At 45.6% G+C, this 900,197-nt stretch overlaps 1 protein-coding gene across 6 annotated transcripts; it reads right to left on the bottom strand.

The window, feature by feature from the left end:
- Positions 1-112,454: 112,454 nt before the first annotated feature.
- On the bottom strand, positions 112,455-842,685 carry LOC144755825 (myosin light chain kinase, smooth muscle-like). 6 transcript variants are annotated; one of them, XM_078645117.1, is made up of 28 exons: positions 842,565-842,672; positions 716,124-716,179; positions 692,611-692,658; positions 580,537-580,690; positions 325,847-325,963; positions 322,639-322,791; positions 318,936-319,175; positions 313,004-313,174; positions 312,572-312,757; positions 300,848-301,033; positions 298,724-298,900; positions 256,907-257,080; positions 251,622-251,813; positions 250,654-250,719; positions 243,927-244,124; positions 197,076-197,111; positions 183,756-183,883; positions 177,091-177,244; positions 171,600-171,905; positions 162,335-162,431; positions 161,669-161,872; positions 160,600-160,817; positions 158,194-158,317; positions 156,704-156,856; positions 155,096-155,216; positions 131,827-131,926; positions 128,647-128,787; positions 112,455-113,188 (listed from the first exon to the last, which is right to left on the bottom strand). In XM_078645117.1, the coding sequence occupies exons 4-28, from the start codon at positions 580,541-580,543 to the stop codon at positions 112,962-112,964; spliced, it is 3,876 nt and encodes a 1,291-aa protein (XP_078501243.1). In that variant the 5' UTR covers positions 580,544-580,690; positions 692,611-692,658; positions 716,124-716,179; positions 842,565-842,672; the 3' UTR covers positions 112,455-112,961. The 6 variants fall into 6 exon arrangements, with proteins under 6 accessions (XP_078501243.1, XP_078501246.1, XP_078501244.1 ...); XM_078645120.1 differs by lacking the exon at positions 322,639-322,791; XM_078645118.1 differs by lacking the exon at positions 716,124-716,179 and having other exon boundaries at positions 842,565-842,658.
- Positions 842,686-900,197: the final 57,512 nt, after the last annotated feature.

Here is a 900,197-nt window from a genome sequence, read left to right as displayed (position 1 = left end):
TCTATCTATCTATATATATACATATATATATATATATATATATATATATATATATATATATATATATATTATTCTAAGGCTTTCCTTTCGTTATGCCATGGGATGGGACGCTGGAGCTGCCTCTCTCCCGCCCTGCGGCTGCACCCAGTGCCTGTCCCTGCTGCGGGGCCAGGGAGCGGTTCCTGGACCCCCTGAGGCGGTGGCCATGGCCCGGGGAGGGCTTGGGTTGTGGCCGTCAGGCACCTGCAGGGCACAGCATCTCACCGAGAGCAGCGGCAGCGGCGGCAGCAGGACCAGCAGAGTAGGATGGAGCCAGGGAGGGATGCAGGCGGCAGGCGGCTCCTGGGTCCCTGTGCCTCCCGCTCCCGCCTCTGTCCTTCCTCACTCCAAGGTGCATGGGACAACGGATGCAGCGACGGCGCTGCCCGTCCTGATGGGACTGCAGTTCACCAGTGGCAAAAGGTGTCAAACAGTCTATGTGGAGCTCTGGGTTTTAACTGAACCGCTATAGATCAGATCCTGTTGACTATGTTTGCATGTTTGAACTGGTTTCTGGCATCTAGTGTTATCAATTTGTTCCACTCTTTATTTTTGTTTAACCACAAGGACACCCCATGTTTCTCTTCTACAGGACATAAAACGCCCAAGATCCCACATGTCGCAAAGGAACCCAACATGAACCATATACAACCGGCCAATGGGGAATTGCATCAGGAGGAAAAGCAACATTCAAACAGCTGCCCTCGCAGAGCACGCTTTAAACGGACTCTGAATTTCTGTAGGCGCTGAAAGGAGGGGTTATTTGGTAAACTTATTTCGTATCTTTAGCAACATCTTTTCAGTAGGTCTGTAAAATAGTACCATTTTCGAATATTTTATTCTCCCTTAAATAAAAATAAAACTGGCAAAAGAGAGTGTATCAATGTATATCTTAGTAGCGCTCAGCCGTGGCCTCGGATTGTACTGCCCACTTCAATTTAAAATGAAGCCTAATGACTAAGGCGCCGACAGGATTCGAACCCGCGACCTTCACGTTACCCGCCATCTACGCAGCAAGCACTTTAACCTCCCAAGCAGCGATCAACCGCCTCATTATTTCAAAACGCCGCATTTCATTAAAACCGGGGTCTTGTTAGGCTGTTCTCAAAAACCGAACACCTGAATTTGCACTGAAAGAATATTCTTGGAAACATCACTTTCTAAAAGTGTAACGTTAAAACGCACAAGCATGTGCCAAGAGCATTAGGCGCACCCTCTCGGCGCTGCACAACAACAACACTACACCACACGTCCAGGGGACCCTTTCTGCAATAATAGAGACCGACAGCTTGTGTGTTTTAGTGGTCACTAGCGGCTACTGACATCAGACGTCAAAAGCCCTTGAGGAGAAACGAGTAGGCGACTGCACGACCTCGCGTTGTGTAAGCGTCTGAAAAGACACTGGACAATAACACGACTGGACACGTATTTTGATATTAACCAATTATTATATAGAAGACGAACTACCCGTTTTGTGCCCGTTTAAAAGGAAAGATTTATTTGCTGTCAAATGTCTGCTTTCCTGACCTTTTTCAATGGTACTCCTTTTATCTATTTCGAAAGGCAGAAGCGTTGAGTCGGAGCTGCCGGATTCGAAGTTATAACAGGGTAAACACAGGTCATCGCATCTGTGGTGCAACCCAAACAGGGTGTTGTTTTGGTGTTGAAAGAGGCGATCTAACCACTCTTCGTGGTTATTCAGAGGTCGCACAGAATCTATAGTTGTGTTTCAACCGAAACGTGGTTCTTTTTGAGCTAAAACAGGCGTTCCTTTTAGCCAGAGCACAAGTCCTAAAAAAAGAAGTGGGGGCACTAACCTAGTTAGGCAGTATGCAAGTGACATCATGGCGCGCGACATCACTTTGCGCGACATCACGGCACGTGACATCACACATGGCATCACAGGAATTGACATCATAGAAAGTGGCATCACAAGCCATGACTTTACAGAAAGTGACATCACAAGAAGAGACATCATATCTAAAGCCCCCACATATATGTTTAGCAGGTCTATCATGTGGACATTTGAGCGCATTCCGATGATAATAGCACAGTGAGCTATTAAGATGATATGTGACTTCTACACCTTGCAATCCCCCAGTTTTATGTAACACATCCTGTACATTCATTTACAAACTTACATAATTTATCGTACATGTAAAATGAATGTGTTGATGTAAAGCGCTCTGACACCCTGCATTAGGATGAGTAGGGCTATACAAGAAAAAATAGTGGCAGTTAAAATTATTTTAACGCCTCCTCAGGTGTAGTAAGCTCTATATAAATGCAATTTGCTCTGTTTAAATACTGGGAAAGACCAACACACCAAACATTATTACAGTGAATGCATATCTCCTAACAGGGACTGAACAAAGTGAAAAGCTGCCTCTCTTAAATAAGTGTGAAGTGTTAACAAGGTGTGAGCCTTTATTTCCCCTCCGCTTCATTTGCATCAGGTGTGAGGCTCCTGACTGCTCGCAGCCAAGAGACTCGAACAAAAGGAGGCCTGATTTTTTTTTTAAAACATATTTTATTGCCTTTTGTACACATCATTACTCATGGAAGTCCAACATTACTTTCATTTATCCATTAACATGTACCTTTGCCTTGTCTTACATTCATTTTGTCTGTAGGACAGATCCGCTCGCTCGACAACATATGACATTTAATTCTAAGAACACTGGCCATTATGTATTAGTGCAAGAACTTCCCTCCTTCCCCAACTTTCCCCAACTACTCCAACTACCCCTCACCCTCCCCGACACTGCTGTCTCCAAGGGTATTATGCTACAACCTTCTGAGTTTCACTATTAACATATTTCTTATATATCAGTTGTGTGTGGGCTCTCCCTGTCAATCTTGTGTACCTTAACCTTTATGGGCTCCTCTCCCCTGGTGCTTGTTCTATTTCCTCTTCCTGCTCCTGCCTCCCGGGGCTCCCTTGTCTAGATGGTCCAGTGGGGGTGGTGGACTCAGATCCTTGATCAGTATTTTTCATTTTCCCCCATTAACACCTCCGAATCTAGTGCTCTCTAAACCATGCCTATGCCTCTTCCCGCATTTCTGAACAGGATTCTGCCCTCGAAGCTTGCCCATTTCTCCATCTCTCGCTTCCATCTGTGGATGCTGGGGCCATTCGGTGCTTTCCATTTACTGGTTATTTCTCGTTTCGCCAGTATAAATACAAGGTCTTGAAATTTATCAGCAACTTTAAACCTTGGCTGTGTGAGGGAACATGTTTAGTAAGACGTGTTCTGGTGTGCATGGTACTACCCGCTCTGTAATTTGCGCCGTTTCCCCTGTCACTACCTGCCAGTAATTTGCTAAAGATGGTCAATCCCACATCATGTGCATGAATTTTGCCCCCCTTTTCTCTGTATCGCGGCATTCTGCATCTTCCCTGTGGAAGAACCGATTGATTCTATCCGGGGTGATGTATGCCCTGTTTAGCATGTAGAAGCCAACCAGGCTGAATCTCGCTTTAAAAGAGACTTTGGTGGCCCTTTATAGTATATTTTCCCAATCTTTGTCCTCTAATGGTGTGCCCAGATCTTCCACCCATTTATTACCTAGCTCCTCCAGCGGTTGCGTAGAGTCGCGTCTGATGGCCCTGTATAAGCAAGTGACAGCCTTTATGGTACCCACCTGCCAGGCCTTTGTATCCACAGGTAGCAAGAGTCGGTGGTTCTGTCATCTCCGTCCCCTAATGTCTTCACATTGCCCCCGTAACTGCCCTCTAGAGCAAGAAGTGTCCCTGCAGGATATCCTAATCTGTGCTGAATTCCTCAAAAGTGAGTAATTCCCCATCTCTGTACAGGTCTCCAATTTTGCTAACCCCTGCTTGTTCCTACTCCTCTACCCTCCTCCACTGTCCCCCATGCAGGAGCACCTCGAGCAGTACAAGCAACAGCTCCGGTGAGTACGGGCGGTTTGTCTTTTGCAGGCACCTACCCCAACAACGCCGAATCACCCTGTGTTCATTGGTGTGGACATGTCACAGCATAATTGTTCCCATCAGGGTGCCAAACACGTCTGTCCTCTCCGGGTTAAAGGGAGGCCTCCCTCTCTCCGGCACCAAGCTTCCCGCCACCCACTGTGTGAACCTCTGTAGTTGCCCTGCTAGGTAATATGTCTTCTTCTCTGGGACTGCTAGGCCCCCCTCCACCTGCATCCTTTTTAATGTGGATAGAGCCACCCTTATTCTGCTCGTGCCCCATATAAAAGCTGAGATGCACAAATCCAGCTCTCGGAACATTGCTCCCAGTAGCCATACTGGAAGTGTGGTAAAATAGTACAACAGCCTGGGGAGAGCCACCATTTTTAGCAAAGCAATCCTTCCTGCCACCGACAGAGGGAGTCCCCCCCAAAAGGCCACATTTGTGGAATTTTAGTTCGTGAACTGAACATCATCTGCGCCATCTTGTCCATTCCCCAGACTCATGTATGAACATACTCGATAGCCATTTTAGGTACCATGGTCTCCCTGTTCACGATCGATCATCAGCGCACTTCCCTGACCCTGCAAGCATCCCCCATGCACCCTGGCTGCCCCCGCGCTCACATGCACAAGTCATGAACCCTCCTCTTCCGCATGACTCTGCCTCTGGGAATCACACCCCGCGCCTGACCAACACCTCCTTTCCTTCCATGAATACCCCTCCTTTGATGACCCCTTCCTCTGAGCCCGATTGTCTGCACGGACCGCTGGTCATCCCTTGACCTGAGGATACAGTTTATTGCCCAACACTGTATGCACTCGCCCCTCTCCAAAGGAGCTACTATTGATCATGACCTCCCCACCCCCTGAGACCCGATCAGGCGCACACATTCCAAAGGAAGCGGCGGAACACTCAGCTGCGTGATAGCCCCCTCCTGTTGTATGGGGGGTGAGGACCTCTACTGTAGCCACGTGTTGGAATGAGCCGGAACTGGGGGGATACCGGGGATGTCATTTTTCATTACTTCACAATGTCTTTATTGTAATAAAGAATGATCACATGTCGTAAACCAGTGTATAAAAGGCCAGGCCTCAGAGAGGCTAAAGAGAGCACCTCGAGACGATACCTTGTTGTCCGATCTGATGTGTTCTGCTCCGTCGGAATAAAACGTGTTTCCTGTCTTCCTGTCTCCAGCGCCTGCCTCTTTATTGATAATCTTCGTAAGGTATTAGAGGCGTTTAACGCCGGGCAAAACTACTTAAGAAACATCGACTAAATCGCTTGACCATTTTCCTGACTGTTCCTCAATTGGCGTCCCAAGTGTGGGGCCCATCAGCGACACGTGGATCCAGTGGGAGAGGTCCCAACGACAGAGTGAACGACTGCAACGATCGGAAGAGCTCCTGTCCGATAGACCCTCGTCTGACAGCCGATCATCTGAACTTCACTGGTTCCGAGCAGACCTCTCCCGAGTGATCTACGGTCCTGACTGGGAACCATCAGGAGTGCCACGGTAGCAGCAGAGAGTAGAGGACGATCGGGCGCTGGAAGCGGAAGACAAGAAACTGTCCATGCGGTCCGGGTAAGGTCGTGACACACGACGAATTGCGAATTGATTGATTGTTTGATTGATTGAAATACTAGTATTTGCATTGTCGCTCTTTGAGATATTCGCTGCCTGCAAACGGGGAGGATAGGAATATTCTATCTCCCTTTGCGGATAGTGAAGGGTAGGTAACGCGGACTTTTGTCCCCCATTGTAATCTGTCGTACCTATTTTTCTCCCCATTGATTGATTGTCCGAACATAGATTGTTTGGAGTATAGTTCTTTTGAGGTTCTCTGCTTGCAAATAACGTAGAATAGCCATATTCTGTCTAATCTTTGCAAACAGTGAGAGATAGGTAGTGCGGACCTTTGTCCCCCGTTGTAATCTGTCATGCCTGTCTTCACCCCACTGATTGGTAGTTGGAACAACCCGGACCGCTTATTAGAGATGAACCATCCAGCTTCATTGGAAGGCACCCCTAATAAGGACATGTTCATTAAACAAGGACTAGTCGCTATAGCTTATAGTAAGTTATGGCATAAGTATACAAAAAAGGACCCCGAAAGTCAGTGGCCACTGATAGGTTCCTTTGATGATCATAAAATAAAAGCGTTAGAAGCAGCTGTTAGAATAAATAAAGTAACACCCACCATGCTCGATAGTATTGGCATGTGGCGCAAAGAAGCAGAGCAACGAAGGAAAAGACAGGAAGTAAGAATAGGGAAAGAGTTACGAAAGGCAGCCCACCTGGCAGCGAAGGAACTAGATGAAGAGATAAGAAGGAGAGAGGAAGTTAGACAAACGCAAGAATCAGGGTCGACAGACCAATGCCCTGTTAGGACCCCCTCTACGCTCTACCCAGAGATGCCCTCCAAACAACGGGCAAACGACGAGTTACTGCTAGGTCCTCCGATTATCTACATGCCCCCTCCTTATGCCCCCTGCCAGCCTCTGGCACAGCACCTACCAGTTCTGAGTGCGGGCGAGGATGACTCTAGCGCTAGTGCCCCGGCTCTTACGGCCTTCGCACCAGCCACATCGGTAACAATATCAGATGAACTCGAGACTAGCAAGCAGCTAACGGCAAGACCAAATAGGTTGAGCAAAGACGAGCGGGATGGGATTGACAAGATAGCAAAGACACTGGTAGAACGGAAAAAGAGCGAAGAATATGCGATGGATATGTACAATTCACATGCCGGTAGCCACAGACGGCATTTCATTTTACGGTTCAGCTTCCACACCCTGAACGCATATGAGGATAGGTATCAAACCAAGGGTCCTGCTAAGCTGACGGCTCTATATAGAAGGATCGATGTTGGAGATGGGACTGAGCATGATGTGACGGACCTCTTCATGCAAACGCTTGAGGTCTTCCGCCACCTCACTGAACAGAAACCAGAGGTTAAGATCACAGTCCCTGAAACGGCTGAGTCCCCATTAGAAGTAACCAACACTATGATACCTATCAGAGAAGCCGCCCCCTACTGGGTTCCCCCAAGAGGTCAGGGAACAAACGACGATATCAACCACGCAGATGCAAAAGGAAGGGTTGTGTACAATTGGGTTTACCAACCATGGGATTGACAAGATATTTTAACCTTTAGGCAAACCGTGCCTGATTTAGGAAAGAACCCGACGGCATTTTACACTGAATTAGGCACAGCCTTGGGCTCAACGATAATGACTCTAGCAGACATTGATTTGTTTTTCGGGTTATGTTTGCCAGCTGACGTGTGGAAGCAAATCCGGAAAGCCGAACACACAGATCTGTTCGGACATACCTGGAATCAACTCAGTGAGCTAGATAGACGACGAGAGCCCGGAAGGAAACGGATAAAAGACATACTGGAACTTCCGGACAAAATAGTTCAGAAGCTAAAAACCTTGATCCCAGAGAAAAAGGTAGATTGGTCAATAGTCACGGCTTGCCGTCAAAAACCCCAGGAAGACGTATCAGAATACTTTTCCCGATTTGAAACGGTGTTCTCCGACTACAGTGGCCAAGACATGACCACCGCAACCGGACAACACCTATTTGTGCAAAACTACGTAAAGGGTCTGTCACAAGAGGTTTCCCAAAAGTTACAAATGAGCGAGAGTAGTTGGGGGGCCTCCAAACCCGCCGCTATCCTCCAAATGGCTCAGTACTACGAACACCAAAAGAATGAGAATGATAGGGCAACGGAGAGAAAGAAGAAAGATTTGAAAGAAAGGGTAATGATAGCCCAGATACAAGGGGTGGCAGTCGGGAAAGAACTACCCAGGGGGAGCTATCAATCAATCGCCCCTAGAAATCCACCCCCAAAGGACCGCACACCCACTCCCTACTTTGGACGTAGGGACATAGAAGATAATCAGTGTGCATTTTGCAGAGGATTCGGACATTGGAAGTCTCAATGTCCGGCTCTTCTGGAACTAATTAAAAATAAAGAAACGAGGGACATGATGAATGGCCCCAGGGCTAGAGGACAGGGACGGGGATACACAAGCAACCCCAACAGCGACAGGCCAGGAAGATCGAATACATTTGACCGTCCCCGACAGAACCAGTACCAACTATCTGACAGTGAGAACACCCCGACTTCGCATAGGACTGCCAGGGGCAAGGGAGGGATCCAGTCGAGCTCTGTGTTGACCAGCAAAGTCCTTACGTCACCGCTAAGGTCCTGGGTACAAAGTCTCCATTCTTGGTAGACACTGGAGTGACACGTAGTGTATTATCAAAGCGACTGATTCCAAGGGCACCCTTGTCTGGCTCACACATTACATCGATAGGTTTCGATGGAACGCCCTCCACTAATCCCCTGTCCGTACCTATCTCCTTTGACCTAGGAAACAACCCCACGGACACAACATTTCTGCTCTCCTCCAACTCCCCTGACGCCATTATGGGTATTGATCTACTAAAACATTTCCGGGCTACTATTAGGTGTTCCCCAGATGGAGTCCGAGTCATCCTGTACGACAACCCGAGCATGTCCAGATCCTGCCCCGCACGACATGTGTACTCTATAACTGATGCTGACCTATCCTTGCTTGACACCCTACCCCTGTACCTATGGGCCAGAAACGACTCGGATGTAGGACGAATGATGATCGACCCTGTGCACATAACTGTTCGACCAGATGCAATACTCCCGAAACTCCCACAGTACCGGATATCGCCCGAAGGCGAGAAGGCATTGGTAGCGATTATTCAGTCCCTGGTAGATGAAGGAGTGGTAGAGGAAGTGGTTAGTAATGTTTGCAACAGCCCTATCCTACCCATTGTTAAGAAGCAAGGTGAGGGAGATGAGAAAGCGTACCGCTTCATCATCGACCTGCGGGAAGTCAACAAAGTGGTGGTGCCACAGTACCCCGTATTTTCAGACATCACCACCATTCTGACCCTCATCCCGTCCACTGCCACCACCTTCACCGTTATTGATCTCAAGAATGCATTTTTCTCTATCCCCATCCATCCAGACAGCCGTTATCTCTTCGGCTTCACCTTAAAAAACCGTTCGTATCGATTTTGTAGAGCTCCTCAGGGCTAAACTGAAAGTCCCAGCATTTACAGCCAGGCCCTCAAAAGACAGCTGGACGCCGTCCAGCTACCAGATGGAGTGGTGTTGATCCAATATGTCGATGATATCCTTTTGGCGGCCGACACCACTCCTCTTGCAATCACAGCCACTATCCAACTCTTGCACTTTCTTGCGGAGAACGGCCACAAAGTCTCTAAAAAGAAACTGCAGTTCTGCCAGCCTCAAGTGACATACCTAGGCCATCTCCTGTCCAAAGAAGGGAGGAAACTTACGCCCGACCGAATCCAAATCATCCTAGACACCCCCATCCCAAGAACACAGAAGCAAGTCCGTTCATTGGTGGGCCTTACCTCCTTTTGCCGACGATGGTTACCTAATTTCAGTCTCATTATAAAGCCCCTACTTTCCCTGCTGGCCAAAGATGTTCCCTTCCCACTCCCTTGGACCCCCGAATGCCAAGCGTCCTTTAAGGAGTTGCGGGATGCTCTTTGCTCGGCACCCGTCCTAGGAACACCAGATTACTCCAAGCCCTTCTCTCTCTTCACTCACGAAAGGGAGGGATGCGCATTGTCTGTTCTAACTCAGCCCATCGGCTCCAAACAACGCCCTTGTGCCTACTTCTCTGCCACTCTTGACCCAGTCGCCAGAGCTTTACCTGCCTGCCTTCGAGCAGTAGCCGCCGCTGCTGTCTCTATCCGTCAGAGTGAGGGAATTGTACTTTCGAACTCTCTCACAGTGTTAGTACCCCACGCAGTTGACACCCTTTTGAACCAGACCAAGACTCAACACCTGACTAGTGCACGACTGACGGGGTACGAATTGACTCTACTTGCACCCCACATCACTCTGAAGAGATGCACAACTTTGAATCCTGCCACACTGTTGCCCTTGCCTGAAAATGACCCCGATGTGCCCCCTATACACGACTATGTGACCCTCACGGACGAACAGACCAGGAGTAGAATTGACCTCCGAGACATTGCTTTTACAGACCCTGATGGAGAGCTATGGGTAGACGGCTCTTGTATCAAACTCCCAGACGGCACCACTTCAGCTGCCTATGCGGTGACGACAGCCCTAACAGTAGTTAAAACAGCCCGCATCACGCAACGATCCGCACAGGCGGCAGAGCTAATTGCCCTCACACGAGCATGTATCATAGCAGCAGGAACCACGACAAACATTTACACGGACAGCCAGTATGCCTTCGGGGTGGTTCATCATTTTGGGCTCTTGTGGAGGGAAAGGGGATTCCTGACGTCCCACGGCACACCCATCCTTCACGGAGATCTAGTCTCCGCCCTGATTGAGGCAGTTCTCCTCCCCAAACGATTAGCAGTGATCAAATGCCAGGCACACAAGAAGGTGACGGACCTAGTTGGACAGGGAAACGCACTGGCCGACATCACTGCCCGAACCACAGCTGAGAATAGGACAACAACACGCGTATATGTGACCAGATCACAAGCAGAAAAATGGACTGACGCCAGGGAAACGATTAGAGACATCCAGTCGGGCAGCACACCTCACGAACTGACTGAATGGGCACGGGTGGGTCTGAAGGACGATGAAGGCTGCTGGCGGACAAAGGACACTAACAAATGGTTGCTGCCTGACTCGTACTTGATTCCCATACTAACTATGGCACACTCCCCTGCACACATAGGTTCTGCCCCCATGATTGAACTCATTTCCAAAGTCTGGCACAACAACAAAGTCCCCGACTCAGCCAAACGCCTGGTCCAGCAGTGCCTTATCTGCCTACAACACAACCCCGGGAAAGGAACTGTGGTACCCCGGGGAGGGTTTGGGATCCCCGACCACCCCTTTGAGGTCCTCCAGATGGATTACATCCAGCTGGAGAGATGCCAAGGCTTGAAGTACGTATTAGTCATTGTATGTGCCTTCAGCAAATGGGTGGAAGCCTATCCAACCCGTGATAACACTGCCATGACTACTGCCAAAGTACTACTGAAAGAGTTTTTTCCTCGCTACGGCCTTTGTCGAATTTTATGGAGCGACAATGGCCCCCACTTCATAGCTGAAGTTATCCAACTAATATTGAAGGGGCTGGGGGTAAAACAAAGGTTCCATGTGGTCTTCCACCCCCAATCCGCTGGCCTAGTTGAGCGACACAATGCTACACTGAAACTGAAACTGTCAAAAATAGTGGCCACCACAGGACTCAAGTGGCCAGATGCCCTCCCACTGGCATTGCTATCGATGCGCTCCACTCCCACTAAGCACCACTTGACCCCCTACGAGGTTGTGTTTGGGCGACCAATGAACCTACGGACTGCCCCCAAACCGACCTCCATTCACGACGTCCCCGACGTCCTGCTGTCAGATTATTTGTGCAAATTAACTAAAACGTTGTCTGTCATTCATCAACAGGTGCAGCAGGCCATCCCCGATGCTTCCAGGGGTCCCGGTCACGATATCCAACCAGGAGATTATGTTTTAGTCCGGAACTTTCAACGGGCAAAGAGTCTGGAACCCCGGTGGACGGGCCCCTGGCAAGTACTGATCACCACTCGGACGGCTCTTCGAGTGGAGGGAAAAAGGCACTGGCTGCACGCCCACCACTGCAAGAAAGTCTCCTCAACCCTGGCCACGACAGAAAACGTCGACACCCAAGAAGAGCTCCTGAACAAAGACCGACCATCGTTGAACTGCTATCCTGGTACCGAGGCACTTGAACTTGCAAAATTCTCTGATCCCACTGTGCCATCCCGGGAAGGGTATTTCCTGCGTCGAAAGGAGGGAGCTTCGGCTAAGTAGACCACGGACTAAGTTAAAATCTCAGAACGGTGACCTAAAACAACCAAGGGTTACCCGGAGAGAAGCTAAACAAAGTCTGTGGTTCTGCCCACTACCGAGCACCTTGAAGATGATGGAAGCGCCAGATAAGAAGATGATGAAAGCAACAGGAAATACCCACTACAGGAACCCAAAGACTGACAATTTGCACGAATCAAAGACAATCGCCTTCTTCATTCTCTTCCTCTTTTGCCTCCTCCTCATGACTTCCTTCTGGATCTTGGAGGACAGCACACCCGCTCATCAGATATTGCTGGCCACTGTACAGCCAACCACCATGAAAGAGCATCACCTGATTTCCCTTTCGCCTCAGCTCCGAGAGAGGCGTAGGGAGTTCTGGAACAATTCCTTCGTGCAACTATTGCACCAGCACAACCTTGCTGCAAAGGCCAAGAACTGCTGGATCTGTGGGTTGCTCCCGCATGCCACTGGACACTCCATCCCCTTCATCCCTTCTCCTTTCTCAGTTCACGGCTCCTGCCTCGCCTGGTTGATCCTCCTGCAGGAAAGCCACAAGATCAACGCCGCTTCTGGTCAAACAGTGTCACACTTCTACTATGGGTTCTGGCTGAACAAAACACGAAGGACGTCTGCCCCCTTTTGTCCTGTGACCTCAAGTTCCGCCTTCCACATGAACATCCCTGCAAAGGAACGAGTCGAAATGCAAGTGCTCCACAATCCAGCTAGACCCACCTTCTCCCACCTGCGGAAGCGAACGGCTGCCACTCTGACTGTGGCCCTGTCTGTCATCAATGTCACAGGTCTCGTGTGCCTCGAAGGCCAGGGAACACAGCTGGTGGGTCACAGTTCTTGCCGCATCACCAGAACATTGGTCTCAGTTGATCCCCCCTCCTTCGTTGCTTCTCCGAATATGTACTTTGTTTGTGGCATCAAAGCTTACACTTGGCTCCCGAAAGGTTGGAGGGGTACGTGCTACATCGCCTTCATTCTTCCCCCCACGTATGTGGCCCCAGCCTACCATCACCGGCAAAAGCGTGCCGGAGACATTGGACAAGCCGACTCCACCGGAGCACAGTTCCTGGATGCGGTGAAGGGACTTGTTCCTCTGTGGGGCCCAATGGCAAATAGCCGCGCTATCCGACACCTGACTCAGGCAGTGGAAACAACCATTAACATCACGGCTGGCATCCTCGCTAACAACACGGCTGAGCTTCAGGCAGTCCGCCTGGTGGCTCTTCAGAACCGCCTTGTACTAGATGTGGTTCTGGCCGACCGTGGAGGAGCATGCCGCATCATCGGCTCCAGCTGTTGCACCTACGTGCCAGATAACTCACCTTCAGTCTACAAGGCAATCGAACACCTCCACAGACTATCCTCAGAGGTTCACCAGGAGCAAGAAGGATGGTCGCTTGGAAGCTGGTTTTGGGACACTTTGAAGGACTGGGGTTGGAGGTTGTTTACATTTATACTGATACCAGTCGTGATACTGTGTGGGTGTTGCTTAGGTATTCAATGTTTGCCACCTTTGTGTTCACTCATTTCCAATTGTATGTGCCCTAAGACTTTGGACTTTAGAACTGAGCACATGAGTCCCCTCTATGAGATAGAAATACGTGGTCTTATGGGGATAGATCCGAATTGACAAGCTGGCGAGACATGTTAAAAGGGAGGACTGTGGAATTTTAGTTTGTGAACTGAACATCATCTGCGCCATCTTGTCCATTCCCCAGACTCATGTATGAACATACTCGACAGCCATTTTAGGTACCATGGTCTCCCTGTTCACGATCGATCATCAGCGCACTTCCCTGACCCTGCAAGCATCCCCCATGCACCCTGGCTGCCCCCGCGCTCACATGCACAAGTCATGAACCCTCCTCTTCCGCATGACTCTGCCTCTGGGAATCACACCCCGCGCCTGACCAACACCTCCTTTCCTTCCATGAATACCCCTCCTTTGATGACCCCTTCCTCTGAGCCCGATTGTCTGCACGGACCGCTGGTCATCCCTTGACCTGAGGATACAGTTTATTGCCCACTACTGTATGCACTCGCCCCTCTCCAAAGGAGCTACTATTGATCATGACCTCCCCACCCCCTGAGACCCGATCAGGCGCACACATTCCAAAGGAAGCGGCGGAACACTCAGCTGCGTGATAGCCCCCTCCTGTTGTATGGGGGGTGAGGACCTCTACTGTAGCCACGTGTTGGAATGAGCCGGAACTGGGGGGATACCGGGGATGTCATTTTTCATTACTTCACAATGTCTTTATTGTAATAAAGAATGGTCACATGTCGTGAACCAGTGTATAAAAGGCCAGGTCTCAGAGAGGCTAAAGAGAGCACCTCGAGACGATACCTTGTTGTCCGATCTGATGTGTTCTGCTCCGTCGGAATAAAACGTGTTTCCTGTCTTCCTGTCTCCAGCGCCTGCCTCTTTATTGATAATCTTCGTAAGGTATTAGAGGCGTTTAACGCCGGGCAAAACTACTTAAGAAACATCGACTAAATCGCTTGACCATTTTCCTGACTGTTCCTCACATTGACCTTTAGTGATCGTAACGCTCCACCCACATTCCCCTCCTGCATGTCCAATATGGAGTGGAAGATCTTCACTCCCCGGTATCTGAAGCATTGGGGTTCCCACTGCAGTTCCCCATCTCTTCAGGAGGCGGAGTGCCCACCATCACTGGAAACAACCAAGATTTCACCAATTGACATGTAGTCCTGATAGTGTGCCAAACTCTTCCATCATGGTCCTAGCCCATCTCAGATCCTACAAAAGGAGGCCTGATGACCCCTTAAATTTGGCCTTTGTTATGGGCCCAGGGGGAGGCTTAAATAAAAAAGCCCTGTCCCGCCTGCATGTTGTTGCTTTTTGCAGATGGAAAGCAGACACGGTGCAGGTGCTGCTGAAAGTGTACCGGTGTTTGGAAATTACACCAAGACGAGTTCAGAACAGTATTCAGTGGGGCCCAAATTCTAGGCAGGGCGTCCACCCTGTGAAAATAGTGGGTGGACGCCGTCCACCCGCGTGTACTCCCGACTCGTGCCCTGCTATTAGCCTCTCACTCTTACTGCTTTTACCTACATCGAAGGACTTAGTCGGCCCTGCTGAGTTTCGAAGCTATGACGTATGACCTAATAGTTATTCACAGAACTCCAAAGCCGTGGTTTGAACAAGCTGAGTCATCTCTCGGTGCTAAAATGCATTCATCTCGCCCTGTTCAGTGGTACAACTACTTGTGTCTACCTGAAAAGGAAAAACTAATAAGTAGGCCCTGGCGAGTTTCGAATCTAGTGCCCCACATGCAGGGCACAAGTCCTATAAAAAGAAGTGGGGGGGCTGACCAAGTTAGATAATATGCAAGTGACATCATGACGCCTGCCATCTCAGCGCATGACGTCGCGATGTAGCCCTATAAAAGAAATAAAACAGTGCTATTTAAATAATTTGTGTAAATACTGGGACAGACCACCCCATCTGACAGTCCTACAATGTCTGCAATAATATACAGGGACTGAACAAAGGCAAAAGCATGGCTCTCATAAGTACCTGTGAAGAGATTGCAAGCTGTGGGCCTTCGTTTCCCTCAGTGGCATTTACTTTTAAGTGTCATTTACTTTTAAGTGTGGGATTCCAGGCCGCCTCCAGTTAAGATATTAAAAAAAACGGAGGCCTGATGGCCCCTTAACTTGGCCTAGCTGGAGGTGAGAAAAGCCCCCTCGCTCCTTGCACGTTGCTGCTGGAAATGGAAAGCAGACAACGTGCAGGCGCTGCTGAACGTGTCCCGGTGTCTTACACTGGGACAAGTTTAACATATTTTGTGGGGCCCACTTCTTGGCAGGGGGGACGACGTCCTCCCCGTGAAAATAGTGGGTGGACGTCGTGTACCTGTGTGTACCGCTGACTCGTGCCCTGCCTACATGTTACACCCATGTTCTCAGTAACTGAGGTTCAACCCTCTGAGCTATCTCACGGGCTTTACTGCTGATTTACCAGGCCGACAAGACCAGGCAGCCTCCGTGAATGCTCAGTAAGTAACTCAGATTTGAGAGGAGAGGTCGATAACCCACATCCGAACCCTCCAATAGGGTATAATGCGGGTGTGCAGGCTCGGGGGGCCACGTCAAGCCCCTCCCCCTCCCTAGTCCGAAGGGCACAATGAGAAGCCAGGCGGAGCCCCCGCCCCCAGTGCAGCAATAATCAATACCTGCCGTAAATGGACACAAATATTCATGACACTAAAGTGCTTTAGAGAGGAAACACTCACAGTAAGTGCAGCCAGCAAACCTCATGACCAGATATGAGATGTAATCTGTTAATTTGTTTGTGGAGGTTGGTATTAGTGCTATGTGTAGGCGTGCGGCTACTTCAGAGTGGTATGCGTGGCTGTCCCCGTGCTGCACTATGTGGCCTCAGCTTGGGCCTCAAGCCAGGCACTTGTTTGGCCAGGGGAACGATTTTCTATACATTAGCACATCAATTGTATCAATAATTGGTATGCGTTAAGCGTTTACAACCACAATTTATCTGTTTCTAAGCACTGTTAAAAAAAGGTGTAATGATCACCCACCTAAATTAAAGTCATCTTATCGACCATAGAAGGATAACATACCGAGGCATCATTCTAACAACTCAAACATGTGTACTCCAGGTTACATCAGATGTTAGATGTGCCAGCAAATAGCTCGCTGAGCCTTCTTGAAGACTATTTCTGGATCAATCAATCAGGAAATGAAGAAGAATTTTCCAAACTGCAGGCAAGACATCATTTTCCACTGGAGTGCCTCCCTGACAGCCTATTAAAAAAGTAAATTTTAGGTATTTTCTCTAGTGCTACATACTGGTAGCACTATGGGGTAGCGGCCTCCCTTCTCTTATGGAAGTGCCGATCCTGGGTTTAACAGTAAAGGTTTCTTCTTCTCTACGGCAGTCAAAAGTTGTATTAAGAGCTGTATCTTGCCAAATCTGGGATGGCTTCCACAATCCGATACCCTGGCAATGCAGACCATACACCCACTTAAACAACCCAACAAAGGATTTACAAAATGGCAGCTGAGGCACAAGTGGCCACACAAGTCACTGTCACATGCAGTACTCAATTGTCCTCATATGTTATCAGCGGTGCACAAGATAAACTGGAGATCAGCCACCAAAATCTGCTCTTCGAGACAGCACAAGGTTGTCTCACACCTGCAGCATTCTAAGCACTCTTCTTAGTCACTTCAACGTCTGTGGTTGCCTCCAAGCTATATGTAAAGGACACAGCTCCTTCTGACGACTCCGAAAGCAAGAATGCACACTGGTCCGTTGTAATTTTTAACAGTTCCTTTATTGATCATTTCCTTACAGTAAAACGTGCTTGTAGCCAACACGTATTGTTCATTTAGAATTTCTTCAGGGCTACTAATAGACACATGTATGAACAATTTATTACAAATCATATCCATTAAAATGATTTATATTCCACAGTTATAAAGCGCACAATCACCCGTAAGGGTCTCTAGGCGCTGGGGGCCGTCGGGAAGATTAAGCAAGCTATTGCCCAGAGTCACATGGTGCTGGGCTAACCTGCCGCCGGAGCCGGGGATCGAACCGTGATCCCCAGCGTCAGTCGCCCTGGCCGCGGCGCCACACATCTCCCAAAGGTTAACATCTCTATAAAGATACTTACACAAAAATACAATCTGAATTCACACATCAATTGGAGCATTTACTATCGCCCCAAAAGGGTTTCAAAGTTCTTCGTATAACTGTATTACACCATATGTTCTTATCACACATTAATTTTCTCAATATACAAAAACGAGTTATTGTTTTGGTTTTCATACTTTGTTACCACTCAAAAAAAGCTGATGAACAACCATTTCATAATACTTCAATTTAAAAGCAACCCGTTATTATTAAACCAATGTCTTAGTGCAAAAGAGCAAAAGGGTTAATTGAAAACGCAAGAGAATTAATTTCATAGAATATTAAAAAATATATAACTTAAAAGTACCTTATTGAGTATTCAAAAAAATCCCAGCCTTCCATCATTATTTATGTGGGGGATTTGTTTATACAACGAGCATCAAGAAAAACTGTTGTCCAAATATTTCACATCCTCTTAAAGCAAAGTCACCAGAACCAACAAAATATATAAATGAATAAATACTGCAAGGACCAATATTTCAGTATTGTTAATGAAGTTATGGTGAACATTGGACACGTTATGGTAAAAGCGTCCAACAAGGAAGCAAATAATGTTATACATCAGTGCTATATAACAATACTATATTACGAAGAATTTCCTCTCGTGGTCCATATTGTGCAGAAGTGTATTTTTAACTTGACCGAGCATGCCAGACAAGCTAGATTCAATTGAAATATGACTTTGTCCATGTTTAATGATATGCTTGTCTACGGCGGGAATTATTTAACACAGGAGTTATTTTGATAAACCAAAGAACGGCATAGGACAGTGTATCTCAGAAGAGCACATCTTGATGTCAATGAGCGCCATATTATTATGGGTTTCTACTTATGGTTCGTGTCTTATCCCACAGACATTGGTCAAGGATATCATTCTTGTATACAAACTTCTGTAGAGATTTTAACTTTTGTATATTAAAGATTTTAATGGATATGGTGTAATAAAATTTTCATACATATGCATATTTGTAGCCCTGAAAAAGTTCTAAATGAATGAAACGCGTTAGCCAGAAGCAAGTTTTACTATAAGGAAATGATCAATAAAGGAATTGTTAAAAATAACAAAGGACCATCGTGTATTCGTCAAAAGGAACTGTGTCCTACACATGTAATACGGAGTCAACCACTCGTACATTGGAGTGACTAAGAAGAATGCTGAGTTAACTTGGAATTTTCCACTTAAAAACCCTCTTTAAAATGTGTTGTGACACTGGGGCATATGTATCAAGCCCTTTTCCCGTTCGCAAACGGGCGGATTCTTAGAATCGGCCAGTTTGCTAATGGGAAAAGGTCTTTTGGGATGTATCATCCCAAAAGGGCATAGCAAATTAGAGAATCGCAAAATTTGCGATTCTCTGTTTTGCGATTGAATTTAAGGAATCGCAAATTGTGATTCCTTAAATGCAATGTATGAAGCACAGAAAAAGTGTGATTTGCCCTTAAGAAATCGCAAATTACCACCAACTTCAAGTTGGTGGTAAATTGCGATTTCTTTGAAAAAATGCACTTTTTTGCATTTTTCAAAGTGCCATGTGGTACACATACATATTTCAGGGGTGCAACAGGGTGTTCTTTTGACACCCTGGCACCCTTTTAAATTGCATTCTCAATTTGTGATTCTCTAATTGCGAATCTCAAATTGAGAAAGTCTTCCCATTCATTCCTGTGGGCCTCCTAGCCCATAGGAATGGGAAAGTATGGGATCGTATTCCTTAATTGTGATTCACACTTCGCTAATCGCAATTAAGGAATGCCAAGGAATCGCAAAATATTTGAATTTCTTTTATTACATCACGTTTTGCGATTCTCAAATTCTCAAATAGCGATTCTTTAAAAATCGCTATTTGAGAATCGCAATACCTTTATTTAATACATATGCCCCACTGTCTTTTCTGTTCTGTTTCAGTTATCTATAGTGCCATGGCACTCACAAGCTATTTGCTTTGAGAATGCTTCTAGGGCATTTTTAAAAAGAGGACAATTAAAACATTCGAAGTACTGGAAGAAAACCAAACTGAATATTAAATTCAACATTTTCAATCCCCCAGGGAACTGAATAGGACGTAAAAAGCCTATTGGTCACATTACAGTTTAAAAATAACACAGAACACTAGTTGCAGGTACTTAAAAGAACATAAGAGCTGACAAGGAAGTGGAACAATTGCTCCAGCCATTTGGTGCTTTTAAGTGGCCTAGAAGATGTTTGGTCCTCTGGGAGAAGAGACATCTTTCAGTGTTATTCTTTAGCCTTAAACGCTGGTTGAGCAGGTGTAGCAGCCTGGCCCTCACCAAGCACCATACATGCTGCCTTTGTCTGCCAAGGCCTGGACTGTCATGTGGAAGGCAGGAAAAAAAGAAAACCAACCGTATAAAGTCTGTTTATGAGTCAAACCTGGTAACAATATATACTTTGGGGGCAGGAGAGAGGTGTGCTTTTGCTTTACTGAGAGGGTCCAGTACATGCATGCTTAATACACTTCAAAATTCAAAACAGTGTATTTTTTATAATCATTTAAGTTTAGTATTTTAAACGTATACCATTGTATTGAGTTGCATTTTTTAGAAGTGGCAGATACAAGCCATGAACTTGGGATTGTTGGCAGAGTGGTGGTGGGGCCATGATTGTTTCTATTAGTGAACTAAGAGGAAAGCTTTCCTTTGTCCCATATACATGGCCTCGGGGTGTTACTATAGATAGACTAACAGTATAGTATTTTGCTTTTGCGCAACACACAACCCAAAGTGATGTATTTCAAGATGCCCTCGAGTGATGATGAGGGAAAAGGAGGCACTGTGAAAAAGGTAAGTGCATAGGATCACACAATGTGTTGAAGGGGAAGCCGGGCTTTTACAAACGAGCTGGGGTGGGGTTTAGGAAGCCACACAGAGTGCAAGGGGCGGGGAATGTGGAGAGAAGTGGCAAATATAGACGATGACAAGAAAAGCTATGCACTTCCAAGGAGTGCTTGAGGAAAAATAAATAGTTGTTTAATGTGAGCTGTGGAAGGATGCACATCATCTAATCAAGAAGATGATAAAAAGACCTATGCTCCAATGACTGGACAAACACATGAAGAGGTTGGAAAGCAATCAAATAAGGAGCAAGCAGGTGAGATTGACAAGAAAGCTAACAAACAGATTATAAGCAATGGATTTACCCAAGCCCTCTCTAAGCAGGCTCGGACTGGCACTATAGGGCACCGGTCATTTTCCCGTGGTGCTGGCAGGGTGGCGGCCAGTTTCACTACTGGTGGGGGGTGGTTTTCTTGCTGAGGTCCAGCGGAACACATTTCCTTACTGCATCGTTTATAAATAAAAAATGCAAAACTAATGGCTTTAAAGCATTTATTTTTGCATTTCAGAGGTTCCTGTCTCCTACAGAGTCACCTCCAGCAGCGCTGACAGTCAGGGCTTTGGAGGCATGAGGGGGTCTGCTTCTGCTTTGCTCAGAGGGTCCAGTACATACATGCTCAAAATTCAAAACAGTGTATTTTTTATAACCATTTCAGTTTCGTATATTAAATGTATACCATTGTATTGAGTTGCAATTGTTAGAAGTGGCAGATTCAAGCCATGAACTTGGTATTGTTGGCAGAGTGGTGTGGGGGCATGTTTGTTTCTATGAATGAACTAAGAGGAAAGCTGTCTTTTGTGCCCTAGGGTTTACTATAGATGGGCTAACATGATAGTACTTTGCTTTAGCGCAGCACACAACCCAAAGTGATGTATTTCAAGAAGCCCTCCTTTGATGATGAAGAAAAAGGAGGCACTGTGAAAAAAAGTGATAATACAAAAGCTCACAGGGTATGGGGTAAAGATGACTGCAACTATCCCCTAATTGGGTTACAGTTATATATTCAGGTGCCAGGGACCAGAGACACAATACCCTTACGTCCCCTATGGAACACTCCACAAAAACAATGATTTACACATAATGATCCGGCACTCCACCCAGTAATGCATACATTTATAACAAACAGATTTTCAGAGATAGATCGGCAGGTCGTTGTGGAACTTCTTTATTCAATGTTCTTTTCTTTCTTTAAAAATGATGACATGGAGTAGCCAACGCGTTTCATCCTTATGAACTTCTTCAGGGCCAATTTATTCTTGTTACATCCTTTTCCAGTCTCTACTTGGCATTTCTTTCATACGATAAGTGGTTGTAGAACATTTCCAATAACTCCCTCAATAGGAATGATGTGATGATTAAATCCAGTGCGCTATAGTGGTGAGCTCTAAAGTATCATCCATCAGTAGTACAGGTATAGTATTTATTCCAATCCAGATTTGTGAGGTAACACCATTTCAGTCCTAGGCTAGGAACGTCTAGGCCTAGAGCTCACCACTACAGCACACTGGATTTAATCATCACATCATTCCTATTGAGGGAGTTATTGGAAACGTCGAAAAGTTGTATGTTCTACGACCACTTATCGTATGAAAGAAATGCCAAATAGAGACTGGAAAAGGATATAACAAGAATAATTTGGCCTTGAAGAAGTCCGTAAAAAAGAAACGCGTTGGCTACTCCGTTTCATAATTTTTAAAGAAAGAAAATAACATTGAATAAAGAAGTTACACAACGACCTGCTGATCTATCTGTTTGTTATAAATGTATGTATTACTGGGTGTAGTCCCAGATCATTGTGTGTAAATCACTGTGAAAAAAGTAATTGCCTATGATCACACAATGTGTTGAAGTGGCGGCCGGGCTTGATGCAAGGTCTTTGTTCCAATCATCCACTACATGGTTATGATCTTTCTCTCTCACATTTTAGAACAAAGGCGAATGCTTTGTGTTAAATTCTTTTAGGTGCTAAATTCCTTCATGTTTCACAAGGACTGCTGGTGGTAGTGTTTGGGAGGGTGATATTTCAATGCAGAATCTGCAATGAAACCAGAGCACCCACCCTTGATCAGTACATTGAGACCATTAGACCCATTTCGCTAAGTCTTTATTTATGGTCATCCATTCTTGAATAAATTGATCCATGCACTCATGGCCTTCCAACTTTTCATTAATGGAGGCTTCAGCCTTGTCTACAGTCTCTATTCATACACTGAATGATTGAACAATGGTCAATAATGAAAATTGTGTTCTAAAATGCACCATATTTGCAATTTCTTTCAAATATATCTTGGGGATGAACGGACCCCCTCCCCAATCCTCTTTGCAGTGGTTAGTCTTGTTTGCTGTGCTCGCTCCATATAGTATGAGGGGTTGGTCTGACAAAAATTTCCAGGGCTGCCCTTGGTGCCCAGTCTACTGGATTGCACACAACGGGGCAGATGTACAACCCCATGCGCCACTTTTGTGTCATTCTTAACATGAGAAAAGTGACTTAAAAGTGGTGCAAGGGGCTTGTAAATCTGCCCCCTTATGTCTTCGACAACAGGTGAACTCTAAAAATGGAAACGTCCTACAGTAGCCAGACCCGTACACACAAGGTACTACAATGATCTCCCAAAACTGAAAGAAGGCCAAACCAGTTCTGTCACTCTGGCGTTTTCCAGGGGGCAGCAGACAAGGGGGGCTGCTCCTTTAGCCAGATGGGCTCCGGACTGCCGTGACCCAACAATGAGAGCCCTCACGGCACCATTCTAGTTGCGGTCTTCCACAACGTGCTGCCACTTGATAGCATGAAGGCAAGGAGGGAAACAGGAGAGATTAGTGATGTGATGGTCCTTCGGTGGTTCTCAGACACCATCTGAACCTCATGTGATCTGGTGCAAGGCGTTAGTGTGAGGGTCGACCCTTAACATATCAGAGCTGAGGGTGACGGAGAGCCAGCAGAGTTTGAGCAGTCAGCCTTAGCAGACCCTTCAGCAGCAGCATTCAATGTGGTCACCAAAGTATTAAGGCCTGGATGTAGATGGCTGCGTGAACGAGTCAGAGCATTAGTTGATTGCTTTTCTCATCAGCAACCAAAGGAGGGACCTGAGCAACGCAGAGTTATGGTCAGAGCGCGTTATGCTGAATACGAGGCAGCTGGGTTTTGGGAATCTGCTGCGGTTTCTTCAGTCTATGAGTTTGCAGAGCAGTGTGCATTTTAATGCAATAGTCCAGTTGTGACATGACCACTGCAGGCATGACTGCTATGGCACCAGTAGGAGGGGAGGTGAACCTTCGATAGAGGACAGTTGACGTACCCACGGTGTTGTCTTGTGGTCCAAAGGACAGGTTCAATTTAAAAGACACCCATAATGAATACCTTCCTGCTACTTCGTGATGGGGAGGGTCAAATGGGAGGAGGCATGGCGCATATGGGCCCAGGGACTTAGCCTTGGGGGGGGAGGTCTTTGGGGTGCTACAATGTATTCTGTAGTAAATAGTTGGGTGCAGGTGCTTTCAGTCGGGTACACTTTCACTGTCTTGTCTCTGCCTTAAAACGCGGTTAGTTTGAAAACTATTGTGATTTAAGCACCCCTAGCAAGCCTCACTTCTCTCTCTTTCCACTGCCTCTTAAGCCCCCCTCATGTCCTGCTTCTCATGTTATGTTTATTGCTGGGAAATCTGAAGCTTAAACCCCTCCTCAAATCTTACTGACCCATCTCCACCCCTGGGTCACTTGGGGGGCTCTCCATGTTGTAGACTGTTGGTAGAGCTCAATGGTGTCAACTAGGCCTAAATCTGATGAAAGTAGTCCACGGCCAGTCGATGCCCCCCTTTCCTGCATGTGACTTGAAGAGAAGCTGGGTGTGGTCGGCATACACGTGGCCGCCATAGTTGTAGTTCTGTTAAGTGAGGATATATTTTTTGTAACGTCGCCATTCCTCCTTCAGCAGACAAAAATAAACAAATAAATGTATGAAAAAATATATAATATTTCCTAGAATGCTAAAGTTCTAGTACCTGAATGATATTAATTAAGATAAAAAGGCTATTTTGTTCGTCTACGAATTGTTGCTCTATTGTTTTTATTCATACGTCTTATTTTTTCAAACTTTTTCTTCTGAGTACATGATAGGGCTCTCAGGGGGCAGAATAGTCTCCAAAGTAAAGAGGTAGACCACGCGAGGCATCCATGCCCTATAGCAGGAGGGTAAGTATGCAGACTTGATGAGCCAAGCGCGTGCAATCATGCCCAATGCCAGTTGGGACTGACATATCTTATGCCATGTGCGAAATATTCAGCCAGTGTTTTTTCATTCCTTCACTTCATTTGAGTTCAGTTTCAACCAAAAAGTAGAGTGTTCATTATCAAAATGCAAAGTGCTGGGAGTAAAAAAGACTTGTGGGCATATTTACAATGAAAGTGACTCAGTGCATTCCGCAAGCCATTTGGCTGCGCTGCACGGAGTCACTTTCAAATCACAGGGATGCAACATATTTACAACAATATGTCACATCTCTGAGCTTCTCCCTGCGCTAGTGCACAAACTGCAGCCATGCGCCGGCACAGCCACCCTTGCACCATGGTGCAAGGATGTCTGCATCGTGGGGAGATTGTTTTTGTGCAGGAAGGGGCACCTTACTGTACAAAAACTTGCCCCTTCCTGCACAAAAGCAATCACTACAGGCATTTTCCTCTTTCAATGCCTGCTGTAGAATGTAACACGCACTGAAAGAGGAAAAAACGAGGAGGAATGAAAACATTTCTCCTCGTTGCGCCTCCATACGCCTCGGGGGCGTAGCATTCACACGTATTTCCAGGTTTACGATTCCTAGTACATCTGGAAATGTGTCTCGATCCATGGGTGTTGCGTGGGAACACCCACAGCAACACCCATGGAACGCCCCTTTCACACAAAGTGCTGCATGTAAAGGGGTCATATTTACAAGGACAGGAAAAGCCACACAGGCTGGCTTTTCCTGTATTTGTAAATATGGAGCAGTAAGATACGCTACCAGTACGTCACAAAAAGTGACGTACTGGTTGCGCAGGGGGGCTTGTAAATCTGCCCCAATGAGTGTGAGAACTTCTCACTCTGTTTGGAGACAGCCTTTATTGTCGGCTCCCCGGGTGACCCTCCGTCGCCCACTGGTGACAGGGCGGTTACTCATGCCACAGACAATTTGTTCAAAGTCCTGGATTTGTAACGCACAAATCATTGTTGCCAGGATCGTTTGCCCAATTAGTTAGATGAAGCACAAACAAAACACTACAACATCCAGAATGCAATAGGGGTTGAAAGAAAACTCAGGAGTGGAACAAAGCCTGAGCGCCGAAGACGTGGAACAAGGTGGCCATGATAACTGAGACGTCTAGCTCACTGAAGCCTAGTGTAGAGGAGCGAGGGCAAGAGTTGTATGGGGTCACGGGTTTACTACTGCGGTAGATTAGCGGAAACGACGCAGCGCCAGGGAGTCAAGGTCAGGAATCGTTGGCAGAGCTGTACGCCTGAGAGCGTGCATCATGTACCATGCTTTGACCGACATTTGTGCATTTTATATTCATGAGCTCTTGATTTCAGAACGCTCACCCTATTTTTAGGAGATTCGTTTTCCCTGTAGACCTTCAGAGAGTTTCAAGTCCGACTCGTTGCGAGCCAGAGAAATGGAAGCATTATGAGGGCAGTATTCGTGGTTTATGGGTGAGGATATGCTGCCATCTGCTGGGTTGATTGGGTGAGACACCGTGATGAAAAGCACATTTTTCACCGTCACAGGCGGTCTTTGACTCATTTTGGAGCCCCTCACTCGGAGAGTTGACTTCTCAACAAGATGTTTTGTTTTCCATCCCACCAGAACAGATCACCGAACGTGAACAGTGATGATTATTACTGAATTGTTATGTACTAAACTATAAACATCCGGTTGTTTTGGACGAAAATGACGTCTACATCCTGATGTGTATTATTAGGAGTTTTTTTGACCTCTACACCCAACAATATGCAGGTGCACTGAATACACTCTGGAATGGAAGGCGACCCAGAGCAAACCTCTGTGGTAGGGAATAGCTTACCACGTGACCCTCTTTACTGAGCCTGACCACCTTCAGGTTAGCAGGTTGTGTTGAGTTCTGACAGTAGAGGCAGCCAGAGACATTTTAAGGCACGGGCAAAGTGGGCTTTGGCCCAGGGCCCCAGCATTTCAGAGGGGCTCTGATAGAGCCAGCTCTGTTCAGCAAAGAGTCTTGCCCGGATGACCTTTATTAATTCTTAAACCGATTGTTTTTAATGCAATTCTCCTTTATTTTTTAATGTGGCTGATGTGTGAGAGTCAGTTACATACATTTTTATAGACAAATGTGTTTATGTTTTCAGAAAAATCCACTAAAAAAGTTTATTTTAGATCAAAACAGGGCCTTACATATGCGAAATGGGAGGGGGTCACAGAGATTATTAGCATTAATATTTGCTAGCTGCTGCTGTGTTACAATATTTTTTTTTAAGTTTAAGAGCTTTATTAAAGAATTTAAAGACATAGGTACAATATATGTCAATGCGTCTAAAACAGTAAGCATTAAATAGGCAACTTGAATATATAATTTGGCCGAATATTAATACAATAAAACTAAGATAAGGAAAAGGTATGCTAAAAGGGAAAAGTAGTAAGAAAAATTTGTACCTGAAAATCAAATAACATTTTACATTTTAAAGTTTAGGGGGGGAGGAAGGGATAAAAATAAAATTAAAAAAAGGGGGAATAAAGAGGAAATCGCAAAAATAGGAAAGATAAAAAGGCAGTGAAGAAGGAAAAGAAAAGAGAGAACAAGAAAATGAGAAGAAGAGAAAAGAAATTAGAGATGTATTAATAATTATATCTTTCATTATAGTAAAACATAAATCATCAAATAAACATTGATCACCAATGTGAAGTAATGACCGTACAATTAGTATAATATGAGACGATAAATGAAACTAAGAGAAAAGTAGAATACTCATGGTGGTTGAAAAACAAAGGAAGTGTCTTGGTTACGCAATGCCGACACAGATAATTGATTAGTAAGTGGAGACCAGAAGGCTTCTTTACAAATAAGTTGTTGGGAGGTTTTGGCAGAAGCACACTCCAGTCTGTGATGATAACATAGAAGGTTCCACCAGGCAGAAAAGGAAACTTGGAGGCGTCTTTCCAATTAGAAGTAATCACCTGAAAAGCAATCGCTATTAACAAGTCCACAAATATGCCTTGGTTACGTGATCCAAACCAAACTACAGAGTAACTTCCCAAAAAAATGGAGAATATATCAAAAGGAAAATCAATGTTACATATAGAGGAAATGGATTCACATACCTTAGTCCAAAATCGAGCAATATTAGGGCAAAGAAAAAAGGAGTGCATGAAGGAACTGGGGGTAGAAGGGCAGACCCAACAATTGGGGGATACATTGGAATTATACTTGGAGATTGATAAGGTAGTTAAAAATATTCTATGATAAAAATAATAAAGGGTCTGAGTGGTACTGGAATTGCATGAGGTGTGATGTATGCATGCCCATATGGAACTGTGGTACAATATTGAAAACTCAAGTTCACCAAACTACAGGCTTTGCTTTCTGCTATAGGCCTGGGAACCTTGTGGGATGTCTCTGATCCTAGTCTCTTGCCTTGCAGAGAAACCATAAAGACTGATTATTGGAAGTGGATCACAAAGTTAACTGCCTCCCAAATCTCTGCTGGCTGCCTAACTTTAGGGTACTTGGAGTTTAAATGGCTAGGCATATATGAGCAGTATATAGAGCATAGGTCTTCAAACTGTGGGGCGGACCCCCCAGGGGGGGCGCAGTATCCCCTCAAGGGGGGGCACGCATCCCACCACTTCACCTTCCATTGTTCTTCCATGCGCACAACGCCCATCAGGCTGAAAGGGCTTCAGCCCCCGCTGGCGTGTGTCTCAGGCCGGGCATGATTGCATGAGGGAGAATGGTACTGAAAGCAATCAGGGATCTTTGTTAAGTGTCACACTCACCCCTGTCGCCAGTATGAGGTTCTCTGCAGGTCTGTCATTCTGAGGCAACAGCTCCTGGTGCGCGAGGAGGGACAGGTGCCTTAAAGTGTTACTAAGAAATTAACAAACAAAAATGATGTAAGTACTGTTCCAACTAAATGTGGCAATGATTATTGAATACGCTATATTGTATGTGATTTCATGATGCCCTAAGTGTATAATAAAAATATTAAATTTAAAAAAAAGGAATGAACAAACAACTGTCCCAGGGAAATAGCACTCTCTTTTCTCCAAACAATGTGTTCGACCAGTTTCTCTTCAAATTATTTTCTTGACTTGACATGGCGCATTCCGATCAGACCGGCGGGGTATTGTCCTGCAAGCCTTAAAATCTCTGTTTTCAACACAGGCGGAGAGAGAGCATTAAAGTGGCTTATGGTCACTGCCTGTTACTGATGGTGTTAGCCCAAAAGCACCTGCTGCTGTTCACACAGGGTTTCTTCTACGAAGGGGTAGATACAGCACTTAGCCAGCGGCATGCTGGCAGCACTACTCAGCACCGATGAATGATGCATTTCTTGAGGGCTTGAACATGCTGAATGCTTCTAATATGTGATGTGCTGCTGCTGCCATGCCAGTGTTATTCGCAGTGGTTGAACTAAGTTCTTGAAAATGTGCTAGTGCCTCAAAGTAGAGCTTGCACTGCACTTGCCGCTGTTAGTCCAAAGTTGCTTTGCAGTAAAAGCTCGATCTGCTGTGGACTCGGCTAGGCAGTGTATGGAGTCTTATCTCCAGCACGCCCAGAGTTTTTCACAGGTCTATAAAGACCATGGGCCTCATTTATGAAGGCCTTGCGCCGCCGGTGCGTCACTTTTTCCTATGTTAAAAGTGACGCACCGGCGGCGCAAGGCCTTCATAAATAAGGCCCCATGTGTATTTTCACATACCTTTTGTAAACTGGTTACCGAGGCCGTTTGTTTTCTGGTTCCAGTACCCCCTGGGCCCCAACTGTGCCTATTCATTTCATTTGGATTTTACTTTTTACTGCGTTAGTGTTAGAATGCATTTCGTGAAAGAGAATATAAAGTAGGGTTACCAAAAGAAAAGTGACAGCTATGTGTTTTTTAAAGAGCCTGCAAAGGCCTTGTCTTTACACTAAATAGGGTAATAAATAAAATAGTCTGTATTCATTTGTAATGTGACTTTTCAATCTTACTTTTAATTATCAGTCATGGATCATTCAGGCAGCCCTAGAACGCAATTAAAAATGTTATCTATTTATTTTTGCTGTTCTACGTATGCACAGATAAGTGCTGAAAATAGGCTTTCGGGGTCATCTTTTTGTACCATCTGGGACATCAATATAATTAGCTGGCAAACCAAATCACAAGACTGGAAGTTTGCTGCAGGATGAGCACAATATTTATTTCCTCCACCCGTAATACCTGGACCCTGAATAATGCCATAAAAGCAATAGTTTAACTTATATCTGAAACCCTATGTCGGCCCTAAATACCAAGTGTGTATGGGAATGTACCCTGCATTCAGACAACTCACTCCTCATTCTCGCCCTTCACTTTCATGATCACCCTGCGCTCACAGGGATCACAATGTACTCACACCGATCGTTATGCACTCACAGCATCCGCACTCACAACATCCGCTCACCCTGCACTCACAGTGACCACACTGCACTTATGCCACTCGCCATGAACTCACACCGTTCTCCCTCCACTTACCCTGCGGTCACATGAGCACACCGCTCACTCTGCACTCACAGTGTTCACTCTGCACTCACAATGCTCTTGCGCTGTTCACCCTGTACCTCACCCTGCAGTCACAAAAGCACACTACTCACCCTGCTCATGTGACACTTCAATCACCTGACCCCCTCACTGCTCACTCTGCAAACTCACTCAAACAAGCCCATCACTAACCATACATTTACTCATCCCACTGTGCACTGACATCCGCACCCAAATTTATATGATCACCTCACTCACCCTGCAATCACTCTTCTCACCCTACTCTCACACTGTTGCATTGCTCACTGTGCACTCACATGGGCACTCCTGTCACCCACACAGCACAGAGGGCTAAATGTTTGCGCTCTATAAAACCTCAAATAAATGAACCTGCTACAAAGAACGTGTACCATCCAGATCACAGAACTGAGTGTGAGTAAACTTCGGGTAGCCCTATACATTTTTTTTATGTTTGTCAGAAAGGGGCTTTAGAGAGATGAAGTGCATTGTTGGCGAGTGGTAGTGAGGGAATTCATGGAGAAGGAGGAAATGGGGAGGGCAGCACAAAATGACTGTTGCACTGTGCGCGACCAGTGTTAGGGCCAGCCCTAGCTGGGAGTCTTAGCCCCCCCAAAGTTCGGGTCTAGTTGCGCCCCTGGTTTCGTCCCACGTCGTTAGTATGATTGCTGCCTGTTTTTCATACCCCCATCTCGAGTTAGGGCTCTCTTATTGGAGTACTCATTCAGAACCACCAATCAGCATGTAGTTCCTGCAGCAGAGCACTGCTTTGACGTCAGCTCTGATGTTTCTCCAATGAACGGGACAGCAGCAAAGATGCCCAGGAGTGCCACACATTTTGTATACATAAAGCTGCAAAATACTTCAACTTTGCTGATGAAACAGCACTTCTTCACTGTTGCCTTTGCCTCGTGGTTGCTGAATTTAACATCTGGTTGCTGCTGTTCGCCTCGCTCTTGAACCCTTCCCTCTCAAGGTTATCCTGGAGCTGATGACTGTGGAGATGGGGAACCAGGTTCAGTTCTTGGTGCCTGCTCAACATCCTGTGATTCTGGGCAAATCACTTAATCTCCCTGTGCTTACAAAAATGAATGTGTGCTTGTGTAATGTAAAAGCTGCTCATGTAAAGCTCTCCAATACCTTTGGGTCAGGTTTACACTAAATAAAACTTCAACAAATATATTACATAACTTTGTGAGCACTCACATTTCAGGTGCTGCTCAAAACTGGAAGAGGAGCACAATCTAAGGATGGCTGAAGCAAGAATCCATCCACACTTGACTGTCCCTGTGAAGAAAAACAGGCACACCCCTGACCTGTGGGTTGGGAGTGTTTTTACTAATCTACCCTAAATTTTGTGTTTTATGTGAAAAATAAAGCACCAATGTAATTTTTTGTGGTAATTGTTTCTTGGAGACTTTCCATTGGAACTTTATAATAAGCACAAGCACTACAAAAACATCAGTTTACTAAACACTCTTACTTTATTTAATATTATTTGCCCTATACGACCTGGGCTCTGCAGGAGGGAATGGCCATCAATGATGCAGAGTACCAGCTTCCAGAACTTTTTCGTCAGGTGGTGGTGGTGGGGGGGGGGGGGTGCTCAACTTGTAAAAAGGTTTAGATGGGGGGGCTCAGCCGACAAAAGTTTGAAAACCTCTGATATAGAGGTAATTTCGATACCACAAGACAGGAAGCTCTATATACAATTTAGATCAGCTGCCTCCCTGTGAATTATTTCACAGCGGGCTGGCAGCAATCAACTGAGGTCGCACAGCATTATCCGGGATGCCCCGGGTCCCTTGAGATGGTTAAACACATTCTCTTTGTGTGCCCTTTATACATTATTCCAAGATCTAATTGCTAGCACCTGTCTGTAAGCTGATGGGAACCCGCTGCCATCAAGAAGCTTTTCATATTTTAAAAAACAGATTCCAGGCCAATAGTCTGCGCACTGGCAAAATTCCTAGGGAAAATGTGGATCATTAGGTGCCATGCACTAAAGAAGAGATAAAGCACTGATCCTTAGTGCTATCTGTGACTATTTTTAACTTGTTTTATCAACTCTTGTATTCTGTACATCCGTCTGTTTTTATTGCTTTTAGTTTTGTAGTTACTCAGAGAAAGTTATTGGTCTATCTGCAGTTAAACTATGAATTAATTGTTGCTATATTTGCTGTTCTGTACATTTGCACTCTTTAGCATTTGCATTTTTTGTGTAATCCCGAAATTATTGTTTTAAACACCCACATTAAGATGTTGTTTTTAATTTAAATTTGATATTCAATCTTGCTCAAAATTGTACTCTTGCTACGTTGGTAATATGTGAACCTTCTGTATTGCTAGCACTTGCACGTGCACTTTTATGGTCGCAATGACCGAATAAAGTATTTCTTTGAAAACTCAAGCCACTATCCCCAAATATTAGCCTGTGCCTGTGCATTTTTAGTGACCTGTCCAGAGAGGGCATGAAAGAGCTGAAATTGGATCATAACTTCACAGCTTCACACAAAATACGTTTGGCCCAGGGCCCCCAAAATCCGTAAGATGTCCCTGGAGGCAGCAATAGATTACAATGGCAAGACACGCCGTTTTACCTGTCACATGCCATGGAAACTTCCCCGCTCTCTTAATATGAGCTGTCAGTGCCCTGTGCCTGGGCACTTCCCTCCATTCATGTGTAACATGGATGGTGCAGGTTTGATTACATCGATGCAGTGCTGTATCTGTACAGTGTATGTGCTGTGCATAACTGTGGCACTCCAGCAATCTAGATTGACTTCCTTCATACTAGCAGTAACTAAGATGGCGGAGGGAGATAACCTGCCAAACATCAATGATAATTGCAGGACCCCCCGCCCCTTAACATTTTGAAGGTCCTTTGCAGTAGCGGTCGGCAGTAGGTGTTTCTGTAGGGCGGTGACGTGGGTAGGGGGAGGGGCAGGGTGGAGGATAGTAATGAGATGCAGTGCACGCAACGAAATTCGTTTTATTTATTTAAATGTTTACTTACCTATAAAACTCGGTAATCCATACATTACTACCCCCCACCCTGCCCCTCCCCACCGCCCTACAGAAACACCTACTTCGGACCGCTACTGGTCCTTTGTAGTGGAGCAGACTCGACTCTAGGGTGCAGAGGACAGAGACAGTGTGAGGGCAGCTGTTGTCCCTTCCTAAGGAATTCTTCCCCAGAGATGCTTCTCCAAACAGGCTGCATAGGCGCTGAGTGAGGGAGCCTCTGCCCCCTCTGTACATTGTGGGTTTCCGCTGACGCTGTATGACAATGCCTGAGGTATGACTAGCCTGGGAGGTGTGCACAAACATCATAAATTGCCTGAAGCCAGACCCTGAGCTGGACCCGCGGTGTGCGCAATGTTTTCAAACTTGGCAATGCATGGGGCAGAAATCACCAGTCTATGGATCAGCATCTCTCTGCAATCAGTGCCCGGGTGCCACACCAGAGGAGACCAAGAAAGTCCTTTGTGCTGAAGTGTTGGAGTCACTGACTGCCACTGCCAGGTTCAAGAACAGGAACTTGGAAGTTCTGCATTCTGCCAAGGCCAGCTTTTTGTAAGGTCACCTTGAAGGAAGGAGCCCACTGACTGCTGATGATGGGTGCTGGAGGTGCCTTTGCATGAGGAGAAGGATGCCTAGAAGAAGATGGCTTCTAGGAGCTGCGGAGGGAATACTAAAGTTAGACGGATGTAGCACAGGGAAGAATCTGTACTGCCAGGCATGATTCCTTCTGGGAATTGCTCTCCAGCTAACTCGTAATCAGGTCCATAAAGGCACCAACTGGCTGCTAAGATACAGGCACTGAATGTGCGTCTACTGTTAAGAGCTACCTGAGTGATGTTATTATGTCTTTTTTACCTTTCCACCCACCATCTTTTTCACCTGCACCAATAACCTGGGTTGGCAGAGTTAATGCTTTGAAGATGTAGGTATGTGTAATTCCAGCAAATAATGTTAAAGCTTTATTTGTTGGAACAGGTGTGCAAAATCTGTGTAATTTACTGTAATGAAATGAAGTGAAATTTCCCAGAAATTAGAGGGCAGACTTACAAGACCCCTGCGCCACCAGTACGTCACTTATTGTGACGTACTGGTGGCGTATTTTACTGCTCCATATTTACAAAGACAGGAAAAGCCACCCAGCGTGGCCTTTCCTGTCCTTGTAAATACGGCTCCTGTACACGCAGCACATTGCATGAAAGGAGTGTTCCATTGGTGTTGCTGTGGGTGTTCCCACGCAACACCCATGAAAACAGACACATTTCCATATTTACGAGGAATCGTAAATCTGGAAATGCATGTGAACGCTACACCTCCTAAGGGGTGGCGTGGGGAGTCGCAACGAGGAGACATGTTTTCATTTCTCCTCGTTTTTTCCTCTTTCAATGCATGCTGCATTCTACAGCACACATTGAAAGAGGAAAATGCCTGTAGTGATTGTTTTCGTGCAGGAAGGTGCCCTTCCTGCATGAAAAGAATCTCCCTATGATGCAGGCATCCTTGCACCATGGTGCACGGGTGCCTGCGCTGGTGCATGGCAGCTGTTTGTGCGCCAGCACAGGGGAGAGCACAGGAATGCGACATATCATTGTAGATATGTCCCATTCCTGTGCTCTGAAAGTGACTCAGTGCGGCGCAGCACAATGGCTTGCAGAATGCACTGACTCACTTTCTTGTAAATCTGCCCCACAGTGTGTTTGTGTGTGTGTGTGTCTGTGTGTGTGTGTATATATATATATATATATATGTCTATATATATATATATATATATATATATATATATAAACTGGCGGTCGAGGTCACGTGAGTTTTCATGTCTTTTACGTGGCTTAACGCCGCCTTGTAAATAAGGCCCCCTTTTACGCTATGCTTTGCGTGAAAGGGGTGGGCATGGGTGTTATGGTGGGTGTTCCACTGCAACACCCATTGATTTTGATGCTGACCGAGGCAGCACCAAAATTAAGAACAAGGAAAACTTGGTCTTAACTTGGCAAAATGAGGAGAAATGCATTATTTCTCCTTGCTTTTGCTTTTTCCATGTGTGCTGCTTGTGCCAAGTGTGCAAAGTGCCATGTGGCGCACATACATGGCCTTAGGGCATGTGTGTGTGCCACATGTGTACACATACGTATTTCAGGGGTGCAACAGGGTGTCCTTTTGATACCCTGGCACCCTTGAAATTGCATTCTCAATTTGCGATTCTCAAATTGAGACTGTCTTCCAATTCATTCCTATGGGCCTCCTAGCCCATAGGAATGAATGGGAAGGTTTTCCTTAATTGCGATTGCCAATTTGCTAATCGCAATTAAGGAAGGCCAAGAAATCACGAAATATTTGCAAATTTTTTATTACATCCCGTTTTGCGATTCTCAAATAGATATTCTCTAAAAATCGCTATTTGAGAATCGCAATAACGGTATTTGATACATATGCCCCGAAATATACTATTCACCCAATCTCTACATGAAACAAGCCGAGACTATCAAATGATTGCATCGCCAGCTGCATTGCAAATGTGAAATGTTTGACCTGAAAGAAATGACAACAGGCATCCGTTGTGGCCTGGAAAGGCAGGCTCTGGAATGATCTTGGTGGAATATCATCAATTAATAAATCAAGCAGGTATTTTATTAAACAGGGCACACAAAAAGGAATCAGGGCAGATGTGTTCTATAATTCGTGAAAAGATTAAAACCTTATGCTAATGAAAGCAGTTAAAATTCATGCCATAGACAAAGAGGTCGGGAAGTTAATACATGTAAGGACAAGCCATGAGACTGAAACACATTGCAGAAACAAGCATTGGCACATTGTTCTGGTTTGTAACTGAAAGCACCTTTTCAATCACTGAATGATGAATTTAGGCAGTCTATAAGTCATCGTACATGCACTCTGTCACTCATCCATGAACCTGTTTGTACATTCACCTACAAACTGACCCATTCTTGCATTTGCCCACTTATCCATCAGCAACAAAAAGACACACAAACTCCACAAGCATATGCAAGCTAAACAAAAAAAATAATGGCAGGTAAAAAAAAGAAAGCATGCTGCTAACTAAACTTAACGAGCATATACTTGCAAGGAGGTAACCACCTTGCAGTGGTACTGCACTGCACCCCCCACTAATCAGGATATGGAACAACTTCCCCATATTCATCAGGTCTGCACCCACTCTGCCCCAATTTAGAAAAGCGTGGGAGACACACTTGGTTAAAGAACACTACACCAAAGTGCAGCAACAGTACACGTCTACTCCAGGTATCCAGCTACCTCTCCTATCGGTTGTTAACAGTAGACTTACCATTGACCCTGTACAGAGCTACGCTACCTTTTAGCTTCACTTGCGCTATGCAAATACCACATACATACATACAAACATAGATAGTGTGTTGTTGTTCCAACATACTTGCCATATTTGGAAGCAATGTGTTGGCCTTTCCTAGAGAATTAAAAACAATGATATATTATGCACTACCATTCCAAAATGGTCACTCAGTAAGCATCAAACTAGGTGGCCATATTCAAATGCACAAGTGTTTCGAGTCTCATTGTTGTACTTATCCAAGATGGCTAACATTATGCTTGTAAACATGGTGGCAACCTGACCATTTTGGAACTATAAACCAATGATACACTATGAAAAATACCATTTTATTATGGATTGCACAGAATGTGGCACACGGCAAATGAAATGAGCAGCAAACAAGCAGCACTATAGGGCTGTCTTAGGAGGTGCAGGATACACTAAAAAAAGAGAAGTTGAGGAATGAAAGGGGCCCTATAAAAGGAAAAAAATGAAAAGTAAATAACTGGCTCATCACCTTAGGGCAGATGTCTTCAATCTGTGGGGTACGACCACCAGGGGGGTTGTGGAGTCCTGGGAAGGGGGTCGCAGATTCTGTCAGAGAGTGCAGTTCCTTTGCCTTAGTGGCGTCGGTCAGGCTGATTGAGGGTGCTCACGGCGGAGGGTTAATTCACACTGAGGGGTGAAAAACATTAAGGCCTCATTAACAAGTAAAAAGTCTTTTAAAGACCTGTGAAGTACTCGGGCGTGGCTTTGTGTGTGTCCCTGAAGCTGTTTCAGGCCGGCTCACATACACGAGGAGGGGGGGGTGGCTGGGGGAAGAGGCTGTAGCCCTTTGATTTGAATGGCACGCCTGGAGCTGTGGGTTGGATGTCAGCAAATTCCCTGAAACTAAACCCAGATAAAACGGAGGTGCTAGTGGTCACTACGGTAGAAAACCCCTGGAGTGAGCTGTTCTGGCCTGGTGAGCTGGGGCAGCCTCCTGTACCAGCACCCGTAGTGAAAAGTTTAGGGATAAAAATTGATGTTACACTATCAATGTCCCAACAAGTCGCAGCAGTGGTAGGAACCTGCGTAGGGCTGCTACGACAACTCCGGAAACTGTCAGCGCTGCTATCCTTCTCCACTATCCGAACTGCGGTCTCAGCTTTGATCCTGGCCCGTCTGGACTACGGTAACTCCCTCTACGTGGGGTTACCCAAAAAATCCATGGCCAGGCTTCAAGGCGCTATGAATGATGCAGCCAGGCTGATCTTCAAAAAACCCAGGAGGACACATGTCACTCCGCTGCTACAGGACCTACATTGGCTACCTATACCTCAACGTGTGAAGTTCAAAAGTCTATGTATCACTCACAAAGCAATCTATGGCTCGGCCCCGAATTTTATCTAGGACAAACTGACCCATTATGTTCCCAGCAGGAGGCTGCGGTCTTCAAAAGCTTGTCTTCTGGTATGTCCACGTTTTAAGCGCTCTACCCTGGGGGGGGGAGAGCCTTTTCAACTACGATGCCACCAGTATGGAATAGACTCCCTGAAAGCCTGCGCAAAGAGACCAACCTGCTCACCTTCAGGAAGAGATTAAAAACTGTTCTCTTCCTGGAAGCCTGGAGCCATATGTAAAGCACTCCTGACCCTCCGCCTCTCTCTATTGGACCCCTCTCGGACAGCGCTTAGAGACCTCTTTGGTGATTATGCGCTATATAAATACCCCATAACATAACATAACATAAAGCACGTGAAAGGTCCACCCCCCCCCCCCCCCTCCGACACGTCCCATAAATCATTGGTTCAAGTCCCAGGAGCCCTCATATCCGTTCTTCACTGTGAGTTGTTGTTACAGCCTATGTGCCCCCCCCCCTTCCGCTCCCTGCAGCGAGGCACAGAGATGCCCTCTCATGAGAGAGGAAGAAGAAGGAAGAAGACGCAGAGAGATACCGACCCCCCCATGAGAGAGGCACAGAAAAGGTGGGTGGATGAATGCTGGGTGGATGGATGATTGAAAAGGTGGATGGATGATGGATGAATGTATGGATGGAAGGATGAAAGGGTGGATGGATGTATGAATGGAAGGATGAAAGGGTGGACGGATGAAGGATGGATGGAAGGGTGGATGGATGAAGAATGGATGTATGGATGGATAAAAGGTTGCATGGATGAATGATGGATGGATGTGTGAAAATGTGGGTGGATGAATGATGGGTGGATGGATGGATGGAAGGGTGGATGGATGAAGGATGGATGTATGGATGGAAGGATGAAAGGGTGGATGGATGAAGGCTGGATGGATGGATGTGTGAAAGTGTGGGTGGATGAATGATGGATGGATGGAAGGATGAAAGGGTGGATGGATGAAGGATGGATGGATGTGTGAAAGTTTGGGTGGATGAATGATGGATGGATGGATGTGATGAGGTCTAACAGGCGCATTTATGGTTGTCAAAAGTTGATGATGAGGAGTACCAGTTTCTAGACACCTTTGTCGGAAGGGGGTCCTTACGCCTAAAAAGGTTTTACAAGGGGGTCTCGGCATCAAAAAGTTTGAAGACCTCTGCCTTAGCGACAAAAGTGCAAAATGTTATCACTTGCAGACCAATAGAGCCAATGGAAGAAATGAGCTAACCTATTGCCCCCCCCCTCAGCATGCTGCCAAAAGAATGTTCATTTTTATGTTTTTTTTAAATAATTTTTTTTATTGATGACAATGTAAACATAATACCAATCTGATTATATTTCTGTAAACAGAGCATACTTTGATTAGGAAGCATATCATGTTGCCAACCCACCTCTGTCTAACCCATTTCTGGCATAAGGATCTGCGGTGTTCTGCTCAATCCGTGCCAGGGGGCGTATGGTGGGCCGATTGCGGTGGTTCACAGATATTTCCCCTGTATTCGTTCCATTTGCCCCATATTTGTGTCCACTTCTTCAGACTACCCCTTGATTCATATACTGTTCTTTATACCAACATACACCAGTCTAGGTCTTTCTTCCATGCCATAAGTGTTGGCACTTCTTGTGAGCCCCATAGCCTGGCTATATTTTGTTTCATGACTGTCATACCCAATGTCGCCCAAGTCTGTTCTTTACTGCTTAGGTCAGTGGGTTCCCAGATATTTAGGAGGCCCAGCCCTGTCTCAATCCCTGTTCCCAGAACCTCTCCCATGCACTGAGTCACCGCTAACCAATAGCGTTGGAGGTGGATGCATTCCCAAATGAATAAATGTACACTCCCGTCCGCATTTTCTCACACAGCCAGGATCCGGTCTATATCCCATTTTTACAAGTGCCGGACCCGATAAGTACACTATATGCAGAACCTTGAGAAGTCTTGTCTTGATGAAATTGCCACTTCCTTGGGGGATTCCAGGGCCTCCAGCCAGTCCTCGTCCTCCATGTCCTCCACATCGATGTTCCAATGTTCCCGCAATCACAAGATGGGGTCAGGCATGTTGGTCATTAACTTCTGGTAAGTCAGTGACATGGCTTTCCTGAGCAGGTTTCTGTCGAGGATTCTGGCCTTCAACAAGGTGGATTCTGCTAGAGATTCTCCCTTTGGGATGACTGCTAGTAGTACGCATCGTATTTGTAAGTACCTTAAGTATTCCGTATGTGCAAGTTTAAACTCTTTTTGAAGCTGCACAAAGGGGACAACATTTCCCCTTTTCCACAGGTCTCCCACCCTCGAGATTCCAATTAAGTCCCATTTGTCGAAGCCCTTGGTATTTCTCAGAGTGCCGAATCTATCGGAGTTCCACAGCAGGGTCATCTGTGTAATTGTCCCTGTCCCTCCCAAGCTCTTGTTTGCAGTATGCTGTATTCGCCCGGCATGATCGGTAGGGCCTGTCAGTTGTAACTTTGTTAGTTTGGTATATAGCGCTTTTATATAACTGCCATCTGGGAGAAGCCATCGGTCCATGTTGTACCCAGGGTCATCACGGGGACTGTATATACCCCAGTTAATGGCCACCAGGTATGCTGCCCAATGATATCTACGCACATCCGGCAGTCCAATGCCACCATCGTAGCATCCATTTATTAACGTATGCGTCGCTATATGTGGCAGCTTCCCCTCCCACAGGAGCTCTCTCTATTCCCTCGCTATAGCTTTGAAATAATCAGAGTGAATCGGACTCGGCGAGTTTTGCAGTATATACAAGAAACGCAGCAGGGACATCATTCTAAATAATGCATTTCATCCCAGTAGGAACAGAGACAGAGATTTCCAATGCTTGATGTCGCTTTTAAGTCGCTGCAGTGGAGGCAAAAGGTTACGTTCGTAATATGGCGCTGGGTCTTTAGTGACATAGATTCCTAAGTTTTTTAACCCCACCCGTGCCTCCTCGACAGGAAAGTTTTGAGGTAGTGAAGGGAAACACCAGTTCGATAACTAGTCTGTTGGCTTGTTCTCTATGATCCAACGAAGCTAGTAATTTCCCTGCTTTATCCCCAACTTCATAGATTCTACAAAATGTAGCTATGTGTTGGGCCTGAGCCGCTTCCGTGGATAGGTCTTTATATTCGTTGTTTTCGATGTTAACCAAATGCTTGTTATCCTCAGAACTTTCATTTCCTGTCCTATTTTCGACACTCCAGGATGTCAGTTTCTAACCTGGTTAACTGGGCATTTTTCTCTTTCTGGGTTCCTGCGATCAGAGAGATTGCCTGTTCCCTGGCCACTGTTTTAAATGCCTCCCGGACTGTCAATGCAGAGTCCACCAAGCCCTCATTTTCCTGGAAGTACTGTTCTATTACTAGTATAATTTTAGACCTAATAGTAGGGTTTTTCAGATACCAGGAATTTTTAGGAGCAATTCTTCCTGCTTGTGCTTCCCTAGGGCCCAGATCGTATAATGCTCCGAGATGCCCCTTGCCAGGTGGCGCACTTCTTTCACTTGTCCCATCTGGACTGCCGGTACTATGATATAATCAATTCTTGAGAGTGAGTTGTGGGCTTCGTAATGAAAAAGGAATTGTCTCTCTGTAGGGTTCAGTGCACAACATGCATCAGTAGGCCCCATGGCTACCAAATACCCGTGGACTTGAGTTCGGGAGGGTGATGTCTCCCTCGGAAGGACAGGTCACGCTGAGACTATCGAATTAAAGTCGCCTCCTATCACTAGCCTCCCTACTGGGAAGGCGAGGAGTAGCTCTCTCAGGTCTTTAAATGCCAAGACGTGAAGGCCGGTGGGATATATACTAATGCAATGTGAGTACCTTGCCCTCCCAGTTCCCTGTTACCTTGCTTGTCAGTCCAGATCTGGTCTATGTTCATCAGAAAGTTCTTCCTTGTGAGGATTCCGACTCCCCGGGAGCCAAAGGTGATCGCTGAATGGGGAATTAGTTTGCATCCCCACCTTGTCAAGGCCCCACAAGTGTTTCCTACTAGGTGTGTCTCCTGCAGGAGGACTACATCTGGCGAGTGTCGTTTTATGTATTGGAGTACTAACCCCCTTTTGAGCTTGTCACCCAAACCATTTACGTTCCAGGACAGCCGTTTAATTTCCTTTTCGTTAGACATATTTAGTGCCATCTGCTTCTTTGGATCTGGACAACCTATGCGCTCGGTCAGAGACAGCATTTATCTTGCACCGTGCATGGAAACAGGGGGGGCGATGTGCACCTGCCGTTGCTTGTTGGTGTGTGAACTCGATGTAACCACTGCTGCTCTGTATTACTGTCATCTATACTACTACTAAAACTAAACAAACTTTGCTGTGCTCCGTCCCTGCTTCCCTGCATTCCAGGCTCAAAACTGTCCCTATCCCCAACTATGCAGAGCACTTGTCGCCCTATTGAATTTAAGATAAAAGTGGTAGAGGGGTGCCTGCTTCGCGCCCTGGCCGTACAAAAGGGAGGTGGTGATGGACGGCCACTTTAGTAACATAGTAAATAACATTTTCATATAATGACAGTAATCAACATTACAAGACACTCAACCCATGTTAGGATAATCTGGAGGCATAATCCTTCGCTCTATCAAATTAAGTACTGTTACTTCGCTTGCATAGTCAGTGATGTGCCATTGTTCTCCCAGTGTTTCTCAATTGGGATCCTTGTTGTCCGTTGGTTGTCTTTGTGACGCCTCTTGTCCTTTGCACCGTCTGGGGGATTTCTCCCGTCTTGATTGTGTGCCTTTGGTTAGCGGGTCTCTGCCCCTTGATCCAGTCTAGCGCCGATTCTGGGGTGTCAAAAAACATATTTTACCTTCCGCCTTCTCACGGAGTTTGGTGGGAAACAACACTGAGTATTTCAGGCCCTTTTCTCTGAGTCAGGCTTTGGCGCCTAGAGAGTGGGAGGGACCACTGTTGTCGTGAGGCTGAGGTAAGTTTATTGTCCGTCTCTATGGCGTCTGCCCACAGGAAGCGACAGAAAGCGGGTCCCGCTCTAATTAACTGCGAGGATGGGGGGGCAGAGGGGGAAATCGGTTCCCCTGCAGGAGGGGCCCTCCAGGCCACCACTCGGCCACCAGCCTTATGGCCGTGGGTGTAGTGCTTTTGGTTGATCACCTCAGTGGCTGTTTACTGTATGCTTTTGATACTGGCAAGTCCGGGGACGGGCGACTATGGCAGGTTCAAGTCACTATTTATTCCCCTCCAGTGTGGTGTATGTCTCTTTGGGCCTCCACTGTTCACTGCACGGCTCCATAAGTATTGAGGGTGGGAACGCAAGACAGTACCTACTCTTCATTAGATGGCACTTAGGGTTCTGAAGTGCTCCCCCAACACGGTCTCGCTGCCTCGTCTCGCCTCCTCCAAACACCAGTGCCCGCACACCTCCAGCTGTTGTATTCCGTGGGGCGATGGATGTCGCAACAGAGATTTATTCCTACAGAGAGTCCACACTGCTGTAGTTACTGGGCACCAGAAACACTGTATTTCGCACCAGTGCACATGGCCCCCACAGCCGGTCCACCTCAGCTCGTCCGGGACCGCAGCTGATGGCGACCATCGCTTCTATTGTGGCGCAGGGACCGATAGTACTGGTGTCAGGCAGCCATTTTGTCTTCTCCGCACCGCGCGGTCGTGTTTCCTTCCTCACCGTACTCGACTGACCCTGCACAGGGCCGCGGCGCTGCAACTCCAGGTAAGCATCTGGTTGTGGTGGGTGCCGTCAGGTCCCAAGGCTATGGGATCTGCACTTGGTTGCCCTAATTGGCAGGGGAGGTGTTCCGTGCCTCTCTACTCGCCTGCTCCACAAGGTCGCGCTGCTGCTGCCCAGCTCGACAGATCACGCCTGCCTGTGACTTGCCGTGGTTCTTAGGCCTGGATGTTGGCACGGCGCTTCAGCACACTCCAAGACAGCAGAGTTTCGGCAGGCGAGGGCAGGGCTTTTGCAGGCCAAGTCAGGAATCAATGATCCGATTAATTAGCGGCGGGTCCAGGGGACTAGCGAAGCCGTTTTACTTTGCGTCCATCTTTGTTGATGCATGGCCACGCCCCCCAATTTTTATGTTTTTAATTACAAGGGCCTAGCAGACAACTACATATGCCAGCCGCCCCAACCTCTCTCAAGAAAGATTAACAAGGATTATTAAAATGCAAATATTTAAGCCCTGAGGTTTGTTAAGGGGGGTGGGGGGGGGGGGTGACCAACACCAAAATACTTGCCTACTGTGGCATTCTCTGAGAATCCATGTAACAAAACACCAGTAATAAAAACTCCACCCTTTTAGGCCAACTAGCCTTAACATGCTATTTAAAATAAATATGTCAGAACTATTGCACCTGTGGTAATATTTCATTACGAATTAACCAGACCTAGGGTATCTGACATAATAGTCCCAATGACTCATTTGGGGCTGTTGCCTTTATAATTGGTTTGCTGTCATGCCCAACTCAGACTTGGGACAGATTTACGAATGGATTGGGTAAACCTTGAGTGCCACACAAGCCTTAAGTGGGATTTATTATGCCATGCAAAGCCACTTTCTGTGGTTTTGCATGGCATAATGTCATAGATCATCTCTCAGCTATCTTCTCTCACAGTTTGATAGTAGCCCTCATCTGCGCCCTCAACTTTGCCTCACACTCACTTCTTGCAGGGGAGTCACTAGACCCAAACTTCACGGGGGCCTAAACTCCCAGGCAGGGTTGGCCCTAACCTAAATGGTAGTGGGATCAGTGGGTCACTGTCCCATCCTGTGGCGCACACACTCATTCCTCTTCTAAAGAAAGAGGTTCCAAAGTTTGTTCTGCAGTTTCAAATGTGCTTTTATTCAGCAATATTTAGTTGATTTCTTCTAAAATAACTCATTTGTTCATTTTTGCAGCATTTTTACAAATGTTCGTTACTTATTTAACATATCAGCACTGTCCTTTTGTTAAGCATCCAATGCATTTCGAGGCATATCCGCCTCTTCATCAGGGAAAGGATACTGAAAAAAAATTAAAACATGGGTCGAGATGTATGTTGGACTAAGTTCGTGGGGTGTGGGTGATGTTTGGGGTATAAACGTGGGGTGGGGGAGAGGGAATTGTGATTGGAAGCGTGTTGTATTATGGTAGCACCTTAAAAAAAATTATCCCAGAACCTGTGTAAAGTGGTAGGAGATTATCATCGTCATCCTTACGTGCGCCGCTTTTCCATATAGTCATGCAATCTGTAAATCAAAGAATGCTTGTAAGAGCGAAAATACGTGTCTCTTAGGTGAAGACTCTCAAAGTTATAGCGCGCCGTGAGGCTGCCGGGGTGTCTGGGGACTGACCTGTTAGTAAGTGCTGGTTTCGCCGAGGGTGTTCCAAGCTTCCGCGGTGATCCGAGCGGGAGTGTTAGTGTCGGTTTAGTGATCGGGTCATGTGGGATAGTTACGATCACGTGGTCATGGAGAGTGAAGAAAGCCTCCGAGTGGCCGTGTTAGGTCGTGTGTTAGGGAAGTAGCCTATAAGTCAATGTCAAAGTGGAAATCTATATCGATGGATTTACCAAATATAGTTGTCAAAAAGATACGGATAAAAATATAACGGGCAAGGTAAAAAAATAATAATAAAAACTTAAACACAGTAAAAAATAACAGTGGGAAACAAGTATCCATGGTTTAACGTGGGTATACACAGGTGTCCCATTATAGCTCCATTCATGAGATAACATCATTCATGATCATAAATAGCAAGAGAGTTCAATTCTTTCATTGAGCCCAGATGGCTTCTGGGTCGATAGTCTTTGAATCCAAACATTTTCGCGTTGCAAGAGATATTTGGTATTGTCTCTACCTTCAACTTTCACGATGGTTTCCAGTACTATAAATTTCAATTGGGAAACATTATGGGTGTGTTCTTGAAAATGCATTGCTACAGCAGACTTACTGTTCTTTAATCGTATGTTCGATTTATGTTCAATCAACCTTGTCTTAATTTTTCGTTCGGTTTTCCCGACGTAGAGTTTTCCACACGGGCATTTTAAGGCGTAAATGAGGTTACGTGAGTCGCACGTGGCATTCACTTGTAGTTTTATTGTGTTGCCTCTCATGGGGTGACAAATTACATTTCCTTTCATGACATTATTGCAGTTCCCACAATTTAAACACGGTTTGGTACCCGTGTACTTTATAGTTGATGTATGTCTATGTTGAACTAATTCACCAATGTTCGGTGCCCTTGTAAACGCAAACAAAGGAGGTTCCTTAAATATCTGATTGAAATCTGGTTCCAGATTAAGTAGTGGCCAATGTTGGTGTATTATGCTTTTGAACTTGGAACTGGCTGTAGAATATTTTGAAACCGCCACTATGCGGTCTTGTATTTTCTCCTTTCTTGGTTGTAAGAGTTTAGATCTTTCTATGATGAGAATCTTATTGGTGGATTCCTTGATAATTTCTTGGGGGTATCCTCTTTGATGAAATTTCTGGGCTACTTCAGTGATTCTCAACATGGATTTGTGGGAGTCTGATGTTATTCTTTTGGCACGCGCCATTTGGGAAAATGGAAGGTGTTTTCTGAGGTTAGGTTCATGAAAACTCGAAAAATGAAGCATGTTGTTCCTGTCTGTGGGCTTTGTGAATAGATCTGTCTCAAATCCTTGAGGGTTGACTGTGACTTTGACGTCCAAGAAGTTAACACTTGTGTCAGATATTTCCCAAGTTAATTGGATCCTTTCATCAATCAAGTTGAATTCAGTTAGCAAGTTTATTAGTGTCTCTTTGCTGTTTTTCCATACGATAAAAATATCGTCAATGTATCTAGTTAGTAATTTCAGGTTATCCGTCCATTCCGTTTTTGAGAAAATGTGGGTTTCTTCAAATTGTTGCATGAACAGATTAGCATATACGGGTGCTGCCGAGTTGCCCATAGCCATGCCCACCAGTTGTAAGTACCAGGTATCTTGGTATTTAAAGTAACTGTGGTAGAGAGTTAACAGCATTCAATCCATCAGAAATGTTTGGAATCCACTTTCTATGGAGGAGTCTAACAGGGTTTTCTCAATTGCTTCAATGCCCAAGGAGTGGGGTAGAGATGTATATAGGGAGCGTACATCAGCTGTACATAGAATTAGTTTCTCATCAGGATTGATTTCGATGCTGTTTAATTTCGAGATGAAATCAGTGGTGTCCCTCGTATATGTCCTCATCGATTGTACTGCAGGCTGTAGATACTTATCAATTAGTTGTCCCACGGGTTTGTGGATGCTTCCACATGTAGAGACTATTGGTCTCATGGGAGGGTCCATTAGATTTTTATGTATCTTCGGCACCATTCTCAGAGTGGGACTTTTCGGGTTAGATTTGATCAAAAATTTCTTTGTGTGTTCATTGATAATGCCTTGATCATGTGCCTTCTCTATAAGGATTGTCAATAATTTTGTGAATTCCATAGTTGGATTGTTATCCAATTTCATATAGGTATTTGTATCGGTGATGTGTTCCATGACTTTTAGGTTATACATACTTTGGTCCATAATGACTAGGGCTCCCCCTTTGTCAGCTTTTATACATTTAATTCGCTCATTTGACGAAATCCTTTTTAGCGTGTCTTTGTCTTTTTGTGTGACATTTTTGTGGTATTTCTTGCCATGTTTAATCTTCGTTAGATCTTGTTTGACTCTATTTTCAAAGAGGTCCAGTGTTTTGTGGCTTGTGGGTGGTTGAAATGTACTATGAGGTCGTAATCCTAGTAATTGGTCTGGTTCATCTTTGGGTAGTTTGGGCACCACGTTGTCAAAAAAATGGCGTAGCCGCAGCTTCCGCATAAGTTTAAAAAAACGTACTTCCAGTTCTAAGTTGTCTGTGTGGGTGGTGGGTACGAATGAAGTACCTTTTTGTAGAAGTCTTTCTTCGTGTTGGGTTAGTTTGTATTTGCTGATGTTGATAACTAATTGATCTGGATTTATTTTTTCGTGGATTTCTTGTCCTTGATCGTTCCCGCTGTACTCCTCGTGATTGGTGGTTCTTTCTCCCTCTCTTTTTCTTTTTCTTTCTCTTTGTCCTTTGTTCTGTCCTCTCCTGGGTCGCCTCTTTGTGACTGACCCTGCTCTAAAAAAGAATTTGGTTCTACGGGTTGACTCGTGGTTGGTTGCTGTGCTTGATCAGTCTCTGGGTGAGTTCTTGTGGGTTGGGCTCGTCTAGGTCGTTGAGAATTATCATTACCGGATGAGGATGTGTCTGTCTGAGAATTATATGGTCTATTCCTTCTTTTTTGGGCGTATATGTCCGCCCATGTATATACTTCCCCCAGTCGATAGTCGAGGGTGTCCCTCTTATATTTCCGGATTTTGCGTTCGTTTATGTCATTGGTATGTTTATCCATTTGTGTTTTTATGTCTTCTAAGATGATGTTCAACTCTTCCTCCGATAACATTTTGGATAATTCTGTAGACGTTTGTGTGATCTCAATAGTAAGTTCTTCCAATATTCCAGATAATTCCTCGATGATCAGGAGGATAAGGTCCAAGGAACACTTATACAGGATTTCATACCATTTATCCTGGAATTTTTTGGAGTTCTTACACAGAGATGGTTTAAGGGCAATCCGTAGGCCCCTTGGTATGCGTTGGTTACGGTGGTATTTAACCAGTGTGGTGGCATGCAGTTGCTGGTTTATGCGTCTCTTGCTTAAGTATATTAGTTGTCTAATATGTTGTTCTTTGGAGCGGGTAGTGGTTTCCTGTGCATTCTCTTCCCTGATCAGTGCATAAATACGATCAGCTTCGTCTGGTTTAAATGCAAATGTTGAGGCTCTAGCCTCCGTGCTTTTGGCAATATCTTCATAAGTGTTCATGTTGATTTTTTTTGCGCGTGCTGTCGGTCGTGGATACGAACTGTATAACAAAAGAATTGACTCGATGCACAGCGAATTTTTGCAGGATATATACGGTATTTTTGGGTGCAGTCACAGTATCGTCGCGTATCCCACGGCGTAGAACTATAAACTAAATGGTAGTTGGATCAGTGGGTCACTGTCCCATCCTGTGGCGCACACACTCATTCCTCTTCTAAAGAAAGAGGTTCCAAAGTTTGTTCTGCAGTTTCAAATGTGCTTTTATTGAGCAATATTTAGTTGATTTCTTCTAAAATAACTCATTTGTTCATTTTTGCAGCATTTTTACAAATGTTCGTTACTTATTTAACATTTCAGCACTGTCCTTTTGTTAAGCATCCAATGCATTTCGAGGCATATCCGCCTCTTCATCAGGGAAAGGATACTGAAAAAAAATTAAAACATGGGTCGAGATGTATGTTGGACCAAAAGACCAAAAGTGGAGTGCCAAAAGAATAACATCAGACTCCCACAAATCCATGTTGAGAATCACTGAAGTAGCCCAGAAATTTCATCAAAGAGGATACCCCCAAGAAATGATCAAGGAATCCACCAATAAGATTCTCATAATAGAAAGATCTAAACTCTTACAACCAAGAAAGGAGAAAATACAAGACCGCATAGTGGCGTTTCAAATTATTCTACAGCCAGTTCCAAGTTCAAAAGCATAATACACCAACATTGGCCACTACTTAATCTGGAACCAGATTTCAATCAGATATTTAAGGAACCTCCTTTGTTTGCGTTTACAAGGGCACCGAACATTGGTGAATTAGTTCAACATAGACATACATCAACTTGGACTACAGGAAGGCCCTATATGCCAGGATCACCAAGCAACTCGATGGTGAGTAATGGGTTTTCTAATGTTGCTCTGGAGCCTTTTGAAGATCTTCCTCAGCATCTTCAGGGTGTGGATGCAGGATACAGTCATGTGTTGACTTGTCTTGTCATGCTCAGTTTGCTGTTGATTATTCTGAGGTTCCTGACATGGGTGCTGGGTGTGGGTCTGAGTTTGGCCAGATACTATTTGAAGTCCAAGGATGAGGTGTTTTTTCTGAAGATCACTACTTTGCCTGGTCAGTGATGAGCTCGAGACCTTGTCAGTAATGACCATGAGACAGTTAGCTTTCATCCAGTTAGCAACTTCTGTTATTCAGACAATGAACTGGTTTCTTTTGGTGATGGTCTTGTCCAAGAGGAAGAGTATGAGTTGATTGTTGTGGACTTAGGTGAGGATGTTAATATTGTGTGCGTGGATGGCATTGCTGAGAGCGATCATGCATGCGTTGAACAGTGTGAAGCTGATCGATAAATCTTGAGGCACTACACAGATGTTTGCATGTTTCCGAGAAGCAGGAAGCAAGGCTAACCGCGCATGTCCTATCCGTTAAGAATTAGCAGATCTAGCAGAAAGTGGATCCTTGGATGCTAACCTAATGCAGGCACTGATGCAGATGGGATGTGAGACTATGTCAAGTGCTGCAGAGAGGTTCAGGAGAATGAGGGGTGCTGTGCCTCTTCCATCAAGGATCCTGCGGATGTCATCGACAGTGGTGATGAGTTCTATTTCTGTACTGTGGTTGGGCCTGAATCAGGACTTTTTTAGGTGGTTGCTGAGGTGACTGGTGAGGCATCCATTGTTTAGCTCTTCTAAGACTTTTTCCAGATATGGCATGAGGGAGATAGGTCTGTATAGGGAATGCATGGCTAGGTCAGCGGATGGTTTCTTGAGCACGTGCTTGACTGGCTGATGAGGATTATGAATCCGAAACCGGTCGCAGGATGCTTGTTTCCGGTCCAGGGAAGACATGGCTTGGCAGTTCGGGCTGGACTGTTCCCATGAGGCACAGGGTCAGACTGATTTGCATATAGCCATGTCTGAACTGGGGTGGCTGAGTGAACTAAAGAATGGTGATGGATTAAACTCAGATCAGTTGACTGGGGGTGAGTGTTTGATTGGTTGAAACGCTCCGTCCATCATCCCCTTTTGTATCGCTTTGTTCGCCCTAAGTGTGGCAGGGTATGCTCAGACGTGAGTCCCTTGTTCACTTGGCCACTGGATTCAAGATAGCCTGGCTGAGGAGGATTATGAATCCGAAACCAGTCCCAGGATGCTTGTTTCCGGTCCAGGGAAGACATGGCTTGGCAGTTCGGGCTGACTGTTCCCATGAGGCACAGGGTCAGACTGATTTGCATATTGCCATGTCTGAACTGGGGTGGCTGAGTGAACTAAAGAATGGTGATGGATTAAACTCAGATCAGTTGACTGGGGGTGAGTGTTTGATTTGTTGAAACGCTCCGTCCATCATCCCCTTTTGTATCAAACAACCTCAGGCATTCTTCATCATTCATTCCTAGTCTGACATACTCTCAATTGTGACATGATGCAAAAGAAAAATACATACAGAAGACAACAGTACAGCTGAGATCCCAAAAGGGTTATTTACAAAATTGAGAGTCCAAATTTTTCATCTCTGACAGTTTCCAAGTTCATAAATCATTTGTTCTTAGGTTTCTCTCTCCTTATAATCTTGTTATATACGGGTTTCAGATGTATTAGGCCAACGTACGTTTCGGTGAACTCGGTAATATCACCTTCATCAGGGCCAACATTGAACATAAACCAATACAAACATAATTAAAATCAGGGGGTCCTTTATATTTGGTGTAAAATGAAGTCGCATTAATGAGTCCAAGTAGTAGGTATACGTTATCTCAGGGAAAATTTGAATTGTTCCGCTACATACTAATTATTCTTGATTAGTAAGGGCTCTCCAGACGTCAGCTTACAGAATCAACGGGGTGCGGTCAGTACTTGTCATATGATGTATTATTAGATTCTACGGTGTCTAAAGGTAACTGCTGTATCAATCGAATTCAATCTCTAACTGTTTCACTTTAAAGTTGCTCATAGATTAGATAAGGCTCCAAGTGATGAGAACCTGTCTGCGGGCTAACGAGCCTCGGTACCGCCCCAGCTATCTCCCGTGACGTCGTGACGTATTGGTTTATGTTCAATGTTGGCCCTGATGAAGGTGATATTACCGAAGAGCATAACAATTTGGACTCTCAATTTTGTAAATAACCCTTTTGGGATCTCAGCTGTACTGTTGTCTTCTGTATGTATTTTTCTTTTGCATCATGTCACAATTGAGAGTATGTCAGACTAGGAATGAATGATGAAGAATGCCTGAGGTTGTTTGATTGCACTTTTTTGTTGTGGGGTCCGAACCAATTTACTTTCACTTGCGTAACATGTTCTTTGCACTAAAATATGTATAAAATATGAAAAAAATGATGAAAAAATGATGAAATGTTTCGTTGATCTTAACAATAAATAACAAACTAAAGTACTTTATGTGTATGTGAATATTTACACCCATGTTGCATCTCTAGAGAAAAGTATTAGATTTATTCATAGTTGTTAAAAAGTAACAGGTCAGTACAGAGGTTCTACTTTTCAGGTTTTTGTCCTCACTCCTCCCTCTAGACCTAAAAATTAATACTCCCTTGTTCAAGTTTCTTGCTGCTGTGAGTGCCAGTATCAATGCAATCTGAAAGCGCTGTGTGTTTGGTGTTCCGTATTTGCTGGTGGTAGAATCTAAGGGCTGACATGTTTGTCAAAACAACGAACAACCCTTCCTAAAAATAACATAACATGAATTCTCAAAATGCTAATTTTCTATCCCAAGAGTTTATCACAAGGAGTAACCAACACCTCTATTGAAGAAAGGTACCCCCTAATGCTACTTTTGAGGTCTGGGAGAAGGGGGAAAGACCACAAAAATACAATGAAAATCTCCCACTTTACCTATATTCTTATAAACTTTGCTTAACACAGCTCTAATGGGCATCTCATCCTGTATAAGTCAGGGCACAATACAAGAAATCATTTCAACATTTTATTGGGAAATACTTATTTCTTATTCATTATGCATTTATACAAACGTAATAAAAAATATCCTTTTAAATAATTTTGCAAATGTGTTTTTTTTGAGAAAAACTTTTTTTTAAATTTGTTTTTAAGACATCACAAACAATGAGACAAAATATTTATAAAATACTGTGCATTCAATGTACTTCCTATAACTAGTTACTGACTCTTCATAACCCCATCCAAAAGAATAAATGAACCTCATCACATCATACCACACCTCTCATTCCAACACTGTTAAAATCTAGATCGTGGCGTAAACATTATCGGCGCCATCTTGCCTCCTTTCGGATCCATGCGTGCGCGTAAGCAGCAGCCATTTTGAATGCCATGACCCCTCTGCCTACTGACGATAGCCAGCGCGTCTCACCCCCTCACACCCCGGCTTCGCAAGCACCCCCCCCCCCTTCGACAGCCCCCGGTCTTTCCTGCTTGGCCCTAAACGCACCTCCAGCGCGACCCTGCCTCCGAGCTACATCCCGCGCTGAACCCCCCACACCCTTTCATCTCATTCATAAAACAGGCCCTTTGATAACCTCTTCCTCCTTGCCCGATTGTTCGGCCCGACCCCAGGCCATCACTTAGCCCAACAGATGCGGTTTATTGCCTCTACAGTAGGACCTCGCCTCACTTCAAAGGAGCGGGGATTAATCAATGCCCTCACACCCCTAGATCCGATCGATTACCCGCATTTCTGTTCCCAGCGGAATACCCCGCCGCGCGATAGCCATCATGCTGAGATTAGGGGTGGGGACTCCAACTGTAGATATGTGTGGGAGCGGACCTGAACCGGGGATTCCAAAGACGCCTTTCTCCGTACTTCAAAGCATTACTAAGAATGTGTTGCATGTAATAAAGTAATAAACCAGTGTATAAGAGGCCAGGCCTCAGAGATGTTGGGAGAGCACCTCGAGAAGATATCCTGTTGTCTGATTTGACGTGTTCTGTTCCGTCGGAAATAAACTCCTGTTTCCTGCCTTCCAACCTCCAGCGCCTGCCTCTTTATTTGGTAAATCGTAAGTTGGGTGAGAAGCAGCTAACGCCGGGCAAACCAAGAAAAGGGGTAAAACGACCTGATCTGCCTGAACCCTTTTTCGTCAATTGGCGCCCATAGTGGGGCCCATCAGCGACACGTGGATCCAGTGGGAGAGGTCCCGACGACGGAGTGAACGACTGCAATGATCGGGAAGAGCTCCTGCCCGATAGACCCTCGTCTGGCAGCCGATCATCCGAACTTCACTGGTTCCGAGCAGACCTCTCTCGAGTGATCTACGGTCCTGACTGGGAACCATCAGGAGTGCCACAGCAATTACGGAGAATAGAGGACGATCGGGCGCTGGAAGCGGAAGACGAGAAACTGTCCATACGGTCCGGGTAAGGTCGTGTAACACGACAAACTAGGAAATATTTGATTGTTTGATTGGAAAATACTAGTATTGCTCTCCGAATTGTTGGTTCTCTTGGAGATTCTCTGTCTGCAAACTGAGAGGGATAAAAGTATTCTCTCTTCCTTTGCAAGTAGTGAAGGGTAGGTAACGCAGGCTTTTGCCCCCGTTGTAATCCGTCGTGCCTATCTTTTCTCCCCCACTGATTGATTGTCTGCCCGAACATTGTTTGTTCGAGGATTGTTTTTCTCGAGAATTCTCTGTCTACAAACGGGGAAGGGTAAAAGTATTCTGTCCCCCTTTGCAGATGGTGAAGAATAGGTAACGCAGGCTTTTGCCCCCGTTGTAACCCGTCGTGCCTATTTCTTTCTCGCCACTGATTGTTTGATTGAACGGACATTAATTGTTCGATATTGGTTCTCTCTTTGGGTATTCCCTATTTGCGAATACTGCAGAATAGAAATATTCTGTCCAGTCTTCACAAAGTAGTGAAGGATAGGTAGTGCAGACTTTTGTCCCCGTTGTATCCCGTCATGCCTATCTTCTCCCAATTGGTCAGTAGTTGGTTCAGCCCGGACCGCTTAATAGAGGTGGATCATCCGGCTCCTCTGGAGGGCACCCCTAATAAGGATATGTTTTTAAAATATGGACTAGTCGCCGTAGCTTATAGTAAGTTATGGAATAAATATACTAAAAAGGATCAGGAAAGTCAGTGGCCACTGATAGGATCCTTCGATGACACAAAAATAAACGTGCTGGAAACAGCCCTTTGTAACAATAAAACCACGCCCACTATGCTAGATAGTTTCGGCATGTGGCGCAAAGAAGCAGAACAACGAAAGAAAAGAGAAGAAGCGAGAATAGGAAAAGAGTTACGAAAGGCAGCCCACCTGGCCGCTAAGAAACTAGAAGAAGATATAAAAGAAAGGGAGAAAGCCAGACAAAAACAGGAATCTGAATCGACAGGCCAGTGTCCTGTTAGGACCCCCTCTACGCTCTACCCTGAGCTGACCTCCAAACAACGGGCGAACGATGAGCTGCTGCTAAGTCCTCCGATCATCTATATGCCCCCCCCTTATGCCCCCTCCCAACCCCTAGTACAGCACCTGCCAGCTCCGAGTGCAAATGAGAATAACCTTGAAGCTAGTGCCCCAGCCCTCACGGCCTCCGCTCCGGCCGGTTTTGGATTTCTTTGAGCAGAAAATACAAAACCTTACCAAAGGCTTCTCTGAACAGCCCGCTGTCATAGCAGTAGAGGACCTTGAAATCGCCCCTGTAGTAGCACAATTTTGTGATTTTCTGCCTATTAATCTAGAAGACTCACGTCAACTGATCCTGTCTACTAAATCTGGATCCCCCTTTGACCCCTGCCCCCCTATGATGTTACATGCCCTAGTAGATACAGTTAATCCCTTCATAAACAACATCATAAATTCATCTTTATCCTCTGCTGATATCCCCTCGGATTGGAAATTAGCGGCAGTGAAACCCCTGCAAAAAAAATCTCTGCCAGATCCATCAACACTCTCCAACCTCCGTCCAATTTCCCTGCTCCCGATGCTTTTTAAAATGACCGAAAGGGTGGCGAATAAACAGCTCACCAAATTCCTGGAGGACGAGGATATCCTGCACCCTAATCAATCTGGGTTTCGGGCCTCACACTCTACGGAATCCGCCCTTCTGTACACCGTGGAGACACTGAAGACCGCCATGGATCAGGGGAAGAAGGCCGTCCTTATCCTACTTGACCTATCGGCGGCCTTCGATACGGTGTCCCACTCAATACTAATCAGGCGACTGAGGGCAGCAAGGATTGGGGGCACCGTGTTGGACTGGCTGATGAATTTCCTTGACCACCGTAGGCAGGTCACAGTGTTAGGAGAATACCGTTCTGAGGAAAAAATCACACAAACAGGGGTACCGCAGGGCTCCAGCCTAAGCCCGGTACTGTTTAACATATACATGATCCCTTTGATTGAGCTGATTTCGTCTTTTAACATCAGTACCATATCATACGCTGACGATACTCAGCTCATCCTAGTGCTAGACAGGGAAAATGGAAAGGCAGAGGAAAATCTAAAAGCCTGCCTCACAGCAACCTTCATTTGGATGCGTGACAACCATCTAAAATGTAACGCCGGGAAGACCGAAATTATACCCTTCGGCCCCCAAAACCCCTTTTCCCCCAGCCTATGGTGGCCTTTAGGGGTGGAGTCCCCTCCGGATACCATCACTGCGGCCCGGAACTTAGGGATCAGATTCGACAGTGCCCTATCTTTCAAACAGCAAGCAGGGGCAGTGGCAGGGTCTTGCTTTAACATCATCAGAGGGCTTAGAAAGTTTTTTGATTTTCTTCCCCTGACAGCTAGGAAGACGGTGACAGTAGCACTTGTAACATCACGTTTGGACTACTGCAACAGCCTATATGCAGGATTAAATCGATCTGTCCTGCATAGGCTGCAAGTTGTCCAAAATGCTGCTGCCCGTCTGGTCCTAAAATGGCCGAGGAGGTCTTCTGCCTCTGCCGCCCTCAAGGCCCTACACTGGTTACCTATTCACAAACGCATACTTTTTAAAATCCTAGTGATTACCTTTAGGGCATATCACCAAAAAGGACCCAAATACTTCCTTCCCTGGTTCAAACAGTATGCACCAACACGCTCCTTAAGATCAGCCAACATGAATCTACTACAGACCCCTAAATTCAGACTTTCAACTAGAGGAGGGAAATCTCTCGCAACACTGGGCGCGAAAGCTTGGAATAAACTCCCTCCCAACCTGCGCCTAATCTCCGATGAGAAGATTTTCCGTAAGGCTCTGAAAACCTGGATCTTCAGCCTTCCAGACTCGGTCTGTATGACTCTGGTTTAGACACAGCGTCCTGTTCAAATGAGATAGATGTGTGAGTTGACTTTTCCGGCCTTCCATCTGGCTTGGGCTATAAGCGCCAGGATGCTCCTTGGAGTGACAGTTGCGCTATATAAGTGCATACTTACATTACATTACATTACATCAGATGAACACAAGACTAGCAAGCAGCCACCGGGTAGACTGAATAGATTGAGCAAAGATGAGCGAGAGGGAATTGACAAGATAGCAAAGGCACTCGTAGAACGGAAGGAGAGCGAAGAATATACGATGGATATGCACAATTCACATGCCGGTAGACACAGACGGCATTTCATTTTACGGTTTAGTTACCACACTCTGAACGCATATGAGGATAGATATCAGAATCGGGGTCCTACTAAACTGACAGCGCTATATAGAAAAGTCGATATTGGGGACGAGGCCGAGCGTGACGCGGCGGACCTCTTCATGCAAACGCTTGAGGTTTTCCGCCACCTCACGGAACAAAAACCGGAAGTTAAGATTACAGTTCCCGAAACGACTGGGTCCTCATCAGAAGTAGGCAACACTATGATGCCTATCAGAGAAGCCGCCCCTTACTGGGTTCCCCCACGAGGTCAGGGAACGAACGACGATATCAACCATGCAGATGCAAAGGGGAGGGTTGTGTACAACTGGGTTTATCAACCATGGGACCGGCAAGATATTTTAACTTTTAGGCAAACCCTACCCGATTTAAGAAAGAACCCGACAGCATTTTATACCGAACTAGGTACAGCCTTAGGCTCAACCATAATGACTCTAGCGGACATTGACTTGTTTTTCGGGTTATGTCTGCCGGCTGATGTGTGGAAGCAAATCCGAAAAGCCGACCACACAGATCTGTTCGGACACACCTGGAATCAACTCAGTGAACTAGATAGGCAACGGGAGCCCGGAAAGAAACCTGTAAAAGACATACTGGAACTCCCGGACAAAATAGTTCAGAAGCTAAAGACATTGATCCCAGAGAAGAAGGTAGACTGGTCGGTAGTCACGGCTTGCCGTCAGAAACCCCAGGAAGACGTATCAGAATACTTCTCCCGATTTGAGACGGTGTTCTCCGACTACAGTGGCCAAGACATGACCACTGCAACCGGACAACACCTATTTGTGCAAAACTACGTGAAGGGTCTATCGCAAGAGGTCTCCCAAAAGTTACAGACGAGCGAGAGTAGTTGGGGGGCCTCCAAACCTGCAGCTATCCTTCAGATGGCTCAGTGTTACTAACACCAAAAGAACGAGAACGAGAGGGCGACTGAGAAAAAGAACAAGCATTTACAATGCAATAGGTCTCGCAGCATTTAATTTAGAGCTTTTAACATTACCCAACATGCAGGCTTTTAAAGGAATATCGGGCTTGAATGTCCTCTGCTGGTAAGGATGCACAAAATGAACGTGCATCTATCTGCCTGGAGAACGGAGCGGTTACACTATATCACGTACATTGTATTTTTGTGTACTTAATTGTTTTGTATGCAACTTTCGTATGACTTAAACCATCCCCCAGATGCATATTTTTTTTATCACTTGACCCATTCATTTTAACATTGAAGCCGTTCGACATTACCTGCCCTCAAGCCCATTTTTGAAAGCGCCCCATCCGCCTTACACTTGGGAATACTTGTAAGGGGCGCGCGACCGGCTCAGATCGCTTTCGCTATCCCCACCGGAAGTCAGGCAATGTCGCCTGTGACGGGGGCGGGGCCGCGTCAGGACCGGAAGAGGAGGCATGCGTATCGCGGCCCGGGGCTCCTGTGAGCAGTGGAGAACCCCGGGCCCGCCAGCAGGAGGTTACGCGACTGTTGCGGGGCTCCCTTGACCAAGAGGGAGCCCCGTGAAAGGAGCTGGCAAGAGCTGCAGCGGCGGAGTCCCCCGAGATTGCCCCGGTAAGTTAGAAAGGGCTGGGGGGTGCGGTGTGCGGTGTGCGGTGTGCGGTGCGGTGTGGGGGGGGGCGGGCGGGCGAGGGGGGCAGCACTCGTGTGTCTGTGTGCGTGTGTATGTGTGTGTGGGAGGCTGTATGTGCGTGCGTGCGTGCATGGGCGCTTCTGTGTGTGTGTGTGTGTGTGAGAGTGTGCGAGAGTGCGCGTGCTCGTGCTCGTTTCAAATCGCCTCCAAGGCGATGCGCGCGGCCAGCAGTGCCTCCTGGAAAGGAGACACGGCAACAATAGGCTGTCGGCGGACATGCGCTTCCGCGCGTGCAGCCGAGACCTAAAAAGGACTTGAAAGAGCGAGTGATGATTGCTCAATTGCGGGGAGTGACGACAGGAAGGGAACGGTATAGAGGAAACTACCAACCAAATGCACCCCCTAGAGACCGCACACCCACACCCGGCGCTCCACGAACAGACCTCGATGAGAACCAGTGTGCGTTTTGCAAAGGATTTGGTCATTGGAAGTCTCAATGCCCGGTCCTCCTGGAAATGCTTAAAAATAAAGAGACAAGAGACATGGCAAATGGCCCCAAAACTAGAGGGCAGGGACGAGAGCACACCCACGACACCAACAATGACAGACCTGGCAGACCGAACACATTTGACCGCCCTTGACAGAACCAGTGCCAACAGTCTGACAGCGACAACACTCACGACTTTGCATAGGACTGCCAAGGGCAAGGAAGGGATCCAGTTGAGCTCTATGTTGACCAGCAAGGTCCTTACGTCATCGCTAAGGTCCTAGGTACGAAGTCTCCATTTCTGGTAGACACTGGCGCGACACGTAGTGCATTATCTAAACGACTGATTCCAAGGGCACCCTTGTCTGGCTCACACATAACATCAATAGGCTTTGATGGAACGCCCTCCACTAACCCTTTATCCGCACCGGTTTCCTTCGACTTGGACAGTAACCCCACTGACACGACGTTTCTGCTTTCCTCCAACACCCCCGATGCCATTATGGGACTTGATTTACTAAAGCATTTCCGAGCTACTATCAGGTGTTCACAGGACGGGGTTCGGGTCATCCTGTACGATAACCCGACCCTGCTCAGACATCATCATGCACTACACATGTCTTCCATCTCAGACGCTGACGCATCCTTACTTGACTCTCTACCTCTGTATCTGTGGGCTAAAACAGACGCTGATGTAGGACGAATGATGATCGACCCCGTGCGCATAACTGTCCGCCAAGATGCGATACTCCCAAAACTCCCACAATATCGGATATCGCCCGAAGGTGAGAAGGCATTGGTAATGATTATTCAGTCCCTGGTAGAGGCAGGAGTGGTAGAGGAAGTAGTCAGCAATATTTGCAACAGCCCCATCCTACCCATTGTGAAGAAGCAGGGCGAGGGAGATGAGAAAGCGTACCGCTTCATCATCGACCTTCGAGAGGTCAACAAGGTAGTTGTACCCCAGTAACCTGTAGTCTCAGATATCGCCACCATTCTGACCCTGATTCCTTCCACAGCCACCTCCTTCACTGTAATTGACCTCAAAAACGCTTTCTTCTCCATCCCCATCCACCCAGACAGCCGCTACCTTTTCGGCTTCACGTTAAAATCCCGCTCATATAGATTTTGTAGAGCTCCCCAAGGCTACACAGAAAGTCCCAGCATCTATAGCCAGGCCCTCAAGAGACAGCTGGACGCCGTTCAGCTACCGGAGGGAGTGGTGTTGATACAGTACGTCGATGACATCCTTTTGGCGGCCGACACCACTCCACTTGCAGTCACAGCCACCCTCCAACTCCTGCACTTCCTCGTGGAAAATGGCCACAAGGTCTCCAAAAAGAAGTTGCAATTCTGCCAACCCCAGGTCACCTACCTAGGCCATCTCTTGTCCAAAGACGGGAGAAAGCTTACACCCGATCGGATTCAGGCCATTCTGGAAACCCCCGTCCCAAAGACCCAGAAACAAGTCCGCTCCCTGGTAGGCCTCACCTCCTTCTGCCGGCAGTGGTTGCCAAATTTCAGCCTCATTGTAAAGCCGCTACTTTCCCTGCTAGCCAAAGATGTCCCCTTCCCACTCCCTTGCACCCCCGAATGTCAATCGTCCTTCAAAGAACTTCGAGACGCCCTTTGTTCTGCACCGGTCCTAGGAACCCCCGATTATACAAAGCCCTTCTCTCTCTACACTCACGAAAGGGAGGGGTGCGCTTTGTCTGTCCTGACTCAAACCATTGGCCCCAAGCAACGACCATGTGCCTATTTCTCTGCCACCCTTGACCCCGTAGCGAGAGCCTTGCCTGCCTGCCTTCGAGCCGTAGCTGCCGCTGCTGTCTCTATCCGACAAAGTGAGGGGATCGTACTCTCGAATTCCCTCACGGTATTAGTGCCCCATGCTGTTGACACCCTCTTGAACCAGACTAAGACGCAACACCTGACCAGCGCACGACTGACCGGATACGAACTAACCCTGCTTGCACCCCACATCACGCTGAGAAGATGCACCACACTGAACCCAGCCACCTTGTTGCCCCTGCCCGAAAACGACCCGAATGTCCCCCCTATACATGACTGTGTGACCCTCACAGACGAACAGACCAGGAGTAGAGTTGACCTCCGAGACACCGCCTTCACGGACCCTGACGGAGAACTATGGGTAGACGGTTCTTGCATAAAACTCCCCGACGGCACCACCTCAGCTGCCTATGCAGTTACCACAGCCCAAACCGTAGTTGAAACTGCCCGCATCGCGCAGCGATCCGCACAGGCGGCAGAGCTGATTGCCCTCACGCGAGCATGTATTATAGCGACAGGGACTACTGCAAACGTTTACACGGACAGCCAGTACGCCTTCGGAGTGGTTCACCATTTTGGACTCTTATGGAGGGAGAGGGGATTCCTGACGTCCCACGGCACGCCCATCCTCCACGGAGATTTAGTCTCCGCCCTGATTGAAGCAGTTCTCCTTCCCAAACGATTAGCGGTAATCAAATGTCAGGCACACAAGAAGGTGACAGACTTAGTCGGGCAGGGAAACGCGCTGGCCGACATCACTGCCCGAACCACAGCTGAGAATAGGACAACGACACGTATGTATGTGACCAGGTCACAAGCAGAAAAACGGAATGACGCTAGGGAAACGATTAGGGACATCCAGATGGCCAGCTCACCACACGAATTGACCGAATGGGCACGGGTGGGATTGAAAGACGAGGAGAGCTGCTGGCGGACAAAAGACACCAACAAATGGTTGCTACCCAATTCATACTTGATCCCCATACTGACTATAGCACACTCCCCCGCACACATAGGATCTGCCCCCATGATCGAACTCATCTCCAGGGTCTGGCACAACGACAAGATTCCCGACTCAGCCAGACGCCTGGTCCAGCAATGCCTTATCTGTTTGCAACACAACCCTGGGAAAGGAACTGTGGTACCCCGGGGAGGGTTTGGGGTCCCCAACCATCCTTTTGAGGTCCTCCAGATGGACTACATCCAACTAGAAAGATGCCAAAACCTGAAGTATGTATTAGTCATTGTGTGTGCTTTCAGCAAATGGGTAGAAGCCTATCCAACCCGTGATAACACTGCCATGACCACGGCCAAGGTACTGCTGAAAGAGTTTTTCCCTCGCTACGGTCTTTGTCGAATTCTATGGAGCGACAACGGCCCCCACTTCATAGCTGAAGTTATCCAACTAATCTTGAAAGGGTTGGGTGTAAAACAGAGGTTTCATGCAGTTTTTCACCCCCAATCCGCTGGCTTAGTTGAGCGACACAACGCCACACTGAAACTAAAACTGTCGAAGATAGTGGCCACCACAGGACTTAAATGGCCAGATGCTCTCCCACTGGCATTGCTATCGATGCGTTCCACTCCCACTAAGCACCATTTGACCCCCTACGAGGTTGTATTTGGGCGACCGATGAACCTCTGGACTGCCCCTAAACCGACCTCCGTTCACGACGTCCCAGACGTCCTACTATCTGATTACTTGTGCAAATTGACTAAAACATTGTCTGTCATTCATCAGCAGGTGCAGCAGGCCATCCCCGATGCTTCCAGGGGTCCGGGTCACGATATCCAACCGGGAGATTATGTGCTGATTCGGAATTTCCAACGTACAAAGAGTCTGGAACCCCGGTGGACGGGCCCCTGGCAAGTACTGATTACCACCCGAACGGCTCTTCGAGTGGAGGGGAAGCGACACTGGCTGCACGCGCACCACTGTAAGAAGGTCTCCTCGACCCTGACCACAACAGAAAACGTCAGCACCCAAGAAGAACTGCTGAACAAAGACCGGCCATCATTGAACTGTTATCCTGATATCGAAGCACTCGAACTTGCAAAATTCTCTGATCCCACTGTACCATCCAGGGAAGGGTATTTCCTGCGTCGAAAGGAGGGAGCTTCGGCTAAGTAGACCACAGACTAAGTTGAATCTCAGAACGGTAGCCTAAACACAACCAAGGGTTACCCGAAGAGAGGCTAAACGAAGTCAGCGGTTCTGCCCACTACCGAGCACCTTGAAGATGATGGAAGCGCCAGATAAGAAGATGACGGAATCAACAGGAAATACCCGTTATCGAAATCCAAAGACTGACATTATACACAAATCGAAGACAATTGTTCTTTTCATTGTCCTCCTCTTTTGCCTCCTCCTCATGACTTCCTTCTGGATCATGGAAGAGAGCGCACCCGCTCATCAGATATTGCTGACCACTGCACCGCCAACTACTACGAAGGAACATCACCTGATCTCCCTCTCGCCTCAGCTCCGAGAAAGGCGTAAGGAGTTCTGGAACAATTCCTTCGTGCAACTGTTGCACCAACACAACCTTGCCGCCAACGCCACAAACTGCTGGATCTGCGGGTTACTCCCGCATGCCACCGGACACTCCATCCCTTTCATCCCTTCCCCTTTCTCAGTTCACGGTTCTTGCCTTGCCTGGTTGACCCTCTTGCAAGAGAGCTACAGGGACAACGCCACTTCTGGTCAAACCGTGTCGCACTTCTACCACGGGTTCTGGCTGAACAAAACCGGAAGGACTTCTGCTCCCTTTTGTCCTTTGACCTCTGGCTCCTCGTTCCAGATGGACATCCCTGCCAAGGAGCGAGTCGAGATGCAGGTGTTCCATAATCCAGCCAGACCCACCTTCTCCTACTTACGGAAACGAACTGCTGCCACTCTGACGGTGGCTCTGTCTGTTATCAATGTCACGGGCCTCGTGTGCCTCGAAGGCTTGGGAACACAGCCGGTGGGTCACAGTTCCTGCCACATCACCAGAACATTGGACGCCATCGATCCCCCCTCCTTTGTTGCTTCTCCGAATATGTACTTTGTTTGCGGCACCAAAGCTTACACTTGGCTTCCAAAAAGTTGGGGGGGTACCTGCTACGTCGCCTTCGTTCTCCCTCCAACGTACGTGGCCCCAGCAAGCCACCACAGACAGAAGCGCGCAAAAGACATTGAACAAGCAGACTCCACTGGAGCACAGTTCCTGGATGCAGTGAAGGGACTGGTTCCTCTGTGGGGCCCAATGGCAAACAGCCGCGCCATCCGCCACCTGACCCAGGCAGTAGAAACAACCATGAACATCACGGCTGGCATCCTCACTAACAATACAGCCGAACTTCAGGCAGTCCGCCTGGTGGCTCTTCAGAACCGCCTTGTTCTAGATGTGGTTCTAGCTGACCGAGGAGGAGCATGCCGCATCATTGGGTCCAGCTGTTGCACCTACGTGCCAGATAACTCGCCCTCAGTCTACAAAGCAATCAAACACCTCCACAGACTTTCCTCAGAGGTTCACCAGGAACAGGAAGGATGGTCGCTTGGAAGCTGGTTTTGGGGCACTTTGAAGGACTGGGGATGGAGGTTATTCACATTTATATTGATACCGGTCGTGATACTGTGTGGGTGTTGCCTAGGTATTCAATGTTTGCCACCTCTGTGTTCGCTCATTGCTAACTGCATGTGCCCTAAGACTTCGGACTTCAAAACTGAACACATGAAAGCATTGTATGACCTCGAAATAAGAAATATAATGGGGATTGACGTAAATTGACAAGCTGGCTAGATATGTTGAAAAGGGAGGACTGTTAAAATCTAGATCGTGGCGTAAACATTATCGGCGCCATCTTGCCTCCTTTCGGATCCATGTGTGCGCGTAAGCAGCAGCCATTTTGAATGCCATGACCCCTCTGCCTACTGACGATAGCCAGCGCGTCTCACCCCCTCACACCCCGGCTTCGCAAGCACCCCCCCCCCTTCGACAGCCCCCGGTCTTTCCTGCTTGGCCCTAAACGCACCTCCAGCGCGACCCTGCCTCCGAGCCACATCCCGCGCTGAACCCCCCACACCCTTTCATCTCATTCATAAAACAGGCCCTTTGATAACCTCTTCCTCCTTGCCCGATTGTTCGGCCCGACCCCAGGCCATCACTTAGCCCAACAGATGTGGTTTATTGCCTCTACAGTAGGACCTCGCCTCACTTCAAAGAGCGGGGATTAATCAATGCCCTCACACCCCTAGATCCGATCGATTACCCGCATTTCTGTTCCCAGTGGAATACCCCGCCGCGCGATAGCCATCATGCTGAGATTAGGGGTGGGGACTCCTACTGTAGATATGTGTGGGAGCGGACCTGAACCGGGGATTCCAAAGACGCCTTTCTCCGTACTTCAAAGCATTACTAAGAATGTGTTGCATGTAATAAAGTAATAAACCAGTGTATAAGAGGCCAGGCCTCAGAGATGTTGGGAGAGCACCTCGAGAAGATACCCTGTTGTCTGATTTGACGTGTTCTGTTCCGTCGGAAATAAACTCCTGTTTCCTGCCTTCCAACCTCCAGCGCCTGCCTCTTTATTTGGTAAATCGTAAGTTGGGTGAGAAGCGGCTAACGCCGGGCAAACCAAGAAAAGGGGTAAAACGACCTGATCTGCCTGAACCCTTTTTCGTCAACACATCCTCACCATAACAAACCATACAAGCTCTCATTCAAAACCACATCAATTCCCCAATTAACAAAGGCGTGCTAATGAAACGCATGGACATTTTTTTTTCATCTGTCCATGGTATTGCTGCCAGCCGGGGATATGTCATGCCAATGTACGTTTCGGTGGATTCAAAAAAATTGTGTCCACCTTCCTCAGGGCCATATGATATTAAATTTCTTTATCCATGACAGAGGTGGGATGGGGAATCCAATCACGAAGGTTAAAGAATTCTGCTCTCCATAGTAGGTACCTGTATTTTACCTCATGGTCACAGGTTCAAATCCTGGCGGGTCCACTCAGCCTTTCATCCTTCGGAGGTCAATAAAAGGAGTACCAGTGATTTGGGTAACAATAAACATGTTATTCAGTGTCAAGATACCCTTCTGGGCCAATGTTCGCTTTACAAATACACATGTTATGTTATTTAGTATAAATATTTCCCCAGGTCCAAAGTGCAATAGAGGCACCCTTTTTCAATGGAAGCATACAACTTCTATTGACTCAGAGTCTGTAACCAAGGAAATCAACATTTGGGTGGAGCCAAAGCCCCTCTCTTAGTAGGGCTGCTTAAATCTTTTTTTCTGTTGATCACATAAGCGCTGGCGAATGCTGCACTGTCAAGCTGGACGTAAAAACAGAACTTGAAAAGCAGTATTAAAGGCCATTGAGGAGAGAAATGTAAAAACATTCTTGGACTGATTCACAAACTGCACTCTTAAATAAGTTTACACTTTTAGATGCATTTACTACTTTTCAGTACGCACAAACCGCTCTTTTGTAGTAAGTCTAGCACTATAGAAAATAATGTTAAATTAAATAATTTAAAATAGGTAAAAATATAAGTAAATATAACTTAATGTTTTCAAAAATATATTAAAATACTAGATACTTATAATTTCATTTTAAATGCTGAACATGGCCAACCACTGGTAATAACAACAACCTTCTATAGAAATAGGGACTTAAAATAAAACCCCATAGGAAATAAGGTTACATCAAATTAAAATATTTAAAATAATAAAACATTAAAATAAGATAAATTATTGTTTAAAATATATAAAAATACTACATATTTCTTGTTTAAAAATTAAATAATCATAATTAGTCCATGGATTTTTTAAGTTTCTGCCTCTCTGAAGGTCAGGTTACTGTCACTGCTGATCAACTCTTGTTTCAAAGGGAGCTATATATTACCTGACTCGCCTATATTTGCCTCTGCCAATGGGACGCTGGTCAAGTACGCCTCTATTTTTTTAAAAATTTATAAAAACAATACATATTTATTATTTTACATTGAATAAGGAAAATGTACTAGTTTTATATATTTTGAAACATTAATTTATATTTATTTATATTTTTCACTATTTTAAGTTAGTTATTTTTTTAACTGAACATAATTTCCTATGGGGTTTTATTTTCGGTCCCTACCTCCATTATTGTTTTTGAGAGGCTGTTGCAGAATGGCTAAGTGTAGTGCTGATCTTACATTTCTGTACTAATGTACACTTTTGTAGTAACTTACTACAAAAGTGCAGTTTGTGAATACTGAAAAATATTAAACTTTTTTATAGCTTTAAAAAAAAACGTTACTTATCAAATGTTCAGCAACAGCAAACAAGGACAGCAGAACAATAGACAGACAACTGCCAGTTTCTCATTGCGACATTAGTAAATCAGAATGAATGAATGCAGGCCATACACAGTGACTTACATAGCTCATACAGAACTTGTATAAATGAGGCTATTATTAGTGCACTCTAGCAACCTGCAGAGGGTATATTCAGTGGTAGAAGTGGGCGGGATCAGAAGAGCACGGCGTGCCCCTACTTTTAAAAATTATTTCAGTCCGTTCTCCCACTTCTTTCTTTAAAAAAATCGTCCCGGGACGGCAAGAATAGTCCTACTGAAATTTTCAATAAAAATTTACTGAAATAAAAAAAAAATTTATAACTTTTTCATTCTGCTTCCAGGGGCTGCTCGCACTTCTCTGTTGAACTCCAGAGGCTGCATCAGCCCCCCCTGAGCTCTCACAGACTGTTGGAAGGCCCATTGTCATTCCGATTGAGGCCGATTATCCCCTTTCGAATGACAATGCGCCCGCCCTCTGCCTTTAGCATGTCATGTGCTGTGCCAGTGAGATCGTAGTTAGTGATTACAGAGGAGCTTTCCCCAAACAGAGTACTATGGTGCGCTTGCCCCCTTGTGTAATTTGACAATGTTGTACACAGAGTGAACAGGGCAGGAGCAGTGACGGGACAGAAGAGGCGACGGGAGAGAGGTAATGGGGCAGAAGAAGTAACGGGCAGGAGAAGTGACAGCGTAGAAGTGACAGTGCAGGAGACGTGACAGCACAGGAGAAGTGACATCGTAGGAGAAATGACAGCGTAGGAGAAGTGACAGCGCAGGAGCAGTGACGGGACAGGAGAGGCAACAGGAAAGGAGAGGTGACGGGGCAGGTGGAGTGATGAGACAGGAGCGGTGATTAGGCATGAGCAGGAGCGGTAACCGGGCAGGAGCAGTGAAGGGATAGGGGCAGTGAACGGGGCAGGAGAAATGATGGTACAGGAGAAGTGATGGGACAGGAGAAGTGATCAGGCAGGAGAGGTGATCGGGCAGGAGAGGTGATCGGGCAGGAGAGGTGAACGGGAAGGAGCAGTGACAGGGCAGGAAAAGTGACAGGGCAGGAAAAGTGACAGTATATTGTAAATAGAGGGGTTCGACCCATATAGTCAGTGGGACCTGGGTAATAAATTGAAGTGTATGAAGGGGTCCCAGACAAGGAATACACAGAATATATAAAATCAATCACTAATTAGAAAAATCGTTAAGCACAAGTCCACAAATGAAACCATCATTGTCATTGATCTATGAATCGGAGATCAAGAGAAAATACATGTTTTACAAAACATTCCACATAACAGAGACTCCTGTAATGATTATTATTATCAATCTTGGAGTGATGTTAACTAATTGAAGCACTTCCCCTCCCCTTGCACTCCTTTCCCCTCCCTTGTGTGGGCGCATTTGACATTTGTGTATAAATACTAGTGAATATATAACCACTATATGGTTTTGTGGGTTCAGTGAAAATAAAAACACTGTCAACCGTTACTTTGTGTGTTTGATCTTATATAATTGTGTGAAAATCCAGTTGATTTTATATATTCTGTGTATTCCTTGTCTGGGACCCCTTCATACACTTCAGGAAAAGTGACAGGGCAGGAAAAGTGACAGGGCCGGAGCAGTGATGGGGCAGGAGCAGTGACAGGGCAGGAGCAGTGACTGGGCAAGAGCAGTGACAGGGCAGGAGAGGCAACAGGAAAGGAGAGGTGAGTGGGCAGGCAGGAGTGGTGACCAGGCGGGAGTGATGACAGGGCAGAAGTAATGATAGGGCAGGAGAAGTGACGGGTCAGGAGAGGTGACTGGTCAGGAGAGGTGACGGGTCAGGAGAGGTGACGGGTCAGGAGAGGTGACGGGTCAGGAGAGGTGATGAGTTAGGAGAGGTGACGGGGCAGGAGAGGTGACGGGACAGGAGAGGTGATTAGGAAGGAGCGATAACCGGGCGGGATCAGTGAAAGGACAGGAGCAGTGAACGGGGCAGGAGCGGTGAGCGGGGCAGGAGCGGTGAGCGGGGCAGGAGCGGTGAGCGGGGCAGGAGCGGTGAGCGGGGCAGGAGCGGTGAACGGGGCAGGAGCGGTGAGCGGGGCAGGAGCGGTGAACGGGGCAGGAGCGGTGAACGGGGCAGGAGCGGTGAACGGGGCAGGAGCGGTGAACGGGGCAGGAGCGGTGAACGGGGCAGGAGCGGTGAACGGGGCAGGAGCGGTGAACGGGGCAGGAGCGGTGAACATGGCAGGAGCGGTGAACATGGCAGAAGCAGTGAACCGGCAGAAGCAGTGAACCGGCAGGAGCAGTGGACCGACAGGAGCAGTGAACGGGCAGGAGCAGTGAACAGGCAGGAAAAGTGACTGGGCAGGAGCAGTGACTGGGCAGGAGCTTTGACAGGGCAGGAGAGGCAACAGGGAAGGAGAGGTGAGTGGGCAGGAGTGGTGACCAGGCGGGAGTGATGACAATGCAGGAGTAATGATGGGGCAGGAGAAATGACCGGGCAGGAGAAGTGACGGGTCAGGAGAGGTGACGGGTCAGGAGAGGTGACGGGTCAGGAGAGGTGACGGGTCAGGAGAGGTGACGGGTCAGGATGGGGCAGGAGAGGTGACGGGGCAGGAGAGGTGACGGGGCAGGAGAGGTGACGGGGCAGGAGAGGTGACGGGGCAGGAAAGGTGATTAGGCAGGAGCCGTAACCGGGTGGGAGCAGTGAAAGGACAGGAGCAGTGAACGGGGCAGGAGCGGTGAACGGGGCAGGAGCGGTGAGCGGGGCAGGAGTGGTGAGCGGGGCATGAGTGGTGACCAGGCGGGAGTGAGGACGGGGCAGGACTAATGATGGGGCAGGAGAAGTGACCGGGCAGGAGAAGTGACGGGTCAGGAGGGGTGACGGGGCAGGAGAGGTGACGGGGCAGGAGAGGTGATTAGGAAGGAGCGATAACCGGGCGGGATCAGTGAAAGGACAGGAGCAGTGAACGGAGCAGGAGCGGCGAACGGGGCAGGAGCGGCGAACGGGGCAGGAGCGGCGAACGGGGCAGGAGCGGTGAACGGGGCAGGAGCGGTGAGCGGGGCAGGAGCGGTGAGCGGGGCAGGAGCGGTGAGCGGGGCAGGAGCGGTGAACAGGGCAGGAGCGGTGAACGGGGCAGGAGCAGTGAACAGGGCAGGAGCGGTAAACGGGGCAGGAGCGGTGAAAGGGGCAGGAGCAGTGAACGGGGCAGGAGCGGTGATCAGGCAGGAGCAGTGAACCGGCAGGAGCAGTGAACGGGCAGGAGCAGTGAACAGGCAGAAAAAGTGACGGACAGGAGCAGTGACTGGGCAGGAGCTGTGACAGGGCAGGAGAGGCAACAGGGAAGGAGAGGTGAGTGGGCAGGAGTGGTGACCAGGCGGGAGTGATGACGATGCAGGAGTAATGATGGGGCAGGAGAAGTCACCGGGCAGGAGAACTGACGGGTCAGGAGAGGTGACGGGTCAGGAGAGGTGACGAGTCAGGAGAGATGACGAGTCAGGAGTGGTGACGGGGCAGGAGAGGTGACGGGGCAGGAGAGGTGACGGGGCAGGAAAGGTGATTAGGCAGGAGCGGAAACCGGGTGGGAGCAGTGAACGGGGCAGGAGCAGCGAATGGGGCAGGAGTATTGAGCGGGGCAGGAGTGGTGAGCAGGGCAGGAGCGGTGAATGGGGCAGGAGTGGTGAACGGGGCATGAGCGGTGAACGGGGCAGGAGCAGTGATGGGGCAGGAGAGGCGACAGGGCAGGGAAAGCGACAGGGCAGGAGAAGTGACGGGGCAGGAGCAGTGATGGGGCAGGAGAGGCGACAGGGCAGGGAAAGCGACAGGGCATGAAAAGTGACAGGGCAGGAGAAGTGACGGGCAGGAGAGGTGACGGGGCAGGAGAGGTGACGAAGCAGGAGAAGTGATGGGGCAGGAGTGATGATTATTCATGAGCAGGAGCGGTAACCGGGCAGGAGCAGTGAACGGGGCAGGAGAAGTGATGGGCCAGGAGAAGTGACGGGACAGGAGAAGGGAGGGGGCAGGGTATTAACCGCTTCCGTGCGGCGCCGATTCCCCCCCTGTGCTGGACATTCCAGAACAGGGTGCGGTTGTGACGGAACCGTTCCGTCATCAGCACAGCTCAACCGTGACTGATGACGGAATGGTTCCGTCACAAGCATCGAAGGGGTTAAATAACATGTTGTTCCTGCTTATATTTCACACGCTTTACATAAACCTATGAGTGTTTGTTTTTTTCTGAAATTAAACCTCAAATAAACATGTTTATCCATTGTTTGAATTAAATAACGTTATAAGCTGTAACTGGTCAGTGAAATGCTAAAGGTACTAAAAAGGGTATGTTTTGCTATTTCTAGCCACACCCCTGACTTCGCCCACTGGTCCAATCTTTGGTTATTCCCACCCCCTGATTGTCCACCCACAGCTCCCCTATTTTTTTTCCCCCACTTCGACCACTGGGTATATTCCATGAGCCATACATTTCTCTTGGGTTCCCCCCAACTGGACCCACTCCCATCATTCCGCCAGCATCACCGCCTCTAGGCCGCCCGCAGTGTCCCCTGCTTCGCCCGCTGTGGAAGAGCACTCCTGTAAATATGCTCGTAACGGTTCTCAAATATCTCGAGGGCAAGACGTGGGTGGCATCAGTCTACACCGTCAGTTGTTCCTGGCAAAATATGAGGTCCCCCAGCCATTCCTTGAACTTGGGTGCTCTTCCTCTCCCTCACTTACAGGCCACCCTGCCTTTACCTAGGAGTAAGCCTAGCGATATATATTTCCTTAAGGACGCCTTGAGATCTTTGGTGTACCCCAACAGTGTGGTGATGGTGAGCGCGCGGGTTATTGGTTATGTGTATCCCTGCCATCTGACTGAGAGCCCCAGTCACCTCGGTCCAGTATGCCGGGACGGGGGCACATTCCCACGCCAAATGTAAAAAGTCGGCTCCCTCCCTCCCCCATCTATCACAATTGTCGTTCTCTCGAAGTCTGAATCTACATAATCGTGCCGAGTGTAATAAAGGCGGTGGAGGAACTTGGAATGTATTATGCGCAATCTACTACTGGCCGAGATTCTCCTACATGTGTTGGGGAGGTCCGTTGCAGTAATGCGTAAAATGTAGTAAACTTACTCAAAAATGTAAACTTTCTCACAAGTGTAAGTTACCTTTGAGACTTAGTTGTAGGCAAGGATTGCAAGCATGTTACTTAGTACTGTTCCACACATAACTACAGAAGTGTGGGAAAGGCACTTCGCTGGCCTGCAAAATCACCAACATGACCTTGAGTCAAACACTGAAGCACAGCAGGCAAATAGATTCAAAGAAAATGAAAAAGCGGGAAAGCTAATTCTGTGCTGGTTGTAAAAAAAATGTTGCTTATATCCGATATGTGCGCGTGCCCCGGGTTTATTTTTTTTGTTGTTTTTTTTTGTTGCATATTTATATAGCGCAAACTCGACCCGAAGATATTTGAGCGCTTTACATGAGCACCGTATTTACATTACACGTGCAGGCACGGGGAGATTAAGTGATTTGCCCAAAATGACAGGATGTGGACGCGACCCCGAGGCTCGAACCCTGGTCTCACTGGTCCCACTTCTGATTAGTCTTTCACCGACATCGTAATGGTGCCATAGTCACTAGTGCAAGCAAGGAATGGCTAGTAAAATGCCGATATAAGTTAAGAGCCCACAAGGCTCCTGGCCGCGGTGAAAATGGTCCAGAGAAGCCAAAATGATGGCCAGTTCCACGAAGGGAACAGACTCTTATCGGATCAGTTATGGATGTGTTCTGCCAATTCAGATCCATGTGAGTTATTTAACGAGATTATACATAAGTAACTCGTAGGCAGGGTTTATAAAAAGGACCCATGTCATCTGCACATTAAGTGTTACAACGCGCAGGGGATCCCCATTGGTCCCTGCTTTAATTGCGAAGGAGTTCACGTCGAATTCCCAGGCCTGGTCCCTTGTGCGTAATGAGTGACCACAACCCTAGATGAAGTATATCAGAGACTGTCGCGACTGCGCACTTGGGATGGACCGCTACCGGACTGCGGTATCGCATTTTACACACAGTGAGAGTTAGATTTGCCCTTAAATGCACTTTGTTGATAGTCTGCGTAGTTTGACGTGGTTGTGCATTTACTCCCGTTTTGTTCCGTTTAAATATATGTAATGTGTAAGAGTGCACTGGCATGGAATGTTACATGTCATGATAAGGGAGTAGCCAGAAAATTAAAATACCCCCCACCCCACTTTGAGCTAAACTCTGATGACACAAGCAAGCAAAGGAAATGAGCCCGAACTTCCCCCGAAGAGTTCCACTGTCTCTCTTCCATCCAAGCATCTATTCATTCGTCCTTTCACCCTTCCATAGACTCATTGATATCCACCACTTCTCTTTTACATTTTGTCATGCATACAATCTTTCATCCATTATTCAGTCTTTCACCATCAACCCATCACCCCATCCACCCTTTTACCCATTTACACACCCATGCACCATTTAACTCGTTCAGCCACATTTCCTGTCACCCACCAACACACCCTTTCACACATCCACCCTTTAAGCAATTCTTTCACACATCCACACCTTCTTTCACCCTTCCCTTTTACCACCCAGGCATTCTTTCACCCACCCATGTATCATTTCACCCATGCGCCCTTTGACCCCCACACATCCTTTCACCAATCCACCTTTTCATCGGATCACTGACTAAATATCGACGGACACAATATCGACTACCCAAAATATCGAGGCCAAAATATCAACGGACAAAATATCGAATCCCTATCTACAAACAGGTAAGTACCAAAATATCGAATCCAAAATATCGTTTATATATATATTCACATTGTAAAAATATCGAATTTGTTAAAAATAATGTAAAATATAAGAATTATTAAAAATAAATAGCTAAAATATACTTAAAAATACTTAAATTACCTTAAAATTATTAAATATTTAATTTAACTTATAAACAAAAAAATATATAATCATATCTGTTAAAACATATATATATATATATATATATATAAACATAATATTAATAAAAAATACACAATATTATTACCGTAGGATAGCGTAGGAGTAAAAATTACTATTCCCACTCCTGGAAGTGCAACAATAGGGAAAGCGTTGGATAGCGTAGGGGCAAAAATTACTATTCCAACTCCAGAGAGTGCAACAGTAGGGAAAGCGTTGGATAGCGTAGGGGTAGAAATTACTATTCCCACTCCAGAGAGTGCAACAGTAGGGAAGGCATTGGATAGCGTAGGGGTAAAAATTACTATTCCCACTCCAGTGAGTGCAACAGTAGAGAAAGCGTTGGATAGCGTAGGGGTAAAAATTACTATTCCCACTCCAGAGAGTGCAACAGTAGGGAAAGCGTTGGATAGCGTAGGGGTAAAAATTGCTATTCCCACTCCAGTGGGTGCAACAGTAGGGAAAGCGTTGGATAGCGTAGGGGTAAAAATTACTATTCCCACTCCAGAGAGTGCAACAGTAGGGAAGGCGTTGGATAGCGTAGGGGTAAAAATTACTATTTCTACTCCAGTAAGTGCAACAGTAGGGAAAGCGTTGGATAGCGTAGGGGTAAAAATTACTATTCCCACTCCAAAGAGTGCAACAGTAGGGAAATAGTTGGATAGCGTAGGGGTAAAAATTACTATTCCCACTCCAGAGAGTGCAACAGTAGGGAAGGCGTTGGATAGCGTAGGGGTAAAAATTACTATTCCTACTCCAGTAAGTGCAACAGTAGGGAAAGCGTTGGATAGCGTAGGGGTAAAAATTACTATTCCCACTCCAGAGAGTGCAACAGTAGAGAAAGCGTTGGATAGCATAGGGGTAAAAATTAGTATTCCCACTCCAGACAGTGCAACAGTAGGGAAAGCTTTGGATAGCGTAGGGGTAAAAATTACTATTCCCACTCCAGCGAGTGCAACAGTAGGGAAAGCGTTGGATAGCGTAAGGGTAAAAATTACTATTCCCACTCCAGTGAGTGCAACAGTAGGGAAAGCGTTGGATAGCGTAGGGGTAAAAATTACTATTCCCACTCCAGAGAGTGCAACAGTAGGGAAAGCGTTGGATAGCATAGGGGTAAATTTTAATATCCCCACTCTAGTGAAAATAAATTAATATAAATCACATATTTATCAATTAATCAATTAATAAAAATAAATTATCAATTAACAATTAATTGATTACCATTTAAAAAATTAATTGACAATTTATTCAAAATAAATACCAATTAATTAATTAACATGTTTAATTAATTATAATTAAATTACTTCCCACCCTATTCCCCTATAAACCCACAACCCGCTACTAAAAATAAAATAATATTATTCACATAATTATCAATTAATAAAAATTAATTATCAATTAACAAATAATTAATTACCAATTAAAAATTAATTGACAATTTATTCAAAATACCAAATAATTAATTAACATGTTTAATTAATTATAATTAAATTACTTTCCACCCTATTCCCCTATAAACCCACAACCCGCTACTAAAAATAAAATATTATTCACATAATTATCAAATAAATTAATACAAATTAATCAATTAACAATTAATTAATTACCAATTAAAAATTAATTGACAATATGTTCAAAATAAATACCAATTAATTAACATATTTAATTAATTATAATTAAATTACTTCCCACTTTATTCCCCTATAAACCCACAACCCGCTACAGAATTAAATTACGCAAAAATTAAATAACGTAAAATTACTTACAATAAATTACAAATAAATATACACTTTTCACACATAAACTAACATATAAAACACTTAAAAAATTTCGATATTATTAAAAAGTCGATAATTTTAATCACCTATATTATGTACTTCGATATTTTGACTGTCTATATTTTTAAATTCGATATTACAGTACTTACCTTCAAAACGATATTTTGGATGTCTATATTCTGTCCAGTCGATATTTTGGCCATTCTGTATTTTGGACTCGATATTTAGGTTACTTGATATTTTGGAATCGATATTTAGACCATTTACCCTTTTCTCACCCATCCTTTCATCACCCACGCATCCTTTCACCCATCCTAACCTGTAACCATCCTTTCAGCCATCCAGCCTGTCACCCAGTCTGTCACCCATCTATTTACCTACCCCCACATTCTTTCACACATCCACCCTTTCACCCATCTTTCATGCATTCCCACATCCTTTCACCCATTGACCCACCCATCCTTTCTCCCACCTATGCATCCTTTAACTCATCCTTACACCCACCTGTGCATCCCTTCACTCAACCACCTATTCAGCCACCCCTTCACCCATCCATCGTTTCACCCAACCTTTCATCCACCCAGACATTATTTTACTCATCCAATCACCCATCATTTCATCCACCTTTGCATTGTTTCACCCATTTAAGCAGACATTACCTTTAACCACTTACTCATCCTTTCGCCCACCCATTCATCCTTTCACCCACCAACACATCTTTTCATCCATCCACCTTTTCACCCATCCTGTCACCACCCACGCATCCTGTAACCCATCCTAACATGCACCCAGTCTTTCACCCATATTTTCACCTACCCACTCATTCTTTCACGCATCTATCCTTTCACCCATTCCCGCATCCTTTCACTCATAGACCCAACAACCCATACTTTCACCCACCCATGCATTCTTTCTCTCACCCATGGATCCTTTTACCCACCCACCCTTTCAAACTTCCACCCTTCCACTCACCCATCCACCCTTTCACCCATCCTTACATTCACCCTTCACCCATCCTATCAACTCAAAGTTCCTTCCACTCATCCACCCATCCTAATGCTCACCTACACATTTTTCACCCACCAACACATCCTGTCACCCATTATTTCACCCACTCACCCATCCATCCCTTCACCCATCCACACATCCTTTCATACATCTATTCTTTCTTTCACCCACCTAAACATTATTTCACACATCCAGTCACCCGTATCTTTTTACCCACCCCTGCATTGTTACACCCATCAAAGCAGTCACCCATCCCTTTAACCACTCATATATCCTTTCACACACCCATTCATCCTTTCACGTATCCACCCTTTCACATACCCATGCATCCTTTCACCCATCCACCTTTTCACAAATCCTGTCACCAGCCATGCATCCTTTCAGCCATCCCAACACCCACCCATCCTTTCAGCCATCCACCCTTTTACCCAGTCTTTTGCATATCTTTTCACCTACCCACCCATTCTTTCACTCATCCACCCATACTTCCCTCCAATTCCTGCATCCTTTCTCCCATTGACCCATCCTTTCACTCACTCACACATCCGTTCACCAACCCATGCATCCTTTTACCCTTCCACCCTTTAGCCACCGACCCACACTTTCACTCACCCACCCTTTCACTTACCCACCCTTTCACTCACCCATGCATTCCTTCACCCACCAACCTTCTCACCCATACACCCATCACCCCTCCTTTCAACCCTCACATCTTTCCATCCTTCCACCCATCCAGCCTTTAACCCATCCTTCCACCCACCCATGCATTATTTCACACATCCCCCCTTTCACCCACCCACCCTTTCACCCATCCACCTTTTCACTTACCCACGCATACCTTCACCCAACCACCCATTCACCCATCACCCTTTTACCATCCTTTCAACCCACACATCCTTCCACCCATCCGGCTTTTCACCCACCCATGGATTCTTTGACCCATCCACCCACCGACACATCCTATTACCCATCCACACTTTCACCCTTCCTTCCTTTTAACTTTAAATCCTTCTTTACCTTTTCCATCAACCAATCTTTTATGAGGGTTAATTATGAGTTTTGCCTGATTTGCAGATAGAAGAGGCCCATAAAGAACTCCACCCCTGCTGTAGCTGTTAATAAGAACCAGTTGCGATACATAAGGGTTTAGGATTACATGCGTTACATAAAAGATACAGATAGAAAAAAATTGCAAATGTACAAGTTATAAAGTCACCCAAGGAAGAGATATTCAAGGAAGGGATACGAATGAGTATACTCTAAGATTCACATAGGAATGGTAGATAGTACAAAGGTCTACTGCATATACTGGTGATTAGAGTTATCTCTATATACATAAAGAAGGGATATGAATGGATACACTCTATGGGGCTCATTATCCTCACTGGCATTGGGACCGCCGCCATAAGGGCGGGGGTCCCGTGGGGGGTATTAGGCAGATCCCCCAGGATATAGCGGCATGGATTCGCAAATTTAGCGGCACAAAAATGGAAATTTAGCGGCACAAATATGGAAATTTAGCGGCAATTTTGCGGCATTTTATTTGGCAATTTTTCCTACAACAAACACAGATATCTTAGCTTTTTTAGTTATTTAACAACATGAAGCTATGTATATTTGGTTTAATTACAATGTAGACACTTTGTTTCCCTCGAAAAGCATTCTCTCCCTTCTTGCTGTGAGTTGTGCCGCGTTCCTTGCAGGCGTTTGCACGGATCAGCCGATTTCGCGTTTTTTTGCAAATCGCGAAATCGCGATAAGCTGGAGGGTCTGGCTAACAAACGTACTCGCGGCAGGGAGCAGCCCCCGCCCCCCCCCCCCCGAACTGCAGACAAGGGATCATAAATAGTCTCGTGCCGCAGGTCCATTTTTGGTAGCAAGCAAGGACAGTGCTCCTCCCTGGCGTAGCTTGGGAAAGATACTGATAACGTTAAAGAAAGATTCGACTTCTATAACACTTTACACTGCCGTTGGAGAAAACGGCATGGGTAACCGACAAAAAAAACCGGACACTATCTTACACTATCAGTGGTCACAAGTCTAGGTTCCTGTGTAGGAGTAGACCTCTCAAAGCCTGGGTATCAAAGCTGTAACGTGCATGAAAAAGCAATGGTTAGTGGACTTAAGAAATACCAGCATGAAGCTGCGCAATCTCTCAGGTGTAAGGTGTGGCAAGTGACCGAGTGCTGCTGTAGAGTGAAGTAGGTCTAAAGTGACAACTCACAGGGCAGAAGAGACAGCTGGCAGCTTAGCGTTCGAAAATGAAAGCTGAAGAAGAATTTGTAGAGCTGTTTGCAGAGAAAACAATATCTTAATGGTTTCTGATATCGATTAACTTGATCTGGCGTTAAACAATCAAAGGCTACACGTTCTAAAGATAACTCGCCCTCTCCCTGTCTCTCTTCCTCCCTCCCTGTCTCTCTTTCTTTCTCTTCTCTCTCTCCGTTCCCCCCTTCAGATGTTCCTTCCTCTAGTTTCTATTGTCTCTGTTACTCCTCCAGCTCCTCTCCCCTCTCCCTGTCTGTCCTCCTGCAGACCTCCCGACTCCCCTCTCTCTCTCCCTCTCCCTCTCTCTTCCTCCCTCCTCCCTCTCTCTCTCTCTCTCTCTCCCTCTCCGTGTCTCTCTTCCTCCCTCCCTCTCTTTCTTGCTCTTCTCTCTCTCTCTCCGTTCCCCTCCTTCAGATGTTCCTTCCTCTAGTTTCCATTCTCTCTGTACTCCTCTAGCTTCTCTCCTCCTCTCTCTCCGTCCCCCCTTCGGGTGTTCCTTCCTCTAGTTTCTATTCTCTCGGTTATTCCTCCAGCTCCTCTCCCTCTCTCTTCCTCCCTCCTCCCTCTCTCTCTCTCTCCCTCTCCCTGTCTCTCTTCCTCCCTCCCGGTCTCTCTTTCTTTCTCTGCTCTCTCTCTCCGTTCCCCATTCAGATGTTCCTTCCTCTAGTTTCTATTCTCTCTCTTCTCCCCTGCTCCCTCTCTCTCTCTCTCTCTCTCCCTCTCCCTATCTCTTCCTCCCTCCCTGCTGTCTTTCTTTCTCTTCTCTCTCTCCGTCCCCCCCTTCAGACGCTCCTTCCTCCATCTTCCAGCAGTCACCGGGCTGAAGCAGTCTCTAATCCGCGAGGACAGATTCCTGCCAGGGCAAGGCGCGCCTCCTGCCGAGAGAGCCCCGTAGCCCCTCTCGGAGAAGGGCCATCAACATGTCAGCCGTAATGAGGGGATTAGCGAGGGCCTCTCCTCCTGTGACCTCACCCTGATGATAGCTGTAGAGTGCGCGGGGCCTAAACTGGGAAAAAAAACCTCACCGAATCCAACACATCAAACGCCCCGTTTGTATGGAGTGCCCAAGGAAAGGCTACACATTCTAAAGATAACTGCACTCTGGGCAACCGCCAAACCGGATGGAAAGGAGACGTTGCTGCTGACTGGCTACAAAAACGGCGGATTTTGCGGCCGTTTTTGTAAATATCGCAGCATTTGCACGGATCGGCTGATTTTGCGATTTTTTTGCAAATCGCGAAATCGCGATAAGCTGGAGGGTCTGATTAGGATGTGCCCGCCACAGTGGGGGGCACATCCTGCATTTTTAGCATCACCGCCCGCCACAATGCTAAAAATGCATTAATGCATTTGCATAGACAAAGCGACAGGCACCGCGTGGTGCCTGCCGCTTTGTCTATGCAAATGCAGGGGGGTACCACAGGTACCCCCCCCCCCGTGTGCACCACCCACCTCTCCTTCACTCTGGGAGCCCGCAGGGGGCCCCCAGAGGGAAGACCGCATGCCTTTCCGTGGCGGCATCGCCGCCGATGAAAGGCATCCAAAGCAGCCCATCATAATATGGCTGGGGGTGTCTATTAGACACCGCCACCATATTAAACCTTTTCCGCCGGGGCGGAAAAGCGGCAGACGGTATTTCCGTCCACCGCGGTCCTCTCCGCCATCCTAATATGGCGGGGGGGAATATAGGTGCGGATGGCGGGCGGATTGCCCCCGCCAGGCTGGCGGTGGTTACCGCCAGCCTGGCGGGGCAATCCGCCCGCCATCCTAATGGGCCCCTAAGAGTCACATAGGAATGGTAGAGTACAAAGGTCTACTGCATATACTAGTGATTAGAGTTATCTCTATATACATAGGGAAGGGATATGAATGGATATACTCTAAGAGTCACATAGGAATGGTAGAGTACAAAGGTCTACTGCATATACTAGTGATTAGATTTATCTCTATATACATAAGGAAGGGATACAAATGGATATACTCTAAGAGTCACATAGGAATGGTAGAGAGTACAAAGGTCTACTGCATATACTAGTGATTAGAGTTATCTCTATATACATAGGGAAGGGATATGAATGGATATACTCTAAGAGTCACATAGGAATGGTAGAGAGTACAAAGGTCTACTGCATATACTAGTAGTTAGAGTTATCTCTATATACATATATATATATATATACAAATAGTAGATTTTCTCAGGTCAAGACCCAAAAAACCAGGAGAGCAGAGTTCCATTAAGTGGGGTCGGAGGGGGGACGCAGTCACAACACCAAGGGAGGGTGGGAGGGATACAAGGGTATGGAGAAAAGGCAAATCAGAAAAAGGAAGAAACATTTAAGGATTGTCAAGGGGGAAACGAGGGAAAAGGGGAAAGGACGAGGGAATGGACAAGATGGCGCGTCAGGGTCCAGAGAAAAGCAGCCGAGAACAGCAGCAAAATGGCGGGCAGGGCAAAAGAAAAAAAACGTAAAGAAGTCCATGAGAGTGACCCAGTGAGTATGAGTTAGAGTGCCAGGAGAAGTTTGGGGGGGTACATAGTTCAGAGATCAAAGTCAGGAAGGGAGAGGAGGCGTGTAGGCTCGGGTCCACTGGAGTAACTTCGAAGACAATCAGCGGTCATGGCTCCCTCGCCCCCATACCTGGGAAAAGTTCACTGGTTCCTCGCTCCTGCCCGGCTGCAGCAGCACTTTGTTTGACTACAACAGAAGTTGTTGGAGAGGGGGCATACAGGGGTTGAAGGGCTGAAAGAAGGCTGGGCTCAGCTGTCCTCACGTCTCCAGTCCCGGAAGCGGGGACTGTGTGCTTAGACTCCTGGGTGGGGGCACCTCTGCGCCCCTGATTCCGAGGCGGGACAGGCCGCTCTGATGAAAAGTGTTCTCTGGGGTGGGTGAGGGCCTCCAACCGCTACACAGTGCACCCCCATTATGCCAACGGCAGGGGTCCCCCGGTGGTAGCAGCAAGGAGCATGCTGTGCAGGGAGTCTGCTGCAAGATGGGATTTTCTGCGCATGTTACCGGGGTCGCCTTTGTGCCGTAGCTCATTGCACGGACATCGGGTGTCACAGGTGCCTTGGATCGGCACCTGCCGCCATCTTAAGGTCAGGCATGGGGCCATAAGGTAGCGCCGTCTGGTGGGAGTCCGCATTGCGGGGATACAAATGCCCGGTAGCGCTTGCGCCCGCCGCCCGCTCACCTGTGGCATCAGGGCAAAGGGGGGAACTCGAGTCCGAAAGCGACGTCGGGCTCCGTTTGCTGCGAGATCCGGCTCTTAGATCTGGACAGCAGCCGCCATCTTAGGTGCTGGTCCCAAAATCGTTCAGGGCTTCCTTACTGCTAGACTCGGGGACACGGAAGGCAGTGAGCGCCCCACTTAAGTGCGCTACATGTTCCGCTGTCAGGATCTGCTGCTGACGTCCCCCGGGACCCGGGGGATCGGCGATGATCGCTCCTGGAGTGTGCGCGGACCGGGAGCCCGCCCACACTCCAGGGCTGCTCCAAATAACAATGATCTGCAAAGCAGCAGCTCGATCCCCGTATGTGGGAAAACCAACGAATCAGCACAAGCTCCAGTAATTTGTAAATGGCCTCAAACTTTAACTTTGATCAAATTACTCAACTAAATATTATGTTTTATCTTGAAATCATCACTGTATTCATTGAAGTGTAAAATCGTGCAATAGGATTTTCTCTTTAGACCTGATCAGTGACCTAAGTTGGTATTGCCAAACTGTGGAACACACAGTGGCTTTTGGGTCATTGATGGGTTTTGCCACTCACCAATCCTACACACATGAACTCTGTCACTCATGTAATTTCCGCTCCGGTATCCATCCAGTGACTCATTCTTGCATTCACCCTCTGACAATACCACAATAAAACAAACACAAGGAGATGATGGACGGAGTGCTGAAACTTTTCAGACACTCACCTCCAGTCACAGATCTGTGTTGAATCCATCACTGTTCTTTAAACTGAGGTGGTGAAGTGAGCTAGACCCAGCCATATGCAAATCAGTCTTGTGTACAGCCTTCACTTGGTCCTCAAAAGTAGATCATTTCACCTGCCTATCCTTGTTTAGTTTTGCAGCTACAGCTATGAAGACCCCTCTGACCATTGCTTTAAGTGCATCCCACAGTTGTGCTACTGAAGTGTGGGAGTGTTATTAGTGCAGAGGTACATCGAGATAATCTATTGAATTTGACCGTGGGATCATAGGCCAACAAAGTATGTCTAAGTCACCATGCGTGTGAACGTGGGTAGTTTATTGGTAGGTGTAGGATAATGGAAATCAGTGCATGGTCCAACAGGGCCACCACCCCCATGTCTGTGTGTTGGATTGCTGGCATGAGGGAGCTGGTTAACCAAGAAGTAATTTATTCTGGCGTATGATTGGTGGGTGGCTGAAAAGAAGGAGTAGGCCTTTGCTGTAGGGTTCTGAGCTCCCCATGCATCCACCAAGCTCATTTCTGTGAGCCACTGCAGACCCGACATGATCCAGGACCCTGTCTGACCCTCCTGCTGAACTGAGCAGTGCAGGATGGCATTTTGAGTCAATTTGAAGTCTCCTCCAATCAAAACATTGGGATCTTGGGAGGTGAGGAGTTTCCCAATCGCTTGCTGAATGAAAGTTTTTGGGTGATCATTAGGAGCTTATAGACAAGCCACTGTGAAGCTATGCTGATGGAGGGAAATCCAAAAAGTTAGCAACTGGCCAGTAATTTCTGAATGTACCTGGAGAACTTGTCCCTGGAAATGAATGGCCAGGTGGATTGCCACCCCTGCTTTCTTCCCAGGACCAGAGGAGAAATGCTGTCCATCAAACCATTTAGATTTCATTTGGCCCCAGTCATGTCGAAGAAGATGGGTTTTTTGCAGGAGATATATATAGCTCTGGGAGTCTTTCAACAGTGCCAGTAATGACAAGCGCTTTGTAGGCATTGAGACCTTGGATGTTGAGGCTCAGAATCTTTACCATGTTTACAGTGAGGTAGGTTGGCTATCAGGTCCATGACCGAAGTATACCATGGACAGTCTCTCCCAGTGATCGATAGTCTCTGGGTAGCTGGAGGGGAGTGCAGTGCGGAAGCAATCTAGGAGCATTTGGAGTGCAGGGGAACCCTAAAACTAGAGAGGGTAAGCATTCTAACCTGTGTAGAACAATATACTCTGTGTTGAGGGTCCATGTCACTGGCAAGAATCCGTCTCAGGGGGGAGAGCGATGTGCTCGAGCCCTCCACAGCCAGGGAAAAAATAATAGGCTTTCTTGATTCTCTGGAAGATACAGACTTTTAGCCGGGCAGGCTAGGTTTCCCAGTGGGGGTAACTGATCATTCACATCTGCAGGGTGAGCCGATGACCTTATAGAGTTAGTGCACCCTGGGGGATTCAGGTCGCTTTCTCATTCTGTGTCAGAGCCTGGTGACTGTCCCCTTTGGTTAAGGTGTTGCAGCAGGGCTGAACGTCTCTGAGGCTCTCTGCAGCGGACGGTTTGCTGGTTTTCTTCTGAACTCGGGTCTGGGTCGTCTTGTTTCTTGAGGTGGCGGAGATTGGGATTGTTGGTGCTGTGACGGCGTGAGATCAAGCTTCTCCTTCTCTAAACCCAAAATCAACGAGGCATCTCCTAATGTGCAGACTGCACGTGTTTATCGATCACACGCAAAGATAAGTCAAAATGGGTGGCCCCTCCTGTAGCGAATCCCTTTCTCTCCTAATATTATACCGGCTTACGTCATAGGAAGTGTCAAAGAATGAATCAACTCAAATGTTGCTACAAACGTTAATGATCTTCTCTCCTCCTTTCTCTCAACTCTGCTAGTCAGCCTGGATGATGCACCTTTAAAAGAAAAACACTCTTACCCAACATTGAGAAACGATCCCTGGTTCTCCTGCTCTTGTTATTTTAAACTTGAATCTCATCAATCTGAGAGATAATGGGGAAACTTCTACAGTATCAACCTTAAATCTATCTATCTTACCAAATGTAAATTGGACAAAGAAAGATTAAAATCGCCAAAACTCTGTGCTTCAGTTAACGAATTGCACAATTTTGAAATCTTGTTAATTAACTTTTTCTCAAGATTAATGAGGTACTTTCGTCCACTGCTGTCACAAAGGTAATTTCTTCTTCTGAAACACTTTGTAACAAGCTTGCTTTGTTCTTCGCTAACAAGATTTATTCTATCAGGAATTACATTTTAGTAGATTTCATTTCCACTCCACTTTTGGTTGAGTCCATGGTCCCGCCAGTCCCAAGTATTTTAGCTTTCCATCTTTTCCTTGTTGATAAAGTCTCTCTGATGGGGTTAATGAGAAATAGTTGTCTCTGAGGTTCTCCAATAGACCTTGCCCAGTGGTGTGGTTGTGTGATCTCATCATTTTACTCAGTGATGAGCTTTTGACTAATTTTAATGGATCTCTTGCCTCAGGCATTATTCCAGAAAATTGGAAAACTACTATCATCAAACCTCTATTAAAAAAGCCCTCACTAGATCTAGTGGATCTACATAATTGTAGAACTATATCTCTGGTTCCATACTGATCCAAACTGCTGGAGAAAATTGTCTTTATTCAATTATGAAAGCACATAGAGACTAATGACTTACTATAACCCCATCAAACCAGCTACACTGGGTAGGATCACCGTACTAGTGATATTTACTGTAGTGGATGGCCTCCGTAGACTGGTAGACAAAAGGGAGGCTACAAAACTTGTTTTATTAGACCTAATTGGCTGAATTTGCAATCACTTAACATGACATCTTTGCCGCCAGACTACAGGATATAGGTACCTCGGTGACAGTTCAACAGTGGCTGATATCTTATTTAACAGAGTGCCATCAAATTGTTGCCATCTCCCAAATACGTCAGAAGTTACCCAAAGTATTGAATGGTGATGTCCCTAAGGGAGTCATTCTATCTTCCTGTTACAGATTGTCTATCTTGGCCTCTGACCACTTATCGTCTCAGCTGGGCACTAAATGGAGCATATATGCAGATGACACCAAATTAATCTTTGGTTCCTCAAAGTTAGTCCACATTGTATGCTGTAGACAAGAGCCTCCAAATAGTACATTTGTGGATGACCCAGAACTGCCTTCAACTCATTCCATAAAAAATTGAGTTATTCTTGTGCCCTAAGAATAATTCTACCAGAGACTGCCTAACTTGAGAAGTAGGGCCACAGCAGACTCCAGATTCCTCAACAATAATAGCGTAATTAGAGGAAAAAGGTTATTAAATGAGTTGATCACTAACAAATTGGACCTTCCGTTTAAAGCCAGCAAGATAACTTGGAAATGGGCGGAACTCAAGTTTGGCCATACAAGTTTCCCCTTAAAACTTGTGGAGGCTAAGGTTGCGAGCACTCCTTTGCTTCTACCAGCTGAAGATGGGAAAGCACTAGTGTGAAAAGACATGTATACATTTAAATAAAATGGATCTGTAACCCAGGTTTCTTGAAGAAAGAGAACTTGAAAATTGCTACAACGCAATAACGGAATACAAGTTGGAATTTACTATTGTAGACAGACCCCTGCCACGTTCCAGGACAATAACTGCAGACAGATGATGTCCACAAGCAACAGAACTAGTTTCCCTGACTGTTTCTGCATTATTTGACTGGTGTGGTGGGACTCCTACAGATTTTTGTGTAATATGCATAACGGCAGCAGCCATGCCGCAACCAGTTTTATTCTGTCACTCTAGTACACTAGCACCCTCTAAATGTGAGAAAATGTTGCTGGTGGGAACTACACCCTCTAAATGTGAGAAAATGTTGCTGGTGGGAACTAAATATTGGTTCGAAATCCCCTTACTGTGTCTTCTGTTATCTAGGGTCTTCAAATAGTGGAGATGTTCAGGTTTCTAGAAAAGTCCCAGAGGGACCCGATGAATCACAGACTTATCAAACCAGTTATGTTTAAATTGATCAAACAAAGAACCCACCAATTGCTCAGATTTAAAATCTACCACATACATTCCCTATTACAGTCCTTCGGCCCATTCCCCATGTAGGAGACTCTTCACACCATATTAATCACTGGGGGAAAAAAACTTGTATTCCCTGTACATTATCCAAATAAATGGATGATTCAATTTTCAGCTCACAATAAACTCCAACTGAGAGTGCCAAATTGGGGGAGAGGGGCATTTTTTTTTTAGAACAATGAGAAATGGGGAAGGCCTGGGGGCAGGGGGGGGGGCGGGTTGTAAAGTGATAGCGTCCTCGGGGGAGTTAATGAAGTTACTGAAGTCCGAAGACTCAGCTGTAATGGGCGCCGGTCAACATGAGGGAGACTTGTTTGGATAAACCACAGACACTGTACCCTCCACTGCAAATTACGAGGAGAAGAAGAGGGCATGCCCTGCCCGCCAGTCTCGGAGTTTTGTAATATGTTGTCAGTGCAATGTACATTTTAAGTCACCATCACTTCACGCACCTTTCACCTTTTGTGTGAGCACCAGGACTAGCTCCTTAACGTTGGATAGCGCTCCGTTTATGATGTTAATAAATGTGATGTCACCCTTGCTACCTTGTGTCCCTTCATACATTGTTTTTCCAGTGTTGCGGTTTCGCTCGTTCCACTACTAAACCTAGATGTAAGCTATACATTAAAAAATAGTAGCCCTGCTACACAAGGACCTGTTTGGCCTCACCAAGACCGCTGTTTTTTCAACTATTGCCCGCCAGTCTGAGCAGATGTATGACGTTACAACTCATACTTTTACAACGCATACCATTACAACAAATTTTTTACAACGCAAAAACTTTTACAACGCATGTATTTACAACGCATGTTTTTACAACGCAGGTACCTTTACAACGTAAGTATTGGTAAGTATATATTATTTTTTTTAATTAAAAATAATTGAAAATAATATAATTTAATTTAATTTCATTTAATTGATTTAATTTAAATTTAATTTAAATTTTATTTTATTTTTACCCTGTACTCCTGTACTCCAAAAACCCCAAACTGACCCTCAACCCTAAAAATACCCCTGTACCCCAAAAACCCAAAACTGACCCTGAACCCTAAAAATACCCCTTTACCCCAAAAACCCAAAACTGACCCTGAACCCTAAAAATACCCCTGTACCCCAAAAACCCAAAACTGACCCTGAACCCTAAAAATACCCCTTTACCCAAAAACCCAAAACTGACCCTGAACCCCAAAAATACCCTTTTACCCAAAAAACCCAAAACTGACCATGAACCCTAAAAATACCCCTTTACCCAAAAACCCAAAACTGACCCTGAACCCTAAAAATACCCCTTTACCCAAAAACCCAAAACTGACCCTGAACCCCAAAAATATCCCTTAACCCAAAAACTGAAAACTGACCCTGAACCCTAAAAATACCCTTTTACCCAAAAACTGAAAACTGACCCTGAACCCTAAAAAGACCCCTTTACCCAAAAACTGAAAACTGACCCTGAACCCTAAAAATACCCCTTTACCCAAAAACTGAAAACTGACCCTGAACCCTAAAAATACCCCTTTACCCAAAAACTGAAAACTGACCCTGAACCCTAAAAATACCCTTTTACCCAAAAACTGAAAACTGACCCTGAACCCATAAAATACCCCTTTACCCAAAAACTGAAAACTGACCCTGAACCCTAAAAATACCCTTTTACCCAAAAACTGAAAACTGACCCTGAACCCATAAAATACCCCTTTACCCAAAAACTGAAAACTGACCCTGAACCCTAAAAATACCCTTTTATCCAAAAACCCAAAACTGACCCTGAACCCTAAAAATACCCCTTAACCCAAAAACCCAAAACTGACCCTTAACCCTAAAAATACCCCTTAAAAAAACCCAATCATATAAAATTTAAAATATAATTATATACTTACCAATACTTACGTTGTAATGGTATGCGTTGTAAAGGTACCTGCGTTGTAAAAACATGCGTTGTAAATACATGCGTTGTAATGGTTTTTGCATTGTAAAAATTTCGTTGTAATGGTAGTGCGTTGTAAAAGTTGCGTTGTAATGGTTGTTTCCCGTCTGAGCATCACTTATCCCTGTAGGTATAAAAGGGATCCTAAGCAAAAATGATGACACAGAAGTAACTGATCCAATAGATAGATATCAGGACAACAGGCCATCCCAGACATGTTACAGAGTCCGCCAGTTGTGAACGAGATGCCTCCACTTCACCGATCATTGACGAGTGACTCAGTGGCTAATCCTAGAGATTCTTCCACCGACTTCTGGCAGCTAGTGACAGCGCCTAATAGTGCTTTCTTAACAATAGTGAGTTCTCAAGCGGGAGCTCCCCCTTTCCCACAAATGCAGTCACTGGAGGCCTTTGCCATGGGGTAGTGGCAACTTTTACTTGGGATTTATTAACCCCAACAGCAATTGGGTTCTTTTTTTAAGCTGGTGGTAAGCCATTTGGGAGAACTTCCTCAGATGGGTCTGAAGTAATGATCAAGTTTTCTGTGAACACACAAGGCTTTTAGGATAAGCCTATTAAATTAAGATTGCCTTCTTTGAACATTCACTGAGATTGATGCAATGTATCTCTTATCTAATGTATAATACAATTTGTATGTAATGTGGTTTTATGCTTGTGGATCTTATCTAATGTATTTTGGTTTATCTTCTAAAATGCAATGTATTTTAACTTTGAATTGATATTTTTGCCATTAAATTGCTTTAATGGTTGTAAAGATTCATTCATTGATGGACTGCTTAATCTGGCCATCAATAATGGGCCCTCAGGCTGCTCCGATAACCATGAATCATTACCCTGGAATGTACCTGGATTCCAAACTATCTTGAGTTCCTTAAGCATCTAAAATTCACAGTATCTGCTTTTTTATTTAAATACTATTAGAAATACCATTTCATTCATAGATTTTAAAAAATACACATTCCAGTAATAAATGCACTTGTACAATCCTGCTTAAACTATGGCACTGCTGTTCTCTTAGCTGCCCCTGCCCTATCTTTAAAACAACTTCAGCTTGTTGAAAATGACGAAGCTTAGCCGAGCCATATGTTCCCAAACAGTGGCGGACGGTGACATTTGCAAGTCTGACCAGCCTAAGAGGGGTTCGGCGGGGGAAATTTTGAAAAAAGAGTGGAAAAATTGTGCCTTTTCAAGCACATTTGAGAGGGCAGAAAGGTTAATTAAGCAACTGTGAAAGTGTCCTTCAGTACCGCCGGCTGCTGTTGCAAGTAATTCTTGCAGACAGTATAGGTTAATAACCAAAGAACGGGGTATGTAGAATTCACTTACCTTTTTAGTGTAGATAGTGTTTCTTCGATCCTGAGGAAGTGTCCAGATCTTTATGACATTAGAGACACGAAACATGTCGATCACCTAAGAGCAGGCTCCTTACCCCCACTGCACCCACCGGCAGGAACAAAAGATCCCAGACAAAGAGCCCCGGTTCCAGGTGCCCGTCAGGTATTGGAGCGCCGACCTGACGAGGGGCAGGTTCAAATGATGAAGCATTCCACCTAGCTTGCTAGGTGTGTGAGAGCCCTAGTTCCAAAAAGGAGAACTCCCTCTCTTAAACATACACAGTAGTGGTCCCCAGTGATCCACTCATCTCTACCGGTTCCAGCCCCCATCGACTGTCCACCATAGAGGAACTCCGTACTCACTTTGTACACAGGTTGCAAATGCAGACACAACGTTACCAAGGAGGGACTACAAAGCCAATTCATGAATGACAGGACAGTAACAGGAGCCAATTGAAAGGATGGGCGGGAAATGGGCAGAGATTCTATGCCATACCTCAATACAGCATGCCTCGCAGAGCAACTCACTGCTCAGGCTCGACCTAAAAATGGATATGTATAGAACTAATGCAGGAAATATAACGGTTCACTTGCTTGCAAATAACAATGTTCTGGTGGCCAAAACCTAACACTCACTGCTAAAGTGATTAGTGACAGTTGATAGATTCTGCTCTGACCACTTCTTTATTACGAAATGTGGAATGAATAGAAGATAAAGTACACAGGAACTTAGAGATGGTGTGGCTCTAAGGTTACCCTAGGCTGCAGATCTCCCTATCCCTGTTCTAGTGCCAGCAAGGAATCAAGCATTTGCAATGCAATAGGTCTTGCATTAATTACATTTTGAGGTATTGGTGTTGCAAATAGCAATGTTTCTTTATGTATGTTTGCAATTAACCATTGGCAGGGATCCAGAGAAAAAATAGGCAAAGCAAATACATGCCAGACAAAGTAAACTTCTGCATTATATGGGTTCCTAAGAGGGAAGGGGGAGGAGAGTGGAAGGAAACTGTAGCGATGTATATTTAAGTTAACTGTGCTACAGAGTTGTTTTTTTTTTTTTTAAAACAGCATGAATGCCTCACAACCCATTAATGTTAAGGTGCAGGCAGGTAGGACGATGATGCAGTCTGTGATGTTGAAAAGCACACTGAAAGCTTATTGTTGTAGATGGTGTCCTGGTACAGTGGGGATGTGCTGTTAATATTAACCAAGTGGACCCTGTGACGTGAGTAAGGAGGGGTTCTGTGCACCCTGTCCTGAAGAAGAAGCCTAGCTTCGAAACATGTCGACGCACACATGAGGTGTTGTACATTAACATAAAAAATACCTCAAATCCACCCCTTTTAATAGTATCAGCACAGAGGCCCATTAAAGTTATTAGACCTCATGTGCCAGATCCTTTTTAATATTCACTTTTTCACCTGTTCGAACCCACCACTCACTTATCATACAACCCCTACACACACCACACATAGCCCAAAATCAAAGTGCTCCCACGTAATCGTCGGTTACTAGCACGCCGCATCCCGTAGAGGGGTGCGAAGACCCCAATGATGAAGCATGACACCAAGGTTCCTTTTGGTGTGTGAGGGGTATTTAAAGAACACTGTGTGCTCCCCACCATCATAGGGACCACCCCAATAACATCTTTGTGTGGATTATTTTTGTTTATGTAATTCGGTTTGGGGAGACCGAATCCACTGCATCTCTCCTCTCCCTTTTTGTTATATTGACTGCATAATCAAGCATCCTTCTAGGTTAACAGTTACCAAAAAATCAGCCAGAGCAGATTCATTGTGCGAAAGTACAATCACCTTGGCTTAAATTCAGTCCGCGGCAAACAGGTCTGTCTGCTCCTGTAAAACAGAGAGTGCAGAACAACGTATGACTTTCAGTTTTGCTGCAGTTACTGGTTTTTATGATTTTGTTCCACTGCATTCAACGACTTAAAATAATTTGTCAAGAATCGACTACGAATAAGTGAGTGCTCCAAATTGAATTTAGCACTATTTTAACTCCGGTATGAAATCACAGCGGAAGCCAAGAACACACTCTTCTTACCAAAACAGTACAGTCTAAAGCAAGTTCTATGGAAACTGTCAGTCCAAAAGAGATTTTAAACCAGCTGAAGTAGTGCAAGTCCGGAAAATAAAGGTGCACAGGCGCTATAGTTACCACGAGGTGCGCTGCCAAAATAAAGCAGCTGAAGCAGCGCACGTAGTATCTGCACATAAGGAAACTCATTAAAGAAAGGAGTGCTCAGAGACTTAAAAACACGTACCGTGTAACAACCAAAGTAACGCGGCCAGTCGCCATGGGAGGTTACATTTGAAGACAAGGCGGTACCAAGGAGGGACTAACAAGCCTACTAAGGAATCAGATGCCAGCATTTATAAAAGGACAAGAACACAAGCCAACGACCAATGTGGACGGAGAGGGGGCAGGGCTTCCTCTTCATACTACAGGGCAACAAGTCTCGCAGAGCAGCGCATGCGCGCTGACTTACACTCGGCCTAAAAATAAAACTAGCTAATGGTGGTTTAATCTTATTCAACAGATGTATGGGAGGAGCATCATCGAGAGCCCTAATCAAAGCATATGCACTTGCAAATTGATTGCCACTGTCCATATGGGACAGAAGTGTGTGACGGTGGAATAGCAGCTAAATCATCCTCCTTTGAAAATTAATTTGTCTTAAAACTCAGGGTAGATGGTCAACCACCTAATCTGAAATGGGTCAAGTGGAGCTGGAAAGTATATTTATGAGCTATAGGATTGTATATGCCTTCGTAATGGAGAAACTTTAAACAATTGTTTTCATCAATGACAAAAATTCTAGGAGGAAATCTCTCAAAAGGGCAAACGCTTAAGAACCCAGTGTAGTCTTTTATCTAAAGAATTGCCATGAACACAATAAAAAGTTCTCGAGAACCACCACTAAAAGCAGTTTTGAATCATGTTCCGGATTGTAAGCATACATCTGGTGCACATGAGCTAGAATTTATCCTATCCTATCCTGTGTTAAAAAGGAGGTTCTGAAAACTGTTTAAACTAAAAGGAAAGCGAACATTTATACAAGATTGGTATAGTTTGCGGTTATGGACCTCCAATCTTTCAATGTAAAAGTGTGATTGCAAGAGGCATGGGCTTAAAAGACTTTGAGGATATGTGGTCCCTTCTAGCCAAGTATGATATATGAATGTAGAGCTTTTTAACATGGTGTTAACTACACATTTGATTCTAATGCATTATCTTTATGACATTTAATTATATTTACTTAGAGAGAAAAATAAAATATTTCGTGGAATTCAGATTTACATTCATAAACAAAAAAACTGAACAATCTTCATTTTTCAGTTTGAGTATATATAATAGTGATATAATACATGGGATTCTGTAATCTCTGTATAAACACCTGTCTTTAAAATTTGCAACTTGTGACACACCTAGTCGCTGAATATAAAGCAACAATGCCACAACTCAACTCTAATACGTTACTGCAGTCGAGCTCTGATGTCACATTCTCTGCTACCAGAGCCAGCAGCCAGGTGAAGGGCAGGTTAGGCCACAGAGCAGCTATTTAAAGCAATGAAAATGAAACATTGCCTTTCTGTATTCTGCTTAATTTTTCTAGTTTACAGTGACTAGCAGATTAAACAATTATTTTTTGCTTTCCTTAGATCGTTATAGAAAAGTTAGAATCTTTTTGCATGTTTCTGCACATTCTCAGTTACTACAGCTTTTTTTTTGTAAAAAGACGTATAGAACAGTTTCTAAAAACTTTTTGCAACAAACATTTAACAAGTTTTTGATGCTTTTAATTTTGCACTATAGTTTCTATTTCATTCTTCTTGTTTGCAAACAAGCAATCTCTTTCATATGAAAGAGCTACACACCAAGGTTTTCAGTGGTTTATGGGTAATGTGATGGCATGACCATGTATTATATGGGATTAAGTACCCCTACCATACATAAGGATATTGTAAGTCACCTTGGGGTGGCATAACTTTATAAAGGAACCCAGCTTTCTGCCTCGTTCCTCGATATGGTTATGGAACTCCTCTGTGACTTGCAATATTCTTATAATGTACAGCAGGGTGTACTTTACTCCTTCTATAATTGGTTCGAATACTTAAGGAACCTTAAGGAGAGTTTATAACTCTAAACCATAGGTCTTCAAACTGTGGGGCACGCCCCCCTGGGGGGGCGCAGCATCCCTTCAGGGGGGGCACGCACTTCACCCCACCACTTCACCTTCCATTGTTGCTTCCAGACACAAGTGATGTGTCTCAGCCCTGGTTGCTGCAGCTCCAGCTACTGGGGGCTTGGCTGAGAGTGTCTGGAGTCACAGGTCAGAGGCTAGATGTGCAATAGTGTCTCCACGAGATCCTTAGCAGGTCTGATATAGAGCCACCTGGAGGGGAAATGGAGCCACAACATCCACCTCCACAGCTGTGTGCAGCTGAAAAAGGGTTGGGTGGGCCCAAAAATGTAAAAACTGTGCCTGTGCACTGAGAGTACAGTTGGATGTCCAGGCACCCATACCAACCTCGGACAGTGCTAAGGTAAAAAGTTCCCATGAGATCCACGCCTATCGGCCCGCCCAGACCATGGAGATTCATAAGGATCATATGGAATTAAAAAAGGTTTGCTTAAGAGGAACTAGGATATTGACAAACAGATACAGCAGTTTCGGCAGTACCACCATCTTAGCAATGGCTATTTTCCCAGCCAGAGACAGAAGGAGACCAGCCCATGAGTTACCTTATCTTCCAACCATGACACTAAGCCCGTAATTCATATCCCAGATTTTCAGCATGTTTCTGCTGAGCCAAACTCCGAGATATTTTTCTGGGCCATCGGCCCACTTTAATGGGTAGTCGAGAGGAAAGGGCGTAGTAGCTTCAGTCAGGGTAAATATGGTGGACTTCGTCTAGTTTATAGAGACTCCAGATAGACCATCAAATTTAATCAATTCACGGAGTATAGGATCTGTATTCGTCTCTGGATCGCAAATGTATATGGTAACATCAGCATATAAGGAAATTAGGAGGCCTCTCGAGCTAAATCCTAAGCCACTAGCGATGGGATGTTGCCTGATTCGAGCCGCCAGTGGCTCCATTGTGATCGCGAAGAGCAGGGGAGACAGAGGGCATCCCTGCCTCATGCCCCGCGAGATCGTCAACGGTTCTGATAGCATTCCGTTCACTTTGATCCTAGAGGAGGGCCTCGTGTAGAGCAGACACACAAGACTGAGAAAAAGGGGACTGAACCCCATTCTCTCCAGGTCCGCAAAGATATATGACCACTCAAGTGTGTCAAACACGTTTGTAGCGTCAAGGAAAATCGTGATGGCCTTCAATTAGGTATGGAGATAATGCACAACAGAAAAAAAGGTGCTAAGGTTGTGAGATGTAGAGCGCCCGGGCATAAAACCTGATTGGTCTGGGCAGGCAATCAGTGGGCAAAGAGGCTGCAGTCGATTGGCGACCAGTTTTGCCAGGATTTTAACATCCACATTTATCAGCAAAAGTGGTCGGTAAGAGTCGAGTTAGTCTTCGGGTTTCCACGGCTTAAGCAGGGTAATTATAATAGCCTCCCGCTTTGAGGGCTGTAAGATCCCATTGGTCTGAGCCTCTTCGTAAAGCGTTATGAGGTGTGGGGCCAGTTCCTCGGCATATGCTTTATAAAATGCCATGGTCAGCCCGTCAGATCTCGGAGCCTTATCCGCTGGAAGGCTCCTAATTACCTGGATCACATCCTCCACTGCAAAGTACTCCCTATGTCCCTGTCCGAGCCAGAGCAGCTCCAGAGAGTCCAAGAATGGCTTGAGATTGTCCTGCGCAGAGCCATGGGTTGTCGTGTATAGTGTGGCATAAACTGTGAAAACTTGTTCAATATTTCTTGCGGGCCTCTGTTCACTTGAGGAGGGTAACCCCTAACCTCCGTAATGTAAGCAGTTGAGCATGGGGCGCAAACATTGTCACTAGGATTCTCCCAGGTCTGTCCTCATCCCTGTACCTCCTGGCTTGTGTGTATTTGCCAAGGAACTTCACTTCGCGCTGGGCCTCTTCTTCAAACTCTAACAACTTCTCTTATAATGTCGCCACAAGAGTGGGATCATTAGTGGTATAAAATTGCGTTTCAGTCTCCTTACTCCGTTTCTACGAGGACTCCAGAGTGCCCCGTAAGGCCTTCAGCAGCCCCGCCTGCCAAGCTATACATTGACCACTAATTACCACCTTAAACGTCTCCCACAGGGAGGACTGGGTTGATACAGAGCCAGTATTAAGAGCGAAGTAATCCACTATGTCCCCTCTAATTTCCTCCCTAAAGGCCTCATCAAATAGTGCATTAGGGCGAAGCCGCCAGGTGAACATTTTGGTGGGGGAACCTGGCAGCACAAGGCATAGTAGGCTTGGTGTGCGATCCGACAAGGACCTTGGGAGGGGAGATACTGCACATGTCCATGTTGCCACGTCCCTCGACACCAACCAATAATCCAGCCTTGACCAGGCCTTGTGGACATCTGATATACATGTACCTTCCCTTACTCTGTGGTGGCGATGGCGCCATATGTCCACTAAATTGCCATCAGATATGATGGCATTTAGTGCAGCACTTGCCTTAGGATGTAGGGATTGGGACTGCCCTTTCCTGTCCAATGTGTCATCTAGTATTCTTATTAAAATCCCCCCCTCCCAGATTATGGTGTCACACTCAGTCGCCCTCACTCTGGCCCATGTACTCTGGAAGAAAGCTGGGCTATCCACATTTGGCCCATAGACTGCCCAATAGCCACCTGGGTCCCGCCCAGGGCGCCCAGTAATATAATGTACCTGCCCTCTGGGTCTGCGTGGCATTCACTCTCCTTCTAGTCTAGGGCCACCTCACCAGCACTGCCACCCCATGGGAGTAATTAGAATATATGGATGAGTAGCAGGCCCGGACTGGCCGTTGTGAGCACTGGACAATCCCCCGGTGCACAACACAAAATCGGCCGAAAACCGACCCAGGCAAAGAGCTCAGTCGCACCCCCAGGGGGCCGGCCGAGCACTTTGCCAGGGCCGGTTTTGGTTCTCAGTCCGGCCCTGATGAGTAGACCGGTCCCCATCGTCTGTGTTGCAGCTTAGTGGATGGTGTGGTGTTCAGGTGAGTGTCTTGCAGCTTAGTGGATGGTGTGGTGTTCAGGTGAGTGTCTTGCAACAGGCACACATTAATGTGATGCCTTACAAGTTAGGAGTGGACCAGGAGTGCCTTTCTTTGTAACCTCGAATTTTCCATGTTAGAAAACTTAAGACTCATCATATCAAATTCGTTTTGAACCTATGCAGTTCCAGGAAATGGGCCCCATAAGCACCATTCCCCCCTAAAACAATCCGGTGCAATGGTATAGTGCGTTTGACTGGATGCCAACCATTTGTATATATTGAGTATTGAAGGAATCTGGACCTACATGCACAAGCAAGGTATTCTAGACTGTGAATCAGTAAGCTGGCTAACAACAAAACATACGCCTCCAACCCCCCAAACAGGTTGTGTGAAACCCTCCCACGCCAACATTTATGAATAATAGTTATACCCCAATTAGAGCAAACCAACAAACGGGCGTGGTGTCACCGGCATACAACCCCGCCAAGAGTAAAGCAGAGGGTCTATTCAGTGTAAAATAACGAAGTGCACAGTTCCTCTGACAGACCGCCGCAAACATTGCATAAACCACAACAGTAAGAACATTGCTGTACCTGGCTGAATTTAGACTGGAATGATCACATTTAAAGACCTGGATAGACCCTGCCCAAGCTAATCATTGTCACTAAGCCTGTCACCTGATGTCTCCCTGGCACTCGGACCTTGCGCCTGCATTTTTTTTACCCCCAACATGTTTAACAAACTTTATTGCGGATTTGGCGTCCATAAAAAAAATGTGCCATGCCCTCATGGGACACCTTGAGCTTGACTGGATACAACAGCGAGTAAGGGATCTTGGCCTGTAGCTAAAATCTTTTTGCAGGCAGGAATTCCCGGCGTGCCGCCAGCACTGCCGGCATGAAATCAGTGTAGAAATAAATTGTTTTTTCTTAATGGGTAATGGTTCCTCTGTCCCACCGTAGAATAAGGTCTCAGTCCTGAAAATTTCAAATTCGGGCCAAGATTGGCAGAGGTGTGGTGCCAACAAGTGGCTTGGGACCCAGGGTGCGGTGGGCCCACTCAACCGCGAACACCGCAGACAGGTCAGGATCGATAAGTTCATGAAGCAGGTCGGCAACGTAGCTCTCCATTTTAGATATGGCCATGGTCTACAGAATAGTCGTGATCCATAGGTTGTTCCGGCATGAACGGGCCTCCAAATCCTCGTTTTTTTGAACGATTCAAACCCAGTACTTTATCCATGTACAGGAGCTGTTCTTTAGTTTCGACCTGAAACTCATGGAAGTCTGAGTTGCCATTTTCCAGCACATCCAGACGAGTCTCATGCGCTCCCACCTGCTTTTTAACAGTGTCTAGTTGAGAGGTAGGGACATCCAACTTAGTGTCTATGGTCGGAGGCTGCAAGTCAAAATTGATTAGACCTCTAAATAAGATAGGAAATAGTGGAATATATGTTACTGCACATGTACCCATTGCATTGTACTACTACCATTTTGCATAAAAAACGAATAAATAGAAGCCATATTGAAAGCACCACACAGTTATATGTGAAATGTATATGCCAAAATATAATTGTGCACAGTTGGTAATGTCCGCATTTAAAGTGAACAAAAACAAATAAAAGCTATTTGGGGGAAAAAAGAGGACTGTAAATCAAAGGTATTGGACATAGGTATGTGCAATTAGGCAATATTTGAGATGATAAACTGTGCATGGGTAGTACTTTATACCTGCATGCGTGTGATGAGGATTAGTGTCTCCTTGGTGCTTCTATACAGCAGTGTTAATTATTGAGGCATGATCATTGTCGCCATGACATTAAATGATACTATATAGGTTGTGCAAGCTTGCCTGAACTCATCCCAGGAAGCGGTCCTTTGCTCCAATATATGGCGGAATTGGCTGCAATAACTTCGAATGTTAGCTCCTTCTCCACCTCTAAATGCTTGCAGGTTATCTAACTGCCTATACTACCCTCAACTTTGCAACGATCTTCAACCATCTTGCACAGTGCTTAGAAGTTCAAAAATGTGTCGCAGTGAAAATCATACATCATGTTACCCGCTTACAGCCTTGCCAGATTACAAAAAACAAACAAAACAAAAAAACACAAAAAACATCTTCTAGGGCTGTAGGGAAATAATTTAACAGTAGACTTTATGGACAGCAAACTCCACTCATTCTACAAATGTACCTGCCTAATTTTGAGGCCCAGTACATGCTCTCCAGCATTCCCCTTTGCCTTATCATTTCTACTGATTCTGCATCAGTCACAGGTTGTCTTAATCGAAAACACTGCATTAGTGATCAAAACCTCTTAAAAGGAGCAGTCATGCGACTTTTGTATGAAAGATCATTCATAATGTTGCTTCGAAGCCATCCCCTCTTGTCTCCTATCATGACCTTCATCTTTAAGAGTTCTCCCAAGCAAAATTTTTTTTGAATTCCTACCCACTCGTCCTCTCTAAACATGTTACACTTATGAAATACTCACAGATATAATAGAATACCTTATAAAGAAAATATCATCCTAAACTATTTCTCACTCAATAATATATGACCTGATGTTCCCTGTTTACATATCATAAGGATATTGCAAGGCATTGAGGAGTTCTGTTAATTCACAGAGCGGAGGCCGCTGGCCACGTTCGTTTTTAAAATCATGAAACTCCAAGGTGACTTGTAATATCCTGTTAAAATACTGCAGTGTATTTTATTCCTTAAAATACATGATCAAACATCACCCTTCCCACAAACCGCTTAAATCCTTGGTTTCTTGCTTCTTCACATGAAAGAAATAGTATGAAGAATAAAAGTGGAATCTGTAGTGCAAAATAAAATACACCTATAAGCAACTAGAAATTTGTTACGAATCAATTTAAATCAGATAAAAAAAAGCTAATGCTCAAATGAGAATCAGCGTGCAGTGGGTTTCTTTTCCTTAATGCACAGTAAGCAAAAATATACACCTGCTGCCATAAATCCCTCCTTTCTGCTGATCACTGTTCATTTTGGAAAAACAAAATCATGAGATTTGAAAAGTAGTTCTTGTTTTTGGTTTTTAAACTTCAGCTGCAATGATGCTCCCTGACCTGCCTTTTTACTTTGACTGCTGGCAGCAGTCGTAATGAAATCACAACTCAACCGTCATAACTTATTACAGTTGAGCAGCTATGTCATTTTCTTATTGTAAGTGACTAAATAAAATCACGTGACTGTAATAAGAAAATTAAAAACTGGGATTTATACCCGGAATGAAGCTGCTGGTGTATTGTAACCGCGTGCAAAGCTAAAGATCAACTTGCAATATAAGACTTTGTTATAATATACCTTTCTTACATGTGCCTCATACCAATGATAGCAAGCATGTCAGTGGTTATACTGAAAATTAAACACGGCTATGTCCCTTCTAATGGAAAAACCTAAACTACAGAAATGAAAAAGAAATACCTTGTAGCTGACTATAGTGAAACAGTTTGCGCCCATTTATAGATGTATACCTTTGCAGCAATGAAAGACATACTAGGCTGCCATGTGCCTTCAGGAATTACACCCGTCTTATTAGTCTTGCAGTCCCCATTCCATGAACTCTATCAAAATTAAACAAATTACCTATGTGGAACTGGATGGGGCGGAGAAAATAACATTTGCATCTCAGTGGAAGAAGAGTCATCCACTGATAGTCTCAAGTGCAACTGTTCTACGGAGTATCATGGTCATAGAGAGTTCTGGTGGTCTGTCAAGTCCATTGCTGTCCTACTTACCAGATGGTTTTCCAAACCTTTCCGGTCCACACAGCTTCTGAGCACGGAACCAGTTTTGTCTTTCGATGGTCAACATGAATGTAATTTTCAGAGACACTTAAAAGGTCTTTCCTTTACATTCCTTACCCAGATGCATTATAGCAGTGGCCTAATTCTCAACACCATAGTGCCTTCGAAGGCTGGTGACCTTGAGGAATGCTTTGTTTTATAGAAGGCTACTGTTTGCGGGGGATTTGTTTCAAGGTAGAGATGGGAGAGAGGCTTGGGGCTTGATAACTGGTGGTGATCAGGACTCATTTGTTGAAACCATACTGTCTATGGGAAGCCTAGGTATAGGAATAGTGGTCACCCTACATTGCTGCGTTTGAAAACGCAATAAAAAGGAAACAAAGCACCAGACAATTTCAGGATGTCGGGTCACAGAACAGCTATTAAGGGTCTTCTTAGAAAGACCAGGTTTTCAGATGCAATGGTGGCTTCTGGCTGGGAGTTACAAAAACAAAGCGGTGTAAGTGTGCTCCTTCAAATGTGCCCTAAGCAAGACCAGCTACAGAGGAACTGGTTATATCCTGCCTACGTACTAATGTTTCCCCTATGTTACCTAGCTCTTAGCTGCTCAGCCATTGTGAGTGTTGGGAGTGGAATGTTCGTGTGATGGAGTTGAATGGAATGTTTGGGTGCCTGTGTGGTGAGAGTTGAAGATGGGCTGAGCAGCAGGCAAGATGCTCTTGGTGGGGCTGCTTTACATGGATACAAACCTGTAACTAAGATCTAATAAAGAAACTACTAAAGATAATCCTCAGCTGCGTCTGGTACATCACAACAGAACTGGCAGCTAATAAATGAGGAAAAGAAGCAAAATACTTTTTTTGAGTAAAGGAATGTAAACTGTGAGGCTGGCCTATCCGTAACTGGGCACCGCAGTCCAAGTTCTTAGACTTTCAAAAACAGCAAAACCTCTATTCGGCATGCACCACTCTAGGTTTCACGTCAATGCTGCATAGTAGTTGCATCGGTACACCTCAGCCCACAACCTCCCCACCAAATGATACACAGACAAGCATGTTGGGATGAAGAAGTTGCAGGTTTATTTGTGGTACAAATAACAGAATGGGTTAACTGACAGGCGACCCCCTACACCCCGCAACCCGTTGTTGCAGGGCGCCTGAAGTGGAGCCAAAGAAGCGGACACCAGCGGCCATAGCCCGATGTGGTACTTGGGAGGAAATCCTCCCACCTGCGGACCTATCGTCCACCTGCCCCACCCTCCGGACAAGGGAGAGTCAACTCACACCTTGACCAGCCAGGCGGGACGTTATCGGCAAGCCCCCGGATGCTCAGGCTTACAACCGCCCTAAGGACTAACGGGGCGCCGTCGAAACCAAGTCCCCAAGAAGGGCCCCTTGGATTATGTATGACTCAGCACAGTGCGTTTCGCACTGGGGCTTCAGGTCCTGTTCCTGCGCCTGTCCTGTATGGGGATCGCCTTGTAACTCCTCCTGCAACCTAGAAAACATAAATACATCGTTAACATTCCCCCCTCCCCACTTCCCCCCTTTCAGCGGGTGAGTGGCAGGGAGGGGAGCTGAGAAGCGAGGGCCTCGCGTCCGACGGGGGGGATTGAGAGGGGGGCTGGGAGGCCTAGGGACCCTAAGGCTGGCGAGGAGCAGCCTAAGGCACAACCGACTAGTGAGAATGGGCAGCAGCAAAGAGGGCGCCAGGAGGGAGGGGCTCCCCTATATCTTGTCCCAAAAGGGGACGGCCTTCCCTTAGTTGTCGTCGCCCCCCCACCTCCCTCCCCTGGAATGGGCGATCGGTTCCCCACGCCCTACTACAGGGTCTGCCCTCCTATGGGGTCCCCTGCAGGGACCGCGGGCATCCTGCATAGTAGTTGCATCGGTACACCTCCGCCCACAACCTCCCCACCAAATGATACACAGACAAGCATGTTGGGATGAAGAAATTGCAGGTTTATTTGTGGTACAAATAACAGAATGGGTTAACTGACAGGCGACCCCCTACACCATTAACCCCTTGTTGCAGGGCGCCTGAAGTTGAGCCAAAGAAGCGGACACCTGCGGCCATAGCCCGGTGTGGTACTTGGGAGGAAATCCTCCCACCAGCGGACCTATCGTCCACCTGCCCCCACCCTCCGGACAAGGGAGAGTCAACTCGCACCTTGCCCAGCCAGGCGGGGCGTTATCGGCAAGCCCACGGTTGCTCAGGCTTACAACCGCCCTAAGGACTAACGGGGCGCCGTCGAAACCAAGTTCCCAAGAAGGGCCCCTTGGATTATGTATGACTCAGCACGGTGCGTTTTGCACTGGGGCTTCAGGTCCTGTTCCTGCGCCTGTCCTGTATGGGGATCGCCTTGTACCTCTTCCACAGCCCTGGGCGTGGCACTCGCTGCGCCCAGAGCCCCCACTACCTAGCCCTCAGTCCTCTTCTATCTGCCTCCGGCTGTTTCTAACGCCTCCCCTAGATCTAAAAGGAAAATTGCCATGCCTACTTTAGACAAGTGTACCCCGTCAGATTCTCAGCAGCCAATGGATTTTGCGTGCAGCAAGCCGTGCCTGATGAAACCTACCCCTCACTGTTTGCTGAATTTGCGCATCGCTGCATTTACGCGCCTACGGGTGACCTCTAGTGCCTTCTGCAATGTTGCCCCATGCCAAATTGGTCTTGGGGATATTTCTGACCATAATATGTTGCATTGTCCTAATTCGCCGCTCATGATGCTCAAGTCTTTCCTCATTGCGTCTAACAATCGCCTCTTGCCCAACGTTACTAGGTCGTTCCCCCCTAGGTGCACCACTAGGATGTTTGGCCTGTTCTCCCTCAATAATCTACGCAGCGTCGCTAACTGTGCTGCCCAATGCATCCCGGGGAAGCCAAACCAAGATATATTAGTGTTGGTAAAGCCGTGCTTCCAGGTGTTTGCATTCACCCATCTCGCCAGTCTCGTGACATGAGTGCCCCATCACCCATACCTCTGTCCCTGCAATGAAACACAATATGTTGCAAGATTATAGTTTATTGACACACTTAAAAGCACTGCAAAGTCAAACAACCACCAAGTGGCAACTGAAATTTGTAACACACATTGTATTTTACCTGCCACCTTATCATGGCCTACGTAATTCTTCTTCTTTATTTACACGTTGTCAACCATATGTCTGCTAACAGGGTGTATTACACTCATTGGTCTCACATATCTTCTGTAGCAGTTAGAGTCCCACCTTCCTACTCTTTTAATTGCTTCGGCTGGGAGACCTACCTTAAAGGCTGTGGTAGCCGCACCTATCCTGAAAGAGTGGGAGCTGAACTTGGCCCCTTTTGTTGTGTAGCCTGCCAAGAATAGGCACCCCTGCATGACATGATACTTCGTGACCGGGGAGCCATCTGAATGTATCAGTAGCAACCCTTCTGTATGGGGACGGCACGCTAGAAAAACGGCCAGCAGAGCCACCGGACAGTAGCTGTCGTTGCCCAGACGCTGTAATGAAATGCTCTTACCCTTGCCTGCCTGGTCTGTCTTTGAGGATTGTAAGAAAATCTCTACTGATTCTGCTGTCAGACGTACGTCCTTCATCAACAGGGCCCTAGGGTTCACCTCTTTTTTGGAACGAGCTACCAATTCGCTTATCCTAAAGGCTCCAAAAAATGCTAGACTGAATGTCACTGCAAAGAGGGCTGCTTCGTAGGCAGAGTGTGTGGCCGTTGGCAGGGCATCTAGCATGTTTTTTAATGTCTCGTAGTCTATGGGTGCCCGTTGGTCTGCTAGTTTGGGCATCCCTCTTACCAGCCTTTGAGCGCCGCCCTCGTTGGAAATAATGTGGTTGGGTCCTTCTGACCTAACAGCCGCGCATGGTGCCCAATAGCAGACAGGTGACCCGCCATCCATGAGTGGCTCTTCCCCTCATCTTTTGCCCAGACCATGAATGCCTGCACCTTTTCAACCTGTCTCGAAGCCTCCTGCTCCCATGGACCCATGATTTCGCAAAATGTTTTTACGCAAGTCTGATATCTTCTCATAGTCCGAGGTGCCAGGGACATCTCGCCTAGTTCTCTAATACGCTGCGCCACCTCAGCAGGTGCCAAAGCTGAGCCGGGAAAGGTGTCATCTCTTCCCTCGCTCTCGGCCAGGCCTCTCGAAACCGCTGCCAATGAAAACGTGAAAGTGCGTCAGCAGCCGTGTTTTGGACTCCAGGGATGTGCCTAGCCTTACATTCCACGTTATTATATAGACATACTTTGACCAGTTCCCTAAGTAAGCATAACACAAGTGCACAAGAGGCCGACTGGGTGTTGATGGCCTGGACCACCGCCATGTTGTCGGACCATAGAACCACTCTTTTTGCAGTTAACATGGCAGGCCAAAGGTGGAAGGCCACTATAATTGGGAACAGCTCTAATACCGTTATGTTGGCAGTTATCTTTTTCTTCCTCCATGCATTGGGCCACTCCGCTGCGCACCACTCCCTGTCGAGGATCGCGCCAAAACCCTCCCTGCCCGACGCGTCGGTAAACATCAGCTCCTGGCTGCTAGTCCAGGGATCCCTAATATCACGGAGCCATTAAACTGTTCAAGGAAGTCCCCCCACAACTTAAGGTCTTCTTTGACCCCAAAACTCAGCCTCACTTGGTGTCTGCGCTTTATTTTTGCTGCTGTCCTAGCTAACCTGCGCGCAACAGCCCTACCAGCTGGAATCACTTTTGTAGCGAAGCTTAGTCTCCCATGTAGGCTTTGTATGTCATCCAATGACACCTCATCTTGCCCCAGTACCACTTTGATCTGAGCTGCTAGTTCGGTGACTTTGTCTGCTGGAAGCCTGGCCTCACCTGCTTTCGTGTCTATTTCTATGCCTAGGAAAATTAAAGCCTGCGCTGGACCCACAGTCTTCCCCGGAGCTAGTGGCACTCCCAGATACTTTGTCATTTTTTGAAATTTTGCCAGCGCCTCCGCGCAGTCTAGTGTTTCTGCTCTGCCCACAAAAAGGAAGTCATCCAGATAATGGGTCACGCTCTCAACCCCTTCCATCTCTTGAAGTACCCATTGTAGGAAGGTGCTAAAGGCTTCGAAGAATGCGCACGAGATGAGATGAATATTACTATGACAAGTGCATGGGCATGCACTTGTCATAGTAATATTGATCGCCCAGCCTAAAACCTAGTAAGTTTTGGCTGCTAGGATGCACTGGCAGGAGGCGAAAAGCTGACTCAATGTCAGCTTTTGCCAACCAGGCCCCCTTGCCAGCTCTGCGTACGAGGTCCATGGCCACATTGAATGAGCAGTAGGAGACTGAGCACACCCCTTCCTCTAAGTTGTGATTGACCGACTCTCCTTCGGGGTAGGACAGGTGGTGAATCAGCCTGAACGCCCCGGGCTCTTTTTTGGGTACTATCCCCAGGGGGGATACCACGAAGTTGTCGAGCGGTGGTCGTGAAAATGGGCCAGCAACCCTCCCCAGCTCCAGCTCCTAGAAAACCTTAGCTCTCACCACCTCAGGATTGTCCCTTGCAGATTTCAGATTGTCTGCATCTCTAGCGACAGGCACCCCTATGTATGGTATAACAAAACCTTCAGCAAACCCTCCCAGGAGCAGTCTCCCATCCAACCTGTTGGGATATTTATTCAGCAGTCCAATCAGTCGGTCCAATTTTATCGGAGAGGGCCCTTTCACTGTTCCTGACTCGAGAAGATTTGGGGGGGCAGCGCTTGGGCACAGGGCTGGTGATGGCTTGGTAGGCAGCGGGGTGGGGGGGGGTAAAGGGGGAGGACTGGGAGTGGGTTGGTTTTTGACGGCCCCAGGTTACTTATTCTGCCAGGACCCGCCCCTCCCCACGTGATAACCACCTTGCTTTTGTCCTTTGTGCGTCCCACACGTTCCTGCTTGGTGCTGCCCTCCACAGTTGCTGCATGTATGAGTAAACTTGCAGGATCTCCCCCAGTGGCAGTGCCCGCTGTTAAATAGTCTGCAAGACCCTGCTGTTGACTTCCCGCCTCCCCTTCTTTGGCCCCTCCCCCTCTGGCCCCCCCGAAAGGGCGGTATCCTTTGCTCTGCCTGGGCCGTTGTGCTGCTTTTTTCATTTGACACTACCTGCGTTTCTTGCCCTTTACTGTTCGTGGCTACGCCTAGGAGCGCCCTGGACCCCATATGGTCCATCCACAGCTGTACCTCTTTGTGATCCCAGCGCATCTTAGGAGATCTGGACATTTTCTTCCTGAATTCCCTATCATACTCTAACCAACCTACACCTCCCCACTTTTCGCCTCTTTATGAATTAGTCTCCCGCACTGGACCAACGCTGTTCCCTGATCCGCAAACTTCTCCATGATAACAGAAGAGAATATCGCAAAGGCTTCCAACCATGTTTCAATGGACTTTTCTGGCCAGGGCTGAAATTTAACTTTTTTTGTCGTTTTCTTTTAACCCTGCCCTGCGTACATCCGCACCTTGCTGTCCTAACATGAGTAATGAGAAAATATCTATGAACTCCCGCCTCCATATTAATTCCTTCGCTGCCAGCGGGACCTCCCAGGACAAGGAGGATCGGCCTGACAACAAAGGAGCGTCCAGCACCACTTCTTCCTCATCGCCTGGCAGGGCTGGTGAAGGAGCTGGTATCGTGGGAGAAGGAATCGCTGTATTCGAAAGAGGCGTTGGCACCGCCAAGGGGGGGGCACTGAGTTTGTTGGCTGTGGTGCCGGTGGAACTGGCTGTGCTGGAATAACAGGTGACATGTGAGGTGTGGTAGGTAACGTAGGTGGTGCTGGCACAGGTGCCGGCGAAGCTAGAGGCAGGTTGGACAGGTCAGTGCCCTCCGGCTCCCCACTGGCCGCTCCAGATGCGCCAGGGATTGCAGCGCCGTTCCCCCACACATTGGAAGGGCCTACCCCCCCCCCACTAGCGCTGGACGACACACACTCCCTCATCTCCTTCATAAACACTTCCAAGGTAGACATGATCTTACCAAGATCGCTTCTAGTGGCGTATTCCGCCGATGGTTGCCTGATATCTGGCAAGTTTGATGGACCAGGCACCTCCTGTACCACTGCAGACAAGTTTGAAGCACCAGGCACGTCATGTACTGCTGCGACCGTCGTTTTTGCACAGCATTTCTTTTTAGACGGCGGCGGGAATTCTTTGTTCGTAGGAACCCTTAATCTTTTAGACGCTCTAGCGTGTCCCGCACCACTTGTGTCCTCATCATCCAGTGCCATGATGTCATTGTTCACACAGGGGTTCGCCGTGGTGCCCTTAAGCAAATTGGTAGCCCATGCCACGCCATTCGTTTCCACTAGTTGTAAGAAAATCGCCGCGTGTGCCGCTTGTGCTTCCGACACCACCCCTGATCCTGCGCCAGCTGTTCTCCTTTCTGACATCTTGTGTGGCCTTACTCCCTGCAATAAAAAATTGTAATGACCATCCGAGCGAATCCCCCCTGGATCCTTAGACCCGTAACCTTACTCTAACTGCTGCGTTCTATTGATCATTCTCATACTTACTTTGACCAACACGGTCTGGTTAAAAGTTTGGACCTCGCTATTCCACGAATACGATGCGGCGACGTCGGCTGTGTGCCACGCTCCTGTATAGATTGATATAAACATCATTTTTAACATCTATGTGTCGGACCTCGCTAATACCATCAAAGCGCACGGGATGAACCTTACCTCATATGCAGATGATACTCAGCTGATATTGGCTGTCAGAAATGACGGGGAAACAGTGGCGGAAAATTTCAAGACAGGTATGCTGGCCATCGGTAAATGGATGTCAGATAACTGCTTGAAATTAAATTCCGACAAAACTGAGGTGGTCACTTTTGGCCACCTCAGCCCAAGCTGGTCCCCCACTTGGTGGCCATCATCTTTCGGAGCTGTACCTGAACCAGTCACGAAAGTGAGAAATTTGGGTGTCATCTTTGATGATAACCTAAACTTCATGGCTCACGCCAACCAGACAGCCTCCAATGCCTTCTACAAGCTACGATTGGTGAGGAAGATTCTTCCGTTTCTCCCTACCAATGTGGGAAAGACATTGGTTAGCGCAATGGTCCTTTCAGCGCTGGATTATTGTAATGGCTTGTTTGCAAATGCCCAAGTTAAGACAATCAAAAAATTGCAAACAATCCAAAATGCAGCAGCCAGACTTCTCCTCAACATCCCTAAATTCAAACCTATATCTGAATCATTGAGGAGTCTTCACTGGCTACCTGTTAGGAACCGAATTAAGTTTAAGACGCTATGTATCGTCTATAAGGCACTACACCATCAAGCGCCTCAGTTCCTCTGTGATCATCTCGTTCCGTACATTCCTACTCGAATGTTACGGTCTGCAGGACAAAATGACCTGATAGTGCCGCGAACCAGACTGGTCAACTGGGGAGACAGACGTTTTTTAGCTGCCGCCCCAAGATTATGGAACACGCTCCCACAAAATATAAGAACGAGTCCAAATCTACTGTCCTTCAGGAAGAAACTGAAAACTTGGCTATTTAACCTCTGAATAACAGTATAGATCTTACAGGAGGTATAACAGTACAGCGCCGAGACGCCTGCGGGCAATTGTTCGCGCTTAATAAATGCCAAAAATAAATAAATAAATAAATAAATAAATTTAAGCTTGGCCCCACCCAATGTCCCTACAACACTGAAGACCCAGGGAGACCAGACCATAAACACCGGTCCCCCGGTCGCTGTCAAGGACCCCTTCTCTCAGTGCCCCCCCACCTTCTTCCTTCTTACCTTCTGATTGAGGGGGTGGCACCGTGCTCTCGCTGCTTTTAGTGGGTTGTAATCCTGGTTTGCCTAAAATTGGGGAACACGCATTATACATGCAGCAAGGCGACGCAACATGACTATAATGAATAGCGAACAGCCTATATTAGCCCATAACCTATGCAGGCAACTCAGAGTTCCATTCTATGTGACAAATTTCAACTGGAATCCCTCAATTACAATAGCTGATGTAATGCACCGAAACGTTCCCCGGCTGATCCTTTTCTGCCCTCGTGTCGTGAGTATCCGCCACATGTTATACATTTGTTCTGTTGACAGAATTCAATCAACATATATCTAAGGATTACCACTTCCCTGTTTCAGCGAAATGTCGGAGATTGCAGTTTACCCGTTCCTGCGCTAGGCTGCCGCAACCTTGAGCGGGTTCTTCCTTTAGACCGCGCATGGCTACTTAATCAGTACATTCCAGAGTGCGTGCAGGAATGCCTTATGTTAGCAACGAAACCTGTAGCAGCTGGGATCACCGGTATTGCCTCAAAAGCTTACCGACACCTTGTGACCTCGCCCCCGGAAATGCCTTCTGACTGAAGTAAACCGGAAGCTATATTAAAACTTATTACCGGGAATGCTTGCCTACTGTAAGCAGACCGAAGCGAATATCGTGCTTCTAAGCGTGCCTGCCTCTGAGCGTGTTTCTATGCTTTTGCTGCCACTCGAGGTGCCGGCGGAGCCGCATGCCGCTCCCCGCCCCCTCGACCTTGCTGCCTAGTAAGCCAGTAATCCTGCTTATATTAACTGAAGGTGCGGCGGAACCGCGTACAACACCCCACCCCTTCGACCTCGCTGCCGATCGCGATGCTGTTGCGGTCCGCCAATGCCCTTGCTGCCGCTCGAGGTGCCGGCGAAGCCGCATGCAGCTCCCCACCCCCTCGCCCTTGTTGCTAAAAAGAAGCCAGTAATCCATGCTTATTTGGCCGGAGGTGCTGGCGGAACCGCATATAACTCCCCGCCCCTTTGAACACTCTGCCGATCGCGGTGCTCGCGGCGACCGCCTGTGTGCGATCCGCCGCATCACCGTCCGGGCTGCCCCAACCTTGAAGGCGTACTGTTGGAAATAGTGGTCGCGAACGCCAGTTGTGCGCCGCTGCGGATCCCGCGCCACTATTACGTGAATAAATGGCTTAGCACCCGCACAACACTCGCAGCTGGCCCCGGATTAGACCCACCACGTGAATGAGCCGGCCGATGTGTTATCACCCAGATCTAACCCCCACACCGGATGCCAGGCGACATACTCTGTCCCCCAGCCCGCACAACAGACCCCGCACGACCTAAATCAACGGATCTCAAGACTCCCCCGTGGCAGAGCCACGGAGCCCTGTCGACTCAGGTTTTACCCAAGGACGGGGCCCGGGGGGGAGGCCTTCCGATCCGCTTACCTGAGAGTGAGCTGAGAAGCGCGGGCCTCGCGTCCGACGGGGGGGGATTGAGAGGGGGGCGGGGAGGCCTAGGGACCCTAAGGCTGGCGAGGAGCAGCCTAAGGCCCGACCGACTAGTGAGGGTGGGCAGCAGCAAAGAGGGCGCCAGGAGGGAGGGGCTCCCCCATTTCTTGTCCCAAAAGGGGACGGCCTTCCCTTAGTTGTCCCCGCCCCCCCCTCCCTCCCCTGGAATGGCCGATCGGTTCCCCACGCCCTACTACGGGGTCTGCCCTCCTATGGGGTCCCCTGCAGGGACCGCGGGCACCCTGCAGAGGAGTAGGAGCGGTGTAACGGATATCTGACACGTTTGTAAAGCTGGCTTCTATGAGACTAGTGCAAAAGGCTTCTGTTCACAGGGTATCCCTTTCTCACTTACACTACATCCCTGGGGGAACTGGAGTTAGGTGGGAATTAAGAGACTGGGAGCTAATCAGGCAGACTACAAACACTGGGTGGAACATGCAGGTTGGATGTAGGTTCACAGTCGGGAGGTGGGGGGGGGGGCAACTGCATTAAATTATCCAACATTACCGGCAACCCTTTCAAATAAACACCAAACTCGTGCTTCGAAAAGAGATAGGCAATGGTCTATTTAGGCACCAAGTAACTATTATTTATTGACAAGCTAAATTTAAATATTTTAAGTGCAGAACAATCCAACCCCCATTTGTTTCCCGTTCCACTTCAAGAGGTGCCCAGAGAGGCAGTGTATCACACAATTGAGCAGAACAGAAAAATCCCCAGCAATCCAACACCCTCCACAGTTCTAGAGTGCATTTCCAATCATGTTCCGCAGGCCTGGATGAGAAGGCAAATGTTCTTGCATCCCACCCTCAAGCTCTCAAAGTGTCGAAGAATTCAATCTGCTGCCGGTGCCAGTTGAGAAAGGTCCTTCCTTCATCCAGGATTGATTAATAGCCATACTTAACATCCGGCCAGCACAAAGGTAACAAGTTCCCACAAACAAATCTCTCTTCAAGTGCTAACACATCCAAGATCCGTATCTAGACGCCAACATCTGGTCACATCGCTATTCACTCATCCTCCCACCTTGGTGAATCAAGCTGCCTTTCTCCTACAACACGACTTCTGCAGCCTCTACCTGTGGCGATCCGCGTGCAGGGCAGAGACAGTCAGTTTGGCACAGAGCTCAGCCTCCCCCATGCCGTTGAAAGCCTTGCAAGAGTATTGTCCAGAGTCTTCTTGGGTGACATCAGAAATGATCAGGGAGCAGCTGCCAGTCTCATTGTACTCTATGCGGTATCGGCCACACTCTTGGATGGGGATGCCATTCTGGAACCAGATGACTTCAGGGTCAGGATAACCTGTATACGTACCAACAATTGTGGATGATAAAAGTGCAAAGTTAAAGCAGCAGAAGGAGGGAGGGAACAGGACAGTTAATTCAACAGTTTTTCAGCTCCAAAACATGTAATTTCACATATAATACAGACTTTCAAGCTTTTCTGTTGGAATTGGGGTGAGATTAACAGAATTCTTCTAGAATAGAATTCGAGGAGTTATTTAACCGGACTTTTAAGTGTTCTTAACAAGGTATATTAAATACCACTTCCTAGTTGGGCTTGAAGCCTCCTCATGGAAATTACTCCTCCCTTTCCCTTGTACCTTGTAAGTAAAATGCGTTCACCACAGCCTTTGCAGTGCAAATACCACCAGTTTGGATTCAAGCCTGGGAAGCAATTGTTTGTAAACTGTAAGGAAAATGTTATTTACCCTGTAAGCATCTGTTCCTAAAGTCTAATGCTGTAGACCCACATGCTCTCCATACTGCTGCTCTAATGTTGGGCTCAGATACTCGTAAGTTAGTTTTTCTTCAAAAAAGTCTTTCATGTTACGAGATGTAGTGACACAGTTCTCAGCAATACAGACTATGTTAGATTGTTTTCTGTGCAGGTGGAGAGTAGTATGGAGTGTGAGGGAACACTATATGACACGTGTATTGCATGAAGCGGCTAATAACTTCGGGGAAGCAGCAATCTGTGATTAGAGCCACCTGGACCTGCGGAAGAGGGTGGGTACACGTGAATCTACAGCACTACATGCTACAAACAGATGCTTAAAGGGTAACATTTCCGTTCAGAGCATGCGTTTCTGTAGAAACAAATGTTTTGCATAGACTGAAAATAAGTACCCTCGTATAAGCAGCGGCTACTGTAGATGATGCTGATATCTGGAATTAGGTTCTTATGAACGTTTGGTAAGCCATTGCCGTTTGTCGGACTTAAACATCCACACCACAGTGCTTATTAAAAGTGTGTGGGTTTGACCATGTATCTGCCTTGCATATGTCAGCTAGGGGGATTTCTACTAAGAGGGCAATAGTTGCAACCTATTTTTGAGTAGAATGAGCTCTAAGGGTAACTGGAAAGGCTCTCCTGGCTTTGTGACAGCAAACCTCGATACACCTATTTATCCATCGATCAATTTCCACCTTCGATGTGGGTGCCTCTTGTGAGGCTTTACAAATGCCAAGAACAGTTGATCTGCCTCAAGATGCGGAAGAGGGACGAATGCATCCTTTTTTGCATGTATGCAGCCATAGCCGCTAAATGAAAGCTAGGCCTGACTTCTGGAGGTGAAGCAGGTAGCGGATGATGTCTTGGACAGTAGGTCTTAAAGGGTCTATCTACTTGTCAATACAGTACTGGACAAATCTTTTCCACTTTGTGGCAAAACATGCCTGTGTGGTTGGTCTGTGTGACTCACACAGGATGTCCATGCATTCCTGGGAGAGGCCCATGTAACCAAATTCTAAGACGTCAGGAGCCAGATCACAAGATTGAGTTGCTTGCAATCTGGGTGCCTGTCTGACCTTGGTTCCTGGTGAGAAGGTCCAGCCCGATGGGAAGTATCCCATGGGGGTTGACCAACTTCTCTAGTAATGCTGAATATTGGGGCTGCCTGGCCCTGGTGGGGGCTACCAGGATAAGGGTTTGTGAAGTTTGTCACATCTTCAGCTCCTCCAGTAGAAGGAGCGGGACAAGGCAGAAAAGTGTTGGCAAATATCCCTGACCTGTTGATCCATCCATAGTGCATTGCCCATTCTTTGAGGCGATGTTTGGGAATTTCGCATTCTCTGGGATGACAAACTGGTCTACTTTGGGAGTACCCCCAATGTTGGTGTACGACCTGCATGGGCAGTTCCCACATGTGGACTTGTTGCTGCATCCTGCTTATCGGGTCGGCTAGGTAATTTTTCACCCCAGAAGGAACTCTGCCATCAAGTAAATGTAGTGATGAAGGGCCAAATGACAGATTAAGCAAGCAGAGAAAGGGAGAGCGAGTAATCCCCCCGCTTCAGAAGGTAATATATTGCAGTCATGTTGTCTGTCCTGATCAGGACAATATTGCCTTGAATAAGCAGTAGGGAAGCTCTGAGGGGAAGGCTGATTGACAGAAGCTCAATATTACTGATGTGGTGACATGGCTGTTGTGGAGTCCACACACCCTGCACTGCAAGAGGTCGAGGTGAGCTTCCCACCTCGCTTGGGAGACATCCATGGTAATGTTAACTTGTGGAATGTGTGTTAGGAAAAGCCTGCACCACAACAGTTTGTTGCTGTTCCATCACTGCAGAGTGATGAACGCTGGAAACGTGTAGCAGGGCTTGCACAAGACCATCATGCCCAACAGGTGCATTACAGTTCTTACTATGAGGAGATGTTATGGCTGAAAAGTAGGTACAAGCTGGCCAACAGCTGCAATCCTTTAAGGGCTTGGACGGACATCCTTTGACAGTGTTGGAATTTAGCCCTGCTCCCAAAAAGGGTTGAAGGTGGTACTTGGCTACGTTTATGGTAAACCGAAGACTATGGAGAAGTGAGCTAGTCACCTGTGTGCAGTAGGCTCTGCAGCCTGTTTGCCCTCTTGATCAGCCAATTATCTTGATAAGGAGAAGTGGTATCCATGTTGTCCTCTAAGTGGGTGGCTACTAGTCACTAGGTGAAGACCCTTGGGACAGTGGTGATACCAAAGGGGAGTACATTGAACTGATAATGCTGACCACTTATTTTGTTTAAATTTGTTTATTGGGTTTTTGTTTACATTTGATAATCAACATTACAGTAATTACGAAATAAAGACAATGCATGACCATAGGTACATATTTTCAGATATCTTTGCTTAGCAGCCTCCCTGCTCCAGGGAGCCCATGCCACACGGCCGCATCCCACCGTGTGTTCCAGTAGTTTTCACTCCCAAACCCTAATGGGGTCCCCAATAAGCCCCCAAGGGAGGGTCAGTCCTGTCCGTGGTGTGCGGCCTACTGTTGTCAGCGAGGTGATAGACTCGTGATGTGGCAGTTATGTGGGTGTCTCACAGAGCAGTGGCTATGTCGGCGTGATCCGCAGGTGCGTATGCTGCCGTGTTGCTGTTATCTGTAGGTCCTCCCAATGAACCATCGGTGGGGGAGGGTGAAGGGGGTCCCCCCGATCTAAACTTACTAACTCTTCCAAGAACTTCGGGATGAACTGGGTAACGGGGGGGGGGGGGGGGGGGGAGGGGGAAAAGAGTCTAGGGGGTGAGCGGATGGGATAGGGTCGCTGTCTCTGGGGCACCGTGGCGGCGCTCCTGGATCGCAGAGATCGTCTATGTGTGAGGAGTTATTGACTCGCGTCAGATCATGAGTGTTACGGGGGCGTTACTACTGGCGGTGATCTGGTAGGGTTCGTAGCCGTGTCATGGGGGTGCGTGGCTAGGTGTGTCTGAGACTATGAGGCCATGGGTGATGCATCGGGGCGTGTCGACTGAGTAAATTGGTACAACAATTCAGCCCACTCTAAGGATATGGGGTGTCTGCGGTGTCCCCGTACCTCCTCCTCCTCCCGGAGTATCTCCTCCTCTGCCTTGCACATTATGCACCGCGCCTATCCCACACACTTACGGCGGTCTCGTGGGGGACCTCCAGTGCATGGCTATTCCCCGTTTCGACAGAAGGATGGCCAGTGAGAGGAATCGATTCTGTACCTTCTCGGTTTTCCGTCTGCGGAAGATCCCGAGCGCGCATGCCTCCCATGTGGTCATAGACGTGATGGCCGTAACCTCTGCAAGGGTTCGATGGACCAAGTCCCAGAATCCCCGGAGTGTGGGACAATCCCAGAACATGTGTCTGAAATCCGCTCCTGGGGTATGACAGCCGGGGACACTCGAAGTGAGTGTCGGGGAAGAAACGCTGCAGGCGGGTCGGTGTGAGGTATGCCCTGTGGAGGACGTTGAATTGTATGTTACGGAAACTGGCGTTTCTGGATACTTTTTTGGGGTACTCCAGGGCCGTGCTCCATTCTTTATCGTGGACCACTCTGCCGATGTCCGTCTCCCATTTCTGGCGCAGGGTTGGAGGGATGAAGGAGTAGTGACCGTACCGCCTTATAGAGCCAGGATAACTAAGGTTGCCCTACCCCATGTGTAGAAGTGTGTGTATCACTGGATGTGGTGTGGGTTCCCCTTCATCCGGATTCCAAAACCTACGACTGCTGTCTATTAGTTGCTATGGAGTAGAAATTGTCCGGGGGGGGGAGATCGTAATGCTCCATCATTTGTGCAAATGTGTTTAACTGCCCGTCCTCAAATAAGGATTCTACCTCCGTGACCGACAATTCTGTCCAGACTAGAAGCGTTCCTTGAGTGTAATATATGTCTCCACATGGAAAGCCCACCAATGGCAGCAGGGGTGAATATGGCGGTTGTGTTTTGGACATGCGATGGATACGCATCATACAGGTGCGGGCTATAGATAGTTGTAGTGGTCGAGTTCGTATAGGCTTAGTGCCCGGTAACAGCATTCGATGGATTGCTGGTTGTGGCACTGGGCCATTGGTTATGATAGTCTCTCCTACGTGGCGCCCTGCCGTCCAGTAGGACAGCCATTGAAGTTGGGCCGCCAGAAAGTACGCCTCGAAGGCCGGCGCTCCCAGTCCTCCCTCCGTAGTGGGCAGGTAAAGTGTGGACAGCGCCACAAGTCGCCGACCTCCGCCCCACACCAGCTCTGTCAGGAGACTGTTCAGTTCTGTAAAGAACGATCGTGGCGGAATCACCGGGAGGTTCACGAAATGATATAGGAGCCTGGGGACCATGACCATTTTCGCCAGGGCCACGCGGCCGATAGGTGCCAGCGGGAGCGTTTTCCAGAAGCTCACCGCCGACCGTAGTCCGGCCAAGGCCTTCCGATGGTTTCCCTCATATAGGTCTTCTGGGGTGTGGTATAACCGCACTCCTAAGTAACAGGGGGCTTCAGCATTCCATGCTAGTGCCAGAGTTCCTATTTGAGCTTCAAAGGGGGCCATGTGGGGCCTCAGCGGGTATAGAGAGGATTCCCCCAGTTAACCTTAAGGCCCGAGATGACCGCAAACTCCTCCAATGTCCTCCAGATGCAGGTCAGATTGCCCGTAGCATCCCTGACATAGATTAAAAGGTCTCGTCGGCATACAGGGACACACAGTGCCAAGTGTGTGCCAGGAGAATACCCCAGTCCTCGCCCTCCCGACGCAGGCGTATCGCTAAGGGTTCAACACGCCAGGGCAACAAGAGGGGTGACAACCTGGTCTGGTCCCTCTCTCCACTCCGAACTCCTGTGATATGTAGCTGCCCATCCGGACTCTGGACGTGAGCTGTGTGTAGAGGAGTCTAGTGTATGCGGTCAGGCGTGGGCCAAAGTTGTTTTTTCTGAGGACCTCGAACAAGTATGGCCATAGGAGAGTATCAAACGCCTTTTCGAGGTCTAATATAAGGCAGGCTGCGTTGGGGAACCGGTCACTCGTCATGTCTTGAACATGGAACAGTCTGCGGAGGTTGTGGGATGTGTTGCGGTTTGGCACAAACCCATTCTGGTCGGGGTGGACAAACTGGGGTATGACCTGGGCGTATCGTTCCTCCAGCATTTTACCCAAGATTTTGCAGTCCGAGTTGAGCAGCGTAATCGGTCTATAAGATGACGGGAGCTGGTGGTCTCTGTGTGGTTTCAGGAATGAGATGATTACCGATTCCCTGAGGGATCGTGGCAAGTCCCCCGCCGCAAGCGCGTCATTGAACACGGTAGTCAATCGTGGGGCAAGGAGGGCCGAGAACGTACTGTAGTATTCAATGGGGAAGCCGTCCAGACCTGGGGCCTTATTCCTGGCTAGTGCTCCTATCGCTACTTTGATCTCGGTAGGTGTTATTTTGCGGTCGAGGTCCTTCTGTATTTCTGGCGAGATTTGGGGGATTGGGAGCGTGAGGAAGAAGCTGTCTGTCGCGTGGGTGTTTTGCTGGCTCGGGTTGTTATATGTGAATAAATGTGTAGAAGACTTGCATGATTGCGAGTTGGGAGGTTGGAGCCGACCGAGCTGGTCTATAAGTCCGTGATGGGTTGAAAGTCGGCTCTTGTCTAGCTAACCAGGCCAGCAGGGTCCCCCCCCCCGTTGCCCTCCCGGTGTACCCTGGCTGCATATTTCCGGAAGTTGTACTTACGCAGATCCCTCAGTGTTTCAGCGTATTTTGTTTTGGCCTCAGCTACGCGCTCCTGGGTCGCTGCGCCGCGATCATCCGCCTTTAGCAGGGTAGCCAACGCCATTCTGCATCCTGTAGTGTGCGTTCTAGGACTTTGCGCACCCCCACCACCTGTTGTATGTAGTGGCCCCTTGCTGTCACTTTGTGTGCGTCCCACTCTATGAGGCTAGAGGATGCGGGACCTTGCGTTTAACGTGAAATGTTCTTGCAGATGTTCCCCGTGATCGTGTGTGAATATCTGATCTAAGAGACACTCCCGAGGGAGTTTCCACGTCGGCACTGGGGGGTAGGGTGGTTCCATCTAAGGGTCAGCACGTGAGCGTCATGATCCGAAAGTACTCTCCCGAGATAGTCTGCGTGTTGTACTTTAGTATGCAGGACTGTCGAGCAGAGGAATCTATCGAGACGCACTCGGAGGTCGTGCGGGATGGAATGGAATGAATAAAGCTTTGTAGTGGGGTGTAATGCCCTCCATGTGTCAGTCAATGCCCAGTGTTGCACCCATGTTTTGAAAAGTTCTGTTTGTTTGTGAAGCGGTGAGCGCGGGGGCGGGGGTCGGGAACGGTCAAGGGTCGTATCTAAGACACAATTATAATCACCTCCCAGTATCCAGGGGGCATGAGTGTGGTGTGCCAGCGATTTCGTGAGGAGATTCCAAAACACGTGTTGTTCTACATAAGGGGCGTATATGCTGCCTACTAGGATTGGCTGCCCATCTAATTGTCCCTCTAACAGTACATAGCGCTCCTCTCGATCTACCACCCTGTTCTGCTCTCTAAAAGGTACGCCCGGTCTGACCCAAATCAATGTCCCGCTGGCGAATGCAGAGTACCCTGTGGCGCATACTATGCCCCTCCATTTTTTCTGAAGCCTTCCAACTTCTGTCAGCGTCAAGTGGGTCTCTTGCAGGAGGGCTATGTGGGTCTGCTGTCTTTTCAGATATGCGTATACCGCGTAGCGCTTACTCGCCGTGTGTAGACCTCTAACCTTTAAGGTGATGAATGTGATGTCTGTATTAGGGATTTTCGTCATGTGATGCTGCTAGATGTGTAGGTCGGTCCTCCCGCCACCCGCTGTCCAGGGCCAGATCCTTTCCCGCTTTCATATTGTCTCCGCACATGTGTAGTCAGAGACCATCTGTCCGCTCTCGCTAGGGTGTCAGGGATAATTGGGGGGGGGGGGGGGGGGGGTTGGGGTAGAACAAGAACAATGTCCGGGAAACCGTCCCAACAAAAAGGGCCTAATGCTTGGCGCAATAAGTCCAAACCGTACATCTCGTACTGTCTCTAGTTCGTTTGATGCGTGGGGGCGGGACTGCTGCGCTGTCATGCAGGGTCTGGCCGCCCGTAACATCGTGTCTCTGTGGACGTAATTGCTGCCGTTTTTACCTTAATCGGTGAATTGCGATGTCCCCCGTAGGTTAACCCGTCTGGGTTTCCTGGTCTTACCACAGTCTGTGCTCGCCGCCTTCAGATGAGCGTGTCCGCCGTCTGCGGAGTTACCAATGGCGGAGAGGCTGAGCAGTCTCTGGAGGTGCGGGTGTCACTCTGATCACCCTCGTCAGACTTAAAGATGTGTGGGCCCCGATCCTCCTCCGGGTCGACTTCTGTCCGCAGGACCTTCGTCGCCACCTGTAGGGCCCTCCGTCGATCCCCTATGATCTGCTCCAGGTCTGGGGCCCCTCTGGAGGTGGGAGTCGAAGGGCGGTTCATTTGTTTGAGGATGACTTTCTTAGAACGCAGCCTGCGCCTGCTGGATGAGGAGCTCGGCGGCGTAGACCCTCGCTCCAACTGAGCTTGGTTGTGATGGTCTAACCAGCGCCTCGCCTCCGCGGGGTCAGTGAAGAAGTGTGTCGAGTCGTCATATATGATTTTGAGGCGGGCCGGAAAGAGGAGGGCGTACTGTATCTTCCTTTGGCGCAGGGTTTGCTTCACCGCCTGGAATGTGGCACGTTGGCGTTGAACCGCTTGGGAGTAATCAGGGAACACCATCACGTTCTTATCCTCCATTCTGAGTACTTTCGCTTGTCTGGCCGCTCGCAGGATTGTGTCCCTGTCTTGGTGGTGTAACAGTTTTAGCAAACAAGCATTTGCAATGCAATAGGTCTCGCAGTTGTTAGAGTTTGAGCTATTGGCATTGTAAATGGCAATGTCTTTTATTTATGTGTTGGTTTTCAAAACATAAATAAAAAGCATTGTCATTTACAATGCTAACTTGTTTAACTCTCGCAAATGCGAGACCTATTGCATTGCAAATGCTTGCTATAATAAAGCGCATTAGCGCTATATTAAAAAAAACGCATTTCACGCAACTTTATTTACTAATCCATCTCAGTTTTGAAAAAGAAAATGCTCACCTCATTTGGCACTCACTAAAGAAAATCCAAAAGAGACAACATCCTAAAACTGAGTAAAGTGAGGCGATTGAGAGGGACGGTGAATGCTTCCAGGAAATAGCAGAGAAAAACAAGCATGGTGATCAGAACACGTAAAACGTGAGCTGTTCTCATCTGGAACGGTGGCTGACCTGTGCACAACTGTTCGAGCAATTCTCTAGTCAAAGTCAACTACTGTAAAGGTTTATGAGAGAAATTCACGAACAGTACATACAAAAGATGACAACTTCCGAAACAAGCAATGACAGGGTGGGGTGGCAGGTGAAAGTAATGACCAGGGCAGAGGATGGCGGGTGCAGCAATGTTGGGGGATCAGTCTGTAAAAACATGCACTTGTTCAGAGTGCTACAGATTAAATGGTAAAAAAAAAATACAGTGAAGCGACAGGACAGAGGATGTGTCGTAACGGCATGACCTGTCGACCTTGGAGGTGGGGAGGCCGGGTTTGAACTCGCCGCCGGTTCACAAGCACACTATGAAAGGAGATATTGTTTAAACAGCGCCTCTTTTCCCAACTCATTATTTTCAACATCCTCTTACGTAGACGCACCGGAAGTAGAGCCCCCTTCGGTTCTGGTGTCAGTGCACCCCTCTCCTCGTTGCTTCTAGCAGCAGAGCCGTCACTGCCACAGGCTACGCTGGCATTCCATGTGTGCGTTGGTAAATAGTGGCTACCATTCACAGTGCAAAGGCACACATTTTTATCAAGGTGAAAGGCGGAGGGCAATGGGATCCGAACTCATTTAAAAATGTTCCTCAGATTAAATTAAAAGAGGAGAATGAAAGTTTGAGATGGAAAACGAAGTCCAACCAACTCAAAAGCGCAAACTTTTAAACTCAGCAGAAAAGATGAAAAGCTGAGCCGTCGAAGGATTTTTAGCCACTGCTTAAAAACCCTTTTATTTTCAAGAGAGGAAGGAAAGATACCTGGCGGGAAGGGATGTGGAGAAGGGCGGTGTGCGAACGAATGTGAAAAGCCCTTAATTCATCTTCATGATAAGAAATGAAGAAATGCTACAAGATAAGCAGGGATCCTACATTACATTTATCAGTGTATAAACGAAAAACATAAAAGCGGAGGAGGTGGGAGTCGAAAAAAAAGAAGAGTGAAACGTCGAGAGAGTTTCGATTCGAAACTGTGACCTGCAGAGCACGTAACAGACGCGAGTATGGGTGAAACAAGCATCGTAAAGAGGGAAAACGTTATTACGAAGAACGTTGCTCCACGGTTTGTAAAAGTAAATGCGCCATCACACGCATTCTATACTTCAAACATACTGACAGGCTGGAAGTGAAGAGAAACTTTCTCCAAATTACCTTGGTGTGCGACTGAGCACCCGAAACCATACAAAAACAAGTGTGCCAACGCGGGACCAGCACCTGGCTCCTTCCCCCTCCTCCCAGCAAAACCAGCTCCGAAAGCGAAACCTTCCTTGGGCGGGACTTCCGTCTTCGGAAGCCCGCGCACGCGCCCACGGGAAAGCAGTGCTGGTGACGCGGGGCTCATGCCCGAGGGGAGAGCCCCGCGGAGGCTGCAAGACCTTAGAATCACGGTAAGGGGGGGCGCTTGCATGTATGGTGTGGGGGGGGCGCTTGCATGTATGGTGTGGGGGGGGGGCGCTTGCATGTATGCGGCACCTGGGGGGGCACTTTTATGTATACGGCGGTGGGGGGGGAACTTCTATGTATGCGGTGGGGGAGGGGGGGGGCTTATATGTATGCGGCGCGGCCAGGGGAGGGGGGCCTTCTATGTATGCGACGGCGGCGGCAGGGAGGTGGGTGGGGGGCCCTTCTATGTATGCGGCGGCGGCAGGTGGGGGGGGACTTCTATGTATGCGGCGTCGGTGGAGGGGGGGTGTGGGGGGGCTTTGTAGGTGTGTAGGTGCGCTCCTGTGTGTGTGTGCCTTCTTGCCTGCATGTGTGTGTTCAGTGTGCCTTTCTTTGCATGGGAATATGAGGGACGGCGACGTGCGCGCTCACGAGGTAGAATCTCCGGCAGGAGACGCTCGTGACAGTCTGCTGTCTACATTCCCCTGAAAGTGATTACATTAGTTGTCTCGCTAGACGCAAAGCTTTGCTTTTGCGTACGTCTAGCGAGACCTAAAAAGGTCTGGGCGGGAGGCCAGCTGACGGTCGTCGGGCTGGAACCCTGTGTGCTCTCTCCACGGAGAAGAATGGTGTGAGATCTTGGGTCCGGGTGAATGTTTTTATCCATGCTTCAATGTACTGAATGGGGTCTGTCCCCTCCACTCCCTCCGGCAGGTGGAGCAGGCGTATGTTACTCCGACGGAGCGCCCTCCAAATCGTCCGCCTCGCGTTCCAAAAAGTTAACTTTCTCCTGTAAATCCTTGATAGCTTTTTGGTTAAGCTGGACTTGTGGTTGCAGTTCGTGCAGCGTTTGTCCCTCCTGGTTCACCCTATCCGCCAATTTCCTGTGATCATCTCTTAGGAGTGAGATGTCTGAGGCCAGCTCTCCAAATTTGGTCTCCATGGACATCCGGGAGTGTTCAACAGCGGCTAACACTCTGTCAAGCTTTGTGGACATATCTGTCTCTTGCGGTGGCTCTCCGGTCTTTAGCTTGCGCGAGGGGCCCGGGGAGGGCGAGCACCTCTGGGCCGGCGCCGGCGTCGTATTCAGTATTCTTTGAGGTCTCCCCTTTGGTGTAGCGGGTGGTCTGCCGACTCAGGACGGCCCACCGAGGGCCCTGTGGCAGCGTCGTCAGGGGGATCACTCAACTCCGGTCACACAGTTCCCCACAGTGATCATTGCCGTGGCTACTCACTCCGCCCGGCGAACCGATTCAGGCGTGCCGGAGCTCCCCCGCCGCACTTCCACGTGGGCCTGTTCCAGTGTTGCACTCGTGTTGCGGGCCGTCACTGGGTCCACACCCGCCCCGCGTGTGTCGCCTGGCGTGCTCTGGGTTGTCTAGGTGGGTCGGGGGCTGGGAGTGCCCGCTGCCGATGTGCTCCCCCTCGGCTCCGCCACTCTGCAAGGGGTCCTCAAGGGCTCACTGACTGCTGCTCGGGCCGCCAGGGGCCTTGGTGCTAATGGTGACACTTGGGGGCCTCTCAGGCGGATCCCAGGTACTGCAGGACCGTTGGTGTCAGGGGTGTGTGTGCTCTCCCGGCTGCTTGCCTGGTGTGTCCGAGGTGTTCAAAGGGGGCCCAACGACCGGGACGCCCCCATGGATCTCCGGCGCCGCCGCCCCGATCCATGGGTTCACCGGGCCTCACCGTCGGGCACCTCCTCGATGCAGGCTGTGTGACGCCGTTTTCGGGCTGGTCCGTGCGGCCTCTACCTCACCACCTCACAGGCACCCCACCGGGACTTCGCGGCCTCGGGGGTGCAGGAGCGCAATGAAGGGTGCACACAGGGGTGTCCACAAGCGCCACTCCCTCGGTGCCGAGCTCGCCCTCTCTCGTCGTCCCGAATCGGGGCGGCAGCACCTGCAGGGCGCCCGGGGTGTCAGCTGTTGCTCGACGGGGAAAGAGGATCCTGCTCCCCGGAGGCTGGGTCTCGCGTCCCGGGATCTCCGGCTTCTTTAGCTGGGCGCCGCCATTTTGGATTGGTCTCGGCGGCCGCCGCCTCGGGTCACTCTGGGCTCATTCGGGGCTGTGGGAGCACATTGAAGGGAGTCTACGGGGGTGCTCACAAGCGCCACTCCCTCGGGGACCCGCTCCGCCCCCCCCCCCCTCCGCCGGCGGCCTCGCGAGCGCTCCAGGTCCGGTGGCTCACCCGGCCGGGTCCGGGACGTCTCGTCACCGTCCAGAATTGAGGCGGCAGCACCTGCAGGGCACCCGGGGCATCAGTTGTTGCTCGACGGGGGAAAAAGTGGATCCTGTCCCCCGGCTGGGCTCCGCGTCCCGGGGTCTCCGGCGTCTTTAATTGGGCGCTGCCATTTTGAAGGGGTCTCGGCGGCGGCCGCCTCGGGTCGCTCCGGGCTCACCGTGGCCACGCGGTCCTCTGCATCAGCGCCGGAGGAGTGTATCGGCGATCCTCACTAGGATGAGGGGTATTTCATGGGCATTCTGGCAGCATATACCCTTGGTGTCACGGGCAGCCGACCGGAGCACTAGAAGAGTGCGTCCACCATCTTGGCTGGCTCGGCCACGCCCCCTGATAATGCTGACCACTTACCATGAAAAGCAGGCAGCATCAGTGGCCCAGATGGGTGGGGGTGTGGAAGTAGGCATCCTTGAGGTCTAATGCCACCATGTTGTTGCCTTGCTGGAGTAGAGTTATAACATCTTGCAGAGTCACCATATGGAAATGTTCAGAGAACATGATCTGTTGAGGGGCTTGAGGTCCAGAATGGGTCTAAGACTGCCATCTTTTTGGGGATAAGGAAATAAAGTGAGTAAACCCCTGTACCCTGTTGGTGGGCAGGCACTAACTTGATGGTGCCCTTCTGAAGGAGCGCTTTGACCTCTTCTTTAAGCAGGCATTGTGTTTTCTGCTGTGAAGGTGCCCGCTGGAGGCAGGGGGAATGTTGGATGGTGGTGAGATTAATTCTAGGCAATAGCCGTGTTGAACTATGCCCAACACCCATGTGTGATTTCCAACCAGCCAAGGAGGAAATCCTGCCTTCTCCATAACATGAGTGGGGTGAACCCTGTGCTAGGGCAAGTGTGTGGTGTGGGTGGATAAATGGGAAGGGGAGGAGAAGGGGAGGGGTAGGGGTAGGTGGACGAGGGGGCTGGTGTCGCTGCCCCTGCTCTTCTTGAGTTTTGGAGGCGGGGGAGGATCTAAAGTAAAGTCTCTGTTGGCTTTGGAGGCAGTTTGGTAGAGATCTTGCCTGCCTGAGGATAGATGAACAGGTGAGCACCCAGCACTTGGAGGATGGGTTGCTCTGACCCCATGGAGCTTCCTATAGAGTGTGTTTTCAGTGTGGTGAATTCTCCGAGCAGACAGCTTGTCGATGTTGGTTTTAATGCTGAAGCAGGCTTCGGTGCGGGTGTCTAAGGAACTCTGAGCTTCTGCGGTTTACGTTGAATCTTTGAGTTTGAAGGACACACCGGTTCAGAGTACGAAGGGAGCATGGTCAACTCTGCAGGATTGGGTGAATGTTGATCATAGCCCGAGGGCAGTGGTGGTCCGTGTGGCCATTTCTTAGACACCATGCTCAACGCCTGGCCTCCACCTATGGCACCTGGGTCCTGCTCTTCTTCCTTGTTGGACTCAGAGGAAAAGGCCACTTCCAGGCTGGGAGACCAATGCATAAGCTCTGCCTCTGAGGTGCTGGCTTCTTCTTCTACCTTGAAACTGTGTTCCCCGAAGACATTGGAGTGTCGTCCAACTCCTGCCTCTGCACTCTCTGATGGGCCCCTCCGCTCATGTCAGTACCAAAGGGTCTTCTTAGAATGGAAGGTGAGGCAGGTCTGACATGTGGTGTCGCCGTTGTCAGTGGAGAGGCGGAGACTGCAGACCTGGTGGTGGTTGGTCCTCAGAAATTTGGAGCTGCACTGAGGCCAGTACTGGAAGGGTGTCCTTGCCATCACTGATGATGCATTCTTGGCTATGAATTCCTCGAGGCAAGGGGCACAAAACCCGTACGTGGGTTTGAAGCCCGACGAGGAGGCGCTGAAAATGGTTGGTGTCTGCTGAATGTCGCACTGAAGAAAACAGTCAAAGTGGAATTTCTAACTGTGCTCCTAGGTTCAAAAAGCAACCGAATGAGCCCAAAGGAAAGCGCTACAAGTGCCATACACGGAGCCCCATCGGTACACATCCAACCCGATGGCGTGAATAAACAACTTAACATGGAGTCGATGGCAATGCACATTGCCAGCTTAGGAAGGAGTGAGTACACCTCATCATTCGAAACACTTCTTCAAAGGAAAACAACTTGTAAACATCCAAGCCCAACACTAGATGGCAGGAGTATGCAGAGCATGTGTATCTATAGCAACACAATGCTACAAACATGTGTTTAAAAACACATGCATGTGATGTGGCACAGACATCAAAGGGCAATGCAGTAGACTTTTCCAGTAGAAGGACTTCAAAGAAAAACATTTAGCGTAAATTGCAGGTGGAGTTTAGGGTATCTTCTCCCATAAATTAATAAAAGTCACATAAGGTTGCAAGTCTATGTGCCAGTATTAATGAAGGGGCAAACTGCTTCAGTTTCAATGAGGGGACCCAACACAGCATGCCACACACAGACCAATGACAAGAACCGCAATAATAAAAAATAAAAAAAATACAAAGTGCAGTCTTATTAGAACATGCACAGGCAAGTGTGCAGCACAAAAACGCAGAAGGGATCAGCACTTCACACTTCACTCCGGGTTTGGTGCTTGAATTCCTGCTCCCTTAAGATGGCCAACCTGATCTTTAAGGTAACAAACTTCACCCAGCCCCAGGGGAGCCTCCATAGTCTCCCTCAAGGACTTGTGCTGCAAGTGTCTTCATAGGGGCATGCTCACTCAACACCTGCACGGGGATACCCAGTCTAGCATTCAAAGATGGACGTATATGTCTGGAGGAGTGCATGAAGTTGTGGTTTGAGATGTACCTGAACACAGCAGTTACAGACATTCTTTTGAATCAGCAGCATGGATGTGTCAAAGAGGTTCTCTCATTTGCATGGCACCACGCCCGATCCAAATGAAGAGAAGTTGTCTTAGGATGCACACTGTCTAGAAGCTGGGACACAATTGGTATTACAGAATGGTCTTCAAGGTTCCAATGGAAGCAACCCTCCAGGTCACCTGTACAGGGGTTGCAAAGTTGGCAGCCTGGCCCGAATGGGTGCTAATTACGCATGTGGTGCCTGCTCTTTCTGGTTACCATGGTACTGACCTTTCAGACTTCTAGTCTAATCTCCCAATTTCAGTCATGGTTGATCTTGCTCTGCTTGAGCTTCCGAGGAGGTGACTTACCTTCAATGTGGCACTGCAGGCAGGCACTGCTGCCCTCCACCTCTGCCTGGTCCTTCAGCGGTTTCGAGAAGCTGGGGGGCCGCTGGATCTGCTGGTGAAGGAAGCTGAAGACCTCATTGTCTTGGGGACTCAATCCGAAATCTACGGGGCAGAAGAAGAAGCGGTGAATGCGGAGGAGATTGAAGCAAAGCAAATGAACAGAGAACAAGGAGGGAGGAAGGATGAATACGGGAACAGCGAAGTAGGAAGGGGGTGCGGGCAGACCAGAGTGTCATCACTGAGGGGGGTGACAAAGGGCCAGATGTATCAAAGGGTTTTGCCCATTCTGTGTCTATGGGGAAATGTGTTGATACTTATGGCCCAAAATGTGTGTTTAAAATTAAAATAAATTGGGGGGGGGGGGGGGGGGGGGCTCGCGACACTTTCTGAAAAAATATTTAAAAACGAGTTTAATAACTTTGTCTGACAATTAACCTCAACAAAACATAATACATATAGAAACTTTTAAGTTCAGTCAACAAACGCAATGAAACGCGGCTGAACTCGACGCTGTGTAGTGGAATACATACGGATAAGGAAGGGGAGTGGGTGTTTCTTTCTGCCGAAGACCAGAAAATAACACTTGCAACTTTAGGAATCTTATTTTTCCTTCTTTTATTAATTCCAATTCGGGGAGGGGGGGGTGATTTTTCCGCACCGGGTACCACCTGACCTTGCTACCCCACTGCACGGGAAAGGCTACATATGATGCTACAGCGTGCATCTATCCAATAAACTGCAATCTGTACAGAAACTGAAGGTTAAGGAGGACAGCTGGGCCCATGCAGTCTCCCACTTTCTGGTCTTCACTGAGGACCGCACTACGACCCCAGGTCTTTCTTTGAGACAAACAGACCGCCCATTTGCTTAGACTGCCACCAGTACGTTTTTTATGGAGATGTGTTTCGTCTGCATTAAAAAGGATTTATGTGGCTCACTAAAAGGCCTTTACAAAATGAAAGAAAGAATAATTGAATAAACTGGTGTTACTTCATGAAAACTTGCTAACGTATGCATTCTGAATACATGAGTTGGAAATTCAACCCAGAGGGCAAACCCATTAGGTTGCGTTCCAATGAGACCTTCGTGAAATTTCAATTAGTGGCATAATTTTCAGCATCCTGTGTTACACTTTTTATGCAGATCATTTTTGTAAAATTACACCATTACTCTACTTGGCTTAATGCTGCTTGGGTAAAAATGTTATTGTGGGAGCACCACATCAACGCTAAATGGACAGAATGCAATTGGCTGTTTATTCAGCACCTGTGATTTTTGTACCTTTTCATTTTTAGAATAAAGTGCGTCCTCGCGTCCAAGATGCAGTAGCATTTCACATTAAAATGTAGCTCAAAACGCCAGATTTGGGTTGCGCATAACTTATTATTTTTAGTGTTGTTCTAATAGCTGGAGGTAAAATATAACCAGGTGTGCAAATGGCTGAGGCGCACTTTGTTATATTGTTTGAAAAGCATTTCTGATTTTAAGTATTAACGAAATACAATAGTGCAAGAAGAATATGATGAAGTAAGCTTCGCTGTAGAAAAAAATGGGCCAAGTTGTTTTTTGTTGATTTCTGTTAAGTAACACTTATGGAAGTTATTCTCTTATTTTGGTGTAAAGAACCCCAGCCATTTGACATTTTGTTAATTTCTTTGATAGGCAGAATGAGAAAATCGCCATCAGTTTTCTTTATGCCAATTTTACTGAAACATGGCAAGATGTATTTTTGAAGGAGAAATTCTACAGAGGCAAAAGTAACCAGACAAATGCGATATATAATTTTTTGATTTCTTAGAATCCACAATCATCAATTTCACCCAATTAAAGTTCTGCACACCCATAGTTAAAACTATGTAAAGAACGCTAGAGAAAGCAAGGAATAAGCTAAATAAGTCTGTTATATTTATAGATTAATGGCCACGGGTAATCAAGTTCGGTTTTCTTCCTATTTAGTTTCCAATGGTGGTTGGCAGGGGTGCAAACCTAAGATAGGATAATTGATTAGAACACTGCGAAAAATGGGTCTGAGAACTTGCCGCCCGGCTTACCTGGCGCTGCAATATTTGGAATCTGAATACTTAGCAAAATGTGTAGATAATTTTTTTTAATCATGTATTAAATATCGATGTAACCTCTGATTAATGAAATCTTCACTTTTTCAAATTTCCAGAGTGTGTCAATGTATTTTTTAATGTCAGAATCTCATGCAACTTTAAAAAAATGTTTTAATCCTTTTGATGTATCTATTTTTCCCGCTGTTGTTTCTTTGATGGTTTTAAATTGTATTAGTTACTCGTTATATGAACTTTTTATGGCTACAATAATTATGGTAACCGAATAAAAGTTTTATGACTGACTGATTAGAACACTGAAGGAGGCAAGCCTATGTACATCAAAGTCCTAAGCGGGCCACCGGGCGCTTATCTTGTGCGACAGCGAGAGAATAATATTTTGATGGTACGCACAGTGGAGTCTGGAAATGATGTCTGCACCTGAAGTCTTGGCAGGTAATACAAAGAAGAGGAGAATGACTTTGTAGAGAAATAAGTATGGGACTTTGCAAAGTGCAAGACCTTGAGATGGAGTGGACGTAGCTGCTGAACTGCACTTTGGCTTGGCATGTTTTCTTTTTTGTGCTGCAAGCCTAGCTGACAGTCCGGTGCAACTGGAAATCATGGGGAGAACTGGGAACCAAAGGGGCAATCAGAAATCTCAGAATCTCAATGGCAATCAGAAATCACAAAATTAACCTAGAACCAGATGGGCAATCAGAAATCTCAGGGGCAATCAGAAATCTCAGGGGCAATCAGAAATCACAAAATTAACCTAGCATCACAGTGGCAATAGGGAATCACATGAGCAATTGAAAATCTCAGAATCTCATGGTTATTCAAAACTAAGAAGCGGCAGAAATCAAGGTTGATCAGAAATCTCCGACTTCTGTGACTATTATCCACGAGATTTTATTACTACTTGTGAACACAAAGTGTCCAGTCGTAAATTACGTTGGAAAAGTATGTACTCCCTCCTGCAAGTCCTTGGCTAACAAAACAGAGACCAGTTCCCTGAATGCTTTGCGCGTGGGGTGGTCTACTCCTACACATGATGCGCACACACAAGGAGTATGAGAGGAATTACCATCTCGATGCGGGGAATCAGGGGAGCTAACTTTATTATTATCTTGCTTGTTGCTCAACAGAGCCATCCTTTTCAGGGCTAGGACAGCTTTGCCAGTCTTCTATAAAGATACAAAAAAGAGGTTAGTTAGTGACTTTTACGACAATCATGGGAAGCAAGAGGTAGGAGGTAGGAAAGAGGGCCCAGTTGTCCTTAATAAGGAGGCAGTTTCTGTGCCAGACAACTAGATGGCATTGATTTTTTTTTCTTTATTCAGTTCATAGCATATATATCACGAAAAAGAAAGTACACACATCAGACAATATTCAATGTAATGTGAATTGAAAGAATTAATAGTAAAGCGGGCAGTGCAAATAAGATGGTTAAACAATAATCAAACAACAGACACAATAGCACGGACATCAAGAACTCCAAATGATGCATCATGGGCTGCCAAATCTTAATCCCTAGTTGTTTTTTCTTCAATGATTTAATACGGTAAAGATTAAATTCTAAATGGAAAACATTATAAAATTTTGCACGCCACATTTCATACGATGGGGCCTCAGGTTTCAACCACATATTAGCAATACATAATCGAGCGACTGACATGGCCATAAAAAAAAAATCTATATGGACAGTAAGAGTGGCAAGTGTCTGTTTTTACACAACCTAAATAACAACATCTCTCTGGATGTCTTAACCTGAACACTAGTTGCTTGAAACAGGAATTGCTCAATAGAGGAAAAAAAAGGTCCCAACACAATACAATCAAAAAAATATATGTACAATGTCCACCTCCGCAGTTTGGCACCTGAAGCATTGGCCATCGTAATTAGCACCCCACTTCATCATTTTAACTGGTGTGTGGTATAGATTAAACAGTTTTATAATGTTGAGTACGTAAGTTAGCAGTCAAGATAACTTTGCTAGCCAGGTCAATTGATTCTTGAACAAACATGCCAGGACTACCTAATCTAGTACTCCATTTCAAATCTTGAACCTCTATATCATCACCCTGCATGGCCAACAAGATAACATACAATGTCCCAATCTTGACCAGTTTAGTCAATGCTTCAAGAAGGTCATTAGTTACTATAGAAGTAATACTGAGGTGCTTAAAAATAAAATCCAGTAGCTGTAAGTATTTAAAAAAATCATTCTGGGAAATTGCATATTTTTCTGTTAGCTCTGCAAATGAAACAATAACACCAGCATTAAAAACATCCCCTAGAGAACATATTACTTTGTCCCCCCATGTCCTCATCTTAGTGTCCCAGAATATTGAAGGAAATAGTTCTATAGAGTCAAAAGGAGTATAATAGTTAATTTGATTAAGGGAAATAATTTTACACATCCATCTCCACCCTTTGAATGCAGCGGATACCATTTTAAATCTTGTTCTTTTATAATAACTTGGTTCCAGAAATCTAAGCAATATTTGACGAGACTGGGATCCCAATAACCAAGTAAATATTCGGGGTTTCAAAAAGCAGAGTCTCTCCCCCAGTCACTAGTATTTTCATATTTTGGAGAAGACAAACTAAATAATAAAAAGCAAAATTCGGCACACCCCATCCTCCTCTTGACAATGTTAACGTCATGTATTTGGAAGCCCACCAGGCCTTCTTCCAGCCCCAAATAAATCTATCCGCAACAGATTTTAACTGCATTAACCCCTTCGCTGCTAGGCCTTTTCCCCTCCTGTGCTAAGCCTTTTTTTGGTGATTTGGGGTAGTGCGCGCTTAGGCCCCTGTAACTTTTTGACCACATAAGGTATCCATGCCAAATTTGCGTCCTTTTCTTCCAACATCATGTGGATTCTAAAGGTGCCCAGGGTTTGTGGATTCCCTTGGAGGGGTCCCAGAAATTGAGCAAAATACAGTGAAATTTTAGTTTTTTTCAGAAAAATGGGAAAAATGGGCTGCAAATGAAAGCCTCTGGGTTTTTCCCTGCAAATGTTATCAGAAAAGGGTTTGTGGGGCTGAAATCTCCATTTCCTCAGCTTTTAGGGAATGACAGTCTTGTCAGAGAACCAACATTTTTCACACAGTTTTGGCATTTTTCAGGGACATAGCCTATTTTTGCTATTTTTAGAGCTTTCAACCTCCTTCCAGTTAATGGTAGAAAGGAGTTTTAAAGCAATAATGTATCCTGGAAAGCTATACATTTTTGATAAGTAGACAAAATTCTAAATTCAGAAATAGGTCATTTGTCTAAATCCATGAAGGTTTCTTTATAGAAACTAACAGTTAAATATTGGAATAACTGAAAATTTGTTGAAAAAAACAGCCTTTTGTCTCAACGTTTTCACCTATAACTTCTTGTAATTTTGACAGCTCTTGGAAAGCAATATACCGTTACATCTGTTTGACCTTCCTGGTTGTGGGGATATATAGGATTTGTAGTTTCACCAAGAACCCGACGAACCCAGAGCCAAAAACGGAGCAGCAACTTGCAATGGTATTTTATTATTTACTGGGTATAGAGCACTTATTCTTGGAAAATGTATACATGGAAAAATCGGTATGAAGACACCTATGTATTTCTTAATTGGGTACAAATTATAGAGTTTAGAAACAGTATATATTTGCACATTTTCAAAATTGGGAATATTCATACTAGCACGAGAATTATTGGTGATTTTTCAAAAAGATTTTTTTTTTTTTTACACAATGTCTTTCATTGGGAAGGGAGAAATGCATGAAAACTCAATAGGTAATAACAGTTGATTTATAAATCTGAATTACCCTAAGTCTCCCAATAAAAACGGTACCTCACTTGTTTGGGTCGGCCTTGTGCCTGCGACAGGAAACGGCGCAAAATGCAACATGGTCACACCTCAATTTTACAATTAAAAATTGACCCTTTTATGGCAAAGTGCCTAGCTGTAGTTTTTGCACCCTAGCTCTGCGGGCACCTAGGGAAACCTAGTAAACCTATACATTTTTGAAAACTACACACCCAGGGGAATTCAGGATGGGGTGACTCGACTGCCTCTCACCAGGTTCTGTTACCCAGAATCCTTTGCAAAGCTAAAAAATTGACAAAAAAGAATGTCACATTTCTGTGGTGGAAAGTTCTGGAATCCACATGGATCAACAAATTTCCACCCACCCAGCGTTCCCCCAGGTCTCCCAAAAAAAATGGTACCTCACTTGCCTGGGTCTGCCTAGTGCCTGCGACAGGAAACAGCGCAAAACGGTCGCACCGCAATTTTGCAGTGAAAATGTGCCCTTTTTTGGCAAAGAGCCTACCTTTCGCTTTTGAACCCTAGCTCTGCCGGCACCTAGGGAAACCTAGCAAACCTATACATTTTTGAAAACTAGACACCCAAGGGAATTCAGGAAGGGGTGACTCGACTACCTACCACCAGGTTCTGTTACCCAGAATCCCTTGCAAAGAAAAAGAAATTGATAAAAAAAACGCATTTTCCTCACATTTCTGTGGTGGAAAGTTCTGGAACCTGCGTGGATCAACAAATTTCCACCCACCCAGCGTTCCCCCAGGTCTCCCGAAAAAATTGGTACCTCACTTGCGTGGGTGGCTCAAGGACCCGCAACAGGCAAGGGCCCCAAACCTAATGAGGCGACATCAAAATAATCTATCACTAACCAACCTGGTTTTGCAAGGGGGTTCCCATGAGCTTTTGGTCCGGGGCTCAGCGGCCATCTAGGGAAACCTACCAAACCCACATATTTCTACAATGTAGACACCCGGGTGCTTCCAAGGAGCTATGGCTTGGGTGGCTACCCCAACGTTCTCTTACCCAGAATTCCTTGCAAACCTCATTTGTTGCTGAAAAAAATATTTTTCACACATTTTTGTGTGGGAATGCATGGCACCACTGGGCTCACACAAATTTCCTCCCACCCAGTGTCCCCCCAGGTCTCACGATAAAAATGGTACCTTACTTGCGTGGGTGGCTCAAGGACCCGCGACAGGCAAGGGCCCCAAACCTAAGGAGGCGACATCAAAATAACCTATCACTAACCACCTTGTTTTGCAAGGGGGTTCCCATGAGTTTTTGACCCGGGGCTCGGCGGCCATGTAGGGGAAACCTACCTAACCCACACATTTCTGGAAACTAGACACCCGGGGGAGTCCAGCGAGGTATGGCATGCGTGGGTCCCCCAAGGTTTACCTACCCAGAATTCCCTGCAAACCTTAAAATTAGGTTAAAAACACTTTTTCATACGTTTGTGCGAGGGATCTCCGTGCCGGCACAAATGTCCTACAGCCCAGTGTTCCCCTTGTTCTCCCGAGTAAAATGATACCTCACTTGTGTGGGTGCCCCAAAGCAGAACAGGCTAAAAATGAATTTTAAAATTTTTTAGTGTTTGGGATTGACAAATTAAGCACCTCACCTTAGTCACAGGCCTTTGGCCCACCCACACAAGTGAGGTATCATTTTACTCTGGAGAACAAGGGGAACACTGGGCGGTAGGACATTTGTGCCGGCACGGAGATCCCACGCAAAAATGAATGAAAAAGTGTTTTTTTAACCAAATTTTAGGGTTTGCAGGGAATTCTGGGTAGGAAAACCTTGGGGGACCCACGCATGCCATACCTCGCTGGACTCCCCCGGGTGTGTAGTTTCAAGAAATGTGTGGGTTAGGTAGGTTTCCCTAGATGACCGCCGAGCCCCGGGCCAAAAACACATGGGAACCCCGTTTCAAAAACAGGTTGGTTAGTGTTTGGTTATTTTGATGTCGCCTCCTTAGGTTTGGGGCCCTAGCCTGTCGCGAGTCCTTGAGCCACCCACACAAGTGAGGTACCATTTTTATCGGGAGACCTGGGGGAACACTGGGTGGGAGGAAATTTGTGTGAGCCCAGTGGTGCCACACATTTCCACACAAAAATGTGTGAAAAAACGATTTTTTTCACAAAAAATTAGGTTTGCAAGGGATTCTGGGTAAGAGAACGTTGGGGGATCCATGCAAGCCATAGCTCCTTGAAAGCCCTCGGGTGTCTCCTTTGTAGAAATGTGTGGGTTTGGTAGGTTTCCCTAGATGGCCGTCTAGCACGGGGCCAAAAACCCAGATGTCCCCACTAGCAAACGCTGGAGGTTTTGACATAGGCGACTTCAACATTGACTCTGTCAAACCCACCAGCTTTTGAAAGTGTGGTCACATGGGTTTTTGGCCCCGTGCTAGATGGAAATCTAGGGAAACCTACCAAACCCACACATTTCTACAAAGTAGACACCCGGGGGCTTTCAAGGAGCTATGGCTTGCGTGGATCCCCCAACGTTCTCTTACCCAGAATCCCTTGCAAACCTCATTTTTTGCTGAAAAAAACGTTTTTATCACACCTTTATTTGTGGGAATGCGTGGCACCACTGGGCTCACACAAATTTCCTCCCGCCCAGTGTCCCCCCAGGTCTCCCGATAAAAATGGTACCTCACTTGCGTGGGTGGCTCAAGGACCCGCGACAGGCAAGGGCCCTAAACCTAAGGAGGCGACATCAAAATAACCTTTCACTAACCAACCTGGTTTTGCAAGGGGGTTCCCATGAGTTTTTGGCCCGGGGCTCGGCGGCCATGTAGGGAAACCTACCTAACCCACACATTTCTTGAAACTAGACACCCAGGGGAGTCCAGCGAGGTATGGCAGAATTCCCTGCAAACCTTAAAATTAGGTTAAAAAAACACTTTTTCATACATTTTTGCGTGGGATCTCCGTGCCGGCACAAATGTCCTACAGCACAGTGTTCCCCTTGTTCTCCCGAGTAAAATGATACCTCACTTGTGTAGGAGCCCCAGAGCAGAACAGGCTAAAAATTAATTTTAAAAAATTGTAGTGTTTGGTATTGACAAATTAAGCACCTCACCTTAGTCACAGGCCTTGGGCACACCCACACAAGTGAGGTATCATTTTACTCGGGAAAACAAGGGGAACACTGGGCAGTAGGACATTTGTGCCGGCACAGAGATCCCACGCAAAAATGTATGAAAAAGTGTTTTTTTTAACCAAATTTTAGGGTTTGCAGGGAATTCTGGGTAGGAAAACCTTGGGGGACCCACGCATGCCATACCTTGCTGGACTCCCCCGGGTGTCTAGTTTTCAGAACTGTCTGGGTTTGGTAGTTTCACAAGTTTGCCGCCGAGCCCCGGGCCAAAAACTCAGGTGCCCCCGCCAAAAAAGAAGGTAGTTTTGCTATAGGGTATTTTAAATTCTCCACCGTACGATTTGGGCATTTTCCTGTTGTAGCCACTATGCCTACCCACGCAAGTGAGGTACCATTTGTTCCGGGAAAACTGGGGGAACGCGGGGTGGGTGGAAATTTGTTGATTCACGCAGATTCCAGAACTTTCCACCACAGAAATGTGAGGAAAATGTGTTTGGTTTGTTAATTTTTAAGGTTTGCAAGGGATTCTGGGTAACGGAACCTGGTGGGAGGCCGTCGTGTCACCCCATCCTGAATTCCCCTAGGTGTCTAGTTTTCAAAAATTTACAGGTTTGCTAGGTTTCCCTATGTTGCAGCTGCGCTAGGGCCCAAAATCCACAGGTAGGCATATTGCTAAAAACAAATCCGTGCCTAGTCGGCTTTCTGCTGCCGTGGGGGGTAGATTTTGGGGCTGGGGTTGCCCCGATATGCCCCCAAGGGGGGAAGAAACATTGTGGCTATATTTTTTGGGGGGTGGGGGCATTGGTATGCCCATTCTGGGCAGCCCCCACCCCCACACATAAAAAAGCCAGCGTAATCATTGGCGTCAAGTGGGCTATTTGCCCCCCCCGGGTGGCAGATTCGGGCCTACTGCCCCCATCCTCCCTCCAGGGGGGGGGGCAGAAAGGCTGTCATTGTTGCGGGTGGGGGCATTTGCATGCCCTATTTGGGCAGCCTCCAACCTAAGACAAATGTGCCCGAAAATCCTGTGTGTCTGGTGGGCTTTTTTTTGCCCCCCCAGGGGAGGCAGATTGGGGCTACTGCCCCATCTGTCCCGGGAGGGGCAGGAAGGCGGTAATTTTAGCGGGGGAGGGGGTGGGCATGGGCATGCCAGTTTTGGGCAGCCCCACCCTATTTCAAATTTGCCCCCCCAAAAAATCCCTGGCGTCTAGTGGGCTTTTTGCCCCCCCGGCAGGGCAGATTGGGGGTAATGCCCAAGACGGGCATGCCAATGCCCCCACCCTAATAAAAATTTGCCTAAAAAATCCCTGGTGTCTAGTGGGCTTTTTGCCCCCCCAGGGGTGGCAGATTTGAGGCTACTGCCCCATCAGCCCCCAGGGGGGGCAGGAAGGCTGTTATTTTTGTGGGGGTGGGGGCATAGGCCCGTTTTGGGCAGCCCATCCAAATTCGAATTTGCCCGCAAAAAAAATCCCTGGCGTCTAGTGGGCTTTTTGCCCCCCCCCCCCCGGCGGGGCAGATTGGGGGGTAATGCTTCCATATGCCCCCCAGGACGGGCAGAAAGTCCAATAGATGCCAGGGAGTTTTTTGGGCAAATTTTAATTAGGGTGGGGGCTGCCCAAAACGGGCATGAGAATGCCCCCACCCTAATTAAGATTTGACCAAAAAAAAAAAACCTGACCTCTACTGGCCTTTTTGCCCCCCCCCCCCCCGCCTGTGGGCAGATTGGGTGCTAATGCCCCCATCTGCCCCCTTGGGGGCACAAAAGGCTATAATTTTTGTGGGGGAGGGGTAGGGGCATTGGTATGCCCATTTTGGGCAGCCCCCACCCTAATTCAGATTTGCCCCAAAATATCCCTGGCGTCTAGTGGGCTTTTTGCCCCTCCGAGGATGCAGGTTGGGGGCTACTGCCTCCATCTGCCCCCCGGGGGGGCAGAAAGTCTGTAATGGTGGCGGGGGGTGGGGGCATTGGCTTGTCTATTTCGGCCAGCCCCCACCATGAAAAAAAGTGAACACAAAAAAATCCCTGGTGCATAGTGGGCTTTCTGCCCCCCCCGGGGGGGGCAAATTGGGGGCCACTGCCCCCATCCTTCCCCCAGGGGTGGGCAGAAAGTCTGGAATGGTGGCGGGGGTTGGGGGCATTGGCTTGTCCATTTCGGTCAGCCCCCACCCTAAAAAAATTGCACAAAAAAAATCCCTGGTGCATAGTGGGCTTTCTGCCCCCCCGGGGGGGGGCAGATTGTGGGCTATTGCCTCATCTGCCCCCCAGGGGGGGCAGAAAGACTAAATACTATAAATGTATTTATGGGGGGAGTGAAGGCCCTTGCCCAAGGGGCCACTCCCCCCTCCCTGGTGTCTAGTGGATGGATCCCTGCTTGGGGATCGCCCTCCTGGGGCGATCCTCAAGCAGGGATCCACTCGGGAGGGGTACCATTGGAAAGGGAAGATTCTCCCCTTTCCAATGATACCTCTCCCGTCTTTCTACGTGCTCAGGGGGCTGAGATAGCCCACTGAGCATGTAGAAAGTGAAACTGAAATGAGCCTAAAGGCTCATTTTAGTTTCGGTTTGTGTTCAATGACAACAGCGCGACGTGCGCCCTGATCGTCATTGAACAGAAACCAGGGAGGGGGCCTCAGGAGCTGGGGAAGCTCTTCCCTATCTCCCAAGGTCAGAGGGGTGAAAAGGAAATCCCTCTGCTGTCTGCAGCAGAGGGATTTCGTGCCCCTGGCCTCATGACGGAATGGTTCCGTCATCAGCACAGGAGCACCGATGCTCATGACGGAACCATTCCGTCATGAGCATGGAAGGGGTTAATTGTGCACATGTCAACTCCAGTGGTACAGTCCGAAAATAATAAAGCACCCTAGGTAGTATACACATCTTCAAAACATTTCGTCGCCCTACCATCGATAAGTGGAGACATTCCACCTTTTCCAGCTGTCTCTTAACAGATCCTATTATATCCGCCCAATTTACAGTTACTATCTCCTGAAGCGACATCCTGATTTTAATCCCTAGATATCTAGCCTCATGCGTCACTCGTGGTTCATCGGTGCAGAGTCCTGCGGTACAAACGACCTGGGTTTTAGAAATATTTAACTTATATCCAGAAGCCTTCCCGAACTCGAGTCAAATACTCTATTTCACGTAATGCTTGCTCGGGATCAGATGTTACCACCGCTATGTGATCAGCATAAGCTAAGACACGCACCTGATGCTCATCCAAAGCCATTGATTGTATACCCTGTGTCGTTTCAAGCATTCGCAACAATGGTTCAATGTAAATAGCAAATAATAACAGTGAGCATGGGGGGCATCCTTGCCTTGTGCCCCAAGTTATGTAAACAAAGGCTGATTCTTGCCCCATCGCACAAATCTCAGCTCTGGGTCGCTTATACATAGTCTGTAAAGCAAGCAAGAACTGGGGCCCAGATCCCATTTTACACATTACAGACCAAAGAAATGCCCATGCTACAAGGTCAAAAGCTTTTTCCGCGTCTAAAAATATTATACCGATGTTTTTATGATATACAGAGGCATAGTCCAGAACCGCTATAACCCTATGCAAATGGTTAACAGTACTTCGACCAGGAAGGAACCCATGTTGATGACGAGATACCAATGATTGAATAATTTGGACTAATCGAGTTGCGAGTACTTTAGAATATATATTGGCATCAGCATTTAATAATAATATAGGTCTGTATGACCCAGGAAGTATATCCTTCTTAAAAACCACAATGCTGATGAGATACCAACGATGGAATAATTTGGACTAATCGAGTTGCGAGTACTTTAGAATATATATTGGCATCAGCATTTTTTAATGATATAGGTCTATATGACCCAGGAAGTGTATCCTTCTTAAAAAACACAATATTTGCATCATCCCACGATGGGGGGTGGGGGGAAGGGGGGCGGGCAGGGGGCGTGGTTCCCAGTCTGAGCAGCTATAAAAGTGGCTAACATATCATCCTTGATAATAGGAAAAAGTATTTGATAGATCTCGAGAGGAAGTTTATCCGGCCCAGCTGCTTTCCCAAGCGCCAAGTCATCAAGTGCTGTCTGTAATTCTAACAGATATTGGGGCCTCTAGTTCCTCTCTCACAGGGAGCCCCACCTTAGGTAGACCAAATTGTAACAAGTATTGCTCAATCTGGTTGTGACTTACAGAATCCTGGGTATATAATTCTTTAGAATATAACTGGAATATCTCCATTATACCCTCCATAGCCTCAACCAAACAGCCCTGATCGTTCTCCAATGCCTCAATTCGTTGAGATGCTTGCCGACCGCGAAGTCTTTGGGCTAAACATCTACCAATTGTTTCACCATAATCCTATCTCTCTGTTTTTTGGATTTTATACTGAATCGCTATTTCCTGGCTCCAAAACCCGTTAATCTTTGCTTTACAACAAGCCACCTTAGTCTGGGCAGTTTGGCTGTCCCAAGGTGTTCTGATAGCTAAGATTATTATTATTATTATTATTATTATTATAATTGCATTTATTGAGCGCGCAGCTACCCGAAGGTTTCCCGGCGCTGTAGCAAACGGAAGATGGAACAGTGAAGAAAACCAAGGGCATGGCAGTTACATGTTAAAAAGCCAGGTCTTAATACCTTTGCGGAATGTCATATAACAGACTTCCGAGCGCAGGGATTGGGGCATAGAGTTCCATAAAGAGGGGGCCAGAAAGGCGAAGGAACGTCCGCCCATCTTGGCTCGCTTAACACGTGGAATTTGAAACTTGTTTTGGGTAGACGATCTTAAAGTGCGGGATGGGACATAGTGCTGGACCAAGGAAGATAAATATTTCGGGGCTTTATCCATTTTAATACGGTGCATGATGCAAAGGGCTTTGAATTTTATACGGCTCTCAATTCGTAACCAATGCAGTTTGTGCAGATGGGTAGTGGCCGATGATCTAGCAGGTAGGTTACATATCAGGCACACAGCCATATTCTGAACAACCTGAAGTTTCTTTAATACCTCCTGACAGGCGCCCAAGAGTAGTACGTTCCCGTAGTCCATCCGAGAGATGACAAGGGCTTGGACCACGGTTCTCAGGGTATCCGCTGGGAGCATCCATGTGATTTTTCTAAGCCACCTGATGATGGTAGTACAGGTGGCAGAGACCTTTACCATATGTTGCTTCAGTGACAACTGGTTGTCAAGCAGCACCCCGAGATTACGGGCAAAATCTGAGGGGGTAGGTAAAGGGCCCATCTGCGGAGGCCAATGTTGCGGGCCCCACAAAGGTGCATTGGGACCGAATAGGAGCAACTCCGTTTTGTCCCCATTGAGCTTTAATTTATGTCTCTGCATCCAATTGGCGATCTGTTCCAAACCAGTCTGCAAGGAGGAGGAGGGCGAGCGATTCTTGATGGAAAGATGAGCTCATGTTCAGCCTCTTTCAAATCTAAAAGTAAATTTTCTATTAGAGCTTCCGTTTCCGCTGTTGAGCCCAGTCGTAGCTACAGGATTCACCCCTTATCCCAGCCTTAAAACAATCCCAAACCATTGGTTGGGTAGCAGTGCCTCTATTATGCTAAAAAAAAACGCTTGGCCCATAATTGAATATGGCATACGTATTCCTCGTCGGTTATCAGCTTTTTACTGAATGTAAATGTGCGTTGTTCCCGCATGACATTAAAAGGAGGCAGGTCAATAACTACAGGGCCATGGTCCGATGTAATCCGTGGCATTACCTGCATTTTAGCTCCAATAGTTAGGGATCTTGGTAAAAAAATATAATCTAATCGAACAAATTTAGTATGTGGAGAGGAAAAAAACATATACCCTGGATCACCCTGATTCAACAATGGCCACCCATCACAAGGCCATGTTGAAGCAATATTTGACGCAGTGCTCTAAATACTTTCGGCTTACGGCCTCTATAATCAATAAATTGGGGATCCCAAGTACAAGATTCCCCATGTATATTAAAATCCCCTAGCAAGAGCAGAGGTGTCCACCACATTGCGAGCTCTACGTTTAGTAACTCCAAAGTCTCTGCTTCATCTAGATTAGATCCGTAAACAGTACATACTGTAGTCTTAATGCCACCTATAATACATTCTGCTATTGCCCACCATCCAAAGTTGTCCACCCTCACTTTACCAGTACCGATGATCGTTCGTTGCCCCAGAATTGCCACCCCTCGATTCATTGTAGATTGTATAGATGCTGCTAGCAGTGTATATCCCAGCCCAGTCAATATCTTGCGATTTGCCCAGGGTATGCGTTTCCTGAAGACAAATAATATCAGCGTTGATTAACCGCAGTTCCTCGATCATGCGCTTCCGCTTAAGTACATTATTCAACACACATACATTGAATGAACATATATACGAAAAGTATTATTAACCATTACCACCAACAAGCCGCTGGTCATCAATGTACGAAAAAAGAAACAAAGTTATTTCTGAATCATTACAGCACATGCTATGAACTGACATTTTACCCTTTTCACCCTTAACCCAGTGACCCCCCCAACCCATTGACCCAGTGTCCCACTACATCCCTCTCCCACCCCAGAGAAGCCCACCCCAAAAGTGTCCCTCCCCCTTGAATAAGGCAATAGGGCCTATCGCCCTCGTGATGGATTGTGAGAGACTCTCAGTGCTCGGCCGATCCTGTAGTCACACATTATATACATTAAGAATCAAAGCCAGAACACACAATCTAAGTGCATAGTAGTGAAATAATACATATCCTATTAAAAAAACAACAGCAAATGAGCCTATGCACTAAACCATTAACCCAAACAATGAAGATACTCAGAGGCCTCCGAAGTGAAGAAACGAGTTTGCCCCTTTTGGACTGTCTTTAAAGTTGCTGGTTGTAGTAAGAAAACCTGTATGCCCTTGGTTTGAAAAGGTGCAATTAGCTGGCGTAGCTACCAGCGCTTCTCAACCATAGTCAGGGCGTACTAAAAAATGAATACCTTCACCAGATCTCTTTCTCTGGTCTAGCAAGGTCATATAATACCGGTCTCGCCAAAAAGTTATTCAGAGAAATCAATATGGCTCGTGGGTGTTTCACAGCTTGGCCATTCCTTGGCGAAATGGAAATTGGTGCGCACGTTGAATTTCGAGTCCAGTTCCATTCTTTGACCTCAGGAAGTGCTTCCTCAAACAACTCAGCAACAAATCTACAAATGTCTTGCCCCTCGAGCCCTTCTGGGACCCAAGAATGCATAAATTATTGCGCCGCAATCGATTCTCTAAATCAGCAAGCTTGTCCTGTACATCTGTCTCATGCGCCTTTATATCTACAATTTCTTCCTTTTGAATTGTCATTTGGTCTTCTAATGAGGAAATGCGACCCTCAGCTTCAGGCATTCTATCAGTAAAGTTGTTGCAAGTTTTGGCTAGGCGTCGAACAGTATTTTGTAATTTCCGGCAAGCTGTATGGGTTTTTAGATGCTCTGCTCGGGCCTCCAACCGATGTTCTGATATAGATCTGTAGATTTTCTCGAGCGATACTGGACTAGAAATCTCCAAAGCCGGGCCCCCACTTACTTGATCAGATAAGTTAAATCTCTCCAGCTGTGGTTCCCCACTTGAAAGGTCCCAATCGGATATTTCTGTGGCAGGCACCGCATTTCTTTCAACATCTTTCTTCCAAACTGTATCTACTACATCCGATATAGCGCCAGAGATGTTTTCAATTGGATTAGTGACCTTCATAATAGGAGAGATATCCCCCGATACTTCATGAAGTGAGAATTCTTCCTCCAAATCGCCATCTGAGTCGGTCCCATCTGAAAGTTCAGAGAGCGAGTAAAACTCACTATCTTTACTGCTCACTGGGTCAGTTAAATCTTCAGGGTTAGCCACATTGGTCACATTATATTCATCCCCAGCACCAACTGCCTTATCTCCCACCACAGCCTGCGGTGCTTGAGAGGCGTGTATTTGAACTGACAAGCCAGCAGGTACTGTGGCCACAATACTGTCTTCATCATGGGCACCCATGTCAATAGATCTATCCATAGATCTATCCACAGGAAGTCACAGCTTTTTTCCCCAGTGACGGGTTGAAACATTTGCGCAATCTTAGGGGTGCCCTGCCCATTGGTACCAGAGTCTTTGCTGCCTGAGTCTTGAGATAGTTTAGCAGCAAGCGCAGCTCGCGTTCCCACCAGGCTTTCCCCAGTAGCTCTGGTTTTCCCACCACGCACAGTTTTAGGTGCCATAGCCACCCACTGCTGCAAAATTATAGAGCTGTAGTAGCCACAATTGATATAAATTATATTAAATGTTAGTCGTTAAATTCCCACAAGTTTACAGTCCTACTCAGCTCAAGCGGGGCACAAGAAAGGGAGTGCAAAAAAAATATATATATATTGCTAACCCGTCTGATGCTTTTATCTAGACACCGCTGGTCAAATCAGTTCCATTCAGTTCTAGGAAAAAGTATTTTTTATATTTTTAGCCTACAGGGGGCTCCTACATATTAATTTAAGGAAACTGTAATATTCCTCTAGGTCTTACTGTGTTCTCCGGAGAAAAGTTCCAAGCAGCTCCAATGACCTCCAAGTAGCAAAGCAAAGCACGACGCGGGGCACCCAGAAGCTTCTTCTTTTCCCAGTCTTTTCCTGAAGTCCATGTAACTATATTACACCCAGTGCAGAGATAACACTTCCAGATGCCAATAACGCCAAAATTATGTCTGCAGGCAAGTCGATCAGTCCATAGCGGCCATTACAGATCCGGCGTACAGCGTTCAAAGTTCCCCGCGCAGCAGCACCCCGCCGCACAATTTTTCCTGCGGTCTCGCCGCTGCTCCCTCCGCACTTAATCACGACAACTCCCGGCAGCTCTCAACACGCCCAAAACAAGCACTGGCAGCAGGAAAAAGTTCCAGAGATGCCAAACCGAAGCCGAAACAGCGCGAACCCCGCTGGTGGTCTTTGCATCCACAAATGCCGGACAGCAGAGCGGAGCCTCTCGCAAATGTCTGCACTGCAGACGCCATCTTTCCCTGAAGTACTTTAAAAAAAAAATATTTGAACAGGTTCTGCAGATCACATCTGGTCAAAAGGGAAGAAGCATCCAGAGGCCCACGCATTAAGTGTTGGCCCCGGGCCTCATACCAACTTCTGACAAGCCTGGGTGTAGGGATTTTTTAAATTAGTGTGTAAAAAAACAGGACAGCAGAGGGGATAAGCAGTGAGGTTAGCAGGATTTCATACAGCGATGCAAAGGTTCAGCGAGTCACAAGTGGAGGAAGGAAACAGCATCCTACCCAACAGTGGCCCTGAAAATGCAATACTCTAGTTGGGTGGTGCAATGGTGGATTAGCCACAGGGGTGTTTAAGGGCGCAGCCCTATCAGCCGAGCAGGGAAGGAAATGGAGGAGGAGATAGCAGATAGTTCTTCAGCACCATGTACCACTGCAGTGTCTGCCAGGGCAGGTATGAGAACTTTTTTCATCCAATGCTCTGACAGCAGTTGAGCAAGTTCCAATACCCCCTCCTCCTTCATCGGATGACTGTCCCTCTCTGCCCTATGGCCTCCCCTCTTCTCTGCTGCTGTTTGTTACTTGTGACCTTGCACAAACCGTCTGCAAGAGATAGAGAGGACTCCCGAGCCCTAGGAAAGGATTGCAGCATCTGGTGTGGTCAGGGCTTACAGCTCTTCATCCCGTGCCCCGTGCCCCGCCACCCACACCCCACATTATGCACAACAGGGAAGTACAGTGATCGGTGCTGCTGTACGGTTTTTAGGTATGTGATCCTATCTGGGGGAAATAGGGAGCTGGCAGGGGCCCTGAAATAAAGCAAACTATTGCTCTTTGATATTAAGGTGGTGTACTCTTGACGTAATGGGGAATATGTCGTATTGCACTGTTCCTGACAAGATGGTGGTTCATTTGGAAAATGATGGCGATACATGTGCATATAATGGAGAAAGTGCCCATAATGGGCAATAGTTCTTGCAAGTACTAGAAGAGAAATGGAGAGGCTAATATTTATGGACTAACCTCATGTACTTACAAAAAATGCAAGCTGCCGTTTGGCAATAAGCAATGTACTTGACAATCTAATAATTTGAGGAACTGAGCGTATTTACCAAAAAAGGCATGCTAGTGTATATATTTCCTGAAAATGACAAACTGGTGTTTGTGGGGAAAAAAGTTCATTTGACAAAATAAAAAGCTAGAATTGAAACCAAAATGCAAGTTGAAGGTCACTATTTCATAGTGTCACAATATACAGCTGAGAATCTACCTGAAAGGGAGCGGATGGATATAGAACAGTAAGCGTTAGGTAGAAGTCGCAAAAGATGCTCTACGTTTTAAGAAACGATGGTAGGTAATCTCGAATTGCATTCCCAGATTATTTGAACTGCCTGGCAAAAAAATAGTTAAAAAAAATACATAATATTAACTTCTCGAGATCCATGCAGAGGATCAAGCTAGTTTTGCATACAGTGAGTATTTCCTTCAAACTGCCTGTAAAATTAACGTCTTTTTAGCGAGTTTAACTGAAGATTGTATTACACAATGTAGACCAATTTCAAACTACATTCCTAGTCGAAGAATCCCACGAAACCTCCCATGAGAAACTCAGTCCTGCTCACTTTATTCTCTATTATTCAGGGTGACTATGTACAGCACCACTTTTACAATTCACCATCTACAAATGGATAACCATGTTGGGCATAGAGTTATGGACAGAGCATCATCTTAAGAACGGGGAACCTCAAGAATAGAAAACAACCACCACCTGGAATCCTAAAATGCAAGATGCACACTAGAATGTGCCTGAACACTGTTAATACAACCTCCGCTATAATCACATGTGCACTAGATTTGAAGAGGCCCATGTGTCAGATCAATATCGTCCTCAGCACAACTCTACTGAAATAGAATAGTGACAGCAAGCTGTAAATCAGAACATGAGGCTCAAGTAAGTTCAAGCTATCATAGAAGGCAACATATTATAATCCAACCTGAATATTTGGGCTGGGGCTCCCACTAGACCGAGGACTCCTGATTATTAGGAGCAGGTGCTCACAATGGACCAAGTTCCCCTGACTATTAGAGTTAGCACTCCCACTGAACTAAGGTCATCTGTCCTACTCAAACAGAACCTTCATAGGGTCCAGCTCAGACATGACCAGTCCAGGGTGCTGCCTGCTTGGGCCTCGAAAGCGCCTAGGTCCAGAAAACTATCTCTCCACCTCCAAACCTTAAGTCACTCACCAATTCCGTTACTGGCTCTATGGGACGATCATGCCAGGGAACAAGCCCTCCGACACACAGGCTAAGACCAGCTGCTGCTTTGCTCTGTGGAATACATCACTATTGGGAACAGCATACATGCTGAGCTCTAGAGGATTTTCACAGCCAACTTACCGGACTCTAGAGTATTATCACTCCTGCGTACAGTAGCATATTGGGATTTAAGGGATTACAGCTCCTGTCCGCACACACCTTCGATACAGATCACCAGTAAATCAACTAGGCAGATTCTAGGCCCAGAAACAACTCCCTTCCAACTCCACAGGAAGAAGACCGTGACCCCTGGGACATTATTTCACTATTCAGATGCCAGCAACACTCAGAGGAACTCACTCCAGACTCTGCAGGATCTGGAGAGTCACGTCTGTATCCGATAACCACCCACTCACCTGGACCTGAAGCCCTCATACCAACACCCAGGCTGGCTGCCAATCAAGCTACATCCACATTAAATCCAATCACCCACAGCTAAAGCTCTCAACTTACCCAATAAAAACCCTGTGACTGTAAGAGCTCAGTCCAAACTGTAGTCAGCCACAATGTAGCTTACAAGGAGGAAAATGTAGATTAAGGGTAGGCGCAAGCTCATGCTAGCTAGATTTCTAGATCACCCCACCCCTCAGCGCCCCACATTCAACCCACTATGATGCTCTGCAGCTGAAACACTGATTTTGCACAAACAGCCTCCACAGCTGTATTCACCTCTCTACCCCAACACGAGCTCACCCCCAATACTAGCTCACCTAAAGAACCCCCTATAACCCTTCAACCATGTCCCCCATAAACTCACCACCTTCTAGCAGCAGGCTCCACTTCTGGGATGCATCATCACAACAAGAGGACAGAAACCCAAAAGGGAAATCTTCTTGCTGTTCAATGCAAGAATCATGTACAAGAAAGAACTCTTAATATATTTGACCTACTGTCAAAAGCAATACTGGGCCAGACTTTTGTCACAGAAAAGTGACTTAGCAAGGATTGTGCACCCACATGCCATGAGATCATTCCACCGGAATGCATCATTAACAAAAACTGTATCTGCAAGATTGCAGGAGGCCTTAGAATCACCCATAAAAAATTCTTTCAAATATATCACATCAAAAAGGTCAACCTGAGCGACTGCAAATCCTTGCTGGTAAAAGGTCATCCCACTCTGACTTTCACCTGTTCCTTCCTCATGATCGATAGACGATCTGCAGCACTTGAAGAAAAGAAAAAAAGTTCTTAAAAGGGGTTTTCAGCCCACCCATTACTTACCGTTCGTTGGCATCATTATCACTCCTCTATGGTGCCTTCCAATTCACAGGCATCCCTTCCTTTTCTTTCAGTGAAGCATGGACCAAGTACAGATTCATTGATCTTAAGAGTCGGTCCGCTACTGGCGCAGCGATCGAGGTACTATTTTTCATTTGTTTCTTTACAGGCATTTATATAGTGCAAACATGACCCTAAAGTATTGGAGCACTTTACACGAGCGCCAGTTACATTACACAAGTTCATTTTTATTTTTTTAGACATGGGAGATCCCTTGTATGCTTCTCTTCTTCACGCGGTGTCTCACTCTGAAGCACCGTGTGCTTCTCTGCACCTCAGTGCTACACGTCAGTGTTTGCTGTTTTTACCCCCCCGCCCCCTCAACCACCTACCTCCCTGAGCCCATACTGCTCACTACCCTGGGTACTTTCCTGCACCCATACGTATTCCTGGCTCATCCATGTGCTTCTCTTTGCTGGCCGCATTGCTTTAATCCCTTACCTGATCCTCCCACTTTCCAGTAAAAGCATTGTCATAAAAACCTAACAAAGTTTTTATGGAAACGTACCCTCACTTAGAGGTTTCTTTGCACTATACAGCAGATGTTGATTTTCACTGAAGTAATGATACTAATTTTATCGACTTCAGGAGGGGCCTGGCCAAGCACGCCATTTCCAGCATTTTGCTGTGGGGCACTAAGGTGGTCTACCCTACTTCTGTAGTGACCATGGCCGGACTGGGAACCAAAACCGGCCCACGCAAAGAGCTGGCCCAGCCCTGGGTGGAGGTATAAAGCTTTGTTGTGCTTTTTTGTTAGGGGTAGTTACCAGCCCCGGTAACAAAAACGCCCACAGGGATTTAACACCAGCCCCCACCCTGGCGGCCCACTGGGGAAACTCAGAGTGCCCACTACAGCCAGTCGGCCCTGGTAGAGGCTTCCTTGGGTCAGAAACAGTGGAGTTACAGATCGTGTCCATCTTTGTCGTAAATACACCTAGATAATTTCCTGGAGCTAATGCAATAAAAGCATAATACAATTGCCCTGTGCTTTGAGAGGGGCGGAGTGGAGCATCCTCGGATTTCCTATCAAAGAATGCATCAAATTCTTGCTGGAGAGGTTTAGTATGTGAACCTGGAGTCCCCGAGAGCAGCCATGGTTTGGTTTCTTTCATGCCCCCCTGCTTTGGGGTCAGCACCACTCGTGCATGCTCCCTCCGCTCCAGTGTCTGGACCATTGGATACTAAAGGGGAGGGGATGAGGTGAAAAGGCAGGCATAGCCCCTCCAGAGGCTCCAATGTGTACTGTAAAGGATGAGTTTGGGGTTTGTCTGCTCTGATGATTATGGATGGGGGAGGGATGGTGTGAGTGGGGAAGGAATGTGTTGAATGGTGTGCTGGGAACACTAAGCGATGGGGAAGCCTGAGAGAGAAGGTAGATGAGGAAAAGGCCTTTGTTAACAAGCATTGGCAAGCCAATACGTCTGGCCAATGCAAGAGCTATTGGCTTTGTCAGTGTTTTATTTAGCCATTTTCTACAGCAGTAACACTGTAGTGCAGCATGGCTGAAAGTAAAGGAAAACAAGCATTGGCAACACCAATATGCCTCACCTATGGAAGGGCTATTGGCTTAGCCAATAAGTTTTAGTCATGCTGTATACCAGCATGGCGAAAAGTTAGTGGGGTAAAGGAGTGGTGCGGAGTTAAGTGACATGGCGTAAAAGTGGCATGGAGTGTTGTGGAGTGGGGTAGAGTAGAGTGGCATGGAGTGAAGTGGAGTGGCGTGACAGAGTGGCACAGAATGTCAAGGAGTGGTGTAGAACAGTGTGGAGTGGTGTAGAGGGTGATGCTCAGAGTGGAGTAGAGTGTTGTAGATCAGAGTAGAGTTTGTAGAGTAAAGTGTCATAGAGCAGAGTAGGTTGGGTGGCGTTCACGCTATATAAAACCGTACTCTCCTACACTACTCCATTCTATGCCAAAGGTATTGTAGTGCCAGTTCCATTACACAAGTGCACATTCATTTTTCTTTAGTCATCATGGATTAAGTGATTTGCCCAGAATCACAGACGTTGAGCTCATGCAGAATCTAGAACCTGGTTTCCCAGTTCCAAGGTTTGCAGCTCTGGCCTTAATGCTACATCCTCTCCCCAGGCATATAAAGAGCAAAAGTGACATTGTGTAATGTAACGGAGACGCATATAAAGCGCACCAGTACCTTCAGCTTCAGGTCAAGTTCGCACTCTATAAAAAAAAGTTCATACTCTGCTGAGTGAACATCACAAGGCTCCATTTTGCCACGTAGCTATAATCCACAAAAGGTATAATTCCTTGGTCTCCCATCACCCCGACAGTGGAACAACAGCAGCCAATTGATGGCAAAGTATACTGTGCTTTGTGGGTTGGTTCACCATCTATAGCACTGGACACTATCTACAACCACCTCCCCACAGTTGTCTAGCTTGGGTGCCACTGCTATCTCAGGGTGCTATCGAACAAGTTACTTACCTTCAGTAACACATTATCTGGTAGAGATAATATCTAGCGGCAGATTCCCTACCTTTGATTTTCCCAGGCATCAGACTTGATCCGGAAACTTACCCGCTAGTCCGTTCACTTCGTGGCTCTGTGCTTCTGATGTGGAGAAAATGAAAAGGAACTGATGCCTCATGCCTGGGTGGCACCTACATAGGTGACTGACATCACAACGACGACATCACGCAAAGCCGAAAGGAGCCATCCGATGGCGTGCAGAGGTACTGCTCATGCAAAAAGTTTCAAGATATAGTCCGACGCCTGAGAAATTCAAAGATAAAGAATCTGCAGCCAGAAGGCTCTATCAGATTTACGTCTCCATGTTTTCAGCCAAATACCTGGACACCTCAAATCCCACATTTGCTTTCTGTACCAAATTTAGGGACAGCCAGTACCTATTATGAAATGCCCATGGTTTTCTTTGTGCACTGAGGCGTTCTCAATGCACGGTCCGTGGATCAGTTGTAACACAGGAGTAGGCCATTTACAACGCATGCCATTACAACACGGTCATAAAACAACCGTGTTGGTACATCACATACCATTACAACGCAAGTCATTACAACGACTTGCTGTGGGGGAGGCGCTGAATTTTGGAATAGTATAATTTACTATTCAAACGCCAGTCTGTGCACCAGTAGGGAAGGTGTTGGATTTTAAATCAAACACCTTCTGCCCCCTACTGCAAGTCGTTGATCTGATTAGCGCTGTAATGGTATGCGATCTAACAACAGGGTCCTTGTAATGTCTGCGTTCTAATGACAGGCGTTTAATCGCATGTGTTGTAAACGATGTTCACAGTAACACAGTGCTTATTTGCTCCAGAATTACCATTACGCATTTTTTGCAGCAATGTATGGGAAAAAATACCTGTGAAAATGTAGGATGGCTTAAGTAACAGTGTATCAAATTTGTGTTCAGTTAACGCAGCACAAATGTCTACATTTCTGAGCATGAGCACTGTAAATAGCATATTTTGATTGCGATGATGCTACTAAATACTTACTGATACTGACTGGTGGTGGAAGCAGGCATGGTCAGGCCTCCGTTCCTCTCCCTCTAAGGTCACACACATGCTCCAGTGCTCCCTCTGATGTGGACAGAGGAACTGCCTGAGAAGCAATCAAACCCTAACTTCTACAGCTACTCTTGTGCAGAATGCGGTTACTGGCACTGTGCAGGAGGAGAGTGTATGGGACAGAAGATAAATATAACCATCCAGTGATTGGCTATGTTCTGTAAATCTCCCACCCATGCGCTCCCTCATATGTAGGAGTCTGGATTAGAGGCGGTCTACTTGTGTCTCCCGTATTGAGACAACCAACACGCTGCTCCCTCGAGGTTTCTATTTGCAAACATGACGAGAGCAGTAGCAGGATTGGCTTGGGCAGGCGAACTCTGCGCTCCTGAGGAGACTGGGGGGGGATGTGGCTATGATCCACCCCGACTCACTAAAATTGCACAGGTAGGAGAGGCGTAAGTGCGTATGTCTGGCTGGTAACAGGAACACACCTGTGCACTTTTAAAGACCTAGCCTGTCAGCGGTCATTCAATGTATGCCATCTCGGTTATGTAGGCAGCTTACAATGTAAATAAATGCACTGCAGTTGCCAGCCAAAAAACAAACAAAAAAAAATCTAAAAGAGGGGGGCAATGCTCCAGTACCCCAAATAGAGGAACCACCCCTGCACATAGGCAGGACCTATTTATTTAACCGCTGCTTGCTACGGGTGGCATGGTTTGGTTGGTGTGTTTTGAGGTAGCATGGTTGGTTTACACTACTTGCATTCCACGATTTCCAAATTCAGCATCTGTTGTAGGGGGGCTGACATTTCAGTTAAAAATTTGGTACATTGCATCGTTGTCTTGCATTTCTGTTCCACTGACTAGAACTGTAACTAGAATGTTAAGTTGTTCAGAGCGGACCCAAGCTCCCCTCCATGGAATAATATTGGCCACATGGCTCAATCTGGACTGCATTTCTTAAGCCTAGTACGTGGGAGCTACCAACATGTTTTGTGTTACTTCTCCAGCCCAGAAGGTGCTATGCATTTCTGGTTTTTATTATAGATTCCAAGTTAATTGTATTATTTACTTACCTTCTATTAAAAGACCTTTTTCTTTTCTTACTGTAAAGTATGGACATGACATTCCATTTATTGGCTTTTAAATACTGTAGCTCTCTGCATTCTGAATTTCTTAGACACCTCCCCGCTCCTGGAGTGAGCCTTTGCCACTCAACTCCGCTATCTTGCGAGAGCCAAGTGCTAAAACGGAGCATGGTCCTTTTCAATTGAAGTGCAACAGCACTGTGCCACTGGGTCACCAGTAACAAACTACAGTATTGCACCCTGAACTCCAAATACCGAGGACGCCAAGAAATGGCCTCTCAACCCCAACTCACCTGCCACTTCTGCCGAGCTAAGAACTTCTTGATCTTCTCCTTGGATAGAGTTTTCGTGTTTCCCTGTTCCGTCTCCTGAAGCCAGGGGTGATGCAGAGCCTGATCAGCGGTCAGGCGAGACCTGCCGGAAAAAATGACAAATCATAATTTATATCAATGATTTATATTTCCGAAATCACAGGGACCCTTTTTACCTCAATGCACAGTACCGTATGTTGGGATAAGGCTACAAAGTAGCTGACATCCTGGGGGAAAAGTAGCCATTTCCCATCCATCGTGTCTGTAATCTTGTATGAATATCTACTATTTCCAGGGCCTTCAATCATATCCTTTTCAGTGGTCATTCTTTGATGGCTCAGCTTTGTCAACTATTTGTGATACTTTATCTTTTTATTAGAGTTTTCAAAAATAGCATAGAATTCTTCACCCGGTCCATGGCTCCCATTTTCTTTCAAATTGTGCATCCAATACAGCTCTATGAATACTAATATCATAGATTAAATCGTTGGCGATTCCTCCCCTTCAAAGCCCGAGAAAAACGTGGCCACGAATTAAATAATGTAATGAGTAAGGGGGCATTCTGTTGAATTGTAGGGGTTCTTGAAAGTATTGTATAGTGTACATTGAGGAACCCCAAATGTAGTGGTCGTCACTTTTTCCAAAAATGCTGTCAAAATCTGAATCTACTAAAAGCATGCACTGGAATATGAGATTTACTTTAAGAGATACAGATTTCTCACTAGAGATCTTATTGCATTCAAGAAGAGAAACCAAGCCTAAATGTTTGGAGTAGCTTGGTCTTCCTTGGGTGACAAGAATCTTGGCATTTATAGATGTTGACCAGGGTTTCTCAGTCCTGCTCAAAGTATGCCAACCCCAAGTGCCACTTTGCTCAAGCAGGTAGGGTGTATTCTTCGATTTCAAATGCCCGGAGATAAAGTTAACAGGGTGGACATTGGGAAACTCAAGCACTGCAACACATCAAAAACATCATGAGATAAACTTTCCTATAGTTAACGAGGACACAATCCTTACATAAATGCCGAAACATAAGAATAGATTTGTGACAGAAATGCTTAGCCTGGTAAAGATTGCCATTGGAGTGTAAATAAAGAATGATTTCCTCTTCACTGCATAAAGGCCAGGTATGGTCACACTTATGACAGACTGGGGGAAGAAAGCACACATAAACACCTGATTGTCCCGTTAAAGCAGGCAGTCGATTACAGCTTGTTGGGCAGACAAGTAATGGGTTTTTGGGCAGAGAAGGCAGATAAATGAATCACTGCTCCTTAGAGGTGGCAGGCATTGGCTGATTGGTTGTCAGCGAAGCAGACAAACGACTGATTGCTGTTTGGAGAAGATACGCAAATACCGGATGGTTGGAAAGATGCTGCTGGGAGAAGGCAAACTAATGTCTGATTGTGGTATAATGAGGTATATAAATAACTGAATGCTTTACTGAGAAGGCAGCCATAACTAAATACTGTATACAAAGAGCAGGTAAATAATTAATTCTGCTTGCAGAAGGCAGACAAATAGCTGATTGTTGGGCTGAGAAGGCAGGAGGAGTACTTTGCTCATCTGTTGCATATGCAAGTGCCCTACCTCATGCTCTTCTTCAGGAGTTTGATGATGAAATCCTTAGCTCGGTCGGAGATTTCCTCAAAGGTCTCCTCATCGAAATCCCACTGGGCTGCAGTGACGTTGCGCAGAGTCTCCATGTCGTTGTTCCCCTGGAATGGAGAGTCCCCACTTACCCTGAAATGGGAAAGAAGGTGGTGGAAAAAATGGACACAGGAATTAACTCAAACAATAAAGTAACTCAATCAAGTATTTAGTTAGGTGATGAAACAATATTTATTTTCTAGTACACGAGTGCCTGTGAAAGGGTATGGAATCAGGGGCAGAGTTGCTTCTCAAATATGAACAACTATGTCTAGCACCATCAGCCTTTCAAAGACACCAGAAATATCCCAGTTGCACGTAGGCCAGTCTGTCTCGGCACACAACCTTCACACTTTGGTCAAGTTCGCAAAACGTATTAACAAACCCCATACTATATGACCTACTGAATGCAAAATCATCCAATTTCCTTAGTATAAATTACATTACACGTTGGCGGTTAAACTTGCAGAACAGTTTGGAGATGCCATGTTGGGTAAGGAGGAGAAGGCTAGGGTGGCACACTTTATTACACCAAGAAACTTTATTCCAAGTCACAGTGACCCTCATGAGACACTGTCTCAGTGGTGGAAGAACAGTTTTAGGAGGAAAAGGACATGCTAAAGTTCAGCATCAGAGAATGCAAGCATGAAAGCTGCACATTTATTTTCGGTTTCTGTTGGGCTGCTCATCTTAAAAAAAATACAGAATAGGTCGAGAATTCTTCAATAGGGGCAACCCAGAACAGCACGTCTTAGGGAGCAAACTCCAGGGGTATACAGAGCGCTAAAATTGGGGTCTGATATATGGCTGGAGTGTATATTTGTGACAAAGATCATCCATAGATAGGCAGTACACATTACGTTTGAAAATTAAGAGTAGAAGTGAGGTTATGCAGCACTTCTTATGAAGACAAACACAGAAAGAAAGTCAGTTTTGCGTTTTTGTAACAAGTCACAGATCACTCCAAACTCCAGAATTTCGGGAAATAACGATTTTTAGACTCTTCTGTTCCATGGTAGGCCATCAAGTATATTCTTGTGGTTATGTAGTAGGAAAACCAATGGCAAATGTTTACTTATGATCAAATCTGGTTTCCAATGAGGCTACATTGGGTATCTTGTGTAATTGTGATTGTGTTACAACCCCCACTGAATCCAAGAACAAAGTTGAACCCTCTGCCTCCAAGCTCTGATGCAAGCCTCGAAGTATGTTGACTCACCAGGGAAGAGCTCCCAACACAACTACACCAATACTGTCAGAATTGAGAGGAGAGGTTAGATCTAATCACCATCCTCGAATTTCTGTAGAGTTCTGGCTTGCACATCAAATCTTGCACTTCTAAAACGTTCCATGCTTATTCTAGTCCCATTCTGTAATTGAAGCTAACCTTTCAGAATCAGAGTGGTGCATGCGCACAGTCAGTCACTTACAAGATGTAGCAGATAACACCGATGCTCCACATGTCTGTTGTGAAGCCAATGGGCTCAAAGGCAATCACTTCCGGGGCTATGAACTCTGGGGTGCCCTGCATCACCTTCACCTGTGTTCCATGGCCTGCGTAGTGGAGAGAAGAGCCCATATTTTAGCAACCAGGAGCAGTTAAAACACACACATTGTTACACACTCCTTCAAACAACTGGCACCTCACTGCAAGGCAGGTTCTCTGCTACCGGTTGTACGGTGCCAAATACATTTTATTTTTTCCATTTAATCTTTCTAGTAAGCTGTGGGTTCTCGGTCTCTTGCCAGTACCAGATCCTTGTAATGCTCATTGCCCTTCCAAACCTAAATTAGAGACGTTTCTGCACCTAAGGGCCCACATGGAATCTTCGGGCCATCCGAGTGCAGATCCTTAGACATGTGGCACCTGGACGCCCAATCACAAAGAGCTGAGAAGGTCACTACACACATGGAATTAGACTAGAGGCTACAAGGAGTGCATCACGGTCAGGTCTGAGTCCCGCAAGCCAATCAAACGCTCCCAGGAAAACAACCAATCAGTACTGGCAAACACCCAGGGCCTCTTTATTGTAGAGGGAAAGTTTAAAGCCTTTAGAAGGGCTACGGAGAATTGATTAATCATTCATAGAAGGTGAATGATCAATGAATACTATCAAACATTACAGCATTAAGTGGGTGAATTATTGCAAGTGTCAAACACAAGAACAGCCTATTTAGGAGCAGTACTTTTCCTGCTTGCACGTTCCCAAAGAACTGCAGTGACGCAGATACATCAGAACAATGAGAACAGCTCAGTTTGACCACAATGCAATGGCAGCTTGACTTTTGAAGTATCTGTGTGCTTTGAGTTTGTGGACGTTGCCACCCTATCATTACCTTTACGTCCTAAACCTTCAAATGCCCTCTTTAATTCTCCAGAGTGCCTAAAGTTGATTTAATTTGTAAAGGAGACTACAAAGGGATTTACAAGTCATGTCTGTTGCATGCTTTTTTTTTTTTAAATAGAGAGAGTATGTGTTCCAAGTTTAGATGCTATACAAGGTTGAATCCAATAATCATTAGTGCAAGTTTTCACTCAAGAAAGAAGAGGGTCGATCCAATTTTTAGGAAAGTAGAATTTTATTGATGCAAGAATTGAACATTAACAGCCGACACGTGTTTCGCCCTCTGTGGCTTATTGCGCCAGGGCTTTCTCAAGGCTATATTCAATTTCTTAGTGTCATTCTGTTGGATTCTCTAATATGCATCATAATTTGTATATATCACAATACATTCCTTAAATATTTCAATTTGGAGTTTAATCTCCCAGAAAGCCAAAGTATTCATGCGAAGGCGCCGAGCACGGCGAAGGAGTCCTTCGCCGTGCTCGGCGCCTTCGCCGTAATACTTTGCCTTTCTGGGAGATTAAACTCAAAATTGAAATATTTTAGGAATGTATTGTGATATATACAAATTATGATGCATATTAGAGAATCCAACAGAATGACACTAAGAAATTGACAATCACACCTTAAAATAACGTATGCAAATTAATTGTAATGTGTAGGCTCTACACATACACTATAGGCCTAGTTGAGACGTATCTAAGGACAGGCTAAAACCGGGTAGTTTTCCTTCTTTTTCGTTTGTGCATTCCCTGCATGTGGGCATGGCTTTATTTCTATTATGGACATAAAATATGCTGCTTTGTACTATGACTACCATTGACAGTACTAATAGTATGTGGTTCCAGGTCTACTGAAGCACGCAGGCCCGGACTGGCCGTTGCGGGCACTGGGTAATCCCCCGGTGCGCCGCAAGGGTGGGGGGCCGGTTTTGGGCCCTGGAGGCCGTTTTTGCTACAGGGCCGTTTTTGCAGCATAGCTGCAAAATCGGCCCTGCAACAAAATCGGCCGAAAACCGGCCCTGGGAAAGCGCTCGGTCGCACCCCCAGGGGACCGGCTGAGCACTTTGCCAGGGCTGGTTTTGGTTCTCAGTCCGGCTCCTGGAAGCACGCCCAACATGTTTTCTGAATTAAGTATAACTGTAGCCTCCCTCACAGAGATAACAGAACTTTCTGGGATTACCCAAGTCCTTCAGCCTCCGGTAACTGTGAAAACACCCCAATGGGCAGCTGTCCCTCGAAAACTCAGACGGGCAGGTAAGAGTCTCTCACCTGTAAGGCTTTTATCAACTCTTTTCCTGCCTCCCAGTGTTTAAGGGTTCTTGTCCTATTGGGGAGGTTTCCAAACAGCCCTAACAAATGTGTGTGCTTTCACCTAAGCAAACAGTAACTAAAGATGGAATGTCAGCAGGCACCTTTACCAAAGAGAATGAAATGTAATAAGAAATGTGCATAAAAGGACTAAATTAGAGAGAAGAGGAAGTAAACTCACATAGCGTGCGCGCCAGTCCGAAGTCGATGATTTTGATCTTGTTGCCAGTGCGGTTCACACAGACTATGTTCTCAGGTTTCAGGTCCAAATGCACAATGTTCTGGCTATGCATGTACTGCACACCTTCCAGGATCTGGCGCATGTACTGCACACATGTTGGCTCTGTGTGCTCAAAAGCGTCATCAACAATGCGCTCAAACAGCTCCCCGCCTGCAATGCTTTCAGCAAATGGGAAAAGAGACAAGTGGGCGAGTTAGGATGAGCGACATTCGACAGGCAGCATTCAACTCACCTTTAAGGAGGCTTGGGTGGCAGACATGGGTCTTAAGACAGGTCATGGGAAACAGCTGGCATTACTGACCAGCTCTGAAGTCACAAAGGATGTGCCAGAATATTGGGACAGAAATATCCCTCAGTGTATATAGGGCGATCAGTAGCTGCTCACTCAGCCACCTTGAAATCAGGATATGGTAGTGATACGTGGCCTGCTTTGTAGTCTCCTGAAAAATTACTACCATTATGTTTTTTTAAAAATGCCTGCGTGAGGAAAACTAAATTATTTTAAAATGTTCAACAGTCTGGTCTTTGTGCCGGTTTTGTGCAGAGAATTTACTATATCTGCAAAATTGAGGTCAGTCAAGAGAAAAAGCATTGAAATACGCTAATATTAGAGGAGTTAAATGCTATTACAATAGTAATATTGTAGGGGATACAAGGAATATGAGATGAATCGGAAGCAGTGTTTGGATTAGAATGGAAAGGCCAAGAATATTCATTACAGTCTCAGGATATGGGGTTTAGGAGAAATGGAATCGGAGGGCAGGGCTGAGCTCGAAACCAAAATCAAGCCTTGCAAAAATATATAATCTACCCCACACCACAATGCAAGAGGCTGTGACTAAGAGGCCTAGAGGCATTGGTGGGTCATGCTACCCCACTCTGCTCTGTTCCAGAAACTGCAGCCTAACAGCAAAAAGTCAGAGTGGCGGGTTGGCCAGTCTAACCCAGTCAGCGGGTGAAAGGTCTATGTTACAGACATTCTGAGGGTATCCGAGGATGAAGCACTCACTATTCCAGCACCATCACCATCTCGGTGCGCGCCTGGTAGGCGGCCACGCACTGGGCCAGCTTGGGGTGATGCAGCTTGTTCATGAGTTCCACCTCCATGCGGGCGCTCTCCCTGTCCTTGGCCAACCTGGTCTTGTAGAACTTCCCTGCCAGGATCTTGCCCGTTGCCTTCTCCTGGAGCCGGTAAACCTGCCCAAACTTCCCACTGTAAAACGAGAACATGAAGAAGAAAGATGAAGACACGTGTAACAGTGTTAAAAGAGACAGTCCTAAAAGAGGTGTGAGATAAAGAGAAAGACTGCGAGTTGACAGCAGGAAAGATGAGTAAAGACTGAGAAATGGATGAGTGAGAGAAACCGAGAAAGGCAATGAAGCGCAACAAATGGAGAATGGAGAAAGGAAAGTAGGAAATCGTAAGAGACTAGACAATGAATGGTCCAGAGGAAGGACAAATACTAGATAGAAGCAAGGTTCCATGCGGGAAATGGAACAACCAACATGCTATTGTCAATGAAATTTAGGAGGAGTCGCATCAGTCTTTGCCCAAAATGGGACTAGCTGTACCATAGACCCAACAATTGCAACCTAACCAATGTTCATATTGGCCGGTTGGCCTCTGCATCCACTAATCCAAAGGATGTGTGCTCTTATACAGTGCTGGGCTTACACTCCTAGTCTCTCCAGCTGGTCGTAAAGGTCCTTCACCTTCTCAGTGGTGTTGATGACAACTTGCTGATACTCAAAGGTCTCGGTGCTGCTTGCATCTGGAGAAGAAAAAAATAAGTCTCTGCTTTAGAACAGCTTTTGCATTTGTCTGAATGTTATTTCAAGGACTTGTCCGACTACCTCTCAGCCCAATTAATACAGACCCTCAGACCAGTCAAGGCATGTTGTTAAAGTAAGCCTACAGATGCATCAAGTTATGCCCCCTCAGACACGTCAGGGGTACGCCCTCAGCAACGTCAGGGTACGCCCACAGACACATCAGGGGTACGCCCACAGACAAGACCAGGAAAAGCTGGTCTTGTCTGGTAGTTCTCAGACACATCCAGGCATGCCACAGACCCCATCCAAGCACGCCCTGCGAGTCCCATCTGACCCCATCCAGGCACTCCCATTAGAACCACCAAAGCAAGTCCCTCACACCCATCAAGGCAAGCCCCTCACACCCATCAAGGCAAGCCCCTCAGACCCATCAAGGCAAGCCCCTCAGACCCATCAAGGCAAGCCCCTCAGACCCATCAAGGCAAGTCCCTCACACCCATCAAGGCAAGCCCCTCAGACCCATCAAGGCAAGTACCTCAGATCAAACATGGCATATCAAGCAGAGTTTATTATTTTTTTTTTTTACAGAGTTTTTTTTTTTATATAGCGCGAACTAGACCCTAACCGAATCAGGCATCAGAGCGCTTTACATATTTTTCCAGTTACGTTACACTTTACGTTTCCAGTTACTTTCATTTTAGGCACGGGGAGATTAAGTGATTTGCCCAGAATCACAGGAGGTTTTGGCGTCGTTACCGAGACTCGAACCCAGATCCCCAGGTCCGAGGTCGAGCGCCCTAGCCGTTAGGCCAACTCCTCTCCCGACATGAGAACTCACATTCATCAGAATAGCCGCAAGACTAGTCATAGAAACACTCAGATCTGACAAAATGCCCAAAGGGATGCTATTGGATCAGTCAAAAATTCCTTTAGTCATTAAAATAACAGTTTTAATTAAACCTACACACCTTTAAGAGAACAGTTCAATATATCAGTAAAGCCACAAACCCTTCAGAGAGGTGCTGAGGAGTACTTATTCGCCCGTATAAAAGTAGTGCATGTTTTCTTGATATGTTATTGGTTTACTATCCAATTGCAACATGTTTCCTTACTTGCAATGTGCAAAGAGACACAGAAGTCAGAAACAAAGTCCTGGACAAACCCATGGAGTCAAAGTAAGCCATGGTGAACTTGTCACATGCAGGACTCCCAAAGAATAAATACAAGAAGCAAAATCGAAATTTTACATAGCCGAGTGATAAAGGCTAAAAACTGTGGCCTTCAGTGCTCAACAATAGAACATGTAAAAGAAAATATTAGCTGCCTGCCCTTAGCCCCCTGCATAGGGATCCAGATAGGAGACAAGGAGTCTTGGCTTCAACTTCAGCAGTACTCTTCTCCGATCCCCTAGCTTAGTTTCTTGACCTAGACTGGTTCATGGAGCTGAGATAGTGGTGCCAACTCCCTGGCTGGTGATGTTCTCACTGCCGAGCACCTTTCAGATCACACACTGCCCTGAGCCCTCGGTCTCAACAGTCCGCGTAGACTTCTGCTTTGGAATGATATGTAAAATGAAAGGCGCGTTCAAAAGCTCATGTCATTTAGTCCACATGGATCCTTCATTAAAAGAGACTCAGTACCTCATCTTGCAACAACTGTATCTGGTTCGGCCTGTGTGCATTGACAGTTGCATTCATTGTGTGTTTCACTGCTTTCTGTGATCTGCGACCGGGCCGTGCTGGATGTGATGCACTGGAGGCTGCTGCACCCATCCTTCTGCTACAGAAGTAGCCCTGCAGGGGATCTGTGCTTTCACCTTCTTAAACTGAACAGGCTGTGGGCAGTAGAGGCTCAGGGTCCAGGAGTCTCCAGGGAACACCGGCCAACATCTGCTTTCCACGCTGACACCGATTACTGGCTCCCATGCCGACTTCAAACACAAGGTCATATGGACACCAAGCACTAGCTCTTATGCTGGTACCAACCACCGGGTCCCATGCAGACACCAAGCACTAACTCCTATGCTGCCACCAACTACCAGGTCCCATGCAGACCCAGATTACTGGCTCCCATGCCGACTTCAAACGCAAGGTCATATGGACACTAAGCACTAGCTCTTATGCTGGTACCAACCACCAAGTCCCATGCAGACACCAAGCACTAGCACTCAAGCTTGTGCCAACCACCGGGTCCCATGCAGACACTGAGCACTAGCTCCTATGCTGGTACCCATCACAGAGTCCCATGCAGACACCAAGCACTAGCTCCTATGCTGGCACCAACTACCAGGTCCCATGCAGACACAGATTACTGGCTCCCATGCCAACTTTAAACACAAGGTCATATGGACACCAAGCACTAGGTCCCAAGCCGACTCCAAGCACTAGTTCCTATGCTGGTACCAAGCACCAGGTCCCATGTAGACACCAAGCACCAGGTCCCATGTAGACACCAAGCACCAGGTCCCATGTAGACACCAAGCACCAGGTCCCATGTAGACACCAAGCACCAGGTCCCATGTAGACACCAAGCACCAGGTCCCATGCAGACACCAAGCACCAGGTCCCATGCAGACACCAAGCTCTAGGTCCCATGCAGACATCAAGCTCTAGGTCCTATGCCAACACCAAGCACTAACTCCTATGCTGGTACCAACCACTGCGCCCCATGCAGACACCAATAACTTATGTTATGAATTCTTATATAGCGCATGACTCACCCGGGGGCATTTTAGCCCTGTGTAAACATTAAGCATGAGCGTAAAATCCGTTCCGCTCGCGGATTTTCGGTAAATTCGCAATCCGCGAACTCTCGCGAATTTACCAAAAATCCGCAAATTCGCACGCAGCGGATTTTTTTTGCTTGGTGGTACAATATTGCGGCGTGCGGCGTTCACTTACCGTCATTCAGCGTTTGCCGAGTTGTTGTTCTCTATATTTTGCGAGTGATGCGCCATTTTGGATCTTGCTGCGGGATCCCGCGGGAGTTTGGCGACGCATCGCGAGAGTTCGCAATTGCGAACACATAGATGCGGCGGGCAGCAACAATCTCGCACTCGCGAAATTACAGAATTTGCAATTCTGCACAAGAAATCCACCAGCAAGCAGCATAAACCTTCTGAAAATGATGATTTCTATCAGAATAACTCCTCAGGGTGACATTTGCCTGCACTTTTTTGGATTTGAGGCCTTTTTAACTTTCTTTGGATCACTTTTGGATTAGAAATCAACTTTCACAAGTACGTTTGTTTGGGGCATTACAGTTGCTGTTCTGCAGAAAAACGAGTTTTGCAAAACTGAAAGCACTCAGCAGGTGCAAAAGTTCAAACTCATCATTAGTAACCATTCCCTGTAGTGCTTCCTGAGGGGCCCCTCCAGAGTTCAGTTGCCTACTTGCAACTATTCTATGACCCTGCTCTGACCCTCACAGCAGGCTCATAGAATAGCTACAATTAGGCCACAAAGGTCCTGGGGGAAAAAATTGCACGGCAACAGAAAGCAAATTACAGATAAGGAAGCAGGTGCCAGACAGGAAGTTTAAATTCAGTGACACATTAATCAACCCCAAATTAATTCATGTCAGTTGAAGCAGGGCAGGTGTGCTTGCTTCCCCCCCCCATAATCTACAGTGATGAACCAGAAATTAATTCATGTCAGTTGAAGCAGGGCAGGTGTGCTTGCTTCCCCCCCCCCCCATAATCTACAGTGATGAATCAGAGGGTGGCAGTAATGTACCAGAGGGTGGCATGGGTGAATCAGAGGGTGGCAGTGGTGAAACAGAGGGTGCTGTGAACCTGTGATGATGAACCAGACGTAGAAACAACAAAGTCGCGACCGTTGCGAGCCGACAAGTACGTTCGCAATTGCGAACTGGTTCAAAACCCTCGCGAACTGGCAGAAACCCTTGCGAACACAAAAAAAAAAATCCGCAAATTCGCGGATTTTGCGGATTGCAAGTTCGCAAATAAGCAAATTCGCGAACGCCAGATTCGCAAAATTCGCCCATGCTTAGTAAACATCAAACAGTGGGTTGTGTGCAGACATCGGGCACTTAGTCCCCAAAAATGTCCAGTAGGTTCAACTAGGATATCCGGCTGTGTATGCCGAAGCCCAGTACTGCATGTAGTCCGAAACAATTCCTTACGTGTTTCTTTGCTTAGTTCATCCTTACCCAGTATTCCGTGACCTACAAGGAGCTCAGTAAAGAGCCTTCCACAACCCTTACCATTATGAATACTGTACAGAAATAGTAAGTCAGCAATGCTGTGGAGATCCACTGTGTTACGAGTGTTTTTTCGACTCAAAGCACTTCCATCTCCTCTTTGCCCACTCCTTCCCTACCAATCACTCCTCTGCAGACTTTAAAACAGCCCTCAGTTAACTCCTTCAACATAGATCTCAAATAGTGATCCAGGCAGACATGGAGTCAGAGAGCTGCTGGTTGAAGGGGAGTGCATCCCCAGCCCCCTTAATTATGGAGTATGAAGGTTTCACCTCCTTCTCTGGCCAGCATTGCCAACATGAAAGCATCACTGGGAGCAGTGCCAGCAGACCACATCTTGCACTAGCCAATACTGCTCTCTTTCCATGTGCAGGTGCTGAGGAGCAGACTGGTTCTCCGTGACCAGTTTCACGCTGCGTGCTTGCGTCACTAGTACAGAATTAGTCACTGCCAGGAATGTGTAAATGCTTTTCTGTAGCTAGGCCACAGGCGTACTTTCTGAAGGTGTCAAAGCTATCGGACACATATGGCAATAACTTGATAAAAGGGCACAACACATTTGCTTCATGTTTTGCTGATAATTATGTATTTGTTTAGAACCCATAAAGTCGCAGTCCAGTTTTCTGATATTTGCATTTATGGCTGGTCTGCAAAATGTAGCCGTACTGTGGCCATACTATTAGGCTTAAGCAAAATGTAATTATGCTAGCGACGCACAAATTGCACGACTTTTGATTTAGATAGAATTTCAAAATATGCAATTTCGTGTCACTTTTTCTAATCTAGTGCACATGTTGCATAAGAAAAGTCCCACGATGCCAGCGGGAGATTAGTGCTCACAGAAAACGTCTCGCCCACAGACATTTGCTTCTCAAAACCACCCTTTTTCCGACATCCCTCTAAACTTTTACGTTAGGTGCTCATGCGTTCAACAAAAAGTTTTTTTAATGGAATTTATTATTATTTCAGATAATAATTAAAAAATCTTTAGCAAGTAGTAGCTACCGTCTGTTTCTTCAGAAATTAGCACCAAGTCGATAGGACATTTCTTTGAACAGCTCTTTGGCCTGATTTTGGAAACCAAGGCAGACATTTTTTATGCAAAAGTTTCTGTGAATCTGCCAAGTACTTTTACTGTCAAAAATGCAATACTTTGTATGGTCGCCCCCAAAGTTTTGGACAGATGCCACTGTTTTTCTGACAGAGTGCAGAGTTCTGCGAGCCAGACCTCAGTGCCAAGGCTCGGACCCTTAAGTGTGTCATTTTTTTTATATACAACTGGTACAAGCTAATTTAGTTCTAAGTCCCTAGTATATGGTACTAGGAGTACCCAGGGCCTGTAAGGTAGCATGCCCCCTCGAGGACTGCAGCACTTATTGCGCCACCCGGAGTGAGACAAGGTATAATGTGACTCCCAGTCTGCCAATGCAGACTGCCAAGCGCAGTTTACGGCTGCTAACTTGACTTTTCCATTTTAATCAATGCCAAAGCTCAAACTCTCCTTTTCAATATGTGCAAGTTGTCCCCCCCACCACCGCGCACAACTGGCCTATTTAGTCCTAAAGCAGGGTGGAGCATATTAACTAGTACATATGTTTAACATGGTTGGATAGTAAAAATCTGCAATTGCTGTTTTCTTTATGAGAGAGGCTGGTAATCCTGTTGGTGAGTAAATAGTTACATGCTGACAACTCAACCATGCCAACGTCTAAATGGGACCACCAAAGTTGGTACTTCAAGGCACCAAACAACGAGTTACATTATTCCGGACTTGATGCCCAATTTGAAATTAAGGTAACTTGTTGCCAAATGCAACTTTTAGAAAGTTGCTACTCTGTTGCCCAGTTTTCCAGTGGCCATTTGCTGTGGCTGGCCACAAGACACCATTCTGCCTGCCTGGGAGATGTGTCAACCGCTCCCAGGACAGTTAACAATAGAGGCCTGCCGCTGGAGGAGATACTTTCTCCTAGCAGGAAGCTACACAGGGAATTGGACCAAAAGACAAGCTTCAAACAGGAACCCACCTTTGAAGGACAAATGGTGAATGCACTAGAGAGGGTCTGCTCTTTTGTTAGGGTAGACAGTTTGGCATCTGGGACAAAGAGGGGGAAAACTGGCAAACTGTTTATTCGATGACCGTACAGCCCACAGGTAGCCACACCTTTAGAGCAGGCTACCAAAGCTCCACACACCAAGACAGCTGTCCTGACATCTTGTGAGTGGGCAAAACAAAGAACTCTGTGATAGCAAGATGCCACACTTCTAAGAAAGTTGACATCAGGAAGGAGGGAACCTGGTAGCCCATTGGCTAATGACCGTGACCTCCCCTGAGAGCACTTTCTAGGCATAAAATGGGCAACCTTAGCACCCAGGACTCCGATCTCATTCAACTATAGATGAGGACTAAAGAAAAACTGCCCTGCTGACCCTTGAACCAGCAAAGAATAGGCTGCACCAAAGTTGTAATGCACCTGCTGTTTGTTGGGCTAGCAAAGGACTGGGCCTGCTGTATCCTGCTCATGGAGAATTTGTCCCACGAGCTCAGCTGGAAGCAGAGATTTCATGAGTCAGTTGGCTGCATCCCTGTTCATAGCACAGGGCCACAAAAGCTGGAGTAACCTGCCAGGTGAGTTGGTAACCTAGCTACCAGGATCATCGCTCCTAGTCGCAAGTGCAGCCCAGGAGATCAAAACCAGACATTCAAAAGTTTCATCTGTATCTTCTGGACCATGGCGAGTCTTCGGAGTGCACAGAAGAAGAGTTACCAGCTAAAGAATGAAACCGCTGATTCCGCTGTGCTGGGTGACTGTACTTCTGCTGACCCAGAGAGGACTTCGAGGGACATGGACCCCTGTGGCCAGAATCACCTCACCAGGACCATGAAATGAGGAGTGGCCCCAGAAGGACCCCATTGACTACACAACATCTTTGATGATCTTCAGCATCCCTTGCATCAGGACCACTCCATAGAAGTCAATGACAAGGAGCTACCGATGCTGGAACTGGACTGTTTTCCATGGCAAGGTAATGATTCCCTTAGACCTGGTTGGTCCCCTTGACTGGCTCCCTGCCAGATTTGGCATGCCAAACTAGCCAACTGCTTCCCATCTTCAAGTTCTTTTTGAAAAAGTTTATACGGGTCAAATTTGTCAAATTTGCCAGAGCTTGTTCACACTTATGAAAAAAAGTTCTGACATGGTTTCTGTAAAATCTACATATCTGGAACCCTCAGGTTGATCTTTTTCCTTTTGCTATCCATAAAGTCATAAAAGCATTCTATTTCTATAAATTAGTGTCAGATTTCTTGAGTGTTGAGTTTCTATCCCCTTCAATATGTATGATGCTGTTTAAATGCTTTACACGTGTTGCTTTGTGAAAGCCTGACTACGCAGCGCCAAAAGTACCCAGGGTTGAGCTAAATGAAGCAATATTATTGCGACATTCCTTGGCCTTCCACTGGCAGGAATACTACCAGCACAGGCCTTTGTGACAAACATACTTACACGACATGGCTTGATGCTTGTTAGAGCTCAGACCAACCATTTCATGTACACGCGCCAGTAAAGCACCATGACAAACTCCATTTCACTGAAATGCACACTCAAAGCAATGGCTGCTGGACTGTCGCCATTCCAAGAGTTCCCACAGCCACTCAGACAATGCTCCTTCTCCCTGAAAATGGCTCCTTCTCCCTGAAAATGAATCCATCTGGCGGGAAATGAAACTCGCAAAGCGAGGATTGTGGGTGTTGGATTACCATCTTCTGTAGAAGTATTGGATGCACGTCATTGAGCGAGCTTGAAGCAAGACCCATGATATGACGGGTTGGTACCAGCCTCGTCACAGAGGTCTAGTCCGCCTCACTCGTGTAGTAGGAGGGACAAGGTACTCCAATAACATTATGTCTCAGATTTGCAGAGTGCCGCCTTAGCCGGAGCTTTGCGATTGCTTGGATATAAAGGATCTCCTCTGTCTTATCAGTCCTCCGAAAAAATACAACTTCATGGAACAAATCCTGGTCAAAACTGGCCTGCGTGCCCCTCGAAATACAGACATGATATCTAAAATTGCTGTGCGACACTTCTCCATTCACAGCAGTATCAAAATAATTTATATTTTAAATCTGGGATACACAAAGGAGAGTGAAAGTTGATGAGACTGGAAGGAGGATCTCCATCCGTCACAGTGAACTGGAAATATGCAAGGCAGATGAGTGGCATTCTCCTGTATGCATCACTAGGGGGCTACCAAGCATCTCTCCAACAGGGGCTTGCACAAGAGTTCTGCTGACTTTTTAAAAATACAGGAATTACTGGAGAATCTGCATAGAATCTTATCCACAGACATGCCAGTGTGAAGTTCCATTTCAGTCAATCCAACATGTAACACAATTTCAACACTTCCAATTCTAAAACTTACCTTTTGCACATTTATTGGTAATTTACTCTATTTCATATACTTTTTACCATTCTCCTTGAAGTCAAAAATGCTCATAAAATGCACCTTTAGATAACCTATAAAACCCCCTACGCCACGAGACGTTATGGTGGCGTGCACTTAATAAAGTCCATAATCAATAGGTTTTTATTTTATCCTTTACTCCCACCTATATACAAAATTCTAATCTGAAAAATACACAAATAATATTTACACTTCTGCTAATAGGCCATCCACATCATCCTCATGCATACATTCACCACCTGTTATATTGACTTTACCTACAGTCTATTATGCATTCTTTCAGGCCATTGAAACAATTTAACATAAGTTCAAATTCTAGGTTTAGAAGATATGTATGCCACTACATGCAAGTCATTTCTATTAGAATTCATTTTCATAGCCAGGTTTTTCTCAAGTCATGACCGCCCATTCTCCCCATAGCACCTTCATTGACATTGGCGACACCACCACTGTGTTCATTATGGCAATCCCTGCAAAGGGCTCACCTTCTTCTAGGGACATTTTTATGACTGCAGACTCCTCCCCAGGATCACTGGCCCCGTGGGCGTTAACAGCGCGGACCCTGAACTGGTACTCCTGGTTGGGCTTTAGGCCACCCTTCACACGGTAGGAGGTGCTGAGGCAGGAATCGGTCAGCGTGCACCACGTCACCTCACCCACTTCTTTTACCTCCACCACGTAACTCTGTATGGCACTTCCTCCGTCGTAACACGGGCCAGACCACGAGAGTGTGAGAGAGTCCGCAAGCAGGGCAGACGCATAAGGCTTTCCCGCTGGTGGCTGGGGCCGGTCTGCAAAGAATAAAAAAAGGAAAAACCATTAGAGATCGAATTGGGTCGTACACCATGCATATCTTTCCTTCGACAGATTGCCACTCCATTTCATCAGGAATTAATAACACACAGCAACTCCACTCAACATGTCACATGAACACAACGAACGCACCACCCAGTATTGTCAACCAAGTGATCTGTACAGCAGAGCACAGACACTGCAAGAAGAGTACATTACACCACAACAAAATCCAATCACCAGAGACAGACAAAGCCATGCCTGTCCAACCAGGATGTACAAAACACCTAGTGCTGAGAGGAAGGTTGCACTACCACTATGCCCATCTCATTTATCGGGAGTACTCCATCCAGAGTCAACAACTCCAGGAGGATAAAGATCAATTGCGTACAGTAGAGAAACAAGGAACCAAAATAGTCCTTGGCTAAGGAAGGCACGCATATATATGCTATAGAAATGGAGGGATAAAGCGATGACCAAGACATCCACACTCCTAAATTGAACAAGCATATTTCAACAGACCAGCAAATCTAGCTACCTTGGGAGTTCATTCTACAGCACCAGATGACGAAAGTTGATAAGGAATCAACATATATATTTGTAAGACAGTGGATGTCTGTACGAACCCCCTAATAAGAAGGGGTGGAGGCAAAAAAAGTAACAAATACAAAAGAAAGCAAGACACAGCAACTGGTAGAAATTAAATGAAAAAGGCAACAATTAAGCATAAGAGAATATAAGGTCAGTGTGGATACTAACGAGCTTGACAGTTTTTATCTGCAATCCTATTCTAAACATTTTTCTAAGTTGCCATTAGTGACACCATAAAAGGCCACACCACCATGGAGTGTCCAAGATCAGAAAAAAGTCCTCTAAAAATACCCCATGGAACTAAAGATCCAGTAGCTTCTGAAAACAATTGAAAAACTAAAAAGAGTAGAACTTGGACTTAAAAACTCAGATTTTGTTTCCCCTCAATAATCTGCACCTACTCTCAATACACAACCCTGAATCTTACTTTTTAAATCACCGCGCCAGTCAGAGCAATCTGTAATTTTAACTTTGCACTCAGGAAAAACTGTTATTTTGCGCCGCTTACCTTGCACAGTGCCTATTCCCCGTGGTCCGCCGCGGCTTGTGCCGTTTGAGCGGAAGGGATCAATACAGCCATCTTGGTTCCCCATTTCCCACACAGGACGCTAGGTTAGCACTCCATGCCCCAGGCTAGTCCAGCGCAGTCCCGCCCACTTCCTTGACTTAAAAGAAAGTGCGCCGAGCGGACGCGCGCAGCGGTGCGCCGAAGGCAAGCCTGTCTCCGCCCGTTCGCGCTAGACCGATGCCAAACGCCAGACACTCTGCTCGTTCTCACACTTATAATCGCACACCAAACTCCCTTGGAGCTACAGTGATGACTCAGATTCGATACACCAGCTATGAGCTCCATTCACTTAAAGCCCAAACATTGGCTACGGGCTCTATCCCAACAGAGATCATCAGAGTTTCCTTAACTCCCCCCACAAAAAGACTAGACAATCATATAAACAATCAAATTAAACCAAGTCCACCAAGACCAATAAAACCAGAATACAAACAACTAACGGGTCTATACTGCAATGCACGGTCTCTTGCCAAACATGCAATTGAGATCTTGTCTCTCCTAGATGCCGAAAAACCTGATATTCTCTATCACCGAAACATGGCTCCATGAACAGTCTCAACCCGATCTCTCGGTAGCACTTCCACCTGACTACCAAATAATCAGACTGGATAGAAAAAATAAGAGGTGGTGGCATAGCCATTGCTTCCAGAAGTACAACTAACATTCACATGGTAGAGGCAGTACAAGAGATCTGGGGTGAAATCTGTATCTTCTCAATGGAGAACGCAATAAAGGGAACATGGAAAGGCGCCCTTCTTTATAGGCCACCAGGAAACAAAACTCTTCCCCAGCAACCTCATAGAAATTATAGCTCCTCATGTTCTAGCTGCTGATAAGTTCTTGCTACTAGGCGACTTTAATTTCCACGCCAAGCTTAATACAGACTCCCACACCCAGGACCTTATAAATAGTCTCGAAACCGTGGGCCTAAAACAGATGGTGACCGGACCCACACACATCGCAGGCAACACCCTGGACCTAATATTCACAAACACGATGAATATTAAAGTAGATCAACCTACCCCTATCCTATGGGCTGACCACCATGTTATAAAACTCTATCTAAATGGATTATTAACACAACCCCACTCTACGAAAGAAATTAGATTAAGCAGATCCTGGAGTAAGATAAATCCAGAGACCTTTAAGACCCACCACACTCCGCCAGTCTTCTCTGAAAAAACGAATATCAACCAGGCTGCAAAAAATGTTGTCCTAGCAATCAGCACATCCTTGGATATTATTGCCCCAAAGAAATAACCAAATGCCCAAAGAAACTATCCCCGTGGTATACCCCCAGAGCTAAAAACAGAAAAACTCATTGTAAGGAAGTCAGAACGTAAATGGAGACAGACAAAAGATAAGACAGATAGACAACACTATAAAACCCTACATCACCATTATATGGTCAGTATAGCAGAAACTAAAAGAACGTACTTAGGAAACCGAATCAACCAAGCAGCAAATTCTCATAAGGAATTATAGAAGATCATAAAGGAATTCACAAATCCCCCTTCCAGTTTAACATCTCAAACTGCTTCCCAGGAATGGGTGGACTCACTCAGATTTCTTCATCACCAAAATAAACGACATCCATAAAGCTTTCCCCCCAGCAGACAACACCTCACAACAGGATAGATCGATAACTCCTCTCAGCCCGATTAATTACTTAAAAAATTGAGGAAATAACAGAAGAATACACCGCGGCAACACTTAAAAAGATGCAATCCGGTTCAACAACAGATCCTGCATCTCCACAAATACTATCTAAAATTGGAAACAGTTTCATAACTGACCTCACTAAAATTCTAAATTTATCCCTTACGCAGTCCACAGTCCCTTCTCACTGGAAGGAAGCTGTGGTGAGGCCAATCATGAAAAAAAACATCTGCTGAACCCAAACAGTTATTGAACTATAGGCCTATTTCACTACTCCCCTTGTTCGGGAAAGTAATAGAATCCATGATTAATAAACAGCTATCAAACCATTTAGAAAACAATAAAATCCTCGACCCATCACAATCGGGCTTTCGATCACACCACAGCACGGAAACAGCCCTAGTGGAGATTACAGATAACATCAGGCTCTCCCTCGACGCTAAACATTCCGCTATTTTAATCCTTTTAGATCTATCGGCGGCCTTCGACACCATATCCCATACTATTCTTCTGGGCCGCCTTAGGGAATGTGGTGTCGAGGGCTCTGCTTTACAGTGGTTTGAAAGCTATCTTTCGGACCGATCTTCTAAGGTGGAAATTGATGGATTTACTTCTAAAAGTCAGACTATAAACAAAGGCGTTTCCCAAGGATCAATCCTAAGCCCTACACTTTTCAACCGTTCCAGGTCACACTTAACAAAAATAATTAGAGCATATGGCTTTGACACCGTGTCGTACGCCGACGACACACAATTACTGATCACTCTGGGTCCATATCATATCAATACACAACACAAATTCATACAGTGTATGATAACTGTAAATGACTGGATTTCCAAAAACCACCTCCTGTTAAATGCGAGCAAGACCGAAATTCTGCTCTTCAGTAATGCTCAAAATATCTGGTCCTCCGACTGGTGGCCACTCTCACTGGGGTCGTGCCCCTCACCCAAAGTTAGCTGTCCGCAACCTGGGAGTTCTACTGGACAATAAACTCTCAATGGAAAGCCACGTAAATACTGTGAGCCGAACCTGCTATGGAATAATGCGAGCCCTGAGGAAAATCTTTAAATGGATCCCATTGCATTCTCGTTAACCCCTGGTTAAGGGCCTAATCATAAATCGCTTGGACTATGGTAACGCACTATTTGCATCAATAAACGAGAAACTAATAACCAAACTACAAGTACTACAGAACACCGCAGCGAGGCTAGTGCTAAATCTCCCCCCGCGCTCATCATCGGCTCCTAGCCTAAAGACGCTTCACTGGCTCCCTATTAAAAAGAGGATTACATTTAAGATATGCTGCATTGTACATAAAACAGTCAACAGTAATGGCCTAACATATCTGGCAAAGAAACTATGTCCATATCACCCGACAAGAACACTTCGCTCGGCAAATAAACACCTGCTGACAGTTCCTAAGGTCCGCACGGTGAAAAATGGTAACAGATCCTTCTCCAGAACCGCACCGGAGACATGGAATACCTTACCGCTGCAGCTGTGTCTGGAAACTAACCAAAAAACTTTTCGTAAAGCCCTAAAAACATGGCTTTTCTAAGAAAGAATAGGAAAAAAAAAAAAAAAGGTATTCTGTTTTGACGTGGCCCTCTTTTTTCAGCTAGCGCTATGAGACCTACGGGTGAGATAGGCGCTTAATAAAAACCAATACATACATCCAACCCACACTGAATAAATATTAATTTGATTTATTTCGAAATGCATTTCTTCTCCTCCATATTTACATTGAGTTCACAAAGATTTTGGATCACCATTCACTCTTTCCTAAACCAGTTTTTAATGTTGCCACCATAAGGGCAGTTTTAGGTCAAAAACTAATCGGGCTCACACGGTTTCATTACTTGTTTTATACCAGATTCATGCTTCTTTTTCAGGTGCGTTGTGCTCTAGACCATATTTCTGGGCCATCAGTCAGGATTATCCCACCCCTTCATAGGATCCTCACCAGTGATCAGGATTATCCCACCCCTTCAGAGGATCCTCACCAGTGATCAGAATTATCCCACCCCTTCAGAGGATCCTCACCAGTGATCAGAATTATCCCACTCCTTCAGAGGATCCTCACCAGTGATCAGAATTATCCCACTCCTTCAGAAGCTCCTCACCAGTGATCAGAATTATCCCACCCCTTTAGAGGATCCTCACCAGTGATCAGAATTATCCCACCCCTTTAGAGGATCCTCACCAGTGATCAGATTTATCCCACCCCTTCAGAGGATCCTCACCAATGATCAGGATTATCCCACCCCTTAGTATGATCCTCATCAGTGATCAGGATTATCCCACCCCTTCCTAGTATCCACACCATTGATCAGGATTATCCTACCCCTCCATAGGATCCTCACCAGTGACGGACAAGCTGATTTGATGCTGGATACTTCCTGTCCGGTCTCGCACATAGAGAATGTAACAGCCAGAGTCATCAGCTTGCACTTCCCGAATTACAAGTTTGCTTCCCGTGTCGGTTGTTTCCACTGAGGTTTTGGCACCATCGGAGATCTTTTAGAAAACAGAAAGGTAATATTTCCTGCATCAGAGAACTTCACTTCCAGTCAGCAGCAGCAGCATCCCAAAACAAAGGATTCCACCCAGCACCAAGCTCTCATTCTGTACTAATTCTTGTACACTTGGAACCCTTTCCTCTTTGTACCCAAGTCAATTTTCTGCACCCGTCGATCACAAAAAACCCTGGCAACCTAGGAACTGCAGACCTACTACTTGCTATAACAGCGGCAGGTAGGGTGAAACCATACGTCAGTAAACATCCTCATTCCAACTTGTCTTGAACACTTGCTTATTTGCTATTCAACCAAATTTAGGACACACGATTGTAATCTTTCAGAACGTATGTAAATAGAAAACTAAGAACTAGGAGGACACAAATCTGCTGTAGGTTTAGGTTATAAAATTCCAAGCTTGGATGAGAATAACTCAATCCCTGTTTATGGTCATTACTGCTAATCTTATGAGCAGATGCTCAAACATTATATGCCTGGTCTTTAAGACCTTCTCCCAGCCAAAATGGCCAAAAAACTTGCAGCCGAATTGGCCGCACCTTTGTGTGCAGTCCTGAATAGTTCCATCAATGAAGGCAAGCTGCCGGATGAATGGAAAGCGGCCCAGATAATGCCCATTAGGAAAAACAACAGACTTTCTCCCGATATCATTACTAACTATCGGCCAATTTCACTTCTCCCCCTTTATAGCAAACTATTGGAAAAACATCAACACCCACCTCTCCAACTTTTTTGAATCCTCCTACTGTCTCGACCCCACACAATCGGGATTCCGTCCTAAATACAGTACCGAATCCGCCCTGGTCAATGTGATTGACTACATCCGTATGCAGGCGGACGCTGGTCGAGCAGTAATTCTCATACTGCTCGACCTCTCCGCCGCATTCGATACCATTTCACATCAGATCCTGCTTGAAAGATTAGAATCAGTTGGGATCCAGGACACTGCACTGGACTGGATAAGGGACTTCCTCAGTGGAAGAACACAAACAGTTCAACTCGGACCCTTCAGCTCAGAAACCACCCCAGTGACCAAAGGAGTACCGCAGGGCTCCTGCCTTAGCCCCTCGCTATTTAATATTTATGTAGACCCTCTCGCCGCACTCCTTAGGAAAAGCGGGTTCGTCCCACTCACCTACGCAGAAGACACAGCTCCTCACCTTCGACAAAGATACCCCGAATATTAAAAACATTTTCCTAGAAGGTATGAGGACAACAACAACATAGATGAGCAGAAACTTCCTTCCATTAAATGCAGGTAAAACTGAAATAATGCTCTTCAGAGAAGCAGTATCCACCTGGTCCCCCAGCTGGTGGTCGGAAGAAATGGGCCAGGCACCATCACCCAAGCCTGTAGTTAAAAACTTTGGAGTCCTAATCAACAGCAAACTCAACCTCGACGAACATATAGCCACCACAAAACGAGCCTGCTTTCACACACTCAGTCTTCTCCGCAAAGTCATTCACTTCCTTACCACGTCCACCCGAAAAACTCTGGTTCATGCCCTGGTCCTCAGCCGTCTAGACTTCAGTAATGCCCTGCTGATCGCTGCCAAAGAATCTGCCCTGGACAGCCTTCAGGTGGTGCAAAACACAGCTGCCCGCCTGGTAACCAGCTCACCTTATCGCACTCTCACTTCCCCTGCTTCTTAAACTCCACTGGTTACCTATTCGCATGAGAATCAAATTTAAAGTCTGCTGCCTTGTGTTTAATGGCCTTAACTAGTTGGGTCCCTTGTACCTGACCAACAAACTGACTAAACACTCACCTTCGCGCACCCTCTGCTCAAAGGGGAAAGGTCTTCTCACCATCCCGCGTATCAAACCAGACTTGGAGGCAAATCATTCTCCCATCTGGCGCCCCAATACTGGAATCAGCTCCCATTGGACATTCGCCTCTGTCCCAACTACCTTTGCTTTCGGAAAAAACTGAAAACCTCACTCTTCTGTTAAAATTCCCTACTGCTACACCTGCTGCATCTTCAGCGCGGAGATACCCCATGTGGGGTGATTCAGGCGCTTTACAAATGACATAAATAAATAAATGTAATGATGCTAGTACACCAGGTAGATTGTAAGCCTTTTTTAAAGCCATTGACATCTAGGCTACCGAAAGGCCCACAGTCATGGATATTGATTTGCTGAAATGCGAGAGGCAGAAGCTCAATCACCCCACGTCTCCCCCCTCTGGGCATAACCTTAGCCCTCAAGAACATGGTTTGCTGCTGAGATGGTCAGAGGAAGGGCTTAGAGCTGCATTTACTCCCTGACCAGCCCAGCTTCATGACCGCCAAGGCCAAAGGAAGCAAGGACAGTGCCGTGGAAACTAAAAGTCAGGCAGGGTGTAGCAGCCGATGCCGCTACCTATGAATGACTTACATCAATGAACTTCATGTATGCTATGAATATTCACTGAACAGACATTTACTAGCTAGCTTTCTACAAGTCATCTACAAGTCCTCAATATCAGCTAGAGGAGATGCCTCTATCCTAGGAGAAATGGACATTAACCCTAATGGCAAGCGCCTTTAAATCCCGCACTATTGAGAGCTGCAATTAAAATCAGGGTTTGCTCCCTGGCATCAGCAACACAAGCACTTGGGATAAACAATTCCAAACTGCATCAAACATGTATGCCAGCACATCACAATAGAACTAAAACTAATGAGCCTTCTGTACCATCACTGATTTAAAGGCTCAGAACGAGGACCATCTACACAACTGTACATGCACATAATGGATATAAGAAGACTGCAACAACCCCTGTACGTGTGGCACTGATCATGGAACCATATTCTGAGGAACCGTGCCCTCCGTAGCCTCCTGGACCTGTGAGCACCTGACAAGGCTCCGTTGTGGTTTCTAGCGGCATCAGAAAGAAAGAGGCAGCTGCCATTCCCCTGCTGTTCTGGCAGTGCCCATGCAAGCCACGACTCAATGCTTTCAGATGAGGCACACCTTTGGCTTCCAATTACAGTGCTGTACGGACCCTGTAACCTAGGGCAGTGGCAATATTCAGGAGTTGCTTAACAGGTTTATAGGTCACTGCATAGTTTTTATACAAGTTATTTGATCAGGTGCAGTTTTATTCATCCATCACAAAAGGTAAATATTATAGTTCCTATTTCATCGACTGGTGCATCACTATTGAAATATTCAGGAAAACAAATTAATAATACATTTTCTTCAAGTATAGCAATACTTGAAAGTCAGAGTTTGTACAAAACATTAAATCTCAATACATTATCTTCCTTATACATGTATACACTTTCTATGTAGCTATGTATCTATATATTTATTATTTTACTCCTACTGTAGGAGATGAAGAAAAAAAAACACCTTTGACTCTCTCAAATGCACTACACTGTCTCACCCTTTACGTCCCTCAATATATCCTCTACCTCCACTCTCCAACACATCCCAAACCTCATTCTGCAACTATGATCCCCAGAATAAACCTTTCTAGACTCATCCGAAACCAAATATTACTTCTACGATCTCCCAAGCAAACCTTTCTATATTCTTCCCTCATGTATCCCTCCTCCTCCGACCCATCCCAATTCTCATTTTACTACTATGAATCCCCCAAATACCTTTCTAGAGACTCTTCCCTCCATCTCTACGTTTACTCATCCCAAGCCTCATTTCACTAATATGATCTCCCAAATAATACTTTATACACTCTTCCCTCTTCTATCCCTCCATAATCCTATTCCAATCAAACTAACAGACTTGAATTTCCATTGCTAAAATTCATACACATTTCCCTATACTAATCCACCAATAATCCTTTTTGGGTTCCAGAGTAGGGTGCTACTCGCTGAAAAGCATTTTGACACCTCGTACGAGGTAGTAAGCGCTTTATAACCACAATTACAATTTCTTCCACAGGGATGCAATGTATAGGAAGGAGACTAATTTTCCTGTGTACAAAAAGTAACCACACAGTTCTAATGTCCATGGTTTTATTTATTAGGATTTTTTAAGACCCTGTCAATGCCCCACACCGCACCAGAAGACTTATTCCAATTTTCCAATAATTTCTAGCCATAAGTAGCGCACAAATGTACTGCATAAAAGAAGAGGACGGTAAAGAGTGCCAAAATGGTAAAAGTGCAGGAAAAACATTACAATACAAATAGATTTACCAAGAGTTGCCTTTCTCATTAACTAATATATTGCGCACAAATATGTAGTGCTGGCAGGGCAGCGTTTAGCGCTGGTGGCACAAGGTGCAACAATGTTTGTTGGTGCCCCCAATGACCACCTTTGCCACGGATTCCCTCACTACCACCTTTTAACAGTGCCCTCAAGTCGCTATAACCACTCTGAGATGCATTTAATTTTTTTAGCGCCACACAAACCAGTGTAGGGTGTCAGGACACACATATTTCACTGAGACAATCAATCATACGTATGTAAATCATTATATAGGGAACATTACAAAAGCCAGAGGACTACAAGGTGTCATATACACTGATAGGCAGTATAGTTTAGGAGTGGTTGCTCTGGAGAAACACAAACTCCGAATTTAAAACGTTACACAATGGTTGGGGGGCGTTCTCTTTGATAATAAGAATTGATTTCTACCCAAATGAACCCTTTTTGCAACATTAGGATAATGAAAGACTGGGTGAATAACCAGAAGGCTCTGATCTATACCTTGCAGCTTGCATGCAGCTCTTTGATGACAGTTAATTGCTCACTGTTCTACATTAGGATTTTAATTTATAAACTGCAAGTAACAAAAGCATCTCTCTGACAAAAGCAGCAAGCTACTGGCCTATTTAATTATATACACTCTGTGATCTGCCTGGTACACGTTATTAGCAGCAGGCATTAACGCTCTGTGCTACCTTGCCATGAGGAGTTAAAACTTCCACTAGACAACACTCTGAGCTCTCTCCAAGAAGAACATTAATCACTGGAGTTATCTAGACATATTAATTGATGCTAGAAAATTGCTGGAGGCAAGGAATGCAGCAGCAGGTGCTTTTAAAACTGAAATATATGGCGCCACCACCTGAAGTCAGCGCCTGATGCAGTGGCACCGGTCGCACCGCCTGGGGTTAGATTCATGGTTCAGATTGAGCGCTGCACTGTCCACAGGCACAGGAGGCCCTGACAGAAACAGCGTGATGAGCATTCATGGCCGTGTGCCCAATAAGGCGATGAAAAAGGGTCTAACAAGTCGAATAGATTTAAAATGGGCTTTTTGAATTGCTTAACCTCCATTGATTTAGAAGTTTTATATAGCGCTAGCTAGACCCGGGGGTATCATACTGTGGTAGTTCAGCACTGGGTTCTTTTATTAAAATGAAGGGAAAAAAGTTCTCTTCGGAGCGGCTTCGAAAGCCAATAGCTTGGATTTAACAGTTTTGAAAACAAATAAAATATCAGATCCCCCATGATTTCAGACCGCTTTTTGTTGAGGTGTCTTACTTCTGCGTCATCTGTTACCACACACTAGCCCAGCCCGTCAGTAATACATGTCTGTACTTGTACACACGCGCTATGTTTCACAAGTACTGTGACAGTAAGGGAAGGCAGGGTCCTCGCGGATAGTGTGAATGCCACGTGCTGACGCCGACTGCCCATTCTGCACTGCCAGTAGAAAACAGCCTTTAGCCGGCCCTCTGCGCTCGGTGAAACAAGGTACTTTATATTCCTCGCTTGCAAACATTCACAGGGAGCTTGAAGAAACTGGAGAAGCCAAAGAACTCCTCCCCGGACAACCTGAACTACACCAAGGTTCCCAAATTAGGGAACACACTGCCTATCCATATTGCAAGTTTGAATTCATATGCAGTGTTCTGTAAGAAGGTAAAACTCTGACTCTTCTCTCAACTGTAATGGAGACTTGGCCCTCTCATCCTAGACATTTGTACTGGTGTTAGCGCTTAGACGCCTTTGGCTTCATGTGCTTTATAAATCCAAATACAAAAGCAATCTCAATTTGCATATAAGCCGGTAACACCAGTCTCTGCTTTCTCCACCTGCAACCCGCTCTTAAACCGTGTAGAATCCAACAGCGCCAAGGGATGGGCGTCGTATGGAGTGGCAGGTCCAGCCCTTAGGACTGCCCTCTCCAAGAGACCAGATGGGTCATTCAGAACTATGATCTAAAGTTTTAGAGAGGGAAAAATGTCCACTAACCTGGTTGCTGTACATTTTGATACATTCTAAAGCATCACAGATATTTCCAATAATTAGTGGGAGGTGTGACGGTACTACATCACCACTCTATTGCCAAAACTTTTACTGGGGTCTCTGGCATCCTTATGCAACCAAACAACACTTTTGAAAAAGTTTGTTCGCCGGATGTCATCTAAGCATGACAGAAATTGCTGTCTGGAAAGATAATGCAAGCTCAACCACGCCCTCCACATTTAACAGGATATTTTGAATTGTCCCCGAGGAAGGGGTCTGGGGCATCATTAGGGCAACTTGACGAATGACCATTGACCAGGTAAAGGAGAAGAACCACATCTCACCTGTTTTTTCTGCTTAACCCAGGAGGCGGCAATAGGGGGGCTACCCAGAATCTCACAGAACAGCTCAGCCTGGTCTCCGGCTTTCACCTCCACACTGGTTACGGGATCTAACAACTTCAGACTGTCCCCTGCAAAGACACCAAATAAAAGAAATCCATTGTCATTGCTTCTACAATAGAGTAACAGCAACTTATGAGAGAGGCAAAAATGGATGTACCGGAGAGGGAAGGATGAGAGAAAGATTGGAATTGAAAAATATAAGTAAGATGTCAACACGATGATGTTGAAAAATGAAGGTGGTGAGGCCATGCTGGCCTTTCGGAGGGAAAGAGCTCACAAGAAACGCAATGTTTTCAGCATCCAGTGCACCTTGGAGATCGAGGATTCGTCAAATTGCATTGAGTGAAGAATGGCACTGAAGAACAAGTTACTTACCTTCTGTAAAGATCTTTCTGGTAGAGACTATCTACCCACAGATCCCCAGCCTTTTGAATATTCCCCAGGCAACAGACTGGATCCGAAAACTTTTCAGCATTATCTCTGCATGCGGAAGGTGGTTTTGTACAGCTCTGTACTGACATTGTTCCCTCTCCCTGGAAGTGATGTGCGGGCCTATATAGGCGCCAATCCCGTGCACTGACGCCAGTTGCATTCAAGACTGCCCGTTCCCTCAGAAGTGGAGCCCCAAAAGAAATCAGTAGATCAGTGTGCAGATTCCTAGACTTGGGATCTTTTTAGTAAAGGAGAGAGTCCAATCACAGAGCAGGGAGGATGGAAGCTTTGGTGGGGAATTTGAAGCTAGATAGAGTCTCTCCCAAAAGATCATTATCTTGTTCTTTACCTTGAACCAGTAACTTGTTCTTCCGATAGAGACCTAGTCTCAGATTTCTCATCTTTTGAATAGATACCAAAGCAGTACCTAACTGGAGGCGTTCTGTGAATTGACTCAAACCAGCAGAACGTTCTGCAGGACCTGGTGGGAGAAATGCTGTTCCTGGCTGACTTCGTTGTCCAGACAATAGTGCTTCATGAACGTATGGAGGAACGCCCCCATAGCTGCCCGAAGAGATCAAGGACAGGGACCGTGTGTGATAATGCAATGGTAGCAGCTTTGGCCCTGGTAGAATGAACTTATAGACCCTCAGGAGGCTGCTTCTTTACCAGTGTATAACAAATCTTAATGCAATGCGTGATCCAGCATGAGATAATACTCTTCTGTTCTGCATAGCCATGCCATGCCTTTTTTTGCTCTAGCAAAAGCCATGAGGAGCTAATCATCCACCAGGTGGTTGTTGGATTGATTCATGTAGAATTGGAGTGCTCTTTTGTGGGCCTTAGAGAAGCAAGGTGGACAACAGAATGTCGGCAGGGTGATGTTTTGGCTCATGTGGAATGGGGACACAGCTTTCAGTAGAAAGCATGCCCTACTTCACAGAACCAGTCTATCAGGGAAGAAGGTGGTGTATAGAGGATGAACATACAGAGCCTGAAGCTTGCTCACACACCGTGCACAGGTGATGGCAACTAGGAACACAGTTTTGATGGTGAGAAGCCGCAAGGGACAGCTGTGAAGCGGCTTGAAGAGACTGTACATCAGATAAGTAAGGATGAGAATGAGGTCACATAGGGCATCACAAACGAAGGAGAAGAACATATGTTGCAATCCCTTCAAGAAAGACCTCACAACTGGTCATTTAAAGAAAGAGGGCTGATCAGGCAAGCTTAAGAAGGTCAAGATGTCCAAAAGACAATCCTTAACTATGCACAGAGCAAAGCCTTTCTGGGCGAGACACAGAATAAAAAATTAGACATGTGACGGTTTGGCCAGGAAGGGGGGGGGGTCAATCTGGCGAGTGCCATATCAAACCACAAATTTGGCTCAACAACGGGCTTATACAGTTTTCATAGAGGGACGCCTTGCTGTCAAGATGACATCAACTAGCTCTGGAGGAAGACCGAAGGTGTTTATCTGTCGCCGATCTATCTCCATGCATGAAGGTAGAGGCAATGGAGTCCAGGTGGAGATGCCGGCCCTTCTGCTGCAACAGGAGATCCTCCTAGAAGGGCAGCCTGATCAGGGGCATTTGCTCAAGCCCAGGAGTTCTGGATACCATACTCTCTGTGCCCAGCCCAGAGCTCCTAGACTACTTCAGCCTGGTCTGTACAGATCTTCTTGAGAACTTAGGACAGGAGTGGCATTGGTGGAAAGGCATACAGGAGACCAGAGTTCCACTTGAGATGGAACATTTCACAGAGCAAGAAACCCCTTGGAAACTTCAATGTGCAGAAGTGCTGGTAATGCACGTTCGACTGACGAATAGGGGTCAAGGTTCTTCCCATTCACCGAGAGACCTCGTGCCAACTCTGGGTGTAACGGCTACTCGTGACCAGCTAGCCGTCAACAGTTGAATTTGTCTGCCAAGGTGTTCAATGAGCTGGCCAGATGGTTCACCACCAGGAAGGTTCCCTAGTGGTCCTGTAACCTCCAGCTAATCCACCCTACCCCCACCCACCCTCTTTGTTGTAGTGCCATATGACAATGGTGTTTTCCCTGTGCCTCCTTGATGGATACAGCAAGGCTTTCCTTGCCAAGCAACTTTCCCAGATGGCTGCCCCAGCCCAGAAGTGACTCATTGCCACTGTCCACTCTGGTGCAGGAAAGAGAGGGGTCTGTCGCTGACCCAATCATGGTCCATTAGCCACTACTGAAGATCTTTCACAGTCTTTTCCAAAATCTGGATCTGCTTGGAGAAGTCCCCTGGATATTAGGCCCACTGGAACTTCTGATCCCACTTCTGAGCCCGCACTTAACATCTGGCATGCACAACCAGCAGGAGGCCACCAGTCACAGCAGCCTCAGATTTTACTTCACTGAAATCCAGGACCGAGGCTGAAAGATCGGAAACATGGTCTGAATGTCCTGGACTCTTTCCCAGTGGAAAGACACAAAATCAAATCAGGTCCATAATGGCTCCCATGAAGGGTTGAGCCTAGGAAGGATTGCGGTTGACTCCGGCATGTTTATACTGAACCCCAAGGATGACAGGAGGTTCACCGTTCTCTGGAGGTGGTTGAGGATTGCCTGGGGCGAGGTTGCCTTCAAAAGTCAGTCATTGATGTATGGTATAACTGGCAACCCTGACCTCGGAAGGTGTGCTGCCACCACCTCCATTACTTCAGTGGCGTAACAAAACTTGAGGGGGCCCCCCCTGCAAGGTAGATGGTGCCTATGTTACGCCACTGCATCACTTTCATGAACATTCGAGGGGCACTGGGGAGACTATAGGGGAGCAGAGTGAACTGAAAATGTTCCTCTCATATCATGAACCACAGGCAGCGCCTGTAGGCCAGCAGAGCAGGAATTTGGGAAGAAGCGTGCTGCAGGTTCAAAGCACCATCCAGTCTCTGGGGCTGAGAGCAGACTAGACCTGGCCCAGGGTGAGAATTTTGAATTTTTCCAACTGGATGAAGATATTAAGCAGGTGCAGATCAGATTCTTAAGTGATCCAGGCATACTCTGAGATGAAAATACATTTTCTTTATCCTTCCACTGAGTCCAACTTCTAAGCATAGGTCAAAAAGTTGCAATTCAAAGGCAAGACAAAATAAACAAGCATTGGAATAGCCAAGAGGTCACACCTATGCCTAAGCTATTAGATTGGTCAATGTATTTTGGCAATGTTGTACAACAGCGTGGCTGTGCAGCATGGCAAGGGTAAAGTTAGAAGAAAATCACTATGGTGCCATAGAACTTTATTCTAACTTTACTTTTAGCCATGTTGAAAACCACGCTGCTGCACAGCAAAGCTAAAAGACATTGGCAAAGCCAATTGCTTTCATATAGGCAAGACCCATTGGCTTTGACGATCCTTGTTGACTGGGTGTTTTTAACCATGCTATTCTTTTGTGCAGCCAATGCCATCGAAATGATTGCGTGGCCATTGCAACGAGTAGACCATAAAGAGTTTTTGAATCACACAGTACTTTCAATAAGTCTGCTTTTCTGGCCAGAGAGAGAGTTACCGTTTTTTCCCCCGCAAACAGCAAATCGACCAAAAGTGATACTGCTATGTAAAAAATCATCCATGTGCGATCAAAACTATCCTGACCCATAAACCTTGCTATTTGTTTTAAAAGTGAATGTCTTGGTGGGGGAGGTCCCTTACACAAAATTACAATCACTCCTCATTTTATATTGTCAAAAAAGATGAAAAACTAAAGTATATATGTCTGTTGGACCTGGCTCTTTTGTAGGGTTCTCCCCCAAATATTTTACCTTCTCCCTATTTTTCTGACCCTCTTTTTTGACTTTAGGACTCTGGGCACTTTTTCACTGCCAACTAGTGCTAAAGTACAAGTGCTCTCTCCTTTAAACATGGTTTGAATGGTTAATATCTGTTTGGCATATTTAATTTACTTGCAAGTCCCTTGTATCCCAAATACCCAGTGCCTGTAAATTAAATGCTACCAGTGGGCCTGCAGCACTGCTTGCACCACCCACAGAAGTAGCCTTTCAAACCTGTCTCAGGCCTGCAACTGCAGGATCTGCATGAACAGTTAACTGCCACATTAACTTAGCACTAAAAGTTACTTGCTAATGCTTAAACTCTCCTTTTTCTACATATAGGTCTCCCCAAGCCCTAGGTAGCCCTATGGTCAGGGTGCGGTGTACGTAAATGGTTGGACATGTGCCTATATTGTGTGGCATGTCCTAGTAGTGACAAACAGCCTATTTGGTTTCTTCACTGCTGTGAGGCCTACTCCTCTCAAAGGCTATAATTGGGAATTCTCTTACAAGTACTTAAGTGGTAATTAATGATCTGGAAGGAGTAGCATTGCCATGTCTGGTATGTTTGAAATAGTGGTGATAAATTCTGCTTACTGGTGTAGGTGGATTTACATTACTATTTTAGAAACGCCACTTTTAGAAAGTTGTACAAAAGGGGGTTGTGATGGACGAGCATCTGAACCAATCAAACACTCACACCCAGTCAAAGGATCTGGGTTTAATCCATCACCGTTCTTTAGCCCACTCTGCCACCCCAGTTCAGGCATGGCCATATGCAAATCAGTCTGACCCTGTGCCTCATGGGAACAGTCCAGCCCGAACTGCCAAGCCATGCTGTCCCTGGACCGGGAACAAGCTTCCTAGGACCGGTTTCAGGCATTCCAGCCATCTTCAGCCAGGCTTGCTTGAATCCAGTGGGCAAGGAACTCACGTCTGAGCATACCCTGCCAACTTATGGTGAACAAAGCGGTACAAAAGGGGGTGGTGATGGACGATGGATTAAACCCAGATCTGTGACTGGGGATGAATGTTTTGCCATTGTGCAACATTCCGTCAATCATCTTGTGTGTTTTACTTTTAGAAAGTGGGCATTTCTCCGTGCTTAGTACTCTGTGCTTTGCAGCCTCACTCCAATTCACATCTGGGCCTGGATGATAACTACACTTTATGCATACTTTCCAGACAGCCATCACACAGGAAGTGTTGGGTGTAACAGGTTTGCATCTGCAGTAATCTGCATACTAATGGTCTGCCTGGGCTGGCAGAGAGGGAGGCAGGGCACACTTACATTTGTATAGGCGGTGTCCTGTCCTCACACTCCGGGGCTGATTTACCCCATACTGTACGTCTGGAGCCAGGGCTGGGTTGAAAGAGGGATTTGTGCACTTCTAGGGATTCTTTTGAAGTGGCCTTTAGATCCAAAACGGGGAACATCCATTACGACGCGGTGTTTACACTGCACTACCATTATAACGATGGTTTTACAACGCAAGTCGTTACCACGACTTGCGCTGGAGGGCGCTCTAGGCTAAGGAATAGTAGACTTACTATTCCAACACCTTCCCTACTGTACGTAGGCTGGTGTTGGAATAGTAAATCTTACTATTCCTAAGTCCAGCACCCTACAGCGCAAGTCGTAGTAACGACTTGGGTTGCAAAACCAGCGTTGTAATGGTAGTGCGGTGTAAACACCGCGTTGTATTGACATACAACCTCTAAAACATTTCAGAATAATGATTTTAGACACTGCATGGGACTTTTAACCAGGAGCTGCTGGCTCTACATTCTGCACATTGCCAGAAGGAACTGCTGTGCTACCAGAAGGGACCAACACTTTACTAACCGATTTGCTGAGTTGGCCTGCTGCTTGCTGTATGCCGAGCTGCAAGAAGAACTGCCACTCTGCAGCCGGTTTCTATGTGCTGGCCTGCTGCCTTGCTGCTTTTTTGCCCCGCAGTGCTCTCCATGGGCTGGTTGACTTGCCCCCTGTTTTGCAATCTCAGGGCCCATCAAGGATTGTACTTCAAGCACCTCTGCCATAAGACTCTGCCCTTTTGAGTCCGGCAGCAGTGTGCTGACGAAGCAGCCGGGATAGATTTCTTCTCATGCTAGCATTCCAAGGCCGGCAGGTGTGAGGCACTGGGATCTCGCTAGCGCGTGTTAAAGCACTTTTTTGTGCACTGGAGTTGCATGTGCCCCAGCGCAGATAACGTGGCCAGCGCATGTTAAGTGTATTCAGCTGTCTCCAGATCAAACCTGGCACTGCTCGAGCATCCGTTCTACGTGGGTATTGATGCCGCAGCGCCAAGGAAAGTCGGCCAGCATGGACTGTTGTAGGAGAGAACATCAGCGTGTCAACAAGCAGCACTTCACCAGGGATTTGTGTGCCGGCATAGCTGCGGCCTTTTCCAATAGGACTGGCTGTCCGGAGTTATTTCTTTTTGCCGCATGTTGGCAGAGCTGCACAGGCCAGTGAGAAGCTACCCATTAGCGGGGTTCCCGGAGCGTTGAGCACCTGGGGTTGCCCGCAGCCACCCCATGTGTCGGTGGCAGCTGCACTGGACTTCCCAGCCAGAGGAGGGTAACTGTACAGGTTCATGGGCAGATCCATGCTGCTAATTCTGCTTGCGAGGGACGCAGCGAGGCCTCCCTGACGAATCTTTAAGTGTGTATGCCCCACGACCCACTTTTTAGGTTTTGCCTCGTCGAAAGCTGCGCAACGCGCAGCTTTTCGGCGCAGGCGAAAACCTTATGTTAACAGTAGAGTGGCTTGGAAATCCGCCCTCTGTTCCATTGGCTAGCTCCATAAATGGAGGCTAGCCATTGGAACAGAGATCTGTCCGTCAATTGCGGAGCAGATTCGGGGGTGTTCCGGCCATTTTTACTCATCCTGTCCCTTTGTTGCCGTCATTGCAGCGGTGGGTGTAGTTTTATTTTTTTTCCGACAGGATGTTTGTGGCCGCCATTTTTTTCTAGAGCTAGGGCGAGCGGGTGGGTTCACGTAATGCTCCTCTCTCGTCAGGAACCTCCTGCAGCCTCTCCCTGCCCTGCCAGAGCAGAGTACACGCAGCCGTGGCATTTCTCCCCGTTCCTTCCACCCCCCTCCCCAGTCCGATGCCTTCTCGCTGATCACGCAGCCGCGGCATTTCTCCCCATTCCTTCCACCCCCCTCCCAGCCCGATGCCATCTCGCCCATCTTTTGTCATGCAAAAATGTGTGCTGCGATTGCCCGTCTTGCCACGAAGGACGAGGAACAGAGCTGAAGCCGGCGCCGCGCCTGACGGTGGGCGGGGCCGGCCGGGACAGAGAGAAGAGCCTCGCAGGCTCCATTTCCGTTTCCCCCGGTTGGGTGGAAGCTATTGGCCAAGAGAAAGGCAGGAAGTCCACGGGAGCCTACCCCGCGCTTCTCCACCACCGGAGTGTAGCCAGCGTCTCTCCCAGAGGCTCCCCCAGCGAGAGGCCGGTGAAAGAAGCAGACCGGCAGCCAGAGAGTCCCGCATGCCGGCAGCATAGTGACCCGATCGGAGCGGGACCGGACCAAGTAGAGAAGATCCCCCCCCCCCCCTGCCCCCCCCCCCACGGAAGCCAGTGAGTCGAAGCCGACTGGGGGGGAAAGGGAGTGAGGTGGCACTCCGCCGGTGCCTTCACCACGAGCGGCCCCACTTGATAGCGGGCCGCTCCCACGGTTGCGGGGCATTCTGGTTTCTAGAGCCCCGAGAGGCTCAGCACCGCTGTTGTTTCTTCTTTTATTACCGAGCCCAAGAGGCTCCTGGCCCACATTTGTTGCGAGAGCCCATGAGAGGCTCAAGGGGCATAATTGAGTGAGAGCCTGAGAGGCTCCCAGGGGCATTTCTGAATTTAAGCCCACAAGGGCTCCACCTGGGCATGGTTGGTACCGAGTCCCCCGAGGAGGGACTCCCACATCTGGGCATAGTTGCTTTAGAGCCTGCGGGCTCAAACACAAGTAAGGCCCACCTGCACCCTAAGCCAATGAAGACTTTTACACTGAAGGGCATCCTGAGGTTCTTTACTCCTCCCTTCGGTACATAGGTGATGATGATTTTTTTAGTCATTAACCAGTGATGGTAACTTTAATTGCGACATGGAATATTTTATTTTTAGTATTTTACTTTTAGGTTCCTGCCCCCTTGCTGTGCTTGCTTCCCTGCCCCCCTCGCTGTGCTTGCTCTCCTGAGTGTGTCTGTGTCTGTGTCTGTGTCTGTGTCTGTGTCTGTGTCTGTGTCTGTGTGTGTCTGTGTGTGTCTGTGTCTGTGTGTGTCTGTGTGTCTGTGTCTGTGTGTGTGTGTCTGTGTCTGTGTGTGTCTGTGTGTGTCTGTGTGTGTCTGTGTGTGTCTGTGTGTCTGTGTGTCTGTGTGTCTGTGTGTCTGTGTGTCTGTGTGTCTGTGTGTCTGTGTGTCTGTGTGTCTGTGTGTCTGTGTGTCTGTGTGTCTGTGTGTCTGTGTGTCTGTGTGTCTGTGTGTCTGTGTGTCTGTGTGTCTGTGTGTCTGTGTGTCTGTGTGTCTGTGTGTCTGTGTGTCTGTGTGTCTGTGTGTCTGTGTGTCTGTGTGTCTGTGTGTCTGTGTGTCTGTGTGTCTGTGTGTCTGTGTGTCTGTGTGTCTGTGTGTCTGTGTGTCTGTGTGTCTGTGTGTCTGTGTGTCTGTGTGTCTGTGTGTGTGTGTGTGTGTGTGTGTGTGTGTGTGTGTGTGTGTGTGTGTGTGTGTGTGTGTGTGTGTGTGTGTGTGGCTCTGGGTGGGTGTGTGTGGCTCTGGGTGGGTGTGTGTGGCTCTGGGTGGCTGTGTGTGGCTCTGGGTGGGTGTGTGTGGCTCTGGGTGGGTGTGTGTGTGGCTCTGGGTGGGTGTGTGTGGGGCTCTGGGTGGGTGTGTGTGTGTGTGGGGCTCTGGGTGGGTGTGTGTGGGGCTCTGGGTGGGTGGGTGTGTGGGGCTCTGGGTGGGTGGGTGTGTGGGGCTCTGTGTGGGTGGGTGTGTGGGGCTCTGGGTGGGTGGGTGTGTGGGGCTCTGGGTGGGTGGGTGTGGGTGGGTGTGTGTGGCTCTGGGTGGGTGTGTGTGGCTCTGGGTGTGTGTGTGTGTGTGGCTCTGGGTGGGTGGGTGTGTGGCTCTGGGTGGGTGGGTGGCTCTGGGTGGGTGGGTGGGTGTGTGTGGCTCTGGGTGGGTGGGTGGGTGTGTGTGGCTCTGGGTGGGTGGGTGGGTGTGTGTGGCTCTGGGTGGGTGGGTGTGTGTGTGTGGCTCTGGGTGGGTGTGTGTGTGTGTGGGGCTCTGGGTGTGTGTGTGGGGCTCTGGGTGTGTGTGTGTGGGGCTCTGGGTGTGGGTGTGTGTGTGTGGGGCTCTGGGTGGGTGTGTGTGTGGCTCTGGGTGTGTGTGTGGTAGTAATTGCTGTCTGCTAAGCTCGTCCGTAGGGTACAATAGGTCTCACATTTGCGAGAGATTAAGCTAATGGCAATGTAAATGACAATGCCATTTATTTATCTGTTTTCAAAACCAACACATAAATACAAAATTTGTCATTTACAATGCCAATAGCTATAACTTTTCCAAAGGCGAAAACCATTGCATTGTAAATGCTTGTTTTAGACATACCCTGGGGAAACTTGCTGGGCGTTTTGATAGCACGACGGGGTTAGGAAGGGGGGTGAGGGGGAGAGGGGAGGCAGCGACAGAAGTCCCGAATTTGACACCAGTACAGTTACCACATTCCAGGTAGTAGGAGCGCTGATACTTCTGGCCCAACACTTTGTTTTCTGTGCCACATTACCGTATTGTGTATAACAGAAGCAGAGGAGTGCTATGCCCTTTAATGTTATGGTGATATGTATGGTACTGCATGTGTTATGGTCTCGTATTCTATTACGTCTTATGCTCTGATATGGAAGTATGCCATTTTACCTTGCAGTGACAGGATAGACAGTACTATTTCAGGGGCTGCATAATATGCACAGTATTATCTTTCATGACGCCTGCAAAGTATAAGCTTTGTTTTCACGTATTGCACTCATTGTGATGTTTGAGCATTTCCTGTTTGGCAAAGTAATTATTGGTTTATGTAGTTTTGGTCTTGTGTTATACACAATATAGTCTTTTTTATGTAATACAGTGTGGAGTCTTTTTTGGTGTGTTCACTGCGTTACTGGTGTGACTGTCTTGTACAAATGCTTTTCACACTGCCTCTGGGATAAGCCTGACTGTTCTTGCCAAGCTAGGTGAGCATAGGTTATCTTTGGTGTGTAACTTACTTCCCTGACTAAAGTGGTGAGTTCTGTCGGGCTTAGGTGCATACCCTAGCCAACCAGAAATCCCATTTCTAACATTGATGATCAGCAGTGAGGATAGGACATGCGTTTGCGTGATACCGGAGTGACTAGTTGAACTACAACTCTGCACTTATACAATTACTTGTTTTGTGACTTGCTTGCTTCCCTCATATTGGTCATTTTATTTCTTACTCCGGCTTCTTCTCTTACACCGGAGACTCTTTGTTTGCACCGTTAATACCTGGCCAAAATGAAGTCAACCTTTGATCTCGATGAACTGACATGCTACATAGTGGAGGAGTTAAAAGGTTCCTGCAGTGATTGGAGGTTAGAAGCAGATGGGGATGCCACATGAACAAACCTTAACCATACCCTGCTTGTGTCTTTACAGGCATATTTGGAAAAGGTTATCTTTGGTGTGTAACTTACTTGCCCTGACTAGAGTGGTGGATTCCTCCTGGCTTAGGCGCATACCATCGCAAACCAGAAATCCCATTTCTAACAATGTCCACACCACCTTTCATAATTGGCACTCTAAGGACACGAATATAAAACACTGCATTTATGAAACTAACGCACTCTGAAAACAGGGCACAACAGTAACCATCTCTTCTGTTTCGTAAAATGTGTTTGACAGTTCAAAACTGCATAGGTTTGTTAAGAAATCCACGCACTCTAATGAAGGGGCCATATGAAAAATCTACTACCATGCCCAATTAAAGTCCCTACAGGGCTGCTCTTCTGTAGTCGGCGTTCTCTGTTCCTAAAAATAAAATTAAAAGTGGAACCTTTCTTTTGTTGAGTTGATGCCAATGTGTTAATTCTGCATAACCTAACAAATGGAATTAAAGCTAAACAAATGTCATTCTTTGTAGTGCTAGATCCCCTAACCCTTTACAAGCCAAATACAAACAAGGGTGGGTGGGGTAGAGAGGAAACCAGGACCAGGCAGGAATGGGAGGGAAAAGAAGCATCCTGGACCAGCGTCGGGTGGAAGGCAAAAAAGCAACGTAGATGGGCATATGGGAAGCGGACTGCCTGAAACAAGCACTCATATTTGAACATATGCTCATGTAAAGGTCTCCAATACCTTTGTGTCTGATTCATGCTATATTTGAATGCAAAAAAAAAAAAGCCTAGTGATGTGATACTACGCTGTGTGGTCTTCCAGCTAAAGCTGTACCTTTCCAGCATTCACTTTTCTACCGAACAGACCACCTTATAGGAGATAAATATGAGAACAAGGCGCACCCGGCAGGATCACGCTACTGCAATTGTGCCTTCTCATGGGCGTGAGGAGATCTTGCCGCCCCGTGGTATTTGAACAAAAAACAAGATTTCCCGTTTGAGATTGCATTGAATTCGCTGGGGTCAGTGATCGATACTAATCAGAAGTGAGAAATTCATCATAAGCATCTTAGTTCTATGAATTCAAATGTTATATAAACACTGAAACCATATGGCAGTATCTGCCTCTCCAGATTCATTTCTGAATGTCACCTCGCTCGGTTAGTCTTCATGTCTCTGAACAAAGCCCCAAGCTGGCAGCACCAGAGGAACAGTTTACAGTACTCTGGTTATTTCACCCTCTGAACTAGTCCTCTTTCCTTGGAGGGCAGGGGACGATCCTCAGTACAGGAGAATGCACATGTTTGCCTAAGGATGCGGATTAACAGAACTCTATAGCACTTCACTTCAATTCAATAAATCTTTATTTGGATTCATAAGTTGTATCCATAAAATCACAGGTCAAATAAATCAAATTTAATGAATTTTAATGAATTGTAATGAATGTCCCAGTACCTTTCTCTTTATGCTATTTTTAACTGTACTTTTATGGTGTTTTGTATAATACCGAATAAAGACGGTTGATTGAAATCAATTATAAAAAATACTTTAAAATCTATTTTAAAAAAAATATATCTATCTATAGCGCTTCAGGCGGGAGTAAAAATGAAGCAACATGGACGGGGGTCTGGTGGCAGGTTAAAAGAAGCAAAATGGACAGCGGGCAAGAGACAGCCTAAAAAACACGGCCTCATATGAAGTGCTTGGACACAGAGAAAAGTAGCTCCAAAAATGGGAGCAGTGGATGAACACAATAAGTTGGTCCCTGCTCCTGGGGAGGGCCCACACATGAAGTAGACATGACACCCACATGCTGTAACAAAATGAGCTGGTTGCTGGAGCTAACCAATGGCAAACTTCTTGGCTAGGTATTTGAGCAGACCTTTAAAGGGGGGTAGGGGGGACTACCTTTCACATGATGTGCGGGAGAAATCTGAACTATGATGGCCTAAGGGGGAATGGAATTCCAGTGTGCTCACAACCTACTGACTGAAGTTGATAGTTGTGCTACTGAAAATATAACTGCTTGATGTCTTTTCTTTGGCAATTCGTTAATACGACTACTGAAAAACCACTGCAGAGTGAAGACAATAAAAGATTCATGCACGTAAATCTACAATAGATTCAAAGTTGAGACGCTTTTGGCTCCTGCGTTTAATCATAGATAAAGATAAATAAAGCACTGCAAGCAGATAGAAGCACATATTTTTCAGAGGAAGTACAACTTTGGAATATCCCTAGTGGAAACTACAAAATGTAAATTAGGTAAGGGTCTACATCTGCCAGCTCACACCCAGTCCTCCTAGATCTAAGATGTAATGTGGCACCAGGGTTTTGACATCTAAAGGTAGAGCGGATTCGAAGATCTGGCGAGTACATCATACATAATAGGCAAAGTAATTCTAGCTGCTATGCTTACCAGATTTCAGTGCTCGCCGTTTTGGAGTGACAGAATCTACAGTGGGAAAAAAGCATTTAGCGGAAAATTATTAATGATAATAGTGACTCTATAAAGTGATTACAAAGTCTGTCATTAAGCAAGCAACCCCTGCCGGTTCCAATTTAATTGTGCATCTCTTCTAAATCTTTATCAGACCCACTACCTCCGTTACTTTCGTTTCAGGTTGCTACCTTTGGTATTTCTTTCTGCCTAATAACTGACTATATTATTTACAGTTTTGATTTTTGATTTTTTTTAGTACATTCCTTTGTAATATTGATATGTATCCATGTCAGTATTGTGACTCCTGTCAGTCATGTGTAACCTGCGGGACACTGCTTTCAAAACCAGACTAGGCTTCTCACCATTTCATCCTTCTGAGACTGATAAAATGGGCCTCATTGGCTTGAAAAATAGGAAAGCTTGCCATTTACAATGCTACAAAACGGCAAAACGTGTAATATCAAGCTCTAAATAAAAAACTATTTCATATAGATTTGTTTAATGAAAAATAAAGGTTTCAGTTGAAATTAAAATTATAGTAGATGTAGAGTGCAACACGTAAACAAGCAATGTCAAAGCCGGTAGGTCTCGACCTTCAATGGCATTACTTGACCTTTTGGCTTGGTCTATGACTTTTTACTAATGTAGAAGACAGGGCCAGCTTTAGCGCTGGTGGCGCCCTGTACGACAGGGTTTGTTGGCGCCCCCCAATGAACACCTCCGTCGGGGATTCCATCCCTACCACCCTTCAACAGTGCACCTCAAGTCGTCATAACTAATTTCTCATGGATTCATTAAATTAGTTTTATAGCATCACTCATACCAGTGTAGGGTGTCGGAGCTTTTTACAACACACATATTACACAGAGACAATCAACCCAGTACCATAGCTAGCCTTTGGCCCCCCATGGAGGTCACTGTGTTTTCTGCCCAGTGGCAGTCTATTGTAGAGTGGGGGGGGCGGGTGTTGCTACCCCTAGGTGGCAGGTAAGAGCAGGAGAGGCCGCCCCCCCCCCCCCCCCGCTATACCACTGAATCAATTATACGTGTGTAAATCAGTATGGTAAACATTACATGAGACAGAGGACTATAATAGAAGCCATGTTATCCATACTTGTAGACAGTATAGTTTAAGACTGCTTGGTCTAGAGAAGGAAAAAATTAGAATATAATACTGAACACTGTGGTTGGGGGTACTCTTTAATAATAAGAATTGATTTCTGCCCCAATTAACCCATTTAGCAACATTAGGATAATAAAAGACTGGGGATATAATCGTAACGCTCTAACCTATACCATGCAGTTTTCATGCAGCTCTTTGGTGACAGTTAATTGCTCATTTTTCTAAATTAGGATTTTAACTTAAAAACTTCAAGTAAGAATAGGATCTCTGACAAAAGCAGTAGACGTATTTACATGATATGCTCTTTTTGATGTGCATGGTGTACGTTCTTTGCAGCAGGCACATTAACCCTCTGTGCTACCTTACGATGAATCAAAACTTCCACAAGTGAAAGCTCCGATCTCTCTCTCCAGAAAAAACATTTATCACTGGAGTTATCGTGACATGTTTATTGTTGCCAGAAAATAGCTTGAAGCAAAGAATGCGGCAGCAGGTGCATTTAAAACTATTAAATATGTGGCACTGCCACAGAGCCAGCCCTGCCTACAACTTACTTTGTTTCAATTCACAAAATGAAAGTGAGGTAGGCTATCTCTAGCAATCAAGGCGGCAAGAAGACATACTGATGGTGAGAGTACAGAGCGGAGCTCGGCTCTACGTGCTTACATCAATTACATGAAATTCCCAAATGTTAACGTGAAACCTTTTATTTTATTTTATGACTCATAAGCAAAACAAATGTTTACTTTTACAGCAGCTCGTGGGTGAGCATAAAAGTGTGCCTCCTGATCTATATAACACGGTTTTATGTTTCTAGGAAGATTAACGTCCTGGATAAGAAACCTTAAAGTTCAACAGAGCAAGCTTTTGGGCAATGCGACTGGCACCGATTTCAAGAGCCCAAATGGCGCCCCCTGACCTTTGCACCGCTCGCACCGCCCAAAAGCCGGCACGGATAGAAGATGTACATGAGGAAAAAAAGCTAGATTGCCGAAATGCCACCATCCAAAACAAACACGAATGGCATAGTGTAAACATGTATATGTAATGAAACGGAAGCCATATTTTCACATTTATTTTGCCATTCAAGATGGCGGATGCGAACCATTGAAGAGTAAATGAAAAGAAGAAAAAAAATATGCATGAAGTTGCAAAGATAGAGGAGTGGCCTAGTACCAAATGGCGGCAGCTGAAACTCCCCCCCAAACATATACCTTTATAAAAGAAAATGAATACATTGGACGGGTAGAGGTGGAGGAGCGGGTTGGTGGATGGGTGCGAGTCAGCGCCGCGGCAGGGGAATGGGGTGGAGGCACAATGGAGGAGTTGGGTTTAAAAAAAAAACATAGTACTGGGTGGGAGAAGCAATGGACTCGTTTGGGACTAAAAGTGGAGAGCAGCACAGAGTGTGGGAGACAGAAACATGGGACAAATCTACAAATGGAGAGAGCAGAAATAAACATTTTAAAAAAATGTGCACCCACGATAGAAACCAGCAATAGCAAAGTCAAAAAAACTCGCCTATGCAAGCGCGGTTGGCTTCGGCAATTTATTTTAGAAGACCATAAAGCAGAGACACAAATAGCCAAAAAGAAAATAGCCAACACACTGACCTGTCAGAACAGCCTGTCGGACATTGCCCGATTGCTCTAATGGTCAGCCTACCATGAGTAGCCGTGCAGCAGTGACAGGTGCTATGTGACTCAGTGATGCAGTGTGAACCAAAGAGTCCAGCAGCAAAAATGCTGGGCTAATGTAGACATCAGCAGTAGTTTCAGCAGCGAGAATCCTCATCATCGTTCAATGTGCGTTTGTACCAGTTCACTGGACACATAGCAGTTCTGGTCAATGAATTAACATGCTGTGATTAAAACTTTATTCGACAAGGTTAATTATTTCTCTAGCCACGGTCTGCTCATTCACAAACACTTCTCTGCAATCGAATAGTCTTCCTGTGCGTGACAGGTCACATGAGCTAGAGTGTACCAATGCAGAAATCACCTATAGGATCTATATGAAGAGGGGAAGATAACACAGGTTCATCCCAGATGTGCGAAACGTGGGTGGATCAAGGAAGCAAGTTAGAGCTTGCTGCACCCCAGAGCATGGCCACATATTTTAGGTAATACAGTCATGTTTAACATTAACAGGAAATACATCTCACGTCGACAAGTCATGGAGGGGTAGGGGGGACGACGACTGCCTGCTGCTGCAGCCACACGCACCCAATAATTGCACTTTTACCTTGATAATTCACCTGTTTTTTTTAACACAGAGTTCTCACCTCCCAGAGCCCACGCAAGTGTCAGCACGAAGGTGTGAACAGACAGAGTTGTGGATGCTCCGTGGCTGGGGGGGTGGGAGGGGGGCGGTCCTTTCATTTAGTTATTCTCGTGGAGTAACTTCTCTACCTGGCTAGTGAATGACTGCCACTTTGGAGGTTAGTTTACAGGGAGGGGGGGGGGGGGGGGGGGGGGGGGCTCAGGTCTCGCCTATCCTAAAGAAACCCACAGCGGATCCCACTGACCCTAATAACTATCGCCCGATCTCCAACATCCCTATGTTGGCTAAACTCCTGGGAAAATGCGTTAACATACAACTGAACTGTCACATTGATCGTTTCAACCTGCTGAACCAATTTCAATCTGGTTTCAGAGCAGATCACAGCACAGAATCAGCCATGACATGTATTAGATGACGCTCTAAAAATCCTCGACCAAAATGAAGCCGGTCTGTTAATCCTACTCGACCTGTCATCAGCTTTTGACACCGTCAAACACGACAACCTGCTGAATCTCTTGAAACACAGAATGGGTCTATCTGGAAGTGTATTTAACTGGTTCACCTCTTTCCTCCAAAACAGATCCCAAAGATTTACGGTCAACCAATCCCTGCGCTTCCCCTCGTCTGTCACTCTGGGAGTTCCTCAAGGCTCCTCCCTCTCTCCCAACCTTTTCATGGAACCCCTCACTGATCTTCTCAGCCTCTCCAAGATACAATTTCACATGTACGCAGACGATACACAAATCTACATCAAAAGTCACTCTCTGGAAGACATCAAATCACTCAACACCACACTACAAAAAACCCCAAATCGGGCTGGCTGAAAACCACTTGAAACTTAACTCCCTCAAAACGGAATTCCTTGTAATCGCCCCACCTAACAAAACTCAAACTATCACAGACTGGATGAAGCACCTAACAGCTCTCAATGGACAACCACTCATAGTCGACTAAGCAAAATCTCTTGGGGTAACGCTGGACAATAACCTCAAGATGCTGAAACACAGTGCCTCAACAAAGGGAGCCAACTTCCACCTAAGGACCCTGCGAAAACTGAAACCCTATCTGCCCGCCTACAATTTCAAACAAGCTGTTCAAAACTTAGTTATCCCTCGCTTGGAATACGGAGCAGTAACCCTATGCAGACTCCCGAGGTCATCGACAGCCCCGCTAAGAGCCACGATCAACACTGCTGCGAGACTCATCACAGGCTCCCAGAGAAATGACCACATATCCCCAGACTTGAGACCTCAACTGGCTACCGTTTGAAGCCAGAATTCATTTAAAAATCGCTTGTATGACACACAAGGCTCTACCACAACACCCCACAATACCTAGCTCAGAAACTGGTGCTCTCAGCGGGCAGCAGAGCTTCCAGGAGTGCCAAGACTCTTCTTCTACAACCTCAACGACTTGCCAAGAAAAAAAAACGTATAACCGGTCCTTCTCCGGTATAGCTCCAAGGATATGGAACGCTCTGCCCAGTGAAACTAGAATGAACCCTTCCTCGGCTTACTTCAAAAGAGAAGTGAAAGATCTCATGGCTCAATCTACGTGAACTCTTTATCTAATCACTGTACTTTATTACTTGCTTTTCTTCGCTTATATGCGTCCTTCTGTATCTTTGCCATTTTGCACTAGCATCGCACTGCCTTTTCTTGTTCTAGACTTATCTAGCACTTCCTTATTGCGTGATTCACTATATCGTAATATATTCTGTATATATTTCTACTTGTCTTGTAAAGCGCTCTGATACTCGCAAGAGTCTGGTTCGTGCTATATAAAACTTTCAAAATAAAAAATAAATGCTATATTTAACAATAGCTAGGTCGTCGTTGGAGGACAGAGTGTACCTTTGACTGAAGGTCAAGATGTAAGGACCCTGTGCCTGCAGGAGCTTGTAGGGGAGTGTATGTTTGAATGAATAATAGTTGTATGTAGAAAACCCCTCTGAAGAGCCCGTTATGTAAAACCCTTAAAGATCATTTAAAGGAGATGAACTGCAATATCGAACGATAAACAAGGATTCCCCCGATAAATTTATTTTCAACCAGTTGAACGCAGACCACGAAGCACACTCCAATGGAGTAGGATTGCCCCACACAAAGCGTAGCATTAAATCATCATCCATAGGTGGATTACATCATACTATGAAAAGCCTGACAATGGTCATACTTCAGCAACTCAAAGTACCAGAAAATTCTGGTTTTGATTACGATGTTAAATTATTATTTTCTTAATTTTGCTTGTAAAGTTATATAGGACAATGGTAAACATGCAATAACTAGCAAATCAGTGCCCAGAGACCCTTGTGAGTAATACACGCTATAGAGTGACCAGTAGCGGTAGTAAATCCAGCCAAGTTCACGTAATGTAGCATTGCAGAGGGAGAAATTGTCAAACGACAATGACGTGTGGTAAAAAAGGGAGGTCCTGGCAAATACACAAAGCTCAGGGAAAAGGGGATTAGTTAATCACTTCCAGATTTCCTCTACCCAACCCCAACGAATATCCCCAGGCTTCATGGGTTGTGTCAGACATCAAAAACTTCAAAAATATCCCAGGATAGCGCCATTAACTGCTATAACTATAGAATGAAAACATGTTCCTTTTAAATGAAATGCCTGCCTAAACTTTGACCTTACTGAGTGTCATAACCTATGCTGTATCGCATCAGAAACCAAATTTCCTTCACAACAACTTCTCGTATTAAATTGTCACTTGTCGATCAAAGCTACTACTAAAAAGACAAGCATTGAAAATGCAATAGGTCTCGCCTTTGATTAAGTTAAAGCCATTTGCTTTGCTAATGGTATTGTATGGCAAAGCAAATGGTTTTAACTTAATGAAATGCGAGACCTATTGCAATTTTAATGCTTAATTTTTACTGTAGTACCCAAAGTTTATACAGCAGTTTACATGGATCAGGATTATAGGATTCAGAATGTTATTTACGCTCCTGTGTCACTTTTTAAAAACGTACATGTTACTTAGTTGTGCAAAGTGTATTGTGAGACTGTTACATGGAGTAAAGCTTGCATACAGCTTGGGCCACTGGGATTATGCAACAGGGGAGCATAAAAATATGCGAATATGGTTGACTAAATTACATGACAAAGAGAAGGCAAATTATGTGGCATAATCTGGAACATATTTTAATAGTATTACTCCAATAGTTAGTCATTTTTCCACTTACTAACACCGTCTGGGCATAGGTTTCACTACATTATTACCAGTTTAAAACCGAAATATAACAGTAAGCAACAGAATGGTGACCAGTTAACCTTCGCACCGGGCCTTCAACTGTTAAGGAGCACATGTTACTGCGTACTTCGAGACTTTTGATCGGTTTGAGATAGAATTTTTTTTTTAAAACAAATATATTGATTATGCAGCAGATTATGCATAGGTAAATCCATAGCTATGCAGAAACAGTGCGGCCGCAAAATCGCACAATCCAGTGACCCTGCTGATGACGGAAAACCTAAGCACTCTTTGTATTTAGGTTGGGACATGAAGTTAGTAGTGAAGCGATCGTCCTTGTGGGTGTATCTTCTAAGAATGAAGTGCGGATAGGAGGCAATAACTACGACCTAAGACACAGAGCAGCAATACACACATGATCTGCTGTTGGTAAAAGGCCACATAACTGTCCATCAGGTAAAGTCAAGAATAAGGCAGCGCAGACTTCATACTTCAACGACAGTCGAAGTGCGGTTAATGATGCTGAGGGCATTCCTTTTTTTTTTTTTTTATATGTCTACGTGACATCAGTACAGCAGGGCAGGGACATTTTAAGATTGGATGGGAGAAATTTGCTCTCGTCTGGTATATATAATAGAACACTGAAAAGTCTGTAGTGAATAAAAACACGCGCAGGGGTGCCGACTGGAGGAACTGATCAGTGTGGGCACATTTTGCACGTCTTGCAGAAACCAACATTTTTCAATTGCTTGATTGTGTACTTTTTACACATTTCAACCGTGCAGCAAGCAATTTGCATATAAATTACAAATCATTTTCAGGTAAGTGAGTGGAAAACCGTTCACATAAGCAAATTATTTCAATGGTTACACGTGCAGCACTCGATTAAGCGCACGCGCTTCAGCAGTGCCAGAGTAAGGCACCCTGGAAGCTCTGGGCGTATTATTTTGGGACCTCTTTATCCCCATGTTTATTGGGGATTAAACTAAAGGGAGGAAGCAAACATTTTAAACAAACAATGCAACGTGAAATCCTTTAAATTACATAATACACATTGTGTTTGTTATTTTTGTTCCTCATTTCTACAAAGGCAGATTACATTTGCACGTCTTCTATCTTCCCTGTGTATGTGTACGGTCAAAGTCCACAGCCTGTACAGTTCTCGTACCATCTGTCCCTATGCCCATTGCACCGCTGTTCCCATGCTCCAGGCCTCGCATCTCTGCTGTTTTTCACTATCTGCAGCTGTCTCTCCCTGGTTTTCTGTGTATTAGTTTGGAAGCTACTCTGCATGTACCCATCTCGTAGTGGTGTGTTCACTATTTTATAGTAGCAAAAAACAACAGTTGATGGACAGAATGCAGAACAATGTCATACATTCACCCCAGTACAGAGATCTTGGCCTAAATCCATAGTTTTTTGCTCACCATGCCACTCCAGTTTGAACCCAGCCATATGCAAATCAGTCTGGACCCTGTGCCCTGTAGTGACCTGACCACTGACGCAGGGCACTAGGACCCTGTGGGTCACAGGGCAGTGACCAGGTCACTGGACAGGACTTCCTGTGGACGGACAGGAAGTGGACAATATACAGTAGGACGAGGACGAGGACAGACGTGCCGAGACACGCCGAGCATGCATGCCAAATAAAGAGTATTGCAACCTACATCTGGTATCCTGTATGTTCCCTGAGAATCGTACACACAACTACACGACAACTGGCGATGAAGGTACCTGAAGACTCCACGCGTGTCCCTCGTGGAAGAATCGCCGCATCGCCGAAAAAGAAGGAAGCTGCATCGCCGAAAAAGAAGGAAGAGCGGCCCCTCGATCAAGGGCAGCGACGCGGGAGCCCACCCCGACTGGCAGCCGACTGGCAGCAAGATCGCCATCTGATCGTCCATCTGATCCGGTAAGCGCTGGGGAGAAGCGCGTGAAAGAGAAGAAATCAGCGCGAGCTCTCGCGAGAGTCTCGGCGGCCATTTTGGGGTCAGGCGGTTTGGACCAATAAGAGCAGAAAAGAGGAGCGGCCATTTTGAAGTCTGGCATAAGAGGATTGGGTTTGAAACATTGCGGGACTCTCGGCGGCCATTTTAAGGTCAGGTGAATCGACCAATAGGAAGAACAGAAAATCGAGCAGCCATTTTGGAAACAGGCAAAAAAAAAAAAAAACGAGAAAGGCATAAACAAGGAATAAAAGCACCGGAAAAAGTGGGAAAAGGGCAAACAAGAAGGAAACTAAAAAAGGGCAATAGCAACCAAAGTGTCCCACAAAGGAAATTACAAGAGGAAACAAAGGGCAGCCAGTAGAAAGGCAAGGAAAATAAATAGAAGTCTATAAGATATAAAAAGAGGTGAAAGGAGCAGGAAAGAAGGAGAAACACTGCCACACCAAGAAACAACCAGACATAAAAGACAAAACAAGAATCAAGTAACAAAAGATCAGAAACAAATAAGTACAAAGGCAACAAAAGGAAAAAGAAAAGAAAGAAAATGCCAGAAACAAAGCAAAGTGCGCAATATCGCACACCAATGCCTTTCAGTGTATCAGAGCCACAAGTGGGAATACGATGGGAGAAGTGGATTGTGAAGTTTGAGTGGAAAATCTGATGAGGAGCACGATAAGGCCCTGAGAGAAGTGTGTTCACAGCTAGTAGAGGTGGGCCTAACAGTAAATGAGAAGAAATGCGAACTGGGCAGAGAAGAACTAGTGTTCTTCGGACACATCTTTTCGAAGAGAGGGATGAGACCAGATCGCAGCAAAATAGACACCCTTGCAAAAACAAAAGAACCAAAAGATGTCGCTGACGTGCGCTCATTCCTCGGCCTTGCCAGCTATTGCGCGCGATATATAAAGGACTTCGCGACAGTGAGCACGCCACTGAGAGAATTAACGAAGCAGGGCCAAACATTCGAATGGACCACAGAGTGCCAAAGGGCGTTCGAAGAAATAAGGGCGTCAGTAACGGCCGTGGACCACCTAGCATATTTTGACCCGAGCCTATGCACCAATTGACAGTAGACGCCAGCCCGGTAGGCCTTGGCGCAATACTAGCACAACACAAGCCTGGAAAAGACTCACCTCGACAGATAGTGGCCTACGGAAGCAAGAGCTTGTCGGACATTGAGAGGGCATACTCTCAACCTGAAAAGGAGAGTTTGGCAGTAGTATGGGCATGTGAGCACTATCACATGTTCATATACGGAAAACCATTCACGATAGTAACAGATCATCAAGCCCTAGTGACCATCTACGGAAACCCAAACGCCAAAATACCACCAAGATTTGAACGATGGGGGATCAGGCTGATGGACTACAACTTCACGATTGTCCACAAACCAGGAAAATATCAAAATCCAGCGGACTACATGTCACGACACCCGCTTCCCCATCAAAAAGGTGGCACCACAATGGCAGAAGAATATCTAAACTTCATCGTGAGACAGAACACTCCGGCATCAATAACAAATGAAGAACTAGAGCGAGAAACAAAAGGAGACCCGACAACGAACGCCATCGGAATGGTGGTATGGCAGCAGAGATGGAGACACATCAACAGCAACACTATCACAGAGGAAGGAGTCAATAAAGAGGAACTACTGGCATTCAAAAAGATAAGCGAAGAGCTGTCTGAAACAGAAAACGGAGTCCTGATGAGGGGCTCAAGAATTGTAATACCACGTCGACTGAGAAAGAGAACAGTTGAGCTAGCACACGAGTCGCATCGAGGCATCGTAGCGACAAAGAAGATGTTGAGAGAAAAAGTGTGGTTCCCGGGACTGGACAACATGGTGGAGGAAGAGGTATCACACTGTCACACCTGTCAAATAACAGGACCACCTGCCAAGCCGACACCATTGAAAATGTCGGAACTGCCACCTGCAGTATGGACCGAGTTGGCAGCAGACTTTTATGGGCCACTGGAGAGTGGAAAATACCTGCTAGTGGTCATCGACGAATTTTCAATGTTTCCAATAGTGAGAGAAGTATCGTCGACGTCGGCAAGTGCCACCCTACCAGTGCTAGACGACATATTTGCCGCCTGGGGCTCACCACAAACACTGAAAACGGATAATGGCCCTCCATTTTCTGGAGAGGAATTCCGTAGATTCATGGAATACCTGGGGATCAAGCATCGGAAAATAACTCCCTTGTGGCCACAGGCTAACGGAATGGCAGAACGATTCATGGGGACTATCAAGAAAGCCATCCAGCGAGCAAAATTGACACATATCAATTGGACAAGCACTTTGTCAAGTGCTAAGAGAGTATAGGAATACCCCTCACAGCTCCACTGGTAGGTGCCCAGCAGAGCTGGTGCTAGGGAGATCAAGCAAAACAAGGATACCTCAGATAGAGGTAACCAAAAGTACGAATAGAAGTGACATTGCAGAAAGAGATCACCAAGCAAAAAAGAAAATGAAGGAATATGCTGACAAAAGGAGAAATGCATCTGAACACCAGCTGAATGAAGGGGATCTGGTGGTAGTGAGACAGAAACAACAAAGGAAGTCAGACAGCCCATTCTCAAGAGACCCGCTGGTTGTGACTGACGTAAAAGGGTCAATGGTGACTGCAGCTTCTGACCATCAAAGAATAACAAGAAACAGTTCCCATTTCAAGGAGTTCAAAGTGGAAGAGGAAGAACGAGTGACAACAGCAGAAGAAAGAGAGCAAGGAACCAGCAGAGAGACAATACCACTAAAAGAGGAAAACGGAGGACAAGAACCGAGCAGAGAACAAAGGCCAAGAAGAGAGTGCAAGAAGACAAGAAGACTACTAGAAGAAATGTAGTCTCTCTCTCTCTCTCTCTCTCTCTCTCTCATTTTCTTTCATCACCCTGTGGATAATGTACCAAGAATTTGTACATGTGACAAAGACGTTCTGTTTGTGACAAAGGGGGAGATGTAGTGACCTGACCACTGACGCAGGGCACTAGGACCCTGTGGGTCACAGGGCAGTGACCAGGTCACTGGACAGGACTTCCTGTGGACGGACAGGAAGTGGACAATATACAGTAGGACGAGGACAGACGTGCCGAGACACGCCAAATAAAGAGTATTGCAACCTACATCTGGTGTCCTGTATGTTCCCTGAGAATCGTACACACAACTACACGACATGCCCCATGGGAACAGTCCAGCCCGAACTGCCAAGCCAGGACCACCTGGGACTGGAAACAAGCATCCTAGGACCGGTTTCGGGCTTTCAGCCCTCATCAGCCAGGATTGCTTTATTCCCGTGGCATGGAGAGCACGGGACTCACGTCTGAGCATATCCGTCCCACGAGGGGTGACAAATGCAAAAAACAACAGTTAATGGACAGAATGCAGAACAATGGTCAGTGTCCATCGCGCAGTTGCCTTACCTCCGCCCATCGCACAGTGTCTCTGATAGGGGCTTAGTTTGACTGCGGCTTCTGGCTGCAATACTTCTGCAGTGGGTCTGCTGCGAGCATCTCAGGGATTCAGCCTGCCTACCTGCCTCGATTCTCTGAATCCTTGTGCTACTGCCCCCCTCACCACTTCATTTTACCACAACAAACGGCTCTACCACTTCAGCCCCTCCACCTCCCAACCAGAAGTCATATGGCCAGACAGGACCGCTCCAAGTGTTGTCTTATTGTGGTCCAGATTGGAGTTCGCACGCTTCCTACATAAGGAGTTTGCACTTTTTGTGGAACTTTTTTGAACTCCTGTTTGCTCTTTTCTTTGTCCCACACACCGATCACTCTGGTCAGAGTGTGCCGAAGTGCAGAGAGGTGGGTGCCTCTGAAGGCTGGGAGGGTCTGTTGGGAGTCTGTCAGGGGCCACCAGGCGCTATCAGAGCAACACAGCCAGGAGATTGTTGGCGTTATTGAAAGGCTGAAGCACAGGGCATCAAAATGTGCAACAGAGATCCAAACATTTTGCCAGTGAACACCCTCGCCAAATCACACGCACGCTTTCCCAAGCATTTTAAACAAGCAATGAAGTCTATGCGAGCAAGCAACAGAGGTGCGTGTAGAGCTGCTACACAGCTTCGTTCAGCTCAAGGCACAAACTGAGTGTCAGCATTAGATCTCTGTGCCTTCCAAAATAAAATGCTGCTATACGTGGCGTAAAGAATAAAAAAGGAAAAGAATAGCGAGCGTGTTCGGAAACTGGAGCCCGTGTAAGGGGAGGAATGCAAGGATTGAAGAGAGGCAGGCTGTACCGTGCAGAGTTTAGCAGCCCTGTTGGGAAAGACTAGCAAGAAATCTGTAGCACGAGCATCGGAAGGAGCCGGGAAGTGGGGCACCCGCTACACGAAGAAGGACGCATTTTCACATTGATCTTCTACGAGGGAGGGCTATATTTTAATTGCCAGAAACCGGTCCTAGGAAGCTTTTTTCCGGTCCAGGGAAGGCAAGGCTTGGCAGTTCGGGCTGGACTGTTCCCATGAGGCACAGTGTCAGACTGATTTGCATATGGCCATGTCTGAACTGGGGTGGCAGAGTGGGCTAAAGAACGGTGATGGATTAAACTCAGATCTTTTGACTGGGTGTGAGTGTTTTATTGGTTCAGATGCTCCGTCCATCACCAACCACTTTTGTACCGCTTTGTTCGCCATAAATTGGCAGGGTATGCTCAGACGTGAGTCCCTTGCTCACTTTGCCACTGGATTCAAGCAAGCCTAACTGAAGACTGCTGAAATGCCAGAAACCAGTCCTAGGAAACTTGTTTCCGGTCCAGGGAAGGCATGGCTTGGCAGTTCGGGCTGGACTGTTCCCATGAGGTACAGGGTCAGACTGATTTGCATATGGCCATGTCTGAACTGGGGTGGCAGATTGGGCTAAAGAACGGTGATGGATTAAACCCAGATCTTTTGACTGGGTGCGAGTGTTTTATTGGTTCAGATGCTCCGTCCATCACCAACCACTTTTGTACCGCTGTATTTTATTTGAAGCATTAGCTTTGGTGATGACCTAATGCCGTAGAACTGAGAGCCAGCTTGCCTTTACGTTATGCTATTTCAGCCATGTTGTACAGCAGTGCGGATGCTGTGCAGCCTGGCTGAAAGGGAAAAAAAAAAAAAAAAGGGCCATCATGCAGTGAGCGTTAATCGCATCACAGTGCTTTTCACAATGCACGGACAGCGGAGTGCGGGCAAGGGGGGAGCTAAAATCTACGGAGTGTGGGCGGTGGGTGCGTGCGACTCCAATAGAAAGAGACAAAACGTAAGATACGACACGACCTCGCAAAATGAGGACATTTCTTTTGTGACCCTTGAAAACATTAATTGAACAGAAAGTAGCTGCTAGCGCTCTCGGGCTAGTTACGTGTTGTAAGAAAACAAGTGGTACATGGTCTGCACCACGAAGCGGGTCTTAACGTGAAGTAAGCGTGATTCTTTGCACCGGGAACAGCAAGTGCACCTCTAGACCGGCACAGCGGAAACCTAAAAAAACAAGCAATGCCAAAGACGACGGTGCGGACAATGTAAAGAAAAGAGTGCGTATTGTCTTTTAAAGGACAGTGTGTAAAGCCGACAGTAAAAGATCAAATCCCTGTGGGCAGGGCCAAAAGCGGACAGGGTGGCAACCCTCAGTGCAAAGATTGCCTCCGGTGCAATAATTACACTGTATTTCGGCCTCCAATCAACATTGGAGGCGGAGCCACAAGACTACTTCTGGAATCATATCCATTCCAAGAAGCCCTCGTATGATGAGAGCAACGCATGCGCTGCTTTCGCCAGGTCGATACCTAATAAAGGGAACCTGCTCAAAATTAGCACTGTTGACACTCAAGTTAGTGGAGTTTGCTATCGCTTTCAGAAGCAGACAGACTGCTCTTTTATTATCTGGATTGCAAGCTGTGACCTGCAGATTACTCACAGACCTCTGATCCAAGTCACCCAACCCACTGAGCTAGGATCAGGCTCACTTAAATTGTGTGGCATGGGAAGACCAAATTATGCAGCAGGGTTGTCCAAATTCGAAAATGCTAATTATATGACCCAATACTGCACATTTTTGGTATAGTATTTCATAATGTCATTTTTTCACGTTACCGCTGTCTGGTCAAAGGTCTCACCTCATTAGTAACAATTAAACATCCAAATACAGTAATAAGTAACTGAAATGTTCAATCAACCTTTGCAAAGGGTCTTCCACTGCACAACAGCACAGGTGGCCACAATTTGAGTAACTTTTGGTAAGAATCAGCTAGAAACAAATTTGCAGACTATGTGACACATGAGGTAAATGCACAATTATGCGGAAAAGGCCATGGCCACAGAATCACATAATTGTAGAGACTTTGGCTATGATAACGGTGGTGTAGCTCTGTCTATGTCTTATGAGTATGCAGCTCCATCATTTTTGGAACTACTGCAAGTTTTATGCCAAGAAGCATTATTCCCAGGGTGCCTTTTATAACAAAGCTTTCAGCCCAGATTCAAGGTCCTGGAAAGGGTTAAAGTGTGTACCTTTAAACAAAACCAAAGAAACTGCTCCTTTGCGTCAATAGCTAGATACAAAAGCTCGGGTGAGAGCAGTGATGCGAGGAGTACTGCAATTAGAGGTTCTTTTAAAGAAGCACTGCATGACCTTGCCAATGAAAGGTAAACAAACTCGAGGCTCTCGACCTACCAGGTCTACTGACCACATTCAGGAGAGAGCGCGGCCTAAGCAGCAGTGGTAAAAATACCAAGTGCAACTTTTTGAGCAGTTTGTTCTTTATTCTTAGACACGGAACAGCATATGGGGCTTCTAAGCACTGCAGTAACTGTCAATACTATTGTGCAGATCCGTGTGTTCAATTAACAGGCAGTATAATGATGGAGTAGAACCAACCCAGCCACGATTTAAAGCTACTGCTGCGTGCAGATGTCTACAGTGGGTGCTTATTTGGCTGAACTATCTTACTAACCAGTACGATAAAGAAATACAATAAGAAAAGCGAGGCACCATCCACGAAATGGCAAGTGTTTACCACACGAAAATAGTAAATGTGGTTCGATTACTTCCATTGGGACAGGTTAGAAAAAAATATATAGGTCAGAAGTTACAATCTCAGTAACACCAATTCAGCCTTCAGAGGTCAATGAAATGAGTCAGGGGCGTCAAGCCGCTGGAAATTCTGGCCTGCCTGGGTAGCCCGGACATCTTGACCCATGACAAGGATGAGATTATATATATATATATATATATTATATATATATATATATAATATATATATATATATATACTACTGACTATGTGATGTTACAATGTAAAGGTGGTCATTCTACGTAAGGAAGAACTGCTGACTTTGTCGAAGGATCAGAACACCAAAATATAAAATGTGGGCCTATAGGCTTTATAAAGGGGTTAACATATTTATACATATAAAACAGACCTATTATCGTTGACAAAAAGTGTTACTAGTCAAAAACAATAAACATTGAAAAAAGTTCCCCTCACGTTAAACACAAATGGACAAAAAGTGTCCCATTTCAGTATGCCAGACTAAATGTGGAAATGTGTTATTTTATACCAACATAGACAATCTTACACATTGTGAATGCTAACTGTCTTCTCCTTTTAACTTACAGTTTGATTTTAGTGGCAGTGTTGATGTCTAATTGGCAGCAATGACCTGTACATCAAAAGAAGCTAAGGATTGGCAGGGACACGGTTACACCCTAGGAAACTGAAAACGCGCAGGAACATGGAAGTCATAGGGTAACGAAGAACGGCAGAGTGGCCAACTATGTGCAGAGTTGCTGAGTTCTGAGACACCGAGTTCGAGGTGAGGGATGTTGGTGTCTGGGGGGGGGGGCAGATATGAGACTTCTCTGAAATACTGGGAGATACCTCTTTCCAAGCTGGGCTGGAAATGAGAGCAAACAGGGATGCGAATTCACTGACAGGGTCAGGCAAATGGTAGTGGCTGAGACATGGATACACACGGCCCTTGGTGTCTGAAGGTAGGAAGTGGCCTGGAGCTTCTCTGGGGGACTGAACGAAGGGATGGGCGTACTGTGTCCTTTCCAATGTAGAAAGGAGTGCGAACAGGGAGACTGAACTCCCTGAGCTGGACAGGAATGTCAATGGCCCTGTGCAGGCAGCGAAGCGACAGGTCTGTGGGCACCGGGATACAAACATTCACCGGTCTCTGTGAGACAAGGAGTGGACAGAAGCACAAACAGCTGCTGGGTACTCTGGGGGCAATGGCGTTTGAGGGGACGTGGAGGAGTGGGAGAGAGAGCCGGAGCTCTTTCCTTAGGAGGAAGATGCTCTGCTTAAACACTAGATAAAAACTACTCACATTTTTAAGACTAGTAAAGCAAAAAAATGAAAATACATCCACTATATCATGCAGTAGCGATATGCATTCCTCCCATGGCTTTCTAAGCACTACAGAGCCTTCCCATAGCTCGCTAACAAATTATGTCACCTGGGAACCTAGGAGGCAAGCAAAGGCTGTTGATATCGAAACCTTCAATATTTCCAGGGAAAAGGTTCATTTTGGTTAGCTTTACTGATTCCAAGGAACAAAATAGGAAATCAGAAGTTAGTGAAAGAAAAGAAAACCAGCATTGATACTTACCTGCCCTCCATTCTGAGGCCCTGATTGACTACTACATTGTTGTGCAACTGTGAACTCCAGCTTTACCATGCTATTCCCATATATGTAAGGAATGCTCTTTTCCTACAATTGTACCCTACCTACCCTAAATGTGAAGCGCTCCGATACCCTCTAGGGTCATGTTTGCACAACAGAAACTTTATAAATAAATACAAATAAATAGACTAATGCATTAGGTTTCACCTATGATTAATAAGCTGTTTTTGTAAGTTGTAGCTTGCCGAGTAGTTGTACAATATGAGTTACAGAAAGTCTGTTAAAGTGTTATGACATGTTTATGCACAAAAAAGACAATATATTGTGCTGTTACTAGGTCCATTGAACAGGTAATAGCAACATTTTGAGAAATTAAATAAAACAGGGAAATAGAACTAATTTAATGCAATAGCAATATTGTGTTGAGAGGAGTTCTGATAACTTTTGTCCCCAATGCCACTGCACCTGCTGCACCACTTAAATGATGCCCTATTACCTGAAAGATAACTGCACTTGTGACTTCCTGTTCAGTGGTAAAATATTGCAATATTAGTTGTTTAGTGGGGTGTAATATTAGTTGTTTAGTGGGGTGCATACAGCTTTTGGTCCTGGTGCTACTGGGCCTGCTGCACCATTCACATCATGACCCGCTTGTCTGCAAGGCAACTTGCAGACAAGAGTGTCACCTACAAGAGTGGACCATTTAGGAATAAAATATAGCAAATATTATGTGTTTAGTGGGGGGCCTGGAGCGGTTGGTTCCAGGGCCACTGCACCTGTTGAACTATTGAAATCATAGCCCTAGCGCTTGCTAGACAACTGCACTTGTGACTGCCTGTTTTGTAGTAAAATATTGAAATTGTAGGTGTTTAGAAAGTTGCCGAGAGCTTTTGCTTCTGGTCACACTACACCTCCTGCAACATTGAAATCTTAACTGTGTGATCTGCTAGGTAACTGCACTGATGACTTGCCTGTTTAGTTTTAAATTTCAGAAATAATCTGTCTTTAGTGGGGTCCCTAGAGCTTTTGGCCCCTTGCCACTGCACCTGCTACACCATTCAAATCAAGTCCCTTTTAACTACAAGGTAGCTGCAATTGTGACTGCCTGTTTAGTAGTGAAATATTGCATAGCTTTTATATTAAACAATAGCATGTTAAAAATAAAGTTATTACAACATTTAAAAATTGACCATAATGGCCATATGGATTAAGTTAAAAAAAATGTTTTAATTAATCAGATAATGCCTACAAAGTGTAAAGAAAGGTACTAAGGCATGAATAGGAAATGCCAAATGTTCTACGGCTAAAGCATCTGCTTCACACAACTAAGTAATAACAAACATTGGCATAGCCAATAGGTCGCGCCTTTGGGACCTTATAAGGGTTTACCCATGCAACAGTACATGTAGTTGCGCCAAGGATATTGTGCTGCATAACTAAATACTTATAAAGTCCCAAAGGTGAGACCTATTGGCTATGCCAATGTTTGTTAAACTGGTTAACACTTTCTGGGTATTGGTTGCATTACGTTAGTACCAATTAAACACCCAAATACAGCAATATGTCTTTTTGTAGTAATGCATGGTAAGAAAATGCAGAAAGTTTCCATGGTCTATGAGCGAGTGGCAGATTTAGCCGCTCATACTTGGGCTTTGAATGTAGTTGCAATCCTGATTCAGTCATGGGGAAAAACGTGGCTTCAAGTATCAGAAATAAAAAAAAAATCCTGAACAGAATGAGAACGAAAGAACCTGTAAATCTCAAGTGCCCCGAGACTTGTGCAGACTTTGCCACAGAATCCTAACCGATAACTTACCTTCCCAGACAGTGTGACGTTGGCTATAAACTGCCTTTTCTTTTGTAGTTTTATGTAGCTCGAACTCGACCCGAAAGCATTGGAGCGCTTTACGAGAACACCTGCTATATCATACAAAGACACATCCATGTTTTTTGACACCAAGAGAATAAATTATTTGCCCATTACCACAGGATGTTAAGCCGGCGCCAAGATTAGAACATGATGATTCACCATTTCCAAAATCGGCACGCTTAGAGATGGACTCAACATCAGGACTGATCCAAATATAAACCTGTATGAGTTTACTGCCTGTGCTAAGGGCGAGTTTGCAGTTCAGCGCTACAAAAGTCTGTTCACTCACACATACGACAACGTATGGCTAGGGTGGAGGTCCAGTTGGAGATACGTCAAAGAAATAGTCTACATCGAGACTGCAGCGATGACACGTGACTCTTACAGAGGGGAGGAGCTACGCTTGCATCGGACCTGTTACCAGGGACGCCCGAGCCAAGGAGCGCACCGTAGTGCTTCTATTGGCTGGATAAAATAATGGTTAATTTGCTCTCTCTGTCACTGGCTTGGGTGATGGCGGCTCCTCTCATTGTCTGGGACTGAGGGTGATTCAGAGTGCTTTATTAATAACTGCAGACATTGCGTGTGAACGCAGCTGGTGCTGCTTGGGGAGCTCGAGGAGGGGAGTACGTGTGCGCCCAGTGGTGCGTTTAACACGGAGGAAAATGTAGATTCAGTTTTCCACACTAGGTGCTTTTATACTGTACAGCTGTGCTTAGAAATATTGCATGCACCGATTAGTGAGGTGCCCTATCAGCATATGGCGTAGGAATCGTGAGGGGCAGGGTGAATTTATCAGACCCTTATTTTGGAGCAGTGGGCGTAGGTGCAGAGTTGAATATGTAAAACAAGCAATGGCCGTGCAGTCGTAAAAGTGACACGGCCGCTAAAGTGGAAGGAATGGCCAGCGATGCGGAAGACTAGATAAGAAAGACCGATGGCAGGCAGATAGCGGCTGCACGCAAGCTCGAGGCCAGGAAAAGCTTGTGGGTATCACTTTTAAAACCCCCTTACTAAAAGTCAAGCAAGCAGCGCATGCGCTGCTCATGGCTGGACCCAAAAGCAATCATTCCAGCATACTGTTAGAGCCTGTCTGCCCTTTCCGTGTGAATAGATCTTATCTTGACAGTGAATGGGGCTTAAACAGTGTGAACAGCTCTAGTAGAAGTATCATAAATGTAAGCAGCCAGGGGAAGTTAACAAAAAAAGCTCTACACAAAAGCTAATGAACACAGTAATTCGATTACGTGAACTAATAAGAGGCCCCTTTTAAGATATATTAAATACAAGAGATTTCACAAGCACAGCGCAAGCAAAACCTAAAAACAGAAATTACTGAGAAGGGGTCATCAGGTGAAATACTAAGAGTTAAGTGAGAGGAAAAGGTTAAAGAGGCACGAAAAACTAGGATGAAAGCACATGTAATTAACTGGGCGGTGAAATAATGGGCCAGAGCGAAGGACAAGGAAAGATAGTGTAGCCGTTTCTTTGGCTCTCTCTCGAAGTATGAAATAGTGAAACAGAGGAAAATCCGGAGTTGGTGTATTCACAAAAAATGAAACGGTGAAAGAGTCAGAGAAAGGGGATAAGGAGGAAGAAAAAAACAAGAGAAAGAAGAGAGCAAATGAGAAGAGTCAAAGGGAAAGAGTAAAATGCAGGTGAAGGGATAATGAACCGAGAGAGCGAGATAGATACAATACCCATCAGTGGTAACAAGCGCTATATAAATACTAACCTTTTTTAACTCTACTATTCTTCCGCTATCTCACTGAATCCAAATAACTCACCAACCTATCCACCACTCAAATTACTTTCATATTGGACTATACTAATCCAACACTTATCCTTTATGGGTCCCAGAGTAGCGTGCTACTCACTGAAAAAGCGCTTCAATGCCTCGTCAGGTGTAGTAAGCGCTATATAAATGCAATTACAATACCATACAATAAACAGAAAAATCAAAACAGGAAGGAGAGTGAGAAAAAGAAAAAAAAATGCTTGAGAAGCTGAGAGAAAGAGGCAACAAAAGGTGGTCTAAGTTAATAGGCATTTTTGTTCTGGCTATGAGGACAGGGAGACTGTAGCTTCAAGGACACTCAGTGATGATAGGTAGAACCTAAGTATATGTCCTATGGGCTATCTGGCCAGTGTACCGGCGACATAGCATGTGAAGTGATATAAAGGCCCTCCACTAATTCTCACCTAATGTGTGCTAGGCACACCCTGCACCCACTATGCCTGCCCCAGGTACCTGCTGTTGGCCCCCATAGAAGTTTCAGTGCTCCGTCCATCATCTCCTTGTGTTTGCTTTGTTCGCCCCAAGTGTGCCGGGTAAGCCCAGACATGGGTTGCTTGCTCTCTTTGCCACTGGATTCAAGCTAGCCTGGCTGGTGACTGCTGATTAGCCAGAAATTAGTACCAGGATGTTAGTTTCCGATCCAGGGAAGACGTACCTTGGCAGTTTGGGCTGGACTGTTCCCATGAGGCACAGGGTCAGACCGATTTGCATATGGCCATGCCTGAACTGGGGTGGCGAAGTGAGCTAAAGTAGGATGATGGATTAAACCCAGATTAATTGACTGGGGGTAAGTGCTTGCAATGTTCAACACTCCGTCCATCATCCCCTTTGGTTTTGATGAGGGGTTTTACCCTCAAACCGGTCCAGGATGCTTGTTTCTGGTCCAGAGAGGACCTGGCCTGGCAGTTCGGTCTGGACTGTTCCCATGAGGCACAGGGTCAAGACTGATCTGCCTATGGCTGGGTCTGAACTGAGGTGGTGAAGGGAGCTAAAGAAAGATGATAAATTCAACCCAGATCTTTAACTGGGCGTGAGTGTCTGAAAAGTTTCAAGGCTTCGCCCATCATCTCCTTGTGTTTGCCAGGAACCTGCTGGACAGGGCTAAAGACCATGGTTGTTAGCTGAGAGATGTAACGAACCAACATGTTAATGTAACTCACAATACATTTACCTTCAGGCAGGAGTCAATAGGATTACACTCAAAAACCTAAAAATATGCAGAAATTCCCAGGTATGATTAAATATGAACCCATATCTCCCACATTTAGCTACACCACACAAAGTCGGGGGTCCGGGGCATGAATAGTCACCGGGCTCTGCAGTTAGTGCTCTGCCCCAGACACCTGCTAGAAAGTGCCTTAGCAGTGTCAATGCGCTCTAGGTGGAGCACCTGGCCAAAACTAGACCCTGTGCTCATCAGCCTTTTTCCACAACCCAATGCGCACTGTCTTCGTGCATGACAAATGACCAACAGATGCATTGTCTGTTCTTCCACTTTGCTTTTCAACTCACTGAGATTCATCCCAGAGTGTGCAGGGTACGGCCTTCGACCGTGCACAAGCTCCAAATAGAAGGCATGGCCGTCAATTGCACCCTGCGCCAATTTCTCCATCTCCAAAGCATGTTATGCAGGAATAGGTGTATCTATATATGAGCTTTTTGTACTGCAAACCTAGCCAAGACACAAGGGAGCACAGAGTGTTTTACACGGTCATCACCTGTTTCCATGGGACTCCTATCACATGCACAGCCTTCTGCCTTATGTATGCTATGCAGGGTTATTGTCTACAAGGACTACTCAGAGTGGCCTTCAGCTGTGTCCAATGGGCTTGGGCTATGGTGCATGGCTTTCTGCCATTCTCTGAGCCTATTCCCCCAGAGCCCACTGGGTACAGCTTTCTGCCCTGCCCCATGAGCTCAAAAGAAATGACATGTATAGCCAGACACATCCTCAGAGTTATGTCAGAAGGGACACACAGCACACACATCGCGATCAGGCACCCTGCATGCAGAGCCCGTTTAGTTACCCTCTGTCAAAATAGGGGGGAAGTAATGGATTGGTCAGACCATGTGCCCAGTCTTCCTGCTTCCAGAGTAAACAAGACATGGTTTTTAGCCTTCTCCATCTAAATTCTGGAAAATCAGACAGCCCACAATATTCAGGCAGTGAATTTTTCAAATGTTTTAAAGCAATCTAGCCCCTGATTAGAACATTTTTAAATCTACACTGTGGTTCAAGAACCAGTATTTGAGGCTACATATCCTGCAACACACATTTCAGTAATTTATTTTTCTGACAAGAAGCAGGTTCACCTCTTTAAGGTGTGTCTGTGTCACTCAGTCAGGTTTTGCAAAGTGCTCGCACAATTTCATTCCTTGATATGGGTTTCCAGTAGTGGGTTCGATTTTATTACATCAGGGGTTGTACTGCAACAAGTGCCCTGGAGGCAAAACAGGGGTGTGCACCCTCTTCAGCATGTTGGTATTATAGAAGAGGCTGTAGACAGTTTGCAATCCAACTTATATAAAAGCCCATACTGGGGCAGATTCCACGCCGGTGCAAGCACAAAGGGGCATCCCTTCATTTGCTGGGGATAAGGCCCCATAGAAGTGAGGAAATTTGCCTTTGCACCAGCGCCAAAGACATGGGGACAACGGCAAAGGAGCAGGTGGGGGACCAGCGTTCACAGACTGCGCCACATTCAAGTGGCACCCAATCAGTCCTCCCTTCCCCAATTCGCCACTTGAGAAGCGGGGAAAAGGCAGTCCCAGGGAACCCTAGCATGGTCCTGTATGTTGGTGCAGTCACTCACTGCAGCCGCCTGCAGTGGGGTATCTGACCCTCTCTGAAATACAGGCTGGGTTGCAGTCTACGCAATGAAAGGCAGACTGGTGGCTACAGCCAGTCTACCTTTCAGTGATGTCACCAGTTCAGATGCACATTTGTGGCTGCGCCGAGGACAGTGAATTTATTGTAATAAGGCGCACCATCTCGATCTGCACAGGGTGGACCGAGTCAAGAGCGGGCTGTGGTGCAAATTGGGACGATGCACCCCATGTGTATTATCAAAGTGTTTCGAAGTAGTGGAAAGACTTTCAAACACTATGTATACTACCTAGTTCGGGATGCCTACTCACTGTAACATGTGCCCTAACCTGCTCACACTGCCCACGACTCCCAGGCTCTTCACACTGCCCAGTAACACTCCTGTACCCCAAGCTCATTATGCCACCTGTAGCCTGTGTCCCAAGCTCCTCACAAAGCTCCTATACTCCAAGTTCCTCATACTGCCTACTTTCCCAAGCTCCTCACTCTGCGGAGACATTAAGGCCTGGGCAATTGCCCAGGTCCCCTTCCTTCCAAGGGACCCGGGGAAAAGTAAACTTTCCCTTTATTCAGCTCACTTCTATCTATTTTCATATCTTAACCTCTCTTCTTGGTTTATCTCGACCTCTAAGTCGGTTTCTCTTTGTCCAGTGGTTTCTTAAGTAGTTTTGGGGTCGCTGTAAAGACATATTGCAACAGTTTGTGTGACCCCCGTTTCTGAAACTTTGTTTGGCATCGTGATAACTTCACTCAGAAGACAGGTAGTAAAATCTAAAGTTCTTACGAACTGGGAAGGTCGCATAATATGCATTGCCCCGGAATCCAAAAATCCTCACGATGACGCTGTCTACTGCGCTCGTTTCTCTAGGTCCTCGCAGCATGGCTTCATGTAGTCTTTGACTAGTCAGTGCAGGGGCGGCTATAGGCTCATGGCGGCCCTGGGCTGGGAGCATAGGTAGGGGGCCCCGGAAGAGGGGGTCCGGGTGGGGCAGAGCGCGGAGGCCAGTCGAAGAGGGGGGTGGTCAGGGTGTTTCGAAGTGGAACACCAAATCCCTGCCAGGGGCCGCCACGCAAATATGTATCCACCCTCAGAGGATTATTATATTAAGGATATATATTGGCGTGGTGGCCCCTGGGGTTTGGTGGCCCTGTGCAGGTGCACAGCTTGCACATGCCTAAGGCCGCCCCTGGTCAGTGGGCAGACTCCAGCACATGGGCAGGTGAAGTAAACTCACTTCCCCTACAGTCCCCTCTCTCACCCCGAAAACACCCATACCCTAGACTACTACTCTACACATATTTCTTAATGTCAGGAAATCCAGTATCTCTCCTTTAGACAACGGTATCACCCCCTCAGTGCCACGTGGAGGCCTTCCTTAGCCAAGGCTCACCCACCTTATTCAGTCCAAAAAGAAGCGTCTGTCGCAGCCCACCCCGTCTCTCGTATGGAAAGTTTAGTCCAACCCGGCCCAAGGTCATCTAGAAGCTTCTGGAGGGGCGGCGCAAGTCACAGTCCTCAGTGGCCAGAAGCCATGCACAGGAGCTATGCACCGAAGGACGGAGCCGGCTTTAGCTATCTGGCCCGGTCTCGAATTGAACTGCAGTGGGCATGGATAGGACTTCCTCTGAAGCGTCCACTCTAACAGCCAATGCTAGAATCCACTTCCAGCCCGTGTCTCTTTAAATATGCGTTTTAGCAGACATTCAGTTATTTTATACATGCGGCACATAGGTCTACAAGAACGTACGCAGTTTCCAGAAACTCAAAATATGAAGAGAATGGAAGCGCACGCGTAACACTTCATAGAAACTTCGCTCCCGATTCACGAGGGGCTTCCGCAGTCGTGGCGGGACCTCCTTAGTGCAGATACCCTGCCACTCGGTGCGGTGCAGGGGGCCCTTGTGAGTCGGGCCCTTGGCTTCCGAGGATGCGGGAGCCAAGAGCCCCAAAAAGATTCAATCACAATTCTTATTTTATCGTACATAAATAAAAGGTGTGCGGACCTCGCCGATATATAGCACTCTGCTTTAGAGGTAGTATTGTATCATTTATAAGGCGCCTATTGCCCCAAGCATAACGTTTCATTCTAACCGCCTGTCTTTGTGGCATAGATTAAGCCTACGTCAACCATCTGATTGATTTCACCTCCCCCCCTCCCCCCCCTTGTCCTATTTCTCTTGAACGGGAGGCTCAATACCATTTCAGACAGAAAGAGAATAGGATTAAATCAGGCTCAATTCAAAGTAGCAGGAAGTTTACAAAGTAATTCGGAAGTCAATGGGCCAAAATCACAAGGCTGGTCTGCCCACCTGCTGCATCGGACTCCGGGCGCGGCGCCAGCAGCATCTCTCGACGGCATCTGGGCAGGGAGGGTACACGACTGCTCCGAACGCCGCCTCCTCCGCGGCGCCAGAGGCCTCGGTGAGGTGGGCCTTCCCTCGGTGGCACCCCTCAGGCGGGTTACATCACCACCTCACTGGACGGATGCCACGCCCCCTTTACATCCTAGCAGACATCCGTGGACACCTGTGCCCGGAACCATCAGCCGGGGCCCAGGTCAAGCGCTGCTGCCCCCACCCGTGGAAGCGCGCGGAGCGCCACCGTGGAACCACGAGTCCAGGGGGAGTTCAGTCTACTATGAGATAGTAAACAAGCGTCGTCCTACTCCCGCCTGGCAGAGCCCTCGGGGCTTCCATGCCACCTGCACTCGGAGGGATCCTCGTGGGCGCGAAGGAGGCCGCTCGCTGCTCTCCCAATTACAGCTTTCGACGATTACCGAGCACTGGAGACGAGCAAGAGCCGTGGCTGCCGGGGAGGCAAAGTCTGCGCCTCCTCTGGGGACCTCGTTATACGCCCGAGGCAGCAGAGGCAACACCGGTGCGTGTACAATACAACAGAAGACAACACTGGTGCACGCCTATACACAGGCACGCCCCGCCAGCAGGGCAGGCAGCCTCAGCCGCTGCTCCGGTCCACCGAACAATGGGACGACTCGGGCACACCTGCCTGGACAGGTGTGACACTCACTGCAGCGAGGGAGTGTGCACTCAGCAGCAGCGGCCAAGGACACGCCGGTGGTAACCGTGGTGTGCACACAGGCAGTAGGGTCATGCTCGCCAGTAGAGTGACCACCTCACTCCATGTCATCACTGACACCGTTTACAGCCCTCAACTGTCATGGGACAACCAAATGCATTCTGGGTGTTGTAGTCCTGGTCTGCATACACCAAGCCTCTCAGACTAACGCACCAGAAAAAAATAGAGCCAGCAGGCGCAACACTGGTGCTCCATCCATAACTGGCACCGCTCAGGAGGTGGTCATGTAGTCTTAGCCAGTGCCCCGCACTAAAGAAACCACCTGGGCACACCAGTGAAACTCACCGCCAGCAAAGAGTGTGCACTCACACCGACAATGGAGGCATGCTTACCCAGGGCCTGACTGGGAACTCACACCTGCCCAGGGCCAGACTAGGAACCAAAATCGGCCTTGGCAAAGTACTTGACCCCCAGCAGGGGGTGCAGCTGAGCTGTTTGCCAGGGCCGGTTTTGTTACTCTGGCGGTCCACTGGGTAAAGGCCTGGTGCCCGCTACGGAGTCTAGCCCTGCACCAGCCCTGGCAATTACGTCTGACTGGCTTGGGGAGTGGGGGCCAGGAGCAGTGAGGCTGGCGGGAAAACTGCTGCTGTGCTTTTGTTACAAGGAGACGATTTCGCAGCAAAACCGGTCCCCAACAAGCATTGGCATAGTCAATAGGTCTCGCTTTTGGTACCTTATTAGTATTTAGCAATGAAGAACAATATCCTTGGTGCAACAACAGCAACTGTTGCATGGCTAAAAACTTATAAGGTCCCAAAGGCGAGACCTATTGGCTATGCCAATGCTAGTTTGTTTTTTTAATAAGTTAAGCACTTGCTCGTACAAATAATAGAAGTGGAAGTCTCTAAGAACATCTTACCTCGAAAAGGAATTGAGGAGTATTTCTGCAAGTTTTCTTCTGGTTTTGCAAAGTCCACCTCCTCCTTCGTATTAAAGGGGGTTGTAATGAGCGGGAAGATTCCCTTAATGTCCAGTCTTTGGTCTGTTGTGGAGCAGAGACCCCTCAGCAACCGTTTTGGGGAAGCAGACCAGCCTGATCCCCTAACCACAGGAAACCATGCCCAGCGCGCAATCCAACATGGAACAGGGAAAGGCAGCCTGCAGGCGAGCATGGCCATTGCTGCTTAAGCAGGTGGTTGATTTGAACAAAATGGCCAGAAAAAGACAGTGAGCCCGTCTATTCGTGCTCCTGTTAAATGCCGAAAACAAGCTGTTGCACTGATGGTTGTTAATGATTAATGCTGCAATTTAATTTTTACTGGTTTACAGACTAAACACCCAAGAAGCCAACACTGACTTTACTTCCGATACGGGTGTCTGTAACAGGGGGTTTAGAGAACTATAGAGTACATCACTTTATTTACTTGGTTATCGATTCAACTGTCAGATTTGTTTTAGTAATATATCTTTGGGTAAGTAAAACAAAACGCTACCAATTAAAAATGGCTTACTTTTACACTTCTTTCCCCCTCTGTGCTTTCTTCAACGTGCAAATGCAAAAACAACAGTAGATGGACAGAATGCAGAACAATGTCATAAATTCACCCAAGTACAGAGATCTGGGCCTAAATCCATCGTTTTTTTGTTCACCATGCCTTTCCAGTTTGAACCTAGCCATATGCAAAATCAGTCTTGACCCTGTGCCTCATGGGAACAGTCCAGCCCGAAATGCCAAGCCAGGTCCTCCCTGGACTGGAAACAAGCATCCTAGGACCGGTTTTGGGGTTTCACCCCTCCTCAGCCAATATAGCTTGATTCCAGTGGCATGGAGAGCACAGGACTCGCGTCTGAGCATACCCATCCCACTCGGGGTGACAAATGCAAAAACAACAGTTGATGGACAGAATGCAGAACAATGTCATACATTCACCTCAGTACAGAGATATGGGCCTAAATCCATCATGGCACGCATAGCTGGGAGAGAAGCAGGCTCCCATGGTCACCCCACGTTTTTGACGGTATAACTTATTGACAAACATGAAAAAGTTGGTAAATAAGCACCACTTAATCATTTCAAGGAGCATCGTATTGTGGTTATGGAAAATCAGTGGTCTTTTGTCTAAATAGTGTTTCACAGCAGTTAAACCTATTTGATGACGGATACTCGTAGAGAGTGATTCAATGTCCATGGTGATGAGCAAAAGATTATCTTCCCATGTAATATGTTGGTTATCAAGAAAATCACTAGTATCCCTGACGAAAGAAGGAAGAGTCTGTACATGGGTCTGCAGAAAATAATCCACATACTGTGTGATCTGTTCGCTCATACCACCAACTGCAGAAATAATAGGTCTGCCGGGAGTTGGGCTGGTCTCTCTGTGAATCTTGGGAAGGTCTCTTTGTGAATCTTGGGAATTAGGTCCAGTGTGGGAACAACAGGAAAATCATTGATCATAAACTTGAACTCAGGATTGGAAATCAACCCTAGTCGTTTCCAATCCATCAAATCTTTTTTGAGGCTCTCCTTGGCCTGGTTATTTTCCACCATGTTGCTGATGACATAACAAGCAGGGTCAGATAGTGGTTTGTATGCCTCTTCAGTATACTATTTACGTGGCCAAATGACAACATTTCCACTTTTGTCTGATTTATTAATAACTATATCCTTGTGGTTATGCAGTTTGAGAATAAGGTCTTCATATTTAATATCACGATGTTTTAATCTTTCTTTACTGTGATTGATCTTGTGATATAGTTTCCTCATTTCATCAGTTACTCTCATGAAATATATTGATGGCTTCTTTGGGCATCAAGTATATTTGACTTTAAAAGGGCTGATGCCTGCACTCGGTTGAACAAGATAATATATATTTTATAGTAACATAAATATATATTTTACAAAATATTAATATAATTGGGTTAACAAAAGAAATGACCAAATAAATACAATAATAACCTGAGGACCGACTGCTCCACCCGCAGCAAACGGAACACCAAATTCAGAAGGAAACTGTTGAAAGAGAAAATCTAACCATTATCAATTTAACCTCTAGAGAATTAACATCGGTGAGGAGTCAGTACTCAGATTGGGACTGATATTTTGCCCAACTAAGAACTTTGAATATGCACAAACGAGGATTGACGTTACAGATTTATGAGGAAATTAAAACTGTTCAAACACTTCAAAATAAAGGGCGTAGAACATGGAAAGGAGTCAAAAGAGGTGGAGCAGTCCGGTTAAGGTATCCTGACTGGGAATGATCTACATGTGTTAACAATTCTAGAGGAACTTGGTAACGAGGAATCTCAATGGAATGATAAATCGAATGAACGATATGGATCGAGCTGCCCCTTTGGGTATCATACAAACAGGATCACCAAGTCCATTCAGACCGTTCTCAAAATTATATCCGCAAACACCAATGAATGTGATTGACATCTTTGCAGACAAATTGAATCAAGATCTTTTGAAGCTACGTGTAGAAGATGACAAAAGAAAAAACTTGACTAATAAGGCAAATATCAAACATGCACAGAGACAAACATTGAAAAATCTTGAAGCGGATGATTAAATAGTGATTAATCCTGGGCGAAGTACTACGCTACGTTCGTGTAGTTTGCAAAGTTTGCGCTACTTCGCACTACGCGAATTGCACGTAGCACAGTGCACGGTCATTTTTTTTTGTTTACTCGCGGTCCTCAACGTCAAGTTGGTGACGGCGAGCGAGCAAAATGAGATCCCGGCAAGACTTTTTCCTCATTCGCGATCAGCAACATCAAGTTGCCGATCGCAAGCGTGGAAAATAAACCTCCTGCGAGATTCTCCAAGTGGGGAGGTCAGGTTTCTCATTGCGAGTGGTCGCGTATGCACGCGCGCGATGAGAAAATATCAGTCCGTGTTGAGAAAGCTGCTGCTCGTGTAGAAATCTACTAGAGCGGCAGAAAACGACCACTTGCACTGTGCAAGATGCGGTTTGCACCGATTGCACAGTGCGGACAAGCATCCGGCACTGTGCAATCAGTGCGAACAGCATTTTGCACAGTGCACTACGCAGTTCACGTAGTGCTACGCGTAGCGCTACTATGCCCAGGGTTAATAGTGATAAGACCCTCTGACAAGGGCGGTAATGTGATGCTGCAAACCAAAGAGAATTATTGTAAGGAAGCATATGAGCAACTAAACAATCAAGAGAACTATGTCCCGATTACGACAACATAGTATATGAACAGCATATGATGTACGAAAACTTGATACTGAAATGGCATTCTAAAAGATGCTTTCAACAGAGTATACGTTTATCTATTCCTCATCCACAAATACCTACATTTTAACATCTACCGAAGGTGTACAAAGATAGATTTAATCCACCAGGACGACCCATAATTTCATCAAGGGGGAGCCTGATGGAGAATAGGTCCAGATATGTGGACCATTTCCATTTTCCTTTTGTGTCTGAACTGGCATTGTATACCAGGGATACGAAGGACTTTCTAAAAGACATCAAGGGGATCATATGGGAACCTGATTTCCTTATGATAACACTTCATGTAGCTAATCTATATACAAGTACAGTATACGAAAATGGAGCTCAATCCATCAGAAATTTTCTAAAAATAAATAAAAACACAACCATTGAAATACATTAATAGAGTGAAATGTTACTAGAATTGTTTGACTTCTGACTTCATAACAATGTTTATTTTTCACGATCAAGTGTTTAAACAAATCAAGGATGGGCCATGGGAACTTGCTTCACCCCTAGCTACGCGAACTTGGTGGGAGAAGCGGGTGGCATGGTCGATTACAAATGACAAGTGGGTGGAACAAACGGTTAGCTGCAGGCGTTATATTGAAGACTTTTTTTGATCTGGCAGGGAACGGAGAAATCAGCCAAATAATATTTCAGGAATCTTAACTGTAACAACCTGAAATTACAAGCATTTACAATGCAATAGGTCTCGCATTATTAAAGTTTGAGCTATTGGCATTGCTAAATAATGCAACACCAATAGCTCAAACTTTAATAATGCGAGACCTATTGCATTGCAAATGCTTGTTTGGAAAGTGGGTAATGTGGCCAGGAAATAAGGCTTTTGTTCTGAAGGGGTTTGGAGGGGCGTGGAACAGAGTCATAAGAGGAAACAAAGTACAAAAGAAAGAGAACTACAATTGAATGAAAGTAAAAGAGCAGTGAGGTAACAATATGAGGCGCTTGTACCTACATGTTTGGAGCAGTAGAGTGTTGAAAAGGGTGGGTGTGTCAGAGTTACTTTACCGTGGAACAGAGTGATTCTTTAAAAGTACATCGCTTAGGAATGAGGTTAGAGAAGCAGCACTCGCTGGAAGGAGCCACATAAAACAAAGGAACAGATACGGTAAAGCCACGTGATATGAGAGAAAGGAGAAACATGAGCGGGGTGTTTAGCGCAGGCCACGCAAAGCAATCAAGGGATTACTTCACTTCACAGGATAAGAGCCATCAAGGAAAAGGCCCAAGACAACAGAGGGCTCCCCGGCCAAGCTGTCTCTTGAACCTAGGGACTTAGCGGCATGAGTCAACCGCGGAAAACGCAGAGCGAAAGCTTAGCGCTCGAAAGGAAGGCGTGGTGTCAACATGCAGGGCTCTTTATACCGCCACACAATCGAGCATTTATGGGAAAGAGAAGGGAGGAACTCTGGGTTGCCATAGATACTATTAATAAAAATCGAAACCCTCTAACTGTTAAAACTAACACACTCCTATTGTTCCAAAACATGTCACCACAACTCTGAAACAAACACATGCACGCTAATAGACACACACACACGGTACTTACAACAAGACACTGGAAACATGTATTTCTTCTCAAGTAGGCACTGGCATGCATACACTATTTCACACTTCTGTTCTGCACACACAACTTGACAATCTTTACTAGTGCCAATTTTTAGTCGCACTGTGTACTAGAATGCATGTACAACCGTTGTGCACACAGTTCAGAATGAATTTATGTTCTTTGGTCTGGCCAGAACCCCTTACATAAACTCAAATTCACTTGAACGCATGCGCCGCACATATATAGCATATGCACTAGTATTGATAGACGTTTTTGGATCTAGCACATTCTACCCCGCTGCAGATAATTAGCCAGCAAACGCAGTGAGAGAACTAGCCAGATTTGGATGTTACCCCGATCCTAGGTAAGTATTTCACACCTATCACTAACTTTTTTACAGCCCTAAATTCACTGCGGTCTGCGGTGTTGCGAGGTGTACTCACACACATCTCAGTGTTTACTAAGAATGAAATCAACAGTGTCCAGTAAAAGGGCGCATTGGTGTGGAAGGCAGAATCTGCTCATAACGCGTTTACTTTGCTTTTTATCCCTTCCCCTGAAGGTAAACGGTCCAAAACATCACCAGCACTGGCTCCTCTATTTTAAACCTTCTGAATAAAATGTAACTTTCGGTTGCCTTTTACAAATACTCGATTGTTCAGTCAAATCTGAAAGGAAAAATGTATCTGTCTAGAATATTACACATCCGCTAGAGCACCTACAGCACCACCCACATCTACTTCAAGACGCCAATTAATTTAGAAGAATATAAAGTGAAGTGCTCAAAGACTGATTATACACCGCAAAAATTAGTTACACTACAAACCAGCGTCTACTGATCGCCCAAGCAAGAAATCACGCATGTAACATACGACCAATTTTAAATGTTTACAAAATGACAGTTTGTGCCATTAAGCGTCGTATTTCATTTTATGCCGTGTTTGTTTGTGTCCCGTGGAGAACTTGAAAAACGTCTTCCTCAAACGGACAGCAGAAGCCAAGAAAAATTGCCATCCAAAACAGAAATCAATTATTACCCGTCCTCCTGGCAGAGATGAGAATCCGATCTCATCTGATCTCCGCGTGCTTAGCTTATAAAATATTTTCCCAACCACGCACTCAAGGTACGTCTGCTTGCAGAAAACGAAAAGCACGAGAAACGCCATACCCACACTTCAAAAGACCACGATGGCTCTCCACCATCTCACTCTTGCAGGTGCACCAAAACAAAAGGCTTTGCATGTGACGTAACTTCCAGCGCCACTGGAAGTACGTAGGAATCACGGTTGTCGCCCAGCTTTCGTTTTTGTAGTCGAATTGATGCAGACAAAGCGAAAACAAAGTCAGCCTTGGGCACAGGAATGCTACACGGGAAAAGTTCGACAACTGAATGTTTGATTGGTGCAGTAAATTAAATGTTTATTTTGAAGCTGCTTCAACATGTCATTTTCTATGTAGATTCACTCTCCACATCCACGGGGAGAAAAGACACGGAACACGCTAAAAGAGCCCGGTGAGTTGGGGGGGGGGGGAAATGTGTGTGCGTGCGTCTGTCTCTGTGTGTGTGTGTGTGTGTGTGTGTGTGTGTGTGTGTTGTGTGTGCCTGCTCTTTGCCTGCCTGTGCCTGCGTGTCTGCCTGTGTGTGCCTGCTTGTGCGGCAGCCTGTGCCTGCGTGTGCATGTGTTGTGAACAGCCGGCCGGGATCGGAGCGCGTGACCTGATCCTATTCCGGCCGGCTGCGTGCGCATGACAGTCTGTTGTCTCTGCCTAGTCCTTGAACGGGAAAAGGACTGAAATTATTACAATAGATCGCTTTGCGACAGCAGGGGCTTTCGCCCCTGCAATCGCAGGCTCGACCTAAAAAACTAGTGAAATCAGTTTGATTGAAGTAACCTTTCTAGACTTGAGGGTATTTGTGAAGGATGACAAGGTCCATATGGCACTGTACAGAAATCCCACAGCAGTGAACTGTCAGCATGCGAAAAGTGGTCATCTCATTAAACTAATAAATAGTATCCCTTATGGAGAACTATTAAGGATTAAAAGGAACAGCTCAAGGGAGGAGGACTTTCAAAAGGATGTACATGAAAGCATACGGAGATTTGAAGTGAGGGAGTACAAGAAAGGAGTTTTGAAGAAGCAATGAAAATAGTAATAGGTAAAAGCAGAATAAATCTTTTGAAAGAAGAATCAATGCCAAATAAGATCGATGTGAACAATAATTTCAGATTGATTACTAACTTCTCGAATGCAGCGAAGCAAGTGAGAAGGATTATGCCGGCAAACTGGTGCACATTGAAATCTGACAGTAATAGGAAAAGATCTTCCGTCCTACCCATCTATGACTTTCAGAAAAACACGCTCTATAAAAGATCAGCTAGTAGGGAGCTATCTACCTACAATGAAAATGCAGAAAGGCCTCAAACAAATATCTGTCTTATCCTGGAGGTAAGTACAAGGCTTGTGCATCTGGTAATCAAGTCAACTCATTAACAATCTGCGGCCTACGGGACCCGGTTCGCATTATTAAGTTCACGAATTGTAATACACCTTATGTAGTATATTGCCTAATCTGCCTATGTAATTTAAGGTACGTGGGGAGTACAATCCACCCTGCAAAGATGCGGATTTTAGAACATCAAAGAGCAATCAATAATAAAGATCGCAGCTACCATGTAGCGAGACATTTTCCAACCCATCATCAGAGCAATAGGAACCTACTCAGATTTTTGTGTGGATCATGTAAATGTAAATGTAGTTGAGCTTATATAGCGCACAGATACCCGCAGTGGGTTTCCCGGCGCTTGCTTAGGGAACCCGTCCTGGTATTCCCCTGTGAGATATCAGGGTATCCACAAGGTGAAAGTCAGGCATCCCGCCGCGAGGGGCCGTTGTGGAGATTAAGCAAGCTATTGCCCAGAGTCGCAGAGTGTGAACCCGTGAGTCGAGGAGGCACCGGGGCGAGAATTATCGAGTCCGTGGAATTTTTAGCCCAAGACCCTCCGAGGCAGGGAATTGAACCCTGGTCCAGGACCAATCTCAGCTTCCGGGTCTGCTGCCTCTAACCCCTGAGCCACACTTCTCCATTAGAGGGGGTGACAGAAAAAAGGTTACGCAGATTCGAATCACGATATATACTGGATATGGTAACCTAGTCACCTTTAGGATTGAATGGTGGGGAAGAACTGGGGATACACCTATAACTGAGAAAGAGGCAGGCAGCAAGAAAGTCGACAAGATGCAGAAGCAGGCCAAGTGTTTCTATGAAAATGTACATTTGAATGACAAAGAGGTAAATTTGGATATAACGCCCATACTGGGCTGAATTATGTGAGAATAAGTGATTTTTTGACATGTAAATTCAAATGATAAGTGGTTGATTTGTATAAAATGCCCATTCAGGGCTGAATTGTGTGAGAACAATCGATTGTTAATGAGTTGACTTGATTACTAGATGCACAGCAAGCAGTTTCCCTCACCCTGTCCTGAGCGTAAGAGACCTGTCGGTGATTTAGCGCTATATAAATCTCAAATAACAACAACAATAACGATTGTACATCTATAATCAGCGGTCACTACCCATACAGGGTGTAACACATTTTTATTTGATTCCTTGGCCACTGAATCTATCTGCCATTCTATGATTAATATGAATAGTGAACAGGCAATGAACTGAATAATATACCGCTATAATATGGTGGGACCTGGTATCCAATTTTGGTGACGCTTTATAATCATGTAGAAATGATACTTGCGTGCTATATGAGAATGTATAGTATAATTGAACAATTCTATTGCCGGTTTTTAAATAATTGGAAGTAAACCAATGTCGCCTGAAGAAATGACAGATAAATAACCACTCAACGATGGCGGCTATAATACGGCCTGACCTGTAATCAAAACCGATGATGTACAGTGAATAAAAGAGGTACTAATGTGGCGGTTGCCAACACTGAAGAAGGCGAACCGCCAAAATGAGTTTGTTCTTGTGTACATGTAATTCATTTGTTTTAAAACAATTACATTTAACATCACAACAGACATCAACAAACGACTAATTAGTGCATGCTGGATCCTCCACCATGTTAGAGTGGACAATAGTGTATGAAATATAGAAAAATTATTAGGTTTTGTAGAATAATACATCACGAGAAGCTATCATTCATAACATTTACAATTTAAAAATAAATCAGACTAGAGTTCAGTGGCTGAGAGTGCAGTGATGCAGGGTAGACTATGGCAGAGTGTAGTAGAGTGGCACAGAGTGCATTGGAGTGGTGCATAGTAGAGTGACAGAGCAGTGTGGAGTAGAATGGAGTGGCATAGAGTGCAGTTACATAGAGTATAATGGTATAGAGTGCAGCGGGGTAGAGTGTTGCACAGTAAAGTATAGTGGTTTTGAGTATAGTGGTGTAGAGTGCACTGGCATTCAGTGCAGTGACGTGGGGCAGAATAGATTGCAGTGCCGTAGAGTCAGTCCAGTGGTGCAGACTAAAGTGGAATGGAATAGAGTGGAGTTATGCGGACTGCAGTGGCATACATTGTTTCAGAGTGGAGTGCTGCATGGTAGAGTGCAGTCGCTCAGCGTGCATTTAGATAGAGTAGAGTGACAGAGTGCAGTAGTGCAGAGTAGATTAGAGTGGCAGAGTGGATTGGCATATAGTGCACTGTTGCTGAGTGGTACAGAGTAGAGTGCATTGACGTAGAGTGCAGTGGCATAGTGTGGAGTGGTGAAGAGTAGAGTACAGTGGTGTGGAGTGGTGCAGAGTGGAGTCAGGCAAAGGGAAGTATGCATGATGTGGTGGCACACTGCCATTACAAACAACACATCTTCTATTGAAATAACCATTACATTTGCAGAGGGAGTTTTACTGATAAACATATACAGGAAGCAAACGATAATGTGTGGAAATTGCATCACCGAGTGTATTTATTTCTTTTGATCGTATTAAAATATTTGTTTCCAACACATTTCAGAATGGCCAAAGATGGACTTCATTTGTACTTTCTTAATTCTGATACATCTGCATAGTTCATTTACAGAGATTTAAATGTGGTTATATGCTAGGAAAAAAAATAACATTGCACAGCCTTCGTCTAACACACACACACATTGGCCAGCATGACTGCCACATGAAAGTTTTCACTTTGAAGTCAGAGAATGAAAAGTAAGCAGCACACTACCTGGAAGACAGAGCCTTACATTTGACCTCAGTCTTTCAATGCATAGCATATGGGGCATGATAAGAACAAGATTTTAAGGCATGTTTAAAGAAATTAAACACTGGTGGAAGGATACAGTAAATATGGTATGGGCCCTGTAAGGGACGACCTCAAGCTGGACCGCCTAAACACAAGCCAGCAAATGTGACTTGCCAACCACAAAGCCAATGGGAAGCAATTGGCGGAATGCATTCTGAGGGAAGTATCCTAAGTTGCCAAGATGTTGGTAGCAACTTCCACCTAAAAACAGATGTCAACCTACCATCTCAAAGTCAACCATGCTAAAACTGAATTCCTTTTGTCTCTCCAAGGATATTAAATCTTTCTGTCCATGAATGGATGGAATCCTGTGCACTCTAATGCAAATTGGCATTCATAGAGATTGCTAAGTCTCTAGGATACGTCCTGGATAGTGGACTTGTGCTTTAGAAGCAAATCGCTGCTACAGCACAGAATGCCTGGATCCAACTAAAGCTTCTTTGAGGCATCAGACATTTCACACCAGAACCGAGTTAAAGGCTGTAGCCCAAGTGTTGGTGCTCACCAGATAGGAGCATGGGGATGCTCCTCTTCTCTTTGGTCTAGCCAAAAGCCTGCTTGGCTCGCCCTCAGAGCAGTTCTACATGCAGTGGCTAATTTTATCCCGGACCACAGGATATTTGACCACTTCACTCCCATCCTGCTGGTCCTTCATTGGCTTCCCATTGAAGCCAGAGCGCAATTCAAAACTGCTTGCACCACACACAAAGCCCTACGTGATTCTTCTCAATTCTACTGGACTGGAAAACTGAAAACCTCTGGCGTTCATTGTTTGAGAAACGCAGAAGCCCTTCTCCTACAGCTTCCCACATTCAAGCAAGAACTCCATATGAGCCAGTCATTCTGTGGAAGAACGACCGGGAATCGGAACCCCCACCCTCCAGCCCTTTCCAGGCATCATGTCATGCCACCTTTGAAAAGTAACTAAAAATACGCATTGAAGGATATTTTGGCTAAAACTGTGCTTGCCCAAATAAATATCTCCTTGGTCTAGAACACTCATTATTATAGTTTTGCATGGTTTCTTTATATATTTACTCTTGGCGAATGTTCAAGCCTGTTCTTTTGTGAAGCACTCTAATGCCCCTGGGCCATGTTCGCCATATAAAAAAACATCAAAAATAAATATAGCAACAAAGGCAGAATACACCAAACAGCGGGTGTAAGGTAGTCAACAGCAACAGCTGTGGTAAAGATGAATTGCAAAACGTGTACAGATATACTGGAAAAGACGGGAATATATCGACTCTGGACACTCGGTGGGTCAGAGGGTGGCACAACACATCACTCTTTCTTTCTTCCAAGCCTACGTAACAGCCTCGAGCCAACCACACTTCACCCGACAACAATTCATTAGAAGTGGAATTTTCCAACAACTCTTCTTAACTTTAACTACACTCCGGCACCACTGACAAAGGGTACCAAAATACCGAATCTCCTATCTGCGACCGAGAGAGTAGTAGAGCCCTGCAGCCACACTGGTATTGGCCTAGAATCTCGGAGGCCCCGCCCTCCCACAAAGTGGAACCACAACACCAGCTACTGGCGCAATCCTGAATCCGTTTTAAAACACTGAGCCTCACAATGGAATTTCTCCCTAAAAAGGCTACAAGATATAACCCCACCTGCGCACTGAAATAGTCTTTCTAAATCCTGTCCCACAGCCCTAGACTCACTGCAGCCCAGTCACGCTCACGACAGTAGCTTTGGTTAACTCAAACTCCCCTTCTCTGAATCTCACCTGCACACACTCCACCCACCCAGAAAGCTCCTTGAGGCAATTTGTTCAGTTAGGCAACCTAGGTCCATAAAACCATTAACTAAAAGCTCACCTTCGCTTTCTTGAGCAACTTTAGAATTCGAAGGCGGTGCCCCAAAGAAAGAGTAGGGTTGGGGGAAACCCACACGACCCGTTAGGGCTAGAGCAGAGTCAGGCCAGTACTTAGGACCGAACCGGCCTCAGGCCCGTCAGAAATCCTGTGTTCCTATGTCAGCCTCTCGAGACAGACGCTGCAGCAGCGCTATACGCCGGACCAGGGATTCATTTGTAGAAAACAGTGCCGGTGGTCAAAGCTCTGCTCGGAGGGACTAATAGAAATCGGTGCCGAATACCAGGCGTAGAACTTAATTCGTGCCTCTTTAACATACAACCCTTGTTTCCCTTCCGTGCCGGTCTCTGCGTTCCCACTAAGTACCAACTTCCATATTTATCTTTATCCCTTCTTTCTCATGTGTGTGTGTGTGTGTGTGTCTCCTTTTCGCGGTGAATAGATGGGGGATAAATAAGTTACGGTGACCCCCACTAACAACCACCGGCTCAAATTAAGCACTGCAAACCCACCAACTGCCCTCCGGAGCCCCCACCCTACCAGGCCATCCCACAGCTCAGCTGCACGTCTCGCTCCATAGTCACACAGGCACTCACTCACTCGTTCGCACTGACCTCCAGCCCCTCCTCGGTACCTGCCGGTTCCAGTCTCCACAGCTCACCTCTGCTTTGATGCTTTTTTTCCTTCGCTGGGGTGGAGCTGATTGGCTCCGCCTGGGGTTGCCAGGTTACCACAGGTAACCCTGGTTTCGCCGCCTCGTCCTCCAAAATTCAAGCGCAGCTACTTGTTAACAACGCAAACTCTTCGCTCATCACTTCCTGGGTCACGCTGGTGGGCTAAAGTCCAGCTGCTATGAACTAATCTGACAGACACGACCCAGCTGTGCCAACATTTTCAGTGGCGAGTCTAATCCATAAACACCAGAGAGCCGCAAAATCCCATTCCACTTCAGAGCAGCAGAGGGATAAAAAGAGCAAACCCCTCCAGAAAAACCTTAAACGGTACTGCAAACTTGCTACTCGACATACACATCAAAAAACAAGCTGGTAGCAAAATTTGTTTAAGGTGACACTACGAATCGAAAAGAAAATAATCTAAATCCCTTATCGTAAAAGAGAAGCTGCCCAAAGAACCCTTGTCAACTGTGAGGAATCCAGCTAGACTCGGCATCTTACCTTAGCGTTGCTTTATGGTACATGTAGTTCTGAATTAGTTAATATGTATGCAAGACCTCGCGTATCGGTTTGGGCTTCGGACGGGATCTATTTTAACCACCATTTAAAAATCCCGGATGCTGCTAATGGGGATCTGGTTCATAGTACAGGCACCCTGCAGCAGGCTGGGTATGCCTCCGCCTGTGTCACGGCTCAGCCGACACCTTGCGAAACCCGCCGCCAGGCTTCAGTAACTGTACCACAAGGGGCTGCCATGCACGTGCCTGCTCCATCACGCGCACCAGGGCCAAAGCGCGCAGAGTTTACCCAGCCACACAGCTGTGATTCAATAACGGCCGCTCTCACGTGCGCTCGTGTCCGGGGTCTGCAAACAACGGGCGAGAGAAGGAAATATTTCTTTCACCTCTGGTATGTCAGGAAACCTATGCTTCTGTCACTACTATAGATCAAGAGTGCGTGTGTGACACAAGTAGGGCCGGACTGGCCATTGTGGGCACCGGGCAATCCCCCGGTGCGCCGCAAGGGTGGGGACCGGTTTTGGGCCCCTGGGGGCGGATTTTGTTATAGGGCCGTTTATGCAGCAAAGCTGCAAAATCGTCCCTTTAACAAAATCGGCCGAAAACCGGCCCCGCAAAAAGCTCGGTCGCACCCCCAACCTCCCCCGGGGCGCCGGCCGAGCACTTTGCCGGGGCAGGTTTTGATTCCCAGTCCGTCCCTTGACACAAGACAGTGCTGCTGCCTATGTATTATGTGTGTTAGGAACACGTGTTTGTAGGTCTTGTGTCTTGCCTACCAAACAACACAAGCAGGGCCGGACTGGCCATAGCGGGCACCGGGCAATCCATAGCTTCAAAATCGTCCCTGTACCAAAATCAGCCGAAAACCGACCCCTGGCAAAGAGCACGGCGGCACCTCCAACCCCCGAGTGGGGATGGAGGGCTGGCCGAGCACTTTGCCAGGGCCGGTTGTGGTGCCCCTGAACACAAGCCCTGTCTGTTGCAAGATGTTCTCTCTGCTTACAGTCGGCTTAGAGTCCTCCCATTGGTTAGCTTACCATGTGTTGGTTTTATTGTCGCTGTCCTTTCCTTGCTTGTTGCTCATTGGCCTGTGTGGGCCTCAATTCCCAGCTTTAGCTGTGTGTAGGCAGAAGTCTGTTGTGGGCCACCGCACATCAAGTGGGATGAAAACGGGGGGGGGGAGGGGGGGTGAGGGGTCTCTAAAAGGGACATGGCCTACGTAAATAAAGGTATGGCTTAAAGCAGGTGAACTACACTCCTGTGCTTTACTCAGCATTCTGCCCGACATTTTGGTCCTTCTGTGGGTTTTCGGTTCTTGCATCCAGACAAATCACGCAACAACAACAAACATATGGCTAAAACGAGCCAAACCTATAGGCTTTGTGAGTGCTTGTTAGCATTTTGATGGAAATGAGTGACAATGATTTTGTTGTAAATAATAAGTATTGGTAATTATAAATTGTACATACATGACCCTCACTCTGTGAAAACTGGAGAGAGGCCAACGATTGAATGTGAATGTAATCTGAACACTGTCAAGGCCCACTGACACACCTGCCTTCAGCCTGAGGTCCAAAGCTCTCAGCACTGCCCCACTGTGAACAGCCACCCACAACCAGAACTCACCCAGACACCTAAATGCGACTCAGCTCACATGGACCATACACGCACTGGAAAAGCCAATAGCTCAAGCTTCTAGAGCCGACCTCTAGGCTTCGCTAATACTTAGTTAAGTCAATTCCTATTCCAATCCAAAATTCGATTAACACCTTAGCCGCGGCCGTTATTTCGCGGCAGTGTGGCGGTTCCGTGAAGTGGGCGGGGCCGCGTCGGCCGTTGGACGTTCGTATCACCAGCGAGGTAGTGCTTGCGACGGCCAACGGCTGACGGCAGCAGAGAAGGGGTTAACGGAAGAATTTTTACAAATGTGAACTAATTCAATGTCTCCACTTATACAAAATATGCAATGTATATAAAGTGGCAAATTGATAAAAACATTGTCAAAGCCAATAGGCCCCAAAGGAAAGACTTATTGGTTTTGTAAGGCTAGTTTTTCCACTGAAGTACACAATGGCTGAGTACCTTTCAGGTGGACTGGTATACAGGGATTGGAAGACCTATGTATGTGGTATTCCTATAGCGCAAACCTAGCCAAAAGGCAGAGGAGCCCTATAGAGAGTCAAAGGCAAGCATACAGTCAACAAGTGATAAGAGAGGTAGCTGGATTCTGGGAGCAGAAGGGGACTATCACTGTAACTACACACTTACCTCACACATAACACCCAACAGAACAAGTTAGACAAAGCATCTCACATGCATACAAACTCCACAGACGTGCCCTCTTGTCGGTTATCACAATGCCACCAACAACAGTCAATACCAAACAATAAACCGATTAGACTGACCTTATTTTATTTATTTATTTCGGACAATTGGTATAGCGCACAACTCACTCCCGGAGGAGTGTCTCAGTGCAGCGCTGCTCCTGACAAGGATACATATTCTAAAACAGCCACGTTTTCAACATCTTAATGGTATTGAAATCTGGGCAGGAACGAAAATGAAGAGGAGGTTTATTCCACTGATATGTGGCTGCATAAGAGAAAGATTTTGGCACACATCCAACACATTTCAGGTATGACATATAGACAGCTGTCATAGAACTTCCAATCGAGTATGTCACCTTACAATACGTATCAGACAGTCTTGGCCAGAAATGCCAATCTAGCGAACAGTGTGCACTGTAATCAGGATAAGCAATGGACGCCGGTGTACAAGCACACTCACATACATGCATGCACGCAACAGTACTGCAAGCTTCCCTCACACACAGATCTCTGCAAGCATAAGCAACAGTATGGTGAGCTTCCCTCACTCACTATGGTGGAGGAGGTCGTGTCCTCGGGCGCACAAGCTTCCCTCAATTACACATTACAGGTATAACCCAGGCTGCCACAGTGCATGCTTTCCTCACTCTCACAGCACATGTGCAGTACAGGGAGAAGGAGTGCACATTTCACAAACAAGTGCATCACGGACAGTCACAGGACAAGGTTTCTTCACACACAACAAAATCAGCGGCAGTGTAATGTCCCTCACATGTCCAACAGAGGCACAGTGCGGGTTACTGTAGTGCCAGCTTCCCTCACACACAACCCACACTTACCTGAGTGACCACCATGACAGGGGCCGGATAGTGCAGAGGACGAAGTGCCATGATGGCGGTGAGGGGGAACACGCACAGCGGTCCGGGAGATTTAGGTGCAGCTTCTCTTAGCATTTTGACTTGCTTGGCTGAGCTTAAAATGGAATACATGGCCTGGTGCGATTCGTTCTGTATTATTAAAAATATGTGTGGAATTCCCCTTCAGCACAAGGGACATGCAACAACACATATACTGCCTTGAAGCACTTGACACATGGAGGATGGGGCATGTTACGTTTCTGATGTATATAGTTGGGGGCCTATTAAACTATTTGATAATACTTTTGAGTGCTTCAGTTAGACTGATTGTGTAGTCTTAAATTCAGTCAGCGTTAGCTAGCGCCACATAAACCTTTTGAAAAAGAATATGTTTAAACAAGAAATGATCACTGAGTTAATCATTCATGGGCCGCAGAGCAGTCTTTGGGTGTGAACGTATTTTATTTTATTTTAGTTATTGTTTTCATAGCGTCTCCCTCAGACTCCTTTGGAGGAGGAGTGGGTAAGGAAGGTGAAACGCGTCAAGGAAGGGAGGGCTTGCAAACGTTATGGCTCCTCAGAGTCAAGACATCAGCTGAGGTGAGGTACCTAGGCTTGTTAGAACATGGGGTGGTTTCAGTTCTCTGCTGAGCTTTCCTGGTCTTCCTCGGGCCGCAGGAGCATGGTGATGAGTTCCACAGGGTAAAGCACAGAACTTGTAGGTTTCGATCTTCAAAAGGTTCTTATCACACCAACAGGGACAGAGTATGCCTTGAGTCGTCAACCAAAAGCTTCTAGATAGCTGGGCATGAGGACACAATATGCAAAGGTAGCCAACCGGAGGCTTCTGGATGGCTGGCATGGCACTTTCGAAGGGGGCAGAGTATGCAAGGGTAGCCAACATAGGATCAGAACAAAAACAACACCCTTCCAACCACACACCCTACATTATGTAGCATGGACTCATGTAGGCAAGTACTTCAGCACCCCACATAGGAGTAGTAAGAACTACATGAAAGCTGCAATACAATACAATCTGAGGCTTCAGGATGGCTGGCATGGCACTCTGGATGGGGACAGATAATGCAATTATAGACAACCTGAGGCTTCTGGATGGCTGACACAGCACACTGATGGGGACAGAGACACAGGGTAGCCCACCTGAGGCTTCTGGAAGGCTGGCACAGCACTTTGGATGGGGACAGAGTATGGGGACAGATAATGCCTAGTACAGGACAATGAAGACCGTAGTCAGTGACACTGCCAAGCCCTCTTGACCAACACAGGTAATAGCATGGACAGGTTTATTTTGGTGAGTTCTGCTAGCCAAAACAGAGCTTAACGATTGGAATATTATTCCACTAATCACACAGGTCGAAGAGAGTTGGAGGGCATATGATTTTATGGTCAGCAGAGCTAATTGCATGCCTAAAGCACATTGTTGTATTTCATCCAGGGATGTAAACGATTGTTCTTGTACATTCTAATTGGGATCTGCATTGATATCTCTCACCTAATACACCATCAGGCAACATTACAAATGTCGTCTTAATAATTAAGTGGGCAAAAACAGGGATTCCTACCCATATCGAAAACACATGTGGTATTAGTGTATATGTTCCAAGCTTCAGAACCTCTAGGTCAAACCTGGAGGAATTTGCCCCCCAAAAAGTGCAAGGAATTCGGAAATGCTATGCGGAAATCGGTCCAATAACACTGACTTCAGTTATTCTCTATTAGATAGGGACTCGATTGAGGACAACTGGTAATTCCCCAGTAATTCTGGAAGATAGGCACCCTAGTTCTTTATTATTAATCTGAGACTCCAGTTTTTATAGTGCCAAGGGGACTGGCTGAATTGATCACATTCAGGGAGTTTGCACTTGATCTGTGTCATTAGTGAATCGAGTGTAGGGATGTGCATTCGCTGGCGGCGCTTGGGATGGATGGTTGTCTTAGATGACCAGGGCAAAAGGGATCCATTATCATAGAGCGCATTGCACAGTTAAAAAGCTGCCATCGGTGAGTCAGGAATTCTTCGTAGAAGCAAATTGACAGGCTTTGAGGAAGCTCAGGCACAGTGCACATCATTAATTTGCCCACTTTGTCCCCATAATTTAACAATCCAATATCTAACAGATAGTGCATCAGAACATATTGCATTTTATTCCATTGGTGTGAAAAATGTCCTGTAAAATACTTTAGCGCTTTCTTGGGTGCAACCGCAACCGTCCTTCCTCCTCCAACTTTTAACCCATGTACTTTAGTACGATTTATGGCCGACCCAATAATAAGTTGTATATAAATAGTTGCCTTTGATGTGAGATGTTCCAAATATTAAGGATAAGAGAACAGAAGAGACCAGCTTCTTAAAACTATCTCTGTATTCCTTAATTTGTGTTTTATTGTATAGCAGATACGACTGGATGTTTGAAAATCCTGTATTATTTTTGAAACATAGGCCCATGTATTGACTCAAATATTCATTAGTTTGCAGTGTCATGGACACCAAGTAGCTAGATATGAACGTATGCTGCATATATGAACATGTATATGGTATGTGTATGTTTCTAGGCATAATTTGTGCAATAAGCATAGCAACATTTGCATGTCAAGTTCTATCAGAAAATTATCTTTTTCGAGTATGTTTTTCTTTTGTCGTCAAAAGACCTATTGACAGATCATATTGCTTGTAATTGGACCACATTGCTCACACTTCTGATTTCAAGCCATGGGTATAGGTGCTAGAGGGAATCCAGCACACCTCAAATGGTGTCTTGTGTACTAGGTACATTAGGATTCACACAAAGCCAATGTAAAGCAGGCCTTTACCTGGACTGGTGGATGCACTGACAGGGGAAGGGAGGTACATCGAAGAATAGTCTTCAGAAACACCATCGGAGGCATGCTCTGGAGAGTGGACCTCTTCTGGTACGGGTGTGGTGTGCTCTACTGCTCGAATGCGACAGTCTGTACCTGCTGGACCTACGTTGGTGGTGGTGGCTTTGACCGTTGATTCTCTTTCTGTCGCTGAAACACAGAACAAGCATCACATTTAGGAAGTCTTTTAGAGTGGAAAGCGAGTAACCCATAATCCTCTGCTCTGCTGGCAATTCTTGAGATATAGAAATAATTAGCAGACACCTGACATCAGCAGCATCTTCACAATGTGGTAGCTGAAAAGGCATGTTGTATCCACCCAATCGCCTCATTCTATTCTTACCGCACTTTATTAATGTCCATGTTGTCAATTCCTTTGGGGAAGAGCTTGTAACAATACCCTGTCACTGACACTGTCTCTGTGACTCTACCCCTTGCCTCTGGTCTTTCAGCCCTTCACAATATGTGAATTAATTCTCTTCCATTTGTAGCCCTTCTGTCACGCCATCAGAAATTGCCTGTCTGGTGAACAGGCACGCATGTCTAACGCAACCTTCAAAGGTGACTTGTGAAGTACAGAGTCCTGCCACTTGTTGTCCATTTCAACTAGGGTTGGTAACTTCTGTGATTGGTAATGGTCTACAAAACAAGGTTCAGATTTGTTACAGGGTCCACACATCTCACAAAGCATTGATATGTTGAGAGGGGTAGGATTCTGTTGACACACACTCCAAAGATTTTTTTATATTTCAGGAGATAAAGGAGCTAATTGGGGATTACAGGATATCATTCTAGAATGGTAACTACAGGTGAAGTTTAAAAGAGGTTGGTTGGACAAAGAATTAACAGCTTCTTTGCAGGCAAACTCAGCAGTGAGAAACAAATTCACATGGTTGTTTTGCCACCAAGTGGGCTATTCACAAACTGAACTGTGTAGTACATTTAGTAGAACTACAGTAGTACTTACTACTAATGCACTACAAAATGGAATTCACAAATATACGTGCGAAGGTCACTGCCTCCACCTCTCCTATCTGTTATGTGCAAAGATCTCCACCCTGACTGCGGAGATTACTGCACATGTACGCTTACATTTCAGTAGTTAATGTGGGAGCGACAGGGGGACTTCCTGGAAAATGGGGACTACTTACCACTAAAGTGGAGGACTTTAGGGCGGACTAATGGTGTGTACAAGGGAGGGGGGGGGGTTTAAACAGGAGCATTCACCCACCTAAAAAAGAGTAAGTCCACTACTATTCACAAACTGCTCTGCTATTGTTACTACATGGAATGGAATTGTGTTCCCCTAGTGCTGGATGAAATCAATGGAATCGAGTTGATGGGGTTCACTTTACAAGGAACTAAGGGGAACTTACTCTCAGGCATAGTGTGTTACAGGCCCCCGGGACAATGTACAAATTACCAGTGCCTATATGAGAGCATTACGAATTTTGCTCTGTCTCACACAAGAGTAATTATACTGGGGGATTTTAATCTCTGGGAAACTGGAAATTTGGAGAAGCATCTGAGAGATTTACAACTGACGTGGGCGAACTTGAATTTGCAACAGTTAATACATCAGAGCACTCATCAAGGGGGGCATACACTAGATTTAGTATTTGCTAGTGAGGATGAAACATTGGTAAAAGACATCCTACCCCAAACGTGGACTGATCACCATCTGGTCCTTTTTACAACTAGGGTAGGGGCTCAACGGGAAGGAGTAAGGACCGCAAGCACACACAGACTGGATAGGAGGTGGGCTAAATTGGATAGCGATATGGCGCTAGCCCTGACCGAAGAAAATGATTATTTGACCTCCACTGATTCAGTGGAGAAGTGCTACCAAAAGTACTGTAGCACCATGGTTAGGAATTTAGATCGCCTACTTCCAAGGTGCAAAATTAAAAATAAGGATAAGAATTCAGCCCCCTGGTATAATGCGGAGTTAAAAGAACTCCGCCGTTTGAGTAGAAAGGCATAAAGGAGCTGGAGGAGACAGTATGAAGATGTAGATAGAAACCTTTTTAAGCTAGCCCAACTCCAATATAAAACAGCAATTGGTAAAACAAAAGCCAATTTTTATGCCACCACGATCCTGAACTCCACGAATAGTACCAAAACTCTTTTCAAAATCTATAAGACATCACCCTGCCCCCAGCCAATGTAACAAGACAGTTGCTTCACAACAGCTCTGTGATGACATCTCAGGCTACTTTCAGGAGAAAATTCATAATATTGTCGGGAACTTAGTCCCCCACAATACCCAGCCTCTAGACACTGAACAGAAGGAGCCAAGTATCGAGTTGAATGCTAACTCTTTATTAACCTTGTTCCAACTATTTACAGAGGATTCCTTTGCTAATATGGCTATCAGTGTTACTTCAGGATCCCCGGCTGATCCTATTCCCCACAGATACTGGAAACAATTTGGCAAAATACTATTTCCACAGCTTCTTAGTATCTGTAATCAATCCCTGGAAGAAGGCACAGTGCAAGCCGCATGGAAGCAAGCGATGGTCTCTCCGCTGCTAAAGAAGCCGTTGCTGGATCCTGCACTACCTGCCAGCTTCAGGCCGATTTCCCTCCTCTCGTTCCCAATAAAGATCCTGGAAAAGACAGTCAGCAGAACCCTTTCTAAGCATCTAGAGGATAATCGTCTGCTGGATGCATTCCAATTTGGGTTCCGACCTGCACACGGGACGGAAACGGCACTGACCACAGTGATGGACAATCTTCGATTGCGCGCCGACAGAGGGGACGCATCGATTCTTGTCCTTTTAGATATGTCGGCGGCTTTCGACACTGTGAGTCATGCAATACTGCTGCAAAGATTGTGGAACAACGGAGTGAGAGGAAGAGCCTTTGAGTGGCTACAGTCGTACCTCCAAAACAGACGGCGACCCTAGGTCAGTTTGTATCAGAAGCTTCTCCCGTCCCGCATGGGGTCCCACAGGGGTCTTCAGTTAGTCCCATTTTATTTCATGTGTACCTGAAACCCCTATTGTCCATCATTAAATCCTTTGGTATCAGCGTTATAAATTACGCGGACGATACTCGATTGATTTTTTCCCTGGAGGGCAAGCAAGAGACCTCAGTAGAGGCCTTCCAGGAGTGCATGCGGAAAATGGCGGGCTGGCTCAGGGCTAACACGCTCCAATTAAATGGAGGGAAAACGGAGGTGATGTATTGTTCAGCTGCAAAAATCTTAAAGCACCCCATGTCAGAATTTAGGCTTACCCCGGAAGAAGACTCTCTGAATCTGACTAACACCGTGCGTAACTTAGGAGTGCAAATGGACGCCAACCTTCAAATGGTGTCACAGGCCAACAAAACCATCCAAGTTGGCTTTAAACTAATTCGCATGCTGAGAAAGATCCTCCCGCTACTACCAATTGCCTCACGAGCCTTGGTAGTGAGGAGCTTAGTGCTGAGCAGGCTGGATTACTGCAATGCCCTGTACCTGGGTGCCCCTAAGTACATCTTCCAGGGGCTCCAAAGGGTGCAGTCGGCGGCAGCCAAGGTGGCTCTTAATAGACCATGGAGCTCCTCAACATCCTTGGCACTGAGAGACCTTCACTGGTTACCAATTAAAGAACGGGTCAGTTTTAAATCACTATGCATCGTCTTTAGGGCGGTTCATGGACAGGGTCCTCTACCACTGCAGGATAAATTTAATTGGTATGAACCCCCTAGACAACTACGGTCTGCTAACACTGGCCTAGTCCTGGTCCCTAGATTTAAACCGTCTAGAATGGGAGGCAGGGCTTTCAGTGTGGCAGCAGCACAATTATGGAATGGGCTGCCACAGGGCCTCAGGGTGGCTAGCTGCCTGTTGAAATTCAGGAAGGAATTGAAGACCTTACTATTCCCCAGGGGCTAGTTCATCTTCTCTAACCTGGAACTATAGGATACTCGTTGATTCTTGTCTGAGCGCCAAGATACCCGTAGGGTGATAGCAGCGCTATATAAGAACACAATAGAATACAATACAATACAATACTACAGCCAAAAAGGACCCAAAACAGCCATAATGTACTACAGCTCAGACCCGGAGTAAGCTCAGAACCGGTAATGACCACTCATAGGTACTGCAACACTCAATCATAGAAAATAATGGAGGTAAGGGATTAAAATAAATCCACTTAGGGAATGTTAAAATTAATTTATTTATTTAAACTTAAAAAAAATAGACATTCATTTTAATTTAAAAAATGCAATTTAATTTATACACAAATAGGATTTTATTTAAATAAATAATAATCTTTTACAATTAAAAAATAAAAATAACTTTTAAGTACGTAATTAAATTAATTCAACTTAATCCTGTACACAATGTTTAGTAATTTTAAATACATAATACATACATATAAACATTAAATTTGAATGGGTATTTTATTTAAAATATATTTAAAAGTTAATTTTATATACTTAGATTATTTTTTTTTTAATAATGATGTAGTATGTTTTAAATTAACCCACATTTAAAATTAAATTGATACATACAATTAATTTGCATAAATATTTAACTTACAAATATGTTTAAATATTGTTTTAAACTTTGATAAACATTTCAACATTACTCTATAGTTTACCATAGGTACATTTCTGCAATGATTATAGCGGTCGCCACCATCACAAATGGTCGTAAAGTCACTATTAGTATTAACTTCAAAGTCACATATATGAAATTATTCTGACTCCATTCCTTATTTCAAAGTGTGGTGGCATGAAAGTCTATACTTTTGAGTAACTTTACACTCGTAAGTGACGACTAGCCAAAAGTAGTAAAGTTACTCAAAAGTGTAAGAGTAAACTTGCACATGTAGATTTCCTTTCTTGTAAGTTTACCTTGGTGAATAGGCCCCTAGATTGGTAAAGCAGTAAAATATTGGCCAACAATATCTTTCATATTTCTATTCACTTGAATAAATACTCACTTTGCACTGATTCACCCAAGGTGTGTTGCAACATCATGCAGTGCCAATGCTTGCTTAGGTTTGTCATGGAGGTTGAACTAACCACTTGCATTTGGAAGTTAACTGAGTGGCATTTAGTTGAGGGTTCAGTCATAATGGCCAATGAAGTACGGTGTTACAGCATGCAGCAAAAGAGTCTGCTGCTACTTCATGCCCTTAACTGATTGAAAGAGCACGAAGGAGTTAATAAAGATGGCGCAGCTTTAGGATTAATGTGTTCCTATTTCACAAGACGGAGCACATTGCTATTTGCTGTTGTTTTGTAGATTATCAACATTAAGCCTGGGCAAAATGTAAATTACTCTAGTGTAATTTGGGAATTTAGCATTATGCTTGTTATGCAAAATTCAGTAAATTATACCATTGCGCCACCTCACGTGATTATGCGCCGTTCATAGTAAAAATTTACAGTGAATGCACAATTTACTGTAAAACTTTACAGTGAATCCATGGGAACAAAAGTATGTAGGGCCTATTATTCGTGGTGCTTTTGTCTTTTTTACAATTTTTTTGTAGCGCAAAATGCATGTAATTGCATCATAAATTGGCAGGAAGGCGGATTTTGTGCTGAAATATGGTGCTAAATAACTGATGTGCATTTCCTGTAATTTCAAGTCGTTTTGTCAAAAGTTTTTCATAAGTACGTAAAAACAAACTACGCAAATTATGCACACCCCTAACCAATATGGGATAAACCAAGGATTACATTTAATCAAAAGCTATTTTGAGGATGAAATTCATTGTTTATGACTGTTAGTTTTTGGAATTTAACAAATATTAGAAAAACTATTTCTGATTATTTGGGGCCACCAGTATCCTATGTGCATAACTGACTCCATTACATGACTGAAATAGAGCTAGGTATATAAAATGATTTAAAAACAAAAAAAGATGAATGTGTATAATTTGCTTTGCTTTTAGTGTGACATAGATAAAAAATAACAGGAATTGATAGATAAATATGAGAAAATGAAGAAATCGATTACAATTAAAATAAATTGAAGCAAAGAGAAATAAAAAAGTAAACAGTAGGTACATAGATATTCGTTATTAATGATTCCAGAATTATAATAGGGCAGAGTTATGGTTGGGGTATGGGGGGAAAGTTATTTGAAGGTCTAGAGTTGTCAATATAAGGATGATAAAAGTTAGGGTTTTCATTAGTCTAAAGGTTATGAATCTGATGAAGCTTAGATTTGGGAAAGGCTTGGCATTACAGCTAATTTTGTTCTTGTACTTATGTTCTAAGTTAAGGTTATTATGTGAAGGGATATGCGCTGGTTAGCATGAGGTTACTATTGTTATAGTTGAGGATATCATGAGCCTGTTGTCAGGCCGTTTGTTCATTCAAGTATTGTTCGTAATAGTTTTATATCGCTATCAATTTAATGTAAATTGTATTTTCTTTGTAGGCCTTGATTTTGAGTTGATAATTTTTCCTATCGCTTTGCTAACTCCTATTTGATTGCGGGTTATAGTTTGATGGTATTAACTGCATCTGGTAATTACCTGGTGCGTTAAATACTTCAATCTTTGTTAAATATCGGTAGGTCGAACCTGCTAGAAATTAACAAGGAAAAAGTGTACAGTATTTAAATTAGGATTTACAAAACATAGATAAACAAGGGCTTTACCCAGAGTTATGGAAGCACAGTATGGGGAAGAGTGGTAAATTAAGACATCACTTTTGGCAATACTACCTTCTGCATCGTCTGGGGAGTGGACCTCTTCCGGCACAGTCGAGGTGTTGCTTGTTGATCCACTGTCTGTCGGTGAAAGAAGGAAGTAGTAACATATTTATGCAGAGTCTTTTTGATTGGAAAGCAAAATCATTAAGGCATGATTCTGATGCAGTTAGGAAGGCCTCCTAATGGCATTTGCTCCGTCTCAATCGGATCGGGAACGTGTCTTTCCAACCGAGGGCCCGATTACGATACGGTTAGGGTTAGGAAAGCATTCCCACCTAGGGCCATATTACGATCCAGTTAGGAACATAGGCTCACATTGAAGTCAATGAGAGTTCAATCAAATCATATCTGGGAGCATTGGGATGCATCGTACTCGGTCGGTTGGACTCTACCGATCCGATTCGGTTGGAAACCATTCCTAAACCCATTCGGTCGGGAAGCTTTCCAAACTGCATCAGAATCGGGCCCTTAGTGTACATCACACAGACCTTTTATAGCATATGATAGCAGAAGAATCCAGTCATATCCATCCAATTCTATCCTCAACACACAGATCATGATATCATTTCAGCTTTACAATTGCTTGTTCAATCCAATTATCATAGGATTCTGGAATTTCATTAAACCAAAATAGATTAGCTTATATTTGACTACAGTAGTATTGAGATGTAGGTCTTGAGTTTTACATCTGTATTGAGTCATAGCTCTTGAGTTTTTTAGGTACTGAGTTTTACATTTCCCTTATCTCAAATTGTAAATATGTCTATGTTCATGTTGTTCATGTTTCCTATCCCTGCCCAAACTCCTGTTTGCATGGGGTTAGAGTTGGATGGAATTAACTGCACCAGGTCATTACCCATTGCTTTAAATACCTCAATTTTGTTAAACATCTGTAGGTCAAACCGGCTAGAAATTAACAGGGAAAAGGTGTACATAATTTAATTTAGGATTTACAAAACTGAGATAAACAAAGGCTTTACCCAGAGTTGTGGAAGCACTGAATGGGGAAGAGCGGTAAATTGAGACATCACTTTTGGCAATACCACCCTCTGTATCGTCTGGGGAGTGGACCTTTTCTGGCACTGTTGAGGTGTGCTCTGTTGCTTTTTTAGGGTAGACTGTACCCGCTGTTGTTTTCATCGAGACAAAAGCATTGCGTGTTGATCCATTGTCTGTTGATGAAAGAAGGAAGAAGTAACATTTGTATGCAGGGTCCTTTGGATTGGAAGGCAAAATCATTTAGTGTCCATCAGGCAGACCTTTTATAGAATATGATAGCAGAAAAATCCAGTCATATCCACCCACCCAATTCTAACCTTAACACACAGATCAAGATATCTCTCCACCTTTACCATTGCATGTACAATACAATTATGATAGGATTCTGGAATTTCATTAAAGCCAAATATATTAGCTTCTGTTTGACCACAGCACTATTGAGTTGTAGGTCTTGAGTTTTACATTTCTCTTATCTGAAATTGTAAATATGTCTACTGTTCAAGCTTGACTACACAGATGGGTAATCAGATAAGAAGGGTGTTTCAGCGAAGTTGACACCTAGGAGTTTTGGGAATTAGGAGGGAACGTGGGGTCCAGAGGTCAGACATGGTTGGAGACTGGCTGAGGATATGAATGAAGAATCAATGTACTGAAGGCTTAATCTTTGCGGGACCTGGTAGCGAGAAGCACCCACAACTGCTTGTGGAGGGTTGACGCCACAGACAGGACAGGCAAGAGGATGAAGACTAAAGTGATGCTTGAGTGTGATGGCCAGAGACTAATGACTGTCAGGAGATTGAACACAGCGTGTAGTTGACTAGATCATAAAAGTGAGAGAGAATGATATTCAAGAGATAGCTGCATGCGGCCCTGAGTGTATGAAGTGTTAGTTTTGATCAACACCTCCTTCCTCTCGTAAGCACCACAGCAGCATGAACAAAACAATACAAAGGGGAGCGAATAACATGCTGGCGATGTCATTAACTACTGCAGATCAACATTTAAGATATTTACAACAACCTCTTGCTTGCCCTTCTGCCCCAAGAAGAGCCATTTTTCCTGTTTAATTTTTCATGAGATATTTGGAGGTTCACAGATATACAACGTCAAAGTATCTTTGATGCTGTGGGAAAGTTTGAGCAGGAGAAATACCAGTGGTCATGTGTGTATTTTGTAGCATTTATTTTATCCTTCTGAAATCAACACATTTTCAACTTTAAACCTGTGGCATTCTAATCCTGACTTTGGTATGTGACTAAATTACTTATTTTCCTTTAATCTGAAATTGCAAATATGCCTACTTTATAAATTGTACCATATAAACGTTCTGCATTCTGTTGGTACTGCCCAATTATATGTTGCCATCTCCTCCTCACCATGTTCTGCTATTTCATAATCTGCATTTGGCAAGATCCAGAATGCACAGCACTGTGTCCTACGTATTGCATCACATGCTGACACGACATGCTGACATGTCTTATACCTTGCTTTTTTAACATAACCCGGGAATGCTGTTTTTTATCGAATTTAGGCTTTGTTCTTAATTGGCAAAATACAATGTATTCGTAAAGTGTGGACCTGTTTATGACCAGTGACATAATCCAGGACAGCTTTGCTGTGGTCTATCTCTTTGTTTTAAAATGTTGTGGGTGCACTGTGTGTAGAAATAATTCATATGTTGTAGTACGTCCTAGAGTGACAATGAATGACTACGACACTCCGGACGTATTACCTTGTACTTTGTCCACTCCCCGAGTAAATGTTTCCTTTCCCAGCCCTGTGGTGGGAATCCACAATGACAGCTCTTAAGGGAACAGCTCTGTCTGTCTAATAATAACTCCAGAAGAGACTAATGGAAATTGGGATTATAATCCAAGAGTGCTGACTGGACCTTTCACTTTGAGTGATGCAGGGTCCATAGCCTTTGATTTTTGGAATGGTTCCACAAAAGGAGGTTCAGATTTCTTACTGGACCAAGGGATATAACTAACTTTAGACTTACATTTTTCTCAGTGATATTTATGTCTTTGATACTAGAATACGTTTTTTCCACACTCTGAAGGTCTGTCATTCTTCGGGAAACAAGGAATGGATTGAGAATTACAAGTTAATATTCTAGGCAACCATGGGTGGAGTAAAAAATAGATTGTTTGGCTGAAAAATGAGTAGTATTTTTGAAGGGAAACTCAGGAGTGGGGAGCACATTCATGCAGTCATTCTGATACTGGTTGGTACACCCGGACTGGTTAGTATTTTTATTTCTTATATTGGGCATATTTACGAGAAATATACTAGCCAATTAGCAGTACCCCATTAAAGGTGTTGATTTACAAGTGAATTGAACCCCTCTACACCCACCTGCAGTTTTCAAAAGCTCGAGAGTATTGAGGCGTCCCTGCTCAGATGGAACGAAGTCCGTGGTCGTCACAAATGGACAGGCACGGGGTACTTCACCTTAGTTTAACTTCATTCCTTGAGGGCCAGACAGAGTGTTCATCAGAGGCGCATAGGAGGCTAGGACGAGGTGGAAATGTCGGCAGAGAGGGGTTTAAGAACCAGAGCACATTGTGGAAAGATTGTCTGACCGCGAACTGAGCACACAGCTGCCATTGTAGGAATGTTTAGCTGACAGAATATTGTAAGGTAAGTATGTATAGATAGGTGTAGGTTTACTATTCATAACTTCACATCTATATACCTTGAAGATACATATGTCATCAAGGGACACATATGTGAAGATTAGTACAGTGAATATCTACTACCTACTTACACTATTCTCCTCGTAATATTTTTGTACAACAATATTTTATACTCTATATGACGGTAGTATATCTTTAGGGTTCAGGCAGACTTGCAGAACAACTGAGAGTGAATGAAGGGATTATCTCGCAATACAAGAGAACCTAACTGTGGTGGAAACGCCACAGTCCGGGCACGCTGGAGGCTGCAGACAAGATATAGGCTTGGGTGCAAAGGCTTGGGGTGAAAGTCTGAGTCAGGCTGCTCAGCATTGAAGGTTGGTGGACAGGAAACACTGGTTACAGAAGAGTGAGCCAAGAGATCGGCTCTGGATGATGGATGAACCGCAGCATGGAGACGAGAGAGAGGGGTGAAGGACTCTGCCAGAAGTTCAGGAGGTTTCTTTAATTGTCTCTTTACAGTGTCTCAAGGGCCAGGACATAGTAAAGAGACAACTGATAGGGTGGAAGGTGTGAATGTAAGGCAAGGGGCTGAGGAAAAGATTGGAGTCGACACAGCGGCGTGATTATAACATCAACACCTTTCCTCAGTGTGTGCGGTGGTTGAAGTGATGCCAGATCCTGTTTGTTCTGAGCATGGTATACAGGCAATGTAAATATGGCATATAACAGAATGTTTCCATGTCTTTCTCAAACCATTTTCAATTCATTAACGTTATTTGTCTCTGTGTCTTTTGCTAAATGTCTTTCTCTTACTTTTCAGCTCCTCTACCCCTCCACTGTAGTATTCCTATTCCTCCTCCTCTTTGGCCCTGAAAGGTCTTGTGGCTTGGACCATCAACTAATGGCCACCCACTCCCCGACCACAATCTGTCTTTATTCTTCTACCGATGGGTTAACCTTGCCTGGACACCGTTCAGGAAGGGCCTTATCGATGGTCAATAGAGCCCATTCTGAGCAGGAGGACCCCAGCAGCCTGGACCCCAGCGTTCATGGGGTCTCCCGTCCCTCCAGTGCCTTTGTATATCTATGAAGCAGCATCACAGAGCCCTCACTAACTACAGTGATGGGTGTCAGCGAGCCCTACAGCCACTTATCTAATTTAGCTGCCCAGATAAGCTTTGCTGAATATAAAGTACATACCAATTATTTTGAAAGGTTTGCACAGAAAAACCACCCCTCTGGGGTCGCAGAGTCTTTTCATAAAACATATAAAAGTACAAAATAAATACAATTCCTCTCTGAAAGTCTGAGTACACATAATGTCTGTGATCTGGGTGGATGTCCTCAAAGAAGTACTCAGACACAGCTGTCTGCATGGCGTGAGAAAGATCGCGACTAATCTCCCTTTGAGATAGCAAACTGGAAGAGGAGGACTGGCCTACAAGGGAGTTGTAGGGATCAAGAGGCCAGTATATCCGAGAGGTATTCCACCAGAATATTGAATCAAAATTATAATGCCGCCAAAATAGAGAGGACTAAAATATTGTGAAGGTAATTTAATGTAGGTAAGTATGGGTTTACTATACTAATCTTCACATAAGTGTACCGTGGCAATGTATATATAATCGAGATACATAACTGCAGTGGCGGCCACCATAAACAGATGGTGGTGAGGCGGGTTGGGTTGCGAGGAGGGGAATACAATATTAAAAAATATATAAAACTTACCTTTTGCCGCCTGCCGCCGGCCGCCTCCAGCATCTTGTCGCGAAGCCTCTCCTCTTCCTGCCTGCTGGTCCCAGCAGCCACTGGGACAGACTCCCTGTCCAATCCCCCCAATAAAGAGCAGCGAGTGGAGTGGTCTGAGCAGGCAGGAAACACGCCCTGCTTAGACCAGGGAGTCTCTGGAGTTTCTCCAGCCCAGCTGCTCAATGCAACTGGGCTGGAGAAAACCTAAGTGCGCATGTGTGTTTTGGTCGGCCTGAGATGGCCGGCCAAAACACATATGCGCACTTAGGAAGTGGAGTGCACGCAGCACTCCTCCCTCCTACTGTGCCTAAGCTCCGGCCCTCCCAACACCGCTGGCTCAGAGCCGGCAAATATGAAATAAAACGATGCAAGAACATCTTTTTATTTTACATTTGCTGACTCTGAGCCAGGCATTGTGCGACGCTTCTCCGCCATTACAGAGGGGCCACCACTGCGTAACTGTATCTTTTAGATTAGTAAACCTATACATTACTTCTATGTAGGACCACTGGAATTAAGTGATTCTGTGGTACAGTGTTTTCCGCATAATTATGGATTATCTGCAACTTTTAACAAAATAATTGTATTTATGACTGAAAAAGTTACTAAAAACACAGCAACTCATTGCTGCGCACTGGAAGGCCTTTCATAAACTTTGACTGGTCATCTTGCAGTTCCTATAGCAAAATAGTGGCATAATACTATCACAAAATGTGCTGCATTACGCCGCATAATTTGCCTATGCTTGCTGCATAAACTAGTCTACCCTGCCACATAATTTGGTTATTCCCTGCCACATAATTTCAGTGGCCCTGCTTATATGTACTTGCCTTCATGATATGTTGACCACAATTTTTAAGCCTAGGCAAACATACCCTTAGTGACGGTGTTCTGTGAAGGGCCATCTTTCTTGGAGACACATGCATGGCTGCCATTTTGAAGATGAATGTCATCAAGTGACGTCGGGATTCGTGCTTTAATTTCCTGAAGGCCATCCTTGGGTGCTCCAGTGGTTTCTAATAAAAGTACATGCTGTTTCTTTGCTCTACCTAAAGATAATAAAAACAGAAACAAGAACAATACCATCACCCATTTACAGTAATTCATTTAGTCCATCCTGAGCATCTTTAAGTGCAGGGGAAGCAACATAAACCAAAATATATGAGCCAGAAAGTAAATGATCTCAGTAGATTTATTCTGTTTAAGGGTAGGACTGCCAGCTTTGGAGCCTCATAAGTATTCTTAAACTTAAACTTGTGGATGATCAGTGCCTTTTGCATGAACTTCCATCTGCACCTCACTCTACTACTGACTAGCTGACTGCAATTGAAGTAATTTACTCCTATAGTTTTAGGCATTTACTCATTTAGATCTCAAATAAAGTGAAATAGCATCCAACATCGTGGGTTGGAATTTTAAGGCATATGCTCTAAAAAAGTTATCTGAAGTTCTGCTCATTGATTGTTTTTATCTATTAGTGGTATTATTTTATTTCTAAAGAACATTAACACCAAAATGGTGTCTTGGGTCTGTAACTAGCAAGGGTCAGAGCTAACACAACAAATAATCAAGTACCACAATTTTGATTGTGCGACAATTATAGTTAGGGGAACTGGAATCATGTGATTCTACAGCTGTGGTGTTTTCAACATAATTATGGATTTGCTGTATTTGCCACATAATCTATCATCTGCTGCATAATCTGCTGATTTTAACAAAAAAATTGTTTTTAGCTCCATCACATTAAAAGTTACTAATAATGTGGTGGCATGTGTCCTACCGCAGTCGAATGGCCTTTACAAAAACCGACTATGCCAATGACTATTAATGAAGAACCTGAGGAAGATCTACAAGTGAGGATTTTTATCCTTTGTGTTTTTCCCCTCTAACTAGAACCCTTTTAAGGAAACCCTTGGCAGGTTTCATATATATTATTCTCTGCAGAGAGGAACCATGGCTACTCAAGTAATCAAGAAGGGTGCTCAACAGACCATCTCTGCATCCAGACCTTGACATTTCAGGATTGGCCTCCAGCAGCAGTTCTAAATTGCTGCTTATTCTCAACCTGAGGATTTAAGTGCTGCTTAAACCACCTTTATTCAGTGCAACAGAGGGCATAGTCTAGCGTTGATACCCTCCTGCCTGGTTCAAGTCTAGCTCAGTATCATAAAAGCATGATTATATAGCCGAAGAAGCTGCTTATCTGAATATGTTATTACCGGAATGTCGGTCGTCAGCGTCTTCTGACGAGCACAGACGGGCTTGCCTTTCGTGCACCACCAATACACCCAATGTACGCACCTTATGAACAGCTGCATTGCCCTGTGTTGAAGTACCAGTCTGCTGAATATGAAAGCCACAAATCCACTCACTCTCCTTGCCCCTAGTAGCACCCGCCCCATGTAACTCCCAAAACTAAGACACCAGATAACAGAAAAGAGCTGTAGAAAGAGGTAAGGAAAAGAAAGTGGGACTGAGGAATCAGTGGCTAGATGAGGACAAAGACAATTCCAAAGGTCTATAACAATAAAACAACAACAATCAAACCAACAACAAGGTAACTTCACTATGGTCCCTTAAAGTAAAAGTAAGGAAGCCAACTTGTATGGCAGATAGCAATGCCAATTTTACAAAAGATTAATTATCAAAAATAGTAACAGACAAATTAGCAGCCATCCCACCGCTGTTATTATTAGACCAATATTATTCCCATCACTGTATCCCAAATCAAAGCAATCATCTTAAGAAAATAAGGAACTTATTTGAGAGGGCATGTAAGCAGGGATGTGAGAGAAATAACAATTTGGAGGAGCAGAGGCAGACTTGGAATGACAGGACCGAACCAATGCAACGTCTGCTGCCCCCACTGCAGCCATCATACAGCACAGAGAAGGCAATGCTGGAGTCAGCTGACAGTGACTGGGTTCCAGTTGCACTAACCAGGCCCTGCTGGGGGATCCTCACACTATTGTGACTCTGCCGCAGACAGAAACGCTACCAGAGGAAGTCCAAACTGATGATGTCCCAGTGGTTAATTTGAGCCAGTGGTTTCAGGTGCTCAGCACAGGCACTTTCATGAGCACCAGTTAAGGATACATTCATTTATGGGGAGATACATTAATTTATGGGGAGATTAAGTGATTTTCCCAGAAGCACAGGATGTTGAGCCAACACTGAAACCTGGTTCCCCAGCTCTGAAGTCAGCAGCTCAGGCCATTACACCACATCCTCTCCCCACTTTCATGGTTAGTAGTTGGTTTTGTTTTAGGCGGTGCTAACAGGAGAAATGGGCTGGTGTAAGCTGGCTCCAGAAGAGAGCATCAGCACTTATTGAATAAAAAAATTAACCACTGTGAGGTATCAAATCACTGGGAAAGCCCTTCTTGGGGAAAGGCATGCTGATGGGATTCCTTACACTTGGAAAGGTTGCGAGAGAAAGATCTCGCTGCTGGCACCCTAAAGCGCCAAGATAAGGCACAGCTGGGGGAAAGTCACACTAATGGGGAGCCTCACCATAAGGACGGCACTGCCAGAGAAAGCTCCTACTGCTGAGGCCCCTTTCTATTAGGAAAGCAGTGCTGAGGTTCTTCGGGAGCAAGAAAGCACTGCTTGAGAAAGGGCGCTTGTATTAAGAAGCCACTACTAGAGGAACGTCACATTGCTGGAGTCCCTTACCATTGGGAAGACACTGCTGAGGCCCATTCGCCTTTCTGTGGTCTCTTACCACTGGCAAAGGACTGCTGGAACTCTCTTACTATTTTGAAGGCACTACTGGAGAGAGTTCACACTGTTTCAGCCTCTTACCATTGGGAAGGCCCTGCTGGAAAATGTTGCACTGCCCAGATGCATCCCCATTGTGAAAGATCCCACTGCTGTGTCCTAAAGCACCAGAACAGCACTACTGTAGAAATGGCAGACTTCTGGGTTCCCATAGCAGCAAGAGGGCATTGCTGGAAGAAGCAGTTACTATGGGGATCTTAAGGCACTGATGAAGGAAAGTCACACTGCCGTGGATCTGTACCACTTGGAAGTCATTGCTAGAAAGAACTCAGGCTGATGGGGTCCCTTACCATTGGTAGGGTACTACTGGAAGAAAGTCAGACTGCTGGGGTCCAAAGACATCCAGAAAGGACTGCTGGGGAAACACACACTGCTGGGGCCCCGTAGCACTTGAAAGTGAATCCTCGGGGAATGTGAATCTTTGGGCTCGTTTAGCTTCGAGAAGGCACTGCTGGAGGAGTTTGACGCGCCTGACATTTTACACCCCTGTGAAGATACCTCCGGACAAAGTAAAACCCCCCAGGTTGATACAGCAAAAAGAATGCACAGCTGGAGAAAAGACCCACTGCACTGAGATACACTGCTGGAGGAAGGTAGCACAGTTTGGGCCCTGCTGCTCTGCTGCTCTGAGAACCTACTACTGGAAATATACTACACTGCTGTGAGTGTATACCAATGTGTAGATGCTGGACGAGGGAGGTCACATCACGGTGGTCCTATCTCACTCACAGGCAGTGGTGTGATACTCACACGCTTGAGGTCCTTTAGCATCGACAAGATACTACTACAGGAAAGATCACTCCTGGAAGTCATCAGGCGTTTGTAAATAGGCAGGAAGTGGGAATACGAGTAATGTCTCTCTAAACCAGAGCTTAGAAAATATGGTTGCACATATCATGCATAAGCATAAGGCTTCGTCTTGAACAGACATTTAAATGCCCATTATGTCAAAAGCATCATTTCTAGATACCATCACTTCATCCCCTAGGTATGACTCCTATATATTTCTTACTGTCCCCTACACTCTTGCACTAATCCTAACCCTCAAAATATAGATAACCAGTTATAACTCTCACTCTAATACATCTTACACATTTAATTTTGTTAATAGCAATTAAATTGTACTACATTAAAAATAGGGCTTCCATAGCCTTAGCATTTTATAAAGCATATTTATGATAATTACAATACATAATAAATGAGAAGTTTAAATATGTTTAAAATCTTGATTACATTATTGAAAATAAATGAATTCAGTTAAAATCAAAATGATCCCTAATAAATAGTAAACGTTTAATTTTATTAACATTACATAATATTAAATGACATTGAAAAATAAAGCATCCTATAACTGAATTAATGTAACTATTAGGACAATTTCTGTCACTAAATTTATGAACATAGATTAAAAGCACAACTCTTTTTGATCTTGTTAACACGTTTTTTTAACTTTTATTTTTCATTTTTAAATAATAAAACAGTTTGCTGAATTACATTACAGTGAGATTGATATGGACATGTAACAGACACAGGGGGTGTGATTCGCTTAAGTAATCATAATCCCAAATTTCTTCTCAGGAAAGGATGCTTTAGTGTGCAGTCTCGTCTAATCGATATTACGAGCATATACATTGTCTTCCATACAGATCAGCCCTATTCATTTGCTCTCATCCCCATCCTCACACAGCCCAGTACTATGCTCCTCTGTGGAGTCGGAGCTTGCAGCCGACGTAAGGACGGCGTTACTAAATTCTCTCTCAGATTGTCCATCAGTTTGTTATCCCTTCTGTTCAATTTCATATGTGACTCTTCCTCCAGAGCCCATTCCAGAACAACTCGTCCTGAATAGTCTATTGTGGGGAAGTGGTATCCCATCCTGGTAATGGCCACCTTTCGTTTAGATAACACTAAGGACAGTTGTAAGAACTTATAGGCCATTTTACGCTTCTTTGGCTTTTAACGTATCCCAATCGGCAGGGCAGTGGAGTGTGGCGTATGTGGAAGTGCGTGATCCTACGCAGTTCCGGCACCACTTGCGTCCAGTAGTCGCGGACCGTGGGGCACCACCATGCTCTGTGTATAGAGCCTGCACTATTCACATTACATGGTGGGCATTTAACAGGTCTGAGGGGAGTTATGCAGTGGAGTGTGTTTGGGGTCACATAAGTCCTGTGAAGAAAGTTATAATGGATCAATTTAAACCGGGCATTACAAGACACAGTACGAGTAAGCCCAGCAACAGCTACCCACTAGCTGTCTGTCAAAGGGGCTTCGGGATCTGTTACCCATGCCATACATGACTTAAGTAGTGGGGTGGTCGCATCCTGTCTCATGGCTCAGTAGAGGTGAATTATCAGGTGTCGGCCTGCCACACATATCAGAAGAATGTCAAGTGTACTTGTGGCTTGCGGAAATGGCGGGTATGTGGGCCAAGTCATTCGGGCGATATCTGCCAGTCCTGCATAGTGTAGATACCGCCCCCGTCCCAGTGTGAAAACATCCCAGACCTGTTCATATGTAAGAAATTACTCGGCCGGGTAAATGTTTCCCAAGTCTCGCACCCACCCTCTCACCAGGTTTCTAAGGACATGTGCTCCATCATTTGTCTGACCAGGTCTAATATCCATATAGGGAGCTCCTGATGAAAAGGGGCATGTTTCAGTATCTTTTCGATGTACTGTTGCCATACATGTGCCGTATGGCGCACTATGAATGGATGTTCCCTGCTAGTTACCGATCCCTCCACTAGGGCCACGGGCAGACTTTCTGTTGTCACCATTCCCACCAGTAAGCGCTGTTCCCAGTTACCTCCGCCGTCAAACCACCTAGCCGCATGTTGCATGTGTGCAGCAAGGTAATACAGCATAGTAATACAGGTGACTTCAAGATCTCCCTCCTTGTAATGCAGGGAGAGAGTCCATAGAGCCACTCTACTATGTCGACCAACAACGAGACGTGCAGACAGCAGTCGTTTAAAATATGTCTTGGGTATTTGACCAGGTAATTTCTGCAACATGTATAGGCATCGGGTAATATCACCATCATGGAAACAGCTAGTCCCCCCATTAAAGACAGCGGTAGAGTGTTCCAGAAGGTGACCGAGTTCCACAGCTTAGCATATTTAAATAGAGTACCTGAGTGTCTGTGTGTGACACTTGTATGCCCAAGTAACGAAAGTGGGCCAGTTCCCAACGCAATCTTAGGCTCAGGAGCCTATCTATTGGTTGAGTGGTTGACTTTGCTAGAGGAAATATTAGGGACTTGGCCTGATTGAGTCGGAGACCTGAGATATCCCCAAAATCATCCAGTAGTTGCAACAGCTTGGGCAGATTGTTCTTGCGGGGAGGCCACAGAAAAAAAGGCTGTCATCCACATATAGTGAGATCACGTGGGTGGTGCTCCCCAATCTAATTCCACTGCTACCCAATTCCTGCTGCGCCCAGATCGCTAATGGCTCTATAACTAAGGCAAACAACAGAGGCGACAGGGGACAGCCCTGTTGCGTTCCTCACTCCAACAGCCATGTGCCACCCCACTCATACCCTCGTGCACGTTTTTTCTTAAAGCAACTGAACTCACTGTTGGAACTGCGGGCCTCTGCCTACAGCTTCCATTTCTTCCAATAGATAACACCAGTCTAACGTATCGAACGCTTTCTCCAGGTCTATCTATACTAGTGGTAATTCTTAATCCCTATGCTTTACAATGTGGAGTATGTGAGTCAGTCGTTGCAGATTTTTACAGGTGTGCCGACCAGGAATAAAGCCACATTGATCATGGATCAACTTCAGCATGTGGGGCGCTAATTGGTTGGCCAGCAGCTTACATAATATCTTGATATCCAAATTAATCATTGTAAGTGGCCTATAGGCAGCTGGGTCTGATTTATCGCCTCCGGGCTTCAATAGCATACAAATCTCACCTTCCCTCATTGATGGGGGCAGGATCCTCGTCTGTTGTGCCTCTGTCAGGACCAGGATAAGAGCCTGCATTACCATCGCTGAAAATGCCTGTCAGAACTCTGGTGGGACCCATCCCCCCTGGCACCTTCACCCTTGTTAGCATCTTCAGTGCCTCCCGAAGCTCCTCCTGTGTTAATTGTACGTCCACCTTGCCCATAGTCAGAGGTTCCAGTTTAGGGAGGGGCAGGATATCCAGAAAGGGAAGGAAGCGGCCTGGGGTAACAGCGGGGTCAACCGTATAGACCCGCTGCAGGAGCTGCTGGAAAACATTTATAATACCGGACCTTGTGCCAACCCTGGTGCCGCCAGTAGATACCAAATAGGTGGTATATCCATGCAAGCTACTGGCCTGTTTTATCCCCTTCCCTATGTAGACGTTGTCTATACTGTTTGACTGTAAATGTATCCAGGCTGTCCCATGTGTTGCCAATTCGCCTGTGCAGTGTTTGTTCCCGGGGGTCGTCCTCCCATAGTGGGAGCCCACCCATCTGCAGTTCCGCCAAGGCCCTCTCCCCGTCAGTGAGCTCCCTCTGGAGCTGTCTCCGAATGCCAGATGTCAGATCCAGGCACATTCCCCTCAATACAGCCTTCATTGCCTCTCACTCATTAGCTCTGCGTGTCTCAGAGCCCTAGCTGATCGTCATATAATCTGACAGTGCCCGCGACAATGCCTCCCTCCCTTTAGGGTTCTCTAGGATTTCCGTGAACATCCTCCAGGAGCGAGACTGTTCTGCTAGTCTACCCCATCTAACAACACAGCTGACTGGTGCATAATCAGATAGGAACTGTGCCATACGTGCCACCATGACATCATCCATTCTTGGGATGTTGGCCATCAATATCCTGCCCAGTCTACTATGGGTACAGTGTGTAGCCAAATAGCATTTATAGATCTGCTGCGTTGGGTGGCCCAGCCTCCAAATATCACAAATACACAGGTCACACATTACCCCTTGTAGGGCTTTTTTCATTTTTTTATTTTTTATTTGGGGTTTTTTACATGCTCTAGGGGGCGTCCTTTCTAAGTTAGGGTCCAATATACAATTAAAGTCTCCGATCCACAGAGTGGGTGCTCCAGTATCTTGTGCAATCAAATCCCTGTATGCATCCCATGGGCCTGAGGAAAGAGGGGGCCTGAAAGGGCCCCCTTTGTTTCCTCACCACCACCCTTTCCAATGCTGGATCACCTCAGTGGTTGGGGTTGCAGTGAGGAAACTTGTAATATGCTTGGCGGCGCCGCAGCAGCACTGGCAAGCATATTGGGGCCTTAAGACCGCTGCACCAGCACCATGGATCGTGGATCATGGGCATCTGTGGGGGGCCCATGGAGGCCCGACCCCCGTACTCGTAATTCGGCTGTCAGGCCCCTGGTGCAGTGGTCCCTGTCCACCACCACACCTCCACCATGAGTTTATGGACCGCCAAACTCATAATTAGGCTCTTAGTCTTTTTTCAGAGGAATTTTCCCCTCTGCTGGCATGCTGCCACCTAGAGTCGACAGAGGACTCACAATAACGTCTCACAATAACATGCTGCTGCTAGTCGTTAGTCTCAGTGAAATTCTCCACGTTGGGACTTGGGATCTTTTCAGGAAGCAGAACTGCTTTCAGCGGGACAAACCAGCAAGTTGAAAATCAATGGGTGATGTGAGAACGGCAGCCCTGTGATAGCATCTGTTTCTTTTATAAAAACATTCAGAAAACATTTCTAAATGTCCACTTTTGCAATTTTAACGGGGAGAGAATGCACTCTAACAACTGTAAAGGGTCCAGGACCTTTTTGGCACCTCTCTGAGCTAAGATTCAACCATCATAAGCCACCAGTAGGGTCATGGGTAAATCCAATTAAAGTCCAGCTTTGTTGGAGGTGTCTGGCAGCTTTTGTATTCCTGGAGCTTAACATGAGGCTAGACAACTACCCCATGAAGTCCACTCTTCATTCTCAGGTTCAAGTGGGAGCAGGACCAGCCCTTGTGGTCTTTCTTCCTGGCTAAAGCGGCAGGCTCAGCCCTTCTTCTGAGCTCCAGTCCTTTGGTTCAGCGGCCGCAGTCCATCTTCTCTTTTCCACCAGTCCAGCAGTGTTCACAAAAAGGTAGCCACGGGTGCCACCTTTATGCTTTTCACTAGCTATTGAGTGAGGGTGACTCCCTAACCAATAAGGAAAGGGTTCCAGGTGGCAATCCTACTCATTTCTACATAATTTACTGGGGGGTTGGCTCTAAACAATCCCACCATGCCCTGCTCTGCCAAAATCCAACATAGGAGAATCTTTGTGCCCCTTGGTCAAAGCTCATGGTACACCGAGGTGTGTCTATGGAAATGAGGAACTCCCCTACAAAACCAATTCTGGGACAGTTCCCTCTCCCCCCCAACTCACCCCTCTACTGGGATTGATGCCACTCTGGCTACTCGGACAATGGCAGGAGTAGGCCTAGGTGTGGGTGACATCTTCTGACCTACTAGTTTCCCCTCTGGAGTTGAATCATACGTGTAAGGAAACAATAGGGTCATGTGCCAAACCTCAGCACCACTCTAATAAGAGGGGGGATGGGAACCCCGCTTTTTTAATAGAACTGTCACCCACTCTAGAAGTGACATGCTTCATCATTGGGTTCACGACTGGCTCCCAAAAGTTCACACCTACGGAATCATGCCTACTGCCAGGGCGGGATACAGCGTTTAAAACGCTAGTAATACCACAGGGGTTGATAACAAGGTGGACGTTACATCGTCCGCGTTGTTACCACGCATGGCATTACATTGCAAGTCGTTTCAACGACTTGCGCTAGGTGGCGTGCAACACCAGGGAATGTGTTGGATTTTAAATCCAACACCTTCCTACTGTTGCACTAACTAGAGCAGGAATAGAAATGTATACTATTCTTAAATCCAGCACGCCATCTAGCTCAAGTTGTTGAAACGACTTGCGATGTAATGCCATGCGTGGTAACAATGCGGACGATGTAACAACCACGTTGTTACCTACCGTGTGGTAACACCACGCGTTGTAACATCACATATTCTGCCAGGGCATATACAAATGCAAAAAAGGCTTATTGCTTTTGACAGAACACTTATCACAAATTAATGGCCTACTGCCTTTGTTAATGATCTTCTTAAACATTAATCTGAGATCATCCACTAGAGCATGATACCACACTTCAGGTAGAGTAAATATATCATAAAACATCAACATAAGATTCCCTAAGAAAAGGGCTAACATGGGTGCATCAATAGTCTATTTTTTGAGAGATAACTTACCATTACAGCCAGACTCAATTTTATTTCCGAAGGAACGTCCAATCCTTTGCAACTCCTGCATAGTTTTTTGGTTGCCTAGAAACCTTACTGAATCCCACCCCAGATGCAAGTACCCTCTGCCAGAGGGCATTGACAAAGGTTAGGCCCAGCAGGCAGCTCATGTACCTTCTGCTCCTTGGCAAATGCCTACTACCTCCAGACCGACCCAGAAGGGCTTATTTTCTTTCTGCATTGGGGTCCTTTGAGCCACACCACTGATCCTCTTGTAGCCTTCCCTTGTAATTGGTGTGGGTGCCCCATCGCTCAGGAACACCCATTCTAGTATTTACATTTTCTCCACAAGTGCGCCTGTGTTTTCCACATCATTTGGAGATCTTTGCTTTAGAGCAGTCCGTCTCTTATAGGCCTTTCCAGATGTTCAAAGTTCTTTGTCTTTACTGCATATCTGTGGTAGTCTTTTCTAGATAACATCCTTTGGCAAAGGCACAGTTCCAGTACCCCTCTTGCAGCACACTGGCGTCTTCCCTAAAGGTAGATGCAGCACCTCATGTATAGTTATGAAGCACGTCACCTGCACAGCTCCTCAGTCGCCAGACTGGTAGCCTGACAATTCCATAAGGGAGGCTATACTCTGGGTGATTCCTCAGCAATTCCTTTTCTCCAACAGTTAGTTCCCCTTTCCCCAGGCAATCTACAGCTCTCCTTTCCAAGGTATTGTCTAGGCTGTCCCCGCTTCAAAATAAAACCAGCAATCAGGTATTCTGGCTCCAGAACTCACATAATTCTCTTCCAAAATACATTGTGGGTTCTAGCATAAGAACCCTGGCACAATGACATGGACTTCTACCAAGTATTTACCATAGTTTTGCAGCCAGAAATAAGGAGTTCAAGGATTCACCTATGGAGCTTTTTTTCTGGCCATTCCTTACACTGTGATTATTAGCTCCAGGCTGACCAAGCTAACATTGTTGTTACTCAATTTTGGCAGGAAGTGGATACAGGGCTGGGTGTGTGCTGGAAGGGGAATCTGAGACCAAGGCATTTGAAACGGCGATGGTATAAATTGAACTGGGATCACCTGGATGCTTGCCTCTTGTCTACTCACCCAAATTTGCCAGAGGACCCTAATGAGGCACACAGCGTATTCCCTGAGTGGAAAGAGCATCCTTTGGACAGCTTAATCCCTATGAAACGGTCAGTCAATAGTAAAATCCAAACACGTCCATGGTTTAAGAATGAACTTGCCGATGTGCGCAAGGGTTGTAAGAGACTAGAACGGATATGGAGAAGAGACTTCAGTCCGACTGCGAAAGCTATGTATCGGGCAGCTATTAAAAGGTACCATAAGACCCTATATCAGGCACGTGCAGTTTTCATTTCCAACCAAATCCACAAGAGCACTAATCTATCTAAGAGCACATTTTCTATACTTGCCAGTTTGCAATCCCAGCAAGTCATGGCTGGGTCGACCATTAAGTCCAATAAACAGTGCGAGGACCTGGCCATCTTTTTTGTGAAGAAGGTGGATGACATCTACAGGTCCTTCTCGGTCACTTCCAGTAACTTGCCGGTGGCACACTGTTGTCAACAGGCTAATAGTCTCCACAGCTTTCCGCCGATCCCGGTCGATCAACTGGTAGCTCTCTGCAGCAGGATCAAATCGGGATCCCCCGCTGACCCGCTTAAATCTGACCAATTCATGACGACAATTCTACCTTCCCTGAATCAGGTGATAAATGATTCTCTCAGCACAGCCACTGTGCCTAGGCCCTGGAAACAGGCTAAAGTATATCCATTACTTAAGAAACCTGCGATTGACCCATCCAAACCAGAAAACGACCGCCCTATTTCCTTGCTACCCTGGGCAGCAAAGATCACAGAGGCCTATGTGAACTCGCTTCTCTTTCTGGCCGCGAATAACATACTGGACCCCTCCCAAAATGGTTTCAGGCCGGGTCACAGCACGGAGTCAGCTCTCCTAGCTGTTACAGAACACCTCTGGTCAGCAATGGATGAGGGCCAAACGTCAGCGCTGATCTTGTTAGATATAAGCGCCGTGTTTGATACTGTGTCTCATGCTATACTGCTAAGACGCCTCGCGGAGGTTGGAATTAGAGGCCTGGCTCTGGAGTGGCTTGCTTCATTTCTCCATGAGAGGTAATTTATAGTAACTGCCACCCCGTTTGCCTCGAATGAATATCCAGTGAAGCAAGGGGTGCCACAGGGCTCCTCCCTCGGTCCCCTGCTATTTAATATCTATGTTCACCCTTTAGCGGCAGTAGCCAGCAGCAGGGGACTGACCATGGTCTCCTACGCTGACTATACTCAGTTGGTGGAGGCACTCTCTAATAACACCGAGCAAGACGCCCTTAAATTTCAGGGCAATTGCCTCCAACTAATTTCCAACAAGTCAGAGGTCATGCTAGTAGGAAAGGACCATGGTCGATGGAGGGAGCGCTGGTGGCCAGCCATCCTAGGTACCCCCCCTTCTCCAAAGCAGGCAGTCTCCACTGGATACCTGTGGCCAGATGCATTGAATTCAAAACCCTATGTATCTCTTTCAAGATTTTGAAATTGGCCTCTCCTCCTATTCTGGCTGATCTTTTGCTGCCATACGCCCCTACTCAACTTCTCCGCTCACAGGGTCCGCACTTGGTGGTGGTTCCTCGGACACGCAGAGTTAGGGCTGGTAGCCGCTCTTTTCGTTTCAGAGCCGCCACTCTCTGGAACTCACTTCCTGGGCAGATTCGTGGCCTTGTTAATTACCTAGCACTAAGAAAGGCCACATTAAGACCTATCTTTTCTCTGCATTTTAGTTCTTGCCGCTTCTTATGTTCTGTCAGTCTTTCCTGCAATAGTGCCGAGACGCCCCTTCGCTGGGGCAGCCGTTGCGCTCTACAAGACATGATAACATAACATAACAAAAAAGAGAGAGAAAGGAACCCCCCACTCTGTTACTACACAAAACTGTCTATAATACAGCTTCTGGGCAAGAATGAAGCAAGAAGGAGACAGGAAGGTCCCTACTCCCCAAGCATTTGTCTCCCATCTTCCTTTCACAGGATACTGGTCTGCTTTAAAGGACCACAAGAATGTTCCATAATCTACATGCTTTTCTGACACGCTCTCTCCGCCATCCATCTTGTCTCTCATTCACACACAGGAGATCCACAATGGACTATTCCCAGTCAGCGAAGCAAAAGAAACACACTCCAATCCATATATGCAACATGCACAGTGCACAATGACTCCGTGTACATGTCCGCTGTAACCTACCCAGAGCTCCTTATACTAGCTGAGCACAGGACGCTGACCTTCTACTAAAAGGCAGACATTGTAGGTTATAGCGAACAATTAATTTTCACAAGGTTTCCATTGGGTGGGTGCAAGGGTTCCTGCTTTGGCACTAGGCAGCTAGATTGAGCGCTAGTGGAAACACAAGGGTGCGCCGCAATCTTGTGAATACGGCGCATCCTTATGTTTTCAAACTGACGGAGCGTGGCATTAGATTTGTTGGAGCTCCAACGCGCTCCATCAGTTTATTGTAAACATGCCCCAGAATCTCCTCATTCTAATTATGCTTCCATGACTCCACTGTACAGGACAGCCACTCAGGGGCTAAATCTTTATTTATGTACTTATTTTCTTGTTGTTTTTTACCGTGCTGGCTTGTGACAGTTTGCACATAAGAAAACTTCAGCAGGACAACTAGTAACCCCAAATCCTAGAATTAGCAATCGTATAGTTTAAACACATCTGTAACAGCACTCTGAGGTGAAAATAACGAGAACGTGTAAGAAGAGACTGAGAGATGGGAACGCAAGAAGAGAGGCAGAATAAGAAATAACAATAGAAAGGGAAAAGAAACAAGAGAATGAAAAAACTGAACGAAAGCAAAGAAAAGGACAACATAATATAGAATTAACAAAGAAATGAGGCAAGGGAATAATGGGAGACTGAAGAATAGAATGGGAGATGTATGAAGTGAAGCTCGTGGAGGAAAAAAGAGAGGGGGAATGGAACAGAAGTTTAGCAGAGAAAGAAATGGACGGGAGCAAAAACGAAGGAAAGAAGAGGCGAAAAACAAGAGAATGAGAGCAGAGAAAGAGAGAAAAGAGGTTGCAGGACCAAAAGAGAGAATTACAAATGCACCTGGAAAGACATGCACAGGCCCCAAAATGTTAAAATGCAAAAAGATCCCAAGGCCTTTGGATTTTAAGTGATGTTTTCCACAAACGCATCTGAGCTAGTATCCGTCAGAGGAGAGTTTGTGAAAATGAGGTGATGCTGCTTCCTAGTCCTAGATGACTTGAGTTGAGTTGGGAAAGGTACAGATTGTGAGAGGGTGATGCGAGAGGGACCGGTGTGTGCCTCTGGGAGCAGAAGGCCTCCTTAAACCAGCAGTCATGGCTCCTGAACCCACTTGGGCCCCCCTCCGCCCGCACTGTGCGTCGTCGGCTGCTTCCTATTCCCAGCACCGCGGAGGTGTGGAAGGTGACACTGCGCCTGTGAGCAGGAGGAGAGTTGTCGACAGATGCTGACATCAGTGGGCGGTTGTGAATTAAGGGGGCGGAACATCACATCATGCACACATAGTGTCAGCGTCACACCGCATGACAGCATCCAGCTCGCCTCCGGTGCAAGGGTTTTCGAAGCCTCGTGGGAAAAGTGCATTCGACTCTTTTGATCGGCCCCCTCTCTTAGAAAGCGGGAGGTATTGGATGGAAGGCGATAGCTGCTGAAACCTGCCACCCTCTAGCGGGGAATACCTACTTTCACCTGCCAGCCCCACCAGGAGAATTTATTATTCAGAAGCACGCACAAGGGCTTGGCGTGAATGTCGCTTTTCATGGGGTCGCTGGTATTTCCTGATCCACTCAAAAGTTTACCAAAGTTTGGGATATGGTGTTATGATAGGGTGACCAGATTTTCAGAATGAAAAACCGGGACGGGCACAGACATAGGACTAAATGTGCATATATATATATATATATATATACTAGCGTATATATATATTAGCAGAGGGAAAGAACAATAAATATTTTCCTTCCTGAGCCGTTTGGGTCTGTCTCTCTCTTTTCGCCACAAGGAAGTTTTGAGAGTTTGCTTTGAGAGAGACGGACCCAAACGGCTCAGGAAGGAAATGTGAATGTGAAAATACTTTTTTTTAAAGAACACACACACACATATATATATGTATATATATATAATGTTATATGCGTTTTCGCCACAAGGAAGATTTGAGAGTTTGCTTTGAAGATATATATATATATATATATACATATATATACATATATACACAGGGCTCGAGTCGGGGGTACACGAGGGTGGACAGCGTCCCCCCACTCTTTTCACAGGGTGGATGCCGTCCCCCCCTACCAAGAAGCTGGGCCCCACAGATATACGCTGAACGTGTCCCGTTGTAATTTTCAGACACCGGGACACGTTCCGCACATGACGTCATGGGGTCATTTGCATATTGTCAGTCCCCCACTTATTTTTATAGGACTTGTGCCCTGTATATACATATATATATGTGTGTGTGTGTTCTTTGAAAAAAAAAAGTATTTTCACATTCCCTCCTGTTCTGCGAAGAGTTCCAAGGTCTGGCTGCTGGTGGGCCTGGCCTTGCCCTGTGGCCTCTGCAGCCCTAATTCACACCTCATTAAATCCTGCTGTTCTCTCTTAAATGAGGCGAAGCAGCACAGCAGGAGATTTTAAAAGAGTGAACATCTGTCCCTGTTTCTAAGAGGTCCGGTCGACTTTAAATGACCCAGGCACTACCCAACAAGCATTGCAAATGCAATAGGTCTCGCATTAGAAAAGTTGGAGTTATTGGTCTTGTAAATGACATATTTTATTTATTTGTTGGTTTTTAAAATTGCTAAATTGATGGCTTTGTCATTTACAATGCCAATAGTTATAACTTTCGCGAATGTGACACCTATAGCATTTGGAATGCAACATGTTTTGTATTTACGTGACTTAGATGGCAGCTCTGGTCGTTAGGCCACATCTCTAGAGAGCAGGAGAGTGCAGCAGGGGAGAGAAGCACAGCAATGCAATAGGTCTCGCATTAGGAAAGTTTGAGCTATTGGTATTGTAAAGGACACATTTTTTATTTATGTGCTTGTTTTGAAAATAGCGAAATTAATAGCTTTGTTATTTACAATGCCAATAGTTTTATCTTTCGCAAATGTGACACCTATTGTAACACAATATGTGTTGTGAGGGTGGGTGAGGGTGAGGGGTTGAGGGTGAGGGGTTGAGGGTGAGGGGTTGAGGGTGAGGTGAGGGTGAGGGGTTGAGGGTGAGTGAGGGTGAGGGGTTGAGGTTGAGTGAGGGGTTGAGGGTGAGTGAGGGTGAGAGGGTGAGGGTGAGTGAGGGTGAGTGAGGGTGAGTGAGGGTGAGTGAGAGTGAGTGAGGGTGAGGGTGAGGGTGAGTGAGGGTGAGAGGGTGAGGGTGAGTGAGGGTGAGTGAGGGTGAGGGTGAGGGTGAGGGGTTGAGGGTGAGGGGTTGAGGGTGAGGGGTTGAGGGTGAGTGAGGGTGAGGGGTTGAGGTTGAGTGAGGGGTTGAGGGTGAGTGAGGGTGAGAGGGTGAGGGTGAGTGAGGGTGAGTGAGGGTGAGTGAGGGTGAGGGTGAGTGAGGGTGAGTGAGGGTGAGTGAGGGTGAGTGAGGGTGAGGGTGAGTGAGGGTGAGAGGGTGAGGGTGAGTGAGGGTGAGTGAGGGTGAGGGTGAGGGTGAGTGAGGGTGAGGGTGAGGGGTTGAGGGTGAGTGAGGGTGAGGGGTTGAGGGTGAGTGAGGGTGAGGGTGAGTGAGGGTGAGGGTGAGGGTGAGTGAGGGTGAGGGTGAGGGGTTGAGGGTGAGTGAGGGTGAGGGTGGGTGAGGGGTTGAGGGTGAGGGTGGGTGAGGGGTTGAGGGTGAGTGAGGGTGAGGGTGAGTGAGGGTGAGGGTGAGTGAGGGTGAGGGTGAGTGAGGGTGAGGGTGAGGGGTTGAGGGTGAGGGGTTGAGGGTGAGTGAGGGGTTGAGGGTGAGTGAGGGTGAGGGGTTGAGGGTGAGTGAGGGTGAGGGGTTGAGGGTGGGTGAGGGTGAGTGAGGGTGAGTGAGGGTGAGTGAGGGTGAGGGGTTGAGGGTGAGTGAGGGTGAGGGTGAGTGAGGGTGAGGGTGAGTGAGGGTGAGTGAGGGTGAGGGTGAGTGAGGGTGAGGGTGAGTGAGGGTGAGTGAGGGTGAGGGTGAGGGTGAGTGAGGGTGAGGGTGAGTGAGGGTGAGGGTGAGTGAGGGTGAGGGTGAGTGAGGGTGAGAGGGTGAGGGTGAGTGAGGGTGAGGGTGAGGGTGAGTGAGGGTGAGGGGTTGAGGGTGAGTGAGGGTGAGGGGTTGAGGGTGAGTGAGGGTGAGGGTGAGGGTGAGGGTGAGTGAGGGTGAGGGGTTGAGGGTGAGTGAGGGTGAGGGTGGGTGAGGGGTTGAGGGTGAGGGTGGGTGAGGGGTTGAGGGTGAGTGAGGGTGAGGGTGAGTGAGGGTGAGGGTGAGTGAGGGTGAGGGTGAGTGAGGGTGAGGGTGAGGGGTTGAGGGTGAGGGGTTGAGGGTGAGTGAGGGTGAGTGAGGGGTTGAGGGTGAGGGGTTGAGGGTGAGTGAGGGTGAGGGGTTGAGGGTGAGTGAGGGTGAGGGGTTGAGGGTGGGTGAGGGTGGGTGAGGGTGAGTGAGGGTGAGGGGTTGAGGGTGAGTGAGGGTGAGGGTGAGTGAGGGTGAGTGAGGGTGAGGGTGAGTGAGGGTGAGGGTGAGTGAGGGTGAGGGTGAGTGAGGGTGAGGGTGAGTGAGGGTGAGGGTGAGGGTGAGTGAGGGTGAGGGTGAGTGAGGGTGAGGGTGAGTGAGGGTGAGGGTGAGGGTGAGTGAGGGTGAGGGTGGTGAGGGTGAGGGGTTGAGGGTGGGTGAGGGTGAGGGTGAGTGAGGGTGAGGGTGAGTGAGGATGAGGGGTTGAGGGTGAGGGTGAGTGAGGGTGAGGGGTTGAGGGTGAGGGGTTGAGGGTGAGTGAGGGTGAGGGTGAGGGGTTGAGGGTGAGTGAGGGTGAGGGGTTGAGGGTGAGTGAGGGTGAGGGGTTGAGGGTGAGTGAGGGTGAGGGTGAGTGAGGGTGAGGGGTTGAGGGTGGGTGAGGGTGAGGGTGAGTGAGGGTGAGGGGTTGAGGGTGAGTGAGGTTGAGTGAGGGTGAGTGAGGGTGAGTGAGGGGTTGAGGGTGAGGGGTTGAGGGTGAGGGGTTGAGGGTGAGGGGTTGAGGGTGAGGGGTTGAGGGTGAGTGAGGGTGAGGGTGAGTGAGGGTGAGTGAGGGTGAGGGTGAGTGAGGGTGAGTGAGGGTGAGTGAGGGTGAGGGGTTGAGGGTGGGTGAGGGTGAGGGTGAGTGAGGGTGAGGGGTTGAGGGTGAGTGAGGGTGAGGGTGAGTGAGGGTGAGTGAGGGTGAGTGAGGGTGAGGGGTTGAGGGTGAGGGGTTGAGGGTGAGGGTGAGTGAGGGTGAGTGAGGGTGAGTGAGGGTGAGTGAGGGTGAGTGAGGGTTGAGGGAGAGGGGTTGAGGGTGAGGGGTTGAGGGTGAGGGGTTGAGGGTGAGGGGTTGAGGGTGAGGGGTTGAGGGTGAGGGGTTGAGGGTGGGTGAGGGTGAGGGGTTGAGGGTGGGTGAGGGTGAGGGGTTGAGGGTGAGTGAGGGTGAGTGAGGGTGAGTGAGGGTGAGGGGTTGAGGGTGAGTGAGGGTGAGGGTGAGTGAGGGTGAGGGTGAGTGAGGGTGAGGGTGAGTGAGGGTGAGTGAGGGTGAGGGTGAGTGAGGGTGAGGGTGAGTGAGGGTGAGGGGTTGAGGGTGAGTGAGGGTGAGGGTGAGTGAGGGTGAGTGAGGGTGAGGGTGAGGGTGAGTGAGGGTGTGGGTGAGTGAGGGTGAGGGGTTGAGGGTGAGTGAGGGTGAGGGTGAGTGAGGGTGAGGGTGAGGGTGAGTGAGGGTGAGGGGTTGAGGGTGAGTGAGGGTGAGGGGTTGAGGGTGAGGGGTTGAAGGTGAGTGAGGGTGAGGGTGAGGGGTTGAGGGTGAGTGAGGGTGAGGGGTTGAGGGTGAGTGAGGGTGAGGGGTTGAGGGTGAGTGAGGGTGAGGGGTTGAGGGTGAGGGGTTGAGGGTGAGGGGTTGAGGGTGAGGGGTTGAGGGTGAGTGAGGGTGAGGGTGAGTGAGGGTGAGTGAGGGTGAGGGTGAGTGAGGGTGAGGGTGAGGGTGAGGGGTTGAGGGTGAGTGAGGGTGAGTGAGAGTGAGGGTGAGTGAGGGGTTGAGGGTGAGGGGTTGAGGGTGAGTGAGGGTGAGGGTGAGGGTGGATGTGGTGGTGGATGCGGTGGTGGTGGATGTGGAGGTGGTGGTGGATGTGGTGGTGGATGTGGTGGATGTGGGGTGATTGCGGCTTGCAAGCTTATTCCGCTCACGTTATGCAGTTTCAAACATGATTGCCACTATTACTCTCAAATTCACTTGGCAGCAAACTGGTGAACTAATTAAAAGAAAGTCGTATTCAGCGTTATGGCCGGTACTTTATTCCAGCAAAGTGGCAAGCCAGTACACACCAATGAGCTAGTAAAGCTAAAAACACACCACATGGCACAATTGCTGGCTGAGCGAGCAGAAGTAAGCCAAACAGCTTTCCCGTAGCTAAGGAGAGCTGAGCTCTTTTTGTAGCAGCACGCATAAGAAAAGTCCCGTATTTTCACCAAAACACTCTGATAATGATCAGCCGAATTCAGAAGGCTTCCTGCCCTCATATATTCCCAAGAGAGCAGTAATCTTATAAGGAAATGCTGTCATCACACCTAAAGCTACGGATGAGGAGAGCTTGCTGGAAGACATTCAATTAATGAAAAAAAAAAAAAAAAGAAAAGGAGACACGGCCGGTCGGCCGTGAACTGAAAGCACGGCCGGCCGGCCGTGAAAAAGCCTTTGATGCCGCAGGGGGTAATTAGGGGAGGAGAATGGCTGGGCTGAGGCACAGCGCCAAGCCTTTGATGCAGCAGGGGGCGGAGCGGGAAGAGCTGCTGGCGGCACTAAGCTGACGATTTGATGCTGTGCACGCGCATTTTAACTAATTGCGCTTGCGCATTGAGTTAAAAGTGCACATGCACTTCATCAAATCGCCAGTGAATCGCCAGTGTAGGTAAGCTTTGTTTAAGCCCCCATAGTCTCGCTCTGCTCAATGCGCATGCGCATTGACAGGCGAGACCTAAAAACCAGGACATTTCTTCAATTGTGAGAAAAGTGTCGGGACACGTCTCTAACAAGCATTGGCATAGCCAATAGGTCTTGCTTTTGGGACCTTATAAGTATTTAATTATGCAGCACAATATCCTTGGTGCAACAACATCAACTGTTGCATGGCTAAACACTTATAAGGTCCCAAAAGCGAGACCTATTGGCTATGCCAATCCTTGTTTTCTTTTCCCTACGTAGCTTCCTCTGGGTCGAAGTCTCAAAATGAAAAATAAGACCTTGTTCCAAAAATGAGTGCTGGTGTGTACCACCTGCAGCCACCAGCACAAATTAAGCACCAATCCCAACCACATTAAATGTGGCGTCAGTACACTATGCATTGATATACCAGGCACAGTCGGATACAAACCTACTGCACTTCCCGTGTGAGAACATGCTTAGCAGTAGCTGCCGTGCCAATGGTACAATTACACCGAATGCACTGGCTCCCGGTCAACAAGAGAATCACCTTCCGTCTCCTCACCCACGCACACAAAGCCCTACACGACCAAGGCCCGAGATACCTCAACAGCTGCATCAACTTCTACACTCCCACACGCCAGCTCCGATCAACCAGCCACGCCCTCGCCGACGTCCCCCGCATCCGGAGAGCCACAACAGGAGGAAGGTCCTTCTCCTACCTGGCCGCCAAGACCTGGAACTCCCTCCCGACCCACCTCCGCCTGACACGGGACCACCTCGCCTTCAGGAAACAGCCCAAGACCTGGCTGTTCGAGCAGTAGCACCCCCCCCTCCCCAAGCGCCTTGAGACCCTCTGGGTGAGTAGTGCGCTATATAAATGCCATGATTGATTGATTGATCCCATTACAACATGAAAACATGTAATAAGAGTCCACTATTCAAGACAAACTGTGTCACGATCTCAGAGATCACCTCAGAACCGTCCTCGCTCGAGAACAGGGAGGTTCTGTGCCAACCAGCATCACAAGAAACATGATGGCGGCAGGCAGGCCAAAGCACTCTTGGGTGCAATTTGAACAGTTCATGAGACTGAGAGTGAAACAATGCTTACTGGTGAGCTTCAGTACCCTGGTTCTTACACCACCCCTCAACTATTTGAGACCTTCCGCCGCCGCGAGGCAGCTTAATTGAAAGCATTGTGAAGAACTTTTCCATTCTAATCAAAAACTCCTCCGCATTGGTTATAAATGACCACTCCCCTCAACCTCCTCCTGCTAAATTACAAAGACATACTGAGTGATAAAGAACATTTGGAAAGAGAGAGGGAACTAGGACTGTGATGGGGAGAACTATGGATCAGGTTAATGCGGATATCCGTAAGAAAGGGGTCAATTACCCCTTCACCCCACCACAGTCCTTACTATGTGAGGATATTAGAAAGCATAACATTTTCTGAAATCACTCAACAATGATGTAGAAACATATCCTTTGCCATACAAGGAGATTTAACCTGAAAAGGAGAAAATGTCAAACTGATTTACTCTAGATATTAACCTTTTGACGTTTACAGACTCTAGAAGTTGAAAAAGAGGATTTAAAACCTTGCAGACCGTGAGTAAATCCAATGGTGGAATTACCGAAGGAATGGCCATATTTATCAGCCTGAAGTGTTAAGTGTCGCGGCACCCGCACTTTACCTTTAACATGGTTACATGTAAAGCGCGGGTGCCGCGATTGCACAAAAGTAAAGAAATAGAAAAAAAATCTATTTCTTTACTTTTGCAGCAATCGCGGCACTGGTGCTTTACATTTAACCATGTTAAAGTAAAGCGCGGGTGCCGCGATTGCACAAAAGTAAAGAAATTTAAAAAAACATCTATTTCTTTACTTTTGCTAGAATCGCGGCACCCGCGCTTTACTTTCAACTTGGCGAAAGTAAAGCGCGGGTGCCGCGATTCTAGCAAAAGTAAAGAAATACATCTTTTTACTTTACTGCAATCACGGCAATAGCATTCCGTCCATCATTTGTTGCTGTTGCTTTTGTCGTCCCATTACTACCCAGCACTTCAAAATCTCCTCACACCTCTAATTGTAGCGCGGCACCAGCACTTTGATTAACAAGTAGGCTTGTAGCTCAGTGGCTGCCAACAGGAAAACGTGCACGTTAATTTTCGTTAAAATATTGCAGTTGTACAAGTTCCCTCCAAAGAAGAAATCATGGCGCGCAAGTAGATGGTGATGCAAACTTCTTCATTTCCATTACTAGGGAGCTCATCAGCACACTACTAACACTATGCGATCTAGTCTTCCACCGCTAAGCAATTTTAGTACAACCATGCAACCCTTTTGCACCAGTCCACCACCCGACCCCCGACACAATGACAGTGACAGCAGCCCACTTGAAACAGTGTGCCAGATACAGCACGAGAGATAAAATTACATTAAAACGACTGAACACGTCTACAAAACAAACTGAATGATTACCATAACAAACTACAAATCCGATATACGTTCAAACAACTTTACAGAAGCATACTGTTGTACTAGAGTATAGTGTGACACAACAGGACACAAACACCACGTCCAAAGCAGTAACAAAATGAGCCAAATTGTGTGGTTTCAGGCTACAAAGACTGTTTAGTACAGATAGCGATGTCAGAAACCTCGTAGTGTAAGAATGGTTGCTTACATACAAAGGCTTTAAAAGAAATGGGAAAATTACCACAAACGTATATCACCAAACGAGCAAAAGGAAACACGCGTTTTTGAAAAGGGCCCGGCAACGCTGACGTTAAAGATATACATATGGCCATGTCCAGCTGCCTTTTAAGAGGAATACATCCGATTTCCAACCTTAGCTTCTCAGGGAAATTGAAAAAAAGTTTATAGAAACAAATCTGCCTACTGGCTGTTCCGCTTGGTTATTTCAGTCAGTGGAGACCTCTGTTTATATTCTTTGCTTTCACACTCCAGCAACATCATAGGCACTTAAGGACAAGCCTGCTTTTGTGCGGATCAGCTGTTCTCCTAACCAAACACAACCTGCTATCTCAGCTGGCTCGCACTGAGCGTTCTCTCCCACCATCCTGGGTACCTGTTGTTCTCAATCTCATGAAGTCCGACACAATAACACGGCCACTAGGGTCGCCCAACTAATATACAAAACAACAAAGCGAAAGATGAGCCCAGCAACACGCCAATCTGAAGCTACATTATTTTTCAAGATGGGTCGAAATTAGCACTCGAATATTGATTAATCCTAGTAACCTTTAAATTTCTTAATCAGTTAGTTTTGACGACCACAGTCAAACTTTCTCTAAAAACGAAGTTAAATTTGATGTTGTCCCTGTGCAAACAATGAAATATTTACCTTAGGATGGTTAAACTGCTGCGAAATGGCACATTGTACATGTACAACTACTACCGTTCCAGATAACTATTGAACGACACGCGAACATCAGGTAGAAAAATCTATTTTAAATAAAACGTTTCAAAAATATAGCATTGTAAATGACACCCACCCATGCAAACGCCTCGGATTTTTCTCCATTTATCTTTCCGCTGCTTCAAGAAAACCGAGTCTGAAACGAGTCTCAGTATGCATGCCAAATGACAGATTTGTGTGTCCTCGAAAGAGAAGGGCTTGGCAGGTAAGATCACGGCACCCGCGCTTTACTTTTAACATGGTGAAAGTAAAGTGCGAGTGTCGTGATTCAAGCAAAAGTAAAGAAATACATGTTTTTTTTATTTCTTTACTTTTGTGCAATCGCGGCAACGGTGCTTTACATTTAACCATGTTAAAGTAAAGTGCGGGTGCCGCAATTGCACAAGAGTAAAGAAATTTAAAAAAAAACATGTATTTCTATACATGTATATTATATGTATTCTATATTCTATATATGTATATTATATTTATAACCAAGAAGGTGGCCTACAAAATGCCTTTCCCAGGCATGTACTGTGTAGGTCTAGCACTTACTGAACAAGCATTGGCCGCGCGCACGGGGGAAAAAGTGCTGTGCACATCGTGTGTGCTTGTGCGCATAATAGCAAGCTGGTGGCCGGCCTGGGTAGCACTTTTAAACCACCTACTAAATTTCTCATTAGCATTCTAGCAAGACCTAAAAACCGGGACCATCCGGGAAAATCCGGGACGTCTAGTCCCCCTATATTATGGGCAGAGCTGCAGACTCTGAGTCTGGGGAGCCAGGTTCGAGTCCCGGCGTCAGCTCACCAGCCTGTGATTTTGAACAATTCACTTTAATACCCCCGGCCCGTACCAAAAGCATCAATGCGATCATGTGTAATGTAGCTGATGCTCGTAAAGAAGCACTCGCATCGAGTTCCAGTTCCACAAAACTGCAAATATAAACATTGGGCGTGGATGAAAACAATGGAGCAGGGATTTGTTGTGGGCAGGAGAGAAAGTGCTACAGAGGGCGGTGGAGACGCTCGCAATGGAGGCAGCAAGAGACGGGAAAGGAAGAAGCACAGTGGCTATTAAAAAACAAGACTTCTGCGCCTGCCCGAGGCCACCCTGTGGCCATCAGGAGGGCGGGCCCTTAGACGCGTAGGGCTGCCCCCGTCCCGGAATAAGGTCAGCCTCTCCTCCCCAGGGCAGGCGTTGCTCTGTGGGATGTGGGCGGGTCAGTGACGCACGTCCGGGGGCGGCAGGCAGGGAGAGGGGGGTATATCTCTCCCTCTCGCCATATCTCAGGCCTCTTTGCCGCTCCGGACGTTGCGCGCTCCACGTCGGGGGACACTCTTTTGCAGTAACGGGTCTCCTTTGTTGTGCTGCGTCGCGCCGTTGGTCTAGCTGTGTCGGTGTTTGTACGGTGAGTCCAGGTGTCTGGGGCGCTCCCAGTGTATTGGTGGCTCACGGGTTAAGGTGGTGGTACAGCGAGGTGTAGGTGTTGAGGCTTGGGTATTTGCCCCCGCTGGACATGCCTCGTGTACTGAGTTTGGCGTCGTGTTTTTCATGAGTCCCGGGGCATGGCTGTGTGGGCATAGTATCTGTTCCAGCGCGGCCTGCCCCGAGCATAGAGACGCGCGGCCTTGGTCTGGCCTGGGCGAAGTGAGGAGCAATTGGTAGGGAGCGGTTTGAAATTACGGAACTCTCCCAACGCTCCCGCCACAGTTGGGGAGTTGGTCGGCTAGTGGTAGAGGCGTCCGTTATAAATGTATCTCACGAGGGTTTGATTGCGAAGGAGATAGCCTGTCGGTCGATCTCTAATCTAAGGAGCCGGTTCGAGCCTCGGCAATGTGTCTCAACATCGTGTGATTCTGGCCAAGTCACATAACCCCGTGCCTATCTAAACTTGTGATTTCATGCCTCCGGGTCTTGTTGGTGCTATACACTCTGGCAGATAGTTTTGCATGGCAAAAGCGGTTGAATGAGGGGAGCGTTGGCCTTCACTAGCTGTCCGCCGGAGCTCCAGGCAGTGTTCTAAGCGCTATCACCAGGGAGCTATAGCTCAGTGGCAATGCCGTCTGCCTCTGGTGGCGCAGGTTCGAAGGGTGCTGGCTAAGTTAGGTTGGGGAAAAACAAACAGGCTTTCGATTGTGTTTTGCCCATGTTCTGTCCCGGGGGTGCAGCTGGGGGTGAAGGGCTGCTCCCGCTCTGTAAGCGGGGAATACGAACTGTTTCATGTGAATTTGCGGTTTTAGGAACTTCCTTTTGAAAGATAAAGTCAATTATTCCCCTTCAAGCATGGTCAGTTAGAGAGGGATCCTGCTGCCCCCGCATCCCTCTGCATTTCGTGTTTTAGGAAGTTAAACTTTTGTGCTGTCAACATCCGACTGGCATCGTAAATCTTGTGCAGCTCGGGTTAGCGCAGTGGAACAGTGTGCATCTTGCAAGCACGGAGTCGAGGGTTCGAACCCTCCCTTGGGGCGCGCGGGTTTTCACTAGCATTAGAAGGTTTGCGTTGCAGGCATAAAAGGGCGCATGTATGCCATTCTATTTTCATCTTCTTTGAATTAACGGGTGTCATAATAGATTTCCACGATCCATCAGAAATGTAGGTTTCACATTACATTTCGTCGGAATTGATGCATTGTAATACATCCTGGAATACATGTCAGTCTGCCCCCTCCCTGCGCCGCATGTAGACGGGGTCTCCTCACCGAGAGTTGGTGGCATAGGGCTTATCAGTCCCCGTACTTGATTGAGGAAGGGTCATACTTGCCTTGAGGTAGATGACATTCAATTTACTGCATTCTTGTTTTGTTTTGCTCGATGCTTTCGACAGGATATGGCCTCCGCTTCGTTCGTGGGGGACATTAATGGTCCGGGCATTTTGGTATTGGCATCTGTGTGGCCAATTACGTAGGCAGTGTGCGTGTCCCTGTCCGGCGCACGAGGGTAATGGCGTCCGGGGTAGTATTTACAAGGTCGGCATGTTTCTTAATCGCTGGCGCACGTGGGTATTGGCAGCTGTGAGCGGCCAGCTGCCTGGGCAGCATGTTTCGCAATTTATGGCGGCAGGGTGTGGCCATTTTCCTGGCCCGGCGCATGTGGGTGTTGGCGTACGAACGCGGGAACAAATTTTAGGAGGACCCCACACTAAATTATGAAGGACGGTGGGGTAAAACAATTTTTAAAAAAACAGACGTCGAACGCGGCCTTCTCTTTCTGTCGTCGCGGAGCTGCCGTTTGCCGCTATTCTTGTGATATATGCGGGCTGCTTAATGGGGGGCCGCCCTCATGGTCTGTATAGTCTGAACTGGTGGTCAAAGCGGTTTTTGTTTTCTGCCCTTACCTGGTGTGGATGTGGCGTAGTGGCACGCGCGCTGATTCACATGCTGGATAATTCTGTCAGGGCCGAGGCATGTTACCCCCCCCCCCCCCCAGGCATTTGGCTTCCCACGTCGGCCTGCTCCTAGTTGGGCGCAAGGCCGTGCCCCACGCTTCAGTGTGTGTCATGTTCCTCGCATCTCTGGGTGACCGCTCGTCACACGTAAGTTAGAGCAGAGTATTGCGGGGTTGAGGGTCAGTACTCGCGAGCCTGGGCAAAACTGTATTTAGGGGCGTCAATTAGGCTTCAGTATATGTTTGGCGTTCTCCATTTGGCATGGCGTTTCGCCAAATTTTGCTGCTCCAGGGCATTGTCATCGAGTTCCTAAGTACACTAGGTACTCCTATATCGGTTTATGATCTAATGTGATGACACCCATATATCTGTTTATGATTTAATGTAATGAATTATTGTTAATCAACAGGGAGTCCTTAGTACCGTTCCGTGAGCACTTGGGTGGTTTAATATGCTTTGCGCTAATGTGTCGAGACCGAGTGCAGAATTATTGGAAGTGGTAATACCGGTTTGTTGAAAACTTTCCCTGGTTATTGTTCCCATGTACTTGTGTTTTGAAAATGACAAGCAATTTTAAAGAAAGGCACAATACGACTTTGAGTGAGGGACGACGGAGCGCTGCTGATGTTTATTGGGAGGGTCTGCTGTGACAGTGCTAACCTTAATACCTGTCACTCCTTGGAACTGTCACCCCATATCGGTCGTGCCTCCCTTTCAAGTCTCCAGGAACAGGCGTGGGTGCACGAGCCTTCAAACGTTATCGATGTAGCAGAACGGGTACACTGTCTGCGATGGAGGGTGCAAGTGGTTCTTTATATAATTATACATTGAAAGCGATCCTTTTCTTTTGATCCCTGCTTCTAGTTTGAATAATTTAATACTTTCAGTCTCTATGACCTATCCTGTACACTGAATATTTTGCATACCCCCAGCTTTACAGAGTATTAGTTTGATCCCATTATTACGAGCCCTCGTGTTAAGGAGCGCACTAGCACGGCTCACTGGCATACCATTGATATACTCTTCCAATGTGTACCACATATTTGTTTGTCGATGGCATCATATTTTTCGACAAGTATGGCGCATCTGTAGCAGTGTCAATTTAGAAATGGGTAATAATCTTGGTTGGTATCCTCATCTTTTAGATGTACACCAGTAATTCCGATTTTAAAGTTTGTTTGAGGTCGCGGAAGTATGATAGGCCCAGCGCTCCTGTATGGAAAAATACTTTTGGTGACCATCAGTAAACGTGGCGGATTACAGCCCCTGCAAGAGAATTGCACCCGAGTGCTCTTGACGGCTGTGAATCACTTCGGAGCAATTCTGTGGTCATTCTTTTAGGGTCTACTTCCTCTGGTATTTTATTGGCAGTCCAGACTCAGGCTGAGGTTGCTGTCTTTACGAATGTGCAGGGTACAGCACCACTAGTGCATAGTTCACACGTACTCTAGTTGTAATATATACTCACAGGTACATGCACCTGTGTGCCGGCAGATATGAGAAGATGTTTCCGCTATATGTACATGGGCCTGAGTACTTGCTTGAGGGGGGTGTGGTACACCAGAACATCTGCCAGTGTACTCTGCTTGATACCGCCATGTGTACAGGTAACTGGGTGCCCCGGTGCAAGAGAGGTATGGGGCATCAGGCAAGCACCAAGTTAGATCTGCAGGATGTGGCTAATGTGTACATACATCGGTGTGCCGGGACTAAGCGTGGTGTGATTCAGACTAGCGATATGCTATCCTTGCATGAGGTGATCAGTACGTACACGTGATTCGGTATTCATTCATAGGACAGGTGCGATACACCGGCCGAACAAATGCTACTGCATAGTGTGGACATTATGTACACACAACCGTTTGCTGGCACAAGGGGCGTGCAGAAGTTCAGGCCACCAGTGTACACATAACGTATGATATGGCTGCTCAGGTATGCCTGCTCGTTCCTTGAGAGGCGCGTAGTTGCGCGCTCAGTGTACACGCATGGGTAGGGACAACTGCTCTTGCGCAATTTTAAGGCCATTTGGAGCGTTATTAGTGTACTACATCTAACCTTTCCCTCTAATCATGATAGTGCGGCATCCGCCGTCACGGAAGGCACGTAGGCCACACCAGCGTGGAGGCAGGTGACAAAGGTGTTATCTTCAGTCACTTTTCATGGGTCTAGCGCCTAATTTGGGTAGTTTTGCATACAGTGTAGGGCAGGCACTCCCGGGAACTACACTCTAAGTATATTGTTTCTTTTGTGTCCTGCTTGTGGGGTGTGCGGACCTATCATTTTCCTAATTATCCTATTTTAGCACAGCCTAGATGTAGCTTCATACAGTTTGTGCATTAAACATTTGATAGGTATCGAACACATCTTATGGATGAGCCCAGTGAGAACAGCCTGTGGCTGGTTTTCACGTGTTTTTGGCCAGGAATGTGGGCCACCTCTCCAAGAGGTTCCGGGGCCACAGGTGGTCCCAACCCTACCTGCTGGTAGACAGGCCTACCCAGGAGCGAATGGTTACGCAGGCGCTAGTGCCACCGGTGTTGGTCTGGTAACCAATCGTTGCTTTGTCGCACTTAGCGGTTGCATGAGGTTACTAATAAGCGTATGTCACTTCGAGTTATTACATTGGCAGATCACTTCGAGTTATTACACTGGTAGGAGACCACTTGACAAGTTGTCAGACTCCCTCTCAACTAGATCTCACTGGGAAGACTCTTCCACACCCGAGGCAAGTAGAATTACTAGAAATGTAAGTAAGGGGACATCTTGTTGGTTAGTTTGTAGGCCTACGCCGTCAATTTACTTATGCAGCAGGCGTTGTAGGCACGCAAGCCCTTGCCACAGTATACCTGGAAAGTGGGCACATAGAAAACGCTCTATTGTATTGTGCAAGAAGTGAAGTGGCAGCTGTTTTGGAAACTCAGATTGTCTATCTGGTACTCCAACCCCCCCCCCCTTGTTTGTTCGTTTCCTCCCCTAGCTTGCATGGGGACAGCTTCGTAATGTACCTGTGAATTCTTTAGTTCCCTGGTGCACCTCCCAAGGTGAGAAGTTGACCCGCGGTTTCTTATCGCCAATAGGGGGAGCTCCTTGTTCCAGCTTATTTTCCCATATGCGCGAGGGGTTAGGCAACTTTTATAGATAAGATATTCTTGAAGTAACATGGTCGAAGCGGCCCCCCTGGTTCCTGGGGGGCACGTGTTACCAGCTGTTTACCTTTGCATTCCTGTATATAAAATGGAAGTGCACCACGCAAGTTACTAAATTAAGCTTCGTGCACTGTAATAGTCATCAGTACTTTGCTTGTATTAGTAGCTCTAGCGTACACTAAATTAAGCTTCGTGCACTGTAATAACCATCAGTACTTTGCTTGTACTAGTAGCGCTAGCCTACACTAAGCACAGTAGTCAGTTGAAGTTGGAGTACTGCACCTCTGCAGAAGTTGTACGTTTCTGGGTGCAGTCTGCTGATGCCTTGCGTAAAATGAGTGTTGGGTCTCAGTGGCATGCGCTGGTTCTCCTAGGGTATAGATTAGGGTGCTGCGCAACTTCTTAGACAGAGGGATAGCTCTCCCTTTCAGTCTCATGTAAATAGAGTGCGCACTGCGTAGGATCTACTCAGTCCTATGTCAGCTTGAGTGGCCTTGGCCGGCTAGAAGATTTTGGGCTACTGCCTCGGCCTTTGGGCAGGGATACTTTCTCTGCCCTCCTCCTTCACGCACTTGGGATAGTTTTCACTATTGCAGTAGAGGGATTCTGCCCGGGGGCATATGCTGATTAGTTCACAGGTGGAACTCCTGGGTTCAGCTTATTATCCCTTGGCGGGGGTTGTCAGCCAACTTTTTTAGACCAGCTATTTATTGTTGGCAGCAGGGTCTAAGCAGTCGCCGGCTTCCAGGGGGCATGTGTTATCGGCTGTTTACCTAATGTGAGTCCTCCACTCAAGCTATACTATTTTGCACCGAGCACTTAAAGTAGCCCGCTGTACTTTGCTTGAGGATAGTTGCTCATGTGTACACAAAGGACAGTTTACAGTTGTAATTTGTGCACAGCATTTCAGCAGTGGTAGTACATTATTGGTGTAGTCTGCTGATGCTTTGGGCGACGGTGTGTGGTGGGTATCAGTGTCATGTGCTGGTTCTACTATGGTTGATCAGGGAGCGATATCAGCAGGTGAGGTCCCCTCATCTCTTGGGCCCTTCCAGGGGTATTACCTCTAGAACCTGGGATGGTCTACACTATTGCTGTAGAGGGATTTGTTCCCTGGGGTATTTGCTGACTAGCTTCAGTGGGCTTGTGGTGTCAGCGGGCGGTCATGTTGCAGGTCGGGATCTTAGGGGGCACTTGGTTCTGTCCCAGCAATCCCATGGTGGTGGTCTTAAGTAATTCTTACAGACAAGCTACCTACAGGTAGCGTGGCCTAAGCTGCGTCCGGACTAAATCCGAGAGGGCAGGTGATGCCTGCTGTTAATACCCTGTTCAATCCAGTATTGGCATATGCAAAGTCATCGCCCAGGTATTAGTGTAATATGTATTTATCCCTTCAATGCCCCTGTGCGCTTTCGTGTATAGCTGCACAAGCGTCATTGTAAGCACACTTTCTCCATGTTATGCGGAGAACGGCGTTCAGCAGGAGTTGTAACTTGCTGGGTTTAGCCTGCTTTGTAACTTGCTGGGTTTAGCCTGCTTTGTAACTTGCTGGGTTTAGCCTGCTAATGCTTGTGTGAAGGGTGTGGTTGAGTTGCAGGGCATGTGCTGGAACGCCTATTGTTCGATTCGAAGCACCTTCAGTAGTAGGGGCCCCTCCTCATCACTTTGTCATTCACCTGGAAGTATGACTTCAGGTAACCGAGTATGGTTACAGTATGGTTGCGAAGCATTAAAAAGACCCGGGGCATCTGCTGATTAGGGGCAGTGGGGGCCTGGTTTACTTCAGGCATGTAATTTTCATGTCTAGGATCAGGTCGCTTTTAGGTGGAAAGGGTCCACCGCTCACATGTCGTTTTGGTCTTGTTCTTTGGACCGACAAAATGCTCTGCAGAGCAAGGGTTGCAGGTTTCCCTATAAAGCGAAGTGGTGGGGGGCCCGGACGGCGACGGTGGCCGCCGGCCGGGCTGTGGCGGAGTTACAGGGCGATCCGGAAGCTGAGAGGTGCAACAATGTACTTCAGCGGGCACATAGGGGTGCCAGAGCCTAACCTGGAACCTCATGGGAGGTCCAGGAACTCGTGTCGGCGCCCCAGTAGTCCTTCGGGCAGTTGTGGGCCTGTGCAACCGGGGGTTTGCCTAGATACGCCCCGCAAGGGGCGTGTGTAGTTTTATTACCATAATGGTGCAGCAGTTGGGTGGTTCGCCACTGTGCTGATTGGCTCAACAGGCGGGCAGGTGGCGAGAATGCGGCCTGCCCTTTGATCGTCCGTAAGATAACCCACCGTGATTACATAATGTTGTATGTAATAATAAACCTGCAGCAATTTTTCCCAATCTTAACACTTGTGTCTGTGTGTTATTTGCGGGATGTTGTATATGTTGGGGCGGGGGGTCCTGTGGCCCTGAAGTGACTATGCGCCTGCCCGAGGCCACCCTGTGGCCATCAGGAGGGCGGGCCCTTAGTCGCGTAGGGCTGCCCCCGTCCCGGAATAAGGTCAGCCTCTCCTCCCCAGGGCAGGCGTTGCTCTGTGGGATGTGGGCGGGTCAGTGACGCATGTCCGGGGGCGGCAGGCAGAGAGAGGGGGGTATATCTCTCCCTCTCGCCATATCTCAGGCCTCTTTGCCGCTCCGGACGTTGCGCGCTCCACGTCGGGGGACACTCTTTTCCCTCCCTACCTCTTACCCTGAGTGTCTGCTTGGGGGAGGCGCTCATAAGGGAGTTTTTAATGTGTTCCTTTTTCGTTGCAGGCGGAGTTACAGGGCGATCCGGAAGCTGAGAGGTGCAACAATGTACTTCAGCGGGCACATAGGGGTGCCAGAGCCTAACCTGGAACCTCATGGGAGGTCCAGGAACTCGTGTCGGCGCCCCAGTAGTCCTTCGGGCGGTTGTGGGCCTGTGCAACCGGGGGTTTGCCTAGATACGCCCCGCAAGGGGCGTGTGTAGTTTTATTACCATAATGGTGCAGCAGTTGGGTGGTTCGCCCCTGTGCTGATTGGCTCAACAGGCGGGCAGGTGGCGAGAATGCGGCCTGCCCTTTGATCGTCCGTAAGATAACCCACAGTGATTACATAATGTTGTATGTAATAATAAACCTGCAGCAATTTTTCCCAATCTTAACACTTGTGTCTGTGTGTTATTTGCGGGATGTTGTATATGTTGGGGCGGGGGGTCCTGTGGCCCTGAAGTGACTATGCAGTTACAGCAGAGGTGTAACTAGAGCCAAATTTCGGGAGCGGCTAATAAAAATGTCCCGGAGGGATTCTTCCAGCAATAGGCAGAGTGGAGATGCAGAGGCTCTAAGAAGGGTTGAAAAACCAACAGTGCCTCGTTAACAAGTAAATGGACTTTTAAAGACTTGTGAAGAACTCGTACGGCTGTAATAAGATGGAAGCCAGACCAGCCAGTCTACAGCAGCTCAAGCACTGTCTGTGTGTGTGGGTAAGCTGTCTCAGCCGGGGCTGACACAGACGACAACAAGGGGAAAGGGCTGAAGCCCTTTGAGTAGGGTGACCAACCATCTGTAAATTTCACGGACCGTCCGTTATTTTAGTATGATGTCTGTAAGGCGTCCATAATTTGGGGTCCCTTACAGACATCATACTAAAATCAAATTAGGGAATTTCAGGAAGGTATGCTGCTCCCCCTGCAAGAGGCCCCATGAGTTCAAAAGTTTCCACTCGGGGCCTCTAGCACTTATCTTTTAATATGTAGACTGAGGCTGCCTGCAGCAGGCCCTCCCGGACCTCGCAAAGACTGTGGACCGGCCCATTGTCATTCTGAGAGTGCAGACGATTATCACAGATAGAATGACAATGGGCCCTATTATAGTGACAGCTTGTGGTGTGCCTTCTCCTGCACAAATCTTGATTGCAGAAAGCGCCTGATGTTGCTTTGCAAAGCTGCGCGCATACTGAAAAACTGTGAAGTGCACGATTGTCTCAACCTTACATAAACATATTTTGACTTGTACTTATTTTGGACGTCTATTTACTTATATACTATTGTGCAACCTCTTCTGATATGTCTGTAAAACGTATGTTTTGTCCCAAATTTTTGTCATGAATTTTGACCTTCTGTCCTGAATTTTTGTCCTAAATTTTGACCAGTTGTCCTGAATTTTTACACTGACTGTCCTGAATTTGCACCCATGCCAGTTGGACACCGTACCTTTGAGCCCTATGGTCGTTGGATGCCTGAGTTACAGTAAACAATATAAATAGCCCCTGGATTTTGAAAAGAGGACTTTCTTCTAGTTGGTACTAACCCCAGCATGTTTTGGTTTGTGCAACATGAGGTCGTTCCACATGAATTTTGTTCACTTGCTTGGAAATGTTTCTGTGATTTGTTTTGCTTCTGGCAGGCTGTGCAAGGGCCACAAATGAAAGCTAAAGGGAAAGGCAGAGACTGGGGCATGGAGAGAGGCGGTGGAAGAGAGAGAGAGCTAAGCAGAAAAGAGACAGTGGCACAGACAGGCTGTAAGGACGCAGGTTTGTTGCAGGTTTACCCTCACTTTTGCCCCCATTTTGACTACTAGGTACTGGTGTAATGGCTCTGAATACCCAGAGCCATGCTATACACCACTCAGTGCATGTGTTCTGACCCTTAAAAGGGAGTATGTTTAATTAGCGTGCCCCCAATTGGCATAGCTCAACACAGGGACAGCTTCTCTGCTAAGGGTGAAGAGCGTCCCCCGCTACTTTCAAACCAGTGGAAAAAAAAATGAAATTAACTTTGTTATTATCATTTTATTTTTGGTAGCTGCAGGGCTGGGTTAGGGCTGGGTCAGGCTGGGGTCACAGGGGGAGGAGTGGTGGGCACACTCTAAGTGTGCATGACTGTTTGGCCGTCCATTTTGGACTTCGCAGGTTCCCCATTGGGGCTGCCTTACACAGCCTGGTGAGGAACATGCCTAGGATCCCATTCCCAGTCTGAGCGCTGAACCATGGCACTGAGACCAATTACATCACTGCATTGCAGCATTGTGATTGGCTTAGGGGAGGGAGCCTGTGTGTGCTACCAGTTCCTGCTTCCGTTCTGGGACATTGGCAGGGAAGCGGAGGAGAGACACGGCGGGCCGAAGAGGTTAGTGTTTTTCTTTCTCCCCCCTGTCCGCCACCCCTGTTCCCTGCTAGCAGCCACTGACTCAACGTACCTGTAAGTCCCTAGTATATGGTATCAGGTGCACCTAGGGCCTGTACGTTGAAGTGTCTCTCATGAACTGCAGCACTTGTTGTTACACCACAAGTACGACAAGGTAAAACATTGCTCCCAGTCTGCCACTACAGATTGGAAGGGCCGTTTAAAACCGCTAACTTGACTTTGCCATTTAAGGTAATGGCACAGTCCCAAAACATCCTTTTTTAGGTATCGCATAGACAGTGCATGCGCTGTCTCTGCAAGACATTTTGTTTACTGTTAGTGGGCTTGGAGCCCTCCTATTACTTCAAAGCCACTCTGAATTGCTTGCATCTTGCTGGTCAGATCTGAGGTCGGCCCTTCACTCTTCTTGCATGTGATGCTCCCCTAGAGCATGGCCCAAGTACTTGTATCCTTACACTACTCGCACTTTGGGGGCATATTTTTTTCTTTTTAGAGCAACTCTGTAGAGTGCATTTTTCCTAGCTGGCTTGTCATTTGCTTGTTGCTTTAGGCTATCCAGATTGACTTTATCTCTCTCGTGAGCATTCCTTGTTTACTGTATCCTTCCAAGTACTCACTATCTGTAAACAGGCCTGTAATTCTTGCTCTTCTCTTCTCTCATTTGCTGTGCATTCAAAGACAGAGGTCAAATGTCAGGCTTTGCATTCCGAGGGATCTTGGTGTTTACTTTTCTTTCATTGACTTCAAAGTGAGCGAAATGATGTGACAATCCATCCTGCTGAGTACCCACGTGAGAGGGCGGGCCGGAGGGTGTTATCTTTTATAGCACACAACAAAAATGAACTGTGCTGATATTTCAGAATAAATCAGAATGAGAACAGTAGAAATGAAGCACATTTTTCTTTGTAATTCTGAAGTTTGGTGAAAACAAATATTTTAATACAATCAAAACAAATCAATACACTAAGTGATGACATTTCCACACATTATCATTTGGGCACAGTAAAACTATATGTCTGTGCAAATGTAATGGGATTTTCAATTGGAAATGTGCTGTCTGTAAGTGCGCTATCAAACAATGCATACTCCACACTACACCACTCCACTTTACACTACTCCTCACTACAACACTCTACACCACTTCATTCTAAAACACTCTGCGCACTCTATTCCCTTCCACTCTATGGCATGCCACTCCACGCCATGATACCATCACTCCACTGTAAGGCACTCTACGACACGACTCGCCACTCCAATCCACAACCGTCCACTCTACACCCCTACACTCCACACCATTCCACTCAAATGTATCACAACCCAAACTACCCCACTCCAGTCCAATATACCCCACTACACTCCAATCTACTCCATTCCACTCCAATCTACCCCATTCCACCCCAATCTACCATTCCAAACTACCATACTCTAATCCATCCAATCTATTTCACTCCAATGTACCCCACTTCATCCTAATCCAACCCCACTCTACTTCACTCCAATATACCCCACTCAATTCTATCTCAATCTACCTCACTCCACTCTAACCTACTCCTATCCACCCACTCTACCCACTCCAATCTAGCCCCGCACTCTACCCCAATCTACTGTGTTTCACTCTACCTCAATCTACCCCACTCCACTTCACTCAAGTCTATTCCACTCCAATCTACCACACTCTACTCCAAAGTAACCCACACCAACTCAATCTAACCAACTCCAGTCTAGTCCAATTTACTCCACTCCAATCTACTCCACTCCACCCCACTTCACCCCACTCCAACCTCCCCTACTCCACTCCAATCTACCCCACCCAATCTACCCCTCTCCAAGCACTCCACTTTACTCCAGTCTGACCCACTCCACCCCACCCGACTCTTCCCTAATCTACCCATCCCAATCTACCCCAACATACCTCATTCCAACCTGCCCCAATCTACCTCGACCTTATACACTCCTATCTACTGCATTCCTCCCAAATCTACTCCTCTCTACCCAATACACCAACATCTACCCCACTTCACTCCAATCTACACACCTAATTCCAATCCAATCTACTCCACTCCACTCCAATCAATCCCACTATTCTCCACTCAATCTACCCCACTCTACACCCCTACAATCTATCCCAATTTACCCTACTCCAGTCTACCTAACTCTACCCCAATATATACCACTACAATCTACCCACACCACTCTATTCCAATTTACCCCATCCACGCTACCTCAATTATCCCCCGTCTACTCTAAACCCATCTACCCCACTCCATGCTACCCCAATCTACCCCACTGCACGCTACTCTAAACCAACCAACCCCGTCCACGCCACCCCAGTCTACCCCACTCCAAGCTACTCTAATCTATCCCATTCTATTCTACCCAACCTACCCAACTCCATTCTACCCCCTCCCACACCACGCCACTAAGGTTTAGCCAAGCTGCACAGCAGCCACAATGGTGTACAACATGGCTAAAACATATTGACAAAGCCAATAGCTTTCGCAGAGGCAAGATCTATTGGCTTTTTTATGTTCCAACAGTAATAACTCTAAATTGTTGTTTTTACTGTTGAAAAGCTAGTAGCCCCAATTGCAAGTACAAAGTTACAGGTTGACATCTCAGCCCTGCTAACTTCTGAAATGGGACTAGTAAAGTTAGTATTGTAAGGTATCAAAAGAAACAGCTCATACACCTGATTCCATCGTTAAATACAATTTAATGTCACTGATGGGCAAAGTGCCATTTTAGAAGTTGCCACTTTAGTAGTGCAACAATTTCAATGCCAGTTTACTGTTGTACACAGGGACTGTCCTGAAGACAAATTTCTTCCCTCCTGGGGAGACGTGCTAATGACTACTAAAAGAGAGGTGTTATCTGTCTCTCTCGCAGGAAGTCACATGGGTGTTGGCCCAAAAGGCAAGCAACAAAGGAGAAGCCACCTTTGAAGGGAAAAAATGGAAACACTTGGGAGAGGGGCTGCTTAATTGTTGTGGTAGACAGGCTAGCACCAGGGAAGGGGAAGGGGAAGCCAGCTATCAACGTCTTTTCCAGGTGCAAGTAGACTTCTTGGTAGACACACCACTGGGTTGGTCTATGGAGCACTGGACGCCAGGAGAGGAGTTCTGCCATATTTAGAGTGGACATAATGGTGCATCCTAAGCTAGCCAGATGCCACACTTCCTGGGGTGGCTATCGGGAAGGAGGGAACCTAGTAGCCCATTGGCTACTAACTGTGTCTACCCGAGGGCACTTTCTGAGCATAAAAAGGCACCCCTGGCACCCAGAACCCAGATCTCACATGAACTGGAAGAAGGACTGAAAAAGGTCTACCTTGCTGCACTGAGGAATCAGCAAGCAGAGGCTGCAGCGGCATGGGCTGCACCTGTTCAATCTGGTGGCTAGCAAAGGAGAGGGACTGTGCTTGCTGTGTCCAACTCATAGAGAAGTAATCTCTGGAGCCCAGCCAAAGCAAGAGACTCCAAGGGTCAGTTGGCTGACCTCCTGTACACAGCACAGGGCCACAAGAGGTGAAGAAGCCTGCTGGGGGAAGTTGGTATAAATACAAAGCAAAGGGGTAACCAAGTATCCCTCAGAACCTAGGCATGTATACTACAAACCACAATTGGTTCTGTCGGGTGGTGCAATTTCCTTGTAGTTTTAAGCATTTAAGTAAAGTAATACATTTAGGACGGCGCTAAAGCACAAATACAATAGCAAAGTCATTCATGATTTTAAAATAAGGGGGAGTATTTTACTTAAACTTTCAAAGATTCAAAATAGGTTTTTTTTTTGGTTCACAATACAAACTTACCAGGAGAACAGGCTGTCTAGTAATTCAGTTAATGGAGTGCCGCACGTGACAATGATTTACAGTGACATGGTGAATAAAGTGACTAAGCAACAAAATCGGTGTATTGTACATGTAAGTGACAACATAAGCAATGGACATATTTACAAGTGAAAATATTTTGAAAAAAGGTCCAATTTCATAATATATCATAAGTATCTCAGGCTCAGGAATTATTCCACATTGATTTGTAAGCTAGGAGACCTATTGAAGTATGGACAGATAAAACTGTCAACATTTCGACCCTGACAGGAGCATTAATGGGGGATTGTCATAACAGGTCTTCTTCAGGACAAGGAATTAAACGGACAGCCTGCAGTAAGAGAATTCAGGGTAAGTATGTGTTCAATGCGCTCGTTAAAAAACATACCTAGGTATATGATGCCCAGAATTAACTCACTGGTTCTTCAAATTAATCGAAGAACACGTGTTGAGTGTTGAGGTGGGCATGGAATTCCTAATGCCTTGGGATAAGGAGAAGACCTAATTAGTGTGTTTTAGTGTGTTATACTACCAAGGTCGGCATTGAATGCACTGGAATAAACGTGATCCATACCTTGAGTTGGTAGTGCACATTCTCCACACTGCTACCAACTGCCACCATGCAGCACCAGAGACTAGGACCTGGCGCTCAAAGTTGCACCTGAGTCCACTGGATACAGGAGAGTCATTGGAGTGGAGTTTGGTCACCCAAAAGACAAGTTACCACGCAGGGAAGGATTTGACTTTTACCGCAATACACGGAGAGTGGTAGTCCAGTGGTGACTGGACTTCTGCCAGGACCGAGAGAACTTCAAGGCACATTGACCCCATTGCCAGGACCAGCTCACCCCCTCCGTGGACCAAGGAGTAGCCGCAGGAATACCCTTGTCGACTTCATCTCATTCATAGCATCCTTGAGCGTCTTCAGCATCCTGTATCACTTGCATCAGAACTCCTTCCAATGCCGGGAACTGACTGAAGACTGCTTCACCTTCTGAGGTAACTGTTTCTGTGGACTTTGCTGGTCCCCCTGACTGGCTCTCTATCAGAGTTGGTCACCAAAAGTAACTCTAACAGACTGTAATACAACTAGCCAAAAGTTTTTGCTCAAAAAGTCTCTAAGCCTCAAATTCATTGAATTTGCGATTGCTTGTTCTCACTTGGGTAAAAAGTGCATATTTACTGTACCTTGTGAAACCTATACCTCCACAACCCTCCAGTGGATGATTTTCATTGTGGTGTCTAATAATACATAAAAATACATTTGTAGAAATTGGTGTTGGATTCCTTCAGTGTCTTGTGTATTTCTTCTTCAGTTGTTTTTGTACTGTTTAAATGCTTTGCACTTGTTCCTTTGTGTATGCCTTGCTGCTCATAGCCAGATATACCCAAGGTTGAGCTAAAGGTTTGACAAACAAAACTTAAGAGTCCTAAAGTGGTTGGTGAGTGTATTACACAGTGAGGTTGCACTACCACACCATGGGATATACCCCATTTCCTCACACAGGCACAGTAAAAACACAGAGATGCTGAAGCACAGACAGAGGCATAGACAAGTTGTAGAAAAGAATGAGAAACAGAGAGACTGTGGAAAAAATAGAGACAGGCAGTGAAAAAGACAAACAGAGGCAGAGAAAGAAAGATGAAGTGGAAAACAGAGTGAGGCAGAGACTGAGGCATGTGGAGAAACTGGTGGACATTTGAAAAACGCAGAGGCAAGCATAGTGGAAGAAAGAGAGGCAGAGACTGAACGTGGAAAAGACATTATAATGGGGAAAGAGGAACAAAGATAGGCACACAATGGAAAGGAGGGCATAAGAGAGGGAGATAGGTAGACCTATTTAAGGGGAAACAGTGGCGCGAGAGAGGAAAAAATATAGGCGAAGCTGTCTGTGATAGGAATAGGGTCAGGAAGGTGGCCGGCCTTATGAGTAGGTAGTATTGATTGTAGTTCTGGACCAGCTGTGCTAAGCGTGGAGCAGACGGTCTTGCCAGTTCCCAAGGGATTTTCAATCCATAATTTTGACTTCCCAAGCACAGTAACAGTTGATGGGTGAATTAAACATGGAATCCATAAAGTGATGATATTTTTGCCAGGCCAGAACCAGATTGGCAATACACTAGAATTAGATGCACAGTTTTATGATTCCAGTGTAAGGAATACACAAGGCCTGACCCTAGCAGTGTACCAGCTGACAGAAGGTCGTCCTTCGCTATCAGTACTAATTCATTTGCAGTTTTTGTACTAAGTGAAGGAGCGGGAACAGAAATTCAACTTAGACACAAGTTTTCATAAGAAATGCTAAGTCAAACTCACTGCCCATTATGTAATCAACGATTTTCGTTATGTGTTAAACAGAAAGCCGCCTGGGTTACGACCCGCACACCCCCCTATGGACACCATCTCCCACACAACCACCTTTTTCAGTGATTTCACTGATTCTGCATCTTTTTGAGTTGTGTGAAAGTATGGAGCAGGGACCTGAATCTGACAGTAAAAATGGACATATTTGTATAAGGATGTCTTAATTGATCATATGTTACTGGCTATTAATGGGTTGCTATTTGCTCCCCCCTCTCCTTTGAACCAAAGTAATTTGAAACATTGGTGTGTAAGCAACAAAATGATACTTACCATGAGTAGACCTGGAAACTCCACCATTTGTTTCAGAAATGCCTGTATTGGTGCTCTCTGGGGATTGCCTAGAAGCCGCAGAAGATGTAGTTTCACCTTTCTTAACTATAGCTCGGTGCTGCCTGGCCGGCATTGTATCGATGTGGGAGGCGGAGGGAGTCTCTACCTTCCTGGCAACTGAAAGTCAAACAGGGTAAGAGAATGAATGAATGGCTGTAAATGTCAATTACCGTTGAATAGGTATATTACACATCCCTGATTGCTTATATCAATTTACAGTATTTAATTGGTGGCTTCCTCCATTTTGATTTACTCCTCCACTTCAAGCAGCAGAAGTGGTGCCAAAACCCAAAATGGGAGGTATGAGGGTGGCTCCTGGGAGTACTTTGAGAAGGAGTTATGCTAGTGTTAATAGAGTAGTATTGGCCATGGTGCCAGCCTCCAATGTGAAATTAGGTCTTATAATACAGAGAGACAGGGTAATTCCCTTCCCATAGAGTAGTTTCTAATATTGCACACATCACCAAGGCCAAGAAAGACAGACAAATGCCCAAGTTAACCTGCAGGACAAGCATAATGATGTTTTAAAAAATATATATATTTTTATTTAACAGTCATCTGCATACAAGCGATAAGAGCAACAGTTCAATATTTAGATTAGGCATGACAGAATACAGCAATAATCATTCACATTACACACAGTCAGGACAAATCATGGTGAAAGCAGGTTGTCTAAGTCTAGTTGCTGAAGAGGGACACAAATATCTCCTCGGTACGAGTTCCAAGGCATCCCTAGTCGGGACAACTTTTTTGGGCAGCCACGAGCAACATATACTGTCTTTTCACGGCACATGGACCAGTCCATACTTGACGTAATGATGCTTTTGATCATGCAGACGTGTTCTATTAACTGGCATAGGTATGAAGGATGGAGCAACGCCTTCAGAGGCATTTTTTGGTCATTGGTTGTGTAAACACACGAGCCTTTGATGAGGAAGACTGATGATAGGCAAGACATATGCAATGTAGATTGCAGGAGGATAAGCACTTGCTTGTTCTGTTGATAGTATTAAGTTGCCAGTTAGTTGCCAATTGGTGCTGTGGTTGCTGCAAACAAAACAAGATGGGGCATGAGATTGTTTGCACAGGCACATTCTAGTGGGACCTGAGGAGGTATGTGTGTTATGCATGGTTTTATAACCTATGTGGGCTGAATTCTGTGCCTAGTAGGTGGGCTTTGCATCTGTGTTTAATGCTTTGGGGGAATGTCACATTGCTTACTGTGTGGGTCTTGGACCTGTGTTGGTTGCAGGAGAGGATGCTATTGGTTCATTCATTGGTTTTGACGAATTGCTATGCTATGAGTGGATGTAAGTTCTGGTTGTGTTCAATGCTGGATGTATGGTATGCAGAGTTTTGCTGTGCAGGTTGAAGAAACTTTGGATATGTTTAGCATCTTTAAGGGGCAATATATCATCCGCATGGTATTTGATTATGTGTTTCTTGCATGCATGTATGGGTACAAAATCGCAGCATGCAGATACATTCTTTATGGAGCACCACTGCGCTTCCTGTTCTGGCAATGATCTGGAGAGGGGAAGAACAATATTGACAGCTCAACAGGACTCTTAGCCATGTAGGTCATGTAATCACATCAACAGTGGGCAACATCTAATGCCTGTCCCAAAGCACAGGTGAGTGTCCTCACCTTCAAAGAGACTTGTGCAGCAGGCTCAGTTACCCAAACTGCAGTTGGCAGGGTCTTCACTAATTGGGCGTGGATGCAAGAAGAGGTGCTACGACTGTTCAATTCAGGCGGTTCTCGACGTCGGGCCAAAAGTCAGCATGTGAGCTCATATATGTGAAGAGGATCTTCATAGATGGCCCTCACACAGGGCACTAGCAGCATAAATAAATACGTTATCCTTCGGGATTACCTGATGGCATGATCTCAGTTGCGGAAAAGCATCTTTCACTTATAGCACTCGCAGCTTAAAGCCAATAGTAGCTGGACTGGGCCCTATAGAAATTAAGAGCTGCAATCTTCCTAGCCTTACAGTGAGATGATATAAGAAAGACATGTACACAGTACACAGTATAACAGAGGCAGCATAGGATCTTTACCTCGAATGGCGCTGTCTGAGGAAGGGATTATAACGGTAGCCTCCTTTTCAGCGATGCCTGCATTGCTTGTAACCCATGAGTGAGTGGAAGCCGGTTGAGTCAGGAAGCGCTCACTCTTTGGAGTGACCCAAATGTTGGCTGCCAATGTTCTCTCGGAGTGAAGGCCATTGTGGTTGCTCTCCTTCTCTGTAAAAGCAAGAAACGTGTGCATTATAGTTAATCACAAATTACTGGCTATTCAATTTGGGCTAGCAAAATGTTTTGCACCCACACTCAGCAGGAATGCAAGGATTCTAACAGTACCAGTGGCAAAATATGTGCATGCACACTGATCCTGCCATACTACACATATTTACCTATATATAAAATGGGAGCAGACACTCAGGGGCTCATTTACAAGCCCTGTGTGCTGACGAAAAGTCACTTTTTGTGATGTTCCTGTGTTGCACAGGGTGTAGCCATATCTACAAGGCCACGCAAAGCCACCCTGCGTGGCTTTTCATGGATGTGTAGATAAAGAGTTAGGCAACACAGCACAAGTTGCTGCGTTGCCTCACACTACAATAGGGAGGCGTGCAATAGGCGTTACGGTGGGTGTTCCCACGTAACAACCATGGCATTTAACACATTACCAGATTTACAACAAGGCATAGGGGAGGCGCTTCAAGGAAAAATAACATTGTTTCTCCTCGCTTTTCTGTCTTTCTATGTTTGCTGCATTTGGCAGCACACATAGAAACAGGAAATCGCCTCCATTAAGTGTTTTTGTGCAAGGTGTCCCTTCCTGTACAAAAACAATCATCCCTGCACCGCAGACCATGGTGCAAGAGTGCCTGTGTTGTCGCATGGCAGCCGATTGAGCGCCAGTGCAAATGAAAGAGGACAGGAACGTGCTGTATTTGATAGATACAGTGCATTCCTGCCCTTTTCTTTTGCTGTAGGGCGGTACAGCAGGAAGACTTGCGGTGCTGCCCTACGGTAAAGTATTGTAAATGAGCCCGCAGTTTATGGGGGTTTCTGTTGTGTAATAAGAGCTTGAGCTCAGCTAGTGTGCTTTTGTTGTGAAACACCTGCTGCTGTAGTATAGAGATTTGTCTGTGACTGTAGGGTAAGTACGGATCTCCTACCGGGATCTAGTTCCTGCTGTAGTGAATGGAATCTGAATCTGCTAAAGTGCAAGTACTCATCACCTTTTGGACAGCACCAAATGTGCTATCTCTGTGTCTCCTCTCATTATTGTAGGGTGTGTGTATTGCCAGAAGGAATACTTCAGCTCCAAACTCAGGCAGACATCCACAATGCGGTGCAGCATAGTCTTGTGATGATTCTCTACCATATGGTAAGGCTTTTGGGCGAGTAACGCTGTAGCGACAGCAAGCGTTTGTTTTTGTGAGTGCCCTTCCAAATCAACGGTGCATACTCAATAATCCAGGTTTAATTACTTTCTGGCAAGTAGTAATGCAGTCAATCAATGGCCCAGTTACAGACTAGTACTTGCTTCTCCACCACTGAGGTGTAAAATCAGCTGTATTCTACTCAACATGTAAGGCAATGGCACAGCAGGCAATTCGTGGAGTCATTGATTTGTAGAATAAAAGGTGCCATTACTATGGGTTCCAGCGAAAGACCTGCTTTAAGTCTCAAAGAGTGTTTGCCACATCGATGGATCCTTGTATATTTGCCATGTGTCCCTTTAGTAGCAAGACAGTCGAAGTGGCCACTCTGCTAAATCAAACAATCAACTGCGGATAATAGACCATAAGGCAAAGAATGGCTTCCTCTTCCTCATTGGTGGTTAGTTGGAGGATGTCCTGAATGGTTTGAACTTTATGCAGCTGTGGTCATATTGTTCCTTATTGAATGAGGTATCCGGGCATTCTGGCCAGCATTTATTTAGCGGAGTTAGATGAGATTTTTGTAAGGTGGCCCAAACCTGTGTACATGGTGTTCCCATATAGGGCTAGAAAACATGTCACATAAATATGACATGGCATATTCTCTGTGCAGTTGTAGGAGGATATTTCTGAAGAGCTGGTACAGTCCTCCTGGTGTGCAAAAACAGTTTTCATTTGGTCTGAAGGGTGCAAAATGATAGAAATAAAAGTTTGCAAGTTGGAAACTGTGGAACTAGAAGACTTGGGGCCATATGTATCAAAAAAGAGTTTTGCGATTCTCAAAATTACGATTTTTAGCGAATCACAATTAGAGAATCGCAAAATACAATGTATGTAGGATTTGCTAATTTTTTTTGCAAATCCTACATATTCCTTATTTGCGAATCGCAAATTGAGATTTGCAATTAAGGAATACGTTCCCATTCATTCCTATGGGCTAGGAGGCCCATAGGAATGAATGGGAAGGTATTCTCAATTTGCGATTACCAATTAGAGAATCGCAAACAGGGAATGCAATTTCAAGGTTGCAAGGGTTCCAAAAAGACACCCTGTTGTACCCCTGAAATACCCCTGTTGTGCACATACATGCCCTAAGGGCATGTATGTGTGACATATGGCACTTTTAAAAAATCAAAAAAGTGCTTTTTTTTAAAGAGACTTGCAAATTACCACCAACTTGAACTTGGTGGTAATTTGCAATTCCGGAAGGCCAAATAGCAAATTTCTGGTGCTTTAAGGAATCGCAATTTGCAATTCCTTAATGGCATTCGCAAAATAGAGAATTGCAAATTTTGCAATTCTCTATTTTGCGATGGCCTTTTGGAATTATACATCCTAAAAGGCTTTTTCCAATTCTAAGAATCTGCCTGTTTGCAAACAGGAAAAAGGCTTGATACATATGGCCTATGGTTTTTAATCCAGCCTTCAAAATGTGCCCAAATCGTGTGCTCTCAAGCAATAACTTTCTCAGTAAGTTCTGCTGCTCCAGTTTTTGCAAAGATGAGAAGTCCTTGAGAATATATGTGATAAGAAATGCATGTTGAATACTACCCCATGCGAACAGCACCCGCTCTCACAATCTACTCACTAAATTGAAGAGTGTGGGGTCGTTACAATCCTTGAAAAAGCCGCCATGTACGGCAATATTAATTCTCCTACTTGACCAAATTGCATGATCTTGGACAAATCATTTCCTTCTTATGCCTTTGTTCCTTTATCTGTCAGTACTCGGCAGTCTCAAGTGCTGTTTTTCCGCATACATTATGGTTACAATAAAGATGCACAGGAATTTCGAACTTCCAGCGTATCCGAAAGTTGTGGAAAATGGATTTCAAAGATTCCTGAAGTCATAAAGTTGTCTTTTACTTTTTAATATACAGTACAGTTGTTCAAACTCGGCATAACAAGCTTCTCAAGATATCTTCATGACCTGTCATTAACTCGATCTACTTAATGTAAAGGCATTAGAGCAGTCTCCTGTTTGATTTAGGTCCCCTCCCTGATCACCACTGTTAATGTTTACATTCCTCTTTATTAGCAACCCCAAAGCATATACAAACATTGACAAGGCCAATAGGTGTGGATTTTTTATATGTTAATGCAAGGAGAAAACCATCACTTTAAAGCCAAACTAATCTAAGAAGCAAAGTCCTATACTGAGGGCTCTCTTCCTTTCATTACAGTCCTGTTTCTATCTCATGTGATATGAGATAGGGTGAAAAGGGATTCTATGTCAGGACCGGAGGCTCCGATTATGCTTCTCTATTTCTTTACTGAAATACTCAGCAGCCAATGAAAACTTAGTAACAAAACTACAATACCCATGAACACTGTGTGGCTCACATGCACAACCATGGAGTCTCTGCCTATAAAAGGTCCATCCATCGGAACAGTGTCCTCTTTCTTTGCAGCTCCGTAGCCAGTTAAGTGCTCTTATCATTGTATACTAATTAAAGCTTATAAAGATTGCTATTGTGTTTAATGATTATAAAGATTGCTATTGTGATATGTAATCGTTGCGTTGCTATATCGACTGTATTTAAGATAATATCTTGCTTAGATCCTGCCTTGTGTTGCGCATAATTGGGGCTTACCGTTGGTATTTGCGGACGTGCCTGAGAATTGCCGCCCGACGCTGTGTGCCACTTAGTGCCCGCATTAGATGTCCGTTTCAGTAAGGCATCCGGCGGGCCTCATATGAGCGTTATCGCAGCTGATCGGGTGCCACGTAGTGGAGCTGGAGGTGCCGGGGAGTGAGGACGCGCATCTCTCTTGACACACAGTCCTCTCTTTATTTTCAGCGAGCGGCCAGTTCCTCGCATACACGGCAGTCATATTTGCCCTGAATCCATTACTAGGGCTTAAGTGAACGCCGGAGCAGCGTTTTTCGTGCTCCTGACCCCGATTTTCATAGCGCTGTCTGCTAAAATCAGCTTGTTGTGCTCCCCAGACGCCTTACACTTACATCACAGTGTTTGGGGCTGTATAATATTGCAAAGGCTCTGCCTAGAGTGGCTTTTGGGCAAGCTTTCCTCCCTCTACATCTTACAAAATTTACTTACATCCTTTTAGGATTGCAATGAGCTTGCCTGGGGTTCTTGCCACTCCCCCTGACTTCTATAACTATATATATCTGTGCCACCTGGGTTTCTCCCCGAGCATTTCACAGACAGTCCTCCTGGGGTCTTCGAAGCTACACATCTAGTGTGTCGATATGGCTGAGTACTATTATCAAGAGGACTATCACTACGAAGAAGAACCCTCAGGGTCTATGGAGCAAGACCTTGTTGAGGCCCTGGACGCAGGAGTCCAACATTCTGTTAACAGAGCTTTGGTGAAAGCCATAGAACCCCTCAAATTTCATCTGTGCTCATACGCCAATCAACAAGGCTGGCTCCCCACCTCCGGCAATCGCCCTAGGTCTGGGGGAATGGGGGTTAAGAACCTGCAAACTGCGGATTTCACCAGACTTGCGAAGTCTATGGACGAGCAGGAGAACTCCACCTCACCAGTAAGGAGACTATTACAGAAATCCCACAGGATGATGACCAAGATACCTCCTACGACCCCTCCACCAATCAGGAAGAAGCTCCTAGACCTGCCAAAAAAGCAAGGAAGGAGAGACATACAACGGAGTCTTCGGCTCCTAAGGTACTCAATTTGTAACCCACCGAAATTATTCACTCCAATTCTTCTGCCTGGCTACCCCCCAGGAGGTGGCTGATTATGCCCAGTATCATCTGCGCCAATCCTTCAATAAGGATGTACGGGCATGACTTCGGTCAGAATGCCCTAGACCCGATTTAGCTGGCAAGGTGGCTGAAACTCCTGAGGTTGACCCCTCCTTGCTTACCTACCTCAAGAAGAATTGGAAGGGTCCCAAGAAGGGTCTTGATAGATCTTGGTGGTCATGTCAAGATAAATTGTTGGACATGACCGGCCCGCTGACGAAGATTCTTGAGTTAGGCTTTAGAGCCAAGGAGTCCAGGCTGGTGATTGACCCGGAAAAACTCATCGGTTGGGCCCAGAGGACTGTGTGCCAGCTTGGAAATGCCAACTGTGCACTGTCTTCAGAACGTTGATGCTCTATTTTGTTAAAGTTGGACCCCAAATTGGCATAACTCTCATCGTCTGAATCGGGTCCAGTGGCCCAGGGCTTGCTTTTCGGACAGCCGTTCCTCAAGGAATTGACCAAATTTGTGGCCACGTTCAGCGGTCTATACAAAGCCCAAGGGTCCCTCAGACGGGCATTCCACCAGGTTTTCGGCAGGGGTTATAATCAAGGCACCCCTCGCGGTCGTCAACGAGGAGGTTATCAGGATCCCAACTCATATAACAACTCAAATAACAGCTCCTCCTACCACACACGACGCTCCAAGAATAGATTCCCCAGAGACAGATTTGGAGGCAATTCAGGCGGACAACAAGATTCCAGACCTACAAGTGAGACTGATTCCCTGTTCGGAGGTAATCTTGGGGGGCAGAGTGATGTTTTTCCTAAACAACTAGTGCATGATCTCTCAAGATGCATGGATCTTGGAAACCGTGCAGAGGTACAAGTTATAACTGTATGATCACCCTTCCCAAGACAGACACCCTCTACAGATGTCTTTTTCCCAAAGCGATCAGATTTTTATCACCGCAGAAATAGACTCCCTACTTCAGAAAGGGGCCATTGTAGTTTCGACTCTCCACCCTTGGGGATTTTGCAGCAATGTTTTCCTAGTGGACAAGAAAGGGGGTGGATCCAGACTAGTCTTAAACTTAAAAGTTTTCAATGCATGGATAGTCTACCGTCACTTCAAGATGGAGGGCATCCATCTGCTGTGCGACCTCCTCCGAGAGGGGGGCTGGATGATCCGTCTGGACCTGAAGGACGCATATTTATCCATTCCTATCTTCACTCCTCATGGACGTTTCCTGAAGTTTCTTTGGCAGAGGATCTGCTACGAGTTCAGGGTGCTCCCGTTCGGCCTATCGTCAGCACCGTGGTGCTTCACGAAATTCCTCCGTTCGGTAGTAGAATCTCTGAGGGCGCGAGGAGTGCGGCTGATCGTCTATTTGGACGACATCACCATAATGGCGAACTGTCCCCAACTATCCATCTTACATCTCGAATGGACAATCAATCTCTTACAGAGTCTCGGGTTCATTGTGAATCAATGGAAGTCAATGCGCACCCCGTCTCAATCGATCGAGTTCCAGGGTTTTCTTGTGAACTCCCTGACTTGCCAGCGACTGTTACCGATGCAAAAGATCAGATCCATCAAGAGGGAAATGAGGTCGACACTTCACAAGCAGATGGTGTCTTTGAGATCAGTGGCCCGGATAGTGGGCTTACTAGCTTCCTCAATCCAAGCAATTTTCCCGGGCCCCCTTCACTACCGGGGCCTTCCTCAGCTAAAAATATGACATCTCCAAAAAGGCCTCAGTTACTCGGAATTGATTCCCCTCTCAGAGGAGGTGAGGCTCGAGATGTTATCATGGTTAAACCACATGGAGGCTTGGAACGGCCGAGCCCTCTTCGGATCGAACCGGGATATAGTAATCGAATCCGATGCCAGCCGGTGGGGTTGGGGAGCCCATTGCGGTAAGTTATCCACGGGTGGCCATTGGTCGCCAGAAGAGCTTACATTAGATATCAACTGCCTGGAACTCTTGGGTTGGTTCAACTGCGATCCGCTGTTTGCCACCACAGAAAACAGATTCTTGTATCCTTCTCCGGGTGGGCAACATCTCAGCGGTATGGTATGTGAACAAATTGGGCAGCACGAAGTCCCGGATGCTGGCAGAGATTTCCAAGGACTTCTGGCACTTTTGCCTCCAGAACAGAATTTCAATAGTGGCGGAGTATCTTCCGGGCCACAGCAACGAGGTGGCAGATTGGTACTCCCGTCACTCACGGGATGTCAGCGATTGGATGCTACATCCCTAAGGGATGTATGACGGTACGACGCGTAACGTCACAACGCGTGCTTTTACAACGTGTCCCTTACAACGCAAGTCGTTACCAAGACTTGCGTTGGGGGCGCGGATTGAGAATAGTATAATTTACTTTTCTAACACCAGTCCCCGTGGACACTAGGGAAGGTGTTGGAATAGTAAATATACTATTCTTAATCCTCTAGCGCCCTCCAGCGCAAGTCGTGGTTACGACTTGGGTTGTAAGGGAGGTGTTGTAAAAGCCTTGCGGAGTAAAATCCGCGTGGTAAAGGATGTTTCCCCATCCCTAAGTGTTCCAGAACTTGAACAATCTTTGGGGTCCCTGCCACATAGACCTGTTTGCATCTCGTCTAAACAGGCAAATCCCCAGCTTTTAAAGCTGGGGTCCGGACCCGGAAGCTCTGGCCATGGATGCGTTCCTTCAGGAGTGGCCGACAGACCTGTGTTATGCCTTCCCTCCGTTCATGATGATACCCAGAGTGCTGGCGCAAGCCAGACGTCATCGAGCGGAGCTGATTCTCATCACTCCACTCTGGAGGGCACAGGCATGGTTTCCAGTAGTCCTGGAAATGCTCTGTGCAATCCCAATCCTTCTACCACGCCTACAGAATCTGTTGCTGGACCCTCTACGGAACCCTCATCCATTAGTAGTGTCGGGCCAACTCCCTCTGGTAGCTTGGCGGGTTTCAGGGACAGATGGAAAGTCCCAAGCCTTTCAAAGAAGCTGATAAATTCATCAACGAGGTCTGGTCGGCCAACACTCACAAACGGTATGCTTCCTCTTGGAGAAGATGGTGTGATTGATGCTCTCAGCGGGATGTGGATCCCGCTACAGCACATGTCTCTCTAGCCGCTAAATTCCTGGCTTCTATGTCATCCTCTTGCTTAGCCTACAGGACAGTGAACAACTTTCGAGCGGCCATCTCAGCAGGGGATGAACCTGTGGATGGCAAACCACTTGATGAGAATCCATTGGTGTGTAAACTGCTAAGAGGCGTTCAGATGGTTAAACCCCTGTGCCCAAAGTACTCGCAGTTATGGAATGTGTCTGTTGTCCTGAAATCTTTGGAAGCCTGGCCCTCTAACAAATACCTTTCTCAAAAACAGTTATCTGCTACGTTGACTATATTAATTTGTTTGGTCTCTTGCAAGAGGGTTTCAGATGTTAGAGCTCTAGACCTCGCGGGGCATAGATTTTCCCCTGAAGGGGTGTCATTCAACATCTCACGAAGGACTAAATGTAACACCTCATCAGTCTCTTATCCAGCTTTTCGTAATAATCAGAAGTTGCGTGTTGTACAATGTGTCAAGGATTATGAAGTAAGTACTGCCGAATTTCGTACAGATAGTCAAGGTCAATTGTTGATTGCTCTTCAGAAACCCTTTCGCCCCGTGACTCCATCCACCTTGTCATGATGAATGCGCTGGCTCATGAGCGAAGCGGGTATTGATGTTTCTAGGTTTGGAGCCTATTCAGTTCGAGGAGCGATGGCGTCCAAAGCTTTTTCAGCTGGTGTCAGTTTGACAGACATTATGAGTGTGGCCGATTGGTCTACCGAGAGTACATTTAAAGCATTTCATTATAAGCCAATTATTGGTGTTGCTTCTGTAGTGGTGGCTAAGCTTTGAGCAAGCATAATCGGAGCATCCGGTCCTGACATAGAATTAAAAATTTGCGAACATTTGTGACAAGAATTTTCAATTTTATTAAGGACACGGAGGTGAGGATTATCCCACTCAGAATGTTGAAAGTCGTGTTTTTACATGATGTGTTGATGTATTCTGTATTATGTTGCATTCATATTTTCTTGTTCCCGGCCGTTCTGCTGTTGATATATATAAGTAATCAGTTCTGGGATGGTGTTACGGCTTCTGTTTCTCTATTCCTTTCAGGAGCAGATTCCAAATAGAGCTTGAGATTCTCTGATGAAGACTGTTCTTCGTGCATACGAGGGTTTGTCAATGTTCTTCGGGCCGAGTCTGTGTTTGAAGTTAGGCCCTGTTGGGCCGCAGAAGATCAAGTGAGAGGAGTTCTTACGGTGATATGTTCATTGAAGCAAGTGGTTCAGAGACTTATCTGATTTTGGTTTACAAAAGAAAGAGGACACTGTTCCGGTGAATGGACCTTTTATGGGCAGAGACTCTATGGTTGTGCATGTGACCCATACAGTGTTCATGGGTATTGTAGTTTTGTTACTAAGTTTTCATTGGCTGCTGAGTATTTCAGTAAAGAAATAAAGAAGCTTAATCCTCGCCTACGTGTCCTTAATTGAATTGAAATTTGTTGTCATGAATCATTTGTCCTTCTTTTATTTCTACAACAAAGAAAGCAATAAAGGACTGTAATATCGACTCCTTTTCCAAATGACCTTAATTTCAAATGGAAAGAAAATCAGGTCTGTAATGAGGGCAAGGGACCCTTTGATATCGACTCACTTTCGTTTCTGAGCACTGATAAATAGCAACTGGGAGGCATTGGAAGGAGAAAGGAGGAGTAACAAGAAGGGTAACGAGGGAAAGCAGGAAGGAAGAACTAGAGGGAGATAAGGGAAAGACTAACACAGCGACACGAGGGTGAAGAGGGGCAGTAGTGCATCCATGGGAAATGGAGAGCAGTGATCTTCGCATTTTTGTTTGGACATCTGGAGCGCCTGCCCTAAAGATCTTGCCAAAGTCACATGAAATATGGATGGCTAACGTGGGTCAGAGGTCACGATTTGTCAACAAGAAAAACTAATGAAATGGCCATGATATGGTAAGGCTCAAAACTCGAGACCTAACAGAAGTCACAAAAAATGCTGCTGCTTTAAAAAAGAGTAGATCAAAATGTAATATAAACTGCAGCTTAACATAAACAATCCAATTTAAAAAACAGTGATTTATTGAGGGTAATTTTGAAAAGTATATTGCAAAGCAAGCACTCGATTGGAGACTGAAGGATAACCCCAAACAGCCAATAGCATTGGCTATAGAGCGAAATACTGGGCTGAGACAAGACACGTGAAGTTAAAGTCTCAAGCCACACATTCTAGCCTCTCACATAGAGACGTTTTAAGGCATGGGCAATGTGGGCTCTGGACCAGGGCCCCCACCTTTCAAGGGGCCTCCTTATTTAAACTTTGGAGGTGCCAGACTATCAAGATTTTTAAAATATCCTGTTTGTTTACTTACTTTCTTTAAGACAGAGCAGGCTGTTCGGTCAGCCGCCCCTGACTGAGAGAGGAGGGGGATAAAGAAAAATATGTGTTTTGTCTGGATAGGTTCAGCAAGAGCTCTAACCTTTACAAGTGCCCATCACTGTATGCAAAATGTTGATTAGAGACTAGCTACAATACATAGTGGGTGGAAGACTTGGTCAGACCGCAGGTCTTTCTGCTTTTCTGGTGGGTAGGCCGCGAGCCAATGTGCAGTGCAGGGCTGTATTATTTGCTGTCTCCAAAACTGCACAGTTGACGTATCACAGCTGTTTTGCAGGTGTGATCGAAGCTTACTGCCACCTGTCTCGGAGTCCCACTTCCCCACAAAGCAGGGACTAACATGCTGTCAACTAAAAGAACACCACCCATATACACAGGCCCAAACTGTGAAACACCAGTCCACTGCACCACATGCAGCAGGCTTGCTTATGTCGCTAACATTTCAGCTTCTCTGGTTCTGAGAGAGAATGTTTGTTCCAAAATTGTGCCCAGGTATGAACTGGAAAAGGAAGAGGGATGTCAATGGTCATAGTTGTTAAGGGCGTGAATGAGCCTAAAGTGGATAATAAATTCAGAGTTGTTCCGAGAAGGGGGCCTCAAATGATGTTTAGCCCAGGCTCCCCAAAATCCTTAAAATGTCCCTACTCTGACATTGATGTCCTGGGGCCCGAAAACAGAAAAATGTCCCTGGAGTGTTGGAAGAAAACTCCCTGCATTCTGGGACATTTTTCTTTTTCAGATAGAAATCCCCACTTTGGTGGTGGCTTGGATCTGAAAAAGAAAAAAGAATGGTTAGGCGTACCACAGCAACATGGCAGCCTACGCGTATTCAACGTTACCAAAAGTGCATTTGATGCACTGGTGACGAGGTTTGATTATATCACTGGCAACTGGAAATGTGCAGCTCTAGTGTGAGGGAGACCAAGCCACACTTGAAGCCAAGCACCAGAAGAGACCACAATTTCCTCGGGACTATGACCACTGAGAACAGAATAGCTAACCACATAAATCCATACGGTGCATGGACTGCTTCCATGAGCATTCGGCCATGGGAGATCATCATTCACACATGGCGAGCTCAGAGCCAAGGTGGGTTGGCACCATAGATGTGGATTCTCTGTGTAGATCGGGCTGTAGGAGGGAAGCATAAAATGAGACAATCTGCATATATGGAAACCCCATATATTAACCTGGGATGAGTTTGGCTGAAGACACAGGGTTACCAGGGGCCTCCTTTTCAGAATCACCAACTGTGCTGTAGTATTTGGGACGCTCTTCAGCTATCTGTGACAGGACTTTCACAGGCTTTTCCATGGGACGGTGGTTGTCCACCATGATAATCTCTGAGCGGGTGGTTTTAAAAGTCTTCCCAATCCCTGTAAAAGACAATTGAAAAACCACTGAGTCCCATACCAGCAAGCATTTTTTTATGAGAGGTTTATAATCACAGGGCTCTGTCAATCTTTAAGCTTCAAGGTTAACATCTCATGGACTTTGTCTTCTGATTAGTAACTCAGCCATGCTCCTAAGACACGCCTAACCTATATCGATGCGTAATTTTTGTGATATCAATGCTTTAAATGTGAGTGTGTCTGTGTGTGTTTGTCTATCGTAAGTCTGACCTTGAGTAGGGTTTGAGCTGGTGACTGAAGGGCTTGGAGTAGAAACACTGTTGTCGGAGATGTCGTGGTAGCCGGATGTGGCCCGTGCATTTATTGCCTCCGTCGCATGCAGTGTCTCTGGAGGAGTCCTTCTGGAATTGTGGCTATTGCGTGTCTTTTCTCTGTCTGTGACTGAAACATAACAACAGGTAAGAGTCACAACATAAGTACAAATAGTGAAGGGTTAAATCAAGAGCGTTAGGGCAGCACAGAATTAAGCCTTTACCAATGCAAGAAACCCTGCTGTGAAATATTTATTTCTTGCATTTGTAGAGCGCGACACTCATCCCATGGGATATCACGGCGCTGTAAGAAAGGGGAGATTGCTGAGACAGTGCTGGGAAATTAGTTTTTGGGGAAAAGTTGGGTTTTTAATTTTTGGCGGAATTGGAGGAGATTTGTGGTGTGTCTAAGGTCCACAGGTAACTCATTCCATCTTTTAGCCGCTAAGTGTGAGAAGGCGCGTCCACCTGTCCTTGCTTTATAAATGCGTTTGGGTTTTGCCAGGGCTAAGTTGTTGGATCTTAGATTCCTGTTAGGGATATAAAATTCGATTTTCCCTTGAAGGATGGTAGGGCCCGTTTTGTGGAGGGCTCTGTGTGCGTGACAGAGTAGTTTGAAGGTGGCCCTCTGACGCATTGGTAGCCAGTGGAGTTTTTTAAGGCATGCGGAGGCCGAGTCTCGCTTGCCTTTGTTACAAACCAGTTTAGCCGCCTGGTTTTGCAGAACCTGTAGGCGGGAGAACAGTTGCTCGTTCATCCCTTCAAACAGGGCATTACCGTAATCTAGGCGGCTGACCAGGAGGGCCTGGGTGATTGTGCGTCGGCAATCCAAAGGTATCCAGGAGAAGATTTTTGCCAGGAGTTTAAGAATTGCGAAACCTTTGCCCCAGAGTATGCGTATGTGGTCCTTCATGGATAGTGCGTCATCCATCATAATACCAAGGTTTCTGGCGCACTGTTTCGGGATGGGGGCTGGTCCCAGAAGTGGTGGCCACCATGTGTCGTTCCATGAGAGTTTGGCTCCTCCGAACAGTAGTATCTCCGATTTCCCGGCGTTTAGTTTTAGGTAATGGATACGCATCAATTCTGCCATTTCGGAGAGACAACTGTGAAGGTTATTCTTCGCTGTTTCCGACCCTTCCTCCATTGTCACCATCAGCTGTGTGTCATCGGCATAAGAACATATGCCGATGCCCCACTTTCTTCCAATGTCGGCCAGAGATGAAACATAGACATTGAAGAGAGTGGGGCTTAGTGAGGCCCCTTGTGGGACCCCACAGCCGATGGGACAAGGTTTTGAGTGAAATTGGCCCATGTGTACTGCTTGGGTGCGATTGCTAAGGAATGATTTAATCCATTTTAACGCAGATGATTGCACTCCCTTGCTCAGGAGGATGTCTAATAAACAGTCATGTGATACCGTGTCAAACGCCGCTGACAGGTCTAGCAGTATCAGAGCCACAGATCCCCCTTGATCTGTGATGCATCTGACACTGTCCGACACTGCCAGCAACGTTGCTTCGGTGCTATTATTGGCTCTGAAGCCGGTCTGGGTGGGATCCAGAAGTGAGTTTTCTTCCAGGTATCTGGATAGTTGTGAATTGACCATTTTCTCCAAAGCCTTGGAGAGGTAAGGGAGCTTGGAAATTGGCCTGTAGTTCTCCGGGTTAAGGATGTCAGATCCGGCTTTCTTCAGGAGGGGGGTTACAGATGCGTGTTTCCAGATTTCTGGGAAGGACGCGGTGGTGAGGGACTGGTTAAAAAGTTTAGTGATAAAGGGGCAAAGTGTCGGTGCGATTTCGGAGAACACAAAGTGGGGACATGGGTCTGCGGGAGAGCCAGATTTGATTGTCTTTAGAACTGATAATACCTCGCTTTCAGAGAATAGTTGAAAGTTAGTAAGACATCGGGATTTGCCTGCATCTGAATGAACGTTGTCTTTATCTGATGTAGGCAGATATTCATCGGTGTTGCCAGGCAAGGAAAGAGAAAGTGAGGGAGTGAAAGTAGAGTAGATTTTGTTGATCTTCTCGGAAAAGAAGATACTAATACGTTCACAGGCCTCAGTTGAGGGGGTGAGGATTTGTGAGGTACTAGAAGGATTACTAAGTTCTTTTACGATTTTGAATAATTCTTTTGTGGAGTTGTGGTTTTCATGGATTCGTTGCGTGAAGAATGCTTTTTTCGCATCTCGAATGGCAAGAATGTATTGTTTCCGCTTAGTGACATAATTTGCTCTAGTTTCTGAGTCTTTGGTTTGTCTCCATCGATGTTCAGTTTTTTGGCATTCCTTTTTGAGGCTTTTGAGGAGAGGGGTATACCATTTTTCTCTGGTAGTTGTTTTTTTCCTTGATTCCCGCAGGGGTGCTAGTTTGTCTAGCGTTTGGCGGATTCCAGTTTCTAGCAGGGTGGCGTTATCACAGATGATGGAATCCTCCTGTAAAGTAACATCTATCTCCAGAAAGTGATTTTGAAAGTTGGAGTCATTAATAATAATAACAGGTACTCTGCTCCTGGGAGCTCCTGCCGTATAAATAACACAAAGCAATGGCTTTTACTGAAGGCACTCAAGCAATTAATGACCAGGCTCAGCTATAGCTTGACAAGTGAAATATTTGTGACCTTAATTGCTGCACAGAGGGCATCCAGGTTTACTGAGAAGGTGGTTACATAAACCATGATGGGTTGGTAATTGACAAAGTACAAGGCGATAGACTTGCATAGGTGTCCAAATGCGGTGCTAGTGATGCTGAACACCATGGTTAGTATAGTGCATCTTCTATAAAGATGTGGCTATTGAGGGCTGTTTTCAATCTGGCCATCTCTATTCCAGTGGAATAACGTTCGGTGGGGCACATGCCTTAAATCAGGGCGCGTGGGAGGGGCATGTGTATAAAGCCAGAAGGCCATATCAAAGGTCTACAGAAGACAGAGGGGTATGAAGTAGTACACATGTATATGGAGACGTGGAACAAGTAAGCATGCTCTGCCCTTTATAATTCAAATGAGGACCAGATTGAAGAGCTGTCCCATGTAGCCCTTCAGTTAGAACACCTTCAGGGTACAATCAAGGCACAGGAATCTATTCATTCTTCATCTAAACTCCATAACTTCCTGTTCTCTTAGTGAAGATACAGGCAGCTATAGACAACTAGACCTCGTAGGGATATTCCTTACCAGCTGCAGGCACAGTGTGTTTTGGGAAGCCGACATTAAGTGCAGTACGAGGTGAGAGGGTAGCAGAGAGCACACTGCCTTAGTGAAGGGATGTAATACCTAGGCAGATTGACCTTCTTGGTAAAGCACTCCTTCATGAGTTCTTGGGTGGTCTAGAGGGATGCTTTTGATGCTTTTGCTTTGTTCCTAGGCTGGGATATCTTCCACGACCAGTGGGATACCCCAGGTTCCCTTCCCTCTCTTCATCACAAAGATGTAATTAACCCAGACAAGTGCTAAAGAGAAGTTCCAAGGTGCTGTACCGCAATCATTTCTACAGCACCTCTCTGTGAGTAAAAAGCAAGCAAGGGATCAGGATGCACCACCTCACCCTAAAGCTAGCTCCTTGAACACCCAGCATGCTTTAGAGCCAGCCTGTTAAGCTGGCGATGGTACGATGTAGAAATCATGCAAGTAAACAACATTCAGTGAGTGAAAGTTATTGTTTTGACACTTTTTACGTACTGTATTTTTAGTTTCTAAAGTTAGGTTTTGAAGCCTTCTCGTGTTTCTTATTTACCTCTTCTTTCCTCTAATTACTTGAGGGCAATGTTAGGGTAGCTAGGTTTTCGGAGGTGTAAAGCTTTAGTTTATAAGCAATGCATGCTAACTTGAATTTAATCACAGCTTCCAGCAATAGCCAATGAAAATCTCTAAGCACTGCAGAATTGTGATAATATTTTCCTGTACCTGATATCCACCTGGCCACAGAATTAAGAGCAGCTTTAATAGGGGGTGAGTGATGAGGATGAAGTATTTCCATAGTAAAAACCACTGTATTGGCTCTGCACCACAATTTGTCAACAAAAAAGTCCAAAATAATGCAACGTCGGCTTGTCTTTTTTATTCCATTTTAACCAAAATTCATCAGCCAACGCATTTCGTTCTCTTCAAATAGGACTTTTTCAGGGCAAAGTAAGAGACCAACCACAGACTAATCAAAACTGTTGTTGGCCAGTTGCAACTGATGCTGTCTCATGCGGAAGGCTCTAACAACCAAATCATTTCTGTTCACAATACTGTACAGGTAATCCAAGAGAAAGCAAAATATAGCTGTGCAGATGTCCAATATCCAGATATATGCATAACAAGGTGTCCGAAAGTGGATGTCATGATAACCATAATGATAGAATAATGTAAAGCCAGTGGGTTCAATTAAGAACTCACAGCAAATGGTGGCTAACATCCAGTGCAACCTTGATCTGAGCAGAACGTTGTCTCCTAAAACGCCATTGGACCATTTCCAGAGTCAGTCCTGGAAACTACTAAAGCCTGAACCATGAGTTGGAAGTCATTTAGAAGAAGACTTGACTTTCTTGACAGAGTGCAGTTCAGATGTATCTTTGGATGTAACCTTTTCAGTAAATGATAATACACCCAAAGCCTAATAGATTTTACCCCTTTGGATAAAGAGGGGGGTGAAGTCCACACTGTCAAGATCTGATAAGCTTTCTATTTTGTGATTCAAATCTTGAATGGAGTTAGATAAACTCTGTTTTATCAGGATTAAGCTCAACAAGATTTACTGACATCTTGTTCTGGAGCATAGTTAATGAGTTTTGTAATGTAAAAAAGTCTTTGGTGGGTGAGATCTTCAAATACATTTATGTGTCATCCACATACACAATTTCCACACCTGCTCCTTCTATCAAAGCAGTTCCATATATAGGTTAAACAATAGCGATGGCAATATTGAACCTTGAGGTATACTACAGGCTACTTTTTTCATCTATGACACACATCTGCCCAAAGCTACCTAATCGCACCAGATGCTTAAGATTGGTAAGGAGCCCTGTCCACACTACACCATTTATATGCCTATGCCAGCGCCAACAAGCCTATCATGATGTATTTATTATTTATCCACTGTTTTAGTGTGGTCAAACTTTCATATCAAAGTACGTAACAAGCTGGGAGAGAGGTCAAACATAGAATTTGAAAAGTAAAGAGGTTCATGAGGAACCCTGAGGGACTTGACAATGAATGACCACTTTGTCAGTGGTAAAAGCAGATAATGACAAAAGTTGAACCCAGTGAGGCAAAATAATTTTGAAGCAGGCATGAACTGTACTCTGGATTCCAATCTGAGCCATATAGTTAATCATAATGTTATGCTCCACCATATCCAATGTAGGCAATAGGTCTAATAGGATCAAGGCTACGGTATCTTGTTCATCCTGTATCTGATGAATTTCTTTCATTGGGTGAAAGTTCAGCTGCCATTAGTGCAAGATGTTGGACTATTCCAGTCACTTTGAGTGCTGGACCACCACAATTGTTTTGCAGGATTTTAGTGAGAGTTGGCAGTAATATAATTGTACAGTAGTTGGCAGCATTGTCGTGCAGAGATTTACTTATTTCAGATGTGAAAACATCACACCCGTTTTGCTAGCCTGGAATTGAACAGATTATTGATTGCCTGGGAAAGTCAGGTGCAAGTTGTGTAAACCCATAATGGAGGGGTCCAAAGAAGTTCAAGACTTCGCTTGGAAGATGAGCTCTAGGATTTCATTCAGCTGTTACATCTGAAAGTCCTTTCAGGATGGACTCTTTCAGGACGCCAGACCAGTGCTATTCTTAGAAAAAGTGTGACTTCATACTGTCATAGATGGACTCAATTATAGTGATGAAATACAAGGCTAATGTGCTACAGAAATCTTGTGGAAATAACTTACCATAGCTATGACTGGCAGTACCAGATACCCAAGGCCCTTTTATGCAGACTTCTTTGGTGATGCCATGTTGTGGAAGGACCTCAAACAACATAGTCACAGCTCCTTTCTCCAATTCAGGAGTGTTGTTGGGGCCAACAGTGATTCTGGACACCATAGAGGAAGAGGAGACAGATGTCACTCTGGAGGACACCATGACGCGGGACACATGGGAATCCTTGCTTTTAGGGAATTTACACAAGTCTGCAAGAAACAAGAAAATACTGGCTGTTCATATCTATGCTGCATATATATCAACATGTTTTCTTATTTGTAGATATAAGTTAGAAAGTATTTGAAAAACTAAAATGAGCCTTAGTAAAGAAAGAGCGATCCCCAGTAGAAACACAAGTATGGGAGATGGGAAGAACTGGGAAAAGCCCTGACAAGGAACAGAAAATATCTTAGCAAAGCATGAAAGAGCTACAGATGAGATCAAATTACTTTGGGCTGAGACAGAAAGAGTTCACGCTGAGAAAGAATGAAAGATTCTGCGATTTTAAAGCTTTCTTGTTTATAGTTCATCCGCTGCTGAAGTTTGGAATTAGAATCTCAGAGAATGTATAAAAAACACAGTCATCACTTAAGAGTACCGAAAGACAGAACACATCTGAGACAAGCATTGGCAAATCTGATACTTCTTGACTTTGAGATCCACTGGCTTTGCCAATGGTATTTAGCCTTGCTATACAGCATATCTGATGTGGTGCAGCATGGCTGAAAAAACAATGTAAAAAAAATGGCCCTATGATGCAGTGGTCATGTCATTTTGTAACAATATTTTTCATTTATTTATAAATTTGGACCCGCAAATAAAAAATAAAAAAAAGCTCAAAAATATGTTTTTTGAAGTGCATGGTGAAACACAGGGGGTGGCAGGAAGCAACACACAGAGCCAGTGTGCAGGGAAACAACACATAGCATGTGGGTGGGGAAGCAATGTGGGGGGACAGAAGAAACAGGTTGGGCAGGGATGTGCAGAAGAAGCCATGGGCAAAAAAGCAAGAGGGCATGGATTGGGGAAGCAACTCAGAGGGTGAGGGAAAACGGAAAAGGGAGGAGAGTGGAGAGAAGCAGTGGGTGAGTGAGTGATGTGGCGTGGGCAGGGGAGAAGCACATGGGTGAGAAAGCATAGGAGGCCGAGAGCACATAAGAATGGGGTCGGGAGAAGCACACAGGCAACACACAGGAACACGGAGTGCAAGAGAAGTAAAATGCATGAGGGAAACAGCTGAAAAACACATGCAGTCTGTGGAGTGCTTAACATAAAAGAAATAAATAGCGATTGAAAAGCAAGGAATGGAATCACAGAAGCCAGCCAGTTAAAGTGATGGTAAGGAGGCTATGCACCAAGGGCCCGACAAACAGAAGATTTACAAGCTGGCACACAAATAAAAAGCAGGCAGATAAAAGGGACAGGAAAGCCAACCGATGGTAAGCAGAGGGCTGGTTCCAAGCATCTGTATGTTTTTGGTAAGCCCACAATATGTGTCGCAACAGAGAGCACATGTCTAGTAGTCTCAACCTAAAAAAGGGGCCTTATCAGAAAGGTAAGACTGCGAAAGAATAATGAATAACAATTGACTGGAATCCCGTCCACTTAGTCAGAAGTGCCTTATATCCTATTGCACTTGTAATAAGGCGGACAGGATAGCCATCACATTTGTGATCGAGTACTAGCCCGCCACACACTAAATCAGCCCCTTTATTGTTCAGAGAGCTGCCGGGCCCTCATCAATATGAAAAGAAATAGACTAAAAGCAAACATATTTTCACTGGCACTTAAGGAAACTACTTTGTTTGCATATGTGCGCCCAGTCAAAGAGCAAAATGCTGGTACACGCAGTGAAGTTCACCAATGGCTGAAGTCGGCTGAACCATTGTCCCAGGCTGTATGCTGCAGTGGGCAGAAGAAAAATGTGAATAACACAAGTAACAGAACAGTGAATGAAGTTGGCTGGCTGATAGTCCCTACAATTAAGTATTTTACACATATAATTTTAGTAAAATCAATAGGTCTTGGCTAATGCCACACCTAAAAAGGATGGTCCAATTCAATTAGGGAAATACTGGAAACAGGCATCCTGTTCTATGTTCTACTTCAAGGGGGTGGAAGGCAGGCAAGGAGAGCTAGTTACCATACCTCTAGGTTGCACCCCTCACCCAAATATAGACTCCAACCCACCCTGGATCAAATCTACTGCACTCAGACATGTCTCTGACATCTAATACTCGGCCCCGGCCATTAAACTGCGGATTGTTTATGGACCATGCATTTACATTCTAAGCTCCCCCGTTCATGGCCTCAGTGACTGACCTGAACATTTTTAGATTTCATCCTGGGAATGCTACTGTTTACCTTGTCATTATTTAACAGTTTCATAGTGCTCCTAGTACCTCGGAAAATGTGATGATGTGTGGAGATAATGAAAAACACAACACATGTCTGTTCCTTCACGGGATAAAATATAGTTTTCTTACAAAAATCCTATGCACACTTTTCTGGGCAGATCATTTATTCAAATCTTTATCCGGCCATGGATCAGCCAGAGACCGAAGTCTGGGATCACTGTTTCAACCTGTTTCCAAATGTCTGCGAACAGCCTGTTCATGCTAGAAACATATTTCTTAAAGAGTAAAAGGTCAACATATGGCCCCAATTGTATGTAGAGTCCCAGAAAACGTCCAACACAACTTTGGGAGTGCCAACCCAGCACGTGCACTGGATGTCTTCATCATCAGGACAGGGGTTAGCACAGGCACCATTCGAACCAAGTACACAACAAGCACTACCATGACCAAGACATTATAATTATGAAAGTCCAGAGAAACTATGGACAACCAAAGACGACCAGGACTTAAAAGGCCCTCAAAAGGCCAAGAGCCAGCAAAGGCTAAACTTCACATAATATGGCCATGAAAGGCCCGGGGCAGCACACGCAGCAGACACTTACTTCACTCTGAATCTTGGCAAACTACAACACTCAATTGTGCAATGACACCCAGGTTAGTGTGAAGAATTCAGGTGAGTAGTGAAACCACCTCAGTGAGCAAAGCTACCATGACGCTGGAACACACCCAAAAGAGTATGGTAGAGACCAATAGGAGTGTGGCAGATTTTCATGATTATGGAGAATACCAAAGTGAATATGAAAGAAAAGTTAACAATGGAAGGCAAGAAGAATATGGAAGACTGCAAGAGGAGTATGAAAGACACCAAGATGAATATGAAAGACTTCAAGATACAGATGCGCATGGAAGACACTCATGTGAACATGATCCAGACGAGTACAGAAGGGGCACAGAGGAGCAAGGCTGGCACCAGATACAGCATATGTGGAGAACACACAGGCAAGTATGAAAAACATCCATATTATTGTGGAGGAAACTCGTGGGAGTATGGTAGACCCCAAGATGAATGCGAAAAACACCAAGATGAGAGATGAAGACACCCAGGGTGGTGTAAAAACAGAGCCAAGCAGAGGAGAAACAGGAGTGAGCAGAGCTGAAAAACAAGGACCTTTTTGCAGTATATAAGGAAAGCCTAGAAATTAGAAGGAAATAAGTCTATCATAAAACGACACGATCTGGGCTGTTTTTCTTCCAGATGAACAGCACAAACACTTAAAATGGAAACATTTCTTCAAGAGCGCTGGAAGAATCTCACCCTTCACCATCACCGCGGCTGTGCTTGATGTTTTCCCAGCACAATTTGCCAACATACAGGTGTAAACTCCAGCGTCCTCAGGCAAGCACTCATCAACAACCAAGCGTGCAACTCCATCATGGAAAGAAGATTTGCCGAAGCGCAAGGGCTCACCTGAAAATGTCAGATTTCTCAAAATCAATCACGCTGTTTGGCACATACCGGCCCTGAATCGCTCATAGCTGAGTTACCACTGAGAAATGGCATTCCCAGAAATAAGTCACTGATGCAATTCAGGATACACAACTGAACTGTTTTTCCAAGGACAAAAGAGAATATAAATAACACCTTCTTCTAACTGTAACCAGTTGCATCATATTTGGGTCAAATAGAGGTAATAATCACTAATCCTAAAATTATGCTGGTAATCCCTTTATAGAACTTTGCAATACCTGTGATTTAATAAATTCAGCTAATGAATCTTGATACTTAATATCCTTTAACGTTTTTTAGTTTTAGTGACATATAGTTTGCTGTTGTTCTTGGATGTACGTTACTACCTTGACCTACTGCTACATCGAACAAACTATATTTAATACAGCTACATGAACTAGGTAAGTCCTAAATGAATTTCATTACAACTTTAACCACCTTCCACCAACCCTGCATCTAAATCGACCATTAATTTAATTAGATTATATTTCATTACAATATTTACCCTTAACTCAACCCTAATTTAACCATATCCCTCTATCAAAATAATTCGAGACAGTTACTGACCTTAACATAACCAAATGCTAATCCTACTCCTATTCTTCTATTACTTAATTAAATGAAATAACAGCTTTACAGCTTTGACTTAACCTAACCATAAAACCATTCATGACTCTAAAACCAAATGTATTTAAATTAAAATACATACTCATAATGATATTGTTATTATAATCATATTATTATACCTACATCAAAGTATGAGGCACGCACACCTTGATGTCCATATGGGTATTGTTGGTAGGCAGAGTCAGGTGTAACAATCCAGAAAACTCACAGCAGCCGCCTACGCCAGAGATCATAGATGCTCATACGTCAACAGTAGTAAAGACACAGTCATTCACTAGTCAATATTAAATGTAATGCCCAGTGTTTCTCAAAATAATATATTTATTGTTACATTTCAGATTATCAACTCATATATGTCTCAGTATGCAAATACATTTTATTCTGATTCATATAAATAAAACAAACAAAAAGAACATATAAGTGGACTCATACCCACCCGCAACAGTCATACATATCTCGATAAAAGATCGTTCACCATGCTCTCACATTCATACATTTACTCATACACTATTAAAACCTTAAAATTACAGATCATCATCTCCCAAGTATCTCCTGAAACCCAAGGATTAATCGTGTGACAGAAAATCCAATTTTTCATACTGTACTTGAATTACAAATCTTTGTTTGGCACACAAATAACATATAAAACAGTGTATCTTTCATAAATCAACACAAAAAACTTTTGATCAATATCTTATTTATTTATTTATTTATTTGCGAGTTTGTAACGCGCTAGGATCACCTCCCAAAGGAGTATCTCCGCGCCTTATCAAAAGCTTGTACTGTGCCCAATATCTTGCAATCAATGTCTTTTTATTTTACCAGAGTGGTGTGGAACATCCTTTGCACTGTGACATGAAATACAATAATATGATTTGAAGGGGTAACTTTATATAACGTATGTAATTATAAATAAGATTAGTGTTTGCAAATTTTTAATGTGGATTCACTCTGTAACCACAATTGGATTGCACTTGATGACAATTGTGAGAGTTCAGAAATAAGGGTTTGCAAAAGAGATAACCTTGCCAAAACACATTAGGACTGTTTTTAGGTTTCGCCTGCACACCGCTTGCGCTGTGCTTGAGAAATCCGTTTTTTTAAATACAAACTTAAAATGGATTTTACATCCCGCCCCCTCATTTTCCTGGCTTCTCACTGGTTCTTGTACTTGCCACTTACCTTTCCTACATTTCTTCTGGCTGTGGCATATTTTCCTGCATTTACCAATGCTTCTTCCTCATCTGCTTCTCTTCAGTTTCCTGCTGCCAAAATACTGTTACCATCTGCTTTGGTGGAACTGCATTTTAATAAAGTTTTGCCTTTTACTCTTGCAACATATTTCTACAACAATTTATCACCCAGAGAGATTAAGTGATTTGCATAGAATCACAGGATGTTGAGATCCCAGCTCTCGAATCAGCAGCTCTGGCTGCTGCGCCACATTCTCTCCACTCCCATGCTGTCTGTCAGGAAGCTCTTTCCTTCTGCCAGACGATGGTTGATGAAAACAGCTCTTTATTCATTACATTGGCAAAACCGATGCCTTACCAATGCTTGTTTAGAACTGTCTTTCCATTAAACATGTTACTATCAAGTTCCTTGATTTCAATAAAGTTGTATAAATATGTTAGAATTAGGGAATTAGGGAGACTATTGATGCACATAGAGAATGAATGTAAGTGTGTGAGAGTGACTGAATGAGCTAGATAAAATTAAAGTCTATTTTTTTAAGATTCTTTTTGGACATGTGCAATCAATTGCTTAATGCGGTTTTCAAGAAAAAGTAATAAACATTTGATATCATTTTTGTAGTCATGTTAAACTATGGTTGATTTTAGACACAGCACGCAGGTAGTTTAATCTGCAAACTATAGAATAATTATGGGTCCATAGGAAAACAGGCAGCATAGCTAATTTCATGTGACGTCTTTGCAATAAACTTTTACAATCATTTCATTTGTAAATTGGAAATTCACTTTTGAATAATTGTCTATGACATCTTGACTTTTTGAGGATAAAGCAGCTGAAAAGGCGTGCATTAAAAAAATAGGTCGAGGGTGGTGGCCTGGTGCACAACATTGGGATTAGCAGAGGGCCAGTTAGGTGCGCTTAGTTTATAGACTGATTTCCTAATAGACGGATGCAGCTGAAACGCCAGTAGGATCGGAGAAGTTTAACCTATTGTCAATAAAGAAATGTCACATGGCACCATGTTTGTTATACAAATATATATTAATGCGAAGCATTGCTCAAGACATTATGTATGCCGTTCTAGATGCTAGTGCTACAAACAGGCAAGTCTTGAACATGTGTACGGTGTGTGTGTTACAGCTCTATGTCACTCCCCTTCAATCAATGCCATAGTCACTCCCAGAACTTCGCTTACCATTGTGTTGCCAAGAGACGCTGATTGGTGGTGTGCCAGTGACATGGCCCTCTAGTGTGAAGTCACTTCCTTCTTGTACCGAGCAGTCCCTCAGAGGCCGAGAGAAGGCAGGAGGCTCTAAATGGAATAGCAGGCCAGAGGCACATTTAGACTCATTAACACAATCAAGGTAGGTTACATGATAGCCAACAAAACTTTGTGTAAATCAGAAGGATGCGCACTACAAAAATGCTGCATTTTGATTGTCTCCGATTACATTGATCTCAAGTACGGAGCAGGAGCCATGTTATGGAATCCAAAACAATTTTATTCTTTAAACATCACACTGCAGCCAAACCTAGCTGGACTCAATGGACTCAAAGAAGAATTCACTTGTTTGATGGACAATAATGAATATTTGATTAAATGAACTTTTTCAGTAAACCTTTTGGACTTTTTATGCGCTCCCTTATGTGTGTTGTTTTTATTTTAGAATCTAACTCAGGATTGAAAGCCAATTTATTTGATAAAGTAGACGTAGGGCACTCTGATCTCATACAAGTTCTTACATCCTTTGTCACCTCTCTCCTAATCCAATACTCAACATATTGAGTCACATATAAAGTCTGGGGTGAAAGTGGATGCAGTATATACAATGGATCACACATATATTCACCATGTGGACCCAATAGAGCTTGAATCTACTCCTTTGCTCTTTTCTCTAGTCTATATATCTTAAGACTGCCCTCATCCTTATCTGGAATAAAGTCTAACCTGAGGAACAATTAAGTCCCACATCCCCACTGCCTGTAGACTCGTCACATGTCATTGCTTTGTAGCTCCTGTACTTGGCTTTCATAGTCCTTCTCTCCCCTGCTCCATTTTAAATAACGTTCTCGTCCTTACATTAGGGCCATTATGTAATTTCATAAAGATGATCTTTCATAAATGTGCTTCCTCATTTGAACCAGTTTTCTCCCTTCCGTGACTCCTTTCCTTACTTTTTATTTTGCCTAATGACCAAAATTTCTCTTCTTCACAATCTAATTCGGACCTCAACCTTTATTACCAGCATATTCACCCCACACACACATCTATTTGCTTACCCAAATGTTCAGGCCATGGAACGAAAACCTTATCCACCAGCCCTGGTACTTTCTGCACCATTCCATTATCACGCTCAAAATCAGACAACTTTGTCTGTTCTGTTTATCAGTCAAAACACCAGAAAGGAACACCATTTCTTAACAAGCATTTGTAATGTAATAGGTCTCGCATTCACACGAGTTTGAGCTATTGGTATTGTAAATGACAATGCCTTTTATTTATGTTTTGGGTTTTAAAACGTAAATAATAGACATTGTCATTTACAATACTAATAGCTTAAACTATCACAATTGCGAGACCTATTGCATTGCAATAAAGGGCCTTCTCGGTCACTTAATTAGTGCCGTGAAGAAGATATGTAAGTGATGTAAATTACACAGACACAAAGTGTGAAGTAAGAGTTACATATGATCCGAGCTATAAACACTAACAAAATGCTCCAACACCTTTAGCTCAGTGATTACACTGTCACGGCTCAGGAGGAAGAGCGGCGGGGGGGCTATTTCCAGCCCTCTCCGTGATTTGAGTGTGCAGTGTGGCATTGCATAATGTCATTACTATCTTTGGCCTGATAAAAAACACTCCAGCTGTAGTAGGGCCCTGCCTTCACCTCCGGGTGGAGGGTGGGCTTTGCTTTATGGCAGGCATGGGTGGATGGTCTTGGCTGCAGGTCTGGCCTCGTACAGTGCCCCTTCTATTACTAGTGAGCTTGAGGCGCTGAGGTGGTGGTAATGGTGGTATTAGTATTGGTGGTGGTGGTATTGGTATTGGTGGTGATGGTTTTGGTGGTACTGGTGGTGGTGGTGGTGGTACTGGTATTGGTGGTATTGATGGTATTGGTGGTGGTGGTATTGGCATTGGTGGTCGTGATATTGGTATTGGTATTGGTATTGGTGGCAGTGGTATTGGTGGTGGTGGCCATTGGTGGTGGTGGTGGTATTGATGGTGGTGGTGGTATTGGTGGTGGTATTGGTGGTGGTGATTTTGGTGGCAATGGTATTGGTGGAGGTGGTATTGGTGGGGGTGATATTGGTGGTATTAGTGGTGGTATTGGTGATGGCGGTGGTATTGGTGGTGGTGGTATTGGTGGTGGTGGTATTGGTGGTGATATTGGTGGTGGTGGTGATATTGGTGGGGGTGGGTGTATTGGTGGTGGTGTTGGTGGTGGTGGTGGTATTGTTGGTGGTGGAGGTGGTGGTATTGATGGTGGTGGTGGTATTGGTGGTGTATTGTTGTTGGTGGTGGTAGTGGTAGTGGTGGTGGTGTTGGTGGTGGTATTGGTGGTGGTGGTGCTATTGGTGGCGGTGGTATTGGTATTAGTGGTGGTGATATTGGTGGTGGTATTAGTGGTGGTATTTGTGGTGGCATTGGTGGTGAAATTTGTGGTGGTGGTATTGGTGGTGGTGGTATTGTATTGGTAGTGGTGGTATTGATGGTGGTGGTGATATTGGTGGTGGTATTGATGGTGGTATTAGTAGTGGTGGTGGTATTGGTGGTGGTGGTATTGGCATTGGTGTTGGTGGTATTGGTGGCTGTAGTATTGGTGGTGGTGCTATTGGTGGTGGTGGTATTATTAGTGGTGGTGGTGGTATTGGTGGTGATGGTATTGGTGGTGGTATTGGTGGTGTTGGAGGTGGTGGTATTGATAGTTATGGCTGTATTAGTGGTGGTATTGGTAGTAGTATTGGTGGTGTGGTATTGGTGGTGGCGGTGGTATTGGTGGTGGTGTGGTTAGTGGTATTGGTGGTGGTATTGGTGGTGGTATTGATGGTGGTGGTGGTATTGGTGGTAGTGGTGTTGTTGTTATTATTAATAGAACAGGCTTTTGATTGGTGGTAGTGGTGTTGTTGTTATTGGTGGTAGTGGTGTTGTTGTTATTATTAATAGAACAGGCTTTTGAAAACAACCCATCGGGTGGCTTTAGCACAGATGACATGTAACACAGATGTGCTGTTGTCAGCTTCACTCCAGAGGATTATGTGCTACCTGTAATTCCCATGACAATTCGGTAATACTTTCTAAATCCATTTTACTTGGGGGGAGTTGAAACAGACACGAGATATTGTCGGGTTAAAGTGATTGAAAGCAGGCGCCCGTGTTACGAGGGTGGCCCTGCTGCTTAAAAAAACACAAGCGGTTCCAACTGAAGCAGCACATGTCCGGCCTGCAGTAACAGAAACTCAATAAAGTAAATAGTGCTTACAGACTTAATGACAGGTCCCATGTAACAACTGAAGTGAAAGAGGGTACAAATGAAGACTAGGCCACACTAAGGAGGGACTAACAAGCCTATTAACGAATCCGAAGGCAGCATTAATGTCCGCCCGTTATTACATTTTTCTTTAATGCATGTTTGGCCAATGAACCAAAATGGCTGGTGTGCGTTCCAGAACACCTATGTGTACGTTGGCCAAAAGATTCTCTGCGCATCAGTGCACCACTCACACACACACAAGCACCAACAGCATCAGATGTGGCACTGAACTATCTTGCGCCATTGCTCCAAGTAAGGAGAAAACAGCATCACGAGTACGGAGCTCGAAAGCCTGACTCAAATACCCAAACTCTAACCAATGTTAATAAAACCATCTTAAATTTAGTGTGGCGCCTTTACAACAAAAAAAAAAGCCCGCAATTCAGATTCCAAATAAATAAGTATGACCGTGTCTAGATGTCAAATAAATATTCTATAATAATGAGTGTTAAAAAAATGTGATGCCGTTTCATGGTTTCATGATGAAAACAAACATTGGCAAAGCCAATAGGTCTCTCCTATGTGAGAGCAGTTGGCTTTGCCAATGACTTTCACCCATGTTGTACGCCTGTATGGCTATTTTGGCAGATGGGGGAAGGCAACACAGAAAACGGGAGGTTGTGGGTGGGAGGATGAAGCAATGCATAGACTGAGGGGAGGGGTCAAGAGGGAAGGACTAAAAGGGAAAAGGCAACAGGTACACTGGGGTAGCACGGTAAGAAGCAACAGGAGCACGGTATGGAAGGGGAAGAAGTAACATGTAGTGAGAGGGGTGGAAGGGGAAGAAGCACATGGAGCAGGAGGGTGGGAGGGGAAGAAGCAAAGGAGCTGGGGTTGGGAAGGTAAAAAACAACACGGAGCAGGGAGTTGGGAGGGGAAGAAGCAATATGAAGTGGCAGAAGAAGCAACATGGATAACAGGTGGGGATGGGAGGGGAAGAAGCAAATAAAGAAAACAGTACCTGAATCACAGTGCGAGCAGTGGATGGATAGTGAAAGGACACCAATAAAGCTAAATCAGTCAGTAGTTGGTTTATGCTACACACAAAAGAAGTGGGAGTACAGCCGGCATGTGCTGGCCAATGAGGAAGCAGCAAAGACGAATGACAATGAAGCCAACCAATGATAAGCAATGATTAGGCTCCAAGCCCCATATAGAAAACAGTATCCCTTGTATTATATTGCATTGTATTGTAATTGCATTTATATAGTGGTTACTACCTCTGATGGGACATTGAAGCGCGTTTTCGGCGAGTAGCATGCTACTCCGTAACCCATAAAGGATTAGTGGTGAATTAGTGTACTAGTACAATATGAAAGTAATTTGAATGGTGGATATGTTAGTCAGTTATTTGGATTGAGCAGATAGTGGAGGGATAGAAGAGGGGAAAAGGTTTGCATTTTTATAGCGCTTGCTACCCCTGATGGGGTGTTGAAGCGCTTTATCTGTATGTAGCACGCTACTTCGGTCGGAACCCTTGTAGCGACACCGCATGGGCTATCAGCAGGGGAGACCTAAAAACTCTTGTCCAAAACAAAATCCATACACCAAGCATGAAGAAGGACTCAAATCAAATCCACATTCCGGAACATAAATTAAACCACAGAACCATCAGGCATAGAATTTAGCAGTGCATGAGCAGCAACAAACGAAGGACTACTGCTGGGGGTTCTGAGTATTTCTTCATGTTCTAAACTGTTTAGATGTTTTACATACATGCCGCAGTGGCATGCTTCATCATCAGGCCCCTTCTCACGCAAAATACACGTGCGGTTTTGGTGTGGGCTATAACCCTCCAAAGAGAGAAGCTCTTGAGGTATTCAAAAATCTAGAGGGAGTCCTCCGTAGAATAGGTGGGGGTGTGTGAAAAAATTAAGATGAGTGCAGAGGAGAAATAAAATGGTAAAACTACCTCCTGGTGGACCAATAAATATGTTATTCTATTCAGCAGTGGGTGGGGGTATGATATATAATGGGGGCTTTGTTTACTACAAGGCCTTTTTGTGGGTTTGTGGGGCCTGTTTTTATGGGGTGAGTGAAATTAGAATGTGTTCTGAGCATGGCTGAGCAGAGCAATACACGTTTTGGAAGTAGGGCCCAGATATCTACAAGAGCAAAACAAAAACTATAAAAATGCGAAGAATGAAAACGTACTGACAAGTTAATCGTGTGTGTGTGACACCTGTAACCTGTACTGTTTAAGGCCTACATCACTTTTGTGTTTGCAATTTCAGTCCATGTTTGTAATGGGAATCCTCAAAACTACATGTTTCAGTGGTATTTCTTAAAATGGCAGGTGTGAATGGTGGCATTATACGTGCAATGATTAGTGTTTTTTTCAGATATTTCTGATATGGCAGTAAAATTGATGTTTAATTTTTTGCATGTGTAATGTAAGACTGGTTTCTTTTTAACAGCTTTAACGTGCACAGCAGGCACTTTTTTGCAAATAAATGCTTTAGAAGATCAAGTTTCTTTTTGTACTTCCTGCAAAGTCAGCCGTCACATGTTAAATTGCTCCCTGTAAACGGTGTTAAACTGTTAGCATGAAAATCCGACTTCTCAGTAAAGTCAAACTGAACATTCTTGCAAAGGACGGGAGGGTAATCACCCAAGCATGCTGATGGAAGAAGCAATGCAATGCTACAGATCCAAGCATCACACAGCAGAGGTGTCACACATGCCACACAGACACTATAGGTGTCCAAGATAGCGCTATACTACATGTTGCACAGCTCGTACAAGGGTTAGCTTTCAGGCAGCAGAACGGCACCTAGGGGCTTATTTACAAGCCCCTTGCGCCACTTTTGCGTCCCTTTTTCCATGTTAAAAGTGATGCAAAAGTGGCGCAAGGGGCTCGTAAATCTGCCCCCTAGAGTTTCACATAACACACGGTCTCATGATCCATACAGCAGTGACGTAGAAACGGTAGGTTTAGGTAAAGCCAGCAGAGCTTTCGCTAGGGTTATAGAGCTCCAGCAGGTTTTTGCTTTAGACAGCAGAACCACCCCTTAGGTGACAAACAACTTAAAGACTTTTCCAGCATTCAGCATTTGTAAGTTCAGACCTCGGCTAGCAGAGCTATCGCTCACCTGACACATAACGTGTACACACAGGCCTCAGGCTGAAGGGCTATCTCACAGGCCTGAGTCTCAGGCAGCAGGATTCGAGGACCTGACTGCTCGAGGCGTGAGATGGCAGGACCATACCTTTGGTTATGGTGGCCGACAAGCCATAGCTTTGGAGAGGGAGAGCTATCCAACAGGAGACACTGAAGCCGAGATACACCTCAGGTTACAAAGCTCTTATACATGTGAGCTTGGGACAGCATAGCTAAGGCACATGTCAGCCTGGGACAACATATCGAAGGCACACGTTCGACAAACCTTGTAAGGCGTGGACCTCACAAAGCAGAGCTATTCCTCAAATAACATAAAGCGAAACCTTGTTTGGCGTTAGACAGCAGAGCTATCCCTGAGGTTTGATTTTGGCTGCTGTGACGCGTACACAAAATCAGCCCAGCAGTCCTCAGGGTGTGATCAATGGCTTAAAAGTATTTTTTGATCGTTAAGCAGAAGCAGATGGTGGATTTCGCTGATTTTCAACATACAATACTATACCACCATCTGCTGTGGCAAAAGTTCCCTGTCACAGTTGAGCAAGATACTGACACACACCTATAAAGCCCTACACAACAAAGGACCGGCATACCTTAACAAACACCTGACCTTCCAACAACTGACCAGACATTGCCGCTTTGCCTCCATCAGACACCCCCCACATCAGCAGAACCATAGCAGAGGGCACTCTTTCGCACCTAGTTGCCACGGCATGGAACAAGCATCCCCTCATCTCAGGACCACACCACCACTACAACAATTCAGGAAAGAACTCAAGAGCTGGATGTTTGTTTGAAGACCACCATGCAGCAGTCAAACTCTACAGCACCTCGAGACACTCACGGGTGATTTTCTGCATTTTATAAATCGCTGATTGATTCATTGAGCATTATTTAATGATTGTACAGTATTTTAGTGCCAAACTGTGACAACAAATGCCATGCCAGAACTCCTCTGTAAGAAAGGAATTTTGTGGGTCCAACTTCAAACAGCATGACCTTTATGAACTGCTATTTATTTAAAAACATGTTTTCGAAATATGGGAAATAGTAATCTGCTGCTCGTACGCCAGGAATTGGAAAAAAAGGTAATTTAATGCACACTGGGGTTACCTCATGAAAATGTCTGTGTGCGATAAATCCTTGGTACATTCCGTAAACACCTCAACTGCTTATACTAGGCATACCCAATGTTGTAGACATCCCATGGAATAAACTACTGTTTTGTATACTGGGCTTTGTTGTCGCTAAAAGAGATGTGTCCAGGCTGTGGGGAAGGGAATGCACTCCCACTAGATATATGTGGTCAGAGGGAATGAACAGATGTATGAACCCGAAAGAGTAGTGTACGAAAGCTGCGGCTGTCCCAGGAAATTTGAGAAAAAAGTTTAAGGGCAATGGAGAGCTTACCACAGACTGCCGGACAGCTCGGATGACCCTTTGGGTGGAGAGACCTCGCCATAAAGCCATCTCTCTCCGAGGGAGCACCAAGATGGACCGTGCTGGCAGAGGTGCTAAGAGCATCCAAGATTGGTGATGTGGGCCACTCGGGCAGGAGGGGGGCCAGGGGAGAAAGGAGACAGGCATGTGTATGGGCTTGAGTGTTTAATGCATATATATTATCCATTGTTTGTGTAAAATCATTAAAAAGTAGTTTTTTTTAACTCCTCAGTAGCCACAATATTTATACTGAAGGTATGTCATCAGTAGCAATAAATTGTGCCCTGTGGTTTATGCCATCAGTAGTGAAACAGTGTGTACTGTTGTGGGGTTAGCTTTCTAGACAGTGCTTACTAGGCATACGTCACCATAGTGAGACAGCGTGTACTGGTGTTTTGTCGTTGGGACTGACATGTTATTTCATGAGGTTAAGTCAGTAGAAAAAAACTGTGCACTGCTGTGTATGTCATCAGTATTGAGAAAGCATGTATCAGAGTTTAAACAATCAATAGTGATACAGTGTGCAGTTATATTACACATTAGTAATGAGACAATGTGCACTTGGGCCTAATTCATCCGCACTGTGACAGTGTGTGGTGGGGTCAGGTGGTAAAACATTGCCTAGTGGAGTTATGTCAACAACAAGACAAGGTGTACTGAGGCTTATATCATCAGTAGTGCAATAATATGAGACAGTGGTTACTGGAGTCAAATCATAAAGAGGGAGGCAGTTTCTAACATGGCTCATGACCTCAGTAGTGTAACAATGTGTACTGTGAATAGGTGTTGCATCAATCCTTACTAAGGTTATCAGTGGCGAGACAGCATGCGCTGGGGGGTTTACTTCATAAATAGTGACCCAATATGCTCTGGGATTCAGTCAGTATTGAAAAAGTGCAATCTGTCTGTCAGTCGGAGTGAGACTCCGTTTACTGGATTTGACCCGTTTGCTGCTTCGAACGTTCCGCGCCGGTGCGGAACGTTCTATTAAGCGGGCGGGCCGCGTCAGCCAGCGGATGTGCGCAGCACTACCGAGGTAGTGCTCGCGACGGCTGTTGGCCGACAGAGGCAGCTAATGGGTTAAGGGGGCTGATTTAAGGTTTAACAGATGGGCATCACCTCCACCACCGGACAGACTACCGACGTCTATTACATTTTGAGATGACTGCTGGGACAGTAGTCATCTCTGTACATGGAAAGGAACTCCCATCACAGCAGTTCCTGTCAATGTACAAAGGTTTGGGGGACCTCCTCTGACACATTCTATGGCTGTTCATCAAACTTTCCCAAGCTTTTTATTTTTCACAAACAAACTCCCAGAATAGAAGTCTGGTTCTGAACAACAACAAAAGTAAGTTATTTATTCATTATTTATTTATAAGTTTTATATAGCGTTAGCTAGACCCCGGGATATCAGAGCACTTTACATACATAGGGGGAAAAAGTTGCATTGCTTAGCAGGACATAGAGATGCATAACGAAATAAGCCAAACATTATAACTAGGCAAACATTACATAGTAGGGCATACGGGTGCATGAGGATATAAGCAATGCATTAGAGTGGTGTGGCTCACTGGTTAGAGGCGGCAGACCCGAAAGCAGAAGTTGGCCCGGGACCAGGGTTCAATCCCTGACGCGGCAGGGTAGTGATAATTCTTGCCTCGGCGCCTACTCTAACCAGGGATCACACTTGGCAACTCTGGGCATTAGCTTGCCTCATCTCCACAACGGCCCCCCACAAATGCTGGGGATGCCTGGTTTCACCTTGGAGATACCCAGAAAGGGAACATCTCACAGGGAAAGCCAGGACGGGTTCCCCAGCGGTCTATAGCGCCAGGACGCCTCCGGGTAGCAGTGCGCTTTACAAGACACACACATTTACATTTACATTTACATTAGGATTCGGCACAGTGGTGAGGTGAAGGGAGTAATGACCTACCACACCATGGAAGGGGCTGTTCTCAGGGTTTGGGGGCCATTGTTGTGTCTTTTGGTCCCTTACCGCCAGGTTATTCCCAGTGGTGACAGACAGAAACAAAATTAAATTACACCATCCACCCTAAACAGGGTGGGTGGTGTGATGTCCTTCCTCCAACGACTCCTACTCCATCGGGGCTTGGAGGAAGCCTTAAGGAACTCTGTCGAGTCGACAGAAAACTTAAGTTCCACCGATCTCTAAAAGAGGCAGGAGGACCAAGCAATTGGCGGACAGGATGCTCCGTTGCCTGGACGACAGAGTACCCTGTCCGCCGAACTCTTAAAGACGCCCTTCTTGATCATCCTGGTATTTGCGCTGACCTTACAGCTAAAGGGAACTCGGGCGGAAAGGAAGGGATACGAGAGTGAGATGGAGGGGACGAGATAAATAAGAAGTCGTTATGCCATGTTCGTGCACGCAGAGCCCTTAACGCCGCCATTAGACTGCCTCAAAGTGCCTATTCTAAATAACCTTTCAGCTGGGCATATTTTTATTAATTATATTCGGCTCCCAAAAATATTCAACTGCACTACTTTACCAAGAAGGGAAGAGGCAGCTCAGGAACGAGCACGGCGAATACATATGAGAAATACCTGCGACATCTCATGTAAAGCTGTCTGATACTTTCGTTGGTGGTCGTGAAATATAAAGAAAACAGAAAGAATAAACAAATATATTGGCAGAAGCATAACTCAGCAACAGAATATAAGCGTGGTAGGTGTACACATTGACCACCAGATGGCAGCATTGCGTAGTTCTGACGACTTTGTGTCTTTTCAGGTTCTTGCTAAAGAAAACTAAAAAAAGTATATATACAAACATGCCATCAGAATCTGATGGCATGTTTGTATATGATCAGAATCATAACAACAGCAGCAGTGTGTACACCTAGTGGCAACACCAGGTGGCACCATTGCACACAGGACACAATTCCTAGGGAAAATAGTGGGGGGACTAATTATCATATACAATTCACAAATGGAAGTGACGTTGCAAGCCATGATGCCGTTCCCTTATAACCATCCTCACTTAAAAGATCAATGGCCAATTTTACAAAAACAACAAATTAGCATAATCCCAAAAGAACATTTTAGGGTTACTTTTTACAGATCGGATATATATTTTTCACATATTCCTGTGTAAATACATTTAAAAAATGACTAAAAGTGGCAATTTATTTAAATAGACGTGTAGCGTGGTACATTTTCTGTCTGCTTTTAGTAAGTAAGCAAAATGTGCTGGGAGTATTTTTAAACATTAAACTTGCTGTGAATGCGTGTTTAGTTTCCTGCTGGTGTTCTTTAGCCAGCTTCAGAGCACAGAAGTGCTTCACAGTTGCAGTTTAATAAGCAACAGAAGGGTTGATGGTGTGAAATGCTCTGTTCCTCAAATAAGAGATGAAAACATAACCCTTTCCAGGGCTATTCTCACAAATAAAGGGGATGCTGCCACTGGGGTGGAGTTTACAAGCCTCCTGAGGTTAGCAGGGGCGAAGTAACCACAGGTGCAGTAGGTGAAGTAGCACCGAGACCCAGAGCCCTGAAGGGCCCATTTAACCCTGAAAATTGCTGTATTTTGCTACCCTACCAGCAGGTAAAGAGGCCATTCCCTTTGCTTGCATGTGGACCCATGACATCCTTGCCACCCTACTGGAGCCCAGGTTACATGCATACAGACCTAAGAAACAGAAGCTGCTGCAGTGCTGGGCACAAGATGGGACCTTTCAGCCACATGTCGAGGGGAACGGAAGATAGTGGGGGGCTGTCCGCCGCGCCCGCTGCCCACCTGTGCCCTGATTGCATGGTTCTGATGGCTTTGTGTCCACGCTTCGGTTCCTGTTCACGCTAAATAAATCGATGTAAAACAGGGGCATATTATCAAGACAGGCGATAAAATTATTGCAGTTTTAGCGGCAGAAAACTGCAGCTAAAATGACGATAATGGGCTTGATAATATGCTCTATGGAATTCCAATTGAAGCCCATGTTAAATGTGAAGGACATCTAACATGGGCTTCAATTGAAATTCTATAGAGCATATTATCAAGCCCATTATCGCCGTTTTAGAGGCAGTTTTCTGCTGCTAAAACGGCGATAATTTTATCGCCTGTCTTGATAATATGCCCCTTGGAGCACAGACGTAGGTAGCATGTGGTTGTGAGGGAGCTGACTAACTGAAGACCCAGGGTCGACGTGAAACCCCCCTTTAGCAGCCAGAGCGGGAGGTGAGGTTCTTTAGGGGACTCTTCTGTCTGCAACGGGCAGAAAAAAGCAAATACAGCGTCAACAGGGGAGCAAGGAAGAACAAAAGAAGGGCTGATAGAAAATGGGAGAGATGGAAGGAATATCGAATGGAAGGAAAGGTGAAAGGAAGGATGGATGAGTGAGTAGGCGAATGAGTTGGTGGATGAGTGCGTGAATGGTTAGGTGGCTGGATAGGTAAATGGATGGCATAGTAAGGGGATTGATGGATCGGCGTGTACACAGGTGAAAGGGTGGCAGAGTAAAGGAATCGATAGATTCCCCCACCATCATCTGTCCACTCTGCTATCCACCCATCCATCTATCCAATCTACCATCCATTCACTAGTCCATCCACATCCATCCATGTTTTTACTCTGCCATCCTTTCACCTGTCCATCAGATGGATGACAGAGTGGATGAATGGATGGCAGAGTAGATGGGTGGTACAGTGGATGGATAGCAGAGTAGATGGATAGATGAAATAGTGAAAGACTGAATGATGGATGAAACAGTGAATGGATGGCAGAATGTAAAGGTGTAACTGTGGATATCAGCAGGGTGATAGAAGGGTAAAAGAATAAATGGGTAGATTTTTGGATGAAAGAGAAAAGGGAGCTCTTTTAGGGAGTGTTGGGCTCACTTGCTTCTCTTGCTGGGTGCCATCACAGCTTTAGTTCTAAGTGAGGATGTTTTATTTTTCTGGCTACTCCCCTATGCTGAACCCATTAGTTTCTACACGTGCAGGTCTATTCTGCACCAGTTTGACAGTATGGAAACCGCGAGTGGCCAAAGCGAACAGATCATGTAATAAGGAAAGACATCTCCAACCATGTGTGGCTATCACGAAAGAGCTAGGTCTTATAGCACTCAAGGGACAGGCACTTTGAAATGTAATATGGTTCATGCAGACTGCGATAATTTGATAGAGATCATTTTTATTGAAATTGGGGGAACGAGATGCAATTAAATGTTGCCCCTGGGTATCTTCTGGATAAAGGACAGCACGAACAGCCAAAAGAAATATGGGTCAAGAAGATGCCGCCAAGTATATTGCTTCAATATACCCTTTTTGGCAAACGAAGAAAATAATATCTGCATTGCTTTATGGTCATGAAGAGGTTTCCTTAGTTTATGGCATGGCCTAGACAGATCCATGCTTGGATGTTGTTAGGCAATGGACAGATGTACGTCAGTAGCTGTGCAGGCCACTTAAAGACGAGGGAAAACTCTTGAAGTAATACACTAGGGCAGCTGACTTAGGCCACCACCTCAACTGTACGTCCCAGAAGTGATCCATACCCTGGGCTTGTGTTGACTTCGGTCTCCTGTTCAGAGGTCTTTTCTTACATGAAGTCCATTCCGTTTCCTAGGAGTAAGCTGGTCTTCTAGGGATCCTGGCCTGGAGTACGGCTCCTATGAGTCTTCAGTTGGCTCTATCCATACATAGAACACACATCAACACATGGATGCCCCAACAGCTTCCTGCTTGTGTGTTTCTCTGTATCACTGCCTGATCATATCGCCAAATTCACCCTCGGTCCAGTCTTCCCCCTTGACGCTCTGCCTATTTTCTGCAGATAATTTTTTCACTTGGTTGTTTTTTTCGGTCTTCTTCCTTTAGCTGAAGCATTAACATTTTATTAAGTTCCCTCTGCAAAGTCATTCATCTCGAGTCCTTCTCTTTTACGTGACCACCAGGCTCTCACCAGTGATTGGAACACACCTTCACAAAGTCCAAACACATTGGGAAGGGAAGCTGGCGCTGCCACTGGCCTCAGAGACAAAGCTCGGACATGATCGATGGAGCTGCAAAGACGCTCATAGGAATCCTTGCTTGTATGAAAATGGCTTGCAAATCTGAAGAGCTGTATAGAAGAGGTGATGGTATAATTCCCGGGTTTATTGCACACGTTTAGTGGCCTTGGAAAGGTGACAGTTAGTGGAGAAGCGTGGCTCAGTGGTTAGAGGCGGCAGACCCGGAAGCTGAGATCGGCCGTGGACCAGGGTTCGATTCCCCGCCTCAGCGGATCTCGGGCTCAAAAAAATAAAAATTCCACAGACTCGACAATTCTCGCTCCGGTGCCTACTCGACTCACGGGGTCACACTCTGCGACTCTGGGCAATAGCTTGCTTAATCTCCACTACGGCCCCTCGCGGCGGGATGCCTGGCTTTCACCTTGTGGATACCCTGCCGGGGTATCTCACAGGGGAATACCAGGACGGGTTCCCTAAGCAAGCGCCTTGATACCTTCGGGTGATACGTGCGCTATATAAGTCGCAATACATAAGTCGCAATACAATACAGTTTAACAGAACAAGGGAACCCTATAAATAGTCAAGGACCAGGGTAGCAGTTTTATCAAGTAACAAAGGTCCTTGATTAAGCTCAATGAATACAAGTTAAGGATAAATTATAGACAAGAATCTGTACTATAATAAAGGTGGTGTCCAGCCGGACACTGATTTAATTGACTGAAGGAATAACACATTTTTAAGACACAAATTATAAAGTGGGATACAGTCCTGTATCCTGTACATACAACATTTAAGAAAAAGGACAATTTTCAAACCATAAAGACAGAGAATCAACAGGCAAGTATGTATAGAGCCGCTAGTTAAAAGATAACAATTGGTCTAGATAAGCACATGTAGATAACACAATTTTTTGTCACATTGGAAACTGATGTGTCACTACACTAACAGTCGACGGCGTTTCGATCCTATACCCTATAAAGGATCATCATCAGGACTACAAATAACATTGCCTTAATTATAAGCCTGCATAGAAAGGAAACACAAGGAAGGAAAAGGGAGAAAAAACATAATTACATTCCTGTATCCTCTGTGTTTATACATAGTATAATGAGCTTCCATACCATGCTTAAAGTGAGGACCTTCCACTCGTGCGTGAAGATGTGAGAGTGACAGTCATACTCATCATTTGAGTGACATCGATGGTGCATTATAATGTGAGTTTATTTTAACGGTAGGGCATTAATAAACATAAGGTAACAGAAATTTAAGATACCTAATGGGCCAAATGAAGGAAAGGGAACAAGGTTGGACCGTGTAGTAATTCAGCAAATACAGGTCCACGGAGGATTTCGTGCTGCGTGCTTCTATAAATGAAGCCAAGAATTATCAGTATTCAACCAATTTATTTTCTTGCAAAAGTTGGCAGAATAAACAAGTATAATACCTGTTGATGAATGAAGAACAAGTCCACAATATAGGGGGACCGTTCGAGGCGTCTGGATGGCGCTTGGAGGGAGACTAGGAGTGAATTGGGAGAGTAGCCTTATTATAACGGTATTAATCTGTCCTTAGGGGCTGAAAAAACGTATTTAGGCTTACAGTTTATTCTTTAATTACACCTCATTTATGAAGGACTTAACCAGTAGAGGGCAAACACAGTAAGGGTTCTTTAATTAGAAGAATGCTGGTAAAAAATGATGATAAAAACCCAGTTAGGGGTTCAGCCTAAGCAACCTGGATATAAGTAAGTAATAAGGGAGAGGGCAGGCTTACCGTATCTCAGTTTGGAGATTCCGACACAAAGTGACTGGAACCTACGATAAAGTTCACGATATGAAGGGGGAATTACCTAAGGGACGGGATAAGGCATTAGATTGAGCAAGCCTGAAGATGACAAAATGCAATGGAAGGCTTAACCGGTGCTTACCCGTAATAGCCGAATTCAGAACATCCTCGGTGACTGCTGGGCTCGATCGCTCCTGTCTGTGAAGGTTCAGTGAATGAACCGGAACTGATAAATGGAGCCGGATGCCATCTGTAAGGAGGCAGACCCGGTTCAATGCGCATGCGCGACAAGTGCGAGGGCCATGTTGGGTGTGGCTAGGTGAACGACCAAAATTGGATTCGGATAGGGTACAGTCCCATAGCAATGTAGATAATATTTAGAAGGAGGTTGCAATTAGTATTACAATTGATTTTAGCTTAGATGAAATTTCGGTGTTAACCCACTCATAAATTCATTCGGTGCTCGCAGAATTTGGCGGCCATCTTAGTTTGGGGAATTTAGTTAAGTAAAAAGGAGTGAAATGCAGTGCAAAACACTGTGAAGAAACTACAAACAATTTAGTTACCATTCCAGACTATAAGCCGAGAAATCAGAAAACAGGAAAAACATTTACAAGTTCTCATAATAATGAGGTCCAATCCTCAGTCCGATTGAGGCCATTTCTGATGCTGTCCATTGAAATGATCATTTTCAGTTCCTCCTTATTGAGCAAGAGAGTAATGTCACCTCCTCTTGGTGGTAATTTTATTGCCTTAAGCACCGTCCATTTAATGTCATTTTCTGTGTGCTTTTCCTGTAGAAAGTGCTCCACCAATGGCGTTCGGGGTTTTGCATCGCAGCCTGCTGCGGTGTTGTCCAATTCTGATTTTGATCTTTTGTTTGGTCTGTCCAATATAGACTTTGGAGCATGGGCATTGGATGAGATAGATAACATCACTTGTGTTACAGTTAGTGAATGAATTACATTTGATCTGTAGATTATTGAACGAGAAGGATTTACCTTCCATTGTAAATTTGCACACACTACATGAGCCACATTTCGCATGCCCTATCAGAAAAGGTGGAAAGGTGACAGCCCGAGTGGAGTAGCCTCGAATACAACCTGTGACTTAACCCAGCAATGCAAACACAAGGAGATGATGGACGAATGCTGAAACTTTTCAGACACTCACCCCCAGTCAACTGATCTGGGTTTAATCCATCCTCATTCTTTAGCTCACTTCGCCACCCCAGTTCAGACACAGCTGTATGAAAATCAGTCTGACCCTGTGCCTCATGGGAACAGTCCAGCCCGAACTGCCAAGCCACGTCTTCCCTTCACCGGAAACAAGCATCCTGGGACCGGTTTCAGGCTAAAACCCCTCATCAGACAGACTAGCTTGAATCCAGTGGCAAAGTGAGCAAGGGACCCACGTATGGGCATACCCTGCCGACGTGGCCAAAAAAGCAAACCAAAGGAGACCCAGCAATCCCAGCAGCGATACGGTCACCTCAGAGTGACCTTGAGAGGGTGAATATAAGGCAATGGCCCCATATGGCAGCATCCAGAGAAAGCGTCCCTGCTCGGGAGGCTGGTGTCACAGAAAGAGGCACTGATAGTTATTGAGAACTACAGAAAAAGCTGACAAGACTGGCCTCATGATGAGTATCACACAAACATAAAGTGGGACATTTATATACAGTGCCTATTACGAGTATCGCCCAAATTGCTCTTACATCCAGGTTTTGTGCACAGACCGTTTCATTCAGATCCTACTAGGGGGGTCTAGCATGTGGAAACCAGTGCACTGCAGACCAATACCGTACAGGAGTACACATTCAAAGACCTTTGGAGCAGGTTAGTCACTATTGCACGCGGCAGAACAAGTGACTGCGTAAACACCAATGCAAGAATGTGCACTAACAGTGTTTGCCCAGGTGTGTTTTGCGCCAGGCTTTAAGAGTATCAATTTAAAATCGTGTTCATGTGTTTTACTATCACTAAACTTGTGACATTTTGGGATTCTGATATATTTATATATTCTACCTCGTAAAACAATAGTGAGCAGGAATGTGGTGCTTTTGGAAGTGCTGTGTATGGGTGTCGGATCTGCAATGGCAGAGGTTTCTGCAGACTGCAGGACAGGGACAACGGGTAAGGGCAGAGAGCTGCCACTGAGGGGCAGGCTGCTTTCCAGACACAGCTTTTCGGTAGCAAATTACCGAATTGCAGGGTAGCTGCCAGCCCTCAGCACCCAAATCTGAGGCACACATAGGTGTGAGGTTTCTGCATTTGATGCGCATGAACTCAATGAAAGAGTGATCAAATAAGACAAAGCGCAGGGCTTCACCTAGTTGTCTGGATCTGCAACTTCCAGCCACTGGAATGCAGTCACATACTTCAACTGTCTGGGGCAGCTCTCTTCACGCTCCTTGTGTAGTGTCAAACTGAAGGCATTCAAAATGGACACTACGCTGCTTTGTAATTAATACTGGGATCCAAATTCGAGGATGATCATGAGAAGACGTGCTCCAACATTTACAGAATCTCCATTTCGGTGATGGAATTCCTTACCCACATATTCTTTCGCTTTGATTTGATCTTGAGGTTACTGCTACCTTTGAGAACAGCCTTATGCTCTCAATTTTTTCCTACATATGCCTCCAACCATTAACCTATGCTGACACCCTAAAGCTGATCGGCAGTCTTTGCTGAAGCGGTTGTTTAGTGGTAGCTCAGCAATGTACACACTGTCTGATTCTAGTGCCTATAAAAAGTCCCTAATATAGCACTATCTCCAAATGCAAGTCATGTTTCTTTCTACAGTCTTGTATTGTCAAATTGTATGCTATCTTAAAAAGCATACTCCATATTTATAAAACCCAGTATGAGAACTGACCATTACTTAAAACTTCTGATGAGTGCCTCTTCTTTCTGAAATGGTCCAACCCTTCCACCCTTTGCATACCTCCTCTCTCTGACCACAAACTTCCCTAAGTCACATGCTTGGTTACTTCGGTCTCTATTTGTGTAATTCTGCAAAATACCGAGAATTCTAGTCAACGATAACAGCCTCTCCTTTGAAAGCTGTACCCATGCAAATCAACAATATCAACAATACCTAATCTCCTCTCCCTCATCTATCACTCACAACCAACTGCATAAACTATTGATCACACCTAACTCCTATTTAAAGAACAACAAAGAAACTGGAGTGAGCACATAGAATCTTTTTTCCTGAGCACACAAGACTAATCCTAATAACAAACAATATTCAATAACACTGGACTAACCACTAATCCTTGCCCCTGGAGCAGCGTACTGTCTGGTGTAAAGCAAGCACTTCAGTGTTTCGTCAGGGTTCATAGTAAGCGCTATATAAATGCAATTACTATACAATACAATTACAATTTCGTCCCATTGGGCGTCGATTTTCCTATCATTAACTCCCATTGGGTGATATTTTCATAGACGATATTCTTAGAACGCTAATGCACCTAGCAAAGGGGTTTGTGTATTTCAGTATTGAAATTGCAGTAGATGCAGGTGGGCAGGATTGATTTGCATAAGCAGAGTTACGTGTAGCTCCCAGTAAGGGAATATCGGAAAGGGTTTCTGTGCTAAGGGGCTGGCTGGAGGTGTTTGGGCTGGGAGCCAAGGACAGGCAGCAAATGTCTGTGATAGCCTCTCACACATGGACTTTCATACTGTCAGAATCATTCGAAAAGATACTGCCAAATTCATGGGTGCAGAGCTTAAATGGTTATATTTTCCTTATTGCTGCATATCTAGTTGCACATCTTTAATTTCCGGTGCCACATGAAGGAAGGGACCATATTCCTATCGCTATAGGGAAGGCTTCTTAAACTATTCGCTCATGAGCTACTGGTAGCTCTCCATCTACCTGCAAGTAGATCTCCTGTGTGCAGCTAAGTAAACTAACTAAGGAGCTTTTGCTTGTTCAAATGAATATATCTATACTAAAAACATGAAAAGCGTGTATTCAGACGAAAATGTGTATATGTTCAGAATTCATAAGCTGATAGTTGGATACAAATGGTTGAATTTCCAAAATATATTTAATGCTGATATTTGAGTGATAAAAATCAAACAGTGTTTGGAGGGTTATTACTAATGTTATTAATATGGCGCTAAGGGCATTGAGCTATGGCTGTTATATATTACCCGGCAGATGCATTGCATATTGACACATTACCGCTGGCATCTGTGCCTAATGCAATGAGGTGCTCGCTGCTGGTAATCTTGCATTTGATTGACACTTATGTAATCTTGTCGTATGTGGTTTTTATTCCTTTCGTCATAATATTAGTAATGCAGGACGATTTTCATTGAACACATTGAGTTCTTATTACAGAAAAGGTTGGAGACCCCAGCTATAGGGTGATGAAAGATGGTCATAGAATACAACCCCAAGGCCGCAATCCGTCTGAATCATCCCAAACAGATCCCTAACAAAGAAAATCCAATCTGGAGAAGGGATTTCCTAGGGACTTAGAACAATCCCAGAGGAAGCACTATACAGTGTCCTGGGAGACACACTCAGGGCAACACAAAAAGATAGAATATTACAGATCGAGTGAAAGAAACGTGTAATTTTGTTGAATGCCTTACTGAAGTAAGCCCAAAACGTAGCCATGCCCTCACCAAGTACAGACTGAGGGACCATGCAGTGCAATTAAAGAATGGCTGACACAGATCAAATCAGAAACCCAGAATCTACAAGCAGACTGCATTAACGAAGTGGAAACAGAAACAATTTACCCTGCACTGCCCCACATACAAAGTTCAGTTTGGTCGACAAACAAATAGAAGAAAGCCTGCATCAGCCTCTGAAATCTGCCATAAACAGTGAAAACAACAGCAACATATATCCATGCATGTGACCAAAGGAGATAATGTGCATTAAAAAAATCGACTTAAACAACAACCACAGAAGAGACTCTTGTATCTAACGAGATAGTATTTGGCTGTTGATAACACATCTGACTTATAATGATCATAAGATACAATGTGTTATAATTGTAGTAGGTTCCAGCCCATACCTGAAAATCATCACTTACGTGCTACGATACAAAGCAGATGACTTACTATCAGTCACTGCTGGGAAGCAATGTTGAAAAAAATATTAAAAAGTGAAGAATGAGAATTTGCTTTCACTTAACATTCATTTTCACAAGCACAATATAAATAACTGAACTATCAAGATATGGATTGATCCTGAAAGGAATAAATTGTCCATTTTGGCCTTGATTTGCTCTTAAACCTGTCTGTGCTGCATACCATGAAAACATCGCCCATCAGTATCTGTCCTAAACAATAACTATTGGAATCGGCAGAGAAGATCACGCAGTGCATAAACCTACGTTTTCAACTCCCCCAGGTGTTTTTGAAAGAATCACCCTACAATTTTGCATTTATTTTATATGTATTGTACTTGATGTAATTCCGCATTTTATTTGCTTAATCTTATTGTGACTTACTTTGAGGTTGCTACAATGCTACCGAAAAAGTTTTTGAATTGATTGAATTGAAAGAATCACCCTCTTAAAGGGAGATCCCAAAGAGTACCCAAGACAATGTTTTTTTGTATCAGACCATGTTTAGCATTTTCATTAACAACCTGGAAGCATAGATAGTTAACAGTGACCTAGTTCCGGGTCCACGCGATTCAGGCGTTGCAGAAGTAATAGATGGAACTGAGAATGCATAGCACAAACTGCTTGCAGAGTTCCAGTCTTATTGTAAACTAAGATGCCTAGAATCAAAATAAGAAGTGAGAGGTTATAGTAATGTATGGCTAGAAAGTGTGAGTCCTGAATATTGCGTAGGGAATATTGGTATACCTTAATATGGTAGCCTTAGTATTGAGGAGAGTCATTTATAGCTATCTTTTCAATACCTAACTCCACAAACATCTACCATGAGTAAATATGGGGCATATTAGCAGAGCCTCGTTAAAATTATCGCAGTTTTAGCGGAAGGAAACTGCAGCTAAAACGGCGATAAAGGGCTTGCTAATATGCGTTATGGAATTCCAATAGAAGCCCAGGTTAGATGTCCTGCACATCTAACCTGGGCTTCCATTGGAATTCTATAACGCATATTAGCAAGCCCATTATCACCGTTTTATCTGCAGTTTCCTGCTGCTAAAACGGCGATAATTTTAACGAGGTTCTTGCTAATATGTCCCTATATATCTTCAAGGTACGTAGATATGGAGTTAAGAATAGTAAATCTATACACTTCCCAATATGCACTTACCTTTCGACATTTTTGTACTCTGCATTTTGGCTATGATATTAAAGTATGACGATATTCTCTACTCGATATTCCAAACAACAAGCTGGCTAGAAGAGACCGTTCATTATTAATGAGGTGTGATGACAGGAGGATGATGATTTTGATTACTTTAGGTTTAATAGATGGGGCACTTGGACTGCTCGATACTAAAGAATAGCTTTAAGTTAACAAACACTGCACTCATCTCTCACTATATAAAACAGTAGGTCACGGAGGGCTTGCCAACTATCAGCCTCCACATTTTTCAAGCAAGCATTAATTGAAATCCTGCAGATTTTTGTCTGCTAAAGTAAAAAACAATTCTCCTGACATGTTGGGAGTGTTCTACACCCTATCTGTTTTGTTTGCAACTGCTATGGTTTGATGATGGTTGTCAGCAGGAAAAAAGAAATTCAGAAGGCCAATCCTAAATAGGTTGGGTCTCCCAACACTCTAAAGCCAATAGCCCTTTGATGAATGGGCCATGGCTAATGGTTTCCAATAGTGGAGCCAGTGGAAGCACTGGTATCAGAAACCAGAAAGCACCAGTGGTGGAACAGGACTTTCACCATGTTTTCAGCTGATGAACTACACCTGCCACACTCCACAAGAGACCTTAACTCTATAAGGAGACTAAAACAAAGTAGACTTTAGGTGCAGATTAATATTGAATAATCAAGGGGAAAAAACATAATAGCTCATTATGAGATATTTACCTGCCACATCAAGCACTGTGGAGAAGGGAGCTCTCTGCAGATTGGCTCATGCAGCCCTTTCATGGGCGTGTTTACAACAAGTTTAGGTTTGGTATACTCTCTTGTAAGTAAGCATGCTTCTTACAAGTTGACCTCCCCTTTTGCCCACATATTGACAGACAGGCACTGGCGTAATGACTCTGAAATGCCTTGAGATCTGCTAATTAGGACTCTCGCTGCTCTGACAGGCTCTGACTTTAACAATGTGCTTGTTTAAATGGGATAGCTTGACTTACTTATAAGATCCTAATATATATTACTATGGGCTAGGGCATGTAAGTTATGTTATGTTATGTTATATGCATTTATATCGCACGCGGCTACTCAGGAGTGTCCCAGCGCAGTACCTTGCGAGCAGATGGGAGTCAGTCAACGGAGTTCTATACAAAGAGCAGTGTTTTCAACCGTTGTCTAAACAGTTTGGCATCTTGGATGCAGTGCAGTTCCAGAGGAAGTGCATTCCAAGCCACAGCAGCCAGAGAGCTACCGCCCATTCTCACCCGGCGGAAACGTGGGATCACTGCGAGAAGCTGTGCCATAGAACGTCGATATCTTGGGGGCACATAGATTTTAAAATGCTTCCTAAGGTAGCCAGGGCCCGACTGATGCAGGGCTGCATGCGATGTGGTAAGGGCTTTAAATCTCACTCTTTCTGCAACTGGCAGCCAGTGGAGATCACGCAGATGTTGTCGTATGCTTGACCTTCGAGGGATATTCAATAAAACCCTGCCAGCGGCATTCTGGATAGACTGGAATTTGTTCAACTGGTAACCAGGAACGCCCACATAAAGAGCATTCGCATAATCAATGCGTGATAGTATTAGGGCGCAAATCTCATTAGCCAGCTGTGGTAGAAGTAGCAGAAATTTCCTAACAGAACTTAGGATACCAAAACATTGTCCGGCTAATTTTTTTATCTGAGTGCTAAACCTGAGATCCTCATTGAACCAGACCCCCAGATATTTTACAGGTGGGCCCTCTGAATTAGCAATAGGATATTCGGCCGGCCAGAGCAATTCCTTGAAATACAAAGGAAAGGGACCGTACAAGAGAATTTCGGATTTATCCTTGTTGCATTTAAGCTCCACTGCATGAAGCCATTTAAAAACAGCCGACAGGCAGGCTCTTGCCTGAGCCGGATAAGAGTCATCTTTATTCCAGGTAAAGAGGAGCTGGGTGTCATCAGCGTAAGCGATGACCTTGGCCCCCAGTTCCTCAGCCTGATAAATCAGAGGGGTCATAAAAATATTGAAGGGTAAAGGGCTAAGGGTAGAGCCCCGAGGGACTCCAGTGGACAAAGCTTGCGGTGAAGAAATGAATGAGGGCAGCCAGACTTGCTGTGAGCGTTGGTCCAAAAAAGAACTGACCCAACGCAGCGCAGACCCTGTCACCCCAATGTCAGCCAGCCTGGCCAGCAGCAGCGAGTGAGGGACAGTATCAAATGCCACAGAGAGGTCTAATAAAATCAGAGCCGCTCTGCCGCCGACATCCAAACACTCTCTGATGGCCTCAGTCACTTCAACCAAGGCCGAATTCGTAATATGTTTGGCCCTAAATCCAGATTGAGTTGGATGAAACAAGTCTTTGTCTTCCACGAGGCAGTAAGTTGTCAATTTACCGAATTCTCACAGACTTTAGCCACTGCAGGCAGAAGCGAGAATGGCCGGTAACTTGTGGGAATGAAAGGGTCAAGCGATGGTTTTTTAAGCAAAGGCACAAGTTTAGCTTGCTTCCACGTCAGAGGGACAGAGGGACAGTGGCTGTCTTTAGGGATAGATTAATCAGAGTGTTAACCTCTAGGTTAATTGTTTCAGCCACTGAAGCCAGCAGCCTGGCAGTGCAGGGATCTGACGGATACCAGATTTAAGAGCTTTTACAATTAAAGTGTCTCTCAGAGACTGCAGCATAGTAATGCCTCCACAAGTGAGGCAAGGCAAAGGCATGACTCCCAGCCTTCCATTGCTGGGTGGCAGAGCAGTTTTAAACTGCTTACTCAACTATCCCATTTCAAGGAACAACAAAGCCCAGGCCTCCTTTTTTATGTTTCGCCTACAGCGCACATACACTGTTAGCGAAAACTATTGTTACAAACATAACCAGGTCCAAATATCGTAGAAGGCAATTCATATCTAAGCATAATTGTTGAAAATAGCTCCTTATGTTATACAATCCCTGTAAATGTCAAGTTTTATACATTAATATATGTGTATTATAGATACCGTTTTTTGTTTATCTCTCTATAAACACATTTATAGCATCTAAATTATTAGGTACCTCTGTTCCTCAAGAATCTAAAAATCTATTGCATACAAAGCTGCTATACAGGGCATCATGCCTTATTCAATTATATGGAATATATAGTGTTCTTAAAGTGCATAGTGCAATTTATAAATAGCTTTCACACTTCTTGGATTGTACTATGGATACAGTTTTTCGTTTTCATAAACATATTTCCAGTTTATTTATTTATTTATTTATCTTTAGTTTTCTATAGCGCAGACCAGACCTAGGGTAGGGTGTCAGAGCGCTTTACAATATATATATATATATATATATATATATATATATATATATATATATATATATATATATATATATATATATATATATATATATATATATATATATATATTCTCCACACTTTCCTTTATGAAAAGCAAAGGGTCGCACCACAGCAAAATCCTTGTAAATTTCAGAGTTTTATTTCTTTTAAACAAACAAACACCAACGCGTTTCGTTCTATCTTAGAACTTGATCACGGTGGTGCCCCCACAGTACTTCCTGTATTTAACAGTTCATTACATCAATGGCAAAAGACTTTGTCATTTTCTATCTCGGCGTGGATAGCACTGTGCTAATCTATGCTTAAAAACTTTGATAGAAAAACAGACATTTGAGGTGAGCAGATCTAGAGTGTCGCTGGTGTTGAGAGTGCTCTAACAGGAGCTGCTTTCCACCTAAACTGAGAACTACCCAGAGTTCTCTCCTTCTTTTTTGCATAATTTATGCGTCACTCTATGCCTGAAAGGGTTTTGTTTTGACTTAATACTGGGTGCTCCCTTGTGTCTGGACAAAGCTATACCTCTCTGAAGAGCTCTAATTAGAGCAAAACACTGTGTCAGGGGTTGCTTTTACTAATTTCAGGTTGGCTTGAGTTGGTATTTTACCAATTCAAAGCTGTAATATTGTGCCTGGAGTGATAAATGGCTTTTGTTATTTTACAGCTCGGCAAGGACTGCACTGTACTAGTCCTATGCTTAAAGACTTTGCTGTTTAAATGGCAAAAGACTTTGTCATTTTCTATCTCAGGGTGGATAGCACTGTGCTAATCCTATGCTTAAAAACTTTGATAGAAAAACAGACATTTGAGGTGAGCAGATCTAGAGTGTCTCTGGTGTTGAGAGTGCTCTAACAGGAGCTGCTTTCCACCTAAACTGAGAACTACACAGAGTTCTCTCCTTCTTTTTTGCATAATGTATGCGTCACTCTATGCCTGAAAGGGTTTTGTTTTGACTTAATACTGGGTGTTCCCTTGTGTCTGGACAAAGCTATATCTCTCTGAAGAGCTCTAATTAGAGCGAAACACTGTGTCAGGGGTTGCTTTTACTCATTTCAGGTTGGCTTGAGTTGGTATTTTACTAATTCAAAGCTGTAATATTGTGCCTGGAGTGATAAATGGCTTTTGTTATTTTACAGCTCGGCAAGGACAGCACTGTACTAGTCCTATGCTTAAAGACTTTGCTGTTTAAATGGCAAAAGACTTTGTCATTTTCTATCTCGGCGTGGATAGCACTGTGCTAATCCTATGCTTAAAAACTTTGATAGAAAAACAGACATTTGAGGTGAGCAGATCTAGAGTGTCGCTGGTGTTGAGAGTGCTCTAACAGGAGCTGCTTTCCACCTAAACTGAGAACTACCCAGAGTTCTCTCCTTCTTTTTTGCATAATTTATGCGTCACCTTCTGTGTTTTGGATATTTAGCGGCTTGCTCAGCCGCGGAGATGCCCTGCTGTTGCCCATACAGATCCTGCGTTTGGTAATACCGAGCGCCAATGGAATGTGGAGTCCGTGTCGATGGATGTAAAATGAACAGTGTGGCAATCTCACTACGCTCTTGTCCACCCACTGGGGATTTAATTGGAACTACTACAAGGGGCAAGTCGGCACCCACTGGGGTAAGAATTGCGAAGAACTACAAGTCCCAGCAGGCTGATACAGCTCACACCCAATGGGCAGGACTTTGTGTGATTATCAGGTGTTCAGCGCGATACCTGCCGCTACCTCCTTTTTTCCTTCAGCCCGTGACCAAGAACACACAATGTTTGAAACGCGTTGGACTCAAATTATGGATTTGAAAGTGGAAGATGGCTATCCTGAAATCCTCGATTAAAAGGTTTAATCTCCGCATGTGTGGCATCTCCTTTTGAGGGCAACCTTCTGTGTTTTGGATATTTAGCGGCTTGCTCAGCCGCGGAGACGCCCTGCTGTTGCCCATACAGATCCTCCATTTGGTAATACCGAGCGCCAATGGAATGTGGAGTCCGTGTCGATGGATGTAAAATGAACAGTGTGGCAATCTCATTACGCTCTTGTCCACCCACTGGGGATTTAATTGGAACTACTACAAGGGGCAAGTGGGCACCCACTGGGGTAAGAATTGCGCAGAACTACAAGTCCCAGCAGGCTGGTTCAGCTCACACCCACTGGGCGGGACTTTGTGTGATTATCAGGTGTTCAGCGCGATACCTGCCGCTACCTCCTTTTTTCCTTCAGCCCGTGACCAAGAACACACGATGTTTGAAACGCGTTGGGCTCAAATTATGGATTTGAAAGTGGAAGATGGCTATCCTGAAATCCTCGATTAAAGGGTTTAATCTCCGCATGTGTGGCGTCTCCTTTTGAGGGCAACCTTCTATGTTTTGGATATTTAGCGGCTTGCTCAGCCGCGGAGACGCCCTGCTGTTGCCCATACATATCCTGCGTTTGGTAATACCGAGCGCCAATGGAATGTGGAGTCCATGTCGATGGATGTAAAATGAACAGTGTGGCAATCTCACTACGCTCTTGCCCACCCACTGGGGATTTAATTGGAACTACTACAAGGGGCAAGTCGCCACCCACTGGGGTAAGAATTGCGCAGAACTACAAGTCCCAGCAGGCTGGTTCAGCTCACACCCGCTGGGCGGAACTTTGTGTGATTATCAGGTGTTCAGCGCGATAACTGCCGTACCTCCTTTTTTCCTTCAGCCCGTGACCAAGAACACACGATGTTTGAAACGCGTTGGGCTCAAATTATGGATTTGAAAGTGGAAGATGGCTATCCTGAAATCCTCGATTAAAGGGTTTAATCTCCGCATGTGTGGTGTCTCCTTTTGAGGGCAACCTTCTGTGTTTTGGATATTTAGCGGCTTGCTCAGCCGCAGAGACGCCCTGCTGTTGCCCATACAGATCCTGCGTTTGTTAATACCGAGCGCCAACGGAATGTGGAGTCCGTGTCGATGGATGTAAAATGAACAGTGTGGCAATCTCACTACGCTCTTATCCACCCACTGGGGATTTAATTGGAACTACTACAAGGGGCAAGTCGGCACCCACTGGGGTAAGAATTGCGCAGAACTACAAGTCCCAGCAGGCTGGTTCAGCTCACACCCACTGGGCGGGACTTTGTGTGATTATCAGGTGTTCAGCGCGATACCTACCACTACCACCTTTTTTCCTTCAGCCCGTGACCAAGAACACACGATGTTTGAAACGCGTTGGGCTCAAATTATGAATTTGGAAGATGGCTATCCTGAAATCCTCGATTAAAGGGTTTAATCTCCGCATGTGTGGCGTCTCCTTTTGAGGGCAACCTTCTGTGTTTTGTATATATATATATATATATATATATATATATATATATATACATTGTGTTTCCCAAATGCCTTTGCGCTCAGGCGTTCACTCGCAATGGTCGCACATCAGTTTCCATTCGGCAGCATGCATTTCCAATGTCCAACATTAACACTCTGCCCAACGCGTTTCGAGGGCCATCCCTCTTAATCATGGGCTTGCTCACAGAAGCAGTGGAAGGCTCACCTGCTAGTTTTAAATCACTTTTATTGACGACAGCTGCCCACAGTGGGCGTGATTTTCATTTACAATTTCCTTTTGCATGCTGGTATAAGTAGTTCGTGCAGGTAAGAATTAGTATTCCGCCTATAGTAGGCTCCATGCTCCCGTGTACATATGCAGCAAAGTAACATCCTTTAGTAGGAAAGGACTGCTGGAAAGTTATGCTATCTTTTGCCCGCAACCATCGTCCCGTTTGAGAGAGAATTAGTGTCTCCTCCGGACTCTCCTGATGCGAGATGGTGCACTGGCCTGTTCCGCGGCTCAGGCAGCCGCGTGTGATTTTGTTTCCCAAATGCCTTTGCGCTCAGGCGTTCACTCGCAATGGTCGCACATCAGTTTCCATTCGGCAGCATGCATTTCCAATGTCCAACATTAACACTCTGCCCAACGCGTTTCGAGGGCCATCCCTCTTAATCATGGGCTTGCTCACAGAAGCAGTGGAAGGCTCACCTGCTAGTTTTAAATCACTTTTATTGACGACAGCTGCCCACAGTGGGCGTGATTTTCATTTACAATTTCCTTTTGCATGCTGGTATAAGTAGTTCGTGCAGGTAAGAATTAGTATTCCGCCTATAGTAGGCTCCATGCTCCCGTGTACATTTGCAGCAAAGTAACATCCTTTAGTAGGAAAGGACTGCTGGAAAGTTATGCTATCTTTTGCCCGCAACCATCGTCCCGTTTGAGAGAGAATTAGTGTCTCCTCCGGACTCTCCTGATGCGAGATGGTGCACTGGCCTGTTCCGCGGCTCAGGCAGCCGCGTGTGATTTTGTTTCCCAAATGCCTTTGCGCTCAGGCGTTCACTCGCAATGGTCGCACATCAGTTTCCATTCGGCAGCATGCATTTCCAATGTCCAACATTAACACTCTGCCCAACGCGTTTCGAGGGCCATCCCTCTTAATCATGGGCTTGCTTATACCAGCATGCAAAAGGAAATTGTAAATGAAAATCACGCCCACTGTGGGCAGCTGTCGTCAATAAAAGTGATTTAAAACTAGCAGGTGAGCCTTCCACTGCTTCTGTGAGCAAGCCCATGATTAAGAGGGATGGCCCTCGAAACGCGTTGGGCAGAGTGGGAAACAAAATCACACGCGGCTGCCTGAGCCGCGGAACAGGCCAGTGCACCATCTCGCATCAGGAGAGTCCGGAGGAGACACTAATTCTCTCTCAAACGGGACGATGGTTGCGGGCAAAAGATAGCATAACTTTCCAGCAGTCCTTTCCTACTAAAGGATGTTACTTTGCTGCAAATGTACACGGGAGCATGGAGCCTACTATAGGCGGAATACTAATTCTTACCTGCACGAACTACTTATACCAGCATGCAAAAGGAAATTGTAAATGAAAATCACGCCCACTGTGGGCAGCTGTCGTCAATAAAAGTGATTTAAAACTAGCAGGTGAGCCTTCCACTGCTTCTGTGAGCAAGCCCATGATTAAGAGGGATGGCCCTCGAAACGCGTTGGGCAGAGTGTTAATGTTGGACATTGGAAATGCATGCTGCCGAATGGAAACTGATGTGCAACCATTGCGAGTGAACGCCTGAGCGCAAAGGCCTTTGGGAAACAAAATCACACGCGGCTGCCTGAGCCGCGGAACAGGCCAGTGCACCATCTCGCATCAGGAGAGTCCGGAGGAGACACTAATTCTCTCTCAAACGGGACGATGGTTACGGGCAAAAGATAGCATAACTTTCCAGCAGTCCTTTCCTACTAAAGGATGTTACTTTGCTGCAAATGTACACGGGAGCATGGAGCCTACTATAGGCGGAATACTAATTCTTACCTGCACGAACTACTTATACCAGCATGCAAAAGGAAATTGTAAATGAAAATCACGCCCACTGTGGGCAGCTGTCGTCAATAAAAGTGATTTAAAACTAGCAGGTGAGCCTTCCACTGCTTCTGTGAGCAAGCCCATGATTAAGAGGGATGGCCCTCGAAACGCGTTGGGCAGAGTGTTAATGTTGGACATTGGAAATGCATGCTGCCGAATGGAAACTGATGTGCGACCATTGCGAGTGAACGCCTGAGCGCAAAGGCATTTGGGAAACAAAATCACACGCGGCTGCCTGAGCCACGGAACAGGCCAGTGCACCATCTCGCATCAGGAGAGTCCGGAGGAGACACAAATTCTCTCTCAAACGGGACGATGGTTGCGGGCAAAAGATAGCATAACTTTCCAGCAGTCCTTTCCTACTAAAGGATGTTACTTTGCTGCAAATGTACACGGGAGCATGGAGCCTACTATAGGCGGAATACTAATTCTTACCTGCACAAACTACTTATACCAGCATGCAAAAGGAAATTGTAAATGAAAATCACGCCCACTGTGGGCAGCTGTCGTCAATAAAAGTGATTTAAAACTAGCAGGTGAGCCTTCCACTGCTTCTGTGAGCAAGCCCATGATTAAGAGGGATGGCCCTCGAAACGCGTTGGGCAGAGTGTTAATGTTGGACATTGGAAATGCATGCTGCCGAATGGAAACTGATGTGCGACCATTGCGAGTGAACGCCTGAGCGCAAAGGCATTTGGGAAACAATATATATATATATATATATATATATATATATATATATATATATATATATATATATATATATATTTTTTGTAATCCAAATTCCCGAAAGCTTTTGAAGAACGCACTCACAGCAGCTTGTACCATCAGGCTTTTAATCTAAAGGAACCGGCATCTACATTTGAGGCAAAATCTCGTCGACGCGTTTCAAGGACACAGCCTTTTCATCATGGGCAGCTTACGAGCAAACACAGATGATTCCAATGTCTTATTGTTTATATGCAAATCCCCTCAGTGGCGCATGCATAGTGCATTTGTTTAGTACTTTGCATTATGGGACCTCGAGTCCCCATTGGAAAGCAATCCATACTCATAGTGAGCTCTGTGCAGTTCGTTTCAAATAAAAGCATTTTAAACACCCTCCAGTGAGCCCCCAAATGCCTTCCCAGTTGTAGTTTCCATTACTGCTGTACTGGTCGCGGCTTCAGGCAAGGTCCAGCACCGCGCAGCCTCTCCTTTCTTCTTTGATGGAAATGGTGCATTCTTCCACGGCAGGGCAGCCGTGAGAGTTAATTGTAATCCAAATGCCCGAAAGCTTTTGAAGAACGCACTCACAGCAGAAAGGAGAGGCTGCACGGCGCTGGAACTTTGCCTGAAGCCGCGACCAGTTCAGCAGTAATGGAAATATATATATATAACAAACAAAAGGTTACAGGGAAGTTATAGGTAGAAAATTGTATAAAAAAAAACCTTGCCAATTCACTGAAAAAAACAAAGGTTACAGGGACAGCAAACAACTACAGCCTGAGGGTGGGAACCTCGGGAGGTACCAGGAGCCGGCCCTGGGGGTGGCGGTCCCCAGGGCAAGCCATGGCTCAACTAGGGCATTGTAGTAGTTAGCCCCGGGGAGGTGGTGGTCCCCGGGGCCGCGGCCTCTCTTAATTTGAATGAATTGCCCTGCGGAGGAGGTGGGCCCAGCAGGCTCGCCTGCATACCTAATAAAACAATTGAACCTACAGCCGACTCTGAGCTGAGCACATCAATCTTAAAGTCCCATATAAAGTTGAGTCCTATGCCAGCCAACCACGGGACCTGCTGCAGATCGGTCCCATTGGAGATCCAGAGACGAAATTCACTACATAGGTGGAGGCAGCACCAGGGATGAAGTTCACAAATCGGCCACTTTATTTCAAAGGTTCTTTACTGATCTTCATAAAAACACAAGAGCCAACGCATTTCATTCCTGTAAAAGGAACTTCCTCAGGGCTCTACAATATCTGTACATGGGCGTAATTCAATAATCTCTTAAGCAGGTAATTTCTCCAGGCTGAACAGTACACAGCCTGTGTTTGAATATCGCTAATCCAATGAACACAAGTCCAAAAAAGAATTGTAGCTGAGGAACTGCATTTAATTGTGATGGTCCCGCTAGTGTATACAGCAGTACCAAGTTGAGTCCAGGATTGGATAACGGCGATGTTAAAAGTAGTCAATTTGACAGAAGGAACAGTGAGAATACAAAGGTCCACACCATACAAGACGTCTTTACTGTAGGCCCATCATATCATGCCCACAAGATCATGATACATCTCAGACGTTGGAATCCAATTAGCCTTCTGCGCAGAATAACGGAACCTACACCACGAACCACAATACGGGAAGCCTGCATACCTATTTTTTAAGTGCCTCAGGGAGGTGATGGTGCCCTGGCTGCAGGGAGGCCTTTCAGTGCCCCCTTCATTTTTTAATACAGATTTGCCCTGGGAAGGTGGCAGTCCCCAGGGCTTGAGGGGTGCTGCTTGGGCACCCCCACATACATTAAAGCAGTGACTTTTGGAGGTGGAGATCCCTGGAGCTTTTATTAACCCTAGGAGGGGGGACCCATGAACCCCCGATTTTTATAATTTCTCATTTCCTCAGTACCTGGCCCACCTGGAGGCTAAATGATCCAGAAGCAACGGAGTTTGAATTTTTGTTTTGAAGAAAGCTACGGATCTAGCATGATTTCCTCTGAAAAAATTAAAAAATGCTTTTTTGCCCAAGGCGGAGGATCCGCGTCCCTAGGTTGTTCAAATTGTTTCTTTTTAATAACTCTAAAACTACTGAATGGATTTATACCAAATTACCAACAGCACTCATTCTGGACTAAGAGCTAACTTTCTGCCAAATTTGGTGTAATTCTGTCCAGCCGTTTGGACTGTAGTCCTCTTCAAAATCCCAATGGTATTTAACATTGAAAAAACGCTCTTTTTACAACCCCCCCTTTCTCGGCCCCGCCTGTGAAGATTCGTCAAACCGCACCAAAAATTTAGGCAAGTCAAAAAACGTTTTTCCTATGGAAACTAGACCACCAGTAGTTATATATATAGATATATATTTGTTCCCCACTCAAAGTTAACACCAGGCACTCAGGGCTGAGCAATTCATTTCATTATTTTATTTTTAATTCACCGTGCGACAAAAAACACTTGACAAGGCCAGGCTGCCGAAACGTGTTTGTCAGTTTTTTGGTTGCACGCTGATTTAAAAATAAAATAATTACATGATTTGCCAAGCCCTGAGTGCCCAGTGTTAACTTCGAGTGGAAAAAAGTGTGTGCGCGACTAACACACACACATATATATATATATGTATATATATATATATATATATATATATATATATATATATATATATATATATATATATATACACAATTATTTACCCTGTAAGCATTTGTCAATGTACTGTTCTAAATTCACATGTGCTGTATACTCCTGCCGTTTAGTAGTGTTAGGCTCGGACATTTGGAAGTTGTTTTTCTTTGAACAAGTCTTTCAAGTCATGACATTTGCTGGGATTCCTTCCTTGGTTCACAATGTGAACGGGCACTACTCCATCATACATTGTTCTTCACACAGTGTGTGAGGGTGGACTGTTGAGTGAGCATAGCTTGGGGCACCGTGCATATTGTGCAGTGTGATATGGGTAATAAAAGGAGGAGGAAGGTAGGTGCATGTCAAACTATAGCACTACCGGCTACTGTATTGACTGTAAAGCAGTGCCATCTAATAGTAGTGGCTATTAGATGATACAGATGTCTGCAACATGGTTCTTACAACTATCTGGTCAATCATAGCCTGCTGGCAGGCTAAGGTGTCCATGCAGTAGTGCTTGGTAAAACTGTGTTGTGTTCACCAGGTGGCCTCTTTGCAGATGCCATCTAGCAGGATAATACCTAAGAAAGCCATGGCTGCCCATTTCCTATGGGTGAATTGTACCCTGAGCATAACAGGTAGGACACCCTTAGATTTGTGGTAGCAGGTTTAGATACACTTGACTAGCCATCTCGCTATAACTACCTTAACAATGAGATGACAAATGTGAGGTTTTGCAAGGACTACAAAAAGCTGGTCAGACTTGTCAAAGGGCTTTATCCTTTTGATGTAATAAAAAAGAGCTATTTTAACATCTAACATGTGTAGACCTCTTTCTGCTACTGAATATGGCTGCAGAAAGAAGGCTTGTACCTCTTCATCAAGAAGGCGAAGATGGTTTCTGCTGAGGACATGTCTGTGGGGTGGGATGCTGGGAGGAGTTGCGAGAAATTGTAGGCAGTAGCCATGGTGAACCACTACTAACACCCACTGGTCTGAGGTGATTTCCTCCAACAAGAGAGGTATTCACTCCTCGACAAGTGACTTTTGATCGAGGGAGGTAGGGTGGGTCACAACTTAGAAGGTGGAAGCTCCTTCACCGCAGCCACCCTTCCCTCTGTTATTTCCCCTATATGCACCCCTAGTGTAACCGCTGCCTGCCTGCTGATGTAAGATGTGCCGCTTTCACTGATAAGACTGTGGCTGGTTTGGTGAAGTGGCCTTGGCTCATTACCTGCACTGTTGTTTGATAAAGGAACGTCTAGCACTTGGAATTTGCAGGCCAACCATAGATTTGGCAAGGTTCGTGTCCTTTTTTATTTTTTCTTGCACCTCATTAACCTAAAGGCCAAAGAGATGCTCCCTGTCAAACAGGAGGTTGAAGAGATGCAGCTGGACTTTGGGTTCAAACCCAGAGAGGCGTAGCCAGGCATGTCATCTGAGGAGGACGCTGAGGTTGATGAACCTGTAGGCTGTATCCGTGACGCTTCGCGTGCAACAAATGTTGATGTTAAATATGGTCTTGACCGTAGGCACTACCCACTCCCCCTCTTTCTGTGCTTCCATGGGAAGTGTTGCACAAAATCCTGCGTCTCCTACCACTGAGACCTGCCATACTCGCAAAGAGAGTCCAACAGAATTGACTTTACGTCAATGTGTGGCTGATCCTACTGTTATCATATTGCCCTCAAAATTGATTTTTTTGCTCACCATATCAGATGGAAGCCTATGTCTTGGTTGGAGTTTTTCCTGAGCACATTGTGGACAACCAAAGAGACAGGAGGGGCCTGCTCTCAATGTAGACGGGATCAGCAGGTGAGGGTTTATATATTTTTTCAATCCTAGGTGCTACTATCCCAACTTCACTGGCTCCTTCACATTTACTGAGATGGGGTGGAGAATGCCTTTATTCATTGTCCACTATAAAGTCCTTTTCCTCCTGAACAGAATGCATGCCCACATTAAGGTGTACAGCAGCCCTGTGGCATCATCTGGTGGGGTTGCCCTAGCCGGGTAGTAGTCCACATTAAGATAGTCCTTGGAGTCGACATTATAGTAATCCCATGGGTCATCAGTGGGATATAGGTCTAAGGCTGTGGTTCCCAAACTGTGCGCCGCGGCGCCCTGGTGTGCCGTTAACAGTAGCCAGGGGCGCCGCCGCACTATTTGGGAAAGATGGCATCTGGCCTCGTTAGGCCCCCCCTGTGCAGCGATTATCGGCGCAGATTCTGCAGGCTCCCCTCCTCAGCAGCAGTGAGCCGACCCCAGACATGGTTTGCAGATGGACTAGCGCTAGATGGCGCTGTGTGTCAGGCAGGAGATAAACACAATCAATTGATGCTACGAGGGAATCACCAAAGAGCAGTGCAATGAAAAAGGATGCTGCTACGGACGAAACAAATGTGTCATTAAGATAAACACAGCAAGCGCCGTCAAGCAGGCGCCCAGCTACACGCTCAAAGGTAGCACCGCCAGAGTTTCACACTCTGGATATGAAATGGCCACCGCGCTGGGAAGAGACCAGCCACAGCTAGCCGAGCAGCACATGTGGGAGCCCGCCTTTAGCCGGGGAGAGCAGCAGGGCTCCCAGCAGTTTATTTCATTAAAGAGAACCGACGTGATGCACTCACTCCAATTATATTCAGACGCCACTAGTTTCACACGAAGCTAGCGCCGAAGAGCATTATTTCAACGCAAATCCACCAGCACTAACGCTTCTGTGCGGCAAGTAGCCACATACACCGCCTCGGACACTAGCAGGCACAAAGCGAGACCGGATACCAAGCTCACGGAGGCACACAGTGTGACAGGCAGCGCTACAGAGAGGGCACGGATTGATTATTATCGGTCTAACCGAATTCTCCAGATTTAGGAAGGCATTTCAAACACTTATCACTGCTAATTGTACGCCACAATTGGGGTTTGTGTTTTTGGAGAAAATGTGTCAACAGGCCTCTGACAACTCAAATAAATAGTGTTTTCTCTCACTTAGCACCCCTATCAATCCACATTCATCTCCCTTACCAGGAATTCTTTTAGGTCATCATTTCCTCTATTTGTAGTCATAAATATACTGGATGAAAAGCTTTTTGCCTATTAATGACTTCTGACATCACCTTTTCTTTTTATATAGCGCGAACATTACCCGAAGGTGTCAGAGCGCTTTACATAAGAACCAGTTGCGATACATAAGGACTTAGGATTACATGCGTTACATAAAAGATACAAGCAGAAAAAAATTGAAAAAATGTACAAGTTATAAAGTCACACAGGGAAGAGACAAATAGAAAAAATTGCAAATGTACAGGTTGTAAAGTCACTCAAGGAAGAGATACAAATGGATAAATTCTAAGAGTCACATAGGAATAGTAGAGAGTACAAAGGTCTACTGCGGTGGTTCCCAAAGAGTGCGCCGCGGCACCCCGGTGCGCCGGTAAAAAAATGGTGGGGAGCCACGGCCAACTGCCAATTAGGTCAAGGGAGCCACGGGTCAAAAAAGTTTGGGAACCACTGGTCTAAGGGCTTGTCATGGATTTTCGATGGGATCACATTGACTCCCTGGAACAGAAAAGGTGCAAGGTGACCCATCAGGTAACTCTGGCAGATTCAGAGGAGGCAGTATGTATGAGTTTGGTGGTGGAGATGGTAGGGTTAGTAGCAGAGGTGGGGAGGTGGAGGAGGTGGAACTTATGGAAAAGGGTTTGTGCCCCTGTCCCTGTGAGGTGGTTTCGCCAAGATGTTCCTGGTGATGGGGTGAGGAGACATTTTTACCTGGCATTGAGCTCCTATTGGAGGTGCTACAGATTGGTGCCTCCAATTCCTCAGATCCAGCTATCATTTAAGATTATGGCATCAACAGGATGTTCAGCGTTGATGGAGTCTTTGGCACAAACTGTGGTGGAGCCCACCGTACTGGCTTCAAATGTGAGCAGGGGTGCTCGATGACCTTTGGCATGGTACACAGTCAAAATATCGAGTTTAAAATTTCGACCTACCAAAATATCGTGTTTGAAATTTCGAAGGTCCAGAATATCGATGTCAAGAATATCGTAGGACAGAATATCGACCCTAAGGTAAGTAATATCGAATTTATTTATATCGATGTAAGTAATATCGAAGTTAGTAATATCGATAGCATATATATCGATGTAACTAATTTCGATGTCACTAATATCGATATTTGTATTATTTTTATGTTTTTTCTTATGTATGTGTTATATGTTTCCGTTAAATATTTAAATTATATAATTTGTCCACAGTACTTAAAGACTGCCGTAAGCTTCTCCAATCCTAGTCACATCTCCCTCTCTCACTAATAGGTAGGGTCAATCTTATCAAAATGTCTATTCTGCCAAAAATCTCTTTTTTATTTAATACCATTCCCTTATACTTTGATCAAAATATCTTAGCCAAATTTCAATCAAACGTTTCATCTTTTATTTGGCACAACCATCTTCCACGTATCGCCTGGAAAAAACTAAGACGGCGACGTGAAAAGGGTGGGTTGGCGGCTCCAGATTTAAAAATCTATGCTTGGGCCTTTCAATTATCCCACTCAAGGATGTTGTTGAAGAATCTCGAAGCCTCGGGGGTGGGCATGATGTATGCAGCAATGTTGGAGGGGGAAAATATCAATCATTCTAGTTTTCTTTTTAAGTTTGGAAATCCTAAGTTTAAAAAAAAAATTAAACTGAAGACTCTACAGGGTCTTGCTCGAACATGGGCTGAAATCATGAAATCTATAAAAGTAAACTACTTTTGCGAAAAAACTCCGTTGTGGGTCCTGCCTGAAAGTCCTGTCTGGCTTAATGACATCTTGGCAGTTCCTCTGAGAGAGGCAGGCATGGAGGTTTGGGGGGACCTTTTCTACGAGGGAGATTTATTTTCATGGGAACATCTGCAAGCCAAGGTTGGCCCTAATTTTTCACGCTTCAAATATATCCAGATTTATAGTTGGACTGCAGCCTATAAAGCATCTCCTGCCAATAAAAATAAGTTTAAACTTGGTGGACATAGCTCTTTTATCTCCGACTTACTAAACAGAGGTCCAGAAAAGAAAGAAATATCTAGATGGTATAACTTTATTATGGAGGAGGCAGATGGAGAGTTTGTCTTGCCAGAGTCATTATGGGGTTCTGTTCTGGTGGATCTGAATTTACAAACTCTTTGGAAGTCTTCTTTCGAGCTTCTGTGGAGCATTGTCAAGCCATCATGGCTTCGCAGAAATCACATCTTCACCCTCTATAGGGCGTACTACTCCCCCTCAAGACTCTCTAAATTTGCAGGAGGACAGCCAGTGTCTTGCGCAAAATGTGGTTTGATTGCTGCTTCGGATACTCATATGTTCTTGGACTGCCCCGTACTAACAGTATTTTGGCGGGATATCAGCAATTGCCTTACTGAGTCTCTAGGAAGACCTGTCACAATGGATTTGTCTCTGATTATTTTTGGAGTCTTGGAAGGAGTACAACACCTACCCAGATGTTCAGTTTTTTATTCCATCCTGCTCGCAAGAAGAGAGATCTGCAGGAAATGGAAGGACTCCTCACCGCCCACCTTTAGAGATTGGCAAAACTCTGTATTGCAGACCTCAGTCACAGATTTGGCCAGATCTGGTAATTGCAGAAAAAGGGCATTTTGGCACCTACTAACGTGGCTTCAGTGATGTATTCGTTTTTTTTTCTTTCTTTTTTTCCCCCAGAGTCCAATGATTGATCTCCTAAGATGCTCTTTTATTCTGCACCATTGGAACAGCCGCTACCCGGTTCATGCCCGGCTCCCAATTGGCTGCTAAAACTACCCCAAGATTTGCTGTGGGTTGGCAAATTAAGGACTTAGTGCCTCTTTGGATTACGGTGGAAGACTGTGGGATAGTCGGCCTCCATAAGATATGTGTCTCCTCCAGTTTTTTCAGTTAAACTGAGTCAGTTATTCTCCGTTGATTCCTTTTGGCACTTTGTCTACATGGTGGTTAAGAGGAGAAAAAAAAAAAAAGAAAAATTGTAATTCAATATTTATTTTTTATGTATCATTTATTTTGTAATTACTTATTAATTGCCAATTAATTTGTTTAAGTGATAAATTAATTATTTAATTGGTAATTAATGTTAAATTAAATTAAATGTTATGTTTTAGTACCGGAGCGTGTTGTGGGTTTATAGGGGTATTGGGTGGGAAGTAATTTAATTGTAAATATTTAATTATTTATACATTTTTTGTTATGGATAATTAATGTATTCATTCATTATTAATTGGCAATTAATTATTTGAATACATAATTAATTTATTTAATTGGCAATTAGTATTTTTAATTTGTAATTATATTTTAATTAGTAGAAAAATTCATCAATAAATTGGTAAACATTTTTTAATTTTTTTTAAGTTTGTATATTGTTTATTGTTTTTTAATTGTGATTTAAATTAAAAATATATATATTATTTTTATGATAAATAGTTTATTTTTTATATTTGTTATTTAGTGAGTAATATTTAATAATTATTATTTATTGGTGTTTGTTGTTAATTTATTGTCAATTAATTATTCAAATGTTATTTGTTTTATTAATTATTAATAGTTTTTTATTGATGTTTATGTATTAAAAAATTAATTATACATTATTTCAAATATAAACATTAATTATAAGTATGTTAAAATAAAATTCTACGCTATTAAACACTTTCCCTACTGTTGCACCATTTCGAGTTGGAATAGTAATTTTTCCCCCTACGCTATCCAAAGCTTTCCCTACTGTTGCACTCTTTGGAGTTGGAATAGTAATTTTACCCCTACGCTATCCAACGATTTCCCTACTGTTGCACCCTCTGGAGTTGGAATACTAATTTTTACCCATATGCTATCCAATGATGTCCCTACTGTTGCACTCACTGGAGTGGGAATAGTAATTTTTACCCACTCGCTATCCAACGCTTTCCCTACTGTTGCACTCTCTGGTATGGGAATAGTCATTTTTCCCCCTATGCTATCCGACTCTTTCCCTACTGTTGCACCCTTTGGAGTTGGAATAGTAATTTTTACCCTTACGCTATCCAACCTTTTCCCTAATGTTGCACTCATTGGAGTGGGAATAGTAATTATTCTCCCTACGCTATCCAACGCTTTCCCTACTGTTGCACTCTCTGGAGTGGGAATAGTAATTTTTCCCCCTACGCTATCCAACGTTTTCCCTACTGTTGCATCCTCTGGAGTTGGAATAGTAATTTTTCCACCTACGCTATGCAACGCTTTCCCTACTGTTGCACTCTTTGGAGTTGGAATAGTAATTTTACCCCTACGCTATCCAACGCTTTCCCTACTGTTGCACTCATTGGAGTGGGAATAGTAATTTTTACCCACCCGCTATCCAACGCTTTCCCTACTGTTACACTCTCTGGAGAGGGACTAGTAATTTTTCCCCCTACACTATCCAACGCTTTCCATATTGTTGAATCATTTGGAGTTGGAATAGTAATTTTTACTCTTACGCTATCCAATGCTTTCCCTAATGTTGCACCCTCTGGAGTTTGAATAGTAATTTTTACCCTTACGCTATCCAATATTATTTATATTTATTTATGTATTTAATATGTTACATAATGTAGTATTTAATTAATTTTTAAAATATTGAAAGTATATTTAATTGTTTTTATTTATTAAATATAATTATTTATTATTATTTATGTTATTATTTTATGAGTGTTGATGTATTTGTAATTTATAGTATTTGTTAATATTTGTTAATTAATTAAAAATATATATATTATTATTAATTAAGTATATTTTAAATATTGTATGTTTAATTTTAATTAAATGTTTAATATTAAATATGTATTATTTAATCATGTTAAACATTATAACATATTTTTAAATAAGTTTAAATTATACATAAGTATTATTAACTTAATTTTACTTTTTTATTATTAAAAAAAACTATATTTTTAATTACAATATTTTTAACATCGATATTTTATTTTCGAAATTTTTGTACTTACCATGTTGTAGATAGGGTGTCGATATACTTGCCATCGATATTCCAGCGTCGATATTTTGTCTGTCGATATTCTGACCCTCGATATTCTGTCATAGATTCCTTTGGCATAGCCTTATCTGACTTCAAAGCCTTCTCTTAGTGCTGAGAGGAGCAAAATATGGCAGAGGCTCTGGAGACTTGGGGCTTCAAGCCCGACTCCCACGTAAATGGCATAGAACTTTTTATACATTTCACAGCTTGGTCGCATTGACAGACGTAGTGCTTATGACCCTGGAAGTTATCTTGGTTTGAAGGTCAGTGGTCCTCAGTGTCATCTCAGCATGCACCTCGTTCCTGCGCTCTGACTTGCTCAAGGGTACTGCTTGACTGGACTTTGGTTTGGTAGCTGGGTTCTGGATGGACCATTGTCTTTGCCTTTTTGGTGCCAAAGTGATCATCTTCTCTGAAAATATCTCGAGTTTCAGAGGATGACGTTTGGTGCTGTATGGTACCTTAAGACCTTAAGATCTTCTTAAAGTGTTAGTCGGGGTCCTACAAAGGCAGAATCAGCTGCTATCGGAGAAGGGTGGTGGGGTAGGGGGGTTAATTAACAACAAAAGACACTTACCTTAGAAAGGCAGGCCAGTCTGCCGCCGCCTCCTCTGCCTCCTCTTCCCTTCTGAAGTCCGGCAGCAGCAGGAAGCACCAGCGCACAGACTCCCCTGAGCCAATCACAACGCTGTGGATCAGCGTTCAGACTGGAACAGGGAGCCTGTGCATGCTACTGACCAGGTATGTTCCTCACTAGGCTGTGTAATGCAGCCTGGTGGGAACATCCAAAGTGCGCATGAACTGTTTGGTAGGCCCAAGAGGGCCGGACAAACAGTTCATGCACACTTTGGGAGTGCACACCACTCCTCCCCTGCACTGGCCAGACCCACCCCACCCAGGCCTCTGACTGCATGCAATAGGAAAAATAAAATGCCAATATTGATACGTAATTGTCATTTTTTTGGGGCGCAGTGGGGCAACGCTCCTCCGCCTTAGCGGAGGAGCCGCCACTGTCCAAAGGTGTCAGTTGGAGACGGGTGAAGGGGGAAATGCGAACTGTTGTTCCGAAACATCAGAGTCAAAATACAATTGTGTGAGCTCATACAAATGTATAAGGAATGCAGCGAGCTTGCAGCCATGTCAGTGTATGTCCAAACCTGGTGGCAGAAAAAAAATCTAAGATAAAGTCTGTATCCATGCACTTTGTGTACAAAGGTAGGTGTCACAGATCATCTTGTGATTCGAAAGACTTCTTTGAAGAAAAACAACTTGCAAGCATCCGACCACAACACTATATGGCAGGAGTATGCATAGCATTGGATCTACAGCCAAACATACCACGAACATATTTACATGTAAGTATATATTTAATATTCAACAAAATCAACAAGAGAGATAGGGCGCGAGTAGACACTCCTGTACCCCAATAATTATATTTTAAACAACGAAGGAGTGACTTAATGAAAACAAAATAAGACAAAACAAGGTGTGTTAGGTTATGCAATGGTCCCTACCCGGTTGGCATAACTGTAAGGTTGGAAAAATCCAATCCTAACAATCAGGAGGTCGCAACCCAGAAAAGTAGTATAACTACACATAACTGGAAAGGACAAGTAAACCTCTTTGTTAAAAGGACCCTCACTCACCACTAGTTGGTGACATGCTTCATCATAGGGTCCCCGCTGGGGTGGCCGAATGCCCCCCCAGCGTGCTACAACGCCTGATTTACAGCGGAGCGGGTTGGTGTTGAGTGTGACAGTGGTTTAACTCAAAAGAAATTGTTGCAAAATAAGTGAGTGCAGAATTTAAAAATTACTAGGTTGAAACCCAAACAAAATCTTCAATGTGGGCCAACCTGTATCCAGATTAAAAAGGCGGACAAAATAGGTTCTGAATTTGGAGACCTGTGTCCTTGAGTGAGATATAAGGTCAACATGTTTCTGCTGTAAAAATGCAGGATCGCACAGCATTCGTCAGGACCATAGACCAATAGCACTCCGGTGGTATGTACACACTAAGGTACACCCTCCCGTGAGGCACTTGATGTAAAAAATTGAAAGAGTATGATGTAATTACTCACGGATATTGCCCGTGTCGGCACACTGTGATTCACAGCAGCCCGAGTTACCTGTAGAGAAAGGAGAGGGACACACTAACACATAGACACACAAATCAACATGTTATCCATTTTTACAACATGTAGCAAGGTAACGTGAGAATTATCACATCACCTCTGTTTCCTTAACACCCTATTAGAGTGGTAGGATAAAGTACCCTCATAATCATGAATTCGATATAGAGGGATGTCTAGTTACAGACTTCTAAACAAAAATTATTCATATTAGAATAGTGGAACCAAAGAGGGAGGTTCCTGAAACGCAGTAGATTTATTTAAATCAGCGTATTTTGGGCTAAAGTTTTAGAAAGGCTAAGGATTTCTTACCCCTCCATAGTTTATACTTAAGCCGGGTATATAATCAATAATTAAAGCAGACAAAATATATTATTTTGGAGACTCATAAAACGGCAAAAGGGGGGGCCTCACAATGTGGAAACCAGAGCGACAACATGCATTAATCTGCAAGGTTCAATAGCGTGTCAGCAAGGAGCTCAAAGCACTTACAGCTAGAAGGAGGGAAATTCTCTTCATGGGTCAAGACAGCACGGGAATTGTTCACGCGGTGTAAAATCTAGCGTGTAAGGAGGAAAACAAGATGTTACCAAACCCTCCGTAGTTCGACAGTCTTTGAGGCAGAAAGCAGCTGCACGGTAGACAAGCAGTTAAAAACTTACTTTTCCACTCGCGACTCCCCGTCCAAAACCTATGCTACAGGACTGCCGTCTGCCCGGAGGTAGTAGAGAAACCCATGTGAGCTCTTTTAAATAACATAGTTGTTCCGGCCACATGACTGGCGTGCCCGGACATGAAAAAGGGGGGCGTGACACGGGGCGTCACACAGGGCGAGGCGGAGAAGCCTTAAAGGGACAAAGCCCCTTTGGTCACCCTACAGGTAATGCGGTTCGAATCCCCGTTCCGCCTCGTTGGTGAACCAATAAGTTGAGGGGAATAAGATGTTAATTTTGAGGAACAGTAGTTCTCTCCAAAAAATGTGATTGATATTCATAACGATAACGATTAAGGCAAAGACGTGCGTCGATTAAAACGAGCCAGTCCTGAGTGGGAGGCTACGCCTTGATACTATATGGTAGGCAGCCAATTTGTCTGCGCCCATACCTTCCGAAATAATGCATTGTCATAGAATCTTCTGGGGCATTGATAACTTTAGTACTGTATTATTATTAAAATATGCTTAGATCATGATGCCATATAAAATGGCTCTAGTGCGGTTATATTCTTGGTTCACCTTGATCCACCCAGTCACCTATCTGGGATATGGTATGCGCTAGAAAAGGGTCGAGAAATAAGGCATGTTGTCACCAAGCAAAGCAACCACCTCTTCTTTTGAAAAGGAGGGGCCCTGTTCTTCCATGGTAGATTGATGGTCTCGTTATTAATAAGTCTCTGCTAATAATAAATCAGTAAGTCTCTCACAGCTGCACGCTGCTCTAAGAACCAACAAAATCAACAAGAGAGATAGGGCGCGAGTAGACACTCCTGTACCCCAATAATTATATTTTAAACAACGAAGGAGTGACTTAATGAAAACAAAATAAGACAAAACAAGGTGTGTTAGGTTATGCAATGGTCCCTACCCGGTTGGCATAACTGTAAGGTTGGAAAAATCCAATCCTAACAATCAGGAGGTCGCAACCCAGAAAAGTAGTATAACTACACATAACTGGAAAGGACAAGTAAACCTCTTTGTTAAAAGGACCCTCACTCACCACTAGTTGGTGACATGCTTCATCATAGGGTCCCCGCTGGGGTGGCCGAATGCCCCCCCAGCGTGCTACAACGCCTGATTTACAGCGGAGCGGGTTGGTGTTGAGTGTGACAGTGGTTTAACTCAAAAGAAATTGTTGCAAAATAAGTGAGTGCAGAATTTAAAAATTACTAGGTTGAAACCCAAACAAAATCTTCAATGTGGGCCAACCTGTATCCAGATTAAAAAGGCGGACAAAATAGGTTCTGAATTTGGAGACCTGTGTCCTTGAGTGAGATATAAGGTCAACATGTTTCTGCTGTAAAAATGCAGGATCGCACAGCATTCGTCAGGACCATAGACCAATAGCACTCCGGTGGTATGTACACACTAAGGTACACCCTCCCGTGAGGCACTTGATGTAAAAAATTGAAAGAGTATGATGTAATTACTCACGGATATTGCCCGTGTCGGCACACTGTGATTCACAGCAGCCCGAGTTACCTGTAGAGAAAGGAGAGGGACACACTAACACATAGACACACAAATCAACATGTTATCCATTTTTACAACATGTAGCAAGGTAACGTGAGAATTATCACATCACCTCTGTTTCCTTAACACCCTATTAGAGTGGTAGGATAAAGTACCCTCATAATCATGAATTCGATATAGAGGGATGTCTAGTTACAGACTTCTAAACAAAAATTATTCATATTAGAATAGTGGAACCAAAGAGGGAGGTTCCTGAAACGCAGTAGATTTATTTAAATCAGCGTATTTTGGGCTAAAGTTTTAGAAAGGCTAAGGATTTCTTACCCCTCCATAGTTTATACTTAAGCCGGGTATATAATCAATAATTAAAGCAGACAAAATATATTATTTTGGAGACTCATAAAACGGCAAAAGGGGGGGCCTCACAATGTGGAAACCAGAGCGACAACATGCATTAATCTGCAAGGTTCAATAGCGTGTCAGCAAGGAGCTCAAAGCACTTACAGCTAGAAGGAGGGAAATTCTCTTCATGGGTCAAGACAGCACGGGAATTGTTCACGCGGTGTAAAATCTAGCGTGTAAGGAGGAAAACAAGATGTTACCAAACCCTCCGTAGTTCGACAGTCTTTGAGGCAGAAAGCAGCTGCACGGTAGACAAGCAGTTAAAAACTTACTTTTCCACTCGCGACTCCCCGTCCAAAACCTATGCTACAGGACTGCCGTCTGCCCGGAGGTAGTAGAGAAACCCATGTGAGCTCTTTTAAATAACATAGTTGTTCCGGCCACATGACTGGCGTGCCCGGACATGAAAAAGGGGGGCGTGACACGGGGCGTCACACAGGGCGAGGCGGAGAAGCCTTAAAGGGACAAAGCCCCTTTGGTCACCCTACAGGTAATGCGGTTCGAATCCCCGTTCCGCCTCGTTGGTGAACCAATAAGTTGAGGGGAATAAGATGTTAATTTTGAGGAACAGTAGTTCTCTCCAAAAAATGTGATTGATATTCATAACGATAACGATTAAGGCAAAGACGTGCGTCGATTAAAACGAGCCAGTCCTGAGTGGGAGGCTACGCCTTGATACTATATGGTAGGCAGCCAATTTGTCTGCGCCCATACCTTCCGAAATAATGCATTGTCATAGAATCTTCTGGGGCATTGATAACTTTAGTACTGTATTATTATTAAAATATGCTTAGATCATGATGCCATATAAAATGGCTCTAGTGCGGTTATATTCTTGGTTCACCTTGATCCACCCAGTCACCTATCTGGGATATGGTATGCGCTAGAAAAGGGTCGAGAAATAAGGCATGTTGTCACCAAGCAAAGCAACCACCTCTTCTTTTGAAAAGGAGGGGCCCTGTTCTTCCATGGTAGATTGATGGTCTCGTTATTAATAAGTCTCTGCTAATAATAAATCAGTAAGTCTCTCACAGCTGCACGCTGCTCTAAGAACCAACAAAATCAACAAGAGAGATAGGGCGCGAGTAGACACTCCTGTACCCCAATAATTATATTTTAAACAACGAAGGAGTGACTTAATGAAAACAAAATAAGACAAAACAAGGTGTGTTAGGTTATGCAATGGTCCCTACCCGGTTGGCATAACTGTAAGGTTGGAAAAATCCAATCCTAACAATCAGGAGGTCGCAACCCAGAAAAGTAGTATAACTACACATAACTGGAAAGGACAAGTAAACCTCTTTGTTAAAAGGACCCTCACTCACCACTAGTTGGTGACATGCTTCATCATAGGGTCCCCGCTGGGGTGGCCGAATGCCCCCCCAGCGTGCTACAACGCCTGATTTACAGCGGAGCGGGTTGGTGTTGAGTGTGACAGTGGTTTAACTCAAAAGAAATTGTTGCAAAATAAGTGAGTGCAGAATTTAAAAATTACTAGGTTGAAACCCAAACAAAATCTTCAATGTGGGCCAACCTGTATCCAGATTAAAAAGGCGGACAAAATAGGTTCTGAATTTGGAGACCTGTGTCCTTGAGTGAGATATAAGGTCAACATGTTTCTGCTGTAAAAATGCAGGATCGCACAGCATTCGTCAGGACCATAGACCAATAGCACTCCGGTGGTATGTACACACTAAGGTACACCCTCCCGTGAGGCACTTGATGTAAAAAATTGAAAGAGTATGATGTAATTACTCACGGATATTGCCCGTGTCGGCACACTGTGATTCACAGCAGCCCGAGTTACCTGTAGAGAAAGGAGAGGGACACACTAACACATAGACACACAAATCAACATGTTATCCATTTTTACAACATGTAGCAAGGTAACGTGAGAATTATCACATCACCTCTGTTTCCTTAACACCCTATTAGAGTGGTAGGATAAAGTACCCTCATAATCATGAATTCGATATAGAGGGATGTCTAGTTACAGACTTCTAAACAAAAATTATTCATATTAGAATAGTGGAACCAAAGAGGGAGGTTCCTGAAACGCAGTAGATTTATTTAAATCAGCGTATTTTGGGCTAAAGTTTTAGAAAGGCTAAGGATTTCTTACCCCTCCATAGTTTATACTTAAGCCGGGTATATAATCAATAATTAAAGCAGACAAAATATATTATTTTGGAGACTCATAAAACGGCAAAAGGGGGGGCCTCACAATGTGGAAACCAGAGCGACAACATGCATTAATCTGCAAGGTTCAATAGCGTGTCAGCAAGGAGCTCAAAGCACTTACAGCTAGAAGGAGGGAAATTCTCTTCATGGGTCAAGACAGCACGGGAATTGTTCACGCGGTGTAAAATCTAGCGTGTAAGGAGGAAAACAAGATGTTACCAAACCCTCCGTAGTTCGACAGTCTTTGAGGCAGAAAGCAGCTGCACGGTAGACAAGCAGTTAAAAACTTACTTTTCCACTCGCGACTCCCCGTCCAAAACCTATGCTACAGGACTGCCGTCTGCCCGGAGGTAGTAGAGAAACCCATGTGAGCTCTTTTAAATAACATAGTTGTTCCGGCCACATGACTGGCGTGCCCGGACATGAAAAAGGGGGGCGTGACACGGGGCGTCACACAGGGCGAGGCGGAGAAGCCTTAAAGGGACAAAGCCCCTTTGGTCACCCTACAGGTAATGCGGTTCGAATCCCCGTTCCGCCTCGTTGGTGAACCAATAAGTTGAGGGGAATAAGATGTTAATTTTGAGGAACAGTAGTTCTCTCCAAAAAATGTGATTGATATTCATAACGATAACGATTAAGGCAAAGACGTGCGTCGATTAAAACGAGCCAGTCCTGAGTGGGAGGCTACGCCTTGATACTATATGGTAGGCAGCCAATTTGTCTGCGCCCATACCTTCCGAAATAATGCATTGTCATAGAATCTTCTGGGGCATTGATAACTTTAGTACTGTATTATTATTAAAATATGCTTAGATCATGATGCCATATAAAATGGCTCTAGTGCGGTTATATTCTTGGTTCACCTTGATCCACCCAGTCACCTATCTGGGATATGGTATGCGCTAGAAAAGGGTCGAGAAATAAGGCATGTTGTCACCAAGCAAAGCAACCACCTCTTCTTTTGAAAAGGAGGGGCCCTGTTCTTCCATGGTAGATTGATGGTCTCGTTATTAATAAGTCTCTGCTAATAATAAATCAGTAAGTCTCTCACAGCTGCACGCTGCTCTAAGAACCAACAAAATCAACAAGAGAGATAGGGCGCGAGTAGACACTCCTGTACCCCAATAATTATATTTTAAACAACGAAGGAGTGACTTAATGAAAACAAAATAAGACAAAACAAGGTGTGTTAGGTTATGCAATGGTCCCTACCCGGTTGGCATAACTGTAAGGTTGGAAAAATCCAATCCTAACAATCAGGAGGTCGCAACCCAGAAAAGTAGTATAACTACACATAACTGGAAAGGACAAGTAAACCTCTTTGTTAAAAGGACCCTCACTCACCACTAGTTGGTGACATGCTTCATCATAGGGTCCCCGCTGGGGTGGCCGAATGCCCCCCCAGCGTGCTACAACGCCTGATTTACAGCGGAGCGGGTTGGTGTTGAGTGTGACAGTGGTTTAACTCAAAAGAAATTGTTGCAAAATAAGTGAGTGCAGAATTTAAAAATTACTAGGTTGAAACCCAAACAAAATCTTCAATGTGGGCCAACCTGTATCCAGATTAAAAAGGCGGACAAAATAGGTTCTGAATTTGGAGACCTGTGTCCTTGAGTGAGATATAAGGTCAACATGTTTCTGCTGTAAAAATGCAGGATCGCACAGCATTCGTCAGGACCATAGACCAATAGCACTCCGGTGGTATGTACACACTAAGGTACACCCTCCCGTGAGGCACTTGATGTAAAAAATTGAAAGAGTATGATGTAATTACTCACGGATATTGCCCGTGTCGGCACACTGTGATTCACAGCAGCCCGAGTTACCTGTAGAGAAAGGAGAGGGACACACTAACACATAGACACACAAATCAACATGTTATCCATTTTTACAACATGTAGCAAGGTAACGTGAGAATTATCACATCACCTCTGTTTCCTTAACACCCTATTAGAGTGGTAGGATAAAGTACCCTCATAATCATGAATTCGATATAGAGGGATGTCTAGTTACAGACTTCTAAACAAAAATTATTCATATTAGAATAGTGGAACCAAAGAGGGAGGTTCCTGAAACGCAGTAGATTTATTTAAATCAGCGTATTTTGGGCTAAAGTTTTAGAAAGGCTAAGGATTTCTTACCCCTCCATAGTTTATACTTAAGCCGGGTATATAATCAATAATTAAAGCAGACAAAATATATTATTTTGGAGACTCATAAAACGGCAAAAGGGGGGGCCTCACAATGTGGAAACCAGAGCGACAACATGCATTAATCTGCAAGGTTCAATAGCGTGTCAGCAAGGAGCTCAAAGCACTTACAGCTAGAAGGAGGGAAATTCTCTTCATGGGTCAAGACAGCACGGGAATTGTTCACGCGGTGTAAAATCTAGCGTGTAAGGAGGAAAACAAGATGTTACCAAACCCTCCGTAGTTCGACAGTCTTTGAGGCAGAAAGCAGCTGCACGGTAGACAAGCAGTTAAAAACTTACTTTTCCACTCGCGACTCCCCGTCCAAAACCTATGCTACAGGACTGCCGTCTGCCCGGAGGTAGTAGAGAAACCCATGTGAGCTCTTTTAAATAACATAGTTGTTCCGGCCACATGACTGGCGTGCCCGGACATGAAAAAGGGGGGCGTGACACGGGGCGTCACACAGGGCGAGGCGGAGAAGCCTTAAAGGGACAAAGCCCCTTTGGTCACCCTACAGGTAATGCGGTTCGAATCCCCGTTCCGCCTCGTTGGTGAACCAATAAGTTGAGGGGAATAAGATGTTAATTTTGAGGAACAGTAGTTCTCTCCAAAAAATGTGATTGATATTCATAACGATAACGATTAAGGCAAAGACGTGCGTCGATTAAAACGAGCCAGTCCTGAGTGGGAGGCTACGCCTTGATACTATATGGTAGGCAGCCAATTTGTCTGCGCCCATACCTTCCGAAATAATGCATTGTCATAGAATCTTCTGGGGCATTGATAACTTTAGTACTGTATTATTATTAAAATATGCTTAGATCATGATGCCATATAAAATGGCTCTAGTGCGGTTATATTCTTGGTTCACCTTGATCCACCCAGTCACCTATCTGGGATATGGTATGCGCTAGAAAAGGGTCGAGAAATAAGGCATGTTGTCACCAAGCAAAGCAACCACCTCTTCTTTTGAAAAGGAGGGGCCCTGTTCTTCCATGGTAGATTGATGGTCTCGTTATTAATAAGTCTCTGCTAATAATAAATCAGTAAGTCTCTCACAGCTGCACGCTGCTCTAAGAACCAACAAAATCAACAAGAGAGATAGGGCGCGAGTAGACACTCCTGTACCCCAATAATTATATTTTAAACAACGAAGGAGTGACTTAATGAAAACAAAATAAGACAAAACAAGGTGTGTTAGGTTATGCAATGGTCCCTACCCGGTTGGCATAACTGTAAGGTTGGAAAAATCCAATCCTAACAATCAGGAGGTCGCAACCCAGAAAAGTAGTATAACTACACATAACTGGAAAGGACAAGTAAACCTCTTTGTTAAAAGGACCCTCACTCACCACTAGTTGGTGACATGCTTCATCATAGGGTCCCCGCTGGGGTGGCCGAATGCCCCCCCAGCGTGCTACAACGCCTGATTTACAGCGGAGCGGGTTGGTGTTGAGTGTGACAGTGGTTTAACTCAAAAGAAATTGTTGCAAAATAAGTGAGTGCAGAATTTAAAAATTACTAGGTTGAAACCCAAACAAAATCTTCAATGTGGGCCAACCTGTATCCAGATTAAAAAGGCGGACAAAATAGGTTCTGAATTTGGAGACCTGTGTCCTTGAGTGAGATATAAGGTCAACATGTTTCTGCTGTAAAAATGCAGGATCGCACAGCATTCGTCAGGACCATAGACCAATAGCACTCCGGTGGTATGTACACACTAAGGTACACCCTCCCGTGAGGCACTTGATGTAAAAAATTGAAAGAGTATGATGTAATTACTCACGGATATTGCCCGTGTCGGCACACTGTGATTCACAGCAGCCCGAGTTACCTGTAGAGAAAGGAGAGGGACACACTAACACATAGACACACAAATCAACATGTTATCCATTTTTACAACATGTAGCAAGGTAACGTGAGAATTATCACATCACCTCTGTTTCCTTAACACCCTATTAGAGTGGTAGGATAAAGTACCCTCATAATCATGAATTCGATATAGAGGGATGTCTAGTTACAGACTTCTAAACAAAAATTATTCATATTAGAATAGTGGAACCAAAGAGGGAGGTTCCTGAAACGCAGTAGATTTATTTAAATCAGCGTATTTTGGGCTAAAGTTTTAGAAAGGCTAAGGATTTCTTACCCCTCCATAGTTTATACTTAAGCCGGGTATATAATCAATAATTAAAGCAGACAAAATATATTATTTTGGAGACTCATAAAACGGCAAAAGGGGGGGCCTCACAATGTGGAAACCAGAGCGACAACATGCATTAATCTGCAAGGTTCAATAGCGTGTCAGCAAGGAGCTCAAAGCACTTACAGCTAGAAGGAGGGAAATTCTCTTCATGGGTCAAGACAGCACGGGAATTGTTCACGCGGTGTAAAATCTAGCGTGTAAGGAGGAAAACAAGATGTTACCAAACCCTCCGTAGTTCGACAGTCTTTGAGGCAGAAAGCAGCTGCACGGTAGACAAGCAGTTAAAAACTTACTTTTCCACTCGCGACTCCCCGTCCAAAACCTATGCTACAGGACTGCCGTCTGCCCGGAGGTAGTAGAGAAACCCATGTGAGCTCTTTTAAATAACATAGTTGTTCCGGCCACATGACTGGCGTGCCCGGACATGAAAAAGGGGGGCGTGACACGGGGCGTCACACAGGGCGAGGCGGAGAAGCCTTAAAGGGACAAAGCCCCTTTGGTCACCCTACAGGTAATGCGGTTCGAATCCCCGTTCCGCCTCGTTGGTGAACCAATAAGTTGAGGGGAATAAGATGTTAATTTTGAGGAACAGTAGTTCTCTCCAAAAAATGTGATTGATATTCATAACGATAACGATTAAGGCAAAGACGTGCGTCGATTAAAACGAGCCAGTCCTGAGTGGGAGGCTACGCCTTGATACTATATGGTAGGCAGCCAATTTGTCTGCGCCCATACCTTCCGAAATAATGCATTGTCATAGAATCTTCTGGGGCATTGATAACTTTAGTACTGTATTATTATTAAAATATGCTTAGATCATGATGCCATATAAAATGGCTCTAGTGCGGTTATATTCTTGGTTCACCTTGATCCACCCAGTCACCTATCTGGGATATGGTATGCGCTAGAAAAGGGTCGAGAAATAAGGCATGTTGTCACCAAGCAAAGCAACCACCTCTTCTTTTGAAAAGGAGGGGCCCTGTTCTTCCATGGTAGATTGATGGTCTCGTTATTAATAAGTCTCTGCTAATAATAAATCAGTAAGTCTCTCACAGCTGCACGCTGCTCTAAGAACCAACAAAATCAACAAGAGAGATAGGGCGCGAGTAGACACTCCTGTACCCCAATAATTATATTTTAAACAACGAAGGAGTGACTTAATGAAAACAAAATAAGACAAAACAAGGTGTGTTAGGTTATGCAATGGTCCCTACCCGGTTGGCATAACTGTAAGGTTGGAAAAATCCAATCCTAACAATCAGGAGGTCGCAACCCAGAAAAGTAGTATAACTACACATAACTGGAAAGGACAAGTAAACCTCTTTGTTAAAAGGACCCTCACTCACCACTAGTTGGTGACATGCTTCATCATAGGGTCCCCGCTGGGGTGGCCGAATGCCCCCCCAGCGTGCTACAACGCCTGATTTACAGCGGAGCGGGTTGGTGTTGAGTGTGACAGTGGTTTAACTCAAAAGAAATTGTTGCAAAATAAGTGAGTGCAGAATTTAAAAATTACTAGGTTGAAACCCAAACAAAATCTTCAATGTGGGCCAACCTGTATCCAGATTAAAAAGGCGGACAAAATAGGTTCTGAATTTGGAGACCTGTGTCCTTGAGTGAGATATAAGGTCAACATGTTTCTGCTGTAAAAATGCAGGATCGCACAGCATTCGTCAGGACCATAGACCAATAGCACTCCGGTGGTATGTACACACTAAGGTACACCCTCCCGTGAGGCACTTGATGTAAAAAATTGAAAGAGTATGATGTAATTACTCACGGATATTGCCCGTGTCGGCACACTGTGATTCACAGCAGCCCGAGTTACCTGTAGAGAAAGGAGAGGGACACACTAACACATAGACACACAAATCAACATGTTATCCATTTTTACAACATGTAGCAAGGTAACGTGAGAATTATCACATCACCTCTGTTTCCTTAACACCCTATTAGAGTGGTAGGATAAAGTACCCTCATAATCATGAATTCGATATAGAGGGATGTCTAGTTACAGACTTCTAAACAAAAATTATTCATATTAGAATAGTGGAACCAAAGAGGGAGGTTCCTGAAACGCAGTAGATTTATTTAAATCAGCGTATTTTGGGCTAAAGTTTTAGAAAGGCTAAGGATTTCTTACCCCTCCATAGTTTATACTTAAGCCGGGTATATAATCAATAATTAAAGCAGACAAAATATATTATTTTGGAGACTCATAAAACGGCAAAAGGGGGGGCCTTCAAAAGAAGAGGTGGTTGCTTTGCTTGGTGACAACATGCCTTATTTCTCGACCCTTTTCTAGCGCATACCATATCCCAGATAGGTGACTGGGTGGATCAAGGTGAACCAAGAATATAACCGCACTAGAGCCATTTTATATGGCATCATGATCTAAGCATATTTTAATAATAATACAGTACTAAAGTTATCAATGCCCCAGAAGATTCTATGACAATGCATTATTTCGGAAGGTATGGGCGCAGACAAATTGGCTGCCTACCATATAGTATCAAGGCGTAGCCTCCCACTCAGGACTGGCTCGTTTTAATCGACGCACGTCTTTGCCTTAATCGTTATCGTTATGAATATCAATCACATTTTTTGGAGAGAACTACTGTTCCTCAAAATTAACATCTTATTCCCCTCAACTTATTGGTTCACCAACGAGGCGGAACGGGGATTCGAACCGCATTACCTGTAGGGTGACCAAAGGGGCTTTGTCCCTTTAAGGCTTCTCCGCCTCGCCCTGTGTGACGCCCCGTGTCACGCCCCCCTTTTTCATGTCCGGGCACGCCAGTCATGTGGCCGGAACAACTATGTTATTTAAAAGAGCTCACATGGGTTTCTCTACTACCTCCGGGCAGACGGCAGTCCTGTAGCATAGGTTTTGGACGGGGAGTCGCGAGTGGAAAAGTAAGTTTTTAACTGCTTGTCTACCGTGCAGCTGCTTTCTGCCTCAAAGACTGTCGAACTACGGAGGGTTTGGTAACATCTTGTTTTCCTCCTTACACGCTAGATTTTACACCGCGTGAACAATTCCCGTGCTGTCTTGACCCATGAAGAGAATTTCCCTCCTTCTAGCTGTAAGTGCTTTGAGCTCCTTGCTGACACGCTATTGAACCTTGCAGATTAATGCATGTTGTCGCTCTGGTTTCCACATTGTGAGGCCCCCCCTTTTGCCGTTTTATGAGTCTCCAAAATAATATATTTTGTCTGCTTTAATTATTGATTATATACCCGGCTTAAGTATAAACTATGGAGGGGTAAGAAATCCTTAGCCTTTCTAAAACTTTAGCCCAAAATACGCTGATTTAAATAAATCTACTGCGTTTCAGGAACCTCCCTCTTTGGTTCCACTATTCTAATATGAATAATTTTTGTTTAGAAGTCTGTAACTAGACATCCCTCTATATCGAATTCATGATTATGAGGGTACTTTATCCTACCACTCTAATAGGGTGTTAAGGAAACAGAGGTGATGTGATAATTCTCACGTTACCTTGCTACATGTTGTAAAAATGGATAACATGTTGATTTGTGTGTCTATGTGTTAGTGTGTCCCTCTCCTTTCTCTACAGGTAACTCGGGCTGCTGTGAATCACAGTGTGCCGACACGGGCAATATCCGTGAGTAATTACATCATACTCTTTCAATTTTTTACATCAAGTGCCTCACGGGAGGGTGTACCTTAGTGTGTACATACCACCGGAGTGCTATTGGTCTATGGTCCTGACGAATGCTGTGCGATCCTGCATTTTTACAGCAGAAACATGTTGACCTTATATCTCACTCAAGGACACAGGTCTCCAAATTCAGAACCTATTTTGTCCGCCTTTTTAATCTGGATACAGGTTGGCCCACATTGAAGATTTTGTTTGGGTTTCAACCTAGTAATTTTTAAATTCTGCACTCACTTATTTTGCAACAATTTCTTTTGAGTTAAACCACTGTCACACTCAACACCAACCCGCTCCGCTGTAAATCAGGCGTTGTAGCACGCTGGGGGGGCATTCGGCCACCCCAGCGGGGACCCTATGATGAAGCATGTCACCAACTAGTGGTGAGTGAGGGTCCTTTTAACAAAGAGGTTTACTTGTCCTTTCCAGTTATGTGTAGTTATACTACTTTTCTGGGTTGCGACCTCCTGATTGTTAGGATTGGATTTTTCCAACCTTACAGTTATGCCAACCGGGTAGGGACCATTGCATAACCTAACACACCTTGTTTTGTCTTATTTTGTTTTCATTAAGTCACTCCTTCGTTGTTTAAAATATAATTATTGGGGTACAGGAGTGTCTACTCGCGCCCTATCTCTCTTGTTGATTTTGTTGGTTCTTAGAGCAGCGTGCAGCTGTGAGAGACTTACTGATTTATTATTAGCAGAGACTTATTAATAACGAGACCATCAATCTACCATGGAAGAACAGGGCCCCTCCTTTTCAAAAGAAGAGGTGGTTGCTTTGCTTGGTGACAACATGCCTTATTTCTCGACCCTTTTCTAGCGCATACCATATCCCAGATAGGTGACTGGGTGGATCAAGGTGAACCAAGAATATAACCGCACTAGAGCCATTTTATATGGCATCATGATCTAAGCATATTTTAATAATAATACAGTACTAAAGTTATCAATGCCCCAGAAGATTCTATGACAATGCATTATTTCGGAAGGTATGGGCGCAGACAAATTGGCTGCCTACCATATAGTATCAAGGCGTAGCCTCCCACTCAGGACTGGCTCGTTTTAATCGACGCACGTCTTTGCCTTAATCGTTATCGTTATGAATATCAATCACATTTTTTGGAGAGAACTACTGTTCCTCAAAATTAACATCTTATTCCCCTCAACTTATTGGTTCACCAACGAGGCGGAACGGGGATTCGAACCGCATTACCTGTAGGGTGACCAAAGGGGCTTTGTCCCTTTAAGGCTTCTCCGCCTCGCCCTGTGTGACGCCCCGTGTCACGCCCCCCTTTTTCATGTCCGGGCACGCCAGTCATGTGGCCGGAACAACTATGTTATTTAAAAGAGCTCACATGGGTTTCTCTACTACCTCCGGGCAGACGGCAGTCCTGTAGCATAGGTTTTGGACGGGGAGTCGCGAGTGGAAAAGTAAGTTTTTAACTGCTTGTCTACCGTGCAGCTGCTTTCTGCCTCAAAGACTGTCGAACTACGGAGGGTTTGGTAACATCTTGTTTTCCTCCTTACACGCTAGATTTTACACCGCGTGAACAATTCCCGTGCTGTCTTGACCCATGAAGAGAATTTCCCTCCTTCTAGCTGTAAGTGCTTTGAGCTCCTTGCTGACACGCTATTGAACCTTGCAGATTAATGCATGTTGTCGCTCTGGTTTCCACATTGTGAGGCCCCCCCTTTTGCCGTTTTATGAGTCTCCAAAATAATATATTTTGTCTGCTTTAATTATTGATTATATACCCGGCTTAAGTATAAACTATGGAGGGGTAAGAAATCCTTAGCCTTTCTAAAACTTTAGCCCAAAATACGCTGATTTAAATAAATCTACTGCGTTTCAGGAACCTCCCTCTTTGGTTCCACTATTCTAATATGAATAATTTTTGTTTAGAAGTCTGTAACTAGACATCCCTCTATATCGAATTCATGATTATGAGGGTACTTTATCCTACCACTCTAATAGGGTGTTAAGGAAACAGAGGTGATGTGATAATTCTCACGTTACCTTGCTACATGTTGTAAAAATGGATAACATGTTGATTTGTGTGTCTATGTGTTAGTGTGTCCCTCTCCTTTCTCTACAGGTAACTCGGGCTGCTGTGAATCACAGTGTGCCGACACGGGCAATATCCGTGAGTAATTACATCATACTCTTTCAATTTTTTACATCAAGTGCCTCACGGGAGGGTGTACCTTAGTGTGTACATACCACCGGAGTGCTATTGGTCTATGGTCCTGACGAATGCTGTGCGATCCTGCATTTTTACAGCAGAAACATGTTGACCTTATATCTCACTCAAGGACACAGGTCTCCAAATTCAGAACCTATTTTGTCCGCCTTTTTAATCTGGATACAGGTTGGCCCACATTGAAGATTTTGTTTGGGTTTCAACCTAGTAATTTTTAAATTCTGCACTCACTTATTTTGCAACAATTTCTTTTGAGTTAAACCACTGTCACACTCAACACCAACCCGCTCCGCTGTAAATCAGGCGTTGTAGCACGCTGGGGGGGCATTCGGCCACCCCAGCGGGGACCCTATGATGAAGCATGTCACCAACTAGTGGTGAGTGAGGGTCCTTTTAACAAAGAGGTTTACTTGTCCTTTCCAGTTATGTGTAGTTATACTACTTTTCTGGGTTGCGACCTCCTGATTGTTAGGATTGGATTTTTCCAACCTTACAGTTATGCCAACCGGGTAGGGACCATTGCATAACCTAACACACCTTGTTTTGTCTTATTTTGTTTTCATTAAGTCACTCCTTCGTTGTTTAAAATATAATTATTGGGGTACAGGAGTGTCTACTCGCGCCCTATCTCTCTTGTTGATTTTGTTGGTTCTTAGAGCAGCGTGCAGCTGTGAGAGACTTACTGATTTATTATTAGCAGAGACTTATTAATAACGAGACCATCAATCTACCATGGAAGAACAGGGCCCCTCCTTTTCAAAAGAAGAGGTGGTTGCTTTGCTTGGTGACAACATGCCTTATTTCTCGACCCTTTTCTAGCGCATACCATATCCCAGATAGGTGACTGGGTGGATCAAGGTGAACCAAGAATATAACCGCACTAGAGCCATTTTATATGGCATCATGATCTAAGCATATTTTAATAATAATACAGTACTAAAGTTATCAATGCCCCAGAAGATTCTATGACAATGCATTATTTCGGAAGGTATGGGCGCAGACAAATTGGCTGCCTACCATATAGTATCAAGGCGTAGCCTCCCACTCAGGACTGGCTCGTTTTAATCGACGCACGTCTTTGCCTTAATCGTTATCGTTATGAATATCAATCACATTTTTTGGAGAGAACTACTGTTCCTCAAAATTAACATCTTATTCCCCTCAACTTATTGGTTCACCAACGAGGCGGAACGGGGATTCGAACCGCATTACCTGTAGGGTGACCAAAGGGGCTTTGTCCCTTTAAGGCTTCTCCGCCTCGCCCTGTGTGACGCCCCGTGTCACGCCCCCCTTTTTCATGTCCGGGCACGCCAGTCATGTGGCCGGAACAACTATGTTATTTAAAAGAGCTCACATGGGTTTCTCTACTACCTCCGGGCAGACGGCAGTCCTGTAGCATAGGTTTTGGACGGGGAGTCGCGAGTGGAAAAGTAAGTTTTTAACTGCTTGTCTACCGTGCAGCTGCTTTCTGCCTCAAAGACTGTCGAACTACGGAGGGTTTGGGAACATCTTGTTTTCCTCCTTACACGCTAGATTTTACACCGCGTGAACAATTCCCGTGCTGTCTTGACCCATGAAGAGAATTTCCCTCCTTCTAGCTGTAAGTGCTTTGAGCTCCTTGCTGACACGCTATTGAACCTTGCAGATTAATGCATGTTGTCGCTCTGGTTTCCACATTGTGAGGCCCCCCCTTTTGCCGTTTTATGAGTCTCCAAAATAATATATTTTGTCTGCTTTAATTATTGATTATATACCCGGCTTAAGTATAAACTATGGAGGGGTAAGAAATCCTTAGCCTTTCTAAAACTTTAGCCCAAAATACGCTGATTTAAATAAATCTACTGCGTTTCAGGAACCTCCCTCTTTGGTTCCACTATTCTAATATGAATAATTTTTGTTTAGAAGTCTGTAACTAGACATCCCTCTATATCGAATTCATGATTATGAGGGTACTTTATCCTACCACTCTAATAGGGTGTTAAGGAAACAGAGGTGATGTGATAATTCTCACGTTACCTTGCTACATGTTGTAAAAATGGATAACATGTTGATTTGTGTGTCTATGTGTTAGTGTGTCCCTCTCCTTTCTCTACAGGTAACTCGGGCTGCTGTGAATCACAGTGTGCCGACACGGGCAATATCCGTGAGTAATTACATCATACTCTTTCAATTTTTTACATCAAGTGCCTCACGGGAGGGTGTACCTTAGTGTGTACATACCACCGGAGTGCTATTGGTCTATGGTCCTGACGAATGCTGTGCGATCCTGCATTTTTACAGCAGAAACATGTTGACCTTATATCTCACTCAAGGACACAGGTCTCCAAATTCAGAACCTATTTTGTCCGCCTTTTTAATCTGGATACAGGTTGGCCCACATTGAAGATTTTGTTTGGGTTTCAACCTAGTAATTTTTAAATTCTGCACTCACTTATTTTGCAACAATTTCTTTTGAGTTAAACCACTGTCACACTCAACACCAACCCGCTCCGCTGTAAATCAGGCGTTGTAGCACGCTGGGGGGGCATTCGGCCACCCCAGCGGGGACCCTATGATGAAGCATGTCACCAACTAGTGGTGAGTGAGGGTCCTTTTAACAAAGAGGTTTACTTGTCCTTTCCAGTTATGTGTAGTTATACTACTTTTCTGGGTTGCGACCTCCTGATTGTTAGGATTGGATTTTTCCAACCTTACAGTTATGCCAACCGGGTAGGGACCATTGCATAACCTAACACACCTTGTTTTGTCTTATTTTGTTTTCATTAAGTCACTCCTTCGTTGTTTAAAATATATTTAATATTCTACACTTACATAGATGTGGAGATAAATAAAAATAGTAATTGTAGATTTACTGATATATGCTTACTGTGAACACAATAATATTGCAGGTCAGTAATAAAAAGTAGATAAAGTTGTAGAACTCCGACTCTCATAACATCAATTGATCGTGAAGGAATAAATTAGCCTTCTTGTCTTTCATTTGCTATGAAACCTGCCTCAGCTACATACCGTGCAATCAAGTATTTCACCTGTTAATTTGTACATCACTATCACAATTGATTTAAAAGGACAAAGTAACATCTGTAACTGTCATGGCTCCCAAACGTGTTGCTTCTTCTGTTCCAGAAGCCATCCCAGTCAGCTACAAGGCGCCACTTCAGATTTTAAAACATTTACTAGCAGAGCTCCCGGTTTTTGCCTCTATTCTCATCTTCAGCAAATCCCAGCATCATCTTCTGTAGTTTAGTGTCGGCGTTTAAATCTCAAGGTCAGTGGAAACTCTATCTGTGACTCCATCACATCAAAAATAATCTTTGACAGCATCAGCTGCTAGATGAAGCCAAACTGGTTCGGGTCACTGTGTTTCCAAGACAGAACTCGAGGTGTTCGCTGTGGATATTCTGTCTCAAGAATTAAACTTGTTTAGTAAACTCTAAAATATGCAGGCACTTTTAAGAAGAGTGAGAACAAAGTGAAGAAATTCGACCGTGTCTCAAAATTACATAAGTAAACCACTGACTGAAAACCAGTTTCCTTACTTTATCAACTGCACGTATTTATAGAACCAGTTCTAGAGGAAGAGCGCATGAGAGCCAGTGTCATGACACGCTGAAGTTGGCGATGCTTGGCATTATTATTATTATTAACAACTTACATTGCGCACAGCTACCCCGAGGGGTTTCCCGGCGAAGGACCTTAACAGATGACTGCTCTAATCTTATAGACCCAGAATAGCCATTTTTCATCATCTTACTGGAAGGTGAGCAATGATTGACAGTTTCTTAAGTCAACCGGTAATGATATAGAGTGCACCACAGCAAGAAGGGTTACCAAACTCAACAAACCTGATTGCATACATTTTCAGAAAGCTATCATTAGTTTCAGTGGAAGAAAAATATATGATGTTTAATCCAGTTCACATGGAGATTAATGGGCGAATTCTATTCAGTGTGAATAAAATAATTCATGTTGGTCCACTGCAGCATGACCTGTGTAAAAAAATGAGGCGTCATCTATAACAACCCCAACTCTAATGTTTGTTGTAAGAACACACTATGTCTGGAAATTTCTAAATTCAGACAACAGCAAACACTACAGTGTTCTCCAGGGGTCCACTTAAAAGGAACTCTGGCAGCCGCTTTATGCCAAGCCTCTGACCTTATGGACTTTGGGACAAATATCATTGTTTCGGCTACTACCTAACCAAACAAGAGGAATAAAAATCATTCACACTGTCCTGTCAATCTAACAAGCTAATATATTGAAGGCCAATCACGTGACATTATTTAAGGCCAGTCTGCTTGAACATAACAACATTCTGGACTTGTGCAATGTCTTCTCTCTTAATGGTAACTGTATTGTTTAATTGACACAAATTATTTTCCAAATGATAATCTTCTTGTTTAATTATGTCAATCCTGATTATTTTGCTCTATTGTTTAATCGACACAAATTATTTTCTTAATGATAACCATCTTGTTTAATTGTGTAAGTCCTCTTATTTTATGATACCCGTGTTGTCTATTTTAACTATTCATTTGCTTTATTTAATTGTGTGGGATCTGTTTGAATCATGAAAGCCTCATTCTTCATGTTCGTTTGCCTGGTGATACCTGTGATGCCTCATTGATAGAACGGTTTGATTAATGATAGCCATATTGCTTAAGTGTGCAAGATATTCTTTTCTAATATTAAGCATCTTGTTTAATTATGCAAGAACTATTTGCCTGACAATAACCAAGTGTTAGACCCGTCTGCTTCTGAGAGTCCCCTCACCACTGTGATTTCTTTTGTTCCCCTGTACCTCCCAAAATTTGTCGCTTTTTATTTGTCTACCAGGACTTTTTATGTGTTGTCTCATGGGGTTAGATGTTCCTTGACGCCCAGTTGCTCACAAGGTTTGTGGCACCTATTTACAAGGCGCCTGGCCCAAACCTGTGGCATTACAAACTGGGGTTGTCAACCTGTATAAATGAACCTAAAATGGTGGGCACCCTTTCTTTCTCATGTGAAGTGACTCCCATTGGAGCCTTCATGAACCCTGGCCTCTTGAGGTTTTGGCGCCCTTTGTTTGGCGCGCATTTCTGACAGGAATTCCTTTATTTTCCTCAGGTACACAAAATGGCTGCTCTAGAACCCCAGTACGGTGTCTGTGAGTGTCCTAAATACCCCTCAAGAGTGCCTTGTCATTGTCACAGCCAGAGAAGGTTCTAGAACCTTCTGGCTCGTGCCAGTACCCCAGGGCACTGGCTATATAAGGCCCAGTCCCTGGCGGCCATTTTAGATTGAATGAAGGATTAAGAGATTCCAGACTTGACACCAGATTGACACCTGCCCTGTTGACCCCTGAGGTGGCTGGTAGCGCAGGCAGTAGAGCAGCAAAGGGTTGCTGGCGTTGTGTCTGACTGGCGTTCCAGTCAGCTACGTGAGAAGTGATCTAGCGCCTACAGCGCCTGCCCAGCGAGTACCTCATTGCCCCCAAAGACTGTGGCCAGATTCGTGTGCCTCCCCGCCCCCCCGGTGGTGAACTGTGATCGATTTATCGAGTCGCGAGGCGAGAGCAAGTTCGCCGCGACCGCGATCGTCAGCTGTGCCCCCTTCGCAACAGGTGCCTCTAGAGGGGAGCTCGGACGTCTCCGAGCCCCACCAGCGTAGAGCGCTTCCTGCGCAGATTGAAGGTGAGGTGGTGCGCCGGGGCGGGGAAAGGCCGGCCTTCGTTGGGCGGGACTAGCGTCTCTGCCACTCCCCAGTGACCCGGGAGCTGTAGCTGTGGGCGGGAACCACCCTGAATGCGGAAGTCGGAGGGAGGTCCGTGGAGCCCCTGAGAGCCCCGTCGCTAACGAGAGGAGTGCTGTGCCCGACTGAATCGTATCTTGAATTGCAGCCGATGTGAGGTGGGCCCGTTTCCTCATAGTGAATGCAGCGTTGTGAAGGAACTGTGAACCGGCATTTATTTGACTGTGCGCGAAGGTTGTGTGACCTCTCCGGCAGCCCGTTCGTCAGTCTAATGACTTTGAACTGGTGCCGCCTGTGCTCAAGTGGTGCTATAGCCCGTAGGCGCGCATAGACTTCACCGGCAAAGCAGAGATCCTATCCCGGTGACCGTCGAGTGCAAATGATGTATTTACTGTGTTTCCTTGCCTTCTAGATATACGCGCATACGCCTTGAGTGATTATTAAAGAGTCCCAAACCTTATTTTGTGCTCAGAGAAGCCGTATACCTGATCATTGAAAACAGCATAAACTGTAAGAGTTATCTTTCCCATTTGAAATGTATTGCCGATGTAATGATTCTAAAGTATTTAATTGGTGGCAGCGATACCAGAAGAAAAATGTGGTTGTTTATTTAAATGAACCAATATTTATTCTGATATTTATTCTGATATTTATTCTGATATTTATTCTGATATTTATTCTGATATTCATTCCTGAAGTTATTCTATTTATTAATACTATTTATTACCAGAACTGTATGACCAAAATAAATGTATATGTGCTTTCCCAGTCAACCCTATTTACAACAAAGAACTTTTATATAAAGGAATCGTATTTTTCTACAGCAGTGGTGTGGTGTCCTTCTTTTTGGTGTGGATGTACAAGGAGTTATTATTGGGTCAGAGCCGGCTTAACACTACAGCCTTCACTTGCCTTGTCACTTGAGCCAAGCTACCCCCTTTGTGCTGGGCTTGCCCATCGCAGGTCCAACACCAAGTAATTCAGTTTGTAAGGTCTGTTTGACGTGATGATGTTATCACTGAAGTGTGTGGAGCGGGTCATCTGATAACCGCATTATTTATTTGTGTATGGCCTTTGCCTAAACATACAATATGTGGGTCATTCCAATGCCAAAATGTGCCCGCTGCACAAGCAAAAAAACTCTATATAATTAAATATTGATCAAGGAAAATGTCTTCTCAAACCTGCTAAGTAATGGCAGTTTCACAAATCAAGTGCAGTGTAGAAGTCAGACTTTTGCCTATGAAAACATTAGTAGATTGGATTAAAAATCAAACTGATATTTGAAGTGAAAACTGAATGAGATAGTTTTAAAAAATTTAGGAAAGGCTGTCAAAGGAAAAAGCTTTACTGCAACCCACTGATACGCCCCTCCTCCTACTGCTACTAATGTACAGGCTACTAGGTAAAGCTTAAATAGCACAATATATACCTGTGTTGCCTCTAGGCGCTGATTATAAATATTGTGTAACTGGGTGGTCCCAGTAGGAGAGAGGGAATTTAAAGATTGATTATTTTTTAGAAATAGAAGAAGGAGTCACCTTGCTTACTTCCTTTGAGTGACCATCCAGTGTGTCTATACAGCAATATTTGGCAACCTTCAGAAGAAAACTTGTAGGAAGAGGTGACCAAAAGGTGATGGTTTATGTTTTCAAGAGTCTAGGAAAGAGAGGATTGTTGCATAAGAGATGACAGGAAAAGAGGGACACGCATGGAACATGGTTGTGAGTTCTCCAAAATGGCGGGTCAAAATGACATCACACGATGTTTGACACATATGCCTTCACAGTTAACCCAATTGCACCCACCAAATATCTTTCTATTTGCTGCTTATGGGATAGGAGAAGGGTACGAACTGGAAACATCTGACGGTAAACATAGCCCTTAGAGCATTTTTATCTTCTGTTCCTGGAACCACCCTGTGGACGCCCAAAATTAAGAGTAGCAATGGAAGTGCTGTGGGTACCAAAAGGGATCCTAATGGACGTCCATGCCATGGAAACATTAGAAGGCTATTAGTTGAGTGTTTTAATGTCGGGCAATCAACAAAGGTATCACCTGACCGTCCTGATTTCATCGGAGGCGGTCGCTCCTCCACGCTGCTCCCTGCCCTGAGAGAGTATCTGGTATCGTAGCGCCCACATCCTGACAAGACTTGTGCCTGCATTAATTATATTTGTTTACCGCATTGCGCCAGTTCGAGTCAGAATGCTCGAATCTATCACCGCATTGTTGCGCTGCCCTGCCGAGTTAACAAGCGCTCATTAGCATACTCCCGCGTCGCTAGCCTGAGAAAGCGCGCTGCAACAATATAATTTAGTGTGCTGCCTGGGTGGAATTTTCGGTGCCTGATTGTGAATACAGTCTGCGTTTTGTTGTTGATATTGTGCCCCAACCCGATAGCGCTGTTTGGCTGACTGCCAGTTTGTATCCTGTTGTTGTTTTGTGCCTCCCTGCCCTGAACTCCGCCCTGCTCCCGCCCCCCAGCTGCTCCTCCCTCCCACTGTTGATTAGACCACGCTGTTCGTTTCTACCACTGTGACCGTCCTGATTTCATCGGAGGCGGTCGCTCCTCCACGCTGCTCCCTGCCCTGAGAGAGTATCTGGTATCGTAGCGCCCACATCCTGACAAGACTTGTGCCTGCATTAATTATATTTGTTTACCGCATTGTACCAGTTCGAGTCAGAACGCTCGAATCTATCACCGCATTGTTGCGCTGCCCTGCCGAGTTAACAAGCGCTCATTAGCATACTCCCACGTCGCTAGCCTGAGAAAGCGCGCTGCAACAATATAATTTAGTGTGCTGCCTGGGTGGAATTTTCGGTGCCTGATTGTGAATACAGTCTGCGTTTTGTTGTTGATATTGTGCCCCAACCCGATAGCGCTGTTTGGCTGACTGCCATTTTGTATCCTGTTGTTGTTTTGTGCCTCCCTGCCCTGAACTCCGCCCCGCTCCCGCCCCCCAGCTGCTCCTCCCTCCCACTGTTGATTAGACCACGCTGTTCGTTTCTACCACTGTGACCGTCCTGATTTCATCGGAGGCGGTCGCTCCTCCACGCTGCTCTCTGCCCTGAGAGAGTATCTGGTATCGTAGCGTCCACATCCTGACAAGACTTGTGCCTGCATTAATTATATTTGTTTACCGCATTGCGCCAGTTCGAGTCAGAACGCTCGAATCTATCACCGCATTGTTGCGCTGCCCTGCCGAGTTAACAAGCGCTCATTAGCATACTCCCGCGTCGCTAGCCTGAGAAAGCGCGCTGCAACAATATAATTTAGTGTGCTGCCTGGGTGGAATTTTCGGTGCCTGATTGTGAATAAAGTCTGCGTTTTGTTGTTGATATTGTGCCCCAACCCGATAGCGCTGTTTGGCTGACTGCCATTTTGTATCCTGTTGTTGTTTTGTGCCTCCCTGCCCTGAACTCCGCCCCGCTCCCGCCCCCCAGCTGCTCCTCCCTCGCCCCTCCCCCTCTACTCTCCATTTATGACAGATGCCTTTCCGCGCAGCGTTCACGTGCAGCGGACGCGCCCCTTGCGCGCCGAAGGTGCGCCAAAGGTAAGCCCGTCTGCGCCCGTCCGCGCCTGGACCGCGCCCAGCGCCAGACCCCCTGGTCCCTGCTGCTCCCAACCCTCTAGAGTCACATATGATGCCGCTACTCTCCTCGCCCTCAACCCCGGACGCACCCTACTATGCTGCGAAGCTTCCCCAGGACGTACCCACGGCCCATTCGCCTGCCTCTCCTGCAAGTTCAACTGCTTCAGGACCCTCACCAAACCCACTTCCTCCACACACAGCTCCGAACTCAACAGCCTGAAATGCATCCTACTGAACACCCGCTCGGTCCACAGACATGCAACAGAACTCTGGGACCTAATCGACACTGCGTCACCTGACATCGCCTTCCTTACTGAAACATGGATGAACGCATCTTCTGCCCCCGACATCGCCATAGCCATACCGGACACTTACAAGATCATTCGAAAAGACCGCACCATTCAAACTGGAGGAGGCATCGCCATCGTCCACAGAAACACCATCAAAATCACAACCAGCTCCGACGACAATCTTGCAACCGCCGAACACCTCCACTTTCAGATCCACACCAGCCCCAGGACCACCCTTAGAGGCACCCTCATTTACAGGCCTCCAGGCACCCGATCACAATTCAGCGACGACATCACAGACTTCATCAGCCCGCACGCCCTCGCCTCCGAGAACTACATTCTTCTAGGAGACCTCAACTACCACCTTGAAAACATACTCGACAACAACACCACCACCCTTCTGGACAACCTGTCCAATCTCGGACTCAAACAACTTGTTGACTCCCCCACTCACACAGCCGGACACACGCTCAACCCTATCTTCACCTCCAGCAAGCACATCTCCTTCGATCGCACTACAGCTCTCCACTGGACGGACCACAGCTGTGTTCACTTCAACTACAAAACCACCCTTTCCCACAACCGTCCACAACCCATTCCCCGGAGAAAATGGAATAAAATTACCACCGACCAACTCCTCACATCACTCAACCAAAACCCTCCCACCCTAGCAATGGACCCAGACCAAGCGGCCTCCAACCTCAGGCAATGGATTACCCACAGTGCGGACGAACTAGCACCCCTGAAAAAACACCAGTTGAAATCATCCAGCAAAAAGGCTCCCTGGTTCAATGATGACCTTAAAAAATCCAAGAAGACATGCCGCACCCTGGAGAAGAATTGGAGAAATAACCAACCCCTGACAATATGGCCTCCCTCAAGACAGCCACCCGCAAACACCACCAACTGATTCGATCCGCCAAGAAATCAGCATTCAAGGACCGTCTCGACAACAACTCTCATAACAGCAAGGAACTCTTCAATATCGTCAAAGAATTCACCAACCCTTCCGCAGCATCCAACGACATCACTAACTCCCAAGACCTCTGCGATGCGCTATCCTCCTTCTTCTACAACAAAATTGCCGACATCCACAACAGCTTCAAGAATACTCCCAATGACCAACCCGCCCCACCCCCTTCAGATCCCACCCCTCCAACTAACAACCTCAGCTCCTGGAACCCAATCACCATTGAAGACACCATTCGCCTCATGAGCTCAATCCACTCTGGCACGCCCTCTGACCCCTGTCCCCACTACATCTTCAACAAAGCTGACTCCATCATCGCTCCCCAACTCCGCGATGTCATCAACGGCTCTTTCAACTCTGCCACCTTTCCAGAAATCTGGAAACACGCCGAACTCAGCGCCCTTCTGAAAAAACCCACAGCAGACCCCTCAGAACTGAAAAACTACCGACCCATATCCCTCCTCTCTTTCCCGGCCAAAGTCATCGAGAAAGCCGTCAACAGCCAACTCGCCGCCTTCCTTGAATCCAACAACTCCCTGGATCCCTCACAGAACGGCTTTCGAGCCAAACACAGCACCGAAACCGCCCTCATTGCGGCGACCGACGACATCCGAGCACTCCTAGACAACGGAGAAACAGTTGCCCTCATCCTACTCGACCTCTCCGCCGCCTTCGACACTGTCTGTCACAGCACCCTCATACAACGCCTCAACAACATCGGCATACAAGGAAAAGCCTTGGACTGGATCATCTCTTTCCTAGCCGGGAGAACCCAGAGAGTCCGACTCCCCCCATTCTACTCAGAGCCCACCGAAGTCATCTGCGGCGTACCTCAAGGTTCCTCACTCAGTCCCACCCTCTTCAACGTCTACATGAGTCCTCTCGCCTCCATCGCACGTCAACACAACCTCAACATCATCTCCTACGCCGACGACACCCAGCTAATCCTTTCCCTCACCAAAGACCCCAACACCGCCAAAACCAATCTTCACGAAGGTATGAAAGAAGTAGCCGAATGGATGAAACAGAGCCGCCTAAAACTCAACTCAGACAAAACGGAGGTGCTCATCCTAGGATCCTCCCCCTCAGCTTGGGACGACTCGTGGTGGCCTTCCGCTTTGGGATCAGCACCCACACCCACAGACCATGCACGTAACCTTGGCTTCATTCTAGACTCCTCTCTCTCAATGTCCAGACAAGTCAACGCCGTATCGTCCTCTTGCTTCAACGTCCTTCCCATTCTCAAAAAGATCTTCCGCTGGATCCCCCTCGAGACAAGAAAGACGGTCACCCATGCACTGGTCACGAGTCGACTAGACTATGGCAACACACTTTACGCCAAAATTACAACAAAATTGCAGAAAAAGCTCCAGCGTATCCAAAACGCGTCAGCGAGACTCATATTAGACATCCCGCGCCAAGAGCACATCACCGGACACCTAAAAAACCTCCACTGGCTTCCCGTCAACAAGAGAATTACTTTCCGCCTTCTTACCCACGCACACAAGGCCCTTTATAATCAGGGACCCGAATGCCTCAACACCCGACTGTCCTTCTACATTCCCACCCGCCAACTAAGATCATCCAATCAAGCCCTCGCCGCAGTCCCGCGCATCCGTAAAACCACCATGGGTGGCAGATCATTCTCCTTCCTGGCTGCCAAGACCTGGAACTCACTCCCCACCCACCTTCGCCTTACTCAGGACCACATTTCCTTCAGAAAAGAACTGAAAACCTGGCTATTCGACAAATAGTGAACCCCTCCCTCTAGCGCCTTGAGACCCTCTGGGTGAGTAGTGCGCTATATAAATGCCCGAACTTGAACTTGAACCTGGCCTTAAAGGCAGGGTCACCACTTATAAGTCATAGTGTAATTTCCTACAGTTGCTGTAGTGTCAGAATGAACACTACAGATACATGGACATTGCGGGCACCGCAAAAATCTATGTGGGTCTTCATTGCTGACCCTGTTTTATACTGAAAATTGTGTGGTTTGTAACTACTGAGTAGTGTGTGACTAAAACTGGAAAACACTCTCATTCGGTACTAAACTTCAAGAAAATCTCCAAAGGGGGAGAAAACTCTCAGCTGACGTTCTTGACGTTTGCAAATTAAATCCCAGCAAGTGGTGTTTAAGGATGAGGTAGTCAAAGGAAGATTAAGACAACCCAATCCGGTAAGGTGATTGATAAAGCAGAGTAAATTAGCCAAGAGATAGGCCTGAAAATAACTGCAATACCCAAATCCTAGTGCACCTGATATCTCTTCCGTTAAACCTCAAAGTCACGAGATCTGGAAGTAATGGAGCATGCTGAGAACCCACACATGAGACAGGCAAAGAGTGACTATATTTTCATTGTTTTTGGCACATCTTGGAGTGCTCTGGGCTGAAGCGTAACTACCCCAGTGCAAAATGCATTTGTACATATTGAACATGGGACAGAGTTTAGGAGGGAAAGGGTGAACTTGTCAGCACATTGGGAGCACATGGGGTGCTGGTCACATAATAACCCGTGGCGTGTGCACTCACAAATAAAAACGGGTGGGTGATTGGAAAGAATATAATACATGACTGGCAGCAGCATTGTGCAAAAACATCAACTAACAGGAACATAGACCTGGCTGCCATCTTCACAATGCAACAGGCACTGCACGTCTGAAATCTGACTATCGTGTGGAAAAGAGCTGTAGCCCTGGTTCCAGAAATGATGCTGGGTCACCAGGACAGGCTTCCTCAGCAATAGGGGGGGTGATGAAGTTGGTGGGAGTTGTAGTTCACCACCTCTGTGGAAGATGTCCGATGATGTACACCACTGCCTGGCAACTAAACAGAAAGTGCCCAGAGCTGGCGGAGCTGAAAGATGCAGGCAGAGAGTTGGGAAGCCTTGAAAGTAAGGCTGAGCTCAAGACTCAATGTGTCTGAAGAGCCCACTGAGACTGCCTAAACAAGAAATTCCATCCAAGAGACAAAACCCATCCAGAGCTCTGTCGACGTTTATCTAAAGGACTCCTATACTAAACTTCAGAGATTCAGACACAAGCTCACAATAAAGATACTGGTCTTATGAAAGTGTCACTCTATTACATTCTTCACCAATCACACACACATTCCACAGAACAAATGCAATGCAGTCACCTCTAGGCACCTGGCAGGGTTCCAACAAGCAGTTTCACTGACACAGTTCAAACACACAGTGAAGGCAGCAGGTGAGGCTGTGGTGGGGAGTCGCAGGTATGTGCATGTCGGTACAGGTTTCATTTCTGCCGAATTTACTAGCAACTTCCTCAAAAAAATCATACCTGGAGAAATGGAGCAATGAACGAAAGGGTAAGATAGTTCCTTAGCAAGAAAACAATGCGCTCTGGTATTCCAATTCCATGAGTGAAAACCCGACCCCGTCCAGTTTTATATTTTTTCTTGCATTCAGGCATGTGCAGTCCAGATTTAATAAATGCAATAAACAGGACTATAACAAAAAACAGGACTGAATTCTTGATTCACGGATACAGTTGAGTGACTTGAGAGTTCTCATCACACTTCCTGCTGTCCTCCAATTGAACCTCCTTCGAAGTCTTAGACCCTGTTCAGAAGCAGTGAGGAAGGAGATACAGGATTTATTGATTACTGTTGATCTTTAGAAGCAATGGAAGTACCAGTAATGGACATCGTAGAGCTTGAGAAAGGCCAAGTAACCAATGCCTGAAACAGGGCTGTATTTTCTAGAACTGGAAGTGGAAAGCGAATGAATTAAATGTATCAGGATTAGAAATCCTTCAAATGTAATTGAACCTTCTATGCAAATAAGTAATTGGAATTGGGTATGGAATGCTATAATTGGGAGTTCATATCCTATAACTGGAGGAGGGCAGAGAATGCAATGAAATAATCAGGATTGAGCATTTTATAACTGAAGATGGACAGTGGTTGCAATGACTGGATTGGGATTGGATATCCTATAACTGGAGAAGGAGAGTATATCCAATGACAAAATCAGGATTGAATATTCTATAACCAAAGGTGGACCAACAATGCAAATAAAAAATGGGATTGCCTATCCTTTAATGGATAGCAGACAGTGTATGCAGTGAACGAAAAGGGATTGGATATCTTTTAACTGTAGGAGGGCCATGTAGGGAATGACATCTTTGCAATTGGATAGTCGATAAATGAAGGCAAATCGTGTATCAGGGTCAGATTTTCCTGAACTGGACGCGGAATGTGAATACAACAACAGAACTGGGATTGAATATCTCACAACTGCTAGCAGAAACTGCGTATGCAATGACCTAATGGGGACTGGAAATCCTATAACCAGAGGCTGTAATAGTATCTCACTCTTGAGAGGCTGTGCATCATTCCGGAGATATTTAATGCTGTCAGTGATGAGTGGAATAGCCAGGCCAAACAATGGTGGCCCAGCAAGCCTATTATGTCACTTCACATCTTTACTACTCAGCAGTTTATTCTGCTGCCTCTATTGCTATCTCTGATATGGATCATGGTCAGGCAGAGGTGAGCACATAATACATTGAAATTGCCATCATCTGAGATTGGGCTTGGGGTCCTGGATTATGACGTGTACGGCATAGCTCCACAGATCCTGTGGGTTCAAGATGGTTGGACGAAAGGCCAGAATCATATGAAAGAGCAAGAGTGGAGAGGTCATTAATGGGTGACTTAAGGATTTTTCTATTAAACTGACCAGAAAAAGTGTGCCATGATGTTTTAAAGTAATCAGGCATTGCTGGGAGCTCTGTATTACAAGAACATGCACACGAGTGCCATGTGCACCGAAGAACCCCTTATAGGCCTACCTGGGTTGCAATAGACAAACTACATCAAATAGTTAACAGTGTGGAACCATAAATGAATTAAGAAAATGGGGGAACTATAAGAAGAGTTCTTCTTCACCCATTTCATGAGTTGGCCAGGGGCTATGGTATTGCCGTGTGACAGTTTCTAATGTACAGCTAGGTAATTTAGACACTCGGCCAAACACAGGGGAAAGTAGACTGAGAACCTCGCATACACACAGGTTTGCAGTTATTATATATGGTGGGACACGCAAGAAGAGCAGTATCGTTTTTTTATAGGATACTACTAAATATGCGAAATTGTTTCTTAGATGGGTCAGAGAGAAAAGAGGCAGCCGATTTGGCAGGAAAATAACAGAGGTAGATTAAACTCAAATATTAAGATATAAGCTCAGAATTTCCAAAAATGCTAGCTTCAAGCTCCCACAACTCAACTTCATTCACCAATCATACTTCATCCTATGCCAGGCCAGAGTCAAGTTGCCTTAGATGTGTTTCTGCAGCAGTTGAATTTGATCACTTGTTGTGGAACTGCCAAAGATTAATAGAGTACTGTAGAAATGTTGTATAATTACTGACAGATGTCACTGAGAGCCCAGTGCAGAAGTTACCTGAGATTTATTTTTTGGGCTGATTCCCTCATGTCCACAAAAAAGGCTAGTAGTAAATTCATAGATATAGCCTTGGTGTTGGCAGGGCGATAGTTTGCATGACTTGGACATTTGTAGAGGGACCACTGCTGTCGAAATGGAGATCTAACATATACAATGGGCTAATAGCGAGACCACAATCCTGAATTTGGAAGAAAAGAAAGGAGTGAGAAAGTCAGGGGTTGGCCAGATACTGTAAATAATTTGCCAGATATAGGGGAGAATGAACCACAGAATTAAATTTGAACTCACTAATGGGGACAATAGGCTGTCAATCAAATATACCTGTCCATATTGAGGTATTCTATAAAAATGACAGGGTGGGGGGTCTGAGAGGATATTAGTTCATAGAAATGTAAGTTTAAATAAAGTTTATCAATCGAGGCAATATAGATTGCAGATCATAAACATCAGCACACTGCCGCTTGTTATTGAACTGCTAACCTATTGTTACTAAAGCAATGTACTGCATTTAATAGCACACAGCATACAACATACAAATTACATATTAAAAGCCTGGAAGTATCTGACAATTGATAACAGTTGCAGAGAGTTAGCATTAGGTTGGTAGAGAGTATGAATGATTTATTAGTTCAACTGGAAGTAAGCATGGTATGACAATGTAAGAAAAAATCAGTGGCAGTTGGCTGTGCAGCAACATAATTGTAACCAACATATCGTGTATGAAACTTCTCTGTATATTTTGCAAAATCAATCAAATTTAAAAAAAGGAGGTACATGGTTCGGTATACACCTGTTACAACGCATTTTTTACTCCGCACTACCATTACAACGCGACCATTACTCCGCATACCATTACAACGCATTGCGCTGGGGGGCGCTCTAGGATAGGTAATAAGTATAATTTACTATCCAACACCTTCCCTAGGGTCCACGGGGACTGGAGTTAGAATAGTAAATTATACTTACCACTATCCAGCGCCCCAAGGCGCTATGCGTTGTAACGGTATGCGGAGTAAAAGTCGCGTTGTAATGGTCTGCGGAGTAAAAGTATGCGTTGTAACGTCATACATCCACATGGTTCATGCCATGAAAGAGGGAAGATTTAACCAGACGGTTTAAATCTAACCGCTCCCTTTTCTTTTCAATCTCGTTTCTCCTGAGGTGTTCGACCATAGTTTCTGCTTCTCTTGGGGGCTACGGCGCTAGGACCTGGGCTGCTGGTCATCGGGGACAAGGTAGGCGTGCATTTTCATCGAGGTAGAGACGGAGGTGGGGCGACCACGAGAACGCCGGACGAGTTTATGGGTCCGAACACGTTTGGTTTTGGCAAATCTGCAGGTCCGGGGGTCGCTCCACAAGGATATTTGCTATGCTCCTTATTTATCTACTTCACCCACGCGAAAATTTATTGACAGGCGTGGTAAAGGGAGACCAGGTCGTGAATACGAGTGCATGGATCCTGAGCTAAAAGCAGCTGCTCCGGTAAATTATATGTGTGGGGGGAGATAGAGCAGGCTCGAAAACTAGTGTCACGGCTGAAGTTGTCTGATAACCCTACAGTATCTGCTTTAATTCCAGCTTGTCCTGTCCCTATTTTCACCTTGGGAGTTCCTCTTGGTGTTGGGAACTCTGTACAGGGCAAGGGAGTATCCCCTGCGGTCCCACTTTCTCCACCTAGAAGACGCAGGAATAGATACCAACTTAGATCACAGCAGGAGCTGAGATCAAAGGGAGTGCTGGACCTGGTAGAAAGAGAGCGGCCTACGCCATTAACCCCCTGTAAGGGGAAAAAGAAGCCTGAGTGTATTAAAAAAGTAAAGGGGTCGAAAGTAGCTCAACCCCCCCTTAGAAATACTCCTTCTTTGAAGACCTTTTTTAAAGTAACGGAGCAGGTAGCTGCTTCCAGAACACAGCCTGACTCAGTCATGGCGACCCAGGCGACCAGGCCTCCTCCGCTCCCGGTGGAAAACAGCTTTGCACCACTTGAGGGCTTACTGGACAGGGACGGAGGAGCGGAGCAGATAGAAGGTCAGATCACTGAGCCTCAGGTTGGGCAGTCAGTTTTAGTTAGCTCTCTTTCTTCCTCCACACACGCCATAAGTAGTCTGGAAGTTTCGGAAACCCTACAGGGGCTTCAGGCACCTTTAACTGTAGCACTTCCTACCCTTCAATTACCGGGAGCGGAGGGCAATGTCCAAAGCCACAGTAAGGCTCCATCTAAGTCAAAGGACCTAATTCGTGCCCAGGGGGATCAGGGGCAGTATGGAACTTTGGGTGAAGATAGGTTGGGCTCTCTCCTCCAGTCTTTAAGGGGGGATTTAATGACCAAATTCGAGATTTCCGAGAATAATCAGAAAGCCATTCATGATAGATTTGACTTACTGGAGTCCAAACTGGATGATGTTATTACCCGGACTGGGAATTTGGAAGCTGAAGTAGCTACTTTATCTGAATCGGTTCAAGGAAACTCCAAAGACATTGTTACTTTAAAACAACAGAACAGAGCTCTTGCTATGGATCTGGAGAGACTAGAAACACAAGCACGAAGGAACAATCTCAGAATTTTGAAGATACCTGAAGGGGAAGAATTGGAGGACATTAAGGGGTTTGTTTGTAATCTCTTAAGGGAAGGGGTCCTAAAGGATCGCCCGATATCAATCTGGAAATGGAAATCCAAAGAGTGCATAGAGATCCCTTTAAATTACATGCGGACAGAAAAGCTCCCAGGAAGATTTTGGTGAACTTTCAGACTTACATTGTTAAGGAGTTAATCTTGGGTAGGTGTTTATCTCAGGCTGTCCTGCATTATCGGGCAAATCCATATTTAATTAGATCTGACATTGGTGGGAGAACAGCCCAGAGGCAGTGGGAACTGGGTTCTAGAATGCCCGAATTGAGATTACATGGAGCCCATGTCCAAATGAAATTTCCTGCCCTATTAAAAATCATGTGGCGGAATAAAATGTATAATTACAGCCAGCCTGAGGATGTGGACGATCTCCTTGCACTGATGAGGCAGAAACAATAGTACAATGAGTAATCTAAAAAGGGGAAAAGAGTTTACTGGGGAGTCGTAGGTTGCAGTTGAAGTACGAAGTAAGAAGAGTAAACACGGGAGTTGGGGCAAGGGTGGGGGCAAGGGTGAGAGCCTTAACCAGGCGACTTATAACAGTGAGAGGATTAAGGGGGGAAAAAAAATATATATATATAGAGAGAATGTAAAAAACAAACAAAAAGGGAAAAAAAATACAAAACACATATATGTTTCTACAGCACCATCCTATAATATTATGAGCTGTAACCTCGTGCCGTTGTAGGATTAGTTAAAGGTACAATAGTCACGCCATTATAGCCAGGGCAGCTCTCCTGGGGCCCTAAAGGCGGTTTCATCGTCAGGTATGAAGGGAGGGTTCCTCGAGGGGGGGCTGGGTGGGTGGTAGGGAAAAGAGATAAAATGTCCTCATATGTAAAGAAAATAACTTATTCATTTAAAACTTTAGATGGGTGGGTAGTAGGTGTCTGGACATGAGTAGGTCAACAAGCATAAAAATCCTCTCCTGGAATGTGAACGGATTAGGAGAGGGGAGAAAACAAGCCAGAGTCTGCGAATTTTTAAGAAACTCGGATGCTCACTTTGTTCTACTACAAGAAACCCACCTAGAGGCGAATACTTGTAAAATGGTTTTTGGTAGACTGGGATGGGTGCAGGAAACATTGTGTTCGAGACAGAAGGGGGTAACTAGGGGGGTCGCGATAATCACAAGGGCAAATAGAGGGATAAGGCTGCTAAAGTGGGACACTGATCAGACAGGTAGATGGCTGGTGGCGGCCTTTTCCATCTGTGGGATTAATTATACCTGTGCCGTTTTCTATGGCGCTAATGAGGATAACCCTGGTCCCCTTTTGAAATTGGGGGCGGAGCTTCTTGAGACATCGGCCCCTGTGATTCTAGGGGGGGATTTTAATTTGGTTTTCGATCATATTCTAGACCGGTCCTCTAAGGTGAAATATCATGCTCCCACAAAATCGATTTCGGCTCTGAGAAATATAATGAAAGATCTTAATTTGCTGGATGTCTGGAGATCTAAACATGGTGCTACAAGAGGCTATTCATTTTATAGTAAGAAGTATAGACAGTATTCCAGGATAGATTATTTTTTAATAGATCAGCATCTGTTAACAGATATTACCTCAGTCTCCCATATTCCGGTTGGGATTTCTGACCATTAAGCAGTTGAATTGGTTTTTGAATTAAGATCTAGACCCATTGATATTAGATGGACACTGGATAGGATGCTGCTATTAGATGATAGAGTAAAAGCAGAGGTGAAGGAAAAGGTCTCTGAATTTTTCTCCTTTAATATTGGTTCCTCCACTGTCCAGATGGTCTGGGAATCTTTTAAGGCTTTCCTTCGTGGACTATTGAGTTCATTAATGGCGCATAAAAGGAAAATTAGCAAGAAGAAGAAGTCAGATGATCTGAGAGCATTAATAGAAAAGGATGCTGAGTTACAGATGGCTACTGTTTCAGATAGGGAGAGGATCCCGGAGCTCGAGAAAGAGCTCCTGGTTCTACAAACCTCTCTTAAAGCAGCCGATGAAAAGACCATCAAGGAGAGGTGGGAAGTCAGTAAATTGAAAAATGTTGAGTATGGAGAGAAATGTGGGGCCCTTTTGGCTTGGAAGTCAAAAACCGAGAGATCCAGGAATAACATTAAAGCGTTAATCCAGAGAGAGTCAGGTATATCAACTATGGAGGACGGGGCTATCAGAGAGGAAGCAAGGGGATTTATGAAAGGCTTGTATCATGAAGACACGGGCTTTGAGTTAGATGAGGCCCAGACCTGGCTGTCCCAGAGGAATTTACCCCAAATATCAGAAACAAATAAAAATTATCTGGCAAGCGAGATCACGGAGGGGGAAGTGAGAGATCAACTCAAGAAAATGAGTGGCGGTAAAGCGCCTGGGCCAGACGGGCTACCGAGTGAGATTTATACAGTCTGTGCTGAGGCACTGATTCCTGTACTTACCGCACTCTTTAACAGCCTTTGGATTTCTGGTCAAGGGATTCCCCCGTCCTGGTCTGTGGCCACGATCACACTTATAGCTAAGCCTAATAAAGACCCCATAAAGATAGAATCTTACAGGCCTATCTCCCTCCTGAATTCTGATCTGAAGCTCTATTCTGGGATACTGTCTACTCGTCTAGCCAAAATTATAAAATCAATTATTCATCCAGACCAAAGAGGGTTTATTCCGGGGAGACAGCTGAACGAGCTAACATTCCAAGCAATAGGAGCTGTTGATTTTGCAGAGGTGAGAAAGTCGCCACTAGCCATTATAGCGATCGATGCGGCCAAAGCCTTTGACCAGGTAAACTGGTTATACCTTTGGGCCACTATGGCCGGCTTCGGGTTCACTTCTGTTTTTATTGAGGGAGTTAAATCGCTTTACCAGAACCCACGAGCCAAAGTCCTGGTTAACGGAGGCCTCTCAGATTGGTTTAACATTTCCCGGGGAACAAGGCAGGGTTGCCCCCTGTCTCCTCTTTTATTTGACATTTATATAGAGCCTTTTGTCAGTGCGATCAGAGCTGATCAGGTTATTCGACCTTTTAAGATGGCAGACCTGGAGCTCAAAGTAGCTTTGTATGCTGATGATCTCCTCTTATATACTTCCAACCATGAGGAAGCAATTCCTAGGCTATTCCATCTTGCCGATGAGTTTGGAAGGTTTTCAGGTTATCAAATTAACAAGGAGAAAACAGAAATAATGGGGTGGAACAACAGCCCGGTTATTCAGGGGGCTAAACATAAAATGAGGTACCTAGGAATCCACTTGACTCAAAATCTGGATGATATTCCTAAACTCAGTTGGCAGATAGCTGTAAGAGAGATCACAAAAACACTAACAAGATGGGGTAATCTGCCACTGAATATTTACAGACGGGTGAACCTCATTAAAATGACAATACTCCCCAAATTAACCTTTCTTTTTAACAGCATCCCTTTACCCTTTGCTCTGAAAGACATCAAGAGCCTCCAAGGGAAGATCGGTTCCTTTATATGGGCTTCAAAATCTCCTAGGATAGCCTGGCAGAAATTAAGGAGGGGGTTGAGGATAGGTGGTCTAGCTTTACCAGACCTACTCTCATATTGCTACACCTTTTATATTAAAAACTTTAGACTACTGGCAAATAAACTGGACTCTTCGTCACAGGGCCGCCTTTCTCAGGCGTTGCTGCATGACCAACCACAGGGCCAGGAGTTCTTCCTTTTTAAATTTGGAGATGAGAAATTCTATAAAAAAGTCCGACTTAAGATCTTACGGACAGCACTTAAGAACTGGGTATATGTCCGGAGAGCTCTGGGGATTCCATACTATAACACACATACTCCAATTTGGGACTCTCCGGGGACTCCAGAATGCTTGCAGGATCAATTGTCTCAGCCATTAAAAACAGCTGGCTTAACTAGATGGGGGGGATCTCTGTGTTAACTCAGTCCTTATGAACTGGGATTCTCTTGCGTCCCTGACCAACGGGTCTTTAACAAGATTCAAATTTTACCAACTTTCTGCCTGTTGGTCTAGGGAGACGCTAGAGTTTGATGACGATACTGGGATTCTTGATTCCGTTTGTAGGGAAGGACTCTGGAAACGAGAGCTCTCTTGCTGGTATAGGTGGTTAATGGGGGCAAAAGACACATTATATTTAGAGCTGGCGAGTCTGTGGGGTAACGTGATAGCAGATAGTCCTGAAGAAACTCAAAAGATCTGGGCAGATTCATTCTCCATGTCTCAGAGTTTAATAAAGCCGGCAAACCTTAGAAGAAATCCACTGTTTACTGCCTATAGGGTATACTGGACCCCGGCAAAATTATCTAAGGTTACATTAAAGAACTATGGTTGCCCCAGATGTAAACTCCCTGCAGCAGACGATCTTCATATCTTTTTAGAGTGTCCAGATATTACTGACTATTGGAAAGCCGTCACTGGTTTCTTGGAACAAGTTCTATCTGCTCCTATTACCTGCTCTCCAAGATTAGTCTTTTTTGGATTGTCAGCTGGATATAATGCTAATAGTTTTTCCTCACAATTTATATTTTATGTGATGGCTATAGCTCGAAGAGAGATCTGTAGAGAGTGGAAGTCTGTAACCCCGCCTAGGTTCGCTGACTGTTGAAGAAACATAATGTTAGTCAGTAAGTTAGACATGGCATGTCAAGAGGCAAGCACAGAAGGGTTATGGTCCGCACTGGTGGCGTGGTCTAATACATAATGGTGGTCCAGTGATTATGCCAGAGGTGTGTGGGTCCTGTCCTCCCAGTTCTAAGAGGCGCTCCATCGGAAAGAACGGGAGTAGGACAAGGAAACAGCCTACCTCTGGGAAATTCCTGTCTGCTGCACGCTGACTCCAGGGCAGTAACTAAGATCGACAGTGTGAAAGGCTTCAGGAGTTCCCATCTAAAGAATTTATTATCTGGTGGCATGTATGAGGACAAAAGAAAAAAAAAAGAGAAAAAAAAAAAAGAAAAAGAGGGAAGATTGGATATCCTATGATGAGAGGTAGACCATGCATGAAGTGACAGAATTGGGTCATAACATCTTAAAATAGACTGCCAGGCACATATGCAATAGCAGCAGTACCATTGCATATTCGATAAATAGAGGCAGAAATGTATTGCAATGACAGCATTGAGATTGGACAGCCGATAAAGGAGGTGGGTAATTCATTCAATGAAAGAATTAAGACTGGATATCTGACCACTAGCTGGTGGACTGCGGATGCAATGACAAAATCAGGATCGGACATCTATTAACAGGAGGCGAAGCAAGTATACAAAAATAGCTCTGGATTTGAATATCTGATAACTGGAAGCGGTTTGTGTTTGCAATGACAACAATCGGAATGTCTATCCTGGTTAGAACCAGACCCATGTGTCCTCCAAAGACTGGAAGAGATGGGGCGGCCGGCCACAGGTCAAGCTTACCTGACACTAGCACTGCTACTACCTCATCCAAGCACCTACCTGTGGGAAATCCCGGATTTCTTGTGGAAGCTTATCAGTTGTGAGACTTCACGTAGATACATATGCACATGTCTGGATGGAAGGCAGCAGGGAAACAGCGGACACTGGATCGGTTACTTCAGAACAGCCAGCGTGTGCTGGAGCTTCTCATTTTATGGCAAGCAAAGGACAGTGGCTTCCCTGAAACACTGGTACAGGAAGGAATGGGTCTGTGACTGGCGATCCACCCCAATCATCTTTTGTAGAGTCTGAAGGTGATGTGAAGTCAGAGACCGTATTGGTCTGTTCAGCTGTGACCATCCACAGCCATTCAGTCCAATGCATTTCAATGGAAAGCTTCACTATGACCAGCTAAGACTTTCTGTTTATTAGTAATGGTTGATGGTCTACAGGCAAAAAGTCTGAAAGGTGCTGCTCAGACCTGATGCCATTCTGAGACTGAATCTCTTCTCTGTGCCAGCAAGACAGTTTTCATTTTATGAAAAATGAGTCCACTGCTTCCTTGTTTGTGTATGACAAAGCGAAAGAACAAAATAATGCGTGAATACATTTATCAGACAGCGCTGGGGCGCATACACTAAAATACTTCGGCTAAAACCCCCTTCAGTACCTCATTTTAGGAGGAAACACCCGGACACGTCAACAAAAGGGCTTCTTTCTAGGTCTCAGCAGAATTTCCATTGCACCCAACTAATTGGAATAATTTTATTGATTCTTCTTTTTTCTTTGATGCAGAATTACCGATAATTACATGATTAATCCTACCTGCATAATTAAGAGTAATTTAGGGGACGCCAGCAGCCGATCACACTCCTTATTTGTGTTCTGCTGCATTTAGTGCTATTTCTTAGTGCAAAATGCACCCTGGCATCCATTGTGGACACAAGGATGCATTTTGCACTAAGAAAATAGTGCTAATTGCTGGTAGTTAGCTCAGGGAAAATCCTCCCCCCAAGAACACATTTAGGAAGTGCAAGCAGTTGCTCGCGCTCGCCATTCATGTTCTGTTGCACATAGCGCTATTTCTTAGCGCAAAATGCATCTACAGATCTATATTGGACACAAATGGGCATTTATGCACTAAGAAATAGCGTTAAAAAACAGAAAGACTCTCCTTGCATAACTCAAGTGATATCTAGCAGCATTCTTATATAATTCAGTGTGATAAAGCTACATGAAATATGCAAGTTACACCCACATCTACCTCTCTCCAAAGCCAGATCACATCTTTAGAAATACTGATTTCATTTACTTATTTATTGATACACTTATCTAGTGCTCTATGGCACCAGGAAGCGCGGCTTTGGTACTGACTGGAAGAGAGAAAGAGGAGGGAGACACAGAGAGAGAATAGCGGATTCTTTTATCAAAACACTAGGCGATCTAGGAAGAGAATTCAAGAGAGAGATGGGGAGATCAAAAGGAGAGAGGTCTGCAAAAGATAGATAGACAGATAGATAGATATATAGATTGATAGATAGATAGATAGACAGACAGATAGATAGATAGACAGACAGACAGACAGACAGACAGACAGACAGACAGACAGACAGACAGACAGATAGATAGATAGATAGATAGATAGATAGATAGATAGATAGATAGATAGATAGATAGATAGATAGATAGATAGATAGATAGATAGATAGATAGATAGATAGATAGATAGATAGATAGATAGATAGATAGATAGATAGATAGATAGATGTGAGAAAGCCAGGGGTTGGCCAGACACTGGATGCAATAGTAAATTATTTGACAGATATAGGGGAGGATGGACCCCAGAATTAAAATCGAACTCATTAATGGGGACAACAGACTGTAAATTAAATATGGCCATCCATATTGAGGTAGTCTATAAAAATGCCAGGGTGGGGTCTGAGAGGAACATAGTTCCTAGAGATATAAGGTTGAATAAAGTTTATCAATCGAGGCAATATAGATTACAGATCATGAACATCAGCACACTGCTGCTTGTTATTCACTGTTCACCTAGTGTTACTGAAGCTAAGTACTGCATTCAGTAACATACAGCATACAGCATACAACATACAACATACATATTAAAAACCTAGCAATATCCGACAATTGTCAATAGTTGCAGGGAGTTAGCATTAGGTTGGTAGAGCATATGAATGATTTATTAGTTCAACATATCGTATATGTAACTTCTCTATATATTTTGCAAAAATCAATAAAATACATAAAAAACAGACAGAGGTGCATTGTTCATGCCATGATAGAGTGACGATTAGATATCCAATAACCAGAGGTAGACCATGTGTGCAGTAACAGAATTGGGTAAAAAAAATCCTAAAATAGATTGCCAGGCACATATGCAATAGCAGTAGTACCATTGCATATCCGTAAAATGGAGGCAGCACTTTGATGTAATAACAGCATTGAGATTGGATAGCCAATATAGGAGGTGGGCCATGCAGCCAATGAAAGAATTAAGGCTGGACATCTGACCAATAGCTGGTGGACTGCAAATGCAATGACAAAATTAGGATTGGACATCTATTAACATCCAAGCACCTACCTACCTACCTACACTCAGCCACAACAATAGAGGCGCCATCTTAATAACATCAGAAATGTAATCCAAATGGAGCACAGAATGCAGGATATAATTGGAACTAGAGGGTGGTAAATTCATAAGCCACCTACAGATCCTGTTTTCCTCCAACTGTATGGCGGAGGAATTATGGTAACACCACACCCCTGCTCCATAGGTAGCTGTGTGCACACATAGCAAACGGTTAATCTTAGAATAAGGTAATATTGTACTCCTTCCCCCTCTCCAAACAAGATTCGATAAGGAACCAGCTGACCTACCTAATTTTACTCATGCAGTATTCACCTGCGATTGCCAGGAATTATCAGCAACAAATATAATGCCTAAATACCAAAAATTACGCACAGTCTAAACATTGGTCGTGCACCAGCAGAGAAGGCAAACTTTTCCGCCCGGGGCAGAGGCCATTATATGGGATTTCCCAAAGTTCGTTTTCAGCTAAAATGCAATGAGACGCACCCCACCAACTAAAGGAAAAGCATCCGATAATTCTCCAGACTGTCCATACCGTACCATGGCGCTCAAATGTTCATGCAAAAAATGCAGAAAAGTAACAAGGGAGACATTAACCCCAATTTGCTTCTGTTCACCCGATCAAAGGCTGATGACAAATTCATGAAGGCCAGGTACAGTGGGCAGCGCCTTGCAACAGTGAACTTACTAATAGATGTAAATTCAAACACTGCTCCACTGTACCTAGCCCAGCACAGGAGCCATACTGATTGGTCGACAGAATATTATGATCATTGGCCCCCTCCTTAAGCCGGTTAAATATAACCCTCCCCAGAATCGGCAAGGAGCTATAAATAAGTGATATAGGTCTATAACATGACGGAGAACCTCTATCTCCTTTTTTTAAAAATTGGCACTATTGTGGAAGCGGTCCATGACTCCAGAATCTGGTCACACACAGAGTTATTGAAAACATTTACCAACAAAGGAGCTCATAAATCAACATTACTTTTAACCTCATCGCTGCTTGAGAGTTTCCCCTGCTGTGCTGGACAGCAATGAAAACGGGTGTGGTCATGACGAGCTCAGCTCGTCATGAGCACCTGAGAGGTATGTGCCATGGAAGGGATTAAATAAATCTAGAGGGATGCCGTCAGGACCTGGGGCTTTGCCATTTAAAATGGATTTATTGGCAGCTTCAACTTCCTGGAGACTAACATGAAAAGTCGGAAAACCTACTAAGAGTTCCTATAACCTCTGCCAGCATGCATGGATCTTTGAATACTTTGTAATGGGGTTTAGTAAAAGACTGACTCTCTGGATACTCTGATAGGGGATTAGTAAAAGCCTGACTTCTTGCAGCCTCTATAATGTGGTTTTGTAAAATTCTGAATAGCTGCACACTCTGTAATGGGGTTTAGTAAAAACGTGACTTGTTACAGGCTCTGTAAAGGGGTTTAGTAAACAAAATTTGACTTGCTGCATGCTCTGTAATGTTTCAGTTCATTTTCTTTTTACACCTAATTCAGGAATTTTGGCTGCCAACACTACAGAATGCAAAATATGGTGCTGCTAAACAATAAGAGAACCCCCTACCAAGGTCCTCGTTCATACTTGCTTCTGGTTACAGAACAAAACGATTTAACCTCATGTACTGTATCCAAAATAGAAGCAAAAATGTCGTTGGGCAGGTACAAGGTTCCTGGTAAGGAACATGACCTCGATCTGATGTCAAATTTTGATTGGAAGGAAGCTTGAGTGCAACTGACCAACACTTTCACTTCCTGTACCACAAAATGAACCTGTCACCAGCCCTACGCTGGCTTACGGTGGGATCTCAATACTGTAGACCATTCAATGCGCCAACACAAATGAACTGAGCAGGGGATGGAGATTCAGGGAAGGGACCCTGCTGGAAAATGGCCCTTTCTGAATGCTCACTCCAAACGTTTTTCCTTTTTCCTCCACATTTTCTGGCCTTCTTTTTGTTGGGCATATGCTTCTGAGCACTTTACCACTGCTGACCAGTGCTAAAATGCATGCGCTTCCCCTTAAACATGCTAACATTGGGGTACTAAATTGACATATTAAGCTTGCCACTAAGCCCCTTGTAAAGTGGTGTACCATATACTCAGGGACTGTAAATTAAATTCCGCTAGTGGGCCTGCAACACTGATTGTGCCACTCAAAAAAGTAGCCTTTCAAACCTGTATCAGGGCTGCCATTGCAGGGCCTGTATGTGCAGTGTACTGCTACTTTGACCTGCCATTTAAAATTACTTGCCAAACCTTAAACTCCCCTTTTATTAAACATGTCACCGCTAAGATATGCCATAGGTAGCCCTAAGGGCAGGGTTCTGTGTAAGTAAAAGGTAGAACATGTACTGGTAAGTTTTGCATGTCACTTGATCCCAGAGTGACTCAGAGGGCTTGCTGGCTTGCCCCCTGTACTGAAGTCTCAGGGCCATCAAAGACTTTGTACAACCCTGCAACAGCACCTCTGACATATGTGAGTCCTGCCCTTCTAAGTGGTGGCAATCCAGTCCTGTCCCTTGAAAATTCGCTTTTGCTGTGCAGAACCATCAAAATCGATGAAGTGATGACTTTGCACCAATCGGAACTGACGCATTGCCCTTTGATGCCAACGCAGGAGCTGATCACTGACATCGATTCAATGGACTGTGCAGCTCGATGATGACAGACAGTGTGGCAAGAAGACAACGCAGTGCCTGCATAGTAAAGGAGTTCGTTGACAAAGCCTTCATCCTCTGTGCAGATCGGAATCGACACATAGTCTTCGACGTTGATGCTTCCTCCATCCAAGGTACTTTTTCAGCAGGATTTTTACAATAGAATTCAAGCCAAGGAGATTCCTGATATTTTGCACACTGTAATACTGGAAATCCTAACACATCTATGTAAAGGCTTTTTGAATCTGATAATCTATAGAAAGAAGAGATGTCTATTTTTAGGGGTTTGGTTCTTTTGCATTATATAATTTCCTTGTGATGGTGGGTAGGACCATGTTGATAATTTAGAAATTGTCTTTTCTTCATCCTTGATATGTTGGGTAAATGTGAAAATGTTTTAATTTATTGTACAATATGAGATGTGTTTATTTGACATGTTTTCAGTAGATTCCAATGGACTTTACACTGAAATTTTAACCTATATGTTTTTTAATAAAAAGACTGTGAACGTTATGAATTAGTTTGTGACCAGTGATTTAAACACAATATATTTTGTGAGTGAGTGATATAGCATCCTTTTGAACTAACTCTTCCAGGGATAGTCCTTTGACTTTTCATTGTCCTTAGTACCCTGTTCCCTGGAATGTGTGGGGTCTTCTCTCTTTTTGCCGACTTTTTCAGCAGGACCTTAATGAGTCTTGTAGCCAGCCAGCCCTCTATCGCTGCCGGCCTGAACTTTGGATTTTCCCCCATCCAGCGCAAACTTAAGTAACACCTTAGTGCTATTGGCTTCTAAGCACCATATTTTGATTTCATCTTTAAAAATTCGTAACTCTGGTTCTACTTATTGGATTTTTGCTGTTTTGGTCTTGTTTAGTCATATACATATCATCTATTTGTCTAACGCTGTGTGGTGTATTTTTTGTGTTTTTTTCAATGTGTTAGTGTGTGCATGTGTTTCACAAATACTTTATGCATTGCCTGTTTACATAAGCCCAACTGCTCTGTCCCAAGCTACCAGTGGGTGAGCACAAGTTATCTTTTTCAGTGTGTCTAGCTTACCCTGACTAGAGTGGTGGTTCCTCCTTGTACAGGGTGCATACTCTGACAACCAGAAACCCCATTTCTAGCAGACACTCTCCTGTAGCGGTAATACTGTTCAAAAGCTGTGGTGGGGTGGGAGCAGAATGTGATTTCATTAATGTTTTAGAAGAGATGAGTGTGGGTTTTAACAAATTTCCTTTTAAATCTTTACCTCTTAAACTATTTTCCAAGATATCCCTTTGCCAAACACTCTGTATGATGTGAACAGCTGTTGCGCTAACCGCCTATACAGGATCGCTGAAAGTATTTTTGATGCACTTGGTAAAGAAATGTTTTGTCATTTCTCCTCAAGGGAAACCTTTGCTGTTGGAGCAACTGGCATCCATGGTGGTGGATACCTAGGTAAACACCTAGCCTTGTTATGCCTTAGGACCTGCCATGGAAATTAATAGAGATTTAAAGGGGCCATCCGATGAATGATGTCACAATATACCTCAAAAGCTCAGCTAACATCATTAAGCAAAGTAACATTCTAGAACACCTAATGTTGGTGATTGTTATAAGTGCAGTAATTGTCTAAGAGCACTGTATTATTTTTCCTCTGCAATGGATTGCCCCTTTCTGTGCTCCGTGCTAATGCGGAGAAGTTCCAAGTCATATCTATTGGCTTCAAAAGAGTATGAGTCTGATTTATATCTTGGCCGAGGGGTTACTCCGTCACAACGGTGGTGGATATCCCATTCACCGAAATATAATTCCTAATATGTCCTGTGGGATTTATATTTCGGCAGATGGGATATCCGTCACCATTGTGACGGAGTAACCAGTCCACCAAAGTCTAAATCAGGCCCTAAGTTGCTTAACTTTTTAAGGTGTTATCTAAAGGACACAGTATTCCAACATCTCTATACGTATCCCTAGGCTTTAGACCATCAAAATGGACCTAGAAACATTTCATTCATACTGTCTGGACAGTAACTGGTGACACAGTAAGGCCATATTTGAAAACAAACAAAGGTTCCATGAAGACTATTGACCATACATTCGATGGGCACCTTAGACCAACAATTCTAAAGTGCACAAGCTTTTTTCAGCTTAGTTTGTAGTGTTTTCATACAAAAGACAATCAAACTCAATTATACATGTCTTAGAATGGACAACACTTTATTTATTTATTTATACAACTTGTTAAGCGCGCGATTACCCAGGGGTGTCTTGGCGCTAGACAGAAGATCGAAAAAAAGAACTAGGGCTGTAGGTGAATTAGCTGAGACTATTGGTTAAATAACAGGTTTTTAACTGTTTCCTGAAGAGAGTTAATGTGGGAGTGCTCTTAATTTGATTGGGAAGGGCATTCCATAGTTTGGCCGTGGCAATTGAGAAGGATCTGTCTCCCCATGTAGCTTTTCTTGTTTTAGCTATCTCCAGGAGATTTGCCTTTGCGGATCTGAGAGAGCGACATGGTCTATATGGACAGAGGGCGTGTTTTAGGAAAATTGGGCCTTTTTCATGGATGGATTTGAAGGCTATGCACAGACCCTTGAATTTAATTCTTTGCCTCACAGGTAACCAGTGAAGTTTTCGGATGATATTTGAAATGGGTTTAAACGTAGGTGTTCCGGTGGCAAGTCTGGCGGCTGCGTTCTGTACCAACTGGAGTTTGTTTAACACCTGTTCTTGTGCATTAAGCAAGAGAGCATTGCAATAATCAACTCGAGACATGAGTAATGTGGAAATCAAGGTATTGGTGGTATTTACAGGGAGATAAGATTGTAGTTTTGTAATCATTTTTAACGTGAAGAATGAAGCCGAGACTATGGAATTTGCTTGATGTGTGTAGGAGAGTTTGTTATCAAAGATCACTCCTAGGTTCCTGACCTTGGTGACAGGGACAGGAGAAGGTCCAAGTTCTTGAGGCCACCAGGTGGGGGACCAAATAGGGGTGAGCTTACCAAGTACCATGACTTCAGTTTTGTCTGAATTGAGCTTTAAACAATTTTTACTCATCCAGTTACTAATGGCAAGCATTCCCCGTTGGAAGTTATTAGCTACTTCCAGTCCGTTGTTATTAATGGCCAGGACAAGCTGCGTATCGTCAGCATAAGATGTAACTGCTAGGCGATGAGCTTTAATGATCCTCGCTAAGTCCGCCAAATAAATGTTAAAAAGTGTTGGACTCAGCGAGGATCCCTGGGGGACACCACAGGGGAGAGAGAAGGAGCAGGAAGAGTATCCGCCCATGGTCACCGATTGTTCCCGGTTAGCTAGAAATGAGGAAAGAAGAGAAATGGCGGTCCCAGATACTCCGGATTTTTTGACACAGTCGATCAGGATGGAATGATCCACCGTGTCAAAGGCTGCGGAAAGATCGAGCATTATAAGTACCGCTGCACCTCCTTTATCTAAGATCATTCTGATCTCGTCGGCCGCTTTTATTAATGCCGTCTCCGTGCCATGACCCTTTCTGAATCCAAACTGCGAATCATCAAGACAGTTATTATTGTTAATGAATTCAGAGATCTGACTGTTCATCATTTTTCTATGATTCTGGAAGGAAAGGGGAGACATGCTATTGGCCTGTAGTTCGTTACCTTAGAGGGATCTAGTGTGGATTTTTTAAGTAAAGGTTTTATTACTGTTCTTTTCCATAGAGAGGGATAAATACCTGAGGTGAGCATGGCGTTATAGATGTCAGAGAGTGTTTGGGATAAAATAACAGGAGCCAGTTTAAGTATTGAGGGAGGACAAGGGTCATTTGGAGAGCCAGAGTTAATGGTCATCATGAGTTTGTGAACCAGTTCTGGTGAGACTTGATCAAAAGAAAAAGTGGGTAAATTAGTGAGAATAAGATCAGAAGTAGAATGGGAAAGAGTGGTGTCATGGTTAAGATTATTGAATTTTGAATAAATGTCACAAACTTTGTCTTGAAAGTAAGTTGACAAGGCATCGCACATGGATTGAGAGGCCTCTATAGAAGTAGATTTATCCTGACCTGTGGGGTGTGATACAACCTGGTAAAGTTGTTTAACTGAGTCTTGTGCTGACTCTATTTGGTTGTTAAAGAATAAACTTTTCTGGCGTAATGATCATATGTTTGTATTTAGTGAATTTCTCTTTGTAACAGATCTTTTCAAGAGGGTCATAATTTTGACGCCATTTACGTTCTTGTCGTCTGCAACTTTGTTTTTCTAGCCTAAGGCACTCAGTGAACCATGGGGCAGAGTTAGATTTTCTATTGGTAGATCTTTTTTTAATAGGAACCGTGGTGTCAACTAGGCATTGAAGGCAATTAGTATAAATAATGGCTGCAGTTTCAGGATTAGAAGTGTTAATATCCTGCATCGCGTGTAATTTGTTCTTGAAGTCGTCAATATTGATACTTTTCCATGATTTGAAAGTATTAGTATTATAGCATTTGGAGGGGGGGGGCGTGGAAGGGAAAATGTTAAAACATACAGCTGAGTGATCAGTCCATGTGAGGGGCAGTATTTTCTCTATAGAGAGAGATGTGAGATTGGAAAAAATTCCATCTGATATATGTCCTGCTATATGCGTGGGAAAATGGACAAGTTGATTTAATCCTACTGCATCCATTTCAGTGCAAAGGGTGATGGTATCATGGTCATCACAGAGATCAAGGTGAAAATTAAAGTCACCTATAATGGTGAAGTTGTTTTCACCTGCTACAGGCTCAAGGAAATGACTTAGAGAGGATAGAAATGCTGAGCGAGAACCAGGTGGACGGTAAAGCAGGACAACTCGAAAGGAGCTAGAATATGGGTTGAAAAATGTGAAATTCATAGCCTCACATGTGTTAATAATTATTGGCTCTGTTCGAATAACAAAGGTGTTGCGATATATTATCGCTATTCCGCCACCTTTTCTTAAGGGTCTGTCATGTCTGATATTTGCGAAACCCTCCGGCGTAGCCATGGTAAAATCAGGGTCGGAGGCCTGGTCACCCCAGGTTTTGGTTAAAAATAAAATATCTAGATCCCACTTATCAATGAGATTGGCTATTTCATACCTGTGTTTGGGGAGAGATCGTACATTTAGAAGTGCCACTTTAATGGTTTTGATAGACTTCATATGTATAGATTTAATGGAACCCTGTGAATAGAAATTATCCAAAATTTGGAAAGAGCAATGGGGGCAAGTGTAGGGAAAGTCATTTAAAAGACACAAATCTGTGGGAATACAGGATTTGATGGTGGTATGAAGCGTTTTGAGATAGGAAGCTTCGTACTGTATTCGGGGGGATAAGAGACATGTAGTAAGGGGACCAGGGGGGGGGTGGCCCTAGGCCCGGGACGGGCGCAGACGGGCTTGCCTTTGGCTCGCCTTCTGCGCCCGCCCGCTGCGCGTCCGGGATGGGGGAGTCATTTTATGCTGGTGAGGGTAGGAGGGTCGAGCAAGTAGTCTGCTCACCCTCTGACTCACCCAAGATGGCATCCAAAGTGAAGTGGTCTGATGCCGAGCTTAATCGGCTGCTGTTGGCCAAAATGAAGAAGCAGGCGTGCGTGCAGATATTAGAGTGGGTAAGTAAGTGCCCAAAGTTAAATTAAAAATGCAAATTGGTGAATTTTAAAATCGCTAGTTCGCTAGTTACAACGTTCCCGGCTTTCGCCTCAGGAACCTAAATTCTATCTGTCAATACCGCGAGCGCCTGGGAAATGCGGCTTTTATGCTGGTGAGGGTGGGAGGGTCGAGTAAGTAGTCTGCTCACCCTCTGACTCACCCAAGATGGCGTCCAAAGTGAAGTGGTCTGATGCCGAGCTTAATCGGCTGCTGTTGGCCAAAATGAAGAAGCAGGCGTGCGTGCAGATATTAGAGTGGGTAAGTAAGTGCCCAAAGTTAAATTAAAAATGCAAATTTGTGAATTTTAAAATCGCTAGTTCGATGCACAATATCAAAAAACATGACAAGAAACATTTGGGCACAAAAATAATACAACAACAATACATGTATGAACATAAGACACTTAACCAGTCCTGAATTTGGAGTAGGACACTAGGCGAACACCCTTCTCGTAACCAGGTTAAAGCCTGTTGTCCTGCCTATGAGTGAGACTTGGGGTTACATACACTGCCTTGGTGTTGCCTAAAATGGGGAAATCCAATTCAACTAATTCCCTCATGGCACACCCCATCAAAAAAAAAACGTACTCAGAAGTCAACGCGTTTCGAACCCCTAATGCAGCGTTCAATGGATCCGCTGATGCTGGAGGACTGTGTTCCTATTCCTCAAATGGCATGGACTTGCGGGCTCTAATTCGAGCTAGCCTTCTGTCTGTTTTTTGTAAATATGGCCCCTCAATAGCTCAGGTTATTTGTTTGACCTGTGCACCCCTGTATTCTGTGGGTGGGGCCTCGCCGGACTCGATGAAAAACGCTAAGTTTGTCGCCCCTGTAATTAATTGCGGGGCGGGAGGGCACGTGTGAATCCATCGCACTGAAACTCGTTCCTACTAGTGGTCCATTACAGGGAGTTAAGGACCCAAGCCTTGCTTGTTTATACTGACAGTAATGCCATAGGCATGCTTGTGCACGTAACATAATTTCCTCCTTGATGATCAATGGCACAAAGGCAAATGAGAGATATGATCCTACAAAAAGGCATCCCCAACTATATGTGCAGAATAGGAGCATTGGGAGGATGGTGAATAATCAGTAGAATCTCAGACTATCCATAAGATACAGTGATGTGAATAGTAAGTAGCATGTTTACCACTTCTTTCCACAAAATCCTCATATATTATTATTATTATTATTATTTAGGAATTTTATATAGCGCAAGCTGGACCCGAGGGTATCAGAGCGCTTTACAACATGTATCAAAGATGCAATCAAACAAAGAAGTGACCGTAGTAGAACATAATGATTCGAAACGTGTAGAGTTCAAACATAAAGAGAAGCTAATATAACGTAAAGATACGCAGCGGGAACAGTTTACACACAACGAGTAGCCGATAGGCTCCTCTTTCCGGGAGGAGGGAACGAGGTAGGGGTCCGGGAGGCGTAGGAGGTCGAGGTCATAGGACAAAGAGTCAGAGTCATGCGGTGTGCCGGCTAAAGCACTTTGGCAGATCCTATTGGTTTGCTAGGGAGTGCTCGAGGAAAAGTTCTTTGAGCAGTCTTTTGAATTTTACAAAAGAGGAGATAGTTCTAATGTGGGGGGGAATAAAGTTCCAGATTTTGGGTGCGTTACCAGCAAAGGACCTGGCCGCGGTTTTTATATATTTAAAGAACTCATAGCAGTATCCCTGGAGGGATCACTGCAATTATATCGACTACCAAAATATCGAGTACCTAAAATATCGAGGAAAAAATATCGAGGGACATAATATCGAGTTCCTATCTTTACAAAGGTAAGTACAAAAATATCGAGTTTAAAATATCAAGTATTAAAAATATAGACTGTCAAAATATCGTTTTTTTTATATGTCTTTAAAATAATTTGAAAAGTATTATAATAATAAATATATTTAATATAAACATTATTAAAATTATTAAAGAAATGTAACATTATTAAATATTTAATGTAAATGTAAAAAAAATATAAAATATATAATACATATATATATAATTACATATTTATATGCCTTTAAATTAAATTACAACTAATATATTAATAAATATATTTAATATAAACATTATTAAAATTATTAAATACATGTAACATTATTAAATAATTAATGTAACTTAAAAAAATATATATATAAAAATTAATACATATATATATATAAATACATATTAATTAATATAACATATATAATAAATTTACTGTAGCATAACAAAAGGTTTAAATTTAATGTAACCACTCCAGTGGGTGCTAAATTAGGGAGATCGTTGGATAGCGTAGGGGTAAAAATTACTATTCCCACTCCAGTGGGTGCAAGAGTAGGGAAAGCGTTGGATAGCGTAGGGGTAAAAATTACTATTCCTACTCCAGTGGGTGCAACAGTAGGGAAAGCGTTGGACAGCGTAGGGGTAAAAATTACTATTCCCACTCCAGTGGGTGCAAGAGTAGGGAAAGCGTTGGATAGCGTAGGGGTAAAAATTACTATTCCCACTCCTGTGGGTGCAACAGTAGGGAAAGCGTTGGATAGCGTAGGGGTAAAAATTACTATTCCCACTCCAGTGGGTGCAACAGTAGGGAAAGCGCTGGATAGCGTAGGGGTAAAAATTACTATTCCCACTCCAGTGGGTGCAACAGTAGGGAAAGCGCTGGATAGCGTAGGGGTTAAAATTACTATTCCCACTCCAAAGAGTGCAACAGTAGGGAAAGCACTGGATAGCGTAGGGGTAAAAATTACTATTCCCACTCCAGTGGGTGCAACAGTAGGGAAAGCGCTGATAGCGTAGGGGTAAAAATTACTATTCCCACTCCAGTGGGTGCAACAGTAGGGAAAGCGCTGGATAGCGTAGGGGTTAAAATTACTATTCCCACTCCAAAGAGTGCAACAGTAGGGAAAGCACTGGATAGCGTAGGGGTAAAAATTACTATTCCCACTCCAGTGGGTGCAACAGTAGGGAAAGCGCTGGATAGCGTAGGGGTAAAAATTACTATTCCCACTCCAGTGGGTGCAACAGTAGGGAAAGCGCTGGATAGCATAGGGGTAAAAATTACTATTCCCACTCCAGTGGGTGCAACAGTAGGGAAAGCGCTGGATAGCGTAGGGGTAAAAATTACTATTCCCACTCCAGTGGGTGCAACAGTAGGGAAAGCGCTGGATAGCGTAGGGGTTAAAATTACTATTCCCACTCCAAAGAGTGCAACAGTAGGGAAAGCACTGGATAGCGTAGGGGTAAAAATTACTATTCCCACTCCAGTGGGTGCAACAGTAGGGAAAGCGTTGGATAGCGTAGGGGTAAAAATTACTATTCCCACTCCAGTGGGTGCAACAGTAGGGAAAGCGTTGGATAGCGTAGGGGTAAAAATTACTATTCCTACTCCAGTGGGTGCAACAGTAGGGAAAGCGTTGGACAGCGTAGGGGTAACAATTACTATTCCCACTCCAGTGGGTGCAACAGTAGGGAAAGCACTGGATAGCGTAGGGGTAAAAATTACTATTCCCACTCCAGTGGGTGCAACAGTAGGGAAAGCGCTGGATAGCGTAGGGGTTAAAATTACTATTCCCACTCCAAAGAGTGCAACAGTAGGGAAAGCACTGGATAGCGTAGGGGTAAAAATTACTATTCCCACTCCAGTGGGTGCAACAGTAGGGAAAGCGCTGGATAGCGTAGGGGTAAAAATTACTATTCCCACTCCAGTGGGTGCAACAGTAGGGAAAGCGCTGGATAGCGTAGGGGTAAAAATTACTATTCCCACTCCAGTGGGTGCAACAGTAGGGAAAGCGCTGGATAGCGTAGGGGTTAAAATTACTATTCCCACTCCAGTGGGTGCAACAGTAGGGAAAGCGCTGGATAGCGTAGGGGTTAAAATTACTAGTCCCACTCCAAAGAGTGCAACAGTAGGGAAAGCACTGGATAGCGTAGGGGTAAAAATTACTATTCCCACTCCAGTGGGTGCAAGAGTAGGGAAAGCGTTGGATAGCGTAGGGGTAAAAATTACTATTCCCACTCCAGTGGGTGCAACAGTAGGGAAAGCGTTGGATAGCGTAGGGGTAAAAATTACTATTCCCACTCCAGTGGGTGCAACAGTAGGGAAAGCGCTGGATAGCGTAGGGGTAAAAATTACTATTCCCACTCCAGTGGGTGCAACAGTAGGGAAAGCGCTGGATAGCGTAGGGGTTAAAATGACTATTCCCACTCCAAAGAGTGCAACAGTAGGAAAAGCACTGGATAGCGTAGGGGTAAAAATTACTATTCCCACTCCAGTGGGTGCAACAGTAGGGAAAGCGTTGGATAGCGTAGGGGTAAAAATTACTATTCCCACTCCAGTGGGTGCAACAGTAGGGAAAGCGTTGGATAGCGTAGGGGTAAAAATTACTATTCCTACTCCAGTGGGTGCAACAGTAGGGAAAGCGTTGGACAGCGTAGGGGTAAAAATTACTATTCCCACTCCAGTGGGTGCAACAGTAGGGAAAGCGCTGGATAGCGTAGGGGTAAAAATTACTATTCCCACTCCAGTGGGTGCAACAGTAGGGAAAGCGCTGGATAGCGTAGGGGTTAAAATTACTATTCCCACTCCAAAGAGTGCAACAGTAGGGAAAGCACTGGATAGCGTAGGGGTAAAAATTACTATTCCCACTCCAGTGGGTGCAACAGTAGGGAAAGCGCTGGATAGCGTAGGGGTAAAAATTACCATTCCCACTCCAGTGGGTGCAACAGTAGGGAAAGCGCTGGATAGCGTAGGGGTTAAAATTACTATTCCCACTCCAAAGAGTGCAACAGTAGGGAAAGCACTGGATAGCGTAGGGGTAAAAATTACTATTCCCACTCCAGTGGGTGCAACAGTAGGGAAAGCGCTGGATAGCGTAGGGGTAAAAATTACTATTCCCACTCCAAAGAGTGCAACAGTAGGGAAAGCACTGGATAGCGTAGGGGTAAAAATTACTATTCCCACTCCAGTGGGTGCAACAGTAGGGAAAGCGCTGGATAGCGTAGGGGTAAAAATTACTATTCCCACTCCAGTGGGTGCAACAGTAGGGAAAGCACTGGATAGCGTAGGGGTTAAAATTACTATTCCCACTCCAGTGGGTGCAACAGTAGGGAAAGTAAATACTTCATATATATATATAATTAATAGAAATATAAATAGCAATTAAAATTAATTACCAATACCAATTAATTTGTATTACCAATTATATTTTATTTAATTAACTATTAATAATTAATTAACAGTTATAATTAATTTACATATTTAATTAATTATAATTAAATTACTTCCCACCCTATTCCCCTAAAAACCCACAACCCACTACAGAAAATTATTTACTAAAAATTAATTTTTTTATCAATTATTCAATTATAATTAATTACCAATTATATTTTATTTAATTAGCAATTATTAATTATTTAACAATTATAATTAATTTACATAATTAATTAATTATAATTAAATTACCTCCCTCCCTATTCCCCTATAAACCCACAACCCGCTATATAAAACAATGTACTAAAAAACGTTTTTGATCAATTAATCAATTAAAATTAATGACCAATTATTTTACAATTATTTACAAATTAATACTTAATTAACAATAATTATTATTGTACATATTTAATTAATTATAATTAAATTACTTCCCACCCTATTCCCCTTTAAACCCACAACCCGCTGTAGAAAATAATGCACTAAAAATTATTTATTTATCAATTATTCTATTATAATTAATTACCAATTAGATTTTAATTAATTAACATTTATTAATTAATTAATTAACAATTACAATTACATTACATAATTAATTAATTATAATTAAATTACTTCCCACCCTATTCCCCTATAAACCCACAACCCGCTACAGATTTATATTACACGTAATTATTAAAAAATATTAAAAACTTACCTTATTTTCTATCTAGTCGATATTATGTCTAGTCTATATTTTTGATTCGATATTTTGGCTATTATTATCGATATTAGTCGATATTTTTGTAGTCTATATTATGTCTGGTCGATATTTTGGCTACTCTATATTTTTTACTCGATATTTTGTCCAAACGATATTTTGGAATCGATATTATGTCTGTTTACCTCCCTGGAGGTGGGTCTAAGGACATGCGCATCCTTTTCTAGTGAGAAGAAAAAGATTAAGTACAGCTTGGCCAGACCTCACATGGTTCCAAACCTCCATATCGATCGATTAGTGTCTTCATAAATGTTTGAGAGAATGCACATGTTAGATGGTAGGTGTCCCTCCTACGAGGACAGTGGACGATATTTTCTCTCCTGTCAAATGGCTTTGTGTTCCTTCAGGCGTCTCAAAGTTGTATTTATTTAGTTGTTTCGTAGAGAACTGGTTTGTAATAGTTAGCCACTTCATTTTGCTGATATATCGTGAACAGGCAGATTTTGCTTAATCATGACCCCTTCCCAGGTCACTAATGATCCGTAAACTGAGCATGTGGATCTGTCACTCACTGTGAGTTCTGGTTTTATCCTTGATGGATATCAAACTGCGCTCAGTGGGGCCTTCTTGCTTACCAAGAGGAGGGGGCACGGTCATGATGTTACTGGGCGTGAATGTCTTGGTGAGCATGCACTTGTTGAGCTTTTCAATGAAAGCTGCTAGAGTTGAGGGATTTATAAGATGTGGGCAGAGTTTCATAGTTGAGCACCTAAAACTTACATCAATCTCTGCATGAATCTGGCGTGTGTAGAGCATACGTTGATTATTATGTAGTTAGAAAATAAGTCCTCTCGAGCTTTAGAGACGCTGCAGAGAAGTTTGAATTGTATTCCCAGACCTTCTAGATGCATGGAGGTCTTTGACGGCTAGATCCAAGTTTTTCAGACTGAGGCAGAGCCTGATGTCTTGTTTTTACAGCCTCTGTAGCTTCCAAATCACGTACTTTGGGGCTTATTAGAGTTTTAACAGCACCAAAGTCCTAGTCAGTACAATGCAGTGAGGTAAATGAAGTTGCAGGAGAAGTTGTTTCAGAAATAGGTGGTAGAAGGACCTTAAAGAATATATCCACCATTGATTATATTTTCGTCAGTGAATCCCTGACACCCAAGCTACACACCTTTGAAGTAGATGACAGGGACGAAAGTGATCACAGACCTCTGCATGCAGTCTTGCAATTAGACTTCAAGGCTTCCCCTCAACTACTCTCACTTGGGGAACCAATGGGGAAATAATGCCACAAGGTTCTTCTCAGAATAAAATGGAAAGACAACTTTGAAAAAAAAAACGAAATAACTGGATCACAACTAAAGTGGCAGCTGACAAGACATCCAGCACACTTACACCTCTTTCGCACTGTGAGGAACTAGCTGCTGACCTTCACACAGCCCTGGGTATCTCCCCACTTGGCCAACCACCTCCCAAATGACCACCAAGTAACTGGCCACAAGCAGGCGCAACATCTAGAGGTCCATAGAGTCCAAAGGACAAGGTGACAAAAACGTCTCTGGACAAACGATTTCAGCATACAGAGTGGCCCAAAGGTAGATTATATGCCAACTAAAAACCAAAAAACCCAAAGAGAATTGGATACAGATCTTTACCATCCTACAAGAGAAAAATCATTTTAATTTCCGGAAACATATATACAGCCTCAGTAATTTCACCAAGACTAAAGAGAATGGTGTGGTGGAAAGGGAGTAGATCACTTACGCCAAGCTCCTATATACGGATGACCAGGTGAAAGAAACAACACTCACTCATCCAATGCAGATAGCTATGCTCAACCATCCTACCCTCTCACTGAAGCCTCAATCATCGCCACAATACATAAAATGAGGAGAGATTAGCCCCTCAGACCTAATGACCTCCCCACTTCAGTCTTCAAAACCGCAGAAGACTTCTGGGCATGGATACTCACTCTGCTCTTCAAATATGCTTTGCCACTGCAACAACTCTGATTTCATCAATAGAGTCTGTTCTCTTCCCGATTTACAAAAAGGGAGACCGTTCAAACCCAGTAAACTACCAGCTAATCACCCTTCTAGACTTGGAAGCAAAAGCTTGCTCATGTATCCTACTAAAAGATAGAAAAAAGCATCCTTCCAAACTTCCAATCCGACTTTAGGCTGGAAAGTTCAACAATGGACAATGTTATAGCATTAGCGTACCTGTCGCTGTGAAATTACCATCCTGTGGCCCCATCTGCTCCTCAAAGCTATAATACCTCTATATCAGGGGACTTGGGTACGGATAAAAACAGGCCCCACTACAGCAACTGCAAAAGTCCTTCCCAACAATGGACTTAAACAGGGCTCCATGTTGGCCCCCTCCTTTTCAATCTTTACATAGCCAACCTGGGCAAAGCAATGGAATGCGCCTCACAATTCTGCAGTAAGCAGATGGTATTGTGGTCATGGATCACACAAAAACAGATCTACACAGAGCCCTTGGATACACTTCACAGGTTCAACAAAGCCAACAAACTTCAGGTAAACCAATGGAAATTCCAAAAATTATCATAGTTGGAAAATACCCCCACAATACACAAGCACACTGGTGGCTTGGGGACCTACTGGTAACAACATAGCAATGTAGGGGTCCGGTTCACCAAAGGGGCCAACCTACGGCCCATCTAAAGCATCTCAAAACCAAGGGCCCTCAGCAGGTCACACATAGTCTGAGATGCCTGAACAGCGGCCTGCAAAACCCAACCGCTGAACCAATGCAAAAAATCCTGGGAGTGAAACTGATTCCAGCTGTAAACTACGGCCATTTCACCTTTCATGGGACACTGGAAACACAATTAAAGAACACCCAAATTTCAACATACGAAAAAATCTTTTATGCGCCTCTGCAAATCAGAAGAGAGAGGCTGAGACTGGAGCCAAGCCTCAGGAGAATGAATGAATCCGGTATTTGTAAAGTGCGAACTACTCACCCCTAAGGGTCTCAAGACGCTGGGGGCCTTCAGGTCAGGGAGATTAAGTAAGCTACTGACCAGAGTCACATGGTGCTGGGCTAAACTGAGCTGCTGTCCGGGATCGAACCGTGAGCCCTGTGCTCCAGAGTCAGCTGCCCCGGCCGCTGCGCCACACCTCTCCCAATGGACCTCAAATGCCAAGGGGACCTATTCACATACTACATCAGGAACCTGCGGGCCCCGAGAACACAGTCAAAGCACAAATCAAAATAATCTATGAGGCAGGGGGCCTCCTAGATTTTTAAGAAGTAATGCTGGTAGTCTTTTAATATGGTTTTAACATCTTTTATATTTGTACCCAGGAAACATTGTGTTTCAAAATGTGCATGTCTGGCTGGCCGTCTCAATGCAGACAGCCAAAACGACATGAGCACTTTGAAAAGTGTAGTTACAGCGCACCATCCTCCCTGCTGCTGTCATTCAGCAGCGGCCCCGCCCCCGTCCTGACGTCAATTCATGATGGGACGATAAAAAATAAAATGGTAATAAATTACCATTTTATTTTTCATCTCAGGGGCATTTAAGTGGGGCGCCGCTCCTCCACTCCAACGGAAGAGCCGCCCCTGTGTGTAATGGAATGACATGAGCAAGCATTTGGAACTGTACTTGATAATACGATACGAGCTGAGCTAGTGGTCTCAAGTAAATATTCAAAATTATCTATGTAAGGTTCTGCCATAAAATCTATAATTTTTGCTCCTAAAAACTATACAAGCAACAAAATGATCTGAAGTGCTTGGCATGAAAGAAAGAAAACTTGTCATGGGATCCAGACGATGAAGATAGTTTTGCACTGGTGTTGGATGAAGGAGGGGGAAAGACAACCGGTAACTGGATTTTCTGGCTGATATGAATGTTTTGGAAAGAAACAAAGGTTTGACCTGTCAGGCAACTTTGTCAATCATCAGTTAAAAGGGTAACAACTGGGTGGTTGTGCATTAGACTTGTAGTTTTCTCGCCTTAGAGGCAGAGGAAATAGCGACCAAAAAGAATGTCCTCAATTTCAGGTGTTTCAAGTTACAAGAATAAAAGGGTTATAACGACAACCTACATCAAGAAAGCCAAAAACAGATAGAGGTCCCAGTGAATGTTAACAAGATTTCAGCAGAAAAGGTTCACTGTACCTGTGAAAACCAGGTCACCGGATAAACCTTGCACAATGATCGCGCTGCATCGCCAAATGCGATGCAGCGCACGCAACGAAATTCGTTTTATTTATTTATATGTTTACTTACCTCTATTTGGCCATATTCCATAGTTTACTACCCCCCACCCTGCCCCTCCACAGCCGCATGCCACCGCCCAGCAGCACTGCCACCACGGGCCGCTACTGATCCCAGGGTAATGGTATTTACCATGTGTGGTAAATACCCTTATTCACACACAAGAGGAGGGGTGAGGGTAACGGACTCTCCTCCACCAGACACCCAGATAATACTTTTATACACCTGAAGGAGTAGGGAGTGGTAAACGTCTCTCTATCTATGTGGTGTTGTGTGTTGTGTGTCTTAATACTGCCCTCACTCTCAAAGTTGTGTGACATGCTTCCTCATAGGACTGCTACAAAACACCCCTGCGCAGCCAACGCCTGGGGTGGAGCAATAGGGTAGGGGAAGACAAACACAACACAAAAGAGAAACAAATAATGTCTAAGTGACTGGGATCACTGGAAGTGAAAGTGCAGTGTAGATTAAAAGTAGCTTGGCGGTGTCGCTGTGCTTATAGTTTATTCCTGGAACCTACGGCCAGGATTAAAAACATGAAAGATTGTGGTGATTGGGAGATGTTATGTGCTCCGTACACCCCTCCTTACTGCCAAATCTCAACATGTTTTTTTACAAGGTGAGATAAACACACATATACTCTGGGACTGGTAGAGTCCTGAAGAAGGCTGGCGTGACCCTGACAAGGGGCACAAAAACACGGCCAAAACACGTCTATGATTTGGAAGTAAGAAGAGGTGTAAGGAGCACATAACATCTCCCAATCACCACCATCCTTCTCGTTTTTAATCCTGGCCGGAAGGTCCAGGAATAAAGTATAGGCACAGCAACACCTCCGAGCTAGTTTTAATCTACACTGCACTTTCACTTCTAGTGATCCCAGTCACCAGCATGGGGAATGTTCAAACCCTATTTTGGGACTCGCACAATAAGGTTTTGAACCCTAGATGTCCGGAATTCTTTGGCCACTCTATTTGCTACAATCATAAGAAAAGATGTGCTCTGCCAAATTGCACTATGTCAGGGTTTTACTGAACGGAAGTAGAACATCAGTATTGTACCTGCAAACCTCAAAGGCCTAATTGATTCTCACTACCATAGGCATTGAAAATAAGTCATCTGAGAACACAGAACATGGGAATTGAAAGAACATTTCAGGAGAGCCCACTCATAAATTTCAACTATAGAAAGATTCCCACATATTTGTTGGGAGGTGTACAGCTTGTCCTCAGGGTCACCGAAGGAAGGACACTCTGGTAAAAACTTAAAAGTAGAACTGAAAGTAGGAGGAAATGTAACCATGGCTCCTCGTCAAAGAGAATATGACCCACCTTTTTGGGGCTGCTGAGTATAAGTGAAATTTGGCCAGTGGCTGTGCTGGAAACACTGTAAGGCATGAAGGGTGGCAATGGCTCTGAATATGGAGAAAGTGCCATTAGAGGTGGGGCATAGGGTGGTGCCAACTCTGGAAGCAGAGGTGTGAAACTAATGTTGTGAAATCCAATGTGATGGCGCAGTCAGGTTGGTCCTGAACCTCCCTAGGCTTGCATCTGCGACCCAGGCCAGGAAAGATCTCCACTGGCTACCCATCCAGGCCAGGATTTCTTGCAAGCTTATCTGCCTGGCCCATAGGGCAGTTTTTGGATCCACTTCTGAAGGTACCATGTCCCTGGTTAGCTCCTACACTCCCAGCAGAACCCCTCGCTCGACCTCTAAGAATCTTCTTTCTGTGCCCAGATTTAAAAAGGCAAAGTGAGGAGGAATAGCCTTTTCCATCCTGGCCCCTCAATTGTTGAACTCTCTCCCCCTTGAACTTTCCAATCAGCCCTCACTGGGGATTTTCCGTAAACTTCTAAATACCTGGCTTTTTTCTCAGGTCTACTAATTCTGTGCTACTTTCTTTGCTGAGACCTTATGTTTGCGCCTTGATGCCCTCTGGGTTAAGTCTGCACCCTATAAGATCCCATTCATTCATTCATTCATCTCTCCAGAGTCCTTGGCCTGTGCAGTTGGGAAGGACTGGCAAAAGGAGCAAAGCTTATCTTAACTTTAACGAAGTGGCACTGGTTCTTCAGATGAGTAAGAAGAGTATTTAGGCTAGTTGAAGATAACTTTTCTGATTGCCAATTTGACTCTCTCCCAAGATGGCACTTAGAAGACTTTGAACTGGACCTCTTTTCAGTAGTGTCATAAGGAGAAGCACCCTGGATAGGGGCTCCAGTTGGCTCTGTATACAAGAGATTGGGCTTGGGACCCAGATTCTCTGGTCAATGTGGGGCCACATGGACTTTCTTTCCTTGAAGTCTGTGGGGTTCATGCTGTTAGAGCATATGCAAGCTCCACAGTTGGGATCATGGCCCAAGCACCACATTAAATGATGATAATGTTAGGAAAACCAAATGTTTGTATTCCCAATCCTCACAGAGTTTAGCTTATACTTAAACATGAAAAACTGGGCCTAAAGACAAGAGAAAAATGAACAGAAAAACAGAGCTCTTCCCAAACATTCAGAGGCATCTGTGGTGTTGAGACATAATGAAATAATTTAAGTCATGGCCAATTCCTTTATGGCACTAGAGAGAAACATCTGGTAGCGATGCCCATACGGCTCGACCTTGGCATCATCTGGTGCCCAGAAAGCAGATCCTTAAAGTTTATGAATATATTATTCAAATGTTTGAGAGTATCTCTATAGATAAGGCATCAGTGGATGTATCTATTACAAATAATACAAAAATAAAATTCACACAGCACTCACAGTGGGAGAGAAGCCACAAGGTTTATTCAGACTCTCTTCTCTGGTGCGAAGAGAGTCTGAATAAACCTTGTGAACTCTCCCCCGTGAGTGCTGTGTATTTTCTACGGATGAGAGGAGATGAGTAGCTGGAATATATATATGTGTGTGTGTGTGTGTGTGTGTGTGTGTGTGTGTGTGGTTGTGTGAACGGCAGTTCAATTGATGCATATGTATGTATATATTAACTGAAAAACCAAAGGTTAAAGTGATGTTACAGTTAGGTGTTGAAGTGAAAATTTAACATTTAAAAAACAACAAAACTTCTGAAATTCACTTAGCTCACTATAACTTGCACCCTGCCATGCAGTGATCATGACCTGACATATTACATCACTCAGGTCATGTTAAATGACGTCATTATGACATCAATGATGACATCTCAAATGATGGAGAAAGATAGTGTGAACTTATAGAAAATGGGCTCCATTCATCAGCATTTGTCACAGGAAATATTACCTTAGAACACACAGCAATTCCTGATCAACTAATGATTTATATTATGACTAAATTCACCGGGATACCCCCCCATATTAAAGGCTGGTCCCCAGAGCCAAAAAAGCTGAGGGAGTTGGGAGCATGGCCCCCCTCAACTTTAAAAAATACACAGCCCTGGGGGATGGGGTCCCTAGGGCCTTTTTAAAGCTCAGGGAGGGGGGCCTCGCAGCAGCCTCGCAGCAACCTCCCCTTATGGTGTGCGGTTTGGGTCTCCAGGTCCATAATAGGCCACGTGGCCCCTATCCCCTTTAGAATAAAAAAACGGTCCTGAAGGAAGAGGTCCTAAGGGTATAATAGGTTTTGGGGAGCGGGACACATGTCCCCCTCCTCTTTAAAAGACATGGGGTCCAGGGAGATGGGGTCCCCAGGGCCATAAAAGGTTCCCCTTTAAAATAAAAAACAGCCCTGGGGGGATGGGGTCTCCAGGGCCTAATAAGGGTCGGGGAGAGGGGCCACATAGCACCCCTCCCCTTTTTTATTGATATCACCCCGAGGATGGGACTTGGGGCCTGCAGGGCTCGAGGAGGAGGCCCCTACCCTTTTTTCCCTTTGTTTGGCCCTGGGTGCTGTCCCGGGGCCAGATGGCCTACCTTATGCTGTGAACAGCAAAGGCAATGTGCAGCACGGAGTTGACTGCCTGCTGGAGATTTTGGCCACAGGGCCTGGCCAATGGCCGTGCACGGTGGGGGATTAGCTTTATGTATTGTAATAAAATATTACCATGGCACAAGTCGTAAAAAAAGAAGTGGGGGGACTAACCTAGTTAGGCAGTATCCAAGTGACATCCTGGTGTGTGACATCACGACGCATGACATCACGGCACATGACATCATGGCGCATGACATCACAGCGTATGACATTACATGTGGCATCACAGGAATTGACATCATAGGAAGTGGCATCACAAGCCTCGTTTCAGATGGAAAGCAGACAATGTGCAGGTGCTGCTGAAAGTGTCCCGGTGTTTGGAAATTACATCAGGATGAGTTCAGCACATTAATTATTGGGGCCCAACTTATTGGCAGGGTGGACAGCGTTCACCCTGTGAAAATAGTGGTTGGACGCCGTCCACCCGACTGTACCTCCGACTGTACCCCAGACTCATGCCCTGATTATTACATAACGTTAAAAAAAACTGAAAATCACTGAAAAATACCGAAGGTTAGAGTAATATTAAAGTTAGGTGTGATCAAAAGATCTTTTTTAATATTTTTTTAAACCTTAGAATTTTTCTAAAAGGACCTGATGTTAAAGTAACGTTATAGTTAGGTGAATAAGTCAGTGACTACAGTAACGTGGTGAACTAAAAAAAACACAGAAATTCACCAGTTATTGTTAGCAGAACCAACTATAAGTTCCGCCCCCGCCATGCACTGCTTATAGTCATATATTACATCACTCATGGTGAATTTTGTGTTTTTTTTAGTTCAAAATGGTAATGCTGTCACCAACAAAAACAGATCTTTTTTTCATACCTAACTATAACGTTACTTTAACCTTTATTTTTTTTAATGAATATATATATAAGTGTATATATATATATATTCACTGAAAAAACCATAGGTTATAGACCATATATAGTTAGGAATTAGCATTTACAAAACCTTGAAAATTCACTGAAAAAACCATAGGTTATAGACCATATATAGTTAGGAATTAGCATTTACAAAACCTTATTTTACTCACACAAAACCATTGAAATTCCATATATAGTTAGTTGCACTAACTATATATCGCGCACCCGCAATCCACTGCTGATGATGTCACATATTACATCATTCATGACATGGTCAGTGACATCACTGATGACATCACTGATGACATCTCAAATGACATCACTGATGACATCACTGACGACATCTCAAATGACATCACTGATAACATCTCAAATGACATCACTGATGACATCACTGATGACATCTCAAATGACATCACTGATGACATCACTGATGACATCATCCAGTGACTGTGTGTTTCTGTAAAGTTAAAATGTGTCTTACATATTGAAGAATGAGTGGAAGTATAAGTGTCTGGACAAAGGATTTAGTAGGTGCATGACTGAATGTATGAGTGAGTGATTAAATGTGTCTCACTGAGTGCATGGGTTAGTGACTAAACTATCTTAATTTGAGCATCATTATGTCTGTTGTTCTGTAAACTGCTGCACGTGTTGATCAGTAGCTATATGATTAACTATATGGGTTACTGATTGATTGTCCAAGTATTTGTATGGGAGACTGAGTGTGTGTGTGGCTGGCTGGCTGGGAGGTGTGTGACTCTGTGCAGATCAATGTGTACTTGTATCAATGATTCTATAAGAAGGTAAGTATGTGTTAGTATATGTTTGAAAATGTAAGGTGCTCTATGTTTAACTGTATAGACAAGAAAATGGAAGTGTCATTGATTCTTTAACAGGACTGACTACGTGTGTGAGTAACTCCATGGATGAGTGGCAGACTGTGAGTGTCTGTATAGGTGTATGAGTGCATATGATAGTGTTGTAAAGATGAGTGATTGTATGTATGAATGATTGTATGGGTGAATGAGTGAATGTGTGTGTAGACATAGGAATCAGTGAGTGCGTATGTAGTAACTAGTATTGGTGTGTCAATGGTTTCAAAAATTATACTCTGTATTTAACACTGGGTGAAACAGAGGTTATATTAAAATGTGAGGAGATGCATTGTATTGTCACATGAATGATATCATCAGTGATGTGGTCATTGATGTCAAATCACATGTCATCAGTGATGTCATCAGTGATGTCATTTGAGATGTCATCAGTGATGTCATCAGTGATGTCACTGACCATGTCATGAATGATGTAATATGTGACATCATCAGCAGTGGATTGCGGGTGCGCGATATATAGTTAGTGCAACTAACTATATATGGAATTTCAATGGCTTTGTGTGAGTAAAATAAGGTTTTGTAAATGTTAATTCCTAACTATATATGGTCTACAACCTATGGTTTTTTCAGTGAATTTTCAAGGTTTTGTAAATGCTAATTCCTAACTATATATGGTCTATAACCTATGGTTTTTTCAGTGAATTTCATTGGTTTTTTAACAGCTAATATCTGTAGCTGTAAAATGTATTCTTCTTTAAATCCAAAAATATATTTTATATGTTTATGAATAATTTTTTTTTAAAATATTTTTTTTCTTCGTTCCCGCTTCGCGAATCGGGAAGCTTCCCGTTAGCTGACCTTGATGCCGCGAAATAGACCGCGAGCCGGTAAACGTTTCTTTACCGCAACTGCCGCGTTACAAAACAACATCGTGACGCCTCCCGTCCGCATGACGTTTCACGTTGTCGCGTGATACGTCATATGACGTGCTACGTTAGCGAACTGGTATGCGAAGCGAGTCGCAAAGCGCAGGTTTCTGGAAGCAAACCGGGAGGCCCTGCAAAGCGCTTAACGTAAACACAGCAGGTCATGTGACTTGGTAATAACACTTTTCATTGGTTCATTTCACTTTTGGTTTCCTAATGATGTAAGACTAGGTCATATAATCTAAAATGAACACTTTTCATTGGTTGAGAACTCTTGTTTTTCCCAAATGATGAAAATCCCTCCTTCTTTCCTCACTCTGACTTTCATCATTGTCAGAGAAAGACCCTTTGTGATCACTGAGCAATGGCTTCTTTAGTAGCTTCAGCTGGTGCTTCCCCACCACCTCCACCACATCCAAGGAAGAGTGGACCACCTGCTCAAGTTATAATTCAACAAGAAGAGGAAGAAGAGGAACAGGACGACGAGCACGAAGAGAGGCAGTTTTTGCCTGAGGAGCCCAGGACGTCTCACCGGAAAGAAAACTTCATTTGGCAATTTTTTAAAATTCCCAAAGGTCAGAAAAAAGTAAATGCAAGATACGTAACTTGCCTTATATGTCAAGATAGACTGTCCAGAGGAACCGAGAAAAAATACAGTTTCGGAAACTACACAATGCATCGCCATATGACTAGGTGGCATCCTAACAACTACAGTGCTGCACAGTTTCGGAACGACCTAGATAATCTCCCTATTATGGCCAGAAGATCTGTTGTACCGGAAGTAACGGGACCAGAGGGCAGGGAGATGGTGCCAAATATACAAATGAGATTTGGTGAAGTAAAACACATCTGCGTATTTTGCGATGGATTAATTTCCTACGGAGAAAGAAGCATCACTCTGATCAACAGAGCTATTGACTATCATATGCAAGTTTGTACGAAACGCCCAAAATAATAAATACTTTTTTTTTGTTTTGTTGCTCCTGTTGAGCCCTTTACAATGAATCGTTTTCATTGCCCCCTCCAAGAAAAACCCAAAAAAATATAAAACTGTTCAGAAAAATTCAAAAAAAGTAAAAAAATGTTCCGAAAAATAATAAAAAAAATATAAAACAACAAAAACAATAAAAAAAAAGTTCTTTTCAGAACTACCTCCCCGTTATTAAAAAATTGGTACAATATTTGGAACTGTGCCAACCTCTATTTCTCTTAGTTCGCTTCCCAGTTCGCTCGCCGGTACGCGAACCGGAAGCGAACCAAAAACAGTAAGTATAAGGGAAGGAAACAGACACTTATGTTAAAAGAAAGACAGCTATAGGGGAGTAAACTAGAGATACTATTACCCGTAATCCACTGCTGATGATGTCACATATTACATCATTCATGACATGCTCAGTGACATCATCAGCAGAGGATTGCGGGTTTTTTGGCAACGTGCCTTATCCACGGTTTAATAACGCTGCCTTTTGCTTTATATAAGTTTTCAAATTGTATGAAATATATACCAATAGGTCGTTATGAACCTTTAGGTAGTGCTTTTCTTCATGAGGTCTGGTCGCTTCCATACACATACAGATGTTTCAAAGATGATCAAGAAGTTTATCTGAATGGAGAGGAATGCACTGAGACGCCAGATCATTCACTAATGTGTAGGCACATACAGTTACACGGTTCATGCAACAAACACCGACCAAATATGGCTTGCGTGTTGCAAGGCACGCCAGTTCCTGATATCATCCCCACGTTCAAGTTGTTGGAAAATGGTAGTTATTTGATGCTCAATAATGAAGATTGTTCTGGGTTAATTAAAAGTATTCCTTTTATCGTAACAGTAAGTGAACGGGTTATTTGCTGCAGAAATGTTCTATTTCCTCCCACACATGAACATAGGGAGTTTTCAATCTCGCCACAAATACCAACCTTGGGAGCAGATTTCAACGGCATGGCAAGAATAAGAGCTCTTTTGTCTCAGAGAGAGGTGGCCTTGAGTTCGGCCCGTGAAACTTTTGTGCTTCACATAGCGAACACCCGTACAGAGGTGCAGACCCTTTTCAATTCAGATTTGCCTTTCCATTTCAGCAAGATGGTTCGGACTATCTTTAACGCATCCTCCACAAAGGCCCTGGCGCACTTTTTTAAAGTTGTTACCAGTGGTCTCGTGACTTCATTAGAGAAAATCTTTGGAGTCATCCCTGCTTTCTTTCATTCTATTTTTTCCACTCTGCTTCGTGGATTGCCATTTTTACTTGCATTACCAGCGGACGCTCTTGTGCTTTTTTACATTTTTAAATATGGATGTCCCTCCTATGCAACCTCCCGCCCTGCAGCTGCTGACACTGTTCCGCAATCGCATGCTAGAATATTATGGCACAATGCCGTTGGCGATATTAAGCACGGCATATGGATTATCTTTTCGATTCTCCTACTTCACCTGTGTCCAGCCTGTATTTCACTGCCTGACCTGTGATTTCGATTGGGCCATTGATTTGTGTCTCTGCGGACCGGTTTCTCCTGACGTCGACTTTAATCAGCTGATGACTCCTATCATTACTCACGAGTTGGTTTGTCCTGGCGAAAGGATTATGGCTGTGGCATTGATGCATGGACTAATTGGTCCCTGGAATTTACTGGCGGCAACACAGTCTTTCTTGGAACAGAGCTTTCTTGAAAACCCACCGAGCTGTCCTCTGATGGTGATAGAGGATCCAGTGCTGGGAGAGCATGTATGTTCTTTTCCGCTTTTAAATTGGATGGCTGAACTGTTTTCGGATGAAGACGGTGACTTCCTATTGGAGGCTGTTGCAGCTTATTTTGCATACACAGTTATGTCATAGACCTTTTTCATGTTTGATATGCTGAGTACTAGCATTTCATTGACAATTCATTGACTTATTTGTCAAGTTTTTATTATTTACCTTGCCTATTGGCTTAAGACTCGATAAAGTACTTGGCTGTTTTATTTTTCTTTAGCATTAAATTTTCCTAGTTTTTAATGCTTTACCTTGCGGACCGTCCACATATAAACTTGCAATCTGCTCTCATGAGATGGCACTTCTATTATCTTATTCAGTTCGTTTCCGGATCATGGGGAGGTGTCATCTAGGTCCTGGATATCTTTACACCGTGTTAAGTTAGCATGGGCTCATTACCGGTTTAAACGCCATTTTTCCTTTTTTGCAACTTCTGCACACGACACTTAGTTGTTGCTTTAGCTTTCAACCTAGTAGTTCATCGTGGTTTACATGAGAATAATATGTTATTGCTCTACTATCTGCTTTGCTTGTTAAACTATATCTGTACAGCGAGTGCTAAAGTTTCAAGAACAACACGATACAGAATTGTTATGAGGTCTGATCTCCACGACTTCATACTCATAACATAAGTGCAACTTCTGCCAATTCTGGGCATGAGGCGGGTTTTATATTGCTTTGCCGAACACACATACACAACACTTGATGCGGTTCACATGAAGAGAGAGCTGGTGTATGCTGATGTGATTCCTTCAAATCTAAGACACTAAAGTATGGGCACGCCCTAAACCAACACAAAGAGACCTTCTTAGCAAATAATATAATATGTGTATTAGGGAGGGTGAGATATAAGCAGCCGCGGGCCGTGGAGGGAGTTACGGTGAGGCAGGGAGGCGGGGAGGGGGAGAAGCAGGGTGGAGCCCTCTCCACCCTGCCCCTCCCCCTCCCCGCCTCCCTGCCCCACCGTAACTCCCTCCACGGCCCGCGGCTGCTTATAAGTGTTGCTAACTCTTATTCATTTACAGCATGTTAACATACTGTCACCATTCGCTTTTTATGTACTAGTAACTATGCTGGTAATTTTGCTACTGATAATATGTGTACTTGTATTATCTAAGATACTACGCCTGAGAAGACGGCATTAGTAAATAAACATTTCAAATACACATGTGTTCTTCTTAACTCCATGTTCTGGTTTCTAAGAAATATATAACGACCGACTGTTCATGAGTTCCACGTATCCTGAGGTACTATAAGTTCATATTCTGGATTGTCTAAACATTGAGAGTTTGTTATATCCAATGTGACACTGTACCTAGCTTGCTAAGGGGTTTTTGATTACTAAGGTGAGTTTTGGGACACCCTAATTCGCCGAGGTTCCAATCCTCTGTCCACAGTTCTGTGTGAGAACAGAAACCCTGCGACAGGGGCACCCCCGACCCTTGCTGGAGCTTCATCACACTTGCGATACAACTCCAGCAATGCGCCACCTTTACGGCACAGATACATCACGCATCTGTGCTGTTTTTGCCCCATGATGCGCCGCATTGTAAATGCAGCACACCATAGGTGACGGAACAGCGGCACAGAATGACTAACACATCCCTGGTGATGCGCCAGTCATCATAAATCTATCCCTATGCTTCTTATCTTGTTAGAGATGAACCGCCATATGTATCATCAAAGTTTTTTGCATTTCCTAAATAGCGAACTTTAAGGAATAAATAGCGATTCTTTACCATTCCTAGTTTGCGATGAGCTATTTGCTAATTACAAATTACCCATTCATTTCCTTCATTTCCATAGGGCGGTTGGACTCACTTTTAGCTCGAACGGCTGAATGGATTTCCACGAAACTTGGCAAAATTGTAGGGACTGGTAGCCCGATGTGCCTTTGCTATGTCTCAAGATATATGCTCCAGTGGTTTTTACGAAAATTAACTTTGAAAAATATATATTGGGCTACATTGGCCTATATATATGTTGGAGCCCAAATGTAGCCCAATGTAGCCCAATGAAGCCCAATGAAGCCCAATGTAGCCCAATGTAGCCCAAAGATGGCCGCCAGAGACGAAAAAAAACAAATGTAGCCCAAATATCAGCCAGATGTAGCCCAACTATAGCCCAGTGACAGAATGACCAATCAGCTTCGCAAACCTCCGTTACGCGAAGCGGAGCGCTGTTACAGATATATATCTTTTTTTGAACGTTAATTTCTCAAAATCCACTGGAGCACATATATTGAGACCTAGCAAAGGCACATCGGGCTACCAGTCCCTAATATTTTACCAAGTTTCGTGCAAATCCATTCAGCCGTTCGATTATTATTATTATTTTTTCTTTTTTGCCCCGCGGGGCCCTTTTAAAACCTCCACATCAAACCTAGGGGGTCAGCGAGGATCTACTATTCCCCCTTATGGTCATTTGCCCCTTCGCTTTCGCCTCCTCTTGTCTCTCGATCTTACCGAGAGACAAGATGGCGGCCGCTACGGACTGTTTGGAATGTTGACAGACACCGGAGAACCAATCAGCTTCGCTTCACAAAGCTCCGTTGCGCGAAAAGTACGCGTCCTGGAGCGCTGCCCGGTCCGCTGTTACAGATATATATCTTTTTTTAAACGTTAATTTCTCAAAATCCACTGTAGCACATATATTGAGACCTACAAAAGGCACATCGGGCTACCAGTCCCTACAATTTTGCCAAGTTTCGTGCAAATCCATTCAGCCGTTCGGGCTAAAAGTGAGGCCAACCGCCCTATGGAAAACTCAATGTTAAAAACACGTTTTGGGACCCCCCTTTTTTCTCGGCCCCCCCTTGACGAACCCCCCCCCAAATTTTCAAGGGCTGCTCAGAAACAAAATGTGCCATTTTCCTGAAAATTTCAGCCAATTCCGTCCACAAACGCCAAAGTTATTAGACATAGAATTTTCAAAAATCCCATAGAGAAAAAATCCTAACTATATATACCTACTGGCGACCGCCAGTAGGTAATATATATATATATATATATATATATATATATATATTCCCACACGTACCTCTTTCCAATCTCAGGACAGAGAAACGGACACTTTAGTAGAGTGCAAAAGATTTTTTTCAGTTTAATGCTGCCACAAAACAGGCAGCTGGTTCCTATGTGAGGCTCAGAAATATTTCGGGCTCCAGGACCCCCAGTTATCACGGGGTAGTGCTGTCCTTCGCGGCTGGGCTGCCGCGTTTAACATCAAAGCTCCCACCTGCCCACAGGCAAGGACGCACGCGACCAACAGCTTGCTGAAGAGCATTTCTTCGGGTAATGCTGAGTTTTGCATTCCGATAACATTACAGCTCTCGTTGTCGGAGGTTAAAAGCCTGACGCGTTTCTGAGCTACTGCTCTCTTCAGAGGCTCGACAAAAAGTTCGTGCTACTTGACACACCCCCACAAGTAAATTAACCGCCCTCAGCTGGGCTACATCGTAGTGTTCAACGCAATGCCTGTTGGGCCTTGTGGTCTGTGTCAGCATTGTTTATTCCACTGATGGATGCACGATGATTCATACTGTTCACATTTAAAGCCCACAGATGGGCCTCAGAATACATTTCAGTCCAAAATCCCATCAGCTGCTGGTTCCTATGTGAGGCTCAGAAATATTTCGGGCCCCAGGACCCCCAGTTATCACGGGGTAGTGCTGTCCTTCGCGGCTGGGCTGCCGCGTTTAACATCAAAGCTCCCACCTGCCCACAGGCAAGGACGCAAGCGACCAACAGCTTGCTGAAGAGCATTTCTTCGGGTAAGGCTGAGTTTTGCATTCCGATAAAATTACAGCTCTCGTTGTCGGAGGTTAAAATCCTGACGCGTTTCTGAGCTACTGCTCTCTTCAGAGGCTCGACAAAAAGTTTGTGCTACTTGAAACACCCCCACAAGTAAATTAACCGCCCTCAGCTGGGTTACATCGTAGTGTTCAACGCAATGCCTGTTGGGCCTTGTGGTCTGTGTCAGAATTGTTTATTCCACTGATGGATGCACGATGATTCATACTGTTCACATTTAAAGCCCACAGATGGGCCTCAGAATACATTTCAGTCCAAAATCCCATCAGCTGCTGGTTCCTATGTGAGGCTCAGAAATATTTCGGGCCCCAGGACCCCCAGTTATCACGGGGTAGTGCTGTCCTTCGCGGCTGGGCTGCCGCGTTTAACATCAAAGCTCCCACCTGCCCACAGGCAAGGACGCACGCGACCAACAGCTTGCTGAAGAGCATTTCTTTGGCAAAGCTGAGTTTTGCATTCCGATAACATTACAGCTCTCGTTGTCGGAGGTTAAAAGCCTGACGCGTTTCTGAGCTACTGCTCTCTTCAGAGGCTCGACAAAAAGTTCGTGCTACTTGACACACCCCCACAAGTAAATTAACCGCCCTGAGCTGGGCTACATCGTAGTGTTCAACGCAATGCCTGTTGGGCCTTGTGGTCTGTGTCAGCATTGTTTATTCCACTGATGGATGCACGATGATTCATACTGTTCACATTTAAAGCCCACAGATGGGCCTCAGAATACATTTCAGTCCAAAATCCCATCAGCTGCTGGTTCCTATGTGAGGCTCAGAAATATTTCGGGCCCCAGGACCCCCAGTTATCACGGGGTAGTGCTGTCCTTCGCGGCTGGGCTGCCGCGTTTAACATTAAAGCTCCCACCTGCCCACAGGCAAGGACGCACGCGACCAACAGCTTGCTGAAGAGCATTTCTTCGGGTAAGGCTGAGTTTTGCATTCCGATAACATTACAGCTCTCGTTGTCGGAGGTTAAAAGGGCGGTTAATTTACTTGTGGGGGTGTGTCAAGTAGCATGAATCTTTTGTCGAGCCTCTGAAGAGAGCAGTAGCTCAGAAACGCGTCAGGCTTTTAACCTCCGACATGAGAGCTGTAATTCTATCGGAATGCAAAACTCAGCCTTACCCGAATAAATGCTTTTCAGCAACCTGTTGGTCGCGTGCGTCCTTGCCTGTGGGCAGGTGGGAGCTTTGCTGTGAATACGCAGCAGCCCAGCCGCGAAGGATTGCACTACCCCGTGATGACTGGGGGTCCTGGGGCCCGAAATTCTTCTGCGCCTCACATGGGAACCAGCAGCTGATGGGAATTTGAACTGAGATGTATTTCTGAGGCCCATCTGAGGGCTTTAAATGTGAGCAGTTTGAATCATCGTGCATCCATCAGTGGAAAAAATATGCTGACACAGCCCACAAGGCCCAACAGGCATTGCGTTGAACACTATGATGTAGCCCATCTGAGGGCGGTTAATTTACTTGTGGGGGTGTGTCAAGTAGCACAAACCTTTTGTCGAGCCTCTGAAGAGAGCAGTAGCTCAGAAACGCGTCAGGCTTTTAACCTCCGACATGAGAGCTGTAATTCTATCGGAATGCAAAACTCAGCCTTACCCGAATAAATGCTTTTCAGCAAGCTGTTGGTCGCGTGCGTCCTTGCCTGTGGGCAGGTGGGAGCTTTGATGTGAATACGCGGCAGCCCAGCCGCGAAGGATTGCACTACCCCGTGATGACTGGGGGTCCTGGGGCCCGAAATTCTTCTGCGCCTCACATGGGAACCAGCAGCTGATGGGATTTTGGACTGAGATGTATTTCTGAGGCCCATCTGAGGGCTTTAAATGTGAGCAGTTTGAATCATCGTGCATCCATCAGTGGAAAAAATATGCTGACACAGACCACAAGGCCCAACAGGCATTGCGTTGAACACTATGATGTAGCCCATCTGAGGGCTGTTAATTTACTTGTGGGGGTGTGTCAAGTAGCACGAACCTTTTGTCGAGCCTCTGAAGAGAGCAGTAGCTCAGAAACGCATCAGGCTTTTAACCTCCGACATGAGAGCTGTAATTCTATCAGAATGCAAAACTCAGCCTTACCCGAATAAATGCTTTTCAGCAAGCTGTTGGTCGCGTGCATCCTTGCCTGTGGGCAGGTGGGAGCTTTGATGTGAATACGCGGCAGCCCAGCCGCGAAGGATTGCACTACCCCGTGATGACTGGGGGTCCTGGGGCCCGAAATTCTTCTGCGCCTCACATGGGAACCAGCAGCTGATGGGATTTTGGACTGAGATGTATTTCTGAGGCCCATCTGAGGGCTTTAAATGTGAGCAGTTTGAATCATCGTGCATCCATCAGTGGAAAAAATATGCTGACACAGACCACAAGGCCCAACAGGCATTGCGTTGAACACTATGATGTAGCCCATCTGAGGGCGGTTAATTTACTTGTGGGGGTGTGTCAAGTAGCACGAACCTTTTGTCGAGCCTCTGAAGAGAGCAGTAGCTCAGAAACGCGTCAGGCTTTTAACCTCCGACATGAGAGCTGTAATTCTATCGGAATGCAAAACTCAGCCTTACCCGAATAAATGCTTTTCAGCAACCTGTTGGTCGCGTGCGTCCTTGCCTGTGGGCAGGTGGGAGCTTTGCTGTGAATACGCGGCAGCCCAGCCGCGAAGGATTGCACTACCCCGTGATGACTGAGGGTCCTGGGGCCCGAAATTCTTCTGCGCCTCACATGGGAATCAGCAGCTGATGGGAATTTGAACTGAGATGTATTTCTGAGGCCCATCTGAGGGCTTTAAATGTGAGCAGTTTGAATCATCGTGCATCCATCAGTGGAAAAAATATGCTGACACAGCCCACAAGGCCCAACAGGCATTGCGTTGAACACTATGATGTAGCCCATCTGAGGGCGGTTAATTTACTTGTGGGGGTGTGTCAAGTAGCACGAACCTTTTGTCGAGCCTCTGAAGAGAGCAGTAGCTCAGAAACGCGTCAGGCTTTCAACCTCCGACATGAGAGCTGTAATTCTATCGGAATGCAAAACTCAGCCTTACCCGAATAAATGCTTTTCAGCAAGCTGTTGGTCGCGTGCGTCCTTGCCTGTGGGCAGGTGGGAGCTTTGATATATATATATATATATATATATATATATATATATATATATGACCTACTGGCGGTTTCCAGTAGGTAGTTATAGTTAGGACCAAAGTTTCCATAGGAAAAGCGTTTTTTGTTTTACCAATAACTTTGGTGCTGCATAACGAATCTTCACGAAATTTCCACAAAACTTCCCCTTTTTGAGTTGAAAGTCTCGGTGTAATCCATCAAGCATGGCACAAAAAAAGGGGGATCCCAAAACGCATTTTCCACATGTAATGCAATGGGGATTTTTCATTGTTTGAACATGACTACATCCTGAACAGCTGAACGGAAGTACACCAAATTTGGCAGAAGGAGGATGGTCCAGAAAGTGTGCTTCTTGTAATTTGATGTAAATCCGTTTATTAGTTTGACAGGCTTTACTTAGCTTGCTTTAGAACAAGCCTGTGTAGGGCAATGAGTCTAATGTCTTATTTGTAATAGAACCAGAAAAATGAGAGGGTTACCCAAGTTGGACCAAAAGGGACCGGTAGTATCACCCTAATATAAAAATGAAATTCTCTTCTGTATCACAATATACTTCTAATTAAAATATCTCTGTTAGGTTACACTGTACCAAAAGATTGCACTTAATCATTAATTGTCATAACACATCATAATTCGATAAAACAATTCTTTACTTTATTTACCACATTATAGGCCCAATACCAGCCTTAGCTGACATATAATTTAAAATACATTTATTAAAAAATCTTAATTGATATAGTCCATACCCAAGGTCTGTAATCACAATTTGTCAAAACACTTGACAGATTTCAGAACAAGATACATATTAATTAGACATTCTTACTTGAAACACAAGAAATTATTTTCATAACTTCAAGCACAAGAGAATCTAATGAGTGATGTCACTGACCATGTCATGAGTGATGTAATATGTGACATCATCAGCAGTGCATTGCGGGCGCGCGAGTTATAGTTAGCTGAACTAACTATAACGGGGGAATTTCAATGGTTTTGTATGAGTGAAATGTCCAGCTAACTATTACATGTGTGAAACCTATGGTTTCTTCAGTGAATTTGCAAGGTTTTGTAAATGCTAATTCCTAACTATAACGTGGCTGAAACCTATGGTTTTTTCAGTGAATTTCAAAGGTTTTTTAAATGCTAATTCCTAACTATATAACGTGGCTGAAACCTATGGTTTTTTCAGTGAATTTCAAAGGTTTTGTAAATGATCATTTTTAAATGTATTAATTGTTATATTTTTTATACTAACTTACTACATTGTTTTAAAGTATTTATTTTGAGATATTTTATTTATTTTTTCAATTTAATATTTTTTAAATGTATATATATTTTATATTGCAGGCAATGATATCCTATGGAAGGAAATTCAAGTTACTGGTAAGTACAGTTAAATTTACTTTTCAGGAATAGTAGTGAGCTGAAAGATGCAGCACTGAGGTATCTCCTGATAATAGGTGAGTAAATTGGAATTCGTAGTTCGACTGATTTTTGAGGAATTTTTTAAAGTTCCAAAACTCCACACTTTCCAAGTGAAACCAGTCAATGTTAGCCTATGAAGGAAATTCAAGTTACTGTAACTACGATTAGAATTATTTTTCAGGATCAGTAGTGCGCTCAAAGATGCAGCACTGACGTTTCTTGTGATAACAGGTGAGTAAATCGGAATTCGTAGTTCGGCTGATTTTACAGGAATATTTTGCTCAGTAGTGAAGGAAGGGGGCGGGGCCTGAGGTAACATGTGTGCAAACACACCCTGTGGCGTGTTTTAGATTGGGGAATTAATTCCTCTTCAATCCTGAGGTCCCCTGTGAACCAACTAGCCCACCAGGTACCTCCAGTATGCGCCAGGCAGCTGTGTTGCAGAGAGGTGTTCAGAGGGCACGCCCCCTTTTTACAACACTCTGCAACACAGCTCTGTGGCGCTAACTGGCGATACCTTTTGGACTAGTTGTCCCCTAGGGGACCTCTGGATTAAAGAGGAATTAATTCCCCAACTTAAAACGTGCCACAGGGCATGTTTGCAGTCACATCACCTCAAGCCCCGCCCCCTACCTTCCCCACTGTGCAAACGTGCCCTGTAGCGTTTTCTAAGTTGGGGGATTAAGTCCCCTTGCATACTGGGGGTCCCTGGGGGCCAACTAGCCCACCAGGAACCTCCAGTATGCGCCAGGGGGCTGCGTTGCAGAGAGGTGTAAAAAAGGGCGTGGCCTCAGTACACCTCCCTGCAACACAGCCCCCTGGCGCGTTTGCAGAGGGGGAACTGATTCCCCTTGAATCCTGGGGGTCCCTGGGGGCCAACTAGCCCACCAGGAACCTCCAGTATGCGCCAGGGGGCTGCACTGCAGAGAGGTGTAATGAGGCCACACCCCTTTTTACACCTCTCTGCAATGCAGCCCCCTGGTTTGTTTGCAGAGGGGGAACTAATTCCCCTTGCATACTGGAGATCCCTGGGGGCCAACTAGCCCACCAGGAACCTCCAGTATGCGCTCGGGAGGTACAGAGTACAGTACAGAGTACAGTACTTCATACCCCGCGATTTAAAATAAATAAATATTTTTTTGGGCCTTGGGGGTCCTTGTGGGACCCCCTGAGCATACCTTGGGGATCAGGGTGTTTCTACCCTGCCCCCTTTTCGTGTTTTGCAAGTTTGTTTCACTGCTACCGAGGCACAAGATGGCTGCCAACACTTCCTAGTTTGGAGTGTTGACAGATAATTGACAGCCAATCAGCATGCAGCTCGTGCTCGGGAAGGTACAGAGTACAGTACAGAGTCCTGAACTCTGTCTCTAGATATCACTATGACTTTTGATTTTCTCAGGAACTACTGAACGGATTTACATCATTTAACAAAAAGCACAATCTGAGAACTGAACTCTACCTCGCTGCCAAATCTGGTGTAATTCCGTTCAGCCGTTCGGGCTGTAGCCCTGGCTAAAGGTCCCTATGGATAATTGCATGGGGAAAACACGTTTTGGGACCCCCCTTTTTTCTCGGCCCCCACTTGACGAATCACCCCCAAACTTTCAGGGAAGGAGCGGAGCGGAGCAGGCCATTTTCTTCGAAAAATTCGCGAAGATTCGTCCACCCGGCGCCAAAGTTATTCCAAATAGAATGTTGTGGATTTCCTATGGAAACTAGGTTTTAACTATAACTATCTACTGGCGACCGCCAGTAGGTAATATATGGCAACCAATTCACCAATATATATATATATATATATATATATATATATATATATATATATATATATATATATATATATATATATATATACCCCAATATATATATATAAATGCTGAGGTGGGCCTTCCACGCTACTGAATAAAATCACTGCTCACCTGCACCCTGGGTCTTCCTCTCTTCTTCTGCGCCGTTGGTATCCGTATTATGGGCTCCTGGTGAGAGAATGCTGAGATTGTACTTTATATATATATATATGTTTCCACCCCATTTCACTCAAACAAAGCATCCCCTATGGGGAATTCCTACGAATGAAACGGAATTGCTCGGAAGAGACTGAAATGGAAAACAAATTTACAGAAACTAGAGATCGCTTCATCCGGCGTGGATATAAACAGGCGGACATAACTAAGGGCGAGCAAAAAGCAAGAGCCAAAACAAGAGCTGAAACCCTGATACCCAAAGGCAAACCTATACAGAACGATGATGAAGAAAAGCCACGACTGATTCTAAGATACTCACGAGAAAGTTACAAAATCCGTCAAATTTTGTTAAAATTCTGGAATGTACTGAAAAAGGACAATGAGATAGGAGTGCTAATAGGCGACAGACCTTTAATCACTTTTCGCAAAGCGCCCTCTTTACAAGACACACTAGTCAACAGCCACTTCAAAAAGGAAATCAAAACTTTGAGTTGGCTAGAAAAACGACAACTGGGATTCAGTAAATGCACAACATGTAAAGCATGTACGATCGGCCAGAACATTAAAACCATAAAAGATCCGAAAGGAAGAACATTTGACATAAAGGATAAGATAACTTGTGAGTCATCATTCGTGGTATACCAAATTGTCTGTTTTTGTGGGAAAAAAATATATTGGTTCAACTATTTGCCCACTCAAAAAAAGAATACTCGAACACACTAGAGCCATCCAGAACAATGATATGAGCTACGCAACGGCAAAACATCTAAAGACACATCCTGGCAAAACATGGAAAAATATGAAATATGCAGGAATTGCCATGGTGGGAGAAAACGAAAGAGGAGGTGATCGAGTAACAAGATTGAGACGCCTCGAATCCAAACTGATCATCAGGTTTAAGACCAGACAGCCGTGGGGTCTCAACATGGACGAAGAACTGAGCGTACACTTATAATAATCCTTTCTGAACTGAACATTGACTTTGTAGATAACTAATTTTTGATTCCAAAAGTTTTATGATAACTTGGTTGATAGTGCAATTTAAACTGACCTAATGAAACTAACAGTTTTTAACTCTGCGCATAACCGGCTGTTGATCAAAGCATACAATGACATTATCGAACGGAGGCACTTAGCCTCAATAACGCCATGAGTAAACTTTAGGGCTTGGGCACTCAGCCATGAAACACCCAACATGGACACTTAGTCCATGATCGCTCCCCCATGGTTGTACTAAAAGCATCATGAAATTACATAAATAATGCCATGGTCGTCAAAATTATTGACTAACAATAATAAACGTTCACCAATGCCATTGTATTGCCGCGATCCGGCTGGTTAAAACGCACTGCAAGATACATAAATGCAAAACAAACTACTGAACCCACAATGCATCCTAATTGCCAGGTGGAGTTTGTCAGTATAAATGGTAGACATAAATGATGGACACGTGTTTGTAACCGTGATCAAGGACAGTTTACCTGTCTGAAACGCGTAGGTGGGGAACCTACAAGAAATAAACAAATAAGTCACATATTTGAGGTGGTGTGCGGCGTCTTCCTTTGAAGAAAACTTTGCTGTATTCATATATATATATATATATATATATATATATATATATATATATATATATATATATATATACAAGAAGATGAAGGACCACAAGAAAACAATAGCAGCCAACCAGGGCAAAAATATGGATCCCAAAGGATACAATGAGTCACAAAGAAATAAAGAGATACAATATCCAAGAAAGAAGTGACTCTAACAGAGGGATTCACCAAAGAAGAAAAAGGACTGCACTGTACTAGTCCTATGCTTAAAGACTTTGCTGTTTAAATGGCAAAAGACTTTGTCATTTTCTATCTCGGCGTGGATAGCACTGTGCTAATCCTATGCTTAAAAACTTTGATAGAAAAACAGACATTTGAGGTGAGCAGATCTAGAGTGTCGCTGGTGTTGAGAGTGCTCTAACAGGAGCTGCTTTCCACCTAAACTGAGACCTACCCAGAGTTCTATCCTTCTTTTTTGTATATATATATATATATATATATACAAGAAGATGAAGGACCACAAGAAAACAATAGCAGCCAACCAGGGCAAAAATATGGATTCCAAAGGATACAATGAGTCACAAAGAAATAAAGAGATACAATATCCAACAAAGAAGTGACTCTAACAGAGGGATTCACCAAAGAAGAAAAACATATTTCCACTACAACGTTTCAACCTATTGAGCAAAGGCCTCTATGTCTGTCCTGTACCTAAGGACCATAATACGGCCAACATGATGAGAGACGTAAAAACCTTCAACAGAAGATGCAGACTTGCAGAATACTATAACCATTATTCTAATGTTGGTCTGCCAAGCTACCATTCAGATCCATTTAAGAAGTTCCGCCATCCCAAATCACAGACTCCTCAATGTGGTAGAAATCCTGTACTTGATACATACATTTTATCCATCAACAAACTCATCAAGGAATCAACACCTAAAAGGTTTTTTTATAACATGACCCGAGAACAAAGAAAAGCTCTCCACATCCTTGAACAGATAATGGATGTCATTATAAAACCGGCAAAGGTGGTGCAGTGGTTGCCATGAAAGTAAGTGACTATATTGAGGAGGCAATGAGACATGGATACAAACACTTACAACCCTTTAGAAACTGATCCCACAGAAGACTTGAACAAAGAAATTAAGAACATGGTTTTAAGGTACAGGAGCTCAAACCTCATTGATGAAACAACAGCAGATATACTTGTTCATCCTAAACCAAGACCTAGGAGATTTTATATGCTTCCCTAAATTCACAAAATGAACAATCCTGGCCCTCCCAACATCTCTGCAATGACACAGCCACTGAGAGACTATCTTTATTTGTCGACGTGCACCTCTAGCCCATTGTACAGGAACTTCCATCATTTGTTAAAGATACGAGTCACTTCCTTCAGATTATTGAAAATTAAACCAAACCTACACATTCAATGATGATACTCTTCTTGCTACATTTGATGTTACATCATTATACACTGATATACCACATGAGGATGAGCTTATGGCATTATCTAAAGCTCTTAATAAAAGAACTGTGAAAAAGCCATCAACAAATGTGTTTACCAACTTCGCCAGAGTTATCCTTAAATCCAACAATTTTACCTTCACTGGTAAACACTATCTGCAGATACAAGTGACTTCCAAGGGCACTTGGATGGCTCCATTCTTTGCAGATATCTTCATGGGCAAACTAGAGAACTGTATACTTGCTACTTTTAGCATTAAACCACTGGCATGACTACGATCTATTGATGACATATTTATGATATGGAATACAGGAAGTAGAACATTGGAACAATTTACAGCTTATATAAACAATATCCATCCTACCATCAAATTTACCAGCAGTAATACTAAACAGAAGCATCAGCTCCCTTTTCTGGATGTGCTACTCATCATTCATGAACAAAAAAGTACAACTGATCTGTACCACTAGCCTACAGATCCTCATTTGTATCTAAACTGGGCTTCATGTCACCCATACCATAATAAACTCAGCATCATCTACAGCCAAGAACCAAGTATAAGACGCATCTGCAGCAATGAGGACACTTGTAAAGACCATCTACAGGAGCTTGCTACATTATTTAAAGGGCAAGGCTATCCTCTGCATATCATATAGCAACAAATTGACAAGCAGTTGGGATTGTCTCAATTTGATGGATCTGGTTTGTTTATACTTTTATGATATTTTTATATCGAATAAAGTCATACAACAACAACAGTTACCCAGGGAATCTCTTATTTTGGAATACTAACTGCATAAACAATAGTGACAGAACTCCATTTGTGGTTGACTATCATCCATCAGCTCCCAACTACAGAAGTATAATGCAAAAAACATTTCCCTTATTGTCCACTTGTTAAAAATTGCAACAGGTTTTCCCAAAACCGCCAGTCATTGCTTACCGCAGAGCTCCCAATTTACGATCACTTATTGTTAGAGTTGAAATCAAGCAAGTTGTAACAAATGCAGGGGTTCCTTGCTATGACTCTAAAAGGTGCATCAAATGTGAATACCTTTTACAAACATCATCAGTAACTAGTTCTGTTACGAGAAGGACCTATGGAATAAGACAGCTTCTTTTATGTTGCTTAGCATGCATAATTTATGTGATTTAATGCCAGAGCCAAAGCTGTAAAAACAATATGTAGACCAAACAGTGAATGACCTCCGTACACGATTCAGGAACCACAAATTGACAATAATGATCAAGAAACTTGACCCGCCTGTAGCCAATCATTTCAACCTTGTGGATTATTTACTATCAGATCTGAAGATTTTCCCTGTGGAACATGTGTTAAAGGAAGAACTACTGGACTCCAGAGAAAACTTCTGGATGCACAGTTCAAAACCACTGCATCCAGATGGACTGAACATTACTGACAATACCACCTGATTACTGCATATTTCAAGAGCTCTCAGTACTGCATTGATTCCACATTTCAAATTGAATCTTCACATGATGCTTTTTGAAAATTCAGCTGTGTCATCTGTGCAGCCACTGAGCAAACCTTCTTGTGCTACCTTTGGAAGGCGGAAGCTGGAAAGTTGTAGTGGAAATGCATTTTTGATCTTTGGTGAATCCATCTGTTTGAGTCACTTATAAAAAGAATATATATAAATATAAATATATATATATATATGTGTGTGTGTGTGTGTGTGTGTGTGTGTGTGTGTGTGTGTGTGTGTGTGTGATACTGTGTCAGTGTGTGTATTTCTCAAAAAAAGGTTGCACACTCACATAGAATCACTCAATTATTAAAGTTATATATATATATCTGAAATAGTGTTTTAGGGTTAGTAAACTCAAAAGAATACAAAATCGGGTCCGCTATTTAAATTCTAAATGAAGGTTCTAAGTAGAACTTTAGAATTTTTAAAGTTTGTGTAGTTTGAACTTGGTTTGTATTTGGAAAATATGTTTTCCTAACTATAACTAAGCTTTACCCTTTGTGTTTTTCATTTAATTGCATTGCTTTTTTTAGTTTGAATAAAAATGTGTTTCAAATCGTCCAGTGCCGCAAGTAAAGGGTATTTATGTGGGGTGTCGAACAGTACAGTGTTATAAAGACTATTGTCATGGAGTATTGTAGATTGGAATCAAGTGGAGTACAATAAAGTGTAGTAGAGTATCGTATAGTGTAGTAAAGTGTTACATAGTGTAAGGGCATTGTGTCTCATATAGTGGAGCCAATTATAGACTGGAGCAGCGAGTAGGATGTCATAGACTGTCATAGAGTAGAGTAAAATGTTTTAGAGTGGAGTAGGATGAAGCAGAGTGCCATAGAGTGGAGTATCGTCAAGTGGAGTGTTGTAGAGTACAGTGGAGGAGAGTGTTGTAGAGTGGAGTGCCGTGCCATATAGTGGAGTGGCATATTGTAGAGAGAAGTTGAGTATTGTGTCATCGAGTCTCATGCATTGTAGTACAGTGGCGTAGAGTGGATGGGCATAGAGTGTCGGACAGTGGAGTGGCATGGAGCGGAGTATAGTACAGTGGCATGGAGTGGAATAAAATATAGTCGAGTCGAGTATAGTGGAAGGGAGGACATTGAAGTGGGGTAGTGTAGAGTGGAGTATCGTGTCATAGAATGGAGTAGCGTATTGTAGACAATAGTGGTGTGGAGTGCAGTAGAGTGAAGTGGTGTAGCATACAGTTGAGTAACGTGTCATAAATTGATGTACCGTTGTGTACAGTAGAGTGTAGTGTGGTGTCATACAGTATTGGGAAGTGATGTACAGTAGAGTACAGGTACATACAGTCTAGTTAACTCTAGTAGAGTGGAGTAGTATACAGTACAGTATTGTAGAGTGTGGCACAGTGGATTGGCATACAGTGTTATTGAGTACAATGGCATTGAGTGCTGTAGAGTGGAGTGGCGAACAGTGGCATAGTGGAGTAGAGTAGAGTACTGAGTCAGAATACAGTCGAGTAAAGTGGGGTGCAATGGCACACGAAGAATTGCGTACAGTGTTGCAGAGTGGACTAGAGTATTGTAGAGTGGAGCAGACAGTTGTCCAGTGGGATACACTATAGTAGTGTTGAACAGTGGAGTGAGGGGTTATAGACAGGAGTAAAGTGTCGGAGAGAGGCATACTGTGTAGTAGAGTGTTGTAGAATTGAGTTGCATAGAGTACAGTAGTGTGTGAAACACTGGAATTATGTAGAGTGGATTGTTGTGTAGTAGTGTAGAATGATGTAAAGTCTCATACAGCGGAGAAGAATCAAGTGGAGTGGTGTAACAGTGTGGTGTAAAGTAAGTCAGGGTGGTGAACTCTGCCCCGCTCACGGAGTTTGCAGCGTTTTCCGCACCCTGTGTTACACACAGCTCGGTAAGTTCCAGAAAGCTCTCTCTCATCCGCCAAGATGGCGAATACGAGCGAGGAAAATCCATCTCCCAGCGATACTTTCCCTCGTTTGCAATCGTCAACATCAAGTTGGCGAGCGCGAGCGGGGAAAATCAACCTCCTGGCAAGATTTCTCAACGCAGTGGTCAGATTTCTCATTGCAAGTGGTCAGATATGCTTGCGACCGTTCGTGTTGATAAACCGTCTGTTCGCGTTGAGAAAGCTGCAGCTCGAGTAGAATCTCTTTGAGCGGCAGAAAGGAAGCAGCACCTACTTGCGCTGTGCCTGGTGCCATACGCAATGATTGCGCAGTGCAGACAAGCACCTGGCACTGAAAATCACCACGAATGGCATTTATCTAATGCACTCCGCTGCTCGCGGAGCTCTGCATAGCGCAGCTGAGTTTTTTTGCACTTCACGAAGTTCTGCGTAGTGGAACTTCGCCTACTCTGCCCAGCCTTAGGGGCACATTATGATGGCGGACGGACCTGAGTCCGTCCGCCACCATAGAGTAGGAGGGAACCTCCGCATGGCCTGCGGAGGTTCCTCCAGTGCAATTAGGATGTGACCGCCACCCTGGCGGTCACATCCTCTATTTTTAACATTGCGGCGGGTGCGGCTTCAAGCTGCACCCGCAGCAATGTTAAAAATGCACGCATTGCATTTGTATGTAGAAAGTGGCGGGCACGGCGCGGTGCCTGCCGCTTTCTGCATACAAATGCAGGGGGGTACCATAGGTACCCCCGATGTGCACCCACCACCCCCCCCTTCACCTAGGGGGCCCGCAACGGGCCCCCGCAGTGAAGTTACACATGCTTTTCCACGGCGGAAAAGCCGCCGCGGGAAAAGCATGTTTCAGAGCCCATCCTAATCTGGCTGACGGTGTCTGAAAGACACCGTCACCATATTAGTGCTTTTCCGCCGCGGTTGTGAGCCAACCGCGGCGGAAAAGCTGCGGACGGAAACCGGGACCCACCAGCCATCCTAATGTGGCGGTGGGTCTTTGGTCGGTCCGGAGGATGCGGAAAATCCTCCATCCTAATGAGGCCCTTAGTGTATAATACAATAGAGTGTTTTGGTGTGTCGTAAAGTCGAGTGATAAATTGGATCAGGGTCTCATACAATTGAGTGGAGTGCTGTGTCTTATAGAAAAGTGTCGCATAGTGGAATAGAGTGTTGTGCGTTGGAGTGTGCAGACATAGACTGGAGTATAGAGTTGGACAGAGTAATATAAGGGGATAGAGTGGAGTAGAATTTCATAGAGGGCCATTTATTTATTTATTTTTATTTATTTGCTGGTTTTTATAGCGCTATGAATAGACTCCCGTAGGAGTATCTCCGCGTGTGATAGACTTTTTTAGAGTAGAGTTATATAGAGTGGAGGAGAGTGTCATACAATTGAGCAGCGTAAAGTGGAATGGCGTACGCTGTAGTGTGTACAGTAGATTACCATAAAAGGTAGCGGCATACAGTGGAATAGCATATAGTGGAATACTGTACAGTGAAGTGTAGGAGAGTGGAGTGGCATGGAGTGAAATAGTTTAGAGTGGAGTGGTGCACCATGGAGTGGCATGGAGTGGAATAGGGTAAGGTGGATTAGTGTAGAGTGGGGTGGCATACACTGAAGTGGCATAGCATGTAGTCGAGGAAACTTATAAATTGAAGTGGTGTCTCATACAGTAGAGTGGAGTGCTGTGTCGTACAGTGTTGGAAACTGTTGTAGAGTGTTGCACAATAGAGTGTATGGGATAGAGTTGAGTGCAAATTTAGATAGTGGAGTGTACACGGATAAAGAGGAGTAGGTTCAGGTAGAGAGGAATAGAGTGTAGTAGAGTTTTGTAGAGTGGAGTTATTTAGAGTGAAGGAGTGGTGTAGTAGCCACTGGAGTGGAGTAGTATGGAGTAGCATACAGCGGAGTGGCATAAAGTGGAATTGCGTCCAGTGGCATAGCATAGACTGGAGCAGCGTACAGTGGAGTGGCATAGAGGGTAATAGCTTATACTGTATAGCATAAAATGGAGTAGCATAAAGTGTAATAGGGTATAGTGTAGTAGAGTACAGTGGAGTGGTGTATATTGAAGAAGTTTAAACTGGAGTGGTGTATTGAGGGGTGGGGTAGAGAGTAAGGGCATACAGTAGAGTGGGGTAGAGTGGAATACCATACAGTAGAAGGGCGAAGATTGAAATTGCGTACAGTGTAATAGCTTAAAATGGAATAGAGTACAGTAGAATAGTGTAGAGTGGTATATCGTAGAGTAGAATAGTGTAGAGTGGAGTGCCGTACAGTGGAGTGGTGTAGACTGGATTAGTGTACAGTGGAGTGGGGTAGAGTGAAATAGCATACAGTGCAGAGGAGTGGCATCCTATGGATTAGCATAGAATGGAGTAGCATAGAGTGGAGTGGTATAGAGTGGAATAGCATAGTGTGGAGTGGCATACAGTGGAATGGTGTAGAGTGGAATAGCAAACACTGGAGTAGCGTATAGCAAAGTGGCATACAGTGGAGTGGCGTACACTGAAGAGGCATATAGTGGAGTTTCATACAGTGTAATAGAGTGGCCTGGAGTAGAATGGAGTTGTGTACTGTCTAATAGCATAGAGTGGAATGTCGTAGAGTGGAGTGTTGTACAGTGGAGTGGCGTAGAGTGTAATAGTGTATAGTAGAGTAGCGTACAGTTGAGTGGCATATAATGGAGTGGTGTAGAGTTGAGTAACATAAAGTGACGTGGGGAGAGTGTAATAACATACAACGGAGTGGTATATACTGGAGTGGTGGCCAATCGAAAAGCACAGAAGGAAGTGGCATAGAGTGGAGTGCCATACACTGGAGTGGGGTGGAGTGGAGTAGCTTACAGTGGAGTGTCTTGCAGTGGAACAGCTTACAGTGGAGTGTTATAGAGTGGAAAGGCCTACAGTGAAATAGAGTAGAGTGGAGTGGTGTACAATACAGTGGTATAGAGTGGTATAGTGAATAGAGGAGTAGCATCTTGTAGAGTGGTGTACACTGGAGTGACATAAACTGGAGTGGCATTGTGTACGGTGTAATAACGTAGAGTTGAGTGGAGTCTTGTACAGTGGAGCGGGGGAAAGTGGAGTGGTGTAAAGTGGAATAATGTATAGCGGAGGGGATACAGTGGTGTGGCATGAGAACTTTAGCAGCAATGTAAATTATGGTGTGCACAGTAACGCAAAACAGTGAAGTGAGCTGCCTTGTGTTTCTCAAGAATTACTGATTTACGCAGAGCCACACTTTTTTTTTGTAAACCTTTTAATAAAATTTTCTGATGCAGACAGACTATACGAGCATAAACAACATCATTTGCAGGTTTTCATCCCTCAGTTACATTAAATTGCCAGTAGGGTAAACAAGTGGGTGCATTGAGTGTTTGGACGTGTTTTTTGTTTTCCGTATGTGGATTATATGTTCTTGAGTGTTCTGGATCTGTAGTGATGCGCTTGGGTGTTTGGATCTCGTCAGAGTAACTTTGCAGTAGTTGTGGATAGTGTGCGAGTGTCGTTTTTAACAAACCAACTAGGGGTATAACTTTGGGGATGGAATTAGGGATGGGGTGAAGGGCTGTGGCTTTGAGTATTCTACAGCAGTCCGGGCCTCACCAGGGGTCACTCCCTCATCATAGCGCCTGTGGGCTATGAGCAGGGGATGGTGGATGGGTTCCCCTTGAGCATTTGTGCATGGGATGCTGGGGTTGTTGGGCGTTTCAGCATTTGGGTGGTTGTCGGGAATTCTGTGGGTGTCCTATGTGTCTGCTTGAACTTGTGCAGGAGAGCAGTCCATTCCATGGAGTTGTGGTTACAGCGTGTTCCCTGCGTCTCCTCTAGTCTGAGTGCTTCTTTTTCTGCCGCGCCTCATTTTCTGACTGCTCCCCTCCACGCTTCTATCGGGGGACCCATAGGAGATACGTCAGTCCATTGTAATGCCTCATTTTGCTTAGAGCAGGGCTAGCACTGCAAATTGTGTTTCTCTCTTTTTATTTTTCTGGCGTTTAAATATTCCCAGGGCACATGCCTCCCATGTGTTGAGTCTTTTCAGGCGGGTGATTGTGTGTATTGTGATGTACAAATTTGACCAGTAGAGCTGCAGTTCGGGGCATGTCCAGCGCATACGCACAAATGTATCACTGGGCTGGTGACAGCGGGGGCATTCAAATTGTGCTGTAGGATTAAAACGCTAAAGCCGCGCAGGAATGAGATATGCGTAGTATATTAAATTGAATATTTTTGAAGCGCTGGTTGCGCAATATTTTCTAATGGTGCTCTAGAGCTGTGAGCCATTCTTTGTCATGAAGTGCTTGGCTGAATAATCTTCCCCTTTTTCTTGGAGCCACGTTAGCCGTGTTATGATGGATATGTATATCCATGTGATGAGGTGGCGCCCTCTGCCCATGTTTAATATTGCATGCAGAGTGGGGTGTGTCCATGGTTCTCCGTCTGTCAGGTTCCCTGTTTTCCTACAGTCAGAAATGAGCTGCCTGTGCAGGAGGAACTGCCCAGGGGGAGCCCGCTCCCCTCCATCAGACTCTCAAAGGAGGCTAGTTGACCCTCCGTGAACAGTGATTCTACTTCTGTGAGCGCATATTCTGTCCAGACCTGAACGTCTGGGGAGGTGTAATGGCTGCGCCCTCGGGGACACCTGCCAATGGTAGTAGTGGAGAATACAGCAGTGTGACATGGGAGAGGTGGCTGAGTCTAAGCATGCAGGACCTCTCTACTTTCACCAGGATGGGATGGGCCGGATTCAGTTTAGTGCCCGGAAGAAGAAGTCTATGTATCGTAGGGATTGTCAGGGGTCCCGATTGCATGTCCGTCTCTTCTATTTGATGCCCTGCTGTCCAGCGTGATTGCCATTGTAGTTGCGCTCCGAGGAAGTAGGCTTCAAAGGATGGGGAGCCTAATACGCCCTGGTCGCATGGAAGTTGTAGTGCCGCCTGGGCTACCCTGTGGCGCCCTCTCCCCCAAATCAGTGATACCAATGAGGAGTTTAACTTCTGGAAAAAGGCTTGTAGAGGGATCACTGGGACGTTTGCAAAGTAATAGAGGAGGCGAGGTACCATCACCATCTTTGATAGGGCTACTTTCCCAATGGGGGCTAGGGGGATTGTTTACCAGAAGTCAATCTGGGCTTTAATGCCTGTTAGGGCTCTGTAGTGGATACCCTCGAGAAGATCCCTCGGGTGTGGTACAGCCTGATACCCAGGTATCTTTGGTAGCCCCCGTTCCACGCCAGCCTGACAACCCCTGCCCGTATTTTCTTTTGAGGAGCGTCCGGGTGGAGGAGGTAGAGAGTCAACCTATCCCAGTTCACGTTCAGTCCCGCTGCCCTTCTGAACTCATCCCGTGTGAACCAGAGCAGAGAGAGAGGTCCACTGTAATGTCCCTGATATAGATAAGGAGGCTGTCCACGAACATTGATACACTGTGAGTACGGCCCTGCAGTGTTCGCCTCCCTCCCTAAGTCTGATTGCCAGTGATTCCATTGCAAGAGCGAATAGGAGGGGGGGACAATGGGCATCCCTGACATGTCCCGTGGGTCACCTGGAGAGGGGACGATGTGTGCCGGCCTATGCGTACACGAGTCACAAAGTCAGTGTGCAGCAGTTTGATATGTGCCACAAGGTTGGAGCCGATTCCCACCCGACGCAAGACCGCAAATAGGTACTGCCATGCTAGGGTGTCAAAGGCCTTCTCGAGGTCCAGCGCAAGGCACGCGGAACGTGGGAAGTGGCCCGGTACCCTGTCCTGGACATGGAAGAGCGTACGGATATTCAGGGAAGTGTTTTTTCCGGCCACAAACCCGCCCTGGTCAGGTTGCACCAGGTTGGGAAGCACATCCACCAGAATCTTGCCTAGTATTTTACAGTCCCCCGTGAGCAGAGTGATTGGTCTGTATGATGATCTGAATAAGGGGTCACGGTACGCAGAGCCACACATAGTGGCCATGCAATCCTTTGTAAATCTGTCTTAATTCCATTGCCCAATGCGACACCATGAGTGACGCAAGGGTATCACAATCCAATGATATAGCTAGGCCTTAGTTATAGTTTGAGCCATGGTATAGCATGATAACTTTGCAGTATACTTTGGCACGTGGTGATGACAAGCCATAATATAATTGGGTAATTGAAAAGGCAGCCATATTGTTTTTACTATACTTTGGCCATGTTCGGTGTTGGAGCCTTAAATATAGGCAAGTAGTAAGTCCTTACCTATTACCACTTTATTAAAGTTGTAATAGGTAGGTAAATGTATTTATATATATTTTTTTAATAAGTTTATGGCTATGTACTGTGGTACTGTCACAAACATTTGTGAAATTCTGACAAAGTACAGAGGTGACAGATATCACTAAGCTTAAATGACTTATAACTTAAACAATACTTACTCTACTTAACTGCAGTACCCAAAAAGCATCATCTCTGCACCAAAATATATAACCTTGCCAAAACCTTGCACCATATAGCGTGTTTTCGTGCTACGTCAAATACAAGAGTGAATGGAAAACTAATCGGTGGAAAAATACTTTTTGGGTCCCCCTTTTACCTCTGCACCCCTTTACAAATTATCACAAAAGTGTACATCATCTCAAAATGTGGAAAAGGCTGAAGGTCTGGAAAGTGTTGTGGTGATTCGTCAAATGGGTTGAAAGTTATTAGGGAGCTAATATCAGAGGAATTCTTATCTTTGGGAATACTAACTAGAACTATAGACTGTCAATTAGATTTAATGTGATTTCTTTCTTTTTAACTATTGTATTTGTTATGTATTTTGTTTATTGGTTTACATAATCAGGTGAACAAAAATGTGTCTTTTAGTTGTTCATGTAGCAATTCTGAAACTTTACATATGCAGTTTAGTTCATTTTTTGGTCATGATCTATGAACTAGGTCACTTTTCCAATTTGTTGCACAGGGCTACGTAAGGAAGATGTTTTTGTGTAGCTTGTTTGGCACAGTTTTATGTTGTGAGTCAGAGAGCATGCAAAGAAAACTTATGTAGATTAGGATGTATTCTATTTGTTACATATTTGTTTATAGGATTCCAGTAGCTTGTGACCATAAATTTCGGTTAATGTAGCAAATCTAAAACTTTACATATGCAGTCTAGTTTATTTGTTGGGCTTCCTTGCTACTTTTAATAGTATTGTGCTACAAGATAAGTTGAAAAACGTTATAACTTGAAAAATACTTACTCTACTTACCTGCAGTACCCAAATAAATCATCTGTGCACCCTAATATCTAATGCTGCCAAATTTCAACAGAATACGGCTGACCATTTCGACGCTATGCTAAATTCAAAATTCTATGTAAAATGCATTGGATTGCAAGACTGTTTTGTGACACCCCTTTTTATTTTGCACTCCCTTGACCAAATGCTGCAGAACCTTCAGTCCTCCGACAATTAAATGGGTGCAACAGGTCTGCAAAGTCTTGTAGATATTCGTCGAATGGGTGCAAAGTTATTATTCCTTGCCGCACTACATACATCACAGTAACGATGGATGTCCATTCATTTTAAACATCATTGAAGCATGAGTTTGGCCTCCACGCCTGTGAATACTTTCTCAGCGTTCATCCAATCAAAATATGTCCAGCATGCTGAAATGCTGATGACAATGCTAAAATTATGCCTCATTCACAATGCATTCTTGTTTGACAATACAAAACTGCTTCCGGAAGCAAGGGACTGCTATGGGGGCTTCCTTTGCATCAACATAGCCCAATCTACATATGGGCTGGTGTAAGAAGGATGTTGCATGGTCTGACATTCACAATGAATACATGGAGAAAGCGGTTCTTTGAGTGCGTTTCATCGATGATATGTTCCTGATATGGGATGGAGAGGAGAGTTTGCTACAGGAATATGTACAGAAACTGAATGACAACAAGTTGAATATCCAACTAACACCACCATGAAGTAAGAGCAACATCGAGTTTTTTGATGTATCATTGAAAGATAGTGGTAGAATGTTGGATACTCATGTTTTCCATAAAACAAAAGCTTGTAACTCGATCTTGCATGGGAACAGTGGATACCCCAAAGCTCTTTAGTGGAGCATTCCGTTTAATCAACTCGTAGAATATGCTAAATGGAGGCACTATTTGAAGAAGAAGCTACAGACACAATTTGCAGATTTCTTGAAAGAGGATGCTCGCATAAAATTCTTAATGAAGAGCACTGTAGAGTCAAAGTTAAGAAAAGAGAAGATCTGCTATATGCACATTCCAAAAAGACTCATGGTCCTGATACTAAGTAACAAGAGGTAATGGGCTCCTCTCCTATTAGATTCTTCTTAGACTACAATCAGGGACATCACTCTAAAGGATCCAGACTCACTTGTAATTGGAATGTCTTGCAACATGATGAGCATATCAAAACAAAAATTGACCCACACCTTCAAATTACTTTCCGTTAGGCCAAATCATTGGGAGATGTTTTGACAAGGAGTATATTCATTAACAATGATAAGTCAAACTGGCTTTCTAAAAAAGACTTTTGGTTTTTGGAGATGTGAACCTTGCAAGCCCTGCAACTATGGCACTTATAAATAAACATATGAGACATTGTAGGGGAAGTCTTACGAAAGTATAACGTGTGAGACAGAATTTGTTGTTTATGCTCCCCAATGTGGCTGTCATATGAAATATGTTGAAAGCGCTATTCACAAACTAAAGATCCATTTTCTACACCATCTTTGGGCCATCAAACACCAAGATAGAAGTTATCTGATGGCCAAACATTTCTGGGAGGTCCATGGTGGGGACCCTAGCAGTCTATTTTTTTATGGCATTAAATGTTAGGCGTCAAGCCTCTTACACGATCCATTGGGATACTGGGGAAACGTCAGTGCTTGCTCTATAGAAAGAATCACACACTTCATCAGTAATCCCTCACCGCGCTGCCAGAGGTGGAGTTTGCTAGCACTCCCTTGCTTTATAAATCACGAGTGACCGAAGCGTTGTTGCTTGGCTTTGGATCTCGTTCTGTAACAACGCCCCTTCCTGTGTTCCAGAGTCCAGATTGCTCATTAGAGAAGACCCTCAGCGTCCTTTTCCCTTTACATCGTATTCCATGTATTGGACCCTTCTGAACCTCCCCCCTCAGCGGGGACCTTCCCTCCTGTCGAGCGACAGCTGTGGGTTAAGAAATTCTTCTCAAGCAGCTGCTTCTTTTACATCACGCTGTGGCCGCGGCTGCTTTCTCGACTCCCGCTGCGGCTGCCTCTGTGACTTCCCACTGTGGCCTTGGCTGCATTATCTACCCTCGCTGCGGCTGCCTTTGTATCTTGCAGCAGTCCCACTCTGAATTTCGCTGCCGCAGGTACGGTAGTGTTTACCCGCGGCCGCGTTAACTACGAACTGGCTCCCTTAATCCCCTTTGTTTAGGAGTCAGCCTTTTGAATTTCACTTGCAACACTGCCACTTCTCCTGACCCAACTCGTGCTACAGCGTTTCACTGATATCCGCTGTAAGACCTTGAAACTCCCTACTCGCACAGCTGGACAGTTTGCCTTTTTGTTTGAGAGGCGCCCTGATAGCGTTTAGGGTAGGCTTCTTACAGCATACTTCATTTTTCTTACGCTGTGCTCCATTAAAAATCGTTTTTCTGTTATTACACAAGACTCCTGCGGTAGACATCTGTTGGATGTTATAGACAGATAATTTGCATACCTTACCTTTATCCCTCGTTTGTTTGGAACGCATGAGTACTGGTATAGGTAAAGACGTATTTACTTATATTTTCTGACCACCGATTGGATTTCTTAGAAGACATCCAGAGATGTCCAGCCGGTAAGAGAAAAGTGTGTTTCTGTAGAGCGTGCCCTGATTCTACCTTTGTTCTTATACTACTTGAGTGGGAGGGAGGAAGGACCTTTTTTAGGTCTCGCCTAGATATTGCGTAAGCGATGCTTTGCAAGATATTTAGTAAGGGGCTTTTGAAAGTGCTCCCAAAGTCTGCAGGCAGATCGGGTACAGTGCATGTGCGCTGGGTGCGCGCACCATTTGTCAGCCTGCGTGATCACTTTTGCGGCCGCTTTGATGTTCTCAGTGAGCCGCACGGCCACTGAGAACATCAAAGCGGCCGTGAAAGTGATCACCATTTGCCATCCGAAGGATTCTGTAAGTCACAGAACCACTCGCCTTAATTATCATTACATTCTGCTCCTTCGAGATGTGTTGCTCTTTCTCTGCACACGTGTTCCTCCCTGCACAGTAATGTGCTCGCCCTTGTGTGCTTTTCCCCTACTTTGTTTTCTTGCCTGTATGCTTCTCCTCCAAGCTCTACATTGCGCTCTCTCCTACATTTGCTGCCCTGTTCATAATACCTTTAGCCAATTGCTTCCCCCCACGCTACTGTTTTTTTTCTGCTTTACCCATATTGCAACCTCCCTACCCTTTGTGAGTATAACAACTACGTGTTGCTTCCAACAATTTCTTGCACTACTTTTTTTGGTTTGTTTACGATCCACATTTTTTAAATTCCCTTTTTTAGCCATGCTACACAGCAGGCTGTACAACACGGATAAAACCTTTTGAAAAGCCAATAGGTCTCAAAGCTCTGACCTATTGGCTTTGCCAATGCTTGTTGCATCCTAATGCATCCTCCATCCAAGTTAATGTTCATTGGCAAACCCTGTAACACCTGTAGAAGAAGCACATCATTGCTTTGAAGCTTGGCCAGCATTATAGTGAGGCATTTGAGATCTCTACAGGTTGCAATTTCTGTGTCTTCCAGTCGACTAATCCTTGACTCTGTTTCTGTAAGTCGAGCGTTAGTATCTCTTATATCCTGTCTAATGGCCACGACTTCTTCCTTTGTGGATTTGGCTAAGTCGCGCACTTCCTCAAGTCTACTCTATATAATGTCCATAGCTTCGCTGACTTCTTTTTTTCCTTTTATGGGCGATACAGGGTTTGGTGGCGCCTTGAGTCTTTTGAGGTTTTTCGTGGTTTCCTTATCCCTCATGATGTTGTAGTCGCAGATGCGTGACAGGTGAAGGTTCGGTCTCAGAAAAAGAAGCTGGGGAGATTCGGTTATAAAACAGGTGCAGAACAGGTGTGTCCAAGTAGGTGTATCCAGTTAGGTGTGCCCAATAGGTTTGCTGTATCAAGATGAAGTGCGTCACAGCAGGCTCATTATGACACCACACGCCGCCAAACTCTCACGTGTATTGTTTGCTATCACAGAACATATGAAGCAATACCCCTTGTTTGAATGAAAAGCGTGCTGATTGACCACTTGTAATATCTGCGTGTCCTCTGCCTCGAGCCGGTGTCAGCTTAAGTGTAGGTTATATTGCCTTGTGTCACAGTATAAGCGCCAAGTGTACTCTCTCAGCCGCTAGAAGGGTATTCACTCTGGATGTTGTTTATTCCCCGCTAATATGTAGTGGCCAGCATCGTCTATACACGCATTAGTTGCTTGGAAGCTTCAGATATCGCCATGCCGTCCCTGCGTCAATTTCTTGTTCATATCATTCATTCATTCATGATCCCTAATCATGATCCCCAGAGGATATCGATAGTATGTGCTGCGCGTACCGCTCTTTCCTCACTCTGTTGCAGCGCTCCCCTGTCCATACATATACGCCTTGGGTACTGGCTGCTGCAGGGAAAGGTCATTGATGTTTAAGTACGAGTGGGAGACGCGCGTCTAGCCGCCATCTTGATGAAGCAGGTTCATACAGCTCATTCGTAGCGATTCATACAGATAATTTGTGTAGTCCTGTGGGCACCAGTGTTATTTAGCCTGGCATAGTTAGCAGTGCTAGCTCAGGCAAATTCCACAAACTTCCAGGACTGAGAGGGGTTGCCCGTGTGTAATAAAGGCTCCGCTTTGGTCGGTTTTCATATGAGGTCGGATGCGCCCGCCATTTTGTTTGCACTTTGGAGCTCCATGTGTGGCGCTTTGGGGCACCAGTGTTATTTAGATTGTGCAGGCAGACAGTGCTAAATCAGGCAAACTACACAATCTCCTGTGACTAATGGTTGTGTAGAAAATAGCAGAGTTGTCCGTGTGTAGTATGTGCTCTGTTCTGGCCGATTTTCAAATGAGGTCAGGTGCGCCCGCCATTTTGTATGCGCTACTCGGGAGATTGCGATTTATTTCTAGATTACAAGAAGCAGCGCTGTACTCACTCAGGGGCCCCAGATGACATCTTCATTGAGAGGGCGCTTGGTGCTTTGATGTGATGCCTCAAATTAGCCTCAGCTTGGGCGCCGCAGGAGCCGTCGGTACTTTAGAGCTCCGCGCTTCCGTCTTTATCAGGCGGGAATTGGCGTCTCACATTTCGCCTCTTGCTGGTCTCACATTCGCTCAGGAGTCAACCCGCGGTACGGCTCCCCCTTCCGATTCGTGATTATACCCTCGGTTCCAATATTCAACGAGGGAAAGTGTCCCAAAATTCACTCAAAGCCAGTAACCACGGGAGGAGAGAAGCTTCACGCCGCCATTTCTCCTGGCGTCCAAACCACGCCCCCCTTGGCCAGCATTATATAAGTAACACTCCTATAATCAGTGAGCCAAGCGGCCACTGAGAACATCAAAGCGGCCACGAAAGTGATCACAAACAAAAAAAAAACATCCAAGTTGCTCTCTTTACTTTTTCTGGTTAAGAGTGGAGATGCAGGGCATAACAAATTTGGAGCATTGTGACATAAAAATCACGTCGCAGAGAGACGGCAATAGTTATGCTTTTTTTTTTTTTTACAAATTACTGTTTTTGACTTTCTTATTGCACATTTTTATTTCGGTCTTTGCTTTTCACTGCTACAAACATCCTTTCTTGCTTTTAAAGCTTCACCCATATGTGCCAATGCATTGGCGCCACATTTGCCTCTCCTAACGCTGATACTGATCTTTACGATGAGGAAACCATTGTTTTTATTCAGCTACGGCAGTCTCCCATTTAACCACAGGTAGTAACTGTTCCGACGTTTCACACCAGTGCAGACTGGATGGAGGCTACACTTGGGAGTCTTTTTGAAACAAAGTGTCAATGCATGCCAAAGCATTCCACTTTACAGTTTAAAAAAATGCTACATTCTCGTTAGTTTCTCTGCTTGCCATTTTAAAAACATTTTTTACATTAAGTTTTAGTTCTGCTTCAAATATACTATAGGGTTAAAGGAAAGCTAGACTGTTTATCAGGTGCATCGCAAGTTAGGTGAGACTGCACCTACAGTTTCGAGTGCAAAATATTATTTGTCCCTCCGGCAGAACATTGTGCTGTAATGCACGTATAAACTCTCACTCACTGAATTTATGCCGACGTTACAGATATCTTTCGTACTGAACATTACCTCACTCCGTAAAAATGCATATAGCTCTTCCAAGCCACTTCACATATTTTAGTCATAGTGCACACACCTTTAACACTGCACCTCTGGTCTGTGCCTAATAATGCACACAGCTTTCCTAATACACTTTTAAGTATATTCCTCACACTTCTTTTTGAACTTCAGGTCTATCCACACTGCACATACATCGCCCATTAAATCTTCAGTGGGTATGCACTGCACACACCTCTTACACTGCACCTCATATTAATCAGAAAAACTGATACACCACACTCTCCCTAAAAGAAAACAACAAGCAAAGTGATTTTGAAATAACTTTATTGACCTTGCATTGATTAACACACTACTCCAATACACCAAAGACATATATAGGCACTGTATACACCGCTCACACTACATCTGACCTGTGTCTACAGTACACAAACCTCTCCCACTCACTCTCAATGACAGATTCACTAATTCACTCTCACTGACAGACTCTCACTAACAGACTCTTTCACTCTATCACTAACTGACTCTCCCACTCTCTCTCACTAACTGACTGACTCACTCTTACTGACTAATTCACTCTCTCACTAATTCACTCTCTCTCAATAACTAACTCTCTCTCACTGACTGACTCTCTCTCACTAACTCTCTCTCACTGACTCTCTCTCACTAGCTGACTCTCTCTCACTAACTGAATGACTCTTCTTAAAACACTGACTAACTCTTGCAAAAACACTGACTCACTCTCACTGACTTACTATCCCACTAACTCACTCTCTTTCACTCAGGAAATAACAAACTCATTCTCTCACTCTCATTCACTCTCACCATCACTGACTAACTCTCTCTCTCACTCTCACTAACTAACTGACTCTCACTGACTGACTGACTCTCTCACTCACTAACTGACTCTTTCACTCTCACTGACTAACTCTCTCACTCTCTTACTGACTCTCACTCTCTCACTAACTCTCACTCACTCTCCCACTAACTAACTGACTCTCACTCACTCTCTCACTGACTAACTGACTCTCTCCCCTCTAACTAACTGGCTATCTAACTCTCACTAACTGACTCTCACTAACTCTCAAAAATCACTCACTGTTGTAAAAAGTGCCTTCATAAAGAATCAACTCAATTACTGTTGAGCCCACATGCACACAACCACACACAGCCACAACCACACACACAACCACAATCACACACACACAACCCCATACAACCACGAACAGCGGGTCAGGTGTAAACATGCGGTAAGATGGCAAGTAGACTCATGATTATCTAGGCCGGACCAGTATGACTTAAAATATAGTTACTTGCACTTTAACTGAATGTATCATCTGTCCATGTAAGGCTTTAGTAGTTATAACATATTTTTAAGTACAGTGAGAACATTAGGGGAACAGGTAGTACAAAAGTAAGCACTGGTTTCTAAAGAAGTGCCAATCGTTTTTCATATTTCCAGAACAGGTTTAGAGCGTGTCAGTACAGTGTGTCCCCGAGCTTTGTGGATTTTGTTTTTTTCTCTGCAACTTTGACAGCAGAAATTCCTTGTGAGTACACTACCCCTCTATTCTTCTACCACTCTTCTACAGCTCAACTCTTCTACCACCCTTCCACACCTCTACCACCCCTCTAACACTCTATTACACCTCTACTACCCCTCTACCCCTCTTCTGCCCTCTACCCTTCTTCTAACCCTCTTCAAACCCTCTTCAACCCCTCTTCTAACCCTCTTCTACCCCTCTACTAACCCTCTTCTACCCCTCTTCTACTTTTATACTCTTATACCACCCCTCTACCAGGCTATTAACCCTCTACTACACCCTTCTACCCCTCTACCCTTCTTCTATCCTTCTACACCTCTTCAACACCTCTTCTACTTGCCCCTCTACAGCTTTTCTACACCAAATTAACCCTTTTCTACACCTCTACCCCTCCTCTACCCTTCTACTACCTTTCTACCCTGCTACCCCTCTACAGTCCACTATACCCCTCTTCTAACACCTTTCTACACCTATACTACCCCTCACAACCTCTTCTACCACTATAACCCTCTTCTACACCTCTATCCCTCTTCTATCATTCTTCTACCCCTACTTCTACTATTCTACCACTCTTCTACAGCTCAACTCTTCTACCACCATTCCACACCTCTACCACCCCTCTAACACTCTATTACACCTCTACTACCCCTCTACCCCTCTTCTACTTCTCTACCCCTCTACTCCTCTTGTACCCCGCCACTTAATCTCCCCGTACCTAACAAAACCAAATATTTGCTATGCAATAGGTCACGCATTTACGCACATTTAATCAATGAACATTATCAATACCAAAGCCTTTTATTTATGTTTTAAAAACAATATCATAAGTTTAAAAAAATTCATTTGCAATGCCAATAGCTCAAACTTTTTAATTGCGAGACCTATTGCATTGCAAATGCTTGTTATATATTTGTTTATCGTGTGTCTCCCTGTAGGGTAGCCCCTCCTGTTCTCTGGTCCGCCTTGAGGGAAACCGGCTGGGGGATAAGAAGACTTTCCACCTTGGCTTCTAATCCCCACATCTCTCCGGGACAGCATAGGGGTGTGAGTGTATTTTTTGTTCTCATACTTGGACTGTTCAAAGGAGTGTGGGAGAGTTCTCGTCACTCCCGTGAATTGAGCCTTGAGTCTAACAACAGGTTAGTGGCATCGGCAACATTAAACACATAAAAGCCCACCCACGTAAAGGAGATTGTGAACTTGCATTGTGCAGAGCTGAATCCAGAACGATTATATTACTGGGGACAGAAAAACCATGGGAACATAATCTAGATGCAGAACTTCATGTTCATATATAGGCTCACATGAGATATATTCATCAACTGTAGTTCATATAATTGCCTAATTGGCCCGCTTGTTCTCTGTGATTAGAATCTTTTTCAATTAGCCTTTATGACAAAGTAGAAACCAAATTTGGTTTGGGTAGATAATATAGTGTTTTTGTGTTTTTATTGCCTGATTGTGTTTTGAATTGTGAGATTAATCTCTTGATATTGCACAGATAAGCCGGACAGATATGTGCTATCCCTTAAAAGATTGTCAATATCCTGGTGTGAAAATTCACTCCAGCATGCTGAGCACTTTATATTTTGAACCTTACAGGAGCCACTGTGAAATTATTTGTACTTTCTGCACAAGCACTTTAAGGATAGGTACTACTTGTGTAGCTCCTTGTGAAATTGTGAGGTACTTTGGAGCAGTTTGATAGGGTATATATACCGCAGCATTATAGATAGCAGTTGAAATAACCTTCATAGTTAAACATGAAGGTCAGCCCTGAATGTATAGAAATGTCCCATATTCCAACTTGTGATCACCACATTGTGGCAATTTAATGTCTGTTCTACAGAATCTGATGAATGCATAGATATCGATAACATGCTTGCAAATGTCACCATACAATCTATATACTTAGGTATTTTGATACTTCTGTGGGCAATCCATATATGAGCACTGAGCCACTTTAAATCGGTGTTTGCCCTAAGTAGGATTTTTTGAAGTGTATTATACATGCACTTTAGAGAAATGGGCCAATGAGGTTACAATGTCAGTTGACGATTTGCCTAATAGCATTGGGTCATTTTATTGGGATATCTGCTCAGGGCACATTATGCATGCACTTTAGAGGTATGGGCCCACAAGGTTTAACTGGGAGTGACTATATTTAAGAAACATAGTACTTCAAGGGTATCATGTCCCAATGGCCCCATTTTTGCAGAATTTAGAGAAGTAACAGTCGCTGAGATAATGATTCTTACCTCTAAAATAAGATCAGGCTCCCCTTACCATCCACTCCCACCCATGATATTTAAAAAATCCCCGGAGGTAGTTGGATCAAGTTTAACTCCCATTTTTAACTCTATGTTTACAGAAGGCGTTTTCCTTCTATATAGAAGAGAGCCTCGATATTACCTCTTCTAAAAAAAGTTGATCTTGATGCTCTATATCCATGGAACTATAGGCCCATCTCGCGCCTCCCAGTGCCAGCCAAACTGTCCGAAAAGGTTATGAATAATCAGCTGACTACATATCTACAAGAGCATGATCTTCTGGATGAGGCTCAATTTGGATTCATATCAGAGCACAGCACCGAAACGGCGCTGATTAAGGCCATTGAAGAAATTAGAACAGACATGGACACAGAGGGTGCTGCAGCCCTGGTGTTGCTTGACTTGTCGGAGGCCTTCGATAGGTTGATCATAAAACCTTGCTAAACATTTTGAATTCTCTTGGCATCTCCGGAAAGGCATTGACTTTGTTATCTTCCTTTCTTGAGGATAGGGTACAATTGGTGGCCTTGGGGAATCTGACCTCTTCATCCTTCACACTTCCCTGTGGAGTTCCACAGGGTTCCTCCTTAAGTCCCACTCTTTTTAATGTTTATGTCTTGGAACTGGCATCCCTTATCAGACCTTTTGGGATGACATTAACATCATACGCAGATGATACCCAAATTGTACTAACCATTACCAAAAATACATCACCACAAGTAAACAGGTTTAGGGACTACATGACAGCAGTCAGCTCCTGGATGAGCTTCCACTGTCTTAAATTAAATTCCGGGAAAACTGAGGTGATTCTATTTGGCAAATTCTCCCCTTCATGGTCACAGATTTGGTGGCCAAATGATTTAGAATCAGCGTCTATCCCAGTTCCCAAAGTAAAAAACATGGTTGTGATTATAGACCAGAGACTTGACTTTGAAGCTCCCCTTCGGTGGGGGTCACGGAGCTTGGTAATTGCTGAGCCACAGTGGAGCATCAGTAAATGGATTGAGGAGGAAGGAGTTCGCTGGGGCCCATCCAGGGCTTAATCGCAAAGAGATTTCAATTGGATCCATCCGTGGGTTCATTGAATGAGACATGCACTTACCCTGTCAGCCTCTGATGAAGAAGTGGAACTTTGAAACGCGTAAGGCTGTTGACAGGGCAGCTGTTGAATGTGCCCGGCAAAAGCATTTTACTCCGTACCAATAAAGGCTGAAAACAGCATGCTGGTGTCATATATATATATATATATATATATATATATATATATATCCAGCACACGTGTTCGCTTAGGACCCCTGCCGCTTCCAGTGGCGGGCCTCGGGCGGCATAGCGAATCCCCTCAAATCCAACCTTTCACTCCTCCTTAAGAAAAGATTGTACGGGCCACTTGCAGTTGCAAAAGCGTGTTTATTGGGAAGGTTTCACTCGACGCGTTTCGCAGGAAGAACCCGCTTTCTCACGAGCTCATGAGAAAGCGGGTTCTTCCTTTTCTTAAGGAGGAGTGAAAGGTTGGATATATATATAGCGCCCGCCGTGCAAGCGGCAGAAGCACGCCACTTTTCAAGGAATATATATATATATATATATATATTTATATATATATATATATATAAATATATATATTGATTACCAGTCCACATTACCAGTCCACATCCCCACCAATCACGGAAGGCACTGATAAATATAAATATATATATATAAATATAAACAAACACACATACATATACACACACGCACATACACACACACACACATATATATATCCCTGGTTTCCTGTAAGTCTACGGCCACATCCACTAAGAGAGACAGGTGCCGGCCAACGGGGTACAGAATGCCCGTATGTATCAAAGCAACAATCTGGGGTGAGGATGTAGCCTTACAGCTAGCGCGCTGGACCACAAAGCTGGGGAACCGGGTTCGAGTCTTGCCTGGGACGCTCAACATCCTGTGATTCTGGGCAAATCGCTCAATCTCCCTGTGCCTAACAAAAATGAATGTGTCAATCTGTAACAAAACTGGTGCTTTTGAAAAGTGCCCTGATATCATTGGGTCGAATTTGTGCTATATAAAACAAACAAATAAATAAATAAACACCCACGCAGAAGCATAAGTAAACACCAGCACTCTGGATTGATTTTCCAAGCAATTTTATTTGGCTAACGCGTTTGGACCTGCTTCGTCTTCTTGAAAGCCCTAAGTGACAGTAGTGCTCTATCCCCTATTAACACATACTTTCAACACAAAACATAAAACATAAAAGAAAGACTTGCGGGTACAAGCACTTATTTCATAATGGAAAAAAGACTAGTGTCAGAAAAATATTATATAAAGGATATTGAATTCATCGGAAGCTCATATATCAGCAACAATTACATACAAGTGTGTTTACCCATGCAGGTATTAAACAACGATACTTTTTATACCTTTTAAGTCTGTGGGCTGCAACATAAGTCAAGATAAATCATGTTCAAACAGATTACTTTTTACAAATCATGCTATGTTATAATGCATTCATGCTTGATAATATAGATATCCGCAAAGTATACATGTAGATGGGGGGCGCTAGAGGGCACACAATAAGAAGGCCGCTCTGTAGAGCAGCTCCGTCGGCCGAGCTATTAATCCGTACAATATCCTTGCCTGAGCTGCTTCCTCCACGATCAGGAAACCAAGAAAGGAGCTTGTGACACATCGGCCCTGCGACGTCAGCATGGCGACCCGGGACGGGTTCTAAATGCAGAGTTGCTGTAAGCTCTGTGCTGGCCGCGGCTGGGGACCGGCGGTGAGGGGTCTCGCTACCCAGCTAGTGACTGGTGGGCTGTGCAGGTTGGACCGGGAGTGGCAGGCGCCCTGGTGTGGGATGCCGTTCCGCTTGGAGTGCGGACCTGCTTCTGATTCCGGCCTGTGTGGCGCACCGGTTGCGGGCTACGTTGAATGGTGTCGATCTCCGGCTGCCTGGGGCTGCTGGCCTGGCCCGTGGTGGAGCTGCTGAGGGCTACTGGGGTGACAGAGCTAGAGTACCGGGTGAGAGCTGCGGTGCGCACCTACCTCTCCTGCGGCCTAGCTCGCTGCTACGCTTCGTAAGGCCTCTCTTGCCCATACTTGATGGGCCTCCTCTGACATCTGCTCTGTATCCTGTGAACAAATCCCCTGGCGCTGAGGTTGCTGAGCGCCGTGCGCGCTATTGACTGGTGCCGCCTGCGATCCTAAACGACTGGTCGGCATGGTGTGTCCCACCTGGAGGTTGATCGGCACCAGCCAACCCCGACGATAGCCTAGTGACCCTCCACTCATCTCTACTGTTTTAGCAGCCTGAGGCAGTGCCCCCCCTCTCACCCCCCCCCTCCCAGGGGAGCTGTTGGAGTCCTGAGGCGTCTGTGATTGCAGCTGCCTGGTGACCCACCCCCTCCTCTGCTTGCCCACTCCTTCACTGCCCGCAGCAGCCTCTGTTGTTACCATTGCTTCACTTGCCGCATGCAGCCAGGGGGTGAGGTGCAGCCTGGGTCTGGCCAAGCTACACATTGTCTTCTCCTCTCTCCGATGCTGATGTGTTGGAGCACGGAGCGCGCTCCTTCCTGCCCTTTGTGCTCCTGGGCCTGGACCACTTTGAAACCTAGGTGTTGGACCTGAGGGGGACGCGCTATTCTTGAGCCATCAATGCCGTTAGCGGTGGTGGCTGGTTGTTTTGGGGGGCACACTGCAGATCACGGGGCGCTGCGGTGGCCTGATGACAGCTCTGTAGGTTCCATTCTTGCTTGACCCTTTGCCATACCCCTGCTGTCATGCCCCCCCATCCGGTGCTCACCTCACCACCATACTGGATCATGGCGCTACGGCTGTGCGTGCCTCAGTGCTCGTCATGCTGTGCCATTCTCCTGATCTTCTGCCCTTTCTCAGGAAAAGTGGTCGCTGTGCGGCGGGCGGCCTCTTGATTGTGATGCTCCCATCCCTTCTGCTGCATGTCGACCTAGTGACATTGACATGGGGAATTCTGAACGCAGCCAGCTGCACCTCACCTTCGAGGCACACAGATTAACTAAAACGTCTCAGTAAAGCAGTTTCGGTTTCAGAAGCTGATGAGCCCAGTGATCAATTAACCAAAATTGATAAAACTCTCATCGCAGTCCAAGCCAGTCTGCAGTCCATTAACTGTAAAATTGATCATCTGAACTTGCGCATGGACCACATGTCACAGAAGCTGGATAAAGATGTGCTGCGCCTGGGAGAGGCGGAAACTCGCATATCGGATGCTGAGGATGGTTTGCAACAGGTGACCACAAGAGCGACATCTATGGAGAAGGTGCTGGCTATTATACAAGCTTGTAATGAGGATTTGGAGGCCGGATCAAGACACAACAACATGTGCATCACTGGCCTGCCAGAATCCACGAACACGGGTCATCTTGAGACTTATGTGGAGAAAACTTTTCCATGAAATTTTTGGTGCAGAACACCTGTCTCAGGTTTTAATTGTGGAGCAGGCCCATCGCTCTCTGGCTACTCGTCTCCCTCCGGGTGCGCCGCTGTGCCCCATCATTGCCCGGCTATTAAATTACTGGGACCATGACGCCGCCCTGATTATGGCCTGAGAGAAAGGTACTATAACTCACGAGGGCAACACCCTTGCCTTCTATCCCAATTTCACTGCAGCTGTGCAGGAGGCCCGAATGGAATACCAGCCGGTCAAAAAACTTCTCATCTTGGCACAGATATCCTACGGCATGCTCTATCCTGCGCATCGACGACAATGGGAAATCAGCAATGGATTTTTGCAAAGTCTCTCACTATGCGCAGCTGCCCCCCGCCACTGAGGCTGACGGCGCTGGTGGGCCCCCGGTTAGATGGTAGATGATGAACAATGAATCAGGTCATGTGAGTTGTGGAGGGTGTCCACACCCGGTTTTGTTCTGTGTTTGGGGTGCCCTGGTTACTTGCTGCAGTGGGACTTGGCAAATGGGACGTGAAATTAGGCAAAGACCTGAACGGTGCTGTTGTTGGCTCCTCTTTGGCTAAGACTTGTATTGATTATTATGTGGGTAGACCCTGTTTTACTCTTTGACACTGCACAACAATGGCTAGAAACCACTCCCACCCTTGCCCGGCCACCTCCCACCACATTGGTAGAGGTATTGTGCTATGGCGCTCACTCATGGGTGTTCCCCATATCTGTTTACCCTCATGGTGCTGCACTCTGGACTGTTTTGGGAGGTTTAGATGGCTTTGGCCTATTGGGGTCGCTAAAGTGTGAGGGGGACTCTAAAGGGGTTGTTTACGTGGCTGATTACATTATTATTGCTGTGAGAATTGCATATGTACTGTAGTTGTATCATGCTCAATGTATAACATATTCTTGCTCTGCATCCTGGTCACACCTTAATTACCTGTTTAACATGGAATGTGTGGGGGCTCAATTCACCTAACAAGATCCGTCAGGTCTTAGCATATTTGGATCGCCATGAGTTTACAATTGCCCTATTGCAGGAGACGCACCTGACACGACAGTCTGATATGCAGGTTGTGGCACAGTGGTCTGGCTATCATTTGGCCTCCTCCTACTTCTCCTACTCACGAGGCTTGTCAAAATAAATGTTCCCTTTACCATGATCAAAACCTGTGTTGATGATGCCGGACGATATGCCATTGTACATGGGAAGCTAGCGGGCAGTTTAATCACCATAGTGAAAACATATGGCCCAAATATAGACGACCCTGCCCTTTTTGAGCGCATAATTTACACACTACGAGATTGGCCTGATGCCGTGATATTATGGGGGGGTTGACATCAATACACATTTAGACCCCATCAGAGATAAGTCTAGTGGCAGAGGTGGAAAATCCCCTGGCGCGTCCCAAGTCTGAATGGGACTGATAGACATCTGGCGTCAGCAAAATTCAGAAAAGCGGGAGGGCACACACGTTTCCACTGCCCAAGGTAGCTAGTCTCAGCTAGATTACTGGCTGCTGAGCAAGACGGTAGGAGGCTGGGTGTCCCAGATAGAGGGGTTACCTCACACAATGTCTGATCATAACCCAGCCCGCATTAACCTGCACTTTCCAAGCACCGCGCGCCGATTATTCACTTGGCGCCTTCGCCTTAAGGCCCTGCTAGATCCCCTCTATGTCACGACTATACGCGAAGCCATCACGCAATATTTTACCCACAATAAGGGTTCAGTTGACAATGCGTTAACCCTTTGGGAGGCATTTAAAGCCACCATTTGGGGCACTTACATTGGCACGTCAGCTGGCATATTACATGATGTGCGTGGACAGCTTGCCAAACTTGAAACAACTTTGCATGGTCTTGAGCGTGACTATGAGACCTCACCCTGTGCTCAGACGCTGGCGTCGATTAAAGAGTTCACGTTGGAACATAACGAGCTGGCGGAAAGGGAGGTTAAATATATCTCCAGGTGCCATGTAGCCCTCACTTACGTGGAAGGTGGGCGACCAGGGCGACACCTGGCTCACAAGGTTAAAACTCGCATGGACCAGCACACTATTCCGAAAATCACTGACGCAACTGGCCAGGACCACTACACCACTCCGGAGATTTTAACACAATTCAGAACTACATATGCAGAGCTATACACTACACAATGGGCATCAGACTGTAATGACTTAGATGCATACTTTGTAGATATCGCCATTGCCTGGTTATCGGATGGGCAGAGAGAGTTTCTCAAAGCTCTCCAGAACAAAAAAGCCCCCAGCCCTGGTGGCTTCCCTAGCGAATTTAAAAAAGAATACGCAAAAGAACTAACTCCTCACCTCCTGGAAATGTACTCTGAGGCTTACGGCACTGGCAAATTGCCTCCAACCCTTCGGGAAGCTCAGATCATTACGCTACTTGAGGAAGATAAGCCGCTCTCTCGCTGCTTGCTCTGTTGCTCATCAACACCGATGCCAAGATACTGGCCAAAATCCTGGCCACCAGTCTGCAGCCGCTCATGCAGGGCCTGGTCCTTTGAGCCAGGCTGGTTTTATTCCTACTAGATCTACCTCATATAACTTACGTACTCTTTTTGCTATGTTTGATCTTCTCGCCCTGGGCTACAGGCAGCAGCTATCATGCTAGAAGCCGCCAAAGCCTTTGATTCTATAGAATGGGGTTATCTGTTTTACATTTTGCGAAGAATGGGCTTTCCCCCTATCTTTGTTAACTGGATACACCTGCTGTATACCGATCCTGTGGCAGGTATCCGAGTGGAGGGTAGCACATCGGATCCTATATGCATCACTAGCGGGATGCATCAGCGTTGCCCCATCTCACCCCTTCTTTTTGCATTAACACTCGAGCCCCTCACCTGCATTATTAGGCAGCGACAGCGAGCCACGGCCCTCCGCTTTGCTCACCGCCCTGTCAGCATTTCATTATATGCAGATGACATGCTGCTTTTCATACAGGAACCGCACACTTTCATTGCACCAGTGCTGTGGGAGTATATTCAGTTTGGTTTGCTCTCAGGGCTGCATATTAACTGGGCTATATCGGTGGTAGTACCGCTGACAGAAGGCACCTTACTTCACGAACTTGAATTCCCGCTTGTGTGGTCCACGGACCACGGGAAGTATTTAGGGGTGTGGGTACACAAAGACCATGGCACGGTTATTCGTGAGAATGACGGTCCTGCTTGTATGAAGTTGGAGCGGCAGGTGGACAGATAGGTGAAGCTCCCACTATCGCTGGCTGACCGTATTGCCCTTATTAATATGGTTGTGCTGCCCCAGTTTTTATATCTTTTTAGTAACATACTGATTCCACTAACTAAACATTTTTTAACTGTGTGCTCTCTTCTGCTCAAGCTCGTTTGGGGGTTAGACAAGCCCATGTGAACTGGGAGACACTTGTTCTGTATTTCAAACATGGGGGTTTTAGTGTGCCTGACCACTATTTGGATTAATTATGCACTCACGCACAATATGCACGTGTGGGACGTCATCCCACACATGGCGGTGGAGGATGGAGATGCCCACCCTGTTCCACTGTGCTCCATGCTGACTCACTCTAATCACCAGACACTCCGCTCTGAGATAAACACTGCTGATACCACTATAGAGGCCTGGCAGGCACTAGGTCGCTTGGCAGGGAAGTTACTGTTGTATTCCCCTTTACTACCTCTCACATTTTATTCGACCCTGTCAGTGACACATGCGGTGGGATCTATGCGCACTCTGCAATTAGTAGGAATACTCAAAATGCGGGATCTATTTCCCAACGGCGTCTTTTTAACTGACGATGATCTAAGTCTCATACAGAATAAGACGCCATTATTTACATTCCTCTTCCACAGGTTAAAGAAAGCGATACAGGCCTACTACCACACTTTCCCTGCTGAACCTCCAACATTACAAACTCTACAAACTCTGCTTGTCAGTCCAACAAACGTACACTCCTTACCAAACTATATCGATCCGCTAGAGCGGAGAAGCCTCTATTAAGCAACAAAAGTTTAGAGAAATGGAATGTACATTTAACTCCGCCACTGACATTGCAGTACTGGGAATATTGTTGCCATTTTACCGGGGTCCTAAATTACAATGGTAATCTCCATAAAATCCTTTTCAAGTACATACACCATGCGTACTATACTCCACATAATTTATTCAAGTATGGGCTTAGAGACACTGATAACTGCAAGAGATGCGGAGTTGTGGATGCTGACTTTTGGCACCTTACTGGGAGTGCCGTAAGGTAGTGTTGTTCTGGAATGGTGTGATTTGCACACTGTCTAAAATGGTCGGTCTGGAATTGCAGTGTTCTCCACACGTATGTCTGCTGGGCTTGGTGCCGTCCCTGAAGGGGGCTACGGGTAGATTAGTGAGGGTGGCTTTGCTCATGGCCAAGAGACGTGTGGCAATTACATGGGAGGGCACAGCTGGGCCTTCGACTGCATGGTGGCTTCGGCTTCAAGATATGGCGTTTTGCCTGGATAATTTACGGAAGAAGTCCCCACGACCTCTAGACCTAAAGACATATGGGAGCCGCTGCCACAGTATCTGCCATCTGTCGAGCAGGCTGAGTCCCCAGTAAATGCAGAATGCTGAATGTACTAATCTTTTATATATATGAATGATACTTTGTTATGCTACGCAGATCATTGTTAGACTGCAAATGCTGGATGTATGTACCGTTGCCACAGGTTGTTACGTTTGTTCCTCAATTACATGTGCTCATTGACGATCTCTGGAAACTGCATATGTTTTAATAAAATAGCTTTAATAAAAAATAAAAATAAAGTATACATGTAGATAGATTTGCGGGTTCAAACACTTGATACATAATAGAAGAAAGACTAGTGTCAGAAAATATATACACTGCAAAGCATCGTTGATGAAAACATAAATCACTCAAAAGCACCAGAGGTGGCAGGAACAGGCGAAACTGACGGCAATAGAAACCTGAAACAAACTCTATTCCACTATAAGAAGTTGTGCAAAAAGGAAATAAATAGGAGCTGGGAGGGGATCTCACTGGAAAATTACATTGAAGTGGGGAGAGTACCAATAGGACTTCACATCCTCATAACCCCCACCTACCAGAATCCCCATCCCAAATTATTAGAGGAATGGTCATCTCTCATGGCTGGAACTTGCAAGAATATGTTTGTACTACTATCAAAGTGTGCAGCTATAGAGTGAGCTGAAGTGGAAGAGGAGTTGAAGAAACTGAGGGAAACACTGGATCAGCATCCCTCAAAAAAAGAAGTACAGAGATTCATGAAGGAGCTAGAGGTTAAATTGACCAAATATGAGGATGTTATTAAGTTAAAAAGAAACGGAAGTTCACGCGTGACAACATTGATTATGCTACGGTTACGGGCCACATTCTAACAATTTAGAAAAAGTATGATGAGGCCAGGAAAGAGTTCCGGCAAACTATTTCCCTCAGACTACAAGAACTAGCTACCTCAGAGTCAAGTTCGGACACCCGCTCTGATTTGGATGAAAAGCAGTCAGCAATGGCAATAGGGACCATCCCCATTACCACTCTTGAGGAATACTGTTTTTTAAGGCAGAGTGGCACCAGTGAAAGAAGACAACAAGCTGCTTGGGAAAGGCACTCGGCAGAGCAAGAAGAATAAATAATGAGTGAAAAAAATCTAACAGTTATTGATCTAGCTCCCAATAACTGAAGAGGAACGTTCTTTACTGGAATTGGGTTTGTCAGTCTGCCATATTGCCAACTTTGACTATTCCCGTACCCGCATTGATACCTTTCTTTTCATTAGAAAATTGAAACAATTAAAAGTCTTCTCACAGAAGAAAAGCGGAGGCGGTGGGGAGGGCTGGAGATTCCTGTAAATAATCCGGACAACCCCCTCGAACATTCTGTCCATTGGTGACATTGAGGGACTGGCTACTCTGAGGGAGTTTAAATTAGAGGGGAGGGACTGGAAGGCAGAGAGAGAATTACTCTGGAACTTGGGCATTGAGATCGACAGAAGAAGTCGGAATTACTTCAAACTCAAATCCAGGTATACCACAGTAACTCCCGATGACAATATCGATTCATACCATGAGGTTATTCTCCGTGATCTCCTGACACTATGGCAGAAGAGAGATAGGTAATGTACTAAGAACTTAACCTGAGGAGAACAAGTGGCCTTGGTTTATCTAAAAGAATTGAACAATTTTATAATTGAGCCCTCAGAAAAGGGGGGTAAAGTGGTATCATGGGACATCAACAAGTGCAGGAGAGAGGCCAAAAGACAATTGGACTTTTCTAACAGTTATGTGAAAAACAATGGCGCTATGTATGTCCATGTTATGATATTGTACCCCAGTATGCTTTCGATCTGGCATGAAAGGGGACTGTTAAGCTCTGATGAGATGCAATGTTTGTTTGTCAAGAATCCCATGGTTCCATCTTTTTATATGTTGGCCAAAATACATAAACGTGACCTGGAAGGCCCATTGTCTCGGTCAACAACTGCCTCTTGGAGAATACATCTATTTATTTAGATTACATTTGTGTCCTTATGTTCTGAACCTACCTTTCTATTGCACTGACAGTATGGATTTTATCTCAAAAATACAAAACAATTCATGGAAGTGAGATTACGTTCTTGCCACCATTGATGTTGTATCACTATGTACTTGCATACAGCACGAGCATGGATTGAATGCATGTAAATTCTTCTTCAGGGACAAACCCTTAATCATGTACGACCACACCTTACTACAACTAGAGATGCTACATTTTTGCTTGGAGCACAACATCTTCCTCTACAAAGAACAGTGGTATAGACAGACAACTGGGACTGCGATGGAAAGTTGCTTTGCTCCCAGCTATGCCTGTTTGATTATGAGGTGGTAGGAATAAGAGTATTTTTGGTCAGAGGCTAATGAGGAGTGGCCCAAATGCCTGATATTGTGGACCCGATATGTAGACTACATTTTTGTTAGCTGGGATGGCCCGCAGGCAACTCTGACTGCTTTCCTTGATAGGCTATCAGATAATGATATGAATCTCAAATTCACTAGTAGAATAGAAACCAAAAATATTGATTTCTTGGATGTTAAAGTAGAAATAGTGGACGAAAACTTTAACACTAGCCTATTTAGAAAAGCAACGGTGGACAATAGCATTTTACATGCTCAAAGCCACCATCCCACCAGATTGAAATGGAGTATCCCGTATGGGGAATTACTGAGGGCTAAAAGAAATTGTAGTACAGAAGAAGCCTTTCATGCTGAAGCTGACAGAATGGAGGGCCGATTTGAATTGAGGGGTTACCCAGGAAAGGTTATCAGGACAGCTAGAGAAAAATCAATTGGTATTAAAATGGGACAGTCTGCTCAGACCCAAGAAGAGGAAAGGTAGTAAGAATTAAGTCAGATTTATTACCACTTTCAACTGTGAATCCAATGCAGAGAGTGAACATTGGCATTTGATCAAGTCTGATTTGGTGATCGGTAAACTGGTGAGCCCTCACCCACCTATAACATACAGCGAGAGCGATTCTCTTAATGACTTGCTGGTACATAGCTACCCTAGGAGACAACATGATTCTGCAGGTACCTAGGCGAGGGAGTTACCAGGTTTCTACAGATGTGGGAAATGAAAGACCTGTGCCCACAGTCCCAATGTCACGACATGCATTTTGACTACAGGTAGAAAGATCAAGATTAAGAGTTTTATAAACTGCAACAGCGATTTTGTGGTATACATGTTGGTCTGTGTGTGTGGCCTACGCTATGTGGAGAGCACCATCTTCCCAGTAAAGAAAAGGATTTAAAAACATTTTCGTGCCATTACGAATTGTGACAGCAGTTATCCAGTGGCAAGGCCTTGTAATCAGATGCCTGGGCCTAACAGTGACCAGATCTCATTCTTTGGTGTTGACGGGGTCCCAGTGAATCCGCAAGGAGGTGACTGGGAACGGGCACTGAGGAAACTGGAATCTGAGTACATAATCCGACTGAACAGCAAACACCCCAATGGTCTTAATCAGGATGAGGGACTGCATGTTTGTGTAGACTGATGCACCGCCATATGCTTTTCTCCTCCTTCCTGATTCAATGTGGATAGATCGTCAAGTTGAAATGTATTCCATCCAATGTTTCTCCTGTTCTTTGAGCGGTGGATCACCCACGACTTTTATGTCTGTCAAACGCCTAGAAATTTTCAATAATTTCCATCTTATTCTCCCCCGTTTCTTTTTCTTTTTTTTCTCCCTCTGTCACTGAAGTTTTCCATCTTTGTATGTCAGTCTTCAAGGCAATATTGCACTAAGCTCTTTTAGACAGAAATAGGACTCTTATGGAATACAGAGGTGGTAACTTTGTGATCTTTTATGACTCTCAACCTGTTAGCTGGTCCAATACGATTATAGTATAGACGTGGTTCCTTGTTTTTCTTTTTGTATTGAGCCTTAGCTTCAGTTTAAAAAATCTTTTGCACGAAAATAACATGGTACCAATTTTTATATTTATTGGTTGTGAGAATATTATTCGTATACCTTGTGGATTAGCATGCCAAATAGCACTGACAGAGTTCATGATTGTTTATAACTTATGGGATATAAAGTCTCATCATAACTGCTTGCTCATTAATATAGCACATATGACAAATTGATTTGTTTTGAATTGATGTTGAAATCTACCTAATCAGAATGCATCGTTTTAATGCATGCCTGGACCAACACACTTGTGTTCAACTATGCTCGTATGAGTCATATATCAATTCTATGCGGTGTATATATTTTCTGACACTAGTCTTTCTTCTATTATGCATTAAGTGTTTGTACCCGCAAATCTATCTACATGTATACTTTTCAGATAACTATATAATCAAGCTTGCATCCATCGTAACATAGCATGATTTGTAAAAAGTTTTCTGTTAGAACATGATTTTTCCTGACTTATGTTGCAGCCCACAGACTTAAAATGTATAAAACGTATCCTTGTTTAATACCTGCATGGGTAAAAAACACTTGTGTGTAATTGTTGCTGTTATATGAGCTTTATATGAAATCAATATCATTTATATATAGTTTTCTGACACTATTCTTTTTCCCATTATGAACCAAGTGCTTGTACCCGCAAATCTTTCTTTTATGTTTTATCTTGATAGTATGTGTTTGTAGGAGATAGAGCACTACAGTCACTTATGGCTTCGAAGAAAACCGAGCAGGTTGTAATGGGTCAGCCATATAAAATTGTTTGGAAAATCTATCCATAGTGCGGGCGTTTATATATATATATATATGTGTGTGTGTGTGTGTGTGTGTGTGTGTGTGTGTGTGTGTGTGTGTGTGTGTGTGTATGTGTGTGTGTGTGTGTGTGTGTGTGTGTGTGTGTGTGTGTGTGTGTGTGTGTGTGTGTGTGTGTGTGTGTGTGTGTGTGTGTGTGATACTGTGTCAGTGTGTGTATTTCTCAAAAAAAGGTTGCACACTCACAGAGAATCACTCAATTATTAAAGTTATTGGAAAAAAACAACACAATAGAAAGTTTGACAGACGCGTTTCGGCACATGCCTTGTCAATCTCAAGATCGCCGGCGTCTTATCGTCATTTAAATACGGAAATCATAATGATTGGCTAGCAGTCTGCAGTTATTGGCAGAGTATAAGTACTACCAAAAGTGAATTTTACTCGTACATTGCGGGTAGACTAGTGACCATCTTACTGTGTTATAATTAATCAGCAAACATAAATTAATTCATTCTTCAATCATTTCTGCAATGCCACATTGCATAATTATACATGATAGCCAACAATTTCAATTGTAAAACTACGTAGCGACACAATGTATACTTTCTGCCATATCGTATCACAAGAACTCAATCTTTGGCTGGCAGCCTACAGTTATGAACAGAGTGGACATACTTCCAGAAGTTAATTCCGCTCGTCTATTTTGGGTAGAATGGCGGCCATCTTGTTATTTCATAATTAATCAGCAAACCATAATTTTGTGGGATTTTAGAGGTAGTAATTTATTTTTTACATTTGTTCCTATGTTTTTAATGGCATTAAAATATATATTTATGTATATATATAATGTTAATAGTGCAAAGACTGTTTATTTTGGGGAGGTATAATTGGGCTACACTTGTGTAGCGTAATGTATTGTGTGTATATATTTGTTGAAAAACATTTGTAATTACTGTTGTGTTTGTTATTTAACAAAATAAAGTTGTTCTTCTGAGGACAGAGGAGAGATGTGTAGTATGACGGTGCACTATATTTGGTTATTGCCGCTACCGCAGTACTATCTTGGAAGTCCCGCGTTACTTCGCAATACTAAGATAGTTGATAGGCTGGAAACATTTCTTGTTAAACCAATAGAAAGCTGCTTTTTATTTCTGCTCATTCTTGTGCTTTTGACCCATCTCTCAACTGTAACAGTTCTGTTGCTGCTACTACTGTTGCCGCGTTAGGGTCCAGTTTTTCACCATGGCTCAAGGAAGAGAACCTAGTGGCGTTGCTCATGCTGCACCCGAAGAGAAAGAGGAGGGCAATGCTGTCAAGGAACAACAACCAAAGCAGCAGCAAAAACACCTTAAAGAGTCGGTGGTGTGGCAGTTCTTCACTTTTCCTGCAGGTGAGAAAAAAGTTAATGCCCGGAAGGTGACATGCTCATTGTGTCTCAAAGTGCTGTCCCGTGGAAGCGGACATCGGTACTCATTGGGGACGTCAGGAATGCATAAACACCTCAACGCAAGGCATCCCTCCCACGCCAAACTTTCCTTCGAATTGCCTGAGGCAAAAAGGAGTAGAGAGCTGGAGTTGCCGCAACTCAAGGAGGGAACATCTGCTGGAGCTGGAGATATTCCAACTGATGGACTGTCCCTTTTAGCCAATGTAGCACAATTACTTGCACCATCTAGTACGTCTGCACCACCCGGCATTCAACCACCTGGCTTGGTAGTTGATGTGGACCTCCCTGGGCAGCAGCACAACATCACTGAGCAGTATGCGGGGACAGAGACCTTATGTTCATCTTGCAAATCAGTCATCGTCTCAGGGGAGAGCAACCTGAATATCCACCGGGAGCTTGTAATAGCTCACCGCTGCCCTTCCCAAAACCTTTAGGGTTATTTTTGGCTTTTTGTTTCAGCAGGTTTTCTTGTGCCCTGGTGGGTGTGTGATTTTTAAGTTGGTCCTACTGACCTATAGTTTGAAGAAAAAAAAAGTAAAAGGCACACAAAACAAAAAGAAGAAAAAAAAAGTTGTTTTCAGAACTATTTTCCATTTCATTATATAGAGAACTGCATATGTTTTTCACATGTAAGATGGTGCAACTGCTCTGGACTAAGATACAGTCAATGGTTCATGATATGACAGGAGAAGCCTTTAAGATCGATTTCTTGACAGTTACACAGGGCCTGCAAACCACCATTCAGCTGGTTTCACGGAACAGCCCTCAATGTTGATTGACCTTCTACTGGCTCTGGGCACTAAGAAGATATTTTCAGACTGGAAACTAACCTCAGTGAACTCCTTTGAAAAATGGTTGAATTTGCTGTGGTCTGTTAGAGGTGTGGATAATATCATATATGCAAAATTGCTTAGTACCTCTGGATCCAGATGCCTTTGGGACTCCTTTCATGAATATCTACAGAAAGTCAAACCATCATAGGTTCCTAAATATAGGGTGTGATTGTTGCTTACTGAAATCGACTGCTCTGCCACAGTCATCGAACAAGGTTGCTGGTGGCCCTGTCGGATTACTATAGTGTAGCTTCTTCTTTTCTTTTGCTCTTTTCCCTTATCTTCTTCCTCTGCTCACTTTGGGGCTCTTTTTCTCTCTTTCCCTTATTCCTCTTTTTCCCAGGCTATGATTTGTAGATACCCTTGTACAGGGCACAAGTCCTATAAAAAGAAGTAGGGGGACTGACAATATACAAATGACCTCATGACGTCACGTGCTGAACGTGTCCTGGTGTCTGAAAATTACACCGGGACACGTTCAGCTTATTTCTCTGGGGCCCATCTTCTTGGCAAGGGGGACAGCATCCACCCTGTGAAAAGAGTGGGGGGACGAAGTCCACCCACGTGTACCCCCGACTCGAGCCCTGCCCTTGTATTTATTTATTTGCAGGTTTGTACCGCGCTGGCTTCACTCCCGAAGGAGTATCTCCGCGCCTTTGGCTTCTACATAGGGTTTTGAGGGAAGGAGTCTTTAAAGCTGTTCTAGTCTGGGTTTACTGTTCAAACAAAAAGGTCTTCAACCTTTTCCTAAAGGGGAGATGGTCTACACATAGCCTAAGAGATACAGGGAGGCTGTTCCAGAGAGAGGGGCCAGCTATTGATAGGGTTTTAGTTCCGTGTCTGGCCTTCTTAGCTCTGGGTACACACAGAAGACCTTGTTCACTTGATCTTAGTGTCCGAGTAGGAATGTAGGGCGTAAATTTGGTGGTTAAGTATGCGGGGCCCATACCATGTAGGCTTTTGTGTATGATGCAGCATACCTTAAATTTTGCCCTCTGTCTGACAGATAGCCAATGCAATTTGGTCAGCAGGGGTTTGGAAGGCGTGCGGGGAGGAGCATTCAGAACCAGGCGGGCGGCCGTATTCTGAGCTACCTGGAGTCTGTTCATGACTCCCTCGTTGGCAGACAGGAGCAAGCCGTTACAGTAGTCCAGGCGACTCAGAACGAGTGCCTGGACCAGTGTCTTCCTAACTGCATCAGGTAGAAATGGGAAGATTTTCCGTAGCATGCCAATGACATGAAAGCATGCTCCCACCACCTGGTTGCCATGTTGTTTGAGGGTAAGCTCCTGATCTAGACGGACCCCCAGATTCTTGACAGTTTGTTTAGGTTTAGGCACTGGGCCAAGATCTTGTGGCCACCAATCTGGGGTCCAGAGCATTTTTGCCTCCCCAAACATCATGACTTCCGTCTTCCCCACGTTGCACTGCAGGTAGTTGGAGGACATCCATCGTGCCACCGCTTTCATGCCCTTGGAAAAAGAGTTTCTGACCTCAGGTGTAAAGATCTTAAAAGGAAAGAGGAGTTGAGTATCGTCTGCGTAAGATATTGGGATAAAACCATATCTTCTCATGATGTTGGCCAGGGGTGCCACATAGATGTTGAATAAGGTAGGGCTCAAACAAGAGCCCTGTGGCACCCCCTTGGTGATCTCAACTTCCTCTGACCTGTATGCACCCATAGCTACTTGCTGGGTGCGGTCCTTCAAGAAACTCTTTAACCATGCCAAGGCTTCCTGCTTTAGGCCGATGTTAGCCAGTCTGGTGATCAAGATAGGGTGGGATACGGTATCAAATGTATGCTTTTGTTATATATCACTGGTAACTTTGGAGCTGCAGAGATCTATAGCTCGCTCGCCTTTTAGGTCTGTAGACTGACCCTTTACAACATTATCTTCTTAAGCTACCAAATGAAATCTGGTCCCATTGTTATTTCATTGTCTGATCTCTTTAGGCGGTATGTTATCGTGGTCTCTGTAAACATTCTCATCATACTGTGCAGTGTAACAGAAGTGTAATGTGGATTCTTTATCATGGCTTTGTTTTATGAAGAACAATAAAATGTCTGAAAACAAAAATAAAGAGCTGGCTATTATCGCAACTTTTTCACTTACAGGAGCAGGTAGTAACATATACAAAAGAATAGTAAAGGAGAAGTTAAGTGACGGGTAAGTTACATTGTATAGGCATGTATAGTAAAGGAATAGTACTTTACATTCTATGTTTTAAATGTCAATTTGTTACTTGATTTAAAACACTAAATTATAATACATTTCACCCACATTTCTTCACATACACACATAATAAATGCAATTTTTTTATTAACTTTTGTTCATGTGGTAGTAAAAAAATAGGGTACTAATCTATGCTATCATTGATCACCTTAAACACACAAAAGGTGATGGGAAGCTGTTTGCAATAGGTTTACCCACTGGCAATAGCTTGGGGTAACACTCCAAACCATTGGTGTTTTGCTCACTATGGTACCTCAGTTTGGACGCAGCCATATGCAAATCAATCTTGACCTTGCTCCTCATGGAAACAGTCCAGCCTGAACTGCCCAGCCAGGTCCTCCCTGAACCGGAACACAACCAACCCAGTGCTGGTTTCGGACTAGTTATGGGCTCATCAGCTGGGTATAGCTTGGTTCTAGTGACACAGGGCGCATGGGAGCCATGTCTATGCACACCCATCCCACATAGTGTGGTATATGAGACACAGAAAAGGTGATGAGAGGCTGCTTACAATAAGTGTAACCACTGGCAATTGCTTGAGGTAGCACTCCAACCCATCGTGCTTTTGCTCACCATGCCACCTCAGTTTGGACCCAGCCCTATGCAAATCAGTTTTCACTGTGCTCCTCGTTTATAACCCTGCAAGGTTCAGAGAAACCTAAACTGTATTTTTTTACCTACAATCCTGCTGTTGGTCTTGCAACATGGTTTGGTTCCTTAATATTGTAAACATTTTCCAGTAACAAATTCAATGTCATTATTAGTTTTATATTTTACAAACTGTAGTATATCCCCATTTGCTCCTTTACAAGTGCATTTTCTACATTCAGAAATACATTGTGTAAAAAATGGCACAGCATTTTTGCAGCTAACGTTAAATACTCTTTGCATAAGTGTAGTAGTATTGGTCTACGTATGTAGCCTAATGGAAATAATAATCCAATAGCAAAGTGTGTTACAGCTTAATTGTGCTTGTTAGGTTACATGCTTTTGATTTATTTTGTCATATAATTAAAGTTTGTCTGTCTTTCACGTGTGGTTTCACCAAATCGCCCAGTACAAAACATGCAAATGGTGACTTTCCCTTCTAATCCTATAGTATATTGGTTTACATGGTCATATGACCTAAAATATCTCTGCAATAGTTGTAGGTAGACGATAATATTCTCACAGTCTACGGTCTAGTCTATTTGTTATATAATGTGCTTCTTTACTATTGTTCGGGCTATGTTACTAGCCCAGTCTTACATATAACTAATCAGACTGTTTCATTTATACAAGTAATATCTTAAATAGTACCTGATTGGACAGTGTTCAAGGCAGTATATACATGTTTCCCTTTCCTAGATTCAATCAGTGTTTCTTGAAGGTTTGGGATAGTGTTCAAAGAAGATGGTTCGTGTGTAGATCATTGGACACAGTTATATCTTTTGGGCTCGAGAGCATGCCAAGAAGCGTGTAACTGGCGTAATTTAGGGTTGGCAAACTTAGAAATCACATGGGTTTAAGGTGGAATAACATCCTACCTCTCATTTCCTCTCTTAGTTCTTGTGAGTATCCCCATTTCATAATTATTCATTGTAGAGGCAATGCTATTGGTTAACTTACTGGTGTTGGAATTGAAATAGAGATGAAAGGGAAGTTTACATATTTAATTACTCTATTTCCTCACTGCCATTTTGTGTTTTTCAAATATTTGCCTAGGGACAACATTCAGGAAAATCCCTATCTCTGGTCACCCTAACTTCAACTACAGAGTTATATATGTAGTCAGAGAAAGGAGTGGCATTGATATTGAGGTAGAATGAGAGACAAGGGGACAGAGAGAGACAAAGAGAGATACTGATAGAGAGACAGAAAGAGGGACACGAACAGAGAGAGAAGCAGAAATAGGGTTCCTGTGGCCAAGATCTCTCTTGGCGCCTCGCTTTGGACCGCGCTGGTCGCGCGCTTGTTTGCTCCTATATTTTAAAACCTTCGTTTATTTTTGATTTTGCTCGTCTATTTTTTAGCCTGCCTCCCTGCTCTTAAATCATTCTGGCCCTTACCTGCACTGTAAATCTGGTGAACACCACCGCTGTTGGGCGGATCCGGGTTACCGGGAGGGTTTGGGTTGAGCGCCATCTTTGAGAGGGGAGTAGTGCGAGCGCCATCTTTGAGCGTCCAGGTCACCTGGGACGCCGGGACGACGCTATTTAGGGCGAGCCAGCTGCAAGGTGAGCCTGCTTAGGGTTCCTGTGGCCAAGATCTCTCTTGGCGCCTCGCTTTGGACCGCGCTGGTCGCGCGCTTGTTTGCTCCTATATTTTAAAACCTTCGTTTATTTTTGATTTTGCTCGTCTATTTTTTAGCCTGCCTCCCTGCTCTTAAATCATTCTGGCCCTTACCTGCGCTGTAAATCTGGTGAACACCACCGCTGTTGGGCGGATCCGGGTTACCGGGAGGGTTTGGGTTGAGCGCCATCTTTGAGAGGGGAGTAGTGCGAGCGCCATCTTTGAGCGTCCAGGTCACCTGGGACGCCGGGACGACGCTATTTAGAGCTTGCTGGACCAGCGCAGCGGTGACGCGCAGCGGTGCGCCTTCCCTGCGCCTGAGTCGTGCCAGAGTCCTGCCCGTCTGCGCTCGTCAGCGTCTCGGAGGCGGGCGAGGCGGGACTCTGGCATTTCGGGTAGACAATCTAGGATGATCGCCTACAGTGCTGCCGCTTTATTTGCACTACGCCCTGTTGGGCTTGATTGCAAAATTCTTTTCCCTGGCGGTCGTCAACTGGGCAAAGGATGTTCTGTGTGTACATGGCGTCCGGTATCTTTACCACCCCGCATCACGCCCTCTCCCCCCTTAGAATGTCACTGCGCCTTGCTGAATACCAGATCTCTGCCGCGTCACTCGGCGGAGATTTGGGACCTTCTTGCGCTTTCTAAAATCTCCTGTCTTTTTCTGACAGAGACTTGGTTGGGGGCGGGCTCTGAACCGGACATTGCTAGTGCCCTTCCCCCCAATTATTCTATTTTAAGGAAGGACAGAATGGTAGGCCGAGGTGGCGGAGTGGCCCTAGTTGTCGACAAGTCCTTGGAATGTTCCTCTTTCCCTGTGGACAACATTGCTGGTTGTGAAGCCCTTGGTTTTATTCTCCATTTGACGGCCTCACATACCTGCACAGGGATTCTTGTCTACAGACCTCCAGGGCCTATTGGCTCGTTCTTTGAGGATTTGCAGGCGGCGCTGTCAGTACCCTGTATGCGCTCAGCGCATTGTGTGCTGCTGGGCGACTTAAATCTGCATATGGACTCAACAACTGATGCTGAAGCGTCCAAACTACGGGATATTACCGAGATGTTTGGGCTTGCTCCTTTCATTGATAGTTCTACCCATGTCAAAGGTCATACGCTCGACCTAATTTTTTCGACGGTGCCGATTAAGGTGTCCCTCCCTCTACCGGTTCTATGGACTGATCACTTCCTAATAAATTTTGTTTTACTATCTGAGTGTCAGACTAGCCATAGAACTCACAAGGAGGGGTCTCGTCAATCAAGAGCTTTCCACCTGGTGACAGCTGATATGCTCGCTGACGCACTCTGTTTACATCCTTGTACTATGACAGGGAACCTTGAAGTCGACCTGTTGTTAGTCCAAGACTGGCTTCAGGCAAGATTTGAGGAGCTGGCCCCTCGGAAGCCAGCCAGGATGGCCCCCTGCCAGGACTCTGCTCCTTGGTTTACCTCCACTTTACGGAAGATGCGCCACGATTGCAAAAAGGCGGAAAGACTCTGGCGGCGCAAGTACGATCTTGTGGAGAAATTGAAGTACAGGGGTGCTATAAAACTATACCATAAACAGATTGCCGAAGCCAAAAAGATCTACTTCGAGCGTAGAATAGACCAAGCTGACAATACGAGCCGGGAACTATTCCGAATTGTGAAGGAATTTGTGGATCCTGCTGCTGGCGCCCGTGTACACTCCCACACAGAGGAGTGGATCAGGCAGCTTGCTGACTTTTTTGTTGCTAAGATCTTAAAGACTCAGGATTCTTTTGGCAGGGTGGAGCCTTTGAAGGCTGTTGCGGCCTTGGGGAGCGATCAAAAGCTCTTGTCACCTGCTGAAGCAGAGGCCGGGCCCACGTTATCGGCGTTCCCCCCGCTTTCATGTGAAACCTCACTTGAGCTGCTTTCCCGTCTAAAATCAGGATCCCCCTTGGATGCATGCCCGGCTAAATGCCTGAGCAATGTGGCTTCAGCTGTAAACTGCTTGCTGAACCCCCTGCTTAACATGTCTCTGAGTTCTGGAGTGGTCCCTAGAGAGTGGAAGCATGCTCTCATTCTCCCGTTGATAAAAAAACCTCTGCTTGACCCCTTGCAGCTGGCCAACTATAGACCAATCTCCCTCTTCCCTGCTCTGGCGAAGGTGGCGGAGAAGCATGTTCAGCATACTCTTACCACCTTTATTGAGAATAACAAACTGCTGCATGACTCCCAATCTGGCTTCCGTGCTAATTATAGCACGGAGACAGCTCTTGTGGAGGTGACCGACGCCATCAGGGAGACGCTTGATCATGGGGGAAAGGCTATGTTGGTCCTGCTGGACCTGTCGGCGGCATTCGACACCGTCCCACACGCAGGTCTCCTTTTAAGACTCAGGGAGATAGGACTGCGGGGGACGGTGTTGGATTGGTTTCAATCCTTCTTAGCCGACCGTCGACAGGTGATCTGGGCTCCACCGTTCTCTGCGGAAATGCCTTCGCTAGAGGTGGGGGTGCCTCAAGGGTCCATCCTGAGCCCCACCATCTTTAACATTTACATGGCCCCTTTGGCGAAGGTCGCAGAGGCATTTGGAGCCCGGGTCATTTCATACGCTGATGACACCCAGCTCCTGTTTACGTGCAGGAAGGGAGAGGTTTTTGACGGCGGCAGAATCAAAGACTGTTTGAGTGCAGTCTTTGCATGGTTTCAGCACCAGAGCCTGAAATGCAACTCGGATAAGTCCGAGCTGCTCTTTTTTGGCTGTGCCCCTGACCCTGGCTGGAGGACATGGTGGCCCCCGGAATTGTTTCCCCCGGAGAAACCATCCTCCCAAGTAAAAAATCTGGGAGTGGTGTTTGACGACGATCTCTCTTTTCGTCCACACATCACGGGTCTAGCGGGGAACTGCTTCGGCATTCTCAAAATGGTGAGGAAATTTCTCCCATTGCTCTCCCTACAATACCGCAAGAATATTGTTCAAGCGCTTGTGGGATCGCGTTTAGATTATGCTAACGCACTTTTTGCCGGACTACCTAAATATCTGGTGTCCAGATTACAAACTGTCCAAAATTCAGCGGCCAGAGCAATTTTCGGCCTTCCGCGGAGAGTTAGTGCCTCTCTGCTGCATGGTAGGTTGCATTGGCTATCAATGCCTTGCAGAATTAGGTTTAAAATCCTCACGCTGGCATTTAAAGCCCTCCACTCTACGGGCCCTGCTTACCTCAGGAAGAGTATTGCTTTTTACGTTCCCCGGAGGAAATTGAGATCTGCTGATTTGGCGAAAGTGGAGGTGCCAGTGATCAAACGAGTGCGGATGGGAGGCCGGTCTTTTCAGTTCATGGCAGCCCGCTGCTGGAATGAGCTCCCTCTTTCACTTCGCAAGGCTAATAACCTTCTGGCCTTCAGGAAGGAGCTGAAGACCGTCCTTTTTTCTGCATAACCTGCGCGCCTTTAGTGTATTCGCCTCTGGGTCTTCTTGGTTCTGTTCAGGCCTCTTTGCTAAAGCGCCGGGACACCCTTTCCGGGTAGCCGTGCGCTCAAAAAGTGTGGTTTTAACATAACATAACAACATAAACAAAGACATATATAAGATAGGCAATTGGAGGAGACCCTACAGATGCATAACTGGGTGCAGATGGATAGAGGCAGTTGGTGCATGAATAAAATAGATATAGAAATGGGGAGAACACCAAAAAGGGAAAAACACAAAATGCCAAATGCATACACATGTTCATGCAGAAATAGATGAGGGGAAAGTCAACATTTGTGATAAGATACACATAAAATGAGGCGTGCATGGAGGTGCTCGCATAATCACTAAATACATGTAGATTACACAATTACCATATACATGCAAAATAGAGTGTGTATAAAGAGACACTTGCTTTAAAAAAATGTATACAAAAGAAATACAGGCATGCGATGCATGCACAGAGGTGTATGCGTATTCACCAGATACAAGCATAGATGTGAAAGCATAACCACAAGATCCATGCCTAGAGGTCTTTGAAAGCCCAACAAATCCATGCATTGAGGTGCATGCATGTCCACCAAATCCCTGCAGAGGACATGTATACCCAACACATTAATGAAAAGAAGTGCATACATAACTACCAGATACATGCATGCAGGCACATGCATACGCGCTAGCCTATGTCTATAGGTACACACATACATGTGCATGTCGAAGTACCACAGGCCTGCATGGAGACACATGTATACATATAAGCATATAAAATAGAGTTAAACACAGGCACTTATGAGTCTGGTGGAGAGGTATCCCTTGGTGGCATACAGCTCGGGCAGATCACAAGTGGACTGATGGTCCAACTCTGAAATTTACCAGGTGCTGGAATACAGGACCCATTTTACCAGGTATTGATCCACATCTGGTAAAATTGCAGGGAGCTCTAAGCTCCTGATGGAATGCAAAACTAGTGTGCTTCACCCAATCCCTACGCTGCTCTCATGGTGAGAACAGCGTCTGGATTGGCTGGTGGGGAAGCTGGGAGCTTTAGCCTGTGCCAAGAGGAGAAGCCCGGGGAGCAGCGCGGCGTGGGGAACACCGGCAGGAAAGTTTTCTTTTTTTAATTATTTTATCCTATTCTATCCTCCTCCACCTTGGACAACTTCAGACTGCATCAGGAGCTCTCAGACTTCTTTAGGTCTGTGAGACTGAAGTTATTTTTTTTAAGGGCCAGGAGGACATATTTGAGAATAGGGGTGACACCAACTTTTACCCAAAATCTAACTTTACCCCAATGGGCTCCACACTCCCATTAGAAGTTATCACGTCCAAAAAAGCAGTGGTCCATGACATTGAAGAGCTGGGAAAACACAGACTCACCCCTTTAGGAACATCACTAGAGCAGAAAAAGAGGCCCTTGAGAAACTCACAAATAAATAAGAGTTGGACGTCAAGCCCGCTGATAAGGGTGGGGCAATAGTTATCCAAACTAAGAGAGCATATGATCAAGAATGCCGGAGACTATTTGAGGACGAAAGGAACTATAAGGTCCTCCCGAGAGATCCTACACCTGATTTAAGAACAGAAATTTCTACAGTTATAGAGGAAGCCCTGAGCAATGACTGGATCTCGAAGCATGAGCCCAGCTTTTTGCAGCAAAAATATCCCATCACACCTGCATTTTACACATTACCTAAAGTCCATAAGACAACGAGACCACCTCCAGGCAGACCAATCGTTGCTGGCATTGGTTCTATTCTTGAACCTTTGTCACAATTTTGTGACTTCTTTTTTAAACCATTGGTCCAAGGTAGAACAGCTTACCTCAAAGACACCACTGAGGTTCTCAACCTTCTCAGTGATATGGACTTCAACACTGATGAGGAGGATTTGGTGGGATTAGACATAGAATCCTTATACACCAATATTCCTCAACTAGACACCTTGCGGGTGGTGGAAGAGCTACTCTTTGAACAGGATGGCAATACCAGACACCCAGGCTCGACCTCGGACCTGGGGAACTGGGTTCGAGTCTCGGTAACTACGCCAAACATCCTGTGATTCTGGGCAAATCACTTAATCTCCCCATGCCTAACAATAATGATTGTGTGTCCTCATGTAACGTAACTGGTGCTATGTAAAGCGCTCTGATACCCAATTCGGATTGGGGTCTAGTTTGTGCTATATAAAACTCTCCAAAAAAAACAACAACTTCTTTGAGTACTTGGGGACCCACTACTTACAAATCCATGGTACTTCAATGGGGAGTGCATACGTGCCGAGCCTGGCGGGGCTGTATGTAGCTGCCCTCGAGCAGAAACATATCTTTGATGTAGGTAAACCATGGACACACATCATTCGTGTCTGGAAACGTTCTATAGATGATGTCCTCCTCATATAGAAAGGCATTAGGAGTCTATAACAGAGTTTATGCATTGGCTCAATAGTCGGAACCCTTTCCTGCATTTCACCACCACTATTATCAAGGAGGGACTCCCTTTTCTGGACTTAGTGATTTTTCCGCATGAAGGGAAACTGTCCTGAAGAGTCCACCACAAACCCACAGACAAAAATGGTTTGCTTCAGTTTGGGAGTTTTCACCCCAAATCCCTTAGGGAAAATCTCCTGATGGGGCAGTTCCTGCGACTTCGCAGAAACTGCTCTGAACCAGAGAACTTTAGGCCCTTCTCTCTGAAAAACTGAACAACAGGTTTTACCCTAGGCAAGTGGTTCATAGGGCACAGAGGAGGGCATGGAACTGCCAGAGGGATGCCCTGTTAGAAAAAGTGGAAAGGCCTGAAAAGAAGAACACCATCTGTGTTACACCATTTAACACTTCCCCAAATGCAATAAAACGTAACCTCTTAAAACACTGGTGGATACTGAATTCCAGTGGCCTCCGTCTTGAGAAACCATTGTTCTGTTTCAGAAGAGGTTCAAACATCAGGGACCGATTGGTTCATTCTAGAATGCAAAACAATCCTCGGGGGACCCTCGGGGGACCTGGGACCTTCCACCTGTCACAGGCCACACGCGGTGTGGCTCATGTGACTTGTGTAGATTGACCACCAACAGCGAGAACGTTGATGTGGGTCTTAATCATCCGTGGGAACAGAGAGAGCACACTAATTGTAACTCCTCTAAAGTCATCTACATAATCAAGTGTCCTTGTGGCCTGATTTATGTTGATATGACATGTAGAAAAGTCAAAGTGAGAATAATGGAGCACAGAAGCAACATTTGCGGTGCCAGGACAACCACGCGCCTCACATCACACTATGCGGAGAAGAGCCACACTGTGGAGGACATCTATTGGACCGTGTTGGACAAACCTTTCATTTCACAGAATGCGAGGGACCCCTCACATGCTCTGTTCATACGTGAACAAAAGTGGGTCTACAGGATTTGCAGTCATGAGACAGGCCTTAATGATTATATCCCATGGACATCCCTGGGGAGACAATAGATCATATATCATTATAGTACAGCTGTTTCCTTACTAGTGCTCCACCTCTAACTTTCCCGGAGGGCTCAGGGACCCACCCTCCACAATCTAGTGTAAGGCTCCCTATATGTGTTACTTAACAGTTTAATGTTTCTGTATTAACGCTTGACTTGGATTTCTAACATCACAGCGTAACTTTATCACAATCCATACTCATATTGGGGCTCCCTACCACCTTGCGATGTGACACTGATATCGGATAGCTCTGCCTCTCAGTAGTTATTTACTTTGATGAATATTAATGGAATACCATTTATTCTTTGGCCCATTTTGCCATAATATTGGAATTTCTTTAATTCCCTTGCCTGTTTCCTAACTTTAATCTGTCTCTTCATTGTGGGTTTTTATTTTTATGGAGGCAAGGTCAATGACATCAGTATCACGCATCGATGGATGCGTAGGTCAGCGTTCTAGCAGTCTCGTTCTCTTGTCACGGGGCGCATGACGTCTTACGCAGCGCCCACGTGACGGGAAGTGAATGCCTATCCATTGACGCTGGTCCTCCGCAGCCCGTGTATCTTCACGGCACCTGGAGAGACCGACAAGGTGGCGGTGAACCACCGTTGGCGAAGTAAGGAGCATTGGGGGTTACAATACTTTGAGAGAGTGGGATTTGGGGGCATTTGCTTCACGCTCGTATACACGAGCAGTAAATCCAGTCTCCACTTACTTGGTGGCATTTACTTTGGAGTGCTGAGCTTTGGAACTAATGATTAATGACATCAATCCGGGCAATATTGCCCCAGGACTACGTAAATCCTGGGATTTTGGTGGATTTGCTACACGTTCGGATACACCACTAGTCATTCCCATTTCCGCTTATTTGGTGGCATTTTCTTTGTATTGCTGAGCCTTGGTACTTTTGATTACTGACATCAATCCAGGCAATAGTGCCCCAGGATTACGTGTAACCTGGAGGGATGTATACTAACTTGACAACTATTTTTCCTCACAGATTGTGACTACAGAGGTTCGCCCTCTACTCCAGTGCCATTTCTAGCACTCATCATAATGAACTCGGTAAGGTGTGCCGAGTGAAAGGACATATATGACTGAGGGAGAGCACACTTAATGATACGCCTAAAACTACTGGTAGGTTTTGGGGCATGGTGCCTTCACATTTTGTTGTTTACGGATGTGTTCCTTATCAGCATGAATATTTGAAGCACGTTATTTTATGAACATATGTCACTCACAATTTGCGATCATGGTATATACGGTAGAGAGGGCAACAGTTTGTCCATTGTTTAGGGTGTGTTATTTGTGAATTTTGAAACACCCTAGTCACACCTAATGGGTTGTTTTTATGTGGTTTAGCACTGTGAGCACAAATGTTTCACTGTATCTTATGTATATATTGATTCATCACTGTACAGATTGCTTTCACTGTTTTTTTATTCTTTCCATTTACAGTTACCATCTGATGAGTAAGGTATCCAAATGATCCACTTACAGGTGGAGTAATACCTAGTACAGTGGGTATACTAGAGGGGATTTTTTAATTGGAGAAGTAGCATAGGGATCCTGTTTGTCCAGACGAATGCCGGTTAAAGAATCGGAACCCGGCAGAAACATGTGGACCTCTATGCAGAACGGAGGGGTGGTGAGTACGTAATTTACTCACACCACCACTATCTGAGGGTATTTCAATACCCTTTTTTTAATATCTGACTAGGGAATCTAGGAATAAAACTATTATGACGATATCTCACAGTCAGTTTTAAAATCACTATCTGTCTGCACATTTGTAGGATCCTTTTCTTTTCCTTCTTCTAATCGTTTGTATTTTCTACCCCTCCCTATTGCTCCGCCTCTAGCGTTGGTTTGCGCAGAGGCGTTCAGTAGCAGCCCTATGATGAACCATGCCACAACTTGTTGTGGGTGAGGGCAGTTTTAATAAAGTGTATGTGCTCCCTTTGCAATCACATATTATACTCGTGAAAAAAATGGCGACTGATATTTGCCTTATCTCCTTTTGTGCATATCTATCGTGTTTGAGGGGGATGAGATTGGGCTGAATCCGTCTCCCCTTTTTTTCTGTCTGTACTGTAACAAAGATAGCGCCAGGAGTAGCAGAGTAGCAAAATCCAGCCCATGGGTAGTAGCTTCTACCCCTTGCGACCCCTAATAAAGTCCATTGGGCTGGGGAGCGAGGATAAACAGATAAACAGCCTACAACAGCGAACATGCTGGACGACTATAGAGACAACGGGATACAAGTCTATAGAGATACCCAGAGAAAGAAAGAGATAGGTAGCCATAAAGAGAGAGAGATAAGGAAAGGGGCAGCAGGACAAGACACAAACGGCCAGAAAGTGAAAGATATACGAAGCCAGAAAGAGAGGCAGGACCAGAGAAAGGGACAAACTAAGAGAGAGAGATACAGGCACCCAGTGAGAGAAAGAGACAGATATCTACTCAGACACAGACACATCTACCCAGCCATGGATAGAAAGAGACTGACAGCAATACAGAGAAACAGACAGAAAGGGATAGACAACTAGCGAGAGGGATAAGCAGAGACAAAGAAAGAGCAAAAGAGAAAGCGAAAGAGATAAGATAGCAGCATGACGAATAGGCAGCAAAGAACAGAATAAAAGAGAAAATGGATGTTCAATCGAAGCAAGAGAAATAAAGAGGCACTGAGTAAATGAAACGTAGACAGCCAGAAAGAGCAGGAGAAGATAACGACAGAAAAAGAGATGGGAAACCAAAGCAATAAAGACATAGGTAGGGAGAGCATGTAAGAAAGAGGCAACGAAAAAGAGAGGCAGTTAGAGAAAGAAACATACAGCAAGAAAGGAAGCGATAGACAGCCAGAAAGAGAAATACAAAGAAGTTGAGAGAAATAGATAAGACAGCACGAGACATAGGTAGACAGAGAGAGATACTAAAAGAGGCATAGGTAAGCAACCAGAGAGAGAGAGAGAGAGAGAGAGAGAGAGAGAGAGAGGTAGTTAGCCAGATAGGGAAATATGAGATAGGGAGAGCATAAGATATAGAAAAGAAAGCAAAAGAGATTAAGAAAGAAAACATAGGCAACCAGACCAAGAAGTAATTTTAAAAAAAGGAAGCACAAGCCAGAAAGACAGCAAGAGAGAAGAGATAGCCAGTCAAAACGAGAAAGGGACCGAGAAATCGAGAGACAGTGAGGGTGTTAAAGGTATCAACAGCCTGTGACAGCAAGAGCCAGACATCAACAGAACAGATAGAGAGCCATAGCTAGAGACAGCCACAGCAGGAGAGGCAGAGAGATCAAAGGGAAGCAACGAGAGAGAAAGAAATAGACAGCTGGAGCGAAAAAAGAGGGGAAAAAAGGTAGAGGGGAGAGAAAGAGACTGACAGCAAAAAAGAAAGAGATAGACAACAAATAAACAACAAAATTGAAAGACAGCGAGAGTGAGAGCGACGGCAAAATGAAGCAAGACCGGTGAGACTGAGGATGATGCAGTTGAGTGGGGAGAAGATAAGAAGTGTTAGGGAGCGAGAGAGACCAAAGAGAGTGTCTGAAAGAAAGAGAGAATGTGACAGAAGGAGCACGACATAAACAGGTAGAGAGAGTCTGAGAGAATTACACAGAAGGAATATGGTGTGAACTCAGATCCCTTATCCGCAGAAGCTCCCTCGTCTCAAACTGATTCAAATATTATGTGCGGGAGGCTGAGGGGCAGTCACATCCTGGCCCCCTCAGCTCTCTCCAAAGGAACGTGCATGGATGTGGCCTACCTGGGCGCTGCTGCTGGGGCTCACGGGCTCCATTTGTGGCCACAGCTGTCAGTCCATCCTTCGTCCCTTTGTTTGGAGCTGCGGTGTCTGCCCTGGAGGGCTTCTGCAGGTTGATCCTGAATGTAGACACGTAACTCATTTTGGAGTGCTGACAAAGTCATTCATTCCTTGGAGAAATCATCTTGGAGTAGCCGCTGAGGGCAGGTGGTTCTCCTCCAGGCCTAAGGACCAGATGCCAGGACCTCCCAAGCCAAGGACCCAGTGGTCCAGGCGCCTCTTCAAATCCAAAAGTCAGATGTCATCCCAGCCTCCCATAAACCTAGGACCAGTGGTTTCACTCCTCTTCACCCTCAATGACAGGGTGGCTGGGCTACAAGTCCAAGGAACTTGTACTTAGCGTGTATCTAGCCGCATAGATGGTCCTCTCATTTTTGACACCAAGGACCAGCTTCACAGCTCCAATCAGACCCCAGCAACTAGATGGTCACCCCTTCTTCAAGCCTAATTACCAGATGTCACCTCTGCTCTCCCCAAACCCAAGGACCAGATGCTCAACTCTCCTCCAACCTTTTGAAAATGGCCATGTTGGATAACTTCCAAGTCGAGATGGTCACCTCAACCCTAAAGTGATGATACGATTCCCTCCAAATCTTGGAAACAGATTGTCACCTCTCCTTCGACATCAAAGACCTTTTGAGTCCAAGGAGGAGTCTGCTTCCTTCTCAACAAGTGATGTTCTCACTTCCACACCCACCGTGCAGAGGGTCAGCTCCTCTTCCAAGCTTGAGGACTGGAAGGCCAGCCCCTGGTGTAAACTGAAGCAGTGGGTGCTCAGCCCACTCCGATCCAAATAAATGTGTAGGTACCGCTCTCCCAAACTGAAACATCGGAGGCCAGCTCCTCTCCGAACCTCGGGTCCGGAGGAGCCTCTCTCCCAAACCTTAAGAGCAGTTGGCCAGCTTCTTTTCAGGTCAGAGGACTGGGTGGGCAGACCCCACTTGAAGCCCAAGGAATGGGTGGTCAACTTCTTCCGAACTCATGCAAAACATAGTTAAGAGCTATCCAAACTCCAGAATCACATGCCAGCTTGTCCATGGAACTGGACGGGTCACCTTAAATCCGAGGAAGGGGTGGTCGGGTCCATAAAAAAGTTCTATTCCGATAGTGCGATAGGGCAGTGTGCAGCGCCGCGCTGTGCAAGTCCATTCACCTCTTCATCCATTCGGAATATGCGCGGCTGGTCCAGTACACAGCTTGCTCCCTCTGTTGCAGGGCACAGAAGGAGACGGACCCCAGCCTGGCCGCGAGGTCTGGGGAGGGGGTGGAGGGTGGTGGCTCGCTGCAGAGCCGCCTGTGGCCCGGGCTGGAGGTCTGTCTGTCTGCTCGCTGCTGCGCTCAAGGAAGCAGCCTTATCTCAGCGCGCAGCTCGTTGCGTTAGCCACCAGCGCCTTCTGCGAGCTGCCCGGGGCAGGAAATGCTGCATATTTATAAACCGCGACTCTCCCCCGGCCGCCGGAGGGCTGCGGGAGGCTACCCAGACACGGGAGGGACCCGAACGGACCGGTTTAAAAGGGCCCTCCCCTTAAAGACTTCAAAGGGTAAATAGAGTCATACAAAGAAAAACAAGCAACACATATAAACAAACAACCCGGTGTTCTCCAGCAATAGGAATCACGCTGGGGACGGGCACCCGCATGGCAGGGTCTTGTCCCCGGCTCTTCTGACAGGGCCAGGGCAGGGCACAGCTACCCATGAGTCGGCCACCGTGCCAGAGCCTTCTGGCCGGAGTGGGCGGTCCTGTGATTTGAAGACCCCTTTGAGCACCTAGGCTAGGGGGAGGCTAGGCTGCGTGTGCCCATCCCATGTGTACCCAGTGTCGGCTGGGGACGGGGTGAGCGTGGAGGGATACAGGCTTCTCTCACCACCTCAAGGCAAGCCGTGCCAATTCAAGGTGTACCCTGCGCTCGCACTCGACTGAGTTCTGGGAGGGAATGACTTAGAGGCATTGACGCCTCCAGCCATCCTGCGACCATCCAAGTCCTCGATGTGAGGAGGGGAGGTCGCAACCACACCCAAGTCACACCCGGGGATGCCGAACCCATCCCACGCATATCCCTGCAGTCCCAGCGCTCACCAGACCCCACAACGGGAACACCTGCGCCGCGGCCCAGCCCATGTGAGTTCCCAGTACGGTGGCTGTTCATTTCAGCCAACACAAGCACTGCAGAGCATCCCACGGTTCGGGAGGTACTAGGGTTTGATGTCTGAACATGGCTAAGGCGCGGCCCCGCCCACGCGCAAGGCGCGCAGTGCGCACACCGGAGCAGGGATGCTGCTGTTCATAACACCCGGTGCGAAGCATCCATGCAGAATAACGCTATGCAGAGGGAAGGGCGTCAGACAGAGGGGCATCACAGGCTAATAGCAAGCACTGGCAACGCCAACATGTCTCACCTACCTGAGTGCACTTGGCTTCCTCAATGTCTTTTAGCCATCTTCTACAACAGCAGTTGTACTGCTAAAAGTTAGTGGCATGGGATAAAAGAGAAGAGAGTGGAGTGGCGTAGAGTGCTGTAGAATACAGTGGCCAAGTGTAGAGTACGGTGCCACAGAGTGGATGGAGTGGCTTTGAGTAGAGTGGCATAGAGTAGGGTCATATACAGAAGAGTGGCATAGAGAAGAGCGGCGTAGAGTACAGTGGTGTACAGTGACATAGAGTTGAACGGAGTGGCGTAGAGTAGAGTGGAGTGGCATTGAGTGGAGTGGTATGGAGTTGCATAGACTAAAGTGACAGAGTAGAGCCAGTGCTTTAAATGGGAAAAAATAAGTGCAGGTACTCATTAAAAGGAGCTAGAGGTGTGACAAGTGGGCGGGGCTAGGGACGGGGCTACGGCAACGGCACAATGATACATAATATGAAATATATAACAGTAAATAAAAGCATAAATCATTCAATCACTTCAAAAGTATTTCCGTATACATACATACATATTTATAAACGATAATGAAAGTTAACAAGAAATACAGCAGATTTTGAACTCTGCACTAATTTCTGTTACAATGCCATTTTTAAGCCCCGATTTCAGAACTGAACAACTGAACAAATATCTGGCAGTTTCAACTGGAAAAAAAAGTGCAGATCCTAACTTCAGCTGTCACCTCACCTTTTTACATCCCTCCCTCCCCTTCCTTCTATGTTCATCATCTCGTCCCCCCACCCCCTGTCCCCCCAGCCAGATCCATTGCCAGTTGTCACTGGAGGTCATTTCTGGAGGGCTGCAGCGTTCCCTGCTCCGCACTGCTCTTTGGGCAGGGCTACTTTCAAACCCATGGATCCCTCGCTGTTATGTACATGCAGCGATTAGTTGATGGGTACACAAAGGAAAGCAGCTCCTGCGCTGTTAAAAACAAACATGAAAAGAAAAGGTCGATGATTGTGTTGAACTGCCACTCGCTTAAGTGTGGCCAGTGCAGCACCAGCCAGGCTATTCCAGGCACCTGAAGGAGCTGGGGAGGGGGGCGAGGCTAAAGCATTTGTAGCTGAATGGTCATTACACGCTTAATCAACAGAGCAAGGTCTGGCTAGACCCTGCTCTGTTAATCACAGCGTGTGATGCAAACCCTCCCAAACCCCTGCAGTGAGAGGAATTACAAAGGGACGCCTCTGGACTTTACCAGCGTCTCTTCAAAAGTCGACTTCATGGCTTACAAGAGCCGGAAGCAGAGCGGCATCCGTCATGCATTGTAGGGAATATAGAATCTGAGCCTGCCGTGCCACCAATTAGGGTACCGGTACTCTCCCTGACAACAAAAAAAGTGCCGGCACTGAGGGCTAGAAAATTTGGAAGTGCCGGTACTCAGTACCGGTAAGTACCGGCCCATTTAAAGCACTGAGTAGAGCAGAATAAACTGAAGTGGTGCGTTTTGGCACAGAATGGTGTGGTGTAGAGTAGAGTGGAGTATATTAGGTTGGTGTAGAGTGTAGTGGCATAGAGTGGCATAGAGTAGTATTGAGTAGAATGGAGTAGATTGTCGTAAAGTGGTGTACAGTTGAGAGGCACAGAAAAGGGTGGAGTGGTGTGGAGTAGAGTAGAGTGGCGTAGAGAGGAGTGGTGTACATTGGCATAGAGTGCTGTTGAGTACAGTGCTGTACAGTGGAGAAAGTAGAGTGGCGTAGAGTGGCATGGAATGGTGTAGAGGGGTATGGAGTGGCACAGAGTAAAGAGGCATAGAATAGCACAGAGTGGCATTGTGTGGAGAGGAAAGGAGTGGAGGTGCATAAAGTGGTGTAGAGTGGAGTGGAGTTGCATGAAGTGGAGTGACACAGAGTGGTATAGAGAAGAGTGGCATGGATAAGATTGGCATAGAGTAGAGTGGTGCGGAATAGAGTGGCGCAGAATGACATGGCTTAAAGTAGAGAGGCGTAGAGTAGAGTGGGATGGCGTAGATTAGATTGGAGAACCATAGAGTAGAGTGGAATAGAATAGGGTGGAGTGGAGTAGAATGCCATGGAGTATAGTGGAGTCGTGTGGAGTAGAGTGATGTAGAGTGGAGGGGTGTAGAGTAGGGTGGCCTAGAGTATAGTGGCATAGAGTGGAGTGGAGAATAGTGGTATTGTTTAAAGTGGTAGGGGGAGTGGCACAGAGTAGCATAGACTGGAGTGGCATGAAGTGGAGTGGCATAGAGCAGAGTGGCATAAAGTGGAGTGGCAAAGAGTACAGTGGCATAGAGTGGAGTGGTGTAGAGTGACTAAGAGTAGAGTGGCATAGAGTAGCACAGCATAGGGTGGCATAAGATAGAGTGGCATAGAATAGGGTGGAGTCATGTGGTGTGGAGGATAGTGGAGTGGCATAGAGTAGAGTGACATTGAGTGGAGTGATATAGAGTGGCACAAAGTAGTTTGGCATACAGCAGAGAAAGTAGAGTGGCCTGGAGTGGCGTAGAGTGGAAAGGCATAGAATGACACAGAGTGGCGTTGAGTAGTGTAGTGTAGACTGACGTACAGTGCGTGGAGTGGCACAGAGAGGCACAGAATTTAGTGGAGTTGAACAGCATGGCGTAGAGTAGAATAGCATGGAATAGAGTGGCGTGGAGTGGCATTGAGTAGAGTGGCAGAATAGAGTGGCAGAGAATAGAGTGGCATAGAGTAGAGTGGCATAGAGTGGCATGGAGTAGAGTGGAGTGGCATAAAGTAGTATGGAGTGGCATAGATTAGAGTGGTGTGGAGTGGTATAGAGTGAGAGAGAGTGGCAAAGAATAGAGTGACGTAGTATAGAGTTGTGTAAAGTAGAGTGGTGTGGAGTAGAGTGCCTTGGAGTGGAGAAGCATAGAGTGGAGTGGCACAAGGAAGAATAGCATAGTGTGGAGTGTCATAGAGTGGAGTGAAGTGACATAGAGTGGCATATAGTGGAGTAGAAAGGCGTAGAGTGGAGTGGAGTAGCATAGGGTAGAGTGGGGTAGAGTGGAGTGGGATACAGTGGCATTGAATGAAGTGGAGTGGCAATTAGTTGAGTGGGGTAGAGTGGAGTGGTGTAGACTTGAATAGAGTATGGTGGAGTGGAGTAGAGTGATGTGGAATAGAGCAGCATGTAGTACAGTAGAGTCGCACGAAGTAGAGTGGAGCAGCCCAGAGTAGAATGATGTGGAATAGAGCAGCATGTAGTACATTAGAGTTGCATGAAGTAGAGTGGAGCAGCCTAGAGTAGAGAGGCATACAGTGGCCTAGAGGCCTAGAGTAGCGTGGCATAGAATAGAGTGGCATAGAGTAGAGTTGCGTAGTGTGAGGTGGAGTAGAGTGGCATGGAGTGGCGTAGAGTGGAGTGGCACAGAGTGGAGTCACGTAGAGTAGAGTGGAGGGGCACAGAGTAGAGTGGAGTGGTGTAGAGTACAGTGGAGTAGAATGGAGTAGCATAAAGTGGCAATGTATGAAGCGGTGTGGAGTAGCGTGGAGTGGCGTAGAGTGGAATGACGTAGAATGGGGTGTCATAGAGTGGTGTGGAGTAGAGTGGTGTGCAGTAAAGAGGCGTAGAGTGGACTGACTTAAAGTAGAGTGGTGTAGAGTAGAGTGGCATAGAGTGGCATAGCGGAGAGCAGCGTGGACCACAGCGGCATAGAGTGGAATGACGTAGAGTGTCATAGAGTGGTGTGGAGTAGAGTGGCGTGCAGTAGAGAGGCGTAGAGTGGCCTGGCTTAAAGTAGAGTGGTGTAGAGTAGAGTGGCATAGAGTGGCATAGAGGAGAGCAGCGTGGACTACAGCATCATAGAGTGGAGTGACTTAGAGTGCCGTAGGGTGTTATTTGGTGTGGGGTGGCGCAGAAAAGAGTTGAGTGTCACAGAGTAGAATGGAGTAGAGTGGAGTGGCTTAGAGTGAAGTGGAATGCCGTAGAGTGATCTAGAGTACACTGGAGTAGCACAGAGTAAAGTGGCGTAGAGTGGAGTGGAGCGGCGTGGCCGGGAGCAGCATAGAGTGGAGTTGGGTACAGTGGAGTAGCACAGAATAGAGTGGAGTAGAGTAGTACTGTTGTGGGCGTATGTAACTAAACCTTCGCTAGAGATCAGGGCCAGACTGCCTACTCAAAGAAGCCTAGGCAGTTTTGTCGGACCAGCACCAGGTAGAAAGGGGCGCATGTGTGAAGCACTGCTGCTTTTGTTACTAGGGGCCGATATTGCAGCACTGCTGCAGAACTGGCCCCCGGTAACAAAACCAGCCCTAACCATTTCAAAACCGACCCCCACCCTTCTAGCCTCCTCGGGAAATGCCCAATTCCAGGTACGGGCAGTCCGTCCCTGTTAGAAATGCCAGATAGGGCAAAAGCAACATAAGAAGCCATATGCCTGTGTTAAAAGTGGGAAAGCGAATTGTATGTCCAAAAGAAAACCTGAAACGCTTACAAAAAGGAAATTTGTAAAAAGGCAAGGGAGAACAAAGACGGTAAAGAACACATGTACTCGGTCCATGCTCAAAGAAGGAGCTAACACAAGAAAGGAAGGGAATCAAATGGGTGCTAAGCCATCAAAAGATTGAAAAAGTGACAATGATAACAAGCAATGGAATGATATGGGAGGGTCATAAGCCCACTGAATTACAAACAATATGTCTAGCAGCACAGCCCATGCATGTATAGGGGAGACCTTAAAAGGAATGGCCTCCTTCGATGTGTCTAATAACCATATTTATAAAGAACGTTGGAGATAAAACCATTAAAAAACAACACAAGCTTCTGTGATGCTGCCTGTAGATTGTGAAATTATTCTGGAAGCTCTGAAGGCAAGAAGAGGCAGTAGGAAGAACCCCACTCAAAGGACTACATTATCGACTGGGGAACAAGGAGACATCCACATTCTAATCCCATTTCCCTCATTGAACACACTATGTGAACCTCAGCATCTCATGTTTTTCATTCTACCTCAGCTCTTTTCTCTGGCAAAAATGTAACCATTTGCAATTGAAAATGAGTTGAGCCATATGTTCTGCTTGACCCTGGCCCCGGGGGTGGAACCTCATACAGATGTTTGAGACAGAGAACTGCAGGGTGTGTAGATGTCTACGGGGAATCAAGTCTGAAGCTGGGTTCCGCCTGTTTTTGCTGTTTGGTTCCAACCCCACAGAATTTCTGGGACGTAATACAATCCAAACCCATTAGAGTAGAATTACAGTATGTTATGTGCTAAAAACAACACAGAAAATATGTTGCCAATACTGCAGCAGTGTAAATTAGGCCAATGATGTGAACTGTGTGAGGTAAATTAGCCACACCCACTGTCTTTAAAACTGAAGCATCCTCTCCCTCACTCCTTTTCACTACGGCCTCATGGGCAAGCACAGTGACAAATCACGCTTGCAGGAGAACTCTGGTCTCTTGCACAACACCAAAAACACTACTATTATAAGCCACATGACAGACATGCTCCTCCAGCCACAGCACTCCCGCAGAATAGCAGGTTATAACAATGGAGGGCAAGGGGAAGCCGGGTCTGTTTTCCCAGGGCCCACACTTCAAGGTGCTCACAAGCAGGAAGCCATATTTATAAAAACAAAAGACACAGGGCCACATGTATCATTATTTCAAGTAGCAATTACCTAATTGCGATTTTCTCAGACTCGCAATTAGGTAATTGCTTTTCCTAATGTATGAAACTTTTTTGAGTTTCATTAGCGATTTCAAATGGGTCGCAAATAGACCTACCTCATGCATATTAATGAGGTAGGTCACAATTTGCGACCCATTAGGAATCTATACCATCATATGGATGGTGGCCTGCTGAGGTCAGCAGACCACCATGTCTGTGATTGCTTTTAAATAAAGCATTCTTTCTTTTTAATGCAGCATGTTTTCCTTAAAGGAAAATGAAATGCATTTATAAAAATGAAAACTTAGCAGTTTAATTTTAGGTCGTGCCTAGTGCAGCGTGCATGTGCTGCAGGGCTCGACTTTAAGTAAGGGCTTCCAGAAATCCACCACAGGCTCGCACACGCTCGCACGTGTGCTTGTAGTTTTGCCCCAGGCTTTTTGCCTTTGCCTGCGTCTTGTTAACAAAGACAGCACACAATTGGCCAAGGCCTCCCTTTCTCCCACCCATGTGCACGCCCACGGCCTAATGCTTACGGTTACGTGCAGCAGCAGCATATGTTTACAATTATCGTGCCCAGGCGCGGGCGCGATAATTGGAAAGATATGCTGCTGCTCGCAACCGCACGCGCACACCAGCAGCTCCTGCATCTCAGGGGCGACATGTGTTTTAAATTATCGAGCCATGGTGCTCGCTGTCGCATGCACCAATCGCGGGCTTGTTTTTTTTTTTAGATTGCTGGTTTACTTTAATTCGGAGCATCGCACAATTTAGGCTCACAGGGCTCTGTTTATTATTATTTTTTCTTATATTTAGCAGCACTCGCGGGGCGCTGGAACTTGTTGCCAGCTGCCCTCCTTTCGAGCGAGAGGGCGCAGTACAAGTACCTTTCGGTGTTGCTTTTCAACCCTGATAGTCCGTTGCAACCATGAGGACCTCCGAGATCATCTGCAGCGTCCCGCAGGGATCCTGCCTCAGCCCGAGGCTGTTCAACATCTACATGGTGCCCCTCGCACGCATCGCCAAACATCACGACCTCAACATAATCTCCTACGTCAACGACACGCAACTCATCCTCTCCCTCACCAAGGACCCTCTCACCGCCAAATCCAACCTCCACCAGGGAATGAAGGCCGTCGCCGAATGGATGGAGGATAGTCACCTTAAGCTGAACACAGACAAGACGAAGATCCTCATCCTCGGGCCCAACCCCTCAGCATGGGATGACTCCTGGTGGCCCGCGTCACTGGGGACACCCCCTGCACCAACCAACCACACACGCAACCTGGGAGTCATCCTCAACTTGAAACTCACCATGACCAAACAAGTCAACGCTGTCTCCTCCACCTGCTTCAACACCCTCCGTATGCTCCGCAAGATCTACAGATCGATCCCGGCAGACACAAGAAAAACAGTCACCCAGGACCTATCAGCAGCAGACTCGACTACGGAAATGCCCTCTATGCCGGCGCCCCGACCAAGCTCATCAACAAACTGCAAATAATCCAGAATGCCTCTGCACGCCTGATCCTCGACGTCCCACGCCGCGACCACACCACCCCCCACCTCTGGAACCTGCACTGGCTCTTTGTCGACAAAAGAATCTCCTTCAAGCTCCTGATCCACGCACACAAGGCACTCCACAAGACCGGCCCAGCCTACCTCAACAGCCGATTCTCCCTCTACGTACACAACAGGAAACTCGGCTCCACAGACCTCTCCCTGGCCATCGTTCCACGCATCCGTAGAACCACAGCCGGAGGCAGATCCTTCTCCCACCGCGCCGCCACAACCTGGAACACGCTCTACCTCATCCTACGACAAACCGAAGACCTACTAACCTTCAGGAGACAACTCAAGACATGGCTGTTCGTCCAGTAGCTAAAGCACCCCCCTTTTCCCCTCCCTCATTGCCTTGGAACCCTTGCGGGTATGTAGTGCACTCTACAAATTATTTGATTGATTGATTAATTGATTACGTGATTTGCCCAGAATCACAGGAAGTTGACCCGGTGCTGAGATTTGACCTTCCCGTCCCAAGGAGGCATGAAGGTAGGATTTCATGTGGGAGATGTGCTTCTGGTGTGGGGCACTTTGGTGCTGGCAGGTTGGATTTGTGCTGTATAAAGCTGCAGAAAAGGTATCAATTACGATGTGTAGAGGAGACCTTGCGGTGCAGGCACCAAGTACCATTCCCCCACAACATACTCCAGAGTTGTAGGAATCATGTACTTACCGGAGTAGGGCCGCAGCCTCCTTCAAGTACATTAATCTCACTTATAGGACTGTAACTTGCTCGGAGTGCGTCAGCCGCTCTCACAGACAATAGTAGTGTATTCTAGCACTAGGCTGCAGCTGCTGCCTTACACTTTGACTAAAAGCGCAACAATTTGCTGCATGGCTAAATACGTCCTAAAGGTAAAACCGATCGTATTGCATTGCAAATTCTCTTCGATTTAATCCTTGGGATTTTTTATGCACCTTTTAGTAGCTGCAAATTTGCAATGTATTTGTAACGCTTGTCTGACTCAATTATTGTGTGCCTTTGAATAGCGTTAATGGCCACAGTGAATTGTTATATCAATTAAATCGAGATATTTAGCCCTTGTGCACTCCCAGGGTATGTTCATACAAATATTTTACTGTATTCCCAATCTGTATATGTCCTACGGGATTAAAATGAAAATATGTGCAAGCACAACCCTTAATATACTTGTGCCTTTTTTATTGAAGACTAGCTTACCCGTTGGCCGTTGCTGCGATCTCCGAAGAAAGGAAATTCAAGGAAAGTCGTTATGATAACATTCAATTTACATTGTGTCATTTTTATTGAAACATATTCATTTTAATATGGAAAACATTTCAAAGTGTCGTTTTAATTCTATTTATTTATTCGATTGCTTGTGGATACACGATTTTTTGTTTTTCCGTCTGGTGTGTACATCAGTATTCGAAAGATTATGAGGGCCCTGGGGGGCCGATATTTAAAAAGAATGTATGCCAGAAAGATTCGCGGGAGTGTACTCAACAAATTTCCAAAGTTTCCTGGCGATCGGATGAATGGTGTTTTAATTCTATTTTTTTTTTTCGAGTGCTTGTGGATACAAGGTTTTTTGTTTTTCCGTCTTGTGCGTACATCATTATTCGAAAGATTATGAGGGCCCTGGAGGGCCGATATTTAAATTTTTTTTATGGCAGAAACCTTCGTGGGAGTGTACTGAACAACTTCCCAAAGTTTCATGGCGAACGGATGAATGGTGTAGTAATGCATATGCCAGAAACCTTCGCGGGAGTGTACTCAACTACTTCCCAAAGTTTCATGGCGATCGGATTAATGGTGTAGTAATGCATATGCCAGAAACCTTCGCGGGAGTGTACTCAACTACTTCCCAAAGTTTCATGGCGATCGGATGAATGGTGTAGTAATGCATAAAGGACAAACAGACAGACAGACAGACAGACATACATTCGTTTTTATATATATAGACTAGCTTACCCGTCGTGCGTTGGTGCGATCTCAGAAGAAAGGAAATTTAAGGAAACTTGTTATGATAACATTCAATTTACATTGTGTCATTTTTATTGAAACTTATTCATTTTAATATGGAAAACATTTCAAAGTGTTGTTTTATTTCAGTTTTTTTATTCGAGTGCTTGTGGATACCCGATATTTTTAGTTTTTCCGGTCGGTGCGTAGACGAATAAATCAGAAGGTTTTCCAACGCGTGAGATGGCCACATACAGTTGTCCATGTGAGAAGCACGGATTCTCCAAATCTAGTCCACTCACTTGCAGCGATTGTCCTTGTGCTTTGTTGATGGTCATTGCAAAAGCGAGTCGCACCGGAAAGTGTTAACGTTCAGTATTGGAAAGATTATGAGGGCCCTGGGTGGCCGGGGAGCCGATATTTAACACTTTTTTTTTTTTTTTTTTGCCAGAAACCTTTGCGGGAGTGTACTCAACAACTTTTAACACATTTTTTTTTTTTTAGCCAGAAACCTTCGCGGGAGTGTACTCAACAACTTCCCAAAGTTTCATGCCGATCGGATGAATGGTGTAGTAATGCATAAAGGACAAACGGACATACTTTGGTTTTTATATATATAGATTATTAGAGAGGATGAATTAAAGAATTAATAAAAAACGACCCTCAAATATGGTGTTCTTTTACTGCTTGGGGCCCAGAGCACGTTAGTTTTTGTCTTGTGAATAATGGGTCATTTAGAATAGGGTGGAATCGTCAAATTTGTTAAAAAGTGACATAAGTGACGGAATTGATAGCAGGTTTGTGATACCTTCCTTGCAGACTTGTACAGATACGAGAGTGATAGTGAGGTGGGGCCAAATTGCACATATCAAGTCTCCAGGAAGCTGAAGCCACGTTAATCACTGGCTTGTTTACTTTCCTTCACACGTCACCCTCAATTTGGAAAACACTTACTTTTTTGTGTACAGTTTATTTTTATTGTTTTAATAAGTATATACAAGTTGGGCTTGATATAGCCTAACACATATTCAGAAATTAAGCTATAATTGAACTACCCAGGGTAATGTTCTGCACGGCTAAACACTTATAAGGTCACAAAGGCGAGACTTATTGGCTATGCCAATACTTGTCCTTAGGACCATTGCCTGCTCTTAAATAATATTTGTTTTCATTCTCAAAGAGTAAGGGGCCACCTTGGGACTCCTTCCCATTTGTAAATGGGTTACCCCCTCCTTCAGGGAGTCGGTAAAATATGAATGTTTTGCGACCGTAGTCCGGCGCAAAACATTCATACATTCCATTCAGATTCAGTATTTGGAAGGGACGCCCTAAACACGCCCCTTCTAAATACCAAATCGCAAACACAAATTACGATTCGGTCACAATTTGTGTTTCATACATATGTAAAAGCATTTTTGCAGTCGGAAACGGACCGATCAGTCATTTCCAACTGCAAAAAGGCTTAATAGATGTCGCCCACAATTTCTTGTGAGTACGAGCAAAGCTTTGGCAAGTGCAAGGGCTGCACTCACCAATCCCAGCACATGGAGAACCACTATTTAAAAATAAATTACATTTGCAGGGCACATGTTTACATTTGAAAAGCAAGTCATGAACTCATAGGAACGCATGCACTAATAGCAACGGATGTCATTAAGATCTCTGTGTGAAATTGTGAATGTACCTGCATTTCAAGGGTAAATGCATGAAGTTTTTATTTATTTAAATTTTATTTTAATTAATAAGATTTTCTATAGCACAAACTTTACCCGAAGGTGTCAGAGCGCTTTACATAGGAACCAGTTGCAAAACATAAGGACTTAGGATTACATGCGTTACATAAAAGATACAAACATAAAAAATTGCAAATATACAAGATGTAAAGTCACACAAGGAAGAGATACAAACAGAAAGAAACATTGAAAAGGTACAAATAGTAAAGTCACTCAAGGAAGAGATACAAATGGATATACTCTAAGAGTCACATAGGAATGGTAGAGAGTACAAAGGTCTACTGCATATACTAGTGATTAGAGTTATCTCTATATACATATATATACACATGGTAGATTTTCTCAGGTCAGGACCCAAAAAAAAACCAGAAGAGCCGAGTTCCATTAAGTGGGGTCGGAGGGGGGACGCAGTCACAGCACCAAGGGAGGGTGGGAGGGATACAAGGGTATGGAGAAAAGGCAAATCAGAAAAGGGAAGAAACATTTGAGGATCGTCAAGGGGGAAACGAGGGATAAGGGTAAAGGACGCGGGAATGCACAAGATGGCGGGTCGGGGTCCAGAGAAAAGCGGTCGAGAACAGCAGCAAAATGGCGGCCAGGACAAAAGAAAAAGTAAAGAAGTCCATGAGAGTCCGTGGCGGGACAGGCCACTCCGATGAAGAGTGTTTTCTGAGGGCCTGGGGTGGGTATGTCCCGGAGGGGGCTGTGGTGCGCCAAGCATTATAGGTCGGGACTGGAGGGTAGGCATGTCCAGGGTTAAACCGCAGGACCGCCATCACTCACTGCAGGCTCCGGTTTCCACAGGCTCTGGTTTCCAGCCATGGATTACACTGGAGCCGTTCCTCGCAGGTTACTCGCCGCAATCACCACTCCTCCCAGTCGGAGTGGGGAAAGCCGCCAGCTCAGAATCCACAGCAGCGAGGCATCTCAGCCGAACCAGCGGCCATGTTGGTAAAGGCTCCAGTGGCACGCCCTTCCAGAAACTCGGAGGGTGCAAGCAAGCCATCCGGATCGTTCCTGGGGTCGGCAATGCGTGGATAAATGGGCGAAATCCTTGAGTAGGGTGGCGTTCGGATGGGGAGAGCTGCCAGCTCAAACTTTACAGCAGTGAGGCATCTCTGCCGAGCCAGTGGCCATGATGGTAGAGGCTCCGTGGGCGCTCCCTCGAGAAACTCTGCAGGTGTGTTGCAGGCTACCCAGATAGGTCCATGAGGAAAGGACGGCACCGGAATGCAGGCACAAGATCCACTGTTGGTTAGGAGGCAGAAGGGGGAGGGAGACCCGGGGCAAGTGCCGGAGCCTGTTCCCTTTTGGAGGAGCTCCCGGCTGGAGCTCATCACCCGACGGCCATCTTGAGGTGCTTGCTTTCTTTGTGATCAGCGGGTCAGCTACTAGGAGAGCAGAGCACGTGCAGCCCTCCCAGAGGGGTGCAAAGAGCATATACAGTGTAATGTGCACATCTGGTTTGACAATGCAGCTGCCTGAAGACTGTTGTTTACAATATACATAAAGTGAGGCTTGGGTCAGTCCCTTTCAACCACTTGCTTGTTTGGTCAGTCCTCTTCTGCCCTCACTTTCAGACAGGATAAATTACATCATTGATCAGCCCAGAGCGCATGCATCTCTAACCTCACTCAACTGGCTGTTGGGTGTATCATTCCACATACTAGGAAGGGGTTGCACTCCAATGCACGAGGGACTATTTCACGCCTAAAAAGTATACTCAATTATCGCACTAATATTCGCATTCAGTTCTTTATCTCATACCTACGTTCTATATGAAAAAACAGCCATGTTGTTGTTTTTCTCACTTCAAGATGCTTTAGCCCACGTTACAGCAAAACAAATGAATTGTTGGTGATCCAAAAGGTAATTTCTCTACCGACTTCCATTGGAGGCACCATATTTTGGTACCCCTAGAATCTGCATTCTGCCGCTGGGCAGCTGATAATATTCAGCACACATGACACCTCCCCACTTGATTGCCTAAATACAAACTCTGTGTCCAGTGGTTCTGGCAAAGACAATGGATCTAGCTTATAACCGAAAATGCAAGTAGGACCAATAGGCTTTGACAAAGGCAGTTTCAAAATATTGTTACATTTTAGTGGCAGGCGCTTCCATGGTGCACACTGTTGGGGTCCTCCTTGCCTCTGTGCTTGGGCACAACGCACCGGCTGCAGGCAGGACCTGCCAGTCCAAGAAGCAGCTCCGCCAGGTCAATGAGAGTGTACGTAGCCTGACGCCTTCCGCAGGCCAATCGGTGTCCTCGTGGTATTCGACTGGGTCATGCCTGCGAAGGGCCTGGGGAAGTGTGGGGGTGGTGTTTGGTGGGAGAGGGACAGAAGGTTTCTGATCTCCACCTTGTGATGGACCCTCTCATGGGAGAATGATCAACAATCACAGGTGCTCTAAAGTCTCCCAGATTTACACATTGAACCAGTCCATGATTTCCCTGTGCATTCCAGCGATTTTAGTCATAAGATTATAATATTATAACCATTGACACACATATGAAAATGCACTTTAAAAAACCTCTACTGGATCAGCTCCTCACCCATCGTAGAGCAGGACACTTGAGAGTGGTGTCTGCAGGCCAGCAGCCGCTCACTCGCTGGACCGTGCCATGCAGTTGTGTGCAGTATTCCTCCACTGTGGACCCACCCTGCCTCAGCAACCTAGACCCAGGCTTGTGACTCCACTTGTATTTCATTCTACAGAGCAGGAGCTTTTCACATGTGTCACTGTGTGTCCTGCCCTGATGGGTAGGGACATTTTAGCGCACACCAAGACAGGATTGCTCCAGTTATACTAGCTGGGTGGCATGTAGGGGCTTTAGCAGCACATAGCTTTAGCAGCTCGACTCAGGAGAGCACCACACTAGCCGCAACCTCGCCCATCAGTAGCTAGCTCCTACTTCCCCAGCCAGCCAGTCTCAGCACCAGGACCCCTCGGGAAACACTCACAGTTGGCATTTGATGACTGACTCCAAATACTCCTGAGCCCACTTGACGTCTGAGTCTGCCTGGAATTATCAGAAAGTGACACTGGTTTAGCCTGGTGTGGTTGTCTATGGTAGATTTTGGTATAGGGCTGGCCTGGCAATGAGCGAGCCAGGACAGTTAGCAGAGGCAAAGGCTAATCACGCAATTGGTGACGTGAAGGATAATCAAGACAATGCATAAATGAGTGGGTCCAGACAGAGGTGGCATGGTGTGCAAAATAACAGTGGACTGGAAGGTGACCCAGAGTAATTACCAGTAGCTGAGATTAATTAAAGATTTCCACCCATCACTCTTTTGCTTATTTCAATGTGATGCCCCAAAGGAGACAGGTATGCTCAGACGTGGGTCAGATGCACACCGTGCCACTAAATCACAGCTATATCCAACTGATGAGCCCTAATGAGGGTAAAACAGTCTTAGGTTGCTTGTGTTCCGGTTCAGGCAGGACCTGGCCTGACAATTCGGACTGGAGTATTCCTATTGGAACATAGTCAGACCTATTTGCATAGGGTGGGTCCAAAAGAGGCAATACTCATTGTGTTTGGGGACTGAAACCTGGCATTGTGGTGCATGCTGCCCAGTAATACAAAAACATTGTGCAGTATCCCCTGCATGTCATTCTGTGCTTGGGGCATTACATTATTGTAGTTTACAAAAACTGGGGGTAGTTTGAACTTACAAATATGTTTGAATATTGCTAAAATGAAAGTCAGCGCCTCCAAGTGAAGGTCACTTGAGACCATGATATGGCATGTACGCGCACATAAGGGGCCTCATTTTGATGTTGGTCATGACCGACATCTTCGGTTTCATTTTCGACCGCCGTATTACAATGACGGCGGTTGGAAGTAAAACCGACCGGTCATTCCAGCTGGCTTACAACGGGCTCAAGGAGCCCATCCTGTGATATTATGACTATTTTAATAAATGCCGCAGAAACTACATCAACATCCATGGACAGTTTATACATTCTGTGAAAGTGCTAGGTTGGTTGAATGATTTGCCAAATTAGGTCTGCTGGTATCCCTCAGCAACAATTACAATCAATTGTTTAATGTGTTTGACAGCATTTTTCTAAATAATCATGTCGCAGAATTACGCCATAAGAGCCACTGTTTTGTTATTAGTTTGAGTGCGCCTGGTTTTGTCTTACCTTGAGTTTGCCTTTGTGATTATAATGCAGGTCTCTCATGGGTCAAGGAAGTGGACTAGTGAGCAAAGCTGACCATAACAAAGTAGAGATTAGGCAGCCTTACCACTGTGATGTGCTATAGCTGGCCATCAGAAGATCAAATGGAAAAAATACATCTGAATGCTGTTGCTGTTTGTGTATGCATGTATGCATGTTTGCATGTGTGTGCATACTTGTGTATATATGTTAGTGTATACATGTACATACAGCAGGTACATTGTTGGTTGAGTCATAATGTTAGTATTGTTTTACATATTGTGTGGATGCTGGTAACCTCGATTTGTATTATGCTGATGTTGGGACAGAAAAAAGTCCCCTGCATTGTGACGGATGTGCACTCCTGACCTGAGTGACCCTCCTGCATGGGTATTTGGATCTTGGGTCTGATTTTTGGTCATGGGCAAACACAGATCAAGCATGTGCGCCACGACTTAGGCCTGTCTCATAGCAATGCAGTCTTGTTAGCCCAGGAGGGGCACACCAAGCACTATCATCGTAGTTATAGAGGGCTACTACACCCCTTGCCAGGAGTTAAGTGGCACGAGCATGGTGGTGGCAGAATACCCGTTTTATGTTTTGTTGTAATCAGTAAGGTGAACAGACCTTTTTATCTGTGTCACTTGAGTGGTGCCTACAAGTCCACTCATGTAAAGTTGTGCTGCTGTGCACTTAGCTCACCCTTGGCCTACAAGATGACTTTATGTAGTATGGGACAACGCGTTGTGCTGGGATTTATGTGTGCCTCTGCATGGTACATAACAAGGAGGTCTGTGTGTTCCATTATGGAAGCTCAGGGCCTAGAAAGGCTAGGTAGAAGTGAGAACTGTAACCCTGAGACATGAGATGTGGATTGCTGACATACCTGATGGCTGGAGAGAGAGCACACACATAGTGGAGGAAGAGGAGCAGGTCGTCATTGGTGCACATCCATTGATGCAAGAAAGAGTTACAGGTGAATGGTTAGGCAAGGTGGTGGGACTGATCAGGTTGGCCCTGTAGGACCGTGGAATCAGATAAAGGGGAGGGCTTAGACCTTTGAACTTTGTGAGGCATATTTCAGTGGTGTCTGATAGCCAGGTCTGATCCCTGGTTATTCCCTAAGTCTCTCTTGTGGGTAAGTTGAACCCTGGCACAATGGTATGTAGATATCTGGCACTAGCGTTTTCTTTCAGTCCTCCTCGAAGCCTTGTGAAAGAGTCAAGGTCACTTGATTGCTTTGTTCAACTAAAAGCCAGCATTTAAGCTCCATCACATTCAGTGATCATCAGCTGCCACTGGAGGTTTGGCACACTAATGTCTGAGGAAAGTGATGAATATATGTCTTCACACATGCTGTAAGTTAGCCTGGCCTTAAAGCAGTGTCCTTTCTGCACCCTCAAAGTGCTGATAAATGAAACTAATGCCAGCTAATATAGCCACAGAGAATAATTAAAGACTGTTTAGAGCTTATTCCAAGTCTGGGCATTCTGAACTTGTTTCTGTTGACTTCTTAATGTCTATTGAGCTACGGATTGCTGCTGTCTTGTAACAATGAACTGTATTCCTTTGTAATAACGTATTTTACTTCCTTTTGGAAGATAACACATGATGAAAATGTATGTTAAATGTCGAATCAAAGAGGTGAAGCAACATCCAGGATATCTAAATGAAATTAGGACACCAAAAAACATGTCAACAATTTTAGGCTCTAATCAAGCAGGAACAAGATACATATAAACAATCTCCCTTGAACAGAGAACAGAGACTTCTGTAATGTAGTGAAGCAATCATGCTAATTTGTTCAGACTGGCACATGTTTTATGAGTTGTTGGTGTAATGTTCAAGGAGAGACTGTACCTAAATTGCCAGACATGTCTATTGTTTTTGTTTGTGTGCATAAAATAGGTGTTAATTTGGTTTGATTTTTAGTTTCATAGAGCGTGTAAATACTCAAAAGTGTCCTGGCGCTATATTCTGTAAGGCAACAAGAAAGCGGCTATTGTCGAACAAAGTGTGGTGGGTATTCAGGAGTTTGCGGCATCTGAAAAGATAGACTCAGAGCGAAAGACAAGGAGGGCGGGGGGGGGAGTGGGGGTCGGGAGGGGGGGGGGGGTATTCCAAGCCTGTGCAGTGATAACCGAATAAGAAAGTCCTCCCTGTCTCGATCTGCGGAAACTTGGGATGGTGACAACAAGGCGAGAGGCTAAAGACCGGTGAGTATCTGCAAAACATCCGGGACATGCAGCTGGTAGGGGAAGACGTGTGGAGAGTTTTTGACAAAAACAAAGGGCTCTGAAAACTAATTTCGTATGGACAGGAAGCCAATGAAAGCTTTTAAGGTGAGCTGTGATTCTAGGGTGTTCAGAGATGCAGCGTGCAAGTCTGCCTGCTGTGTCCTTGGTGAGTTGTAATTTATGGAGCAGGTAAGAGGGAAGTACCACACACAGAGCATTACAACAACCCAGTCCGCTTATGATAAGGGTCTGGATCAACAGTTGCTTGGGAGCCTTACGGATGAGTGGCCGGACTTTTTCTGGAAGCTTCCTCATAAAAACACATGGAGGTGAGTTTACAAATATGAACGTAGAGCGAGTTTATTACATATTTGGTGCAGGATGCAAAATACAAATGAATTATAAATGGTGTTTATTGCCTAAGAGGTGGACTAGCTTGTACTAAAATAATGATTTTGAAAGGTAGAAAAGAACCCCCCAACCCAAACATCCTCGAACCATCAGTGGCATAATGATATCAGAGATGTGACATCATCAAACTTAAGTTATTATGCTAGCATTTATGAAGGAGATGTCATTGATAAACATATAATGAGGAATATAATTAACACTAATTTATATAATACAAATAAAGGAGGGTGAGTAAATGGCTCTTTTTGCATGACCACGCCCAAACATTTGGACTGATGCTGCTGGTTTTCAGCTCTGAGTGCACTGAGTCCTTCCAAACAGGCCTCAGTCCCTGTTAAAAGACAATTAGACATGTACCTTAAAAGGAATGTGTCTAATTGGTCTACCCACAATTAGGGTAATTTAATGTACTAACATTTCCCTAGTTTATGGTGCAAGGGGCACCAAGGAAACAAATTCATTTTACAATCTAATAAAAAAAAAAAAAAGACCGATAAAAAATACAGAACCAGCACATTATTAAATCCGAGATGAGTTCGACAGAAACACATATACATAATTGGCTCAAATTGGAGTAAATTAGTTTTCTAATAAGCAATTTAACAGCAAAAGGAATAAAGTGCAATGAGCAATCTTGATCAACATAAGCAGCAAAGATTTCTGATAAAGCCATTTTAGATTAAAAATAAGCACAATACACTGCCCACTGGCCAAATTTGGTGAACTTTGTATCCAAGTAACATATGCGAGTGGGGCAGGTAGAACCTCGGCTTGTACTTACTGAAGCAAATACTGTTACTATTAATCAGGTGACACCGTGGATTAAATTAAAGTGCCAAGTGCTAGCAATAAATATTATCCATAAAGAAGATATAATTCAGGAAACGTTAAAATAAGGTGGTACAATTGTAAAAATTATGCTTAAAACGTGCTTTAAAATAACCCAGCTGTCCCTAAAAACATTTAAAGATATTATGTCATCCATATTTTAGTTAACTTTCATAACAGCAATGTCTTCCTGACATAATTTGGTTTCAGCTATAAGGATAAATTTAACAAACTGATGAATTAAAGTGGCTGTAATACCTCTTAAACATACAATAATTGCAGTTCTGCAAGTTCTTACTCCCATTTCCTTAAAAATCGGCTTTAAAATCATCTTTCGGGAGCCTTGGGGGGCTGCGGCCTTCCCGTTTCTCCCCCCTCCCCCTCCCCCTCCCTCGATATCTTGCATCTGCCTCCTCTGGGTGCTGCGGCGAGAAACGTGTTGGCTGGCAGCTGAGTCCATGCATCACGGAATTACTTGAGCGGGACCCTCCGTTCGGCGGCTACATCGGGCCGCGGAGAGGGGACACATACGAGGAGACCCCCCCCCCTCGAAATTGGGCAGCGCTTGGCTGGCAGCGGGGCCCCGAAAGTGACTTGGAGATTACACGGGGGCGAAAGGAGGGAGGCCCGAGCTGGCTCCAGTGGGCCCTGAAGGAGGCGGCGTGGACCCCTGCTGAGACGTCGCAATTGCCACGACGACTAAAAACTCCTGACTTAAGGTGGGGTGTGTGGGGACAAGGTGCTGGTACCAATTCATTGGGACTTCGGTTGGATTAGAGCGAGGGCGCCGACCCCCCCCAGAACATCGTGTGTGCTTCCCCCCAGAGGACGGCGGAGGTTGGATCGGGGTTCCCGTGTTCCCCACGGCCTGCCATTGTGCCATAAGCGCAACATGACGAGAGGCGGAAACAGCGGCGGAACCACGAAGCAAGGCCCGATGGACAAATTCGCTGGGCCGGGTGGGGGTGCAGGGGCACCCGGTGGTCAACAAGGCTCGGGACCGGATAACGCGGCACTGATGGCAGCGATTACGCAATCAAGGGACATGCTGGATGCAAAAATTGGGGTGGTCGGGGCTGATGTGACCTTGCTCCGACAAGATTTACGCAACGCTGTCGCCCGCATTACCGAAACAGAAACCAGAATCACGGAGGTGGAAGATGATGTGGTGATCCTCAAGAAGAAGATGGCCGCCATGGAGGGGATCCAAAAGGGTCTAGCGCTCCGGGTTGAGGATGCGGAAGGACGGGCCAGGAGGAACAACCTGCGGTTTGTGGGATTTCCGGAGGACAGCGAGAAAGGTAACATGGAGGCCTTCCTGACCCAGTGGATGGAGGGGTGGCTTCCCCCGGAGTCCCTCTCACGCTGCTTTGTCGTGGAGCGGGCACATCGTGCACTTCTTCCAAAGCCGCCAGTGGGGGCTCGCCCCCGATCAGTGATCGCCAAACTGCTTAATTACCATGATCGGGACACTATCTTACGACAAGCCCGCGCCCAAGACCCTCTAATGTACGAGAACCACAAAATTCTGATATTTCCGGACTATACTAAACTAGTACAGCAGCAACGACAGTCCTTTACTGCAGCGAAAGCGCGACTGCGAGAACTCAAGATTCAGTATGCCCTGCTTTATCCGGCCCGCCTACGGGTGGTGTTCCAGTCCCATACCCAGTTCTTTAACTCTCTGGAAGAGGTTTTTGCATGGACAGATGAAACGGTGCGCGTTGAAGTACACACCCCTCCGAGGCGTAATTCTGATTCATCATCCACGGCGGGACATCCGAAGACACCACGACGATCACGTAGTAGGAGCAACTGGAGATCGCGCTCACAGAAGCGCCCAACTCCTCGGGAGGAAGCGGCGGAGGATGCGGAGGTGACGGACTCTCAAACCCTGAAGCTATGAGGCCTTATGTTAATTTGAGTCCGACTGACACTGAGGTCCCCGGTGGTCGATGAGCGACCATGGTAGCGTAAGGAACGATAATGCTTATTGCAGGCATGCCACCTGAACTTTTGCGTCACAAGTAAATGTATGTAGGTGGAACATGGGTCGGGAGACGCTCGAGAGAGGGCGGGTCTACTCCCGAAGTTCGTTTTGTGAGTTGGGTAGGGGGTTGTTTAAGACCAGGTGGGTAGTTGGGTGGGATCCATTGGCGTAGTAGGTCTCTGACCTCCCGTTGGAGGGCTGAGATCGCCTGCACCGCGACAGGTACTTCAATGTTGCTGAGGTATGGGGTGGGGGGGCTGGAGGGGGAGTTGTAGGCACAGTTTGGGGCAGGGGTGGAAGTGGAGGGAGGTTGGGGGGACCGGGGTGGTGTGGGGATCTGGGGGGGAGTTGGGGGGGTTGGGGTAGTTAGCATTAGCACAGTGTGTACGAGAGCATGGGCGGTCTTATGTGTCTGTGTGTGGCCTCTGATGCCCAGCACCCTGAAACTCTGGCCTGTGGATGGCGGCTGATGTACTTGAAACGGGCCTCCCACGGGCCTCGCTGCGAATTATGAGCTGGAATGTGAGAGGGCTGCTCGACAAAGTTAAAAGAGGTGCCGTCTTGCGACTAGGGAAAAGGGAAAAGGCAGATGTGATGCTCTTACAGGAGACACACCTCCTGGGAACCAAAACCCTTAGCTTACGAAGATATGGCTATGATCAGGTATTTCACGCTGGCTTTGCGAGAGGGTCCCGGGGGGTCGCAGTTTTGATACACCGTAGGGTGTCCTATACACATGAAACGCAATGGATAGATGCCCATGGCAGATTTGCATTCGTTAAGGGGATGGTGGGAGATGAGCCCATGGTGTTTGGCAGTGTGTATGCTCCACCCCCGCTGCAGGAGGCCCTTATAGAACGGCTGTTTGATATTTGGGTTGAAGTCCCGAGTGTGTTGACGGTAGTGGGCGGTGACTGGAATGACGTGATGAATGGGAGGTTGGATCGATGTAAGCCCGGAGGGGGCCTGGTTGCGGACACTCCTACTAAATTGAGCAGCTTGGTGCAGGGGATGGGTTGGATAGACGCATGGCGATACCAACATACACATAGCCACAAATTCACTTATGTCTCTGCAGTCCATAAATCCTTCTCTAGACTCGATTACCTGTTCATTCCTCAACCCTGGATTGGGAAGGTGGACTCTACTTCCATACTTCCGCGGGGTCTGTCGCATCATTCCCCAATAACAATGGACTTACTCTTAGATAGGAGGCGGCAGCCATTTCGATGGCGCCTTTCCACGTGGCACTTGCAGCAAGACGACTACCAGTCGCATATGAGAGAGGCAATAGCACACTACTGGGACGACAATGATAGGCCGGACACCGATGCCATGACCTTGTGGGAGGCCCTGAAACCAGTGCTCCGTGACGTGGACATCGCTTGGTGTGCAGCGAACCGTACGACCCGTAGGGGGGCCATTGAGGAGGCAGCGAACCAGGTCCGCAGCCTGGAGGCGGAGTGTGCCTCGGGGGGGAGTGATGATGCGGTAGGGCGATTGCTCTGCCTTCAGCGGTTGTATACTTCCTTATTAGTAGATGAGGCCTGTCAGCTATAGCTGGCTACGCAGAGTAGGATATATCAATGGGGTGACAAATCCAGCACGATGTTGTATAGGCTCTGCCAAGGCGCTTTCCAGGCTCAGTCCCTGCCGGGACTCCGGGATGGGGCGGGAGACCCTGTGACTGCCCCTGAGGTCCTGGCCGCTACCTTTGCGCATTACTATGCGGCTCAGTACACCCCCCGGGAAGCTCTCCCGGCGGAGGAGGTTGATAAATTCCTTGGGGACCTTCCACCCCGGACACTTTCGGATGAAGGCCGTGCTCGGCTTGAACTCCCACTGTCGGCGGAGGAGCTGGGAGCGGCGCTGGGGGAACTGAATACTGGTAAGGCCCCTGGGCCCAACGGCTTCCCATGAGAATTTATGAAAACGTTTCATCTCCAGCTGGGGATGCGCTACAGGAAGGCGCTGGAGGCGGCCAGAGACTGTGGGCGCCTACCGGCGGACTGGCGACATGCGGAGGTTGTGGTTTTCTGTAAACCTGGGAGGCACCCGGAACGCCCTGAATCGTACCGACCGATCTCGCTGCTTAATGTCAAGGCGAAAATCCTGGCGAAGGCCTTGGCTAATCGCCTCCTCCCCTATATCACGGACTTGGTCCACCCGGATGAGGCCGGGTTTATGCCCCACAGGGCGACGAGACACAACATCAGACGAGCGCAGTTAGTGGTGGAGGCAGCGCGGGCGGCGGGAATTCCGGCGGCACTTCGACTAGCGGATATCGATAGAGCTTTCGATTCGCTGACCTGGACATATCTCCGAGCACTCCTACTTCGCCTCAATTTGGGTCCGCATTTCCTGTCGTATATACAGCTATTGTATACTGACCTGACGGCAGCTGTGAGAGTGGCGGGGGCAGTCTGCAGCCCCTTCCCTATAGGCCGAGGCACCCGGCAAGGTTGCCCTCTTTCACCTTATTTATTTGCCCTGGCCATGGAGCCGCTGGCGGCATGGGTGCGGATGGACGCACAGCTGCGCGGCGTTGAGTGGGAGGCGGGGCCGTCTGATAGAATCGCGCTCTATGCCGATGATGTTCTTTTGTTCCTTACAGACCTGGATAGATCAGGGCCCAGGGTCCTTGAAATAATGCGAATATTTGGCGAAGTGTCTGGTCTCAATTTGAATGTACAGAAATCGAAGCTGTGGGTGCTGGGTAGGCGTGGTGGCCTGGGTTCCTGGGCATCGGCCCTACAAGAGGCAGCGGGTGGCATTAAGTACCTGGGTGTTTTTCTGACGGATGTGCCCGGAGTCTCCTGGTCACGCAATGTACTACCTGTGTGGGACAAAATACGGTCTGATATGAAAATATGGTCTAGGATGCCTTTGAATATTTATGGCCGCTCGGTCATATTCAAGATGGTAGCTCTCCCCCGTATTCTATATCAATTACAAAACCATCCGTATCCTATATCGCTGCAGTGGTTTCGGCAGGTAAACTCGGCGCTAAGTCAGTTCTTGTGGGCCGGGGGGGCGGCAAGGGTAGCGCTCCGCACCTGCTTCCTCTCTACCTATTGTGGGGGGCTGGCCATGTCCGACGTCCTGTCTTACTACCAAGCATCACATCTTTTGGTCCTCAACGAGTGGTGATATGGGGACCGGGGTGACCCAGCCTATGCCCTGGAGAGATACCTGATGGATCCAGACACGGTGCATACTATCTTGTACTCGGCGGCTATCAGAAAGAGGCTCCTGATGGTCACCCAGGTGGTCTTTCAGGTGTGGCGTGGCACTCTCCGTCGCATGGGGTGGTGGAACACGCTGACAAGGGAAACCCCACTATGGCACAATGGGAGGTTTCCGGCACTGGCGTCCCTGCAGGGATTCAGTGGCTGGGATGCGATTGGCATTTCGGCGCTGGGCCACGTCATGAATAGCACAACCCTTAAGTCCTTTCAGGCTCTACGAGACGAATATGATATGCCCCATACTCAATTCTTCAGATACCTGCAGCTCCGACACGCCCTGTCCCCCGCATTGGTTGGCTTGGACTCTTTGCCGGAGTTCAGCCCTCTGGAGGCAAAGGTATTCATGGGGGACTTGGAAACTAAGAAAATATCTAACATATATAAAACACTCGTTACACACTGCTCCTCTTCCCTTGATAAATTGCGGTCTGTTTGGGAGGGAGATGTAGGAAGCCTGGAAGAGGAGGATTGGAGAGAAGCCCTGGAGGCCCCAAGGGGGGCAGCAGTTGCGGTGCGCTTGCGCTTTATTCAATTTAAGTACCTGCATAGGGCATACTATACTAGGGATCGCCTGTGGCGGGCGGGTCTGATAGCCTCCCCTGACTGCCTGCGGTGTGGATGTTCAGTTGGCTCCTTTATACATACGGTGTGGGCGTGTGCGGGGTTGCAGAGATTCTGGACCGGTGTGTGGGATTGTCTGACAGAGGTGTTGGGCTGGGACCTCCCCCACTCGCCGAAGCTGGGCCTTCTCCATGTCATGGAACAAGTGGGAGGAAATATGTATAAACGTCATCTGCTTCTGCTGGGCCTTACGGTGGCTAAAAGAGACATTGCTCGGGCTTGGAAGGATCCTAGGGCCCCCTTGGTGGAGGTGTGAAAGAGGGGCATGGACTTTAACATGGGGCTGGAACGCCCGGTATTTGAGGCCAGGGGCTGCCCCAGAAAACATTTTCAAATCTGGAAAAGATGGGCGGACTACAGAGGTCTGTTGCTGGACCCTCCTGCGCCGCGAGACACTGATGCAGAACGTTTACTAGTTGATTCTGGGTGAAATGATACACGCGTAGATACGGAGTTCACTATGCTCTTTCTCATGGACCATGTAGGCACTGTGCAGGGTTGGGGGTGGGTACCGGGCGGGGAGGTCTAAGGGTGGGAGTTTTGGGGCGGGGGGATCAGGGTAAGGCAATAATATCGGAATGTTGATTGAATAACTGGTTTGCGAAGATACTTATATGCACACTGCCTTTCTGACTTATAGGGAGCAGTGCCTCATTGTATTCTGTCAACAGCAAAACGCCAATAAAATTTTGTTCTGAAAAAAAAAAATCATCTTTCGTTCTGCAAGCAGTTTTGGACACAAAGTTACTATATGCAGTAAGGTTTCTTCATTCTTGCCACATATTCTACAGACATTAGATGGCCATTTTTTTCCCATTTTGGGATTCCATCTTTGGTTGGGTATCTCCCGAACCTTAACAACATAAATTTATTCTTAATTAAAGGTTTTAAATGAAATAGCAGATAAGGTTGGGGATACAGTTTAATAAAAGAATTAGCAATTGACCAAAGATGTTTTTTTTCCCTTAGTTCATCTTTATCCATTATACAAGACAAAAGGGCTGCTGATTGGTTAATTGTTTTTTTGTAAACCATTTTACTCCTTGTTTCATCCACTAATTTCGGGCATTCAAAGGTATGTAAACATTCCTCTAGATAGGATTGCCAGCTTTTCAAATGGGCCCCTCTTTGGATCTCAAGTCAACACAGCTCAGCCAACGAACCTTCCTCGGATCTAGATAAAAACAGTAAGGACTTTAAAAATTTAGATTGTCTGACTATACTCTGTTTCTTCAATCCAAATTCGAGTCTTACATTCGCACGGCTAATGTGGTTAGGGATTCGAAAGACCGATTTGTATGCCCTTATTACAATATCGTCTAGTAATTTCGCATCTTTGCCACGAAGAAATAATAGAACCATAGTCCAAAGAGGGAATTAACTTCGGTTTCATGGCTTTTAACAAATGATCATAATTCGGGCATAGTAATTTATCTCTCAGTTTTCTAAAGGCGAATGTGAGAGATGATCCTTTAGCTTCAAGGTTATTAAAATGTTTCCTAAAAGATAAATTATGATCAAATGTAATCCCCAAGTATTTGTATGATTTTACACACTCAATAACCAGACCGTTGATATTCCATTCTTTAAGTCCTAAGTTACCTTTTCCCATTGTCATAATTTCTGTTTTTTTGTGTTTATTTTTAGACAGTTTCCTTTAACATATAGGTTAAAAGAGTTAATTAATCTTTTAAGAACTGTCTGGCTTAGTAAAATAGTGTCATCTGCATATTGTAAGTATTTGATCTCTTTACCCATCACAGAGGGTCAAACCAAGGGCACCAAGGGAATGTAAGTCAAGTATCCCATGTGGACAGCAACAACTATTGTGCTACTAAGAGTGTGGCAAAGCATGGCTCCCAGTCTGCTGCTGCAGAATGGCAGACAGCTTTAAACTTCTAACCTGACTTTACCATTTAAACCAATGGCAAAGCCCAGACCTTCTTGTTTGATATTTATAAGTTACCCCCTAAGGAAGGCCTACTGAATCCTAAAGGCAGGGTGCATTGTATAAAAAGAAGGACATGTTTTGTTAACTTTACATCTCCTGACAGTAAAAACCCAGGGTTGTCATTTTTACTGTAGCACACCTATTAGCTTCATCAGCGAGTACGGAGTTACACGTTGACAGCTCAGCAGTGCTAACTTCCAAATAGTACTACTATTTGAGGTACTTCAAGGGACCAAAATAGAAATTTGTCCCTTTGTTCCCCAAAGTTTAAAGTTTTCAGTAGCCATTTACAGTTGCACAGAAGCTGCTGTCCTTAACCCCTTGCATGCTCATGACGAGCTCAGCTCGTCATGAGCCGTGGAACGCTCGCACACTGGGCTAATTCCCCTGCTGTGCTGAACGTTCCACGAAAACGGGTGTGGTCATGACGAGCTCAGCTCGTCGTGAGCACAGGAGCACTGTGCCTCATGACGAGCTGAGCTCGTCATGAGCACTGGGGCGTTGTGAGCGCCGCCCCTCCCCCCAGCACAGCATGGGAATAACCCCAGCATGCAAGGGGTTAAGACAGCCTCCTGCCCTCCTGGGGATTGATGAGAACGACTCTCAGAGAGAAGCAGAGGAAAGAGGTGTGACATCCTCCTAGCAGGATTGTAGTGTAGTTCCTATTATCCCAATAGGCTCTGCGCATTGGAATAATACCTTCAATAGTACAGACCTAGGACGGAGGTTAACTAGGTCTTCTACTGACGATATTAGACTTAAAGTTTTGGGTTTGCAAGCTAGCTCAGAGTTCACTAGAAACTTTCTCGAATAGGCAAGGAGGAGTTGAACCTCCCTGGATAGACAAGAAGGGATTTAGTTTCTGACAACCATAGAACATGACAACTTTGCTCTCCCCTAATCAAGAGTGTATCTCTAGAGTCGTGTGAAAACAAAAGACAACTTATTTTACTCAGTCAGTTCAGTGCATTCTTAGTTTCACCAGAGTGTAGAGAAAAGGAAGAGACGGGCGTGTTCAATAAAAGATGTTATTTATTGATCAGTCTCTTTTCTCGTACAAGAGAAATGAATCGATATTATTGCAATACTTATGGTTAAGTAAAGTGCATACAATAAAAGCAGAAGTATAAAATAATACTGTAAAACATTTATATGGTTTCTAAGCCATATGGTGGTTTAAAATGGATAAAATAGATACATACATATATACATTTGACTAATCGTACTCAACTGGTGCTTCTAACTACGCCTACCCCGGTGTACCTGACCTAAGCCTAATACGTGGGCGGGAGTAGATAAGTAGCAGTTTAAGTTAAGTTTGTTTTGCCAAGTGACTGACTCAAGAATTCTCTGTAAGGGGTTATTCAGTTCTGTACCTGAGATCTAGAATGGTTGAGGGCTGGTATCTCTCGTCTTTGGTCTCGATATTCCAGGCTGCCTACAAGGGCTGCTTGGAAGCGCCGGAGCTGGATTTCTCGGCAGGAGAAAGCAGCGTCTCGTTCTCAGCGCATCAGGAAGGCGGGGCAGCGCCAGCGGGGTCCGCTCTGTGCTGGCCTCTTCGGCAAGTCTCGCTGCTCCGATCTCGTCACCACCGCGTGTGTTTGCTTAAGGCAATGTCGGTAATATTTATACCTGTAAGGTGCCGAGATTGACGTAAGGATGGACATAGATACGTCAATAAGGATGTCATACATCACTATTAATAAGATATGAAAATGACACATGAAATGGCTCTTAATACAGAAGAAAAAGTGCGAGACCATTTCATCACAAAATAAAATATCCATGAACATGCCAGAAGACAGCTAATGTCTCTAAAGTTCCTAAAATAGAAATTTAGTTCTCTAAGAATAGTTTCTACTTTAAGCAGAAGATAAGTGTCCCGAAAAAAATCATAAAAATATTTTGGGGGTTGTGAAAAAATCTGCTGTCCGTAGACTGGAGAAAAATTGTTCACGTTACTTTATCATTAAAGTTGAAGGCCAAATTCACGGTGGTTGGAACGCCGCGTGCTAGCTTGCTCAAAAGTCATTATTTCTGCTCTGGTGAGAACATCATATCATTTAGACTCTCGAAAAAGCTGTCAACATCTTCCTGTGAAAGTTCCACTAACTGGGAAAAAGTGGTCACCATGCATTCATGAGCATGATTGCCTCCATTGATGTTTTGATCAGCATAGCTGACAGAAGGTCGTACCTGATCGATGCTGCTTTCATCTTGAACCTCACTACCCCTCAATCGTAGTGGTGAAGTTTCCACAAATGCCGTCATCAGGATTGGTAGCCGCTGGGGACAGCACAATGCATGAGCCGTGACCGGACCCAACAAAGTTTCTGCATCCATTGGCGCATCCGATTGTAGCGTCAGACAGGTGTCCAACACGCATTCTTCTCCGCATAGCAAGCACCTTAATACAGGTAAAACACATCTTTGCCACATTGGTCTAAATGAAAGAAACCAAGTCATGTTCAGGTCTCTAAGCCGGGATAGTCCAAGGATCTTAGATATCCGGTCCCGGTATCCAATGGCTAGGATTGTTTCTTCCCTTGTCGCAGGTGTTTTGTCTGTGACACGGTCTGCCATAGCGAAATAACAGGATCAAAAATAGGATTCCTGCCACTAGTCCCAAAAGGAGAGGAAGTCCACCAAAGATGGAATGGACAAAGTCCGGAAAAATACCCAGAATGGCTTTAAATGGTGTTAAAGCCCCCGAAAAAACTGTCTTAAATACATTTGAGACTCCACTGGTATCAGAAATATTTAAGATTTCGTTCAGGATTTCTGCGAAATGTATGGGGGAATTAGTTGATAACAATGAATGAATCTCTGCCGTTGTCCTTGCAACTTGGAGATCATACGTTTCTTTTGATGACGTGAGCCTGGTCGGCGTCTGAAGGAGCACTGTTTTCATTCTGCTTAAAGTATCAATTCGAATAGAAGCAATTTTCAAGTTCGGCCATAACCTTGCCTCCCTGTCTGGCATTGCGCTGGGGAACAATACTTGTTCACAGCACATGACCTTCGCAGTCGTAGTTACGAGATAAGGTACTCCGGGCACCAAACTACAACATCTGCGGTCTACAATTACAATGTAACTCCCGTTCGATAGTCTCCTAAAGAATGGTTCTATTTGTGCTGCAGGTGTGCCTAGCTGGTGGCATGAAAGGTTATTTGAGGACTCTTCACAGGCTCCGTGTAAACTAATTCCATTACACAGAAGTGTACCGCTTAGTGACATCGCACAATTATTGCCACTAAGAAACACTTTCTGGCCTTTATTACTGACACATGCATGTGAATAGGGCAAGTTCCATGTTGACTTAATGTACCCTTTACCCAATTTTTCGTACATGCCAGCCTGTATATATTGTTGGCAGTATTGAAACCTGAAAGTAGATATTGGAATATTAATTATCCCATGTATTATCCATTCACTGACAGGTCGTTCTGACATTGTCACTGGTAATCTCTCGAGTTTCTCAATGCTCAGGATTGTATAATCAGCACCCTTCTGTGCCATACTGATTTGTTTATCAGTAAGGTTAAAGATATCGAATAGTGACGTTGTGTTGATTAAACGCCAAGTCACATAGCCTGAACGCAGATTTTGTAACGTCCAGCCAAGCTGTACAATAGAACGCAATTGGGACTGACCGTGTTGTAACAACAGTAAGTCTTGCGATATTATGTCGATTGCTGAAGACACAAGGCTGTCCAAAGAGTATATTCTGGAGGACAGAGTCATTAACCCATTGTCCACTACAGAAAGTGATTTTTCCAAATTAATACGGTCAATTTCCCGTATTCTCTCTGATGTTTCAATTTGAGTTATTTTCCAGGCTTCGTTATAAGCTGCATATACAGAGGCTGCTATGAAGCGTTTCTGACGCTGTTTGCGCGGTCCCATAATGAAATCACGCAAGTCAGCACCATCAGTAAGTAAAGTTAGGTGTTGCTTAATTTCTGTCAGTGTGGATGTTTGTAGCCATTGAAGGCAGAGCTTGCCCACACTGTACGTGGTAATTATCCCTGGGTGTTGTCTTTGGGAATATCTAGGGTCTGGCCTGGTCAATGTGAACCCCTGTATTTTGTTCAGGAATCTGTCTTGACAGTTATTAGTATCTGTGGGCCAGATCAACCACTGTTTCCAATCAGGATGTGTTCTGTTTTGGCTTAATATATGGTTTACGTCTATCTCCTCATCTATAGAGCTATTACTGTTCATTGTTGGCTTTGGAATAGACGGTTTGTTCAAGTCTTTAATTTTGGCTAGGCCAAGACAGGTAGTTTGTTGAAAAGTGTCATTCAAAAATATAATTTGTTCTGGGATCATGCAGGCTCTAAACAATGATTCTATACCTTGTACTTGCCATTCTTTTGTACCCCAAACACTTTTTACTTCAACATTGTTGTCCCAATAATCAAAATCAAATGTACTCATTTGCTCAAAAAATGAGTCTGAATATATCAATTTAGTGTTTGTAAGCATGGTCTTCGTACCTGTCTTATTTGACAATTTGAAATAAAATGTTTCTGCATTACTTGTGTTGAACCCTGAAAAATATGAATATTTGTCATAAAAAGTTCTTGAGCTACCTTTTGGAGGGGTTGCACAGTGTTCCCATTGATTATAATTTAAAACATTTCTAGGTTGTGCAGATTTATGCAGATAATGGTTACCAAAGTGATTATAGCAGAACATCCTATCATAATTAGACGAACCCTGCAAATAATCATGTTTTGTAAATTTAGCAGACATTACTAGGTCAGACATCATATCATTAATACTTTCATAGTCCCAATCATCAGCAAATGAGCTTGGTTTTACAAAGTCACTCAATGAGATCTTGATTTGATGTGCATACTTCAGGATTTCAACCGGACCATAGATTTCATAATCAGTATTGTCCCATGCTACCCCACCGGGTATAGGATTGGCTGTGAAGTTGACTGAAGAAAGTTCTCTTTTCTCGACGTGTGAAGACGTGTGTGGTTTGAGGACCAAGTTGATTTTCTGGCTTGCTGTGTCCATTTTAGCATATTTTCCCTCAATGAAATGTCCCAAACATAGTACCATGATGAGCCAAAGTATGAGGATAAGTGCACCTAAGGCCACCCAGAATTCAATCCATGGAGAAATCAGATAGGTTTCTTTCAGATGTTGAAAAAGTTCCTTAGCTTTGTCTTTAAAGGTTTTTGTTGATGTCTGTTTCTTTGATTCACTCAGATCTTCAGATGAATCATCGAAGTTGATGAAGTAGCCGGATGCCGTTCTGTCTATTGTTCCAATTGCTTCAGGATTACTGTTTGCTTTATTAGTGTGTTTTGTTGCAGCAGCATAGTCATTTGTTACTTCATTGTAGATTGGTGTGTCTCTGCTAAATGTTTTTATTTGGGTTTTTAGAGGTTTAAGTTCCATAGCATTGTTGCATAGTCGTTGTTGTTCTGTAGGCACTTCAAATGTGAGTAGCCTCTTAGATTGAACCTCTGTGTTTGTAGCAAACCTTGGTGTTCGACTACTTATCGGGAGTCCACTTGGCCTACTGTTTGTTATCGGCCACATGATTGTGGTTTTACCAGGTCGATTGATACAACTCTGTTCTCCTTTTTACCAGCAAGGGGCGGTAGTACTACTGATCTTGTCCTGTTGATAGACAAGACAGGAACTGCTTTTCTGTAAGAAGGCCCAAATTCCTTCTTTACCGCGATCTTTTCTCTGACTAGATCCCCGACTTTTGGAATCCAGACAGGTCTTGCTGGGACAGGTGGTTTTTCTTCAGTGGTCGTTGGCTGTTGTTTCAACTTTATGTTGCTCAGGTCTTTCCTTGTTTCATTTAAGTCCTGCAAAATAGCCAAACGATCTTTGATATCAAAGCTTTTTTCTTTAACCACTGAAGTCTGACTGTCAAGATCTAAGACCATCATTCTAGTCCCAAACAATAATTCGTACGGACTGAATCCCCTCAGAGAATTTCTTGGCAGGTTGTTTAGACTACGTTGGACACTTATTAGATGTTTGACCCACCCAGCTCCCGAACCTAATACCTTCGCTGTTATAGATTACTTTATGCCTTTGGTTTTTTCTTTACACCATCCCGTTCCCTCAGGTAGGAAGTGAGAAGAGTCCCGCTATGCTATGCTCATTTGACCATGTTTTTCACACGCTTTAGGGCAAGAGGAAAAAACATTTAGCCAAACGTAGCATGCTTCTAGCGTATATGCCATTATAGACTCGCAAATCTTTTTATAACAGTCCAGACGTCAGCCGAGTGCTGGGGTCTACATTACAAGTGGAAAATAGTCTTTATATGTTAATTGGACGCATTAATTTTTATTGTTGATCCATTCTGGAGTGAAACGCCATGGTAATATACCGTTTCTCTCGCCACTGCGATCTCTGTTGCAGTCAGGGCATTTTTTTACAAAAATATGATGCTGCAGGCTCATGCCTGGCCACCAGTACTTTGATTGTAATTCTTCCAGAGAATCTTTTAGTTTGAGGTGTCTGAGACCCTCACCCATATGTGCGTCTGCTATTAACAAGCCTCTCCTGTCCGTGTTTGGAATTACTCTGTCCCCCACTCCAGGGATTCGAGCAAAAGGAACGGAGTTTGCATCGATCATGTATGTATAATTGAGTGGATAGTTGATCGGTAGCGCTGAGCAGTTGCCTTTTGATGACGTTTTCACCGCCAGCACTGTTTCACCGTCAATGTATTTTACTGCACGCTTTTTTCTAACTACGGAAGCCGATTCAGTTGCTACCGTTGTGGCTTTCTCAGCCAATGAATTCCCTGCAACGTGAACGCCATCACGCTGATGACTCAGTGAGTGTATCACGTGAGTTTTTGGTAGTTCTTTCTGCAAAAGAACTATTTGTTTCCAAAGCACTTTATGCTTTATTGTTGCACCTGTGTCATCTTTGTAACCGTTTTGAATCCATTTCTGCAAATCTTTGTAATATGATTTGACGCAGTAATATGAATCGGACACTATAAGTGTCGGGAATTCGCGATCTGCATTATCTAGCGCCATTTTCAATGCTATTATTTCAGTTTGTTCTTCTGAATTAGTTTCTACTGAGTGTGTTTTTATTAGCAGAGGTCTCAGTTTCCCTCCGTGCCACACTTCTTTTGTAATTTCACATGTGGGGTTGTACGCTTGTTCTCCCCACCCTGGTGGTTGAGCATGGCCGTCTGTATAGATTACACAGGCGTACTGTCGTAAGGGCCGAATGTCGATTGGCAGAGGGTATGTCATTTCATATTCTAGATATTTTAATTCTTTTAATTCTGGATCAAAGTAGTATTTTACCATGTCCGTTGTAATTGAATTCACCCATTGTATCCATTCTGGATTCAACGCTGTTGTTGGTAAATTACATGGGGTTGTTAATGCCTCAAAGGCTGACTCTGCTGTTCTGACTGTGATACGTCTACCGTCAGCTTTGTCTTTTTCTTTTGCTATAGCCGTTTGAACTGCATGAACAATGTTTTCTTTAATACTGAACTTCTTTTCAGCTTCTGTGTACAAGTGTGATTTATATGCAATTGGTACCTTTTCTCCCTCATTAGAGGTCAGGTATGTGAATCCGCATCTTCCTGGGATGACTCGAATCACAAGATTGCGTGTGTTGTCACGTGTTTCTAATTTTGTTTTAATTAACATGTCTGTTTGTAAAGATCTCAAAATTTCTGTGTGTATTTGAGTCCAATTGATTCTTTTAAAATCTGGTTTTATTAGATCATAAAGGGGTTTTACCCTTTCTGCGTAATTTGCAATGTATGTTTTTCCGAAATTTAGGAAGCCTAGAATTGATTGTAGGTTTTTTAGTGTTCTAGGTGCTTGGAGTACCGCACATTTCTCTAGGAAATTGTCAGCCAGGCTTTTGCCTTCACTTGATAATTCATATCCTAAAAACAGGACTGTTAGATGGGCAATTCTAGACTTTTTAAAGTTGAATTTGTAACCCTCTGATGCGAACCCAAGTATTATGGTGTTCACTCTCTTCAAGTGAGTATCCAAGTCATCATCTGTTAGGTAAATGTCGTCGACATAGGATAATGCCTCGTCATCATATGTTTGTAGTAATTCTGTTACTCTCGCTGAGAATAATCCTGGGCTGTTCTTGTGCCCCTGGGGTAAACGGCAGAAACTTTTTTGCGAGCCATTTACCGAGAACGCAGTCAAATATCTGCTCTCTGGTGCTATATTTTGACAAAAGAATCCATTAGAGATGTCTAATGTTGTTTTGTATTTTTTGCGCACTATGTTATTCATTAGTGCAGCACTGTGCGAATTTTGTACTGCAAAAGTTTTGCAACATGAGTTAAGGTGTCTGTAATCCAAAACTAGACGATATGAGTTGTCTGGTTTGGAGACAGGAAACAAAGGGTTGTTCATTTGTGAGGTGCAAGTTTCAATCACCCCCTGGTATTCAAGTTGATCTAGGATCTCTTTTACCTGTTTTTTAGCTTCTTGCTTAATTGGGTACTGCCTCTGTGCAGTAGGTTGTGATTTTAACTGGATTTTATGAGGAGGAGAGTCCTTATCCCATCCTACATGATTTTTATATAAAGCAGGAGCTAGAGCTACTGCCCACTTTCTTGCAAGTGTATATTTTTTATGAATTGGAATATGATTTGAGAAGGCAGGCATAATTATTTCTTCGCCATGAGGGCACTCCCTGACAAACTCGGGTGGCCAGTCTCGTTCAGCTAGAAGGATGTCATAGCCCTGGGAGAGATTATCCCAAAATAGTCCCCTTATTTTTCTAGTCTTATCCCCCTCTATACGTAATGTTATTTCATATATTTTGTGAGGTTTGCTAACTCTGGTGTCTGCAGTTTCCACTTGAATATATTCATTCGTGTCCACTGTCTCCAGATGATTCATAAGGACTTTGCGAGCTATGCTCACTTCTGCTGCGCTGTCTAGCATTGTCTGAGCCCATTCTCCGTTTTTCAGTTGTGTCCTCAGTATTCTCGGCATTATTGATTACTTTAATGCTGGCTACCTTCTTTTTTGGAAATTGTAATTTTTTATTTGGATGAGCAGGTTCCTTGTCTTTGGACTTGACGTGCTCTTCCCTGTGTTCTGATCGTCCTCTTCTTTCCGATTTCTGCGAGGAAGTCTGAAAAGATTGAGAGGGACGTGTATCATTATCTTGATATCTATCAGGTTTCTTTATATTATCCCTATTTCTAAGGTTGTATTTTTTCACAGAGGGCTCCCTTTGGGGAGACTTGCGTCCTTGGTCAGGAGATCTTTCTCTCCGCCGAGGAGACCTTCCTCTGGTCTGGAATCTTTTTTCTTTAGGATAGGATTGTTTATTTCCTTCCCAGCTCTTTTTTGTGTTGTTAAATTATTTTTAATAAATATTTTCTCAGGACTTTCAATCAGTTGTGGTTTCACCGGTATTCCACCCAGACTATCTCTTCCTAGTTCTTCATAGGATTTTTCTATGATTCTGGCAATTTCTGCTGGTTGGTCTGCTATATCTGTTTCTTTTAACCTTTGGCGGATCACCACGTTTGCTGCTTCTCTCTTTATGTTGGCTAATAATATAGCCGAGACCTGCTTGAAGTCTTTCAGTAATTTCATACCAAGAGTTAAAGCGGGTTCTGGACCATATTCATCTTGAATTTGTTTTAGCACATCTGGTATTACTGACATGGATGGTACACCATGTGTTTTTGTGTAGATGGAAGCAAAGACTGTACCCCAAGTGTCACAGTCCTCTATGTGTGGTGCGACTCCCATGGGAAGACAGATAGTCAGAATCCTGTGTTTCTCAAGAGGAGTGGTGTCTGGAAACACCGCCTCTATTTGAGTGATTTTTTGTGCTAGCCAGAAAGGTATTTGTTCCCGTTTTGCGGGTACTTTACCTAGACAGGACTGTATGTTCTGTGGTGTAATTTTATTTGTGTTCCCCTGATGAGGGGTCAGCTGTGGAATTTTGATTGCCGGTTGGATTGTTGAAGTCCGCATTACATATTGGACTAATTGTCTATGTAATTTTATTAATTGTTTTAGTTGTACTAAAAGAGCTGCTGCAGACATCCCGTCGATGTCTGGATGTGGTGTGTATCCGGCTAGGACCGGCCACGTTGCTCCTGGTCTACCTAGTGGACCGAGCCTGGTGATGTGATTATTATGTTTTAGGGCGCCATTAAACAAGAGCAGGTGCTCTTGGAATTTAAGTGGTACTTCCACCTCCTCGAAAGGAATGTACTCTTCAGGAGGTTCCTCTGTTTTGTAATAGTGGAAGACCTTTGTTACAGCATTAGCTGCTGGAAAGTTTATCCATGAATAGAATACCTCTGTCTGCCGATATTCGTGTGCCTCAATTACAAATATGACTGTGCCACCTCTAGGTGTCAGTCCATTTTCTATAAGTTTTAAAGTTACAGATTTCCTTTTGTTGACCGGGATGAGTATTATATCCGGGTCTGCTTCTTGCATAGTATTATCAGCTGCTTCTAGTTCAGCTGCTATTCTAGCTGTCTCTCTTTCTTCTTCACTGTCTACCATTTTACCGACAGGAAGGTTATTCCGTTTGTTTGCAGATCAGGTTTCTTATGGAAACAAAGATTAGATGCACAATATTTTGGAACAGTGTATCCTTCAACGTTGACTAAACCAAGAACCATACATAGGAGTCTCCTCCTGCGAGGTTTGGCGGATATGACCTTTCACCCACTCCAGACGTCTTTGGAGTATTATGGGAAAAAAGGGTTCTGTGTGAAAAAGCACGACTGAGTTACTCCAATGTCTTGCGTTTGTTTTATCGCCTTTCCAAACGTTTGGGCGCCATGTAGTGTAGTTCCTATTATCCCAATAGGCTCTGCGCATTGGAATAATACCTTCAATAGTATAGACCTAGGACGGAGGTTAACTAGGTCTTCTACTGACGATATTAGACTTAAAGTTTTGGGTTTGCCAGCTAGCTCAGAGTTCACTAGAAACTTTCTCGAATAGGCAAGGAGGAGTTGAACCTCCCTGGATAGACAAGAAGGGATTTAGTTTCTGACAACCATAGAACATGACAACTTTGCTCTCCCCTAATCAAGAGTGTATCTCTAGAGTCGTGTGAAAACAAAAGACAACTTATTTTACTCAGTCAGTTCAGTGCATTCTTAGTTTCACCAGAGTGTAGAGAAAAGGAAGAGACGGGCGTGTTCAATAAAAGATGTTATTTATTGATCAGTCTCTTTTCTCGTACAAGAGAAATGAATCGATATTATTGCAATACTTATGGTTAAGTAAAGTGCATACAATAAAAGCAGAAGTATAAAATAATACTGTAAAAACATTTATATGGTTTCTAAGCCATATGGTGGTTTAAAATGGATAAAATAGATACATACATATATACATTTGACTAATCGTACTCAACTGGTGCTTCTAACTACGCCTACCCCGGTGTACCTGACCTAAGCCTAATACGTGGGCGGGAGTAGATAAGTAGCAGTTTAAGTTAAGTTTGTTTTGCCAAGTGACTGACTCAAGAATTCTCTGTAAGGGGTTATTCAGTTCTGTACCTGAGATCTAGAATGGTTGAGGGCTGGTATCTCTCATCTTTGGTCTCGATATTCCAGGCTGCCTGCAAGGGCTGCTTGGAGGCGCCGGAGCTGGATTTCTGGGCAGGAGAAAGCAGCGTCTCGTTCTCAGTGCGTCAGGAAGGTGGGGCAGCGCCAGCGGGGTCCGCTCTGTGCTGGCCTCTTCGGTAAGTCTCGCTGCTCCGATCTCGTCACCACCGCGTGTGTTTGCTTAAGGCAATGTCGGTAATATTTATACCTGTAAGGTGCCGAGATTGACGTAAGGATGGACATAGATACGTCAATAAGGATGTCATACGAACTGGTCATTAGCACATTCTTTACTGAAGTTCTCGGTGAAATCAAAACAATGGCCGCAGGGATTTTCCCAGGTTGTCATAGGTTTGATTTGTTTTGAGAACTCCGTATGCCTTATCAGGGGCTGTAGGAATAGTGCTTGCCTAATTAGATGGCAAGCGTTATGACCTAATCAGATAACGCGTTCCTGTGCCGTGGTGTGGCTTAATCAGATAACGGTTTTTGCATCATGGGATGGCTGCTAGTTAATTGTTAACCAGAACAGGGTCAGGAATAGGGGGATCGATACAGAACCTATAGGAATACATCACAGGATGGCCAGAGTGGGTGTGAGTCCAAATAATGAGCGTCAAAGAGGAAACACCTTTGAAGGGCACATGGCAGTCGCAAGTGAAAGGGGCTGCTGTTCTGGTTTAGCAGACAGGTTGGCATCTTGAGCAGAGAAGGAAAATCCTCTGTCGAACCAGGTTTTCAAGGGGAGTGTAGCCCCACCTTTATGATGTGCTACGGAGCTCCACACACCGGGGGAAGTGTTCTGCCATGTTGGGAGTGGGCAAAATAGTGCATTCTTGGCTAGCTGTATGCCACACTTCACAGGAAGTCATCAGGTGGGGGGACCTAGTAGCCCATTGGCTACTTAGTTGCCCTCCCCTGAGGCTCATAATAGGCATAAAAGTGGTACCTCTGTCACCCAGACCTCAGATCACATATGTACCGGAGAGAAGACCTAAGAAGGACTGCACTGCTGTTCCCTGGACCCACCAAAGACAGGCTGTAGGAAAGAAACAACGGCACCTGCTTCACTTTGGACTAACAAAGAAAGGGCTGTGCTGGGGGTGCTTGTGGTGGCCCCACTTGTGGAAAAGGTGCCCATGAGCCCCACATAAAGAAGGTGACTCCAAGAGTCAGTTAACTGACTCCCTTTTAAACTCACAGGGCCTTAAAAGCTGGGAAGCCTGCGCACCTGAGAGCCCAGTGCCAAGAGCCTGACTGCCGCGGATGTCAAGATGCAGCCTGGGAGACCGAATCCTGACTCTCAAAAGTTGTACCCAAGTCTGCTGGACCTGGTTGAGTAGCAAGAATCATCAGAATGCAGCTTGGTCTCCCAGCACACATGTTACTGCAAGTAATAAGGGAATCTCTGGTTTTGCTGTAACCGGAGACCAGTAGACCAGTGGCAACTGGTTTTCTGATGGATTTCATCCAGACTTTGGGGCACATCAATGCCTGAGGCCAATTTTCCCCTCACCCCATGCTTAAGGACCAAGGGGTGGCCACATAAAGATCCCCGGCACCCGCATAACCATCCTTGAGCATCTTCAGCACCAGGATCACTCCATTAACTTTAATGGCGGTCCCTGTGGCTGACTCCGTATGGGAGCCGGCACCCCCATGAGTGCCCACATAGCTGTTTTCAAGTTGCTTGTTGTGGCTAACCCTAAACTACAAGTCGCTGTAAATTACAGAGATCTATTGCATCTATTGAACTGCAGGGGTTTATTGTTTTTTTGAAAATTCATATCTACAGAACCCTACAACGGATTTTTGTAATTGAGTAGTCTATTCAAAGATAAAAATACAATCTGATGTAATCCACAGGTATCCAGAACTGAACTAAGGTTTTACAAACAAACCTGACTTGACCTGATACAGAACTGTGCCATTATTACATGGTGAGGTTGCACAACCACACCATATAATAATCCACATTTCCTCACACAATGCCAATCCATTCTTTAAATATAACTTCAGTACACAACATATAAATCATTGGAAATGGAGGTCAGTAACCACATTTTTTGTGGATGTGAGTCGAAAAAGACTGTCCACTGTCAAGCAAGAAACCGATCTTTGGAGCCCTGATCTTAAGCATGTATGAAGGTTGTGGGTGAGTATGTATGGTGAGGCGTCAAATTTAGGTGAATAGCTAGTTGTGTATTAAAGAAGTTGTATTAAAAAAATTATTAGCAGTGCATATTCGTATATATAATGCACTATATTTGAGATTATCTGCATTGTATACATTCATAAAATTTACCAGGTGTTGATCAATTTCATTTCTTTCATGCATTCTTGTTTGCTCACTCACTTCTGATTATGTCACAGTTCTGATATCAAGATACTATTTATGAATAGAGATTTTTTGAGTTAGCAAGAGGTTCTTCTGTTTATTACCTTTTCCATACTCGCAGCCCTCAATAGGGGCATCCTTACATTTGTGAGTGCTCCTTCTAAAAGGATCTTAGGGATGTGTCACAATAAGTCTTTTAGCAACCATGTGTGACAATGAATCTCACATATAAATTCTTTTTAAACAATGTTTTTCAAACTTCATTTTAAAGTTTATATTTATTGTCCTGACACGAAAGGCCATTGGCCAAAAGTGTTTTTATTAAATGTAACTGAATATCTCATCTAGTAGAGTTTTCAGAGGGAGTGCTCTGTAGTGAAAAACACAATTTCCAGAATTCTCGTTTAAAATCCATATCCTCTGTAATGGCCAGACATCCCTCTAAATGAACAGCCCTGTTCCAAAACAGGCCATGCCAGTGAAATGATGCTCTGATGCTGGGAGGCTCTGGTACACTTACCATGGCAACCAGCACTTGTAGTGGAAGGCTCTGGGGAAAGCATCCGGCCTATGCACTGAATATGAAACCCAAAATGGAGAACTTATACTGCAACTACAGTGTTCCGGTTACCATCAGCACTTAGGTTTTAAATTGAACTTTACAATTTTTCGAGCATATTCAGTTTCTATTGATGAACGTTTCCAAGTGTGCTTAAAAATCCAACATGAGCCAATATTATATAAAATGGTCTTGATGTACTGTCAATTTCTGACTAATGTGCAGTTCCAGTATTCTCAGAAACGCATCGGGTGTCACTCATATTGCCAAAATTATCTGGGGGGAAACAAAATACCTCAGAAAATCCTACAATGTTCTGTAAAATGTACAATGTCCCACAAGTTAAAACATAGTTTTTAAAAACTAGGGCAAGGGCCACACAAGCCGATTTTGAACTTCTGATGAATGCCAGTAAAAGTATTTCACTTGGAAGTACAGAGCAATGCACATTTAGTCCTTTGTATGCTGAAGACAGTGTAAATAAAATGGGACAAGCAGCAAACAGCAAGGCACAATAAGGAGGAAAGCCTTCACTGGTTTTGGGCACCAGAGGAAGAGGATGTCCCACAAGCAAAGAAGATGATACATAGGGAGGGGAGGAGAAGGGGTACAGGGGAGGACATAGGGGCACCTGTGCCATCCTAGTTCTTTAGTCAGCCTTCTGGCTCACCAGGGATCTTGTAGCATACTGAGTGGTGTATATTGTTACTGTGAGGGTTGGCTGCTCACTCAGGACACATAGAATAAAGCACAAGATGGAGGGTTCCCTTCATGTTGCCCTGTGGACATAACATTGCCCTCGTATCTTTCACTTGCAGATCTCTGGAGAGTCTGTCTAGGACGCCTAAGTAACCCACGTGCAGCCATGGCCTGGTCTGAGCCCTGCTTGAAAACAAATACTGAGCCATAGTCCACACCTAGAGACGATTGAACTGGGATACACACGGGTATTTGTGCGCTCTACAAATTGCTTAAATAATAAATAAATTGAGTTGTACCTTGTCTCCCTCTGAATTGTGTCTCATTCCCTAGTCGCCCACCATTGGAGCCCCAGTGGACACTGACCTTAGAAACCAGCCCTTTGTCCCCCCAAAAACTTTATTTTTCTACAATAAACTTGGCAGCCGTAGGGTCTTGAGTGTTACGCAATCACTCAGCGGTGATGATGATGTGAAGCTTGGTTTGAGGGTGAGCATCTCCAGCTACACACTCTGAAGAGATGCTGAAGACATTTGGGGCCATATGTATCATCATACCGTTTAGCGATATCTAAATAGCGATTTGTAAGGATTCGCTATTTAGAAATCGCAAAACGGTATGTATGTAGGAATTCGCTTCTTTTTAGCGATTCCTTATCATTCATAAATTGCGATTAGCAAATTGCTAATTGCAATTTTCCCATTCATTTCTATGGTCCAGGAGGCCCATAGGAATGAAGAGGATATTTGCGATTAGCAATTTGCTAATCGCAAATTGCGAATATTTTCAAGGGTGCAGGGGTGTCACAAGAACACCCTGCTGCACCCCTGAAAAAGACATGTGTGGGCATATGGCGCACATACATGTCCTAAGGGCATGTATGAGCGTCATATGGCACCTTTGGAATTTAAATAAATTGCTTTTTTAAAAGAATTCGCAACTTACCACCAACTAGAAGTTGATGGTAATCTGCGAATCCTTATTGGCATTTTTGCATAAATATTTCTTTGATACATTGCATTTAAGGAATCGCAAATTTTGCGATTCCTTAAGTGCAATTGCAAAATAAGGAATAGCAAAATGTGCGATTCCTTATTTTGCTGCGAAAATGTTTCATACATACCATTTAGCTAATTAGCATTCGCAAAGGCCGAAATTCTGCGAATTTCGGCCTTTGCGAATGCTAATTAGCTTGATACATATGGCCCTAAGTCCCAATAGCTGGCTGAAGTGGTGGCAAACTACCATTATGGTAGGTCCCATGGCCTTGCAGGGCTTACAAAGACAGAGCAAGATGTGAAATGAACAGCATGACTGAAACAAAACTAATTACAATGTGTTGTTTAGATGCTACAGCCGCTTGAAACTAGGCCAGCTAGCATATGTACCACAGCATGCTAAATACATTTGTGACATTCAGCCCCTGGCACCCACCTCTATTGACTGGAGATGGTTTCCGAGATTAGACAGGTAGCTGCGCACATTGCTTCTTATTTTTTTGTTTGATCTGTTTATTAAAGTTTTATACATGAATGAAAACAATATACAATCATATAAATTATCATAGAGAACCAGTAGGTAATTTGCCAGACAAAATTTGTAAACAAACATCCCATCGGCATGGAGGCATCACTATTATCGGTTGCATCTGGTAACAACAAATGGCATACCCCATCGATCACTTAAGCGCATCCCTCCTGCATCAGGGCCATTTAGGGCCATATGTAGGTGGCCGAATACCGGTCGGTAACACCGAAAAAGGCCAGTTTTCGTTGTTACCGACCGGTAATTAGCCATGTGAGATGTACGTAATACCGAATTGATTCGTTAATAACGAATCGGTAATAAATTACCGATTACTTATTTTCCGAATCAAAATTACCGAAACAAATAATACCGAATCGGAAAAAACGAATCGGAACAATCCCCGAAAATGCTATGTAGCAAACCTCGTTATTACCGAAAATGACCGGATTCGGTAATAACGATTCGGTATTTACCACTTTTCAGGAGCATGTGGTAATCAGGTGGAGTGCATAAAAACAGGCCCAAAATGCATCAGTGGGACCACAATGGCGGGACTCTACCTCATTGCAAGGCGGCTACGCTTGAGAGCAGCAGGAGTAAGGATCTGGAGACGGGAGGAGCAGGTGTACAGATTGCGCATCACATTGTTCCAATTGACAGAAGCAGAAATTCATGAAAGATACAGACTGCACCCTAACACCATCCTGGACCTAATACGGGAGCTAATACCCTATCTGGAGCATCAGACACCAAGGGCCCACGCTGTCCCCACCCATGTCCAGGTACTCTGCTGCCTGCACCTCCTTGCATCAGGAAGTTTCCAGGGTGTGATAGCCGCAGTGGGTGGAGTGTCACAGAGCTGTTTATCCCGTTTTTTCAACACCTTCCTAGATGCCATGATGGACAGAATGGAACACTACATTTCCTTACCCAGTACACAGGCGGAGCTGCAGAGGACCAAGGTGGAGTTCTACCAAATGGCACACTTTCCACATGTCATCGGCTGCATAGATGGGACCCATATACCCATCTGCCCACCTGCAGCTAGTGAATACATTTACTGGAACCGCAAATCCACCCACTCCATCAATGTACAGGTGATATGTAATGCCAAGTTCATAATTACTGACATCGTGGCCAAATTCCCCGGGAGTAGCCACGACGCGTACATCTTCCGGAACAGTGGCATCCATACCCGTCTGCTTGCAGGTGAATTTGGAGACGGATACATACTAGGTAAGTAAATGTGACACACTCTGATGTACACCCTGGCTAAAGCAATTGATCACACAACATAATGCCACTTACATCTGTACATAGGTGACAGCGCATATGCCCTTCGGCCGTATCTACTCACACCATATCTCAACCCAACCACCCCAAAGGAGAGGAGATACAATGTGGCACATAGGAGCACACGCAACGTGGTGGAGCGCACGTTTGGATTGCTCAAAAGCAGATTCCGTTGCCTCCTCAAAACTGGAGGTGCACGTCTGTACAGCCCCATCAAATGTTGCAAGATTATTGCTACATGTGCAATGCTACACAATCTGGCCATCAAAAAAGGAACAGCAGTGGAACTGACTGACTCAGATGACGAGGACGAGGACAACCCTCAGCCAGAGCCCAGCGCAGCAGGCGTTGCTATTGAACATGATGGGAGACAGAGACGGGCAGAGATAACGGCAAACTACTTCTGAGTGAGTAACGACACAGAGCCAGGTTCAGTAACATTTCAAGGTGTTTATTAGGCACACCCCCAGTAATGTGAGCAATGTCCAATTGGACATGGGTTACTTCACCCATCTCATACTTGGCAACAGCCATAGGTCCTTACTTCTTGCGGCCACGTGCTGCCCGTGACCGTTCCCTATCAACACTGTCCGGTGTGTCGGACTGTTCATGTGTAGGCACGTTACGTTCACTACGCCTTCTGAACTCGGTGGGTGAGGGAGTGATGCTACCACGGCTGGTGGCCTCCTCACTGTCCCCCCCCCCTTCCATTGTGGCGGCCTTAGCATTCTGCATTTGCTCTAGCACTGAGGTCAAGGACACCATCCCCCTGGCAACATCCCTACTGCAATGCGCCATCTCCTCCTGCATGGCGATGGACCTGCGACACATCAGTGATGTTGAAGTGGCCAGCCGGTTCACCGACTTGGTATAGGCCTGGAGCCTCTGTCTCTCCCTGCGCCTGGCTAGACGGTCCTGCTCAAGCTGGCTGCAGAGGTTGTCCACCGAAGTAGCCACTCTTTCCAGTCCTGCACTCATGTTCTCCCCCATAGCACTGATGCCCTTCTCCATCCTGTGCATATGCTTGTTTATGTGTGCCACCTCCCTGTGCATTGACTTGAGTTCTTTCCATTGCAGGCGCTGGACCTTCAGCATGTTGCCTTCCAGTCCTGCAAACACACTGTCACCCTGCTCGGCTGCCTCTGGACTGTCCGGCCTTGCCCTGCGGCGTCTGGATGAGATGTGGGCACCCGCGGATGCAGAACCACACCTCTCCCTGTTGGATCTTTTCCCTATGGGACTTTGTTCGCCCCCTCTGCCCTCCTCATCTGACTCCTCCATCTGCTGGAGGGTGGCCACGGCATGCCTCCTGCCTGACTGTGGGGGTGGGGGTGTTGGTGATCTTCGCAGTGGGGACTGTGTGAGAGGGGATTGTGGACTTCCCTGGCGCTGTGGTGATGGCTGTGGTGGTGGAATAGATGGCTGTGATGACGCAGAGCTTGTGGTCCCTGCAGGCCTGCTGGCGTCTTCATTTTGCCTCCCCTCCGGCCTGGCTGACTTGGCTCGGCTGCTCTCTGCTGCACTGCGAGATGACTCGCCTGTAATGACACAAATGTAGATATACTCACTGCTCTGTCTGCCATGTAATTACATTAAACAACATGCCTACAGAGCACAGTGGTTGTCCTGGCGCTTCCCAATTACTTTACCATGCTATTGTGTTTGCTAGCCTGACTGTCCTATTCATGTGTTCCCTCTGACTACATCACCCATAATGCATTGCAGGTATCCATTAAGACATGGGGTGGAGTGGGAGCCCCTTTGCCACTATGGGGTTTGGGGTTGGGGAGGGGGTAGCACAGCATGCTGGGCATGCTTCTTACCTTGTTTTCTAGCTGCTCTGGCGGAGCTGTCGGCGTCTCCCACGCCAATAACACTCTCCTGCTGGATGGTGGATTCAACCATCTGTTCAAGTGGTGTTGGTACTGGGGCTCTGTTTGTCCCTCCTCCGGTTTTTCCAGCCTGCCTCTGTCTCTCTGCCATCCTCAGTTTGGCTGTCTTCCTGAGGTCGTACCACCTCTTCCTGATGTCCTCTATGGTGCGCAGGGTCACACCTATGACATTGATTTTGTCCCTGATGCCACTCCAGATTTGCCTCTTCTGTGACTCTGGCACTTGGTGGGACTGGGCTCCAAAGAGCTTGTGGTGCTCTTGACTGACATCCTGGATCAGGACCTCCAGCTCCTTGTCACTGAACTTGAGTTTTCTCTTTCTGTCGCCTCCCTCCTTCTCCCTGTCCTGGCTTGCCATTTCAATGCTTGTTGTAGCTTTTCTGTCCTGCTTGTGGCTGTGTGGCAGTTTTGCTGCTGGCTCCTCAGCTCCTGCCTGTCTGCCTGCCTGCCTGCCTCACTGTGAGCTCCATGTCCTGTGCACCTGGCTGGGTGTGGCCACTTCCTGTTTGGGAGGTAATTGGGTGGATCAGGATTGGCTGATTCACCTAATTACGAATTTTTGAATTACCGAATCGGTATTTCCGATTCGGTAATGGATTCTGTAAAACCGATTCGGTATTTCATTCTATTTTTTTACCGATTTGTCCGAATTCGGTAGTTAATACCGATTCATAACGAATTGAGGATTCGGTATTCTCAATTTACCTACATATGGCCCTTAATCTTGTTGTGGTACAGTATAAGTCTACTATGCATGTACATATTAATTGCATATATACAGCTCATATGGCTTCACTCTGCCATGTCAAATCAATCTGCTTATGCAATCAAACAGTCGTATTAAGAACATTCAATGTAAGAACACCATTGGGTAGGGTGAGAGGAGGAGCAGGAGCCTTATAAAGGTAGGGTAGAAAACTTGAATCTCAATCGCTATGAGACAGTGCCTTGTCAACAATCATACAGTTGCACTTCATGACTGCTTGGAAAATGTACATAACAGTTTGGGGTATATGGGATGTTCTTTACAGTCCAGCGTAGAGCTCAAGCCTTAGTTCAACGCATGTATTTAGCAATATCAATCAGAGATAGGAATATCCGGAGGATTATCTGGCACCAACAGCCCCTGAAGCGTATACAGCATTGCATTCCATGCAGCGAAGATGGGGAATTTACGAAGACTCAGCGTATCCTCCATTACATTGCTTCTTATAAAGACATTGTCCATAGGTAACCGTGTTAATTGACTTCCAGGGCCTTACAGAACAAGCATTTGCAAAGGGTCTCGCATTTGGGAGATTTACAGATATTGAGGTTGTAAATATGAAAGCGAGCATTGTGATGAAATTTAAAGTCGGCGCCCGTGGAGGCAAAAATGAAGCACATGTCGGCCCGTGAAGGGGACGCCATGCTAATAAAGAAACAAGACTCATAAATGCGTTGCACCGGTGTTGTTAATATGAAAGCCGTCACCGTGCTGAAACCTAAAGCCCGGTGCCCAGGGGCGGGACTGGGATGAGGAGCAGACAGTAAAGGAGAGAGTTGAAAAGCGTGTGCCGTGCTGCAACATAAAGTGCGGCGCGCGTTGTTAATATGAAAGGCCCTCTACGCCACCATATTCCACTCTGAGCCATTCCTCTCTACACCACTCCACTCTACACCACTGTAATATACCCTGTGCTACTCTACTCCATGCCACTCTATTCTACGCCGCTGCACTGTACACCACTGCACACAACACTGATGCACTCTACACCACCTTTAATCAAAACCAACACACTTGAGACCCCTGCACTCTCCCCAACTCCATTCTACACCATTGCAGTCTGTATCATTTTAATCTACACCACTCTATGCCAATGCACTCTACACCAATGGATTATACGGCACTCTACTTTATACCACTGCACTCTACAACACTCTACTCTGCAACACTGCACTCTCCACCATTGACCTCTCCACCATTCTTCTCTGCACCACTCTACTCTGCACCTCTGCACTCTATGTCACACACTCTACTCTACACCACTCTACTGCACTCTGTGCAATGCACTCTATGTCACTACACTCTACACCACTACACACTCTACGCCACTCTAATCTGCTGTGCCCCATTGCACTCAATGACACTACATTCTACACCTTTTCACTCTACACCTCTCTACTCTACTCTGCACCACTGTACTCTATGCCAGTGCACTCTACCCCACTCTACTATGCACCATTGCACTCTTCACCACTGCACTCTTCACCACTCCAGTCTAGACCACTTCACTCTACTCTGTACCAGTCAATTCTATCCCAGTCAACTCTACAGCACTGCACACTTTGTCACTTCACTCTACTCTGAAACAATCGACTGTACACCACCGCACACTATGCCACTGCACTCTACACCAATGCACTATATGTCACTACTCTATGCCACTGCACTCTACCCTGCACTGCTGCACTTTACCCTGCACCACTCCACTCTACGCCACTTCACTCTACTCTGAAACAATCTACTCTATGCCACTGCAGTCTACTCCACTCCACTCTGCGCCACTCAACTCTAGGCCACTGCACTCTATGCCACTGTATTCTACTCTGCAACACTCTACTCTACGGCACTACACTTTATGCCACAACTCTATGCCACTGCACTCTATCCTGCACCACTCCACCCTACTCTGCACCACTCCACTCTCTGTCACTTTACTCTACTCAGAAACAATTGACTCTACACCACCGCACTCTATGCCACTGCATCTATGCAAATCCACTTTACTTTGCACCACTCCACTCTATGCCACTGCCCTCTATGCTCTGCCACTCAATGCCACTCTATTCTACTCTCCACCACTGCACTCTACTGCACTATATTCAGCAATACTTTGTGCCACTGCAAGCTATGCCACTCTACACCATTGCACTCTGCGTCACTGCACTCTATGCCACTCTATTCTACTCTGCACCACTCTACTCTATGCCACTGCTCTCTGCGCCACTCTACTCTGAACCACTCTCTGACACTCTACTCCCTCTATGCCACCCCACTCTACAACACTCTACTCCACTCTATGCTACTCCACAAAACCACTCCACTCTACAACACTTTAAGCAACTCCCTCTATGCCACTCCAAGCCACTTTACTCCACTCTATTCTGTGACACACTACTTGACTCTACTCCACTCCACTACTCCACACTATGCAACTCCACTCTATGCCACTCAACTCTACAATACTCTATGCCACTCTACAACACTACTCCACTCCATGCAACTCCCTCTATGCCACTCCACTTTGCTCCACTCTATTCTACGACACACTACTTCACTCTACTTCACTCTACTACTCCACTCTACGCCATTCCACTCTTACACTCTGTGCCATTCCCCTCTACTCCATGCTACTCTACTCTACAACCCTCTACTTCGCTCTGTGCTGTTCCACTCTCTTACACTACTCCACTCACACTGGTGTACAACATGGTTAAAACATTTTGGCAAAATCAATAGCCCTTACATAGGCAAGGCCTATTGGCTTTGCCAATGCTTGTTTAAATTTGTATGGAAGATGTTAATCAGGCATTATGAAGTTAATTCATAGCACACCTGCCTTATACAATTATAACAACACAATATAAAAATTCTCCAGTGGCTCTTAAAAAAAATCTTCAAATTTCTAGAAATGTAAACAATAGAGCTAACATTAGGAATGAGAGAAAGAAGAGTAGGATAAGGAGCCAGGATTACGGTCGTACTAGGAAAGTATGTTAAAATATCGCCTATAAAAATACCATCTGAAATAAATACTGTGCCCTCAAAATCATGTACAAAAATACCCTCCCGTTGGGTGTAGATTCTGTGTTATGAACTCCTGTCGAGCAATTTGTTTAAAAGCTATATTTAGGACACACTATTCATGTCAGGCCGTATTCTAACAACAATATTCTGGTACCACACCTCCACACGGAGTAGGAGGAGACAGACATGGAATAAAGATCAGGAGAGGGCAGAACGGGATGCTGAGATACTAAGTCAGGACTGGGATTAGAGTGGTCAGTGCAGGTTCAGAAGTAAGGGCCTAACTTAGAGGTTGGCAAACAGGATAATCCATCGGATATGTAGCGAATGTCTCGTCTGTCGTATTACAAGTGCATTATAGCTTACGGTGCTTTTAATACGTTAGACAGGATATAGATCGCATTTTTCCAGACTCTAAATAAGACACAAAGTGCCAGATTTACCAAGAAATCACACAATGTACGAGTTACGCATGGCATGAAAGGGCGAGAGCAGGACAGCCCCATAGATTAGACTACGGAAACGCCCTCTACACAGAAGCCTCGGCCAAACTCCTAAAACGGCTACAATACATCCAGAACGCCTCTGCACGCCTGATCCTCGACATCCCTCGCCGGAGCCACATCACACCCCACCTGAGAGACCTGCAATGGCTCCCCGTCAACAAGAGGATAACCTTCAAGCTCCTCACCCACGCACACAAGGCACTCCACAACACCGGACCAGCGTACCTCAACAGACGACTTAGCTTCCATGCCCTTACCCGCTAGCTTCGCTCCGCCGACCTCACCCTCGCCACAGTCCCTCATATCTGAAGAGTGACCTCCGGTGGCAGATCGCTCTCCCACCTCGCCGCCAAGACCTGGAACACCCTCCCCACCCACCTAGGGCAGACCCAAGACCTGCTAACCTTCAGAATACTCCTCAAGACCTGGCTTTTTGAGCCGCAGCAGCATTCCCCACCCCCAGCGCCTTGAGACCCTCACAGGTAAGTAGTGCGCTTTACAAATGGTATGATTGATTGATTGATATCTACTAAGAAGGGGTGCCGTTCTGCTCTCTCCCTTCACTGGCACACTTTTGGCAGTCATGCCCCAACACAGACACACTTGTGTCCTAGTTCAAGGGGTTCTGTGTTCCCCAAAGCATAGGTTTTGTACTGGAAGGGGTCCCCACCTGTCCAAAAGGCTTTTCCCACTTTGTATGTGTGATGTACAATGCAGCACATAGACAAAATGGGAAACAAATGGGCCAAAAATAAATAATTTCTCCTCCTTGTGCCTGCATAGAGGAGACATACTATTTTGGAAACAGCCATGCACCACCCATGGAACGCCGCTTTGATGGAAAGTAAGTCAGGGCAACACATTTCAGAACTTAGTGTTACAACGCAACGGAAGTCCAGATTTGCATTGGATAGTAAATCCCACCTCAACACTTTGCGTTGGGTTTATGGTACAAAAGTAACGCAAACCTGATGGGAAGCGTTAGTAAATCTGGGCCGAAGGTCCACAATGTGTTCCTGATAACCAGTATTTGTGTAAGTGGGAAACAGAGCTCATGTGCCCTGCACACTGTCTGCTTTGAGTGTGGTTAATTATTATTGTGCGCCACACGTACAGAAATATTTGCTAAACCAAACAGCCTGGGGACGGCAGCTATGAATAGAAATACTGACCTATTTCCCCTTGAAAGCCATTCAGTCTTAGGGCCTTTGCTAGGCACCAAGAGCCCTAATGGATACCCTAATGAATGTACACAGGTAAAAATGAGCAAATTGCGTGCTTGAAAAATGCAGATTGCTCACAAAAATGCATTTCTTGTATTTGCACGCTGCTGATAATAATTATTATACGGAAATTGAGTCTGAATAATTACATTAAAATAAATATATTTGTGAGGATGAAAATGTGTCCCAGTCTTTCGGTTGCATTTCATTTGCGTGTCATGAACACACTGACACACTTTGCAGATGAGTTAGAGCAGAAGTGATGAGGGCCTCTAAAAGAGCACCTTCTGCATGGGCATTTTTGTAGTCACCAACCTGCTTCTGTGCTCTTAGATTCAATGCCTCTTCCATGGGTTACGCATAGCATCTTGCCCATGGACAGGGTCATAATGGCAGTTTCACCACGCACAAATTATGCTTGGAGCACGCACATTTTATATACATGAGATTGCGTATCAGTGCATGTTGTACTTTGCATGTCATAGCAGGGGAGTAGTTAGAACATTAAAACACCCCTCACTTTAATCCCTTACTCTAATGTCCAGGGGTGTGGGAAGCGAGTAATCCTTACTCGCACTATATGTAGTTCATTCATCCGACGCCGGTTGTCGAAGTACCGACGGACAGAGTGGTGCTTCCCCCTTCTCCCTGAGCCGTGGCCAGGTGGGGTGAGGTCTGTGCATCTTCCGAGTCGGAAATTTCAAACGACTTGGAAGAGTGGAGGATATGATGCTGACACCTAGTGGATTCAGGTGATCTCTGTATCAATTTTATTTATTTTGGTTTTGAGCAAGGTTTTGTTTCATCATCACTTGGTTGCAGTAGCTATCAGTATATTTTGGTCCTGAAGAAAGCAATGACATAATGTGTCGCTAATTGCTGAAACATGTCGACCTCGCAGTACATCTAGACGGTCCAAAAGCATTGTGATTGTCACTGACTACTTTTTAATGTTGGTAGAGTGGGTAGCACCAGAATAAAACTTATTTTCAGTACCCCCTCATCCAATTTTAGCACACTTTTTTCTTATTTTCATACCATTTTTTGCACTGCGGCATCAGTCCCCCCTCCTTTTTTACTCCAACATCCTCTCAATTGAGAAACAAGACCACGTAAGACCTGTCTGATCGGGTGAGGGCTCTCTTGAAATCTAGGCCCTCTCCATGTAAGTGGCACCCTCGATGGTGGTCTTAAAGGAAACCCAAATGATGAAGGGCGGTTTCGTGTGGTGACTGATGGGCATCCTAACCTAACCATTACGTGGGTTTGGTATAGGGGTGACCTTGAATTGATACATACATGGCATTGTGATATGGTTTCTTGTTCAGTTCATTCTGTGTTCACATCTCAGTTTTGTTAGACCCTCCTATACTTTTGTTGTTTACTGTATATATGGGGCGTATTGGAGCTTGGTCTTGAAAAATCCCAGTTGACCCTAATAAAATAGTTGTTGTTTGTTCATTCATCCCACCTTCCTCCATCTATCATGATTACTTCCTTCCTTCCTTCCTTTATCATTTGGTCTTTCCTCCCTTACATCATCACTCTTCCACCGATCCTTCAATCCTTCCACGCATTTGTCCAGCCATTCATTCATAATTTTCCCATCTATTGCTGTGTGTCAGTCTGTTCTCACCCTGATTGGCTGGACAGGAAATCGAGCTGAACATGAGGTTGACCAGATTCTAATGTGTTTTCCAGAACATGGTAATTCCCTTCAGTTCCCCTGGCACAGGCACATATCGCTGCCAAGGCTCGACCCACAACTTTAGTCTGAGCCTCAGACATTTATGGGTTTTCTATGGGTTCAATGGGTAAGGACATTTAAAAGATTTGGAAAACATCTGCTTCTGATTTAGTCTAGTTGTCTTTTGGTCACATGTTTCAAGAATGTGCTGTATGAAACTACCACAACCATATATTTTTAACATCTACAGATCGTAAGGTTTCTACTGCTGTGTATCAAACCTTTCCCATCCTAATTGGTTGGCTGGGAGTTCACGCTCAACATGATATTTGTCAGATTTTTAGCTTTTTTTTCCAAAACATGGTAATTCTCTTCGAACCTCCCTTTCCAGGAACATAACCCTGCCAAGGCTTGATCCTCAAGTTTGTTCCTTTGGTTCTTTTCAGCATGGGGCGTACCAGACATGTATGTTTTTCTGTAGGTACTAATTGTCACAGGCAATATACTGGGTTGCAGTGCATTTTGGAAATTTGGAAAGCAACTGTTAGCATAAGTCCGGTTTAGGCTACCTGCCTTTTGGTCTCAGGTATCACCCTGGTGTGAGACTACCTTTGCCTTGCTTTGCTGGCCAGGACAATGCGCTGTACAAGAAGTCTTTTATATACTTTCACAGGATTTTCCCAGGAACATCTTGTTAGTTTCCCTCAGTCTTCATCCGACATGAATGTATATCTACCAAGGCTTGACCCAAAACTCTGCTATCTAGAGCCCTATGAATGCGGGGTCATCAGACATGTGTGCCACTTTCCATTGGTTTGAGCAGGGATCCACACACTAGACACCCAGGAATGTTTCTGGTGGGCAGAGCTTCCCCAGGGTACAACTGCTGCATTCGGCCCGGGCAGTTGACACCTAGGGGAATCTTCCAGCTCCAGACATTAATTAAACTAGAGATACAGATGGGGAAGATTGTGTGTTCTCCAGAACACCTTACAAATGGCAAAGTATGGGTAAAAAATGTCTTCACTTTTCTTGAGAGAAAACTACAGAAATGGAGGCAAATGGCAAAAATCCTACAATGTAATCGTTCTATACATCTTCTGATAAAAAAGGGTACACAGTTTGTGTGGGAAGGTCTATTTCACAGGACAGGGAGATACCTCAATTATGACCAAGTGTAGTCAAGATGGATGGTATTGTAGTGTGTTAAAACGTTGAGAAAAAAACAGTAAGAGTAGAGAAGATATAATACTCGCCTACATTGTTTTAATAAAAACTGGACTCTCTTTCAAAATGGCTAGGAGAATCTGCAATTGTCTATCAATGTTTGGCCAAAAGTTGGGGTTCATGGTTGGGATGTATGACGTTACAATGCATGCTTTTACAACGCATGCCATTACGATGCAGGTTTTACAACGCAAGTCGTTACAACGACTTGCGTTGGGGGGCGCTGGATAGTGAATAGTTTAATTTACTATTCCAACTCCAGTCCCCATAGATAGTAGGGAAGGTGTTGGATAGTAATTAAACTATTCCCTATCCTAGAGCGCCCTCCAGCGCAAATCGTTGTAATGACTTGCGTTGTAACAGTTGCTTCGTAATGGTAGTGCGTTGTAAAAGTTGCGTTGTAAAGGATGTTTCCCATTCTTGGATACCCACAACCCATATACTTGAGTTGAGGCAGAATACATTATTTTCCCATTTTGAGGCAGTTTTGATGTCTTAATGTATTTTGAATGGATCAGTTACTGTTGAATTTCACTTTGTAAATGCAGTGTAGTGCAATATGGGCTGTTATCTAGTTTGACACACTATCGTTATAACCTTGCAAGAACGTTATGCAATGCCAGTGAAACGGACTCTGTAATGTATCAGGGCTGGGTGCTTTCTCCTCCTCTGATTACCAATAAGGTATGATCTTCCTCTGACCGCCTAGCCACGATTTGCCTAATTTGTGATGGTTCTGTTTCTATACTATGGATAATATGATGCTTACAATGTTGCATTACACTGCATTTCACGTATCAAAGATTGCAACAACAAAAAACGGGCAAAAGGTGCTACATTAAACTGATCGTCCTGAGAGAGTCCGATTCATGGCTACAGGTTCTTCTGAAAACTTGCTGAATAAACAGAAACTAGTTATTTGGATGCTAGAATCCTGTAAATGACTTGCTGAGATTCCTAGTAGGTGCTTTAAGACATGACTACACGACAAAGTGCAGCAGTGCCCTATAGCTTCTGCTAGGACAAGGCACACAAAATGTTACAGACATGACTTGAAAGCCAAGGACACTTAAGTGAATCCATGAGCAAGAATATATTTCTCTCAATACCCTTCGGGTCAAAGTTTCTTTGTTCTTCCTTTGTTCTGTTTCCTTATCAATGGCTGAGAATTCCCTCTATTTGCTAGAGGCCAGATGTTTTCAGTTAATGCATGAATTAATGAAGACTACTTATAAACTGCAAAGCATTTCCCAAAAACTGTGCCTATGCTCTAAGTGAGAAGACAACATTGTGAACTTGGGAAAGGCAATGACCCTTACAAAATTTAAGATGATTAACTTCTGAGCGAACATAGAGAGGGAAAGAGTGCTATCGTGTTGGCAAAAGATAAAGAAAAGCCCCCCTCTCCCCTCCCCCCACAAGAGGGTGATGAGTGGAACCAATAGCCGACTGATCGTAGCTAGACGTCAGTGACTGGATGTCCATCTTTCAAATTTTTATCAGACTCTCTTTACCTAGCAGGATTCGCTTACGATAAATCTATTTCACGCCGTGATATTCCAATAGTGCTTTATAGTTCCAATAAATGGTTATAACCAATATTGCAGTGTCTTTATAGATTGCTCACTTCAAGAGTTATATTAGGGCGCAATATATACCAGATACATGCAGTATTTGTACTGGGGGGGCTTTAACCCCTGATATTTCAGCAATACTCAGAATAAGGGCTTTATTGTTTTATTTTCAAAGCATATCTTTTGCAGAACCATTTTATTGCCGTTTAACGTGACATGATTGTTAATGTGTGGTGGGGAGTGGAGTGGCTCACTGGTTAGAGGCGGCAGACCCGTAAGCAGAGGACGGCCCGGGACCAGGGTTCGATTCCCGACGCGGCAGGGTCGTGGACCAGGGTCAGCGGGCTCGATAATTCTCGCCTCGGTGCCTACTCCAGTCAGGGACCACACTCGGCAACTCTGGGCATTAGCTTGCCTCATCTTCACAACGGCCCCCCAGACCGCAGGGGATGCCTGGTTTCACCTTGGAGATACCCATTAGGGACCATCTCTCAGGGTGAGCCAGGACGGGTTCCCCAGTGGTCGAAGCGCGGAGATACTCCTCCGGGAGTTGATTCTAGCGCTATATAAACCCACAATTAAATTAAATTAAATCAATTAAATGTGCTGTGGAACAGTGAAGAGCTTGCAAACTACCCAGAGCTTTGCGATGGTTAAAATAAACAGATCAACTTCGCTCATCCACACTTGATAATGATGCTCAAGGCATGTTCATCTACAGCACATAACGCGAACTTGTTTGAGTTTTTGTAAAATACATGTCATGCTTTACTCTAATTATTGTTTATTATTTTCATTTTTGTTTGGGGTCTTGTAAAGCGCTACTAAATTTCTGTGGTGAGCACTGTGGAGTATGGGTATATATAAAGAAGAGTGGCAAGTTGCAAAATAGTACATTGCTAGGAATGGTGTTGGAGAAAACAAGTTGATTATATACATCCCGAACTAAAGGGTAAAGGCTTGAGAAAGCCGGCGTTCTGACAACATGGGTGAAGAGGAAAAGCAAAAACTGAAATTTGAAGGCGTAAATATTAAAATTTTCAAATGCACTGCACAGAAAACTGGGCAGTTATTATGGAAATAACCCCTTAATTCTGAAACCCTGCAAAATGTCACAGTTCCCAAGGATTATTTCCAAGCCAGATTTTAAGATCTCCCAGGCACTTCATCCAAATCGAATGAAACATAAAAGCTCTTTATGAACCCTGCAGAGTTCAGAGCTGTACATGTGGTGATGACAGCACACCGATTCCTATCTCTACTGGAATGCTGCAATCAGAGAAAAGACAAATTTGTTTTCAACTCTCCAGTGAAGCTTAATTCTTTGAAGTTAATGCAGTTTCAACCTTTACTCAGAGTTTAATAGTTTTTCCAGTTTTCTTGTTGCATTCTAACACTAATTTGGGATTGGTTCCTAAAGTCTAGTACACCGTTTATTGCTTTGCTGTTACAGTTTATTGCTTAGCTCTCGGAGATTAACACTGTTTATGAATAGATTAACACTGTTTATGAATAGCCTCTCGGATATTAACACTGTTTAGGGCAAGTCTCCCAGATATTAACACTGTTTAGAACGTACTCTCAGAGTTTATCTCTGTTTGGGTCGTTGGTATTACAGCTAACCACTAGGGCAGGGCTCTCAGAAGTTAACAGAGTTTCTCGCTTGTCCCTCTGAGATTAAACTCTTTAGTGCTTGGTTTGCAGAATATAAAACTGTTTATATGCTCTCGGAGTTTGACGCTGCTTAGCATTTGGCCTTCAGAGTTCACAGATTTTCACACTGTTTAGAGCTTGATTTCAGGGCTGGACACTGGATCTTTGCTCTCAGAGTTTAACAACGTCGAGGTTGTGCCTCTGAGTGTTTTTACTTCGTGTTAGTTGGTCTTATTTTTGCAGTTCCTCTGCTCTAAAAATGTCCTTGAATACTTTTTGCAAGGCCATCTATGTTGCGGATGTGCACTTTCACCTCTTTATATCCCCACACACCATTAATTTGTTGAGAATTAAGTGACATATTAACAATATGTAAATGCTGAGCTACAAACAGAATTCCTTTCTGTGTAAAACATGCTATGCATTACACAGGACGTATGCAAGTACATCGCTAAAAGTAATAATGCACAAAAATATTGCATTGTGTTACATAGCTGTATATATAATACCTACTGGCGGTCGCCAGTAGGTAGTTATAGTTAGGACCTAGTTTCCATAGGAAATCCGCAACATTCTATTGGGAATAACTTTGGCTTCGCTGGATGAATCTTTGTGAATTTCTCAAAGAAGATGGCCCGTTACGCTCCGCTCCTTCCCTGAAAGTGTCGGGGGGATTCGTGAAGCGGGGGCCGAGAAAAAAGGGGGGTCCCAAAATGTGTTTTCCCCATGTTAATTTCCATAGGACGATTAGACACGGCTACAGCCCGAACCGCTGAACGGAATTACACCAAACTTGGCAAAATGGTAGGGACTGGTACGCAGTATGGCCTTTTCCATATTTGGTTAAAATCGCTCCAGTGGTCTTTATGAAAATTAACATCAAAAAAATGTATATATCTATATGCGCGCTTCGAGCGCTTTGGGTACGCGTACCGGTAAGCGCACCCGAACCGCCACCGGAGTGCGCGAGCGGAAAGCTGATTGGCTCTCGGGTGTCTGTAAACATTCCAAATGGTTCGGAGAGTCCGCCATCTTGTGTCTCGGAAGAACCGAGACACAAGAGGTGAAAAACAAAAGGGGAAAACATTAAAAGGGGGCAGGGTAGAGACCCCCTGACCTCCTAGGTTTTCTAAGGGGGGCCTAGAAGGACCACGAAGAGCAAAAAAACTATTATTATTATTTTTTTAATTTCACGGAGTACGCTCAGGGCGCGTTTACATGTACGCTTACATGTGGGTTTACCTGTATGCGTACCCTGAGCGTACCACGGGGAAAAACAGAGAAAAACAATAGAGTAAAATAGGAATTCAGAGTGCTTAGAGGTAGGGTAGCTCTAAAAAGAGCTGTTGTGTTATGTGAGTGATTTAAGTACCTACAAGTAGGTACCGATGCAGAGTCTAAAATTCAAGAGGAAGATTCTGTTCCCCTCATCTGTGAAATGTACACTGTCTCCTCTTTAAATGCATTGCATGTTGTAACGCAAGTTGTTGTGGTATATACAACCCATACCATAGTCTCTGAGGAAAGCAGAAACAGACTTATTCACATGTTTCCCTGAGCGCACCGGAGTTTAAATATTTAAAAAAAATCCAAAAAATTATAATATAAAAATATAGAATATTGGAATAATTAGAAAAAATTATAAAAAATAATAGCTATAAAAATTAGCTATTAAAAAAACTTAATAATTCACTTAAAAAACGTAGTTTTCAAACTCGTTATAGTTAGGAATTAGCTTTTAAAAAACCTTTGAAATTCACTGAAAAAAACATAGGTTTAACACTTGTTATAGTTAGGAATTAGCATTTTTAAAAAAACTTAGAAATTCACTGAAAAAACCATAGGTTTTACACCAGTTATAGTTAGCTGGACATTTTACTCATACAAAACCATTGAAATTCCCACGTTATAGTTAGTTGGACTCACTATAACTGGCGCGCCCGCAATGCACTGCTAATGACGTCACATATTACATCACTCATGACATAGTCAGTAACATCACTCATGACATTACTGATGACATCTCAAATGATTTGGATTCAGCAATTGGCCAAAAGCTATGCCCAATGAATATTGTGGGTATGGAAACTCTCAGTCATGACCTGAGCCCATTGCACACCCAGGCCATGCCTTGTGTGTCCCATGGAAAGGAGTCCAAGGCTATGCCCTGTATCCAGAGTTTGCCTACAACAACAAGGTCCAAGTCCGCTCTGGAAGCTGATGTTATCAGCGAATCATACCTCACAGAGAACCAGAATATGGTTCAGAAATCTCCCTTCACAATCCTAGTAATAGTGGCCATAAATAAAATCCCTAGAATTGTCTACTCACCTAGACCTGCTCAATGCAACACCATTCAAACACTAAATTCCAATATTGATAATCCCTGCCCTCTAACATGCATTCTCCTCAACTGTAGATCAGTCGTTCAACACGCTACAGATATCGCTGAAACTATACTCAGCAAAGAAATATATATTGCTTTCCTCACCGAACTCTGGCTTAATGGTCACTCAACCCCCATACTAGACCTGCTCATACCACCTGGATACACCATCATTAGAAATGACAGACCAAAAGGAACAGGTAGTGGACAAGCAGTCATTCACAAAGAAGGAATTAATTTTTTCCATCTTAAAAATCGCAAAATACTCAACTTTTGAATACCTCAGAGTTGAACTTACAGCCAAAGGCTCCCCTCCCGGCAAACTATACACCATCTACCACCCACCTGGTGATCGCGCCCTCTTCGCAGAAGAGTTAGGTGATCTAGTAACACAATTCTCCCTAACTGACATGAAGGACGTGTTCTTGGGTGACTTCAATATTAACTGGAACAACTCAGAAGACACCACAGTCCGGAACATCACAAACCTTCTTGAAATAAACAACCTTAAACAACTCTGTAATGAATCATCTAATATTAAAGGCTCCACTCTAGATGTGATTATCACTAAAAATTATCTTGTCTCACTTACAATCCAGTCAACATCTTGGTTCAACTTAGATCTTAACAATGAGTAGAGACAATTCAGACAGGCAGAAAGGATATGGAGACAAAAACCCCTCGACAATTCACTTAGCACTACTAAAAACTGCACATATGTAAATGTAAATGTGGGTGTACTTGTAAAGCACACTGCGACTCCATGGAGTATCCTGGCGCTGAAGCCGTCCTGGTTTTCCCTGTGAGATGGTCCCTTTCTGGGTATCTCCAAGGTGAAACCAGGCATCCCCAGTGTCTGTGGGGGGCCGTTGTAGAGATGAGGCAAGCTTAATGCCCAGAGTTGCCGAGTGTGTTCCCTGGTTAGAGTAGGCACCGAGGCGAGAATTATCGAGCCCGTTTTGACCCTGGTCCATGACCCTGCCGTGTCGGGAATTGAACCCTGGTCCCGGGCCGTTCTCTGCTTACGGGTCTGCCGCCTCTAACCAGTGAGCCACACCACTCCACACCACTCCACTCCATATTTCCTACAAGAAGCACATTTTTTGAGAAAAAGCCTCTTTCTTTCGCAACCAACTTGACCATGCTAAGAATAGACCCAGGGAACACTTCAACATCATTAAACGTTAAACTACTCCCATCTCCGATAACAAAATAATAGACACCAAAGAACGCTATGAAGAAATTGCCCGATTCTTCACTGATAAAGTTGCAATAATTGAGCAATCCTTCATCCAAGGCACAAATATGCCATCCCTCCCAACCTTCCCCACTGACTTACTTCCCTCCATGGTAGCCACACCACAAGAGCTAACTAATGACCAATGGCTCCAAAAATACCAATGTCAAACAGGATCTCACTCCACTGAAAAATCATTTTACGTGGTCTGACTTCAAACCCATGACTTAAAATGAAGTCTTCGCTATATTCGCAAACTTAAAGCCCACCTGCCACACTAAGGATCTCTTCCATCTATAATAGTTCAAAATCTCAACCACATCATTGCAACGTTCTAGACAAAAAACATTAATACATCTCTCGCCTCTGGCCGTGCACCTGACTCCCTCCAACTAGGACAAATCACACCCATACTCAAAAAACTAGGGGCAGACCGCAATGATCTCAACAACCTGAGACCTATCTCCAACCAACTGTTCATAGCCAAAACTACGGAGAAGTGCGTCCTACAACAATTTAACCAACATTTAGATGAATTCAACCTCCATGACACCTTACAATCAGGATTCAGGTAAGGCTATAGCACAGAAACTGCCACGCTCAATATCTCAGATGACCAGTGGCGTAACACAGGCCGTAACACAGGCCCCCGCATCCACTCCTTAGACGAAGGTGACGTGTGCCTATTTATCCTACTTGACTTATCAGTCGCTTTAATCCCCCAGAATTACTTGAGATACTTAAGATCCGCTATGGTATCAGTGGCACAGTTCTGAGATGGTTCACATTTTACCTGCAGCACCGCTTGCAACTAATTAAAATCAACACCAGTCTCTCTAAACCAGAGGTCTTCCAACTTTTTGATGTTGAGACCCCCTTGTCAAACTTTTTTAGGTGTAAGGACCCCCTTCTGACAAAAATTTCTAGAACCTGGTACTCCTCATCATCGGCAACCATAAAAGCTTCCAATTCCTACAGCAAATAATTGTTATGGTGGAGAAATAATATTACACAGTCTTTAGCAAACCAAAGGTCAGTGAGCATGGGGGTGTAGTAAAAGGTGTAGCTAAAAACAAAGGGCCTCGTTTATGAAGAATTGGCGTAGGGCAGTGCCACAAGTCTTCTTGCTGCGCTGCCCTATGCCAATGTGAAAGGGCAGGAATGAACCATATTTATGAAATACGATGCATTCTTATCCTTTTCCCTTGCGTTGGCGCACAAATTGCTGCCTATCACCAACATAGTGGTACAAAAGGGGGTGGTGATGGGCGGAGCATCCGAACCAATCAAACACTCACACCCAGTCAACAGATCTGGGTTTAATCCATCACCGTTCTTTAGCCCACTCTGCCACCCCAGTTCAGACATGGCCATATGCAAATCAGTCTGACCCTGTGCCTCATGGGAACAGCCCAGCCTGAACTGCCAAGCCATGCCTTCCCTGGACCGGAAACAAGCTTCCGAGGACCGGTTTCTGGCATTTCAGCCATCTTCAGCCCGGCTTGCTTGAATCCAGTGGCAAAGTGAGCAAGGTACTCACGTCTGAGCATACCCTCCCAACTTATGGCAAACAAAGTGGTACAATAGGGGGTGGTTCACCCTATCACCAACATAGGCAGGGTTATGACTGGGCAGGAAGGGGCACCTTTCTTCACAAAAACAATCCCGAGAGACGTTTTCCTATTTCTATGTGAGCTGCAGAATGCAGCGCACATGGAAAGAGGAAAAACGAGAAGGAAATAAAACATTTCTCCTCGATAAGCCTCCACTGGGAAGTCATCCGTTTTTTGGAGCTGCCCCAGGTTTATCTGATTTTGTAAATATGGGGCAGCAAAAAAAATCCATGGATGTTACTTGGGAACACCTCGCAAAGCCCATGGAACACCTCCTTGATGCAGAATAAGGCAACACAGTGGCTTGCGCTGCTATGTCTTACTCCATATCTATCAGGCCATGCAGGGTGACTTTGCACCACCTCATAGGTATGGTTGAGATACTTGTGCCACAAAAACATCAAAAAAAGTGATGCTCTGGCGATGCAAGCCTCTAATAAATAAGCACCAACATATTTTGAAGGTTTTTTTAGGTCTTTCACCATCAGCTATCTACATATAAAATAATGGGCAGCGTAAATTAAAAATAAATAAAACATGTATTACTCAGTGGGAAAAGCAGTGCAGTACATCATGAAACTTCTATTAGTTAATGCACTGCAGAGGTCTGTGGGTAACACATAAATCTTGATTGGTGCAGTGGAGAATAGTGATGTGTATTTTTAGCGCAACGAGGTCCCAGCCTGTGACAGAAAGCTCTGTAAATATGCAAGTCATTATTTTATACACACAGTGTAAGATAGAATGCTGCAAAACATGCACATAGTTTTACTATAAAATGGTGCTTCCAAAATGTGGATTTTTAGTAATACTAGAGTGTATATAATGCAATTTATTTTCTTTACATAACGGTCCCTACAACACCTCTTATGGGGTACTAAGGGCTATGTAAATGCATTTAAAATTAAAAGCAAGCACTTACCAGCCCAATTGTTAACTCTTTGCCCTTCCACTCAAAGGATTGTTTTTATGTCCTATTATGTTTGAATGGAGAATATAGAGAGGTCATAAATAAATGGATTAGTGAATTTATACAGAATAATTTAGGCTCTGCTAACATTGAGATAATCTGGGATACATGGAAAGCGTGTTTTAGAGGGGAAACAACGAGCTATGGGCTTTACTATCAGAATCTACGGCGAAGAAAAATGCGGGATCTATACGATCATCTTTCTAAGGCTGAAGAAAATGTAATATTAGAGATTAAGAAGAGGGACTATAATGTAACTAAAATTCATGAGCAGGAGGGTTTAGTTGCTAAATGCCGTGCACACATTACAGGAATTTGGTCTGAGGAGATAGCGCGGAAATATGTTACATACAGGAGGTACATATACGAATATGGAGAAGCTGTAGGTAGGGCTTTAGCTTTAAAACTAAAAATGAAGGAATCGAATGGTAAAATTGTTAGATTACAAGATGAAAATGGTTTAACATATGAAGACCCACAGAAAATACTAGAAATATTCTATCAATTCTACTCAGATTTATACACTAAGCAATCCAATCTAGGATCTGACACTTTTTTGCATGGGGGCACCTTTAGAAAGTTAACGCATGGGGAAAAGATGGATCTAGAGCAACCCTTCACAATGGAAGAATTAGAGAAGGCAGTCAAAAGTATCTCTAATGGTAAGGCAGCTGGTCCTGACTTTATTCCAGCAGAAGTGTACAAATGTTTTTTTGAGTCCTTAAAAATAATTATGCTAGAGACCTTTAGAAGGGCACAACTGGGGAAAGCTCCTCAATCATGGGATGATGCCTTAATTGCGGTTTTTTCAAAAAAGGGGAAACCCCCGGAGTTACCTGCATCATATCGTCCTATATCTCTACTGAACTGCGATAGTAAGATATACCCAAAGATGTTAGCAAATCGCTTGTCTAGGGTAAAAACACCGTTAGTTTCATTGAACCAACATGGATTTATCCCTAATAGAGGAACAACAGCACATATTAATAAGGTGATCACGCTAATAGACATAGCAGAAACCGAGAAAAGAAATTTTGCTTTGATACTACTTGACGCTGAGAAAGCGTTCGATCGCGTAGAATGGGCCTATATGTGGCAAGTCATGGAGAGAATGGGATTCGGCACAAATTTCACAAGAGCTATTAAGGTTCTGTATCGCTCACCTAATGCTAGAGTCACTGCTATGGGTCAAAAGTCAGAAAGAATCACCATTACAAGAGGCACCCGACAGGGGTGCCCCTGCTCTCCACTTCTTTTTGCATTATTTATTAATCCTTTTTTAAACAAATTACTAGAATCACCACTTATTAAACCATTTATGACTGCCAATATACCCCACTCTATATTTGCCTATGCGGACGATATAGCTATAGTTACTACTGATCCTCATTTGGCAATTATAGAGATAGAACGGTTGGCTATTGAGTTCGGAAATAGCTCTGGCTATAAATTGAATGCGTCGAAAACGCAGATACTCTGCTCAGATACTATTCAATTCAATGATAACAGGGTAACATCTGAGGTGACTTACTTAGGCATCATTTTAAAAACACACACAAAAGAGATTGTGGAATCCAACTGGGCCAATATATCACATCAAATTCAGCAATCATTAGATAGATGGAGGCGACTTCAATTTTCCATAATTGGAAGAGGGAACATCATTAAGATGAATGTATTACCCAAAATACTTTATGTATTTCGTAGTATCCCCCTGGAAATTCCTACTAGTCATATAATTAAACTGCAATCCTCATGCACAAAATTTCTATGGGCACCCGGGAAAGTAAGGCGGGCGATGAAATGGCTCACACTCCCGATAGAGAGAGGAGGGCGGGGGATACCTGATTTTTTATTCTATTATTATGTGTGCTTCTTACAAAGAATGCGAATTCTCCTGACTGGAGAACAAATAGAAGATCCAGCAGAGTCCCCCTCAATCTTTTACTTACTATTGGGAGAACACTCAAAGGGCTGCTTATTGAAAGAGCTGGAAGGTAATTACTACAAGCATACTAGATTCAAGGTGATTGAATCAGTATATAAAGCTTGGAGAAAAATCAGGTCCTTAACAAAAATGGAAAAAATTACTTATTACACTCCGCTCTCAGCAAAGAGGATACTTCCCTCTATATTCTGGGATCATGTGGCCAAAGAATGGAACAGGAAAGGAGTGGTGCGAATTGGAGATTTACTAGAGACAGATGGTACGTTTAGAGCCTTTTCTGACTTGAATAGTAAATATCAGATACCTCATGTCAGTTTTTTTAAATATCTTCAACTCAGAGACTTTTGGTCAAAGAAATTAAATAAACCGACCCCTATTAGTTTAATAGAGGCAATACAATCAAAGAAAAAGATTGGCCTATTATATCGGCTATTAGTCGAATACAAACCTGACGATTTGGATAAATATAACACCTTTTGGCAGGCTGAGTTAGAAAAAAATGGTTGGAATATTTTGGATGTTATTTTGATGGCCAAAGAGTTATGTCTGTCAGCTAATATGAAGGCTCAGGTATATAAAACCCTGTTCAGATTATATTATACCCCCAAACGAATGGCCAAGTGGGGCCCACAATATGATGGGAAGTGCTTTCGCTGTAAAGAGGAAGAGGCAGATATTATGCATATTTTTTATAATTGTCCTAAGTTGCGGGCATTAATTTCTAGTACAGAAAGTTTTATTACTGAAGTTATTCATCATCCTATAAAAATTTCGCCAGCCCTCATGTTAACAGGCGTGAGCTAATCTATTAATGACAATGTGGATCTGTGTGAATTCAAGAATTTTCTGTTTGTATTAATGATTATTACTCGGCTTTGTATTGCTGCTGAATGGTTACAACCGGAAGCACCTACATTTGAGTTTTGGAGAAGAAAATTATTTAATATATATGAATTAGAATGGAATTTATATGCGATAAAAGGTGCAAGAAAAAAAAAGGTTGGCCTTTTGACATGGGGGGCTCTCAAAGAATATATAGAGGCATAATTTCTGAGCTTTTTTTTATTCTTTAATCTATTGAAATGAATTGCTGTATATGAAGAATGTATTTTGGTTTTTTGACCAATCTGAGGCAATAAAAAAAAAAAAAAAAAAGGATTGTTTTTATGTCATTACAAACTTTGGAGTTATTTAATCGATCTAAGCCAGAACTGCTCATTCTTTACACTTGCAGAATAACTGATTTACATTTCATTCAGGCAAGCAGCTGATAACGATCTAAATTAGCTGTTCCAGGATGGCGATCTTTTTTCCAGAAGGAAAGCAAAGCTTTTGGATTGCAGGGACAAGTGAAGCTGGGGAACGACCGACCACCTTTCCAGGACTCCAGAGCCCCCCTGGGGGTCGCTCCCCACAGATTGAGGACCTCTGCTCTAAACTGACATTACTTACCCTTGATGTAACCCAAGGCTCAATTCTTTCCCCTTCACTTTTCAATTTCTTCATGGAACCCCTTACAATCAACCTGAAGCAAGCAGGGGTAAAATATGTCCTATATGCGAACCACACTCAACTCTCTAAACTTGACTATAGGAATGCCATCTTCACAGAGATGCAGAAAATTCACCTCGCCCCCCCTAGGATCAGTTCTAAATGGTTTGAACACATCACATCGGCCCTCGAGATCCTCAAATGGTTTCCCATTGAAGAAAGATGTATTTACAAGACTTCTTACAGCACCCACAAAGCCCTTCACACACACATACCCCCAACTATCTAGACAATAAACTTAATAAAGCAGGAAGAACCAGAATTCTGAGAAGCTCTAACACACTTTTTCTCATACCTCCCAAACTAACAAGCATTGGAAATGCAATAGGTCTCGCATTAGAAAAGTTGGAGCTATTGGTTTTGTAAATGACAATTTTTTTTATGTGTTGGTCTTGAAAATAGCAAAATTAATAGCTTTGTCATTTACAATGCCAATACTTTTAACTTTTTCAAATGTGACACCTATAGCATTTGTAATGCAACATGTTTTGTATGTACGTGACTTAGATGTATTCATATAACAAATACAAATGGCTTTTAATTTTTTTAAATAATTAATACTTAAATAAAAGTTCTTGTAATTTATAATAGCAATAGCTTAAACTATTGTAAATAACTTTTGTGAAGAATATGTTCAGTGTATTTTATTGTGACGAAAATGCAAGAACAGAGGTGAAATATTAATTGATTTTACAAATAACAATGGCTTTTAAAATATTTCTCCTCTCTTTAAAATATAATTGGTCGGCAGCGATGAATGTACTGAGACACTCAGGGGTTCTGTGAGGTGCAGTGGTCCACAGCGAGGAGTGGGAGGTGGCCGGCTGGTAGGGTGCACTGATGCCTTCACGCTCATTGGAGCGAATTAAAGGCTTTGGGGATTGCGGCCAAGTGATAATCACGAGTTAAACAAGCTCGAAAGAAATGGCTCTATAAATGCGTGTTCAATGTTTCTTTTACTGCTGTTTGTTTGGCGTACACCAGACAGCTTGAGCTTTTGGCTATTTTTGCAAAGTTCAACATATAGTTCAATGTTTTTGCCTCAAACAGGCTTGAATGAGCCAAAAAATATGAATACTTTCAAAGTTGTCCACGATGGGGTGGGGGGGGCCGTATCTTACCCTGGGCCCACCAAATCCTTAAGGCGGCATTGGGCACAGATGTCTGCGGGACCGCTCCATCTCGATTATAGCTGTTTTATTACTAAACCAGGGAACGGGGGCTCGTTTCCACTGCTTGCTTTAGAGTCAATTGAAGCCTTGCTGTGCAATAGGCAGGGAAGACTTCATGAAGACTTCATGCTGTTTAGGTGTTTTACGAAGGCGGTGTCTGGTTGCCTTGGCGCTTCAGACATCATAAGGGGCTGTCGTTTACAGATGCAGTAAAATGCCAAAGCAGAACAAGAGTTAATTTTCAAACCCCATAGAAGTAAGCTTGTAACTCAATAGGGAAACAAGACCACACTGAAAACCCTTTTTTCTTCAAAAGGCACGGCCGGCATCTGGATATACCCAGTCAATTTACAAATATTTGATATGTTTCTATTCCATTTACCAAGTGATACATAAAACACCAGGGGCGTTGCACTGAGAGGCAATCAAACATAGGAGACATTCCCGTGCATCACCATTTGTAGGGGAAACTGCCCCCACGTGGGGCCGGCTGCCAAAAATGGCGGCCGCGAGAACCAATCGAGCCCTTGTAACATGCTAATGCGAGCCGTTTAATGTAGTCTGCGAACTCTCCAGGGATGTGTTGTGGGCCCCTCAAAGCTGCTTGGCTTCACAATGGTGCGACCCTGTGAAAACATCTGGCCTCGGGTGAAGATCTCACTAAGCCTCCCATCCGGACAGCTTCTACTGAATCAGGTAGCATTTTGTCACTTTTGTGTTCCCGGCCTGTTCGGGGTTGTTTGTGCCCATAGTCCCGTACTGAAAACAAGATGAAGAAAAGATGCCAAAAGCATTCGCATTTTAGTGATCTTTTTAATGATTTTATGGATTCAAGCCTGAAATGGCAATTTTTTAATTTCATACACATTTTCCTCGGGTGTACTCCAAGCCGAATCGACAAAGGTGTTTACTGAAGGTGACTCCCTTCAACAGTTGCAAAAAGTATAGGCAAACCCTGGAAAAAGTTATTGATCCGTATATGAAACGCGAGAGACGGCCTGGCGGCCGTCAAAGTGAAAGTACGGCCGGCCGGCCGTGGGCAGTGGTGCGACCCTGTGAAAACATCTGGCCTCGGGTGAAGATCTCACTAAGCCTCCCATCCGGACAGCTTCCACTGAATCGGGAAGCATTTTGTCACTTTTGTGTTCCCGGCCTGTTCGGGGGTGTTTGTGCCCATAGTCCCGTACTGAAAACAAGATGAAGAAAAGATGGCGAAAGCATTCGCATTTTAGTGATCTTTTAAATGATTTTACGGATTCAAGCCTGTAATGGCAATTTTTTAATTTCATACACATTGTCCTCGGGTGTACTCCAAGCCGAATCGACAAAGGTGTTTACTGAAGGTGACTCCCTTCAACGGTTGCAAAAAGTATAGGCAAACCCTGGAAAAAGTTAACGATGCATATATGACACGCGAGAGACGGCCTGGCGGCCGTCAAAGTGAAAGTACGGCCGGCCGGCCATGGGCAGTGAATAAATTAGGGGAGGAGAAATGCCTGAGGAAGAACGCATGCTGGGGGATGCCTGTGGGAGGGAGGCTGGTGGCTTTGATGTGCACGCGCTTTTTAGGTCAATGCGCTTGCGCATTGAGCTTGCTTTTCACGGGCACAGCATCAAATCGCCCCGATGGTTCAGCTCTGGTTAAGCCCCAATATTCTCGCAAGCTCAATGCGCAAGCGCATTGACAGGCGAGACCTAAAAAGGAAATCCACCCAGACTCGCTCTTTTTCTGGTAATGCACCCATGATATGGAACTCACTCCCTAGATATCTCCGGTGCAACCCCTCCTTCTCCTGGTTGAAAAGGGTAATATTTAGAAAAAGGTGCTTTTACAAAGTTACCTTTTCCATCCCTAAAGTTCCTGGAGGCTAATTTGTATTGGCTGTTCAACTTCTCCTATGCAGTGATTAGCCTTGAATTGCTGTGAATAAAAAGGTGTGAAATACCTCCTGGAACCAAACAACAGGCTAACCTGAATGGGCAAAGATGACTTGTCTGATCTCCAAAGAATATTCAGGATGAGGATTCGGACATAGTTTTTAACACTACAGTGTCAAATTATGCGTGGATGTTAAATCCTGTTTGACGTGTCTGCTGGGTTCACATATAATACTTGGAGCGCACTTGAAGGATTTCAAGATAATTCCTATGTATCCACTGTTTGATTGCTCAATGACCCTGCTTTGGTCCTACTAGACTTCTGTCTCTGGGTTTATTGTGGGTAGTGTACCTGCTCCAAACTGGGTTTTAGTATCAGATGAGGAAGGACACAGATTACCATTGTGCACCCCCACACACACATATCTCCAACCCTCAAAGCCCTAGTTGAGAGTCAGACTTTCACCGTCTTGCAAATGCCCTGACACATTTCATTTTAGGCCTCTTTGCAGTAAGGCAAACGGGAACTACCAAAATAGTCAATAGGATTTTTCCCTGGGAACTTTTACTGCGTTGGTTAGGGGAGGGCCAAGAGTCACCACATCCTCTAGCACTTGCCAGGCATAAATGTGACATCTCTAGGCACCCACTTTTGAAACCTTTCTGTACCTGTGGAAAATCTGAAGAGAACTTAACCTGCTGTCTGTGAACTGAGAGGAGCCCCAAAGAACTAGCCCTGCTCCCTTTGAAGCCAGGACAAAGAAGTGGACTGCAAGGGTCAGCTGACTGACCTCCTGTGTGGCTACATGAGCACAACAAGATGCAAGTGGACTTTTCTTACGAAAACCCGTTCAAGCAGTGGTTACTGGACCTGGAATGGTGTCTGCTGTTTGCCTCTGCCTGACACCCTGTGAGTCTTTAAGTGCCTCCCTGAGGTCCTGGAGTGCTTTGGAAGTGTACTCCTGTGGCGGATTAGGACTTACAACAATTGGGGGCCGATTTTGATGTCATACGGACCTGAGTCCGTCCGACATTGATCTGGAACTGGGACCGACCAACCACCTGCCGGCTGGCCCAAACCAGCAAGTGGGATGGAACCGAACATTGTTCAGTCGCAATCCTATTCTTTAATTTGGAAGAAAGCGTTCCGAATAGAATGCATGCTCTCATTGTAATGAGCAGAGGTGTACTTCAACCTTTCACCCCGTGGCAGGCACCTCAACGTGCCTGTCATTGGGTGCAGGGATCGACAGGGGGGCACCGGAGGCCTGGCACCCATAGGAGCCCAGCTGGGGGCCACCAAAGTCGGATTCCCACAGCCTTCCTGTTTCGGAAAGGCTGCACAGAAAGGCTGTGGGAAACTGCCATCGTAATCCCTCGGGAGGAAAAAGCTGTCCTTCGGATTACAGGCCCCTTTCCGAATGGTAGACGGGCTTTCCTATCCCATCGTAAGCCATTCGGAAATCCTGTTGGCATTCATTTCCGATCGACTCCATCAAAATGGGTCAGTCAGATATGAATCAAAACAGGAGATTACGATGACGTAGGATCGACTCCGACCAATGTTCTGAGCCATTTCCTACAGTATCTTAATCAGCCCCTAAGTTAGGAGGTAAAATCTTTGACCAGGACAAACCTGGTTGGTGCATCCAAGTCGAACTCTATCGCGGCCTCAAATTTCACCCAGGTCCCGGTCTACCACAACCATAGACTATCATTTGGACGTATGGCTTTTATGCACTATTTTTCCTTAAATATTAAATATTAAATATTTACAAAACTCCTATCTCTGGGTGCCCTTTTTGGATTTCATTTTGGTGTCATTTCACTTATTACATTTACCATTTTACTCTATTTGCCTAATTCAGTTTATATTGCTTTGCATTTTATCTTTATTACTGTTTTGGCACTGCATAAATATGTTACACATTGCCCTAAGTTACAACTATCTGCTCCATGCCATAGCTACCAGGGGGTTGGACTCATGTTAATGTGGCGACTTTGAGGGTTGACGTTGATATGGGTTGTTATTGTTTATTGAGGTGGGTAATCATCCAAACCAAATAATAATCCACATTATTACAATTCATATTTACGCCTATGTTACTCTGACAGTCAACCCTCTCAGGATGTGGACTGGAGAATTGATGAGCTAGACATTCCAAGCAGAGGCAGACTTGTGCTGGCCAGGTTAGCACGCAGAACATCTAAGAGTGTAACCACAGTTTCACTCAGTGCTTGTTCTCAGACTGGGCTCTGTTCTGTCCAGGGCTGAATGTAGAATACCTGCAGCCTTTCTAGATGGGCTATATACAAAGGAAAGTTAAATGGCAAATGTAGATTACAAATGTAGTTTACATGCTACATTAACAATGCAGTATGGAGGGGGCCTCCCTTGTGCTGTATTTGCTTTGTCCTCCGGGAGGAAATGAGTTGCAAAGCACATAAATACAACAACACAACACCCAGTAAGTACTCAGTGCCAAATGTCAGAACTCTCCAAATTAATCAAGGGGAAGTGAAGGCCCCCAGAATCAGGGATTTAATTACATTTTTACACAAATAGGGTCAATAGACTAATCTCCTGGGGTAACATGCCTATGCCCTTTACTGGACTCTTAGATGCAACTGATCAACAATCTCCTCAAGGCATAGTAAGCGGAGACAGAAACCACCCTCAACTAATGGAGGTTATTCACATTGGATATACCCTCACTCAGCATACTCTACTGGGAGAACGTTAAAAAATAACTGAGTACCCACAATCTACTTTCAGACTACAAAACGAGCGGAAGCAAACAGAACAATGTTGGTCTGGAAAAGTCGAATACATGCAGGATCCTAATAATTTCTTCCCTACAGAGCTCATTATAGGAATCGAATGCTCAGTGGGCCAGTCTCTTCCAGAGAACGCAGCAAGAGAGAAATCTTCTATAAAGTCCACTTTATCCAGATGGTGCCATTAACCTAATCAATCTCACCAAAGCAGGTTGCACTAGAGGCAATATATATGCTCTGTAGAGGTATACATGTAGCAGCCAAAGAAAGAGATGCTTGCCAACACTAATTCATTCTACAGAGTGTCTGTGTAGAGGTAAGTTTATTGCTATGCCCAGTATATCTCTAGCAGAGTAAATCATGTAACTCACCCATCATGGTGTATCTTATGACATCAGAGAGGCTGTTTTCATCCAGACAGATGTCTAGCAGAAGGCGTCCAAGCAATAAACATGGCTGTTGGCGGAAAGGTGCCTACCTCACTCCAGGCCATTATGGACACGCTCCCAGGCCTGAAATTTTCACCTGCAAATAATTATTTTCAGATGTGTTAGTTGAACTAAATCAATTGTAGTATTACAAGGCCAAAACACCCAGATCGCATTAGATGATCATGTAAAAGTTCAGGGCTAAAAAAGCAGACCCTGATTTAGAAGTCAGTGGAAGGAATACATCATCACAAACATGAAGGATATCCCGTCCGCCGTATTAAGATTCCCATAGGACAGATTGTGATCGTAATACAGCAGATGGGATATCCATCACATTTGTAATGTAGTGTTTCCCTCTGCCAACTTCTACATCTGGCCCACAGTCTGTAATGACCTGGAAGAGAAGGGTTATCCTAGTTAGAGGGCATTCTTTTTTAACCTCTGTTTGGGAGTAGAAAGGTTCTCCCATAAAATAATACAGATGTAATGGGAAGAGAACATATAAGTGGGGGTGAAGGGGCTTCGACTTTGGAGTATCTTTGAGTGGGAGTACTTTTAGTGGTTTATGCTGTCGTTTTACTTTGAGTTTGGTCTAAGACAGCCTCTTCTGTGTTGCACTTTGGACAGTGTGGGATGCCAGTACGCATCATTGCCATTCCTAGAGCTGCCAAACAGCCCAGTTCAGAGCACTGAGGCCCATTTGAGAAAGTACTTTGTCTGACTTGGGGCCAGGCGTGTATAGGGGCTTCCAGTAGCCTCTCTTGGATATTGCGACACCCTTCACACTAGACATGAGGCTCACAGAAAGTTAGGTCATTTTCTACCTTCACAAGCACTAATGCCCAAGTGCCTTATGGATATCAGCACTATGCTTAACATAGTGTACACCAAGTTGCCTCTGTAAGCTTATCTGAATACAATATGAGCAACATAAGTTATTATTAGCTTCCAAAAACAAAGGAAATCAACAAACTGCTACTATAACTATGGGACACAAAAAAGGTTTTCCTAGTCCAAATACTCCCAACTTAGTACAATTCCTCTGACTGCACATCAAAGTACAAGTTACTTACCTTCAGTATCAATGTATCTGGTAGAGACGATTCTAGCCGCAGATTCGTTAGCGTAGAATTATCCCCAGGTGTGAGACTGGATCCGGAAAATGTTCTTTGCCACAGCATCTCTGAGCGCTGGGGGCGTTACCACGTGACTCCGCCCTGACGTCGTCTGCGGGCCTGACATCAGCAAGATCACATAAGCCTTCCCCGGCGCGCCGGCGTCAGTTTTCTTTGGAGAACTTTTCAGCGCCACAATGCGGAGCCATCACAAACAAAAACTGTGAGAATATGGGAACAGTGTGCAAATAAATAAGATAAACAGAAAGGGAACAAACTAATGGTGAGGAACAGCACCATTCGGGAGAGTGCCAGGCACTGTGGCACCGAAAGTCATAGAAGGTAAGAGCAGAGCACAGCTACTGCGAAGCAACCCTGCAAGCAAATACGACATGCTCCCTGGGGGCAGAAAAGCATGTGAAAAACGTCACTGCAGACGAAAGAGGCCTGCAACCCCAGTCTATAAACAGTGAAGAGCAACAAAGCCAGAAAAGAAGAGTAACGACAATTTACCCCCAAGACAACACCAGCAAGGAGAGGTGCATCCCCTGTAAAGAGCTAAGAGCCGAGGCACAGCCAAAAGACCACAACTCAGAGGACTGCAGAGGAGTCCGAAATTTCAAGCAATGAAAGAGGGAGAAGAGCATGTTTAGGCCCGACACCAGAAGACCAGGGGGTAGTGACGCTGAAGTACCCATGAACCCACCAACCAATCACCAGAAAGGAAAGAGTGGAACAAACAAACAGAACAAAGCACCCCACTAGGGAGGAAGTGAAAGAGGGCACTAGCAAAAGACAAAACCACCCGGAGGCAGGCGAGTGCAGAAGACCACGTTGAAGGTCCGCGCAGAACAGGTAGGAAGGGTGGGTCGTGAAGGAATCTGTGGCTAGAATCGTCTCTACCAGATACATCGTTACTGAAGGTAAGTAACTTGTACATCTGATAGAGACTACTAGCCGCAGATTCCTTAACGCAGAATAGATACCCTAGCCGTACCCAGAAGGGAGGAGGGCCTGCGAGAGAGCCTCCCAGTAGAAAGAAACACAGGGCCCCAGCAGGGGATGTGTAATGGGGACAAGAAGTGCGGCGCAGCCCCCACCAAGCAGAAGTAAGCAAGAACGAGGCGAAGGGAGGCCAGGATACCCCAAGCCCATCCAAGGTACCAGGGACATCTGCCAGAAAGCTCCGGACGCCAGAGGAGTACTGAGGAAGAAAAGAATCACCCCAAACTCCAAGAAGAAGAGGTAGAAATGGAGGCAGAGCCCTCCACAAGAGAACACACACAGTGAAGGGGACATCTGTACCGGCATGAGCCTCTAGTCAGCGGACAAGGTTCGCACGGCTCCAGAGCCAAGAAGGGCAGGCGTGAGAAGAAGGACGCAGTCTCACAAAACTCCAGCAGAATAAGAGGCAGGAGCACAGGGGCACACGCCAAGGCCCCCGGCTGTGGACCAGAAAGAGCGGGTGCGCGCAGCCAGCAGCTGGCAAGTACCATGAAGCCGAGCGCACAGACCAATCTGAGCACAAGATGAAGGCAAAGGCCAGAGAAATCCAGAACATCCCCCAAAGGAAGACCCTTACAGACATAAACACGCCCACGAAAAGAAGTGGGACGAGCCAGAAGAGAAGAACCAAGCCAAAACGCCAGACAAAAAAGGGCGGAAACACCACAGCACAACATTGTAGACGGTATGCCAAAGCTGGTCCGGCGAGGCAGCGGATGCTAAAAATGACAGAACCTATAGCAGCGCATGCTGCGCCCAGATAAAGATCAAAGAGACCACACCAGCAGTATACAGCGACGCCAGGAAAGGCGAGGAACCCGGAAAAGGGAGTCCACACCCTCCCAGCATAGGACAGAGCTATACATACACTTCCGGTATGACACATCTCAAAGAAAACATGGGAACCACTCTTAGGGAAAAATTCCGCATCAGAGGACAAGAACATAAAGTACCTGCGGTTAGAACCACAGACGGCTTATCAAGCAGCCAAAAAATACACAATCGCCAGAGGGGCTGTACCAGCAGCCAACAGTAGAGAGGGGCCAACCTAAGGACCCCTAAGGCACGTCAAACCACACAGAACACACAGACGGGCCAATCAAAACACTAGACTCTAGAAACAATGTGGGATAACACCTCCCATCAAGCCCTGGAGGATCAACAAGCCAAGCTTACGGAGGGGGAGGAGGATGGAGCCCCGCAAGGAGCCGTTGAATGGCGGAGTCCGCGTGGGTGCTAAACAAAAGAACCCCATCAAAGGGCAGGTCAACCAGACGCTCCCTAATATTCTCAGGAAAAATACCAGAACCGCAACCAAGTATGGCGACGGAGAGCCACAGAGCTGGCCATAGCACGGCCGAGAGCATCAGCAACGTCCAAGGCTGCACGGAGAATAAATGCGGCCAACTCCCAACCATCCAACACATGGTGCCGGAGATCAGCGCGAGCACCTTCGTGGGAGACGCGAGACAGAAGGGACTCCACAGAGGCTGGAGGAAGCCCTGGCCAACACACAAAGTGTGTTGAGCGCTCGCAAAGCAGCACTGCAGGAAGCAAAGCTGTTACGCCCCCATGAATCCAACCACCGGGCATCCCGCAACGGGGGGAACAACACTGAAGGCAATGAAGAAAAGGCAGTCTGCAGAAGAGGGCCCTGTGTAGAAGGGTGGAAAGAAAGGCAGATTGGATTGTGCGGAGCAGGACGGTGGCAGTATAGAAGCGGCTGAGGTACCGGGCCACCCGTGGCAGGACGCCCCCAGGCACCTAGAAGAGAATTGTGGAGCGAAGCTTCGAATGGAAGAAGCAGCTCCCGTCCACTAGAGCCCTGGTGGAGAACTTCCAACAGATGATCCGTAGGGAATGGGGTAACAGGGTTACCCATTTGCAAAATGCCAGCGGCCGTGGAAATAGCCTAAACAAAGGCTACACTCGCCTTCGTAGGGCGTTGCGGGGGAGAAAGCAATTCTTCCGTGGGTGACGGGTGTAAACTAAGCCGTTCGTCCCCAAGTCCAGCTGGAGGAATAAACAGCCAGCCCCTGAACAGTGGAGGATCCACGGATGAGTGGGGGACCTCAGGGGCCTCCGGGGAAGGTGGAGAAGCCGACAGAGCAACCAACCGCGATCTGCGGAAGAGAGGGTCCAAGGGCTGAGACCGCGGGGACGGCGAGGAGCCCTCCCTGGAAGACGCCGGTGAAAAAGCAACGACACGGTGTCCCGTCTCCGGAGAAGAAGAGACCAGGAGATGACAAACCTCCGGAGAGAAAGGAACCACTGGAGAGGAGTCGATGACCCGACGATGGCACAGCGCCGTGGTGTCCGCCACAGGCGCCATTGTGACGTCAATCAGCGCCAGAGTGGCCATCGGGAGCACCAAGGCGACCTCCACCACCATGTGCTCCCAAGGAGAATGGGGTGGGATCAGAGCCAGTTCCGCTAAGGAACGGCACCGAAAAGGCACCAGCTTGACCTCACACGAGGCAGCCGCCTGGGTAGAGGACCAAGAGGGACTCAGGAAAGTGCCCCAGGCCCCGGCTTCCACCCGCAGCAGCGCCGGGGAGGAAAGCCTTCGGCGCCGGAAAGGCGTCGGACCAGCCTCTGGCAAGGCAGCCGCCTTCCCAGAGGACTGAGGAGGACTCAGGGACACGCTCTGAGTTCCGGCAATCTCCTGTGATGCCACAGGGGGCTCGTAGGGATTTGCGGCAAGACAGGCACACCGTGGGTCGAAGAGGGGAGCCCCGCAGGGCCACACCTCGATGACACCACACCCCCACAACCTGAAGTCGAACTCGTCGGCACCGGGGTCGAAGCCACCAGCGAATCCATGGAAGGCCCCCGCAAGGCAAGGGATCCGCGGACATCTCAGGAGGAGGAGGGGGGCCAAAGAAGCCTGCAGAGCCGTAGCGTTAGCTTTCATTTTGTCCATAGTCACACCAACGCCGGGAAACGGCGGTTAGGGTGGCGAAGGGCGAGGGCGCACGTCCTGAGGGGAACCCTCACCCTCTGCCGAACGAGGACAAGGCCTTGGAGACAAGCTACAGGACCTACCGGCGGGCGAGCGACGCCCTTGGCGCCTTGGCGAAGGGTGATGCCGCAGGAGGAATCGGAAGCTCCTGGCTTCCGAGGTAGGGGACGGACGCTGGGACGAGAATGACCTGGACAAGCGGGCCGACAGCAATTTCATCCGGCGCTCCCTCTGGGACTTCGGTTTGAGGTGCTGACAAGCATCGCAGTCCGTGGAGTCATGGTGCTCGCCCAAACACCACATACAGATATGTTGAGGGTCCGTCGCCGAATCTGACGTGCACAAGAAGTACACGTCTTGAAGCCGGAAGGCATTCGCACACTGTTCCTCAATGCAAAAGCATGAAAAGAAGGCCTGAAAACAGGTCAGGACACGATCCGGATCCGCGTTGCACGCTGGGAAGAGAAAAAACGGACTAGGCACGCCGGGGTGGGGCTTATGTGACCTTGCTGACGGCATGCCCACGGACGACGTCAGGGCGGAGTCACGTGGCACCGCCGCCTGGCACACAGGGATGCTGTGGCAAAGAAAAATTTCCGGATCCAGTCTCACGCCTGGGGATAATTCTACGTTAAGGAATCTGCGGCTAGTAGTCTCTGTCAGATACCTTAGCAATGAGTAAACATCACACTTTTATACATCAAAGAGTTTTAACTTAATGGCCTTGTTTGTAGAAAATATCCCACAATGTGTTTCAAACAGTAAACATCCATTAGTACGCGACTGTTACACCGCGTACCATTACTTCGCAAGCGTTACAACGCATGCGATGTTACAATGCGTAGCCTTTACTACGCAAGTTGATACATCGCATGTGTTGTTGTAACGCTTGTGAAGTAAAAGCTATCTACATAGTTGTATGGAAATGGACGCGCTTCCGTTTCATCACAACAACGTGCAACCCTGATGACACAGGAAGCCGGAGAAGACAGGAACAGAGGAACAGAGGAGAGAGAGGTAAGAGGGGCTGTATAGTATTTAAGGGTTTAGGATAAGGGGAGGGTTGTGCAGGCGGTAGTCTTGGGTAGTGTTTGGGAGTAGGGACAGGAACGGTGGTAGGGGCAGTTTCGTGCTGGGGGTGTTGTTTTAGGGGTTAGGGTAGTGTTGTGGTGTTAGTGTAGTGTAGGGTAGTGTTTTAGGGTTTAGGGTAGTTTAGGGGGTTGTGCCGGGTAGTGTTTCAGTGTAGAGACTGTCTTGGGGGTAGGGGCAGGGTCGTGATTGGGTAGTGTTTTAGGGTTTAGGATAGTGTTGTGGTGTCAGTGTATGGTAGTGTTTTAGGGTTTAGGGTAGTGCTATGGTGTTAGTGTAGTGTAGGGTAGTGTTTTAGGGTTTAGGGTAGTGTCGCATGGTCGTACAGGGTAGGGTTTAAGTGTAGGGACAGTCTTGGGGGTAGGGCAGGGTCATGATGGGGTAGTTTTGTAGGGTTTAGGGTAGTGTTGTGGTGTTGGTGTAGTGTTGGGTAGTGCTTTAGAGGTTAGGGTAGTGTTGGGAGGTCGTGCAGGGTAGTGTGTCAGTGTAGGGACCATCTTGGGGATAGGGGCAGGGTTGTGCTGGGGTAGTGTTTTATTGTTTAGGGTAGTGTTGTGGGGTTTGTGTAGTGTCGGGTAGTATTTAAGGGTTTAGGGTAGTGTCGGGGTGCGTGCAGGGTAGTGTTTGAGAGTAGGGACAGGAATGGGGGTGTAGTGTAGTTCCTATATTCCCAATAAGCTCTGCGCATTTGTTATAATATAAACAGCAGTGTAGACGTAGGACTGAGGTCATCTAGATCTCTACTGACTATATTAGACTTAATTAGTTTTGCCAGCTAGCTCAGAGATCACTAGAAACTTTCTCGAATAAACAAGGAGGAGTTTAACTTCCCTGGATAGACAAGAAGGGATTAGCTTCTGACAACCATAAAACATGACAACTTTGCTCCCTCAGAATAAGAGTGTATCTCTAGAGTCGTGTGAAAACAATAGACAGCTATTTCACTCAGTCAATTGTGCATACTTTGTTTCACCAGAGTGCAGAGAAATAGAGAGACTGGCGTTTTCAATAAAAGGTGTTATTTATTGAGCAGTCTTCCTTCTCATGCAAGAGAAATGAATTGCCAAAATTGCAATACTTATAGTAAAGTAAAGTGCGTACAGTAAAAGTAGTATTATGAAATAATACTGTAAAAGCATTGATATGGTTTCTTAGCCATATGATACTTTAAAATAGATAAAATATATACATACATAAATACATTGACTAACGTACTCAACTGGTGCTTCTAAATACGCCTACCCCGGTTTACCTGACCTAAGCCTAATACGTGGGAAGGAGTAAGTAAGTAGCAGTTTAAGTTAAGTTGGTTTTGCCAAGAATCTGAATCAAGAATTCTCTTTAAGGGTTTAGTCAGCTCCGTACCTGGGTAATAGAAAGCAGGAGGTCTGGTATCTCTCTCTCAGGACTCGATATCCCAGTAACCCGCAAGGGTATCTGGAAACACCGGAGCTGGATTTCTCGGCAGGAGAAAAGACAGCGTCTCTCTCAGTGCATCAAAAGGGAGGGGCGGCGTCCGTGGGCTCTCGCATCAGCTGGGCTTTCGGGCAAGTAGATAGCCGCTCTGCTCTAAACCACCGTGTGTTTGCTTAAGGCAACGTTGGTATATTTATACCTGAAAGGTGCCGGGTTTGACGTAAGGTTGGACATAAGACGTCAATAAAGATGTCACTAAGAACTGGCCGTTCTTTCGGTGCTCGCAGGAGTTCTAGGACAAATCAAAACAGAAGCAATGGGGATTTCCCAGGTTGCTGGAGGTTTGCTTTGTTTAAAGAACGCGTTGTACTCTCTAGGAGTCTGGGGAAGTAGCCTTGCTTAATTTGGACTGCATGGGCTACGACTAAATATGGATATGATTCTTATGCCTTTATAAGGATATTATTTATTATAGCCATATAAGGGCATAAATTAGGAATATCAAATTAGGGTCCTAGATAGAAATACAACACCCACTCCACGATCTAATGTCCCTCATTACTAAAACTAAGCAATAGTAAACATATAATGGTGCATGTGTTTTCCAACCCACCCCAAAATACATAATTTGCATTTGAAATGGTATATGGTAAATACACGAAAATGAGTATTGGTACTGTACGCTTATCAAGCAGTGGTATCATTCAGTTAAAATGCATATATATATCAGCTGAATGAATTGTGAAAATTACACATGAAATGGCTCTGAATACGAAAAGAAGGTCGAGACCATTCCATCACATATTAATACAAATGCTGTACTGTGCTAGAGAACACAGGATAGAAATTAATAGAAAAAACAATCACATAGACAATAAATCCAACCACATTGTTTTAATCACAATGGGGATGCGTAATCAATATCTTAGATAGTCAAACATTCAGCAAATGGTGGAGCAATGCCCCTGGGAGGGGAGGGGTGTGCGTGATATTGTGAGGATACTGTGATAAGGAGGGAATTCAGGTGACAGAATAATCAATACTTCAAAACCAACTGGTTACAATGGTTACATACTATGTACAAGACAAAGACAGAAAGTTCTAATTATACATCAAGATATGTCATACTCCACATAGTACAATATATGAAGAGTTGGGACGTGGAGTTGATGTTTAAAAACAGACAGTTGTCGACGTTTCGACCCTCTGGAATACGCAGGTATTGTTACTATCCTTGCAACGGGGTCTTCTTCAGGACAGGAGAAGGGGGCAGACCACCTATTTAATATATACAAATGGTAGTGTTATTTTAAGATTTCTAAATAAGGGAAATTATTTACATTATTTTAATAGGAAAAACGCACACTGACCGATATATGAATTGGGTATAAAGGGAATACCTACATGATTAAAAATAGCATTCAATCTGTTGGACATTTAATGACACCATAAATTGGGAATGACATTAATCAAAATCCAAATCACCGTAATTAATTTTATGTAATTTGGGAAAAGAGCGAGTGAAGCCAGTGACCCGCCTCGTGGTGGTACAAAAATGGCAGGAGATTACTGACAAGGTATACACTAGATTGTCTGTCATTACCTTGATGGCGTCAGTTCAGGAGTTGTTACGGTCAGGTACAACCTTTTGATGTGCAGCCCTGTTGTCAACATATCCAAACAAATTCTAAGTGAGAATGAAATAAAAGTACTTGGAAAAGGGTTATCTTACGTTCCCACAAACAATCCAGATAACTTTACTATTCGTGCAGAACTCTTTCAGTTTTTCCGTAAGATTAGGTTGAAGTATTTCTTCCGGAATTCAGAACCAAGAACTCAACCATCGCTAACGGGCCTTCGACCTCCATCCACGTTTGTCCCCTACATTAGCACCATGTCTCATAAGATTCTGGCATACGAAGAGGTAGTATGGCGTGATGTCCAACAACTCCTGGATACCAAATCGTTCACCCGGTACAACACGAGCAAGAAAGAAAAGATGGCATTGCAGTCACTTGCCCATAATGACCAAGTGGTGATTAAACCTGCGGACAAAGGGGGAGCTATCGTTGTCCAAGACGTATCCTCATATGAATCTGAAATTTTTCGTCAACTGAATGACGGAGTAAGCTATCAACAATTACGAGCTGATCCATCCAAAGCGATTGCCCTCGAAATCTTAGAAATAACGCAAGCCGGACTTGACCAGGGTTTCCTGTCTGAAACCGAATTCCAATTTTTGAATCAAAAACACCCCCGACTGGCTACAATCTACACCATACCTAAGATTCATAAAAGTATGGCAAACCCACCAGGCAGACCGATTGTGTCTGGGTGCGGCTCTATGCTTGAGCCCCTAGGCAAATATATCGACTTCTTCCTGAAACCGTTGGCCGAATCAACTCCGGCTTATCTGCGTGACACTATGCACACGATCAATATTGTAGAGAATTCATCCTTCGACCCAGAACACCAAAGATTGGCTACATGCGACGTGGTGTCGCTCTACACGTGTATTCCACAACAAGAAGCACTGACTGTAATAACACGTCTACAACACCGCCCGGCACCGGTGCAAGTACCCACGGAGTTTATCGTGTCCCTACTTCGGATAGCCATGACTAAAAACTTTTTTCTTTTTAGAAACAAATTCTATATTCAAACGTCTGGTGTAGCAATGGGGGCTCCCTTTGCTCCAGATGTAGCCATTCTATATATGGCCGCATTTGAGGAGGACACCGTACTCAATCAAGTCAATCCATTCAGAGACCAGCTAGGTCTCTGGATGAGATATATTGACGACATCCTCATAATTTGGAATGGGAACTCAGAAGAATTATTGTCCTTTTTCACCTGGCTGAACCTTCAATCGGATTTTCTCAAGTTCACCATTCAATCCGACAACCACACGATAAACTTTCTCGACCTTACCATCTATGAGAATGCAGGAACTTTACTAACGACACTCTATCGGAAACCTGCAGAGAGGAATTCACTGTTACATTACGACAGTCATCACCCAAGAGCCCTCCGAGACAATTTGCCCTTCGGGCAATTTCTACGAATCCGCAGGAATTGCTCCAACAGAGACCATTACTTCACGGAATCGGAGGAGCTCACAAACCGACTACTGCAGAGAGGGTACCCCAGACGGTTAGTCAAGAAATCCAGAAAAAGAGCATGGTTTTACCCACGCGAGGAATTACTGTCCCCAAAGGCCAACAAGAACCAACAGGAAACAAGGATCGTTTGCGTTACCACATTTAACACCAAAAGTAACCAAATCAAACGTATAGTCAATCGCCATTGGAAATTGATATCGGATGATATTAACCAACCTGCCACACCCTTACACGCTTTCAAAAAAGCTAAAAGCGTTAAAGACTTCGTGGTACGATCCCTCCTAGCGACCCCAGAAGACCCAACCATCACAACTCTATGGAACCTGCCTCCGGTGACCGGCCACTCAAAGTGTGGGAATTGTAAAGCCTGTGATACCACCATCCAAGGAAAGGAATTCCAACACTGTCACTTGAAAATTCAGTTAAAGACACACACCAACTGTAACTCCTCAAACGTTATTTATGCGATATTGTGCCCATGCCAACTGATATACATAGGCCAAACGCAACAAAAAATCAAAGTTCGTATCCTCCAACATATGAGCAGAATCAGGTGCGTGGTACAGGGAGCACCCCTGGTTGAACATTTTACAACGGCTTCACACCCCCCGGATAGTCTCAGATGGGTAGTAATTGAAAGAGCTCTCCTGGGACTCCGGGGTGGGAATATCTCAAGAATCCTAAATACACGGGAACTGAAATGGATGTTTTTCTTCAATTCTATTGAGAAAGGCCTCAACGAGCATGATAGCTCTTTTTCTCAGTTGGCTACTCTACCTTGAATGTATATCCAGTCCACAATACACCGTTATGGCCTTTACCCTTATGTAAGAGGTACGCCATTCTGTAATTATGCTAAAAAGTGTAGATGAGCCTATCTCTGTGTGATTTTTTGGCAGACTACGTTTTACTTTTGGCCTTACCCTCATGTGAGAGGTACGCCAACATGATACATGGTGCCCCCCATCACCTCACTAGGTATCTGATATGGCAGACATACCATAGAAAGCATTGACTGACGTTCACAATTATTGTATTTAACTATGTTGTCAACCGATGTAACTGTTCTAAGTGGTCTATCTCTATACGGTCATTCACACGAGGTATCCTATTATCATACTCATGACGGTCCACTAACAGTCTCCGTAATACTAGTGACTAAGTGGTGTACTGAGGCAAAATGACTATTAATAACTCAGTCCTTTGTCTCCCACAACCCACGTGTCCCGCGCGGGTAAGCATAACCAATGTTCGATAATTATAGTTATTCTGTTCCCAACATTAACTATTATGGTGGTTTCTAGGCAACCGACCATATACAACAGAGTGTTTTTTCCATTTCTACACGGGTGCCGGTCACCACGTGACTTCGTTCCCATGGAAACATAAGGAATCCGGAACCGAGGCTCGCTATTGCAAACTCGAGCAGTACTCAGCGCCAGATTCATTCGGCCCTCGGTAAGCTCTATGTGCGGCCAACTACGGCTTCTTCTATCTGTAGTTTTAAGCTTAACTGGCAGCGCCACTTACAATTCATTTCTAATCTCGCTCAGATAAACTCGACACCACTGCCTGTCCAGTGAACGACTCCAGTTCCTAGATCTCCGATTGCTTTCTGCGGAGTGAATATTTTGACGGGGTAAGTCCCTTTCCGTACTCCGCCTTAATGTGGTTATGCGTAGACTATGAAATTATCTGCGCACGGCCTTATTGCTCTCCCGATCATTCAATTAGCCATATGTCGGACTATGTGTCTGTATTCTCTTTCAGACACATCAAAAGGTTGTACCTGACCGTAACAACTCCTGAACTGACGCCATCAAGGTAATGACAGACAATCTAGTGTATGCCTTGTCAGTAATCTCCTGCCATTTTTGTACCACCACGAGGCGGGTCACTGGCTTCACTCGCTCTTTTCCCAAATTACATAAAATTATGGTGATTTTGATTTTGATTAATGTCATCCCCAATTTATGGTGTCATTAAATGTCCAACAGATTGAATGCTATTTTTAATCATGTAGGTATTCCCTTTATACCCGATTCATATATCGGTCAGTGTGCGTTTTTCCTATTAAAATAATGTAAATAATTTCCCTTAATTAGAAATCTTAAAATAACACTACCATTTGTATATATTAAATAGGTGGTCTGCCCCCTTCTCCTGTCCTGAAGAAGACCCCGTTGCAAGGATAGTAACAATACCTGCGTATTCCAGAGGGTCGAAACGTCGACAACTGTCTGTTTTTAAACATCAACTCCACGTCCCAACTCTTCATATATTGTACTATGTGGAGTATGACATATCTTGATGTATAATTAGAACTTTCTGTCTTTGTCTTGTACATAGTATGTAACCATTGTAACCAGTTGGTTTTGAAGTATTGATTATTCTGTCACCTGAATTCCCTCCTAATCACAGTATCCTCACAATATCACGCACACCCCTCCCCTCCCAGGGGCATTGCTCCACCATTTGCTGAATGTTTGACTATCTAAGATATTGATTACGCATCCCCATTGTGATTAAAACAATGTGGTTGGATTTATTGTCTATGTGATTGTTTTTTCTATTAATTTCTATCCTGTGTTCTCACTCACATTGGGACCCCTTCCTCTGAGTACTTAGCTAGCCCAGGTCCCAGTGACTCTATTTGGGTAAAACCCCCCCAACTGTACAGTACTGTGCTAGAGGCTGAGGTAATATATTGTCTCTAGAGTTCCAAAAATAGGAGCTCTGTTCTCTAAGAATAGTTCTACTTTAAGCAGAGTACATGTGCCAGAAAAAAGGTAAATATTTTGGAAGTGAGAAAAAAATTATTTCGCTTTCAGGGGGAAAAAATGGTTCCAAATGTTTTCAGTAGCTTTTGTTTATCAAAGTTGAAGGCCGAAATCAGAGTTCAGGGAACGCTGTGTGCTCGTTGCTTAAAAAGTTATTCTTTCTGTTCAGGGGAGAACATCATTTCAGACAGACTAGCAAAAAATTGGTCTACGACATCAGGTGAAAGTTCAACCAAGTTTGAAAATGCCGAAACAGTGCATGTGTGAGAATGATTGCTATCATCGATGTCAGGATCAGCAATGCTCACAGAAGGTTGTAACTGTGTGATGCTGCTCTCATCTCGTACTCCACTGCCACATACTCGTAGTGGTGAAGGCTCAACGAATGCCATCATCAGAATGGGTAGCCGCTGGGGACAACACGATGCATGAGCCGTTACAGGACCTAGCAAAGTATCTGTATCCATTGGTACTGCTGATGGTAGTGTAAGACAGACGTCCAACACGCATTCTTCTCCGCATAGCATACATCGAAGCACAGGTAAGATGCAATTTTGACAGATAGGTCTGAATGAAAAAAAAACAGGTCATATTCAGATCTCTTAGCCGGGCTAATCCGAGGACTTTAGTTATGCGGTCCCGATAGCGTATGGCTAGGATCGTTTCTTCCATCGTTGCTGGAGTCTTGTCTGCGACTTAGCTTGCCATATCGGAGCAGAAGGATTAAAAATAAAATTCCTGCTACGAGTCCCAAAAGTAGAGGTAGGCCGCAAAAGACAGAATGGACAAAATTAGGAAAAATGCCTAGAACTGCTTCGAAGGGTGTTAACAGTCCCGAAAAAATTGTCTTAAATACATGTGCGATGCCACTGGTATCTGACATGTTTAGGATTTGGCTTAGCATTTCTATGAAATGCACGGGGCAATTTGTTGATAAAAGGGAATGTATCTCTGCCGTTGTCCTTGCAACTTGCAGATCATGCGTTTCTCTGGACGAGGTCAAAGGCACAGTTGTCTGTAAAAGAACAGACTTCATTCTGCTTAAAGTATCAATTCGAATAGAAGAGATATTCAAAGAAGGCCATATTGCCGCCTCCGTATCTGGAGTGCTGTTTGGATACAATACTTGCATACAGCAAGTGACCATGGAACTTACGCTCACGAGATAGGCTTTCCCTGGCACCATGCCACAACAGCTGTTGTCATTTATTAGAATATAGCTCCCGTTAGAAAGCTGTCTAAAGAATGGCTCTATCTGTGTTGCAGGAGTGCCGTGCAGGTGACATGAAAGGTTATTCGAAGACCCTTCGGAGGCCCCATGCAAGTTAATACCTTGACACAGAAGTGTGGGGCTTAGTGATCTTTTACAATTGTTACCACTAAGGAATACATTATTTTTCTTTTCACTGTAACATGTGTGTGTATAAGGTAATTTCCATGTTGACTTGATGTACCCTTTACCCAACCTTTCATACTGGCCCGCTGGTATATAGTCTTGGCAATATTTAAATTGGAAAGTTGTTATCGGAATTGTAATTATTCCGTGTATTATCCATTCAATGACAGGTCTTTCTGACATTGTCAATGGTAATCTCTCAAGTTTTTCAATGCTCAGAATCGTATAATCTGCTCCTTTTTGTGCCAAACTGATTTGTTTATCAGTAAGGTTAAAGATAGAGAATAATGACGTTGTGTTGATTAAACGCCATGGCACGTAGCCTGAAGGCAGATTTTGCAACGTCGAGCCAAGCTGTACAATAGAACGTAATTAGGACTGACCGTGTTGTAACATTAGCAAGTCCTGCTCTATTATATCAAAAGCAGATGATACAATACTGTCCAGTGAATATATTCTGGAGGACAGAGTCGTTAACCCATTGTCCGCAACAGAAAGTGATTTTTCCAAATTAATACGATCAATTTCTCGTATTTTTTCTGCTGTTTCAATTTGCATTACTTTCCAAGCTTCGTTGTACGCAACGTATATACCGGCCGCTATGAAATGTTTTTGACGCTGTTTGCGTGGTCCCAATATGAAATCACGCAAGTCAGCACCGTCTTTAAGTAAAGTCAAGTGTTGCTTAATTTCAGCCAGTGTGGATTTTTGTAGCCACTCAAGGCATAGTTTCCCTACACTGTGGGGCCGATTCCGATCCTGGAAAAACGCTGTACAAATCGTGGTATGGAGCGTTTTCCCCATACAACTCGTACTTGTAAGGAGGCCCCTACAATCTAGGAAGTACGATCCGTACAAATAGACGCACTTCATACAAATTGTAAAAAAGACCATACAACTCGTATATACAAGCGATTCCGATTCGGATTGCTCTGTACGCGACGTTCCCATGTATTCCCGGCATTAGTTTACAACCCGGCAAGTACGATTCGTACAAACGGCACTCGGTACGGATCTTTTTTTACAAGAGCCAAAAAGTGCCGGAAAAACCTTGTACGCCCCGAAAATAGTACGAGACAGACCCCCTCATGTACGCGTCGTTCACCCCATGAATACAGGGGTACGCTGCGTATGTACGGTGCGTACGGATGACACGGAAAGTGGGGTACAGTGCGCACATACGCGATGAAGGGGTACTGGTCGTGTACGCACCGTACAAGCACCGTACCCCAAAATCGCGTATGTACGCACCGTACCCCAAAATCGCGTATGTACCCCAAAATCGTGTATGTATGCACCGTACCCCAAAATGGCGTATGTACGGTGCGTGGATGCGTGCTGTTGGGGTATGCACCATACACACGCCTCGCATGTGGGGGGACCCCTGTATGCCTCATGCCCCTATACGACCCGTACCCCGGTATGAGTCATACCCCCAGAACGAATCATACCAGGGTACAAGGCATATAGGGGTTTGCTTCGTTGCCCGGTACGAGTCATTCCCCATATACAGACCATTCTCCATACAAATTGTATGCTGACAACGCGGTACGAATCGTACTTGGCGGGTTGGACAGCCTTTTTACAAATTGTATGATCTTTTTTACAAGTCAGTGTCGTATAGCTTTTCCCGATCCGATTTGTAAGGATCGGGCCGATCTGTATGTATTTTTCCCGTATGAATCGTACTACACGGGTTGGAAGGGACTTTTACAATTTGTATGGAAAAAAATACAAATCCTATTTGTATGGAAAATAAAAATCCAGGATCAGAATCGGCCCCTGTATGTTGTAACTATCCGTGGATGTTGTCTCTGGGAGTATCTAGGGTCTGGCCTGGTCATTTTGAACCCCTGTGATTTTTCAGGAATCTATTTTGACAGTTATTTGTGTCTGTGGGCCAGATCAACCATTTTTTCCAATCAGGATGTGTCTATCTCAACATCTGTAGTGCTATTACTGTCAGGTGTTGGCTTTGGAATAGACGGTTTGTTTAAGTCTTTTATCTTAGCTATGCCAAGACAAGTAGTCTGTTGAATGGTGTCATTCAAGAATATTAGTTGTTCTGGGATCATGCAGGCTCTAAATAACGCTTCTAAACCTTGGACCTGCCATTCTTTTGTACCCCAGATGGTTTTTGTTTCAATGTTGTTTTTCCAGAATTCAAAACAAAATGTAATAATTTTTTCATAAAATGTTTCAGAATAGATCAATTAGTATTTGTCAGCATTGTTTACATTCCTGTCTTATTTAACATTTTAAAATAAAACGTTTCTGCATCATTTGTGTTAAACCCTGAGAAGTATGGGAATTTCTCATAAAATGTTTTTGAACTGCTTTTAGGGGGTGTTGCACAATGTTCCCATTGGTTATAATTAAAAACATTTCTAGGTTGAGCAGATTTATGCAAATAGTGATGACCAAAGTGATTATAGCAATCCATTTCTTCATAATTTGATGAACCCTGTAAATAATCATGTTCTGTAAATTTTGCTGACATTACTAAATCTGACATCATATTATTAATATTTTCAACGTCCCAATCATCAGAGAATGTACTTGGTTTTACAAAGTCACTTAATGAAACCTTGAACTGATGTAGATATTTCAAGAGCTCAATCGGGCCATAGATTTCATAATCCGTTTTGTCCCATGCTACCCCACCGGGTATTGGATTGGCTGTGACGTTCACTGATGATAGTTCTCTTTTCTCGATGTGAGATGATTTGTGAGGTTTTAAGACCAAGTTCATGTTCTGACTTGCTGTGTCCATTGTACTGTATTTTCCTTCAATGAATTTTCCCAAACAAAGAACCATGATGAGCCAAAGCAGGAGGAAAAGTACACCTAACACAATCCAAAATTCAATCCATGGAGAAATTAGATAGGTTTCTTTGAGTTGATGAAAGAGTTCAGTTACTTTGTCTTTAAAAGTTTTTGTTGCTGGCGTTTCTTCAGGTTCGCATGGGATCTTCAGAAAAGTCATCGAAATTAATGAAGTAGCCAGATGCAGTTCTGTCAATTGTTGGAATCGCTTCCGGATTTTCATTTGCTTTTGGATTTTTCCTTGTTTCATTAGCATAGTCTGAGGCTACATCGTTGTAGACAGGTGTTTCTTGACGAACTGTTGCAATTTGGGTTTCAAAAGGCATAAGTTCCATGGCTTTGTTGCATATTCCTTTTTTATTCACTGCAGGTTTATCAAATGTGATTAGTCTCTCAGTTTGAACCTCTTGTATGTAGCAAATTTTGGTACTCTGCTATTTCTTGGGAGTCCACTGGGCCTACTACTTATTTTTGGCCACATGATTGTGGTTTTACCAGGTCGATGGATACAACTCGGTTCTCCTTTTTACCAGCAAGGGGCGGTAGTACAACTGATCTTGTTCCGCTGACAGCTAAGACAGGTACTGCTTTTCTGTAAGAAGACCCAAATTCCTTCTTCACCGCGATCTTCTCTCTGACCAGATCCCCAATCTTTGGAATCCAGACAGGTCTTGCTGGGACAGGTGGTTTTTCTTCAGTGCCTGTTGGCTGTTGCTTTAACTTTATGTTGCTCAGGTTTCGTCTTGTTTCATTTAAGTCCTGTAAAACAGCCAAACGGTCTTTGATATCAAAGCATTTTTCTTCTACCACTGAAGTGTGACTATCAAGGTCCTGAATATGCATTCTAGTACCGAACAATAGTTTGTACGGACTGAGACCTTTTAGAGAATTTCTTGGCAGATTATTAAGACTACGTTGGACACTTGTTAAATGTTGGACCCACCCATCACCCAAACCTAATACCCTCGCCGTTATAGATTGCTTTATGTCCCGGTTTTTTCTTTCCACTACCGCATTTCCCTCAGGATGGAAGGGACAAGAGTACCGCAATGCAATGCCCATGCTGGTCATGGCCTCCTTGTAAGCCCTAGAGCTAAACGCAGGACCCTGGTCAGAATGCAGCATGCCAATTGAGTAACTCCATTGGCTGCCGGTGAAACAACGGGCCAAATTCAAGGGCCTATGCATTACGCATAAAGCACTGTACGGACAAGCCCAAAATATATCAAGAAACGTTTAGTTCCATACGCCCCAAGCAGGAATTTACCATCAGCAGACGCTGCTCTACTGATTTGTCCGCGTTTTAAGCTATCCTCCTTTGGAGGGCGCATGTTTTCTCATACAATTCCCAGTGCATGGAACAAACTGCCAGAGAGCCTGCGCAAAGAAACAAACCTTTTATCTTTCAGAAAAAAGCTAAAAATGGTGCTCTTTCAGGAGGCCTGGGGTAATGCATAACTCTCTCCCCTCTAGCATGGTGCTCACTCTCTGCAAAGCGCTTAGAGACCCCTGGGTGATAAGGCGCTATAGAAATCTAATATACAATACAATAATATACAATACAATATGCCGATAAGGACTCGCAAATCTTTGTATAACAGTTCTGGCGTCAGCCGAGTGCTGGTGTCTGCATTTTAAGTGAATCTAGTCTTAAACATTAATGGGACGCATTTTTCCTGCTGGAGTTTTGCTTATAGATAGCCTTATGCTATCTAAAAGAAGGGTCCTGGCAATACTCCGGTCGGTTCACGACTGCGATCTCTGTTGCAGTTTGGACAGCCCATTGCAAATCTGTAATGTTTCAGGCTCATCCCCGGCCACCAGTATTCTGATTGTAATTCTTTCAGAGATTCCTTGATCTGTCGGTGCCTTAGACCTTCACCCATGTGTGCGTCTGCTATTAATAAGACTCTCCTGTTCGTGTTTGGAATTACTCTGTCCCCCACTCCAGGGATTTGAGCAAAAGGAACGGAGTTTGCATCAATTATGTATGTAATATTGAGTGGATAGTTTACAGGTACTGCTGCATAGTCGCCTTTCAAAGACGCTTTTACCGCCAGCATCGTTTCCCCGTCTATGTATTTTTCTGAACGCTTTTTTGTGGCTACGGAAGCCGGTTGAGCTGCTTCCGCTGTGGCTGTGTCAGCCAATGAATTCCCTGCAACGTGAACGCCATCACGTTGATGACTCAGTGTATGTATCACGTGAGTCTTTTGTAGTTCTTTCTGCAAAAGAACTACCTGTTCCCAAAGCTTCTTATGCTTTATTGTGGCACCTGTGTCATCTTTGTAATCGTTTTGAACCCAGTTCTGCAAGTCATTATTGTAAGACTTGACGCAGTAATGCGAATCGCACACTATTAGTGTCGGGAATTCGCGATCAGCATTTTCAAGCGCCATCTTTAAAGATCTTATTTCAGCTCGCTGAGTTGAGCAGTTTCTGAGTGATTCAGTTTTGGTGACTATTGGTCTGAATTTACCAAAGCGCCAGCGACCTTTAACAATTGCGCACGCTGCGTTGTAGGATTTTTTCTCTACATCGTAATGTTGTGCAAATCTGTCCATGTAGATTACACATGTGTATTGTTCGAGAGGTAGAATTTCGATTGGCAGAGGATATTCTTCTTCATATTCTAGATCTTTTAATTTTTTCATTTTCGGGTCAAAATAGTATTTCACGTCTTCTGCAGCAAGAGAATTTTCCCATTGTATCCATTTTGGATCTAATGCCACAGCAGTCAAATTGCGTGGGCTTGTTAATGCCTCAAGGGCTGATTCTGCTGTTAAAACAGTTATCCTTCTGCCTTGGGCTTGGGCTCTTTCTTTTGCTACAGCAGTTTGAACCGCAGTTAGAATTTTTTCAGCAGAACTGAATTTCATTTCAGCTCGTGTGTACAAATGTGATTTGTAAGCTATTGGTACCGTTTCTCCCTCATTAGAGGTCAGGTACGTGAATCCGCATCTTCCTGGGATGACTCGGATTACAAGGTTGCGTACGTTTTCGCGAGTTTGGAATTTTGTTTTAGCTAACATGTCTGTTTGCAATGATCTCAAAATTTCTGTGTGTTTCTGAGTCCAATTGATTGGTTTGAAATCAGGTTTTATTAATTCATAGAGAGGTTTAACCCTCTCCGCATAATTTAGAATGTATGTTCTTCCGAAATTCAGGAAACCAAGGGCCCGATGTAGGTAGGATTGATTTACCGAATCTTAATTACCGAATTTTACCGATTCGGTAATTAAGAATCGGTAAATCTGAGGGGTGGGTATGTAGGTATTCCAGATGTGCTGGAATACCGAATCGGAGAAATTCGGTATTTACCGATTCGGTAAATACCGATCGGTAATGCCCATTCATTCCTATGGGCTTTGAAGCCCATAGGAATGAATGGGCATTACCGATTCGGTATTTCACAAGGGTGCAGGGGGTGTCACTTTGACACCCTCTGGCCCCCCCAAAACAGGCTCGGGTGCCATGTGGCAGGCAGACATGCCCCAAGGGCAGGTCTGCCTGTCATATGGCAGAGGTGTGCATGCACACATATGCATGCACACCGGAATCGGTATTTTACCATCAAATTGGATTTGATGGTAAAATACCGATTTTGTAAGGCTTGTGGGACTCAGAAGAGTCCCACCTACATCTCAAATTTACCGAATCAGTAAAAATACCGATTCGGTATTTTACAGAATCGGTAAATTTACCGATCGGTAAATTTACCGATTCTGTAAAATTAAGGGCCCTACATACCATTTCTGGAATACCGGTCGGTAACAGCCGAAAATACAGATTTTCGGCCGTTACCGACCGACCTACATCGGGCCCCTAGTATTGATTGTAAGTTCTTCAGCGTTTTTGGTGCTTGGAGTACAGTGCACTTCTCTAAGAAGTTGTCTGCTAGGCTCTTGCCTTCACTTGATAGTTGATATCCTAAAAACAGGACTGTTAGATGGGCAATTCGTGACTTTTTAAAGTTTAATTTGTAACCCTCAGCTGCAAACCCAAGTATTATGGTGTTCACTCTTTTCAAGTTAGTCTCCAGGTCATCATCTGTGAGATAGATGTCATCGACATAAGATAATGCCTCATCATCATAAATTTGTAGTAACTCTGTTACCCTTGCTGAGAATAATCCTGGGCTATTCTTGAATCCCTGTGGGAGTCGACAGAAGTGTTTTTGCGACCCCAATATTGAGAACGCGGTCAAATACCTGCTCTCAGGTGCAATGTTTTGACAAAAGAATCCATTAGAGATGTCTAATGCTGTTTTGTATTTTTTCCGCACGATGTTATTCATTAGTGCTGCACTGTGTGAGTTTTGTACTGCAAATGTTTTGCAGCAGGAGTTTAGGTGTCTGTAGTCCAAAACTAGACGATATGAATCATCTGGCTTGGAGACAGGAAACAAAGGATTGTTCATTTGTTAGGTGCATGTTTCAATCACCCCCTGGTATTCAAGTTGATCTAAGATCTCCCTGACTTGCTTTTTAGCTTCTTGTTTAACTGGGTACTGCCTTTGTGCAGTGGGTTGACTTTTTAACTGGATTTTGTGAGGAGGAGAGTCCTCATCCCATCCTACATGATTTTTATATAATGCAGGAGCTTGGACTGCTGCCCATTTTCTTGCAAGTGTATATTTTCTATTAATTGGAATATGATTTCAGAAGGCAGGCATAATTATTTCTTCGCCATGAGGGCACTCCCTGACAAACTCTGGTGGCCAGTCTTTCTCAGCTAAAAGGATGTCATAGCCTTTCGAAAGGTTATCCCAAAAGAGACCCCTTACTTTCCTAGTCTTATCTCCCTCTATACTCAAGGTTATCTCGCATATTTTATGAGGTTTGCTAACTCTGGTATCTGCAGTTTCCACTTGAATGTATTCATTCGTGTCCACTGTCTCCAGAAGATTCATCAGGATCTTGCGAGCTATGGTCACTTCTGCTGCGCTGTCTAGCATTGTCTGGGCCACTCTCCGTTTTTCAGTTGTGTCCTCAGTATCCTCGGCATGTTTAATTCTTTTAATACTGGCTACCTTCTTTCTTGGAAATTGTAATTTTTTACTTTGATGAGCAGGTTCCTTGTCTTTGGACTTGACGTGCTCTTCCCTGTGTTCTGACCGTCCTCTTCTTTCTGTTTTCTGTGAGGAAGTCGGAAAAGATCGAGAGGGACGTGTATCAATATCTTGATATCTATCAGGTTTTTTAAAAATTATCCCTATTTCTAAGGTTGTATCTTTTCTCAGAGGGCTCCCTCTGGGGAGACTTGTTTCCTCGGTCAGGAGATCTTTCTCTCCATTGAGGAGACCTTCCTCTGGACTGGAATCGTTTTTCTTTGGGAGTGGATTGTTTATCCCAATCCCAACTCCTTTTTGGAGTATTTAGATTATTTTTAATAAATGTTTTTTCAGGATTTGCAGTTAGTTGGGATTTTACTGGTTTCCCACCCAAACTATCTCTACCTAGTTCTTCATATGATTTTTCTATGATTCTGGCAAGTTCAAATGGTTGTTCTGCTATATCTGTTTCTTTCAATTTATGGTGGATCGCCACAGATGCTGCTTCTCCTTTTATGTTGGCTAGTAATATAGCCGAGACCTGCTTGAAGTCTTTCAGTAATTTCATACCCAGAGTTAAAGCAGGTTCTGGACCGTATTCATTTTGAATCTGTCTTAGCACATCTGGTATTATCGCCATAGACGGAACACCATGTGTTTTTGTGTAAGTTGAAGCAAAGACTGTGCCCCAAGTGTCACAGTCCTCCACATGTGGTGCGATCCCCATTGGAAGACAGATAGTCAGAATTCTGTGTTTTTCATGAGCTGTAGTATTAGGAAATACTGCCTCAATTTTAGTTATTTTTGGTGCTAACCAGAATGGAATTTGTTCCCGTTTTGCGGGTATTTTACCAAGACATGATTGTATGTTCTCTGGTGTAATTTTGTTTGTGTTCCCCTGATGAGGGGTCAGCTGTGGAATGTTAATAGCTGGTTGGACTGTTGAAGTCCGCATTACATATTGGACCAATTGTCTATGTAATTTAATTAGTATTTTTAGCTGAGCTAAAAGTTCCCTGTCTGTCATTTTTTCAATGTCGGGGTGTGGTGTGTAGCTGGCTAGAACCGGCCACGTTGCTCCTGGTCTACCTAGTGGACCGAGCCTGGTGATGTGATTGTGATGTTTTAGGGCGCCTTTAAACCAGAGCAGGTACTCTTGGTAATTTAGTGGGATTTCAACATCCTCGAAAGGAGTGTATTCATCTGGAGGTTCCTCTATTTTGTAATAGTGGAATTCTTTTGTTACAGCGTTTGCTGCTGGAAAGTGTATCCATGAATAGAATACCTCTGTCTGTCGATATTCATGGGCCTCTACCACGAATATGACTGTACCACCTCTTGGTGTTAGTCAATTTTCTATAAGTTTAATAGTTATAGTTCTTCTTACGTTGACCGGAATGATTATAGCATTCGGGTCGTTGTCTTGGAGACTTGTGTCATCCGCTAGGAGTTGAGCTGATATTCTAGCTGCCTCCCTTTCGTCTTCACTTTCCCCCATTTTACTGAAAGAAGTTTTGTTGCAGATCAAGTTTCAAGGAAACAAAGATTAGGTGCACAATATTTTGGAACACTGTATCCTTCAACGTTGACTAAACCAAAAACTATACATAGGAATCTCTTCCTACTAAATTCCGGCGGATTTTAACCTTTTACCCACTCCAGACATCTTTTGGAGTTTTTATGGGAAAAGGGTTCTGTGTGAAAAAGCACGACTGAGTTACTCTAATGTCTTGCGTTAGATTTATCGCCTTACCAAACGTTGGGCGCCATGTAGTGTAGTTCCTATATTCCCAATAGGCTCTGCGCATTGGAATAATATAAACAGCAGTGTAGACGTAGGACTGAGGTCATCTAGGTCTCTACTGACTATATTAGACTTAATTAGTTTTGCCAGCTAGCTCAGAGGTCGCTAGAAGTTTTCTCGAATAAACAAGGAGGAGTTTAACTTCACTGGATAGACAAGAAGGGATTAGCTTCTGACAACCATACAACATGACAACTTTGCTCCCTCAGAATAAGAGTGTATCTCTAGAGTCGTGTGAAAACAATAGACAGCTATTTCACTCAGTCAATTGTGCATACTTAGTTTCACCAGAGTGCAGAGAAATAGAGAGACGAGCGTTTTCAATAAAAGGTGTTATTTATTGAGCAGTCTTCTTTCTCATGCAAGAGAAATGAATTGCCACAATTGCAATACTTATAGTAAAGTAAAGTGCGTACAGTAAAAGTAGTATTATGAAATAATACTGTAAAAGCATTGATATGGTTTCTTAGCCATATGATACTTTAAAATAGATAAAATATATACATACATTAATACATTGACTAACGTACTCAACTGGTGCTTCTAAATACGCCTACCCCGGTGTAACTGACCTAAGCCTAATACGTGGGAAGGAGTAAGTAAGTAGCAGTTTAAGTTAAGTTGGTTTTGCCAAGGAATCTGAATCAAGAATTCTCTCAAGGGTTTAGCCAGCTCCGTACCTGGGTAATGGAAAGCAGGAGGTCTGGTATCTCTCTCTCAGGACTCGATATCCCAGTAACCCGCAAGGGTATCAGGAAACACCGGAGCTGGATTTCTCGGCAGGAGAAAAGACAGGGTCTCTCTCAGTGCGTCAAAAGGGAGGGGCGGCGTCCGTGGGCTCTCGCATCAGCTGGGATCTCGGGCAAGTAGATAGCCGCTCTGCTCCAAACCACCGTGTGTTTGCTTAAGGCAACGTTGGTATATTTATACCTGAAAGGTGCCGGGTTTGACGTAAGGTTGGACATAAGAAGTCAATAAAGATGTCACTAAGAACTGGCCGTTCTTTCGGTGCTCGCAGGAGTTCTAGGACAAATCAAAACAGAAGCAATGGGGATTTCCCAGGTTGCTGGAGGTTTGCTTTGTTTAAAGAACGCGTTGTACTCTCTAGGAGTCTGGGGAAGTAGCCTTGCTTAATTTGGACTGCATGGGCTACGACTAAATATGGATATGATTCTTATGCCTTTATAAGGATATTATTTATTATAGCCATATAAGGGCATACATTAGGAATATCAAATTAGGGTCCTAGATAGAAATACAACAGGGGTAAGGGCAGTGTTGTGCCAGGGGTAGTGATTTAGGGTTTAAGGTAGTGTTGTGGTGTGTGTGTAGTGTAGAGTAGTGTTTTAGGGTTTAGAGTAGTGTCGGGTTGCATGCAGGGTAGTGTTTGAGTGTAGGGAGCGGGCTGGGGGAGGGTCATCCAGGGGATAGTGATAGGGTTTAGGGTAGTGTAGTGGTGTTTGAGTAGTGGAGGGTAGTGTAGTGTTTGAGGGTTTGGTAGTGTTTTAGAGTTTGTGATATGAAGGGTAGTGTATTTGTATTTAGTATTTAGTGTAGTGTTGTTGTTTTTTTTACATATAAAAAAGGGATTAGGAAACCTAAGTGGGGTAAATGTCTGTTTTTATTACTAGGCAAGTTTTTAGTTCACATATATTAACACCTGCAATGTAAAGGTATGCAAACTAAAAACTTGCGTAGTAACGGTATTTGCTAAGTAAAAACATCGAAGTAAAAAGCTGAGTGGTAATGGTATGCGAAATAACGAGTCATGTTTGTTTCAATCACTACGGCTGTATTCTCCTGCTAAGCAATTGCAAAGTTGGCTTAAAAACAGGATTAAAACACACTGGTTCCCCCACTCTGCACTAAACTAACAAGCTTTGAGGGTTCTCTATTGATGTGGTCCAGAGATGTTGATCTACCAAACACTGGAGTTGTTTGGGCAGTCGTTTGTTTAAAATATACATATGGTGGAACTTCCTTCAAGAACAATATGTACATTTTCAATGATATGTTGGGATAAATTGGGCTAACTAACACAACTTAACATGAAACGAATACCCTGCCTTGATTTTTGTATTACTAGAGTCCATAGGCGTTGACGCACCTTGTACTTTTGTCTAATAGCCAAGATCACTGGTTCCTCATTCCTGTCAAGTGACTATCCTGCAGTCTGATGGAACATACACGGGCACCGATGAGAAATCGCACATTTACTGCTCAGCTCCAGGTTGAGACCAGGTGTCCAAAAAGGAAATCGGGTGAAGGACCAGATTCACTCAATTTTTTTAATGTTTGCGATAAGGCGAACAAGAATGGTCTTATCATAGTGAAGGTTTCCCAATACCTGTACTTTGTATTGAGATGCCTTCACTATGACAAGACCACGCTTGGTCTTAAAGGAAGGACTCTTTTCTTGTGATGGGGTGTCAGCTATGGATAAATGTTACTTCCCACGTTGTGTTCAGTAAAGTTGTTGGCTTCATTAGCAAATAAAGGCTGGATACGCCTAGTGTGTTCATACTCCAATCACACGTTAACAATGATGCAGTCCATCTAGGCTTGATAGAGGATGCCAGGGCAAGAGTTTTAATACCCTTTGAAAAGTAGTGGGCCAGAAAAGACGGAACACAATATGGGCAAAGGCAAGGTCGCGACCCAGTATTGGTGCAAGTCACCCAGGGAGATCTTCAAGATTCATCCTACCAGTAGGTCCCTGGCTGGGGGTACATTTTATTCGATTGATTACTTGTAAGAATTGTCCTGATTTCATGCGGTCAATGAGCTGGTAAGGCACTCATCCACTGCTGCGATGGAACATAAGCGTCTTCCCCACTTACTATTTTTCTTATGCACAGACCAGACCATTTCCACTGAGTAATCATATATAATTTCCAGAGGCTGGGGTGGGCCAGTTGGAAAGAGGGGCAGGGCTCTCGAGGGAGCACTGGGGTTTTGAGCGAGTATTACCCATGAGCCAACCCCTTTCAAAGCACAAGACAAAGCATCTGGCGAGCCTCCTAGGCCTTGAGGAGGTTGCAAAACCCAGAATGCATCCAGTCGGCACCGATTCTTCTCAGAGAATGCTGACATCCAACTGAGTGAAAGGATTTGCATTCCAGCTGAGCACTTACTTTGTTGTTAGACTGCACCTTCACTCACCCCGCCCTCCCGTGCTATATATATATATCTACTGGTCTGTAAGGTGCACAGCTTTTGCTTAGCAACATAACATAGGAGGAACCGAGGCCGATAACCTACCTGTCTTCAAAAAAGTTACACATTTTAGACAATGTTTTTTTAAGACACGTTTTTATTACCATTTCTCAAATACAACATCGTAAAAAAAACAGCCTCCTCCAACCATGTGCCAAGAAATGTAGGCGAGCACAAGATGAAATAAAAAAAAGCATTACATAATCATGCCTGAATCAGCCAGATTACAAACATTTGATGAGAATTCAATCGGCTGAAAGTAACTTCTGATATTAAAATCGTTTTGAAACAGCAATACTATGCCATTAAATGCTATATAAAAACAAGTAGCTTCTATTTCTGCTGAAATTAGTTGCTACATTTTAAGCACGGTTTGCGCACGGGTGCACCTTCAAGAGTTGTGACATTAAAATAAGACACTACTCGTGCTGCTGGGGAAGGGGACATCCTGATGCTATACCATAGCCAATGTATTTTGAAGTCAACTGTATGTAACATGATTATCTAAAATAAGAGATACTCGACAAATGATGTTGGACTATGAATTTATTTCAGGTTTATTGAAGACAGGTTTAGCGTTGATACCCTCTACCAGGTATTCCTTAACATCTGTTGTCTTCTTCTAGGTCACTTTTGAATAATCTGTCACCATGGATGCTTTGAGCCTCACAGGTCTTCCGTCTTTTGACATGTTAGGCGTCCCCTTCCTTGAGGAACCGAGCTCAAAACATCTGCAAATGAGGATTTGTTTCCCAAGACATGGCTCTCTGTATAAGGGAGGAATAGGTCAAGCTGGGTGGACTGTGAAGAACTGAAAGATGGCGGCTACCAGTGACAGACCGCAACTGACCAGAGTAGACCTCCCGGGCTGTGGGCAGGATTTTTACTGCACTTTAGACAGTCATAGCACAAATAGGGAATCCACCTACAGGTCCATGCATGGCACTATTTGTGATGTACATTGGTTCCTAGCTGATGCTACCAGTTTGCATCCGTCCTGTGCTGGCATGAATCAAAAGAGTTTGCATGCATCACACATGCCAACTGCATATTCACAGTGAAAGAGGGAAGATATTCCCACACAGAGAAGGAGGCCATAGCCATACCATTGGTTGTCGCCACATCTGGCTTTACATATATGAGCACCATTTTCATGCTGCCAACTAACATAAAATTAACCCAAGGCATAGTTCGCGTAGTAACGCTACTCATGGCTACGCGAAGTGCACTTCGCACTACGCAAGCTACGCGAACTGCGTTGTGCACTGTGCAAAATGCTGTTCGCACTGGTTGCACAGTGCTGGATGCTTGTCTGCACTGTGCAATCAGTTTAAACCGCATCTTCCACAGTGCAACCGGTCGTTTTCTGCTGCTCGAGTAGATTTCTACTCGAGCTGCAGCTTTCTCAACGCGGACTGGTAGTTTCTCATCGCGAGCGGTCGCAAGCATATGCGACAACTCACAATGAGAAACCTGCCCTACCCGCGTTGAGAATCTCGCTGGGAGCTTTATTTTCCACGCTCGCCATCGGCAACTTGATGTTGCTGATCGCGAATGAGGGAAAAGTCTCACCGGGACGTCATTTTGCTCGCTCGCGGTCGCCAACTTGACGTTGAGGACCGCGAGCAAGCAAAAAATTACCGCTACGCGTGTTTACACTGTGCTACGTTCAATTAGTGAAGTAACGCAAACTTTGCAAACTACGCGAGCGTATCATAGTACTTCGCCCAGAGTAACATAAAACCTTGGCCCTCCTTTTCCAAGGGATGTGCTAAAAACTGCCATAGCTTATTGAGAAATGGACCCTACTGCAGCAGGAGTACTAATTTTCAGTGGTCTACAAACCAAGTGACAACGATCTGACACTGCCAAGAAGAGGAGACATGCATATGTAAAGCTTATCACTGAAACATCCAGGTCTAAGCAAATATCTATTGATCAAGTGAGGTATGCCCCCTTTTTTGATGAATGCCATCAACTGGTGCTTATTGCCACAGGTAAAAAGAATAGCAACAATACTCTACAGAGGCAGTGACATTGCACGCTTGAGGCCCAAAAATCAGATGTGGCCCTTCACAATGTACATCAAGATCTGTTAGCCACAGATGATGGTTTGCTTCTAAGAGGCACCAAGCTGGTATTACCAACCACAGTGATTCCCCATCAGGGAAACAGCAGTGTATTGTAAAAAAAGGAAAGCACAAATCGTCTGGCTCTCCACTTCAAATATCATGCAAAATATCTTGTTAAATGTTGACTTATTTTAAAAAAATTAGGACCCCGAGACTTGCTGCTCCAATCATCACAGAAGATATCCAAGCCATTGCCTAACGCCAGACACTTCCCAAAGCAGAGTTCATACAGCAAACCTCAGCCGATAAAGTCATCTTCACACTCGAGAAAATTATAGTCACACATGGAGTTATCAAGGGCTTAGAACTACAATATGTTATGCCTGTAGCAATAAAACAAGTCTGCAACATGAAGATGTGTCTGGAATGGCGAGGCACAGTGGTTCATGCTCTCTCTAAGGTGAGACGCCTTGCAGGTGCTTATGGCTAAAACTGAAAAATGGCTATGTACACCTAGCTACACGATTTTAGCAAGGCAGCTACCTATGATCGACAACTGTATCACAACCTGCACGGGCCAATTCCGACTGATTCTATATCTCATCAACCATCTGAGGAACCCTTCCCACCCTAATCTGAGACAAAAAATAGATGAAGCAACAACTAGTGTACCATATAGAAATAAAACCCAGAATGCACACATCCCTCACCTCTCCGTTAAAGGTTTCATCCCATAATGTCGTTTCACCCGGTGATGTTAGGGTTAGAATAAAGAGTCAGTGAATAATAAGCATCCCCCCTGTTTGTGTGGGTTTCTTGGTGCACCATCCCAGCTGTCAGGCAGTAAGCCATGTTAGTCACTAGAACAATGAATGGCAGTGAAATAAATGAGCCATCCATGGACAGGAAACAAAGTGGAAGAACAGAACTCACGACGATCTTGTGATACTGAAGTCTTTCTGTGCAACACGCAGACAGTTTATTATATCAACCAAAGCAAAGCACTATACCAACACCATCAATGAAGCCACCAACAGAAGCAGAATACTGTTCAAGGTAATCAAGAACTGCATCAACGCCCTGCTGGGCCCATCTATTCCTCAATCCACAGAAAAGTGTAGTGCCATCAACCTTTTCTTCAGTGAAAAATACAGAAGATCTGATGGCACATTGACAACACCAAGCCAGCTGCAATACTTACACCCACTCCTTCCCATACAATCTCGCAATTCATCGAGATATGGGAGAGATACAATCTCGTATGTCATCGAGATATGGGAGGGATAGGCCTTCAAAGGCCTATCTCTCCCATATAAAGGCCTATCTCTCCCATATCTCGATGACATACTCAAATCCTTCAAAGCCACTTCTTATGCTGATGATGTCTTACCATTGTACTATATCAAAGCCCTCTCTGGGGGAATTCCATTACCTCTACTTACAATTGTCAATGCCTCACTCAAGTCATCTTCCCAGAAGCTCTCAAGACAGGCCAGATACTCCTACTACTAAAGAAACCTACACTACACCCTGATGACCTCGACAACTACTGGCCCATCACTCCCCTACCATTTATTGGCATGATCATTGAAAAAGTAGTTTATTTTTTATTTATTTAAGAGGTTTTATATAGCGCTGGCCAGACCCAAAGGTATCGGAGTGCTTTACAGAAGAAAGGATAGAAATCATATAAAGGAGATAAAAATAAACAAATGTTCCTAAGAGTTCAAAAGTTCCATTGTGCTGTGCGTCTGAGGTGCGCCATTGAGGTAGAGAGGTGCAGAGGTAGTCTCGATGCATGTACAAAGTCTTAGGCTAAGTCTTCCTCCGAGCGGGGGTGATCAAGGAGGGGGTTAGGTAGAGGGGATGAGGTAGGGAGTGGTGGAGCATTGCCAGGTGACTGCAGAGTGGAGGCTAGTGAGTTACGGATTTCAGTTCGGGAAGGCACGGTTGAGGTAGAGTTCTTTTAGGTCTCTTTTGAATTTTGCAAAGGAGAGGGTAGTTCTGATAACAACAGGGATGGAGTTCCAGATTTTGGGTGCATTACCTGCGAAGGGACGTGCTGCAGTTTTTTGTTTGCATGTTTTCAAGGGGATGAGTAAGAGGGAGTTGGAGCTCCTGAGGTTTCTCGACCGGCTGGCTTTTTTAAGTTTTGAGGCCAGGTATTCTGGTTTCCTTGTGTGCAGGGCTTTGGCGTGAGGCAGGCAGTTCTGAAGCTAGCACTCATTTCCACTGGGAGTCATTTTAGTTCTCTGAGTTCGGGAGATATGTGATCATAGGTTTTGACTCCGGTGACCATTCTGGCAGCAGCATTGAGAGTTGTTTTGAGTGGCGCTAAGTGGGAGAGAGCTGTACGGGAGAGGACTGCGTTCCCATATTCCAGTCTAGGCAACACCAGTGATTGGGTGGCTTGTTTGAGGTCCATGGGAGGTATGTAGGGTTTGATTTTATTGAGAAGCTTCAGATTGAGGACGGCACTCTTTGCGGAGTTCTTAATGTGGTTGGTCATGGTTAGTTTTTGGTCAAGGGTGATTCCAAGTGATTTTACCGAGTTTGCCAGGGTGAGATTACCATTGAGAGCATTGATTACTTTCAGCCACTCTACTATTTGCGGGTTTTCTTCTTTAATGGAGATTAGGAGAATAATTTTTTCCTGATTGAGTTTAAGGTGGTTAGTTGATAACCAACTCCAAATCAGATCACTGCTAACCATCTCCTGCACGACTACCAGTCTGGCTTCAGATCACGCTGCAGCACAGAGACTACTACCTTACACATTGTAAACAATGCCTTCTGGACAACAGATGAAAATTACGCCGTCTCCTGGTACTGCTGGACCTCTCAGCTGCCTTCAACAGATTTGAACATCTCACCCTCGTACACACCCTGGAGTTCTCGGATGGGATTTCCCAGCAATGTCTTTCACTAATTCTACTCCTACCTTCCTCACCAACACCAGTTTGCACACATGAACATCTACCAAAATACTTCTGTCACCTGGGGAATCCCCCGGAATTCCAGTCTGTCTCCTGTCATCTTCAATCGTTACATGGAGCTGCATGGTGCTTCACTCACATATAACAGCATCAAGATTCACTAATATGCCGATGATACACAACTCTATTTGAAAGTCTCTTCTGCTTCAGACAGCCAGTGCCTCAGACACTGCTTGCACATCATCCAGACCTGAATGCCAGTCCCTACCTAAAGATCACCCCAACCAAGGAACACTCCCTGTTATTTGCCAAGAACAACAAATAAGATACAGTAGAAACCTAGCTCAATGATATGAACCTTGACAGCTTTGAACCCCAACTTTCACACAATGCCAAGTCACCTGGGGTCACCCTGGACACCAACCTCACCTTCAGGGGACACATTGCCAGAAACACAAAGATGGCCTGGCAACATCTCTCCTAAAGAAAGTAAAACCGTTTCTTCCAGAAAGCAAATTCAGAACTACTATTCAAGCCCTCATATTCTTGCACTGAATGGTGGTAATGATCAACTCCATGGCCTACTAAACTATACACTGGCACCCAGGGATAGACTAGCCTATTGGGGAATCAGGCGGTGCCCGACAAGCAGGTTTGAATGTCAATGTGTGGGAGTTTTTTGGCTGTTTGCGGGCCTGTTTTATGGTATGCTAGGCCAGTTGTTGCTTTTGATTTTCCTGATATTAATGCAAACATTGCCTGTATCAATCTCAAATCCATGCAGTCTTCCCTACATTACAGCATGTCTTTAAAAGTTCAAAACCGCCCCAAATTTGCAAACATGGGCCACTTTTTTAACTATCTAATTCACTAATAGGGGTCACTTTTATTTTGGTGCCTGAGCTTATTTTCTGCCCCACCCTGACCCTGTTGGCACCTCTTGGACCCGCACCATCTTCAAAACCAGCTGCATCAATGACAAAGCCCTCATAACAAGAACCCTGCTTAACTTGCAGAAAAGCTCACCATCTCTTATTTATTTTATTTAATGCAAATTTATATAGCGCGAACATTACCCGAAGGTGTCAGACCACTTTACATATGAGCCAGTTGCGATACATAAGGATTTAGGATTACATGAGTTGCACAAAAGATACAAACAGAAAAAAATTGCAAATGTACAAGTTATAAAGTCACTCAAGGAAGAGATACAAATGGCTAAACTCTAAGAGTGCAATGTAATTAACTAGCCTGCACACCTACCTAGTTTCAACCAATACTTCGGAATGTAAGTCAAGTTTGCTTTGTATGGGAGCTGTCCCAGTTTTAAATTGTGCCCACAATCCTATCTACAACAGCTCTGTAAGGACCTGGTGTAACCAGGTCTGACTGGGAGCTCAACCTAAGTCCATTTAAGGTTTCAAAAATGTATAAACAAATTTATATTCACTTGTCCCAATTTAAACATAATGTACCATGCAAAGGTTCTGATTCAAAATATTCGTGTTTTACTGTACACAATACAGCATATTCATGGAGTTTAAACAAATCTAGAGATAGCGATTTCATAAGAAATATTTCAGCTTAATACATTGTTCCATCACATATGTATATGTCTTTTCAAAAAATACAAGAATACATAATAAACATCAAAACATATCCCAATGCATTTCGGGTCACTACTGGACCCTTCTTCAGGGGTTGGTCCTTTCCAATCGATATTAATCCTTGATATTCAATGAATGTTCTATTTGTGAGCACTTCAAAGTTGTGTTTCAGACACTGAAAAGATAATAATCGCCATATTGGGAATATGAGTATTTTCACGTGAAAGTCACTACTGCACTGTATCAAGTGTAATTTATAATAAAGAGATGGAATAAAGAAACAAAGTAGTTAGGATACGGTGGGACTAACGAGACAAGGTGAGGATTTATCTGGAAACTCTTGAGAGGTAAACTGTAATTGTGCTGAGATGCCAACTTATAAGAAAGAGCCTAATGCCACATGTGTATTTACCATTCACCAAGCACCAAGTGATGAAAAAAAACTACAAACCCAGTGCGACTCGTGTACACCTGATTAAGAAATACCAGCTTACCCGCCCAGCAAAAACACTAGCGGACGGTCTCAAGGATTCAACGAAAGTATCCGGTTCTGAAAATTACGTAAATACATCTGTCGGTAAACCAATGATGTAAGAAGAAAACGTCTCCAAACCACAATATTTATATACTGGCTTACCAAAGAACGAGCATCGTGAGTGAAAATTCCATAATTCCCGCAATCTGCGGTTCATCAAAAGCCCGGCTGCCAGAAGCCCCCTGTAATGTAAAGGGGCGAGTACATAAGTAACCCGCCTTCATTTTACCCGTATGATACAAAATCACAAACAGCGAAAAGCGCTTAGGAGGTTCCTACCTTCGATCTCGCAGCGTGCTCTGACCCTCGACCTCGTGACTGCTTCCGGAAACAACATCCGGTCCAAAGCAACCTATTTAAATAGTCTTACGCCCTGTCCTTTGCCTAATGTCCGGTTCTCTGTGCATGGGATCTTAAAGGGCTAGATGCTGTTTAAGAAGCTCGAACACTAACGGAGAAGTGTTACAAGACTTGGTTACCTATGCTGTGTATCTTTTATGAAACAGAGTAATGTTACAGTTTGCTAGACAAGACTCAACGCTTGACCAAAGCCATAAGTGATATAAAAAGGTGCCAATATTTCTAAACCCCATTGTAAACACGGTGTGCGCTCATCCTAAAGTCAGATAAGCGAAATGGAAAATGCTGTACAAAAGCAATTTTTAAACGACAAAGTATTTAGAGCTGAAGTGTAGTGCTCCTAACCGACGAAATAAAATACACACTTATGGTGTCTGGAAAAAGGGAACATAGAGAATAATGAACGATACAATGTGCAACAGGAAGTATTTTCGTACTCTTAATTAAGCTGTACTAATAACACTGATGCTGTCCCAATGGCTACGTGTAAACAATAGATTAAACAGTTGTCAATGTGATGAGCAATAGGAGCTATATTTAACAGTGTCCGTGAAACTACTGAATTATATTAAAACAGTACCTGTTGAATCAACTTATTATATACAGTATTTTTCATAATTCATCACCAAATAACGGTGTAAGCAGGTATGTATTACCAAAAGAACATTATGAGCATTGCAAAACATGTTTACATTGTATACAGAACATGTATGGATCTAATCATATGATAAGGTCTCACAATGGCATGATAGCGATGCCAATCCTTTCAAATCATTTGCATACAACCATATTCTGTTCATAAAAAACAAAGCATCTCATATTGATCATTTAGCCCCCCCGGTGTGAGGGTGCCCAATTTCTTAATCCAAAAGGTTTCTCTGCGCGACAATGCCACATTATGATCTGTTCCTGAGTGTTTTTCTACCACTTCTAGTACAGTGTATCTCAATTGTGGTATGGTATGTGATGCACTGGTCCAATGTGTCGCTAGACTAGAGGTAGTGGATTTGTTACGTATTGTACTTTTATGCTCTATAATTCGAGTCTTAATTTTTCTCGATGTCCGTCCCACGTACGTGAGTCCACATGGACATTGTATAGCATAAATGACTCCTACAGAGTTACAATCAGCACTGAACTTCAGAACAATGTCTTTTCCAGTTTGAGGATGTGAAAAGGTTTTACTCACTATTGTATTGTTGCACTGTCCACAATTATGACACTTTCTCATCCCTTTGAAAGTGCCCATCTGATTTCTTTGAGGTTTTTTGAGTATCTCCCTGATGTTCTTAGCACGGGTATGTGCTATTATAGGAAAGTTTTTGAATATGTGGATGAAATCGGGTTCATTCGCAATCATTTCCCACCGCTTCTTCAATATTTGTCTGATCCTATGTGATTGAGTGGAGTGTTTCATAACGAAAACGATGCGTTCGTTAGGTGACTTCTCAGTTTTTTTCAACAAACTCTCACGATCGATTTGTTGTACTCGTAGATCTGCGTCTTCTAGTACCTTTTGAGGGTAACCTCTATCAGTGTACCTCTTTAGTTGCTCTTTAATTGACCTTTCACATTCCCCTGTGTCCGAGGAAATTCTTTTGATACGCATCAATTGGGATGTAGGCAAATGGTTCTTCAAGTTTCTTGGGTGTGCACTGGTATAGTGCAACGCATTGTTAACATCCGTAGCTTTTCGGTAAACAGTAGTTGAAATACCTTGTGGTGTTTTTTGTATTTCTATATCCAGAAAATGTATCCTTGAATCTTGAACATCATAGGTGAATTTGATTCGTGGGTTGCGTTCATTGAGTTCTTGAATTCTTTCAACAAGTTCCTGTTTGGTACCCCGCCAGAGGACCAAAATGTCATCAATATACCTTAAAAACAGTATCAAATTTTTCATCCATCTGTGGTCTGTGAGTATAAACTGTTGTTCAAAGTATGCCATGAACGTATTAGCATACGACGGCGCTCCTGAAAACCCCATGGAGGTACCTGTTTTCTGCAGAAAGAAATTTGATTTCCAATTGAAATAACTATGAAATAGTGAAAAGTGTAGCAATTCAAGTAAAAACACGCACAGTTGTTGATCTATCTCTGATTGTAACAATCTCCACTCTATGGCTTCCAGACCTTCCATGTGAGCAATTGACGTATAAAGTGCAACCACGTCTATGGTGCACAGTATTGTCCTGTCGTCAACAAGGTCGTTTACTTCTGATAGTTTGATTAAGCAATCTGTGGTGTCTTTCAAATAGGTTCCCCATGATTGTACTAAAGGCTGTAAATAGAAATCCACATAACGTCCAACTGGTTCATGTATAGATCCGCATCCAGCTACAATGGGTCGAAAAGGTGGGTCCTCTAAGCTCTTATGAATTTTAGGGAGCATGTATATGTGTGGCACTTGCGGTTCAGTGGTTTTCAAAAATCTGGCCGTGTTGATGTTAATTGTGCCGTCATTTTCTGCTTTGGTGATGATCTCATCTAGAAGTGTACTGAACTCCTGAGTAGGATCCTTTTCAAGTTGAATGTATGTGGATGTGTCATGCACATGCTCCTCTACTTTTCGATCGTAAAAGGTGGTGTCCATAATTACAAGCGCTCCTCCCTTGTCCGCTGGTTGAAAAGTGATGGACGTATCCTGTCTCAAATTGTTCAAAATGCGTTTTTCTCTTTTCGAGAGATTAGAGTGCTTGGGTATTTCATATTTAATGGATTCTAAATCCTTTTTTACAAGAGTTTCAAAATTGTCCAAGATTTTGTGCGAAATGGGGGACATAAATTTGCTTTTGGGCTTGAATATTTCCCTAGGTCGCTGTGATCCATTTGGTGTTGTTGTGGAAAAGAACCATTTGAGTCTCAATTTTCGTAAGAATTTGAAGAGCGCTATTTCCGTTTCCAAACCATTTGATACATAGGTGGGAACAAATGAGGTCCCTTTATTCAAAATGTTCAATTGTTCTGTTGATAGTTTGTGGCTCGAAATGTTCACCACTAAGTTACCTTTTTCGTGACTACTCTCTGTGGTCTTCCTCCTTCCGGAACTTTTTTTGCTACTTTGTCCCCTCCTGATCCGTTTGATCTTACTTCTGTTGGTAAGTCGGGTGGGTGAGTTGCTGATTGTCCTTCCGCTAAAAAAGAAGGTTTCACGCCTCTGGATGATCCGGATGCTGTGGGTTCTTGAGAATCTGTGCTCACAACAGGAGCTGGTGCCCTTTGTAAAGACAAGTCTTCGTCCTGTACTATACTTTCCTCTGATGATGTTTGTTTAGGAATCGGTCTACTTGTGAATCTTCTTTGTGCGTAGGCTTCCGCCCACGTGTAGACTTCGTCTAATTTGTAATCGATCGTATCCCTACGGAACTTTCGTATTTTACGATCATGCACTTCTTTCGCATGGGTATCCAATCTTTGATTGATATCCTCTAAAATTTTTGTCCAATCCTCTGATGGTATGGTTCTGATTAGTTCCTGTTGTAAGTTGTAAATATCTTCCTTTAACTCATTCAAAATCTGCGACAACTCTTCTATTATCAAGAGAATCAGATCAAGTGAACACTTATTGAGGATTGCCTGCCATTTAATCATGAACGACTTATTAAATTTGAACAGCATAGGTTTAAGTGCAATGCGAAGACCTCTCGGTATCCTCTTAACCTTGTGGTATTCGATGAGTGTTGTTGCGTGAAGCCGTTGGTTGATTTCTTTACGCATAACATATTCTAGTTGCTTCAACATCTGTGCTGTGGTACCTTTGGAAGTGCTGAACGTGCGAACCTGTTCTATTAATGAATAAATTGATGCTGCCTCTTCTGTGCCATATGCTTTAATTTCTGCCTGATTCAATGTGAGGTTTGAGATTTCTTTAAAGGACGCCATTTTACGTCTGATTATGTGGGTGCTGGTCTAGTATATGGGCCGTGTGAAACTGCAATGTAATTAACTAGCCTGCACACCTACCTAGTTTCAACCAATACTTCGGAATGTAAGTCAAGTTTGCTTTGTATGGGAGCTGTCCCAGTTTTAAATTGTGCCCACAATCCTATGTACAACAGCTCTGTAAGGACCTGGTGTAACCAGGTCTGACTGGGAGCTCAACCTAAGTCCATTTAAGGTTTCAAAAATGTATAAACAAATTTATATTCACTTGTCCCAATTTAAACATAATGTACCATGCAAAGGTTCTGATTCAAAATATTCGTGTTTTACTGTACACAATACAGCATATTCATGGAGTTTAAACAAATCTAGAGATAGCGATTTCATAAGAAATATTTCAGCTTAATACATTGTTCCATCACATATGTATATGTCTTTTCAAAAAATACAAGAATACATAATAAACATCAAAACATATCCCAATGCATTTCGGGTCACTACTGGACCCTTCTTCAGGGGTTGGTCCTTTCCAATCGATATTAATCCTTGATATTCAATGAATGTTCTATTTGTGAGCACTTCAAAGTTGTGTTTCAGACACTGAAAAGATAATAATCGCCATATTGGGAATATGAGTATTTTCACGTGAAAGTCACTACTGCACTGTATCAAGTGTAATTTATAATAAAGAGATGGAATAAAGAAACAAAGTAGTTAGGATACGGTGGGACTAACGAGACAAGGTGAGGATTTATCTGGAAACTCTTGAGAGGTAAACTGTAATTGTGCTGAGATGCCAACTTATAAGAAAGAGCCTAATGCCACATGTGTATTTACCATTCACCAAGCACCAAGTGATGAAAAAAAACTACAAACCCAGTGCGACTCGTGTACACCTGATTAAGAAATACCAGCTTACCCGCCCAGCAAAAACACTAGCGGACGGTCTCAAGGATTCAACGAAAGTATCCGGTTCTGAAAATTACGTAAATACATCTGTCGGTAAACCAATGATGTAAGAAGAAAACGTCTCCAAACCACAATATTTATATACTGGCTTACCAAAGAACGAGCATCGTGAGTGAAAATTCCATAATTCCCGCAATCTGCGGTTCATCAAAAGCCCGGCTGCCAGAAGCCCCCTGTAATGTAAAGGGGCGAGTACATAAGTAACCCGCCTTCATTTTACCCGTATGATACAAAATCACAAACAGCGAAAAGCGCTTAGGAGGTTCCTACCTTCGATCTCGCAGCGTGCTCTGACCCTCGACCTCGTGACTGCTTCCGGAAACAACATCCGGTCCAAAGCAACCTATTTAAATAGTCTTACGCCCTGTCCTTTGCCTAATGTCCGGTTCTCTGTGCATGGGATCTTAAAGGGCTAGATGCTGTTTAAGAAGCTCGAACACTAACGGAGAAGTGTTACAAGACTTGGTTACCTATGCTGTGTATCTTTTATGAAACAGAGTAATGTTACAGTTTGCTAGACAAGACTCAACGCTTGACCAAAGCCATAAGTGATATAAAAAGGTGCCAATATTTCTAAACCCCATTGTAAACACGGTGTGCGCTCATCCTAAAGTCAGATAAGCGAAATGGAAAATGCTGTACAAAAGCAATTTTTAAACGACAAAGTATTTAGAGCTGAAGTGTAGTGCTCCTAACCGACGAAATAAAATACACACTTATGGTGTCTGGAAAAAGGGAACATAGAGAATAATGAACGATACAATGTGCAACAGGAAGTATTTTCGTACTCTTAATTAAGCTGTACTAATAACACTGATGCTGTCCCAATGGCTACGTGTAAACAATAGATTAAACAGTTGTCAATGTGATGAGCAATAGGAGCTATATTTAACAGTGTCCGTGAAACTACTGAATTATATTAAAACAGTACCTGTTGAATCAACTTATTATATACAGTATTTTTCATAATTCATCACCAAATAACGGTGTAAGCAGGTATGTATTACCAAAAGAACATTATGAGCATTCCAAAACATGTTTACATTGTATACAGAACATGTATGGATCTAATCATATGATAAGGTCTCACAATGGCATGATAGCGATGCCAATCCTTTCAAATCATTTGCATACAACCATATTCTGTTCATAAAAAACAAAGCATCTCATATTGATCATTTAGCCCCCCCGGTGTGAGGGTGCCCAATTTCTTAATCCAAAAGGTTTCTCTGCGCGACAATGCCACATTATGATCTGTTCCTGAGTGTTTTTCTACCACTTCTAGTACAGTGTATCTCAATTGTGGTATGGTATGTGATGCACTGGTCCAATGTGTCGCTAGACTAGAGGTAGTGGATTTGTTACGTATTGTACTTTTATGCTCTATAATTCGAGTCTTAATTTTTCTCGATGTCCGTCCCACGTACGTGAGTCCACATGGACATTGTATAGCATAAATGACTCCTACAGAGTTACAATCAGCACTGAACTTCAGAACAATGTCTTTTCCAGTTTGAGGATGTGAAAAGGTTTTACTCACTATTGTATTGTTGCACTGTCCACAATTATGACACTTTCTCATCCCTTTGAAAGTGCCCATCTGATTTCTTTGAGGTTTTTTGAGTATCTCCCTGATGTTCTTAGCACGGGTATGTGCTATTATAGGAAAGTTTTTGAATATGTGGATGAAATCGGGTTCATTCGCAATCATTTCCCACCGCTTCTTCAATATTTGTCTGATCCTATGTGATTGAGTGGAGTGTTTCATAACGAAAACGATGCGTTCGTTAGGTGACTTCTCAGTTTTTTTCAACAAACTCTCACGATCGATTTGTTGTACTCGTAGATCTGCGTCTTCTAGTACCTTTTGAGGGTAACCTCTATCAGTGTACCTCTTTAGTTGCTCTTTAATTGACCTTTCACATTCCCCTGTGTCCGAGGAAATTCTTTTGATACGCATCAATTGGGATGTAGGCAAATGGTTCTTCAAGTTTCTTGGGTGTGCACTGGTATAGTGCAACGCATTGTTAACATCCGTAGCTTTTCGGTAAACAGTAGTTGAAATACCTTGTGGTGTTTTTTGTATTTCTATATCCAGAAAATGTATCCTTGAATCTTGAACATCATAGGTGAATTTGATTCGTGGGTTGCGTTCATTGAGTTCTTGAATTCTTTCAACAAGTTCCTGTTTGGTACCCCGCCAGAGGACCAAAATGTCATCAATATACCTTAAAAACAGTATCAAATTTTTCATCCATCTGTGGTCTGTGAGTATAAACTGTTGTTCAAAGTATGCCATGAACGTATTAGCATACGACGGCGCTCCTGAAAACCTCCATCACTTTTCAACCAGCGGACAAGGGAGGAGCGCTTGTAATTATGGACACCACCTTTTACGATCGAAAAGTAGAGGAGCATGTGCATGACACATCCACATACATTCAACTTGAAAAGGATCCTACTCAGGAGTTCAGTACACTTCTAGATGAGATCATCACCAAAGCAGAAAATGACGGCACAATTAACATCAACACGGCCAGATTTTTGAAAACCACTGAACCGCAAGTGCCACACATATACATGCTCCCTAAAATTCATAAGAGCTTAGAGGACCCACCTTTTCGACCCATTGTAGCTGGATGCGGATCTATACATGAACCAGTTGGACGTTATGTGGATTTCTATTTACAGCCTTTAGTACAATCATGGGGAACCTATTTGAAAGACACCACAGATTGCTTAATCAAACTATCAGAAGTAAACGACCTTGTTGACGACAGGACAATACTGTGCACCATAGACGTGGTTGCACTTTATACGTCAATTGCTCACATGGAAGGTCTGGAAGCCATAGAGTGGAGATTGTTACAATCAGAGATAGATCAACAACTGTGCGTGTTTTTACTTGAATTGCTACACTTTTCACTATTTCATAGTTATTTCAATTGGAAATCAAATTTCTTTCTGCAGAAAACAGGTACCTCCATGGGGTTTTCAGGAGCGCCGTCGTATGCTAATACGTTCATGGCATACTTTGAACAACAGTTTATACTCACAGACCACAGATGGATGAAAAATTTGATACTGTTTTTAAGGTATATTGATGACATTTTGGTCCTCTGGCGGGGTACCAAACAGGAACTTGTTGAAAGAATTCAAGAACTCAATGAACGCAACCCACGAATCAAATTCACCTATGATGTTCAAGATTCAAGGATACATTTTCTGGATATAGAAATACAAAAAACACCACAAGGTATTTCAACTACTGTTTACCGAAAAGCTACGGATGTTAACAATGCGTTGCACTATACCAGTGCACACCCAAGAAACTTGAAGAACCATTTGCCTACATCCCAATTGATGCGTATCAAAAGAATTTCCTCGGACACAGGGGAATGTGAAAGGTCAATTAAAGAGCAACTAAAGAGGTACACTGATAGAGGTTACCCTCAAAAGGTACTAGAAGACGCAGATCTACGAGTACAACAAATCGATCGTGAGAGTTTGTTGAAAAAAACTGAGAAGTCACCTAACGAACGCATCGTTTTCGTTATGAAACACTCCACTCAATCACATAGGATCAGACAAATATTGAAGAAGCGGTGGGAAATGATTGCGAATGAACCCGATTTCATCCACATATTCAAAAACTTTCCTATAATAGCACATACCCGTGCTAAGAACATCAGGGAGATACTCAAAAAACCTCAAAGAAATCAGATGGGCACTTTCAAAGGGATGAGAAAGTGTCATAATTGTGGACAGTGCAACAATACAATAGTGAGTAAAACCTTTTCACATCCTCAAACTGGAAAAGACATTGTTCTGAAGTTCAGTGCTGATTGTAACTCTGTAGGAGTCATTTATGCTATACAATGTCCATGTGGACTCACGTACGTGGGACGGACATCGAGAAAAATTAAGACTCGAATTATAGAGCATAAAAGTACAATACGTAACAAATCCACTACCTCTAGTCTAGCGACACATTGGACCAGTGCATCACATACCATACCACAATTGAGATACACTGTACTAGAAGTGGTAGAAAAACACTCAGGAACAGATCATAATGTGGCATTGTCGCGCAGAGAAACCTTTTGGATTAAGAAATTGGGCACCCTCACACCGGGGGGGCTAAATGATCAATATGAGATGCTTTGTTTTTTATGAACAGAATATGGTTGTATGCAAATGATTTAAAAGGATTGGCATCGCTATCATGCCATTGTGAGACCTTATCATATGATTAGATCCATACATGTTCTGTATACAATGTAAACATGTTTTGCAATGCTCATAATGTTCTTTTGGTAATACATACCTGCTTACACCGTTATTTGGTGATGAATTATGAAAAATACTGTATATAATAAGTTGATTCAACAGGTACTGTTTTAATATAATTCAGTAGTTTCACGGACACTGTTAAATATAGCTCCTATTGCTCATCACATTGACAACTGTTTAATCTATTGTTTACACGTAGCCATTGGGACAGCATCAGTGTTATTAGTACAGCTTAATTAAGAGTACGAAAATACTTCCTGTTGCACATTGTATCGTTCATTATTCTCTATGTTCCCTTTTTCCAGACACCATAAGTGTGTATTTTATTTCGTCGGTTAGGAGCACTACACTTCAGCTCTAAATACTTTGTCGTTTAAAAATTGCTTTTGTACAGCATTTTCCATTTCGCTTATCTGACTTTAGGATGAGCGCACACCGTGTTTACAATGGGGTTTAGAAATATTGGCACCTTTTTATATCACTTATGGCTTTGGTCAAGCGTTGAGTCTTGTCTAGCAAACTGTAACATTACTCTGTTTCATAAAAGATACACAGCATAGGTAACCAAGTCTTGTAACACTTCTCCGTTAGTGTTCGAGCTTCTTAAACAGCATCTAGCCCTTTAAGATCCCATGCACAGAGAACCGGACATTAGGCAAAGGACAGGGCGTAAGACTATTTAAATAGGTTGCTTTGGACCGGATGTTGTTTCCGGAAGCAGTCACGAGGTCGAGGGTCAGAGCACGCTGCGAGATCGAAGGTAGGAACCTCCTAAGCGCTTTTCGCTGTTTGTGATTTTGTATCATACGGGTAAAATGAAGGCGGGTTACTTATGTACTCGCCCCTTTACATTACAGGGGGCTTCTGGCAGCCGGGCTTTTGATGAACCGCAGATTGCGGGAATTATGGAATTTTCACTCACGATGCTCGTTCTTTGGTAAGCCAGTATATAAATATTGTGGTTTGGAGACGTTTTCTTCTTACATCATTGGTTTACCGACAGATGTATTTACGTAATTTTCAGAACCGGATACTTTCGTTGAATCCTTGAGACCGTCCGCTAGTGTTTTTGCTGGGCGGGTAAGCTGGTATTTCTTAATCAGGTGTACACGAGTCGCACTGGGTTTGTAGTTTTTTTTCATCACTTGGTGCTTGGTGAATGGTAAATACACATGTGGCATTAGGCTCTTTCTTATAAGTTGGCATCTCAGCACAATTACAGTTTACCTCTCAAGAGTTTCCAGATAAATCCTCACCTTGTCTCGTTAGTCCCACCGTATCCTAACTACTTTGTTTCTTTATTCCATCTCTTTATTATAAATTACACTTGATACAGTGCAGTAGTGACTTTCACGTGAAAATACTCATATTCCCAATATGGCGATTATTATCTTTTCAGTGTCTGAAACACAACTTTGAAGTGCTCACAAATAGAACATTCATTGAATATCAAGGATTAATATCGATTGGAAAGGACCAACCCCTGAAGAAGGGTCCAGTAGTGACCCGAAATGCATTGGGATATGTTTTGATGTTTATTATGTATTCTTGTATTTTTTGAAAAGACATATACATATGTGATGGAACAATGTATTAAGCTGAAATATTTCTTATGAAATCGCTATCTCTAGATTTGTTTAAACTCCATGAATATGCTGTATTGTGTACAGTAAAACACGAATATTTTGAATCAGAACCTTTGCATGGTACATTATGTTTAAATTGGGACAAGTGAATATAAATTTGTTTATACATTTTTGAAACCTTAAATGGACTTAGGTTGAGCTCCCAGTCAGACCTGGTTACACCAGGTCCTTACAGAGCTAAACTCTAAGAGTCACATAGAAATGGTAGAGAGTACAAAGGTCTACTACATATACTAGTGGTTAGAGTTATCTCTATATACATATGTATACAAATAGTAGGTTTTCTCAGGTCAAGACCCAAAAAACCAGGAGAGCAGAGTTCCATTAAGTGGGGTAGGAGAAGGGACGCAGTTACAGCACCAAGGGAGGGTGGGAGGGATACAAGGGTATGGAGAAAAGGAAAATCAGAAAAAGGAAGAAACATTTGAGGATCGTCAAGGGGGAAACAAGGGAAAACGTTAAAGGACGAGGGAATGGACAAGATGGCGGATCAGGGTCCAGAGAAAAGCGGCGGGCAACAGCACCAAAATGGCGGGCACAACAAAAGAAAAAGAAAAAAGCAAAGAAGTCCATGAGAGCGAGCAAGAACCAAAGCGCCAGAAGAAGTCAGGGGGGGCACACAGTTCAAAAATCAAAGCCATGAAGGGAGAGGAGGCGTGCAGGCTCGGGTCCACTGGAGCAACGCCGAAAACAATCAGCCGCTCCCGGCTCCCGCGCCCCCACACCTGGGAAAAGTCCACTGGGGTCTCTAAAGTCGATGACGAGGCGAGGCAAAATCCAGGAAGATAGCCTGCATGGGGAGGCAGAGAGGCGGCGGTGAGACTGGCAGGCAGCCGGCTGGGGGCAAAGCTGCGCCAAGGCTGGCGCCACTTTCAACAGCGGTGATTCGGTCCGAGGCAGAAGCAGAGAACAGCAGCGGGACGTGGAATATGTTTCTCCAATGTCCAGCTGGGTAGGAGACGGTCGCGGGGAACCCATGTCGGACTCCCCAATAGCCGAACCAGGCGGCTCCACTGGACATCAGCAAAGACGTCTCGCTGTCCCGGGAAGAGGGGAGAGCACGCCTCAAAGCCGTCCCACATCATCTGGAGCCACATGGAGGAGCCGGAGCAGCGCCAAAGCTGGATGGGCACAGGAGGATGGCAAGCTCCGAGTGCGGCGGAAGAGTCCGAATGAGAGGCATCAGCGTTGTGGGAATCCATGCCCCGATGTCTGGCTGCGTAGGAGACGGCCTTGGAGGAAACCCAGGGCAGACTCCCCAATAGTCGATCCAAGCGGCTCCACCGGGCATCGGCTATATCTTTTCCATGTCCGCTGTCCGTGATGCAGGAGGAGAAGGTGTAAAAAGGGATTATTAGGGGTTAAAAGCTCCGGTGTGGCAAACACAGACCGGGAGCTCCCGGCCTCAGAACGACCACTGCCAGGACACCATCAGACTACAGACTAAGAAGTGTAAAAAGGCAAAAGAAAGAAAGCAGGTCTTATCCATCCATACAACCAGGACCTGGAACAACATCTTCCTATCCATCAGGGCCACTCAATTCTGCTCCAGGTTAGGAAAGAGTTGAATACTCACCTCCTTAAAGATGACTACATTATAATGCATTAGCGCTACAATAAAAACAAAGTGTCCTTAAGACGTGCGGGCATATACTTGGCATGTTATCGAATGCCCCTATTGTCCACTTATGCCAACTTATTTTAGGCACACCAAGCCTCCGGCTCATACTTTAAGTACATGCTTGGGAACAACGGGACGATTAAAGACTCATTTGCTATGCGTGCGTATGTTTGCCGTACTCCTGAAAACGGAGTCACAAGCCATAAGTAAGTAAGGAGTAAGAGCCAACTATGGTTTATGAATCAAGTCTTTGGACTGGAGGCCTGCCCTCGAGCTTCCCTGGCAGGGGGCGGCGCCGCCGCTCTCACGCCTCCTCGTCCTCGCCTGCCTTCCCTTCCAGGCTCCTGCCTTGATTTTTGTTTTTCATACAAACGACGGCGAGCGGAAGAGGACAATTGGGGGAAAGGCCTGGGCCGAGCGATGGCATTCCATGTGGGTGTTTATTATTGCACCGTGTTGCTTGTGGGGTGAAGTGCTCCAGGGGTGCAGCCGCGCAGGCAGGCTCTTGTTAGCAGCCGCGCTCGGATCCCTATGGCAGGGCTCAGCTGCGAAGGCGTCCCACGCCCAGCCAAGCAGCAGCTGCAGACACTGCCTGTCCCTTCCACTGGCTGTGAGTGTAGGCAGCAGCCTCCTTCTAATGCTGCTGCTCGCAGAGACTGAGCAAATAAAAAGATGTCTCGTGTACAGCCGTATCCGGGGTGATATTTCTAAACCACAGGAGACAGCAATTGGCATTTTGACCGACCAAGCTAAAATTAGACGCTGTTAGGGGTCACTTTCGAGAAATGGTTCCAGCTGAGAATATGTTGTTGGTAAAAGTTCAGCATGCAGTCGGCTCCCTCAACAACAGTAACTGTCTGCGGACCGAGGAAGAATGCCAAACAAGCATTGGCAAAGCTAACATATCTAGCTTTAAAGTTTAAATGTGCTTGTTATGTCCAAAAATGCAAGGCATTTAAATTAGCTAAAGAAGGAGAATTTTCTGTAATGCAATATTTATTTATGAATCTGGAACGATGTGGTTAACTGCGCACACCTATATGTATTATATATTTACATAACCTCATTAGAAGATAATTGAAGCAAATATGTGTTCTGTACCTGTTCGATGTCAGTGTAGCTACCACTAGCAGTAATTGTAGGGGGCCAGCTGTATGTGAAACTGTATCTGCTGTGTGTGAGGAAAGTTTTCTCTGTGGATGGTTGTGCAGTACTTGGCTTGTGTGAGGGAAGCTTGCACTACCAATGCCTGCATTATACCTTGTCGCTGTGAGTGAAGCCTGCACTTCTGTGTACAGTGTATGTATAAGTGGAACATGTATTGTTGCCCAGGCTATGAATGATGAGTGTGTGAGCCGGGCGCGGCTTACATTGAAATGTTTGTACTGAACCTGCTCGACAAGCTTGCATTGCACTTGCACCCGTCACAGAACCTGAAACTTGACCTGTACCTTATCATGTACCTGGAGGGTGTATGGATTCATGTATGTGGGAACATGTGTGAAGATTGATGTTGTACCTATTATGTGAGAGGGAAGCTTTCACTGCTGTTGCCAATGCTATAGTCTGATAACTGAAAGTCTACTCTACTGTACCTGATCAGTACATTGTGGACGATTGTACTGTACCATGCATGTTTATTAGGGGCGTTTCAACCGAGCATGCCTGTACTGTACCTACTGTGTGTGAAGGAATCTTGCACAGCAAATGTCTGTTCCTTTCCTGCTCTTTGGTTGAGGAAAGTTTTCACTAAAAATTCTTGTATCGTAAATGTTCTCTGTGAGCGAAACTTATCTTTCTGCTTCAGTGCTCTTCCCTGTCTGTGTACTGGGAACCTATATTGAGGCTCTTGTTGTGCAGGTTGTGTGTGAACTGAGGTAAGCATGCACTGTAATTGTTTGAATGTATTTGTATTGACAGTGGTAAACAAAGCCTGATAACAGGAATTAAGCTCTACCATACCTGTTCTCCGTGTTCAGGAAAGTGATAATGCTCATGCTTGGCCTATGGCCAAGCATCCATGTCCTGTATCAATTGTGTGCATGACTGCTCTGTGTGTTAGGGAAGCTTGCCCAGATTACTGGTTATTTCTGATATTTGTGTTAGGGAGACCTGGACTGTGGATCCTTGCACTACACTTGTTTGTGAGGAAAGATGGAACTAAAAATGCCTGCAATGGACCTACCTTTTATGACAGAAGTTTGCTTTAGAGCTTTATATTGTACCTCTTGTATGTTTGAAAAAACGTTGTTCTGTAATTAGTCAGACAACTAAAAGCTTATGCTAGTGTACCTGATCTGTGTTTGAGGAGATCTTGAAGGGCAGCGTTTTATCCTGAGGACAAGTATTCATATCCTTATCTATTGAGTCTGAGAGAGAAGCTTGCCAGTGTACCTGCTTTGTGTGTTAGAGCGAACAGAGCAAACACAAGGAGATGATGGACGGAGCGCTGAAACCTTTTGGACACTCCCCCCCAGTCACAGATCTGGGTTGGATCCATCATCGTTCTTTAGCTCCCTTCCCCACCTCAGTTCAGACCCAGCCATATGCATATCAGTCTTGACCCTGTTCCTTATGGGAACAGTCCAGCTCGAAATGCCAAGCCAGGTTTTCCTTGGACCATAAACAAGCATCCTCGGACTAGTTTCGGGGTAGCACCCCTCATCAGCCAGGCTAGCTTGAATCCAATGGCAAAGTGAGCAAAGGACCCACGTCTGGGCATACTCTGCCAACATAGGGCAAACAAAGCAAACACAAGGTGATAATGGACGGAGCGCTGAAACTTTTCAGACACTCATCCCCATTCACAGATCTGTGTTGAATCCATCATCGTTCTTTAGCTCACTTCGCCACCCCAAGCATGCAATGTGGATAACGTAATTGTACCTGCTCTTTGTGCTTGAGGGATGCTGGAAAAGCAGGTGCCTGTGTTCCTCTGGTGTGTGTAAGAGAAGCTTTCACTGTAGATGATTGTACTACACTTCCTCTGGGTTTGAGTAAAGTTGAAATGGCTGTTCTGAGTGTGATGCAAGTTTGTAGTATGGATGTTTGCTGTATCTATTTATGTGTGGTAAATAAATAAATAATACCTCTCTTTTTGACTAGACATATATCATAACAGATAGCTCAATAAATAAGAGTCAAGATTCGAGGTAGTAGGAGTTTTTGCAGGTTTAATACAGCATAAGGACAGGAACAGGACAACCTGCATAGGAATAGGATGACAGGGCCCAGCAGCTGCTGGGGCTGGGTCTGGGATGAGCGCGCTGACTTTTAATAACAATACATGAGCATATATACATAACGCAAACACATAGCATTACATTGCAGTAGGCGTAGCAGTGGGTGGAGCAGAAGGCGTGACGCGTAGCAGTCGCGAAAGATAAGGGCGAAAGTAGGTGTAACTGGGCGTATACATAGACATGTGATGCAAACGTAACAGAATATGTCATGAATGGGCGGAAACATTGGAGGGGGCTACCTAAGGAGCCGGGACCTCTAACCTGATGGTGCGCGCAAACTAGCAGTGACGTGTTACTAGGAGAAGCTGGGGGCTATGAACTCTGTGCTAGGAGCAGAGACTGAAGTCTGGAGAGTCAGGGCGACATGTACCTAAACAGTATCTAGTATCTGATGTTTAGAGAACATGTTGATATAAACTAGAAGTCAGGAGAGGAAAGGCTAACAGACTCTAAGACTGGACCATGCATTATTCTACATGTAGTGCGTGATGAAGAATATTAAATGACCATTAAATGCAGTATTTCTCTAACGTGGAGACGTGAAGGCTAGACAATGACGGAAACTATTGATGCGATTCAGTAGTTTAGGAATGCAGAGGAGGAGGACTGAACTGATAACTGGAATCATAACATACTTTTGGCAGACTCAGAGACTGAGCCAGGCTGGGCCGGGCACTGCGAGGTAGGAAGTAAGTGAAGGGTCGAGGATACAGGTGGGGGCTGTATTGCTCCTCAGCGAAGTTGCAGGAGACAGGAGCTGAATCTGGTGTCCAGGCCCTTTTGAGGCCTAGAAACGGGGACTTTATAATAGAATAACGTGCACACTGAGAAACGTGGCAACGTAGCTTTACATAGGCCTGATATTCGTAGTATTCACGAGGACTGGAAACTGGCATACTAGAGGTGGACACAACTGTAATTGCGTCATTAATCGAACATGGGGAATGCATATGCATATTTAATCATGCACACATAACATATGATGGATGACACGTAGGGACACAGAACATGGCAAAATTTACTTTTCCACATTCCCTCCTTGTCACTACGTTTCCGTCAGGAAACATCAATATTCATGATACCATCTATCATTTCATACAGTATCATTTGCTCGTCTCGAATTATCCTGGAACGGGATTTAGAACGGGGCTTGGGACTAGGAATACAAGAGGTAGCACAAATGCCGCAAATCGCAGGGCCACATTGTATACAGAGGCAGCAGCTGAATATGATCGCTACTGCAATACCTAGAAAGGACAATATTTTCCATCCCCATGCGGAAATTATATTCCAGAACCAACCGGACCATGTCCAGGTGCCTGGATCTTGGTGTAACAGATGGGCAATTTTATGGAGTCTGGTTATAGCTGAATAAACAGACGGCGCGTTATTTAGAATGAAAATGCAGCAACTAGATCCGATGACTCTACAGGCCCCGCCCCTATCGGCCAGTATGACGTCAAGGATGAGACGATTCTGTAAAACGACAAATCTCATAGCAGATTGCTCTTCGGTTAAGTTACCTAGAGCAGAGGCAGTCTCATTTACTACAGCTTCAAGGGTTCTGGTTAACCTACGGATTAGCTTACTATTCTGGATAGGTCCTATAAAGAAGAAGAAACCTCTGTTGAAATCTGTATACTGTTCTAGAGCAGTTTCAGTATAATCGACAATTGGGGACTCCCTTCTATGTCTAATGTGTACTAGATGTGTGTTTCTATGATAATCAGGTGGGGCTAGAAAAACTGGTGGCAGTAGGAAGGCAATGTAACAGGTTCCCTCCCAATCGAGGGGCAAACGAACATATGCGGTTTGACCACAAATAAAATAAGAATGACGTGAAGCTTTGAAAATAGATTTCCCACTGTCACTATACTTGACAATAGTAGTACAATCACTATGTCCTACATGTATGGAACCATTATTTCGGACACATAATTCGCCTTTGACTGGTAGTACTGAAATAGCAGGTAAGTCTGGAGTAGTATCAGACTGAACATTCAGGACCATGAAATTCGAAGAATAGTTTCCTAGATTATATACTTCATTTTCTAGATCTAAACCTGTTCTGTGGGGAAGACCTTGCTTGTCTGGAAAGCATGTACTGTTAAGAAAAGATATATCTGTTGAGGATGACGTTAACGTGGACCATGCTCCACACGAACCATTATGTGAAAATGGATAAGGAAAAAGTGGCAGGACTCCCTTCGGTATCTGGAAAGGGGGGAGTCGACCACACACCCAACAATTAGTGGCATTGCTGGTCTGGTGTGAGTAATGTAACATGCGGATAAATGAGTTATTTCGCATAGCGAGGCGGTAAGACAGTTCATGAGGAGGCAGATCACTAAACGTGTGCTCTACTGTAGCATTAGCAGACTTATTTACATGTGAAACTGGGAAACATAGGTAAAATGCATAACTGGTGCAGGAAATCATAAGGCTGGAAAACAATATGAAACATAGAAAAACGATACATCGGATTGAGTTTTGACTAACTCTCTCACTATGGGGGTCTATTTTATACATGTCAGAAACAGTCTAACCGTTTCACCTAGGGGAGGACTTAGACAATCAAACTGACTGACTTATTTTACTAGACCGGAGTTTTAGCTTGTACTCCTGTTGTGGAGTTTTCTCTAACAGGGGAGGGGTTGTAGCAATGTCTTTTGCGGGACAGTCCTTGAGAACAATATTTTGGCAATCCTTCAAATCCTGGGAAATGTTCTTTAAGACGGGTTTCAGTCCATTAAAAAGTTTAATATGAGAAAGGTGTACCCAGCCTTTGCGTCCTTCCAACTTCACGGCTGTACGGGTGGTGAGGAGGACCTGTCGGGGCTCTTTCCAACGAGGTTCCAGCGGACTTGATCTGTCAAAGTTGCGGACCATCACCATGGATCCTGGAACGATTTCGTGCGGTGCCACCTCGGTATTGTCTGGAAATGCGGCGGCAACCTGTGAACGACATGAGTTGAGGGCAGACATCAAGGAAGCTAGGTAATCTGTCAGCATATTACTTGAAACATCGGTAATACTTCGGGGTCTAGGAGTACCCCACATATTAGGGGGGCGGCCGAAAACGACCTCATACGGGGACAGACCTGATCTGGAATGTGCGACCATGCGCATATAAAACAAAGCGACTGGCAGAGCTACTAGCCAGTCCACACCTTTTTCTTTACACACTTTTGCAATACGGATTTTCAGGGTCTGGTTATGTCTCTCTACGAGACCGGCTGCTTCAGGATGGCGTACACAATGGAACTTCCACTGGTACCCTAGCAAAAGGGAAACATGCTTCATGAGTTCAGATGAGAATGGCTGGCCGTTGTCAGAATATACGACTCTAGGGAGTCCATAACGGGGGAAGAACTCACGAACCAACTGCTTGGCAGTGGTCGCGGCTGTGTAATCTGGGACTGGATATGCTTCTGTCCACCTGGACAAAGCGCATACAACTACAAGGACATACTTGAAACCTCGACATCGCTCCATCTGAATATAATCCATCTGGAGGACTTCAAAAGGGTGGTCAGGGGGCTGGAATCCACCTTGTTCCACCGGGACACTTTTACCTGGATTAAACTGACAACATATCATACAGGTACGGACTTTCTGCTTAGCTGCAGCTCGTAAATGCTTGTTGAACCAAATGTTCTGGATACTGTCTAACATAGCTTTTTCTCCTAAATGTGCTGGACTATGTGCGGTATTGATAATGACTTGAACCATAGAGTCGGGGAGAAACCATGTGGCTCTACCCTTCGTTAACCATCCTTGATCTGTCTGGACCCCTCCTTGTTCGGACCATTTCTTGATTTCTTCAGGAGTAGCATGTAACTGGATATCTATGACATCTTGTGTAGGGTCCTTAACTGTCATACATGTAGTCGGATCTGGAACATGTGTCATGTTAACTGGAATGTCTAGAGTCTGTGCTGTAAGCTTGGCTGTGCGATCTGCTAGATCGTTACCTTGAGAAATGGTGTCAGTAACTTTCGTATGTGCTTTGCACTTCATAATAGCGATAGATGCCGGTAAGTGTACGGCATCTAACAGAGCTTGAATAAGGAGACCATGCTGAATCTTGGTTCCATGAGAAGTCATGAAACCTCTCTCCTGCCAGAGCACTCCGAAGTCGTGTACAACTCCAAATGCGTAACGTGAATCTGTGTAAACATTAACTTTCAAGTTCTTGGCGTGTATACAGGCTTGTGTCAGAGCAACTAGCTCTGCTGCTTGAGCGGACAGGGTATCAATACGGTGTGTTTCAATAACTTCGGTGTCAGTAGTCACTGCATACGCGGCGACTAGTTCTCCTGTACTTGTTCTCATACATGAACCATCCACATAAAGTGTCAGGTCGGGGTCTGGTAACGGAATATCTGTCAGATCTTGTCTTGGCTTTGTCGTAATGTTAACTACTTCCACACAGTCATGTGTGGCAGAATTTGAATTAACTGATGGTAACAGTGTAGCAGGATTTAAAATGTTGCAGCGTCTGATTTCTATGTGTGGCTGGAACAGTGTCAATTCATAACCTGTTAAACGTGCAATTGTCAAGTGCTGAGTTTGTGTTCGGTTTAAAAGAACTTCCACAGAGTGTGGAACTTGTACTGTCAAGGTATGTCCTAAGACTATGGAATCACTTTGTCTGATAGCTAGTGCTGTGGCTGCAACTGACTTGAGGCACGCAGGCAGAGCCTGGGCTACAGGATCTAATGTGCTCGAAAAATAAGCACAGGGCTTGTATTGTCCTGCTTGATCTTGTGTGAGAACAGATAATGCTGTACCTTCACGTTCAGTAACGAAAAGTGTAAAAGGCTTACTGTAGTTCGGTGTAGCTAGAACTGGAGCTTGGCATAGGGCTTTCTTTAACTCATTGAAACTAAGTGTATGTTCAGATGTCCAAGGGAGGACAGTCGATACGGCTGCCTCCTGTGTCGTTAACTGTATCAGTGGTTTGGCTAGAAATGCATACTGGGGAATCCATTGTCTGCAGTAAGAAGTAAGGCCGATAAAAGCACGTACCTCCTTTTGGGTCTTGGGCTGAGGAAGACTCGCTATTAACTGGATACGGTCTGGTGTCAACTGCCTACCCCTCTTGGACAGTAAGTGTCCTAAGTAGACCACTTGCTGGACACAGAATTGAAGCTTCGAAGGGGACACCTTGTGCCCCATCTCGGCTAGGAAATACAAGACTGTAAGTGATGCTCGCTCGCAAGCACGTTCAGAGCGGGCTGTGATCAGTAGATCATCGACATACTGGAGCAGGGCAGTGTCAGTTGGCATGTGAATGTTGTCTAGTTGTCTCTTGAGTGCTTGACTGTAAATACTAGGACTTTCTGTGAAACCTTGAGGAGCGCGTGTGAACATATAGCTCCTTCCATTTAAACAAAATCCGAAAAGGAACTGGCTGTCTGGATGAATAGGAACACTGAAAAATGCGTTCTTGAGGTCTATGACAGTGAAGAACGTGGCTTCGGAATCAATGGCTGTCAATAGGGAAGAGATATCTGGGACAACTGGGTACTGCGGAATAATACATTTATTAAGTTCTCGTAGGTCGATCACTAATCGATATACGGGGGGTGCATTTGGATCAGTACGTTTCATGACTGGAATGATCGGAGAATTGCATACGTTGGAGTCAGTTTCTACAACTACTCCTTGAGCGATGAGCTCGTCAATAATTTTGGATAAGGCTGCTACAGCCTCAGGTGGCAATCTATACTGTCTGATTCGTGGTAACACTACACCTGGCTTGAGAGTCACACGATAGGGTGTGATTTGCATGTAACCTACATCAGTTGGACCTTGCGCCCATAAGTGCTGCGGAACATTAGACAGTCTTGAATCAAAATCTCGTAATACATAGTGACCCTTGAAGTCACGTAGGAACAATCGTATTCCCTCTGGGGAACAGCATATAACTGCACCTAACTCTTTCAGTGTCTTAATGCCTAATAGGTTTTCTGGACATGACTTAGTAAGTAACAGATCAGTAGTACGGGACAATGGACCTACTTCTAGAGTAACTGGCTTTGAAATCTCATTTACGATAGGTTTTCCTGAAAATCCAAGGGAAACATTTCTTGAGCCTGAGAGCGGAGCCCCTGGAACTTCGGCGTGACTAATTGTGGTCCTACTTGCCCCTGTATCAATCAAAAACTTTCTGTCTTTCCCTAATACTTGACTGTGAACATAGGGACCTTCTTGATCTACAGGTATCTCGATGAGAGGCAAGCCTACCTCCCTCTCTAGGCTGTTTCATGAATACTGCTGGTACTCTGGATACTCAGACTGTGCATACTGGTACATCTGCGATGTAACATGCTGTGTTGCAGCAATAGGCTGCGGTGCGGTAACTGTCTGTGGTGCATTCTGTGGCTGAGGAATCTGTGAAACTTGTTCTTGTCTAGGCGGACGTGGTCTTTCTTTAGTCTTACCAGTAGCTATGTTGTGTTTCAGAACTGCACACTCATTTATAAAATGACCTGGCTGTTTACAATAATTGCAGTTCCCTTTAACGGGAGCTGCAGGATGACTGGCTTGATTCGGACCCCTCTTCTGACTGTCTTGAGGAACAGATTGTGCAACTAGTACTTTCATTTTCGTGTCTTTCATACGTTTTCTCTCGTGTTCTTGTTCTTCTCTGATTCTATTCTGGTGGTATTGAAGCATTTGCAACATCTGGGACGGGGTATTAGCTTGCCAGGTACTTTCGACTTTCAGAACTCGATTTTTAATTTGTGGACTTGAATTCTCGACTAATTTAGTAACAAAAAGGTGAGGGTATGACTCACTACTTGTCTTGAGGCCACTGTTGATGCTGAAACATTTTTCAAATCTAGAATAAAAATCACTAATATCCTCATCTTGCTTCTGTTTACAGGCTGAGATTGCATCCCAGTCTTCTTTTCTAGTTGTCAATAATCTGGGTAAAACTTGTATTAATAATTCTGGTAATTCTTTACATTTATCTCCAAGACCGGTACCTGGTACTCGTGCCTTGTCTTCGGCTTCTAGAACTGCCCAATCGATCTTTTTCTCTCCCACCTCCCATTCTTTTTCCTTGAGCTTTTCATACACCCCTGCGGGCAGCAGAACCTTTAACATTTTCATTATATCTGGATATGTGTATTCTCCCATACGGAGCATGTCTTTTAATTCTCTATGGAACCCTGCTGGATCTTTGTCATGACAGGGAATTAATTTCTTCATCTCGAGGAGTTCCATCTTTGTAATTGGAGTGTAAACAAACACTCGCTGCATTTCGCCACCCGTTCCTTTAACTGGGTGGACTTCTCGTAACGGATTCTGTCTTTCCATGTAAAATGGTTTACTTTCTGGGGGTGAGACATGAACAAAATGCGGGTTCAGAAACGTTCTATATTTGTGGCGCTGTTCTAGAATGACACTAATTAAATCGGTACCTAGACCTTTCCATCTATACTGGAGTAACTCGTTCAGGACATCATGTAACGGACCTGGATCAGAGTGTTGACCCTCATACAAAGTAATGAGGTGCTGGATCATATACATACCCACCAGTCGTTGCTCGGCTGGGGGCATTTTCAGAAACATTTGTGCCACTATTTCGTCTGGAAAAGTGGTAGAATCAGTAATCCATCGGACTGCTGATCGGGCTAGTTCTTGTTCATGCATGGTACTTAACTCACTGTAACCGATTCGTGATTTCAAAATGTGATCGGTAGCTTGAAACACTTGTTCTAGTGAACCTTGTTCTGGTGCTGGAGAATGAAAAATAGACTTGTGTTCTAGGCGTAAATGGCGATCTGGAAATCTAGATTTTCCTACATACGCTATTCTGGCGGGATTCTCGTCCTCTACCTCTTCAGTATCAGAGTTACTTTCTTTCTCGCTTACTTGTGCTGCTTTACGTTGTTCGTGTATCTTTATTATTTCTCTACGGATTTTCTTGTACATACTCTCCATAGCACCGACGGTCTTGTGCTTACCCTCGGCTATATTATCACTCCACCTTGTCAGGATTTTCATTTCGGCCGGATCTTTAGACGGGTAATCTTGTTCTCTTATTAGACAATTGATCAGAAACTTTAATATCATGAGCTGGATCTCGGCTTTCCTTTGAGACACGGCCTCGCTAATACTTTCTGGATCATCCCCTGTACGGATGAAACGATATATTCGGTCTAGATCTTCTTTCATATTCGGTAAGGTGACTAGATACTCGGCCACCTTTCTTACGCGGAATGAATATAAAACCATATTATCCTCGCCTGGGACTGGATCATAGCCGCATTCGGCAAGGGATTTTCTTATTTCTGCTACAGTCTGATGTCTGGGCGTACGCTGTGACGCTTGTGCATGTAATTCGGCTAACGTTAAACGCTTGTGTGGCGGCGGGGTTTGAGGAATACCTCCCCCTGCGGCCCCTAAACTGGAGTCGTCTACTGAGGCTCTTCGTCCTGGCAGAGTGGGAAATGGAAATGTAGGCTGGACTTGTATGGCGGGCTGGACCGGGGGTACCGTAACAGGTACTCCGGTGTCTGGAGGAGCGGGAAGTGCCTGATTTACAGGGACTGGCGGAGCGCGAACAGGATTTGCATATTCTGGGACTGTGTCGTCCAAATAGGACGAAATAAAAATATCAGCTGCGGTCTGTTTGTGACGTAGCTTGGTCGGAACTAATGGTGGCGGGAAATTACTGGATGCCTCTGGGGTCGCTTTTGGCAAGCCCTCGGCAAGAAGAGGATACATACCCCTAATAAGGGCATGCCTCTGTCTGTCTGACTGTTCGGCTTTGACTTGTTCACCTATCTCGATTAGTTCTTTTTCTTGTGCTCGTTCTAAGGATTCTCTACTTAATTCTGACTTTCTGATTTCCTTTTCAGTTCTTTTATGAGCTTCTTTGCGCCATAACTCGATGGCATCTTTCTGTGACTGTCTGGCTTTCTTTTTCCATAATGCTTCTTCTACTCGCATGATGCACTCGGCATCCCATGTACCCGATACGGGCCATCTATACTTTTCTTCTAACTGTTTGGTATACTCTACCCATAAATCTAGATACAATATGGCGCTTATGCCATGCTTCTGATACATAAAATGACCTGGACTGTCCCTCGGCGGAACAGGAACTGCTTCTTCTAACAAACCCTTTCTAGTTTTTAGCTGACGTAATCTCGAAAAGAGAGACATTGTAAACTTGAATCGGAACACAATACAATACACGAGAAACAATAACAACTGGGAAAACAATTCAGGCATACCACGACATTGGAAATACATTGAACAACATCATAACATAACAGTTCGGACAGAATATTACCTGGAATACTGAGAACAGAAACACAAGAATTTCTCGAGAACGGAACAGACTAGAGTTACTGGATGCACTGCTGAAACAGTACGGAACATACCGGTCCCATAAAGGGACGCATCAAGACCCGTATCCACCTAGGTGAACACTTCGTTTGTGAGTCTGTGTACCACCAACCCACGGACCAGAGTCAATTTAGATTGACCCTGTCTAGATACTACCCCAGTAATGGTACTCACCGGGCAGCAAGAACGGAAAGCCTCGGACTGGACTGGACTGCTACGACGACGGACGACGAACTTCGGACTTCAGTTACGGGTGGACCTCCGGATACCTCGGACCTTGGACTCTTGGCTTGGGCTCTGGTCGGGACTCGCCGCGTTCCTCCACCGTCTCGTTTGGATGCTGGACCGCCTCCTCCGTCTCCTCCGTGGGCCTGAGGGATACTTGAAGCAGAAATATCTGCCGGTGCGCAGAAGAGTTCCGTCACGACTGCAGAGGGTCAGGGGGTCGGCGTGGCTTCACCGACGCGTGGGGAAAGGGCAAGTCCCTAATCGGGCGCCATTATGTGGTAAATAAATAAATAATACCTCTCTTTTTGACTAGACATATATCATAACAGATAGCTCAATAAATAAGAGTCAAGATTCGAGGTAGTAGGAGTTTTTGCAGGTTTAATACAGCATAAGGACAGGAACAGGACAACCTGCATAGGAATAGGATGACAGGGCCCAGCAGCTGCTGGGGCTGGGTCTGGGATGAGCGCGCTGACTTTTAATAACACTACATGAGCATATATACATAACGCAAACACATAGCATTACATTGCAGTAGGCGTAGCAGTGGGTGGAGCAGAAGGCGTGACGCGTAGCAGTCGCGAAAGATAAGGGCGAAAGTAGGTGTAACTGGGCGTATACATAGACATGTGATGCAAACGTAACAGAATATGTCATGAATGGGCGGAAACATTGGAGGGGGCTACCTAAGGAGCCGGGACCTCTAACCTGATGGTGCGCGCAAACTAGCAGTGACGTGTTACTAGGAGAAGCTGGGGGCTATGAACTCTGTGCTAGGAGCAGAGACTGAAGTCTGGAGAGTCAGGGCGACATGTACCTAAACAGTATCTAGTATCTGATGTTTAGAGAACATGTTGATATAAACTAGAAGTCAGGAGAGGAAAGGCTAACAGACTCTAAGACTGGACCATGCATTATTCTACATGTAGTGCGTGATGAAGAATATTAAATGACCATTAAATGCAGTATTTCTCTAACGTGGAGACGTGAAGGCTAGACAATGACGGAAACTATTGATGCGATTCAGTAGTTTAGGAATGCAGAGGAGGAGGACTGAACTGATAACTGGAATCATAACATACTTTTGGCAGACTCAGAGACTGAGCCAGGCTGGGCCGGGCACTGCGAGGTAGGAAGTAAGTGAAGGGTCGAGGATACAGGTGGGGGCTGTATCGCTCCTCAGCGAAGTTGCAGGAGACAGGAGCTGAATCTGGTGTCCAGGCCCTTTTGAGGCCTAGAAACGGGGACTTTATAATAGAATAACGTGCACACTGAGAAACGTGGCAACGTAGCTTTACATAGGCCTGATATTCGTAGTATTCACGAGGACTGGAAACTGGCATACTAGAGGTGGACACAACTGTAATTGCGTCATTAATCGAACATGGGGAATGCATATGCATATTTAATCATGCACACATAACATATGATGGATGACACGTAGGGACACAGAACATGGCAAAATTTACTTTTCCACAATGTGTAAGGGACGTTTGCTAGTGTAACAGCTCTGAATGTTAATGAAGCTTGCACTGTACATGTCTGAACTGTACCTGCTCTGTGTGAGGGAAGTTTGCTAGTGTAGCGGCTCTGTATGTTAGGGAAGCTTGCACTGAACATTCTTGAACTGTACCTGCTTTGTGTGAGGGAAGTTTGCTAGTGTAGCAGCTCTGTATGTTAAAGAAGCTTGCACTGTACATGCATTAACTGTACCTGCTCTGTGGAGGGATGTCTGACCAGCAGATGTATTTGCGTTAGGGAACCTGAACTGTGGATATTTGTACTGAAGCAGAAAAGCTTGAACTACAGCACCTGTACTGTACCTGCTCGGGTGTGAACGAATCTTGCTCGCAAGCAGGTCACTCCCCACGCTGCTGCATGGCTCTGCCTGCATTGTTTTTGCCTAATCTTGTATTTTTCCCCAGTGCCTAACTTGCTTTTTTGCCCAGACTTGTTTATTTCCCCTGTGCCTAACTTGCTTTCTTGCCCAGACTTATTTTTATTCCCCTGTGCCTGTACTTGCTTTCTTGCCCAGAATTGTTTTTATTCCCCTGTGCCTGTACTTGCTTTCTTGCCCAGACTTGTTTTAATTCCTCTGTGCCTGTACTTGTTTTCTTGCCTAAACTTGTTTTTCCTTCCTGTGCCCAGTTCTTCCGCGGCCTCTGCCCGTTTTTCCCACCACTGCGTCCCTACGGCCCCGCCCCTCTGCAATCCCATTAGACGCCCCGCTCCTGCTTCCCAGCTGCTCCTCCCTCCCATATCCCCTCATATGGAGGCCACGAAGCGGGTGTGCTGCTGGCGCGCCGATGGCACACCTAAGGCAAGCCCGTCTGCGCCCATCCACGCCTGGACTGCGCCCAGCACCAGGACCCCTGGACCAAGCAAACGCCACGATGCCCGACACCGCTACGATGCCAGAACCCTCCACGCACTCAACACCGGACGATCACACACCTGCTTCCTCGCCACCCCGAAGCACACCCATAGAGCTTTCACCTGCCAGAACTGCAGCTTCACAAGCATCTGCTCCACCATGCTGCCGACCAGGAAAGAACCCAACCACCTCAGATGCATCCTTCTCAACACCTGCTCCACCTGCAAACACACCATTGAACTCAGGGACCTACTCGACCAAACCTCCCCAGATGTCGCCTTTCTGACGGAGACCTGGCTGAACCCCGCCTCGGTACCCGACATAGCCATAGCCGTCCCAGAAGGCTACAAGATCACCCGCAGGGACCGCACCAATGGAGCAGGAGGAGGAATCGCCATCGTCCACAGGAACACTCTCAGAGTCTCGACCAATACCGACGACACCCTCAGGACCGCTGAACACCTGCACTTCCAGATCCACACCACCCCAACATCACCCTCAGAGGAACCCTCATCTACAGACCCCCCGGACCCTGACCACAGTTCAGTGACTCCATTGCCGACTTTGTTAGCACACGCGCCCTCGCCTCCATGGACTACATCCTCCTCAGGGACCTGAACTTCCACCTCGAGAACAACAACAACACCAACTCCACTACCCTGACCGACAACCTAGCCAACCTCGGACTCAGACAACTCATCACAACACCCACCCACTCTGCCGGTCACGCGCTTGACTCCATCTTCTCCGCAAGCCCCAACGTCTCCTTCGACCACACCACCGAACTCCACTGGACCGACCATCGCTGCATCCACTTTACCTTCAAGAAACCCACCACGCACCACCACACCCAACAGATGCCTCGCCGCTGCTGGGGCAAAGTCACCGAAGACCAGCTAACCACCACCCTCGCTCAGAGCCCACACTCTGACCCCACCAACCCCAACACCGCTGCCCGCAACCTCAGACAGTGGATCAACGCCCCGATCAAGAAACCCTCCAACAGTCACACCAACAAGAAAGCCAGCTGGTTTACTGAAGACCTCCGGGCCTCCAAGCAAACCTGCCGAAATCTGGAGAAGATCTGGCTCCGTGAACGTACACCGGACAGCCACGCAGCCCACAAGAACGCCACCTGCAGACACCATCACCTCATCAGATCCGTCAAAAGGGCCTCCTTCAAAAACTGCCTAGACAACAAGGCACACAACAGCAAAGAGCTCTTCAACATCGTGAAGGAACTCTCCAACCCCAGCTCAAACACCAATGACGTCCCACCCTCGGAAGACCTGTGCGACTCACTGGCCACCTCCTTCCACCGCAAGATCGCAGACATCCACGACATCTTCAACGCCACGACCGCCCCGACAACCACTGAGACCTCCGCCCCCACGACCACCATCCGTACCAACCGCCTGCTCTCCTGGACCAACATCAACGACGACTACACCATCAGGATCATGAACACCATCCACTCGGGATATACGTCAGACTCCTGCCCACACCACATCTTCAACAAAGCCAGCACATCCATCGCACCCCATCTCCGGAAAGTCATCAACACCTCCTTCGAGACAGCAACCTTCCCGGAGAGCTGGAAGCACGCTGAGATCAGCGCCTTACTCAAGAAACCCAAGTCAGACCCCCAAGGACCTCAAGAACATCCAGCCCAACGCCCTGTTCCCTTTCCCATCAAGAAGACCGTCAACGAACAACTGACCCTCTACCTCGAGGCCAACAACATCCTGGTTCCTTCCCAGTCTGGGTTCCGCAGCAACCACAGCACCGAGACTGCCCTCATCGCTGCCAACAATGACATCAAGTCCCTGCTGGACAATGGAGAAACGGCGGCCCTCATCCTCCTGGACCTGTCAGCTGCCTTCGACACGGTCTGCCACCACACACTACGGACACACCTCCACAACGCCAGGAACCAAGAGAAGGCCCAGGACTGGCCCACCTCCTTCCTCTCTGGCAGAACACAGAGCGTCCGCCTTCCCCCCTTCTGCTCTGCAGCCACCGAGATCATCTGCGGCGTACCCCAGGGCTCATCCCTCAGCCCAACTCTGTTTAACATCTACATGGCACCGCTCAGCCACGTCGCCCGTCGGCACGACCTCAACATCATCTCCTACTCCGAAGACACCCAGCTGATAATTTCCCTCACCAAGGACCCCGCCAAAACCAACCTTCACGAAAGAATGAAGGCTGTCGCTGAATGGATGAGGAACAGCCGACTGAAGCTGAACTCGGACAAGATGGAGGTCCTCATCGTCTGATCCACTCCTTCGGCCTCAGATGACTCCTGGTGGCCGACTGCATTGGGAACCACTCCAACACCCATCGACCACGCACGCAACCTAGGGGTCATCTTCGACTACACCCTCTCCATGACTAAACATTACAACGCTGTCTCCTCCTCCTGCTGTGTGGTGAAATGTACTGAACTTAGAGTTTAGAATTATTCTTATCTATGCATTATCTGTCTGGAACCTATTCTGCATGTGAAGAAGGTTTGATCTGTAGGTGCCCATACTATACCTGCTCTGTGTATGAGGGAATCTTGCACATAGAAAGCCTGTATTGCAGCAAGTACATGGGTTACAGAAATGTCTACTGTGGATGATGTTACTGAACTTTTTTGTGAGAGAAGCTTGCACTGATGATGCCTCTACTATACCCTCTATGGCATCCCTAACACACTGTGGACAATGGTACAGAGGAGATGAGGTATCACTATAATGTGAGAAACAAAGATGTTTTATGCACGTTGTGCATTTGTTAAAATCGTAGACCAAACTCATCTGACAGAAAAAACTTTAATAGATTAAATGCAGAGAATTCTTTGTAGCCCTCAATAGGGTATTAAGTAGCGAGTTTGTCCAGTATACATTCGTTTATTTCCAGATGCTTCCAGCGTGATAGTTTGCCAACTTTTTAGATTACATTTCCACAACATTTCACAAAGTGTGACAGTTTATGCATATATTGTATACATATACATTGAAATGGGAATGTGTTTTCAGCATTCTGAGTCTGTGTAGTGTAACTGTCTTCTTCTTATGAAGATTTTAAGTAAAGAAAGTGGTTCTTCAAAATGTTATTGTCTTGGATTGTGAAACAAATGGGCTGTGTTGTGATTTTTTGACAAGAGTGCTTATGTGTATTTGAAGGATATAGTGCATGCCATGACGAAAACTGTAAATTAATAGTTAGCAAGGCTGGCGTTTTTCTCCTCACAGCATAACACTAAAAAGTTAATATAGTACGGATATATGGCTTGAATTGTGGATCACACCTGGAACCAAAACTGTAACGGTTCTAAGCACTCAAAAAGCACTTGAAAATCAAGTGCTCTGACCCACCTGAAGTAAGTAACTCAACATATGGAGACCCTACAAATGAGTCATTAAAAATGAATTGACGGTGGCATCATAAAGTTACTGGCCACCAGACAGCTTACCGCCCTCCTGGGGAGTAGTGTGAACAACTCCCAGGCTTAGGTACAATAGCAGCCTGCTACAGGGCAAGGGGTCACCTCCCCTTTGCAGGAAGCGTCTCAGGGTGTTAGCCCACAAGATGAGCTTAAAGGGGGAAGCTGTCTTTGGTGGGAAAATGGCTATCACACTCCTGAGAGGCTGCCTTTTGGCGGTAGAGCAGAGAGGGCCCAAACCAGTTTTCCTATGGGTGTGTAGTCAACAGGTAGCCACACCTCTAGGGTTGGCTACCAAGCTTCTAACAGTCTCAGGAAGGCTTCAGATATCTTAAGAGTGGGCAGAATAGTGCACTGTTGGATCTATAAATGCCACACATAGCCGGAAAGTCTTCACCAAGAGGGAGGGGACCTGGTACTCCATTAGCTATTAACCACACCATACCGCAAGGCACTTTCAGGGTAAAAATATGGCACCCCTGGCATCCTGAACTTTACACTGGCAATGGAAAGATGACCAAAGAAGGACTGCCCTGCTGAACCCTGGACTTGGCAAGAGAGGCTGCACTGTCTGCTGGACCGCACCTGCTGCATCTTGGGCTAGCGACAAGAGGACTGTGCCTGTCGCTCCTGGCTTTGAGAAAAGTTGTTCCCAAGCCCCAGACCAAATAAATGACTCCAGGGGTCAGTTGGATAACCCCCTGGAACTAGCACCAGAGCCATCAAAGCTAAAGTAGCCCACTCTGGCAAGCCACTAGCCACTCCAGAAGAATCGTCGCTGACTGCCACTGGGTGCCCCAAGAGACCGATTTTCAACAGCCAAAGGTTGCGCCTGAGTCAACTGGACCCGGGAGTGTTGTCTGAGTTCAGATTGGTCACCCAAGAAGAACTCCAACCTCCACCAAGGGATATCACTGAGACTGCTGTGGATGGATACCAGTAGTCCAGTCGAAGCTAGACTCCTACTGTCTCCAAGAGGACTTCGAGAGACCCCGACCTCTGCAGCCAAAGTTGACCCACCTGACCTGTGGACTGAGGAATAACCGCAAAGGCACCCTTGTCGACAACACAGCACCCAGATCATCCTTGAAAATCTTCTATCTCCTGCATCTGCAGCATCAGTACCATTACATTGAAGTTTATGGCAGTTGTGCTGTAAAGTTTGGAATCAGACTGAAAAATGCTCCTTATTGGCCTCTAGACCTCCATCCTCTTGGATTTCGTATCCCAAGTTGGGGCCGGAGTTACCAAACACAACTCTTACAAACTTTTCAAAAGTTTACAAACTTTACGGTTACCAATGCTTGTTTGTGGTTAAACTGTGATTTAAGTTTTCAAATCGGTATCTCTGGAACCTTCCAGTGGATTTTGCTCATCTTAATTTAAAAAAAATCATAAAAATATAATCTATGTTTATAAATTGGTGTTGGATTTCTTTAGAGTGGCTTACTTATTTCATTGTTTGGAACAGTTAAATGGTGTGCTCTAGTTCCTTTGTTTAAGCCTTGCTTGAAGCCATAGCTACCCAGGGTTGAGTTTAAGGTTTTGAAAGCAAAGCTGACTGGACCCAAGACAATTTTTTGCAAGTGTATTATACAGTAAGGCCACCAAGCCATACCATATAATACTCACAAATCTTCACAGTATGCAATTCTGGATTCTTTTTTTTTAAATGTCCTAAATGTTTGAGGTAAAGATTGAAAAGAGCAGCAGCTAATACAGAGCCTGGTGGGACGTCGTGAGAGAAGATTGACAGTAGTTGAAGTTTTTTGCCAGAAAAGGTAGACCAGTGATTTTGGCAGAAGTTGTTCACATCATCATGATTGGCTGTGGGCTTTTTAGGAAGGGGACACTCCTGCCTAAACCTGAGGCCGGGTGGAAAGAGACAGGTTGATTATTACGCAAACTGTGGAACTAGGTGATAACAATCACACAAAAAAGGATTGGAGAAATACTTACATATAGTCTAAACATTGGCAAACACTCTGGGTAGCATTCCAACCCAGAAAGTTTTCCCCACTGTGCCACCCAAGACAGAGGCCCACACTATGCACAAGACCTGCGCTGTTTTTGGATAACATAATAATCCACATTTGTAAAGCGCACAATCACCCGTAAGGGTCTCTAGGCGCTGGGGGCCGACGGGAAGATTAAGCAAGCTATTGCCCAGAGTCACATGGTGCTGGGCTAATCTGCTGCCGGAGCCGGGGATCGAACCGTGATCCCAAGATTCCGGAGTCAGTCGCCCTGGCCGCGGCGCCACACCTCTTCCTATAACATATACTGTGGGTCTGGTGGCAGACTGACTCTGTACAACCCAGATGAGTATGCTAGCCTCTTTTTGCATTAGCTTGTTCACAGTGCCACTAGAATCTCCTTTTAACAGAGAGATTCGTTTTTGGCAACCTCAGAACACAACAAATCCTGATTTTCCTCAGACTCGTGAAAACAATATACTACTTTTCACCCAGTCACTCGTGCATGCTCATTTTCTCTCAGAGAGATACTCGGAAGAAACAGTTGAGCGTGTTTACAATAAGAAATTATTGTACCGTTGTTCTTCTCTTGTAAAATATATGTGCTGCTACAACTGATACATGAACATAAAATGCATTTACAAAAGAAAGTGCGTTCTCCTACAATGCCTGTCTAGATGTACATAAGTGTACCTAGCATGTGAGTAGGTGCGAAAGAGCCTAAGCCTAAGAACCAAGAATCCTGCTAGGATTTAGTCGAACCCCATTACCTGAAATAGTGAGAGTGTGGGACTTCGTCCTGGACTCGAATTGGACACCCCGCAAGGGACAGTCAGACCACTGTCAGCTGGAGTGATTGCATATCAGAGCCGCAGCGTCTCTGGTCAGTGTGTCGGCGTGAAGTCTCGGTCCCTCCTCCTTACTGATACCAAGAGGTGCTGTATGTATACAGGCCACATGAGTGTGTTAGCTATTGTTTAGTATGAGGATGACATGGGGATTAAACCTTGTGCGTGGATAGGAGAGGTAAAGTATACCACCATGTATCTTTCTCATAAATTATTCATATGCGCTAAGGATGACGTCTTAGCAATATCGATTGAGAAGAACCCTCCCTCAGCATGGAAGTAGGTGAAAGGTTTAGTCCATAGAAGGTGTCAGTCCTTATAAGGTGTTTAGTCCCTATAAGGCAGTATGTCCTTATTAGGAGTTATGACCTTATAAGGCTCGTTCATATGAAATGAAGGGAGATGATGTAGGGAAGGTGTACAATGCTCACTAGACCTTTATTAGGGTACCGATATGAAATATGACACCCACTCCACCTAATACTCAACAATATTAATACACAATTTGAGATACACATTTATAATGGTGTCAGTGCATAAGATTATCAATGAGTCGTTTAAAATGTTTCTGAAAACTTTAAAAAACATTTTAAAACAGTTCAAAAAACAAGGCGAGATAACCTTGAGGCATTTGACTTCCTCTTCCCCTCACTTTGGGCTGCCTCCTCTCACACACACCTCCCCCACCCAACCCACCCCTTCTACCCGGACAACCGGACTCCCCAGCTGAACACACACACCATTCCTGTGCCTTCTATCATAAACCCCTGCTCTCCTCCAAGAGACACCACCAGCACCTCTGGCACCATGAACATGTCTCCCCCTCCCCCGCCAGACCGTCCACTTGAACAACACCCCGCTCATAACCTCCCCCAAACAACACTGATCGACCACAAAACATAGTCCAAGACTTCCAATCCACCTGCAAAAGAACACAGTTGCCACATCATGACCCACTTCACCCTACACCCACGACCCATCTCAAAACCCTCACGGTCAACACAATAACTACCAGCAGGCAACACAACATCATCAGGCCTTCTCCCCCTCGGGAGGACCCCCCAGAACCCACCCAACCCCACCCCAGAAGAGAGGGTGCAGTATCTCTCCCGACTTGAAAGCCAATTGGCTTTTATAATACGGAGCTTTAACGAAATCCTAATCAACCTCGCTATGCTTCCCAAGCCCTCCAAAAATCCCCAGTGTACTCCCACTGTCTCCAACCCCGTACACCAAAGGCTCCCCAAGGCTATGCAACCCAGCTGGACTTCATTCCCCCTCTCGAGTCATACACTGAGACCCAAAAGAATTATGGAGGCTATGTCCTCGGACGAAGCGGCCGAGCTGGCCTCCTCGTACGACACCCCCTCTACTGCCATCCCTCAATCCACGATTCAGGTAATCACCAGATACAGAAGAGATCACCCCACTCCGAAACCCCCAGCCTTCCTCACCAACTTCCCCAGGCACCCCTAAGAAAGAAACCAAAATAAGAGACACCCCCTACCAACTGCATGCTCATAAACTGCAGATCAGCCATCAAACATGCCACAGAGCTAGAAGAATCCATCCTCACCCATAGCATAGACATAGCCTTCATCACCGAGACCTGGCTAAAAACAACAGCTCGCCTCCAATCATGGATACTCTCATACCCCAGGCTTTTCAATCATTAACAAAGACTGAAAAGACCAAAGAGGTGGGGGGTTAGCAATCATTCACAACAACAACATTCCGTGACCGAAATAGATACCTTCAATTATAACACCTTTGAATGCCTAACCGCCAACGTTAACATAAGCAACAACAAGACACTACACTGCCATCTCCTATACCATTCCCCAGGCAACACCACCACATTCACTGAACACCTGTCATACCTGGTTACTCACTGCTCACTCCGAGACACCAACAACCTAATTCTGGGTGACCTCAACGTACACTGGAATGAAAAAAACAGCTCACCAATACAAAACCTGAATGAGCTATTACATAGCAACAACCTTACCCCACACTTCTTAGAAGAAACCCGCAACAAAGGAGCAATCCTAGATGCCATCATCGCCCAACGCGACACAATCACAATAGACCACATCTTACCGGTTGACTGGTCAGACCATCACTTAATCCTATTCCACATCACGCAACCGATCATGCACCAACCTCCCATCCAAGACCCCCCACATGGACGAGAAACCTCTTTAACATCTTTAACATCATCAGGCAACAAACTTCCAAGACCTCTGCAACCCCAGTCCACGCCTCCAAAGACCTGTGTGCCAAATTTGCCAACTTCTTCAACGACAAAATCACCAAGATTGAGCTATCACTAGATATCAGCCTCAATCCTTCCTTGTAAGAAAGTGGCTCTATATAGACTGGACCAAAGTAAGGTACAGTGGTATAGAGTCCCCAGTCTCCAGAGGTATTGCAGAGGTTAAAGTTAGATATAACCTTACTCTCTAAAGTAGTAGCTTAGTCGAGAAGTAAGACAGTATCAGAGGACAGTGTAAAGCATTTGTTGTACACACTCAGTCAGCAAATGGTCTCACACACACAAGAACTGAACTATAGGCCAATTGTTTTATATCAAAAGAAATAGTTGTTTTATTTTAGAACCAACAGGTATCAAAATATACTTTTCTCAATATGAGTGACTTTAGGTAATTACTTTGCAAAAAGGCAATAGAGTTTGTAAGTTCAATAGCTACAGTGGTTGCAATAGGCAACACAATTTCAAACACAATTTAACACTGAGCTCAATGGGTTTTTCTGCATAAATGCAATAGATTACTTTACGGATTACTTTCCTAACCATAGGACTGGATCCTGGATTCAGTCCCGGGACATAAGCTGTAAACAGTTAAGTAAAAGCGTTTTGGTTACAGTTGTGATTTTTAAAGAATATAAATGTATTTTCAAAGTTGACACTTAGAAACTTTCAGTGAAAACCAAGCAATGTTATCCTATGGGAGGAAATTCAAGTCACAGTTAAATTAGGTTCTCGTTACATTTGTAATCCAGCACTGGATTCCTAGGTTCAGCACTGGGACCTCTACCTAAGACAGGTATGTAATTACATTTTGGTAGTTGGTACGATTTTTAAAGAATATTTGTAGTTTGCAAAAATGGACACAGAAGAAATTTCACAGAAAAATAGTCAATGGTTTCCTATGGATGAAAATTCAGGTTACTGGTAAGTCCTGTTATGATTACTTTTTCGGTTCAGTACTGGGCTAAAAGGTACAGTACTGGCTTTTCTCCTGATCACAGGTGAGTAATTCGGAATTCGTTATTCTGCAGATTTTAGATGAATATTTTAAAGTTTCAAAACTCCACACTTAGAAGACATTTCAAATTAAACCAGTCAATGTTAGCCTACGGAAGGGAAATGAGTTATCGGCTTTTGAGTAAGTACTCAACTGGTGGAGTTAAGGTTCTGGGCATAGACTCAGGGGTCTCCCAGGGTCGTAAAGGTACAGTAGTTACACCATCAGCGGCACAGGGGCAGCCGGGTGCAGAGAGATTAGGCCCAATGCAATCCAATGGTGGCCTACGGTTGGTGGCTGCAAGCAAGCAGGCCACGCGGCTGTGGGAGCTGAGCTCCTGGTCACTTACTCAGGGCAATCGGGGAAGTAGAGTAGGGTAGTAGTTGCACTTCCAGCGGCACTCGGGCGGCTGGGTGCAGGGTGCTTTTGAGCCGGCGGGCGCTCAATGTTATCCAATGGGAAAGTTAAAAAGTGAACAAAGGCTGCAGGCTCGGGGACAGAGATTCTTCAGGTGCGACCACCACTTCCAGAGGTAAGTTGGGATCTTGGAGAAGAGGTAGTTACCCCAAAGGAAGGCACAGGGAGCCGCAGAGCGCCAGGTGCAGGGGTGTCTTTTGGTGTCGAGAAATCTTACCCTCAGCTGGTCGCGGTTGGAAGGGTCCCTGGTTCTAAGGCTGCAGGCGTCGTCTGGTTTGTCGAGGAGGGTCTTTGGGCACTGGACTTCGGGTCACAGTCACGGGGGGGGACATCCTCGTGGTCTTGGTTCACACAGGCCGGGCTCAGCAGGTGCAGAGTGGGCTGGATTTGCGGTTCCTGGCTGGCACTTGGGGTATTGCTGTTTGAGCAGAACCACTGCTCGTGGGAGTCCCAGTCTTTTGGAAGGTTCAAGGCAGGCAGGTCCTCCGGGGTTTTCGAGGTTGCTGTCCGCAGGAGACGCCGGAGTTTCACAGGAACAGGTTCAAGGATCAACAGGCCTGTAGGGTTCTGGGGCCAAGTCAGTGGGTGTCGTCCTCTTGTTAGCAGCTGCACGGCAGGTCTTCTTGTTTCTTGTTCTTCTTGTTTCAATCGTGATCTGAGGAAGTAAGGTTCAGGGTGCCCCTAAATACAAAATCTAGGGGCGTTACAGGTAGGGCAAGGGCACGGACCAATGGGTCCCTGTCCTGGGGTGGGTACACCCCCTAGCCTGCTCCTCTCCTGTGGGAGGGGGGCAGGAGCAGAGCTGTGATTGGGCAGGGCTCCCCATCTTCAAGATGGCCCGAGCCTGGAGTCGCGCTTCACCTCGCCTCTCCCACCTGAGGGGTGGGGTTGGCATAGGCTGGCACACCCTCTTTCCTCACTTAGGGTTTCCCGCCGTTCTTCCCGTCAGAGTGGGGGTAAGAACCGGTGGGGGCCAGTTGCTGAGTACAGCAAGTGGCCTGGAGAAGCTCACAAAGGCGGTATGCCTTTGAAGCTTCCCCTGCCCATCCTGGGGGAGGAGGCTTAGCACCTCGTCCCAGGATGTGCATTGTTTCAGGCCCCTGAGAGTGGCAGGCTCCCGACTCAGTGGTCCAGAAACATGTCTGGTGGTGGCAGCCTCGGTAGCCAGACAGTCAGGACACTAGGAGTTGGTTAGGTTTCAGGGGGCATCTCTAAGATGCCCTCTGTAGTGCATTTTACATTAACTCCCACACTGGCATCAGTGTGGTTTTAATGTGCTGAGAAGTCTTCAATGTAGCCATTATGGTACTGTGGAGTACCTAATGACAACATCCCAGCACCATATACTCTTAATGGCATCACTGCACTTACAGTGCCTAGTAATGGCCCTAGGTACTGTAGGGGCACAGGTCTCATGCACCTGTGCCCACACCACTGGCATAGGGCACCCAGCTCGAGGGATGGCTGATATATGCCAGGGCAGTGGGTTTGTGGGCATGGCACACAGATGTGTGCCATGTCGACTCTTTGTTTAGTTCTGCACCAGGACACTCAGCCTGCAAAGGCAGTGTGTGTGTGTCAGGGTACAGGGCCCCTAAGGTTGGCACAATAAGTGCTGCAGCCCTTAGGGGTCTTGTCTGGTCACAATGCCCTGAGTACCTATGGTACCATTTACCAGGGGCTGACATGTGGCCAGAGATGCCAATTGAGTTTAGGCTTTAGTAGATTTTTTAGGGAAGGAACACAGGCCCGAGTTGCCTGATTGGCAGGGACCCAGGGTACACCAAGGAAAAGTGCATCAGGTATCAGGCAAAAAGTGGGGAGGTTACTGCAACAGAAACCCACTTCCTTACACTTCTGCAAAAACCCAACTCCAACAATCGAAACCACCACATGCACGCTCCCCACAAAAGCCTGGAAATCCTTCGACCCTGTACTTGAAGCTGAGATTCATAAACTGATCTCCTGCTCCGCTCCCGCATCCCACCTCCTCGATCCTCTACCCCCCGGGGTGTAGGTCGGACATAAATGTTTAGATTTTTATCCTTTGTAACCATACAGGAGTTCGGAGGTGGGGAGGAGTCAAGATGGCGGGCTGAAGCCGCCAGGTGAAGGCAGCAACATGGAGCTGCTCCGCCGCTACGCGGAAACGATATGCTGAGAACTGCTTTATTGGGCTGAGATCGATAGCCACTGAAGTGAGAAGGAAGCGTTGGGCTTACCGGAGCTATTGCCAAAACCGCCACCGAAAACTTGTTTGAAGAAACGGGGCTTTACTTTGCAGCAAGACCTAATGCTGCTGACTGTACTTCGCCAGAGCAGAGGATTTCTGGGGTCTTGGACACTTGCCAGGGTTTGTTCCACTCGAACGCCGAGGAGGCTGTTCAGCGGGGCGGGTCTCGGATCCTGCTCACCTGACTCGCAGCTGTGCGCACACCAGACGCTGCACTCTGTGTATCAATCGCCGGCCAGCTCGGAGCTGCTCACGGCGCCGATGTCATCGAGGCAGACACGCTCCACAAGAACTCGGAAAGTTGGAAAATCGGCGAAACAAGAAATTTCAGGTACGATGGCAGCGCCAGAGTCAGGCGGCTCTAAAACGTCATTAGTAGAACGCTCTGCAAAGTTAAAGGCAAATATAGGCATTGATAATGTTGGCAAAAGCTTATTCAAAGACAAAGCAGATAAGCAAAAACACTTTGATACGTTAGACGAAGATACTAACAGAGTACTTAAAACAACGCTTGTGCTTGATGAGAGGGGGGGAACCACTCTAACTGGACAAAAGGTGCCCACTGTGTCTGAGGTAGAGGCTAATGAGCAGGGAAATGTAAACACAATTACAGCTAACAGCTCTAATGATGCTCAGATGGCAGCTGCTACAACAGAGAAAGTGGAAAATAAGAACAGAAACAAAGGCTCTGATAAACTTACTAAAGTGAATAAAGTGGTACTCTCTCTAGAAAGACATTCAAATGTGGAAGATGTAACAGCAGATGAAACTCAAAGTGGCAAGGCGATGATATGTGAGAAGGAGACGCTTGCGGAGTGCATCAACCGGAAGAAAACACAGGACAATATGCCAAAAAAAGGCGGGGCTATAGTGGAACTTAGCACTAAGCCCAACTATCAAACGGACAAGTGTATATTGGTTGGAAAAAAAGCAGGAGATGGCTCTCTCCAAGACAACATTGAGCTAGCAGATGAGGGCTTCAACCCTGAATACGAAGAAATTTCTGATGAAGAAGAAACAGATGGAACTCCTAACAATAAATCTAATCTTGGCAAAGCAACTGGATCAAGGAAAACTAAAATGAAGGTTAAAAATAAACAAAAAAATATAGCTCGCAAACCAATTACTAAAGAACCGGCCGGAAATAAGAAAAGTCGCTTAATAGATGATAGTCCATTGAGAAGATGGATCGAAGCTAAGGGTGGAGTAAAAAACATGGCTTTAAGACTATCTGGCGCAAGTCCCGAAGAGGAATTAAGTCTTCAGGGAAGAAACAAATTACTTATAACGGAGTCTATAAAGAAGCCAACATTTGCGAATAATGACTTGATAACTCCTCAAAGTAAAGCTAACGCAGGTATTGAAAACAGAGATGTTTTTTCCTTGATGATTACTTCTAATGATAATATTATATCTGAAGCTTCTCAACAAAATTAAGCCCTTCATTTCGCCCAAGGACCTCAAACAAGCCACCCAATCACTGGTGCTATCTAGACTCGACTAAGGGAACGCAGTCCTCACCGGTACAGCTCGATCCCACCTAGCACCCCTCAAAACAACTCTTAATGCAGCTGCCAGAATGGTCACAGGAGTTAAGAAATGTGACCACCTATCTCCCGCACTCAGAGAATTAAAATGGCATCCAGTCGAAATGCGTGCCAGCTTTAGAACTGCCTACCTCACGCACAGAGCCCTGCACACAGGGAAACCAGAATATCTGGCCTCTAAACTCAAGAAAGCCGGCCATACAAGAAACCTCTGGAAACCTATGAAAACACGCAAACAAAAAAAACGCTGCACGATCCTTCGCTGGAAACGCACCAAAATCTGGAACTCCATCCCAGCCGATATCAGCACTATCCCGTCCTTTATAAAATTAAAAAGACTCCTACCTCAACTGTGCCTTCCCGAACCGAGATCCGCCGCCAAAATGCACAAGCCTGCACTCAGCAGCCACCTGACAATGTTCCACCTCAACCTACCTCTTCCTGCACTTTACGACAATAATACGTTTCCCCTGAGCCAGTGATCTTTCTCTTGCTACCGCAGTCTGAACGGCTGCCAGTATTTTTTCTGTTGAAGTGAAAAGCATTTCCGCATTTGTGTACAGGTGTGATTTGTATGCGATTGGTACAGTTTCTCCTCCATTGAAGGTCAAATAAGTGTAACCGCATTGACCCACAATCATTCAGCTCACTACTGGCGTACGTTTACCTGTGTTTGGAAGTGTTTGGAAGCTATCATGTCTTCCTGGAGTAAATGAAGAATATTAGTATGTTCTTGTGTTCAATATCTGGCTTAAAAGTCAAGTTTTATTAAGTCGTAGAAAGGTTTTAGTTTTTTTGCGTGATCTAAAATGTATGTCCTGCCGCAATTTGGGAATCCAAGTATTGATTGTAAAAAATTTTATGATTTTGGAGGCTGGAGCAGCGCACACTTTTCTAAAAAGTTAGCTGCCAGAATTTTTCCTTCACTTGACAGGTCATATCCCAAAAATAGGACATTGAGGTGGGCAATTTTCGATTTTTTAAAGTTACATTTGTAGCCCTCTGTGGCAAATCCCATAATAATGGTGCTTATCCTGGTCAAGTGCCTCTCTAAGTCATCTTCTGTCAGATAAATAACATCCACATAGGACAACGCTTCTTCATCAAATCTTTGAAGTAACTCTGTTACTCTTGCAGAAAATACACCAGGGCTATTCTTATACCCTTGGGACAAAATTATTGTTGGGACCTTAACGCACTGAATGCAGAGTCAGATACCTGCTTTCAGGAGCTATATTTTGGCAGGAAAATCCATTTCAGATATCAAGTGTGGTTTTGAATTTTTGCGCACAATGTTATTCATTAATGTGGCACTATGTGCATTTTGGACAGCAGATGTCTTTGTGCATGAGGTTAAATGTCTGTAATCTAAAACTAGATGATATGCATTGTCGGGTTTGGAGACGGAAAACAAAGGACTGTTCATTGGAGAGGTATATTTTTCAATGACCCCCTGGTATTCAAGTAGATCTAAGATCTCCCTGACCTGTTTTTTAGCTTCTTGTTTTATTGGATATTGCCTCTAAGCAATAGGTAAGACTTTTAGCGGGATCACATGGTAGAATGAGTTGTCATTCCACCCAGCGTGATTTTTGTACAATGCGTGAGCTTGAGCTACTGCCCACTCCTGTGCATATGTTTGTTTAAGGTGAACGGGAACATGATAGGAAAATGCAGGAAAAATTATACTTTCTCCCCTGGGGCACTCCATTATGAATGCAGACGGCCAATCTTGTCCTGCTAACAGGATGTCATAACCAGATGATAAGTTCTTCCAAAAAGACTTTTTACTTTCCTGGGCTTGTCCCTCACCAACCGGAGTGTTATGTGGGATGCTCACCCTGGTGTCTGGTGTTTCCACTGTGATGTAATTTTTCAAGTCCGCTGTCACCAGAAATTCCTTCAGGTTCTGGCGAGCTATTGTTACTTCTCCCTCACTGTCTAGCATCTCAGAGCCCATTCCCTGTTCAGAAGTTGTGTCCTCAGAATTCTGGGCATGTCTGATTTTCAGACCAGCAACTTTCTTTTTCTGAAATTGAGGTTTTGAGTTTTGCTTATCTTCTTTTTTAGAAGGTAAGTCTTGAGCATGCTGCTTGTCTCTGGACTGTGTGCGCTCCTCTCTATTTTCTGACCGTCCTTCTCTTTCTGAGGTTTTCTTCGAGCCCTGAAAGGAACGAGAGGAACGTGTATCAGTATCCTGATCCTGTCAGGTTTCCTAATATTATCCCTATTCCTAAGGTTGTACTTCTTTTCAGAGGGCTCCAGTGGAGGAGACCTACCTGGGTACTGAGGTCTCTAGTCTTTAGAGTTTTCGTTTTTATTATCCCACTTTTTTTAGAAGAAGTAGGTGTCTGCTTAGAAGTGTCCTTTTCAGGACTGCCCATTAGTTGAGGTTTTAAAGCTCTTCCCCCCAAACTATCCCTGCCTAATTCAGAATACGCAGTTTCGATTATTTTGGGTAGTTCCTTCTCCTGAATTAATGGAGAGAGCTGCCTTAGGTGCAGGCGGATTGCCACTGGTGCTGCTTCGCCTTTAATGTTAGCTAGTAATATGGCTGATACCTGATTGTAGTTATTTAAGAACTTCATCCCCAAATCCAGCGCAGCTTCTGCTCCGCACTCATTTTTTATTTGTCTTAATACATCTGGTATTACTGCTAATGAAGGTATACCATGGCTTCTGGTATATATGGCAGCAAAAACTGTACCCCAAGAGGTACAATCCTCTAACTGTGGTGTAATCCCCATGGGCAAGCAGATTGTTAACATTCTGTGTTTTTCAAATGGTGTTGTATTTGGGAATACTGCTCCTAACTGGGTTATTTTCAGAGCTACCCAGAAAGGAATTTGTTCACATTTTGTGGGCACTTTGCCCATTACCGCGTTGAATATTTGTTGAGTAATTTTAGTACCTATGCTCTGTGTAGGAGCTGCATTAGGCGTAATACCTGTAGGTTGGACCGCTCGTGTCCTCAAGACGAAGTGCATCATGTTTCTGTAAAGTTTTAACAACTCTTTGTGTTCAACAAGCAGTTCATCACGTGGCATTGTGTCAATGTCAAGATGTGGTGCATAGGTCACTAATATCGGCCATGTTGCTCGTGGTCTTCCTAAAGGACCAAGCCTTACTCTTGTTGTAACATGGGGTAGGGCGCCATTAAACCAGAAAAAAAATTCCTGGTAGGTAAGCGGAATCTCAATCTCCGCAAACGGAGTGTAGACCGCTGGAACTTCTTCATTTTTGTAATAATGAAAGGTGTCCGTTACGGCATTCTCTGCTGGGAATATAACCCATGAGTAGAATACCTCTAGTTGGAAATCTTCGTGTGCCTCTATCACGATTATTACTACACCTCCTCTGGGTGGTAACCCATGTTTGACAAGTTTAACTGTCAGAGTATGTCTTAGATTGGGTGCAATCTGTATTGCATTGGCATTGTCTTCTTCAGACTGATTAAGGGCCTGATTTATTTGGTTTAAAGCTCCTTCTTCATTAGCCATTGTGTATAGAACACAGACTATTTGTCCAAGGAAATTAAGAGAAGTTTTTCTCTGGGTTTTGTAAGTAGGGTCCCTGAGAATAAGCACAACTGAGCTACTCAGATTCTACTGTTAATTAAGTACCAAAAGTTGGTGGCGCCATGTAGTGTAGTTCCTATAGTACCCTTCATGCAGGACCTGTGCTGTTTTTTGATAACATATACTGTGAGTCTGGTGGCAGACTAACTCTGTACACCCCGCCGAGTATGTTAGCCTCTTTTTGCATTAGCTAGCTCACAGTGCCACTAGAATCTCTTTTTATCAGAGAGATTAGTTTTTGGCAACCACAGAGCACAACAAACCATTATTCCTCAGACTCGTGGAAACCATATACTACTTTTCACCCAGTCACTCGTGTATGCTAATTTTCTCTCAGAGAGATACTCGGAAGAAACAGTAGGGCGTGTTTACAATAAGGATTTATTGTACCATTGTTCTTCTCGTGTAAAATATATGCGCTACTACAACTGTTACACAGTAGCAGAGATATAGGAACAGCAGTACAGTAAATAAAAAGGAATAGTATAGTTCTACCATTTTGCAATAGTCATGAACAGATACATTAATATATAAAATGCATTTTTAAAAGATATTGCGTACTCCTACGATGCCTGTCTAGATGTACCAAAGTATACCTAGCATGTGAGTAGGTGTGAAAGAGCCTAAGCCTAAAAGCCAAGAAACCAGCTAGGATTTAGTCGAACCCCATTACCTGAAATAGTGAGAGTGTGGGACCTCGTCCCGGACTCGAATTGGACACCCCCCAAGGGATAGTCAGACCACTGTCAGCTGGAGTGATTGCATGTCGGAGTCGCAGCATCTCTGGTCAGTGTGTCGGCCTGAAGTCTCGTCCCTCCTTACTGATAGCAAGAGGTGCAGTATTTATACAGTCCATGTGCATGTGTTAGCTATTCTTTAGTATGAGGATGACGTTGGGGATCAAACCTTTTGCGTGGCAAGAAGAGGTGAAATATACCCCCGGGTATCGTTCTCATAAATTATTCATATGCGCTAAGGATGACATCTTAGCAATATCGATTAGGAAGAACCCTCCCTCAGCATGGAAGTAGGTGAAAGGTTTAGTCCATAAAAGGCGTCAGTCCTTATAAGGTGTTCTGTCCCTATTAGGCAGTATGTCCTTATTAGGAGTTATGACCTTATAAGGCTCGTTCATATGAAATGAAGGGGAGTTGATGTAGGGGGTTGTCTCACCAACGGTTCCAGCGTTCACCGAGGCCGGGCTTTGCTCCGCCGCAGCACCAGCAGCAAAGGGCCGGGCTTTGCTCCGCCTGCTCCCCGGCCGGGCTTGGCTCCGCCGGGTCCCTCCCACCACCAGTGATGCACTGAGCAGCGCCAGGAGGCGCATAAAGGCAGCGCCGGTGCAGAGTCCAGTGGGGTTGTCTCACCAACGGTTCCAGCATTCACCGAGGCCGGGCTTTGCTCCGCCGCAGCACCAGCAGCAAAGGGCCGGGCTTTGCTCCGCCTGCTCCCCGGCCGGGCTTGGCTCCGCCGGGTCCCTCCCACCACCAGTGACGCACTGAGCAGCGCCAGGAGGCGCATAAAGGCAGTGCCGGTGCAGAGTCCAGTGGGGTTGTCTCACCAACGGTTCCAGTGTTCACCGAGGCCGGGCTTTGCTCCGCCGCAGCACCAGCAGCAAAGGGCCGGGCTTTGCTCCGCCTGCTCCCCGGCCGGGCTTGGCTCCGCCGGGTCCTTCCCACCACCAGTGACGCACTGAGCAGCGCCAGGAGGCGCATAAAGGCAGCGCTGGTCCCTCGTCCCGCGGGACGCGCGCGGGCGCGTGTCGGGAGAAGCCCGGGACAAGGGCGGGGCGGGGACAAGGGCGGGGCCGGGACAAGGGCGGGGCCGCCTGCAGCCGTCAGAGGCCAGAGGAGGCCGGGCTGGGCCATGGACTTTGGCTCCTTTTCCTCTGGACCCTTCTAATCTGTGAGATATATACTTTAAACTCTTTAACCCTTATTTATTGTGGTCCCTCTGTGATGCACTTGATGTGGAAGTAGTTTCTAGGCGACCTTTTCTTGTTACAACGGTCCTTGTGGTATAAATCTTGAAGTGCCTCAGGTTTCTTAAAATGTCGAAACTTAGGTCGGCAAAAACATCGACTGAGACCAGGACAATGGATAACTATCTAGTCAAGGTGGTTAGTAAAATTAACAAAGAAAGGCGACTTTCTTTAAATAGGGTAAGCCCCACGGCCTCACCTACAAGTCCGAAATCCCCTCCAGTTTCCCCAGTCCCGGCGGATAGTTGTAACGAAGATCCGATTGTAATTACTATCAATGATATATCCCCAGTAGAGACACAGGAAGAGCGGGAAGAATTAGACGATTTTACCCGGTGTTTGACCCCGACACCCTCTCCTGGGCCTTCGCCTGCTCCATAGCCTACACGAAGAGTTGTGAGGGCATGTAGGAAGGCACCTGCAAAGCGGGCAGGGACCAAGAAATCAAAAAAGACAGGTACCATATCTACTAGTTCAGGGTGTGCAACTGAACCCACAAATAATGCTGAGCTGATTAATCTGCTCCCTGCCCATATTGAGTTATTGGCAAGCATTATCGAATCAAAATTCGAACTTATGATTAAACCTCTTGTAGTAAAATTAGATCAGGTTACACGAGAGGTTTCTAGATTAGGGGGTCTATTAAACTCACACATAACCCTGACTAAAACACACAAGTGCGCCAATGCTGGCAATAATGTAATGGGGGCTGCAGGTAGCTCCAGTAAAGGGGGGAATAGGACCATAGACACTAAACAAACTTTATCAGTTACTCAACCACAAATGGCATCAGTCCCCATATCACTCCCACTCTTAGCACCAGTAACTCAACCACCTCCACCGAATCCGGGCAGCCAGAATATAATAGTTGGGGGAACAATGGAGGGAGAAATGTGCCTAAAAGAAGAAATACAGTTAATCTCCCCCCGGATTGTGTTCCATACACGGTTGTATTAACAAACGTCCCTGAGGTTGATTCTTATTTCACTGACTCTAGGTTAGAAACACATGCAGCCTTAAAAAATAAATCATTAGCGTGGTTGAACAGGAATTGTGGTTTTCCATTTGCCTTTTCAAATGATATAATTTCTACATGAAGAGTCAGTTGGATAGGTAATTCTAGGAAGAATACTGGGGGGGACTGTATTATTATAAACTTCAAGCATCCGCAACATGTTGCCACAGTCCTACTTAGAGCAGCTTCCTTACCTATAGCGGATAACACCGTATGCGCACGGCCTCTTGGGTTTTTCTATAACCATCTAATTAACACCCAGTCTTCACAACCTGACCAGCCCAAGTATCCTGTCTCCGTAAATAGACGGGGAGTTGCATGTCCTGCGCCAAATGTCTATCAACCTCCAAATACTCTGGATCCTTACTGTTATCAGTTGGCTAGCCCGTACAATCAATTCGATCAAGCCTTATCACTATCCAATCGCTATACCCCTTTATCCTCTCTGGAGGAAAATGATTGACTCCCAATTGGACCTAGAATTAAATCTCAGCCCCCATCACCTACCTTCAGAATTGCAACCTGGAATATTGCCGGGATTAAGGCTAAGGCTAGAAATGATGTGTGGATTAATTCATTAAAATCTTTTGATGTTATTGTCCTACAAGAGACTTTGGATCAGTCTAATAGCTTTTCTCTGGATGGTTACAGTCATTTTTGCATCCCAGCAACCAGCAGTGCCGCAGGTAGAGCGAAGGGCGGCTTACTAAGTCTATTCAAACTTGACATAAAAGGTACTTTTTCTCTGTGTAACTCAGGATGTGAGAACTGTCTAATTGTTGAACTTTCTACCCAGGATAAAGCCAAGATCTTATTCGTAAACTTTTATAATTCTAATGCAAATGAGTGCACCGGTCATAACTTGGATGTACTGGATACATTTTTGTCAGTCTACAGTGTAAATGTAAATACTTTTGAAATAATATTCCTTGGGGATTTTAACATTCACCCCTGCACCCTACCATGTATTAGTCTCGAGGAAGAAGGCCCTCCTTATTCTTCATCTATCCATTTGGAACATACTAGACGGGGGGAGTGTCTAGAAAACTTCCTGGCTAGATGGAATTTATATGAGTCGGGTTGCGGGGATGGTAAAAACAGACCCCCTACATTTAAGGGAATAGATGATGGTACTATCATTGACTACATTTTTATGTCTTCTTTTTTGTTGTATAAGGTTTTAACTTATAATACTGACGTCTCGGTTTTTAGTGACCATAACCCGGTGTTTATGGAAATAATGCCTACAGACTTACTCTCAATGAAAACGGTGACACACAGAGGTGGCCTAAATGTGACCGTTAAAGATCAAGGACGTAGGCTAAAATGGACAAATATAGTCCCTGAAACCTTTTTGCCAGAGGTATTGAATAAAGTCGAGGATGAAATAGCAATATGCTTAGCAAACCGGGTGCAAAATAAAGAAGTGGTTCTTGCTTTTGATAATATATGTATCGAAATTAATCATAGTTTACTTGCCGGCCCAAGACAGAAGCCGCTTCAGGGCAAGAGGTGGTTTAATAAAATATGCTCCAAGGCACACGGAGAACTACTTAGAGCCCTGAAGGCCACTCCAAAAGATCGTGCCCAAATAGCTAGTTTAAGAATCGCGTATAAAAAAGCTATCCTACAAAGAAAAAAGGAGTTGAAAGATGATGCTTGGGCCCAATTACTCGACCCAGATACCCTAAAAAATTGTGGATTATTCTGGAAAATTGTAAACCAACCATTATTCTCGGGTGAGGAGAATTCCTCACTTGAGGCTAATATTCCAGATGAGGGCTGGATAAAACATTTTGAAAAAATATACTCTGACCCTAGTAATGATTCTCTAACGAGGGTCACCACTATCATCGTCGAGGGTCCTGCTGTAACCTTTGAGGTTGCAGAAGTGGAAAGGGCAATAGACCTGACCCTGAAAAACAAGGCCCCAGGACCTGATGGGGTCCCTGCAGATGTTTTTAAATGTGCCCCAAAATTTTGGTCAAAGATCCTGTGTAACGTTTTTAATGCTCTAACCCATGACAATATACCGGCCTCATGGAAACAATTAATTATCATCCCAGTTTACAAGAAGGGTAACAGGCAGGACCCTTCCTGTTATAGACCCATCTCTCTAATTGACTCTTCTGTTAAAATACTAGGACGGGTCATCTTGTCTAAATCGAATGAATGGGCGAACGAGAGAGGGTTCCTATCAAATGTCCAATATAGGTTTAGACCAAAGAGGAGCACACTAGATCAAGGCCTTAACTTGCATCTGCTAGTGGATAAATATACTAAGGCCAAGGAGGGGTCCATGTACTTGGGGTTCATGGACCTCTCGTCAGCTTTTGACCTTGTAAACCGGTCAAAGTTGTGGCAAATTCTACTCGACATGGGTCTTGATAGGGCTTTAGTCAATCTCCTGGCGGACTTACATTCTGGGCTATTAGCTTCCGTTAGGGTCACTTCGGAGGGCTGCTGTACTAGTCATTTTAACTCAGAAAAAGGGGTCAGGCAAGGGTGCATCCTGGCCCCCCTTTTATTTACGATTTACATAAATGGACCCCGTACTAAAGGAGGCCTCCCTTGACATTCCGCGTGTAGGAGAACTTGGTATTCCAGTTCTCCTATACGCGGATGATGCTGTCCTGCTCTCGCGGACTGGGGTTGGTCTACAACGTCTTTTGGACGTCTTCGAGAACTTTATGGGTTCCCTGGACCTTAAAATAAATGTTAAGAAGTCCCAAATTATGATAATGAGTAGGTGTTCCAGGAAGAAGTTTTCTAAAACCTTTGCCTGTGGAAAAGAAGAACTTTGTAGAGTTCCCACTTTCCCATATCTGGGGATTACTTTCGATGAGAGAGGGAACTGGGGACCACAGTTAAAAAACAGAAATATTTCCCTGGCAAGAACCTCTTCTGCTCTTCAGGGTTTCTCGAAAAAACTGGGGGCTAGGCCAATAGCAACACTAATGAAAATGTATAAAGCAAAGTGTCTTGCAGTGGCTACCTACGGTAGTTCAATCTGGGGATATAGCTCCCCGGATTGTTTACAGATAACCGAGAACAAATTTCTGAGATCTGTTCTCTCTGTGCCACAGTCTACCCCATCATATACAACTCACACTGAACTTGGAGTAGGTTTTATTTCAGATTTGATAAATGTGGCCCCTCTATTAGCATGGCTGAAGATATGGTTGAATCAGGAAATTCCCCTAAACCACATTATTCTGAAAGACTGTCTACAGTTAGATAGATATAACAAAATTCAGTGGTTGGCATATATCAAAAATAGTTTTGTCAAACTAGGGAGACCAGAGCTTTTTTCCTCACCAGAGTTGATAACATCAAAGGACATTTCACTAATTAAGGGAGCAATGGGTGAAATGCTAACTCTGGAGAGAGAACAAATGGAATTAAAAAAACCTACTATGAGGGCTAACATTATTATATCTACCCAAGAAGATCCTGAAATGTATTTAAAAGTTGTAAATCGACCGCATTATAGGTTCCTCCTAACTCGATTTCGATTTAATTTGATTCATTTGAACCTTGGTTATTTTCCAAATTGGAGTACCCGTGAAAATGCAATGCCGTATTCTTGTGATAATTTTTCCACTCAGAACACAATGCATTTTTTGATGTTCTGTGGTCATTACACGGCATTAAGGGCGAAATTTCTGATCCCCATTTTAAAGGAGGCTGGGTTTATTCAAGTCAGGCCAGCTCTTCTGTTTCTACAATTATTGCAGACCCCTAGGATCATGTTCCACGTTGCCAGCTTTTTAGTGGGTGCTGTTAGGATTAAGAATAGGAATACGATTAATAACTCCTAAATGTTGAATTGTACCGGGATGAAATCGAGTATTATGTTTACACAAAGATAATGTTTACACAACGAAAATGAGTTGTGGGTATCTATGATGTATGATGTTTTGTATCCTTTTTAGCATGACCTCATTTTTATGAATTTTTAAAGGAAACTTTTAAACTTGTCACATACTTTTTACTGTGTATAACTATTTGTGATTTTATCTTGTATATTTTATGTTTTGCAGTATATGTAAATTTTGTATAGTATTATTGTCTTTTTATGATATTGATTTATCGAAATAAAGTATTTTGACTGACTGACTGACTGAGGATGACGTTGGGGATCAAACCTTTTGCGTGGCTGGAAGAGGTGAAATATACCCCCGGGTATCGTTCTCATAATTTATTCATATGCGCTAAGGATGACATCTTAGCAATATCGATTAGGAAGAACCCACCCTCAGCATGGAAGTAGGTGAAAGGTTTAGTCCATAAAAGGCGTCAGTCCTTATAAGGTGTTCTGTCCCTATTAGGCAGTATGTCCTTATTAGGAGTTATGACCTTATAAGGCTCGTTCATATGAAATGAAGGGGAGTTGATGTAGGGAAGGTGTACGATGTTCCCTTGACGTATATTAGGGTACCGTTATGAAATATAACAATAGGAAACGTTCTTCCCTAACTGCCAGGTGAGCTCCCTTCCAGAAGGGAACACAAGCAACACCAGACCCGTTATGGCCTAGTTATTTTTCTCATTGGTGAGGTGAAAGTCGTTGACTACTTGAAGGATAGCTATCGCTGTGCTGCAGCCTAGTCTAAAGCCATATTGATAGTCTTGGTGAAGTGTATTCAAGTTGATCAGGTGTTATAGTTGAATGGAGACTACTTTTTAAATGATACTTCTGATGGGTGATCGGGAAGTAGTTTGCAGAAATGTTTGGGTTCAGGTTGGGATTGTTTAGCAGGGGAAGGGTCTGTCCTATTTTGAGGTTGCTTGGGGGGGTTTGTTGACTAAGGGAGGAGTGGAATATGTTGAATTGAGGGGGTATGGCAGATCTATTGAGGAATGTTATGCCACATAAAGGCAGAAGTTTGTCTTTATATCAGGTGCATTTGACAGAATTGAGGATGTTAGTGAACTTAATGTGCAAGAGAAGGGAGAAAGTTATTCACTTGGGAGTGGCGTAGGGGAGGAAGGGATGTAAGGTGGATGTCTGATTTTGTTTTCATCATCATTGAAGAAGAGGCTGAAGGCATTGCATTTGTGGACTCAATGTGAGATTGGAGCTTCTGATAGTGGGAGTTGTCTTCAGACCAGCAGACGTCGCCTTCCTCACAGAAACCTGGATGAACGCCTCCTCAGCCCCTGACATCGCCATAGCCATTCCGGAGGACTACAAGATCACCCGGAGGGACCGCGTCAACCAAACCGGAGGAGGCATCGCCATCATCCACAGAAACACCATCCGAATCACGACCAACTCCGACGACACCCTCACCGCCGCCGAGCACCTCCACTTTCAGATACACACCGACCCCAAGACCACCCTCAGAGGCACTCTCATCTACAGACCCCCGGGACCACGCACATAATTCAGCGAAGCCATCGCAGACTTCGTCAGCCAGCACGTCCTTACCTCCTCAGACTACAATCTCCTAGGTGACCTCAACTTCCACCTGGAGAACAACAGTGACAGCAACACCGCCGCCCTCCTGGACAACCTCGCCAACCTCAGACTCAAGCAACTGGTGAACACCCCCACCCACTACGCCGGCCACAAGCTAGACCCCATCTTCTCCTCCAGCAAGCACATCTCCTTCAGCCACTCCACCAGACTACACTGGACAGATCACAGCTGCGTCCACTTCAACTTCAGGAGAACCACAACCCACCACCACCCGCAACAGGTTCCCCGCAGAAGCTGGAGCAAGATCACCACCGACCAACTCACCACCTCCCTCAGCCAGAACCCTCCCACCAACACGAGGGACCCCAACAAAGCAGCCCGCAACCTCACACAGTGGCTCACCAACTGCGCCGATGACCTCGCGTCACTGAAGAACCCTCTCAGCAGATCCGGCAGCAAGAAAGCCTCGTGGTTCACCAACGACCTCAAAAACTCCAAGAAAACCTGCCGCGCCCTCGAGAAAGCCTGGCGCCACGACCAGACAACAGAGAACATGACAGCCCTCAAGAACGCCACCCGCAAACACCACCAGCTGATCCGCACCACCAAAAGGACAACATTCAAAGAACGTCTGGACAACAACACCCACAACAGCAAGGAACTCTTCAGCATCGTTAAAGAGCTCTCCAACCACAGCGCCTGCAACAACGACATCACACCCTCGCAAGACCTCTGCGACTCACTCGCCTCGTTCTTTCACCACAAGATTGCCGACATACACAACAGCTTTGGCGCACAGACCACGCACCCAACCACCGAACCAGCGCCCCCCACTACCACCCTCTGCACCTGGACCCCGGTCAGCACCGAAGACACCACCCGCACGATGAACACCATCCACTCCGGCTCCCCAACCGACCCCTGTCCACACCACATCTTCAACAAAGCCGACTCCATCATCGCACCCCAACTCCGGGACATCATTAACAGCTCCTTCGCATCCGCCACCTTCCCGGAGAGCTAGAAACATGCCGAGCTCAGCACCCTCCTGAAGAAACCCACCGCGGACCCCATGGACCTCAAGAACTTCCGCCCCATCTCGCTCCTCCCTTTTCCTGCCAAAGTCATCGAGAAGACCGTCAACAAACAACTCTCCGCCTTCCTCGAGACAAACGGATCCCTCGACCCCTCGCAGTCCGCTTTCCGAGCAAACCAAAGCACCGAGACCGCCCTCATTGCAGCTACCGACGACATCAGGTCCCTGCTCGACAACGGGGAAACAGCTGCCCTCATCCTCCTGGACCTCTCAGCAGCCTTCGACACCGTATGTCACCGCACCCTGATACAACGCATCAGCAACACCGGAATTCAAGGAACGGCCTTGGAGTGGATCATCTCGTTCCTCGCCGGAAGAACCCAGAGAGTCCGCCTCCCCCCGTTCTAATCCGCTGCCACCGAAGTCATCTGTGGCGTTCTGCAAGGATCCTCGCTCAGCCCCACCCTCTTCAACGTCTACATGAGCCCCCTTGCAGCCATCGCAAGCCAACACAACATAAACATCATCTCCTACGCCGACGACACCAAGCTGATCCTCTCCCTCTCCGACGACCCCGTCACCTCCAGAGCCAGCCTCCAGGAAGGAATGAAAGACGTCACGGAATGCATGAAGCTCAGCCGTCTGAAACTGAACTCAGACAAGACAGAAGTCCTCATCCTGGGACCATCCCCCTCGGCCTGGGACGACTCCTGGTGGCCTCCTGCCCTGGGCAGCGCCCCCAAGCCAATGGACCATGCACGCAACCTGGGCTTCATCCTGGACTCTTCCCTCACGATGTCCAAGCAAGTCAACGCCGTCTCGTTATCCTGTTTCAACACCCTGCGCATGCTCCGAAAGATCTTCCGGTGGATCCCCACCGAAACGAGGAAGACGGTCACCCAGGCCCTCGTCACCAGCCGACTGGACTAGGGGAACACCCTCTATGCTGGTACCACAGCCAAACTCCAGAAAAGACTCCAGTGCATACAGAACGCTTCTGCACGACTCATCCTGGACCCCCTTCACGGCCATTTCTCTGCCCATCTGAGAGACCTGCACTGGCTCCCCGTCAGCAAGAGGATCACGTTCAGACTCCTCACCCACGCACACAAGGCTCTCCACGACATGGGCCCCAAATACCTCAACAGCCGCCTCGCATTCTACACACCCACCCGCCAGCTCCGATCCGCCAGCCTCGCCCTCGCCACCGTCCCACGAATTCGAAAAACCACTGCCGGAGGAAGATCCTTCTCCTACCTGGCGGCCAAGACATGGAACTTCCTCCCCACCCACCTACGGCTGACCCAGGACCATCTCTCCTTCACGAAACTACTCAAGACCTGGCTGTTCGAGCAGTAGCGACTCCCCCTCCCCCCAGCGCCTTGAGACCCTAGCGGGTGAGTAGCGCGCTTTACAAATTTGCTGATTGATTGATTGATTGATACTGCGGGAACAAGTCCCCTTCAAAAGCTGACTCTGCAAGTATCGAACAACATGTTTACCCGACATGCTAAGCTAATGAGCCACCACTAGCAGGCCTTTCTCAAGGATCTCAGGACCACACAAGGCAACATTGAAGGGTGGTCAAGTGAGAAAATTCCACTCCAATGAAAAACATGTGTGGTTGATGTAGCCTCATCAGCACTTGGTTATGCATCGCAGAGGCTCATGGAATCTATACATTCCTTTTCTAACATAGTATGGGAAGTCATCCTCATCTTAAACCTTTAAGATTTTAAACCTTTTTTTCCCAAAAGTCATTTGCATGTCACCTTCTTGTGGGTCATGAGCTACTTTATGTACAAGCTGTTCCCTTGTGATGGAGCCTCTTCTATCACCCATTGTGAACATGTGTGATCATATGCTTTATTAAAATGTTTTCTTGAGGGTTGGGTCCAGGGATTTCGATTTGGAGTTTGGTTGTATAAAAGTTTTTTAAAAAAAGTTGTGCAGCTGGTGGATTGGAAAGCAGGGTGGTCGACTTTTGACTTTCTCTTCTGAGAGCCCAAAAATATGCTGCTAGGCCCCGACTGGGATTTTTAAAAAAAACATTTGAAGCAAAAAAATCACCTCATTCAAAATTGGAGCTCAACATTACATTGTATGACTAGAGGGCTGGGTCAAGACATTCCCAACAAGCATTGGCAAAGCCAATAGGTCTTGCCGCTGGAAGATCTATTGTCTTTGTCAATTGTTTTTTAGCCATGTTGTACAGCAGCTGAAAGTATCAAATATTAAACTTTAACTAGGCTTCATGAACACATTTACATCTTGATTAGAGAGGGTGCGCCTGCCACCTATTAGACACTATCCCAAGCCACAAGCGAAGTGATTGCTAAATTATTATTAATGTACGGATAATTGCTATAGCCTCCCCTGGGGGCCCTGGTAAGCAACTTGTTCTTCTGGTCAGTAGCGGTTCTTTGGAAACCCTAAAACCATAGGAATACTGTGCCATCAGTGCAATCATGAAGGTAAACTCCACACTTACACCCCATGCTCTATAACAAGCCTAGACTTGAGCCATGGGAGTCTAGGAAAGGGGAGTGCTGTTGTATGGAGCAATAGACATGTTCCAGGGTGTTTCAGTGTGAAGGCGCATGACATCTGCATAAACTGTGTTCCAGAGACCCCCCAGGGCACGCAGCCTGCTTCTCTCTGCCTTTTGGGAATATCTAATAGCTAGTTGCTCCCCTTGTTTAAGCAACCCCTCATTTGCAACTTTGGGCTTCCATTAAAAACAAGTACTGTTTTGTGTGTCAAGCCCAGTACTTAAGCTGTGCCCGTAGGACTATAGCTCCCAGAATACATCAATTTGAGCAGCCATTTGCTCACCAAGTCACCCCCTCCTGATCAGGGGCTGGTCCCTGTCAGCAGAGCGGAGACCGGAAAGTTTTGCTTTCCTGTCAGAGGGCGGGGGCCCAACCCTGGAAACAGGGCGCCTGAGAGGGAGGGCGAGGGTGAGACAGGCAGGGGAGAGAGAGTAGAGAAACAGAGGAGGAAGAGAGGCAGAGCACAGAGACTGGGGCAACTGAGGAAAGGGAGCGCTGAGAGCACAGGAGCCACACCGGGGAGAGGTGAAAAGAAACAAAACGAACAGTGGGCGAGCGACCGGGCAAACCGGATAAGGGACAAAGGCAGAAAAGCACTAGTGTGGAAAGGGGGGAATGGAGGAACGCAGACGAAAGAAAAGCGGGGGGACACCCTGGTGACTGGAGTCAGAGAGGCCCGCGAAGGAGGGGGATAGGAAAGCAAAGGCCGAAAGACGTCGATTGAGCCGACAAGAAACAAAAGAATAAATAAAAGTGCTTCACCCTGCTGGTGGCAGGACTGGAACGGTTCAGTAATGTATTTAACGACCTACTGATCACCTCATTAAAACGAAAACAGAGGTTTACCTAACATTTGTGCACAGAATAATATGCGGAGGGCACTGCTAAACGGTAAAACGGTAAAAGTGACGTATTGAAACAAGCACAAAACAAGCGCGGCCACGAAAGTGAAATGACACCGCTATGTTAAATTAGTAAACTGATCCACGACCAGCTGCCAGCCTGCGCGCCGCTGCTCGCTCCAAGACCCAAAGGTCATGGGAGTGAACGTCTAGAGGAAAGGCGGGACATGCACCCGTCTTTGGCCATTTGTGTGCTTTCATTATTGAAAGCCACACGTAAAGGCCAATGGAATTTGTGGGAAGAGTCTCTGCATCCATAAAAAAGTATGGAGTGCTGCATCCAGGCCTTCAGGTACAATTTACCAATATGTGAGTCTCATTTCAATAGGCAGGAATTTTCCTTTTTCTTTTGCATTTGGAGCTAAATCACAAAGGATACATGAAGTGAATTAATTTCGAGCCTGGAGAGCCTAACAGTATTATCTGTCAAACAGGAGGCTTGGCAAAACAGTGGACAATATCAGAGCACCAGATGACTGAACCACCAAGTTATCAGGGAAGGGAAGGGAGGGAAATGTGGCCTCATGGGGATGGCTTCTTAGCCACTTGCTTACTGATGGCCATACAGGTTCAGATGAGGCCTTCGGAAACAACAGCAGAATATTGATGAGCCCTAACTAGAGTTAAACTGGCCTTGGGTTGCTTCTGTTCTCGTTCAGGTGCGACCTGGCCTGGCAGTTCGGACTGGACTGTTTCCATTGGAGTATGGTCTAGACTGATTTGCATATGGCTGGGTCCAAACTGAAGTAGCATGGTGTGCAAAATAATGATGGATTGGGATGCTGCCCAGAATAATTACCTGCACCTGGGATTAATTCAAGCATTCTATCCATCACTCGTTTGTATTTTTAAAATTGTGTTTTCTCTTTCATTGGCACAGTTATTATAATGTCTGTAGCCTTGGGCAAGCTGACTTAAAGTCAGGTGGCATGACACAAAGTGATGGGGTTCCCCTGCAGAATGTGATGAGGGCCACACAGGCTCCCATTCTCACAGATATCAATAAGATTTCGACTGAATAGGTGGCCCCGGAGGGTCTGCAGGGTCGTATGTTGCGGCCCTGCTTACATTTTCCTAAATCAATTGGTTAAATTGTAAAGTCAAGCTCAGGATAGTGGAGCAACTATAGGCCCTTTGAGGATCCCAGAAGTGATCCTAAAGGAACAGAGACTAATACAAACAGCTCAGTATCTCTTCTTCTTATCCTCAGAGTCTCCAAAACCCCTGCAATGTGAGCCCCATCCTTTGAGTCTATATTGAATATGTTATTGAGCCTATCAAAAACATAATTTTATTACATTTTTTTTTCATGTGGACCACTTGGTTGCACAGACAGCAAACTTTTTGACCTCTGTATCACCATGAACAATGCTGCTTGCAGCAGAAGAGGTGCCTATGTCACAGAGCCCTTATGTCTAGCAGGCCTAGAACCAAAGTCATGGGGCAGATTTACAATAACTGGCGCATCCCTGCATATCAGCAGGGATGCACCAGTTATAGTGCGTCAGGGCTCCGCCACCATGGATGCTCCACATTTACAATGCGGTGCACCATGGGGCAAAAATGGACAGATGCGTGACGCATCTGTGCCGTAAAGGTGGCGCATTGCTGGAGTTGCATCGTAAGCGTGACACAGCTTCAGCAAGGCTCGGGGTGCCCTATCTTTTAAATGCTGCGTCAATCCTTACACCTGCTTCAACCAGGCACTGGGTTTTGACGCAGCATGGGCTTAAAAGTGACTGAGTGAAATCTTGTAGATTTCACTCAGCCACTGTTAGGAGGCGTTCCTGCGCCAGACCGCCACCCCTGTGCCTGAACGCCTACTTCTGGCGCAGGGCTTTACAACATGACACATCTCCCAGATGCGTCACGTTGTAAATACCCTGCAGCATGGTGCCTCTTTTGTGCCGCCGCTGCGTCACAAGAGTGACGCAACGGCGGCGTAAAAGAGGCGCAAGGGGCTTGTAAATCTGCCCCATTGTTTTCTGACCAAAAGACACCAGCATCAGTGCACCAGCAGCACTATGGGTGAAAAAGTTTGAAAGACCTGTCTCAAAACTCCAAAGTTTATTGATTAGCAAAAATAACTGTGCCCCATGCAATGCGTTTCAAGAATGAGAGCAGACCATGTTATCGAACTCAGATTTTACATGTATCCGAATTATGTGTAAGAGGGAACAAGGAAAAATGTTTGAGAACCTATTGTAAACAAGCCTAAGAAAAGATGACTTTTGATAAGAAGAGGTGTGATTTAGCTTAAAACACAGTATCAACAAGGCTGAGATACATCTTGAATAGGAATTGAAAATATTAGCTTCTACCAAAACTATGAACATCAATTTGGTTTATTTGTGTTTCCTGGTAGATGTTGAATGACAACACATTTATAAATATATCACACTGCATGCTTTAGGGAACTCAATGTCAAATCCCATAATAATATATCAAATAGGACCCAAATTGATTATCATCATCATCATTCCAAAATCTGATGAATACATTTTAAAATGTTCCTCAAATACTGAAATTGAAATTAGAATCAAAGACCTAGAGCAATAATCACTTCCCACAGGGTGTCTTCAATTGGACCATTTTCATAAAGTAAGAGGATCTAGAAAAGCTGCTTGTCCTTACCCTTGGCCTTTGTTCTGGACCCCTTTCCCTAAGATATAAAGCCCTGGTGAGGCGACCTTATATGAGTACACTCTAGTTATCCTGTTCCTCTGTGTATGAATTGTAATTAGTGTACAATTATATCTGTACCACTATGGGAGGCTTATCTAGGCTATAGTATAACTATAGTTTAAACAATGAGGGGTTGACTTGAAGTATTAAAGTAGCTGTATAGCCATCTCTAATATAATTTGAGTTTGGCGGATTCATGAAATTAGAGTTTGGCGGATGGGTATGGTGTCACAAATTTAATGTATTTCCTATCGGCCTTACTACAAGTGCATTAAGATCTAATTCTCTTGTCATTGGGTGTATAGGATATCCATCAGGTTTGTGATGGAGCACTCATCTGCCAAACACTAAATCAAATATTATTAACTTGCACCTCTAAACCAGGCCCTTTGCGTTTCTTCTGAAATGAAATACAACTATGGTTCAATATAGTAAGTATAACAATTAGCATTACAATGAGCTTGGCTGCTATTGAGAGCTACCTTCAATATTAGAAAATAGCTTTTCGTATTAGGTTTGCATTTAAGGTGACAAGCGGATAACTGTAAAATGAAAACATTCAGATGCTTTGAACGTGTAGTTTCTACCCATGGTTGTATATGTATTTACTATCTTTGATATGACCGTATTTTACAACAGTACTTATGTGCTAATATACTTCCCCTGAAGCTTGCAATAGCTCATAACCCACATGGATGATTCATTGTGGAGTAAACAGGGCAATAGAGTTCATAATCCTAGGACTCTTGTGAGACAAGTGCTATATAGTTGGATGACTTGTGAAACAAACATGTCCTGTAGAGTTTGTAATCCCTAAGGATAACTCCTTGTGAAACAAACAAGTGCAAGTCTATTCCTTGTGAGATACTTCTCTAGTTTCAAGATGCCTTTTGTTGACTTTGTTGAAGGAAGAACAGATAACAGGAATTCAACAAGTTCCTGCTGCAACAACTATGTATCACGATTGCCTTGCAAGCACAAATGGACCATGAGGAATTTATACTCTGTACTTCAAGATGCCTGCCCCCTTCAGCAAGTCTTGTAAGAGTTCTCTGGGATCATAGGGCATGTAGTCCTGTTTGTCTTTACTCAGATGTTTCATGCAACACTCTCTTCTGAGATGCAAAATTCTGTTCAGGCAGCCCATGCCATCCACACCACATTATCCTCTGCACCTGAAGACATGGATGGTTCTGAGGCTCGAAGTGGTGCACCACACAGCATATGTGCTTCCTACACTGCATCCTGACAAGCTTTCAAGAGCATAATTATAGGTACTATGTGAATACCCGCATTTCTCAAAATGGTCGCATTAACAAAAAGAAAGCAATTCAGTTGTTAAATCCTCAGTGTGCCATCAAGAACACCATAAACAACAGAACCAGCACCCCCATGTGATTTTATCTGACCTTAATACTCACACAGAGGTCAGTCCTTTCAACATCTCTAGGGCAGACTGCATCTTAACACTCCAGTCGGCAAAGAGACTTTGGGCCTGATTTAGACTCCCACACCCTAGGAGAAAACTCACAGGGTAAATGGGTCATTTATTTTTTGTTTTTCAAAAAGGTTTCATGAGCGGCCACCAGAAACGTAGCACCAGCTCACCAACCTTTCAGTGCCTTCAGAGGAGCTCCTGTGAAGTCAGAGATTTCCGCAGGCTGGATGACATCTTAAAATTTGGCAGGCGGTGGTCCAGCTGGGGTGGTAGACAAAGACCTTCCCCACCCTGAGCAACGGTGACCCACTTGCTAAAGCCTAAATCAGACCCTTTATTTCCTCTTCCTCCTTGTGGAATGGCAATGTCAAGAAGACAAGGATTGACAATGGATGTGTCTCTTGCTTGAATGAGGAGGGCTCACAGTGGAACATGGAGCGGGATCATTTTTGTTCCTTTTCTGCTGCAGACAAAATGACAATTGAAACCATATCTCTTTCAAAAACTAGAAGTTTACTTTCCATTGATACTTTGACTACCCTTTACCAGATTGCAATGTGGTGCCTTGACTGGTAGGCGGAAGAATTACTGCTTTCCGCAGAACTTTCCTAAACGAGTCAAAAAAGTGCCAGAGTTGTCACTGTCATTTGTGAAAAAGACAGATATAAGGGGACCCTTAAGGAACTCCAGTGGCACAATTACCAGCTAGCACCATGTTTAAAACCATCTGCATTATCTATAAATGTATTAAGATCAGCGTCCCTGTCCATTTGACCCACAAGTGCATCACAAGTGCATGGCTTGTTGGAAAAGCAGGGATTATACTTGGTACTGAGTCATTTTTACTTCTCAAAGACAGACAATACTTTTTAATGGGCTTCCCAGGGTCAAAAGACACTGCTAGCCCGCGAACACTGTTAAATTGGGCCCAGGTGTCTGCCGTAGGGTATGTTCCCCACACCGGGCTGCTGCACACAAATGTCCTCCATATAGAATACAGATCTGTACGTTTAACATTTGATTTGTTGCCAGTGTTAAATCCAACAATGGATGATGCCTGTTCTCTGTAAATATAGGAAAAGTTTGGTGCTTTGTTATTAACTCCATTCAATCAATCAATCACGGCATTTGTAAAGCGCGCTACTCACCCGGGAGGGTCTCAAGGCGCTGGGGGAGGGGTAAGTTACTGCTCGAACAGCCAGGTCTTGAGCTGCTTCCTGAAGGAGAGATGGTCTTGGGTTCGCCGAAGGTGGGTGGGGAGGGAGTTCCAAGTCTTGGCTGCCAGGTAGGAGAAGGATCTTTCTCCGGCGGTGGCTCTGCGGATGCGTGGAACAGTGGCAAGTGCGTGGCTGGTCGATCATAGCTGGCGGGTGGGCGTGTAGAAGGTCATGCGGTCGTTGAGGTACTTGGGGCCCAGGTTGTGGAGAGCCTTGTGTGCGTGGGTGAGGAGTCTGAACGTGATTCTCTTGCTGACGGGGAGCCAGTGCAGGTCTCTCAGGTGTCTGGTGATGTGGCTGTGTCGGGGGATGTCGAGGATGAGTCGTGCGGAGGCGTTCTGGATGCGTTGGAGTCTTTTTTGAAGTTTGGCTGTGGTTCCGGCGTAGAGGGTGTTCCCGTAGTCTAGTCGGCTGGTGACGAGTGCGTGGGTGACGGTCTTCCTGGTTTCCGTGGGGATCCATCTGAAGATCTTGCGGAGCATGCGCAGGGTGTTGAAGCACGAGGCTGAGACGGCGTTGACTTGCCTGGTCATTGACAGGGAGGAGTCCAAGATGACGCCCAGGTTTCGTGCGTGGTCCGTTGGTTTGGGAGCGGTGCCCAGGGCCCGGGGCCACCAGGAGTCATCTCAGGCGGAGGGTGATGATCCCAGGATGAGGACTTCCGTCTTGTCTGAGTTCAGTTTAAGGCGGCTGTTTCTCATCCAGTCGGCGACGTCTTTCATCCCTTCGTGTAGGTTGGCTCTAGCGGTGGTGGGGTCGTTGGTGAGGGAGAGGATGAGCTGGGTGTCGTCGGCATAGGAGATGATGTTGAGGTTGTGCTGGCGTGCGATGGCAGCGAGGGGGCTCACGTAGACGTTGAAGAGGGTTGGGCTGAGTGAAGAACCTTGTGGTACGCCGCAGATGACTTCAGTGGCCTCAGATCTGAACGGAGGGAGGCGGACTCTCTGGGTTCTTCCGGTGATGAACGAGATGATCCACTCCAGCGCTTTCTCTCGGATTCCGACGTTGCTGAGGCGCTTCACTAGGGTGCGGTGGCAGACGGTGTCGAATGCTGCAGAGAGGTCCAGGAGGATGACGGCCGCTGTTTCTCCGTTGTCGATCAGGGTTCTGATGTCGTCGGTGGCTGCGATTAGGGCGGTCTCGGTTTCTGTGGTTGGCCCGAAATCCGGACTGCGAGGGGTCGAGGGATCCGTTCGTCTCGAGGAAGGCAGCAAGCTGTTTGTTGACGGTCTTCTCGATGACTTTGGCCGGAAAGGGAAGGAGTGAGATGGGACGGTAGTTCTTGAGGTCGGTGGGGTCCGCCGTTGGTTTCTTCAGGAGGGCGGTCAGCTCGGCGTGCTTCCAGCTCTCCGGGAAGGTGGCGGTGTGGAAGGAGGAGTTGATGGTGTCTCGGAGATGGGGTGCGATGGTGGCGTCGGCTTTGTTGAAGACGTGGTGTGGGCACGAGTCGGTTGGTGATCCGGAGTGGATGGAGTTCATCGTGCGGGTGGTGTCTTCGGTGCTGATCGGGGTCCAGTTGCAGAGGGTGGTGGTGGCGGGCGCCGGTTCGGTGGTAGGGTGCGTGGTCTGTGCATCGAAGCTGTTGTGTATGTCGGCGATCTTGCGGTGGAAGAACGAGTCGAGTGAGTTGCAGAGGTCTTGCGAGGGAGTGATGTCGTTGTTTCCGGCATTTGCAACGCCTGTCAGAGCAAAGGTACATGCCACTGACAAAAACTTGAATCCTTTATCTGCGCACAATTAAGGATAGTGCACGTAGCTTCAAGTGATCCAATACTTTCCCCACAAGTTGTAGGGCCAGGATTGTAGCATCACTTACTATCACCACCCACAATGTGAAAAAATGACTGCATTTTTGACTTGCTTCCATTCCCTACCCTAAATATATGTATTTCCTTTTCAGAGAACTACATTTCACATACACATGTGTAGAAACTACACTTAGAAAGAGATCAGAAAAGAAAAGTGTCCCCTAAGAGAAAGTGAAGGCATTTCTACAACGTATTGCAAATTCAGAATGCCAAAGATTTAGACCTCCACAAAACACAAAAGGGGCCGAGGTGTATTTATAGACCAGCGATTATTAATTTGCAATACTATATCAAAACCCCACAAAGTCCCCGATTTGTACACTGTCATTACACTTGTTGCCACTCAGTCTAGAAGGGTGCTGTCTCTAAATAACTGAAAAATTATTTTTTGTAGGATGAAAACCCTCATCCACCCTTAGGTGCCATTCTTCATCATAGGGTTCCTCCTCACAACACAAGAGGGGTTTTCACTAAGTGATAATAAGTGTCATGACAGTGTACAGACCTGGGTATTTTTTGTGGTTTAGCAAGAATAAGAACTATCAATTTGTATACAATCTCTGTGTGTCAGCACCACAAAAGGACATCCTATTTAAAAATGACACTTCAATACTATGGGCCTGATTTAGATATCGAAGTACAGATTTTACTCCGTCAAGGCGAAGGAGTAAAACACTCAGAAGTTACAGATGCCCGCTGGCCCAGCGGACATATCTTACATTGGCAGGAACCACAGTCATGGTAATTCCTGTCAATGTATTAAAAGTTTGACAGATGGCTCCATCAGCATGACAGTGCCACCAGTCAAACTTAGATGTTTATTTTTATTTTCAAAAACAAAATCCCAAAGCGGATTTTCTTTTTGATGATTAAAAACACAAATTACTCCCTCACTAAGGGAGTTTTCTCCCATGATGTGGGGGTCATTTCAAGGTCAAACCTCTACGGCCTTTACTCCATCGGGAGTAGTTTGTCAGCGAAGGAGACAGAGTAGTCTCAATCACTGACATACTGAAGGTTCGCCCAACTCTAAATTGGGTGGTGGTGGTGGTGGTGGGGGGCTCCAGTTGGGATGGAGCACCCTCTGCGCCAAACTCTAAATCGGGCCTTATGTCTGCGTTAGGTTTTTTCTGTTTACAATCAGATTTTCTGCCATATGCTGGCATACATGGATATGTTATTGTGATTCGCAAATACCAGCAGAACCACAGAGACAAAGCCGTACTATGAATAGAAACAACTTTATTAATGTAAATGATAGGAAAATATTATAATTTTAATAATATTATAAGACCATATATAGTCATTCATATGTCTCACAGCAAAGTAGCTCATCAGAAATATTACACATGATTTGTAATACCCAAGAGTCGGTGCATTCAGAACTAGTCTCTGTTTTTTCCAGAACAGGCTCACTGATCAAATAATGCCGCTAATTCACTTGTGGTATAAGGAGTGGTCACAAGAATAGATGTCTTAGATGTAACAGAAAGGTCTGAGGTAATAGTTTTCAAGATGCTGTGGTTACATGATTACTTTAAGATCTGTTTTTAACAAGGCGTTATTGTGTTGTAAATGTTATCGCCCCTGCCAATGGAGCCATTTGAAGACACGTAGGACATAAGTAACAGTAGTGGTTAGATTGTTCTTCCTAATCACTGAAAGATCCTCTATATTTAGCTTGCATCACAAAACAATACAGAAAATATCACGTAAGATCTTGCCACACCTTTTCTTTTATGAGACAAAAACCAGGTGATACTTGAGAACATGTCATTATCTACTGGATCAAAAAATTCTAGTTCCGGGCAAGAGGCCATAACCATCTCAAAGACTAATTCTCCCTTAGAAGAAAACGTGAAAGCCTATCTTTTTGTCATTATATCAGACAATAGGCTAATCCAAGAGAGAAACATGTGCAGTAAAGTTTATATACGCAGGACTCAGGAAAAGCAAACACCAGCATTTTGCATTTAGAACGTCCTCAGGGGTGTGTTCAGTGAAAAGAGGCAACACTCTAATATGTTATGCCGTTTTATATAGCGCACAGCTACCCCGGCAAAGGGACGTCGCAGCGCTGATAGCAGAAAACTGCTGAGCCATAGACAATAGAAGTACCCTACAACGGAGGAAAGAGGTGAGTCTTGATTGGCTTACGGAAAGCTAAATAGTTTTTCAGGCTGCGAATGTGGATGGGACGCGTGTTCCATAGTTTGGCTGCCAATACACAGAAGAAACGTCCACCAGCACGGACCCTCCTTGCCCGTGGAACAGCCGTCAAATGGTGCCCCATTGACCGAAATTGACGGGAGGGAGTATAGAGTGTAAGCATATTGGCCAAAATGCCTAGAGAGGAGGGATTTACAATTTTGAACACCGTTCACAGGACTTTAAACTCAATAAGTTTAACAACAGGCAGCCAATGTAGCCGACGAACTGCCCTAGTGGTCGGACATGTCCTGGGCAATCCCAATAAAGTTCGCGCCGCAGCATTTTGGACCCTTTGCAATCTTGCCATTTCCACCTTATTTGATCCTAGATAGAGCATAGTCCAGTCTAGACAAAACAGAAGCCTGGACGATAACCTGCCTGATAGACGGGTCGAAGAAACCTAGCAACGGTTTGAGCACCCGTAGGGTGCCAAAGCATGTTCCCGCTACCTTCTTTGTTTGTGTCTGAAAGCTAAGGGCAGAGACCACCCACACACACAGATTCTTCACCACCTGTTTGGGGACGGGTGCACCACCCAAGGGGGCATGCCACCAGTGCTCGCTCCACAGCTCAGAGTCCTTCCCGACCAGCAGTACCTCAGACTTTTTGGCATTAAGCTGGAGACAGTTGGCAGTCATCCACTCATAGCTGGCTTCAAGATCACTCGGGAACTTACATGCATCCTCTCCGGAGTCATCAGAGAGTGCCACTGCCAACTGTATCGTCCTCATAGGACACTGCTGGGAGCCCTCTGCTCTTGGCCAGCACTGCTAACGGTTGAACATATAAATTAAACAGTGTTGGACTCAAAGCTGAGCCCTGCGGTACCCCATGTCTGATGGTATGGAACAGGAGGCAAAAGGGGGGACTGCAACCTGGAAGGTCCTATCCTCTAAAAAAGAGGCGAACCACTCCAGGGCAGAATCCACAATACTCACCTCCTCCAATCGCTGCAGCAGGATCTGGTTGGAGACCGTGTCGAACGCAGCACTGAGATCTAACAAAATCAGTGCCAATGTGCGACCCTCATCTAGCGCGCCCCTCAAATGCTCTGACTCCATACTGTGACCCAGCTGAAAACCATTCTGAGAGGGGTCCAGTATATTATTTTCCTCCAGATAACCTGTCAGCAAGGAGTTGATGTATGCCTCCAGGATCTTGGAGACCCAGGGCACGAGAGAGATGCGACGAAAATTCTGAGATTTCGCAGTGTCCAGATTTAAGCAAAGGGACCACCCTAGCTTGCTTCCAAGATCTGGGGAGGACAGATTTAGACATGGACAGATTAATCATCTTGCACAGGGAAGGTAGAAGCACGGACAGAGCTTTCAGAAATTGCTCCAGCTTAAGGGGGTCGGCAGGAGAGCCTGATTTAATCTTATGACAAAGCACACCAAGCGCATCTTGAGAGATTGGAAGAAAAACAGCCAAAGTACGCAAGCAGGAGGGTCTGGACACAGGACCTGGACATGATGCTTGTTAAGGGAAAGATTTGTGCATTGTTTCCACCTTCTCCACAAAAAAGAGGCAAGGGCCTCACACTGCAGATCAGACGTTACTGAAGGTGTTGTAGCATGTGGCGTGGTTTTAAGGGCTTTCACTATTGGGAAAATACTTTTGGAAGGGTTGCTACTCTGAATAATAAGCTGCCCCCTCGGATGTAATTGACCTATGATAATCCTTCATGGCCACCTGGTAACATCCCTTTAGAATAGGGTCATAATCTCTTCTCCATGCACGTTCCAGCTTTTTGCAGCCTTGGCGCAGGGAGAATCTCATTGTACCACACGCTTGTACCACACGCTTGATTTGGTACTACGACCTTTAGACCACCTTGCAGGGACTAGGGAGTCCAGAAAGTGGAGGATCCAGCCTGAGAATGTTCTGTCTGCCACCTCTGGGTTGACTGGCATCTCAAACGTGGTAGTGGAGAGGAGATCATGGAATTGATCAATGTTGAGTTTATGCCAAGGGCGCCTAAGAAGGAATTTCTCAGGTGCCCTCTTGACCGGCTCAACCTGTGTCAGGGACACGGCATAGGTTTAAGTGTTACACAACCCGGAAATGCTGATAGCGCGAGGCGGGGGAAACTGACACACCCACCGCCCACTACAGGCTGAGAGGGACAGACACCCCCACTGCTCAATCGGCACAGCAGCCGTGGCGGTACAGGGTGGATGCGGGATAGAATACTAGAGGACCCCCAACTGTGCAAATTAAGCAAGTACGTAATCCGAATCTGGAAATAACTGCTCCATTTTGCTAAAAAAATTAAAACATAGGCTGCAATGAGCACATACTCACATCTAAATGGCTATGTGTCCATAACACTCACTCTGCTAAACAATACATCATACAATTTAAGATCTTTAATTTGTCTTTAGATAACATATATATAATTTAAATGTGGTTAATAATGGAATGCAATACTCCTCAGATTATCAAATTTAGAAACATATAAGAAAATAAAAATGGAATATACACGTGTCAGAATCTTCACTGAAACGTGGAATTTCCAAACAATTTAAATTGATTCTGTATAAACAATATATCTTTGCACCACTAATTCTTTTTACAAGCTTTGTTCTTCAGTGAAGCTTCTATCTTACTAAGCAAGATCTGGCAATACTCATCACTATCTTCTTTACATTGCATGAATAAGTGGCTCCTGGTGGTTGTGTCACTAATGTTCCAGGGCATTTGGAGATCTCTGGATCAGTCTGTAGGGCTAAGTTGACAAGCACATAAGAGCCTCCATGTGGCGCTTTCTCAGCCAGGCAAGTAAACCTGCATATTTTGCCATGTCATAAACCACCATTTCGCTATCAGTGGACTGGAAATTCCACTATCAATGGTCAGGTGAACAACTTACTTACATTTGGCTTCCGAGGGATACCTCATCCTTTGAATTTCCTCAGTTGCCAGACTGGTTCCAAAACATTTCCAGCAATTGCTCCTGCACACCGAAAGGTGGCACCACTGGACTCTGCTGCAGCATCTCACTGTCTCCAGAGGTGATGGCAATAAACCTTATATAAACGTCACCCCTGCATGCTAGCTTCAGTTTTCGTATTGAACTCTTTTATGGCCTCAGACATGGCTATATCATTATAGATTGCAAAATTGAAACCGTGCCAAACCTAATTTAGGACCTGTTTAGAATCCCAAAAGTTTTCCTCTGCATATCTGGGAGGAGAGAGGGTGGCGAGGAATCTGTGGTTAGAGAAAGTATCCACCAGAAGGTGCATTACCAAAGGTAAGTAATTTGTTCTTCTGAAGGATACTTCTAACTGCAGAGTTCTCACCTTTTAAAAGGATACCATAGTAGTACCACCTAAAAGGCAGAGTGCCTGAGGCCTTTACAACAGAAAGTCTTGCAGAACTAAGCTGGTGAAACGGCAATTAAGACAGTAATGCCTGGAGAAGGTAGGAAAAGATGCTCATGTGGCCTCCCAGCAGATATATAACATCAAAACACCCATCAAAAGTGCTTTGGTGGCGGCTCTGGCTCTGGTAGAATAGACCAGAAGTCCCCAAGGAGATTCCTTTCTGGCCAAAGTATAACATACTTTATCCACAGGATGGTCCCTCCTGGAGAGGTCTGCATTTGAACCGGCCTTCCCTTTTTAGCATAGCACTGGAAAAACCAATGAATAGTTAGTCATCGACCCCAAGAGTCTCAATGCACTCAATGTAAAAATATCAGCGCCTTTTGGGTCCAACCGGTAGAGCCTCTCATTCCCCTCTTTAGTGGGATGTGGTTGGCAAACAAAAATAGAGAGAGTGATGGCATTTCTGACATGGAAGGATGACACAACCTTTGGTAGAAAGGAAACACTAGTCCATAGCACTAGTTTGTCAAGGAAGAATGTGGTATTCTGATAATGGACTGATGTGCATGCAGCTCACTTATTGCATTGAGGAATAAATCTTTAATGGTCAGCAATCTCAATGAATAACTGTGCATTGGTCTGAAGGGCGGGCACATCAAGAATTTAAGGATCAAGGTCCTATTGAGACACAATAAAGAGCGCAGGTGGGAGCCTAAGAGTAATACCTTTTACAACTTCAATAACGAAGGTTGGCCAGGCTAAAAAGGCAGACAAATAACCTTTAATGCTGCCTACAGCAACGCCTTGCTGGACCAGTGACAAAACAAACATCCGAGCATCAAGAAGCATTGCCCGGAGCAGATTAACCAGGTGGTCTCCTAACCAGGCTACAAACTTCACTTAACAACTAGAATAAAGGGGTTTGGTACCCAGCAGAAAAGATAACATAAAACCTGCTTAGCTAGTTCTGCTCAATCTCTACTCAGGGGTTGTAGGTTGTGGATATTCAGGTTGTTGGGAAAGAAGATCCTCTTGAAGAGGTAGATGCAGTACAGACCAAAAATTCAGACTGCCAAGGTCTGAGTACCACACTGTCCTGGGTCAAACCAGGAGTACCAGAATGAGTTAAGATTAGTCCCTCCTGACCTTATTGAGGAGTTGGGGCAGAAGATACAAAGGTGGGAAGGCATATAAAAGGCCTGAGTCTCACTACAGACCGAATACCCATCCCAGGAAGCCTTGAGGAAGAGAGTCCAGTTTGCAGTAGGTCCGACACTTTGCATTCTTGGTGTAGCGAAAATATATATCCAAGGCATTCCTCACTGGTTGAAGATGCCTTGAATCATGTCCGGGTGCAGGCCATATTAATGGTCCACCAAATACCATCTGCAGAGACATTGACATCTGACATTGAAAGAGCCTGCACAATAATTGTCAGAAAGATCTCCTGGAGGTCATGTCACCAGCAAAGTCTCCACACCTCCTTGCACAGTACTCTCTATGTCATACCACCACGTGTGTTGTAGTACCATATGGGTTATGTGTTGTCTGACTTCTCTTGATGAATGGCATCAAAGCTCCAAACGATTGGTATGCTTCTGCTTCAGTAGCGACCAAAGACCTCTGACTTCCACCTCCCTAAGGTGACCGCCCCAACCCAGGAACAATGCATCTATCACTACTGTAAATTCTGGTGGAGGTAGAGAGAACGCCTTCTGCAGATCAAGATGGCTTTTTCAACCTCAACTGAATGTTCTGGCCTGCCTCTTCCAAAATTCAGATGTTATTCAAGAGGCAACCACAGTGCTGGGCTCACTATAGGCAGTCCACTGCGGAGCCCACATATTCCAACAGGCACAAGGGACCAGCTGGATGCTTGAGTCCAAGGGATCAAGATGTCTCAAAACTGCTAGTGATAGAACACCCGAGCAAGCCTGAAACATTGCAATCATAACTTAACTGCATGCGCGCTAGCGGGTTTTCCCGCTGCGCGCTGAAATTTAAAAAAAACGCGGTTTGTGACAAAGCCAGCTCGTCATGCGCGTAGCGCAGGTAACGCCCATGACGAGCTGGCTTTGTCATTAGCGTCGAAGGGGTTAAAGAACCTGGCTCCTGTGTCCAGAATGCCCCCATGAAATGAATTCCCTGCATCAGCTGAGATAGGAATTCAGCTTATTGAAGGAGAATGCAAGGGATGACAACAGAATGACAGTTGGCTGTAGGTGATTGATTGACTGTAGCAAGCTTACCTTCAAGAGTTGCTGGTGTACGGGAATACTTGTATCACCAACCTGGGCTGTAAACACCGCCCTTACCTTCGTAAACACCTTGGGGTGGAGGGTGGGGAATGGGGTGGCTGAGATGAAGCCGGACAAAAGTTTTTGTATACCCATTTATTGGGGATGTGCTCTGTCAGTTGCACCTAATATCTAACTTTTTGGCAGTGCTGACGCTGAATGCATGCGGTAGGTCCTCTGATACAAAAAAGGTAGCAAGCACTGGCAAAGCGAAAAGTTTTGGCCATGGCAAGCCTGTGATTTTTTATAAAACATTTTTAATTTATTTGCAAATACATACAATAGACCAGCAATTCTTAACCCTTTGACTTTTGTGGACCCCCACTGAATCATAACTGGAATAAGCGAGCCCACAATGAGCTTGGAAGCCAAATACTGGAGGGCTATGCAATTTCTATGATTTGAACCTCAAAATAATGTACAAAAATACAGATCAGGTATACATTAAACAAATACACAAATATTGAAATCTTGTATTTAATTCACAATAAAATGTAGAAAAATCTCAATTTTAATTCTGATGATAAGGTTGAGTATTTAGAATTCTAATTTTTAATTCTTAACATGAAGACATATGCTGAACTCTGGCATTTGTCTTTGTCTTTTTTGCTGATAATGCATGCACTTTTTTTGTTGACACTTTAATTGAGGCCACCCATCGTCTGTACTATATCCTGTTTGCTGTACATGCACTGCTCCAAAGAATCAAGCTAAGGATACCAACTTAATGTTTACCATCCAGTTTTAAATACCTTCACATTTAGAGAATGTTTTACGTTTTTAAATTTTGCTTCTTTATTTTTATATATATATATATATATATATATATATATATATATATATATATATATATATATATATATATATATATATATATTATTAATCTTAGTGGTATTTCATTTTCTAAACAGTTGAGGGCTCTCTGAGTAGGCGTTGCAGACTCCCAGGGGTCTGTGGACCACAGGTTCAGATCTACTGCAATACACATTTAGAGAGTAAAAGAAATAAAAAATAAAACCGCTGCCATCTTAAGGTGACATGCATATGTAAGTAAGTATGTAAAAAATGGCATGTCAAATATAAATAAAAAACATGAAATAAAATGATAGAAGAAATGAGTAAGTAATAGATGACAAAGCAAAAATAAATAAAAACAGGAAATATTAGCAGAAATAAAAGTAGAGAATGGCCTTCCAGCCCTGGAACTGAAATGTGCATATGTGCAAGATCAAAATGCAACTGCTCGCACTAAACAGAGCCAATGGCTGGGCTGAAGTGGGCTTACCTATTGCTCCATGCTGTAGGCTGTGGTCGTGGAAGCAAAATGTGAATAATACTTGAACTGACCAATGGATGAAAAGGACTGATTCAAAGCCCCTATATTGAATGTACTTCTATTATGATTTTTTGGGGAAAACATGAGCCTGGCGACAAATATATAAAACTGTCTTTATGCGAGACCTAAAAACGGACTTCGAATAGCAGTGATTCCCTGTGGTTAGCCCAGTATACCAATTCTAGCCATTACTTGTTTGCTATATAAAAACCATCACCTTCTAACAGGCCTTCTTCACTGACCTCCAAGCCTAAAAGCCTTGATCTACAGCCCACTTGGTACCCAAACTGCCATCAAATGGTAGTATTGAATATAGTGTTAGTGCCCAACGTAGCGGGCTTTACCAGCCATTAAAGGCCAGCTACAGCATTATAGGCCAAAGCCAAAGGCGAGGGCCTTTAACAAGGGAGCGGACCTTTAATGGCCGGTAGAGCCCGCAACGGGGTGCATCACCAAGGCTATTAGAACATTCCATCCCTAGAGGGCAGAATGTTCTAATTTGTACAACAAAGGCCTCGCGGTGCCTGAGGAGGTTGAAATCCCCCTGGGCTCTGTGAGGCCTTCGTTCACAGCAACAGCTGTTAACAAACATTGGAATGTTGATGCTCTGGCTTCTACCGGCCATTAGAAGCCCGGAGCACTCCACTGTTTTCAATGGAGCGCTCAACATTCCAATGTTCTAATGTCACTCAGTATTTTTCAATTCTTGTAAATGCTGTGAGCATCTCTGTCACTTCTGTATTATGACATATACCACGGAATAATGAAACTGAATTTTACCACTCACAGCACCCAAGGCTCCATCTTTATTATTTGTCCCCCTCATACTCCCTGACGTTTAATGGACAGGCTTTATTACCCACTGCTGAGGTACAGGATCAGGGCCAAAGGACAGGACCCCTAACGAGAGTACATGACAAAGACCTTTATGGTAATGAGCGTCACCCAAGTCATTAATAGTATGAAAATATGCTTATGGAAGTCTTCAACAACCTTGCTTTGATTTTCTCACTCTCTCATGGCTACTTTGGCACAGAATGACAGCTTGAGAAGAACAGTTGCTTCTTTTCAAAAGTTGTGTTAGAGTAGGTCAATAATGATCAAAACAGATAAAAAACTGGCACTGAGGTGTTCGAATTTATCGGATGCCATGATTATCGCATCTAACACATTTTCATGGAATAACCTATGAGTATTTCTGTGCTTTCCACACCAAAACCTTCATGACCTGGTAAATACCGGGCCTTCTCCCCTTGTTAAATGTCGGCAAGTTTCAGTTCCCGAAATTTAACAAAAGATGCATTCGTTACCATACCTGGGGCCGTATTAAGGAAGTTCTCTGGGGACACAGCGGGCATTTGCACTCGCTTTGCGTGCCCCTTGGGCACTCTGAAATTACAGAAGAGGCCGCAGACCCTTGTGCGCCCCCTTCTGTAATAATGATAGCAGTGGCACACATAAAACGTCAGCGCTATCATCAGAGGGTATTCCCTCATGTGCATGTGGGTTTGCCCCCATGCAAATGAGGAAATCCTTTAGCCTCTGCTCCCACGCTGTATTATAAACCTGGTCGCAGAGGCAAAAAAAGCTGTCCGGAGGCGCACTGAAGGTGCGCCACCTTTTGCACCCCCTTATGGCAGCTTTCTGGAGGGGGTAACGTGATCCCATGGACCCCCACACATCCCCTTGCAGGCGGGTGCAGTCACTCACTACACCAGCCTGCAAGGGGATCTCTAATCCCCTTCAAAGTGTAGGCAGGTTCCCGCCTGCACTGTGAAACACAGAGTGGCTTCAAAGCAGCAGCTCCGTTTTTCACATGAATGCGCTCTCTCCAGGGCAGCGCAAGTTCGCAGCTGCCCTTGGAGAAAAGCATTCATCCTAATACAGCGCATTTTCCTTGTTTGAGCCAAGCGCACCTTTTAAAATGTGCGCCCTATGCAAACAAGGAAAATGCACTGTATCTATGATATGGCCCTGGAAATTAAGGGGCGCAATAAACACCTTGCCGTTTCTTATTGCGATTCCTGTGAAACAGGTGTTTGTGCAGGGATTGAAACTTAACGGGCCACTTGTAATCAGGTCCTTGGATGTCAATGGGGCGGGACGGCATTCAGCCCGGTCATCAATGGTAGTCACAAGCTATTGCGCATCTTGGTGGACCCCCATGATGATATGCTGACCTCACATCCCCGGTAGCCTCAGCTGGCATAAGAGTTTGGCTCCCGCTGTCACAGCAGGGGTAGATTGTGGGAGGGTGAAATCACCCACTGCAACCATGGGGAGCCACTAAGGGGCATTAAAAGCAGTGTCTCCTTTACAACCCACCCATTTCTCAGTGGCAATTCACTGAAGTTAATAGGAAGAACATGTGAGTGTTCAGGCAGAAGACCTCTAGCATCATTAACTTAATGGTGCTTAACTGCTCTGCAGCTCCATTGTTTTCAATGGGCAGCTGGACAGGTTCATTACATACATCAAATATACATAATAAACACCCTCAGTTGAAGGCCGAATGTTAAGAACATGATCTATTGCTTCATAAGCTATTACTTACGCAACTCAGAACTTTGGCCCTTCATATCACCCGTCCTTGAATGCGTATCTGCAGGCAAAATGAAAGAGAACACAGCCTTAGTGTTTGACATTATATCTTCACTGGTGAAAAGATCATCATTTAGTTTTATTACATGCATAAAAACTTCCTGAAGCACATTGTCTGAAACGTATTGCTACCACTAAACCTTCTGGCTCCCCTTTGGACATCCGGCTGCTTGTTATCTTATGTCCGTTGGTGCTTATATTACTGGTGATATAAACCAGATTATTAACACCTCTTTCAGGGAGGGCAAACTCCCGGATGAGTTCACAAAAGCTATTTCTATCATAATTCAGACAAGCATTGGCATAGCCAATCAGTCTCTGCAATAGGAGTGCCACATTTACAGACACAACGAAAGGGGTGCTGCAGCGGGGAATCAACCATTTAGCATGCAGGCTGTGGACAAAGGCTAGGAAATATTCATTCATTCATTAAGCTTTATTGCGGCTATTTCAGCCAGAAAAGCACAGAAGTAATTTTTGCAATACATTAAAACATAATCAATAGCAGCATTGTCAATTGCAATTCAGTTCAATAAATTCATACATTGTGCAAAAGTCGCAGTCGGAGTGCAGGTAATCAACCATAGAATTGAGGCTATAAAAACATAATTTAAGTCAAAAGATTAAAAGGAGATCTAAAAGTCAGCGAGCAAGGGGGGCGTGGCCAACTGCCGAGCATGGTGGCAGCTTGAAGCGGGAGCTCCTTCAGGCATCCCGGCCCGCACTGAATATCCGTACAATAATCCGGTTCATCACCTGCCCGAAGAAGCGGCATCGGCTCGGGGAACCGAGCGACACTGTCTGCTCCGATCCCGGTGAATTTTGGCTGCCGGGAGGTGGTCCTCTCTGCGACGGAGTGTTGGGGCCTGTGATTGCCTGGCCGCACCGACCTGGCGTGCTTGGCGGGGCCGGGCGGAAGTGCGTCCTGCTCGGCTTGGGCGCGAGGGCTCCGGCCGACCCTGGCGGACCCTCGGACAGTAAGTAAGGTGCTCCGGCGCTCAACATAGCCGGCGCGGACCTCCATGCGAACGAGAGGGGCTGCTTCATCCGAGACTGGCTGCGTGCATCGCACAGGCATAGAACAGGTACCTCCGTGGGTGAAGACGGCCCTGGGACCCGGACGACGCCATTTAGGGAGACACAGGCGACCGGCTGCAGCGCTCACACTGAGAGATACGGGAGACGGCACTGGGGGCTCAGCAAGCCTCGCACAGCGCCGCGACTCGGAGTCCCCCTCCGAAATCCTGAGAAGCCCTTGAAACCTGGTGCAGGGGGTGCTTTCTGAGAAGGCGTCCATAGTGGGGCCCGGCCCACTGAGAGGCACCGTAACGCTGCTACTCTGCTGCAGGTAGGGGCTCCGACGCAGACCACAGGCCGAAGCGCCGAAGCGCGCCACAATACAGTGGACACAAGAGGTCGGAGTGGGCGCGAGGTGAGATCCACGCACACAATACTGGCGCCGGCGGCCTGTCCATCGAGGGGACCGGCTGGGGCACGCCTGGACCCTGTGACTGTAACTCCGGGCACTTGGAGCCAGCGGGACACCTGTTCGGGTGCGCACAGCCTGTAGTGCGAGGAACGCACAGGAAATTGGCGTGTGGCACTGACATTGCCGCAGGGACCGGGCTACTTATCCACAAGCACGGCGCCATGGCAGGAAAGGGTACGAGAAGCACGTCGACACAGGCAAAACTAGACAAATTTGCGTACAGCCAGCATGGACACTCCCAGGGCGGCGGGCGCCATTCCGCAGGTGCACCTCCGGACACAGACGGAACTAAGAAGGTCACCCTGGAGGACATCATGAAAACCCTCACCGAGGTACAAACGACAGTGGGCACAATCTCCTCTGAGGTTAATTTGCTGAGGGCGGACTTTAAGAAAATGTCGGAGAGGGTGTCTCAAGTAGAAGTGGTTACGAAATCGCTCATAGAGGACACCTCGGACCTGCAAGTAGCAATGGAGCGAATGGAGAAGGTCACTAAGCAACTGCAGGATAAGTTGGACGATCAAGAAGGGCGCTCACGAAGAAACAACGTCCGCATCCTAGGCCTTCCGGAATCAGAAGGAAAAGGCGCCATGGATCTATACATAGAGGACCTCATCAAAACCAAGTTGCAACCTAAGGGATTGTCACACTTTTTCTCTGTTGAAAGGGCACACCGAGTGCCGGGAGGAACACCCAAGCAAGGAGCCACGCCACGACCGGTACTAGCTAGGCTATTTAATTTTCGAGACAGGGACGCCATTTTACAAGCGGCGAGGGTCTCGCCACCGGTTAAGATTCAAAACTCGACTCTGGCGTTCTTTCCAGACTACACGGCGGAGGTGGCTCGGCGCAGAAAATCGTTCACCGAAGTGAAGAAGACGCTGCGTGACAAAGGCCTGCCTTATTCAATGCTTTTCCCCGCCAAATTGCGGATAGTGGCCGATGGAAAAGCGTGTTTTTTTGATACGCCGGAGGTGGCGCGAGACTGGCTTGATGGATGGAGACAGGTGGGCCAGCCACAGCGCCCGCACAGAGAACGCCAGACCCATCGCAACGGAAGGACGGCGGAGCAACATCCGAGTCAACCCACGCACGAAGAGGATGCCGCGAGAATGGACTCTGATCTGGAGAGGGACCCACTTGATTCAGGACAGCCTGTCAGGGTTTGATTAATTATGCTGCGTGAGGGACAACACGTTGGCAGCATTTGGGACCTTGACGCCGATGGAGCTGAGTAGGGCGGGCTTCGGCCGGTGCCTGTAGGGGACTCACCAACCCCACGAGCAAGTAAGATAGATAGGGATGGGATTAAGCACTCTGCCAAGTTGGGGAAGCGGGCGGGTTTTCGTCCATGGTGCAGGGCAGCAGGGAGGGGGTGGGGGGGAGAAGTTGTAATGTTACAGTTTTCGTTCATAGTCATCACTAATTTCTTGTGGACCACGGTCCTATCGCAAGCCATACACTCATGGAATTCCAGCACACATCATTGCTTATGCGACGCACCGCACTGCCACACATCAGTGACACTGATCGCAAACCTAGATGGCCCGACAGGTAAGGGATGCTCCCGCTGAGGGCGCTCATGCAATGACGTCGGTGCCCCCACTGAGACTACTCACGTGGAACGTTCGAGGGCTGGGGGACAAAATTAAAAGGGGTCTAGTCTTACAAACCATCAAGCGCTCTGGGCCTGAGTTAGTGCTGCTTCAGGAAACACACCTGGCGGGGTCTACATGTAAAGCACTTGACAGACGTGGTTATGCAATGGCAGTGCATGCAGACTTCACTACGGGGTCTAGGGGCACTGGGATATTACTTAAAAAAAACTCATCCTTTATGGTTGGCAGCCGCAAGACGGATGATCAGGGTCGATTTGCGGCGCTCTCTGGCCAGTGGGAGGGGAGGCCCCTCAATGTGATATCTGTGTACATCCCCCCGGCCCTTCACTCTACAGCGCTGCCGGCGCTTGGGCAGTTTCTTCTTGATCTCCCTGAGGGGGATATGGTCATTGGGGGGGACTTCAATGCAATATTGGACCCCTTGCTGGACACCTTTCCCAGGCGGGACCGCCCGAGAGGAGCGGCGACACTCCCTGGATTTTTAAGCGCACTGGGCCTCACAGATGTTTGGCGTCACTTGAACCCTGCGGCGACCCAATACACGCATTACTCCTCTACACATAACAGCCTTTCGCGCATTGACTACTTTTTCTTTTTGGGGATGGGAGTGGGGCTGGTGGACAAACTGGAGATTCTACCCAGGGGCATATCTGATCACTCCCCCATGTCCCTCCACCTTACTACCAGAGAGAGGAAGCGCGCTAGAATATATCCGATATACCCCAACTATTTGACGGTCCCTGGCATTAGGAAGAAACTCAAACTGGCCACAACACACTACTTTAACGAAAATGTGGGAACGGTTTCCTCACCCTCAGTGCTATGGGAAGCGTATAAAACAGTTCTACGTGGAGTGGCCATAGCGGCTATCACAGGACACAAACGTGACTCCAGAAGTGAACTCGCAAAGTTGGAGTTGGCGCTCAGCACTGCGAACACCGCCCACATGGCGGACCCCACCCCTGACACCTTGCATACACTGCACCTCCGACAGCAACAGCACCAGACTCACCTCACAATGATTACGAGGGGGCATCTAGCACACACCGCACACAGAGTATATGACGTGGGTGACAAGGCTGGGAAAATGCTGGCGTGGTTGGACAGACGAGGTGGTAGTCACAGAGGGGTACAGAGCCTCTATGCACAGGACGGACAGCTACAAACACACCCTGAACAAATAGTACGCACCCTAGCACGCCACTATCAGGAGGTCTACACCCCGGTGCGGACCGTATCGGAACAGGAGGCGACGGCGTCGCTCGAACACATTGCTATCCCCGTGCTTTCACAGGAGGCACAGCAAGACTTAGACTCGGACCTGACGGTGGATGAAATTCAATTGACCATACAGGAATTACAGTCCGGCAAAGCCCTAGGGCCTAACGGGCTACCCGTAGAATGGTATAAGGCGACAGCCTCCGTGTTGGCCAAACCCCTACTGGATATGTATGCTGAAAGTGTGGAGAGGGCAGAGCTCCCTCTCGACCAACGCACGGCCACAATAGTGGCCATTCCTAAGCCGGCCAAACCACCGAATTTATGCACCTCATACCGGCCCATTTCTTTGCTCAACGTTGAAGTAAAGATCTTGGCGAAACTCCTGGCCAGTCGCCTGACCCGACACCTCCAAACCCTGATACATCCTGATCAGTCGGGTTTCATGCCCCACAGAAGCACGGCAATGAATCTGCGAAGGATACATGGGGTGTTGGCGCGGGCGCATCTTCTTTCAGACCAGGCCGTGGTTTTGTCCCTAGACGCCAAAATGGCGTTTGACCTGGTGGAGTGGGAGTATTTGTTTGCTGTCCTTGCTCGGATGGGCTTCGGCCCAAAATATCTTGCATGGGTGCGGTTGTTGTACGCCTCGCCGGTGGCACAGGTGGTTGCAAATGGACACATTTCGCCGCCATTCCCGCTGGGGCGCGGAACTAGACAGGGGTGTCCACTCTCGCCCCTGCTCTTTGCTTTGGTATTGGAGCCATTGGCCATCCTGCTCAGAGCGACGCCGCTGTTCCGGGGCATCACATGGGAGGAAGGGTGGGAGGATAAAGTCTCCCTGTACGCGGATGACATGCTAATATACATGATTAATCCTAACGAAGGGATCCCGGCCCTGTTGGCTCTGTGTGATGAGCACGGCAGGGCGTCAGGTTACACCCTGAATTGGTCCAAGTCAGTAATATACGTACTTCGAGGCCCGGCCCCTCTACTCCGGAACGATTGTCCCCTACAGTTGGCGGCCACTTCCTTTAAATACCTGGGTATTTCCATCACTAATGACGCCACGGAATTCCATAACGCGAACCTGCTGCCGCCTCTGGCTCGCCTACGTACTGATATTAAGTACTGGGCTGCCCTGCCGCTGACCCTCCTCGGGCGTGCGGCACTATATAAGATGATGGCTCTCCCTAGGTTCCTCTATGTGCTTGAGAACACCCCCTATGTGGTGGCACCGCGTTACTTTAAACAGGTCGCTGCGCTAATTTCCAGCCTGCTGTGGAGCAACGGCCCAGCTCGCATAGCACAGGACAAATTGGTGAAGAGCTGGTATGAGGGGGGGATCGCATTGCCCAACCTCCAGTTGTATTACTGGGCGTCCCAACTTAAGATAATTAATCACTGGATCCACGTCCCGCGGGACGACCCCGCGTACAGGGCGGATTGGTCGCAGCTGGGGACGGACGGCATGCTTTCAGTGCTTTACAATTTCCCGCAAGTTAAGAACCTACTCGGCCCGACGTTCCATACGGCAGCATTATGGCACACGGTGCAATCTCGGTTGGGCTGGAAGGGGAAAATCACAAAGATGACGCCATTGTGGGACACGAGAGAGCTGGGCAACCTGAGGTCCTGTAAGGGTTTTGCGAGATGGGACCACATTGGAATTTCCGTGGTTGGGGATCTTTGGGACAGGGGTACGGTGGTTACGTTTCCACAACTCCAACAACAGTATGGTATGGGAACCACTGAAATGTTTAGGTATGTGCAGATCCGACACGCACTCCTACAGGCTATTCCCCCTGACACCACACTCCCAGAGTCATCGCCACTGGAGGACAGACTGTTAACTGAATTTATGGAGCAGAAGGCGACCTCTCTCACGTATAAAAAACTGGTCAACAATTTGCCAGACCCCACACAGAAACTTAGAGAGAAATGGGTTGAGGAAATAGGCGACATGGATGATACAGAATGGAACGAAGCGCTTGCGTCACCAAGGGAAGTAGGCATTTCGGCTAGGTTCAGGCTAGTGCAACTCAAGATATTACACCGCACTTACTACACCAGAACACTTCTTCACAGAATACAGAGGGCGGCACACCCCTTTTGCCTCAGGGGTTGCGGGGAGGAGGGAACTCTGCTTCACACATTGTGGGATTGCCCTCTGGTAATGGACTTCTAGAAGCAAATTATGCGCACGATCTCCCAGGCTATTGGGCTCTCAATCCTACCTGAACCCCGTAAATGTCTGTTGAACATTTGGGATCCTAGTGACCTGGACAGGTATGGCAAGCTATGGGTCACATTGGCGGTCACAGTGGCCAAAAGGGACATTGCACAGAAATGGGGTGCCCCGGAATTGCCTACGGTGGCTGGCTGGATCAGGAATATTGACCTCCTCATGGTGAAAGAGAGAGCAGTTTACGTACTGCGGGCATGCCCACGTAAATGGAATAAGGTGTGGACGCCTTGGAATAAATATAGGGGAGAACCGTGTGAACTCCTGCCGGAACATGAGGACTTGGACTCTGAAGAGGAGGAGGATTAGTGAGGGTGGGCATACATATTGCATCGGGTAGATGTTGGGGTGGTGCGGGAATGTAATGATATCTTTGATGTAGTGCTGGACATGGAAATGGCTAACACATGAATATGGGCGGGATTAGCCCTCTACCAAGTGATGACTTTAGTTGGGTTTTAATGTTTCATTTTTCTTTGATGTAAGTTAATTTTGCCAGGAAGAAATTGTTATAACAAACTAGGGAGGAACACGAGGTGGGACATGGGAAGAAACTGATGATGTGATGAAGGACGAGAGTCTTAATAGCGAATGTCTCCTTTGTATCCGTATGAACAGGATATCCTCACCCTGTAAGATTGCAATCTAATGACCACAATTCCTAAGATGTTAACTGAATTCGCTGTGACGGTGTTCACTATCAGCAATAATATTATTGTACACTTGGATTCCTGACAATAAAGAGTTTAAAAAAAAAAAAAAAAAGTCAGCGAGCAATAATTTTTAAAAGAGAGCAAAACATCCCACATAGTACATAAAAAGGTATCCAGAAAAACGAAATCACTAGTAGCTAAATAGCTTCCTTTACCAAAAACATATGTTTAAGCCACATTGCAAACAGAAATTTTGAGCAAACCACAGCATATACTAGTGCAGTGTCAGATTTCAAAATCCTTAGAAGATCTCGATAATTTCTAATGCCCATGTTCTTACACAATTGGATGATCCACTTTGCCCTAGATGTTTTGTACGCAGGGCAGAAGAACATTACATGGGTCAGAGTTTCCTCCTCCACCATGCAGCCTGGGCATAAAGACTTTGTGTGTCCAGCCCACTTATCAGTTACTGCATAGAGCGGGAGGGTTCCCTATCTGAATTGCAAGTATAGCCTCCTTGCTAACGGTGGCTGAATCTGGTCTAGAATCAATTCAAATTGATAAACTGACTTAAAATCCAGAAACACCTGTGTTAAGCTTGTCATAGCTACTCCCTGTATTACTCTTGTGAGTTTATAAGCTCTCACAGTCTTAGATAATTGGCTTTTGGAGATAGCTGGGCATGCTTCCTCAGGCGAGGACCATAGGTGGAGAAGTGTGGCTCAATGGTTAGAGCAGGCAGACCTTGATGCAGAGCTCTGGCCAGGGATCAGGGTTCGATTCCCGCCTCGGCGGGTCTCCGACTCATTAATTCCCCTGACTGGATATTCTTGCCTCAGTACCTGTTCTGATCATGGGTCCCACGCTGCAACTCTGGGCAATAGCTTGCTTAGTCTCCACAACGGCCCCAAAAGCGCTGGGATGCCTGGCTGCACCTGGGGGGTGCCCAGGAGTGGACATTTCCCAGGAAAGCCAGGAAGGGTTCCTAAGCGGTATACGGACAGCGCCGGGACACCTCCGGTGGAGGTAGCTGTGCGCTTTACAAATTCCGACATTTGACATAGGTCCTCCATGTGCATGGCACGGAAGGAGTCCTTAATAAACGAAAACCATGGTATACGGCCTACAGCCCCCAGCAATGAAAGTACCGCTTTCAATGCATCCCTATAATGCCTTAATTCAGGTGTGCTCCACAGCCGTTGCCAATATAGCAGCGGCCTAGCCGAAATAAAATCTTCTATTGGGAGAATTCCCAGGTCCATTTGTAGCGGGACCAGGGGGGTGCTTATTGGTAAAGCTAAAATGTTTCTTATGAGCTTATTTTCTGTACGTTGGAGGCATTTAGGCGAGCAGTGGCCCCAGAGTTCTGCCCCGTAGGTGGCCGCCTCCCTAGCTTGGACTTTATAAATCTCAAGTATCGGGCTTATAATCTTTGTCGTACAGGATTTATGGACTTTCGTTAACCCTCCTACAGCTTGTAATAAATTTCAAATTTGCCTTGGCAATTTGGGTGCTCCATCCCATCTTGTCATTTAGTGACAGACCCAAATAGTCAAATGTTTTAACTTGCTCTAGCGGTCTATCATCCATCAGAGGATATGGGCAGTTAGTGGTAGTGGCATTGAAGACCATATATTTTGTTTTATTAATATTGACCACCAATTTTCTCTTCTTGCAGAACTGGACAAATTCGTTCAACACCTTCTGCAACCCCAATTGGTGACATAGAGAGGAGCAGGGTGTCGTCTGCAAACATTAGGGCAGGAAATTTAGATGACGCGATTCTTGGAGCATCTAGGTCTTTTGCGAGAAGCAGGTCATCTATCAGACCATTTAGAAATAAAGAAAAGAGTGTCGAGGCCAGTACGCAGCCTTGTCTGACACCCTTTCCCACTGGGAAGGGCGCTGTTAGAGAACCGTTCTTCCCGTATATTACCCTAGGATAGGTGTTTTCATGAAGGCGTTTAAATTGGAAGCAAAGATATGGCGGAACCCCCATGTCCAGTAAGATCTTCCATAACTGGTCACGGTCCACCATGTCAAATGTAAGATACAAGCTCCCCCCTTCTAAAACTACATGCTTCCAGTAAATTAACTGGAGCCTTAATAATTGGTCTGTAGTCGAAATTTTCTATCTGAATCCTGCTTGTAATGGAGTTAATATATCTCGCGAAGCGGGAGACGCAAGTGGTTTAGATAATCCCCGATGCAGAGAGGAGGGGCGGGGCGGTCTCGTGGCGGCCCCTGCAGCTCTCTGGGCACTCGAGTCCTGGTTCCCGGTCTGCCAAACAAACAAAATCCAAGGCGCAGCGTCTCCCTGGCAAATATGTTACAATAATTTAAAGAATTTTGCATGCTGTAACGGATGAGTGCTTTTTTTTAACTTGGGAAGCGTAAGTAGAGGGAGGATCAACTATAAGGGAAGAGAAGGCATGTTATCACAGAAATATTACAAATATAGAAGTACAAATGGGAAGAAAGCACAGTAGCACAGGGCAGATACGCCATGGTTACAGAAAAGGTAAGCATGTCCATATAAAAAAAAAACACAATGAGGGGAAACAAGGAACAAATACAGTGAGGACGGCTTAATTAAGGCATAAGAGAGCACTTCTAAATGGAGCGCAACTAGGAGTAAAGCCATGCGTATGTGTGTATGAACGGCGAAGACTACGCACACCCACATGTGCACGAGGAAGGCCCAAGTTTGCACGAGGAAGAGTCTGCAAACAAGAGGGATAGAATGCAGGCGCCCAACCATCCAACGGAGAGCATACATGCTAATGCAAAGTGTAACGCACACCACATACATCAGGAAGCGAATACCATCCCCAAAACACATAATAGGGACAGGCAGAGAGCGCACTCCACATACAATAGGAAGCACCCTTCACTGTAAAGGGTGAGCACTACTGTCTACAAGGAAAAGATGGGTGTATAAGAGAAGACGTTAGAGGTGGCTCAGGCTGCAGCGTGGCACAAGAAGCCCCGGGTACAGTTCCCTGGGGGAAGGAGTGAACAATGGTTGCGCAGTGCTAGAGAAAACTGCCAGAGCACTGCTCACCAGCGATGGTAATCCTGGACCAACCTGTCAATGCTTTTATAGGCCTCATGCTTCACGGGCATCAGGCTGGGGCAGTCCTCCTCCTGCCACTATTTTCTTTTTTTTTACAGATAGTGGCGGAGACGTGAAATCAGCAGAAAGCGACACCCCACAGGGCTTAATGGGAGTGCAGCCACGCGGGGAAATGGGGGCAGATGCCAGTGTGTAGCAGTCACCAGGGGAGGGAGTGGCCGCATCGGACTCAACTCAAAGCTGCGTCCCGGGATCCTTTCCCCTGCCGCGAACATGATGAGCAGACACGGAGAGAGACAGGGGCTTGGGGAGAATCTCACACGGCACACCCTGCTTTTTTTGTGGTTTTGTTTTTGGAGCGATGAAACAATAAGCTTATGCCACCAGCACACAGATGTTGTAATTGTGTGACACACTTGCAAAGTAAAACCACGCCGCCACTGTGACAGATTTCTCCCGCCCTTCCCCATGCGCAGTCAATGATGGGCAGGGGGAATAAAAAGCGGGACAGGATAAGAAATAAAACGGCATTCAGAGGAAATGAAAACACCTGTGCTCCTGAGGAGGACTTGTAAACCAAGAAATAATACGTTCCTAAAATGGTCATACAATGAGGTATAGTGGAGGTATAGTGTACTGGCTCCCTGCTCTTGGGGAAGGGTGAACACAGGAAGAGGCATGACAAATGCAGGCCATAGACAAATGGGGAGAAAGAATAGGAGAGTGCCAATAGAGCCAGCAAATAGGAATCCTATAGGCGGGCTGAAGTCCACAAAGTAGATACGGCATGTCTCTTCGAAACAGCATATGTGCTGTCTACAGCTGAGACCTAAAAAGGCTAACTTGAACCTCAAACAACCCACTAATTTTAGGCATATATCCTTGCTGCCTTATCTCTCCAAATTGATTGAGAAAGTGGCAACCAATCAGCTTCAGTATTATATAGAGGAAAATAATTACATTGACTCTGGCCAGGCTTGTTTCCACCAGGTTATGGCACTGACTATGTGAATACCTCAGCAATGGACAATCTCAAATATATCATGTACAGTGGAGGATCATGAGTAATAATACTCCTTGATCTCTCCAATGCCTTTGACACAATAGATAACTCCATTCTTCGTCAGCGGCTCTCGGAATGTGGAATCACCAATCAGATTGCAAAAGAAGACAACAAATTATGTTGGCCCCCTTCCTCTTGGCAGCTAGTTCATTAAAGTGGGGAGTCCCACAGGGTTCTTTCCTGTGCCAATTACTGTTTAATGTATATGTCCAACCTCTGGCTAAACTGTTAAACAACCTGAACATCACAACTTACCTTTATGCTGATGACACAAAGATCCTCCTCAACCTCACTAACGATGAAATAACTTCAAAGACCGCTCTGCCTACCATTCTTACTTCTACTCTGATTGGATGAGAGTAATTATTTTAAAACTCAATCTGACTAAAATGCAAATACTCCCTGTTGACAATCATATCAACAAATGAGACAATACCTTATGGACTCCCCACTTATGGGGCTGTCCCAAATGTGTCGCATTGGCACGCAACCTTGTCTTCTCTTTAGACATGGACATTGACCTGGATCTTCGAATTTCCAAGGTCACCCAGTCCTGTCTATATCAAATACCCCTCTTGAAACAGATGGTTTCCTTCCTTAGGTACTCTCATAAAATCCAACTGGCCAATGCTTTTGTTCAATTGCATCTGACTACACCAACTCTGCTTATTTGGGGTCACCTCTTAAAGCAATCAATAAACTGCAAAAGATCCAAAATGACCTAGCCAGGGGCACCTATGGGCTTATAAAATGCGACTCAGTGACTACCCACCATAGCAACTTCAGTGGATGCCTGTAAGGAAGGGTATCATCTTTAAAACATCCTGCATCACGTACAAGATCAATAATGGAATTCCTGCCCTCTTCACCCAAAAAATTAAAATTACATTCCTTCTGGTAATTTAAGATCATCTTATGCAGCATTCCTATTGGTTCTCCTTTCAGATTCTGGGAGCGATCACTTGGAATTCTATTTCCATTGATATTTACTGTCTACTGTCGCTGTTGAATTTTAGAAACACCTAAAAAACCTTGCTTTACATTAGCAGATAATAAGCTCTCAATTCCACTTTGGTCATCAGTATTTCCCAGCACCAAGGGACTCCACTTCGGGTGTTAGTATGCTATAGAAAAAAAAAATAATAATAACAACCATTTGTGGTTGAGGGTGGCACACCAAACATTTGTACCCATGTCCCACTAAAACTTGTGATAGCACTGGCTCACTACCATGGTTACACTTTATAGCCTTCTCGCCCACTGTAGAGGGCTATACCGGCTATTAAAGGCCCTCTCCAGCGTTAAAGGCCCGAGCCATCGGCTCGGGCCTTTAACATGGGATAGGGACTTTAATAGCCGGTATAGCCCTGCTACGAAGGGCTATAAGGCTATTAGAACATTCTGTCACTAGAGAGCAGAATGTTCTAACAAAAAAAACAAAGCCTTCAGGGAGCGCGAGGGGATTGGAATCCCCTCAGGCTCCCTGAAGCCTTTGTTCACAGCCAGAGCTATGAACAAAGAAACATTGGAATGTTGGAGCTCCAGGCTTATACCAGCCATTATAAGCCCGGAGCACTCAATTGTTTTCAATGGAGCTACAAACATTCCAAAGTTTTAATAAAAGTTAATGTCTCCACAAGCAGCAGCAGTTTATGAACCTTGGTATTTTCAATGTATTATATTACGTGAGAATAAAGATGTGTAAATCCTTTTTCTCCACGTCACATCTCTTTTACCAGAGTACAAAATGTTGAAATACCTTCTGTTTTCGTTGAGCAACAGACTGTGAGAACACTTTCCCATAGAAACCACCACACAGAAGTATAACCTTTTTACTCCAATCTGAACGGTTCATTATCAATTCAAAGTTTTATTGCAAATGCCTTTTTTCTATGAAATATTCATTAATATTCTTTCAATGCATTGTGTGCCAACCTCAATTTTGTAAATCTGAATAAGGAAAACAAGCAAAACTAATGTGCATTAATCAGAAAAGTTCCTATATTCAGGGCCTCTTTACGAGTATAAGTGCTATTTATTGCGCCCAATAAAGAACAATACCACGGGATATGTTATTTATCGGGTGTGATATATAGCACCCATTATGAGTTTCTAGGGAATAAAATGCAGAATTTGGTACAGATTTCCGCAGGTTTGACCTGCCCAAATTTAAAGGTTGAGGTACTAAACGCTTCCAAAAATTATTGTATACATTACATACTTTCCAACTCGTAATGAAGCTACAGTGTTTTTCATTATTCATGTGGTACTCAACTACGTCAGTTCGTGTCAAAGCTTATTGTTACTCTCAGGCACGCCAGTTCTGAATGGACTCCATTTGCTTCAGAGTATGCTTCTTCCACCCATAAGTCCACAGGTATCCTGTGATCAGCTGACCTTCTTGCTACAAAGTTACTCTTCTCATATAGAGATCAGTGATCGGATGACTATGCATTTGCAAATTAACTCTTCTCTTTCTGTAGTATATCAAGATAGAAAAACTGCACTGCAGGCCAATGTGAAACATTGGGGACTTATCTCAAAACCAAGTTCTCTAGTTTGGCCTTTAAAAGCTAATACATCGAATTTTTCATCCAAAAGATTTTTCTTATCATTCCATTTGAGCTTGCGACACTTCCCACCGTTGGGTAACATAATGGCCAGCATCTAAAACCTTGACCTATATTGAGTCTGGCCTCCTTGAAAAGTATTGCAACTTGTGATCCTGCTTGTCCGGTTTTAATGTTATTCTTATGTTCATTTACCCACTTAGCTTTCTGTACATAAACTTTAACTTATGGGTATTTAAGCAAGTAAACACAACAATCAATCACAGGTGATAATGCGGGAAGATCAGAATGGTATTTGCACTGTGCAAACTAGGAACAGTCTCCAGTCCACGATGCACTTACTCAGATGATCTGTGATGTCGAACTGAGGTTTACAGTCATCTACTGGAACATTTCAACGAGCATTTGCAATGCAATCAGAGTTTAAGCTATTCGCACTGTAAATGACAATACCTTTTATTTGTGTGTTTAAGTCCATATTTACACACTGCTTGCAGGTTTTCAAAACACATAAATAAAAGGCATTGTCATTTACAATGCCAATAGTTCAAACTCTTGTAAATGCGAGACCTATTGCATTGCAATGTTTGGTGCTCTCCTGGCAGCACGATCTTCAAAGAGCCACACAGCCTATGCTCTTTCTGCAACATGGGTTTTAAGAGTCTGTGTGGTGCGCTCTCTGGGAAGCAAGAGTTTCGAGGACCTTCAGCAGTTTGTACTCCCTGGTTGACACAAGGCTTAAGGGGCTTGTGCTCTCTAGCCCACAAGAACTTCAAGGAACTGCAGCGGTATATGTTTTATGGGCAGCAAGGACTTCAATGAGCTGTCCAAGGCTTGTGCTCCTTCATTAAAGCGGTTTCAAGGAACTGCAGCGGCCTGTGCTCCGTGCTTAGCGCTAGCGTCAAGGTGCTAAAAAGGCCTGTGTTCACCAGACATTAAAGGTTTACGTGTCCCCTCTAGCCATCATGGGCTGTAGAGAACTATCTACTGCGTTATGTGTGCTTCGGACCCCAGAGCCTCAGGAAGCTGCAATGGCCTCACCCAATGCAGGTTAAGGGACAGGTGCAGTCTCTCTTTACCAATGGAGTCATTTGCATTGTTCCTGTTTGCAAGCAAGTGACAATCCGCAGTGCATGCATCTAAGTGTGATCTAGAATGGGGTGCCTGCTTACAACGCATATGTCTTGAGCTAGTAATCCCGCGTTCAGTCCGCTGGATGTCCTAGGGGTGAGCGTGCAGGTAAAATTCAGCTCTGCCAGTTGTTGGCAGGGGTTTTGCTGAACTCCGCACTCCCAATGGAGTGTTGATTGGCAGAACTACGCAAACTTTGCCGGCATAGCAAAGTTTACTGCACATCCCAAAACAAAAGTAGAACCATATGAAGGTTCCAGTCAAAAAAAGTAGAACTTTACTTGCTCTAGAAAGTAAGTCTATGAGTCGAAATATAAGGAGCATTGGTTGTCAAGAGAGAGAAAGAGATGCCTGCCTACAAAGGTGAACAGGGCAAATCTCCTGGCTAACTAAAAAGCTTCACATAGTTAAAACATGAAATTAAGCCAAAGAGATATATTCTACAGAATCCCCACGAGTAAGAACTAATCAAAAGTCAGTGTTCCTGCTGTACTTGGCAGTGCTGGCCCTAGGGCGGTGCGATCAGTGCCACCGCACCGGGCGCTGGCTTTGTGTGTGGGGAGGGGGGCTGTTTTTGTTTTTTTTAAATATTTTTTTATTTAACAGTAAGACAAGATTAGGCAATACAACATCAGGTGTTTCGCGATGAAATACAGAATAAGGGCCAGGCGGGGGAATTAAACAAACAAAATCACTGTAGGAAGTAAAGGGCCCATCACGGGTACACACTACGGAAGCAGGAAATAAGCAATCTGTGAATCAAGCAAAGCCACCCCACCCGCACGACCTCATCCATAATGTCACAGGATAATTAAGTCAGCAAAAACACCCGGACAATAGAGGATCCGTAAAAGATAAACAGCCATCTCTCGTGAAAGAAAAAGGGAAAAGAAAAGGGGCCATAGAACATAAAAAAGGCAAAATAAAAAACCCCACCCCTAACCCCCCACCCTGCACCCCTGCAATGGCTATGGCCTAACCCCACTAGCAGCGTGCCTGTCGCCCCAGAACTACCCTAAAGGAAGGGAAAAGAAAAGCGGAGGAGGAGGAAGCAAACACACTCCCGGTCTCCCGTACACCCCGCCAACAGCGACCACCCGGATACATGATAAAATCAATATTCCGCAAGTACACAAACCGGTAAAGGGAGAATAAACAACAGCCACACAATTCCCATCACAATACAGGTACAGCCCCGAAATTACGAAAAGCTCTTATATCGGAACCCAGCGATAAAGTTCAGCCCTGGCCAGTACGGTCTGTGAGAAGAGTCTCTGCCATCCGAGCCGCCATTTTGTTGGAAAAGGCAAAGCGTCCACAAAAGTTCTGTTCAGCACAAGAGGATCGAAGACAGGATAAAAGTTCACGGCTCGAACTAGGAAAGGTGTCCAAAGACAGCGAATATCCAAACCATCAACAGGGAACTCGTAGCCACATGGATGACCGTCTATAGATGTGTCAGGTGGCAGCAGGGTCAGGCAAAAGACGTTAGCGAGAAGCACGGGCTGGCTAGCCGGTAATGGGGGGCCGTCAGGATTCATAATTTCCGGGGTATGCACAGGGACCTCGACCTCCAAGACGCAATGCACCGCTGGTACCATCTTCAGCTGGAAAGCAAACGAGGCGTCGTCCTCAGGTTCCAGGATACCGTCCACTTTCACCATCAGTGTCCGGAGCCCAGCAACTGTGAGAGAATGGAGCGCCCCAAAGGTGGCCACAATGGCCCATAGAGATAGCGCGCCCTCCGTCCGCTCCATCCCCTCTCAGTAGGAGACAGAGCCGGACTAGAACCCCGGAGGCCGGCTGCTCCGGAGTCGCAGGCCACGCAAATCCGATCACAAAGAATGGGCGCTCCTCGTCGTACAGAACACACCGCCGCCGCCAGAGAGGACCCCAGCCCGTCGACCCCGAGGGGGGCAACAAGGTCTCCGGGCACCGGGCCCCCACCACAGCGGTCGGCGTGGCACGATGGCGTGTCCCGGGCGTAGGTCGTACAAAGGATCGTCAGGAAAATCAACAAGTCAGGCACTCTTCGGGAGACCGGGCTCAGTCCAGGTCTCACGGCCGATGTTGTTCAACTCTGACTCGGGTAGTCCAGAAATCGAGGCCCCGGCTTCCACACGGTGGTAGGCCGAGAAATGAAACACGGCGTATCTTCATCAGCCGATAAGATAGAAATCTCGGGATTGTATCTTCGGAAGCTGTAGACCTTCATACACAAGAAAATCAGGTGTAAGGTCAGGATGAAAGACAGGATAATCGAGCTGCTGGCAGAGGTCGACGGACCCTGGAGCTTATGCGGCCATCTTGATTCGTAGCGTAGCTCCTCCCAGGGGGCTGTTTTTAAGTACAATATGGTGTTAATGGCACCTGCTGCCGCGTTCTTTGCCTCCAGCAATATTAAGGAAACAATAAAAGGGTCAAGATAACTCTGGTGATTAATGGGCCTGCTGCAGAGAGGTCATATTTGTGTCTACTGGGAGTTTTAACTCATCATAAAGTAGTGAAGGAGGTTAGAATGCCTGATGCAAAGCACATGTACCACGCAGATCACAAAGCACATACAATGTAAATAGGTCAGTGAGTTACTGTTCCTGTCAGAGAGCCCTTTTTAGGGCTCGGGCCTACGTCACACTGTGTAGCAGTGTGGGCGGAGCCCAAGAGCCCCGTAGTTAGTGTCTCCGAAAAGCTACCTAAAAAATTCCTGGCTGCTCATGATTTTTCGTCCTTCTTTTTGCCAGCTGCATGGCAATTGGGCCTCGCATGCGTGTGTTTTTGCAAGAGAGCACGCAATAGGCCATAGGCGTTAGAGTAGCTCCGCCTAGTGCATAGTCCATGCGGACACGCGCAGCAGAAGGGCATATTTCTTCAATTACCAGCTGTCAGGGGCCGCGGTAATTGAAGACAGATGCTGGGCACACGTTTATTTTTTTTATAATCCATTTCACGGAGCTCTCCCTGTCCCCCAGCTAATTTAAATTACGGCTCGTCGGTAGAAGAATCGACCCAAAACCTAATTTGTATTTGTTTGGGCATCACGATATTGCCGGTTGGAGGCAACTACTACCTTGTGAGTGGTTTGCGATATTTCAGTTATCAGTAATGGACGAATTCCCCGAAGTCAATGGAATCTTTAAATTGACTCCACAGCAGTTGGTTATATTATTGTTTAATGACAAGCTCAGAAAAACTATTGTCCTGAGGATGACCATGTACTTATGACAACGGTCGAAACGCCGTCGACGATACTGTGGCCATAATTTAAGGAGGACACATTATTTTGTGTATAGGAGTTCCTATATTGTTTTAGAACTCTTATGTATATGTAACCTCTATGTGTTTGCCACTTGTCTGGTTTTATGTATATGTTGTGTTTTGTTTTTGTAAAACCGACAACCTTTCTGAGCCTTATGTTAATCTTTTAAATATAAATACATTTTGTATTTTTCTATAAACACATATATTTCTTTGAATCACTTTTCCCTTTGGACCATAAAGTTTTCTATTCTTCTTTCTCACTTTTACTCTTTTTTTGTATAACTTTATTGTTCTAGTGGCATATTATTGATTCATGTACATTCTGAACCTTTGTTTGGAAAAATAATTTTGGCCCCTGGTTCAGGTGGTTAGGGCTGCCCCTGTGGTGGTGAATATATATACCATAGCTAACAATGGCAACACTTTTGGCCTGGTATATCTTCAACATTGCTGCGATTGGGAGCTTACCCATCTTTGTGGCAAAGTTGAAGATTGCGGCATGTACCCTTATAACCTCCCCTTTTTCCTCTTAATCAGTGGCCCCCCAGTTTAGCCGATCATCTACCAAGACACCCAGGTAAGAGAATATCGTGGTCATCGGAACATTCTCGTTACCCACTTTAAAAGGGTACTGTTTCTTCGGGCGAATCCCGACCTGCATGATATAAAGATTTAGAGTTCTTAATTGCAAGGTCACGATCTTCCATAAAGCTTCAGAATGTGTCAAGCAGGGTCTGGAGTCCCCTTTTCGTCCTGGCGATGAGGACCAAGTCGTCCACATATAGCAGGACAGGTAGACCCCATTGCCCCACGTAAGGGAAATCGACCCCTGTATTTACCAGGGTATTGTCCAGGTCGTTGATATATAGATTGAATAAGAAGGGGACCAGGATACATCCCTGCCTAACCCCCCTCTCTATTTTGAAATCCCTGGAAACACGAAGATCCTTAGCAAATCTAACATTGGCCTTGGTGTCCCTATGTAGATCCACCAGGAGGTTAACCAAATTGTCCTCCACCCTCAAGGCCCTCATGAATTGCCACAGTTTCCCCCGATTGACGCAGTCAAAAGCGGAGGAAAGATCCATGAAGGCCATGTAGATTGTACCTTGGTGGGCGATTGTGTACTTCCCCAGGATCACGTACAGGTTAAGGCATTGGGCCAGGGTAGACCGCCCTGGGCGGAACCCGTATTGTATGTCAGAGATGACCTTATTCTCTGCCGCCCAGGAGGATAATCTTCCCAATAACACCCCCACCCCCACAACCTCGGAATCAAGAAGGGAGATCGGACGATAACACAAGGTGCTAAAGCAAACGCCCTTCTTGAAGACCGGCACAATGGTTGAGGTGCCCCAGGAGGCTGGGCAACCGATCCTGGCCGCCGCATTAAGCACCGCCATCAGAACCGGAGCCCATAGGAGTGGATTTGATTTCAAAAGATCCGGGGTATACCATCCAGGCCCGGGGCCTTGTTGCATGTCAGCCCTAAGATACCCTTCTCCACCTTTTGCTGTTCAAACATTACTGGGACGTTGGTGTTGGCGCTACCAAGAAGTTGGTGGTAAGCCATAGGGCATGCGAAGATGGATTGAAAGTGAGATACCCATTCGTCCTCGGTTATGTTAGTGCCTACTTCTCCGTCCCCCGACCATTCAAATAGAGGTCGGTTGATAATGCCCCAAAACCTTGCACTATTTCCCAAGTTGATAGCCTCCAGAAGGTCTCTTCACCTTTCCTCCTTCAATTCACCCTTACGGCTGGCCAATGCTCATTTGTAGTCAAGACGACGGGCACAAATCAAAGGTCGGTTTCTCAGAGTGGCTTTTAGGGCATCTTTTAATTGTCTCGCTGCCTTAGAGCATGCTGGGTTGAACCATCTGGGCTCCGATGACTCCGTTCTGTTTGAAGGAACGCGTAGAAGGGACCCTACCTTGGTGATAATGCCATCAAAAGCCATGAGGACTTCCCCCGGATGGGAATCAGGTGACACACAATAAGCGAGTTCTGATGCACAAGACCCTTGCACTTTGCCGTAAAATGAGTCTGGAGATAAAATGAGTCTGCGACCATTTTAAGAGGCAACTAACCTCCACGGGTCTCAACGTGCCTGGAGCTGTCACCCTGGCCGCACCCTTACTTCCAGGTGGATACAAACAGGGTTATGATCACTAAAAATGCTATCCATAATTGTAAACCGCTAAAGCTGGACTGAAGACCAGTGGAGATCAGGATATGATCTATAAAAGACCCGCTACTACATCCTTTAAAAGAGGGGCGAGCTGTTTGCCAAGGGGAGCAGATAAAGACATTGATGAAAGCAGATCAAATGTATTAAACACGTTGTTTAATATCTCCCCCTCGACAGAATGCTCAAAGTGGAAACCCCACATCCTGGCACATCCCAACTCAGCCATGCTTCGGGATTTAGGATCTCCACAGGGGTGACTATTAAAATCCCCCACCACCATAAACGTATGTGCAACAGAGCAACAGGACTGTCTTATAAGACAACCCAACTGGGCAATCTTGCACTCCCCCTGCATGCTTATTGCATTATAAAAATTAATAATGACCATACTGTTGTTTCCTCTCCTTAGGGCAATTACTTGAAAATCCTTGTTATCAGTAGAGAGTTGCTGTATCCTACAGAGCACAGCCAACAATGTATAGATCACCAGCCCACCCCTCGCTCTATCACATGGGGACTGGGACGCGGCAACAAAGAAGGCCTTGTAGCCCTCCAAGAACAGGTTACAGTTCACGAGCCAGGTCTCCTGGAGACAAATCACAGGTCATTGTCTGATGAACTGCATCCAAATTGGATCCTGAAATGATCCCGTCAGTCCTGCTATGTTCCATGACAGAACATTATACAGATCTGCACTTGCAATCTTCCCTTGGTCTAAAACTGGTAAAAGCAGCAGCTGCTGAGTGCTGGGCTTCCTAAAATTCTCCGTAGCACTGCGCACAACATCTCCCATGGGGGGGCAAGGAGACCCCTGTTAATGTGATAACTCGCCAGTGGGCTCAGAATTCACAGTCAGTCGCACTCGTTCAACCTCGATAGGGCTGAAAAGCTGTTGGATAGCTCTAACCGAGTGACCGGCTGGTACCCCATCGAACGGGGATAATAAGTGACTCCCACCCATAACCTCACGGGGTTTTTGAAACCACCTACCACGTGGAATACTTGTGTTTGCGCGCCTTGTATAATCAGCCTTATAGAAGAAGCCCAGTGGGAGAACCTGAATACCAGGAGCACGTTGTGTGTGGATATGGTGAGTCTCCTGAAAAATTCTATCTGCAAGGGAAGGGCTATTAAAGTTCACAATGATACAGTCTCCCATTCCGGATTTCCTTAAACTCCCTATCCATCCCACCCGACGCACCATGATGCTGTTACGTTCCACCATTGGGCCCACAGATGTGTTATTCGACAGCCAGTGGGTAACCTTGTTTTTGAGTTGAGTGAAATCCACATTGCTCCTTGGTGACAGTGGAGGAACATTACCCAAAATTATCACAAGGGGAGTAGATTGGGGTGGGAGACTAATAACCTCTAGATTTTGTGCAGCATTTGTTAGATGACCCTGACTCTCTACTAGTGGGATTCCTGAACTTTGGGAAGCCAGACCCTGGGGATGAATAGATGTGGGACCATTAGGGACCTGTCTTTCTCTTTAAACATCAACCAGCCCAACCCCTGGGACTTCAGAGGCCGCGTTTTTGCCACCGGCCTCACCTCCACTGGACGGCCAGAATGATAGAACAGGCCCAGGCATAAGCACGGTTCCAAGGGCCGTGTTCTCACCAGACATCTCTTTAACTAAGGATTGAGGAATTTGAGTGGGTGGTGCAGACCTTTTATGTTCTGCCAGAGCTTTCTCTATAGAGTTTACCCTATCCAAGATGGGCCTCGGCTTTGTATCCAAAATGCAACTCATAGTTGCTATAAAATCTTCCATCATGGCCGGTTGGACTGTATTTGCTACTGGTGAAGCAGATACCAGGATCTTAGGGACTGGCTTGGAGGAAATGCTTTTTTTTTGTGACTTCCCAGGGGCTTTGATTTTCTTTTTGTACTCCGAGTTGACCTTTGGGCCACCCTAGATTGTTGTGGGGGGCCGACATTGGTATGAACTTCCTGGGACTTATGATTATTAATGCCACAAGTCCCTATCGTATGTATAGAAGCACCATTCTCCTTATTAGCAATGGTGATAACAGGGGAAAGTGGACTATGTGGAATCACCCCTGAAGTTCCTTGCAAGGGATATGAAGCTTCATTAGGCTGTGAGCCAGCACCCAATACAAAAGGCAAGGGTAAACTAGGAATTTCAGTAACAGTTTCCCTGAGGGGGCTGATAGAACCAACCATACGGGAAGTTAGACCATGTAAAGGAGATCGCCTTGTTCACTAATTCGATCTCTTTATCTATAACTGAGGCAGCTCTCGTTAAGAAAGCATCCAGAGTTGAAACATTAGCCCTAGTTACAGGTTTTGGCCCTTCTTGGCTAACTTCGGTCTTCCTCCTCCCTATTTTGCAATACCCAAATGAACCCCCAAAAATAGAGGCAGAAGTATCAACACAGCGCCTCGTTCACTAATTAGAAGGATGGAAACAGTAAAAAAAAAGAAAACCGTTACAAAGCCATACCATGCAACAGAGAGAGCATATGGAAGCCCGTTTAAAGGATACTGCCCCCACAATAAAATACTGCGCATTAAACGTCTCCAAGAGGGCCATCACGGGAGGTCAAAGTCCCAGGCCGATACTACAGTTAAGTCTCACAGCTGCAAGAAAGAAAAACAGAAAACCAAAGGGGGTGGCCCAGCCCGGCCTCCTCTGGCCCCCGTCGGGCACAGACGGGTCCGCTTGTGGTCCGGACTTCGTCCGGGCTATGCCCCGCGCGCCTCCCGCACCACGGGAGGAGAGGCAGTGCTTTAAGCGCAATCACCACGCCTCCCCCTCACTCACGGCAGCTGCGCATCAGGTGGTGCACCTTGGGTGATGTAGGCTTCCTCCTGTGCGTCGTGACGGCTCCGGGTCGGAGCGGCAGAGATGTGCCAGCCCGCACAGCCCCCCTCTAGCAGGGCGCAGAATCCGGTGAGGAAAAGAGTGTTTCAGCAAAAGTACAGGCAAGGCACCAGGTTTGCCAGAGTATTAACTGTCATCAAAGAGCTGCTTGCAAACTGCAAGGTATAAATTAGAGGTTATGATTTGTTGGCCCAGTCTTTCATTATTGTAATGTTGCAAAAAGGGTTCACTTGGGTAGAAATCAAATCTTATTAGTTAAGCCAACCCCCAACCATGGTGTTACGTTTTAAATTCTGAGTTTGTGCTTCTGCAGACCAAACTCCTATACCTTGTAGTCCTCTGGCTGATGCAACATTTCCTATACACTGATTTTCCTATTTATGGTTTACTGTCTGTGTGTAATGTGTATGTAATGTAAAGTGCTCTGATACCTTACACTGGTATGAGTGGTGCTCAGATAATACAAGGCCAGAATCTTCCATCATCGTGGCCTTCACGAAATCTCACAAAGGAGTGTTCACCTCTTCTGTCTCCCATCTTGTGCAGGTGCTGAGAATCATCATCCAAAGCAGTTAATTGCTGCACTGCTACACTACAACCTTTAAACTGTATGATAACAAGTAATAACAAGGCCATAGTGTTTTAGGTGCCTGAAACAGAAATAAAGTTATACACACCAAGCCACGGCAAGCAAAAATACAAGTTGACTTCAATATGGCGATGGGCTCCTTTACTAAATCTAAGTATAAAATAACATATACACACACATATAAGTAATGATTAAACATGTGGCAAGTTAATGTATTATTAAGCACAAATAAATGATAGTGACACTGTGTCCTGTGGTCTTCAACTGTGCTTTAAAACCTAGGACATTTTGTCAGCATACATCTAAAAATGTGTTGGAAAATTCAACTGCTTTGCCTCAACTTTCTAGAGACTTGCTTGGAGGGAGTACTCCCTCACTGCACTTGATGCACTAGGGGGCTGGTTTGAAAAGCAGTTTCTTAGACTGAATTGCATCCCAAATCCAGTACAGAGTTAAGTAGGGTCAGGAGATCAAAGTGGTCATGGGACTGAGGGAGAAAAATAGCCAGGCAAGGAGAAGTGGTTGCACATCAAATGTTTAAAGTTACTGTCAGATTCTTATGAAAGCAGGACTTTTGTGGCGGGAAAGAAACTGTATTACTGAAGTTTAACAGAGTATAGGCAGGTTAATATGTTAATTGGTTGGAAGGTTCTAGATCAATAAATTGGTGAAGACTGAAAGAGAGTGTTGGCATTATTGTCTGAATCACTGGGTTTCAGTCAAGGTGGAGTATGTTCCAGGGTGGATGAAAGAGGTACCAGGTTGGAATTGGAGGTATCTGAGGGTTGCCAGTGAGTGGAGGTTGGCTATATGGGGAATGCAGATATTAATTTGCAGACTACACCTTTTAGTGTTGGATATGTTTGCCTCTTGTAGAATCTGGTTCCCCAGGCTTTAGGGGTAGTGTGGACGAGGACGTTTATGCATTCCCTATTTTTGCAATGATACTAAGGATTTTCTTGATGACAAGGTGTTCTGCTTGATTTTCCCGTCCCTCTTTTGAGGAAAGGTGATTGAAGGTGACTTCAGTCTCTTATCATTCCAGTGCAAGGGTTAGAGTAGTGAATAGAGCCTATTTACTAGGCACTTTGATATAATTCTGTATTCTCCTCCTTAGATTAGGGCTTATACGCATAGGCTAGGGGATAGATTCGTTAGTATTAGGGATAATCCGTCCTTCAGTGAGGGTATTATTATACTTTCCATGGAGTAATGCTGAATTCGGGCCTGGTAGGCCTCAAACGGGAGAGACTCCATCTTTCTTTCTGCTCCGGCAGCTTGGGATGCTTCTAGGTTAAGTGTAATGTTTTAGTTATGAGGTGTTGTTCGCTTGGAGAGAACCGGTTCAGGCCGGCCCTTGTCGAAGGATTGTATTTTTCTTCATACCGAAGACACAACATCAGGCCGGCCGGCTGGGAACGTGTCCTTGGTACGGGGAGGTACAAGAATTTGGTGGGCGGCAGGGTACTGGCCGGAATTTTCCATGAGGAGACACGCTTCTATATTAGTAAAAAGCCGAGACAGTTAGTGAGTTAGTCCGTAGGCGGCATCTAGCCGTTAGCAGCAAAGCTATTACTTATTCCAGGGAAGACAGGCGCCATTCCAAAAGGCGGAGAAGAATCGAGAAACAGATACTCTCTTAGCAGAACAGCCAGAGAGAAGAGAGTAGCCGATGAGAGGAAGGTTCCAGTGACTTGGAGAAGGGTGAAGGGAACAGCGCATAGCGGTGCAGCCGTGTACCCGTAATTGCGGAGGTGTGACTTCAAGACGAGCCAAGGCACAGACGAGAAGGGAACCTAGATGACTGCTGAGTGCAGACTTCATATTAATAAGGTGATGTCGACCCTTTCTTATTAGAGTGTACAACCTAATCTTTCACTTCTCTTTGCAGGCTATGTGTTGTAGTGTGGTGTTATATAATTGTTTATTGTAATGAGAAATAAAGTACCCCAGTTCTTAGTGAACCGACATGTGCTGCGTGTTCTTGTATGAGAGGGTAACCTATTCTTCTAGTCAGATGCTGCTATGTGAACAGATGCTAACCCTGATCAGGTAAGTGGTAACTGAATAAGGGAGAGAGGAGCCCCTTGAATTAGAGAACAAGTTGTACATTATCCAAATTGGCAACCGTTGTGTGATCGGGAATACTGTAGTTCTATACCCCTGATGAATAGTGAGACTGATCCCTTTATGTAATGGTACTCATAGGATAAACTGCCACTGGGTAGAGAGGTCTGGGTTCGTATGGGACCGCGAGGCCGCCGATTCTGATACTGCCGTCTGGGTAGAGAGGTCTGGGTTCGTATGGGACCGCGAGGCCGCCGATTCTGATACTGCCGTCTGGGTAGAGAGGTCTGGGTTCGTATGGGACCGCGAGGCCGCCGATTCTGATACTGCCGTCTGGGTAGAGAGGTCTGGGTTCGTATGGGACCGCGAGGCCGCCGATTCTGATACTGCCGTCTGGGTAGAGAGGTCTGGGTTCGTATGGGACCGCGAGGCCGCCGATTCTGATACTGCCGTCTGGGTAGAGAGGTCTGGGTTCGTATGGGACCGCGAGGCCGCCGATTCTGATACTGCCGTCTGGGTAGAGAGGTCTGGGTTCGTATGGGACCGCGAGGCCGCCGATTCTGATACTGCCGTCTGGGTAGAGAGGTCTGGGTTCGTATGGGACCACGAGGCCGCCGATTCTGATACTGCCGTCTGGGTAGAGAGGTCTGGGTTCGTATGGGACCGCGAGGCCGCCGATTCTGATACTGCCGTCTGGGTAGAGAGGTCTGGGTTCGTATGGGACCGCGAGGCCGCCGATTCTGATACTGCCGTCTGGGTAGAGAGGTCTGGGTTCGTATGGGACCGAGAGGCCGCCGATTCTGATATTATAGGAGGTGCATGGTATGTATCTTAGGAATTCCCTGTCCTTAGGTGGTAGATACATGTTGTTACTTCTTGTGAATAGGTCCTAGGGAGGGGGAAAGGGTAACGTTCTGGCTGAGTTAGTAATGCTCTGATGAGCTGGTCCTCTCTAATCTGAGAAACCAGGCAGAACACAAGGATACACCCAATCTTTTTGGTTTAAACAGTGTTAAAACTGCAGATTTACTATTCAAACTCAAATCTAACAAACACTCAAAAAGGGAATACATTGAAGGATCAGATTTACTATTCTAACTCCAGTCTAACAAACACTTTGGAAAGTGCATACACGGAGGGTGGATCAGATTTAGGGCCAGATGTAGGACGGCAAATACCGGTCGGTAACGGCCGATTTCGTCCGTTACCGACCGGTATTTGCTGTTTGACATGTAGGGGGCCTTATAGTTACAGAATCGGTATATTTACCGACTCGGTAAATTTACCGATTCTGTAAAATACCGAATCGGTAAATTTACCGAATTGGTAAATACAGATGTAGGTGGCACTTTAAACAGTGCCACAGGCCCTTACCGATTCCTTATTTACCACCATCATACAGATTCGATAAAAATTACCGATTTTTTACCTACATCTGATTTACCGAATCTAGAATACCGAATCGGTAAAATTCGGTATTCTAGAGTCCGTAAATCAGATTTACCTACATCGGGCCCTTAGTGTTCTAGCCTCAGTCTAACAAACACTAAAGAAATGGCATGTGTTTTGGGGTCAGATTTATTTTTTAACTCTAATCACAAATAAAACATACCCAAAACTCTCCATCACATCCATTTCTGGAATGTAGTCTTACCCAGAACATCACACAGCTATATTACTCATTGCACAGTACCTCATCGTCAAAATGTTCCTATTACAATGAAAATATTCCTTCTAAATTACATTGTTGCTCATTGATATTAGTTCCTGCTGCATCAAATACATTAATTTAAATTAGGATTAAATGGTACTAAAGCATATGCTGCCACCAGTGTCTGTTTTATTAATTCAGCAGTGGGTTTGAGGAGATTCAAGCATAATGGTTAATTCATTTAATAATGTATAATACTTCCTCTTTCTAAATGTTCCCACTACTGAGAAATAAGGTACGTACAGCAGGAGGAAATGAAGAGATTATGCAAGTTGCCTAAACTGGTCAAGGAGGGAAGCTTAATTAGAATCGAGTTTCCTTGTTGTACAATCAGCAATACAGACAAAAACATCTCCCAAGAAAATATCTACCCTGGAATGACTTAAGTCTTAATTCTCCTCATAGTACTTGAAAACAAGCATTTGCAATGCAATAGGTCTCGCATTAGGAAAGTTTGAGCCATTGGTATTGTAAATTACACATTTTTTATTTATGTGTTGGTTTTGAAAATAGCGAAATTAATAGCTTTGTCATTTACAATGCCAATAGTTTTAACTTTCGCAAATGTGACACCTATAGCATTTGTAATGCAATATGTGTTGTATTTACAGTGCTTGGGACCTCAAGCCAAACCTAAAAACAGAAGGGGCTAGTGAGTGAAAGGTATTGTGTAAAAAGTGAAAGGCATTAACCTTTAAACAGATAGGTAACGCAGATACATCAGAAAAGATATCTTCTCTTCCACCGTTATATGGGGAGAATCATTCTCAGCTCTCGAGCAGAAAGGAAACATTTACCTGCAAACACACGAGCCTTTTCAATCTACCAACTGAGTCAGAAATAGAAGCCATTAATACTGGACGTGGTACCTGCTGCTGAGGTCACAGGTGCCCTGGTGGCATATTTCACCACATTATTTCAGATCGGAAATGCTGCAGTAAAAGGTTATCCAGGGATGCAAGGAGCGACAGTGAAGACTGAGCAGGCCTCTAAGCAGGGGTCTGGCAGGGGGTTGTTCTGCACAGCTAGCAGCAGCCATCGTCCCCTGACCCCTAGAACTGAACATACAATGGCAGAGCCAGCTTATAGTCATCCACGCCCAGAGCCTCAACAAGAGGAGTTATCAGAGTAGTAGCACAAAAACACCAGAGTTCCATGCAACTGTTCTTTCTACTCATGAACTTTTTAAAGGGCACTTCAGGGCTTTTTGGAAAGTACTTCGGCTTTAGGAGGATTACCCTGGAAAGGAAGCAGGATAACGTTTTAAAAATGAGCTCATGCCAGTGGTGGAGAACGCATTGCAGCAAGCACTAAGGTTATGTGTGGCTACACACAAGACCCACAGCCGGCCCCTCAAAGGGGCCAACGACGACACAACCCATATTTAAAGAAATTTGCATATGTGCAAGAGCAAAGTGACCTCAATCACGGTGAAGAGAGCCAGTAGCTGAAGCTAGGCTATAGGCTGTGTGGCAAACAAAAGCAAAATGTGAGTGCCTCGAGAACAGACAAAAAAGGAAGAAGGTTGACAGAAAGACTGTACGTGTACATAAATTATGTATTTTTATTATGTTTTTTAAAAGAAAATATGAGGCTTGTGATAAAGTTAAACTGTGTTTAGGACAGACCCAATTACCTAATACTTAAAGCCTTTCTCAATATAGGACACATCTAAAACAGCAAGAGAAAAATCTAGAACTGCACGCCAATATTAATATTTCTATGCTCCTTGACTTTCACATGTCATGACAATTGTTTTTAACTTTTGCACTGCTTTTAGCGCTGTGCAAAAGTAAATAATAATAATACATCTTTTAAAAACAGATATAATTAAACTAATCACTTGGGTTTTGATAGTGCTCCATGCCATACCTCTGACGTTTCTTAACAGTGCGAATAACTGATGTTTTTATTACCCAATGCAATGTTATACAATGTACTGACCTCTGAAGCATGGAAGGCTGAGTCGGCCTTGGTGGGATTCGACTTTGTGACCTGCAGATCTCAGCATGACCTAGTGGCGAGCATTCAACTGAGCCCCTGAAATGACTACGTTTGAATGCACATCAATTATGAGGCAGAAGACCAGACACAAACTGTGCGCAAAGATTTTTAAGCAGCGAAGTAGCAAAAATGCATTGCTATCCTGCCTAATGTACTTTGCCAACACCCGGATGAAACCAAGGTTTGGGCATCCATAGGCCTTAGAGGTGCGGTACATAATATACTACTGTCCCTGTGATTTCGAACGCGATGGGCCACTTACGAGTCCAAAAACAGCTTCCTGCAAATTTTTTTGAAAGGATATTATCAAGGCAACTTTTATCCTGTCCCTTGTGAAATGCAATATACCCCCACAGAGAACCGCATTCCACACAGCCTGGGGGTTTAGTGGTCGGCATCCACCAGGATCCCACGCTCGGCAATAATTATTTTTAGTCACCGAGTAGGGGCGGGAAACATACTTTACTCACAGTGAAAATAGAAGTGTTTGGCTTTCACGTAAATATCACGAAACAAAGGTATTAAAGAACAAGATCCGCAGCCCGGCTTGAACAGGAAGCCAGGCAACCTGTGTTGGGACAGGGGCGGGGCCGCAAAAAGACAGGAAGCAGGCGGGAGCCTACCCCGCGCTCCTGTGCTGATGCGCTCCTGTGCCCGTCAGCCGGAAGATTTGCGTGTCAGCTAGCGGGGCTCCCGTGCTCGTGGAGAGCCCCGCCTGCTGCTGAGGATGACCCGCTGCCTGCCGAGGGAGAGAGGGACACACGAAAAGAACTCGGTGAGTGGGGTGTGAGGGGGGGGATGTGTGCGCGCGCGCGTGTGTGTGTGCGAGTGTGTCTGTGTGTGTGTGTTTGTGCCTGTGTGTGCGCGTGTGTCTGTGTATGTATGCATGCATGCATGCGTGTGTGTGTAAAAAGAGCCGATGACTGGTGGGGGGATGGAGAGTGAAAGTAACCAGCGCGCGTGTGTTTCAGTCTGTGTGGTGGCTGGCTGTGTGCACACGCGTCGACGGAGCCGACGTGCGCGTTCACGCACCCAAATCCTGGAGAAAAGCTCGTAACACCCTCTTGTCCCTCATTCCCCCCAGACTGATCACTAAAGATGTCGAGACTGGACGCATCCTTCAAATGCTAACTACTGCTCGACCTAATAAAAAGGAAAATTGCATCAATTAGTGAAACCTTAGAAAGATCACACAGCAAAGGCAAAACTTAAAGCAATATTAAATGATGCCGTTAAACATTATCATTGTGAGGTCGAGAATGTCTATCATGAGCAGGAAGTTACCTTAAAGAAAGCTATGATTGATGTATTGAAAAACATAAATGCATATGTATGTACAAAATCCTTCAACAATCTGTTCCGTATTTAATTTATCTATCAATACAGGTAAAATTCCATTGGACTGGAAGGTGGCTCAGGTCAGACCGATTAAAAAAAAGGCCATCTTGGCACTGACCAATCTTGCCAACTATCGACCCATCTCGCTACTCCCTTTATTGGAGAAGCTATTAGAGAAACATATAAATAAGCAACTTATAGAATAACTGGAGGCTAATAGAATCTTGGTTCATCACAGTCCGGCTTCAGACCATCACACAGCACAGAGACATCCCTGGTAGCGGTCACTGACCTCATCAGATGTTCTCTCAATGCTAACATAACATCAATGCTGTTGCTGCTGGACTTGTCCACAGCATTTGATACTGTATCCCATCCAAGGTTACTTGATAGGCTGCACGAGATTAGTATCCACGGAACTAGCATTACAATGGCTTTCTGATTTCCTTTCCAACAGGACCCAAACGGTTATTCTGCATCCCAAAAAGTCTTGTACCATAATTCTGGACACAGGGGCACCACAGGCTCATGCCTTGGCCCTACACTTTTGACCATTTATGTTGCCCCCTTGCCAAAATTGGCATAGCCTTTGGCTTTGATATTATATCATACGAGGACAATACACAGATACTAATCTCCTTAGACAAAAACAACTAAAGAATCTTTTTCTGCCGGGATGAAGGCAATTGCTACCTGGATGACTGAAACTTGTCTCCAGTTAAATGAAGCACAAATGGAGGTTATTCTGTTTGGGAAGGCCCAACAGCTCTGGAAGCCTGGTTGGCGGCCCCTAGAACTTGGTATGGCCCCTTCACCTAAACTACTAGTTAAACATTTAGGAGTTCGGCTGGATCAATCTCTTACCATAAGAGAACACGTTTTGGCCATTGTAGGCACACGCTTCAACATGATGTGTTTGTTGAGAAGAGCTTTTCCTTTATTTACCACTTTAATTATTTATTTACTTTATTTATTTATTCATTTATTTACCACTTACAGCCAGGAAAACGTTAGTCCAGGCATTGGTTATCAGCTATCGGGACTATGGTAATGCACTCTTGGCCTCAGCTCACGAGACGTTGCTATCTAAACTTCAGGTGGTAAAGAACACAGCTGCACGTCTCATTTGTAACATCCCTTCTGGAGCTGCATAGTCCCCTCTCTTACAAGCTTTAAATTGGCTACCGGTGAGAATCAGAATTATCTTTAAGATCTGCTGATTAACTCACAAAGGTCTATTTGGTAAAAGGTCCTTTACACTGCTGGATGTAATACTGTAGTTGAAGCATAAACAATTCCTGAATTGTAACTGTAAGTGCTAACAACACAACTTATGTGCCCATTTTAAGATATTATGTGGATTATGATCTAATTCAGAACGTACCTAAATGTATGATCATTATCTTGGGACACCTTACCATCAAGAAGATTGATTAATAATGAAGTGCTGAAAGTTGTAGACTGTTATGTTTATCTTATCCTTTTCAACTTATTGGCATTGTTGCTTTTTTAAAACAAAGAGCCATGAAAGCGCAATCAGTCCTGCCAGCACCTGTATAAATCAAGAAGTCTGTGCCAAAGCAAAGTATGAATATCAGTAATTGGATATGCCACTTAATGGAAAATAACATCTTAAAATGACTTCCAAGGGTTCAGGTCTCATCCTATAATAAGCTTGCTGACCTTGAGTGTGTGGCTGCATTTTAGACCTACCAGCCTTAGGGTGATCTTCCTCCAAACATTTTTGCCTTACTACCCCCTATTTTTCTGACCATCATTTTTATTCGACTTGGAAATCTGTGCACTTTACCACTGCTGAACAGTGCTAAAGGGTGTGTACTCAGTTCTTTAAAAATGGTAACATTGGCTTATCCCCCAATCGACATATTTAATTTATGCTTACGTCCCTAGTGAAGTAGTACTACCTGTACCCCGGGCCTGTAAATTAAATGCTGCTAGTGGACCTGCAGCACTGATTGTGCCACATATCAATGAAGCCCTGCAAACATGCTTTAGGCCTGCCATTGCAGCCTGCGTGTGCAGTTTTAAACAATTTCGGCCTGGCAAGATAAACCTTTTGCTAGACCCAAACCTTCAGTTTCAATTCATATATATCACCCCTATGGCAGGCCCCCAACATCCCACCAGACAGGATGCAATGTATTTGAAAAGTAGGACATGTATTTTTGAGGTTTACACGTCCTAGTTGTAAAAAAAAACTCTTTAATTAATTTTTCAGTATTGCAAGGAGTACTTCTTCCATAAGATAACATTGAATTTACCTTATTACACTGAATAAGGATATCTTCCAAATGAGAGCAGGTGAATCATCATGTTTGGTATCTTTGGAATTGTAATGCAAAATCCTTTTTTTTATGAAGTCAGCTATTCAATTACAATTTTGAAAATGCCATTTTTAGAAAGGTGGAATTTTCCTGCCTTAGCCATTTAGTGCTTGCAACCTGTCTTTGGTACACATGAATGGATGTAGTTGGTAGTTGGTCTTTGAGTATTCCTCCTAGACAGCCAAACACAATAGAGAGCTTAGATGTGCCTTGATGAGCCATCATTGGCAGGATGGGAGGGCTGAGTTAGGAACAGCCCTACTTAAACCTGAATAGTATGTGTCCTGCCTTCACACACATGATTGCATACCCCCTTTAGTTAGGCTACAGCCAGGGCAGCAGAGGCAGGAAACCTGAGTACTTAAAAAAGAATCCTCTAGATGTTTCTCCCATTTCAAAGAAAGCACCATATATTGGACCTCAGACATTAACTTGTCAGTATATGTCTAGACCTGTGGAAGACTCTGCCAGAAAGAGACTAGTGTGCTGCTGAAGGACTGCCACTCTGCTGGACTGCTGCCTGTTGTGCTGACCTGCTGCCTTCTTGCCTGGGTGAGATGGACAATACCTGCAACCTGTACCCGGGACCACCAGAGTGACTCTAAGAGCTAGTCTCTTGAACCAGCACCTGGACTCTGCAACTGCGAGCCTTACCCTGCCAAGCAGTGCCTTCCCAGTCCAAGACCCTTGGAAGTGGGCCTGAAGGTCCTCTGCCAACCCATCTGTGGATTCAGCAGAACCGACGCATCTCCTCTGTTGTGCAGAGCAACCCCGAGCAGAACCAACTTATCGCCTCTGCTGCTAGGATTCTCCCAGTGCAAGGTCTCTGCACCAATCTTGCAGCCTCATCAGCACTGCAGCTGCGCGACTCATGCCCAATGCAGGTCCTCGCTTCAGAAACCTCTCATCGATGGTAAACATCGTTTACAACGATGTTTTCACAACGCGGTACCTTTACACCGCGGCTGTGACAACGCAAGTCGTTACCACGACTTGCGCTGGAGGGCGCTCAAGGTCTAAAAATAGTTAATTTACTATCCTAACACCTTCCCTAGGGTCCACGGGGACTGGTGTTAGAATAGTAAATTAAACTATTCGAAATCCGCGCCCCCCCCAACGCAAGTAGTGGTAACGACTTGCGTTGTCACGGCCGCGTTGTAAAGGTATGCGTTGTGACGGTACGCGTTGTACCGTCATATATCCCTCATCGATGGCATTCTCAACGATGATGCAGGATTTTGCATTGAAAGACCCAAATTCTCTACATAACCAGCCTGTAATACGACACACCATCGATCCAGGACTTTGCATCACAAGCTTTCCTCATCAACGGCTTCAAGCTTAAACGAATTAAGCTGGAAAATGGCCGCTGAAGGGGAACTCTAGGGAAGAGCTCCGGGGCTAGGGATCTCCAAGTCTGGACTAAATCCCTGAACAACCCCTAAGCACGACCTAGGACCAAGCGGAACAACTGCTCGTTGTTCTGAGCCAACTAACAGCAAAAACGAACACAGGTATCGCAAGACGCTGAAGAGAATCCGGTACCTGGTCAGTGGACGAGGCTGACTCCCCTCCATGGACTCATCGGATGACGGACCCTTCACGTTGCGGACCACCAGCTACGGAGCGATCAGGGAGAACGCTCAACGGACATTCCCTTGGATGTGAGCGGACCGGGGGGCTCTGTGGAATAATCGGCGGCGGCTCCGGTGCACACAGACTGACCCTCGCGGAAGGCGGAGCTGGGAGACATCGATGACCGACAGGAAAGGTAGGAGCACCTGCACCCCCCCAGCGCGGCCCTACCAGCTGGCAACTCCACGAGACCGCAAGTCCCCGAGAACAAGCATGGGAAAAAACGGGGGATTCCGCAACTAAGGAGGAACGAGAAGCGGCTCGCCTGTCCTTAAAATGGCGGCCGCATAGGACCACTATAATCACGCTAACAAATCGAACTCGCCAACCACCATCGGCGAGGCACAGATATAGAAATAGGACTGGCGTGCCAAGGAAGATAGACACCCTGACCCTACCGAACCGACAATGAAAAGGGACCAACCAAATTAATAATCTGAAACTGAAAAAGGACTGGCGCCGGGAATCAAGTTAAGAAATAGTAAGAGAGAAAGGACTAAGGGAAATAATAAGGGACTAATCAACCTCTAGAAGAAGAGTGGAAAGAAAGAAAGGACCAAGGAAAGAAAAAAGGTCTAAACAACCTCAAGAGAAAAAGAGAAAGAACCCTGACCCTACCGAACCGACAATGAAAAGGGACCAACCAAATTAATAATCTGAAACTGAAAAAGGACTGGCGCCGGGAATCAAGTTAAGAAATAGTAAGAGAGAAAGGACTAAGGGAAATAATAAGGGACTAATCAACCCCTAGAAGAAGAGTGGAAAGAAAGAAAGGACCAAGGAAAGAAAAAAGGTCTAAACAACCTCAAGAGAAAAAGAGAAAGAATCCTCCCCCCTCTCAGGAAATCATCGGGGATAGACTCGGCTGGCATCTGGTCACTGGCTACTTACCTCCAGACAACCAGCTCTCACAATTAGGGATAGTTAATTAATTGTTAAATTAATTTAATCAATTACTATTGATGGCATCATAATATCTACAAAGAACGGATTTGATGTGAATAAGCAACAGAACTATTAAGGACCAATCAACTAGAAGATCTAATACAAAACAGTAGCTTGGAAGTCACTGTCACCTCCTATATCTTCCACACCTACAAAGGTATTATAACAATGAGCAAACTATAGAACAAAGAAACTATACCTTACACCTCGAAACCAGGGTACCGAGTGACCACCACCCCCAGGGGATTTCTAGGTACTGAGTTACCACCACCCCCAGGGGGATTTCTAGATCTCTAGATCCTCCTGGCTACACTAGCTGGGAACTACCCAGTTCAAAACAGTCAATAGGCCTCCGCAGACCCTCAACGTGAAGCGAAAATGGAGGGAAGAAACCAAGGATCGACTGGCTTTAATGCAAAGAGCATAGTCTACCCCTCAATGCTATCCAAAAACGCTGCCAAAAAATTCAAACACAACACATTGAGAAAATACCCGGACACGCTGTTCTCTGACCCATATTTTGATATAGTCAAAGGCATCAAGATGAACGACCTTATATTCTATACAAACAAAACAGCCAAATGGCGTAACGCCCTGACTGAAATGCTGTTCACTAAAACTATAAAAAACATACCATATGGCACAAAAATAATGACCGCATTAACTAAAAGAAGTAAGACAGAATTATGCATTACTATATATAAAACGGGAATAGTGCTGATACAAGCAACCAACAGAGAACTCGAGAAATTTGAGATAACTTTCCAAAACCTAAAGGAATACATAGATGGACTAAGCTACCAACAAAACTGGACACTTCCAGATGACACACTTGAAAACAAAGACTCCAATACTAGAGACACTAATCAAAAGGACGACCAGAACAACCATATCGCTAACACCGAAGATTCAACCGAAAACGTGTTGGTAATAACAGAGAATGAGCTAGAAAGGACAGCGTTGTCCACTAACCCTGGAATCAAAGAGAAGAACCAGGCCCCAAGGAAAGAGCCGTTGCAGCTAACGCATAACTCCACCGCACTTCAAGAGTGTACCCCAGCTCCAAGCAAGTCCCTCTATGAAATTAACGAAATGAACAAGGTAGATGATATCGACCCTCTCCATCCTCCCTCGAAGATGAAGCCTGAGTCTCTTAGTTCACTATCCACAAAAACACCCCTTACATCCCATAACATAAGAAGTAACGGGGACACCTCTTATAGAGCCAGAAATCACAACCAAACTAAGGATTCTGAGAAAAGATTTATGGCAATGAGAACGGATTATTCACGGAGAAGAGCAAAATGCAACACCCATCTAGCCAGGTCTATCTCACATAAAAAATCATCCCGAACACAGAAAGAAGTCAAGGAGCTCCAGAAACTCGTAGGTAACCTGGCACAAAATTCGATGAACGTCTCACAGACAATTGGAAAAATCTGGGAGATGGCGATAAGTACGCATTCCAAGGTCTCACACATCCAGAATCTGATACTCAGACACAACAGACCTAACAGGACTAAGCCCTTGGCAAATGAAGAAGCTCTGGCATTACTCCGATCCTATGAACAACCTGACTGGAATAGGGAGGAGAATATCAAAGTAGTACCCACTGACTCTAATAGAACGTCCAGAAAGAATGACAGGAAAGCAATGCACCAAAATTTACAACATATTCAGCTAATCGCACCTGAATCTGATAATGGAAAACGCATTAAGTCACAGAAACCCCTAAATTGTCTACTACTTAACTGTCGTTCAGCAACTAAACATGCATCAGACATAGCTGCCCTCATCATGAATAAGGAAATTGACCTGGCCATCCTCACGGAAACATGGCTCAACTAATCATCTTCCCCCACCATGGATCTCTTAATACCACCACATTATAACATCGTCAGGTTAGACAGACCAAGGAATGTGGGAGGAGGCATAGCTTGCATTCATCGCTCAGAGATCAAGGTCTGCCAATTCCAATCTGACCCCCTAGAATCATGTGAATACCTTGGTATTAATGTAAGAACACCAAATAATCAAAGCTGCAACTTGCATGCATTCTACCACCCACCAGGAGAGAATGCTAAGTTCACAGAGCAACTGATGGAGATCATAACGACCAACTCCAATTCGGATGCCAATAACATATACCTAGGCGACTTTAACCTACATTGGGAGGACGGCAATGACAAACTGATCAACTCGCTCAAGGACTTCCTCAGTGAGCTAAAACTTATACAAGCATGCAACCAACCCACTCACTCACAAGGAGCGACCTTAGACTGGATTATCTCAAGAAATAATGAGGCATCAATCCTCGCTATAGACCCATGTGATTGGTCTGACCATCACGCCATAACATTCGCGATACCTACAATGAAAAAGGGCAGGACCGTGCAACCTCGCAAGCTCAAGAAACTGATCCGAGACACAAAAGAGGCCAATATTGAACTACTGGTTGAAAGGTGCGAAAAAGATCTGAAGCCACCCAACAATAAGCAAAATGTCAATGAGCTGACGGATCACTACGTAACCTCGATCGGTAATATCGTCAATGACACCATGCCCCAAAAACTGAAAAAAGTCGCAGAGAAACCAAAAAATCCCTGGTTTAATGAGTCATTGAATGAGGACAGGCGCAAACTGAGAATGGCCGAAAGGAAATGGAGACAACATCCCTCCTCCCCGGAGCTGATAGCCCTCAGGAAAACAAGAAACGAATATAACAAAAAGATAATCAACTCTAAAAAAGAATTTATCAGAGCTGAATTGGACAGTGCCAGAAACAGACCACGAAAACTCTTCGAGATTTTAAAACAACAGTCAAACAAACTCGCCAAAACGGTTCAAGAGAATACTAAAACTCCCATAAGCTGCGAGGAATTCTCCTCATTTTTCACGGAAAAATCCAAGCTGCTAGAAGTTGAACTCACAAATGCAGCAACTAACCTGATGACCCTTCCTCCACCTAAAACTGAGGCCAATGTCTTAACAGAGGGTCTCCAAACAAAAAACAAGGCAATATGGGATACATTCGAACTATACGACCAGGGAAAGATCGCCAAAACGCTGGCGGAACTCAGACCAAACAACCACTATCAAGACCCTCTACCGGGAAAGTGTATAAGAGAAATCAGCCATACTCTAGTTCCAATCTGGACCGAGATAATAAATGCCTCACTTGCACAAGGGACTCTCCCTGACTGCCTAAAAACAGGGCAGGTAGTGCCCATCATCAAAAAACCGACAGCTGATGCAACAGACCCGAACAACTATCGTCCAGTGACCAACATCCCTCTACTGGCCAAACTCATTGAGAAATGCGTGCAGGGCCAACTAAGCCAACATATAGCGAAATTCTCGCTACTTGACGATTGCCAATCAGGATTCAGAACAGGACACAGTACTGAAACTGCGATCCTGCACATTGTCGATGACGCCTTACAAGCCCTAGACCGTAACCAAACATGCCTACTGATCCTCCTAGACTTGTCATCAGCATTTGACACGGTAAAGCACGAGGTACTAATGACCAGGCTACAAGACAGGATGGGTCTGTCCGGAAACATACTGAAATGGTTCAACTCCTTCCTACAGAATAGGACTCAGCGATTCCTGGTTAATCAAGCAATCTCTTCCCCGAGCCCCAATGCAATCGGGGTCCCACAAGGCTCAACGTTATCCCCAGATCTATTCAACTTGTATGTAGAACCTCTCACGGAGATTCTTCAAAAATCACAGATATCCTATCATATGTATGCAGACAACACGCAATTATACATAAAGATCGCCTCCCTTGAGGACATTGACCTAATGAACAAGACACTAAAGGAAGCTTTGCGATGGTTAACAATGAACCATCTGAAATTAAACGCCCAGAAAACAGAATTCCTGCTAATTTCACCGACAAGGAGCCAAGCTGAAGTTAAGGAATGGACTAAAATGGTGACGGCGCTAAATTGCGCCCCGACCCTAGTGAACTCAGCCAAATCACTAGGAATTACGCTAGATGAAAACCTTGACATGAAAGACCATATTAATTCAATGGCCAAGAGCGCCCGCTTCCACTTGAATTACTTAAGAAAACTGAAACCCTTTATCTCAGAGACGGATCTAAAACTGGCTACCCAATCACTAGTTATCTCGAGGATCGAATACGGCTGCACCACACTAGCTGGCCTACCGAAAACATCCACAGCACCATTAAAAGCCTGCCTCAACGCAGCGGCAAGACTCATTACGGGAACGAAGAAATTCGATCATATATCTCCTCACCTGAAAGCACTAAACTGGCTACCTTACGAGGCCAGAATTCAAATGAAGATGGCCTGTATTACACATAAAGCGGTTCACTACAACACCCCTAGATACCTAGCCAAGAAACTGAAGTTATCAGGAGGTAACAGAACAACTAGAAGCGCAAGAGAGCTGCTATTGCGACCAGCCTTTTTCCACAAGAAAAAGACCTACAACCGAGCATTCTCTGGAGCTGCCCCCAGAGTCTGGAACTCAATCCCGCCAAACATCAGGAAGATCCAAAATACATTAACATTCAAACGAGAACTTAAGAACCACTTGATGAGTAAATACCCGACTTAGAGAAACCTACGGACTACTGAGATGACCATTTACGCTAACAGAGGATTGTCCTCTTTATGAAAATTGGAAGATCAATACCTGACAATTGACTGTTGCCATGCTCAAGCAGAGGCTTGACACATTACTGCTACCTCATATACCTGTAAACTTATTACTATATCTCTCTGACAAAACTATATAACCTCTACCTCACTCTATGTATTCATCCTCATTATTCTTTATATGCACTGGAATGCCATATAACCCTACCTCACCGAGCTTGGTTTGATACCAGGACACTAGCCAAGCCTTACTAACCATCTAAGGCCAATTGCACATACATCAGGAATTTATATATCTAATCACGCCCACACATTTTATTGCCTTCTACCTCATATCGATTTTTTGTTGTTATTAATGCTATTATAATGGATATATGTTTTGACATTAGGAATTTATATAGCTAATTACGTCCATACACTATACTGCCTCTACCTCATTTATATTGTTTGTTTTTACTGTTATGATAATGTTATATGTCATTCTTTACCTGTTAAGCGCTCTGATACCCACGGGTCTTGTCCGCGCTATACAAAACTCTATAAATAAATAAATAAATAAATAAACGGCTTCCTCGACAGCAATGCAAGACCTTGTGCTGCAGCCTCGCAGGTGCCTGGAACTGATGGTGTGCGACGCATCTCCAACCCGGAGCTCTCATCGCAAACAGGATTTAAGGTACTCTTGTTTATCAGACCTAACTGGGTCCCTGTAGCAGGCCTGCATTCCATCGCGGTTGACCTGAACTTGTGACTTTGTCCCGGTCCGGAGCAATCAGATATCCACAGTTGGAGCTTTGTGCTTTTGGGCGCTACTTGCACTGAAATATTTAAACCTCCATATCTCAGGTTCTACTGATTGGAATTTTAATTTTTTGGTCTTGTTTTATTTATTACCATTTGCTTTATATTTCTGATTTTAGTGTGGGATCCTTCTTGTGTTGTGTTTTCACTTTATTACTGTTTGAAGTGCTTCATAAATACTTCACACATTGCCTCCAAGTTAAGCCTGACTGCTCTGTGCCAAGCTACCGGAGGGTTAAATGCAGGCTAATGGAGATTATTTTCTGCCATGTGCTTAATTCGGGTATGCTTACAAAAAAGAACAAAAGTCCCTATTTTTTTCTAGTGCAGGTAAAATTTGTAATAAACTTACACTAGTTCTGGAACTTTATTTAAGTGTTGAATTAAATTAAATATTTCGTGTAATGCATACTAAAAGAAAGTTGAATACGTTTCCTTTGGCTGTCAACAAGCAAAGATGTTTTCGGATTGTTTGGGATAATTGGTATTCCTAAAAAAGTTTCTATTTTTCTAACTTTTTTATTCTATGAAAAAACATAATTAACTATCAGGCCCGTCTGTACGTTCTGTTACAGTAGGTAACAACATTAAATAACCACATTAATAGGCTCTTGCGGTATGAATTGTGTAATTATAATTTCCTCGAGTTGTGCAATGTTCATTTGGCACCCACTGGTTTGACTTGCTAGTGCACATTCTGTGTTTATAACTCTGTGCCCGCAAGAGTGGATCGTAAAGATGGAGCGTAAGACATGCCTGTAAAAGCATTCTCTGTATGAAGTGGAGAGCAGAGCTTAATTTTTTTTTTTTTAAAAACATAACTGCAGGGACTTAAAGTCGTGGGAGCCCGCTGCCGGTGCTGCCAAGTGCCAAGGTTGAAGGTTGGTCAGTTTTGGGTCCACCTCATTCCTCTTTCTTCCACCACCTTCCACTTCCTGACTTTTTGATCTCACCGTTGCAGGTTGTTTTTCAACCCTCCTTTTGCCCTTTGTCACTGTTGAACTATGTTTCACTTACTCCTTTTTTCACTATTTTCTGTCTTTCTCCCTCTTGCTCCGAGTCAAAGTTTGATGGGGGAAAATAAGTTCTGGTCACCACGCTGCGTGGAACTGGAAAAATGTCAGGTTGGGTGAATGATCAATGGTGAGAAGGTGTTAGAGAGTCACTGAAAACCCACACTATCGGTTTATCACTATAGTCATTCACATCTCCTCCTAAGGTGATGTTCAGTGCATAGAGAAGGAACCTGTAGCTTGTGAGATCTCTAGTGGGTGTAAGGAGACCTGGTTCATATATCCAACATAAAATCCTGTGCCCGACATTCTTATGTAACGTTATCGATGTACCTTGGTAATTCATGTACAGGAATCTATTAGTAAGAGGCAGGGCTGGTCCTTTCGAGGTTCAATTGGATTTCCAATCGCATGCTGGATGCGAACAGGAGATCCCGAGCACTGTAATTCACAAACGGCTGCCTACATCTCTTTAGTGTTAGACTTAGTTAGGTTTGACATAGGAATGTATTTTATATACTGTGGCCTGCACAGAATATTTCTTCACTTTTCACAGCACTGTGCCCAGAGTAATGTTTATGCAGAAGTGGATGGTCTCCTTGCCACTAATGAACCTGGTGCTATGTGTGCTAGTCTATCTTCATCACTATAGTTGCCCGGATGCCTTCCTCTACGATGTAACACACCTTTACACTCTCAGATGACCTAACGCCCATCTGTTTTTAGTCTGGGTTTTGCCAGTGCCCTTGTCAAACAGACCTGTTCCTTACAATATACATAGAGAGTGTTTGGGCCAATCTCTTTCAACCACTGGCTTTGTTTGATCAGCCTCTTTCAGCATCTTGAAGCACACATGTTTGGGTGTATGCTGCCTTTTCCTCACTAGGGCCTTGCACTGAACTGCATAATGAAATACTTCACAATGATAGTCTCCTCTCTACGCTCCTCCTGGCTCTCTCCTTTGTGTCTCACTCTAATGTCCTGATGCTGCAAGCATTAGCACATTAAACCCAGACCTACTAATTTGTATCAATGCTGTTTATTGTCTCTATCAACCATGTGCTCATTTGTGCAAAACAACAGTGAATACAATATCCAGGTCTCAATGGCCTGTAAGAACAGGAAAGCAATAAAGTAAACATGACTGTAACATTTGCATTCAGTTCAAGTGCAATTTTGCATTACACAAAATCACTCAATGCATAATATTTGACATAAGGGTGTTTGGGTTTCCACTTTTATAGTAGGGCATACACCTCGCTATAGTGCAGACATTATTGCATGACAAACATTCTACATCCACTACATCATTATAACTACTACATCACAAGCTTAGAACAGTTAAGTATGGTAGATGAATACAATAGCTAATAGGGTGAAGTAGATGATATAAAATTTACATTAATGATATACCTACAATATTTATTTAGTTGGAGGCAATATATTGAATGTAATATAATTGAAGATCAATATATGTATGTTGGCATACAACCTATAGTAAAAGGTACCAAAATGACTGAACAAGGGAGGAAGGGAGAAGAGTAGCCAGAGGTGAGCAGCCATGAATGCCCTCTCGCCCGCCGTTTTGCGGCCCGTGGAGTCCGAGTCGTACTTGTGATTGCGTCCACAAGCGGCCTTTACTGAATTGCCGCACTCGCCAGCTTTATAAGTAGAGCAATGTATTCTAATTCTCCACTTTTATTTTCTAAATCATAGTCAGCCGGTAAATGTTAAGATCTAAATACTACTTTATTGCCGGGCCGGCTCCTTTCAATGTATCTTCCTCCACAAACTGGCTGGCTCTTTCAGTGGACGGCACGTAACCAACTGGCATAGGGTGGTGGTCGAGAGGGGATGGAGAAATGTTTAAGTCTTGAAATGCTCACTGTATGCGAAGCCACGTGGTCTTGTGGGCACCATTGCGCTTATTTTGTGTGGTAGCATTAGGAAAGCGTATATTACTTGTATACACATTTTAAATAATTAAAGTGTGTTGATTGTACAGAAAGTTGGAAATAGGATGGCTCTAATTGAATGCCCATCATTTGAAAGTCCACTCTGTGCTATAGCCTTAGTCTGCATTGAAATAATTTACTTTTATGTAATTATATGTAATATTATAATAATCCACATTTGTAAAGCGCACAATCACCCGTAAGGGTCTCTAGGCGCTGGGGGCCGTCGGGAAGATTAAGCAAGCTATTGCCCAGAGTCACAGGGTGCTGGACTAACCTGCCGTCGGAGCCGGGGATCGAACCGTGGTCCCCAGAAGCCGGAGTCAGTCGCGCTAGCCGCGGCGCCACACCAGTTATCTATATGAAATATGAGATCATTTATTATGTTAGGCATCTGTACAAAGCTGTTTCTTAAACAATAAAAATATTTTCCTAAAATGCAGATATATTTGGAAATACCCCACTACCCCTCTAAATGCCAGGTGGTTGGCCTGGCATAAGGCGCAGGGGTTGCACAAATCGCAGAAAGTAGCTGAAATGTTCTGCTGCCTGCTTCTTCCTGAATTTGGAATGCAATTGAGAATTTCAAATTTCTCCTGAAAATCTGCAAAGTTCTCAGATTCTCAGAAGTTCCTGCACAGTTCTTTTGTGAATTATTCCGTGTTCTGCACACGCTACCATTTACATATGTGTAAATGTGGGAAGTGTGTATTTACAGATATTTGAATGTGACGCTAGAATGCATTTGCCCTTTCAGAATAATTCCTTTGTGAGTAAAATGTTCTGATTAGAGGAGTTCACTTCCTAAACACACCCCCTAATGTCGGTGTAGTTCCCTCTTTCCTGTATTCATTCTCATCACAACTACATGTTTATGCTGCCTTTTAAGTGTGGTAAATTTAGGAGTGTGTTTAATGTAGAAAACTGGTCTCATGATTCACTGAGTTAAACGCTCACTACTGACATCTGTTTCTGAACAGAAGATTCATGTACATCCAGGGTTCCATGCAGTCTGTGTGTACGTTTTTTGTACTGCCAGTCACCGGTGTATTTAACTGTGTAGCCTTGTACCTCGTCATGTATGTGCATGTAACTTGCATGATCTAGGTAACTATTAGCGGCGATACTACGTGTCTCTCGGACCTCTTTCAAGTGCTCGCCGTCCTTTTTCCCCAGCACCACCTGCCCCCCCCCCCCCCCAAGGGGCGGCAATCTGAGGGATAGCCCCGGGCGCCACAAGCTCTAGCTACGCCTCTGGCCAGAGTGTTAGAAATGGGATCTCTAGTTGGCTGTAGTTTGCACTCACTCTAGTCAGGGTAAGGGAGTCACACAGCTAAGATAACTAATACTCTCCCCGTTGGTCGCATGGCACAAGCAGTCAGGCTTATCTCAGACGACATGTGTAAAGCACTTGTTCCTACACACAGTAGCACAGTGAAAACCCTACAAAAGGAGTCCACACTAGTTTAGAAAAAAAAGGCAATATTTGTTTGACTACAACAAAACCAAAACACCAAAAACCAACATACACAAGTCAAGATATCTCTTTTAAAAGATTAAGCAAGTGTTAGAAATCAACGGATGTGTTTGTTTAGGCTCAAGTACCTTAGATGTGTCAAAATCAAAGAAAGTGCTAGGCACAGGGGAGGTGTGGTGCCGTAAAAGCAGAGCAATGGGCCGGTTCCTTATTACACAGGGGAGGTGATGCATCGGTCCTTACTGCCATGGGAGGTGATGTGTTGGTTCCTTACTGGAAGGGGAGGTGATGCGTTGATTTCCAGACATGCGGCCTCAGTTCCTTACTTAGGTGCGGCGTTGATGAACTATTGGCATTGAGGGATGATGCGTGGAAAACTCCAGACATGCTGCGTTGATGCGACAGCAGCAAAGCAGGCGCTGTGACAATTTTTCAGCTGCAAAGCAGGCGCTGCTTCAATTCCATGGCCACCAACCAGGTGTCGAGGAGGAGCGGGTATCAGGGACGTTGGGGACACGGTGCTCGGGACTCCTGCTGCAGTGGTTTTTCTGATGCGCTGCAACAGCAAGCTATGGCCTGCAGTGAAAGCTGTGATCAATGCACCGATGAGGAACCATGCTTCGGGGGATTTTTTCGCAGGTAACGGTTACTTGTGCGTTAATCTTGTCTCGGCTGGATTATGCCAATGCCCTCTTTGCTGGCATACCTGCTGAAGAAGCTCCAGGTGGTTCAAAATACCGCAGCCAGACTCCTATTGGGTTTGTCATCCAGGGACAGTGTGCATCAGCAGTTGCGCTCTCTCCACTGCCTGCCTATGGCGTCTAGAGTGAAATTTAAACTTCTGACTTTGGCCCACCGTGCTCTCCACGGGTGTGGCCCTCTTTCCTTGCAGAGGCGTCTATCCTTTTACGTCCCCGCGCGCTCCCGGCAGCTCTTTTGCAGTGAAAGCGGCGGTTACATTGAATGCCCTTCCTCTGGTAATAAATTTATATAACATAACATACGTCGATCTTTTTCAGTGATGCATTGAGAAAACAGGCTCTGGGAGTTGATGCATGGATTTTCTCTTTAGATCAGTAGGTTACACTTCCAAGGGCCCACGCACTGAACTTGGCACCACTTAGTAAGTCAGAACTCTCAGCAGAAGAGCCCAGGCACTAAGTAAAGTAGGTGAAGTTTTTGATTGCCTAATACTTCTTAACAGGATGCAAGCAAGTACAAGCCCTTAGAGAATCCTGGAAGCAGGGTACAGAAAGCAAAGTCCAGTCCTTTCACTCCCAGGACAGAAGCAGCAGGCAGCACAACAAAACAACAGGCAGAGTGGCAGTAACTCATACAGCATCCAGCTCTTCTTTCAGGCAGAATGACTTCAGTCCAGAAGTGTTCTGATTTTGTGGTGTCAGGGTTCCAATGCATATAGCCCTTTCTACCTTTGAAGTAGGCAAAGTTCAAAGCAAAGTCTTTGTAGTGCACAAAACCCTGCCTTTCCCTGACCTGCCTCAAGACACACTGCAGAGGGGTGGAGACAGGTTTTTGTGAGGGCAGGCAGAGCCCTATTCAGGTGTCAGTTACAACTCCTCCCACCACTGTACCTCAGAAGACCCATCAGCCTGGTGATGGTCTAACGGGATATGCAAGCCACACCTCAGTTCCCTCTGTGTGACTGTCTAGAGTGAATGCACAGAGTCCAACTGTCAGCCAACCCAGACATGCAGACAGAGGCACAGAATGGTTAAGCAAGGACATTCCCACTTTCTAAAGTGGCATTTTCAAACACGCAATTTAAAAACCAACTTCACCAAAATATGCATTTTTAAATTGTGAGTTCAGAGACCCCAAAATTCCAAAATCTCTATCTGCTCCCAATGGGAAATTACATGTAAAAGATATTTCAAGGCAATAATGAAAAACGAAATTAGCAGTATTTCACTATTACGATATGTACAACACACAAGTACATGTCCTACCTTTTAAATACACTGCACCTTGCCCACGGGCTGCCTTGGGCCTACCTTAAGGGGTGCCTTACATGTACTAAAAGGGAACGTTTGGGCCTGGCAAGTGGGTGCACTTGCCAGGTCGAAATGGCAGTTTAAAACTGCACACACAGACACTGCAGTGGCAGGTCTGAGACATGTTTATAGTGCTACTAGTGTGGGTGGCACAATCAGTGCTGCAGGCCCACTAGTAGCATTTGATGTACAGGCCCTAGGCACACTTGGTGCACTTTACTAGAATCTTGTTAGTAAATCAAATATGCCAATCATGTATAAACCAATCAACATGACAATTTACACAGACAGCATATGAACTTTAGCACTGGTTAGCAGTGGTAAAGTGCCCAGAGTCCTAAAGCGAAAAAAAATAAAAAAATAAAAACAGGTCATAAAAAATAGAAGGAAGAAGGCAAAATGTTAGGGGATAACCCTGCAAAAATAACCAGGTGCAACAGAAATACTGGAACAAGCATGCCATACACCATGTAAGTCTAATTTTGTGATACAGTTCTCATACTATAGTCTTCTTAGTCATGTATCATCTACGGAGGTAAGTTACTCTCTGGTTGGAGGAAATTCTGTATACACTGTTCCCAATCCATTATGTCCTCTAACAATTTATTGTCAATGCAAATCTGTTTCATATGTGTTTCTCACGCTAGTGTTCACTCTTTCATATCTCTTGGAAAGTGGTCCCATCTATTGCTATCCTACGCTTCGCCACTAACAGCATTAAAACTGAAGCTCTCTAATGGTTGGTCCAAAATGGGGATATGGCTCAAAGACATGCCTTTGAGGTCGGTCATATAGAAGCAAGATTTGTGGTGTTAGCATATTTGCTTCCGGTATCTGATCAATGAGGCGCTGGTCCAACTCAAGTGGAGAAAGGTTTCCCTATTGGAGCCAGACAGGTAAATTATGTGTAAACTAATGGGCATGATGTAAGTATGGTGCAATCTGATATCTGTGGATGGTTTTCTCGTGTGAAAGACTTTCTACCGCTCTCTTTCAGCAAAATCTTCTCGCAGGCTACTTCACACACTGACCTCACCTGCAATATCCTTATATGTAGGTTATGTCTAGTGGCCCTGTGTACTCTTGTTATCTCTTGTCCTTTGTGATCTGGATATCTCCTTGTCACCCATATCTACACTTAGTTAATGTGGACAGGACATGGAAAGCTTGGGGTTTAATCCTCTCTCTCTGCTTCACCTAGGCTATTCCATCAGCAACGAATGGCATGTTCTCTGACTGTGCCAACCTTCAAAGTTTGGTCACGTCAGATCATTCCCATAGATGGATTCCATCTTAGACACATGTATGTTCTCTTACTGTACATGGTACTACACCATGAAGAAAACTTGCATATAGTTCTTTTTCATGAAAGTCTATAAAAAGAGACAGACAGGAAGGAAGTACCAGTTGTCCTACATTTTCTAAATTGAAATCACTAGAGGTATCTGATTTTCTATCCCACTCGATGAATATTAGCAATTATTTATGTACACTACTTTTAAAAACCCAGAGATAAAATCCAACTTTAGGCGTGTACTAACCATGTTTGAGATATGTAGGGGATTTCTGGTATTATAAAATGCATATTTTTAACATTTGTGTCCTCCATGGGTGTATTGGACATTGCAATTTAATATATCTATTCTGATTGCATTATTTTACTATATGAGGGGGTATACATTGCTTTTGTTAGAAATGTATGAAGAAAGACTTGAAATGTACTGTTGAGTTCTGTTTGATGCTTCATGAGTAGTATGGTTTTGAAGACAAGATGGCGCAACTGGGAAAATGCAGAGCCACCATAGAGAGGTCTACTTCATCACGTGACTCTTGGCCAAACTACACTCTCATGACATGGTGGGCCCCGTGCAGGACAATTCTGGAATCTGTGTCTTGCTACACCTACCCAGAGGTCCTAATGTTCCTAGTATCAACTCAGCCATGGGAAATGTGAATCGAACTGATACGCTTAAAGCCCAAAATTCTAATAGAAGAATAGAAGGAGGTGAAGACCCTCATACCTTCACAAGCACATTCAACCATAAGCATTTTATAAACATTTTGAGTAAATGGAAGTACATATTTGAAAATCTTTTTATTGAACTTTTCTGTCAAGAAATTACCAAACAAAACATAAAGATTAAATAAAGAGTTGCAATGAGTTGATAAGCATCCCAGAAACATCATTGCTCAAGTTGAAATTGCATTATGAAAATGTACACACATTCAGTGCATTGCAATAAGAGTACATTCAACACAAAACTGCATCTCCCGCTTCCTTTCAACCCCACCAAATAAACATCAAGGCAACAGAAAATAACCATCCTACCCACTATCGCTAGTGCCCCGTAAGGTCTGCCACAACTGCAGATGGGTCTCCATCGTTCCCTATCATTTATAACATCTAGGGCCAAATGTAGGACCCTGAATTGCATGTGCAAATGGATTTGCAACCTGTTTGCACATCCAAAATCACCCTGTGCCATGTACAATTCCTAAATAGTGAGTCGCAATTTATTTGCGACTCGCTGTTTAGAAATTGCGAGTGGCTATTAGGAAGGGGCGTTCCTTTCCTAATAGCATGCGGAATCCAATGTATGAATGTTTTGTGACCGCAATTCCGGTCGTAAAAAAATTGTGAATTACCACCCTCTTCAAGAGGGTGGTAATGCAGTCGCAATTTGGAAGGAGTCCCCAGGAGACCTCTTCCACTTTGTGACTGTCTCTGACAATATTTTTTAAGGGCAGGCACTGGTCCCAGGGACCACTACCTGCTCATAAAAAACTTAAATGAAAACGTTTTTTTTTTTTTAAATGCATCCCGTTTTCTTTTAGGGAAAACTAGATGCATTAAAAAAAACAGCTTTAGTTAAAAACAGTCCCAGACATGGTGATCTGCTGAGCCCCACTGGCCACCATACCTGGGAGAGCCTGTAATTCCAAATGGGCTTGCAAATTGCGAGAGGCTTGTTAATATTAATGAGCCTCGCAATATGCGACCCCATTGGGAATCGCAAACTGTGTGTTCCACACTGTTGTACATGGCATATTGAGCCGCACAAATTGGGACTCGCAAATGAGCTCACATACATCTGGCCACAGCCTCTAAATGGGCCCCTAAATGGGCCGCTAAATGGGCCCCTAATATCTCTGGGCCTTGCAGTAGGAGGCTGCAAAGATGCGTGGTTCTCAGCCCTCTCACTGCCGAATAGAACATCTAGTAGCCATTTTCGATGGTTAAGGATAGGTCCCTTCAACTACATTCGTGCCACTCAGTGCTGAGCAAATACTAACAACATTGTTACCAGTTTCCTCAGAGAGTGAGATATATTTACAATATAACCCAGAAGCAATGGTAGTGGTGAACAACTCAAGTGAGTTGGGGCTGTTGTATTAATTGTGTAAACTACTTTCGACCAGAAGTCGTATGTAGGGGGACATTGCCAGGCCACATGCATTATATCTGCAGGATATGTGGAGTATTTCGGGCAGTTGGATGGGTGCACAGTGTCCAATCAATGCAATCGTTTAAGAATGTAGTATATCATGTTTAGGAATTTAAAGTGGATAAACCCATGCCAGGAGTTTATAGACACTTGTTTAGTTGCTCACAGCAGTATCCCCATATTTTATTAAAGTGTGTCAACCATTGATCCGCCTTCCATCGTGCTTTAGTAGTGTTGGGGGACGAAGGGAACAGCCAATCTATCAGCTGGTACATGCTCAAGATCCAGCCTCTGGTATTTCCAGAAAATCTGTGTCGGTGGGGGAAAAGTCTGCGGCTCCAGTGGTAAGTCTTTCCATTGGGTAGAGGCAGCATGTTATGCATTTATTTTCCTAACAGTCTGAAAATGCTCTAGTGTGAAGAATCAACCATCCTGGGAACAACTGTTCTAGTTTAGTGAGAATGAGTCATGTAATAGTCACTTGTACTGACTTATCTATAGATAGAGATAGGGATTGGTTATCAGCAATAGGCATTGTAGAGGAATAAACAAGAGAAAAGCCAGCGCACCTAGCTAGGGACCATAATGCCCGGTCTGAGCACCAAACTGTCTCTATGTATTTACTTGGTTAGGGTGCCTACACAGCCAGTGAAGTGCTAAGGGTCCCTGTGTCAAGCTGATCGCTTTGGATGGGGAGGTGTTGTACAGAGCTCCATGGGACAACCCCATAAATACAGTAGTGAGCCTATGCTGCTAAAAATATATTTCAAGGGTGAACCTGCCCAGCCTATATGACCGTATGACCCGTATGTGTTAGTCCCTAAGACCAGAGTCCATTTTGAGCAGGCCAAGACTCCATTTTCTACCTAAAAATCAGCATTTCTACCTTTGATGTAGATGACGTTGATCCTTCTCTTTCTAAGAACCTGCGAAGGTGTCAAGTCATCCAGACAATGACATTGATAAGACCCATCTTGCAACATCAGTCTGGGACAAGTGTCTTGTTATCTACATTTCAAGGTAAAATAACAAAAACACCTGCATAATTTAAATAATGTAGCCTGACTTGACGTATGTCACCATATTTGTTTATATCAATGAATCTAAGACTAGCATATTGATACACACAGGTTATGTCAGAAATTCCTCAAACATGTCCCATGTAAGGTAAAGTCAGTGATTAACAATATAAAAAGGCTCATCAAATGGACACTTACACAAAGAGGTCCTTCGCCTAGATTATCACAAAAGATCCTGCCAGATGTTCCTGGCAAAGATTACCAGATTGCTGAAAAGCCGCAACATTCAGTCCTATGCTGAAAGACAATACTGAGCAAAATCCAAAAGGAAAGGAGCTGAACCCAGCTGATGTTTGTTTTCTTTTTGAGGGAACACTCTCTCCCGGCTACTGATAAATAAAGTTCTTGCTGTAAACAGGTATGCGATACAAAAGGGGATGATGGACGGAGAGTTTGAGTAATTCAAACACTCACCCCCAGTCAACTGATCCGGGTTTAATCCATCACCATTCTTTAGCCCACTCAGCCACCCCAGTTCAGACATGGCCATATGCAAATCAGTCTGACCCTGTGCCTCATGGGAACAGTCCAGCCCGAACTGCCAAGCCATGTCTTCCCTGGACCGGAACCAAGCATCCTGGGACCGGTTTCGGATTCATAATCCTCATCAGCCAGGCTATCTTGAATCCAGTGGCCAAGTAAGCAAGGGACTCATGTCTGAGCATACCCTGCCACACTTAGGGCGAACAAAGCGATACAAAAGGGGATGATGGGGGGAGCGTTTGAGTAAATCAAACACTCACCCCCAGTCAACTGATCTGGGTTTAATCCATCACCATTCTTTAGCCCACTCAGCCACCCCAGTTCAGACATGGCCATATGCAAATCAGTCTGACCCTGTGCCTCATGGGAACAGTCCAGCCCGAACTGCCAAGCCATGTCTTCACCGGAAACAAGCATCCTGGGACCGGTTTCGGATTCATAATCCTCATCAGCCAGGCTATCTTGAATCCAGTGGCCAAGTAAGCAAGGGACTCACGTCTGAGCATACCCTGCCACACTTAGGGCGAACAAAGCGATACAAAAGGGGATGATGGACGGAGCGTTTGAGTAAATCAAACACTCACCCCCAGTCAACTGATCTGGGTTTAATCCATCACCATTCTTTAGCCCACTCAGCCACCCCAGTTCAGACATGGCCATATGCAAATCAGTCTGACCCTGTGCCTCATGGGAACAGTATAGCCCGAACTGCCAAGCCATGTCTTCCCTGGACCAGAAACAAGCATCCTGGGACCGGTTTTGGATTCATAATCTACATCAGCCAGGCTATCTTGAATCCTGTGGCCAAGTGAGCAAGGGACTCACGTCTGAGCATACCCTGCCACACTTAGGGCGAACAAAGCGATACAAAAGGGGATGATGGACGGCGCGTTTGAGTAAATCAAACACTCACCCCCAGTCAACTGATCTGGGTTTAATCAAAGGTATGCAGCACACGGAATCCTAAGAAACTCCAGATGCAAGTTAAACTACTCCATGCTCATAGTATAGCAGAAAGAAGTAGGCTTTAGGGTTGTTAGGTTGCCAGGAATATATGCCGTTTATAATGAATGGAAAATATACTCAGGAAAAGAAGTTGTAGAGAGAATTCGGCAAATAGAGAAACAAAATCTGCAGTTTTAAAAGTTATCGACAATGGTATGCACACACTCTCTAAAACAGTATGGGGCATATTACCAAGGAATAGCGATATCTATCGCAAAATGCGCTTAGCGCATTTTTTTTATCGCTGCCTATCGCTGGATATGTTAGCGGAGAAAACATGCTATTAGCAACGTTTTTCTCTATTGTGCTAAAATATCCAGCGATGGCGGCGAAATGCGTGAATATCGCTGAGAATACAGCGATATTCACGCATTAGCGACAAAATGCTCTTAGCCATGTTATCCACCTCCCATTGGATAACATGGCTAAGAACTGATCTGGGCAGGTGTTAGTATTTGGAGATATTCGCGCTTAGCGCAAATATTTCCATCGCTACGCCTGCTTTGCTAATAGGCGATAGCGACGTTAGCGACTGCTTTCAGTCTCTAACTGGTTGGGTACGCCCACTTTGCATGTCATTAGCGATAAACATCGCTGACATGCAAAGCGGGCCCCAAACCGCTCGCTATCGCCTAAAAGCTGTCGCTAACATCAGTTAGCGACAGCTTGCTGATAGGGCGATAGAATTATCGTGGCCGCTAAAGCGGCGATAATTGCCTATTGCCCTGCTTGATAATATGCCCCTATATTCTTTAAACAACATGGTAGTAATATTGTATCCAACACATCATAATAACTCACTATATCATATACATTTTATCACATGGAAATGATATTGTATCCAACACATCATCATAACTCATTATCTTGTGTGCATTATATCACATGGTAGTAATATTGTATCCAACACAACATCATAACTCACTATATGGTATGCATTATATCACGTGGCCATAATACTGCACCCACTACATTGCAAAGTGAGTGCAGGTAAACATAATAGAAGGAAATAATAGTTTAATAAGGTTATACAGACGTTGGAAAGGTAAAAATATGAAGACACTTATCATGATGATGTAGCGATAGGTGATGTACTGGATGTGGAATAATTGTAGGTAATTATAACTGAAGTAGAGTTTGTGTCATGCAAACACAAATGTCATAGTGTTGGGAATCAGGAGGACTGGTGAATGCCAGGATTGAGGTGTCCGAGTGAAGCACATCAGCGCAGTAACAGTAATACCTGGAGCCAGGACTGAGATGAAGTGTACTGAAGTGTACTGACATGAAGGTGTTGCAATGAGAAGCAGTAAAGTAGATTGTGAATCGGGGCCAGGGTAGAGGTGTACACAGGCCTGCTTCTGTATCAAAAGACCTCTATGGAGATGGACTGAAGAAACTGGAGGTGATGGTGGGGACTAGGATGCACAGATGGTGCTGCACGTTGAATGTTGTACCTCATACACCTTCAGCTTGACATGCTGCGGCCCGCTTGGTTAGCAGCACGAAAAACAGCACCATGGCCAACCCAAACAGATCGATCAAACCAAGCCCGCGCTGCTTTGCTTGGCTTTGTGTCTGTGTTTGCTGCAACCAACGCGAATTACAACACAAGAGCCCAGGGCGCGCGCACTGGGAGGCTCAGGTACACATTTTGTTTGGCCCGAGCCCCCACCAATACAATATACATTGGCTCAGAAACAAATGAAACAGGCAGCCGGTGCCAAGCGTGGCTTATCTGTAATGTCCTTCATACCTGTGGCTGGGGAGTCACTCCCTGCTGGCGTGCTGGCGAGGTGTTCCCAAGCCCAGGCGTGTACTACAAAGAACAGACCCAGATCTGTTTATGTCTCTGCTCCACGCCCTGCCTCGCCCCCTGTCAATCTGTGACCTCGGCGGGCACAACCACAGCAAGCAGGCGGGTCCATTCCCAGACTGCAGGGGTCGTATGAATGATGCCTGTCACCCGAACGCCCACTATCTGTGGGCAGGGGGTGTAATACTGCGGACTGAACACTAAGGCCCTTATCATGGGTTACACTGGTTCCGATAGATACTGCCTTGCCTCCACAGATACCCAGTCACTAGGATCCCACTCTGAACATTCATTTATGTCCTCATGCCCTGGGGACACCAGTTATGATGCATATTCCTCCTGGAAGTGATGTCACTGGCGGTCATATGAGGAACCCTGGAAACTCACCGAGCTCCTTAGACAGTTCCTGCTGCAGAGAGAGGTGTAACCTTCCGAGTAGCGTAGTGGTATTTGATAAAGAATGTATGTATTTATTGAAGTGAGGGTTATAAATGGAGTGCCAGCTTGTCATCATAGAGCCGCCATGCAGTGACTGACAGTCGTCGAGTTTACTAGTGGTTGGGTTGCATAAAGACTGGACGCCAAACCAGCAAACCAGAAAGGTACAAGACTCACGTCTAGACTGGTGGGTCATATGTAGGAGTGTAATCAGAGAGTTGACCTGATGTCCAGACAATACTCCCTTGACGGGTCATGCTGTCAGAGCTTTCCTGAAGGCTGCAAATCCCAGTTGGGGGTCAAGAATGGGTTCAAGGTGCTCCAGCGTGTCGGGCCCAGTCCTCCAGTGGTTCCACCTCTGTGCTTCTTTCAGATAGATCTGTCTTGGGAGATCAGTTTTGCATTTCCTGGCAGCCGGTTGCAAACAGAGGTGATGTGGGTTACAAGTTTGTGCAATATTTTGAGCCTTTCCTTCATATGTGTTACTGACATACACAGCATTGAAGGTTCAACACGACTCTCACAGCTTGATTCTGAAAACTTTGAAGCGTCTGTATTTTTTTCTGTGTTGACTAAAGATTGTGTACTAATCCTGCCCCGGCAGTACCAATGCACTCACACAATGTGTGTGCTGGCTCACCTTGAGGAGTGGAACTACTCTTCTCAGCATTGCTGCTGTCCCTTTTAGAGCCTGTATATTGATGTTAAAAGTTAGCTCCGAGTCGATCACAAAAGTCCTATTTTAAGTGTTAACAGGAGGTTTCTGTGGCCATGAGGAATGATATGGGTTTGTTCAAACTGAATTCTAAAATGACCTAGAGCAGCGGTTCTTAACCTGTGGTCCAGGGAACTCTCTGGGGGTCCACTGCTTAGAAATAGTCAATAATAAACTGCATATAAATAAGGAACGAAATGTGATGGCATTTGAAACCGGAGACTAAACTGTAAGTTAGTCCATGTAAGCAGTGAAAGTGCATCAAACAAAATATAGTATGGATGATTAGTGGCCTCAATTGAAATTAGAAAAGCTCCAACATTCCCATTAACATTTGTAAAAATTATTTTTTTACAGCTGTTTGTGAATTAAATACAATATTTTATCATTTGTGTATTTTTTCTTATTAATGCTTGTTTCTGTATTTGTGTGCGTTGTTTTGCATAATACCCTTATAATGGCAGCCAGGCTTCAATGCCTACAGTACAATTGCTTTTCCTGCCAATGTAATGGGCATTAGTCAAGCTACCAAGTGTCAAAATTAAGGGTCAGATGTACAAAGTGATTTGAGTTCACTTCATCTGGCCCTTAACCGCTTTGAGTTACGGCCCAGGGCTCTAGACTGATCCTATTGACTTTTAGGACTTGAGAAAAATGCCCCTTCAGGAAGAGAAGCAGCAACATAACTACAAATATCACCAAAAGTTTAGTTTAGCCAGGCACAGATGGAAATCAAATTTGGTCAAATACAAGAATGGGTCAATACCTTTCAAATCACATCAGCAACAAAAACAACTCTCCTAGTTAGTTGTCGTAACTATAGAGGAAAGAAAATGAGAAGATAAAGGGGAGCAAAGAGAGGGACATAACAGAAGTGAATAGGGAGGGTAGAAAGTGAAAGAGAAGAAGAGAGGTGGATGGAGATAGGAAACAGATAGGAAAGGCAAGTTGAATGATGAATTTTGGGGACACAGCTATCATCACTGCAGCAGCTGCAGTGGCACTAGTGTCCAGAGATACGACCAGCATGCTGCACCCAAGATATGACTAGCTTTTAATACAGACCCAAAGGGTATGTAGGTTCATATTCTATATTTGAATAAGGGCCCATGGCATCAATTCTTTGCAAAGCTGTTAGGGGGGACTTGGAATTGAAGTTCAGTTTTCTAGGATCCATAGTAGTTGGTAAAACACATTCTTTTTTATATGAGAAGGCATACTCAATTTCAAAACTTTCAATGAACACAGATACCAAGAGGAGCCAAGAAGAAAACAGGAGGAATAGGAAATCAAAGGGACTCCTCTACCCTTCCTACAATTAATAACAGCTTGTTTTTCTTCCGTCACCCCACAGCATTCCAAAGGGAGAAGGATGTCCTTTCCATGTGACAGGATGTTGGTATCTAGCAGGGTTGGCAACACCCTTGAATTTTAAATGTCTTCAAACATTCTCTTAAGTGTTCAGAACTGTACCACGTTCTTCAGAAAAAACATTTTGCTTATGCAGAAGCAGGTGATAGAGCTATGCCACCATCTTGAGGGTGTGGAATTCTGGATCTAAGAACTCAAATCAATTTCGAGAAGAAAATACAACTGGAGATGGTTATCTTTCGAACTTTTGGCCCATTGATTCAGAAAAATAACTTTCTTTGTGTATCAGTGCTCTGAGGTATTAATTTCTCAGACCAGACTGAACAGCTCAGGAGACAGCTACATGTTATTTCAGGAGACCAGCACCTGTAATTCCAAGTACTTTCATTAGCTTCTAAATTTGCGTTTGAGAGTTCAAATACCAGGTAGTAGTAGCAACTCATTAGACGTCAAAAGTAATTCACACCTGCCCATACATGGGCACCAAGCAGTTCAGAGCCACATAAGTGGCATTTGATTTCAAAGACATAGACCATACTATTTAGCTGTTATGTGCTTCCTAAGAAAAAATAATGATCATTCTGTGCAGGACTCGGTGTGTGTGAACATTATTCCTCTCTCTTGAGGTCTCCTTATGCACAGCAGAATCCTCTGAGAAGGTTTGGCATAAGTGATCTACACAGGATAACCAACACACTGCTTTGAAATTAAGGCAAACAACCATCCAAGATGTGAGCCTGGTTAAAAGACATGAGAAATGGTGAGAAATCTAAGGTTGACAAGCTGTGAGGCAGGTGGCTATACATTGGCAATGCCCTGGGACAGTAGATATTCTACATTACACCTATGAATGATGTCCTGAGACCTTCATTGTTGACCATCGATCATTATGTAGAATTGGTTTACAGCTAATTGATTCTTCCTATTATGTTAATTTGAGTTTCAGCAAAAAAAACTAGATTACAGCCTCCGTCAAAGAGGAAACATTTCAGTTATCTTCTCAAAATATTTTTTTTTCTGACTTTTTGATAGATAATGGGAGGTCATTCTAAAGCTTGGTGGGGAATCGAATAAAGGCTCAAGAGGTGTCCCTAGTTTTCTTAAAAAATGGTAATTGTTGGACCTGGTCCTTGTTTAAGGGTTATGCCCATACTTTTAGCCTTCCTCTGCCTATTTTTTTGACCTTTCTGTTGGCATTAGAACTCTTGGCACTTTACCACTACTAATCAGTGCTAAAGTACATGGGCAGGGTGCAGTGTATTTACGAGGTGCGACATGTACTTGTGTGATTTACATGTCCTGGTAGTGAAAAACTGGTAAATTCAGTTTTCACTATAGAAAGGTTTATCTCTCCCATAGGTTAGCACTGGAGCTGCCTGGTAACATCATACCAGGGTGTCTTCCAATTGGGGGTAAATAGAAAATTGGAGTTTGGTGTCTCTGGACTCACCATTTAAAAACACATCTTTTAGGAAAGGTGTTTTTTTTAAATTGCCGGTCTGAAAAATGCCACTTTTAGAAAGTCTGCATTTTCTTACTTGACCATTCTCTGCCTCTGTCTGTCCCCACAATATACATCTGGGTTGGGTGACAGTTGGGCTTTGTGAATTCACTCTAGACAGTCACATACAAAGGGAGCTCATAGTGTGTCTGAAGCCAGGGCCAAGAAAGTCAGGGTTTAGTGCAATACAAATACATTTCTTTGAAGTCTCCCCACTTCAAAGGCTAGAATGGGTATAAGTACTGGACCTCTGACATCATATACTCAGAACACTTCTGGACTTTGGCCATTCTGCCAAGAAGAAGAGCTGTTAGGCTGAAGGAGGGACTGCCCCTTTGCTCTTTGTTTTGCTGTGTTGGTCTGCTGCTTCTGTCCTGGGAGTGAGAGGATTGGACTTTGCTCTCACCAGCCTGCTTTCTAAAGTTCCTCCAAGGGCTTGACTTGAGCTTGCTGTCTGTTGGATATCTCAGGGTCATCAGAGATTTCAGCTGTAGTACCTGGATTCATCTGCTTAGAGCCCTGCTTGACAAGTGGTGCCAATTCCTGGTGCTGGGCCCTTGGAAGTGAGATCCGTGCTACAAGAAGAAACTGTCGAGCAACTTCGGAACCAGCACCTGCCTGCAATTCTGATGCTGTGCTGCTCCCTGCACCGAGAGCCGCCGTCTCCGCTTGATGCAACGACCGTGACTTACAATGCAGGCTCTGACGAAAACGCAGTGCCTCCAAAGAGTCGCCACTATGGGAGTTCCGAGCACCGTGCCACCGGCGTCTGTGACGCTCCGACTCCATAGCTGTGGCCCAGTGGGTCGACTTCGGCGCTGGGAAACTGGGAGCTCAAGGCTTTACTGCCAACTCCATCACCGATTCTGCACAGCAGTAAGGAACTGAGGTACTGCACCTGCAACCGACGCATTACCTCCGCTGCGCCTCGCATTGTCTCCGGACGTTAGCATCTCAACGACCCTGCACCGCCTCAAGGAACCGAAGCCTCACTTGCTACAGTGATGCCTCACCTCTTTTGCGCAACGTCCCAGAGTGGCAACGTGCCAATGACCCTGCACGGCAGTAAGGAACTTACGCATTACCTGCTTTCCCTACACATCACCTCCCCTGCGCCTAGCACCATAGTTTATTTTGGGATATATCCAAGGTACGGTGCTGGGGTCTTTCTGACTTGTATATCCTGCCCAGTGGTGTAATGAAAGTTGAAAGGGGCCCCCTGCAAGGTACACAGAGGGGCCCCCTTAATCCGGAGCTCTCCGGTGTGAGTACAGTGCTGAGGGGGCCCCCTGCAGCTGAGTGTCACCCAGCACTGCGGGGGCTGCAGGGACTGTGTTACGCCCCTGATCCTGCCCGCATTCCCTTGCATATGGACGGAACGTGTGGATTAGTCCTGGTCAAGGGCGACCCGATAGCCCCAGTTGGAGCCACTGTTTCCTATGAACTAGAACTTTGCTTAATATTGAACGCTTCACAACTTGATTTGCGCAAGTTGGATTTTTGCTGTTTTGATCTTGTTCTACTCAAATAAATATTGGCTATTTTTCTAAACTGATGTGGAGTATTTTTGTGGTGTTTTCACTGTGTTACTGTGCGTGCACGTACAAATATTTTACATATTACTTCTGGGTATAAGCCTGACTGCTCTTGTGAAGCTACCAAGTGGGTGTGCGAGGGGTATTCTTAGGGTGTACCGTACTTACCTTCACTAGAGCGAGGGTCCCTACTTGGACAGGGTGCACACCACTGCCAAATAGATACCCCGGTTCTAACAGTAATGAAAGATGTTCCGCCAGTTATGTATCTATATATTTATTTCTTTACTCCTACTGTAGGGGGAACTTCGACTTTTTCCAATGTAATGCTGTATGTCTCATGCTTTACCTATCTCAATCTCGCAATAGATCCTCCAACTCCACTCTGTGACTCATCCCAAACCTCATTGTACTTCTGTGGTCTCCCAAATAACCTTTTCTAGACTCTTCCCTCATTGGCACACACCAAACCTTATTTTACTACTATGACCTCCCAAATAACACTTTCTAGACTCTTCCCTCATGTGTTCCGCGTTTGACCAATCCTAATCCTCATTTTGCTATTATGATCTCCCTAATCCCTTTCTATACTCGCCTCCTCTATCCTATTCAATCAAACTAACAGACTAAAATATCCACTGCTCAAATTAACAACTTATATTTCCCTATACTAATCCACTGCTAATCCTTTGTGGGTGCCGGAGTAGCGTTCTACTTGCTGAAATGTCCTTCAACACTTCGTCAGGAGTAGTAAGCACTATTAACACAACTACAATTTCAATTTCATTTTCACCTCATGCTATTGGCTGTTTGGTGTATTGTTCCATCTTCCAGAGTATGCCTCTATTGGAATGCATTGAGACTATTGTACAACTGGAATGTACACTCAATCATCACAATGTTTGTCACATTCCAATCTTTATGTCCTAAATGCATTTATAGATAAAACAGTCCTTTTGCTACATTTTTGCAGCAGAGGCAAAACCAATAGTGGAGTAATTACTGTGATAAACAGCATTTGAGCATGTAACACATGTAAACAGCATTTGTGGATGCCTGTGGCTATATGGGTTGCCAAATTAAAGCCAAACCCTTTTGTTTTGCCAATACTTGTTTGTTATGTTATATGTACTTATATGGCGCGCGGCTGCCCCAGCAAAGGGGCGTCCCGGTGTTTAAGGGCCATGAGTTGTAATTGGAGGACTGTATATCCACAACACTCCAGGGCGTCTTGAGGATCAGCCATCATGCACTGCCGCTCCCTACCAAAGGGTAATTAAAAGTGCAAAAGGCCTGCAAACACATGTGTGGGGGTGTGAGCACTGCGTGAAAGTCTGCCTGCAGCTAAGCTCTGAGCTTCACTTTTGTCTGAGAGACTACACAAACCCCTTTCTTCAGCCAATATGAGTAATTTAGTTTTATTGAGATGTTCAGCCTCTCTTGAACTCGTCTCTTTGGTAAGTCAGGGAAGTGGGTGATATCAAAATATAACAGATTGCCCTCTGTTCCCTTTACTTGGTCGTTTTTTGCTAGAAAAACGTCATGTCATATAGATTTACCATGCAATAAATGTATTTAAACCCGTATATTCATCTAGACTAGCACTTAATGAAATTAAACACAAAGCATTGCCCTGTGGCGATAAGCAGAAGAAAGTGGGAGGTGACCATCCAGTGGCTAAACAGTACTAGTAAGTATAACTAGGAGAGCTGGCTGCAGTCCTAACTTCGCTACTTGACCTAACTGTGTTGCCGTATGAAACTATTGTATTTGTCTGTGCCTACTTTTTACTGATCATCCCATTCGAGTGCATCTTGAAATAATTCAGGGTGTGTGATCTGAAGAAAAACCTTCTTTTGAAACGGTGCGCCATTTATGTCAGCAGTCATGAAGAGGAGCACGGGGCAACTGACTTGCCTCTTGGGTCACTAATAGCGTCATCATCAGGTAAGAAGGAGGGCAGTTCATGAATGTTTATAAGTTCACCTTTAGAAACTATCACTTCTGATGAATGCCACTCAACGCAGGGACATCATCTAATGTACTAAAGTGAAACACAAATGTTATATCAATACACTTTTTGAATGTTTATATGACGTTTGCTGTATGAGTGACATGCCAAATATTTTGATGACCTGACGCGTTCTTGGATTCTTGGAGACAAGCCTGGCTCTGGGCTCTGCTAAGGCTCAGCTCTCCCTACTCATTGGATAGCTTGTTCACCTTGTGCCCCGCTGCAAAACCAGAAAACCTTCCAAATGCCTCTCCCTCGCCCTGGCCTTGCCCATTCTCCCTACATAAGGCCACCCCGCCTCCAAAAAGTGATGTGGCACTGTCTAAGCTCAGACAGAAAGCTGAGCAAGCAAACGGGCGGTAAATACTGGGACAAAGAGATGAATCAAAGGAATTTGATTGCTTGTAAGTAATCAGGCCATTTTTGGTTGAGGCAGAGGGGTTTAAATAGTGATCTATTTGCATTGGATCCACGTGATGACGTCCAGTGATGCCCACAACCGCGCTGGGATGCTCAGTGCTTCTTCCAGGTGCACTTGAGTAGCTTTGCAATGCTTTACTTGGGAATGAGTAGTTCAATCGTGCCTTGTCTTCTCCACTATTGCTTTGAAGAGCACGACAAAAATGTACATTCTGACCTTGAGATGCTCTGATCATCACCCACAATGCCCCGCAATGCATCTTGATCAATCCGTCAATGAGAACTTGTGACATCGAGCCAGGAGCAGGCATATGAGCAACAATCTGAGCTTGGATGAATCCCCTATCATGCAAGGTTTCTCAAAACTGTCATTGGAATACGTCCCTGTCAGTTAGTAAGGTTAATTCAAAAGAGCTATGACCCTGCCTCTTTCCTGGATGCTCCTGCAGAGCCTTCTGATGACTGTGGTGGTTCGAGGCCGCGGGCGCGGGATGACATTGGCGCCGCGGCATGAATAATACACAGGACACACTGCTCGGTTACCGCGTGGTCCTGGACTGCCTGTCCCGGCCACGCCCTCTTTATTAAATACTCGTGCGCGTGACATAACACGTCCACGCATACGTACCCGCGGTTACTAGACCGCTGCGCCGCGGTCGTAAACATTACATTCCTTCTAACCTTTATTTAGCACAAACAAAAATGCCCAGCTGGGGGAACAAACAACAATACCACAAGTCACTGAATGAGTTACCAGTCTTTGGGCCGGTATATCCGGTTCAGCCCACCGCAAAGTCCGCCAGCTGGGAGGATGGTGCTGGGTTCTTCCGTAGGCCATACCCCGCTCTTTCTCCCCGGGCCGGGGCTCTCGACAGGATCGCCCGTGGAGATGCTCAGGTGTCTGGGCGAGCAACGGGAGAGCAAGAGATGTTCATCCTGGGGGTCCCGTTTGTCGGGGAACTCCCCTCAGTGTTCCCTCCCTGGACATCCTGGGGTTCTGGCTCTGATCCATCGGGCTCCTCCGATTGGCTGGGGAGTTCCTGGTTACTCTCCGGTTCTGGAGGGCAAGGGGTGTTAGGATGGGCTTTTTTGAAGAAGGACACATTGCGGGTAACCGTTTCAGGTCCTCGCTGGGCTGTCACCATGGTGCCGGTGCGACGCATGACCGTACACGGCCTGGGCTCGAATGGGAGCCGGAACTTGATTCCGGGGTACCGATCTTTCACATACACTCGGTCTCTTTCCTGAATTTCCGAATCTTTGGCCTTCCGCCGGGAGCTGGCGTAGTTGTTGGAGCGGGTTCTGTTGAAAAGGGTCCTCTGCGGATTCACGCCGCTCGGTTTCCAGTCGGGCTGACTGGGGATGGTGTCCCTAACCACTCGCCCCATGGCTGATGGGCCTGGTGCCGATTCTGTGGTCCGGTGTGGGGTCAGTCGGTATTCTCTCAGGAAGCTGTAGATCGCCCTCTCTAGCGGGGCCTCTTCTGCATGGGCGATCCTTATGACTTTGTTTAAGGTGCGCATGAATCTCTCTACCTCCCCGTTGGCTTGAGGTCAGCGGGGGGTTACTTTCCGGTGGTGGATCCCCCAGGTTTGGAGATACTCGGCAAACTCCTGCCCCTGAAACGGGGGCCCATTGTCCGTTTTGACTGTTTCAAAGATGCCATGGGTCGCTATGGTCTTTTCGAATTTTGCGATGACTTCTTTGGTGGTTTGGGTTTCCACAATCTCCACTTCCGGATACTTGGTAAAATCATCGATGATTACAAGGACATATCGTCCGTCGGGGAGGTGTCCAAAATCAGCGCTGACGCACTCCCACGGTCTCTGCGGGTTGTCCTCGGTGATGACCGGGTGTGGTCGTTCTGGTTGTCCGGCTGCTTGGCACCATGTGCATTTCTTGACGGCTTGCCCCACCATCGTGTCCATTTCCGGGAACCATACCTTGGCGCGGAGCCTGCTTTTGGTCTTGACTATGCCCTGGTGTCCTCGATGAGCCAACTCCACGGCCTGGTGGGCCAGACTCGCCTGCATCACTATCCTCGGGCCTCTCAGTAGGCATCCCCGGTTGTCAAGAGACAATTTCTCTTTCACTCTCAGGAGCGCTTCCAGTGATGACTTAGCTTGCTGTGTTCGTTTGCTCAGGGACACTTGGATCGGCCGCCAGTCATTGGATTGTATGGCACGTGCCACAAGCTGCAGCACCTCATCTTTCTGTGTGGCCTCGATGATCATCTCCAGGCTCATAGGCAGGGGTCTTGATCTTTCCAGCACAACTTTCACGTATTCCTCGGTCTCTTCTGCATCTTCCCTCTCTACCTTGGTGGCTGCTCGGGGGTGCCTGGGAGGTAGTCCACGGGGTTTGTCGCCCCCGGCCTGTATTCCACCTGGTAGTCGTACTCTTGCAGTTGGAGAATCCACTTCTCAATTCTTGGAGGTGATTTTGACACAGATCCTCGGAATAGGGGTATCAGGGGTTTGTGATCAGTTGATACTGTAAACGGGTGTCCGTACACGTAGACATGGAAGTGCCTACAGGCCCAGTGAATTGCAATCGCCTCACACTCTATCTGGGAGTACCTTTGTTCCGTGTCCGTCAGGGAGCGACTAGCATAGGCAATGGGGGCCCACTCTTCATCATTTTGACGTTGGGTCAGCACGTATGGGCTGGCGTCGACTGCGATGTTTGTGGGCTTTGCTGGATCAAAGTACGACAGTGTCCTGTCTGGGAATAGGGCCGCTTTGGTGTTTTGGAACGCCTTTTCCTGTTCACTTCCCCACTGCCATGGGGTGGTGGCTTTGGTTAGTTCTCGGAGAGACCTGGTGAGATTGGAGAGGTCCGGCACAAAATGTCCACAGAAATTTACCATCCCCAGGAAGCTCCTCATCTCGGATATGTTGGAGGGGGCCAGCGCGTCTTGCACATCCTTCACTTTGTCTGGGTCTATCCCCTGATCCGAGAAGGTATAGCCGAAAAAGCTGATTTTGTTTTGCAGAAATTGGTACTTCTCTCGGTGCAATGTCAGGCCTGCATCTTTGATTCTCTGCAGTACGCCTCTCAGTCTTTGGTGGTGCTCCTCGATGGAGTTGGCATTGATCAGCAGGTCGTCACTGACGTTGAGGACTCCCAGGAGTCCACTGAGGACCTCCCGGATAGTGTTCTGGAACACCTCAGCGGCGCTCGAGATGCCGAAATTGAGACGCCGGTAGCGTCTTAGGCCTACATGGGTGGAGAAAGTAGTAATGTAGTGGGAGTCCGGGTGGAGGGGCAGTTGGTGGTAGCCCGAGCGGAGGTCCATTTTCGAGAACCACCTCGCTCCATTTAGCTCCCCTAAGATGTCATCTACTGTGGGGGTTAAGTGCCTCTCCCTCTTGACTGCTGCGTTGGGCAAACGCATGTCCACACATATGCGAACCTGGCCTGGTTGTTTCGGCTTGCGAGCTACCACAATGGGGGATACCCACTGGGTGGGTCCGCTGACTTTTTCAATGATGCCTTGTTTCTTCAGGGCTGCCAATTCTTCCTCGACCTTTTTCCTGGGGTGGAACGCTATTCTCCCGTGCCTGAGGGCCACTGGTTGGATCGATTTGTCAATGTGGAGGGATACCTCTTTCCCGTTTAAACATCCGATGCCTCGGAAAGTGTCTTCGAACTCTTCCAGTATGGTGTCCAACTCTTCTGTTAGCACGGCCATGGCGAAGGATATCAGTTTGAGTTCCTCAGCGGCCTGTCCACTGATCAGCATGCCACTGCCTTCTTTAGTGACGTAGACAGTTGTCGGGACTTTTAAGTCTTGGTGCTGGAGTTAAATTTTGAAGCATCCTATTAGTGGAATTGGCGTTTTCTGACCATATGCGAACACCCTGATTTTCGCCTCTCGTAACGGGGGTCTGGCGCTCAGTTGGTTGTATACGTTTGCCGCCATCAGTTCAATGGATGCTCCTGTGTCGATTGTAGCCCTCACTTCCTGTTGGTTAATCTTGATACAACACTTCGGGAGGCGCCTTTTCTTGCGCAGGGGTTGGTCGATGGCGAATACGTAATGGACGGGATAGTCGCTGGTGTGGTCGTCCATGTCTTCGCTGTCTGGATCCTCTCTTATCGCGTGGGCTGCCTCTTTCTTTGGTTTTGCGGATCTGCAGACTGCTGCGAAGTGGTTCATCCATCTGCACGAGCTGCACTGTTTCCCTCTTGCTGGGCAGTCCTGCGCACGGTGGGGCTGTCCTCCGCAGTAGCCACACTCTCTGCGCCTTTCCTGTTGCTTTTTCCCGCCGTATTGGCGCGCTTTCGGTTTGACGGTGTTCACTTGTTTCGCCGTGTTGAACTGCTCCGCCTTAATAGGTCGGTGGAGGGCAGCCTCCATGTGCGAGGCTCTGGCTAGTGACAGTTCCTTGGAGCGCCCCAACTTAAGGATATTCACCAATGGTTTGCCATCTTCTTGCAGAATCGCAACTCTCAGTTTAGAGGAGTAGCATCCTTGAATTATCTGTCCACGTATCGCCTCTTGCTCGTCGCGAAAACCACATGTGCTGGCTAGTTCTTTCAGCCTCCCGTGGAAGGCATCCAGTGACTCTTCCGCTCCCTGCTTCGCTTGGCGGAAGACGAACCTTTCATAGTCTTTGCTAGCTAGGGGTTCAAAGTGCGCATTGAGAGCATTAAGGAGTGTGTGGTAGGTCTTGGGTGTGGCTTCTACGATGGTTTTGTAAATCCTATGGATGTCTTTCCCACCCAAATGTAGAAGCAGCGCCCTGCGGTGTTCTCTGGCCGTGCCTGCACCCTCAAAATAGATCTGCAGACGATCTGTCCAATCTTTCCAGCGAGGCACTATGGATGCTGGGGTGCCGTCCACTACAAATGGTTCAATGGCTGGAATCGACGTCATATCAACACGTGGAGGGGCCTAGCCCACAGCCTGCAGCCTGTCACGTGGCGTTGGTACTCTGGCCTGGTGGGGCGCGGCCCTGGTCTGGCTGTTCAGCGCGTTAGGGCGATTTGGGGCCCTGAGTGCGCTGGCCGTGGCCTGCTGGGGTGCACTGCGCGTCGACACTGACCTGTCGCCCTCTGGGCTCGCTGATCAGATGCCCCGACTCGGGCCGTCGTGCTGGGTGGGGCTGCACGCTTCTCCCTCTGTTGCGGGGCTGCTGGGCGGTATACTGCCTCCTCAGGCCTGGGCGCCATTATCAGCGCTCGGAGCTGCACGTGGCTCACGAGCGTCGCTGTCCGCCGCGTCGAGACGGACCCCTCTTGGCATGGGGAGTGGGTCACAGAAATGGGCACCCCTCCGGGCTGCCGGCCTTCGTCGCGGAACGCGCTCACAGCGCGGAGACCACTGGCCGGCGTACCTTGCGCTTCGGCGAGTGCTCACAGGAACCGGCAGAATGCGGTGTGCTCTGGGGCACAGCGTGGGCTCATGGACCCTCGTCGCCAGTGTGGTGGTTCGAGGGCGCGGGATGACATTGGCGCCGGGGCATGAATAATACACAGGACACACTGCTCCTGGACTGCCTGTCCCGGCCACGCCCTCTTTATTAAATACTCGTACGCGTGACGTAACACGTCCACGCATACGTACCCGCGGTTACGCGGGTGACTAGACAGCTGCTCCGCGGTCGTAAACATTACAATGGCCTCGTTACCCATCAACTCGAGTCATCGGTGCAATGTCTTATGCTTACCAGTGAGTGGTAGAAATCGCAGAGGAGTAAACTTCATAGGGTGTCCAACCGAATAATGCCTCCAAAAACACAAACCTGAGAAATTCCATTAAGAGGGAAACACGTAGGAAGACCTTTAAATAATGAGAGAAAGAGTGCTGACCTATGGCGATGGAATCCGAGATGCAAACGGCATTATTGCTTTTGCATCTTGGTTTCTTGAGTGCACCCCTTAAGCAAAGACACCTGGTTCTTCAAATTGACACATCGCCCAGACTGTGGGGTCAGGAGGAAACAAGCAACAGAATACTATAATATCAGAAACCATGCCACCCCTGCCTTGATGTAGTATATCTAGGATCCCTGATACAGGGGTGAACATGTAAACATGTACGGTGTTAGATTAGTTAAGAGTACAATATATATGTTTTAAAAAATGTCGATTGGCTTGTCTGCCTGTCTGTTATATTTACATGCATGTGCTTGTGCACAGAAGAATAACGTGTAACCTAGCACACTTAGGCATTATCACCTAAAGCAGCCAATTCCTTGGCCGACCCTGCATCTCGATCCAGAGATGCTCCACTTTGGAGAGGCACTCCGATTCTCTGGAGATGCTACTGTGCTTGTACTTGCCCATTCCCAGACTCCACCCTTTGACTTTTAGGGTCTTGCTCATGCTTATGAAGGAATCCCAGGCCACACACAACTCATGGTTGCTGGAGGCTCAGTGCTGGTGAAGAGGAGCACCGGCCACCTCCACCCAAACCTCATCATCAGACACAGTGCAAGATTACAAGATGAAGGTACACGTTGTTAAGTAGTGGGGTGGAACCAAAGTAATCTGAGCTGATGCGGAGTGCCTGAATCTGTCTGCCCAGGAAACTTCCAAACCTTGAGGGGGGTGGCCCATCCAGGTCTCTTGCTAATATTTATTCACCTCACATTCTTCGATCCACTTCCCAAACGTACTGACTTTACCTTGTTGTCCATGCCCACCTACCCAATCTTGTGTTTCCTATTTTGCCATTCATGTTTCTAAACTGTGGAGCCCCTTTGCTTTCGCATGTCAGTTTCAATCATATTCTGTCCTCCATCCACACCCTTCAGCAGCAGCATACACTTGCTTGCTCCTCGTTAGCTGAGTGCATTTTAGCTGTCCCCCTTATCTTGCAGACAAGCTCACTATTTATGGTGGCCCTTGGCACACCCACAGCCTGGACCCATCAGACTGCAGACTAAGAAGTGTAACAATCTATGCACCCAGGATCTCGAACAACATCCCTATATCCATTAGGACCACATCAATGCCGCTCCAATTTAGTAAAATTATGAAAATGCACCTATATAAACAACACTGCAACACAATGTATTAACCATCCACAAACCAGCTACCTCTCCTATCACTTGCTGACTCTATGCTTGTCTTTGATCTGCACGGCTCGCCGCTTTCATTTGACTACGTTCACGCTATTGAAATACCATGTATATCTCACCATTGGTGTGGCTGGTGGCTGCGCAGTGGTGATACGCTTTGTAGAGGATAACCCATCAGTCTCATTATAGAAATAATGCCCGGGTGATCAGCTTTGTGGTTCAACAAGAAATGTAGGACAAGTCTTAACCCTCTCAAGTTAAGGAAAATGCAGAACTACCTCAAAGAGGAAATAGAGGTTGAAAACCCACTGTAAAAACCTAACAATTGGGAAAAAGAAAAATGTGGTGAAAAAGGAATGGCAACATTTGAAGTGAGTGGCAGAAAGAGGATGGCGTTTTGAAAATTGTTGGGTGGTTGCTAGGAGAGCTGTGTGATTTGAAACCATGTTTAATCCTTGCATTACTTGCTATTTTAACAGAATATGAGGTCCAATATCTCATTGCTTGGCAGCAAGGGTCAGACAGTATTTGAGCCATCAGCTTGGGGATTGCCTCTGTTTTTTCTCTTTAAGTGACTGTGTAATGGTGAACCATTTCTTTTTAAGTCGTCTAGCTACAAAGTTATCAATTCTTCAGAACAGTGCAATAAGAAAAAGTACAGGAAAAATGCGGTGCCAGAATATAATTTTCAGAATATAGCCTGACATAAATAGTCATAAATCTAGATTTAAAAAATATTACCCTAGGGGGGCGTGTCCAAGATGGCGGCGTGATCGGTCGCAGGTCTCCGAGGCTCCCTGCCCGATCCCGCCTAGAAGCATCTAAATACATCGCCTGATCTCCCTAAAACACGGAAAAGCACAGAGTGGCAACGGAACACAGCCGCGGCCCCAGAATCAAGCCGCTCAGTCTGCACGCCTCGCGGGGGGCCCCGGATGCAGAGTACACCTAGCCGCGGCCCTGTAATGGCGGCTGCTCCGGAAGCCTGAACAGCCTGAACACCCACTGTCCCGACCTCTCTAGTGGCAAGCCTGGTCGGTCTACTGCGGAGCCTGCCGGGTTTAACCTCCACTGCTGACCCCGGAGCCGTGAGCCCAGATCGGCGCACATTGCTGTCTCCGCGACCCGGCCGGTGATGAGGTGTGGACCGGCCGGGAGTCGTGAAAATTGAGGCCCCGGCTTTGGGCCTTCTACCCCAACATTAACGGCCTTCGGCGCGGCTCTTCCGGTGCGCCCCTGCGGCGCAGGAGCGGATCCCACCAGCTGCTGCCCACACGGCGCCTCCCTCCCACTGTAGACCGGACCTGGAGGGTGCCCCGGACCGGACCAGCTCAACCCCGGGGCCGACAGAGAGGACGGCGCCACGGTTACCCTGTGGGTCTCCCTGGGACCGGGGAGCAATCTGAGAGAGCGCTGAGTGAGGCCGGAGGGCCGGTACTACAGCGGAGAGCCGCCCTCGAGTTGGCAGACTCAGAAGGTGAGGAGAGTGGAGGTGGGCACTGCAGACAGGGCTCGGGGGGCACAATCGAGCTCCCGGTGCGGGGGCTAACCGGAGAGACCTGCGGGCTGAACTGCACTTACGCATGGGCAGCGGGACTGCGCACACTCCTGTGGGGACATTGGGTGTCCGATCTCACCTGCCTCTGCCGAATAGTGCTGGACGAGGATCTGGCGGTGGGGAAGTGCGGCTGCTTGGAGAGAGGGGCTGGTCCCACTGCGCACCTAGCAGGCTGCGGCTGTCTACCCCCTTGGGATGACCGGGTGAACCCTGGGGACCCGATCGCTCTTTGACCGCCCCGGTGCAGTTGAGCCTGCCGCCACGCCGCTGACCGTTAAGCCAGACCCGCCCTGCAGACACTGGCCTCGGTAAAGCCGACAGACTCGGGGAGGAGCCGGCCCAGTGATAGCACGACTCACCCTTAACCTCAACACACCGGACACCTGCACTTGCCTCCGGCCCCTGAAGTTCATTGCTCGTTGGTCTTAGGAGCTCATCACGACATGGCGGGACTGAGAGGAAAGAAGGGGCCCCAGACACTCCCCGAACTGTTGGCCAAGACCCAGCCCAAGCCCAGCAAAGACCCACCCTCCCCGGCGGCCACGAAAGCCTCGCCGGCGCCAGTAGATGACCAGATACCCATCACTAGATCTTTCCTAGAGACATTGTTTAATTCCTTCAGAGAAGACTTCAAGTCCTTAAAGCAGGAAGTGGCGGGTGAGGTCCGAGAGCTCCGGCGGGACGTGGAGGGCCTTGGGGAGCGGGTGGCTGCCATTGAAGAAGCGGACCAAACCAGAAGCAACGAAATCGAGCAGCTCCAACAAGAGGTCCTGCGACTCAGGGACCAGCAGCTGGACCTTCAGGCCCATGCAGAGGGGTATACAACCTTTACAACGCAACTTTTACAACGCACTACCATTACAACGAAACTTTTACAACGCAAAAACTTTTACAACGCATGTATTTACAACGCATGTTTTTACAACGTAGGTACCTTTACAACGCATACCATTACAACGTAAGTATTGGTAAGTATATATTTATATTTAAAATGTTACATGTTTGGGTTTTTTGGTAAAGGGGTATTTTTAGGGTTCAGGGTCAGTTTTGGGTTTTTGGGTAAAGGGGTATTTTTAGGGTTCAGGGTCAGTTTTGGGTTTTTGGGTAAAGGGGTATTTTTAGGGTTCAGGGTCAGTTTTGGGTTTTTGGGTAAAGGGGTATTTTTAGGGTTCAGGGTGAGTTTTGGGTTTTTGGGTAAAGGGGTATTTTTAGGGTTCAGGGTCAGTTTTGGGTTTTTGGGTAAAGGGGTATTTTTAGGGTTCAGGGTCAGTTTTGGTTTTTTTTGGGTAAAGGGGTATTTTTAGGGTTCAGGGTCAGTTTTGGGTTTTTGGGTAAAGGGGTATTTTTAGGGTTCAGGGTCAGTTTTGGGTTTTTGGGTAAAGGGGTATTTTTAGGGTTCAGGGTCAGTTTTGGGTTTTTGGGTAAAGGGGTATTTTTAGGGTTCAGGGTCAGTTTTGGGTAAAGGGGTATTTTTAGGGTTCAGGGTCAGTTTTGGGTTTTTGGGGTACAGGGGTACAGGGTAAAAATAAAGTAAAATTAAATTTAAATTAAATTAATTAAATGAAATTAAATTAAATTAAATTATATTAAATTAAATTATATTAATTTCAATTAATTTACATGTAAAAAATTAATATATACTTACTGTTGGAAATGGGGGTTGCCCAAATCTCCAAGGGGGTAGCATGGCATCAAGCGGGCAGGCCAAACTTCGAGGACATGTGAAGCATTCACGCAGTACCCCCAGACGACACACCAATCACACTACAAAAGAGTCACGACACCACCTTTGGTTGGAAAAAGAATAAATTTAGTGATATCTCCAACCTGCAAGGTAAAAAGGAAAAATACACTGGTATTCACAACAAGGCGCCCACTGGCGCCAGAGCCAAGTACATCATGGGGAATTATTTACATGGGACAAAAAGGGTTGAGTCCAAAGTCCATGCTGAAAGGGAAAAAGGTTAGTTAAATAAACATTAGCCCTGGAGCCAATCTGGCGGGGCCAACTCAGGCTCTCATCCTACAGGGAAGGCTGTAATTGCAAAAGTTCTACATTAGCATAGTTAATCATCATGCACATTAACACCAACCCAACCCCTGTTAGGGAAGAACAACAACAGAGCATTACAGCACATACTAATCAGGAGCACCTGTAAGAAATCAGTACGGCAGGCTCATTAACAAGGGGCATGAACAGGGGCCTGGAATAACTCATCAGGCCAGCATAGGGGCACACCTGCAATAAAAGGGCAACACAACATACAATCCACCTTCAAGGGTAAAACATCAGTATACCTTGGCTGCGGTAATGCCAATAATGACCGTAGGCTCAGGTCACAACATTTCCAGTGAAAATCCCCTCTACACCACTACAAAAGAGGCAATACCGTGGGCAATTATAACCTTGGCATCACACAGTTAAGCCGGTTTTCTAGGGGGAGGCCTAGGTATCCACAAGAGGTCTCAACAGGAGCACCTGGGGCATATGTCTCCTTAGCTCACAGGGGGGGAATGATACTCTCCACCCCAATAGTATTCAATGAGGGCAATCCCGCGTTTATCTGGTGGGGCAGGCCTTAATCAAGGGGCAGACAACCCCTCAACCCAGAATGCACATCTCATTAGGGCCCAGGCAATATCACATTAGGCCCAAACACATTAGCCCGGAACAGGAGTATGGGAGCAGGGGGGGGCAACAGACCTTCAACAGCAGTAAAGGGACCACCGGGCCTCCTCCCTCCTCATGGGCCCCCGAATCACACTGGGGGGACCATGTCCTCCACAATAACCTTTACGCCGGGCACCTTACTGGGTTTGGGTCGGTCCCCACGGGCAGCTGCATACCGGTTGGTGAGTCTTTTACTGATGGAGTCCCCTCCGGGACTTGGAAGTCATGTAGGTCCCTCCCAGGGTTGCTCCGCTCGAGCTCCCACTCACCAGCTTTCCCAGAGCTCTTCCTTCGGTACTGCCAGTAGCAGCAAGGCTTCACTGGCTTCCAGGCCGGGGCGGAGGCAGGCACCGATCATGTGCCTCGATGCCCCCACCTCCCGAGAGCCGGGCTCCCTCTGGGGCACCCCCAGGGGGAATAGACACCCTCGCGACGCCTCTTCCGTGCCGGCAAGGCTGGCACCGACAGTGTGCCCCGGCCCCACCTCCCTCAGCAGCACGTCCTCCCGGCACCGGCCCTTCGTCCACGGGCACAGACCGGCGGGGTGAGCTCCCGCTCCGGTCGTTCAATCCTCGGGGCTCCCCCTTCGTCCACGGGGGCCCCACAACAGCGCTTCACCCGGGTCCCCCTCCTACCTCACGGGGACCCGGGGCTCGGATTCCGCTTCTCCGGGCCTTCCCGGCCAACAGCCAATCCCTGCGCGGCCTTCAGAGGTCACGGCCGCGCAGGCCAATCCGTGCGCGGCGGGGGCGGGCCGATGATGCAGCCTGGCCCCCCCGTCACGTGATGCGGGAGTCGGCGGCCTCAGGGCCAAGCGCGGCCCTTCCTTCACTTCGGCGGCCCTCTCCTGGTACCGGGGGCCGCCGCAACGATCCCCACAGCAGTGGGGGGAATCCCCACTATAGCGCCGGGCCGCGGCGGTGATTTCCAGCGGCAATAAGGGGTAGGCTCCCTTTCAGTTACTTCTCTATATAGTGGCAAAAGCGCGCCTCCTCAAACGGCGCTATTCACAGGAGGCCACAGTCTCCTCAGGAAACAGCGTTTTCCACAGCGCACTACTCCTCAGACCACGGCGCTATTCACAGCGCACTGCTCCTTGCACCCACACGGCAGTTCTGGGGCAGATTAGCGCTTCCAAATTATAGCGCTTCCTAGGGGGAACACAGCTTCCTGGGGGCACCAACCTCCCCAAACAGCGTCTGACAGGCGCACCTCACGGGGAGGGGGGTTCAAGCCCACAGCATTCCTCCTCTTCTGGGCACCTCTTTCCCTCAGCGTTGGCGTGGTACCCGGTCAAATAGCGTCAGTGACCTGGATAGGGGCCCAATCCTCCTCAGGCGGCTCCACACGGCCCAGCGCTTCCAAGGGGGGGGCCACAGCTCCTCCAGAGGGGGTAGACAGTCCCACTGCAGTTCCTCAGGGGCAAACTCCTCACCTCCTGGGGGGAATCCAATTAGCTCCTTCCCTTCCCAGTGCTCTTTCAGCGCGGCGCTGGCATGGTTCAAGATCCCAACTGTGACAGGGACCTAGTCAGGGGCCCTCCCTTGTCAGGGGCCCATGGGGACAGCAGAGGGGGGGTTCTAGGGGTGCAGGGCCCAGCTCACAGGCCCATGTGGCGGTAGCACCTCACAGCAGGTCCCCTCTCTTCCTTGTCCCTGCGCTGACTGACTCTCTGGTGACACTTCTCCCTATTTATACCCTCCTCCCAGGCAGTGCCAGGACCTTCTAGAATGTTGGCACATCTAGCCTAAACTGGTTCTAGGGGAGGGGGTGAGCACCCTAGGTGCCAGGCTTTCCCTCCAAAAGCTAGGGGTAGCTGGGTAATATTATCTAGACCGCTGACCTAAGGCAGTCCAGTGGAAAAACCCATGGCCATGGCATCCATTTTAAAAACAATACATTTCAATCAGGTGCAGTTTTAAAATGGGGGATTTTACAAGTGCTCACATTATTTCAGGTAATTACATTTTTCAAAAGGGGTCTCACACCACTCATGGCCTATACAGGTTTAATCCCATGGGGGAGACCATCTAGATAAGGGGGTCAAAAGCGAAAAATTTTGGGGGAAAAGGGCAAGTCCAACACGACTCCCCCCCAGCCAAAAGCCAGGGTAGACTGATCAATGCCTTGATGGGCTTCCCTGCTTGGGGCGGAAAAAGGTGGACGCAGGCCTGCAACTACAGGAGCACCTGCAGTCTCTCCTCCACTCTGGAACCCAATGGTTCTCTTTCGCATCCCTCCTTTCACCAACAAAACCACCCCACTGGTGTTCCCTAGTGGGATGTTTCTCCTTCCTAGAGTGGGAGGCTCTAGCCTCAGGCTTGTGATACTCTGGAACCACTCTCTTTTCTCCAAATTGCCACTGGTCCACCCATCTGGGGTCTACACCCTCAGACTGACCAGCCCTTAGGGGCGAGGCTCTTCTCCCCCTACTTCTCCTCCTAGGGTTCCTCCATCTCCTACACCTGGGGACACCCTCACACAACTCTCTCCCCAACCTGGAGTCGAAACCCACAGGCTGAACTGGTGACAGGGGCGAGTCCTCTCTCTCCCTGCACCCCCTCCCAGAATTCCGCACCCTCCTACCCGGAGAAGTACCCCTGGGAGTCACTTCCGGGGGGACTCTGGTTACAGAGATCCCTCCCACCAGGGCAGGCAACCCCTGTCCCTGGCCACCCAACCCAGGATCTGCGCCCTGTGGCTGAGCTGGTGACAGAGAGGAGACCTTCCTCCCTCTGCACCCCCTCCCAGAGTTCCGCACCCTCCCACTGGGAGTAGTACCCCTGGGAGTCAAATTGGTAGGGACCTGAATTACAGGTACCCCACCCTCCAGGTCAGGCAACCCCTTAACCTGGAACCCCAGTCCAGGATCTAAACCCTGTGACTGGTCAGACCCCCGAACCACTGGAGCTCCGATTATTGATGCTCCGGGTCCTCCTGACATGAGGGGATCCCTTCCTCTGGATGACGCATCGGGACAGCCTAGTCTCCCAACCGGGGGTTCTCTTAAAGAACACTCCAGGCCCGGTGACCACAGCTGGGGCATCTCGGGACACCTCCCCGTCTCACTCCCTTCAGGATCACTCCCCTCAGCCTTCCCAGACGCTCTGGCACTTACCCAGAGGTCTGCCTCCCGTGCAAGTTCCCTGGGGTCTGAGAACCCACACCGCACCAGATGGTGACGCAGTCTTGGGAAACAACTCCTCAGCATGTGCTCCCGGATAACGGCATGGCACAGCCCTTCCCAATCCTCCACTGCTCTCCTCACCACCCAATCCCCCAGTACAGTCCAACACTCCTCCTCGAACTCTCCCCAGGACTGATGGAACAGCTTTCCCCTGCCCCTAAACACTAACCCGTCCTCCTCTTCCGGGGAATCAGGCACAGTCTCTTGGGCTTCGGGAGTGGGACTCCTTGCACTGGACCTACACTCGCTGCCACCACTAGATCCCACCCTCTTCGTTGAATCCAGACTCCTAAAACCACTCTCAGGGGACAACCTACCCACCTGAGCTGATCTCTCTCTGGCGAAGGCCCTCTCCGCCTCCGCCATCCTCTCCAGCGCTAGGACTTTTTCAGTCTCTAGTCGCTGCTCTTCTACCCTCAGCTGTGCTAAGCCCTCGGCATGCCTGAGCTTTGCCAGCGCCAGCTGATACTCCCTCTCTTCTCTCCTATCTACCCACTCTTCTGGGGACAGGGAAAGGGATGGGGCAGTGCCCCCGGGACTGGACCCAGTGCGAGACTCCCTATCTTCGGTGTCCTCCACAGGTACTGGCGTCTCTGCCCTGCTAAACTCTTCCTCCTCCTCATCGGAGCAATTACCTCCCAGGGTTCTGGATGGGGAGCCCTCTCTCTGGTCTCTAACCCACTGACCCTTCAAAACTTCGGGGGGGTAGTCAGACAAGTCCCCATCAATCTCTAAGGGCTCTCCCCTCTTGAGGGCCTCATAGAGAAACAAATTCCTCCTAATGTTCCCTACTGGGGGTATCCCTCTCTCCAGGAGGAAGTCTATCACCTCCTGTTCGGTGTACTCCATCAGTTCCACTTCCTGGTAAATCAACCCCATCGTGGCGAGATACACCCGGGACACACCCACAGTGGACCAAGGGGACACAATTGTCAAACACTTTCAGGAGGAAGCAATTTAGCAAACAACAATAATCCCCACAACAAGGCTCGGATTACATCCAAAGCTCTATTTGCAGTATAACCCGTGGCCGCTGTGGTACTGCGCAAACACAAGTCCTATCCCACCGCTTTGCCACCAAATGTTGGAAATGGGGGTTGCCCAAATCTCCAAGGGGGTAGCATGGCATCAAGCGGGCAGGCCAAACTTCGAGGACATGTGAAGCATTCACGCAGTACCCCCAGACGACACACCAATCACACTACAAAAGAGTCACGACACCACCTTTGGTTGGAAAAAGAATAAATTTAGTGATATCTCCAACCTGCAAGGTAAAAAGGAAAAATACACTGGTATTCACAACAAGGCGCCCACTGGCGCCAGAGCCAAGTACATCATGGGGAATTATTTACATGGGACAAAAAGGGTTGAGTCCAAAGTCCATGCTGAAAGGGAAAAAGGTTAGTTAAATAAACATTAGCCCTGGAGCCAATCTGGCGGGGCCAACTCAGGCTCTCATCCTACAGGGAAGGCTGTAATTGCAAAAGTTCTACATTAGCATAGTTAATCATCATGCACATTAACACCAACCCAACCCCTGTTAGGGAAGAACAACAACAGAGCATTACAGCACATACTAATCAGGAGCACCTGTAAGAAATCAGTACGGCAGGCTCATTAACAAGGGGCATGAACAGGGGCCTGGAATAACTCATCAGGCCAGCATAGGGGCACACCTGCAATAAAAGGGCACCACAACATACAATCCACCTTCAAGGGTAAAACATCAGTATACCTTGGCTGCGGTAATGCCAATAATGACCGTAGGCTCAGGTCACAACATTTCCAGTGAAAATCCCCTCTACACCACTACAAAAGAGGCAATACCGTGGGGAATTATAACCTTGGCATCACACAGTTAAGCAGGATTTCTAGGGGGAGGCCTAGGTATCCACAAGAGGTCTCAACAGGAGCACCTGGGGCATATGTCTCCTTAGCTCACAGGGGGGGAGTGATACTCTCCACCCCAATAGTATTCAATGAGGGCAATCCCGCGTTTATCTGGTGGGGCAGGCCTTAATCAAGGGGCAGACAACCCCTCAACCCAGAATGCACATCTCATTAGGGCCCAGGCAATATCACATTAGGCCCAAACACATTAGCCCGGAACAGGAGTATGGGAGCAGGGGGGGGCAACAGACCTTCAACAGCAGTAAAGGGACCACCGGGCCTCCTCCCTCCTCATGGGCCCCCGAATCACACTGGGGGGACCATGTCCTCCACAATAACCTTTACTCCGGGCACCTTACTGGGTTTGGGTCGGTCCCCACGGGCAGCTGCATACCGGTTGGTGAGTCTTTTACTGATGGAGTCCCCTCCGGGACTTGGAAGTCATGTAGGACCCTCCCAGGGTTGCTCCGCTCGAGCTCCCACTCACCAGCTTTCCCAGAGCTCTTCCTTCGGTACTGCCAGTAGCAGCAAGGCTTCACTGGCTTCCAGGCCGGGGCGGAGGCAGGCACCGATCATGTGCCTCGATGCCCCCACCTCCCGAGAGCCGGGCTCCCTCTGGGGCACCCCCAGGGGGAATAGACACCCTCGCAACGCCTCTTCCGTGCCGGCAAGGCTGGCACCGACAGTGTGCCCCGGCCCCACCTCCCTCAGCAGCACGTCCTCCCGGCACTGGCCCTTCGTCCACGGGCACAGACCGGCGGGGTGAGCTCCCGCTCCGGTCGTTCAATCCTCGGGGCTCCCCCTTCGTCCACGGGGGCCCCACAACAGCGCTTCACCCGGGTCCCCCTCCTACCTCACGGGGACCCGGGGCTCGGATTCCGCTTCTCCGGGCCTTCCCGGCCAACAGCCAATCCCTGCGCGGCCTTCAGAGGTCACGGCCGCGCAGGCCAATCCGTGCGCGGCGGGGGCGGGCCGATGATGCAGCCTGGTCCCCCCCCGTCACGTGATGCGGGAGTCGGCGGCCTCAGGGCCGAGCGCGGCCCTTCCTTCACTTCGGCGGCCCTCTCCTGGTACCGGGGGCCGCCGCAACGATCCCCACAGCAGTGGGGGGAATCCCCACTATAGCGCAGGGCCGCGGCGGTGATTTCCAGCGGCAATAAGGGGTAGGCTCCCTTTCAGTTACTTCTCTATATAGTGGCAAAAGCGCGCCTCCTCAAACGGCGCTATTCACAGGAGGCCACAGTCTCCTCAGGAAACAGCGTTTTCCACAGCGCACTACTCCTCAGACCACGGCGCTATTCACAGCGCACTGCTCCTTGCACCCACACGGCAGTTCTGGGGCAGATTAGCGCTTCCAAATTATAGCGCTTCCTAGGGGGAACACAGCTTCCTGGGGGCACCAACCTCCCCAAACAGCGTCTGACAGGCGCACCTCACGGGGAGGGGGGTTCAAGCCCACAGCATTCCTCCTCTTCTGGGCACCTCTTTCCCTCAGCGTTGGCGTGGTACCCGGTCAAATAGCGTCAGTGACCTGGATAGGGGCCCAATCCTCCTCAGGCGGCTCCACACGGCCCAGCGCTTCCAAGGGGGGGCCACAGCTCCTCCAGAGGGGGTAGACAGTCCCACTGCAGTTCCTCAGGGGCAAACTCCTCACCTCCTGGGGGGAATCCAATTAGCTCCTTCCCTTCCCAGTGCTCTTTCAGCGCGGCGCTGGCATGGTTCAAGATCCCAACTGTGACAGGGACCTAGTCAGGGGCCCTCCCTTGTCAGGGGCCCATGGGGACAGCAGAGGGGGGGGTTCTAGGGGTGCAGGGCCCAGCTCACAGGCCCATGTGGCGGTAGCACCTCACAGCAGGTCCCCTCTCTTCCTTGTCCCTGCGCTGACTGACTCTCTGGTGACACTTCTCCCTATTTATACCCTCCTCCCAGGCAGTGCCAGGACCTTCTAGAATGTTGGCACATCTAGCCTAAACTGGTTCTAGGGGAGGGGGTGAGCACCCTAGGTGCCAGGCTTTCCCTCCAAAAGCTAGGGGTAGCTGGGTAATATTATCTAGACCGCTGACCTAAGGCAGTCCAGTGGCAAAACCCATGGCCATGGCATCCATTTTAAAAACAATACATTTCAATCAGGTGCAGTTTTAAAATGGGGGATATTACAAGTGCTCACATTATTTCAGGTAATTAAATTTTTCAAAAGGGGTCTCACACCACTCATGGCCTATACAGGTTTAATCCCATGGGGGAGACCATCTAGATAAGGGGGTCAAAAGTGAAATATTTTGGGGGGAAAGGCCAAGTCCAACACTTACCAATACTTACGTTGTAATGGTATGCGTTGTAAAGGTACCTGCGTTGTAAAAACATGCGTTGTAAGTACATGCGTTGTAAAAGTATTTGCGTTGTAAAAGTTTCGTTGTAAAGGTATGCGTTGTAAAAGTATGCGTTGTAACGTCATACATCCATGCAGAGGACCTTGAAAACCGTTCCCGTCGTAACAACATACGGGTCCGGGGGGTCCCTCAGAAAGCAGAGGGGACTGATGTCACGGGGTACCTGCAAGACCTATTCAGGAACATTCTGGGGGAGCCAGCGGACTTTGCCATCCGTATCGACAGAGCGCACAGAGTTGGGCTGCCTCGGCGCGCCACTGCCCCGCCGCAGGACATCTTGGCCTTCCTCCCTGATTTCCCACTAAAAGAGCGGATTCTCCGAGAGGCCCGGCGAGCACAGCCCCTTCAATTTCAGGGTAACTCCATAGGCCTATATCAAGACCTATCAACCATTACTCTGCAAAAACGAAAGGAATTTTAGAGAGCGACGGACTTCCTGCGACAACAAGAAATCCCCTATTCCTGGGGCCACCCGTTCAGACTAATATTTAAATGGAACGGAAAGCTACACCAACTGCGATCGCTTAAAGACACTTGCACCCTCTTGGGACTTGACCAGGACGATGATGAGCCCATAATGAGAGCATCGCAGGGGCCATCCGGAGGGGGCTGGCAGTTGGTGGGCCGCAGACGATCCCCCTCCCACCGCTTGAAACCGGACGCCTCTGTCATCACACAGGAACGAGCAACAGCGGTGGCGGAGGTGGCCAGGGAGACCTCTCCCTCTGAGTGATCTGTACTCTTGTTAGGGAGATTACCTATAGCACACACTTTACCCGTGCGGTGGGGGGGAGTCGGGTAGGGGGTCGAAGTGGCCGCCATCGGATATGACCCGTGTAAGAAACGTTACCACAGCCCTGAGTGGACCAACCGGACTGTGACTATACCTTCTCTTGGTGGGAATGGGTGAGGGGGGTGGAGGGGGGGGCAGGGTGGGGGACCACAGTTGGGGTGAGGGGTTGGTCCTTTGGGGGAGGGGGAGAGTTGGAGGACATGGGGAGGTTGACAGGGGGGCTGTTGGGGTGAGGGAAGGGGGGGTGGGACAGAGGGAGGGACACAGTGTGCCAGGGGGTTCTGTTATGTTATGTTATGTTATGTTAAATTAGGGCTTATATAGCGCAACGGCTACTCCAAAGGAGTGTCCCGGCGCTTTGAGCTCCAAACCAAAAGGGGGGCAGAAAACATAACAGTAACAAAAAAAAAGGGGCCACAGAGGGGAGAATTATCCGGCAAATAGCCAAGTTTTCAAGTTTTTCCTGAAAATAAGCAAATTAGAGGTGCTCCGCAGAGACAACGGCAATGAGTTCCAAAGCTTAGGAGCGAGAAAGCTAAAAGACCGGCCGCCTAGCCGAGCCTTTTTGATACGTGGAACCCGAGCCAAGGCCAAAGTTTCTGACCTAAGGGAGCGTGCCGGTCGATAAAAGTCCAGCCTCCTCTGAAGATACTTGGCACCAGTGCCATATAAGGCCTTGTGGGCAAGAGTCATAGTCTTAAACAGTATCCTCTTCCGCACCGGGAGCCAGTGAAGGGATGCAAGAAGATGAGAGGCACTAGTCCGACGATGAAGGCCAAAGATGGCACGCGCAGCAGCGTTCTGGGTGATCTGCAGGCGTTGGAGGAGGTATTCAGGCAGGCCCAGATAAAGAGCGTTAGCATAGTCCAATCTGGACCCTATGAGGGCCTGAACGGTAATCCTCCGATGTTGCTCCGAAAGTAAGGGGAAAAACTTGCGCAACATTCTGAGGATCCCGAAACAGGTTCCCGTAAGGGTGGACACCTGGGATTTGAGCGACAGCTCATTGTCGATTTTGACTCCCAGGTTCTTAGCCCACTTAGATGACTGTGTGGGAGGGAACTTGTCTACAGGCCACCAGCCTCGCCAATCTGGTTCAGAGGGGCATCCGAAGAATAGTATCTCGGACTTATCCGAGTTGCACTTGAGGCTGTTTTGTGAAAACCAGCTAAAAACAGCCCCAAGGCACTCGCGGATCCCTTCGCCATCAAACTCTTCACCCTTACGACAGGTGAAGAGGAGCTGAGTGTCGTCAGCATAAGAGACGATCCGGGCTGTGGGACTGCAATGCTCCTTGACTCAGTGTCAGACACACCAGGGATATGTGCTTTTGTCGCTGGAGACAGGTTTATCTTGCTATGCCTCTCTATGGCTTGTGGTGCGTTTGACTTCTTGGGATGGAGTCTAATTTAAAGGTACTAACCCTCAATGTGAAGGGCCTGAACAATCCGATTAAGCGCAGGGCCGTGCTTTCATACTTGGAAAACTCTGAGGCGGACATATGCCTCTTACAAGAGACCCACCTCCTACCCAAAGACTGGCACAGGATGCGCTCACGCGCTTTTCCCCAGCACTTTTTCTCCTCACTCCCCACAAAGAAAGCAGGGGTGGCCATTCTAGTTTCCAAGCGCTTCCGCGGCAGCATAGGCGACAAGGCGGGGGAGATCAAGGGTAGATTACTAGCAAACACCTTCCTTTTGGGGAACCACCGCTTCACGATTGTCTCCCTTTTCGCCCCGAACTCATGGCAAGAAATATTTTTGAAAAAAGCCATCTCGGAATCACTTCAATCTCCTGCCTCTCTCCTACTCATTGGGGGGGACCTTAACTTGGTAATGGATACGAATACAGACAGGTCGGGTCACAGATACGGGCACACTGGCGCCATAACTGCTGCTGGTAAAGACTGGTTGCAAGAGAGGGGGCTGGTGGATCTGTGGAGAGTCACCCATCCCAACACATCACACTTTACATTCTACTCACATGTTCATCGCACATACGCCAGACTGGACCACTACCTAGGCTCTACTGAGCTACTAGCCACTCTTAAAGATGTAAGCATTGTCCCAGCGGCGTTGTCTGATCACGATGCAGTGGAACTGACACTACAAGTTCCTGCGTCCGCCCGGACCCCAGGGACGTGGCGGCTGAGGGAGACCCTCCTGCAGCGACCGGAGGTCACCGAACAGATCCGCACCTGGCTCACCAATTACCTAACCATTAATGACGTCCCCGGAACCTCGCTGTCCGCCCTATGGGGGGCTTTGAAAGCCGTGGTCCGCAGCGAGCTTATTGCCATTGCATCAGCAGAGGCCAAGGACCACAAGGCAAAAAGGGATGACCTCACTGCCCAGGTCTCTGAACTGGAAAGGGTCCATAGCCGCACGGGTGCCCCACGAATTTGGAGACAACTTAAAGCTGCCAGGGCCCAGTTAGCCAGCTTAGACACAGATCGTGCCGAACTCGCCGCATTACGTCTGCGTCACTCATACTACACGGGCTGCAACAAAACGGGCCGCTTACTTGCTAGCGCCCTGAAGGCAATGATTCAGCGTTCAAAAATCACTAGCCTCACTGACGACAGTGGCCTGGACGTCGCAGGCGACCCCCAAATCGCGGACGCTTTTAGGACATTTTATGCCACCCTGTACAAAACCGACTCGGTCTCACCGGAGGAGGCTCGTGCCTACCTAGACTCAGCGAACATCACAGAGTTGTCACAGGACAACGCGGACACTCTTGATGCCCCTATCCGTGTGGATGAGGTACTCGCCGCTATCTCTCGCCTTCGCCCTCTTAAGTCCCCGGGACCTGATGGCTTTTCAGCCGGTTTCTATAAGATCTTCGGTCGTATGCTTGCCCCGATCCTCACTCTGCTTTTCAACTCCTTTGAGGGTCCGAGCTCCATCCCCTCGGACATGCTGGCAGCTGAGATAGTCGTGCTGCCCAAACCGGGTAAAAAACCCACGTGTTGCTCAGCATTTCGGCCTATATCCCTACATAACCTGGATTTGAAGATCTTCACAGGGGTACTGGCAGCGCGTCTAGGCCCATGCCTGCCCGGGATTCTGGAGCCTGACCAGTCGGGCTTCGTTCCAAACCGCCAATGCAGCGACAATACTAAGCGGATACTTCATCTGATCGACAAAGCCCACTTCCAGGGCTCGGACTCTGCATTACTAGCGATCGACGCGGACAAAGCGTTCGATCGGGTAGACTGGACCTACCTCCAACAGGTCTTGCGGCGTTTCAGGGTCGGGGATCGATTTCAGGCTTGGATTCACCATCCTCAAGCTCGTGTCCGCATTGGCGGTCTACGCTCGAACCGTTTTGAGATTCAACGGGGCAGAAGGCAAGGGTGCCCTTTATCGCCCCTCCTATTTGCCCTGTATGTAGAACCTCTGGCTTAAAGAATCCGCGATAACCCTGCCATTCATGGCATGTCCTTCGGCCGGGAACCTCATGTGATAGGCTTATATGCCGACGATATCCTAGCCGCTCTGGACCGTCCGGATTGCTCAATTCCTGCCTTTTTGGCGGAGCTGGAATCCTTTGGGGTTGTCTCCGGGTTCAAGATTAATAAAGGGAAATCCCTCATCCTGCCTCTGGGCAGCAATGCCCAACGACAACCACCTACACCCGCCTACAGGGGGGGACTGTCATCGACCGCGCGCCTCCCATACCTAGGCGTTACTCTCACCGCGTCCACAGAATGTACGCTGACTCAACTATGCGGCCCTCTCCTCCCAGATCCAATCAGACCTCACGCGCTGGTCCAGGCAGCCTCTCTCTCTGCTGGGACGCATAGTGGCAGTGAAGATGTCAGCCCTGCCTAAAATACTGTACATTTTTCAGACTCTCCCAGTCCTCCGGCCGGCTGGGACCATTGCGACTCTACAGGCTGCCTTCCACCGTTTCATATGGGGGGGGCAAGCGAGCGCGCTTACACAAACGACTGTCCTATAGAAGCGCAGACGAGGGAGGCCTCGGGATCCCCAACCTTTTCCAATACTTTCAGGCTGCCCAGCTTCGGTACCTGGTGGAATGGTTCAGGCCAGAGTCCGAGAAACGCTGGCTTTTTCAGGATAGGGCAATGGCTCGCACATCCCTTTGGAAAATTCCATTCATGCTCCGACGGCATAGACCCCGCTATCTCTTGCGATCCCCCATCACTCGCACTATCATGCGGATCTGGGACACGGTGGCGATCAAAAGAGGGCTTACAACCTTCCCTTCTCCACTCACCCCCGTTCTGGACAACCCTGACTTCCCGCCTGGTAATGACCCTCGGGCGTTCTTGCATTGGCGCTGCGTCAACCACCTCTCTGCCGGCCATTTTTTTGATCTGCACGGATTCCTTACCCTATCAGACATAATTCAGGGCTACGACGTTGCCTCCCCACACTTATTTCAATATTTCCAAATTAGACACTGGCTCACACACCCAGATGTTGCCCCCCTCGTCAGTAGGCCCATGACGGTCTTTGAAAAGTGGCTTGTGACGAAGAAATCGGACAAACATCTTATCACAGAACTTTACAAGATGCTCACACCTCCCGCCCCTTCAGGCAAGACGGCTGGTCAAAGAAGATGGGAGGCGGAACTGGGACGGGCCCTATCACCCAAGGAATGGAGCGCTGTGTACTACAGAGCCTCTCACACCACGCGAAACACTGCAAGCAGGGAAATGGCGACGAAGCTAGCTATATACTGGCACCTTACCCCAGCCCGGCTCCATTAAAGTAACCCCACACGTAGTGCGCTATGCTGGAGAGGATGCGGGGAAAATGGCACCTTAACTCACCTCCTCTGGGAATGCAGGGAAGTCCAGGAATACTGGAAGACAGTCCTGGACGACATAGACTCAACGTTTGACACTGAAGTCCCTAGATTCCCGGCTTACACCATCCTGGGTCTGCCCAACGCACTCACTTTCCCCCTAAAATCCCCCAGAGGCCGCCAGATGGGGATTGCTATGCAGGCTGCTACACAGCACATTCTGTCCCTCTGGGGCTCCAACACCAAGCCCACTCACACGGGGTGGCTGCATAAAATATGGTTTACTTTGGGCATGGAACGCATCCAGGCAACGCTCACACATTCCACGGCTGCTTATCGGAAGGTATGGCTTCCATTGCTGTCTCTATTATCCAGGGAATTCAACAAGGTCACATGTCCTAGATACCTCCACATATTGCGCCTCACAGAGCACGCACATGATCCCCCAAGCTCATCTGGGTGATCGCGCCCTCTACTATACGATCACAGCTATGTTAGTTTCATGGATCTGGCACACTGGGTGGGGTGGGAGATGGGGAGGGAGTTGGGGGTTGGGGCGGGAATTTTGGTTGGGGTTTTTACTTATGCAATTTCAGTATCTCATCACAAGTGACATTCCCAAGCCTGGCATTACACCATGGTCAGATCGAGCATCACCTGAAGTCTGTTTGATTTGCAGAATCTATGTACCTACCTGCCTCGATGACTTCTCTTGTCTGCTCTGCCTCTTATACGCTGTAATGTTTATTGTTACTTTTGAAACCAATAAAACAAATTTAAAACTAAAAAATATTACCCTATTGAGTTTAATAAAACAAGATATTTATGTTAGACAGTATATCCACATTAAAGAACGAGTGAGCTTTAAATCAACTCCTTCAGCTTTCACATGTTTTTTCATGGTTTGCCATTGTATGGATGGTCTTTCCATCAAGGGTATGGCTCTCGGGTGATGGTTATATTGTCCCATTTGTGTTTTCATTATGTTTTATGATGAGGCCTCAAGTAGTCCTATCGTTAAATTGAGGCATCCAGTAATTGATACATAGTGTGTGTTCTTAGATGTGCTTACTTTGTTGATACAATTACATATGGATTTCTAATGTATGTATTTGCTTAGGAAGTGCTCATTGTTTGAATATCAACCTGTCATAAAGACACAGTGCTATTCACTAATCACCTTTGAGCGCTAATTTGTTTCACTTTGCTGTCATGATAACATGTTACATTTACGGCTTTTATAGTTCAAAGTGCACTAGCTATATTAACAAGCATGATCAGTGCCAATAGGTTTTGCCTATGGGTGATCTATTGGCTTTCTCAGTTGGGTGGGCGTTGTTGAATGGGAGGTTGGGTGTGTGCAGAAAACTCAGAACTGGTGGGGGTGGAGAGCAGGATGGTAAAAAAAACCGCTATGAAGCAACCAGCGCTGACCACGTCAAAGCGCTTTTTTCCCCTTTTATCTGTTGGGAGGAGGTAGGAGAAATGAATTGGGGCAGGAGGGGGAGGAGAAGAAACAGTGACAATCTACCTGAAACAGGGACAGGGCAAATGGGGGGTGGAGAAACAGGGACGGGGTGGTGGGGAAAGATACATTGGAGATGGGGCGAGTGAGTGTAGAAGAAATGGACAGGAGTATGAGGGTAGGAGGGAACAGCAAAATGAATGTGGCAGCATGGACGGCGGCCGTGGGGATGGAAAAGAAGCAACAATGATGGGGAGCTGGGAAGACAAAAGAAGAAACATAAAAGAATCACATGCTGTGGTGTTTGAGAAGTCGATATGAGAGGCAGCCTGAAAACACAAGTACTCCTTTGGAGAGCTAGAACACAAAAAACATGACTCCAAAAACGGGAGCAGTGGAAGGACTGAAGTACGTGGTCCATGCTCCAGGAGAGGGCCAAACAGACGAAGAAGAGGACATGACGCACAAACTGGAGCAAAGCAAATGAGGACAAAGCGGAAGCTAACTAATGGTAAGCTGACAGCCCACTGTATATAAACAAAATGTCTCGCGAGACAGAGCATTCACTGCCTAAGTGAGACCTAAAAAGGAAAGAAAAACAGTGGCCCTTTGTTAAAAGTATGTACTGCGCATTTTTTTTGCTGTGAATATCTTCTAGGTTTACTTTTTAAAATGCAAAGTTCATCTTTTGACTCTTTTACATGGCATCCTTCTTTGACAGTACAGTTTAATGGCCTGGTTTAGATCTCCGCACGACTCATCCTGGACATCCCCCGACACAGCCACATCTCCGGCCACCTGAGAGACCTGCACTGGCTCCCCGTCAGCAAGAGAATCACGTTCCGACTCCTCACCCACGCACACAAGGCTCTCCACGACCTGGGCCCCAAGTACCTCAACGACCGCCTGACCTTCTACACGCCCACCCGCCAGCTACGATCGACCAGCCTCGCCCTCGCCGCCGTACCACGCATCCGCAGAGCCACCGCCGGAGGAAGATCCTTCTCCTACCTGGCAGCCAAGACCTGGAACTTCCTCCCCATCCACCTTCGACTGACCCAGGACCATCTATTCTTCAGGAAGCAACTCCAGACCTGGCTGTTCGTGCAGTAACGTTTCCCCCCCCCCAGCGCCTTGAGACCCTTCCGGGTGAGTAGCGCGCTATACAAATGTCATGATTGATTGATTGATTGATTAATGGACAGGCTACTCCGTCACCACTCTGACGGATATCCCGTCCGCCAAAATATAAATCCCATAGGATATAATATTTCGGCGGACGGGATATATGTCACTGTTGTGATGGAGTAACCCATCCGCAAAGATCTAAATCAGGGCCTAACTCTGATAAATGCAGTGCGTTTAGCGGTGAGGCAGTATTCCCAGCTTGTATCTAGTAGTATCCCAGGATGCTGAGATTATGAGTTTTCTAGGACAGCTGGGGACACCGCAGAGCCTCCTAACTATTTCCAAAGACTTACCCTAGCAAACAGCCAGATATAATGGTGGTGCCAATGCTTGTCATTTCTTCTTCTCTTGTTCAAAGTTAAAGAAAACGGTGTCAGGTCCATTTCCCACCACTAGGCTCTGACCTATTATGTGTGGGAAAGAGTGAACCTAGTTAAAATAATGAAAGGGCAGACCCAGCATGCCACGCGTTTGAGCTGGGATGTGCTGCTGCCATGGACAGACGCTTGGAACATCCCAGTGGGTGGGACTGCTCCACTCCTGTACTGTGATGGGTTATGATGGGCTGCATAACTTCGAAGCAAAGTTTAGTGTGACCTTAACCAAGGGATGTTAGCGCGCTTTGCAAACACAACGGGGCACTATACAAAGCTTAATTTATTTACACAGAATAAAAAAATTAAAAAATGCGCTATTGAGATACGAGCTTTGTTGAAACAGCACTGTGTGAATAAAGTGGCGTCAGATAACAACTATGCTTTAAATGTCTGCTGTGTCCCCATCAGTTCACTTGGTGTGATCGTGGTCACATATCGCGAAGCTGATTGATCTACTGGTATTGAGGGAAAGCTGGGAAACCAGTGGAAATGCAGACATGACTATTATGCAGACAGTGGGAATCCAGCAACCCAGGAAGCCAGCTGAGACGGCCTCCTTTATGTGCGTGTACAACCATTCTTTACTAATTGTAATTACTGTACTGTGCAAGCAAGACAACAGGCAAAAACAACAGGAAGCCTCATTAGCAAGGGGAAGGAAGGGAAGGGAGGGTGAGAAAGGACGAAAAGGAACATCTCAGCAGTTTACATGCAATTCCTAAGTAGGAACGCATGCCCAAGCCAAATCTCCCTGCGTTCCTGGATCTATCTGAGACTTCACGGGCACGTCTGATAAATCAATCAGCGGCAAATGCATTTCTATGAGACGTGCCCTGAGAAGTCTCAGTTAGATCCCTGGCAGTGATACCAAGTAAACAAAAAAACTATATAAAGTAACCTATAATATACATATATATATATATATATATATATATATATATATATATATATATATATATATATATATATATTCATACATATACATTTATTGCATATATTGGCAAGCTTGCCCACCCGCTGCAGGGGCTAACTTTGTGGGCACGCATTGGAGATAGCTAGATAGTGTTTCTGTACTTCCTGCATGCTCAGAGGATATGGACTTGGGCAAGAAAAACTGGTGTGCCACTTGGCAGTAAATGGGGCCCATTTAAGGTCCTGAGTTCACTTTTTGCCCTTGTGACACCTTGCTACGAGGGTACAATGGATGCCAAACAAATGTCATGAATAGCCATCGTTTGGCTAGGACTAGCATTATGCCAGAGTGTGCACTTTGATGGCATGCATTGCCAGAATGTGTCACAAATTACCACCATAATGTAGGGGTAAGAGTTACAGCAGGGGTTGGCACCATGGCGCCATGGAAGCCCACACCTGTCAAGTATTACCAACATTATGCAATGGACGCCACAAACAATATGGTTAAAATTGCCACCATAATGCCATAACCACCATTATGCCACGGATGCCCACAATATGCAAAGAAAAACCACCATGTACCAAGGTCAGCAGTATGACAGGTTTGTGCACCACTGAGCAACGGATGTCCACAATATGCCAAGAATTACCACCATACTACCGGGACTGCTCTTGTGCCGGGGTGGACACCATTATGCCATGGAATACCATAATAAGTCAGGAATGACAACCGGCTTTACGTCAGGGGTAGGCACCATTAGTCCATCAATGCCCACAATATGCCAGGAATTGCTTTCATCATGGCAGGGCTAGATGTATAACAGGGACTGGCGAAATCATTTCACGAATACTCACAAAATGCAAAGAATTGTCCACATTCTTCTAAGACCAGTACAGATGCCCATAAGTTGCAAAGAAATGCCAACATTATGCGAGCGAGGGTCAACATATGTGCAGATGCACACAACACCCAGTATCCAAGACATTTTCTTATTTACTTATCAGAAACTATGCACCACGGGCACCAAAATAAAAGTGGCCCCCATTATTGAATCAGACAGCTAAAAAATGGGACCACATTTAAAAATCAAGGCAATTTTGAACGTTTAATGACAAGCTGTATAAGGCACGGAAGTTTGCATGGATTTGAGCTTACAGCAGCCAGTGTTTTTTAACATCAAGGAAATCAACAATAAAAAAAAGAAAACGGACCGCAGACCTTTAAAGAGGCCCACAAACAGCCCAATCCAATCCTGTTTGGCAATCAAGAGATGGGGAAGAATGGGATGTTTGCCTCAGGGTACCACGATAAAGAGCGAGTGAGGCAAAGCCTAGAAATGGGGTGTGCACATTTTATTGAGGACTGGACACTACGGGCCTTATTTATGAGGCCTTGCGTCAGTTTTGCACTGCCATTGCGTCACTTTTTGTGACGCATCGGCTGCGTATAACATGCCCCCTGTTGCGCCCTATTTACAAAGTGACACATCTAAGCAGATCTGTCACTTTTTAAACCCCTGCGCCACATTATACCTGCACCAGGTATAATGTATGCAGGGGGGGCATTCCCACGCAAGTAAGCCTCGTAGAAGTGGTGCAGTGAAATCTATGGGATTTCACTGCATCACTTCTAGGACGCAAATGCATCAAAACCTTACGCCTGCCTCATGGCAGGCGCAAGGTTGACGCAGTGGTATATCCATGGGCCTTCCCCTGCATTGCTGGAATTGTGTCACGCTTTAGACCCAGCTCCAGCAATGCGTCATTTTTGCGCAGACAGATACATCAGTAAAACTGACGTATCTGTCATTCCTTGCGACATGATGCGTCATACAGTAAATATGACGCATCCAACATGTCGCAAGGAAGGCGCAATGAAAAGTGACGCATCGCTGTTTTCACGCTGTAATGCATCACTTTTCATAAATGAGGCCCTACATGCACAGTTGCATAGCTGTCCTCGTATTGCATATGTGAGAACCAGGTACACCTTGGTGACAGCACATTCGATGGCTTGCGTTGCACTATATAATATAGACATGGTGCCCTGCTGTTGACATGATGCTCCATCCTCACAGTGGATGCAGAAATCCACAGATCCATTCTGATGAATTGAGTATTTGTAAAATGCATTGTGACACATTTTTTAAAGGGCAAAGCATACATTTTTGTTCCTTCCTCCATATTTGTTCCTCCCACAGGGCACGTCCCCCATCCACACAGGGGACAGTACGGCTGTGTTTACCTGTGCATTGCCCTTTCACCAACCAGGATCTGGTGCAAATAAATGCAGGAAGTGCCAGTGCACAATTGTTGCACATGCCCCAAATAATCAGACAGGCAAAATAACTGGATATGCCTCACCCCTTTATCTTTTTGAAATTCACACATTTTCCATTTGCATACTCATGAAAATGAATCTCACTATGTGTATCGCTGATGTTTTTTGTGAACGGTACCTGGATGTAGCTTCTTTCGCGACACAGATGTACAAGGGTAATTAAAATATGACATAATACAAAACAAGGATCCTTTGTTCTGTACGATTTTTGGTGTTCTGCCAGCCAAAGCTAGTGAATTAAGTGTATTGTGGCTTCGTGCACATACAGCAGTCTGTTGGGCTATGTTTTTTGCAGTCTTTTGGAACCCTATTGCGACGTGCTTCTTGTAAATATGACTTACAGCTAGTATTTACAAATGGCTTTGTTTTCGTCCTGAATGTCGATTTGTGGGTTTAATGTGTGTTTATAATGTCTATGTGGTTTTTATCATTAGTGTAACTTCAGTAATAGCTACAGCGCTGTATTGTGTGTCCTGAGTGTTTAAATCTTTTCCCTTTTGTCTGCAATGAGCTCAATGTGTTTGTAGGTTACTTGATGTTTTCAGTCTGTTAAGTAAAATGTCAGATTAATTAATATTAAGTAGAAATTAAATAACACTCCAGCAATTTACTATGTCACATGCTAAAATCGCTGTGTTGCTATTTAATTTACAGACTAAGCAAAAACGCATATGTGCAAACTGTTAAATGCTTAAAATAGATAAGTTAAAACTCACATTCACTAGGAATACGAAGGGCCTCAAAAATAATTGTGTCTTTTGTAGCGAAACAAATTTATAGCATTTTTTCACTTACATGTGTAGTACATGCAAACACTTTTTAAAAAAAGTGAATTTTTTCTTGCTAGATTTAAATGCATCTTTTTGCACGCGCATTTTTAAAAAAATAAAAAAAAATTGAAATGTCTGTTTTCAGTAAAACTGAAAGCGTGGTCAGGTTTCAGCACTCTTTCAGGTTTCAGCCTTTCCTGCCTTAAGGCAACAGATGTTGTTTTTCGAAGGCCATAAATAGCATTGGAATGTTTATTTAGTCCAGGACTTAGCACAGTTGGATTTTTTTCATTTCAGAATAGTGTTTTAGAGGGTTACAAAAATAAGGTTCATCACTTTGTATCACTGGAAGACATTCCAAATGGGGTTTTCTTCTCTTTAAGCAATTTTTTTAAAGTATATTTTTGGTTCTTTTGCTAAATACTGATTGCCTTTTAAAAATGGCGCGAAAAATGTCATGTTTTAAGTTAGGCTTTTTGTGCGTAAGCGCATAAATGAATGCATCTAAAAATGATAGGAAAGGGATGCAGCTTACCTTTATATGTGGAGTTATCATAAAAACAGATAATTGGTTTAATTGAACGAAAAATATTAATTATGGAAAAATTATTTGAAAAAAAAATAAGTGCTTTTTAAAATCGTTTTTTGATATTTATAAAGCGTAATACTCATACTATGACCTCCCAGTATTAAAATTTTATTTAAGTTATGTGTTACGGTGTAATTAGATAATTTGCATGTTGCTTTTCACTTGGCGCAGGCGTAAAAAGCTCATTTTTCCAAGGATTTACATGAGATATGACTAATGTCTAATATCTGTAACGTGTAAAAAACATCCTGAGGATGATTAATATGTAAAACAATTATAGGATGTTTATTTTTAAGTTCCCCAAAGATAAAAGTCAAAATTGAGTTAAATGTTTTTTTTTAACACAGATTCTTGTAATTTACCATAGCTTGAAAATGTCCTGGCTTCAGTAAATGCATACATTTGTGCATAATACAAACTTGTGGGTTGTTATTGAGGTTGTTTTTCATAGCTCGGTGAGCCAATGTGCCCGGTGCAGAGGTTTGTGTTTAATATCAGGGTTGAAGGTTCTAAATTTAGCGGGGCCCATTTCAGACGTTCATCAATGTTAGGTTGCTAAAATGAGTACCATTGTATAGGGTGGTAGCAAACATTTGTTCTAAAAACTGGTATGTGTGAACCCTTCACAGTAAATGTAGTAGGCCTTCTGTCTTTGTCATGTTGACAATGTGACCTTTTAAATTCGAGCCTTGTCTCTGTGAAATGCAGAATAACCTGGCTAAACAGGCCTCTGAAAGGCGGAATTTCTGGTTTAAAGTTAAAGACTTAACTCCAAAGGGAAATATAAAAAAGGTTTCTTGAAAGGTTTCTTTAAAAGTCCCAACATCATGACATTTGTATTTCTGCTCTAAAAAAACAATGTTGCTGCTGCTGTTGACATGATGCTCCATCCTCACAGTGGATGCAGAAATCCACAGATCCATTCTGATGAATTGAGTATTTGTAAAATGCATTGTGACACATTTTTTAAAGGGCAACGCATACATTTTTGTTCCTTCCTCCATATTTGTTCCTCCCACAGGGCACGTCCCCCATCCACACAGGGGACAGTACGGCTGTGTTTTACTGTGCATTTCCCTTTCACCAACCAGGATCTGGTGAAAATAAATGCAGGAAGTGCCAGTGCACAATTGTTGCACTTGCCCCAAATAATCAGACAGGCAAAATAACTGGATATGCCTCACCCCTTTATCTTTTTGAAATTCACACATTTCCCATTTGCATACTCATGAAAATGAATCTCACTATGTGTATCGCTGATGTTTTTTGTGAACGGTACCTGGATGTAGCTTCTTTCGCGACACAGATGTACAAGGGTAACCTCTTAAGCACATTGACAACTATACACTCTGCCAAACATCCACGCCAGGCCTAGCTTTCATCAATGGACAAGGACAGCACAGCGCTACACTACAAACAACAGACTCGCTCCTAGATGAAACAAGCTTTCAATCAATCAATCAGGGTTTTTTTAAGCGTGACTACTCACCCGTAAGGGTCTCAAGGCGCTGGGGGGTCGGGTTAGAGGGGGGGGGGTTGGGTCGCAGGTTCCGGTCCATCAAGGAGGGGGTCTGTCAAAGAGCCAGGTTTTGAGGTTTCTTGCGAAGATGGGGAGCGATGTTGTCTGTCTGCTGTGGAGAGGAAGGTTGTTCCTGGCTCTGGCCGCGAGGAAGGAGAAGGAGCGGCCTCTCCATCTGGTCTTTCTGAGGAGGGGGACCACGGCGTAGGAGAGCTGAGCTGATCGTTGGATCCTTAGGGGTCCGTGAAATTTGAGTCGGCTGTTCAGGTATGCTGGTCCGGTGTCGTGGAGGGCCTTGTGAGCGTGGGTTAGCATCTTGAAGGTGATTCTAGCTTTGATGAGGAGCCAGTGGAGTGTGTGCAGGTGCTGGGAGATGTGGCAGTGTTTGGTAGGTTGAGGATCAGTCTTGCTGCAGCATTTTGGATGTTCTGTAGCTTGCGGGTGAGGTTTTTGTTTATTCTGGCATGGAGTGCGTTACCGTAGTCGAGTCTGCTGGTGACCAGGGTGTGAGTGACGGGCTTTCTGTGTTCGAGAGGGATCCATTTGAAGGTCTTGTGTAGGAGGCGGAGGGTGTGGAAGCAGGAGGACCAGACATAGTTGATCTGCTGCTCCATTTTGAGCTCTGAGTCCAGGATGATTCCCAGGTTGCATGCTTGGTCCGTGGGGGTGGGCGGGAGGCCACCAAGTGTCACTCCAGGCGTCTGGGTTTGGACCCATGTTGAGTACTTCCGTTTTGTTGGTGTTTAGTTGTAGAAAGCTGGTTTTTATCTGTTTGGCGACGGCTTCCATGCCTTCTCGAAAGTTGTCTCTGGCAGTGTTGGGTTTGTTGGATAGGGAGAGAATGAGTTGCGTGTCGTCTGCTTATGACACAATGTTGAGTCCGTAGTTCTGACGATGGGGGCGATTGGAGCCATGTAGACGCTGAAGAGCGTCGGGCTGAGGGAGGAGTCCTGGGGGACTCCGCAGGTGGTAGTTTTAGGGTCCGAGAGGAAAGAGGGGAGTCTGACCCGCTGCATTCTGCCAGAGAGGAAGTAGCGGATCCAGTCGAGGTCCTTGTCTTGGATCCCTGCGTCGTGGAGTCTGCATATTAGGGTGCGGTGAAAGACTGTGAGAGACTGTGTCGAATGCAGCAGAGAGGTCGAGGAGGATGAGGGCTGCTGTTTCTTTGTCCAGTAAGGTGCAAATGTCGTCTGTTGCAATGAGGAGGGCAGGATTGAGAGGAGTCAAGGACGTTGTGCTCTTCGATGAATGTGGCGAGATGGCTTTCACGATGACTTTCGCTGGGAACGGGAGCAGGGAGATAGGTCTGTAGTTTTTTAGATAAATGGGGTCCGCTGAGGGTTTTTTCAGGAGGGAGTTGACCGTGGCGTGTTTTCAGTCATCGGGGAAGGAGGCGGTCGCCAGGGAGCCGTTGATGGTGTGGCAGAGCATGAGTGCGATGGTGTCGGCAGCTCTGTTGAAGATGTAGTGGGGGCTGGGGTCCATGAGGGCTCCGAAATGTGGATTGACTTCATCGTCTCCAGAGTGTTTTTGGTGGTGAGGGCTGTCCAGTTGTCGATCGTTGGCTTCAAGGTGTCGGGGTGGTAGGTGAGGGTTCAGTATGTTGGTTGTCTTCGTCGAAGTTGTCGTAGATGCTCTTGATTTTGTGGTGGAAAAAGGTGCTGAGTTTGTCTCAGAGGTCTTGTGAGGGAGGGATGTTGGTGGACTCGCTGGTGGGTTGGGTGAACTCCTTGATGATGTTGAGGAGTTCTTTGCTGTTGTGTGCATGAGTGGAGATTCTGTTTTCAATCGCTTTTTTTCTTGTTTCTCGGATGAGTTGGTGGTGGGCGTTGGAGGCGGCTCTGAAGTTGTTGTGGGCTTCTGTGGATTTGGTGTTCCTCCAGGCTTTTTTGAGGTGGCGGCAAGTGCGTCTGGACTCTTGAAGTTCGGTGGTAAACCATCTGGCTTTCTTGGCATGGGTGTTGTTGTTTTTCTTGAGGGGGCTATGGTGTTGGCACTGTCGGAGATCCATCTGTGCAGGGTTCGGGCTGCGGTGTGGGGCTCATCATTTTCCATGGTGGTTGGGTGGAGTTGCTGAGTGAGGAGGTCGCCTGGTCGTTGGTGATTCTGGTCTAGTTTCTTCATTGGAGCAGGTGCTGGTGTCTGTGGATGGTGGGTGTTCTGAAGGGGAAGTGGATGCATCGATGGTCAGTCCATGGGAGTTCGGTGGTGTGGCTGAAGGTGATGGAGTTTCATGTTGTGAAGAGAGGGTTGAGGGTGTGTCCTGCCGAGTGCGTGAGTTTGGTCACGATCTGACGGAGTCCGATGTTGTAAAGGTTGTCCAGGAGGGATGCGGTGCTGGGGTCCAGTTGCTTGTCGAGGTGGAAGTTGAGGTCTCCCAACAGGGTGTAATTGGCGGACATGTGGCATGCCGGTAGATGATATCCGTGATGGAGTTGGTGAAAGGTCCGCGTGTCCAGGGGGTCGGTAGATGAGGGTTCCTCGGAAGGTAGAGGTAGGGGTGGCCAGTATCTTGAAATTAAGGTGTTCCATCAGGTCTGTAGGCTCGTCGGGGAGTGTGCTTAGGTGGAGGGTGCAATTGTGGACGATGGTGATTCCTCCTCCCGGGCGGGTGGGGCGGTCCTTCCTAGAGATCTTGTATCCTTGGGGAATGGCGATGGCGACGTCCAGCCCTGAGGTGGCGTTGGTCCAGGTTTCGGTGAAGAATGCTACATCCGGGGTGGTGCTGTCGAGGAGGTCCTAGATTTGAAGCATTTTTGTGGAGGGATCGGACGTTGAGGAGGATCCATTGCAGGGACTTCTGGTCCGGTTGTGTTCTTGCGGGTAGGTTGTGCTGGGTCCATGGTCTTGGCGGTGCTGAAGGTGTGTCGGCAGTGGAGACAGCCGAAGGGTCCGAAGGTGTCGGCTGGTGAAGCTAGTTTTCAGTTGTTGCTGTGGCCTGGGTTGCGAGCGTTGAGTGTCGCTGGGTCATAGTGTTGGCGGTGCAGAGATTCAGGGTTCCTGGCGCTGGTCGCGGTTGGGCGCAAACGTGCTTGCCTTTGGCGCGCCGACGCACCGGAGCGCCAGCGGTGCACCCGCTCAGCGTCCGGCATTATATGGGGGAGGTGGGTTGGACACATAGCTGGGAGGCGGGAACGAGGACGGCGGAGGTGGGTGGCCTGTGGGGGCAGCGGGAGTGGGGAGCGTGGAAAAACAAGCAGGAAAAGACAGGCAAAAACAGCACGAATGAGCAATGGGGCACAAAAAAATCACAGTACAAACAGAGGGGCTCAGTAATTACAATAAGAATAAAACTGTGGGGCACAGTGAATACAATAAAAGAAAAGAGGTGCAACCAGCAATAAAAGGTGCTGCAAAAGGGGGCAACAAGCAAGGCTGGGCTCGAACCCCTACCAGCCTGGCAGAGGCACAGCACAGGCAGACGGCAGACCAGAGCTACGGAGTGTGAGAGCAGATCCCTGGCTTACAATAAGAATAAAACTGTGGGGCACAGTGAATACAATAAAAGAAAAGAGGTGCAACCAGCAATAAAAGGTGCTGCAAAAGGGGGCAACAAGCAAGGCTGGGCTCGAACCCCTACCAGCCTGGCAGAGGCACAGCACAGGCAGACGGCAGACCAGAGCTACGGGGTGTGAGAGCAGATCCCTGGCCGAGGTCAGAGGTCCTGCTTTTGCAAATCCAATAGTCTGGTTTATGAGAGAGCTAATGGGTTTGGCAATGTCTTTTAGCCGTGTTGTACAGCAGCATGGCTGCTGTTCAGCATTGCTAAAAGTTAGTGTCATGGTGTTGAGTAGATTGGATTAGAGGAGAATGGAGTAGAGTGGCATAGAGAAGGCACAGACTGGCGTGGAGTGAAGTCGTTAAGTAGTATAGAGTGGAGTGGGGTAGAGTAGTGGGTCTCAGAGAAGAGTGGAGTGGTGCGGAGTACAGATGAATGGTGTTGGGTAGAGTGGCATAGAGTTGAGTGACGTATAGAGGAATGGCATATGGTAGAGTGAAGTACAGTAGAAATGTGTAGAGTGAAGTAGTGTAGAGTAGAATGGCATAGAATGAAGTGACAGAGTGGAGTTAGGTAGAGTGGCGTAGAGTACAGTGGAAAGGAGTGGAGTGGTATAAAGTGGCATAGCATAGAGTTGCATAGAGTAGAGGGGAGTAGAATAGAGTGGCATACAGTAGGCTGGAGTCACGTGTAGTAGAGTGAGGAGGATTTGAGTGGCATAGAATGGTGTAGGGTACATTAAAGTAGCATAGAAAATGGAGTGGTGTAAAGTGGAGTGGCGTAGAGCAGAGTGGTGTAGAGTGACGTGGAGTGGAGTGGTGTAGAGTGGCATAGAGCAGAGTGGTGCAGAGTGGAGGGGAGTGGAACAGTGTGGAGTTAAGTAGAGTGGCATAGCGTGGTTTGAGTGGTGTAGAGAGGAGTGGCATAGCTGGGCACAGTGTAGCCGTGCATAGTGTAGAATGGTGTAAAATGGCATACAGTGGAGTAGAATACCATAGAGTGGCATTGTGTTGAGTGGTGTGGAGTAGAGTGGAATGGCATAGAGTGGAGTGACTTGGAGGGATGTGGATTGGAGTGGTGTAGAGGAGAGTGGCATAGAGTGGCGTGGAGCAGACTGGGGTAGAGTGGCGTAGAGTGACATAAAGTAGAGTGGCACAGAGTGGAATGGCATAGAGTGGAGTGGTATAGACTAGGGTGTGTAGAGTGCAGTGGATTGACGTAGACTTAATTTAAATGGCCTTCAAGCCAGCCACCTGCCTCCACTGGTCTATTGCTTCGCCATTTACATTTGTTTTCCATGCACTACAACATACAGCATGGGTCAGCCCAATTTAGCCATTGGCTATCTTAGCTGAGAGTGACAGCATTCTGCTCTTTCATAAGGAGCAGGTTCACACACAAAGCAGTTCCTTCAGTGTCAGAGACAACTATGGCAATGTGTGCTATTTTTGTCTGACATCTTAGGTCCGACAATAAAAAAACAAGCATTTTCAATGCAATAGGTCTCGCATTTTTGAGAGTTTAAGCTATTGGCATTGTAAATGACAATGCCTTTTATTTATGTGTTTTTAAAAGCAACACATATATAAAAGGCATTGGCATTTCTAATGCTGATAGCTCAAACTCTCGCAAATGGGAAACCACTTTCATAGTGGCCGCGCCCCTTTCTTTAAACTCTGCTCACCATATTCAGGTTAAAGTGAGCAGCGTCTAAACAAAGGGGTGTGGCCAACATTAAAGTGAAAGTGCTGTATGGGGCGCTTTCACATAAAAAAAAGAAAGAAAGCAAGTTTCTGTAGCGCAGTTGCTAAAGTAAAAGCAGACCACGCTGTAAGTTCAATAAATAAATAAGCACGGCCGCTAAAGTGAAAGCGGAGACCGCTCTGCAAATTAAAGAAAAAAAGACACGCAGCCGCTAAAGTGGAAGTAGACCGCGCTGCAAATTAAAAAATACATTAATCATAACTATGTAAAAGCGGGCAGCATGCTGCAACATTGTGGGCGGAATAGAGGAAGATCATTAAAGAAAATAGTGCTCACCGACAAGATAAAGCAGACCGTGTCACACCACAAGTAAAAAGTTCAGTCGTTATGGGAGGTTACAATGCATTGAACTCACACAATATATAGGGTAGCATTATTGAGAGAGAGATGTGTATGTGAGGAAAGAAAGAAAATCAAGACGGGGGCACAACACAGTTGTGGACGAAAACCCTCATTCACCCGAGGGTGACATGGTTCATCATTGGCTTCCTCTAACACACAGGAACCGCAATGTACCCCGTGTGGGCTACAACTTACCCAAGAGGGAAGGAGCAGGAGTGCAAAGCATGTGTTGGATCTACCAACTCGAAATGGCAAGGAGGGGCAGAGTGCAAATCAAAAAGTGAATTAAAAACTATCTACAAGGGGCAACAACTTTATTGTTCCTTCCTACGTGGTAGCAATTAAAAAGCAAGTGAGTAGTAGGGTTATGGATATATATAACCTATCTAGTGGTTACAAATGCAGACAAGGCGGTACCAAGGAGGGACTAGTAAGCCTATTCACGAGTGAAAAGCAACAATTTTGAAAGGACTGTAACAAGAGACAATTGAAAAGATGGGTCGAGCTTTTATTCAATACCTCAATACAGCACGCCTCGCAGAACAGTCCATGCACTGCCCAGGCTAGACTTAAAAAAAATATGATGCCTGTCTCGTTCTATAGGTGAGCACATGCATGGTGATACATTTGCTCGCCTATAGAATGACCGTCAACAGCAGCTGCATTATGGTGCCGTTGTGTTTTTTTTGCTAATGCTGCAATAGATCCAAAAGGCAAGACCTTTTGGCTTTACCAGTGCTCGTTTGTAGGTGAGCCTACCTGAAAGCACAAGCTGTCTGGTTGCAAAAGACCTATGGTGGTCTTACCAAAAACTTACAGGAGCTTAAACCCTGCCTATTACTTATCATTGGTTGACTTTATTGATAATCTCATTAGCTTGCTTTTTTTTAATGCCTTTCCTTGTCCATCTTTTATTTGGCCAGGTCCCTGCTGTCTCCCCTTCGAAGGATAGCCTTTTACCATCCTCTTGAATGGCTGATTTTTGTCCTGCCACCGCTCCCTTTAAAGAAACTTTTTTTTTCTTTTAGGTTAAGCACTCGTTCAGAGTGCATGTGGTTTCCGGCTCTGTCCTCATGTACCTCCTACCAAAAATCCTGCTTCACGGTCTATATGTTTATTCTTTCTCTCTCTTATGGTTTTGCATTCTGCTTCCCATGTAGTTCCTACCCTATCCCATCCAAGCATGAGGTTGCTGCTTTTCTTGTGTGCTTCTCCTACTGCCCCTATGTTGCTGTCACCCTACTATGCTTCTCCCCTACACCCTGTGTTGATCAGTCCCTCGTGCCCCCGCCCACTTCCCTTTGCCTTCCCCTGTCACTCTCATCACACTTGCTCCTCTGTTGCCTGCCATCTCTGCCATTCATTTTCAGGTCTACCTATCCAGCGCAAGCTCTGTCTCATCAAGACCTTTTGTTTTATATCAGTAGGCTTAGAGACCACCCATTGGTTGTCTTAATTTCACTCTCACTTGCTTATTGGTCAGCTGCCATAGGCTTCCTTCCTCTTTGTGCGTTTGCCCCTCCCCCGGAGAATGACCGTATTACTCGCGTCCTTCCACTGCTCATTATTTTTGTAGGTGCTACTTTTACTTTGTGTGTAATCACTCTACCAGAGTGCATCTTTTTCAGCTGACTCCCTATGATGTCTGTCTTCTTAACCCACCGGCCCTCCCGCCCTGTGTTGTTGTCCATGTTGCTTGCCCCCCACCGGCTTCCCTCACTATTTTGTTGTCAGTGTTGATTGCCCCAATTGCCATTTCTCCCTTCATTGTACGCATGTTGCTTGGTCCCATCAGTCCCACCTTCTATCATTGTTGTTACTGTTGCTTGCCCTTCACTCCCTCTTTTGTCTGTGTTACCCCCCACCGGCCAAAAGCACTGTGATGCAGGCATTACAGGACTCGCGATCGCGCTTTTTTCCTACACCTGCCTTATGTGCTGCCTTTGCCCGCACACTGTATTGGCCTGAGTCCCGTTTTCCCTCTGATCAGCAAAAAAAAAAGTGCCATGACACCGCCAGTGCTGCCCGCATCATAGTGCTTTTTTAAAAACTTTCAGCCAGACTAAAACATCAACATTGACAATACCTCACTTACCGCTATATGTATCAACAAACCATTTTGCATTTCCTAAATAGCGAATTTTAAGGAATCGCTATTTAGGAAATGCAAAACGGTATGTATGTACAAAATCGCTTTCCAATAGCGATTCCTTAGCATTCCTAATTTGAGATTAGCAAATTGTCAATCGCAAATTACCCCTTCATTTCCATGGGCCAGCAGGCCCATAGGAATGAAAGTGCAATTTGCGATTAGCAATTTGCTGATCGCAAATTAGGGATTTTTTCAAGGGTGCAGGGGTGTCTCAAGAACACCCTGCTGCACCCCTGAAAAAGACATTTGGGGGCATATGGCGCACATACATGCCCTAAGGGCATGTATGAGCGTCATATGGCACCTTTGGTTTTTTTCAAAAAAGCTCTTTTGATAAGAATTCGCAAATTACCACCAACTAGAAGTTGGTGGTAATTTGCTAATCCTTAATGGCATTTTTTGCATATTATTTGTTTGATACATTGCATTTAAGGAATCGCAAAATTTGCAATTCCTTAAGTGCAATCGCAAAATAAGGATTAGCAAATTTTGCTATTCCTTATTTTGCATCAAACTTGTTTGATACATACCATTTGTCTATTTAGCATTCGCAAAGGCCGAAATTTGCAGAATTTCGGCCTTTGCGAATGCTAAATAGCTTGATACATATAGCGGATAGACATGACCTATTGGCTGTGGCAATTCTTGTTCGAATATATACTTTTTAAATATTCCCTCCAGCCCTCTGCAAAACTGCTTTCGTGCACTTACGATTTTTTTAATTGACAATATAAAGTGATGCCCGCCATGGGGGGACACAGGAGTGGCGGGGGTGCGTGGCTCCTTCCCAGAAAGGCACCAGACCCTTCGCTCCCGGAACTTTGGACATTTCTTAAAAGTTGCACTTGAGTGCATAGTTTGGATGGGGGAGAGAATCTCACTTGTCCTGGGGAGGGGATGTTATGGATGTTTCCGAGTTTTCTGTTGGGGGCAGGAGGAGAACAAGATGAATAACTACAGATGAGGGATACAGTAACGCATAATTTGCTATCCTGGAACATAAGAGGCATGCCCTCTATGCACAGGCACCATAACATTTTCTTCTACCTTAAAAGACAGGGAATTCACATCTCCATGCTACAGGAAACACACACACTGGCTTCCGAGGGAGCTGCGTTGCACCGGAGATGGAGAGGCCAGGCATACACCACCTCGTTATCAGCGTTTGTGTGGGGAGTCCTGATTTGGATACGGGCAGGGGTCCCCTTTCAGCACACCGAACACAAAGTTGATCTAGAAGGCAGATATCTCATAGTCACAGGTAGACTAGACGGGCAAGACGTAACATTGATAAACCTCTATATACCGAATACAGACCAAGCGACCTTCCTGGAAAAGATAAATGGGATACTAGCAGCTTATATGGTGGGCTCAGTCATTATAGGAGGAGACTTCAATTGTGTGACAGATCCAAACTTGCACCGCTCTCACCTTCCTTTGCATGACTCGCCTGTACGTAGACTGGCTAGGGGCTTTCGGGATTGCCAGGCTAAATGGGGACTGGTTGATACTTGGCGATGCATGCACCCATTAGATAAAGAATATTTCCACCTTTCACACACACATGAGCTTCATGTAAGGCTTGAAACTGTCCTTTGCACCCCAGACATGCACACAGCGATGCGAGGGGCAGAATATTTAAATCGCACTATATCGGATCACAATCCCCTCCTTGTGAGGTTGCAGATGAGAGTCCTGAATCAGCCCATTCCAACATGGCGCCTAAGACCAGCGGCACTAAAAGATCAAGTATTTCAATAGGAGAACAGGGATCATATCACCTCTTACTTTACAGATAACACCCGGTTCACAGACTCTAGACTGGTAGAGTGGGAGGCTTTTAAGGCAGTGCTTAGGGAGAGATGCATGGCAACGTCCATTTGGGGGAGAAGGACATTGCTCTGGGACATAGAAAAAGCTGACACCGCCACCCTCCACGGACTCAACGCCGGCCGAACCCCCGCCTGCTGCCGAGCCACCCCAAAACGCACCCACGTACCCTTCACCTGCCAAGCCTGCAAGTTCACCTGCATCCGGACCTGCACCGCACCCGCCAAGCCGAGCACCCGCGGCAACCACCTGAAGTGCATCCTGCTCAACACCCGCTCCGTCCACAGACACGCCATCGAACTCTGGAACCTGCTCGACACCTCATCTCCTGACGTCGCCTTCCTCACGGAAACCTGGATGAACGCCTCCTCAGCGCCCGACATCGCCATCGCCATCCCGGACGGATACAAGATCATCCGGAGGGACCGCGTGAACCAGACTGGAGGAGGCATCGCCATCATACACAAGAACACCATCCGCATCACGACCGACTCCAGCGACACCTTCCCCGCCGCCAAGCACCTCCACTTCCAGATACACACCGACCCAAAGACAACCCTCAGACGCACCCTCGTCTACAGACCCCCGGGACCACGCACACAATTCAGCGAAGACATCACGGACTTCATCAGCCCGCACGCCCTCCCCTCCGCGGACTACATCCTCCTAGGGGACCTCAACTTCCACCTGGAGAACAACAAGGACCGCAACACCGCCACCCTGCTGGACAACCTCGCAAACCTCAGACTCAAGCAACTGGTCAACACCCCCACTCACTACGCAGGCCACACGCTTGATCCCGTCTTCTCATCCAGCAAGCACATCACCTTCAGCCACTCTACCGGACTTCACTGGACTGACCACAGCTGCGTCCACTTCAGCTTCAGAAGAACAACGACCCACCACCACCCGCAACAGGTTCCTCACAGGAGCTGGAGCAAGATCACCGCCGACCAGCTCACCACCTCCCTCAGCCAGAACCCGCCCACAAGCACAACGGACCCCAACGAAGCAGCCCGCAACTTCACACAGTGGCTGACCGACTGCGGAGATGACCTCGTGCCACTGAAGAACCCTCCCAGCAGACCCAGAAGTAAGAAAGCCACCTGGTTCACCGACAAACTCAAGGACTCCAAGAAGAACTGCCGCACCCTCGAGAAAGCCTGGCTCCGCGACCAGACCACAGACAACATGACCGCCCTCAAACAAGCCACCCGCAAGCACCACCAGCTCATCCGCACTACCAAGAAGAAAACACTGAAGGAACGACTAGACAACAACGCCCACGACAGCAAGGAACTCTTCAGCATCGTCAAGAAGTTCTCCAACCCCAGCACAGGCAACAACGACATCACTCCTTCTCAAGACCTCTGCGACTCTCTCGCCTTGTTCTTCCACCGCAAGATCGCCGACATCCACAACAGCTTCCGCGCACCATCCACACACCCTACCGTCGAACCTATGCCCCCCACCGCCACCCTCCGCACCTGGACCACGGTGACCACCGAAGACACAGCCCGCACGATGAACACCATCCACTCCGGTTCTCCGACCGACCCCTGCCCCCACCACGTCTTCAACAAGGCCGACTCCATCATCGCACCCCAACTGCGGGACATCATCAACATCTCCTTCGACACCGCCACCTACCCAGAGAGCTGGAAGCACGCCGAGCTCAGCGCCCTACTGAAGAAACCAACAGCAGACCCCACCGACCTCAAGTACTTTTGCCCCATCTCGCTCCTCCCTTTTCCTGCCAAAGTCATCGAGAAGACCGTCAACAGACAGTTTGCCGCCTTCCTCGAGACGAACGGATCCCTTGACCCCTCGCAGTCCGGTTTCCGAGCCAACCACAGCACCGAGACCGCCCTAATCGCTGCCACCGACGACATCAGAACCCTGCTCGACAACGGGGAAACAGCGGCCCTCATCCTCCTGGATCTCTCCGCAGCGTTCGACACGGTCTGCCACCGCACCCTAGTCCAACGCCTGAGCAACACAGGTGTCCAAGAGAAGGCTCTGGAATGGATCATCTCGTTCCTCGCCGGAAGAACACAGAGAGTCCGCCTCCCTCCGTTTCGATCCGAGGCCACCGAAGTCATCTGCGGCGTCCCGCAAGGATCATCACTCAGCCCCACCCTCTTCAACGTCTACATGAGACCCCTGGCAGCCATCGCACGCCAACACAACCTCAACATCATCTCCTACGCCGACGACACCCAACTGATCCTCTCCCTCACCAGTGACCCCGCCAACGCTAGAACTAGCCTACACGAAGGGATGAAAGACGTCGCCGAATGGATGAAGAACAGCTGCCTGAAACTGAACTCAGACAAGACGGAAGTCCTCATCCTGGGACCATCGCCCTCCGCCTGGGATGACACCTGGTGGCCCCCGGCCCTAGGCAACGCACCCAAGCCAACAGACCACGCGCGCAACCTGGGCTTCATCCTAGACTCCTCCCTCTCGATGACCAGACAAGTCAACGCCGTCTCCTCATCATGCTTCAACACCCTACGCACGCTCCGTAAGATCTTCCGATGGATCCCGACCGAAACCAGGAAGACAGTCACCCAGGCACTCGTCACAAGCCGACTGGACTACGGAAACACCCTCTACGCCAGAACCACAGCCAAGCTACAGAAAAGACTCCAACGCATCCAGAACGCCTCAGCCCGACTCATCCTGGACATCCCTCGACGCAGCCACATCTCCGGACACCTGAGGGACCTGCACTGGCACCCCGTCAGCAAGAGAATCCGTTCAGACTCCTCACCCACGCACACAAGTCCCTCCACGACCTGGGCCCCAAGTACCTCAACGACCGCTTGACCTTCTACACGCCCACCGGCCAGCAACGTTAGACAAGCCTCGCCCTCGCCACCGTACCACGCATCCGAAGAGCCACCGCCGGAGGAAGATCCTTCTCCTACCTGGCGGCCAAGACATGGAACTCCCTCCCCACCCACCTCCGGCTGACCCAGGACCATCTCACCTTCAGGAGACAACTCAAGACCTGGCTGTTCGAGCAATAGCAGACCCCCCTTCCCCCAAGCGCCTTGAGACCCTCCGGGTGAGTAGTGCGCTATACAAATGCTATGATTGATTGATTGAGTGAGCTTATGGAACTAGAGGTGCGGCGTCCAGAGCACCCGGCGCTCCGCCAGGAGCTACTGGAGGCGAAGGAAGAAGTGGTGGCCCAGGAGTAGCGATTAAGATGCTTCGACTACAAAAAGTATATGGAGCGCACACATGTGGAAGAGGATAGAGCGGGCAAGCTACTGGCATGGCTGTCCAACCCTTCCTGTAGATGGAACGCCATATTGGAGCTAGCTGACCCAGTGTGCCGCCTCCTGCACACACAGTCAGATATCAACAGTAGGTTCCTTGATTACTATAAATGGCTATACACGAGCTCAGGACCCCGAGAGGAGGTGGAGATAAGGGAATACTTGGAGGGAATTCCGCTTTCCACTATAACTGAAGACGACTCAAACCAGCTGGGGGCAGCCATGAGCGCGAGATAAGGGTAGCTATCTAGAGCCTCGTAAGGGGCAAAACTCCGGGAATGGATGACTTCCCTACAGAATTCTATGCCACTTATGTAGAGGGACTGGCCCCCAGACTAGCAGAACTTTACAGGTAGGCAAGATAGGAGGGAGTCCTCCCACAGACCACCCGTGAGCCGGTGGTGATCCCGCTCTTACCCGCACATGGCCTCCCTGATCCATCCCGATCAGGCCGGATTTATACCGGGCAGAAATACGACCCAGAACATAAGAAGATGTCTTTCAATCCTGGGCCTGGGGGGCAGAGAGGAATGGGAGGGGGTGATATTCACCACTGATATAGAAAAGGCCTTTGACAGCCTAGAGTGAGAGTTTCTCTATGTGGTGCTGGAAAGGATGGGAATGGGACAGGACTTCATACGCTGGGTGAGACTACTATACAAAGGCCCGACGGCAAGGGTGCGCACTGGTCGCACAATCTCAGAGCAGTATCAGGTGGAGAGGGGTACTCGTCAGGGGTGTCCCCTCTCTCCGCTCCTATTCGTCCTGGCAGTAGAACCATTGGCCTGCATGGTACGGATGCAGAACAAATACAGGGGGCTTCACCTGGAATGGCAGATACACCATATAGGGCTATACGCCGATGACCTCTTGCTATTTTTGAAAAACCCAGGGGACGACCTAAGAGGGGCTAGAGTTATGATGGAGGAGTTTGGGGCTCTATCAGGCCTGCAGGTAAACTGGCAGAAATCCAGACTGTTCCCCATGATAGCAGATCGATAACCACCCAAGGGTCAAGGAGACCTGAGATGGGAGCCCCACTGCTTCCAATACCTGGGAGTAAAAATCTTCCACTCGCCGCAGGATGTGCAGGAGGGAAACCTAGGAGGGGCGCTAAGATCCCTGAAAGATAACATGAAATTGTTTATGGGGGGGGACTCCCCATCTCAGTGGTGGGTAGGGTCGCCTTGTTAAAGATGGTGGCCCTACCACGCCTTCTATACTTCTCCGTCACACTGCCGGTGTGGATACCCAGGGCATGGTTCCGGGAGCTCGACTCCTGCATATCAGCATTCACCTGGTGATCTGGGAGGAGAAGAGTGGCTTTAGCCACACTAAAGAGACCTTGGTGGAGGGAGAGATGGCGAGTCCGAACTTTGAAGCGTATTACTTAGCAGGGCAACTGCAGCGATTTACACAATGGGTAGCTGAGAGGCTCACACCAGATAGGGGGGTGCACCCCTTTACTCCGGGAAGAGAGGAAATGCTCCGAACACTAGCGAGAACTGCGAAGCCACATCCCATGCGAACCAGCGAGCATAGAGTGATACAGAGGTATTGGAATAGGTGCCTTCAAAAGACCCAGACAAAATACCCCTAATCACCGGAACTGCTGCTGCTTATCCTCAGGGCGCTGCCGCACAGGGGGCACTGGGGAGGTATAGACGATTGGATATAGGAAGGAGCAACAAAGATAGGGGACCTCTATATAGATGGAGAACTACTCATCTTCGAGGGTTTCAGGGCTGGCTGGAATGTCCAGCAGGGCCAGTTCCTGCTGTACGGAGCAGTCACGAGGGCGATGAGGCAGCACTGGCAGATGGGCACATTAGAACCACCACAACAGGCCACATGTGAATATATCGGGATAGTGAATGAAAGCATTCACTCAATCTAGGGAGCGACCCTCTGGGCACTGCTGTTGTGGATCGGCAATGCGATCTCTCATAAATTAAAGATCAATATTTGAAAATGAATTGTCAAGGACTTCTTGAATAAAGTTCATCAATTTTGAATTTTAATCAATGCCGTATTCATAAAGTTTCAATGTTGTGATTCACATAAAAAAATAATTTTACTCGTAATCGATGAAAACACTTAAAGAAGCATAATCCCAATGCATTTCGTGCCCTAACAGGCACTTCATCAGGGGAATCTGTTAAGTAAATATATTACAGATTCCCCTGATGAAGTGCCTGTTAGGGCACGAAATGCATTGGGATTATGCTTCTTTAAGTGTTTTCATCGATTACGAGTAAAAGAATGTTTTGATGTGAATCACAACATTGAAAATGTATGAATACGGCATTGATTAAAATTCAAAATTGATGAACTTTATTCAAGAAGTCCTTGACAATATTGATCTTTAATTTATGAGAGATCGCATTGCCGATCCACAACAGCAGTGCCCAGAGGGTCACTCCCTAGATTGAGGGAACGCTTTCATTCACTTGTTAATTCACACCTAAAGTCCGACTAGGTGATACCTCCGAGGCACTCTACAACCTACATCTTTGGATTACAAATTGAGCTTGTGCCCAGTCAACCTTATTGCAAATATATCGGGATACCCAGAGGGGTTATTAAGGCAGTCACCTGCCTGTACAGGGCAATAGGCAGAGGCTCATTTCGACCACTGGAGGGGCTGATGACCAGATGGGCAGAGGACATAGGACACCCCATGGAGGATAAAGACTGAGAAAGGGTAATGCAAAGGGCACCAAGGCTATCTCGGAATGCACGTTTCCAACTCATAAGCCTCTATCCGTTACATTGAGCATACCTTAGTCCGGAACAGATAAACCGGTACTACCATAAGGAGAACGCAGAATGCCCGAAATGTAGAGAGGTGGGGGCGAATTTCATTCACATGATGTGGACTTGCAGGGCATTGGCATTTTGACAGAACTAAAGCGTTGCTTATTACAGATGCTGTTCAGCATTGCAAAAATACATTGGCTAAGCCAGCAGCTCCCACAGATGAGACCTATTTGCTTTTCCAATGCTTGCGCTTCAAAGTCTTTCCTTGCCTCCCGAATGCTAACAGCATCCATGTACCATTGCTGCCTTTAGGCAACTAGTAGTGTTAATCAAGAGGTCAACTGCTCTTACCTCTTCATGACAATTATTGGGGCATTTCCCTGGTAAGGTGAGAATTCAAAGAAAAGTCAAGCTTTGAGTAGCCCTGCTTGGCATTGATAACAGGACTGGTCTGGCTGGGCTGCCTTTCATCCGACCTATCTGCATCCATTTGTTATGAGTGAAATTGAGATGAAGGCCAGGGGACTGCCCACAGCTCTGGCTGGCTGATACACGCAGGACTCCTTGATAACAGCGAGGATACTCTGGTAAGATGCAAACCCTTGCAGAAGTCCACACCAGCCAACCACCTTGACATCTTCCCTTCTTCGAATCATAATCCAGCAGGTGAGACAGGCCAGAGTCATTCAGCCACAGGAGCTGTGTTCATATGAGCGATGGAGGCCGAGCAGAGACACCAGCTGTTGGACTTGGCCCTTCTGGCAGGTTCACCCAGAAACTTTTTGCTTTTAATGGTGACCTGGTGATGGTGATTTTTGGTTTCTGCACACTTTCACTGTGTCCCAGTGGAAAGTGCGTGCGCACTCTGAGTGCATGTGGTGAGGTTGGCCTGCCCTCCCATAGGAATGCATGGGGAATGTATTTGTCCCTGGTAGTTCCTGATGCGTGGGGTGTACAGGCTCGGATCTGGTATGTGCGGACTCGTGTGATTGAATGCTGCAAAATGATGTATGCGGCGTGTATGTGTCTAGTGTGGAAGTGCCACTTCTAGACGTATGCCTGTCTGTGCAGTGAGTATGCTGGCGTGTGATTGGTTGGGGCTGGCTGGGATGCCGGGCTCCAGGAAGTCTGGATGGGTCTGCCCAGTGTTGAGTGGAGATATTAGCATGAGTGATGTGAGGGAGGGCTGCACCTGGTTCCTGAATAGGGCTGGGCTTTCCCCATACAATGCTGGCTCCGCCCCCTGTGGTGTGACTGATGACCCTAGCCCTGCCAGTGAATAGAGTGAGGGGCTGAGCACATCAAGGGTGCTCCAAAACCAGCTGCGACTGGTTTCTCCCCCACCCTGCACCTCAGACAAAGGTTTTCAATGTATAAAAAGGGGCTGTGTCCCCTTACAATTTGTTCTCTTCTTGATCCTATCCAGAGGGAGGCTGCTGCTGTGGCTGGGCGCCAGGAGGACCGCCACTGGGGATTGCCTCCCTGCCTAGGCGGACCCTGTGAGCTGGCTCTGGGCCCAGCCCTTGCCCCCCTGCCTGCCTGAAGGACTTTTGCTGGCTTCCAGCGCCTGGGAGCGCTTTGGTTGAGCCCCTAGCGCTTGGGAGCCCTTTTCATTCAAAGCCGGTGCCCACCCGGCGTTGGCCCCACTTTATTGCCGCATTTTAAGGTCCCCTGGCAGGTGCCCACCCCGCCAGGGACATTGCCGCTATTTCTTTGGACCCCAGAGCGAGTGCCCACCTCGCTTTATATGTAATTAACACGGGAGCCCACCCCGTGTTGAAATCACCGCCGCAGCCCAGGAGACCCTGCCGGGCCGCCGTGCTGCCTACGGTGACCCGGAAGTCCTGCCTCCATTCCCCCAGTGCCGCGCTGCTATTGGCTGCAGCGCGACCCGGACAAGTTGCCGCCTGTAACGGGAAGCGGACAGGAACCCACCCCGCGCTCCGGTGGTAAGAGAGAGCCGGCGCCTGGTCTCCCCCCCACCCCCCGGGCTCCCAAGAGCAAGGGAGAGCCCCGGAGAGAGAGGGAGAAGTGTGGAGAGAGCCCCCCGAGAGCTCTCGTGAAGAGCCGCCGAGAAGCAGTCCCGACGAGGTGCCCCCGCCGCAGCAGCCTGGTGAGTGCGGGTCCTCAGAGGGCAAGGGTTGGTCCCCGAGTCCCCCAAGCAGGACCCCGACCAGTGGGGCATTTGGTGCAAGAGCTCCGGGGCATTTCTGAAGAGCTCACGAGGCTCGTGGGCATTGTGATATTTCGAGTGCCCAGGGAGGGGACTCCGACGATCCAGGGGGCATTTTTCCTGATTAGTAGAGCGGCCCCGGAAGGCAGCGGGCCGCTCCTACCTTGCCCCCCCATCTTCTATTTAGAGCTACGAGGCTCTTGGGGTCATGAGTGCTTTGGCCCCAGTGTTATTCTAAGAGCCCAGAGAGGCTCACAGCCCACATTGTGTTTAGAGCCCAGAGAGGCTCTTGAGGGCCCAGCCAGTGGCACAGAGCCTGCGAGGCTCCAACGTTGGCCCTCAGTATCTACACAGCTGCCCAGCACTTAGTGGGCAGCTGCTACGTTTAGGCCCCTGACTTTGGGACACAGGGCGTCCTAGCCCTAGAGAGGCCAGTTGGCCTAGGGACTGCCACAGTTTGTGGCTAATGTGATTTTTGCGCAATTGTGTTCTTTGATACACCTCTGAATGTTTTTAGGCATCATATATTTTCCTTCCCTGCACCTCTGAATGTGTTGTTTATGCATCATGTGCCTTGTTCCTTACACCTCTGAATGTATGTTATGTATCATGTGTTATGTGCTTATACCCCTACAGGTATTGTGATACTTAGGTGGTTGTTCTTGCTAGTACAGGTGGTGCTAGTGAGGTCCTGGTTCCCTGCGTAACATTCTCCTAAGGTGGTTAGGGTTGCGTAGGTGGTACTACTGGTTACCAGTGATTACTGGTTGTGTGCTTTATGTTCTATTCTGTGCTACAGTGATTTTATATTCTATGTTCTATGTGCTAGTTCTAAAAGTGCTGATTTCTGACAGTGGTCCTGGTGGCCCTGTCTTGTACATAGCCCCTGTAAATTCTGCCCGTGCCTGTTGGCACATTGTAAAGTGTGTGTTTGTATCTAATGTGTTTTGGTGTAATACAAAGGCTATTTTTATATATAACCTTGTGTGGAGTCTCCTTTGTGGTGGGCCTTGGGTGTTGTTGCTGGGGGTACGTGCGCAAACACTTAACTCACATCGCTTCCATGTTTAGCCTTACTGCTCGTGCTACGTTACCAAGGGGGTGAGCAGGGGTTATCTTGGCGTGTAACTCCCTTGCCCTGACGTGGAAGTGGTGGTCTCTGACTGACTTTGGCGCAAGCCCTGGCCAGCCAGGGTTCCCATTTCTAACATTGGCTGGCACCGGAGAGGATCCGGATTTGTGTTTGCGTTGTACCACAGTGGCAACTGGCCACACTACAAAACTCTACATTTTAGATGACCACATTTTAGGGGATTATTGTTTTTTTAAAGTTCCATATTTCTTCTCCTGAAGGTATCATTGTGTAATTGTGTCCAGTACATTTGTCCCCCGCCCTGCGCTCAGAGTCGGTACCTGTGTCACGTGTGGTCAGGTTGAGGAATCAGGGGTGGTAGAAACTGTCTTACCAGTCTGAGGGGAGGGTTGTGTGTGGATGAATGGTGTGTTGCACTGGACAAGTGAGTGTGAGTTCTCTGGGATAGAGAACTTGCTGAATACCTTTTGTGAATTGTGTACTCCTGTGTTAAGCTCAGACCCCTAGGTTCCCTGTGTAATCTCTTCTCTAGAACGTCTGCCAAAATGGAACCTGCTTTTGATCTCAGTGATCTAGCTTGGTACAGTATGCAGGAGTTGGAAAGGTTCTGTAGAGAGAGAGACATAGGGGTGGGTGAGTCAGCCACTCTGGATGATCTTAGGTGTCACCTGATCCTATGGTATAGGGATCAAATGGATCTTGAGCACAGTAGGATAAGGGCCCGGGCCTCACATCAGGAGGGTGGTGGGTCTGTGGGGAGCCCTGAAGATTCAGAAGAGGAGGGCGAAGATGACAGAATTTGGACGCCAGTAGAGAGTAGAGACCCCATAGATAGGGAGTCCCTTGCTGGGTCCAGCGTAGGAGGCAGCGCCTCATCCCTTTCCCTGTCCCCAGAGGAGTGGGAGGATAGGAGGAAAGAAAGGGAGCACCAGCTGGCTTTAGAAAAGCTCAGGCGAGAGCATGCCCAGGCTATGGCACAGCTGGGCATTAGAAACCAACAGCTAGAGACTCAGAGGGTCTTAGCACAGGAGAGGATAGAGGAGGCTGAGAGGGCCTTCACCAGAGAGAAATTACCTCTGGAGGGTAGACTATCCCCTGCGCGCAGTTTTAATTTTCTGGACTCCCCAGGGCGGGTTGAGTCCAGTGGTGGCAGCTATATAGAGCCCAGTGCGAGCAGTCCCACTCCCAGTTCCCAGTGTATGGTACCTGTTTCCCAAGAGGAGGAGTTAAGGTTGAAGTTCAGGGACAGTAAGAAACTGTCTCACCAGTCTTGGGAGGAGTTTGAGGATGAATGTTGTGGTGCACTGTGGGCTTGGGTAGAGGTTCACACTGACTCTGATTTTGACACACTGCTTAATATGGTTCTCAAAGAGCAGGTGTTCAGTTGTTGTTCATCAGGGTTGCACCAACACCTGTTGGGGTGTGGATTGTCTGACGCATGTGAGCTTGCAGATGAAGCAGACCGCTGGAAAAGGGCTAGAGGTTCTCTAGAGTCATTGGTGAGTGACTCCAAAAGTAGTGGTTCAGGTATCTTCCAGCCCAGCATGGTGGAAGAGGCTCAGTGTAGCCCAGCTAGGTCCCAGGATAGCAAGGAGAGTGTAGGGGCTCACTGCCTGGCTCAGTGGAGCAGGAGTGAGAGGGAGACCGAGGGTCCCCAGATGCACGAAGCCCTGCCTCACGACTTGGATGGTTTCTGTAGGGAACACCAGGTTGGGGACCTAGGCTGTCTTGTTAGTCCATTTGAGGAAGATCTCCTAGTGAGTAGAGGACCTGGAGAGTCTGTAAACAGAGCTCCTGTGGTTCTAGAGTCTGGCAGTACCGCTCCGGTAGGGAGGGTACAGGAGTCCAGCGTGAGGAGTGATTGGGGGATGAGTTTCCCAGTGGATGCACCAGTGGACCACGGACTAGCCAGTTGGGCTAGATCTTCTTGGGGGGACCCGGGTGGCGCCACTTCTGTTTTGGGGGATCGTCACGCACTGTCAGGTGGACAGGGGATGGGAGGTCTGCGCCAGACAGACAGTCACACAACATATGTGTCATTTGTTAGCCTCAGGAGGATGGTGTGTGAATCCCCAGAAGTCCTGGAGTGCCAGGCAATTGTTCCACCAAAGGTTTTAGACCAGAGGTTGGGAGGCCAGGTTCAGGATCAGCCTGACCTGAAGGGTAGGACGACTGTAACCAGTGTCCTGACCGGTGCTTCTTCCAGAGGAACCGCTCCAGTTGGGAGAGGGCAGACCTCTGGAAGGGGGTGCAGAGGGTGGGAGAGCCTATCTCTGACCCCGGTGCAACCTGAGGGGTTAAACCTTGGGTTGGAATGGCGTTCTAGGTGTACCCCTTGCCGGAGGAGGAGGAACCCTAGGAGAAGAGGCAGCGGGCTGCTCCTACCTTGCCCCCCCATCTGCCGTTTAGAGCTACGAGGCTCTTGGGGCCACAAGTGCTTTGGCCCCAGTGTTGTTCTAAGAGCCCAGAGAGGCTCACAGCCCACATTGTGCTTAGAGCCCAGAGAGGCTCTTGAGGGCCCAGCCAGTGGCGCAGAGCCTGCGAGGCTCCAACGTTGGCCGTCAGTATCTACACAGCTGCCGAGCACTTAGTGGGCAGCTGCTACGTTTAGGCCCCTGACTTTGGGACACAGGGCGTCCTAGCCCTAGAGAGCCCAGTTGGCCTAGAGACTGCCTCAGGTTGGGGCTAATGTGATTTTTGCGCAATTGTGTTCTTTGATACACCTCTGAATATTTTTAGGCATCATGTGTTTTCCTTCCCTGCACCTCTGAATGTGTTGTTTATGCATCATGTGCCTTGTTCCTTACACCTCTGAATGTATGTTATGCATCATGTGTTATGTGCCTACACCCCTACAGGTATTGTGATACTTAGGTGGTTGTTCTTGCTAGTACAGGTGGTGCTAGTGAGGTCATGGTTCCCTGCGTAACATTCTCCTAAGGTGGTTAGGGTTGCGTAGGTGGTACTACTGGTTACCAGTGATTACTGGTTGTGTGCTTTATGTTCTATTCTGTGCTACAGTGATTTTATATTCTATGTTCTATGTGCTAGTTCTAAAAGTGCTGATTCCTGACAGTGGTCCTGTTGGCCCTGTCTTGTACATATCCCCTGTAAATTCTGCCCGTGCCTGTTGGCACATTGTAAAGTGTGTGTTTGTATCTAATGTGTTTTGGTGTAATACAAAGGCTATTTTTATAGATAACCTTGTGTGGAGTCTCCTTTGTGGTGGGCCTTGGGTGTTGTTGCTGGGGGTGCGTGCGCAAACACTTAACTCACATTGCCTCCGAGTTGAGCCTTACTGCTCGTGCTACGTTACCAAAGGGGTGAGCAGGGGTTATCTTGGCGTGTAACTCCCTTGCCCTGATGTGGGAATGGTGGTCTCTGACTGACTTTGTGGCGCAAGCCCTGGCCAGCCAGGGATCCCATTTCTAACACCAGCGAACTGTCAACGTTCAGAAGGGACGTCGAAATAAAAAAAGGATTACGTGGAGTTATGCTGAAAATCCAAATGTTCGCTTCCCCATTCCTTTGTCAGGGGAGTTACCATACGTGTTATCTGACTGTCCCTGTATTGGGAAACTCCGACCCGCCTGGCAAGCAACCCTTTTACACTACTGATAAGCACTGTAAAAATACCAGATCCTAATAACGCCAATAATAAAAAATACGTACGCTTGTCTGTAAGAGCTAGCTACCTATCAGGCCTCCAAGAGGTACCCACCCCACATCGGCCGCCACCTCTGCTCTATTTCTGTTAGCGATTCCTGTGGACCTTTTTTATGCAGTTTTAGCCGCAGTATTGGGTACAGGAGCACAGGTGTCAGCAGAGCAACTCTTAACACAACATCCTTTTCAATCACAGTGATTGTTGCTATGGGATTTATGAACATAGCATTGCTAATTATAGCAACGGGAGTTTCATAAAAGAGTGACGCTGACAATCATGGACCCGCGGTGGCCTTTGATTCTCCCCCAGCCACGTTTATAATTCGTAATTAGTTCAGCCGGTTGTAGAACACGTTCTTCTGCTTCCCTCTGTGTTTTGTGCCACAACAAAAGCATTGGAATTTGTTCCCCGTTAGCACTGACTGCTTCCTTTTGGCATTGTTGACTCTTGTGCCCTTTTCGCCCCGAGGGCTGCACTGAAGTAGAAATTGCTTGGTGTGAGGTAAAGTGCATCACATTCGCATCATCACAAAAGACGATTAGCGCTTACACACAGCCTCCTATAACACTCAGGCTGCAAAAGAGAGACTGCCCAAAATGGCAATGGGAGAGATGGCAAGTACCACTGCAACTGCTGCATGGGTGGAAGTATTTGTAAAGTTGCTGTAATGCTTGGCACAGCTGGAGCACTTAAGAGATGCCACATGGTGTTTGGCACGGGGTCTCTGGATACGGTCTCTGGAACGATCTATCACCACAATCCCATGCTTTGTCTCTTGAAGAAACAGAGGCAGCCACTGTAGTTTATAACAAGTACAGAGCTGTGGCTTCACGGTGAGGGATTACTAGAGATGGCGAGCCTTCAAACGAAGGCAGCGTGCTCATGGCACACTTAGGGAGCATGGGCCAGGACACCCGACTCAGCAAGCGAGCAGCTCGGCTTTCTTGCAGCCAGGCCCATCCAGCATCTCTGCAGCATTCCTGCCAGCTCACACGGTGCCACCGTGTGTCACACGATTTCGGCTTCCTTCATCCGGTCACCCCGTGAAGAGACGAAATCACATAGTGGCAGAGAAAACAAGGTGAAAGCGGACATCTTAAGGATTTTGAGGCCCCTGGGCCAAGCGTATTTGGGGCCCCCTGTTTGGAACAGCTTTAAACATATGATCTAATTTCAGCTCTTTCATTCCCTCTTTGGCCAGGTCACTGACAGGCACACTCCTCCAAATTCAAAATTAATTTGCACCTAATATTCTGGGATAGTGATGTGTGTTTTCAATATTGTAATACAGCAGCAGCCCATTAATATCACTGCTAATAATCTCTGTGACCCCCTTCTATTTCTAAAATGTGAGGTCCTGTTTCTATGTAAAAGAAACTTTTTTTATGGATGTTGCATGAAACATTCACACAACATTTCTCTGCAAAATGTCTGTAATACTCTCACACATAACTGACATTACAAATCAATGAAAGGAAAACGATATTTAAAACAATCTGCTTAAGAATTATTAACCGCATGCGCGCTGCGGCTATTTTCGCGCTGCGCGACTTTTTTCAAAAAGCCGCGTTACATGATGAGCTCAGCTCGTCATCAGCGTGCGAGCGGCGCAACTGATGACGAGCTGAGCTCGTCATCAGCGTCGAAGTGGTTAAAGGTCATCCAGGCAAGACTCTGCAGAACAGAGCTGGCTCTATCAGGGGGGCCTTTGAAAGGCTGAGGCCCTGGGCCAGAGCCCACTTTGCCCATGCCGTAAAAGGTCTCTGGCTGAAAACCAATATAAATAATGGATTTCCACCTTACTTTCGGAGGCAGTAAGCAGCCGATGTACATTAAAAGATGTGAGTTTATCCCTGGACATCGGCGACAGCCTCAATGACCCTTTGTTTTTGTTTTTTATGGGAGGGAGTTGGGGGGCTTTGTGAGGGGCTAAGTGTCTCTTAGATAGCTCTCGGCACCAGGCACAGCCTCCTCCAAGACTCTCCCCCTCCTCACATGCTGAAGTGATTTTATAAGTTGACAGGTATGCTGCAGTCACTTGCATGGTACTCAACACCTGATAAAAGGGTTAGGTGCGAAGGGCGGCAGTGGCCTCACATAGGCCTCACCCAGGCTTGCACCCTGCCTACCCACACAAAAGCTGCTTCTTTGGATTGGATTATCGCTAAGGCCTCGGCAGTCAGGTTGACTTCAATAGAGCCTTCATTATACCCAATCACCGCCTGAAAAGCCTTGGGCAACCAGTGAAACCAAAATGCTGGCTCAGAGACTCTAAGAGCCTGGATCTCGAGAAGCTGACAGCCCGCTGCGAGATTGAGCTTCTCCCCTCCCAGAATCTAAGGTCAACGACCTCACAGATCACTACAACTCGACTATGACTAACATTTTGGATGATCTGGCCCGTTCAAGCTTAAACGGTCCCAAATTAAAGACAAAACCCCTGGTTCAGCGGACCACTCAATGACGAAAGGAGAGCTCTCCATCTGAAAGAAAGGAACTGGAGACAGCACCCCCTCAGCCTCCCAAATTAATTTCCTCCGTCAGGCCAGAAATAAGTACAGCAAGAATATCCTTTTGTCCAAAAAAGAGTTCTTCAAATCAGAGCTGGAAAATGGCAAGAACAGACCACGCAAACTTTTTGAGATAGTCACAAAACGGATCCTGTAGTTACCTTTGTCACTAAAGATATTGACCTGTAGCTGATGTTTTTGTACTTTTACCTGTTTTCTGTTCCCTTTCTTCTACACTGCGACATAATGTACTATGAATGCTTGTGTAATCAGTCACTTGGGCTGCTACTGTAGTGTAGCTCCTATTTTCCCAATAGGCTCTGCGCATTGGAATAGTACCTACAGCAGTAAAGGCCTAGGCCAGACGTTAACTAGGTCTACTACTGTCGATACTAGACTTAATTTTTGGGTTTGCCAGCTAAGCTCAGAGTTCGCTAGAAACTTTCTCGAATGTTCAAGGAAGGATTAACTCCCCTGATTAGACAAGAAGGGATTTAGTTTCTGACAACCATAGAACATGACAACTTTGCTCTCCCCTAATCAAGAGTCAATCTCGAGAGTCGTGTGAGCACAAGGCAATTATTTTACTCAGTCAGTACGTGCATTCTTAGTCTCATCAGAATGTAGAGAAAAGGAAGAGACGGGCGTGTTCAATAAAAGATGTTATTTATTGATCAGTCTCTTTTCTCGTACAAGAGAAATGGATCGATATTATTGCAATACTTATAGTTAAGTAAAGTGCATACATTAGAAGCAATAGTATAAAATAATACTGTAAAAACATTGATATGGTTTCTGAGCCATATGATGTTTAAAATGATTAAAATATATTTACATACACATATACATTTTGACTAAACGTACTCAACTGGTGTTTCTAAATACGCCTACCCCGTGTACCTGACCTAAGTCTAATGCGTGGGCGGGAATAGAAAGTTACAGTTTAAGTTAAGTTTGTTTTTGCCAAGTGAATAACTAAAGAATTCTCTAGGAGGGGTTATTCAGTTCTGTACCTGGAATTTAGGATGAATGAGGAATGGTATCTCTTTCTCTGCTCTCGATATTCCAGGCTGCCTGCGAGGGCTGCCCAGAAGCGCCGGTGCTGGGTCTCTCGGCTTGAGATAGCAGCGCGTCTCTCAGCGCGTCAGGAAGGCGGGGCTGCTGCCTGCGGGGTCTGCTTCTGCTCTCGGCTTCGGCAAGTATGGCTGCTCCGTCTTGTCACCACGCGTGTGTTTGCATAGGGCAAGGTCGGCAATATTTATACCTTAAAGGTGCCGAGATTGACGTAAGGATGGACATAGGTACGTCAATAAAGATGTCATACGACTTGCTCGTTAGCACATTCTTTACTAAAGTTCTCTGTGAAATCAAAACAATGGCCGCACGGATTATCCAGGTTGTCATAGGTTTGATTTGTTATGAGAACGTCGTATGCCTTATCAGGGGCTGGAGGAATGTCGCTTGTCTAATTAGATCTCAAGCGTTATGACCTAATCAGATAACACGTTCCTGTGCCGTAGTGTGACTGCGTCAGATAACGGTATCTGCATCATGGGGGATTTCTTGCCTCATGGGCTGACTGTTAGTTAACTAGCTAGTAAGTTTAACCAGAATAGGGTCAGGAATAGGGGGATCGAATCAGAACCTATAGAAATACACGACACCCACTCCACGCTAACTATGGTCATATCTACTAATCTATGCATAGTATAACATAGTACAACATACTATAGAGTATAGTGTATACCTTACCACCCCAAAATACATAAATGCATTTCGAAATTTTCAAATATACTGAAAAATTGCAGTCATATATATTGTATGCACTTAAGCTATGAATTAAATGCAAAAGTAAACACGCATTGTTATGCATTATTGCTTGTTGGTATATGAGAAATACACATGAAATGGCTCTTAATATGGCTATACAGAAAAAAAGTCGAAACCATTTCATCACATAAAATCTATTGCGAACATACCAGCGGGCAGCTAAAGTCTACAAAGTCTATAAAGTATCTAAAATAGAAATCTTAGTTCTCTAGGAATAGTCTCTTACTTTAAGCAGAAAATCAGTGTCCCGGGAAAAAATATATAGAAAAATATTTTAGGGGCTTGCTGAAAAAAGTTGCTGTCCGTGAACTGGATTGTAATTGTTCATGTGACTTTATTTTTAAAGTTGAAGGCCGAATTCAGGGAACGCCGTGTGCGAGTTTACTCAAAAGTCTCTATTTCTGTTCCGGAGAGAACATCATATCATTCAGGCTTTCGAAAAAACTGTCAACAGCTTCATGGGAAAGTTCCTCTAAGTCGGAAATAGGGGTAACCATGCATTCATGCGCATGATTGTCTCCATTGACATTCTGATTTGCATTGCTGACAGAAGGTCGTACCTGTTCGATGCTGCTTTCATCTTGAACTTCACTACTCTTCAATCGCAGTGGTGAAGATTCCAGGAATGCCGTCATCAGAATTGGCAGCCTTTGAGGGCAGCACAGTGCGTGAACCTTGGTAGGAACCAACAGTGTATCTGCATCCACCGGCGCATCCGATTGTAGCGTCAGACAGGTGTCTAACACGCATTCTTCTCCGCATAGCAGACACCTTAGTACAGGTAAAACACACCTTTGCCACATTGGTCGAAATGATAGAAACCAAGTCATGTTTAGGTCTCTAAGCCGGGATAGTCCCAGGATTTTTGATATCCGGTCCCGGTATCCAATGGCTAGGATCGTATCTTCCATTGTCGCGAGAGTTTGATCTGTGACATGGGTTGCCATAACGAAAAATAAGGACTAGGAATAGGATTCCTGCAATTAGTCCCAGGATCAAGGGAAGTCCGCCAAAAATCGAATGGACGAAATCTGGAAAAATACCCAGTATGGCTTTGAATGGTGTTAATGCCATCGAAAATACTGTCTTAAATACCTTTGAGACCCCTGTGGTATCAGAAATATTTAAGATTTCGCTCAGAATTTCCGCGAAATGTACGGGGGAATTGGTTGATAATAATGTATGTATCTCTGCAGTCGTCCTTGCGACTTGTAGATCATACGTTTCTTTAGATGACGTGAGCCTTGTAGGCGTCTGAAGAAGCACTGTTTTCATTCTGCTTAAAGTGTCTATTCGAATAGAAGTAATTTTCAGACCGGGCCATGCCCTTGCCTCCCTGTCTGGAAAGGAGCTGGGAAACAAAGAACGTCCACAGCACTTGACCTTCGCCGTCGTAGTGACGAGATAAGGAGTCCCGGGCATAAGACTACAGCATCTGCGGTCTACAATAAGAATGTAACTCCCATTATAGAGTCTTTGAAAGAATGGTTCTATTTCAGTTGCAGGTGCGCCTTGCTGGTGACATGAAAGGTTGTATGAATTCCCTTCACAGGCTCCGTGCAAACTAATACCGTTACACAGAAGCGTGCCGCTTAGTGACATAGCACAATTGTTGCCATTAAGAAACACTTTCTGTCCTTTGTTACTGACACATGCATGTGAATAGGGCAGGTTCCATGTTGTTTTAAGGTACCCCTTTCCCAATTTCTCGTACATGCCAGCCTGTATATATTTTTGGCAGTATTGAAACCTGAAGGTTGAGATTGGAATATTTATGATTCCGTGGATTATCCATTCACTGACAGGTCGTTCTGACATTGTCAACGGTAATCTTTCTAGTTTTTCAATGCTCAAGATTGTATAATCAGCACCCTTCTGCGCCATACCGATCTGTCTATCAGTAAGGTTAAAGATTTGAAATAGTGACGTTGTGTTGATTAAACGCCAAGGCACATAGCCTGAACGCAGATTTTGTAACGTCTAGCCAAGCTGTACAATAGAACGCAATTGTGACTGACCATGTTGTAATAACAGTAAGTCTTGCGATAATATATCGATTGCTGAAGACACAATGCTGTCCAATGAAAAAATTCTGGAGGACAGAGTCATTAACCCATTGTCCACTACAGAAAGTGATTTTTCCAAATTAATACGGTCAATTTCCCGTATTCTCTCTGCTGTCTCAATTTGAGTAACCTTCCAGGCCTCATTGTATGCTGCATATACAGAGGCTGCTATGAAACGCTTTTGACGCTGTTTGCGTGGTCCCATTATGAAATCACGCAAGTCAGCACCATCAGTAAGTAAAGTTAGGTGTTGCTTAATTTCAGGCAGTGTGGAAGTTTGTAGCCATTGAAGGCATAATTTGCCCACACTGTAGGTTGTTATTATCCCTGGGTGATGTCTTTGAGGATATCTAGGGTCTGGCCTGGTCATTTTGAAACCCTGTGTTTTATTCAGGAATCTATCTTGACAGTTATTTGTATCTGTGGGCCAGATCAACCATTGTTTCCAATCAGGATGTGTTCTGTTTTGGTTAAGTATATGGTTTATGTCTATTTCTTCATCTGTTTCAGAGTTATTGCTAAACATTATTGGCTTTGGAATAGACAGGTTATTTAAATCTTTGATTTTGGCTAAGCCAAGACAGGTGGTTTGTTGAACGGTGTCATTTAAAAATATCATTTGTTCTGGGATCATGCAGGCTCTAAACAAAGCTTCTATACCCTGTACTTGCCATTCTTTTGTACCCCAAACACTTTTCAAATCAACATTTTTGTCCCAATAATCAAATCCAAAAGTATTCATTTTTTCAAAGAAAGAATCTGAATATATCAATTTTGTGTTGGTTATCATGGTTTTCATCCCTGTCTTGTTTGACAATTTGTAATAAAATGTTTCAGCATTAGTTATGTTAAAACCTGAAAAATATGAATATTTGTCATACACGGTTCTAGAGCTCCCTTTTGGAGGTGTAGCACAATGTTCCCATTGATTAAAATTTAAAACATTTCTAGGTTGTGCAGATTTATGCAAGAAATGGTTACCATAATGGTTATAGCAGTACATGCTGTCATAATTTGTAGAACCCTGCAAATAATCATGTTTTGTAAATTTAGCAGACATTACTAAGTCAGACATCATATTGTTTATACTTTCAAAGTCCCAATCATCAGCAAATGAGTTTGGTTTAGCAAAGTCACTCAAGGAGATCTTGATTTGGTGTGGATATTTCAGGATCTCGACCGGACCATAAATTTCATAGTCAGTGTTGTCCCAGGCTACCCCACCAGATATTGGAATTGCTGTGAAGTTGGCTGAAGAAAGTTCTGAAGAAAGTTCTCTTTTCTCGACGTGTGAAGATGTGTGTGGTTTGAGGACCAAGTTGATGTTCTGACTTGCTGTGTCCATTTTAGCATATTTTCCCTCAATGAAGCGTCCCAAGGTAAATACCATGATGAGCCAAAGTATGAGGATAAATGCACCAAAACCCACCCAAAATTCAATCCATGGAGAAACTAGATATGTTTCTTTCAGTTGTTTCAAAAGTTCCTTAGCTTTGTCTTTAAAGGATTTTGATGATGGCTGTGTCTTTTGTTCGCTGAAGCCTTCAGAGGAATCATCGAAGTTGATGAAGTAACCGGATGCAGTTCTGTCAATTGTTCCAATTGGTTCAGGATTTTTGTTTCTCGCATTTTCACTTGGTACTTCTGTATAGATTGGTGTGTCTCTGCTAAATGTCTTTATTTGGGTTTTCAGAGGTCTAAGTTCTATTGCATTGTTGCATAGTCCTTGTTGTTCTTCTGTAGGCGTTTCGAATGTGATGAGCCTCTTTGATAGGACCTCTGTACTGGTAGCAAACCTTGGTGTTCTGCTACTTATTGGGAGTCCACTTGGCCTACTGTTGGTTATCGGCCACATGTTGTGGTTTTACCAGGTCGATGGATACAACTCGGTTCTCCTTTTTTCCAGCAAGTGGCGGTAGTACAACTGATCTTGTCCCGTTGACAGACAATACAGGAACTGCTTTTCTGTAAGAAGGCCCAAATTCCTTCTTTACCGCGATCTTCTCCCTGACTAGATCCCCGACTTTTGGAATCCAGACAGGTCTTGCTGGGACAGGTGGTGATTCTTCAGTGGTCGTTGGCTGTTCTTTCAACTGTATGTTGCTCAGGTCTTTTCTTGTTTTGTTTAAGTCCTGCAAAATAGCCAAACGGTCTTTGACATCAAAGCTTTTTTCTGTTACCACTGAAGTCTGACTATCAAGGTCAGAGATCAACATCCTAGTTCCGAATAATAATTCGTACGGACTGAATCCCTTCAGAGAATTTCTTGGCAAGTTATTTAGACTACGTTGGACACTTATTAGATGTTTGACCCACCCAGCTCCCGAACCTAATATCCTTTCTATTATAGATTGCTTTCTGTCTTGGTTTTTTCTTTACACCATCCCATACCCTCAGGAAGGAAGTGAGAAGATTCCCGCTGGGCTGTGCTCATTTGGCCATTCTTTCCCCCCCCAGGCTGGATTGCCTGAGAAAAGGAAAAAAAAAATGGTCGAACGTAGCATGCTCTTAGCGTATATGCCAATTAGACTCGCAAATCTTGTATAACAGTCCGGACGTCAGCCGAGTGCTGTGGATCTACATTATAAGTGGGAACTAGCCTGTATATGTTAATCGCAAGCCATTCTTTTTAGTGGTGATGTTATCTGCCTTGATACGACGAGGTATTAAACTGCTTCTCTCCCCACTGCGATCTCTGTTGCAGTTTGGGCAGTTTTTTACAAACATGGTGTAGTGCAGGCTCATGCCTGGCCACCAGTACCGTGATTGTAATTCTTCCAGAGAATCTTTTAATTTAAGGTGTCTGAGACCCTCGCCCATGTGTGCGTCTGCGATTAACAAGTTTCTCCTGTCCATGTTTGGAATCACTCTATCCCCCACTCCAGGGATTCGAGCAAAAGGAATGGAGTTTGCATCTATGATGTATGTGTAATTGAGTGGATAGTTGATCGGTAACGCCGAGCAGTCGCCCTTTGATGACGTTTTTACTGCCAGCAATGTTTCGCCGTCAATGTATTTTAATGTACGCTTTTTTCGATCTACGGGAGCCGGTTTACTGGCTGCCGCTGCGGCTGTTTCAGCCAATGAATTCCCTACAACGTGAACGCCATCACGCTGATGACTCAGTGAGTGTGTCACGTGAGTCTTTGGTAGTTCTTTTTTCAAAAGAGCTACCTGTTCCCAGAGCAATCTCTGCTTTATTGGTGCATCTGTGTCATCTTTGTAACCGTTCTGAATCCATGTCTGCAAATCCTTGTTATATGCTTTGACGCAGAAATATGAATCTGACACTATAAGTGTCGGGAATTCGCGATCCGCATTATCTAGCGCCATTTTCAAAGCTATTATTTCAGTTTGTAGTTCTGAATTAGTTTCTACTGAGTGTGATTTTGTTAATAGAGGTCTTAGTTTACCTCCGTGCCACACTTCTTTTGTAATCTCACATGTGGGATTGTATGCATGTTCTCCCCAAACGGAGGGTTGAGCATGTCCGTCTGTATAGATTACACAGGCGTAATGTCGTAGAGGCAGAATGTCGATTGGCAGAGGATACGTTTTTTCATATTTTAGATTTTTTAATTCTTCTAGTTCTGGATCAAAGAAGTAATATACTTTGTCCGTTGTGATTGAATTTACCCATTGTAACCATTCTGGATCCAATGTTGTTGTTGGTAAATTACACGGTGTTGTTAATGCCTCAAAGGCTGATTCTGCTGTTCTGACTGTGATATGTCTACCGTCAGCTATGTCTTTTTCTCTAGCTATTGCGGTTTGAACTGCTTGAACAATTTTTCCTTTGTTGTTGAATCTCTGTTCAGCTTTTGTGTACAAATGTGATTTGAATGCAATTGGTACCTTATCTCCCTCATTAGAGTTTAGGTATGTGAATCCGTATCTCCCTGGGATGACTCGGATCACAAGGTTGCGTGTATTATCACGGGTTTCTAATTTTGTTTTAATTAGCATGTCTGTTTGTAAGGATCTCAAAATTTCTGTGTGTGCTTGAGTCCAACTGGATCTTTTAAAGTCTGGTTTAATTAGATCGTAAAGGGGTTTGACCCTTTCTGCGTAATTTGCAATATATGTTCTTCCGAAATTTAGGAAGCCTAGAATTGACTGTAGGTTTTTTAGTGTTTTAGGAGCTTGGATTACGGCACATTTCTCTAGGAAATTGTCTGCCAGGCTTTTGCCTTCACTTGATAACTCATATCCTAAGAATAGGACCGTCAGATGGGCAATTCTGGACTTTTTGAAGTTGAATTTGTAACCCTCTGCAGCGAAACCAAGTATTATGGTGTTCACTCTTTTCAAGTGAGTCTCCAAGTCATCATCTGTTAAGTAAATGTCATCGACATAAGATAATGCTTCATCATCATATAGTTGTAGTAATTCTGTTACTCTCGCTGAGAATACCCCCGGGCTATTCTTGTACCCCTGGGCTAACCGACAGAATTGTTTTTGAGTGCCATTTACTGAAAATGCAGTTAAATATCTGCTCTCTGGTGCTATGTTTTGACAAAAGAATCCGTTGGAGATGTCCAAGGTTGTTTTGTATTTTTTGCGCACTATGTTATTCATTAGTGCAGCACTGTGTGAGTTTTGCACTGCAAAAGTTTTGCAACATGTGTTAAGGTGTCGGTAATCCAAAACTAGACGATATGAATTGTCTGGTTTGGAGACCGGAAACAAAGGATTGTTCATTTGTGAGGTGCAAGTTTCAATCACCCCCTGGTATTCTAGCTGATCTAGTATTTCATTTACTTGTTTTTTAGCTTCTTGCTTAATTGGGTACTGCCTTTGTGCAGTAGGTTGTGATTTTAACTGGACTTTGTGAGGAGGAGAATCCTCATCCCATCCTACATGATTTTTATATAAAGCAGGTGCTAAGGCCACTGCCCACTTTCTAGCAAGTGTATATTTTTTATGAATCGGTATTTGATTCGAGAAGGCAGGCATAATTACTTCTTCGCCATGAGGGCACTCCCTGACAAACTCCGGTGGCCAGTCTTTTTCAGCTAGAAGGATGTCATAGCCCTTGGATAGGTTATCCCAAAATAGTCCCCTTATTTTCCTAGTCTTATCTCCCTCTATACGTAATGTTATCTCGTATATTTTGTGGGGCTTGCTAACTCTGGTATCTGCAGTTTCCACTTGAAGGTATTCATTCGTGTCCACTGTCTCCAGATGATTCATAAGGACTTTGCGAGCTATGCTCACCTCTGCTGCGCTGTCTAGCATTGTCTGAGCCCATTCTCCGTTTTTCAGTTGTGTCCTCAGTATTCTCGGCATTGTTAACTACCTTGATACTGGCTACCTTCTTTTTTGGAAATTGTGATTTCTTTTTCAGTTGAGCAGGTTCCTTGTCTTTGGACTTGGCGTGCTCTTCTGATCGTCCTCTTCTTTCCGATTTCTGCGAGGAATTCTGAAAAGATTGAGAGGGACGTGTATCAATGTCTTGATATCTATCAGGTTTTTTAATATTATCCCTATTTCTAAGGTTATATCTATTCCCAGAGGGTTCACTCTGAGGTGACCTTTGTCTCGGGTTTGGAGATTTCTCTCTTCGCCTAGGAGACCTTCCTCTGGACTGGAATTTCTTTTCTTTAGGATTGGATTTTTTAATTCCATCCCAGTTCTTTTTTGGTGAATTATTATTAAAAAATATTTTTTCTGGACTTGTAGTCAGTTGCGGTTTTACTGGTATTCCACCTAGACTATCTCTGCCTAGTTCTTCATAGGATTTTTCTATGATTCTGGCAATTTCAGCTGGTTGGTCTGCTATATCTGTCTCTTTTAACCTCTGGCGGATCGCCACGTTTGCTGCTTCACCCTTTATGTTGGCTAGTAATATAGCCGAGACCTGCTTGAAGTCTTTCAGTAATTTCATACCAAGAGTTAAAGCAGGTTCTGGACCGTATTCATCTTGAATTTGTTTTAGCACATCTGGTATTACCGAAATGGATGGAACACCGTGCGTTTTTGTATAGATGGAAGCAAAGACTGTACCCCAAGTGTCACAGTCCTCAATGTGTGGTGCGATTCCCATTGGGAGACATATAGTCAGAATCCTGTGCTTTTCTAATGGGGTGGTGTCAGGAAACACCGCCTCTATTTGGGTAATTTTCTGTGCCAACCAGAATGGTATTTGTTCCCGTTTAGCTGGAACTTTACCTAGGCAGGATTGGATGTTCTGTGGTGTAATTTTATTTGTGTTCCCCTGGTGAGGGGTCAGCTGTGGAAGTTTAATCGCTGGCTGAATTGTTGAAGTCCGCATTACATACTGAACTAATTGTCTGTGAATTTTTAGTAGTTGTTTTAGCTGTATTAACAGCTCTGCTGCAGGCATTCTTTCGATGTCTGGATGTGGTGTGTATCCGGCTAGGACCGGCCACGTTGCTCCTGGTCTTCCTAAAGGACCGAGCCTTGTAATGTGATTGTTATGTATTAGGGCGCCATCAAATAAGAGCAAATGCTCTTGGAATTTGAGTGGTACTTCCACCTCCTCGAAAGGAGTGTACTCATTAGGAGGTTCCTCTACTTTGTAATAGTGGAAGTACTTTGTTACAGCATTTGCTGCTGGAAAATGTATCCATGTATAGTATACCTCTGTCTGCCGATATTCGTGTGCCTCGATTACGAATATGACTGTACCACCTCTAGGTGTCAGTCCATTTTCTATAAGTTTTAGAGTTATAGCTCTCCTTTTGGCGACCTGGATGAGTATTATATCCGGGTCTGCATCGAGTGCTGTAGTATCAGCTGCTGCTATTTCAGTAGCTAATCTAATTGCCTCTCTTTCTCCATCACTGTCTCCCATTTTACAGACAGGATGGTATTATGTCTATTTGCAGATCAGGTTTCTTTATGGAAACAGAGATTAGATGCACAATATTTTGGAACTGTTTATCCTTCAACGTTGACTAGACCAAGAACCATACATAGGAGTTCCCTCCTGCGAGGTTTTGGAGGATATAATAACCTTTCACCCACTCCAGACGTCTTTGGAGTATTTGGGAAAAGGGGTCTGAGTGAGAAAGCACGACTGAGTTACTCTAAATGTCTTACGTTAGTTTTATCGCCCTTTCCAAACGCGTTGGGCGCCATGTAGTGTAGCTCCTATTTTCCCAATAGGCTCTGCGCATTGGAATAGTACCTACAGCAGTAAAGGCCTAGGCCAGACGTTAACTAGGTCTACTACTGTCGATACTAGACTTAATTTTTGGGTTTGCCAGCTAAGCTCAGAGTTCGCTAGAAACTTTCTCGAATGTTCAAGGAAGGATTAACTCCCCTGATTAGACAAGAAGGGATTTAGTTTCTGACAACCATAGAACATGACAACTTTGCTCTCCCCTAATCAAGAGTCAATCTCGAGAGTCGTGTGAGCACAAGGCAATTATTTTACTCAGTCAGTACGTGCATTCTTAGTCTCATCAGAATGTAGAGAAAAGGAAGAGACGGGCGTGTTCAATAAAAGATGTTATTTATTGATCAGTCTCTTTTCTCGTACAAGAGAAATGGATCGATATTATTGCAATACTTATAGTTAAGTAAAGTGCATACATTAGAAGCAATAGTATAAAATAATACTGTAAAAACATTGATATGGTTTCTGAGCCATATGATGTTTAAAATGATTAAAATATATTTACATACACATATACATTTTGACTAAACGTACTCAACTGGTGTTTCTAAATACGCCTACCCCGTGTACCTGACCTAAGTCTAATGCGTGGGCGGGAATAGAAAGTTACAGTTTAAGTTAAGTTTGTTTTTGCCAAGTGAATAACTAAAGAATTCTCTAGGAGGGGTTATTCAGTTCTGTACCTGGAATTTAGGATGAATGAGGAATGGTATCTCTTTCTCTGCTCTCGATATTCCAGGCTGCCTGCGAGGGCTGCCCAGAAGCGCCGGTGCTGGGTCTCTCGGCTTGAGATAGCAGCGCGTCTCTCAGCGCGTCAGGAAGGCGGGGCTGCTGCCTGCGGGGTCTGCTTCTGCTCTCGGCTTCGGCAAGTATGGCTGCTCCGTCTTGTCACCACGCGTGTGTTTGCATAGGGCAAGGTCGGCAATATTTATACCTTAAAGGTGCCGAGATTGACGTAAGGATGGACATAGGTACGTCAATAAAGATGTCATACGACTTGCTCGTTAGCACATTCTTTACTAAAGTTCTCTGTGAAATCAAAACAATGGCCGCACGGATTATCCAGGTTGTCATAGGTTTGATTTGTTATGAGAACGTCGTATGCCTTATCAGGGGCTGGAGGAATGTCGCTTGTCTAATTAGATCTCAAGCGTTATGACCTAATCAGATAACACGTTCCTGTGCCGTAGTGTGACTGCGTCAGATAACGGTATCTGCATCATGGGGGATTTCTTGCCTCATGGGCTGACTGTTAGTTAACTAGCTAGTAAGTTTAACCAGAATAGGGTCAGGAATAGGGGGATCGAATCAGAACCTATAGAAATACACGACACTACCTTTTGTATAACTTTGATTGGCTATATCTTGCGTGATTGACCTCTGCACAGTCTATGTTATGATCCTATGTCATAACAGCATGTATACGGTGGCTCTGCCACATGTTTGTCTCTCTACTTTGAATATACAATAGAGATTTTGCTAAAAAAAAACCAAAAAAAACATTTATTAAGACTTTTCACAGTATATGTACATTTTAATTAACTTTAAAATTATATGTAATCAAAAATAAATATGCTAATATACATATCCAATAAACTTTTTAAAATGTAAAAATATATTTAACGTCTTGTTTGTAAAATAATTTATCAAAATGAATTCTATACATAACTTTTAGTAATTTTTAATACCTATTAAATAAACATGGACGTCATTAAGGCCTTCAGCTGCTTTGGTGTATGCATAGGTGAGAATGCATAGCAATGTGAAGCTTAACACCTGGTTGTTCCCCCTCTTGTCTGATAACTCAACCTGAGACAACCAAGCTCTCTCCATATAAAAGAAGGCTACATGAATGCCTGTCTAGCTCTGTATAAACACAAGATACATGCAGATAGCCCCAAAAGTGTTAGGACCACCTACTGACGGTAATTATTGATGAAACCCTACCTTTTAACACCGAACACTGTTATGCGACACAGACATGCTTATTTTACAGGACTATGGATGCAGTAAGAAGAATGGTGCAGTCTTCTGGTCCCACACCTGATGCTTCCCATATAGGGCTCATTATAAACTAAGGCCGTTGGAATTATGTGGCAGAGGTGGACCAAACAATGCGACAGGGTTGAATAAATTATGTGGAACAAAAGCCAAATTACATGGCATAATGCAGCACGTTTTTGACAGCATAACTTCATCTATTTGTAATTTTTACACCTAGTAACAGTGTCTGAGAAAAGAGTTCACCTTAATTACTATCAATTTAACACCCACATGCAGCAATTAGCAACTGACAGATAACCAGTAAACCTTTGTGAAAGCCTTCCGGTGCACAGAAACTCGAGTCACCATATTTTTTGTAACTTTTGCTCCGTTTGAGTTAGAATTTTTTTATTGTAAAATCTGCATTTTATACGGCAGTAGATGGATTATATGGCAAATGAGGCAAATCCATAAATGTACAATATCGTTGCGGCCTCTGAATCACATAACATCTAGTGGCCTGCTATAAACACACAAAGACAATTCTGTGTTACTACTATTTGTACAGTTAGCTCATAGCTTCCACATTGAAACAAAAAACTGTTCTGCAGAATCCGGCACCATAACTAAATATTCTCTGGGCCTCATTTATGAAAAGTGACGCATCGCTGCGTGAAAACAGCGATGCGTCACTTTTCACTGCGCCCTCCTTGCAACACAAATGATGTGTCATATTTACAGTATGACGCATCATTGCGCAAGGAGTTACAGATACGTCAGTATTTCTGACGTATCTGTATGGCGCAAAAGTGACGCATTGCTGGAGTGTGTCACAAAAGTGATGCAACTCCAGCAATGTATCCTTTCACATGGGCAAGCCCCATGTGAAAGGGCCTGCGTCAGTCTTACGCCTGCTGTGAGGCAGGCGTAAGAAATTGACGCATTTGTGTCCTAGAAGTGGCGCAGTGAAATCACATAGATTTCACTGCCTCACTTCTACAACCCTTTCTTGCGTCAATACGCCCCCCTTGCATATATTATACCTGGTGCAGGTATAATGTGGCGCAGGGGTTTACAAAGTGACGCATCTACCTAGATGCGTCACTTTGTAAATATGGCGCCACAAGGCGCATTTTCTACGTCAAATGGTGCGTCACAAAAAGTGACGCACCAGCGGCGTAAAAGTGACGCATAGTCTCATAAATAAGGCCCTCTATTTTTAAACATTAATAGAGGTTTGGGGAGAGCAATACTCCCAACCCGGAAACTGGAGGGTGGGAGAGGAGGGGGAAGAGAGTGGCGCACAGAACCAGCCTGATAACTTTGGGGTTAAAGCATGTTTTTAGGCCAGATGGGGTAAATGAAAAGAAGGCTGAGTGATGAAATTGTACTCTGGAGAGAGGTATTCCTCTCCTAAGGGGTAAAAGCTTTTTCCAAATGGGTGTGCACAACAACCGGAATGGCTGATAACCTTTTTACCCAGACGAAACTGTGGTTATTTTAACACGTTTGCTCAGACTGAGGTCAAAGACCAAGGACGCATCTGGTGTAGGTAGATTATAGTATTCTATAATAAGGAATTTTCAGCCATGAAGTTTTCATGTAGAGCAGGGGTGTAGACCTTAGGTCCAGGTGTAGATAACCACTGTTGGATTTTCATAAGAGCTGTTACTATCTAATTGATCGTTATTTAGCTCCTTGTATGTACATTTATTTTATCTGCTTATACTAAACTTTTGGCATGGATCTGGCTGTCTTGGGACTATCTTCAACATGCATGTTGTAAAGGTAAACAATTACCAAGTTGAGGGGAGCAAAGTGAAAGATAATTGAACCCCCTGACCACAAACCTGAGATATTTTTGTACTATTTACATTGTAGGTTTAGGATGCGTGCTTTTCCCAGGTCTATGGCGAAGAGCCAGCCCTACAACTGAACAGAGAATAACATCTAAGCATTGGGTCGCAAAGCATAAGAGCGCCTTCAGGCGGAACAGACTGAAGAAGTTGACATCTAGGGTGGGAGAAAGATATATTGTTCTCATGGGTCTGGAGCGTTAGATCCTGCAAAAGGTCTAGACACTCTGTCTTATGGAGATGATGTCAAAGGAAACGCTTCAACGCCTCGTCAGGGGTAGTAAGCGTTATATAAATGCAATTACAATTAAAATATGTACTTTTCGCATTTAGGCAGTGGTCTCTGCCACTGGGGCAGAGATCTCCCTTTGGTAAAGAACAGGGAAAACTGTGGATATTTTAACACGTTTGCTCAGACTGAGGTCAAAGACCAAGGACGCATCTGGTGTAGATAGATTATAGTATTCTATAATAAGGAATTTTCAGCCATGAAGTTTTCATGTAGAGCAGGGGTGTAGACCTTAGGTCCAGGTGTAGATAACCACTGTTGGATTTTCATAAGAGCTGTTACTATCTAATTGATCGTTATTTAGCTCCTTGTATGTACATTTATTTTATCCGCTTATACTAAACTTTTGGCATGGTAAAAGTAAAAGTAAAAAAGTACAAAGTAAAAAAGTAAAAAAAGTAAAAGTAAAAGTAAAAAGTAAAGTACAAAAAAAGCTTAAACTTTAAAAATATCTTGTAGAAATATTGTAATGTTAAATTTTAATGGAAAATTATTTTAGATATATTTTTTTTTATAAACCTCTAAAGAATAAAAAAAGTTACAGCCATATTACCTTAAACCTATATTACAAATAATTAATTTCGATATATTTCATTTGTTTGTAATTATTTACTAAATAATTAAAAAAATAAAAATCCCACCTGCAATAAAAAAAGTTTATTTAATAGGTATTAATAGGTATTAAAAATCACTAAAAGTTATGTATAGAATTCATTTTGATAAATAGTTTTACAAAAAAGACATGTTAAATATATTTTTACATTTAAAAAAGTTTATTGGAAATGTATATTAACATATTTATTTTTGATTACATCTAATTCAAACATTAATTAAAATGTACATATAATGTGAAAAGTCTAAATAATAAATATTTTTTTTTTTACTAAAATCTCTTTATTGTATTTTCAAAGTAGAGAGACAAACATGTGGCAGAGCCACCCTATACATGCTGTTATGACATAGGACCATAACATAAACCGTGCAGAGGTCAATCACTCAAGATATAGCCAATCAAAGTTATAAAAAGGGTAGCAGCCCAAGTGACTGATTACACAAGCATTCATAGTACATTATGTCGCAGTACAGAAGAAAGGGAACAAAAAACAGGTAAAGGAACATGAAAACATCAGCTACAGGTCAATATCTTTAGTGACAAAGGTAACTACAGGGTCCGTATTGTGACTTGGTGTAAGGTATGTACCCCCCTTGATTAAGTAACAGGGAATGAAGCAGCAAGGCAAAGCTTTGATGGCAGTATCAGTGAAAGAGCTGTAGCGCTTTTAGTTTTGGTGGGTTAAAACATGTACATTCTATACGAGTAAGAAAATGGATCAGCGGGCCCCATACTAAATGGAACAAAACATGTACATTCTATACGAGTAAGAAAAGTGGATCAGCGGGCCCCATACTAAATGGAACCATTGTGGGGTGGGAGGGTTGGTTTTTTCTATGCTAATGCCATAAGCTGCCGTGCTGCTAGAAGCATGTAGCTAGCTTCCAGTCAGCATGGGTCATCGCCTCTAAGCTCGGTAGCCAGATACAAGGTATAACCATGAGGTAGGAGGAAGGAAGCAGGTCTCCCACAGTGGCTTTGATGTGACCCAGGGCCTCCTTCCAGAATGTGGTGAAGTGGCTGCAGTACCACCATACATGGCAGAAATCCCCAGCTGCCAGTTTGCATCTCCAGCAGAGTGGGGCAGTACTAGGGTAGATGATAGAGAGGAGCGTTTGGTGTATAATACCATTGAAACATCAGTTTATATGCTGTTTCCATAAGAGATAAACTACGATAGGGTTTGGGTATATCCCGCCACAATGTCTCCAATTGGTTGGGTGAAATGTTTTCCTGGGTGGTGGTGTGCCAGGCAGGCTAATAGGTGTGGGTGCGAGCCAGTGTGAAGTGTTGGAACATGTGAATAGTGTTGGATAAAAGGCCTCGCGAGCTATCATAAGCTCATAAGAGCTTCTCAAAAGGAGTGTAGGGGTGGATAACCTCAGGATAGACAGAGGGGTGTAACGTCCAATGCTGCAATTGGCACTTCCGGGAGTTGGTAGTCCACCTTGCAATGGTCAAAGGTCTTAATGGTATCTCCAACAAAGTTATTCCGGCGTGTTCTACAGTCAACGTCGCTACATCGGCAGAAGAAGAGGGGAAACAGCTCTGAGACAAGTTTGGATTATGAGCATTAGGTGTGTTGGAGGAGGGAAAGATAGCAAGCCCTCTTTTAAGTGCCAATTTAGCCCATATATCAAGTACCGTCTTGGTGGGGGTAGCGTGGCTGAGCATGTTTGTGTGACCAGGCGAAGCCCACAGAGGCCAACATGCTACTGCTTGGTCTATGTGGAACAAGGGGTTCTCACTTTACCATACTACCCATTCAGAGATGTAGTGAAAGTGAGCAACCCAGTAATGTTCGAGAAGATTGGGGTATGCTAGACAGACAAGAATAACTATGGGCTTACTTTATCGTGGAAAGATGTATGTCCCTCCCTAAAACCCTTCTTTATTCCTCCCTAAAACCCTTCCACAGTTACTATTAAAACGTAGCGTTACATGTGAGGAGATCTTCGTAATCAGAGCGAAGATCATATTAAAGATAGGAGAGGCAGGGGTGGATGTCTCCCCAGGTAGATTTGTGAATCGCATTTTGTAGTATGTGAGTAACATCAATGCTACTAAAAAATACTGCAAATGCAGTTACTTTGGGAGCAGGTCCCACAATTAGAATCTGGTTGACTGAGGGGCTGCACTGGATGGAGGCAGCATTTCTGTTTGAACACCAACACTTGACAAAAATGCCTAGATCCAGCAGAGATAGAAGTTTCGGAGCTGAGAATGATGTTCTTTTAGGTCTGAATCTCTAGTCTGCTGGTGCATGTGGAAGTGGAGATGTACTTACTAAGCGTATAAGGTGAAAACTAAATACAACAGAGTCAATCAAGAACTTGAAGAGCTGAGGGTCACTCTTTAACACTTTTGAGGCCCATTCACACTCCGGCGACAGGAAATTTAAAAGCGTTTACCAAAAATGTTTATAAATGTTTTATTAAAGGCAAGCTACTTTACTCTTACCCACCGAATGCACAAGAAAAACCAAGAATCTTTTGATGAGAAGAGAAGATCATGTGATAAATGAAAACAAAGGGAAGGCAGTGGGTACTAGTTTGAAGTGTTTATTGTTCCTCCACGACTACAATTAAATGTAATTGCCAAAATTATGTTTTTCTAGATATGATGCCTTTTGCTCTTTATAATTATAGTGTACCTCCAATAAAACTACTTAAGACGAAGAGTGTTGTAGAAATAAATTACACGGTGCCCCACATTGAGGTAATATCCTTTGTTGTTGTCTAGTATTTTACTTAAGGCTAGGTGAGAAAGCAAAGTTTAGTAACAGTTTCATGACATTCACAATGTGTAAGAAAGAACATGACATATAATACATTTCAGAGATAATCAGCGTATTGGGTAATCAGTCTCAGAACCTATCTATATTTTAGTATTTGGTTAGTCAACATGCCAAGTCCTAATATCACTTTGCTGATAAAAGCCATAAAATGAACAGGCAACAAGTATTTTCAAAGCAAACACATCTGGTTTGCCTGTAACAGACACAATTAAGGATAGGATGGGGCCATTATGCCATGTATGTGAAATTACAAAGTAAAAAATTATTGTACTGTTTTCACCTGCTACATAATATTTAAGCCCGGGCGGAGACCTCTGCTCCGCCCGCGGAATGTGCGGAGATTTGGCTCCTCCCTGTTCTGCGGAGATGGCAAATCTCCGCACACTCACTGGCGGAGCGGAGCTGGCCAGCCCACGCCTCCACCCCTCCTATTAACCATTAATTGTAAATTACATATAAATAAAGAAAAACAATTACCCTGGACTGCGGCGTCCCTGGGCTGCCATCGCCGTCTCTGTGAAAACTGCACATGCGCCCGCACATGTGCATTTCTTGCAAGTCTGGAGGTTGGGAGTATAGCTTCTTCGGTGTATTCCTTTGATGAAGAGACTGTATTAGCAGAAGTAAGTAGTACCCTCAAAGAAAAGTATTATGTAAGGGAATCAGAAGATGAAGTTTACATTGTAATTAGTGATACTAAGAGGCATACTCAAAAGTGAATGGTCATGAGAGCACTGTGTGCCATGCACGGCATCGTACATGCCACGCCATGCACAAATGTGCTACAGACACTGTTATGGCGGTGGTATGCTGCTTAAGCTCTCCTATGAACCTATCGTGCCCGCGGCTGTGACACCGCAGCCGCAGCACCCACCCGCCCTGGATTCAACTCACAATCCAGCTGGCAGTTTCACCACAGACTTGGCGGTCTTCCTGGGACCTCCGCGGTGGTGGTCCTAAGGGAAGACCGCCAAACTCATACTAAGGCCCTTTGTCTGGGCCAGCATGTGTGGAAAAAGTAAAAGGGCAGAACTGCCCAGAACCAGTCGCAGAGCTAACTGATGAGATACACAACTACCGTCAACAACCATCATAAGCCATGGTCCCACTACTGGCAATAGTAAAATCTGTTTGGTGCTCTGGAGTTGGGGTAGCCAACATCAGTCCCCTTGCCTGGTTCAGGACTAAAACCTAAGGAAGTTTGACAGCCAGCCAGGAGAAGCTGCTTGGAGCCTGATTTAAAGGGAGGATCTGACCAACTGCCGAGGAGGGGCACTGGGGGTGTGTTTGTATGAGAAAGACATTTCCTAGAACAGTGACTCCGGCAAAGAAGCGGAAAAGATGGTGAACTGCGATGGCTCCTGCATCCCAGGGACACCTGCACTGTTCCCGACAAGGGTGCAGTGTGGGTGCATTGAGCGCAATACCGAGGCAATACCTGAGATTGAATGAACTTCCTGAAGACCAGAAAGGTCCTTAGTGGATGAAACCTAGCCCCTAGATATGTGAGGCACTCATTATCCTATGAGCACAATCATCGGTTACACTTGACTGAACTGTGCTGAGGAGGAGTTTATCAGACTTTGCATCATTGTAAGCGGTCATCAGACTTTTCACCACTGTAAGCGGGATTGGCTCCTAACTTGTTTGGTGGGATCTTGTGTCTTGGCCTGAGGGGGAAGCCAAGAGACAAGACTTACCTAACTACAAGCAGCATGACTCCCATGCAGCCCTCCTCCACTAGTACTGGTGCTGCCCACACTCCAGGCACTTCCCATTTGGTGAAGGGATCACGAAAATACACCATCCAGAGCCGCGGGGCAGCCAATCAACTGCAGGCCTACCCTGCACGAGCTGACATCCAGAAAAAGAAAGATATAGTGACATTGCAACCCCAGAAGAGAGGGAGAAAAGCCCATCATCGAGCGGACTAAAAGCTGATTCTTGATTTAACTGAGCCCTTCATGATAACTCCACTGAGACTTCCCTCCAGAGCTAAGGAGCAATGGACATTACTGCGAAGACTGTCCTCCTGATCGCGGTGGGTACTGGTTCCCATTTATACAACTTATGAAACCCCTCCAATGATCATCGGTAGTGATAAAGGACAAGGGCAGCCCAATATGCAGGCACGAACCAGGTTAATTATATTCATGCAAAACAGTGGTTCACATAAGACTAATTTCTTCAAGACATTCACAGAGCATTGCAAGCAAGTAAAGTACTCAATACAATCAGTCTGATTGTGTAATGACTAGAGACATTCTTAGAGCTTCACAGTGTCGAACACATTTTGACCCCATGAGTTGTTTACGAGGTCATCATCAGGACAGATAATAACAAGGGAGACCTGTTCATTAAAAATATAAGTACTAAATAAATAGGCGCCCCAAAAATTATATTGCAGGCCAGTGAAGACGTTTTTAATTGATTTACATACTAACTTGGGAATTAATCTACTGGAAGATAAAAAATGGTGTGCCTAAAGTGAGTTATTCTATGAAAAGCTCAGTTCTAGGACGGGTCAAAGCGTCATCAATACAGTAACGCAGAAACGTGGTCTGGGCCCATTAATTGCAGTGAAGAACCTGTGTAATCACTGAATTGTGTACTCTCAAGTCATTACAAAATCACAATAAAAATGTAAAACAATCAAGGCTATGGATGGGTAAAGGCCCTAGTACCATGCAAGAGGCTGGTGGTTTCAGGGCAAGTGTATAAACGCTGATGCACATGGCTGAAGATCCAGCCGCGGCCGGCTCAGGTAAGCGTGGTGTGGCGAGGCAGGGAAGGGGTGGGGTAGGAGGGGGGAAGGCGACAGACGACAGAAAAGGTATGTTTAAAGAAATAAATAATATCTATTCCGTCGTCTGTCGGCTTCCCTCTTGCCATGCCCCGCCTGCCTCACCGTGCTTACTGAGCTGGCCCCGCTGTGAAGATCATGTGAAGTGGATGTGTCCGTCCACAGAGACTGGGAACAGGGTTTCGACCAAAAACCAGGTTCGGATGGGACTCCCCCGTCCAATGGTGTGACTTTTAAACGGAGTTGAACATTTGCAAATTAGAAGAGGATCCATAAATTAATGGTCAAGACATCTAAAAAATGTAACCTCTTAATGTACAACACAAGAAAGTAAAGCCAAGCAGAGGCACTTCCTTGACTAAAGTTCTACCTTCATGCCAAATTTGGTGTAATTCCACTCAGCCGTTTTTTTCTGCATCAAAAAGCAAAGTTATATATGAATTAATATGGGAAACAGTACTTTTGTGAACACTCTTTCTCTTGGCCCCTGGTTAAAGGATCTGCACAAAATTTGGTATGAACAACCCAAAGTGGAAGTACTTTTTTTAAACGTTTGTTCAGATCTGCCAAACAGCACCAAAGTTATTAAGAAAAAAAACTAGACTGGCGCTATCACCACCAGCATAATAGCCACTTTGTAGTTATATAGTTACGATTCCCAAAGATAGGAATTCCTCATATTTTTTTTGCAAATTACTTTGCCACCATTTGACGAATTTCCAAGAAACTTGGCAGACCCATTGCTTCTCCTACATTGGAGGATGATGTAAAGTTTTCTAGTGATTCGTTAAGAGGGTGCAAAGAAAAAATGAGGGTCTTGAAATGCATTTTTCTACCAATGCATTTTACATAGACTTACTCGGCCATAGCGAGAAAACAAGCAGTCGCAGTTCAATTAGATTTGGCAAGCATAACAGTTTATGTGTAGATGATCCTTTTGGTAGTGGAGGTAAATAAGGTGAGTATTTTTAAACTTATAAGGCGCTAAAACATATTGATATCTCAGGCCGCTGTATATCGCAGTAATGTTGCAGCATACCATGGCACTTGCTAATGACAAGGCTGTATAATATTGGCTATTGGCTGGCTTTACAAAAGTTAAAAGCAGGCATTGTGTGTAGACCATATTTTGGATGTGTACTGAGTTAGGGCCTTAGCTATAGATAAGTAGTAGGTTTTGTTGTTGTTCTCTACCTATGACCACTTTATTAATGTGGTCATAGGTAGGGAAAACTATTTATATTTTTCTATATATTTTTTTTACAAATAACGGAGTACCGTGGTATGTAAAAAGAGAATGTTTTTAAATTAAATATGCAAAAAAACCTACTACATTATATGTAAGGGGAAATATAGTGCAGTAGTGTTTTATTCAATATTTACATATTATAATATATTTTATTTTACACTTAGTCTGCATTCTGCATTTTAATGGGAAATATAATGTAGTACAGTGTACTTAAGAAATGTAAAAATAAACAAATTACAAAATTAAAAAAAAAACTCTATTAAACCATATTTCACCTTAAGACCCAGAAGTCAGACTAAGGTCCCGATTAAGAGTTTGGACATGTGAAAGTGGGGCCGCCATGCCAGTGCTCTGCTCCCGCACCACAAAACCTGTGGTCACATCACCTGCTAGATTACGAGTTTCCTTGTGTCTGGCAGGCTGTTTTTGGTGATCCCACAGAGGTGCCTATGAAAATGGACACCGCAATGGAATGCCATAAACAGTTCCTGCACAGCATGGACTTTAACCGGCACCATCAGCATATTACTGAGGCCCTGACCGCCACGCCACGCCACTGCTAAGGAACTGCTATTCCCTGGCGGCGGCGCAATGGCGGTCCGACCCCCCAACTTATATTGGGGTGGTCGGACAGCGGTGTGGCGATGACTGGACTGCCACACCCTGTGAGTCCGGCGGTCCTTGGACTGCCAGACTTGTATTTAAACCCAAAGTATAGTTTAAATTATAAGAATGAAATAATGCTTAGACCACACTTAGGGCATCATTACAATGCTGGATGATCGGACCGCCGCCCGCAAACACAGTGGTCCAAGGACCTGTCAGACAGGCAGGTGGCAGTCCGACTGCCCAATTCCAGTTTGACTGACTTGGTGGTGGTTGGAAAAGTGCTCTCTAGCACTGCAGCTTAGGCTGCGAGTCAGGAAAAGGGCAGCAGCACAAGCCACAGTTTTAGATAGCACTGTGTGCACATCCATGCACCTTGTGCCGTGCACCATGTGGTGAATGGCACACGGCGCATGGATGTGTGTGGGTGCATTACATGTGCCCCCTGGGCTACTTTGCAGTGGACCACAAGGGACGAAGCCCTGTCTGGGGCCTCCTAAGTCTCTTTCTGACAGTATTTTCATGGTGATGAGACCGCCATGAAAAGGCTGTGGGAAATGGACATCGCAATCCTGACATCATACTCAGCCCCTTAGTCTACGTTCTGTGTTTTAATGGGAAATATATGTGGTATAAGCTACTTTAAAAAATAAGAATAAGTTACATTTGTAAAAAGAAACATTTAAAAAAACTGTACTACAATATTTTCCCCCTAAAAAACCCAGAAAGCAGAGATTACAAGTGGTCTAAACTATATTTCACAATTTCAATTTTGGAAGGTCATTTTTTTTTTAGACCACACAGTTTGTGTTGTAGGTTTAAAGGGGAAATTTAATGTAGTACAGAGAGCATAAAAATAAATTTCATATGTAAACATTTAAATTTCATATGTAAACATTTAAAAAAATCAAATACTCTATATTTACTATTAAAACCCAGAATGCATACTAAGGAGCCGATTCCAATCTCGCTGGGAGAAGGCTCCATCTGACTCTGATCCGGAGGGCTTTCCGACCGACGCGTGCTCTGGGGCTCTGAACGCCCGAGTTTGATGGGAATAAGTGCTGACGGACACAGGTTGCTTGGAGCCCCATTGAAGTCAATGGGAGCCTGTTGTACGACGTGTACATAGGCTCCCATTGACGAAAAAGGTATGTTGCGCCTGTGGTGGGGATAAGTCTGTGCCACACGCACCGTACATGCATGTGTAGGGGGGACCCTTGGGTCCCCCCCTGCTATTGACTTGTACGACTACGGGTGAAGAGGGGTCCAGCGCGGACTCCTGAAGTCAGCTTCCCAGAGCATTTACGTGTCTCCGACTCGATCCGGCTGTCCGATTCGTGCATCGTACTGGCTAGGTCGGAAATCACCTCCATTGCACGCGCGGTTTGCTTACGGACGAGACGTATGGAGCAGTTCGGTTCGGGCCCGGAAACGATTCGGACGGCAATTTTGCGTTTCTCGCATCATACTTGCTCGCTCGTACAGCTGTACGAAGCAGTCAGAAAACACGCGTACGGCTCGTAATTGTTCCGGCCGGATCGTATTCAGAGCTCTTCTGAGCAAGATCAGAATCGGCCCCTAAGTGCGCTCTAAACAATATTGTAGCACCGCCGTATTCTGCCAACTTTTTCTAAAGTATATAAGTAATAAAATGACTTTTATTTACCAATAGACACTAAGATAAACTGATCATTCCTTACTATACTCTTATAAAGCAGTAGGACACTATATTTACATTTAAAAGCCAAAACATAGCCAATATATTATCAAACAATATGGCTGCCTTTTACTTCTGTAAGGGAAGTCATTAGCAGATCCTATACTGTTTTTTCATCAGTATGTCCTGCGGTCTACCGCAAAACCACCGCAGTATACCGCAGCCCAATATGTCATAAGTTCTTGTGCCTCATTGGCCTGATGCACAATGGAAATGTACACTTTTATGTAAGTTTATGATTGTTTTCTATTCAAAAAGACATTTTACTAATACTGTCTCTAGAACTGCAGAGTCTCTGCACATACAACCATAGGACTGTCCTATCTTTTTATGTGCAAAGACTCCGCAGTCATAAAGATAGTACTCGTTACATAACTCTCTGAATAGCAAACAATCGTACATTTACACAAACAAACAAACGTTTACCTTTGTTAATCAGGCCATATAACTTTAAAACTACTGAATCAGTTTAGATCTATTACCAAAAATTACCCTTTACACCCCATAATATATATTTCAGACATATTTAATCTAAATCTGTTCAGCCAATTTCACGCTGTATCTGTTTAAACAATACTCTAAAACAAAACACACCACTCCACTGTACGGCACGCCATTCGGGTCAATGGCATGCCACTCCACAACACCCCACTTCACTCTACAACAATCCACTCTACTCTTTGACACTCCACACTACTCCACTTTATGACATACCGCTCCACTCTATGACATGCTTATGGGCCTGATTCACAATGAAAAACATACACTTTTGAGTATGTTTACGATTCTTTGCTGTTCTCAAAGGCATTTTACTAGAACTATCTTTATGACTGCAGTCTCCTCAAATAAAAAGATAAGCCTGTTTTATTTCTATACTACTCCACTCTACACTACTCTACTAAATGCCACTCCACTCTACGCCACTCCAGTCTATGTCACTCCACTGTACACTATTACATTCTACTCTACACAACTCTACATCATTCTATGCCATTCCACTCTACGCGAAACCACCCTACACCACTACACTCTACGCCAATCCACTCTAGGCTATCCAACCCTACGCCACTACACTCTATGATAATCCAGTCTATGCCACTTCACTTTAAGCTGTTTGACTCTATGCCACTCCACTTTATGCCACTCTACTGTTTGCCACTCCACTCAAAAGCCCCTCCACTCCACTCTACGCCACTCCACTCAACTGTATACCACTCTATGCTACTCCACGTCATTTGACTCTACACGACTACACTCTTTGCCACTCTACTATACGCCAATCTGCCCTACGTCACTTCACTCTACGCTGCTCCACTCTACTCTTTTCCACTCTATGCCACTCTACTATTTTTGCCACTATGCAACTCCACTCTATGGTATTCCAATCTACACCACTCCACTCTATGCTACTCCACTGCATGCTTTTCCAACGTACGCCCCTTTACTCAACACCACTGCACTCAATGCCACTCCACTCTATTCCAATCTACAACATTCCACTCTATGACACTCTACTCTACTGTACTCTAAGACAGTCCACTTAACGACACTCCACTCTACGATATGAAACACTGTTTGTTAAAAAAATAAAAACTATTGACATTTAATGAAAAAAACAAAGGTTAAAGATTAGTTATATTTAGGGAATGTTTATTTGTTATTTCTATACAAACCAAACTTAAAGAACACAAACATTAGAAATTCTAAAGTTATAGTTATAATTTATGAACCATCTTTAAATTACTGTAACTCGCACACCTACACACACACTTTTGTCAACTCGCTATCCAGAGTACATTCACTATAACTCACACCTTCTCCATACACTGCTTATAACATTTCATATTATCACCACTTATACATGTACACTCAAAACAAAGGCCACGCACTTCCAACTACACGCCCTACACAGTGTAATCTTCTACCCAAGTGGGTAAGTGCCACACATAGTGGTAGCACGGCTATATAAATGCTACAATACAACACGTACACCTTTTAAGACCTCAAAATGGAGCTCCCCAGTAAGCTCCCCTAATATGAGCTGGTTTATGTCCCTATGATGCTGCCCACCGCTGCATAGCCTGGACCCATTCCTTGGTTTCTCCCACGTTAAATCAACGCATGCTACGTCATGCGAAAGACTACATAGTACTTACAGGCCATCTAGACACTTGTGATATGTCTTCCTTCTCACTATATAGTAGGTCGCAAATAAAAGACAGCGTTACAACAGACAAACATTCATTTTCCCGATATGTAAACAAAAGCTTGCTCAGATGCACATTTGCAGGAAATCAACTAAAAGCCACAGCCGTTTGTCTCCCACCCATGCCTTACACCATTTCCTGTGCCTTATCAGACAATAATTACCCAGGGAAATGTAGTAACATGCAGGGTAAGAAGCATGACCCTTCCCACACTTTATCGCCCAGAGGCAGTCTGGCTTATAGGGGAACCCAAAAAAAAAAATCCATACAGGATTGTGAAAGACCAGGAGCGTTGGAACAGGGTCAGCCACAGAAGCCATACCAGTCGATGTCTGACATGGGCAGGTCCTAAGAGACCAGTCAAGCAATCTGTTTTTCAAAACAAAGCAGGCCACCTTCCCTCCACCCTCTCTCCACAGACTAACAGTCATTACTCCCAGTCAAAACATTGAATTATTTACAAATAAAGGTTCGCTGTTTACCCAATTAAGAGCGCAGTTTCCTTTATGCTCTCGGCAGCCAGCTTAGACGAAGAAGACTTCAAACTACCGAGAAAGTTCCAAGTTTGTTTTCCTCTTTCTGCCAATGACAGGATGCTTGGAGGCAAAGGTCAGGGGTACAGAAGTCGTAACCAGTAGATAACCAGGGGACACGCCTTGGGCTGCCATTCCTTTACAGGGCCACTCCCTCTCGCGCCTGGGGCTGGGGCACGTGTAATCCCACAAGCAAGAACCAGGGCGTTCTGAACCTGAGTTTATAGATTTATACGTTTTCAACTCACTAAATAATAAAGAAATGGCATGAAAAGAAATTAATATTTATTTTTACACAAGGCTATTGCCAATTAGAGGTGTGCCTGTGTATTGCTATAACACAAAGATATACCGAATAACAATATGGTGCATTCTGTGCGATGAAATGTTTCTAGGCGCTGGGCTTTAGCTATCATTAAAGGCGACAGCTTGCACTTGTGTTAGATAATGTCCTCAGGGTCCCCTATGACACTGCAAGCTCCCTGCACTGACTGTTCATTTCTCAAAGTTACTTGCATAAGTGCTTAATTTAAGCAGGTGGTTTCAGGGTGCTCAGCACAGGCACTTCATCGTCAACACCAGCGCTTGTGACAGTCTGCCCCAAGGTGGCGCTGTCTGAGATGACCCCCACAAAAGTTAATTATTAGTTCAATATACATTAAAAATTACTATTACTTGCCTTTCAAGCCACTCATATTGCTTTGGGGGCCTAGACTAGTCAACATTGTCATACTTTTAGGAGTGTGAAGTTTAGTAAATATGTTGTTACTATCATTGGCAGCATGTGTGGTGCAAGCTGCAATAGCCTCCTGATGAGAGCCCTGGCATTTTTCCTTTTTTTACAAATGAAGCACTGCTGGTTGCATTGTTAGGTGTGGGTGAATTTTTGTGCTGCGGGTAATTCCCAACAACGATTTGGTAGGGGGCAATTGGTCATTGCCTGAGGGGCCTGAGACAAAAATAAAAAAAATAACGCAAACAACCAAAATGAGCAGCAATCTTTTTTTGGGGACAACAATTATTCTTTTTTTCATAAACATTATTGTGAAAAACGTTCATTCAGGACCGAATTGACAAAGGAAAGGGAGAATAGAACTGGCAGGACAGTAGCAAAATGGATCGGGCAAGGAGAGCAATGTGGAGAGAGACAAAAGAAGCAGTGAGACAGAAGACCGGAGAAGAATGACAAAAATATACGTAGACAAAAAAGGAAATCAAGTGAGGAAGGAAGGAAAGGTAGAGAAGAGAGGATAAGAGTGATAAGATTGGAGGAAAAGAACATCCTCCAATTCCCCCTGTACTCCCTGCCTCCATCCCTTCTACCTCATTCCCCAGATGCTTTTTAATATAGAACTCCTTCTCGCTAACCTATCGTTTGATCTCAGCTCCCTCAGAAAAGATGTCAACTCCCTCTCCTCACTTAACCGCTCCAATCATTCTATTCCCCTGTGCACTGAACAAAACAATTCTACATTCACCCAGCAACATGATACTACCCCCTCTATAGCGATAAACTTAGAACCTTCCGCACCCCGAACCACCTCCTCTCCCTTACCTCTGTAATCCTTACCCCCCTCTGCTCTTTAACTATTGTCCCTTTGATCCCACAGGCTCTTAACCCCATGATCCTTGGGACTAACAGGATTCCAACTTCACCAAGACTTCCCCCACAATTTACCACAATCCACCCCTGCCCTCCCCCTACAACCAACCCTATACCCCTGACTTGCAAGCTGGTCAACTGTCGCTCGGCGGTCCGACATGCGATTGAAATTTATTTCAGAAACCATCCTTAGTGAATCCATTGACATCGCCTTTGTTACTGAAACGTGGCTTAAAGATCACTCCTCTTCCATTCTTGATATACTCTCCCCCCCTGGCTACTCAATCCTCATAAAAGATAGACCTGTCAAAAATGGAGGCGGTCTAGCAATAATCTATAAAAATGAACTCCAACTCACCCCAGTACTTAGCCCCGATTTTTCTACTTTTGAATACTTTGGAGCGGAACTTAAAGTGCAGGGCTCCCCTCCAATTTGATTACACAACACCTATCATCCTCTGGTGACCCTCTTCCTTTTGTAGAAGAATTGTCTGACCTTCTCACCCAATCCTCACTTTCCAACTCAAAAAACCTCTTCCTCTGAGATTTTAACCTCCATTAGAAAAACAAGGACGATCCTATAGTTAACCTCCTCACTGATCTACTTAACATCAATGACTTAACACAACTATGTCACTCCCCCACTCACTCCAAAGGAGCCACTCTTGACGCTATCATTACTAACAATCAGTTGTCCTCCCTTTCCTCCATAGTCCCCATCGACTGGTCCGACCACCACCTAATCCTTTTCACGATCACTAACACTGTTCTACCCCCTCCACCTACAACCATCAAACAAATGAAACTGACCAGGAATCTTCATCTTATCCCCTCAGGCGAACTTGAGGCCAAAGTCAAAGCTCAACTTCAACTCTCTCCTCCCTCCCAAAATACCAATGACCTCACCGAACACTTTAACAAATCCATCGTTGAGGTCCTTGACCAAATTGCCCCAGGCAAACTAAAACAACAGAAAAACTCCTCCAATTCCTGGTTCAATCCAGATCTCACCAATGAGTGGCGCACACTTAGATCGACTGAACACCTATGGAGGCAAAACCCCTTCCCCTTTAACCTCTCTCTCCTCAGATCCACTAGATCCAACTATAAAAAACACATCCTCAATGCTAAGACATCATTCTTCCACTCCCAACTCGACCGGGCCAAAAACAGACCTAGGGAACTTTCGACATTGTGAAAAACCAAACTTCCTCTGCACCCCCCAAGGTGATTGCCACCACTGAGAGATGCGAGGAAATTGCTAACTACTTCTCAGAAAAAATCTCCAAAATTGATCAATCCTTCGCCCTAACTCCCCTCTTTCTCAACCCACTACCCACACTGGACATTTCCTCAAATTCTCCTTCACTCTCTACACTTCCTCACAACTCCTTATCGCTCCCTCTTATCATCCCTATTCTTGAACCCGGCCCCATCATATTTGAACTAAAAAATAATGCTTCTTGGCACGACTTCCATCCAGTCACTGAACTTGATGTCCTTAACGTCATTCCCAGACTGAAACCATCATCTCACACTAAAGATCCTCTCCCTCCCAACCTTGTCCAAGATCTAAAACATATAATTGCCCCGTATTGGACCTCCATCATCAACTCCTCCTTTACCTCTGGTTGTGTCCCTGCGTCCCTCCAATTGGGACAAATTACTCCCATCCTCAAAAATCTTGCTGGCGATCCTAATGACCTAAATAACCTTCATCCTATCTCTAACCTTCCTCTTCTCTTAAAAGCCCTTGAAAAATGTGCCCTGCTCCAACTAGATAGACACATTGATTAATTTAACCTTTTAGACTCGTTCCAATCAGGCTTCAGAAAGGACTGTAGCACAGAAACAGCAATGCTAAACATAATTGATGACATCCATCCCGCCCTTGACAAAGGCAAATCCTCCCTACTCATTCTCCTTGATCTCTAGGCTGCTTTTGACACTACTAAACACTCTACGCTACTTAACACACTTAAAGATCATTTTGGCTTCAACGGTTCAGTCCTCAAATGGTTAACCTCCTTTGTCCAACACAGAACTCAGCAAATTAAAATCCATGACTGCCTTTCTAAACCTCTGCCCGTCTCCCTAAGGGTCCCACAGGGCTCTATCCTCTCCCCCTCTCTATTTAATCTCTTCATGGAACCCCTCACCCTCATCCTCAAACAAGCGGGAATCAATTACCACCTATACGCCGATGACACCCAACTTTACTATAAGATTCAATCCCGCTCAGATGTCTTTCACCTTAATGATGCCTTGAGTAAGATTCAATCCTGGTTCCACCACAACCACCTCAAACTCAACCCAAAAAAGACTGAAATCTTTTTTTTCTTCCCTAAGAACAACTCGCTCCCCATTCTATCCTGGATCTCTGACCTTACAGCACTCAACTGCTCTCTCACTATAACAAACTCAGTTAAACCCCTTGGTTTTAACATCGACCAGAACCTTACTCTTATCCCCCACATAAAAAATTTGGCCAAAAGCGCTCTCTTCACACTCCATCACTTAAAGAAAATAAAACCCTTCATTCCCACTAACGGCTTTAAATTAGTCGTCCAATCGCTGGTCCTGTCAAAAATTGACTATGGTAACGCAATCATTGCTGCCAATCAAGACTGTTCTGAACCTTGCCGCTAGGCTTATTTCCAACCTCAAACGGTTTGATCATATCTCCCCTGCCCTTAAAGCCCTCAAGTAGCTGCCTGTCGAAGGAAGTGCTTCCTACAAGACAGCTTGCCTTACACACAAAGCCCTGCATCAACACTCCCCGCCGTACCTCACAGATAAACTTCACAAATCGGGCTGCTCGAGATCATTGAGGAGCTCTAACACCCTCGTTCTTGTCCCTCCTTGTTGGACCCGGCCTCATGGCGTGGTCCTACCCCTCCCGCATGGCGGGCCTAGGACGACATCGGCCCTCCACCCAGCATCGGGCAGCCCTTTTGCCCGACACTGCACGCCCCAACATTGTTGGTCCGGTCACCATCCCGGACCCCCACTACCGGCCTGGCTCCATCGTGGGCCCCTCACGACCTAAGCACGAGGCCGCGCCCGACTCCATCTTGGGCCCACCACGTCACGACCACGTGGCCTCGGCCCCGGCCCAGGCCCCAGCGAAGCCCAGACATCGAGGCACCAAGATCCACTCAGGTGGTCGAGTGGCCACTCGACAGATCCCGGAGAAAAGGGAGTTTCGATGGCCCTCCAGCCGTCCCCGGACGCCTGGTTTCGATCGCCCTCCGGCCTCCCTGGGCGCTGGCTCCACCCCCCTGCTGGGTGTCTGAACACCATCATCCCTGCCCCTCTGACCCCCAGGCGCGAGGGTCCGGACATCAAAGGACTCCAGTCCTATATCTGGGCCAGCCCCGGAGTAGGACATCAGTTGTATCCTGGACTGGAAGCCCTGCTGACGCTGTCACGGCCGACACCAGAAGAACTCATTGCCTGTAACCTGAAGAGACCCTGAGAGCCTGCTGGCGCTGCCACGGCCCACCTTCGCTGTACCATCCTAGGAGCCTGCTGGCGCTGCCGCGGCTGAACCACCTGAGAGCCTGCTGGCGCTGCCGCGGCTGAACCATCTTGAGAGCCTGCTGGCGCTGCCGCGGCTGAACCATCTTGAGAGCCTGCTGGCGCTGCCGCGGCCTCCTCTCCGTTAATACCACCTGTCGAGTCCTGCTGGCGCTGCCGCGGCTCGACCTCTCGGAACCCCCGGCTCGAGGATTGAGAGCTGTGCGCAGGGTATCCCTTCCTGTATCCATACCGAGACTGTCCCGCTACCCTGTCCCTTTTACGAGACTCTACAGATCCCTCGATCTGCCTGTATATACCGCTGAGACCCAGCACCCTTTATTCTTGATAAAGCCTAAGAACTTAACCTCTTGTGTGGTGTCCGTTTGTAGTGTTGTGGTTACCCTGCTGTACGATCCTAGGAGAGGACCCTCACCCAGGAGGCCTCTCGATAACGCTCGGCTACTTCTCGACGGAGGGGTGGACCTAGGGGTGGTCAGTCAGACATCTTCTGCCTCCCCCGGGATCGCCTTTCTAACATTGGTGGCAAGCGACGGGATCCGAGCCGACGCAGATCGTACAGAGGGTGATTCACTCACTACCGAGAAAAACACACTACGACCATGACTAGGCAAGAGACAAGACCGACTACGGAATTCCAGAAAGAAAAAATGGAAGATTACAGTCACAAAGAATTAAAACAATTCTGCAAAGATCTGGGCATCGCTCCCACTGGGCTAAGCACCAAGGAAGACTTTAAATCAGCCCTACAAGCATGGGTGGACGCCGATGATACACCACCCCGAAATGAAGACAACCCGGGCCCGAGCGGACACCCGGAGACCGACACGACCCCAGCGGGGGAGAGACCCGCCAATCCAGGCACAAGCCCCCACGAAGACGCGCGAGAGAGGAACCGGCTCCACGAGTTGGAGCTCGCCGACTCCGGTTGGATGGAGAACTACAGCTGGCGGAAAGGAAAATCGCACTCGAGCAACTACGGCTAGAAGGAGACCTGGAAGAGAAGCGAAGACAAAGAGACCTCGAAGAAAAGAGACTCATGCTCGAGCATGAGCGCGGCCTAAAAGAACTAGAACTCAAGGCCAAAACGAATGATGCCAACGCCTCCGGGGGCAAGACCTCGCCCCCGCCCTTGGACACAAAGGTGCACATACCCAAGGAGGTCTTCAAGGAATATTACAAGAACGACGACATCCAACAGTGGTTCAAAGCCTACGAGGTCGCCATGACCGCACATCGAGTGCCCCTCAACGACTGGGGCGCCGGCCTGTGGGGGAAGTTCGTCAATGAGGGGAGAGACGCCCTACTAGAGCCCCCCGACGCCGAGATGACCTCGTACGAGCACATGAAAACCGCTCTCCTCACTCGCTATGGACTCACCCCCGAGATGTACCGGCAGCGATTCCGAGACTGTAAAAAATCCCCGGTACCACTTGGGTGGAATACGTGAACTTTTACAGCAGAGCCTTCGAGGCGTGGATCAAAGGCAGCAAGGTCACCACCTACCAGCAGTTGGTCGACCTCATTATATGGGAACATCTGTCCAACAACTGCTTCATTGAACTCCGGCAGCACCTCCTCGACAGCAAACTGACTGAGCCCCGAAAACTCGCTGTCGAGGCGGATAGATGGGTGAGCACCCGAGTCCCCCGGAGTCCGATGGGAGACTACGGCCGGGGATCCCCGGGGAACCACCGACCCGGTTCCCCTAGCCCGACCCGGGCCCCGCCCGAATGTGACGTGCCACAGATGCCAGCGACAGGGTCACTACGCGAATGACCCCCTCTGCCCGATGAACCAGCGACCCGGCACCACCGGTCCTCCCAACCGCCAGATCGCGGCCGCCGCCCTGGGTGAAGAAAGAGGCGAGGAAGATGACAACAACCCCGAACAGGCCGAATGGGAGCCCGCCGCCATGATCTTGGCATGCCTGGGTGATCGAGACCTGGTCCCCCGAGACCCGATCCCAGGCAACACCCAGAAATATCGCCAATGGGTCACCATCAACGGTCGCCGGGCCGAAGCCCTCCGAGACACTGGAGCCAGCGTAACAGCGGTCCGACGCCACTTGGTGACCCCAGAGCAAATTCTCCCCAATATCATGTGCCCAGTGCGGACGGCGGACAACTCCGAGAGTTTGTGCCAGATGGCCAGCATCCCCTTCGAATGGGGAGGGGTGCCGGGTATGCTGAAGGTGACCGTCCGGGACGATGCCCCCGTGGACTGCCTCCTCGGGAACGACCTGGAAAGTTCCCCCTGGGCCAGCGTCGAGCGGAGAGAGCTTCTGGGGATGCTAGGCCTTCCAGAGTGGGTCTGTGAGACCACCCGCTCCATGTCCGCCCGAGCCTTCGCCCCACCGGAAGATGCTCCGACCGAGGAACCAGAGTGGCCCGCACCGCCACCGCCCGCCGTCCCCGAGGACGCCGACCCTGAACCTGGCCCCCAGGGGCCCAACCATGAAGACCTCACCGAGCTCGGCCACCTTCCAGAACTAGCTCAATGGCGCCAAGAAGGTGGCCCCACCCGCGAACAATTCCGGCAGGAACAGAAAACCTGTCCCTCCCTCGAGGGAATCCGACAACAAGCCGCCACTCAAGCCGCTGGAGGCCCCTCGGGGTCCCACTGGGTCTATTGGGACCACGACCTTCTCTACAGTGAGCAGAAAGTTGCCGAACTAGGGGCCAGCCGAGTACTGGTCGTTCCCCTCCGTTTCAGAGACTTCCTCTTGAACTTGGCACACGACGTGCCCCTCGCCGGGCACCTGGGGCAGGATAAAACTTACAGCCGCCTGGTGACCCATTTCTACTGGCCGAAGATGCGCAACGATGTGCACAACCACTGCCGATCCTGTCCGACGTGTCAAGCCAGCGGGAAGAGCGGGGGAAAAGTCAAGGCCCCACTCCAGCCCTTTCCTGTGGTCACCACCCCCTTCGAGAGAGTGGGGATCGACATTGTGGGACCCTTGGACCCCCGCACCTCTCAGGGGCACCGCTTCATCTTCGTTCTGGTGGACCATGCCACCCGCTATCCTGAGGCCATCCCCCTCCGAACCATCACGGCCCCAGTAGTAGGCCGAGCCCTGATGGGGATCTTCTCCAGAGTCGGCTTCCCCCGAGAAGTCGTGAGTGATCGGGGTACAAACTTTATCTCCAAGCATATGCGATCCCTGTGGCAACAGTGCGGGGTCACATATAAGTTCACCACCCCGTATCACCCCCAAGGAAATGGACTTGTAGAACGGTTTAACCGAACACTGAAGGGGATGATCAACGGCTTAGACGAGCCACTACGACGCAGATGGGACGTCCTGCTGCCCTGCCTCCTGTTTGCATATCGAGAGGTACCCCAGAAGTCCCTGGGGTTCAGCCCCTTCGAACTATTGTATGGGCACCCGGTCCGAGGCCCCCTCAGCCTGGTCAAAGAAGGCTGGGAGACGGCTGTCCGAGGTGCCCCACCAGATGTCTACCAGTACCTCCTGACACTCCGCAACCAGACTCGGAAGTTCCGGGAACTTGCCGAGGCCAACCTCGAGGCCAGTCAGGAGGAGATGAAACGCTGGTATGACCAGAACGCCTCATCCATCGAATTCGAGCCGGGCCAGCAAGTCTGGGTCATGTCCCCGGTTGAACCTTGCGCCCTCCAGGACAAATGGACGGGGCCCTTCAAAGTGGTGGAGCGCAAGAGCCCCGTCACTTACCTGGTGGACCTGGAATCCCCCCGGAACCCTCTCCGGGTTCTGCACGCTAACCGGCTCAAGCCACACTTCGCCCGCACTGAACTAAGTCTGCTGCTAGCGACCGATGACGGAGCGTAAGACGACTCCGAACCCGTACCAGATCTCATGAGCATCAACGAGAAAGACGGCTCCATCGAAGGGGTCACACTCTCCTCTACCCTGACCCCAGAACAGCACCAAGACTGCCGGGAGCTGCTGGGGCAATTTGCAGACCTATTTTCCCTCACCCCTGGAGTCACCCGGTGGTGTGTCCACGATGTGGACACCGGAGACAACCCGCCTGTAAGACACCGAGCTTTACGAGTGCCCGACCGAGTTCGGGCCTGCATTCAATCCGAAGTGGCCAAGATGCTAGCTCTGGGGGTAGTCGAACCCTCCGACAGTCCCTGGGCCAGTCCTGTTGTCCTGGTCCCTAAAGCCACCGTCCCTGGCACACCCCCGGAGCTCCGGTTCTGTGTTGACTACCGGGGGCTGAATGCAGTCACCCGGACCGACGCCCATCCCATCCCCCGGGCGGATGAACTGATCGATCGCCTGGGGGCCGCCAAATATCTCAGCATCTTCGACCTCACGGCGGGGTATTGGCAGATCGGCCTCACCCCTGGAGCACAAGAGCGATCGGCCTTCTCGACCCCTGATGGCCACTACCACTTCAAAGTGATGCCCTTCGGCATGAAAAACGCCCCGGCCACCTTCCAGAGACTCGTGAACGGGTACTGGCCGGTCTAAAAGAATTTAGTGCCGCCTATCTAGACGACATTGCGGTGTACAGCCGCCACTGGGGTGAGCACCTGACCCACCTCCGGGAGGTCCTGTCGGCCCTCCGACGGGCCGGACTAACAATAAAGGCCAGCAAGTGCCAGATCGGCCAAGGGTCCGTGACGTATCTGGGACACCAAGTGGGGAGCGGCCTGGTGGCTCCCCTCCAGCCAAAGATTGACGCCATCCGGGCCTGGGAGCCCCCGATCACCCAAACAGCCGTCCGAGCCTTCCTGGGGCTCACAGGATACTATCGGCGCTTCATAAAAGACTATGGAAGCATTGTGGGGCCCCTCACAGAACTGACCTCCAAGAGGCTACCCCAGAAGATGCGCTGGACCCCAGAGTGCCAAGCAGCCTTCGAGGCTCTAAAGACTGCCATGTGCACCGCCCCTGTGCTCCAGGCCCCCGACTACAGCCAAGAGTTTGTGGTCCAAACCGACGCCTCGGAGCACGGCATTGGGGCGGTCCTCTCACAAGTGAACCCTGACGGAATCGACCTTCCCATTGCCTTCATCAGCCGGCGGCTGCTGGCCAGAGAACAGTGCTGGAGCACCATCGAGAGGGAAGCCTTCGCCGTCGTGTGGGCACTAAAGAAGCTCCGGCCTTACCTCTTCGGCACCCACTTCCGGGTCCAGACCGACCACCGGCCCCTGCGGTGGTTGATGCAGATGCGGGGAGAAAACCCGAAACTGTTGCGATGGTCCATCTCCCTGAAAGGGATGGACTTCATGGTGGAGCATCGCCCCGGCAACGACCACGCCAATCCTGACGGCCTGTCCCGATTCTTCCGCCTCGGCGAGGAGAATCCCCAAGAAGATGGGTGACTCTCCCCTGCCTTCAGCTGGGGGGGACGCGTGTTGGACCCGGCCTCATGGCGTGGTCCTACCCTCCCGCATGGCGGGCCCAGGACGACATCGGCCCTCCACCCAGCATCGGGCAGCCCTTTTGCCCGACACTGCACGCCCCAACATTGTTGGTCCGGTCACCATCCCGGACCCCCACTACCGGTCTGGCTCCATCGTGGGCCCCTCACGACCTAAGCACGAGGCCGCGCCCGACTCCATCTTGGGCCCACCACGTCACGACCACGTGACCTCGGCCCCGGCCCAGGCCCCAGCAAAGCCCAGACATCGAGGCACCAAGATCCACCCAGGTGGTCGAGTGGCCACTCGACAGATCCCGGAGAAAAGGGAGTTTCGATGGCCCTCCAGCCGTGCCCGGACGCCTGGTTTCGATCGCCCTCCGGCCTCCCTGGGCGCTGGCTCCACCCCCCTGCTGGGTGTCTGGACACCATCATCCCAGCCCCTCTGACCCCCAGGCTTGAGGGTCCGGACATCAAAGGACTCCAGTCCTATATCTGGGCCAGCCCCGGAGTAGGACGTCAGTTGTATCCTGGACTGGAAGCCCTGCTGACGCTGTCACGGCCGACACCAGAAGAACTCATTGCCTGTAACCTGAAGAGACCCTGAGAGCCTGCTGGCGCTGCCACGGCCCACCTTCGCTGTACCATCCTAGGAGCCTGCTGGCGCTGCCGCGGCTGAACCACCTGAGAGCCTGCTGGCGCTGCCGCGGCTGAACTATCTTGAGAGCCTGCTGGCGCTGCCGCGGCTGAACCATCTTGAGAGCCTGCTGGCGCTGCCGCGGCTGAACCATCTTGAGAGCCTGCTGGCGCTGCCGCGGCCTCCTCTCCGTTAAGACCACCTGTCGAGTCCTGCTGGCGCTGCCGCGGCTCGACCTCTCGGAACCCCCGGCTCGAGGATTGAGAGCTGTGCACAGGGTATCCCTTCCTGTATCCATACCGAGACTGTCCTGCTACCCTGTCCCTTTTACGAGACTCTACAGATCCCTCGATCTGCCTGTATATACCGCTGAGACCCAGCACCTTTAATTCTTGATAAAGCCTAAGAACTTAACCTCTTGTGTGGTGTCCGTTTGTAGTGTTGTGGTTACCCTGCTGTACGATCCTAGGAGAGGACCCTCACCCAGGAGGCCTCTCGATAACGCTCGGCTACTTCTCGACGGAGGGGTGGACCTAGGGGTGGTCAGTCAGACATCTTCTGCCTCCCCCGGGATCGCCTTTCTAACACTCCTCTATTAAACAAGAAAACCACGCAATCTCGCTACTTTTCTGGGAACTCCCTCCCAAAAGATCTTCGTTGCAACCCCTCTTGCGTCAGCTTCAAAAAAGACCTCAAACTTCTACTGCTTAACAAATACTTGGGTCCTTAAATCTTCCCCTGGGCACTCATCCCACCCCTATCTCCTAAAGTTCTCCTCCCCTCTCTCATCTTCCTTCACCCACTAAATCCTCCCTCCAGTCTTTCCTATAGGACCTGCCTCGTCCCACCTGGTATTGCCTTATCCTCCCCTCTACTCGGCTTCCCATCACTCCCATACCCTCCCCCACTCTTCTTCATCTTTTGCCTCCCACGCTAGACTAAACTCGCAGGACTTGCTGTAACCCTTTGCAATACATGTACGGTGATGGTGTAAAGCTAGAGATGTTTTTATTTTCTTGTTCGGTTTTGAATACTACCTCATTGTAATTCTGTTACAGTCAATTAATTTATCTATGTATAGCTGTTAGATATCGCCTTAACTATCCCCCTCCCTTGCGTCTTCCCATTCCTATACCCTATCTCCCTTTTGTACATCCTTTTCCCTCTCTCACTAGCCTAATCTCTTACGATTTGCTGTAACCCTTTGGCACCTTGTTTAATTAGATTGTGTAATATTTAAATTGCTTTCTACCTTCTGTAATGGTTTCTGAATACGACCTCATTGTAAATGTTGTTATATTGCAATGTATACTCATACAAAGGGCTCTGATACCCTCGGGTCCAGCTAGCGCTATATAAAACATGTTAAATAAAGAAATAAAATAAAGAGTGCTAGAGATGCAGACAGATGGAGAGAGTGAGGGGGTGAGGTTAGGAAGAAGGGAGGAAAGCCAATGGAGAGAAGGGTTAGAAATTGTTAAAGATAGAGAGAAAGCTGGAAAGTGAAGAAGAGGGAGACCAGTAAGTGGTAGAGTATGTGGCGTAATTACCAGAGATGCCGACTTCAGAACTTGGGAACCAGATTTGAGTCTCAGCGTTAGTTCAATATCCTGTGATTCTAGGCAAATTACATAATCTCCCAGTGCCTTAAAAAAATTACTATGTCCATGTAAAGCGCAGCAATACCTTTGGGTAGAGTTTGCGCTATGTAAAACTACAAAAAAAAGGGAATGATGAGGGAAATGATAAAGAGGAGAGGAAGGCGGAAGAGGGTGTCAAACCTTTCCTGGTCTATGAGAAAAAAGGAAAGATGGTCACTTCCTCACATGCTCTATCCAAATTCTCTCCCTCAGTCTATGGCTTAGTTTAAAGGTTGTTGGTATTCCAGGAGGTAGTGCTAAATGTAGATTACAATCCAACAGTCGGATTTCCTTCATCAGAGGGATGGAATGGTAAAGGAAATTCCACCAGTTGATTCTACTTTGGTTTAAACGCAGACTTTCCGTTACTGACTGCAGCAAAGCTATAAAGGGGATACATAAGAATAAAGCATTAGGTATAGAACAAAGAAATTCAAAGGGCAGAGGGACGTAAAAGAGGCTGACAGGCAATAGAAAGCCAGGGGAAAAAGGGAAGGTTTGCAAGAGAGAAAAATGAAATAAAACTCCAAGCAGAAATACAAAATGACAGGAGGAATAAGAGCAACAGAGATATACAGATAATTGAAAAAGAGCCCCCAGGAGAGAAAGGAGTGGGAAAGAGAGGGGGATTTTTTGACAGAGAGAAAGATAGGAAAAGAGAGAGGGAAAATGTGAGAGACTGAGTGAAGCACATAGGTAGAACCAGAGACAAAAAGGAAAAGAAGTAGAGTAAGAGAGAAAAAGGAAAAACTAGAGAGGGGCAAAAGCTGATAGAGACACGAGAGAGGTGCACACAGCAAGTAAGAGTGGGGTTTAGAGACTGAGAGAAAGAAGGGTACTTGGAATGAATTCCTGCAGCTTTTCCAGATTCTCATCAAGTCTCTACCCACAATACAAAACACATCAAGCACGAAGTTACATGTAAACCCGAAAGACATTGCCTGCAGAGAGGCTCCTGAGTGACAAACTAAAAGAGGAAGACCCTTGGTTCCTTCAGAGTGAAAACGAAAGATGTACATGGTTCTCTGACTCATTGCTTGATATAATACAGGATATTCATGGATCTTTGGGAGGATAGGGGAGAGCACAAACTAAGGGACCAATTGGTGACTAAAACAATCAGGGACTCAAAGTAGAGAAATGTATAGGCCTGAAGATCAGGTGAGGAGACCTGTGGTGAGTTGCAATGAAAAAATGGTAGGTCTAGCGGTGCATCTAGCCTTAGCCAATTCTACTGACCCCACAAGTTTAGGACACTTGATTTATCAGCAATTTCTCTCAAAATTACTCCAGATCTAAGCAACGTTTCATGAAAGTTCATTATCCACAAATGTGGGCGCCTTTTTAGGTCGAACCTGTAGCAGCGCGCATGCGCTGCTCTGCGAGACTTCATGTAGGGGCTTCTGAAAGCTGACCCCACGCTTGTGCTTTTGTTTTTGTAGGCTGCAATTGGCTTTTACGTGCGTCTTTTAAAAAAAGACAGCACGCAATTGGTGAAAGCCGGGTGCATGTCCCAGTTTCCTTTAGAAATGTACCCGCCCGTGGCCTATTGGTGTCTGTTACGCGCAGCAGCGGCATCTGTTTTTTTTTTTTTTGTTATATATTTTTATTATTATAACACAAGAGTAGGAATAGACATATCGGGCATCAGTTGATGGAACACATCATAATACTGAACAGGTGGATCAATTGAGAGAATATACAACAGTTATAGGCATCTGAGAGACATCACTTACAGGTTAGAGCTGAGATAAAGCAATACGGTACAGATAGCCCTGAGCAAACATCATCGGTCCCACCCAGCCAGCATACAGAACATGAAATTCGAACACCCGACACCCGGCTATAAGGAATAAAAGATCAGGAGAATATGCCACATCTCTTGTGAAGAAGGGAAGAGGGAAACAGAAAGGTCATAGAACGAAATAAAGGAAAAAAAAAAAAAACTCAACCTCCCACCCTGCACCCCTGCAGATGGCTACGACCTAACCCCACTAGCAGCGTGCCTGTCACCCACTAAACTAACCCCAAGGAAGGGAGAAGATGGAGGAGGAGAGATCGTAAAGAGCAAATACACCCCCGGTCTCCCATACCCCCCACCAGAAGCAATCACCCCGAAATATAGTCAAACCCACATATAGCAAATTTACAAACCAATCGGGGAAGCGTAACAAAGCACCACCCAACTCCCGTCACGTTGTAGGTACAATCCCGGCATTGAGTCAAGCTGTTTTATCGAGCCTAAGCCCGCAAGTTCAACCCTGGCCAGTACGAAATGTCAGGAAAGTCTTTTCCACTCGAACCACCATCTCAAATGAAAAGGCAAGGCGATCAGTAAAGTTCAGGTCAGTGGTGAAGGACCGGCAAACGGAAAAAGGTTCACGCTGTCCACAGAACAAGCGAAGGAAAGTGTCCAGGAATGTCGAGTCTTTCCAACAGTCACTGAGGAACTTGTAACAGCACAGAAGACTGTCCATATCCGTATGAGGTGGCAACAGGATCAAGCAGGGAACGCTAATGATAATCACGGGCTCGCTGGCTGTGAATTGGGGGTCAACAAAGCACAATAAATCCGGGTTACGCCCGGGGACCTCGATCTCGGGTGTACGCTGCACCGCTGGCACCACCGATAGATGAGAACTTAACGGAAAGTCAGTGACCGTTCCCAGGATATCGTCCACATGCACGATCAGTGTCTGGAGCACAGCGGTGAACTGTGAATGGAGCGCCTCACTGGCGGCCATGACGGCTGGCAGCGATGGCGTATCTTCAGGTCGCCCCATCTCCTCTCATGAAGAGACAGAGCTCGATGCGCACCCCGGATGCCGGCTTCTCCGGGGCGACAGATCACGCAAATCCGGCGATCACAATTACAACCAATATTTGCTCCAGGATCGCTGCTCTTATTCAGGCCCAACTCGACCACTTGACTGACTCTGTCCACTGGTCATCCACACGATCCACAGCTCACCCGATCTCAAGTACCCTGATGTGATGTCCGAGTACACCGAGGGTGCCTGGTGTCACTCCCACTGCGTCCGAGGCACCCCTGCAATCATCAGCCTTGTATTTGCGGACTGTTTCGCATGGGGGCACCCTCCAGGGGTTCCCACGCAATCGGGTACAGCGCACCGCAACTCTGCCGTGCCAACGGGATTGCCAACCTTAAGGAGCCCACTCGTATGTGACGGCTTGTCTGTGCCGCTCCTGGCCTCTGGGAATCTCCCTGGGATGACAAGCCAGCCTGCCCGTCTCCAGAGAGCTCTCCTCACACCAGGGTGAATGACCCAGTACATTTTCAATCCTCAACCAGGCATCGCAGCACCAATGTCAAGCCTTACTGCGTTTGGGGACGTATACCCTGCGTCCTCCCAGCCGATTCTGACTCACCGGCGCTAAGTCCCCTCAGGAACCACTCCGCCGCCTTTTGCGTTTTATTTCAGGGCCGGGGCCATTTCCCCCCGGCCTCGCTATCTCACCAGTGCCATCCGGCGCCCCAAGTCACTTAGCGGTCGTTTTCCCACCGATCAGGACGGGCCGGGTCTTCTGCATCTCCCAGCCCGCTGTTGACGAACTGCAGGGCGGATCGCGGACTACGCAAGGTCCCGGTCTAAACGCCGGACCGGGCCTCAGAATGCCAGGCGACGCTGCTCTGCCACAAGCCTCGGAGGAAGCTCGTTTTACGGCGACGGGTTCCGCCTTCCTTCACAAACACGGGGTAGGACAGGGGAACAGGATCAATGCCAGGATGTTGCGGTGGGAGAGAGAGACCAGCGGAGCCGACCCCCTAAGCGGCCATCTCGGTAGCGAGCTTGGCTCCTCCTCCTGCGGCATCTGGTTTTAATTATAAATATGTGTTTATAATTAGCGCGTGTTCGCTTTGCTGCCACGCACCCTTCGATTCCCGCCTGCGCTCCTCTGTGGTGCGCGCGCACCACCGGTTTCGATTCCGTGCTTGTTGTTTTAAGCTTATGTTGCAAGTAACCTCAGCTTTTTGTCACTAGTTCGGTGAATGCCTTTTCCCTGTATTTCAAGAAGTCCCCTCTAAGGTGAAAATATTTTTTATTTTTGACACCATCCATGTACTCCTCTTTTGGACCATTCCCCACAAATGGGTGGAAATGCGTCTAGTCTCTGATTCCCTATTAGAAACGTCTGCACAGATGGCTGTCCAACTGTACCATAGCACTTAGCAGTAAAAACAGGAAACCCACCAGCAGCTGGCATTAGTGTGTGTTTCAAGGGTTATTAAATTCTCATGACACATTACCTAGTAAGCACGTTTTATCCTATTTCACTGCGTACAGAGAGAATCAACACTAAGAATATTTTGGATGACATTGAGTAAATGCTTTAGTTACAGGGTTACATGCAAACAGATTCCTCAGGGGACATGCTCCTAAACCTGGTCCTGGCAACATTTAATGAGAATACAAAAATACACAGGTGTGGTTACCTGCTGGCGACAAAGATGTATGATGGCAGAATAAAGAGAACGAATGTAGAAATAGTCATGCTTCCTCGTAGACTGGATAGAAGAGCTTCAATTTTGTTACTTCCTCATTCTAAACAAGCAGTGGCAAAGCCAACAGGTCTGACCTTGGCAAGTCTGCAATGTTTAAATTAGTTTTTATGCAAACAATAAATGGCTTTCAAAAGTAATCCTACCAGCCCTGGCATTGAAGTAGACTACTTTTTACGTGGATGTACATATGTGTACAAGCAAACTACTGTGACAAACATTGAAGACAGTCAGTGTCCAAAGTGGACTGACCAAGTGTATGTGTAAGATAAAAAATATTTCAGACTGCAAATGATGATGGCCAATACACTGAAGCTTCAGAATAAAAACAGGCTGACATCTGACCATTGCGACCACTGGTAAAAAGATGGAGTAGTAGTTAGTGAGCATTTTATGCCGATATGTATGATAAGTTCTCTTTTTGAAAGTATACCTTTTTTGATGAGTCACAAGGACTTTAAATTGCTTTCATGTACCAACTGCAGGCCAACCCCACACAGCACAAAGCAAAGGGGCAGTACTCCTCCTCACATCTCTTCAGCTCTTCTCCTTGGCAAAGGTTCCTTTTGAGTCCAGAAGTGGTCTAAAGTTCTGGGGTTTTAGGTCTAATACTTGCACCCCAAAATGTCTTTGTTATTTTGGTGCAAGGGTCTCTGAGCCCAGTCCATACCAGTTCTGTTCTCACTGGTGACATATTACCACAGGGGGTGAAGACAGCATTGTGCAAGAGAGACAGGCCATATTCAGGTGCAAGTAAATCCCCTCCCACCACTCTAAATTCAGCGAAGGTCTATTCAGCTCAGCTCTGCGTCATCCATGAAGGGCCAGGCGTGCCTCAATCCCCCCAGTGGCTGTCTACAGCGAATGCACATCCCCAGCCCCTGTCACTCCAAAACTAGTCAATACACAAACAGGCAGGGTCACACAGAATGGTTAAACATGAAAATGCCTACTTTCTAAAAGTGAATACAAAAAGAGGAACCTTGCTCCGTTTGACGTTATGCTCTTATTATTTTTGAGCAACAAACAGACCACTATCTATTCTGTTTGAATGGAATGTTTAATAAGTGGCATTTCAAACATACAATTTAAAAAAACATCTTTACTAAAAGATGTGTTATTAAATTCTGAGTTCAGAGAGCCTAAACTTTATTTCTCTATTTCGTCCCCATGGGAAGTTATACTTGTAAGATGTTACAAAGCATTTCTCATTCTATCCTAGAGGGCAAGATAGCTTTTCAATAGTGAAAAATTAAATTGGCAGAATTTAAATATCAGGACATGTCACCCACACTAGTACATGTCCTACCTTTCACATACACTCCACCCGGCCCATGGGGGTACCTTGGGCCTACCTTAGATGTGCCTTACATGTAGGAAAAGGGAAGGTTTGGGCCTGACAAGTGGGTGCATTTATCAGGATAACATGGCAGTTTACAACTGTGTGCGCAGACACTACAGTGGTAGGTCTGAGATACATTTACAGGGCTACTCATGTGGGTGGCACAACCAGTGCTGCAAGCCCATTAGTAGGATTTGATTTACAGGCCCTGGCACACACCATGCCCTTTACTAGGGACTTACCAGTAGATCAAATATGCCAATCATGGATTAGCAAACACTGTCACAATTCATACAGAAAGCATATGCACTTTAGCACTGGTCAGCAGTGGTAAAGTGCCCCGAATTCTATAAGCAATGGCAACAAGTCAGGGAAAAATAGGAGGAAGAAGCAAAATGTTTGGGGATGACCCTGCAAAATGGGCTAAGTCCAACAAATATACATGGCTCCAGCATAGGTACTTTCATTGAAACACCAGAATGTCTCTGTCTATGTGCAGGATCATGGAACTCAAGCCTCTCCTGCACAAAACTTTACAGATTTTATCAAAGTATTACGTGACCATTTTTTTGTATAACACATCACTCCTCAACGACTGTAGTTTTGGTTAAGTTGCACTTTTCACCAAAAGGGTCCTTTTGGTTTGCTGAGAACTTTGGCACGCTTTGGCATATTTGCATGACATCTGGCTCATACAGATAACTTGCTGACTGGCAAGTTTTATGCAGATCCATCTTATGAGAAAAAAGTTAAGAAGAGGGAGGCAGGTAAAACAAAAGGATTTTCCATTTTGACTCCCATAGGAATTTTAGGTCTCTGCTACTGCAAAAACTACTGAATGGATTTACACCAAGCCTGTCATGGAGCTGCTCCAGTCCAGTACCCAGAATAAGGCCTTTTATGCTTTGATGTAACTCCATTCAGTCGATTTTGAGATATTTGTGCTACAATCTGGCGAGTTGTGTCAACTAAATTTGATTGTTTCGAGAGATATGATAGGTTGCTGAAAAGTTTAAACAATTTATTTCCCCCCACCATTCAGAAATTTGCATGAATTTGCTAATTGAACACGGTGGGAAAATATTTGTAGTGGAATTGGGAGGCATAATGTAAGCCAGTTGTGTGTGTGTGAGAGAGAGAGAGAGAAGAGAGAGAGAGAGAGAGAGAGAGAGAGAGAGAGAGAGAGAGAGAGAGAGAGAGAGAGAGAGAGAGAGAGAGAGACTGACTGCTGCACCAAATCTGGAGAGCACACTTTGGGCCTCACACATAACAACAAAACTCACTGATGTGAGGTATAACTGTTATGTATCTTTTATTGTTCTCTGTAAAGTCCCTTAATGCCAATATGGTGATTAGGGCATTATACAAACTGTTAAATAAATAAATAACTCAGGGGCATATTAGCAAGAACCTCGTTAAAGTGATTGCAGTTTTAGCGTCAGGAAACTGCCGCTAAAATGGTGATAATGGGCTTGCTAATATGTGTTATAGAATTCCAATAGAAGCCCAGGTTAGATGTCCTGCACTTCTAACCTGGGCTTCTATTGGAATTCTATAACGCATTTAGCAAGCCCATTATCGCCGTTTTAGCGGCAATTTCCTGCCACTAAAACCGCGATAATTTTAACGAGGTTCTTGCTAATATGCCCCTATATCAATAAAACTCCATTGTAATGGGTCTGACTACTTCGAACATGCTTTCCCCATCTAATTACTTACTGACTGCCCAGACAGTGCTTCTTGACCTCAGCAACAGGTAGGAAATCTCTATATAAATGCTACAATACAATACAACGGACATTGTAGCAGTGCAGTGGAAAAGAGGGCAGTTTCAAGAGGTGTCAAAATGACTTCCGTTGTAAGAAAAGAAGGGGCATATTAGCAAGGAATAGCGATATTTATCTCAAAATGTGATTAGGGCATTTTTTTTAATCGCTGCCTATCGCTGGATATGTTAGCGGAGAAAACATGCTATTAGCAACGTTTTACTCCATTGTGCTAAAATATCCAGCGATAGTGGCGAAATGCTTGAATATCGCTGGAAATCCAGCGGTATTCACGCATTAATGCCAATGGGGACTTAACCTGAAAATCCACCTCCCATTGGATAAACAGGTAAGTCATGTTTGTAGCAGGTGTTAGTTTATAGCGGTAATCGCGCCTAGCGTGATTTTTTTTATCTCTCTGCCTGCCTTGCTAATATGCGATAGCTGTGTTAGCGACTGCTTTTAGTGGCTAACAGTTTGGGTATGCCCACTTTGCATGTCATTAGCGATAAATATCGCTGACATGCAAAGCGGGCCCCAGACCGGACGCTATCGCCTAAAAGCTGTTGCTAACTGCTGTTAGCGACAGCTTGCTAATAGGGCGATAAAAATATTGCCGCTTTAGCAGCAAAAAGTGACGCTAAAGCGGCGACATGGCCCTTGCTAATATGCCCCGAAGTCTTTCGAGATGCTGAAGACGGGCACCACAAATTCACGAGTGTATATCAATTGGTAACATTTGGTAGACTTTTAAGGGGGCAAAAAAATAAATTTCCTAATAATAATGAAACTGGATGTGTACCAAAGTTGAAATTCCTGATTTGAGCTTTATTTGCTAACTGTCTGTAGAGCAGCGGGTCTGCCGCTTGGGAGGTTGAGAGTTTGGTCTGACATCAGGCCAGGATCTGCGATCAAATCTTCACTGCAAAAATCTTAACTCTGAAAGCAGCTGAAGAGGATAACAGATGGAGTGGATGAACAACCACAAGCCAGACCCAGCGGTCAACCTTCGTGAGCAGCTTAGTTAAGGCCAATTAAACTACCCATTTTAACAGGTTTTTTTCTGGAAATTTCTGAATTTTATTTAAGCATACATTAATGTATCATAATCAAAAGAAACCATAACTTAACTTTAACAAAGTTTTTCCATATGAACAAGTTAATTGTTTTTGGTGAAGCTCTTTCTGGTGGGTACTCTAATCTCAGATACCATAGCATATCCCCAGACAGCAGACTGTATCCAGACTTTTGTAGTACAGGCTCCAGACCCTCCTGGAAGTGTCAAAGAGGAGCTGAATATATACACGTCACTTCTGCACGCTGTCATTAGTTTCTTATCTAACCCTCTTACCGTGTCATGAGCATAAACAATTGTTGGTTAAGCATGCGAAATACAAATCTGGGACCTCATTAGATGTTGGAAAGTGGGCACTCAAGAGAACAGGGAAGTGAAAGGACAATAAGGAATCTGCAATTAGATAAAGAACCCATCCAAAATAGTGTCACTGAACACAATTAACTTATTCCTCTGATGAATACTTTTAACAGCAGATTCCTTTCCTTAGAATAAATACCAAAACAGTACATTCCCAAAGCACCTCCCCCGCTACCTTTCTCCTCTGTCCTCTTCTCTTCCTCCTGACTCCCGGAAGCAAGAAGCTCCCAGGTTTTTCTAAGCCACTTACGATGCTGCTGTCACATAAATGACAGCGGTGTTGTGATTGGTCTGAATGGCTTGTTGGCCACTTAGGATGTGCCTGGGAGCCTTGGGATAGTTCTCCACCTGGCTGTGCAAGACAGCCAGGTGGAGAAATGATAAGTGCGCATTACAGTTTGGCTGGCCTAAGACGGCTGGCAAGACCATCATGCACACTTACTAGTGCCCATACCTGTCTTCCTCTTGTGAACTAGCCCAGACCCTCCCCAAAATGGCTTTGTGCAGAAAAATAAAATTACATTAATGTTATTATCATTCTATTTTACCTTGTAGCACTGCTCTTTGAGCAGTGGGGGGCCACACTCCTCCGCCTTAGTAGAGGAACCGCCACTGCAAGCAGGCTTGATGTAAGAGAAACCGGAAACAAATATGACAGTACTGGCTACATGCAGCTCAACTGGAATTAGTGCGTGTATACCCTCTCGGATGATTAGTGGTTATACAGAGCAACATAACATAACATTTGGAACTGAGCCTGTGATATCAGAAAAATACAAGAGTTTCAAATACTACCCATGAACGGAATTAAATTGCGTCCAGTTTACACAATGCAATTTTTATATAGGACACCCAATCCTCAGGAGGACAAGCCTGAGTTTAGATTTGACTGGCAAACTAGAGCTTCCAAAAAGGCACCAATGAAGATTAGTCCACGTATACTGTGAACCCTGTACTTCAAGGAGATTATGGAGATTATGGTAAAACAGACGCTGTTCTGGAAGGTCGTGGTTCCACCCTTTATAAGCCAAACATCTTCTTACCAAGTTTGTACTGATGATACTGGAAAATGCCCTTAAGGTGCGGAACCAGGAAGCAGCATACCTTTGACTAAAAACAATTTTATTGATTTTGTAACAATCACCCACATTAAAAATACATTGAAGGAAAACAGTATTTAAAACTGTCTGTTTAGGAATTATTCAAGGTCATCAGGGAAAGATTCTCTGCAGAAGAGCTGGCTCTGTCAGGGCCCCACCTGAAAGGTTGGGCAACTGGGCTAGAGCCCACTTTGCCCATGCCTTAAAAACGTTTCTGCACACAGCAAAGGTTCAGCACCATATTAGTCATTGATTTGCTAGAATGAGAAAGACTTTGAGCAACTGAATAATCCTCACTAATCCCTGAGCATGAATATATTGAAAGAGTGGACTGATACAGCTATGCATTTTGTAAAGGAAAAAAGTAATTTGTCCCGTAAGAACACAATGGGTGGTTTCTGCGGGTCTCCAGCCTCCTCCTGTCTTCATGAACAGTTTCAGCCCTGCGTAAACCAGTAAAGTGCAGTGCGATAGACTAAGGTTGGTTGAGACCTTCCACTTCATTGCGGTTGAGCATCTAGCCAATAAAAAAGCCTCGCCCAGGAATCTATTCAGGATTCTGCAAGACTTGGGCTGTCTTTAAATTCCAAACACACAACATTCTCAGCGATAGAGCTCTTGGGGGCCACTAGAGTTGGACAATCTAGCATCGATTTCTCACCAATAGGTAGATACTAATAGGCACTGACAAAACAAATACTTACTATCTGCTCCCTGGGAGGAGCAGGGGGGGCAACTGGAACAAGCAGTCGCGTAATTTCTACTCAATTTTGCTGGGGTTAGGTAGTTGCAATGTAAACTATTATATTGTATATATTTAACTTTAGCATTCCTGTAAATTTCGTGAGAGTGCGATAATCATTTCTCCCACTATTTCTTTTTTTTATTATTTATTTTATTATTCCACAGTATATTGACAAAAAACAATTAGTACATCCATTTATATCACTTCCAAAATGCTTATGTTCGGCAAACAATCCCCAGATTCTAATACCAATTTTTCGTTTCTTAACCCCTTTAACTGAATATAAACTAAACTCAAGATTGAACAAATGATACACCTTTGTCCTCCAACGTTCAAAAGATGGAGCTTCAGGCTGAAGCCAATCTGCCGCATTGCACAACCTTGCTACAGTCATGGCAATAAAAATCAGATATCGATGTTTAAATAGGGAGGCGCCCTTCCCTAATTGCGGCCCCAAACCCAGAAGCATAATTGTAGAAGTTATAACAATTGGCGTTCCAATAATTCTACTTAAAAACTGTTCTATATTAACAATGAAATTCGCCAACTGACCACAACTAAAAAAAATATGTAACATATCGGCATTATCCCCCCCACATCGAAAACATTTTCCATCTTGTCCTGTTCTCCATTTAGACATACGTGCCGGGGTATAGTACAAATAAAAAAAGTTTTGTAACATTGCACATGCAAATTGGCAGAAAGTAATGATTCCCTTGACATTAAAATAGCATCTTTTAAGGATAAGTTGTCAACCCCCAAAGATTAAGACCATTTACCAGCATGTTTCTCTAAGTCATCTTTTCTATATGATAATAATAACTGGTACACCTCCCCAATTTTAGCTTGTCGTTGAGTGACCATTACAACTAGATTGGAAGATAATGTAATCCTTTTCCGTAAAATAAAATCACGAATTTGCAAATATTTGAAGAATTGTGACTTAGACAAGTTATACAATCGAGACATATCTGCAAAAGATATTAAAGAGCCATCTGTGCCTACAAAGTCTCCCAGTTGAACAATGCCTCTGACCCGCCACCCAACAACAACCCCATCCCAAAAAATGGAAGGTAAAAGTTTTATAGCATTAGTAGGGGTATACCAAGATAGTTTCTCCATTTGACATAGCTTTCGTATTTTTTTCCAAACATTGAAGGCCGCTATTAACACCTTAAACCTTGTCCGTTTAAAGTAGCTTCCATCTATTTCTTTAAATAGACATTGTCGTGCCTCTGGTCCTAACAACATTTGAAAAATTGAAGGGGCCTCCGCCTCCTTGCCTATATCTTCTCCAGTCAAAAGTCTCCGCATTCTTAACAAAAAACATGTGTAAAAGTACAAAGCAAAATCAGGAATTGCTAATCCCCCACGTTCGATTGGTAGGGTCAAAAATCGCATAGCCCTTCTCGGTTTGCCAGGTGCCCACACAAACTTAGAACAGATAGACTGTAAATGTTGTAGTTGGAGTGTGGCCTTAGCTAATACATTCATCTTAATAACGTTGCTTCTGCCAATTAATGAGAGATGAAGTTGTCACCATTTATCTAGTGAATCCTGAAAATTATGTACTAACGTAGCCCAATTGACATCTACTATTTCCTGCATAGATGATCGAATTTTAATGCCCAAGTATGTCACTTCTTTTTTAATTCGAACATCCTCAATAATAACCGTTTCTGAAATTGACACTTGCAATTTTGGCTGTATTTAATTTGTATCCTGAAGCTTGATCAAAAGTTGTAGCCAACCGTTCTATCTCTTGAAGTGCCAAATAGGGATCCAAAGTAGCTATAGCAACATCATCTGCATATGCAAATACCGAATATGGGGTGTTATGTACCATAAAAGGTTTAATCAGGGCATTAGTACCCAGTTGCTCAATAAATGGATTGATGTACAATGCGAACAGCAATGGTGAGCAGCGGCACCCTTTTCAAGTGCCCCTAGTAATATTCACTATCTCTGATAATAATCCCATGGCAGTGATTTTAGCGACCGGTGAAGTGTACAAAACCTGAAGGGCTGTGAGAAAGCGTTGACCAAAACCCAAGTGCCACATTAATTCCCACAGGTATGCCCACTCCACAAGGTCAAACGCTTTTTCTGCGTCTAATAGGATTAAGCCCAGATACCGCTTTTCCACATGGGCAATGTCAAACAATGTCACTACCTTATTAATGTGCGAGGCTGTATTCCGTTCTGTAATAAACCCATGTTGGGACCGCGAGACCAAAGAACTAATAACTCTAGACATGCGAGTGGCCAATATCTTAGAATAAATTTTACTATCACAATTCAATAGTGATATTGGCCGGTACGAACCAAACAGTTCCGGGTCTTTACCCTTTTTATTGAACACTACTATAGTAGCCTCTGCCCAAGATTTAGGGGTGCGTCCCTCCTGTGCAGCCCTGAATGTATTCAACATGTCAATTTTAATTAAATTTAAAAAGAGCTTATAGATCTCTGTGGGCAATCTATCGGGTCCAGCAGCCTTTCCTATAGCCATACTATTGACGGCGACTTCTACCTCTTCCATTGAGATAGGCTCGTCCAACAATGCCATATCACTGGAGTCTAGATGTGTCGTAACCCCTTCAAGTAAATTACTAAAGTGACTATGATCTTGTTCTTGTTGGGTATATAAATCTAAGTAAAATTGATGTAAAATGGATAAGATCCCTTTAGGTTCCTGACAAAGTACCCCATCCTTATCTTTCAAAGTCTTAATCCGCACCATGGATTCCTTCCTGCGTAACCGCCATGCCAAACAGCGGCCCACAGCTTCCCCATATTCATGCATTTGTTTTTTATTTGGCAAGTATTTACGGGCGTTTTCAGTGTTCCAGATCCCTTGTATTTTAGCCTTTTCCTGTTCAGTGGCTTCTTCTAGCTCTAAGATGTTAGTTGCCCTTGATCTGACCCTCTGAATTAACTTACCCTCAGCATTCTTAAGCATTACATACAAGTCCTGTATCTCTGCCTTTTTCTTCCGATTATGTCGGAATACAAAGCTTAGCACTTCACCTCTGAAGCATGCCTTAAATGAGTCCCAGACAATAGCACAATGAACCGAATTTCTATTATTAATAAAGAACTCACTAATCCACCTAGACATATGTTCTTTAAAATTTGCATTTAGACAAAGTTTTCGATCAAATGAAAATGTCCTCATAGACGAATACTGACTAGTAACATTTAGTGTCAATGTAATCGGAGAGTGATCAGACATAATCTAAGGTAGGATCTGAATTGCAACATCACCCCTTAAAGAAACAGATACGAAAAAATAATCCAGGCGTGCAAACTTTTTATGAGGATAAGAATAATAGGTAAACCCCGGGTCTGTCAGGTTTAAGTCGCTTCATACGTCAATCAACCCATGATCATTTGCAAGATTATACAGGGCTTTAAACACCCGTGGTTTACGCCCACGATAACCCTGTGGTCCTTTCTGTAGGTCTAAATTTGTTAGATTAATATTCATGTCTCCACATAAAATCAACTGTGCCCCCCATAAGGCTAGTTCAATGTTAACTCTTCAAAAATGGAGGCATCGTCCAGATTGGATCCGTATATAACACAAACTGTATATTTAGTCCCACCAAAGCTGCAATAACCCATCTGCCACCTTAACTAGTATTGCCACTCCTCTAATCATAGACGATTGTTGTGAAGCCACTGCCAGTGTATATCCCAAAGTTTCTAAAACTGCCCTTTGTGTCCACGGTATGTGTGTCTCTTGGAGACAGACCACATCAGGCTGCGTATTACGTAATTCTGCTGTAACACGATTTCGTTTACTCCAATTATTAAACCCAGAAACGTTCCAAGTGCATATTTTTTATGTGATGACTCAGTACCAGCGGGAATGCATCTAGTAATGGGGAAACAATGCGCCCTTTCAATTTCACGATCCCAGTCCCATTTAGAAAGTTCAGGAAAGGCCTTTTTAAATAGTTTGACAATATAGCGTCGAGGATCCTGTTGTTCCTTCCCCTCTGGAATCTGAAGAATACGTAGATTATTCCTCCGACCCCGATTTTCAATGTCCGCCATTTTCCGAGCTGTGTCATCGCTGACTGCTTGAAAGGATGCAGTCACAATTTTTTGCTGGGCTAAATCGGTCTCCAGATTAGAGATCCGGGTTTCAGCCTCATTGAATCGAGAGATAAAGTCTGCATGAGATTTCGACATCCTCCGAACTGAATTCTGTAGCTTTTTACAGATATTTTGCATTCTTTGACTCTCTTCCCTCGTTTCAGTATGGTGAGACATTATAGACTGATAAATTAGTGAAAGAGAGATATTTTCTTCAGCAAATTGGTGTGATTGTATTTGACCAGTAACGTCTGCACTGCCCCCCTCATCCACCAATGTCAGCTCTAACTTCTTGCTGACTGTGCCCGGCTTTCCTTCACTTTCTTCTCCCAATTCCTCCAGCAGTAAACTGCTATGGTCACTGCCTTCATTAACACTCATTTGTGCCGCATACTGACGCACAAGATCTTCACAAGACGACATTGATTGTTCGGATACAGAGTAATAGTCCCCCGACTCGGCATCATGCATCCATAGATGACCACCAGTTGCGCCACTTGCGCTAGCCTCTATACCCTCTACATTAGTCATAGATATTATGTCCCCATTTTGTTCACCCATCACCTGGTCACCACGAGATCCTAGGGCATTTATGTCGCTGGCTTACAGATCCACCCCGTTTCCTCTAGCCTCTATCAAGGTTCCAGTGGCTCCTTGGGTAGATACTTCATTCTGTGTCACTGCATCTGCCTCTTTGCTCATGCTCACACTGGCGAAAACAATCTGACTAGGCCCATTAGAAACAGCATTTATAGGTAAAGGGGGCGAGGGGGGTGGGGGGGCTGTTGTTTCCCATGTTGCTTTTCCTTACTAACCAAGAATATTGCAGGTATTTTCTTTGCTTCTGATGCCTCCTTTCCCTTAACAGCTACGCAGTCTGGAGCTTTATCATTCTCTACAACCGATGATACATTCAAAGCTCCACCAGCTCTCACCTCTGAGCCAGCGGCCCCAGCTCCTATGTTCACTCCCGTAGACAGCGCAGCTCCTGTGCCTCCCGCTTCTTGAGCAGCGTGCCGCACGTTATCTTGTGCGCGAGGTCTACCGTGTCCTCCCTTGGGGGGCATGGTTTCTCGTTTCAAGCCCCTAACAATGATCTCTCCCCCGCAAGCGAGCAAAGGGCTCCCAGCGTGTTTCACAAGCCAACCGCGCCCTCCTCTGCGCTTCTTTGGCGTTTAGACGCCCAGCCGGTTCAGATCTGCCCACACAAACAGCCGCACCAGAGAGGCCGAGTAATCCGCCGAATCCAGCTACGATAACAACCTCACAGAAAAAACTGTAGGAATTTTCAAAGAAGTTTCACGTTTATAACGGGCAGCACTACTCTGTATCTGTGGATCGCTCAGGTCCCAGGTCTTATTCTTGCAACATTGTATCCATAAAGTTGCAGAGTCGCAAGCAGGCAAGAACTTCATTCTCAGGGGTCTCACTAATACAAAGAACTTGAAATATGAAAACACATCTTTATTAAACTTAATTAAGTGAGCCTACGTCACACAGGAGCCTTAACAACTGAATGAGGCAGTCTAAAGAGTACAAAACACAGAGGCCTTTTATATGCTTAGGGTTACAAACTCAGCACAAAAGTAAGGGGCAGTCCTAGCTTTTGCAAGCATGCAAAATACCTAATATGGACATACAAGATCTGCAAAATATTAGCCAATAGGAAAACATTCAGAACAAGGCATCATATAACCAGAACGTCCCCCTTACGTTGTGTTTCTGCCCAACCCACAAGTAAATCAATTACATCACCTATAGGTCAATCAGTAATGGCAGGACATGTCTATATGCAGTTAAGCCAGCTGGTGTCTGAGATTGATTTCAAAGCAAGGACAGAGGGGGGTTTTCAACACGTTGCAATCCAAAGGGCAGAGACACATCATGAATAGAGCAGCCTGTGTAAAGGCAACACAAAAATGACGACAAATGTAAGATGGAGTCAAAATTAAAGAACCTCAGAACGCTCGACTTACACGTCTCCCACTATTTCTGCGTAAAATGTACAACCAATATCAGTTTACCATTCTTTTCATAGTTTGGCTACTGGGCCCTCGAGCCACCTTGGTATAGGCTTAACAAGCCATGACATCACCCATTGTCAAAAGTCTATAGTGAATAACGTCTGAACAATTGAGTGAGTAGTGGGTCAGAAACAGTTATGTCCAAATGGAAGTGAGTTCTAGGGTTAACAGTTTATGAATTACCCTGGTGACAGATCAAACAGTTCTGATAATTCCTCAGATCAGATCAATGTCCCACCTTGAAACAAATTCCCTGAGTAGGTAAGTCCAGAGTTCTCTCTGGGTTTAACCATATTAACAGAGTCACTAATTCTAAGGCATTGAATGCTGCTTTGCAGGATCTCAGGGTCATTCGGTATAACATATAGATTCATATGTAGCACCCTCTGGTAACTAACACACACTGAATGTACAAGTCTGTTAGAATGCTTTGGTAAATTAGATTTTGGAATTAAAAGTTCTTGAACCCTACCTTTAACACTCCGTCTGTACGAGATATTCACCTCAGACACATGGCGGTAAGCAACCAGCAGCAGGCCTTTGTAGTTGTTCAGCAAATAGTAGACAGTATTCAGAATCTGGAACGTCCAGGCCTCCATGGTCTGTGGGGAGTTTCAGTTTAGCCAGAGAAACTCTCTGTCTACCACTACTCAAAATTAGATCATCCATCATGCTGTCCAAAAACAGACTCTTGGGGACAGAGATAGGTACATTAGAACAAAAATAAAGCAGTCTTGGTAACATTATTTTTTTGGTATGGGCAATTCTACCCTGTACTGATAAAAGCAATATTCTCAAAAATTAAATCTAACCCTTAAGTGAGGCCACTGCTTTCATTGAGTTATAGTCTAGTAGGTCTTTGTCAGTGTGGTATATAATGATAACCAGATAAAGGGGGCGCTAGAGGGCGCACTGCGGAATGGCTGGCGAGTGAGTCAGCTCCGCCGGACGGGTGCGGGAAAAGCGATCCCTATACCCCTAAACCCGCTCCACCAGATACAAAAAACGGCTGTATGGCAACCGGAATGCGGAGGCATTAACCTGACGGCGCTCCAGCTCAGCGGCACAGATCCTGGAGGGTAGAATCGGCGATTGTTCCGATGTGAGAGAGCGGCGATCTAAAATGGCGGCGATCGCATCACAGACCTACAGGTCCAGAAGGAGGTAACCGCCACCAGATGCCCTGTGAAACACGGGATTCTCACCCCACTACAGCGGAGCTGCGATATCCACGGGACCGGGGAACTGGGCACCCCTGCCGCCTCTGTCGGGACTGGCGGAGTTGTTGCGTTTCAGGCCCGCCAAAATGGCGGCGGCGGTGGAACGCACGGACGGCGAAGCCCAACAAGGTACTACCAGCACCCCGCTGCCTCGAGGCTGCACATAGGCAAGACGCGGAGGTAAGCGGGCGGGAACGGAGGCCTAGCTGCAGAAGCGGACTGCGCTGATAGCCTGATGCGGGGGATGGTCACTAAGCACCCAGCGTGAGATGAGACTGCACGACATTGAGAGACTGACAACGCTGGGTCTGGGCTGTGGTAGGCACACGCAATCCTGAATGGCCAATAGAGGAGGAGGGGGAGCACGACCCTACCAACGTTTGCTATATTCCATTATCAAAGCTCTATGCAGGACAGCGTTTTGAATGATTACCACTGCGGCACCCATGGCCTCGGCAAGCCCGGGAACACAACGCAATAGCCCCTCGACGACTCCTGGCGGGATGGGGAAACCCGACAAACAACAATCGAAACTGCCCTTCGAAACCAGGAAGCAAACAAATAAAACTGTGACCACGGCGGAAGTGGAGGGGGAACAAGACTCGATCGACGGCGCCAACATGGAGGCGGTTCTAAGGGCCATCCAACAAAGCTTACAAGAGATGAATAATAACATGGATAATGTCGTGCAAAGGGTGGACACCATGACAGCGAAATTGGGAAATCACGAGGAGAGGCTAGTGGAGGCCGAACAAAGGATCTCAACGGTTGAAGATGAGTCCAGGGCAACAACGAAAGCATGCGGGAGCATTGAAAAGACCCTGGAAACTCTAGGAGCGAAGGTGGAGGACCAGGAAGCGAGATCCCGCCGAAATAACGTCCGTATTTCGGGCCTGCCAGAGTCGACAAATACTGGCAAGATGGAGCCCTACGTAGAGACTATGCTGAAAGACATATTCGGCGCGGAAAGCTTCTCGGAAGTGTTCCTGGTGGAACGTGCCCACCGCTCCTTGGCGCCCGTCCCGAAGCCGGGTGCCACTCCAAGGATGATTATTGCCCGAATGCTTAACTATAGAGACAGAGACACAATTCTTAAGCTCGCTAGAGAGAAAGGCACAGTCACGTATCAGGGTAACACCCTGGAATTTTATCCAGATCACACCATGGCGGTGCAACTGGCGCGGAAAGAATTTGCAGCAGTCAAGCTGAAACTCCGGGAGATGGGAGTTGGGTATGCAATGCTCTACCTTTCTAAACTAAAAATCACTACCGAGGGCAAGCCTGTGATCCTCCCGACGGTGCAAGCTGCGCGAGAATACGTCAAGAAACTTGGACAGCGCCGCAAAGAACGGGTCAGAGAGGACAGGATGAGTGACAACGACTGAGGATCTGAGCAACAGAGCCCCAAGAGTGAGTTGGTGACGGCGATATGGGCAGCCGATGTCTGCGGATGATACCGCAGGCACGCTCCAGCAGACTGGACAACAAAGCGGAACATGGGTGATCATTCTACTTTACTAAGATGGGCATGAACATTGCTGCTGAACAGTGAGTACAAGTACACTCATCGATGCAAGACATATGTTGGTGATCCGTGGGGGGGGCCAGCTCGGGGCGTATACGCGGACAACTAATGTTCTTGAGCATCTACACCCCTGAACTGAGCTGGCGCATGCAAGGTGGGCCCACATGTGAGATCTGCGGTACAATGTCTATGAATGCCCTCAACGAGGTTAGGTTGCTGGTGGGGGGGGGGGGGGGTTCTACTACCAAGCTTGAGTTGCGATGGGATGGGGAGGGAAAGAACTTGACAACTGTTAGAATGATATGCGCACCCGTCCACATCCACCATGTGGATGGAGACGTGTGCACCTGGCGACACCCCCAGGCGGGTGTACCCCAATACAAGTTATGACTTTAGTTTGACGTTACTAGGGGGATGGCTTTGGCACAGTTTGGGAGCTGAAGTGGGTGGGGGGAGGGAAGGAATGTTGGAAAAACTACATGTGAATGCACTGTGTCTGAGAAGCATTGCGACCTCTTTCATTGCCTGCACTGATGTTGTTCAGATTACGCTCATTACCAGAGTAGTTAAACGCACGCGTGCCATGGAGCTGACAGCCTGCGGATTTGAGGCATTGGAGGGCGCGAGCACAGAGAATCGACGACCAGACACATCATAATGACACGTCCTGACACACTAAATTTCATCACGTGGAACATAAGGGGCCTAGGTAATCCAAAAAAGATAAGGCAAATGTTTGCATTTTTTCATAGGACCAAAGTAGACGTTGCCTTTCTACAGGAAACGCATCTAGCACCTCATGGCACGTCAACGCTGGGCGCTAGGTGGGCAGAGTCTACCACTAGCTCACACTACTCGACGTATTCACGGGGAGTCAGCATATTGATCAAGAAAGGGACCTACTTCCAGATCACAGACACACATAAAGACACGGAAGGCAGATACGTAGTGGTGGTGGGCAAGGTGAGACAGCAGCAGATGGCATTAGTAAACGTATATGGCCCTAACATAGACGACTCAAACTTCTATGAATCACTGTGGCATACACTAGCAGATATTCAGGCTGAGAATATACTCTGGGGAGGGGATTTTAACGTCACGCTGACGGATGGGCTCGATAGAACACTACACACGCTGGAACCACATTTGAAAGCGAGGGCGATGCTGCTAGACGCAATGTCTGATTTACACCTGGGCGACATGTGGAGGTTATTGCACCCGGGGGAGCAAGTAGCAACACACATTAATGCGGCAAATAGTAGCTGGTCCAGGCTAGACTACTGGTTAGGCACACAAGATATGCTATCATGGGTTGCGAATATCAAACACCTCCCCAGGACACTCTCAGATCACAGCCCCGTACTCTTGCAGGTGCAGATCCCTCTCTATGTCCCGCCACCATACATGTGGCGGTTTAATGCACAAGCTTTACGTGATCCATTGTATGTCGACACCATCCTGAAAGCGATCACGGATTATTTTGAGCTCAACTCCCCCACGACGGAAGACCCGTGCCTCCTGTGGGAAGCTTTTAAGGCAACAATAAGAGGAGTATGCATAAGCACGACCTCCGGTATTTTAAAAGATATACGCCACCAATTAAAGAGGCGGGAGGAGGACATACTTGAGCTGGAAAAACAATACACACAAACTGGGGACGCTACCTTGTTGAGCGACATAAGGGCCCTCCTGACAGAACATCAACAATATGCAGAGGACGAGCTAAAATACATATTCAAACGAACAACTGCCAGAAAATATGGAGAGGGGGGTAGACCGGGTAGGGCCCTGGCTGAAAAGATCTGTACAGGCAGGGCGCCACAGCACATTACAGCAATTACAACTGAGGCGGGCACACGCACGCATAATATCAAGAACATAATGGGAGAATTCATGGGCACGTATGGGGCACTGTATGAGGCGCGACCATTGGTACCGCAAGAAGAACTGTTGGCATACATGGCAGATGTGGAAATAGCGTGGTTGGCTGACGGACATAGGGAATACCTAGCCCGCCCCATTGCGGTCCAGGAGGTTGTTGACACCATTCGACGACTTCCGAACGGGAAAGCTCCGGGACCCGACGGTTTTGTGATAGAATTTTATAAAACGTTCGCTGACGTACTTGCACCGCACCTACTAAGGCTCTATGAGTCGGCTCACGAAGCACAAACATTACCGTCCTCAATGAGAGAGGCGCTGATCATTGCACTACTAAAACCAGGAAAGGATGAAGAACACTGTGACTCCTATCGCCCACTATCGCTTATCAATGTAGACACTAAGATACTAGCGAGCTTATTGGCTGATAGACTGAAACCTCTCATGCCACTGTTGATTAGGCCTGACCAATCCGGGTTTATAACCGACAGATCAACCACACATAACACTCGCACTTTGTTTGCCCTAGCGCACTATCTGGCTCCTGATATAAAGGCGGTGGCAGTATTGCTAGACGCGGTCAAAGCGTTTGATACAATTGACTGGCCCTTTCTACATGCAGTACTACTACGAATGGGGTTTCCAACACTATTTATAGGTTGGATAACGATGCTATACACGGGCCTAACGGCTCGCATTAGGATAAATAAACACCTCTCAGACCCAATAACAATCAGACGAGGCACCAGGCAAGGATGCCCCCTATCGCCAATGCTGTTTGCGCTCATCCTTGAACCGTTAGCTTGCAAGATCAGGCAGCACCATCACTACTCAGCCATTCAGCTCCCAGCGCGTCCCATACACATATCGTTATATGCGGACGACATGGTCCTATATGTTAAAAACCCAGAACAGAATCTTAACCCGCTGCTGCGGGAATATATTAAATTTGGCCAGTATTCAGGGCTGCAGATCAATTGGACTAAGTCCCTTGTGCTGTCATTGACGGATGGTACCCAGCCAACTGCACTGGACTACCCTCTGGAATGGCAAGATGAGCCGACTAGGTATTTGGGGGTTTGGTTCCACAGGGACCCGGAACTGGTTATTCGAACCAACTACGGGAGAACTATATCCGACCTAGAAGACAAGATCAAGAGGTGGGTCGGGCTGCCGCTGTCCCTGGCTGATAGACTCGCCATTGTGAAAATGGTACTGCTCCCAAAGTTCTTGTACCTGTTCAACAACATTCCTATCAAACCTCCAGCAGAGGTGTTCCGTAATATCAAATCCCTCATGCTGACCCTAATCTGGGCGGGTAAACAAGCCAGGTTAGATCTCCAAACAATGACGCTACCGTACTCTAAGGGGGGATTTAAGGTCCCGGATATCTACCTCTACTATCTCTGCGCTCAGGCGCAGTTTGCGCATTACTGGTACCATGAGATACCTTTCCTAACGCATGTAGCGGTGGAAAAGGGAGACGCGGATCCAGTCCCGCTGACGAGTATACTGCCACATAAAAGGCCCAAATTGCATGACCATGACATCAACCCGGTAAATACCACAGTCGAAGCATGGAGACTATTGGGCAAGGTAGCACAATGCACACCACTTTACGCACCAGCACTCCCGTTAGAACACCACCCTGCCCTGTCAGTCACTCAAGAGCGGGTTGGAATGGATCTACTGAAACACGCTGGCATAGACAAGCTGGGCGATCTATATAGAGATGGGAAATTCATAACATTGGACAAACTGGATTATATTACAAATCCGACACTGCTGTTCAGTTTCAACTACTATAGATTACAAAGGGCGGTGAAAGAATATTTCCCTACGTTCCCAGATGAGCCGCAGACGCTAGCCCCTTTACAATTGGTCCTCACTACACCCTTGGCCTCACATTTGGTATCTAGATTGTACAACAGCGCGCAAACAAGCATCGGGGGATGCGCTGCTAGGGCTAGAGAAAAATGGAGCGTGGAGTTAGATGGCACACTCACAGAAGAAGAATGGGAGGCCTCCTGCACACTAACGGGTATGCTGACACCGAATGGCAATCGGAGAATCATTCACTATAAATACTTACATCACATGTACCACACACCTCACAGATTGCACAGATACGGCTTAAGGGACAACTCTAACTGTATGAGATGTGGACAAGACAATGCAGACTTCATGCACTTGGCATGGCACTGTGCTTCAGTGGCGCAGTACTGGGAACAAGTGGTACAGGCCATTAACAACATACTGGGGGCTACTTTGCAGTGCACAGCCAAACTATGTCTGCTAGGAATTGTGCCACAGCTAAAAGCGAAGAGGAAAAAACTGTGTGTGATTGCCTTGCTAATGGCAAAAAGAAGAGTATCGCTGCACTGGTGCAGTAAATTGAGGCCCAGGATGAAAAGCTGGCTGGAGGACCTAACATACTGTTGTGACACACTGGCCACATACGAAGAGGAACTGCCGGTTGGTGCACGCCCTAGAGACTATTGGGCCCCTTTTAGACAGTACCTGTTACAGATTGCAACAGACCACGATGCTCCTGTGGAGCTGAGTTGAAACCGGCCTCATGCTACAGTGTTTGGTAATTGATAGTGTGATGGAGGGGGAAGAATGCTGTGACACAGTGCAATAAGTTTTAGGGGTTTTCTTTTTTTTTCTTTTTTTTTCTTTTTTTACACTGTTACTCAAGTTTACTGAGGTTTCAAATCAACCATGTCACATGTAAGAACGAGAACGTAAATGTACTAGCTTCCAGCATTGTCTAAATACGAGCATGTTAGAATTTTCACGAACACGCCGCCGGACCTACGGTTGTCGGCTGAAGGGCAGTGTATGAAGAGCGACTGTTAAGCCGGCCTCATATGGTTGTAGGCGACGAGACTGTACTTTCACTCTGTGACAATGTGAAATAAATATCTTACACCAAAAAAAAAAAAAAAAATGATAACCAGATAAAGGAAGGTGATAAGCTCCCATTTGACTTTGTGACCATCTACTTTGATATTATGACTGGGGCATTCAGGACTCAAAGGGAGGCGGAAAGACTTTGCTGTATTAATTCCAAATCCCGAGGCTAGTTAAAAGGAGCTCAGCAACTGAGGTAATACCGGCACGCCGCTATGTATATCCTTAACACAAATCAGGGCATCATCCACGTAGAGAGATAACATGTGTCCCTCCATCAAAGGGGATGCTCAAGTCTCTTCCCAACTAACAAAGACGAGTTGGCAATGGCTCCATCACTAGCGTGAATAGGAGGGGAGAGAGGGGTATCCCTGACATGTGCCTCTCTCAAAATAAAGGGCTTCAGAAACGAGGTGGACCACCCTGGCTCTGGCTGGTGGACATGAGTATAGCAACTTGATCATCCCGAGTAGCCTAGGGTCCAAACCTACCCTCCACATCCCTGCAAACACATACTCCTAAACTAGCGTGCCAAAGGCGTTCTCCAAATCCAGTACCAAGCAGGCAGCGATGAACCAATGTGAAGGAGCAGCTTCCAATAATCAGTGTAGATGCTGTGTGTTGAGGGACATAGATCTACATGGGGTAAAACTATTCTGGTCAGCTTGGACCAAATCAAGAAGTGCCAAAAAGCGTGATGCAAGTATCTTACTCACGATTTTGAAGACATTGTTGAGGATGGGCAGGGGCCTTTGTGAAATGACTTCAAGAGGGTCTTGTCTCAGCTTCAGAATGGACATAAGAAGGGCCTTCCACATCATAGGGGTTGTGATGTGGCGGCCTGGCCAGGCGATTATAGGTCTCACAGATACAGAACCTCTCTTGTGTCCTTCTCTTCTACTTTCTCTTTCTTTCACTTTCTTTTTTTCCTTCTTTCTTTCTCTCACTAAGCCACGTCAGGTGGGGTTAGGCAAGCACATGTGTTGAAGCCATTGTAAACACTGTCATACAAGCAACGTATGGCTAATCCTGTAACAGAAATGCTAATGTCTTGAATATAAAATCAATAAAATACTTTGAAATTTTAAAAAAGGATCCTGGTTCAATAACCGTAATTTATAATTTTGCCAGTCTGGGAACTAGAGGATCAGTATAATCTCCGTAATCCTCAATAGAAAGTCCATCATGTCCGGGAACACTGCATGTCGCAAAAAGTCCTGTATCGAGCATCATATCTCCTGCTCAGTAATTGGGCCCTCTGTGCATTCATTTGGTACCCTCTGCATAATCAATGTGTCCAGGAAACTCAAAGTTTGAGCTGGGTGAGGGGTCATTTTAGGACTGTAAAGCATGTAATAAGAAGCAGAGAAGGCAGAGTGAACAACCTCCACCGAGTGAGCCAGGCTGTCTGAGTATAATCAGATAGTGGCATTAGGGGAATTAAATGTGTCTTATTTTAACAGGCAGGCTAACAGTTTCCCATATTTATCAACTTCTGAATGTGTTTTCATGATGTATGGGCTATATTTGATGCATCATAATTATTCTATTGATTGTGCATGTCGGTCCCTGCAAGTAAGAAGAGCTGCTTTAAATACTGCATCAGATTGTGAATTGTCTACTCTAGTTCACCCAATCTATGTTCCAATGTTCCACCTGCCTCAGCTCTTAGACTATTGTCATGTGGACTTCAACAGTCAATCTTATGCATTGTCCCCCAATACTGCCTTAAAGGCATCCCATTCAATATATCGCGAGGTGGCAGTAGCTTCATCAAAGATAGTGTGATGGCCTCTCTGACTTGCTCACGAAATGCAGCGTCCTCTAGCGTGTATGGTAGGAGCCTCCAAGTTGCGACTAGGGGTACATAGCCACCACAAGTCAGTTGTAATAATAAAGAGTTAAGATCACAAACGGTTTTGCCAATATATTCAACATTATTTGTCAGGAGTTGAATGGATGTGGGTTGCAGCAAACAATCAAGACGTACTATCAAGATCATGAGGGGGAGAATAATATGAGTGTACTCTTGAGTGTGGATGAAGGATTCACCAGGCACCCACAAAAGACCAGTGGGAAACCCACTGTGATAACTGCTCAGCATTGCCCAGTGTGAGTGTACAAGGTAGTGGGGATATGATCTATCCAAGTATGCAATTAAAATCTTACTCAGTGATCCATGGTAAAGGAGATTATCACACAAGGAGGAAAGACAATGTTATAGAAATTCTATTTGACCCTTATATGTCAAGTAAATGCTGCTGAGCAATACGGAGAAGCCATCCAGTTTCCCTTCAATAAAAAAAGATATCTGCCACCACCACCACCCACGATAGAAGCAATGCATTTAAAAAGAACCATAGGCTTGATCCACACGAGCAGACCAGTGTCACATTTGAAGTAATCAGTGCAGTAGCACTGGCCTTATTTATTTATTTTAAAAGTTTCGCATAGCGCGAACATGACCAAAGCGGGTATCAGAGCACTTTACAGAAGCGGTGCGACAGACAAACGGAGAACAAACGTTAGCTCCCGTGAGAGTAACGTCCCCAATGTGCACTCCTCAATGTATTTTAATGAATTTCACAAAATGCTTTTTGTAGTTATTTCATGTGACTGTGTCTTTATTTTCTTCACTTAGTTTTCATTTCCATACTATTGCATTCATAGTATGCAAATCTTGCATCTTTAATCATTTTTACACATTTCTGCCCAATGCATTTCAGGTTTGCCCTTCATCAGGGGACTTAAATTCTGAAAGCATAAAAAAAACACATTTCAATCATTGGTACAGGATAAGTTATTATCAGTATGATATGTAACAACCGTAAAATTAAAGTGCTGAATGGGAAAAAGAAGCAACCATGTGAACTGCAAGTACAGTTGAAAGTGCATTGATGGTGTGTTATTCGTGAATTCTGTCCACATTTCCCTAGAGTGCTAAAGATTGATATTCATAGGGGTGCCAATGGTAATCATGCTCGGTGCGCCTGTGTTATACGAACGATGGGATGCACAATCAAGTGCATGTTCAGGCATTTAGTCATGCATTATCTAAACGGCGTACCAGCGTGTGAAAAATAAGGTCATGCCAAGAGTTGTAGTCAGAAATTCTGACCTTTATACTAGACACAACGGTAAATGCAGACAATTCGTTTCGCGGTAAACCGTACTCATAAGCGTCTCTGTAAATAAAAATAAACGAAAAGTGAATCGTAGAGACGTTGTGACCACAAAGTGATGGTGTAAAGAATACGGGGTAAACTTACAGAGAAAATCTGATGCTAGAACGTTTGCCTGTCGCGGGTACTTGGGCCTCCCACACAAGTGAGGCACCATTTTTATCGGGAGACCTCGGGGAACGCTGGGTGGTAGAAAATTTGTGTGAACACGGTGATGCCACACTTTCCCACACAAAAATCTGTGAAAAAATAGATTTTTTCAGCTAAAATTGAGGTTTGCAAGGGCTTCTGGGTATAGAACGTTGGGGGATCCACGCAAGCCATACCTCCTTGGAAGCCCCCGGGTGTCTACTTTTCAGAAATGTGTGGGTTTGGTGGGTTTCCCTAGATGGCCGTCGAGCACGGGGCCAAAAACCCAGGTGACCCCCCTTGCATAAGCAGGTGGTTTTGACATAGGCAATTTTGGAGTCGCCTCACTACTTGTCAATTTTTTAGGTTTGCAAGGGATTCTGCGTAACAGAACCTGGTGGGAGGCAGTCAAGTCACCCCATCCTGGATTTCCGTGGGTGTCTAGTTTTCAAAAATGTAATGGTTTCTTAGCTTTCCCTAGGTGCCGCCAGGGCTAGGGTTAAAAAAACTACAGCTAGGCACTTTGCCAAAAAAGGGTAATTTTTCACTGCAAGATTGAGGTGTGACCATGTTGCGTTTTGTGCCGTTTCCTGTCGTGGACACTAGGCCGACCCACAGAAGTGAGGTACCGTTTTTCTCGTAAGACTTTGGGGAACGCAGGGTGGGTAGAAATGTGTTGATCTACGCAGAGTCCAAAACTTTCCACCACAGAAATGTGGGGAAAATGTGGCTTTTTTGACATTTTTTTAGGTTTGCAAGGGACTCTGGGTAACAGAACATGGTGGCAGGCAAGCGAGAGGCGATAAAGGATTAAAAGAGTTAGCACACCCATGTGGAGCGCAAATACTGTCACCCAGAAATATGCGTGCAACCCTTCCACCATCTTTCCACAACTCCGTTTTTTTCCCTTATGCGCCCCACATGGGTGTGCTAACTCTCTTAATCCTTTATCACCTCTCGCTCCTGGCCCTTAGCATTAAGGGCCAAAAATGTTTCCAAAAAACCTTCCACCAGAGGACATTGAATGTCTTACTCATCTGCGCAAGCGCGACCAAGAACCAGACGCGCAGGCGCCAACCTGCACTAGTGCGCATGCGCGCACTCTGGAACAGAAACACTAGCTCTTTAGACATGCACGATACACGCATGACTCAGCTAGGGCAGTCATTTTTCCCTTCTCTATTTCTCCCGAAACGCAGGTGAAACCAATAAAGTGGGATACTTAAACACAGCCCGCGGACCCAGCCAGTCACTCGGGATACCGCGGCAGGACAACAGGTTCAATGAAGGTCCAGATCGACAATTTCGTGAGTACCATGCCTCCAGCGACGATCTGGGTAAGCCATGTGTTTTTCTCCTCACAGGATTGGACCTAACTCTCGACCAACCTCCCCCCCTTATCCCTTAGGGTCACAACCTCTGCCAGGTGATCCCAGGAAGCATTAACAGCTACTAGCCAGTGTGAGGATACTGTGTTGTTCTTTTCTTTCATGTGTCCACTGCTTCACCTTGTGCTACAAACGCTGTTTAGCCCACCACTAATACAACCGCATATCAGGTTACCACTCACAATAACGATACCACCAGTATCACTACACGTTTTGCCGCTACTATACCGTGCACACAGCACCTTAGATATCGGCAATACAGTTCTTGTGATTTTAACCAACCATGCTAATGACTCTACCCTGTATGTTTGTCTTGTCCTTTATGTTATATGTTCAGTAATGCTAGAGGGAATCCCCTTCAGACATATAGCGCACCTTAGCGAGTGCGACACATTCTTATCTAATCACACTATCACTTAAAAATTAAATATAGTTTGCACCACCACTTATTTATTGGTTCTGAGGAAAGCCAGTTTCAAAGATAAAGGCCTGGCTGAAACATGTAGACCACACCTGGATGCAGGAGGCCATAATCCATACTCCTACACATCCATCTGCCTTTTTTAATGCTAACAGAGGCCCAGTGATTAAAATACTATTACCCTAGGGTACTGGGACCACTGTATAGCTTTTAATCTTCACTTCTCACCCCACCACACTGCACACTCAGTAATTATACCTGCTCTGCTGTAATCAGGCGTCGTAGCACACCCGGGACACATTCGGTGTCGCTGGGTAGGCCCGATGATGAAGTATGCCACCAACCAGGTTGGTGGGTGAGGGCTTCATGATCAAACCAAATGGTTTAGCCCAAAACGTACTAATCTGAGTCTCTTCACAATTAGGCTAGTCTCTATTGATAATACATATAATCCTTGGGGATACGGGCTAGCTATCTAGTCCTCTTTCTCTCTTTTGATTAACGGCTGTTAAATAAAGTGAACATGAGTATCTTGCATGTGACTAATGCTGTTGAAATGTATGAAATACAATATACAGTATTACTTCAAAAGAAAACATGGACCAGTTTTAGTTTGTGACATCTGTAGTAATGTCATATGTGAAAAATGGAATACATAATTACTTCTGTGTAATCCGAGCAGGTGTTATACTTGACATGTTAGTTGTGGAACTTATGATCAGTTACAAAACTGTTATCCTGTGCAAAAAAAATGTGATTTATAAAAAACAACTTAGTTGCAAACGTTCATTGAGTCCTTTCGGATATAGTGTGTTCAATTGATTTATCCAAAATGTCTCCCTTCTCAATAAATGTTGTGCATTGTCCCTTCCAGGGAGAATTGGAACGTTTTCCAATATACAGAAACGAAAATGAGTTGCTACTGTAGATTTGGTGTTTTTCAATCTTACATTCCTTTTATGTTCAATAACTCGAGTTTAAATTTTTCGTTGAGTTTAGCCCACATAGGCTTTTCCACAGGGACATTTGAGCATGTAGACGAGGTTGCTGCTGTCGCATGTACCTGTAACTCTTAATTTGATGGGAGTCCCCTTCGTTGGGTGAAGTATTTCATTACCCTTGATTATGGCATTATAATTGCCACAATTGTGACACGGTAGAGTACCTCGATATTTTATTGCGTTGTTGTCATCTTTTTCTTGTAGCAATTCCTTGAAATTGCATGTGCGTGCATATGCAAATCTTGGTTGAGTTGAAAATATCCCTTTAAAATCTTCCTCTAATGAAAGTAACGGCCAGTGTCTCAATATGGATTTTTTAAGTCTGTAGCTTCTTGTCGAAAATGTTGAAACGGGGAGACAATAGTGGCAAAGCAAGAGTAATATACAGTAACAGTAGTATACAACAGCAGTAACAGGAACGTAAGGACAAAATAATGGAGGATATCGGAGCCATGGCATTTCAAAATACCATAGGTAGGCAGCGGTGCCAGCAAGGACGGCAGAGACTGAGCTTTTAGCACAGACAAGTACTCATAAGTAAAGCGTTCCCTTCCCTTTTGAAGGACGTTGTTGATGGAATCAATCTAATTTCCGTAGGTGGGGAGTTCCTGATGCTCGGGGCGACACCTGAGAAGGCTCGATTGTAGGTTTTCATTTTTTTTTAATTTGTTTGGATTCAACAACAAGGTACTGGAACTCTTAGAGGAACGGGTACCTCCAGAGAGGACTAGCTTATTTGCAAGGTACAGAGGAGCCTTGAAATTAATTGCTTTGTCATACAGGCAAGTTTTAGTTGTACCCTTGCCTCTAATGGTAGCTAATTTAGAGATTTCAAAATTTCCATCACATCTGTAGTAAGAGTCTCTCTCCCTCGCTAAGTGCACTTCCTGCAAGCAAGCTATGTAGGTACCCCCGTCCTTGAGAAAAGAATGAATATTGTATTGTTTTTTTTGAGAACTCATGCCGCAGACATTCCATGTTAAAAATATTAGCTATCCATTGCATGAAGCATTAGAAAGGAATATGAAGACTCATCAAATCTGAGGGACAAAACCGTCAACAAATGGTGTCCCACTCACTATCCCAGACCCCTCCAATAACAACAACCAGATCTATTCATAGGAATCCCCCAACTCTCCATCTATGGGCGGCAGAGCAACATCTACCCGCCCAAAGAAACAAAAATGTACCATTGTGCACAACTGTAGTCCCAAAAGGGGCAAATCGTCCGAAAGGGAAAGAAACAGTAACAGAGTGGCTATAGAAGAATGAAAAGGCCCATCATATCTTGCATTTACAAAATGAATAGACTCCTTGAAGGAAGACCGATTGGTAAACCCCCTGACCGCTACTTATCGCAGTAGACACAAAACATATCATAGCCCCAAGACTGGGCACATATGGCCCATGTCTCAAAGTCCTCCAGTAATACAAAACATGTAATCTTGTGTCCCGAAGGATCACTTGTGTATCATCAGCAGTTTGGAGAAATACTATCAAATTAGTTTGAGGGTGAACTTCTACAGGGAAAGAAAATGGTAATAATCTCTGATAAAACAGGAAAGTAGGCATATACTATCGTAGAAAGTCCAAGGCCGCAGTGAGTTGGTGTCATAAAGATACATCAAAACTGGGGTATTGCCATATATGCATGGGCATAGATAATACCACTTGCTATTGGCTGTGTGATAACTGGTAGGAACTCAGAAACAGTGAGTAGCAAGGAACAATGTGACTCCTTGTCTGATGGGTTTGAGTTCTAATCCTCAGATGATATGGCATCATACAGTTGGGATGCCATTGAGAGTGCCAAGATGCTTTTTGCTTGTGCCTGCTCTGGCGTGGGTGCTCTAGAGGTACTGTGTTGGCAAGGGGGGAGTTGACACCTATGCCTGCCAGAACATGTTTTGCTCTTTGTTGCCGGGCAGGAGAGGTATTTTAATGGTGGAGAGCCAGCCTTGCGTGCTATGCCCAGCCGTAGTTTTCGTTTGGTTCTGTGACAAAATATGTGTTCTGGTTTGCCATAATCTTCAACTTCGCTTGGAAAAACAAAGAATACTTGAGGCCCACAACTCTGAGTTTGTGTTTGACTCCCAGAAATGAGGCACAACAGTGTTGTACTACAGGTGGGTAGTCTGGAAATATAAAACACGAAGCTATGGACCCGACCATAGTCATGGTCTGACTATCTAGCCATTTGCATAAGCACATTCTTGTCCTGGAAATTCAATATACTGGCAACCATTGGCCTAAATGGAGCTCCCATTTAAGGTCAGCATTCAGGAACTGTGTGGTCACGTTCTACCATAAAAGGGGGGAGAGGCCTGGCGGTGCCATGCATCGAGACTGTCAGTCATGTATAAGAATAGTAGGGTTGGATTCCCTAAGTGGCCTCTGGGAGGCCAACAATACGACTATTATTGCAGCGGGAGGGACCACTGCATTGTCTGCTCTACCCACAAAAAAAGGATCCTATTCACGAGCTACCATTTGTCAGTGAAGGTTTGTTGTTTGTGGATTTAATTAATGTAAGGAGGCTTCATTTTTTGTGTCATGGTCTGCAAGCTTACAATGATCATCACATCACATCCACATTCTATCACCACTGTATCCACTGTATCAAACCTATTCTCAAGCTCTGTCCTGGCTTCATTGATAGCTTTAAAGATCAAGTCAAGTTTGCCTTCCAATGGAGTAGCATTTGCCTAATTCTACATAGCTGGGTCTGTAGGCTTTTCCGCTGTGCCCTCGGCATGGTTACTCATCTTGTTATAAGCTGTGAGAAACAGGAAGGGTTTACATGTTTCAAGCCTCCCCATTTGATTAATCAGTGTGATGGCAAGTTTCCATTGCTCTGCATATGCAGGTCACTGCAGCAGGGGGGACACAGAGATATGGAGAAGCAACAAAAGCAGAGCCATTCAAATATAATCCTACAGGTGATCAGTCTAGGATAGACAGCGCACTAGGGAGGCGCTCATTTTGAATTGATAGATCAGCGCATTAGGACCGAGCAGCTTTAATTCAGGGCAGTAGATGAGAAGTAAACTTTGAAGAATAGTAGGAAGGGTGGTGAAAGTCAGGAGTTTGCCCCAATAACAATATTTAATACCAGGAAACAATGACCAATAATCTCAGGGTACACTCAAGTGCTGTGTCTGTGACTTCAACTGTCAGCACCAAAGTTTAGTCTTCAGTTTAAGAAGAAGGGCATGATATAGAGCATGAATATTCTACCAGGATTATTACAATGTGGATTCCCCTCCCTGCCTCTCATGGGTTCTTTCAGGCATTTGTAAGGTCAGTCTTAGGCCCCAAAATTAACAGACACTCTTGAACCGGGAGTCTTCGTCGGGCAGCTCCAGTAGAACTGCAGGTAAGAGTGAGCACTGCAGGCCCAGGTTGTACAGGAGACACCAGTATGTTAATAACCCACTCGGCTAGTTGCCCTGTGTTCGTTAGTCAGGCCTCTCATGGGTGCATGCAGACGTAGGCACAGTCAGGCCTGGGCCCCAGGGTCATCATCCATGAATTACTATTGCTCCAGGAGCATCTAAGGGGCAGATTTACAATAACTGGCGCATCCCCAGGGATGCGCCAGTTATTGTGCGCCGCAGCTCCGCCACCCATGGTGCGCCGCATTTACAATGCGACGCACCATGGGGCAAAAACGGCACAGATGCATGACGCATCTGTGCCGTAAATGTGGCGCATTGCTGGAGTTGCGACGCAGCTCCAGCAATGCTCTGGGGGGCCCTATCTGTCTAATGCTGCGTCAAGCCTTACGCCTGCTTCAAGCAGGGTTTTGACGCAGCAATGGCCTAAAAGTGCCTGCGTGAAATCTTGTAGATTTCACGCAGGCACTTTTGCGAGACGCACCTGCTCCGGAATGCCCACCCTGCTCCGGAACGCCCACAGGTGGCGCAGGTCTTTACAACGTGACACATCTGCCTAGATGCGTCACCTTGTAAATGGGTCGCAGGGATGCACCACGTTTATGCCGCTGTTGCGTGACGCAACGGCGGCGTAAACGTGGAGCAAGTCCAACATAAATCTGCCCCCAAATCTTTATGCGGCATGTCCAAAAGCAACGCAGGTTTCCAAACAGGTACTGAACATCCGGGCCTCACTGGCACTGCCGGGTGCTGCATCCATTCGTCTACAGGTTGAAGCCTAACAAGAAGGCCATAGGCAACATGCAAGAGCTACCCACCAGGAGAGCACAGCCGTGAAACACATTGACACACAAGTGAGATCGCTTTCGGCACTCATGGCCCGGAGTAAATCTGCAGAAGCAAATCAGCAAATATTGGGGTCTAGTATCTGGATCTGCGAGGATGCTGTGGGCTCGATCAGGAGCCCTTTTAGAAAGCAGCCGCCATGTTGGGGTGGTGTGGCTCACTGGTTAGAGGCGGTAACTGCAAACACAACAATGATGGACAGAATGTGGATCAATGTCACACATTCACCCCAGTCCAAAGATCTGGGCCCAAATCCATCGTTTTTCCACTCCGCACCACCCTGGGTTAGACAATGGCGATATGCAAATCAGCGCTGACCCTGTGCCTCATGGGAAAAGTCCAGTCCGAACTACAAAAGCCATGTCCTTCCCAGAACGGAAACAAGCATCCGAGGACCGAACACCTCTCATCAGCCCGGCTAGCTTGATTCCAGTGGTGTGGAGTGCCTGTTGCAGTTACCGCTCTAAGTGTACTGGGGATGCTCAGACGTGAGTCCCAGTTACTCCACACAGGGTCAGCGCTGATTTGCATATCGCCATTGTCTAACCCAGGGTGGTGTGGAGTGGAAAAACGATGGATTTGGGCCCAGATCTTTGGACTGGGGTGAATGTGTGACATTGATCCACATTCTGTCCATCATTGTTGTGTCTGCAGTTACCGCTCTAAGTGTACTGGGGATGCTCAGACGTGAGTCCCAGTTACTCCACACCACTGGAATCAAGCTAGCCGGGCTGAAGAGAGGTGTTACCTCGAAACCGGGCCGGTCCTCGGATGCTTGTTTCCGTTCTGGGAAGGACATGGCTTTTGTAGTTCGGACTGGACTGTTCCCATGGGGCACAGGGTCAGCGCTGATTTGCATATCGCCATTGTCTAACCCAGGGTGGTGTGGAGTGGAAAAACGATGGATTTGGGCCCAGATCTTTGGACTGGGGTGAATGTGTGACATTGATCCACATTCTGTCCATCATTGTTGTGTTTGCAGTTACCGCTCTAAGTGTACTGGGGATGCTCAGACGTGAGTCCCAGTTACTCCACACCACTGGAATCAAGCTAGCCGGGCTGAAGAGAGGTGTTACCTCGAAACCGGGCCGGTCCTCGGATGCTTGTTTCCGTTCTGGGAAGGACATGGCTTTTGTAGTTCGGACTGGACTGTTCCCATGGGGCACAGGGTCAGCGCTGATTTGCATATCGCCATTGTCTAACCCAGGGTGGTGTGGAGTGGAAAAACGATGGATTTGTGCCCAGATCTTTGGACTGGGGTGAATGTGTGACATTGATCCACATTCTGTCCATCATTGTTGTGTTTGCAGTTACCGCTCTAAGTGTACTGGGGATGCTCAGACGTGAGTCCCAGTTACTCCACACCACTGGAATCAAGCTAGCCGGGCTGAAGAGAGGTGTTACCTCGAAACCGGGCCGGTCCTCGGATGCTTGTTTCCGTTCTGGGAAGGACATGGCTTTTGTAGTTCGGACTGGACTGTTCCCATGGGGCACAGGGTCAGCGCTGATTTGCATATCGCCATTGTCTAACCCAGGGTGGTGTGGAGTGGAAAAACGATGGATTTGTGCCCAGATCTTTGGACTGGGGTGAATGTGTGACATTGATCCACATTCTGTCCATCATTGTTGTGTTTGCAGTTACCGCTCTAAGTGTACTGGGGATGCTCAGACGTGAGTCCCAGTTACTCCACACCACTGGAATCAAGCTAGCCGGGCTGAAGAGAGGTGTTACCTCGAAACCGGGCCGGTCCTCAGATGCTTGTTTCCGTTCTGGGAAGGACATGGCTTTTGTAGTTCGGACTGGACTGTTCCCATGGGGCACAGGGTCAGCGCTGATTTGCATATCGCCATTGTCTAACCCAGGGTGGTGTGGAGTGGAAAAACGATGGATTTGTGCCCAGATCTTTGGACTGGGGTGAATGTGTGACATTGATCCACATTCTGTCCATCATTGTTGTGTTTGCAGTTACCGCTCTAAGTGTACTGGGGATGCTCAGACGTGAGTCCCAGTTACTCCACACCACTGGAATCAAGCTAGCCGGGCTGAAGAGAGGTGTTACCTCGAAACCGGGCCGGTCCTCAGATGCTTGTTTCCGTTCTGGGAAGGACATGGCTTTTGTAGTTCGGACTGGACTGTTCCCATGGGGCACAGGGTCAGCGCTGATTTGCATATCGCCATTGTCTAACCCAGGGTGGTGTGGAGTGGAAAAACGATGGATTTGGGCCCAGATCTTGGGACTGGGGTGAATGTGTGACATTGATCCACATTTTGTCCATCATTGTTGTGTTTGCAGTTACCGCTCTAAGTGTACTGGGGATGCTCAGACGTGAGTCCCAGTTACCCCACACCACTGGAATCAAGCTAGCCGGGCTGAAGAGAGGTGTTACCTCGAAACCGGGCCGGTCCTCGGATGCTTGTTTCCGTTCTGGGAAGGACATGGCTTTTGTAGTTCGGACTGGACTGTTTCCATGGGGCACAGGGTCAGTGCTGATTTGCATATCGCCATTGTCTAACCCAGGGTGGTGTGGAGTGGAAAAACGATGGATTTGGGCCCAGATCTTTGGACTGGGGTGAATGTGTGACATTGATCCATATTCTGTCCATCATTGTTGTGTTTGCAGTCACTGGTTAGAGGCGGCAGACCCGGAGGCAGAGGACGGCCCTGGACCAGGGTTCTATTCCCGACGCGGCAGGGTCGAGGACCAGGGTCAGCGGACTTGATAATTCTCGCCTCGGTGCCTACTCTAACCAGGGATCACACTCTGCAACTCTGGGCATTAGCTTGCCTCATCTCCACAACGGCCCCCCACATACGTCGGGGATGCCTGGTTTCACCTTGGAGATACCCAGTAGGGACCATCTCACAGGGAAAGCCAGGACGGGTTCCCCAGCGGTCTACAGCGCAGAGATACTCCTTCGGGAGTCGATTCTAGCGCTTTAGAAACCCACAATTAATTAATTAATTAATGATGCAACATCAAGCCACACCCCCAGGAAGTAGCCTATCTTGGACTTAGTTTGGGTCAATAGAGTCTGGGTTATGTACTTGTGCCAGAGACTTTTGATTGTTGTGGGTACTTTGCCTGCTTAAAACTGGATTTTAATGTTAGATGTGGGAAGACATTAGGATTACTATAGTACCTCCAGTTGGCCTAAGCTTGAAACATTGTGAATCTCCAAGTGCCTCCTGTTAGGACCTGGGGTGCCCAGAAGTGTACTCCTGTGATTGATTGGAACCTAAAAGACAAAGGGCTTGATTATGAGACTTGAGGTCCACAGACCTCCAGACTTGTGACGGCGCTAGAGTGGCAGTCTCCCGACCGCCATATTAAAATTGGAGTGGTCAGACTGCCATTGTTCTGCCGCAGCTGCCAGGGAACCGCCGTTCCGTGGCAGTGTGGTGGTGGTCAGGAGGCTGCAATATGGTTGGTGGACCGCCGAGGACCCGCCAAGCATATTATGAGTTTCATCTCCGCCATGGTTTTCATGGCAGTTTCTCCTCCATGAAAACCGTGGCAAAGAGGAAACAAAGGGGCCCTACAGGGCCCTCTTGTGCCTCGCGACATGTGGATGCGCATAGTGGGGCACAACATGCAAACCAGTTCCTGCACGACATGGAATTAACAGTCCATGCCATGTAGGAACTGTTTTTAGAGTTGCCATTGCGGTGCCCCTTTTTAGAGGCACCGCTGTGGAAACACCCAAAAAACAGTCTACCAGACAGGCGGAAACTCCTGATCTGCCATGCGACCCGACCACAGCTTTGGCAGTGTGGTGGTGGGGTGGTCCCGGTGCTACACCACCAAACTCATAACCAGGTCCTAAGTCACAAGGTTAACTCATTGACCAGGAAAAATCTGGTTAGTAAATCCCACCCACTCTCCTTCGCTGCCGCCTTAAATCACAAGTATGTCCCGGTCCACTGCAATCATTGATTGCTGAAACTTTGGTACAGATGTTATACATGTACTTTTTGCTACGCAGATCTTAAAAATTCCCAAAACCCAGTTGGGTCTCTCTCTTTTAATGGTAAGCTTACAGACCTTATGATATGTTGCCGTGATAATGTGATATGCATGGTAAAGCTAAAACGTAATTTTCAAATGATAGTGTGTAGCCTTTGCATTAATATATGTACTTTTCCTATGATATCAAAAATAGTTGTTTGCCTGTTGAAAACTAGATGCAGGACAATACAGTGGTATATTTTGAAAGGCAAATAAGAATTTAAGGAGACTCATTATTTTTAATGTATCTTGTCATGGTCATCCCCACGTTTTGACGGGTACATGACGTGATTTCAGCTGCAAGTGCACTGGGTTCCTGCTAACCAGGTCTCCAGTGCCAGATCTCTTTCCCAAAAATGTGCACTGTTTACCCCATTGGCAATTCCTTTGGTACCCTCTGTGAGTCCCTACTAAATATTACATCTGGTACCTAGGGCCGAGGTACTGGTCCCTAGGGGCTGCAGCATGATGTGAGCCATTGTGGAAAATTAGTACGTTTTGGTGAACATTATCTGCGCCATCTTGCCTCTTCCCCCGATGCCACACTTTTGTCGTGCGCGCCCGCCATTTTGTTAGATGCCCCGATCAGAACGGACCCTTTTGCATGCCGCTGGCCCCTGACATAGCCCTTCGCCTTCACTAAGCCTGCACGCTATCCACCCCCTGCTTGCACCTGCCTTGAGTCATAAACCCCTCTTCGGCGCTGCTCTGCCCCAGGCCCTCATCCTGTTCCCAGCGCGACACCTCCCTGCTTTCCTTTCATGATCTCCGGCCCTTAGATGCAAACCCCCCCTTTTTCCCCGTGTGCCCGTTTTGTCTTCCCCGTTCCCAAGCCGACACCCAGCTCTGCCGATACCATCCTTGCCCCTCCCCGTACAATAGAAAGCTTCCCCCATCAAAGAATCCCCGGGTTGATCAAAGCCCCCACCCCATGAGATCCGATCAAACCCCCCACATTCCGTGAATCGGCGGATTATCCAGCTGCGCGATGCTCATCACCTGTTGTGACTAGGGTGGGGACTTCAACTGTAAATGTGTGTGGGAACGGGCCCAAAGGGGAGTTCCGAGAATGTCTTTTCCGTACATCAAAGCTTTAACATGTATGTGTAATCTACAATAAAGTCATAAATGTGGGTATAAGAGGCCAGGCCTCAGAAATACAGTTAGAGCACCTCAGAACGATACCTTCTGTCCGTTTCGTTGTGTTCTCCTCCGGAGAGAATAAAAAACCTTGTTTCCTGCTTTCCAGTCTCCAGCGCCTGCCTCTTCATTGATTTAAATAACTAGAGGGTCACAGAGGCAATACTGCCGGGCAAATATCGATTGTCCCCGACCCGATTGAACTTTTTACAATTGGCGTCCCAAGCGTGGGGCCCATCAGCGACTCGTGGATCCAGTGGGAGAGGTCCCGACGACAGAGTGAACGACTGCAACGATCGGGAGAGCTCTTGCCCAATAGACCCTCGTCTGGCAGCCGATCATCCGAACTTCACTAGTTCCGAACAGACCTCTCTCGAGTGATCTACGGTCCTGACTGGGAACCATCAGGAGTGCCGTGAGAAATACGAGAAAAAGAGGACGATCGGGCGCTGGATTCGGAAGACAAGAAACTGTCCACATGGTCCGGGTAAGGTCGTGTTGCCACGACAAGTTGCGAAAAAATTTGTTTTGATTGCTTGATTGTTCAAAATACTAGTATTGCTCTGTTTATTTTTATTTGGAGATTCACTGTCTGCAAACGGAGAAACAACAGGCTCTCTCTCCCTTTGCAAGCAGTGGAGGATAGGTAGGGTAGCAGCCGTGCTTGTTCTTTTTCTCCCCCACTCAATAATTGCTTGAAACTGAACTGTTGTTCACAAAACTATTGTTTCCTGGAGATTCCCTGTCTGCAAGCAGGGAAGAGACCACCCTTTTTGCAGATAGTGAAAAGGGTAGGTAACGCAGATCTTTGCGGACCTACTCATTCTCCCCATTGTTATTTATTGGTCGTTTGGTTTTATATTTTTTTGATCCATGAGGTATTCACTACCTGCAAACAACGTAGAATAGAAATATTCTGTCTAGTCTTTGCACCTAGTGATAAGATAGGCAGTGCTGACTTTTTAGTCCCTCGTTACGAGCCGTCATGTCTGTCTTCTCCCCACTGATAAATAGCCTGTTTAGCCCGGACCGGGTGTTAGAGGTGGACCATATAGCTCCACTAGAAGGCACCCCTAATAAGGACATGTTCATAAACTATGGGTTAGTCACCATAGCTTATAATAAATTATGGCACAGGTATACCGAAGATAGCCAAGACAAACAGTGGCCACTGGCAGGATCCTTTGACCTTGATAAAATAGAAACGTTAGAAATAGCCCTTCGAAATAATAAGACGACGCCAATTATGCTCGACAGTCTCGGTATGTGGCGCAGAGAGGCTACGAAACGACAGAGAAAAGACGAGGATAAACCAAGTAGGGAAATATACCGACAGGACAACCCCAGGACACCGCTACCCACAACTTATCCCCCGACACTATGCAAAGGACGACCAGACTTAGGGTCAGACCAATGCGCTTTTTGTAGGTATGTCGGACACTGGAAAGCCCAATGCCCGACTCTACTGAGCGTGAGTAAAGGCAAAGGGCCGACAAGAACGACAGACCGACAGTACGAGAAAAGGCACGAGACAGAGAAGAACCCGACTTACATAGACAGACCAGACAGAACCACCACGTTTGATTATGCCCGATGGCACAGATTTCGCCAGGAAAATCTCAGCAGCATGCTCAAGTTCTCCTAGGTCGGGCAATGTCAAGACGGGAACCCAGCCTCGTTTAAAATTCACAGACGGAAAGAGATAATTATGACCAATAACTGTTTTTATATTTGTCTTGGGTCTTTGTATGTCGTACTTGTACTGTCCCCCGTCTGAGTCCGTGTGTATGTAATGTACAAATCTGCGTCATCCCTCTACACGTGTTTCCGTGTTACTCGACCTCTGTTAGCAGAAACTTAGCATAAAAGCAACCTGGAAAGAAAGAAATGGTAAAACAAAATCCGTAGACCATTAATAAACTTGAACTTTTAATTTAACACAACAAACAAGGAATAATAACGATAAACTGTAGAAAATGAAAGTCAAACAGAACATTCGCCCCCCCCCCCCATTCTGGAACCTTCCAAAGTAGGGCAGGGTTACGGCTACGCCCAACCAACGGCAACCCATATAAGGCGAGCCCCGCCGCCAACTCTTGGTCAGGAAATCTTAACGTATGGGGGAGCCGGAGGAGAGGCAGGAGCCCGCAGCCTGGGCATTTGCAGGTAGTCCCGCCACATGTCTCCTTGGCCGGCCGCAACGGGCCTGGAAAGACTAAGGTAGTCCCGCCACATGTCCAGAGGAGAACGAGGCACCTCTTCCTTTTCTCTTCCGTCACAGCCGCAGCAGTCCTGGACGGCGGGATGTCCTGCACGTACCTCCACAACAATTTGTCCAAGTTGGGCTGGGAGGGAGAGGCGACGCGGACGAGCCTCTCCCACCTCCACCGGTAGGAGGTTTCCCAGCCCCCAGCCCGACGCCAAACATCCCCAGTCAGGCGATGGTGCCCATACTTCCACAGCACCGAACACACCATGGTGGCACCCCAGTACTTGCGCAGCACCGAACGTACAATGGTGGCACCCCAGTATTTGCGCAGCACCGAACGTACAATGGTGGCACTTGGGGAACACCGGATGTGGAGAGGCCTTCATGCGGGGCGATGAAAAGGAGCGGCATGGAGTGCACCGGGAGAAGGAGACGATGTGAACGAGTCTCCCTCGCCCCCAGGTGGGGGCATCACAGCTGCACCCCAGCTGAACGTCCCGCTCTCACAAAACAGGGACCTCTTCCTTTCACTCTGAAGGGTCTCTTCCATTCTTGCAAACTCGACGAGAGTGGCCCCCGGTAGGGCCTCAAAATGGCGTCTGGGTCCGCTGGAAGGTGGGCCCCGGCCACTAGAGTAACTTTGACCAGCAACATAACTCGAACATTTTGCCCTCTGGAGCACGAGCCCCCATCTCCGACAGCATCTCCGCAGCCTTGAAGATCCTACGAGGGTCCCCGGCGGAACCTTCGGCCTTTGCAGGTTTCCGGTAAGGGACGGCTGCCTCGATCGCCAACGAAACAAACATGACATTGCCACACCTTCTGTTAGCGTGAATTCTAGAACTGCCGAAAAGGACTCTGGTCCAAACTGCCAGTAATGGAAACATTTCCCCTGATGCTGCTTCCGGACTGTGCCGGCCCCGCCCAAAATGGCGCTGGTATCAATCGGAACTTACGAACACCTCGTGGTGTTCCTTCGCACTAATATAAACTTGATGTTCTGAGATTTTATATGATCCTTTGTACACTTGGCTAGAAAAGACAAAGAGAACTCGCTCGACGAATAGTGTGAAAAGATCCCCGTTACAAATGTTGATTACGAATGTACAATGTATTATATTTTTATAACTGATGTAAACCCCATTTACGATGCACACGTACGGTATGCATATAGGAAATCTGATTACAACTGTTATGATTATGCTTCTAAATTATGAAAATATATGCCCCCGAACCCCCAGCCAATTAATAGACGTTTTAGTCTCTTACAAATGAATGAGTAAAACTTTCCGATGTTTTTATTGCTGCAAACGACACCCCCCACTGTATGCACTTTAGCCATAGCCACGACCGGCCAAATACGACCACACCCTCCTAATCCATATGCTGAAATGATTTTGCAAAATAAAGTCTTTGAAACTATGGACGGGTATTGCATGCTTTATTTTAAAAATGTGGGATCGGTGGGAAAGTTCTTTTTCTGTGCACCCTACTCTGCTCTCTCTTTAAGGTTAAAAGAAGATGGTTGCCCAGCCCTGGAGGACGGATCGGATCGACAACACGACACTCCACCTTCAAAGTACGCGACTGACTCATGAACTCTCGCGTAGAGGAAGACCTTGACTTCCAAGGATGGGTAAAACGAATGGTGTAAATGAGGGAATGTAAAAGGAGGGTGAAATTAAATAATGTAAATATTATAAAGTACAACGTTCCAAAGTAGCAGGGACCCAAGAACCGAAGAACTTTAGAACGCCACGGCGTTGAAAGAGGTTTAAGGATCCCGATAGTGAGATATATCCTTTGACTAGATACCTCGCACTAGGCACCTCTGGTTTCCTTTTTATGTTTCCCCGCACACGCCCTACATGAACACACTACCCCCCCCTCGACTCCGGAAACCATATCCCCGGGGACCCTGCCCCAAGGAGGAAAGACGAGTAAGAGGTAAGTAAAGGACTTATGAATCCATGTATTTGAATGCGCGCGAATGCTGTCTCCCCCACCCCCCCCCTTTTTTTCCTCCCTCTGCAGGTTACATCAGAGATTACTGCCAAGGTGTGGCGAAGATCTGAGACCTTGCCATGTCTAAATACACGAAACGGACTAGCGCCGCAGGGTGGTGTCTAAGCACGCCTGCAAACTACTCACGTATCGAACAGACCCGGAAAATTAGCACAACTTGACAGAAAGTGATCACCCTTAAACCAGACCGGACGAATGAACCCATGTCACGTATGATGCGAAACTGTGAGGGAATGTGTGTGTGTGACTGAGGCGTTGACCCAACTGGTCAAAGGACCGGGAATGCGAGAAAGTGCGACAGAATGGTACCTCCTTTTTCCTTCTTTCCTTTTCTCAAAGCACGTCCCCTCTACCCTGTCTAATGCTCAAACTGCATGATTACAAGATTCTAACGCGGACTCGTGAATACCCTTTACTGTGTAATGCACTGAATAGCCTTTCTTGAATACACTGCCACCCTCTCTGTTGCACGTGTACT

The sequence above is a fragment of the Lissotriton helveticus genome, chromosome 5_1, assembly GCF_964261635.1.
Source record: "Lissotriton helveticus chromosome 5_1, aLisHel1.1, whole genome shotgun sequence".
Taxonomy (NCBI): Eukaryota; Metazoa; Chordata; class Amphibia; order Caudata; family Salamandridae; genus Lissotriton; species Lissotriton helveticus.
This window is presented reverse-complemented; position numbering and strand designations above follow the sequence as displayed.

Coding starts and splice junctions, on each gene's coding strand:
- LOC144755825 (XM_078645116.1), bottom strand. CDS start 504,463: ATGAGTTACGTGTCTACATTCAGGATCAACCTGCAGAAGCCCTCCAGG. Junction 250,720..251,621: donor CAGTGCTTCCACAACTCTGG/GTAAAGCCTTTG, acceptor TTTCACCGACAG/ACAGTGGATCAACAAGCAAC. Junction 155,217..156,703: donor CTCCTGAAGAAGAGCATGAG/GTAGGGCACTTG, acceptor TTTTTCCGGCAG/GTCTCGCCTGACCGCTGATC.